General features: G+C 45.4%; 3 protein-coding genes and 1 non-coding gene across 8 annotated transcripts in view; 1 reads left to right on the top strand and 3 right to left on the bottom strand.

The window, feature by feature from the left end:
• The first annotated feature begins 120219 nt into the window (after positions 1–120219).
• On the top strand, positions 120220–180498 carry FBXO33 (F-box protein 33). Its single transcript, XM_069208620.1, has 4 exons — positions 120220–120740; positions 127889–127999; positions 139068–139750; positions 178418–180498. Exons 1-4 carry the CDS (start codon positions 120247–120249, stop codon positions 178687–178689), a joined length of 1560 nt encoding a protein of 519 aa, XP_069064721.1. The 5' UTR covers positions 120220–120246; the 3' UTR covers positions 178690–180498.
• A 67414-nt stretch (positions 180499–247912) lies between these two features.
• Positions 247913–799487, bottom strand: MIA2 (MIA SH3 domain ER export factor 2). 5 transcript variants are annotated; one of them, XM_069208615.1, is made up of 29 exons: positions 799176–799487; positions 778517–778650; positions 777830–777916; positions 740290–745093; positions 732745–733119; positions 721951–722054; positions 626365–626496; positions 607855–607876; positions 567862–567950; positions 525283–525354; positions 496896–497006; positions 493999–494070; positions 438796–438900; positions 406761–406883; positions 392063–392186; positions 379560–379606; positions 373873–373963; positions 365293–365431; positions 353495–353596; positions 353361–353421; positions 351928–351963; positions 329887–329954; positions 327273–327352; positions 326998–327123; positions 314322–314468; positions 288756–288890; positions 261271–261341; positions 254508–254736; positions 247913–248543 (listed from the first exon to the last, which is right to left on the bottom strand). In XM_069208615.1, the coding sequence occupies exons 1-29, from the start codon at positions 799306–799308 to the stop codon at positions 248377–248379; spliced, it is 7986 nt and encodes a 2661-aa protein (XP_069064716.1). In that variant the 5' UTR covers positions 799309–799487; the 3' UTR covers positions 247913–248376. The 5 variants fall into 5 exon arrangements, with proteins under 5 accessions (XP_069064716.1, XP_069064717.1, XP_069064718.1 ...); XM_069208616.1 differs by having other exon boundaries at positions 732751–733119; XM_069208617.1 differs by having other exon boundaries at positions 721951–722051; positions 732751–733119.
• Positions 421510–421625, bottom strand: LOC138260558 (U5 spliceosomal RNA). Its single transcript, XR_011198870.1, has one exon. It is a non-coding gene; the product is annotated as a U5 spliceosomal RNA (small nuclear RNA).
• A 131538-nt stretch (positions 799488–931025) lies between the features above and the next one.
• Positions 931026–995000, bottom strand: part of PNN (pinin, desmosome associated protein) — an 86327-nt gene continuing 22352 nt past the window's right edge. Inside the window, exons 3-9 of the mRNA XM_069208614.1 lie at positions 987170–987238; positions 986566–986641; positions 986383–986477; positions 984712–984787; positions 959353–959508; positions 959122–959260; positions 931026–933281 (exon numbers count right to left, since the gene is read on the bottom strand). Coding sequence (XP_069064715.1) covers positions 931861–933281; positions 959122–959260; positions 959353–959508; positions 984712–984787; positions 986383–986477; positions 986566–986641; positions 987170–987238 — 2032 coding nt within the window. The 3' untranslated portion in view covers positions 931026–931860. The remainder of the gene's footprint in view (positions 933282–959121; positions 959261–959352; positions 959509–984711; positions 984788–986382; positions 986478–986565; positions 986642–987169; positions 987239–995000) is intronic.

Genomic DNA, 995000 nt, shown 5'->3' with positions numbered 1-995000 from the left:
ATCTGCGGGACCGCCACACCTGACTCCGCAAACCACCCCCCCCCCCCCCCCCCCCCCCCAACGAACCCAACCCCCCCTCCGAAGTGTCGACAAGTGCAAATATTCCCAAGCAACCCTGCATCGGCCCCTCCCCCCTCAAGACCAGTGTTGTAAGTAAAGGGTGCTAGCGTGGAAACACTGCTCTTGGCAGTGCATCAAATGCATGCTGTAAGGTGTAAAGCCTGCGGGGAAGGAACTCCATCTTCGCTACTTCCACTTGTCCAATCAGGGAGAGTGGAAGTGTGTTCCAGAACTGTACCGACAGGCGGTGGACCTCCAACATTTTTTCTATGTTATAGTGTATCCTTTACTGTCGGAGTAAACGCTATAATTACTCCCAAGTACCTAAACTTGTCACCCTCCCATCGTAGTGGAAGCTGCGGCAGCATGCTGGGGGTCCACCCTCGCTAAGCGTCCCAAGGGGAACACCAGCGACTTAGCATGATTAGTTCGTATGTCCCCAAATTTATCCATATTTTGAAGCAGCACCAGCAACAATTCCTCTGGTGTCCTCAAGTAAGAGAGTATCATCCGCATAAAGTGACACCAAATGTGTTGTGTCCCCCACTACAATCCCCCCAACGCTTCATTTTCTGGTGAAACTGTATCGCCAGTGGCTCCATTGCTAAAGCAAAGAGCAAGGGGGACAACGGACACCCCTGTCTTGTCCCTCTCCTCACTGGCATTTGGTCCGAGCATAATCGGCCAGCTCTGACCTTGAGCATAGGTTTAGTATAAAGGAGCTTAATCCAGCCTCTGAAGTGTGGCCCGAATCCCATTGCCTCTAGCACACCCTGCACATACTTCCAATTTACTGTGTCAAAGGCTTTAGCTATATCAGCTGACACCACCACTAGGTCATCTTGGGATTCTTCTGTTTCGTGCATCACATGCATGAGACGGCGGAGATTCCTTGTGGTATTCCTGCCAGGTATGAATCCACATTGATCTACATGTACCTATCCTGCCATTACCCCCCCGGAGACGAAGCGCAAGCAGTTTACATAGTATCTTAGTATCTGTATTTATCATTGTAAGGCCTGTATGAGGATGGATCCAAGGTGCCCGCCCCTGGCTTTGGAATCATTATTTTGCCCCCTTCTCTCTTAGACTGAGGCAGTTCTCCTGTTTTCCTAGCTTCAAGATAAACTTCCAACAGTTGCTGGGTCACAGTCCCTGAGTATGTGTGATAGAAGTCAATCGGGAAGCCATCATTGGCTGGAGTCTTTCCTCCTGGTAAAACTATTAAAGCCACTCTAATGTGATTTATGCCTCCATGTCCCTTTTTCGCCTCCTCCCTCAATTGTGGAACCTCCAGGCCTTCAAGAAACCCAGCACCTCTACTGGCTGGTTAATAACTGAGTTAGTGTATACCTGTTGCAAGTGGTCTCTGAGTGTGCCTAACAAGTCTGCCTGTGTGTTTGCGTCCCCCTGTGGGGTTTTGAGGTGCATAATGGTGTGGCGCTGCAGTTCCCTGCGTAGAATCCAGGCTAACAGACTCTCTGAGGTGTCCACCTCTCAATACAGTAATTGTCTGTAGGACTTCAATGTATAATGTTCAAGCCTGTCCCTCATCTCGACTGTCTCCGTAGGGTGACCTCATCTCCTCCCCTCTGTGCCTCCTCCGTTGGTGATTCTTGTAAGACCGCCAGTTGCTCCTCTTTATGAGAAAGTTCCATCTGCAAAGATTAACGTACTCCGCAGGTGAGCCCTATACAGCACCCTCTTATAACTGCCTTCATGGCCTCCTACTCTGTATCTCGGCTACTTGTTTCCTGCCAGTTCTCTGCAAAATAGTGCTATAGAGATACAGCTATTGTTTCCTGTCCATAAGTGTCCTTTAATATGTCAGCTGGGAATCTCTAATCACCAGGGGACCTTACATCATCCCCCCATTTGAACGTGATGAGCACCGGGGCATGATCTGACAAATAGCAGGAGAGGCGTTCCACCCCGTGCATCATCGGTGTCAGCTCATCTGAGACCAACAGCCTATTCATTCTGCTAAATGTGCCATGTGTTAGTGAGTGACTGGTATACTCGTGTTTCCCTGGGTGCTTTTACCTCCTCACATCTCAAAGGGATATGTGTGTCATGATCTCCTGTAGCTGCACGGTCATATGTGGAATAGTGTTTTGTTTGGGTGGATGACAGACAAGTTCCCATCAATAATACAATTAAAGTTCCCAGCCCAAAGCAATTTAATATCTGCTATCAGAGCAACCACCTCCAACAAATTGCGATAAAACTGACCATCACCAATGTTTGGGCCATACGTGTTCAGGAAGGCCACTTCTGTCCCGTCTAGTCTGCCTTGTAGGAACAAGTATCGGCCTTCCACATCTGCTACCTTGCATATCATTACAAATGGGATGCCTGGAGCAAACCAGACCGCCAGCCCCCCGGAAATAAGAGAAGTAGTTAGCACTATACATCTGTCCCCTCCATTTTTTTTAGGCAGGTTGGTGGCTTCCTGATCAGTGAGGTGGGTCTCCTGCAAGCAGGCTATATACCACCTTTCGCCTCTTCAGCAAGTTCAGCACTCTATAGCGTTTTTGAAAGAACCCCAAGCCCTGTACATTCCATGTCAGGAGTTTCAAGTTACGTGTGGTGGCCATTTGTTGAGTTTTGCAGTGGAAACCCTAAAAGGGCCCTTCCTATCATATCCATGGAGTCTACAGTACATCAACCAAAAAAACATTACAACATGTATCCCCTCTGATAACTCACCCATCACTCCCTCCTCCCCCTCCCCCAGGCAAGGAACATTGAAACAAAAACTTGTTCTCGCCCACCCTTACTGATGTACCAGGACTTGCATCATCATCAGCCTCTCCTCCCTTGTGGACCCCAAATCAGAACGATCCCCACCTCCCAATCCTCTTTACACTGTCTCAGTGTTCAGATCATAATTAGCCGTCAGTGTTCACCATCACATAGGCCTTCCAGGATTCTCCCCCCCCCCCCCCCCCCCACACACACACACACACACACACACACAATCTTGAGTCTAAGTAATTTATGCAATTGTATGATTTGTGTACCATGTCCCTACCAACCATCATATCCCTCTTTAGCTTACTTGTTAGAGGTGTTCACGGGATGTTATGTTGTCTTAGCGAAGATGTTCTTCTTCCAGCTCTTCCTCCCCTCTGCTAACCCCCTCTAGTGTCCCCTTACAATGTTCATGTTTGTGCAGGTAACCCTGTTGGTCTCCTACCGCTCGTTTATCTGTCTGCGAGATCCGACCTTCATACTTCCTGTCATAGACCCTCCTAGCTTCTCTTGCAAGGTGAGGCGTTGATCCCTAAACCGGGTCACTGATGTCTCACTCATGCCTTTCTGCAAAGCCAGGATGTTCACCTTCCTGTTCTGTGCTGGGAGTCATAAGACTTGTTTCCACCTGTGATGATCGTTCCGGGTTGTTCTCCAGGTTCCGTGGTTGGTCTACAATGGTCATTGTGCTTTTGTCACAGATCTCCACTCGTCCAGTCTCTGGCTAGGAGTCTCCATCAAAGCGACGGCTCCGTGATCCCCTTTGTCCACCGCACTCTTGTTGCTACTTTTCCTGTGGACCTTCTCGGACAACCTTTGCCATATCTAGCCATGTCCATACTTCCTCTGGTTGTTCAAAGAAGTCTGTCTTGCCATCATGAATAATCTTTAATTTAGCTTGGTAGAGGAGCACGTACCTGATTGGCATGGCTCAAAGGCGCTTTCTAACTTCAAGGAACGTTTTGCAGTGTTCCTGCACTCTGTGAATATAGTCCAGGTAGATCGCTATGTTTCGGCCTTCATATTGGGGATTAGCGTGCTCTCTTGCTATTCTGAGAATAACATCTCTGTCCCAATGTTCAATATTCTGGTGATCAAAGCTTGAGGTGGATCACCCAGTGGTGGCCGCGGGGCCAACACCCTATGCACTCTCTCTATGACGAAGCATGGCGACAGCCCTTCTGGTTTAAGCTCCTCTCAAATCCAGTGCCCCAGGAAGCGCTACACACCCAGCCCTTCTGCCCCCTACGGGAAGCTGAAAAGTCAAAGATTATTCCAAGAGAGTCCCTCAGCATCCTCCATGCACTCCTCTAGAGTGGAATTGAACCTCATCACCTGTGACATCTGTTTTTTAATCTGTCGAACTTCCGATTGTAGGGTAGTAATATTGGCCTCTGCTTCAGACACCTTATCCGCAACCATGCGCAGGTTCTCTCTCAAGAGGTTGACCTCTACCGATACTCCAGCTATGTTCTCCTCCAGCGCTGTACGTGAGCCTTGTATAGCTTACAGTAGTACTGCCTGTGTGAGTTCCAACTGCGTCTCAGATGACCACCCTCCGAGGCATCCCGGGTGCGTCCAGAAAGGCGCTGCGCCACATGTCTTAAAGTAGTACATTGAGTGATGGTGTTGCCCTTAGCTTGCCGTTGCACCTGGTCTCACCCCATGTTTTCCTTAACTGGGACCAGTACTACAGCCGGTACTAGGGGGGAGGCTGCCATTTCTATCTTTATGTTGTGCAAAGTGTTTTTTTTTTTGTTTCGTTTTTTTAAATGTTAGTGCAGCGTTATTTGTCTCAGCTCCCCACACTTTTTGCCATTCACCCTCACTCTGGGGCTTTATCCAAAACACCCATCTGTGTCTCCAAGGGGATGGCTCCTGTGCTTCTTGTCCTCCAACCTCTCTGCTCCACCCTAGATGGTTCACTTGCTTTCCTCAAAAGCCCTTTTGTTGGTCTGCAAGAGCACTAATGCTTCGATCAAGCCTGTTCACCTCTCCAAGTCCCTCTGTTTTCTCCTCAGCTTTTCTAGAGTCTGTAGGCTGTGCAGGCCTCTCCCCCAACCCAGTGCGCCATATGTCTTTTCAACAGACGCCCCCCCAGCACCATCCACCTCTCCATCTACATAGGCCTGTTCCCGGCTCCTCAGCTATTATCTATCCTCTGTGGTAGGTCTCCACCATGCCATCATGCTCTGTTGCTGCCGCAAGCATAGGGCATAGCGATGCCCCTTCTCTCTTGAAGCGGCCTCCGTCTCAGGCTTCTCCAGCAGCTCCGTCTTACGTTCGATGCCCCCTTTCGCTTCAGTCGCCGCGCTGCGGGCCCAGGCCTCGGCTCAGGCCTCAGCCTCCAGTTTTGCTCTTACTCCAGATGGGAGACTTCCACACCGACAGGGTTTGCCTCGGCACACTAGAGTCCATCCAGACTCCGGGAGACAGTTGACCATCAGCTACTGCGCAATGCTTTTTCACAGGATATTTCAAAATTTTAGGATGTCGGTCAGCAGAAAAAATAATATATTTTTTTAATATAATTTAGTTTCCAAGTTAAGAAGGGCAATGGACCTGTAGGACCACAGTAGCGGTGGTCTTTCCCCGGTTTGGGCAGGATCATTATAGTGGCCTTGCCAATGGTAGACGTGACCTGTCCTCTTTCTGCAATGTAGTTGAAAAGGGATGTGAGGTGGGGGACCAGGTCTGAGCTAAAGGTCTTGTAGGAATGAGCGCTTAGCCGTCTTGTCCTGGGGATTTGTGGAGCTTGAGTGCTCCAATTACCTTTCGTACTTCATCTTTGCTAATTGGTGCTTCTAATTGTTCATTTTGGTCTGATGTGACCTGTGGGAGGTCGGTTGTTTTAAGGTAGTTCAACTAGAGTGTGTATCAGTGATCTGCCTTGTATAACCTGGTCAGTATAACCTTGTATTACCTGGTCAGTGAACTGCTCTGCCTCCAGTGGCTCTACCTGATAAGTAGAGCCCTCATCCCTCGCTCCTCTGAACTCCTTACCCCTGTCAGGAGTTTGAGGCCCTCCTCCACCCGCAGGCTTCTGCCTGTGCTTCATATCTGGTGTCTAGTGGGAGAGCTCTGCATTCCTGCTAGGCTGCCTCTCTTCCCCCTTTTTCTCTAACCCTCTCTCTGTGTGCTCTCTCTCCGTGTCTGCCCCCGTGCCTCTGCTGCCGTTCGCTCTCCTGTGTGCCCTTTTAACTTGCTTTCACTTTTGCCTTTTACTTTTTTCTGCACTTTTGCTTGACTTCTGCCTTTCCTTCCACTCTCTCTCACCCTCCACATCTCTCTTCCCCGCTGCTGCTGCCCCTATGGCCCTGCCCCCCTCCGCTCCCTCGTGCTGCTCTCCCGCTGCTGCTGCCCTCTCGGCTCGGCCCCATTTTTTCACACCGTTTTTGTCCCCACTCCAGCCTTCCAGCTCTCCTCTCCTTCCCCCCTCTTACATAATGGCGGCCGCAGTGTGGCTGTGCAGCGGGCGTGCCGCTAGGCAAGGCTGTCTGCGCCTGGATCACACCCAGCGCCGGAACTGCTGGCTCGTCCCCCCACCGCCGCCACGCTTGTCTTTATTACACCGCCCTCCATGCCCTCAACACCGGCCGTTCTCCCGTTTGCCTTCAAGCCTCCCCGCAGATCACCTGCAGACCCTTCTCCTGCCAGAACTTCACCTTCACCAGCCTCCATGCCAACAACCCACCCACCAAGGCAGGGCGCGACCATCTCAGATGTATTCTTCTCGACACCCGCTCCATTCACAAACACGCAGTAGAACTATGGAATCTAATCGACTCCGCTTCCCCAGATATCGCCTTCCTGACCGAGACCTGGATGAACCCCTCCTCAACGCCCAACACTGCCATAGCCATCCCAGACAGCTACAAGATCACCCGCAGGGACCGCTCCAACAAACCTAGAGGAGGCATCGTCATCGTCCACAAGAATCTCTGGATCACGACCAGCACCGAAGACACCCTCAGCACCGCCTAACACCTGCACTTCCAGATCCACACCGACCTAAACACCAATCTCTGAGGTACCCTTGTCTACAGGTCCCCTGGCCCCCAACAGCAGTTCAGAGACTCCATCACCAACGTCATCAGCACGCACACTCTTGCATCCACGGACTATATACACCTTGGGGACCTAAACTTCCACCTTGAGAACTCCACCGACTACATCACCACCACCCTGCTCGACAACCTCTCCAAACTCAGACTCAAACAGCTCATCACGACACTGACCCACTCCGACCTATTTTCTCTGCCAGCAAACACATCTCCTTCAGCCACACCACCGAACTCCACTGGACAGATCACTGCTGCATCCAATTCTCCTTCGAGAAACCCACAACACTCCATCACCCACAACAGATTCCACACGGTAAATGGAACAAGGTCACCAAAGACCAACTAATCACTACCCTCTCCCGGAACCCACCCATCGACACCACCGACACTGACACAGCTGCCCGCAACTTCAGGGAATGCACTGTGCCTGCACTCTCACCCCAATCAAAAATCCCTCCAACGTACGCACTGACAGAAAGGCCTTCTGGTTTACCTCCGACCTCCAAGAATCTAAGCAGACATGGCGAAGACTCGAAAAGAAGGGGCGACATATCAGACACCTGACAACCACACAGCCTACAAAAACGCCATCCGCAGACATCAACAACTCATCCAAACCGCCACGAGAACTGTCTTCAAAAAATGCATCAACAACAATGCACACTGCCACAAGGAGCTCTTCAACATCGTGAAGGAACTCTCTAACGACATCCCGCCATCACAAGTCTTCTGTGACTCCCTAGCCTCCTACTTCCACTGCAAGATCGCAGATATCAATGACCGCTTCAGCACTCAGACCTCCCCCCGGCAACCACCAACACTACAGACTCAAAACCGACCAGCCTCTTGCTCTCCTGGACCCCCGTCAACGACACCATCGTAAATCATGAACACCATCCACTCCGACTCACCATCCGACCCCCTGCCCTCACCACATCCTCAACAAAGCAAGCTCCATCATCGCACCCCAACTCTGGAAGATCATCAACAGTTCCTTCGCGTCCGCCACCGTCCCCGAGAGCTGGAAATATGCCGAGATCAACGCCCTCCTCAAAAAACCAAAGGACCTCAAGAACATCCGGCCTATCTCCCTGCTCCCCTTCCCAGCAAAAGTCATTGAGAAGGCTGTCAACAGACAACTGACCCGCTTTCTCGAGGAGAACAGCACTCTGGACCCTGCCCAATCCGGGTTCCACAGCAACCACAGCTCCGAAACTGTCCTCATCGCCACCACCAATGACATCAGGACCATAATGGACACCAGCAAAACTGTGGCCCTCATCCTCCTGGACCTCTCAGCCCCATACAACACCGTCTGCCACCACACCCTACTCACATGCCTCAGCAATGCAGGAATCCATGACAGAGCGCTGAACTGGATCACCTCCTTTATCACCGGCAGAACTCGGAGAGTCCGCTTCCCTCCATTCCGTTCTGAAGCCACCAAAATCATCTGCGGCGTACCCCAGGGTTCGTCCCTCAGCCCAACCCTCATCAACATCTACATGACTCCGCTCGCTAACATCGCCCGATCTCACAAACTCAACATCATCTCATACGCCGACGACACCCAGCTGATCCTCTCCCTCACCAAGGTCTCCTCAAGGCCAACCTCCAAGAAGGAATGAAAGCCACCGCCGACTGGATGAAGAACAGCTGCCTCAAACTCAATTCTGAGAAGACTGAGGTCCTCATCTTCGGCTCCATCCCTTCCCCTTGGGATGATTCCTGGTGGCCTGCCACACTCGGATCTGCTCCGACTCCCACCGACCATGCACGCAACCTAGGATTCATCCTGTGCTTGTCACTATCCATGACCCAGCAAGTCAACGCCATCTCCTCCTCCTGCTTCAACACCCTCCCCATACTCTGAAAGATCTACAAATGGATCCCCAAGGAAAGCAGTAGAACAGTCACCCAGCCCTCGTAAGAAGCAAACTGGACTACGGCAATACCCTCTACGCAGGAAACACGGCCAAACTCCAGAAAAGGCTGCAACTCATCCAGAAAGCCTCTGCACACCTATCCTGGACATCCCCGCCACTGCCACATCACAGGCCGCCTGAGAGACCTGCACTGGCTCTCCGTCAACAAGAGAATCGCTTTCAAACTCCTCACCCACGCTCACAAAGCACTGCACAACACCAGACCAGACTACCTCAACAGATGGCTCTCCTTCTACACCCGACCCGACAGCTCCCCCACCCTCACCACCATGCCACGCATCTGCAGAACTACAACCGGCGGCAGATCATTCTCGATGCCAAGATGTGGAACACTCTTCCCACCCACCTGCATCAGACCAAGGACATCCTTACCTTCTCAAGACTTGGCTGTTCGAGCAGTAGCAGCGCCTTCGCCCCCTGCCCTCCCCATCATACCCCTCTCACCCTCTTAGCCACTCTCAGCGCCTTGAGACCATCACGGGTGAGTAGTGCGCTTTACAAATTCCTTGATTGATATAATGTTTAGTAAAATGTGGCAAACACCCTCGCTTTCTCTTTTTCCGAGGTCACTGGTTCAACATAAAATCGTCAATGCAGCCCTGTTGGCGTATATAGCCTAAAGCTTACCCCTTAATGCTGTCACCTTGCGCTGGAGGGGCAAGGTCGGGGTTGTTCAATTCCTCTTCCAGTGCCTCTCATTCCCTCTTCCTTTGTTTATTAAGTGCAGACGTCAATGCCATATTTACCTCTTATTACCCGAGGGTGATTTACTTGAAAAAAATCCCAAATAGCCTTCTGCAAGTCATCATGTAGCAATTTATCATGTGTTAGTGCATTAGGGAAAAACCAGTGTTTGTTTCGCTGAGGGATTATTCTACCCTATAGATACTGAGATTGGAGCATAATCAGAATACATAATTGGACGGTCACCCTCTGCAAATCCTGAGTGAGTGACTGGATAAGAAAGACATAATCCAGGCAGGAGTATGTTCAATGTACATGTGAAAAGAATGTATAACCTTTCGTGGTAGGGTGTAATGATCGCCATGCATCTATCGGACCCAGATCTATTACTGCTTGCTTTAGTGATTTAATGAAGCTACTTGGAGATCTGTGTGGATGGGAACTGTCTATTCTTGAGTGCCAGGTAAGGATAAAGTTTCTCGTTTAAATCCTCCCACTAGGCTTAGCAGGGATTGCACAAAGGCACCCTGATCAGTGTTTGGTGCATAAACTGCAGCAATTGTGCAGATTTTCCCTCGAATATAGCCTTTTACTATGACCACTCTTCCCTCTCTATTTGTCTTATACCTCACTGGCTGGAATTGTATAGAGGAATGTCACCCCGTTGTGCTTAGTAGATGCCGAAGACCTATAGATGAAAGGGTATGCCCTGTTTCAATCTGTGACCGCTCTTTTACGGTGTGTTTCCTGTAGTGCCACTATATCATAGTGTTGGTCCAGCAAATATTTCCATAGTTTGTGTCTCTTTGCTGGGGAATTGAGGCCCATAACATTCCAAGAAAGGGTAGTAATCAATGTTGGGTGTCCTCCCGCTCCCAAGATCTCAGCATTTCAAGAGCCTTTATCTCCCCTTTCGCCCTCGACCTTCTCAAGTGGTTCTCTCCCACCCCCTGCCCGAGCAATGCCACTCCTCCATTATTTACATTAAAACACTCCAGATCGAAAATAAGTTGACAAACTTTCACCTGTAAGTAGTAACACAACTGTCAAAATACTTGAACTAATGGGACAACTGGCTAAGATTGTTATCTAGTAGTATCAACATTGTGATATGTGATTTAGTCAGTTATCGCTACCATGGCCAAATTATTGTTACATTAGTTAAGGAATTATATCGTTTACATGAAGTTCTTCAGCCCGCATTTTGCTTCTCTCCAGGAGGCATGTTCAACTAGTTGAATAGACCATCAGCGATATACAGTTTCCGGGCAGTGGTTTCTTTTCTTCTTTCAGCCTACTGCCGGGTTATGATAAGCCAGAACCCAGCCTGACCCGGTGTGAGGACTGAGCACTATGCGTCTTTTATCGTTTTCTCTGAAATCTTTGACGGCGCTGTGATAGCCAGGGACCTTCGCTTAGTGCCCTGCCCTGTCGCTCCTCTGTCCTCTTGCGAGTGTTGCACTTAGGCTCTTGGTAATTCCAATAGTAACAGCGCCTCTTCAGGTCAGGATCTGTGATGTGGTGTGATTTATTATGCAACTCAAAGGTGAGGCCGAAGAGGACTGTCCATCGGTACTTGATTTGGTCCGGTCTAAATTTTTCAGTGATGGGGGTGAAACTGCTGGCGACGCGCAATGTCTTGGTAGAGGGAGCATATGGCTCCTTGAAATGTTACTGTGTCTAGTTTTCGGGCTGCTTGCAATATAGCCTCTTTCACTTTGAAGGAGTGCATTTTCGTTAAAATATCTCGTGCTCTGTCTCCAATCAGTGATCCCCCAGCTCTGTGCACTTTATCCAGTTTGATTTTCAACTGTTTGCCCGAGCACCTCCGAAAACAGCACCACTTTGAATGCCTCCAGGTCAGTGCCCTCAGCTCTTATCCATATGTTATCTTGTCTAGAGCTGTACTCCAGGTCTTCCTGTTTCAGGAGTGTTGCTTGCAGTTGTTGCTGAACGGAGCGAGTGAGTTCATCCACCCAGTCCGTGCAGTGTTCTAGATCAGGTGTTTTAGTTTCTATGTCCTGAACTGTTATGCCCACTGAGTCTGTCTCCTTGTAAAGAGGTCAATTTACCGTTGAGGTCTGCTCTCAATGCCTCTAGGGATGTGCCCATGTCTTTTTTCAGTTCTTCCCGTAGTTCCATGTTTAACTCCCGGAGTGATGATAGAGGATTCTTTGTCAGAGACATGTGGTCTCCTCTAATCTGGGACAGGCCTATGACTTGTGTTTCTGCTGGTGCAAAATATCTGGACACTGTTAGTCTGTCACTTTTTTTGGCGGCATAAAGATGGAACAGCGGTGTTATGCTAAGGTTCCCTTCAGTTTCTGAGCTTTTTCGTGCTGTGCTGCCCTTGCTAATTGTTTTAGGGTAATTCATCTCATTGTGGGACAGGGCTGAAAGAGCCCCACTACCTGTCGTAGGGAAAGAGCTACAGCGCTTTATAGGTGGGCACGTTTTAGTTCATGTCACTGTTCCTGTATCAGTCTTTCATTCCTCCAGGTGGGCTCTAATTTGTACCATCGACCTCCTTGCCAGCACAGACCTATCCCAGGCTCCCTATTATTCTCCCTGGGGTTGGGCATCAACGCGTCTACCATCATTTCTGTTTATTTATTTTTTATAGGCATCACTGAGCGATCGTACTATTCTGACTGCTGCGAGCGGTTGCACTGCAGAGTTTGGCATTATATAGTTGTAGTTGGCACATCGGGGATTCTCGTTGCACTCGAAAGCAGCCAGGTTTTCAAAGTGAGGGGCCAAGCGGCCGCCATTTTGGGGTCCCCAATTGCTTCTTTGCTCCTCTAGTAAGCCTTAGAAGCCTTTGCTGCCACCTTGTCTTCACATCCTCTACTCGATTAACGTCTTCCCTCCGGCTTATTACTGGCATAAAGTGCATTTAGAGAGCACTTGCAACCTCCGTGCATGTTCCGCGTTACTCTCTCTTCCTCTTTTATCCTGTGTAAGACTCTTAGTGTGTAGTGATGTGTAGTGGAGCCTCCGTGGATTATGTCCACTCGCCCCCGGTTTCTTCACTTTCAAGCTTTAATTTAAATCATACCTAAAAGCTCTATATCACTGATAAGTGGAAATTTTATTAAGATACTACCAAAGGCTTTTGAGGTATGGCCTACCTGCCCGCAAAATGCTTTAATCAGTAACAAGATCTACACGATGTTTAGTTGGTGTGACGAATAACTCACTCCTTTACCTAAGGAAAGGTCACTCCTTAATTCAGGAGTGGAATTGTTGCTAATGTGTGTTTTTATACAAAAGTATAGCAGATCCTCTTGCTCTTTTTGAATTGCCACTGAGCACAGTGTCTGATATCAAAATAGATTTACCAGTGATGGGAAAGGAAACCGTAATTTTAGTTATTTGTACGATTAATGTTAGAAATTAGATTTCTGGTTGACTAGGGTTTGCACCTAAGCCAGGCAGAACCCACCACTGTAGTCAGAGCAATTAAGTTTTACACCACGAATAACCTGTGCTCACCCTCTGGAAGTTTGGCACAGAGCAGTTCGGCTTATCCCCAGAGGTCAGGTGTAAAGCATTTGCACAACACACATCAGTGACCCAATTAATAAACAACACAGGATTATATAAAAATGGGCATCTATATTGTATGCATGTCACATGACCAACATTTTGTGTATTATATATATATACACACACACACACACACACACGTTGGCCATTAGATATGACGTGTGAATGCTTTGTACATTGTGTATGAAGGATAATTGATTCGTAAGTTAGTCATAATTTGCATGTAAAGTAGTTACTGAGGCAATACTCATTAGCAACAAAACTTCTTATGTCAGTAAAAATGACTTTGTAAGAAATGCAGAATATTGTGTATAATGCATAAATATAGAGGTAGTTCTCGTTATCTTGGGCCATGCCAGGTAAGAATGATAACCATCACAACATCAGTAACCACCTGGGTCATGGAACGCAGCTGTTTGTGGAAAACGAAGCACCTAATTCTTGACCCATAGTCCCCTAACTTCAGGCACAGTTCCCTTGCACTCCTGTGAGGATAATTTATGTGAACTTCAGTGAACTCTGCCAGGCAAGTGCAACCATGGGCAAGGTGTAGGGTACAGGAGCCCCGCAGTCAGACCGCCGATGCGTGGAGGGAACCAAAGCCCTACTGAATACTAGCGAGGGTTCATGCTTGTCCTGGGGAAGTGAGCCCTCAGAAAGAGGGGAAATGCTCCATAATAAACCATGGCATGTTGCTGCGTGAGGCCCAGCAGCCACAAGGGCCCACATGGGTTCCCACTCCAAATCACAGTACCTGCGGGGAATGGTCCCTGTGTCCTTGGGGCCTGCTCCTTGTCAGACCGGCTGAAACTCCAGCTGCTCTTCTTGTTGAGGCCGCCGGCAAGTGTCCACTGGAGAGAGAGTAGCTGCCGTCCACTGAAAGGGTGGCAACCTTCTCCTCTATGCTGCAGCCACATGGAGGAGGGGCCTTGCTGGGGGTGAAGTCTCTGATGCATCTCCAGGTGTTTCCCAGGCAATGCATCGTAGTGGAGCTGCACTGTGAGGCGCGTGCCAGTTCTCTGGCATGGTGGAATGTTGCTACACAGCTGTGGCGTCAGGAGAAATCCCTGGGAGGAGTCGATGCTCAGGATTTAGCTAGTGCTGCTCATGGGGCACTTTGAAAGTGCAGGACACGTGCTAGGCAGGAAAAAAAAAAGAAATAAAAAAGCGAGAAAGCTCAATCCGCTGTAGTGGCACCAATAGTGTAAAGATACTTGGCGCTCAACATGCGCTGCAGGACAGCCAAAAAGTGCTCAGTGCCATCTCCGGGAGCAAGAAGCTGCTGCGCACTTGAACCAAGGTGCAGCAGAATGGGATCCACCCTGTGCTGGGCCCCTCGGAGAAAACTTGGGGGACACACAATAGGCAGGCAGGCCGGCCAGCCAGCCAGCCAGCTCATCAATGACAATGCTGAAAGTGGTAGTCCCTCCTGTTCACGGTTTGCAGTGTCTGCAACAAGTTGTCTCCAGACCCCACATGTCCTCCCAATACAGGTGCCATGCAAAACTGCCTTCCCCTTTTTCGTCCATGACCTGGTCGATCCCCATTTACCCGTCTATACATGTCTGGAGCGCTTCTCTCAGTGTTTCTTAATCAGTTTTTGTAAAGCGCGGCTACTCACCTGTGAGGGTCTCAAGGTGCTGGGGGTGGGGACCGGTGGGGTGGTTTGGGGGGGAGTGGCAGAGGGGTCTGGGGGGGGGGGGGGGGGTCCCTCCTCCGAAGAGCCACGTCTTGAGGGTCTTCCTGAAGATGGTGAGTGACAGGCTTTGTCTGAGGTGCAGGGGGAGGTTGTTCCAGCTCTGTGTTGCGAAGTAGGTGAAGGATCGTCCTCTGGCGGTGGTTTTGCAGATGCAAGGGATGGTGGCCAGGGCCATGTTGGCTGAGCAGAGGGATCTGGCAGAGTTGGAAGGAGCTGCTGTGGTTCAGGTAGGCTGGTCCTGCGTTGTGTATGGCCTTGTATGTGTGGGTGAGTAGCTTGACGATGATCTGTTTCTCGACTGGGAGTCAGTGGAGGGCCCTCAGGTGTTAGGAGATGTTCTTGGCGTGGGAGGTCCAGGATGAGTCTGGCGGCGGCGTTCAGGATGAGTTGTAGTTTTTTAAATGTTTCTAGTCGAGGTGCCGGCATAGAGGGCGTTGCCGTAGTTGAGCTTGCTTGTGACTAAGGCGTGGGTGACTGTCCTGCGACAGTCTGCTGGGATCCATCTGAAGATCTTCCAAAGTTTGCGGAGTGTGTGCCAGCAGGAGGAGGTGACTGAGTTTACCTGGCGGGTCATGGCTAGGGTGGAGTCGAGGATGAATAGGGAGGAATCGAGGCTTAGCATTTAACAATAATGGCGGTTTCTCCTGGTAGCTCAGCAGGGTCCAGTGAAGCAAAAGTCACAGAGCAGCTAGCAGCTGAGCACCAAGCAGAAAAGAAATCCAGTGAGTCCTTTATGCCACCTATCAGGCTCAGCCCAAGATGACTATCAGTATGCAGGTGCCTCTTCTGTCACACCCAGTCCATCCTGTGTTGTGGCTGTCTGGAAAGTATTAACCAAGTGTCTCTGTCATTCTGCCCTAGATGTGGATTGGAGTCAGACTGCAAAGCACTTAGAGTTATAAGCATAGAGAAAAGCCTAAAAGTGTAATTACTAAAATCCAAATACACCAGTAAGCAGGATTTCTTACTACCATTCCAAACATATGCTTGTCCTCAAGATCAGAAATTACTACTCAGACATATATAAGGGAATTTCCAATGCTAATTTGAGAGGAGCAGCCCTCACAATAGTGAACAACAAAACAGGCTTTGTCACTACTAGGACATGCAAAAACATAAAAATACGTGCCCTACTTTTTACATACACAACACTCTGCCAATAGGGCTATCTAGGTCCTAACGTAGGGGTAACTTACGTGTAGTTAAAAGGGGAGTTTAGGCCTTGGAACGTAGTTTGACTTGCCAAGTCAATGTGGCAGTAAACTATGCACACAGGTACTGCAGTGGCAGGCCTGAGACTAGTTGTGAGGCTACTTCTGTGGGTGGCGCAAGCAGCAATGCAGTCTCGCTAGTAGCATTTAATTGACAGGCCCTGGGTATATGGGATACCACTTAACAAGGTACTTGCAGGTAAATTAAATATGCCAAACGGTTGTAAGCCAATCATACCAAGTTTTAGGGGAGAAAGCACAAGCACTTTAGCACTGGTTAGCAGTGGTAAAGTGCCTAGGGTCCTAAAGCCAACAAAAAGAGGGTCAGAAAAATAGGAGGATAAAGGCAAAAAGTTTGGGGATAACCCTGCAGAAGGGGCCATTTCCAACAATTACCCAGTTGCTGATATACTGACCATCCACTCAAAAAACGCATTGAGTGGGTTGGCTAGGGTTCATCTCTCCCCCTTACTTCGGACATAGAATTCAGGAAAATGGAGGAAGGAGTAAAAAATTGCATTATTCTTCAATCCTAGGATCACTTGGCAAAATATCCATATGGGTCATGGGAGTTGTCAAAATACTGTAAACCACTTCCCTTCAGCTTGATGACTTGAAGTGAATGGGGCAGGATAGTTCTTTTGCCCCACATAAAGCATGCGGGTCCACTCAGCAATGTTTAACAGCACACTCCATGCATTCCACCATCAAAGATTTCATTGTATAATAGCTGCTGAAATATAAAGTTGCAAAAAAGCCTTAAAGTTGCATTAGACAGTAAGAGAAAAGCCTGCTGTGGAGCCCAACTCTTTCCAGCCCTCTAATGCATCTTTGAAGCACTTCTCTTAGCATTAAGCTCCCATACTTTCAAAAGGTATGGGAAAAGAGAGTATTCCCTATCTGACTGAAGAAATTAACCAAACGTGTGTTTGAGTTCTCCTACCTGCATAAATGGTGTGAAATTAAAAATACAGATGCTTACTTATATTAACGCATAACCACAATTTTCCCTTAAGTTAACTCTGCTCACTGTATAGGCCACTTTTGAGGCTATACACATCTTGGCACTCTGGATGTGAATTTTGCAAATAGGATTGCTAAGCCAAAGCTGTTCACATTGTTTTCACTGAGAAAGCAAGCTCTCTCACAAGCTCAACTTGCTTGTTTTTGGTTAGAATTTAGTCATGTGACCACTACTCTAACCTGTTTGTGACAGGATAAATATTTGCTTCTTGCCTTCTCTCAGGAAACTTGCTTCTACTTGTTTATGGGGATCTGCTTGTTGGTTCGCTCTCTGACTTGCAGGCTATCAATTTTTGCAAAATGTAATTTTCAGACTGAACCCAAACATGAGAAGGAGTTTTCTTCAACAGGTCTGGGTGCACTGGCCAAGAATTGCACCGAAATGACTGAGAATGGTCATTGGTGCTGGACCGGACCTCCACTCGACTAACCCAGGTACCAAAGATAAGACAGAGGTTTCTACATGAGTGGGGATGGCAAGGTGCTTAGCTTGCCAATCAGATGAGACACGCTTGCACATTTTGAATTTTCGAATGGAAGTCTGTTTTGCATTTATTGATTAAACTCCAAGTATTTAATTATTTTAACTTTTTGACAAAATTGCCTGGGTTGGAAATGATGGTAAGAAAAAGGCCAAGTAAGAAAGGGAAGAGTTGAGTTTACTAAGAGATAAAGGTGTCTGTGATAAGCCACGGAAAAACATAACAGCAGACTCGGAGGAACAGCAGGTTTGCTTATGTCCCCAGTATAGACCGCAGTGATGAATGTTATTTCAAGAGTACACTTGATCAGCATCCCTGGATCTTCTGCGTATAATAACCTGTAACTAGCGGTGTTACGATTGCAAGGGGGCAAGTCGACATGCTTGAGTGCATTTTTAACCCTTGCTTCTAGTTTGAGCTGGCATAGTAAGCGGTCACATTTACCAATTCTTTTCACCTTCACTTGGATGAGCTGTGGTGATTGGTTGAAGACTGTCTAAACCTTAATCATTGGAAAGAGTGACAGTACACATCATGTAATACCTTGTCCAGTATATGCATGTGTAGGTTAATATGGAATTGAGTAATGTGCACTGAGTATGGCAGACGTTTCCTTTAACAAGACCATATTAATATTGAATGCATAAATAACCGTACACGAAAACTAAAGGAACCCAAAATAAAACAACACAAGAGCAGTGGTAGGCTTTCCTGAATTGGCTTCAGGAAGCCTTGAAATTCTGGCAAGAATCTCAAGTGAGGGTTCTTAAAGCGATCCATGAAATATTGAATACCTAATAAGTCGGGTAGATCGGAACTGAACTTGCTTCCACTCTAAACAGCCCCCCACCTTATATTTCCAAATTACGGATGTGTTCCTGTAAGACAGAGAGGAGGCTCTTCTAGATATTTGGAGTTTTCTCATCTCAGTTAATAGAGCTGGAGGAACACCAGCGGTGGTGTAGCTCCAGCTGAGGGGGCGGGCCAATGGAGTTCAAACAGGGCCAGTACATATATAAGGATTGTATTTGGGCACACCAAATGCAGCAATCTTGGCAGGTGGTGGAATGATTGACATTAGTGCAACAAGTGCGGAATAGATGAGAGGAATGCATCCCAGTTACCACCGCCAACACCAATGTGATAATTACCGCACCATTCCAGTTCATTTACGTTTAGTGGCTTGGGCATTGTCTTATTACCCAGATAGTCTATGACTGACTGCTAAATTGAGGGTTAGGAGAATAGAGGATGTACCACACCTTAGAGGATGTACCACACCTAGAAGAGGAATCCCATTCTTCAGTGATGATGACAATGACAACTCGGGTAGTGTCCTTTCTAGTATCCACAAAAAAATTCTCATCCCCTTTAGACAGTGTACAGGCCCAGAAGATGGTCGGATCACCATACAATTTCTTGGACTCCATCCAATCTTCTGCATATCACAAGAAAGTTTCCCAAAACCGTAGAGAATCCACAGAAAAGTAGAGAAGAACTGCAAAGTCCGATGTAAACCAGTTGTGCATGTTAATATACTTGTAGAAGTCTGAGACAGGTTGGTGACCATGGCCAACTGGATGCAAAAGACGCTTTGAACAATGTAGTAGATGCAGTTATTTAATTTTTGCCACACTAAAACTGATTTGATGGAAATTAACACTGTAAACAAAATAAGGGAAAGTTTGCTGCTGATTTACTTAACCCATTAAAGAATTTTTTTAGAACAGATTTTATTAGTTGTACGGGGCATATACGGCTCATGAAGCCGACAAATAAGGGAACAGAAAACATAGAAAATAGGTTCATAAACAAATGCACAGAATCTGCCCCACTATGCTCTTGTAATATAATGTCCGACCACTAAATCCCAAAGTCAACACATCCCAACACCCTATCCCATAAACAGGTGAATTTCATCATCCACCATTTGCCGCACATAGCTGGTAGAACCTACCATTATGCCCCTGTATTCTGCCAATGCCTGCCATATCTTGGAGTGTTTTTGTGGGCAGCCTCTGGCTTGTACACGGCCACCTCTAATCCCACGCAGGGATCTAGGCCAATCGTCCACATCGCCAGAGACTGGGGAGGGCTTTCCACTCCCTTTATCTGTCTCGCTTCCCTAGGGTCAGGCTTAGGAACAGTAATGCCTGCTTATATCGAGTACCACCCGGAGTGTCTGTGATGTGAAGGAACAAGAGCTTCAGGTCCATCAGGATCGTCCAGTGCAGAACCCTACAAAGACAGGTTGTCGCCCCATGCTAGAATAGATTGAGAGCCGGGCAGCTCCTTAAACTATGTAACCAAGCGCCCCTTTCTGCGTTACAACAGAGACATGATGGGAAAGCAAGCACACCTATTTGCCAGAGCCGATGGCGTGTAAAATGTACTCTATGGAGATACCTGAGTTGAATCAGCCGAAGTCTAGCAACAGTGGGCTCACACAAGGCCACAGTCCAGTCCTCGCCATCCAAAGCCTCTCTGTGTGCCTCCTGTGCCCGCCGAAGAGCAGCGAACGTGTCCGTACAGTTCGAAATGAGCATCTGATAATTGTCGGCAGTCTTGTGGCCACCCAGATCCCCCAGGAGGAGCTTACCCTCCAAACGATTACATTCGTAAAGGTTAGGTAGGTCTTGAATGCAAGGAGTTACTACATGTTGGAGCGGTAAATAACAAAATAAATTGGCTACAGTGGAGTTGGTATTCTGCCTGCAAAGCCTGTAATGACTTAAGGACTGTACCACTCATAACATTGCCCAGAGTGAAGATCACATCTCCCAAACCCTTCCAACTCAGCCACCTGTCGGCAACATGTGGCTCTGCCACAACTGCATCCACTGTGTCAGCCTTCCCAGCCACCCCATTTCACGAAGTACTTGCCTCCATTGGGTCAAAACAAGTTTAGTCGATGGAGGCAGGCTGCCACAGTCGCCACCACCATATTGGTAGGAGATGAGGGAACCATTTAATCTTTTTTCAGATTCGCATGGGCATCACACCACCAATCATTAATGATCAGAAGATGCGATGCCTAATAGTACGACTCGATGTCTGTGCTGTAATATCCCCGCAGTATGCAGATTGATAGCACTTTCCCAGGGCAGTGCTGGGTATCCCACCCACCCTAGGAAAGCTATTAAGAATGGAATTTGAAGTGCGGAACCATTGCCAGGAGATGGGGTATGGGAAATTCTATAGTTCATATAAAAACCAGGGCAGGAGCACAATTTTAAAAATTGTTGACCCGTTAAAGATCATGGTAAGACCGACCAGACCCGTACATTTTCCCTTAAACGAGCCAGAACTGGTTCCAGGTTGCAAGTCCACACCAATTCACATCTGGGGACATGAAAACACCCAGGTATTTAAACTTGCCTAAGGCTATCCAGAGGCCCGAAACCTAGGCAAGATCCTGCAGGCAGCCACCAACAGGGAACCCTGTAGATTGGGAAATATTGAGTTGTAGGCCCAAGGATTCCCCCAAAATACGCATGATTTGCAATATGAGTCCCTGAGTTTGCTGGGGACATTACAAAAAAGAGGACATTGTCCACATATAGCACTATGTGATCAGATAAACCTGCACCTCACATAAAGCCATTCTCACCTACACTGCCAAGGGCTCAATGGCAAGAGCAAATAGCAGGGCAGATGGGACATCCTGCCTTATCCCCCTCTGAATAGGGAATGATCCGAACTTGCCCTGGCCACCTGCACGGTTGCTGTCAGATCAATTTATCGTAGTTTGAGGTAGGTTTGAAACCCCGGGCCAAAGTCAAGGCAACGAAGAAGAGTGAACAGGTATGCTCAACTCACTGAATCAAAGGCAATATCAATGTCGGCCAAGAGAACTACTGCAGGCCCCTTCAACCTATCAGCTAATGCTAAAGCGTTATACAGGTGCCGATTGTTGTGCCAGATAACACAATCGGGCATAAAGCCTGCCCAGTCGGGTGGGCAAAGTTGAGAATCAAGCTACTGAATCTGCCAGCACCTTGCCGAGGATCTGGACTTCCAGATTCAGAAGAAAGATAGGGTGATAAGAATGGTCCTTCACCGGCCCACCAGGATTGGGGGACACCACTATCTCAGTATGTCACCAGTCAGGAGGGAGGGTGGCTCTGTGAGCAGCCAACTGAATCACACCCAACATGTGCTCCTGAAGTTGAGGCATAAAGGTCTTGAAGAACTTGCACGGGAACCCATTAAGTCCGAGGGCCTTCCCTGGGTGCAGCCGGCCAAACCAAATGAGAGCTCAGCACCAGAGAGAGGCTTGTTCAAGAGAACATGATCAGCAAAGGTGAGGTTTGGCAGGGAGAAATCAACACAAATTCCTCTATCTGTTACAGGGACAGGTCTTCACGCTCAATGTAGACCTCTCAGAAGTGGGCAACAAAGATCACCTCCTTATGATCAGTGAGGAGAGCACCCATCAGATCACATACCAGAGGGACAGTGGCAGGGTCACAAAGTCTGTGACACAGTTTATGAAGCAGTTTGCTCAACTTGTTACCCCATTTGTAGATGCCGCTCTGCACCGACTGCCAAGACAACTTAGCTTCCCCTAAGAGGATTTGTTGATATTGCTGTTGTATGAGTCCTAAATGCTTACGTGCCTGCTTCCCACCCACCATACTTCCTCACACCTCTAAGTCTGTCATCTGGGTCTCAAGATCTACCAAGTCCTCCGCCTGATAGCGCTGCTGCCTGGTGCAGAAGCTAATATCCGCTCCCTGCAGTGTCAATGTCATAGCGTCCCACAGCATCACCTGGGACGCCCCCGAAGCTATGTTACAGGCGAGATATTCTTCCATGGATTGCTCAATGCAGAGACAGTAAACTGGATTTCTTAGGTGCCAGGGCAACAAGCACCAAAGTATAACTGTCGCTGATGGCCCACACTGAATTGAATGGCCACGGGGAGTGGTTGGAGAGCCCTGAGCCAAGACAGAAACATCAGAAATTGGATGCAAGTAAATGTGATTAGAAAGTAATCGAGGTGGGAGAAGGAGATGTGCTGAGGAAAAAAAGGTGTAACCTCCCTGCTGTGGGTGGTGTGCCCTCTGGACGTCAAACAAACCCACAGCAGATACCAAGGAGGATAAGAGGAGGGTCTTACCAGAGCTTGGTGGGAGGGGAGCCAACACAGACACCACTTGTCCATTGAATGAGTCTCCTGGAGTAAGAGGACGTCATTCTTCACCCTTTTAGCCTGCTTCTAGACTGCTCACCCCTTAACCTTGTCGAGGTGGCTGTTAATGTTCTGTGACAGCACATGTAACAGCCACCAACTGTGGTGGCACTCATAATCCCCTACAATGGAGGAGTCGGCAAGCGTGGCTGGCAGATGGAGTGGAGTGTACCATGTGTGTAAAAGCATGAAAAGAAATAGGAATCGCAAACTATACCCTACCAAACAACCCCATACTTCAGTAAAAAAGAATCATCTGTTGTGGGGCTAGCCTTGGCTCAACTACTGGAGGTACACAACGGTCACAGTTTGACAGTCACTAATCAGTAGAGGGATATTGGGGAGTGCTGCCGACACCACAAGGAATCAAGTCATATAATTGTCATGAGTATGGTGCCAAGGCAACCCCCTCCTCCCATTTTCTAAGAGCTCTCGCTACCACCCTTGCACCCACTGACATCCTCTGCCGTCCCCCCAAAAATCATGCTGGGGGTCTGTCCACGTTGAGCGAGATCTGTTATGCCTCTTTGCCGCAGTATTATTTGGACAGTTCTGTCTGTCCCCTGGAACAGTCAGAATCCATGCACGGGGTGTGGCTTCAGCTTTGGAAATTTGTTGGTCCACTGAAAGACCTCCCCAATGCCTCAAAGAAGAGTGTCTGAGCGGTATATGACCTTTAGTTTCGCCAGATATAGTAACTAGTATTGAATTCCAAGGTCGCTTAGGCGTTAGTTTCGCTACCATAAATGATTGCCGTTGTTGTTGCATTATCCTGGTATAGTCAGGGAAGATCATGATGCTGTGGGATTGTGAGGGGATTTTGTCCTGGAGCCGAGCATATTTGAGACTAGCATCCCTGATCTAAATAATTGAGGAGTTTTGCAATGACAGGACAGGTCGTGCCCTGGGCGGATGGTACCGCACCAATGCCCTGTTGGATCGCTAAACAATGAAACATGAGGAAATGGCCTCTCTGGAGCCATTGGTCAAGAAGATGTTCCATGGAGGGCCCTTCCCACCCCTCAGGGAAGCCCACGTATCGCATATTACGGTGAGCCCTGCCCTCCATGTCCTTAACTCTTGCTACTAGCTCCTTGGACATTGCAGTGAGTTTGATCGCTGTTTGTTGCAGGGCAGTGACCGAGTCCTTCACCTGTGACACCCTGGTTTGTGCCTCTGTTATCTGCCCAACTGCATTCCTGAGGCCATGGCGAAGCAAGTTAACATCTGCGCCAACCGCCCCAATTTTAGCATGCAACATGTAGGGGTGCATGCACTTGTCCAGGGTACTCTGTTTTGCGTCTGTGGGATCTTTCTTTGTCCATGGTGACAGGTGTTGTAGTAACCCCCTTATGTGGTCATTGGAGCTCACTGGATCGTAGTTGACCCACCCGATCACCTGTGCCCGGCTTATGGGGCGGCTCAAGCAGTCAGATGGCACGGTTCCTTCCCCCCAGAAGTGTAAGTCTCAACACCCCACGAAGGCACTGGGGGGTGCAACGAAGGATCCCAGTGTGAGGTAGGGGAGCACTGCCACAGACCATACCAGGACCTAGCCCGACAGTCTCCACAGCTGGTGTGACCTCTGTATTGGGGCCACTAACAGGTATACACCCCCAGAAATTGTGGTGCACTACTGGGTTGAATTCTCTAGAATAAACAACACGGTGGTCATGGTAGTCCAGCACCCCAGAGGAGGCAACCCCAGTTCACATCACCCAAGAGCCCATCACCCACCGGCCAAACAGCACTAATGGGCCCACACAGAGGGTGCCAACAGCGCTGAGGCCCCGCACACTCTTCAATCACAAGCTGGGTGCTGATCTGAGGAGGGTGGGGGGGGGGGGACACAAAGGGACAGTGGGGGTCTCCTGCAGAAGGAAGCACAAATGGGAGGAAGGGTGCCTCCAACACCCCCACAGGTTTGCCATCACGCAGGGCCAAAGCAGCAACTATCCCTCGTGCCTGCTATCAAGGCCTCAGAGGCTGAAGTGCGTTCTGCTGCCCACCACCCTGGGGCTCAGACTCCCCCTTACAGGCGTGTCAGCAGCTGACTTTGGTGTCTCCGTTGGGGTCACACCACTGCCCATGCTGCATGGGCCCAGGGAGCCGCCCTCCTCCTCCTTTCATGTGGTGATGACCTCGCGGAGCCCACACACCCCAATCAAAGGCGATCCCCATGCTCTGTCAGGCCCCAGGGATGGGATCACTTGGGGGGAAGGAGACAAGTCGGGGATGGCAGTCTGCATGGCTCTCCTCCGTAGGTCTCAGGTAGAGGCCCCCCACACCACAAATAATGGCATCTGATTCTGCTCATAATCCCTGATTGTGGTGCGCCACTCCACCCTGTACCACTGGCAGCAGAGCCCCCCAAAGTTGCTGTAGTTGGTCCCTCCGTAGTAGCTACCTGGGAAGACCAAGGGGGTCATTACAACCCTGGCGGATGGTGTTAAAGCAGCGGTAAGACCGCCAACAGGCCGGCGGTAAAAAAAATGGGAATTATGACCATGGCGGAAACCGCCAAAGACAGCCACTTTAACACTCTGACCGCCACCGTGGTACAGACAAACAGCGCGGCGGTCACCGCCAACAGACAGGCGGGAGACAAAGTACCGCCCACAGTATCACAACCTACCAATCCGCCGCCTTTTCCGGGGCGGATCCACCGCGGATAAAAACACGGCAGAAACAGCCATTTCAAAGGGAAAACGCTCACCTCTACACACTCCACGAGGAACGAGGGCACCATGGAGCCTGAACTCCATATTCTTCCTGCACTAGTCTTCCTGCTCCTATACGACGATCATCAACGCCGGCGGCGAAGACAACGGTGAGTACTGCACCTACAACATAGGGGAGGGGGAGGCAAAAGACAGGGACACACACACGCAACACCCCCACCCCGACCCTCACCCACTACAACACACACACCAATGCATATCCAAACATTACAGTAACAACCCCCAACCCCACCGGAAGAATGCAAAGACAAAAGGAAATGAGTGGAACCATTGTAATATATCAAAATACAGTAACCAAATATATACATATATATATATATATATATATATATATATATATATATATATATACATATACACATTAAACAAAATATACACCACAATTAGTAGTGCAGGGAATGCATAAGTCATTGTCTGTGGACCACTGGGCCCAAAATGCATGGGCGAGGCCCACACTAGATACCTGATCAAAACGGAGAGAACACTGCTGGGGCATCAGACAGAAATACAACCGGCACCTCAGGGGGAAAGGAAGGGGGGGCACCTCAGCCGGATGAGTGCACCACACCAGATCCACAAGGGGGCTCCATGCCCATTCATGTATCCTGGGGAGTGAAAAGCCACAGTCTCAAGTCTCTACAGTGGGTGGGTTGCCCACTGTACCATCCTGGGGAGTGCAAAGCCACAGTCTCTCAAGTCTCTACAGTGGGTGGGTTGCCCACTGTACCATCCTGGGGAGTGCAAAGCCACAGTCTCTCAAGTCTCTACAGTGGGTGGTTTGCCCACTGTACCATCCTGGGGAGTGCAAAGCCACAGTCTCTCAAGTGGATAACAGTCTCCACTGGTTCTGGAGGGGGACTGGTACCCAGAGTGCTTCATCCTGTGCAGGACAGACGGAGTGGATGCATGTCTCCACTGGTTCTGGAGGGGGACTGGTGCCCAGAGTGCTTCATCCTGTGCAGGACAGACGGAGGGGATGCTGTTCTCCACTGGTTCTGGAGGGGGACTGGTGCCCAGAGTGCTTCATCCTGTGCAGGACAGACGGAGTGGATGCTGTTCTCCACTGGTTCTGGAGGGGGACTGGTGCCCAGAGTGCTTCATCCTGTCAAGGACAGACGGAGTGGATGCTGTTCTCCACTGGTTCTGGAGGGGGACTGGTGCCCAGAGTGCTTCATCCTGTCAAGGACAGACGGAGTGGATGTATGTCTCCACTGGTTCTGGAGGGGGACTGGTGCCCAGAGTGCATCACTCACCCCGTGACGGTCCCAGTTGCGTCACTACCCCTGCCGCCCATGGGCTAGCGGTGCTTGAGTTGGCGGTCCTTGCCCTGTTCGGCAGTGCTTGAGTTGGCGGTGCTTGCCCTGTTCAGCGGTGCTTGAGTTTGCAGTTTCTGACCTGTTCAGCGGTGCTTGCCCTGTTCAGCGGGGCTTGACTTGGCGGTGCTTGCCCTGTTCAGCGGTGCTTGCCCTGTTCAGCGGAGCTTGCCATGGCGGTCTTTGCCCTGTTCAGCGGTGCATGAGTTTGCAGTTTCTGACCTGTTCAGCTGTAATTGACTTGGCGGTGCTTGCCCTTTTCAGCGGTGCTTGCCATGGCGGTCTTTGCCCTGTTCAGCTGAGCTTGCCATGGCGGTCCTTCATTGCCCAGCTGGGCTGGGGCTGGCGGTCCTTCATTGGGCAGCTGGGCTGTGGCTGCCGGGGCCGTCCTGGGCAGCTGGGCTGTGGCTGGCGGTGGCCTCCTGGCCACTGACGATCGGGCTGCCCTCCTGGGCACTGACTCTGGCGGTGGCCTCCTGGCCACTGACGATTGGGCTGCCCTCCTGGACACTGACTCTGGCGGTGGCCTCCTGGCCACTGACTCTGGCCAGTGACGATTGGGCTGGCGGTGGCCTCCCGGGCAGTGGGGATGATGGCGGTCTTCTCCGCCGTGCTACTCCTCCCAGACTTTGGCGATTTCTTCTGCCCCTTCCCCACCTTGGGAGGAGTCACAGCTGAGTCGACACTCCCCCCGGGACCCTTGTGAGCGGCTTTGCTGGCTGGAGTCTTTCCCCTCTCCCGCCGGGCACTGTCCAACTTCTGGTGCTTCACAGGGGGGGGACTGGCTGTGCTGTGGCTCCGTGTCACACTGGCTGCCCTGGTGCCCGGTGCACTCCACATACCTGTAACAACAGGCACCACTGGTCCAGGAGATTTTTGGGCTGAGGTGCTAGTACGGGACCTATGAATTGGAGGGGGGTGGGGGTTGGGAAAGAGGTCAAGCTTGGTAAGAAAAAGTTTCTTAGGAACACTGGGACGGGTAGTTGGAGGAGGTTTGGGAGTGGAGGAAGAGGAGGTGGTTGTAGGAGATGTAACTTTTGTGGCTTTGGGTGCAGGTGCATGCGCTGGAGGCTGTTGTGAGGTGTATGTATGTTGGGTGGGTGTGTGCCTGCGTTTGTGTACTTTGGGAGGGGGCGTCACAGACACACTGGGAGAGGACACAGGGGACGTGTAAATGGTAGTGGGGGTGGTGAGTGTACATGAGCGGGTGTGGTGGTGGGTGTGCTGGTGCGGGACGTAGTGGCTGTAGTGGTAGTGCATGCAGGTGAGAGGGTAGACGAGACTGGGAGGGAGGAGGGAGACGAGGAGGAGGGGGACACAGTGGAGGCAGTAGATGTTGGTGTGTCTGTATGTGTGTGATGCTTGCGTGAGTGCCTGTGGGATGTGTGGTGCTTATGTTTGCCTGAGCTTCCCTTGTGTGGTGAGGTGTGTGCATGCTCGTCTGAAGGTGTGCTTGGGATAGGCTGGGGTACCAGGAGATTGCGTCTGGGTGGAGGAAGTTGGAGGGGGGAGGCTAGAGACAGGGACAATGGCTGCCATCAGTGCTGAGGCCAGAGTTTGAAGGGTTCAATGAAGGGCAGCCTGACCAGAATGAATGCCCTCCAGGAATGCATTTGTGTGTTGCAATTCCCTTTCTACACCCTGGATGGCATTCAAAATGGTAGACTTCCCAACATTGAGGGACCTGAGGAGGTCAATGGCCTCCTCACTGAGGGCAGCAGAGGTGACAGGGGCAGGGGCTGAGGTGCCTGGGGCAAAGGTGATGCCCACCCTCCTGGGTGAGCGGGCACGGGGCGAAGGCTGAGGGGCTGCTGGGAGGGCGGTGCTTGTAGGGGGGGTGGCGGCTGTACCTGTAGAAGTGGGGGGCACAGATTTTGCCACCACCACAAGGGAGCTCCCATCGGAGGACAAGTCCGTGTCGCTGGTTGCAGATCCTGTGACCGCCGTGAAGCTCCCCTCGCCCTCCGTCCCACTGGTGTATTCCGAGTCCGTGGTGTGGCCCTCCATGGCCATGTGGGATGCAGCTCCCTCGTGCTCCGGTGCCACTGTACCTCCACCTGATGATGCTGATGCACACAAGAACCGGGAGACCACAAAAAGGGGGGACGACAGAAGAAAGACAGGTTGAGTGCATTGCTTACCGCTACCGTTGGCAGACAATACAGACACAGCAGCCCCCTGCACTACGCCATGCTGTTGGGCTCTACAGATGCAGTTCCTGGGATATGGCCTACATGGCTATGGTCGACATCTGCACACACAGATGACACAGGGGCATGTATACCTGTACTTGGCACTCTACAGAGGTGGGGTGGAGTGCCACATGGCCTGCATTACGGAGGGGCCTAGCCTACGGAACTCGCCCTGGCCTAGGGAAATCCACAGCCCTCCTCCCCCACCCAGACACCTTCACTGCGCACAAAGTCCGCAGAATGATGTTGTACTCACCCCCTTGTGTCTGCTGTGATGCCCTCAAGCGCCCGTCCAACTCAGGGTAGGCCACCGCCAGGATCCGGAACATCAGGGGGGTCATGGTGCGACGGGCACCCCTCCCACGTTGGGAGGCCATCCCCAGCTGAGCCTCCGCCGTCTTCTTCCTCCAGCGGTGAATGTCCTCCCATCTTTTATGGCAGTGGGTGCTCCGTCTGTAGTGGACCCCCAGGGTCCGGATGTCCTTGGTGATGGCACGCCAAATATCCTTCTTCTGGTGGGCGCTGACCTACATGAAATGTACAGGGGAAGAAGAGAAGTCAGCAACTGCACCGTCGAAGTGAGTGGCCCACATCCCTAGCCTTGCCATGTGGCACATGCATTCACAGTCCTTCACGCACGCAGAACTGTGCCCCCTTCCTTCTTACAACCAGCCCTCTCCACACAGGCATAGCCCATACAACGTGCTCCCTGTGTACTTACCTGTTGGTCTGGAGGACCGCAGAGTAGCGTGTACTGGGAGAGGACCCCGTCCACGAGCTTCTCCAACTCCTCTGCAGTGAAGGCAGGGGCCCTTTCCCGAGACGCACAAGCCATTGTCTCTTCCAGACTGAGGTCACAGCAGCACTTGCAGTGTAGGTCCTCTCCTGTCGAAGATCAGGTATCGAGTGATTGAACAGCTAGAAAATGGCGGTCACACCCGCAGCGGTGCGTAGTCATTGGCTCCTGGGACCCATTGGGTCCAATGTTAACCAATGTAGCATTGCGCTGCGGTCTTCGACTGCCTACCGCGACGGTGTACAACGCCAGCGTAGTTACCTCACATCCCATTGTCCTACTTTACAGGTCAGGCAGCTGCCATTTCAGGGGCCCACATGGCCTAATTACCAACTGCGTCACACAGACCTAGGCCTTGTCACACAACACAAATACAGGCCAGATTCTGTGTATGAATGGTGTTCTGTGTAGACTGTGAGTACATACCTCTGAGTTGTTTGACTCTGTGGTCGCTGTTGTCCTTCCTAGGCACCGTCAGCTGGGACATGTGAGGAGATGGCGGAATCCTCCGGTGTACCGACCGCTGGTGGACCTGTTGACAATGGAGGAGCGACATTTGATCATCACCTATAGGTTTGACCGTGCCACAATTCAGGAACTGTGTACCCAGTTGGAGCCAGACCTGATGTCAGCAATCCGCCATCCCACAGGGATCCCCCCTCAAGTGCAGGTGCTATCAGTGCTCCATTTCCTTGCAAGTGGGTCATTTCAAACAACAGTGGCCATGGCATCAGGGATGTCCCAGCCTATGTTTTCCAACGTGTTGTCCAGAGTGTTGTCTGCCCTGCTGAAACACATGCGGAGCTACATCGTTTTCCCTCAGGTGGAGGATTTGCCTACAGTGAAAGGTGACTTCTATGCCCTTGAACATATCCCCAACATCATAGGTGCCATTGATGGGACCCATGTAGCTCTGGTCCCCCCCCACAGGAATGAACAGGTGTACAGGAACTGGAAGAGTTATAATTCAATGAATGTACAGATACTACGTTTGGCAGACCAGTACATCTCCCAGGTAAATGCTATGTTCCCTGGCTCAGTGCATGACGCCTACATCCTGCGGAATAGCAGCATCCCTTATGTGATGGGTCAACTCCAGAGGCACCGGGTGTGGCTATTCGGGGACTCTGGTTACCCCAACCTGTCATGGCTACTGACCCCAGTGAGGAATCCCAGGACAAGGGCAGAGGAACGCTACAATTAGGCACATGGGCGGACTAGGAGGGTGATTGAACGCACATTCGGCCTCCTGAAGGCCAGGTTCAGGTGCCTCCATATGACAGGTGGTTCCCTATTCTACTCACCAAGGAAGGTGTGCCAGATCATCGTGGCCTGCTGTATGTTTCACAATTTGGCTTTGCGACGACAGGTGCCTTTTCTGCAGGAGGATGGTCAAGATGACGGTGTTGTGGCAGCTGTGGAGCCTGTGGACAGTGATGAGGAGGAAGCAGAGGAAGAAGACATTGACAACAGGGACTCAGTTATCCAGCAATATTTCCAGTGACACACAGGTGAGAATACATTCCTGCCTACTACAAGTACTTTCACACTTCTACCTCTATCCTGTCTGTCGATTTCAACCAGTATATGGTAACTGAGCTGTACATTTCCATTACGGTTTCAGGAGTGTGGTTTCCAACGTGTGTCATTTGCTTAGATTCCTCATGGACTTGAGATGTGTGACATAGGTATGTTGACATTACATTTGAGAACGCATTTTGTCACTGTCATTGCAAATACACATTTTCAAAATCACAGACTGACTCCAGATTGTTTTGTGCTTCAAGGGTGTTTATTGAAGTGCTAAATATTGGAGGGGGGTTGTAAAATGGTGAGGGATGATGGTGGAGGAATGTCCATGGCAGAGTCCAGTCTATTAGTCTCACAGGTGCATTGCCCATATGGGCATAGGAAGTGGAGCTGGGGCAGTTCCAATATGGACAGGGTTACAAAGTGGGACAGTAGGATGACAATCAGGGTGGTCTTATTCCTTGGCGGGGGTCTTGGCATTGTGCTCTGTCTTGTTCCTGGTTCTCAGGGACCGCTTGCGGGGTGGTTCTCCGTCTGCAGGGGGTGGGGTGGTGGTCCTGTGGCGGTGCCTCCTGTCCACTAGCGCCGGCGGAGGTGGTGGGCAGTTCATCGTCCATGCTAGTGTCAGGGGCCCCTTGGAGTGCCACAGTGTCCCTCCTGGTGTTAAGTATCTCCTTCAGCACCCCTACGATGGTGCCCAGGGCAGTGCTGATGGTTCTGAGTTCCTCCCTGAAGCCCAAATACTGTTCCTCCTGCAGGCGCTGGGTCTCCTGAAACTTGGCCAGTACCGTTGCCATCGTCTCCTGGGAGTGGTGGTATGCTCCCATGATGGAGGAGAGGGCCTCGTGGAGAGTGGGTTCCCTAGGCATGTCCGCCCCCTGTCGCACAGCAGCCCTCCCAATTCCCCTGCGTTCCTGTGCCTCCGTTCCCTGGACCGTGTGCCCACTACCACTGCCCCCAGGTCCCTGTTGTTGTTGGGGTGATGGTTCATCCTGGGTTCCCTGTAGTGGTGGACACACAGCTGATTGACGTGTCCTGGGGACGGAGGTATGGGCCCGCTGGGTGGGTGCTGTGCTGGTGTTACCAGAGGGTGGAAGGTCTGTGGTGGCCTGTGCCTGTGTCTGTGTGAGGGGAACCGACTGTCCAGAGGCCCACGATGGTCCGGGCTGGTCATCTAGATCCAGGTGGACAGAGCTGCTGTCATCACTGTGGGCCTCTTCTGTGGGTGGGGTGGAGATGTCTGGACCCTCCTGTCTGGTGACGTTGGGTAGTGGTCCTGCAGGGGTGTAAAAGCATGATTATTGCATCTGTGTGTGTGATGGTGTGCAATGGGTGGGTGACCGTGTAGCCCAGTGCTAGCATTCCTGTGTGTGGGCTTGTGTGATGATGGTTGAGGGGGGTGTTATGGGTATGTGCAGTGGGCATGCTTTAGTGATGGGTGTTCAGGCTTTGTTGTGTCATGCAGGGCTTGGTGTTGGGATGTGTGGTTTGTGATATTGGTACATTTGTGAGGAGTTGGAGTGATAGGGGTGGGGGCGAGGGTGGGGGTATGTGATAGCATGCAGGTAGGGTGGGGGATATGATAGTTAAGATTTGACTTACCAGAGTCCATTCCTCCACTGACTCCTGCGAGGCCCTCAGGATGCAGAATAGTCAAGACTTGCTCCTCCCATGTTGTTAGTTGTGGGGGAGGAGGTGGGGGTCCGCCGCCAGTCCGCTGTACCGCGATGTTGTTCCTGGAGACCACGAAACGCACCTTCCCCCGTAGGTCGTTCCACCTCTTCCTGATGTCGTCCCTATTTCTTGGGTGCTGTCCCACTGCGTTGAACCTGTTGACTATTCTTCGCCATAGCTCCATCTTCCTAGCTATGGAGGTGTGCTGCACCTGTGATCCAAATAGCTGTGGCTCTACCCGTACGATTTCCTCCACCATGACCCGGAGCTCCTCCTCCGAGAACCTGGGGTGTCTTTGCCGTGCCATGGAGTAGTGTAGGTGATGTGTGGGGTGGTGTATGTGGTGATAAGTGTGGTGATATGTAGTGGTGTGTGGTGTTTTGTGCGTGGAAGTTGTGTGGGTGATGGTGTTGAGTGCTTGTGGCTGCTAGTTTGTGGATGGTGGTGTCTCTCTCTCGCCTTCTGTCGCAATTGTTGTCGTAGGGGTTTTTGGGTGATGTGGGTGTGTGTTTTATATAGTATTGAGTGTGTGGGAGTGGTGTGTGTATGTGTATCAGGTGTGTGTCTTTCGAATTGTCCAATGTGGTGGTGTTTTGGAGATGTGTGTGTATTTTGAGCGCAGCGGTGTGTACCGCCAATGGAATACCGTGGTTGAAAGACCGCCGCGTGGATTCGTGGGTCGTGATAGCATGGGCGTATTTCTGTTGGCGTGACGGTGGAGGTTTTGTTTTCGCCAGTTTATCACTGACCTTTGGTGTGGCGGACTTGTGTGGGTGTCTGAATTTTGTCGGATTTCGGGATGTGGGTCATAATAGCTGTGGCGGATTTCCGCAGCCACATCGGTGTGTTGGTGGTCTTCTGCATGGCGGTAAGCAGCTTTTACCGCCAATGTTGTAATGACCCCCCCAAGTGTCTGGTCCGACATAGGAATTTCCCCAATCCCTCCTAGGATTGTGTTGCATTAGTGGCGACCGCACAGACCAATCCAAGCTACGCCCCCTCGATTAAAAGATATTTTTTACTGGCATATAGGTATTGTAAATGCTACTGAAAATGAACAAGAATCAGTAGGAGGCAGCTGTTGTTAAAGAGTAGTTACCAAAGGTGCAACAACGTTTTTGTGGGTTGGCAAAATAAGAATTTGTCAGCATTGTTTCTGTGGCTAATCATTGTGTAGCTGTTCAAGAAAGAATTTAACAAAACAACTTTTATATTTCTGCAAGAAGGTGAAAGGGCGCAAAGGGCCATGGGGCAGAAATGAGGGAGCCGGCTCCGACTTATAACACTTCCTATTTTAACTGTAGTAATTTGGGACTGTGGAAATGAGACTACCTGAATCCACCTCAGGACACCCAGAATCTGTATAAACAGTACAAGCCTCTCTCTGGGGTGGAGCTGTCATTGGCTTTGGTGGGCTGCACCCCGGGAAGGCCCTCAGACTTAATCCCAATAGATCATTACTGCATGTATGACTTGTAATAAATAGAAAGTCCACCTTCTTCCTTATTGTTACATGTATGAGTGGATCAACCCTGAGTTTCTCTCTTCCACTATCAGGCAATGAATGAATGCAGTTGGCATTACAGACAAGTGTTCCCTACACTTAACAGTCCTGAGTGCATTTCCTTGGATCCTATTACAGATCACTATGCTTTTCTTCTGAGACCCACCTCATGGGCTAACTTACTGGGGAAGGAATTTTTATGTCATTTGAACTGTAGTGTATTACACCAACTATGGTATATTTTCAAAAGTTCTAATTGAAAATGATAATGCTATTTTAACTGTGATAAGTGAAACTGAATGTTCTACTACCTGTGGTGCTGTCTTCGCAAGAAATGTCAAATGTTTTAGTGCAAGTCCCCTTATATTTATGTTCTCAACACGCTAGTGATGTAGATTGTATTTTGGCCCCTGATTCCACTGAACCCAATGAGGAAACTCCCAGCAAACAGCAACACTCTCTCTGGCCTGAGGGAGTGGAAGGAATCCACATGGTCACTGCTGCCCTAATGATGCAAATGTTTTGATCCCCATTGTTAGAATGTGTAATATTCCTACTCTACCCATCAAACAGCCTAGTAATTCTATTGTTTTGTACAAGACTTGTTGTCCAGTAATGCTACTGTATTAGCCAGTGTTCCTGTTTTACCAAATCAAGACACTTTTTCTTTGAGCATTCCAGCCACTGTCATCTGTTTTACTGCTATTGATTTATGTTCTACTTTTGTTTATATTCTCATGAATCCTGAAAGGCAGTTTGTTTTTGCATTCTCATTTAGAGACTCTCAAATGGCGTGGACTCCACTTCCAGATTGGTAGGTGACAGCAATATTTTTACAAGCACTTAAAACACAGGGCAATGGTCCTCATATGTGCTTCTACCAAGGTTCAGTATGTTAAAATCATGCTGGTAGCCTCTGATTTAGTGGACCAATGGAAAAGCGATTCCTTGTACCTGCTTACAGAGTTGGTGACGCATGAGCACAAAGGTTCTAGAGAAACAAACTCTAGTTCTGTTTGTCCCAGGTTCGATATTTAGGTTCCAACAACTCTGCAGCGGAAGGGCACTTGTGTGCTGACTAACCAAGCTATGGGTAAGTTAACCCATCCAGTCACCATATCTCAGATACACACACTTTTAGGATTGGTAGGCTACTATCATTCTACTATTGTGAAACACATTAAGGAACTTATGAAAAGGGATACCTCTAATAATCTGCTGTAGTCTACAGTATCAAGCCAAGCCTTCTTGCCTGATTCACAGAGTTAACCCTTTTTAAATAGGTTTACTACTTTTAGCTGGTCACAAAATATGAATGTTAGTTACTACAAAAAAAAAGGTAAGCATTATTAAGTCCAGCGCCACACAGCAAACTACGGGTACTGCAATACTCTCCAATAGAAGTTGTGAAGGTAGAGAATTAAAATAAAAACCTATAGAAAATATTGTGAAGTTGAATTAAAAAAAAAAGTTAAAGGTTCTGGTTAAGAGGGCATCCACTGAGCCCTGTGAATGTTTTTGTGAAGAGGGAACTCAGGTCTCTTGTCCCTCCACATCCTGGTCTTTACGGGCATCTTGTTTTCTGGTAGCAGCTATGCAAATCATGTTTTTTAAGTTTGAGTCTTTTTTTATACTTATGTGATGCCATTTTGTGCTCTCGGGCCCTTATGTTCAATGTAATTTAGGTGGCTCCAATGGGATGCTGAATTGATATGACCTGTGTGGAATATTTCACAACAAGTTGGTAGCAGTAATGTGAGGGCCCACGCACTTACTCCAGATAGGCAGTACCATTAGGTATTAATGTGGCCCTCTGGAGGTGGGTGTATACCTCTGCATCTCCTCAAGTCTGGCTGTTTGCAGGATGCAACTATTATTGGTCTCTCCGTTACGATGTTGAGTGTTAAATCAACTCCTAATTACTCCACCCCTAAGTTTTTCACTCCAGGCTGGTGGCTAGCCTTTCAGTGGGACATTGGTCTCTTTGGCCTGTTGGCATCTCCAAGGGGCATAGATGAAAATCCTTCAGTTCACCCCCAGGGAAGATCTCTCTTGCCCATGCTTTCGCCCCACGCTGTGTCTAGAACCCACCCGAGGTGGAGTCACTTGACCTTATTTATGACACGCCCCAATGTTCCAAAAATTCAGGAACTGTCTTCATGCATTAACCATTCCCTTTGTAATTCCTGATCATGACTCGCTGAGGATAAACTGTCCCTTGCATGTGTTAGTTCTGGTCGAAGACTAGCAGATTGGCCCAGCATCTCCCTGTGTCCATTGTGCTCCAAAGGGAAGATGAGTCTGTTAGAGATGTATTTGTCCGCACTCGGTCGGGCACTAATCCCTCTGCACTTTTTATATACTCGTTTCTTTCTGAAGCAGTCTGTCAATGCTCTTCATGTCCAATGGGAGTGATTTTGCTTACCACATTGTGACCGTAAGGTACCAACAAAGCACGTTCTCTCCATCAGCATCTGTTCCTAATATACCTAAAAGCATTGGCCAATTCCTCTTGTGCTCAGCGATGTCCAGAGTAGATTTCGCTTGACCGTCAGAGGGTGTTCAGCTTCTTCATCTCCACATGCACCAAGGGTTGTTGCTGCTCTTGGTGCATTCTCATGCCTCGTCATTACTGTGATGTGTCCCAGGCAATCGCCATTACATTACTTGGGGTGGCCTCCCTCCTGCCATTTGCTCGAGCTGAGCGTTACGGACCATCTCACAGGCCTGCTATGAAAGTTATCCCAATGTTTGTGGAGTCAGAATGTAGACCGGCATTTTAGGGGTTGGTCGCTGAGGTGCAGAAGGGTGTTTTTGCTCCGTTGTCATCTTGGTCATTCACCCATCTTTAATTATGTAGTGGATAGCCATATTATGTTTTCCTCTATATTTATATGCTGGCCTTCCATGTCTATCTGCATATTCTTTTGATCCAGTTTTGCCTTAACCAAACGTACCACTGCCGTCTTGTGTGTTTCTTGAATAATTTGTAACAACCCCTTTTACAGAGGGGAATGGAATAGAACTAAACTTGGAGAGCTAAATTCTAGGATGAATTCCCAAAGTACAGAAAAAGGGAGAGTAGCATGTAAAGTGTGTATGGAATTATAGTATGCAGACTCTACCAGTGGAAGCTGCTTTCCATATTTATGACAACAGTTAATCAAAAAGCTGCAAAGATATTGGTCTAACATCTGATTAACTCTTTCCATTTGACCTCTCTGAGGATGATGGCTGGGTGACTTGAAATTGATGGTACCTAATTCAACAATTAATTTCAGAACTTGGATTTTGATTGAACTCATCTGTGTGTAATAAACACTTCTGGTAATCTGTATGTATGTGTGTATATATATATATATATATATATATATATATATATATATATATATATGTTTGTAAATCTGATAATATGGAAGCTGATGGCAGTTTTTGTAAAAGGACATGATACTCTTCTCTAAAATAGTCCACACTCGCTGGAATGGTGGTCAAACCGCATAAGGGAGTTAAATCCTTTTTTAAGTCCCTGGAAATGTTTCAGATCAAGGTTGCCTGAAGGCTGGGAGAGATTGTAATTGCAAAATGTCCATGGAACTTTTTTGCTTGTGGATATGTACTGCATTTCTAAATGTATTGTTCTGTGGTTTTCTGAATATTAGGCCACTAAACATACATTCTACTAGCCTTTTGTTTTCCTAATGCCAAGGTGACTAACTATTAGGACAGCTAGATAGAGAGCACTCTTTGTAGTAAATATTGATGTGGCATACATACTCTTTGCTTGTGTAGTAAGAATCCATCTATGGACGTTCTGTGTTGTGGATATTCCAATTACCACTGTTCTTTATTCAGCCTAGATTGCTGTTGTTGAATCTTTTCTAATAACGCTATAGCTTTGTCTTTACATTCAGGTCTAACTGCTTATATAAATGTATTAGGCAAGACAGATTCTTCTCCTTCTCCATACCGAGTCAAGGAGAAAGATGATGTCTCCCCTTTCCCTGAAACTGTGATTGGCGCAAGTATATAGATGTGAGTTTAGTATGCAAACTGGGAAAAGTTAATTTTTGGATACATAACCAAACTTTGTCACCCTTCTGTTATCTAGTACCTTTCTTTGGTGTCTATCAACAACTAATTCATAGGCTCCTTTTGCCGGCAACAAATGTTGGTATGTGGCTTTCCGTTTTCTTTCTGTATGCTTTGAGGTTTTTGCAAGAGAGTGGCCATGCAGGAAAAAGTTAAAGTGGATGTCTTCTGGGGTAATATCCGAGGATTGTATTATATGGCCAAAAGAAGGGAGATCTTCCTGAACTGAAGTGCAAAGATATGTATGCAAATTTAGCTACGGTGTGTCATCGATACGAGCCAAGAGAGTGCTTCGTGACAAAACATCAGGGGTACTACTGGGACTGAATAAATCATTCTGTTTGTCTATTATTCTGTGGATGATGACTGGTAGATTGAAAGTGCCTAACAACAACAATTTTCAATAGGTTACCCCTGAACAGTGGTGTAAACTGCGCTTTTCTGCCAGTAATGTTGAATTCCGGTAGTCACAGAGACAACCTATGTGGATGATGGAGATCTGCACCACTGCTGGATGTTTCTTCAGTGGAATGAAATGTTCTATTTTAATTTTTTTTAAAGTCAACTACAAGCAATATGGTTGTATAACTATAGGATGGGGCAGATCAAATATAGAATCCATAGATTCACGATTCATGGATGATGGGGAGTTTGGAGAGGTTGCATAGCCCCAGCCACACTCATATGTAGGGCTTTGGCCTGAGCACATGTGGCACATGTGTGTTCTTTGATGGCTGACTTAATACCAGCCCACCAAAGGTTCCTTTTGATTAGTTCCACCATCTTGCTTTGACCAAGTTGTTAGGTTACTGGAGACTCATAATACCACTTCATTACTTTAGATTGTACATGTTTATGTGGAAAGAAAAAGGCTTAATATGTGAACAAGAGTCCATTTTAAAGTGATCCTTTCTGGGGTTCTTGCTGTATCTATTGATGTGCCGGTACTTATGTTTTAGCTTGCCTGATGCTTTCTAAAAGATCTTTCTGCAGGTGCTAAGAAAGGGCTAAGGTACAGGGTGCATTATCTTTAATTTTGGAGTCATATTCCTTCTTTTGAGAGTGTGGACTTTTCATGCTGACTGCCATGTCAGTAGTTATTACATATCCAAAGCGGAAAAAGAACTAGGTTCCTTCTAGCATGGTGGGTGTTATCATATTTCATCGTTGCTAGATACACCCAGATTTTTATAATCACTCATTTCAGTGAGCCCTCTGAATTCCCTATCATAGATGATGTAGTTCTTTTCTGTTTCAGTCAGTGCTTGGAAATAGTGTGCAACAGGATGCAACTTACTGGTCTCTGAATCCTATTGTGACAGCACTGCCCCAATGCCACAAGGAGCATCAGTTCTCCACCACAAAAAGGAGCATATCCTAGGGATGTCACAAGACAGGAGCACAAATGAATATTTCCTTCAAGTGATTGATGGATGCTCCTGCTCTTCACTCCCTTCAAATTGCATGCCTTTATTGGTTTTCTGACCAATGGAACATATGCCGGTTGTAAGGTTTGTATCAAATTGTCAATATAAGTTGGCAAAGCTAATGAGTTGCTGTGCTTCCTTCGCATTCTGCAGTGAAGGGCATCCAAGATGTGCCTTAACTTTGACAGGTTAAAGTATTTTTTTTTAAAAGTGATGGATAGGATGCTTGAATTAATCTCAGCTACTGGTAATTACTCAGGCCACATCCAAATCTATCCTTATTTTGCACACCATGCCACTTCAGTTAATTAGCATAGATAACTTTTACCAACACTTTTCCTCTTTGGCATACAACAGATGTTTTCTAAATCTTGTGCATATATCTCATACTTGACAATGATGTTCTTCTAAGGTAGTGGAATAGATCAGGATATCATCCAAACAAACTGCCATGAACACACCCAAGAGAGCCCTAACAATATTGTTCACAAAGTTCTGGAAAGCAGCATTACTGAAACTGAAAAAAATAACTAGGTACTCAAAATGTCCATATTTGGAACTGAAGGACTTTTTTTCCACTCATCCCTTTCATGGATCCATATGGGAGCAAATGCCCAGATAACATTTCGTTTGGTGAAAATATTGGCTGATTTTAGTTTGATATAATATGGAAATGAGAGATATCATCTGTTTCAAATGCCAATAGTATTCAGCTCTCTGTAATCAGTGCCATGTCTGTAGTCCCCATTTGCCTTGGCCACAAATAAATTCTGTGGCCCAGCTGGTGCCGTTAAGTGCAGAATAATCCAGTCTCCAAGTTCTACTGTAAATACTGCTGAAGAATGTAATCCTCTTTTACCGATCGAGGAAGACTGCACCCTTTCGAATGGGTTCCTCAGGCCTAAGGTCTATCCAGCAGTTATACTCCAGATGTGGAGTTAGAGTATAAGTCTCTATTTTTCGTAAAGACATTGGTGAGTTCTTGATACTGATGAAGAATAATAGCACACTCTTGCTACCACTCTTGTCAGTGAAGCCGGAGAGATCAGCTGTAGGGTGAAGCAAGGCAATAGCTGTGTTTTCTCAGAAGTATGACAAATTGAATAACATCTCTTACCTTTCCCGATTGATTTCATGGTTATGATGCTTTAACCATGTATCACCTAATACAATGGCAAAAGAAGGTGCATACTTGAGGTAAAAAAAAAAAAATTCTACATGTCTAGTCCATGTTGTCATGAACAGTGGTATAGTTTTGTTATATTTTGCCCCGATTTTAAAGCTGTTCCATCAATCTCTCAAAGCTCTTCTTGAATTAGCTTCCTTGTACTTGGAATTTTTTTGTGGGGCTTGAGATTTGCGATTCATAAAATACCCGGACACCCCAAAATCCACTAAGGAATTTATCATGATGGGGCCTTGAGATGTGATAAGCACTACTTAAATAAAGAGCTCAGCCAGTAATACACATTTCATTAATTTGCTAGCTTCCCCCGATCTGCTCTTCAGGTAGAAGCTAACTTGTATTCCATGAAGCTGCAAGCAATCTATTAATAAGCACCCCACCTTTCCGCAGTTGAAAATGTCTTCTTCAAAAGCCAGGGTTTTCCTGATCTCTATTTGTTTGTCCTGCAGGACCACACTTTCACTACTTTCAGATATCTTTGAGGTCCACATTGGGAGGATGCAATTGGATGATTTACAATCAATGACCGAGTGTCTTTCAAATCTTCTCACGGGCCCTAGTAAAACATAGCCGCCACTAACTTCTGTCCACGTAACTTCTGACTCCAGCTGTTGGTGTCGACTTTTACAACCAATGAGAACCTAGCTACTGTGTGAGTATTAATAACCCAGTATTGGAAAATTGAGTAATATGCCCCTTGCCAAAAATTCACTATGTTGTGAACTGGGTGCAATTGTTTAACCACTTAGGTTCAAAATGAGAGGCACGGCCCATGCTAACACATCATTATTTAAACATGATAATAAGAAGGCTATTTTGTATTTGGCATTGTGGTCAGAAAGCCCAAGAATCTATGTAAATCTCTTCCAAGCATTTTAGGAGGCGGACAAACCCTATCACAGTCAGTTAATTCCTGATTCCCAAGAAGGGAGACCTCATCATGCAGTACATAATCAATCTGATCCTCCTTTGTCTACTTCCAGGAAACATAGTATGCACCTTCTTTCCCAAAACATAGTCTGGTCTGTAAGGAAAGGCTGGGAATGACGTTTACGATCACAATACACTTTTGGGACTTCCAACACCCAGAATTTTCAGCGTGGCATCCATCTTTGCCATCTACCTAAATAAAAGGGAGCCATGCCCCAATTACTCATGCTTGCATGGAGAACTTTCAGAAGAGAAGTTGACCCTGCTACCTGTTTTGTTTGAAGATTAAAAAATGCTTCACAGCACACAGTTGTTTGATATGCTAGGATAAGATGCCTGAGTGAAAAATGCTGTAACTAAAGCATGATCTAATTGGATTAATAATTAGTATGCCATTCTTCTGTGTGTTTCAACAGACTTCACATGACCCTCTTCCTACTGTAGGCAGGTGGGTGGAAGCTTTCTTTGAAAACGTATTTATTGCTAGATTTTAGTTGCTTTGTATCAACGAAACAAGCCCTTCTCTGTCCCTGCTCCCTCTTTCCAAGAATGCCTTTTCCCCTAACCTGGCAGCATCAATACTCTGTTTAAACCAGAGTTGTGATACCTGGAGATGGGGCCTACAAATATCGCATCACTTCAGAGGTTTATCGCTTTCCTGACATAAGATCATGATATTGTTTACGAAAGGATTCCATTTCATTCCCATGTTTCTACCATTCCTCGTATTTTCAAAAGTATTATTAATACTTGCCCTAGGGTTGTCAATACAGGGCGAGGTTGGACTGGGAGTGATTTGATTCAGTCTATTTAACAGAATTTCTTGACCTTGCGAGCAACATTGATTTCTTCATGAATCGTAGTAGTGGCTTGGGCCACCAGTTAAATCCAGTTTTCAGTCAGGGACATTTTAGGCCTGGCAAACCGTCAGTTTGTGAAGTTGTGCACTTTATTTTATGTAATTGTCTATTTCAGGGGGCGGCACCCCTCTGGATATTGCAAGGGTTGGTAGGTCTGAACTAGATGGAAGACAGGATGAACTGTAAATATGCGATCCCAGCCACTTGAAACAAATAAACAACACGACGAAGCTTTTTGATTCCAGCAGGGGATGGTGCTACAATGAACCATGAGGTGACAAGGAGTCCAGTAAAAGGCCCCAGGCCCTGCTACAAACACACCATCAAGCTGCTACAAAGGAGTAAATGAAATACAACTTAATAAAAGGATAAGACAAGGTAAAACTAACAAGGGGAACTGAAAAGGAGAATAACAATAAACGTGAAACATGCAATAAGGGTGCGCACTGGTGTGAAATCAGAGCCCCAATTCAATAAAACGACTCATTGTTGGCAAAGACCTAACCCCTGGTAATAGACCTCTACAGCCCTTCACTCGAAAGTGACCACAAGCTCAGCAAATCGGGGAATGGATGTCTATACTGCAGTTAACTATCTAGTGATTCAGTTAAACTTCCACTGGCCCGTTTTCCAGTGTTTCCAACCTGGGTATGTATACCTGATTCTGCACCTGACATGATCACTGATAGTGTCAATTGTCTCGGTTGTGGTTAAAGTTCTGCAATACTAGGCCACAGTATATAATTTGCCATTGTTTGGGTATCTCTGTGATATGATGGTTCCAATTGCAAATACCAAGGCAATTGATTGTTTGTTACAGTCTGGATGTCTAAAAAGGTGAGTATAAGTAACTTTCTTTGTGGAACTGAAATGTTTCTGATCTCAACCCCATATAAAACATGCTGCCTTGTTGGTTAGCTCTAGAACTAGAAGACAAATGTTTGTGAAATCTTTGAAGAATTGTCTGTAGAAGTTAACAGAATCCAAGAATCTGTGGATTAGCTTGTCCTTTTGAAGTTGAGGAAATTTCAAAACCACCTTAACTTTTCCTGGATATCAGGATAAGACAACAAAAATGTTTAAAATGCTTCGAGAAAAATATTGTTCACCAGATGCTAGAAGGCTGCTGAGGCATAGCAGAAACTAAATGGCATAAACAGGTATTCAAAACAGCTGCATCTTGAGTTGAATGCTGCCCTCTACTCGTCACCATCTTTTATTCATATTGAGTTGTAGGCTCCCTGAAATCGTGCTTGGTAAATATGGTAGCTGTCTTAACTTGATCTACAGGTACAGCGATTGGAGACAACAGATAAAGGTTTCTAATGGTTGTCTGATTTAATTTGTGGTTATGAAATCCAGGTCTATAGATTCCATCTGGCTTGGGAATAAAAAAAGATAGCATATCCGGCTAGATAAATTAAATGTTGTATAAATCCTTTCTTTAGATTCGCATCCTGATATTTGTTTAATACTTTATCTTCCTTTACTGTCAAGGGATGTCCCTTGCCATGAGGCATCTTATCTCATGAGACAAAATCAATATCACAATCATACCTCCAGTGGGGGGATAATGTGTCTGCTCCTTGTCGACTGAAACCATCAGCAAGGATTGATAAAGTTAAAGTATCTGATTTTCTGCGTCTGATTTTGATACAACAAAACACTTCAATGTTTGAACACTTTAGAGCCCAGGATGTGCACGGAAAAATCTGGGTGTGAAAGAAAAGGTGCTGTTCCCCACTATGAAAGCCAGTTCATCAATTAAATAAAAAATGAGTGCTACAGCATGCCCCACTTCAGCCGCTATAATCACTTCCTGAGTTCCTCAGAAGACATTACCCTATGTTGAAGGTGTTCCATAAAGCCTCAACTAGACTCTGGCCTTTCTTCCTTCTGCAAAGGTATACAAGTTTTTATTATTCATCAACAAGACAAAAAGTGCATGGTAATAGGTGTCAGAATCATAAAGCAGAAAAAAGATGGTTACAGTTGACGATGAGGTACACATAATCAGTACACTTGTCAAAATGGTAAGCAGATTGTACAAGTCTTAAATCCAGATAGTTCGCACTTGGCAATGACATTTCTCTTATGTAGGGTTAGGCAACACTTCCTCAAATCTCTGAATTTGGGAATCCGAGTCTATCAGCATTTGTAGTTTCATTGAATGTGTCCAACATCGCACCCCAGTCCACCAAAGCCCTCTCAACCATATAATCTGTATGAGAGAGCCTCGTGTGCAGTTCCTCGGCGACCCCTCCACCCCATTCCAATACATCCTTCATCCATAGGGTCTCACTAGTAGGCCGGGATCCTATCACTATTCCTCACTTCTCCAGACGTAATGCCAGATGTAGGAGCTTGTACGAGATCTTGCATCCCTTGGGTGTTGTATCCCCCCTAGCAAGCATGTACCAGGTGACATAGGGATCTGGTTCAGAAATGCAAGGTATTACCATTTCCCAGAATCCATGTACCCCCACACAGTTCCAAACCAAATGAGGGGGAGGGGCTCCCTCTTCCCCACAATGGAAGCATCCTGCCCTCCTATTAGGATCAATATGATTGAGTCTGCCTGGTGTTCTATATGTGCGCTGAAGGAAGTTAAAGTGGAGTCATTTGAAACAGTTATTGCAGGAGCCCGATTTCAAAGGCTACACGCCTGTTCCCAGTCTGAATCGGCAATTGGTTCTCATAGATCTGCCTCCCAGGCCGCTCTCGCTTTGTACACAGGTTAGTTTGAGCTGCATGGAGTTCTCTGTAGAACAGGGAAATAAGGTGTCTGCCTTCTCTCCAGTGAAGCAACCCCCTAGCGTCTGAAAGGGCGTGGGGGCTCTTGGGTGTGTGTGCCATAGTTCTTTTGCAGTGTTGTCCAGTTTGGCATAGTGTAGAAAATGTCCCTGTCTTACCTAAAATGTAGCCTGTGCTTCCTGGAATGTGATGAAGGTTTTCACAGGATAGAGATCCCCCACTAAAAGACAACCACCCTCCCTTCACCTCTCCATGGACATGTCAATGGATCTGAAGGCCTCCAATTCCCAAGGGGTAACTCCCTATCGAAGGGAGCGCTATGCAGCACCTTTCTCTCCACAGTCTCCCATAGGTGTGTTGTCTCATCGATCCCTTTAAAAGCCGCTTCTCCCAATTATTACCCCCGGTAAGCCATCTGGCAGCGTGCTGTAGGTGCACTGCGTATTAGTATACTCATATCTGGGAGAGCTACACCATGCTCTATCAGGCCTCTTTTCAGTACTGTCATGGTGACCCTGCTACATTTCCTTGCCCACACCAGTGAAATGAATAGACCATCTAGGGTCCGAAATATTTTTTTGTGTAACGGGAAGAGAGCATTTTGTATGAGGTACATCTGGGAAGGAAGACATTTTTGCCACTGCTGTCCTCCCCAGAAGTGATAAAAGAAGTTTATTCTAGCAGTTGATCGATTTAGCGAGCCCCTTGTAGTACCCTGACAACATTAAGACGCTCTTCTGGCGTCCTGGTGATCATAATACCCAGGTACCGGAAGCTCTCCAGTTCCCATCTGATTCCCAGGTCTGACAAATGGTCCCGAGGTATCCGGGCTAGTCTCCCCAAAGGGAACAGTATTGTTTTTCTAAGATTTATCGAGAGGCCCGATACAAGGCCAAAAGTCTCTTGAAGCTGCATTAGTATAGGTACTGCCTCCATAGGGGAATGGACATACACCAGTGCAATGTTGGCATATAACAATGATTCCTCTAATTCTCTGTGTAACAGGATAGCCATAGGTTCGACCGCGAGGGCAAATATTAATCGCTAGAGAAGGCAGCCCTGTCAGGTGCCCCACTAAATTGATCAAGCCTCTGAACTTCTCCTCTCTCCTTGACATGGACGATGGGCCTTGTGTATAACAAGTGGTATAATAAGTGTACCCATTCCTGTAAGACTGGGCCAAAGCCCATCTCACAGAGCATTCTCATCAGATAGCTGCACCTCACCGTGCCTAATGCCTTCTCAATATCTACCGAAACAAGGGCAAGGTCTTGTTCTGAACCCTCTGTCTCATGAGGAATTTGTGTTCTGCATCACAGATTAAAGGTCATGCTGCTTGAGGGCATAAAACCACATTGGTCCTCATGGACCAGAGTATGGACCACTCCCTGCAGCCGTGCTGCCAATACTTTGCAAAGGATTTTAACATCAATACTAATCATAGTGATGGGCATGTAGGAGGAACGGTCCTCAGGGTCACCCCCTGGTTTCAGTAAAAGGTTAATGACACCCTCGTGCATCGTCTGGGCCAGGGTTCCAAGGCCACACAAAGCTGAAAAAAACCTGTAACAATTTTTTGCCAAGAACATCTGAGTATGCCCGCAGCTCCTCCAGGGTAAGATTCGCCTCCAGGTCTCCTGCATCGTCTGGTGGCATACAGGGCAGTGCTACTCCCACACAAACTCTCTCCATCTCAGCAGGACTAACCTCCCTGTGCTCCCCATACACAGTGCAGAAGTGGGACACCAGGGCTGTCAGTATGCCTTGGTGCTGCGTCAGTACTGTACCCCCTGCGTCGTGGATCCACAGAATGGGTGGAATCTCCTGCTCTCACTGCAGTATCCATGCCAGTAGCCCGCCCGACTTATCGCCCTCCCTGTGCAGTCTCTGTATGTAGGAGGTGACAGTATGTCTGTCAGGGGATGCCCATAGTCCTTGTAGATCCCGTTGAGTCTGCATCACCTCACGTCTAGTGGTGGCCAAGATCGCTTCATCATCTTTAATCTCCAATCATGGTTCGCAGTGTCTGGACAAATTGTCTCTGGGCCCCACATGTCCTCCCAATACAGGTGCCATGCACAACAACCTTAAGGGCCTCCCACTTTTTCACCCATGAGTCTGTCGATCCCCAGTTGCCGACTATACATGTCTGGAGTGCTTCTCTCAGTGTTTCTCGACAGGCTGTATCACTTAACATGTCAGGAGACATGCGCCGACATCGAGCGGCACGTGGGTTCCCCCTCCCCAATCCAAGGAGAGCAACATTGGGTCATCATCCACATGTATCTGCCCAAGTGTTCCTTCCCTTATAATGCCCCAGGATCAACTCCTGCAACAAGGAGTCTGTCAAGGCGACTGTATGTACAGTGGGTCAGTGATTGACAGGTATATCCTTGTGTTTATGGGTGCAAGGTGCGGCAGGTATCGAGCATCCCCATATTTCGCATAACTTGCCGCAGCGAGTTTGTCATTCAGGGTTTAGTACCCTGTTTTGGTTGGTGCCAATTCCAATCCCCATCTAATACACAATTAAAATCGCCTGTCCATACAATTGGTGCACCTATACTAGCTTCCAATATCCCTTTGCATTGTAAAGTAGAATTGCCCATCATCTACATTGGGACCATAAGTGTTCAGTATAGTGATGGCCATACCATCTAGTGTGCCTTGGAGGAGGACGTAACTCCCTTCTATATCTGTTTAACTATAGATGTGGCAAAACGGTACCTCTGGTGCCACCCATATTGCCACTCCTCTTGTATATGGAGGAGTATGTTGTGGAAAACAGTGTAGGAGTCTGTCTCTCTATGTACTGCACAAAGCTAAGTACACTGTTAAGTGAGTCCAGGCAACCACACGTTGGTTTACAGAGTTAAAAACTAGATCATCTAATGATCTAATTTTTAAGGTAGCTTGGTTAAGCAGTTAGGCCAATCTTGGAGAAGTGCAAAGCGTTAATTGTGCTCACAGTATCAATCTTGCCACTCACACACTCAAAGAAATAACTCGAGACCAATTTATAAAAATACTTCAGATTTTTATGTAATTTTTAAGACCAGGATTATCAAAATTGGACAAGTACTTTTTGAAAGATGGATTCTATAAAAATAGTCTTTATGTGCGTAATTACACACCATAGGAATCAATGGAAAGTCACATTTACAAATAAATATAAAATTACACGATTGCTTTATCAAGTTTTTCTTTTGCAGGTTGGTTGAGGTTGTCGGTGAGCACACTGTGGTAGCTGGAGAAGTTTGGGCTGCTCTCGGTTTCGGCGGGATCAGCGGTGAAGGGTCTCTGGAGCTGGTGCAGGGCCACTGAGGGGGACCACTTGGATAAGGTCTGTGCAGGTAAGTTTAATGGTGGTTCCTTGGGGTCCCCTTGGAGTGTCGAGGTCGCAAGAGGTAAGGAACCCTTAGGGCACAGCAGGTTCTTCATTGCAGAGAACAGGGTGGCCAGGTGCAGAGCGAATCTGTGAGCCAGGAGCTGTGCACAAAGATGAAGCAGTCGGTTTAAGGGTCTTTTGCAGGACAACGGGGGCACTCTGGAGGGAGGTCCAGGTTGTTCCTGATGTCCCTCGACTGGGGGTTCTTGCTGGTCCTTTATCAGCCCCGGGCAGGCTGGTTTTCTTGGTGTTCGACGTCAGCTGACCAATACCCAGGGTATTGGTATGATTTGACCACTGGAGGGTGCAGTGCCACCAAACTTGGCACTCCTGCAGGGTTGGTCTTTGTGGTCATCGGTGTGTCGTCGGGTCCAGCTGCGACTTCCAGTTCGGGAGTTAGCGGCTGGTCAGTGAAGTAATGCTCACTGAGTTGCTGGTTTCTTCTTTGCTGCAGAGTGGTACCTCCACTCTGGAAGGAATACTTGGGTGATTGGCGAAGCCTGGTGATCCTCTGGGGTTCTTGAAGTCAGTCAAGTTGCCCAGCAGCCTGCAGCGGTGATTGTCGGGTCCTGGATGCAGCAGGCAGGGTTTGGTGCCTTTTCTTTGTGCAGCAGGTCCACAGTTCTTGTGCCTTGGATATTCTTGGTGCTGGTCTTCTTTGTATCCTTCAAATCTAATTACCTGGTCTAGGGGGGCCCACTAAATACTGAATTTAATGGGCGTTTTAGGGGGAACCTGGTAGTGTCCAATTGGACACCTACCTGTGTGGCTACACCCCCTACAGTGACCACTTCCTGTGGGAAGGGTCACTTCCATATTCCTGATTGGCTATTTTCCTTCCATCTAAGATGGATGAAAATGAAATGAAGTGTCCCCCTTGCAGGCAACACCATAGGGGTGGGGCATGCCAGGTGGGGCCACTCCTTCTTCCCTTTGTGTAATTTCCTGCCTTTGCACCCACCAGAAGTGGGGGTTTACAAAGGGGTTGACCATCTGCTGCTAACAAAAAACGGTAAGCCCTTTGTAGCTCACCTCCAGGGCAGTGCAAATTCCTGAATGAGGGGATGTTAGCACCTCCACTCAGGAAGGGTGTTGTTCTACAAACCAGAAAGACAGACCTCTCCCCCAAGGTTTGTAGATTGGGTGTCTGGAGGTGGCAGGCTGATAGATCCACTCAGCAACCATGCCAGTGTAGTTAGCTTTTGCAGGGGGAACCTCTAAGGTGACCCCTGGGTACATTTACAGATACATTCAATACTGGTACCCGTTTGGATTTATCATTCTGAGTTGGTTGATATCAAACAACCCAGGGTTCAGAGTGGCCACCATGTAGCAGGGAAACGTGTGTTGATCAGTGTCCTGCACGTGCATTAAAATGGCTGCTCTGTTCACTCACTAAGTCCCAGGTTTGGCAAGGACACAGTGGGGGCCTATTGCTCATGAAGCTATGCCTTCACATACAATAAGGTGCATTCTGCCTGGCAGTGCTGGGGGCATCTGGATGCATGGTCTGAGAGGGTGGCACAATCAGTGCTGCTGCCCTCAAGGGCCTACCCATAGTAACCCATGCCCTGGCTACTTAAATACCTTTTACTAGGGATTTATAGTGGTAGCTAAAGGTGTATCCAGTTGTGCCAATGCATCACAACAGTTTTAGGGAAAAAGCTCTGGCCTAGGGAACCTGGTTAGCAGGGGCACTGGGCACTACAATTTCTAGGCTACATCATACATCAGGCAAAAAGTAAGGGCTAATCATGTAAAACAGAGGCATTTTCTCAAAAACAGTTGCCCTCTACTTTTTTGCTATTTTTTTCACCTCTGTGTTCACACAGTGTGTCTCCTGTAGACAGGTTACCTGGATTTGGTGACGCTTAAGATACAAGTGGACTCTATAACATTTTGTGTAGTCCAGCACGCCTCGGACATTCCAGGTTAAAAAAACATAATTCCTCAGCCATGGCTGTCTGTAACCCGTGTCATATCATGTACCCACTACTCTAATAGGCAAATTGGTTGGAGTGTTACTCTGTCAAAGAAGTCGGCTATATCCACCCCTATCCATGCACAATGACAAACCTTATCATTAAACATAAATGGAAAATGGAACAGTAACCACCCTCCCACCCTGGATAAACAGCATAACAATAACAACCAAAGATACTGTCTATTCATGGAGCTGAATGCTATCAGGACTAACATCCTAACCATACCCTCACCTAATAAGCTCCTACTAGTAATGTGGGAAGGGCTCCCCACCACCCCGTATAGTCATGGAATTTGCTACAGTGGACAACATTCGCTACTTCACTGGTCATAGTGAACATCTGTACCATACAATTACATTTCCTCATAGTAGGAATATTTGCCCCCTTGTAAAATTGAAAAAAATATACAGAAATAAAAAGAAGGGAGAAATTGACATATACCTTTAACAACAGCCACTGGGGGATCCCACATTATGTAGTAGGATCCTCTGTCATTATGGTCAGCCCTGGGGTCAATTCTGCATTGTCTGGACCATCCAGTGTCTCTGGGGAGGCCTGTGCCGTGGTGCCATCCTCCTGCACCCCAATATGCCCAGAATCTCAGATGCTGGGGCCCCGGGCGTCATCCTCTGCTGGTTTTTTCATGGGACCTCCAGTTTGGGCAATGCGCCCCCTGACTGGAGCGGGCTGTCAAATTCCATGTGCCCCCTCTGTCCTGAGGGACCTTGTCCCATATCTCCAGCCATCGCCACACCTCCTCTTGAGACTCAAGTGGGATTTGCCCCCAACATCACTTGAATGTGGGCTGGATATAACAACATGTGTCGGAGTCCCAACATGCACAGTTTGTTCTTGACTTCTATAAAGATTTTCCGGTTGCCTTGCACCTTGTGGGTTTAATCCGGATAAATAGATATCTTATGATTCTCAAAGCAAGTGTGGTCAGTTTCCTGGGCTGCACAAAGAATACAGTCTCTGAAAGTAGGGATGTGTGCTATAATGGCCCTCGGGGAGCCCCTGACTGGGGAGGAGCCACCATTGCTCGATGTGTCTGCTCAATGGCAAAAAGTGGCGAGAGCCCTGTGCGTCGCAGCACCTTCCGGATCCAGTTTTCCACAAATGTCTCTGTGTCAGGAAACCCCAGCAGATACAAGTTGTTACGTCACAACCTCCCCTCTGCATCCTCAGAACAAGCCTCCAGGGTTGCAGTTTTAGCTGTGACTGTAACCAACTGTATTTTTTAGTGCTGCTAGATCTGAGTGAAGGTCGGTTATGGACCCCTCTGCAACCTGGACCCTGTCCAATACCTTCCAGAGGATGGTGCGGAAGAGGTTTACCTCCAGCGCCACCATCTCAATTCTTACCTCCAATGCCACACGGGAACCCTGTATAGTCGCCATGAGTTCCGCCTTTGATGGCTGTTTCACTGGGGGGGCCACCTCTGCATCCCTTCTGGCATACCCCTTTAGTACCGGACAGGGGTTGTCTGTATAGTATAGTGTTCCATTGTGTTCCCCTGTGGGGTCCCAAACTCCTTATTCTTGGCCACTGGGGGATCAACCCTCCTAGTCGGTCACATATCCACCATCATGCCTGCCTGGCACCCCGTATCTCAACTTGGGTGGGGGAGGTCCTCCTCTCTTATATTATGGCCACAGCAATGAATGCAAGTCCTCCCAAATGCGTGACCATGCAAGCCACATTCTCCGCCGTCTGTCAGCGTCCACCAGGTGGGTCGGCTCTTCTTTGCATTGGCCCACAGATCCACACCCCACACTGTTACCACAGACTGATCCGAATCTCTCAGGCCCCGCCAACAGTCAGCGGTAAGCCCTCTCCTCATCAGCTGATAAGCAGGGGGCGATGGTATGTTGGCAAATCATTTTTGCCCATTTCAGCCACAGGATTATGTAGGATTTTTTGGGGGGCTGTGGAGCCATTCAGGAACGCATCCTGTCTGCCATCTTGAGTGGCCATGCCCCTGGTATACAAGTGTTAGCATGACATTTTTGTTCCACATAGAAACCTATGGCTCTGCTGTCCGGTAAGGCCACAGTTTGAAGCAGACCTTTGGCTGTAGCTAAAGTTATTTATATATTTAAATAAAAAATATCTCTGTTTCAGACTCTTTTATGAATAACGTCCACTCTGGTTTTGCTATTCAGGGTTGGGTTTTCACATGGCCTGAAAACTGACCTGAGGGCAAGATTTGACAAATTAGCCTCTTTGGACACAGTAGCAGTATAACCCCTCTTTTCTGCATCTCTCATGTTCATCATTATTTCTCATTTTCATCTTTATTTATCTACCTCCTTACAGAATCAGTTTGCATGGGTTCACTCATCTCCACCTCTTCAGGCATACGAGCTTCACTTGACCCTCATTCTACTGTAGGGAGGTGGTTGGGAGCTTTCTTTGAAAAGGTATTTATTGCTAGTTTTTAGTTGCTTTGTAGCTCAGAAACAATGAGGTGAACAATTTACAATAAAACATCTGTAGTTTATCCACTACTACACACCTTTTGTGTTCCTTAATTATTTTGATGCAAGTCCTTCGATGTCTAGCAGTAAAGAACACTTAAGGTGGGAACGCAGAACAATACATTTACTGAAAGTAGGCCTTTACTCTCCAAGGGTCGAATGTCACATTTCCATTTCAGTTGTTCCAAAAGCGTCCAAAATGTATAGAACTCTAAAGATGACAAGGGCCATTTCTGGATAGACTCAATCATTTATTTGTTCCAATTCCTCATAATGTTGTGTTTCATTTCTTTTACCGGAACTTCCCCAAGGCTAACATTGGCAGTGCTGGTGCCCAAAATCTATGTGCTTTCCAAACAAGATTCATCGTTATAGTGCCATTTCTAATAGGCCCCCTGCCAATAGAAAGTGATTCAGAAGTCATGAGTACACTCCCATCCCTGAAGTACAGTGTAATACATGTCCTCAAGGCATTTCATCTTCCAGCTTCATTTTTTATTCTGAGAATGGTGGTGCGCCTCAATTTGCAAAGTTAACTCAATTAATGCTTTAGTAGTAGTGCACTGATTTACTAGTCACAACAGCATATCTTTAAACTCTTTTTGAAGACAGCTATAAAATGATCCCTCTCAATTTTAATTGTTGAAAGTGGGCAACATATGAAATTAAATCATTATTTCCGTGCCTCAAAGTAGACATTCCCACGTAGACTGAATATAATTTTTTTTGCTGGCCAAAAACTGCTCCATTTCCTGAAATTTGTCAAAATTATTAAATAGTGTATTCTCTTCATCATTAGAGCATCTTTCAATAACTATGATCTACAAGGTGACTTTTGCCTGCTCTATGGAGAAATGCTGAGGATGGGACATAAGATGTAATGTATACTGAGCAAAGAAAGGCTTAAATCCCTCAGACTCTCCAGACTATTTTAATGGTGGTGCTATGGTCACTGACCTAACCCTTGCTGTCTATCTCTGTGCAAGAAAAGCTGTATCTGAATTTCTTCCTGGAAATACTGCATCGCTATTGACAGAAGTGGAGGTTATATTAGATCCTGAGGAGGATACCTCATTGAGCTGGGATAAGACAAACACTCTTTCTTCCCAGGCAATCTCCATCACTGACTGAATTTTACAAATGGCTTGGGCTATAGTGGTCGGAGGATAGGCATCAGAATCTATCCTGTGCAGTAGCCTAGCAAACTGCCAGGGCTGGGGTTGCGCATAGCAGGTCTTCAGCACAATTCTTCAACTTCTCCAAAGACAGCTAATAAGGGTCAATGACAACCTATTTCAGAGGATATACACAAAGAGGAGGAGAAGTTGTTATGGTTTTGAAAGAAGGATCCGAACTAGAATGTTAGACTGAATCTGGGATGGAATGTAATAGCCCTGGGGTTCTGCAGAATGGGTACGGCAAGGGGATCAAGTTGCAGGGTGAATACTGTAAGGCATACCAGACTATAAGACTAATTTCCAGAATCAGTGGGTAAGGGACTTCGGTAATAAGTTCTTAAATGCATCTCCAATCACAATCCAATGACGAGCCCAATGGTGACCTGAATACAGGCCTCAAACATGGGGAATGCAGGAGGAAGCTCTGCAGTACGAACAAGGATAACAAGGGAAAAACAGGCACAAAAGTGACAATTAATAACATAAGTGAAGGAAAACAAAACAAACAGGGAGCAAAGCCGGGTGTGAAATAGTTTGGTAAGTGAGAACCTTAAAACTCACTAAAATTGCTAGGCAAGATTTTACTGACTGGACCTGCCTAAATAGCCCTGGAAAAACTCGTCTGGCCTGCATCTTTAGGGCTACAAAAAAAGGTACACTGTTCCACGTGTTCTATAATGGCCTAGGGGACCTGAGGTCACAGGAGCAAGAGCCTTCAAGCATCACAATGGATGACCAGTATCATCATCGGGAAATGCTCCTCGCCAGGCCGGAGCTGCAACGCCTGACGGGCTCCCCGTGAGGGGGCTCTAAGCCATACTGTTCTGATAGTGACTGGTGGGTTCAAACTATCTGGACAGAAATGCCTATATTCCGGCACCAGCACACATAGGAGAGAACAGAAAGAAAAGCAATCTAAAATTGGTTATTCATCACCACAAATATCATATTTTTAATCAATGTGAGCGGATGAAGACCAAGGTTAAAAACAGAAGGAGAGTAAAAATTGAGTATATAATGCTCAATTACTCTAAAAAAAGCAACAGATGTGCGAGGTCTATGACTATTATAGTACCTCTAGGAAAAGGTCGACATGTTTCGCGTTGTGCGGTCCAAAGGGATCCAATGACGCTTCATCAGAACCAAAGTTTTAGTTCTTCTCCAATTCAAGAAAAACTCTCAACATTAAAATACACATACCGGTCACTTACATTAAAGTAAACTGGCTAGGTCAAAGTCAAGTCGCCCATCCCCAAATTGAAAACAGGCTCCCTGGGAGGCGCGTTCCAAGGACTCAGAACAACACTGTGTATATCTGATTCTGGTCCATAACTCAGGACCTACCCTCCGGAACAGCGTTTTTTTTTTTCTTAACATAATTATTGGGAGACTGTACACTGGACCAGTTAACCTCCCGGTCCCTCCACCTTATATTTAGATTGCATCTTTAGGGCTCCACCCATTGCCCATTTCTGCTGCTGCTTTAGTCTTATACTTCGTGTGCCTCCCTGGTATTAGTTCTTGCATATCTGTGGCTCCAAATCTCTGGCCTGACTGATCCTTACAATTATGTTGATATTTCTTACCTTAGAAATTATAGAGCAATGCTAGTTGCTGGATACGTTGTGTGCATCTTACTTGAAATATTTGTGAGCCGTTGTTTACCACAAGTATATACTGCTTAATATGTTCCTTTAATTGCTCTTCCCCTTTCCTGTACCTTACCTATACAGAAAAGTGACACTCTCTTCTTGTTCAAAAGGTGTCTTTGGGGTTGCTTATGGTTTTGGACCTTCCTTCTGCATGTCGTAGTCCAATAAAAATGGATCCTCTCTAAAAGGGTTGGTTGACGCTTTCTAACTCTCAAGGAAGGTAATGACTCTAAAGCATGGGTACTCGCAAACATTTTCCCAGGGGCCAAAAAGTTTGGTCTGTGACGCGCCTGGGGACCGCATTGATGCCAGGGCTGTGGCGGTCAAGTGGGGTGGCTGGGAGGATTGGTGGCAAGGTAGGTGTAGGAGAAGCAAATGATATACATCGAGTGGCTGAAATAAACAATGAATAAACAGAAAACCTGGAATGAATCCCGGCTTACCCACGTTTCCAAATTGTGTGATCCTAGGCAATTGTTTAGTCTCACTTCACTACTTTTTCTGCATTATCACATTTAAGATGACCTCGAAATACATGATTCATGGTGTGCACTGCACAAAACCTGCTTCTATGTTTGATTTAATAATGTTGTTAATGTATGATGTATGATAGGAACCCAGGCCACCCATAAAGTGCACATACTAAGTGACTGGCCTCTTTAATTTACTGTTGGTTGTGTTCTCAGGATAAGGGATATAATTAATGTTTCAAAATTTATGTTTCCAAATGTATGTTTGAAAACTACCATATTTAAAGGAATACATCTCAGTGCACTGATAAAATAAATTGTACTAAGGCAAAAAGGTTCTGCATGTTAACTAAATACACTTTTTTTAATTTTAAAGAGACTGTCTTAGTTTTACACTTGTGCTGCAAGATGTCTTTAAGAATGAAGGCGTTTCTAGAGTTAAGTGCAGGAGTCCCTAGTTACTTCCTTTCTTTAACACCAATTAGGTTTGAAATAAATGATTGTGTGTGTATTTAATATTTTTATTGTTAGTGCGGAGTAGAGCAAACAGCTGCCAGTGCTCCTGTTGCCCAAGGGGCCGCATGTAAAGGTCAGAGGGGCCGCATGAGGCCCGCGGGCCATACTTTGGGCATCCATGCTCTAAAGTGTGCTGCCCAAAAAGTCCCCTCACATGAAGTGTCTAGCGGCCGTGTGTTTGCTGGTAATGTTCCTAAAGATGCTTCTCTCGCTTCCAGTTCAGATGTAGCCCTGTATGTATAACAAACTACTTAATTGTTAATCAGCGCAGCCTATTTGTATCCTCTGATTTCACACATTGGTAAAAAGGGTATAATCCATGCTACAGACACTCAGAGATTTAACCTGTATCTTCCATTGATTTCTCAGCAGTTTTGGAATTCATACAGCATTTGCCATGATTATTATGTTGGTGAGAGCAGAAAGGCCACCTGAGCTGCCCATCTCTCCCCCGTGGGGACCTACTGTGCAAGTGCAGAGAAATGTAATTCAAATGAGTCAATGTTTCTTTTATATCTATACTTTGTTCTGTACGATCTCTGGATGGGTAGAAGCCTATCCGCTGATGTGACCACTGTGGCCAAAAGCCTGATCTCTGAAGCTGTATCCCTAGGTTTGGTATCCTGCTTAAGTGCAGAAGTGGCAAGGAAACTCATTTGCTGTCGTAAGTAGTCCAAGAACTGTGCAAAGCCTTAGTCATCCAACAAAATTTCCACTATGCCTATGACCCTGAGTCCTCCGGATGAGTGGAGCATTATGACCTATTCTTCCCCTGCTCTCGGAAACACTGCAGAAAAACTGCTGTCGCTGCCATCATTCAAGCCAGGTTGGATTATTGCAGGGCCCTATATTTAGATACAGTTAAAAAACAAATGAATAAACTTCTGGTTGTTCAAAATCAAGCCGCCAATGCCGTTCTACTAACTTCTTGTTTCAGTTCACCCACAAAAGTACTATAGAAGCTTTGCTGGCATCCAGGGAGGAAAATGATTTTTAAAATAATTTGCCTTGTTCAAAAGTATCTTTTTTGGTTCTTCACTAAATTTCCAAAACTCTGACTTGAACAAGTATATACAGCAGGGCAGATTTTCTCAGCGCCTAACAACCTTTTATGTATTCCTAGATTTAACAAAGGCACCTAAGGAAGAAAAACTTTTCAAGTAATTACCCCAAACTGTGCAATGAGTTACCACCTAATCTTAAATCCATCTCCTCTTATCTTCTATTCACAAAAAAGTATACCGTTCTTTTTCCAGAGTAAACCCCTACCCTTTCCTTTCTTATGGCATCTTTTTATAATTTTTTATCGCTATCAGACCCTCAGATGAAAGAGCGCTCAATGACATACCAATAAGAAACTTGACTTAAATGGCCGTATGCACTTTTCTTAACCTTATATTCAAAGGTAGCCATTCCTAACTAAATAACTAAGTTACGCCCACACTAAATCATGGGAAGATCTATGATTCCCCGATCCACTCGTCTTGTTCCACCTGCTTTACTTGATTTGCACTTGATGATGTCACTTTAGAATATTGGAAACAACGTATTTGCTGCTGTGATACCTTCCGATTTTAAGTATAAGCTGCATTGCCCCCCAACCCTACTGACACTGTGCTGATCCTATGCTTAAAAACTTTGCTAGATAAACAGACATTTGAGGTGAGCAAATTTAGAGTGTCGCTGGTGTTGCAGGGTGCTTCTTACTAGAGCTGCCCTCCACCTAAACTTGGGAACTCCCCAGAGTTCTCTATTCTTTTTTGTATAATTTATGCATCACTCTAACCCTGAAAGGGATTTGTTTTGACTTATACTGGGTGCTCCCTTGTGTCTGGACAAGGCTAGACCTCTCTGGTGAGCTCTAGTGAGAGCGAAACACGTGTCAGGGGTTGCTTTTACTCATTCCAAGTTGGCTTGGGCGGTATTTTACCAGTCCAAAGCTGTAATACTGTGCCTGGAGTGGTAAATGGCTTTTGTCATTTTGCAGCTCGGCAAGGTTGACACTGTGTCAAACCTATGCTTAAAGACTTTGCTGTACAAATGGCAAAATACTTTGTCACTATCTAGCTCGGGGTGGATAGCACTGTGCTGATCCTATGCTTAAAACCTTTGCTAGATAAATAGACATTTGAGGTGAGCAAATCTAGAGTGTCGCTGGTGTTGCAGGGTGCTCCTTACTAGAACTGCTCTCCACTTAAACTTGTGAACTCCCCAGAGTTCTCTATTCTTTTTTGCATAATGTATGCGTCACTCTAACCCTGAAAGGGATTTGTTTTGATATATATATATATATATATATATATATATATATATATATATATATATATATATATATATATACACACACACACACTTACCTGCAAAATGCCTACATCTTCATTGTAAAGAAATGTGTGGTAAAAGTATATGCATGGTAAAGACATGAGTGGTAAAAAGGAATATGCGTGGTGATGGATGCCTGGTAGAAGTATTGCATGATAACAACCGCATTGTAAATTCTGTTTCCCCTGTCTTTCAAGAGAGAGAATTACATTTTCAAAGAGATACACCACCATAGACATTTGGCATTTTTCCCAGACTTTGCTCTGTAACAAATAGTGAGCAAAGAGCAACCCTTGTTTCAGGTATGGGACTACTGTACCTCATCACTTCTAATGGCAAATATTCTAGCTTCTAACAATTAGTGCTACAGTATGTAAGCAATACATATATGTCAACAAAATGCTGTTTTGCGCTTCACTACTGCCAGTATGTTCATGATCTTTGCTACCATTTTGATAAATATTTTCTGCATAAGTTGACATATAAAAAGCCTCAAATATACAAGTCCAAAGTATTACATATGAGCTATTTTGGAGAGAGGACTCAATTTACCCATTTACTTTCTAGGAGAACTGTTTGTCTATCCCAATATGTGCCCTTCTTCAGGAAAAAGAAAGAGAAAGGAGTGGGTCATGGTACACCTGTCCACTTTCTATACTGCACACAGCAAATAGGTATACATTTACTGCCTGGGGACCAAGACAAATCTACCAGATGTGACAGATATCCACATCATAGAACAGGACCAAGAATGAAGGTTTAGTTAGAAAGTAACAAGAGAGAGAAGACAACGTCAAAAAATACATCCGTGAAGGTTGTCAGGTTTAGGATGTCTATAGAGTACAACTTTGATAAAGTAAGCATTAGTAACAAATTGTATATTTGGCTTTCACCATAACAAGAAACAACACATAAAAAACACTAAGGGACATATGTATACTTTTTGACGCACAACTGCGCCAACTGCGTCAAAACTTTTAACGCCGGCTAACGCCATTCCAAAGCTCCATGCGGGCGCCTTATTTATTGAATGACGTTAGCCGGCGCAGCTGACTGGTGTGCATAAAAAAAAATGACTCACACCAGGCAGCGCCGGCGTAGGGGAAAATGGAGCTTGGGCGTCAAAAAATGGGGCAAGTCAGGTCTGAGGCAAAATTTTGGCCTCAACCCGATTTGCGCCATTTATTTTGACTCCCAACCCCCATTGAAGTGACTCCTGTCTTAGCACAGACAGGAGTCATGCCCCCTTGCCCAATGGCCATGCCCAGGGGACTTATGTCCCCTGGGCATGGTCATTGGGCATAGTGGCATGTAGGGGGGCACAAATCAGGCCCCCCTATGCCACAAAAAAAAAAAATATATACTTACCTGAACTTCCCTTAAGTTCCCTGGGATGGGTCCCTCCATCCTTGGGTGTCCTCCTGGGGTGGGCAAGGGTGGCAGGGGGTGTCCCTGGGGGCATGGGAGGGCACCTCTGGGCTCCTTCCGAGCCCACAGGTCCCTTAACGCCTGCCCTGACCAGGCGTTAAAAAATTACGCAAAAGCGGCTGGACGTCATTTTTTAAGGCCCGCCCACTCCCGTGCGTCATTTTTGCACGGGAGTTTAAATAAGGCGCACATCCTTGGAGTCATTTTTTAGAAGGGAACGCCTACCTTGCCTTTTCATTAACGCAAAGTAGGTGTCCACGCAAAAAAATTACGCAAACTCCAAGATCTTTGGCACTAGACGGGTCTAACGCCAAAGTATAAATATGGAGTTAGCTTTACGTCGGATTTGCGTAAAAAAAAACAACGCAAATCCGGCGCAAACAGAGTATAAATATGCCCCTAAGTTCATGAAAATAAGCATCTGACATATACAGTCCCCATCCCCCAACTGTCTATTTCTTGGAGAGGGGTCGCTTCACATTGGATTCAGAGATTGCAGAGATAGGCTGCATATTAAGTTTAGTGTTGTGAGACTATGGCCTTCATTATGAACAATGCGGTCAAAACCGCTGCGCTCATTCTGGCGGTCTTTCTAGTGACCGCCAGCGCCCCTGGAACCCTGCCGGCTGTATTATGAACATTCCTGTGGGCCAGCAGGCGGAAACATTATTTCTGCCCGCCGGCCCAGAGGAATGCCTGGCCGGGACATTGACGGTGGCTCGCCAGCAGGTGCAGCTGCACCCGTCGCACAGATCACTGCCCATAAATAGCGCAGTGACCTGCGCAATGGGGCACTGCAGAGGGGCCCCTGCACTGCCCATGGCAAGTGCAGGGGCCTCCATGGGTGCCCCGGTGCACCCCTTCCGCCAGCCTTTCCTTGGCAGGGAAAACCGCTAGGGAAATGCTGGAGCCTGAGGGCTCATTATCCTAGGCGCAGCACCCTTGCCCTTTTGGATAATGATGCCGACCGCCGCCAGGCTGCCTGACGGAAGCAGCCTGGCGGTGAGTGAGGGCCGCCTATGGCAGCCCTCCATAGGTTCATTATGTGGCGGTGTGGGCCGCCATGCCAGCTGGCGGGATTTCCCACCACCGCCGGCATGGCGGCCCACACCTCCATGTTCATAATGACTACCTATGTGCGCTAGGATCTTTGTGGTTCTAGGCAGACTTAGTCGTGGAATTTTGTAACTTGCTAGAAGGTGTTAAGGTGTGGTGATTAACAGTTATGACGTGATCTTAGCGCAGCGTGTGATTGTATGCTGAGGAATAAAGATGTCTGCTACAGAGCTCTGTGTGTGGGTAGACCATTTACATGCTAATGGGCTGGGAAGTACGCTACAACTGGCAACGAGGATGGGATACATGCCCCGAAGAACAGAGACTGCTCTCCCTGAGAGTTTGCCATGACACTGCAAACTACTTGTGTGTGCCATGTGCACCATGGGTTTCGCCCATAGTAGTGGTACCAAAAAAGAACAGTGGAGGTGCAGTGCGCATCTGTACTGATATGTTCCAGGCCAACAAAACAATCAAGAGAAAGACATCCTGGTCCAGACATAGTAGACGTGAAAATGCAACTAAATGGTGCCAAAGTCTTCCCCTGTCTTGATCTGAACAAGGGATACCATCAGCTTGAGCTGGAAGAGAACTGGGGGTACATCACTACTTTTCTGACTCATATTGGTTTGTTCAGATACAAAAGTTTGAGTTTTGGAGAGTCGTCAGCTGCTGAAATATTTCAGGATGTTATATGTCAAATAATTCTGCCTGTCACACAAGCTTTTATTTACGATGATGACATACTGGTATTTGGAGCAACGCAGGAGGAACATGAGAAGGCACTTTTACAGGTGTGCCTGTTACTTGCTGATGCAGGTCTCACTCTGAACGCAGCAAAGTGTGAGTTTCACAAGACCAATCTTACATTCTTTGGGCACATATTCTCTGATGGGGGAATGACTCCTGACCTCGATAAAATGCAAGCACTGTCAACTACCTGTCCCCCACAAGATGTCACCATGCAGAGATCCTTCTTAGTAATGGCCAGTTATTGCTCAAGGTACATTTGTGACTTTGCAGTGAGTGCCTCATTATGAGACATGACAAAACAAAATTTCCCTTTCCAGGGGTCTGCTGAATGTGATCATAACTTTAAAAGATTAAAATTGCAATTGAGAATGCAACTGAGATGCCCTATTTTAACACCCAAGTTACATATTGAGATCACAGTAGATATTCTTGCTCAACATAATGGTCATCCGAATGCTCAGAGTCGCATTGTGGTCAATGCCAGTAGAAGGCTGTCTGACACAGAACATGTCTATTCTCAGCCAGAGAAAGAGAGTTTGGCTGTAGTGTGGGCCTGCAAACATTGTCATGTGTTTCTGTATGAAACATGTTTCACTATCATTACTGATCACCAAGTGCTGCTCACTATCTTTGGAAACTAAAAACCAGGATGTCCTCTCGCATTGAGAGATGGGGGTTGCAACTGCAAGAGTACGATTATGCAATTGTACACAAGCTCAGGTAAAGATTAGAACTCTCCGGATTACTTTACCGTTACTTATTCAAAACAGTGTAAGAGAACATTAACTTCGTTGTAAAGTCCAGCATGCCAGCAACCCTGTCCTTAGAACAGATTATTCCTGCTTCTAATGCCGATAAGAACATGCTCATCCTCAAAGACATCATTTCAACTCAATTGTGGAAGAGGAGCCCTCGACCTATTGCTGACAATGTTGAATTTCAAAAATTCAAAAACGTACAGGATGAGCTGTCTGTGACCAAAGATGGTGTTACTAAGAGGCTTAAGAATAGTCATACCTTAGAGGCTAAGCCAGCAAGTCAATGAAGTAGCCCATGGGGGACATAGTGGCATGGTAGCCACCAACAGAGATCTATGAGACCGAGTGTGGTCCCCGCGCTTAGACAAGCCAGTTGAGAATGAACGCTAAGAGTGCCACCTTTGAAACACCCTTCCCCTCAAAATTATGCAGCATCCACTGACAATGTCTGACCTTCCTGCCCAAATTTGGGAAAGAGTTGCTGTTGATTCCTTTGAGCCCTTAGGAAACGGGCATCATCTCTTGGTAGTCATTGATGAGTATTCCCGTTTTCCTTTAGTTGAGGAGCTATCATCAGCAACCTATGATAAGGTAATCGAATGGCTGGACAACATCTTTGCAGTGTGGGGTTTCCCCACCATTCTCAAATCTGACAATGGTCTGCTGTTCAACAGCAAAGAGTTCAAGGTGTTTCCTATTAGACTGAACGTCAAGCATCAAAAGAGTACACCTCTGTGGCTGTCAGCCAATGGTATTGTTGAACGATTCATGGGTACCCTCAAAAGGGTAATTCAACGAGCATTGGGGAGGGAATCAAATTAAACCAGGCCTGTGTCAAGCCCTCGACGTTTTTCGTTTAACTCCTCACTCCACCACTGGTGAGAGTCCTGCCACCTTGATATCTGGGGGAGCCATCAGAACCAAACTGCCACAGTGGACAGTGGGCTGACCTTTAAATGCTGATAAGATTCATGTCACAGACTCTTTTCAAAAGTGCAAAATACAAACATATACTTACTGTGTAGGAAGCTGGCTCTTTTTATAGTATACCAAAATGAGGTATTCTGTGCAAAGAGTCTAGGGGGGCCCTTACTAGTTAACACATGCTTGCTCTAGCAATCTCAAGATGCTCTCTTAGTGGGTAGTGTGGTTGAGCAGCCTTGGGCTGATCAGAGAGGAGTGTTAGACATTCACCATAAACATAAAGTCAATAAATGAGACACGCAACTCAACAGCTTCATGCCAATTTATAAAAATAACAAGTGTCTTTTTGTATATTTGGGCACCGGTATCAATACGATAACTGTTGCAATAGTAATCATCACAGGTTTGAAAAGTCGACACAGTGCAATTTTCTGAAGCTGCAATGTTAACTTATGGAGGAAAAACATACACAGCAAGCAGGATCTCAGCAGTGACTTACAGGACCAACCTTCCAGACCTAAGATGAGTATGTGACAAGGTCCTAGGCCACACCAACAGGTCACTTTAAGTGGCACTGGGAAGGTTAGGTGCAGAGGTGCAGTTCACCATTGTGTGTCCTGTAAAAGTCAATATGGATTAGTCTGGTCAAAAAGGCACTGAAGGCAGGGACTGGGTGACAAGTCCAGGTGAACCACCAAGTGGGTTCAAGTCTTACGATGCTGTGGGACGCAGGGACACCAGTGGTTCTCTTCTCAGTCTGGGGCAGCTGGATGCAGAGGGCCTGCAGAAAGGGGCTGCAGGTATGGACTGGGGGTCCAGTTTGACTGTACCAACAGGTGGGCTCAGGCCTCCCGAGGCTCGGGATATATGATCACCAGTATTCTTCTCCTCCTCAGTCTGGGGCAGCTGGGTGCAGAGGTCCAGTAGACCATCTGGTTTCCATCACCGGAGGTGGCTGCGATAGAAGGGAGTCCTGCACAAAGAGGCTGCAGGCATCGGATTGAAGGTCTCAGTAGGGAAACCCATGATGGGCTTTTTCTCTGGAGGGTCTGGGGACCACGCTGGCACCATTGACCCTCTTCAACTCGGCTAGGAGGCACAGGTGCAAAGGGGCTGTCCGGCATCAGGTCTGAACAGTCTAGAGTCCTCACAGTAACTTTTGGGGTGCCTGAAAGATGCAAGGAAGCAGCTCTGCTGCTCCATGGGAGTTCCTGGATCTTGGGTGAAGGCTGGCAGTCCTCCTGGGTTTTTGGAGGCACAAGCAGCTGCAGGACGAGGTGTCTTTGGCACGACTGTTGAAGACAAAAGGCAGGCTGGCAGGGTTGCTGTTGAATCCATCAGCGGTCGTCAGTTCTTGTTTTTGCATCCCTGGAGTGCCCCTCTTTTCTTCAGGTCAGCAAGATCTGATTTTCTGGTGCCAGGGGCTTCCCTAAATACTGAATTTAGGGGCATTATGGGAGTGTTGGGTAGTAACCAATGGGCTACTTACCTCAGGGGTCACTATGCCCCCTATATGACTATTTCCTGTGGCAGCTCACCTTAGGAGTGGAACTGGCCTCAGAGGGTACACGCCTTACTGACAACTAATTTTCCCGTCTGTTCAGGTGCCATATGGGCCATGGGGCGGGAGTCGGCATCTTCCTACTGAGGGAAGCCAGATCTGCATACCAAGAGTGGTGAGTTTCTTTGAAGCCCCTTGGAGTGCAGATTTGCAGGTCATCCTGTTGGGAAGGGTGTTTTAACACCCCTGCCACGGCAGGCTTTGTTCCTGATCACCAGAGAGCAGAGGCTCTCACCCTTGGGGGTCAGAAACATATCTGGTGTTGGCATGCTGGCTAAAACTAGTCGCCCAGTACAGCGGCAGTTGGTAAGTTTTGGAAGGAGCAGCTTTAAGGAGTCCTCTGGGTGCATGTGTTAATAAATCCATCACTGGAATGAGTGTGGGTATATTAATACAAGATGTTTGATACCAAATGTAGAAAAGTATCCTCTTTTTGGCATGGTTACCCCCACTTTTTGCCTGCTGTCAGTGTGTTTTGACTGTTTTCACTGGGATCCTGCTAACCAGGATCCCAGTGACTGTGCTCTCTCCCTTTAAATTCGATTGCTTAGAACTTTGCACACCCACAATTGGTATAATGGTGTCCCCATATAAGTCCCTAGTATATGGTACTTAGCTACCCAGAGCATTGGGGCACCAGGGGTTCCCCATGGGCTGCAGCATGTATTGTGCCACCCATGGGAGCCCATGCAAAATGTGTCTGCAGGCTTGCCATTGCAGCCTGCATGAAAAGGTGCATGCACCCTTTCACTACAGGTCACTGCACCAGGTCACTGTAAGTCACCCCTATGGTAGGCTCTGTTACGACTCGGTCGTCCCATTTCCAGGGGGCGCTGTAAGGGGACTGTCAGAAGCCTGGGAATCACCTTGAACACCTATCTAGAGTCCCTTGCTGACTCCTGTTTGTTTCTCTTTTCTCCATGGTACACTTGTGTAGGACTACATTTGCTTCTTGGGACTGCAAATCCCATAATGCACAGCTTGGTAGTCAGGAAAACCCGGATTCTGTTTCCCATTGTCTTCTATGGGAGAAGTCCAGTTGCTCCTTTTCACTGGATCCTCTCCTCCAGGACTTGCAAGTATCTGAAACCACACACACCTGAAACCTCTCCTGTGCAGCCCAGCTTGGAACTGCTTATAAGCAGCCATTTCCTCAAGCTCCCCGTCGTGCATCGGACTTCGATTCCTTTGTGTTACAGACCCTTTGTCGGATGGTGTTCCAGTTTTGTTCCTGTTCCTGTTCCTGTTCTGTTCCAGCTTGATCCTGTTTCCTGTTTCTCTGCCCTGCTCCTGATTGTTCCAGCCAGAGTCTGCTCCCTATCTCTTAGCCTTGTACCTGTTAGTTTCTTCCAGAGCCTGCTCCCTGTTTCTCTGCCCTGCTCCTGCCTTGTTTCAGCCTGAACCTTCTCTCTGTTTCCCAGTCCTGTTTACTGCTAATTTCCTACTCCCTGTATTCCAGCCCTGTCCTTGCCTGTTCCAGCCAGAGCCTGCTCTCAGTTTCCGAGTCCTGTCTCTGTTTGTCCCAGCCAGAAGTTTGCGCCCTGTTTTCAAGTTCTAGTCCCGCCTTTGCTTCAGCCTGAGCCTGTTCCTAGTTCTTGCCTCTGCCTCTTTGTTTGTTCCCTTCTGTTTCTGTTTCTTCTTGGTTCTTTGTGTCTGGTAAGTGTTCTATCAGTCTTCACCAGTGTATACATGTCCTCCTGTGTACTGGGGTTGGCTCCTGGTTTCCAGGAGGCAATTCGAGTCCCCATCCTTGTCCAGTGCTTTACGTTGTCTTTCGTGCCTAACAGTGACAGTGTGCTATTGCTGTTTTCTCAGGAATCGCCACTGTGTTTCCAGCTGGACCCACAAGAGCGTGTCCTGTGTATGTAAGTACTATCCTTGTTTGTGCTCTAGGGTCCAGAGACAGAATCACTTCTGCTGCCTCCTTTCTATGGGGCTGGCAGGGTGACTATCTGTAAGAGCAAACTGCACAGAGGCATTGAGATTCCCTGTCACTGTGGGAGGTTCTGCACCTTACTCTGTGTACAACCCCAGCGTGTTTGTCCCTTAGTAATCTGTTTCCTGTTTGTTCACACAAGGGTTGCTTTGCTTTTACTTTCCTGTGCCTATCCATAGCTGTCCTTTGCGTGTATGCCTTTAGCTGCTCCTTTGCCCCAGTGTACTACCTCTTTAGGATATTCGGTGACCTCAAGGGGTGTCCCAATCAAAGTCCTGATCAGACCTGCCCGAAACCGTGACAGAATGCACGACCCAAACATTTCAAGCTCCCCTGGCAGTAAAGGCACACACAAACCTAAAGGGCTTTCCTATCATGTTAAAACACCCCTTTCTAAACCTATACATTCTCTGAAGACCTCTAAAAGAGGCCTTAGTTTAAAGGATAGACTTGTTAAAGAAAACCATAACTTGCAAGTTCAGTACTACACTGAGTGCCTTGCTAATCTTTCAATGATAGACTATTATGTTATTTGTGGCTATGACCCCCAGTCCCTGTCTGTAGAAGAATTACAAGGACGTAATTAGTTTTTGCAGTATCTCTTAACTGAAGCCAGTAAGAATGTTCGTAACCGTGGAAGTGCTTTTGCTACCTCTGCACAAGACATTTACTCTCAAGAAAAGACGGTTAATTCCTTGCCTCATGCTAGTGCATCCCAAGTTCACTTCCAGCACTCTGCCAAAACAAAGAACCCTGACACTGTTCAAGAAGCCACACTAGGGATTCCCTTGTTTTCTGTTGAGTGCTTCAGCCCATCTAGGCCAGTTTCTCAGAATTCAAAGTGCAGTGCTGACTCTTATAAAGACCTATCAGTCCCTCAGAGTTTTCAAGTCAGCAGGCTAGACCCTGTATCTAAGGGATCAGTAAAAACTGTGGGATTCCTTAGTTCAACTCAAATGGCTTGTGCTCCTCCCAAATTGGATGACAGTACATCAGTCTCAATTCCGAAGTGTTGTGCTGACTCGTGTAAGGATCTACCAGTCCCTCAGTGCTTTCAAGTCAGTAGGATAGAACCTGTATCAAAGGGATCAGTAAAGACTGTGGGATTCCTTAGTTCAACTCAAAAGGCTTGTGCTCTTCCCAAACTGGATGATAATACACCAGTCTCAATCCCTAAAAGCTCTGCTAAACCCTTTTCTATTCTGAGTGGGTTTGATAACAATATGGACATACACACACTAAAAGAGCAGTTTTGGCAGATTAAAAGGCAGATATTGGACTTCTATGATGAATATGTTGTAACATACACAAGAAATTGTGCACGTGGGCTCTTTTCATCAATGCATATTTCACTGTTGCCAGAACCAGACATTCTGTTTATCTGTAAGGTAGAAGGAGTAACAGAGCAGCTTATGGAAACTACTGCAAGGCAATTTGAAAACCTGAAAAAAGAAAATGATCACCAGCTTTGGCATAAAGAACAGTATGCTACCTCATGTGCCTCTCCAAAGACTACTATAGAGCAGATTTTCCCTGCTATGAATGAATGTCAAAAGACTGCTCCAGTTATAAATATATCAGCCTCTTCTTCGGAATCTCTCTCAGCTAGTAGTTTTCCAGAGAATATCCCTGTACAATTGACTGAATCTCTGAGAGATTTGACACCTCTGGATTCAAAGGATGGATCAGAGTCTTCAGAAGGAAGTGTCTCAGCCCCTCTATCAGAACAAATAAAGCCAAAGGAAGAAGAGTCATGATACAGACTCCAATAGCTGCACCTTAAGAAACCAAGATATGACTTTACTGGAGATTAATGGCACGTTGTGCAACAGTGTTGAAGAATCTGAATCTAGTGATGACAGTGGTTCCTGCCTTGCCGTGAACAAACCTGCAGATAGTGCTGTTCAAATGGCGCACACACCAGAATTTTCAGATTGTGGGGATACTCATGCCCTTTCAAACAATATCATAGAATTTTCAGATAATGAAGAGACAGTTCCTGTTTCAAGTGAACTAATGGATTTTTCTGACCGTGAAGAAATACCCGCAATTACTAAGAATGTAATGGACTTCTCAGAAACTTTAAAAATCTCTTCTGTGTCAAAGCAAACCGTGGAGATTTCAGACAATGAAGAAAGCCAGCAATCTGAAACTAAACAGCCTGTCATAAGAAATGAGAGCCTTCTCCTAGAACTGGACCCAGTTGCAGCCTCAACCACTGATCCTGACCTGCTGATCCCTGCCAATGTGTATCCTGTTTTCAGCTCCACGATTAGTGAAGAACAGATCTCTGATCTACCAGTATCTGATTTTGATGTAAAATCAGCCACACCAATGCCACCTGCTGTGTCTCTGAAATTAAAGACTCCTGAAAACCAGCAATCTGAAACTGAAGCTCAAGTACTGAAAGATATGTCCCACTAAAACTAAAGACTTGAATTTGAATCTTGTATTCGAAGATCTGATGATAAGTACTGTTCTTAGTGTTTTATTGCAAGAAACAATCATCAATTCAAAGGCAAGAGCTGAAAATTTAGATACCAATGTAAAGGCGATTTCTGAAGAGACTCCGGTTCTATTTCTTTCCAAAGAACAACCTTTCAGTGTTAACAGAGTTGAAGATCAACTACCTGTAGTAGAAACACTTTGCAAAGAAACCATTTCTGATACCATGAATACACCACAGAGCACTTGCAATGATGAAATCTCAGTCTTGTCTGAAGATCACCCTAAAGAATTAGCTTGTGGAACTTCTACATTTTCAGATGTTAATCCAGTTTCTAAAGACTTGAAAACTCTTGTTGCTCCTGAATTTGATACTCCGAAGTCATCCAAGACGAAAGAAAATTCTGACTTTTTCATGTTTACTTTGAGAACACCAGTTACCCATGTTTCCCAAGTCTCTATGCTTTGCAAGCCTCAGACCACAATCAATGTAAATACTGCTGCAGAAACAGACAAATCCTGCTTGTCAGAAGATGTTACAGACCTTACAGTTACTAATATGCCAATTATCTCCTCCAAAGACGGCAGTACTGAACAGGAAACTAATGTCCTAAAGAATACCGTCCATAATGCCATTCCAGATCTCCTTGCTCCTGAATCTACTTCACCAGAAACCAACTCCATGCACTCCTCCCATATCAATCGAACAATAGAGAGGAAAGACATCGGAGCCCATATGGGTATTAATACATGCTTTGCTCATTGGAAGTTTCACCTATCGCAGGACTGTAAACTTATCAACCAAGGTTGGTGTTGGATTTTCTTGCTGTGGCTTTTCCTCTTCAACTTTTTTCAGCCAAAGGATCGCCTTCTCTTCTTGAGCAGACTGGTGGGAGGGGGTATACTGTTACGACTCGGTCGTCCCATTTCCATGGGGCGCTGTAAGGGGACTGTCAGAAGCCTGGGAATCACCTTGAACACCTATCTAGAGTCCCTTGCTGACTCCTGTTTGTTTCTCTTTTCTCCATGGTACACTTGTGTAGGACTACATTTGCTTCTTGGGACTGCAAATCCCATAATGCACAGGTTGGTAGTCAGGAAAACCCGGATTCTGTTTCCCATTGTCTTCTGTGGGAGAAGTCCAGTTACTCCTTATCACTGGATTCTCTCCTCCAGGACTTGCAAGTATCTGAAACCACACACACCTGAAACCTCTCCTGTGCAGCCCAGCTTGGAACTGCTTATAAGCAGCCATTTCCTCAAGCTCCCTGTCGTGCATCGGACTTCGATTCCTTTGTGTTACAGACCCTTTGTCGGATGGTGTTCCAGTTTTGTTCCTGTTCCTGTTCTGTTCCAGCTTGATCCTGTTTCCTGTTTCTCTGCCCTGCTCCTGATTGTTCCAGCCAGAGTCTGCTCCCTATCTCTTAGCCTTGTACCTGTTAGTTTCTTCCAGAGCCTGCTCCCTGTTTCTCTGCCCTGCTCCTGCCTTGTTTCAGCCTGAACCTTCTCTCCGTTTCCCAGTCCTGTTTACTGCTAATTTCCTACTCCCTGTATTCAAACCCTGTCCTTGCCTGTTCCAGCCAGAGCCTGCTCTCAGTTTCCCAGTCCTGTCTCTGTTTGTCCCAGCCAGAAGTTTGCGCCCTGTTTTCAAGTCCTAGTCCCGCCTTTGCTTCAGCCTGAGCCTGTTCCTAGTTCTTGCCTCTGCCTCTTTGTTTGTTCCCTTCTGTTTCTGTTTCTTCTTGGTTCTTTGTGTCTGGTAAGTGTTCTATCAGTCTTCACCAGTGTATACATGTCCTCCTGTGTACTGGGGTTGGCTCCTGGTTTCCAGGAGGCAATTCCAGTCCCTATCCTTGTCCAGTGTTTTACATTGTCTTTCGTGCCTAACAGTGACAGTGTGCTATTGCTGTTTTCTCAGGAATCGCCACTGTGTTTCCAGCTGGACCCACAAGAGCGTGTCCTGTGTATGTAAGTACTATCCTTGTTTGTGCTCTAGGGTCCAGAGACAGAATCACTTCTGCTGCCTCCTTTCTATGGGGCTGGCAGGGTGACTATCTGTAAGAGCAAACTGCACAGAGGCATTGAGATTCCCTGTCACTGTGGGAGGTTCTGCGCCTTACTCTGTGTACAACCCCAGCGTGTTTGCTCCTTAGTAATCTATTTCCTGTTTGTTCACACAAGGGTTGCTTTGCTTTTACTTTCCTGTGCCTATCCATAGCTGTCCTTTCCGTGTATGCCTTTAGCTGCTCCTCTGCCCCAGTGTACTACCTCTTTAGGCTATTCAGTGACCTCAAGGGGTGTCCCAACCAAAGTCCTGATCAGACCTGCCCGAAACCGTGACAGGCTCCCCTAGCCCAGAAGACAGGGTGCAGGTACCTGTGTGTGAAGGCACCCCTGCAGGAGCAGAGGTACCACTATGAACTCCAGCCCCATTACAGTGGACTTCATAAGTGCGGGGAAGCCATTTTACCCGTGTACTGCAAACAGGCACACTACCTGTGTCCAGGTACAATATGGTAACTCCTGAACCTGGGCATGTTTGGTATCAAACATGTCAGACTGTTGGTGGTTTTCCAGCACCACCGCCGGTGTGGGATATCACTTACATCACTTCTAGGACTTTTCTTCATCTCCTGTGCTGCACTGCTGATCTTGTTCGTCCACCTTTGACCTTGGTTCTGCATCCACAGAAGGGTGGGTAGTGGCTCCTGCCACAACCGGACACTCCATTACAAACTGGATTTGGTCCCCTATCTTTGCAGGTCCTCTTCTGTCAGGATCCACCTACGGGTTTTTCCAGCCTTAGCTGGGTCTTGCACAATCCTTTTCCAAAGTCCTCCCATTAGTTTTGGGGAAGACCGGGTACTTACCTCTGGTCGCTGGGGGGCACTCTGGTACTCACCTCTTGGGGTCCCTAGTTCCTCCAGCTTCCTTCTACCGATTCCACTTTCTTGGGTGGGGGACTGCCTTTCACATTCCACTTTTTTAGTAGTAGTAGTATTTACTTTATTTCGGTAAAACAACCATAAAAGTATACATAAATACGTTCATAAAATTGAGTATATACAATCTCCTAGTGCAATCAGATCTTAAAATAAATAAAAAGGCGTAAAATACATATGCATCGTGTAAGTGAAAGCACAAAATTTATCTTGAAGTACATGTACGGCATATGAGAAACAGGTATAAATTTGGAGATGGGGTGGTCTCTTGTAAGTTCAGAAAGTACCTGCCCAACAGGTAGTCAGCCTGGGTGCTTTGTCAGTCAAAGAATTTCCATTAGACGGCTTTACGTCTTATGTGCCATGATGGCACCCAAGAGAGCACTCAAGGCATTATCCATCTCCCTTGAGGGTGTGAATATTGTGGGCAGAAAAAGAGAAAATGCTCTTCAGTTTCCTTTAGCTGAGGACAGAAATAACATAGAGGAGGCACGCTTCTCCCATTTAGCCGTTAGATGTCTTAGTGGTAAGGACCCGTACCTAAGATGTAGGTACAGGCGCTTGGGAAAGGGGGGATGGATTTCATCCAGGAAATTTTCGTAGGATGGAGTGCATTTGATGTTTGAAAATTGCCCAGCCAGGTTCTCATGACCATTGTTCAACCATGTCTGTTCCAAGGCATGGTTCCAGTAAGCTCTTTTCAATATCAAGGATATCAAGGATACATCCTTGGCAACCACTGCGGGCGACTTCCAGAGGTCAATCATTTTCAGTTTCTCACACTGGGACTTGATGTAGCTCTGCCAAGGCATAATTACCCCTGAGTCACTAGAGATTAGGTCAATCAAGGAGACCATGTATGGTGTCGGTTCCATGCATTTCCACAGCCTCACCCAACACAACAAGGGTTTTAGAGCCACCACTAAATTTATAGGGTTAGTCAATCCTCAGTGGCACCAGTGGCGTGCCCTTAGATAACAATGTTCCTAATGAAATTGTTCTCAGCCGTTAGAAGGACAGTAGCATCCGTGTAGCCCCAAATCTCTGCCCCGTAAGTGGCTGCTGCGAGGGCAGTAGCTTTGTAGATCTGGAGAACTGGGGACACTGTGCCACCCCCTGTTTCCTTCTGTTTCCTGCTGATTGGGTGAGCCTTCTGGATGAGAAGATGTTTGCTCTTCACCAACTGATGGCCCCCAGACAATGAATCAGACAGTCGGACCCCTAAATAGTCTAAGTGTTTGACTGGTTCAATTGTGAAGCCATGGATTGACATTCTCCCTCTAAATGACTTATGGGTGTTATACCCATAAAGTTTGTTTTTGTTGGGTTAATTTCCTGACCCCTTGCCTCACAAAAGGCCACAAAGGAGTCCAGTTCTGCCTGGAGCCCCATTGGGGGTTCTAGAAGTGAGCAGGGTATTGTCGGAAAACATTAATATCAGGAGTGGGGTTCCAGTTAGGTTAGGGGCATCATGCATACATTGTGAGAGCCATTTAACTGTCCCATTAATGTAGAGACTGAAGAGTGTTGAGGCCAATATGCAACCTTGCTTTACCCCCCGGCGAGTTGGAATCGGATCTGTTAAATCCCCCCCAAGTTCCATCTCACTTTGGCATAGGTGTTTGTGTGGAGTGCTCTCAAGATCCATATTAGGTCACATGGCACCCCACATCCTGCACGTATTTTCCACAGGTTATCCCTAGGTACCAGGTCAAAACCTGCCCTAAGATCTATAAAGGCGACATACAGGTGGTCCCTCTTTAGGGTGACATACTTCCAGCATAACTACTTGAAGCAAAAGACCTGGTCAACAGTGCTGATCTTGCTCCTGAACCCTGCCTGGGCAACCTCAAGGATGTGATCACCCATGCTTGTAGCTTAGCCAGAACCTGTCTGCAAAGGATTTTTTGGGAGTTGTCCAAGAGGCTTATGGGTCTATAGTTAGAGGGAACGTCCCTAATTCCTTTTTTTAATATGGGTACAATAGCAGCTCCTAACCTGGTCGTGGAATGGTCTTGCCCTTCATTATAGCGTTGCTCAGTGCATTCAGGTAGGGGATCCAGACAGCCAGTGTCTAAAACATCTTCTGATTCTTACTCTTAAGTGCATTGGTAAGCTCTTCCCATAGGTACATCTCCCAGATCTGTTTGGCCTTTTTTAAGATAGCCTTGTAGTTATTCCTGGCAGAGGTTATTTTTTACTTGATTCCCTGCTTCAGAGTGTCTAGGAGACCAAGCTTGCCAAGCGTCAGTCCTTAATTAAACATCCTGGGGCAACTTTATTGGAAGTCTCTCTTTTCCTAATGTTAGCAAACAGAGGCCTAAGCTGTAACATTAGCCAACGGTGCGCAAGGACCATAATGGGCTCATGCCACCTTAGGGGTGTAACTTCAACTAGGTTATCCACAAATAGTTCGTATATTTTAGTTGGAATTCCTGCATTATCCATGACTTCTGTGAATTTCACATTCCTCCTGTTATTAACTGTCTTTAGGAGATTTGCATGAACTACTGCTGGCAGATTGCAACTAGTAAATATAGCAGGAGAGAATACAGCACTTAAGGCCTCATGATCGCTATCTGTTTGAGGGATGACTGCCATATCTGTCCAGAGCGGCCACATTTCCAGGTCGACCTGTGTGCCATGTTGTGTTTTCTGTTTTAAGTGCACCAAGACATGCAGCCTGCAATGGCAGTCTTCATGTTCTAGGTGAGTGATCCCTTAGGGTGGCACAATACGTGGTGCAGCCCTTAGGGACCCTCTTTGGTACTCATGCCCTAGGTAACTGCGGTATCATTTACTAGGTTCTCACAAGGATGCCAAAGGTATTGCCAAATAGGGAACAATTGTACAGTTTTAAGGAAGGAGATCTGGCACTGGGGACCTGGATAGCGGGAATCCAGTGCACTTTCAGTCAAAATGACATCATATACCAGGCAAAAAGTGGGGGTGACCATGTCAAAAAGGGGCACTTTGCCACAGAAATCATCATCGATGAGCTCAGGAAACAGTCTTCAATGAAGGGGACTGGAACCTGGTCAAACAAAAACGAAAGCAGAAGATGGGCACTCCGTTTGCTGTCGATCCTTTGAGGGTGGTGACATATTAAGGACACATGGTGACAGTGCAGTGTCCTGAACAGTCCATCACACAGGATTTGTCACATTGTGAGCACCTACCTAGACGTTCATCAGCACCTGCAATCATGAATCGTCTGACAGTCCAGATCAACCATCAGAACCGGTGCCATTGATGCACAATCAGAGTGCATCTCAACTGACATTGGTACACAACCAGAGTGTATCTCAACTACCTCTTACCACTTGATCTGGCCGACCAGTGTGAACGCCTTGATGACTTATTGAAGAAATATAATGTAACTGTCATTTATACTTTTTTATTTAACAAAGGGAGATGTTATGTGGTGTGAGACTATCTGTGCTAGGATCCTTGCGGTTCTAGGCAGACTCAATAGAGGGATTATGTAACTTGCTGGCGGTAAGGTGTGGTGAATAACGGTTATGACTTGATCTGAGGGCAGTGTATGATTGTATGCTGAGGAATAAAGATGTCTGCTACAGAGCTCTGTGTGTGGCATGATTATTTACATGCTTCTGGGCTAGGGAGGTCGCTACATCCAGGGCCTAACCCTCTTAAAGCACCAGAGTTTGGACTAGTAGGGTGTTAATCCAGTCTGACCTCTACCACTCATGGGGTATCTCCCACTCCTGAGTGAGTATATACTATATTTGTATACCCCTTCCAGCTGTAGTGCACACATTTCAGGGTGCTTCGTCTTTTAGGGGCTAGTATATTCAGATTACATTGATCTAGCCCTTCAGATGTCCCCTTATCTTGCTGTCCTGATTAGACCTCAATATCCATAAGGGGGTCGAAATGTTGTTGACTACCTAACAACAAACCCCTTTACAACTGATGGATTACTAAGGAATATCACATTAAGTTATTTGTTGTAAACACACATGGGTTCTTTATATTGTCACTCGGTTCTGAATACATTTTGGTTGTGATTTCTGTTTTGTCACTGAGGACTCACACATGCACATGTTTGAGAACATTGTTGTGTAATATGTTTTGATTGATAAAAGTGGATTCAGAGCCTGATTTATATATTGGCGTATGAATTACTCTGTCACAACTGTGACAGATATCCCGTCCGTCGAAATCAAAATCCTATTGAATACTATGGGATTTAGATTTTGGCAGATAGGATATCCATCACCGTTGTGACAGAGTAACTCTTCTGCCAATATTTAAATCAGGACCAAAGTCTCATTCTAGCTAATGACGCCTGATTGTTGTTTGTGCGTTGCTAAATGAACCTCCACATTAAGGCCCTCATTATGACTACGGCAGTCTACAATGTAGACCGTCGAAGTCCTGCCAGCCACAAGACCGCCAGTGATGGTGGTCTTCAGGCCGCCATATTATGACTGCTGGCGGCTCTCCTCCATAAATTCGGTGAAGAGCCGCCAGCAGCCATACTGTCGGTTAGCGGTGAAGTGGAGGTCGCTCCACTGGTACTTCCACGTCCACACAACACCGCCACACCTATTCCGACTTAGTAATAGTCGCAGCAGCGTTGTGGTGACGGGGCGCTGGCAGCGGAGCAAGCGACATAGACCTTGTTCCCTCCCGGACGACCGCTGCGACCACCATGTAAGGTGGTTGACCGACGGGTGGGGGGGGGGGGATTTGAGTGATGTGTGCGTGAATGGGGTTGTGTGTTTGTGTGAATGGAGGGGGGTGGGGGTGTTGTGTGCGTTTGTGTGCATGAGTATGCAAGTGTATGGGTGCTTGTGTGAATGCGTGTATGCGGGGGTGGGGATGGTGTTGTGGCCGTGTGTGCATGTGTGTGTGCATGTGTGTGTGCATGTGTGTGTGCATGTGTGTGGGCATGTATGTGTGCCTGCGTGGATGTACGGGAGCGGGGGAGTTCAGAATGGGGATCGGGCGGGGGTTTGGAATGGGGATCGGAGGTTCACAATGGGGATCAGGGTGGGGTGTCACTGCTTGGACTGCATGGCAGGTGGGGGGCTTCTGATGGGGTCAGGGGTGAGTCCTACATGGAGGGGGGTGTTGGGGAGTCCTGCAGTGGCGACAGAAATGAGTATTGCTGTTGCCAGTATCGTTACCGCCAGGGATTCTGTGGCGGGGCTGCCAATAGCTACAGCTGGCAGAGAAGAGGTTGGAAACCGAAGTACAGGTATGAGGGTAACGAGAAACTGGTAACCAAATTGAGGGTGCCAAACTAAGGAGAAAGGAAGACTATCCAATTAGGAGAAATGAGAGCTGTGAAAAGAAGGGCCTGTAGTTAAGTATTGAAGCGTAAGACAGAGATAGAGTGGTGGGAGGGAAAGCTAAGGAGCCTGAGACTACTAATGATGACCAAGGATGAGACCAAGTCAGAAACACAAAGAGAAATGGAGGCACGTTGCTGTATCTGATCATAAAAAGAGAAATGGGAGTGCAAAGGCATTTGCAATGGGCAGGGACAGGAGGTTTCGGAAAAAGACAGAACAAGAAGAGTGATGTGGAGGAAACAGATAAACAATGGGACCAATCTGCAGAAACATCATTTGTTCGCTAAATAGGCAGAACATTGGACTAAAGGGATAATTTTTACCCAAAACTAAAACATTTTTTTTTCTAAAGGTTAACTGGCCTTATTCTGCCAAAAGCATTGCCTACCTCAAACGATTACCCCTGAAAAGCAGGCAGATATTACTTTCTTGAGTTTTCAACAGTACAACAAGGTCCCAATCTATTACTTTGCAGTCTGGGAACTTGCAAAGTGTATCGGAAATGTGTAGCTCCCATCCAGCCAAAACCAAAAGAAGCTTCGTATCAGCTGATTGGCAGTTTTCAATTGAGGGAAACTGTTTGTGTATCCTCAAACAATCAAACACTTTATTAAAAAATAAAGAGCTTGTGTCAACTAGAAAAATATGGGTTTGTGTACCACCGAGAATCAAAGTTGTTATCTACAACATATTTGTTCAGAAAATAACTAGGTGCAGTACTAACAGAAAGTCTGTTTTGCAAGGAAGAGAGATTTTTTCTTAAATAACTGCAAGAAATAGTTTTTCTTCAATTTTGCACTGACCCCATCGGCAGTGCAGAGGGTACACTCTACGTGAGCACTACAAATCCCTGACCCTAAAATCCTTGTGTCCTCACTCTAGGGTTTGATCAAACCAATTATTTCCTGTTCGCTATATTCCGTTCACAAAGATTGGTCCCTGACATTCTGCAAACAGATAAGGAATTCAAACATGGTGGAATTCAGAGGAAGCTGGTTCAGACCAAGAGATTTTCAATCAACAAATGTAGGGGGGAAAGCTTAAATGTGCTGAAAGGGTATTATGATTTATAGAAATAATGTAAACAATTAGGAAGCAACACTTCATAGTTAGAGTTTAAATGAGGGACTAGGTAGTGTCAAAAAGACATTGTCTAGCTGGTACAAACTTTGATCTTGGGACGAAGAACAATTGTGAAATTGATAGTCTAACCCCTTTGCTGCTAGGCCTTTTTCCCTCCTGTGCCAAGCCTTTTTTTGGCTATTTTGGGCAGTTTGCGCTCAGGCCCTCATACCTTTTTGTCCACATAAGCTACACAAGCCACATTTTCGTCCTTTTTTTCCAACATCCTAGGGATTCTAGAGGTACCTAGACTTTGTGGGTTCCCCTGAAGGAGACCAAGAAATTAGCCAAAATACAGCAAAAATGTTGTTTTTAAAAAGAAATGGGGAAAAAGGACTGCAGAAGAAGGCTTATGTTTTTTTCCCTGAAAATGGCATCAACAAAGGGATTGTGGTGTTAAAATCACCATCTTCCCAGCTTTCAGGATCAGGCAGACTTGAATCAGAAAACCCCATATTTCAACACAAGTTCAGCATTTTACTGGGACATACCCCATTTTTACTACTTTTTGTGCTTTCAGCCTCCTTCATGAAGGAGCCTTGCTGCATGACTGAAGATTTAGATTTGTCCCACCTGGAGATCATCAGCGGGACCTTGTGGAGCCATCCTGACAGAAATGGGTGTGAAATCAATGCTGGATCCCAGAAAGCTAAACATTTCTGAAAAGTAAACACAATTTTGAATTCAGCAAGGGGTAATTTGTGTAGATCCTACAAGTGTTTCCTACAGAAAATAACAGCTGAAATAAAAAAATATTGAAATTGAGGTGCCAAAAACTGAAATTTTTCTTTACATTTTACTCTATAACTTTTTCTGGTGATGTAAGATTTTTTAAAGCAATATACCGTTACATCTGCTGGACTCTTCTGGTTGCGGGGATATATAGGGCTTGTAGGTTCATCAAGAACCCTAGGTACCCACAGCCAATAAATGAGCTCCACCTTGCAATGGGTTTTCATTCTATACCGTGTATACACCAATTCACTTGCTGAAATATAAAAAGTGAAAAATAGGTATCAAGAAAACCTTTGTATTTCCAAAATGGGCACAAGAGAAGGTGATGAGAAGCAGTGGTTATTTGCACATCTCTGAATTATGGGGTGCCCATACTAGCATGTGAATTACAGGGCATTTCTCAAATAGATGTCTTTTTACACACTGTCTTACATTTGGAAGGAAAAAAATGTAGAGAAAGACAAGGGGCAATAACACTTCTTTTGCTATTCTGTGTTCCCCCAAGTCTCCCGATAGAAATGGTACCACATTTGCGTGGGTAGGCCTAATGCCCGCGACAGGAAACACAACATGGACACATCACATTTTTACTTTGAAATCTGACATGTTTTTTGCAAAGTGCCTAGCTGTAGATTTTGGCCTCTACGTCAGCCGACACCTAGGGAAACCTACCAAACCTGCGCATTTTTGAAAACTAGACACCTAAGGGAATCCAAGATGGGGTGACTTGTTGTGCTCTGACCAGGTTCTGTTACCCAGAATCCTTTGCAAACCTCAACATTTGGCCAAAAAAACACTTTTTCCTCTCATTTCGGTGACAGAAAGTTCTGGAATCTGAGAGGAGCCACAAATTTCCTTCCACCCAGCGTTCCCCCAAGTCTCCTGATAAAAACAGTACCTCACTCGTGTGGTTAGGCCTAGCGCCCGCAACAGGAAATGCCCCAAAACACAACGTGGACACATCACATTTTCCCAAAGAAAACAGAGCTGTTTTTTGCAAAGTGTCAAGTTGTGGATTTTGGCCTCTAGCTCAGCTGGCACCTAGGGAAACTAGCAAACCTGTGCATTTTTTAAAACAAGACACCTAGGGGAATCCAAGATGGAGTGACTTGTGGGGATCTCTCCAGGTTCTGTTACCCAGAATCCTTTGCAAACCTCAAAATGTGACCAAAAAAACATTTTTTCCTCTCATTTCAGTGACAGGAAGTTCTGGAATCTGAGAGGAGCCACAACTTTCCTTACACCCAGCGTTTCCCCAAGTCTCCTGAAAAAAGTAGTAGCTCACTTGTGTGGTTAGGCCTAGTTCTCACGAAAGGAACCATCTAGGGAAACCTACCAAACCCAGACATTTCTGAAAACTAGACACCCGCAGGAGTCCAGGGGGGGTGTGACTTGCTTGGATCCCCAAATGATTTCTTACCCAGAATCCCCAGCAAACTTCAAACTTAGCTAAAAAAATGCTTTTTTTTCCCACATTTCTGTGTGGGATCACCGCAAGAGGACAAATTTCCTACCACCCAACCTTCCCCTCAGTCTCCCAGTAAAAATGATACCACACTTGTGTAGGTGGGCCAAGTGCCTGTGACAGGGAAGAGCCAAAAACATGTCAAAATTGAGGGGGGACCAAAGCGGGTCCAAAAGGGCAGTTTGAAAAAAAACATTTTTAGGCTGACAAGAGCAGCAGAATTTTTATCAGTATAGATGAGACAATGTTGGGTGGTAGGAATTTTGTGGGTTCCTGCAAATTCCGGAAGGTTCCATCACAAAAATTTTGGAAAAATGTGTGATTTCCAGCAAAGTTGGAGGTTTGCAGGGCATTGTGGGTAAGAAAATGGTGTGGGGTGCCTGCGAAGCACACCACCGTAGAATCAACCAGATGTTTAGTTTTCAGATGAGTCTGGGTCTTGTGGATTTTTCTACATGGCAGCGTCCCAAAGTCAAAAAAGTGCAGCCCTCACCATTCCAAGTGGGACGATTTTGAGAGTTACCAAGCTCTCATGGCCCAAATGTAAAACCAAAACCCGAAATAATCAAATGTCTTATTGCTTGCCGTGGGATAAAATGTTTTAGTGTGCGGGGGAGAGCTGAAAGACTGTTACCCCCTTCAGTTGGGGAGGGGTCATAAAAAGGCCCATACTGGTTGGTAGCCACCACCCCACTATTTTTTTAATTCTGTGCCATCTAGCAGACTTTCTGACCCCCTAGGGTGTGGATCGGGGGTAACTGCCCCATCTGCCTACTGGTCGGCAGGACACCTTTGGCCCCATTTATTTGGGGTTGGAGTATTGCCATACCCCCACCCTCTTATTTTGAAAAGAATCTTCACTGGTCTCTGGCGGGCTTTCTGCCCCCACTTGAGGGCTGATGGGCCTTCCAAAAATAGGCCGATCTGCCCACCAGGGGAGCAGATATGGCCAACAATAATGTGCCCCCATGGGGAGCAACCCTTGCCCAAAGGGCAGCTCCCCAAACAAAACACACACATACCAATCCCTGGTGTCTAGTGGTTTCTTTCCCCCCTTGGAGGCAGATTGGCCTAACAAAAACAGGCTGATCTTCCCCCAAGGGGGCAGAAATGGCCTAAATGGCCTAAATACAATTTTCCCCCCGGGGAGCCACCCTTGCCTAGGGGGTCGCTCCCCATACATAAAAACATAAAGTAAATAAAAATATATATATATCCCTGGTGTCTAGAGGTTTCTGCTCCACCTATAGGCAGATCGGCCTAATTATAGTAGGCCGATCTGCCTCCAGGGGGGGCAGAAAAGGCCTACAAATATTCCCCACCTCTCCACCGGGAGAAAAATTATCCCTGGTGTCTAGGGGTTTTCTGCCCCACCCCCCCGGGGGCAGATTGGCTTAATTATATTAGGCCGATCTGCCCCCGGGGGGTGGGAGGGCAGAAATGGCCTAAAAATGATTTGGCCCCCTGGGGAGCGACCCTTGCCCAAGGGGACGCTCCCCTCATGTCCATTAAATAAAAAAAATCCCAGATGTCTAGTGAGCATTTCTGCTGCCCGATCGCATTGTGATCGGGCAGCAGAAATGCTTGCAGAGACATGAAAGGAAAGGCCTTTCCTTTCATGCCTCTGCTGATACCCTCCTCCCGAGCGGAAGAGAAATGCTTCTGCATTTCTCTTCCGCATTGCGCTGGAAGCATGCTTCCAGCGCAATGGGAGGTGACCTCTGATGAGGTCAGCATCATCAGACATCACTGGGAGGGGTCGGGGGTGGAAGGGAAAGCGATTCCCCTTCCAGCTCTGACCTAGGGGGGCGGCCCTCGGGGGGCGCGCTAGCGTTTCCCCCGAAGGCCGGTAATCGGACGTAATGGTTACGTCCGTGGTGCCTGAGAGGCGCAGCCACGGGCATAATCATTACGTCCATGGCCTGCAAGGGGTTAACTTTTACTATCAACATCAAAATATGATATCCCATGACAACTGCTCCAGGATCTAGGCACTATGTCAGGGAAATATCTGAAAATTATATTATGAAGCTGCCATATTAAATGGAGAAATCATTTTGGGGGTCATTACAACCCGGGCGGTCTTTGACCGCCAGGGTTGTTTTGACGGAAGCACCGCCAACAGGCTGGCGGTGCTTCCTGGGGAATTACAATGCAGCGGAAGCGCCGCGGTCGCACTTCCGGGAACGGCGGCTTCCCGCCACTTTAGTCCCGGCGGTTTAAATCCCCCAGGGCAGCGCTGCTTGCAGCGCTGCCCAGGGGATTACGAGTCCTCCTCCCGCCAGCCTTTTCATGGCGGTTTGAACCGCCATGAAAAGGCTGGCGGAAAGAGGAGTCGGGGGGCCCCCTGCCACAGTCCCATGCCGCTTTTCACTGTCTGTGTAAAGTGCGACGGGTGCAACTGCACCCGTCGCACAGCCGCAACACCGCCTGCTCCATTTGGAGCCGGCTCCTGTGTTGCGGCCGAGATCCTCACTGGGCCGGTGGGCGGAAACCAGGTTTCCGCCCACCGGGGATCTCCAAATAGGCCCCGCGGGAGTACGGCTGCATAGGCGGCCGCCCGGCGGTTTCAACTTGGCGGGCGGCAACCGTTGAAATGAGGGCCTTTGTCTCTTAAGCTATTCTTTCAAACACAGTCGGTTAGAAAATTGCCAGAATACATTCAAGCCTACTGAACCCATTATGTACATATTTCTGTAGTCCCTTAGAGCAAATTTATTTTTAAAGTGTAGTCTTTTTAATCGAGTACCTGCACTTTATAGAATATAGTGGAACACAAATTCATGTCTCGACATACATTGTGTGAGCCTTTGTATTTCTTATATTTATTGTTTTAGATTACTATAATGTAACAAGGAAAAGACTTATACTCTAAGCACTCTTTCAAGTAACAATGTCTGAAGTTCTGGCACAGAATGACACAACACCACTAGTCAGGGAGTGGCTGCTGATGACACACACCCATGGCTATATGAGACACTGGTAATGGTCAGTGTACCATGTGGAACAGCAAGAAGCCCTGCAGTTTCACAGCAGCTAACTACATAGGCAACGGTTTTACAGGACCAAAGGGTCCTGCAACCTGGATAAACTCTGTGCTTTCATTTTCTGGCATAGTCAAGGGCAGACCATGCCTAGACGCCTTCACCACTGCAGATTCAGCCAGCAATGTTGTAAAGCTCCTGATTCTCTTTGTAAATGACAGCCAGATTAGCATATGTTTTACATTGTAACCTGAGCCCTTATGTAATGTACCAAAACAAATATGTTCTTATGTAATGAAACCTAACTGATCTTTTGAACACAAGTGTTCAGTAAAGGTCTCCAATAGCCATTGGTTCTGGTCTACACTATATAAAATTGCAAATAAATAAATAATTGGTCTTGGGCAGATTCACAAGTTAAATAGACTGTGATCCAATTAGCATATGAGAAATGATCCCGTATCTGATGACATTGTTAAAGAACACCAGCATCTGCAATACATATTTAACTTGATTTGGATTTTTTGTCCACTTTATAGGGTGATATAAATAGAAAACATCTTGTTTATTCATCAGATAACCCCTCAGTCTCTAGTTCACAGTACACTTTAAGTTCGGTTTCAAGAATATTTCTTCATATCTTCTTTCTCTCTAGTAAGATTAAGGTGGTCATTATGACATTGGCGCTAAGTAGTAAAGTGGCGGTAATACCGCCAACAGGCTGGTAGTAATTACCGCTGAATTATGACCATGGCGTGGATACCTCCCATAGACAGCCAATGTACCACACCAACCACCAGGGTGTAAACACCACTGACCACGCCGGTAGCCATCAACAGCCAGTCAGAAGACAAGGTACTGCCCACCATATTATGACACAGCACACTGCCACGATTTCTGGGGCGGTACCAACGCCATCAAAAGCCTGGCGGAAACACAACACAGAAGACCAAAGATTCACCATTAGAGACACACAAGATCAACGCCACCATGGAACCGGAACTGCAGGTCTTCCCGATGCTTTTCTAAGCCATGCTCCACCTGGAACATCAACGCCGACGGTGAGCACAGCCACCTAGCACACAAGGGAGGGAGGGAAGAAAAGGAGAGGGACACACACACACGCACAACACATACCATTCACACACACACACCATACACGCAACCAGCTGCAGACAAAAAACAATGTCACAGGACACACATCATAATAATGCAAGGACAACAGTAAGGTAGAATTGAAAAAGTATTTGCATGACAACAACCACTATAAGTACTGAAGTGACAAACATTATACACAAACAATTGTCCAGAAAGGGCCACATGGCAGCGTCCAAGCCCCATCATGATCCTGACATTCACTGCACTAAACTGTGGAGGGGCAACATGTTGAAAGTGGGCAGGCAACTCAGGGGGAAAGTGGGTGGGGGGAACCTCAGCTGAAGTGGGGAACTCGTCCACTGGTTCTGGAGGGGGCTCTGTGCCCATTTCCCAATGCTGGGGAGTGCAAGGTCACATTCTCTGAAGTGGGGAACTTGCCCACTGCTTCTGGAGGGGGCTCCTTGTACAACAGTCTCTGAAGGGTGGCTTACATGCTCTCTGCTGGAGTTGAGGGCTGCATTGGCACTGCTGGGGGAGGTGTCTCCTGGACAGCCTCTCCTGGAGGTGAGGGCTGGATTGTCTCTACTGGGGGAGGTGTCCCCTGGGCAGCCTCTGCTGGAGGTGAGGGATGCTGTGTCTCAGCTGGAGGTGAGGGCGTCTTGCCTTTCATTGGTGGTTGAGTGGGAACCGCTGCTGTCATTGGTGGTTGAGTGGGAACCTTACCCTTCCTGGCTGGTGGAGTGGGATCCTTCCCTTTCCTGGCTGGTGGAGTGGGTGCCTTCCCTTTCCTGGTTGGTGGAGTGGGATCCTTCACTTTTCTGGCTGGTGGAGTGGGATCCTTCACTTTCTTGCCTCCACTACTAGGAGATGTCTCCACTGTCCCCGTGGACTGTTTGGCTGAGGTGATGAACTGGGTCGTTGGGACCTGGCTCTTACTGGCAGGACGGGGTGACGAGGGGGAGGTAAGAGGTCAAGTTGGGCAAGGAAAAGCTTTTTAGGGACGGTGGGGCGAGATGAGGGAAGGGGGATGGAAGTTGAGGTTGAGGGAGTTATTGTTGGAGGAGTATGTCTGCTGGAAATGGGTGCAGATGCGTGGGCAGTGTCATGATGTGAGCTGGATGGCTGTTGGGGATGTTTGTGTCCCTTAGGAGGGGGGACAGACAGGGTGGGGGAGGACACAGGACATATGGATGGATGTTATGGAAGTGTATGCTAGTGAGGTGTGTGTGCTGCTTAGTGTGGCGATGGTGGTGCTTGCAGGTGTGAGTACAGATGTGACTGTGAGGGAGGAGCAGGAGGTGGAGACAGTGGAGGCAGTGGATGTTATTTTGTGTGTAACTGTCTGTTGTTTGTGTGAGTGCTTGTGGCCTGAAGTGTGCTGCCTGTGTTTGACTGTGCTACTCATGTGTGATGTTTTGTGTCCATGGTTGTCTGTATGTGTGCATGGGATGGGTTGGGGTTGAGGAGACTGGGACTGGGAAGTGGTAGTTGGAGGGGGGACGGTAGGAACAGGGACACTGGCTGCCATCAGAGAGGAGGCCAGAGCCTGGAACGATGTCTGTTGGGCCGCCAATCCACCGTGGATGTCCTTCAGGAATGCATTGCATTGTTGCATCTGGGATGCCAGCCCCTGGATGGCATTCACTGTGGTTGACTGCCCTACAGAGATGGTTCTCAGGAGGTCAACAGCCTCCTCACTGAGGGCAGCAGGGCTCACTGGGGCAGGCCTGAGGTGCCAGGGGCAAAGGAGATGCCCACCCTCCTGGGTGAGCGGGCACGCGCAACTCAGTGAGAGGCTACTGGAAGGGTGGTGCTGGTACAGGGGTGGAGGCTGTACCTGGAGCAGGGTTGGTCCCAGAGGTGTCCGCCACCACCGAGGAGCTCCCATCGGAGGAGGCATCAGAGTCAGTGCTGTAACCTCCTGTCTCCGCCATGGTGCTCCCCTCGCCCTCCGTCCCACTGGTTCCCTCTGCCTAGGTGGACTCTGCCTCCTTGGTCCCGTGGGATGTATCTCCCTAAGTTGCTGGTGCCCCTGCTCCTCCGCCAGATGATGCTAATGCACACATGGACACGATGACAGAATTAAAAAGGGGGGGAGAGAGAGAGAAAGTGAACACTGGGTCAATTACAGTACCAACACCACAGCTGGCATACACATTACCATCACACACAGGGTTCAGGATTGAGCACTATGCACCACATTGGCAATCAATTGGCTAGGTGCCACAGCACGATGAGGGCCAAACACCCCCAACTACAGCCCTCCTGGGACCCACTAAGCCCTGTCTGACATGGAATACAACCTAGCTAGGTTTCCTGAATTTGCTATTCACCCATTACCCTTGATCTGGCTCGCGCTGCAATGTCTGACCTGAAATTAAGGGGCACCCACTGACTCACAACCACCACCCGGATCCCATGCCACCTACCAATTATTGTAGTTACGCCCACTGTACTCACCCCCTTGTGGCTGCTGTGATGTCCTCAAGTGCCCATCCAGCTCTGGGTAGGCCACCGACAGCATGATGACCATCAGGGGGGGGGGTCAGATTTCGACGGGCACCCCTTCCTCGTTGGGAGGCCATCCCCAGCTGGGCCTCCGCGGTCTTCCCCCAGGGTCTGCACATCTTTGGCGATGGCATATTACAATCCTTTCTTCTGATGGGTGCTGACCTGCAGAGCTATTACAGACGGAAGGACACCATTACATACACAATCCATCCTGTTACACATATGGCCCACAATCCCATTTTCATCTACGTTGGCACACACATCACCCGGCGCCCACCATGTACACTGCCAACAGACATACCACCCCCTCCAATTACACAATGCTTGCACACACATCTCCATGAAACCTTGGCACGTGCATCTTGCCCAAGGTGTACTCACCTGTTGGTCTGGAGGCCCATATAGGAGTCCATACTGGGGTAGGACCCCTTCCACCAAAACTCCTCGAAGTGAAGGCAGGGGCCCTTTCCACAGTCACATGGGCTGCAGTAGGTTCCAGACACAGGTCACAGAAGCACACGCAGTGTAGGTGTTGTCCTGTGGAAAGTCGGGAATCAAGTGAGGATTTAGATAGAAAATGACTGTCACGTCCACGGTGGTGAACACGTCACCGCTGCTGCTGATCCACACTGGCCACTGTACTCCATAGAGCCCCATATTAGCAGAAGAGGAATTGCACGGCAGTGCGAGACCGCCTTCGGCCACAACGCTCAATGTCAGCGGAGTTACCTCACTTCCACCTGTCCCTACATACAGGACAGGTGGTCGCCATTTAATGGTGGTGGACAAATTCAGATAATCCATAACTGTGTCATTGCTGATGATTGCAAGTACATTGCCATTCCCACTGTCCCATCACATTAATGCTCTATGTACACTGAGGTGGTGGTTCCGTTGTCTAAATTTTGACATCCTACTGACTCTTGTGTCCCTTAGATACCTACCACTGTGGATGAATAGGAGGAGGAGACAAGCCCCTGTGTACAGACCCCTTGTGGACTTGGCTACACTAGAGAAGAGGCACATAATACTCACCTATAGACTGGACAGGGCCACAATCACAGAGCTGTGTACCCATTTGGAGCCTGATCTGATATCAGCTATCAGTCATCCCACTGGGATCCCCCCTCTTGTGCAAGTCCCATCAGGGCTCCATTTCCTGCCAACTGGTTCTTTCCAAGTGACAGTGGGCTTGGCAGGAGGAATGTCACAGCCAATGTTCTTAATCGTGCTGGCAAAGGTTCTGTCTGCCTACATCGCTTTTCCCCAGGTGGAAGATTTGGCCAATGTGAAGGCAGGATTCTATGCAATGGGACATATACCAAATATTGTTGGGGCGATTGAAGGAACACATATTGCGTTTGTCCCCCCATCCACCCACCCCCCTCCCTGCCAGAATGAACAGGTGTTCGGGAATCTGAAGAGTTTCCACTCACTCAATGTGCAAATGGTGTGCCTGGCAGACCAGTACATCTCCCACGTCACTGCCAAGTATCCTGGGTCAGTGCATGACGCCTTTGTTCTGAGGAATAGCAGCATCCCACACCTGATGGCACAGCTACAGAGGCACAGAGTGTGGCTAATAGGTGAGTCAGAGTGCCCACCCAATGTATGTCAGTGTATGCCTTCTGGTGTTAACCTCATTCCATTGTTTAAGGCTAATGTATGTCCCTCAATACTTGCAGGTGACTCGGGCTACCCAAATCTATTGTGGCTCCTGACCCCTGTGAGGAATGCCAGGACAGGGGCTGAGAATCGTTACAATGATGCACATGAGTGAACCAGGAGAGTTATCGAAAGGACCTTCGGCCTCCTGAAGGCCTGTTCAGATGCCTGCATCTGACTGGTGGATCCCCTGTGCTACTCACCCGAGAAGGTCTGCCAGATAGTAATGGCATTCTGCATGTTGCACAACCTGGCAGACGACATGTGCCTTATCTGCAGGAGGAGGAAACTGGAAATGCCCCTGTGCCAGCAGTGGACCCTGAGGACAGTGAGGATGAGAAGGCAGAGGATGAGGATGTGGACAACAGAACATCAGTTATACGTCAATACTTCCAATGACACACATGTGAAACATTGTAACTGACCATTCCTCTGACTATTGTTTTATCTGTGTGGCTGTAGCAGGATGGAATTCACTTTGTTTGCATCTCTACTTACTGTCACCAATAGCTTCTCATTTTGCAGATGTTGGTGATATTACAACAGTGTACTGATGTGATGACTACAGACAGCAACAGGTTAACTGTATGCTATCACAGTTTTCAGATCATTTGCATGTGTTGTGACTGTCTCCATAAATGCCCATTTACATCACATTAAACACTATCAGTCAAGTTGTGTTCAAGGGTGTTTATTGTAGTGCAAATAACTGACAGGAAAGTGCAATGGAATGGGGTGATTGTAGAGGAAAGTCCAGGGTATGGTTCCATTCTGTTTGTAGCACAGGTCCAGTGTCCAATGGCCATAGGAAGGGGAGCAAAAGCAGTTCAAAGTGGACATGGTGACAGGGTAGGACACAAGGGGGACATTCAGGAGGGTCTTATTTCCTGCTGGTGGTCTTGGCAAGTGTCTCTGACTTCTGTCTGGGTCGCAGGGAACGTTTGCAGGGTGGTTCACCTTCTGCAGGGGGAGGGGTGCTGGTTGCCTGTGGGTCCTGTGGCAGGGCCTCCAGCCCACTAGCTGTAGCAGAAGTGGAGGGCTGGTCAGTAGGCTGGCTAGTGGTAGGGGCCCACTGGTGTGCTGTCCATTCCCTCATGATGTTGGCCATGTCTGCCAGCACCCCTGCTATGGAGATCATGGTGGTGTTGATGGCCTGTAAATCCTCCCTGATCTCCTGATGGTGTTCCTCCTGCAGCCGCTTGTTCTCCTGCATGTTGGTAAGCATCTGGCCCATTTTGTCCTGGGATTGTTGGTAAGCCCCCAGGACTTTAGTGAGTGCCTCCTGGAGAGTCGGTTCCCTGGGCCTGTCCTCCCAGTGTCCCTGTACCCCTGTGCCCCTGTCCCCTGAACGGTGTGCCCACTGCCACTGACCCCAGGACCCTGATTGTCTTGTAGGTGAGGTGTGGGCTCGGGTCCCTGTACAGGTAGGCACACTGCTGATTGACGTGTCCTGGGGACAGAGGTGTGGGGATGTTGGGTGGGTGCTGTGGTGTTGGATACTGATGGGGAGGCTCTGTGGTGGACTGTGAGTGGGCTGGGGTGTCCGACTGGCCAGTGGTCCCTGATGGGCCAGGTAGTTAATCCAGATCCTGAAGTCCAGAGTTACTTTCATCACTGGGGGCATCTTCTGTTGGGGGACTGGTTAGATGTGGCACCTCCTCTCCGCTGAGATTGGCTGGTGCACCTGTGGGGATGTAAGTGATGTATTATGCCTCATGTCTGTGACAAATTGTACATCTCTGACTTCCCCTCTATCGTTGCTGTTGCCCTGCCACCTTTGTTTGTGTATGGTGATGTATTGTGGGCTTGTTAGTTCTCCATGCTGTGCATGCTTTTGTGATGTGTGTCCATGCAGGACTGGAACGGCTGGCCATGCATTGGTATAGCATGCAGGGCAAGGCATTGGGGTTAGTCATATGTGTAGGTGCAGTGTGTGGGGTGTAGTGGAGTAGTGAGGGGCTGTGATGGCATGCAGATTGGGGGTGATAAGTAGTAAATATTGACTCACCAGTGTCCAGTCCTCCGGCAACTCCACTGAGTCACTTAGGATGCAGTATTGACAAGACTTGCTCCTCCCATGCTGTGAGCTGTGGTGGAGGAGGTGGGGGTCCACCGCCAGTCCTCTGTATGGCGAACTGGTGCCTTGCTGCCATGGAACGTACCTTCCCCCATAGGTCATTCCAACTCTTCCTGATGCCGTCCCTTGTTCTTGCATGCTGTCCCACTGCGTTCACCCTGTCCACGATTCTCTGCCATTGCTCCAGCTTCCTGGCAATAGCTATTTGCTGTACCTATGCTCCAGACAGCTGTGGCTCTACCCTATTTCCTCCACCATGACCTGCAACTCCTCATCAGTGAAACGGGGGTGCCTTAGTGGGGACATGGGTGTGTGACAAATGTGTGGGTGTTTTTGGTGTGTGTGTAGTTGTCTCAGTGGTCTTGGTTTCAGTCTGTCGGCAATAATTGGTGTTCGTAAAGGGTTGTGGGCAATATTGGTGTGTTTTATGGTGCTGTGGGTGAGTGGGTGTGGTGTGTGTATAACTTTCAGGTGTGTGATTTCGGTTTTGGCCAATGTAGTGTTGTTTTGTATTTGGGTGTCCATTCTGAGCGTGCCGGTGTGTACCGCCAATGGTTTACCGCTACTGAATGTCTGCTGTGGTGATTCGTGAGTCATAATGTGGTGGGCGTTGTTTTGTTGGCGTAACGGTATGGGTGTTGGTACCGACACTTTACCAATGACCTTTGTGCTGGCGGATTTGTATATGTGGCAGTATTCTGTCAGACTGGTATGTGTGTGTCATAATATGGCGAACGGATATCCGCCACTGCGGCGGTATGGTGGCGACCGTCACCACGGCGGTAAGTGGCATTTACTGCCAATGTCATAATGAGGGCCTAAGTCTTTTAATTTTCAGTCTCTGCGGGGCTGTGATAAAAGTTCTCCCTCCTCCAACCTCTTGGATGATCCCTGGTTCGCATCAGAAAAAGAGCAGCACTTATCCCATATCTCCCAGTGCACGGATTCTCCCTCTCCCTTCTTCCCTACCCCCTCTTACATCCATTATCACCAACTTATCAGGTCCTGGGCACACTTGGGAAAGAAAGAAGGCAGCACTCATACCAGATCTCGCTTAGTATGGTTTCTTCCCTACCTACTACTTTTATGATGGGGGGTATAAATTGGACCTCCCATTGCCAGGGCATCTGCACTGTCTTCGATGTTTCCCTTTTCTTAGGTGGGGTCTTGCTTTTACACATTCCACTGGTCAGTCCTTAAGGTTCCTCATTGATACTTAGCCCGCTTCTTTCAAAAATTTATCCTGTCTCCTGCTCATGCACAGTATAAGAAGAATGTGGCTGCAGTTGTCAGTGTGCTCTGCCCACCCCCGCCTATCCTCAGCCATGTGCGGACATGTACTTCTTTTGGCTGTCCACACAGGATGGAGTCATTGACCCGAATGGTGCAGGAATCAGGTAAATGGTTTAAGGAAAGATACCACTCTACCATTCTGCCTTTGGACTTGTGGTTTGCAAATTTCATCCGAACCCCTCAATAGCAATTTACACCCATATTATACAGTTACCTGTTAAGTATTCTTTATATATTAAACAGTCAGCGACAGTGACTGTATCTTTATGCTTAGGTCAGAGGTTCCAGTAAAAAGGCTTTTTTGTTAACTTCATAATTTTGGCAGATCGGTGTCTAGGGAAAAGGAGATGAAAGGAATTACACCAAACTGGCATGAAATTAGAATTTTACTCATGGAAGAGCTTTTGATTGGTTTGTGTATATCTGTTCTGTAGTTTCCAAGAAATTAGCATCTAATAAAATATTTCAGGGTGGGCTTAAAAAGGTTAAAAAGTTAGAGCTAGCTGGACCATTAGCCTGAGGATGGTGTGTGATGGTCAACGAACCAGGGTTTGCAGACCACCCAAGTGGTAAATTAAAAGAAAAACTAAAATCAAAATCAGTTTGGATGTTAGAGCTTTATTCACATCATCCATTTCGAGACTGCAGACCAAAAGCCTGGTGAATGGACCCTAAGCTTCTCACTGGCTGGCTGTAAAAGAGAAAGACCTGTTGCAGCTGCCATTAGTGGAAGCAGGTCTCGGTCACCATGTCCACAAGATGGTAGTATGAGCATGCCCTGACTCCTGGCCCAGCTGGTGGGGCCTACAGGGCCAGGGTCTCCAACCAATACCCGCTGCACACAGCCAAAAGCTACTTACAGAGATGGACCCTGCAGCCAACCCTAACTGCGCAGAGATAAGCCTTGCACAGCCAGGTTTGGTCTCCCACAGCCGGTTGGCGGTAATGACCTGGCTAAAGGCCAAGTTCTGCGGCAACCATCAGCTGTGCAGTTTTGAGTAATGCACAGCCGGGGTTAACTGCCTGTAAGGTTGGGTGCGGGGCTTTGCCGACTATTGTAGACTGGGTGCAGGGCTTGCCTGACAACCATGGCCTGTGACCAATCCCTGCTGCACAAAGACAAGTGTATACTTTTCTAGTAGATGGATTTAGTATATGATGAAAACAGAAATTCAATGAAAAAACAAGGTTAAAATAAAGTTATGGTTAGCTTAGCTTTAACACCTTAACATATGCTTAAGGAAACTGAGAAATTTGTTAGGAAATCTACAATCAATGTGGCTATGAACTAAAATTGAAAAGCCAATGACATTTTCAATTTATGGTTATTTCCACAATCCAAAGCAGCAATGCAAACCATAACTCGTACACCAATTGGAATGCTTATGAGCTCACAATATTACCAATAGGTACCAACATATAAAAGTACAATTAGTTAAGTACCAACACATCCTTAAACCATTATATATTGCTATTGCCTCTTTCATAGTGTTGAGTAATGTAATAAGTAATAAAATCTGACAGATTATTCACATCTGCAGTTGCATCTGTCACATAAAGGTTAAGATCATGAGCACTGCATTTGGTGTGCACCTTTTTTTTTAATTGTACCCACAAGTTTGGGTTAAAGGATAGGTGATGTAGATGGCCACTTACAATAGTAACTAAAACTGTGTCAATCAAGTAATAATAGCTAAAGTTCTACTATTATGCACTGCACAATCTTCTAGATAAAAATGAAACTTCATGTGTGCATGAGCATAGCACTCAGGAAAGGGAATGGCTGAAAATGATAACCATAAAGGAGCAACCTTTGACCCTGCTTGCAGGTAGGTCGCTCCCAGCTCCGCGCTACCTCCTTTCCCGTTTCCTTGCTACTTTTTTTTTGCTTCCCCACCGCTGCATCCCCTTCGGCCCCTCCCACCTCCCCCCTCGTTCTCTCACCGTTTTCCTCTTCCCTTTTTCCTCTGCTGCGTCCCCTGCATCCCCTCCCGCTTCCCCCTCGTTCTCTCACCGTTTTCCTCTTCCCTTTTCCCGACGCTCCGTCCCCTGCGGCCCCTCCCACCTCCCCCCTTGTTCTCTCACCATTTTCCTCTTCCCTTTTCCCGCCGCTGCGTCCCCTGCGGCCCCACCCCCCAGCCCTCTCATAGGACAAGCCCTCCCGCCTCCTAGCTGCCAAAGGCGCGCCAAAGGCAAGCCCGTCTGCGCCCGTCCGCGTCTGGACCACGCCTGGACCGCGCCCAGCACCACCCCCCCCCGGTCCGCGAGACCCCTGCACCTCCAGACACCGCTACACGGCCGACCAACTCAACGCCCTCAACCCCCGCCACAGCATGCTCCCAGTCCTCACCAAGGAACACCCACGGACCCTTCGCATGCCGCACCTGCAGATTCACCTGCGACAGAACAACTAATCCGACAAAGACCGAAACTAACCACCTCCATTGCATACTCCTCAACACCCGCTCCGCATGCAAGCACGCCATTGAGCTCTGGGACCTGCTCAACTCCACCGCCCCAGACGTAGCCTTCCTGACCGAAGCCTGGTGGAACGGCTCCTCGGCGCCCCACATCGCAATAGCCATCCCGGACGGCTACAAGATCATCCGTAGGGACCGCAACAACGGAATCGGAGGAGGCATAGCCATCGCCCACAAATCCTCCCTCAAGGTCGACACCCACACCGACGACTCCCTCAAGACCGCCGAACAACTACACTTCTGCATCCACACCGACCCCAGCACCACTCTCAGAGGAACGCTCATCTACAGACCCCCCGGACCACGAGCACCACTCAGCGAATCCCTCGCCGACCACACCAGCACCCACGCACTCACCTCAACGGATTACATCCTCTTCGGGGACCTAAATTTCCACCTGGAGAACAACAACGACACCAACTCCACTACTCTGATCGACAACCTCACCAACCACGGCCTCAGACAACTCGTCAACACACCAACCCACATCACCGGCCACACGCTTGATCTCATCTTCTCCTCAAGCGCCCACGTCACCTTCAACCATACCACCTTACTCCACTGTACCGACCACCACTGCATCCACTTCACCTACAAAAAACATACCGAGCACCATCGCACCCAACAACCACCCCGCCGATGCAGGAGCAAAGTTACGGAAGACCAGCTTACCAACACCCTCTCCAGAACCCACCCCCGACTCCACCGACCCAGACACCGCCGCCCACAACCTCACCCTGTGGATCAACGACTGCGCCAACACCCTCGCACCACTCAAAAAACCCACCGACAACCAAGCCAGAAGAAAAGCCACCTGGTTCACCGACGAGCTCCTAAATTCCAAACGCTACTGTCGGAAGCTAAAAAAGGAATGGCTCCTCAAACGCACACCTGAAAGCCTCGCAGCCCACAAGGACGCCACCCGCAAGCACCACCAACTCATCAGACAAGCCAAACGATCCCACTTCAAAGACCGCCTGGACAACAACGCATACGACAGCAAAGAGCTCTTCAGCATTGTGAAAGAACTCTCCAACCCCAGCGCCAACATCAACGACATCCCTTCATCCCAAGAACTCTGCAACGCTCTGTCCACCTTCTTCCACCGGAAGATCATCGACATCCACGACAGTTTTGTCGCCACTCCCACGCCAGACCCCACCCCCGAACACTCCACCTGTGCAAACCACCTGACCTCCTGGACCAACGTGAACGACACAGAGACACGCAAGATCATGAACTCCATCCACTCAGGATCTCCGTCAGACCCCTGCCCCCACCACGTATATAACAAAGCCGACTCCATCATATCCCCCAACTACGGAAGGTCATCAACATCTCCTTCGAAACAGCGACATTCCCTGAAAAATGGAAACACGCCGAAATCCGCGCCCTCCTCAAGAAGCCCAAAGCAGACCCCAACGACCTCAAGAACTTCCGACCCATCTCCCTGCTCCCCTACCCAGCAAAGGTGATTGAAAAAATCGTCAACACACAACTAACCAGCCACCTCGAAGACAACGGCATCCTAGACCCCTCCCAGTCCGGCTTCAGACGAAACCACAGCGCCGAAACCGCCCTTCTCGCCGCCACAGATGACATCAGACGCCAAATGGACAACGGCGAAACATCAGCCCTCATCCTCCTGGACCTATCTGCTGCCTTCGACACAGTCTGCCACCGCACCCTGGAATCACGCCTCCACTAAACCGTAATTCAAGGAAAAGCCCTCGACTGGATCATCTCATTCCTCTCCGGCAAAACCCAGAGAGTCCGCCTCCCCCCCTTCCGCTCCGAAGCCACCGACATCATCTGCGGCGTCCCCCAGGGCTCATCCCTCAGCCCGACGCTGTTCAACATCCACATGGCCCCCCTCGCACAAGTGGCCCGACAACACAACCTCAACATTCTCACCTACGCCGACAACACCCAGCTCATCCTCTCACTCACCAAAGACCCGCGCACCGCCAAAACCAGCCTCCACGAAGGAATGAAATCCATCGCCGAATGGATGAGAAACAGCCGTCTGAAACTGAACTCGGACAAGACGGAGGTCCTCATCCTCGGATCCACCCCCTCCGCCTGGGACGACTCCTGGTGGCCCACCGCACTAGGAACCCCACCGACACCGACCGACCACGCTCGCAACCTGGGCTTCATCCTCGACTCCTCCCTCACCTTGTCAAAACAGGTCAACGCAGTTTCCTCCTCCTGCTACAACACACTCCGCATGCTCCGCAGAATCTACAAATGGATCCCGACAGAAACAAGAAGAACTGTGACACAGGCCCTCGTCAGCAGCAGGCTGGACTATGGCAACGCACTCTACACAGTTATCCCAGCAAAAGACCTACTACGCCTCCAAAGAATCCAAAACGCCTCCGCCCGACTGATCCTCAACGTACACCGCCACAGCCACATCTCCCACCACCTGAGAAACCTTCACTGGCTCCCCGTGAACAAAAGGATCACTTTCAAGCTTCTTACCCACGCTCACAAAGCGCTCCACAACACCGGACCAGCCTACCTAAACAACAGACTCAGCTTCTACACCCCCACCCGCCAGCTCCGCTCCTCTGGCCTCACCCTCGCCGTCGTCCCCCGCATCCGAAGAAAGACCTCCGGTGGCAGATCCTTCTCATACCTCGCTGCCAAAACCTGGAACACCCTCCCCACCAACCTGCGACAGACTCAAGACCTACTCACCTTCAGAAGACTCCTCAAGACCTGGCTCTTCGACCAATAACACCTGCTTCCCACCCCCAGTGCCTTGAAACCCTCACGGGTACGTAGTGCGCTTTATAAATCCAATGATTGATTGATTGATTGATATCCAATCAAGATTTGAAGGGAAAACTTCACAGAAATTTGGAATGTGGCATGGCTGAGGTTTTGGCCCTGGAGTCCCCTGGGTGTATAATTTGAAGGTTCTTTTTATCATTATTGATTCTATTTACAAAAGTACTATAAATATTCACACTCATAGTTTGTATAACAGAATTGCTTATAAATATTCACATTCCTAAATATATGATCTCATACAAATACATAATTATAAACAATTTAGAGAATGATTCATATAGAATCTCACTGAAAGGTGGTTGTAGATCTCAAACATTCAATCTTTGTAAATTCTCGAACAATGGATGTAGACTTCAGTCTAAAGTCTACATCGATTGTTCGAGAATTTACCTTATGGTTATGTATTGACTTTTCTTTTTCATTTATCTCCTTCTGTATCTGTGCACTTTATGTAATGACCCATGTGGTTATAACAAATACTATTCCACAGTTTGATGTTAAATAATTGAGTTATGGGGTGTTTCACTATTTCTTTGTTTTGTACTTTAGGATTCAACGGATCTTTGAGAGGACCATTTGTTGACAGTCTTCAAGTCATCTCTCTGCATGTGTGGAAAATTGTGTGTGATGAAAACCTCCGCTGCACCACCTTTCCTTCACAGAGAAAAGGTTCTGCTCCACAGTGCTGTTTTAAGAACTAATTTGGGAACACAGCTCATTTACAAATAAATGTCCTCATTTATATGCAAATGCTGAAGACTGGATTACAGCACACTATTATGAATGTCAAACTTTTAAAATCAACAAAAATGTTTCACAATGCAACTGAACCATTTACAACCCTCTCCGAAATACCAAAATGAAAATTTAAATTGTGGGCTACAATGTTCAAAGTAACTATTATACGAGGTACATATACCTGTCTTTGAGATGGGTTAAGCAGAAGAGTAATATCTGATTCCATTATGTTGTTTAAGGAGACGAAGGCAGCTGCTTTGTAATCTTTCTTCACAAACAGCCCATGGTGCAGGCAACAGCAGAACAAACATCACTTGCCAGCCCAGAATGGAGTAATGCATATGTCATTCACGAAAAAAGAACAGACAGTAACAATGAGAGATTCCTTCAGACTAGGCCCGACTGGGAACCCAAAGCAGCTCTGGCAAATTTTATCAGACCAGCCCCCATATGGGACATAGTGAGCGAGGCTGACCACCACAATGGGGCTTGGGGAGGTCCCCCCACACACAAAATTTGGGGGGAAATGCAAAAACAGGGCATTCTACAACATATTTTTCATAATGTATTCAATTGTATTTGTTTTTAAAGCATAATAAATGATGACCTTACAGAGCTCCAGGATATGGCAAACTTTAGTGGTGCTCTTCGATGATTCCTTCACCATCACCCTCTACAGTGCCTCTCACCTCTGCTTAGTCCCTCTCTTACATGTATTTTGTTTGTTTTATAGTGCCTCTCTTACCAGCATAGGGTGTTGGAGCACTTTACATCACACACACTGTAAGGAAATGCCTCCTTGGCATGGTTGCCCCCTGACTTTTTGCCTGTGCTGATGCTATGTTTACAATTGAAAGTGTGCTGTGGCCTGCTAACCAGGCCCCAGCACCAGTGTTCTTTCCCTAACCTGTACTTTTGTATCCACAATTGGCAGACCCTGGCATCCAGATAAGTCCCTTGTAACTGGTACTTCTAGTACCAAGGGCCCTGATGCCAAGGAAGGTCTCTAAGGGCTGCAGCATGTCTTATGCCACCCTGGAGACCTCTCACTCAGCACAGACACACTGCTTGCCAGCTGGTGTGTGCTAGTGAGGACAAAACGAGTAAGTCGACATGGCACTCCCCTCAGGGTGCCATGCCAGCCTCTCACTGCCTATGCAGTATAGGTAAGACACCCCTCTAGCAGGCCTTACAGCCCTAAGGCAGGGTGCACTATACCATAGGTGAGGGTACCAGTGCATGAGCATGGTACCCCTACAGTGTCTAAACAAAACCTTAGACATTGTAAGTGCAGGGTAGCCATAAGAGTATATGGTCTGGGAGTCTGTCAAACACGAACTCCACAGCACCATAATGGCTACACTGAAAACTGGGAAGTTTGGTATCAAACTTCTCAGCACAATAAATGCACACTGATGCCAGTGTACATTTTATTGCAAAATACACCCCAGAGGGCACCTTAGAGGTGCCCCCTGAAACTTAACCGACTGTCTGTGTAGGCTGACTAGTTCCAGCAGCCTGCCACACCAGAGACATGTTGCTGGCCCCATGGGGAGAGTGCCTTTGTCACTCTGAGGCCAGTAACAAAGCCTGCACTGGGTGGAGATGCTAACACCTCCCCCAGGCAGGAGCTGTGACACCTGGCGGTGAGCCTCAAAGGCTCACCCCTTTGTCACAGCCCAGCAGGGCACTCCAGCTTAGTGGAGTTGCCCGCCCCCTCCGGCCACGGCCCCCACTTTTGGCGGCAAGGCTGGAGGGAACAAAGCAAGCAACAAGGAGGAGTCACTGGCCAGTCAGGACAGCCCCTAAGGTGTCCTGAGCTGAAGTGACTCTAACTTTTAGAAATCCTCCATCTTGCAGATGGAGGATTCCCCCAATAGGGTTAGGATTGTGACCCCCTCCCCTTGGGAGGAGGCACAAAGAGGGTGTACCCACCCTCAGGGCTAGTAGCCATTGGCTACTAACCCCCCAGACCTAAACACGCCCTTAAATTTAGTATTTAAGGGCTACCCTGAACCCTAGAAAATTAGATTCCTGCAACTACAAGAAGAAGGACTGCCTAGCTGAAAACCCCTGCAGAGGAAGACCAGAAGACGACAACTGCCTTGGCTCCAGAAACTCACCGGCCTGTCTCCTGCCTTCCAAAGATCCTGCTCCAGCGACGCCTTCCAAAGGGACCAGCGACCTCGACATCCTCTGAGGACTGCCCCTGCTTCGAAAAGACAAGAAACTCCCGAGGACAGCGGACCTGCTCCAAGAAAGGCTGCAACTTTGTTTCCAGCAGCCTTGAAAGAACCCTGCAAGCTCCCCGCAAGAAGCGTGAGACTTGCAACACTGCACCCGGCGACCCCGACTCGGCTGGTGGAGATCCGACACCTCAGGAGGGACCCCAGGACTACTCTGATACTGTGAGTACCAAAACCTGTCCCCCCTGAGCCCCCACAGCGCCGCCTGCAGAGGGAATCCCGAGGCTTCCCCTGACCGCGACTCTTTGAATCCAAAGTCCCGACGCCTGGGAGAGACCCTGCACCCGCAGCCCCCAGGACCTGAAGGACCGGACTTTCACTGGAGAAGTGACCCCCAGGAGTCCCTCTCCCTTGCCCAAGTGGAGGTTTCCCCGAGGAATCCCCCCCTTGCCTGCCTGCAGCGCTGAAGAGATCCCGAGATCTCTCATAGACTAACATTGCGAACCCGACGCTTGTTTCTACACTGCACCCGGCCGCCCCCGTGCTGCTGAGGGTGAAATTTCTGTGTGGGCTTGTCCCCCCCCCGGTGCCCTACAAAACTCCCCTGGTCTGCCCTCCGAAGACGCGGGTACTTACCTGCAAGCAGACCGGAACCGGGGCACCCCCTTCTCTCCATTATAGCCTATGCGTTTTGGGCACCACTTTGAACTCTGCACCTGACCGGCCCTGAGCTGCTGGTGTGGTAACTTTGGGGTTGCTCTGAACCCCCAACGGTGGGCTACCTTGGACCAAGAACTGAACCCTGTAAGTGTCTTACTTACCTGGTGAAACTAACAAAAACTTACCTCCCCCAGGAACTGTGAAAATTGCACTAAGTGTCCACTTTTAAAGTAGCTATTTGTGAATAACTTGAAAAGTATACATGCAATTGAAATGATTCAAAGTTCCTAATGTACTTACCTGCAATACCTTTCAAACAAGATATTACATGTTAAATTTGAACCTGTGGTTCTTAAAATAAACTAAGAAAAGATATTTTTCTAAAACAAAACCTATTGGCTGGATTTGTCTCTGAGTGTGTGTACCTCATTTATTGTCTATGTGTATGTACAACAAATGCTTAACACTACTCCTTGGATAAGCCTACTGCTCGACCACACTACCACAAAATAGAGCATTAGTATTATCTATTTTTACCACTATTTTACCTCTAAGGGGAACCCTTGGACTCTGTGCATGCTATTCCTTACTTTGAAATAGCACATACAGAGCCAACTTCCTACATTGGTGGATCAGCGGTGGGGTACAAGACTTTGCATTTGCTGGACTACTCAGCCAATACCTGATCACACGACAAATTCCAAAATTGTCATTAGAAATTCATTTTTGCAATTTGAAAGTTTTCTAAATTCTTAAAAGTCCTGCTAGGGCCTTGTGTGTTAAGTCCCTGTTTAGCATTGTCTTTTAGAGTTTAAAAGTTTGTTAAAAGTTTGAAATTAGATTCTAGAAACAGTTTTAGATTCTTTAAAAAGTCTTCCAACTCTTAGCAAAATAATGTCTGATACAGAGATGAATGTGGTGGAACTCGACACCACACCTTACCTCCATCTTAAGATGAGGGAGCTAAGGTCTCTCTGTAATATCAAAAAAATAACCATTGGCTCCAGACCTACCAAAATTCAGCTCCAGGAGCTGTTGGCAGAGTTTGAAAAAGCCAACCCCTCTGATGATGACCTCACAGAGGAAGAAATTAGTGACTTGGAGGCCAATGTCCCTCCTCCAGTCCTAAATAGGGAGAACAGGACCCCTCAAGTCCTGTCTCCAACTATGTTAGTCAGAAATAGTGAGTCCCTCACAGGAGGGTCCCACATTTCTGAAATCACTGAGGATGCTCTCAGTGAAGATGACCTCCTGTTAGCCAGGATGGCCAAAAGATTGGCTTTAGAGAGACAGCTCCTAGCCATAGAAAGGGAAAGACAAGAGATGGGCCTAGGACCCATCAATGGTGGCAGCAATATAAATAGGGTCAGAGATTCTCCTGACATGTTAAAAATCCCCAAAGGGATTGTGACAAAATATGAAGATGGTGATGACATCACCAAATGGTTCACAGCTTTTGAGAGGGCTTGTGTAACCAGAAAAGTGAACAGGTCTCACTGGGGTGCTCTCCTTTGGGAAATGTTCACTGGAAAGTGTAGGGATAGACTCCTCACACTCTCTGGAAAAGATGCAGAATCTTATGACCTCATGAAGGGTACCCTGATTGAGGGCTTTGGATTCTCCACTGAGGAGTACAGGATTAGGTTCAGGGGGGCTCAAAAATCCTCGAGCCAGACCTGGGTTGACTTTGTTGACTACTCAGTGAAAACACTAGATGGTTGGATTCAAGGCAGTGGTGTAAGTAATTATGATGGGCTGTACAATTTATTTGTGAAAGAACACCTATTGAGTAATTGTTTCAATGATAAACTGCATCAGCATCTGGTAGACCTAGGACCAATTTCTCCCCAAGAATTGGGAAAGAAGGCGGACCATTGGGTCAAGACAAGGGTGTCCAAGACTTCAACAGGGGGTGACCAAAAGAAAGGGGTCACAAAGACTCCCCAGGGGAAGGGTGATGAGACAACCAAAACTAAAAATAGTAAAGAGTCTTCTACAGGCCCCCAAAAACCTGCACAGGAGGGTGGGCCCAGAGCCTCTTCACAAAACAATGGGTACAAGGGTAAAAACTTTGATCCCAAAAAGGCCTGGTGTCATAGCTGTAAACAGCATGGACACCAAACTGGAGACAAGGCCTGTCCCAAGAAAGGTTCCACTCCAAACTCCCATCCAGGTAACACTGGTATGGCTAGTCTCCAAGTGGGATCAACAGTGTGCCCAGAGCAAATCAGGGTCCACACTGAAGCTACTCTAGTTTCTGAGGGTGGGGTGGATTTAGCCACACTAGCTGTCTGGCCGCCTAACATGCAAAAATACAGACAGCAACTCTTAATTAATGGGACTAGAATAGAGGGCCTGAGGGATACAGGTGCCAGTGTCACCATGGTGACAGAGAAACTGGTTTCCCCTGGCCAATACCTGACTGGAAAAACTTACACAGTCACCAACGCTGACAATCAGAGAAAAGTACATCCCATGGCAATGGTTACTTTAGAATGGGGAGGGGTCAATGGCCTGAAACAGGTGGTGGTCTCCTCAAATATCCCAGTGGACTGTCTGCTTGGAAATGACCTGGAGTCCTCAGCATGGGCTGAGGTAGAACTAAAAACCCATGCAGCAATGCTGGGTATCCCTGAACTGGTGTGTGTGAAAACAAGAGCACAATGCAAGGCACAGGGTGAACAAGTAGAGCTGGAGTCTGGAAGAATGGCCCAGCCTACCAAGAGAACAGGAAAGTCAGTTGGGAAACCAACTGCAACACAGCAAAAGAAAGGGAACCTCTCTTCTCAGGAAGAAGTTCTGCCCTCTGAGGGAACTGAGCCTTTGGAGCTTGAACCTTACCAGGTTGAGCTCTTAGGCCCAGGGGGACCCTCAAGGGAGGAGCTGTGTAAGGGACAAGAAACCTGTCCCTCTCTTGAAGGCCTTAGGCAGCAAGCTGCTGAAGAGTCCAAAGGCAAGAAAAATGGAACACATAGGGTCTATTGGGAAGATGGACTCCTGTACACTGAGGCCAGAGACCCCAAACCTGGTGCCACTAGGAGAGTGGTAGTGCCTCAGCTGTTCAGGAAGTTCATCCTAACATTGGCCCATGACATTCCCCTTGCTGGACATTTGGGACAAACCAAGACGTGGGAGAGGTTAGTCAACCACTTCTACTGGCCCAATATGTCCAACATGGTTAAGGAGTTTTGCCTCTCCTGCCCCACCTGTCAAGCCAGTGGTAAGACAGGTGGGCATCCAAAGGCCCCCCTCATTCCACTTCCAGTGGTGGGGGTTCCCTTTGAAAGAGTGGGTGTGGACATAGTTGGTCCACTAGAACCTCCCACAGCCTCAGGAAATATGTATATCCTGGTAGTAGTGGATCATGCTACCAGGTATCCTGAAGCTATTCCCCTTAGGTCGACTACTGCCCCTGCAGTAGCCAAGGCCCTCATTGGTATCTTTACCAGAGTGGGTTTCCCTAAGGAGGTGGTGTCTGACAGAGGTACCAACTTCATGTCAGCATACCTAAAGCACATGTGGAATGAGTGTGGAGTGACTTATAAATTCACTACACCATACCATCCACAAACTAATGGCTTGGTTGAGAGATTCAACAAGACATTAAAAGGCATGATCATGGGGCTCCCAGAAAAACTCAAAAGGAGATGGGATGTCCTCTTGCCATGTCTGCTTTTCGCTTACAGAGAGGTGCCACAGAAGGGAGTAGGATTCTCACCCTTTGAACTTCTGTTTGGTCATCCTGTAAGGGGACCACTTGCCCTTGTTAAAGAAGGCTGGGAGAGACCTCTCCATGAGCCTAAACAGGACATAGTGGACTACGTACTTGGCCTTCGCTCTAGAATGGCAGAGTACATAGAAAAGGCAACCAAAAACCTTGAGGCCAGCCAACAGCTCCAGAAGTTTTGGTATGACCAAAAGGCTGCACTGGTTGAGTTCCAACCAGGGCAGAAGGTCTGGGTTCTGGAGCCTGTGGCTCCCAGGGCACTCCAGGACAAATGGAGTGGCCCTTACCCAGTGCTAGAAAGGAAGAGTCAGGTCACCTACCTGGTGGACCTGGGCACAAGCAGGAGCCCCAAGAGGGTGATCCATGTGAACCGCCTTAAGCTCTTCCATGACAGGGCTGATGTGAATCTGTTGATGGTAACAGATGAAGATCAGGAGGCAGAGAGTGAACCTCTCCCTGATCTTCTGTCATCAGACCCAAAAGATGGCACAGTAGATGGAGTGATCTACTCAGACACCCTCTCTGGCCAACAGCAAGCTGATTGTAGGAGAGTCCTACAACAGTTTCCTGAACTCTTCTCCTTAACCCCTGGTCAGACACACCTGTGTACCCATGATGTGGACACAGGAGACAGCATGCCTGTCAAAAACAAAATCTTTAGACAGTCTGACCATGTTAAGGAAAGCATCAAGGTGGAAGTCCACAAGATGCTGGAATTGGGAGTAATTGAGCGCTCTGACAGCCCCTGGGCTAGCCCAGTGGTCTTAGTCCCCAAACCTCACACCAAAGATGGAAAGAAAGAGATGAGGTTTTGTGTGGACTACAGAGGGCTCAATTCTGTCACCAAGACAGATGCTCATCCAATTCCAAGAGCTGATGAGCTCATAGATAAATTAGGTGCTGCCAAATTCTTAAGTACCTTTGACTTGACAGCAGGGTACTGGCAAATAAAAATGGCACCTGGAGCAAAAGAGAAAACAGCATTCTCCACACCTGATGGGCATTATCAGTTTACTGTTATGCCCTTTGGTTTAAAGAATGCCCCTGCCACCTTCCAAAGGTTGGTGAATCAAGTCCTTGCTGGCTTGGAGTCCTTTAGCACAGCTTATCTTGATGATATTGCTGTCTTTAGCTCCACCTGGCAGGATCACCTGGTCCACCTGAAGAAGGTTTTGAAGGCTCTGCAATCTGCAGGCCTCTCTATCAAGGCATCCAAATGCCAGATAGGGCAGGGAACTGTGGTTTACTTGGGCCACCTTGTAGGTGGAGGCCAAGTTCAGCCACTCCAACCCAAGATCCAGACTATTCTGGACTGGGTAGCTCCAAAAACCCAGACTCAAGTCAGGGCATTCCTTGGCTTGACTGGGTATTACAGGAGGTTTGTGAAGGGATATGGATCCATTGTGACAGCCCTCACTGAACTCACCTCCAAGAAAATGCCCAAGAAAGTGAACTGGACTGTGGAATGCCAACAGGCCTTTGACACCCTGAAACAAGCAATGTGCTCAGCACCAGTTCTAAAAGCTCCAGATTATTCTAAGCAGTTCATTGTGCAGACTGATGCCTCTGAACATGGGATAGGGGCAGTTTTGTCCCAAACAAATGATGATGGCCTTGACCAGCCTGTTGCTTTCATTAGCAGGAGGTTACTCCCCAGGGAGCAGCGTTGGAGTGCCATTGAGAGGGAGGCCTTTGCTGTGGTTTGGTCCCTGAAGAAGCTGAGACCATACCTCTTTGGGACTCACTTCCTAGTTCAAACTGACCACAGACCTCTCAAATGGCTGATGCAAATGAAAGGTGAAAATCCTAAACTGTTGAGGTGGTCCATCTCCCTACAGGGAATGGACTTTATAGTGGAACACAGACCTGGGACTGCCCATGCCAATGCAGATGGCCTTTCCAGGTTCTTCCACTTAGAAAATGAAGACTCTCTTGGGAAAGGTTAGTCTCATCCTCTTTCGTTTGGGGGGGGGTTGTGTAAGGAAATGCCTCCTTGGCATGGTTGCCCCCTGACTTTTTGCCTGTGCTGATGCTATGTTTACAATTGAAAGTGTGCTGTGGCCTGCTAACCAGGCCCCAGCACCAGTGTTCTTTCCCTAACCTGTACTTTTGTATCCACAATTGGCAGACCCTGGCATCCAGATAAGTCCCTTGTAACTGGTACTTCTAGTACCAAGGGCCCTGATGCCAAGGAAGGTCTCTAAGGGCTGCAGCATGTCTTATGCCACCCTGGAGACCTCTCACTCAGCACAGACACACTGCTTGCCAGCTGGTGTGTGCTAGTGAGGACAAAACGAGTAAGTCGACATGGCACTCCCCTCAGGGTGCCATGCCAGCCTCTCACTGCCTATGCAGTATAGGTAAGACACCCCTCTAGCAGGCCTTACAGCCCTAAGGCAGGGTGCACTATACCATAGGTGAGGGTACCAGTGCATGAGCATGGTACCCCTACAGTGTCTAAACAAAACCTTAGACATTGTAAGTGCAGGGTAGCCATAAGAGTATATGGTCTGGGAGTCTGTCAAACACGAACTCCACAGCACCATAATGGCTACACTGAAAACTGGGAAGTTTGGTATCAAACTTCTCCGCACAATAAATGCACACTGATGCCAGTGTACATTTTATTGCAAAATACACCCCAGAGGGCACCTTAGAGGTGCCCCCTGAAACTTAACCGACTGTCTGTGTAGGCTGACTAGTTCCAGCAGCCTGCCACACCAGAGACATGTTGCTGGCCCCATGGGGAGAGTGCCTTTGTCACTCTGAGGCCAGTAACAAAGCCTGCACTGGGTGGAGATGCTAACACCTCCCCCAGGCAGGAGCTGTGACACCTGGCGGTGAGCCTCACCCCTTTGTCACAGCCCAGCAGGGCACTCCAGCTTAGTGGAGTTGCCCGCCCCCTCCGGCCACGGCCCCCACTTTTGGCGGCAAGGCTGGAGGGAACAAAGCAAGCAACAAGGAGGAGTCACTGGCCAGTCAGGACAGCCCCTAAGGTGTCCTGAGCTGAAGTGACTCTAACTTTTAGAAATCCTCCATCTTGCAGATGGAGGATTCCCCCAATAGGGTTAGGATTGTGACCCCCTCCCCTTGGGAGGAGGCACAAAGAGGGTGTACCCACCCTCAGGGCTAGTAGCCATTGGCTACTAACCCCCCAGACCTAAACACGCCCTTAAATTTAGTATTTAAGGGCTACCCTGAACCCTAGAAAATTAGATTCCTGCAACTACAAGAAGAAGGACTGCCTAGCTGAAAACCCCTGCAGAGGAAGACCAGAAGACGACAACTGCCTTGGCTCCAGACACTCACCGGCCTGTCTCCTGCCTTCCAAAGATCCTGCTCCAGCGACGCCTTCCAAAGGGACCAGCGACCTCGACATCCTCTGAGGACTGCCCCTGCTTCGAAAAGACAAGAAACTCCCGAGGACAGCGGACCTGCTCCAAGAAAGGCTGCAACTTTGTTTCCAGCAGCCTTGAAAGAACCCTGCAAGCTCCCCGCAAGAAGCGTGAGACTTGCAACACTGCACCCGGCGACCCCGACTCGGCTGGTGGAGATCCGACACCTCAGGAGGGACCCCAGGACTACTCTGATACTGTGAGTACCAAAACCTGTCCCCCCTGAGCCCCCACAGCGCCGCCTGCAGAGGGAATCCCGAGGCTTCCCCTGACCGCGACTCTTTGAATCCAAAGTCCCGACGCCTGGGAGAGACCCTGCACCCGCAGCCCCCAGGACCTGAAGGACCGGACTTTCACTGGAGAAGTGACCCCCAGGAGTCCCTCTCCCTTGCCCAAGTGGAGGTTTCCCCGAGGAATCCCCCCCTTGCCTGCCTGCAGCGCTGAAGAGATCCCGAGATCTCTCATAGACTAACATTGCGAACCCGACGCTTGTTTCTACACTGCACCCGGCCGCCCCCGTGCTGCTGAGGGTGAAATTTCTGTGTGGGCTTGTGTCCCCCCCGGTGCCCTACAAAACCCCCCTGGTCTGCCCTCCGAAGACGCGGGTACTTACCTGCAAGCAGACCGGAACCGGGGCACCCCCTTCTCTCCATTATAGCCTATGCGTTTTGGGCACCACTTTGAACTCTGCACCTGACCGGCCCTGAGCTGCTGGTGTGGTAACTTTGGGGTTGCTCTGAACCCCCAACGGTGGGCTACCTTGGACCAAGAACTGAACCCTGTAAGTGTCTTACTTACCTGGTGAAACTAACAAAAACTTACCTCCCCCAGGAACTGTGAAAATTGCACTGTGTCCACTTTTAAAGTAGCTATTTGTGAATAACTTGAAAAGTATACATGCAATTGAAATGATTCAAAGTTCCTAATGTACTTACCTGCAATACCTTTCAAACAAGATATTACATGTTAAATTTGAACCTGTGGTTCTTAAAATAAACTAAGAAAAGATATTTTTCTAAAACAAAACCTATTGGCTGGATTTGTCTCTGAGTGTGTGTACCTCATTTATTGTCTATGTGTATGTACAACAAATGCTTAACACTACTCCTTGGATAAGCCTACTGCTCGACCACACTACCACAAAATAGAGCATTAGTATTATCTATTTTTACCACTATTTTACCTCTAAGGGGAACCCTTGGACTCTGTGCATGCTATTCCTTACTTTGAAATAGCACATACAGAGCCAACTTCCTACACACACATACAGAAACAATGAATCATATGTTTGTAAATCAGTGTATAGAAAATGTTATATAAGACAAAGAGGACTATAGGGTGTAGCATTTGCATGTCATCCATACTGGTAAGCATTTTTTTTAAGAGTGCTTGGTCTGGGGAACCATAAACTCAGGATTCAGAATGCAACACAGTGGTTAGGGTTGACTTTACTAATAGCAATTTATTTCTACCCAAACAAACCCTTTTTAGAAAAATTAGGATAATCAAAGCATGGGAAAAAAACATAACTTTCTTACATGTACCATGCAGTTTTCATGCAGCTCTTTGGTGGCAGTTCATAGCTCTCTGAGCTAGATTATGATTGTAACTTATGAACTGCACAGTAAAAAACGAGTTCTGACAAAAGCAGTATCCCACTTAAGCTATGCACATAAAATACTGTTTTCTAATCTGCATAGAACATGTTCTTTGCAGCCGTCATATTAAACCACTGTGCTACCTTGGATGAGTCAAAACTGCTACTAAACAAAACTGATCTTTCTCCAGCAAGTACATTAATCACCAGTTATCTTGCCATTTTTAGTTGTCTGAACACTATTTGCTATACAAGGAACTCTGCAGTGCCTTTAAAACTGCTACACTGCTACAAAACCGGTCCCTCAGTAATAAAAGCAGCACCCTCACACTTCCAGCCTCCCAGGGAAATGCCTTGTGCCCGAAATGGCTAGTCCACTCTTGCTTCAGACCCTGAAGAAGCATCACCAGTGGACGTTTCTTTCAGATACATCATTGGTGAAAGACAGTAAGAATCAATTTCACAAGGTCCTAGCACATGTACAAAATATCAGTATGGACAGCAGGACTACAACTGTTCCTCGCACACAGAAGTTTCGCCAAGAGTTCAAGCAGCCCCACACAGAACGGCATTGTCAATTGCAACACTCACTGACACATACATGAGATACATCACTGGCTGCAATTCTGCAAGCTACCTTCAAAAGCAGAGCTAGTTCTGCACATGGACAGACTCCAAGCAAGTTTCCTTCATGCAAATCGACATCGTCTGAGCCAACATACATGTGCAAGCGGGAAGAGAACTGAGTGTGATTTTCTTTGTAAATATTATTTATTGTATTTTCATACCAAACTTGGCATACAGATGTAAAATTGCAAAAACTGAGTATAACTGATATATACTGAAAAGTACAGAGGTGCCACCTACCCTCAATTAGTTACTTGTGTTTTGTAAATTTGTACTGTTGTTACCCATCGTTTGCGTTACCTGTCTTGTGCGTTAGTGACACTTGGTAAAACCTTTTCACTATACGAGAGCTAAAAATGACTGCTATTGGGGGTGGAGTTTGCCAGGCTCAAGATGGCTGCGTGTTAGTGAAGCTCCGCCGGCCACATTCAATCCGTCATACAATCCTGTGGCTACAAGGACTTATGGCCCCTATTGTATATGCTGCTGCTGGTCAGAGTGTGCATGGGCTTACAAGAATGGCAAACCGGTATTGCTGAGGCGTTCCCGGGCTACGAAGCCCTGGTGTGCGTCTGGGATGGCTCGGATGCCGGTGCGAGGGGAGGCCCGGACTGGTGGGGCTCCCGGCCGAGAGACTGCAGAGCGCTCATCGAAGATCCGATAGGCTACGCCTTGCCTGACACGAGTGGAGGCGGAGATGGCCTGGTGACAGTGGCTGGAGAGGTACGAGGAGCGAATTGGCTGCGTGGTGGCGATCCTGGAGGCAGCCTGAGGCGAGGCCGAAGCGGGCCGAGAATCAGTGCGGCGCAGGAGGTGAGACAGGCGGACGGGTGTGCTCGGTGCAGCCGACTAGCAAAGGAGGACTGGCATGGGGGAGAAGTGAGGCAGCCAGGCCAGTGAGTGTTGGAGACAGCACGCGCGGCTTAAGACTGATGAGCGGAGGCCATGATAGGTACGACGCTGCGCGCTCCTTGCTGGGAGGCAGTAAGGAGCCTCTGTGGTCCAGTGCTGGCTGTGAGGGGCCCAGCAGCAGTAGGAATACGGCGAGATAGACGCTAGAGTTTTGTTTTGTGGAGGAACATCTCGTGGTAGCTAAGCAGGTGTCGGCGGCGACGAACAGTGGGCTGTAGGCTGTGAAGGCAGGCTGGTTGGCTGTGCAGTTTGAGGCCTGCCCTATGCGGTGAGTTGCTGTCACAGCCCTCGTGGGAGTTGTGGAAGACACGGATACTGATGTCCGGAGGATAATGGTGCTCCTCGTCAGTATAGAGATATAGAGGCCTGGGCGCGCATCCCATTATACATCGGCACAGAGGGGGCGTCCTCAGGTAGCGTTTATTAGGAGAGTGAATCCTGTGCATCAACTGTGCATTAACCAAAGTGTGAATCATGGGCAAAACTAAATTACACTTTGACCAGCGAAAATCACAGAACTCTGCGGGGCAGCACGCAGCGGTAGACGCGTCTGGAAGAGCAGGCAAATATTAGCCGCAATGCAGCAAAGCCTGACCCAAATAGACAGTAAGATTGACCCCCTTTCCTTCTGAATGGACAGAATGATGGAGAGGCTGGATAGGCATGCGGAATGGCTAGACCAGTCAGAGAGGCACATTTCTGACGTGGAGGACGGCCATTCAGCTATGTCCTCTAGTCAGGCCAAGATGAACAAAGAACTGATGGCTCTACCAGTCAAAGTAGATGACTTAGAGGACAGATCCCGCAGGAATAACCTATGAATACTGGGTGTAGCGGAATCTACTGATGCATGGAAGGCAACATAGAAGGCCTGCTGGTCCAGCTGCTGGGTCGTGACACGTTTTCCAACCTATTTGTGGTCCAAAGAGCGCATCGTTCGCTGGCGGCCCGGCAGCCCCCGGGTGCCCTGCTGAGACCTATAATAGCCAAATGATTGAATTACAGAGACTGGGATGCTGCACTGCGACAGAACTCAAAACCCTTCAACATGAGGGGATGACGATTTCGCTTTATTCACATTTTACACAACAAGTGCAAGATAGCAAGATGACAATTCATTCCAGGGAAGCGGCAGCTGCGGGATCTACGACTGGAATACCGCATGTTATACCTGGTCAGGTTGCGGGTGATGGTGGATGACAAGCCGCTCCTCTTCACAGACTCATAACCTCCTTGCCCAATTTCTGAAGCGAAGGATGGCTGGGGGGGGGGGTGGCAGAAATGGCGGACTCCCTCCCATGAATGGCCGTGACTAGAATATTTGTTACTGCAGGTGGAAAGTGGAAGAGGAGGCCTGCGTATGATGGACATGTGGGGCATGGGGCTGGTAACAAGGCAACCGGGACGAATAAAGGTAGGACTTGGAATGATTTAGCAGTGCATTCACTTTCGGCATGGTAAAGCACAGTATGCTGCAAAAGAGACGGAAGGGGGTCTTATGTTGTAAGATACGAAGTACCTAGATCTTTGACCACCACAATAAGGTGCGTGGCTGGCAACAGAGGGATGCAGCTCGGCTGGGCAACATCCACCCACGCGTGTGGAATACTTGTTGAATCAAGGAAGTGTTACTTTGGTTAATGGGTAGGTGGGGGGTGGGATGTGTAATTGTAGGCAGGCGGTTTGAGGGAATACCTGTTGTGGGTGGGGGGGGATTCACAGGGAGGTTTTAGTTACAAAGGTTGTCCTAGTAAAGCGATTGCAGACTCACACACCCAATATGGCAGGCATCAGGTTCTCTACATCCTGTAGCTAATGGCAAACCACACTTCAGAATCAGACTCTAGCAGGGGTTTGGACATAGTGAGAATGGTCACATGGAACGTTACAGGCTTAAATGATGCCAGAAAGGTGCGAAAGGTAGTGGCCTACCTACAGAGGCACAAAGTGAACCTAGCTCTTTTACAGGAAACACACCTGGCGCCGGGTAGCGCCATGCTTACTCCTAGGAGGATGCAGGGACAGACTTTGGCTGCGGGGTTCACGTCCCATTCCACGGGGGTACTGATATGGGCATTAAAGCACTCCAGTTTCTGCCTCTGGGAGATTGAAATGGACACCAGCGGCATGTACATAGTGGCGCAGAGCAGTAAATGGAATTTCATGTTTCTCCTTATTGGGGTTTATGGGCCTAATTTTGATAACCCCCAATTTTACTATGATTTGGCGGCCAGGGCGGTCACCTGGGGGGGGAGGGGGGGCTCCTGCAGATATGGTGAGGTGATTTCAATTGCACCTTGGACCCTCTACTTGACAGATCAGGGCGCATATAGGAGCCCAGCCTTTGCAGCAAGGCAGTGACCAAGGTGGCGGCGGAGTGGGGATTGGTCGCTATATGGCGATACAGACACCTTACTGGGGGAGTTCACTCACTACTTGACAGTACATGATTTACATACACGAATTTACCTCTGGCTGGTCTCCAAGAGCATGGCAGGTCGCATGCAGGTGGTGGACCCCTGGCCCAGAACATACTCAGATCATTCACCAGTCCCGTTGGTAATAACTTTGGGTCCAAGACCGATTCCCCCGTTTACATGGAGATTTCTCCCATACTCGCTATTGGACTTGGCATTTCATGAAGAGTAAGCTACTACAATTAAAGACTTCTTTCAGGTTAATATCGGCTCCGTAGATAGTATATGCACCATATGGGAAACATGTAAAGTGTACATCTGTGGGATTACCATAGCAAAACATGCAGGGGTTCTGAGACCAATCCAGGGGCGTCTTGCCTATTTGGAGAAAGAGCTCACTCAGTTAGAGCAGGAACACCTGCTCACGACTAACAGATTCTAGTTTGCATAAGCACCAAGTTGGTGGAATTTCAGAACGTGGCATTCACTGAGGTTCAACATATGGGAAAATATGCAACAGCCCGTATCTATGGGGAGACTGAGAGACCAGGGGTAGTACTGGCAAACATAGCACACCTCAGCAGAGCGAACAACAGGATTATGGCAATACAGGCTGAGGATGTAGCGAGATCACAGATCCGGAGCAAATAGCAAATAGGTTTCGCCAGTATTATGAGGCCCTCTATACGTCTAAGATTGCCCTGAATCCGGAGGCCACATTAAACTATCTGCTGCACATAGAACTGCCATGGCTCTTGGATGCAGATAGAGAGTCCCTTATGGCGCTTCTGACCATTGTAGAGATGAGTAGGATTCTCGGAGGCATGGCAGAGGGTAAGGCCCCAGGACCAGACAGGTTGACAGTGAAGTTTTACAAAGCTTTCCAGGAAATATTGTTCCCGCATCTGAAGGCAGTGTATGCAGGGACAACGGAAGCTGGGGTGATGCCGCCCTCAACGCGAGAGGCGATGTTGATTGCGTTGTTGAAACCTGGCAAACCTCCAGCGCAATGCTCATCCTACCGTCCGCTATCATTAATAAATGTAGACACCAAAATCTATGCTAAAATCCTGGCAGACTAATTGGCCATACTTTTACCTAAATTGATTAAACCGGAGCAATCAGGGTTTATCCCGGGCTGGGCTGTAGTCTCACAGCTAATCTCCGCACAGTGTTTGGTGCTATGCAAAACTTGAACCCGGAGCTGAAAGCTGTGGCGGTCTTCCTAGATGCGGAGAAGGCCTTTGAATCTGTGGAGTGGGACTTTATGACAGCAGTCTTGCGGCAGTTGGGAGTGGGGGACGTTTTCCTACAATTAGTGACAACATTATATGAGAAGCCTTTGGCCAGGCTCAGAGTTAATGGCTTGGTATTGGATGCATTCCACATTTCTAGGGGTACTAGGCAGGGGTGCCTGTTGTCAACCCTGCTGTATGCGATAGTTGCAGAACCGCTTGCATATGCGTTGCAGGAATATCATGGCCATCGGGGCCTCAGATTTCAGAATTATAATCTGGTGATCAAGGCATATGCAGACGACACCTTACTATATATCCGAGACCCACATCGTAACGTAGCACTGACATTGCGACAGATCATAAAATAGGGCTCCCTTTCTGGTCTATGGATCAACTGGGACAAGTCAATTGTGTTCCCCCTGACACCAGCCACTACTCCCATGGATGTGGACTTTCCCCTTAAGTGGGAAAGAGGATCAGTTTGGTATCTAGTAAGCCGAGTCCACATCGACCCCGAAATAGTTGTGTTGGATAATTATGATGTTGCAATTAAAGCACTGGAGAGAGATGTGGAGAGATGGATCAGGTACCGCTCTTGTTGGGTGTTCGGATAGCCCTCATGAAAATGGTGGTGCTTCCAAGATTTTTATTCCTCTTCCAAAATATCACTATGTTGCTGCCGAGAGTGGTTTTCGCGACCTTGAGGGCCCTATTTATTAAGCTAGCCTGGGCAGGAAAGTATCCAAGAGTTAAGTGGCGGACTCTGACCCTGCCGTATGAGATGGGGGGGCTCAATGCGCCTGATTTAGAGACGTATTATAGGGTTGCTCCCATTGATGTGGACTTTCCCCTTAAGTGGGAAAGGGGATCAGTTCTGTATCTAGTAAGCCGAGTCTACACCGACCCTGAAATAGTTGTGTCGGATAATTATGATGTTGCAATTAAAGTGCTGGCGAAAGATGTAGAGAGATGGATCAGGTACCGCTCTTGTTGGGGGGGTCGGATAGCCTTCATGAAAATGGTGGTGCTTCCAAGATTTTTATTCCTCTTATAGGGTTGCTCCCGTGGATGTGGACTTTCCCCTTAAGTGGGAAAGGGGATCAGTTCGGTATCTAGTAAGCTGAGTCCACACCGACCCCGAAATTGTTGTGTCGGATAATTATGATGTTGCAATTAAAGCGCTGGCGAGAGATGTGGAGAGATGGATCAGGTACCGCTCTCGTTGGGGGGGTCGGATAGCCCTCATGAAAATGGTGGTGCTTCCGAGATTTTTATTCTTCTTCCAAAATATCGGTATGTTGCTGCTGAGAGCGGTTTTCGCGACCTTGAACGCCCTACTTATTAAGCTAGCCTGGACAGGAAAGCATCCAAGAGTTAAGTGGCGGACTCTGACCCTGCCGTACAAAATGGGGGGGCTCAATGCGCCTGATTTAGAGACGTATTATAGGGTTGCTCATGCTATGTTTGCCCACACCTGGATACATGGCTGTCAGGACTTGCCATACTTAAAAATAGAACGTGAGCTGGTGGCCCCAGATTCTTTGCTTAGCAGGATATTTCACTCCGATATGGGGAATTTGCATCCCCGAATACTACCACACAGGCCTGGCATAGCCTGATGAGCCGGCAAGGGCTCACCCTACTGTATTCACCGCACGTGCCTCTGGAATGGTGTGCGTGGTATGCGCTGTGGTGCGATAATAATGTGGTGGAGGCAATGCTTAAGTTAAATATTAAGACAGTGGGCTACTTTTTCCATGAGGGTGGCATGCGCACCTGGGCAATGATGGCGGAGCGGGTGCGTGCACCAACCTCACGTCTGCAATATCACTTTTATAGAGCCAGGCACGCAATGGGCGCCATTTTGGACCAGGGGCTGTGGGAACCACCAGCCATACAGACCCTCTCTCTGATTATTACAGACGCGTAACCCCGTCGCTTGGTGTCTAAACTCTATGCACATGCGCAGAAGGTGTGTGTGCATGAGCTGATAAAGGCCAGAATTGAATGGCAGAGAGATTTGGGAATACAGTTAACGGGCGAACAGTGGCAATACTGCAGTTCAATGACTCTCAGAATCTCCTTGAATGGCAGGCACCGCCCGATACACTTTAATTACATAAATAGGGTATATTATAATACCCCTCAAACTATATAAATACGGATTGCGCATGGAGGCCAGCTGTCCCAGATGTGGGGAAAACCAGGTGGGTTTTTTCCATATGGCATGGTCCGCTCCAGGCATTCAACAGTTCTGGGGTCAAGTATTTGCAGAACTAGAAGGTATAGTGGGGCACCAGCTGGAATGTGTGCTGTTCTTGGCGCTGCTCGGCTGGGACAGGGAGGTGCAGAAAACGGTTTGGCGTTTGAGATCCATGGCACTGTTGCTAGCTAAGCATCGGATAGCCACGCGATGGGATCGAGGGTCATTGCCGACGATTGAGGAATGGCACACGGACATGGTATATTGCAACACGCAAAAAGATGCATATAACAAACTGGCTCCTCCAACCAGCAGACCTACACAATATTAGGAAGCTTATAAGAAATACCTGATTGGCAAAGAAACAGGTGAACCAGACAGCTGAGACATACTATTTGCTAATGTTGGAGGGCAGGGGTGGAGATGGGGGAGGGTCCAACTTGAATGGCACTGTCATGGTTCGCATTTATTGCTATGGTAAGAGAAGATGCATATAATACAGTATTCGACTGTGCGAGATACACAGAAATTGTAATGTGTGATGATGCAATTGCGCTTTGTTTTAGAATTGTGTTAAGAAGCATAAATAAAGAATTAAAAAAATAAAAAATAAACTGCTATTGCCAATAATTGGCGTCTAATTCCCCAAAAAGCATCCTTGTTCTTTCATGCAACTTTTTAGAACATAAAAAGTGTGACATTTTGAAAAAAATATCGGGGAACACATTTTGCCTATTGACTTTTATTGAAATAGAGACAATTTTAGGAGAAGACTGCTGAAATGAAGACATCGTTTGCTTTAAAAAATTGGGAGTATCCCGCATGACATGGGTTAATGGAACATAAGCTGGCTGGAAGCGGTTTTTCAACCGTAGTGATCATGATAGCCAAGTGAGTTGACCATGGTTACCCAATTATCCAATGATTTCATTATGTTGTTTAGGTATGGTTTTGAGCACACGTCTCACGAGTATTGTGCATAATCGAAAAATAACTATGGTGCCACAGTTGAGGGCAATTTTACATAAAGAAACACAGCGATGATTAGGTACCGAAAGTATTTCGTAACACAACGTGACTTTTCTACAGAGACCTACAATTTATATCGCGAGAGGTCCTCGGGGACGCATACCCTCTTCTGCTGCGCCAAGAAGCCTTACCGCTGCAGTCATTCGTTCATTTCTCGTGACGTCACAATTTTTCTCATCCGGAAGTGAAGATCGCTTCACCGAACCGAGCTTGAGCTACGACACACAACAACACGCCCATCTATCAGGCCCAACCATATTATTTCAGAGGAGGCTATACAGATACTCCTGAAAGTGCGCACCTTGTTCCATCAGTGCGTACCAGTGAGTCTGGAACACCTTTAGTGTGACTATTATTAAAGGAATTATGACGGTAGCTACTTGTGCAGTGCTCGGCAGAAGTCTAATTCTTATATGTACCTTTCCGGCGTCCCCTCTGCTGTGAGTGGTTGCGCCGACAGGGCAGAGAGGAAAGGCGGCCCCGCCCCTCGTTGGCCGCTTGTCATTGAATGTTGTTGTTGTGCTCGCAGCCCGGAGCCCAGCGGCAGCAGCAGCAGCAGCTTGTGGCAGGGCCGGGGGTGTGCGGCAGTCGCAGGGTGCCCATGGCCGCGCTGTGCGGGGAGGTGGGCGCCGCGTCGCTGCCCAGCGAGCTGATCGTGCACATCTTTTCCTTCCTGTCTGCGCCCGACCGGCTTCGGGCCTCGGCCGCCTGTTCGCGCTGGCGGGACTGCCTCTTCTACCCAGCGCTTTGGCCTGAACTGCAGCTCAGTTTGCGGGTGTCTCCCGCCGAGCGGCCGCGCCTGGAATACCTCATGCGCAAGTGCGGTTGGTTCGTGCGGGAGTTGCGGGTGGAGATCGCCGCTGAGAACTACCCGAACGCCACCTCCACGGGCGGCGGGGACCTCGCGGGCCCCGACCCGCAGCACAGCTCCCGCTGGATGGACGTGCTGCGCACCTACCTGGAGCTGGTGCTGTGCGTGCTGAGCAGCATCAGCAACAACAGGTAGGCAGGATGCGGCTCCGTGGCCACAAACCCATTATTGCCACACCCGTTACGAGTGGGTTTGCTTTTCTCTGAGTGTCTTTTCAAAGTCCTGGGTGCGTCCATTGTAAGTTTAAATACACGTAGCTGTGTATCTCAACGTTGTGACTTATATTTTTGCATTTGCAACGAAATATTCTCATTGGTAGATTTACGAAGTTATACAGACCATCGAAATATTGTTATTGGTGTAAATAAAGCTAATACGCCAGGCAGTGGTACAGATTCTACCGCTTGCGTCTGAGTCGCTGCAACTGTGGGTTCGACTGGGCCAAACCCTCTTGTTACCAAGTGACCACGACATCTATTCGATGGGGGCTGTTCAATGTTTATACGCTTAACCGCCCACCGCATATCTCCGTTGTAACGAGGAAAGTCCCACATTGAAACGCAGGCCCAGCCTCGGCTTTTCTATGAAAACCACTAGTTTTGATGCATTTTGAAAGGTCACAGAAGGGTACTGAATAAAAAAAAAAAAGTTTCTCATGGTTCAAATGAAGGATGGCTTGATTTGTGCACCGATTTCATACTAGAACGTTGTGCCGTTTTTGTCACTCCTTTGTATCTGAACAAGTTCCTCGGACATACGTTTTCTCGCAGCCGTGTCCTCTCCATGGGCTGGAAATCACAATTCTCGTCAGGCTTTATGAGAGGAAAGCATAGGTCTGCCGCAGACCTAAACTGTTAACTCTTCTCCGGGCACAAGCTCGGGAAGTGAATTTATTGTAATTTAGTTTTAGAGGGAAATGTTAGTGATTTTGGTTCAGCCTTAGCCAGAAGCTTGTAAGAGACCAAGCCGTATGATTCATCCTCTATTCACTAGGTCTGCAGGCTAATCTAAAAACGGTTCTGTGATATTATTCCTGGTGGTGGGAATGTTACATTTGAGGGACATAATCTGTTATCTTACTTTGAAAGTTTACTGATGTATGCTACGTCTGGAGTGATGATTGTTTAACTTTTAGAGTCGTTACATCCTACAGCTTGATGTGGAAAGTATTCCCAGTGGTGTCCAATGCTTTCATTGTATCATCGTTTCATACAAGCTGTGGGATCATAATGTTTTCCATTGCTCTGTATCCAGTGTGTCGAAGACTTATTTAGAATTTCAGTCTCAGTTGTCACTAAAGTTGGCTTCAATTACAGAAGGGTACAGCATCGCATATAAAACTTCTGGTCAATCTCGTACTGTCTGTGAAATCCTCGTTTGGTTACACCCCGCCATCTGTGATTTAAGAGTTTAATTCTCCGGTCTAGCACAGCTTTCCCTTCAGCTAATGCAAGCTGATGCCAGAAGGTAAGACTGACATTCAGGCCTGCCTTGTGAGATGATCTATTCAGTTGATCCAGTAGTCCCTGGATTCTTTGGGGTGCTGGTTAGAACAGGGTCCGTATTCAAGAAGACAAACTAGTCTATTTATTAGCGTTTGACATGATACTTATTCAGGAGAAAAGGAAAACGAATGCTCCTTTTGGAGTAAGCTATGAGGTACATAATAGGCCAGCAGTAAAATATGTGCGCTAGCAGGGTTCTAGCTATCTTCGTCAGAACTGATCTTAATATCAAATTTGACAACTTGCATCAGAATCTTCTGGCCACAAGGAGCAGAATTCTATTTGCTAAATACAAGGGTCCAGAAACTGCTATTAAATGTTTATCTTAACATAGGATTGAAGCAGCATCAGCATAGCATGGTAAGGCTGTTGGTGGAACTTCACAAGCGATAGCAGAGCGTGTTGTGTGGAGGCAGTGCGTAAAACTTTAGCAGCGGGTGGAGACAGGGCTGGGCCCTGCAGGCATCCAGCATATGTCTGTAGGATGCAGGTAGTGACAACTGTGTTCACAGGCTCATGCCTTGTTCGAACCCTTTCTGAGGTGCCGCCGGTCATATTCCCGGCTACATCCCTCATGTGCCAGTGTATGCTCAAGCTTCTGCTTGGGCCCAGAGGCGGCAGGGGTGCTGAGCTCCGCATACGCTTTACTCATTTTTACACCAACAGTCGTTGGCCGTACCTTTGTAGCCAATAGGGCTACAGTGATGAGCAGTAACTAGACAGAATCCCAGAAGCAGCTTGTGCTGGCTCTGCTGGCAAGAGTAGCAGTTTGGTGTCCAACATGTGGCTGATACCCGGCCCGAGGAGAGATTTGCGGACAGAGCCTTGGTGCAGGCCCTGGTTTAATTAGGTCAAGGACAGCCTCCAAATCATTCAAAGCGCTTTTGTTGAAGCTGTGTGACTGTTTGCAATTTTCTGTTAAAGGAAGACTCCTGCCCACCTCAATAATACCAATCAGTTACGTTTTAGAGAGGAGAAGTAGGGGAGTAGATGAGAATAGCACACTTCTGCACTGCATAAGGGCAGGGAGAAAAGTTTGAGGAGACTATGCAGACACTTCAGATAATGACACTTGTCTCGGATGCAGACAGTGGTGCTCATGTCCTGGAATCCGTTGTCTGGCTTGGTGATTTCCTGTCTTGAAAGTCCAGACCTCACCATTCTTTGAGGCTCAGGATCAACCTTTAGCCAAGGCTCTAGTTGAGCTCAAGCCAGAAGAGAGGTGTGGTGTAGAAATATTTTGTGTTGCACGGAGTCTTAATTAAAAGCGAGTGGGTTTTGGAAGGGGAACCCAGGTGCGGTTTGAGATACCTTGTAAATACATGCCCTATCCTGCCCGGATTAAAGTACCAGGATCATTGTCTTATTTTCCACATTTTTTGGGCTCCACAAAGTGAGCAAGAAAGCTGCACTTCGGAAAATTAATATCAACAAGATCTTGCAGAAAGACAATCTAATCCACTTCGAAATAAACCCCCCTTGTTAAAATATTCTGAAAGGTATTGCACCCATCCCAGCCTAATTCTTAAAACCAGAAGACAAAATGTGCTCGCCCTACTCCCAATTTTTTTTCTCTAATTTGGTTGTGGATAAGGAGTTACTAACTGAAGAACTTTCTGTTTCTGAGCACGGGGCCATCAAACAATCTATTGCTGACTTTACGCTGCCCAATTCTGGTATTAGCAGAATATCCGTGTGTTTGAAAACTCGATCAGTAACATAATACTCCTATAACCAGTCAAAAAACTTTTGACTGGTTTTAAATCATCTCTGGTTTTAGTTATATGGTTTGCCTGTTATTGATATATTTTTTTTTTTTATTTAAATAAATCCGTTTATTAGGCTGTACACAACAAATAGTTACTCAGAGAAAAACACAAACTGTAGTATTGAGGCCTACTTTTTACGGTCCAGACCCTCCTGTATCCATCTACCTACGTCAATAACAGGTATGAAGCTATCTGACACATCCGGATTCCCCTGCACTTACACTCAAATCTGGCTTTCGGCTTGGCCTACGTGGCCATGTTTCTTATAAATGCTTTTTTCATTGTGGTGTCCTCCAGGACATGCTAAATTATTTGTGGCACAGAAACCTGCCCCATAATGCTTTGCAGGGCATTACGTTTACAAAACGTTTTTGCTTATAACTCAGCCCGTGGTGGTCCTAAGACAATGGAACCCTCACCAAAATGTTCACAACAACATTCTCTTTCCGTCTTCATGAACTCTGGATCCTCACACTAGGTAAGTGGGAACCCCATAATAATAAACCCTCCCACCATTCAGTATCTATTTAAGAGCTGTCATAGCTGGAACCTTTGTGTTACAGCTGGGAATAGCTTGTGTTTTAAGGGCCTTGTTTGTAATATCTTTGCTATTGGCCTGTTACTTTGAAAATGTGTAATTCACTATGCCCTCTGGGGGCTACATATATGGTTACACTGCATAATTTCTTAACATTTTCTTTTTTTGTGGTTCTGCCCTCTAGGGGCTAACTATATAGTTACAAGACTGTATTTCTTACAATTGCTATTTTCATTGTGGTGTTCTCCAGGAGGTTGTTCTAAGCTTTAGTCATATCAACATACTAAAATATTTGTGGTGTGGAATCTTGCCCCATAATGCTTTGCAGGGCATTACTTTACATTTTTTTTTTAAATCATAACTCAACCTGTGGTGGTCCTAAGGCAATGGGGCCACCTTCAAACCATTGACTACAATGTGTTATTTCTGTCTTCATCATCCCTGGGTCCCCACACTGTTAGTGGGGGCTCAAATAATACCCTCTACCATCATGGCTGGAACTTTTGTTTTACAGCTCGGAGAAGTTATGTTTTATGGGCCTTGTTTGTAATATCATTGCAAAGGCCTGTTAGCCTGGCAAATGTGTAATGCACTACACACAATAGAGGTTAAATATATGGTTACCCTGGATTACTTTCTCCCATTCTTTTTTCTCAGATGGTTATGCTCTCTAAGAAGTTGGACAGAAGCGAGCTCAGGGCTGATCCCTTCGATGCTCTACACACTAATGGTGTAGATGCTGAGGGAAAAGGGTATGGGTACACATATTGGATCTGCCCTTCCGGATGGATTTAAGCCACGCAAGGGCCTTGCCCTGAATACCTAGGTGACGGAGTCTAACAGGATGGAATGTGACACCATGTGGAATGCAGCTGACGGGTCAAGAAGCAACACCATGACAGGTGTGCTATTATCAGGATTCTTCCTATCAATCACAACCACCTCTAGGACGACTGCCTCTGTGCTGTAGCCCATTCGGAAGCCCGATTGAGAATTGTGGAATTATTTTCCATAAAGTTAATAGTTGTCGGTTCATCAATTTCTCCAAAATTTTGGCGAGGACCGGGAGAAGTGATATGGTCTATAATTGCTTAAGACACTAGGGTATATGTCTGGCTTTTTAAGAAGCAGCAAAAGAGGCGCCTGTGTCCAACACATAGGAAAAAAGACGGAGGTCACAGAGAGAGATTCCAGATTTTCTTAAGGTAAGAGTTAAAATACTGAGCCATCATCGTATAAATGTGCAGAGGACAGGTGTCTTCATGGGTACGTGACTTGCACTTTTTAGCTCAGTTGAGGTGACTTCTTCAGATATAGGTTAGAATTCTGAAAAGGACGTCTTGAGACTGGCAGGTGCAATGAAATGTGCATTTCCTTTGCAAGGCAGAATTTAAGCCTTATCCCCTTTAGATGCCACCGGAAAGGTTGCATAAAGATCCTGTATTTTTTTTCATAAAAAAAAAAAACGAAAGTTTTGCTCAAAGTTCAGCAGATGGGTAGATGGCAGTTTTAGCTGCCACAGGGAAGATGAAAGATTTCACAGTCTTGCACGCTTCACTAGAATAATTAGCATCTTCCTCAAAACGAAGCACAGAATACTCTCTCATTGCAATACACGTTTTCTTACGGAAGCTGCTTAGTGCAGCTTTATGAAGGATCTTAGCATTGGGGTCAGCCAGTTGCGCTCCAATGTTTTGCAGAGGCTTTTCTCAGCCCTTAAAGTAGGGGAAAACCAAAGGACAGAAATCCTAGATCTTTTTGAACATGCTTTTTAAGGGAGCTGGAAGGTCTAAGGAATTCATATTTCGGAAATGTTACTTCCCCTGAAAAGCCCCTCTCCCTTTCAGTAAGATACTTTGATTTCATAAGTTATTGTGCCTGACTCGCAGGTCTTTGAGCCTGGGTCCTGATCCTTCTGAATGGACATCACCACTATCAAAAGAGCAGGAATCACCAGTCTGCCCAGCAGTTACTTACTTTAGGACCACACATCTGCAATCAGTTTGGGAAAAGCACTTTTTTTTCTGTCCTCATCTGTCTTGGAGAGCACTAGATAACTTTAGATCCCTAGATATCCTCCTAGCTTTTAGAAAATATTAGATCAGTCCTAAGTGTCAAGGGCTGGGTAGTGGTAGAGAACTGAGAATGTCTCTCTTGGCTTTCATGTCTAGAGTGGTCCTTAGGATTTTTTGGTTGTATTTATTTTGCTGTCACATAGGAATTATAACTGCTGACTGTTTAGAAAGTATGTGTGCTTTAGGTGCCTTATGTCTCTCATAAAGGCACATTTCTATTCAATAATCACTTTTACATTTGCTTTACTTTTATTTTATTTGCATTTTTTTCACGTGGGACCCATAGGTTTTCTCAAAGATGCAACGAAAATACTGGCCCAAAAGTCTCTGTTCAGTTTTAGGCTATGTATGACCTTTTGGTACAACTCTTAAAAACACAATTTATCTTCCAGCTCCTTTTCGCCACACTTTTTTTTTTTTTTTTTTTAAGTGTTGATTGCCTCGCCCTACTGTAAAGTGTTCCGTAATCAGTACCTTCTCCCAGCTTCAGTATTGTTGTACATCTAGATGTTGCTTTATTGAGTGATTAGTTCTGACAGTTGAGGTTTTACAGTCATTCAACTATTCTTTCCTCTAACAAAAAGCGATCCTGAGGGGTCAGCAAATCCTACTCGTGGATCTGAGTAAGCTTAGAAAATTAAATAATATTGACAGAGATTGATAAGGTGTATACTAATAAAGAAGCAAAATGGAAACATTTTAAACGTTCTGTAAATGTGAAGGAATTTGTAATTGGAGTCTAACAATTGCTTTGTTGCAGGAATCAAACCAAATACATTATGGGTGATAGGTGGCCTCAATTAAATTTTAGAAAAGCTCAAACTTTCCCATTTAAAAAAAAATGATAAAATTGTTAATATATAGGAATTTTTAAATTAATTTAATAAAGTATTTCCTCATTTGTGTATTTTGATTGTTTCCACATTTTTGTGCATTATTTTGCAGTTTAAATCATCGAAGTAGTTTAAACTGGATCCCCAGTTTCCAGTAATGACTCATTGGAGGGTTCCCGGAGTAATGATTAAGTGGGGGTACACAGAAGTCAAAAGGTTAAGAACCACTGCCTTATGTAATACCTAAATTAAAGCATGAATTAGCAGATCCCTCCTCTTTCTTGTCCCTGGTAATTAAGAGTGTGAAACTTTGTGGCACCACTGCAGAGTGAAAATTATGATGCAGTGCTTTGATTAATCTATACTGTTTTATAGTTTTGTCCCAGTGCTCACCCTGTGTTGGGACAGTTAGCCTATTCCATGCCATTAAGAAATGATACCTTCTCTTCATATTCATTTTCTGTGTTTAAAAGTTGAGGAGACTGTTTTGGGCATAAATGCAATGTAGATGTAAATCGTGGCTGCCCTATTGCTTACGATGTACTTTATTGTGTTTCAGAAATCTTCAGAAGCTGAGTCTGTTTGGGGACATTGGCATTCTGCAGCAAAATGGAAACTTGACAAATTCTTACTTTAACAAGGTGGACCCTGGCGGCAAGAAAATTAAGCAGTAAGTACAAGTTATGTAGTATCAAGTAAAGGTCTTAGCAAAAGTACTCTGTAAACAATTACAGAATAGTGAAGGTAAAAATTAAACCTGTGGATTCACATAAAAACAGGTGATATCAGACCTAAGCTGTTAGTGTCAGTATAGGTTGAGCACCTACAAGCGTTGGTTATGGTACTGTTTAAAACCATTTGAAGTCTGAGGGAAAGTTGTGGCACATTTGCAGGAATAGACCAAGTCACAGTTGACATGTACAGTGATGCATGATAAACCAAGCATACTTGAAGGATTCTGCATTTGGTGATACTTCTGTTAAAAAAGAAACCTGCTATTGTTGTGGATGATTAATAAAGCACTGAGATTCCCACAATAATAGCCGTGGACTGTCCATATGGGCAAAGATGCCACGCACCCTCTCCTTTTTCCAGAGAGGAAGAGTGAGTGTCTGTTAGGCTGAGCTACTGTCAGCCTGAGAGGCACTCTTCTTGTTCAGGACAGGCGGCAAGGAGCTAGACATGAGCTAAATGCACAGGCTCCTGGCTGCCTGAGCTGAATTTTGCCAGGCTAAGGATTTCACAGCTCTGTGGGCGTGACCTCCTCAGCCTGGCAGAAGTACCTCAAGACCCTCTCCCTTCTGACACGAAGGAGCGTCACCCATAGCCCCAAACTTAGGCGCTTCATTTTTTTTAAGCCCTGAAGTGCCCAGGGAGGGTGTCAATCAGCAACACCTCGTCATAGAGTAGGGTGCAGTCAGCAACTGTTACTGAACCCACCCCACTCTGTGACAAATGTGGGATTGCTGCCTTCCCTCATTGGCTGACTATAGAGGGAAGACAGCAGTCTTGCCTCTTCTGGGACATCCAAACAATTTCCATTCCCGGAGCTGCAGGACAGGTAAGTGTTGTTTTTTTTTTTTCTTCTGTTTTTGAATGTTTGGTGCATGCATATATAAATGTATGAATTTGTTGTGAATGGGTGTGTGTGCACGTTTGTGAATTCATGGGTGTAAGGGAGTCTGTATGTATACATGTGTGGCCCACCCCACTCCCTGTCAAAATTACTGGCCGCCACTGCATAATAACTGCAAGACATGAGGAGCAATGCTGTGTAATGGGTCTGAAGCCACCAGGAGTAAATCCGGGTAATATATTGCAAAGTAATATATTGATTGGTGCGAATATATTTGTGTTGATAATGCAGATGTGACACTGATCTGATAAGGTCTAGCGATGGAGCCACCTGGTTGCCTTGTTAGTGCAATACTAAATGTAAGTACATACACATGATGGTACCACGAGAGGTTATCAGCGTGTGAGTTTTTAAAAAATATACTATATTTATTATTTTATGCATAACAAGTACATTTCACACTAGTCGCAACACCCCAGTTGCCCTGTGATTGGGAACAATATGATCAAAGTAGGTACAGGAATACTGTTCTCTTCATCCCCGCCCGCCATTACCACCTCACAGTGTTTCAACCCCCACCAGGTTCGTAACCTTATGTCTGTGGACTATTGGACCAATCCATCCGAAACGTTTCCCTCGTATCAATGTTGTGTACCTCTTTCCACCCCCCCTCAATTTGCTCTTATGCCCCACCCTCCCCAGATCTTTTAAAACTTTCCCTGGCACCCTCGTCCTTTGTATACTTTTATTTTCCATAATTTTAGAGCGCTCCATTCCTAGCTCCCATGTATAGGGGCTAGGGTGGGATCTCCAAACCCCATCTATGAGGACTGTCTTGTTTTGCCACCATACCGCCTAAATTCACCAACCGCTTCCTATAGCGGGAGTGTTTAACCGGTCCCCAGATGCCCAACAGTGCCATTCTAGGCTGTAGTTCCAGGGGTAATCTCGTAGCCTTCTTCAAGGAGCCCCTGATCACCCCCCAATAGTTGGTAAGCAGAAGCAACTGCAGTGTGTGCATAAATGTGCCTTCTGACCCGCAGCCTCTGAGGTGAGACAAGTTGCGTAAACCGCACTGCATATCTTGCAGAGCACGGTGCGCATATAGTAGGCACAGTGTATGCTTTTTCCGTTGGATTAGGTGGAAACTCGCTTTTATTGCCACGACTGCCGTGTACTCGAGAGCCTCCCTCCACTCATCCGAATCTATTTCTCCCAAGTCTTGTTCCCAGTTGTCTTGTAATTTTAATAGAGGGGGTTGTTTTTCATCACCGTACAGTGTGCAAGTGAAATCGTTTTCCTATCTACCTGTCCCTCCAGTAGCCTTCCTTCTAGTGGGGGAGTCCTCCTGAGTCTCCTCTTCTGGCGATATTCATTCTCTGTGGGCGCATCTTAAGCCATTGTGTCGCTGGCATCTGATATTTCTTTCTTAAGAAGTCCAAGGGGACAGCCCCATTTGCGTCCCATATGTCGATCATGATGATCAGGCCGGTATTGTCCAATCCCTGAAAGCCATTCAGAGCCCCCACTGGGTGCAATCTAGCTCCCTCCCACAGGTGGTTCTTTGGGCTCAGTCTGCGGCCCCAATCCTTGTCTCTCGTCAGTCTTTTCCTTATTCCTACCAACGTCCCTGTTGCTGGCCTTGGGCAGCAATAAGCCCCCGTACAGAGCATGAAGGAGTTACTTTTCCCCCATTCCTAGCCTGTCCTGCCAGAACACCGGGTCCCCCAAATCCATGATGTCCAGTCATTGACTGTGCTCACCTGTGCTGTTTCATAGTATTTCTGAGCATTGAGTAGGGTATGTCTCCTTCATATTTAGATCCCTGCACGACCCTCAATGAAATACTGGGCTGCGCTCACCCCCAACCAGAGGATGGTTCTCACAAGTGCATCTACTCTGTTGAAAAAAAAACTGTCCAGTATCTTGCATGGTTTGTTCTGGAGGACATACCCGTAACCTGGGGAGGGACAACATTTTAAACATCGCCGCCGCCTTTAGTAATGAGCGTGGCAGTGCCTGCCATTGCTTCACGTCATCCTCCAATCTTTTCATCAGGGGCCCTAGGTTCTTTGGTATGTGAGCCCGGATTCTTGGTGCTCCAGATATTTGAACTGTTCTCTCTCATACTGTAGTGGCAGAGCAAGCACTTCTCCCTGGTACCAGCTCCCCATCAAGAAAACTAATGACTTACCCCAGTTTAAGGCAAATCATAATGGTCCCCAAAGACACAGAAAATGTCTTGCAGCCTTTCTAGTGTCTGGCCCACATTTGTCAAATACAATAAGATGTTGTTGGCATATGGAGATACACATTCATCGTGTCCATCGCTCCTAGGCCAGTCCCAAACCTGTTCAACTATTCGGACCCATTCTGTCAGGACCTTTATTGCAAGCACAAACAACATCTGCGAGAGTAGACTCCCATGGTACGTGCTGTTTGTAATCTGAATTTCCGAGATGTGTGACCACTGCGCACTTGCCTTTGGCCTGTTGTATAGCAGCTGGGCCCAACTGATATATTTGGAGTCGAAGCCCCATTGGCCAGTACCCTGAATAGGGGCGTCCACTCCACAGAGTCAAAGGCCTCAATGGATGAGATTAAGGCTATTGCACGTCCATCCGGTGAATCCTCCATCCTAGCAAGGTTGTTGTGCAGCTGTCTCAGATTCAGCTTTGTTGAATTGCCCAGTATAAACCCATTCTAGTCTGGGTGCACCAGAACCCATATCTCCGTTCTCAGTCTGTTTGATAGGAGTTTGGGCAGGATCTTAATAGCTGCTTTCAGCAGCAATATGGGCCTAAATGATTCACACCTATTTAGGGACTTCCTCACCTTTGGGATGAGCACCACAGTCTCCGAACGCATATCCTCAGGCAGCTCACCCTCCTGGAATACCCTCACGAAGGTTTCATGCAGAGGGACCACCGTCCACCTATTGAGTTTTTGTAACAATTCAGTCTGCAATCCGTTTGGTCCCTGTACCTTGCCCAATTGCATTTGACCCATGGCTGTGGATACCTCCTCTGCAGTGATGTCTGCCTCTGGTTCCCGGGAGAGGTGTCTACATAGGTGCCTAATGGGGCAGTCATCTATAAAGCCTAGTACCTCCTGCTCAGGGGCTCGCAGATGCATTCTAGTATAAAAGAGCTCCAGGTTTCTGGCAAATTCCTCTGCTATCTCCCTGCTACTTCTCCCCATGCCCCCAAAGTCTACCACTACTTTTCTTGCAGACATACTGTCCTTTTCTCTTCTCTCGATCCACACCAGCAGTTTACCAGCCTTGTTCCCTCCTTCATATATCCTTTTCTGCTTTGCCAGGTAGGGTGTCTTGGCTTCGTGGTCAACTACTGCTTGGTATGTAGCCCTTTTAAGGTCCATTACTGTCTACCTATAAGGGGTGGAGGCTTCTGCATCTTCTCGCTCGAGCTGAGACTGTGTTTTTTTTTTTTTTTTAATGTATCCAGCCTACCACGTCTTTCCCTCCTGTCTCCAATTTCTCCTGTTCTAGTGCTGCCCCTGATGGTGGCCTTGTATTCCTCCCATAATACAACAGGGCTTTGCACTGAGGCTTTATTTTTCTCAGAATAATGTTTGGAGGCATTACCTAAACATTGACCTCCTGCTGGCTAGATAGATGCCATATTTCCATCTTCCACATCCCATGTGGCTTCCTTTTATTAGTGGACAGTGTCATTTGTAAGGATGTGTGGTCTGTGATTTCCCTGTGCTAAATATTTTGCCTTGCTGAACCTAGAGAGCGAATTACTTGTAGTGAAAAAATAATAGTCTCAGTGCATGTTTTATGCCCAGGAGTATCATGAGTGCGCCCTTTCAGCTCTGTGCAGGGCTGTCCAGTTGTCGCACAATTCCAGCGCTTTTTACAGAGCTGTCTAAAATCTTTTTCACCTCCCCTTCTATCCTTGAGCTCATTCTTTCCAAATGTGTATCCAGTGCCTCCTTAGAGGACCCTCAGTATTGCTCCTACCAGCCCTTCAGGGTTTGTGGGCAGACACCCTGCTGCAGCCCCTCAGACAGAATTCTGCCCTCCTGCTGCTTGAACGGCTCAAGTACGGGAAGGCAGAACAAAGGATTTCCTGTGGGAAAGGGGATGCAACACCTCTCCCTTGCTTTGAAGGGCACATTTGGTGTCCTTGCATAATCCGGTTTGGACCAGTCCAGTGACCTCCGGTCCCTGCTCTGGTGCAAAAGCACACAAATTAAAGGAGAGTGACCACTCCCTTGTCCATCACTATCCCAGGAGTGGTTCCCAGAGCTCCTCCAGGTGGCCACTTGATGCTGACATCTTGAAACCAAGATGTGCAGAGGCCCCTGGGAGCATCTGGTTGGTCAGGACAAGTGGCTGACGTCAGTAACCCCCACTGATAGGTGGTCACCCTCGAGAGTGACCAAACCCCCTGTTAGGGCTATTTAGAGACTCCCTTGCGGGTGGGTCGCCAGATTCAGCTTACAAGACTCCACCAGGACTCCACTGCAACAACCTCCTCTGCTCCTGGCCACCGGAATCACTGCTGAACTTTATATGAACCAAACAAGCCTTCAACTCCCAAGACTACCTCGCAACATTGTTTCTCCGGCTCCTTCCAGTAATTGCAACATTTCCATAGCTGTGCATCCCTGGGGTCATCAAGTCTTCAGCTGCATCAAAGAAGGAATCTCCCTTGGAGTGAAGGAGCCACTCACCTGCATTGGCAGGTACCTACGGCAATGACGTCCAGCTGCTGGGATCTTCTGCCATCTGGCTCCAGGAAGAATCTCCAACACAGATAGTGGTGTGGAGGGCTCCTCTGGGTCCTCTCTACCTTCTGTCCAACTTGGGAGACTGCGAGCCTTGCATCTTCCTCCAGGACAGTGTCACTGTGCACTACAACTCTTGCCGCAACCAAGGCTTGTTGACGCTTGCTCCAAATAGGAGGCATCATACTTCCTTTTTTGTTGTTGTGTTGTGTTTTTTTTTTTTTTTTTTTTTGCAGCTCTTCTCTCCCCATCTGTTTGTCTTTTCTTGATGAACCCTGCCTAGTACATAGGGTATGGGGTACTAAAGGAAGGCCCCTCAGGGCTGCAGCACAGATTGTGCCACCCTCTGGGACCCTCTCACTAAGTGTACACAGTGCTGCCTTTGCAGGCTGCATGTCTTAGTGCAGACCTAAAATGAAACACAACATAGCACACAGCATGTGTGCCCTGTCCCCTAAACACCTCATGCAATATATGTAAGTCACCCCTCTGGCAGGCCTTCCAGCCCTAAAGGCAGGGTGCATTATATTATATTACATGTAATGACATAACTGCATGAGCCGATATGCCCCTGCTGTGTCTGTCGATTCTCAGACATAGTAAGTGAACAGTGCAGCCATTTTGAGTACATTTGCTAGACACAGGTCATTACGAGTTCCCCAGCTACATGATGGCTTCGCTGACAATAGGAATGCTTGGTATCAAACATCTCATTAATAAACCCCCACTGAATCCAGTGATGGATTTATTAATGCATGCACTTAGAGGGCACCTTAGAGGTGCCTCCTTGAAACCTACCAACTCCTAGAGTGGGCACTGACTGGTCAGAACCAGTACAGCCACTTTAGACAGAGTTCTGGCTCCTTGAGGTGAGAGCCAATGCTCTTGAGGGCTCAGAACAAAGGCCTGCTCTTGGCAGAGGTGTGACCTCTCCTAGGCAGGATGGACATTCCAGGGCGGGAAGCTCCAAAGGCCTTGTCTCCTTTGAAATGCGACCCAGTCCTCCCCAAATGGTGGAAGAGGCCAACCTCCAGTTACTAACCCCACTTGTGACAGCAGGACTGGTGGGGAAATTAGGTAAATTCGGAGAAGTGCCCACGCCATGCCAGTCCCATCCCTGACGTGGACACTACCTTTGACATTTCTTCATCTTGTGTTGTAGGAATTAGGGCCATGCCCACCTCCCAAAGAAAGTGTGTAGTCACCCTAAAGGTGCGTAGCCCATTTGTTACCATCTGGCACTCCATGTAATGTCCCTAAATTCAGTAGGTGGGTGGCACTTCTAGGGTTCAGAATCAGATTCCTGTCGACCTAAGAGCCAGACACCACAGAAGTCACCCAGCAGAGAAGACTGAAGGCACCAATTGACTTGGCCCCACCCTACTATCTGGTCTGCAGCCTTAAAAAATCCTCTGCCCAGAAGGCGACTGTCCTGCAGTCCAGCGTCCTCCAAAGCCTTGGGAGGACTGCATGCCTGCAATAAAGTACAGGAACTCCTGTGGACAGCGGACCTGTCCAAAATAAACCTCTCCGAAGAAAAAAAGGCTGCCCGAAGATCTGCAAAATGGTGGCCTGGAACCACTTCTGCACCTGACTCCCATGGCCCGAGTCAAGTGGCCCACTGGCCCAGTGAAGGTCCCTCGGCGCTTCTGATCCGTAGTCCATTTTGAGCTGACTCATGCCGGACTCCACAGCAACGTCTGCAGCCTAAATCTGAGGGCTCCTCCGGACCGCAACTTACTCGGTAAGCTGTTTGACACCTAAAGACATCCCTGCACCCATAGCTGCTTGGAGCTAGACCATTGGTGTCCCTGCGACTCCTGGCATCTTGACTTACATGGGCAGCTGTGGGTTGACCTCTCGCGGCCTTCTGGCCAGAGCCTGCCGTCCATTTCTGAAAGCAATTTCTTGCTTTGATTAACAATGCGCCTGGCTGCCGCATTGCCGCTGAGGGTATAAGTTTGGTGCTGCCTTGAGGGATACCCTTGTCCTTGCTTCAACCCCAAGATATCCACCCCTGACCCTGCTCTACTCGCCTATAAGCAGTGCTGCAGTGGATACTACCTGTCTCTGTTAGATAGCATTGGGCCCCCAACGCTGTATTGGCACACTGCACCTGGCCGCCCCGTGCCGCTAAGGATGTAAATTTAATGCTGCCTTGAGGTGCCCTCAGTGCTTGCCGCAATGCCCAGATACTAACTTTGGACACTGCCTGTACCTATCTGAGAGCAGTCTGTCTTCAGTCCTCACCAGTCTCCGTTGACTAACATTGGGCACCGACTTCGACCTTGACACCCAGCCACCCCCATGTCTCTGTGGGTGCACTCTTGGTACCAACCTGAACCTTGCCCAGTGCTAGCCTGAATCCCTAAAGACTGGGCTTGTAAGTTGTTTACTTACCCGAGAAACTGCATTTTCGTTTTCCTTCTATAGATTAACATTAAAGACTCTGAAAATTGCACTGTCGATTTTTGAAACAACAAAGTATTTTTAAGCTAAAAACTGCTTACCTTGTAACAAAGTTCTTGGGTTCAAAGCATATATGTTATTTTTCTAAAATGATCTCGGATTTATTTCAGTGTGTCTCGCTTATTGCATCTGTGAGTACAACAAATGCTTACCATTACTCCTTGATAAGCCTAGCTGCTTGCCCAAACTACCACAAAAAGGGCACTAGACCTATCTATTTCTTCCTCTGCAAATCTTTGGGGATCCACTGGACTCTCTGCACAGTGTACTTCATTTTAGTGCGCTATACAGAGAGACCGCTTCCTACACCAGTAAAGAGGCTGTGCAAGTTAATTTGTCAGAGGTTAGTGAGAGAGACTTCAGCACTGTCAATTCGACCATCACTCAAAAACAAATGTAAACCTGCTTCTTGCAGCATCGTAGGCAAATCAGACTTCAAATTTGGATAAAATATGCCATCACGTGTAAGCTACAACTTTGAATTCTGGCAGGGCCAAATTAGCCTTCCATCTTTCAACATCCTTCGAAGGTTGTTAAATTGAGCTTAACTCAAGTTGTTAATTAATAGTAACTTTTGTTCACCCACAATCCATGATTTAGTAAAGAATGCCCTTTCATTGTTAATGTTTATTTTGGGAGGTAACCTGCATGAAGGGATTAATGTTGGTGACCACAACCTAATCCTCTGTCACCTGAAAGCACCATAGTGATTCCATACAGAATTATTGCGCTCTGGGTGTTTAGAAGGATGCGTTAACAGGTGACCTTCACACACTCTCCAGGAGGTCCTGAGGAGTTTGAAAAACTGTTCTGTCCTAGAGTGCTGGAGGTTAATTTACACTGTAAGAAGGAGAATGCTGCGGTCCCTGCACGTTCTTAGTGAAAACCGCCACTGTTAGAAGACTGTGAAGTAAACAATCCCATGTCCTGATTCTAGCAACAGAGGGTAGCAGTAATGTATCTCCTGCATCATTAACTTTCCAGCCGTCATGACCGAAGTGGACTCTGCCTAGTGCTTGCAGGACGGGGGTGAGATGGGGTATCTGTGCTGCTGCTTTGACTGCTCAATAGCAAGTGGGCAGTGGTGAGTGCAAGGACCGCCCAGGACATCCCATCTAAGAGTCCTTAGTGCTGTGCAACAGAAGATGCTGTTTAAGTTCAGACTGTACCTTGTTGTGGCCTTACTTCACTCAGAAACCCTGGTCTTCTACTGACAGAGAATAAAACTGAAAAACACTATAAAGCCAGGAGTCTTCAGTGATTCTCTTCCCACGGAGATGAAAATTGGCTGAGGGTCCAAATACCACTTAATGAGAATAGGGGCTTGGGTGGAGCTCCAGGGCTGCCTGAGGGAATCGGTGTAGCTTTTTATTTAAGGCTTTAGTCGTTTGAAAAAGTATTAGTTTTTTTCTTTATCTTTAGAGGGGAAAATTAAAGAGATTGGTGTGGCAATGCTCAGTGTACTTTTAGACATGTTGGTTTTCTAGTGGGTTTTTAACTGTACATGTTTCTTTTGCAGTCACCTTTTTTAAAGGCAATGCTTATTTCTCTTTAGAGATATTTTATCTCTGATTTGGGGAAAAAAGTGAATTACTGTTTTTAAGCAATGTTTTACATGAAGATAATGCACTTACCATACTGTTAAAAAAAAAAAAAAAAAAAAAAAAAAAAAAAAGGTCGTTGCACCAGAAAGAATATTCTTTTTCTCGTCCCCCAAATGTTGTGCTGTGTACTAAAACTGCTTCTAAATTCTCGCCCATAGTAACTCTCTCAAGTCCCTCAAACTTTCCATCCCTCTACACCCCCTAAGCATTATATTAAATCTCTACAAATAGTAGCAGTGTCTTCACGTACCCAAAGTTACTGTGATGTCTTTAGTTGTTAATGTATCCGTCTTTTCCAGTCTGCGAACTATCTGTAAAACTCTCAGCTTGGGCAAACAAGTTGTGTCTTGATTACCTTGCTTTTATGCAGTGCAGGGCAGGCAGTCATGTAGTCAAATGTATGTTTTATTTCTTTTTTAATATGCAGTGGTAAGCTCATCACAATCATTGTGTACCATATTCTTATGCATCAAACATGCTGCTTTGGGCTGGTGCTGTTTCTGTAATCTGGCAGTGATAATTTTAGAAATTAATAGCAGCTGGAATATCATTCTTCATACTCTGAGCGATGACCTCCCAGCCCTGCTCGCTTAGTAATAATTACAGGTTCAGTTGTGTGTGTGTGTGTGTGTGTGTGTGTTTGGGGGGTGAGGGGGTATTAACTGGCAACACAGGGGCCTTTAATGTCCAGCACGCAGGGACAGTTTGTCCCAGATCCTTCCCGCTCATTTACTGATTTGTCTGCAGCTGAGGGACACTTCCACTCGTCCACCACCTCTGACTACAGTGAGGCTAAGGGCCTGGGGCGACCCCCTCGTGCTTCTTCCCTCATCAATGCCTGTACTTCAGCTCGCGCCCCCAAAGTGACACCCTTAACCTATGTATTTCGTCTTTCTAGATTTTTGTTTATACGTATGAAGTTATTGTTGTGTGTTAATTTGTGTCTAATGGAGACAATATACTAGCGTGATTGCACCAATTGTATACAGGAGAGCCTCTTTTTAGACATTTGGGACTTGGACGATGAGTAGCTGTGTCTGAGAAACTTCCTTTTTAAATGAGTGCATGGTGTTTGGTCTGAAAGTAGGTTGTTTAATTCAGTGTGTATTCTCATATGTATTTGTAACCATTGAATTTCTAGTAATGGAAATGTCATATTGTCCTGCCACCTTTGTTGCCAGCAGATCCTCTTTGAATGATTGACAATGTAAAAGTTACTACTGTGAGTAGGACACTGCCTCAAAGGTTCATCTGTTTAGATGTATAGCACTTGTCTATTTAAAATGTTATTTTCCACCAGGGTATCTAATTCAGTTGTTTTATGCTTGCAGAATACAGCAATTGTTTGAAGAAATACTGGGTAACAGCAGGCAATTGAAATGGCTCTCTTGTGGGTTCATGCTGGAAATCGTGACACCCACGTCAGTGGCATCTCTGTCAAATCCCGTTGCCAGTACCATAGAGCACTTAAGTTTACTGGACAATCACATCCCTGGTGACACCACCCTAATCACTGCAGTAGAATTGGAGCGCTTTGTGAACTTGCGCTCTCTTGCCTTGGATTTCTGTGATTTCACTGCTGAAATGGCACGGGTCCTGGCCAATAGCAACCATGTGCCTTTGCATCGCTTGTCTCTGTTGGTTCACTATATTTCCCTTCAGAATAAGACCTTGGTCAGGATGCCAGAAGATGAGGACTGGAAGGCTCTAACAAGAAACAGCACTAATCTTCGGGTCTACATGATGGCATTTGACATCAAAAGCGAAGACATGCTGAGAATTCTTAAGCCTAGCATTCCACTGGAGCGAATTCATTTTGATACCAACATCACTTGTGTGTCTGGGGCTGTTGTTGACCTTATTTCCAGGCAGTACAAGACCCTCACTCATTTTATATTGATGAATGACATGCTAGACGTGTCAGGATTTCCTGATCTCAATGACAACCGGACTGAAGATCCATTGGTTCTGTTATCTTGGAGGTGCACAAGGCTATCTCTGCTAGCGATTCATGGTAGGTACATTTTATATTTCAGTGCATGTGGAAACTCGTGTTGTAGAAGGTACTGCGCTAGAGTTGAGAGTGAATAAGTTTTGTATTTCCAGAGTTTACGTTTACGTTGCATTCCGGGTTAGATACTTTTTTGTATAGTAGTAGTAGCTGAGTTGCATTATGTCATGTCCATCATGCAACAGCAGCATATTGGTGGTTTGTATATACATAGATTCTCCATCTTACTGATGAGTTTTATTGAAGTGATGAGAATATCCGCATGCTGTGGGCAGGAAATTGTAAACGTTTGTGAGCAAGAGGGGCACTGCACTGCAATAGGATGGGTGCACTGATCCAGGGAGGGCTCTACTGCAGTTGAAGGGTGTGGCTAAGGCTACTGTATTGCCAGTTGTTACTTGATTTCCTCCTTTTCTACTATCCAGTTTCCTTACCAGAGCTAACTAACAGGAAATAGTCTTGAAAGAGAGAAGGTGAGGGTTAGCAGTCCCACAAACAATGACTTAGGACAACACTCTTCAAAGTAAGCTCTATTGCAGAGTGTTGGACTAACAGTGTATCTCCTTTTTGGGACAGTCACCAATAGTCATAGATCCCAGAGATGAGAGCTGATACCTTCAGAAGAACCTAAAGGCGGGAAAGCTATGTGGGTGTGGCTTTTTGATTGGGGGAGTTCTGCTTGTCAGTGGATCACTGTGACAGACTGAGCTCTGCACCTGCGTTTTGCTCTCGTCTCTCTCTAAATTTGTACCTTTGTCTTTTGTGTTTAAGATTTTTGCTGCAGCGTCATATTGGTTTTTATGTAGATATTGCTATGTTAGGGATATTCCCTCCATCATGATACAAGGAAGTACTTGTACGTATTTTTGGTATAATAGAAGAGGCGATACCAACGAGCTGTTTATAAATTTCTTGATCTATTTCGGAGTGATGTAAATACCATTGATATACCAGGTGTTGCTGTTAACAGGTTTATTTTTTGCCGCCTGGAGAGCCAGTTGGAAAGTCAGGGTTTAAGGTGGCCTACGCTACCCAAGGGAATAACTCATGAAACCTGTGACAGTGGTACCCTAGAAACTGGTGGTGGTGGTTTCCCTGGGGGATGTTGGGGGAGGCATTGGAAAGCTAATTTGGTAATACACAAGGGGTGTGACTAGAAAAAAAACTTGCTTTAAGGAGCTGTTAGAGCCTTACACCACAGCACTCCCTCCCTGGATTCCTTCCATGGTACTCTCTGCAGAGTCAATTACAATTTCATCCCATACCTACAGATTCTCGATCCAGTCTCTAATGTATCCCACAAGGACCTACCCGTCCTTGTTTTTGGAAGCCCTCCACCCTTTATACAAACACAGATCCCTGCGCTGATCTAAGGACAGGCTGCCAGGGTCCTTAGTGTTCCTACTGTGGCTTTGCAAACTGGTCCAAGGACAACTACTCTGCACTGGACTCTGTGACCTCATTGGTGATCTGTCACAGGCTTTGCTGGGAGGTAGCGATGGACTGCTCTAGCTTGGGGCTCAACAGCTACACAGCTGTGTGCAGTAAGTGATTGTCCAACCCAGTGGTTTAAGTTTTAAGAAGAAGCTTTATTGCATACTAGAACTAAATACTACATGCTCCGTATTAGCATGATGCAATTTAATGTGCTGGGCTTTTCTGCTGCCTTCCCCCGCTCAGCCTCCCTTCTGATCCAGGGGGCATCCCCCCACCATTCCGGGACAAAGTTATGGTATGATAAGTGTCGAGGGCAGTTATGCCCTGACCCCCAAACTGAAAGTGTGCTCAGTCTGTTCTAGGTTCGTTCTCACAGGGGGAGCTTTGGCTGCTTAATTTGTAGCGCCTCCAGCATGGTACTGGCTGCCCAGCTTTGTCTATGAGGCAGGAGCTTCCTTTCCCCTTATCCTGGGAGGGCATGCAAACTAGCAACTCAGGTGAAGCTTCTTCCGGGCTTGAGGCGCCCATGCAGCAGTCTCATTTGCCTCTTTGGTGAGATTACTGCTGCCAGGTGGCGGCCTCACTGACAGGACTGGTGGGCTTTGCAGTTGTCAAACTATCCTCTGGAAGGGTGGGCCTGTGTTTTGTTTTTGGCAGCCCTGCACTGTTGGTCTTGACGTACCCATGCAAAGGCCAACTTCACAGGCAGTAGGGCCACCCAGAGGCTCTACATTTCTGAGTAAAGGTGTCTTGCTTTTCAGTTTGGCAAAACCGTGTAATTCAGCTGTGATCTTCTGGCCACATTGGTATAAGTCAAGCCGCGCCGCCTTTCTGGTAATCGAGACACTGGTCAAGATGTTCCCCTTCTTTTTTTTTTTTTTTATTGTTCTGACAGCCAAAAAGACAAGAGTCATGATGTCCCCTCCCCGCTGAAGCCTGCTGTCTGGCAGACACCAGCTCTGTTTGCACAGTAGTCCCCCTAAATACTCTGCAGAGCACTCCCTTCCTTCGTCGTAGAGAACTGGAACAACAAGCGGGGGGGGGTCCCATTACAGTATTTTTATTTTATTTAGTGAAAGAGTACAGGAGATGTGGCTCCACTGTTTGCATTGCTTTCTGTACCTGGCTGTTATCCTGTGCACAGAACAGTAATCAGGAGAGAGGATAGGCAGGTCTCATGTAAGTGATCCCTTTTAATGCTGAACAGAAGCACTAGTCCTACCCTTCTCCCTCATCAATTACCAGATAGCAGTGCTACAGGAAGATGAATCTGTAGCATTTCTCAGCAAATAGCCTAATTTAGTTTCTAAAGGATCGTTGGCTTCTCTGACTCAACTTCAGTGTTTAGGTCTCCTTCCTCTAACTTCAGGGATGTCAGCAGTGTACTTGCATTCTAAGAAAATGGTTACACCACCCACAAATCGATCCCACAGGCCTCCATTACTATTTCACTCATAGATGTAACATATAACCTAGAACATTGAGGGTTTGGGCATCCATGTGCTGAGATATCTGATCATCATGACCTTTTCTGCTTCGCTCTCCCTTACAGAGACTATTTGTGTGGCTGTGATCATCCGGACACCTGATGCATACACGTTTGAAATAATAATAGCTTGTTGTAACTGGTCAGCATCACTCCTGCCCAAAGCAATCCTCATTACCTTTGTAGTCACCCATGTTGCCATATGATCAAGGGTCAAGAGGCATTTTGTGTCTGTGTTCAGTTTGCTACTCCCCTCCCTGTGAGTAGTAACTATGCTGACTATGCTTTGTTATATTTGTATGGTGGTGTTGCAGTGTTTACTGAAAACATTTACGTTGCTGATGATCCAGTTGTAGGTAACTTGAAGATAGCTGATGGTTTGCTGCTTTACCTACTCATTATGGCATTACGAGCCTGTTGAATGGCCAGTTGCCACTCTTGTGTTGAGAACATTCTATAACTATTTTTCCCCCTCTGTTTCACTTTGAGGTTCAGGTATTTGAGGTAACAATACATGTAGCTCTTCTTCCCATATCCCTTGTAAATGCCTACACTTATCAAGCATATTATGCATAGAAAACGTGAACATTAACTGATTAATGCAGATAACCAATTTTATAATGTACAAGTGCATGTTTCCTTAAACTGATCATGTCATTCTCTGACCAAAAATCCGAGGCTTATGTATATGTAATGGTATAATTTTTTATTTTTTTTATTTTTATTTTTATTTTTTTATTTGAACAGGGGTAACAATCCCTTAAGTCTCCCCCGCCCCCAATTCCCCACCTCCTTGTTCATGAAAGAACTTGCATCAATATTTATGCACATAAAATAAAGACACTTGTTGGGCGTAACACTGCTGTACATTACCACCAATAACATCACATCTGCTCAATAAACATCAGAATCCCCACCTATCTCTCACTCCAGCTGCCCAACATCATTTTGCAAGGTTTCGCTTTGGTCTTCTGCTTCTTGTTGCAATTCAGTTTCTATCATGTTCCATTCCATGATTTTCCCCCCTGCCTACCTCCACATTCAGCATGTACCCATCGGATAAATTCTCTGGTCCACTGCCTTTTAGTCAGCAGTTGACTAACTATCCATTTCAATGCAGTAATAATTAATTATTTTTTTTGGGCCATCACCAATCCTAATTCCATCACTTTGATCATTACTTGAGTGTGGTAGATGGCTCAATAGGCATAACTGTATCAGCTGAAATGGAATCCCAGTCAGTGCACTCACTCAGTGTGGTGATCACCTCTCTCGCTAAAAGTTCCACACGCCCCAGCAAGATCATCACTTGTGTAAATATGTACCCACTGCAATCCTACATTTGTGGGACTTAACCAGTTTGGAAGGATCTATTCTGTGTAGCAACTGCAGCACTTCATAGTTCCTATGTATGCATTTATAGTGAATTAATTTCCACCAAGCATTGCAGGTGACCTTCCTGCAGTTCCTGAGGATACTCCTCCACTCTTATTACCCAAGTACTCCCCAGTATCGCTTTCCCAGTGAGATTTTAGTGTAGTTATACGTCTATCAGTATGTTGGACCAGTAGCACATAAAACCGTATGATTTAATTTGCTGCTCCCATACATTCCAGGTAGCATCTGATCTGTAGATGTTTGACTCCTGTGGAAACCCTGGCCAGGCTTTTCAGATTGCCGCTGCCAACCTAGCATATGCAAGAAAGCAGCTGCTAGCTCACCCCATTTAGCACAGAAGACTGCATACCCAATCAATTTGCCATTCTCACATACATTTCCCACACATTGGGGGATATCGTTGGGGGCGTGGCCACGGAACCGAGCATGGCGCACGCTTAACTGATCGGCTCCGGAGGGGCCGACTTTGAATCGGTGCCTGGACGCGCTGATGCGGGCGGTCCTGTGACCGGAGTGGAGCGGGACGACTGCCGTGGACGGGGGGACCGCGGAGGTGCGGTCTCGCCCCCCCCCCCCCTGGAGCGGGCCCCCGAGTGACCGAGGCTGCCCGGGGCTGCGGAGAGGCCGCGGCCCGGCCGGCGGACGGGGCCGAGGCGCGCGGTGCCGGAGTGATCCCCGTGTTGAAGCGCCGCGGGTGAGGGGCCGGCGTGACCGGGGCGGCTTGAGGGCGGCTGCGGCCCCGGGGGCGGCCTCCGGCAGGCTCGTGCGCCCTGGTGCGGGCCTGGGCCTGCGTGGGTCGCTGCAGAGTTGCGGCCGCGGCCCCGGGTCTGGGCGGTGCGCTGCGCCCGGCGCTGGCCCTGGATACGGGCCCACCCCGAAGGAGTGGTGCGGACCGGAACGACAGGTGGGGGCGCCTGCCGGTGGCGAGTCGGCCTCCTGCTCGGGAGGCGGAGTCTGATGCCCCCTGGCTGAGGGGCTGCACACAGCGGAGAGACGTGGGGGTGGGGGGCCCTCTGGGGCTGCCCGGTGAAGAGTCCACTTTAGGTGAGCCCCCCCCCTGGGGAACGCACGACCGGAGCTCTGATGTCTGCTGCCCGGGAGCCTCCGGATGCCGACGACGGAACTTTCCGAGTCCGGGATGGCCCAAGATGAATACTGTTTGTCCTTTGTGGGGCGAGGCGGCGTGGAATCGCCCTGCGCCGTCCACCGTCAACTACCAGAGTTGGGGGCCGGGTGCCCTTGTTCCATGGTGCGGAGCCTTCTTTGGGTGACGGGACCAATCAGGCCTTGCTGCAGCAATCACTTATAAGCATAACAACACAAGCCTACGAAAGCACACCAACCCTGGTTTAGCCCAAAACTGGTTACTTACCTAAGGAGAAGATGTGACGCGACTGGGGGACTGAACATAGCGCACTCACGATCGTTCGGCCCACGGGGGGCCACCGGTGGATCTGGGCCTGAGCGCACTGGGCGCTAGCCTCATTGAGTCGCCCCTACCTGCCTGGCCAATGCCCCCCAAGGGCAGACACAAGAGCAAAAACATGGACCCTCCAGAGCATCCACCACTGGGGGACAATGAACTGACCACGCAAAGCCAGTCGCAAAGCAAAGTGCAAGACACTCTAGACAAAATACTGGGTGCCATTGAGGACACCAAATCCACACTACAGCGTGACATCAGTCAGGTGGCGATAGAGGTGGGCCTCCTGAGAGCTGATCATCATAAATTAGCTGACAAAGTAAAAGAAACGGAGGCAACGCTAGCAGAAGTAGTCCCAAAACAAGAAGAGGTATCAGCGGCGGTGTCCTCCTTGGCTGGCAGGGTGGCGAAGCTTGAACAGCGAGCTGAAAACGCAGAAGGCAGAAATAGGAGGAACAACATTCGCGTGGTGGGCCTTCCTGAAGGGACGGAGGGGCCGAATATGGTGGAGTTTCTGGAGAAATGGCTAAGCACAGTTGTCGCACCAGGATGTCTGACCCCCTTCTATTCACTGGAGCGAGCACACCGCGTACCAGCTAGACCACTAGCTCCTGGCAGGCCACCACGAGCAGTAATAGCTAGACTCCTGCACTACAGGGACAGAGACATCCTCTTGCAGAAAGCCAGGGAAACGGGCCCGTTTAAAGTAGCCAACGGCGAAGCAACATTGTTCCCTGACTTCACCTTGGAGGTCCAAAACAAGCGTGCCTCCTTCTTAGCCGTTAAAAGAACCTTGCGAGAAGAGGGGATACAGTACTCGCTGCTCTATCCAGCAAGACTACGGGTGATTGCGGACGGGAAAACCACGTTCTTCCAAACCCCAGAGGAGACTTGGGAATGGCTGGAAAGAACTGGGACACAGCCGACCCGACCAGTGTCGGAGAATCGCGGGGCGGACGGGTCCCGGCGGGCCCCGAAGGGGAAAAGACTCTGAGACCGCCAGAGACTAACACCAACGCGGACACAGAGGGAATCTGGCAAGAGAGAGGCCTTGGAGGCGGCGGCAAAGGTGGGTGGCGAGTCGTCGCCCCGGGAGATCTCGGAAGAAGAATCAGACGATACAGTGGTGTCCTCGCCTGATGGCTCTGGGGACTCGACTTATGCTCCAAAAGTAACCCCGCAGACTGCTGACGAACTTGCATAGACCGCATCTGCGCCGGCGCTGAAAGGCGAGACATGATCAGAAGCGAAAGGGCCCCTCCGGACCTGGCCGCTCCCCCGGATCTGACTCTTGCCTGTCGCTCCTGACTGGCGAGTATTGCATTGATGTGTTTGAATAATTTGCAGTGTTGCAGAATTTATTGGGCAGCCTACAGTTCCGGAGGTGCCCTGGGGATGGGGAGTTGGGGTTTGCAGTTACTAGTTAAATCGGCTACACATGCGAAATGGTTTGAGTGCGAGGAGGGTACATACCTGTGGGGGAATCGATCGGGGCCTTGGGCGTGCCGACCCTTCATACAACAGGCCTTGAGAATAGGATGGCGGACTACAAAATCATAACTTGGAATGTCAGGGGGTTGGGTACTCCTGCTAAGAGACATAGAATCCTTTCCTTTCTAAAAAGGAGAGGGGTGCAGATAGCTATGCTACAGGAAACTCATCTCGCACCCGGAGAGGGAGAGAAACTAAGGCGGAGATGGAGGGGACAGGTGTTTGCCACAGAATATTCAACTTATGCAAGGGGAGCCCTGATTTGGATTAGGGCGGGAGTCCCCTTCACGATTGATTCCTCCAACATAGACAGTGACAGAAGGTTTGTCATATTGGAAGGGAGGTTACAGGGGCTCCAGTTGACCCTGAGTTGTATATATGCTCCCAACCAGGACCAAACAGCATTTATGACGAACCTGTCTAGGCACCTTACTCGCCAACACACGGGGGAAGTACTAATAGGAGGAGACTTCAACACAGTGCTCGACATTGATTTAGATAGATCCACCCCCCACTACAGGGAGCAACATCAACCAAAACAGCAAAAAAATTAGTTGGATGGCTAGACGCCTGGGGGCTGGTAGATGCTTGGCGGTTACAACACCCAGAGACCAGGGACTATTCGTTTTATTCGGGTCTTCATCAGGTACACACCAGAATTGATAGGATAGTTTGCACTGCGGGACTGGCACGTAGAGTGACCCATGCTGAATACCTTGCCCGCACATTATCAGATCACAACCCTCTATTACTGACACTGAGAGTATCCCAGGACAGACCTCCCATACCGTCATGGAGAATGCTCCCGACAGCACTTGAAGATCAGGCATACAGGGAGGAATTAAGATGCTACCTAACAGAACATATAGAAATTAACCAGGGATCTACTTCCGCCAGAGGCACAGAGTGGGAGACACTCAAAGTGGGGACGCGGGGTCATTGTCTTGGACAGTCAGTGGGGATAAAACGTATACTAGAGAGAGAATTAAGCGCATTGGAGAGGGTCATACATGAGGGGGAGCTAAGACAGGGCTCTGTTGGGCAAGCGGACAAAGAGTACGATCGTGCACGTAGAGAGCACTCCCAGGCTGAAGAGCGACTTAGATGCCATAGTATGCAAAGATACTTGGCATCCATACAGTCAGAGGAGGGTAGATCTGGTAGACTATTGGCATGGCTGGTGCGCCCGAACAGAGATAGTGACCCTATTGCAAGTGTACTAGACAGGAGGGGAACACGTAGACTTAGCCCAGAATCCATTAACGACGCATTTAGAGACTACTATACACACCTATATAGTAAGCCCACAGACATGGAGAGGGGGACCCTCGACAATTTCCTAACTCGGATATCTTTACCGGTATTAAGCCCAGAGGGCAGGGCCGGCTTGGGGGGGCCCAGTGACAGCGGATGAGACGGTTGAGGCAATAGCACAGTTGGCCCCTGGGAAGACCCCTGGTACAGATGGTCTTCCTATGGACTTTTATAAAAAGTATAAAACCTTACTGGTTCCCAGTCTGATAGAAATGTATACAGAATCGGCAAAGAACGGAGAACTCCCACGTACATTGCGCGAGGCATTGGTAGTGCCACTCCCTAAAACAAACAGCAGGGAGGCATCAGTGACAGACTATCGCCCACCATCAATGCTAAACAGCGACTTTAAGATCCTCAGTAAAATCCTGGCCAACCGACTGTTGCCTCTTATGCCCACCCTGATACATCCTGACCAGAACGGTTTCATACCAGGTCGCAGCACCTCTCTAAACCGTAGGCGTATTTTCTCTATCATACATATGCCCAGTGAATCGAAGCCGCCAACTGGGGCCATGCTAGCAGTGGACTTTGAAAAGGCCTTCGACTCAATTAGGTGGGACTACCTGAGGGCGACAATGCTAAAGTTGGGTCTGGGTGAGGGCTGGGTCGAATGGGTGGACCTGTTATACTCGTCCCCGCTGGCAAGGGTCAAGACAGGTAGGACAATCTCTGATGCCTACCCAGTACACAGAGGAACCAGACAGGGATGCCCCCTATCCCCATTGCTGTTCGCTCTGGCAATGGAGCCCTTGGCGGCCTGGGTGCGAGGAGAGGGAGCGGGCAGGGGGATTCAGTGGGGACCAACTGAACACATTATATCGCTATATGCAGATGACATCCTGATCTATCTTGGTGATGGGGCGAGTGGCCTCCCCTGGGCCCTGAACGCCCTGGAGGAGTTTGGAGTAGTGTCAGGATTACGACTTAATCGTAATAAAACATATGTGTTCCCTCTGGTGCCTGGATATAGTTGTCCTGCAACATGCCCAACAGACCTGAAATGGGCCCCACGGACATTTTAGATACTTGGGGATCCAGATCTATCATGACGTAGGAGACTTAAGAGAGGGCAACCTTGGTAAGGCGCTCCGATCCCTGAGATCCTCGGTAGAATTTTGGCGCTCTCTGAAGCTGTCGGTGATGGCCAGGGTGGCGCTCTCCAAGATGATCATGCTCCCCCGACTTCTTTACTGCTTTGCCAACCTGCCGCTGTTGATACCCCGATCATGGTTCCGCGATCTGAACGCATTACTCAGAGAACTAATATGGGACAATGGGCGCAGGCGAACTACACTTACAACTATCTGCAGACCACCCAACGCGTGTGGCCTAGGAGCCCCCGACTTTGAGGCATATTATTTGGCATCCCAATTACAGTGGATACCCGGCTGGCTTGCGGGCCAGGGCCAACTGGATTTATATACAGCCCAAGGAGCAATAGACACGGCGTGGATTGTGACATGCATGACAAACAGGAAGATAACCCTCCCTGGGAACAATATAATGATAAAAGTAGTGCTAGCATGCTGGAAAAGATGTATGAAGAGGGTGGGAGTGGGTCCCCCATATTCCCCAGCTTTGCCACTGGCGGTGCTTGCCATAGAACCCAGGGGGGGAGGGCCGGGAAACACCGGACTAGGCCCCTGGTTGTCAACTGGAGTAGTAGTAGTGGGAGGACTCTTCAAAGAGGGAGTGCTGAGGGGATTTGCTGAATTAACGGGAGAGGGGGTACCCAGGGGGCAGTTCCTGCTTTATGGGAGGCTAGTACATATTCTTAAGACCCACTGGGGTACGGTGAACGCGGAGCCTACCATACACGAGGTCTTGCACTTGCTGCTGACGTTAGGGGAGGAGTCACGCCTGATCGCTAAGATATATCGAGCCCAAATTGAGGCAGCTGAGAGGACGGTGGGAGGGCACAATTGGGCGGGATCTAACTGACTCAGAATGGAGGAGAACACTGGCCTACCCTCGGAAAATATCACGTAATACACGGCTGAGATACATACAGTATAATTATCTGCACAGAACGTACCTCGCGCCTCACAGACTGTTCCGTATATATGGAGGGGCTTTGGGGAATTGCCCGAGATGCGGAGGAGGAGGGGCAGATTTTGACCACATGGTCTGGACTTGCCCAGCGATCCAGACGGGCTGGAGGGGAATAATACCCACCCTGTCCGAGTTGTTTGAGTTGAGTCCCACCCCTGAGCTGTGCCTACTGGGCCTCAGACCAGCTGCGCTCTGCGGAAAAGTGAAGGGGCACTTTCTGGACCTCTCTCTGGCCCTTTATAAGAGACTAATTGCAAGGGGCTGGAAGGCCACAGATCACCCTCCACTGTCTGACTGGAAAAGGGATATATTAACATGGTCTAGAGCTGAACTGCAGGTCCTAAAAGCAGAAGAAGCCAGAAATATTCGCCAGGTCCCTATAGCTCCGGAATGGGAGAATTTAGTGACGAGCTGGGAAAGTATAAATAAGAGGCTGGCAGGCCCAGCGGGAAGAACCAGTGCAACGTAATCTACACCGAGGATGGAACCCAAAGGGTGGAAGCACGTAGACAGGCACCCAAAACAGACCCAAACCACACATAGATCGCACCAAGAGTAAAGGTGGGAGGACAGTTGGACCTCTGACCCCTTTTCCGCTGACAAGAACGGTAAGCAACGTGAGCGACCCGCCACCCCCACTGTGCGCCGGTGCGCCCTGGATAGCCATCTTCCCTCACCCAAAAATGGGCACTCAATAGCACCTTCAAGCTAGCAACCACAAAAGCCATTTTCACAAAGCCGTAAAGTTGACCGTTTGGAGTCCTTTGGTTTCTTTTTTCTCCCCTTCTTCCTTTCCCTACCTCCTATTAACTCAATACGATTGTTAACAGAAACCTGAACATCGCATACCCGGTGTTCCCCTTCCCCCTCACCTCTTTCTTCTATTCTCCCAAGTTATAAGGAAGAAGGGGTCCAAGTTTGTTGTTTGATTGATTGTTGATTACACAGAGCAGCGAATTGTAGAAAGGAAATATGCTTTAACAAGTAAATGTGCACAATTTATTGAATAAAAAACATTAAGATCAATGATAATAAAAAGTGCAAACAATGGGGAAAAAAGAAGAATATAATAATATAAGCAAAAAATGCATGTAAAATGAACAAATATGAAACTGTGTAAAAACAAAATGTTAATAAAAATATATAAAAAATAAATAAAAAAATTGGGGGATATCGTTACAATCCATATGTCTCAAGAAAGTCTGTGCTGTAGGGCAGGGACCTGTATGGCAAGGGACCAGTTGCTGTAAGGGGGGGGGGGTTGCGTGTGTGCACGTGCACCCCCCTTCCTCCCTGAAAACTTTGTCCCATGTGTCTCGGGTCATTCAAATTTGCATTGGCAGTTTAGTCCTTTTCTTGTGGGAAGTTAGGGAGTATGCCAATAGCCTCATTGGCTGTGACAATTGCTTCATTATTTGAACTACCAGATCTGTGTACTCCTTAAATAAGGGGACTACATACTGGAGCTGGGCTACTTGATAGTACACCCTAAAACCCAGTGCCTCCATGCCTTCACCATCCCATGGAAGCTTGAGATCATCAAGGCTTATCCTTCAACCCCCAATATAACAGTTTGAGCAGGCCATCCAGTCTATGGAAGCAGTCATCTGGTATGTCCATCGACATATTTTGCAGGATTATAGGACCTTAGGTAGCACAATCATTTTCCTCAGAGCTATACACCCAATTAAGGACATTGAAAAACTTCAATCATCTCTACATACTATGCTCCAGAGTAGTCAAGAGTGTGCCCACCTTCCATTCCTAGACTGCTGTGATTTTGGAGCTCAGATATATGCCCAAGTACTTAACCTGGATCGATTGGAGCTGTATATTGGCGGTTCCTCCCCTTGTGGATATTTTCTATTAATGGGGTATAGAACTGAATTGTTAGCATTTAACTTGAAACCTAAGTGGCCCCAACCTCCCGTACAATGCTCCCTACTGTACTTGGGTTCCTAATGGTCAGTAAAATATTATCTGCTTACAATGATATGATTTCACGCCTGCTACCCACCAATATGCCATTGCCCTATACATGTAGCATATCACTTGTGCCCACAATTCAATCACCAGTGCAAATATTAGTGGAGCTAGGGGCCACCCCTGCCCCTCTTTCCACTTCCCAGTTGCCTGATAATCTATGGCCTACCTTCACTCTTGCCTGACCGGTGTATAACAAGTCCACCAATCACAAAGTCTGGGCCTAAATCATTGTTCCACGCCTTATGAGCATCTAGACTGGCCAGTGCACCTTGTTAATCTGCCTTCTGGATACTCGTGGAGGTCTGGCACCCCGACCCAATTCCAGCCTGATGCATCTGTATAATAGTCTCTGCCGCTTTCGCTAGGTAGGCAGCCAGCCAGAATCTTCCCCAATATCTTCGTGTCCGCATTAATCATGGACTGTGGCTTGTAGAATTCACATACTGTGTGTGCTTTGTGGAGGGAAGCTGGGAGTATCCCCACTTCAGTCCCCTCCCTGTACATGACCTGTAAGGGGGTGCTTATAAGATCCACATATGTTTAGTAAAACTCAGCTGTTAGTCCATCATTTCCGGGCTCCTTCCCTGTGCTCATGTTTTTAATTCCCACTTCATATTTATTTAATCATTTGGGGTATTCAGTGGTGCATGCATTTTTGTTGTCACCCTGGGCAGACATGCCTACTCTAACAGAGTTGCTCTACCAGCCTCCCCAGTGGGCCCCTGATTTGTAGAACTCCCCAAAATGCCAAAGATTAGCATCCTGTGCTGTGATGCCCTCCTCACTTGCATCTTTAAGAGCCACCACTGCATTACTACCCCTTTCCTTGTTCACTAGCCATGCTAATAGAAATCCAGCCTTAAACACCTTCTCATGCATTAGTTCAGTGTAAATCCCTTAATGTTATTTCCCCAAGGTTTCTCTTACTTGTTCAAACTCCTCCATTAACTATTGTCTCGCTCCCCAGGTGTCTACTGTCTGTAGTGCACCTCCATCCTGTTATTGTGTCCCCGGGGGTTTCCTCACTACATAAGTTGTGCTCATGCATTTACCTCGCATGGTCACTTTGAACAAATCCCATACCGACCCTGCCAAGCCCACTGACCCAGTGTTAATGACAAAGTATTACCTTATGGCTTCTCAAATGTCTTCCCTGAATACTTGTTCGTACAGTACCCGGGTTTGTAAACACCAGTGTGGGAGCAGCGTCACATATTCAATTACCAGCAGTTCCACCGCGAGTGGTGCATGATCCGATAATGTGTGGTTCAGATACTGGCCACTCCAAAATCCGCTGTTTGCTCCGAGTGCATGAATGCAAAGACAATCCTAGAAAATGTATTATCTGGTGACATATATAAGGAGTGCCCCCGTTTATTACTGTGCTGGGTTCTCCAGAGCTTCACTAGGTTCACTATCACCAGTCCAGTCAGAAGTTCCTGGGAGGATCTACCCAGTTTGTCTGGCTGTTGCCCTTGAGCTGTAAAGAGCATTGTCTAAGACTCAATTAAAATTGCCCATTTTATAGTATATTATAATATGCCAATGGTGTAAATTTTGGGTGCATAGGTGTTCGATAGCACCGTAGGACTCCCATATCGCTCTCCATCGGCGACACCCCACATATCTAACATTAGTGTCTCTAAACAATGTGTCTACTTTAATGGGAAAGTTGCCGTCCACCAGAATGAGCACCCATGTGAAGATGATGTGGAGCTGGCATGCCATTCCCCCACCACCACCACCAAGCAAAAGAAGACCCTTGAGGACTACTGCTCAAGGTACGGCTGAAATTTCCAGGCATTGGAGAGATCATCAAAGGGGTGTAGAGAATGCACAGACAGGCGGCTTTCTGTTTCTGGTGATGGAGAAGCCCCCTTGCAATTCTGCACAAACTGCCATTACAGATTCACTCAGAGACAAGCACCGTGTGTGTAGTCTTTCCCTGCCACTGGACCAATCAAGTGAGGACTGTGAGGCCAAGACATTGAAAGCAAGGCAGAAACAGAGAGAGGAACACTACGCCATGCACAGTCATAAACAAACACCATCTCTGAAAGATATAGGTCTTTTAAACGATGATGACTGCAGTGCCGCTGAAGGGGCAGAGGGAGAAGGCTTTGATGAGGAGCTGAGAATCGTCGACATTGAACAGTGGAATTTGAGAGAAGACCCCACAGGAAACCCTGAAAAACCATACGGGGTGAGACCAAGACCGCTGTGTCAAAAACATCAAAAGCTGCCTCAAAACCAAGGAAATTGATGACTGAAGGCAAGCAGACTTAGAAAGAGCCCATTGGACCCCCGGTACAACAATGCCACGGGTGCCCGAGTAGTCAAAAAGACGAAGCCGTCGTGAGAAGCTCTGAGTCGAGGCGTTCCGACCTCAAAAGGAGGTTAGAACTAAGAAAGTCGTCGACGGAAACACTGTTGCAACACACTTCGAGGTGGAGAAGGACAATTACGATCGTCAAACATTGCTCTGTCAAGATTGAAAAGAAAAAGCAGCGTCTCCAAGCTGAAATGGTAGCACTTCTGCAAAAGAAGGAACATTTTAAAGCCTCGCTATGGGAGTTCAGAATCCTGCAAAAGACTGAAGATGTAGACTTCCCAATACCCCCCACCCCCTCTTACCGCAGAGCCTCAGGAGGAAGAGGAGGAACAGCAGTACTTCGAGGAGGAAGAAGCAGAGAGCATGAATGTGTCCATGTTCCAGGAATAAATTGGCTCAGAGGGAGAGAAGCATTCGAGGAACCTGCAACATGCAGAACAGTCACACCAGGGACAAAGAAGAAACACGCGCACTCCTTTTTTAAAGGCCCTGCTTACGTTAAGGTAACAGTACCAGAGAGGTCGATTATTGCATTCACAGTAAGGAAAATGGCAAGAATAAAACACTTACTTCACGAGTGGACGAAGATAACATTGGACAATTGGATTTTAAACACAACAAAATATGGATATGGTACAGAATTGGTGATAACGCCACTCGTAAGGGGACCAAAGAAAGGAGCGCACTCAGTAGAAGAAAGCTCTTGCCTAATCAAGGAAATAAAGAAATTATTGGGAAGGGAAGCAATCGAAAGAGTCCCTGAGGAAATAAATCAACCAGGGGAACTAATCAACATATTTCTTAATTTAAAAAAAGAACAGACGGAACCCTACGACAAATTTAGATCTAAAATTTATCAAAACACAAAAAATCAAAATAACAATACAAGAAGTAATGCCACAATTACAAATGGGAGACTACTTAACAACAATCGATCTAAAAGATGTATACCTGCACATCCCAATGAATCTGACACAAATATTTATGTTTTGTACTGAAATAAAAACATTACCAATTGAAGATACTGGCTTTTGTCATAAAATCCGCACTAAGATTTCACAAAATGTCTGGCTGCTGTAGTAACATATTCGAGGAGACTAGGGAAGCATGTGTACCTGTACGTAGAGGACAGGCTAATAACAGCAAACTTGTCAAGAGAATACAAAACAGATATACAGAAGGTGGTAACAACACTATTCAAACTAGGATTTTCAGTAAGTGCAGAAAAATCAACAAGTCCAGAACAGGAAAAGATCTTTCTGGGAGTAAGACTCAACACAATACAAGTGACGGTATATTAGTGCGAGAAAAGGATTGTATTGATACTGCAAGAAGCATGCCAGAGGTGGCAGTCTCTGACAGAATGGACTGGGGGGAAGATGATGGGGAAAAATGGCATAATGTAGTCCTCTTATCCCACACGCAAGGCTTAGCATGAAACCAATCCAGGAATAGTTAAAAGCACAATAGTCGCAAGTCACAGGGAGTTGAGGGGGATCTAGTGGTTGTCACTCAAAAAAATATAGAAAGAGATGGATTGTGGACCAGAGCTCATTTACTAGCCGTAAGACCATTTACAGTGCAAACTCCAACAGGGACCATTACTACAGATGCCTCAGTATATGGTTTGGGGAGTCCATATGGGCTGTTTCAAAGTCAGAAGTGTTTGGAAGGATCAAGAAGCAGTACAACATATCTGTGTTCTAGAACTAAAAACAGCGTTTCAGAAGCCGTTGTGGGAAGAAACCATATTGATCCAAATAGACAGTACCACAATAATGTTTATATTAACAAACAGGGAGGAACGCAGTATGCTGTTTTATCAAAGCTAGTGCAGGAAATCTGCAACTTGGCACAACAAGGGAAGATACACCGAACAGCGATCCATCTTCCGGAAAAGACAATGTCCAAGCAGACAAATGAAGCAGACGCGCTTCGTTCTTCCACAAATGGAAACTCCAGCAAACAGTACACAAACAGATCGTCGAACGGTGGGGATCACCAGAAATAGACTTACTTACAACACAAACACAAAATGCCAATACTTCGCGTCCAGGCACCCACACCACAAATCTCTGGGGAATGCCTGATCAATAAACTGGTCAAAGAGATTTGCTTACACTACCCACTTCCCTGATACCTCCGTTACACAGAGTAATCAACAAGGTGAAGTGGATACTTATTGCCTCAAAGTGGGCAAGACCATTTCTGTTTGGCTAGGGTGTGTACCTAAGCTAGGCAGAACCCACCTCTCTAGTCAGGGTGAGTAAGTTACACACCTAAGGTAACCCCTACACACCCCCTTGGTAGCTTGGCATGAACAGTCAAGCTTATCCCAGAGGCAATGTGTAAAGTGTTACCACAGCGCACACAACCCAGTGGCACAATACATACACTACCACAGAGACTCTTCAACCAGTTGTATAAAATAAACTGTATTGCATAAACATCATAGGCCAAAACGACATGAATCCGCAATACTGCAACAAACAGGCACTTGTCAGACCATCATCATCCTGAATGCAAAATAGGGAGAAATATTTCCATGTTACATATGTGATAAATGAAACGCACACTCCAAATTCCAGCAATTCAGTTCCTGAAACATGCATGTCACCCTCACCAAGGCCAAGCCAGCGTATAACATAATCAGGGCATGAACAATGCAGCATACAACACAAGGGCAGAAATATCCTGTTGAAAGGCAACTATACCCGCAATCACCAATCACACCTTCTGCAATAAGGTTGCAGAGTGTCTGCGCTTCCTTTAGAAGTTATACAGTACTAAAACCTTATCCATGCCAGGGCCAGAAGCTACTGCGCTCCTATTACATTAAATGCAGTGAAGGTGGGGTGGGGTGGATCTGGGGCCCCAGCCACAGTGACCGCAGGGGCACTCGCCACACGCTCCCTGCAGAAAACAGAACTTCCACTCCAATAATTGAGTGATTCCCGTGCACTGTAGAGCTGGGAACAGGGGGGAAAGGGGGCACACCCACCAGCCCCTGGAAAACACTAGGGGCACCAAAACAGGGTGCATACAGGCCAGCACAAAGGGTCTGAAGAATAAGTGGCAGTCCTTCTGGGTAGCAGAGCAGGCCACAGGTCAGTATATGAGCTGGGCAGTCCCAAGGGCAGTTCCTTGTAAGTCCTTCCAGCATCATCTGGTGTCCAGTCCACACAGTGTCTAAAAACATGAGTAACAACCCTTGTACTTACTCATGTTGTCTTTGTTCTCAGGGGGCACTTCAAAGAACCTTTATACATGTACCCCCCCCCCCGCTTTCAATCACAACCCTAGCTCTAGACATCAGTAGGGGGTAAACTAGCCCTTTGTGTGAGGGTAGGACGCAGCCCATACAAACATAAGAGCACTCCCAGTCCAGGAAGTCCATTCAGTATTTCAGTATACAGAAGTAATCCTGTTACACCTCCACCCTCCCTGTGTAATGGCTGTCTGGAAAGTAACCACAACACCCAGCTGTCACTCTACCCCAGATATTGATTGGTGTGAGGCTGCAAAACACTAGAGTCACAAACACAGTGAAATGCCCACTTTCTGAAAGTGACGTATCTTGGGGTTGGGCCCTTATAATACAGTAGGTTGGACCTCCTTGAAACATACAAAACCCTGACTTTAAATTTACATTGATCACTTATTATTTAAGGTCCAGTTATCTAATTTTCTTGACCTGGGCCTTTTATTAAGAACTCATTTCATAATTTGTATCAAATGTTGATACTTAAACATATCTGTTAAACCACATCCAGATTGTCAAAACTACACATTTTCTAATCAGTTGACACTAGTCAAAACACAAACATTACTTTAACCCCTTCGCTGCCCGGCCTTTTCCCCCTCAGGTGCCACTCCTTTTTTTGGCTATTTGGGGCAGTTTGCATTTAGGCCCTCATAACGTTTTGTCCACATAAGCTACCCATGCCAAATTTGCATCCTTTTTTCCCCCCAACATCCTAGGGATTCTAGAGGTACCCAGAGTTTGTGGGTTCCCCTGAAGGAGACCAAGAAATGAGCCAAAATACAGTGTTGTTTTTGTATTTTATTTTTTTATTTTTTTTAACATGGGGGGGAAAAAGGGCTGCAGAAGAAGACTTGTGTTTTGTTTTTGGTTTTTTTCCTTGAAACTGCCATCAACAAAGGGTTTGCAGCGCTAAAACCACCATCGTCCCAGCTTTCAGGAGCTGTCAAACTTGAATCAGAAAACCATATTTTTCAACACAATTTTGGCATTGTATTGGGACATACCCCATTTGTACTATTAATTTTATATATATATATAAATATCCAGAAAAATGGTGTATTTAAATCGCACACCAAGGGCTGCACATCATTCAATACCAGCTGGTAAAATACTCAAAAAACCACTTATTATCGATAAATTCATTGGCTGCTATTTATTGAAAAAAGATTAGATTGCAGGTAAATCACACCAGCAAAAGTTGGTACAAAAAGCACAAAAAAAAGGTCGACAATGTGCCCACCATTCAAAAGACACACACGCTGTCCCAACCAAATGTCTACGCGTTTCGGCCGAAGCCTTCAACAGGACATTGGCAGACATTTTACACTCAACTATTTAAACCATATAGTCCTTCTTTGATGTTCATTGCATAGCTCAAGAGAAGTGCAAATAGAGCGGCCATTTTATAACGTCACAATTTTAACTTCAAACTGAGAAACTCCTAATCCTGTGCATGTTTTGAAATAAACTATGAACTAAAAATGTGACATTATATATTTCTCTCATATTATAATACATTATCACAAATATAGTCTGGTCACCTGTGAACACTAAAAAATTAATTAATTGTAATCACAGTCTACAATTCTTGAATACAAAACAAATCCCATGTATGCTATTTTTTTCTCTTTCTCTTTTTCAATTTTCATTTTTCCTTTTTCCTTTTACTCTTGATGTCCACATATTGCCCACTTATACCTAATAATTTTGATTTTGATTTTAGTTTTAATTTTAAAAGCCTGATATATAAATGTAATTAATTAATAATATAAATATATAAATATATGTACTGCCAATTGATTGCAATACATCCACTTCATATACAGGCTATAAATAGATGACAAATGATGACAAATAAATAGAGTAAATTCAGTCAATTCTAAAAATACAAAATAAAATACAGGTAAAAGCGATTTCAACGTGGAATAAATAAATAAATGGATATTCATCATCATAATTCATTAAATTAGTCATAGTCCTATAAATTAATATATTCTAAAAGGAATCTGAAGAGATTAATTAATAGATCCATATCATAGGTCAAATTGTTATCGATTAGGAAATTGTAAATAAACCCCACAAATTCAGCAACAGGAGAATGTATATGTGCGCCGCTATCCTCCCCAAGGACCTATGCAACAGTATAGGAATAAAATAGATGAGTATAACACCCTAAAAGTGAATACATTATTAATAAAAAATTATTACCAAAATACACTAAGTTTCAATCCGGCAACATGCTAGTAATAATAATAACAATAATGATGAAATCAATCAGTAAGGATCCTAACAAAACACAATATTCTAAAAAAGTCATCAATTTCATTTCATGTTTTCTATTGGACAAAATCTATGTGTGAGAAAATGTAAAAAAATGTGTATATATCTGTATGGGAAAATCTAAAAACTTACAGATGTACATGAAGCTCTGCGTCCAAGTTGTGACCCCAAGGGTGTTCTGTACCTAAAAGTAAAATAGTTTTGGACTCCATTTGTCTGAAATGTGCAATTCTATTGCCTCCTCGGGGATGGACCGCAATGGTTTTAACACCATAAAATGCTAGGGAACTACAGTTACCTTCATGTACATCCCAAAAGTGTTTAGCTAAAGGATAAGATGGATCATGATTCTTAATGGCTCTGAGATGTTGCAGGAACCTGACTTTCAGTTTATGAATGGTACTGCCCACATATTTTTTGCGACACCCACATTCAATGACATATACAACGTATTCAGTTTCGCATGTGATACGTTCAGTTATGTCACAAATTTTTCCTTCGAACGTGGTGTATGTCTGAGTATTCTGTGCATACAAACATGATTTACAATGTCCACATTTCCAAAAGCCCAAGCTTTTTTTAGCCAACCATGACATATTGGTTTTGGGACTCTGAAATAGGCTTCTGGTAAGATGGTTACCCAAAGATTGAGTTTTGCGATATGTGATACATGGATGTGGACCTATACTGTCCTTGATGGCAGAATTATGTCTCAAAACATGCCAATTTTTCTGTATGATATTATTTAAATGCGAATGTTGAGAATTAAACTCTAAGAACAGTCTAGGTGATGATACCTTATTGTGATCTTGATTATGAATATTATCAGGCTTGAAAAGCAATTTTTCTCGAGACATATTCAAGACCCTCAAGTGTGCATCTTTAAGGATCTTCAAAGGATATCCTCTCTCTAAAAATCTCTGTGTCATCGTCATGATTTCAGTCTTGAAGCAATCATCATTAGAACAGATTCTACGAGCCCGTAAAAATTGACTATATGGAATACTCCATTTCAAAGCTTTTGGATGACCACTATTGCCATGCAAGATTGAATTACAGGCTGTTGGTTTACGAAAAATGGTTGTCTGTAAGACATCTTTTTCAATAGAGATCTGGACATCAAGAAATTCTATAGTTTGTGCACTATATTTCAAGTCTAAGTGAATGTTCAGCTCATTGTTGTTCAAGATATCAACATATTGTTTGAGAGAAATCTCGTCACCATCCCAGATAAGAAAGAGATCATCAATATATCTGACCCATAGTATCACTTGTTCCATGTATTTACCATTAGAGTCAGACCAAGCTATCTCCTTTTCCCACCAGCCCATGTAAAGGTTGGCGTACGTGGGAGCAAATGAAGCTCCCATTGCAGTCCCTTGTTTCTGCAAGTAATGTTGATTGTCAAATAGAAAGGCGTTGTGGGTGAGGCAAAATCTTAACATGCTAATTAGCATGTTAGTATGTTGAAGAAATTCAATTTTACGAGTGCCCAAGAAGTGACAACATGCTTGAATGCCAAATTCATGCTTGATTGAAGTGTATAATGCAGTCACATCCATGGTTACCAATAGATAGTTGGGTTGCCATGGAACATTGTGAATCTTAGCAAGAAAGTCATTGGTGTCTCGAAGATAAGACGGCAATTCAGTGACAAAAGGACATAAGAAAAGGTCCAAGAAACGGGAGGTATTTTCTAATAGGGATGAGTTCATACTCACTATAGGTCGACCAGGAGGATGTTTTGTATTTTTATGAATCTTTGGTAGAAAGTAAATACAAGGGATTCTAGGAAACAAAACTTTGAGATAAAGATATTCATTTTGGTCAATTAGCCCTTTAGTGTGCCAGCTATCAAGCATCTCCCAGTAGATGGTTTGATATTCATTAGTGGGATTAGTAGTTAGTTTTTGATAATGTTGTTTATTGGAAAGTTGATGATTAGCCTCCTTCATATAGCTATTAATATCCATAATAACAATATTCCCTCCTTTATCGGAGGGTTTGATGATAATTGTGTTATTGGATTTAAGCTCATTTAGATCTTTCCAATCTGAGGCTGAGAAATTCACTCTTTGGGCTTTTTTCATTTTAACCCTTTTCCAATCATTCCGAAACCGATCAACGTCATCAACTACCAATTCATAGAACAAATCAATCATATTACCAGTCGGTAATTGGGGATTAAATCTGCTGGAGGGCTTAAGCCTACTGGCAACGGTCTTATTAGTAACAAATCCCATATCAGTCAAAGTGTTATTGTCTTCACCTATATCATTGCTAACATCATCCAAACAACCCAACCTGCCAATTTCTACTAAATCAGGCGCTTCATTGACATGAAAACCAGATAAAGTGTCTACATTAATGCTGGAACAAGATGTAGTGGCCTGTGTTGTCTTGGAAAAATATTTCAACAGCCGCAACTTACGTGTATATTTATACAATTCTATTCTGGTGTCAACATAATCCCAATGATTATCAGGACAAAAACTTAATCCTAAATTTTGAATTCGCTCCTGATTAGAGGTGAGCTGTACTTTAGAGATATTTACAATGATATTGGAATTGTCAGATCGAAAGGTCCTCTCTAGTCTTGATATTTGTGATTTCTGCCTCTTCCCCCTCCGCGTCTTGAACCTCCTCGACTTCGTCCTCGACTTCTGTTTGATTGTGGCGTGATTGATCGTAGTAGTCTCATTTCCCCGTGAAAATCCAGTTTTAGCAGAAGCTTCGTCAGCTGATGAGCTCAAATCCGAGCTGTCTTCTGCTGTATTAGTTGTTATATTAGGACTGTCCATCATCATAACTTTGTCTTGTGCTCTAAGTGTATTATATTTACGAGCAAATGTATAAATTCTACCTATTTCATAATCTTTCTTGTCTATTGAATTTAGAGGCCTTGCGGAGCTTGATTTCATCCTCTTTTTTTAGTTATACGTTCTTCCATCTTCATTAACAATTGTTGTATTTCTGAGGAGGTACCCATTTTTTCTAGTTCTTTAGTAAGAAGTTCAATTTTATGGGTTTGTTCTTCCATACGACGTTTTGATTGAATAATCAAAGTGTCCATCAATTTAACTGAGCATTCAGATGTATGCGCTCTCCATTGTTCTAGAAGATCAGGATCTATATCACCCAGGGTAGGCAATATTAGAATTCTGAGACCTCGTGGCACACGACCATTTTGTATATATTTAGTCAATGAGGTCATTTCCCACCATTTTTTTAATTCTAAGATTCTTGCCTTTTCTAGTTCAGAAATAATGGTGGTTGCTGTGCGTGTAGATAAGTCCGAAGGCATTGAGGTTCCAGAAACATTATCAAATAGAGTAGTGGCAGCTTGTTCCCACAGGGCTTTCCGATTCGCCATGATGCATTAAACAATTCAAAAACTGATAAAATGAGTCCAAAAAATTGTACCAGGTTACCAGTGTGAAAATATGTGAAAAAACCGTCGTCTATTCAGAATCAGTCCCAATACAGAGTTCCAGATAGAAAAACAAAGAAGAAAGAAAAAATCAAACGCTTCATTCAAAAATTAGAATCCAAAACAAAAATAAATAGTTCAACCAAACTCAAATGCCGGACCGTTACTATACGGACAGCATGTGTGAAAAATTCAAAGAAACACAAAGCACGCCGATGTACGTTAGTGGTTCGTATTTCGCAGCGCTGGTTACACAGAAAAAATCTGTGCAATATGACACAGTTCAAATGAATGATTCGGATGTACGACTATACTAGTCTATCCGAGTCGAGCGTCGTAATACATCCAATGAATGAATCTCGGCTACCCCCGGCACCAATCCTCCTTGCCTCCAAGGGGGAAAGATTTGCTACGATGGCAACAGCAATCTCTACGGGGGAGCTACAATGTATCCAAATATATATATATATATATATATATATATATATATATATATATATATATATATATATTTTTTTTTGTGTGCTTTTAGCCTCCTTCCAATTAGTGACAGAAATGGATGTGAAACCAATGCTGGATCCTGGAAAGCTAAACATTTATGAAAAGTAGACAAAACTCTGAATTAACCAAAGGGGTCATTTCTGTAGATCGTATATACAAGGTGTTCCTACAGAAAATAATAGCTGAAATAAAAAAATATTGAAATTGAGATGGAAAAAAAATCATTTCTGTCTGTTTTCTTCTGTTACTTTTTCCAGCTATGGCAGATTTTTTAAAGCAATATACTGTTATGTCTGCTTGACCGTTCTGGTTGTGGGGATAAATATGGCTTGTAGGTTCATCAAGAACCCAAGGTACCCAGAACCAATAAATGAGCTGCACCTTGCAGTGGGTTTTCATTATAATGCTGGGTATACAGCAATTCATTTGGTAAAATATAAAGAGTGAAAAACAGTTATCAAGGAAACCTATGTATTTTCGAAATGGGCACCAATATTGAGTTTAGAATTAATGGTTATTTGCACATCTCTGAATTTACTGGTACCCATGCTAGCATGTGAATTACAGGGCATTTCTTAAAATTACTTCTTTCTTACGCGCTGTCTTGAATTTGGAAGACACAAATGTAGAGAAAGGCAATTGGCAGTAACACAGGAGCCAAGTTAAAATGTATATTGCATACTGGGAGCTGCATGTGAGGAACTGTTCGATCTTTTGTTTCTTGTCACCTACCACCACATACTTGCCTGTATTAGAGCTATTCCTGCATGCCTTGCAATGCCCACAAGGAAAGAAACCCTAGAGATCATGTTCACTAATGCCCTTGGTTAGTGTGATGTCATTGCGTATTAGGGAGTCTCTAAGTGATTTAGCCTTCCTAAATGTGATCTATGGTCTTTCACCAACTTCCCTCCCAATAATGGGGTCACTCCTGAGAACCTCCCAGTGTCTAACTAGTGTTGGCCTGATCTTACTTGTTACCGTTATACATAAGGATGACTCTTAGTAGTGTCTGGGGTGGGTGATATATTCTCAAAGTATAGTTTCCCTGCTGATTTGAGAGACTTGTTTCATGGCCTCATTAAGAACCCACATGGGATAACCTTGTTCTTTGAACCTGGCTAGCATGATCTTTGTTCCTCCCTGAAAGCTGCTTCAGTACTGCAGTTCCTTTTGGTCCTGAGGAGTATTACCCCCGTTTCTCCCCGCCCCCCTCGCTAACCCTGCCCCTCCATGGGATACTCCTCTTTAAACTCTAAGGGTGGGCACTTTCTGCATGTAAAACAATATTCCCAGCTGTGGGTTTTCTAAAGAGGTGAGTATGAATCTCCCCTGCTACCACCTCGACCAACCAAGACATCCAGGTATTCAGCCTTTGTTTTACTAAGGGTATGTGTAAGCACTAAATTCCAAGGGTTTCTGTTCAAACAGGTAACAAAATCACTTGCACTGTTCTCTGAACCAGTTCCAAATGATGAAAAGGACATCAATGTACCTGAGCCAGAGGACTACCTGTTCCATGTATGCCCATCGTGGTCCCTCAAATCTGTCAGTAAAGATACCCATTGAACGGAAAGATATTGTTTTCCAAACAGTGCCTTATTTCTGTTATGATTGTATGGTCTGGAAATCCTATGGGTCTGCTTTTAATTTTCTTGTATATTTGAAAACGTTAATCCTAGTGTTGACATAATCAAACCTACAGAGAAGAAAGAAGGATAATCACAGACCTAGAACTTGTTTCTAAGAAACCAGTGAGGTATCTATGCGAGAGATTAACAATTGTTTTGGTTACCATTTCAGGATCCATTATTTCTTCAAGTGGCTTCTGTTTATATTTCCTACTTGCCCCAGTGATATTTTTTGTTTTGTTCCATTGTTTCCGTTTCCTCTGTCAAATTCTATGTCTCCTTTGTTCACTCCTCCTTGTCCCCTTTCTCTGTTTCGTGTGGTAGACCCCCCGCCCCCTCTTTCTTGAGGTCGTAAACTCCTGTGAAACCTGTTGATTTGATTTATTTATTTATTTATTTTTTTTTCTTCTCTTCTTCTAAACAGTCTGTATTGGTCTAAACAAGTAGATTTTTGGCTACTGTCACTGCTAGACGTAACATCTGTTTCATTGCCTGCGTTATTGAGAAAAAGCTTTATATTTAGATATCCATTGCTTTTTTTTAAGCAGAATACGAATATATTGGTTATATGTTGTCTTTTAATGCATGATCAGTTGTTTACACTATGGCATTTCTACCATTCAAACATGGCTATGATGTATACTTGATGACACAGTGAATATGGTGCACAGGTCATGGGATCAAGGCTGCGTAGCCGGCCTAAATATATGTTCTATGGCATGTGTAGCTGCAGATACACATGCTATGCATTATTCCACCATCTAGTGTTTGGCTCGGAGTGTTACAAGTTGTTTTTCTTCAAAGAAGTATTTTCGGAGTCACGGGATTGAGTGACTCCTCCTCTGTCATACTGTGCATAGTCATCGTCACCATTGTTAGATTGTTTTCTGTCTGGTTCGAAAGTGTTTCCTCTCGCTCTGAGACTTCGAATTGGAAACTTTAGAAAACTCCCTTAATCGTCAGTATTGTTTTGATTGCGATTACACCTAGCCTCGAACCGATAGTACCGTTGTAAAATAAATTTTGCCCTTCTGGGCACGTGCGCCTGACTCTGCCTGTTTGGGCCTACTACATCGAAGCATTATGGATCAGATTCCATTTCAAATTTGTCCTTGATGCCACGCAAAATTTCCCTACAGAGACCAACACCTTGTTTGTAATCTGTGTCTTTCTCCTGATCACAAAGAAGAAGATTGTGAGGACTGTTGATCGTTTCGATCCAAGAAGACCCTGCGTGATCGGAGAGCCAGAAGATTGGAAATGGCATAGAAGAGTGCGGAACATCTCGACATCATGGAGGAAAAACAGACGCAGACAGCGATTTCCATCAGAGACACTGACTCCAAACAAGAATTGGAAGAAGATAGACCTATCACTGCTGGTCAGCACGTGAATACGTCTGCTCCTGCGCCCACTTATAAAAAAAATAATAATAATCAAAGGCACTGGGTACACCACTGCCACAGAGCCATGGTTCGACCTGAAAAAAGACTCTTGTCGACCAACCTTTGGGTTCGGTGTCGAAAAAGGCCACTCCTCCATCTGTATCGGAGCCTAGTAAATCCATTAAGAGTTCTACTTCGGACTCAAGCAAGTGTCTTCACTCTTTGGAGTCTAAGCCTGCTTCGAAGCTGAAACAACCGGTTCCATTTTCGGGACTGGAAAAACTACCTTCTTTGGAGCCGAAAAAATCTGATTCAGAAGAGCAAGAACTTGAAGAGGACACTGAGATTCAACCTATCCTTGAGGTTATGGATGAAAGACAATCAAGGATTCACATCCATGAAGAGACTGGCAGAATAATTACTGCACCTCCTCTACAAATCAAAAGGAAGCTGGCCTTTCAAGAACAATTGGACACTGCTCCACCACAAGCAAAAATGTATAAACAAAAGAAGCCAGTACCTGCCCTTACTTCTCGCCCCTCATTCACCACAACTTTCTTTTTCACCTCCACCCAATAGCCCACCACCTTTGCCTTTACCAACTCATTTGCAATATTCACATGGTGATACGTTTGATCCTTGGGATCTATATGACCTAGATCCTATTCTTGACAATGAGTCTTCTCCACCAGAGGACACTACTGCATACACGCAGGTTGTTTCCAGGGCAGCAGCATACCATGGGGTGCTTATGCACACTGAGGATCTTCTGTTTAACACTTTATCCTCCACGCACTCAAAATATGAATGCCTTCATATGCTACCCGACATGGTTAAACATGCAGATCAAATATTTAGTGAGCCGGTCAAAGCCAGGGTAGTAACTCCACGCATTGATAAAAAGTATAAACATGCTCCAACAGACCCTGATTATATTACCCACCAGACTCCGAGGTAGCACATGCAGCTAGTAGGGCAGCCAATCCTCAGCGGACGCTCTTCCCCCCCCCCCCCCATACCCTCCACCCCCCTAACAAGGAGAGTAGGAAAGTCGATGCTGCTGGCAAGGGGGTAGCCACACAGGCTGCCAACCAGTGGCGAATTGCGATCTTGCAAGCCTTGCTAGCAAGGTACGATAGAACCCACTGGGACAAGATGCAAGAATTCCTACAGCACCTCCCCAAAGGAACACCAAAAAAGGGCACAGCAAATTGTAGAAGAGGGTCAGGCCATAAACAGTAATCAAATACGGTCTGCCCTTGATGCTGCAGATACAGCAGCTAGAAGTGTCAAGACTGACATCACTATACGTAGACATGTATGGCTACGTTCCTCTGGTTTTAATCCAGAAATCCAGCAGGCCGTGCTCAACGTGCCTTTTAATAAGCAGCATTTGTTTGGCCCTGAAGTCGATACAGCCATAGAAAAACGGAGAAAAGACTCAGACTAAGCAATGGGAGCATTATAAACAAAACCCTATAGAGTCTCCTTTTGCAGACCATAATTCAGAGGAGGATTCAAGCCACAATCCACTGAGGCTTCTACCTCCCAGACAAAGCAAGGGCAACAGCAATACCAGAGAGGGGGATTTAGAGGGTATTACAGAGGCCAATATTTTAGAACCAGAGGCAAGTTCCCAACTTCAAAACAAGACACTACCCCATCTAAACAGTGACTTATTTGCCATCCCTCAACCCCACACATCTCCTGGGGGGGGGGGGGGGAGAGACTGCAGCAGTTCCATTCCCATTGGCAAAACACCACCACAGACCATTGGGTATTGTCAATTATCTGCAATGGCTATTGCCTAGAATTGATTTCTATTCCTCCACGTTACCACAAGCTGTCCCCAGAACACAATTTTCTTTTACAGCAAGAAGTACAATCGCTGCTACTACTAAAACAAGCAATAGAATTGGTCCCACATTCTCAACAAGAACAGGAGTATACTCACTATACTTCCTCATTCCTAAAAAGGATGGCACTCTCAGGCCCATCCTAGACCTCAGATCCCTAAATCTGTATATCTTGTCAGAACACTTTCACATGGTAACTCTGCAGGACGTCATTCCACTACTACAAAAACAAAATTACATGACTGTATTAGACCTCAAAGATGCGTATTTCCATACACCCATCCATCCAGCTCACAGAAAATACTTAAGGTTTGTGATAGCAGGAAAACATTATCAGTTCAAAGTTCTACCATTCGGCATAATAGCTCCAAGGGTATTCACAAAATGTCTAGCAGTAATGGCAGCCTACCTAAGAAGGCAACACATACATGTCTTTCCATATCTAGACAATTGGCTAATAAAACCAAGCAATTTTATACAATGCCAAAAACACACTCAATACGTAATAGAGACCCTACATACACTAGGGTTCACTCTCAACTACCAAAAATCACATCTTCAGCCAGCGCAGGTGCAACCTTACCTAGCTGCTATTTCAAATACGCAAACAGCCTTAGCCTATCCAAATACACAAAGGATACAGGCTTTCCGAAATCTCATACCACAAATGCAACAAAATCGACAATACACTGTAAGATTTATCATGAAACTATTAGGAATGATGGTATCCTGCATAGCAATAGTACCGCTTGCAAGACTAAACATGAGGCCACTACAACAGTGCCTCTCACAGCAATGGTCTCCAGCACAGGGACAATTGCAAGATCTAGTGTTGGACCGCCAAACGTACAAGTCTCTTCACTGGTGGAATCTCAGCATTTTAATGAAGTGGCGGTCATTTCAAGACCCTGTGCCCCAGACCACAATAACAGATGCATCAATGATAAGCTGGGGAGCTCATCTTAACAACCTTACCATTCAAGGGGAATGGGATTCAAAATAGCATAATTTACACATAAACCATCTAGAATTATTGGCTGTGTTCCTTGCCCTAAAAGTGTTTCAACCCCTTCTCAAACACAAGATTGTTCTGATAAAAACAGACAATATGACGACCATGTATTACCTGAAGAAACAAGGTGGGACACATTCATCTCAACTGTCCCTTCTAGCCCAAACAATATGGAAATGGCCAATTCAGTCGCATTCATCTATTAGCAGAGTACATTCCAGGAATGCACAATCAGCTAGTGGATCTCCTAAGCAGGACGCACCAACAGACACACGAATGGGAGATTCACTTTCAGGTACTTCAAAAGTACTTTCAAAAGTGGGGAACGCCAGAAATAGACCCATTCGCAACAAGTGAAAACGCAAAATGCCAAAACTTCGCATCCAGACACACACATCTTCTATCCAAGGGCAATGCTCTACGGATCAACTGGTCAGGGATATTTGCTTACTCTTTTCCCCCCCTCTCCCACTACTTCCCTTTCTGGTCAACACACTACGTCAGACCTCTCTCACCATGATACTCATAGCCCCAACGCGGGCATGACAACATTGGTACACCACACTCCTAGACTGGTCAGTAGTACCTCACTCCACACTTCCAAACAGACTGGATTTGTTAACACAAAACAAGGGACAAATCAAACAGGCATGTAAACCTACAACTAGGCAATGCTATGCTAACAAATGGAAAAGATTTGTTTACTACTGTCTAAAAATACTGATTGCATCAATACAAGATATTATATGCTATCTACTTCATTTGCAGAAATCAAATCTAGCTGTCTCATCCATTAAAATCCATCTTATTGCAATATCCGCATACTTGCAGACTATTCAACACACTTCCCTCTTCAGATTTACAGTTATAAAAGCCTTCATGGAAGGATTAAAATGTATTATTCCCCCAGAACACCACCTGTTCCTACTTGGAATCTAAATATTGTAATCACCAGACTCATGGGCCCACCTTTTGAACCCATGCATTCTTGTGAGATTCAATTTTGAACATGTAATGGCTACTGCCAGTCTTCTTCCCACAGCCAGATTCTGTGGCAGAAAGAGCTTTACTTACATTAGACATCAAAAGAGCTTTAATGTACTATATAGACAGAGCTAAGCCATTTAGAAAGACTAAATAACTCTTTGTAGCCTTCCAAAAACCTCATACAGGCAATCCCATATCAAAACAAGGTTTAGCAAGATGGATTGTAAGATGCATCCAAACATGCTACATTAAAGCCAAAAGACAACTCTTAGTTACTCCTAAAACACATTCTACAAGGACAAAAGGTACTACAATGGCTTTCTTAGGGAATATACCAATTGCTGAAATATGTAAAGCAGCCACTTGGTCAACACCACATACATTCACTAAACACTACTGTGTAGACGTTTTTATCACGACAACAAGCCACAGTAGGCCAAGCAGTACTCAGAACATTATTTTCAACAACTTCAACTCCTACAGGCTAACCACCGCTATTTTTATGGGAGGACAAACTGCTTTCTAGTCTATGCACAGCATGTGTATCTGCAGCTACACATGCAATTGAACGGAAAATGTCACTTACCCAGTGTACATCTGTTCGTGGCATGTTTCGCTGCAGATTCAAATGCACCCTCCCACCTCCCCGGGAGCCTGTAGCCATTTAAGTCATGTGTGTGTGTATATGTGTGTGTGTGTATATATGTATATATATATATATATATATATATATATATATATATATATATATATATATATATATATATATATATATATATATATATCTCTCTCTTTGCATTAGCATGGATATCTCCTCTTTTACCTATATACTCTCACGCCTTCCTTACCCAATGGTCTCGATGCACAATGGAACAGAAGAGGAGGAGTCACTCGATCGCGTGACTCAAACACTTATTCAAAGAAAAACCACTTGTAACACTCCGAGACCATCACTAGATGGCAGGAATAATGCACAGCATGTGAATCTGCAGCGGAACATGCCACAAACCGATGCACACTGGGTAAGTGACATTTTCCATATATAATATATATTCAAAAATTTGGTACGTATGCAGTGATGATAGATGGAAGACCAGCTAATGTGGGAAGACCTTACAATCCTCTTAATTTCCCTGAACGACATGCATTGGCAATGATTTAAAAGGCTAATTACCACACACTCGCCATGTAATTGACTTTGAGAAAGGCATGGTTGGTGAAACGCGCCAGTCAATACATTTTTTAATGGATACCCACTGAGTGCTTCTTGGGGAGCCTGTTTTTGTGTGTTTGTCTGTCTGTCTAACAGTAAACCAGCTTACCTTATTCCTAACCGAGGAATGTTTGGGTTAGGAGTAAAGGACTGATCAAGTGTCTGTAATTGGTGGACCAGCTTCCCTTATTGTGCATCAACCTGACCGTCTCGAACCAAGTGCACATCTGAAGTAGATGGGATTGGAAACCCTTCCCATTTGCCGCAGCCTGCTGGGAGACAAGTGGGCTATTAGAAAGTATTTACACTGCATTACACCTTCCAATCCTCATTGTTTAGTTAGCTTCCATTTCTCCTGGAGATTCATTAACAGATTAGGAGTATTGGTCATCGGTGATCTATAGATTCTGGAGATAAACATCTTGCCCAACTGTTCCTATATTATTTTTGTTTCTAAAAGACAGTATTCAGAAACAGTGTTACTTTACTGTTATGTCTCCAGGGCATGGCCAATTTTTAAGTTGCGGTAGAATTGTGACTTAGAGCTGAAACTCCATGGGCAACTGCTTGAATGATTTTATGTAGATAGAGGCCCACATATAGCCCATGCCTGAGATACTCTAAGATCCCAGGAATCTCAAAGCCCTCTAGTTGTGTAATCCGCACTAACCATGAACCTTGCCACATTGGTGATTTGCTAGTTAGGATTTTAAACCACTTTCTGTCCCAATACCTTGTGGCAGTAGAGCACTGGTAGCTTTGTAATATAAGGAAGTGGGTGGAGCAGTTTTGTTTAATAAAGTAGCGTGAGTCCCATGTGGTTCTAACAGTTATAATTGCAATCTAATTACCGAATCTCTCTGCTACTCATTTATCAAGGTATACTGGGAATCTCATTAATGTATCCATGTATTGGGCTCCCCAAACCACCATCTTACTATGATTTCGAGTATTTTGTACAGGAAACACTTGGTGTACCACCAGTAAATAAGAATTTCCTCAATGAGGATTGAAGATCTTGAAGAATCTGGCTGGTAGTGGAAAATTCTGCAAAGTGTTAAGGAATTGGGGTAGCGGTATCCTCTGAAAGATGTCACTATGCCCATAATGGTAAGTGACAACACCAATCCCCACTCCAGTTGCCATATAGGATGTTGAATCAATGGTGTAACGTTCAGATCTCGCCCCACGTCTGGGTCTCCTGTCCCAGGTATTTGAGTCATCTGCCACCTTTATTGAGGTATGATGATAACATAGCTTTGGGATCCCCAGTATCTACATATAAATGATTTTGTCCCAATTTACCTGCAGGACTGAGGCATTGCTGCAGGTTCTTAGCATCTGCAATACTCTGGGGAGGGAAGTACCAGGCCATTGAATGTAGAGTAATAGATCACCTGCATGAAGGAATAGACTATTCTCTTGATCTTTCTCCCAACAAGATCCAAACAGTTGTGTATTACAGTGTAACCAGATTGCATGGGATTCAATTACTAATGGGAATAGGAGTGGAAAGAGTGGGCAGCCCTGAATTGTGAGGATGTCACCTCATTCACTCAGCCTTGCGCCTACGAAGGAGCATATAAAGTCTTCCCATATTGTCAGAAGAGTAGAGAAAAGGTCAACTTCTGGAGTACCAGTTCCAGGTAAGGCCAGTGCACCAAATCAAAGGTGTTTTCGAAGTCAAACAATAGAGGTTCCTCCCCTTGCAGTTAGTGGGCCAGTACCATGCCAAATTGATTGAGACAGTGGCGAGTGCTGCTGCCTGGCCTAAGGCTGCTTTGGTCATACTGATCAGACTGTGTATTACTTTGTTCAGCCCAGTTGCTAAATGTTTTGCCAGGATCTTCACCTTGATAAATATGGACGATATTGGTTGAAAAGAGCTACATTTGTCTAGTGACTTTCTTGGTTTTAAGATTGAAGAGATTTGCACCCTGTAAGCTGTGTGTGACAAAAACAATCCTTCCAAACCCCACTACTGAGTGAGCTTCTTCAAACTCTGCGAGCAGGTATGGACTTGGCAGCGATGTGCATCTCTTCAAAAAACTCGAATGGTATTCCGTTTGGGCCCAAGCCATATTTTATTGCTAGTGGTATCATCTCAACCATGATGGAGAGATAATTGTCCACTTGAACGGTGTCTGAGAGAGCAGGGAGATGATTATTGAATAATCCAGTTCCACCTGAGGAGAGGGTACAATCTGCACATACTAAATTTTACAGTATGCAGCAAAGGCTAACACTATCAGAAGTCACCTGACTAGTACAGTCTTATATCATAGTAACAATCCTTCCCTTAGTCTTACCTGCTTGCCAACCAATATTACAATTCCCCCATTCATACAGTGTTGAGAAGAGAAAGATCCACGTATTTCGGGCACATTCCAACATAGTCAGTTTAAAAGTAGTGTGAGGCAGCTGCCCGAATGTGTCCTCTGAATTCCCCAGCAGAGGTTCTCCTCTCTAAAGTTTCGATTTCTTTCCTAAGCCTTGAGTTCCTCCTCCCAAGCCCTACCTCTAAGACATGACTTGATCTGTTCCTGATTGACGGTTTTGTACGCTTCACAAAGAGTTGTATTCAAGGGAAACCACTTCTAATTGACTTTAGAATATTCTGTGATTCATCCCGGATTAGTTCAGCCAAATGTGTCTTTAAACCAGCAGGCATTCATATGACATCCACAAATACCCCATGGTTTGTACCATGCAATATGATTTCAATTCGGGAGTGATCATGGATTCCATCCATCTCTCCGCCCCCCCCCCCCCCCCCCCCACACACACACACACACACACACACACACACACACACCCAAAAGGAAGAATACAGACTTGTTCACACTTTAAGCCCTGAATCCAACTCCATGGGATTTCATTTGTTCGTGAGGGAGATTGATGTTGCGCAGAGTAATGTATACTGCTTCACTTCACCATTCAACCAGGCCCAATGAAGCTGCCCATTTGGGGAGGGTCTGTGGTCTACTGGAGGAGGCTATAGAGCACACATCAAGGGTTGGGTTCATGACCAACTTAAAATCCCCTGCAATAATTGTCATATTGGGGTCGGGGTTGTTCATCAACACCCTAGAAATCAGGGCACGCATGTTCTCAGCTAAGCCTGATGGAGCATAATCACGAATTAAGGTCTGCACTTACCCTTACAGCATGCCACTCATCATGAGGGCCCTACCCATACTGTCTGTCTGTGTCTAACCATGAGCGTGAAGCATTTCCTGACCGGGATTGTCTCCCACACCGAGACCGTAAGCGATCCCTGAATGGTAAACGCTTGTTTACTCCTGCTGGTTCAAGAAGTCACATTTAGTACCAGATATATGAAACCACTACAGAAGGATGACATGCAGAGCTTGTATTTTTTTAATATTTTTTTATATTACTCTTGTCGTTTTAACCAGTTTGCGGTCCAGGAGATAAAGCTGTGCTGCCTGTGGGTTGCTTCGGGTATCCTAACTTCTAGAGGGGCCATGGTGCGTGTGATTGACCTTTTTGAGTGATAATCATTGCAAGGATTCCTATCACCCTCTGCAATTGTGATGAGACAGGGACTGTGCGGAGTACCTTTCATTGTCTTCCTTCCCGCCCCCCTCTACTGCACTGTGTCGCGGAACATCAATCAGCGCATTGTCAGCTAACCCATGTTTTCTTGTAGAGAAATTAACCTTGCAAAACAAGAAAAAATTAACCATATGAACCAACACCTGGTTCCTCCAGCTCTCCTCACCCTATACTTCCACCCCTGAATCATCTATGTAGCCCAGAAAAACCCTAATGAACTCCAGAGTATAAATGGTGTGTAGGGATGAATCTTTTGCGGCCTCTAAGCTTTGATCCTCACTATCTGGGAACTTTAGTAAAGTACCTTACCACAGACAGGACCCTCCTGGTCAGATCAGTGGAAACCAGAAGGGTGGTTTAAGTGACAGCAAGGATGAATGGCCATTATGCAGGAATCCATGGCCCAGAACCAGGGGCTGACATGGTCTTAGACTTTCAGATATGAGGTCAGAAGGCTCAAGGATCTGTGGAGTCCAGGACAACTGTTGCAGCGGGTTCAACTCCACAGAGTATCTTGTATCTTTGCCAGCATTATTGTGGGTGAAACTGTGCCTTTCCCACAATGTGCACTGTTCCTCTTGGATCATGATTTTTTGTCAGACACCTAGGAAGAGTGGCCAGAGTGAGCCAGTGTACGTTTCAGGGTCTTCCACTCCTGGACCCATTTTCCCAGCAGCTTCAGGTGTCGTAAAGAAGTAGGTCTTTCCCTGGGAGATCACCCAGAGTTTGGCAGGAAACATCTGACCATTTTCTAGATAAAGCACTATGAGCTTTTACTAGACTGCCGGAAAGAAATATCTTTGCTATACTAGGGCTTGTGTAGACTGGGAAGATGGATTTTTGCATGTTATTGAATAGTACTGCATCTCTGAAACATGCTTCCCTCAGGATGACATCTCTGTCTAAGTAATTCAGCAGGCAGCTGATAGTGGGGTGCCTGTGCATCTAGGCCCTATGTGCCTGTTTAGTGAGGAAGCACAATGAGAGAACTTCGCAGGATTCCAGGTGTGCTCCCAGGTCGTAGGAAGCATTTTCTCATCAAACCCTCCACTCCTTCAGGAATACCCAGTATCCTCAGATTGATCCTTCAAGCTATTCCCTCTGCCTCCTCCACCCTCTGTTCCAGGCGCCTCAACACCTCCATCAATTGCGACCGTAAGATTTGCATTGACTTTTTTTTTTTTTTATCTTCCACCGTTAAAATGCAGTTTTCAGCCTTCGTAACCCTTTGGGTTGTCTTCCCAAAAAAAGTGAGATATCCTCTTTGACTGCTTCCATTTTTCACTCAGTTAATGACCTTGTGTCTTGCATCACTTGCAGAGTCATCTCCGTGGAGTTGGCGATCTCGCCTCCACCCTTAGTCACAGGTGACTCACTGCCTGTACATCTTCTCTTGGGTTCTTTGCATAGCTCTCAATTTTGGCTCAAGGCTGGTGAGCTGCTATGTCAGAGCTGTCAGAGAAGAGGAAAAAGCGGTGGGGGGGGAACCCCAGTGAGGAAGAGGAGTTAGGCCACAACAGCAGCCTTGCTCCCCCAATAACCCTCACCCTCCAACTTCAATGAAGATGTCCATTGAAGTCAGGCAGACTGGTGAGGCCCCCAATGTTGATGGAAGGGCCAGATCCACACACCTGCTGGTTCACTGATCACAAGAATGTCGACGAATGGTGTAGAATGAGGCAACGCAAGGCTAAGCATCCACCGTCTTGGCTATCAAAGTAATGATCTGTATTTTGACATACATTTTCTATAGTGATCAACACTTTATGGTAATTTGCTTCTCTGAAGTTGATACATTTTTGCACAAAATATAAGCTTCCTCTGCTGTTACTTAAAATTAGAGGATCTATGATGTTTTATGAAGTTGATCATGTATACTCCTCTCTTAATCTAAACTAAATAGATGCATTTTTATTGCATTTCTTTTGAAATTTGTATACAGTTTTTTTTAAATAATAAAATGTGTCATAAATAATGTACAACTGGGTTGCCTAAAAGTACAGCATGGTTGATTAAGACTAGATTCTCTAATTATTAAACTGATGGAGCAGCAATGCATTTTTTTATACCTGGTATTTATTTTTAGGAACTAATTGATAAGGGATTTATTGCAAGAGAGTAGGCAAACCAATGTTATTTTCTCAAAGTTACAAAACAAATTCAAGCAAAAGTTCAGCTCTGATGTAATTTTTTTTTTTCTTTTTTTAAAAGAAGAGTTTAAAAGCAAAAACATTGGATTGATCTTTGGGAGCATATTTTGCCTTCATGGGTGTGCAGCAAATCCGTTTTTGGATGTTAATTAGGTGACAGCACCCCTTCAATATGATGCTCACTTATACAAAAAAATGTCTCTTTACCATAAGTGTAGCAGCTAATGTTATTAACCCTAATGTCAAATATTTCATTTTCTTTTGTTATAGTATTGCCATTGATAACTGATGAGTAAATCACTGTATTAACGTTGTTTTGTTTAGTATTAGTCAAAAAACCATGACACTCAGTAAATCTGCTTGTAAAAACAAAAACCTTCATGAAGTGTATTTTTCTCTCAGATCCATTTCACATTGTGCTTGCATTGCTCTGATTTGCTGTTTGAATTTTTCTTCAAGGTTATACAGTCTGGGCACACAATCTCATTGCGATCGCCCGCCTCCGTGGTTCCGATTTGAAAGTGCTGGAGGTCACGGAAGATAGCATTGATTTTGATCAGGGGGAGCTTACAGATCAGGATGTGGATCCCGTGCATAATCTCATTGAGCAGGTGTCCCTTGGATTGGGCCGGCCTTGGCACGCCGTCATGGACATCGAGCTGCTTGGGGTCTTCGCGGAGCCATTTCGGCACTTCTACAGGGAGATGCAAAGCTTCAGCGAAGGCATTTAGCTTTTTTTGTTTTGTTGGTTTTTTTTTTTTTTTTTTTTTTATTATTTAAAGTTCCTGTGGTTACATATGCAAGTAGGGTCCTATTATGTTTTCTCAGTAGTGTGAATTAACCCCTTGTGCTGTGTTTATTCAGTATTAGCTATATAGAATTCTATATGTATATTCTACTTCTTGATCAAAGAGTGTAGTCGGGTATTGGTTTAGAAGTCAAAAGTGACACTGTTTAGGGTTTTCACGGATAATGGACGTGTCCACCACACCTTTGGAGAGATCCACCTGAAGGTTGTCTGAGATTGTAAACTATTTTTACCAAGTAATTACGCGTAAGCTGTGTTTTTACTATTATGTATCAGAATGCTGTGCTCAGGAGCCAAACCTTTTATTTTAATGAAAAGTAGTCGAGGAGGTTTATCTACAATACACTGTTGCCATGCATTCTAGTAGCATTTTATCAGCTTGGTGAAAACGACGACAGCACTTTGTAAGGATACATTTTGACCTCTGTTATAATAAAAGAAATATACATCTTTCCTTTAATAATCAACTTTGGACAATAAGTTCCACCCACCCAGTACTCTGATTTGGCAATTTGTTTTCAAGCTATAACCTAAGAAGGTTAGGCAGCTTTTCAAATGTTTTCATAAAGTCCCACCCTGTTAATCCTTGGGTTCGAGTTTGTATCATTATCAATTTATCCATTCAGATTAGCTCAGGACGTAGTCTTGATATATATAAACGTATAGATAGAAATAAATACTCTGAGAGGGTATTAATGTTATGTGAACTTAAACATACTTGCTAGCAGACATTAGTCGTGAAACCCCTAGCAACCAAGTCACTGGATTTTCTCTGTCAGCGCCTGTCAGCTGCCAAAGAATAGATTAGACGTGAAGAAGTGCCCACATGCTGGCAGGGAGGCGGGCCAACACCTGGCCAGCTAGATACTGCTGGATTGTATAATAGAAGGTCGAATTTCGACCTGTGGTACACAGCTGTGCTGTGGCTCAGTCACAACCTCAGAACTCTAAAACAAACATGCACCTGTTTCACTGTGACTAGTGAATGTAAGGAATAGAAAGAGGAAAGAAAAAAGCTTGTTCAATCACAGGTTTGAGCTGCTATGATGCATGAAGAACATTCCATGAAGTTTGTTTTAAAATCTCGTTATATCTGAGAGGCTTTAAAAGCCGATTTAACTGTTTCAGGGCAACCGCGGTACAGACGTGGTCTCTGTGAGACTTCCACCTGACCCCAGTTTTAAGTGGTACGAATGTTGTGCATTTAATGATAAAGGACAGTCTGCAATAATAACAAAGTAAAAGTGGCCGACGTGGGTGCCCAGCAGTGCTGAGACCTGGCTGCGAACTTGTAAGCTTTGGAAAACATTTATGCAACAGATGTCCAGATATGATTCTATTTATGGAAAAAGTTTATATGTGTTTTACAAATGGTTTTACCATCTTATATTAAAATAAAAGACCTTTGACAGGTGTGCGCTGTTTTGTCTCCAGTGAGCACATACCATGCGGGTTTTATATGTACATCAGTAGAGTGATTCCACTGGCACTGAGAGTGAATATGCCAGATGTGGTGAGATTTTATCTAAATGTGATCAGATAGCGTAAAAGAACTCCTGACAGAAGTTATATGGAAACCAGCCGAGTGTTTGAAATGACTGATGCTGTATGGTTTATGTTAAATGTATATTTTAATCAATGAATAAAGCATTACAAAATGTCTGTTTGCTATATATATTTTATTGTATTGAGCAGAAGATTTTAGTTTAAAATAAAATGTAGCAATCATGAACATTGTTTTTCTGCTTTCTTGCTTTTACCCCAATAAATCAAAAGGGGAAATGTGTGGTGGGGTCTATGCCGGCCGCAGTTTGATTCTGGGGACCAAGGCTGACTGAAAATTGAGTTTTTGGGAATAATTAATCTCCCTGTGCCTGAAGGATAAAAATGTTAGATGCAACATGAGATGAAATACAAATCTACACTTAAGGTACACGATTTTATTTCGTCTGCAAACACCCCCATAATGGAGAGCAGTGCATTCCTCACTAAGTACTTTTGTGATATAGAAATATCAATACATCATTTATTCAGCTACGATCTAATGTTGTTTTTGTCCCATGTGTTCGTTGGGGATTCTGTCTTTAAAAACTCACTGAGAGGCAACCATATGGAGGAAGAGAGGAGGAGTGTTTCAAGAAAATGGATTACCTTCTCATAAAATGCGAGATTTAACCTTACAATTTAACCCCCTCCATCAGATATATCGTGCTGAAAATGTTGGAGGACATACCTTGCAGTGCAAGTTGTGTGGTTGTGTTTTTTTTTTTTTTTTTTTAAACAAACTCTGATTTATATCATATGGTGTGGAAGTGCCCAATCATAAGGGCATTTTGAGAGATGGTCAGAATCAGTGGCCGATTTGATTAGAGTTCCTAAGTGTGAACTGGTGAGGTGTTTTCTGGGAGTATTATCAAGATCCAAGAGCGTGAAGTCCAAACAGATTTATAGACCGGGCGTTCTTGCAAGCACTGCATTGCAATAGCCTGCTAATTGCCAGTAACCACCTCAGCATCTGCCTAGCTTGCTTAAGATGCAAAAATGCATAACCGGGGTTCTGTTTTGGAAAGTATGGCACAAAACCGGAGTAGGCCTATATTGACTACTGTGCAGGATGGGAACTTGCTTAAACCTGCGACTAGGTCACGCATTCACTGACCTTAATGACATGACACAATTGTTTTAGTATTTCCGGAAAGTTTAACTTCTTACTTATGTAAAGGTATTACGCTTCCATTGTAATTGTATGCTTTTGGGGCGCCAGTATTGCATGTCTATTGCCCTTAATGCAAATAAGATTGTACAAGTTGTTTATTTCAATCACTGTTGAGTTTACTAACGATACCACGCCCGTAATCCTAGATGTAAACGTTTGTTGTGAACATGCTAGTTAGTTCATTAGTGCGAGGACGATGATGCAGCATATTGTGTGATAACTTCTGGTTCCTTATGGCAACAAAATAGAAAAGGTTTTTAAAGGGGTTGTTCTGGATTCTGGCTTTCCATAATGTTTCCCAGCTTGAAAATTACCTGATGCTTGTGGAGAAAGATAATTTCTGATAACATACGTGCTCGAGTAGTATGTTTTCCAGATCCCTACAAATGCAGCCTTTCAATTAGAAGAAAAACTGCTTGTAGCACCTGCTGTTGCAAATACACATGCTCTGTACACCCCTGCCATCTGGTGTTGAGTGTAGACGCTTGCAAGTTTGTTTATTTGGTTTTTTTTCCCCCGTAGAAGTCTTTGTTCTTGAAGCCTTATGGCTCCTCCCTTAGCTCACCGTGCACCAAGTTAAGAACTTCACCTCAGATTGTTTTGTTTTTTTCCACCGTTCAGCTGGAGCTCAGGGACTGTTGGAACATTTCTCCTCCTTTTCTTTCGGTTCCAGTGATTGAGCATCAAGATCTGTTGTTGGGAGACCCATCAGAATCATCGTTGCTTTGAAGCCCAACAGCACTGGAGTAGTTTCTTTGCATGCACTAAGATTGAATGAGAATGACTTCATCTGGGTGTGGTATAGAGAATACACCTTTATAATTTTGTCTCGAGTGTAATGCCAAATTCTCGAGGTCTGATCAATACCTGACCTGCAACCTTTTGACTCCCTCAAGACTACAATGACTATAAATACATCTGGTACCAAAGAGAACATTGCTTGGCACAATACAAGGTGCAGCAATGAGACACCACCAACATGATTCACACCTTCCGCTCAAAGACATTGAAGGAGCCTGCGATGTATACAAGTGCCTTTTGGACATTACACCAGCCCATGAAGAACCGAGCCCAAACGTCCTTTCGTCTGAGGGCTCCAACATCGAAAAAGAGCCTTTAACTCTGCATACAACCCCTGCAAAAAATGAAACCTGCCTAAAGCCTCTGTTCCTCGACCCACACCCTAGGATTGACCCTTATTCATTCGACCTTCAAAGCAGCCTCAGCCAGAAGCCAAGCTCTGCTCCCAAGGGAGTCTGACATTGTGCCTCGAGACTGGCCATAAGAGGCACAAATCTTCAGGTCAAGCCTTCGGCACAGAGCCCACTGTGCATTGAGAGCCTCCCTCAGCTCCAGAGAAGCCTTGCGTTAAAGGGATCGCCCTTGAACTCTGCTGCCCCGGCCTCTACATCTAGGGTAAGACCAGCTTCCCTCGGAACTGAGATTTGCTCTGAAGCCGATCTTTGAAGCACACAATGAAACTAGCAGCAAAAAAGTCCGAGATCAGCCTCCCCAGTCTGTCAAGCTCCAAGAGGACACCACAGCCAGTACCCTCAACAATAAAAAGGAAGCTGACATTATGGGATTATTTTGAGGGGATAGGGAGTTAAACCCTCTAACCAGGAAGAGTAGGAATGACACCACGTGTCCTGGACCCAGCTTATGTCACACATTACCAAGTTATGACCATCACCATGCCACCCCATATCCCCAACCCAGTCAGCACTCAGCCAGCCACAATCAGGACTCTGTACATTCCTGCCACACCGATTAAGATCATGACTGCCGGTATGACCCTGAGGACACTTTTTTGCAATCCTGCACGACTTGGAGATGACCCATTGGACGATTATCATGTAGACCCACAGGAGGCACTATTCTACAGCCTTGCCCATTTAAGGCCTCCTCCCCCATGGATGATACCACAGCATACCATGCTAAATCACAAAGGGCTGCTGACCACCGAAGCACAAACTTCATGTGGTAGACAACTTTCTCATGGAATTACTTACCAAAATGGAAATGTCAGTCCAGTATCTGTAGATGCTAAAGAGTATATGACTAAGTGTGGCACAGACCATTTTAAATAACCGGTCAAGGATGGCAGGGTGACTCAGAGTGGAGATGGAAATACATGCCAGCTCCATATAAACCAGCCTTGCAGGCCCCTTCCTCCACCTCAACAGCCTCCCAAATAAATCCAGGGATAGGTTTTGAAAGACTATTGTCATCCTCGCGCCCAGAAAGAGTTTCTGCAAAGGCTATTGAGGATGCCACTTCTCCTGACGAGAAGAGCGCGACCTGGAAAGCATATTGCCGTGGGGACAGTGACCCAATGGATGATTGTCAGCTCTGTCTGGCTTCTTGCCCGGTATCACTGGGAGGACACAGAGCAGCTGGTAAAGCACCTGCCAGAGGCATACTGAAAAAGAGGGAACGTTCTGGCCTATGAAGGCAAGATCATCTCTAAGGCCAACATTCGATGTGCACTGGAGTTAGTGGCACACATCCAACGAGGTCAGCATGAGTATAATCCTCTGACACCATGCATGGTATAGGGTGACTGGATTGGTCCAGCAGCACCTCATTAATGTGACATTTGATGGAGAACTTCTTTTTGGTCCTCTGGAGAACAGTATATTACAGACAAAAATACTAATGGAGGACATTGAGCCAATGTTGAAGACCAGACCACCTTCTAAGCCTCCCTCTCCTGAGCAAGGACGAACTAAGGAAAGACAAAGCTAGCACTGTTTCACAAATCCCACCTCTACCACCAATGGCACCATCTCCTCTTCTGCAATCACCACCTCCATGCCCCCGGTGCCTCCCCTAGTCGCCCAAGTGCTCCACACTTTCCTACTCAAAGGTAGTCAGTCCTTCTGGGGGGGGGGGGAAGGGGTATAACAAAGACTCTTACAGGGTTAACAACAGGGGTAAAGGCAGAGGTGGCTCCAATAAAGGAGCGGCTACCTCCAGACAATTATATGCCCTCCCACCCAATTAAACATTACCAAGCATAACCTGTCCTGGGAGGCTGCATGATTTCCTCTTGCGACAATCACAACCAACCAGTGGGTTCTGACGGTGGTCCAACATGGTATTACCTTCAACTACTCCGGCCTCTCAATGACTAGATCCTATCAGTACAATTTTGCATGACATCCCTGCAGGATTGTCATTCTTCTCCTCCAACGGTGATTACATGACTGTGTTTGATCTCAAGAACTATTTACACATACACATCCAATCTGCTCAATGATGGTACATTCACTTTGTGATAAGTGGACAACACTTCCAATTCAAAGTAATTCCTTTCGATGTCACCATGGCCCCCACCAGTGTTCAACAAGTGCCTGGGAGTGGTGGCTGTGCATTTGTGAAGAGGGCAAGCATCCACATCCTTCCCTACCTTGACCATTGGTTGTTCAAGAGTTGTAGCAGCCTTCAGTGTCTTGCCCACTCACAAATGGCAGTGTACCTGCTCCACAGCCTGGGGTTCACCATAATGCCACCAAGCCCTATTTACAGCCTCAGGAGAGCAAATCCTTCTTAGGATCTTTACGTTGGATGCAGTTACGGGGAAAGCTTACCCTCAACCAGCAGAGTGTGAGAGCCTTTTCAGAAGATGCTACTTTTTTCATTCTGTAGTCAGCTCATGGTCAGAACTGTCATATGCCTTCGATAGACAATGGGCTTGGAAGTCCCCATTGCACCAGGCAAAATGCTTCATATGTGCCCCTTTTAAGACTGACTCCTGGTTCAATGGTCCCAAGCGGACTGTACTGGGAAGATCTAGTGTTCACACAGGCCAGGGGTTACTCCGCTATGCTGTGGTGGAACAGCAACCACTTGTTGAAAGACTGTCCTTTTGCAGACCCTGTACTGCAGGTGACCATTACTGCACATCTCAGTTGGGCTACTGTGCAGGAGATGTGGCCCTGTCAACAACAGGGTTGCCACATCAACTACCTGGAGCTACTAAGCAGCCATTCACATAGCCCTTAAAGTCTAGCTCCAAATTGTTTGGGACAAAGTAGTCTCAGCAAAACAAACATCACCACCATGTTCCACAGCTTCTGCACGGGGTATGGCATTGGGCACTCTGCCACAGCATTCACCTCCTGGTAGAACATCTTCCAAGGGTGGACGATGACTTTGCAGACCTGCCCAGCAGGGTGCATCAACAAATCCACTTGCAAGTTCTATAGAGGTACTTCCAAAGTTGGGGCATCCCACAGATGGCTGTGTTTGCCATCCCAGAATATGTAAAATGCCCAAAACTTGCCTGATGGTGCCCACAGTCCATGGAAAATGCAGTATGGATGGATGAATTGGTCGTGGGTATTTGCCTACACTTGACCACCTCTCCCACTGCCCCTATACATGGTGAGGACGTTTGAGGCAAATATAACTGATGCTCACTCTAGTAGCTTCTACTTGGGCCAGACAACTCTGGTACGTGTCACTTCTGAAGATGTCCACAAGCCCTCAGGAGAGGCTCCAGCTCGGATCTAACCTCGTCACACAGCGGCAAGGTTGAATCAAACATCCAGAGCACAGAGAGCTGAATCTTAAAATCTGTCACCCGAGGTCTTAGAATTCAGTTACCTCAATTTTCCCCACAAATGTATGTCTCTCTTAAGTAAAGGTTGATGGCCCACGACACAGGTCTGGTTATGCTGTGGAATGGAAAAGGTTCATTCACCACTATTTCAGAAAAACCTAGCCCCCTCTATAGCCTAGCGTCCAGGACATCATCGGCTGCCCCTTGCATCTGCAAAAAGCAGACCTCACCAACACCAGCATAGAGAGCATTCATCCCTCTTTAAAATTCTGTTTAAGACTTTCATGGAGGATATCAAGAGGGATAACCCCCTAGAGCAGTGGTTGCCAACCTCTGGTCCAGGGACCCGTGGGGTTCCGCAAAGCCTCCTCAGGGGGTCCATCATTGTTTGAAAATTAAATTATATTAACAGATTAATTGTACACTGAGCCACTTTATATACACACTTTATAAAACATTTTTAAATGTACTGTCACTTTCAAGGGTTTTGAAATTGGAGGCAAAAAATTTAGTTTCCTTAAATTGTTTCATGGTGTAGTGTGGTTAGTTTTACATATTCATTGCGCTTTAGCTTCAGGCTTTAGGCCTTTGTGCACTTTGCCCTGAATGTATTTTATTCATTTGCTGACAGCTTAGAGCCTCTGTGCACTTTGCTCTACATGCTTTTTTATTAGGCTTCGTACTGTTATTTTTCAAATAGCCAGTTCTACGGTGTTGTTTTTATTCATATCACACTGTTTTGCCTACTTCAGCACTGGAGTTCTCCATAGCATATTTACTCTGTGCTTCAGTCAAGGATACAGTCTGGTACATTGCCGATAGACGTGGTAGGAGTTTAGACTTGGCATTCCTGCGTAGGGACATTTTGTGATCTATGACATGTTAGTTATAAAATCCCTTCCTTGTCCCAATACACGCAAGAGGGAGATTCCGACCAGGGAACCACAACTAGACGCTGACTGCCTCGTTGCAGATGCTGAACCAAGATCACAGGTCTTTGCTCAGGTATGAGGGCTGATGTCTCCACAGTGATTCTAATAGGCAAACTAGAAGCTTAGCATGCTGTGCTCTAAATAGAACAAGCAGAGGGAGAGTAGAAACTGTTAGACAATATGATAGCTTTGTTCTTATGTTTTACTCTCCTGGTGACTATTTCAATCCTACTGTGTTGTATCGTTCTGGTTATTGCGGCTCACGCCTTAATATCTAAAATACAGTTGTTTTATTAAAAACATTATATAAAACTTATACTGTCTTTGTCATTTGTATGAGAGTTGGTTTGGATTTGAGTAACCACGACTTCCCTGAGAAGTTCCAAAGATGTCATGCGCTCGGCTGCCAAATCATTCCTTCCACATAGGAGAAATGAGGCACTGCTAGTTAGACGGAGCAAAAACCGGATTTAGGGTGACAGAGTTCTTTACACGTGGATCAGACTCAGTCCCCCACATCGTTATAGATCCTGCTACCTAGAAATCCAGTAGTCTCATTTAGAATAATGAGAGCCCACGCGACATGGCGCCGCCAACGTTTGGTCTGGCTCTAATGATTAGGTCCGACTGACTCTCTTGGTCTCATATATATTTTGACTCCTCGGTTCCGTTTACGGAGACGTCCGTGGGGTTGAGGGTTTCCGCCGCCACGGCATAGGTACTTCCTATTGCTTAGTGGTTGGTTGTTCAAGCTTGAACTTTGAAAGGAAAACCCCGATATTGGTGTGCCTTCTCTGACCTAGAGCTATTTTTTTTATAAATGGCGAATCCTAATGTAGTGAATATAGCAATTAATATGCGTCACGGGACATCTGTTGACACATGGACTAACAGTCCAGGGGGGTCCAGTCACTTTTGTGGTGGACGCCCATGCAGCCTATAGAACGGAACTTTTTTATTCTTGGGTCGGATTTCCAGCAGTGGATGGGGGAACAAATACTTTTCACGAATACACTGTTGCGAAGGTCCCTGGACAATACAGGGCTTACGCTTATTTAGAAATACCTCTATCTTATCAAGAACACCATAATTGGCTTGATGGCGCCCTCCCACATACAGTAGCACAAGTTAGGTTAGGTCCGCTGAGTAATGATGGTCCTACCTGGCCTTTGTTGGCTACATATACACCTCATCCTGCGGTTGCTCAATTGGCAGTGGTTGAAGTTCGTCGTTTATATACAGAATTAACGGCTACATATAGACGATTAGTTCAGTTTGTAATGCAGACACTAAATACAAACTCAGCGCGTGCTGCTCCAGCGCACCCACAGGCAGTGGTTCCGGGTATTAATCCTGCCACTGTACACTCTGTTATGGGTAAAGTACCGGCTAAACGAGAGGAGACTCAATTTTGGCTGGCGCAAAAAATGTATACGCTGGAAGCAGTATTTCCCCATACGGGACCTCAGGATAAACATAGAATTTTGACGATGTGTTTGCTGTATGGGATGGTTCCTCCGGTGGACCTATGTAATACCTGGGGCACGGTGTTTGCCGCGCTCTACACTACGGCACACGGTACACCGACATTAGCTAATTTACCGGACGTACTTAAACAGATTCAAGATGAATATGGGGCTGCACCTGCCTTAGATTTGGGCATGCAGTTGCTGGGCAATTTTGCCACAGTTTCTTCTATTATTTTGAGTAATCTCAAAGGAGAGGCAGTAGCACTAGCAGTGCGAATGGGTCTTCGGGATGTTCCGCTGCTTAATCAGGAGCGGGAGCTTCCGAGAATAATAGCGGAAACATATTCTAGTATTGGTCGAGATAGCCTAGGTGCTAGACCACAGAAACCCCAGTTACAGGGTAAAAATACTAAAGATAATGCTAAACAACAGAAACCTGAGGGTTCGAAAAAGCGCTGGGAAAAGAAACAGCAAACACCTAAGAAAGATGGTGGACAGTCTCCGCAACCGGAGACCCCGCAGAATAAGTATAATCTCAGGAATAGGGATACTTTGAAAACGCCTGATAGATATCAATATACTGATACACGCCAATCTTGTTCCTTTCAGGACTCCTCGGATAAGAGAAGTGAGAGAGGTGGGCGGTCCGAGCGGAGAACAGAGTACGTGAAACCGAGACAGGATTCACAACGCTCGGCAGAGGTTTCTATTAAACAAGAAGAGAAACCGTTGCAACAAAAACAGCAATTTAAAAAGAAGAAAGTGGCAGCAGTCTCAGTTAGACATGCCGCTCAAGAAGAGAGTTCTCTTGACGAACAAGACGTGGGCGTTAGCACTGTTAGACAGCGCGGCAGAGGTCACAATAGTTCGCCGGAGTCTTCTAGAGCATCTGGAGGTGAAAGCAACTGATGACTTCATACAAGTCGAGACGGCGGACATGCGAGTCTCTGATCCTGATAGAGTATATGAAGTGACTCTGCGATTGGAAGGGGACATTGACCGTATTGTAAACGCCATTTTTTGGGACCATGTGGTAAAATCATATGATGTTCTGTTGGCCGAACAGGATTGGCCACCAGACTTTGTTCGCGACTGTCCGGTTGGGGAGGAGGTTATTACACCTTCCTTCTCACCACTTGTTCCGGGAGAACTAGCGGAGTCCTATAGTAAATCATGGGCTCTAGCACAGGCTCCCGCCCTGTATAGAAATAACGTGGGGTGGGATAGACAATCACCTTATCATGTAATTCCGATAAAGGGCGAACCTCAGCCACAACCGCAGTATCCTATCAAATTTGAAGCACGGGCATCGGTTAGGAAAATTCTTACACAATTGGAGTATCAGGGTGTAATTGAGCCCTGTGTCTCGCCGATGAATAATCCCTTGTTTCCGGTTGCTAAACCGGACCGTTCATATAGGATAGTGGTGGATTACCGACATTTGAATAGTCATACACGCACATATGCAATACAGAATTCACACAGCGCAGCGCTTATGAATAATATAGTGCGTAAGAAATACAAGACAACATTAGATATCTCGAATGGATTTTTCTGCCAGAATATAGCGCCCGAGAGTCGGGACTATACCTGTTTCAGTGCGTTTGGCTCTCAGAATTTTTTTTGTCGTTTGCCTCAGGGGTATAAGAATAGCCCAGGACTGTTTTCGGCTCGTGTAACTGAAATGCTACATGAGTTCGACCCTGAAGCGTTATCATATGTTGATGACATATATCTGACAGATGATGACATTTTGCAACATCTAAGGCGTGTATCGCGCATTGTTGTGGGGTTTGCTGATATTGGCTATAAGTTTAATTTTAAGAAATCAAAGATTGCCTTCCTCAGTGTCATTTTCCTGGGATATGAGTTGTCGAGTGAGGGCAAGAGCCTAGCGCCACATTTTTTTGAGAAATGTACTTTGTTGCAGCCTCCTAATACGGTTCGGAAGCTCCAGTCATTGTTGGGGTTTCTGAATTTTGGCAGAACTTACATTCCTGATTATGCGACGCGTATAAAACCCTTATACGAGTTGATTCGCCCGAATTTTTCGAGTATATTTTGGACGATTGTACATACAGACATACTACACGAATTACAAAGTGATCTCTTAGCTGTAAAACACTTACACACACGGGACAATAAGACACATTTAGTCATCAGGGTGATACCTGGGGCTGTTGGGTTTACTTATGTCACCTTTAATGAGGGGGAGACAGTCCCAATTGCATACAAATATAATTTGTATTCTGCTGCAGAACAACGATTTGCACAAACTGAGAAAATTCTCACTGCAGTACAGATGGCTGTTATTAAAGAAAGACCGCTGGCCCAGGGTCAACGCATCGTTGTCGTTTCCCCAATTCCGGCCTTAGAGGCAGTTACAAAAGCGAGTGTTCCAAATTCGAAAGCTTTGCACCCGCAATGGATACAATGGGCTACGTCTTTGATAGCCACTGATGTAGATTACGTATTTGACCCTAGACTGCAGACTCAAGAATTTCTTCAATATGAAATGGAATATCCTGTTCCTGCTGGTACGTTGCCTATTGACCAATATCAAGTGGTCACGAATACCGATGGCTCTGCGCAACCAGCGGTTGAGACTAAACAACAGTATTCTGCTGCATGTGCGGTGGTGAGCGGCACTATGGAGGGGGAAGTGTTCTGCCCCCGACATACTTATACTAAAACCATGGGAGATTGCACGGCACAGCTGGCTGAGCTCAAAGCTCTATTGTTAGCATTGGAGCACGCGGATCCGGCGACTTTAACCTTGCTGGTCTGTGACTCCTACTACTGTGTGCAGGCTTTCAACGAATATTTACACTATTGGACGATGAATGGGTTCAGAGATTCTAAAGGCAACACCATTAAACATAAGATGTTGTGGGGTAAGGTTGCGGATCTGAAGGAAACGCTTCCTAAAGTCCATGTTGTGCATACACTTGGACACCAGCGCGTTGGAATACACGTTGCTGGGAATACTTTGGCTGATGAAGCCGCAAAATCGGCAGTGGCTGTCGCCACTGTGGCCGCAGTGACTCGTTCGAGTTCCAAACCAGACACAGAAATTTCGGCTGCCATAAAGGCTACGGTTGATGGCAAGCCCTTTCCTAAAGGATTTCCTTCAAAATATAGTTACTGCTTGAATGGTGCGCTGAATGCTATTGTTACAATTCCAGGCATTGGTGTACGTGAGATTCCCAATAAAATTGAGAGACCTCGATTGATTTCTGCAGCACATGAGGGGGTGGCTTCTGCACATGCTGGGGTGGCTGCCACAATTTCACTTTTACAGGCTCGTTACTGGTGGCCTGGTCTCTATAAAGAGACAAAGCAATATGTCCTTTGCTGTGACGTTTGTCAACGAATTAAAGCATCGTCGGCTAGATGCCCGCAGCAGACGCCCCTTCTGATTTCAAATAGACCATTACAATGTGTGTACTTGGATCATTGTGGTCCGCTGACACCAGATAGTGCATACAAATATATATTGGTTGCTGTAGATTCGTGCACCAGATTTGTGTGGGTATGGCCACAACGCTCGGCTGACACTCAAACTGTTATTAAAGATTTGCGCATCTTTGTCGATATATTTGCAGTTGTGGCTTTTCATTCGGACCAGGGCCCTGCTTTTGCCTCTAAGGCATTCAGGGACACCATGGCTTCGTTGGGGGTCCAACTCCAATTCTCGTCTCCATTTCATCCCGAGGGAAATTCTGTCGTGGAGCGTTTGAATCGTGATTTAAAGCAGTCCTTAACGGCCAGAGTTATAGGTACGGGTCGTGGCTGGCTAGCCCACCTATATGGAGTACAGAGAGCACTTAATAACTTGCCTAGAAGGTCACTGGGGGGGCCGTACTTCATATGAGTGCCTGTTTGGAACACAAATGTATGTTCCTGATCTAGATGGTCCTGGTGTGGAGGCGGCAGATACGCCCTTTGACATAAATGATCGTGTCACTCTTTTGCAGGATTTACAACAATTCCGTGAAGATAACTCTTCTGCCAGTGCTGCCTCCTCAGGAATTAAGGATGAGCCAGTAACACCTAATGGTTGGATACCCAGGATTGGGGATCTAGTGCGTGAAAAGGTCGCAGTTAAAAAAGAATTTGGTCCTTCTTATCGAGAACCTGTCCCTGTGTTGGGGGTGAGCGGCTTGAGAACTGTGATTTTACCGCCGCTGTGAGGGGCCAAAGGAAATCGCTTTGTTTCCATTGATAATGTCAAGTTACAACATGTGGCCGATTCTGCACAGCAGACCAAGAGGGACACCCAGTAGTTCCGGAATCCCTCTCACTATTGGGGAAGAAGTCCCTCTGCAGGTGATTTTCACCGACACTGTTTCCTCTCCGAGCTTGGGGAGGGTGGATGATGATCTTGCAATTGTTCCACCGACGGCGATTAATATGGAATCTTTTGATCAAATTGCTGTACGTTCTACTGATGTTTCTGAACATGTGGTTTATAGCGTGCCACGGCGAGAGCCTCCATCTGCTTCTTTGTTCACAGTTGCACCTTTTGCTAGAACAGCTTCTGGCTGCTTCAACGACGCTGATAATGATGTGTCTGTCTCCTCGTCCTCGATGTCTTCTGTCCACGGTCCACGACGGCTGCTGGGTTGGCTTAAACGCACATATTTTGTTTTTCCTTGGAACTATTTTTGGCTGTTTTTGGCCGTGATGACTCTTTTATTATGGTTGGGATTTGTGGTTACGTTTTTTCTGATGATACATGGTCATTTTCTTCCTGATCGATCTGACATTGAGCACGTGGAGAATGTGTTAAAACCGCATTTTTCGTCTCATATGGTTCGAAGAGACTTGTCCACTGTAAACATTTCTGCGATACCAGTTCCGGATGGAATTGTGTGGGATAAAGTAATGTTTGATATATATGGTCCCACTGAATTGATTCAAATACCGTATGTCCTCAAATTATCAATGAATGATATTGTTATACCTGGCATTGTTTCTGATGATTGGGATGTGAAGACAGTAGATTCTATGCTAACGGATTTGCAATATTATACAGTCTATGACGATGAAGATGCTTACCAATTTAGAGATAATCATGGTGACATGTTTTGCTACAACTATTATGGACACCATTTTATTCATAAAGCTAGTAGCCCTAAGTCCATGTTTAATTATGTGCAATGGGAACATTGCTCGACTCCTCCACAAGGGAGTTCGAAAACGTATTATGATAAATTTGCATATTTTTCTGGGCATGATCAACGGAATGCTAAGTCCTACTATTTTAAAGTTGCACCGTATTCTAATAAGCAAATGTTATTGACCGATACTAAATTACTGTATTCAAATTTGTTTGTATCTAAACTTTCGGTCGAGGGGTATGAATACTGGTTTAAAACTGTTGACTTAAAAAGTGTTTGGGGTTCGAAAAATTGGCAAATGCAAGGCAGGGACACGTTATTTAGAGCATGTATTATCCCTGTGCAGATGATTTTCCTCAATGACACAGTACAACACACTAGCTGTTTGTGCTTAGCGACAATTAGGGAGTTGACTTTGCCTAGTATACCTGTCCCTTCTAAATTAAAAAATTGGCAGCACTATGTGAATGCTACTTTTAGTGACTTTACACATTGGGTCCAGAATGGTATGCTTAACACTTCATCGTTACATCCAGGCGGGTGGTTATTATGGCCTGTAGACACTAATGTGTGTCATCAACGTTTTGTCACCTCTTCAGGGGGGTTCAGGACTAGTAGGGCAGACCCTCGTTACGTATCACCAGAACATGCTGATATTATAACTACATACAGTGTGGGGAAGCTTTGTCAGCAATGGTTGAAGTCATCCACGCTGGATGCAGTTAAGTCACATCTCAAGTTACTGTCTAATGATACTGATTTACAAGATTTTTTGTCAGGTCCCAAAGTACCACGGAAGAAAAGGTTCTTATACGAGGTTTATAATGAGATTTGGAAGCTTTCACAACAAGAGGCTGCAGCCCGGTTGAGGCAGATTGATCAGGAAAATCTGATGCAGACTTTGTCTGTTGTTGATAATGGCATGCATACCCTTTCTGACCGTGTTTACACGATTGACAGCATTGTTTCCTCTGCCATTGACATTATTAAATCGGACATGTCTTCTTTATATCATGGGCAGAGTCAGACGCGGTCCATCATGCAGCTGGGTTGGACTCTTCAGATCTTGAAGGCGGGTCGCGTTCCATGGCAGCACGTTCGTGCCAGAGAGATCTTTATCTCTTTTAATTTGACTCGTCAACAACAACTGATGGCTAAAAAGGAAGCGACACATGTTATGTTAAATATTGAGAAATTAGAGAAACTGCCTTTCACGGTAGCTGAGATTCCGTCAGCTGAGTGGTTGATTCATGTGGTTATTAATTTGCCTATCTCCACTTTGCAATTTACTTCTTGTTTGAAGCACATTCCGGTGGGTAGATATGAACTATTGGGAGACAGTTACATACACGAGGTGTGGGAGCTTCCCTTTCAGTACAGATGTGTTAATGGTTTGAAAGAGGTTTTTCTTAGCGGCAGCGAATGCAATGCTTCTGTCAGCCATTCAATGGTTTGTAAACAGCTGTCCTTGCACGGGGCGTGTAACGCTTCGATTGCTAACTTAGCTTGTTATCTGAAGGGAGTTCTAGTCCCGGTTATTAAAAACACTTTCCAGGTGCTTTCTAACGGCAGTTACATTGTTCTTAACAGCGAACACTGCTGTGGCATGCGTGCCGGAATAGTTTACATCGTCGTTGTCAACAAAGCTGTTACGTGCTGCGGGAACGTGTTGTTTCCCCCCCAATCAATTTAGGGAGGTAGCGGACATCTGGCCTCATATTGCTACTTCCAAGGTTGATTTCGACAAGTTGAGTCGGCTAAAAGCTTTATTGTTTCAAAAGCATGTGGCCCTTACATCTGCTAGCGAGACCTACGCACTTCAGGTGGCAAGGTCATCGGCGGAGATACAGTCCCTTTTGAATACTAACTTTACAAATCACTTCGGTGAACTTGTGGGACGTATATTTAATGCATCCGGCACTGCTGGTATTGCACATTTTTTCAAAGCCGTTGGTGTTGGTTTTGCTCATACCTTCTCTTCCATATTCGGTTTGATACCTTCGGCTATACATTCTATTTTCGGAAGCATTTTTGGGGGTTTCCCGATTACTTTGGCTTTATTGGCTGGAGTCTTGCTGTTGTTGCTATTTTTTCGCAATGGCTGTCCCGTCACGACAAGATCCTGTATTGCTGCTCCTGTCAGCGCAGCTGTGTCGTGAACGCATGATGCAGCATTTTGGAGCGACACTCCTGGGACATTTGGAGTGTGACTGGTCTGTCATTCAGACCGGTTTTGGATTGTGTGCAACCCGTGTTTCGATGCCTTTGGTGCTCGTTTGAACATGCACTGGCTCTCTGTCTCTCACTGCAGCGCCCTCCAATGGTCGATACTGATCTGTTGATGTTCCCGATTAGGGCTCATTCCCAGACTTGTGCACTACGGATGCGCTTGCTTCGTGAGGCGGTTTATGAGATTCCCTTCCTGGAGGAAGATGGTATTGTCTCTTTCATAGGCCCTGCACGGGGTGCCGCCCTGAATGGTTTTGGGGCTCTGGATCACACCTGCTCCATGGTACTTTGTGGCGTGGATCTTCCGATATTGACATATATCGAAGTGGAGGAACTCCTGCGTTCTATTGCTTCTATCTGACGATTGGATTTTTACGAAATTGACACTATATTGAATTTGGCTTTATGATCACATGTTACCTAAATTTATGACTTTGTTGTCTTCTCACCTTGTCGAAATAATTGTTTTAGATATTGTTTATATTTGGGGCATCCTTTTATATTATTGGAACCACTTGCTACCGACAAGGGGAGGGTGTAGTGTGGTTAGTTTTACATATTCATTGCGCTTTAGCTTCAGGCTTTAGGCCTTTGTGCACTTTGCCCTGAATATATTTTATTCATTGGCTGACAGCTTAGAGCCTCTGTGCACTTTGCTCTACATGCTTTTTTATTAGGCTTCGTACTGTTATTTTTCAAATAGCCAGTTCTACGGTGTTGTTTTTTTATTCATATCACACTGTTTTGCCTACTTCAGCACTGGAGTTCTCCATAACATATTTACTCTGTGCTTCAGTCAAGGATACAGTCTGGTACATTGCCGATAGACGTGGTAGGAGTTTAGACTTGGCATTCCTGCGTAGGGACATTTTGTGATCACGATGACATGTTAGTTATAAAATCCCTTCCTTGTCCCAATACACGCAAGAGGGAGATTCCGACCAGGGAACCACAACTAGACGCTGACTGCCTCGTTGCAGATGCTGAACCAAGATCACAGGTCTTTGCTCAGGTATGAGGGCTGATGTCTCCACAGTGATTCTAATAGGCAAACTAGAAGCTTAACATGCTGTGCTCTAAATAGAACAAGCAGAGGGAGAGTAGAAACTGTTAGACAATATGATAGGTTTGTTCTTATGTTTTACTCTCCTGGTGACTATTTCAATCCTACTGTGTTGTATCGTTCTGGTTATTGCGGCTCACGCCTTAATATCTAAAATACAGTTGTTTTATTAAAAACATTATATAAAACTTATACTGTCTTTGTCATTTGTATATGAGATCGTATTGGAAATAAGAGAGTTGGTTTGGATCTGAGTAACCACGACTTCCCTGAGAAGTTCCAAAGATGTCATGCGCTCGGCTGCCAAATTATTCCTTCCACATAGGAGAAATGAGGCACGGCTAGTTAGCCGGAGCAAAAACCGGATTTAGGGTGACAGAGTTCTTTACACGTGGGTCAGACTCAGTCCCCCACATCGTTATAGATCCTGCTACCTAGAAATCCAGTAGTCTCATTTAGAAGGAGAGCCCACGCGACAATGGGAGAAGCATACATATGTTTTGCAAATTAAATACCATGTTATCATTTATGTATGTGTTTTTGATGAATGCTTGTTTCTGTATTTTTTGTGTACTGTTTGTGTTTCAAATCATCAACAATGTTTAGGCCGGGGTCCCAGGGTTCCAGTAATGACTCCGTGGGGGCTCCCTAGAATCCAATAATGATTCAGTAGGGGTCCCCGGGTTCCAGTAATGATAAAATCGGGATCCACAGAAGTCAAAAGGTTGGTAACCACTGCCCTAGGGTACCTCCTGTGCCTATGTGAAATCTCCGTAAAGTCTTCATGTCACCACCTTTTGAATAAATGTACCTTTCAGTTCCTCTCTTGGAAGGCAGACTTCCTCGTATCACTTACCTCACTCGGATGTATTAGCGAACTGTAGACGCTCATTTATTGAGGTGCACAAAGACAGTGTCCTTAGAACCAGTCCTACGCCCCCCACCCCCTGATGGTGGGCTCACCTTTCAACTTAACCAACCCATAGAGCTCCCAGTCCTCTTCGTGCTACCTGGTTATGTCACTGAAAGAGTACTGCACCCATTTGGGTACAGATTTACAAAACTCTTACGTTGCCATTGTGTTACGCAAGGGGGTGCAAGGCAACGCAAAGGCTTCTGCGAAATTTACCAACCCACGCACAGCCACCTTGCTTGGCTCTGGGGGTGATTAGTAAATCCAGAGTAATGAAAGCCAGTGGAAGTCGCTGCCTTTTACTTTGAGTTGGGAATGCGTTCCATGGGTTGTGCATGGATGTTTCCACTCATCCACCCATGGATTTTGGTACATGTCCAGACTAGTAAACCTTGGAATGTGCCTTACCGACAGAGGCATAACGTTATTTCCTCTTTCTACGTGTGCTGTGTTTTGCAGCACGTATTGAAAGAAAATTGCCTCTGAGTATTGTTTTTGAGCAGGAAGGTCTCCCTACCTGCATAAAACAATCCTGCCTGCAACGCTAGCACCCTTGCACTATGTTGCAAGGGTGCCTGTATTGGCACCAGGCTGCACTGTGTGCGCCAGTACAGAGAGAGAGAGAGCAGGAATGCTCCAGATATTAGTAAATATGGTGCATTTGTGCTCTCTACATTTGACGCAGTGCAACAAGTTGTCTTGGTGCATTACACCAAGATATAGTAAAACTGGGCCTAGATGTCAGGAGGTTTTGTGTTACGTTCACAGGACCAAGCCCTTCCCTAAATCTGATCAGCTCTTTGTTGCATATGCAAAGCCTTGCAGAGGGCATCCCATCTCAAAACAGGCATAGTTAAGTGGATATTCAAATGTATCAAAACTTGCTACTACAAAGCAAAGAGTCCTACCTATCCACTCACGGCACGCTCCAGTCGTACGAAAGGAGCGACTATGGCACCTCAGGGAAAGTAAGGCATCCACTCGTCAACACCACGCATTTTTACCAAGAACTACTGTGTGGACATTTTAGCCCATCAGGAGGCTATTTCTAAGGTTTATTTTTTATTTTTTTAAAGTAAGTTAAAATGTTTTTTTACCTTCCTTGGGTAAAACTCCACTTTAACCTTTATTTTTTCAGTGAATGTGTTTTTTTTTTATTATTATATATATATTTTTTTAATAAACACGTTATTATGATACTTTTGCAGCCAACTCCTCACCATGCACAGCCAAAAGAAGTGGCAAGCGGGTGGAAGTTGGCCACAGGGGTTGGTTTTTGTCACACGGGAGTCCCAGGACCATGGCAAACGCAAAAATAAATGTATTTCTGATTTTTACCCATTTAGGGGTGGGGGAGTTGGGAAGGGGGTATTGTCAGTGCCACCCCTTCTCCGCTATGGGTATTTCCCCAGACCTTTTGTGCGTCTGTGTTTGGGCTTTTTTTTTACTTTGTTTTTCAGGACTCTGATATAGATGTAAAATGGTGGCTGCAACACTTTCATGTTGTGGCCACCAATTATATTGCGCAGTCAGGGTGTCTTGAAGAACCAAACAATCAGGTTGCACGTTTTGACATTTATTCCCAGAGGAGTACTGAGAGACCTAAACGATTGAATAGAATTACACAACATTGAAATAAGCTTGCTTTCGGGATAAATATTGAACTTTTTAACGAATTTGGTGCAATTCTGTGCAGCCATTTTCTCTGTTGCTGCCTAACTTTTTGTTATGGAAAATGCATGGGGGGAAAAAACTGTTTTGGGGCACCCTTTTTTTTCTCATCCCCGTCTTGATGGATGCTCCCGAAACTTTCCAGAAAGATGCTTAGGTGCATGGATTATTTTTTGGGAAAGTTTCTTGAAGATTTGTCAAATAGTGCCAAAGTTATAAGCAAAGCAAAAAATACTATTCATTCCTACTACCACTGTGTAATACACATATCTGTAGTTCTAGTTAGGAACTAGTTTCCATGGGAAATAAATGGATCTTTTTGGTTTGCTAATATCTATGGCACAGTTTTACAGGTCATTCTTGAAAATATCCTCAAAAAAGTTAATCTACCTCGGTTTCTTCCTCAAAAGCTTCAAGGTGATCCATCAAGTGTGGACCAAGGTATAAGTGGGCAGGTGGGTCCCAAAACGCAATTTCCTCATGCATTTTTCATAGGGACTTTTGAACAGGGGTACAGCAAAAAAGGCTGAACAGAATGAAACCAGATGAAGCTACATCTCTAGCTGGAAAGCATGTTTTTTGTGATGTGGTGTAAAACCAAAATTAAGATTAAAACTGTATAGCTGTTTTACTGATTGGGTATGCAGGAGTTGCTTGTTCTTGTTTCTTGCCCGGAACTGCACTCTCTGGGCATCTCGAGCACTGGAAGGGTACATTTACTATTCCAACTCCAGTTTTAGAACATGTGGGGGAAAGAGCACTTTTTCCCCAAATATTCCGGTAGGCTTATTCACTATTGTAACTCCGGTTTTGGAATATTTGGGGGAAAGTCATACATTTGCCAAGTATTTTTAGGAAAGATTGATAAAGTAGGAATCTTAAGTGCTGACCTAACCGCGCAACTCGCGGCAAAAAACTAGGAATACCACACGAGTCCTGCAGGCTTGTGACTTCAAATAGAGCGATCTGATGGGCCAAGGGGGCTTTCCTCCTCAGCCCCCACGTAGGCCACCTCACTTCGGTAGCGAAAAGCCCCAGCAAGTCCTGCAGGAGCTCATTCTCTGATTGTCTGACCACAATATGAAGAAAAACAAATGCTGCACCTCTCGTTGCAAAACATGGGGACTCTGCATGGGGACGCCGCAGCCACCACCAATCTTGAACAGGAAGTGAAATCTTCAACGCCTAGATCACCAATTGCACCAACAGCATCCCTTCAAAAGCAACATCCAGACAGAGTCCTCCAAAAAGGCCAGCTGGTACACCCAGGAACTCAGAACAGCGAAGCGAGACAGCAAACAGCTGGAGAGTAGATGGTGCACCAACAAGGACACTTCTGACAGAGCAGCCTTCAAGACCTCCCTCAACCTCTACCAACGCCTGCTGAGGGAAACAAAGAAGACATCCCTTGCTGCATGCATCAGAATCAGCACCAACAATACCAAGGAACTTTTCAACCTTGTTAAGGAATGCTCCATCCCGGCTGGCAGCGTAAACATCATCATACCCTCACAGGAGTTGTGCGACAACCTCGCCCACTTCTTCCATGACAAGATCGCAACCATGTACAGAAAATTTGAACCGCAATCCACACCTACAGACTTCCTTGACAGATACACCACCACTGTAACCAAACAAACCATACACTGGCCATCTGGAACATACTCTCCACCCTGGATATCACCTCCACCATGAAATACATCCACTCAGGAGCTCCCACAGACACATGCCCGCACCACATCTTCAACCTTGGAAACCAGAGGATCGGCCAGGAACTCACCACCCTGCTCAACACCTCTATCACCACTATTATATTTCCTGATGCCTGGTGTCAGGAATAGAACCATGCGCGGTCTAGGTCCCGCCCGAAACTCCGCTGCGTGGCTCAGTGGTGCTTTCTGCGCACCACTTGTCATCTCCACTTGCTCCAAAGGTGGCTATCAATGTCGTCTGCCCTGTAGCAAAGCTCATAGAGCTGCAGGTTCAGCTCATTGGTGGACAATATGCACGTATCAGTGCTATTCCATGAAGGGACTACAATTCCCATGTTTTTAGAGGCAGCAGCCATCTTGGGGTGTGGCAGGCCTAAAAAGCCCAGCCACACCCAAGCACGTTGCTCACTATTATGAACACTTCGATGCAGCCAGACCTCGTGGGGGTTTCTCTGGAGAAGAGCAGAGTTCCTGAATGGCAGAGTGTTATCCAACCGAAGTATCCTTGTTTCCATGATGCATTAAAAAACGAGTAGGTCGTACTTGTAGCGGTAAGGCCTTGCTGAATCCAAGTTGAAGGAAGTCGTTACTTTCAAAAGGTAAAGCGCCCCTTAGCATAGCGAGCAAGGCGTTTCAGGACACACTGGTAAAGCGCCCCGGGCACGACATTTAAAGCGCTTCAGTTCACAGGAAGTAAAGCACCTTTCGCACAGCAATCAAAGTGCTTCATAGGAGTAAGGCGCACTTGGTACAACATTCAAATCGCTTCAGTTCACAGGAAGTAAAGCGCCCTTCGCACAGCAATTAAAGCGCTTCAGTTCATAGGAGTAAAGCGCACTTGGCATGGTATTCAAAGCGCTTCAGTTCATAGGAGTAAGGCGGTACTTGGCATGGTATTCAAAGCACTTCAGTTCACAGGAGTAAAGCACACTTGGCACGGCATGCAAAACGCTTCAGTTCACAGGAGTAAAGCGCCCTTGGCACAGCAATCAAAGCGCTTCAGTTCACAGGAGTAAAACGCCCTTGGCACAGCATTCAAAGCGCTTCAGTTCACAGGAGTAAAGCACCCTTGGCAGAGCATTCAAAGCGCTTCAGTTCACAGGAGTAAAGCGCCCTTGGCACATCAATCGAGGCGCTTCAGTTCACAGGAGTAAGGCACCCTTGGCACAGCATTCAAAGTGCTTCAGTTCACAGGAATAAAGCACCCTTGGCACAGCAATCAAAGCGCTTCAGTTCACATGAGTAAATCACCCTTGGTCCAATAATCGAGGCGCTTCAGTTTACATGGGTAAAACTTTTAGTCCTAGGTGGCAAATATGAAAACATTTCAAAGATAAGCAAATCATAGTTTCATTGTTTTTGGAAGCATAATATGTGAGATACATATTTAAGTCTTTGATATGTGAGATACATATTTAAGTCTTTGTTAATTTCTAGGCTGAGACCAAACGTTTTATGTTTATGGATACATAGTAGTTGCATGATTGATGTTCAGAGTATGTCCATGGTCCAAGCTCTTGCCTTCTCAAGGTTCAGAGGTCTCCGTTCGTTCTTGTTCCATGAGTCAGAGAAGGGCCACGCCCAGTTTTGTTTAAAGTTCATGACATTCTGAAGTATCATGATTTTACTAATTGTTCTTGCTCCATGATTCAGAGAGGGCTACGCCCAGTTTTGTCTAATGCTCATGACATTCTGAAGTATCATGATTTTACTAATTGTTCTTGTTCCATGATTCAGAAAAGGGCCACGCCCAGTTTTGTCTAATGCTCATGACATCCTGAAGTATCATGATTCTACTAATTGTTCTTGTTCCATGATTCAGAGAAGGGCCACGCCCAGTTTGGTCTAAGGCTCATGACATTCTGAAGTATCATGTTTCTCCCAACACTTGCATCCATGGAGACGCCTTTGTCTATTCCATAAGGGTCTCAACTCTTGCATCCACGGAGACGCCTTTGTCTATTCCATAAGGGTCTCAACACTTGCATTCATGGAGACTCCTTTGTCTATTCCATAAGGGTCTCAACTCTTGCACTTACGGAGACGCCTTTGTTTATTCCATAAGGGTCTCAACTCTTGCATCCAGGGAGACGCCTTTGTTTATTCCATAAGGGTCTCAACACTTGCATCCATGGAGACACCTTTGTCTATTCCATAAGAGTCTCAGCACTTGCATTCACGGAGACGCCTTTGTTTAAGTCTATAATTGAATGTTAATGCTGTTATGAACAAGTATATACATAGATGCTTAACCATTTTTCCTTTTCAGATCTCTCTCCCTGCTGTTTCCTACCCTAATTCCCTTCCCCCCGACTGGCTTCACCATAACTCTGTGCTATAATAGCTTTCTGAGTTGGTGACGCCGGAAAGTGGGCCTTTTGTTCGGTGACGTGCAGATCCTGAGGAAAGGACACTGTGACACCTGGAACATTCTGCAGTCAGACCACTACTCAAAAAACCTTGTTGACCCCAGTGAACCCAAAAAATATGGGCCAATCGCCCTGCTTCCATTGCCAGCAAAGATACTATAAAAGATCACCAACAAACCACTCATGACATACCTGGAGCAGAACCAGCTACTCAACACCTGCCAATCAGGATTCGCAGCAATCACAGCACCAAAACTGCCTTGATTGCTGCTATCAACGACATCCAAACCCTCAGTGACTGAGGAGAAACAGCAACTTTGATCCTCCTCAGCATCTCGGCAGCCTTCGACACCGTATCCCACCACATGCTGATCAAAAGATTCCACTACATCAGCATCAAAGGGGATGCGCTCAGATGGATCACTCCTTCCTCAACGGAAGAACCGGGGGAGACACCTCTGAACACAAGATCATCATCTGCGGTGTCCCCCAGGGCTCATTCCTCAGCCCCATGCTCTTCAACGCACAAATGACCTCGCTGGTCAACATTGTTAGATCCCACTGCCTCAACATAATTGCCTACAAAGAAACCCAACTCATCCTCTCATTCACTAACGTCCCCTCCACCACCAGAACCAACTCCAACAGATGCATGACAAGTGTCGCTGACTGGATGAAGAAAAGCTGCCAGCAGCTGAACACAGTCAAGAGGGAAGTACTGATCTTTGGCAACAGCAGCAACACATGGAACGACTCCTGGTGGCCATCGGACCAAGGACCCGCCCCCACTCCGTCCAAGTACACCAGAAACCTTGGAATCATCACTGACAACAAACTCACCATGAAATCACAGATCAGCGCCGTCTCCTCCGCCTGCTTCCTCACTACGCATGCTATGTAAGATCTTTAAGTGGCCACCCCTACACACAAGAAGCATCGTGACACAGGCCCTCATCACCAGCAGACTGGACTACAGCAATGCCCTCTACATAGGACCCGCTGCACACCACCTACAGAGACTTCAGACCTCACAGAACACCGCAGCCAGACTCATCTTTGGCCTTCCCCAATGATCCCACATCACACCTCACCTCAGGCAACTCCACTGTCTCCCCGTACTGAAGAGATGCCAATTCAAGCTGCTGACCCACACACACAAGGCTCTACACAACCTGCTTACATTAACCACCACCTGAACTTCCACCACCCATCAAGAAGACTATGCTCTGCCTCCCTTTCACTTGCCCATACTTCCTGCATCTATCAAAGCAAAAGTGGAGGAAACTCCTCTCACATCGCAGGAAAACCTAGAACTACCTCCCCATGCACGTCCAGACCATCACCTCCAGAATTGCGAATGGCCCTCAAGACCTGGTTGTTCGAATAAGCCTCCGGGACCTACAAGCGCCTGGATACCCTCACATGGTGATTAGCCACACTTTATAAATCCTGATTGATTGATTAGACGGTTTAAACCTTTTTCTTCTTTGTATATGTGATGTACTGTGCAGCACACACGCAAAGTTGGAAAAGAAAGTAGAAATGAAAGCATTTCTCCTTGTTAGTGCCTATTTCAAAAGGCTTTTATTTATTGCAAAACAATTTTCTTTAGTAGATAGAGTTTTGCGTCAAAAACCTTGGATGTTTTGCATGGGAATGCCCGAGTACCACCCATGGAAACCCCCCTTGGTGCCTAGTAAAGCACAGCAGGTTAGGCACTGCTTTGCACTACTTTCAAGTGAATTTCCAGTAAATTCGAAAAAAGGCTTTGCATCACAGCATAAAATCTTAGTAAATATACCCAGACTCACCTGTGAACCAGGTATTTGTGTATTAATGTTTTTGTAGTTGAATTCTCAGTTTTTTCTTTAATAAAGTACTTCTCAGCAGAGAAGCACCTAGTTGGACATTGATCTTATTGCACTGCTATGGTGAGGGGAGGGGTGGAATTAATGCTTGAATAACCCCCCACACTAACATCCCAAGGAAGTCCGAGTGCTCACCTTCATTACTACTAAGAGTCAAGGGTGGAAAGGGTTGTACTTTGCCCTGTTTTCAGAGTCATAATAGGGCAGGCCCCAGGACAGCAGAGGTAAAAGGCCTCAACCCATACACTTGTAGTCAAGTAATCCCCGCTTTCCCTGTGGCCTCCTGAAAGGGGGTATGACATCCCTCTTTTCTCTGGCACGCTCTCTCTCTATGACACCTTTGGAGACCAACATGTCTCTTACAGCTGAATGGACAGATGTTCTTTTAGAATTCGTTCTGTTGTGGGAGGTATTTTGTGCAGGGAGGAGATGTTCAACAGACTTTTTGAACAGTTTGCAAGACCCATCTGTCGGACATGATGGATGTGAGTAAATGGGCTATATTATATGGTGTGGTAGTGCAACCTCAGTGTGTAATACGCTTGCCAAACCCTTTAGGACACTTGGGGGCATATTTATACTCCGTTTGCGCCAAATTTGCGTCGTTTTTTTCGACGCAAATTTGGCGCAAAACTAACGCCATATTTATACTTTGGCGTTAAACGCGTCTAGCGCCAAAGTATGAGTAAAGAGCGTCATTTGTTTGCGTGAACGCCTTCCTTGCGTTAATGAGATGCAAGGTAGGCGTTCCAGTCCAAAAAAATGACTGCGACGCAAATGCGTCGTATTTATACTCCCGGGCAAAAATCACGCCCGGGAGTGGTCGGGGCAAAAAACCCCGCATTTGCGCCTCTTTTTAATGCCTGGGTCAGGGCAGGCGTTAAGGGACCTGTGGGCTCAAAATGAGCCCACAGCTGCCCGCCCATGCCCCCAGGGACCCCCCCCTGCCACCCTTGCCCACCCCAGGAGGACACCAAAGGATGGAGGGACCCACCCCAGGGACATTCAGGTAAGTTCAGGTAAGTATAAATTTTTTTTTTTTTTAACATATTTTTTTTGGCATAGGGGGGCCTGATTTGTGCCCCCCTACATGCCACAATGCCTAATGACCATGCCCAGGGGACATAAGTCCCCTGGGCATGGCCATTGGGCAAGGGGGCATGACTCCTGTCTTTACTAAGACAGGAGTCATGTAAATGGCGTCTGGGCGTCGTTAAAAATGGCGCAAATCGGGTGGAGGCGATTTTTTAGCGTCAACCTGACTTGCACCATTTTTAAGACGCCCTAACGCCATTTTTCCCTACGCCGGCGCTGCCTGGTGTACGTGGTTTTTTTCCACGCACACCAGGCAGCACCGGTCTGCTTGCGCCGGCTAACGCCATTCAATAAATACGGCGCCCGCATGGTGCTTCAGAATGGCGTTAGCTGGCGCAAAAACTTTTGACGCTAAACTGCGTTAGCGCAGTTTAGCGTCAAAAAGTATAAATACGGGCCTTGGAGTTCATCTGTCAAATCTTCAGGTCAATCCTGAGTGGCTTTGCACTCAGCACTGAAACAACTGAAGAAGAAATCAACATGACACTCAAGAAAATCGACACAACACTCAAGAAATCTGACACCAATTTATAAGATTGTATTTGTATAAGAATTTAAACACTAGAATTAAAAAGATCAACCAGAGGGTTCCAGAGATATAGATTTTACAAGCAATAATAAATCAGTGCAATATTGGTCAACCACGAGCAAGCCTTGGCAAATTAACTGATTGGACACTTAGAAATATTTTTGAAGAAAACCTAGGTAAATGCCAATGTTGTCGGTTAACAGTACTTGGGGCAACTAACTCCGGCAGGGAGATAGTCAAGGGGACCAGCAAGGTCCCTAAGAACAGTTAGCTTCACAAGAGAAGCAGTCCTTCAACAGGGCCAGGCACTTTAGCTGCTTTGCAATAGATTCCTATAGAGTGGTTCTGATCAATTGATGAAGGATGCTGAAGATACTCTAAGGATGCTGTGGATGTGATGGGTTTGACGAGGGTCTTCCACCAGGGATTTCTTGGTCCACAAAGATGGTGAGGGAGTCCTGGTTCCAGGGTCAACATACCATGAAGTCCTCTGCGGTCTGGCCGAAGTCTAATCACCACTGGACTTCAAGTCACCATTTGTTGCTGTGAAGGCCAATCCTTCTTGAGTCAATAACTGACCTTCCAACGGTTCCCTCAACTCTCAGACAACATTCCTGGATTCATTGAACTCGGGTGCAACTCTGTGCATCGGGTCTTGGTCCTCTGTGCTGCATGGCAATGGTGGTAGTGGCTTGCAGACTTTGGGCTACCAACTTGCCCCAGCAGGTTTCTTCAACAGTTGTGTCCCTGTGCTGCGAACAGGCGGACAGTCAGCTGGCCATTGGAGTTCTCTTGGCTTGACTGGGTGCTGGAGACAACTTCACCCTAAGCAGGACACAGTAGGCACAGTCCCTCTCTTTGCTAGCCACCAGGTGCGGCAGATGAGGTCCTCATTGGTGCAGCCTCTCTTTGCTGGTCCTTTGGTGCAGCAGGCTAGTCCTTCTTCAGTCTACCTTCCAAGTTGGTCAAGATCTGAGGCCTGGGTACAGGGGATCCCCCTTGTATGTTTAAAAAATACCCTTAGGGCAGGTTGTGGTTGGTAGCCATAGGCTACCAGGTTCCATCTCACCTAGTGACCACTTCCTGTGGAGTGTGGCATCTGGTTATCCCAGGATGCACTATTCTGCCCACTCCCAAGATAAGGAGACCCCTCTCTTGGCATACAGACTTCCCAGCCCACCCCCAGGTGTGGCTACCTCAGGACTACATGACCCTCGAGGAACTAATTTGGCTACTGGTCTCGCCTCTCTGCCTCCCGTGCCAGCCTGTCTATCTCAACAATGGGGCAGCCCTCCCCCTGCTGTTAGATATCTGCCCTTCAAAGGCAGCTGCACTCTGAAGATATCACCTCAGAGAAGTAGGAGAATAACCCTTAAGAACCCCACTCTCTCCCACTTCATAACCTGAACACACAAAATGTGCAACACATTTTACGATCCTTTCTCTATACCGAATATCTGGTCCTCCAATGAGATATATACCTTTTTATGGATGGAAAGGCCTCACCCATATTATATTGGCATGCTTCATCATAGGCCAGTCCATCCTGCCAGGTCAAGATAGTACTAACCCGACAGTCTCAACCGTAGCCTCAAGGAACTAGCTCCTCTGGGGGCAGGAAGATCTAAATAAAGGGCCATATTTATACTTTTCGACGCACAACTGCGCCAACGCAGTTGTGCGTCAAAATATTTAACGCCGGCTAACGCCATTCTGAAGCACCATGCGGGCGCCGTATTTATTCAATGACGTTAGCCGGCGTTAGCCGGCGCTGCGGAGTGATGTGCGTCAAAATAAATTACACACACCAGGCAGCGCCGGCGTAGGGGAAAATGGAGCTTGGGCGTCAAAAAATGGGGCAAGTCAGGCTGAGGCAAAATTATCGCCTCAACCCGATTTGCGCCATTTATTTTGACTCCCAACCCCCATTGAAATGACTCCTGTCTTAGCAAAGACAGGAGTCATGCCCCCTTGCCCAATGGCCATGCCCAGGGGACTTTTGTCCCCTGGGCATGGTCATTGGGCATAGTGGCATGTAGGGGGGCACAAATCAGGCCCCCCTATTCCAAAAAAATAAATTAACAAAAAATACTTACCTGAACTTACCTTAATGTCCCAGGGGTGGGTCCCTCCATCCTTGGGCGTCCTCCTGGGGTGGGCAAGGGAGGCAAGGGTGGCAGGGGGTGTCCCTGGGGGCAGGGGAGGGCACCTCTGGGCTCCTTCCGAGCCCACAGGTCCCTTAACGCCTGCCCTGAGTAGCCGTTAAAAAATGACGCTAACGCGGCTAGACGTCATTTTTTTTGACCCGCCCACTCCCGGGCGTCATTTTTGCCCGGGAGTGTAAATACGGCGCACAGGCCTGGGAGTCATTTTTTAGACGGGAGCGCCTACCTTGCATATCATTAACGCAAGGTAGGTGTCCACGCTAAAAAATGACGCAAACTCCAAGATCTTTGGCGCTAGACGGGTCTAATGCCAAAGTATAAATATGGAGTTAGTTTTGCGTCGGAATTGCGTCAAAAAAAACGACGCAATTCTGGCGCAAACAGAGTATAAATATGCCCCTCAGTATCTTCTGGTCAGTAGGGCACCAGTATCATAAGGGTAAAGGGTTCAAATTACCTCCGTATCCATCCACAGCTTCTGCTTTTATTCGGGATGATGCAGGGTAGATTAAAAAGAAGATTGTTGCCTGCCCCTCCTATGTTATCGGGGGCTGCTAATTGGTGTGCTCAAGATCTGCCATGAATCTCCACACCTCATCAAATGCCAAAATGTTTCGGTCTACTGAGGTACCAGTCTGGATGCTGTCTCCTCAAATATGAAGTCCTCAGGCCTTCATCAGGGCAGAAGTATTGTCTGTGTCTCTACCATCACACACATTTTTGATTTTGTACATGCAAAAAAAGTAAGACTTATTCTTATCTGGTCCTCTATGCATCTCCAAGTGTACAGATTGCAAGAGATAATCAATACTCACATATAGGCCCTCATTATGACATTAGCAGTCTTTTTCAAATACCGCCTTGGTGACGGCTGCCAACAGACCGCTGCAGAGACGGCAATCCGACCGCCACATTATGACACACAAACACAAAACCAACAGAAAGCAGCCACAACAACAATTCTGCCAGACCCAACGGAGGCGAAAAACAATTGGACCCACCACCCTCCCCGCTATGCCTGCAATACACCGCCCTCCAAATTATGAAGCATGGATCACCACAGAAGGCGGCGGTCAGCCATTGGCGGTGCGGACCGTCACAGACGAATTGGCCACTCCACACCAACAGAAGGCAACATTGGCCAGATTGAAAAACCCACACCTGACACATAAACATGCCCACCAACATTATAAAACACAACCCCACACAAACCACAATTCTTTGCAAACTCGAAGACTGCTACAAGTTGCCAGCCCACATATCTCTAAAACTGTACACACAAACCACAGCCACCTATACACCCGTTACGCATCACACACCACATATCATACCTCAACACCTAACACCCTCTGCACAACACACACACTACATGATAGGCATGTCCCCACAAAAGAACCCCCATTACACTGATGAGGAGTTGCGGGTGATGGTGGAAGAAATAGTCAGGGTAAAGCCACAGCTGTTCGGTGTACAGGTCCAGCAGATATCCATTGCCAAGAAGATGGAGCTTTGGCGGAGGATCGTGGACAAGGTGAACTCTGTGGGAACCTATCCACGCATAAGGGAGGACATTTGCAAGAGGTGGAATGACCTACGGGGGAAGGTGCATGCAGTGGCCACCAGGCACCATGTTGCCATCATGAAGACTGGCAGTGGACCCCCACCTCTTCCCCCACAGTTGACAGCATGGGAGGAGAAAGTCTTGGCTATCCTGCGTCCAGAGGGCCTCACTGGAGGGCTGGACACTGGTAAGTCACCATTACTACCCCTCCGCCATGGATAGTTGGATGGCATGTCACCCCCTCGCCATGACTCCCTTCACCCCACTCCATCCCATACAGAGAACCTCTCCCATTACGACCCTCAACTGTGCACCCCTGCATGCCCTATTCACTGCAAGTACACACCTCCCAGCTCTGCATACACACACAACAGTAACTCATGGGCAGCATGACGCATTACCAATCCCACAATCCATCACCATACACTAACCAAAGGTGGAAGGACAACACCCATCCCATAGAGAAAGACAGAAATGCTGAATATGTAAATGACAATGACTGTAACAAATCCTTTACATTTCCACAGGTACCCCAGCCAATGTCAGTGGCGCCCATGTGCCACAGCTACCCAGTTTTCCACCAAAGAAGCCCTCAGTGATGACAGCAACTCTGGATGTCTCGATCTGGATGCTCTCCGAGGCTCATCTGGGACCACTGGTCAGTCGGGTACCACAGCCAACACCCAGTCCACCACAGGGACCCCCCATCTGACTCCAATAACACAGCAGCCACCCAACGTCCCCAAACCTCTGTCCCCAGGACACATCGATCAACGGTGTGCCCACCTGTACAGGGACCTGAGTCGACACCACACAGGCAAGACAATTAAGGTCCTGGTGTTAGTGGGAGTGGACACACGGTTCAGGGGACACAAGCACAGGGAGCCAGGGCAAGTGGGAGGTTAGCTGGGCACCAAGGGGAGGCCCAGCCCAGGAAACCGACTGCCCAGGATGCACTCAAGCATGTCCTGGACCCTGCCAGAAATCCCAGGACAGGATGGGCCAGGAACTTACCATCTTGCAGGAGAACGAGCGGCTGCAGGGAGAACACCATCAGGAGGTCATACAGCAGCTGCAGGGCTTAAATGCCAACATGGCCTCCTTTGCTGGGGTGCTGGGTGTCATGCATGAGTACACAACACACCAGTGGGCCCCTTCCACTAGCCAATGTACCCACCAGCCTTCAACGTCTGCTGCAGCAGGTGGACAGGAGGACCTGCCGCAAAACGCACAGGCCACCAGCACCCCTCCCCATGCAGCAGGAGAACCACCCCGCAAATGTTCCCTGTGACCCAAACAGACAGCAGAGACTGTAGCCAAGACCCAAACCACCGCCAGGAAATGTGTCCCTCCTGAATTTCTCCCTTGTCTGCCACTGAGTCACTTTGGAATGCCATTGCTCCTTTCCCTATGGCCCCACAGATACTGGACCTGTGCCACAAACCAACTGGGCCACTACACTGAAGTTTTTCTTTACCATCATCCCACTCTATCGCACTATCCCTTCCTTTTTGTCACTTCAATCACAACCCCCTGAACACTACTGAAGTTTCTGTGCTTTATTTACAACAATATGCAGTGTCTTGACCTGCATTATCCTGTGCAAATGTCATGTAAAGTGTGAATCCATCCACCAAATGTCTGTAGTCATCACATTAGTTCTCAGTTGTGACCACACCAACATCTGCAAAAAGGGAAAGCATTAGTGATAGTCAATTGAGAAGTAAAGGTATTAGAGTAACATGAGCCCCTGTAACATAACAGCCTACATTCAGCTGGTCACTTCTACTCCGTTATTTGCACAGCAATTGACTCCAAACACCATCAGTGAGGAGAAACAACCCATTTCAGGCCCTCACACAAGATGCAACAGTATTAGCTATGCCATGTTGTCAGCATGCCAATCCCTCCTCTGGACCACCTAGTCTGGGCCACACTGTCAGGGAAATAGAAGTCACACATCGGTTGTGTAAGCACATTGTAAGTCACATGACATTCCTTGCAACATATGCTAAGTACTGTATGGGATGAAGACACAGTTTCCAGTGGCCATGTATTTGAGAAAGCTAAACTATTGACACATTGCATGGGCAGAATAAGTTTCTACAACATCACTTTAACACTGGTACAGATGGAACAGTGTCACGTCACATAATGCACAGATTTTTGCTTGGCACAACACAGCAGCCACACAGCACTTAACTATAATGGAGGTATGAACAGAAGTTCAGTCTTACCTGAGTGTCACTGGAAGTACTGCTGTATCAGATGTGTCCTGTTGTCCACATACTCATACTCCTCCTCCTCCTCCTCCTCCTCCTCCTCCTCCTCCTCATCACTGTCTTCAGTGTCCTCTGCTGTCAGAGGTGCATTGCCTTCCCCCTCCTCCTGCAGGAATGGCACATGGTGTCTGAGGGCCAAATTGTGCAGCATGCAGCAAGCCACCACTAGCAGGAAGACCTTCCCAGGGGCATAGAGGAGTGATCCAGTAGTTACATGGAGGCACCGGAACCTGTCTTTCAGTAGCCCAAAAGTCCATTCAATTTTCCCCCCGGATACGACCATGTGCTTCATTGTACCGTTTTTCCTCACCTGTCCTCATATTCCTCACTGGTGTGAACAGCCAGGGTAGGTTTGGGTAGCCGGAGTCACCTGGAAGTAGAGAGAGACACACACTACTCATGTACAATGGCACAGAGGACAAGTTCAGGTGGCATACAGTGACATATATTGGGTGAAAACTCAAGCTCACCTATGAGCCACACTCTCGCCCTCTGTAGTCGTGCCATCACCTGTGGGACGCTGCTATTCATCAATACATAGGCATCATGCACAGATCCTGGAAACTTGGTAGTAACGTGAGAGATGTATTGATCTGTAAGGCACACCATCTGGAAAGTTATTGAGTGGTAACTCTCCTTATTACTGTAGACCTGCTCATATGTCCTGAGAGGGACCAAGGCAATATGGATCCCGTCAATGGCCCCAATCACATGTGGAATGTGTCCCATGGTGTAGAATGTAGCCTTTACAGTGGGCAAATCTTCACTCTGGGGGAATGCGATATAGCTGCTCATGTGTTTCATCAAGGCAGCCAAAACTCTTTTAAGCAAATTCGAAAACATTGGCTGTGACATTCCTGCAGCCAAGCCCACAGTCACCTGGAAAGAACCACTTGCCAGGAGGTGGAGCACCGTCAGTACCTGTACTGCAGGGTTTTTTGCTGTAGTGCTATGAATAGCAGGAATCAGATCTGGCCCCAATTGTTGACACAGTTCAATGATTGTGGCCCTGTCCAGACAATAGGTCATTATAATGTGCCATTTTTCCAGTTTAGACAAGTTGACTAGGGGTCTGTACACAGGTGCTTGCCTCATCTTCTCCTCCTCGGCAGTGGTTGGTATCTAAGTAAACCAAACATCAGAAGTGTGTGACTACAGGTAGGATGGAAACACAATATCACGGTACACAGAGCAGTCACATCCAATATACTCCAATAATGATTGTAATTTGCACTGGTGTCTTCTACATGCAAACGTACTTCCTCAAAAATACCAATACTGTTCATTAGCCATTGTGTCAAACAGATGTAGTCGGAGTCGTGTGTTGTGATTGGTAGCATCCCATTTTAAATGTACTGTCAACTACTCATCTGCAAGCAGTGCACTGGTATGAGATCTAATTTGAGTGCCAGAGTCTACAAGCAAACCAAAGTATGTAGCATACTGGAATTGCATTGGTGTCTACCATAGGTACCTATGACGCACGTTAAATTGACCACTATGAGTACAAGCATTAGGAATTGGCAACCGCCTGTCCTGTATGCAGGGACAGGTGGAAATGACCTCACTCCGCCGGCGTCTGGCATCATAGCGGAAGGCGGTCTGCACCTCATTGGTTAACATGGAAATCTAGAGAGCACAGGAACCAATGATGATCACCGCCGGCGGTGACGGTGTTCACCGGCACGGATGTGACTGCCATTTTCTCTATCCCACTCCACTTGATCCCTGACTCTCAACTCATCAACACCTCCACTGCGTGTGCTGCTCTGTCCTGTGTCTGGAACCCGCAATAGCCCATGCTCTAGGGGATAGGGTCCCAGCCTTCACATCGGAGGAACTGAAGAAGCTTGTGGATGGGGTCTTACCCTTGTATGGACAGTTGTATGGGCCTCCAGATCAACAGGTGAGCCCCTTTTGGGTACTTTGGATGTGACATGGCTGTATGTAGATGTATGTGTGTGCTGACAGTGTGTCATTTGGGGAGTGTATTTTTGCTGCATGCAATGGGTACACAGAGGTACGATTAATGAGTGAGGTTATTCTGAGATCTATGCAGTATGTAAGCCATTGCTGTAACAGAATGTAGTGTTGAGTTCATGGTGTAGTTTTGTCTGTGTTCCCATCAGAAAAAATAGTTTATGGAGTGCCATCGCCAAGGACGTGCGGACCCTGTGGGGTAAATTTGTGGTGGAGCACCCACTACAGAAAGAGAAAAACAAATTTGGCAACACTAAGCAACAGTATCAATGCACATTTCCTAATTTACCCAAGTATAAATGTTGTTAGGTAGTGCTCATACACTAATGCACATCGTTGCCCTGATGTGCTTTCCGGTTTTTCAAAGAAAAGACCGTAACAATAGAACCAAACAAAATGTACTAGCGGAGCACAACAATTTTTTTCTTTCTTTCTTTTTTCTAAAGTATTGATAGTCAAAAAGTCAAATATGACGATATAATTAGTAAACTGTGATAGACTGTCCACAATCCATATACATTCATATATTATTAGCCTCAAACAATGTAGGTTCTCATAGTTTTATATAATGAAAATATTTATTTCAAAATTGGTGACAATGTTAAATAACATACAACACTAAACCCCTACAGTAGAAAACCAACCAACATAAAAGACATAATGTAAATAGATGCAATAAAAGTCCATATTCTAACACAGAAATGAACTTTGAGTCAAAAGACCGGATGATATTTGTCGAATCCACATGTGTGAGAAAGTAGCCTCTTTCTAGCCTTGTTACCCCCACTTTTGGTCTGTTTGTGAGTGTATGTCAGGGTGTTTTCACTGTCTCACTGGGATCCTGCTAGCCAGGGCCCAGTGCTCATAGTGAAAACCCTATGTTTTCAGTATGTTTGTTATGTGTCACTGGGACCCTGCTAGTCAGGACCCCAGTGCTCATAAGTTGGTGGCCTATATGTATGTGTTCCCTGTGTGGTGCCTAACTGTCTCACTGAGGCTCTGCTAACCAGAACCTCAGTGGTTATGCTCTCTCATTTCTTTCCAAATTGTCACTAACAGGCTAGTGACTAATTTTACCAATTTACATTGGCTTACTGGAACACCCTTATAATTCCCTAGTATATGGTACTGAGGTACCCAGGGTATTGGGGTTCCAGGAGATCCCTATGGGCTGCAGCATTTCTTTTGCCACCCATAGGGAGCTCTGACAATTCTTACACAGGCCTGCCACTGCAGCCTGAGTGAAATAACGTCCACGTTATTTCACAGCCATTTTACACTGCACTGAAGTAACTTATAAGTCACCTATATGTCTAACCTTTACCTGGTAAAGGTTAGGTGCAAAGTTACTTAATGTGAGGGCACCCTGGCACTAGCCAAGGTGCCCCCACATTGTTCAGGGCCAATTTCCCTGACTCTGTGAGTGCGGGGACACCATTACACGCGTGCACTACATATAGGTCACAACCTATATGTAGCTTCACAATGGTAACTCCGAATATCGCCATGTAACATGTCTATGATCATGGAATTGCCCCCTCTATGCCATCCTGGCATAGTTGGCACAATCCCATGATCCCAGTGGTCTGTAGCACAGACCCTGGTACTGCCAAACTGCCCTTCCTGGGGTTTCACTGCAGCTGCTGCTGCTGCCAACCCCTCAGACAGGCATCTGCCCTCCTGGGGTCCAGCCAGGCCTGGCCCAGGATGGCAGAACAAAGGACTTCCTCTGAGAGAGGGTGTTACACCCTCTCCCTTTGGAAAATGGTGTGAAGGCAGGGGAGGAGTAGCCTCCCCCAGCCTCTGGAAATGCTTTCTTGGGCACAGATGTGCCCAATTCTGCATAAGCCAGTCTACACCGGTTCAGGGGACCCCTTAGCCCTGCTCTGGCACGAAACTGGACAAAGGAAAGGGGAGTGACCACTCCCCTGACCTGCACCTCCCCTGGGAGTTGTCCAGAGCTCCTCCAGTGTGCTCCAGACCTCTGCCATCTTGGAAACAGAGGTGCTGCTGGCACACTGGACTGCTCTGAGTGACAAGTGCCACCAGGTGACGTCAGAGACTCCTTCTGATAGGCTCCTTCAGGTGTTAGTAGCCTATCCTCTCTCCTAGGTGGCCAAACCCTCTTTTCTGGCTATTTAGGGTCTCTGTCGCTGGGGAAACTTTAGATAACGAATGCAAGAGCTCATCAGAGTTCCTCTGCATCTCTCTCTTCACCTTCTGCCAAGGAATCGACTGCTGACCGCGCTGGAAGCCTGCAAAACTGCAACAAAGTAGCTAAGACGACTACTGCAACTCTGTAACGCTGATCCTGCCGCCTTCTCGACTGTTTTCCTGGTGGTGCATGCTGTGGGGTTAGTCTGCCTCCTCTCTGCACTAGAAGCTCCGAAGAAATCTCCCGTGGGTCGACGGAATCTTCCCCCTGCAACCGCAGGCACCAAAAAGCTGCATTACCGGTCCCTTGGGTCTCCTCTCAGCACGACGAGCGAGGTCCCTCGAATCCAGCAACTCTGTCCAAGTGACCCCCACAGTCCAGTGACTCTTCAGTCCAAGTTTGGTGGAGGTAAGTCCTTGCCTCACCTCGCTAGACTGCATTGCTGGGAACCGTGACTTTTGCAGCTACTCCGGCCCCTGTGCACTTCCAGCGGAAATCCTTTGTGCACAGCCAAGCCTGGGTCCACAGCACTCTAACCTGCATTGCACGACTTTCTAAGTTGGTCTCCGGCGACGTGGGACTCCTTTGTGTAACTTCGGGTGAGCACCGCTTCACGCATCCTCGTAGTGCCTGTTTCTGGCACTTCTCTGGGTGCTACCTGCTGCTAAGAGGGCTCCTTGTCTTGCTCGACGTCCCTCTACCTCCTGGTCCAATTTGCGACCTCCTGGTCCCTCCTGGGCCACAGCAGCATCCAAAAACGCTAACTGCACAATTTGCAGCTAGCAAGGCTTGTTGGCGTTCTTTTGGCGGGAAAACACTTCTGCACGACTCTCCACGGCGAGAGGGATCCGTCCACCAAAGGGGAAGTCTCTAGCCCTTTTCTTTCCTGCAGAAACCTCAGCTTCTTCTGTCCAGTAGAAGCTTCTTTGCACCCACAGCTGGCATTTCCTGGGCATATGCCCATCTCCGACTTGCTTGTGACTTTTGGACTTGGTCCCCTTGTTCCACAGGTACCCAAGATTGGAAATCCATCGTTGTTGCATTGTTGGTTTGTGTCTTTCCTGCATTATTCCTCTAACACGACTTCTTTATCCTTAGGGGAACTTTAGTGCACTTTGCACTCACTTTTCAGGGTCTTGGGGAGGGTTATTTTTCTAACTCTCACTATTTTCTAATACTCCCAGCGACCCTCTACAGTGTCACATAGGTTTGGGGTCCATTCGTGGTTCGCATTCCACTTTTGGAGTATATGGTTTGTGTTGCCCCTATCCCTATGTGTCCCCATTGCATCCTATTGTAACTATACATTGTTTGCACTGTTTTCTAAGACTATACTGCATATTTTTGCTATTGTGTATATATATCTTGTGTATATTTCCTATCCTCTCACTGAGGGTACACTCTGAGATACTTTGGCATATTGTCATAAAAATAAAGTACCTTTATTTTTAGTATAACTGTGTATTGTGTTTTCTTATGATATTGTGCATATGACACTAGGTGGTACTGTAGTAGCTTCACACGTCTCCTAGTTCAGCCTAAGCTGCTCTGCTAAGCTACCATTATCTATCAGCCTAAGCTGCTAGACACCCTATACACTAATAAGGGATAACTGGGCCTGGTGCAAGGTGCAAGTACCCCTTGGTACTCACTACAAGCCAGTCCAGCCTCCTACATTGGTTGTGCAGCGGTGGGATAAGTGCTTTGAGACTACTTACCACTCTTGTCATTGTACTTTTCATAAGAGAAAAATATACAAAACAAGTTCAGTGTATATACACATAGCCAAAAAGTTTTGCATTTCCTCTTTTCACTCTTTTCTAAGTGCTGAAAAGTACTTCTAACTTTCTAAAAAGTTCTAAAAAGTTTTAAAAGTTTTTTTCTGTCTTTCTAAAAAGTTCTGAAAACTTTTTTCTCTTTTTCTATCACTTTAACTCTCTCTAAAAATGTCTGGCACAGGCCAAAATGTTGACCTGTCTAAGATTGCATATGATCACCTTAGCTGGAAAGGAGCAAGGAGTCTCTGCATAGAGAGAGGTTTGAGTGTAGGGAAGAATCCTTCCTTGGAATTGTTACTTAACATGCTTAGAGAACAAGATAAGGCTAAAACTGCCCCATCTGTTGAAAAAGTAGCTAATGGTTCCCAATCTGATCCAGGGACTCCCCCAGGTAAAGGTTCAGGAAAGAAACTTCTTAGCCTTCCCATTACAAGACAGTCTAGCATAGTTGGTACTGAGGTGGAGTCACATCATACAGATGATGTGCTCTCACATTACACTGTCAGCCAAGCTGTTAGGGTGCCCTCTGTAAGGGACAGGTCTCCTTCTGTCCATTCTCACCATACTTCTGTTTCAAGACATGTCCCTCCCACCCACCCTGATGACAGATTGTTAGAAAGGGAGCTCAATAGATTGAGAGTGGAACAAACCAGACTGAAGCTCAAGAAGCAACAGCTGGATTTGGATAGACAGACTTTAGAAGTAGAGAAGGAGAGACAGAAACTGGGTTTAGAAACCCATGGTGGCAGCAGCAGTATTCCCCATAGTCATCCTGCAAAAGAGCATGATTCCAGGAATCTGCATAAGATAGTTCCCCCTTATAAGGAGGGGGATGACATTAACAAGTGGGATGCTGCACTTGAGAGGGCCTGTGTTGTACAGGATGTCCCTCAAAGGCAGTGGGCTGCTATCCTATGGCTATCATTTAGTGGAAAAGGTAGGGATAGGCTCCTTACTGTGAAAGAAAGTGATGCCAATAATTTTACAGTTCTTAAGAATGCACTCCTGGATGGTTATCGCTTAACCACTGAACAGTACAGGATAAAGTTCAGAGAGACCAAAAAGGAGTCTTCACAAGACTGGGTTGATTTCATTGACCATTCAGTGAAGGCCTTGGAGGGGTGGTTACATGGCAGTAAAGTTACTGATTATGACAGCCTGTATAACTTGATCCTGAGAGAGCATATTCTTAATAATTGTGTGTCTGATTTGTTGCACCAGTACTTGGTGGACTCTGATCTGACCTCTCCCCAAGAATTGGGAAAGAAGGCAGACAAATGGGTCAGAACAAGGGTGAACAGAAAAGTTCATACAGGAGGTGACAAAGATGGCAATAAGAAGAATTCAAATCAAATCATTAACATTTATTTAGCGCGCTACTCACCCGTGCGGGTCTCAAGGCGCTAGGGGGGAAAAGGGGGGTTATCGCTGCTCAGCCAAGTCTTTAGGAGTCTCCGGAAAGCGGAGTGGTCCTGGGTGGTCCTGAGGCTGGTTGGGAGGGAGTTCCAGGTCTTGGCCGCCAGGAAGGAGAAAGATCTCCCACCCGCCGTGGAGCGGCGGGTGCGAGGGACGGCAGCAAGTGCGAGGCCAGTGGAGCGGAGGGGGCGGGTGGGGACGTAGAAGCTGAGGCGTCTGTTGAGGTATTCCGGTCCCTTGTTGTGGAGGGCTTTGTGTGCGTGGGTGAGAAGACGGAAGGTGATCCTTTTGCTGACTGGGAGCCAATGCAGGTGTCTCAGGTGTGCGGAGATGTGGCTGTTGCGGGGTACGTCGAGGATGAGGCGGGCCGAGGCGTTTTGGATGCGTTGCAGGCGGTTTTGGAGTTTGGCGGTGGTCCCGGCGTAGAGGGTGTTGCCGTAGTCCAGGCGACTCGTGACAAGGGCGTGGGTCACGGTTTTTCTGGTGTCGGCGGGGATCCAGCGGAAGATCTTGCGGAGCATGCGGAGAGTGAGGAAGCAGGCGGAGGACACGGCGTTGACTTGCTTGGTCATGGTGAGAAGAGGGTCCAAGATGAAGCCGAGGTTGCGGGCGTGGCCTGCGGGGGTCGGTGCGGTGCCGAGGGCCGTGGGCCACCAGGAGTCGTCCCAGGCGGACGGGGTGTTGCCGAGGATGAGGACTTCCGTTTTTTCAGAGTTCAGCTTTAGGCGGCTGAGCCTCATCCAATCTGCGACGTCCTTCATACCCTCTTGTAGGTTGGTCTTGGCGCTGGCGGGGTCCTTGGTGAGGGAGAGTACAAGTTGGGTGTCGTCGGCGTAGGAGGTGATGATGATGTCGTGCTTGCGTACGATGTCGGCGAGGGGGCTCATGTAGACATTGAAGAGTGTCGGGCTGAGCGATGAGCCTTGAGGTACGCCGCAGATGATCTTGGTGGGTTCTGAGCGAAACGGAGGGAGGTAAACTCTTTGGGAGCGGTTAGCGAGGAAGGAGGCGATCCAGTCCAGGGCCTGGCCTTGGATCCCGGTGGAGCGTAGGCGGGTGATTAGGGTGCGGTGACAGACGGTGTCAAAGGCAGCCGAGAGGTCGAGGAGAATGAGGGCGACTGTTTCACCGTTGTCCATCAGGGTTCTGATGTCGTCTGTGACTGAGATGAGGGCGGTTTCCGTGCTGTGGTTGGTTCGGAATCCGGTTTGTGAAGGGTCGAGCAGGTTGTTGTCTTCCAGGAAGGTGGTCAGCTGTTTGTTGACGGTCTTTTCTATTACCTTGGCTGGGAAAGGTAGAAGAGAGATGGGGCGGAAGTTTTTCAGGTCGCTTGGGTCAGCCGTAGGTTTCTTTAGTAGGGCGTTGACTTCAGCGTGCTTCCAGCATTCGGGGAAGGTAGCAGAAGAAAAAGAAGAGTTGATGACGGTCTGGAGGTGCGGGGCGATGATGTCGTCGGCTTTGTTAAAGATGAAGTGCGGGCAGGGGTCCGAAGGGGCGCCGGAGTGGATAGAGTTCATGATGGATTTGGTTTCTTCCGTGTTGATGTGGGTCCAGTTGTTGAGGGTGATGTCCGGGGAAGCGGGTTCAGTGGTGTATGGTTGGGTCTGGTGTCCGAAGCTGTCGTGGAGGTCGCTGATCTTGCGATGGAAGAAAGTGGCGAGGGATTCGCACAAATCCTGTGAGGGCGTGACGGCGTTGGCGCTGGCGCTGGGGTTGGAGAACTCTTTGACGATGCTGAAGAGTTCTCTGCTGTTGTGGCTGTTTTTGTCTAGTCTGTCGGTGAAAAAGTTCCTTTTGGCAGTGCGGATCAGGTGGTGGTGTTCGCGTGTAGCGTTCTTGAGGGCGGTCATGTTGTCAGCGGTGTGGTCCTTGCGCCAGGCCTTCTCAAGGGCACGACAAGTTTTCTTTGATTCTTTGAGGGTGTCAGAGAACCAGAGAGGTTTTTTGGTGTTGGTCTGTCGATGTGTGCGTTTGAGGGGAGCAAGGTTGTCAGCGCAGTTGGAGATCCAGTTTGTGAGGTTGAGAGCTGCGTCGTTGGGGTCGGTGGTGAGGGTGGGTTGGTTGGCGGCGAGAGCGGAGAAGAGTTGCTCTTCAGGGATCTTGTTCCACTGTCGACGAGGGATGGGTTGAGTGCGGAGGTGGGAGGTCTCGCGTCGGAATGTGAAGTGGACGCAGCTGTGGTCGGTCCAGTGTAGGGCAGAGGTGTGGCTGAAGAAGACGTGTTTGCTGGCGGAGAAGATAGGGTCGAGCGTGTGTCCGGCGATGTGGGTGGCGGTGTTCACCAGTTGTTTGAGGCCGAGGTTGGCGAGGTTGTCGAGCAGGGTGGTGGTGTTGGGGTCGTTGTTTTGTTCCAGATGGAAGTTGAGGTCGCCTAGGAGGATGTAGTCCGGTGAGGCGAGGGCGTGCGGGGAGATGAAGTCGGCGATGGCGTCGCTGAAAGAGGCGCGAGGTCCGGGAGGACGGTAGACGAGGGATCCTCTGAGGGTGGTCCTTGGGTCGGTGCGAATCTGAAAATGCAGGTGTTCAGCGGCGAGGGGGGGGTCTTCGGTGGAGGTGGTGACGCTGATGGAGTCTTTGAAGATGATGGCGACACCTCCTCCTACTTGGTTGGTGCGGTCTTTTCTGGAGATCTTGTAGCCTTTGGGGATGGCGGGTAGCGATGTCTGGAGCAGAGGAGGCGTTCATCCATGTCTCCGTGATGAAGGCGACGTCCGGGGCTGTGGAGTCCAGGAGGTCCCAAAGTTCAACGGCGTGCTTGTGGACGGAACGAGCGTTGATCAGGATGCACTTGAGGTGGTTGATGGCGCGTGGGCTTGTGGTCGTGGTAGTTGCGTGGTGGAAGATGCGTTTGCAGGAGTTGCAGGCGAAGGGTCCATGGGTGCGTTTGGGGTGAGCTAGGAAGCAGGTTTTGGAGCGCCCTGGGTTGAGGGCGTGGAGGGTGGTGGGGTCGTAGCGGATCAGCGGGGCTTGGGGGAGCTGGGGACCAGGGGTCGTGGCGCTGGGCGCGGGCCAGGCGCGGACGGGCGCCATAGGAGGTAGGAGGGGAGGGGTCAGCTGGGGGCGAATGGGAGCTGGGGGGCGGGGGCGTGCAGGAGGTCGCGGCGGGAAAGCGCGAGGGAGGGGGGGGGACAGGTAGAGTGAGAGGAGCTGGGGGAGGGGGTTTTAGGGTGGAGGAGGCTGAGTGTTAGGAGGTTTGGAGATTAGGGAGAGAGATAGGAGTAGGGTTGCGAAGATAGGGGCGGGGGGGTTGTAGAGGTGGGTGAGGGAGAGAGGTAGAGTGAGAGGATAGGGAGATAGGTAGTAGAGGGGGTGGCGGGAGGGGGGAGAGATAGAGAAATAGAGAAAATAGATAGAGAAGTCGATAGATAGGGAAATAGATAGATAGACAGATAGGTAGGTAGGAGGAGGTGGAGAGTGGGGGAGTTAGATAGTGAGATAGGGAGCTAGAGAGATAGGAAGATAGGAGGAGTGAGGGAGGTAGATAGCGAACGGGTTAGCTAGGGGTGAGAGAGGGGGAGGCGAGTGAGGGAGGGGGATGAGGAAGGAGCAGGAGGGCAGGCTCGGGGGAAGAAGACGGAGGAGGTAGAAGAGCCGAAGACAGGAGAACAGAAGACAGAAGAACAGAAGACAGAAGAACAGAAGACCGGAAGAGCAGAAGAACAGAAGAACAGAAGACAGAAGCACAGAAGATCGGAAGAGCAGAAGAACAGAGAAGAACAGAGAAGAACAGAGAAGAACACAGAAGAACACAGAAGAACCGAGAAGAAGAACACAGAAGCACCGAGAAGAACAGAGAAGAAGAACACAGAAGACCGCAAGAACACAGAAGAACAGAAGGGAAGAACAGAAGAACAGAAGAGAAGAACAGAAGAACACAGAAGAAGATTGCAGAGGGGGAGCGAGGAGGAAGAGACAGAGAGGAGGAAAAGAAGCAGGAGCAGGAGAGAAGGTGAGTGGCGCGGGGCAGGGCGAGGGGCTGGGAGGAGGGGGGTACTTACAGTTAGGCGGGTCTCAGGAACACAGGAACTCGGGAACTTGGAGGAGCGGCAGGGGGAGCGACCTACCCTTGGGTCAAGGGTCGCTACCACTGTCGCGCAGCGGCCGCCATAAGAGGTAGGAGGGGGGGGGAGGGGTCAGCTGGGGGCGAATGGGAGCTGGGGGGCGGGGGCGTGCAGGAGGTCGCGGCGGGAAAGCGCGAGGGAGGGGGGGGGGACAGGTAGAGTGAGAGGAGCTGGGGGAGGGGGTTTTAGGGTGGAGGAGGGTGAGTGTTAGGAGGTTTGGAGATTAGGGAGAGAGATAGGAGTAGGGTTGTGAAGATAGGGGAGGGGGGGTTGTAGAGGTGGGTGAGGGAGAGAGGTAGAGTGAGAGGATAGGGAGATAGGTAGTAGAGGGGGTGGCGGGAGGGGGGAGAGATAGAGAAATAGATAGAGAAAATAGATAGAGAAGTCGATAGATAGGGAAATAGATAGATAGACAGATAGGTAGGTAGGAGGAGGTGGAGAGTGGGGGAGTTAGATAGTGAGATAGGGAGCTAGAGAGATAGGAAGATAGGAGGAGTGAGGGAGGTAGATAGCGAACGGGTTAGCTAGGGGTGAGAGAGGGGGAGGCGAGTGAGGGAGGGGGAGGCGAGTGAGGGAGGGGGATGAGGAAGGAGCAGGAGGGCAGGCTCGGGGGAAGAAGACGGAGGAGGTAGAAGAGCCGAAGACAGGAGAACAGAAGACAGAAGAACAGAAGACAGAAGAACAGAAGACCGGAAGAGCAGAAGAACAGAAGAACAGAAGACAGAAGCACAGAAGATCGGAAGAGCAGAAGAACAGAGAAGAACAGAGAAGAACACAGAAGAACACAGAAGAACCGAGAAGAAGAACACAGAAGCACCGAGAAGAACAGAGAAGAAGAACACAGAAGACCGGAAGAACACAGAAGAACAGAAGGGAAGAACAGAAGAACAGAAGAGAAGAACAGAAGAACACAGAAGAAGATTGCAGAGGGGGAGCGAGGAGGAAGAGACAGAGAGGAGGAAAAGAAGCAGGAGCAGGAGAGAAGGTGAGTGGCGCGGGGCAGGGCGAGGGGCTGGGAGGAGGGGGGTACTTACAGTTAGGTGGGTCTCAGGAACACAGGAACTCGGGAACTTGGAGGAGCTGCAGCGGCAGGGGGAGCGACCTACCCTTGAAAGATGGTGAAAAATCTCAAGATAAGCATGGGGATAAGGGTAAAACCAAAGATCCCACTTCAAATCTTAAACACTCTTCAGGGGGTGGGGATAAAACAAATTCTTCCTCTTCTTCTCAACCTACACAATTTAAAAAGCCTTGGTGCTTTGTGTGTAAAAATAGAGGCCATAGGCCAGGGGATAAGTCCTGTCTAGGTAAACCCCCTGAGCCTACCACCACTAATACATCAAGCTCTAGTGCCCCTAGCAGTAGTGGTACTAGTGGTGGGACTGCTGGCAACAGTCAAGTTAAGGGTGTAGTTGGGTTCACTTATGGGTCCATAGTAGAAACTGGGGTAGTCAGTCCCAAGACAGTTTCTGTCACACCTAGTGGCATTGGTCTTGCCACACTGGCTGCTTGTCCCCTTACAATGGATAAGTACAGGCAGACAGTTTCAATAAATGGTGTTGAGGCCTTGGCCTACAGGGACACAGGTGCCAGTATCACTTTGGTGACTGAAAACCTAGTGGCTCCTGAACAACACATCATTGGACAACAGTATAAAATTATTGATGTCCATAACTCCACTAAGTTTCTTCCCTTAGCTATAATTCAGTTTAGTTGGGGTGGAGTTACTGGCCCTAAGCAGGTGGTGGTATCACCTAGCTTACCTGTAGACTGTCTCTTAGGTAATGACCTAGAGGCCTCAGGTTGGGCTGATGTAGAGTTTTATGCCCATGCAGCCATGCTGGGCATCCCAGAGGAATTGTTCCCTCTCATTTCTACTGAAATGAAAAAGCAAAGGAGAGAAGGCCTGAAAACTCAGGATCCCTCTCCATCAACAGGTAAAAAGGGTATCACAGTATCCCCTAGCCACCCTGCCATTCAGGATACCATTCCTGTGGTGGGAGAAACCTCTCCTGGGGTGGCACCTGTTCCAAGGGAAGCATCAGCTGGCAAAGCTGTACTCCCTGAGGTAGAAGTACCTCTCTGTGGGATCACTAACATTGGTGACAAAAAGAGCACCATTTTAGTTAACATGGAGCATCCCTCCAACCCTCCCAGAGAAACTTTAGTGCAGAAACTCTGCACTGCCTCACAACACTTAGGACAGCATCCCTGCCCTAGTGTGGAGCTCATAGGACAGCATCCCTGCCCTGCTCCAACTCAAGAGAAACAGCATCCCTGTTCTCTCTTCCAGCCATATGGACAAAGTTTTTGCCCAGCTATGGCTTTTCTGAGACAGCATCCCTGTCTGGCATTTCCATCACTACAAATAGGTTCAGTGGACAATTCCCACTGCTCTAAACTAAAACTTACTGATAGAAACTCTGAAAATACATCTTCACATTGTTGCTTAGCTAAAAAACTTCAAACAGGGTGGTTTACATCCCCACAGGGAAGTAACCATATAGTGGATGATAAAGGGAGTAACCAGTCTATTGCAGAGCTACTCTCTACTTATCACCACTTAGACAATAAAGTCTCAACTGGTCAAGGTTAGCCTTATTGTCCTTCGTTTGGGGGGGGGTTGTGTGAGAAAGTAGCCTCTTTCTAGCCTTGTTACCCCCACTTTTGGCCTGTTTGTGAGTGTATGTCAGGGTGTTTTCACTGTCTCACTGGGATCCTGCTAGCCAGGGCCCAGTGCTCATAGTGAAAACCCTATGTTTTCAGTATGTTTGTTATGTGTCACTGGGACCCTGCTAGTCAGGACCCCAGTGCTCATAAGTTGGTGGCCTATATGTATGTGTTCCCTGTGTGGTGCCTAACTGTCTCACTGAGGCTCTGCTAACCAGAACCTCAGTGGTTATGCTCTCTCATTTCTTTCCAAATTGTCACTAACAGGCTAGTGACTAATTTTACCAATTTACATTGGCTTACTGGAACACCCTTATAATTCCCTAGTATATGGTACTGAGGTACCCAGGGTATTGGGGTTCCAGGAGATCCCTATGGGCTGCAGCATATCTTTTGCCACCCATAGGGAGCTCTGACAATTCTTACACAGGCCTGCCACTGCAGCCTGAGTGAAATAACGTCCACGTTATTTCACAGCCATTTTACACTGCACTTAAGTAACTTATAAGTCACCTATATGTCTAACCTTTACCTGGTAAAGGTTAGGTGCAAAGTTACTTAGTGTGAGGGCACCCTGGCACTAGCCAAGGTGCCCCCACATTGTTCAGGGCCAATTTCCCTGACTTTGTGAGTGCGGGGACACCATTACACGCGTGCACTACATATAGGTCACTACCTATATATAGCTTCACAATGGTAACTCCGAATATCGCCATGTAACATGTCTATGATCATGGAATTGCCCCCTCTATGCCATCCTGGCATAGTTGGCACAATCCCATGATCCCAGTGGTCTGTAGCACAGACCCTGGTACTGCCAAACTGCCCTTCCTGGGGTTTCATTGCAGCTGCTGCTGCTGCCAACCCCTCAGACAGGCATCTGCCCTCCTGGGGTCCAGCCAGGCCTGGCCCAGGATGGCAGAACAAAGGACTTCCTCTGAGAGAGGGTGTTACACCCTCTCCCTTTGGAAAATGGTGTGAAGGCAGGGGAGGAGTAGCCTCCCCCAGCCTCTGGAAATGCTTTCTTGGGCACAGATGTGCCCAATTCTGCATAAGCCAGTCTACACCGGTTCAGGGGACCCCTTAGCCCTGCTCTGGCGCGAAACTGGACAAAGGAAAGGGGAGTGACCACTCCCCTGACCTGCACCTCCCCTGAGAGTTGTCCAGAGCTCCTCCAGTGTGCTCCAGACCTCTGCCATCTTGGAAACAGAGGTGCTGCTGGCACACTGGACTGCTCTGAGTGGCCAGTGCCACCAGGTGACGTCAGAGACTCCTTCTGATAGGCTCCTTCAGGTGTTAGTAGCCTATCCTCTCTCCTAGGTGGCCAAACCCTCTTTTCTGGCTATTTAGGGTCTCTGTCGCTGGGGAAACTTTAGATAACGAATGCAAGAGCTCATCAGAGTTCCTCTGCATCTCTCTCTTCACCTTCTGCCAAGGAATCGACTGCTGACCGCGCTGGAAGCCTGCAAAACTGCAACAAAGTAGCTAAGACGACTACTGCAACTCTGTAACGCTGATCCTGCCGCCTTCTCGACTGTTTTCCTGGTGGTGCATGCTGTGGGGGTAGTCTGCCTCCTCTCTGCACTAGAAGCTCCGAAGAAATCTCCCGTGGGTCAACGGAATCTTCCCCCTGCAACCGCAGGCACCAAAAAGCTGCATTACCGGTCCCTTGGGTCTCCTCTCAGCACGACGAGCGTGGTCCCTCGAATCCAGCAACTCTGTCCAAGTGACCCCCACAGTCCAGTGACTCTTCAGTCCAAGTTTGGTGGAGGTAAGTCCTTGCCTCACCTCGCTAGACTGCATTGCTGGGAACTGCGACTTTTGCAGCTACTCCGGCCCCTGTGCACTTCCAGTGGAAATCCTTTGTGCACAGCCAAGCCTGGGTCCACGGCACTCTAACCTGCATTGCACGACTTTCTAAGTTGGTCTCCGGCGACTCCTTTGTGTAACTTCGGGTGAGCACCGCTTCACGCATCCTCGTAGTGCCTGTTTCTGGCATTTCTCCGGGTGCTACCTGCTGCTAAGAGGGCTCCTTGTCTTGCTCGACGTCCCTCTACCTCCTGGTCCAATTTGCGACCTCCTGGTCCCTCCTGGGCCACAGCAGCATCCAAAAACGCTAACTGCACGATTTGCAGCTAGCAAGGCTTGTTGGCGTTCTTTTGGCGGGAAAACACTTCTGCACGACTCTCCACGGCGAGAGGGATCCGTCCACCAAAGGGGAAGTCTCTAGCCCTTTTCGTTCCTGCAGAAACCTCAGCTTCTTCTGTCCAGTAGAAGCTTCTTTGCACCCACAGCTGGCATTTCCTGGGCATATGCCCATCTCCGACTTGCTTGTGACTTTTGGACTTGGTCACCTTGTTCCACAGGTACCCAAGATTGGAAATCCATCGTTGTTGCATTGTTGGTTTGTGTCTTTCCTGCATTATTCCTCTAACACGACTTCTTTATCCTTAGGGGAACTTTAGTGCACTTTGCACTCACTTTTCAGGGTCTTGGGGAGGGTTATTTTTCTAACTCTCACTATTTTCTAATAGTCCCAGCGACCCTCTACAGTGTCACATAGGTTTGGGGTCCATTCGTGGTTCGCATTCCACTTTTGGAGTATATGGTTTGTGTTGCCCCTATCCCTATGTGTCCCCATTGCATCCTATTGTAACTATACATTTAACCGTATTTATACTTTTTTAGCGCCGCATTTGCGCCGCTTTTTGACGCAAAAACGGCGCAAACTTGCAAAAAACAATTGTGTTTTGCAAGTTAGCGCCGATTGTGCGTCAAAAAACGACGCAAATGCGGCGCTAAAAAAGTATAAATATGGGCCATTGTTTGCACTGTTTTCTAAGACTATACTGCATATTTTTGCTATTGTGTATATATATCTTGTGTATATTTCCTATCCTCTCACTGAGGGTACACTCTGAGATACTTTGGCATATTGTCATAAAAATAAAGTACCTTTATTTTTAGTAGAACTGTGTATTGTGTTTTCTTATGATATTGTGCATATGACACTAGGTGGTACTGTAGTAGCTTCACACGTCTCCTAGTTCAGCCTAAGCTGCTCTGCTAATATACCATTATCTATCAGCCTAAGCTGCTAGACACCCTATACACTAATAAGGGATAACTGGGCCTGGTGCAAGGTGCAATACCCCTTGGTACTCACTACAAGCCAGTCCAGCCTCCTACAACATGTAACATCAGCCTTTTTATATAATGAAAATATTTATTTCAAAATTGGTGACAATGATAAATAACATACAACACTAAACCCCTACAGTAGAAAACCAACCAACATAAAAGACATAATGTAAATAGATGCAATAAAAGTCCATAATCTATCACAGAAATGAACTTTGAGTCAAAAGACCGGATGATATTTGTCGAATCCACATGTAACATCAGCCGACACGTGTTTTGTCCACACATTGGACTTCTTCAAGGCTGATAAATCATAATTCAAAAACATTACATTAATAATTAAAAAATTACAAAATCTAAAAAACAACTCCAAAGACTAAAGAAAGGGTCACAGTTAGTCAACCTGCACTAAGAGTGTGTTGGAAATAGAAAACGTGCCATAGAGATCTAAATCTCTAAATAACAGAGAAACATTTCATTTATTATTTATTTAGAGATTTTAATATCATTTGGAGATACAAGTGGTAAATGGAGAGATCAAGGTACTTTCCCTTCAAAACTCTTTTTGGGGGTTACATAGGTTTCTCTTTCATACTTAAAAATAGTGACTCACCTTCACATTCATATTAAATTTCGTCCCTATCACTCATACTTACTACATCATTTTATTAATCTCAAAGACTAATTTGGGATGTAGGTTCTCTATGGCACATTTTCTATTTCCAACACACTCTTGGTGCAGGTTGACTAACTGTGACCCTTTCTTTAGTCTTTGGAGTTGTTTTTTAGATTTTGTAATTTTTAAATTATTAATGTAATGTTTTTGAATTATGATTTATCAGCCTTGAAGAAGTCCAATGTGTGGACGAAACACGTGTCGGCTGATGTTACATGTGGATTCGACAAATATCATCCGGTCTTTTGACTCAAAGTTAATTTCTGTGTTAGATTATGGACTTTTATTGCATCTATTTACATTATGGGGGTAATTCCTACCCTGGCGGTCCGGACGGAGGAAGCACTGCCAACCGGCTGGCGGTGCTTCTGGGGCTATTCTGACCGCAGCGGTAAAGCCGCGGTCAGAAAAGGGAAGCCGGCGGTTTCCCGCCGGCTTCCCGCTGCCCCTGTGAATCCTCCACGGCGGCGCTGCAAGCAGCGCCGCCATGGGGATTCCGACCCCCTTCCCGCCAGCCTGGTTCTGGCGGTTTTCACCGCCAGAACCTGGCTGGCGGGAACGGGTGTCGTGGGGCTCCTGGGGGCCCCTGCAGTGCCCATGCCACTGGCATGGGCACTGCAGGGGCCCCCTAACAGGGCCCCACATTGATTTTCAGTGTCTGCTTGGCAGACACTGAAAATCGCGACGGGTGCAACTGCACCCGTCGCACACCAGCAACTCCGCCGGCTCCATTCGGAGCCGGCTTCCTCGTTGCTGGTGCTTTCCCGCTGGGCGGGCGGGCGGGTGGCCTTTTGGCGGTCGCCCGCCAGCCCAGCGGGAAAGACAGAATGACCGCTGCGGTCTTTTGACCGCGGTACGGTCTTCTGGCGGTTCCTGCCAGGTGGGCGGCGACCGCCGCCCGCCAAGGTAGGAATGACCGCCAATGTCTTTTATGTTGGTTGGTTTTCTACTGTAGGGGTTTAGTGTTGTATGTTATTTATCATTGTCACCAATTTTGAAATAAATATTTTCATTATATAAAACTATGAGAACCTACATTGTTTGAGGTTAATAATATATGAATGTATATGGATTTTGGACAGTCTATCACAGTTTTCTAATTATATAGTCATATTTAACTTTTTGACTATCAATACTTTAGAAAAAAGAAAGAAAAAAATTGTTGTGCTCCGCTAGTACATTTTGTTTGGCACTACAGAAAGTGGTAGGAGGACCCGCAGTGCTGAGCCTGGAAGACCGTGGAGGCCCAGCTAGGGACGTCCTCCCAAAGAAGGAGTGGTGCCCGTCGGACCCTGACCACCCCAATGGCCCGCATACTGGCGGTGGCCCCTCCAAAGTTGGATGGGTGCTTGAGGGCAGCATAGCAGCCACAAGGGGGTAAGTACTGTGTGGAATTCTTTCTTGATGCGTGCCTTGTTGTATGGGTGCAAGGTTCTAGTCAGTGGATGATCCAATATGCCCGTTTAGCTAATCTTTTAGAGTCCTGCTTAGCAATGAAGAGTGGTATGTACATTTGGTATTGACAAGTAGCTGGCATACCATGGCAGATGTGGCTTAATGAGTCCCAGTAGGTGTGCAGATGGTAGTGTTTGAGTTCATTTCTGCTGTAGTTCCCATGCAATGGTTTGGTATTGTGGTTCATACTGCACAGTCTTAGTCCCAGTGACTCATTGTGATGTGTATGCCATATGTGCTGTTGCTGAAATTGACCTTGTGCTCCCTTTCTTTCTCCCCCACCCTCTCTCCTTTTCTCATCCTGTCCTTGTGTGCATCAGCTATCATCTAGCGAAGGAGCAGAAGCACCAAAGAGTGGGGGAGATGCAGCCCACAGGACCCAGGAGGCAGTCCAGCGACTCAGAGGGGGCTGGGTTGGAGGGCGAGGGGAGCACCATGGGGGAGACAGGAACTGATACTACGGACTTTGATTCCTCCTCGGATGGAAGCTCCCTGTTGGTGGCGGATCCCTCGGGGACCACAGCAGCTACATCATTTTCTGCCACCCCGTACCAGCACTGCCCTCCCAGTAGCCCCCCACCCAGTTGCCCGTGCCCGCTCACCCAGGAGGGTGGGCGTCTCCTTTGCCCCAGGCACCTCCGACCCTGCCTCAGTCAGCCCCGCTACCCTCACTGAGGAGGCTATTGACCTCCTGATTTCCATCTCTGTAGGGCCATCAACCACAGTGAATTCCATCCAGGGGCTGGCATCCCAGATGCAGCAGTGGAATGCCTACCTGGAGGGCATACACGGTGGCTTGGCTGCCCTACAGAGATAGTTTCAGGCTCTGGCCTCCTCTTTCACGGCAGCCAGTGTTCCTGGTTCTTCCGTCCCCCCTCCAACTACCTGTTCCCAGCCCCGGAACTCTCTCCCCCCACCCATCCTATGCACACAATCAGACCAGTATGCACCCAATACAACAGAGAGGACTTGCAAGGACAAGCACAGGTACCACAGATCACACCACGAGCACAGACAGCCAACACCCAGGTAACACACACAACAACAGCCACTGCCTCCACTGTCTCCCCTTCCCTCCTCCCTCCTCCTCCCTCACAGTCAGATCAGCACTCACACCTGCAAGCACTGCATCTTCATTCCCAGATCCTCCCACCTGTACAGCCTTGCCCACAGTCACCACAGCAGCAGATACTCAGACTAGCATCCCATTCACCACATGCGCAGGCACCACCATCGCAAACACATGCAGCACACCCACCTCACTTGCAGACACCACCACAACTTATTTGAACATGACTGTTTTTTCCTCTCCCACCCTGTCTGCCCAACCTCCTCCAAAAACACAAACACTCCCAGACACTCCTTCCATCATGATGTCTCTGCCCAGTGGAGTGTCTTGGGCTGTCAGGAGTCTAGTTGGGCCTTGTACGTTGCCACGTGGGTTGTTCGTTACATTGGACTGGCAAATGGCCCTTTGTATATGGTTGCCTCATTTGTTGGGGGCGCAAGTCCACTGAAATACAGTGGTTGGACCAAAGGTGTGTGTCCTCGATTTCTGTACGTCTGGCTTATGGTGGTGTTGGATTTCTCATCAGATTATTCCCGGTGTGTGGTATGTATGTATGGTGTGTGTTTGGCGTGCTGGTGTGTCACTCTCCCCTCCCTCCATTGTGTGCTAGCTGGCTGTACTCACCGTTGGCGATGCTGCTCCTGGACTGCCATTGCGTGGTACAGTATCAGCAGAGCTTCAAGTTTGGGTTCCATGGAGGCCGCGGACTCCTCTGTGTCCCTGGAGCTTAGTGTCTCCTTTTATATGATTTGTTTCCGCCAGGCTTTTCATGGCGGTGGTCCCAACCCGGAAATCCTGGAGGTCTGCTATTTCATAATATGGTGGGCGGGGAATGGTGTTCCACCAGCCTGAAGATGTCAACCGCCGTGGTCGGTGGCCAGACCACACTAGCAGTTCAGGTGGTACTTTGGCTATCTATGGGAGGGATCACCTCCATGGTAATTATTTGACAGTCTTCACTGCCTGCCTGGCGATGGAACTACTGCAATCACTGGCGTGGCGGTCAGCTGACTGCCAATGTCCTAATGAGGGCAATAGTGTATTGTAAATCTAAACAAAAATATAGTGGAATGTGGAATGATCACCTGACGTGATTCACGCTCAAGGGCATTAAGAACTCAACAGTGTACAAACCAGTGGTCTGCATGTTACACAAACCTAGTGCTAGACATTTCAAGTGAAATATGTACGTATACACATGCAACTAGTTTTACTGTTACTCTGCAACTGTCAGAGAAACGCCTCATCAGTCTCTAGGAGGGGAAGTCTCCCCTATTGTCACACACTGTGGGTCAGAACACATCAACAGGACATTTAATTTATTTGATCATTTAAATGCAATAGGATCACCACACTAATATGGCCGATTTTTTCTTTGGTCCCATTCCTCTTTGTCCGGCCCAAGCCTTTACCATATCATAGTAGGTCTGGGTAGTTAGTACTACCAACCTCTTCAGCTGGGTATTTTACTAAGGTCAGGTTATCATGGTGTTTGTATGTTTCAAGACATACTGTCATGTCATACATTCACACACACACACACATTTCTTCATACCTCCAAGTTAGTGTTGCAGAAATGTAATTGCCTATGGTGTAAATTTAGCTGCGCCAAGCTCTATAACCATGGGATACCAGGTGGTATGCTCTGCCAAACCTAATAAATGAAGCAAAGCAATCAGAGTAAGACCATCTCTAAACTCTGGTTGTGTCCAGTGTGTTGGGAATACACCGATTACCGTCAAACTATCAGACCCCCACACCCTGCTTATTATAACGGGAACATTCCAATCACTTTACTTCTTGTATCGATAGCCCTAGGTTGAGGGAAAATATACTAATTCTTGACTGGGTTCCTGGGTTCCGATCCGCAGAGTATTCCAGGAGATATTTATCAAGCATCTCGTATCAAGTAATCCCCATCAATTAATATATTTCCTCCAGCTGGTTATAAACTCATTGGTTCCCGTTGGGATGTTGGATCCCCACGCCACGCTTGTTAAATCAAAAGTCCTAGGTCTGTGTTCCACTGCGAAGTCCAATCCCTAGAGGAAAATAAATCATCTTAACAATTTGGTGTTCTCTGCTCCTATATGCATTAGCCATTTGAGGAGTCTGTGGTCGGTTTGAACTTCGAAGTGCGTCCCAAACAGATAGGGTATTAGCTGCTTCAGGGACCAAACCACATCAAAGGCCTCCCTCTCAATTTCACTTCAGCGCTGCTCTCTAGGAAAGAGTTGCCTGCTGATGAAGTCAACTGGCTAATATTGACCCAAATCATTCACCTGTGCCAACATTGCACCTATCACATGTTCAGAAGCATCTGTCTGGACAATAAACTCTTTACTGAAATCAGGGGCCTTTAAGACAGGAGCTGAGCACAGTGCTTCAAAAGCCTTTTGACACTGCTCTGTCTAGATAACTTTTCTGGGCTGTTTTTGGAGGTGTAATCAGTTAATGGTGTCATTGTGGTACCATAACCCTTTACGGATGTCCTAAATTATCCAGTCAGGCCTAAGAGGACTCTGAACCGGGTAGGAGTCTTAGGAGGGTCCCAAGCCAGGATGGTCTGGATCGCCCTGTCCCAAAGCCCTGTCCTATCTCACACTTGCCTTGATAGTCAGCCCTGCCTGCTGCAAGGCCTGAACCGTTTCCTTGAGGTGGACAAGGTGATCCTCCTAGGTGGAGCTAAATGCTGCTATATCAAGATAAGCTGCACTGAAACACTCCAATCCTGACATACTCAATTCACCAACCTCTAGAAAGTGGCAGGGGCATTCTTCAACCCAATGGCATCACTGTGAATTGAATTGAAAGTGGTCTTCAGGTGTGGAGAAAGCATACTTCTCCTTAGCTCAGAGTGAGGGCAATCTCCCAATAACCTTAGGTCAGGTAAAAGGTGCCCATATATGTAGCTGTCCCTAACTTATCAATGAGCTCATCATCTCTTGGAATGTGGCGGGTATCAGTCTTAGTGACTGCATTGAGGCCCCTGTAGTCCATACAAAACCTCATCTCAGGTTCCCCCCTTTGAGGTTGGGTATGAGCACCAGCACTACTGAGCTATCCAATGGACTACTGGAGGGCTCAATCACCCCTACTACAGCATCCTGTCATCTTCAGCTTTGGTGTTAGCCTTGTCCTGGTCAGACAACCTATATATTTACTCTTGACAGGCTAGCTGTCACGGATGTCCACATCATGGGTACACCATGTTGTCAGACCTTGGGTCAGAGAAAACAGTCCAGCAGACTGCTTTAGCGAATGATAGCAGTCCCTTTGTTGTTGGTTTGTCAGTGTGGGGGAGAGAACTACCCTCCACAGTTCCATCTTGGGCATTCGTAGATAGGTCTAGGAGAGAGTCACTCTTCTTGCCTTCCTCCATCTGTTACCATCCACATGCTGATGCACCCCTTCAATGATGCTGTAGTTTGAGCCTGTTCACCTGGATCACCCTGTGAGGGTACCTGGGAGTACCCAAGTCAACCGAGTAGGTGACTTCCCCTTCTTCTCTAAATGGGGTAGGGCCAGGGCCACTTGTCCTGTAGGGCCCTGGGTGCTACAGGCTTTAAGACCCATGCCAATTGTCCTGACTGGTATTACACCATGGAGGACTTTTGGTCATACCAGTGCTGGACAAGCTCATGGCTGGCCATCAAATTCTTGTTTGTCTTCTTCATGTGCTCGGACATTCTGGAGCAAAGGCCAAGCACATAGTCCACTATGTCCTGCTTAGGTTCTTTCAGGGGTCTCCCTCATCCTCACTTAGCTGAGTGCAACTCACACAGGGTGTCCAAAGAGCAGCTTAAAGGGACTGAAGCCAACTAATTTTTGAAGGGCCTCCATGTATGCAAACAGTAAGCATGGGAGGAGAATATCACATTTCCAACTGAACCATTGCCTTGGGGATGATATAGAGTGGTGAACTTGCAATTCGTCCCGCATTCTTCCCAAATTGCCTTCAGGTAGGCAGAGATTAAATTGGTGCCCCTACCTGAAATAACCACCAGGTGAAGATTCCAAGGAGGGCTGAAGCCACTGCAAGGGCAGTGACTGTTCTAAGTGGAAAGGTCTCAGGATGCCTAGTGGCATGGTCCACTTCCACCCAGTTGAAATTGTTCCCTGAAGCTGTGGGTGACTTTAGGGGACCAACAATATCTGTCCCCATCCTCTCAAATGGTGTGCCTACCACTGGTAGTAGTATAAGGTGAGCCTTTGGATTGCCTCCTGCCTTGCCACTGGCAGGTCACACAGGAATGATACAAACTCCTTGATCTTCTCAGACATCTGGGGCAAATATAAGTGGTTGACCAGCCTCTCCAAGGTCCTAGTCTACTCTAGGTGCCCAGCCAAGGGGACATTGTGGGCCAGGTTAAGGAGAAACTCCCTATACTGTTGGGGGTCTCCTGGATCCCCCTAGCTTGGGGGGGTCCCTTGGCTCACTCTACAGGAGCCCCTCCTCCCAGTATACCTTATCGGTACCACAGGAATCCCCTTCTGCCTGTTTAGGAGCTGTTACAAGTCCTCTGGAGTGGGCCAGATCCTTTGCCCATTGTTCAGGTCCTCCCTGGAGGGATCCCCTGCTCCTTTGAGTACTGTCAGATCTGACAGGTTTCCAGGAGTCAGATCTTCTTCAGACGTCAGGCTCTCTGAAAGGGTTGGGCTTATTCTGGGCCTGTAGGCCTTTGATGGCTGGGCCACATGCCTTCCTGCCCCTCCTCTTGGATTTAGGGACACATGCATAGTGCCAGGCTTCAGGATCCATTGACTCACTCATAGAACCTTCTGTGCTCCGGCTGTGACACATCCATCCAGGGAGACCCAGTACGGCTGCATGGGTCATCCTCTTTACTTCTGCCCAAGTAGAAGTTTCCAAGTCATTGCTCAGCAAATACTCCAGTGGTATGGCAGTTGATACAGCTACCTTCTTTGGACCAGTAACCCCTGCCCACTCAAAGTCAATCACAGCCATTGGGTGTGACTTTGTGACAATCTCATGCACCTCTACTGGTAGGATCTGGGAAAAACAGTTTATACATATAACCATGGTTATATTGACACCTGTATCCCTCACAGCCTTCACCACTCCATTAATGTTCGGCCATTGCCTATACTTCTCCACGCTAGGAGGCCACTTGGGCAAAGGTTCAAAATTCTCCCCATCCAGGGTCTCTAGGATGGCCTCTGTGTACCCTTTGGGATCTCTAGGTGCAACTTACTATCTAATGCATACACTAATGAACCCTTTGGACCGGTCACCAGTGTGTGCCTTTTTGGTGTACATTACATCCCCTCTTTTGTGCCCTGGCTGGTTACAGTCAAAGCACACCCCCTGTCTTCAAGGGGTTAAACTTACTTTCCTGATACCACTGTCCCTTTGACCGGGATGTGGCTCAGGACTCTCCCACCTTGGACTGTGTTTAGGGACTCTTTGGAGCTATCTTTCTTTTTATTCTTTGCACTCTTTCTCCTGAGAGGGGGGCCTGACCACTTTTCTTCTGTTCACCACCAAGGGTCTTTTTAGGGACCCTGGTTTTTGCCTACTCATCAGCTGTCTTGCTCAGCTCCCTGGGGCTAGACAGCTTAGATTCTACCAGATGCTGATGCAACTTCTGTAAATGACAATTTGTTAAAATGTGCTCCCTAAACAACAGATTGTAGAGTCCTCCACTTTGTTGCCTTAATCCACCCATCTAGTGCCTTAACTGAGGTGTCAATGAAATCTACCCATGTTTGTGTTACCTTTTTGAAGGGATCTAAGCTTCAGCCTATATTCCTCAGGGGTTTACCCCAAAAGTTCTAGCAGGGCTGCCTTTATATGGGTGTAAGATTCAGCTACCTCCTCCTCTGGTTTGAGTGTCCTATCTCTACTAACTCCTGGTATTAACTCCACAGAAGAGTTCCCCAGTGTTGTGTCCCCACCTTTCTCATCTTGAGAGCTCTCTCATATGCAACCAGTCACTTGTCAATGTCATTCCCTGGACCATAATTAAGGACAACTACCTTGGGCAGCCTTACACCAAGGGCACCACCATCAGCACATCCAGAACTGTTGCCACCAGTTCCAAGCCCAGCCTGGCCCTCTTTTCCTCTAGGGCCAGCCTTCTCTTAGCCAGAACTATGACCTTCTCCTTCATATCAAGGGCTGCTATTCTCTCCTGTATGGATCTTAGCCTGTGTTCAGAGCCAGCCCGGCTATGTGCTCTGAAGACACGCCTGGGCCCTTTATGAAGGGGTAGGTTTCTGTCTGCCCCACTGGCTCCACTCAACAGTCTGCACTTGTCCTCCACCCCCTCTTCATCTTCACTACTTTGGGATAATTCCTTCTTCAAGTGTGGAGGTACCATGTGAGCCTCCACCAGGCTCTCAGGGCCTTAATCAAATAAGGTTTCTTGGCAGTGGCTCCCATGATGATATTCCTCTCTGCACAAATGCCCTCAGATCAGGCAATTCAAGCTCCATTTCTCCAATGTTGAAAAATGGCTCCAGAGCTTGTTCAAAACTTGTGGAAAACATTTTCCTCCTGTACTTGAATTTGAGGAAGCTTTTCTGACCTTTTCAAACTGTCTTCCACTCCTCTTGAAAGCTTTGGCACTCTTTGGAGACAGTAATCTGGAGTTCAACAATGTCCACAGAGAATACATTTTGGGAATAAGAACTTTGTTAGTTGTCTAACTATGCTGATCCTCAGAGGTCTTACCTTCAACAACTGTATAGCACTGCTAAACATAAGTTCTGGATTCCAAAGCTAGGCACCAATGTGAGAAAGTGGGGTGTATTATATGGTGTGGTAGTGCTACTCCACCATGTAATTCACTTACCACCCCCCACAGAACACTTGGAGTTTGTTTGTCAAACCCTCAGCTCAATCTTGGGTAGCTGGGGCCACTGAGCAGCAAGCTTACACAGAGGAACAAGTGTTAAGCATTTAAATAGCACTAAAACAATTGACGAAAACAACACAACACTCAATAAATCCATCACCAATTTATAAAAATAGATTGTATTTTTATAAGAATTTAGATATTAGAATGAAAAAGGCCCACCAGAGAGTTCCAGGAATATAGATTTTAAGCAATAATACATCAACGCAATTACACTCAACTGTGAACAAGCCTCGCATTATAAACCGACTGGTCACTTGGAACCTTTTTCAAAGAACACTTAGGTAACTGCCAATACAGTCGGGGAGACCAACTCAGGCAAGACGCTAGTAAGGGGCACCAGCAAGGTCCTCAAGAACAGTTGCCTTTACAGGAGAAGCAGTCCTTCAATAGTTCCAGGCACTTTATCTGTGTTGCAATGGAGTGGTCCTTATGCAAAGGATGAATGATGCTGAAGATGCTCTAATAATGTTGTGGATGCGACACGGTTAACAGGGGTCTTTCTGCAGAGGTTCCTATACTCACGAAGATGGTGGACCTGGTTGCAGGTTTGACGTTCCAAGAAGGTCTTTCTGGTCTGGCCAAAGTCCAGTACACACTGGACTACCAGTCGCCAGTTGACGTGGTCACAGGCCAATCCTTCCTGAGTCGATAACTAACCTTCTGAGGGTCCCAGCAACTCTCTGACAACACGCCTAGATTCAGCAAACCTGGGTGCTTCCGTGTGCGATAAGTTTTGGTCATCAGTGCTGCACAGAGGCGGTGGTAGTGACTTGAAGACTTTGGCTACCAACTTGCCCCAGCAGGTTTCTTTAGCTGACCTATGGATTTCTCTTGGCTAGGCTGGGCTATGGAGACAGAGACTCCCTGAGCAGGACACAGCAGCCATAGTCCCTCTCTTCGCTAGCCACCAGGAGCAGCAGTTGCAGTCCGCATTGGTGCAGCCTCTCTCTGCTGGCCCCTCGGTACAGCAAAGTGATCCTTGTATGTTCCTCGTTCCAGATCTGAGGCCTGGGGCGCTCCTCTTATGTTTGGAAAATGCCCTCAGGACAGGATGCAGTTGTTTGCCAATGGGCTATCAGGTTCCCTTCCACCAAGTGACCACTTCCTGTTGAGTGTGGCATCTGGCTATCCTGGGATGTACCATTCTGTACATGCCAAAGATGGTGAGACCCCTCTCTAGGTCACCTCCATAGCTCACCACTGGGGTGTGACTGCCTCAGGGCTACACACCCCTGGGAAACCTGTTTGGCAACTGTTTTCCCCACTCTGCCACCAGTGCCAGCCTATCTACCTCAACATTGGGGCAGCCCTCCCCTCTGGTGTTACATATCCGCCCTTCCAAAGCGGCTTCACCTTTGAAGCCTGCCCTTTGGGGCTAACACCCAAGTGGCATCCAGCAAGAGGAAGGTGCTACCTTCCTGGCTTTCAATCCCTCATTGTTCTCCTTCCCAAGAGTCGTTAGCACATCTCTCCAGGAAGGCATAAAGGTGACTCTTGGAGAAGGCTCCATGTGTATAAGGGAAGGCATAGGAGGTTTAAAGGCAACAAAGTAGCAGCTTTGCTTAAGCCGCACAATGCAACTTTAAATTAAATTTGGCTTGAGATACAAGTTGGGCTTAATGTAAAGATTTGTTTCATACCTTGGTGCGACCATTTTGATTCACCGTTCAGGAGTTACCACAGCTGATGAGTCAGCATGTAACCCTGTACTCACCAATTGGGCGACCAAGTCCTTCCACAGTAAGAATGGTTGTTTTGAGACTTTTAGTGTCAGGACTTGTTAAGTACATGTCCTGCCTGTGTCTTATGTTGCACCCTGCCTTTAGGGCTCAGTAGGCCTGCCTGAGGGGTGACTTACACGTATGTCCAGAGGACGTGGTGGCTTTGCCATTGCTTTCAAAGGCAAAGTTGGGCTAACAGTGCACAACTGTTCTACCAGTCTGCAGTGACAGACTGAGGGATTTGTTTTACTTCGGGAACCTGCAGGGTGGCACAACCAGTGGTGCAAGCCCTGGGGTAGACCTCTAACTTGTATACCCTGTGTGCCAGGGTCCCATTTACAGGTAAGTTAGCCATTTCCAATTGGGTATAACCAATTCAACATACACTTTCAGGGTCAGGGCACTGAGGTCTGGTGAGCAAGTCTCTGCATTCAGAGTCAAAAAACCAGCAGCTTCAGTCAAAAATCTTTGGAGCAACAATACACAAAGAGGCATTTCCTTACAATGGATCACCAACCTTGAGGAAGTACTGGATCCTGCCTCCCACTGGCGCTTTGCTGCCCACTGTAGCAAAGAAGGAGCAGTTGCAAGACTGGTGGTCCTGCTTGCCCACACACTGCTTGCTGGATCTCTGGCCCCGAAAGGATTAGGCTTTATCACTCGCTGGGAAGACTGTCATGTCTACATGCCAGCCCTCTGGAATGGCCTCTACATTTCAAAAACTGGTATTGAACATCTTTTGGCAGGGTCCACAGTTTATAGCAACTATCTGTAGCTCTACTACCTTTAAAGTGTCTTAAAGCGGAGTCATTCTCCTCTCTGAGGAGGTGAGACTCAAAGGTATGTCAATTTGCGAAGCCTGTACACTGCCGGAGAACACAGTTGACCTCATCCAGGCAGGTCTATGAAAAACAAGGTTGGTACTGGCTGTCCTGTCAAGGCAGGCTGTGGTATCCAAGCCTGTTTTGATAAAATAGTTGGCTGTGTCCTGCTTATCATGTATCGTCTGGGACAAAAGGTGCATTCAAGACTGCAGGTAAATTCTCACTGACCATGTCCTAAAGGGCATGTTGATATGTGCCCAACTGCATTTTCAGATCACAGTGCTAAACTGGTAGAAGAAAAACTACGTCTGGAAAAGGCACTAATCTGTTTGCATTCTCTATCCGGAGGAGTGGTTGGATATGAGTTGGAATTAATCTCGCGGGTTGAAGCCTGTACAATAAACAGCTGATGAATGCGTTGTTTGGTGATAAAATCTTGGGCACCGGACATCGGTCTATAATGTGTGGCCACTTACCCATTCACAGGCGCCAAGAATATGGATTTAACCTGGTAGCCACCAGAGTATCTGTGAAGGCATCATTAAATTAAAGTAAGGGCACTGATGTTGCTGCCTCACTCTGCAGAATTGGCGTAACATTTGTTTGAGTGTTTGAAAAGTTTCAGCACTCCATCCATAATCCTTTTGTGTTACTAAAGCTGCCGTAAGTGGGAAGGATATGCCCAGACGTGGTTCCTGTGCTCACTGTGCCACTGGATTCAAGCTAACTTGGCTGATGAAGCGTTATACCCTGAAACTGGTCCCAGGATGCTTGTTTCGGTCCAGGGTGAGCCTGGCCCGGCAGTTCAGGCTGGCCTGTTCTCATGGGGAACAGGGTCAAGACTGATTTGCATATGGCTGGGTCCAACCTGAGGTGGCATGGTGAGCAAAAGAACGATGGATTAAACCCAGATATGCGACAGGGAGTGAGGGTTTGAAAAGTCTTAGCACTCCGTCCATCATCCTTTTGTGTTCCTAAAGTCGCACTCCTAACTACCACTACAAATGAGGTACTTTTTTTCCATTGGTGGCCCATATGGCAAGCCAAGCTATGAATATTGAACAAGGAAAGTTATCTGGAGTTTTGTAAATCAAAGTATATGGCATCATCAGTATAATGTGGGGGTGCAAGCTACCCTCTTCATCATCATCATCATCAATATCCTGGGATGCACCCGGCTCTTGTACCCTAAAAGATCAGAGTCAGAACCAATAGTCAGACTGTATGACAACTAACTGCGCTTCTGTAATTTTATAGTGCGACATTCAGTTAAGCTTAAGCCAACGTCTGCACCAGATCACCCACTGACTTTGATGGCATGGGAACCCAGCTGGATCCTTGGGCGGGAAAGGAACTCTGTACTGAAGTCAGTATTGGCCTGCCAATGGGTCATAATGGGGTAGATGATGTTGGGGAAGGACCTGCCAAGAGTAACCTGACTGGAGGCCCCTCCGGTTCCGTGGGGCTGAAAGGCGAGTCACGGGAAAAGAAGAGCACTGAAGATTTGCAACATGGCCTCTTTAAATGTGTTGATGTGCTCAGGGTTGATGATGGACCAGGAAATGGAACTCAGTACACATCAGGACCATCTAAGGAATTTGTGAGATGGAGGGCAACTGACATCTTGATGCCCTTGTGCCTTACATTTGGAATTGCAGTGGTAATATTGGTTCGAGTCCTGCTTTGCTTTTTTATGCTGTTGTTTGGGCTTAATGGAGAACTTCGAGTGGGAAGTTGAATGGTCACTGCAATGGCCCTAGGACTGAGTCTGAGCCCACGACTTGGAGAAGGATCAACAGGAACGCTGCAACTTATTCTTGTGTTCAGTGCTAAATAACTTATTATCCTTGTCTTGAATCTCCTTTGGGAGCATAATGACACACTTATCACACAACTTAGTTGTGTCTTGAGCCCAGGCATCAAAGACATACCTTGTGTGGGCCTGTGACATACATCTGCTTCCTGCAGTTGCAACACGTCTTTAATCCTGTTGTTTTTGGTGGGGAAATTGTTCCCTAGTGGAAACATTTGAGATCCATGTGGGAAGACAAAGAAAGAAAATAACTTACGTCAGTACCTACAGGCGGCACTTATATACAAGGGAGCGTGTAGCCACACCACCCCTCGAAGTAGTACACATTTGCACTGCTCCAAAAAAAATGTTCGCATACAGTCTGGTGCCTGGGGGATTTTCAAAGGTGAGGAATCTGGTTGGAAGTTTCCATATGAAATTACATTTTTTGTGTTGAAGGTTTAACAGGTTATGACTCCAAAGATGGGTCAAGTGGAGGGTTCACAATCTAACCATGCCAGGGGCCATCCTGATCATCAGTAGGCATTAGGACTCCATATGTGTTTGGCAGAACCTCAAGGGGCTCATGATTTTATCCTGTGTGCAGAGGCTGTGCAGGTTCCCTTGTCTTTTTCTTTGGAATTTTAAAGGGGTTCAGTTCCTCAACCAGCCTCTTCAAAAAAAAAATATATATATATTTTTTTTTGCCAAGGGCTGGTGTGATGTTGGAAGGTGTGCTAAGATGTAGCTGAAGATAATGTGGATATAAATACTTCTCTGCTCTACATCGGTTTGATTCCCTATGTTTTAATAGTACTGGTCTCTGCGTCGACCCCGAGGGTGTCTTCGGTTTCTATTTCTGATCAGAGAAGCTGGGCGGCATCTTGGTGCTGAGGTTTGGTATCTAAGCATTGAGGTTACGGCTTCAGGGTCTCTCGATGACTACACTGTAGATCTTGGCCTCAAACCTTGCGCTGTTGTGCTTCTGGTACCAAGACTTCCTTTGGCTTCAAACTGCCCCGGAAACCTTGAGCTGAGCTGAGCTGATGATCTATTTCTTCCGGGTTGGGGTTAGGGCAATGCTATCTTTGCGCTTTCCCTTGCTCTGGAGCCGATGCTCCAAACGAGAGCAAACCCTAGAGGGAAGAGCCTTTGTGTGTAGTCTTTATGTAAACCTTAGTTTTGTCTTTGTCTTCAGAGTAGATTTAATAGAGGGCCCTGGAAACGGCAGCTCTCTGAGGTCAGAGTCATTAGTAATACCTATTCGGAACCTTGCTCTCCGTAAGTCCTTGGACGTCCCACCCTTTTCTCTGTCCGATTTAAATACTCTTGACACGTTGTCTGGACACAGTTGCGCTGGAAAGCTTCAATGCAGCATGCTGTAATGCACCTCTGTCTTTCTCTTCAGTGCTGGATAGTTTGTTTGCACCAAAAAGCTTTCCAAACCCACACTTGTTGTGGTCTCTAGTTAAACAGAGGTTGCGTTCTGACCACAGGAAGTTGCCGTTGTAATCTGGACAAAATTGTTCTCCATACCCTCCATCTGAAAGTGTCTGTGGTCGTATGTGTCCTGCTGAAGTGGTCGCTGTCAGCACAAAGAAAAAATAGTGTAATGTGAAATCTGTGTTGCTGTGCATTGTGGGTGTCAGGGGAGGGATCACAAGTCACCTCAAAACCAAACACTTTACTTCTTAGAAAAACTTGCAAAGCCCCCGTGCCAGCTGTAGGTGGCAGATGTATGCATATGAAATTACATTTTTTGTGTTGAAGGTTTAACAGGTTATGACTCCAAAGATGGGTCAAGTGGAGGGTTCACAATCTAACCATGCCAGGGGCCATCCTGATCATCAGTAGGCATTAGGACTCCATATGTGTTTGGCAGAACCTCAAGGGGCTCATGATTTTATCCTGTGTGCAGAGGCTGTGCAGGTTCCCTTGTCTTTTTCTTTGGAATTTTAAAGGGGTTCAGTTCCTCAACCAGCCTCTTCAAAAAAAAAATTATATTTTTTTTTTTGCCAAGGGCTGGTGTGATGTTGGAAGGTGTGCTAAGATGTAGCTGAAGATAATGTGGATATAAATACTTCTCTGCTCTACATCGGTTTGATTCCCTATGTTTTAATAGTACTGGTCTCTGCGTCGACCCCGAGGGTGTCTTCGGTTTCTATTTCTGATCAGAGAAGCTGGGCGGCATCTTGGTGCTGAGGTTTGGTATCTAAGCATTGAGGTTACGGCTTCAGGGTCTCTCGATGACTACACTGTAGATCTTGGCCTCAAACCTTGCGCTGTTGTGCTTCTGGTACCAAGACTTCCTTTGGCTTCAAACTGCCCCGGAAACCTTGAGCTGAGCTGATGATCTATTTCTTCCGGGTTGGGGTTAGGGCAATGCTATCTTTGCGCTTTCCCTTGCTCTGGAGCCGATGCTCCAAACGAGAGCAAACCCTAGAGGGAAGAGCCTTTGTGTGTAGTCTTTATGTAAACCTTAGTTTTGTCTTTGTCTTCAGAGTAGATTTAATAGAGGGCCCTGGAAACGGCAGCTCTCTGAGGTCAGAGTCATTAGTAATACCTATTCGGAACCTTGCTCTCCGTAAGTCCTTGGACGTCCCACCCTTTTCTCTGTCCGATTTAAATACTCTTGACACGTTGTCTGGACACAGTTGCGCTGGAAAGCTTCAATGCAGCATGCTGTAATGCACCTCTGTCTTTCTCTTCAGTGCTGGATAGTTTGTTTGCACCAAAAAGCTTTCCAAACCCACACTTGTTGTGGTCTCTAGTTAAACAGAGGTTGCGTTCTGACCACAGGAAGTTGCTGTTGTAATCTGGACAAAATTGTTCTCCATACCCTCCATCTGAAAGTGTCTGTGGTCGTATGTGTCCTGCTGAAGTGGTCGCTGTCAGCACAAAGAAAAAATAGTGTAATGTGAAATCTGTGTTGCTGTGCATTGTGGGTGTCAGGGGAGGGATCACAAGTCACCTCAAAACCAAACACTTTACTTCTTAGAAAAACTTGCAAAGCCCCCGTGCCAGCTGTAGGTGGCAGATGTATGCATGGCACGTGATCTACTGCAGCACATGCAGTAAACATATTTTCCCTTATATATTTATAGTTTAATTTACAACAATACAAGTACCATGTACTGCATGTCAAAAACCTTGGCATTTCCATTCTAAGTTGTCATCTGTAGCTTGGGAACCTGATGTTTAAGTATTTATAAATGTTAGTAGAAAAGAGAAAAACTTAAGTAAAGGAAACTGAAAAATACTCACTTTAAAATAGCTTAGGTTTATTATTTTAAATACACATTTTAAGTTAGTTATGTCGTAATTTATTCAATTATATGTTAACATTTTTGTAGAGAAATACAGCAGTTATTATGCAGAGAAAACTCTCAGCACGGATTATGAGAGATCAACTTCCCATAAAACAAACATGTTTTCCTTTTTTGTACACTTACGTTTTACTCAAATTAAAATAATTTCTAAATTTAAAATAATTAGCAAATGAAAACAAATTGTACAATAGAGATTATTTATTGACAGTATTCACAATTAAATCACCCTTATGTACAAACTACTATCCTGAGAAATATTATTCTACTTTAAGCTTCAATTTGAGCAAACATATTTGAATTATATTTAAGTAACATGTTACTTAAATTTAACGAAAGGCTTTTAAGAACTATAGAGAACTTCTTTCTTAGTCTATTTTCTATTTATAAAAAAAATGTCAAGTTTCTTCCTGAGACTTTGGGTCCTCTGCTTGTAGAGCTTCAGGTGGAGGCATTAATCTAGTCGGTGGCTCGCTTCGAGTCTCTGGAGGCAATGTTGGTGGAAAATATCCAGGTCTTTGAAGCGGAAAAGGAAGATAAGGTCGAGGTGGAAAAGGAATCCTCACTAGGTAAAAAAGATAATTAAGGTATTTCAGTGTGAAACAGTCAGACATTTAGCAATTCTGATAACTAATTTTTAAGAAAGAACCCAGTTTTGTTCAAAAGTACATACTTTTCTTTCAACTGGGTATTATATATCAATCTGTGAAATGTTCTAGAATTACAAATATAAACACTAAAACAGACATGACCATTTGTCATCTCTCAAGAAAAAGAGGAAATGATTCCCTCTCTCCCACCCAGTCTCACATTCTAAATCTGCCCAGTCTCACATTCTAAATCTTGCACATTATTCTTAATCATACATAGATCTGAATTTTCAATGGCAAAGGGGCATCCAAGACCATTGAGATGTTTTATGCATTTAAAAAAAAAAAATTTTAGCACCGGTTACTGGTGATGTACAGTGGTGCCTCAAGTATTGCACCCTCAAAACATCTAACCCTCATGAATTGCGGATACATCAAGTCTTGCCGTCACTGGAAAATGCTGCAGTGACCAACACTGCCCATGTCACTGAAAAATGTTGCAGTGGCCACCATTATTACCCAGTGCGAGAGATCGGTGATATTAATAAAAAAAAAAATAGAACGGCCTGTAAGTGGATGGAAGTGCATTCCCTGTATCTAGGAAAGACGTTTTGAGCAGAAACCGGAGGATTCATGGAGGGGCAAATCCTGCCTTAATTATTTTGTGTCAAGGAACCTGTTTATCCAACTATGTAGAGGTGAATATAAGTGATGTCTGTCTTGAGGATCCTTTGGAGCGACATAAAACTGCCTGTTCTGGAAACCATGAGGCCACCTTGAAAGCTGATGTAAGGTCTACTAATTTTTTTTTTAAACAGTCTAACCCCTTTCTGCACAAATAGGCACGAAGAGCAAGGAGACTGGAAGCCTTTAGATGAAGGCCAAAGGCTGCATGCAACACATTCAGGAGGCTCAGGGATACATGCATGAGATGGCTGGAAGCCTTCTGTGCACAGAATGTTCTGGGCAAAGGCGATATGTATGGTGCACAGATCCCTCCGAACAAGCCTAAAGCAAGTATAATCATTAACACCCACGAACATGAAATCGATGAAAATGTTTAATTCAAGTTATGATTCTTTAAAAATAAAATAGCGCTTATTGAACAGAGCGAGGGCCTAGGTTGAAACAATTTCTAAGATAAATTCAATCCGACCATCCAATAACACAACCACAAGTCCACTGAATGCACTGCTCATGACTGTACACTTGATCCGACTGAAGAAATGGCACTGTTAACATGAATAAAACTGCTACTGGGGTTAGGACACACAGATCTTAGCCAAAGGATGAGCACAGTGGGTTGAAGATTGTGCTTGTGTACAATCTGCACCGGGAGCTCGATGGGCAGGGCTTGAGGCATTTAGTTTCTTGGGGGAGATAAGGGTCATGATTCTGCCAATTTTTATTCCCGTTTGAGTTTTATGGAACATCTTTTCATTGGTGTTCTTGATATTATGATATAATACTCACCACTACTTTCGTAGGTGTTGTTTGAGCTATCCAGGTTGTAATAATGTCCCTATTAGCCATTATTAATCCCAGGAGAAAAGACTTTATACCTTGTTGGACGTTCTTCTCACTGTATTCCATGTATACTTTTATGTAGTGTTAACTGTACTTCTTCCCCTACCAGTTCTGCTACCCCACCTCCTACCGTCTTCCAAAATGTTTTTCTTTGTCTACACTCACATAGATCATGCGTTGAGGTGCCTCCCTAGCTTCTACACACGAGACAAGTACTTGTAGGGGGTCAAGCCCATCGTATACCGTGGACACTTTATGCATGTATACATTATCTATAATTTGCAAACCTCCCCGAAAGGTAGCAGATCACTGCAGAGGGTCAAAGATAAGCATAATGTCAGCGAGTGAGAGGAGAGCTAGCTGGGATGTACATGGTAATATAGTGTTTTTTTATAGATCTGCATCTTCAACTCTTTCCTACATTAACTCTTTCCTTCATTAGAACAACCTTGGTGAGGTCCTGATGGATACCTGTTGTTCCAGATCCGGGTGGACAGATTGAAAAAGCCTGCTGCCTTGGTTCCCTTCTCTTAGTATGAGGTCTGATGGTATCCTGGCTGCGGGTGTGCAGAGAACCACTTGAGATGGTTAGCTTGTCTTTGACTCTCTGGACCTACGCTGGAGGTAACCTCTTCTTCCATCTCTTATTCTCTCCACCAATGCCCTCACGTTTTCTAATTTCAGATGTTGTTTGTAGTGCGTGTCCCCTGTCCTCTAATTACTGATTTCTAGCATTTCAAAAGGTCTCTGATTTTTCAACTGTCCTCTTATTTTCTTCAAAATATTTGCTTTTGCTCAATACTTTGGAAGCAAACTCCATGTTGTAAGGGGTTGTTTTCCATTTTTCAAAAACAAACTCCCACTTTGTGATGTCTGGGGATGGGATTTGGGTGTGTGTGTAGATTCTCTCAATTTGAAGGGAGAAGTTAGGGTGGCAGACGTAAAGTCCTCTGCCAAATAGTCTGTCTGCACTCCATCTAATAAACCCTAAATCGGGCCATCTGTCAAGTGAGACACACAAGGCGAAAGACGATGGGTTGGAATGCTTTCCCGGGTGATTGCCAGTGGTAAGACTATTTGTCAGCAATCTCTTTGTGAAATCAGGACGACGAGCTAAAACAAGACTGATATATTAGACACGACTCAGGGCCTTCAGACCCAACTACCAAGCTAAGAATGCATTTATTTGGGGAGGGTGTCACCCTAAATACCACCCTGCCCTCCAAAGCTACACCCTTGGCGACAACCATCATCTTCTTTGTGAACACCTGAAGGGCTCTGTTGAAGCCAAAAGGGAGCACAGCAAACAAAGTGTCCACAGTGAAGCTCAGAGAGTGCCTAGTGCCTACAGGATAGGGATGTAAAAATAAGTGTCCTGCGGGTCCAACGCTATATCTTGTCTCTGGGGAAAAAGGAACCTGGGCCACAATAGGCTTTTTGAAATGACCAAGATCTAGGAAAGGACAGAGGCCTCTGTTCAAATCAAATCGGATTTGTAGAGCACGATAATCACCTGTGAGGGTATCCTGGCGCACGAGGATGTAGAAGGAACAACAAGGAGTAACAACCAGCCCCTACTTCTGAGGCCAGCACCTTTTCTGTGGTAGCACTTCCTGGCATAAAACTGACATATAGGGCCTCATTATGACCCTGGCGGGCGGCGGAGGCCGCCCGCCAGGATGCCGCCCTCCATAATACCGCTCCGCGGTCAGAAGACCGCGGAGGGTATTATGAGTTTTTCCCTGGGCTGGCGGGCGGTCTCCAAAAGACCGCCCGCCAGCCCAGGGAAAAACTCCCTTCCCACGAGGATGCCGGCTCGTAATCGAGCCGGCGGAGTGGGAAGGTGCGACGGGTGCTACTGCACCCGTCGCGTATTTCACTGTCTGCTACGCAGACAGTGAAATACTAGCGGGGCCCTCTTACGGGGGCCCCTGCAGTGCCCATGCCATTGGCATGGGCACTGCAGGGGCCCCCAGGGGCCCCACGACAATCCCTACCGCCATCCTGTTCCTGGCGGGCGAGCCGCCAGGAACAGGATGGCGGTAGGGATTGTCAGAATCCCCTCGGCGGCGCAGCGAGCTGCGCCGCCTTGGAGGATTCTTACGGACAGTGGAAAACCGGCGGGAGACCGCCGGTTTTCCCGTTCTGACCGCGGCCAAAGCGCCGCGGTCAGAATGCCCAAGGGAGCACCGCCGGCCTGTCGGCGGTGCTCCCGCCCCCGTTGGCCCTGGCGGTTCTCTACCGCCAGGGTCATAATGAGGCCCATAGTCTGATATAGCTGGCAGGTGCGGTAAGTTGAAAAGGAATGTCAGGGCATGGCCTCATTGGACAATCGAAAGCTCACATTTGACGGATGTAATTTCCTGCAGGATGTGGCTCTGCTGCCTACCTGACGGCTATGCATCAGTAATAGTGCAATAAGGGGCATGGAAGTTGTGGCCAGCGAGGCAGAAGATTGAGACAAGTGCGGCCCCTGGTGGCCAGGTCACAGTCTGTTGAGCACACAGCTCTGACCTCAAGAGGACTGGAAAAACTGCTGTGCGGAAAGTGGAGTCTGACACAGCCGATATGTGAAGCCCCTGGGATATACCCAAAAAAGGGTCAGCTCAAGTTGTTGGGGGAGAATTGCAGAAAGACCCAAGCAGCATGCCATGGCACAGCTCTTCTTAAAACACTTCAGGGCCAAATTCACCTTCTCACCAAACAGGCCTGGGTATCTCTCGAGAAACCAGTGGACTTTATTCAGGTGTGGTGTTGAAACACCATGCTGGTTCCCATAGCCCTACCTAGACAGTCCATTTGTCTAGGACCGGGCGGATTACAAATTTGGCCACATCGACCATCTTGAATGGTCTGGGCTAAAGAAGCCCATACGTTTTGAGGGACTGCAGGTAAAATTTCATTCATGTCCCACAGTGCATGAGTGCAGCAACCTAGCAAACTGACTGACCACAAGGTGAGGGTTGTGGAGGGGATACGCTTTCTGAATATGTCCTTATGACTCCTTGTGTCAGTTGGTGAGGTTGGAAAGGCGTTTAGGGTGTCTCTAGGATGCCTGTATCACTAGACTTTTAGGTGTTGGATGCTGTGTTACAAAGTTCAGGACTCCTGGAGCAAGTCCAAGTCAGGGCGAGCTTTTAGGTGACTGGAGGACAAGAATTTCGTTAAGTGGAATGCCCAGAAGTGTGTCAGTGAGGAAGATATGCCTCAGGAACAAGAATGGGAGAGGGGCCCTCGACTTCGAGTGGGACTGGCACAGAGCCTTCTGATGTTTTGCCACATAGAGTTATGCCTCACACTCTCAAATCACCTTTGGGTTCCTATGGGCACAGTTGTCACAGACCTTGGAGTCATGTTTAGAACCTAAGCACCAGAGACACACCTTGTGTGTAACTGTCACAGACATTTAGCAGTGGTTTCTGCAAACAAGTTGTAGCAACCTAGCAAAAAGAAAACTACTACCCTGAGAGCGCTGAGGTCGAATAACCTCCGCCTGAAGCAGATCCCTAAATCTTCTAAGACCCGACGTGGAGGTAGGTCTTTTTCTGTACTTACAGCCAAACTATGGAATACCCGCCACTAAATGTCCCCAGGGCATAGTAAGATGCCATCTTGAAAAGAGACTTAAATACTTGGTTGTTTGACTCAGATTATCAGGTGGCTGTCTGTAGTATTAGACGTTTCGCTCTGAGCGCCAGGACGCTTCGAGTGAAGCAGCTGTGCGCTTTACAAATGCTTTCTGAATGAATGACTGCATGCTCATGAATGGGATCTGTTGCTATTCTTCTTAGCCTTCCTCAGATAATAAAAAGGAATGGTGGGTTGAAATCATCTGAATGAAGTGGTGAGAAGGGCAAAACATTATTCGAATAAACATTTCTTGATTCTTATTAGGGAGCAGGAATATTTAAAGTGAGTTGAGATCTACTGAAAATAGCATGCATCTGCAAAAGAAACCGATGTGCTGGTAGAGAGCCACAATTTAAAGCAGGCATCGGATTTCAGATTCAAATGGAAGTCATTTACCTTGCACCCAGACTCCATGTTACAAACAGCAGTTGATTAGTAACCCTTCCACTGTTCTATAAATGCATCTCATGGATCAAGTGATTCAACAACAAGAGCTTTACTCTAGCTGAAAATCTTGTCCATTGATCTATTTACACTGTTACAAAGGAATACAAATGTCAAAACATTTCTGGCTCTCGATTTGGGAATGCATAAATACTTCCATAGGCTCTTACAGGATTTCTACTATAGTGCAAATATAAACCAGAACTCAAATAAGAAATAAACTGGTGGATACTCCTTTTGATGTACAGTCAGTAATAATTTTTATAACAATTGAAAGTTAAGACACCCGGTTTAAAAAAAACAAAAAACATAAATAGTTTAATAAATGGAGTACTTACTTTCTGCTGGATGATGTGGTATGCCAGAAAACTCTGGCACAGGAAAGTATTCCCGCGGTCCATACATGTCCATCATACGAGGAGGAAATGGAGGAATTCTTCTCAGGAAAGGTCCTCTGGGATCCATCGGCAAAAGAGGGCCTCTCATAAGAGGGGGTGGAGGAGCAAAATTGGATCTGACTGCTTCATTGTCAGGATGGAGAGTGTGATCAGCAATGTTTACCGGATTCTACAGAGCAAAAATTAACAATTAATACAATTATAACCTGTTGGTTTTAGTTGTTAGGAGGTGACCCTCCCAACATATGCTGAGGGATGGACTTCCTTAGTATACCTGGAATGCAGTGAGATATTTAATGAACATCCCTTCAGAATTGCATTTAAAAGCAGTGTCTTTTTATGTGAAATGTAACTGTAAATGCACTATTTGCCCTTTTTTTCTAACCAGGTTCTGCATGGTGTGGCAGGCCTGAGGAGGAGGGGGAAGGGCAAGTATATTTGTTTGGGGGTCCTTCCAAATGCTCCAGAAGAATGATTTACTCAGGCAGTTGCTTGTTCAAGGGTCACCTCTTGGAAAGACAGAAGAATTAAAAAAAAGTCGATTCTACATAGGACACAATTTGCTGAGCCACAGTCAATGTAAGTCAACCAGAAAACATCAACAAAGATAAAATTAGATCCTGGTTGGTAATAATTATTTTTGTCAAAACACCCCAAGATCTCGCCTGTACCTCAATACAATGGCATCAGCAGAACCTTAATAATTATGATCCAGCAGTTCAGATTACAAGTAACTAGATTCTATAACAGCAGGACTGATATCACCTTAGAAACGCAATGGCTATTTTAGTCTAGTTTATTTCACCGCAGCTGGTAAATGATTCAGAGTATAGAAACAAGGTGGAATAAATTATTGGCAATGCATGATTAAAAACATATCCAAAGTGAAAGGTAAGCTTTTGAACTCTTTCCTACAATATACATTTCCACTGCAAGTCATGAAGAACCTAGTAGTGCCACTAATGTCTTCAAGAGGTCCTGAAGAGGTCTCTGTAATATCACAGATCATGCCTCAGATTCAGTGTTTGAATTTCTTGGCCCTAAATCAGTCAGCTGTAGAAAGACAACAAATAGAAAGTTGTTCTGCTTTAAATGAAAATATGCAATGATTGCAAAGATGTACAACCCCACTGAATCTGTACAATAATACACCGTTTCTCCACGGCATGATGAATGTTGCAGACCAATTACAACTTTACATTTTTTTTACCTTCTCAAAGACACACTTAAGTAAGAATGTGTTATGGCAAAGATGCATTTCCAAATGCCCATGTGCAACCAGAAACAACTGCGGGAATTGAGGTCAAACTTTAAATGGTTATATCACTATTGAATTCTCTATGTACACTAGATCGAAGGTTTCTGATAGATTATTGTTGGTAAAGGACAGTTCCTGGACTTGGGAAGGCATTATTCTCAATTCCTGATTAGGATATATATGGTTTACCTACATTATTTGCAAAATCTTAATTTGACAGTGCTTTCTTTAAACTATGTTTATTGGCATTTTCATAGTTAACAAAGAAAATGAAAATGAGCATTGGAGAATTAATACCCAAAGCAGCACCCAGTAATGTCCAGGATATCACAGCATGGCAGAGAGTGCAAAAAACATAACGTTACATAAAATTCTGAGCTACAGTAGTCTACAGGAGAAGATTATTCTACATCAACAAGGCAGCTCCTCTAATAAGTGTCCATGGGAGTTCAGGGCTTTCTGGAGAGTTCCCCTCCCCTCACCACCCCTGTGGGATTATACCAGCTCACACACATCACAGCAGAACAAGAAAAAAAACAATTCCAAGCCAGCTCCCTCAACAGGGGACGAGCGAAATGCTACATGTCTAACTAATCATCTCAGAGTAGCTGCCGCGCATGATCATAGTTAAATGCAAACTCGATGTGGGGGAAAGGAGGAGTGGGGGAGGTGGGGAAGGGGGATATCAGACCCATGGTCAACATGAGTCCAATGGGCAGGAGTTCAATCCCAGACTAGCAAAATACTCATCCAGAGGGCAGGCTGAGCTAAAAGTGGCAGGTAAATGGGGGGAGAGAGTGATGTGTGTGATGGGGGGTGTGAGGGTGGGGACAGAAACTGAGAGGAAACAGTGGGGGGAAGTCACCTGCTACAGAAAAAGGGTAAGTCCCCTTTCTTCTTGTACCATAATGAACGCTCATTGTCAGCTGCCTCTGAGTCAGTCCTCTCATCTGTATCGTGGTCTTACCCGCCAGAGGGGTTCTCACAGTTATCCATAATTTCGGACCACAAACCCGCTATGTGCTCTTTACGCACCCCTCAGGCCTCCTGCTGCTGCAATGCTCCCTCTTCTGCCTCTGCCCATATGGACACATCTCTGACCCACAACTCTATAATCTGACATTGCTTTATGTCTGAGAGGGCTGCAAATACTCAAGGACAAAAAGGGGGCTGGTGCAAGAGGACCTCAAGGTCACAAATCCTGTACTGAATGGCTGGATTAAGGGCCCATAGATTTTTTAGGATAGAAAGTTACAGGCAAGATGGAACACTATCAATCTCAATCAGGTATTTGTAACCTGTGCGGGTATCCAGGTGCTGGAAGCGGGTCTTCATTCAAAGACCCAGGTCTTGAGCCCTTTCCTGAATTCAATCAACGTAGGGAAGGTCTGGATCTTGGTGGCGGGGTGGGAGAAGGAGTGGCCTCTGGTACAGCAGCAGCGAGTGCAAGGGATCTGTGTGAGGGTTCAGTGTGTGGAGCAGAGGTTCCTGCGGGGGTGGTGGAAATGCAGATGCTGTTTCAGGTAGGCAGGTGCCTGGTCATGGAGGGCTCTGTAGGCGTAAGTAAGGAGCTTGAAGGGGCAATTTCTTCTGGATCGGGAGCCAGTGGAAGTCTTTCAGATACTGGGAGATATGGGCTCTCTTGGGCAGCTTGAAAATCATCTGGCTGCAGTGTTTGGTATTGATTGGAGCCTTTGCATGAGTTCAGTGGTGGTACCTGCATAGAGTGAGTTGCCGTAGTCAAGACAGCTGATGATGAGGGCATGAGTGACTGCCTTTGTGTTGATGGGGAGCCACTAGAAAATCTTCTGGAGTATGCAAAGCGTGTGGAATCAGGCTGAGGCAGCCGAGTTGAGCTGTTGTTTCATGGAGAGCTTGCTGTCGAGGATGACGCCAAGGTTGCGGGCGTGGTCTTTTGGTGTGAGGGCTGGGCCGAATTGTGACGAACACCAGGAGTCGTTCCATAGGGCGATGTTTTTGCTGAAGATGAGAACTTCCGTCTTGTCTGTGTTCAGCTTTAACCAGTTGTCCTTCATCCATGCTGTGATGTTCTTCATGCAGTTGTGAAAATTTGTAGTGGTAGCGGTGGGGAGTGATAGGACGAGCTGAATGTCTTAGGCACAGGAGATGATGTTTATGTTGTGCGATCTAACTATGTCTTCGAGTGGAGTCACGTAGATTTGAAGAGTGGCTAAGGGATGAGCCCTGGGAACACTGCAGATTTTAAGGAGAGAGGGGGACTTTCTTGGTGTGCCCTGTGAGGAAAGATGCCATCCATCTGAGCAGGTCATCGGTGATTCCTGTCTGGTGCAGGGGGTGGATGAGTGTGTGGTGGGAAACCATTTCAAAGGTGGAGGGTACATCGAGCACGATGAGGGTGGCAGACTCTCCTTTGTTGCAAATGGCTCAGATGAAGTCTGAGGCAGAGATCAGAGCTATCTCGGTGTGGCGGTTTCTTCTGAAACCTGATTGGGTCGAGTCTAATAGGATGTTTCTCTTCAGGTGTTTCCAGGACTTTGGCAGGGAAGGGTTGCAACAAGATGAGTCTGTACTTTTGTAGTTCGTTGGGGTCTGCAGAGGGTTTCTTGAAGAGGGGTCTGACCTCAGCGTGTTTCTAGGCATTGAGAAAGTTGCCGTGGCCAGTGAAGTGTTGATGATGGTGGTGAGTTGGTGGCTGATCTGGTCCCTTCTGATGTTGAAGAGTCGGTGGGGACAGGGGGTTGGTGTGTGCTCCAGAGTGGATGGAGCACATAGGGGCGGTTATGTCTGTGTCGCTGAGTTGTTTTCAGGCGTTGAGATGGTGGTCGGTAGTGGTGGTAGGTTGGTGATTAGGGGTGTTGGAGGGTTGGGGGTTGAAGTTGTTGTAGATGGCTGCTATTTTGTTTTGGAAGTGGTTGGCGAGGGCATCACAGAGCTTCTGTGATGTGGGGATTGCATGTTTGGTTGCTGAGGGGCAGGTGAACTCTCTAACAATTGTGAAGAGTTATTTTGTTCGGTTGGCACTAGTTAACCTGAAAGGTCAGGACCTCCTTCTTTGCTGTTCTGATCTGTCGGTGGTAGACGTTGAGCAATATTATTTGCATGCTTTCATTAACAAGCATGGCATCCAAGTAGATTCTCCCCAGGAGATGCACAGACCCCGGACCCCAGAGATGGAGACGGGATAATCTTTGATTCAACCAGATAGGAGGTTTAGTCTTGGGTTGGCGGTCACTTGATGGACCTGCAAGTACTGGAGGCTAAAATCCAATTCTGGGAGGTCCTGTATAGACTAGAGTGATCTGAATTTAAGGAATACACTTCCAGGAAAGCACACCATAGCATATATCTGCTGGCATTAATGATTTGAGTGCTGAAGTCTCATGATAGGCCACAGGAAAACATTTGATCTATGTTTGAGGTATACTAGAAAGTGTTTTATGTCCAGCCTTTAATTATTTCATGCAGACTGCATTGATGACTACCTAGAAGTCTTGAGTTTTCCTAAATACCAAAGTCCTCAATAAGACCAGGCTGGTCATTGACAATGAGCCACTGCAAAACACTATATAATTTGGCTTATCATTGGAAATTTAAAAAAAGAACACCCTACTATGCCCATATCTCCTGTAGTTATTTCTACAAGCCTCCATCAATTCTTTGCTCAGTTATTTGGTGAGTCGGTAATACTAGTATGGTCTTTAAACAGAGGGGGAACCTGAGCAACTGTGCATCACGCAGGCCTCACTCCACTTTAAAGCATGATAAAAAATTTAAGCAAGCTAATGACAAAAATGATTTAATGGGTTAGTGATGTGGTTCTACTATGTTGTAGTCAACTGATCAGAGAACAAATCAGAAACATAGATGGTGTTATACAAGGAAAAGTATAATCTGATTGTAAACATTGTAAACTCGATTACTTAGCAAACCTCAAAAAGCCATTTCAGATAAAGTCCAGACAAAGAAAAAACATTGATATCCTGAACTATAGCATTTCTTTTTCCAGGGCCAGGGATGAAGGCATTTTGGGGGTCATTCTGACCCCGGCGGGCCGGGGTCGGCGGTAGCACCGCCAACAGGCTGGCGGTGCTCCGCCGGGCATTCTGACCGCGGCGGTACAGCCGCGGCCAGAAACGGAAAGTCGGCGGTGTACCGCCGACTTTCCGCTGCCCATGGGGATTCCGACCCCCTCACTGCCATCCTGTTCCTGGCGGTTCCTCCCGCCAGGAACAGGATGGCGGGGAGGGGTGTCATGGGGCCCCTGGGGGCCCCTGCAGTGCCCATGCCAGTGGCATGGGCACTGCAGGGGCCCCCGTAAGAGGGCCCCACTTTGAATTTCAGTGTCTGCTCAGCAGACACTGAAATTCGAGACGGGTGCTACTGCACCCGTCGCACATCCTCCACTCCGCCGGCTCCATTCGGAGCCGGCATCCTCATGGAGGGGTGTTTCCCACTGGGCTGGCGGGCGGCCTTTTGGCGGTCGCCCGCCAGCCCAGTGGGAAACCCAGAATACCCGCGACAATAATGATGTCTGGAAAGAAAATTGTGTCCCTTTTTGGAGAGGATGTGCTGATTTTTGTCAGTAACCCTGGCAGCAGTAAATAAATGCTGTGAAGGAAGTGCAGTCATTTTGAAAGTTTTTTGGAATAAGAATAATTACTATAGTTTTTACACCAGGCGAGTCAGTAATGCTGTCTGGAAGTAAATCTCTCCCTGGCTGTGGAGGATGTATTTACTCGATATGTCAAATGGATGAGATGGTCGAACAATTAAACCTGTTCAGAAGCATTTTTGAAATCAGGTTTTGGCTGAGGTGGCCATTGTCAATAAAGGAGAGAATTACATTGGGGTAGAGGGTGATGCTCTCAAACAATCCTCCACACTACATTTGTTCCATGTAGGTATGAAGCAGCTAGTGACAGTAAAAATTGGAAGTGTATTACTGGTACTCTTCTCGTATAAATTAGGCTTATTAAGAAAGCAAACATGTAAAGTTCCATGCACGCCATGTGCGTTTCTCACCCCTTCCTTTGTGGTTGCAGTAAATAAATGACATTAAGAGTAAGAGCCATCCAAGCTAGCAACACTCTGTGAGCAGATCTGCTGGGTAAGACATGGGGAACCGGGTGTTACATTTGCTGGAGTCATACAGTTGTAAACTACCCTCAAAGCCTCTGTTGCATTCTGTCTCTTAACTGGCGACTCCTATAATTGTATGAGTGCTCTCTTTGGAGCAGGTCTTGGGCAGTCCTTTTCAAACTGTTAGTTACAAATAGAAGCATAAAAGTAAAAGGGAATGAGTGGCAAAGCTTGTTTCTCTTCAATTGCTTACTAGAGTATGTCGAATCAGAGCACTTCCTATAAGTTTGTGCTCACGGAAGAGACTGCTAGCATTCTCAATCATGTTCTAATAACTGAAAAAGTATTCATTGCGCATGTCCTATTATTGCTTTGAGTACTTACACTGTGGTTTTCATTGGCACCATTTCTATTTGAGTCATTTAATAAATTGTTTTCCATAGACAACTGTCCATCTGTGAACAGAGAAAAAAAGAGCCATTTGAAATGTTATCAGTTCTATGCCTGAAATGAGCTCATGTATAGAAATACATCGTAAAAGTAATGCACCAGCCAATATCTTGCCAGATTTAAATAGAGAACTAAATGCAACTCTTTAAGGTGATTACACAACGTGTCCAGAACAGCTCGCCTAATTAAGTTTAAAAATCACAAATTGTTCATATCCAGCATAAAGGAACCACCTGAGCTTATGGGTGCAATATAATTCACAAAAAGACTTAAAACTCAAAAAGAACCAGATCAATAACCAAGTTAAGGTTGTTTTTATCAGTGAAAAGAGAAAATACTTACCTGAAGATAAGAATGTTTTTTAACCATATTCTGCAAGCAAAGAGGTACAACAGACCTCAAAATCTCATTGGAGGGAACCACTGTGGCTCCACATGCACCCCCACTGTTTTGTGAGGGTTCTGAAATGGCATGCCTTTCAAACCCTCATTTCTTTCCGGATTTGTGGCATAGTCTTCATATTCGTGGCACAGTCTTCACTGAAGCAAAACCATCCAGAACAGAATGGACGGAACCTTAAATTAAAAATGCTCTCTCAGTCAGACTAGTCCAGCTCTATGAGAAACACTCTGTCCGGCTGCGGGCACAGTGGGCTGTTTAAAGGACAGAGGAATTCTCAGCCCATGCAGCCCTGAAAGTAGCACATAGGAGCGATGCACAATTTTTCACAATTATAGGTACGTACTTGATTTGCTACTGCACAGAAATAATGCTTCAGGGTAATGTGGATTGTAAGTATTTACATATTGTATGTTTCTCTTCAAAGCTGTCGGTAAAACATAAGGCTTTTCACCCAACTGAAATACTAAATGAACTAATGCCCCTCCTCACCCCCTGCCTTTTTTTTCTCACCATTGTCTGAAGAGAGAGCCCAAGGAACCTTTGTGGAGAGGGTGGACAAGGAACCTGTTGGGCAATACATGCATGTTATTAAAACCTCTTGTAGGTTGTGTTTTAGTACTCTGCCCAGCCATTCTCATATTACAAGACATATCCAACGAACAGAACTTACCAGCCAAACCTGGCCTCACTTCAAGTATCAGATCTCCAACGGCTCTGCAACCATGTGGATAGAAATTCCCTTTGCTGCCATATGCAACTCCTGAAGTTGCAATGAATATAACAGAGACCACAACCCATGGTGCTATATATTTTTAAAAATGCGTACGGAATGTTCCAACAGAAACTATGGATTCAAGTGTTAGCATACAAGGTTGACACAGCACAACATCGCTTATGAATACATGTTGTCTCCCTACCTCACTAGTGCCATACTCTCCCTTTGTGAGTGCTGGGCACCTCAGCGGTTGCATTGCCCTCCATGGGTCATACTTCCCCATTATAGATTCTATAGAACATTCAGCCCTATTACAGATTCTATAGAACATTCAGAATTTACCCCATATCTTAGTAGTCACATATACTATCTGCCTCGATATACATGTCCAGTCGTGTTAACCATTTCTACCTACTCGGCCTGCACATAACCCCAGCCTCTTGCAAGGTCTAGCTTTGCCACAACAAACATCAGCATACAGAACATAATTGAGCGCTTGTTAAGTTGGCACCAATAGGAATTCCCATAATAACAAAACGAGGGGTGCATGGAATATCCTGACCCAGAATAGTACCCCAAACTGTCAGTATAAAGCTTCTAGATCACATTTCAAACGTGGGAATTGTGGCTCTGCCCGTTTTGTGGTGGTGGCTTCTGTTGTAGTACACCCCCAACAGAATCCTGAACTGGATCAACTGTAATCTCGATTTTATGGCCATCTCACCTTGGTGCATAAGAGCGGCTTCTCAGTCAATGTTCTCAAAGGAGCCTAAGTCCCTCTTCCCAAGTGGCCCTCAGGTTCTCTAAGGTGTCAGGTTTATTATTTATGAGAGTCCGTAAAATGAACAAAACTGTTTTACAGCCAATCTCCCCAGAGAGTATTCTACTTTGCAGTGGACTCTCCGTGGCATTGCCTTGCAGTTCACATGTTCCACCTCCAGGGCGTGTCTAAGCTGGTTGTATTTGTGGATCTGCATGTTAGTCAAGAGGTACTCTAGTTGCAATTTCTGGGATGTTTTCACCCCTGCCGTATCAACATCCTCCACCTTGGAAATTCCTAACAAGTACCATTTTGGGAATTTGACAGCTTGATCACCTTGCTCAAAGTCTCCCTAATCCATAGTGGGGATCTCTCCTGGTACACTACTTTGCTAACCTAAACATGTTATTATTATCCCAGGCTGCCAGTGTCGCTTGTGCAGGCCCCCTTAACACTTTCCTGCTCTTTCTCTCATATATTAATGGACGTATGTAGGTTGCATCACAGGAAGTCTCTCAATTCTTGGAGCTGGGTGTTCCTTGCAGGTGAACTGCCAATCAATAATTAACTAAAACTGGGAGGCTGGCCCAGTAGAATGGCCACATATATCTTCAAGTGCAACCCCCCCTACCCCCTCCCAATTTGTAACTCTACATGGTCTGCAGCACTACCTTAGCCATACCTCCATCTTACAACAATGTAGGTAATGTTATGTATAGCCGTAAAAATAAGGAGTCCAGGAATACAAAGGTTTTTTTTGTATCACATACAACAGTTTTTGCAAAGTAATCATTTTACAAAAGATTGCAATCCCTAATATGAGCGGGAGTGTTTGTCATCGTTGAGCATCTGTTTGCAAGTCTTATTGGACTACTTTCAGATTTTCCCCTAATGCAGCATTTGATGTAATATTTATGGCCAGGTACCTAAACTCCTTTATCAGTACCACAATGTCTACATGGCCCTCTATACAGGGACAACTTACTCCATTTTATGTTGAACTCAGCGTATTTTTTTACATTATTTACAAATGGAGACTACTGGAGGAACTGTCCTCTTGGGATCCATTAGATAGAACAGTCCACATATAACTAGATCTTCTATGGATACTTCAGGGAACCCCCTCACTTTTAATTAGCTATAACCCGGCACACCAGTGCTATTATATAAAAGGTGAATAGCAGGGGCAAGAGAGGGCATCCCTGCCTTAATCCGTGGTGTAATGTTATGCCTACCTAACTGCAAACTTAATTCCTCTGAGTCGAAGAATTTCTCATCATGTTCCCTAAGTCAGAAAGCAATTCCTAATCCCAGCAACTGGCAACTCTCTGTCCCCTTATTAAGTTTCTTCTGTCTGGTTTAGTATACAAACCAACAAAACTCACTCAGAAAACCTGTTTAGAAAACAAACCAGTAAGTTGAGTAACCTCACTTCTCGGGAGGAAGAGAATCTAAGTACTGTTGCAAGGATCAAGAGATAATACAAGAAAGAAGAACAAGTTATTTCAGTAAAGCTCTTTCTGGTGGATACGTTATCTAACCAAGGATTTCTTATTACTGGAATATCCCCTAGCACCAGACTGGATCCGAAAGATTTTAACAGCATTGTTCCTGTACCCAAGTAAGAGGCACTGTATGGCTCTGCATTGACTTCGTTCCACCCCAGAAAGGACAAGAGAGTCATACATAAGCGCCACCCATGTGCATCAACATCAGTTTCTTTCTTGACACTGTCCGTGTTCTCTGAAGTGAAGCCCAACAATAATTAGAGGTGTCAGATGGAATATCAGATTATTCCACAGAACAGGAAAGAAGAAGGGCGATGAGGAAGAAAATGAGTTACTTGCCTGTAAAAATAGTTCTCCAGTATTGGAATCTTTCATAGATTCACATGCTTGAATCAATCCCAGTCATCGAAATGGGAGTCCCCAGTGCCTTTTATAAAGTAGTATTCTATCAGAGCCATTTTGAGAAAAGGACCAAGTTTGAGAGTCCACAAATCAGGCGACACCACCCTTTAGAACCCTCCTGAGAGAAGCTACAGACCCTCAGATTTTCCGAGCACCAGTATGTAGTCATAAAAATAATAAATAGGAGAGGTAATGGTGAACTTCTCTGGGGAAGTTGGTGGGTCACATGTGTATCTCTGAAATATTCTAATACTGGAGAACCATAGTTACAGGTAAGTAACTAATTTTCTTAGTCCACTAGTGGAACTTTCATAGATTCACATGCTCGAATCAGAGTAGTAAGCAGTATTGATGCACATTGTAGTATAAACTATGATTATTTCAAATGAATATTAACAAGAGGCATACGTAAACATATATACATAGGATAGCCTAAAATCCAGCTGTTTAGATTTGTTACTAGAAACCATACTGTATATCAACATTTCATCTTTGATAGATTTGAAAATAAACAATGCACAGATTTAACCTTAGGATGGCGGGTTGGTAGAGATAGCTCACCTTTACTGGACAAGATGTCTTGGGACCGCCTAGTCCACAGCTACTTCTCCTTGAGGTGCTGCATCCAGGCAGTAATGTCGGGTGAATATGTGGCAGTTCTTCCAAGTTGCTGCCCTGCAAATGTACTGGAGCAGCACCCCCGCAAACAGTGCAGTGGATGCTGATACCGCCCTGGTAGAGTGAGCACGAGCAGAAGCTTGTAGCGACTTGCCTGATGCTTGATCGCAAAACTGGATTGCTGTTGAAATCCATCTTGCAATGTTTGCTTGGAAAGAGGTTGACCCTTTCTATGTGCACTGTAAGCCACAAACAATTGACTATACTTGTGAAAGGATTTGGTCCTATCCAGGTAAAATTTTATGCACGTTTTTACATCTAATGAATAAAGAGCCCTTTCCTCTGCCGTTGAAGGGTTTGGGAAGAATTTCTTTAGGACCAGCGGTTCATTGATATAAAAGTCAGAGGGAACTTTGTGTAAAAATCATGGGTTTTTGTGCAGAAGTATTTTATCTTCTCTAATTTGTAAGAAGGGTTCTTGGATAGATAGTGCTTGGGTATCACTGACTCGTCTGGCTGATGTGAGAGCTAACAGAAGAGCTACCTTGCATGAAAAAAAATTCAGAGTAGTTCTGTAGATTGGCTCAAATGGTTGTTTCATGAGCTGTACAAGAACTATGTTGAGATTCCAGGAAGGAGAATGAGGTCTGAAAGGTGGAAAGACCCTGAATAGGCCCTATAGAAATTGGTTGATAATTCTGGAGGACTACAGAGAATGTGAATTGCATGAGCGTCTAAATGACGAGATAGCCGCCAAATAAACCCTGATGGAGAAATGAGCTAGGCCGGAACGTGCCAGATGTAATGGATATGGCAATGTTCATTCTGGTAAGGACGATATGGGTTGTTGTTGGCCTCATAGACAGAATCTTCCACTTACATGAATACGCTTTGTTAGTGCTGACTGCTCTGGCCCTGGACAGTAAATCTCTGCACTCCGGAATGATGTCTAGATGTGCAAACTCCTTGTGCTCAGGAGCCATGCTGATAAGTGTAGTGATTCTGGATTTGGGCGTAAGACTTGTCCTTTGTTCAATATCAGGAGATGCAGAGATATCTTCAGTGGGATGTGAGGCCTCACTGAAAACAGGAGAAGCTCTGTGAACTAATTCTGTTGAGGCCACGCTGGAGCTATTAAGATCTTTAGCAACACAAAAGGATGATGGACGGAGTGTTGAAAGTTTTCAAACACTCACCCTCAGTCACAGATCTGGGTTTAATCCATTGTTCTTTTGATCACCATGCCACCCCAGTTTGGACCCAGCCTTATGCAAATCAGTCTTGACCCCGTTCCCCATGGGAACAGTCCAGCCCGAACTGCCACGCCAGGTCCTCCCCGGACCGGAAACAAGCATCCTGGGGGTTGATTTTAGACCGAATGGTAGAACTCAAAACTGGTAGTGGCTGCCGGCTACTGTGAATCTTAGGAACCGTCTGTGGGAAGGGTAGATTGGGATGTGAAAATATGCGTCCTTTAAATCTAGGGTGGGCAGGCAGTCTCTATGGGTCAAACTTGGTAGGCCGTCCTGTGGAGTTATCATGCAGAATGATTGTATTTTCAGATAGGTGCTTAAGTCTCTGAGATCGAGGATAGGTCTCCAGTCTTTCCATTTTTTGCGAATGAGGAAGAATCTGGAGTAAAATCCTTTCCCCCGCTGAGACGGTGGAACTTTCTCTATGGACCTTTGAGAATTATCTTGCTGACCTCCAGTTTGAGTTGGTGGAGATATCTGGGAGTAGATCTGCGAGGAGAATAGTGAGGTGGCATTTGAACAAACCCTAGTGTGTGTACGATTTGAACCAGTTGCAAGACCCACCGGTCTGATGTTATGGATTGCCATGCTGGAGGAATGACGAAATCTTGTTCCCTCGACGAAGGGGGAATGATTCAAGCATGTGAATCTATGAAAGTTCCAATACTGGAGTAATCTGCAGTTAGAGTATACATCTGCAGTTAGATAGAGTATACACCACACAGAGCGTCACCGAAGGTATGTAACTTGTTCTTCCGATGTATACTTGTACCCACAGTACTTCCCAAGGTGGTGGGCCTAAGTAATACCAAACCATAAAGTCTTGAAGGACTAAATTGGAAAAACGTCCATCCCATCAGGCCTGGCGGTCAAGGGGGCGTGGCCAAGCCACCAAACATGGCGGACGCGAGCTGCTAGAGCTCCGCGCCGCACTCGGCCAAATCGTCATCTTTGAGTGGATATGGGGGGCACACTACTACCTTGCAGGCCGCGCGGGGCTGAGGGGGTGCATGGACCCGACTGGGCTGGGCGCGGACTCCCGGTGATCCACTACGGCGGACCCGCGCCGCGGCCACATGGGCCGAGCTAAAAGACCAGGCCGCGAGGCGGTGAACCCACAAGAGGGGGAGCGACCGGTGCGGCCGGACCCAGGATAATCCGAGTTCCCCCTCACTAATCGGCGAGTGCGCCCTCTTGGGGTGCAGCGCCCACCCCCACGGCAAAATAACGGGGTGTACACGTGCCGAGACTCACGCCGGGTCCAGGAGATGCTTGTAGGCCCATTTGGGAGCCGGCGAGGCCAGAGTGACCTGCCCTGAAGAGCGACTGCGGGGCGGCGCAGCCGCAGAGTGTGGAGCGACTGCTGTGGCAGGGGCCGCACATTGGGACCGGGGCGTCCCGGGGTTTTCCTCCTGCTTGCTGAAGATCACGCCCCGGGGGAGAGGAGCATCCCACCCCCCGGCGGCAGGGCAGCAAAGTGAACCCACGACCCGCCCAGAACCTGCGATGCGGCTGGAGGTGAGCCCTGGTGAACTTGGGCGGACTGGTGGAGCCCAGAGGACCACTTCCCCCGCCCCTGGCTGTGACAGTTAGGGGAGAGGGGACCCCCCCGATGGCCAGAACTTCGCACCAGGGAATCACTGGAGAGCTGTGGAGAGAGGGCACCCTGGACGTCTGCTGGGCCTGTGGGGGTCAGCGGCCCTACATCTACACTGGTGCTGAATCCTGCCAATCTGCTAGGAACTTGCGGTAGCCACAGAGAACCACAAAGACAGAAGTAAGTGGCGCAGGACCGGGGGAGAGGAACTGTCTAGCCGGGCTGCTCGTGCTGTCGCAGGCAGGCGGCTCACTGCCCCCGACAAGCAGGCCCGACCCTCCCTGACCATCATGGACTCCTAAGCGAGCAGAGGCGGTGCTGGAATTACGGGACCGGCTGGCGGTCGAGGACACGCGAAGTACTGCGTAGGGGACTCCACCAGAAGTAGTTCCCCACAGGACTGACTGCAAAGGGAGATCCGCACCGCAGAACCAGGAGCGACCACCGGAGGTGGGGCCTTGCACCGGGCTGCATGGAACTGGCAACGAGCAGCTCATCTGCCCCTCACCGCCCCAACTGAAACTGAACCATAGTGCGGCACACACACAGAAACTAACAAGGTGTAGAGCATCAATCTGGAGCTGGACAGGAGCCCCAAGGATTCGAAACATGGCCGGAACAGGGCGCTTACGCTCTGGAGCTGGAACCGGGAAAACACAAGACTCGTTAACCCAAGACAGCCAAAAACTAGATGCGGTACTAGCCGCAGTGGAGCGCATCGGAGACTCACTGGAGCGTGCCCGCACGTCGCTGGAAGCTAAGATAGACAAGGTGGTGAGTGACCTTGTCCTGCTACACGCGGACCACCGCAAACTAACCGACAAGACTAACGAGATCGTAGCCACAGTAAATGTACTAACACCTGCGACCACCCAGCTGAAAACAGGAATGGAAGACATACAGGCCAGGGTGACGGAACTGGAACGCCGAGCGGAAGACGCAGAGGGCCGCTCCAGAAGAAACAACATCCGCGTAGTGAACCTGCCGGAGGGCACGGAGGGCTGGGACCCGGCGGCTTACTCGGAGAGTTGGCTGCGGGGGCTGGTACCGGAGGGAGTGCTTACCCCCTTCTTCTCCGTGGAGCGTGCCCACCGAATTCTGGCCCGGTCGAGGCCGAGCACTCCACGCCCAGTCATCATCTGCCTCCTCCACTACGCGGACAGAGACATTATACTACGAACGGTGAGGGCTGCGCCGCCTCCCCGGGTAGATGACATGCAGATCTTGCTATTTCCAGACTACACCTTAGCGGTACAAAGAGACCGGGCCTCCTACCTCCCTCTAAAACGCAAGCTACGATCCCTTGGCCTAACTTACTCTTTGCTGTTTCCTGCCAAGCTACGAGTGGTGGCGGAAAACAAATTGCACTTCTTCCCCACACCCGAGGCAGCTTGGGAGTGGCTCGAGTCATCGGGACTGTCCTCGGGAGGCGCGCCGGAACGGGCTGGGCTGATGTCCCGAGCCAAGCGCAGTCGAAATAGAGAGACCGAAGAAGAAACACAACTCACGCAGGATCAACGAAATGCGCCCCAGACCTGAAACAGCTAATTCAGGAGAGAAGGGAGGCGATCCACACTGCTGCAGCGATGGGTGCATCCCCCCCGGGCTCGGGGTCAGACACAGAACTCTCACAATCAGCCAGCGACCGTCCTCTCACACCGGATCGCTTAGCGGAGTCGGGTCTTACCGGGGGGCCCCTGCAATGCCAGCCACCGCAGATGAACTCTTTTAAAGGATCCCTGAACAATGTGAAAAGACTATACACCACAGGAACTACCCAACTAGCGACGCCTACACGGGTGTGCCCTAAGAGACAAGCAAGCAACAAACCTGGCTGTGAAACATGCACGTCGGACTTCATGGATCTATGTGCACGCTGGCAGGTGTGGCGCCCGGCCTCGCGCACTGCACTTCTTTGTGACTAAATACAGTGGGCCCCCACCCCATGTTCCCCTCTATCCTCTCAGTTATCCGTTACAGCCAAACAAAATGGATTAAGACTAAACCACCCCTCTATAAGTTTGGCCTACCCCCACGCTCCTACCAGTGGAGGCATACAATGTATAGATGTGCGATCGCACGTTACTGTTTTAGTTGTGTTTGGGCGGTGACCCGTTGTCTATCTGCTCTGATGGCATTAGTTATGTTTTGTTCTTGCCGGCTGACACCTACTGAACCCCTGAATATTAGCTGGGAACAGAAGATTGACGGAGCGGCGCTCCATGGGGGGGCTGGGCGGATGGAATTGAAAAAAGATCCAATGCCCATGATATGGCTACATACACAATTACCTGGAATGTAAGAGGCATTCACACCCCCAAGCGGCAATAGGCTATTTACTCCTACCTTAAAAGACACTCAATCCAATTAGCATTTTTACAGGAGACAAACCTAATGGGTCCTGTGATTCCCCGACTGTGCCAGCGCTGGAGAGGACAATTGTACGCGACGGTTCACTCAGCATACGCCAGAGGCGCGCTGATTTGGATTAGGGCAGGCACTCCCTTTGCAGAGGAGGAGCAGGTAGTAGACCCACAGGGTAGATTTTTGCTAGTAAAGGGAAAGCTGGCAGGTCGCACGATTGTATTAGGCTCCATATATGCCCACAGACCAGACTGCCTTCCTACACAATCTGTCACACCACCTGGCGGGCTGGAGTGCTCTTCCGTGGCTACTGGGGGGAGATTTCAATAGCGTGCTCGATGTGGAACTGGACCGCTCCTTTCCCCTGTTGCCCACATCACCGGTGGTGGTTGCCTCACGCGGCCTAGTAAACTCGACCCAACAATGGCACTTGGCGGATGTGTGGCGGCAGCGACATAGGGAGGACAGAGTCTACTCCTTCTACTCTGCCCCACACTCCCTGCATGTGCGCCTAGATCGTATACTTTTCACTACAAGCTTCGCCCCGGTGGTGGTGAACTCAGAATACCTGGGGCGACACTCAGACCATAACCCACTGATAGCGCGCTTGTGCTGGAGATCCCCTCGCTCAGCTGTCTCCATATGGAGACTGAGGCCGGAACTGCTAGAAGATGCTGCTTTTAGAGCGTCACTGAGTGCTATAATCCCAGAATTCTTTGAGCAGAACGAGGGCACGGCTTCTGAGTGGGATGCATTCAAGGTTTTCATCCGGGGGCACTGTCTGGGAGCTCAGTGTAACATGCGCCGTTCCACTGAACGCAATCTGACCCCGAGTGGTGCGGGTCCTCCTGCGGCCAGAAGAAGAAGTAACTAATAATCAAACTGAAAGGTTGAGACTGCTGGCAATACGCGCAGAACACCTGTCACTACTAGAGCGTCTGAGATGTCTAAATTACACTGCACACTCCGCAAGAACTCATGCATCAGTTGATAAGGCAGGCAAACTTTTGGCCTGGCTGATACGTCGTGACTGTGAGAGGAAACCGATAATGGAAATTCGCTCACAGACAGGGGAAATGGCAAATACACCTAGGGAGATACAGGCCGAATTCACAGGACATTATGAGGCACTCTACGCTTCAAGGGCATCCCCTGGGTGTAATTCCAGCGCTGAATTTCTTGCTGGAGTGGAGCTTCCACACTTAGAGGATGACGAGACTGAGACGCTCGAAGTACCTCTCGACCTTGAAGAGATCAAATCTAGTATCCGGGAACTTACATCCGGCAAAACGCCGGGCCCCGACGGGCTACCAGTTGACCGTTACAAAGCCTTCGCGATACAGCTGGCGCCCAAGCTACTTCAGGTATATGAGGCGGCTGAACAGGAGGGCCATTTATCGGCCACACAAAGAGAGGCACTACTGGTCTCCCTTCCCAAACCTGGGAGGGATCCAGTGGATATGGGCTCATATAGATCCCTGACAATGCTAAATACTGATTATAAAATATTAGCCAAAGTATTGGCGACACGCCTTGCGCCAAGAGTGCCGGATTTAATACATCCCGACCAAAACGGGTTTGTACCAGCCAGAGACACCTCCCACAATATCAGAAGATTATTCCGGGTTATGCAATATGCGAGACGTGATTGGCCACGAGCGGGCTGCCTTGTCCTTGATCTAGAAAAAGCCTTCGACTCCCTGGAATGGCCCTACCTGTTCAAAGTGTTACAACAATTTGGCATGGGACCATCCTTTACTCGTCTAGTTAAACTATTATACACCAGACCACTGATCCGTGTGAGGCTGGGACCAAAGATATCAGAACCGATCCAGGTGTGCAGGGGCACGAGACAGGGCTTCCCTCTCTCACCGTTACTATTCTCACTTGCTATGGAACCCCTAGCAGCGGCCTTGTGCAGGGAGGGAAGTAACTGGGGAATTCCTCCAGGGGATGATCTACACATAGTGTCACTGTACGCCGATGCCCTCTTACTATATTTTAGAGATATCACGCAGATCCCATCAGTGGCCGGTTCCCTCCTACAACACTTTGCATCGATATCCGGCCTCAAGGTCAACTGGTCTAAGTCATGCCTCTTTCCATTCGACCCGGACCTTTCGGATCCAGGACTTAACCTAACTGGGAGTCCTGTCCCGTGGCAACCAAGCACATTCAGATACCTGGGCATCCGAGTCTACCACAGTGAGGAAGATATATTTGAGGGCAACCTTGTAAAAGCGGTGTCCTCAGTCAGGTCTCAAATGGCGTTCTGGAAGACGCTGCCGCTATTGGTGGCGGGCAGGATAGCACTCCTAAAAATGGTGGTTCTGCCGCGGCTCTTGTATTTCTTCTCTAATCTCCCACACTACGTTCCCCCCAGCTTCTTCAGGGCAATGGAGACGGGGCTGAGGGAATTTATTTGGAACGGCGGCCGTTGCAGGGTTACCCTAAAAAAGCTGTATCTGCCATCTGATAAGGGCGGACTATCGGTCCCCAACCTAGAACACTATTATCTGGCAGCACAGCTTCAGTGGATATCCAGGTAGCTGGCGGGCACACAGCTTGTAGACACGACATCGGAGAAAGTACCATGGTCGCTCCAACAGATACAGCATTTATTCCACCCACTCACACATGCACAGCCCCCGCGGATGCCTTGAGAGCCCAAGCCGCCCCTGACAATGATACACTACGCGTGGCATGGGAAACGGACGCTGGCGATTCGATAGCGATAGCACGATGGAGGTCTGCTCTCTCGAGTCACCTTAATGTACCTCGTAACTCTCGATTTCATCTAAATCAATACTATATAGTACACAGAGCCTACCTCACACCAGCCCGCGTGAACAGATACTCTACCCGTGAAGACGCGGTATGTCCCCGATGTCACGAGATCGGAGCGGATTTGTTACACATGGTGTGGTCCTGCCCTAGCTTGAGCTCCTACTGGAGGGAGGTGATTGACAATTTATCCAACTGCATAGCACAACGAATACCCTCCACATGGGAGGCATGCATCCTGGGACTGTACCCTAGAAGCAAACAACGCAGAGCAGAGGCGTGCTTTACAGACCTAGGACTCATTGTGGCAAAGCGATTAGTGACCCGCAGGTGGAAATCACCAGACCCTCCGCCGATACAGGGCTGGAGGCGCTCACTCGAGGTGTGGGCAGGAGCAGAGGGCTCAGCACGGAGACAAGAGGAGGTCCTAGGACTGCGACAGTTTCCGATTTCCACCTGCTGGGAAGGGCTTTTGCTGCAGCTGCGTAACACGGAAGTGCACCCAGTAGAGGAGGGACTGGACTAACGCAAATGAGTATCTGTAGCCGAGAAAATGCACTGTATAAGGGGACTGAATGGGAAAATTGGCTAGATACACTATGGCACCATGGGGCCGGAAAACCACACACACCAGACCTGACAACTGACCCAGCCCTTCCACCAGCAAACCAATCTGTTGTAATTTGATTCCCAACCTGACTTGGGAATAGTCACAAGCGAAACACTCACACAAGTGTCCGACCCTGGCAAATGTTATTGTTGCTCTTTTCCTTTCACTTTCTATTCAAAGGTTAATCTATATAAATTTCATAATATCGGCCTCCTTAACTAAAGCGCCACAACTGAACATTTGTGACTGAAACAATTTTATACCAACGAGTGTTATCAAACGACGCGCCGGCTAAACAGACGCTAAACACACCAATGACCACTCAAGCTGCACCCACGGAACAGAGTAGCAAGAGCACAACACATTAGAAAACAAAGGCTATGCAAGGTGTAAACCAAAGTAACACAGTGATCGTGACGAACACTTGAACAACTGCAAATATATGCTGTAAAATATGCTGTATCACTACATTATCAATTTACCAATCACTACTCAATACTGTGAGCACTGCACATCCAAATATGTAATGTTAAAAAAAAAGTTAATAAACAGATTTATGAAAAAAAAAAATCAGGCCTGGCAGTCAAGGCATTAGCGCTTTGTCAACAAACCAAGACCCATGTTGCAGCCTGACAGATGTCAAGGACAGGCATTACATGTGCAAGCGCAGTGTTAGCAACACTGGTTGTGGTTGAATGGCCACTCAATCCCTCTGGAGGCTGCTTCTTGATCAGTGCCTAGCAGATATTAATGCAGGGGACTATCTAACACAATGAAGTTAATTTTTGCATTGCCTTTAATTTCGCTGCACCAGAGAACCTCACAGAGATGACTGCCCACCTGAAGGTCTTTGGTGTGATTGATGTAAGGGGTGAAGTGAAGCAAAGAACATTGGAAAAATTATTGATTGTCCAACAGGAAAAGCTGCAACAAATTTAGACAAAAGAGGCACCCTGGTCCTCAACACCACATTACCTGGGAAAAAGGTGGTGTAAGGTGGCTGCACTGAAAGAGCTTGAAGTTCAGTCATGCGACAGGCCGAAGTTACCAGGGACACAGGCTTCAGTGACAGGAGATGTTGTAAACAGCTGTGTATTGGTTCTACTAATTGCATGTACATGAATAAAGTGAGGACCAAATTAAGATCCCACTGTGGCATCACAAAGGGTTTTGGAAAAACAAATGAGTCAAACATTATAGAAACCTCATCACTACGGATGTTTTGAACAAGGACAGTTGGAATGGCAAACATAAAACGCTGATAGGGCCAATAGAAAACCTTTAATGAAGTCCACTACAATACTTGCTAGGCCAGTGATAAAATAAACAATCAGACATCTAACAGTTTTGCCTGCAATGGATCAATATTGCGGTTGCCACACCAGGTTACAAAGTTACCAATCCCAACACAGTCACAGTTTGTAGAAGGATGCCTGACAGCTAGGGTGGCACACGCAACTTAGGGAGGAAGATCGAATGTAGTCAAGGGTCAGCTGTCCACCTGACACACTGGCACCAAATGCCTGCAGCAACAGTGGTCGGGAGAATTGATCAGAAAACATAGAGTCTAATTGAACTAGAGTTACGGTTATTTTTGCCATACTTTGAACCTGAAAATACTGACTTGTATTGACAGAGTGATGGGGGATTGGGCAGCGTTTTGAATTATCCTTTGCAGACGCCCTTGGATTGATATGGGCATGGATTTCTCAAAGCTGATACACAATGGAGTGTACTCCTTGTTGGTACTAAGCCATACGACTTGGTCCTAATGAGACCCTTTCACTAACATAGGGTTGAAACGCTAATGATTATCTCTCTTGGTTTTCAGATCATTGCTGATCCACATTGTGCAAAACACGATGCATGTGTGTTATAGAACAACATTGTATAGAACCAGGGAATTCTCATGGTGTCTTTGTGCATATATTGTATGCATTTATTCACTCACTTGAGGACTGCGTCGTCTGCCCTTTCATATTAAGTTCTACTGTTATTTGCATATATATGTATTGGAGAATATACAACAGCACCAGAAAATCCTTCGTTTATCTGTCCTTTTGTATATACAATTGAAGTGTGAAATACTACTGGATTGTTTAAATAATACATTTAGTGTGGGTCTTTCTAGACTTTCTTGCCGGAGGTTGACCTACGTGTTAGAAAGCACCAACGGTGGACTCTGTTGATATAGCACCCTACTAGTGGAAACATGAACCAGCACACATTCTGGTGTAGAGTGCAATATCAAAAACATCTGGTGCCTGGTGCGGGTTAGGGCCAACTGGAAACCTGCCTTTTTACTGGAGGGCAGGAATAAGGCTTAGACCAGGTGCCCACAAAATTATCAGTCAGGGCTTCATTAAATGGAAGTAAAGATTTAGATGCAGTTTGTCCAGGTTGCAAAACTTCTCTAAGTACATTAGTTTTGACTTCTATAGTTGGAAGTTGTAAATCTAATACCTCTGCTGCCCATCTCATTACCACAGTGAAGGAGGCACCCTCTTTCGTTGATGGTCCAGGGGATGAACACAGCCCAGGGTCCAAGGAAGTGCCTAACCCACTTGCCTCCTGTAAGTCCATGAATAAATTACCTTCCTTACATGGGGGGAAATCATCCCCTCATCTCCACTGTCATCTCCAAAGGCTGGGTGACTATGATCAGAGTATTAACCAAGACACTGCTGGAGTGCTGGGTGTGACTCCAAGGCAGAGGCATGATTCTGTCAGAGTCAGACTGGACTGGGACCGGCTGCCTTGACGTGAAGTCATGGCACAACCTCAGTTGGGGCCCAGGTGAATTTGTCTTGCAGTTAAAAAGGACTATAAGAACAGGATCTTCTTCTGGAGGTGTCAGGGCTGGCGTCGATGTCATGGGGACAGGAGTGGATTTTGGTGCCAGACTGGTAGTCTGTTCCGGTATAGAACCAGAACTAAAGATAGGAGGCACAGGTGGCACTAAGGGCAGACCCACTGGCGAAAACCTTACTTGAGGCCTCTGTGGATTGTTGGGGATTGAAGGTACACCAGAAGCAGCCAGAAGGGTGCAAAGATAAGCAACATGGCTTTGTTAAAGGCATCTCCTGAGATGGCCCAGGAAATTCGAGGTGCATTGGGATCAGCTGTGAAATCTGGGCGAGACCAAGAGGCACCCTGACATCCTAGCGACTTCCTTGCCTTTTTGTGCTAACATTTCAACTTCATCTTGCTGGAAGACATAGATCGTGACAAGGTATTGTCATGCAAGCAGCCCTAAGAGTGGGAGAGGTTCTACGCCCTCGACTTCCATGACGTTTTCAATTTTTGGAAACGTACAGCATTGCTTCACAGACCCAAATTGCCTTGGGATTCATAAGGTACACTCCTCACACACCCTGGAGTCAAGCCCCTCAAACACCAAAGCACACCTCATGGGCATCTGTCACAGATATTTTCTTGCCACCGTCCTACAAGGCTTAAACTGTTTCAGTTTTAGGATGGGACATAGTTCCCTTGCACACTAGAAAAAGTAGTAATTTTCAGAAGAAACTTGTCAACTGATGGAGAGAAAGTTGGCTGTGAGATCTGCTTCTTCATAGGAAGGTGCGGAAAGAAGGGAACTGATGTCGGCCCTCGGGTGGCGCTTATATGTGGCTCCATCGTCACATCCTAGGATGAACAAAGCCAATGTAGAGCCTCACAGTGCCAACTACCAGTGCATGGGAACAATGCAGTTAAAATAGGAAAGAAATTTGCAGTTACAGGTATCCCTCGGAAAAACGAGGTTACACTCATGAATATTAAACAACAGTGGACTTGAAAGGAACCTTAGGAGCGTAAAAGCAAGGCTCACTCTCATCAGAAAGGCTCCCAATTTCTGGCAATGATAGTCACATGCGCTAAAAGAAAAGAGATTTAATAACCAAGACCATAAAGGTACCATTTGTATCAAATCCTGAAACTCGCAGAAAATAGCAGTATGAGGAATGATCAAGGTAAAAGGCACTTAAATTGATGGCACGCTAAGTCTACTGGATGATAAAAAAATCTGGAGTCACTAAATGACCTTATCCAAAAAGAAACAGATGGAGGAACAAAACATGGAATCATGACTATCCAAATCTACAATTCCTTATTTTGTTGTGTGTCATGCGCTGGATCAAGGGGCAGTCTTCCCGCAAAAGCAACCAGCAAATACAGAGAAAATGACACTATCATTACAAAGTGCCCTACAATGCTAGGTGTATACCAGTGCCAGATAGAGGTCCTCTGACCACTTTATGTGCCAAGCTTTACATCACTGAAGTTAAACTGCTTTGGGAATAGCGAGAAATGTATCCTGATGGCTACACCACAGACCTTGCAGGCCATCTTTCATAAGCCATAAGATCTCACAGTCCATATCCACATTAAAGAGTTAAGGAAGGAGCAGTGCTGGCAATATACTGTTTATGTGTTTAAAAAAATCTTTTGAGAAATGGAAAAATATCCATTATTCAATAATATCTTTAGCTTTAGTCTTAATAGTCCAGACTACGGTTAGTAATTGAGGGTCAAATTATAGCAAAAATGGATGTGTGTGGGTCGCGTCACAGGAAGTCTCCTGTGGTGAGTCAAGGGACATCTAATCTGAAGTGTAAGTGTAGTCTGGGATACTTCAGAGAAGAGATGAGAAATCCTCATGTAGTGTTCTAAGGTCTGGGTAAGATGGAGTCAGGAGATGAAAAAGATCTTGTGCTTTAGCTACCAAGCGAAAAGTCACTGCAGTCATGTTCGCAGTGTTTCGTCCCTGCAGGTGCCAATGATGTTCTGCATTAGCATAAAAAAGGCATCTTATGAACGTATGCATGCTGGAGTATGTCATGATACTGCTGGCTATGTATCCCCACGCCTACTTGAAGACTTGTGCAAATGCATGCATCACAAAACATGTAAGCCCTTACGGAACAATGCAGGCATCATTTTGTTCATTTTATTAACCATTCCAGAAGACACTTGAAGCAGTGTGTAAACATTGAATTTTTACTTGTGCAAGGGGTGGAAGAGCAATAGAGGAGTGACTGGGGAGGAGTCAATGCTGGGGTAGGAGAAAAGCAAAGTGGATGTGGGTCCAATGGAGGAGCTTGATGTGGGGCAATGGGAAGGAATAGATTTAAAGAAGAAGCCTAAGTGGAGTGAAATAATTGACAATCTGGGTGGAGGAAGGAACAGGGAGTGATCTGGGGTAGGAGGAGGGAGAGCAAGAAAATCCATTAGTGCTTTAAGGAAAAGCAATTCCTTAAGTGCAAGTAGTGGAAACATACAGTCATCCATACAGATGAATGATATAGAAGTAATGCTCCAGCGAGGGACATAAACAAGAAGAGGAAGGAAAGCAACTTAATAAGAAGCAAACAAATGGCTAGAAAGCCAACCAGTGGTAAGCAATGCGCCAGGGCTATAAACCCACTGTACATTTTTGGCATGTCTACAAGAAGTCTTATGATAAACAGCAAACAGCTCTCTCTCTAAGTGAGGCCTAAAAAGAGTACGGTATTGAAGGCAAGGGAGCCTTCAGTATAGCCCACCTTTTGTTTCTAGAGAAATAACTCACTCTGGTCTAAAATAATGTTTAAGAAGCAACTACAAGGATATGGGAGACAGTTGAAACAAAGAGCTCATAGACAAGGGAGATACAAGAGGGTGGTGGGGAGATGAAGAGGTGAGTGGAGGGAAGAAGAAGGAACTGGCAAGAGGAAGCTACTAGAAGATGGCAGACAAATGAACTAGTGGAAGGAGTGTGGGGCAGGAGGAAACACCACAAGCAAAACTGGAGGAAACCAGCAGTAGGGGACCAAGATGGCAATCATTGCAAGGTAGTCCCTTAGGCAGTTCAATGGAAGCACTTGAGTGGAGGCAGACGTTTAACTTATTTTACTTTATATTTTTGTGGGCCACCTGGTGTGATAGAAAAACTCATAGAATCCTCAGGAATGAGGGAACGACATGCAAATCAGAGCATGGAGGCCAACCCAAGGAAGCCTTCCAAGTGAGGAGTGGAGTCCACCAAGCTGGTTTGCTCTCACCTTTTCTCTTCCTGCTGGTCATACACTGGATCATGAAGACATCTGCAGCAAGGAGAAGAAATGGGGTCCAGGGGACACCTTGGCCCAAGCACAACGACCTTGCAGATGACCTGGCCCTACTCTCCCATATCATCAGCACAACTTAGCCTCAACATTCACAGGGGGAAAACTAAGATCATGAAACGGTTCAGGACTTCACCTACCTGGGCAGCGGCATAGAAGAGCAGTGCGGCACAGACGCTGACATCAAGGCAAGAATCAGCAAAGCAAAGGAAAGCTAGAATGCGATATGTCCAGTTTAAGTACCTTCATCATATCTATTTAACACCCCATAGAATAGGTTGCATGTTCCCAGGAGCTAACTCAACATGCCCCATATGTGAGGAGGATGATGCTGACTTTTTGCATGTATTGTGGCACTGGACAGATATAGTGGGATTCTAGGATGCAGTATTGCACAAAATAACTGACCTCATGGGCAGACTTCTGCCCATACAAAAAACATAAGCATGTATCCCGGTTCCTTGACCTAGCATTAGTGCTTTCTAAGTGATGCACTGCAATGTTGTGGCTGCCCGCAAGGGTGCCATCTCTGGGAGACTGGTTAGCAGGTCTATGGAAATAGACCCAATATGGAGGCAGATGTGATGTCGGGTCCCCGGGGTCAAGGGGCTAGAGGTGTGCACTATACGGAATGGGATACTTAGCTTGATAAATAAGAGACCTAGCTTAGATGAGCCTCCTCATCAGGCACTGTGGGGTAGAGGACTTGGTGTTGCAGCATTTGGGGGGAAAGTGGGCTCAGGCCTGGACGTGGTCCTTTCACAAGAAGGGAATGGACACTATGAAGCGGACCATGCTGAGATGCTGGACATCACAATGGCACTACAATGTTATCATCCAGAGATTCTTCACAGGCCCCTAAAGCACAATGTACTTGAAGGGTTCTATTTCTTGTTTCTTTTGTTGGTTTAAGGCAGTACTGTGGTTGTCTTGTAATTGCCAATACTGTACACAACACTGCTGTTGCTGTTTTGTTGGCATTGCAGTTATCTACTGGAAGCACGCAGGACCGAAATTGGTACAGAAGTATTGTGTTGTGATGTCCTATGTACATTAATAAAGAACTATAGCAAAGCAAGGGCTGTCTGCATTCAGCTAAAGAAGATGTGAAGCTCCACTGACCTAATATTACAAACCAAGATCAGGCTATTTAACAACAATGTAAAATCGATCCTTCAGTGTGGAGCAGACACTTGGAAGACAACAGTGACTACCACCAACAAAGACCAGACCTTCATCCACACCTGCCTGAGGAAAATCCTCCAAATCCGCAGGCCAAACACCATCAGCAACAAACACTTATGGCATCAGACTTTCCAACTTCCTGCTCATGAAATCTGGAAGAGTCGCTGGGGCTAGATAGGTTGCAGCCTCCGCAAGCCCACATCAAACATCACCAGGCAAGCCCTGACCTGGAACCCTCAAGGGAGAAGGAAAAGAGGAAGGCCAAGAAACACATGGCGCTGAGGCCTTGAGGCTTACTTCAAGGAGATGGGTTACACCTGAAGTCAGACTGACCAAAAGGGACAGGACAGAGATGCCCGAGGAGTCCTAGTTGATGGCCTAGGTAGGGTAGCAGGCATAAGTAAGTTAGTTTGTGGTTCATTGTAAACTTAGTGCCTGATTTAATGTTTGGCGGATGGGGTTACTCCGTCACCAATTTGACGGCTATCCCATCCACCGTATTACGATTCCATTATGTCCTATGAACATCGTAATACAACGGAAGTGATATCTATCACATTTGTGACGGAGTAACCCGTCCGCCAAACTCTATATCAGTCTCTTAGTTTCTAAAAGTATCTTACAACCACAAATGAGTACGTACACCAAGAAGTGTAACAGCAGTACCAATGATATTTGATGTACCATTACTCCATTCGGATTGATCACTCTTTGACTCTGGCCAATGTATATTACAGAAAGAATTATCTTGGATTAATACTTGACCACCTTAAGATAATGGGCTTATTGGGATGACTTGGCCACTTCAAAAACGTTACCTGTTAAACTATTAAAGACAACAGTGAATAATGGTCACTGTAAACCGATGTAGTAAATTGACAAATCTATAAATACTAAACTGGTTCCACACAAACCACAGCCAGTGAGCTGAAGATGTGGTCTGTAGTATAGAAGGGAAGCTCCAATAACCAATCCACTTGAGCTACCGCCAGTGCTCTGGTCATTGGTCCAGCATGAACAATATATTTTTACTTATGAGTCAGATGCCTCTATATTAAATAGCTGGTGCAGTATATTATGTAGTTACTTGAACTAATTTGTTAAGCAATGCACCAAACATATTGAAACTCTTTGCAGATTAAGTTATTTTTATAGGTAAATATAATATTGTGTGGAAGGTATTCATGTGGTGATCTTGGTGTTGATGCCACTTTGTGCACTGGCTAATGCCCCACGCAGTGCAGCAGCTACTCAGACACTTACTTATCGAGATGGGGCATTCTGAATTGAGGGTTCTGCTATTTAGCCTCGTGTCAGCATCTTGTGTTCACAAATGTATCACAAAAAGCACTTGATCCAGTAACAAATGGCAATCACAAGCTCAAATCCAAATGCCTCACCATCACTCACTGTACTGCCCAATTTGTTACCAAGTTAATAAAGCACAGCTGTTTTCTTAATGACATATAGCTGACAGATCACCCTGCAGGCAGTACTGACAGAGTGAAAGCATACCATTTTGAATTGAGGGTTGTGTTCACAAAAATATCATAATCTTTTTATTTTTAAATACTTTTCATGAGCTAGCAGAATTACAATGTTGAAATGTGCATTTTGCTAGTGCAAGGATTACATTGATTTCACTTAATGCAGCCAGAACCAGTAGCAGAGACAAAACCCTCTACTTCTCTTTATTCACAGTCCACCCCTCCCCCAAGTTTTCCTTTAAGCAATTAGAACATTTCTGGGGTTTCTGATGAAGGACAATTTGAAAGAGAACTCTTGAACCACATACTGTAGCCTGTTTACACTGGGGCACATGTGTCCAAGGTCAGTTCTTGTCATTCCTAGTATAATTTCATTTACCTGCCAACTCCTGGTGCCACATGCTATAATGTCATTATAACCAAACAACAGTAGCTACAGCTATATGACGTTTCTAGCGCCTTGAGACCCTTACGGGTGAGTAGTCATGCTATATAAGAAATCTGATTGATTGATTGATTCTGTCCATCCTTTGCCCCCAAAGGTCATGGATATTAGATTTGTTTTGAAAAGACTGGCCCCTGCCAAACTTTGGCTTCTGAGGCATAGATGTCTTTGGCTTCAGAGTTGATGACAGCCTAAATAAACTCAGTCTAGTCACTTCTTGAATGTCTCTCCAAGGTGTGGTCTACCTATTCACCAAAAAACCTTCCCTGCATAAAAAATATCTATCTATTCTACATCCATCGAAAACTCAGATGGCCTAAGCTAATTGCAACTCCTCACTGCGGTTAAGCTATCCATCGCTCTTGTAATTAATTAAATATGTATAGAAGAACTAAATATCATCACACCACAAAAGTTCTTGCCTGATCATCATGCACAAGTTTTACTGCCTTTCCCATTAGTTGCCACAATGAACATTGATACCTGGCCAAACCACTGGCCGCACTGAAAGATGGTTGCGTTAAAACAAGCATATGCAAAAACCTTCTTCGGTATAGTACCTATTTTTCAAACTATTCAGCTCAGAAAAGCATTAGGTCCAAATGAGACTTTAGATATGCATGCCCAACAAGAGTCTATTATCAGTTGATTCATAAGATAAAATAAACTACCTGCCATATACCAACATTTCCTTAGCACTGATCTCAACACAACAGGCATTGATGCTGTTGTTTCCAAAATCTCAGTTCTTAGGCCAGATGTTCAAAACGTTTGGTGATCTCATTGTGGGATCTATTTTTCTGTGAAGATGGTGGCTTCAAATTCGAAATGGAAGAAACTTGTCTCTAAAGCGTCTTGTTTAGTTCCAGCAGTCTCTTCACTCTCCCTTGTTATAAATGCTTTGTTTGGTACCCTTCCTTCTACCAAAACACCAATTTCATAGTTGCCATTTAGGAAGACACCTTATCAACTACAATAAAAATTCAGGATCTGGCTTTGGCTGGTGCAAAGGACAATGCCATGGCAATCAGCACAAATGGAACTGGCATATAGCACTGTGGAAATATCAAGCAAATGACTTGGTCCTGCGAGTGTAGAGAGCAAGCTTGCTTCATGCTCCCTGTTGCCTCTCAAATCTCTAAAAGCAAACTTGCCAAACTGTTAACTTTGATATCTCATCTACCACTCACCTAAGACACAGCAATTTCAACTCATCATATGTGGGTAGATGGGGAAGCAGCAGGAAACCAGTCTTTGGTATGTCGCCTCTTGCAAGGCGTGCGCAAGCAAAACAAACAGTCTTTCTGGTGAACACTACCTCACTGCAGATTCAACACCTTTAGAATATTACCAGGCACCAGTAGTAGTTCCCACACTCCGACAGTGGGGCTTTCTCACTCTATGACAGTCTAGCACCCCATCAGCAGTGACGAAATGAAGTTTCTGCATTGCTTTTCTTTTTCCGCACCCTCAGAAAAAGATCAATTCAGACAACGTGAAGGTGACAGTGAGCCGAAAATTAACTTGGGATCATTTTACGATGTGCAGATGTACACTCTACAGAACGGGAAACCAAGAATCTGTGGTTAGATAAATCATCCACCACAAAGAGCATCACTGAAGGTAAGTAACTTATTCATCTGATGGATACTTCAAACTGCAGATTTCCCACGTTTAGATACTCGAGCAGTCCCAAAAGATGGTATGAGGAGCTGACTCAAACCAGAAAGTCCAGCAGGATTGAATGGGCAAAATTACCCTCTCTGCAAACCTGGATGTCAAGGTAATAACACCTGGTAAATGTGTTCACTGATGCCCACATAGCAGCTTGACAATTGTCTAAGACAAGACCTACTAAAGAGATGATGAAGCATGACACCCATCTGGGTGTGTGAGGACTCTTGCTCCTACTAATTAGGATCCCAGAGTACTTTCCCTGTCTCACCTTGGTTTCTCAGGAACAGTGTATTTCTTTAGTAGTCACTTTCGTTGGAGGGTATACACTGGACCTTTAATCCTCCTAATCCCCTGTATTTTTGATAAGACAAGACCTAGCCTCACTAATTCTGTATTAGTGGCCTTAGCTCTGGTGAAATAGGAAGAAAGGCCTTCGAGATGCTCCTTCTTGGCTAAAGCATAACGTGTATTTATGCACTGAATGAACCACCTTGACAAAGTCCAAAGCAGCCCAGGTTCACACCAATTTGGCAGGAAAGAAGGTGTTATACAGAGGTTGCACTGTGAGTCTACAATTTACTTACAATGGTGCGAGGAATTGACAGCATTTAAATAAAAACAGTTGCGTGGCATGCACGAGAGGAGAAAATTAAGGCCAAATTGAGGCATTAAGAAGGGCTTTAAGGGAAACATAGGTGCCAAGCCACTCAGAAAACACATTATAACAGGTGATTTGAAGAGGGGAGGTTCGTCCGACAGTCATAAAAAAGCTAAAAGGGCTGACATGCAACCCACATCTTTGCTGATTCAATGATACTATAAACAAGAACACATCTGTTAACTTGTTGGCCTGTAAGAGATCAAAGAAATGGTCAAACATCAGGCCACAAACTTCTCTCTGTGCCTTGACTATATGGACTTGGGGGCATCTAGCTGCGTGGATCACATCTACTACTTCAAACGGCAAATCAAAACTGCTCCGTTATAACCATTCAGTCTGTACACATGGAGGTGTAGGTTGTGGAGATTCAGGTGCAGGACCCTGCCCTGTTGCTAGGACAGGAGATCCAACTGAAGAGGTATCTGGACTGGAGGGCAAATGCTTTGAATACCACACCCTCCTTGCCTGGTCCATGGTTTATCAAGATGACTTGGGCCCTGTCTATCCTGATCTTCTTGAGAACTCTAGGAGAGGCAATGGCAGGAATATTTATAGGAGGCATGTGGTTCAACGCTGAAAGAATGTGTCTCCTAACAACCTTTCTGGCTGAAACTCCAACGCAGACCTGCAAAGATAAGCTGTGACCATTACCATCACCTTCCTGAACATCCTAAGGGCCGAAGGGTAGGACAGCTAAATGGAAGCGTTTCAAACCCAATGTGAACTGCAGGCAATGTCTGATGGAAATATGCATCCGGCAAATCTAAGGACGCCATCTAGTCTTGTGTGTCAAGAGTAGAAAGAACCTAAATTAAAGTGAGCATTTTGGATTTGTCCTTCCTTAAAAATTACTTAGGAAGATGGAGGTTCAAAAGGAGTATGAGCCCTCCACCCCTCTTAAGCACAAGAAAGCTGCAGTAGTAACACTGTCTGGCACTCTTTGGATGGCTCACCTGGCCAGGAGCAAATTTAGCTGCTCCATGAGTGCAGTAGCTTTGTCTCTAGAAACGTCAGCTGAGACTGGGGATGCATGGAGGGGATGGAATGAAAGGTAGGATGTAAACCCTCTGAATGATCTGCAGGATTCATTGTTCCAAAGTGTTGTACATACAGCTGGGGAGAAAAGTCAGATTTTGACCTCTACAAGCTGCGTGTGGTGCTGTCAGGGTAAAGCAGAGCAGATTACTGGCTGCAGGGGCTGGGCAGAAGGCAGTAGACAGCAGCGCTGAGGCTGCAATCACATCCCCTGGAGCTGTGAAAAGGTCGACATGATTTCCGCACTGGCTGAGAGGGCTGCCAATGAGAATATGCCAGGCCCCACTAATAGCTATTACATTTCTTTACTGCTGGTGGAACTGGTAGGCTAGTAAAAGCCGCAAATGAGGCATCATGGAATTTTATTTCAAGCTCACTGATACGCTGGTTTCGGCAATGGTGGCAAAACTATAAACTACCATAATATGGACTGCCAGTCTTACAACAGATTTTTGATTTTCTATACCAATGTAAAAGACTGTAGTCTATTAAAGAAACAATGGTGTATATTGTCCCGCTCTACAAATACTTGTTGACAGATAGGGATGCAAATGTTAAACAGATATTTGTGGTATACATTTATGGATGTATTTATTTTAGATGAAAATTCTGCAACTGTTGACATCTGGTTTAGCACAATATGTCAACTGTAGACTGATCATGCCTCATGGAGATCCCCACCAAACATATGATGAGAGTCTAGGCAATGAGATCAACCAGTTGACCAGTCTGATGAAAAGAAAGTCTGGAGCTGTTAAAAGCCAAAGAAACCAGCTGAGGTCAGGTAGGATGCAGAGCTTGAGGACAGCAGTATGTAGGCGCTAATGGTGCTCAGCTGGGTGCCATTTATTTGAAAGACTATTGCATCCCTAGTAGTAACTGAATTTGTATTATTTTATTGTCAAGTGGTTCCTGTCGAGCTGGGAGAAGAAAGAAACTTAACACTCACTTTTGTGTCAGTAACAAAATGCAGACTTTCTACATTATATACATTAGTGCAGACAGTTTTTCAATTAATGATGGCAGGAACCGGATGTAATATGTCAGTGGCTGTGATAAAACAAGCATTTGCAATTCAATGGGTCTCGCATTTGCTCGACTTAGAGCTACTAGCACTGTAAAGTCCTAACCGGACTTTTATTGCCACATAAAATGAAAATGAAAAGTAATACAGTTTTACAAAAGTGAACCGATTTAAAGCGACACACCCCATGAGCGTTAAGGAGCACACAAAATGAAACAGAAGTTAGCTCGCAGCCAAACATATCGGCAAATGTGCAGCAAGATCACACTGCATAGGATATAAAAGAAAAAATAGTCCAGAAAACATGGTGAAAAAAAATGGAGCCTCCTATGTTTTCAGTAGTTGGTTGGTTTGCTCGAGGAGGGCCAAACACTGGAGAAGCATGCCTTTCACAAATAAAATCAAGCAATTTTTGAAAAGCAAGCCCACAAACCAATTAAACTGATGGGCGTGGTTAAAAGCCCACAGAGCGATTACAGCAGGCTAAAGCACTTGTGCGCTCGACCCTAAAAAGGAGTTCAAGATGTTTTACCTAGATGCAATCTAACTTTGAGTTCAGAATTATTGCATTCAGTCACAGAGAGATGGGCTCTTAGTACATGTAAACCTCTGCAACTTTGGAAGCTTTTCCTGACAGAAACAGCATCTTAATTCAACATAAATAAAAACATTGTACATAGGTCTAGTTCTTTACAGACAAGAAAACAATGTTTTGGTTAATAATGGTGTACAAGAAAGGATGGTGACCTTTCGTCACTAAATTCATATTCTGCATTTCAACTTACCTGCTCTGTCAAAAGAATGCATGTTATAGCCTCTTATAAGTTCTGCAGGTCCAGAGAACCTTCCAGAAATTGGGGGGTTGGGGTAATATTTTTCTTGCCTTCGAGGGTGGATGGGTGGATCAGGATAATGCTGGCCTGAAAGAAAATAAAACAGTCAAGTAAATTATGCAGGAAAAAACTGAATGACTTGAGGTACACCATGAAATACCACCACATATGGCCCCAGTTGCAGCAAGTTACTAAGGAGAGAGGAGGGTATTTGTGTCTGCAATATCTATATTTGGTTTTAAGGAAAGGATATTGTTAGCAGATAAACATGATTAATTGAAGTTCATATTGCAAACAGTGGAAATAAATATAGTTTATTATGAGCCATCACCATTATGTTTGCTGTGACACCCATACTATGTGTGTTGAAGTCCATTAAGCATGTCTCATTTATTTTAACCTCAAGGGATTCCTCTGGCACAATAAAATGCTAGCAGTAATCTCAACAGTAACATAGGGTTAAAAAGTAAGGTGGACACATAAAACTAATGTTAAAGAGCCTGGATAGTGCCTGAATGTGCTGAAAACCAACCAAGGGCAGTTGAACTATGTACTCTTCAGTGAACTCTTGAAAACTGACCTAATCACGCAAGCCAGGGACTGGTACGAACCTCATGTCGGTGGGGCAAAATAATGTAATTGGGGTGATATGTCATTTAGTCTGCCTTGAGCTGTACATAAAGCTAGTTATTTGTTCCCTCTCTTTATACTGACATTCCCCATTACTATGATCTGACTTCAGACCTTGTACTGATTTTACCTTCTACCTCAACCACATATATCAGTTATGTTCTCTGGCCCTATTACTACAAATGAACCATTATCCTAAATGTCATTAATCTGCTTACCTAAAACAATGAGTATCTCTTTCAAAATATTATGAAGTAGCCAAAAAGCAGCACGATTAGTACCCCAAGATGTATTAGGTCAGAAGGCTACATTTTAGACTGTAAGATAATTCTAATGAAACTACTTTGTTTAACAAGGGCACACACAATTAGAGAAGCCAAAACGTCACTGGTAAAATTAATATAATCAACATTACAAGCACAATCATCCCCAAAATATCTCATAACTTCAAAAGACGACATTAGTGATAACATATTTTTAAATGTAAAGAATGTAATGTGCAGAACCAAACTGGGCCTGACTGGGAATTGGAAGAACAGGAGAACCCAGATTTACAACTGATCACTAATACATTAGAAAAATTAGATGTGAAATTGCTTCTTTTCCTTTACTGTCTGTGCTGGCATAACACTCCACATACTATTAAGGTTATGTTGAGTGTCTCATTTTAATACTTTCTCCACTGTTTAACTCAGTTCCTGGATTCTTGGAAAACATTAAACCTTAGTGGCTGCAGTATGGAAATTAATGCACTAGTGTTAATCGAAGTGTAAGTAGAAGTGTACATAGAAAAATAAGCAGTGCACCAGGAAACCGCAGAGGGTTTGTTACTCAAGTACAGCTATCAGGCCTCTAAAACAGTGCTGGGATTTACCAACCAAGTGTCAGCACATGTACTGGCAATTTATCTGGTTAGACCAGTGGACCCAACTTTCTGAGTTGCTGCTGCCAGGTTCTAGATTCCCCCTTCCTTCATCTCTGAACAAGGAGTCAGTTCTACTTAAGAAAATAAAGGATTTGAATACCTTGGCTCCAGGCTGACACTTTGTGCTGTTTTGTATTGTATGCACCTTTACTGAAATATATAACCCAGCATACCTAGCCAAAACGAGGATTTCAGCCCTTCCTCATATTGCAAGAGATGTAACTAAATGCAAGGGTTGTAACTAAGTCCCCTGCAATTATAATATGTAAGGTAGAAGCCTTGCATCTAGTATATGTAAAGCAGAAAGTATTCCATATCTCACGATGAATGAAGACTCACAGTACATTATTATAAAGAAATGTGGAATTACCCTATGTGTCAAGTCCTGTGCCAGCTCCCCTCATTGTCCAATTGCCGCTGCCCCATGCCCCCTGGCAGCCCGCTGCTTTCTCCTGCCATTCTGCCTGCACTTTTTCCCACCTGCCCCCCCTACTACTACACCCCTCCCACCCCTCTCTGCTGATTAGGTGCAGGGTGCTGCAGAGCATTTTGCTGCCTTTTCTGCAGTTTTTTTGTCTTTTTCAGCTGTTTCCTTGTGCTCCCTGTCCCCCGCTGCCTTTTTTCCTCATCCTGCCCGTGCTTTTTCCCCACTGCCCCCCTCCCACCCCAGACCATTTTGCTGCCTTTTCTGTCACTTTTTAGGCCATTTCCAGCTGCTGCCCCGTGACCCTTGCCCTCCTCACTGCCTTTTTACAGCTGTTCTTCCCGTGCTTTTTCCCTGCCCGCCCCCTCCTACTGCACCCCTCCCACCCCAGAACCTACTTGATGGTGGTTGCTGCAGGACCGTGCTGCCAGCGCCCAAAGGCAAGCTGTTTACACCCATCTGTGCCCGGGCCGTGCAAGGAATCCTGGCTCTCCCTCCATCCACCCATAATCTACAGATGAACTCCAGGCTGTGGACCCCAAGAATCGGAACAACAATTACTGCATCTACTCCCCCGATCAGAGTTGGACCCTTCTCATGCCTCCAATGCCACTTCACCTGCAACACAGAGACCCTCACGCTCCAGCTCCGCTGCCTTCCAAGCCCAAAAAACAACTCCACTGCCTGCTGCTCAACGCACAATCCTTTTGCAAGCACACCACGGGATTATGGGACACAGGAATGTAGAATTTATATAGCCTGACACCCAGAACATATTGTTTGGGGTCAAGGACAACACATTTTCATGTTTATCTTGTCCTTGGGACAAGTAGGTCCAACACCCTGCAGCACAAAGCCTTTGGCTGGCAGTTTACAAGGAAGGAAGTTGTCTGCAGATATGGTGATATTTGTGTCCATATTTTAATGATGTTTGAACTTGTATTTATTGTTCATTAATGCAAAGCCTTTATTATTAGGGTGAGCACTCTAAATAAACGTTTTAAGGTCACACTTCACTAGTGACAGTGGTTCCAGTAAAAAAAATGTGTACACACCCGTTTGAAAAGTTTAACAATATGAGGCTATCTATAAAGCACCCAGAATTCTCTCTGGTTAGATGCAAATGTTTGCAGAAGCTTATAAGCAAGATTAATAATTATTTGCTTTCAAAATGAAATGTTCAGAAAAACATGCAAGCAGGAAAATAACTTTTTGCTAAATTACTGCAACATTTTAGGTACTATTTCTGTGAACCATAATTTCATAAATTTGTTGACACATGCTAGTATTTTCAAAAATATTCATAATGGAAAATCAGTGTAACTATTTTCAACAAGATTATGGGAAACATGAAAATAAACAAGGAGTGGTAAAACATCAGTCATTTGGTTATGTCAATGCGTCTCATGTTTTGACATGGATTTTGTAACACTTTATTGTTGTTGGAGCTGCCAGGTCCTTGCCATTATAACAAACACTGGCTAACAGCAAAAATAAAAATTATGGTCTCAAAAAGAACACATTGCCACAGTAGATCCTGGCAATGAACAAAACTACTATGTGTGTCAATATGCTTCTTGTGGAAGAACAGAAGGCTATCCCTCACAGTAAAGCCAGCCGATAGATGATAGAGAGAAAAATAGAAGTTTAATTAAAAAAATGTTTTGGTTAATGTGAGACCGAATTAGGGGCCCAATTCTTAAAGAAAGGCACAAAAGTGTACTCATGGTATATGTCTTTGCATTAGTGGCTTTCATGTAATCAAAAAAATGTACAGAAGCAGAGCAGGAATTCGTTCTCCTAGAAAATATTTGTGAACTGCATTTTAGCTAAAGCAAATATGCATGTGTAGATTTGCTCATGCTAAAATGTATTGTGTGTTTTAAAGTTCACTCTCCCTCTAACCACTTTTTTCCCAGCCCGGGGGAAAAGTCTACTTGTGCTCTTGTCAGGAGTAAATTTCCAATCTTTCTCAGTATGGGAAAAGATTAGAGAAAAGCTGATGAAAATCCTTAAAACATGGAAGTTAGTAAGTTTGCACAGACTCAAAGGCATTTCAGGCCTTAACTACTGCTTACTGCTTCCTACAGCCCCAGTATGTTGATCTGTGGAAAGGTGGCAAAATAAGGAAATTGCTATAGTTGGGCTTGAAATTGCTAGTATTCAAGCCATGCTTTAGTATTAAGCCTGGCATAATCATAGAGGCTATTATCAGAGCTCTTACATAATGAGATTGCTGCCATAATTTGTCGCTGCACTGCATTGCACCAAAGGGAGTACATTTTTTTACAAAACAAGTAGATTTAAGAAGCAACCTATCCCATGGACAAGTAGATATTTTGTTAAATTCCACACCCCTGGGGACATTATATCTGTAGCAAAGTAAGGTATAGTGTGCACAGAGTCCAGAGGCTTTTCAGAGGCTAAAGTAGATAATACTAATGCTCTCTTTTGTGGTAGTGTGGTCGAGCAGTTAGGCTGATCATAGGGCAGTGCTAAGCACTTGCTGTACACACAATCAAAAAATGAGGCACACACTCAATGGTTATCTCCAGTCCAATGTTTTACGTATCAAAAAATATACTTTATTACTTTATTTCTAGAACCAAAAGGATCACTGATGCAGGTATGTACAGTTTCAAGAATATATCACTTTCGGGTACCAAATGCACTTTGTTTGAAATTCACAGTTTTCGGGTAAGTAATACTTTTCAATATAAAAAATGGATACTTAGTGCAATTTTCATTGAAGGCAATGCAGTCCTAGAGGACACAGGTTACAGGTAAGTACTAGACATACAGTCCCAATCTTCGGGGGTTTAGGTGTCCACAAAGCAAATGTTAGGAAGACACCAAGGGTGCACCACCAGCAATATAGGGCCGGGTGCTGAGATCAAATATAGTGTTGGGCACCCAATGGAATGCTATGGAGACTGGGGGTACTTCTGAGTGAACTGTTTGCAGGTAAGTATCCGCGGTCTCAGTGCATGGGACCTGGAGGGTTTAGATCAGCACCGAGGGGCCACAGTAAGCTCCAAACACACCCAAAACTCCAGGCTCATAAAGAGACTGCAGGCTTGGGCGAAGGGGTCAGCTGACGAAGACCATCGGCTGGACAGGTAAGTTGAGGCTCCTCTGGACATCAATGGACCATCGGCTGGGTTCCCCAAGGCCATGGGGCTGCAGGTGCAGGGGGTACCTTTATGCATCTACTATCTTCATCGGATCCGGTCGCAGTCAGGGGGTCCTCTGAATTTAGGCTGCAGGTATCATTGTGGTGGCCAGGAGGGGTCAATCAGGGGTGGACTCTAGGTTGGAATCGCCTGGGGACTCTCTCTGCTCAGGTGGACTACCTGGACTCAGGCTGTGGGTGTCGGTGCAGAGAGGGCAGGACTTCCGGATCCAGAAGGCTTTAGAGTCCTTGCTGGAGGTTTCTTTGTGGACAGGGACGCTGTCCTTGGAAGATCTTGGTCTTTAAGGAAGGCAGGCAGTACTTTGAGGGTTTGTAGAGGTTGAAGGTCCTGCAAGGCAATTTGTCTTCTTGTAGCAGGAGTCTTGAAGCTGCAGACAGGCCAGTAGGGTTGGGGCCAAGTCAGTTGTCGTCTTCTCTGCTGGTGTGGCTTTTCAGTCCTTCTTCTTCTTTAGGTCGCCAAAAATCTCTAAAGCAAGGTTCAGGGGTGCCCATAAATTCTAGATTTAGGGGCATTACAGAGGTCAGTAGCCAATGGCTACTGACCCTGATGGTGGCTACACCCTTCCTGTGCCCACTCCCTTTAGGGAGGAGAGCACATACCTAACCCTATTAGCTACCACCCTCCAAAACAAGATGGAGGATTCTGCCAGGAGGGGCTCACCTCAGCTGTGGGCACCCTAGGGATGGTCCCAGCTGGAGTGGGCACTCCTCCTGGTGCTTACTAATTTTCCAGCCGACCTGTCGCCAAAAGTGGGGCTTGGTCTGGGAAGTGGGCATCTCCACTAGCTGGAGTGCCCAAAGGCAGCAGAACGAAACGCAGGAGCCTTTGAGGCTCACGCCAAGTGTTGTTGTTCCTGTAGGGGGGGAGGTGTGAAGCACCTCCACCCAGAGCAAGCTTTGTCCCTGACTCCTGAAGGCACAAAGACTCTCACCCCATCGGGTCAGGAACTTGTCTGGTAGTGGCAGGCTGAGACACACTAGAAAGTTGGGTGAATTTCATGGGGCATCTCTATGATGTCCTTTGTGTGCATTTTAGAATAAATCCAACACTGGCATCAGTGTGGGTTTATTGAGCTGAGACGTCTGATCCCAAATGTCCCGGTCTACAGTGAAGCCATCATGGAGCTGTGGCGTTTGTAATGACAACCTCCCTGCCCATGTACTCAATATGTCTGCACTGCACTTACAGGGTCTAAGAAGGGACTTAAACAATGTAGGGGCATATTGCTTATGCAGCTAAACCCTCACCTGTGGTGTAGTGCACCCTGCCTTAGTGCTGTAAGGCCTGTCGTTTGTGGGCATGGCACCCAGAGAGGGATGCCATGTCGTCTTTACCTTTGTTGCCCCACTAACACACCCAATCTGCAAAGGCAGTGTGCATGTGTTTGGTGAAGAGTCCCTTAGAGAGGCATACTACATGCTGCAGCCCTTGGGGACCCTCTCTGATCACAGGACACTTGGTCCCACTGGTGCCTTTTACAAGGGACTTAGCTGTGTGCCAGAAGTGTGCCAATTGTGGAAGCAATGATACAGTTTATGGGAAGAAAACAGGTACTGGGGCCTGGTTAGCAGGATCCCAGCACACACTCAGTCAAGTTAACATCAGGTATCAGGCAAAAAGTAGGGTGGTAACCATGCCAAAAGGGGCACTTTCCTAAAGCATCTACACTGGACCTGATGTTCATCGCCGAGACCTGATTCACGCCTGCCTCCGCCCCTGACATTACCTATGCCACCCGCAAGGATAAAAAACTGATCCACAAATACCGCCATAACAAGCATGGAGGAGGCTTCATCATCATGCATAAGGAAAAGCGCCTGTGCACCACCTTCGAAGATGAGGCATCCCAACTCATAGAACACATAAACTTCCTTATCCAAATCGATGCCAAAACAACCATCAGGGTAACTCTTGTGTACAGACCCCAGGAACACCTCCCCCGCATTCTGCAAGGCCGTCACCGACCTCATCGCCCCCTTAGCCATCGACGCGACAGACAACCTATTCCTAGGAGACCTGAATTTCCATCTAGACGACCTCAGCGATCACACCACCACCAATTTCCTGGACAACCTAAGCAACATCAGACTTAAACTACTAGTCACGAGTCAGAAACACACACAGACACACACACAGCACACCCTGGACCGCATCCTCACAATCTGCAAAAAACTCAAGTTCAGCCACACAACGGAGCTCTCTTGGACTGACCACCACCTGGTTCACTTCGCCATAACCAGCAAACCGGAGTTGCTCAACACAGCTCTCCCCCCCCAGCCTTTCCACAGCTGGGGAAAAATTACCCAATGGACCACCGCCCTCCAGGCCAGCAAACCCATCCTCTCTGGTAACCTCGAACAAGACGACAGGAACCTCTCCAAACAGATCATCAACAATGACAACAAATCTGCCCACATAAAGAGCTCTAACCCCAAAAGATCCAGCAAGCCCGCAAGTTGATCCACCCCTGAACTACACACACTAAAGAGAGAATGCAAAAGGCTAGAAAGACGGTGGTGTTGTAGCTTGGGCCGCGCAGACTGGACCACCTACAAAAGTGCGCTGATTAAATATCATGTCCACCTCAAAGAAGCAAAAAAGATTGCCTTACTCAGTTGCATCGAGGAAAGCACCAACTGCCCGAAGGAAGTCTTCAAGATCTTCAAAGAATTCTCCTGCCCAGCAGCCACCGAAAACGCAATCCAACCCACCCAGGCCCTCTGCGACTCACTAGCCGACTACTTCCACAACAAAATCACAGCAATCTACAAGAACTTTCAACCCCCAACCCACCAGCATCGAACACCTACTAACCCCATCTTAGGACTCGCCCAGCCATCACATCACTGACTGGAAGCCACTATCCATCATGAACACAACCCACTCCGGCTCACCCAACGACCCCTCCCCACATTACATCTTCACCTGGGCCAGAAGGAAATCAGCAATATCCTCTCTCCGATCATCTGCACCTCCATCAGGACTGCCACATCCCCGAAGCATGGAAACAAGTAGAGGTCAAGCCACTCCAGAAGAAACCATTGGCTGACCCCAGTGAACTCAAAAATTACTGCCCCATCTCTCTGCTCCCGAACACATGGAAAAACACAACCTACTTGAGTCCTCACAATGTGGTTTCCACTACAACCACAGCATCAAGACCACCCTTATTGCCACAACGAACATCAGATCGGTCCTCAACCACGGACCATAAATAGCAGAGTGAAGCATGCCTCCCTGCTGGGCTTTGTTTTGCTTCCTGATCTCAGCATCTGACTTGGCAGTCCAGCCCCTGCTGTCACCCTCGTATTCAGGACTTTTGAGCCAATTATTTTCTTCATTCCTGTACCAGCTGACACAAGGCATTCCTCCAGCACCCCGGAAAAGACTGCAGCTAGGCGACTAGTATTCTCCACGGAGTTTGTTCTTTGAGCGCCATACTTTCCTAGAACAGCTGGTGTATTTCATACCTCGATTTTGGCAGAGTGCTTATCTTGAAGAGACAAATGCATTTCGGAACATTCTTCATTATTATTGTAGTTACTTGCCTAAATGTACTTCAGGAAATCTGCCTGAGCTCAAGTTCTACAAAAAGTGACAGTGCAATTTTAAAAGAGCATTTACGTGACTTTTCTTTCTCTAATAGCATAACTCTTGGATTTAAATTGTGTCATTCATGCCTATGTTTCAGGTTTGAGCAATTTGCTTTTTGAAGGGTTTTACACACACACACAGTGAAACCAAATCAAACTGTGCCACCCTAACTGTTTGAACCCAGAGTGGACATTTGTATTTCTTGGATTGTTTTTGTTCCTTTTAGTTTAACCCTATGCATGCAGGAAAGTTATATGTGATATAATGAATGCCCTTGTTTGTCTTTCTTGTGCATGATAAGTGCAACCACAGTTCTAATTGTAGTGTGCAACAGTGAATCTTTGTGAAGCCAGCCCTAGTGTCGCAGTACTTATTGTTATGGTACTCAGTTTGGGTTTTTGGTAATGCAGTGTTAGTAATTGTGCAAACAGTTATTATTATCCAAGGAAAGTGCTGGAGCATCCCGGTGTTCTTCTATTGCTCCTGTGCCCATATCAGAAAGAGAGATTCAGTTTCAAGGAAGTTGAGTGCAATAACTCTGCTATCACTCTGTCAACAACGACCTGCCCCCACCGAAGATACAGGGTGCCTGGCTGGACCGGCAAGACATGGCAGTGTTTTGTCTCTTTCCCTTCTACTCCCCCTTTCCTTTTGGGACACCTGCTGCGGTTTCTGTATCCACCAGGAAGTGCTGTGAGGTGTTCCCTGGGGGTCGGGGCATACCATAGCTCCTGCAGACATCCAGCTTTTCAGGTGAGTAGCCCCATCTCGACATAAAGCCAAGCCACAACATACAGGGCTGCCTGGGTGATGGATTCCTCAATGGGTACTTGCAAAGGTTTAGCACAGGCTTTACCAGCTGATCAGGATGCTCCATCTTTATTAGATTTAACTAGGGCCCTAGCGGGATTACAGAAGGAAGTTCTTTCCTTAAAGCAAGAGAACCTGGAGTTGCACACTGACCTACAGCAAATAAACCACAAGACACCCCCTGGGGAGGAGTCAAACTAAAACAAAGATCTCCAGTACTACAGGCCCCTCGGTTTGACCCGTCTAATCATGTTCCTAGACCCAATTCAGGCCCAACGACTTCCACCACACAACCCATGCAGGTAATGGTCACAATACCAACCCCTGTGCCCTTAGCTCCTCCAGAAATGTTTTTGGGAGATAGTGCCAAGTTCAACATTTTCCTTAACCAGTACCAGCTACAGTTTTATGTCGGGCTGCTGCATTCCCCAACGATGCTGCAAAGGTAGCTTTTATTATCTCTTATTTGGGAGGCAATGCAGCTAATTGGTGTATTCCGCTGGTGGAGCGCAATGACCCTATACTGTAAGATTTCAACCGGTTCAAGGAAGCCTTGAGGAAACTGTTAGCCAAACACCTCTTTGTGCAAGCCAGTGACAATGAGTTGCTGAATTTGCGCCAGGGAAACAAGGATCTACTGTCCTATATCACCGCTTTCAATCGGTTGGTGGCAGAGACTGAGTGGCCCGAGGAGAAGAGGACCTCCCTTTTCTCTAGTGGCCTTCGGGACGATCTCAAGGATGTTCTAGCCCAATTTGTGGAAACTCCTACGGAGTGTTCCGAGTTCATTGACCTGGTGGTACGATTGGATCACCGCTTGACTGAATGTAAGGGGTAAAAATTCCAGGGTGACGCACGCTTAGTGGTGCTCAAAACTGATAAAAAGGAGTCCACCATTCGCACTCATGATGTAAATTGGCAGTATGCGGGGCTCACTATCTAAGGAAGAGAAAGAACGTAGGAAAAAATTTAAACTGTCTTTATACTGCGGTAAGGCAGGGCATTTTGCTCGGGAATGTCCTAAGAAGCCTACTGCTCCAAAGAAAGCCATCGGAGCAGTAACAAGGCCTGAATTCTCTCTTCCTGACCAGGCGGAAAACTAACTGGCTCGATAACTTGTGAGACCATTTTATTGAGCGCTTCTTTCAATATGGTCTCACATCTTCAGGCTAATACCACCAGTCTAGTACCTCGACATCTAACTCTTATTGTGACCTTAGTGTTGTCCCCTCAGGTTCGTAAGGTCATTCCCATATTGCTTGACTCTGGGGCTACCGGAAACTTTATAGTCTTTGGTTTGTCTAAAACCCTAAATATTACGACTGTCAGAAAAGACGTCCCTGAACCAGTCAGAGCCGTGGATGGCTCAGAATTGTCCTCCGGGCTTATCGTTTATCAAACAACACCCTTGTCCATGCTTTGTGCAAACAACCATACAGAACAAAACAGTTTGACCTCATAGATACCCCAGTATTTGCAGCCATTTTGGGGATACCCTGGCTTCAGTTACACAATCCTAAAATTGACTGGGCAGCAAGGACACTGACATTAGACTCTAAACATTGCTGGCACTCCTGTTACCAAGACAAACCATTACTAGTGACACCCTTCCACTGTGGGTCCACACATAGTATGGCTATCAAGCCGGATGACACACTGGCCATTCCTGCACCGTATAAAGACTTCTATGATGTCTTTAGTGAACAAAAGGCACCCAGCTGCTGCCACACAGGTCATACGACTGTCGTATAGACTTGATTCCAGGGGCGATGCTACCATGTAGTAGGGTGTATGCACTTTCTGAGCCTGAGAATCGATACCTGAGATACTACCTGGATGATCTATTGGCTAAGGGTTTCATTCGTCATTCAACATGACCAGTATCGTCGTCTTTGTTCTTCGTGCCCAAGAAGAATACCGAGCTGCGCGTCTGTATAGATTATCGCGCAGTGAACAAAGTGATCATAAAAAAAATCAGTATCCTCTTCCGTTGATCCCAGTACTTTTAGAATAGGTACGTCAGTCGACCATTTATACTAAACTCGGCCTCCGGGGCGCCTACCACTTGATCCAAGTGATGAAGGGGGATGAGTGGAAGACAGCGTTCCGAGCTAAATTCGGACTCTTCGAGTACACAGTGATGCCCTTTGGGTTGTGTATAACGCTCCTGCAGCGTTTCAATTTTTCATCAATGAAGTGCTGCAGGAGTTTCTGGATGTGTGTGTAGTGGTATACATAGACGAAATTTTGATCTATTCGTCTTCCACTGAGGAACATATAGGGCATGTAAGAGCGGTTTTACAACGGCTTTGTGAGTATCATTTCTTCGCCAAGCTGGAAAAATTTGTTTTTCACGCTACAACTGTAGAATTCCTGTGATATGTGATCACTCCCGATGGAATTTCCACCATGGATAGGTCCAAGGTACAGGCCATACTGGATTGGGTAACCCCAAGATCAATCAAGGAAGTTCAACAGTTTTTGGGCTTTGCAAATTTTTATCGGAGATTTATACCCCACTTTTTTACTGTGGTATCTCCCATACCTCGTCTCCTATGAAAGGGGGTTAAGTTCCTCTGCGATGCATAAGCTGAGAAAGCCTTCCAACATCTTAAAAACACATTCACTGAAGCACTCATTCTCCATCATCCCGACCCGGCTCAGACATTTTTTGTGGAAGCAGACGCTTCCCAAATGGCAGTGGGTGGTGTCTTGTCCCAACGAGATCCTGAGTCTGGGCATTTCCATCCAGTAGCTTACTTCTCAAAGAAATTGCTACCCGCAGAGCAAAATTACATGGTGGCGGAGCGGGAACTTCGGGCCATCAAGCTTGCCTTCCAGGAAATGCGTCACCACCTACTAGGAGCTAGACACACAATAAATATTTGCACAGATCACTGTAATTTACAGTTGTATCAAGCGACCAAGGCCCTGACACCTCTTAAATTACACTGGCTTCTATTCTTTAAAGAGTCTGACTTCGTAATCACCTATAGGCCGGTACTACACAACAAAAGGCAGACACGTTGTCTAGGATGGGTTTCTCCTCTGATGTTGCGCTACAACAGGTCAGAAGCATTATACCCCCAGAAAAAATCATGGCTGTGTGCACTTCCCAAGAGTTCCTTGAGAAAATATGGGCAGCCCTGTTCAACTGATTTGTATGAAGAAGAGGGTTTACTATACCATGCGGATCAGTTGTACGTCCTTACCAAGAATTACGGGCTACAATGTTACATTGGGGACATGATTCTGTCCTCGCAGGTCACCCGGGTGAGAAAAAGATGTTAGATCTCTGTCAAATATGGTTTTGGTGGCCCTCACTTGTGCAGGATATCAGAAGCTACGTCCAGACTTGTTCCACCTGTCTTTGGGCTAAAACCCCACTTACTCCAGCCACAGGATTGTTACTTCCCATGCCAATTCCGGTGGCCAAATGGCATACCATAAGTATGGATTTTATTTCTGACCGCCCAGCTTCCAATGGACACACTGTCATATGGGTGCTTGTAGATTACCTAACTAAAATGGCTCATTTTTCTCCATTAAAATGCCTCCCTACGGCTTCCAAGCTCTCTGATTTGTTTGTCCAACACATTATACGGCTTCATGGGTTGCCCACCACAATTGTTTCTGATCGTGGACCCCAATTTATATCACGGTTTTGGCGCAGCTTCTGTTCCTCTGTTGGTATGGACGTCCGCTTGTCCTCTGCATATCATCCACAAACGGATGGGCAGAGTGAACATGCCAACCAATCGCTGGAGCAAATCCTGAGATGTTACATTGACACATGGTCTACTGAGTGGGATAAGGCTTTACCTCTTGTTGAATTTGTATATAAAAACAGTGTCCACATGGCCACAGGAGTATCCCCATTTTGCCGTTTGTTTGGTCTGCACCCGAGAATGCTACCTATAACTGGGTCCCAAACATCCACAAGAGTCCCATCAGTACAGAAACACCATAAAGAGTTACAGGAGATTCAAAAACAAGTACACCACCATTTTAAACTCTACCAAGCTCAAGTAAAAAAACAAGCAGACAAAAGAAGGAGACCTAGTCCCTCTTATCAGATAGGAGATCAGGTGTGGCTCTCATCCAAAAATCTCCATCTTGCAGGATGCAGATAATTAAACCTCCGATTTCTAGACCCCTTTCCTATTGCCAAAATCATCAATCCTGTGGTAGTAGAACTGACACTGCCAGATGATTTCAAGGTACACCCTGTGTTTCATGTGGCGTTACTCCGTCCCTATTCCCCTGATACCCGCGATGCCCCACCACGTACCCCAGTAAAAGTACACGGGCAATGGGAATTTGAAGTGGCCAAAATTCTTGACTCCAGGCGCGTCTGTGGTGTTCTATACTATTTATTGGCTTGGAAAGGCCTGAGGACAATTCCTGTGAACCGGCGTCCACAGTTCATGCTCCACGTCTTACTAAAAAATTCCATCTCCTGCACCCTTCCAAGCCCCGCCCTTTGAGAGGGTCATTGGTAGGGAGGACTGTCAGGAATCCCCAACGTGCCACCTCCGTTATCTGTCAGCATCCCCAGGGATGAGGGTTAATTCATATCTCTGTTCTTGGTTAAACCTTCATGTTTCTAAGTAAACATAATGTATTGTGTTACACAAATGGTTTTATCAATGCTTGTTTTACCAATGCTTGTTTGCTAATGTGAGCAGATGTAGACATGTGCTTCTAAATGGGTGTGGTGACTCATCCACATATGGAAACTCAACTGCTTTCCTGATTGGCTATAAATAGCAGAGTGAAGCATGCCTCCCTGCTTGGCTTTGTTTTGCTTCCTGATCTCAGCATCTGACTTGGCAGTCCAGCCCCTGCTGTCACCCTCGTATTCAGGACTTTTGAGGCAATTCTTTTCTTCGTTCCTGTACCAGCTGACACCAGGCATTTCTCCAGCACTCCGGAAAAGACTGAAGCTAAGTGACTAGTATTCTCCAGGGAGTTTGTTCTTTGAGCGCCGTGCTTTCCTTCAACAGGTGGTGTATTTCAGACCTCGTATTTTGGCAGAGTGCTTATCTTGAAGAGACAAATGCATTTCTGAACATTCTACATTATTATTGTAGTTACTTGCCTAAATGTGCTTCAGGAAATCTGCTTGAGCTCAAGTACTACAAAAAGTGACAGTGCAATTTTAAAAGAGCATCGATGTGACTTTTCTTTCTCTAATAGCATAACTCTTGGAATTAAATTGTGTCATTCACGCCTGTGTTTCAGGTTTGAGAAATTTGCTTTTTGAAGGGTTTTTCACACACACAGTGAGACCAAACTGTGCCACCCTGTTTGAACCAAGAGTGAACATTGTATTTCTTGGATTGTTTTTGTTCCTTTTAGTTTAACCCTACGCATGCAGGAAAGTTATATGTGATATAATTAATGCCCTTGTTTGTCTTTCCTGTGCAGGATAAGTGCAACCACAGTTCTAATTGTAGTGTTCAACAGTGAATCTCTGTGAAGCCAGCCCTAGTGTTGCAGTACTTATTGTTATGGTACTCAGTTTGGCTTTTTGGTAATGCAGTGTTAGTAATTATGCCAACGGTTATTATTATCCAAGAAAAGTGCTGGAGCATCCCAGTGTTTTTCTACCGCTCCCGTGCCCGTATCAGAAAGAGAGATTCAGTTTCAAGGAAGTTGAGTGCCCTAACTCTTCTATCACTGTCAACAACGACCCCCCCCGCCCGAAGATACAGGGTGCCTGGCTGGACCGGCAAGACGTGGCAGTGTTTTGTCTCTTTCTCTTCCACTCCCCTTTTCGTTTTGGGACACCTGCCGGGGTTTCTGTGTCCACAAGGAAGTGCAGAGAGGTGTTTCAGGAGGTCGGGGGCATACCATCGCCCCTGCAGAAATCCTGCTTTTCAGGTAAGTGGCCCCATCTCGACAGTGCTGGCCAAGATTGTTCATTTCCATGGACTCAAAATCATCTCTTACGCAAATGACACCCAACTAATACTCTCCCTCGCTGAAGACCACCACAACCCCAGAGACAACTTCAGCAATGTCACCAATTGGATGAAATCCAACTGCTTGAAACTGAACACGGACAAGACGGAAGGAATGGTTTCTTACCTGTAACTCCAGTTCTCTCGTAGGGGTATTTCCATGATAGTCATAAGCACTGAATAGTTCCGCGCGCCTGCGGGGACCCCGGAGCACTGTTGTGTAGTATATTCTTAAGTGCAATCATCAGCTCCTTGACAAAAAAGGTCTGTGAAAAACACTTAAGAATAACAATGTGCAGCCTATGTGAACAGCTACACAGGCCAAATTGTTAGAAGAAAAAACAGTTGTAGTGTAAATTTCACGTTTAAACCTCTATTTATTCTATAAATACATAAATAAATACATTCTCATATTTTATTTACACCTCTCATGAGAATAAAACAATGTAGGGCAGTGTAGCCCATAGGCTGCCATTATACAGAATGAAAATAGAGCTGTGCCTTTAAGAAAGTAAAGTCTTCCTGTTTCCCATCATGCACAGCAAAAGGCAGTTGCCTCAGTTCTTTTTTGGAGGCTATTAACCTGACATGAAGAAAAAACAAAACATTTGTTGGAGTACCAACCTCCATAATATTCATGTTCTATGTCAACTCCACCGGGGAGGAGGGAGGGTTGCTTATGACTATCATGGAAATACCCCTACGAGAGAACTGGAGTTACAGGTAAGAAACCATTCCTTCTCTCGTAGGGGATTTCCATGTATAGTCATAAGCACTGAATAGAGTAGCAAGCCCATCCCCATAACCGCGGTGGAGTAGATATAAGAATACTGAGAAAAACATGAATCATGCAAACAAATTCTTGAGCAAAGCCTGCCCAACCTAAGCATCTGCCCTAGCGTCTGTATCAAGGCAGTAATGCTTAGTAAAGGTATGGACCGACCTCCAAGTGGCAGCCTTGCATATTTCTGCCAAAGGGACATTTCTCATCAAGGCTACAGTAGCTGCTTTCCCTCTGGTAGAGTGGGCTTTTGGCCTACCACCAAGGGATTTGTTTGCTAACTGATAACATAACATTATACATGAAACAATCCATCTGGATAACGATTGTTTAGATGTGCCCAAACCTGTTCTGATTGGGCCATAGTTAATAAAAAGCTGTTGTGATTTTCGAAAGCTTTTTGTCCTGTCCAGGTAAAATTTCAAGACTCTCTTTACATCCAGAGAGTGCAGAGTTCTCTCAGCAGGGGTAGCTGGATTCTGAAAGAAAGTCGGTAATGAAATTGTTTGGTTCACATGGAAGTCGGAGACTACCTTAGGTAAAAATTTTGGATGAGTTCTCATTACCACTTTCGCAGAATGAAAAACCGTGTAGGGTTCCTGAGCGCAAAGGGCCTGGATTTCGCTGACCCTACGCGCTGAAGTGATTGCCACCAGAAAAGCAGCTTTCCATGTGAGATGCTGCAGCGATGCCTTATGTATCGGCTCGAATGGCGGCAGCATCAGACGTGATAAGACAACGTTCAGTTCCCATGGAGGAGAAGGCTTTCTAATGGAAGGAAAAACCTTCTTTAAACCTTCTAGGAAATCCTTAATAATCGGAATCCGAAAAAAGGAAGTTTGTGAAGGACTCTTTCTGTATGCCGTTATCGCCGCCAAGTGAACTTTTATTGACGACAGTTGTAAGCCCGATTTTGCCAAACTTAACAAGTATGGCAGGATAGATTGTTCCCCACAGGAAACCGGGTCAATGTTGTTGTGTAAACACCAAATGCAGAATCTCTTCCACTTGCTTGCATAGGCTGATCGTGTGGAAGGGCGCTTTGCTTCCTTCAGAATTTCCATACAGTCCTGAGGTAGGTTCAAGTGTCCATATTGCACTAGCTCAGGAGCCATGCTGCCAAACTCAACGATGAGGGGTTGGGATGAGATATCTGCCCTCTGAACTTCGTGAGAAGGTCCGGACGATATGGTAGCCTGATGTGTGGTTTGAGTGACCGGTGAAGAAGGTCTGGGAACCACCACTGGCGTGGCCACTCCGGAGCAATTAGGATCATTTTGGTCTGAACATTGGACAGCTTCTGGAGGACCGCCGGAATCAGGGGAAGCGGTGGAAAGGCGTAAAGAAATGCTCCTGACCAGCTTATCCACAGGGCATTCCCCAGTGTCCCTGGATGGTAATATCTGGAGGCGAAGTTTTGGCATTTTTTGTTTTCTGGGGTTGCGAATAGGTCTGTAGAGGGGGTACCCCAGAGTGCGAAAATGGAATGAACGACGTCGTCGTGTAGTACCCATTCGTGGTTCTCGTCCATTACCCGACTGAGGGCATCCGTTTGAACATTCTGGATGCCGGGCAGGTGAGTTGCCACTAGTGACAGGTTCCTGGCTAGAAGCCAATGCCAGATTGTCTGAGCCTCTCTGGATAAAATTCTGGACCTGGTGCCTCCTTGTTTGTTCACGTAGTACATAGTGGCCACGTTGTCTGTCTGGAGAAGGAGAGTTTCCGTTCTCAGAGAGGGAAGGAAGGCTTTGAGCGCAAGGTGGACTGCGCGAAGTTCCAGCAGGTTGATGTGATAGAGACTCTCTCTCTGTGACCACTCGCCTTGGACTCGAAGATGTTCCATGTGCGCCCCCCATCCGATCAGTGACGCATCTGTTACGATGGTTTGAGATGGGGGCCGTTGTTGGAACGGAATCCCCACCAAGAGATTGCTGGGTAAACACCACCACTTGAGGGATTGTAGGGTGTGAGGAGAAAGAAGGACTTTGTTCTCCCAATCGTCCCTCAGTTGACACCACTGATCTTCCAGGTTTTCCTGCAATGGTCTCATATGGAGGCGAGCATTGGGAACCAGATGGATACAAGACGCCATTGAGCCCAGTAGAGAAGCTATTATTCTTGCAGTGGCTTGAGGTCTTTCCTGCAGTTGTTTGCACTTCTGGAGAATCGATAACCGTCGTTCCTCCGAAGGAAACACCTTTCCTAGCCTGGTATCTACAATGGCCCCTAAGTAATGCAACCTCTGAACAGGTGTTGCTGTAGATTTCAGGAGATTGACTTGAAGACCAAGTTTTTGCAGCAGTTGTAGAGTCCATTCGAAATGTTGCTGTGTCTCGAGACCACTGGAGGCCTTTATGAGCCAATCGTCTAGATAGGGGTAGACGAATATTCGCTGTTTCCTCAAGTGGGCGGCTACTACCGCCATGCATTTGGAAAAAGTTCTTGGCGCTGATTTTAGGCCGAAAGGTAGAACCGCAAATTGGTAATGGCGTTTCCCGACGGTGAACCTTAGGAATTTTCGATGTTTCTTGGTTACTGGGATATGAAAGTAAGCGTCGCAAAGATCGATCGCACATAGCCAGTCGCCCTGACGTAGATGTGGATAAATTTGGTGTAAGGCTAACATCCTGAATTTTTCTTTGCGAATCCATTTGTTTGCTGTCCTCAGATCTAAGATGGGACGAAACTCTTGTTTGTCTTTTTTCGGTACAAGGAAATATCTCGAATAAATCCCCTTCCCTTGTTGGCTGATGGGAACGGGTTCTATGGCTCTTTTTTGCAATAGGACATTGACCTCTAACTGTAGAGCTTCGAGATGGCGGTTGGCTGTTTTGGGTGGAACAGATGGTGGAGAACTGGTGAATCTGAGAGCGTAACCATGTCTCACAATATTCAATACCCAGGCGTCTGTTGTGATGCGTAGCCACTCGTCCAGATGATTTGAGATACTTCCCCCTACCGGAGTGGATAACGGAGGAGGGGGAAGCAAAGATTCAGGGCTTAGACGTGGGAGCCTGTCGAGTTGCCTGAGTTTGAGGTGTTGAACGACCCCTTGTCGACCTTCGCTGAGTAGAGAAACCCCTTTGATACTGCTGTTGTTGCTGCTGCTGGGGGCGCGAAGACATCCAGTGTGGCGACTGATACCGGTGGGTGAAAAGTCGTCGTTGATATGGCCGGAAAACCTTTCTTTGTTCTTTCGGTCTTTCCATGCCTACCGCTTTCAAGGTATCTAGATCAGCTTTCATTCTAGCCATCTCGTCATCGGCATGAGAACCGAACAAGGTGGAGCCCGAGAAAGGCAGGTTTTGTATTCTCTGCTGCGCTTCAGGTTTGAGTGATGTAAGTCTCAACCATGCATGCCTTCTGAGCGCTATCCCGTGTGCATAATTGTGTGCGGATAGCACCGAAGAGTCAGCTGCAGCACTTATAATTTGGTTAGACACCATGGCTCCCTCACCCACGACCTCCAGGAAATCTTCCCTTTTATCCTTAGGAAGATGTTCCGCAAACTGCATCAAAGAGTCCCAGAGGGCACGATCGTACCGCCCTAATAACGCAGTAGCGCTGGCTGCCTTCATCGTGACGGCTGCAGTAGAGCATACTTTTCGTCCTGCAGCATCTATCTTTCTGCTCTCTTTATCTGGAGGTGAAGAAGAAGATGGTGAGGTTGAATGCAGTTTCTTTGCCGCTACTATGACCACCGAATCAGGAACTGGGTCCGACCTCAAGAATAGAGGATCTTGTTCTGGTGGACGATATTTTTTAATAAGTCGGGAAGGAGCAGACTTTGTTGCGGCCGGTGCAAGGAAAATATCCATTGCTGGTTCAAGGAGACCTGGAACCAGTGGAAGCAAAGGTCTGGAAGATGTCCTGTGATGCAAGGTCTCGAAGATCACTGACGTCGATGGGGCAGGTACCGCCAGCGGGATGTTCAGCTTGGTTGCCCCTCGTACTAAGACCTCCTGGAACGTATTCACATCATCTATGGGGGACACTCTCGGGGACGGTGAGTCCGATAGGGTTGGAGAGTAGTCCCGTGTAGACGAAGAAGAACGCCTGTGATGTGAATGCTGAGATCTCTGTGGGTCATGACGGTGCCGAGAGGAAGAAGAGCGTCTAGAGGAATGTCCCGAACGTCTTACAGACCGCGTTGGAGTCCTCAAAACAGACTCTGAAGGCGGAGCCGGAAGAGGCGCCGTAGGTGTTACCGGCGTCTGTGGCAATGGTGATTGTCGAGGAGAGAGTTGTGGAGACGCTGGAAGGAGGATGAGTGAAGCCGAGGATTCTGAGGTTGTATAAACCCTCCTAGGTCTTTTTGATTGTCTCGACGTCGACACACTCCTCGACGTCGAAGTACGGTGACGGCGAGTGCCCTTCGCCGTCGATTCTTCTCGCCGTTGAGAATCTCTCGACGACGACCCTCGACGTCGCCGTGATGACGGTGAACGTCTACGACATCGAGCACCCCTCGACGTTGATCGATCTCGCCGTTTCGACGGCGAACCGGATTCAGATCTCCTCGACGTGGAACGTCCTCGCCGTGTCGACGGTGACCCAGGTCTCGACGGCGAAAGTCCACGCCGTCTCGACGGCGAAATCGTCGTCGACGGCGAGCGATGTCTCTTTCTCGCCGGCGAACCACTCCTCGACGGCGAGCATGTTGGCGCCGTTCCTTGCCTCGACGTCGACGCCCTCGACGTCGTCGGAGACCTGTGCCGTTTTTGAGCCGGTCTGGTCGGAGTTATAGAGGAACCAGTGTGAGCCCTGGTAGAAGACTGACCTTGTCCTCGCTCTGTGGTAGAATGACCACTTTTCCTCCTGTCCTCTTTCGCCTGGAGTCGGATCTTCTCCCTGTCACGAAGGGTCCTTCTGGAGAAGGTTTTGCAGATGTCACACGACTCCGGTTTGTGGCTGGATGGAAGGCAAATTATGCAGACCCGATGTGGATCTGTTTTGGCCTTTTTTCTGCCACAAGAAGGACATTTGTCAAACAGTGAAGGCATTTCTGAAGTAGAAAAAACCTCAAAATTCTGTCAGAATCTAACAGAAAAAAGCAGAAAATTATCACTCAATGTTAAAAACGTCGAGTGAAAATGAAATTCAAAAGATTTTAAATGAATTTCTGTCACAAAAGGATTTTGTGAGGTAGAGCTCAATGCTTCAGGGTCCTGTCAGAAAGGAGCCGGAAAAAAGAACTGAGGCAACTGCCTTTTGCTGTGCATGATGGGAAACAGGAAGACTTTACTTTCTTAAAGGCACAGCTCTATTTTCATTCTGTATAATGGCAGCCTATGGGCTACACTGCCCTACATTGTTTTATTCTCATGAGAGGTGTAAATAAAATATGAGAATGTATTTATTTATGTATTTATAGAATAAATAGAGGTTTAAACGTGAAATTTACACTACAACTGTTTTTTCTTCTAACAATTTGGCCTGTGTAGCTGTTCACATAGGCTGCACATTGTTATTCTTAAGTGTTTTTCACAGACCTTTTTTGTCAAGGAGCTGATGATTGCACTTAAGAATATACTACACAACAGTGCTCCGGGGTCCCCGCAGGCGCGCGGAACTATTCAGTGCTTATGACTATACATGGAAATCCCCTACGAGAGAAGTGATCATCTTCGGAAGCAACCCCTCCCCGTGGAACGACTCCTGGTAGTCCTTCACACTTGGACAACCCCCGTCACTAATGGACCATGGCCGCAAACTCGGCATCATCATTGACAGCAAGCTCACCTTCAAATAACTGATAAATGCAGTGGACTCTGCCAGCTTCCCCAACCTGGGCGTGCCACAGAAGATCTTCATTTGGATTCCCCTCAAAATCAGAAAGTCGGTCACTCAAGCCATCATCACCCACAGACTAGACTACGGAAACGCCCTATGTGCCAGACTCCCCGCCCAGCTCATGCACCACCTCCATACCACCCAGAGCACTGCAGCGAGACGCGTCCTAGGCCTTCCCAAAAGAACCCACATCACCCCACACCTAAGAGGTCTACACTGGCTACAGGTGCATAAGAGATGCAAATTCAAAGTTCTCACCATTGCCTACAAAGCCCTCCACAGCATCGAACCCAAGCTAATCAACTGCAGACTCTCCTTCCACCAGCTAACCAGGGAGCTCCACTCGGGAACACTTGCCCATGTCCTCCGAATCAGATGTAGACGCTGAGGCGGGTGATCCTTAGCCTTCCCAGCTGCCAAGAATTGGATTGAACCCCCCACCTTCACACTGTGCACACCCTCCTCGAATTCAGAAAAAAACTCAAGGCACAGCTCTTCGAGGAGTAGCCCGGCACGCAGAAACAAAATTAGGCACTAGGATCCCCCCCCCCCAAGGTGATAAGCTGCGCTCTACAAATACGATGCTTGACTGATTGTAAGAGTGTTTTTTTTTTTTTTAAAGATCTGGATCTAATGCCATTCAAAAGCAATCATGCAAGAAAACTGAATTTCTCATGTCCACTTTAATGGGTGTTCATTCAGATATCCCTCAATACTATTTCTTTGTTAAGTTGGAGCAAATCATACGTTCCTATTTTAGTGACTCAATCACTCTATTTCATCGACACTTTTCAGCTTTCTGGCAGCTTGGAAGTAAATTACAAGCAGAAGCAGATGCATAACTGGGATTTAGTTCCAGTCTTGAAAGAAATATATTGTGGAGAACAACTTGGATATGATCATGAAACATCTCTAGAGGTTGTCAGGAGCAAGTGGCAGACTGTTTCAGTCTCCTCTGAGATTTTGTGGATCTCATTTCTCTTGAGATACTGATTTAGTTAGAAGAAAATAATGTAAAACAGAATGAGACACCCTCAGCTCCAGTGCACTAATAAGATACATATCTTCATTACTGATAATAGTACATGTGCGCTCCCACTCCAGTTCTGGATTATAGGTCACTATTTATTACAAACACTTGTAACCAGAAAGATATTTCTAACAGCATGATTTCTCCCAGTGGAGAATGTGAACAGCTGAGATAAACATGAGAGATCACCTTGGAAGTCAGGGCCCTATCTATGTCCAACCTATCCCTCATAGTACTTTGACTGTAGCTCAGAGAGAAGTCTCAGGATGACATCTACTACACTGCAATAGAACCCCGAACAAGGCCAATGTTGGATTCATACCCTCCACTCTCTTGTGTGGAATGTTTTGGTAAAGTAGATAGGACTGTGAAGTACACTGGCAATGCAGATAAAACAGCTGTTTTACCTTGGTTCATTTGCACTTGTCAAATTGTGCCAGCATGGAGACTAAAAAATTGAGGAGGCAAAAACATTGTGAAGAAAGAAAGTTTGAATCTACTATTTGTCCACAAATAAATAGTGGTATAGTGCTTTCAAAAGCTAGAGATCCTCAAATAATACAGAGATAAAAAAAGGAAAAAATAAATACTTTAAATCAAAGTCACTCCACTGTCGGAATCTGGAGCAGCCTATCTCCCTTAAAAAAACACAGCGTCCACTATAATTTCTATCCCTTTTAAGAGTGGATTAAAAGCTGTACATTAAAGTTGTGAACTAACTGTTTAGTAAAGAAATATTGTAATTTGTTCCAAGATCCCAAACGTAGATGGGGATAATTCATGTCTATGAACATTAATGAAGACTGCAAGGCAAACAAAATGTAATTGCTTTTTCTTAAGTCAAGGAACAAAGTATTAGCACCCAAAAAAGGATTGCATAAATAATGCTGCAAAATGACACATAAAATTAGATAAAAGATTCTCCTTCTGTGGACACATTAACACTAAGGGAATTCCACATGCATACACATTTAGTGGGACCACTTGGTGAAGACTGAGACTCCTGTACCTATGCTCTCATTCGTCTCCCCTAAAGTTTAGCACAAACTGAAATATCTAGCTATTTCCTTCTCCTGATTAATAAGCAACCTTGACTGATACCTTTTTTGATACTAGTACTGATATTGTTTAAGCAACATGATACTTTATTGGTGGACAACTGCAGTTTATAAGAACCCATAACTACAAACAATTAAAATAGTGAATTGTGGGCTCATGTGCCTCCCAGCTACTGAAGAATAAACACAAATAGGATAAAAGAAACCTAAAGACACTAGTAAATATGCATCGAACACCATACAAAAGGTCTTGCACCCCACATCATGTCATGATCTAGTAAACCAGATTTAGCCTCCATTCTCCTGCACTGTAAAATTCCTTGCACCATAAGTCTCATTTCCCAGTCATGACAAAAAGCGGTTAATCATTAAGTGTAATAGAACGAGTGGACATGAAGAGACTTTTGTAAACTATAACTTAGGTGAATTAGGTGGAGATGGAGACTGGTATATAGTCTTCATTATCTGATGTTTAACAGGGGGCATGTAGTGTGCGGTGTTGAATGAGTTGACTAGTGTTGTGTCTTTCCTTCTAAAGAAGGCTGTGTGCTTTATGGTTTTTTAAATAAGGTGTGCTACAGTGCCTCTCTTCTTAGTCACAGAATGCTTGGAATGTATGCTGAGGTAGTGTTTCTCTGAAGACAAATGGAAGAGTTAATGAAGATATGGGCATATCATGAAATACTTTTTGGTTTTATTTGTATTTAAATAAAACACTTTAATGTTAATGCCTAACATGCTTATGACAGACCCTAAGGTTCTGCTGCATATACATGATGGAACTCCTAAAAGAATATTGGGGCAACAAGGGTTACACAAAGCAGAATACCTCCCCCTTCTTTTGTCACAGTTTTATCAATATTGGCCATGTATTTAAAATCGTCAGAGGATTATTCACAGGTAACAAACTGTAGAATATCAGGAAAATAATCTTGTTGGCATGCAATACAAATGTAACCTACTACTTATGTCAACCATCCTACCTCGTAAAAAGGTACACTTCGCAGTCTTCATATTTGGACCTCCGCACAAACTCTTAATTACTTCAGCACTCAAGTTCAAGCATTTTCGGAAGGGTAACTGTGCCTCCACCTTTCTGGGCATAATCCCTTGGAATGCTCTTTCACCTCTTTGAAAACAAGAATCTGTCCTCTCTTACATTTGTCATCAGTTTAAAAACTGGAGCTTTAGACAGGACTGCAGGCTGATTAGGTTTACCATGGAACATTTATTATCACCGTCTCCTTCAGTAGCACCTGCTCTGAAGGATGAATACTTGCACTCTATAGAAGCTCACAGAGATAAAGGATTACCTGAAGTATGAATATTTACTCTACGCTCCTTTTCCCAGGGAGGGGAGAGAGATCCTGTATCAGAATGGGCTCCTTGGTGATCAGAACCAGATTCTGTTTGTTCATGAGTAGTAGAATACTCTGCATTGTCTCCTGGGCTTCTCGAAGCTAAGTGTAACAGAAAAATGGAAACATATAAGGTTAGCGACAGCTGATTCAGACTGATTAAGTCAAAGGGCTAGATATGCAATGCAAAATGGCCTTGTTCAATGTACCATCCCACATTCAGTATGCAGTCCCCTATTCGTATTAATAAAGGTAACTCAAGCCAGCTAATTTTAATTGTGGAGTCATAAATTGTAACATGCACATTCTGTGCTACATTTGGTGTTACTGCTTGGGCTAACTCAAAACAAAGTAGAGAGTCCTCTAAACATCCATACAATGGGAAATGTGGATGTTGGGCCTTCCCGGAGGACATTACACTTTCTTTACTGACCATGGCAGGAATACAGCATATAACAGAGTGAGCATTTTTTTTTTTAAATCAATATATATGGATGAGCACAGAAATCATTGCGTGCAATTGTTTTCTTTCCTGGGTGTCTGGCTTTTAGTGTTTTTGTCAGTTATATGTAAAACAAGTCTGCCACGTGGCTAAGTGATTTAGGGCCAGATGTACGAATCCAAGGTTTGCGACTCGCAATTTGCAACTTGTTTGCGAGTCGCAAAACCTTATGTACAACAATGTACTTAACACTGGTTGTGATTCACAATGGGGTCGCAAATGACCTACCTCATGAATATTCATTAGGTAGGTTGCAATTTGCGACCCAATTGGGAAGGGCCGCCCTCACAGGGATGGTGGCCTGCTGGAGACAGCAGACCACCATGTCTGTGACTGCTTTTAAATAAAGCAGTTTTTTTCTTTTTTTTTTTTTTAAATGCAGCCCCTTTTCCTTAAAGGAAAACTACATGCAATAAAAAAAAAAAAGGAAAAGTTTTCTTTGAATTTTTTTCAAAGCAGGCAGTGGGAGACCCCTTCCCGTTTGCGAACGGCTTAGCACCAGTTTCAAACTGGTGTTAACTGCGATTGTTTTGTGACTGCATTCACGGTCACAAAACAATGGTACATTGCGCTGCGACTCGCAATTAGGAAGGGAACGCCCCTTTCTAACTGCAACTCGCAAACCTATTTTGTGATTCGGTAAATAGGTTACCGAATCGCAAAGTAGGGTATGTACATACCAAAATGTTTTTTCCTGGCGCAAACGGTCCGATTCTGCTAATCGGGCCGTTTGCGACAGGAAAAATGGTTTGTACATGTGCCCCTTAGGCATTTACTGCAGACATCCATATGGGACTACCACGTCATGCATTTGGTTTCTGGCATGGCTAACCTAATCTTCGGAAGAGGTTAAACAGCATTCCATTAAATTGTAAAATAATAACACCTATTAGTAATAGTACTTAGAAATACCACAGCTGTGGTATTCAGTGCCATATAAAAACTTTTTAAAAAACACATTATAATTATTATTTATCATGACTTTTTATCAGGTTTTTAATAACAAAAGGCAGTGCAGGCAGAAGAAATGCACATCAGCCAGGTACATAACAGGAACGTGACCAACATAATAAGCCCCACCCTGTTAGCAGTGTGTGTGGCCTATATTGCCCGCCTTCATCAGAACATAAAAGAAAAGCAAACTGCAGAAAAACAGTAACATCGTAAAGACATCCACAGTTAGTGCCACTTCTAATAAGAAATCACAGACAGAGAAGAAAGAAGAAAGAATTTGCATCACTCATCCCAATCCCAGCCGCACCCCTCAACCCCCAGTTCACCTCGAATAGAAAACTAGGAGACAAACGCCCTGACTTCAGCCTCAAGTGACTCCCCCGGATGAGGGCATGGTCCCAGCTGTATCCCATGGTAATTCACCCAGCACTCCCAAATCTTGTTATATTTCCCAGGACAACCCCTGACGATGTAATTAGTTCCAGGCCCAGGCAGTGGTCCAAAGCCTCCCTCCAGGCCTCCACTGATGGAGCCAGAGCATCCTTTCAAGCCCTTGCAATGTCTCGTTTAGCCTTAGTAAGGCCCAGCCATAACAGGGCACCTATTCCCATCGATGCCATGCGAAATGTGCTCCTTTGGGGCTCTAGCTTAGAAATCAAGCATTGGTACAATAAGTCTGGCGCTGAGTGCCCGACTTTGGCTTTTTTATTGCTTGCTTTCATCATGATTTTGGTCATTGTTTTTGTAAAACGTTTGGGGGGGTAGGGGGGGTGGGGGGTGGGGGGGGCAAGCAAAAAATGAAAGCAAAAATTTTTTTAATCTCAAATGCCCACATTGCCATAATAGACCTTGGCAAAAGGGCTGTGTGCGCGGATGTGCCATCACTCACAGTGACGTTAGCCAATGGCTGGAGTGGGCTGACCCACTGCCACATGTGGTTTGCTGTAGTGGGCAGAAGAAAATTGTAAATGACAACAACAGAGATGTAGATGAAGCATGTTGGCTGAAAGCCCCCAGAAGGAAATATATATATAATTTTAGCATACTGAAAGTCTTGGAGAATGCCTTCCCTAAACTTTATGCCATGTTTGTAACGAATATGCAGCCTATTTACGGCCCATGCAGCAGTCCTGCAAACACGGCTGACACAGACATGTCTAGAGAATGCCACCAAAGTCGCATTAGCTCAGGTAACGTATGCTAGTAGCACAAATGGAGGGCTGCCCCATGAAGAGTGCTGCAGTGAGAGTTAACTGAAGTGATGGAAGTGGCAACGGCATCCTCTGCTGCAAGCCAACTGGTTTTATTTGTAACCAAAACTGATGAAAACTTTGCCGTATAGTGCAAAGGACTGAATCTCTCTCAATAAACAAGTATGGTGAGCCTGCGGTCCACATTACAGATTTGTTCTCAGCTACAGATCTATGGAGCTATAGAGGAAATGAAAATGTCACTTACCCAGTGTACATCTGTTCGTGGCATCAGTCGCAGTAGATTCGCATGTTATGCAATAGCTCGCCATCTGGTGTTGGGCCGGAGTGTTACAAGTTGTTTTTCTTCGAAGAAGTCTTTCGAGTCACGGGACCGAGTGACTCCTCCTTCTGTCTCCATTGCGCATGGGCGTCGACTCCATCTTCGATTGTTTTTCCCCGCAGAGGGTGAGGTAGGAGTTGTATTGTAGTAAAAGTGCCCATGCAATGGAGTGACTAAGTATGTACCTACTTAAGGTTGAGATGATACATATACAAATAGTTGAAGGTAACTTCCAAACTGCTACAGGCTCCCGGGGAGGCGGGTGGGCACATGCGAATCTACTGCGACGGATGCCACGAACAGATGTACACTGGGTAAGTGACATTTTCAGTTCGATGGCATCTGTCGCTGTAGATACGCATGTTATGCATAGACTAGTAAGCAGTTATCTCCCCAAAAGCGGTGGATCAGCCTGTAGGAGTGGAAGTAGTTTGAAATAATGTTCTTAATACGGCTTGACCTACTGTGGCTTGTTGTGCGGATAACACGTCTACACAGTAGTGCTTGGTGAATGTGTGAGGCGTAGACCATGTGGCTGCCTTACATATTTCTTGCATTGGGATGTTTCCTAGAAAGGCCATGGTAGCACCTTTTTTCCTGGTTGAGTGTGCCCTTGGTGTAATGGGCAGCTGTTGTTTGGCTTTTAGGTAGCAGATCTGGATGCATTTAACTATCCATCTGGCTATACCTTGTTTTGATATTGGGTTTCCTGCATGAGGTTTTTGACATGCAATAAATAGTTGTTTAGTCTTTCTGATGTTCTTTGTTCTGTCAATGTAATACATCAATGCTCTTTTGACATCTAACGTATGTAGTGCCCTTTCAGCTACGGTATCTGGCTGTGGAAAGAACACTGGAAGTTCCACTGTTTGATTTAGATGGAACAGTGAAATAACCTTTGGCAAAAATTTAGGATTGGTCCTTAGGACGACCTTATTTTTGTGAAGTTGTATAAAAGGTTCTTGTATAGTAAACGCCTGAATCTCGCTTACTCTTCTTAGGGAAGTAATGGCGATGAGAAATGCCACCTTCCAGGTTAGGAACTGTATTTCGCAGGAGTGCATGGGTTCAAAAGGTGGACCCATAAGTCTAGTTAGGACCACATTTAGGTTCCATGAAGGAACAGGTGGTGTTCTTGGTGGTATAATTCTCCTAAGTCCCTCCATGAATGCTTTAATGACTGGTATCTTATATAGGGAAGTTGAATAGGTAGTCTGCAGGTATGCAGATATTGCTGCAAGGTGTATTTTAATGGAAGAGAAAGCCAGGTTAGATTTCTGTAAGTGAAGCAAGTAACCCACTACATGTTCTGGAGTTGTGTGTAATGGTTGTATTTGATTAATATGGCAGTAGCAAACAAACCTCTTCCATTTACTTGCATAGCAGTGCCTGGTGGATGGCCTTCTGGCTTGCTTTATGACTTCCATACATTCTTGGGTAAGTTGTAAGTGCCCGAATTCTAGGATTTCAGGAGCCAGATTGCTAGATTCAGCGATGCTGGATCTGGGTGTCTGATCTTTTGGTTGTGTTGTGTCAGCAGATCTGGCCTGTTGGGCAATTTGATGCAGGGTACTACTGATAGGTCTAGCAGCGTTGTGTACCAGGGTTGCCTTGCCCAAGTTGGTGCTATTAATATGAGTTTGAGTTTGTTTTGACTGAGTTTGTTTACCAGGTAAGGAAGGAGAGGGAGAGGAGGAAAAGCGTAAGCAAATATCCCTGACCAGTTCATCCATAGGGCATTGCCTTGGGACTGTTTGTGTGGGTATCTGGATGCGAAGTTTTGGCATTTTGCGTTCTCCTTCGTCGCAAACAAGTCTATCTGAGGTGTTCCCCAGAGTTTGAAATAAGTGTTCAGAATTTGGGGGTGAATTTCCCATTCGTGGACCTGTTGGTGATCTCGAGAGAGATTGTCTGCGAGTTGATTTTGGATCCCTGGTATAAATTGTGCTATTAGGCGAATTTGGTTGTGAATTGCCCAACGCCAAATTTTTTGTGCTAGCAGGCTTAACTGCGTGGAGTGCGTCCCCCCTTGTTTGTTTAAATAATACATTGTTGTCATGTTGTCTGTTTTGACGAGAATGTATTTGTGAACTATTATTGGTTGGAAAGCTTTTAGTGCTTGAAAAACTGCTAGAAGTTCTAGGTGATTGATATGCAGTTTTGTTTGATGTATGTTCCATTGTCCTTGTATGCTGTGTTGATCGAGGTGTGCTCCCCACCCTGTCATGGAAGCATCTGTTGTTATTACGTATTGTGGCACTGGGTCTTGGAAAGGCCGCCCTTTGTTTAAATTTATGTTGTTCCACCACAGAAGCGAGAGGTAAGTTTGGCGGTCTATTAACACCAGATCTAGAAGGTGACCCTGTGCTTGAGACCACTGTGATGCTAGGCACTGTTGTAAGGGCCTCATGTGCAGTCTTGCGTTTGGGACAATGGCTATGCATGAAGACATCATGCCTAGGAGTTGTAACACCATCCTTGCTTGTATCCTTTGTGTTGGATACATGCGTTGTATGATGGTGTTGAAATTTAGAATTCTTTGTGGACTTGGAGTGGCTACTCCCTTTGATGTGTCTATTATGGCTCCTAGGTATTGTTGTACCTTGCGCGGCAGAATGTTGGATTTTGTGAAGTTGACGGTGAACCCGAGTTTGAAGAGGGTTTGTATGATCTGATTTGTGTGCTTTGAGCACTCTATGAACGAATGGGCCTTGATTAGCCAGTCGTCCAAATATGGGAACACATGTATTTGCTGCCTTCTTATGTGTGCAGCGACTACCGCTAGACATTTGGTAAAGACTCTTGGTGCGGTTGTTAATCCGAAAGGCAGTACCTTGAATTGATAATGTATTCCTTTGAATACAAACCTTAGGTATTTCCTGTGCGATGGGTGTATTGGTATATGGAAATAAGCATCCTTGAGGTCTAAAGTTGCCATGTAGTCGTGCAGTTTTAGCAATGGTAATACTTCCTGTAGTGTGACCATGTGAAAGTGGTCTGATTTGACGAAAGTATTCACTACTCTGAGGTCTAGGATTGGTCTCAGTGTTTTGTCTTTCTTTGGTATCAGAAAGTACAGTGAGTAAACTCCTGTGTTTATTTGTGTGTTTGGCACTAGTTCGATTGCGTTCTTTTGCAATAGTGCCTGCACTTCTATCTCCAGGCAATTGGAATGATGTTTTGTCAAATTCTGTGCTTTTGGTGGTATGTTTGGAGGGAATTGTAGAAATTCTATGCAATAACCATGTTGGATAATTGCTAGAACCCAAGTGTCTGTAGTGATTTCCTCCCATGCTTTGTAGTACTGACTTATTCTTCCCCCCACTGGTGTTGTGTGGAGGGGGTGAGTGACATGTGAGTCACTGTTTAGTAGTAGGGGTTTTGGGGCTCTGAAATCTTCCTCTATTTCTAGGGAATTGCCCTCCTCTATATTGTCCCCGAAAACCTCCTCTATACTGTCCCTGGTAACTGGACGGTGTTGCCTGTGAGGTGCTGGCTTGTGTGCTCTGACCCCGAAACCCCCCTCTAAAGGGTGTTTTACGAAACGTGCTGTAATTTCCTCTGCTCTGCGGGGAGTACAGTGCGCCCATGGCTTTGGCAGTGTCTGTGTCTTTTTTGAGTTTCTCAATCGCTGTGTCCACTTCTGGGCCGAACAGTTCTTTTTCGTTAAAAGGCATATTGAGAACTGCTTGCTGAATCTCTGGTTTAAAGCCAGACGTTCTGAGCCATGCATGCCTTCTGATAGTTACAGATGTATTAATTGTCCGTGCAGCTGTATCTGCAGCGTCCATGGAGGAGCGGATCTGGTTGTTAGAAATGGTCTGTCCCTCTTCAACCACCTGTTTTGCCCTATTTTCTAGATCCTTGATGTTCAATGAGATGTTGCATCTCATCCCAATGGGCTCTGTCATAGCGCGCAAGTAGGGCCTGGGAGTTTGCGATGCGCCACTGGTTTGCAGCTTGTGCTGCGACTCTTTTACCAGCTGCATCGAACTTGCGGCTTTCTTTATCTGGGGGTGGTGCATCTCCAGATGTGTGGGAGTTGGCTCTTTTTCTAGCTGCTCCTACAACGACAGAGTCTGGTGGCAGCTGTGTAGTGATGAAAACCGGGTCCGTAGGAGGCGCTTTATACTTTTTTTCCACCCTTGGTGTGATTGCCCTACTTTTGACCGGCTCCTTAAAGATTTCTTTTGCGTGCTGGAGCATACCAGGGAGCATAGGCAGGCTTTGGTATGAGCTGTGGGTGGAGGAGAGTGTGTTGAATAAAAAATCATCCTCGACCTGTTCTGAGTGGAGGCTTACGTTGTGAAATTGTGCTGCTCTGGCCACCACTTGAGAGTACGCAGTGCTGTCCTCTGGTGGAGATGGCTTGGTAGGGTATGCCTCCGGACTGTTATCTGACACTGGTGCGTCGTATAGGTCCCATGCGTCCTGATCTTGGTCACCCTGGCTCATGGTGGTGTGAGCTGGGGAGTGTGATGGAGTTTGTGCTGGTGAGACGTTAATCACGGGCGGTGGAGAGGGTGGTGGAGTAACTCTTTTCACCACTTTTGGTTGTGGTGTCTGTTCAGTCTGGAACTCCAACCTTCTCTTTCTTCTAATAGGGGGAAGGGTGCTTATTTTTCCTGTCCCCTGCTGTATGAAAATACGCTTTTGCGTATGGTCCACATCCGTTGATTGTAGCTCTTCCTCAAACCTATGCTTTTGCATTTGTGAGGTTAGCGAGTGCTCTTCTGTATAAGAGCCTGAAGCTGGGTCGGTTGCAGATTGTTTCGGTACCGAAACCCTGTCAGCGTCCTTTTTCGGCTCAGAGGTGACTTTTTTCTTTTTCGGGGCCGAAACCTCTCGGCGCCGATCTTCGTCGGGCCCGCTGTCTCGGCGTCGAGCCGTGTCAGCACCGGCATCTCGGTGTCGACGCTTGTCTCCAGCACTTTCTCGGTCCCGAGAAGGCTGTGTGCCGGTGTCTCGACCGGAGTCGGACGATCTCGGCACTGTTTGGGCCTTTTTCGGTGCCGACGGTCGGTCACCGAATTTATGGGTCGAGCCATGGCCTGGTGGCAGTGGCGTCCCCTGGGCCTTGTAAATGTTCCTCTGAGTGGATTTCGACGTCTTACTCACGGTTTGTGTATCGTCGAATCCTTCGGAGTCCGAGTCTTGAATCGAGAAGGTACCTTCCTCTTCTTGTTCCTCGAACTCCCGTTGGGCTGTCGGCGTGGACGCCATCTGAAGTCTTCTGGCTCGACGGTCTCGGAGTGTTTTTCGGGACCGGAACGCACGACAGGCCTCGCAGGTGTCTTCGCTGTGCTCAGGTGACAGGCACAGGTTGCAGACCAAGTGTTGGTCTGTGTAGGGGTATTTATTGTGGCATTTGGGGCAGAAACGGAACGGGGTCCGTTCCATCGGCGTTCTTCAGCACGCGGTCGGGCCGACCAGGCCCCGACGGGGGATCGAAAAAACTACCCCGAAGGGCACCGGAGCTCTTCGATCCTTCGACGCGGTGTTGAATCTAACTACGCCGAACCCAACAATACCGACGAAAATCTTCCGAAATTTAGCTATTTTTCCGTTCTGAAACTCGGAGCGACAGAAACACGTCCGAACCCGAAGGCGGAAAAAAAACAATCGAAGATGGAGTCGACGCCCATGCGCAATGGAGACAGAAGGAGGAGTCACTCGGTCCCGTGACTCGAAAGACTTCTTCGAAGAAAAACAACTTGTAACACTCCGGCCCAACACCAGATGGCGAGCTATTGCATAACATGCGTATCTACAGCGACAGATGCCATCGAACATATTGTTATAAAAGGAAGATAACGCTACATTTTGGGGATTTAAAAGGGGTGAGTACTCAGTATCACCTTGTGGCAATAAAACACAATGGGCCTGATTCACAAAGGTAAACTTACGCTTTTGTGTACGTTTACAATGTTTTGTAAGTCACGTTGTGCAAGTCACAAAGTAATCTTTCAAGTAATATATTTACGAGTGTGGAGTCCCAGCACTTGTGGAAGAGACTCCGTCCATAAAAAGATACGCAGTATTAAAGACACTACTCATAAAATTGCTTTGTTAGGGGGCAATGGTGGGTCCTTCGTCCTCGAAGTTAAGCTGTCTTTTTCGAGCAAGAATCTGCTGAATCTGAGGTGGAGGGTTAATGATTATGGTGCCTGTGTGGGGATGGATATACACATGTCGCCAATGAGAGTCCAGCTCCTCCAGAAGGCGTTCAAGGATAGGCTGTTGAACATCACAGTCTGCTGTTGATGGCCGTGTGAGCTGTGTCGGCTGTGTGGGTCTCGAAGCCACCTTAGACGCAGAAACGTATTTCGGCTCCGAAGCTGTTTTCCCGAGGAACGTGTTTTGAATCTAAAGCAGGTCGTGTGATCTCGTCTTGCCTGGACCACGAAGCAGTTTTCAATGCCAACAGTTCTTTTGGCTACCAACTGTCTCTCAATACCACACAAGTGATGGGTGTTGAAGACGTTACTGCCGTTGAGGAAAGCTTTGCTTTAAGGTGCTGAATCGGTGCAGGCCAGGGCTGTAAAGCAGTGTGCAGCCCAGTGGACTTGGAATGAGGGCTCAAAGACCTGCCCATAGAATGGCGGTGAGTGCCATGTGGTGATGTGGTACTCACTGTGTGTATGCTGTGTCGTTTGGATGAAGGAGGTTGTGGATCCGGATCCTGTGACTCAGGTTCCTGGCTGAAAACTGTAACTTGTCTGGCATCAATAACCCACTCGACGTCCTACATTCCACATCCTCCCTGAAGATATTAGGGATCTTCTCTTATCTTTGTTGTTCTAAGATGCATTGTGTGCGGCGTCTGGCCCGACAATTACTAATTTGGTTTTGGATTTGAAGGTAAGGCAGGATGAACAGGAGGCCTCGCTGTGTTCTGGGGAGAGGTACAAACTGCAGACTGCATGCTGGTCTGTCCATGAGTACTTGAAATGGCACTGTGGACCGTACCTGAAAGGTGCCTTTTCCATCACACTGCGACCATTCAATCTCGATGCTGAATAGTCAAATGTGAGGTTGTTGATGGAAAAACAGGAGCACAGATTGTTTGTCGGGGTATCAGAAAAAAGAGAAACCGGAGAGGCCCGACAAAGATTGCAATGGGGTGTCACCCGACAACCTCGACTATGCACATCCAAACCCGACGGCGGAAGAAAACAATCTAACCATGGAGTCAATGTTCATGCGGAATACTACCTAACGGAAGGGTCATTATACCTTGTGACTCTAAAGTTGTAAATGTCCGAGCCCAGCACTAAATTGCAAGAGGATGTGTATCTACAACTACACGTCATGAACACTGCATTTACGTGAACCACCAAAACCAACTTAAGATCCACCTCAGAAGCCTATAACAAGCCGTCTGTAAACCAAAATGTCCAAACATCTCATCTCCTGTGTGTGACGATCCCTCCACTGATAAAAGGAGCTTGATGATTATAGTCTCTCAGTGTTGAATACTATCCATAATAACTTCCTTAAAATCAATCCTCTCTTACTAATCTGCAAATTACAGCGTAAAACATCAGGCAGTCTCTGAAATCTGGCCGCACCGACCCTCAAGAATTGCCACTTTGCACAAGGCCTGGAAAAGCAGCAGATGTATATTCTATCTTGATCTTGCTGCTTTATGTTTACACTCTCAATCAGCTATAATCAGAGCAACTGACACCCACATCACCTCATGAAAAGCTCTCAAGATCTGTCTGTCTTCTCAGAGAGACCTCCCATTAACCTACTGCTACATCTGAATCAAATGTCCTAAAGCCTTCATTATAAAATACACATGCTACCAAAAATACAACAAACACATTTACGATCATACATTTTCTGCAAGATAAATAATTGTGGTGGGGGAGAAAAATGTCACTAAAATTGGTCTTTTAAGGCCCATTATTAATTAAAAGAACTATTAATTTTATTCAACATTTTTACAAATTGTATTTGACTAGTGCTTTATTGGACTTTAACAGTCCCAATTCTCATTGATATTTAGTTACAGTTATAGTTATATACACATTTTAAATGAAAACCTCTACACTTTGAGACATCCGAGTTGTAGATGATTGTTGCTCCATAAAAAAACCCCACAAATAATTTACTACAATATGTACGTGTTTGAAGTAAGCATATAGAAGGTAAATTCTAGCAGAAATTATATTTATTGTATTACACCAAGTTATGTTCTAGTGAGACAACAACAGAAATCATATATAAAAGTATGTATCAGGTTGCTTGTCAAACGTCAGAGATAGCAAGCACAGCCTGTTTGCCTATGGTTCCTATGCTTATCTGAATCGTCTGAATGATTAAAATACTTATTAGCAATATGTGGTGATCAACCCACAGCAGGCTCGTCAATATAATTTGTAGTTAATAATGTAATTAGTATAGATGCATTTGCTTACCCTGGACGAAAAACATAAATTAATCAATGCTGCTGAAACGTTCGAGCAGGTAGTTTTAAGTCTTGACTGAGGATAAAAAGTGAAGACCAATGTGACTAGTCAGCCGGTTTGGTCTTCTAAGTGGGTAGATAAGGGTCAGACCTCTTCACTGGCTCTCTGTGTGAGTTTAGCCAAACACCATCTCATCCTTGTGCCTTAAACAATGTGCTAGCACCTAGAAGCTATATTTGTTGATTTATAGAAATATACAAATATCATCATTACAAGTTTGACACGTTTGCCAAATTCTTGTTAAACGAATAATGTATGAATACCTCTTTGGTGATGTTGTTAGTTACCGTAATTCTATTTGTAGATCGTCTTTCCATCAAAAGTTTATTACTACCAAACTGAACCTGAATCTGAAACTCAACAAAAAAAAAATAGCTGAGCTGACCCTGACGGAGCAGAAACACATAATGAATATTTTTGCCCATAAAATAACTCCTAGGCCCTCATTGCAAGTAGGGATAATCCACCTGGAGCGACAACTCCAGGTCAAATATCATAAGTCGCAAGTTCAAGTGTATTTGGGACCAATATGATCAGGACTGAAATTCCGGACCTAATATTTCAAGGTTTGGAGGCACCAAGCCAGTCACAAATACAGCAGTGCAAGGGCTGCAGGTAGCAGCATAGTCCAGCTTCTGCCCACCATCTGCAGCTGTTTGAGGGGGTGCAGGCAATGCACCCCCTGAACAGGCCCCAGCCTGCCCCCAAGGGCATTCTCGCTGACATGTTCCACCTCCTCAGAGCAGACGGAAAATGTGTTATTTTCCTCTATTTATGTGTTAGAGGAAAAAAGTCCAAGGAAAAGCACCCATAACTCTGTGCCCGCCTAGTTATTCCCCATTTTGAAGGAAAAAAACTCCTAATGGTCACGTTTTGGTGTGGAAATACCAGTCTGTAATTTAAAAACTGTCTCCCCGGCATCTCCGCACCAAACTAGGGCCGAACGATAATGAGGTCCTTCATGTTTTAAGAAACTGTGCCAATTCCCCAACAATATAAAGAATGAAAATACATATTTGCTCCTCAAACATTTTCAATATTGGTCAAATAAACCTAAGTCATAAATACTTTATATGCTTTTAACAGAAAACTACACAGAAACATACACTAGGAAGAGATAAAGGGAACTACAGTGCACGAGAGATAAACATGTTTGCAAACATACCTCGCTCTCCGCCTGGAAGCATCGGAGAAATTCTCAGTGGGCCTTCCAGTAAGGTTGGAGGAGAAAGAAAGGCTCTTGTCTCAGGGGAGGGCCGGCCCAGAGAGGATGGTCCATAGGGAGAGTTCTCTGCAATTACAGCACCAAAGAAAAATACTCAAGTAAAAGTAGAGGCAAACAAAATAAAACTCCATAAGGAATTTGCACACTCAAATTATGATTTTATAATTAGACAGAATACATACAGCAGAAAATATCTTATTAATCACAATCAGTACCTCTTCCAAACATCCTGGGGACGTCAAGGGCATAGGGATCTTTCTCCAGTAGTTCCAGTTTAAACTCAAATTCTGTTAATCTGTGCAATTAAAAACATATTTTTTACACAAAATTATTAACTGTAAAGCTCCTAATTATGCTAAACACACAGTCAACTTCCAAAGTCTGCCAAAATTGTTTATGTCTATGAATGTACAGTAGCACTTAGTGGTATATGTGACAAATAATAATGCTACCTTTGTGATACTAAAATGTTTGAAGAGAACTCATATCACTTATATGAGAGAGTGAAAAATCTGCAAATCCATTTGCCGGAGGTCATATACATATCTTTAATAAGGCAGCAAAAGGGTTGTTGTCCTGGAGATACCAAGAACAGCCAAGAACCAAAATTGCTGCGCTCTGTTCTGATCGATACAGTTTTGATTCAGTCGGAGAGTAAATGTTGGTAGAAGATGCATTCTGAATCTCTCTTGAATGAAACAGAAGGACAATTCTCATTGGTTTGATAACATATTCTTCAGGGTAAGATAATTTCCTTAGTACAAAAGCACCAACACTTGAATTTCATAACAATTCAGCAAATTAAAGTGTGGGAATTAACTCCAGGGAGAGGGAAGTGGGGTGGAGGTATGACGTATTATTCACTGAACCACTGGCAATGCCTGGAAGGGTTCTCTTTCAGAGGTCATAGGTCATTTGGCAAGGTCTGGGTGCTTTCTTAAGATCTCCTGGTTCTGGGCCACGATGATTAGTGGAAGTGAAATCAAGTATAAGCGCAAAGTGTGCAACACGCTGCAGGGGGTTCCCATTGTGCTGCTTGTGTTTTTTATTTATCCTGATGTTCGTGAACATCCTTCCAGCTTAAATAAAATATGATGGCGCACATCAACCATTTTTGACTGGGGTAGACTGTGTTTTTTAAGGGAAGGAAGAGGATCAGCATATCGCCTATGTTTTTTTCATTAATTTTGTATGGACAAATCTTGATGTCTGTGATCAATTACACAGGACATCTCGAAACAGGGGCCTTCTTTTATCTAAAGGGTAAATTGTCATCTGTTGAGGCAAACACATTGCTCCTACAAGGAAGCAGGATATTTTAGACATGACTTACTGTAAGGAGCAATTAGATTTGTATGCTGAGGAACTTCCAATTTCGTCACCGCCTAGAGACATCTGGGGCCCTTTCATGACCTATTTGCTCACCACCTCTGACTATTCTTGAAGAAGACATGTAACTTAGAATGCATGAACTGGAACCTAGTGTACTTGTTACTGCTTCTATATTGTAAGGTATTGTCGATTATGTAGTCCTTATCGTATACTGTGGCAATGATTGTGTTCTGTCACCATTCTGTTGTTTTTGTGCAAAATCACCAATAAAGAACTACACAGGGAATTAAATGGCTGTTGGCAGGAAATGTTTCATGATTGCTGTAAATCAATTTTGTTTCTATTTGTGAAGGATCGGTTGAATTTGACTAATGAGAATAGCAGAAATATCCTTTTGTATAATCTGTACTGCCCAGCTACAAACTAAAATTCACGAAACCTGGAAAACGCACTGATTGGGGGCAATTTTGATGGATTTTCATTCAGCCGTTTTGACCATTAAATCTCCCTTACACAAAACAGAGTGCTGGAAATTACCCTAATTAGCACCCTTGGTAAATCTGGGCCCAAATTTGCAAAATCGAATGGACAATTAACTGCCCTAACGTTTTTAGGAAAACCTGGTGCATATTAGTCAAGGGAGGGACTAAGCTATTAACAAAGAAAAATATGTTTTTATATGTACTGGCATGTTATCTCAACTGTTGGGAGAGAAGGCAGTTTAGACACTGACAGGGTCAAGTTTTATGATTAATTTATTATGCTGTTTTAGACCCATGTGTTTGTTTTAGTGGCAGTGTGTGCAACAGTTGTTCTTGTGAGCCTTATAGTGATCTCAAAACCAATGCACCAAGATATTGGTTAGAAATCTTGAACGCAGGGTTGCTTTTGGCAAAGTCTCTAACCTGGCAACCAAGAGGTTTGGATATTGCAGTGCACGTCATGGTTTGCTGAAATACCTAGTAAACACTGGTTGCTTGGGTTTGATACTGTCCCATATCTGTGCACAGTAGAAATGAGTCTCGTAATGAGGAATGGGAACTACTGCACCTCAATAAAACTGTGCTATCCACATTGCCAATAGAATCTGCAACTGTACTCTCAATTTGGACCCCACTTTGTTTAATATGGTGATTTAAGGTACAGGAAACAGAGCAGCTCTACACAGCGGCATCAATCCCATTATGGCTTAGCGTCAAAACACAACATTTTGTAGCTGTGCAAAAGTGTTGGATGTGATTTTTGAGAGTGCTGCTCCTCCTAATGTCTAAGCAGTCATGGTACATGCATACTCACCAGAACTTGAACCGGCAAACTCAATTGAAACAGAATGTCAAATAATCAATTGTCAAAGCTGAGATTTTAAACTGTAGCTAAAGGTGACACACTTGCAACATATTGCAATTAATGTTGTGCCCTTTCGGTTCCGTAGAATCACATTTTATTTTACAAGCCACTGTGGTTTCACCTTTTGCCCAATAGTTGCACAGTACTTACTTTTGTCTACTGTGCGCATTTTCTTTTTTAATATCATTTAGGTGTCTCTCAGCTGCTCGAGCTGCAAGCTGGAAAGAAGAAACAAATTAAAATAACAATTCTGTTTGTTTTATGATGCCACAATACATTAGATCAAAGGACATAATCAAAAACATAGGTCTAGCTAGGAAATGACAATACAAATCCATTCCCACAGACTGTTATGAAACTGCCACTTTATATCCATAGCTGACCTACATCACTTACAAGGAATCATAATACACTGACCCATCTCCTTATACGCTAAACTGAACAGAAATGTTACTCTAATGACAACTCAGGTGGCCTCAATATATGGGAAACTCTTGCGTTCAATACAACCTTTTGTCAGAACCTGAATGGAGGATTTACCTCTCAGATACTGCAAATCCTCCTCTCGATTATAAGCAGATGTCAGAAGCTCTAATTTAGAGATCTGCAGCATCTGCTTCCACTGGTCTGATTTGTATTCCCAACCTATTACAAAGTCCATGTTCAGCCTCGTTTTTACAGAGGTGCGCTATTTTAGGGGTATCTTCCCTGGTTAACCTCTGCCAAAAGAAAGCAGTGTGGCTAATGACCCCAGATAGCTCCAGGAAGAAAGCTTGCCCCCCACCCTTATGGCCTGAACCGGAGGGAAGCAGTATAAGGAGTCTTTTCAGGCATTTACCGTCTTCATAAATCCAATCCAATTTCCCCCTTCACCCCCTGCCCAAGGGTTAAAACCTCCACCCCATGCTGCATACTGGAATTGCAGGAGGACCATTGCATTATAAGCTGACAGTATGGGACATAAGAAGGGCCCACTATACTTCCGCCTGAATTGTTTTAGGCCCCAAATTGATGTCAAAGTGGTAGTGTATAATGATTCGATATGCTCTCTCCAATTTAACTTTGTATCAAACTACATACCCAAATATTTATATTTTTCCACTACATCCACTTTAGTACCACCCAAATACCAACTGTACCCTCTCTTTCCTTTTCTCAACACCATTATCTCAGTTAATCAAAGTTAACAGTGAGCTTTTTCCTTATACAGTAATCCTGAAAGACATCCAATTTATTTTATAGCCCTACTTCGGTCACGTCCATTATCACTAAATCAGCTGCATACAATAGACATGAAACATGAGTGCCCATCATTTTGGGACACAACCCATTAGCCTCCTTTAACGTATTCAGCAGGTCAGCCAAAAACGGAAAATAATAAGGAAGCCAAAATATCAGCCCTGACGCAGACCATTCTTCAGCTGAATTTTCTTTAATAATGTGCCCACCATGTCTAGTATCACCCGTACCCAATTATCACTATTCAACTCTTGGAGGAGCAGAAGAAGATCCTTGTGGAATCCGAACCTCCTCAATGTTGTCCATAATAGATTTCGGTCTACAAAGTCGAAGGAGGTGCAGAAGTCCACAAAACAGCAAATCAGTTTCCCTCTTAAATCTATTGATTTCTTGGCCATTGAACACAGGCTGAATCAATGGTTGACGGTTGAGTGCCCTTCTTTAAACCCACCCTGTTCCATTGGGACTTTCTGCCCCACATCTAATAAACCCATTAAACGATAATTCTTAGGCACAGCGGCATCATCCTTTACATAGACTGAACAAATAACTGTTCCCTTCAAACTTTTGTGGAAACTCCCTGTGGGCAAGATCTTTTGGAAGGTGACACAATAGAAGCATGCCCATCAATCTACGTTGTTTTTAGGTTGAGCTTCGCAACGCGCAAGCACTGCTCTTTGACCTGTTGTTTTACCCACACCCATTCGCACGCCTAACACTTTCATTCATTCCTGGGCCTGCTTTTCAAAATTCCCTTGATTTCCTACCTGGATTATTGCATGATCGGCCAGATACCTTAGTGTGGGAGCGCTATTTTTTTTCTTTTGCCTTGTAGCTTTGAGCTGAATGGACGTATGTTGTTTCTTCCTCTTCCTTGTTTTTGGCATGGTGTTTTTTCTTTGTGGTGTCATTTGGTAAATTTTTAAAAAAAGGTTCATGTAGCACAAACTCGATTGGAGGAGTGCTACAGTTTAATATAGCGCAAACTCAATCGGAGGAGCACTTTACATGACTACGTGAAGTTTCATTTAGCGCGACCTCGATCAGAAAAGCGCTTTACATGAGACCACTTTAAAAGTTTAGCAGCTGAAAAATATACAAACCGGAGTATTTACAAAATAAATAAACACAGAAATCCTCAAAGCGACTCTCCCGCCTCAGTGGGAACGCCGATACTACAATATTCACTCTACTCGGGAAACTCGCCTCATAATGTTTTGCGGGACATTTCTTTTTCAAAATATTTCTGCCCGTAACTCAGCCTGTAGTGGTCCTATGAGAATGGGACCACCACCAAGCCGTTCAGCACGACACCGTCTTTCTATCTAGGTTATCTCTGGGTCCCCACACTAGGTTGGGGGGTGGGGACTCCCAAAATAGTAAACTCTCCCACCATTCAATGTCTTAATAAGCTCTCTCATGGCTGGAACCTTTGTTTTACAGGTGGGAATAGTTTGTGATTTAAGGGCCTTGTTTGTAACAGTATTGCAGTAGGCCTGAAAATGTTTACGGCACTACGCCCTCTAGGGGCTACCTATATGGTTACATTGCATTATTTTCTGCCATTCTGTTTTCATGATGCTACGCCCTCTAGGGGCTGACCTCACTGTATGGTTACACAACCATGTTTCTTACAAATGTTATTTATATACTGGTGCCCTCTAGGGGCTGTTCTGAGCATTACAGTCAAGATATTACAATATTTGCTGCACTCGATCACCGCACGACCTGTTCTTTCTGTCTAGGTCATCTCTGAGTCCCCACACTAGGTTTGGGGGGGAGCTCAAAATATAACAAAAATATAATAAATAATGGCAACATTTTCATTTTTTGCTGCAAATAGAGGAAGAAGGTAAATGGAAGTACTCTAGTTTTATGCAGGGCCACTAGAATTATGTGGCAAAAGGACCAAATTATATGGCTGATTTGACCTATTTATGCGGCAAGAAAAGTCCAGTTATGCATTTACAATGCCAAGAGCTCTAACTCAAGCAAATGCGAGACTTATTACATTGCACATGCTTGTTTATTACTACTGCGAGGAGACTGTCTGGGCCTGTGGCTCAAGATAGCTTAAGGGTCTGTATGGTTCCTTTTATCCTACTGAGTGTGAAATATCACCTAATCTCTTCGCCTACCTTGACATTTGTCTTCGAAACCCACCTCAGCATCATCACTTCTGTATAAATAAATAGATATGTATATATGGAAAATGTCACATACCCAGTGTACATCTGTTCGTGGCATGAGACACTGCAGATTCACATGCTGTGCATTATCCTGCCTTTTAGTGTTGGGCTTGGAGTGTTACAAGTTGTTTTTCTTTGAAGAAGTCTTTGCGAGTCACGAGACCGAGGGACTCCTCCCTTTCGGCTCCATTGCACATGGGCGTCGACTCCATCTTAGATTGTTTTCCCAGCAGAGGGTGAGGTAGGAGTTGTGAATATACTAAATGTGCCCATGCAATGGAATAAGTATGTATGTACATAATGTGTACTGAAATAGTATTTATTTACAGATTTACAATTTTCATTCAACTTATAACGGCTACAGGCTCCCGGGGAGGTGGGAGGGCGCATGTGAATCTGCAGCGTCTCATGCCACAAACAGATGTACACTGGGTAAGTGACATTTTCCGTTCGATGGCATGTGTAGCTGCAGATACACATGCTGTGCATAGACTAATAAGCAGTAATCTCCCCAAAAAAGCTGTGGCTTAGCCTATAGGAGTTGAAGTTGTTTGAAATAATGTTCGTAATACAGCCTGTCCTACTGTGGCTTGTTGTGTTAACACATCTACACAGTAATGTTTTGTGAATGTATGAGGCGTAGACCATGTGGTTACCTTACAAATTTCTGTCATAGGTATATTTCCTAGAAAAGCAATTGTGGCGCCTTTTTTCCTACTGGAATGCGCTCTTGGTGTAATAGGTAGATATCTTTTTGCTTTAATATAGCAAGTTTGAATACATTTCACTATCCATCTGGCAATGCCTTGCTTGGATATAGGATTTCCTGCATGAGGTTTTTGGAAGGCTACAAACAATTGTTTTGTTTTGCGAAATTGTTTTGTTCTGTCAATGTAATACATTAGTGCTCTTTTTATGTCTAATGTATGTAAGGCTCTTTCGGCTACTGAGTCTGGTTGTGGAAAGAAGACTGGGAGTTCCACTGTTTGGTTTAGGTGGAATGGTGATATAACCTTTGGTAAGAATTTGGGATTTTTACAGAGAACCACTTTATGTTTATGTATCTGTATAAAGGGTTCTTGTATAGTAAATGCTTGTATCTCACTTACTCTTCTAAGTGATGTGATAGCTATGAGAAAGGCTAACTTTCAAGTTAAGTATTGCATTTCACAAGAGTGCATGGGTTAAAATGGTGGTCCCATGAGTCGTGTTAATACAATATTAAGGTTCCACAAAGGTGCTGGTGGTGTTCTCGGGGGTATGATTCTTTTTAATCCCTCCATAAATGCTTTGATGACTGGGATTCTAAAAAGCGATGTTTAATGTGTAATCTGCAGATAGGCAGATATTGCTGTGAGATGTATTTTAATAGAAGAGAATGCTAGTTTAGACTTTTGTAAGTGTAATAAGTAACTTACTATGTCCTTTGCGGAAGCATGTAGTGGTTGAATTTGATTATTGTGGCAGTAGTAAACAAATCTTTTCCATTTGTTTGCATAACAATGTCTTGTAGTAGTATCCCTGACCAACTGATCCATAACGCATTGCCCTTGGACTGAGGGTGTGGGTACCTGGACGCGAAGTTTTGGCATTTTGCGTTTTCTTTTGTTGCGAATAGGTCTATCTTTGGTGTTCCCCAGCGTAGAAAGTAATCTTGTAGGATCTGGGGATGAATTTCCCATTTGTGTGTTTGTTGGTGATCTCGACTGAGATTGTCGGCTAACTGGTTTTGAATGCCTGGGATGTATTGTGCTATTAGGCGAATGTGATTGTGAATTGCCCAATGCCAAATATTTTGTGTTAAGAGACACTGTTGTGACGAGTGTGTCCCTCCTTGTTTGTTGAGGTAATACATTGTTGTCATGTTGTCAGTTTTGACAAGAATGTGTTTGTGGGCTATCAGTGGTTGAAATGCTTTTAATGCTAGAAACACTGCCAACAGTTCTAAATGATTTATGTGCAGTTGTTGTTGTTGATTGTTCCATTGTCCCTGTATGCTGTGCTGGTTGAGGTGTGCTCCCCACCCCACCATGGAAGCATCTGTTGTGATCACGTCTTGAGGCACTGGGTCTTGGAATGGCCACCCTTGGTTTAAATTTATAGGGTTCCACCATTGAAGCGAGAAGTGTGTCTGGCGGTCTACCAACACTAGATCTTGGAGTTGACCCTGTGCTTGTGTCCATTGTTTTGCTAGGCACTGTTGTAAGGGCCGCATGTGTAATCTTGCGTTTGGGACAATGGCTATGCATGAAGACATCATGCCTAGAAGTTTCATTACAAACCTCACTTGGTAGTGTTGGTTTGGCTGCATGTTTAATGCTATATTTTGGAACGCTTGTACCCTTTATGGACTTGGAGTGGCAATTGCTTTTTGTGTGTTGAGTGTTGCTCCCAAGTATTGCTGTATCTGGGATGGCTGCAGTTGTGATTTTTGGTATTTTATAGAAAACCCTAGTTTGTGAAGAGTTTCTATAACGTATTGCGTGTGAAGAAGACACTGTTGTTGAGTGCTGGTTTTTATTAACCAATCGTCTAAGTATGGGAATACGTGCATGTGCTGTCTCCTTATATGAGCGGCTACTACTGCAAGGCATTTTGTGAATACCCTTGGGGCTGTTGTTATCCCGAACTGTAACACCTTGAATTGATAATGCATGCCGTGTATTACAAACCTTAAGTATTTTCTGTGCGAAGGATGTATGGGTATGTGAAAATATGCATCCTTGAGATCTAACGTTGACATGTAGTCCTGTTTTTTGAGCAAGGGAATCACGTCTTGATGTGTTACCATGTGGAAGTGATCTGATTTGATGTAGAGATTCAGCGTTCTGAGGTCTAATATGGGTCTCAACGTTTTGTCCTTCTTTGGAATTAGGAAATATAGTGAGTAGACACCTGTTCATTTTTGATGGTTGGGTACTAATTCTATTGCTTGTTTTTGTAACAATGCTTGGACTTCTAGTTGTAACAGGTCTAAGTGTTGTTTGGACATATTGTGTGCTCTTGGGGGCACATCTAGTGGGAAATGTATGAATTCTATGCAATACCCATGTTGGATAATGGCTAGGACCCATGCGTCCGTAGTTATGTTTGTCCAGTTTTTGTAGTATGCAGTAAGTCTCCCCCCCACTGGTGTTAAGTGTTGGGAGTTTGTGACATTGAAGTCACTGTTTGGTTGGACTTGTTTTAGGGCTTTGGAATTTTCCCCTTGCTCTTGGGAATTGTCCACCCCTGTATGAGCCTCGAAACCCTCCTCTCTGGTATTGCCCCTGATAGGTGGGTCTGGTTTGTGAGGTGGAATGCTCTGGTGTTTGCGTACGAAACCCCCCTCTAAATTGTGGCTTTATAAAAGTGCCTCTGCTTTGTGGGGAGTAGAGCGCGCTCATGGCTTTGGCTGTGTCTGTGTCCTTCTTTAATTTCTCAATTGCTGTGTCCACCTCCGGCCCAAACAATTGTTCCTGGTTAAAAGGCATGTTTAACACAGCTTGCTGGATTTCGGGTTTGAACCCTGAGCTCCGTAACCATGCATGCCTGCGAATGGTTAGCGCAGTGTTGACTGTCCGTGCTGCTGTGTCTGCTGAGTCCAATGCGGATCTTATCTGGTTGTTGGAAATTGCTTGTCCTTCTTCAACAACCTGTTGGGCACGTTTCTGGTGTTCTTTGGGCAAGTGCTGTATAATGTGTTGCATCTCGTCCCAGTGTGCCCTGTCGTAGCGAGCCAATAGGGCCTGCGAGTTTGCGATCTGCCACTGATTGGCTGCCTGTGCTGCAACTCGTTTGCCCGCTGCATCGAACTTCCTACTCTCTTTGTCAGGCGGTGGTGCATCTCCTGATGATTGAGAGTTTGCCCTCTTTTTTGCTGCTCCCAAGACCACAGAATCTGGTTTCAGTTGCTGTTTTATAAACACAGGGTCCGTTGGGGGAGGTCTGTATTTTTTCTCCACCTTAGGCGGGATAGCCCTTCCTTTCACTGGGTCCTGGAAGACCTGTTTTGCGTGCTTGAGCATGACTGGGAGCATTGGCAGACTTTGGTAGGAACTGTGGGCGGATGCCAAGGTGTTAAATAGGAAATCATCCTCTATTGGCTCCGAATGCATTGCTACATTGTGGAATGTAGCTGCCCTTCATAGTACCTGCGTGTATGCAGTACTGTCTTCTGGAGGTGACGGCCTTGTTGGGTAACAATCAGGACTGTTGTCGGATACCGGTGCATCATATAAGTCCCATGCATCCGGGTCATCCTGTGTCATCCCTGTATGTGTCGGTGACTGCATTGGGGGTGTTGTTACTGGGGACAGCTGTGGTGAATATAGTGGAGAAGGCTGTGGCGAAAACCTTGGTGGTGGTGTTTTATCTCTTGCCTCCTTTGCCTTTGGCTGCATTTCGGACTCCTGAAATGACAGCTTTCTTTTGATTTTAATTGGAGGAAGAGTTTGTATTTTTCCAGTCTCTTTCTGGATATGCAGCCTCCTTTGGGTATGGTCTGGTTCCCCCATACTTATTTCCTGCTCAAATCTATGTTCATGCATTTGGCCGGAAAGTCCTTGCTCTTCCGTGTAAGAGCCTAATTTCGGCTCTGAGGATGCTTTTTTGGTTCCGAGGTAACTTTTTTCACCTTGGGTGTGTCCAACTCTCGGTGCCGAGATCATTCGGAGCCTGAATCTCGACCGGAGTCGGATGTCTTCGGCAGTTGTGTGGCCTTTTTCGGTGCCGATGTTTGGTCACCGTCTTTTCGATGGGTTAAGCCATGGCCTGCTGGCGGTGGCATCCCCTTGGCCTTTACTATCTTGGTGTGAGTCTTGGACGGGGCAGTTTTACTCAGTTTTCTGCGTTGTTGCCGGTTGCTCACTTTCGGAGTCGTCTGAGTCCGTTCCTTGGATGGAGATTTTTTCCTCCTCTTTGACGTCGATCTGTTCTCTTGGTGTCGACGCCATTTGTAGTCTTCTGGCTCTTCGATCGCGTAGGGTCTTTTTCGATCGAAATGCCAGACAGGCCTCGCAAGTATCCTCCCTGTGTTCCGGTGATAGACACAGATTACAGACCAAGTGTTGGTCTGTATAAGGATACTTCGCGTGGCACTTCGGACAGAAGCGGAAGGGGGTCCTGTCCATTAGTTTCGATGATGGGTGCGGTCGGGCCGACCAGGCCCCGCTAAAGAGTGGAAGCCCCGAAGGGCCGCCGGAGCGCTTCTACTATCGGTGTTGATATACTAACACTAAACCGGTACCGAGCGCGAACAATACCGTCAAATTATTGATGTTTAGCTAACTTTCCCGATTCGAAATATGGAGCGAAGAGGAACACGTCCGAACCCGATGGCGGAAAGAAAACAATCTAAGATGGAGACGACGCCCATGCGCAATGGAGCCGAAAGGGAGGAGTCCCTCGGTCTTGTGACTCGAAAAGACTTCTTCGAAGAAAAACAACTTGTAACACTCCGAGCCGAACACTAGATGGCAGGATAATGCACAGCATGTGTATCTGCAGCTACACGTCATTGAACATATTATATATGGAAAATGTCACTTACCCAGTGTACATCTGTTCGTGGCATGAGACGCTGCAGATTCACATGCTTTGCACATCCCGCCATCTAGTGTTGGGCTCAGAGTGTTACAAGTTGTTTTTCTTCGAAGAAGTCTTTCAAGTCACGAGATCGAGGGACTCCTCCCCTTTCGGCTCCATTGCGCATGGGCATCGACTCCATCTTAGATTGTTTTCCCCGCAGAGGGTGAGGTAGGAGTTGTGTATTATAGTAATAGTGCCCATGCAATGGAGTAAATATGTATGTAAATAATGTGGTTTAAAGTGATATATTTACAAATTTACAAATGTTCAAGACCAACTTCGAAACGGCTACAGGCTCCCGGGGAGGCGGGTGGGCGCATGTGAATCTGCAGCGTCTCATGCCACTAACAGATGTACACTGGGTAAGTGACATTTTCCGTTCGATGGCATGTGTAGCTGCAGATACACATGCTTTGCATAGACTAGTAAGCAGTTATCTCCCCAAAAGCTGTAGGAGTTGAAGTTGTTTGAAATAAAGTTCGTAGTACTGCTTGTCCTACTGTGGCTTGTTGTGCTGTTAACACATCCACGCAGTAGTGTTTGGTAAACGTATGAGGCGTAGACCATGTGGCTGCCTTACATATTTCAGTCATTGGAATGTTTCCTAGAAAGGCCATGGTAGCACCTTTCTTTCTAGTTGAGTGTGCCTTTGGTGTTATAGGCAGTTCTCTTTTTGCTTTGAGATAACAGGTTTGAATGCATTTAACTATCCATCTAGCAATGCCTTGTTTGGATATTGGGTTTCCTGTATGAGGTTTTTGGAAAGCAACGAACAATTGTTTCGTTTTTCGAATTTGTTTTGTTCTGTCAATGTAGTACATTAACGCTCTTTTGATGTCTAATGTATGTAGTGCTCTTTCAGCTACAGAATCTGGCTCTGGAAAGAACAATGGTAGTTCTACTGTTTGATTCAAGTGGAACGGTGATATGACTTTTGGTAAGAACTTAGGATTTGTTCGTAAAACTACTTTATGCTTGGGTATTTGAATAAATGGTTCTTGTATGGTAAATGCTTGTATCTCACTTACTCTTCTTAGAGATGTGATGGCAATTAGAAATGCTACTTTCCATGTTAAGTATTGTATTTCACATGAGTGCATGGGTTCAAACGGTGGACCCATGAGTCGTGTTAAGACAATGTTAAGGTTCCACAAAGGAACTGGTGGCGTCCTTGGTGGGATAATTCTTTTCAGACCCTCCATAAAAGCTTTTATGACTGGGATCCTAAATAGTGATGTCGAGTGCGTAATTTGCAGATAAGCTGAAATAGCGGTGAGATGAATTTTAATAGATGAAAAAGCCAGCTTTGACTTTTGTAAGTGCAATAGGTAGCTGACGATGTGTTTAGCAGATGTGTGTAAGGGTTGTATTTGTTTATTATGGCAGTAATAAACAAATCTTTTCCATTTATTTGCATAGCAATGTCTTGTGGTTGGTTTCCTAGCTTGTTTTATGACCTCCATACATTCTTGTGTGAGGTCCAGATGTCCGAATTCTAAGACTTCAGGAGCCAAATTGCTAGATTCATGGATGTTGGATTTGGCTGTCTGATCTGTTGTTTGTGTTGGGTTAACAGATCTGGTCTGTTTGGTAGTTTGACATGAGGCACTACTGAGAGGTCTTGTAGTGTTGTATACCAAGGTTGTCTGGCCCAAGTTGGTGCTATTAGTATGAGTTTGAGTTTGTTTTGACTCAATTTGTTTACCAGATATGGAAGGAGTGGGAGAGGGGGAAAAGCGTATGGAAATATCCCTGACCAACTCATCCATAATGCATTGCCCTGAGACTGATCCTGTGGGTATCTGGATGCAAAGTTTTGGCATTTTGCGTTTTCTTTTGTTGCAAATAGGTCTATTTGTGGTGTTCCCCATCTTTGGAAGTAGGTGTTTATTATTTGGGGGTGAATCTCCCATTCGTGGATCTGCTGGTGATCTCGAGAGAGATTGTCTGCTAACTGATTCTGAATCCCTGGAATATACTGTGCTATTAGGCGAATGCGGTTGTGAATCGCCCAATGCCATATTTTTTGTGCCAGGAGACACAACTGTGTTGAGTATGTTCCTCCTTGTTTGTTCAGATAATACATCGTTGTCATGTTGTCTGTTTTGACAAGAATGTGTTTGTGTCTTATTATAGGTTGAAATGCTTTCAACGCTAGAAACACTGCTAGTAGTTCTAAGTGATTTATGTGAAACTGTCTCTGTTGAGCGTCCCATTGTCCTTGGATGCTGTGTTGGTTGAGGTGTGCTCCCCACCCTATCATTGAGGCATCCGTTGTTATTACGTATTGAGGCACTGGGTCTTGGAAAGGCCGCCCTTGGTTTAAATCTATATTGTTCCACCATTGAAGCGAGGTGTATGTTTGGCGGTCTATCAACACTAGATCTAGAAGTTGACCCTGTGCCTGTGACCATTGTGATGCTAGGCACTGTTGTAAGGGCCGCATGTGCAATCTTGCGTTTGGGACAATGGCTATGCATGAGGACATCATGCCTAGTAGTTTCATCACCATCTTGACTTGTATCTTTTGTTTTGGATACATGGCCTGTATTACATTGTGAAATGCCTGTACCCTTTGCGACTTGGAGTGGCAATCCCTTTTATTGTGTTGATTGTCGCCCCCAAGTATTGCTGTGTTTGACATGGCTGAAGGTGTGACTTTGTGTAGTTGAGTGAGAAACCTAGTTTGTGGAGGGTTTCTATGACATACTTTGTGTGTTGTGAACACAGTTCTTGCGTGTTGGTTTTGATTAACCAATCGTCTAGGTACGGGAACACATGTATTTGCTGCCTTCTGATATGAGCAGCTACTACTGCCAGGCATTTTGTAAAAACTCTTGGCGCAGTTGTTATCCCGAATGGCAACACTTTGAATTGGTAATGTACCCCTTAGAATACAAACCTTAAGTACTTTCTGTGTGAAGGATGTATCGGTATATGGAAGTATGCATTCTTTAGGTCTAGTGTTGTCATGTAGTCTTGTTGTTTGAGCAGTGGGATTACGTCCTGTAATGTCACCATGTGAAAGTGATCTGATTTGATGAAGGTATTTAATGTTCTGAGATCTAATATGGGTCTTAGAGTCTTGTCCTTTTTGGGTATGAGAAAGTACAGAGAGTAAACTCCTGTTCCTTTCTGTGGAATTGGTACTAATTCTATTGCTCCCTTTTGTATCAACGCTTGGACCTCTAGTCCTAGAAGATCCATGTGTTGTTTTGACATATTGTGTGTTTTCGGTGGGACGTTTGGAGGGAATTTGAGAAATTCTATGCTCTAACCATGCTGGATAATTGCTAGGACCCAAGTGTCTGTTGTTATTTCCTCCCAATGTTTGTAAAACTTGGTTAGTCTTCCCCCCACAGGTGTTAGGTGTTGGGGATTTGTGACGTGGAAGTCACTGCTTGTTTTGAGGAGTTTTGGGACTTTGGAACTTCCCTCTACTCTTTTGGAATTGTCCCCCTCTATATTGTCCCCGAAAACTTCCCCGCTGATATTGGCTCTGATAAGTGGGCCTTGTTTGTGAGGTTGTGGGTTCTGTAGTTTGTCCTCGAAACCCCCCTCTAAACTGCGTTTTGCGAAATGTGCCTCTGCTCTGTGGGGAGTAGAGTGCGCCCATGGCTTTGGCCGTATCAGTGTCTAAGTTTTTCGATAGCAGTGTCCACCTCCGGCCCAAACAACTGCTGTCCGTTAAAAGGCATATTAAGCACGGCTTGTTGTATTTCCGGCTTGAATCCTGACGTACGCAACCATGCGTGTCTCCTTATGGTTACTGCTGTATTTACTGTCCTAGCAGCTGTATCTGCTGCATCCATTGCTGAACGTATCTGATTATTTGAGATACTTTGTCCTTCCTCCACCACTTGTTGGGCCCTCTTCTGGAACTCCTTGGGTAAGTGTTCAATGAAATGTTGCATTTCGTCCCAATGAGCCCTATCATATCTTGCCAGCAGTGCCTGTGAGTTGGCAATACGCCATTGGTTGGAAGCTTGTGCTGCAACCCTTTTCCCCGCAGCGTCGAACTTGCGACTCTCCTTGTCTGGAGGTGGTGCGTCTCCTGAGGTGTGAGAGTTTGCTCTTTTGCGAGCTGCCCCTACTACCACAGAGTCTGGTGTTAATTGCTGCGTGATATATACAGGGTCTGTTGGCGGTGGCTTGTACTTTTTTTCTACTCTTGGAGTTATGGCCCTGCCCTTCACAGGCTCCTGAAACACCTGTTTGGAGTGTTTTAGCATTCCAGGTAGCATAGGTAAGCTTTGGTATTGGCTATGAGTCGAGGATAGTGTATTAAACAAAAAGTCATCCTCAATGGGTTCTGCGTGCAAGGTGACGTTATCAAATGCAGCTGCTCTTGACACCACCTGTGTATAAGCTGTACTGTCCTCAGGTGGCGACGGCCTAGCTGGGTAACAGTCTGGGCTGTTATCTGACACTGGCGCATCATAAAGATCCCATGCGTCGGGATCATCCTGACTCATTCCAGTATGAGTTGGGGATTGCATCAGTGGTGGAGTGGCTACCGGTGATGTGTGCGTTGATGGTGGTGGGGATGGTGGCGGTGTTGTTTGTTTTGCCACCTTTGCCTGTGGCTGATTGTCCTTTTCTTGAAAGGCAAATCTTCTTTTCATCCTAATTGGGGGAAGAGTACTTATCTTCCCTGTGTCCTTTTGGATTTGGAGCCTTCTCTGAGTGTAGTCTGGCTCCATTGACTGTAGTTCTTGTCCGAACTTATGTCCTTGCATTTGGGAGGACAGTCCCTGTTCCTCTGTGTAGGAACCTGATTTTGGTTCCGAGGCTGGATGTTTCGGAATGGAAATCTTTTCGGTAGCCTTTTTCGGCTCCGACGACACCTTCTTTATTTTCGGCGTCCGGGTCTCTCGGTGCCGACTTGTTTCGGTGGCGCCCTCTCGGTGTCGAACTTGCTCGGTCCCGCTGTCTCGGGCTCGAGTTTGCTGTGTGCCGGTATCTCGACCGGAGTCGGATGACTTCGACACATGCGTGCCCTTTTTCGGTGCCGATAGTCGGTCACCTATTTTTCGGGTTAAGCCATGGCCTGCTGGCGGTGGCGTCCCCTGGGCTTTTGTGGTCTTCTCGTGAGTTTTGTGTATCAACGTCTTACTCACGGTTTTAGGCGTCTCTTCGGGATCGAGCTCTTCCGAGTCCGAGTCCTGGATGGAGAAGGTTTCTTCTTCCTCCTCCAAGTGTCTTTGTCCTGTCGGCGCCGACGCCATTTGCAGTCTTCTTGCTCTTCGGTCTCTTAGTGTCTTCCTCGACCGAAACGCTCGACAGGCTTCACAAGTATCTTCCTTGTGTTCTGGAGACAAACACAAGTTACAGACCAGGTGCTGATCTGTATACGGATACTTGTTGTGGCATTTGGGGCAGAAGCGGAATGGGGTCTGTTCCATCAGCCTTGAAGAGACACGTGGTCGGGCCGACCAGGCCCCGACGGGGGATCGAAAAAACCCTGAAGGGCCACCGGAGCGCTTCAAAATTCGGTGTCGATCTGTTGTAACTAACCCGATACCGAACGCAAACAATACCGTTGAATTTTCCGAGATTCTAACTATCTTTCCGAACCGAAACACGGAGCGAAAAAGGAACACGTCCGAACCCGATGGCGGAAAAAAAACAATCTAAGATGGAGTCGACGCCCATGCGCAATGGAGCCGAAAGGGGAGGAGTCCCTCGATCTCGTGACTCGAAAAGACTTCTTCGAAGAAAAACAACTTGTAACACTCCGAGCCCAACACTAGATGGCGGGATGTGCAAAGCATGTGTATCTGCAGCTACACATGCCATCGAACATTATATATATATATATATATATATATATATATATGGAAAATGTCACTTACCCAGTGTAAGTCTGTTCGTGGCATGTTCCGCTGCAGATTCACATGCTGTGCACTGTTCCTGCCATCTAGTGTTGGGCTTGGAGTGTTACAAGTTGTTTTTCTTTGAAGAAGTCCTTTCGAGTCACAGGACCGAGTGACTCCTCGCTTTCGGCTCCACTGCGCATGGGCATCGACCCCATGTTAGACTGTTTTCTCACAGACGGTAAGGTAGGAGTGATAGAGTATATAGGTGAAAAGAAAAGAGATGCCCATTCTAACTACTGGCTCCCGTGGAAGGTGGGAGGGTGCATGTGTATCTGCAGCAGAATATGCCACGAACAGATGTACACTGGGTAAGTGACATTTTCTGTTTGGTGGCATGTGTAGCTGCAGATACACATGCTGTGCATAGACTACAAAGCAGTTTGTCCTCCCATAAAAGCGGTGGTCAGCCTGTAGGAGTTAAAGTTGTTTGAAATAATGTTCTGAGTACAGCTTGACCTACTGTGGCTTGTGGTCTTGCTAAAACATCTACACAGTACAGTAGTGTTTAGTGAATGTATGTGGTGTTGACCAAGTAGCTGCTTTGCATATTTCAGCCATTGGTATACTTCCTAAAAAAGCCATTGTAGCACCTTTTTTCCTTGTAGAATGTGCTTTAGGAGTAACTAAGAGTTGTCTTTTGGCTTTAACGTAGCATGTTTGGATGCATCTTACAATCCATCTTGCCAACCCTTGTTTGATATGGGGTTACCTGTATGAGGTTTTTGGAAAGCTACAAACAGTTGTTTAGTATTTCTGAATGGTTTTGTTATGTCTATATAGTACATTAGGGCTCTTTTAATGTCTAATGTATGTAGAGCTCTTTCTGCCACAGAATCTGGCTGTGGGAAGAAGACTGGTAGTTCCACAGTTTGATTTATATGAAAAGGCGAGACGACCTTTGGCAAACATTTGGGGTTTGTTCTTAGTACAACTTTATGCTTTGTACCTGTAAGAACGGTTCTTCAATAGTGAAGGCTTGTATTTCGCTTACACTTCTTAAAGACGTAATTGAGACTAGGAAGGCAACCGTCCATGTTAAGAATTGCATTTGACATGAGTGCATAGGTTCAAATGGTGGTCCCATAAGTCGTGTAAGCACTATGTTTAAATTCCAAGAGGGAACTGGAGGAGACCTGGGTGGAATGATGCGTTTTAAACCTTCCATGAAATCTTTAATAACAGGAACTCTAAATAAGGAGCTGTGCTGTATCTTTTGCAAATATGCTGAAATCGCAGTAAGATGTATTTTTATGGAAGAGAAAGCTAAATTAGATTTTTGTAAATGAAGTAAATAGCATTCAATATCTTGTATTGATGCTGTAAGAGGGTCAATCTGTTTAGATTGACAGTAATGTACAAATCTTTTCCATTTGTTAGCATAACACTGTCTAGTAGTGGGTTTTCTTGCTTGCTTAATAACCTTCATGCATTCTGATGGGAGTTGTAAATATCCAAATTCTATGACTTCAGGAGCCAAATCCCCAGATTGAATGTTTTGGGATTTGGGTGCCTGATTTCCCCTTTGTTTTGTGTCAACAGATCTGGTCGGTCTGGGAGTTTGGAATGTGGTACTACTGACAGGTCTAACAATGTTGTGTACCGTGGTTGGCGAGCCCACATTGGTGCTATGAGTATCAAATTGAGTGAGTTTTGACGCAACTTGTTGACTAGAAATGGAATGAGTGGGAGAGGTGGAAAAGTGTAAGCAAATATCCCTGACAATTGATCCATAGAGCATGCCCTTGGATAGGGGATGTGGGTGTCTGGATGCGAAGTTTTGGAATTTTGTGTTTTCGCTTGTTGCGATTAGGTCTATTTGTGGTGGTCCCCTCTTTTGAAAGTACTTTTGAAGTACCTGAAAGTGAATCTCCCATTCGTGTATCTGTTGGTGTGTTCTGCTTAGGAGATCTGCTAGCTGATTGTGTATTCCTGGAATGTATTCTGCTCGCAGATGAATGTGATTGTGAATTGACCATTTCCATATAGTTTGGGCTAGAAGAGACAGTTGAGATGAATGTTTCCCGCCTTGTTTCTTCAAGTAATACATGGTTGTCATATTGTCTGTTTTTATCAGCACAATCTTGTGTTTGAGAAGTGGTTGAAACGCTTTTAGGGCAAGGAACACAGCTAATAATTCTAAATGGTTTATGTGAAAATGTCGCTGTTTTGAATCCCATTTCCCTTGAATGGTAAGGTTGTTGAGATGAGCTTCTCAACCTATCACTGATGCATCTGTTGTTATTGTGGTCTAAGGCACAGGGTCTTGAAATGACCGCCCCTTCATTAAATTGCTGAGATTCCACCATTGAAGCGACCTGTGCGTTTGCCGGTCTAACAACACTAGATCTTGCAACTGACCCTGTGCTTGTGACCATTCTGTGAGAGGCACTGTTGTAGTGTCCTCATGTTTAGTCTTGCATGCAGTACTATTGCTATGCAGGATGCCATCATTCCTAATAGTTTCATGATTAATCTTACAGTGTATTGTTGATTTGGCTGCATTTGTGGTATGAGATTTTGGAAAGCTTGTATCCTTTGTGTATTTGGATAGGCTAAGGCTTTTTGTGTATTGAGGATAGCACCTAGGTAAGGTTGCACCTGTACTGGCTGAAGATGGGATTTTTGGTAGTTAAGAGTGAACCCTGGTGTATGTAGGGTCTCTATTGTGTATTGAGTGTTGTTGTTGACATTGTATAAAATTGCTTGATTTTAGATATGGAAAGACATGTATGTGTTGTCTTCTTAGGTAGGTTGCTACTACCGCTAGACATTTTGTGAATACCCTTGGAGCTGTTATACTGAATGGTAGAACCTTGAACTGATAATGTTTTCCTGCTATCACAAACCTGAGGTATTTTCCGTGAGCTGTATGGATGGGTATATGGAAATACGCATCTCTGAGGTTTAATGCAGTCATGTAATCTTGTTTTTGTAGTAGTGGAATGACGTCCTGCAGAGGTACCATGTGAAAGTGTTCTGAAAGGATATACAGATTTAGGGATCTGAGGTCTAGGATGGGTCTAAGAGTGCCATCCTTTTTGGGAATGAGGAAGTATAGAGAGTATACTCCTGTTCCTTGTTGAGAATGTGGGACCATTTCTATTGCTTGTTTTAGTAGTAGCAATTGTACTTCTTGCTGTAATACAACATTGTGTTCTGGGGACAACTTGTGATAATGTGGAGGATTGTTGGGAGGGGTAGAAATCAATTCTAGGCAATAGCAATTGTGGATAATTTACAATACCCAATGGTCTGTGGTGTTGTTTTGCCAATGGGAGTGGAATTGCTGCAGTCTTTCCCCCACAGGAGATGTGTGGGGTTGAGGGATGGCAAATAAGCCACTGTTTAGATGGGGTAGTGGATTGTTTTGAAGTTTGGAACTTGCCTCTTCTAAAGTACTGGCCTCTGTAAGACCCTCTAAGTCCCCCTCTCTGGTACTGCTGCTGTTGCCCTTGCTTTGCCTGGGAGGTAGAAGCCTCAGTGGATTGTGGCTTGAATCCTCCCCTGAAATGTTGTCTGCGAAAGGAGCCTCTATAGGATGTTGTGTTTAATGCTCCCATTGCTTTGGCAGTGTCTGAGTCTTTCCTCAGTTTTTCTATGGCCGTATCTACTTCAGGGCCAAACAAATGCTTCTTATTAAAAGGCATGTTGAGCACTGCCTAATGTATTTCTGGTTTAAAACCAGAAGAACGTAGCCATGCATGTCTACGTATAGTAATGGCAGTACTGACACTTCTAGCTGCTGTATCTGCAGCATTAAGGGCAGTCTGTATCTGATTATTGCTTATGGCCTGACCCTTCTCTACAATTTGCTATGCCCTTATTTAGTGTACCTTTGGGAGGTGCTGTAGGAGTTCCTGCATCTCATCCCAGTGGGCTCTAGCGTATCTCGCTAGCAAGGCTTGCGAGTTGGCAATTGGCCACTGGTTGGCCGCCTGTGTGGCCACTCTCTTGCCAGCAGCATCAAATTCCCTACTTTCCTTATCAGGGGGAGGAGCATCCCCTGATGACTAGCTTTTAGCCCTCTTTCTAGCCGCACTTACTACCACTGAGTCTGGAGGAACTTGGTGTGCGATATAATCAGGGTCTGTAGGAGCAGGTTTATACTTTTTATCAATGCGTGGAGTAATTACATTAGCTTTGACTGTCTCACTAAATATTCGATCTGCATGTTTAACCATGCCAGGTAGCATAGGAAGGTATTGATATCTTGAGTGGGTGGAGGATAGAGTGTTAAACATAAAATCCTCTTCTAAGGGCTCTGTGTACATAAGCACCCCATGGTATACTGCTGCCCTGGAAACGACCTGTGTGTATGCTGTAGTGTCCTCTGGTGGAGAAGGCTTGGAAGGCTATAAATCAGGGTAATTGTCAGGAATAGGATCTGGGTCGTATAGATCCCAAGGATCAACCGTATCACCATGTGAATATTGCAAATTAGTTGGTGAAGGCGAAAAAGAAAGTTGTGGTGGATGAGGGGGAGAAGTATGAGCAGGTGTTGGCTTCTCCTTCTGTTTTTGTTGGTGGTTGAGCAGTGTAATTGCTCCTGAAAGGCCAGCTTCCTTTTGGTTTGCAGAGGAGGTGCAGTAACTTCTGCCATTCTCTTTGTGGATGTGAATCCTGGATTGTCTTTCATCCATAACCTCAAGGACAGGCTGAATCTGTGTCCTCAACAGAAGGGCTATAAGATTGTTCATGCAGTGATTTTGAGCTCTGTTTAAGATGGCTCGGAAGTCCTTGCTCTTCTGAATAAGAAGATTTTTTCGGTTCCAAAGATGGAAGTTTTTTCGTTCCCGAAAATGGAGTCCGTTGTTTTGGCTCCGAAGCAGGGCGTCGAGGCTTCGACTCCCAGGAGCGAGGATGCTTGCTCAAGTCCGCAGCGGAACTCTTCATGGATTTACTCGACTCCGTCCCGGAGGAGTGGCCTTTTTCGGCACCGAACCCGAAGGTTGGTCAACGATAGTCTTTTTTCAGGTCGAACCTTGGCTCTCTGGCAGTGGTGTACCCGTGGCCTTCTATGGTTTTTTATATGTGGGGGTAGCGCAGACGTACTTGCGTGCTGTCCAGCAGTGATAGGCCTATCTTCTTCCGATTCTTGTTCGGAGTCGGTGTTCTGATAGAGACCGCTGTCTGTGCCTGTTCTTCCTCCATGATGTTGAGATGCTCTGTACTTTTCAACGCCATTTCTAATCTTCTGGCTCTCCGAACACACAGGGTCTTCTTGGATCGAAACGATCAACAGGCCTCACAATCTTCTTCTTTGTGATCGGGAGAAAGACACAGATTACAAACAAGGTGTTGATCTGTGTAGGGAAATTCAGCGTGACACCGAGGACAAAATCAAAATGGAGTCCGGTCCATCAGGCCTCAATGCGGTAGGCCCAAACAGGCCTGAGTCGGGTGCACAGCCCCAGAAGGGCAAAATCTAGTTTCCGTCTGTACTATCGGTTCAAGGCTAGGTGAATACCTACGATTAAGGGAGTTTTCTAAAGTTTCCGATTCGAAATCTCGGAGTGAGAGGAAACACGTCCGAATACGACAGTGGAAAGAAAATAATCTAACAATGGAGTCAATGCCCATGCGCAATATGACCGAGAGGAGGAGTCACTCGATCCTGTGACTCCGAAAAGACTTCTTCGAAGAAAAACAAATTGTAACACTCCGAGCCCAACACTAGATGGGGGAATAATGCATAGCATGTGTATCTGCAGCTACACCTGCCATCGAACAGACATGACTTCTAATATGCGATACAACACATGAGTTGTTAGAGGGGCCCAAAAGCTTAATAAAGGACAATGCAAGCTGGCTCAGTGAACACAGCTTTGATCAGCCAGTCATCCGCATACTGAAAAATAATTGGCAAAGCCAACACTTCTAACTATGGCAACCTCGTACAAAGGTTGACTGCTTTTATTCCTTATTGCAAGCATATGTGACAAGAATAAAAACTAGAAAAAGAAAAACAAGAAAACATGCTGCCTAATTTGGCAGCAATGTAAATGTAATAAAAAAATCTATATTCACCTACTTTCTATTAGGTGGGTTTAATTCACACGGGTATAAAGCCACGTTACTCGTGCAAAGAAAAGAGACACTTTGACTTAAATGACTGTAACTTGAAGACAAAGTTTGTACACACATGGAACACTAAAAAATTGATAAAGAATGGAAATGTAAGGCATTGACCCAGCGCTCTGGAACTGAATTCCATTAAATTATAGCCAGGTGTGCAAGTGTGAAAATGTCATCACTCACAGTGCAAGAGAGCCAGTGGCTGAAATTGACTGGATTATGTAGAAGCAAAATGTTAAGGAGAATTGAACAGACAGATGAATAAAGAGGGTGGTCCCAAAGCCCCTCTATGTATGTATATACATGTGATATCTATTATTTTTTTAATACATGGAGCTGTCAAAATTAAAGCTGTCTCTACGCCAAACCTAATATTTGAACGTCTGCTCTCATTTTCAAGTGAGCTGGGGCAAGAACAAAATATTTTTTTAATACATTCTAGGCAGAGCTGAAGCTAAAAGGAAGTAGTCTAACTATAAATGGAAAATGACGGTCACCTTTCATAAATCACAAAATATCTGTATTAGAATGCAGAAAAACGTTTCTTGAGCAATCTGTTTTATACAGTTGACTCAACAAAGTGGTTGTTTTATACACTCTAAGTAAGTGTAGAATTAGGCATAGTGTTTTGCTTTGCTTTTGAAGATCGGTGAACAGCTCTAGGGTTTTCATTTATGGGGCATCAATGTGTAAAGACATTCAGTCTTAATTGTCGCATCACTAAGATAATATCTTTGATGTAAAGAATGTATCTACAGTTGAAACGTCACAGCAAAGGACGTCAAAGTGGAAGAGGTCTGGAACAAAACAAACTTGTCTGGCAACAAGAAGATGGGCAGAAACAGATGTTATGGGGTGTTACGTGTGTGACAAAGTTCTGTAAGACCACAGAAGATATCTCCGTTACATGTTTTAAACATGAGAGGAAGGGATACTGGACCCTCACATGAGTTTTCAGCTAGACAGTTCTGAGGGATTCATAAATAAGTGCTTGTTCTCTGTCCAATAAGTGAAGCAGCCGAGAAACACATTAAAACTCGTCATCTTGGGAAGTGTAGAATTCTTCAGTGATACTTTATAAATCGTTGTACTAAAAGTTGCATAATGTTTTTGGCTGATCTGCTTAGACATTACAAGACAGACAGTGTACAGAAACAACTGGCATTCTTTTACAGTCAGATTGTTTACATGTTAAAGAACATACTCAAAATATGAATTTACACAATTATCATGGAACTTACCCAGTTATCATGTCCTTTTTTCTCGTGGGAAACTATCTGTTACATAAAATAAACATTTACTTTAGAACAAACATTGAAGCAAATACATGATTCTTTCTTGATAGACTTTAATTTTATGTATGTCTGGTATATTTGCAAGGAAAGGTGAAGTCACAAGAAACATTATTTCCTATGATGCGTTCAAACCCAAATAGCTATTCCTATGAAAAAAGAGAGAGAGAGAGAAAGCGAGAGAGAGGGAGGGAGTAAGGGAGAGAGAGGGAGGGAGTAAGGGAGAGAGAGGGAGAGACAGAAGAGAGATAGATAGCTAGAGAAAGCAGGTAACAATCTTCTCAATCAACAACCATTTAATATGTCACTTTCATATCATTACATGCATACCTCTGAATCTTACAAGGAATACTAAACTAAGTGCATTGTTACTTTTGTAACTAATGGTCTATTTCTTACATTTAAGGTGTGCAGGAGGTTATTGAAAAGGAAACTATGGGAATGCAGAAAGCTAAATTTTACTTAGTAGATTACCACCAAGCACAGCATTCTCATCAATGATGTTTGAGGTGTCGCACTGATGTTGTCAATGATATCGTAGGACATGTAATGGTGATGTAACGTGAGGGCATGAGTTATAGCTTCACTACTTAACTATAACTGATAAATTTCAGTATTTTTTAATCTTATGTTTAAATTACATTTTCACCAAACTATAATGTCATTTTAAACTTTGTTTTTCACTGATTGTTTTAGTTTTTTTTAAAAATGTAAACACCTACTCAGGTAGCAAACACCACATTTTGTTATGGAGGTCACCATATTAATAAAGAAAAGGTCAGTCAGCCTATTGGCTTTGTCAAGAGGTGACTACATCAATATACAAGACAGGCCTACTGGCTTTGTCAAAGAGTTATCACATTAATTTATGAAGACCAGCTAATTGGCTTTACTAAGGGGTCATCACATCAATGTGTAAAGACAAGCATATTGGCTTTATAAGATGATTATTACCTTTATGAAAAATTACATTTTAGGGTTCAACAACATATATGTTCCAGCCTTTTGTGTCAGATGGAGGTTTGTACCTGCAGAAACTCTGGTCCTGCCGGTTAATTTATGGGACATCACAGATACCATCACTGTACCAGCCTTTTCCAGATTTTGTTTTCAGATAGGTCTAATCAGTCCAATAGATGTTTAAGCTAAAATGTCTCAAAGATTACTGGAGTACTTGCTCATCACACAAATATCTATTTGAGGCATGTTCAAGCTAAACCTATTACAAACGGGGATCTTCTTAATTCTAAAAGTGCCTAAAATGTGATTATCTAATCGTCCTGTCTGAAGATTACCGCGAGAGCACCCTGAATCAGGAAAACCTTTAGCATAATAGCTGCCGACTACAGTAGTCTTTATGTAAACCATATAGATATGTATACCTGACTTTGATATGATCGAATAGTCTTTTCAAGTTCTTCTTCGAGGTCTTTTGATCGTGTTCTGTAAACACAAAAATAAGTCAAAACAAGATAATAAATTGCTTCAAGAGCATACTCAGCTAGCTAGAAAATACCTGTAAGTCTGCAGTTCTTCAGCAGCATGATAAATCTTTTCATCAGCTTTAGAAAGTTTTTCTTCCTTCTGTAAACGATCTTTTTCTTCCACTGTTAATTTCCTAAAAGTAAAATGGTTATAACTTTGTATCAAACGTAATAGAGTTTTACATTTGCTGTAATATGCTGCTCATCTTTCATTTAAATTAAAAACAGGTTGTTACTATGCAAACATATTATAACACAAAGATAGCATACTACTTAGTGCACTCTAGCAGCAGAATCAAGGAAAGCCTTGAAGAACAAGATACTTACCTTTGGTAACGCCTTGTATGGTAGAGACACATTCTAGTTGCAGACTCTTTAACTGAAAATGTTCCCAGGTGTGTGTGTCTGGAGATTTTTCTCGAGCAGTATCCCTGCGTGGCGTTAGGTGGCGCTGGTCGGCTCTGCGTCCGCCGTCGTGCATGCCAGATATGATGTTGCGGGGGGATATATAGGCACCACCCCAGCATGCTGATGACAGTTTCTTTTCACGAATTTCCAAGCCGGAAGCGCAGAGCCATGAGGAACACTGACCACTGGTGCGTCAAAACCAGGGCCCTGAATGGGAAATCGCGCTCCCTAGATATCAGTTTGCAGAGCGTGAAGGATGGGTGGATTGGTAAGGAATCTACAACTATAACATGTAAGTAACTTGTTCATCTGATCGAGATTTGTAGTTGCAGATTCCTTGCCTTAGGATACCATCCCCAGTGGTGGGTCTGTGAACCAAAATCATACTAGGAAGTCCTGCAGGAATGAACAGGCAAAATACTTGTCCCTTAAGACCTGACTGTCCAGGCAGCAGTGTTTAGTGAACGTGTGCAGAGAAGCCCACATTGCTGCCTGACAGATGTCCATTACTGGAACTCTGAGTGCTAGCTCAGCGGTTGCAACTATCGCTCTAGGAGCGTGAGCGCACAAACCATCCAGGGGTAGCTTTTTAGACAATGCGTAGCACATTTTAATGCAGAGCATGACCCATCTAGAGATGGTTCTCTTCTGCCTGACCTTTCTTTGCACCCACATACACAACAAAGAGTTGATCATTCACCGGGATGTCTTTGGTTCGATCAAGGTAGAACATCAATGCTCTTCTTGGGTCCAGGCAGAGGAGTCTCTCCTCTTCCTTATAAGGATGAGGGGATGGATACAAAGTAGGCAAAGTGATGGAATGGCCTGCATGAAAGGGCCTTACAACTTTTGGCAAAAAGGAAGCCCTGGTTCGAAGCACCACTTTGCAGGATAGATGTAAAAGTAAGTTGGCTTAGATGACCATGCCTGCAGCTCACTCACCCTGAAGGCAGATGTTATGGCTAGAAGGAAGGCTGTGATTAACGTCAGAAGCCTGAGAGGATAATTATGGAGCAGCTCAAAAGAAACGCACATTAAGAAGGTAAGAACCAAATTCACATCCCTTTGGGGCATTATGAATGGTGATGGAGGAATGATATGTGGAAGACCTTTAAGGAACTAACTAACTATATAAGACTTAAACAAAGAGGGTTGATCAGGTGATCTCAGTAATGCAGAGATAGCAGACAGATAACCTTTGAGGGTGCCCAAAGCAGAGCCCTGCTGGACTAAAGAAAGTATAAACCGGAGGGCCTCAGTAACAGGGTCAAAGAGGGGGTCAACAGACTTATATGTGCACAATGCCACAAATTTGTTCCAACGACAGACTTATACCGTTTTGGTGGAGGCATGCCTGTCTGCCAAGATAACATTACAGACTTCGGGCGGAAGGTCAAAAGCTGTCAACTGCCGCCACTCACTCTCCACGCAAGAAGGCAGAGACTGGACAGGTTCGGGTGGAGAACCCTCCCCTACTGATGCGACAGAAGATCCTCCCAAAGAGGCAGTCTGATTGGAGGATCGATGGCCATGCTCAATAGCTTGAGATTACCAGACTCTTCGGGCCTTTTCGTTCTTGATCTTCTTGAGAACTCTGGGCAGAAAGGCATACAGGAGGCCTGAGCTCCACTGAAGACAAAAAGCGCTGCTGGGCGTGTGCCACCTTGGAAACTTCAAACGAGCAAAACTGTTGACATTGCGCGTTCTGTGCGAAGGTGAACAGATCTAACCAAAGCTCTTCCTACTGTTGAGAGAGAACTTGATTTACCTCCGGATGGAGATACCATTCGTGATCGACTAAGCACTGACGGCTGAGTTTGTCTGCTCCAGCGTTCAGAGAGCCAGCCAAGTGTTGAAGCACCAGGGTGATGTTACAGGCTTGTCCAGAGGTACACAGCCTCCTGAAAAAGGATCCACAATCCCACCTTGCTCTGCTTATTGCAGTACCACAATTCGATTTTGTTGTCCGTGATCACCTGCACTACTTTCCCTTTGAGAGAGGGAAGGTATGCTTTCAATGCCAGTCTGATCGCCCTAAGCTCCAAAAGACTGATGTGAAGGCCAGATTCCTCCGGAGACCAGACTCTTTGATCTCTGCTGTCCCACCCCAGGAGTGATGCATCTGTCACCACTGTCAGTTCTGGTTGGGGAATGGAGAGGGATCTGCCGCTGACCCAATCGCAGTTCAAAAGCCACCACTGCAGATCTTGCACAGTTCCCGCCAAGATGTGGACCATGTTTGAGAGATTCCCCTGATGCTGCGCCAAAAGGAACTTCAGGTCCCACTGCAGAGCCCCCATATGCCATCTGGCATGTGCTACCAGCAGGATGAAGGAGGCCATGAGGGCCAGCAGCTTCAGAGTCAGTCTCACTGAAATCAAGGATAGAGGCTGAAACATCTGTATCATAGCCTGAATATCCTGGACGCTGCACTCTGGAGGATAAGCCCGAAACTGCACTGTGTACAGAACAGCTCAGATGAAGGGGAGCATCTGGGAGGGGAGTCTAGTGTAACTTCCAGCAAATGCAGGAGGTCCACCGTAGTCTGAAGGTGGAAGACGACAGCCTGGGGCGAGCCCACCTTCAACAGCTAGTCATCGAAGTAGGGAAAGACTGAAACCCCTGACCAGCACAGATAAGCTGTGACCACAGCCATCACCTTGGTGAACATGTGAGGGGCGCCAAAGGGGAGCACGGTGAACTGAAAATGCTCGTCGTCGACCGTTAACTGCAAGTAATGTCAGAGGGCAGGATGGGAAAATGGAAATAGGCATCCTGAAAGTCCAACCCTACCATCCAGTCTCCTGGGTCCAGGGCAGATAGAATCTGAGCAAGAGTGAGCATTTTGAACTTTCCCTTCCTAAGGAGGAGATTGTGGGACTAAAGGTCTAGGATAGGGTGGCAGTCCTTGTCCCTTTTGGGCACCAGAAAGCAGCAGGAGTAACAACCATGACCTACTTCTGGAACAGGAACCCTCTCTATGATTCCCTTGGCCAAGAGAGCTGTAACCACCTCGCAGATAAGTGGCAGGTGATCCGCTATCATCGGACTGTAGGATGGTGTCATGTAGAGAGAGGTAGTCTCAATGGGAAGAGAGTAGCCCCTGCAGACTTTTTGCAAAACCCACCTGTCTGACATGATGGACTGCCAGCGGGGCAAGTGATGGCGAATCCTGCCTCTGGCTGGGCCCTTTTGGGGAAGTGTCAGACTAGGAAGTTTTGGCGGCTTCTGCAGAGAGGGTGTGGGGCCATGGACTAGCTAGACTACTGGCACCCTGATCCACAAGGTCGATGGATACCACATCCCCAGCCACGCAGAAGCTGGGCAGCATGTGTGGCACAGTGGCTGGAGGGAAGCAGAAGTGGTTAGGTGTGCCTTCCGTAGCCACAAAAGGGGCAAAAGAAGACTGAGGGGGACCAGGGGCAGCTGGAAGGCCTAAGAACCTGGCCGTAGCCCAGGACTCCTTAAAGCGCTCGAGCACAGAGTCTGCTTTGTCTCAGAAGAGACAGGTGTCATCAAAGAGCATGTCCATAAAGGTGTACTGGACATCCCCGGAAAAGCCAAACGTCGTCCACCAGGTGTGGCACCTCAAGACCACCGTTGATGCAACCGATCTGCCTAGTTAGTGGGTCGGTGTTCAGTTAGGAAGACTGGGCCATATGGAGCAGGTCTATGGCAGCGGGCAATTGTCCTGTTCACAGGAGGCCCTGTGCTAGGTTTGGACCAGGTCCCCTGCAGGATATCAGTGAGGGCTTCATTAAAGGGCAAAAGGTGTTCAGAAGTGGAAGCTCAAGGCTGAAGCACATCTGAAGGCAGAAGCACCTCTGACAGATTAGTCCTAACTGCCTCTGGAGGTAGCTCGAGGCCCAGGACCTCAACCGATCTCCGCACCACCAATGAGTAGGACGCTTCCTCTTCTGTAGCCATAGTAGGGGGAGAATGCATGCCAGTGTCAGGGGTAATGTCCAGATCACTGGCCTCACCCAGGTTGTCTGCCAGTCCATGGGATCTTCTAGCTGGTATTCCAAAGGATCCAGTGATCCCTCTCAATTCTCACCTTACCCCCAACCCAAGAGAATAAGGGTCAGGATCGACTTAGGGAGCAAGGTCCCTGTCAAAGTCGCAATCTGCATCACGCGACGACGGTTGGGCTCTGTGTCCGAGTCAGCAATGAGGATGGAGTGGATGCCAACTGTGGGGAATGGGTGGCATAAGGGAGTGTCTAGTTCAGAACTGTTCTCAGGGAAGGTCGAGGTAGTATGACCAACGCTGGTTTGGATCCAGGGACGGATCCATGGGTGCCCCCCGAGAGCCGTGGGCAAAGCTAATGGTGCGGAACCTGAGGGGGGCCCTACCAAATCCAAGGGGCCCAAAGGCGCTCCGGCAAAGTCAGATTGCCCAAATATGAGGTGCATGGCCTCAAAAAACTATTACAGTTGGGCAGGGGTCACTCCAGCTCCCGAAAACTCAGGGAGGCGTGGAGTTGACCCAGACACAGTCTCCAAGGATGGAGGCCTGGAACGACAACGCTACTTTTCCTCGTTGTGATGGCTGATGGGCAGGGTGAAGTTGTAGAATGCTTGTCCTTCTTCGACTTCTTTTTGTTCCTCAACTTAATCGACTGTCCCAAGGATTTGGAGTGGGATGAGAAAGAACGGGGGCTTCGAGACCATTCTCAAGACCTTCCTCTTGACCAAGATCAGGAGCAACATGGAGCTGAGCACAGGGCTGCAATGAGCTTTATGGACCGCATCCTCAAAGCTTTCGGATTCATCACCTGGCACTTAGAGCACAACTTCGGGTTCGCTCCAAACACCACAAGCACACGAGGTGCAGATCCGTCACAAACATCGCCGGATGACAGGATCTCAGGGTTTGAACACTGTCTTGCATGATGACTTCCTCGACACACCAAGAGTGTAGACATCCGGATCCAGACGGACACTGGGGAAATTCTAAGGTGAGGAATATGGAACTAGTAGTCTCTAATAGATTAAAAAGGTGCTGTGCACCCAACATTCTGCTAATCATTAGCGGCAAATGAACACCATTTGGCACTGTCCTATCTTGAGTTCTGACTTGTCTGTTCTGAAGAACAAAACCATTTAAGCCTCAAACCAGAGGGATAGAAACCAGAAATGCCTGGGTGTGTTTGTAATGCCTATGTGCTAACTGCTAGGCTTTAGTTTAACGTTCAGCCCTTTGGTCAGTGTTGCCTTTTAGGGAGCACTTCAAATGCATTCTGGTTCTCTCAAATGTGTTCTGATCCTGAAAGATACAAACTTTTACACCAAGAGCTTTCGCTAACAGTTCTAATGATTTTGGTATGAAGTGATGTGAGCTAAAAACACACACCCAAGAATTCAACATGTGCACTAGCTATGCTCCTAAGGCAAATATTCAAGAAAACCACCACCCAAAGAAATAAATGGTCAATCCTGTAAACGAAATTTGAAGGTGCTTCCTGGGGTCTACTGCAGCACACAGGGTGACCTAGTGTATGCTCAACCAAGCCCTTCACTATAATTTAAAACTCCAGCACCAATTGGTGGAGGGAGGGGCAACAGCTGGCTATGGTGCCTGCACACCAAAGGTGTCACTTTTATGTTGTCTATGAGTAGGAGGGCTTGTTTTGATTTTTCAGTTGGTGGAGGTATGCACAGATTGTGGGCTCCCACATTGGATAAGCTCCTGGATACGGTACTGACCATTGCTTCAAACTGCAAAGTCTTCTGAAGAGCTTGGGCCAGAAAGGTGTCCAGATGTCAGAGGAAATTGAGCAATAGTGGATGAGTCAGCATGTAGAGCATCTCCCAGTATCACACGTTTTAACTGACCGTGAGATGCTCCATGCGCCGAGTCATTCACTATGGCTGGATTTGTTCACCAAATTTATTTAGTTTTTTTCCTCCACTTGTTTTTTGATTTATTCTAAATTTAGACAGCATAAACTCAATTTCTTATCGAGAAGGTTAACTTTTACTAAACTTTACTAATTTATGAGGGGTCATCTTTGTATTTCCAATTTATTATGGAGGTGCTGAAGGAGGTCTTGTGGACTTGTGATATAAGAGACCAAAACGTCAATGCCAAGTCCAACTCTGCTTACGTGAACTGATTGGATCTTCACCACTTTATTGTTTAGTCTTTATGGTGGACTGATTTTGATAGTTATTAGAGTGGACTTTCTGGACATTAATCTGTGGCTGCCTTACTTCAACATCGAAATTAATCTGGCAAGATTAATGTTCTTTTAGAATTTTCTGATTTCTACCCGAATATTAAATATATTTTATATGAGGATTCATCTATTTTTGTGTGCACATTCTTTCAGGATTAATTACTTCATAAGTACACACAATTTTATTGGAACTTACTTGCTGTCACTTACGTGATTTTGTTGTTTGTAAATAATTCTCTTGCTGGCCTCTGGGCCTTAATTGTAGTTTAAACCCATGCTCGCAAGGGATTATTGGGTAGCCCTTTTTCTTCATTGGTTTACTGAACATGGCTTCTGCTCAGCAAAGCTTCAGTGCTTTCGGTGGAACTGCTGCGGCGCCTCTAAATGTAATGAGTTCTTCCCCTGCCTGGTGGTGCTTTCTAATCTATCGCGGGCTGTAGTCTGCCTAGTGAGCGGAGTACATCCCTCCACTGACCTGGCAGAATGTAGAATAACCTTCCAAAGACCTAATAAACCCCCAGGTCTCTTAACTATAAGTAGATGCCCTATATTCTACTGTAGACATGCAAATTAGGCCAGAGAAACCTATAGTGGAGACAGTCTACAAAACAATAGCTCCCTCCAAAAATGACTATTTTAAGACAAACATGGAACTCTGTGCATCTTCTCCTTCCAATTCCTCTGAAGGTACCTTTTGTCATCACTATCAAACACCTGTGAGCGCTGTGTACCTGTGCATGACTGTGGCCCCTTAAGAGTCACTTAGTGTCAAATAAGGTCTTAGCACAAAAACAACCTTCAGTTCATCTCAATTTCTAATGGTCTTTATGTTTGATATACTGTCAATGGATTGCTTTGAATCTGGGGCTTTTGATAACGGTGGCTTGGAAAGATATACCCCTAAAGCTAACGCCCCCTTCATTATGAGAAAAACTAAGTCAAAGTTAAAATAGGGAATTAAACCCTTTGAAGCATGTGTAATTGGGACTTGTATGAATACAAGAAATAAAAATAGTGAAGAAAATGGTTTGGACGACAACACGAACACAAATATTTTCAAAGCAAATATCTTATAAATACATCGAGCTGATGCAGAAGATTATGAATTTTAATGCAGTATTCAGACAGATGTCCCCAAAGCGGAAGAGCTTTAATTTCTTTGATGATGAAGTCTCAAGTCAACTATTTACACACATTTCCCTATTGTGATTAAATGTGCCAACTTTTCAGCAGATCTTGAACCTTAACACTCAGCCTTAAAATCCTTATCTGATGAAAAACAAATTAAGGACTCTCCTATACTCCCATCTAGTCAGAGCCTTTTGGACTTGAAGCCTTTTCGGCTTCACACTGATTCATGGTTAGACATCAGAGACAAGATGAAATCAATATGCTTATTTAAAATCATGTCTCCGCCAAGCAAATGCCACAAAACCGAAAAGGAGGCAAACTAAAATAAATTATAAACATAACTCAATATCTTCACCCATTTTTCGGACAGTGCCAGTGCAACAAAGCCTTCACCTCAACCCCCTAATAAACTCTAATGCACAAATGTAAGGGAATGCCTCCTTGGCATGGTTACCCCCTGACGTTTTTGCCTTTTGTTGATGCCAGTTATGACTGAAAGTGTGCTGGGACCCTGGTAACCAGGCCCCAAGCACCAGTGTTCCTGCCCTAAACTGTACCTTTGTTCCCACAATTGGCACAGCTCTAGCACACAGATAAGTCCCTTGTAAACGGTACCCCAGGTACCAAGGGCCCTGTTGCCAGGGAAGGTCGCTGAGGGCTGCAGTATGTCTTATGCCACCCTGGGGACCCCTCACTCAGCACATGCACACTGCCTCATAGCTTGTGTGTGCTGGTGGGGAGAAAATGACTAAGTCGACATGGCACTCCCCTCAGAATGCCATGCCCACCTCACACTGCCTGTGGCATAGGTAAGTCACCCCTCTAGCAGGCCTTACAGCCCTAAGGCAGGGTGCACTATACCGCAAGTGAGGGCATAAGTGCATGAGCACTATGCCCCTACAGTGTCTAGACAAAACCTTAGACATTGTAAGTGCAGGGTAGCCATAAAGAGTATATGGTCTGGGAGTTTGTCAAACACAAATCCACAGTTCCATAATGGTTACACTGAAATCTGGGAAGTTTGGTATCAAACTTCTCAGCACAATAAATGCACACTGATGCCATTGTGGGATTTATTGTAAAATACACCCAGAGGGCATCTCTGAGACGCCCCCTGAATACCAGTCCGGCTCCTAGTGCTAGGCTGACCAGTTTCTGCCAGCCTGCCACAACCAGACAAGTTTCTGGCAACATGGGGAGAGTGCCTTTGTCACTCTGTGGCCAGGAACAAAGCCTGTCCTGTTTGTAGGTGCTTCTCACCTTCCCCTGCAGGAACTGTAACACCTGGTGGTGAGCCTCAAAGGCTCATACCTTTTGTTACAGCATCCCAGGGTATCCCAGCTAGTGGAGATGTCTGCCCCTCCAGCCACTGCCCCCACTTTTGGCGGCAAGGCTGGAGGAGATAATGAGAAAAACAAGGAGGAGTCACCCACCAGTCAGGACATCCCCTAAAGTGTCCTGAGCTGAGGTGACCCCTGCCTTTAGAAATCCTCCATTTTGAGATTGGAGGATTCCCCCAATAGGATTAGGGATGTGCCCCCTCCCCTCAGGGAGGAGGCACAAAGAGGGTGCAGCCACCCTTCAGGACAGTAGCCATTGGCTACTGCCCTCCTGACCTAAACAGACCCCTAAATTCAGTATTTAGGGGTGACCAAGAACCCAGGAAATCAGATTCCTGCAACCTACACAAAGAAGAAGGGCTGCTGACCTGAAAGCCCTGCAGAGATGACGGAGACAACAACTGACTTGGCACCAGCCCTACCGGCCTGTCTCCAGACTCAAAGAACCTGCACAGGTTTGCCCGAGAAGCCCCCCTGTGCCCTGTCTGCATCGCCTAAGTGACCCCCAGGTCCCTCCATTGCTTTCAATAGCAAACCCGATGCCAAATTTGCACACTGCATCCAGACGCCCCTGTGCCGCTGAGGGTGTGTTTCGTGTGCCTGTTTGGGTACCCCCCCAGTGCTCTACAAAACTCCCCTAGACTTCTCCCCGAGGACGCAGGTACTTACCTGCCAGCAGACCGGAATGAGAGCACCCCTGTTCTCCATATGAGCCTATGTGTTTTGGGCCCTCCTTTGACCTCTGCACCTGACTGGCCCTGTGTTGCTGTTGCGGTGACCTTGGGGTTGTGTACTACTGCTTTAATTTAAAGTTCCTTACTTACCTGTGTGGAGTACCTTGCATTTTATGTATTTACTTCGAATCTTGAGGTTCTAAAATAAATTAAGAAACATTATTTTTCTATATAAAAACTACTGGCCTGGATTTAAGTCTTTGAGTGTGTGTTCCTCATCTATTGCCTGTGTGTGTACAACAAATGCTTAACACTACCCTCTGATAAGCCTACTGCTCGGCCACACTACCACAAAATAGAGCATTAGAATTATCTCATTTTGCCACTATCAACCTCTAACGGGAACCCTTGGACTCTGTGCATACTATCTCTCACTTTGAGATGGTATATACAGAGCCATCTTCCTACAATAAAAGAACTATATTTTATGATGCAGAATGGACACCAATGACAACAAACACCCCTGCACTAAAAAAGTGCTAAAAGGTGCTGGATTTTATTGGATTTCAAAAGGATTAATTTCAACTGAATATGTGGCAAGGCTCATTGGATCATCTTCCTGATGTAATACTATAATAATGACGATACAAACTTGTCGAACAGCAGTTATATTTGTTTCTCTCAGTATAATAAAACACATACATTAATTATGAAAGCAATATTAAAAGTCATGTATTTACTGAAACTGTGGAAACAAAAAAACGTTCTGAGTAAGGATGTACCCTAACAAAGGAATGATCTTAGTTAGGAGATCTGCGTTTAAAACCAATAATCTGTAAAGCGCATCAAATGGAGGTATCAAGTTTGTTAACTATGAAGACTTTGAACTACAGCTATTTAACTACAGGAATATCAAATTATTTAGACACACTAAGTCAGAAAATGCAACTGTCTCATCACTTGGAAAGAGTAATGGGGTTATCAATCCACATTCTTTAATATTTCGACATGCCATCACGTTTCAGGCTGAACATTTGCAGACCAAGGATCATCATCTAAAAAAACAGTCACAGTAACAATTGTCATAATGTCATGGAGTTTATGGTGTGAAATTCATTGCATGATTGTGTGCTGACAGAATGCCGTCAGCACCTACTAATGTCTTGCTATCATATGCTTGGAGAACATACATTAAACTGATGTTAGTCCTGATACTCCTGTGAGGAAGGAATTGTTCTGGGAGGTTCTTGGCATTGTTTTAAGAAACCAATCCAAAAGGTTTATTGTAGTTGGGGCTTAGTTCTTTGGTAGTAGTCACTTTTTAGTCATGTTGTGTTTACTCCCAGCAGACTATCACGAGGACCTAGGATTTTTCAGTAGAGATCCTCATAATGACAAATTAATTCTACTTTCTTATTTTCCATGAATACATCTCTATGAAATAAGGTCACCATGTACAAGAGTAGGCAGAGCATATGAGCCATCCACTGATTCCTTTCCACCATCTTCGAAAGAAGTGATAATGAAAGTATGGATGGGACACATTACTGACTGAATCATCACTAATTACCAGAAAGGTACCCACAACTTGCATCACACCACCGTATCTAGACTATAATCTACATAATCTAATATTTTTCATATGAAAAGATTTTCAGCCTAACACATAAGGTCGCCATGGTCAGCAGGTAGTCAATACATATTTAGGAGCTATTTTTGCCATTTTTGATGCTCAAGAATAGCCCTTAACCAGAAAAAAAGGTTTATTAAGGACAATAAATCAGCTGAAAAAATTAAAAAAAACAGAATGATTTAACAATGAAAAAAGATGTAACAAACTTCTGTAAGTACACGTTTTAAGAAACAAAAGGCATGATATAACAAATATGATGTAACTGTTATGTAACAAGCAGACACAATGCACCAAGTGGGCAACACATAATGATACCGAATACATACAAAAATTAAGTGCAGTTTCAGCATCGTAAGAACATAAAAACTAAGCCCAAAGTACAACTGATATAAAAAAACAATAACAGTGATCTGAAACCCAATTGTTGTGACAAAGAAAATATGCCCCACATATGTTATGGTACCTGTGAAGCTTTAATTCATTTTCTTGATACATTTCAGTCATGACTCTCAGCTTCTGCTGCAGCTTCTGAACATCACACTCAAAATGGGAGTTTTCGGAGTGTAACGTGTTTTGCTCTTTTTGAAGATGGTCAATGCGTTCTGCCAAAATAAATAGATAAATAAATACCTTTAAGGCCACTTGATAGCAAGAAGAATTTGCCAGTTGTGCATATTCTGAACTATGCTATTCTATGAGAATCGCCCTAGATGAACAGAATGAAATGGTTTCTTACCTGTAACTCCAGTTCTCTCGTAGGGGTATTTCCATGATAGTCATAAGCACTGAATAGTTCCGCGCGCCTGCGGGGACCCCGGAGCACTGTTGTGTAGTATATTCTTAAGTGCAATCATCAGCTCCTTGACAAAAAGGTCTGTGAAAAACACTTAAGAATAACAATGTGCAGCCTATGTGAACAGCTACACAGGCCAAATTGTTAGAAGAAAAAAACAGTTGTAGTGTAAATTTCACGTTTAAACCTCTATTTATTCTATAAATACATAAATAAATACATTCTCATATTTTATTTACACCTCTCATGAGAATAAAACAATGTAGGGCAGTGTAGCCCATAGGCTGCCATTATACAGAATGAAAATAGAGCTGTGCCTTTAAGAAAGTAAAGTCTTCCTGTTTCCCATCATGCACAGCAAAAGGCAGTTGCCTCAGTTCTTTTTTGGAGGCTATTAACCTGACATGAAGAAAAAACAAAACATTTGTTGGAGTACCAACCTCCATAATATTCATGTTCTATGTCAACTCCACCGGGGAGGAGGGAGGGTTGCTTATGACTATCATGGAAATACCCCTACGAGAGAACTGGAGTTACAGGTAAGAAACCATTTCTTCTCTCGTAGGGGATTTCCATGTATAGTCATAAGCACTGAATAGAGTAGCAAGCCCATCCCCATAACCGCGGTGGAGTAGATATAAGAATACTGAGAAAAACATGAATCATGCAAACAAATTCTTGAGCAAAGCCTGCCCAACCTGAGCATCTGCCCTAGCGTCTGTATCAAGGCAGTAATGCTTAGTAAAGGTATGGACCGACCTCCAAGTGGCAGCCTTGCATATTTCTGCCAAAGGGACATTTCTCATCAAGGCTACAGTAGCTGCTTTCCCTCTGGTAGAGTGGGCTTTTGGCCTACCACCAAGGGATTTGTTTGCTAACTGATAACATAACATTATACATGAAACAATCCACCTGGATAAAGATTGTTTAGATGTACCCAAACCTGTTCTGATTGGGCCATAGTTAATAAAAAGCTGTTGTGATTTTCGTAAGCTTTTTGTCCTGTCCAAGTAAAATTTCAATACTCTCTTTACATCCAGAGAGTGCAGAGTTCTCTCAGCAGGAGTAGCTGGATTCTGAAAGAAAGTCGGTAATGAAATTGTTTGGTTCACATGGAAGTCGGAGACTACCTTAGGTAAAAATTTTGGATGAGTTCTCATTACCACTTTTGCAGAATGAAAAACCGTGTAGGGTTCCTGAGCGCAAAGGGCCTGGATTTCGCTGACCCTACGCGCTGAAGTGATTGCCACCAGAAAAGCAGCTTTCCATGTGAGATGTTGCAGCGATGCCTTATGTATTGGCTCGAATGGCGGCAGCATCAGACGTGATAAGACAACGTTCAGTTCCCATGGAGGAGAAGGCTTTCTAATGGGGGGAAAAACCTTCTTTAAACCTTCTAGGAAATCCTTAATAATCGGAATCCGAAAAAAGGAAGTTTGTGAAGGACTCTTTCTGTATGCTGTGACAGCCGCCAAGTGAACTTTTATTGACGACAGTTGTAAGCCCGATTTTGCCAAACTTAACAAGTATGGCAGGATAGATTGTTCTCCACAGGAAACCGGGTCAATGTTGTTGTGTAAACACCAAATGCAGAATCTCTTCCACTTGCTTGCATAGGCTGATCGTGTGGAAGGGCGCTTTGCTTCCTTCAGAATTTCCATACAATCCTGAGGTAGGTTCAAGTGTCCATATTGCACTAGCTCAGGAGCCATGCTGCCAAACTCAACGATGAGGGGTTGGGATGAGATATCTGCCCTCTGAACTTCGTGAGAAGGTCCGGACGATATGGTAGCCTGATGTGTGGTTTGAGTGACCGGTGAAGAAGGTCTGGGAACCACCACTGGCGTGGCCACTCCGGAGCAATTAGGATCATTTTGGTCTGAACATTGGACAGCTTCTGGAGGACCGCCGGAATCAGGGGAAGCGGTGGAAAGGCGTAAAGAAATGCTCCTGACCAGCTTATCCACAGGGCATTCCCCAGTGTCCCTGGATGGTAATATCTGGAGGCGAAGTTTTGGCATTTTTTGTTTTCTGGGGTTGCGAATAGGTCTGTAGAGGGGGTACCCCAGAGTGCGAAAATGGAATGAACGACGTCGTCGTGTAGTACCCATTCGTGGTTCTCGTCCATTACCCGACTGAGGGCATCCGCTTGAACATTCTGGATGCCGGGCAGGTGAGTTGCCACTAGTGACAGGTTCCTGGCTAGAAGCCAATGCCAGATTGTCTGAGCCTCTCTGGATAAAATTCTGGACCTGGTGCCTCCTTGTTTGTTCACGTAGTACATAGTGGCCACGTTGTCTGTCTGGAGAAGGAGAGTTTCCGTTCTCAGAGAGGGAAGGAAGGCTTTGAGCGCAAGGTGGACTGCGCGAAGTTCCAGCAGGTTGATGTGATAGAGACTCTCTCTCTGTGACCACTCGCCTTGGACTCGAAGATGTTCCATGTGCGCCCCCCATCCGATCAGTGACGCATCTGTTACGATGGTTTGAGATGGGGGCCGTTGTTGGAACGGAATCCCCACCAAGAGATTGCTGGGTAAACACCACCACTTGAGGGATTGTAGGGTGTGAGGAGAAAGAAGGACTTTGTTCTCCCAATCGTCCCTCAGTTGACACCACTGATCCTCCAGGTTTTCCTGCAATGGTCTCATATGGAGGCGAGCATTGGGAACCAGATGGATACAAGACGCCATCGAGCCCAGTAGAGAAGCTATTATTCTTGCAGTGGCTTGAGGTCTTTCCTGCAGTTGTTTGCACTTCTGGAGAATCGATAACCGTCGTTCCTCCGAAGGAAACACCTTTCCTAGCCTGGTATCTACAATGGCCCCTAAGTAATGCAACCTCTGAACAGGTGTTGCTGTAGATTTCAGGAGATTGACTTGAAGACCAAGTTTTTGCAGCAGTTGTAGAGTCCATTCGAAATGTTGCTGTGTCTCGAGACAACTGGAGGCCTTTATGAGCCAATCGTCTAGATAGGGGTAGACGAATATTCGCTGTTTCCTCAAGTGGGCGGCTACTACCGCCATGCATTTGGAAAAAGTTCTTGGCGCTGATTTTAGGCCGAAAGGTAGAACTGCAAATTGGTAATGGCGTTTTCCGACAGTGAACCTTAGGAATTTTCGATGTTTCTTGGTTACTGGGATGTGAAAGTAAGCGTCGCAAAGATCTATCGCACATAGCCAGTCGCCCTGACGTAGATGTGGATAAATTTGGTGTAAGGCTAACATCCTGAATTTTTCTTTGCGAATCCATTTGTTTGCTGTCCTCAGATCTAAGATGGGACGAAACTCTTGTTTGTCTTTTTTCGGTACAAGGAAATATCTCGAATAAATCCCCTTCCCTTGCTGGCTGATGGGAACGGGTTCTATGGCTCTTTTTTGCAATAGGATATTGACCTCTAACTGTAGAGCTTCGAGATGGCGGTTGGCTGTTTTGGGTGGAACAGATGGTGGAGGACTGGTGAATCTGAGAGCGTAACCATGTCTCACAATATTCAATACCCAGGCGTCTGTTGTGATGCGTAGCCACTCGTCCAGATGATTTGAGATACTTCCCCCTACCGGAGTGGATAACGGAGGAGGGGGAAGCAAAGATTCAGGGCTTAGACGTGGGAGCCTGTCGAGTTGCCTGAGTTTGAGGTGTTGAACGACCCCTTGTCGACCTTCGCTGAGTAGAGAAACCCCTTTGATACTGCTGTTGTTGCTGTTGCTGGGGGCGCGAAGACATCCAGTGTGGCGACTGATACCGGTGGGTGAAAAGTCGTCGTTGATATGGCCGGAAAACCTTTCTTTGTTCTTTCGGTCTTTCCATCCCTACCGCTTTCAAGGTATCTAGTTCAGCTTTCATTCTAGCCATCTCGTCATCGGCATGAGAACCGAACAAGGTGGAGCCCGAGAAAGGCAGGTTTTGTATTCTCTGCTGCGCTTCAGGTTTGAGTGATGTAAGTCTCAACCATGCATGCCTTCTGAGCGCTATCCCGTGTGCATAATTGTGTGCGGATAGCACCGAAGAGTCAGCTGCAGCACTTATAATTTGGTTAGACACCATGGATCCCTCACCCACGACCTCCAGGAAATCTTCCCTTTTATCCTTAGGAAGATGTTCCGCAAACTGTATTAAAGAGTCCCAGAGGGCACGATCGTACCGCCCTAATAACGCAGTAGCGCTGGCTGCCTTCATCGTGATGGCTGCAGTAGAGCATACTTTTCGTCCTGCAGCATCTATCTTTCTGCTCTCTTTATCTGGAGGTGAAGAAGAAGATGGTGAGGTTGAATGCAGTTTCTTTGCCGCTACTATGACCACCGAATCAGGAACTGGGTCCGACCTCAAGAATAGAGGATCTTGTTCTGGTGGACGATATTTTTTAATAAGTCTGGAAGGAGCAGACTTTGTTGCGGCCGGTGCAAGGAAAATATCCATTGCTGGTTCAAGGAGACCTGGAACCAGTGGAAGCAAAGGTCTGGAAGATGTCCTGTGATGCAAGGTCTCGAAGATCACTGACGTCGATGGGGCAGGTACCGCCAGCGGGATGTTCAGCTTGGTTGCCCCTCGTACTAAGACCTCCTGGAACGTATTCACATCATCTATGGGGGACACTCTCGGGGACGGTGAGTCCGATAGGGTTGGAGAGTAGTCCCGTGTAGACGAAGAAGAACGCCTGTGATGTGAATGCTGAGATCTCTGTGGGTCATGACGGTGTCGAGAGGAAGAAGAGCGTCTAGAGGAATGTCCCGAACGTCTTACAGACCGCGTTGGAGTCCTCAAAACAGACTCTACAGGCGGAGCCGGAAGAGGCGCCGTAGGTGTTACCGGCGTCTGTGGCAATGGTGATTGTCGAGGAGAGAGTTGTGGAGACGCTGGAAGGAGGATGATTGAAGCCGAGGATTCTGAGGTTGTATAAACCCTCCTAGGTCTTTTTGATTGTCTCGACGTCGACACACTCCTCGACGTCGAAGTACGGTGACGGCGAGTGTCCTTCGCCGTCGATTCTTCTCGCCGTTGAGAATCTCTCGACGACGACCCTCGACGTCGCCGTGATGACGGTGAACGTCTACGACGTCGAGCACCCCTCGACGTTGATCGATCTCGCCGTTTCGACGGCGAACCGGATTCAGATCTCCTCGACGTGGAACGTCCTCGCCGTGTCGACGGTGACCCAGATCTCGACGGCGAAAGTCCACGCCGTCTCGACGGCGAAATCGTCGTCGACGGCGAGCGATGTCTCTTTCTCGCCGGCGAACCACTCCTCGACGGCGAGCATGTTGGCGCCGTTCCTTGCCTCGACGTCGACGCCCTCGACGTCGTCGGAGACCTGTGCCGTTTTTGAGCCGGTCTGGTCGGAGTTATAGAGGAACCAGTGTGAGCCCTGGTAGAAGACTGACCTTCTCCTCGCTCTGTGGTAGAATGACCACTTTTCCTCCTGTCCTCTTTCGCCTGGAGTCGGATCTTCTCCCTGTCACGAAGGGTCCTTCTGGAGAAGGTTTTGCAGATGTCACACGACTCCGGTTTGTGGCTGGATGGAAGGCAAATTATGCAGACCCGATGTGGATCTGTTTTGGCCTTTTTTCTGCCACAAGAAGGACATTTGTCAAACAGTGAAGGCATTTCTGAAGTAGAAAAACCTCAAAATTCTGTCAGAATCTAACAGAAAAAAGCAGAAAATTATCACTCAATGTTAAAAACGTCGAGTGAAAATGAAATTCAAAAGATTTTAAATGAATTTCTGTCACAAAAGGATTTTGTGAGGTAGAGCTCAATGCTTCAGGGTCCTGTCAGAAAGGAGCCGGAAAAAAGAACTGAGGCAACTGCCTTTTGCTGTGCATGATGGGAAACAGGAAGACTTTACTTTCTTAAAGGCACAGCTCTATTTTCATTCTGTATAATGGCAGCCTATGGGCTACACTGCCCTACATTGTTTTATTCTCATGAGAGGTGTAAATAAAATATGAGAATGTATTTATTTATGTATTTATAGAATAAATAGAGGTTTAAACGTGAAATTTACACTACAACTGTTTTTTTCTTCTAACAATTTGGCCTGTGTAGCTGTTCACATAGGCTGCACATTGTTATTCTTAAGTGTTTTTCACAGACCTTTTTGTCAAGGAGCTGATGATTGCACTTAAGAATATACTACACAACAGTGCTCCGGGGTCCCCGCAGGCGCGCGGAACTATTCAGTGCTTATGACTATACATGGAAATCCCCTACGAGAGAAGTTATATTTACCAGCAGAAACGTCAGTACACATTGTCCAGTACATTAATCAAGGGATACTGTGTTTTTCTATTCAGCTGGTTAAAAATCTAGTCTGGAAGTTTCACGATTAACTCTGTTCACATTGCTCTGTACCTCCTTCCAACTAAACCACTGCTATTGACTCACAAAAGTTAAATCATAAAATAGAATTTACATAATTCACAAATGAATTGTGGAATATTTCTCCTCCCTCCCTCTATCCCCCATCAAACAGGCAACTATCACATGCTATTTTTGTAGGTGATTGCAACGGTTAGGGGTTGGTCAGTCTGCCCACAGATTGCCCATTTCAAGATACCCAAGTATAGTGCAGGCTCAGTGATCAAAGAACTAGTCTGCCAGCATCATTCACACACCAAACACTAAACACATCAGGAATTGTCACAGGTACACATATTGGCCTGCAGTTTGGCCTTTTAAAGCAATCAGGAATATGCAGAAGGAAATCCACACAGTGAGTACAAGATGAAGGGGGCTGCTGCAGAATTGTTAGCTAGTGCTGTAAGTTTGTTGCTCCAAGGGAGTAGAACACCCCTTGGTGCAATGGTTGAGCGCATTAGTGAAAGACAGATCAGAAAACTGAAGCTGTGAGTCCACCTTTCACAGTGCAGATGGCACCAGGCCTGCCTTTCATGAGTGAGAGAGAAATCCCTGAAGACAAGTGCAGTTAGTGACTGCACCTGCCTGCAGGGTGAGACCTTGGGGTGTTCATCGGACTCCCTTGACCACCGAGTCTCAGTGCGCTTCCTGATGGCCTCTTTCCCTCTGCACCGGAGTCCACTATATGGCATTGGTGCAGAGGCTGAGTGTTTCCCTCATTTACATGGGCCCATTTAGGATAGTGCTGGTATTAAAAGTGCACTGGTGCTATCTGTATATTAGGAGGGGCTTCACAAGCATCTGCTGCCCCTTCTATATTACCAAAGTGCCCCAGGACTGCAGAAAGTGGCTGCACACCACAGCTGTGCCCTTGGGGCACTTCACATAATATGTGCCCAGGTCAGGCTTATTGGGACTAAGGTGGAAAATTAAGGGGAAAGAGCTTTGGGCAGAAAGAAAGAAAGGTCACAAACAGGATGATCACAGGGCTCACAATAAGAGGATGGATCACCCACTGGTGCTAAGAAAATGGAAAACGAAGAGAAACCTCAGTAGGGAAAGAAAAAGCAAGATTAGTGGGAAGAGAGGAGAGAGGACATCATTGGGAGTCAGTGGGTTCAGGAAGAATGAAGAAATTGGGTGAAATCTACAAGACCACCAGATAGCCATAAAAAGAAGTGAAAGTGAAGCTTACCACTCTAAGCACTAACCCTGCAATAGATGGGGATATGTGTGTTCAGTTTTACACTTGATAGACAAGTACAAGTAGTATTTGAGTAGCTTACACCCACCATCGCTGGCTGATACCTCAGGGTTATAGCTGCATGAGTGTGAATTGTGCCCTGTGGAGGTTACATTCCACTCTTTCTTCCTTCCATCTCCCCCTTAATGGAGTCCTCCCTTGTTTTGAGTACTTAGAAACTTCTTGAGACTCCAAGAGTGTTCTGTGGACTCTTTTCCTGACCTTTGGGCTTATAGCAATGTTCTCTGTTTTGTGGTTAATGGGACGGGACTAAACATAGACCTGTGTTCTACTATTTCTGTTTTTTCTTTTTCCGTCCTGCTGGCCTGGGTATGTTGGCAGGGAAAAATATATGCTTGGTGATACAAGTAGTTGTTCCACAGAGTAGCGATCCCTGCATCTGGCACCTGATCACAGGCCATATCAGAACCACAGCCCAACTACAATTGTTTCAACAACTTGTAAACAACTACTTATTCAAGTTTGCTGTGTTACTATCTTACAATTTCTTGCATCCTATCTTCTCTGAGTTAACTGCCATTCTCCCTTTTCATTTCTCTTCCAGTATACATTTATAAATATAACGGAAATGTATAAAAACACAACACCACAAATATCTGTAAAAACATTATTCCATTAACATTAAAATCATACCTGCAAGTTCTTCCTTAGACTTCACTTCATCAGAGAGTTTGACATACAACTGATTTCGTTCTTCTTCCAAGGTTTTCAAAGATGCGTTTAGCTGTTAAAATATTAACTATTAACAATATCACTAGAAATTTCTACATCCCAAAGCCTTAAAGTAATTAGCCTTGCTCATTTTAAAATTCTAAAGGCTAAACTCTATCCTCTATTATCACCACCAGATTAATCCATGACAGGTTGAATGTGAAAATTATGGCTTAGAAAGAACAATTTAAGAATCTGAAGCAAAACTAAAGTGTAAGTTATTTGGATTACTATCATTCACACTTAATCAAGGGCATAACACAATTATTAGTAAACATTTTGGCTCTGTAATTGCAAGATGGATGTCACAGGCTTTTGAAACAGTTTCTGATGAACTGCATTAAACTCCTTTATCAATTTATATGTGATCAACTTCAGTGCAAACGCCCTTTCACATAAAAAAAAAAAAAAAAATTAAATTTAAGAAAAGTTTGTGAGAATGCTTTGAATAATGGATCTCAATAAAATCACTTTTTCAGATAATTCTATACTATGTTTTTATTAGTAGTGGCAAAGCCAATTACTATCATTTTTAATAACTTCATATTAATGTAACAAAAGAGGCAGTCTCGGAAAATATGTTAAGTATAGCTTACAGCATGTATGAAACACTACAGAAAGAGACATAGCAAAAAGAGCAAACTTTGAGAAAAGGATACTAGACTGTAATGTGCTCGGAACTCCTTGAACATCCAAATGCATTCAATGTTCTTCCTCTCACAATCATTTAAGTTCTGCAAAAAAGCTATTGCAGCTTGAACACTTCTAATGCCTCTTTCCTCCCAAGATCACCAACTGTCAATCTACCTGGAAGTCCGACAGAAGAATAGAGTCCTTAGGTCGCTAAGTCCTTTTAACCTTTAACATGGCTTTTTCCCTGGCAATGGTAAGGGTTGAAATCAGGAAACAAAATAAAGGTACATCTGATATCATTACTGTTTTCTGTTGGTCTAGTGCCTGTAGAATTCTTTCACGGTTTTTAGCCATACTGAAGACCTCCATCATCGTTCTCCTGGCACCTGGTTCCAGGGATAAAATATAAGTCTTCAGCAGTAGCTGCACAACTCTTGCATGTCTATAAATTCACAACAGCATTCTACTCTAACCGAGGTGCGGGAACACCGAAGATGAGAATATTAATACCCCTTCTCATCTTATCAAGCATTTCGACTTGTGAATCAAGTTTCAAAACACCACCTGCTGCGCATCAGTTATCTGTTTAGGATGTCTTTTCCTCCATGTATGTATCTTGGAAGTTGAATCAAAGAAGTCCCATTTCGCCTGCACAAAGCAAGTGTATAACCTTTCCTTTTTGCCCTCCATTGTCTCAACAACATTTGAAACATTAAGTGATATTAGTGTGCACAGCAGTAACAGAATGCAGTAAAGTCCTATCACCTTGGCTTATTTCAGTCTCATCTGGGAGATCAGATGTCTCTTCTTCTGTGTTTATGCAGTGAGAAGCTTGGTTTAAAGTAATCTTTCTGATGTGTGTCTCTCTCTTAGACATTGTTAGCTATGTAAAAGATGGTATGTCTGTTGCAGTCCAGGAACACATAGCTGGATTCAGAGGGAACCTATTCCTGGTGACAACAGGACAGTGATGCTGGTGGGTCATGATCCCCTTCTCTTTTGGCAAAACCCGAGGGCCAGGGTGTGGTGTTTGGGGCCAGTGCAAAGTCAGCTGTTGCTCTATTTGCACAATGTTAGCTCCAGTAATTATTTGTTTTACTCTGATCTCCAGCACAGAACTTTCTCAATTGTTAGCCAAGTCCTAGGATTCCATGTACAGATCTTCAAGTCCAAGAACCCACCAGGCAGCAGCTGGCCCCACAAGGTTATACACACAATCATCCAGCCAATGCCCACCACGTCGAGGGGAATAACATATCACAGTGATGCCATTCAATGGTGCCCCTTCTCCAAACGTCAAGAAGTTCTACAGCAGCCCTAGCAATTTAGGGGATAAGTTCACCAGGCGAGAGGCAGCCTGGCAATGCTTGCAGAGAACAGGATGGGAAATGGCTCCTAAAACACTAACCTACTTATAAACTAATTTTAAACTAATTGTAAAGGTGATTATACAAATACAACACAATTTAGTATAACGTATAGCAAAACATATAACCTCCTTCACAAGAGTTAACCTAATCAAATTAAGACAATAACCCTGTATTCCGTTCTCTTTGTTCCCGTGCCTCATTCAGAATATGGGAGCACACTGCAGAGCAGACGCCACTGGGAATGGCATCCTTTCTGTCCACTGCGTCCATAGAGAGCATTACACAAAAAATCTTGAAAATGTCCTTCAAACACTTCTTCTGCTACTACAGAAGAACTACCCTTATCTGGAAAGTGAAGAATCTATATTTTGAAACAAAGTAAGTGGCATTCATTTCACCATGCATGTCAACATAGCAGACTTCCTGCAACGCCCAATTTTAATCCCTAGTACTTCAAGGTATGCATATAGGAGCCGTTTTGGCTGGTCAGAGGGATGTTCTCTTACACAGCAGACAACTTTAATTAAGGCAACCTGGCTACGCTTTATGTGGTATCTGCACTTTGTCAGACAGATCGCATAATTTTAAACTAGACCATTAGTTCTTGTAATGTTAAAAGCAGTGTCTGTAAATGTAATGCTCAGTTTTTCTAGAACAGTAATAAATGATTATCTAATTTTTAGAACTTCCTGAGGGATCAATGCTTGGCACAAGATTCACTGATCTAAAAGAGCAATAGCCTTAACATCCCATGAGTAATAGTTTCAACAAAAGAAAGACAGGACCGGCCAATTCAGATTTACCATTCAGCCATGGAAGAAAGGACTTCAGATCCATCTTGATAATGTTTGACAATGTTTTTAAAGAAGCTGTTTATAAACTAAACTAAAATAATACATACAATGATTACTGCTGGCTTAAGAGTTGACCAACAATGAAAAGGCCAGAGATCCACTAATGACTATATCGTGGATTTAGATGTGTATTATACTAGCAGTGGGAAATATCATGCTAGCAGCAGCACATCAATACAAGTATGTTAATTAACGTCTGGAATCGCATCAATGTAAGTTCAGCAAGAATAAAATGATAAGGCTTAAAGACCTCTGTTAGAGAGGCACTGCCACCTGCGCTTGAAACACCAGGGTAGACCAGATTAGGTAAAATATAGCCCCCCAAAAAGACATTTTACGAGGATACAGACAATTTGTATAACCCTCTTAGTGAGACTAATTACTGACATAAAGATAAGATTTGTTTACACTTCCATTTAGAACAATTAACCCACCGACAGGCGAGGTACATAATACCACCTATTACATTTAACAGCCAATATGATAAATGAATTCTTCAAAAAAGAAACAGACCCAGAACTATTGTGATGTCCAGTTTATGTGGCATTCTTTCTCTGAAAGAGATTTAAGACATGGAAAAGAATACACCGGAAAAAATAAAAATCGGATTGTCCCTATGAGCTCTATTCGGATTAAATGACTCCCATACCAAAATATCGAAGATGAAAGAGGTTATGTTTGTTGTGTGTTGACAATTACGCTGCAAATTGTATCAGATGGAGGGGACCCAGCCAAAGACGTACTTAAGTCAGTTGGGCTTCTATCTTGCTGAAAGGATCTTGCACTAACAGAAGATGCAGCAGTCCTTTGGGGCTTTGTATTGAGTAGCATCCCGAGCCAGAACTGCATATGCAAATGGCCAGCTGTGGAGGACGTCACCCTTTCCCTGGGAGCCAGAGGGAGTACAGAGCGCATGCATATGAAATAAATGTTCCAATCTCACCCAGGAATTCAGGCTTCAGAACTACGATTTATGGCCCACAGTGCCTGTACTGCATCTATCACGCATGTGCAGGAACACAGACCGCTATAAAAGCAGACCTCCTTCTTCAGTTAGATGCTTTGAAACTGGTTCCTTTGTTCGGTAGCCTTCACTGATCACACTGTGTGGTCACCTGGCCAGCTCTGCCTCCTTTTGTATGTAGCCCTGCTCACTATATTTCCCGACTATTCCTCTCTTATTTTTTGTCCTCATCATGCATCTCTCAGTTGTTGTCTACTCGCATTTCCACATGCCTGGATACATTTCAGTGCCCCATTTCACTTTTGCAATTTCCATTCTTATCAAACCGTTTTGACTGTTTAGTTACTGTCCAGTATTTTGTTTAATTTCTATGTATTCTGCTGTGCCTCGTACTCATCAAGCATCCAACGTACTTCGCAACTACCTTCAGTTCTACTACAGCCTACTTTGCAACTACCTTTGACTATTCAAATACAGGATCAATCCAGATTAATTATTGTTGCCATAAAGTAGGTTACGCTCATAGGTTAAATTAAAGCCAGAGCCACATATGAGTAGCAATCAACATATTTATGCACAGTAGGAGTTCTGAAAAACATCAAGAGTAGTGCTTCAGAGTAGGAAAAGGATGGCTACACAATAAAGGAACTTAGAATGTGTAAACAATTCTGGCTAACTGTCCAGCTTATGAGGAAACTGACCCACAGTTCTAAGGATGATGCTACTGACCGGAAAATACTTCGAAATCAAAATGATCACAGCAGAATTAACTAGCCAATCCCTGTCATAGCCTTTGGGCTGAGGCCTTGAAAATATCTGACACTAAACACAGGAAAAGGTAAAAAATAAATAAAAAATCAGCTTCCAGAACACCAGCATTTGCACTTGGGGGGGGGGGGGGGGGGGCAGATTAAACAAGCGGCTTGGGGTGAGGAGAATCCACTGTCATATACCAAGAAACAGTACAGGTTAATCAGTGACATCTCATACCTCCAAAAAATGAAAATATATCAGTGGGGCCTGAACTCTTCAAACTGAGAAAGTTCAAAGGAGGGCCCTGATAGGTGAGATAGAGCATTTGGTTCCATTGCCCAGTTGAAACACATTGTGCAGATGGGAGGTTTCAGACAGGTAAATGGAACCCATCTACTGGATAATTATTTACCATTACAAGTACCTACTCTGTGATTAAGCTTAAACAAAAAGATGAAGACTATTTCTTGAAGTAGTTTAAAGTACAGTTTAGAGGTGTATCTATGATTTACAGTTTTACACTTTCTGATAATGTTGGTAATTCACAATACATGCTGTTTTGCAGTTGCCATGTCGTTTGAAATGTTAATACCCAGAGTACTGGTGCACAGGCATGTAGAATATCGTGCCCATTTGGCAACTCTCATGAGCATCATTTATTTAACAACATAGATGTCAGGTGAAGAAAGGATTACCAACATTGCAGGTGATATATTCAGGTAAACGTTATGATGACAATAATTCTGACAGTGGCTAGGGTGCGCCTTGACCAAATATAGAAAGTGGGGTTTCTATCATGGAGAGTTCCACTGGTGAATCCAAAAATCTGTCGATGTTTCAAGTAAACAAAGCCTTCCACTTTTAAAACTGTGTCTGTGTGTATCGTTGATACGAACAACAAAGTCAAGTAGGTACTGCACAAATAAATAGTTGTGGGAATGCTCTGTGTTATTGTGTTATAAGTACAGTACACTGAAGAAAAAGGAAATAAATACCAGTATTATGATTATACAGTTTTTCTTTTAAGTATCATACCTTAGCTGCATAAATCAGCTTCTTTACAGTTCGCTTTTGATGATCATCTAAAAAAAAGAGATATAAAGGGACAATAGGTCAGGCAAAATAACGTACTGGGAATAATGCTAACACCAGGCACAGCACTTCAACACCTCCTCAGGGGTAGTAAGAGCTATATAAATACAAACGTATTCTCAATACCTCAGTAATGGATGGATCTGGAATGCTTAAGTTTAACATAGAATGTTGTTTGTATGACAACAATCCACTTCTCATTTTTGCCCTAAGTACTCCATGCAAAAATGCTAAGCACATTTCTTTTATATTTTCAACATTGTGCACAGTGGTTTAATGACAAAGAATGTCAGAATATCCAACAATGGATTGAAGATGAAGATCAAAAGAAAGCTGTTACAAGAAATGTAATAGCATGGCATAATCCTTTTAAATATGTTTTATACACACATTATCCCTTCTCAGTGGCACAATAATCTTAAACGGATTTAAATAGCATAGCCTCAAAAACTGACACTCTGGAAGAATGTAAGTTTTAACAATTTGGTAAACTATTTGTAGTAATCTCTGTGGATCTTTAAAACACCTTGTTTTAGTTTTTGCCCTTGTACCAACTGAAAGTATTTTCAGTAAGGACAAAGCATTAAGCAACATGACATGTTATGTCACTCACCTCTGCTGCAGTCACTAAGGGTCAGACTCTGAATAAGAGGGCTCTACGGTGTAATAGAAATCTAATGTTAAAGCACTGGCTGATCTGCATGTATTCTAGTCAATGGACACCTTGTTAACCTTATCACATATACTTTTAATACACTTCTAGTGTGTAACCAAAGACCTACAGCAAACAGAGCCGCCTGCCACAGTTAAGAATTATTTCAACTACAAAGGTGTATTTTGCCCCCTTAGTAAGCTGCACAGAGCTGTATTCTTGTTCAGTGCTTAGCTTGGGTTACGCAGCAATGATCTATATGGCACATTCCATATACAATTTGATTGTATAAATTCACTACATTAATCTATTGATCTAAATCAATCCTTCCACTCCCACCTGTCTTTACTATTGGACGCTCTTATGTATTTATACTCACATGGATGATAAAACTAGAAGATATCTTTAATGCTATTGGTTTCTTTCTTATTTTTATTACACTTGAAATTATACCTAGCACCCACGTGTTTTGATAAAGGGAGCCTCCTGTAATACTGCCATGCTCCTTAAAGAGACTACAAAAAAGCATTTAGGCAGTCATCAGCAGTTTTATCTGGCTAATAACCATGCAAACACAAATCAAATCTATCAGTGTAATGATTAAATTGTATAGAAAAGCAGAGGCAACAAACCAGCTGCATTTGTAAAATGAAATACAACACCCTGCCTCGGCACTGTTTTTTTTTGCCTGACTAGTAAAGGGGGCTACTGCCTTGGGCTGGAGGACTTAAACCTGCATAGTCCCCAGAGCTAGTTGAAATCGTCCATTGGGGCAGTATAGACCTTGAGCCTTCGATTTCAATTGTACCCATACACTGCATCACCATCACTTTGCCTCACTGCTGAAGGAGGTGGCAAGATACCGCCTTGCACTGGGGACCTCAACCCCCATAGAACCCTGAGCTAATAGGCGTAGCCCATCAGGCGGGTACCAGCCTTAAGAAGCCTTTGATTCCAGTGGCCTGGGACGCCCATACTCTGCCTCACCATTATTTTACCAGATTGCTGAAGAAGGGGGCCAGGATAGTCCATTGTGCTGGTGGGATTCAGCCCCCATAGTACCCATTGCTAGTAGGCATCGCCGATCTGGGCTGATATAGGATTTAAGAGGCCTTCGATTCTATGTCAGGACCAAAGACTAAGATTCTGCCTCTTTCTTTACTGCAATGTCTACAGCAGCCAATAACAAAGTAACAATAAAACTCTAAATCCCACGAACAGTCACAGAACTACTTACACTCATCCGCCTAGTTCCTGAGAAAATATGCCAAAGACCCTAAAAAGGGTACTGACAGAGCATGATGCAGATGCCAGGATATGCTGCTTGATACTGCAAGTCCCCTTGCCCAGATTTTGGAATTAGCACTGGAGGCAGGTATGAGTGTGAACCCTGATGTGCTGGATGGACGGTCGGAATGGGCAGACTGCCTACTCAGAAACGCAAACTCTGCCATCTCAGCAGAGAGGCACAAAATCGATCCTAGTGAGGTAGATTACACCTAGGTGGAGGCTGGTCCCAGCGCAGAAGGACCCCTGATCAGGGATCAAATTTGTCAAGCATGTGGGGAAGATTGTCAATGCTTTCAGTGTGCTGGACAAAGTGCAGATGTCCCTGAAAAAAGTTTTCCAATCTAACCTTTTCGACTGGACCGGGTGAAGTAAGGGTCGTTCACCAGGCCGTCATTACTACCAAGCGCCCCACAGAGGCTATGGCCTGCATGGCAGAGGATCAGGGCAGGAAGGTTCTAGAAAGTGGAACCTTCTTCGACCACATTTCGCTAGAGGCTGCTATGTCAGAGGTAGATGTAAAAGAGCCTCCTAACCAGCCTCAACAACAGTATTTGCAGGCAAGAAGTATTTCTGCTACGCAGGTGACATTGGGTGGAATGAGGCTGGAGGGTTCTGACTCAGAGGCGTGGGTAATAGAGTCTGTGCAGGGTTTTAATTTGCAGTTTAATCAAAGTAGTTTCTAAACCAGGGTCCCTAACTAACTTTGTTCCAAACACAAAGCAGCTTTTACAGATGTGGAGCTTCAGAAGCTCTTGTCCAAGCAGGCAATTTACCCCACATGTCCTCACCCCAGGAGTTTCAGCAGCAGCATTTTATTATTGAAAAAGAGTGGGGGGTTGTGTGGTCACCAGCTGGTCTTGAATCTGAAAGATTTGAAGCAGGGGTGTTCTACAGGCATGTCAAGATTGAGGGCATTTAACTTTTCATGAATCTTTTGCAGAAAAAGGAACAGATGGTCAACTTGGACCTCAAAGATGCCTATCTGTCACGCCTATCTGTCGCAACTGAGAGTGAGGGGTGTGTGTCTGATAGTTCACCTAGACAAATTCATCATTATGGTGCAGTCCCAGATACACCTAATACTGCATCGGGACAATCCATCTGTTTCAGGGGGTGGGATTTGTCATCAACAAGTTGCTACTAAATCCAGTGCAGTTAATGTACTCTTTAGGCTTTCAGGTAGACTTGATCAAAGCTCAGCTGTTGTTGCCCAAACAAAAGATAAAGGACATCAAGAAGGCGCTTAGATCAGCCCTAAGTAAACAAACAGTCTCTGTGAGAATAGTGGCCATCCTGCTAGCATCCTCCACACAAACTGTGTTCCCAGGCCTGTTGCCTACAGGGTGTTGCAGGGTCTCAAGATCCAGCATCTGAGGAAAGGCTTGGCTTACTCCACTCAGATTGTAAAATAACCGGAAGCCAGAAAGGAGTTGGTCAAATGGAAGGAGCACATGGAAGCATGGAATGACAGGACCATTTTTTCATATCCAGTTTAGTAATAGTTTCTGGGGTAGTCCAGTGTAGTAGCAGATTGGAACTTCAGGTTCCTGGCAGATATGAGCAACTGGCAGCTTAACCAGGTGGTTTTCCAGGACATCCAGAGAATGTTGGGTCTTCGCAAGATCAATTTGTTTGCTTCAAGGCCGAGGACTCAACTGCAGGAATTTTACAGCTGGAGACCAGATCCACTGGTGAATGCGACAGAGGTGTTCCTACAGGACTGGTCTTAAAAAATTAATTACGCCTACGCCCCTGCCCCCCCAACCTTTCTGCCATGATTCCAAGACTGGAGGCTCAGGCGAAGAGGCAGGAAGCAAAGTTAGCATTGCTGACTATGATCTGGAGAGTGCACCCTTGGTTTCCATTGCTGCTAGAGATGTCACTGGACTTTCTGGTGGCTCTGCTGGTATTCCTGGAGATACTGAGGGATCCGCTGGTGGTGTTGCATCCGCTGGCCACTCAGAGTCAGATGGCTTTAGTGGCCTGGGAGATTGTGAGCAATGCTGGCATCTGCCAGGCATTTCGAGCAAAGCTGATTGCTATACAAAACAGTTCTATGCAGTTACGACCCACAAACGCTATGCAACAGTATGGAGATCTCGGGTATGTTGGTGTGTTGAATAGCATACAGATATTGTAGAGGCTCCTTTAGCTGACATCTTTAATTTTCTCTTGCAACGAGCAACTGAGGGGATGTCTTACAGGTCAGTAAACTATTTTTACTCTGCTTTTTCCGCAAGGCATTGACTCTTTGAAGGTAAGATAGCTGGTATGCATCCAATGGTTTCTAAGGGGACATGGGAATTAAGGTGTCTTATCCTCCCAAACCTCAGTATACTTAATTGTGGAATGTGAACTGCATTTAAAGGATCTCTCCTTAGCGCAATGATCAGACAATCAACAAACATCCCATAAAATACTTTTGGCTAAGTTAACCAAGATTTTATACTTAGTATCCTGCAGAAGAGTGTAAGATGTTTGAGCCCTGGAATCAGCAGGTAAAGTTTACTTTCCATAACAAGTGTCTTTTTCGATTTCTAAACGTGCTAAAACTTTCTTAAGATGTTTTTAATATACTGCCTTTCAGAAAAAAAGCCAAGTTATGTGTATTGAAGTGCTCAAAAGCTCATGAAGTATGTTCTGAGGAGTTTCACATTGACCCCGAGTGACAGTTACTAATTGCTTTACAAAACTCTTCTAAACCTGTATGTTCAGCCATGTTGCCTAGATGGGTAGGACGGCTTATGGTGAAGGCAAGCACTGATGTAACACAATTTAGTGCAAATTCAGCCAGGGCAGCCATGGCCTCCAAGACATACTCTAAGAGGGTATTTTGAGTACAGTGTACTAGTCTTCAGAGTCTATGTTTAAACAATTTTATTACTAGTCAATTGTTAATGTACCGTCTGTAGTGGTGGATACGCTTTGAACAAGCATAATCTAAGTCTCTGGTCCTGAAATAGAATAAAACAATTTCTAGCATCTATGTCACAAATTTTCAATTCTTTTAAAGACAAGGAAGCCTATATATATATTGGGCTGCAATTGAAAACATATTGATCAATGGATATTTTTAATATGATGTTGTCTTTCTACAACCCCTTCTCCCGTCTGCTGATATGTGTATAGAGATATGGGGATTACCATTATCTTCCTGTTTGAGGTTCAGATCAAAAACAAGAATAGATAGGGGATGGTGGCTCAGAAGACATCACAAGCAGCTTGATTCCCAGGTCAGGAAGATGTTCGATCTGTGACTGTTTAGCTGTGGCGGAATTTAGTTTGGACTTGGCTCACATTATTTGTTGTTTTTCTGCAAATAAAGAGGACCCAAGATGGTGTCTTGGGGTTTTGTGAGCCTATGTCTAATGTGATTTTTGCATGGGAGGGAAGCAGTTCTGTGACTGTTCATGGGATATGCAATTTTATTGTTAGCTGGTTATTAGCTACTGTCAAAATTGAAGTAAAGAAATATAGACATAATCTGCGCTTCTGTTTCCTTAAAATAACTGAAGAAACTTCTTCACACAAATGCTCGAAAAACATTTATTCCCATGGTGCTGGACACACCAGGCAAAGCCCAGCGAGGTCCATCCGCAGAGTGTCAGAGGCAAGAAGAGGCTGGGCCCCATTACTTGACATACTACTTTTGGGGCCCCTTTGACAGTGTTGATGCTACAGTCAACAAGGGCAAATGGAAGGTATTTGGCCCACCCTCCAACACTTATTCAGGTAAAAGAGGCCACTCTTCATCCACTACTGATAGTTTTCTGGAAAGGGCTCTGAGGGTTCTAAATAAAGATATTGAGCACACTGTTGTTCATATTAATGCTACTCACATTAAAGAATGAGGGTGGAAAAATAATTTGTGGGGTCCCTTGGTACATGAACAAGCTATAACTTGTGGCAGCAACTCGGGGAATCTGATCATAAAACTGTCATATGACGATCTGTATCTGACAGTCGAGGGAACTTGGGAGCCATAGTAACTACCTTCTGTTACTCATGGGCTGGCAAAAGGGAAGAGATGTTTAAAAAAAACAACCACCCAAAAACAAACAGAATAGGTGGAGTTTCTGGAGATCTGGGTCTGTTTTCTTGCCTGTGTTATATAAAACTGCACAAAAACTGTCAAATGTGGACCACTGTCCCATTTGCAACTTATCTTTAAACAATGCTCCTGAAGGTACTCAAACATAGTTATTGTGTCATCACTCAGCATGCACTGTCAATGGATACCCACTTAGGTATTGTTGCTGATTTAATTTTTCCTAATATATTTCATTCAAGCAAAGAAGCAATTTCTGAGGACCAAGCTACTAAATGTACCAACTTTAAGGATACATAAAGCAATAAAGTATAAGCAATGAAACGTGGATGTTCTATTACTATCGCCCCAGATAACTCCATATGTTCATGGAGCTACAAAATGTATCCCACCCCTTAAACTGGTCTCAGAAACAGAATTACACACAACTAAAAATAGATTGTTCGTTGGTTAAATGTGAACAGTAGAGTAAATAATAGGTTATCAATGAATCATATTGACATTAACATGATTTAAGACAATCAATAAATGTTATTTTAGAAGCTGTATTGTTGTAAATTTAAAGCATTTCAGATAGGTTCACAATTTGACTGCTTATTTCAACACAATACCAGTCCTTGTAAGCTTTGATCATGCCAATCCACTTGGATATTTGACAGTTTATCAGACTGTTAGACCCACAACACTTTCCTTCAACAGTGAAAGCTGGCCTTCGAACAACAAGAGTTTTGAGCAGTTTAACAGATTCATGCCAGTAGAAGCTTGGAAGGATCGTGAATGACTAGCAGCTGTTGCGCCAAGGTGCAAGGATCTCAAAGCAAACAGTTTTGCTCCTATCAGAAGGCTCCATCAGTTCCGGACAATCGTAAGAATATTAGTCCTCTTTTCGTAGAATCCTCCTGGTTTTTATATGAAGCTCTGTGATAAAGTATTGTTGATTACCAAATTTCAGATTATAATGTTACAAGAAACCTTGTTGAGGCACAGTGAACATCTGGATGGCTTTGTCTTGTGTGTCGTGGCTAGGACTCCATCTCCCTCTGGGGAAAACTAGTCTTGATACTTACATGGGTTGCTGGATCAGTTAATAGCACTGTGAGCGATAAGGTGCCAAACAGTACCCATGTATGAGCATAGAAACGAAAATGTATGAAGGAGGCACTTTTTAACCTAACTTTTACATTTATGTTTAATGCTTCTGAAACTCATTTAATTTTAATTGTTTCATTTTATAGATCACTTTATGAATAATAATTCTAGCTTGTTAGGAACACATCATTCCATAATTCTTCCTGTGTACCCTTTACAACATATGAAATTGTATAGTAAACTTTGTCTGGACTGATGAGTCACTCAGAGTGGCTTAACAGACAAGTTACTTACCTTCGGTAACGCCTTATCTGGTAGAGACTATATTTATCTGCAGATTCCTTACCAACCCACCCCTCCTCCTTTCTCTTGTGGCCAACGGTGAACCACAAGTAACGTCTGTGGGCTGGCAGGATGGGGATATGAAAATAAGCGTCCGGCAAGGCCAATGCTACCAACCAGTCTCCTGGGTGTAGGGCAGTCAAGACCAGAGCCAACGTGAACATCTTGAACCTCTTCTTGAGGAAGAGATTGAAGGATCGAAGGTCTAGGACAGGGGGAAGGCATGTGTACTTTTTCGGGACCAGAAAGTAGCGGGAATAACAACCGCAGCCTACTTCTGGCAGTGGAATCCTCTCTATGGCTCCGGTGGCCAAGACAGTTGTGATTTCCTCTCAGAGAAGGATCTAGCACGGTCAGGCTGGCCAGAAATGAGGCGCATGGCCTCAAAAAATTCTTGAAGTTGGGCAGGGGTCGCATGGAGCCCGCTCAGTCACAGGTTTTGCAGAACGAGGCCTAGAGAGTAAGTGCACCCTTCATCGTCCGGCAGACGAGGAGAAGTCGAAAAGCGCTTCGATTTCTTAGATTTTTTCTTATGCCTCGACTTACCAAGTTCCCCAAGGACCTGGAATGGGACAACAACAACTTTGGATTCTTGTGGAGTCGCATATCACGCCACCATCAGCTTTAGGGACCGCCCCTTCATAGCCTTCGGGTGCATGGCCCAGGACTCGGAGCACGACTTCAGGTTATGGTTGCACTTCAGACACCAAAGACACACGAGCTACGGATTCGTCATGGACATCACCCAATGATAGGATCCACAGGGCTACTAACCTGTCTTCCTAGAAGACATCCTCGACACACCAGGAGAAAACTCTCAAAAAAGACTTGACAAAAAGTTGAAAAAAGCCAGTCAACAATTGATTGAGGGGTCGCTCTCTTCAGATCAGCGTTGGCTGGTGCCTAAAGAAAAGAACCGACGGCGCACCTGGGTGGCACCTTAATAGGGCTTGTGACGTCAATTCCAGTGCGGATGGCACTGAGAACTGATGCAGAGCTGATCTATGCAACCCACCGACGTGAAGGGTGTGTTGCTCATGAAAATCTTCCAGATCCAGTATGACACCTGGGGAGAATTCAAAGGTAAAGAATTTGCAGATAGAAGTCTCTATCAGATTTCCTCTATACAGAAAACCAGCTGACAGTGGACTAGGTCTTCCTGGTATAAAGAGATAGCTACACGCTTCTTAAATAATATTAGCTCCGGATTGGATGAATGAATGATGCTCAAAACCATGGCTCAGGGTTGAGGAGAATTATGCCTCTATTACCTTGAGACATTTGTTATGGCTTTTATTGTAATGCAAACGTCGAAGAGGCGACATTCTTCTACAAAGACCTTCCGTGGTCACTCAGATGATCTAAATAGAAGTAGAAAAGAAACAACATTCCCCTCCCAGATGACACCCATATCTTTTTAAGCTATAGTTTACTCCAGGGGTTAATGATACTCTCGTTTTCAGCCCTAACAACAGAAGGCCACTCCATCTAAAGGATTTTTCTTTAGATGGAGTACTAAGAAACAGAATGGATTGTACAGAATAGTTTCATATAACTCCAAAAGAAAGTTCTAAATTAACCCAAGCCCTGCATTGGGCGAGCTCTGGGGAAAGATACCCCAATGAAGTACAGAGCTTACTCCAACTGAGTTGGAGTTATTACAACATTCACCTTTCATGGCGATCACAATTCTAGATGAGGCCTTTTCTGGGCCCTCAGTCATGATATAGCACACAATTACAAGGTAAAGAGTCAGGAAGTAGTGGGCTAAGATCAATCAGAAGATTATTGGAATATGATACACCGCAGAACCAAAACAATTAAATATGCACTTAATACAAGGAGAGTACTTTTACATGTTTCACACGTTGACATATGACCCCAATCAGACTTAAAGCTATGGCTGGGAGTCAGGATCTATGTTGGAGATAGAGTCAACTAAAAGGTACCAAGCTGCCGTATTGTGGACTTGCCCTAATATCAAACTCCAGTGGTACGCAATCATCAATCTGGTGAGAGATACAATGGGGGTGACTGCCCACCTTGATCCTGCAGTAATTCTATTAGGCCTCAATGAGAACAGACTATATATAATCAGCATAATCTTCTGGGTAGACTCATCTCTAACGTTTTATTAGCTAGCCGATTAATATTAGCTCAGCACTTGAAAACAGGAACTTCCCCTTGCATTCAAAGTCTTTTTAGGAAAAGTTGACCACTCTCTTAGGGGACAAAATGTTCCTTTTTGAGCAAATCTAGAAACTGTTTAAAACATATATATGGGTCCAAACAGGTGGATGGCTGATGTCTCAACATGTCTCAAACTTGATATTGAAATGGAAAATGAATGGAACATTAGGTTTCTCATAGGGGGAAAAAGATGAACAGGCACACAAAGTATTGTTTTGCTATTAAGCATATTGTAGAACCTCTCACAAGATGTCTTGATGTGTTGAAGTCTACAGTTTCTATGGCTAATATTGGGATTGTGCCGTTATTCCCTTGACTAGATGCATATTATGTCAATAACAGTTCTAGGAGAGAAATGTTCTTTGCTTTTTAAATTGGACCTCTTGAAAAATATAATTTTCATCTCCATCCTGTACCATAGGGGTTTGCAAGGATTCACTGCCAGGACCTGGGGGATTTGGTTTCCTTGCTTTTCCCTTTTTTACCAGCTTCTGTAGCTTCTCTACCATCCTCTACAATCCACTGGTTCTTACTTTAATAATGTTTTATATCAATGAGACACACTTGGATGGCATTTTATTGATATTTGTATTGCACACCAACTATCACAATAAGGAAATATGAAAATGTTTCAATAAACGTACTGTTTATAAAAGAATCTTGCAGATTTTAATGTTAAATTGGACGATTTTCCGATAGACAATTCTAGCATGGCAGATGCATAATTAAATAGCAGCTGCATACCTACCCTTCCTTTAGCAACAAAGTTAATCAATGGATTGTGCCTCTTGAGCTAACCGCCTGAGCTAGCTTCCTCATGGATCAGGTGGGGAGTGTTCTAAGTGCCAAGAGCTATGATATGATATGTCAACGTGTGTCTGTCATGCATGTGTGTTGGTCCTTCTTTTACTTATTCTCTATATCAATCAGTAGTAGGGACATTTAACGGAAGCTGGATAGTGCACTCTTACAGGAGGCTCCATATTTGTTTGCTTGCTTTTACATGAAGACAATGCCATTTTGATGTCACGTACTGCTAATGGTTTAAATAATTTGATAGAACACAATGTGATTTTTATGGATAGGTGGGATCCCACCACGCATTTTCCCGAGACATCTGTCTTAACCCTAGGGGCCAAGTCTAAAATATTTAGAACCCCTACTATGAATGATTACAACATTCAGAAAAGGCAATTTTTTTGTACCTAGGTGTACCATTTGACAACACTAATATTAGGTAGCAACTCCCCTACAAGTCACAAGGGTTCAGTTTATATGATTTGTCGTGGCAGTCTTTAATTTCTTGTCCAAAAATAGGGAGTAAACTCTTGCACAGAAAATGTGCATCATTTGCCTCACATGGTGCAGGTGTCTGGGGTACCATGGATGCTGCAGACCTGCAAACCAGGGAAAACAGATTTGGTAGACATGTTTTGGGTGTTCCACAAATCACATGCTGATTCACTTGCCAGAAGGAACTACGACTCAAGTACTTCAAATATGCTATCAAATTTGCACCATCTTCCTTATGCAGTGCTTAATTTGAGCCAGTGGTTTCCGGTGCGCAGTGCAGGCACATAATTCTCAGCACTGGCACTACTATCAGTCCAATCTGTCTAATTTTGAGATGAGCACAATCACATTGTTTGATAATTCAATGTACATTAAAAATGTACTTCAAAAATGTACGTTAAAAATGACATTTCAGACAATTCCACAATAATCTAATAGCTTTGGGTGGCCTGGAATAGTCTGAATTGTAACTTGAAGGAAGGTGAGGTTAGTACTTGTGATGGTACTGTTATTGACAGTGCTGGCAGGGGAAATGGGTGGTGCTGACTGCCCTGGGCTCCTGAGAAGGGCCCTGGTACCTACTTTTCTACAAATTGAGCACCGTCCTTATGGTTTTTAGTTTGTACCAACCGAGGGGCTATACTCATAGGTAGGTCACCTGTGATTGTACGTGCTAGGATTCCTCTAATAAAATTAAATGGTTAATTAATGCCAAGGCATTTTGTAAGGATCTGTGTCATACTGAATAGTATGCTAGCACGTGGAACATCAGTAAATCTGAAACACTAGGCAAAAGGCATTTAAAGAAAGAAGAGTTATTCTACAGGAAGCAACTAAAGTTGCCCCACCTAAAGCCAAGACAATTTGTTTAAATTAAATCTTCATCTAGATTAATGCCTGATATGAATCTCGGGTTTAAGATACAAGAATGCAATGTGTTATGTAGATTCAGTGTTTGGATTTCATATCACCTTGTATCATTCCCAAGTAGGTGGGTGTTTGATGAATCTGTATGTTACAAATGATCTGTTCATACTATGATACATTTTATATTTTTTGCAAACTTTACAGACCAGCCCTCATCAGACATCTTGTTTGATTTCTTGTGGCAAGTGAAATTACGATCAGTGGACCGGTCTTTTTATGTTTACAATTGCTGTCCTCAACACTGACTTGTCATGCAGTCAAAAAATATTCAAATCTATGATTCCCTTGGTTCGAGTGCCTTTTCTGTCAACCTCAAAATGCATTCCTCCAAGTCAAATAATGCAGAAAGGGCTCCTATTTCAATCTTTAGTTGAATGATATACTGGGTTATTTTGGACAAGATCTCTTGAATGAAGTTAGTAAGAAATGCACCAGTTGACAGGCCATTGTCGGGGTTATGATGTTTATAAAAAAAGTGTATGCATTCCAGTAAATTAAACTTCAGGGGACTCAATAGATGGTAAAACGCTATGAATAGGGTTCTTGCACATTGTTTTTAAACAGCATGTAATTCAAAACCTTGTTGACTTTAGGTGTAAAAACACTGAACGTTACCCAGGAGCTCTTCATTTTCAGTTTGAGTTGATACATCATCTTCCAGGTTGTTATTGTCCATATTGTTCTCCTGGCCCAACTCTAAACTCCAATCTTTCATTGTCAGCAAACATTCAGTGAGAGACTAAGAAGAAATAACAAAATAACTAGCATTATGTTTAATCTTGCATTCCAAAAGAAAATTTTCTAAATTTCACTTTTTGAAGCAGTAGAACATCTATTACGTGGAGCAAATAAAGAAAAATAACAAATCATCTAATGATTAGGTTTGAAATTTTCCTTGAAGCAAACAAAGTACACCTTTGATGCATTAAGCGTAGGCTGAGTCTGAAGGAGTCTCTACGACACTGACAGTAAGTCTATAATGAATTGTCGTTTTTGTGCTTGGCTAAACTGCTATGAATTTCCTCTGAACACTAACTCTCCTCCTTCACCATGAAGGGACCATGTAAATCAAGACGAGGTTCAGGTTGCAAAGCTACTGTGAAAGATAAGTAACTTGTTTCTTTTCCAGCCACCTGGACCCATTCTACATTCATATGTTGTCGTTTAAATAGTGGTATTTCCAAATTGTGGAGGAAGGTGTGAAGGACAACAATTGTAAAATATTTAATTACTGTTTGAAATGTGAGTTTCTTATTGTAATAAAATGGCCATACAATTACCTAGTAGTGATGTACGGTAATTGTATGTCTAGATACCACTTTGCTGATGCACTAATGTAATTTAATGAAACATTAAATGAACATTAGCATTGCCCTTTTTGTGAATAATGGGTCTCTGGTCCAACTTCTAAAGTCTTGTGAGATAAAGAGTAACAAAGTTGGATTGTTTGCAAGGTCCATCTTACTATAATCTCCTCAGTAAATGGGGAACCCAAAACAAGTGCCAGATGTGCAACAAAACGATTTATGTTTTCTTACTGGTTTTGTGTCCTGTATGTAATACATGACTACTATTCTACCATTTAGATTATGTTATGCCCCTTCAGCAAAAGTCATTGGATTCTAAAAAATAAGGCATGTGAAGTGTCTGATCTACATGAAACTGAAAAAATACAGTCAAAACAAAACTTGGATTTGTTTCCATGACTACCTTATCATTATGTGTAACAAGGTACGGCCCTTGCACAGTTAAAGCCTGAATCTCACCAATTCCTAGTCATATGACTGCTATTAAAAAGGCCATCTTTAAAATAAAATATCTTAAAGTAGTTTTCTGCATTGGTTCAAAGAATGAGTTCATAAGGCCTGTCAAGATCATATTCAAATTCTATTTTGGTGCAGTTGCTGCATGTGGATAGTATGGATACATTGCTCTTTCGTGAAAACACTGAATAGCTGTTATTGCATTTCTGGTCTATGTCCCTGTTTTAAACTGCAATCACTTTTAAGTGAACTAATAATGAACAATTACTATAATACCGAAGATATAAGATATAGCACCATCACCCTTTGAATTACTTCAACTTCCAAATGTCTCTAGACTGCTTTCAGTGCCAAGTCCCTTTGGCAGAATAATATTTTCTAGTACATGGATTTCTGACCTCCTTGACAATTGTTATACCTTTCTCTACTAAGTTCAGATGCTGATGTTATTTGGGGTGTGAGGCCATGCTGACCGGTATAGGCTCTTTTGATCTGGGTGATAAATCTTTCCCTTTTCCATGGTTAACATGTTGGATAAGACTTGTTTTATTGTGACATCCTTACTAGATGTGAGTATCATAGTTGTCTCACCCACTGTGCAGATATTTGAAAAGCCATGCTTGAGACCATGCAGTTGTTGATTAGGTGAGGAATCAGAGTAACTAGTGCTAACAGTGGGAAAGCATACACATGACAGTGCATTCCACGGAGACAGAGGCTGTGGATACCTGAAGGCAAAGTATTGGCATTTTTGCATGTTCACCTGGCGCAAAAAGATCAATGCTCTGTGTTTCCCACTGTTAGAAAATGAATTCTTGTTTTAACTCCCATTTGTGAGATATTTCCATTTTTGTGCTTAATGCACTTATCATGGCATTTTTTTCTCCTGGCAAAAATTCTGTGATTTAATTACTTAGGAATGAACCAGTGCCAGATGTCTTGTTCGAATCTTGGCAGAATGAAACACTTTGTGCACACTTCCCTGTTTAAATAGAACATGGTCATATTATCTACATGTCAGTTTACTTAACTTGAAATGCGTTAAGGGCTACAAAGACAGTTTTTAGAACCAGATAACTTACATGTTTTATCTATCACCTGTGTGACTCATCTGTTGTGTTTATGGATATAGGGACTGGCTCTATGAAATGTCTTCCCTTTGTCATGTTACTACATGTCTGCCATTTTAACAGCTTTTGTAATTTGTTTGTGACACTCAATATCTCCTTCTAATCCGCCAGCATTTATGGCCATTTACTGTTTATGCATTGATCAGATATACAATTGTATGTTTGGTCAAATATGGATCATCCCCAGAAATCTCATTATCGTTCTAAGATGTTAGAGACTGAAGGGTCTTGTAAAGGCAAGTGTGATCCACAAACGTCAACACTTCTATAGTACTCAAAACACTACTGATGTCTCTGTAGTGATCATCACTACTGTGGAAAGTAGTGATGATTTATTCACCTTGACTCTAAACACCCAATCGAAACAGAAGGTTACTGTTGGTTGAATGCTTGATTCACGCTGCCCAAACGAATTCCCCTCTACAAGCCAGTTCTCTACAATGCATATACATGAATGAGATACCACCTTGAGTGCGTCTCTTAAATCTGTTCAAATCTGCTGTAAGACATATGATATTGAGAAGCACTGCCTACTGAAACTTATGTGTCTTTTTTTTTAGGAAACACACAACCAAACAAGTCCAAGGTGGAGCCGTGCTTAAGGAAGAGGAAATATACATAGTATTTAGTATATTCTCCTTGTTTTCCCTCTTTTAGATGGACTCCTTACTCTATCGTCCCTTTTAGTGCTAGCTTCTCTATCTCCTTATGTACTAGAGGTATATGTTCTCTTTAGTATGCTTAGTTTTGGGGTCTGATAGTTGGTGGTATCTAGATGAACTCAATAGAGTATCCATGCATTATTAGAGGCACTTGTCTGCTGTTACTGACTGCCGCAGTTTTAGGCTGTGGTTTATTTTGCCCCCTAACCATATTAGATGTTGTGGACTCAATTGAGTAGAGCTGTTTTTTTATGATTGGGGAAGAACCTGTTAAGCTCTTCATCTCACACAAGAGTTGTCTTGGTAGCATTGTTTCCTCTCCTGAGCATGTGCAAGATAGGAAGTGGAGGATGGCTGTAGGAAAGTGCCTCTTTTGACATGGTCTCCCCCCACTTATTGCCTAGTTTCTGGTGTAATTTCGAATGAAGGTGCATTACATTTCTGCTAACCAGTACCCCAGTGCCAGATCCCCCCCCCCCCCAAAACTGCACTGTTGTTTTTCCCAATTGGCAAAACCTCTAGCACCCATTCTAAGTCCCTAGTAAATGGTAACCCTGGTACCTAGGGCCTGGGGTACTCAGGAGGGTCCCTAAGGGCTGCAGCACAAATTGGGCCACCCTAACTGACCCCTCACCAACCACATGACCAGCTGCCATTGCAGGTTCTGTGTCATGGTGCAGACAAAAGTGAAAACACGACATGGCACACAGTCTGTGTGCCATGTCCCTTAAATACTGCAAGCAACATGTTTAAGTCACCCCTCTAGCAGGCCATACAGCCCTAAGAAAGAGTGCATTATATTACATGTGAGGCCATATCTGCATGAGAAAATATGCCCCTGCCATGTCTTTGCCAATTCTCAAACATAGTAAGTACTAGGGGCACCATTTTAAATGCATGTGCTGGACACTGTTCACTGCGAGTTTCCCAGCTACATGATGGCTTCTCTGAATATAGGGATGTTTGTTATCAAACATCTCAGATTAATAAACCCTCACTGATCCCAGTGAGAGAATTAATAATAACTGCATTCAGAGAGCACCTAAGAGGTGCCCCTCAAAACCTACCAGCTACTAGTGGATTGACAGACTGGTCCTGAGCAGTTCAGACACCATAGACGTGACTCTGGCCCCCAAGGTGACAACCAGTGCTGTCGAGGGCCAGAGACAAAAGCCTGCACTGGGCGGGGTGTTATCACTTCACCAAAGCAGGATGGACATTCCAGAGTGGGAAACTTCAAAGGCCTAGCCACCTTTGTAATGCGACCCAGGTCTCTCAAGATGGTGGAGATGACCGACCTCCCCCTGTCCTGTCCCACTTTTGGCGGCAGCACAGGTGGGAAAATTAGGCAGATTAGTTGGTGTGCCCACTTCATGCCTGTCCTACCCCTAGGGCGGGCGCTACTTTTTAAATTCCTCAATCTTGTTTGGAAGGAATTAGGCCACTAAGGTTAGGGTTATGTCTACTTCCCAACGGAAGTGGTAAAGAAAGGGTGTAGTCACCCTAAAGGTGGGCAGTCCATTGGCTACCACCTGGCACTCTCCCTGTTACCCCCCCCCGTAAATTGAGCACTCCTGAATCCTAGAACTCCGATCCTGACGACCCAGGAAGACAAGGACAAAGAAGAGTTGCACCTGCAGAAGAGAAAAAGAAGAAGCAGCTGACAATGCCGGACTGCCTGCTGACCTCAAGGGACTCTTCCCAAAAAGCAGGCTTGTCCTGCCTTCCATAAAGACTCAAGTCTCCTGTGAGCAGTGGACCTGCTCTGCAACAAGACTTCAAGAAAAGGACTCTGCAGCAACTGGAACCCCAAAGACAAGACACCTGAAGTGACCACTTGACAGACATCCACAACCTGAGGTGAAGCCATCCGATTGCACCAATGAGGTTTACCAGCCGGCCTGAGACCGAGTGCAGTGTGGTCTCACCCATCTTGGAGTCACCCGAGACGCCTGCAGCCTCTGCATGCAGGCCCCCTCTTTTGCAGCCTTGTGCGGAGAGAAAACCCAACACCTCCAGCAACCACTGCACCTGACGCCCCTGACCTGATCTGAGGTGAGTCACTGGTGCCAACGATGCCCCCCAGCTCCTAAAAGCTTGAGTCTATCCTGGGTCCACCCGTGCCGGACTCCCCAACGATGCCTGCAGCCTCAACACACACGACCCCCTGACTGCAAGTGCTCCTGAACGAGAAAACCCTACACCTAAGGACACCTCTCCCTCCATCGCCCCTGGGCCCTGGAGAAACCTACTTCCCTGAGCACCCCGAGACTACAACCTACCTGCTTGTTGTGACTGACTTTCTAGCCCGAGTCTGCTGCCTGTTTGTCATGAGGTCCAACTCCCATAGAGAACCTCTAGACACCCAGTGCCTTACAGCACCCTGCCGCTCCAGTGCTGCCCGGTGTGACCTGCTGGCATGGTTCTGATCAGCACCCAGTACTTACCTTTGCTCCCTGAGCTTGACCTCGTAAGTTGTCATTAACAAATCACCACTGTGCGGCTCTTTCCATCTTCCTTTCCACTAACTTTTCCTGCTTCTCCTCCAATTGGGTGCCATATAGCTTGCTTAAAAAGTGCATAATCCATTGCTACATAGTCAGGAAAGGATGACCTATAAGAATAACTTTTTTTGTGTGCATGGCATCTGTGTAAGTGAAGTGCCATGTGTATCCTCATCTCACTGCAACTGTATGAAATATCATTTATGGAATCTGACGGGTGACTTAAGTCATTCCTACTACATATTGTCTTCTTCTGACTCTTCACTTTAAGAGTGCCATGAGTGACCAGTTCTTCACTTTTTTTGTTAACGCTTCTGTTTCCCATCTATCCTCTTCTGTCCTTATTAGTGACATACGTTCTAAGAAGAATGATTTGATACACTGTGACTTGTCCTTATTGATTTCTTCTTTTTTTGACTTAGAAGGATGTCATTTTTTGGACTCCCAAATAGACTGCTGTTGTGTTGGTTGACTTCAACAGGCCTTTTCTTGACTTAAGAGCCATTTCCATCTTCCATAGTTTTGTCATGAGGCATTGGTGACTTGGGGTCTTTTGGCTTCTTTTTAAGAATTTGCTTCAGGATAGAATCTGGAACCTCAACACTAGATGAGGATACATCCTAGATGCCTGGTACAAACAATTGTTCCTCCAAGATTCTTCAATCAGGTCTATCTCCATCTTCAGAGAAACCCATTTCTGTCATGGATGCTTGATGTTGTCTGTGTATCACTGATAGGGACTCCTTTGACCGATTTTAAAATGCCCAAAGTGCCAATGCTACTTTTCCTGATTGGTTTCAAGATTTTAGATTTAAATAATGAGAAAGCGTAACAATCCTCTGGCTTCCTGCCTTTCAACTATCAAAAACTGCATACCAGATGCTCATCCTCTACAGTAAACTTACAAGTAATTTGGAAAAAAATCTAAAGAATATTTTACATAATCTAGCAGTCCATCCAGGCAGAGCTGAAGGGAAATAAACTGTTAACATTATTTATTCGACTGTCGAAAACATTGGAAAAAAACAGTACATTTTGCTGGTTGCTTCCTGATGAGAGACAAGATACACAACGTTTTGGTGTCATGTGCTGTTCCTGCTGCAAGCCTCAGGAAGTTTCTGGTGCTGGTGCCATGCTGTGCTGTGCTGCGGCCTAGACTCCCGGTCTTCTGAATACCTCACCGCCCCTGACAGCAGCCCGAAGGTTTTGCTTGTAGCCGCAGCAAGCTCATGCTGGTGGAGTGGGTGGGGTGAAGTGAGCAGGCCGGGGACATGGTGCAGAATGTAGCATGCAGCATTGCCTGCATTTGCCGCCATGTCTGAGCTCCGCAGGGCTTTGTTGGTTGGTAGCTGGTAACCCACTAGCCCAGAAGAAGCCGGTCTCATCAGGGTGAGAGCTCGAGTTCATTCCTCATCAGCCGTAATATCCCTCTAGGGTCCTTTAGTTACCTGCAAAGCAACCAGGATCAGAGAGGGTTTTCAGTAGCTGCGGTTAGTGCTTGATGCGCTAGGTCGCAGGCTTAACCCTCTGCAGTGCAGAAGTGACTAGCGCTATGCTGATGCAGCTTGCACGTGAGGTGGTGGCCAGCACCAACTAGGTCTTCACGGGTTTTCATCACAGGACCCAGCAGTGATTACCTTACAATATCTATCTGTCATCACCGTGCCTAGCAGCCTGCAGCTAGAGCACAGGTAGTCCTCTCTGGTTACGCAATGCTAGGCAGCACTAAGCAAGCAAGCAGCACTGAGTGAGCACACTGAGTGCACTGTGAGTATACTGAGCCTGTTCTTTAAAGTATTATAATGAGCTACCCACCTCAACATCTCATCTAGTTACACCTGATAAGGCACCCTAAACCGCTGAAGATAGCGTGGTCATGCCCCTTCCCTTGTATCTAGTCGAAAGTCATCACAGGGGGGAGGTGAGGCGGCACTATCAGAAGCAGATTCCTGTCCCTGGGAATTATGAGGTCAAGCAGGACAAGGGAGGAGCCCCTAACTCCCCTAAGGCGCAGGAAGAACAAGTAGGGCAGTGTGGGGACCCCCTTCCCCGGAACCTCTTCCATCAATCCTGGAGCCCAGTCAACAATGCTCTTCTCCATCTATCCAGATTCCTTTATCGGATGCTGTGCCTAAGAACTCTAAATGCTCCGAAGTAACTACAGCCTCCAATCATATTTTGGCCACCTCACTTGACACTAATAGAACGGTTGGACCTTCAGGCCCCTGTGTGACAACCCTCAGGGATTTCTTTTAAAAAACCTCTACTGTAGATAGTGCAGACGTCACCACAGGAAGTTAGGTTGACCTTCACAGCCACATTAGCTCAGTGCAGTTGAAGAAAGGCCACTGCTGGGTAAATTTCAGTACATCCACTTTGTCAGTCAGGCCTATCCCAGATCACAAGGGATCCATCGGCAGCTTGGTGTCTAAGCCAGCAGTCTGGTCAACAGTCCTCCCCCAGCGGCCACATCCTCTTACAATCTCACATCAATAGAACCCCTCATTTGTTTCCCTGGAAGCTGTGTTTCCCCCCAAGAAGCCTCTTCATCAGAACACTCAAGGCTTCCAAAACAGAGGCAATTCAAATCTGGCAGCCTGTCTTCAGCCTGAGCCAACACCGTAAACATGTATGAATTGCAACATCTGCCCACCAGCTACCCAATGGACTCGGGCTTCAGCAGGAAATATAATATTACTCTCACCTATACATTTTGATGATTATGGCTGCTGTCAAACTTCTGAAGGGATGTAGTCTGGTCCTCTGCACTATAATGATTGTTTCTTTTTTGACAAAGACAGCTTAAAGTCTTGTTCTGAACCCACTAGTGGAAAAATCTATCTATTTATGCACTGCTGACATGTGGGCTCATAGCCAATGTCATAGTCATTCGTTAAGGTTCCAACTACAGCTGGAGCCCAAAGATAAAACTGATTATGAGATAAATCCCAGGTCCAACCACTAGATAGCCAAAAAAGGCACACAAGGTGAACTTAAACTAGGTTCAGGCTTAGTTAATGTGGATTCTTGTGTACTATATAAGACAGGGGTCTTTAACCTTTTCTCTGATAAGAGCTACTTTTGTTCAATGAAAACAATCCTGAGCTTCTAGAATTACTGCTGTAATAGTGAAAGCATCAGACAAGATTACACCTTAGTGACCACTCTATGCAATATAACCAGCAGTGATAGCTCCATTGCATCTAGCATGGCTGCCACCAGTAACATAAAAAAGGCTTTGTCAATATGGAATGCCTTTACATTGGCAATATGTAACAGGTATAGCTGCAATGCCCCTGGCACCAATGTAATTATATACATAATAATAAGTCTCACCATCATCATATGATTTATCACTCATATATTAACTTTAAATATAGTTTGGAAATGTTGACATTTTGTTCTCCAAACATCAGCTTAGGGGTTCTGAAGAACAAGTTACTTACGTTTGGTAATTAATTATCTGGTAGAGACTATGGTGGTCATTCTGACCCTGGCGGTCTTTGACCGCCAGGGCGGAGGACCGCAGGAGCACCGCCGACAGGCCGGCGGTGCTCCAATGGGGATTCCGACCGCGGCGGTAAAGCCGCGGTCGGACCGGCACCACTGGCGGGGTCCCGCCAGTGTACTGCGGCCCCATTGAATCCTCCGCGGCGGCGCAGCTTGCTGCACCGCCGCGGGGATTCCGACCCCCCCTACCGCCATCCAGATCCCGGCGGTCGGACCGCCGAGATCCGGATGGCCGTAGGGGGGGGTCGCGGGGCCCCTGGGGGCCCCTGCAGTGCCCATGCCACTGGCATGGGCATTGCAGGGGCCCCCGTAAGAGGGCCCCTACAAGTATTTCACTGTCTGCTGCGCAGACAGTGAAATACGCGACGGGTGCAACTGCACCCGTCGCACAGCTTCCACTCCGCCGGCTCGATTCCGAGCCGGCTTCCTCGTGGAAGCCTCTTTCCCGCTGGGCTGGCTGGCGGTCTGAAGGCGACCGCCCGCCAGCCCAGCGGGAAAGTCAGAATTACCGCCGCGGTCTTTTGACCGCGGAACGGTAACCTGACGGCGGGACTTTGGCGGGCGGCCTCCGCCGCCCGCCAAGGTCAGAATGAGGGCCTAAGTAGCTTCAGATTTCTTCCCTCTGAATTTCTACAGGCGTCAGACCGGAATCGGAAACGTTTGTTCGAGCAACACCCGTTAGGTGGCTCCATTTGGCTCTGCGTGGCGTCATCTGAGCAGGAAATGACGTAGCTGTCACATATATAGGCACCATTCAGGCGCGTGGCTGTCAGTTACTTTCATCACGACTTTTCATGCCAGGAGAGCAAAGCCATAACAAGAACTGGCACATATACATGTCCAAACTAGGGCCCTGAAAAAGGATCACCCTAACTCTAGCAAATAAGTCCACAGAGCGTGGATGCATGGGTGGGTGCAAGGAACCTGCAGCTTGATAGAGTCTCTACCAGATAATACGTTACCGAAGGTAAGTAACTGTTTCATCTGATAGAGAGTTCTAGCTATAGATTCCTTACCTTTGAATAGATACCTAAGCCATATCCTCCTGGCAGTGAGCTGCAGACAAATGCTTTCAAACTAGAAAGTCCTGCAGGACTGAATGTGCGAAATGCCCGCTGTAGGAAAGTAGGATCTTTCTGACATGGTTACCCCAACTTTTTGCCTGGTGTCAGTGTTTTTAGATTGTAGCACACTGGGATCCTGCTAACCAGGACCCCAGTGTCAGTGCTCTCTGCCCTAAAATGGACTTGGTAAGTGATTCCTTCAACCACCATTGGCATACTGGTGTTCCTTTGTAAGTCCCTAGAAACTGATACTTAGGTACCCACAGCATTGGTACCCCAGGGGTCTCCCATGGCCTGCAGGGTGCATTATGCCACCCATGGGAGCCCATGTAAACTGTGTCTGTAGGCCTACCATTGCAGCATACATTAAATGGGGCATGCACCTTTCACTCTAGATATATACGGATTGCCTTATATCCCGGTCACTGCATTTGGACACCAAGTCATCCTTATGGTAGGCCCTTCAGCCCAAGGGCAGAGCGCATGGTCCTGAGTGTGTGGGCACCCCTGCATGAGAAGAGGTGCCCCTGCCAACCAGACTCCATCCCCTGGGCTTTGTAAGTGTGAGAAAGCCATCTTAAGGTATGTAGTGGACACTGGTCAACAAGAGATGTCCAACTACATAATAGTTTCTCCGAACCTAGGCATGTTTTGTGTCACACATGTTGGAATCATGAAACTACACAGATTCCAGTGTTAGTTGCATGATACCATGTACTCTGCGGGTTCCTCAGAGGCCCTCCTGCTGATGAGCTTAACTCAAGCAGGGGAAGGCAGAACTAGGGATTTCCTGTAAGAGAGACGTGAGACCACCTCGCCCTTTGAAATGGGTGTCTCTGGGCTGGGGTGTGGTGGCATCTGAGCGCCACCAGACAGCTTTCAGGGGCACACTTGGTGCCCTCGTTGCATAACCCGGTTCGCACCAGTAGAGGGACCCTCGGTCCCCGCGCTGGCATGAAACCGCACAAAAAACAGGGTATTGCACCCCCCTTTCATTGTCCAGCTCCTACCTTAGTGTGGTGCACAGAGCTCTGCCAGGTGGCCGCTTGATTCTCCAATCTTGGAAACAAGATGGTCAGAGGCCCCTGGGAGAATATGACAAGCTAGGCCAGCCAGGTAACGTCCCTGACCCCTTCTGATAGGTGGGTCACTGCAAGCAGTGTCAAACCCCCTGTCTGGGTTACTTAAGGGCTCCCCTGAGGTTGGGACCCTAGATTCGTCGAGCAAGACTCTACAAGGAACTCTCTGCAAGACACTTCTGCAACCTGGCCTCTGGAACCGCTGCTAGTCTGCCTTAGGAACTGAAAAAAAAGACTGTATCCATTTGGGAGGGCTCCCACTTCAACATTGTTTCTCAAGCTCTTTTCAATTCTGCAAAATCCATGGCTGTGCATCCTCCAGGGTCACAAGGATGCCTTTTTGCATCAGGAAGCAAGAAGGAATCTCACTTGGAATGAAGGAGTCACTCCCCGCATCTGCAGGCATCTTGAAGATAATGACCAGCTGGTGGATACTGCTGTCCCACGGACATTGAAAGGCTCTGCAACATAGGTGGTGGGTCTTTGGCCCTCTCCAAGTCCAACTTGTGTCCTTTCCAACTCGGGAGACAGTGGGCCCTTGCTGTCGTCATTGGACGGAACCCCTGTGCACTGCATCTGTTGCTAAGGCTTGTTGTCTCTTCCTCCTGAAGATCTCTGAGCTCCAAGAAGCTCCAGCCTTCAGCGCTCTGCAAATCCTGCGGCATGGAACTCTTTCTTTGTTAAGCTGCTGAGGCCTCCCTGCGACTCCATGTGCCTGCTGCCAGTGGATCCTTGTGGGGGCTCCAACAATCCTTGCTGGGTCTCCTACTTGTTGAGGGGGACCCCTGACTCCCCTCCAAGGGTTGAGTCGCTAGGACCTTGCAGCTTCTCAAAATCCTGCAAACTTCCATGCAGCTTTCTCCTGCTTTTGCCAATACTTGTCTGTGGTTCTGCTGACCTCTCGGAGTAGAGACAAATGATCCTCTGCCAGCCGTCCGAATGCTGGTGGTACTAGAGGAGGAAAGGATAGGAAAGGCAGGGCAGAGCCCTTCCAGATGATCTGCAGTACCCATACGTCCGATATGATGGACTGCCAGTGGAGGAGATGATGGCGATTTCTCCCTCCAACTGGGTTAACATGGTCCTGCAGAACCAAGCTAGGAATGTTTTGAGGCTGCAGCTCTAGGTCTGAAGACACCGCACCCACATCCTCTCATTGTTTGGGGTGGTGTGAAGGACAGTGGCTGGCAAAGGACTGGCGCAGTACCACACCCCTTCTGTAGCCATGAAGGGGGTGAAAGGCAGATGGTGGACGAGGGGTCGACAAGAGGCCCAAGAACTTTGCCGTAGACAGAAAGTACTAAAAGCGCTCTAGACTGATTCTGCCTTCTCGCAAAGGAAGTGAGTCCTATCGTAGGGCATGTCCATCAGGTTTGCCAGTACATAACCTCAAAAAACAGATGTTCTCAGGCAGACGTGGTGCCTTAAGGCCACTGTTGATGTAACCGCTCTGCCTAGCGAGTCCGTCATATCCAAGCCATACTGAATGGTGAACTTTGCTTCGTCCCTCGCGTCTTTTACTGCTTGGGAATGTATGGCCTGCACCTCCTCCGGGACCTGAGGCAGCACTTGAATGACCGTATCCCAAATGGTGTGTGAGAAACGGCCCAATAAGCATGAGGTGTTCACTGACCTCAGTGCCAGGCAGGTGGAAGAAAATATCTTCCCAAGATGGTCCAGCCCCTTGGATTCACTGTCCGGGGGAATGGAAGGGAATGAACCAAGGGAAGTGGAGGCCTGGACTACCAAGTTCTCAGGGGTGGGGTGTTGGCTGAGGGAATTAGGGTCTCCCAGTGTAGGGTAATTGCGGCGAGTGATCATCCTATTTACATGAGCCCCTGTGATGGGCTTGAACCAAGTTCCCAGCAGGACATCAGCAAGTGCAGAAGTGGTTTGGAAGTGGAAGCCCCAGACTGAAGCACTTCAGTCAAGATGTTCGTCTTGACAGCCACTGAGGGCAGTTCGAGGTCGATAACCTCTGCTGCCCTACACACCACCACTGCATAATAAGCTCCCTCCTCCGTAGCCATAGAGGAGGGGAGAGCAAGCCAGTGTCTAGAGAGGTGTCCAGTCCACTGGGGCCTCCTAGCTCCTTATACCAGTCCAAGAATCTCTCCAACTGGTGTTCAAAAGGGTCCTGGGATCCCTCCCAATCGTCTCTCATGCCTGACTGTGAAAAATAAGGCTCAGGCCAACGATCTGGCACCAGTGGGTGCCATCATCGGCTCTGGATCGTCGGAAATCAGAATGGGGCTGGTGCCACCGGTGGACACCGCCAGAAGCATAGGTGTCGGGACCAGCGCTGTAGAAGGTCACCTGAGTACGACCAGCGCTGCTCTGGATCTGCTGGAATGGGACCTGAAGGGGCCTCCTCCGACCCCGCAAGGCCCGAAGGTGCGTCAGATGGGCCGGCACGCTCTAATATGCAGTGCATAGCCTCATAAAATTCCTTAATCTGAGCGGGAGTCAATTCACCTCCCGGAAACGGGCAGAGGCCAAGAGTCGAACTGGGCAGCAGCTCTAGAGAACCATGCTAGGAACGCTGATGTTCCCTTCTCGTCTTGTTGGCCAACGGACGAGGTGAAATCAAGTCCTCTTGGACTTCTTCATTTTGTGCCTCTTCGCCAAGTGTGGCGAAGAGGACTTAGGGCTCCTGGAGCCGTCCCGTGACCTCCTTGACCAGGAATGAGACGTCCGAGGAGTCGCGCATGCCAGTGTTGTCGACTCCCAGGCCACAAGCAGCTTTAGGGACTACTCCCTCCAGGCTTTCGGCACCATGGCCTGGCAGTCCGGGCACGGCTTGGTGTCGTAGTTGCGCACAAGGTGCTAGAGACAAACGAGATGGGGTCCCTAACTGACATGGTGCGGTGACCGGCAGGCGTCACACGGTTTGAGCCCTGCATCCTTATATGACATCCTCAACATAGTGAAGAGAAATTCTCGGCAAACGTCGAAAAAAGGCCTGTCAAAAAGCAACAGAAGGGTAGCTCCCTCCAGATCTGCGCCAACGACAATACCATGCAGAGCTGAATGGAGCCAACCGAGGGTGCACGCAGAGGTATTGCTGGAGCAAAGATTTCTGGATCCAGTCTGACACATGGGGAAAAGCAATCTGCAGCTAGAAGTCTCTATCAGATAAAATAACTTTGTCCCAAATACTTTTGGTATGCATACATTAATTCAACCAAGCAAAAGGTTATCATTTAGTAGGCTGGGCTGCAATCAGGAGAGCTACTTATAGATCGCTGAGATCTACCAGTAGTTCACAAGTTACTTGTTGGAGAAGCCTAATATAGGACATTTCAAACCAACTATTCTAAGTTGCATACTTATGAAGGGCACAACAAAGTAGTTATTTCTGCTTTTCCATGATGCAGAGGGCAAATCCAAATTTCCTATTTAGACATCTATGTGATACTTTTAAAGGGATGGATATACAGCTACCAGCTTCAGGGGAAGGTCAAAGTATGGACAAAATCACATAGAAAATGTTGAACTAACTCACCAACACAGATTTCTGAATGTAAAGAAACTACACTAAAAAAATTTCACATCTCAGAACTCTATAATAAAGAAATCTCAAACTCTACTTCTGATTTACCTTTACTTGACTTTCCTTATTGTGTAGGGCTTCCTCCAGGTCCCTCTTAGATGACTCAAACATTTTAGTTTGTTCGGTAAGCTCGCTGAACCTTTCACCCCACCCTTCAGCTTCTTGTAAAAGCTAGAGAAAAAGAGGTACACAATATATACATTGCAATGTAAATTACAAACACTTGTTTAAAGGCACAGCCTATAATCCATTACAAACAAAGCCCCCTCCCCCAAACAGCAAGTCTTCAGTATTTTTACATGTATATATTTAAACCTCATCAAATGTATTTTAAAATATTATATAATCATATAAAGTGCATGCCCATTTCTATCCATGCAATGTTTCATGAGAGGGGTGATATCATTCATTTCACATTTTGTTCCCACCCATTAAGGCCTGGAATACTGCAGCATGCTGTAAAACCACATCAGTTCATCAAACTAAAGAAAAAATATGAAATTGAAACAAACATCATAGTACCCTTGTTCCCAAGGAACGCACATTATGAGTAGTATAAACAGTGTCTCAGACAAGTGAACTTTCATAGTTTAAAAGATGGTCGAAGAACTAAACTACAGTCATGTAAAACTTGTTCAAAGACTCCATACTGTTAGGATTACGTTTCAGAAATGTTAACGAGTGGATGATAGATATGACAGAATCAAATTGAACTCTTCTTTGCACAAGTGGCTTCTGAAGGGACGTCTGGTTAACAATGTATATGGAAGAGAGCACTACAGGGGGAAAAAACTGGATATTCTCGGGCACAGAGGAATAAAGATAACAACCATATGTGATGAAAACGTATAGGTACAAAAAAGCCTATGAATTAAGGAAACAGGAAATTATTTTGCCATAATTCAGCGTGTAGATTTTAGGGAGGCTTCCAGATTCCTCCATTGGAAAAAAGTATCAAATTTCCATTTCAGGTTGAAAGCCAACCGAACCATACTGTACACATGTATATGATATTTGCATACTGTGAACAAAGCCAAATTGCACTGAAGTGTTGAAGTGAAATAAATACTCAACCACTGGCTGCAGAGCAAGTTGGGTTCTGAGAGAGGAAGCAGAAAGTTAGTCTGCTGTGATAGTGTTCTTTAAAGAGGTGCGTCTTCAGCTCTTGTCAGCATTCAAGAGGGATTGGGTCAGTCCTCTTAAATAGAGGGATGCTGCTCCAGATCATGGGAGGACACATGGAGAAGGACTGTTATGTTATTTATGTTTTGCACTTTTCCACTAGAGGTGGTGTGCACCTCACCCAGATAGGCTAGGGTGCTGATCATAATGACTCAGTAAATAATACAGCAGGGTTTATAGACGGGCAAGGCTTCTGGGCAGGGGGTGGGGGGTGGTAGTAGGACACCATGATTCTGGGGGTGAGGTGATCATATGTCTTGAGGTCCCTGATGAGATCTGCTGTGGTGTGTAGTATGCCTTTCAGGGGAGCCACTGGTGAGTCTAAGTTCCAGGGTGTTGCCACCATTTAGATGCAAGAGTATGAGGGTTTAATAGGCAGTTCAGAAGCTGCACTCTGTGAGGAATGGTTTCACTTCCTTAAGCAAAGAAGGCTGTTACCAACCAGTCTTGGTTTGCTTTGTATTATTCTCTTTGAGGATGAGTTTGATGTCCATAGTGGATCCATGTGACCTGGCATTGGATAAAAGTTGGGTTTCAGACCTATCTTGTTTCATGCGATTCAGCCAGGTTTAGTATAGTTCTTGTTTGCTGTTCTTGGTGAATAACCAGAATTCTGACTTGGTGGGGTTGAGCTTCAGGTAGGTTGCTCAACACAGAGGTCTACATGAGGTACATGCAGTGTTTGAGGAGCAGGAAGTCTAAAAAGGGAAGGAGGCTTTCACATTTTTAGGGCTTCTTGATGTCAGAGGTTTTTTGGGATTTGGACCTTAAAACAATACAACCATCCATACCGAAAACATTAAAATGTTAATTACAGATGCTCACAGAGAAAGTGAAATAACATCAATTGATCAAAACTTGTCGTGCCGATAATCATTATATTATATATCTAGACGATTGGCTAATAAAATCAAGCAATTTTACACAATGCCAACAACACACTCAGTATGTAATAGAAACCCTACATACACTAGGGTTCACTCTAAATTACCAGAAATCTCACCTTCAACCAGCACAGGTACAATATTACCTAGGTGCTATTCTAAATACTCAAAAAGCCCTAGCATATCCAAATACACAAAGGATACAGGCTTTCCAAAATCTCATACCACACATACAGCCAAATCAACAATACACTGTAAGATTTATCATGAAATTTCCAGGGATGATTGCATCTTGCATAGCCATAGTCCCACATTCAAGATTAACCTTACAACAATACCTCTCATAACAATGGTCCCTTCAGTGGTGGAATCTCAGCAATCTAATGAAGTGACGGTCATGACACATTGACAACAGGTTGGGGAGCTCATCTCAACAAGCATACCATTCAAGTTGAATGGGACCCCAAACAGAAACAATTTCACATAAACCACCTAGAATTATTGGCTGTGTTTCTTGCCCTAAAAGCGTTTCAATCCCTTTTCAAACACAAGACTGTTCTGATAAAAACAGACAACATGAAGACCATGTATTACCTAAAATAACAGGGCAGGACACATTCATCACAACAGCAAACTACGTCCAACATCTCTGACCATGATACTCATAGCCCCAACATGGCCACGTCAACATTGGTACACAACATTCCTAGACCTGTCTGTAGTACCTCATTCCAAACTCCCTAACAGACCAGATTTGTTAACACAAAACAAAGGACAAATCAGACAACCAAATTCCAGTGCTCTCAACTCAGCGATTTGGCTCCTGAAGTCATAGAATGTGGATACTTACAACTTCCATTAGAATGCATGGAAGTTCTCAAATAAGCAAGCAAGCCTACAACTAGGCAATGCTATGCTAGTAAATAGAAAATATTTGTTTATTACTGTCAATCTAAAAATACTGACCAACTTACAGCATCAATACAAGATATTGTATGCTACCTACTTCATTTGCAAAAGTCAAATCTAGCCTTTCCATCTATTAAAATCCACCTTACTGCAATATCAGCATACTTTTAAACTATTCAACATACCTCTCTCTTTAGAGTCCCAGTTATAAAAGCCTTCATGGAAGGACTAAAGTGTATTATTCCATTTAGAACACCACCTGTTTCGACTTGGAATCTCAACATTGTACTCACCAGACTAATGGGCCCACCCTTTGAACCCATGCATTCTTGAGGGATTCAATCCTTAACATGGAAAGTTGCTTTCCTAGTGGCTATTACATCATTGAGAAGAGTTAGTGAAATACAAGCATTCACTCTTGAAGAAACTTTGTTTCCAAGTACACAAACATAAAGTTGTACTTCAAACTAATCCAAAATTTCTGCCAAAAGTGGCATCACCTTTTCACATAAACCAAACAGTGGAATTGCCAGTCTTTTTCCCACAGCCAGATTCAATTGCAGAAAGAGCCCTTCACACTCTTGACCTTAAAAGAGCTCTAATGTACTGTGTAGATAGAACAAAACAATTCAGAAAAACAAAACAGCTTTTCATTGCCTTTCAACAACCACATAAAAGGAATCCTATCTCTAAGGGTTGGCAAGATGGATTGTTATATGCATACAAACATGTTACATTAAGGCATTAATCACACCTAAAGCACATTCCACTAGGAAGAAAGGTGCATCTATGGCATTTTTAGGAAACATACCAATGGCAGACATATGTAAAGCTGCCACATGGTGAACACCACATACATTTACAAAGCATTATTGTGTAGATGTATTTTCAAAGCAGCAGGCCAATGTTGGACCATCTGTCTTAAGAACATTATTTCAAACAACTCCAACTTCTACAGGCTAGCCACTGCTATTTTTGGGGAAAGTAACTGCTTTGTAATCTATGCATAGCACGTGTATCTGCAGCTACACGTGCCATCGAATGGAAAATGTCACTTACCCAGTGTACATCTGTTTGTGGCATGTAGTGCTGCAGATTCACATGCACCTACCCTCTCCCTGAAAGCCTGTAGTTGTTGCAGGTTTTTCTCTTTTGTACATATGTATATACATTTGCATGGACATCTATTCTTACTTACTATTTCTATACAACATTTATATTATTAAACTCTATCACTCCATCCTACACCCTTTTGCCGGAAAACAATCTAACTACGGAGTCGATGCCCATGCACAGTATGACCGGGAGGACGAGTCACTTGATCCTGTGACTCCGAAAAGACTTCTTCGAAGAAAAACAACTTGTAAAACTCTGAGCCCAACACTAGATGGCGGAATAGCATGTGAATCTGCAGCACTACTTGCCACGAACAAATGTACACTGGGTAAGTGACATTTTCCATATATTTCTTAGTGGCCGTCACCACAAAGTAGTTATAGTTAGGACCATGTTTCCATAGAAAAAGCATTTTTTAACTTGCCTTTATCTTTGGCGCCATTTGATGAATCTTCAAGAAATTTCCCCCAAAAAGTACTGCAGTGATTTTTGTTGCACACAGAAAGTTTGGGAGTGATTAGTCAAACGGGGGCCAAGAAAACAGAGTGGTGAAAAAATGTTGCATTTACCATGTTAATTCCCATAGGACCTTTAGACATGTCTACAGCCCAAACATCTGGACGAAATTACACCAAATATGGCAAAAAGCTAGCTGTTGGTATGCTGATTGTGCTTTCGCTTATTTAGTGTCAATCTGTTTTGTAGTTTTTGATAAATTTAGGTAAATCCAAATTTGTATATCTTTGGCTGCTGCGACTTTGCGATTATTTCACTAAAATTTGCAAATTTCCACTAATGCGCGTGCGAAAAGAAGTGCTGTGATTGGCCGACAGCAACCAGACTAGAAAGTTGTGGCCGACATTTTATTTCACAGGACACGGTCAATAGGAGTGAAAATTAGGGGCAAATTATGGGTTTAAACTAATTTTGCATCAATATGCAAAATATTTGTGAAAATTCAAGAGTTTTTACAAATTATTTGTTAAATATTCGCAAATGTGAATTTTTTTTAAAGAAACACCACACTGATTCATACACTAATTCATTCACTCATACATGCACTCAGAGACTCATTGACCCATTCACACACCCACTCAGATGTCATGCACCCACTCAGACTCACACACCCACTTTCAGACCCACTCAGACACTCATGCACCCACTCACAGATCCACTGTGAGAGACAATCCCTGTGGTCAACCAGCGCTGAGCCGGGCCAAAGGCCCTGCGTGGCAAAGGGTTGGGTGGTTATAAGAGATTGGTTGCAGGCCTGACCTTGCGACCAATGCCTGCCACGCACGGCAAGAGGCCGTGCGCGGAAGTTGTTGGAAGGACATATAATAATTACAATTATTTTACATTAAAAAACATAGAAATTTATTGAAAATAACAAAGGTTACTGAGACTTTATAGATAGGTTCTTAATTTACTCGTACAAAACCATAGAAATTCATCAGTTATAGTTACAGTTCTTTCAAGTACCTATAACTCGCACCCTAAGGTAACTATAACTCGCACCTTCACCATCCACAGTTTTCTTATCAATAATTTTATTGCAAATGTTGCAGGGATAATATCAAAGATGCCATGCAAGATCTCAATTATATATTATGTGGAGTAATTAGCTGTGCCATAGTCCAAGCGGCTACTGATGAGGGCCTGTGTGCCTGGTGTCGATGGGGAGCCCCTTGAGGATCCTGCATAGCATGCGGAGGGTGAGGAAGCAGGTTGACGATACTGTGTTTCCAAATAGCAGGACTACAGTTTTGTTAGTGATGAGTTTGAGACAGTTGTCCTTCATCCATTCGGCAATTCTGTTTATGCAGAGGTGAAAGTTGGCCTTTGTCGTGGAGTGGTCTTTGGATAGCGAGAGGATGAGCTGAGTGTCATCCGCGTGGGAGATGATGTTTAGTTCATAGTTTCCTACGATGTTGGGCAGTGGGGTCATGTAGGTGTTGGAGAGGGTGGGGCTGAGGGACGATCTCTACGGAACTCCACAGATTATGGGCTTGGGTTGCAAAATGAAGTGAGGAAGGAGGATTCTCTGTGTTCATTCGGAGAAAAAACATGCAATCCATTTCAGAGCGTCAACTTGGATGCAGATCTAGGGGGAGTCTCTTGTATACTGAGATTACATTACTTCTAACCCTAGTCCAAGGAAACTCTTGAATAAAACTAGGGTCGGAAGTAATGTAATCTCAATATACAAGAAGGAAACCAAAGACTTAATCCTTTTCAAATAACTAAATATGACAGAATGTTTTTGAAAGTTTGATGTTGCAAATATAAGCAGATGGTATGCAATTACTCCCACCTTTTCAAGGAGACTTTCAAAGTGACCACTGAAAACATGATTGAGATGTAGCCTAGCTGCACCAGACTATACAATAACTCAAAAGTGAAGGCTAAATGCAGACAAGTTGCACTAAGTTTTACAAAATATCTGATCATTTCCCAAAAAGCTGCTCTGGGCTATATTAAGAAGGGTGCTGCAGCACCTTTATTCGAATATGGGGATGTTGGTTTATATTGGCAGAGAAGAGGGCAGTAAAGGCAGAACTTTGTGCTTGCCCTAATATTATCTGCCATTCTTACTGTCAACATTTGAGTATAAACCCCACCCCACCACGAGCAATTAATTTTGAGCAGTTCGGTTGGTTGACTATGTGGTTATAATGATTAAAGATTAAAAAGACTGCTGGTTCATTTAAAGATGCTTGCAACCCATACCTTTCTTAGCATTAACGGACAAGTTGCTTACCTTCCACAATGCCTTATCCGTTAAAGACAATATCTAGTTGCAGATTCCTTACTTTAGAATTTCCCCAGGCGTCAGTCTGGACCTGGAGATTTTTCTCAAGCAGTACCCCTGCGCGGCGTTAGGTGTCGTCTGCGCCATATATAGGGTTGCGGGTCCTATATAGGCGCCACCCCGGTGCATTGACATCAGTTTCTATTTATGACATTCAATGACAGAAGCGCAGAGCCATGAAGAACACTGACCACTGGTATGTCAAAACTAGGGCCCTGAAAGGGAGTCCCAATCTCTAGAAATCAGTTTGCTGAGCGAGGAGCTTGGGTGGATCGGTAAGGAATCTGCAACTAGATATTTTCTTTACCAGATAAGACATTACCGAAGGTAAGTAACTTGTCCATTTGATAGAGACATCTAGTCAAAGATTCCTTACCTTAGAATAGATACCCAAGCAATACCATCCCAGGAGGTGGGACTGCGAACTAAGATCATACTAGAACGTTCTGTAAAACTGAACGGGCAAAGTGCTGTCCCTATGGGCCAGACTGTCCAGGGAGTAGTTTTCGGTAAACGTGTGCAAAGATGCCCACGTTGCTGCCTGACAGATGTCAAAGACTGGAACTCTGTACGCTAAAACAGTGGTCGCAGCTTTAGATTTCGTAGAATCATCACACAGGCCCTCAGGGGGTTGCTTCTTAACCAGTGCGTAGCACATTTTAATGCAGGGAACTACCCATCTGGAGATGGTTCTCTTCTGCACTGCCCGACCTTTCTTTGCACCCACATAACCACAACCAGGCAGAACTCTTTGGTACCATCAAGGTAGAAAGCCAATGCTCTTTTTGGGTCCAGGTGCTGGAGTCTCTCCTCTTCCTTATTAAGATGCAGGAGTGCGTAAAAAGTAGACAAGGTGATGGATTGGCCTACATTAAAGAGCCTAACTGTACCTTCCTCTCTGAGAAGTGACAAGTAATGCTCCATCATCCAATCATAGTATGGTGGCATGGATGGAGGGGAAGTCTTGAAGGGGAGGAAATAGCCCCTTAGGACTATCTGCAACACCCACCTGTCTGACGTGATGGATTTCCAGCACAGCAGGTGATGGTGGATCCTGCCTCTGTCTGGTCCCTGGTGGGGAATGGTCAAATTAGGAGGGTTTGGAGGAGACTACCGGGGGCGGTGGACTGCCCAGACCGCTGGCTCCCTGATCCACAAGGATGGTGGATCCTATGTCACGGGCCACCCAGAGGCTGAGCAGCTTGCGCGGTACAGTGGCGGGAAGGAAACGGATGTGGATGGGTGCGCCTTCCGTAGCCACAAAAGCCGTGAAAAGCAGACTGAGGGAGACGAGGGGCCACCGCAAGGCTTAAAGACCCGACCGCAGCATGAGAATCCTTGAAGAGCTAGAGCACCGAGTCTACTTTCTATCCGGTGAGATGGGTGCCATCAAAGGGCATGTCTATAAGATGAGCCTGGACATCCCCTGAAAAGGCAGATATCCTCAACCATGTATGGTGACCCAAGAACACTGTCGAAGCAACCACTCTGCCGAGTAAGTAGGTCATGCCCAGTCTACGTCAGATCGTGAACTTTGCTGTGTCTTTCCCATCAGTAACTGCTTGGGAAAGTACAGCCCATGCCTCCTCCGGGACCTGTGGCAGCACCTGTGCAACCAGATCCCACAGCGTGTTGGAATAACAGCCCCAAGAGGCATGTGTGTTCACAGACCGCAATACCAGGCTGGCGGAAGGAAACATCTTCTTCCCAAGTGTGTCCAGCCTCTTGGATTCCATATCCTGGGGTGCGGAAGGGAACATGCTGTGGGTGGTGGGGGCTTGGATAACCAAGCTTTCAGAGGTGGGGTGTTGCATCAGGAAATCTGGGTCATCTGGTCTCAGGTGATTGCGGCAGGCACTTTTCCTGTTTTAAGTGGCCCCTGTGCTGGGTTTTGACCAGGTACCCAGTAGGACATTGTTAAGGGCCTCATTAAAGGGAAGCAGAGGTTCAGAGGATGAAGCCCCAGGCAGAGGCAACTCTGTCAGGAGGTCAGACCTAACTGCCACCGAAGGCAGCTTAAGGTCCAGGACCTCGGCTGCTCACTGCACCACCACAGAATATGAAGCTCCTTCCTCCATAGCCACGGTAGCAGGAGATAGCATTCCTGTATCTGGGGTGGTATCCAGTCCACTGGCTTCTCCCAGGTCCGTACGCAAGTCAATGGGGTCTTGGAGCTGGTATTCCAAAGGGTCAAGTTACCCCTCCTATTCCTCACCGTAGCCTAGCCCAAAGGAATAAGGCTCAGACATAGAGGGCAAGGCCTCTGTCAGCGCCAGATTCAGCTCCATATCGGAGTCGACAATGAGGATTGGAGCCACACCACTCTGAGGCACAGGAGGCTCTGGGAGCGATGACGTAGGGGCTGACGCTGGGTAAGGTTGAAGTGGTGTGACCAGCAATCATCCAGATTCAGCAAGGGATCCATGGGCACCCCTCAGAGCCGAGGCCAAAACCGCCGGTGCAGAATCCAAAGGGGCCCATTCTGACTCCACTGGGCCCAAAGGCGTGCCAGCAGAGTTGAATTAAAAATGAGGCGCATGGCCTCATAAAACTTCTTGAGTTGGGCAGGGATCACTTCGACTCCCGGAAACTCGGGGAGGTGCAGAGTAGGCCCAGACACATGCTCCGCGCAGAAGGAGGCCTAGATCGACAAAGGTCCCTCATTTCGTCTGATGGGGTGAAATCGAAGCGCAATTCACTATCTTTGACTTCTTATGCCTCGACTTACTTGATTGCCCAGAGGATTTGGAGTGGGATGATCCCAAGACCTTCCTCTTAACAGAGATCGGGACTTACGTGAAGTCAAGCACCCGCTCCCTCAAAGCTTCACGCACAGCACTTCGAATAGGACTCCAAACATCAAAGGCACACAAGGTTCAGACCTGTCACAGACATCGCCCAATGACAGGATCCACAGGGTTTGAAACCCTTGACTCTCCAAGAGTAGAAATACACTTCCGGCATGGACGACGCTGATGACGGAAGCTGAGGCAATTGACACCACCTAACGGAGCACAGGGGTACTGCTCGACAAAAATCTCCAGATCCAGACTGACACCTGGGGACATTCTAAGATAAGGAATCTTCAACTAGAGATCTCTATCAGATAGTAAAATGACAAAACCAAAGGTGTTTGAACATTACAAGAATATCATAAACACATTATAATGGAATATTTGGCAAATACGTTTGGGCCTTTCTCATGAACACCTTCATTACAGCTTGAATTGTGTACATGTGCTATATTAATGCAAAACTGTTAGTGGAACTGTATTACCAACCAGGATGCATGCTTAGTATATTTGGCTTTAAAGGAACCACAGTATCATGCAACCTCATCTAAAAAAAGAATAACAAGCTGATTACGACCAGTAGGATCTTCTCATAAAAATTAAGCTATGTCCAGGCAGATACCCCAACAATGTTGGGTGTGAGCAGTAAAACAACAATGAAGAGTATTGCTTGAGGAAGCAATGTATCAACATCCCAAATTATAACCAACCACGAAAGTCAATGGACAGTGAGACAAGTGGATATTTGCATAGTGAAGGGTTATTTATTTTCCACCCCGAGTCACTGAAGCATGAACTCTGTGAAGCTGCTCCTACTCAAACTGCATCCCACATCACGACTTATCAAAATCAGCATTTGATTCTCACCTAAGTGGATTCTGTTTCCAAGGCATAGTTACTCAGTTACTTTTCAGCCTCTGGAGGTTTGCTCTGCCTCCTTCCCTTGATACAAAAGGTGAACTAGTCACATGCTTCATCCCTGGTGCTTAATGGGAACATTTGATGACATGCACTAATAATTCCCTGAGGCTAGTATAACAGAAATCAATAACACATCTTAAGCAACCAAAGATACTGCTGAATGGTGACCAGAAGCATAAAACGTTTTAGGTCCTGACTGTGTTGAAAGACTTCTTGTGGACCATACCAAAAACAGAAGAGTGGGCTTACAACTAGCCCACTGCTTACCACAGGTCGACACTATTGTCACTCATTTGCTTGTTTCTTATTTGATGAGTTTCCTTCCTCATCTTCGGTTTGTCCATTCCCTACAAAGTAGGTTTTTTAATCACCCTTTTGATTGGATAACTTGTAGAGTTGAACTAATCTTCTTCAAGGAACTATTTTTTGTGTTACTTTAAGAAGTTCATGAGAAGGTTGTGTTTTCTTACTCTCTCAACTGTGTGTTCCTCCCAACCTCAAATATCCGCCTCATTTCCTGTATGCTCAGTGTTTCTCCCTCCACCTCTCCGACCTCAAGCTTCTCCGTTGCCCGCCCCACACTTTCCTTTGCTCCCACCCCATCCCAGACTTATGCCTACTCGCTTCTCCAATGCTCTGCCACCAGTCCTGGCACACAGCTTCTTTCCTGATTTTTTTGGTGGCCAAGCAGCTACCGTTTGCTGACTGACCGCTTCTTCTTTTTTTTATTTGCTCAAAACGGCTTTGCCATCTTGGAACATAAATAAAAATAATGAACAAACTTGTGTCCATGTCCATGTCATTCCACAGGCATGCATGGTGATGTATTCACGCACATATTTCATCACACAAGCTTTTCCTTTTGACAAAGCTGTACAGAATTTACAAAAAGACCTTAGCAAAGCCAAGGGGTCCAAGAAGCTATGAGTATCTGCCTTGCTAATGCTTGTTCTATTGGTAAATAAGTATTACTTCTTTCCTAGAAGGGATTTACACATAAATATTACTCATAGGAAAACAGGTTTGTGCTGTATAAAGCTTTTTTCCATGAGTAAGTATATATAACTCCTGGAAATTCACAAGTAAATACACCTACTTCTGCAATAGGACACCGGTATTCACAAAAAATCAGTAGTAAATCAACCCTGAATATTCATGTGTCGTTGACATCTAAGACATAATACACAAATACTGACTGAAAACTGGCTTGTGACTAGGCTTAAAGTGTCCAGCAGGTCAATAAAATTAAAAGTGGTACATTAGCAAATCATTTAAATCACTTCTTGAAACAGGTTTGTGGCTACAGTAATTGAGAAGTAAATATGTATGGTATTACACACAAGTCAACAATAGTGAAGTGGGGTGATATTGTAATTCATCACATATCTGGATGTAAACGGAGTTCATAAATTGGTTTATTGATGTAATTATACCTTTGGCCTTCTGTTTACAATCGTGCTAAACAGGAACATAAATATTCTTAATCACAGAGATAAAATTGAGTTTTCAGATCTAGGCAGTGGTTGACAGTTACGAAAAATGTATGCTGTAGATGTAGAGAAATTCATTTAAAACTATTTTTGATTAATAATGAGTGGAACCACACAATGTGGCTGCCCAGTTAACCCCTTCTGTGCCGCGGACGTAATGGTTACGTCCCGCGGCACAGAGCTCCTGTGCCGAGGACGTAACCATTACGTCCTCGGCACGGAGCCCGGAGGGAGCACTAGCACCTGGCCCACCCACACAAGTGAGGTATCATTTTTACCGGGAGACTTGGGGGAACGCTAGGTGGAAGGAAATTTGTGGCTCCTCTCAGATTCCAGAACTTTCTGTCACCGAAATGTGAGGAAAATTTGTTTTTTTTTGCCAAATTTTGAGGTTTGCAAAGGATTCTGGGTAACAGAACCTGGTCAGAGCCTCACACGTCACCCCATTTTGGATTCCCCTAGGTCTCTAGTTTTACAAAATGCACAGGTTTGGTAGGTTTCCCTAGGTGCCGGCTGAGCTACAGGCCAAAATCTACCGGTAGGCACTTTGCAAAAAAACACCTCTGTTTTCTTTCAAAAAATGGGATGTGTCCACGTTGTGTTTTGGGGCATTTCCTGTCGCGGGCGCTAGGCCTACCCACACAAGTGAGGTATCATTTTTATCGGGAGACTTGGGGGAGCGCTGGGTAGAAGGAAATTTGTGGCTCCTCTCAGATTCCTGAACTTTCTGTCACCGAAATGTGAGGAAAATGTGTTTTTTTAGGCACATTTTGAGGTTTGCAAAGGATTCTGGGTAACAGAACCTGGTCAGAGCCCCATAAGTCACCCCATCTTGGATTCCCCTAGGTCCCTAGTTTTCAAAAATGCACAGGTTTGGTAGGTTTCCCCCCAGGTAGGCACTTTGCAAAAAACATCTCTGTTTTCTGTCAAAAAATGGGATGTGTCCACGTTGTGTTTTGGGGCATTTCCTGTTGCGGGCGCTAGGCCTACCCACACAAGTGAGGTACCATTTTTATCGGGAGACTTGGGGGAACATAGAATAGCAAAACAAGTGTTATTGCCCCTTGTCTTTCTCTACATTTTTTCCTTCCAAATATAAGAGAGTGTGTAAAAAAGACGTCTATTTGAGAAATGCCCTGTAATTCACATGCTAGTATGGGCACCCCGGAATTCAGAGATGTGCAAATAACCACTGCTCCTCAACACCTTATCTTGTGCCCATTTTCGAAATACAAAGGTTTTCTTGATAGCTATTTTTTTACTCTATTTGCTATATTTCAGCAAATGAATTGCTGTACACCCAGAATAGAATGAAAACCCACTGCAGGGGGCAGCTCATTTATTGGCTCTGGGTACCTAGAGTTCTTGATGAACCTACAAGTCCTATATATCCTCGCAACCAGAAGAGTCCAGCAGACGTAACGGTATATTGCTTTCAAAAATATGACATTGCAGGAAAAAGTTAAAGAGTAAAACTTATAGAAAAATTGCAGTTTTTTTCACCTCAATTTCAAATTTCTTTTTTTCCAGTAGTTTTTTCTGTAGGAAACCCTTGTAGGGTCTACACAAATTACCCCTTGCTGAATTCAGAATGTTGTCTACTTTTCAGAAATGTTTCGGTTTCTGGGATCCAGCATTGGTTTCACGCCCATTTCCGTCACTGGCTGGAAGGAGGCTGGAAGCACAAAAAAATCGTAAAAATGGGATATGTCCCAGTAAAATGCCAAAATTGTGTTGAAAAATTGGGTTTTCTGGTTCAAGTCTGCCTGTTCCTGAAAGCTGGGTAGCTGGTGATTTTAGCACCACAAACCCTTTGTTGATGCCATTTTCAGGGAACAAAACACAAGCCTTCTTCTGCAGCCCCTTTTTCCCATTTTTTTTTTTAAAAAAACGAAATTTTCACAGTATTTTGGCTAATTTCTTGGCCTCCTTCTGGGGAACCCACAAAGTCTGGGTACCTCTAGAATCCCTAGGATGTTGGAAAAAAAGGACGCAAATTTGGCGTGGGTAGCTTATGTGAACAAAAAGTTATGAGGGCCTAAGCGCGAACTGCCCCAAATAGCCAAAAAAATGCACAGGAGGGGGAAAAGGCCCGGCAGCAAATGGGTTAAAGAGGACATCTGCATTTAATCCATTTATGGACAAAGATAATCGCTGAAAGATTTTTAACATTGGTGAAAAATAACGCAAAGAAACCTGAAACCAATTTAAACAGAAAACAAAGAGCCAGATTTAGGAAAAATGTGGTTGTGAAAAGCAGTTACAATCTGTGCACCAATTTTTTGTGACTAATAAATTATTTTGTGTACCAACCTATACACAAGTAGGTTGGTTCCCAAATAACAAATGACACAATCCAACCTACCTTATTAAAAATCATGAGGTAGGTCGCACATAAAATCTCAATAATCAATGAGAAAGGAGAAACAAGAGCCGATCCAGAAATAAAACAGACGTGATACAGTTACGTGTTTCATTTAACAATTGTTCCATCCTTACCTGTTATATATCGCTCCTTCCCACATGATAGTGGATCCTTTCGGATAATATGGAGTTTTTTGTGCAGCATGTGTCCTTCTTATATGCCATGTAACAGGGATGGATAACAAAAGAATGTTGTCACACTTGAGGAACAAGCAAATAATCAATCTGTCTATTATCTAGTTATACTTTAGTTTACTAAATAAGGCTTACACTGAACTTGGCAGGGCTTTCAAAAATTGAGTGAAACTCTTAAAATGTTCCTCTCCACGGAAATCTTTAGTAAAATGCGAAAGATTTATTTGGTTTGAAGAGATACTAGAGCAGCGGTTCCCAACCTGTGGTCCGCGGACCCCCAGGGGTTCGTGACACATTCCAGGGGGGTCCGTAGGTCTCGAATGCCTTCTCTCATCGAAAACGCCCACACACCCTCACAGCACCCAAAAGCTGTGAATGACAGCATTGTGGCAGCGAGACTAAAATAAAATCAGGCCAATCACCATTCATCCTTAGGTGCAAAAGCTGAACGGTGATTGGCCTCATTTTATTTTCTGTCTCCATCATGCTCACACGGCAGCGCTAGGTGTCACCCTTGTGTTTGGGCCCAGCCCCGAGCATTTTGATGCCCCTGTGCAGAAGAGCTGTGCCCCTTGTTGTTTTGAGGCTGAACAGCTTTCGTGCACGTCAAGGCCTGGGCAGGCACTTCTCCTTCTGAAAACCTGGGCACCTCGAGAGAGAGAGAGAGAGAGAGAGAAACACGCGAGTGCTTTCAAATGTATCACTACACCACATAAAGTTGGCAGAAGCATATATGATGACATTTCTCCAAAAGGCTTAAATGCTATATATGTTTGTATTTCCGGCTTTATTTTCTCCTGACGGAGATCATAAAGCCTCCTTTACAATGCCACAGAAAGCATTTACAAGATCAGCCAGTGTAAAATCCACCTTTCCCTCCTTGCAGGTGAGAGCGCCAATCAGAAGCCACGTTAAGGCTTGTCGTTCTAAGCGTGAGGGTCCAGATGGTACAAAGCCGTCCCCCCAGGTTATGTTATATACGTCTGCACTATTTCTGTACCTGCAGATACGGGTCCTCCTGTTCACAGGGACTTGGAAGTGTGGTCCTATGATAAAAGGTGTCACATACATTTTCCGTTATTAACATTGCATGCCAGGAGCCTGACTGAGCTGCTGAGAAAATGCGTGTATATTTTGGTATATATCATACCCTCTGTAGAAAATCAAGACAAGATGCCTCCTTTAGAGATCTTATGTTCTTGCATCTCAGGTGTGAGTTGCCTTTCAAGTCCACTATTTTCTGGCACTCGTTACTTTGCATTTACAATAGAGCAACTCAAAACCACAAGTACCAGAATGCAAAGTGAATAAATACGTGTGTGACTGGGGATAAATCACAAGAGACTCCGAGACAACTTGTCATCTCTAGAAAGAATATTTGTTCCTCGTTCAAGCCTCGGTGGCAACATGCGACTGCATGGAACATAAATGCCCACAGCGGAGATGGGCCACCTTAGCAATTTAAAAAGTCATTATAAATGGTGGGTTGCATGTCAGAGTACAAAGTGCTGATGGCTAGAAGGCCACAGTTAGCTGCGATGGTAAACAAGACAAGGGCCCTTCCATGTTTGCAGAAATAAATAGTAAGACTCTGAGTACCACAATGCAGAAGGGTGAAAGCTTTAAAAAAACATAGCTGGCAGATGTGTAGCACCGCTAGATCTGAATAAAAGGCTATAAAACATGCCAAAGTTTGTGACCTCTGTCAAACAGCCAAGATTGGCACAAGGCAACAGACAAGGCTTGGTACTATATGGCACCTATCAGTGCATGACTACAAGTACGAGAATACAATGGGATGCGAGTTAAAACGATGTCACATGCTACAGGGGGCATCTTTGCAGCTATGAGTGCAGGGCTACCCACTGGGCCTTCCATTTGTATGAGACCACAGCAAAAAAAACAAAAAAACAGTAGGGATGGAGAATGAAAATAAGGCTGTTTACGTTAATGAGTTTAAAACGGGTATACAATGGGACCTTTCAGTAACTGCTTACCTGCTGACAAGCACTTATCATCCTTTCTTAATGTTATTTTGAGAAGTTGAGCATCTTTCCATAAGTGTGGATTCCTGCATACTTCACCTTAGGTGAATCATACTACCAATAACGACCAGGGCTATGGCACACAACAGAAAATTGTGTCTTGGCGAATGCCCTACACATTGTACAAATTGCTTGGGCATCCCTGGTTGGGAACCACTGAACTAGAGTACATGTTTCTTGGCCGCAATCTGAGGTGCCAGGAAACACCGTTCCAGACTGTCAGGGTGATTTAGTTTACTAAGTTCATCTTAGACAACCCTTTAATATACAACCAACTTACAATAATTGTTGTCAGGGCACAAGTCCTAAAAAAAGAAGTGGGGGGGATGACTAACCAAGTTAGACAGTATATAAGTGCCATCATGGTGCGTGATATCACAGGATATGACATCATGGTGTCTGATGTCGTAAGTGGCATCACAGGAAGTGACCTCACAAAAAGTGGCATTACAACCCATAACCTCTGATCTTAAGATCTCACACATGCTTAGCAGGTCTAGAAGGAGTACATTTGAGCGAATTACCAAATTTAACTAATGTGATTTTGGTTGGAGTTGTGGCAAAGAAATAACAGAACTCTGATACAAAATCTAGGCCTCAATTTCAAAATTTATTTTTTGAAATGTCTGCCACAAAGAAATTGACAAAAAGAGAAACTCGGAAATACATTTTTTATGCTTAATTGGTTGCAAAGACCTCATTTGAAAAAATCTTAAGTGGTTAAGGCACCGGCTGCAGAGAGCTTTGTATGCCCCTTAAATCTCAGTGAATAATAAAATGGTAACTTATCTCTGGGGGTTAACACATTTGCTTGAGAGATGTGTCTAGTCCCAGTTTTGAATCCAAGTGGCATAGAGGGTTAACATGCCTCCTGCAAAGCACAGGTAATATGCAGATGACAGTTGTTTTAATTTTTATGTAGATAGGGAAATGGGCTACTGCTTTTAACACAAACATCCTTTTGTTACTTTAGTTCAGAAATTGTAATCCCTCTATTATAGCACAGTGAGCCATGAAGGGCACGTGATTCTTACACCCTGTAACCCTCACTAGCCTATGTAACACATCCTGTACATAGATTTACACTTGTATGATTTATTGTCAATGTATAATGTGCCCATGTGATGTAAGGCACTCTGACAGCTTGCTCTGGTATAAGTAGTGCCATAAAAGAAATTTAAAAGTGATATTTAAATTACTATCCGTGTAAATACTGGAACAGAACTACACAACTGACATTCTTTCAGTGTATGCATATTTCTTATATACAGGGACCGAACAGATTCAGAATAATGCCTCTCCTAAGTACCAGTGAAGTGACAAAAGGCTGTGTGCCTTTGTTTCACCTCTATTGTATTCGCAGGTAGGTGTGAGGCGCAGACAGCTCCAGTGAAAACAAAAGGAGGCCTGATGGACACTTTAGTTTGGCCTTTGTTTGGCCCTTGCTTAAATTTGGTATAAAAAAGTCCACTCACTGTCGCCAGCATGTTGCTGCTCATAAGGAATGCAGACAACGCACAGGACATCCAGAATGCGTTGCAGTGTTTAAACATTATACCGGAACGAGTTCAGCATATTACAGTGCAGTATAACTACTTGGCAGGGTGGTGAAAATAGTGGGTGGATGCCGTGTACCCACGTGTACCCCCGAATTGTGCCCTCATTGTTGTAATCCGGTACATTGATTAAACACTTGCTGTCACAAAAAGAAACAACAGGAGGACTCAGAAGTGACACGGAATTATGGATATGTAAATTTGGTCGTAGGTCACGTGACAGGAAAGGCTGCACCACAATAGTTTTTTTGTAATGTCGGCTCCTTTAATTCTGCACATATTGAATGGTGCCTCACACTGGCTTTTGTGAGGACCGGTGGCACCCAAGAAGAGGATTTTTATCTGCCTCGTTGCTATTCTTTCTTAGACAAGAATGAGCCAGTTTGTTTTGTACTTGAAGCCTATAAGGCTGCATCAGCTGCTGTAACAAAACAAGTATTGGCAAAGAGGAGCGAGTTGGAGCTATTAGCACTGTAAATTCCTAACTTGACTGTTCTTGCCACATAAATTGAAAATGAAAAGTAAAACAGTTGACATAAGAGTCGATTCAAAGCGCCACAGCTGCAATAAGCACGAGCGCAAAGGAGAGACACAAAAGAAAAAAGAAGTTCACTTGCAGTCAAACGTATCGGCAAAAGTGCAATTATCCATGTAACAGCGTCGATGACCAAGGCGGTAACAAAACTGCCTCAAGGAGGGACAAATGTAAAGCATTTACCAATGATAACAAAGGATTATTGATGGACAAGCCCATGAATGAGTGATAGTGATGGGCGTGTGGTTGGCGTGGTTAAAAGCCCACCAATTACAACACGTCAGAGTGCTTGCAAGCTCGACCTAAAAAGGGTTTTGCAACCTCTCTAATTTACCAATTGGGAGAGTTTGTGAACTCTAAAACTCTTGGTACATCGGGCTCATATGACAGGGGTCGCTCAGATAAAAAGATCATAATAATGTTCTCTAACAACGTGCCTTGTACAAATCAAATTTGCCTGTATTTTAAGTGACCATGTTTTTTCATGAACTAGATATCAAGGCATTTTCCCATTTCATATCAAAAATGTTTTTCCTTTTAGACTTTATAAAATAAAATTAATTTCTAATGATGAAGTAGAATATTTGCATATTCTAATTCCACTGATTTACATCTTTATTTTTCAAGACAAAAACATGAAAGGTGCTTTTAGTCCATTAACCAAATGCTACAGGTCTGTAATTTAGACCCTAGAACGCAGTTCTATCAAACAAAAGGGGTCCAAATTTAAAACAATGAACATATCTATTAGTTTCAATCACAACTCGCACAAGATTACGCTTATCTAGTGATTCACAACACCCTGTAAGGATGTGGAGCCCCAGATACTCCTTCAGTTGATACTTCATATGCTCCATAATAGGCCACGTCCTATCTGGACTCTTCAGCCTGGATGGAGACATACTAAAAAGTATGAAGTAACTGAAGACCCAGAACTGAAAACCGTGCTCTTCCAAGTCTCCTGTACACAAACCAGTATCTCTGGGTTATCCTGTTTATTTCTTTACTCCCCCCCTCTGTGGCTTGTCTTAAGCCTATGACAGTTGATAGGCATGGAGTCACACACTTCCACAGATTGCTTCCTGAGCACAGACCATCATTAGTTTGTAACTTTATTGACTACACTCCCCGCTTAATACTACTGCCATGGCTGACCAGTTTCCTGCAGGGCTTAACAAAACGAAACACTTAAATATATAAATAAGTAATGTATTTCAATCGCTGTACCAATCTCTTTGGGGAAGGAGACTATTTTTCCTTTTCAATCCCTCCAAGCTGAAATGTAAGTATTCATATTAAAGACAGACCAATTCAAGGTGTGTGCATACAATCACCATCCCACGTGGCAGAATGCCAAACAGTGGCCTGGATCTTTAACTACAATCACTCCATCATAGTTTGCAGCAGAATGCCAAACAGTGGCCTGGATCTTTAACTACAATCACTCCATCATAGTTTGCAGCAGAATGCCAAACAGTGGCCTGGATCTTTAACTACAATCACTCCATCATAGTTTGCAATGACTGTCTTTTCTGTATGAATTACAATCAGATCAGGCTAGGATACCTCCACTAACAGGCTTCAGAGCACATTTTCCTCTTCAAAGGAAGCTTGATGGGACCTACTGAATCTTCCATCTTTCTTTAGATAATTTGCCAACTTGAGTAATGATATCAACTGTTATTTACACTGCTTAGTAAGGACACCACTGCAACATTAAGCAACATATACAAACAAGTTATTATTGTTATTGTCCATGCCACATTTGTAGAATGAATAAGAATCTCCCATATCTCTGATCTTTTGGGGTTCTACTTAATCTCCTTGAAATATATATAATAGCATTAAATTAGGAGTATACTTAACCAGTGTATGTTATATTCCATTACATATGTTAACCGTTATCTATCATATATATTATCATATACATATCATAATATAAAAGGATCACTATTGCAGAACATACTTTATTCAGTTTGACCAATTTTTTACAATAATGCACCATGTTAAATCTATCAAAGGGACCAGATTAATGCACAAATTATGGCTACACTTCGATGTGGAGTTTTCATGAATGTCTTAACATGTTTATTACTCCCAATAATGTTTGATGTTACTGGTTTGTGCAAACTTCATTGTCATGATTCAAAATACTGCTAATTTAAATACATTTTCTGGCCCAAACTGTTGGAGGTAGACAAAGGGCCATAAAACTGCCACTAACCTTTCGTCAAGAGCCATTTTCTTTCAGTAAACAGTCATGAACATCAATAATAGCCGGTCGTTATGACAGTTTTCGCAACAACATATGCTTTCTGGGCTTCTCCGAATGAACAGAGGGACCAAACACAGAATTATTCCTGGAGAACATGTTGCTGAACACTTTTCTTCCGAGCAAAGTTGCAAAGCTCTTCTCCACTGAAAGGGTACACCAAGTCCCCGGGCTTCCCCCTGAGGCCAGAAGCTGCGCTGTCCCCATCACTGCAAAGCTGCTAAACTATAGGAACAGAGACCACATATTGCAATTATTCAGGTCCAAGGGCACCAAGCAATTTGAAGGGTGCTACAATTACAGCTCATCTGGACTATACGGTATAGGTACATCATGCTGAAACCCCTACATCATTATTAAATAACAGTTTTGCGCATAGAGCTGAAATCTGATCTCCTTTTCCCTGCCAAGTTGCATGTGAGGAAGCTGGGGCCAGGAGCTCCCACCAGCGGATGACCCACCCTTAGGAGGAGAGGGAACACAGGAAACTAAGAAAGAGACTAAGTTGAAAACAACGGGGTTGCCCCACACGACACACAGGCAGCCATGGAAAAAGCGCAGGTAGTGGCTTATGTGCAACTTAACCAGAATATTTTTTAGGTCCTGGCAGGGTTCAAAATCAGACTCGGGCTCTAATGGGTTCCATGACTCTGGTGCACTGATGGAAGGACCGCTCCCAATGTCCCACTTGGCAGACGCACAAACCTGATGGGGCGACCAAGACACTGTTTTGTGCTGTGGTTACCCAAAGCACGCAAGTATGGCGGCCCAGGATGGGGCTAGCAGGGTAGTCTAGCAGAGGGGCTGGCACTATTGGGCCACCTGGGTCCTCTCTTTCACTGGAGCATGTTAATGGTTACAGATCACTCCACTCATAACTCCAGATTTGGACATGATTTTTTTATTGTCAGTTGAATATTTAAGCATGCATTTATCACAGCAGACTGGCAGCATCCCTGTTAATCACACCACCGGAGGAGGATTGTTGGGAATGTTTTTGTTAAAATTATTCGGTGAACAGCAAGAGGCAAGGCACTCAGACACATTAGTTAGGGGGGCAGTTAGGCCCTGGGAAAGGTCCCGAGCTTGGTGCAACAAGGTGGTTGGGTAACAAATGAAGGAGACATTGGAGGCATGGTGGCCGATACCGGGCTGGGAAGCATCTCTAACAGAGTGGGATGTGTGGGGTAGCCAAGACTCCAGCATACAATGTGTGGAAATGGAATATTCGAACAGCAAAAAGTATACATGCACCTCAAACATGAAATTGACATAGCGCGTTTACAAGAAACACACTTGGTGCTTTCTGAACCTCAGATGGTATGCAAGAGGTGGAGGTTGCAAATATATGGCATGATCCTTCTGGGCGTTTGAAAGTGGTGTGCTACTCTGGGTCGCGCCTGGGGTCCTATTTCCCCGGTTGCATCTAATAGTGGAGGGCCGCTATGTGGTGGTAGAGCGATGCTAAAATAGAGACCCACTAACTTTGACAGACCTATACGCCCCAAACACCAATCACTAAGACTTTCTGATAGGACGACACCGGCGTTACTGCGTTACACACATGCGCCTTGCATATGTGGAGGTAATTTTAACTGTGTCCCAGATGTAGAACTAGACAGATCAGCCCCGTTTCCCCAGCAGAAGGCACATGCCCTAGAATGACGCAACATTTTCAATGCTGGATAGAAAGTTGGTGAGCATATGAGACACTGAGGATGATGCACTCCACCCTTAGAGAATACTCATTCTATTCCTCAGTAGACGATGTCAATACACAGTTAAATCTGTTCTTTTGCACTGACACACTAAGCATACGTATAAAAGACACAGAGTACCTGGCACATACCATCTCTGACCACTGGTTGCTTAAAATGACTCTCAAACTGGGATGGGTTTGAGTGAAAATCGCGACCTGGAAGCTCCGAAACAAGGCATCACACAAAGCACCCTTCTGTAAGTTAATAGGGACATGCATAACACAATACTTCACTGAAAACGAGGCGTCATCCTCAACCAGAGCCACAGAATGGGAGGCCTTGAAAGTTATGCGGTGCCAATGCATAACAACCACATGGGATAGGTACTACTAAGGAATACTTCTGACATTGAGCGTGAAATGAGCCAGACGGAAACCAACACTACCCGCGACATTGGACCGCCTGTTGGAGCTCTGCCAAACACACACAGAACTCAGTGACAGGATAGGACTAGGGGGAATATATAGCCCGCAAGCCCGAAGATGAAGAGAGGGCCAGACATCTGCAGGTGGGAAGGGCTGTAGAGGGGAGAAACAGCGCATGCACTAACAGTGTGATTAGATTTGCTACAGGTAACATACTTAACACCCATTAGAGCATAACTTCGGCTTTTGCAGGTTACTGTAGTGTTCTAAATGGGGGCGAGGGGGCGTGTTCAACGTGCTCCAGACCACCCAGATGACTACATTCAGGGGATACCCATCAACCCGCCTTAACCATTTAAAACGCAGTGAATTAGAAGAACCGATATGAATAGAAACTCAACCATAGCTCACATGGCGAGAAATAAGATACCGAGCACAGACAGTATGCCATCGAAGTTAACTCCACATACAGGATGCAGGTAGTGCTGACATTATTAGGGGTATATAAAGAGGCGAGGGAAGCAAGCCAACTCCTGGAGTCAATGAAAGAAGCACTGACAGTTGCACTACCCAAACAGGGGCGAGACCCCACAGATGTCCAATCATATAGGCCGGTATCACTGCTCAACTTAGACTACAAGATACTGGGGAAAAGACTGGCAAATAGATTTCTACCAATGGTTGGGACACTAGTTTACACTGACCCAAAAATGGTTTAAATTGAATAGGAAGACTTTTCTGAACATCCGCCAGTTGCTGAGTTTGATGGGATTGGTACAGCAGGTAATGATGGCTGTCTGGCAGTGTCCCTGGACAGCTATAAAGCATTTGATACTCTGTTCCTGCCCTTTCACCTGGTGGTTGTCCTTCAGAAGGTAGTCCTTTAGAGAATGGGATTCAGCCCCACATTTATGCAATGGGTCTGAATTATATATGGTCATCATATTGCCAGGGTCAACACGGGGCAGATCATAACGGACCACTTTTACATATTCCAGAGCACCAGTCAGGGATGTTCTCTCTCTGCTTATCTTTGGTCTTACTATTGAGCCTCTGCCATTCATGCATGCAATACATGACATGCTGTATCCTTATGTGCGGACAATACCTGCACAAGGCACGCAACTCTCTACCAGCATTAATGGATATCCTGGTAGGGTTTGGCCAGATGTCAGGAATCTGAATAAATTGGGCTAAGTTATCTCTGTTCCCGCTGAGCAAAGTGGAAGCAGACCACAGCAGCTCAGTAATGATAACGAGACTGAAGTGGCAGTTTGATGTACTCTACTACCTAGGAGTGAACATTTACTATACAGAGAAAGTTCCTATTGAGGGAAACCTGGGTAAGAAACTGACATCAATCCCTAGCTCCCTCCACTCCTGTTGTTCTTTACCACTATCTCTACCAGGTTGACTGGCAATAGATAAAATCCCGATACTTCCACACTTACTATACTTCTTTACGGCACTAGTGGTGAACCCCCTCTCCCCCAAACAAAAAAAAATCTTCAAAGAACTGCACAGTCTTTTGTCTCAATTCATACGAGGGACTGGGATGCGCAGGGCCGCCCTACACAAGCACAAGACGGTAACCTTGCACGTCTTCTCACACAATGTGAATGTTGCTGGATTTCCATATGCGACTCTCAGTAAGGGGCTGAATTCTTTGGATGAATGGAACACTATGATTCCTATCTAATGTTTTCCATTGCCTAAAGCAACAGTGTTCCTATGCTCTGAATTATGACATTATGATTTGTAATCTTCTTGTTTTATCTATACTGCCACCAGTGTATTCCTGAGATTTTCTTCTGTATTGTTTCAGTGTTCAAAATTACATGACTTGTAATTTATTTATTTTGCCAACGGTGTATTTTCAGACTTTCTGCAGGAAGCTGAATACTCCCACTAATGCTTAATGTGCCTTTTTCAGGACACATAATGTAATCTTTTACATGTTGTTAATTTGTTTTCACGCATTATTTTGGGGTCTGCTTTACTGTATACTCACAATTAGATTGTGGGCTCTTTATATGGGCCAGTTTCTCATCTGGGTTGTTTAGCTACATTCAATCATTATGGTTTTCTCTGGGCTCTTTCTGTAAACTCCTAACATTACAACAGTTTCTAATACTGGTAGCCATTAATTCCTCCATGAATCATGCCTTCCCTGCTTTTACACACTGGTCCCCTGAGGCACTTTTGGGAGGCCGGCAGGTGTTCTAGGTGTTTTTTTACATCCTGCACATACTTAAGCTGATCCATTCTATTTACTCAAGTCGTTTCTCAAGTCTCATGAGAGAAGCTCCCATGCTGGTGGATGTTTCCTGTAAGAGAAATTCTTTCCCTTTTCTCTTTCCGCTTCATATGCTACATGGAACCCTTTGGCCCCTTACTAACTGGCTCTGACTTTTTAGCAAACCAATTTGTTTTAGACGTTTTTGGCTAATTGATTTTAATATTGGATAACCACATTATTTGAATTATCCCTGAAGTGCGGTGTTCTCCGCACACCAGCTACCACGTTTTATTTGTGAGTTTCTGAGCCCTATTTAAACCTTCCATAATCAGTTTTCTACCAGGTGCTTGCTTAATTTTTTCCTTTTTGGGCTGTTTTTAAATTGAGCGTAGCAACGCACAAGCGCTGCTTTTCAATGTGTTGTTATTTATCTGTATGCTTCAACTACGCCCACCTGATGCCTATCACTTACATTTGTTCTTGGGCTTGCCTTGCAAAAATCCCTTGATGTCACTGGTATATGCTTTACGTTTGTTCCGCCTTGAGGATGTTTTGTCACGCCTTGCAGACTGACCATGTTACATGGATCACAGCTCCATTGCCAATATACTTCAGTGTGGTCGAACTTCTTTTTTCTTTGGTCTCTCCCCTTGGTGCTCCATGGCGGCCATGGCGCTTTGAAATTGCAAACAACGCTAACTTGATCTGCAGTATTGGAGCGCTTTTAATGAGCACCAGTTAAGACACATTGCTTCCTTTCTCTTTCCTTCGCACTTCATGGCCGAGCCAAAATGCTTTGGCTTGTTTTCTCTATTTTTGTTTTTTACAAGATGGACTTTTGGAAAAGTAAAAAAGCGCAATGTTTTTATACAGCCGAAAATGGTCCAGTTTCTCAATGTTTCTTTTATAAAATTTTTTTACTTAGCACGGTGGTGTCTTCAAGGCCACTGCGCTTTAGCTTTTAGTATTGCAGCATTTTTCAAAACTGTTTAGGGGGGTGGGGGGGGGTGTGTGCTGAGAAAGCATGTGTATTTCCAGCCACGGGTGGTTCAGTTCAATGTTTGCTAGTTTGTCTCATGCCTTGCCGTCTTGTAGCGCTTATTTTGTTATGTTTATGCTACCCTTGCTCTCGCATCAGGCATTCTCTGTCGCACCAGGTGTCTCTTACTGCAGTTCGGGGCCCATGTGAGATTACGGCATCTCGTCTCATTCTGACATTTTCGCTTTGGCCCGTCACCAACTTCACAATAATACAAATGATTTTGTCTCTGGCCTACGTTCATTGTTTCTTTCTTTCTAGATTAGAGCTTTCTGCTCCCTGTCGTTCCAGAACTCTTCTTTTCCTGGTCTCCTGTGCTCTGGCCGTTTAAAGGCCCGGCACTGCCTCTTTATCGCGGGTTCATAGTCAGAGGGTGAACCGGGACTCTGTTCCATCTGCAGGTTCCAAACGTTGCATGGTGTGGCCTCTACTCATAGTGGCTGTTCCAGGAGCAAAGTTCTGACCTTGCTGGCTCCCAGATGTGTCCAGACTCAGAAACACCACCACTGCACCTGTGCGTTTGGACTTTGGATGTCTCCCTTTGCTCATCTTGGGCCGGTTTTGTTACTCTGTCTCTAGCTCACTCATCTGCTCCTTCTCACCTCTGATTCAAGTCCACAGCCTTTCTAATTGCGATGACAAACCTAAGCTTAAAAATTGTGTCCACCGTCTTGGCGGCTTGGCTCTGCTCCAAGTGGATAGTTTTAGATGATTTCATTCATAACAAGCGCATATGCAATTACCTAAATATCATAATCAGTCCCATGTTAAATAGAGGACACATTTGCCTTCAAAAGAACAAACCTAGAGCCCCTTTTATGCAAAGGTCAGCTATAACCAAATAGTTTCTCACTTAAAAAAGGTCAAATATGGAGTCTCAGTAACCTTCGTTTTCACTATCAGAGGCACGCATAATATATTTGTCAAAAATAAAACCTTTTATTGTATGCCTTGACACAGCTGAATGAGGCGTCCTGCATTGGAAATGAGAAAGAAATTAGGTGTTGCAATTGGAATGCGCACCGAACAACAGCTGTGTAGTTTTGTGTTAATATATGTGAAAATGGGTTCTATTACACTACAGGCACTGTAAAACCGCAATGCTTTCTCTTAACGTCCCAGACAGCACATTCAACAGTGTTGCAGTGACCTTTCTCTGAAAAAAGCTCTTTTTAGGTCGAGCCTAGGAAGCAGTTTCTTACAAATGCTATTTTTATTATGATGTCCTCTAGGGGCTGTTCTAAGAATAACAGTCAAGACACTACAATAGTCGCGGTCCTTGGAAACTTACTGCATGACGTGCTATTTCTTTCTAGGTCTTCTTTGGGTCCCCACACTAAGTTAGGGGGACCCAAACTAATAATATATAAAAAAAAAAAAATTGTGTCAGAGAGGACCAAATTATGTGTCCAATTTATGTGGCAGAAAAGTCCAGTTATGCATTTACAACGCCAATAGCTCAAACTCAAGCAAATGAGAGACCTATTGTATTGCAAATGCTTGTTTACTCAGTGAATGGATGCAATACAAACCAATCACGAGTGTTACTGTCAATTTTTTGTGTGGTGCCGGACATCTTTGCAACTTTGCTCTCTTATCCGGTTAGTTTGTTCATTCTCCCTTTCTCTATTTTGCTTTGCAGATTCCCTGGAATTATCACAGGCATTTCTGACGTGGCCAAATTAATTTGTTGTTCAATTAATTTTGGTTCCAACCACTACTGAAATATTGTTTGTTTCTTAGGCAGCAATCATAATTGTAGTGCTTTGCTTGTCCTGATGATGACCTCAAACTAAGAAGGGTCGAAACACCATCCACATATACCGGCAGAAACGTGGATTACTATTGTGCGTTGATAATTTAATATTGGACTGACATGATTCATGCACAGTATTATTTGGAAGAATTCCTTTTCGCCGTCGTTTTTCGTTGCTTGCATTTCACTTTGCACCGTTTATTTTGTTCCCCACCAGCACTATGTGTTCCCTTTTTGAGCACTCTTATGATGTATATTTGATGCGATCTCTCTTCGTATATTCAATTTAATACATGTATGATTTAATAGCTTTGCTTTCTAATTATGTGGCCATATTGTTTTGATATTATTATAACCCAATGTATATATGTTCTGTTAGTGAACCCCTTTGGACATTTGTTGTCAGATATAAGCTATTTATTACACAAACTACAGCGCCCACTGTCAGAAGGGGGATTCGGGCCCCCAATTATGAACTGTACTATAGAGTGGAACAACTTCAATGGCCTTCGCGGGGGTTGGGGGGGGGGGGGGAGGGGAGTGCAGAACGGGTTGTTGGGGCCATACAATGAGTTCTGAATGAAGAACATATTGCAAGGATATAACGCCCCATCAAAACGGACCCTGGCAAACCCACCTGGAGTGGCATAGAAATGTTGTTTAAGTACATAAACTCAACGAGGCTGCCACCTCCACTGTCCCCCCACCCCCAAGTCCCCCTCTGAAAGGTACCCAAATAACAAGCTTCAATACAGAGACACGATGTACACTCAGGAGCAGAGGTAGGTATTGCACCAGGAGAGACATATACACACAGGACAGAACACAAACCTTTCGAAGACACACGTGACACATAGGGACCACTGACTGTCCAATTTGTAACATGCAAGGACGTACAACACACAATGAATGCACACTGGGGAAAGAGTACAACAGAATGGGACATGCCAGCACTGCTGCAGGCACTACCATTACATGGCAGTTGCCGGAAAGTCATAACAGCCCTATATAATCTACTCATTACAATAAAACCAACATGGGCAGTAGAAACCTATGATCAATAGACCGGGGAAGGGATATCCACAATAAACAATGGAAGAGTATGGCACAACAAGTAAAGAGGGTCTCTAGGAACCCAAGATTTCAGTACACCAAAGTCAATTACTTTCATGAGACCTACCTAACACCGAAACTCATAAAACACATGTTCCGAGGGGCATCCTCAGAGTGCCCAAAATGCCACCGACCAAAGCAGATTTTAAGCACATGGTATGGATTTTTCCAATAATCTTCTGAGCATGGTGGGCCACAATCCTAGCGCTGGAAGTCTGTCCGCTGGGCCTGATGCCCAGACCCAAACCTGATAAATATCTATGAAGGTTCGTAGAGCTAGCATTTGTATTGTTTAAATCTGTATAGCCATGAAATGGAAAGGCAGCACAGCACCAGATATCAGATGCTGATTGTGTGACCTACACAAGTGGGTGAACACAGAAATGGATGTGCTCATGCTGGCCTGACTGAGGGGGAGCAGGGGACTGGCTGGGACTAAATGGGATATATAAGTCATGAAAATTGAGGTCTGGAATCTGATGCCCTGCAGGGTCACAGGATAGGGAGTACTGCAGGTGCAAAATAGACATGTTAAAGCAGTGCAGGTCAAGAGTTGGCCCCTTTGGCTAGGATTCAACATCACAAATACATAGCTTTTTGCTGACCCTAATGTCAACCACCCTCCACCTACAACACTCAGAATGAGAACGACATCCCATCAACTGAACCAGAGGGGTGGACCCACTCACAAAGAATGAGAATATTGCCCCGCCATACTCTATTTTTATGTATATTGTGCTCTACTGTAACTCCTGCCAGGGGGCCGTAGCTTGGTCAGTAAGATTTGGGGGGGGGGGGGGGGGGGACGTTGAGAATCAGATTCGCCAACAACCACTCTGCCATACATTGATAAAATACATTATACGACAAGCAGGATGCATGGGGAGGGGCTTAAAGGGCAGTGAAAGGGAGAGAAATGTGGTTTGGTAGGGAGTGAGAGAAAACACAATATAAAACATTTTTGAAGCTTTTCAAAACAAAGAGGCTGAGAGTGTGTGCGCGTTTCTGTCTGAATGTATGTAAGTAAAAATCTGACAGCCACCTCACCAAACCCGACTGAAATAACCTGTACTAAAGTATTTACCAGAAAGTACGTTTATTATGTGGGTGTAACACCCCAAACACCCACACTGGAGCTATACCCCTGCTCTTGGCAATTACCTGATTGGGCGCTCTATAGGCGATTACCAAGCTATAGAGCGCAGCCGCGGACAAGTGGCAGCTTCCCAATTGTATAAAGTTTAAAGTGCATGTCTGTAATGGAGCGGGGGAACACCAGTCTTGCAGAGGTGATACAAACAATCAATCAAGGCATTTGTAAAGCGCACTATTCACCTGTGAGGGTCTCAAGGTTCTGAGGGGGCAGCAGATGGGGGGGCTGCTACTGCTCGAACAGCCAAGTATAACCACGCCAACACTGCACTTTGTGCATGTAGGTACCTGCAATGGTACTATTTTGTTAAAATGCAATAAAGAAATTAAAAAAAAAAGCCCTTATGTCTTTGCCTTGAAACTGTGTATGATCAATCTCCACTATTTCTACAACCATGGCTTTTTTTTTTTATAATCCTGCGCGGGTTTCTTGATCGACGAAGACTGCTCTCCTCATGGTATCTAGATTCAAATGTGCACGGTCCGGCGGCTATAGCTAAGACCGCTGGAATTATGCAACTGTGCAGCCACTGTTTTTTTTCATGGTTATAGATTTGCTGTATTTGTCACATAATTCGACATGTGCTGCATAATTTGCTGACTTTAACATGAAAATATTGTTTCTTGCTGAAACGGTTCCTAAATTACTAAAAATGCAGCAACACGTGTTGCACCACAGTGGAAACCCTTTGCAAATTGTCTGTTGCTTATTGTTGTATTTGAGTGCTAAACCTGTACTAGTGGGGTGCAACCAATGCTCTGACAGTGTTAAGAAGTGTAAAAATGACTAAATAATGAAGTAATATTATTGCACAATGTGCATTTTATTGCTGCATAATTTGCCTTTTAGTGCTGTATAATTTACTCAATCCTACCATATAATTTGGCCATTCCCTGCCACATAATTCCAGTGGCCCTGGCTATAGCTAAGGCTGGGGACAAACTTCGGTTTGAGCTGCTTGTTCAGTAAAACTAGAGGTCTTTTCCAAAACTTTCAAAAACGTTTCTTCTCTCCTCTACAAATTATTCATGCACTAGGACCTGTTGGCTTTGCCAATGCTGGTTTCCAAAAGGGCTGAAGAAAAACACAACAGAGAGAGCGTCCTAGACAAATCATGACTCAGATTGAAATGTGTTTCCGCTGCAGTGCAAAGGCAACTTACAGGAGACTAGCTATGGGGCCTTATACTTTTTTAAGTTGTGTGCATACTCATTAAAACTTACCTAATTCAATTGTTTAAATAATTAGAGGGAGGGCGTATGAGAATGGTGATAAAATATAGCAATGACTTTGGTTTGAAATAACATACCTGTACACTCATGTATTTGCATATTATCTCTTTTCAGTAAGATAAATCACATTGTTGGTGTTACATGTGGTGCATCGGTTACACAACCAGTTGGGAGGATGTGCAATAAAACATGCAAGAGAAATGGAACATAGCTAAGGGGACCAGCATAAAATGGCATGTCTGTGAGCCAGAAAGTCTCCAGCACAGAGGCACTTTCCATTAATTTAAAATATATTCACCAGAGAGAACTGTCCCATCACAACAATTGCATAGAGGACGTTAACCATATAGTACCTGTTCATTGCTTTCCTGAAAGCGGATATGTTCCTCTTTTGCGTCTTGCAGGGCTGTCTCCAGTCTTCCTTTGTTAATCTGGAATACTTTCAATGTTGTTCTAGCCTAGTGAGAAAAAATAACAGGTCTGTAAAATGTGTCCCTCTTTCCTGGCTTTACCAGCTAACACCTATAGACTACTGACGTGGAGGTTGAAAGGTCACTGTAATAGTGTACACGAGTTCTTCCTCATCAACAAAGTAACGTTGTCTACAATTTCATCTTCCTGGTGCAACATCTCTTTCAAGGCATCAAGGCTACTTATCAGCATTACTTCTGGTATTCTTAATCAGTAGCTTCACTTCTATTACGAACTGGTAGGACATATGCACCGCAGAGGGCAAGTCTGTTACTGTGCCAGACCAGGAGATGTACAGAGGATCCACCATGAAAGGTCCACCTCACTCTTTTACCTGATTCCAGTTCAGGGTGTGAAAAGCCAGCTTAAAGAAATACCACAGCAAGAGATGTAAGTTATGCAGGGTGTTCCTTTACAATATATGTCAGACTCTGGATAAACAGGACCTGGGAGGAAGGGACAGCTATAGCTATGAAACGGGTTCTGTATGCCAAAGGGGTGAGCTACAACGAGCAACTGATGCAAGCTTGCATGCAGAGTTGTGCTCCATTGTAACAACAGCGACATGTTTCAGGATAGAAATGAGACATCATTCCTCTCTCTTTATTGTTAACTCTTTAAGGGCTGGCAGCTTAATACAGGTCAGAGCAATGAAAAATAAAGAAATAAAACCCTACGGGAAATGGAGGTCTTAGAAGATATGGCCATTTCAAACAAAACCAGAGAGCAAGAATAGACCAACTGATTACATACCCTCCAATTAAATTCTGATGGTTTTAATGAAAAGTATGAAATAATAAAGTTTACATTTAGTTGTAGGAAGTAGCCTCTTTCTAGCATGGTTAGCCCCACTTTTTGCCTGTTTGTTAGTGTGTTTGACTGTGTTCACTGGGATCATGCTAATCAGGATCCCAGTGATTATGCTCTCTCCTTGTAAACGTGGTTGCCTGAACCTTTTTCACCCCACATGTGGCACACTGGTGCCCCCATGTAAGTCCCTCGTATATGGTACCTAGCGACCTAGGGCACTGAGGTACCAGGGGATCCCTATGGGCTGTATTATGCCACCCATAAGGAGCCCATGCAAAGTGTTCTGCAGGCCTGCCTTTGCAGCCTGCATGAACGGCTGCATGCATCCTTTCACTACTAGGTCACTGAATCAGGTCACTGAATCAGGTCACTGTAAGACACCCCTATGGCAAGCCCTCCTAGCCCAGAGGGCAGGGTGCAAGTACCTGTGTGTGAGGGCACGCCTGCACTAGCAGAGGTGCCCCCACTAACTCCAGCTCCGGCACCATTTTCCTGGACGTCATGAGTGCAGGGATGCCTTTTTATGCGTGTACTGGACATAGGTGACTACCTATGTCCAGCTACATAATGGTAACTCTGAACCTACTCATGTTTAGTATCAAACATGTCAGAATCATTCTCCAAAACTGTTGCAAGCATTGCAAGTATGATTCCATGCACTCTGGGGGCTCCTTAGAGGACCCTCAGCATTGCTACTACCAGTCTTACGGGTCTGCCAGGTAGCCCAAGCTGGTGGTACCCCTCAGACAGGTTTCTGCCCTCCTGCTGCTTGACCTAATCAAGCCCAGGAAGGCAGAACAAAGGATTTCCTTTGAGAGAGGGAGGGAACACCCCCTCTCTTTGGAAATAGGTGTGACTGGCTTAGGAGGGCTAGCCTCCCCAAGTCACTGGTTATGCTTTGAAGGGCACATTTTGCACTCCATGCGTAAACCAGTCCACACCGGTTCAGGTCCCCCCGGTCCCTGCTCTGGTGCGAAACAGGACAATGGAAAGGGGAGTGACCACTCCCCTTTCCATCATCACCCCAGGGGTGATGCTCAGAGCTCCTCCAGAGGGACCCTGGGTCCTGCCATCTTGTTTCCAAGGTTGGGAGGAAACTCTGGGAGTATCTGAGTGGCCAAGCAGGTGAAGTCAGAACCCCCTCCTGATAGGTGCTTACCTGGCTAGGTGACCAATCCCCCTTTCAGGGCTATTTAGGGTCTCTCTCTTGGGTGGGTCCTCAGATCCGGTTTGCAAGATTCCAGCAGGACTCCTCTACAACCTCCACTTCGACTTCTGGCCTCTGGAACTGCAACTGGAACCTCCACAACAAGCTGCCTCCAAGAAGAACTCTTCTGCAACATTGTTTCCAGGGCTCCTTCCAGCAACTGCAACATTTCCATAGGTTGTGCATCCACTGAGGGTGGTGTGTCTTCAGACTGCACTAGAAGAAAGAAGGAATCTCCTGTGGAGTGAAGGAGTCACTTCCCTGCATCCGCAGCCATCTGCTTTAACGTGGACCGGCTGCGTGGATCTCCTCTCAGCTTGAGAAGCGTGGTTACCTCATCACGGGTGGTGGTCCGGAGTAGTCCTCTTGGTCCTCTCTACCATCTGTCCAACGCAGGACAATACCCCACGTGCTGCCTTGGCAGCTGCAGTAGACGTGCACTGCGTCTCTTGCAGCTGCCAAGGCTTGTTTGCATCTATTCCAATAGATCATCAGGCGACATGTAGCTCCAGTCCCCAGCACTCCTTCCTGTGACACACAGACCTGTGTGTGGTTCTCCTGTGGTGTGGGATCCCTTTCTGTGGTGCTGCGTGGGCTCCTTCTGCAACTTCTGTCCTGTGGGACTCCTCTGGGTGCTGCTTCCGCTTCTGTGGGTCCTCTGTGTCGCTGAGGGTCCCCTGTGACTCCCCATCCTGGACTGAGTCCTCCTGGGCCTTGCCTGGTCTCCGGTAGCACCACTTTTCCACTAATCGCACGTTTGCCTTTGCCAAGGCTTGTTGGTGGAATTCCTGCACAGACACCCGCCAGCAATCTTCACTTCAGCATGGGACATCTTCTGCATCCATCAGGAACTCTTCCCCAGCTAAGGGAATGCAGTGCTGACCTGTTCTTCCTCACAATCGATCAACTCTTGCAAGTACAGCTGGGTAGTAGCTCCTACTCCTCCTGGACTCCACTGTGATGTTTGGACTTGGTTCTCTCTCTTCACAGGTCCTCCCTTCCTCAAGAATCCACCGTTGGATTCTTGCAATCAGTCTGGTGTTTTCTTTTCTTCTTTTTCCTTCTTTTGGGTGGTTTGGGGGAAATTGCAGTGATTTACTCCTGCTTCCTGGTCTCTGGGGGGTACTGTGTTACTTACCTCTGTGGTTTTTTAGTACTCCCAGCTACCCTCTACACATGCCACTTACCTAGGTGGGGGTCCTGTGTTTGCATTCCATATTTTAATATATGGTTTGGGCTCCCCCTACGGTCACTATTGATTATTGCTATTTGCACAGTTTTCTAACCTTTTATATGCATATTACTGTGTACTAGGGTATATATTTAGAGCATTACTTACCTCCTATTGGATGATTGCCCTTCTAGTACTTTGTGGTATTGTGTGACTAAAAATAAAGTACCTTTCGTTTTGTACAACTGAGTCTTTTCTTTCCTGTGCGGAGTTGAGGGAGGGGAGCCTCTCAATTCACGGACTACGCCAAAACTGGATAACTTAAAAAAAAAAAAACATCTACTCAGCCCTAGAGGCTTCCTCATACCTCTCTAACCAACACCAGTATTTTCACATGCGCAACTCCAGGTCCCCAAAATACCAAGGGGTCCCATAGGGTTCCATAATGGCTACTTTCATCTTCAATCTCTACATCGAGCCACTTGGTGCTCTACTGACAGATAATAGCATCAAGATTCACCAATATACCAATGATAGTCAATTCTGCTTGAAAGTCTCCTCTACTTCAGGCATCCAGTGTCTCAAAAACTGCCTGCAGTTTATCCAGACCTGGGTGTCCACCACTTACCTCAAACTCAACCAAGACTGAATTTCTTGTATTGCCAATAACAACAAACAAGAAGCAATACACATTTGACTCAGCGACATGAACCCTGAGAGTTTCGAACCACAACTTTCATCAAATGCCAAGACACTTGTATCTATCCTGGATACTAACCTCACACCCAAGGAGCACATTGCCAAACACACAAAGAGGCTGGTACCAGCTGCCCACAAAGAGGGGCCCGTACCATGTTCCATGGCTTCACAGATTCCACAATGGCACCTTTTCACGTTATCATAAATGACTCAGCATGTCCCATCCACGGCCTGAAGGATTATGAACATATCACCCCCATTATGATGGAACAACATATTAGCTTGCCTTGCTGGCTCGCACTATCTTGACAACCAGAAGAGTTACAAAGTGATTACGACCAGCACCCTCGCTTTTCTTGCAAAATAAGTTTGCCAAGTCTGATTGTTCTTGCACACACGTGGCTAGGACACCATACTGGAAACTAAGAAGTGTAAGAACAAAAAAATAAGGCAGCAGGTCTTTTGCATCCTTGCACCCAAGATCTGGATGAAATCCTCACAGCCATTAGGACTGCCCTAGTGCTGCCCCACTTTACAAAAAAATAAAACGGAAGTCTCACCTCTTCAAGAGAGAGGTGAAGGATGAACCTCTTCCACTTTTCTTCTTTCTTAATGCCATATGGTAGGTTGCAGTCAGATGTGTTTTTTACTGCTATCCAGGATAGTGTAAAGATTGAGGTGATAGGGCAATGGTTAATGAAAATCCAGCCTCTGAAAGGCTATGATAGGATGCACCTCATGATGAAATCAGATGGACATGAACAATCCATCTGAAATAAAAAGATAGACTCTACGTATATTAAAGAAGTGCTCCGGGGTCCATGCAGGCAGCGCAAAATTGTTCAAGTGTTTATGAGTGTCAATGAAGCTCCTACGAGGCAGAACAGAGCTTTCTTAAAAGTTTCAAGACGTATCTTACAATAGCCTTATGTCACACAGACTGGCTCCAATTGTAAAATATAATGCACAAAGGAAATCAAAGTCTCTAAATGTGAGAGCAAGTAGGCAAAGCTTTAAGTGGGCCACAGCCTGTCAGGGATGAGCCTAAGCAAAAAAACAGGCAATGAACAAGGACCCTATGAGGCTCTCCATTTCTGACTTTCACAGGCTGAAGAACAAAAAATGTATTTGCATGCCTGTCACAAAATGGGGATGCAACACATTGTCTTATTTTGATGACAATGGGATGAAGTAACAAAGTGGATACTATTCTTTACCATTTACCTGAGACACAATGCCATCTCAAAATTAATAACCAACTTGCCTCCTTTCTGTAGTGGACTCTGCAAGGATAGCAATAGCAAGCAATCAAGGTAAATTTAGCTTGGCTAATGGTTTGTTCCTTATATCCAGGATAACGGTGCTACATAAACTAAAGGACAGAATTTTATTCCACATGTATTAGGCTGTGCCCTTGATTACATATGCCACACATCTTGTGGAGGATTGTTAGAAGAATGGATGTATCTAACGGTGCAGAGAAATGTACAAGCAAGAGGGCTTTTTCCATCTACCCAACTCCTACATCTCTGCTGCAATTGTAGTGTATCTGCCCTTTAAATGTACATGTCAAGGGGCGGCTAACAACCACTGAAGTCATCCACAAACTCTAGCTAGCATTGAGAGAGTGCAGGTGGAAAAAAAGGGGAAGGACGTAAGATATAATTCCCAACTGAGTTACTGTATCCAGTCATCTTGTGGTTTGTCAACTGAGGGCTAAAGAAGAGAAAAGAAAGCAAGAGCCCAAACTCCAGGTACTGCTCTAGGCCTCTACAAAAAAGGCATGACAAGTGAGTAGGCTGAAGCAATGAGACCAAGGACACAATGAACATAAAGACAAGCGGAGATGCACACAGACAAGCATGCACTCCAGAGCACTGCATTCAGAAATCACATCAGGGAAATCAGTAGAAGGGAGAGTCACTAGACTACCAGCGACAAAAATGTGTCATGAGATGCAAGTGCAAGACTACAAGAACACAAACAATCTCCCTCAAGCTGTGAAGAGATGCTTTAACAGTACAGTGTTCAGGGAGTTCATTTTCTTCTGTACTGGCTGGGCATGAGAAGTAAACATTGGAAGACCTGTGGGCTTCCTTCTTGGATCCACTGCAAACTTGTCTGTTTGGCAAGTTACAGCAAAGCCATGGATCTCCTCCAACTATTAGGATTGAAAGGCCTCCAACCCACAGAGTGACTGCAATGCCTTTGGCTGAGGCTTGAAAGAAATGAACAGGAAGGAACTATCTTGCATGACTCATGACTTGCACTTGTTTAAGACTTCAGTCAAGGTAGCAGACCACGGCAAGAGCTACAAACAGTGGTGCTTAATGAACAAGCACTGTTAAGAGGGTGGAAGGTGGGCAGGGATCCAGAAACCCAGGAGCTATTGGAACTTCAACTTCCACTCTAGCCTGGAGCTAAATAAAAAAAATTACATGCATGAATGAACCTATCATGAAGGTCTTGAAGGTATGTAGAGGATGCACGTTTGTCAGAAACTGTGGGTGTAGGAAAATGATGGAGTTCCCCCCAGACCCAAACAGCTCTCTTTGGCAAGCAAGCTTTGAGGTACTGGTCCATCATGGTCAGCTCGTCACATACTCTTCTTCCTTAGACAGCCACCTAGTTATAATGCCAAAGTTTCTCCATAGAGCAGTTTCCCTTGAATGCCTGCCTGGCTGTACATAACCACAGAGTACATAAAGCCACAAGACTCCATGAATCAGCATCCACTCTTCTTCTAGCAAGGTTGTCATCCTAGGTTTTATATCCAATTTTCTTATAATGTAAGAAAAACCATAATGTTTGCCCCAAAGGACAGGCTGGTACCCAATCTTGAACTGTGCATTTCAACTTGATTGGCAATGGGCTGCTGCCTAACATGGACTGATCACCACCTCCGCAGTCTGAAGTACCACATTGTCACATAATTATCTGGTACCTTCTTGGACATCTTCAGCAGACTAAAGCTTTCTCATGGCTTTGACTAAGACCGAATCAGTGCTCATGCCCACGCTGCTCTGCTTTGTCATTGCCTGGACATTCTCCCCGCTTGATGAATGCCCAAACTAAACACAGAATACAGGAGCTGAACCCAGAAGAATCACCAAGATTCCCTCTAGACACCCCTCACCTTGAGGTGGTGGAACATAACTGCACATCTAGGAGTGCAGGTGCACTACCAACAGGAATGGTGACCCTGCCTGTACTATTTTGACTACTGTAAATCACATTTAAATTGAAATCAATTATTGGTGTCGAGGAAAGGAGGGTGCCACAGAGAAAGCCTTTAAAACAAGCTATATTTAAGGGTACTGAGACACCCTCTGGAACATAATCTGTGGAATTTACCCTGATTTGACACTGTGAAGGCAACATCTCAAAAAGATTGTTGGTCCCCTCACCTTGGAACAAGCACCATAGTAACTTGTGTGCAGTATGAAAACAAAATCTAATGAAAACCTAATCGCTTAATACTCCGGGATGAGCACCAATGTCTATCCCAGCAGGCACCTCAGGGGAATCTAAGGCGTAGATCTTCAGACAGAGGTTTGGAAACCGGTCCCACACAAAGCAGGCAATAATAAAGATGTTTACGAACACCAGAAAAAGGCCACTTATTTCTGCAAACAGTTTTTCATTGACAAGGAATAACAAATAGAAAGTGTGATGCAAGGTTGCTGGACTTCAAGGCATTGAAGGCAGTTCTTATGGGGCCAGCCTCAGAATATTTTGAAAACATGGTATGCCCAGACGTGGGTCCATTTCTCACTGTGCCACTGGATTCAAGCTAGCCTGCCTAATGAAGGGTGATACCCTGAAACCAGTCCCAGGATGCTTGTTTCCGGCCCAGGGAGGACCTGGCTTGGCAGTTCGGGCTGGACTATTCCCCTGGGGAACAGGGAGAAGACTGATTTACATATGGCTGGGTCCAAACTGGGGTGGCATGGTGAGCAAATAAACAATGGATTAAACCCAGATCTGTGACTGGGGGTGAGTGTTTGAAACGTTTCAACACTACGTCCATCATCCTTTTGTGTTGCTACTTTGAAAACATCACTCATCTTCCTTAAAGCACTGGACCTGTGGCATTAGCAGGAGTTCCAGAAGCAAGGTTGCCCGTCCCAAAATAGATAGCATTCCCCTGACTTGGGACAAAGTTATTTTGCTCCTTTGATAGGCTGTCAACTAGAGGCACCCTTTACATCGAAAGCTGGCTCTGAAGACATCAGAGCCTGTTGAGGTATCAACAACCTGAAGTGTAACTTGGTGAAAGGTTCATTCTTGTCAGGGAACCCATGCATATTCAATAAAAGCCAAGGCAGCCTAAAGGCAAGGCAGCTTTGAGGCAAAAGCTGACAGGAAGCAATGTAGTCCACAACACACTTTTTTTTAAATTATTTTTTTGTGTTGGACTAACTCCTCATCATTTCAGTCAAGCCATAATCAAGAACCTATTAAGGTAGAATTTTTTTTTATTAGTTAATAAAAAACATAAAAAAAGAAGAAACACATTAATAGGATACCTCAGATACATCCAAAGAATGTCCTAACACAAATGTATAATAAAATATAGACAACATTAAGAATAAGTGCTACAACTGGAGTGCAACCCTCTTGGAAACAACGGGGGGGTACCCAAGTACAATTGGGCAGAAGAAATGAGCTGAACTAACACTGGACTGGGCCACCTATTAATCAGAGTATGCCTTCAGGATGGGCCGAGCCCTACATCTCCGATAGCTGGTAACCACGGGGCGGGTTCTAGTATTATGGGAGTAGACAATTGACTTTTACTAGACTGCATTTACTGGGACTGCCAAGGCTGTAAAGATTCTCAGGAACTGGATTAGTCTGGTATTCAGGTTCCCATTGCTTGGGTCGAGGGCAGTCATGAAGGTCGCCCTGCATGACCGGAGTCCCAAGATGTTGAATTCGTTCCTCAGCAGTTACCTTCTCTGGCATCCCATAACTGGGCAGATGCAAACCACATGGATTAGGGTCTCCCTGGTCTGATGGCAAAGTCTACAAACCTGTGTTGCCATCCTGCATCTCTGTCCAGAGTTGGTAAATCTCCCAACCTCATCCGTAGGAGGGCCAGCCTGGTTTCCCGTTGTAATGTGGTGGATAGGATACGTGGTTCCTTATCCCCCACATATCAATTAAGGACTAGCCATCCATGCGATCGGTTTGATAGCGCCTCCTTATCTTCTAGTCCGTTTAAGATCTTGGCCGATTTGTTGGCTCCTTTTCTGAAGGCTAGTGATGATAATGTGCTATCCCACAAATCACTCAGTTTAAGCCGAGCTAAACTTTTTTCCCAGTGGACCTTAAAATTATTGTTACCCTTGCAAGGGTGATTTCATGTCAGACTAGGTTTGCTAAAGTCCCATGGGCGCAGAATAGTTTTTAGCAGCTGCTCGCAAAAGCAGCTAGCCTTGCCAATGATTACTCTGTTAGGTAAAACTCCAGTCTGACCTGGGCCGTTGATGCCGATCTAGGTAACTGGAAGACTTGCTTATAGGATTTCACCAATAACTTATCCAGTGTGGCTACCTCCGCCCCCCTCATTATTTCCGTCCCATATGCAAGGGTTAGCAATATTTTTGCTCGCATGATCATGGTCATTGGTTTTAGGGGCCGCCCCAGGGTGGATTTTGCCAGGGTGCCAAAAGCCCGGTTTAGAGCTTGTGCCTTCTCTATTATTTCTTCTTTGTGCGCCGAGAATGTACCCCTGGAGTCGAACCTGACCCCTAAGTATGTGTACACCGCTACCTCCTCATTGTACTGCCCATTTAACAGCCACGTACGGCGTGGGGTCGGTTTACGGTTAAGGGGGATTATTTTAGACTTCCCATAATTAATTTCTAGGTCGTTGGCTTGTGCATAACCTCCTAGGCAGTTCAAGAGTTTCTGTAAGCCTACCCTGGTATTGCTAAGCAACAGCAGGTCATCTGCGTAGAGTAGGTTAGAAACTTGACGCCCCCCTAAGCTTGGTGGGTGGGCAGACTGCTCGTCCAATGCAGGGGATAGGTCCGATATATACAGATTAAAGAGAAGCGCTGCTAATACACAACCCTGTTTCAGGCCAACAGTGGTTTTGATGAGTCTAGATAAAAACGAGCAGTCGCCCAGTTTGATTTTAACCCAAGTGTCAGAATAGAGCATGATGATAGCATTTAATAGATTCATCGGCAGCCCCCACTTATGTAGTTTTAACCATAATTTATCTCTAGGGACACAATCAAATGCTGCCTTAAAATCCACAAAGCACATATAAAGGGGTGTCCCTGTGGACCTTGCCATATTTATTACTAGGCTTAAAGCCATAAGGTTAGTCACCGTACCCTGTTTTTTTGTAAAACCTGTTTGGTTAATCAGGAGCCTCCCTTTATCCATGGCCCACCGTTCTAAATGCTGCAGGATGCCTTTCTCGATATTATTGATCAGGCTCCAGAACCGGCTCAAGTTTGCCAATGTTGATGCATAGTGAAGTTTTGCCCATAATGTTTCTAGCTTTGTTTGTCTAAAAAGCCATTGGCCCTCTTTAGCAGTTTCCTTTCTTGTGGTAGGGTTTCTAAGATTAGTTCATCTGTTGGACCCCACTGTGCCAGTCTCAAGAGCCTTCTTACTTCCGCTCTCCTCTTTCGTATTGTCTGTGGCATACGTATGGTCTTGCTATGCCCCAGGGGGCCCCCGCTTTCCCTCCCCCTCACAGAAGGTTGTTTTACAATGCTTTCAGTGAATGATTCCCATTTGGCAACTACTCTTAATGGGTCATTGGCCATATTTTCCAGTTCCCCTACAACATCCTCAGCTTGAGCTGTGATCGTAGGCGAACTCCATTTTAACCTTTTTAAGTTTTCAGCACAAAGATTCCCACTAAGGAGTTTTGCTTCTTCTTGAGTAGACCCCTGGCTCCAGATCGTAATTATTTGTGGATTGTCATCGCTTTCTGTGTGGGCTTGAATTCTAAAGTCTCTCACCAATCGGAATTTACCAAAGTGTAGTCCAAATGTGAGACAGCCCTTTCGGTGGCTCTTGTCCAGGCCGGGCGTGTATCAGACAGATAGCCGCCCATTTAGTGCGAAGAGGCCTGCTAGCTCACAGCTCTTAATTAGCTTTAGGCCCACTTTATCCTGCTTTCTCCTCGGAGGTAATTTTTGAATGGGTAATAGAACCACTAGTTGTACATGGTTCTCGCTTGGTTCATGAAATAGATTAAGGTTTAAATCTCCTGACCCTAACCAGTAGGCCGAATTGTATGTGTTTATTATCTGGAGCAGATGTTTTAGCAGGATATCAGCGTCCAACTTTTTCTTTTTAGGGTTAATATACACATTGATCAGGATTAGGGGGTCCTGTATGTTTTTTGCCCAATTGTTCAAGCGGAGCCATAGGAAGAGCTGGTCACCCGGCTGCCCTCCCGATAATTTTGCCTCTAGCTTGGCGTTGATATAAATTGACAGCCCTCCTTTTGCTCTTCCAAACGTGTTTTGTTTAACTCTTTGTAACTAATCAAAGGAAGGTTTGTAAGTGCCCATGTTTCCTGCAACATTATGATATCAAAGGTGCCCAGGAATTTGGTGATCTACGCGTCTTCCAGTTTTGATTGTAGACCCCCCTATATTCCATGAGCAGATACTTAAAGATTCTTGTGTCAGGGATTATTGATTGGTTGTCATTCAGGCTTTTTGTGGCAGTCTGGGGGCTAGCACTGTTGGCAGCCAAGCCCAATTATCTTGTAGAGGACTGTCTCTCAGGGGTTGGGCCACTGCTATCCTTCTCCAGTCCTCACCTTCCCTTATTTCGATCTGTAAATCTAGAGGTGATACAGTTGCTTGTTGTGCTGGTTCCTGGCCAGATTCTCCAATCTGTGGGTACCCAGATACTCCTCGTAGGACAGACCGAGTGGCTGCATACCCACGATCCGCATTGGTTCTTTGTGCTAACGGCTGTGGATATCTTTCTCCTAAATAGTAGCCTACCTCAATTCCCCAGGCTTTCAGGATGCTTTTTTTTCTATGATTTGCTTTGGTAATTCAAAAGAGGCAAATATTACCACCGTAGGTTCCTTGGACTGGCTCCCCTGTGTTTGGATGAATTTAACAGTGGTGATATCATCCGAACTCACTGCTGCCAAGTCTGGTAGTGCTTTTATTAACTTGAGAATGGTGGAGCGATTGCGCACATCATCTTGAAGAACTCTAGATTTGTACTCTGGGTTCCATAGTAATTGCAGTCCTTAGTCACGCAGAGCCTGGTTTGAACTCTCTGCTAGATTTGGATGGATCATTCTTGTCTCCGCTAAATTTGCCCTTGGGTGATGATTCCTTGTTGTTACATCCAGCTCCACAACTTTGGGTTTTACCTCTGCGGAGCTAGGCCTTAGCTTTACCTGGGTGGGCGTTTGGGACCACAATGCAGTGAGTGCTTGTCGGCCTTGGGGTCCAAGAGCCCTGTCCAATGGCTCTGAGCCTATCACCACCGGGCCGGGTCCAGGTCCTCTTGGTCCGGTGCGCGGGACTGTGCTGTCAAGGAATTTGTTTCCGCCATACTACCTCCTGCACTGTGTGGGGATCCCATTCCAGATCCGGACGTCGCCTGGATGTTCTTTCTGCCTTTCCTTGCCTGCTTCCTTTCTTTTTTTGTCAGCCGAAAGCCAGAGTGCCTTTCCAAAACTTTGGGCTCTGTTGTTTGAGAAGAATGATCCTGTGCTCTTTGTTGAGGGGCCACCACTATTTCCCTAGTTGGATTCCCCTCCAGGTTAGGTGACCTTAGGGCTAGGGCGTCTTGCAGAATAGGCCAATTCTCCTCTGAGGGGGGTTGAGGGTTTGAGGGATGGGGCAACCCCAAGGATAGATGGGACGTCCGGGCCAAGCTCTCTTTATTAGTAGGGTGGCGAATCTCATCCAGGATCTCTTTGAAGATTACTGGTAGGTGGCCCAATCCGTCAATTACCTCCTTGCAGGAGCAAATGGTAAAGTCCTTACATTGATTTTGTTGTGTTCTTTTAATTAATGAGTTTAGTTCTTGCAGTTTACTATCGATTCCTGAGATGAAGACTGCAAGAGTGTTTAACAAGTCAACCTGGATGTCCATTGTATGGGACTGAAACTGTAAGGCTGTTACTGTAGTCTGCATTGAATTCAATATTGCTGCCCATAGGTCTGTTACGGGCGCCAGGGAGGCCGCAGGAGTATTTGAGTCATTCCTTTGTGGTGTCCTAGAGGCAGGGGAATACTGGGCGGGACACCATCTGTCCCCAATGTCCTCCAACGTCCTTGACGCTATATCCTCTTGGAAAATGGAAATAATTGAGGCTGGTGCTCATTAAAGGGGACTGTTGCCCTGCTCTCCCTCCTCCCCACGGGTCAATGACCTCTTCATTTATGGACTTGTTTGAAGGGGTAAGATGTGCTTTAGGTCATACTTTCCCCCACCCTGAAATGAGGTTCTGATTCCTGGCCACTTGTAATGGACCCTGACCCTCCTGGCGCGGGGAGACTGACTTCCGGGTTTTTAGAGTCTTTCGAGATCGGAGACCTAGCCCTCCAATATGCTGACGATTGAGGACAGTGGTAAGGGCGATGGGGTGTTACTTTTAGTCTCCTTCTGCCCCCTTCTCTGCTCCGAGGCCAGGACCTGGGCCAATGAGATGGAGAGGGGTGAATCAGGCTTCATAGTCCTGCTTGTTGCTCCAAAATAATCCATTATTTTGTCAGATGCGGCTGCTCCTGAGGCCAGGGTGGAGGGGGAGACTACCCCCCTGGACTGGAGATTACAGGCCTCACTGTGAGTCATGACCATTGCCATTTTGAATGCGGGATCCTGCGGTGGTGAAGGATCCATATATGACGTGGAGGAACTCAAGGGGCTTGTGCAGTGGGCCCAGGGCGATCTCACCAGGTAAACTCTGCTAGCTGCACCCGCTCTTCGTGTTGTTTGCGTTCCCACAGCCAATGATTCCTCCTTTCTCTTTCTTTTATTTGTAAGTGAAGGTCTGTCTCTTATTTTGCCTGATCTCATCTCTGATGTCCGCAGTTGGGACCGGCTAAGGGTGATTGCAAGATGGCCGGACCGCTGTTGTAACCTAACGGAGAGTTGTTTACTTACTTGGATGTTTGATGCGGGTTATGTGCTGCTTATAACTTATAAGGTTCTTATAGAGTTCTTACAGGGTTCTGTGCTTGCTTGCTTGCTAGCTGCAATGTGCTTTCTAGCTCTGGTGGGATCCTTCGATGGGATGAGGGGTGGGAAATGCGCAATGGTGCAGGGGGAGCGAGACCCGCAAATCTACCCCACAAGCCACGCCCAACCTAGCCGGGCCGCTTCCGCAGAGAGGCGGGGCACACACTCCGCAGTGGTGGCTAACCCACTGTGCTCGCCAAACACACAGTCTCACCGCTTCCAACTCCCTCTCCGGGCCTCACCGTGCACTCCTGGGCTCCTGTGCTCCTGGTCTCCTAGGCTCCAATGACCAGCAATGACCAGCTGTCTGCTACTCCTCTGTGCTCTATGCGGGTCCCCACTGTGTCCCCCGGTTTCCTGCGCTATGCAGTGCTTTCCAGGCTGAGGACCAATCCGATCTTCTCCTTTCCTCTCCTTTTCTCTTACCAGCAGTGTTGTAAGTGTGGGCAAGGGGTGGAGGTGGAGGCTGGTTCTTAGTGGCAAAGCCCCTCTCACGCAATGATCAGAGGGGCTGGGCCCCCCTCACCCCCCACAAGCCGCACCCCGTTGGGTCGCTTCTGCAGGGGTCCATGGGGGAGACCGCCGGATGGGCCGGATTGGCCGCGGGTAGAGTGCACTACTCGCGCTGCTGTTGCTGCTGGCTCTACTGCCGCCTCTTCAGACTTCAAATGTGCTCCCGAACTTAGGCGTGGGGGATGCGCTGTTCACACTGCAGGGCAGTGCCACTCCGCGGCAGGGCTCTGGGGCGCTGGGGAAGGTTCCTGGGCGCTTGGCTCCTCCTAGCTCCCCTGGCGTGCACAGTGTGCTTCCGGTTTCTGCTCTTCCTGTAGCAGTCAGTCTTCCACTGCCCTTGGAAGAACCTATTAAGCAACACACTTCTTTATCATCTACAAGACATCTTCTCCGCTACCAAACCAAATTACTAGCAGTTAATTACTTTTTTAATCGGGAAAAAGCTGCACCTAAAGGTTACAAAAGTACAATAGAACTATCATACATATCCAACTTACTGATCATAAATGCAGTGCAAGACAGACATAATTATCATACATAGAATGCATACCAAGTAGAAAAAAAATCTACATCACCCATAAAATAATAACAACATGATAACACCCTATAGAGGTACTTTTCCTTGAAATCTGCCATGTTTCACTCTGACTCCTCTCAACATTCCTTCCCAATTCCAGGAGGCATGGCACAGATGGCAGCGGAGTTTGAGCTCCTCTCCTCGGCTCACACGTCTGCCCCGTATCTGGACTGCAAGCAGGACCTGGCAGGCAGCGCGCCGTCCCGGGACCCATGAATCCAGCTGGGGGCGCAAGTGGCCAATCATAGCACAGGATCATCAGCATGCTTACTGCCTGCAGGCCTGGGGCTGAATAGCATTGAACTGGTCAGGACCGACGGCAGAGAGGTGCCTCACTATGGCGGAGGGCTTTCAGCTCCCCTTGACATACAGGAGCAGCTTCTTTTTTTGGGGCCCCCAGGGCCGAAAGGAAGGCGGTTATTAACAAGATGCAGATCAACAATCCTGAGATTATGGGCTGATGGCCCCCTTTACTAGTTGCATTAGACTCCTACCGAGACTGAGTGACCGCAATGAGTGGGCAGGCTACATCCACCCAGAAGGGGCTTGGCTACTGTTGAATTTGAAAGATTGCTCATGGATCCAATGGTGAAGGGAGTTCTTAGCGTGGTTGTTTTTGTTATGGAAGTTGGGGTGAGGGGGGGACTCTCAGACACATAGTACAGTCCTTAACAACTTCCATCAAGAAAGTGTCGGAGGATACTCTGAGTGATGAGGTATATTGTTGATTAAATGGTATATGTAGATTGATGCAATCAATTATTAGAGTTGAAAGATACTTTTGAGTGTAAGAATCAACAAGATGCTCCAGGTTGAAAGCAAAGACTAGTGAACAGTAAGCAGCCAACACGTTTCGCCCCCTGGAGGCGCGCAGGCCTGGGGCTTTTTCAAGGCTGTAGGCAATACTGTATGCATGAAAGATGGATCAAAAATGTATAACATAAATGTTCCAGAACTATTAGATTACTATAATAAAAAGTATCATTGAACTCCAAGAATTGATTGCATCAATCTACATATATATAAAGTTTAATCAACAATATACCTTGTCACTTAGAGTATCCTCCAACACTTTCTTGATTAATGCCCCAATGGGCAAGGGGTTCCCCATTTGTGACGATATATGAATAATCCCAAACTGATTCATTTATCGAGGTTGGCACTTCAGGGACAATAACGCTTTCTCAATTCGTCCTTAACAACTTCCATGCACAGCCACCAATAGTACATAGAAGGGACGAACAGCCACCCCACACACATGCCCCAAGGCACTAAAGTGAGTTTCAGGGCCCCTAACACTGAAGGTCATCAGCAATAATGTCCGGGGAATCAACACCGTCCTCCCTCCCACCACATTCCAGCGCTCAGTATGTTTAAGGAATCAGAAGGTGACATCTGTCTATTGCCAGAAACACATCTTGGGAAGAAAAACTGGGGATGTTTACAATCTATCTGGTTTACCAGGCAGCCCTTATAATCCAGCCCCAACAAAAGGGGTGGAGTAGCTATATTATTAGCCAATAAATTCAAGAGTAAGATTCTCTTCAACTTTGCTTTAATACCGGGCAGAATGTTGGCTGTGCAGATCGAGCTACAGACACGTCTTTACAGATGGCAACGTATACACCCCGAACGATAATCAGGAGAGGTCCCTGCAGAACACACTCTTGCAAATCATGACGTCCCCTGAATCAGAGATTCTGATGCGGGGGGGGGGGGGGGGGGGGGGGGGGGGGGGGGACTTAAATATGGTAATGGATTCGGACTTGGACCAGTCAGCCCAATAGGTGGGGCATACAGGGGCCTTCTCTAAAACAAGACTAAATTGGCTGAAGGACCTGGGGCAATCTGACACCTGGCAGACTCAACACCCTGCCAATAGAAATTTTACATTCTATTCGGCATCCAACCAGACATAAGACAGATTAGACTACTTTCTGGGTATGCCACAGACTGGAGTCTCTCCCCTCTCTGACCACTCGCCTGTGGTGCTCATACTTCGGGCTTGCATGCATCCCCAACAGAGACTCTGGCAGCTAGAGAGCAAACTCTTGAAGCATGGAGACATAATCAAGTCAGTATGTCGGAGGACGGCATCATTCCTGCAAGATAATGCAGAAACAGTCACTCAGTTAGCTACTTTAAGAGATAATATTTCTAGAATGGTCAAGTGAAATGTAGCCAGGAGAGTCAAGAGATGGGAACTGGAGGACAGGGATCAAGACTTGGAACGTCAAAACAAAATTCTGGGTCACAATTTTTTTTTTGCCAACTCACAGTGAGATAACCAAAAGGCGCCCTATGCAGTTATCCAAGAGCAGAATGCCTTAGACACAATGCAAAAGACGACGAAATATTTATCTCATTGCTACATCAAGAAGGACTTGTTTTGGGGACAGGAATTTTTTTGGTTGTCTGAGTGTCACTGAGAGGTATGGGTGAGAAATCCAAAAGTGCTTCTCTACAAATCTTTACAGATGAACATTTCAAGAATGTGCAAGATCTAGTAGTAACCTACATCTTTGAGATACAGAAAAAATACACTTATTAACGGGCAAAGTGTGAACTCCACTAAGGCCCTCATTAAGCGTCATCTGCCACTGTACCCTCAGGGGATATGGTCCAGGCTGATTCAGAGTTACCCAATGTTCTCGTACTTGGGATTATAGGATGCAAGAATACCAGATGTGCTCACTGTGCCACTGAAGGCAAGCTACACTCAAATGAAGTGCCTCAATCACGGCAAAACCAGTCTTAGGTTGCCTGAGTTCCAGTTCAGGGAGGACCTGACCTAACAGTCGAGGCTGGACTGTTCCTTTAGGGGCCCAAGTCAAGACTGATTTGCATATAGCTGGGCCGAAACTGAAGTGGCATGGTGAGGAAAAGAATTATAGTTGCAATGTTAACCCGAGTGATTACCAGTCGATAGGCAAACTGCAAGCATTCCTCCCATCACTTTATGTGTAGAAGACAAATGTATGACAGACTGCAATAATACAAAGAAGTACCAAGTAGCAAAATATCAGCAATCCAATCAACAAATCCAGTCAGTGAGGTTTTATTTAAAACTTTACCTGAAGAATGCATTGGCTCTGCCAATGTATATGTGTTAGAGAACCAAATAGGCATTTGCCTCTGAAAGATACCATTTGGAATAATGTCTAAGTGCCACTTTCAAAACACAGAGGTTAACAGGACAAAAAATGCTTGTCTTCATAGTTCTGAATGGTAAAGCACTGATTAGAGAACTTTTAAACTGCCACAACATAGACAGAACAACAATTTAGTGTGGATGAAGCTATGCCATGGTGAAAAGAAATGAACAGATCTTTTAAATGTTGTTTGGCCTGTTTGATTAAAAAAAGGTCTGCTATGAACAGTTCTGTATATTTCTGTAAAGCGCTCTCTGCAACTGACCAACCTTTTATTTCATGAACGGTCACTGCTTTTCAGTTTGAAATGTCAGACACTTTGGCTGAGCCAACTATCTTGTCCTTTTTCTTTGTTCTAAAGAACCGTCATGTCACACTTTTGTCAGTGGAAGTGAAGTGATATGGTTTATTTGCGCTACAGAAAACAAACTGACCTCACTCCCAAGAAGCTGGGAAGTACCTACGGTATGGGCAATGATCTGATGGGCAAGTTACTTATCTTTGGTAACGCCCTATCTAGTTGATACTATCGAGCCACAAATTACTTTCCTTAAAATATTTCCCAGGCATCAGACTGGATACAGAAACTTTTCAAGCAGCACCTCTGAGCCGGTGGCTAGCGTCATCCAGCTCTGTGTCGGCCACCTCAGAATTGACGTGTGTGGTGTCTACACAGGCGCCACTCCAGCGAGCTCACATCAGTTCATTTTCATGAGTTTTCCACGCCAGCAGCACGGAACCACAAAGGATGCCAATGTACAAGTGTGTAGACACTAATGACCGCATAGGGCTCACCTTATATGGAGAAATTCTTTGCAGAGCAGGGCGAATGGAGGGTCGGTGAGGTATCTGCAGCTAGATAGTCTTTACCAAATAAGGCATTACCAAAGTTCAGTAAGTTGTTCATCTGCTAGAGACTTGTAACCACAGATTCCTTATCATAGAACAGATTTAGGCCAGGAAGTCTTGGAGAAATGAACCGGAAAATTGCCAGTCACAACGGGCCTGTCTGTCCAGGCAGTAGTGCTTAGTGAACGTGTGTATAGATGCCCACATCGCGGCCTGATAGATGTCCAGGACAGGGACTCTGCGAGCTAACACAGTGGTTGCAGTCCTGGTTCTGGTGTAATGTGCATGCAAGCCCTCAGGAGGCTGTGTACTGGCCAGTGCACATCAGATTTGAATGCAGAGTACGATCTATTGTGAGATGGTCCTTTTCTGCAAGCCTTTCCTTTCTTTGGTCCGGTGAATGCCAATGAGAGTTGATCGTCCACCAGGTGTTCCTTCGTACAATCAGTGTAGAATGGCAATGCTCTTTTTGGATCCAGGCGATGGAGTCTCTTCCTCTTTGGAAGAGTGAGGCGGAGCAAAGAACGTCGGCAGTGTAGTAGTCTGGCCAACATGGAAGGGAGTCACCACTTTTAGCTGGAAAGAGGCAAGTGTTCTCAGAATAAGTTTGTCTGGGAAGAATGTGGTGTATGGAGGGTGCACAGATAGTGCCTGCAGCTTGCTAACCATCCTGGCAGAAGTAATGGCAACAAGAAAGGCAGTTTTGAGTGTCAGAAGATGGAAAACCATTGGTCTTGACCCATGAAGGCAGGTGTTGAAACTGTACAGATGAAGCAGAAACAAGCATCACTCAGGAGATGGGTCTCCCCAGGGCCCCAAGCTTTAACACCATTCCTCTAGAGCACCCACTCCAGGGGATGAGGAGCTCACGGTCTCTCAGGAACAAGCCTGAACCTAGCATTCTGCTCCCCAGTGACACACAGTGTCTGTGGGAACATGATCCTGTTTCAAGATGGGGGTCACTAGCTGAGGAACACTCCTCCGCACAGGAACTATCTACTAGAGTAGATGTTATAGTGTAATGGTTTCCACTTGGGGAGGACGACAGGCTTCCTACGATTTGGGCATGGGGGGGGGGGGGGGGGGGCAGTTTTATTGGGGAGAAAAGTGGTATATTTAGGCCTGCAGCACAGGGTGATGGGGAGGAGGTGTAGCTGGGTGGTTTCGTAGAGGGGGTTTGATGTTACATATATGACCACACAGAAGGCTTGTGCCTAGAGTTATACTGCAACATAAGAGTTAGGGCACACTGAATGCACTGACTCCACACTATACAGGGACACATGCAGGAAACACATAGCCCCCCGCTTGAACCTCAGACATTAGGTATTCTATCACTGAACGTCAATGGGCTGGGGAGCAACTTTAGGAGAGGAGTGGTCATGTGTCATTTAAAAAGGCATGGGCCCGATGTAGTACTTGTTCAGGGGACACCTTAAGGGGGCCTCTTGCAAAATGCTCAATAGAGGCAGCTACAAGCTTTTTGCAGGATTCACAACTGACTCGAGGAGTGGTCCTGATTAAAAGGTGGTTCCCTTTGTGGAGGACAGGATGTAGGTAAACCCTCAGGGCAGGTTTGTGGTAGTGACTGGCAACTTGAATAACAGATGATTCAACCTTCTCTCTATCTGCCTCCCCACCTACAGGGGCTCACTTTAGACATTATTGGGGCACAGATGCTCTGGCCATCACTAGAGTCCACTCTGGCAGGCAGTGACCTGGACTTGTCACTGACGTCTGAACTAGACACTGTACACTACATTTGGGGGGCAGAGGATAGGGACGAGATTACACTGGTCAGCTTTCTAGCAGCGATGGAGCTGTTGAAGATACTGAGACTGCAACATCCCACCACCAAGCAGTACTCTTTACTCTGGAGCCTATCCAAGCTCTCCTGCATAGGACATTACCTCACGTATGGGCATTCTAGTTCCCAGTTCTGTGTTGGCATACCTGGCTAGAGGGATACCTGACCACTCCCCTCTCAGGGTGGACTTTCTGAGTGAGGTGTCTTGGGGTCACCACAACTGGCAGCTGGATCCTTGGATCCTGAAAAACAGAAAAGTGAGGGACGATACGAAACACTACTTCCTGCACAAAAAGGACTCAGTCGCATTCACGGAGACACTATGGGAAGTCTATAAAACAGTTATCGGAGGCCAAGGTATCTCGTTGATAGCGGTCCTAAGCAACGAATGTCTGGCAGAGGCTACGTAGGTGGACATTCTCTGGTTAGAAAGGGTGTACTCTACTACTCAAGATGGGCATAGGGAACATGTGTTCTGCATAAAGCAACAGGAATTTAGAGCCTTATTACAAGATGAGGCCCGGAACTAGTACTTGGTCTTGCAGAGACGCTGTTATGAGGTCAGAGATAAGGCGGGCAAATTGTTGGCCTGGCTGAGTAGATGCAAGAGGCATCTCAATTGGGTGGTGTCCCTCAGGACTGCATATGGAAACTTAGTTGGAAAACAAGGAGATTGCCAACATGTTCATAGAGTTCTACAGAACCTTCTACTGATCAATGGCAGGCAAGGGGCAGCAAAAGCACAGGACTCCTTGAAACATATACAGGTGCACAAGCTGTCACAGGCTCACAGGTCAGACCATGAAGCTACCTTGACATAGTGGGAAGTAGGCAAGGCCATTGAAGAGCTGCAATCCGGGAAGGCCGCTGGGCCCACTGGATTCCTTGGCAAGTAAATTGAGGACTCATCTCTGCCTATGTTTGAGGGTGCAAGTGACATGGAAATTTGCCATATGGTGTGTGGCAACGACTGTGCTGGTACCCAAGAAGGCTCCTAACGACTGATATCACTCCTTAATACAGAGCCAAAAATACTAATAAAAATACTAGCTCTACTGACTCAGACGAGTTATCATAACACTAATACATCTGGATAAAACAGGCTTCATGCCTGACATCAGTATGCGTCTGAATCTCAGGCAGCTATTTGACTGCATCACCTATACTGACGACAAACAAGAGTCGACTGCAATTCCCTTGCTGGATGATACCAAAGCATCTGATGTGCCTTAATGGGCATATATGTGGGAGGTAATTAAACATACAGGCTTTGGTCGTGGTGTTTGTCCTGAGTGGATCTGCTTTATACAGAGCTCCTTGCCAGAGTAAGAGTGAATGGAACATTCTCCAAACCCTTCCACTTGGACCAGGCATGAAGGCCCACTTTCTCCTATGATGTTTGCTCTGGAACTCAGGCTCAGCTGGGATGGCAACTGGAAGGAAGGCATATCCTTACACACTGACCATGTCCTACAGTGCACAGCAGACTCTGAGCTGAACACAAACCAACTACTTCATATATTGGATCTGTTTGAAGCATATTCAGGCATATATGTTAACTGGGAGAAGTTGGTCCTGTATCCACTTTCTGAGTGACTTCCACTAAGAAACCAGAGGAGACCCATTCCCACTACCGAGGGGGGATTTAAATAGAGATATATGTTAGCATAGACAGAGAGGAATTTTTCTGTAAGAACCTTTATGTAATCTTAAACATATTTCGTAATTATGTCATGCACTGGTGCAGCCTGCCTCTGTCTCTCTTAAGCAGGGCTGAATGTGTAAGATAATTATTGTCCCTTAATTCACTTATGTACTCCAAAACACTCCCTACTGGATACCCCCAGAGTTCTTCAGACGGTTAGAGACAAACGTTCGGACTGAGAACCCAGACAGAACTACCTTTGGACTGACTATGGGACTGTATGTGGGAACTGCCCTCCCCAAATGAACAGGAGTACTACTGGGCACCCCATTTAACAGTACTCAATAAATTGGCTTTGCCCCTCTTGAGGGGCCTTCCCTGAGAATTGACAGATACGCAATGGGAGACGAACTATCCGGCGATAATATCCAGGAGGGAAAGCCTTGCATCACTTCCACAGCACACGCTGGCAGTGGTCGGTCTTGGGACGGGTCTTGATGTAATCTTCAGTGGGATGGGATCCTAAAAAGAGAAACACACCTTTGGTTCAGCGCCTTAATCCGGTAGGTGGGGACTCTGCGGGGACTCTGATTGGGATCAGCATACTAGGTGATGAGCTCTGTGTTAAAGAACCACAAACTCTGGGGGGACCTACAAGAGGAATTCGAACTGGCTGGCACTGAAGCATTTAGACTCCTACAGCTGCACCATGTACTGGTGGCACGCCAACCTTAAATTGAACACTCCTGACATCACCCCCCGCAACCTCCCCCCACACACTTAAAAAAACATTCTTTATATACTGCACCATTACTGCCAACACCCAAGACCCACTGGTTGACCATAAGGCTAAGACATGGGTCCCTTTGAAGTAGGAGAATGGGCGGGAGCATTTGCAGCACCAAGAGAGGTGGCGGTACGGTCTGGCTTCAGACTGGTGCAGCTAAAGATCTTGCACAGGGTGAATCTCAAGAGAGAGTTCCTGGTCAGAATAGGAAGTGCTCAAAATGATCACTGCCTGTGTACTTGTAATCAGAGGGAGATCCTACTACACACACTGGGGACTGCCCTGCACTGAAGGCATTCTGGACTGGGTTGGAGCGCTGTCTTACAGAAATGACTGGGTTGGAAGATCCTCTCACAGCCAAAACCAGGGCACTCAACATATGGGGAGATGTAACCCTACAACAATATGAAAATATACTTTACAGTGTAGGCCTGATGGTCGCCAGAAGAAATACTGTTCAACAAAGAGGTTCTCCAGGCCCACCAAACCTGGATCAATGGAGAAAGAAAATGGACTGGTTCTCCCTGCATGAGAAACAAATCTACAAGAGTTGTGATTGAACAAAAAGAGTGGGACCGGATATGGCAACCATTGATTCTCATCGGCCTGTGACCTGAACAGGTTTGATTTCTGGAGACCAGGTTGGGTCTCTGCAGACAAGGGACAAACACGTTTTGCCAAATCTGCATGTGATAAATGGGTAACAAGTCTACCAATTTGTGAAGAGGGGCGATATGTGGTCTTTTAATTTGTCTTTGAAATCTTCAATGAAAAGATTTTTTTTTAAAGAATGGCAAAACCAGATTCAGGTGCTATTGGTGCATGATAGAGGGTTTTGGAGGTAACATATGTTGCAGACCTTTGAGGAACAAGTTGCAACAGTTGGCTTAAACAGAGAGGACTGATCTGGTAACCACAAGAATGGCGATATAGCCAAAAGATACCCTTTAACTATGCCCAACACAAAGTCTTACTGGGCTAGTGAAAGAACAAACAACAAAGCCTCAGCTAAGGGTGCAGAAAAGGAATTAACATTTATGGAAGCATACCAAGTCAGAAATTTGCCCCAAAGGCAGGTGTATACTGTCTTGGCTGAGGGACGACTTGCTGCCAGAATGACATCACAGGCTTCTGTAGGAAGGTCAAAAACTGTCAACTGCCACCGGTAAATCTCCATGCACGAAGGCGGAGCATGTTCAGGTTCAGGTGCAGGACCCTGCCCTGTTGCTGTGACAGTAGATCCTCCCGAAGGGGCAGCCTGATTGGAGGACCGGTGCCCATGCTCAGGAGTTCCACGCCCTATCCACTGCTGCAAGAATAACTTGGGCCTGGTTGTTCCTGAGCTTCTTAAGAACTCTGGGCAGGAATGGTAGTGATCGAAAGTTGTACAGGAGGCACTTCACTTGAGGCAAAATGCATCTCTGAGCAAGAGTCGCCTTAAACATTCCAGTGACCAGGGGTGCCAACATTGTGCATTCTCGACAGTGGCAAATAGATCTAACCAAGGGTTCTCCCTAATCTGTGAAGAGACCTTGCAGCACCTCCGTATGTAGATGCTATTAATGATAAACTGAAACCTGTCCCAGGATGCTTGTTTCCGGCCCAGGGAGACCATGGCCTAGCAGTTTGGGCTGGACTGTTCCCATGGGGAACAGGATCAAGACTGATTTGCATATGGCTGGGTGCAACCTTGGGTGGCATGGTGAGCAAAAGAATTGAAGGATTAAACCCAGATCTGTGACTGGGGGCGATTGTTTGATTGGTTCGTATTCCGTCCTTCATTTGTGTTTGCTTGCTTTTGTTGCCCTAAGTGCGCCGGGTATGCCCAGACGTGGGTCCCGGGCTGACTGTGCACTGGATTCAAGCTAGCCTGGTGATGAAGAGTGATACCCTGAAACCAGTCCCAGGATGCTTGTTTCCGGTCCAGGGAGTACCAGGCATGGCAGTTTGGGCTGGACTGTTCCCATAGGGAACAGGGTCAAGACTGACTTGCATATGGCTGGATCCAAATTGGGGTGGCATGGTGAGCAAAAGAATTGATGGATTAAACTCAGATCAGTGACTGGGGGTGAATGTTTGATTGGTCCCGCATTTCGTCCATCATGTGTGTTTGTTTAATAATGATCTGCCAGATCAATAATAAACAAACTGATTTTTATCTGGTCTGGCGTTCAGAAAGCTCACCACATCAGATGTTTAGGAATACATACTGACATTCCAGCCATGTCCAGAGATGCAGGGCCTTTTGACACAGGGACCACAACTGCACCCCTCCCTTCTTTTGAAATACAACATGGTGGTGGTGTTGTCCATGAACACCTAAACCAGCCTTCCATGACATAAGGAAGAAAGGCTTTCAATGCAAGTAGGATCGTTCTCAACTCCAACAGGCTGAGGTAAAGCCCAGACCCTACCGGAGACCAGAGTTTTCAGATCGCCACCTCTACTAGATCACCAACCCAGGAATGACACATCTGACACCACTGTGAGCTCCATCTCGGGAAAGGAGAAGAGTATGTTGGTGATCCAATCGCAGTTTATCAGCTACCACTGCAGATCCTTTGCAGTTCCCTCCGATGTCTGGACCAGGTCAGAGAAACTTCCCCAAAGCACAGCCCACTTTCACTTCAGGTCCCACTGTAGAGCCCGGATATGCCAGCGGGCATGTATTACCAGCAGGAGGCCGTGAGTCCCAGCAACCTCAGAGTCAATCTCACTAAAATCCAGGATAGAGGCTGAAACATCAGAATCATAGCCTAAATATCCTGACTCCCCCCTCCGAGGGATATGCTCGAAATGGCAGTGTCCAGACAGGCTCAGATGAAAGGCAGCATCTGAGAGTGAGTCAGATGTCACTTTGGCACGTTGACAGTGAACCCCGGCAAATGCAGGAGATACGCCATAGTCTGGAGGTTTGAGACGACTGCCTTTGATGAGTCCGCTTTCAACAGCCATTTGTCAAGATAGTGGAAGAATGGGACCCTTGACCTGCACAGATGTCCTGCACCCACCCCCATCACCTTGGTAGAAACCCAAAGGGTGCTGATGAGGCCAAAAAGAAACACAGTAAATGCTCATGGCCACAGTGACCAGTGTGGGCAGGCAAGACGAAGATGTGGAAGCAGGCGTGATCAAGTCTAGCATTATTATCCAGTCTCCATAATCCATCTCAGACAGAACCTGAGCCAACATGAGCATTTCGAATTTCTCCTTCTTCAGAAGAAGTTGAGAGGGTGAAAGTCTAAAATGGGTGGAGGAGTCTGTCCTTTTTAGGTATGAGAAAGTAGTGGTATTAGAAACCATGACCTACTTCTAATGCCTGCAGCTTCTCAATGGCTCTGCTGGCTAAAAGAGACTACTTTCTGTACGGATCACGGAAAGCTTCTCCTCAGTCAGCCTTTTTGGGAATGGTGCCATGGGTGCAGGTTTTCTTAAAAAGGGATGGAGTAACCCTGTGTAGTATGGTACAGTTGTGTTTTTATTTATGTATTCATGATTTATGTGTATTACTGTATCAAGGAAAGTATTCATGTATGAAATATATATATATTACACACACACACACACAAATGTTTCTTTTATGTTTATTGTATGAATGCATCATGGCATTCCAGAAGGAAGAATAAGGAGAGAATTCTCTGGTTGCTAATGGCAGCATTTCTCCTCTGAGCTGCCAAGGTGACCGGTGACTTTTCTCCTCTTCTCCCTGGGTTGTTTTGATAAGTAATAAATCTTCTTCCTTCACCAGCAAGTCTCATTGTTGCTTTTACTGCCCTACTACATATTATGGTATCAATAGTGGGGTTAGTGAAGATTGGATGTGGATTAAACCCTGAAACCCAGACAGTGTTTTGTGTGGATTCTCAGCTAAAATTGTATATCTGTGAGAAGAGTGACAGACGGAGAGTGACTATAACCGAAACACGGTTTCCTTTCCTTAAAAAGCGTAGTTGATGACATTTAAAAAAAAATAAAAGTGTATTATTTGGTGTTGTTTGTTGAAACACCAATGTCCACTGGCTCGTGAGTGATGACTCATGAGATGCTGTCTCGCGTCACAGAGCTGTGACAGCTGCATTTGAGCACCCCATCTGACATTTTGCCCGTAAGTCACTGCACATTTATGCGCATGATGTGAAGACCTGAAAGGCCGACTTTCCTCTGCTTGTTCAGAAGGCAGACATACTGGATTTTCATTTACTGGATGGGAACAAGTCTGTAAGGAATTCTGTACCTGACGTTTCATGCAGTCAACATCCAGCAGCTATTTTGGTTTGGGCATAATTTAGGCTCATTTGGTATCCGCGTTTTTGCACCTGATTTGTAACTGATGAGCCTGCCACAACGTGGCATGACGCAGCATAAGACTTGCTTCGCATCTTTACCGAAGCACGTTTTGAAGTGTTTTATAAACACAAGGTGACAGTTTATTTCAAATTTGCTATTTTATTCACAGTGCTTACTATTTTTGGAATTTTATTTTGTTTATTTTCTTATTTCTGTACTTATATATTCGTCATCCAGCAGTTTCATTTATATTTCATAGTCTTACTAAAGTATGGCAGTAACGTAGTGAAGCCTCCATTATTCCTACAAAGTCCAGTGAAACCAGACGTTTATTTGACAGCCATAGAGGCCGCTGGGTATGAAGCACAACATAAAACTATGCTTCTTTTTAACCATTTGGGAATTGCTGGCCAGAGTCTTTGATAATTTAGCTGCAGCACATGCACCCAATGATGAAAATGTTTGTTGGAACGTTTATGAAGAAGCGAAAGAGAGGTTACGCAGACAGTATTCTGAGAAAACAAGTTGTTACTTGAGAGACATAATTTGTTCAAGTGCAAGCAGGGCAGTTATGAAACAGTTGGAGAGTTCATTTCTGCCTTGCGCATTCTTGCATCCACATGCAAATTTGAAAATTGCATTGAGATCCACATTAAAGATCAATTTGTTTGTATTTGTTTTTTGAAGAAAACACAAGAAAAGTTGTTAACGTGTAGGAATTCAACATTGTCTGAGGTCACCGATGTGGCCAAAAGTATTAGGCATTCTATTGTTAATTCTCTAGCTTCATCAAGTAATGAGGGACTTTCACCAGTGGCATGTGTTAAAGATGAGAGTATTGTTTGTGCGTTAATGGTAAATTTAAAAAAAGGGTTGGCTTACTTGCTTCCACTGTGGATCTCATAACCACATTAGCAATTTTCCAAAAGGTGTAATGCTTGAAAAGAAAAACAGGGACACTTCCAAGCTATGTGTAGAAGCACTGGGCATCCGTACAAGGGAAGTGGTAGTAAGATAAAACTAAGTAATACTGAAGTCTGTGATCTGAATGTTCAAGAATGTATGAAGAAGTTTGACAATGTACTTTTGACCATTGATGAAAGAAATTACATCACAAAAATTAAAGGTCCCCTGATGCAGGCAAAAGAAGATGGCAAACACATTCAAGTTATGACAGACTCTGGGGCACCAGTTCCTATTTTGGCAGATGTTACATTCTTAAAATGCTGGTCAAAAGACTTTAAATTAGAGAAACCCAATATCAATCCCAAAGCCTCTGGGGAATTTGATATTGATCTTCTAAGTTATTGTGATGGCAGTTTGAAGTGTTTGGGAAGGAAAATTTGTACTAAAATAAAGGTGGCAGTCAGAGGACGTGATATTATGGGGTCGAAGGAACCAGTCCAATAATGCACCATATTGCGTCCTGGACATAAAGAATCAATTGTGCTAGTGGAATTACCCATATTTGCAATACAAATGGAGGAGAATAGAATGTTTTGGAAATCATGATAAACAAATTTCCCAGTGTATTTAAAAATGAAATAGGAACTGTATTGGGTTTTGAACACTGTATTAAGTTGAAGAAGGAATATTGTTCAGTTGTACAGAAGGTGTAACCCATTCCACTAAGTGTTTGCAAGAAACTTTAAGTTCTACTGAACAATTTGTGTAAGGAGGGAATCATACAACCAAATGATTTCTCGGAATAGGTTTCCCCCATTGTTCTAACAAAAGAAAAAAGTCAGGTGAGCTAAGATTATGTGTAGTGGTAAGGTCTCTTAATCATAACATGATGGTGGATAGTCATCCCATGCCACATATACAAGAGATGTAATCCTATTTGGGGCATTGGATTGCGTACAAGCTTTCCAAGATGAGATCCTAATTTTCACTAAATAAAAAGAACATATCATAGTTCTAGAGGAACTATTGGGAATAGTCAGGGAAAGAGTCACGCCAGTGAGACTGGAGAAGTGAAATGTATTGGTGCAACAAGTAGAATATCCGGGACATACCATCTCTGCTGAGGGCATCAAACCTAAGTTTGGCAACCTAGATGACATTGAAAAAGTAATACCTCTTTATGACAATGGAACATCACATTCTTTCTTAGAGTTGTGTGAATAGTATGCCTGGTTCGTCCCAGGTTATACTTTACTTCTTTAACCCATGAGAAATGTAGTTCGCAAAGGTGTGGAATTTGTATGGAAGGATGAGATCAATGAGGCAACTGAGGACATAAAAAAAATAAATCGAGATTAATGCTCCTACATTCAAACCATATAATCCACACTGCAAGTCTTTTATTTCTGTTAATGCCAGTTTGAAGGGAATTGGTTCGATGTTTGGGCAATTCATTGGAGTTAAAACTGTGACCACAGCATTTGCCTCCAGGGCACTCAAAGAAGCAGAAGCTACATGAAGCGAAATAGAACGTGAAGCCTTAGCCTGTATATGGTCTATGCAAAAATGTAAAGCTTTCATTTGGGGTAAACAGTTTGAAGTTTTTACTGACCGTAAATCTCTAGTATATTTACTTTCAGGTAATGGATTAGGAAAAGATTCTGCAAAAATAGTTCGCCTATTGTCCAAACTACAGTAATATGATATGCATTTGAAGTACATCCAAGGAGTTAGGTATTTGAGCAGACTGATTGTCTTGTTTATCATTACCTAATTAATCTCAAGACATCAGAGATCAGGATTATTCGGAATGTGTGGTTCCTACTGCTGATGCAGTGCTGGGCACTAATGGGCAGATTTCGGAGAATGACTGGGAGGAAAATATGGAGACTCCATCCTAAAGAAAGTCCTGTTGTATTTAAGAGAGGGGTGGCACAACCTAAACACCTTTCTGGAGAACTTTTGTACAGGTATCATCAGTACTAACTTAAGAAAATGATATATGCTTGTGAATGGTTTGTTTGTACCTCCTGTAGGTCTTCTTGAAAAGATCCAGAACTGAATCCAGGAGGCCCCAGTGGCCCCAAGGATGGATATACCAGTGCAAATCCAGTGGGGCAACCAGGCGAACCCACAGGGCCTGAAGGTAACTCCAGAGGTGTCAGCCCACCCAAAAATTAGGTGCATGGCCTCAAACAACTCACAGTTGGGCGAGGGTTGCTTGGGAAACTCAGTGAGGCGCAGAGTGAAACCAGAGGCAGGCTCCACATGAGAGCAGGGCCTAGAGTGATATCATTCACATGCCTCGTCCGATAACTTGGACTGGTGCTGCAAAGTCAAAGAGCGCTTCTACTTCTTTGGCTTCTAGTAGGACTTTCCTTACGACTGAGTGCAGTGATGGGCGCCTGGAACAGCTTCACGAAAAGGCCCAGGACCTTCATTGTGACGGGGATCTGGAACATCATGGAGGCGAAAGGCACTGGGCGACGAGGAGCTTCAAAGTATGCTCTGGCAGCACTCTAGGGTTCATGCCGTGACGGTCCTCACAGGCCTTGCAGTTGTGGTCTGGCTCCAGGCACAAAACTAGATGAGGGTCTGTCCCAGACATAAGTCTGTGACAGGAACCACAGAGTTTATACACCACATTTTTTTTGGGGGAACATCCATCACACACAAAGAGACTGTCACAAAAAGTTTTACAAAAAAAAATAAAAGAGAAAAAATAAATGTTGTCCAAAAAGTGGACAGAAGTAGCTCTCTTTGATGGCGGGGAAAGAAGAACCTGATGTCAGTGGGTTGGCGCCTATATCGGCACTACACGTCACTTCCGGTGCAGAGGACGCTGACACAGAGCCCATCAATGCCACTTAGAGGCGCACAGAGATACTGCTCAAAAAGCTTCCAGAATCTACGGCTAGAATTTGCTGTCAGATAAAGGAAATGCAACAGGTGTGTGATTCAGACATAAGAAATTAGTTACTTACCTGTAACTGCAGTTATCCAGTATTGGTATCTTCCAAAGATTCACATGCTTGAATCTCTCCTGTCGTCGAAGTGGGAGTCCCACGGTATCCTAAAAAGCAGTATATAGCAATAACAAAACTGACCATGGAGTTTGTAATGCAGAGCAGGCCCAAATTTGACAGACTGTCCATGTCATTATATAAGATGGACCAAACTTGAATCACAGCCAATCAGGCGACAGCACTCCCAAGAGAAGCTCCCTTCCTCAGATTTTCAGTGTGAGAGTGAAGAAGATAACCTGAGTAAGTAAAAGGGAGCGTCTAAGGGGAGGAGGGTGGTTCGCATGTGAATCTATGAAAGATACCAATACTGGATAACTGCAGTTACAGGTAAGTAACTAATTTCTTAACCAGTATTGGATCTTTCATAGATTAACATGCTTGAATCCGAGTAACAAGCAGTATCATAACATTAACATGGGTGGAGGGAATGAAAAAACATTGCGTTTTCCCTTTCTCTCTTATTCCAGATATACTTATACATATGAACTCTCTTCTTTCTTCTTTTTTTTTTTTTTTTTTTTAAACAAAGAGGTAAGTAAGCAAACAAATGATATCAAGACTATGGCGAAGGCATAGATGTCGAACTTGAAGAGAAAAAACAGATTAATACAAGAACAAGAGATATAAAATAAGATTAATAATAATAATATTAATAGACAATAAAATTCTACATTACCAAGAGGCTCACCTTTACTGGAACAGGTGACGGAGAACTGCTTGGCCCACGGCCGCATCTGTCTTATGGGTAGCCTGAAGGCAATAGTACTTTGCGAAGGAGTGGGTACTCTTCCATGTAGCAGCATTGCATACTTGATCTAGCGACACCCCAGCAAACCGAGACGCAGAGGTTGAAACTGCACTCGTTGAATGCGCCCTAGGTCGCCTTTGCAGGGGTTTCCCTGCTGCAGAGTGGCAGAATTGAATAGTTGCTGATATGCATCTAGCTACTGTTGCCTTTGTCACTGAGGAACCCAGACGCCCAAGTCCATAGGAAAGCAATAATTGACCAGATTTGCAAAAAGTCTTAGTTTGCTGGAGATAAAATTTAAGACATCTTTTCACATCCAACGTGTGGAAGGACTTTTCTGCAGGAGATGTGGATTAGGAAAATATGTTCGGAGAATCACTGACTGATTCAGGTGAAATTGAGAAAGAACCTTAGAAATTAACTTCTGATTTGTTTTGAGAATGACAAAATAATTCGTGAAACACAGAAAATGTTGCTGTACTGTGAAGGCTTGTATTTCATGGACCATTCTGGTGGATGTGATCGCTAGAAGGAAGGCTACCTTTCAAGTGAGGAATTTAAGATCCGCTGTATGTATGGGTTCGAACGGAGGCTTCATTAGTTGAGAAAGCACCACAGTAAGGTGCCATTCGGGTGGAGATAACGTTACTGGAGGAAAAACTCTGAATAGACTCTTCATGAACTGCTTAATCAGACGTGACGAGCAAAGAGAGACCGTATCCGAAGAACGCCTGTATGTCGAAATTGCTGCCAGATGTACCTTAACTGAAGAGTGCATAAGCCCAGATGTTGCCAATAGCAGCAGGTATGGTAGAATCTGCTCTGGAGAAGCCTCAAAAGGGTGTGGGTTGTGCCACTGACACCAACAACAGAACCTCTTCCATTTGAGTCGATACATTTTGTTTGTGCAGATTGCTCTAACGTTAGACAGTATATCTCTGCATTGTGTCTCTATTTTGAGATACTGAAACTCGTGGAATTCAGGAGCCACGCGTGCAAGTGTAGTGACATCGGATCCGGATGTAGAATCTGCCCCTGACGCATTGAAAGCAGCGCTGGGATTGGAGAAAGGCGCTGTTTCCGTTATCAGAAGAAGCTCCGTGTACCAGCATTGCCGGGGCCATTTGGGAGCGATTAGTATTAGGCAACAGGGTTCCCTCTTCATCTTGGCTATAACCCTAGGGATCAATGGGATGGAGGGGAAAGCGTACGCAAAGATCCTGGACCATCACATCAAAAGGGCATTCCCCCAAGACCTTGGTAGGGGATAATGACTTCCGTAAAATCAGCTTTTGGCATTGTTGTTCGTTGCAAATAGGTATAGGGCTGGCTTTCCCCATGTCACAAAAGTTTTGTCTAGCTGAACTTGATTCTGCTCCCATTCATGACAATCGTTGTGGTTTCTGCCGAGCGCGTCCGCTAGCGTGTTGCGCACCCCTGGACCATGCTCAGCTGTGAGAGAAATGATGTGCCTTGTAAGCCAGTCCCATAGTTCCTGGTCTTCTTGTGACAGTGTTAAAGACTCCATGCCTCCCTGTTTGTTTATATTATACATGCTGGTAGCGTTGTCTGTCCATACCAGCACTCAAGAATCTTCTATCCTTGGAAGGAACGCTTGCAATGTGAAGAAAATGGCTTTGAGTTCTAGGCTATTGATATGTATAAGCCTTTGGTGATCTGACCATTTTCCCTGAACTTGGAGATCTTGGAGATGTTCTCCCCAACCTTCCATGGAAGCGTTTGTGGTGATAATAAATTGTGGGACTAACAGAATGAACGTGAGACCTTGAGAAAAATGAGACTGGTAAGTCCATCAACCCAACGCCCTTATCATTTTTGGTGTTACCAGAATGCGATATTCGAACGAACCTTGTGGTTGGTTCCACTGAGCCTGCAATTTTTCTTGTTAACGGTCTAATTTTGAGACACATGTGGCACCAGAATGATGGTGGAAGATATCACTCCCAGGAGCGACTTATACGACCTCACTGAAACGGACCTTTTTTTTAAATATTGTTTGTGCCAGGGATGTTAGATGATGCTGACGTTCCTGTGTAACGAAAGCTTTCATCTGCGTGTCAAGAATTGCTCCGAGAAAAATCATCCTTTGAGTGGGTGTTGTACAGAATTTTTTACATTGAGTGGGAGACCCAGTTTTTTTAAAAGCGCGATACAAGCTTTTGCTGCTGCTACAGTTTGTTGTTTGGTGGGTGCCTTGAGGAGCCAGTCGTCCGGATATGGGAATACCTGGTGACCCTGCTGCATAGGACTCAGAACTGATAGTGAGTACCAGCCATTGTGAAACAGGGGTATCTGCGATGCTTGGGATGGTTAGGGATGTGAAAATAAGCGTCCTCCAGGTCCAGAGATGTCCGAGGTGATTGACTTCCAGTTGCACAGATATCTGGTTATGTTCGCTCCTACGTGGTGGTGAGATAGGAGAGTAGCTGGTACTAGTGCAGGGTCATTGTTTACGACCTGTGTCTCTGGGCTGATGAGAAGATTTTCGACGGGCACCCTGTCTGGAGAAACCAGCCATTGTTGGATGTCTAAACGATTGTGAAGGTCTATATTGTTGGTACGGCTGAAACTGTTGAGAACGGAAATATGATCCTCTGTAGGAGGAAGAACCTCGGAAAGGCAGTTTCCTATATTGTAAAGAACTACGGGCCAGATGTATCAAAGGGTATTACCCATTCTGTGCCAATGGGAAAACGCGTTCGTACATATGCCCCAAGGGACTAAGCGGTATCAGTGTCAGTTTTAATGGCAAGAAGAGCCTCATCTATATGCTTGCCAAAAAGCATGCCTCCGTCATATGCCATGTCCAAGACCTTTGTTTGTACCACCGGGTTAAAAGAAGTGGCCTTCAACCATCCCTGGCGTCTCAGAACGGCAGCACCTGCCAGTTGCCGAAATCCAGCTGAGGCTATGTCCATGGCATTATCAATAATCTCAGAAGAGGCGCGCTCCCCCTCCTGTAAAATCTTCTTAGCTTCTTGTCATTGCTCCTCAGGGATGAGATCCAGGAAAGGATTAATATCTGACTACATCTGCCTGTCGAACCGAGCTAACATGGCTAAGTCATTAACAGCTCTTACTATAACAGCTGTCATGAGCGAAAACCTTTTTCCAATCGTGTCAAGGCGTCGACCATCCCTGTTTGGTCGCACTGAGATAGGGGTTGCTGGATTCTTAGAACGCCTCTGTGCAGCTTGAGATATCACAGACTCTGGCCGAGGATGACCCGTGAAACATGCAGGAGCATCTTCCGGAGCCCTGTATTTCTTATCGATCAGTGGAAAGACAGCTGGCACCTTAGCAGAATTTTTCATGATCCTGACACCCTCCTGCCATAAATGATCAATGATCGGAATTCATCTTATCGATTTTCGTGCTTGATCCTTGAAGTCGCACAAGAAGCAATCAGAATGCTTTACTGTAATGGGTAAATGAAACCTCTCTGCTGCTCTTTCCATAATCGCGTGAAACCCCCCAATATCTTCAGCAGGAGAGTCCGCTGTAGGATACTGAGGTGGGGATGGGGTAGGGATAACATAATCCTGCCATCCGTCCTGTTGAGATGGCAATTCACCCTCTTACCTAGTTTCGTCCTCCATTGTAGAAGGATCATCTCTAGGCGGAGGAACAGCATGAGGAGGTGGTGTCATTAAGCGTGTCATTGGAGATGGCATGTCTGAGAGCGGAACAGAAGTTGTGTTTGGCAGAGTAGATGGTGGTACTTCTGCCTGTGACGGAAAGCGGCATCTATAGTCTGCCAGCATGCTATGAAAGTCCTCTATAAGTAAACGAGGCATAACCGCCTGCTCCTGCGGACTATGGTAGTTCGTATAATATTGGTGTTCTGCGTACTTTTGAGTAGAGGGTTGGCAATAGTATCCCTAAACCTGTTGAGTCTGATAGTCATAGTATTCGTTTTCCTCTTCCTCGTCCTGATATTTCACATAGAGCTCTGAGGGACTATGAGCCTGTCCGAAAGGTCCTTCCTTGTCCGAGTCTTCCATGTCTAAAAGGTGACTTGGAAGAAGAGGTGAAATTTTCATCGCATAAGTCATGGTAGACTTGTGGTAGGTTCTAATTTTGATGCTCGTCGACGACGGTATCGTTGACGATGGAACTGTATACGGAGGAACCATCAACGGTGGTACCATCGACGGCGGAGGCATCGACAGCGGAGGCATCGACAATGAAGACGACGCTGATGGGAGCGTTGACGATGAAAGTGTAGACGGTGGCAACGTCGACGATGGAAACGTCACTAGAGGTAATGCCGTCGATGACGAATCAGGTGAAATCTTGGATGTCTCAGAGGGCCTCGCAGACAAAATTGGCCCCAGCGTGGAGAATGTCATTGTCGACGCTGATGATCTCGTCGATGATACAGTGATGACGACGGTCGTCGACGGTGACTTGGTTGTTGATGACAGAACGACTGGAGATTTGTGCCCTTTTTGTTTCAGTGGCTTACAGGGGGTAGCTGGAGCAGAGGAAGCTACCTCTGAAGAGGGCTGCTTTTCTCTTTCACTCTTTTTGGATTCCTTAGAGTGATGATGCATTTTAGGGACTTCCTGCTCTCCTCAGAAGTTCCATCAAGACATATAGCCCTCTTATGGGATTTAGGCACAGAGTCCTCATCAGCTGATGTTCTCTGAGCTTTGGTTTTCTGTAGCCACAATAACAATCTTCCCTCTCTGGCTCTGGTTTTTGGTGGGAAAGTACAACAGATCTTACAGTCCTTTGCCTTATGAGTGGGATGAAGGCAATAAATACAGTTTTTATGTGGATTATCCACATGAACGCTCTTTTTCCCCACAGGTCTTGCAGGGACGAAAGAGGCCTTTAGAATCAGACATAGGTTTTGGAAATAAGAAAATCCAAACCTTCTCTGAAGAATAAACTGTGGAAAGAACTGAGCAGAGCTCAGGGAGACTCCCTTCACACTCAACGTGTGGTGAAAATCTGAGGAAGGGAGCTTCTCTTGGGAGTGTTCTAGAGGGTGTTGTTGCCTGATTGGCTGTGATTCAAGTTTGGTCCATCTTATATAATGACATGGACAGTCTGTCAAATTTGGGCCTGTTTTTCATTACAAACTCTGGTCAGTTTGGTTATTGCTAAATACTGCTTTTTAGGATACCGTGGGACTCCCACGTCGACGACGGGAGAGATTGAAGCATATGAATCTATGAAAGATCGAATACTGGATATGTAAAGAAACTTATTCTCAGTAGGGTTACAATTTATTGCTCAAGTGCTGATTAGACCTCTTCACTTCATTCAAGTGAGAGGCTGGGGATGTCCAAAATTATCTTGCTTCACCTTAACAGGCAAAGTGCTTGAAATGTTGGTATTTCTATCAGCCAGGCTAGAATGGCCAATAAAGGACACAGTAATAATTCATAGTACCACTGGTTTACATTTTAAGCTAAAACTAATATGCCTCATGCAACAGCTTTTCTCCTTGGTGTTGTCAAAAAGGAAGTGAAGCAAAACACTGATGATTGATGCCAATCAGGAAAACAAAGAGAGGTTGGTATTTAAGACAGCTATTAAGATATGATCTCCACAAGCTCCATTGTCCGTCAGAACATCCTTAAATAATTATGCTCATATTAAAACACTGTCTGCTTTTAAGGAAATGGAAATGAAGTGGAAATATTTTGCTGCTCTTTAAAAGGATTCAGTCCCTACTTAAGGCTGCTGCAGCCGGGAAAACAATTGGAGGTGGGTGCTCGCATTGAATTGCCACCTTGTAAAATAAACTAAGCCTATCTGGTGCTCTCAGCGCAGAAGGCAATGCTGGACTGATAACGTCATCACTTCCTGTGCGAAAGACAGAAGGTGCCCGGGTGGCTCTGAATAGGTGTGCAGCTTCTGAGATGGAAAGAGGTAAGTGCACAAGGTGGGGAGCAGGATCTGTGCACCTTGCTGACAGAGACAGCATCATCTGAGGTGCTGAGAGAGAACAAATAAAACTGGGCATGGGGTGGCATTGAAAATCCAAAACCCGCTGAAGTACACAGGAAGTAAAGTAGATAGACTCATGCGTAATTGTCGATGTACATAAAAATAAGTAAAAGTTGGGAACGGGATAGAAATATACACCCTAAATGGTTGGAACCTGAGGTTAATTCCCAACAAACAGAAAAATTATGCTTCCCTAACACCTGAATGGGAAACTTGAGCAGAAGTAGACACTAACCTCACGCTGGGTAATCAAGTGAATGAAGTACTTCTATGAGACATATGCTCCCACCAAATGTATGCAAAATAAAGAGCACTTACTAATCCTTGTGTACTCCGAAGGACCTGAGGTACAACTGGTCTACAGATGGAGATAGAAGGACATACTTTTTTTTTATTTTTTAAACAAGCTACTTGACTTCCTCGAGGGTAATGTATCAGTGATCCTTAGTATTTAGATCAAATATCACAGAATGAATGGAATATCCTGTTAGTAATCATAATGTGCTTTGAAGTCTATGAGGCATGACACTGACCCACAAAATATTACACTGCACATCAACTGCTGCAGATCAGGACCCCATATAGTCAAAACCATCATTGCAAGGTTCAAAGACAGAATATAAAGCAGTAAGCGCTGATATTCTGATGGCCATAAGAGACTTATTTCGGCATGAGTTGGTTGTAACGAAATGAAGGGATCACCTGCAACTCCCATTAGAAGACATGTGGTGGTGAGCAAAATTCTGGTGCTCCAACACAGGCAATAATTAACCAAATTTCTGGATCACTGTGATAGGAATAGACACTGCAAAGAGCAAGGATTGAGAGCTGCATAGTTTGGAGGTCTGTATGCTTGAGTATTCTGGACTGCACCCATATAGTTTACTATCAATGATCTTTGAAGTAGTTACATGGAGACAAAGCTAAGTTATATGCTGTTGGTCCCTGCAAAATAAAAGCAATTAAATATGGAAATGCACATCTCTTCGAATCACCTGAGATGGAATGGGGTTGGTTGCTTGGATGGGGTCAAAAGGAGGAAAACACACAAAAATAAAGGAAATGACTGAGCCCAGGGGGTTTATCTAGGGAACAACTTGTGGCAATGAGACTGAATTAGAAACTAACTCACTCTGCACGATGTGTGGTGGTGAGCACAAAGGGCACCCTTTGTATGACATACTGAGATTAGGGGTGATGTGATATCAGAAAGTGAGAGGAGACTGAATGCATTAGAAATGTGGAGGACCACTGTGATTGCTTACTTGTTACACCCTCTAGTCCAATATGGACCTTGCTATCCAGAGACCAGACAGCCTGGACACCTCCCAAGATGGTATGTGAATTTGAGGATGCACTGATGTGGTGTCCCGCTAATGTTTGATATTTATATTTTGTTGTATTTTTTCAGTGTTGTATTTGAAGCAGATGGAAGGATTAATAGAAGAGGAGTGCACATTAATGAAAATGTCACTTACCCAGTGTACATCTGTTCGTGGCATTAGTCGCTGCAGATTCACATGTGTGGCACAGTCCGCTGCCTGGTGTTGGGCTCGGAGTATTACAAGTTGTTTTTCTTCGAAGAAGTCTTTTTGGTCACTGGACCGAAGGACTCCTCCCTCCTCGGCTCCATTGCGCATGGGCGTCGACTCCATCTTAGATTGTTTTCCCCGCAGAGGGTGAGGATGGAGTTGTTTGGTATAAATAGTGCCCATGCAATGGAGTGAATATGTATGTACGTTAAGAGTTTCTAATAATTATTTACAAATGTTCAGATGTTTAAGATTTATGATCTACTTCTAAACGGCTACAGGCTTCCCGGGGAGGTGGGAGGGTACATGTGAATCTGCAGCGACTAATGCCACGAACAGATGTACACTGGGTAAGTGACATTTTCAGTTCGATGGCATATGTTGCTGCAGATACACATGTGTGGCATAGATTATAAAGCAGTTACCTCCCCTAAAAGCGGTGGTTTAGCCTGTAGGAGTTGAAGTAGTTTGGAATAATGTTCTTAGTACAGCTTGGCCCACTGTAGCTTGTTGTGCATTTAGTACGTCTACACAGTAGTGTTTAGTAAACGTGTGAGGCGTAGACCAGGTTGCAGCCTTACATATTTCGCTCATAGGAATGTTTCCTAGAAAGGCCATTGTAGCACCTTTCTTTCTGGTTGAGTGTGCCTTTGGTGTAATAGGCAATTCTCTTTTGGCTTTAAGATAGCATGTTTGAATGCATCTGACTATCCATCTAGCAATGCCTTGTTTAGAGATTGGATTTCCTATGTGTGGTTTTTGAAAAGCTATGAACAGTTGTTTTGTTTTTCTGATTAGCTTTGTTCTGTCAATGTAATACATTAGTGCTCTTTTGATGTCTAATGTATGTAGTGCCCTTTCAGCCACAGAATTTGGTTGAGGGAAGAACACTGGCAATTCTACTGTTTGATTTAAATGGAATGGTGAGATTACTTTTGGCAGAAATTTTGGATTTGTTCTTAGAACTATTTTATTGTTGTGTATTTGAATAAATGGTTCTTGTATGGTAAATGCCTGTATTTCACTTACTCTTCTGAGGGATGTGATTGCAATGAGAAATGCGACCTTCCAGGTTAGATATTGCATTTCACAGGAATGCATGGGTTCGAAAGGTGGACCCATGAGTCTTGTTAAGACGATGTTAAGATTCCATGAAGGAACTGGTGGTGTTCTTGGTGGTATAATTCTTTTTAGCCCTTCCATGAATGCTTTAATAACTGGTATTCTAAATAGAGACGATGAATGAGTAGTTTGTAGGTAAGCAGATATTGCTGCGAGGTGTATTTTTATAGATGAAAAAGCGAGATTTGCTTTTTGCAAATGTAGTAAGTATCCTACTATGTCTTTAGTAGAGGCATGTAATGGTTGTATTTGATTGGAATGGCAGTAGTAAACAAATCTTTTCCACTTAGATGCATAGCAGTGTCTAGTGGAAGGTTTTCTTGCTTGTTTTATGACCTCCATGCATTCTTGTGTGAGGTCTAAGTGTCCGAATTCTAGGATTTCAGGAGCCAAATTGCCAGATTCAATGATGCTGGGTTTGGGTGCCTGATCTGTTGTTTGTGTTGTGTTAACAGATCTGGCCTGTTGGGTAGTTTGACATGCGGTACTAGTGAGAAGTCTAGTAGAGTTGTATACCAAGGTTGTCTTGCCCATGTGGGTGCTATCAGTATGAGTTTGAGTTGGTTTTGACTCAACTTGTTTACTAGATATGGAAGGAGAGGGAGAGGGGGAAAAGCGTACGCAAATATCCCTGACCAACTCATCCATAGAGCATTGCCTTGTGATTCGCGGTGTGGGTACCTGGATGCGAAGTTTTGGCATTTTGAGTTTTCTTTTGTTGCGAACAAATCTATCTGGGGTGTTCCCCAAATTTGAAAGTACTTGTTCAGAACTTGGGGGTGAATTTCCCATTCGTGGACTTGTTGGTGGTCTCGCGAAAGGTTGTCTGCTAGTTGGTTTTGTATTCCTGGAATAAATTGTGCTATTAGGCGAATGTTGTTGTGAATCGCCCACTGCCAAATTCTTTGTGTTAGGAGGCACAATTGTGTTGAGTGTGTTCCTCCTTGTTTGTTTAAATAATACATTGTTGTCATGTTGTCTGTTTTGACAAGAATGTATTTGTGTGTTATTATGGGTTGGAAGGCTTTTAACGCTAGAAATACTGCTAACAGTTCTAGGTAATTGATATGAAATTTTGTTTCGTGTATATCCCATTGTCCTTGAATGCTGTGGTGATTGAGGTGTGCTCCCCACCCTGTCATGGAAGCGTCTGTTGTTATAACGTATTGAGGCACTGGGTCCTGAAATGTCCGCCCTTTGTTTAAATTTTTGCTGTTCCACCATAGAAGCGAGAGGTATGTTTGGCGGTTTACCAACACCAGATTTTGAAGTTGACCCTGTGCCTGTGACCATTGTGATGCTAGACACTGTTGTAAGGGTCGCATGTGTAGTCTTGCGTTTGGGACAATGGCTATGCATGATGACATCATGCCTAGAAGTTTTAGCACATGTTTTGCTTGTATCTTTTGGTTTGGAAACATAGCACTTATTACCTTGTGGAATGCCTGCACTCTTTGTGGACTTGGAGTGGCAATTCCTTTTGATGTGTTGATGGTTGCTCCTAGATATTGTTGTGTTTGACACGGTTCTAGGTGTGATTTTGTATAGTTGATGGAAAACCCCAGTTTGTGAAGGGTTTGTATGACAAATGTGGTGTCGTTTGCGCATTTTTTTACTGTGTTGGTCTTGATTAGCCAATCGTCTAGGTAAGGGAACACATGTATCTGTTGTCTCCTGATGTGTGCTGCTACTACTGCTAGACATTTTGTGAACACTCTTGGTGCAGTTGTTATTCCGAATGGCAACACCTTGAATTGGTAATGTATTCCTTTGAATACGAACCGTAGGTACTTTCTGTGAGAAGGGTGTATTGGTATATGAAAGTACGCATCCTTTAGGTCTAATGTGGTCATGTAATCTTGCTGTTTGAGCAGTGGAATGATGTCTTGTAGTGTGACCATGTGAAAATGGTCCGATATGATGTAGGTATTTAGTGTCCTGAGATCTAATATTGGTCTTAATGTTTTGTCTTTTTTTGGAATTAGAAAGTACAGGGAGTAAACTCCTGTGTTTTTTTGTTGTACTGGTACTAACTCTATTGCATCCTTTTGCAGTAGTGCTTGAACTTCTAGTCCTAAAAGTTCTAAATGTTGTGGTGACATTTTGCGTGTTTTGGGGGGGATGTTTGGTGGGAAGTTGTGGAATTCTATGCAATAGCCATGTTGGATTATTGCTAATACCCAATTGTCTGTTGTAATCTGTTGCCAAGATTGGTAGAATTGGCTTAGTCTTCCCCCCACTGGTGTTGAGTGAAGGGGTTGCGTGACTTAAAAGTCACTGTTTAGGTGGAGGTGTTTTTGGAGTCTGGAATCTTCCCCTACTCCTTGGGAATTGACCCCCCGATATCCCCTGAAACCTCCCCTTTGGAAGGAACCCTGATATGGTGTGGTTCTTGTTTGTTGGCTGGTGGTGTCTGTGGGTTGGCCACGAAGAAACCCCCCTCTAAATGGAGTTTTTCTGAAAGAGCCTCTGCTCTGCGGGGAGTAGAGTGCGCCCATGGCCTTGGCCGTGTCTGTGTCCTTTTTAAGTTTTTCAATGGCTGTATCCACTTCAGAGCCAAAAAGTTGTTTCTCGTTGAAGGGCATATTAAGGACAGCCTGCTGGATTTCAGGTTTGAAGCCTGAAGTGCGTAGCCAAGCGTGTCTCCTTATGGTGACAGCAGTGTTGACTGTTCTTGCTGCAGTATCGGCTGCGTCTAGTGAAGAGCGGATTTGATTGTTTGAGATCGTTTGTCCCTCTTCCACTATTTGCTGCGCCCTTTTTTGGTATTCCTGGGGAAGATGGTCTACGAGAAGTTGCATCTCGTCCCAGTGTGCTCGGTCATATCTGGCCAGCAGCGCTTGTGAATTTGCGATGCGCCACTGGTTGGCTGCCTGTGATGCTACTCTTTTCCCTGCCGCATCAAATTTTCGGCTTTCTTTGTCCGGAGGTGGGGCGTCGCCAGATGTATGTGAATTTGCTCTCTTGCGAGCTGCTCCTACTACCACGGAGTCAGGTGGTAACTGCGAAGTAATAAACACTGGGTCTGTGGGTGGTGGTTTGTATTTCTTATCCACCCTTGGGGTGATGGCTCTTGATTTTACGGGCTCTTCAAAAATTTGTTTTGCGTGCCGTAACATCCCTGGTAGCATTGGGAGACATTGATATTGGCTGTGTGTAGCCGAGAGGGTGTTAAATAAAAAATCATCCTCTATAGGATCGGAATGCAGTTGGACATTGTGGAATTCTGCTGCCCTAGCCACCAGTTGCGAGTATGAGGTACTGTCCTCTGGCGGTGACGGCTTTGTGGGGTATGACTCGGGATCATTGTCCGGCACTGGGGTGTCATACAGGTCCCAAGCGTCTTGATCCTGATCGTCATGACTTATGGTAGTTTGCGCTGGTGAGTGCATTTGTGGCGGTGTTTGTGCCGGCGATGCCTGTGGTGGAGAGGGCGGAGGCGTGACTTTTTTAACCACTTTGGCTTGTGGTTGTGCGTCATCCTTTGGAAGTTCGATCCTTCTTTTCCTCATGATTGGGGGAAGGGTTGATATCTTCCCTGTGTCGTGCTGGATGTACAGTCCCTTTTGTGTGTAGTCCGATTCTACACTTTGGAGCTCTTGTCCAAATTTGTGCATTTGGCCACTTATTCCTTGTTCCTCTGAGTAGGATGAAGGTGTGGTATTTTTCGGCGCCGAGAGAGAATCTTTTTTCGGTTTCGGCACCGACAGAATTTTTGTTCCTTTCGGCATGGAATCTCGGTGCCGATGTTTTTCCGTGCCGGTATCTTGTTTTTGTCTCTCGGAGCCGCTTTCTCGGCTCCGAGGTTGCTCCATGGCGGTCCCTCGACCGGAGTCGGGTGTCTTCGCTATGGGCGTGCCCTTTTTCGGCGCCTTCGACGGGTCGCCTGTTTTATGGGTCGAGCCATGGCCTGTTGGCAGTGGCGTCCCCTGGGCTTTCGGTTTGTCGATGGATTTACTTTTCGACGTCTTACTCACAGTTTGTTGCTGTTGTTCGACGTCGGAGTCTCCGGATTCTGATTCCGGAACCGAGAATGTTTCCTCTTCCTCGTCGAAACGTTGTTTTGTTGACGTGGACGCCATTTGTTGACGCCTGGCTCTTCGGTCCCGGAGTGTTGTTCTGGACCGGAAGGCTCGACAGGCTTCACAGGTATCCTCCTTGTGCTCGGGGGACAAGCACAAGTTTCAGACCAAGTGCTGATCTGTATAAGGATACTTACTGTGACATTTTGGGCAGAAACGAAACGGGGTCCGTTCCATCGGCTTCGATGTCACACGCGGTCGGGCCGACCAGGCCCCGATGGGGGAATCGAAGCTACCCCAAAGTCTTCCGATGATCGGTGTCGATGTACCTAACTATCCCGATACCGAACGGAACAATACCGACGCTTTCTTCCGAGATTCTGACTAACTTTCCGAACCGAAACACGGAGCGAAAAGGAATACGTCCGAACCCGACAGCGGAAAAAAACAATCTAAGATGGAGTCGACGCCCATGCGCAATGGAGCCGAGGAGGGAGGAGTCCTTCGGTCCCGTGACCAAAAAGACTTCTTCGAAGAAAAACAACTTGTAATACTCCGAGCCCAACACCAGGCAGCGGACTGTGCCACACATGTGTATCTGCAGCAACATATGCCATCGAACAGACATTATTTGGATGTTTTTGCGATCCAAGTCTGGTGATTTGAGTGGATATCCGAGAGATATGTGAGGGACTGTGTATTTAGTAGGGGTTATAACTGCTGCATCCCGGGTGAGGAATGTTGAAGTTTTGTTTTAGACAGGCTTAAAATCGAGATATGATGTTGTAGACCAAGGGAGGACTAACATCAGGTTACAAATTGGCCAGAAGGCATAGCCTCCTCATCAGAAGAATTTAACGTATCCTAATGGAGTAGTTGTTAATGATGGCTGGATCTACAGATTCGTAAGATGTAATACTAAAGGCCCTAATAATTATTCAAAGATATTTAGGGGTTGCACATTAGACATCAGAATGGGGAATAGCTTTTCCACAGGGGACACTCCTGTCCCCTGGTGAAAAAATTAGCAGGTAATTTATCCTCTGCATCTTCTTGTCTGAATGGGCCACATTTCAGGTTGATTTCAAGCAAATGCAACTACGCACGACGGTGAAGGTTCTACATTACTAGAGGTAGTGTCACAACGGTTAGGGAATGGATGGTAGCCATTAATTGTGTGATATCAGGCAAAGCATGTATATATCCTCAGAAGCTGTGCCCAAAAAAAAAAGACTCTCCAGTCCAGTGCTCTTCAAACTTTTTAATGCCGCGCCCCCCCAGTTGAAAAATAAAAATCTTTGGGCCCCCCTCAGAATTTTTCACAATTATTTTAGAAAGATGGCAATGTTTAAATATGTCTAAACCTATTTAAACATTGCAGTGAAGTACTGTTACCTTTTTAAACCTGCAACAACATGCTTCTGCTTAAAACAAAGGCATGTTATCTGTCTAATATTTCTTTTGGCCAGCGTTTGGCGCTCCCCCTGGGATCACTTGAGGCCCCCCTAGGGGGGGCCCGCCCCCCAGTTTGAAGACCTCTGCTCCAGTCAATTGTCAGATCTAATCCAAAATGTTGATATGATAGGAAAAATGAATGGCACTAGAGTATGCAGATGGTTGGGTGTTCTCTTTCTTTATCTTTTTGCCATGGTTCATATAGCAGACTAAATGATATCTTTATGAGCTGTGAACTGTGTAATAGAAGCATGGAAACTGTATTTGGTAGAATCCTGTCAGACCACTCTTTGTTGCGCTCAATATGGAGAGAGGCCATGAATGCCAACCATGAATATACATATAACACATATTCAACAGTATGATACAGCATTAAATATCAATTCAATATCAGCAGGGTACTGGAGAGGAACTTCTGGGGCTCTCTGTCTTTTAAGGGAAGAGTAGCGTTAGTGAAGATTAAGTTACTGTGATGTCTACACGATTTCCAAGAGATGCAATGTTTCTTCACTAAGAATAATATTTATTGATTTTAATCATACATCAATGACTTTAATATGGGCTGGAATGCATCCCAGAATAAAACTGTCCATAATTCAGCTTACACACAAAGAAAACAATTACTTACCTGTAACTAGTTATCCAATATTGGTATCTTTCATAAATTCACATGCTTCAATCAACCCCGTCGTCGAAGTGGGAGTCCCATGGTACATGAAAAGCAATAAACAACAAACATTTTCCCATAGGCTATAATGCTAATCAAATGAGTCATATAGCCTATCTTTGTCCTTTTGTGAAAGGACCCTAACTTGGCTCCTAGCCAATCAGGCTCATTCCCTTAGATTTTCCACCACAAGAGTGAAGACTATGTCCTCAGAAGGAAATGCGAGCCTCTAAGGGGAAGAGGGTGGGTCGCATGTGAATTTATGAAAGATATCAATGCTGGATAACTGTAGTTACAGGTAAGTAACTTGTTTTCTTATCCAGTATTGGATCTTTCCTAAATTCACATGCTTGAATCTGAATAGCCAGCAGTACTCCTAATAAACGTTAAGCCCACAGTGGATGGTGAGTGCAAGCATTGTAATCCTTTTAATTATAGTGGTACATAACATATCTATAAATCTTGCTCTACACGTATAAAGCAAACATATCAAAAAAATTTGCATAGCAATTATAGACTATTGCCTATAAAATTAGGTTTACACATTAAAGGAAAGATCTCACCTTAATGATTTAGATGACGTAGGACCGCCTTTCCAACGAGGGAATCAGTTCTTCGTGACGATTCCAAACAGTAGTGCTGCGCAAAAGAGGGTGTAGTCTTCCACGTTGCAGCCTGACATATCTTGGAGACTGCTCTTGTGGAGTGCGCTCTCAGGCGCTTAGTCAATGGTTTTCCCGCTTTTGTGTGGCAAAACTGAATGGTGGATGCAATCTACCAGGCTATGTTAGCACTAGTGACTCCTGTCCCTTGCCGTCCTTGAGCATATGAGACTAGCAGCTGATCTGTCTTTCAGAGCTGCTTAGTACACTGAAGGTAAAATTTCAAGCATCTCTTGATGTCTAATGAGTGAAGAGTCTTTTCTGCAATTGTTGACAGATTCGGGAAAAAGGATCTTAATATTGGTGGCTTGTTCAAGTGAAAGGATGAGGGCACCTTAGGAATGTATCTCGGGTTCGTTCTAAGAAGAAGAACAAAGTCGGCTGAAAAGATAAGGTAGGGTTCCTTAGTGGTAAAGGCCTGTATATCGCTGACTCTTCTCGTGGATGTAAGAGCTAGTAGAGTTGCCACCGTCCATGTGATGTATTTCAGCTCCGCTCTATGAATAGGTATGAACGGGCTTTCATTAACTGAGACAGAACTATATTTACATGCCACCGGAGGAAAAAGTACAAAACAGGCCCTTCATGAACTGTTTGATAAGTCTGGATGAGCCAAGTGAGGGCATATCCGCCAAGCGTCTATAAGAAGATATAGCTGCCAAATGAATCTTAACAGATGCGTGACCTAGCCCAGCCTTTGAAAGGGTGAGAAGGTATGAGAGAATTTGCTCCGGCCCAATCTTTAACGGATAGAAATTGTTCTGCAGGCACCAGACACAACATCTCTCCCTTTTGAATCTGTAAGTCCTATTTGTACTGTTAGCTAGTGCCCTGGACAGAATCAGTTTGCATTCCTTATCAATGTTCATACCCTGGAAGTCATGGAACTCAGGAGCCATGCGTGCAATTGCAGAGATGCTGGATCTGGATGAAGAATCTGACCTTGACTCTTTGTGAGAAGGTCGTGCTTGCAGAGAAGACGTATGGGATTGGGCACAGACAGGAGCAGGAGCTCTGTGTACTAATACTGTCTGGGCCACTTGGGTGCTATGAGTATGATCTTGCAACCTCTGACTTCATCTTCCTCAGAAGCCTCAGAATTATTGGGATGGGGGAAAAGCATATGCAAAGATCCTGGACCATCTCATCGAAAGAGCATTCCCCCATGACCCCGGGAGTGGGTATCGACTGGCGTAGAATTGGCATCTGGCGTTCTGATTGGTGGCAAATAGATCCAGGGTCGGCCGTCCCCAGCATAGAAAGATGGTGTCCAGTTCCTTCTGGTCGAGTTCCCATTCGTGGCAGTTGTCGTCGGTCCTGCTGAGAGAGTCCGCCAGGACATTGTTGACACCTGGCAGGTGCTCCACTCTCAAGCAAATGTTGTGCAGCATGAGCCAGTCCCAGAGAGATTGAGCTTCTCTTGAGAGGGACAGATAACTTGTTCCTCCTTGCTTGTTGATATAGAACATGCTTGTTGTGTTGTCTGTACGGACCAACAAAGACAAACCCTCAATCCATGGAAGGAACTCCTGGAGCGTGAGAAAAACTGCTTTTAACTCCAACAGATTTATGTGCATTCTTCTTTGCGCATCCGACCATGCATGTCCTGTAGATGTCCCCCCCAACCCTCTAATGAAGTGTCCGTTGTGATAATGAAGTCTGTCATTGGAGTGAGACAGGTCAACCCTTGAGAAAGATGGTTGGTCTGAAACCACCATCGCAATGTCTCTACTATCCTCGGTGTAACATTGATTAAATCCTCAAAGGATCCTTGGGATTGGGTCCATTGCAGCTGTAACTCCTCTTGCAATGGTCTCATTTTCAACCTTGCCAGGTGGACTAGGACGATGGATGAGGAGATCATGCCTAGAAGCGACTTGAACAGTCGTACTGAAACAGACTTTCTTCTTGAGATTCTGACAGCCATGTTGGTTAGTTTCTGCTGCCGTGCCTGTGTGAGATACGCTTTGCTCTTGATGGTGTTGAGTTCTGCATCCAAAAAGACTATCCTGCTTGTGGGAAGAGTGACTGATTTCTGGAAGTTTACCGTTCAACCTAAGTTGTGAAATAGTTGTAGGCAGACGTTGGTAGCCTTGGACGCTAGCTGCGATGTGGGGGCTTTTATCAGCCAGTTGTCCAGGTATGGGAAGACCTGAAAAACCCCTGTTGCGGAGAAAGCTTGCTACTGGGGCAAGACAATTCGTGAACATTTGTGGCGTGGACTACAAGCCGAATGGGAGGACCTTGAATTGATAATGGGCACCGGCCACAGTGAAGCGGAGATATTTGCAATGCTTTACATGTATCAGTATGTTGAAATAAGCATCCTGGAGATCCATCGTTGTAATGTTATCTCCAGGGTTCAAAAGGTGCAGGATATCCGACAATGTGATCATACAAAAGGACTGCTTCCATAGAAACTTGTTCAACTTCCTGAGGTCTAGGATTGGCCTCCATTCCCCTGACCTCTTCCTTATTAGAAAGAACCGGGAATAGAACCCGAGCCCTCTGTGCTGCACCGGAACCTCTTCTATCGCTCCATTGGCAAGCATTAGGAAAACCTCCTTCTGAAGCAAGTGAAGATGAAGTGATTTGGAATTTTCTGGTGGATGGTGTGGTGGTTTTTGTATAACTTCCAGCGTATGACCTTGAGCCACTATATCCAGCACCCATTTGTCCGATGTTATGCTTTTCCAATTCTGAAGGTAATTGGAGATGTTTGCTCCCTCCTGATAGCCCTGCGAATACAGTGGAAGTGTAGCCGGTGCCAGACAAGAATCATTGCTTGCGAGGTTGATCCCCGGGCTTGGGAACTCTGTTTTCTCCTCCAGCCTTGTCTAACGTAGGAAGCTGTGGATGGTTGCCTATAATGCTGCTGATAGGCCGGTCTATATTGAGGCTGTTGATACTGCCTATGGTAGGAGCCTCGAAATGTTGAAAAATCCCTACCTCTTGCTCCCCGAAAGGGCTGCTTTCGGTACTGCAAAGTACCCAGGGACTGAGCAGTGTCCGTGTCAGCATTGATGGCCTGTAATGCGTCATCTACATGTTTGCTGAAGAGAGACTCTCCATCGTATGGCATGTCTGGAATTCTGGACTGTACCTCAGGTCTGAAAGAGGTCGCTTTTAACCAACCTTGGGGGCGTAATACAGCCGCTCCCACCAGCTGACGAAAACCCGTGGAAGCTATGTCCAGGGCGCACTCAATTATCTCCTCAGACGTACGCTTTCCTTCTTGAAGGATCTTCTGTGCCTCCGACTGCTTGTTCTCAGGAATGAGATCTATGAAGGCATTCATATCAGACTACATCTGGCGATCATAGCGACTCAAAATCGCCAGGGGAGTTGGCTGCATGAACAGTTATAGCCGACATGGATGAAAATCTTTTGCCCACATTATCCAGTCGTTTTTCTTCCCTATCAGGAGCGCTAGATATAGGTGTTGACGAGTTCTTAGAACACGTTTGGGCCACTTGGGAGATGACGGAATCGAGTCTTGGATGCCCTGTCAAACACGCTGGAGAGTCCTGTGTCGCCTTATAATTCTTGTCAAGCTTCTGTGGGACTGGTGGAACTTTCACTTGGTTCTGCATGATATTGATACCCTCAATCCAAATGAAGTCTATAATAGGAACAGCCCTCACAGACTTTCTTGCTTGTTCCTTGAAGTCATGGAGGAAGCATTCTGACTGTGAGACCGACGTTGGCAAGTGAAATCGCGTGGCCGCCCTATCCATCAAGTTGTGAAACCCACCTATATCCTCCGGTGGAGAATCTGAAGGACGAGGAGGTGGTGGAGAAGGAGTAGGGGCTAAATAATCATCCCATTCATCACTATGATGTTGTGGTGTTGAAATTTCTCCTTCTCCTTCATCCCCGGACGTAGAGACATCTTCTCTGGGGGGGTCTAATGTAGACTGTAGAGTCAGCCTGGGAGTTGCTGGAGGTATACTCCTTGGTGTAACAGGAGATGTTGGAAGAGCCGGTTGTTCCTCCGCTGAAGTTGGGAACCTCCTCTTGTAATCCTGCAACATTGACTGCAAGTCCTGAATCATGGAGGCAGGCATCTGTACAGTGTCTTTTGGCTGATGCGGAGGTTCATAATAGCGTCTTTGATGAGAATAATAAGGTTGGTATTGATCATACTCATCATCATCCTCATCCTCCTCCTCCTCCTGATACTTAACATGCAACTGGGATGGGCTGTTTGCATCACCAAATAGGCCCTCATCTGACTCTTCCCAGAAGATGACTAGGCTGCAAGGTTGTTACCTTACTTGGTGAAGTATCCTGTGGACATATTGTAGACCTAGACATCGCTGTAATTTTAACTGTAGCGTGAAGATTAGGAGACCCAGAAGAAATAGGAATAACATCCTGGTTTACAGCGAACACTGGCATTGTTGATGGTGTCGACGACGATGGTCCCTTCGACGGAACTGATGTCGTAGACGATTTGTGCATCAACAACAGTCTCATCTACGGTGGTGTCATCGATGGTGGCCTCATCAGCGGTAATTTCATAGACGGTGGTGTCACTGACGGTGTTATCAACGACAATGGTCTCATCGATGTTGGTGTTGACGTTACCTTCTGAGACAAAGTCTTTTCTGGATGAGCCTTCGTCGACAGTGGTCTAACTGAAGGAATAGGAGCTTTTACCACAGACGTCAACGTAGTCTTAGTCGACGACGGTCTCGTCGACAAGGCGGTGGAGACGGTAGATGTGAAAACCATTGTCGTCGTCACTGTCATCGACGGTGGTGTCGTCATCGTCGACTTAAGTTTGAGAGATACCTTTCTAGAGGTGGAAGGCTCAGATGAAGGAGAACAGTGTGATGACTCCTCCTTTCGACGAGGAGAGGATGGCTCAGATGAAAGTGAGCCTTGTATGCCCTTAGCACCTTCTTTATGATGCGTTTTTTGACGTTTCCTGGATCTCCCAGCCTGTCCCAGGTCCTCAGTTCTGGACCTTTTATGCAGCTTTTCTGGCTCACCTCTCCTCACATGAAGTACACGATTTTGCCTGTAACCATCTCAACAGCCTACCCTCTCTGTCTTTGCAGAAAAAGTGCGGCATTTCTTGCAGTCTTTCACCTGGTGGACTGGATATAAGCAGTATAAAACAGTCTTTATGTGGATCATCCACATGCAGCCTTTTCTTGCCACAGGTCTTACAAGGGCATAAAAGGCCTTTCCTGGAAGAATCCGGCATTTTCAGAGCTTTCTGAGAAAAAATCTTCCTGTCAGAAGTAGAAAACTGAGCAGAGCTCAGGGAGACTCCCTTCACACGACGTGCAGTAGAATATCTGAGGGAAAGAGTCTCTTTGGAGAGTATTCTAGAGGGTGCTGGTGCCTGATTGGCCAGGAGCCAAGTTTGGGTCCTTTCACAAAAGGACAAAGATAGGCTATATGAGTAATTTGATCAGCATTAAAGCCTATGCGAATTTTTGTTGTTGTTTATTGCTTTTCATGTACCGTGGGACTCCCACTTCGACGACGGGGAAGATTCAAGCATATGAATTTATGAAAAATCCAATACTGGATAACTTAGCAGACTAGCACTACCAAACTTCAGGTACTATTTTTCAGGCTCACCGAGGCAACACCCAGTGATGTGGCTTGAAAACTCAGCTAACTCGGAGAGAGCCATGCTGAGAGGATGCCGGAGTTATGTATTTGTGGGTTTCCTTTTTTTGTGTTCTAGATAGACAGGCCCAGTGACTCTGCACTTAATGGCCTTGATGTCCAAAAAAACAGACATACAATATTAAACAGGGTAATGAGGACAGCATTGTTTTCGTTTGAGACAATGCTCTGGGATTGACCTCACTTTTTATGTTTTTTTAAAAGAGACGTATGTAGCGACATAGCTAGGGGGAGGCATTCAGGTAACGGGCAACATTTATAATGGAGATGTTTTTGTTACATCTGAGGAGGCAAAAGCCTTACTTTTGATTCCAAGCATGCTAACCCGGGCAGTAATGTTTTACAAGGAAAGCTTTGTCTGGGAGGCCATCTGACTCATTCACTTTAATTGTATGTCATTTGCTAACAGCTTTGGAGGTACAGCAATTTCAATTCTTTAAAGAGTACTCTGTAGTCATCAGGTTTGGATGCCACTTCAGATGAGAGGAAAAAGGGAGAGTCACATAGGGGGACCGATTACACAGAGGTGACTAGGAATGCTCGATTCTAGAACATGCAATATAAATTTACTTATAGGATATATGTTACTCCTCTGATTGTACACAAAATGTAACCCTACTTGATAAATTAATGTCTTAGATCCAAAAATGAAATAGCAGATTTCATACATATGTTATGGTTGTGCTCAACTGTGAAGTTATTTTGGAAGTGAGTGAGGCAATAACTTATAATTCTAAACAGCGTATACTGGGTCTACACCGGAGACCAAAGAAGAGAAAGACGCAATAAAAATGGGTAGCACTATCTTGCAAACTTGCAAAAAAAGTGGTCTGCAATACACATGGTACGTAGCACTGGCTGTTCAGTCGACATGTGGAAGACTGATGTAAGAGAATGATTCTTGGCAGAGAAGATACATATGTCCCATATTAGACTGACGACGGATTAACGGAAGAGTTGCAAGATTGGAGACAGATAAACTGTGTGCTTGATGAATGCAAGGAAATCATACCATCATGGCATTAAATAATGATTAAATAGAGACTTTTTACCATTAAAACTACCGCATGTAAAGCAGAAGGCCACAATGGGCTTAAATGTTTACTTTTGATAAAAATGTTGATATTGCATTTGATTCTGCAGTTCTTGATGTCTTTGCCTGATATACGAATGGAATTGTTTATTAACAATAACACATCATTTTAATTTAAAAAAACAGAGGAAAACAAAATATAAATCATCACTGAAAACCATTAGCACCTCTTAAAAAGAAAATATTTCAACAGGATAATCGGGTAAAAATTGGAAAGAGCAGTCTCTCTAGCATAATGGAAGCTAAACATAGGTAACTGTATATACCTACAGCAAACCTTACTCCTTGATTATCAACAGCCCTACTGCTGAATGTGTCAGATGTTTTAATCATGTGAAAATATTAGGCAATCAATAGAGGAGGAATAACATTTTTCACCAATAACCAAGGTCTCACCAATGACAACACAGAGATTGTGCTCTTCATGAAAACATAGTACAAAACATTTCATAATATCAAACCTGCTTTTATTATGTGAACCACAACTTCATATAATCAGATACACTGTAAGTAAGCTTACTTCGTCTGCTTGAGATTTGATTGTCTTGGCTTCTATTTCCAGTCTCTCCAATCGTTTCTGAATTTCGTCAATCTGCAGAATTGCATACAATGGAACACAAGTTTAATACAACCTATTTATTTTTGCTTGAAAGTTCTTAAGTGTGCTTATTTTAGAAACACTAAAGTTGCAATGATGTGGTTTTTAGCTGGGAAATTAATGTAGGTGTGCTTTTTGGATCCGTCAATGGTTCGACTGCAAGAAAATTACTTCAAGTGCTTGCTCTTTAATAAAACATTGGGCAGATTCATAAATCTATATGGCTCCTGGGTAAATTCAACTTACACATGCAAGTGATTGGACGCAACAGTAAGAGAAATTCACAAAAAGTGGACTTGCACTCATAACATTCTATACGAATGAGCAAGATTATCACAATAATATGTAATATGATGCATGGGTAAATGATTCGGAAGAAGGGTCGCATGGCAGGGATACCTTGTAAAGTATGGTTACATCCATAAATCGCGTGTCACAAACACACAACTTATTCTCACAATGGAAATAGCTGGATGTAAACTTCTGCCAAGAACAGGAGTAAATCCATTTTGAGCGCAATCATGTGAAAAGTATACTTCCAAAAATGGGAGGATACAGGGTCAGGGTTTCTCCAAAGTGAAAGGTATTTTCTCTGACAAGAAAACAATAAACAGAAACAGGTGCCTTTGCACAATTGTGATGGCACTTTCCTCTGCATAATAGTAAAGCCTTTACATATAGGCATGCCTCTGCTTTTACGAAGTCTCAAAACTTTTCCATGAGTACTTCTGGAAACCAGAGGCTGTTACAAATAGCTTTGTAACTAGGGCCCACTGTCTTTGGGTGTTATTGTAACAACTGAATTTCTAAAGTGATTTCCACATCAAATAGCTAAGACAAAAAATTATTGCCTGCTGTTACTAAAAGGAATTCAGAACTAAAGATCATGACCAATGATTGGGCAGTAAAAAGAGAAAGGATGGGTATGTCTTTATCAGCAACGCAAATTTGAGTCTGGTTTTGGAAAGCGTAAAAAGAATAAGTATTAGAAAAAGAACAACTATAAAACAACACCTACACACCAAGCAACACACCTAATCAGGAACTTCAGGCGCAGTCTCATCAGTAAGACCACTGTGACGTCCCAGAATATAAATCTGAAATGTAGCAAATTGTCAATTCACTTGCTAGGTGTGCATGTGGTAATGAAATAAATATTTTTAAATCATCAAAATCAAAGCTTGAAAACCTGGATATTATGCCCTCTATAAATAAGTTATTTTAGAAGAAAAGGAAACACCAAAGAGAGGCAATAAAAAGTTTCCCACAAACTTGCTAAAATAAATTATACTCTTTCAACTTTCTTTCAGATCTTCTATGCAACTTACTTAGATGAATTAAAGCAAGGCATCAAGGGGTACTGGAGCACCAGGGGTAATATGATTTTATAGGGAGACAAGCTAGCTGATATGCTAGCCAGTGGATCTTCTCAGCATGAAAGAATAGCTCAAATTCTGGCAAAGGCAATGTATTTGTTACTTTGAGAATGAAAAGGAAAATCAAAACTCACTGTGTGAAAAAAATTAAGACTGAAGTTCTTCTGAATGCGCTCCAAGATTAATAAGAAAAAGAAACACCTCATAACCACGGGTACTGCCTTTTCACTTCCGTTTTAGCTAACAATGGCTGACAGCAGCAAGTTCTAGCCAACGGATCTGGACAAGAACCTAAATTATAACCCTTGAAATGGGTACAGAAGAAAGGCAAATGAAGGACAAGCCAATGGTAAGTACCACTGACGGGTTGCTTTTAAGGGAAGAAATGTTGGCAATATCTGTTTAGCAAAAGCTGCTGTGATGTGTGCCACTAAGTTATGCTGAAGAGAAAGGTCTATGTGCAGGTTCTCCTATCCACTTCAGCACGTTTTTTTCCAAATATTCCTCAAAACAAGAACTTTAGTCCATTTTTATTTTGTATAAAAAAGTGTGGGTGTCCAATGCCGGGTTGCTGAAACCATGGCTACCTAGTTTAATTCCACCTCATGCTTTCACCTCATACTTCTTTAGCCCACCATGTTACACTCCCCGTCTATCTTGTGCAGGGTATTCTTCATCCCAGCTTTCTCCTTTCATCACAGTTTTCCTATCTTATTCTTTCTTCTTCTTTCTACCTTTTCTGCCTTTATCTGTTTTGCTCTGGGTAAAGGTCTGATGAATGTCTTGGTCCCCACCACCACCACCAAATATTAAGCACTGACTTTACTTAAATATTCAGCGTTTCACAAACGTACTGTGTGCAGAAAGAATAATAAATCATCAATGAATACCTATTCAAACACTGCTTACCTGCCCTCTTCAAATTCTCACTGGGGAATAACGTGACAATGAGAATAGCTATGATACAATTTTATTTACTATGAGCTGCCAACAAATTTAAGCAAACACCGATTCACTACCATAGTGTCATACCTTTTCCTGTTTGGCCATTTTTTTCTACTAATGTCTCAAAACAATAAGACAAAGACAGATTGAGTGAAGCATGATGCAGATTGGCCAGCGAAAGAACAACCCACTCCTAACAAGTACAAGAATCGTGATATTCCTATTACTCTGGAGACACGTAACAAAATGTATAATATTTTTTTTGAACATCAAAACTCCTCAATTACAGTGTTTACCCTACCTGAAGATAGCTTCATTCTATGTACAATTGTAGCCCTCTGAAGGAAAAAAGAATCATTCTGAACATACCATCCTATTCTATATCTATAGGAATATACAGAAATGTTTCTAAATGCTATAAAATGAAAGTTTAGGATTGGTAGGAGACCTTCTTCACAAATATTTATGGATGAAGGAAAAAAGCTGAAAAACACTTACAAAATTATCCTGCTGTGATCGCACTAATTTCTCTTCTTCCAGATCTTTTTCAAGGTTTTCAATTTCTTCACTGAGCACAGAGTTTGATCGATTCAGCTCTTGGCATTTTTCCTAGGGGAATATAATTAATAGAAGAGCAAGTTAGTCCGAAACCTGTTGGAAGGGAGGTATAAAATGAAAGAACATGTCACTTTAGTAGCTGTTTTTCAGGTTTTACTAATACCCTGACAAAATGCTCAGAGAGCCTTGCAGAGAAACTCCCTATTTCGCCTCTGCTCTTTCTGCGCTGTCCCTCACCCATGCCCTGCAGTAAGATTATGGGGGTTATTACAACTTTGGAGGAGGTGTTAATCCGTCCCAAAAGGGACGGTAAAGTGATGGATATACCACCAGCCGTATTACAAGTCCATTATATCCTATGGAACTCGTAATACGGCTGGTGGTATATCCGTCACTTTACCGTCACTTTTGGGACGGATTAAAACCTCCTCCAAAGTTGTAATAACCCCCTATGTAATCGCCCCATTTTCAGACCCAAAGCGTCACAAATGTTTTGGTGCTGTTTCATTGACTAAGTAGTTGCTCCTGATTCTGGCACCATCAGAGACATATTTCCAGCCCTTTCAATTTTAGAGATATTGCAGTTCGAAGTCGTGGTTGGTCCACAACCTTAAATTAGGTCCCCAGTTGCAAATGGTGAACATATGGTGCCGTGCAGGCCCTGACCTACAAGTGCTCAGAGCCCTCCTCTAAAAATGCCATTACAATTACATTACAGTTATAGAAAGGCGCTACTTCCATAACTATTGGAACGTCCAACATGAAACGATTCTTGCATCATCATTTTCCAAGGTGCATGCTCCTACAAACGTCGAACAGTACTGATCAATGAGCGGCGTTCGGCAATTTGAAAAACCCTGCTAATTTTTCTTCCACTGCCTGGTGATTGTTCTTTATTGTGGTCAGATTTTTGTCACATCCTGTGACAAACGTGCCCTGGATGGGTGCAATTTTGCCTCTGTCACTTGTTACTCAACAGGTCAGAAATCATTAGCCCGCCTCTTTTTGCAGGACTGGCCGTATCTTGCACTATCTTGAGCAATGTTTAAGGGCCACACTGAAGTACAGGTGACTATAGGCCAGATGTACCAAACTTCTTTTTTTTGGGTCACAAACGGTCCGATTCACAGAATCGGGCCGCTTGCTACCAGAAAAAAGAATATTGGAATGTACAATGGCCCTATTTGCGATTCAGTTACCTATTACTGAATTGCAAATAGCGTTTTACGATTCGGTATTAGGTAGGGGTGTGTTTAGGACGCCCCTTCCTAATACCAAAAAGCACTGGTACATGTGAATGTTCCCCTTCCCCTTTGGGAACTGATGTCAAAAAAAAAATTAAGAGCAGGCAGTGGTCCCACGGACCACTGCCTACTCTTAAAAAATGAAAAGAAAACTTTTAATTTTTCCTTTTGATACGCATCCCGATTTCCTTTGAAGAAAACAGACTGCATTTAAAAAAAAAAAAAAAAAAAAAAGGAGAAAAATATTGCTTTATTGAAAAGCAATCACAGACGTGGTGATCTGCTCACCCCAGCAGGCCATCATCCCTGCGATTTTCGCCATCCTCAATGGGTAGCAAACCACAACATACCTCATGAATATTAAGACCTACCTCATGAATTTTAATAAGGTAGGTCTATTCGTGACCCACTCGGAATCGCAAAAAGATTTACTATTGGATAATCACAAACACTAAATTTTGTAGATCTGGCCCTATCTACACTCACATAACAGCACTAACACACCTGCATGCTGCAGTGCAATTGGTTATATGGCAGGAGAAACTTTCAAGGCCATTTAAATGTTGCAAACATAAGAAACTAATCATGATGAATTGCACTCATTTTAATGTATATGTTAAAAAATGGAAAGTTAATTATTCATATAGAAACTGAAAAGGACTTGAAAAATTTGGGAGGAGATCTGGCCTAACGGCTAACTTTGGAACCAAGGAACCTGGTTTGATTATGCCATCTATGCATGTTCAACATATTGTTATTCTTGCAAACTGCTTAACTTCTCTGCGTCAAAAAAAATTAATGGCCACTGTGTAATGTAAAGTACTCCAATAACCTTCGGTAGAGTTTGCGCTGTATAAAAATGCAAAAAATAATAAAATAATGTACAGTGCAAAAACAAAGTTGAAAAATATGTATAGAAATGTTTGCGTAAATGGCTAATCAGAATAAAATGTGTGATGGTTTCCATCAACATTAGCCAAAAGAGCACTTATGGCCACCTCATGTTTTAACTCCACATCTGCATTATAACTCCAGCAACAGGACAGTTCGAATATCAAGTTTGTGTATGCGATCGTTAGTTCACAGCAGCAGCCATAATGAAGACAAGGTTTGAAAGCCAATTGTTAAATTTGCTGCATGTGATAAACAGCTAATGCGACTCATCTCATGTTTTAGTAGGTTGTGCAAGATCCACAGTCAATGATACCAGATCAATGAATCAGCTTATTTATAGCATGCCGAAAATCCAGAAGGAAGACTAAGTGCATGCTGTCTTAAAGTTCCTTGATATTTGTTTTATTATCAAATTGAACTAGGGTCTCACCATATTGTAGGCAAGCCAAAGCCCAGATGAACTCAACATAACATTGGCTCATTGCTGGTTCATTACCGGTTATTGTACATTTCGCTCATCCACATCTCAATGTGACTAAGAGCTAGTGAAGAAACGGTGACATCCGTTAATTTGTCTTTACAAAGCCCCATGTTTCACATGCATGCAATGCTGCACAAACTAGGTTTATGTTCTAATTACTATGTTCTCCTTTGGCTGACTGGCATCATGTTGGGGATGGGTGAATCAGCAAGAAAATACAATTGCTTTTCCACTTAGCTGGCTCAGGGCTCTTTCGACTCAGAGCGTGTGATGAAATTAATCTTCTGGAGACTAGCAGTAGTAGTAACTTTATTAAGAGCCCCACAGCAGCTGCTAACGACAAACTGCCAGCCACTAACCGCTCTTTACAGGTATACCATTCAAACCCACTCCATTACCCTGTCTCATGAGGACAAACCAGGATGGACAAGGACAGCAGCACGAGACAACACATGCACATGTGACAAGGAACATGAAATAAGACACAGGCAACCATGAGAAAAATAGGAAAAAACACTTGAGGAATTTTGGGAAAGTGTCCATCAGCACACCTGCAATTTATCACTCGTTAAAAGGAGTAAGCAGGGCAATAATAATGTTGTCTTTTAACATGCAATCATCTGTTGTGTCCAATCAAATTTAGCAGTCTGTTTTATGAGTACTCTCATAGATGCTGTCAACTTAGAAAAAGTCTCAATAAGACCTGAGTAATTTTCCCATAAACCAAATAACGAACCTAACAGTTATTTTGATTGAGTGAGATGTATCACTGGAAGACCAAATAAGGCATTTCTTAAGTATAAATACCATCTCCAGTTACAGTGTCCCAAAGACTCAGCTTCCTTGTGAAGGAATCTATATTTCCCCATTAGGAATGTCACATCATCTTTATCCTGCAGGAATGTTCAAGACTTTACACAATCTCATGTAACTTCTTCCAGGGATGTTGTCAAAACAGCAATGTTATCCTGAAAAACAGTCTAGCTTCTGTGTTTCAAAAAAGAATGTTAATAAGTTCCTTGAAAGCAGAGGCAACAGATACCAAACTGAAAGGCATGCACAAATAACAAAAGACACTGGTTAGGGGTGACCAAAGTGGTCAGATGTCTACAATTCAAAGTTAACTAAATATGGTGGAAAGCTGTACGCAAAAAGCAAGGGTTGAAAAGTATTTGGTCTCACTTATGACTGCGCATAATTCTCAGATCTCGAGAAAGGGATGGCAATCCAACTGAATCAGTTTGTTGAGGGATCTGAGATAAGCACATTAATGTCAACTTGCCTCTCTTTTTAAGCACCAGAACTATAGGGCAGACCCATTCAGCGGATTCTATTTGTTTGATTCCACCTTTTTTGCACAGGTCTTTCAGCATTTTTGATAATTCTTGTCTAATGCTCAAGGATTTCTTAGTGTATGCTTTACTGACATGGCATTCTGTTTAAATTTAATCTTATATGAGAAACCTTTTACACTTACTAATTTGTCCTTAAACGCCTTCTACGTTGTTTGATAACAAGAAACAAATTATTATTTTGATCAGAAATACATGATAGGCTAGGCCGTCCCATCAGCCAGTTAATCGATGACAAAAGCTTGGGCATTTGGGGGCGGACGGCCGAACAGGGGTGGGATGATTAGTCCATCATTAAGGCTTTGTTTCTAGCAGAGAATATGAGGGAGGGAGAGGGTCGGTATATTCTGTTGTCTATGTTTTCTTTTTCTTTTCTCCCAATTTGTTGCTATCTGTAGGCCACATGGCCATGTTGAATATTGCTATCTCAAGATAAATAAAATGTGGTATAAAAAAATAAAATAAAATAAAAACATGAAAAAGGGTTTGAAGTCCCTGACCTAAGAGTAATACCCAGGTTAACTTGAGATATTGTAATCAAGGGAATTCCCAATACTTCAACCAGAAATCTGGGTTAATGAAGTGAAACTTAACAATGAGTGATGTAATAACACTAGACAGCAACGACTAAACAGACACTCAATGACACTGTGCACTAGACATCATACATATCAATAGAAACAAATTTTCTGATAATCATGTAACGCATGGTTCTTTTATCTTTTTTAGTGTTAGGTTTCAAAACGACTTAAATGTAGTGGATTAGTAAATAATGATTGTATGGAAAAAGAGCTTTGATTGATTCACGCTGAAGTACACTAAAAAGTGATGGATGGAATGTCTGAATTGATCTCAGCCACTGGTAAATGCTCAGAGCTGCATCCTAACCCATATTTTGCACACCATGCACACCATGCCACTTCAGTTTGGACCCAGCCATATGCAAATTAGTCTTGATTCTGCTCCTATGGGAACAGTCCTGCCCAAAATGTCAGACCAGATACTCCCTGAACCGTAATACAAGCAACCCAGGGTCGGATCTTTTTGCCATTATAAGGGCCTTCAGCCGGGAACATCTTAGTTTCAGTGGCACAGGATTGATTGATTTGCATGATACAACAGACTATCAAAGTATGAAAATAATTCCTGAGGACAAAACTTTGTGTTTATCAAGAGTTTTGGAAATTACAAAACTGACAATGAGCACATCAATTTGCTTAATATGGGACAAAGTGGACAGTGTTTTAACTCAAGAAAATGTGTGGATTATAATTTAGACTATTTCGTGAGAAGGCCCCAGAACAGAATCAGCAGAAGGGCAGTTGGTCCTGCTTCACGAGGGTGTAGAGCTGGATCTTTATAGGAAACAGGGTTTCGAGGCCACCAGCACATTAGCTTTCACTTCAAGGTAATAGTCTACCGTCACAGGGATTTGACGGTCCAGACAATGATGCCAAAAACCCTTTGGAAATTTCAACACCAGTGTGGATTTCATCCTCTCAAGGCTATTCATATACTGCATCAATAGCATGTTGTCTATTCTGAGGTGTGCACAGCTTCCTGTTGGCCTTCCACCCCGGTTGGCAGCCGTCTGGCTCTATATTGTATTTTGAAAGGAAATGAAAATTGTCCTACCAATCCAGGCTGAATTGCCTGTTTGATCCGGAATCCGGACTAATATTGAAACCATTTTCGAAAAAAAAGAAAATCAGCCTCCCCATGGATAAACAAAGTGTCACCTTTGTGGAGACTTGTGAGAAAGTGGATTGTTAGTTGGGGTGGATAACAGTCCACTGCAAGAAATAATATCACTATTCTCGTTTGGCCTAGAAAGTGGGTTCAGTAATTTAAACCTGAACTCAACCCCTGGTAGCTATGGCACAGAACAGACAGGCTTAACTTAATAAAATATGTACAGCATATACAAGTACTAAAACAGTTGAAAAAGTCAAAAACACAATACAATAACCATTACACTCCAATTTATATAAATATATAATATTTAATGAATAAAATGACTTCAACACAATAATGGGGAAACAGAATAGGATTTTTTTAAAGTTTTAAGTTTTAAATGAAAATAGTGCCAAGAAACGCAAAGCGCTAACAACGGCCAAATGGTTGTGCTAGACCGGCAGAAAAACAAAAGTCAAAAGTTAAGGCCAAATGCGATAGATCACCAGTTGGAAACATAGAACAGTTTGGTCCCAGTCAAAGAAACCTTTATGGAGAAAAAGCTGCCATTGACAAGTCGTCGGCGGGGCAAGCTGCAAGCTGGATCCGAAGTTGGGCTCAAGACGATGGGATGCTGAAGCCCGGGATGTAGGTGCGGTTGTCAAAGAGGGAATGGGCTAAATCCGTGCCCAGGAAAATCTCGATTGGATGCTGCTCAGTGTTGGTCCCAGCAGAGCCCTAGAAATCAGATTTCCTCCAGCGGTGGAAGTCAGCTCAACTGGCACAATTCGACATCAGCAGCTGTAGCGACTCAGGACACTGTTGATTCTCCAGGAGTACACTCTAAAACCCTCCAAGGGTTTCCAGGAGCAGCAGGTCGGGTCAGGACTCACTCCAACAGAGCCAAAAGCAGGGTCCAAGGCAGGTCTAGTTAAAACTGATCTGCTGGGCTCTTGCGGGAAAGTGGCCTTGTTGCAGATTTTTGTGTCCCGGTAGCTTAACAGGAGGTTGGTAAAATCATCGCTGGAGTTCACTTCCTTGTCCTCGGTACAAGTGGGAGTAGGTCCAGCCCCTAGGGTTATCCTCACAGGTCTCAACAGCAGGTGGAGTTCTTCTGTCTTCCAGGTGTCCAAGTAGGTTTTCTGAAGAAGGTACCCAAGGGTGCCAAATTTAAACCTGTCTGGCACTAGACTGTGGGTGGAGATGACTTCTGGCCACTCCCTAAACAACTGGGAAAAAGTTCCCAGGGGTAACTCTATCCACTTGTGCAGTAGTTCCCGTATGCCCTACTGAAAAAGAATCACAGTGCCTTCCTGTACCTAAATCCAACCTGGCAGAAACTCTTCTCCTTTTTGAAGAATTTCTGTGTCATAATTCCTGTGCCTACCCTAGAGGGAAATAGGCAAACAATCCTGTGTGGTCACTCAAAACCGTTATGGGGCAGCTCCTCTCCCAACTGGCTTGGTACCTGGTTGACTAGAAGGACTACAGAAGGGCAGCCCCAGGTGTTAGTGATAGGGTAAACAGGCTTTGAATATATGCAAGGGGCTGGGCACAGCCTAAGGTCTTCCTGTAAGGGGAAGGTCCACTTTCTCTTACCTCTTGGAGCCAATGCACAACTAATGAAGGAGCTATTCAGCTAATAGTTGACTGATGAAAGCTCAGGCAAATGGGCTTCTAGTGGCTTTAGGCAGGTAAAATGTATATTTTTAAAACTGCCTTGGGTAAAATATCAGTTACAAATCAAATGGATTTGGATTAAATATTTAAAAAAGCCCAAGAATTACCTTTTTATGCGGTTAGTAGGTGGAAAAAATAACATTGCCAATTTTAATAAAGTATCCAAATCCTTTCATATGGAACAGCTAACTCTGCTACAGTCAAAATAGCCATTAGGGCATTGTCAATGTAAACAAATGTGTAACATTAAACATTAAACATTTACATGTCCTACTTTTAAAATCATGTACCCTGTATTACAAGCATTTAAGGCCCACTTAGGAATGACTTATTAATATTTAAAAAGAGGACAGACCAAATGTGGTTGTCTTGAACTTGCACTTAAATATTGCCATGTGAGAAACATGCAATGAGGAGAAATAATTGGAATCATCAACTACATGCCCTTTAAACCCAATTAGACTATCCAGTCACCTTTTAGCAAGATCTCTCAAGTTAGACAGTAACCCACCATCTTGAAACAATCCATTTATTGAACTTGGTTAGGTTTATGATTAAATGGAACACTTTGTCCTTCTTTTAACAAGGAACATGCTGCTGAGGAAAACTGCAGGATGTCAAAGAGAAGGATAAATACCAATTTCCATACCAATTCTTTGATTTCTCTACCTTCTCTTGTTAGGCAGAAAATAAGGGATCTGGGTCAGTTTAACAGAAGTTCCAAAACATTTTATCGGGAACCCTTGTACTGTCTGGAATGACAGGCTTTGTAAGATAAGTCCCACCAGTTGAGTACAAATTCCATAACCTTTTCCTATATCCTACACAGGAAAGAGGGATTAGGTTCCCCTGAATATTCTCCAGTGAAATAGTTGGTTCTCAGTGACTTGCTGCAGCCATCTCTGGTCCATGATTGAACAGAAGTTGCAACCCATCTCTGGTATTTCCAAGTATTACTTTTCAGAGACAAGAAATTGTGGGCTTTGCTGAGGGAAAGGGCTGACTGTGCCCCATTACTCACAATCTAACCTGCCAAAAGTCACTGAGCTGTATACTTCATTTCATCTAGTTCTGGGTTTTAACTAACACTGTGAAAATCTCTTTTTCATGCAATAAAAGTAAGAAATGGGTCTCACTTCCTAATATGCTAAATTTCCAGTTTCTCATGCACTTGCAGGAAAACAGATCATTATCATCTCAGTGAAATGGCACAGTTGGCACTGTCTAAAAGGCATACTAGTCTCTGCCCCCAGCCTTATAAAGTGTTTGAGCCACACTCAGTGTCTTCCTCTCTTTCTGAGACTTCCAGTAATGTACTGATAGAACCTCTGCTGTATACAAAAATGTGTTCTGATGGGATTCCTTGACTTTTCTACTCCTTTCTTTGGGGCTTTAAAAAAAATTGTCCATTGAGATCATCATTGTGAGGTCCATTTTAGGAGTTGTGGTAAAACTGTTCCCACAGAGGGTTTAAGCCAATCGGTCTGATGGTGGTTACGCATTTCCCCAATCTGGTGGCCAAGGATGAAAAGTGCTTTTAGAGTCAAATATATTGTCCAGGGTCATCTTAGAACACATACTTAGCATTTTATGAGAATCATGGTAATCTCTGAATCTCATTCTTTGGGCTTTTTCTTAGTGTCAGCATGATGTATGCACTGTTTCAGAACCTTCATCAGATTCAAAGGAAGAATAATCATCACCATGTTTTTCATCCGGAGTTGACAGATCATCCTGTCATGAAGGTTATTGTCTAATCTGACTAGGTTGAGCAATGAAATGGTGCTTCTGTACCACAGGAGATGGTTAGTCATTTGACTTGTTCAAGGCAAAAAAAACCTCTTCAGTTTTTCAAAAGCCACAAATTGTATTAGTTGTAAATGTTTGCTTTGGCCTTTGTATGTGATGGTTTTTGTGACGTCTTGGTATACTCTAGGGTTCTGACCCTTCCTTTCTCTCCCCTCTGAATGAGGGGTGGAAGTTGCTTATGGGTAGCCAGCTACTAATCCGCTGATTTAAGGATATATATTTATATTAAATTGTTGGGTCTGTTCAATAATGCCCAAAATCCTTGTGTTCAACAGCAAGAGGAAAAAGGGTTGTAGAAGACAAGGTGCTTCTTTCCCAAAATCTACACTAGAAACACTGGCTTAATTAGCCTTGAATAGCTCATAAAGTGAAAATAGTCCATTTCTGCAACATAAGAGGTTTTTAGTGCCCTCTTGTGGTGAATCTGCTATAGATCTGTACTCCCATCATCCAGTTTGGCTGTATGGTGAATGAGGTCGTTCAGCATCAAAGGTGGCAGAGAGGGCAGATTGAAGAATTGTTGGCACAACAGGGACTTCCTTCTGTGTTGCTGATACAATTCTAAATGGCCGATCTCTACAGTGGAAAGAGAGACAGGATTGCTGTCTCTGGATGTTGACAGCACCCCCTTTAACTCCACAATCATGCTGGCTCAGAAGTCGCATCTGCTATTGTGACAAAAACATTTCGGCATTGCACCATTATAGCATGTCCTCCAACCACTCTGCAGAATTCTCAGGGATTCAAGGACATATGGAAGATTAAGATGTGTTAGCAAGTCCACAGGATTAAAGAATAACATGTTTTTTACATCCAAAAAGCTTAGGTGGATAGCACTATCAAACGATAACTGTCTGCATGGACACGCTGAGCTAGCTGGTGTATGGACAGGGATAATAATCCAGGGGTAAAGGGCAGGTGTTATAAACATGCTTACCTTCTTGCCATAGTTAGCCAAGGAAATATTTACTTAAAGGAGAGTAAACAAGTATACAGCAGCCACCTGACAAGGCCAAGCCAGTAATTGAGATGCACCATTTGGGACAACCGACTACAGTGAAAACACCTAAAAGAAAATGGATTAATAGTTCCTCTGAAACCCAACATTTATATCCATGGTATGCAAACATACTTCTTCGCATCCTAAAGGAATGGCCATTAAATGTAGCTCTGTCCCGGAAATAAGTATAAACAAAGTTAGCTGTCTTACTCTGTAAAATACTATGTTGCAGAGTGATATTTGTGCTCTAGATCTGGATCCTTGCTACAGAAGGGATAGTGTGGGTCATCCCCAGACTAACTAACTCCAGTGCTTGCTCTAAACCTTACTCAAGGTTAATTTTCTTATGAATCCACTGTTATGAGTCATCATATCTTTGAAGGCCTATGTAGACTTAACTAATGGGTCTAGAAACTGGAAGTCGCTTTCTTCAGCCTCCTCTACATAGCTGTTATATTGGTTTAAATGGATCATGTCAGAAGCTAGTATTGACACTGCCAGATTTTGCACCCATTTACTGTGAGGGGAAATGACAACCTGATCCTTTGCTTTACAGGCCACACTGCAACCTATTATAAAATCTACTGGATTTCTTGCAACAAAATATAACATTTACTAGCTTTCCTAAGAGAAAGTTTTCAATTCTATTGAAGATACAGAGGTGAACATTATGCCACCCTAATATACATACTATTGACTCAAATAAACAAAATAAGTTTTAACCAAATAAGTATCTGTGACAAATTAGGTTATTGGTTGAGTGGGGTGTTAACCCTGCTCAACCAACAGCTACAATTCCTGTCAGGGTGAACCACATAAGTCACTAAATTAACCTGTGCTTAATCTTGTATACATTGGCCCCAAAGGCGACCAAGCTTAACTTAGAGGCAATGTGTAAAGTATTTATGGTACACTCAAACAGTAAGAAGGTGAAAACAAAACATAAGAAAATTCCCACACCAATTTAGGAAAATAAGAGTATATTTTAATAAACTGACACCAAAACAACAAACATCCTAGCAGTAGAACCAGAATTTTTAAAGTTAAAGTACAAAATTAGCACCTAAAAGATCAAAGCTCCAAACACAGACATCTAGTTGCACGAGACCGGATTGAAAGTTGAAAACTACGGCTGGCTGCGATGGAGCAAGGGTCGGACATAAGAAGTGGATTGGGCTCGGACCCAGGAAAGAGACAGCTGGTTTCAACTGAAGAGCAAGATAGTTGGTAGCAATGGGACTTGACCAGATCGCTATACTGCAAGTGAAAAAGGATCCTGATATAAGTGGCACATTCCTTGACTATCTGTTTCACCACTGCTTTATGACTGCGAGTATTTGATTTGGTAGTATTATTTTCCCTTGCATAAAATAGGCCCAAGAAGCGCTGTTAGAAGTTATCATTAAATAGCCCCCATCCAACACAAGGGCAAAACCTTTGCCAAAAGCGTCATTAGCACCTTTAGTCTTACTGTATGGAGTTTACAATATACTGTGTGAACAGTCAGGCTTTAAAGCCAAATATTCCATATTGGACATTAGAGCTGTTGTACAATATATTCTGGAAAGATATGTAGGAATCAGGAAACAACCTGTATGTGTAGCATTCAGAATTTTCTCAGTAAAGTTTGACAGTGTCTGTAGACATTCTCGCTGGAGAAGGTTAGTAACCTTGGAGATCCCACCAGTCTCAAGAAATTGATTATGCTATTCCTCTCTTCCATCTGGCGTAAGGTGCTCATGATTAGTAGAGGACTGTCACTGAGGAACGAGACTCAAAATGAGTTAAAGCTGGACTGCTTATTAGTTCCACTTCTCTTTTAATTGTATTCATATGATCTCCCTACATTAACTGCCAATTTACCAGGCCTGTTCTCTTAACCGCTTTAGAGGCCGACGCCCACACTACCTCCCTGGTGCGGGTCACAACCAGTGGCCGACACCAGGGGGGGGGGTTAATAAATCCTCGGGTGCGTCGCACCCGAGGATTTTATTTTTTTGTCCCTGGGAGACACAGAAGCTCTTCCGTGTCTCCCCCCACCTGCCCCTTTTTGGATTCCTCTAGGACTCTAGTTTAAAAAAATGCACAGGGTTGGTAGGTTTCCCTAGGTGCCAGCTGAGCTAGAGGCCAAAATCTACAGTGAGGCACTTTGCAAAAAACAGCTCTGTTTTCTGTCAAAAAATGGGATGTGTCCAGGTTGTGTCGCGGGCGCTAGGCCTACCCACACAAGTGAGGTATCATTTTTATCAGGAGACTTGGGGGAACATAGAATAGCAAAACAAGTGTTATTGCCCCTTATCTTTCTCTACATTTTTTCCTTCCAAATATAAGAGAGTGTGTAAAAAAGAAGTCTATTTGAGAAATGCCCTGCAATTCACATGCTAGTATGGGCACCCGAAATTCAGAGATGTGCAAATAACCACTGCTCCTGAAAACCTTATCTTGAGCCCATTTTGGAAATGCAAAGGTTTTCTTGATACCTTAATGTATGTCAAAGATGTGATTGTTTTTGATCTTACACCAAGGTGTCTCCACAGATGTGTGGATGAACTGAATGTTTGTGCATCCACTCATTCTCTTTTAATTGATTTGCAAAAAAGTAAAGTAGTGGTATTTAGTGGTGAAAACAAGAGTAGTCGTGTCACCGGGAAACTAGGTCCGGAGCTAATGTAAAATCATAACCTTATTTAGAAAGAATCTTCTTCTTTGACCCAAGTACTAGAAATCAACCAACTCAGTAAGGGGCTGATGCACCATCCCACTGGAGAGATTTGTCTCCCTCTATTTATCTTTAGGAGGTAGACACCTTAAGCATCTAATTTCCATCTATACGGTTAAGATCTTTGCAGTGCATCTCCATCCAATAAACATAAACCCTACATGTCGACGTCTTGCCTAAATAAAGTGGTTGTGGAACTCTACTTAAATTGTGGGGCAAACTCCTAAGTCCAAGTACATGTCAGTAGGTTGGTAACTGGAAGTACACTACCCAGATGGCTTATTTTCTTTCAGCATCTTTTGAGAGAGTGTCTACTTGAAAGGGACCACAAAACCTTATGCTCGCAACTGAGGACAAAAGACCCGCCCATCAGACGCTGCTCATATAAACCATTTAAAAAGTTTCAAAAGATATAGGGCCTTGAATAAGCTTTGATCAGGACAGGGAACACTGCTAAAAAATATGGAATGATATTGAAATTGTTGAGAGATAACTGAATATAACCCTATCTGGACTTGATACAGGAACATAGTGTACAAAGAGTTATTGTGTTGTTAAGATTTAAGCTGCCACAACAGCAGATTTGACTGCCAAAACAAAGGCATGGACAGACAGCTCTTGCAGTTAACGTTTATACAGGCCCCTATAAATGATCAAGATTGTTAAGGTTTTTTTTTTTTAATGGTTCCTGAATTTGCAATGGTTTCTTGAGTTTTATTTGGTAAGACTACTTTACGTTACTATGTTGATAGTGGGCTCTACATGAAAAAAAATGATTTTGATACTTTAAAACATTTGCCAGACCTGCAAGTGTCAAGCTTAAACTATTCACTCAAACGAAGAGTAATGTATGCAGTGCTTGTGTGGCTATAATATTTTTCCACTGAAGAGTAACAGTAAATCATCCTGGAAATGGTCATACCTAAACCGACTGAAAAAACTAAAAGGGCCACCATGATATTGGTAGGAACCATTAAATGTTTTTTTCTTAAAAAAAAAAAAGGCTAAGCCTCATTGCACCATGCTGTATGGGAGAACTTAACAACATTATTTGGAACAGTGGGGTCAAATAATCCCAAACATACAGTGCCTGAGTTTAGACCCATGGGGAACAGGGTCAAGACTGACTTGCATATGGCTGGGTCCAGTGCTTAATTTGTAAATAAAGATTTGCCAGTGCCCAAAGCCCTCCTCTTAAACATGCGGCTGCTGCAATTAAATGTGTGAACAAGGAATACTGAGGCAGCATAATCCTGAAGCCATATCGGGCATCTTCAATCCATATAAAGCCACTCCCTGCCCCTTTAGCTCACTCTAGCAGCTTTCTACTTTCTCCCTTCGTGACGCTTGATCGTTTTTCCCTTCCTCCATCTGTCCCATATGTGTCTTTTGCTAGCAGCAAATGCTTGAGGCAGAATAATAAGCCCCTGCCTTCAAAAATAAGTGCCAGTGCTCAGCACCGGAAACAACAAGTACAAATTAAGCACTGGCTGGGTCTCCTGCTTATGACGTGATCACATCAGTGACATTACATTTGTAAGCGTAAGGCTCACTGGACACCAGGGCTAAATTATTAAAGAAAAAAAAAAAGTGGTGAGGGCTACCTACGTTGTACAGGGCCATGCCCCATCCCAAAATAAGATTGCAGAGCAACCCATAAGCCTTTGTGAACGTGGGTATATCATTATGTAAGGAACAGTCACAAGGATCTCATTTAACAATAATAGGCTTTTTTCCACAGTGAAGTCACTGTAAACAGTAAATGCATAATCACAAGACACAGGTACTAATTGCACAGAATTATTTATTACAGCATAAATCAAACATAGAGCAAGTTCTACAGTCAGGTAAGTGCAGAGTGTCCCGAATGAAAAGAAAAAACACAAAAGGAAGTAGTGAGCAAAGGGTAAGTGAATAAGCAATTGTGTGTTGATATAAAAAACAACCTAATTTTTATCCAATGTGACAGGATGAAAATCACCTGTATTCGGGTCAGATACCGAGTGGAAACATATTTATTTGTATTTTAGTGTCAATGACGTTTCGACCCCTAAAAATAGTCCAGGGATCTCATCAGGACATGAAGATAGATTTGAAGAGGGTGGGGGGTAATCTGTGAGAAATATTTTTTTTAATCTCTCATTTCTTATTAGGTATTTAAAAGAGAAATCAAACAATGTTGAAGTCAACAATACAAAAACGTACAATTTACATATGTTGCCTGTTATTTTAAAATTGAAAGAAGAGTAAAAGAGTAACTTTAAAGAAACAATTGATAGAAAAAACAACCATAAAGCCACCTTCTGTTATGCACAGGTGTACTATGACCTGAGATTGACCTTTATTTTGGTCAAGTCTCGTTACATGTCAGTAATGTATTTCAGGCCTCAGCTCAATATGCACCACTGTTGAGAAACTTGCTCCATACCTACTCATACCGCGGGAGTCCATCATTTATTCACAAGATAACTGAAGGTCGCCATTCATGCATGCCTTCCAGCCATCAACTTTCATACAGGTCCAGATTTGCCGAAAGTATACATGCACTCGTGAGCATGACCACAAAATATGAAGAATGTCACAACTATATTCTCCACATCTTCAACATTTAGAATGACATTAATGTTTTTTATAATAACAGACTTTGACCACAGGCTTCAACGTGTGTAGAAGATAGTATAATCCACAATAGATACAGAATGTCTGTACATTATCAAACACCAAAAATAAAGTATTGAGATCATCGAACAGAATCTGAACACACGTGCCAAACCTCGTACAGTTTTCAAGTACATTCATGATAGATCTTTTGACAACTTTGCATACAACAATGAGTGCTACCGGTAGTGCAGAAGCACCTCCTTGGGAGCCATTTTTGCTTTGAATCTAGTGAACCTTTAAATGGATGATTTTGAATAACGTGCAATAGGATGAGAGCCACTGAGCCTCATTACCTCCTCGTCCCTCTCGCTTCTTTTCATTACACAGTGAGGCCCCGGTGCAATAGAAATAAGCAAGAGTAGAACTCTGAGAAATGCAATTACCGGTAAGTAATAGAAACATTCATCATCACCAACAAAAGAGGAGATTTCAAAGCTTACCTAGACATCCTCTTTAAAAAAAATAATATATATTTTTATTGAACTTTTATCAAGAATAGGAGCCAAGCCTGGCACAGACATGCGGCATGATACAGTTAGGCCGCTATTTCATATAATGTGTCACGCAGATACACTATAGAACAAACTTTAAGCATAAGCATCCCACTTCCGGGACGCAGCGTGGCATGGCTTCAAAGGAGTGCATCTTACTGTCCATGGACTATGTATCCCTTGGTGGTCCGCCCAATCCTTCCAAATGTTGTAATGTGTTTGTGGGCACCACCTGGCCTGGTATACTGGGTGCTCCAGGTCCATACAACAGTTCATGCACTTTGCAAATCCGTCCAGGGAGGGACCTCCACACCCGTCAATGTTTTGGCAATGTTTCATTTGGCTATTAGCAGACCCAACCAGAGGGGCCCTTTTGCACCTGTTACCCCCGACATTATCCTCTATGTGCAGTAAAATCCGTTTTGGCTCCCTGGGGATCCTCTAAACCATCATCGTCCCCAGAGTTTTCAAAACTCCCTCTCAGAAACGGGACAGTGCTGGACAGTTCCAGTAAGTGTGTAGTAAACCTCCTAGTAAATCTCCCAAGGCATGGTTACAATGCAGGGAGCACCCCAAGCAAATCAGCCCCATTGTAAACAGCCGTGTTCTAGTGAGGTACGTGCAATGTAATAGTTTGAGTTGTATTAGGTGGAACTGAGACGCCCCCATTGATTCCCTAGGGCGGCCACAGCCTCCCTCCAGTCCTCGTCCTCTAGCTGCCCAAGGTTCCAGGACCACAACTCCCTTTCTTTTACCAATGGGTCTGGTTAATGATGTAGCAGCGTTTGGCAGAGAACAGACAGCTTATATATCTGTGAGTAAGATTTTCGCCTCCAGGGGTGAGTATGGCAGGATTTTGACGTTCAATGACAAGTATGCTGTGAGTACATGCCCAAGCTGGAGGTAGCAGAAAAACTAGGTTTGGTGCATTTGATACTCTTTCTGTAGCTCCGTGAAGGACTTAATAGACCAGTTTGTGAGCATGTCACCTTGTGTGGTTATGCCTATGGTGCCAGTGTGGGGGAGTCTGGTCCCTTTCCATAGCGGGGTCTTCAATAAAGTTGGTTTGCCCATCCTGCAGATTTTGTAGCTGGTCTTCAGATGGTCAATGCCACCAGAGTGTAAGCGGATAGAGACTGCAGTAGATTGACACAGTATAGCAAGTGTGGGATTCAGTCTTGACCCATTACCCACTCCTCCACTAAACCTAGAAGTCTTTCAAAAAAGTTCTGGCAGCTCTGAAAATTATTGTGTCGATGGCAGGATCTGTGGGGTGTTTCTAATTAACACTTATGAACAAATTGAGACAAAACTGTAGAGGCCAAGTCAGTAGTATTAGTATGGATAATGACAAATATAACATGTGTCCAAACACAATATGTGAAGTTTAATTGTAACACAGACACCACAGCGCCTATGGAAGCCAAAGGGGATAGAGTGCAACATTAATGCAAAGCTGCAAGCATTGGAATTGTATTTCTTGCATCGTTAGATTGTTATATCTGTATGAACTGGAACGGTGGCTTGGTAACTTAGGGTAGGCTTTGTGGTGCAGTTCCTATTATGAAACAGGACTGTGCATGTGGGACAGCAGAACTCCAGAATGTGGGGGGACGGAGTCCTTCCACGCCATCAGAAAATGTTGGCCTAATTCTTGGCTAACTTGCAGCGCCTCTCCTGAACACCTAACCTAACAGGGAGAAGGTGATTTGTGGTAACCTGAAACAAGACACTCCGACTCCCCAGGAAAGCCGTGGAAATAGATCTTACCTTACGTTATATTACTCATGCATACTGAGGCGAAACATGACACTGACTCCCCAGGGAAGCAGTGAAAACAGATCCTACCCTTTCATCATATTACTCATGCATGCCAAGGTGAAAACACAAAGAAGACACGTAATGAGTTTTCAATGCACTTACTGAAACTAACAATCTTATACAGAGAGAATGAGCTGCAATAATTGGGCAGACTAAATAAACAGCATTCTGAACAGGGTGAAAACAATGAACATTCCCACCATTGTTAGCTGGTTCTAGAAAATTCTAGAGATTCCTACTTGGCCTTAATGCCCTAAAGAGAGCATATTTGGGTGTACCCTTCTGCCTGTCCAATCCAAGGAATTAGCCTTAGCCTCAGGCCTGAAACTGGTGCCAAGAGTCTGCCTGTCTGACGAATGGCAATCCTTGTCGGGTTGCTGGTGGATCAGCACCATTAAAGCTGCAACGTCGAGCATAGTGGTCCCAAGATGGTCCCAGCTGGAATGCCCCTCTGAACCTTCCAGTCACAGCATTACTTATTTGATAAAACTGCACTGTGTTAGAAAATACAGCTTTGACATGATGATTTGTCTTGGTGTTAGAAGCTGTTGCAGAAACTGCCAACACAGCACCCAGAATATCTCGTTCTGCACGTAGCCTTGGACAGAGTGTTCCCGATTGTGTGTCAAGAAAGCAAACTAAAAACAAGCATCATCTAACCAGCCCTTTCAGAATAATATTGTGTAAGCTTGTACATAAAAAATAATACTGCAAAAAAATGTGCTCTAGCTAAAATGTACAACATGTAAAATGTGCAATACAAAAAAAGCTAAGAAACAGGAAGAACCAAACTCAATCCAAGACGGACATCACTACAAATGCAACATTTAAAGACCATGAGAGTCCAAAAGAGCAGGCAGGAGAAGTACATTTGTAGAGCTGTAGGATGGTGCACTCAGAGTGAATGCAGAAACATTTCAAACAGAGAGGTCTGATTAAGTTATTGTTCCCGGATACAAGTCCTGAAACAGTGCTGTGACAAAGGAACTGCAAATGTGAACAAACAAATCAGTTCGAGCTTCCATGTGGCAGGCAGGGTTGAACTGACCTGTAGTAAAGGGCAATCAGGCAATGCCCGATGGGCTGGTCTGACAAGTCAGTGTGTGGGCTGTTTTTTTTTGGCTGCTTGCAGGCCTGTTTTATGGGACTGCTCGGCTGGTTTTTACTGTTAATTTCACTATTAAATCAAGCATTGCCTGCAGCAAGTTCAGTTCCATTCAGTCTTCCATACCTTGCAAAACACTTCTGCAGAGTGTTTTTACAAGTGCAAAATTACCACAATATTGCAACATGGGTAATGGGCCCCTTGTGTAGCTAATTCACTAATGGGGAGCACTTTTAATTCGGTGCCTAGGCCTATTTTCTGTCCCAGACCGACCCTAGTAGCAGCCAGTCAAGCTCTAGTCCAACAGAAGGAAATCCCACAGAGACGTGAGCAGATAAACCTGCAGTGCACACCATATACAAGCAGGAGTCGCACACGTTAAATGAAAGAAAGCGCATGCCAGAAAGTCCGAGGTCTTTCAGGGTTGACAGAGTTAATTATTCATCGGACTCTCTCAGAGTTCCATTTTCCAGTTATAAAGGTGATAGTTTAATGTGTTCTCAACTTGTCACCTGGCAGTGTGATTTAAGTTAAGAGACATGGAGAATATGTAAATTCAATAACATTTTGTATTTATAGAGTTTGGAGAAGTAATCTAAATTACCCACATACACACTGAAATAAAAACATCTATGTGATAAATGAAATAAAGATTTTAGCATGTTCGTGAGGTTTTAAGAATGATACTTTTCAATTAATGTAATCACCAATGAAAGCCATATTTCATACATGTATCATTAAGTGTATGTAACATTTTAAATTGAAGCCCTATAAAGCAGTTTACATGGTGCTACCTCAATAACAAAGTAATCTGGATTGGTACATAATACAGGACCATACACTTTCCCACACCAAAACAGTGAGCCTTATCTTGCAAAATGAGACTAGAGAATATTAATACAATTAACTGAGCAAAACCGAAAGGAAGCGGGATGTGGAAAGAAGGTGGCAGACAAATTCTTATTTCAAGCAAAACTGTGATACTGTACTTTGCTAATTTCTGAAGAAAATGACACATTTGTATCAGACGTCTTGGAGACGTGCATGGTTTGAGGTAATGATTTATGTGCAGGTTTTTCTGCACATCAGATAGTCTGTTTATGTAGTGCAAAATGTTATGACTGGCTGATTTTTATTGTAATGGAAAGTCAGCGGTTCCCTTTAGGTCAAGATTGGTATTTATTTATTTAATTTTTTATTTTTACCTCACAATTCTCCTCCTCAAGTATTCTTCGCTGCCTGAAAGATTGTTTTTGCATTCTTTTACCTACACGTGTAGGTTTTTACACTCTCTGCTCATCGTGCCTTACCTTTTGGAACAATTTTGTCCAGCTTTTTTTTGTTTTTTTATTATACTCTCTTCTCTGAGGTGAACTCTTACTTTATAAAGTATATACTTTATGACATTTTGGGCAGAATTATATATTTCTGCTTATGGGCAGATCCAGGAACCTTCAATTGACTACTAACAAAGTACAGTGTAATAAACGTTCTGATAATATTCCTTTATCAAACTCCTTTGCTCTTTTATGAAATATGGAAAGTACAGGAGCTACTTCTCTTGATGTTACACCTTCAACACCTGTTTCTCCTCCTGCTCTAGTTAATAAAGTTTCGCCCAAGCTTCCGGTAACGGTCTCAACATCCACAAATAAGAGAGCTAAAAAGGATCCTCCATCTCCTATTAAAGTAGTAGATACCCTATCTATGGAATTACTTCTTGGTGGAAATAAGGGCGCTTAAACCCTATATGGAGGGTACAAACAAAAAATTACAAATATTGGACGACAAATGGTCTCTTGTGGAGAACAGAGTATCTTGTGTGGAATGAAGAGTGGAAGTGCTTGAGGATTCAGTCACATCGATTCAATCTTTACAATCTAAAGTTGCTATGTTGAAAAAACATGCAGAGGATATTGAAAATCGGAACCGCAGGAATAATCTACGTATTTATGGTCTACCTGAAGGAATTGAAGGTTCAGACCATTTATCTTTCTTTCAAGCATTTCTGCCCAAGATTCTGGACCTGCCTATTTATCCTGTTTTGATATACAAAGAGCGCACAGGCTTGGTCACTCTAAACGTGTTCGATTATTTAAGGGATTTTAATGTTTCCTTTATTTCTATCTTTTTAGATCTTTAGGCATTCAATGTGCCCGTCTTTTGTGGTTGCAACCTGTGTGGTCGGATCTCACTTCCCTTCTGTGTCTGCGGTTATGGAGTGAAAGTTGCGTCGTCATCCCTTTCTTGTTTCACCACCCTCACGTTGCTTTTGTCTCATAGGTATGTTTTTATAATCCGTTCAATGTTCTTTTTGTAGTTTTTATGTTTTCCTCTACATTATATTCTCTTTTTTTTTTTTTAACTTCATCTCCTCTCAATTTTCTTTCTTTTCTCTCTTCTTTTTTCTCATGTTTATACTTCTATTTTTCACTTTTTGTACATTTTCTTTTGGTTCAATTTCTTCATACTAATAGGTAGTTTTTATGCGTTACTCTCATGGTCATATTACTTATACTTTATATTAAATGACAATTAGATTTCTTTCATGGAATGTTAAAGGTTTGGGATCCCCACTAAAACGTCAAAGAGTTTAAACTCCTATTTTAAAATTGAAAGCTGATATTGCCCTGTTACAAGAGACTCGTATAACAAGTGCTGAGGTGGCCAAACTTAAAAGACAATGGGTGGGTCATGTTTTGGCCTCTCCGGCTATGGGGAAAAGAAATGGGGTTACTATACTCTGTCATAAAGCTTTGAATGTTTCTGATTTTTCTCAAGATTCTGATGAGCAGGGTAGATGGGTTATAGCTTCAATTAATATTAATAAAGTACCTTTAACTATATTTAATGTTTATGCTCCAACCCAACCTGATAAATCTTTTTGGAATGAAATATTAGATAAGTTAATGACTCTTTCGGGTGAATATTTAATTTTTGGAAGCGATTGCAATATGGTTATGGATTCCTTCCTTGATCGTAAATCGAACGCTAGATTTGTACCATCCACCATATTTTCATAGTTTACCTCCATGATTGAACAAGGAGCATTAACAGATGTTTGGAGATGGTGTAACCCCACATTACAGGAATTCTCTTTTTTCTCCAGTGCATTCTTTCCAATCGAGGATTGATTATTTATTTGTCTCACAGCATCTCGTACAATATGTTTTGAGTTCGGATATTGGTACCATATTAATATCGGATCATGCTCCAGTGAGTTTGGATCTTGATATTATGCCACATACACCGCCAAGTAACAGATGGAGATGTAATAACTTATTACTTCTTGATACAAATTTTACTCAGCTTTTTTAGAAGATTGCTACACATTTTTTTGTAGAAAACGATACCCCCCAGCTAGCTGTTCAGATCTTTTGGGATGCATTCAAAGCGGCCTCTAGGGATTTTTATTATTTATGTTGCCAATAAAAGAAAAACGGCGAATAAAAAGTTATTTAACTTAATGTATCGTATTAAACAGCTAGAAAACCTTTTTTAATAAGATTTAGTGCATTTAGAATGTCTTATCTTATTACTATATTCCTCTCCTAAGGGTGCTATATTTATCTAAATGGTCTCATCTCTCCCTTGTTCTCACTTCACAGAGGAGTTAGTTAGGGATGTCCGTTATCACCGCTTTTGTTTGTTCTTGCCTTGGAACCCTTTTTATTGAAACTTAAGGCTAATCCAAATTTATATGGATTCCGGCCCAGGAGGGACAGATACAATTTTCAGCTTATGCTGATGATATCTTACTTTTTATGTCAAATCCGAAATCTTCAATTCCTTCTTTTCTTTCTGAGGTAGAACATTTTGCTTCTATTTCAGGGTATAAGTTAAACAAAGAAAAGTGTGAAATTCTTACTTTAAATACATTTTACTTCCGGATGAATTTAAATATTCCAATTTTCACTGGAACAATGATAAAATTAAACGTTGTGGTCTATGGTTTAAACCTTCATTTCAGGATACAATTTCTTGTAATTTCTTGCAATTATTTTCCAGCCTTGATTCCCTTATGTTTAAATGGAACCCTTTATTTCTATCCTGGTGGGGTAGATTAGATTCTCTAAAGATGATGTTACTTCATATCATTCTCTTTTATTTATCAAATATTCCAATTAATATTCCAAATAGTTACTTTAAGAGGTTGAACTCTATTTTAACTAAATTCTTATGGAATAATAAGAGATCCAGAATGTCTTTCCAAAAATTGATGAGACCTAAAATTCACGGAGGAGTTAATTTTCTGAATCTTCGCTCTTATCACATGGCTTTTTCTTTTAAGCAGGCTTCCTGTTTATTGACTGAAGATATTTCTACTTTTTTACCTTTATGGGTTGAAGTTGAAAAGTCCTTTGTTGCTCCTTTCACTTTTCCGGATGTATTAACTTTGTCAAAAAAAACATCATCTATATCCATCCCGATTTTGAAAAATTCATGCAGAATTCTGCAACCTATTTGTGCTTTATATGATGGAGATAAAGTGCAATTTCTGAATTTGTCAATCTAGTATAACAAAACTCATCAAGTTAAATAATAAAACCATCTACTGGAAATCGTGGCATTTGAAGGGGTTAAGATGGGTTAATCAACTTTTCGACAATGATTCCCCTCTTTCTTTTGAGGAAGCACGTTTTCTTTTTTCATTGCCATCCTCTTTTAATAAGAAATATAATGCTCTAATACAGGTTATAAATACTTCTTATTAATCTTTTTCAGTTCAGCAAGCACCATTGGTCCCTTTTTCTCCAATGAAGAACCTGTTATTACAGTCTGCATCAGCTTCTAGTATTTACGAAACAATTACAGCTCTTCCTGAAGATGGACCTAAATCAGCAATAGAAATACAATGGGAGAAAGATTTGGCTATTTCACTTTCACCTTCATTATGGAATAAAGTCTGGATTCAAATACGAAAGGCCTCAACAGCAGCTAATGCAATTCCAACTGTATTTTTTATATATAATAGATTATTAATTACACCTTCATCTTTACATAAAATGAATTTTAACCTTTCGCCCTCTTGTTGGTCTTGTAGTGAACCGGTTTCAGATCTTAAACACATGCTCTTTGACTGCCCATATACTTTTCAATTTTGGGTTAAAGTTTGGAATCAGATTAATATTATTTTTAAAACTCAAATTTCCTTAACTTTTGCAAATATATTTTTAGGCAGTCTTGCCGTCGACTGGTCACATTTTCCAAAAAATTCTATTGTAATTTTAGATTTATTGTTGGCTGTTGCTTTTCAGCAAATTATGAAAACTTGGAAGGACTCCTCTCAATTATCCTTTCAGGCTTGGTGGTATGGTATATGTCATAACCATCCGTTGGATAGAGCTTATGTTTACCCTGTATCTCTGGGTATTAAAAGAGACATGTTATAGTTACCTATTACGAATTACCTAAACTCTTTGGCTTACTCTTCATGTAATCATTTTCCTAGAAATGAGGAGGTTTCTAAACTAACAAGAATTGTTTTTCTTTACTTTTTATTGTACTTACCCTACTGTTTATAATTCTTTCTACTGATATATTTAATATATATATTGCAATTTAAAGTATTAATATATTTATTGTGCTTCTCATTATGTGCCTTTTAGGAAATTGAACTGTTACGGTTTTATTTTCTTTCTTGCTATCAAATGTATTTATATCTTTTGAATATTGTATGAATCTTCAATAAACTTTCTCTTTCAAACTTAAAAGAAAAAAGATTAGCATTTATTATTCTTTGATCTACAAATAACACCACAGTATGATATCTGCATATCTAGAACAAAAAACACCGCTATACCCACCCAGAACACTGTGCTATAAGGACGAGCATCTGTTTTCAATACCATGACCACTGGTTATGACATGAAGTGTCAAGAACATTTGAGTACTGACTAAAAGTCTATGGACCCATATCCCAATGTATATTCAAACTGTTCTTCTCCCTTGTGTAATTCCATAAAACTCTAACAACTATTAACATTTAAAATCATTGTGTTTTTTTCTTGCTTGGACATTTTCAGCTGCTATGTAGCAATTAAAAACTAAACTTGTCTTACAGTGTGCGTTTGCAAAACTTGAAAGAGTAATCACAAATTGCACAAAATTTGCACTTCTCTCCCTAGCCGTCATCAAAATTGAGGTTTACTAAGATTAATATAAGTATGCAAAATAATGCATAGCAGATAAAACAATATTACTTTTAAAGATTTAAAAATATTTACCCTAAAAATAGTCAGCTTATAAACAATCTATTTTTCATTATTATATTTATTATGTGCACACCGCAAACTGAATTGTAGTAAGTGGTAAATAGGTGTCTTTCAAAAGACTTCCTGAAGCCTAATAATGTTGGTATACATTTAAGGACATCTGGTAGAGAGTTCAAAATATGAAGCCCTAACAAGCCAGAACTTCAGCCCCCCCAAGCAAAACATCTAAACACATTCCACACTTAGAGATTTTCTAAACAAACTGACTGTTAAGTCTTAAATTCTGCTCTGGAGTTTACCTGATACGCTTATCCTTTAGGTCTTAAGGCCAATCCATGAAGGAATGTTAAAACGAAACATGGTATTTCAGAAGCAACCTGTTTATCTACTGGTAACCAGTGTAAAGATTTTAGTCTCGTCTTAATGTCGGTTTTCTTGAGCGCAAGAGCAAGCCTGGCTGGCAAGCTGTATACAGATCGCAGGATCCCTACATGTTTTTTGGACGCCCCCAACAGCACTGGTATTATTTAATACGTAGTTGATAAAAACACCACAATTATTTTATGATATTTTGATCAAGAAGAGATAATTCAGTTTTTTAAATGCTGCAGGAATAAAAAATGCCAAACGAGCCACTGAGCTTATGGGTTTGTTCAAGAGAGAGGGTTGGGTCCAAAAACACCATGATTTTCACGAAAAAGTAGGCAGGCCAAACAATTCTGGTGGCTGAGGGCAGTTGCTTATAGCTTTAGGCTTGTCACTGGAGCCAATTTGTGCTCCTTTAAGTTTAAGACTGCTGGGGTATTTCATTTAAACAGTTTTTAAAATGTTAATCCGTTCATGCAAGGATAAATCTGTGGATCAAAAGCCTATGGGGTAAAACTAAAGCTTCTTGCTGTTATGATGGAGAACAGTGATTTAATGAAGATGTTAAAAAAAAAATAATGGAGATAGCATGAAACTTGGGACACCACACAGTCAACCCCTGCTGCTTTGGAAAAGTTGTTTCCTAACTGGATCTGCTGAGAGTAGTATGGCAGAAACATTCTAAACCAGTCCAGCACATTATTTGACAAATAAATCACTGTGCCCAGTTTGAAACAGGTAGTATCCACCATGTCAAATGTGGCTGACAGGTCCAACAGGAGCAGTATGGACATAATGCCACCAAAACTCTTTCAGTCACACAGTATGTCTTAAGCCCAGCCTCATTACACTGTAGGCCTTATTCTCATTCCATGAAATTCTGAAGAGTATTAATGTTTTCAAGGACTTTTAACAATTGTGGTAGGCCACCTATGGAGTGGATGTTCTGCAAGTTGAAGGATAACCACTGTGAGATGCAGTGGGAAGGAGTGCTTGTCAGAGGAGAAATCAGTTTGGTTTTGTCAATGCCCTGTCGAGTTTCTGTGTTTTTTCAGAGAAAAAGTAGTTGATGGGGTGGGTTGACACATTGCTAGATTGTTTTGAAGAGTGTACTGTTTGGCACTGGCAGTATCATTAATGGTATTGGCATAGTAATAAGAAGGTACTTAAGTAGAATTAGGTTGTCAGCGTTCTGTTTTTATTCCATTTTCTTTTTCTGTCTGCAGTGTCCTGTTTGTTGTCAGCAAGGTCTTCAGAATACCAGGGTGGTGAGGCTTTTAGTTGAAGCATAAGTATTCAAATCATTTTCCAGAAGTGCAAAGAAGAGTGATGACATCAGACCTGTAGGTGGCAGTGCAAGAGAGGAGTTTGATCTTTAGGATGTCCTTGGAGACGTCTTTGAAGGTTTGCTATTATCTTTTGGGGGTTGACCTTTATGTGTAATTTTGAATCTGGGCAAGGGATGATGGCGAGGTAAATACAGTCTAGGAAAAGGGGAACCTTGCACTAGATGTGTGGTAATGTCGAGAAAACGCAGTCCAGCATGTGGCCTTTGAAATGTATTGACTGGGTAGCACACTGTGCAAAGCTGAGTGTATCAATGAGGTTGAGGGTAGTCTCTTGTATTTTTCATGAGTCAGCTTTCAGAGAGGCTGAAGTTACTGAGGATAGTGGTGTGGGTGTGACGAACATATAAGGTCATAAAGCGGTATGAGAATTCATCAAGGAAGATCTTGTTCTGCCCAGGAAGCCAGTAGATGAGGTGAAATGCATCAGAGTTGGAGAGAGCAGAAATTGGCATGATAGGAGTTCAACAGAAGTGTTGCCTTCTTGCATATGGTGTATACTAGGAAGACTTATGAATGATGATGGTGAGCTTCCTCCATCTTTATGAGCCCTGCTCACATGCTGACAGCAGTAGCCTTTGGGACGAAGGCCATTTAAGTTGTGGGAGGATGTGGTGGTCAGCCACGTTTCTGTGATGAAGAGTGCATCAAAACTGTGATACGTTATGAGGTCTAAAGCATGATGTACAGCAGATGAGTATGAGATGGAGTATGTGCCTGTTAGTTTCAGGGTGTGTAGCAGTTAGAGGGATGTGTAGGAGGTTGGGCATGTGTAATGTCATGATATTAACTGAATGTTTTGTGGTCTAGGTCTTGTGTGATTATCGTGACTGGCAATGCAGAGTGTTGGGTGAGGCACATGAAAGGATCTAACTACACAGGTCGCAGTGAAGCAGGAGTTCTAGCCCAAGCCCCTAACAGGAAAGACTTGTGTTTGTGGCTTCCCTTTGTTGGAGATTCTGAGGCAGGAGGACACCTCAAGGAGTGGACAGAAGTAAGGAAAAGGCATGAACTCATGCAATGGCACGATACCCAATGGTGGAGTAGTAACTCTTCCCATACAACATCAACTTGGGGACAACAGAATCTCCATCAATGTCATCCTCTAAGGATACCTGATTTTTTTCAAAAACCCCTCCCCCCACAAACAGAAAAAAAGAGAAAGCATACTCATAATTGTGCAAGTTACTAAACACAACACCCAACATCTTGTCATATTACTGAAATATAAAACAATTGTTTTACTCAACAATTTTCATACAGAACATTGTGCCCAAGTCAAGGGAAAATAAAATGATTGAATAGCTTAAAGGCGTCCCCAGTGTTACAAGCTAGCAGAAACTAGTTTCGAGACTAGTCACATTACTTGACAGGGAAACTACATTAATACTAGAGTCATAGATAAGGCATCTGTCATACAAATATATCAGTAAAATTAAGACAAAAGCAGTTATTTCTGGTGAGCATACCTCAAGGCAACTCGTTTCACACGACTCTTTCGAAAGACTGGCATCCTGTAGGGACTGCTCCAGCTCTTCATACTGAAAACATAAGTGAACAGATTAACATACACATATGATAAACTAGAGCATTTTGCAAATCAAAGTGCTCAACATGCAACTCCTGTTAAATTATGTTAAGAATACGAAAGTGTCCTGATCTGAATTTCCACTTTTCTAACATCATTTGTGGAGTATTTTTCATCAACCAGAAATTTAGTATCAGGTCAAAGCATATCTTGTTGTGTCCCTCACCTGACCTGCTCACTTTATATTCCTTGTATTTATATATTATTTATTTATATATTGTTGGTTTCATAAAGTACTGTATTGCAACTGGGCCACTTGAGGGTGCTGAAATGAACAAAGAAAATAACAAGGTGTTCTAAGTTCATGAGAGCTAGAGTCTTGCCAGATATGTGGGGTGAAACTACACCAGCCATTCTTCCCTCTCTCCCATGAGGACATTGGGGTGTAGTTGAAAGGCTGATTGAAAACTCAGTTTTCATGAGTTTCCTCAACTGACAGTTATCTGTTTCCGATCAGATACTGGAGCCCAGACTCTGACTCGGTTTTGGACTTAGAACACCAAGGAATCTTCAGCAACGTTTAAGTCTCTTCAATGGGTGTTGTTTGATCAGGTGTGTAGAGGAAGAACATGGATTTTTTTTGGGGGAGTATATTGCATGGTAGCTAACAATATCTTAAAGGCAATCAGAAAACGTCCCTGGGAATACATCCCACCCATTGCTTACTATTGGCTTTGTGGTTTGTAAATCAGATTTGCTTGCTTTCTACAGGCTGGCTTTATTTGTTTTAGGCTGTCCAGCTTGAGTTCGCCCCTCCCTTGGAGCATAGCTTTTTACTGTATTCCTCCACAGTGCTCGCTTTCTGTGAACAGGCCTTTAAATCTTGATCTTATCTTGTCACATTTGCTGTACATTCAAAGACTGAGGTCAAATGTCAGGCTCTGTCTTCGAGGGAGCTTGGTGTTTACTTTTGTCTCCCTCTGACTTCAAAGTGACAGGATTTATGTGAAAATATTACTGTGAAAGGAAAGGCTTTTTTCCTAGCAAGCAACAGAATTTAAATGTCACTAAAGTAAAAGTTACTTACCTTTGGTAATGAAATATCTGGTAGAGACATTCTAGTTGCAGATTCCTTACCTTAGACTTTTCCCAGGCGTTAGAATAGATCCGGAGATTATTCTTCAATCAATACCCTTGCGCGTCAGTAGGTGGTGTCGGTCAACTCCGTGGGTGTCGTAGTCGCAGTGATGACGACGGGAGTAGTACATAGACTCCGCCTTCGTGCAGACATGTCAGTTTCTTTTAACAACTTTCCATGCCAAAGCGCAGAGCCGTTAAGAACACTGAGATTGGTGCGCCAGAGCTAAGGACCTGAAGGGGGAATCCCTGTCCCTAGAAATCAGTTCGCAAGCGGGGAGGATGGGTGGGTCGGTAAGGAATCTGCAACTGGAAAGGTAAGTAACTTTTTCATCTGATAGAGACTTCTAGTTACAGATACCCAAGCAATGCCATCCTCAGTGGTGGGCTGCGCACCAAGATCATCGTAGGAAACCTGCAGGACCGAACGACCAGAGTAGCTGTCCCGACGGACCTGACTGTCCAGGCAGAAGTGTTTAGCAAATGTGTGCAGGGACGTCACGTAGCTGCCTGGCAGATATCTAGGACAGGAACTCCACGTGCTAACGCAGTGGAAGCAGCAGTTGCTCTGGTGGAATGAGCACGCAAGCCCTCAAGGGGTTGCTTCTTGGCCAAAGCGCAGCACATTTGTATGCAAAGTACCACCCATCATACGTTTTTGCACTGCCTTCCCTTTTTTCCCGCCCACATATCCGACAAAGAGTTGATCGTCCACCCGGAAATCTTCAGTACAATTAAGATAGAACGCCAATGCTCTTTTGGGTCCAGACGGTGGAGTCTCTCCTCCTCATGAGAAGGATGTGGGGGAGCGTAGAAAGTAGGCAGGGTGATGGACTGGCCTACATGAAAAGGCTTAACCACCTATGGAAGGAAGGAAGTCTTAGAGCGCAACACCACTTTGTCAGGGTGCACGGACAAGTATGGAGGGTTGGACGAAAGGGCTTGAAGCAGAGGTGATGGCAGCAAGAAAGACAGTTTTGAAGGAGAGGAGCCCGGAAGGGACAATTGCGCATTGGCTAAAAGGGAGTACACATTAAATAAGTAAGGACAAGACTGAGGTTCCACTGAGACATGATAAAAAGGAGTAGGAGGAAATAAATGGGTGAGGCCTTTTTGGAATCTACTCACAATAGGAGGTTTAAAAAGCGAGGGCTGATAAGGTAACTTAAGGAAGGCCGAAAAGGCAGATAAATACCCTTTAAGGGTGCCCAAAGCAGAGCCCTGCTGGTCCAAAGAAAGAATGAACAGAAGAATCTTGGCTAGAGGGGCAGAGAGGGGATCAACAGATTTGGTGGTACACCATGCCACAAATTTATTCCAACGACATGCGTATACAATTTGGTTGAGGGACGCCTGGCTGGCAAGATAATATCGCAGACTTCAGGTGGAAGATCAAAAGTCGTCAACTGTTGTCGCTCAATCTCCACACATGAAGGCGGAAGTTGGACAGGTTCAGGTGAAGAACTGCCCCCTGTTGCTGCGACAGAAGATCTGCCCGAAGAGGCAGTCTGAGTGGAGGATCGATGGACATGCTCAATAGCTCTGGATACCAGACTCTCCGTGCCCAGTCCGGAGCCACCAAGATGACTTGGGCACGTCGGTCCTGATCTTTTTGAGAACTCTGGGCAGAAGTGGTATTGGTGGAAAGGAGGCCGGAGTTCCACTCGAGAAGAAAAGAGTCTCCGAGCAAGTGCCGCCTTGGAAACTCCAACACGTAAAACAGCTGACACTGCACGTTCTGTGCGGAGACGAACAGATCTAACCAATGCTCTCCCCACTGCTGAAAGAGACCTTGCGCACGTCCGGATGGAGATGCCATTCGTGATCGGCTGTGCATCAACGGCTGAGTTAGTCCACTCTGGCATTGAGAGAACCTGCCAGACGTTGAACCACCAGGGTAATGCCCTGATGTTCCAGCCGTGTCCAGAGGCGTAGTGCCTCCTGACAAAGGGTCCAGGACCCTACTCTGCCCTGTTTGTTGCAGTACCACATGGCGGTAGTATTGTCCGTGAACACCTGCACTACTTTCCCTTTGAGGGAGGGAAGAAATGCTTTCAACGCAAGCCTGATCGCCCGGAACTCCAGAAGATTGATATGGAGCCCAGACTCCGCCAGAGACCAGAGGCCTCTGATCTCCGCCTCTCCCATGTGACCACCCTAACCCAGAAGTGAAGCATCTGTCAATATAGATAGATCTGGCTTGGGAAGGGAGAGGAATCTGCTGTGGAACCAATGCGGATTGGAAAGCCACCGCAGCAGGTCTTTCTCAGTCCCCTCTGAGATCTGCACCATGTCGGAGAGATTCCCCCAATGCTGCGCCCACTGGAACTTCAGGTCCCACTGCAGAGCCCGCATATGCCATCCGGCATGTGTCACTAGCACGATGCAGGAGGCCATGAGGCCCAGCAGCCTCAGAGTCAGTCTCACCAAAGGCTGAAAGCTCAGAATCATAGCCTGAATATCTTGGACTCGCTTTTCCGGAGGATAAGCCCGAAACTGCACTGTGTCCAGAACAGCTCTGATGAAGGGGCGCGTCTGAGAGGGAGTCAGGTGTGACTTCGGCATGTTTATATTGAACCCCAGCATGTGCAGGAGGTTTACCGTAGTCTGAAGGTGGGAGACGTCTTTCTGGGGCAAATCCACCTTCAACAGCCAGTCGTCGCGTTAGGGGAAGATTGATACCACTAACCTGCGCAGATGAGCTGCAACCACCGCCTTCACTTTCGGGAACACCGAGGGGCGCTGGTAAGGCCGAAGGGGAGCACGGTAAACTGAAAGTGCTTGTGACCTACCACGATTTGTAGTTAACGTCTGTGGGCAGGCAGGATGGGGATGTGGAAATAAGTGTCCTGCAAGTCCAATGCTACCATCCAGTCTCCTGTGTCCAAGGTAGACAGAACCTGGGCCAGGGTGAGCATTTTGAATTTCTCCTTCTTGAGGAAGTAGTTTAGGTCCCGAAGGTCTAGGATAGGATGTAAGCCCTTGTCCTTTTTCGGCCCCAGAAAGTAGCGGGAATAACAACCACAACCTATTTCGGGCACAGGGACCTTCTCTATAGCTCACTTGGCCAAGAGAGCTGCGACTTCCTGGGGAGATGCACCAAATGATCCTCTGGGAGGTGACTGAGTGATGGAGGCATGGCTGGTGGAGCAGATTCAAAAGGGAGGGAGTTTCAAACGATCTTCAAAACCCACCTATACGTAGTGTTGGATTCCCAGTGGGGCAGGTGATAGCGAATCCTGCCGCCAACTGGATGGGAGTGAGGGGACGGACTAGGAGGGTTTGAGTCTGCAGCATGGGCAGAGGTGGACTGGGCAGACTTTGTTTCCCTGTCCCACACCCACGTGGGATTCCGCGTCCCCGGTCGTGCAGTGGCTGGACAGCATGGGTGGCCACGAAAGGGGTGAAAAGTAGACTGCGGGGGGCAAGGGGCAGAGGAAAGACCAAGGGACCGAGCTGTAGCCTGGGAATCCTTGAATCTCTCCAAGGTGGAGTCCGCTTTGTCTCCAAAGAGACGAGAGCCATCAAAGGGCATGTCCATGAGGGACTCTAGGACATCCCCAGAAAAACCACAAGTACGCAACCAGGTGTGGCGTCTCAAGGCCACCGTCGTAGCAACCGATCTGCCCAGAGAGTCGGTTGTGTCCAGCCGACAACAGATTGTGAACTTCGCTGCATTTCTCCCATTGTTAACAGCTTGGGAGACGATAGCACGGGTCTCCTCCGGTATCTGCAGCAGGACTTGCGCAAATGTATCCCATAAAGAGTGGGTATAGCGGCCCAAAAAGCATGCGGTATTCACAGACCGTAGTGCAAGACTGGAGGAAGACAACAACTTCTTACCAAATTGTTCGAGCCTTTTTGATTCTCTATCCAGGGGTGCAGAAGGGAATGCGTCTGAGAAAGAGGAAGCCTGGATGACAAGATTCTCAGGCGTGGGGTGTTGGGACAGGAATTTAGGGCCAGGTGTACGAAAGGATTTTACCCATTCTGTGTCTATGGGGAAAAAGCTTTCGTACATATGGCCCTTAGTGCCATTCGGAGCGGGCCGATGGCGGTGTGCAATAGTCCTATTCACAGGAGGCCATGTGTTGGGTTTGGACCAAGTACCCAAACGGACATAGGTGAGGGCTTCATTAAACGGCAAAAGTGGTTCGGATGTGGAAGGCCCTAGCTGAAGCACCTCCGTCAAGAGATTGGACTTGACCTCCAAAGTAGGAAGCTCAAGGCCGAGGACCTCAGCTGCCCTACTGATCACCATACCATAAGTTGCTCCCTCCGCCGTAGCCACGGTAGGAGGAGAGAGCCTGCCAGCGTCTGGAGAAGTATCCAGACCACTAGCGTCATCCATTTCCTGTGGCCAGTCCAAAGATGGGTCATCCTGGTATTCATAAGGGTCCAGGGATCCCTTCAATCCTTCCCCAAACTCGTACTCATGGGAAAAAGGGTCCGAATCCGACCTGTGGTGAATAGGCTCCATCGAAGACAAAGACAGCGTCGGCTGACGCTGCTCCGACTCCAAGTTGTTGGGGATAAGGATTGGGTCGACGTCGATAGTGTGGACTACCGACATCGGAAGCACTGACAATCGACCCGGCGCCGGGGAAGGTCTCAATAGTGCAACCGGCACCGGTGCGGATCCGGAGGGGTCCTCGGTGGCCGAAGCCGAAGCCGCTGGCGTGGAACCCAAAGGCCCCTCAACTGAACCCCTTGGGCCCGAAGGCGCCGTATCGGGGTTGATCAGCCCAAATATGAGGTGCACTGGCTCACAGAACTCTTTCAGTTGGGCGAAGGGTCACTCCGGCTCCTGGAAACTAGGGGAAGCGCAGAGCGGACGCAGACTCTGAAGACAGAGGCCTTGAGCATCGACGCTCCTCCTGCGTCACGTCAGCCGAGTGAAGCAGCAAAGTCAGAGAGTGATGGGACCTCTTCGACGACTTCTTTTTCTTACCTGCACCTGAAGATTTTGAAGACGACGAGTGGTAATGGCTCCGCAAACAGTCTCGAGATCTTCCTCTCAATCGAGACCGGGACTTACGCGGACTCGATTGGCAGGCTGCCATGAGTTTGAGGGACCGCTCCCTCAAGGCCTTCGGGTGCATGGCCCAGCACTCTGAGCACGACACCGGGTCGTGGTCGAGACATCACAAACAAACCTGATACGGATCAGTCACCGACATCATCCGGTGATAGTCCTCGCATGGCTTGAAACCGGTCTTCGGGGACATCCTCAACACACCAAATATCTCACTACAAAAGTCGACAAAACGGTCAAATTCAGTCAAAGAGAGGCTAGGGTCGCTCTCTCGGGATCAAGACGTGGCGCGGAAAGAAACAAACTGACGTCACTGCACAAAGGCGGCATCTATGTACTACTCCGGTTGTCATCACGGCGATTACGATGCCAACGACGCCTGTGGAGTCGACCGACACTACCTACCGACGTGCAAGGGTATTGCTCAAAGAAAAATCTCAAGATCCAGTCTGACGCCTGGGGAAATTCTAAGGTAAGGAATCTGCAACTAAAAGTCTCTATCAGATTAAACTGTTAAGATATTTTAAAAGTGTATCAGAAATAAGAAAGCACAGTGTAATTCTAAAGTGTGGTGGAAACAAATATTTTAATATGATCAAAAGAAATCAATACACTAGGTGAGGGCATTTCCATACATTATCATTTGTGAACTGTATACTTTTATCAGTAAAACTGTATGTCTGTGCAAATGTAATGGTCATATCAACTGAAAATGTGTTGTCTGTAGAAGCACTGTTCTACCACACCATGCATACACCACACTACGCCACTTCACTCTACAACACCCCATTCAATGACATTCTAAGCCTCGCCACTCCATTTTAAGACACCCCACTCCATTCTACGACACTCCACTCTACGGCATTTCACACCACTCTAAGACACTCCACTCCATGACATGCAATTCCCCGTCACACCACTCTATGACACTCCATGACACTGGATTCCACTCTACTTTATGACAGCCACTCCACTCTATGCCCCTCTACTCTACACTACGACACTGTACAACACTCCACTATACTCCAATATCATTTTATTCCACCCAATTCCCTCTACGCCACTCCACACCACTTTACTACTCCGTACTCTATGACACACTACTTCACTATATGCCCCTTCATGACACCCCTTGCCACTGCACTTCACTATACTCTACTCCAGAACATTCTATGCAACTCCTGCTTACCCACTTCATTCCACTTTACGCCACTCCACAACACCTTATGGCAGCCCACAACACTTTACTCTACTCTCCTTCATTCTATGCCACTCTACTCCCTGCACGACACTCCACAACAATCTATTCTATGACACTCAACTCCACTCTATGCCACTCCACAACAATCTACTCCATGTTACACAACTCCTTCCATGCCACTTTACTCCACTCTACAACACTCTACTCTACACCCTTCTACTCTACTCCACTATACTCCCTCCACAGCACTTGACACCACTCAGCACTCCACTGTACACCACTCCACAGCACTCTATGCCACTTGACACCACTTTAAAATACTCCACACCACTCTCTTCTAACATCCATGCAGGTGTACAACATGGCTAAAACACATTGCAGAGTCAATAGCTCCTGCATAGGCAAGACCTATTGACTTGGCCAATGCTCATTTTATTGGGTGTGTTGTACCATCAGCTGCTCTCTTTCTTTCTACTTGTGAAAGGTGTTAGCCTTGACAAGGTGGCTGCATTGGCATACCAGTTTCTCTTTGTCTATTGTATAGCTGTGCACTGTGGTTTAGAACTTGTGACTTCAAATGACCATTGCTTCTAATTCCTGAGATTGCTGATATGTATGTTTTATTTAGAAAAGTAAATGACGTTTTCAATTTTTTTTTGGAAAGATCTGATCTAGGGTTACTATGTAAATATTAAAAAGTAGCAATGAGGGAACTGTGAGTGGAACCTCATAGGAAAAAGAAATCGAGGATTCTATCATGATATGCTGTTTCCATCAATTAAGACGAATGAAGAAATAATCTGCTCCATCCAATAGCCACCCCTGATAATCCTAAACCCTCCTGCTCATTCCCCCAGCTCAGCAGGGCGGTGTGTTCGAGGATATTAAAGATAGTCGAGAGGTTGAGGAGGGTCAAGTTTGAGAAGGTCTACTCTACTATTTACCGGTGCTGCTTCTGTGCCACAAGAAGGTCTGAAGTTAGACTGCTAATCTTTCAGAACAAATTTCTGCTCCACATAAACTTTGCCATTCCCGCCCAAGCCTTTTCAAATCACATGAATATAACAGGTGAGGCTGAAAAAACATATGCTTGGAAATGTGTTACTTTCAAATTTAAAACAGGACACTTTTTGTTAGAATGTATAATTTCACTTTTTATTAGGAAACTACATACTTAAATTGTTATTGGTAAAAATAAATGTTCCTGATCACTGCAATTCCCAAAATATTCAATAGTTTATACTAGGTTTTCCAACAAAGTTTACTTGTCCACCATACTCCAAGAGGTAACCTCATCTCGAACATACAATTAGCAGTGACACAAGCTTTGGTACATATGTGAAAGGTTGAAAATCGTCTAATTTACAAGGAGTGATTTATCCAACTGGAGCTTACTAATGAGGAAAATCGAAGTCTTGAGGCAGATAACTCACATAAGTACCTCTTTTTGGACACCCATATTATTCCATCTTTCTACAAACAAGTGAGAATTCTCGTGCCTTGCCCTAAGAGATCACAAGTCGTCCATATGCTTCCATATGAATGGCTTTATCCTAATGAAGCAGTTCAGATGGTCAGTGCTTCCAATAAGAGACAATACCTGCTTGGGTCAGATGTTGGGGAAGAAATACAGGAAGATGGAATGTAGTTAGAAAGGGTTCAGCTGTTATGGAGCTACAGCAGAGACTTGGTCTGATGCCACAAATAAAAAACAATATTTAACACCAAACATGAATAAATGTGATGTACACAATAAAGGAGACAAAACCAAAAGTGCAATGACTTAACTACAAGACGAAAATGTAAAGAAAGATCTATAAACGTGCTCTCTTGCCTCTTTCTTGTTCATGGTCAAAATGAAGACATACTATCCATAAACATGTGAAAGCATATACCAGCACTAAACAGCTTTTTGGTAGTGCAGCAATGCCGATAGCTGTTTTTATAAAAACAATAAGGGGCAACTCATCAGGGGTAATTGAAATCTGAATAACTTACTGCATGTTTAAATTCTGCTTCGTAATTTTTTTATGTACTTACTTTTACTAATTTGCATACATTTTTTGGATAACATGTAAAACTGACATATTGTATTAACTGCTCTTCCAAATGCAGTCAATTCACCTACACAAACATCACTACAGGCACAGGCATGCCACAGAACATCGGGAGATAATTTGCACAAGGCCAAAATAAAAATGTTACTTTTTTTCCTACACTTGTCAAAATGTGTTTTTACAAAGGTGTAGAGAAGACCTCCAATAAAAGGAGGCGTTTTTTAGGCGAGTTAGTAAGGGGTGTGTGGAATGGTTGTGTTCATGTGTTTGTGTGTGCATGTGTTGATGAGTATGTAGGTAAAGGGGGTGTGTGTGTGTGTCTTAGTGTGTGAGAAAAGGGGTGCATTTTAGTTTGTTTGTTTTTTTTGCCTTCGTTCATTTATGTGGTGGCCTGGTTTGGGCACGTTTGTGAGTGTAACGGGTGTGGTGACTATTCTTGCACACTGTGACTTCTCCCTGGCATCTGTGAATACTAGTTTATCTGGTGCTTCACCAATACATAGATGTCCATCAATCAGCCTTCTTTAGCGGTTTGAGCTTTTTTTTGCATAATCCTGTCCTTTCCGTTGCATAGCAGTGGTCATCCACAGCATATGCTGACCATCCTTGGGATAATCGTGGCACCCTCTAGAACAAAGGTGGGCATTCCTGGCAAAATGGTGGCCACTCCTGGCATAATTACGTCAATCCTTACCATTATGTTGTTCTGTCCTGGCATTATAGTTACACTAGCGATGGTGGCCATTCTTGGCCTAGCTGAGGCCAGACCTTGTATAGTGATGATCATCATTAGCAGTATGGTAGCAGGTCCTAACAAGGTGGTGGCACTGGCATTTTTTGTGCTTCCTCATCATTATGTTCTCCACCATTTTTTTTAATTCTGGCTAGCAGTGGCATGTGCTGGCAAGACATGGAAGGTAGAATTTGCCCATGTGAGGCACTTGTACATTTGAGTATTTGATGCATATGATATGCTGGTCTTGGGGGACCAAATGTGACATATGAAAAATGGTATGTAAAGCAACAATTACATTTTCCATAAAATGAGAAAGTTTTGTGTGAGAAAATTTACTCTGTTTATCCAAACAAGCTTGTATTTGATAGTAAAATGTGTGCATTTTCAGAGACTAATGAACTACAGTTTTTGAGGCAAAATAATTGTTTCTTTGGCAAGAACACATTACAATGCACGTATCGCGGCACAGCTTTTAAATGAAATGTAGCTCAATAATGCAAATCAGTTTTTCATTAATCAAATTAAATGTAATAGGTCGAAAGTGTGGCAGATAGCTCTGGTATTAAGTAAAATACTCCTTTGCCAGCAATCAGATTGCAGTTAGGTTTGCTACCACTGAGATATAAAGTAGACACACTACTTACTGTTTGCTTGAAGTAAAAGTGGAGGGTTCTTGGACAATATGGATAAAAGAAATCGAGTTAGCCTCTCAGCTTGCAAATTCACAATATATACCTTAATTACAAAAGGAATTTTGAACATGTATATGTATTGGAATTCTGGAAAATTTAAAAATCACCAAATTAGAAAGCAGGTGGTCAAATGCAAATGTTGGGGAATAAAGACTGAGAGCAATATAGATTACAACAGTTCGAAATCTACCTTATGTCATTAATAATTATCTAGAATGCGGTAGAATATGACAGCTATATGAAGACCATAACCTGTAAAAACAAAGAAGAAAATGTGACCCTGAGAAAATGGTAGATTAAATACCTATAAGGGAGCTACCCAATGTCCTTCTGTGTAGTGAAATTTAACTTTTGAGTTAGTGGTGATTTATATCTTTCCAAAATCAAAGGGGTTTTCTTAATATCAGTTTAAAAATACTAGGGATTGGAAGCAAGTTAGGTGCATAGACATTTTTCTATTACTGAAAAAGGGCTCTTCAGAGCTGTATAGGCAGCAATTATATAGAAACTTGTAAGTGAATGCCAATGCTCCATAATTAGGTGGAATCCTAAGCCAAGGGCCAGGCCAGCTTGCCTTCATTTTTTTCACTCATATAAACAAGCTTTTCTTTTCTTTCATTGTTTTTGTTATTTTGTGTTTATTCTTTTTTTTGTGTTTAGACGAACCTCTTTGTACTCTTGGAATCCTCTATGTGAAGAGCTTCTGCCCCGCAAATGAAGTAAACAATTAGCTGGGAAGGGAACTGGCACGCAAGCATATTTCAAGAGCTCTAATATTTGAAATAAAACACACCACAAAATATGTATTCTCTGATCTGCCATGTCTTTCTAAACAATTATTTGTAGTTAGATGTACACACCTTTATTGTTACCTATAATATTAAAGAACAGCAGAGTTGCCTCTTGGTGCTCGCAAATTAACCATTATTACCAAATTACTTTATAGGATGAAAGAGAGCTGCAAGAATGACTGGAATTTAGATGGTTCATAGTTCTGCTTAAAATGTGCCTGCAAAAGGTCACAGATGCATAGCTGCGAGTTGCATTGCAAGAGATACATACTCCAAGAAAAGATGTTGGGTGATTTAAGTCTAGCATCTACAACCAACAATTACTCAATAGCTAGAAATAAAATATGCAGGGTTGCTATTCTTCTCCACAATGGATTCCAAGTCACACTGCCTAACTGACTTGCAGTTGAGGAAGGGTGGTAGCTTTGAATAATGGTACAAGTGGCCAGGTCACTGTGACCTGTGTGGCCATCTATACTCCAAACCAATTGTGAGGATTTGGGTGTATTATATGGTATGTCTGTGAAGCCTTCACCTGGAATACACTCACAAAAACGGTCTTGGGTCTAGTCAGGCTCGTTTGAACAACCTTAAGCTCAACCAATGGTAGCGATGGCTTTCGAGTAGCAAGGCTTGCACAAAGCAACTGAGTGTAAAGCATGTAACAGTACCAAACAACGGAATAAGACTGCCAACAATAAAGAAACATGACACCACTTTACAAAAATAGGTAACTTAATGACTTTTTAGAGTCCAAGATGAGCAAAATCCACCAGAGATTTCCTGGGATATGAATTTTCAAAAAGTTTATCACTTTTAAAATCAAACAAAAACAAATACTAGTCCACAAAAAGTTAGGAAACTTTTTAAAAGTTTGTGAAAGTTAATTTGGCTACTCCGCCCTGGCTTGGGCAAACAAGTCTGAAAGGTTGAAGGTCTTGGGGGCCCATGGGGTACATTTGGACAGTAACCTGGCCACCAGAGCATTTTCCAGTCCAGTTTCAAACTTTATACAACCATAGACTTTGAGGGACTGGTCCTGATGCTGGCAATGCAGGATGAAAAGATGCTCAGGTTGCTGTGTGGTCGACAAAGGTGCCTTTGAATTGGTTCCACCATCCACAGGTGATGTTAGGGGACGTTGGCCACAGAGGTCGGGGTCCCACAAAGTCCTCTTTGAGATAGAAGGTCAGCTCTATCTGGACTAAAGGTCTCCGGGTCACGGTGGTTGGAGCGAAATTCTTTTGTGGAGCCTAGTGTCCCTCCTGGTCAACCCATGTGTACTCTGGCGGCACTCCCGGGTCCAATTGACTCCGGTGCAACTTTTGGTCATCTAGGATCGGGCTCTTGGGGCGCCCAGCGGCAGCCAGCATCAAGTTTGCAGATGTGGCTACCAACTTGCTGGTTTGGGCTTCTTCAGCTCTTTTGTCCCTAGACTTGATTCGAAGGGTTCAGCCAGCTTATCTTTGGAGTCACTGCTTTGGTCTGGGGCGCAATGTTTTCCCATGTCAGGAGCCATTGGCACAGTCACAACTTCAGTAGCCCAAGTTGCAGCAGGTGTAGTCCAACAGACAGTGCAGCCTCTCTTTGTTTGGTCCAGGGGTCAGCAGGCAGTCCTACCTCGGTCCTTGTTCCAGTGTGATCTGAAGTTCAGTGCCATATTTATCCCAGGAAAGTGCCTTGAGGGGACCACACGGTCACTAGCTAATGGGCTACCAAGTCTCCTTCCTCTTGGTGATGAATTTCCCGCAATGTGTGGAATTTGGCAATCACAGGATGCACTATGTGACTGTGAGGAGCAGGGTAGCCCACCTTAGAATTGTGGCTACTACTTTGGCCCCGTCTCTAGCTTGTCCACCCTAACAAAGGGCAGCCCCTTCAGGGCTCTGATCGTCATTTGCCCAGCAAAGGTGGCTTTTCCTTTGAAGCTCATCTTTTGGGCTAACACGCTGGGTGGCTTCCTACGAAAGGGCGGTAACACCTCACCCTTCAGCAGGCTGCTATGGTTCCTAACTCTAGAAGTCGTTCACACAACTCCCCAGATGGGCAGAAACCTGTCTATTGGGCAGTGCCCATGTGAGGCAACTTTACCGGCTCGGTCAAGGAGTGGCAACTTTCTCAAAGTTGCAGTTCTTTAATGGTGACATTAAACTCGACCTAGGCATCAGGTCAGGTTCAATGCCACATTTAATTTGCTACCTTACAGTACACAGTTAGCAAGGGTGAGGAATTCCTATAGCCCGATGCCCAGAACATATTGTTTGGGGTCAAGGGCAACAAGTTTTCATAGTTATTTTGACCCCCAGCAGCACAAACCTTTTGTCTGCCAGTTTACAGTACCACATTACAGATTAGGGAAGGGCATTGTCTATGGTAAAGGTAACATCTGGGTCTGTATCATAATGCTGTTCAAACTTGTATTTATGGTTCATTAATGCAAAGCCTTTTTTAATTAGGGTGATTGAGCTATGGAAATGCCATAAGCTCGGACTGCAGTACTGAAAGTAGTTCCAGTATTAAAATGTTACGCGTTTGCAAAGTTTAACAATATGAGGCTACGTATAATGCTCCCACAATACTCTCTAATCAGATGCAAATATTTGCAGAAGCTTAAAGGCAATATTGAGGATTCTCTGCTTTCCAAATCAAAACATTCATTATAAAAATGCAACTAGGAAACTATGTTTTGGTAAACTACTGTGAAATTTTAGGTATCATTTCTTTGAAGTTACATTTACTAAAATGTGTTGATGCATGCTAGTGTTTCTAAAAAAATATGTCCATAATGGAAAAATCAGTGTAATTAATTTCAACATGATTATGGGAAACATGAAAATAAACAAGCATTGGAAAAGGCAGTAGGTCCGACCTTGGTAGTCAGCTTTTAGGTTCTGTCGATGTATGTCTTGTTTTGACATGACTTTTGCAATAAATGTTTTTGGTCTCAAAAAGCACACATTGTCACAGTAGTTCCGGGCATTTAACATAACTACTTTGTGTGCCAATATGCTCCTTATGAAAAAGCACAATGCTGTCACTCATAGGACCACTAGAATTATGCGGCAAGGAAGGGGTAAATTACGTGGCAGGGCTAAGTACATTATGCAGCAAATGGCAAATTATGTGGCAAAATGCAGCAGAATTTGTTATAGTATTATTTCATGATATCATCATTTTTAAACTTTCTAACACTCTATTGGTTGCACCTCATTAGTGACAGTTTAAAACCCAGCACTAAGCAACACAAAAGGTGACCAGTCCAGGTTTTCAAAAGGCCTTTCACTACATGGCAACATGTGTTGCTGCATGTTTAGTAACTTTTCAACCGTTTAAGCTAGAAACAACATTTTTGGGATTGGTTTTTTGTTAAAATCTGCAGATTATGAGGCAGATGATGGATTATGTGGCAAATGCAGCAATCTATAATTATGCAAAAATCGCCGCACTTGCACAATTGCAAAATTCCAGCAGACCTGCTCAAAGTGAAGACAGCCAATAGACAGATGGAGACAGAGTTTTAATAAAAAGAAAAGGTCTTGGTTAATGCTAGACCTAATTAGGGCCCCAATTCTTAAAGGAAGACACAAAAGTGCACCCATGATATATATATTCCTCCATTAGTGCAGATTTACGACTCGTGATTTACCAAGAATTTACAGAGGTAAGCCAAGAAATGGTATTCTTGAAAATATTTGTGAACTGCATTTTAGCTCAAGCAAAGATGTATGTGTAGATTTGGTCATGTGAAAATCTGTTCCTTCCAATTACTTTTTTCCCAACTGTTAGGAATACATTTCCAAGCTTTCTCAGTATGGGAAAAGATTGGAGAAGAGCTGCCAAAACACCTAAAACATTCAAGTTCATAGGTTTTTTAGAGACTAAGGGGGTCATTCTAACTCTGGCGGGCGGCGGAGGCCGCCCGCCAGAGTTCCCCCCTCCAGAATACCGCACTGCGGTCAGGAGACCGCTGCGGTTATTCTGTGTTTCCCGCTGGGCTGGCGGGCGACCGCCAGAATGACACCCGCCAGCCCAGCGGGAAACCCCCTTCCCACGAGGAAGCCAGCTCCGAATGGAGCCGGCGGAGTGGGAAGGTGCGACGGGTGCAGTTGCACCCGTCGCGTATTTCAGTGTCTGCTGAGCAGACACTGAAATACTTTGTGGGGCCCCCAGGGGCCCCACGACACCCCTACCGCCATCCTGTTCCTGGCGGGCGAACCGCCAGGAACAGGATGGCGGTATGGGGTGTCTGAATCCCCATGGCGGCGCAGCAAGCTGCGCCGCAATGGAGGATTCAGCAGGGCAGCAGAAAACCGGCGGGAGACCGCCGGTTTTCCTGTTCTGACCGCGGCCAAACCGCTGCGGTCAGAATGCCCTGCGGGGCACCGCCAGCCTGTTGGCGGTGCTCCCGCCGACCCTGGCCCCGGCGGTCAAGGACCGCCGGGGTCAGAATGACCCCCTAAATGGGCATTCAAATCCTGGAACTATGGTTTGTTGCTACCTACAGCCCGAGTAGGTACATCTGAGGAAAGGTGGCAAAAGAAGGGATTTTCTTGTATTCAGACTCTCCTACAGTAGGAGCCCTGGCATAATCAGGGAGGCTATTATGAGAGCCCTAATATAAATAGATTGCTGCTACAATTTGTCGCAACACTACATGGCACCAAAGAGACAAGTGAATTTTGTTACAGGCAAGTAGATTTATTAAGCAGCCTGTCCCATGGACAAGTAGATAATTTAATAAATTCCACACCCCTGAGTTGGGTAGTTCCATTCAGAAGTTGGCCTGTCTAGGGTGCCAGCCAGTAACTCTGCACTAGCCAATGGGCCTACTAACTATTCCACAGGAGAACAACAATTTAGAGGTGTTGCTGCTAAAACATATTTATAAAATATATGCTATACTTACTATTATGCAGCTCCCTGCCATAGGGCTCTGTAGGCCTTAATTAGGGGAGACTTACATTTTGTTAAGGGAAGTGGTGGCTTTGCCATAGGTTTAAATTGCAAAGTCGAACTAGCAGTGTAAATACAATGGCAGAAAGTGGCAAGATTTGCAGAGGTGGAGACAGTCCTGTTAGGAGACTTTAACGTGGTCATTAGTCAACTACGTGATATATCTGGTGGTCTATAATTTGGAGATTGAATGATGGCCTTGGGCTTGATTTATATCTTGGGGGAACTACAAGGGGGGGTGACTAGTTTTTTATTTCATGTCCAAAGATCAGACTGTAAAATGAACTATATTTTGATTTCACCAGTCCCTTTGGGAAACGGGTGGAGCATGTATAGGGTAGATTTTTATATCTGATCATGCACAAGCAGTGGTAACAAGAAAGGCCTTGTAGGCTGTGCCTAAATCTCTTAGGTGGAAACTGAGCAGATACTTTCTGGAAAAGGCTGTGTACACAGCGGAGATTCAGGTCACCATCAAATTCTACCTTAAACATAACGGCAGTCCAGAGGTCTTAAGTGCAACATTATGGACACCACGGAAGCTGTCATACAGGGTAAACTTATTTCATCAGCATCTCTCATGAAAAGCACACTGGTTTAGGAGAAACTAGAAAACAAAGTGGCTTAGAATGGAATCATCGATGAGGTGTTGGGGGAGAGACCAAAGAAAGAAGGGGTGTAACAGAGACCAACTTAATAAGCAGTTGATCAGTAAACCAGAACAACCCTCCTTGCATTATGTCACAAATATTATGACAAAGGCAACAAACTGCATGGACTGCTGGCTTGAAAATTGAAAGCTACATTCACTGGAGTGTAATTTAAAAACGTAAGCTCAACTGGGAGAAATGACACACCGTTAAATGTGCACAGGTGACAACTTCAAAGACTACTATACAACTCTGTACTAAGTTGGAAATTAGCATGACCAACAACTAGGAGGTCACAAGCTAGCCAATGTGACAGAAACCTAGAGTGAAACCCTAGATGCCCCTCTGACATAGGGATAGACTCTCTAGATGGTAAAGGGTCTTAACCAAAGTACTAGGTCGTCAAGATTGTTGGCTGATTCTAGAAACTCTTCAAGGGTGATTTGGTCCTAAAGTTGACACTACTTAACAACTTCTTTAGAACCACAAAACAAACAACTCCCAATAAGTCAAGTGCTGATGTGGTGGTGATTCACAAATAGTACAAGGAACAAACACTCCACTCTATGCATAGGCCTTTAACACTGTAATAGAATCAAGTGTTTGTAGCAAGCTCCCTTTAAAAGGCTGTCAATCTACAGCCTACACAAGCTGCAGCCTATCTTGTTAAGCTACCCTTGCTTTCTTTAATTCCTCATTTAAAACAGACTTAGAAGCTAGCAAATTGGGAGCTAAATAGACGGACCTCCACTTTCCTTTGATCTAACCGGCAACTTTACAGCACTATGTGGGAGAACTCCCTTGAGGCAGACTTGCACCGTCAATGGGACCCCTGGATCCAGAAACGTATAAGATCTGCCTGGATCCTGAGTAAAATCGTGATGGAGGACACACTGAGTGGAGGAGACAAGCGCTGCACGAAGGAGCCAAGATGGCAGCCTTGGCTTAAGAAAGGAAACTCGCCCAGATAGAGTAAATATCTAGAACATATAGAAAGCATCGAAAAGATGGTGTTGTGGAAACTGCTCCCATTCCTCAATCTCTCCTTAAGAAAAGGGTGTACACTGACCAACTGAGGAACCGTGGTAAAAAGCAAAACATAAAGCAGGCCCAGATGGCTTACTGACTCAGAAAGTGCCCAAAGAAGAGGACAGAGGGGGCCCCACACAGACACCAACACAAAGACATCAACAAGGCTCATCTAAAATAAAAGGGAGATGCAGCGCAATTTGGCCACATTTCTGGAATTAAAAGTAGCAGAAACATGAAAGAGGTAAAAGAAGCAGTAAAACAAAGGAAAGCAGGTCAGGGCTGAAATCTACCTCTACTGGTAAGAATGGTGGTAAGCAAAACAGAGGGTAGTTGGAACACAAAAAAGAAAGAAGTCCCTAATTTGCAGACCAAGTGACCAAAGACTCAGTTTTAGCAGATTTAAAAGAGTCCAATGGAACTAAAGCCCTGAAGTGAAGGGAACAGGAAACAAGGAAGAGAGTGCTGCAGACAGCCAAAAAACATGTTGCCAAATTAAATAAGTCAAGCAAGAAAGACATCTGTGAAAAAGAGCAGGCGACACCCACAAGGCATAGTGAAAGGCACAAATGAGAGGGCCACGGCAAATGGCAGTCAGACAATATGATAAAGGACATGATGTCCAAAATGCTGACACAAATGCAAATGAGGATCATGGCAGGAAGGGTGGGTAGATTCCACAGCTAATGACCCATCCAGGGACGACGAAGAACCCAACACAAAGCAGTATACGAAAAAGCTATTTAAGGAATTGTGGGAAAACCTCACTGCCATTCGAACTGACCTGACTAGGGAAATCTCAGAGATTAAAAAAATAGGTAAATGACTTGGGAGAGAGGGTATTATTTCTTGAACACGAAAGAGACAGTGGGTCCAATGAGCAGCAATGCCTTCAGCAAGAAATCCTTTCAACACAAGAACAAAATGCAGGTAAAGATTGAACACTTAGAAAAACGCTTATGAAGGAACAATGTAAGGATTTGTCGAGTGTTGTGGAGTGCAGAAGGAAAAGATATAACAGACTAAAAAAGACGTCATTCCCGCTTATAATTGGCACCGAAATTTAATGGCAATTGAATGTGACACAACATAGAACAAACCCTTATGTCACGGGAACACCTCTCCTGACCAGGGTGCATCCATTTCCTTTTGTAAACATCAGCAATACCATGCAATCCTCAAAAGAGGCAAAATACATTGTAGTCATCACAGACTGGGTGCAACAAATGCACAGCAAACCACCAAGAACGCCAAAAGAAAGACAGAGGGCAATTACTGGATGAGACAAAGCAGTACAGTCCCACATCAGACACAATGGTTAAAGAAAGAAAAGAAGCAATTGCTCATCTAAGAGAAAGGCAAGGAGATATGTTTACCCACTCTACGGCACGCAGGAGAGCCGATAGAAGGGGAAGAACAGTGACAATGGGTGATATAAAAAGCGAGGCTGCTAGGACACTTCAAGGTAACTGAGAATGCTTGAATCAAGGACGGAGTGGATAACTGTAATGAACTTAGAGCATAATCATCTCAAGCTGAAGATATCTCCAGGTTTACAATCAATAGGAATGTAATCTGTGAAAGTTCACATGATAATACTCAGGGATGGCAGGGCAAGTGAGAGGACTCCTAAGTGGTGCCTCAAATTAAGTGCAGTTCAACAAAGTTGTGGTGTTAAGGTTCAGGGGCAGGGGAACTACCATACCAATCAAGAAAGAAAGGGATATAATTTGGTGCAGCGTTTCCCAAACTGTGGCCTGCAAGCCAATTTTCAGTAGGTTGTGAAAGTCTAAGCAATAAAGACAACTTTAAATTCTGTATTTATCTTGTCACATTTGCTGTGCTGCAAAGGTCAAATGGCAGGCTATGTCTTCAGATGCATTGCTGCTTGTGTTTTTTTACCAGGGGGATCAGTGTTTACAAACTCCTCTCACTTTGCAGTCAGAGAAAGAAAAGTAAAGTAAATTACGTGACAGTCTTGCTGGGGTACATAGAACGTGAAAGTAAAAGATTCTAGGATGACAACAAATGCAAGTGAACTGACAACATTCAACAGTTCGGGGAAAAAAAACGGAAGCACATTTTTATTTTTATTGTGAAGTGTGATGGAAACAAAGATTTTAATAGGACCAAAACAAATCAAAACTCTTTTACTTGGTGATGTGCAAGTGATGGAAAATGTCACTTACCCAGTGTACATCTGTTCGTGGCATTAGTCGCTGCAGATTCACATGCTGTGCATAGTCCGCCGTCTGGTGTTGGGTCGGAGTGTTACAAGTTGTTTTTCTTCAAAGAAGTCTTTTCGAGTCACGAGACCGAGGGACTCCTCCTACTTTGGTTCCATTGCGCATGGGCGTCGACTCCATGTTAGATTGTTTTCCCCGCAGAGGGTGAGGTAGGAGTTGTGTATGTTAGTAATAGTGCCCATGCAATGGAATGAATAAGTATGTACAAAATGAAGGTTAAAGTAATATATTTACAAATGTACAAATGTTGAAGATTACTTCCAAACGGCTACAGGCTCCCGGGGAGGCGGGTGGGCGCATGTGAATCTGCAGCGACTAATGCCACGAACAGATGTACACTGGGTAAGTGCCATTTTCCGTTCGGTGGCATGTGTAGCTGCAGATACACATGCTGTGCATAGACTAGTAAGCAGTTATCTCCCCAAATGCGGTGGTTCAGCCTGTAGGAGTGGAAGTAGTTTGAAATAAAGTTCTTAGTACAGCTTGACCTACTGTGGCTTGTTGTGCAGATAGCACGTCTACACAGTAGTGCTTAGTAAATGTGTGAGGCGTAGACCATGTTGCTGCCTTACATATTTCGTTCATTGGAATATTTCCTAGAAAGGCCATGGTAGCACCTTTCTTTCTGGTTGAGTGTGCCTTTGGTGTAATAGGCAGCTGTCTCTTTGCTTTAAGATAGCAGGTTTGGATGCACCTAACTATCCATCTAGCTATACCTTGTTTTGATATTGGATTTCCTGTATGAGGTTTTTGAAATGCAATAAATAGTTGTTTTGTTTTCCTAATTAGTTTTGTTCTGTCAATGTAGTACATTAGTGCTCTTTTGATGTCTAATGTATGTAGTGCTCTTTCAGCTATTGAGTCTGGCTGTGGAAAGAACACTGGCAATTCTACTGTTTGATTTAAGTGGAACGGTGAGATGACCTTTGGTAAGAATTTTGGGTTGGTTCTTAGAACTACCTTATTTTTGTGTATTTGAATAAATGGTTCTTGAATAGTAAATGCCTGAATTTCACTTACTCTTCTTAGAGATGTAATGGCAATGAGAAATGCAACTTTCCACGTTAGATATTGCATTTCGCAAGAGTGCATGGGTTCGAAAGGTGTACCCATGAGTCTTGTTAAGACAATATTGAGGTTCCATGAAGGAACAGGTGGTGTCCTTGGTGGTATAATTCTTTTTAGGCCTTCCATAAATGCTTTAATGACAGGTATTCTAAATAGGGAAGTTGAATGAGTAATTTGCAGGTATGCAGATATTGCTGCGAGATGTATCTTTATGGAAGAGAAAGCTAGATTTGACTTTTGCAAATGTAGTAAATACCCTACAACATCTTTTGGAGATGCATGCAATGGTTGAACTTGATTATTATGGCAGTAGCAAACACATCTTTTCCATTTACTTGCATAGCAGTGTCTAGTGGATGGCCTTCTAGCTTGTCTTATGACCTCCATACATTCCTGTGTGAGGTTTAAGTGTCCAAATTCTAGGATTTCAGGAGCCAAATTGCTAGATTCAGCGATGCTGGGTTTGGATGCCTGATTTGTTGCTTGTGTTGTGTTAACAGATCTGGCCTGTTGGGTAGTTTGGCATGAGGTACTACTGACAGGTCTAGTAGTGTTGTATACCAAGGTTGTCTTGCCCATGTTGGTGCTATTAGAATGAGTTTGAGTTTGTTTTGACTCAATCTGTTTACTAGATATGGAAGGAGAGGGAGAGGTGGAAAAGTGTATGCAAATATCCCTGACCAATTCATCCATAGAGCATTGCCTTGAGATTGCCTGTGTGGGTACCTGGATGCGAAGTTTTGGCATTTTGCGTTTTCTTTTGTTGCAAATAGATCTATTTGAGGTGTTCCCCACATTTGGAAGTAAGTGTTCAGGATTTGGGGGTGAATTTCCCATTCGTGGACTTGTTGGTGATCCCGAGAGAGATTGTCTGCTAGCTGGTTCTGGATCCCTGGAATAAACTGTGCTATTAGGCGAATGTGGTTGTGAATTGCCCAATGCCATATTTTTTGTGTGAGGAGACACAACTGTGTCGAGTGTGTTCCCCCCTGTTTGTTTAAATAATACATTGTCGTCATGTTGTCTGTTTTGACAAGAATGTATTGGTGGGTTATCATTGGTTGGAATGCTTTCAACGCTAGAAATACTGCTAACAATTCTAGGTGATTTATATGAAACTTTCTTTGATGTACGTCCCATTGTCCTTGGATGCTGTGTTGATTGAGGTGTGCTCCCCACCCTGTCATGGAAGCATCTGTTGTTATCACGTATTGTGGCACTGGGTCTTGGAAAGGCCGCCCTTTGTTTAAATTTGTACTGTTCCACCATAGAAGCGAGATGTATGTTTGGTGGTCTATCAACACCAGATCTAGAAGGTGACCCTGTGCATGTGACCATTGTGATGCTAGGCACTGTTGTAAGGGCCGCATGTGCAATCTTGCGTTTGGGACAATGGCTATGCATGAGGACATCATGCCTAGGAGTTTTAAGAAAATCTTTGCGTGTATCTTTTGTGTTGGATACATAGCTTGTATCACCTTGTGAACATTTTGAACCCTTTGTGGACTTGGAGTGGCTATCCCTTTTGTTGTGTTGATTGTCGCTCCTAAGTATTGCTGTGTTTGACACGGCAAAAGGTGTGACTTTGCATAGTTGATGGAGAAACCCAGTTTGTAAAGGGTTTGTATAACATAATCTGTGTGGTGTAAACACTTTGTTAGCGAGTCGGTTTTGATTAACCAATCGTCTAGGTACGGGAACACGTGTATTTGCTGCCTCCTGATATGTGCAGCTACTACTACTAGACATTTTGTAAAGACTCTTGGTGCTGTCGTTATTCCGAATGGCAACACTTTGAATTGGTAATGTATTCCTTCGAATACGAACCTTAGGTATTTCCTGTGCGAGGGATGTATCGGTATATGGAAATACGCGTCTTTTAGATCTAACATTGTCATGTAGTCTTGCTGTTTCAGTAGTGGTATTACGTCTTGTAACGTGACCATGTGAAAATGGTCTGATTTGATGTAGGTGTTTAGTGTTCTGAGATCCAATATTGGTCTCAGACTTTTGTCCTTTTTCGGTATTAGAAAGTACAGTGAGTAAACTCCTGTGTTCTTTTGTGTTTTTGGTACTAATTCTATTGCGTCTTTTTGCAGTAATGCTTGAACTTCTAGTCCTAGAAGGTCTATATGCTGTTTGGACATCTTGTGTGATTTCGGTGGGACGTTTGGAGGGAGTTGGAGAAATTCTATGCAATAACCATGTTGGATAATTGCTAAGACCCAAGTGTCTGTTGTTATCTCCTCCCAAGAATTGTAGAACTGGCTTAGTCTTCCCCCCACTGGTGTTGTGTGAAGGGGTTGAGTGACTTGTGAGTCACTGCTTGTTTTGAGGGGTTTTGGGCCCTTGAAATTTTCCCCGGTTTCTTGGGAATTGGCCCCCTCTGTATTGGCCCCGAAAGCCTCCCCTTTGATACTGTCCCTGGTAGGTAGACGGTGTTGTTTGTGAGGTGCTGGCTTGTGTGGCTTGACCTCGAAACCCTGCTCTGAAAGTAGTTTTGTTTAATGTGCCAAATGTGCCTCTGCCCTGCAGGGAATAGAGAGCGCCCATGGCTTTAGCTGTGTCAGTGTCTTTCTTTAATTTTCAATTGCAGTGTCCACTTCTGGTCCAAACAATTGTTGTTCATTGAACGGCATATTGAGCACTGCCTGTTGTATCTCAGGTTTGAAGCCGGATGTGCGCAGCCATGCGTGCCTCCTTATCGTTACCGCAGTAGTTATAGTTCTTGCAGCTGTATCTGCTGAATCCATAGAAGAACAGATTTGGTTGTTGGATATGTTCTGTCCCTCTTCAACCACTTGTTTTGCCCGTTGTTGGAATTCTTTGGGGAGGTGCTCGATGAGATGCTGCATCTCGTCCCAATGGGCTCTGTCACATCGCGCTAGGAGTGCCTGCAAGTTGGCGATGCGCCACTGATTTGCAGCTTGTACTGCAACCCTTTTCCCGGCTGCATCAAACTTTCGGCTCTCCTTGTCAGGAGGTGGTGCGTCACCTGATGTGTGCGAGTTGGCTCTTTTACGAGCTGCTCCTACGACAACTGAATCTGGTGTCAGTTGTGATGTAATAAAAGCAGGGTCTGTGGGTGGTGCCTTGTATTTCTTCTCCACCCTTGGGGTTATTGCTCTGCTTTTAACTGGCTCCTTAAAGATTTGTTTAGCGTGCCTTAGCATTCCCGGGAGCATAGGAAGGCTTTGATAATTGCTATGGGTGGAGGACAGGGTGTTAAAAAGGAAGTCATCCTCGATAGGCTCTGAATGTAGCGATACGTTATGAAACTCTGCTGCCCTAGCTACCACCTGAGCATACGCTGTACTGTCCTCAGGTGGTGAGGGCTTAGTGGGGTACGACTCAGGGCTATTGTCCGATACTGGGGCGTCATAAAGATCCCATGCGTCCTGTCCTGGTCATCTTGGCTCATGGTGGTATGAGCTGGTGATTGTGACGGAGTCTGTGCCGGTGATATATGAGTTGCCGGTGGTGGAGAGGGTGGTGGAGTTACCTTCTTCACCACTTTTGCTTGTGGTGTTTTTTCTTGTTGTTGGAATGAAAATGTCACTTACCCAGTGTACATCTGTTCGTGGCATCAGTCGCTGAAGATTCACATGTTGTGCATAGCCCGCCATCTGGTGTTGGGTCGGAGTGTTACAAGTTGTTTTTCTTCGAAGAAGTCTTTCGAGTCACGGGACCGAGGAACTCCTCCTCTTTGTCTCCATTGCGCATGGGCGTCGACTCCATCTTCGATTGTTTTCCCCGCAGAGGGTGAGGTAGGAGTTGTTTGTTAGTAATAGTGCCCATGCAATGTAGTGAATAAGTATGTACCTATTTAAGATTTAATATATTTACAAATGTACAAAGTTGAAGCTAACTTCCAAACAGCTACAGGCTCCCGGGGAGGTGGGTGGGCACATGTGAATCTTCAGCGACTGATGCCACCAACAGATGTACACTGGGTAAGTGACATTTTCAGTTCGATGGCATCTGTCGCTGTAGATACACATGTTGTGCATAGACTAGTAAGCAGTTATCTCCCCAAAAGCGGTGGCTCAGCCTGTAGGAGTGGAAGTAGTCTGAAATAAGGTTCTTAGTACGGCTTGACCTACTGTGGCTTGTTGTGCGGATAGCACGTCTACACAGTAGTGCTTGGTAAATGTGTGAGGCGTAGACCATGTGGCTGCCTTACATATTTCGTGCATTGGAATATTCCCTAGGAAGGCCATGGTAGCGCCTTTCTTTCTGGTTGAGTGTGCCCTTGGTGTAATGGGCAGTTGTCTTTTTGCTTTAAGGTAGCAGATTTGGATGCACTTAGCTATCCATCTGGCTATACCCTGTTTCGATATTGGGTTTCCTGCGTGAGGTTTTTGAAATGCAATAAACAGTTGTTTAGTTTTTCTGATGTTTTTAGTTCTGTCGATGTAGTACATTAGTGCTCTTTTGACGTCTAATGTATGTAGTGCCCTTTCAGCTATGGAATCTGGCTGTGGGAAGAACACTGGTAGCTCTACTGTTTGATTTAGGTGGAACAGTGAAATAACCTTTGGCAAAAATTTAGGATTGGTCCTTAGGACTACTTTATTTTTGTGTAGTTGGATAAAAGGTTCTTGTATTGTAAACGCCTGAATTTCACTTACTCTTCTTAGAGATGTGATGGCGATGAGAAATGCAACTTTCCAGGTTAGGAATTGTATTTCGCAAGAATGCATAGGTTCAAAGGGTGGACCCATGAGTCTTGTTAAGACGATGTTGAGGTTCCATGAAGGAACAGGTGGTGTCCTTGGTGGTATCATTCTTTTGAGGCCTTCCATAAACGCTTTAATGACAGGTATCCTAAATAGTGAAGTTGAATGGGTAATCTGCAGGTATGCAGATATTGCTGCGAGGTGTATTTTAATGGAAGAGAAGGCCAGGTTCGATTTTTGTAAGTGTAGTAAGTAACCCACTACATCCTTTGGAGATGCGTGTAATGGTTGAATTTGATTATGATGGCAGTAGCAAACAAACCTTTTCCATTTGCTTGCATAGCAGTGTCTAGTGGATGGTCTTCTAGCTTGCTTTATGACTTCCATACATTCTTGTGTGAGGTTTAAGTGTCCGAATTCTAGGATTTCAGGAGCCAGATCGCTAGATTCAGCGATGCTGGGTTTGGATGCCTGATCTGTTGTTTGTGTTGTGTTAACAGATCTGGCCTGTTGGGAAACTTGACGTGGGGGACTACTGATAGGTCTAGCAGTGTTGTGTACCATGGTTGCCTTGCCCATGTTGGTGCTATCAGTATGAGTTTGAGTTTGTTTTGACTCAATTTGTTTACTAGATATGGAAGGAGAGGGAGAGGGGGAAAAGCGTACGCAAATATCCCTGACCAGTTCATCCATAGGGCATTGCCTTGAGACTGCCTGTGTGGGTATCTGGATGCGAAGTTTTGGCATTTTGCGTTCTCCTTTGTTGCAAATAAGTCTATTTGAGGTGTTCCCCAACGTTTGAAGTAAGTGTTTAGAATTTGGGGGTGAATTTCCCATTCGTGGACCTGTAGGTGATCTCGAGAGAGATTGTCTGCAAGTTGATTCTGGATCCCTGGAATAAACTGTGCTATTAGGCGAATGTGTTTGTGAATTGCCCATTGCCATATTTTTTCTGCCAGAAGGCACAGCTGTGTCGAGTGTGTCCCCCCCTGTTTGTTTAGATAATACATTGTTGTCATGTTGTCCGTTTTGACAAGAATGTATTTGTGAGTTATGATTGGTTGAAATGCTTTTAATGCTTGGAAAACTGCTAGTAGTTCGAGGTGATTTATATGCAGCTTTCTTTGATGTACATCCCATTGTCCTTGCATGCTGTGTTGATTGAGGTGTGCTCCCCACCCTGTCATGGAAGCATCTGTTGTTATCACGTATTGTGGCACTGGGTCTTGGAAAGGCCGCCCTTTGTTTAAATTTATATTGTTCCACCATAGAAGCGAGAGGTATGTTAGGTGGTCTATTAACACCAGATCTAGAAGGCGACCCTGTGCTTGTGACCATTGTGATGCTAGGCACTGTTGTAAGGGCCTCATGTGTAGTCTTGCGTTCGGGACAATGGCTATGCATTAGGACATCATGCCTAGGAGTTGTAATATCATCTTCGCCTGTATTCTTTGTGTTGGATACATGCGTTGTATAATCTTTTGGAAATTTTGAACCCTTTGTGGACTTGGAGTGGCTATTCCCCTTGTTGTGTCTATTGTCGCTCCTAGGTATTGTTGTACCTTGCACGGCAGAATGTGTGATTTCGCATAGTTGATGGTGAAACCGAGTTTGTAGAGGGTTTGTATGACCTGATCTGTGTGGTGTGAGCACCTTGTCAGTGAGTCGGTCTTGATTAGCCAGTCGTCTAGATACGGGAATACGTGTATTTGCTGCCTTCTGATGTGTGCAGCCACTACTGCTAGGCATTTTGTGAAGACTCTTGGTGCAGTTGTTAAACCGAACGGCAATACTTTGAATTGGTAATGTATTCCTTTGAATACGAACCTTAGGTATTTTCTGTGCGACGGATGTATTGGTATGTGGAAATACGCGTCTTTGAGATCTAAGGTTGTCATGTAATCTTGTTGCTTTAGCAATGGTAACACTTCCTGTAGCGTGACCATGTGAAAGTGTTCTGATTTGATGTATGTGTTTAGTGTTCTGAGGTCTAGGATTGGTCTCAGTGTTTTGTCCTTCTTTGGTATTAGAAAGTACAGTGAGTAAACCCCTGTATTTGTTTGTGTATCTGGTACCAGTTCTATTGCGTTCTTTTGCAGTAATGCTTGAACTTCTATTTCTAGGAGGTCCGAATGTTGTTTTGATATATTCTGTGTTTTTGGTGGTATGTTTGGAGGGATTTGTAGAAATTCTATGCAATAACCATGTTGGATAATTGCTAAGACCCAAGTGTCTGTTGTTATTTTCTCCCACGCTTGGTAATACTGACTTATTCTTCCCCCCACTGGTGTTGTGTGGAGGGGATGAGTGACGTGTGAGTCACTGTTTGGTTGTAGGTGTTTTGGGGCTTTGAAATTTTCCCCTGCTTCTAGGGAATTGTCCTCCTCTGTATTGGCCCCGAAAGCCTCCCCTTTGGTACTGTCCCTGGTAGGTGGACGGTGTTGAATGTGAGGTACTGGCTTGTGTGGCTTGACCCCGAAATCCCCCTCTAAAGGTTGTCTTGCGGAAGGTGTTGAAAGTGCCTCTGCTCTGCGGGGAGTAGAGCGCGCCCATGGCTTTTGCAGTGTCAGTGTCCTTTTTTAGCTTCTCAATTGCCGTGTCCACTTCAGGTCCGAACAATTGTTGCTCATTGAATGGCATATTGAGCACCGCCTGCTGTATCTCTGGTTTAAAACCAGATGTTTGTAGCCACGCGTGCCTTCGTATGGTTACTGCCGTGTTAATTGTTCTTGCCGCTGTGTCCGCTACGTCCATAGAGGAGCGTATCTGGTTATTGGAGATGTTTTGGCCCTCCTCAACCACTTGTTTCGCCCTCTTTTGTAGTTCTGTGGGTAGATGCTCAATGAGGTGTTGCATCTCGTCCCAGTGGGCTCTGTCATATCGCGCTAGGAGCGCTTGAGAGTTAGCGATGCGCCACTGGTTTGCAGCCTGTACTGCGACCCTTTTACCGGCTGCATCGAACTTGCGGCTCTCCTTATCTGGGGGTGGTGCATCGCCCGACGTGTGAGAGTTTGCTCTCTTGCGAGCTGCCCCTACCACAACCGAATCTGGTGGCAGTTGTGAGGTGATGAAAGCTGGGTCAGTGGGAGGTGCTTTATATTTCTTTTCCACCCTCGGTGTTATTGCCCTACTCTTGACAGGCTCTTTGAATATGTCCTTTGCGTGCCTTAGCATTCCTGGGAGCATAGGCAGGCTTTGGTAGGTGCTATGTGTGGAAGAGAGGGTGTTGAAGAGGAAGTCATCCTCGACAGGCTCCGAATGTAGAGACACGTTGTGGAACTCTGCTGCTCTAGCCACCACTTGTGAATATGCTGTGATGTCTTCTGGTGGTGAGGGCTTTGTAGGATACGCCTCTGGACTGTTGTCTGACACTGGGGCGTCGTATAAGTCCAAAGCATCTTGGTCCTGGTCACCTTGGCTTAAGGTGGTGTGAGCCGGTGAATGTGACGGAGTCTGTGCCGGTAAAATGTGAGCTACAGGTGGAGGAGAGGGTGGCGGAGTTACCTTCTTCACCAGTTTTGTTTGTGGTGCTTGTTCTTGTTGGAATTCAAGTCTCCTCTTCCTCCTAATAGGGGGAAGGGTGCTTATTTTCCCTGTTCCACTCTGTATAAAAATCCGTTTTTGAGTGTGGTCCACCTCGGTGGATTGTAATTCCTCCTCGAATCTATGCTTTCGCATTTGAAAGGACAGTGATTGTTCCTCTGAATAGGAACCGGTAGTTGGCTCGGTTGTGGGTCGTTTTGGCACCGAAACTATGTCCACGCTCTTTTTCGGCTCCAAGGCGACTTTTCTCTTTTTCGGAGTCGAACCCTCTCGGCGTCGATCCTCCTCGGTGCCGCTGTCTCTGCGTCGAGCAGCTTCGGCTCCGCTATCTCGGCGTCGATCTTTGTCGGAAGCACTATCTCGGTCCCGAGATGGCTGGGTGCCTGTGTCTCGACCCGAGTCGGACGATCTCTGCACTATTTCGGCCTTCTTCGGTGCCGATGGTCGGTCACCGATTTTATGGGTTGAGCCATGGCCTGATGGCAGTGGCGTCCCCTGGGCCTTGTCAGTTTTCTTGTGTGCTATCTTCGACGTCTTACTCACTGTTTCATGGTCGTCGAATTCGCCCGAGTCCGATTCATGGATCGAGAAGGCTTCTACTACTTCTTGTTCCTCGAATTCTCGGTGTCCTGTCGGCGTGGACGCCATTTGCAGTCTTCTGGCTCGTCGGTCACGGAGCGTTTTTCGGTACCGGAACGCACGACAGGCCTCACAAGTTTCTTCCCTGTGCTCGGGCGACAGGCACAGGTTACAGACCGAATGTTGGTCTGTATATGGGTATTTGTTGTGGCATTTAGGACAGAATCGGAACGGGGTCCGTTCCATCAGCGTCGATGTCACACGCGGTCGGGCCGACCAGGCCCCGACGGGGGATCGAAAACTACCCCGAAGGGCAACGGAGATGTTATCGTTTCGATTCGATGTCGATGCTATCTAACCCGATCCCGAACGCAACAATACCGACGTAATTTTCCGATTTTGAGCTAACTTTCCGTTCCGAAACCCGGAGCGAAAGGAACACGTCCGAACCCGATGGCGGAAAGAAAACAATCGAAGATGGAGTCGACGCCCATGCGCAATGGAGACAAAGAGGAGGAGTCCCTCGGTCCCGTGACTCGAAAGACTTCTTTGAAGAAAAACAACTTGTAACACTCCGACCCAACACCAGATGGCGGGCTATGCACAACATGTGTATCTACAGCGACAGATGCCATCGAACATCTAGTTTCCTTTTTCTTCTGATTGGAGGAAGGGTGCTGATCTTCCCTGTACCACTTTGTATAAAGATCCGCTTTTTCGTGTGATCTACAGCTGTTGTTTGTAATTCCTCCTCAAATCTGTGTTTTTGAAGTTGGGAGGACAGTGAGTGTTCCTCTGAGTAGGAATTGGCTTTCGGTTCGGTTGCTGGGCGTTTTGGCACCGAAACCGTGTCTTTTGTTGTTTTCGGCTCCGAAGAGATTTTCCTCTTTTTCGGTGTCGAACCTTCTTGGCGTCGACCATCTTCGGTGCCGCTATCTCTGTGCCGAGCAGCTTCGGTGCCGCTGCCTCGGTGTCGACCCTTTTCTGTGGCAGTTTCTCGGTCCCGAGATTGCTGCGTGCCTGTGTCTCGACCTGAGTCGGACGATCTCGGCACCAGCTCGCCCTTTTTCGGTGCCGATGGACGGTCACCTACTTTATGGGTTGAGCCATGGCCTGTCGGCAGTGGTGTCCCCTGGGCCTTGTCTGTTTTTCTGTGTGATGCTTGTTTCGACGTCTTACTCACTGTTTCTTCGACGTCGAATTCTTCGGAATCCGATTCGTGGATGGAGAATGTTTCTTCTTCTCCCTCTTCCTCGAACCGTTGTTGTCCTGTCGGCGTGGACGCCATCTGCAACCATCTGGCTCTTCGGTCTTGGAGCGTTTTTCTCGACCGAACGCTCGACAGGCCTCACACGTTTCTTCTTTGTGCTCGGGTGACAGGCACAAGTTACAGACCAAATGTTGGTCTGTATAGGGATATTTACCGTGGCATTTAGGACAGAATCGGAACGGGGTCCGTTCCATCAGTCTCGATCTTGCATGCGTTCGGGTCGACCAGGCCCCGACGGGGGATCGAAATTACCCCGAAGGGCTACCGGAGCTCTTCAAGATTCGGTGTCGATTCTAATCTAACCCGATACCGAACGAAACAATACCGACAAATTTTCCGTTGATTCTGACTAACTTTCCGACCCGAAACACGGAGCGAAAAGGAACACGTCCAAACCCGATGGCGGAAAAAAAACAATCTAACATGGAGTCGACACCCATGCGCAATGGAACCAAAGTAGGAGGAGTCCCTCGGTCTCGTGACTCGAAAAGACTTCTTCGAAGAAAAACAACTTGTAACACTCCGACCCAACACCAGACGGCGGACTATGCACAGCATGTGTATCTGCAGCTACACATGCCACCGAACATATATTTATTGAAACCAGATTTCCACACATTATCATTTCTGTGCAATATAGTTTTATCATTAAAACTGTACATCTGTGCACATTTAGTGGCTACTCAGTGGAAAGTATTTTGGCTGTAAATGACACTGCACTACGACACGATGCTTTAGTTACATTTTTTTTTTAAACTGCCTCCTTCATGTCTATTAAAGCTATTTGGGTTGCGAAAGTTTATCATGCTAAAAAGTGGGTTTTGGTTCTAAAATGTATGGGAGGCACCGATTTAGTGGCCTGTTTCACCATGAGAGTAGTCGAAAGGGAACACAAGAAATGTAGAGAATGGATATATGTAAGATAACTAAAATAAGTCTAAATGTTTGGGGTTCAACTCCCCATTGAAACATCTGGTGATATAAAATTAACTCTACACCATGGAGGGAGATATTTGCCTGTCACAAGAAACACATTTTACTCATCAGGAAATGTAAAGCGGGAGGGGTTTGGTTGCCTTTTGGATGCAATATTAAAGGAGAGGTACTTCATACTTGACACAGCAAGGGGAAGAGCAGTTGAAATGGTAAACAAAGAGGGGTCAGACCCTTACAGAATGGGACTAACACACTGACCAAACAAAAACTGTAGAGACCGTAACGAATATGACACAAGGAATGCTTATAGTACTGGGTAGGGGGGGACTAATGGAAAGGTTGGTGCAGAAAGTCAACCAAATAGGCACCGTATGAGAAGAAGGGGCAAGATGATCCATGCAGGTGGAACATATGGTGCAAATAACATCCTTCATATACAGATTTTACCTTCTACTTGGTTGCTTATAAGATCCAAAGATAAATCATTTCTTTATCTCAATGTCCCTAGCTCAGATCAAGTCCACAAAAAAAGGACATATTTCGCTATAGGGTCATGCGATAACAGAGCTTACCCCCTGGAAAGGGATCGAAGGTGTAAGGGCGGTCATAGGGGAAGACCCAAAGAAGTTTTGTTTCCAAACAAAGACGTAGTGAGGGAGATATTTAAGCGTGTAGTTCAATTCATAGAGGAAGACAATAAGGGGATGTTGAAGAAAGAATACTGTGGGTTACATTGAAAGCAGTGTTGAGGGATGCATTCTGCTAACAAGGAAATGAAAAGAGGGACAGCTGGAGTCTCAGCTGAAGAGATGGAAAACATGCACAAATACACCAACTCCAACAATATTTAGTAAAAACTTACCCTGCACAGAGCGCAAGTCAGGATGCTTGCTACTATGCAGAAAACACATTAATTCTTGTTAAGCCAAAATATTATTTGGAAGTATCAAGGCCAGGAGGTTGCTTACCTACAAGCTGATGGCAAACATAATCTTAGAGAGGGTCACTGTGATACAAAGCTGTGGGTGCTATGAGCACAGGGGAGATTACGGCATGGCTGGAGCATTCCGTAAATATTATAACAAACTATACACAGCATGTATTTAAATCTAGAAACTCCAAGAGGACCAAAGGCATGAAAACCCATACAGACAGCAGTTATAACAGGTATCACAAAATTAAAGGCAAATACATCAGCAGACACAGATGTATTCACATCACTGTTTTCTAGGTGGTTTGTGTGCAACATGCTCCAATACTGACAAGCCAATTCCATTATTTACTGAAAAGGAGGGTACTAAGTTAACAATGGTATAAGCTGTGGAATCAATCAGTCCCAAACCAGGAAAAGAAAAGTCATACTGCGATTAATATAGACCCATTTCACTGTTGAATGCAGATGGTAAATTGTTTTCTGGCATCTTAACAGCGAGTGTGGGAAGGGTGCTTCATGGGCTGATAGAGTGAGAGCAATCAAACTTTGTCCCAGGTCTGTATTGTGGAGAAATTAGCAAAAAATGCCTCACCCTACTGGTAACATACATAGAACAGGTAAACAAGCATAGATGCTCTTGCTGGAGTCTGAGAAGAACAGGTGCACAGACACTTCTTGAACCAAAAATGAACTGGGTCCTCTGGAGCTATATATGGACCACAGCAGCAGTCTGGGTGAAATGAGCAACTACATATCTCAAACACTGTAGGAAGAGAAGAGGGAATTAGCAGGGCTGCCATCTCCTTCCCATGTTGTTTGCCCTCACCTGCTAAGGAAATTTGCCAGAACCCTGAAATGCAAGTAGTTGCAATTTGTGGGGAGGGTGGTAGAACAAAGGAAGAGACTCATACATCAGCAACATATGCATATGTTATTATGGTCACACTAACCAAGTCTTTGGATTTGTACCCTGTACTGCTAAGAAGCTAGCAGAGTATAGCAAAGTTCAGGATTCACAATTTACCTAGCAAAGTCATAGATCCTAAATATCTCAAATCCATTCAAAGAAGCAAATCAGATTAGGCAGCAATTATCCCTCAAATGGGTGAGAAGCTCAGCTACATACTTAAGAATCCTACCGTCCCCTGCAGGTCACTTCTTCCACACTTCCTGACTATGGACTATGGTAAATGACTTCACTGAGGTAGGTAACAAAAGAAGCTGATGGACAATTAAAAATAGAGGTCTTTCGGTGTTCAACAACTCGCACATTATTATCAAGCAGCACAATACATGTATATGGCGGAATGGGAACAGAGAGTCAGAGAAGAAATTATGCTTCATAAATCAAATAAAGACAGGTACCCACACTGGTGGAATCCCATTGCAATGAAAGGAAAACAGGGCTTTCAGACAGTACTTTTCTCCAATTACAAGAGCCACCTTGGAACAGAGCAGCTTCGGCACTAGGACATCCGATCATCCCTTCACCGCTGACCACAATATTGGGAAGTCTGGATATTGGTCACAGAGTGGAAATGCAGACTTATATAATGGAAGACGAAAGGTTGATAGAAAATGTCATAATACAATATGAAAACTTGAAAGGAGAGTTCTCCCTCTCTAAAACAGAACCTTTACGACAAATCCAAGTAAGACACTGAGGGTACTACACCCGAATACACCGCTCCTAGTTAAAAGACCTGTGACAAAATAAGAAAAAAGGATACTTGCAAAGGAGCTTTGTTGCGATTTTCTGGGTTTTTATTTTTTCGTGAAAAATAATGATGAAGAATAAATATTTTCATGATGGATCTAAAACAAATGCTGAATTAACATTATGAAAGCTGAAGCAAGGTCAATACAATGAATAAAAACATTTATTGGCATATTTTAGCTGGGCCACGTTTATATAGAAACTTAAACTAGGATAACATGGATGCTATTCCTATACTGTTCTGTCATTCATTCCTGTAGTCAACCCCTCCCATCATGTTCCCCTTCACATCTTCTCTCCTCATAAGCTCTGCAGAGTGAGGACAAGCTGATGTAATGGATTTTTATGGTCGTGCTATGAATAAACTTCACACAGATCCTAACTGTTGCAGTTTTTAAGGCCCTTCCGCTGTAGCTCTGTTGTTGGGTCTAGTCTTATTAATTTGTGTAAAGGATCATTGCTGCAATGTTTCACATTAGTTTGAACATCTCCGGATAGAGGTAGCATGAAAGAGGCTTGATGATTTCTGAAAATAGGATAGTGCTTGTGTACTTAGGTAATGGTGTGTTTCATTATGATTTACGAAGGGAGTTATTACTCTATATCATGCCATGATGAGTTTTCTATTTTTCTAATTTGTTATGCAAGAATTTTGTATAAGAACCCCTTGGATTTGGAGTAGGAGCCACCAGAAGACTTTCCTTTTCTAATAGGGATGCTGCCCAGCTTCTTTATAAACGTGATCCTCATTTGAGACTTTGATTTCTGATTTTTACCTACTCTGTATGATTTTGCATTTGAGCCTTCATGGCATTCATTCTGCACCGCTTGATTCCTAAGATTTTTGTAATAAAACTCTTTAATGTTCTTCTGATCTAGAGCTTAATTATTGAGAGGTTCCAGTTACTTAAAATTTTTACTGCGATAAACTGATGATGGGGAGGGTGCCTTTTCATGCAAAATCGATACATGGGAGAACTGTCAGAGGTAAATCTCGGTGATTTGAATTCTGGGGAATCCCGAATACTCGTGTGCAGTTTTGCTCCTGCAGGAGGATGACTCCAGGTTGATTTCTGAGCTATATAAACTTCTGTAGGTACCAGGAGAGCCAAGAAAAAACCCTTGGGATGCAGATTGGAGAGCGCATTAGGTTGCCCGCTAACAAGTGTGGAGCAGAACGAAGCCTTACTAGGACCCACAACACAACGAGGTCAGCTACCACTAAGGAAACCACAGTTAAAATCACTACCTACTGGTACTTTATTCTGGTTAAGCCCTGGGAATGGGATACAATGTTGAAGAGGTCGTGGAGAAAAGAATATGTCAGTACACCGGTTATTGCATGGTCCCAACTGGCAGAAATGTTAAAAGGTAGTTCTGAATTCAACAGATGATTTTTTAGCTCTATCCCAAGGTTACCAGCATTTGTAATTTGGGGTTTTGACTAATAAGCAGACATATCCCCTCGATTCTAGGTGAGGCAGACACTGCTGCTACTGCTTAAAGAGCCAGGTCTTGAGGTGTCTTCTGAAGGTGAGCAGGTATTGGGTCTTTCTTAGGTTGGTCGGGAGGGAGTTCCAGGTCTTTGCGGCGAGGTAGGAGAAGGATCTGCCGCCGGAGGATGTTCGTTGGATGCAGGGGGACGGTGGCGAGAGCGAGGTTGGAGGAGCGGAGTTGTCGGGTGGGGGTGTAGAAGCGGAGTCTGCTGCTGAGGTAGGCTGGCCCGGTGTTGTGGAGTGCTTTGTGTGCGTGGATGAGGAGCTTGAAGGTGATCCCCTTGTCAACGAGGAGCCAGTGAAGGTTTCTCAGGTGGGAGGTGATGTAGTTGCGGCAAGGTACGTTGAGGAATAGTCGAGCGGAGGCATTTTGGATGCGTTGGAGGCGTTGCAGGTGGTTGGACGGGATGCCTGCGTAGAGTACGTTGCCGTAGTTAAGCCTGCTGCTGACGAGGGCCTGTGTCACTGTTTTTCTTGTTTTGGTCGGGATCCACTTGTAGATCCTGCGGAGCATGCAGAGGGTGTTGTAGCAGGAGGAGGAGATGGTGTTGAACTGTTTTGACATGGAGAGGGATGAGTCGAGGATGAAGCCAAGGTTGCGTGTGTGGTCGGTTGGAGTTGGTGGGGCACACAGCAAGGTTGGCCACCACGAGTCGTCCCAGGCGGAGGGGGTGGGCCCTAGGATGAGGACCTCCGTATTGTCAGAGTTCAGTTTCAGACAGCTGCCTCTCATACAGTAGGCGATGGCCTTCATACCCTCGTGAAGGTTAGTTTTGGCGGTGTGCGGGTCCTTGGTGAGGGAAAGGATGAGTTGGGTGTCGTCGGCGTAGGAGATGATGTTGAGGTTGTGTCGGCGGGCCACTTGTGTGAGGGGGGCCATGTAGATATTTAACAGCGTCGGGCTGAGGGATGAACCCTGGGGTACGCCGCAGATGATGTTGGTGGCTTCGGATTGGAAGGGACGGAGGCGGACTCTCTGGGTTCTGCAGGAGAGGAACGATGTGGTCCAGTTGAGGGCGTTCCCTTGGATCCCAGCTTCGTGGAGGCGGATTTTCAGAGTGTGTCGGCAGACCGTGTCGAAGGCGGCTGACAGGTCTAGGAGGATGAGGACTGATGTTTCGCCATTGTCGAGTTGGCTTCTGATGTCGTCTGTAGCGGCGAGAAGGAACGTCTTGGTGCTGTGGTTCCGTCTGAATCCGGACTGGGAGGGGTCGAGGATGTTGTTGTCTTCGAGGTAGTGGGTCAGTTGTGTGTTAACGATTTTCTTGATGACCTTCGCCAGGAAAGGGAGCAGGGAGATGGGCCGGAAATTCTTGAGGTCCTTGGGGTCCGCCTTTGGTGTTTTGAGAACGGCGTTGATTTCGGCGTGCATCCAGCTTTCCGGGAATCTCGCTGTTTCGAAGGAGATGTTGATGACCTTCCGTAGTTGGGGTGCAATGGTAGTGTCTGCTTTCTCGTATATGTGGTGTGGGCACGGGTCTGATGGTGATCCTGAGTGGATGGAGTTCATGGTCTTGCATGTCTCGTCGTCGTTGACGGTGGTCCATGAGGTCAGGCGGTTGGTGCTGGTGGGGTTCGTGGCTGAGGAGATTGGCGTGGTTGGGGTGGTGAAGCTGTTGTGGATGTCGGTGATCTTCCGGGGGAAAGTGGTGGCCAGAGCGTCACACAGTTCTTGGGAGGGTGGGATGTCGCCGACAATGGCGCTGGGGTTGGAGAGTTCCTTCACGATGTTGAAGAGCTCTTTGCTGTCGTGCGCGTTGTTCTCCAGGCGGGTTTTGAAGGAGGATCTCTTGGCTAGCCTGAGGAGTTGGGGATGTCTGCGTGTGGCGTCCTTGAGTGCTGTGTGGCTGCGGGTGTGCGTTCGTGGAGCTATTTCTTATTGAGTTTTCAGCAGTTGCGCTTGGAGGTCGTTGGTGAACCAGGTGGCTTTTTTGCTGGTTTGGTCGTTGGAGGGCTTTTTTGAGTGGTGCGAGGTGGTTGGCGCAGTCGTTGATCCATTGCCTGAGGTTGTGGGCTGCGCTGTCAAAGTCGGTGGGGTCGGTAGGAGGTGTCTGGGCTAGGGCGTTGGTCAGCTGGTCTTCGGTGACTTTGCTCCAGCACCGACGGGCTGGTCGCTCGGTGTGGTGGTGTTTGGTTTGTTTCTTGAAAGTGAAGTGGATGTAGTGGTTGTCGGTCCAGTGGAGTTCGGTGGTGTGGTTGAAGGTGATGTGGTCGCTTGTGGAGAAGATGGGGTCCAGTGTGTGGACGGCGGCGTGGGTGGGTGCGGTGACAAGTTGTCTGAGACCGAGGTTGGCGATCAGGGTGATGGAGTTGGCACTGTTGTTGTTCTCAAGGTGGAAGTTTAGGTCCCCAAGGAGGATGTAATCCGTGGAGGCGAGTGAGTGGGTGCTGGCGAGGTTCCTCTGATTCCGATGATGCGGTCCCTGTGGGAGATCTTGTAGCCATCCGGGATGGCTATGGCAGGCGCCAAGGAGTCATTCCACCAGGTTTCGGTCAGGGGTGGTGGAGTCGAGCATGTCCCAGAGCTCGATGGCGTGCTTGCGTGTGGAGCGGGTGTTGAGGAGTATGCAGTGGAGGTGGTTGGATCCGGTCCTGGGATGTTTAGCGGCTCTGTCGCAGGCAAAGCTACAGGTGCGGCAGGCGAAGGGTCCGTGAGTGCGTTTTGGCGTGGCCTGGACGCAGGTGGTGCGACAACAGATGTTGAGTGCGAGGAAGGTGCTGGCGTCGTAGCAAAGTCTGGTGGTATGGCTGTTGTGGGGTCCAGGGGTGGACGGGCGCAGACGGGCTTGCCTATGGTGCGCCAGCGGCGCGACTGCCATTAAGAAGGGGAGGGGGGAAGTGGGAGGGAGGAACAGCTGGGAGGCGGGAGGCGTGGGCAAATGGGGGCGGGGCCGCAGGGACGCAGCGGCGGGAGGGGAGAAATGGAGTGAGAGAGCGGGAAAATAAAGGCGCAATAAAGGAAATGAACAGGAGAGCAGAAAGCAAGAAAAAAGTGAAAAGGCAAAGAGATTAGCAAGGCACAGAATTACCAAAAACAAAGAATACAAAAAAGAGAGGAAAAGAAAAGGAAATAGAAAAGCACTCTAGCGCTTACCACTAGGCACCAGGGAGGATGGGGTCCAGGATGGCCTCGATCCCTTGGAGCAGCGAGGGCGGGGAGGGGGAGACACAGGCACGGCTCGGTGGTGCTGTGCGCGCGGAGAGTGTTCACCTGGCCAAAACAGGTCAGGGGTCACTCCCACAACAAAACACAATCTTATCTGTAGATCTGACTCTGAACTAGCAAGGTGCTCTCATCACTGCTAGTGTGGCAGTGGGAGGTGGAGGGTATATTGGAGTAGTAAATTAAACCAGTTTAAGTCAGATTAAATTAATTATCAGCCAGTGGTTCTAGACAAGGTTTAAAACCTTTCAAAATAAATCACATGATTTTGATACTTAAAATAGATTTGTAAAAGAGAAATCTAGTAACATGTTCCTACCCTAGTGTCTTTATTTTTAGATTAAAAGGTTTTTAATGAATAAACAAGCAAAATCAAGGCAATATATCTGGAACATGGACTACTAAAAATATATTTTGTTTTAGAAAATTGGCCTTCTAAGGGAAGGTTTTAAATACATACTTTTTCGTTCTTTTGTCCCAAGTGAGGGACAGAAATCCAGTGCTTATGTCTAGCAACATTTCTCTTTTCAATTGAGCCTGCTGGCACTCTAGGTTATGGGAAGCTGGGGTTGGAAAGTGTAGTGCAAATCGTGGACGAGGCAGGCAGCATTTTCTTAACCATCAAGGACACCTGCAGGGTCATTAAATCAACAGGACATGGGAACCAGAATCCATAGACAATCGAAACGCTGACTTTCAGATGTGGTTAAGCAACAGACAAATAACCCAGAGCAGAAAAAAAGGGGCTAACTGACAGCTGCGGCTCGTGGTGCAGGAAAGAGGCTGGGCGGCACGTGGTGGGGAGGACGACGATGACGACAAACTAGAAAAATGTAATTTTAAATAAATAAAATTACACAGGCTCCCAGCCTGCCTTGCGGTCAATCAGAATGCTGCTCTCATGCTGCTGGCAGCGTGAAAGCAGCATTAGGATTGGTTGGAGTGCCCTGACTCAGTGCTCCTAGGCTGACTGGGAGCCTCTGCCTGCTCTCTCCAACCTGATAACTGTGCAGAGTTGGAAACAGCACAGTGTGCATTGACATGAGTGCTGTGCACTTCCCCTCCATGCTGGTCATCACCATGGCCCCGCCCTTTAAAATAAAATGATAATGAACTATGTTTATTATCGTTTTATTTCTAATGTTTTGCAGCTGCTGCTGCTGCTACTGCTACTGGTGGAGGGGCAATGCTCCTCCGCCATAGCGGAGGAGCCACCACTGCTAACTGATACAGGTCACAAAAAACTATGGCACAAAATGGCCGATGGCTTTAGAGTCTGCAAAAGCAGGGGATGCAATAAAGATGTGAAAGAGCATACAAAAGAAGGTAAAATATATCATATTGCCCACAGCATGCCATTTTAAAGCATGAAAAATCAGTTGGTGTCCAATTCACTTTCAGCACAATGAGATTGTAAGGATCTAATTAGTAAGTGAAAGCAATTTTTAAAATACACAAAACTGTAAGCAGGAACATGAAGATTGTACACCAACTGTGTGACATAGCATACAGGTATCTACTGATTGATTTTAATTATTTGTTTGAAATTACATGTCCGAATTAGATGGTACAAACTAACTACCAAGGTTGAAAGTAAATGGTCATAAAACAGAACATGTATCAAAATGATGGAGCAGATTAGAAAACATAAATAATGGGGTAATAGAGTAGAAGGGAAATTGGATACGTCATATATGTAAGAGAACAGAAAGAAGCAAAGCGGAGTATAGGGTGTGGAAAACAGGTACAGTGCAACCCTGTTAGGAGGAAAAGTAAGAAAGGAGAAAAAGGAGGAGATGTAAAAGACAAGCAAAAGAGTAAGTAAAACTGGTGGCAAAAGGGAAAGATAGGTTTGTGAAAGCAAGAGGATGCAGCAACAGGATACGTCCAGTAATACGAAAAAGAAAAGTCAGGGCTCCATTTTCATTCTAACCAATTTCCTTTTCAATGCAAACTCATATTTCAAAATGTGGTAATACAACAATATAAAAATTACGCACCTGACCCAATGTTCAAACATGCAAAGGTGTTAGTGTAAGGGAGGAAGACCTAAGCCTTTACAGTTACAAACACAGGTGTTGAAAAATTGTCACAAGGCCCCAGGGCCTCTACAGTGTCCTTGGTAGGGGGAACTATTGAGCTTATGATGCCTTCATACAAAGATGCTGGTGGGGGCTTGTGTGACATATTACAGGATTCCACTATGGGAGCACATGGTCCAGAGTTCACTGATACCCTTGATACCCTGGTGCAGGGGAAGGTTTCACCCACTTTTAGAGCAAAACATGTAATTACAGCGTTAATCATTCAATGCCTACACATACATTGGTGATGGGAGAAGACCCAACCATTTTAAAGACTTAAACATACTTAAACCTAGACCTAATTAGTAAATGACACATGTCCCAGATAAGCAGGTGTTATTAAAGGTCACAAAATAGAGTGTTCTATGGTGATCTTACTATATGCTACTGACATAGGAGAAACCTGCTAAGTGAAACAACCTCTGGCTTAAAAACTGGCATAGGTTAGAAAGAGGTATGGGATAAACCTCTTTACAAGGTTTCAAGAGTAATTCTAAAAGAAAAACAGTCCAATAATTACTCACCTGCTTTTGGAAGATGCTAAGTTGTTCAAGTTCTTTGCATTTGCTTTCTACTAGCTCTGCAACTTTACTTGCAAGTTCTTTTTCTCTTCCTAAAATACAATCCACGTTTTAGAAATGAATACAGGCATTCTGCACACAAATAATGCTGGACACAGAGCTGTACTTCAGTGTTCAAAACTTCGAAGTCGATAGGCATACTTTTGTAATTTGACCACAAGACTTTTTAAGCACTGTGGGAATAAAAAAAGAAAAAGCTAACAGAATAGCAGGACAACACGTTTCATTAACTGCCTTGTTTGCTTTCTTAGGTGGCATTTACCTGATTTACTCAGCGGCAGCAGTTATCTAGAGTACTGCAGCCCTTCAAGGCTAGCTGACCTTTGATACATTTTATTCAATTAACCAGTTAAGACAAATATTGGCTGAGTGTGACTGGTTCACAAAAGAATAAACAGTGTTTATTACAGGGAAAGAACGGACCACTTTAGAACAGTGTGACCAATACATGTGTAGTGCACAGGACGCCTGAACAGGCAACGCAGAGAATGGAACTGCTCAACTGTGAAAAATATATTTCTGGCAAAGGAATCACACTTTTTTTTAGTGTTTTCAATGCATATTTGACTTGCAAGTCTAGGCTAAAATTCACACACACTGTGCATGTTGCCTTAAAGGCAAATACCCAATACGGGGTGGAGCAGCACGTGTGACTAAAAGCATGGGAAATGGGCTGGCAGACTGTCTAATAATGAGGCACTCAAGGTCTCAGTGTTAAGGCGAGACACTAATCCATTTTAGAATCATTAAGAAGAAACTGGACTTGAAGTAAGTTAACTTCAGGATGCACTGAAACTGTAAGTGCAAGCCCAGTGGGGATCGGGACACCTAAAATAAATCATGACAAAAAAAAATAACAAACATCCAGCAGAAATTGGCTTTAAGTATGGTGATAAAATACTACTTTACTGTAAAAAAAAAAATGCCTTAAGATTAACAAAAACAAAGGTTAAAGTGATGTAATAATTAGGCGAAAATTTCAGAGACAACATAACGTTTTAAATTTTAACAAAATACCAACATTCACCAGTTATAGTCATCTCAAGTAACTATAACTTGTGTACTAAAGTAATAATAACTTGCGCCCTCACCATGCACAGCTAATTACCCCACATATTACATCACTTATGACATGTACAATACAATAACATTATTGTTAACATCATTGCAACATTTGAAATTACATAATTGATGGCAAAACTGTGCATGGCAGGGGCACGAGTTAGTTACTTTAGGGCACAGGGATGCTTTTTGTGATGTGCTTTCAATCAGTTCATCAGTTTTTGAGAAAAATAGGGTCAATATATTTGTATATCTCACAACATGGAGGATCTTCAGAGCCAACAGTTCTCAAGATAAGATCTGATTGGCTGCCACCAAGTCAACACAGATGTGGTGGCAGCCATTTTAGGACTCGCCTGGGCTAGGGCCCAGGGAGGTAGCCTCATATGTATTTTTTGGGGAAGGGGCGTGGGGCCCCCTCCCTGAACTTTATAAAGCCCCCAGAGACCCCACACCCTGGGGCAATATTGTCAAATAGGGGATGGGGCATGTGGTCTTTCTCCCAGAGCCTTACAAAGGGTCCAGGGACCCTATCTTCTGGGGCTGATGTTGTCAATTAGGTGGGGGGGGGCATGCTGACCCTCCTCTAGGCTCAGAGACTCTAGGGACACCACCCCCGGAGCTGACTTTACCATTAAGGAAAGGGCATTCAGCTCCCCTCCCCGAACTATACACCGCCCCAGAAGACCCTATTTTCTGGGTCTGCACTCTCCTAGGCAGGAAACAGAACTTTGTTCCTGAACGGGCAGTGACAGAGAAAAGCTGTTCCCACCCAGTCTGGCACAAAGGAATGGAGCCGGCTTCTGCTGGTACCAAACAAGGGTGCTGGCTTGCGAACTGGCAGGGGCCAAAAGAGTCATGGGGCTTTCCCCTGTAGGCCCCAAAGACAGGGCATGTTGTGAGTGCCCGAGCTGAGTATTGGGCACCAAGAGGGGATTACTTCAGTCAGGAGAGAGTTGTCCAACCTTAGTATGAGCAGACTTGGGTGTTAACCTATGGTGCCCAAGGAGGGAATATTGGCGAAGACCCACTGCCACAATTTTGGAAACTAAGAAATGGTATATTATGGTAGTGATTTTATTGTACAAGAGTTGCAGTAGAAACCAAGTGAACGTAGCATAAGAGTTTTCTTTTAATCATCTAGGGAAATGTACCAATCACTAGTGTGTTACACATACAAGGTGTGACTCCCATCACCATGAAGTTGAAATGCTGCTGTATTACAAAAGATGCCGCCAAGAAGGACTTCTTAACTTCTTGGAAGAGGACTTGCCGTGACTGAGTTCACCTCTCCTGTGAATCTCGGTTATTAAAGTTGTTCTGAGGACCAGGAGATCTGGTCTCCTAAAAGGTTCTCAAACTTATCCATAAAAGCCTACTGCAGTTAATCAACTCGATTTCAGGCAGTGAGAAGGGAAAGGACCCATGACCAAAATATGCATTGCTAATATGGAAAAAACAGCAGGGCCAGTGGGAAACAGATCTTTGACTGTAGTGGGTAAAAAAGATTTTGTTAAATGAAACCTTTGGCCTGGTAACCAAGGAACTGTTAATGAACGTCCCACATCAAAAGAGTAATCAGGAAGAAGATACTCAATATTTTAAAAAGTTGGGACTTGAAGTTCAAGATCAAGCCCGAAAACTATTTTTTTAAAAGAGATTGAGCTAGAAAAATACTTTTAAGTCTGGATCTAAACAAACTGGACAGGTCAAACAAAAAACTCTTTGCAGTCAACCAGGAAAGGTGCCAAGCATCCGGTCTACCATATTCCTCAAAATAATGACTTTTATGTTCCTCACAAAAGCAAGGTGTCTGAAAGGTGACTTTTCCAATTTTCATACCCATAATTTTTCCATTTTCTGTCTGGTACAGAAAACAAATGCTGAACAGAATTAAACCAGACTAGTCATGACAGTAGAATTTTAATCAAAACAGTGCGTTCACCTGGTTTGGTGTAAATTCGTTCAGCAGTGTTTGAAAAACTGCCTTTCAAAAAATATTACATGGTGGGCTTGAAATGGTTAAAAAGTTATAGATAGCTGGACTGTTAGTCCAATGATGGTCCATACACTCAGGTTATTGGGCCATCTACTGACTAAAGTTTTACAAAAAATCTCCAATAGCATATTTCCGCCCACGAACCTTATGACTTGCTGGTCGAAACAGACACAAAGTGGTCAAAGCCATAAGTGGCCAGGGAGAGCAATCCCTGAACATCTGGCTTAGGTGGGGTGGGGTGGAGGGCAGAATGGGACTCCAAACTTAGGTTAAAATAAAAAAGTGTATTTTGCTGTGGGGTACCAGGACCTCAGTGAGGTTCCAGAATCTGCAAGCCCTTGGCAAAGGTTCTTGGCAGCCTGTACTGAACCTCCTCTTGGGTTTGTGAACCCTAGCAACTAGTAAGGAAGTAAGCCTCGTCTTGGCTGCCCAAAGATCATGTGCGGTGGGTGGTTGCCTAGTTATGGCCAAAAGCGGTATGCAACAGGGGCTGGATCCCTGCGACAAGTTTGGTGCAGAGCCCAGCCTCAGATCGGGCTCTGCTAACAACTATTGGAGAGTACAGCCAATGGCACACGGATACACCATATTCATGGCTTATGGCTAGGCTCTGTCTCATATCCTGCTGCTCAATACATTTAGCCCCACCAGCTCCCAACAGAGTCTGGCTAACTACCATTACCACTACCACTACCACTATCACCAATACCTGAGCCTTCGGGCCACAGGCACCACAAAGGACCAGGCCAATCCCCCTATTAATTGTCCTTTGTCCACCCCTTTCAGGGGGAAAAAAACATATTGAAACATCGCTGCCACACATCCCTAACCCACCACTGCACAGAGAAAAATCTGTTGCCGCCGTCATAACAGAACTCCGTGCTTTGGTCACAGAAATCTGAAAATAGGTTCAAGAAAGGGGACAAAGGCAGTATCCACTTGCTCAGGTGAGAGAGCCCATAAGGACCTCGAAAAGAACACATTTTTAAAAAGATGTATTTGTTTTTGCAGATTTCACGGACCCCACTGCAGGAATTGCGAGCCCCACCATCACATGAAACATAGTCTCATGTCCATACACCAGTGGTTACTTTGTTGGACCTCCCATAGGCTATGCACACAGGGAGATTGGCTGCCTATGGAGGGAGGGTGTAGGGCCTGGCCAGAAGCCAAGCCCAGAGGCCAATCCTCGCTGCACAGGCCTGTGCAAATGGGTTCATTGGCAGGCACAGGATGTGACGCAGCCAGAGATGAGGCTCTGCAGCCAACCCCGACTGCACACAGGCCTGTGCAGGGGTTGGATTAAACTCTACAATCAACTGGCAAATAACAGACAGGATGCTATTGTGCACACAACCATTCAAAGTGATGCTATGCTTCATTGACTACTCACTCACGGTCAGACTGGCAGGACTGTCACTGCCCTTCATCGCTCCCTGCTGCAGAAGTCCAGGGTGGATATTACTCACCTTATGGACCGCGGACAGCGGCACCTGGGTAAATGTTTAACTATCAAAGCGAAAGTGATGTTGCTAGAATACCCCTCTCCAGGACTGGACTGGCCTATAGGGCAATGAGGCAGTGCCCGATTGGCCGGTCTGATAGATCAGTGTGTAGTCTTTTTTTTTTTTCTTTTTTTTTTTTTAAGCAGTTCGGGCCGGATTTATGGTTTTATGGACAGGTGAGTCGGGTTTTTATTTCACATATCTTACCACTCTTTAAACAATATACTTCACTAATGTGGGCAGTTTTGCTTTGGTGCCCGGGCCTATTTTCTGTCCCAGTCTGACCCTGCCCCACTCTAGTATCGAGAAACACTTGCTTTAAGAATATTACATTCAAAATACTACATGGAGCCTACCTCACAAGTTGGGAACTGCTTGAAATATTTACCAGCATTACTAACAAACGGCTGCAATCTCATTGACACTTAGTTGAAATGACTAGTATGTTCTAGTTCCCTTCTGGGAATCAGTTTGTGCTTTGATCCATGAAGTAACTGGCAGGGTTTACCCCCATTTACTCGAAGCCAGTATCTATGGGTTGTATGAGTTGGCAAAACTTTCAAAATGGAAGATAAATTTGCTGAGGTGACGTGGCTGCTTACCAAGAGACAGGTAGCCAAGGGATGAAAGTCATCTCAGGGTGCCTGGTCCCAAGAATTATCCCCATGTTCTGGAATACAGGGTGCTGTGGGCATAACTATTGTGGACCGAAGGCAAACATGATATGCATTCTCCCAGGACATGTACAATTACAACACCTTGGGAGATTACTTTGATGTGCCGGCAGACACCTTTTCAAATTGTTTGATCTTGTACTGTTTTTAAATGAACAGTGTTTCTTAGCAAAGGTTTAGGTCAGTGGTTTTCAAATTTTTTAATGCTGCGCCCCCCAGGTGGAGAAAAAAATAAATAAAAATAATCGGGGGCTCCCACCTCCAAATTTGCACAAATATTCTGTTAAATTGGCAATGTTTATATAACTAGACTTATTTAAGCATTGCAGTTAAGTTATGTTACTGTTTTAAAAATGCTATCAAATACATTATGCCAAATATACCATTCTTGTCACGCGGCCTTTACTAACATGTAGAAGTATTCAGTGTGATTATTAGAAGTTGGGGTAGGATGGGGGTTTTGAAGAGTATTTAGAGTTCCTTCCTTTTTTTGAACACATACCCCCAGTTTTGATGTAAATGACAAAACATGTCAATGACAGTTCATTACAGAGAGGTTTACTGCTGCTCATTTTTTCCGCTTAAAACAAAAGCCCTGTTATCAGCATAATGCTTCTCTTTTCCAAGTGTATCTTGCGATAATGGAGAAATATCGGTGAAAGCTATTTATGCCACGTCATGCCTTTTTACTGATTACAGTTTTAGTAAGTTATAGGCTGTAACATATGAATGTGTCTGCTCATTTTACAGTTGAAGGCCGCACTGCTTATATAGGGACTCCTTGGCATGTATATTTTATTGTTTACTGGCCTAAAACCATGGACGTCATTTAGCGGTTGCCAGGGGTTGCAGCTGTGACCCCTGGATTGTCCCTTGCAACCCCTGCCACTGCCTTTGCGACCCCTGGTCTCAGACGTGGCAGAGTTAGTACCAGGAACACACAGGCAGCTCGGTTGGGGCTCCACCCTCCTAACATCTTTTTATTACACTAATGGTGAATAATTGTACTTCATTTGTTATTACACTAATAGCAAATAATGTAATATTAGCAGGAATATGGCCTTACCTGGTAGCTGAGGTAAGTAAAAATTGTTTTTAAATGCATATTGTGTGTGTGCTTGCTGGTGAGACTGCCAGGGTCATGGTGGCAGTATGACTGCCGCCAAAGGGGTGGTCCAACCGCTTTGGTGGCGATCAGAATGCCACATTATGACTGTGGTGGTTGCGCCACGGTCGGACCACCAGCACCGCCAGTTTCCTTCCACAGCAGGGACTGGCGGTGCTGGCGGTCTGAATCCTCTAGGGCGGCGCTGCAAGCAGCACCGCCCTGGGGATTACAACCCACCTTGGCAGTTGCCATGGACTGTGCAGGGGCCCCCATGGGCAGCCCCAACTGGTGCTGGTTCAACCTATGCACTGCAGCATTGCCACCTGCCAAACTATGAGCCAGCGTCCATGTTGTGAGCTGTTTCGCACTGGGCCAGCGGGCGGAACGCTGACCCAGTGGGAAACTTCTAATGGGGCCTGCAGGAAGGGGGTTGCACTGGCTGACCCGGGGACTTCGGCAGATGATAAAAACTGTTAGCCCTAGTCAAAATCACCCCCAAATTCTTAAAAAGCCATACTGCCTACTATAGCGGATGGAAGAAACATGTGAATGACAATAAATGTGAAGACCAATAAATGGAGAGAGATTGCTGAAAGTCCCTATAACTAAGCATACAATAAATATAATTGTAGCGCAGACCTCAAATCCAGTATTTTAGACAATGGTGTGGAAATTAGGAGAAGGCAACAGAGACCATTGTTTCGACGAGCAAAAGCTGCTTAACTGATAATGCAAAACCCAGTTAACTGATGTGTAACGAAGTTCAGAAAAGACTCACCTGTGAAATCAAGTGTTTATCCAAGAGGAAAGAGTTAGAATACGGCTAAAAACGCAAAAGCAAAGTACAAAGTAGATACACACGTTGACAAAAAAAATTAAGAAGAAATTTAATTTAGCGCGGCTGGGCTTCTAGAAGTGACAGAATATACACCTCTAGGTGACGGCAAATAAGTCCCTCACACAATCAACATCGGCAATGGATGTCACCCACAGATTAAATTTAGTGCACAAAAATGTTGCTAAGTCATTGCCCGGTGCACTTAGAGCTTTGCTCACTCACGGCGCCCTACTTATGGTAACACAAAAAATATTTTTATCAACAGGCTTCATAAACAAGGTCCAATATACGAATATACTGTTGATCAAGTAAGTGTGGGTACCATCTGGGGGCAACATTGAGTCCATCACACTGTTAACAAGAAAGACACGATTGAGGAGGTGTGTGTTTCCATCACAGCAATTATTTTGTTTACGAAGTCTTAAGAGAAGCAATGCATTTAGAATTAGCACTATGCAAGGTCAGAAAACTCCGTACAGCACCAAACTATAATTGTCTGCTAGGTCTGAGCTGAAAGATAATTGAAGCTTCTCAAAAAGTTTAGTCATGGCAAACAAGCAACGCCAAGAAAATCTGCCCTTATTACTGAGGAGTAAATTAGCCAGGCTCCATGGGAGTGAGGCCTGCTTTCACATAAAAATAAAATCAAACTTCCATTCCTTACAAAGAGAGGCCAGCTGAAGTCAACAAACTGCGTTGCGATCAGTAACAGAAACACATACAAAAAAGCGTACAGAGTACAACACCAACAAGTTTAATGAGATTTCCTCAACACATAATCACTGATTGTTTAAAGGTTGGGCAGAAAGGATGCCTAATAAAGAAAACTTATTTAAGAGTTCTTTCAGAGCACCATCAATAGGTGCAGTAGCCAGTCGTGAACTGTGAAAGCAGGAAACCAGGGTTCTAGCCTCAGTGTCCCAAACCGCCCATCACTTCACTTTCTTTGGTTCCCAGGCTGCTAAAATTTGGAACATTTTGTGGCTACTCTAAAAGAGATGATCTACCTGGGTACCACAAATAATCGTACATTGCCATGCTTTGGCTTTATAGAACTGATGTAATAATAACAGTATCACCCAGGGATCTTTCATGAACTCAGTCATAGTGAGTGTTCACATCCTACTACATGGTTGAATCGACACAGCGAACTGCTATTGGTCAGACATGGATTGTTCTGTAAGTACTAAGTATTAGAGGTGTCATTAACAATTGGATGGGGGGGCGTGGCCAAGGGCCTCAAGATGGCGGTCGCACTCTAAGAGTGCGCCGGAACCCTCAGTCATCCAGCCCAATAGGCCGCGCTGTCCTGGTGCTTGCTTCGCCCCAGCCGGGGGCCCCGACTGTGAAGACGCGCAGTGCGGCGGCGGGAGACCTGCCCTTTTCCTGGAGGCCCGTGGCAGAACCATAAAGGGGCTCCGGCGACTGCGGCTGGTGCAGCCGGCTGCGCACGGCCTAGGAGAGTAGGCGGGCCGCAGCCGTGCTTGAGCAGCGGCAGAAGGTTATCCGCGGCACGGGCAAAGACGCGTCCTGGCTCCTAGGCATGGCCCGCCGTGCCTGGTCTTGGTGCCGCGTCCTACAGCAGGAAGGAGGTGCGGTGTTGCAGGCTTCCCCCTCCCCCCCCGGGTGGCAGCCTATGGTTTGTCGTGGCCCGGGGTCTAGAGAGGATCGGTGGAGCGGGGGTGGAGTCGGTGCCCCCCGGCCCTGTGGCCGCCAAGAGAAGGCCTGCATCAAAGGAGTGAGCCGGTCCCCACCGAGAGAAGGGCACGGATCTGCCAGCGGGGTGCGTGGGCTGGGGTGCTGCTGCCGTTTCCCTCCCCCCCCCCATCCGGGGGGATTGCCGGTTGAAGGTTTTGGGCATTAGAGGCATCCCTTGGAGCTGCAGGCGGTGATCGTGCTGTGGTCGTGCGGGACCCTGGTGAAGACGTGGAGATGGGGCCCATGCCCCTCCCCCCCTGAAAGTGAGGAGCAAGAGCGACGAGGAGGCCATCGGGCCTGCGGCTGGGGGGGCCCAGGTCAGGAGGAGAGACCGGGAAGGCAGTGGGGGAATCAGCTATGCCCTGAGACAGACGGTGGCGAGGCAGACGGCTGGCAACTGGTACCTTGGAGGTGAGGATCGGCCTGGGAGGGCCCCAGATGCAATGGGCCACGGGGATGAAGACGCCCTGAAGGAGGCCCTGGCGGACTGTTGAAAGTAGACCGGCGGATCCCGGCTCGCCTCTGTCCTTAAACCCCCCCCCCCCCCAGGAGTGTCCTGTTGGGAGGTCCTGGAGGCCCCCTTCGTGTTGGAATTGATAGAAGCAACTGGCGGTGTTCCCACGGCCCTGGGAAGCAGCACATTGACCAGTTCGCCAGACAGGCTGCCCCTTGAGCGACGGGGGAGCCAGGGCCCGAGGCTCCAGCCCCGGATGGGGTGAATACAATCCTTCAGGTCATCCAATCTTCTCAACTGGCTGTTGAGACCAAGGTCGGTGAGTTGAGAGAAGATGTGGGCTTGGTGCGCCAGGACCTCCGGAGGGCAGAGGGACGCATCAAAGAGGTTGAGGACCGAGTCTCCCAGGCTGAGGATGAGATTGCAGAGCTCAAAGGTAAAATGGCCCAGCTGCAGACGCGCACGGGCAAATTGCACCATAGAGCGGAGGACGCCAAAATTCACTCTAGGCGCAACAACCTGCAATTTGTGGGATTTCTGGAGGGACTAGAAGAGAACTCAGCGGTCGACTTTCTGGAGAGTTGGAATCGGAAATGAGTCCCGGAGCTGAGGTTGTCCTCCGGATTCGTCATTGAAAGTGCCCACAGTGCCCTGGCGCCCCGGCCGCCACCTGGGGGGCCTCAGCGGCCGATGATCGCGAGATTCCCTCGCTTCAGAGACCGGGATGCTGTTCTTCGGGGGGCCAGGGCCCAGCAAGACCTCCGCTGGGATAACCACAAGATGCTGGTGTTCCCAGACTACACCAGGGAAGTGCAGGTCAGGCGGCGCTCGTATGAAGGAGTCAAGCAGAAGCTGGGGACACTGCAGTTGACATACATGCTCCTTTTTCAAGGTCTTGATGGCGAGGAAATCCTTCTTCTTTGACTCACCGGAGGCGGCGTGGGAGCGGCTCACGGAGGAGCACCATGTGGTCCAGGGGAGTTCGCCCCGGCAGGGAGGTGGTCGTCTGACATCTGGGGCGGTCGGCTCCCCGGGGGTGCGGAGGAGCCGTAGGCGTACCCAGTCCCGGCGGTGGCGAAGGAGCGGTTCAGTGGAGGACGCACAGTCAGACCAGACTCCTGCCGGTGGAGAAACAGCGCCAGATGGCCCAGTGGGAAAACGATTGACTCCGGATGTTGAGGGGGAGCGCTTAAGCCAAACTCCCTTGCTCTCCTGATACTGTCCGGTATGCTATCTGTATACTTGGAGGGGCTAGGTGGGAGCCCCCTATCAGTGCAGGGACGGCGGATGACTGCACCACTGATCTTTGACTCAATGTCGGCGGCGGGCCAGGTGGGCTGCCCAAGGACGTGGGGGTGTCTGGTTCACGCCCGGTCCCACCGGAGACGGAGATGTGGTCCTTGTGGGGTCTCAGCGTAAGATGTTCAGCTGGATCTGGCTCCCTCCGGAGGAGGGACCGCAATGGGTGACCTTGAAGGGAAGAAGGCAACCTGAGATGTTGAGGGGGAGCGCCCCCGCCACTCTCCCTTGCTCTCCTGATTCTGATCCTTTGTACTGTGTACACTTAGGAGAGTATGGGCAAATGCCCCTTCTCAGGGCGAAGTGGGGGTCGGCGATTGGCCAAATTGCAGAACTCCGACCTAAATGGAGGAGTCCACCACTCCACAACTACCATAGACACTTTGTACTTGCTGTTTGGGGCAACAGATGCTTCTGGGGTGGAAGTATGGGGAGGGGTGCAGTTGGGGGGAGTTCAGGGGTTGTTTAACTGTTTTTTGCTATGGTTGACTCAATGTTTTTCTTTTCAGGATGGGCTTGACAGGTCACACTGGATATGCTGGGTGGGTGCTCGGGGCACGTGGTCCTTGATCTCTTGCCTATGTCCAAATCTGCTAAGCGGGTATTGTCCTGGAATGTAAATGGGCTCCTTGATAAAATCAAACGATCAGCGGTGTTTAGCACTCTCCGTCGCTTTGATCCGTCCGTGCTCCTGTTGCAAGAGACCCATCTGCTTGGTACTAAATGCCCCAGGCTGCTGAGGGGAGGATATGATAGAGTCTACCATGCGGGCTTTTCTAGAGGCTCAAGAGGGACGCCCATTTTACTGCACCATTCATTACCCATGGTGGTGACTACGTCTCACTCGGGTCGGCAGGGCCGATGCGTGGTGATCTCCGGGTTGGTGGGAGGTCACCCCATCAATACCCCTAGTGTTTATGCCCCTCAGGGGGCGCTGCTGAGTTTCCTGACGGCCCTTGGGAGTGTGGTGGCGGGGCTTCCACCGGGGTTGACTGTCTTGGGGAGAGACTTCAATTCTGTACTGAATCCAGAGTTGGACGTCGCAGGGCATTTGTCGTCGGCTCGAGCTGCCAGGGCATCGGGGCTGCTCAACTGAGCAGAGGGCCTTGGACTCTGATGTCTGGCGGGTATGGAATCCCCGGTTGCGGCGATAAACCCATACATCGGCAGCACACGGTACTCACACCAGGATAGATCTCTTCCTGGTCCCGGCCCTCGATGTACCCCGGGTTTCAGGGGTGGAACTACTCCCACACGGGGTCTCAGATCAAGCGCCACTCTTGCTTCGATTGAATGATGCTGATGTGGGTCGCGCCCGGTGTGGCGGCTCAATGCCTGGTTTCTTCAAGATAGTGAATATGCCCAGGCCATAGAGGACTGCTTGACAGAATATTTCTCTATTAATCTCTGCGTTATCTCCGGGTACGCTCTGGGCTGCATGTAAGGCCACCCTTCGGGGCACGCCAAGCACCTTCTTCATGTGCGGGAGCAGGCGCGCAGTCAGGCGGTGTCCGTGTTGGAGGCCTGGGCGATGCGCTTGGAGGGCCGCCTTGCTGAGGCAGAAAGCGAAGCGATCACGAGGCAGCTTATCCTGGCGCAAAAGGAGATTAGGCAAGCTACTCTCGAAAAGGCGAAGCACATGTGGCGGGCCTCCGTGGCCCGGGTTTATGGGTGTGGTGATAAAAATGGCAAGCTTCTACACTGGCTAGCAACTGGCCCAATGGCGGGAAGAGTTGTTCCAGAGGTCACTGACGAATTGGGAGCGATCTGGCAATCACCCAGCAAAATCGTGCAGAGCTTTGCTGCCTATTATGCGAAACTATATGAGGGGCACCCCAGGCCCATAGCGGAGAGGAATGACCCCCTTCTGTATGAGGTATCCGTCCCAAGGATTTCGAAGGCGGACAGACATGAGTTGGATGAGCCTATTGGGGTGAAAGAAGTCGGAGCGGCCATATCTGAATTGGCGGCAGGTAAGATTCCAGGCACGGATGGGTTCCCGGATGAGGTCTATAGCAAGTTTCAGGAGGTGCTGGCCCCTGACCTACTAGCCATGTTTGAGGAGGCAGTGAGGACCGGGGGATTTCCACCGGGACTCGACCAGGCAACTATTGTAATAATTCCTAAGACGAAGCCCCCTTCATGGAGTTGCGCAGCGTATCGTCCCATCTCACTTCTTAACACTGAGATTAAGATTTTCTCCACGATTCTGGCTGCTAGGCTGAAGAAATTGTTGGGCTCGCTAATACATCCGGACCAGTGTGGCTTCATGCCGAACAGGAGTAGTCGGCTTTGTATCAGATGCCTGCATGTAGCTCTGGCTAACAGGGCTGTATTGACCACCCCCCCCACCACTGGCACTCCTTCTCGTGGATTTCGAGAAGGCGTTTGATACAGTGGATTGGTCTGATCTCCATGCGTTGCTGGAGAGGGCCAGGTTTGGACCACGGTTTCGGGCACTGGTGAGGCTCCTCTACTCTAACCCCCCCCCGGACGAGTGCAGGTGAATGGGGTGGTTTCGGATCCATTTCCCATCCGGGGGGGGGACTCGTCAGGGCTGTAATCTCTCCCTGCTTTTATTCGCGCTGGCAATGGAGTTGCTGGCGAGGCTGATAAGGGAGTATCCCTTGATTGATGGGTGGGCCTGGACCACCAGGCAGGAGGACTGCATAGCGTTATACACAGATGAGGTGCTCGTGTTCTTGGCAAATCCAGCTAACAGCGGGCTCAGAGTGTTGCAGCTTTTAGGCCTGTTCGCAGAGGTGGCAGGTCTGGTAGTAAACCCCAGTAAATCTCTACTGGTCCCGCTGAGTCTGACTAGGAACAGTTACGATTGGCAGCATGATATCGTCCTTTGATGGAATAGTTTACGGTACCTTGGAGTACACGTAGCACTTTTACCTGAGCTACCTTGGTCCCTTAATGTGGCGCCCTGAACTACGTGAGTTAAGGAGGATCTCCAGCGCTGGTGTGCACTACCCCTCAATATTTTGGGCTAAATTGTGTTGTATAAAATGATGGTGCTTTCTCGACTCCTCTATATGCTTCAAAACTATCCACACCATATTCCTAAGAGGTGGTTTAATGAGATGGAGGCGATGGCGCGGCGGATCCTCTGGCACAGTTAACACCCCCGGCTGCCACTCCGTACCCATCAGGGAAATGTTTACGAGGGGGGGGTTGGGGATGTCCAACCTATGCTTTTACCACCTGGCGATGCACCCATTGGTCGTTCACGACTGGTTGGGAGGGGGCTGGTCGGACCCCGCGTACCAGTTAGAACTCTCGAGGATGGGCCTTCCTGGCCTGCTGGGGAAGCTGTACGTTGACCCACTGCCGCATGGCGTTCGGGAGGTGACTCAGTGGTGTTGGCGTGGTGGGGGGCCGCGCTGCGGCTGACGGGGTGGTGCCGCCACCTCACCCAGCAGGTGCCATTGTGGCAGGGGCTCTGGCTGGGGGAGGTCTCAGCACTTCAGGGGTTCCGCAAGTGGGACCTCATAGGTATCTCCCAGTTAGGGGATGTATGGGCCGGCTCCCACATGAGGTCGTTTCAGGAGCTTCAGGACCAGTTTGAGCTTAATAAATCCCAATTTCACAAATACCTGCAGCTCAGGCATGCACTGGAGAGGCATATTCAGACGGGGACAGATCTCCTGGAATTCAGCCCCATAGAGGCCAAATTTATGATGGGCGCTCTGGGCAGGGCAGGGGTGTCACGCATCTACCGCTCGTTGGTCGCTAATACAGCCCCAGCGCTTGACAAGCTCCGGGAGCGGTGGGTGGGCCCAATCGATAATGGCGAGTGGAGAGAGGCATTGATGGCCCAACGGTCTCTGACTATAACCTCCCGACGCTGAATAGTCCAGACATACTTTCTACTTGTGGCATACCTCACGCTCGACAGGTTGCATAGAGCTGGCCTATGGCCCCGGGCGGATTGTCCCCGTTGTGCAGGTCCCAGTGCAGACTTCTTTCACATAGTGTGGTCCTGTCCTCAGATAGCCAGTAACTGGAGAGCAGTACTCAGTGAGATCTCAGGAGTTGCACAGGTGGAGGTCAAGGTTGCTCAGTTGCCAGTTCTTCTGGGGGTACTGAATGGGGTGGGTCCCAGCAGAGCACTCCAGACATTTGTGGGGGTAGCCTACTTAGTGGCCAAGAGAGACACTGTGGCGAACTGGAAGGCGAAGACCGCCTAGGCGATTACCAGGTGGCGTCGTGGCCTGGACTGGTGTGCTCAACAGGAGAAACTGGTCTATGAAACACGGGGGTGCCCAGCCAAATATGCAAAGGTGTGGGGAAGCTGGGACGGGGCAAGGAATCTAGTTTTATCACAGGGAGGGGATGTGTAGTCCAGCGAGTGGGGTGGGGGTTCGGATGTGTGTCTCAGCCTGTTCTGCCCTGAACCTACCCAAAGTGCTATTGTGTCAGGTAATTGCACCCACTGTACCAGTGACCGGTCGAGTCTTGTTTGTACTGTTCTATATAAAACCAATAAAAAGGTTTATAAAAAAAATTACAAAAATTGGATGGATCCGATAGATCCTTCTGGCTCAACATACAATCCTCTTCACCAACGTAAAAAAAATGCAAGGCAAGGTAAAGCACAGCACAGCTCAGTAAGGCCAGTAGCTGTGGCCATACTAGGTTCCACCACTGATCCCTACCCAAATCACAACATTCCACAAACATATTACATTCACAGTACAGATTAGAGCAGTGGTTCTAAACCTGTGGTCTGCGAACCCCTGAGTGTTTTGCAATGCCTTCTCAGGTGGTCCACAACTGCTTACAAATGAAATAATATTGAGAATAATAACATGTACATAAAGAAGCAAAATATAAAATTTGAAAAGGTTCCATAAGTGTGAAGAAATTTGAAATTGGAAGCTAAAAACTAAGTTGGTATCCTTGGATTGATTCATGGGAGCAGTGCAAGTACATCAGACAGCATGCAGTTTGGACAGCGGCTGACCTCAATCAAATTTACAAAAAAAAACACCTTTCCCATTAAAAAAAAAATACATATTTGTTTGTAATTAAATATTTAATCATTTGGGTATTTGTTTGATGCTAGTCTGTTTTTACATTTTGTGGATTGGTTTCAGGTTTAATCACCGAAATTGCTTAGACCAGAGTCTTTGGCTTCGTGTTATGTGCAAATGGTGGCCCCCGTATTCCAATAATGATTCAGTAGGAGTACCTGGATTTCAGTAATCATTAAGTGTGGGTCCACAGAAGCCTAAACCTGAATTAGGATTAGAGCAATACAGACATTACATACTAATAAACTATATTACACAAGTATACACACAGAGTAGAATTTTTCTCCTCAGAACGGATGACAAACTTTCCACAGCGGATGGGAGCTTGGTTCACCCCATCCTCAAACCGAGATTAGGATATGGCTGTTGCAAGGGGAGGTGCAGCTGTGTTGTCTGGCTATATTAGATTTTTTTCCAGAAATGTCACAGTGAGGGAATAAATTACTACAGATGTCAAACAGTCTGTCACAGCTGAAGAGGCTCCAAAGCTCATAGCCCCACAACACACAACATAGGCCACAGGAGTGGCTAGAGTTCACACTCGAATGTCATTCACAGTTATATGTGTATCTCAGCCCCACTCTTGATGATTCTCTTATCAACCCTATCGCCTTCCTGAGTTGTGCCCAGGCCCCTTCCTTCTGACCTCTCTTTAAATCAAAGAACATCCTTTGAAGTGTACTGGGGGAGTCTGGCTCTCCCTTCTCCAGTGCATCCCAACCAGGCTACAGGACTCCAGCAATACACAAATCTGCCTGGGGAGATTCCTCCTCGTGTTTCGCAGCCCTGGGTCTTTCATAACAGAACCCAGAGTCCTCCATGTATTGTACCATTCACAGGAGTACACACACCCGAGCACATGCATCAAGCATACACACATTGCACAGGATTAGATCCTTCATGCCTTGTACCACTCATAGGCACACATACAACCAGCACATTCATGCAACATGCACTCACTGCACAGTTTTACATCCTTCATGTATTGTACTGCTTACAGACACACATACACCCAGTACATGCATTTAACATGCACGCGCTGCACTGTACTGCATTATTCCTGTATTTTACCACTCACAGGCACACTACATGTAGCACTTGGACACCGCTCATGCGCTACGTAGCACTACACAACAAACCGATGTGGTCTGCGGGTATATTATGCACAAAGGAGCAGAACTTTAAATGCGTGAGCCTGTAGGACTCACTCCAGGTAAAATGGACTGGTTCACTCCTACTGATCATTACACTGTATGCTGTCACCACAGTGCTCGTGCTGCTTAACTCCTGGTAAAGGTAATAGCCTTCCACTACTATAAGGTTAGCGCTTTGGACACTTCTTCGGTCCAACACGACTACAATCAGTGAGACAAGCCAATATCATGGTGCACATGCATGATCTGTGTTTACCTACGACAACAAAATTTAGCATCAGGTATCCATACATCAGTAGAGTTAAGGCACTCGGGGCAGGGTTGTACGTCCACCATGTGTAGGAATTTACCATCCCAACAGTATGGTAAGCTATGCAGGATGGATGTTTGAGGACTTAGATATTTTGCTGGAAACAGAAACTGCTTTCAATATCTTCATCACAATTCCTTTAGTAAAGCTCTTTTTTGGGTCCACATCATGGACTCTGATGTAGATCTCCCATTCTCTCCAACCATTGAAGGGAATTGAGGTGCAAAGACCAATCAAAATGAAGTGGGGAGCTTTGGAAACCGAAGACTGGTTTGATTTATTCAGATAAAAACATGTGGAAAGAGAGGTTTTTTGATTCAGTATGTGTGTAAAACTGGAGCATGCATATACAGCTTTAGGGAGACAGACAATAGGTGATGATCCATTATGCCTGGCACAAAAGAGGATTCATATTGGTAGCAGGAAAGGATGTGCTTTAGTTCACTGTAAAACAAACGTTTCCTTTCACAAATAGGAATTGTCAAGCTGGATGAGATCTTTGAGAGCTACAGCAATGATAAAGGATGGCTTTGCTAAAAATATTTAAATGGTTGCTAGGTGATTTCTGACCATAATAATTGTGAAATGGAAATGCATCAAGGGTGAAAATGTGTTAATTTACCTTATTATGAATCACCAATTGATACATTTCCCAACTGAACGAACAATAAACTCCATAGCAATTTTGGCTTTTTCAACTATGAACATATGTACTGCCTCTCCTAACTGCTGTACAGTCTTTCAGACACTTCCAAGCAATCCCCAGTACATTACAGAGGAGGGGATCGAGGAGAGGCAATTTTGTAGGCGTCATGGCACATAAAAAAATATGTTTAGGTACATTCTGACAGGACATGTTTGGGCACGCACTTTCTAGACACAAAACAGTAGAAGAAAGGCAATATACAGCAAAAGTAAAGAAACTGTACTTAATTGTAATCCTAGTTCTGCAAAGTAGGAATCTTCATTCCGGTAATAAACATTAGAATTGTATCGCCCAATCATGGGATTACAGTACACATTTGTACCAGACTTATATCAGTTACAATAAATCGTAACATTTTTACAACTCTAAATGTAGAACAGTGCACAGAAGCCTATCTAATTTTGGGTTTACCAAATCAAATTCCTAGTTTTTTTCTTTTTAGAATGGGATCCAAATGAAATAATGAACCCATAAAAAACCCTATAGCATCTTGCTTACCCAGGCACTCTGATAAGATGTGTGAAATGAAAGGAAGGCAGCTGGACAGGCTGACCTCTGAAAGGTTAAAAAAATAGGACACGGAGGAGCCAGCAGTTTCCTAATCCCATCGTGGTTTATGCTGGCAGTTGCCTCACAGTACATGACATCTTAACTAAGGATTGTAGGAAAATCATACAAAATTAATGGTTACATTCTGGTAGATTCAAACTGGAATAAAGGGAGGTTTGGTTACGACTTCAATGAAAATCTGCGATGCAGAATTAGGATTACACGTTAATTAACATTTCCTTGTGTGTTGTAGGATCTTCACTGATAATCTTAAACATTACAACAAAGGAGCACTCTTATCCACAACTCTGCTGCCTGGTGTTATGGTATAGTCTGATTTGTGGATGGTCTTGCTAATCTATTCCATTGTTTATGATTATCAATGAAGATTCTGATAGCATAGCATTACAAGTACCCTGGAGGAGCAGACATATCAGGGTTGCCTGCACAGCTACTGAATCCCTACTGGATTCTCAGTTTAAACTGTGGTGTCTGGTGAAAGTATGAACAGACTTTCACATAGATGCCCTGCAAATTTCTACTATGGGGACATTATTTAACCAAGCAGTCGTAGCGGCTTTCCTCCTTGCTGGATGAGCTTTGGGTTTACCTGGCAATGACCAGTTATCTGACTGACATCAAAACTAGGAATGAGACAATCCATCAGGAAACAGACACCTTAAAAGTTACGAATTGCATGAGTATATGGCAGATAATCGAGAAACCTTTCTAATGTGGTTAATCATATCTAAGTAAAATTTGCTTACTCTTATTATAGCGATCTTTCTGCCTGTGACAATGGATTTTTAACAAAAAACAATAGATCTCAGTAACTCCTAATGCATCGAAGTGATGCAATTAAAAAAGCCATCTTCCATAACAGGTGTTGCAAGGATGCATTTTGTACAAGCCCAAAATTGGAAGACATCCAATGTGAGAGAACAACATTGTGCTCTCAAGAAGGTGAGGGTTTCCGAATTGGAGGAAAAACTTTTCAATTCCTTTAAAATGTCATTAATGACTAGAATCGTCTTAATGCAAAGTTCTGCTAAAATAGTTGCCAAGTGTACCTTTTTTTAATTATTATTTATCAATTACAAAAGAACCATACAAAACAGGTACCAGTTAAAATCACATTCACACAATAAAGAGTAATGTTAGGGGTGAAAAGACAAAGCAAGTACATGGATAACACTTCTCTTTGTCCAATGTCTAGACAGGCAGTTACAAGGATAACAACTATAACATGAGTTCTGAGCCAGCCGAGAGACAAAACCTCCATGAAGTCAACTACAAGGTGTGCCTGTCATAGTAACTGGCCCAGAGTGACCTATTTCCAAGTTTTGGACGGGGACATTGTGTCAGTCAATCGTTGCAATTATTGCAATACTAGGAGCACGAAGCGAGTAGGAAAACCTGCAGCAGACTCCGAATGTTTCAGGGTCTGGATGTGGGTGGCATCAGATCTGCGTATATCACCACTTGTTCACTGCAATATAGAGGGGAATCAAAGCGCTGTTTATATTTTGGGGATCTTCTCCTGCCCCAGCACCAGGCCACTTTTCTCATGGATAGCAGGAGCTGCAAGGCAAGAAATGATCTATGCGGCATGGGTATTCCCGCCACCCACCCTAACTGAGTGATCTTAGGATCCTGGGGATCTCACAATCGACCACAGTTGACAACTGAGTTATCATTTCACTCCAGCATACATGCACTCTACCGCACTGCCAGGACAAATGCAAGTGCTCCCTTAGGCAGGATTTCCACAGCACCAAAGGGGTGAAAGTAGGCTCTTTTTTTAAATGGCTGATGCACATATTAATTCTAGAAGAAATCATGCAAATCTGGGCACAGCTGAACCTCCACATCTTCTCTAACAATTCCAACCTTAGCTCCCCACTGCAGCCCTATCGAGCGGTCCAGGTGACCACAGATGCCTCCTCCTGAGCTAATTGGTGCAAGCTCGGGATAAAAAGCTTGGTAGAGGTGGCCATTAAAAGCTTCGCCAAATTTTAGAAATGGGCAGGCTAAGGGGAAAAATAGGGGATAACCTTCTTGCTTAATTCCCACAGCCGATGATACAGTAACACATCGAAGGGGGTAAATGGAGAGTGTCCCTTGAAATCCACTAAAGTAATGAAAGAACCCTTACTATAATCGTAGCCCCAGAAATGTCAGCTGAGATGTAGCCTTAGTTTCGTGCGCTACTAGCAGGAGTGGTGATAGCTTCATGGCAATCGGGGAGAGTAGATCATGGATACTTCCAACCTCCCACACATCCCATATGACAAACGAGCAAGGTGCGGTGGCTTCTGAGCCGGTATAGCCAGGAGCCAGTATGACAATTAGAGATTGTAGAGGGTTTGGAGCCACACTGTCTTTTTCAATTGCAAGGTGTGTCAAATAAGGGAATAGTTGATACCAATAAGAGTGCACAAGTAATATATTTACAGGTCATGCTCTTAAAAACACAGCTCTATGAAAGGGCAGTGTAAGTGTTTCCCACTTTATTCTGGGCTGTTTGCACGTCCATGTCAATCTAACTGGTTGAGTTTTTTAGTGCATGAAAAAGGCCTTAGTGAGTATAATAGGTATGTTCATAACAAAAGAATAATTTCGGGAGGATGACCATTTTAATAAGCCCTATTCGACCAGCAAGTGAGAACGGGAGAGATATCCAGCACATGATCTGCTCAGCAATCTCGTCCATCGGAACACCATGGTTTCCCTTTATGTCCGCATCCTCATCTCGACTGACCCACATACGCAGGCATTTTAGGGACTATCACAACATTTCAGAGGGAAGTCCAGTGTGAATTTTATTGACAAACTGGTAAGAGGGAGCATTTGAGGTATGCTCCATTTAAGAGTTACACACGAAAGATCACCACATGTTATGCATTCTCCCATGATCATGTTAAGGCAATTGCTGGGGTTGCTAACAAATAAGGTCCTATCATCTGCGTATAACGATACAAGGACCTGGCAGCCATTATGGTGAAGTGCATGTTCTGAATAAATCTGGCGAAGCTTTACAGCAAGAGGCTCCACTACTAGTGCAAAAAGAAGAGGCCAAAGCAGGCAACCCTGCCTCGTGAGATAGCAAGGGGTGGGTCGGTGACCTCACTGATCCGAACTCAGGCAACCAGGGAGGAATAAATGACTGGGGTAAACCTATTCTGCGCTGGTAAGGTGAACATGTATGCCCATTCTGTGGAGTGAAATACCCTGGAGGCAACTGGGAAGACAGCTACAGCTACAGCATCAGGGTCTGGGTCTGGATCTGAATCTGAATCCTTCAGCAGCGTGAAGAGTGTGCCCAGGTGCCCCGGATCCAGTCTCACCAGGTTGGACATAAAGAGTGTTAAACAGTTGGCCATTCATTTAGCTGGGATTTTTGTGTCACAGTTCAGCAGTGAAAGGGGTCTGCAGTATTCACATTTGCACAATAGTTTCGCTGGCTTCAGAAGTGTGAGAAGGATAGGGGAAGAACACGCTGTGTTCTTACATCTTCATAGACTGGCAACACGTGAAGGGCTAATTGGGCAGTATATTGCTTACAAAATTCTGCTAGCATTCCGCTAAAGCCTGGTGCCTTACCGGTAGGGAGCTCTGTGATAAACCAACTTCCTCAAGAGAGAAGAGCAGTGCAGGGAAAAGGTGTTGAGCGTTGCCAGGTCAGCCCAGAGCTGAGTCATCTAAATATTCTGCAATCTGAGTCGGGGTGCTTGAACTCGTGGAAATGTATAATGTCTGGTAATATTGTGAAAAAATATTCAGTATACTAGTAGTATCTTGGTAGAGAGAATTACTCACAAGTTCCACTTCAAGAACATAGTTTGCTACCCATGGGTGCTTTATAATACCAGCTAATGACTAGCAAGTGCTCTCTCCCTCCCCATATGCTCAATCCTGTCTCTGCCACTTCAGTAAAGTTAGAGAGTTTGTCCATAATCCGCTCAAGCACATGATCGTTATGGCCTTAACATCTGTTCCAGCCTCCAAAGCTTACACTCCAAAGCTTTAAGATTCTATTCTGCTTGGCTGGGCACCTAGCCCTGATCCCACACCGTACCAATACTATCTACAGTGCCATAATTTAATCAAAGTACACTCAAATTTCAGTCTTTAGCAAAGACCGTGCCAAGCAACGTCATTGCACCAAGCTGCAAGTGAGCTCCCAGTGGGCTGTGGACAGGATGCTAAGGCACAGGAAGACTAGTGGGTGGTCTGAAAGTGCAAACCAAATGCTGCACCTATTCAACCCAGAATCTGATGCTCTTTGGTATCAGCTGTTGTATGGAATGTAAAAAAATAAATAAACGTGATGTAGAAAATATGAAACACGAAAATATTGTGCAACATAAGCCCAATGCAAAAACCACACAGCAGTTCATATTTAAAAAACAGGGTAGGCCCAACTCCCAAAGTGACACGAGCAAGGTGAAAAGTTCACTTAAGGAGGTAGCGGGATAGGAAACTAGAAAGGGTTTTTAGATAAAAGCTAACGCATCTCTAACTGACCCAAAAGCAGTTACAACATCAGCACACAAGTCCCCTGGCACACACTCAGTGGCTTCAAACAGACTGTGGCCTGATTAGACAATAGGTTCATAATCAAATTAGCCCAGAGCACACAGGTGCTTGATTAAGCAATGGGTGCAGAGAAGACACTAAATTCTGAGCACACAGAGGCCTCAGGCAGACAATGCTGCCAGCACACACTCTAAGGAGCTTACACCCATGCATTCTTAGACAAAAGAATGCCCGGTCATAAAGCACTGTCAAAAATATAATGAAAAATGTGTAATGGTTTGGTTTAGGAATTCAGGGTTATGGGGTCACATGTCCTTAAGTATTTTTCCGTTTTGAATCTGTGGTGATTTAAAATGGCTCGCCAGTGTGATATTTGTCCTGCTGTTCTCGGAATACAAAGTTGAAATCTCTTCCCAATACCAGAGACTGGCACTCAGTTGAGCGCACTCTACCCTACAGCTCGTCAAAGAACAGAGTCATCAGTGTTTGGCCCACAACAGTACACAATACTGAGTCGGATAGCGCCCACCTTGCCCCAAATTATTACTTATCTGCCATGCTCACATTGAAGAGAGGCCAGCACCTGGAACTGTGCTCCCTTCTTTATCAGGATGCCAGCGGATCTGACATATGAGGAATATGAGAAATACACCCAGGTTATACAGTGTGGTACCCATCTACCAGCAAAGTTGTAACTGACCCCAGGTCAAAATGTGGCTCCTGTAGTAGGCCTATTTGTATATGATGCCTGCTAGGATATCCCAAAACTTGTCAAACCTTGCGGGGTTGTTAAGCCCCCTTACATTCAATGTCATGCAGGAAAGACTCCGCAGACCTTCCGATCATTCATAGTATATTAAGAGCTTGTAGCAGGATAGGGAGGGATGTATTGTGAAATTTTGGTACAGATCTCTGGGCAAGTGTACAACAGTAAGCACAGAGCATATTGTGTGGCACTTTATAAAAAACAATCTCCACCTCCCCCCACCCCACCCCGAAATGACCTAAACTTTTGACCACATCCCATCTTAAAATAGTAGGAAGTAGATAACAACTATGAGTAACACGTTAGAATACCCATAATATTAGATATTAGTTTAGAATATCCAGGAGTTTTGTAGCTGATGTGTGAAACCAGCCCTTGAGGGATTAATTGAGGAGCCAAGTCTTCAGCTTCTTGCAGAAGTTAAGAAGAGAGGAGGCGGCTCTGGTTTGTTTTGGGAGGTTGTTCTAGGCTTGGAGCCAGGTATGAGAAGACTCAAACCTCTGCTCTGCTTTTGTGTATGTGTGGAGTGCTAGTGACAGTCCAACAGAGCAAAGCGGTCAGGGAGGTTGAGGGGACTGAACATGGCTATTTAGTTAGGCATGCTTTGTAGGTATAGGTGATTAGTTTGAAGTGTGCAAGCTTGTGTATTGGGAGCCTGAGGAGCTCCCAAAGGTGTGGTGTGATGTGATGTGGGCTCAGTGTGGGATGTTCAGGACCACTCTGATTGCTGCATTTTGCATGGTCTGCAATCTTCTTGCGAGCTGGTTGTTTACCCTAGCATACAGGGTGTTCCCATAGTCTAGTGTGCCGGTGATGACTGCTTAGGCGATTGTTTTTCTGATGCTGTCCTGAAGCCACTTAAAGGTTTTCTTCAGCATTCTTAGGGCACTGAAGCAGGATGCAGCTCCTACATTGACTAGGGCGGCCAATGGAGGGTGCAACCCTTGGGTATCATCAAGAGTGTCAGCCGTAACCCCTCTAAGTGGGGCCAAGGGGATCAGAGGACTCATGGGTAATACTGGCCATATTTTATGTTGAGACATTACATTAAGCCCACTGGTCCACCCAGGCTAGGCAACAGTACACAGGTAGACTCGCGCTCTGGTCTGATAGTTAGTAGGCACGGGGATACATTAAGCTGATTAAAGACCGGAAGGGCTGTGGGGGTGATAAACATTACCAGTCTGTTGAGCACAACTACATCAAGAGTAGAGGTCAGCAGCATGTTAGACCGACAGTTATTACAAATCAATCTGCGAGTCGTGGGATCCTGGAGAGTCAGGACTGCTCCGGTCATCACGCAGCACCTTTATTTATTTTTTATCTTGACTGCGTGCTGCAGTGACTGAAAGATATGTTCCGCCGGTGGGTAACTTTTAAGTGTGCCAGGTATAACATTGCATATTGAATGTTTCCCTTGAGAAGCTGCTGCTTGATAGTGGTGAAATATCTACTGGCATCCTGTACGGCAAAGGTGAAGTCTGGGAGAGAAATGCTGTATCCATCAAAATTAATGTTGCGTTTTTCAAGCGCCAATCTCAGGACTGTGTCCCTGTCCCAGAAATTAAGGAGGCGTGCAATAATGGGTCTCCCAGGGGTGGTCTAGTCACCAGTGATTAATGAGCTCTCTCAACCACCAACAGGAGCGAAAAGACCTCTGCGCCAAAAACTGTGAGTAGTCACTCAACATACTCCCTTGTCTTTCATGCATTGGCAGATTCTGGTATACCTATATTGCAAATGTTATTTGGGACCGATCTCACTTCCAAATCATAATTTTTTCCAGTAATGAGATGCAGTGTCTTCTCCGTGTTTAACAATGACTCTCCCTTAGCTCCTAACATACTAGGAGAGGGTTCAGCTATTAATTTTATCTCTTTATGATACTCATGATCAGTCACAACACCATCACAAATGTGATGACAACAAATGTTGTCAAAAATAAAGGGAAGTTCCCAAACTCAAGGGGGTACTTTTGATACCCACTCAACTTGAGGAAACTTCCATACATTTTTTAAAGCATATGTTGTTATCACATTAGTGATGGTTTCCCTAAATTCTAAATGCCCGCTCGACTTGGGGAAACATATTTATCTTGGACAACATCTGTTGTCATTGCATTTGTTAAGGCGTTGTGACTGATCAGGAGTATCATGAAGAGATAAAATCGATACCAGAACCCTCTACTAGTATGTTGAGAGAAATCCAAGGATGAAATTATTTATATGAATGAATGGGACACTTTCTAATTATGAGGGGGATTTGATATTACAATGCGCCCCGTAAGAAAATAAATGAAGGAGACTAATGTTGACCTACAGCCCTGTAGAAGCGGGGTCACCCAAGAAACGTGTTGGCTGCTAACATCGAAATTGGCTGCTAGCATTGAAACGTGAAGGCTGTATTACGAGATATTTAACACACATGTCACAAACTGGATTATGACATAGACTTTTCCTTCTGTCTGTGCAAATACCCTAGAGATACAAGTTGATTCTTTTGTATAGTGGTATTGTATTCAATGAAAGAAAAAAACGTGATAATAAAATATTCTTTATGATATATTGAATTTTCAGATTGTTTTGCTATTTAGTTTCAAAGTTGTTTGGAAATCCTTTCTCACTTTCTAAGGGTTGACAGACTCGATTATGCAATCATCTAGGAAAGGATAAAGAAAATATGTATTTTTCCTTAGATGTGCTGCAACTGATACCCTTCATTTAGAGAAAATTCTGGAAGCCAACTTTAGCCCAAAGAAAATAACTCTTTATTGCTACCAAGTTAAATCTACAACAATTCTTAAACTTCTGTGGCTGCTACAGATGGAAATAGGGGATTATGCAGCCTGTAAGTCAGCAACACATAACCAATTGACTTTCATTAATAGTAGAAAAATGAGAAACAAAATCCAGCATGCAAGATTTTTCTTTCTTAATATATTTGTTGGCATGTCTAAGATCTAAGGCTGGCCAGAAATCCTTGCTCTGGCTAATTTTCTACATCAAAATGCCACTTCAGTAGATGGCTTTTTATTTTTGCTACAGTGGTAAGCACGTAATTGCATTTTAATAACTAACATTTGAGGCACTTTTCCTAAAAGACGACGTTGACATTTTGGTGCCTTCTTTGGTGGAACAAAAAGGAAGCAGAGCCTTGAAACATATACCATAACCAGTTTGAACAATGTTCAACACCTGTTCACCTTTAGTTATACTCTAGCATTCTTTGTGATGATTAATAATACTTCCCCTTCTGGAATAGCTCACAGAGTTGGGGGGAGGGGGCAGAAAAGTCATTGTTGGGAGTTGCCATGGGACTTATGCCCAACTCTTGATGGGAGTGCTAGGACCCTCTTCCTCTAGAGGACTGGCACAGTCAGTAAAACTGCCATGCTGCCATCTTTGGGCATGATGCTGCAGCTGCCAAAAAGAGACCATCCTAGAATGCAAGGGATGGTAATGTCTTCATTATATCGTACTAAAGTTTGAAGACTGGTTTCATCTCTTCGAGTCCCACCAGTCAGTGTTTCTACCTCAGACTGCATCCTCAACTGTGAGAGGTCTGCAGATCAGTGAGCCTGTGAAAGGAAGATTCAAAACCTTCATTTGAACATCATGTTTTAAGGAAGTCAGCCTCAACCAAGAGTTAGCCTGTCACACAAGTTGAATTGAGCAAACTCTGTTGTGTCCGGGGAGGAACGTATTACTTGGCTATAGACCTTAGCTAACTACCTCTATGAAGTCTCTGTATTTGTCTTTAGGCAGGTTGCAAAGATGGACATTGTTTAAAAGAAGCTTCTGACATAATGACAGTGTATGTGCTGGTTGTTTTTTATAGATGATGAAGCAGTGCTGCAGATTTAACGCTCTGAGGTGTCCAGGCATTTGCTCTCTCAGTCAGGCACCATGGTGGTTTCCAGAACAGACAAATGCCTTTTCCTCTTGGCTGAAAACATTACAGCATCTAGTTTAGAATCTGTACAGATACATGGTGGGTCCTGCTCCAGTGTCTTATATTTCTTTGATAGGCGAGGTCTGTGGTTAGTGGCCCAAGGAGTGTTCCCTCTGCAGTGTCTACAAATTCTGGGTCTAGGAGCGCACTCTATTGTGAAATCTCAATAATAACAATAGACTATAGCCTGTGGTGCTTGGAGTAGGATATTCATTTTTGTTGCTTCACTTAACAATATCTACAGGAAGGCATTATTCTTGTCTATCAGAGGTATTCTAGACAGAGGACCTGGAGGTGAGGTAAGATTACCGAAGCAGAGGTACTGGAATAGGTCTCAGTATCAGAATACTGTGACAGATATGATGTTCTTCTACTCTTCTTGTGAAGAGGCTGCTCTTGTGATAAGGTGATATGTTGTAGCCTATTGCAGGCTGGGTAGAACCTGTTGGAGACAACTAGGCCTGAGAGCCACTGGAGGTGGCGGAGTTTTTTTTTTTTTTTTTAGGTGGAGGAGAAGCAATTCTACTAGGTAACACCACAGCCCTGCAGATAGGTAGAGGCAAAAGAAGTGTTTGAATTTGATATTCCCAGGCATAACCATGATCTAGGTTGTTAAAAGGGCTGGAGAAGCTGACAGATAAGAAGAGGTTGATGGCAAGCTCCTTGACGTTGGAATCCTGTGCCTCATAGCGGTTGTTCTGATCATTGATAGAGTGTCTCAGGAGCAAGTAATTTCACCTTCTCAACACCAATGGTAGCCTTAACTTGGAGTTAAGGGTAAAGGATGTGCCATATGTAAACAGCATCAAGGAAAAGCACTTCCTCTTTCTTCAATGTTCATCAGCTAGATAAGTACTTTTTCTTGATGCTTTTATTCATGCCTTTATTTGGAACGTTTATTGGTATGAGGGTATATTTAACATTTTCCTATGTGTAAGTTATGGTTAAGAAGTACCGGCATTTCAGTGTGGTTTTGCCGCTTTACTAGTCCTCTGAGGATATTGTGGCTGTTCAAAGTCAGTTTGGGCGGCTTCAGGTTAAGACCGTCCTTCACTGCATATCTTTCTCTTCAACTCTCGCTGAAACTATGTTAGGCCCACTAGAGATGCTAACCGCGGCAGCAAGTCACTGTTCTGTGAAAACCATGCTCACAGATGTGAGACCTGCAGTGACAGGCCAGGCCCCCTAGAGGGTGTAGGAGTTGCACGTCTTCACTGACAGGATAGCACATTTTCCTATATTCTTCAACTTCCAGGAATTCCTCAATGCGCATCTCAGGGTCAAGGGTCTCACTTCCACGCATGCAGGGAAGGGAACCCTTGCAGCAGAAACATTGCGCTGAGGACTATAGTTGCTCCCACACCTTTAATAGGTTTTTGTACGCTCCAGTGAGGTAGTTTGATCATAGAGGGCCTGACAGTTTCTCCCTGCCAGTAACAAGCATTGGCAAGCTCAATTAAGTGTCCTGCAGAGATCTCCCTATTGCCAGAGGTCAGGATGGAGCTTCAATGGTGGCTCGACCACATGCATGCATGGAATGGCAGGGCCATCTTTGGGAAAGCCCCAGATCTGGTAACTGAATCAGGCGCCAGTCGTCAAGGTTGGGGCGCACATTGTGAGGATATTACCACAGGAGGACAATTGTCAGAGCACTAAGAGTCACTTGATATCAACTGCCTAGAGCTCCTGGCAGGTTCGTTTGCAATCTGGAGCTTGGCGGCGAACAAACTGTCCTGTTCTATCCTGATGATGATGGACAACAGCTTGGCAGTGTGCTACATAAGCCGACTATGTGGCACCCAGCACAAGGTCCTGGCAGATGTAGCCAAAACATTTTGTCATCACTGTATGCAGAACAATCTGTCGATTACAGTGGAGTACCTGCCAGGAAAATTCAACCAGACAGCAGACTGGCATTACGACATTTGAAGAAATTCACCGCTTGAAAGCTGGATCCTCATTTCTTCCAAAAGATAATGGACCTCTGGGGTTCGAGTCAGGTAGATCTCTTTGTGTCAAGACTCAACCATCAACTGCCACAGTTATTCAGCTGGCGCCTTGACCCACTAGCGGAAGCAACAGATGCTTTCCTCTAAGGCTGGAGCCGGATCCTGGGATACGAGTTTCCTCCTTTTTCCATGATTACCAGACTCGCTGCATTAGTCCACAGGCAGAAGGTGGAATCTTGGTGACACCACTTTAGAGGTTGCAAGTTTAATGTCCAGTTTTTCTGGAGCTTTTATGGATTTTCCAATCCCACTTCTCCAGACTCCTCAACTTCTGACGGATCATCAGGGATCCCTGCTCCAACAGGTTCAGGATGAGACCCTCAGATTGATGGCCTGGAGGTTTACAGGGGAAGTTAGGAAATCCCTGACCTTTCGACGACAGCTACCAAACTCCTTCAAAAGGCATGGGCTGACTCCACAGTCAAAAGGTAAAGATCAGCTTGGTGCAGACGGTCACGCTGGCGTCTGTGACAGGATCTGCCCTCCCATAGGGGCAGATAGAGTGCACATTTCATCTCAGCAGGGCATGGGGCGTTGCAAGGCGCACTGGTAGGGAAACATTCCTTGGTTTGTCAGCTGTAGCAGGGCGTTCGTCTCTCAATTCCTCCAGAACCACGTTATTCGTCCCTCTGGGATGTAAATGTTACTGAGGATGTTGGAATCTTGATAAGATAACCAATTCTTCTTTTGCAAGGAACTGGCAGGTAAATTGGCCATTCTTTTGAGCCTCATCTCTTGTAAGAGGGTATCGGATGTCCATGCACTTTTCCGGCTTGCCATGATCATCCTAAGTCATGTGTGGTCTGTAGCCTAAGAGCCTATGAATCCAAGACTGAGGATTATCGACCTCCAGGAACAAGACAACTTTTCTTATCCATTAAAAAAACCTTTCAAGAAGGTGTTAGCAGCCACCAATGCCAGTTGGGAGAGGTGGGTGCTACAAGAGGCTGGTATTGACACTGCTGCTCTTACAGCCCATTCTACTAGGGGTGCGATGGCCTCTAAGGCTTTTACCTTACATGGTCGGTTAGAAGATGTTCTCAGAGCAGCAGATTGATCTTCAGACCCTACGTTTAAGACCTTTTACTTTAAACCCATCCCAGGTATCGCATCTCTTGTTGTCAACCAGCTTTAAACCAGCATAATCTGAGCCACTGGTACAGACATAGAATGTAAAATGTCCTAGCTATAGTGAAGGAAAGTTTCCATTCTATTAAGGACATGGAGGCAAGGATTATCCCACCCAACATTTCTTATATGTTTTTTCCCGGCCTCTATGGTTATGCAGTCTATGGGAGTAAGGATGGCTAGGTTTCTAGTTCTTCTGAACTCAATTGCTTGAACTTTGTATGCTGATAGAGCTTTGCATAAGAAACAAGAGTTGATGGTGTATTATGCTTCCACAATATATTGTTTATACCTTTGTATAGCACAGTGTTTCATAGATATTTTGGTTGCTGATTTTTGCTGTTTATCATCACAGGTCTGACCAGAAGCAAGACTTTTCAAAAGATGATGATTGCTGAATGTTCACACAAAGAAAGAGGAAGTGCTTTTCCTTGATGCTGTTTATACATGGGACATTCTCTATGGTTGTTGGGAGTTTGTATTACAAATATTCATGGGAGTTGTAGTCTTTGATATTTAGTTAAGGGTGGGGAGGAAAAAATAAAGGAAAGAGAAAGCATAATCCTCGCCTCCGTGTCCTTAATAAAATTAAAACTTTCCTTCACAATAGCTAGGGAATGTTATAGTCATGATGAGATTGTGAAACTGCTAGCTCCCTAAAGGAACAGTGTCCTAATTTTTAACCTTTTAAAGATCAGCCTATAATGCTATTTTTCTCTTTATTTCACACATTTTTTGAGAGTGCCTAGGGCAGTTATGCTGAAAGGATCAAATCTAATTAAAAATAATAATTTGATAAACAGGTTAGGACAAGCTGCACTGCAGAGTTTACGGTTTCAAAATTGGGAGATCTGCAACATTTATTGTAATTGATTGTTAAATGTATGGTTAAAAAAGTGTTCCAGGATCCCACACACATGCCAGACTATTCTAATGGTTACAACTACCAAGGAAGATCACATAATGCAGAAACACTGTTCAAAGCCCCAATCACCAATATGCCTGTCTGTTTTTACTGTTCAACGAGTCCTAAAAAATAGTGATGCCCAGAGTCGCCTGGTTTGGGGGAAGGTTCTTGGAATATCCCACCCATCCCCATATTCCGTTCTTGTAGACAGTGGAATCTACGGTACAGCACTTCGAAAACCATATGAGAGACCCACTCAGAAAATACTGTATTTGTGCGGAAGCAAAGATTTGTAGAATAATATTGGTGTAGGTTAAAAGGTCAGGTGACATTTATACCGTCAAGCCATACCACAAAATCCATTTAAGTTAATGACTGCCCTTCTCCCATCTGTGATGCTCTCAGAGAAGAAAAGCTTACATTATCTAGTTATCTAGACACTTTAATAAATGTCAGCTGGGTAAATAAGCAAAATGATCACAACTGCGTGGAGAGAAAGCACTTTTTTGTGGAAGCACACAACTTTTGCCCAATCAGAATGTGTATTCCTGGGTCTTGCCATGTGGGTGGAGCCAAAGCCCTCTCTAGTGGTGCTCACATAATTATCTATTGACAGCGGTGCTGTTAAGCCAGACCACAAAAACAATAAGGAATTAATCTGTAAACTGAATCAGTCAACAATGGGCACAGGTTTGCTGCCTCTTGAGCAGGAAGCCATGGTACAAAGTTCCTACGCTCCAAGAGGTTCAGTGAGCACTACCCATCATCAGAGGTCCTAATATGATTCAGAGTACACAGTACAATATTTCACACACTCACCTGTATTGCAGTTATGAATGAATTTTCAATGCCTTTCACTAGGTGGGATATTCACTGGGCCCCTAATGTTTGTAGCCTCATGGTGCGCTCAGCTACCTTCTGAAGATCTCATGAGCTGAACATACCAGGTCCAAACAGCAGCAACATCTCACAGTCTTAGCCCAGGATTTGTCTCAACTGAAGACCTCAGATGTTTTTATGTAAGAACCGGACTATCATTTGGGGTGGGTGCCTACCCGCCTCCAGGAAAAATCTCAACACGTCTGGGTGCACCCTAAATGTCACTTGATTCACCTTAGCTCAACCCCCGGGTAAACTATTGCACAGAGCCGACATGCTTAACTCAGAGCAATATTATAGTAAAACGGCAAAATGCAAAACAATAAAAATTATGAACCGAATTGGAAAAATAGAGTGACACTGAATAAAAAAAATTCCACTATAATTACAAAAATCCAATTAGAACTGGAGATATGAATTTGAAAAGCTTTAAATAAATATTGCACCAAAGGGCATTAAGCACCAACTGTGGCCATCTGGTTGTGCTTGCCTGGGACCTATGTGTGGTTTAAAGCTGACCTAATGGAGTGGAGGTTGGATACAGAAACCAGGTTCGTCCCGGTTAAAGATTTGACCTCATGATTTATGGCCCAATTTGGATCTTGGCAGTGTTATCAAAAAGTTGCATCAATGGCAGACCAGAAAAGATAGTCAAGACAACTGTGTTCTTCTGCTGCGGATTGACTAACAATAGATTTCTGACGGAGGGAGATGGCGGTGGGAGTCAATGGACTTTGTGCAATGGCAGGGGCTATTGAATGGAGTGACACACACACTGCCCCTTAGCCTTAGGTGTACCCATGGACTACAAATACACAATACACCACATACACACCGTCGACCATTAGAATTCCAACACAACCTGTACATGTCGAAAACACACAATGACATACATCCACGCCACAACATACACACACCATTGACACTGCACCCACACACGACACAACCACCAACACAACTTCACACTCAGCTACATAAACACACTCACACACAAGCACAACTACACATAGCACAATAACGTCCACCACACAACACTCATCTGAATATGTCGCACAGCAACACAACATCGGTCTCACATGCAAGAGACACACATACAGACACAACAACACCACCCACTCCAGCTCCCTCCACCTAAACCAGCCAATCCACACACACACACACACACACAAACATGTGCAGACACACATACACAACAGACAGCACAAACCTACCTGCACAGGTCCCCTTGCAATGCGCACACATGTTGTCCAGTGTAAGTGTACAGTCACTGTGGTGCCAGCATTCATTTTGCAATGAATGACACCACAATGACAGCTGTGTAAGTGTGCGATACGGTTATTGTGCCAGTGTGTCCCCAGCCATGTGTGACACCATTATGTACCCCACATATGCATTTCACAGTAATTTTAAAAGATTACTGTAACATGTACATGACTGCAGTGGTCCCGAACTCCCATGCAGTGCCCACCCAATGTACCCTGGCAATGCAGCATCCCAACCTTCGAGTCCGGCGACAGGGGAGGGGAGGAGGTGAAGGGGGAGAAGGGGCGGTTGTGTCTTCTCCGAGGGTCGGTGGCTGCAGTGACGGAAGGTGTTGCCCAGTCAAAGACTGGGGTGGAAAAGGGGAATTTTCACCCCTTGTTGCCCCAGTCCGCCAACTCAAACATGGAGGTCGGACTGCCACTTTTTTCGTGGTGGTAAGGCACATCCAAATCTGCACGGCAGGAAGGGTGTCTGGGTTTCCAACGTAAGCCACTTTTTCCACTCCCGCAGCCTACGCAACAGGCCCATATTGCCATGTGTCAGGGCATTTTCTAGATGGCAAATTGATCAGCCACACTAAATTTGGGTTCTGTGGGCTGGGGGCACGTGTATGGGGAGTGTACTCTGGTAACCTTAGTGTCCTCTCACATCCAACAATAAAATCCAGTGTGACCCATAACAAACGCAGAGATAGAACTCTCGTAGGACAAAAACCGAGTCCTCCAGCAACCATACAGTGGATACATAAGAACAATCTTGGTATCCTCTTTTCAAGTATGCCCAAACTTTTACACATGGGTCAAAAAACCTGTCAAGCAGGATTTAACACTACTGTCAAAATGGATGCCACCAACCCCCACCCTTCATATTCTGTGGGCATTTACCTTCCCTGCCCAGGGTATATCTTTTACAATATACTAGGGGCTTACAGGCAAGTTCAATTTATCAATTAGATCATGTTTAAAGAGGAGCACAGCCGCTTTACCAATGGTTAGCAAAGGTAAAGTGCACAGAGTTCTTAAGCTAGCAAAAATATACGGTCCAGGCAATGATGAAAAATCAGGGGTGACTACACAGAAGGAAAATGTTACTTACCAGTAGACATCTGTTCATGGCATGTAGTGCTGTAGACTCACATGCTGTGAATATGTGGCAAATTAGTCTATTTGAGGTGTTCTCCACTTTTGGGAGTACTGGTAAAGGACTTGTGGGTGAGCTCCCACTCGTGGACTTGTTGCCGCATCCTGCTGAGCAGATCTGCAAAGTGATTGTCTGTTCTTGGGAGATACTGAGCCACTATGTGAATGTGATGATGAATTGCCTATTTCCATACTGGTTGTGCAAAAAGGGACAGTTGCTGAGATTTTGTCCCACCCTTGTCAGCACATGGCAGTCATTTTGTCTGTACGTACCAACACTATCTTGTGTTGCAATTATGGGAGAAACAGTTTAATTGCTAGGAATATTGCTTGCAGTTCTAGGTAACTGATGGGAAAGACCACTGAATGTTGACCCTTATCCCCTGAACTGTGAGGTTGAGGAGATGATCTACCCAGCCGGTGTTTGAGGTGTCTGTTGTGAGAGTGATCTGAAATACAGGGTCTAAAAAGGGCCGTCCTTTCATAAGGTTTGTGGTGTTTTACCAATGCAGAGAGCGATAAGTATGGAGGTCCAACAACACTAGATATTCCACCCGACCCTGTGCCTGAGACCACTGACAAAAGAGACATTGTTGAAGAGGAAGCATATGAAGTCTGGCATGAGGTACAATGTTAATACAAGATGCCATCATCCCTAACAGTTTCATAACAGTTCTTACTGTGTATGCTTGGTTCTCTGTTAATGTAGCAATCATTGTTTGAAAAGCCTGAACTCGGGCTGAGCTGGGAAACGCTAGTCCTAATTGTGTGTAGAGTGTAGCTCCTACAAAGGGCTGTATCTGGAGAGGGTACAGATGACATTTGAGGTAATTTATGGTGGACCCCAGAGAGTGTAGGAGATGAATTGTGATGGGAGTGTGGCTTTGACACTGTGTGAATGAATTGGCTTTGTTGAGCCAATCATCCAACTATGGGAACCTATGAATTTTTTTATCTCCTGAGATGTGCTACGACTACCGTGGGGCATTTTGTGAATACTCTGGGAGCGGATGTGACACCGAATAGTAATACCTTGAATTGATAATGTTTTCCTGCCGCTACGAATCTTAGGTATTTGCTGTGTGCTGGATGAATGGGAATGTGAAAGTAAGCGTCCTTTAGGTCTAACACTGTCATGAAGTCGCTTTGTTGTAGAAGGAGAATAACATCCTGAAGAGTGACCGTATGGAAGTGTTCTGATAGGATGTAGTGGTTTGAGGGCCTGAGATCTAATATTAGTCTGAGAGACCCATCTTTTGGGGTATTAGGAAATACAGAGAGTAGACTCCTGTTCCCTGGTATTGTAATGGTACTGGTTCTATAGCCCCTTTGAGAAGAAGACAATGTATTTCCTCTTTGAGAAGAGTGAGATGATCTTGAGAGAGTGTCTGAGTCCGAGGGGGTATACTTGGTGGAGTGGAAGTGAGCTCCAGACAGTAGCCAGTTTGGATAATTTGAAATACCCATTGATTTGTGGTAGTTTGAGACCATTGGGGGTAGAAATGTTGTAACCTTCCACCTACAAAAGTGGTATGAGTTGGTAGGTTTTGGTGGAAGTCATTTCTTAGTGGTGGATGAGGAGCCTCTAGATGTAGATGGCTTTCCTCTTCCTTTGTTACTGTTACCTCTATAGGAACCTCTAAAATAACCTCTAGTGTAATGAGAGGTCAGCTTTGTTAGAGTGGAAGACTGTTCCTTAAATGATGAGCGAAAGCCCCTTGCAAATCCTGTGCAACAAAAAACACCCCTATCTGTGCTGGCTTGGAGTTCTCCCATAGCTTTGGCAGTCTGATTGTCATTATTTAACTCTTTAAGTGTGGTATCCACTTGTGACCCAAATAAATGCTCTTTATCAAAGGGCATGTTCAAAAATGCCTGTTTTACCTCTTGTTTAAAGCCTGAGCATCTGACCCAGGCATGTCGCATAATGATGACGTTGCTACTGTATGAGCAGCATCGAGTGCACATCTAATGGAATTGTTCTTAATTGTTTGTCCCTCAGTTACAATTTCTGCCCCCCTTTTACGACGTTCCTCCGGGAGGTATTGTAAAAGCACCTCCATGGCATCCCAGTGAGCTCTATCATACCGGGATAACAACGCTTGTGCATTAGCAATCCGCCAGTGATTGGCTGCTTGAACTGCCACTCTTTTGCCTGCTGCATCTAATTTTTTGCTTTCTTTATCAGGAGGAGGTGTGTCTCCTGTTGATTGGCTATTAGCCCTTTTGCAAGCAACAATAGAGTCTGGAGGGATTTCTGCTTTTATACATAAAGGGTCAGTGGGTGAATCTTGCATTTTTTATCTACCCTGGGAGTGATAACTCTTGATCTAACAAGCTCTTCAAACATTTTGTCTGCATGCCTGAGCATGCCTGGAAGCATTGGAAGGAATTGACTCTCCTTATGTGTTGCACCAAGGGTGTCAAATAAAAAATCCTCTTCTATTGGTTCTGTGTACATATGTACATTGTGATATGCTGCTGCCCTAGCTATAACCTGTTGATATGAGGTGGAATCCTCAGGTGGTGAAGGTCTAGCTAGGTATAGATCGGGATCATTAGGTGTAATAGGATCCAGATCATATGCATCTTATGGGTCTTGATCATCTAATGTATCCCCTAAATCATGAGCCCCACCAGGTGGTGAACTGGGTGGTGTGAACCCCAAAGGAGGGGGAGATGTTGGTAAAGGTGGAGAGGGTTGAGTAAGAAAAGGAGTCTTTTCTTTTGTAGTCTTTTTTTGGAGGAGAGGAATCAAGAGCCTCTTGGAAAGTCAGTTTCCTCTTTAAAAGGGGGAGGAGGTGATGTTATAAAACGCCCTGTTTCTTCTTGAATTTGAAGTCAGCACTGACTAGTGTCCATAACTTCAAAAATTGGTTCCACCAGTGAAGGGGTGGTAGGTAGAGACTGTCCATAATTGCTGAAATTTTTTTTTTAGATTTTCGGTTCCAAAGTCTTTTGTGCCTGGGATATTTTCGGTGCCGAAACTGTAAATGGATGTTTTTTTCTTTTTCGGTGCCGAAGTGGTCGGTACCAAAGTAGTCAGCACCAAAGCACCATGTATTTTCGGTCGTGTTGGAGCCGAAGAAAAGGTGCTGGTGGTCGATGCTGAAGATTTCTCTTTTGCTATTTTTGGTGCAAAGCCGGAAGGCAGGGCATCCAAATGAGTTTCTCGGCTCTGACCATGGCTGGAAGGCAGTGGTGGACCGGTGACCGCTTTTGATGTTGTTTTGGACGATGGTGCAGGGGTCTTTTTATTCACGGTTTGGGCCAACTGCAACGGTTGACTCTCGAGGTCTCATTGCACATCAGAGACTGAGGTCCTCATTACGAACATGGCGGTTTGGCCTGCCATATTCTGAACATGGTGAGGGCCGCCATCGGCAGCCCTCACCCACTGCCAGGCTCCTGCCGTCAGGGAGCCTGGCAGTGGGTGAGGGCTGAGTTGAAACACTATTCACCAGGGTAGCTGTTCTACCCTGCGGATAATGTTTAATTTTTTGCCAGCCTTTTCCTGACAGGATATCCCGCCAGGGAAAGGCTGGCGGAGTGGGTGCCCCGGGCCACCCCTGGGGGTGCCTGCACTGCACATGCACTTTGCATGGGCAGTACAGGGGCCCCGGTGCAGAGCCCCGTCGCGCAGGTCACGGCCAGTGATCTACGTGACGGGTGCAACTGCACCTGCCGCACAGTCCGTCAATGTCTCGGCCGGGCCTTTCTGTGAGCCGGTGGGCAGAAACAATGTTTCCACCCACCGGCCCACAGAAATATTCATAATGTGGCCGGCAGGGTTCCGGGGTCGCTGGCGGTCAGTGTTTTGACCGCCAGCATGAACACGACGGTTGTTACCGCCGTGTTCATAATGACCCTCTGAGTCTTGAATGGAGAAGGCCTCCTCCTGCTCCAACTCTTCTTGTGCATGCTCTTTGCCAAAGATGTCCGGTGTGTCATCTGGAGTTAGGGACGCCATTTCCATCCAACCAGCTCTTCGATCGTGTTTTTTTTGATCGAAAGGAACAGCACGCTTCACAGGTCCACTCATTGTGGTCGGGGGGGAAGACACAAATTACACATCTGGTGGTGGTTGGTGTGTGAAAATTCTGAGTGGCATCGAGAGCAAAACTGAAATGGAGTCCGTTCCATTAGGACTGCATAGTTAGATGCCACGTGGAAGATGTAGGCCTGTAGAGGGCCAGAGAGGGCCACGTCTGCCTCAAAGGGTTGAGATTTTTTTCCAGGTGTAAAATGGGACCGAAAGATTAAGTATGGAAGAATACACGATCCAAATAATACCGGCAATGAAAGAAAGACAGAAAGAATACCGTTTTGGGCTGTATCGAGCCGAGAACTCGGAGCGAGAGGTACACACGTCCGAACCCGAAGGCAGAGAGAAACAACTTAACAAAGGACTCAATGCCCATGCGCAGTATTACTGAGATGAGGAGTCACTCGATCCCGTGACTCAAAAAGCTTTTTTGAAGAAAGTTATAATGCTCTAAACCCAACACTAGCTGGTGAGCTTATGCACAGCATGTGTATCTACAACTACCCATGCCATCGAACAAAGCGATTTCCTATACTTTACACTTCAAGATGCGTCTGGAGCCAGCTGTGAGCTATGCAGAAGGTGTCCAGAAGTTTACTAGAGGTCTTTGAATGCCCTTGCATATCAAATGTTACATAAGCCATCTCACAACCAAAGAGACATAACCTCAAAACTTCACTGAGCAGAGCTGGATCGTTAAAATCTGCATGGTACTGTGCTGGCTTCTCAGGCCAGAACCCTATCAGTCAACACAGTCTTTTGCTAGGATCACTTGTACCACAAGAAACCAATTAAAAACAAGCAGCACTAAAAAGTGTAAATACTCTGTAGTAACAACTGAGTTAAGGGCAAGACTTCAAGGACCAATTCAGAATATTTATGCATCACAAATAGAGTAAAACAGGTACTTACCCACATAACGCCAGCTTCTGATCTGAAAAAATAAATAAAATGCATTGATATGTTAAGGAAATATTTACTTAGTGCACACTTTCAACAATTATTTTTGACCAGTAATAGTTCACTGTAAGACTACTTTTAGCAGATACAGTAACAATTGATTTAAATTTTTTTTATATTCACCGATTGATGGCAGTTGCAGCATCTCTGCAAAATGTCAGCTGTAAAATATGGGTATTTTCTACATCTATAACGTGATTCAATCATGCTTTATTATAGACATAGTTCATAATTTACACTAAGCACCCTATTAGAAGTATTTCGTGTTGGCTGCAATATTCCGAAACCAAGGTGCGAAATTCATTAGATGTGATTTTTGTCATCTAGTATGGTTTTCTGGATAAAAATATACAATCTTGGTGCCTATCACAACAAAATACAAGTCATGGTAAATACTAGGTCTTTTTCCCCTGTTAAATTCTGCCAGACTTGGCCTGTTGAAATTTGATGGTGGATAGGAACGTATCGGGATCACTGGATGTGCGAAACATCACTCCATTTTGCAATGCGATACCTGCAAGAGGTAACTGCTTAGTGATTGCAATTTGATGGGCTACCTGTAATCAGCAACACAAACATTTCAAACACTCACCCAAGTCAGAGATCTTGGTTAAATCCATTGTTTTTTGTTCACCATGCCACCCCAGTTTGAATCCAGCTTGGAGGTGAATATTTGATTTGGGCAGCATTCCATCCATCAACTGTTCTTTTTGCTTTTGTCGCCCTAATTAGGATCGGTATACCCAGGCAAGAGTCTCCTGCTCCCTGTGCCACTTGATTCAAGCTAGTCTGGCTGATGAATGTTGATACCAAGAAACCGGTCCCAAGATGCTTGTTTCCAGTCCAGGGAGGACCTGGCCTGGCAGTTTGGGCAGTGGGGTCAAGACTAATTTACATATCGTTGGGTCCAAACTGGGATGGCGTTGTGAGCTAAAAAATGATGAATTAAACCCAGGTCTGCGACTGGGGGTGAATGTTTGATTTGTTTAGCATTCCGTCCATCATCTGTCCGTTTCGCTACCTGTAATCAACTCTGGAGAATAGTTTATATATAGCAAAGTCAGATTTTTTTGATTACCAATAATCTTTTTTCAAGAGATAACTTCCTTCTCCAGCTAAACAGTAATAAACGAAAACGATAAGATTTGCTGAACAATTAATAGATAGCAAATAAGGAATAGTAGCCTTCAAATCAAAGTCTTACTTGTACTCTTTGAATATAGTGATTTTATTCCTTTTGCTCTTGGAAACAATTGTTTATTGTTTAAGAAAGTGCTAGACTTACTTCTACATCAAGAGTATAAAATGTTATTGGGAAAAAACATTAACCTATACTAATATATAGTTATCAGAAACAAGTGAGTTGCAAAATATTTCTGTAAAACAAAATACAAACAGAAATGGGGAAAACAGATATTATAATGACTGATATAAATATTTTAAAAAGTATCAAAAGATACTACAAAGAATAAACTGGAGAATGTTACACCAAAAAACTCTGTCCTTAGGGTCTCTCGCATTAACATATAATGTGAATGTTGTGAGGTCAAGCTTGTGGCAACACATGCGCTGCATTCATTCTTGCTTGTGAGAAATAGTTTACAATAAAAGGCTTGGAGCCCGCACACTGCATACAACTTGTTCGCTTCAGCGTCACTCTGCTGCCTACCGATTGATCAGCGCAGGTCAAGTGTCACTTCCATTCATTTCTTTGGAACATGAACCAAGGAGAGATTGATTTCACTTAATAAGTGCCCTTCCACTGCTCGCACTGTGATTGAGGTATTATTTCTTCTTTCCCCTCCAACCCTGTGTTGTAGCCCCCATCTGGTGATTGTTCTCTCCTCCCCCGTGCCTCCCTCGCGTTGCTCCCCACACTTTTTTTATTTTAAACATACTGCAAAGCAGCCCAGGTGCTGTGCAAAATTGATTACAATAAGTGATATAATGCAGTCAACACAGTCCAGTCCACTCCACAGTGCTATTTTTATTTTCACTTCAAGTCTAAAAAAAAAAAAAAGCCAACATATCTTGCACATGCGAGATCCTGTTGGTTTTTAGCAATGCTTGTTTAATTTGTGGCTTGAGAAAAAGCTTTTGGAGCGGTTATTTTTTTAGTTTGGGCCTGCATCTGATGCGGGAGAGGCCTCAGTGACTTAAACTGATCCATATATCACAAGCACTATTTTGTGAGTAAATCCGCTTTTCAAGTTTTTATTCTGTTTGTGTACTTTTAACCTACTACGGAAAATAAATCACTCACAATTTACACGAGCAGAGCAGTGCTGGTTGAACATGGATGCCTATGGGAGCCTAAGGAGACAATCAGGCATGAAATAAAAAGAGCCTTAAATCAGTTGTTTTTCTATGTCTGGGGTCCTCTTAATTGCCTCCAAGAAAGTCTGTGCTTGTAAATCTGCATAAGCCCTGAAAGGTGTAAAGGGTTTCTGACAGTTGCCAGTTTTTTGTCAGATGAATTTAGCGGAAGACACTTAGAGAGGGCGGGAAGAATGAAGTGGCATATTGGGGAAGGGCACAAGAAATGGAGACACAGGCCCAAGCATCCTCAACATCACACCAGGCTCAACAAAGTGTGTCTTATGATACTATTTCTGCCACCATTGCTCAACACCAGCTGTTGTTGCCTAATTCAGGCAAGCCATCTCAGGGAAAACTCGGTGGCTGAAAACATGATGAGTGGCTATTATTTAGTATTCCAGAAACCGTTTGTCAGACCTCATTCTGGGAAACACGGAGCAAGCAGGGGCTACTGGGGAACAACCGTGGTGGTTCAGGTTGTTTGCCCCTGGGGTGGGTCCTACTACGGCTGTGCCAACGCAACCAATTGCTCCCCTTTCACACTTGACTCTCAGATTTGCAAGAGTGAGCAGACAAAGACTTCTCATGGACGTTTTGTGTCGGAGACAGACTCAAAACTCAACCATAAGACAAAATAACTCTCTCTCAAACTCAGTGCTTGTCTTCGTTAGAAAAAATAAAGTAGCATAAAAACACAGAACAAGCATTTGCAATGAAATAGGTCTCACATGTGCTTGAGTTAGAGCTATTGGCATTGTAAATGCAAAACTGGACTTTTCTTGCCACATAAATTGGTCTAACCTGCCGCACAATTTGTTCCTCTCTGCCACATAATTCCAGTCGCCCTGCATATAACTAAAGCACTTCCATTTACCTTCTTCCTCTATCTGCTGCAAAAAAATGAAAATATTGCCATTATGTATTATATTGTAGTATCTTGACTTTAATGCTCAGAACAGCCCCTAATCCTTGGTCCAGTCTCTAGTAAGATCCATGCCCCAACCCTTTTAACTTTCAATGTGAACACCTAGTGGCAAAGATTGGATGGCTATGTATTCTGAAAACCTTTTTGACCCACTTACAGGCACTTTAAGAAACTCACGCTGCCCTTAGCCTCGAATCAAGAGCTTTTTTTTCATGGCCTGTCATGAACACCCAGAAGCAATTTAGTTCAAAGTATGTTCCCTCTTCAAGAGGAAGCTATGCGGAAACTGCAAACACTCTTAGGTAAAGCAGGGTTAAGTAAACCTGAAATATAAACAGCAATGAAATTGTTCACATGAATTACATTAATGTTTGTTTACATTCATTGTTCAAGAACCGATCCATGTTTTTACATGGAATGTTAAGGACATGAATATGGGTCCTATTTTAATGTTTGTTTTTAAATTATCACCAAGTCTGAGAATCGGAAGAACTCAGTCCACTTAATGCCCTGGTGAAAACACTAAAGCAAATGGAATAAACATGCTTTGGAAGGGTATGCAAGTATTTATAACATGATAATCTTCAGTTTTGGTGAACACGAGCAGAAACAAAAGAAAACATGAGTGCAAAGTGAGAAAAGACGACTTGGCAAAATAAAAGGAAGTTAGCTATCCAAAATAAAACTTTGCAATTTTGTTTGTCCTGCTGCGCATGTTGTCGCCAGTCACAAGCCTTCTGGTTGCAGGGCACTAGAAGTTTAAATGAACAAAATAGTACCTCATTCCTGTCGGAGACAGCAGACAGGCACTGATTAAGCTGAATCAATAGGTGCCTAGTCCCCGCTCCACACAAAGAAACAGAAATTATGTCAGGCCTGTAGTGACTAATTATGAGGCTGTAAAGAAGTGCCATGCAAGCCAACAAATGGTAAGTGACAGCCGGACTTGAAGCCTTTTACCGTACAGAACAGAATCTCGCAAACAAGACGCAAGCACTAGCGCATGCACTCGCAGGCTCAACCCCAAAAAGGGGGGAGTAGGCAACATAGAAGTAAAGTATTTAGGACAGCTACAAACACAAGCTGTATCCCTTGCCAAATTGAAGATAAAAATGTCGAAGAGATTAGCGAGCAATTAAAAAAAAAAAAAAAACTTTTAGACACATATTACCACCCACACACCACTGGCTGTCTCTCAAACTTGTTAAAAAGGGAATCTGAAAACCATTTGACTCAGTACTGGCTGTTTTCTTTTGCTTTCATACTATACGTATGCTACTGGACTGGTCACTAGGTCATATCAACACAAAGCGAGCACAGGCAAAGCCAATAGGTCACACTTTTTTTAATAAAACATTGTAAAAACCTGCAGCAGTGAAAATAATAACAAAAAATCATTGCTTTCTTTACTAAATGCAACTGAAGTATTGTTTTTATTTTTATTTTATGTCATCCTGGTGCTAAATTAAAAACACCACACAGCACAGACAACACCACCTCCACCAGCTTCCATTTTTACAAGGCCCCGAGAGCGACCTACATCCACAGCCACCTCAGTAGAAGAAGGCACTGCAGAGAGACAAACGTCATCAAAACAATATCCACCTACTGCCACTTCTTCAGACATTGGTACCAGTGTTAGAAAGTTGATCTCCCCAGTTTGGTACTTCTTTACGGTTAGTGAAAAGGAACCAAACATTGCCATATGCTCCATTTGCCAAGCAAGTATTAGTCGGGATAAGCTTGGTACAAACTATGGAACCCGAGGCCAATCAACCCATTTGAGAAAACACCACACAATGCGCTGTGAGGTGCACCTTAGCGGCCATAAGGAAAAGCCTGCAAGTGGTGTTAGTGGAGGTGTCGAAAGCAGAAATTGGGGATTACTTTCCACTGTGCCCGTTAGAAAATGCATTCTATATACGTCAGGAGGCGAAAAAGAGTGAATAAGGGTGAATGGTTAAGGATGGGTGTGCGTGAGTGGATTGGTTATGGAGTAATTTTTCTCTGTATAAAAAAGCGTTTTGTTTTGTGTTTAATGAGGTTTCTGTGCAAAGAAAAACATTGTTTTAATACTATATAGGTTTCTGAGATTTATATGTATGGATTATTGCTGAGAATATGGATATATGCAATTAAGCTGAATATTGATAACACACGTTACACAGTTGATTTAAATGTTGTTGTGTGCTAGAAAAACACTTTCTTACCCCCAGTATCCAGCAAGATCGTCATATAAGTCTTCTCACTTTGCAGTCAGAGAAACAAAAGTAAAAAAAGCTCACTCGGAACACAGCGCCTGACATTTGACCATGGTCTTTGAAAGCACAGCAAATTTGCTGAGATAAGAAAAAGATTTACAGGCCCGTTTACAGAAACTGAGCACTAGGAAGGATACTGTAAATAAGGTTTTGGAAAGGGAAGATACGAACACAAGCTAGACAGCCTAAAACAAATAAAGCCAGCAAATTGAAAGCAAGTAAATGTGAGTTACAAATCAGTGGCAAGCAACTTGAAGAATACATTCCTAAGTCAGCTTGTCTGAATGGCCCCAAGATGTCCTTAGCTGCACTGTCTGGTAAGGCAGTAACCTCAAAAGGGGCAGTGCAAAGGTTGGCAACCCTCAAATCATTTACTTTGTGATTTGTTTAAAAAAACAAAACTTTACAATCATGGTCATACTCATTAGTTTGGCGAAAATTCTAATCTAATTCAAATAATGCCTGCACACCAAAAAGTGCAGTAAAATCTTCTGATTAAAGCTCGTTTGGCAGGAACCTATACTACCGCCAAGCTGTGTAAAGTCCACAATCATTATGTCATCATTAATTTTCAAACTTTGCACAACTTAACCAGCGGTACTTAATTTTTGCACAAACATAACTTCAACTTGCCCTCATTACAATATTTATCTTCAACCTGAAGCAACTGATCACTGAATTCAGGCCCAAATAAAGTGACAATCATAAAGCACTGGACATGGCAGTTTCACAAAGGAATTCGCTTTTTAGCTGTCTTGCTTCTATCATGATGCTTAAATAACTTGCCAATAGTTTTATCTATATAGATTATAAAGATAGGACTCAACCAGGGATACAACGAAGCTCTGTACAATGTAGGAAAGATAACACAACAATCTTAACAGAGTATATAATTAGCAAAAGCACATTTGGTCCACCAAACATTTTTGGATTGCCACCATGGTTTACACTGACCCTGCTAAGGATACAAAAATGATTTAAAAAATGAACGCAGCTTGAGTTTTATCCATGAAAAAGACATGGAGTTTGTGAAAGTGAAGAGTAGAGCACCTCGCTACTCTGATTTCATGGCAGTGTTTGGATTTTCAGGCAATTCTAGAATAAGATGTGATTTTGCTCAGAAGTATTCAACTGCAGTCTGCCATTTTTTGGTATGTCTTTAGCAAAGACCTTTTGATTTCGCTGAAATTAAATGAATAAGTACTTACTTACAGGGGCTTTCAGCCAGCCCTCTTTGACTACTGGTCTGCTGTTATGTCATTCACATTTTCCCTCCACCCATTACGGCATACAGCATCAGACAATGGTTCAGCCCACTTCAGCTATTGGTTAACTTCACTGACAGAGAGACTGCTTTTAGACATTTTTTACATAGATTAGGGACTGGTAGCTACAGTAAAAGTTTTGCAAAATTCTTGACAAAATAAAACAACCATTGACAAAAGCAAAAGGCGAACATCAGAGCTATTGCTTGTTTGGTTTATGTAGCATGTATGACCAATTACGCCTGGCCTGGACCCTAATGGTGAAACCTAGAAAATGGGACAGTTAGATCACTAGGTGTAGGAGAAATCTATATGCACAGGTGATGGGAGCTTGCAAATCAGTTAGTCCTCCCACAGAATTAATCCAATATAAGTCTCAGACCTGAAGTGGATCTCATGTGGCCTGTGTCAACTTAATGATCCAGGTTTAACAAATACAGGGCACAGATATCAGAGATCATCCATCAGGAGCAGCCAATAACAAAAGTGCACTGACAAGCCAGTGAGGGTTGGCAAGTATTTATTTCTCTCTAGGATTTGCATGTAGATCCCACAATCTAGATTTGGCACCTACATCACTGCCTATGGACAGCACAGCCAGTACTCTAGATAAAGTTAGAATGCAATTAACTGTAACTGGGAATGGCATGCCCGTTTTTCTAGCTACAGTTGCTACTCCTCGTATACCAACAAAAGTTGTCATAATTATAAGGTCTAGTAAGGGTTTGCATGTCCATCACCCCAAGCCTGAAATGAAGATTCCTCTAGCTACGGCTTGCAAGCAGATCATACCACACAGGGGGTGCATGAGGATCTCTGTAGCTTAGGAATTACATGCATATCATTCAGCTGTGTGGAAATCAGTCTCGCTAGCGATTCCATGGAATTCTCTCTAGCAAGGAATGGAAGCAAATCACTCTAGCTATGGAATGCATGTTGATTATATTAAAGGGAAGAGTTTTTAGGTTTATGGAGCGATCAACTGCATGCAAGCCACTAGTGGGGGATTGAGTGCAACACACTCAACCTCTGGATTGCATGTGATTCAGCTTGGAATTCCAGAGGCTACAAGTAAAGCACTCTAGCTTGAGACTGCATGTAAATCGTGTTAAATGGGGTGAATCTCACCAGCTAGTCTGTGGATTCCACGCATTTTACGCTAGGTAAGTTTGTCATGCATATCCCTGGAGTAGGAGTTTCATGTAGGTTGCAAACTAAGCATTGCAAGTAGTGCAGGGACTACATGTAAATCACTCCATTTAGCAAATGAAGCTGTATCATTCTAGCGGAGATAGCATGTAAATCACTCTAGTTAAAAATTACATGTAAAGTGTTTTAGTTATGGGTTGTATGAAAATCTTGCGAGTTGTTGGGGCATGTAAATCACAAGCTAAAGATAGCTCTAACTAGGGACTGCAGGTAAACCATGCAAAATATAATGGGTGGAGGGAATTCCACATAAATCACATAAACATGTGATCACATGTAACATGTAAATCGGTCTAACCAAGGACTGCATGCATATCTCTGCTGCAGTGGCCAGGCATTAGTACAAAGATCACTCTAGCCACAGACTGCATGGAAACCACACTAGCGAAGGACTACATCCAGATCACTCTAGCTTGGAAGGGCACATAAATCACTTCAACTCAGGATCATATGTAAACGGGTCTAAGCAGGGACTGCATGTGCATCGCTGACACTGTGGCCAGGAGCTGTACACAGATCACTCTAGCTAGGGTTTACACACAAATTAGGCCAGAAGGCGACTGTGTGTGCATCAATAGCTGCAAAACTAATCTGGATGAATATATGTCCAGCAGGTGACTGCAGGTGCATCACTGGCTGCAAAATTCATCTGTATGAATACATCTCCAGGAGGCAACTGCATGTCCATCGCTGGATGCAACATTCATCTATGTGAATACATCTTTATTGGTCAGTGTCCCAGAACAGAGACTAGTCAGACACTGCGGGGGTCAGCTGATTACAAGAAGAACAGAAGATACATGTTCATTCCTGTACCGCAGTTAAAAAAACACGGGGTAAACCGTGAGCAGCGGGAAAAGTGCAGTTTGTGAAAATTGTAACAAGCTTGAAAACTCAAAGAATATAAGTAAAGCTTTTCAAACCAGAATCCCATTCACTACTGAAAAACACTGTAATCATCTGTGGATGGAGAAAATCAGGACTGCTCGGAAGAAGCGGCCTGAACCGGTCTTGTAGACAGGGAGGAGATGAGAGAGAAAGACTGGGAACATAAGCTCACAGAAAGGGCCTTCCCTTATGACAACAGATAGAACGTTCCTACAGAGAAAGGAAGACCAACCCGAGGGCACGCTGAGGATAGGGGTGATCATTACAACATTCCTATAGAGAGTAAAAAAAATTCTAATGGGAAAGAACAATCCCACAGAAAACATTACATTTCCACAGAAGGAAGACCTGAGAGAGATCACTCACACGGTGAGAGAAAACACACCCCTATATAGAGAAAACATTACACATTCCTGCAAGAAACGCAGAGAATAAAGAACTGCATAGGTGAGAAACATTCATTTGAACGTGAAGCAAAGCACCAAGAGGAGAAATGACTGCGGCTGAGATTAAAGGCAAAACCGAAAATAAACGGAAGGAGGGGCCATCACACACTGTAACAGGAGGAAGCGTGACGTAGTCTGATGACCAACAAAAATGCTCTCCTAGTGAAATCCCCTTTGAGGGAACGTAGCACGCAAAGGAGGCCATTTAGCAAAAAGCACCAATAAAAATGAAGCATTTAAGACCAGCACAACAAAGAACGAATGTCAAGAGAGGTGTGGTTAAAAGCCCATTTTCAATACAACATGTCTTGCAGACAGCGCTGCCAAGCTCCACCGAAAAGTAAAGTATTGTGCATAGTAATGGGAGTTCAGTCACAGAGCTCTGCAATGTACAACACAGGTTGTAGCCCAGTTCTACATTTCCCACACCAACTACAGAAATTTAGTAGCACTGAAACAGCACAGGCATGGATCTTCCTGCAGTGCAGTCCACTATGACAAACATTTTGAGAGGTTTTGCTGCCAGTGGCATTTACTAGCTGCAAAATGTCAGGGGTAACGGTGGGAGGGAGAGGGGGCAGGTTTACTGGGAAGCACCGTGAAGAAAGAAATAAAGAGTGAAGGCAAGAGAGGACACTCCTTCTCCTCATAAAAAGAAAACAAAGATGGTGGACCACGAAAGCATGTGTTTAAATACAGTTGGCAGTCAACCACCAAAAAAACTAAACAAAAAAGTCGCTGTTCCAAATAAAACATTGAAGTGCGGCAAGAAAACCAAAAGGTACATGGTGTAATCTGGGACGGGAGAATAATACTAAACGTTCAGAGATATCGCCGTGGAACATACAACTGTGCACAGTTATGTATTGTGGTGAAATGTTCACAAGTCCGTAGGATTGCAGGAACTGGGACACTTATACGATGTTGTGGCAGAGAAAAAAACAAGATAAATAGAAAAGGAGCAACCCAAAAACCCCTTGTGAGCTTAAGTCTGTATCTAAAGCAAACACAAAAAGTGCAAAAAGGGGATCATTCAAAACAATACATACAAACAACACACTTAGGGGGTCATTTTGACCACGGCGGTCAGTGGTAATATGGCAGTGGTACCGCCAACAGGCTGGCGGTACATACCTCCACATTATGACATTGGTGATGTACCACTCAGACCGCCATGGCGGTAGCAGCCGCCGGGCTGGAGATAAAAATCTCCAGCCCGGCTGCCACTATTGTTCTGCCTCAGGCATTTTGACACTGCCTACCACCATGGTTTTCAAAAACCATGACGGTAGGTCATTTCAGTGACAGGGAATTCCTTCCTGGTCACTGATAGGAGGCACCCTCCCCCCAACAATTCCCCAGATCTCCCCCTCCATCCACGCTCCCCCCCTTCCAATCCCCTAACCTCCTACACACACACACAGACATGCACCACAAATACACACATCCACTCACACAGGCATACACGCATGCATCCATTCATTCATGGACACCGCACCACATTCACACTGACACGAAGACACGTATTCACATATCCATACTTACATACATTCTCACACATGCATACACACATGCAAACAACACTACACATACATTCGTATTCACACACACACTCATGCACACACCCGCACACACACACACACACACACACAACACCCCCCACCCTCTCCCCTGTCAGAAACCCAACTTAACTGGATCCAGGGGGTCTTCCGGCAGGGGACGTGAAGCTGCTACCACCAGCAGAACACCGCCAGGCCGTATTATTTTTCATAATAAGGCTGGCGGCGGTCTACTGGCGTGGCTCTGCTGGTGGTAGCAGCGCCACCTTAACGCCATCTGCCAGCATGGCCACAGCCGGATTTCTGCCCTTCTTGTGGTGGAAGTCCAGCTGTGGTTATTATTTGGCGGACGGATGTTAGCCGCGGTGGCAGTCTTTTGGTGGCCGTCGCCGCAGTGGTAGGCGGTACTTACCGCCAAAGTCATAATGTAGGCCTTAGTCATGGATCACTCATTCAATTTTGGTTGCAATTGGATGTGAACTTAACAGGCAGAAAAAAAGAAAAATCTATCAGAGGTGTACATGTGAAAAGAGTAGTTTTACTAATTACAATTACTTTGAAGGAAAAAACAATGAACACATAACTAAAATTACACGACTTAATTCCAATTCAACTGATCATGGGGGTGCGTGTGTTCTAGTACACAACATTCAGAGACCTCGAGAGTGTCCTGCAAGATACAATTCAACAAAAGTCAGTTTAACGCTGATCTACTTCTGTCAATGTAAAATCCTTTGCTTATGAAAATGAAGGTGGAATAAGTCCAATTGGAGTACTTTCAGTGGAAGGTAGTAGAAGCATGTTGACATTTCGGTCTCTTAGTTAATGATTAACTGGGATTATCATCAACATTCCAGGACTAAGCTAAATTAATCTATAAATAACCCCGCAAAGTGTTGCCTAAAAAAAGTTCCATAAGTAATTTTCCAGGAATCTGACAAAGCAACTGGTTAAAAAAAGTCATTAATCAATACAGACTAGAAAGCAGAATTATCTTAGTAGTTGCAATGACTGGACTGCTTCAGCACAATAGCTCAGAAATCAGCACAGATCAGAAAGTGATCAGCAATTCTTTAACAAATCAAGAACAATTTGCAAATAAAATACTCCGAAAAGACAACAAAAAGACCTACTCCAGGAAAAAGTATCCATTAATTTTGTTTCGCCCCACAGCTGACTGCTTATGGGTCCTCCCAGCTTACCTCCTTTTACAGCAGCCAAGACCAGAGCTGACATAGCCACTCAGTAATGCAAGAAGTACACACTCTTTCTTGCAATCCCACATTAGCTTCCTCTGCCTTCTACAAATCTCTGTCGTCATGATCTCGGAGGTAGCTCCAGGAAGAAGATCACTGGTCAGAACACAGCCCTCTGTACTCCCATCACACTCAACAACCAGCAGGCCTTTCTCATAAGTCACCATCCTCCAACTAAGGTTGACAGAGCCCAAGCAGTTCTAGGCAACAAAGCAGACACAGAGCCAAGATGTTTTTGAGCATAGGGGCTTTCACTTTGCACACCAATTCAGCATCCTTTTCTGCTACATCATCTAAAAAGTTCTAATAAATGTGTTCCTGAATATCACTGGACATGGAAGAAAAATTCAAGTGATCATCATATGACACAATCTGTTACAGCGAGCTGGATCAAAGAAGCAGCTATACAGTTCTAAAGGGTATCAGACTATCCCTAAGCCTGATATCGCCCCACTAACCAACTGAATCTCATCTGTACATTCTTAGACATAATCCACGACACAAGTCCTCTCTGCAATGCGATCATGTGGCTTCAGAATGTGCTGGGGCTGTAGGCATTCTATCTGTAAGAAAACCCACCAAAGACTACAAAGCTTATGAAAGCTGTTGATGAAAGACGATATAAATTACATTAACAATGCTTCCCTTATTGCAAGGATCAGTCCAATGAAGATAAAAGTAACATTTTTGTAATAAGGTAAATATTTGCTCTGAAATCCCTTTCAAGAAACATTGGCCCTTAACCAAGGACCCCTCCGACAGAGCCACCTACAAGGAAGCTCTCAACAACTATCACCACCACATCAAGATAGCAAAAACAGCAGCAATCACTGCCCACGTCGACACTGCACTGAACCACACAAAAGAACTCTTCAGAATCATAAAGGAATTCTCTAACCCGATAGCCACAGATACCAACCTCCACCCATCCCAGGAACTCTGTGACACCCTCTCAGACTACTTCCACAGCAAGACCACCACCATATACAACTATCTCGACCCTCCACCAGCTTAGACAATATCTCTCAAGCAGCGAACACCAGCCACACAATGTCTTCCTGGTCCTCGATTACCCCACTGACCACCGCAGCCATCATGTCATCCATCCCCTCCAGGGCACCAACCCGTGCCCCCACCGGCTTTTCAACCTCAAAGCCAACACTATAAGAACGGAATTAACATGCATCCTCAACACCTCCATCACCATGGCAACCTTCCTGGATGAATAGAGGCACACAGAGATCAGACCCATCCTAAAGAAACCCTCCACTGATCCCAATGACATTAAAGTGCTCGAGAAAGCCATCAACCAACATCTCACCGACTACCTCAAACAAAACCACCTTCTCGACATTTCACAATCTGGATTCCAGGTCAACCACAGCACAGAGACTGCACTGATTGCTGCCACAGTTGACACTAGGCTCCTCATCGACTGAGGAAAGTCGGCATCTCTGATCCTTTTGGACCTCTCCGCAACGTTTGATACAGTCTCCCACTACACTCTCCTCAACAGACTCCACAACATAGGCATTCAACAAAATGCTCTTAAGTGGGTTGTTTCTTTCCTCTCAGGCCGCAAGCAGAGCATCCGCCTTCCTCCCTTCCCTTCTACACCCAAGAACATCACCTGTGGTGTACCTCAAGGATCCTCCCTCAGCCCAACTCTGTTCAACATCTATATCACCTCCTGGCAGACACTGTCATATCCTACGGACTCAATAAAGTCTCTTACACCAATGACACTCAACTAATCCTCTTAGCCACCGCAGACGCCCACAATGCCAAAGCCAACTTCTAAATGCCATGACCAACATAGCAACACGGATGAAAAACAGCTGCCTCAATCTAAACACTGACAAAACGGAAGCCCTGATCTCTGGAACGAACACCTCTGTATGGGACCACAGCTGTTGGCCAGCAGAACTCAGAACAATGCCCTCTCCATCAGACCACAAAAGAAACCTCGGCGTCATCCTCGACTGCCAACTGTCCAGTAATCAACAAGTAAATTCAGTTGCCTCCTCCTGCTCCTAAATCCTCCATATGCTCATCAGAATCTTGAAAAGGGTCCCTACCAACACCAGAACGACAGTCACACACTCCCCGGTCACCAGCCGCCTCCGCTATGGCAACGCTCTCTATGCAAGAGTGTCTTCCCAGCTACTTAATATACTCCAGACTCTACAGAACACCGCAGCCAGACTCATCGTCAACCTCCACAAGCACTCAAGCTGTACCCCACACCTCAGGAACTTCCACTGGCTCCCAGTCCAGAATAGTTGGCAATTTAAAATTCTCACACTCGCATACAAGGTTCTCCACAACCTAGAGCCGTCCTATATCAACCATCTACTGAGCTTTTACGTTCCAGCAAGACAACTACGCTCTGCCTTGCTAAACCTCGCCTCCCCGCCCCCTGCATTTATCGCAGCGGGGGCTGCTTCTTCTCCTTCACAGCAGCCAAGTCCTGGAACAGCCTGCCCCTCTACCTCCAAACAGCTCCCTCCCTAGTGGACTTCAGAAGGAGACTCATTAAGTGGCTTTTCGACTGAGACACAGCACCCAGATACCCTTACGGGGAATAGTGCTATGCTTTACAAATGCTATGATTGATTGAAATCCTAATACCCCTCCTTTCCTGTCAGCTACTAGAATTGAGAGAAACTGAGCCAAAGCCTGGTAGTAATGTGAACTCCACAGTGTCCGTGGTTAATAGCAATTTAAAAGGAAAAGTAACAGCGTTGTGTGTGCTCACTACACCCCAATATTCACCACCCCATAGAGGGTTCTACAGAGCCTCTTCCACTGTGGGCCCCCACATTTGGCAGTAGTGGCTCAGCATGAGAACATCAGATGCCAACCACAGCACACGTAATTTGGGAGGTACGTTCCGACTGTATTGAGTTTGCACAGAAAACATAAGAAAAAATAATAATGAAAACAGGAGAATTTATGGCTGCACTACAGACACTAGGACTTCGATAATATTATCCGTTGCAAAAATCCATTTTGTGCAAGGATCACAGTTTTACAACGGACAATTATCGGGTGTGATAAAGTCTGCACCCTTGAAGTTTCTGCTGTTAAACTTCAGCAGACAAACATATCGAGACATGCAGATTTTAGTGTGGAAAGCACCAAAATCCGAAGATTATACCCCATTATTAGGGGAAAACGTATAAGAGGGGCTACATAAATCCCGATCAATAATTTCCACTCTCCAAGATGTCTTAATTTATTGTTGAAGGCAAATACAACCACACCCTCCTGGGTACTCATAATCAGGGCGCAGTTGTTAAAAAAATGCATGAATTCCTAGCAAAGATCAATTATTGAAAATTTGTTTAAAGTTATAAAGAAACGCGTTGCTACGTTTTAATAACAGCTGAAGTCAAATAAACCTGAAACCTTTCAGGGTGCAGGCGACCTCACCTACTTTATCACTAGTAAAGCCTCAGATAACCTACAGAACATGTGGACTGATTTAATATATGCAAAAACAATGTGAAACAGCAAGATTTGCTTCAAAGAAGTGCTTTTAAGAGGAATGGCTATTGCCACTATTGTGTTCTTCTCTTTTGATCACCTAAAAGGGTAACCAGGTTTGAATACACATTCTGGTTGTTCTAAGATGGATTTTGCAGCGCCACTGTACTCTTGCCCCACATACCAGCCGATAACAGACCCGTAGGTGGAACTACTTTTACATGCCAGGATGGCTTTGTGGCTTTGTGAAGTGCTAAATGGCTGAAGCTAAGATGCCTACACGTAAGATGCTGAGGTTGAGATTTTGTTGCATTATTTGATGGTCCTGGCAACTGATGGCTTACTTTGCTACCACCAACATGCTTTGAAATGGACGGTATGGAGCACGGCAGACAGGCTTTTTTTTTAATTTAACAAGTGATTTTAAAGTATCTGAGTTTTAGCATCACTTCCTTGTATGCTGAGTTCAGAGTTTTGTAGTGCTTGAGTTTCGCTGGGCTTTAGGATTTTCGTCTGGCTAATTCAGCTCTTCAGAACTCATTTGTTCAGTGAAGCATGGGCATTTGTTTTGCATCTGGGACCCTTCAACAGGAAACTGAAAAGAGGTCTTTGGTAGATGCGTTAGCTTGACAGTAGGACGTTCCGAACACCTTTCTAAATGACATCCTATGGGTTTATGATAATTAGACACCTCCAGCTTGGGCACCTTTTACTCGTTCGAGAGTCTTTTTGCTATGGGATGTGTCTGTAAGATGATGCAGGGACACACCGACAAAGACATTCTCTCATTTGAATGAGATCATGGGTCATGTGGTGAGGATGCTATGCTTAGGGGCAATGGCCAACATCTAGCTTTTTTGGTGAAGAATGGCAGCAAGCTAAGCTAATAAAACTGGTTAAACGGCAGGAAGTGTGGCATGGTCCCTTTCCTTTGCACTGGGCTGCAAGTGTCCATGCAACTGTGTGCAAAGTCAGCAGCAATGACCTGAAGAAACCATGCAGCACCTAGAAGAGTAGGACTTCCTCCTCTGGGTGCTCCAAATTAACTGAGAGCTACGGCAGTGTACCTAAGAGCACAGTGCTTTCTACCCAGGGTTACTTGACGATGGATGGATGGCACACTTTTCAAATAACACTGGCTAGAAAGACATCACCCACTTTGAAATATCGTTCACCTTACCAACAAGCCATATGTTTCCCATACAATTAAATGGGGTCATCCACCCCATAATTTCTTCGCACTCCAGAAAATTAATAGCTTCTCCTGATTTCAGTAGGATCACTCTCTACAAAAACCTCAATTCAACCTCTTTGGAGACTCAATAGTCTCCAATGTAAAGGAATAGATGAATGGATGCATTAATGGATGGGCTAGAGAGGATGAAGGACGGATGGATAACTTATGGAATAAAAAAAAGGATGATTTATAAATAAAGAGCACACCTTGAACTGAACGAAGCAGTTTTGAGAATTTTGTTTTCCAAAGCTCTTCAACTACCGCCCACTCTGTGCACCCTACGCACGGTAAGCAGTTCCGTCAGACATCCGTACTCACTGTAAATTTGTCTGCCTCAATCCCCTCATGAGCTGGTATCAGTGCAGGGGCTTCCCTCTTTTTAAAAGCCCACGAGTGAACCAGAGGGACTGACGGATGGGCCCCCCTGATGTCACCATCCAAGGTTACCATTGACAGACTCTCCTTCTGAGATTGTGAGGGGCTGGAGGGCGGTCCTTTCCTCAGGTATTAGAAACTCCCCCACCCCTTTTCTCACAACAGATCCTCCTTGTGAGACTGTGAGGGTCTGGAAGGCGGGATTATAACCCCAGATGTCAGAAACTTCCCAAACTCTGATGTCACAATCAATAGACCCTCCTTCTCTGACTGTGTTAGTGGTCGCCTAAAACTCTGATATCACCACAGATATTCCTTAAGAGACTGTGAGGGGGCTAGAGAGTATCTCACTCTGAGTGAAGATTGTGAGAACAGCAGGTGGAGTGACACATCATGGAGAGGGGAGCGCAGCAAGGTCCTCTTGGCAGAATATGCATACACTCACCTTCTCACTGAAAACACACACATGTACTCACCTGATGTGGGCATAATTCAGATGCTTGCACCTCACGGTAAATAAGCACAAAAGTACACATCTTGCTGAATAGGTAAATAAGTACTCACAAACAAACACGTACTCACCATCTCAGGCTATAAACTCACAAATGGGCTCCGTTTTAAAGTATTACCTGATATATGCACATCAAGGTGAATAAACACCAACGTACTCACCTTACAAAACAGACGACAATGGAGTGACATTATTCAGTATGTTCTTTTTGCTCCCTTTTACCTCTGCAGAGGCCGGCGGTTTGAATAAATAATAAAACAATGCGTTGTAAGATGCATCATTTTTGCAATTTTTCCCCAAATATTACTGGTTTGAGAACCCCCTTTGCATGGGTCAGGCTCGCTCGCTAAGAACCATGCAGGGGCTGGCCTGACAAATTTTGATAGGACTGCTTTGGGTTCCCAGTCCGGCTCTGCAGGACGGCAATCCTTCAACATATCTTTACCCCTCAAAGCTGAACTAGCTAATTAGGATTACTCCCTCAGTTACACTCAACAAATTGGCAAGAGCTAATCATGTGTAACTCTGCCCTTGCAGGAATAAAAACTAGTACACGTTCCTCCATTTGTGAGTAGAGAAGAGCCTGAGTTAGGTGCTGATCTGTGGATCAAAGTGCGCAGTATGATCGACTGTCAGTTCAACATTACTCTACGTAATCAAATAAATCACATTTTTTGCAAGTTTCCCATCTTATTTCAGACACACTGCTTAAAAATACTTACTGCTTTACTGGCTTGGCACAGAAACAAGGAAACAGTAAAGACTCCAACAAAAGCAGCACATATCACCATTTCCCAGGAGACTCCATGAAGGTCAGGACCAGGTCTGAGATCTTCGGGGAGTAACGCCACAGCCTATAAAAAAAGGAAAAAAATAGCTTTACTAATGCACTCACAGGAGAAGGAAGGCCAAGCCGAGAATGAATATTGCAATTCTTGCATGAAAAGTCAAAGGCAGTCTGAAGAAACTGTTCATTATATCACGTAAAATTATTTTAAAGGCGAATTATTTCTAAACCCTGCCCTGGAACATCCACCTTAAAAAAAAAAAAAAATCATCGATGTTTCCATTAAATACAAAAACAGAAAATACCTCCGTCTACATGCGGGACCACAGGACACTTTTTACAAAGGGAAATATCTCTCCGCAAAAAATGTTACATGTCTGTCTGAAAGAACATTTCAAGCCAAACTAGACTAAAAAGTACATTAAAAAGACAACTAGTCTGTCTTTATCCCTTCATACTATTCTCCCTCTTTGCTGGAAAACAGAAATAAATGAAATCCTAGAAGGAAGCGTTTTCCAGTAAGAGAAGTATTGAACACCATCCTGAGGGAGTCTGGATGCCCTAGGACACCGGTAAGGCAAGTGACAGCTAGCCTACGTTTATTTTGACACACAAAGACTAAAGACCTTAAATATTTTCGTTGAATCCACTCTCATAGCATTTATGAGATGCAGCGGTTATTTGTGAATTTAATCAAGATATCCTAGAATTACAAGCAAGTATTGATTTATGGAACCTCCTTTATGAGTTGAACACAAAGAAAATAGCAAGGCAAGTCCCGAATAAAGGATACTGAGAAAGAAAACTAGAAGAAAAGGATTAAAGAGAAAAATGTAATTTTAATTCAAATAGAACATCATTTCGTACATACCTGTAAAATTGCTTGACTATTCTGAAGTCTATGTCCATGCAATACCATGTAACAAATTAATAGATCAATGTCCGTTGCAAATTTCATTAATTTTTATTTCGTGTTTTCAATACCAAGGTCATGTTGCCGTGGGGAACAGTTGAAGAACTAGAAACATTCAGAAACATTTCAGAGAACTGAGAAGAGAAGCAGTAGCTGATTAACCTGGAGTGGGCACTTTGCCTATCCAGAAAAGTTGTTTTAGCATCTGGCAGCAGGTGGTGATACACGACTATTTGGGTAATACATAACAGCTGCAATGCCCCTGGCACCAAGTTGATAATATTAGTAACTCCCCAACGCTGCATGATTTATCATTTAAATATCAGTTTTAAATCTATTTGGAAATGCAACCTTTTTTCTCCAAACATCAGCTTATACGTTCTGAAAATATACATATTTTAGTCTCAAATACACACTTTTCAATTCTGGTGTACATATATTAATTAATTAAACTAAGCAAAACATTATAATGTAATCGACTGGGCTGCACACAGAACCCTTCCTACAGGTAGTTATAGAGCCAGCAGGTACTATTAATTCAGCATCAGTACAGGACTTTGTGATTGCATCAATCCGAGACGACTGCGTAGAGAAAAGAATGTCTACAACTGAGGATGCAATATGAGAAGGTTTGATTTGTATGCAAAGGACAATTCACTTGAGAAGCAGATCTCTCTCTGATGAGCATTTTTAAAAACTCTCTTTATGATGCTGCACTTAAGATGGCGTGGTACAGTATTTCAGAGAAGATCATCCTATTTGCAAGGATACTCACCCATACGCAATCAGTTGGTCCCTCCTTAACTCTACTGCCTCTGCACTTGGGTTGGCTGAACCCTGTGCTGGTATTGATGCTTGGGACCAAAGCAAGGGCGACAAGAGCAGTGGCGTAGCGTGGGTTGTCAGCACCCGGAGCAAGGCAAGTAATTTGCGCCCCCTAACCCGTGGATTTTAGCACTCGTGAGCGCACCCCCCCCCCCCCCAGATGTTGCGCCCGGTGCGGCCGGCCCCCCCTGCACTCCCCAGGCTACGCCACTGGACAAGAGCTGACACCATGTGAAGCTGCCACTCGCTCTGGCAGAGATGTAGGTGCTGCTCAATAAGGAGGGAAGTGGGCACCCAAAGTGTCCACAGCAATAAACACTGTTTCAAAATGGCATGGCACACCTCCATAAAAACAGAACACCATGCTCCAATGGGTTCCAATGATGCAATGGCAAAGCTCGCACCTGTACACATTCACCTGTGTGCCCTCGTCAATCAACGATTCGGCCCAGTGAAGCAAAATAATTGCATTTTTCATTTTAGAGTCCTGTTCAGGAGCGTCAGATAGGAATAGGAGTAGAAGGTACCACTCTGACAGTTTTAGTTGAAGGTTAAGATATGGTATGCAGCATTTACAAAATGCAGCATCTACTATAAACAAAGCATCTTGCTGCTGTCCGCTCTTTAGTTTGTTTTGAGTATTGGACTGTGTACCTCACGTTAGAGGTGATGGACAGAGTCGGGACTAAAAAAAAAGAGGAGAGAGGAAGGTGAAGCAGAGATAGCTCAAGGTCTGAGTGACAGAGCTAAGAAGAATAGGCCGATCAGGGAGAGAAGGTGATGGGAGTCCTTAAAGGCAGGTCTTGAGGTGAGCAGCTCATGAGCAGGATTTCCAAGCAAGAAACAAAATGTCTCATATTCTCTGAGAGAGTGATTTTTGTCTACTGTAGGGTGTCCTAGGGAGCCTCATAAAGGGGCTACTTGGGGGAGGAGAGGTAAAGAGAAGAGAGCTGGAAAGATTTTTTTCAGTGGGTTTATTGGGTAGTTCTGTATGATTTCTCCCTGCTTCAGTGTTTGTAGTTATCTGCATCCATTTGGTTTCTCTGTCTCGCTGCCCTAATGTCCAGATTCGTGCCCCTAGAAAAACACATCATGTTAAAGTGACACACAGCACGACAATGATAATTCACCACGCTGTGAAACTTGGCAACAGAAAGCAACCCAAATGCAAATTTTGTCAAAGCACAACTTTAGGTGAAAGAAGCCAAATAGGTAGGACACATTTTCATTGAAGTCTTGCAGTTATTAAACTCCCAGCACAAGCAGTGGATGCTGTACACCAAGCAGGCTTTTATGATGTACCCAGTACTGCCTGCGTCTCTTTTTAGCTCTACGTAGTGAGTAAAGGATCCATATGGCCTCCTCTTAAGGGCCATTGTCTACATCTCTCCTTCCCACTTCTCCTCAATCCCCAAAAGGGAAGATTCAGGTCAACTCAGGAGAGGCTGTGCTCGGTCAGTCAGACATACTGAAACTCGAAGGTCTACTGAGGAAGCAAAGGAGTGACTGGAGGGATACGCTCATCATGTAGAATCGTTACTGATCATCACACCTTTGCTTTGTAATTAAACACTGACTCATAATAGTTTTTATAGCAACATGTTTTATGGCTGTATTAGAGGTGCTAACTGTTACTCCCTCCATTTATATACATTGTATATGCATCGTTTTACTGGTCTATGGACTCACTCTAACTGCAACTCCTAACACACACAAATGTAATTTTCGGAATCTGATAAAAATCTTGTCAGGTTAATTCAGTTTTTCTGACAGTAATAACTTAGTGTGCGCTTAAGAGGAGATGTGGCCTAAAAGCTAAAGCTGCTGACCTTGGAACTAGAGACCACGTTTTAATGTCCGGCATTGGCTCAAAATCTACCGATTTTGGACAAATCACTTAGTCTCCCCATGCCTCAAAAACAAATCTGAATTTGTGTAATGTAATCGGATGCTCATGTAAAGCGCTCCAAAGTCTTTGGGCCAAGTTCGTGCAATAGAAAAACTGCAAAAATAAAAATAAATGAATAAATATGAAGATCAACCAATATACATCTCTAGCAGTGTTTCCAGGGTGATGCAATGATATCTTGTTCCCATATCCAAGAGAGCTCTAGACAGCCTAAACATATCTTTTTAAATCTATGCAGTTGAGGGATTATTTTAGAGTGGTATAGCAGGCTAATTTGAGTCTAAAAGAAAACCTGTGTCTGGAAACATTTTTTGGAGGCAGTATTTAAAAATACGAGAATTACACACTATTTTCAAGGCAGCATGCCTTGTTATGAGGGTGCTAAATTGAATACCGTTACAAAGAATGGTTTATATCAGTCTCCTGGGTGGGGGGTCATTACTCGGTGACAACTTAATATATAAATATTTCTGCACATTCTTCTAATTGCCGTATCACTGAACTGCACAGTATTAGTCGTCTAGCACTTAAGCTCCTTCACGGGCAAAACACCGACATCTTGCTGTAGAGACCAAGAAGCAATGCATCTGGAATTACGTGCAGAGGTATACTTCTGTACCTACTAAAATCAAAGTAAGACATCCTTTAGATTAAGGCAGCAGGCATACAGTGAAGCGTGTCACAGTCCTGACATTGTATCTCCAAGGTGGAGATGTTGGCACTCTATAGAGCGTGGAAGTAGAGGTGAAAACCCTCAGCTTACCAGTTCAAGCTCATTGTTGTGAGCTCACTGAAAACTAAATGCTAGATATATTTGAATAACAACCCCCAGCTTCCATGAAAGGTGCAATGGTGCGAAAACCAGCAAGTGTGGAATCCCTATGCTAAAGTCATGCCTCTTTCACTCTAATTTGCCGTAGGCACAACTAAACTAAAAACTTAAATCCCACTGTTTGCTTAATTAGCCGAATACAGCATTCGCTTCCTTACTCACTTCAGCTTTTTAGTTAGGTCAGGCCAATCCACTTCTTATAAAACTCACTACTAGGCTTGCTGCTCTGGATAATTACAGTCCCATCATGTCTGGGTATCAAAATATAGACTACAGAAATAATGTGCTACAAAAATAACAGCAAAAATATTGACAAACAAAATATTTTGGATTAAGTATATATACTGTAAAGGCTAATTTCAGTATTCTTCTATTCCACATCCATTTACCTTGAAGTAAGTGGATGTAGTGTATGTATACATATATGTAGAGTTAAGTTTAGTATGCCTACATTTACTCATGTATACTTATTGTGTTTATATGAGACTTAATACTCGATATACTCATCACTAACCCCCATTTTTATGTTTTTCCCTCTCCTCTCTATAATTTAGAACATTCTACCCTCGTGAATAGAATGTTCTAATAGCCATTCCGGCTTCGCCCAGGACAATCGCGACCACTAGCCTCGGAGCACCAACATCTGTCTGTCTGTTGAGACCAGAGCACCCTGCAGTGAGGAAAAAGGAGGAGAGTGCCTGGAAGCCGCAAGGTCCAAAGGGATTCTTTTGAGTTGAAGTGTTAGGTTCACAGTCCAGACAAGAACTGCTGCACCAATCAAGCTGTCCACCCATGTACTGTCTAAGTCAGTTAGCCCTTATGCCAAAGGGGGCCCACATGAAGATTAGCGCTGCCTCATCAATCGGACCATCTGCCCGTGAGCTGCCTAAGTCGGCAACTCCGTATGCCAAAAGGGGCCTAAATGAGGATAAGCATTGCGGTACCAATCAGGCCATTTGTCGGTTTGTCACCCAAGTTGCCGACCAGGTGAAGAGCAAGCACAGTCACTATAGTGCACCGCTGCAAAGAATGAGGGATGTTACCCAGGAGCAGTGTGCAACCATGAAGTGCTGCGGTTCTGACCTGTGCACCAACTTGAGCATTGGATACAGGGTAATAGCTCAAGACCAATTGTCGGAATCGGAAGAACTTACTGCATCTCTGGAGGAGAGTCGTGGATGCTCAGCTTCCTTGCCACAGCAACAAGACTACATCCCTTTGCCAGCTTCCACGCCAGTCTACCACAAAGTCAGACTGCTGCACACTCCTGAGGTCTTTTGTATTGCAGGACCAGTAGGAGCTCGTAAGGCTGACTGCTGGGCCACTGAGTTAGGGGGGGGTACAGGACAGGTGGGGGGAGACTTGCTCCGACTAATAGAGCCATGAGCTGGGACACTTAAGCTTCTAAAAATCCATTGTGGGACTTCTAAGAATCGCCTAAATTGACTGTTCTGTCACACAGATGGGGGCTAATCTCCATCTGTAGACAAGGGAGTGGGACTTAGGACCTTGCCAAGACCCTAGAGAGCTAGTCTTACAAAGACTATGTATATCGCTTGTGTGTGCCGTAATTCAGTTTGTGTTTGTATACAAATACTACTTTTGTCATAAAAGCAAGGCCGGACATTCAATTATTCGGTTGCTGGATACATTTTGAGTCTTGTGCCTATGTACACCTATGCACATCCCAAACCCCACACACATTGAGAAGCCTTGGACTGTTTGACCTGCGCTACCACTGAGAGTCAAGTGCTGAAGGGGTAGCATTTAGCACAGCTGCTCAGGACCCATAGTAGGCCAGGCCCTGGAACATCAGGAATAAATGGCCTCAAGGCCCACAGTTGGGTCCAGCAGCTCCTGCTTGCACTGTGGCTCTTCAAAAGAGGTTCTGACACAATCATGTGCCTCAATTTAAATTCTAACCATCCCGAGTCTCCATCTGCGCACTTGCATTCTGAAATTATATGATTACTTACAAAAAAGGGTTTAAAACTGTTCTTTTCTAAAATCAGTCCCAAAACCTCCAACCTCTTCTCTTCTTTTAGGTCTTAAATCTTCACACCAACAATAACTATAGAATGTGAACTCTCCTTTTTGCATATCAAGCATGCCCTTACCAACTTGCAGTGTTTATAAACCATACTCCAGAACCGGGACCCTCTCACCGTCAGTCATCCTTCTTTACAAAGGCGCCTTGTTCTCCCCGGAGATCCTCCGTTAGACGACTAATTAGGACTTTTCAAATTTTCATTATTGTATGCGCTTTCAGACATTAGTCAATTCACGCTTTTTTCCAAAAAAACTTGTGTTCCGAGGCAAGAAGACAATATAACAGCATGGACTTAGCATAAAATTGTACATAAAAAGTATTATGTCTTGATACATTTCAGCATTGCATACAGAAACAGAACACACCTCCGCTTTGAGGTGTCATGGACCTACATTGTGTCCCTCACTTCTACTATACCTTTTTTTTAATTCTGCTGGACTCCCCTGGTCATGCAAGCCATTTTTTGAGTGGAGCCTCTATCCATGCCTTGCTTCCATTCATGAGTTGTGAAGGCACCCTTAGCTCTCCATTTTTTAGCAGTGTCCCATTTGGCGACTAGGAATCCCACGCTGTGCTGCTCAGGTGTTATCCTGCGGGTGATTAGCTGCGCTTTAGAAATCACTGATTGACTCCATCCATCTCCTCCATAACTCCCAGCAGTGCAACCCTGGGTGTCAGGTCAACCCATTATTTCAACAAGACACTGCTGGACTGCCCTCCAGTAACCTTGGATATAGGGGAAGTTCCACACTATGTGCTTTAGGCTACCCCTCACCACAAGGCATCTAGTATAACTTGCGGAGAAACCTGCAATTATATTCCAGTCGCTCAGGTGTATAGTAAATTCTAAGGGCTTCAACTGAATGAGCCTAAGACAAGAGGAGATTGTCAAAATTTAGGGACTATCTTAGCTTCTCTTCACTCATCATCATCTAGTGTTTCAATATCTACTTCCCAGTTGGCTTTTAACTGAGTCACAGGATCTGGTGTGTTGATGACCATGGAGCAGTACACTATCAAAATGCATCCCTTGACCGGATGCTCCACTGTCTGAAAGTTCTGAATTCTAGGGGGAAGGCGCTTTACCAACCCAGCCTCTAGTGGTAATTAAAGTGTATGACAGTTGGAGAAATCTAAACAAAATTAAGATTTGTGCATGTGGTATTATTTACGTGAATGTGTGAACAGCTTCTTTTATTTCTCAACTTTGAAATCCCTATGTAGTCCTACGCTTTAAATTAATTGCTCCACTGCTAAAATCAATTTCCGAGCATAAAGGGGTCTCAAAAGTAGGTTGTTTTTACCACCAGATTTGGTACAAGGCTTTGCGCCATGCAGTTAGTGTCAGTGCTGTGTCGCTCGGAAGATGTTTACATTGTTCCGATTAATATAGGAACTGTGAGGGGTTAGTATCTTAGAAGCAAGCTAGCAAGCAAGGTTGTCGTGCTTCTCAAACATCCATTCGTTAATGACTGTAAGGTGAGCTGACCAGTAATATAATGGCATATCTGCCATGCCTAATCCTCAATCATAAGTGGCCTGTGCGCATTTACCCTTACCCAACTATAGATATTTCCACAGTGTTGTTTTGAGTTTATTGAAAAATGACTGCAGAATAACTAGTGGAATGCCGGGCAAAACACAGAGAAGCCTTTGGAGGGCAATCATTTTGACTCATGCAATCCTTCCAGCAGGGGTTCTGAATTCCTACAGCCAGACTCCCACGACCGACCTATTGTTTGGGGTCAAGGACAACAAGTTCTCATGTTTATTTTGTCCTTGAGACAAGTAGGCCAAACCCCCTGCAGCACAAACCCGTTGGCTGCCAGTTTACAGGGAAGAAAAGTGTCTGCAGTGGAGGTAATATTTGTGTCCATATGTTAATGCTGTTTGAACTTGTATTTTTGGTTAATTATTGCAAAGCCTTTATTATCAGGATCAGCACTCTAAATAAACGTTGGAAGGTCACACTTCACTACTGACAGTTGTTCCAGTAAAAAATGTGTACCCATACATTTGAAAGTTTAACAATAAGAGGCTCTGTATAATGCAGCCAGAAAGCTCGGTTTAAGATACAAATGTTTGCAGAAACTTAGAGTCAAGATTGATGATTCTTTGCTTTCAAAATAAAATGTTCAGAAAAAAATGCACATAGGAAAAAAAGTTTTGCTAAATTACTGTGACATTTTAGGTGCTTTTTCTTTGAAGCATCATTTGCTAAAATGCGTTGATATATGCTAGTATTTAAAAAAGAAACCCACTCATAATGGAAAATCAGCTTAACCATTTTAAACACGATATTAGAAAACATGAAAATAAACAAGCTCTGCCAAAGCCAACCAATCCAACATTGGTGGTCAGTCTTTTGGTTTTGTCAATGGTTGTTTTGTTTTTACATGGGTTTTGTAACACTTTACTGCTGTGAGAGCTGCCAGGCCCTTGCCATTGTAATAAACATTGCCAAAAAGCACAAAACATTTTGGTCTTAAAAGCACACATTGCCACAGTAGTCCTCGCACTTTGCAAAACTACTTTTTGTGCCAATATGCTCCTTGTGGAAGAGCAGAATGCGATCACTCACATTAAAGCCTGCCGATAGATGAATAGAGAGAGAGAAATAGAATTTTGATAAAAACAAAATGTCTTGGTTTACTGTTGACCTAATTAGGGGCTGAATTCTTAAAATCACAAAAGTACACCCATGGTGTATGTCTTTGATTAAAACAAAGGCCCTCATTACAACTTTGGCGGTCTTCACAGAAACCCGCTGAAGCTGCAGGTGCCAGTATACGGCCAGTGCTGGTGGTATTTCTGCCTCCCTATTTGGACTTTTCCGCTGGGCCAGCGGACAGTAACAGTGCCCAGCGGAAAAGTTACATCAACATTGCTGCTGGCTCATAATAGAGCCGGCGGCAATGCTGATGTGCAGTGGGTGCTGTAGTCCGAAATTTGGGCAGTGAAATGCACGATGGGCCTGTGCCTGGGGACCCCTGCACTGCCCATGCCAGGTGCATGGGCAGTGCAGGGGCCCCAGGGGCACCCCAAGTCCCCCTTACTGCCAGCCTTTCCATGGCGGTGTTTACTGCCGTGGCCAGGTTGGCGGTCAGGGACTCATAATCCCCAGGGCAGCTGTGCTTGCCTGTTTCCCTTTAAGAATTTAATAATCTTTAGATCAACGAAAAAGTAAGCTCTATTTAAAATAATGTGGGGAATAAAGAATAAAGAATCAAATAACTTACCAAAAATAATGAAATTCTGATGTATAACAAACTAAATAACACTAAGCATGAGGTTTGAAAGATAGATGTTCATAATTATAAATACTAAACAGCTTCTTTATATAAACACTCCTTTATGTCAATGATTCTGCTCTTCTCCACCCCATAAACGAAAGGTGGCCTATTTCCTTTAGAATAGAGGGAAACTACTCCTGCATTACACTTATTTTCTCGTAAAGAGATTCTATGTTTTGTTGTAGTCTTACTTTAAGAACCTTGCATAAATTTAACATGTACAATAAATAATTTATTATCAACAAACAAATTCAGTGTTACTCATGTGATTTACTTCAAAATTCCAAAGCTTCATAAAGGACATTAAGCAATAATAAAACAAGTCAACAGCATTCATCCGCATAGATGTTTAGTTTATTTCATGAACTGGAGTAATGGAGTATGTGTCTGTTTCCATAATTTTTGCATAATGCATAAATAGAAGCGACAGGCTCACTTTATATGCAATGTTTTCTTGGGACACACCATGCACAGAAAATTGTTAGACCAAGGGACCATTTCCTCAGTGATACTTGATGATCAACTAAAAAAAATGTTCAGTGGTTAGAATGGACTTCCTGGACCTGGCTCAAAAGCCCATTAGCAGTACTTACAAAAAAACACCACCTACTAGCTTAAGCAAATAATTCGTTTTGAATATAGGAATATCAGACTCCAGAAAAAGTTTCAACAGCATTACTGCATTAGATATTTCAAACATACATTGGAAATAGTTTCCTGAAAAAAATAATCAAGGAAATTAAAGGTCTCACGTTAACAAGGCAAGTTTATTCCAAGTAAGTAAAGGTCCATTATGTCCTTCAGCAAATTAGGGGCTTTATCTTTTAAATCCTTGACAAATACAAATAATCATTATGTATAAAGTCTCCAACTCTGTTCCATACTGTGAATGTGATACTGGCATGGTATTCCATAAATCCATTGACTTACTGGGAACCCTCTACAAACGCCTTCCATACAAGGTTCCCAATGGTCTATAGCGGGACTCTGCAACTGGTAAATGGGCCCGCTTTTGCTTCATAGGCTTTAAATAATACGAATAATATACCTTCTCAACAGAACATATGTTCCATTCACTATTTTATAGGCTGTTTTGAGCTTGAGCTGAAACATGACTTTAAAATGTAAGGTATTCCAACAACGTGATTCCCAGGTAACAAAAGAGTGCTACTATTGCAAAGGCATGTTTCCAGAAGTTTAAACAGCTTCTTAGTTCATTTGTTTCCTAACTCCATGATCTCGGGTTTTACTTAATTACTTTGATTATATTCACTTTCAGTAATTTTTAGCTTATTCAAAGGCTGTTGCAATCCAAACTGAGCTCAATCACAAACTCCTGTGCCATCAGCCTACATTAATGCAAACATATGGTGTGAACCAAATCTAGCTGGAAAAAAACTCAAAACTATTTCTCAGGTACAAACTAAAGACAGGAGTGTGAAGATGCATCACTGAAGAACAGTAGGAATAATTATTTTCTTTGCCAAGGATCCATCCTTTGTATTCTTCACTCAGCACTAAGGGCCTGATTATGACCTTAGCAGGTGGGATACTCTGTCACAGACGTGACGGATATCCGGCCCGCCGTTTTACAAGTTCCATAGGACATAACAGAACTTGTAATACGGCAGGTGGGATATCTGTCACGTTTGTGATGGAGTATCCCATCCACCAAGGTCGTAATCAGACCCTAAGTCCATAGATGAAGGAGCTTTGGAATCTGCAGCAGAGAGGCCCACCACGCATGAAGCTAAAGAAGAGGCCTTCTCGTTTTACTATTTTATCTTGTTTTTTATTCATTCATAAGGGAAAGAGGCGGTGCCTTACAAATTTTTTTCAGAAAAAGAGGGGGGATACATAGTCTCTTCTCAGCCTGTCCTCCAGCCACCTCTACACAGGGCACCGGGGATCCCTCCTGCCAAGCGGGGAAACATTAGTGGCCGAGGGTAGGGCACCATAACTGCAGGCCAGGATTTCAGAATTGGGCTTACTAGCAGAGGCGTGGGTTTCAAATGCCAACAGCGGAAGCGTACTAACAGAGTTGTTACTTATTTTAAATAATACCTTAAAAACGTCAAAACATTTTGTTCAATCATGGTATTTTTAACATTTGCCGTTTGTTTTTTGTTATTTCCAACCTACATATTTTGTCATTATTGTGAATTATTGGGGCTAGCTACCCATTCAAATGGCTCTGGCTGTCTATTCTCCACAGCCCCTTTACCACGTTTCACCCTAAGAACCCTCAATATGCCTCTCACAGTAAACTCCTCTGTGCCCTCCACTTGGGGGATCCTTCTTGCGCGCCATCAGATATTTCAGCACTACATAAAAAGATGACTGTAGGCTTCTACAGGTCCATTAACATAATAAAGTTACCAGAATCGCAAGCTTGAAATAGTTTTCTTTTAAGTAGGAAAATGCTTTTTTTTTTTCAATTTGCCAAGTTTTTGAAAACATATAGACATGATGTAGCAGTGTTGGGATCAAGTCAGTCAGCTGTAGTCAGTCAAATCACTGCCTGCAAAGAATGCCATGAAAATCAAAAAAACTTCAGACCCCTTTATACACAAAGGAATTTATTTCCAACAGTTATCATATGTAGAAAAGTCCCCCTTTCTGACATGGTTACCCCCCACTTTTTGCCTGTTGTCAGTGTGCTTAGACTATTTTCACTGGCATCCTGATAACCAGGACCCCAGTTATTGTGCTCTCTTCTCTAAATGTGGCTGTCTTGGTATCCTTTCCATCCCACAATTGACATACTGGTGTACCCCTGTAAGTCCCTACTACATGGTACTTAGGAACCCAGGGCATTGGTACACCAGGGGCCCACCATGGGCTAAAGGGTGCAGGTCCCTGTGTGCATGTGTGGGTACCCCTGCAGGAGCAGAGGTACCCCTACGAACTCCAGTTCAGGTTCCCTGGACTTCATAAGTGGGGGAAGACATTTTAGCTATGTACTGGCCATAGGTCACTACCTATGGTCCAGCTACATAATGGTAACTCCAAACCTAGGCATGTTTGGTATCAAACATGTCAGACTCATAAGCCAATCATGATGCCAGTATTGGTGGCATGATTCCATGCACTCTGGGGGCTCCTTAAAGGACCCCACAGTATTGCTCCTTCCAGGGTCTGCGAGCAGCCCACGCTGATGCAGCCCCTCAGACAGGATTCTGCCCTCCTGCTGCTTGATCAGCTCAAGCAGGGGAAGGCGGAACAAAGGATTTCCTGTGGGAGAGGGGTGCAACCTCCTCTCCCTTGGAAACAGGTGTTACAAGGCTGGAGAGGGGTAGCCTCCCCACACCACAGGCTTGCTTTGAAGGGCACATTTGGTGCCCTCCTTGCATAATCCTGTTTGCACTAGTCCAGGGACCCCAGTCCCTGCTCTTGCTTAAAACTGCACAAAGGAAAGGGGATTGACCACTCCCCTGTCCATCACCATCCCAGGGGTGGTGCCCAGAGCTCCCACTGGTGGCCACTTGATTCTGCCATCTTGAAACAAAGATGGGCAGAGGCCCCTGGAAGCATCTGATAGATCAGGTTAAGCAGATGATGTCAGACACCCCCTCTGATAGGTGGTCACTTTGAAAAGTGACCAAGCCTCTTTTTGGGGTTATTTAGGAACTCCCTTGAGGGTGGTTCCCCAGACTCGGCATGCAAGACTCCACCAGGACCCCTCTGCAACAACCTTTTCTGCTCCTGGCCACCGGAACCACTGCTGGACTTCACAGGACACGGACAAGACTGCACCACCGAGTTGACCTCTGCTTGCAACATTGTTTCCCCGGCTCCTGTCAACAACTTGCAATATTTTCATGGCTGTGCATCCTCTGGGATCAGCAAGACTTCAGCTACACCAAAAGCAAGAAGGAATCTCCCTTCAAGTGAAGGAGTCACTCCCCTGCATCTGCAGGCAACTAAGGCAATGACGTCTGGCTGCTGGGATCAGCTGTCCTCTGGATCTGCGAAGATTCTCCAACACAAGTGGTGGTTCTGATGGGTCCTCTGGGTCCTCTATGCCTTCTGTCCAACTTGGGAGACGGTGAGCCCTTGCCTCTTCCTCTAGGACAGAATCCCTGTGCACCGCGACTGTTGTAGCAACCACGGCTTGTTGACTCCTGCCTTGAGGGATCTTCACGATCCAAGTACCCCAGCACTCTATCTCTGCAAGGACAGTCTCCTCTCTGCTGCTCCAGGGACGTGAAACTCCTATTCAGGTGTGCTGCCTAAGCCTCTCTGCAACTTACTGTGCCTGCTGCCAGCGGATTGCTCGTGGGGGTTCAGGCTACTTCTGCTGGCTCTCCTGTCTTCTGAGGGTCAGCCCAGACTTCCCTTCAAGGATTGAGCCCCCAGGACCATGCTGGTCCTCTTCAGCTCTGCAAACCTCCAACAGCTCCAGTTGCATTTGCTTGTTGGTGGTCCTTAAGACCACTGACCTGTCTGCAATCAGGCGACCGTCGAGGGACAGCTCCTAGGTGCATTCAGGGACTCCTTTGAAGCTCCTGGACTCCGCAGCTGGACTTCATCCACTACCATCGACCTGGATCTTCACCCACAAAAGGGTGGGCATCGCCTTCTGTCCCACGTGGATACTCCTGCGTGGACTGGACTCAGTCCCCTTCTTTTGCAGGTCCTTTTCATCTGGAATCCACCATTGTGTTCCAACTGCCTTGTCCTGTTCTTGCAATATTCAATTTATGAGTCCCCATATTAGCCTATAGGACGACCAGGTCAATTACAACTGCTCTCCTGGTCTCTGGAGGTCTTCTAGATACTTACCTCTTGGTGTTCCACTCTCTCCCAGCCCTTGGCCAAATACTCCACATCCTCTGGTGGGAAACCCATTCTTGCATTCCACTAATTTAGTATATGGTTTACCCCCCCATTTGGCCCTTGCTATTTTTTTGTGCTATTTCCTAATACTTACCTGTGTATATTTTGTGTGTACTTACCTTCAGAATGGGTTTTCCTATAATAATCTAGTTTGGTGTTCCTGTAATAAAGTACCTTTATTTTTGCACCAATGTGTGGTTCCTTTCATGTGTGACAAATGGACTGTTCCCATGGGTAGCAGGGTCAAGACTGATTTGCATAGGGCTGGGTCGAACCAGGGTGACATGGTGAGCAAAAAAAACATGGGTTAAACCCGGATTTGTGACTTGTAGTGAGTGTTTAAAAAGTTTCAGTACTCCATCTATCATCCTTTTTGTTGCTGTAATGCAATCTGTATTTAACCACCAGCTCTATCTTGACCACTGACTCCATTTTGTGCCTAGCTTAGCTTCAGAAGCCATCACATCCGTGGTGCAGGTATTTTATCACAAAGCTTGTTTTCTACACTGAACGTGTTCATGCTTCTTCTCACCAGCACCGGGTTAAACCATGTAGGAACATAACATGGGGGATGTGGACGTAGACATAATGAGAGGGTCTCAGCCTGGGAATGGTTTCAATGTCTTCACTATGGAAAAGTACTGCTCCTCTGCCTCTGGAATGCGCATCAGGGCAGGGCCCGTTCCTTTGCGTGTTTTCGAAACAGAGCGAGCACAGCCAGCACTTGAATTTCGTAACTTACGCAAAGCGATGGGAGGCTGCCAGAACCTTTCTCATGAGTTTGTTTAAGGTATAAAAGGTGGGGCGGCTTGGCACCGAGTTAGAAGGAGTTCTCCTGAACGTGGACGCACGGTTCAGGGTAAAATATCCCATGGTGGAAGATCTACTACTGCCTTAGCCAGGGATGTGGAATTCCTATCGCCCGATGCCCGGGACATCTTGTTTGGGGTCAAGGGCAACAAGTTTTTATGTTTACTTTGTCCTTGGGACAAGTAGGCCCAACCCTCTGCAGCACAAACCCTTTGGCTGCCTGTTTACAGAGAGTGGAACTCTCTGCAGTTGAGGTAATGTGTTTCCAAAAGATAATGCTGTTCGAACTTGTATTTATGGTTCATTATTTGAAAACCTTCATTATTAGGGTGAGTGCTGTAAATAAATGTTTTAAGGTCACACTTCACTACTGACGTTGGTTCCAGTACAAAAAAAAAAAAACGTGTACACATGTTTGAAACGTTTAGGCTATGAGGCTAAGTATAATGCTTCCAGAATGCTCTCTGATTAGATGCAAATGAAGTGTCATTTAGTAAAATGTTTTGATGCATGCTAGTATTTCCCAAAAATATTTCTAATGGAAAATCAGTGTAACCATTTTCAACACGATTATGGGAAGCATGAAAATAAACAAACACTGACAAAGCCAACTGATCTGACATATTTTTATAAGTCTTTTAGTTTCATCAATGCGTGTCTTGTTTTGACATGGCTTTTGTAACACTTTATTGTTGTGGGAGCTACCAGGCCCTCAACATTGTAACAAACACTGGCAAAAAAAAAACCAAAACGTTTTTGAACTCTAAAAGCACACGTTGCCACCAGTGGCATAACAAAGGCCCCGCAGCCGCCTTCCAGGGGCCCCTTCAGCACAGCACCTGTCCTGAGTGAGTCTGGAGAGGGGGCTCCTCCATGTTCTTTGCAAAGGGGACCCTCCAGTTTCGTTACGTCACTGATTGCCACTGTAGTTCCTGACAATATGCTCCTTGTGGAAGAGAAGAATGCGATCACTCACAGTAAAGCCAGCCGAAAGAGAGAGAAATAGAAGTTTAATAAAAACAAAATGTCTTTGTTAACACCAGACCTAATTAGGGACCAAGACCCACATGTAGGTAGCTTTTTGCATGTCGCAAACAGTGACTTTCGCTGTTTGCGACGTGCAAAAAGCACATTGCTATGCACAAACCCAGTTTTGCGATTCAGTAACCTGGTTACCGAAACGCAAAACGGGTTTGCGACTCGCAATTAGGAAGGGGTGTTCCCTTCCTAATTGCGACTTGCAGTGCAATGTAGGATTGTTTTGCGAACGCGGGCGCAAACTAATCGCAGTTTGCACCCATTTGAAATGGGTGCTAACACTTTCACAAAAGGGAAGGGGTCCCCCTGGAACCCCTTCCCCATTGTCCTGTGGACCACTGCCTGCTCTGAAAAAATGAAACGAAAACGTTTAATTTTTCGTTTTTGTAATGCATCTCGTTTTCATTTTACCCGTTAAATGCGGGCGTCGGCCACTGGCCGACGCCCACACACCCTCCCTGGTGCGGGTCACGACCAGTGGCCGACACCAGGAAGGGCATTAATAAATCCTCGTGTGCGTCGCACCCGAGGATTTATTTTTTATTTTTTTTCCCCCCCCGGGAGACACGGAAGCTACCGTGTCTCCCCCCGCCCCCCACCCGCCCCTTTGTGACGTCAGCGCGCCGCGAGGCGCGCTGACGTTGCAAAGGTGTTTTCCCCATGAAAGCAGGAAGCAGCCTTGCGGCCGCTTCCTGCTTTCATGGGGAAAACGGCCTTTTTCACGTTCGGGAAGGCCTCGTAAGAAAGGGGAGAGTCTCCCCTTTCTTACGAGACCTTCCTGAAAGTGTTTCCTGGCCCCCGATCGCAGCACAGCTGCGATCGGGGGCCAGGAAACACTTTCAGGAAGGCCTCGTAAGAAAGGGGAGACACTCCCCTTTCTTACGAGGCCTTCCTGAAAGTGTTTCCTGGCCCCCGGTCGCAGCTGTGCTGCGATCGGGGGCCAGGAAACACTTTCAGGTTTCCTGGCTCCCCCGATCGCAGCACAGCTGCGATCGGGGGGGGTCAGGAAACATTTTGAAAAGGCCTCGTAAGAAAGGGGAGACTCTCCCCTTTCTTACGAGGCCTTCTGAAACTGTTTCTGGCCCCCGATCGCAGCTGTGCTGCGATCGGGGGCCAGAAACAGTTTCAGAAGGCCTCGTAAGAAAGGGGAGAGTCTCCCCTTTCTTATGAGGCCTTCTGAAACGGTTTCCTGGCCCCCGATCGCAGCACAGCTGCGATCGGGGGCCAGGAAACCCCACTAGACACCAGGGATTTCACTTTTGGGGGGCAGCCCCCCCCCCCCGGAAAACGGGCCGCCCCCCCCCGGATAATTTTCCTAAAAAAATAAAAAGGTAGGTGCCCCCTGGGGAGGGGGGGCGGCGCGATCGCGCCCCCCCCCCCCCCCCAGGGGATTTTTTTTTACAAAAAATAAAAAAAAAAAAAAAATGAAATGACAGGGGGTCGCCCGTGGGCAGGGTGACCCCCTGTGGGGGCAATTTTTTTTTTTAGATGTTGTAGGGTTTCCCTGGGGGCCATTTTGGCCCCCAAGGAAACCATACAACAACTAAAAAAAAATATATGTATATATCTATATATATATATCTATGTAGATAGATATATCTAGGTACATGGATATATCTATAGATATATCTATGTAGATATATATTTATATATATATATATATAGGTAGATCTGTATCAAAGAGATTTATAAAGCGCGCTACTCACCTGTGAGGGTCTCAAGGCGCTGGGGGGGGGGGACGGGGGGGGAGGGAAAGGGGCTAGGAGGTTCACTGTTCAAAAAGCCAGGTTTTGAGGCCCTTCCTGAAAAGAAGTAGGTTTTGGGTCTTGCGAATGTGGGTTGTGAGTGCGTTCCATGTTTTGGGTGCAATGTAGGAGAAGGATCTGCCCCGGTGGTGGTGTGTTTGATGCGGGGGTCAGAGGCGAGAGAGAGGTCAGCTGAACGGACGTTTCGTGTGGGGGTGTGGAAGGTGACTCTCGTGGAGGTAGGCAGGGCCTGTGTTGTGGAGTGATTTGTGTGTGAGGATGAGGATCTTGAAGGTGATCCTTTTGTCAATGGGGAGCCAGTGGAGGGATTTGAGGTGTGGAGAGATGTGTTCGTGTCGGTGGAGGTCGAGGATGAGTCGTGCTGCTGAGTTCTGGATGCGTGTAGTTTGCACTTGAGTTTTAGAGTGGTGCCGGCGTAGAGGGCGTTTCTGTAATCAAGCCTGCTGCTGATGAGTGCGTGAGTGACAGTTTTTCTGGTCTCTGTGGGGATCCATTTGAATGTTTTTCAGTATACGGAGTTTGTTGAAGCATGAGGAGGTAAGAGCGTTGATTTGTTGGGTCATAGAGAGGGAGGAGTCTAGGATGATGCTGAGGTTGCGTGCGTAGTTGGCGGGGGTGGGTGCAGGGCCTAGCGTGGTGGGCCACCATGGGGGGTCCCAGGTTTTTTTGGTGAGGGCCAAAGAGGATTATTTCGGTTTTGCTTGAGTTGAGTTTCAGGTGGTTGGCTGTCATATATACATCACTTTTGTCAATATGTGTGTGGTTTCCCTGGGGGGAAAAGGGTCCGACTTGTCTAGTGGCAGTTTTAGTGCCATAAAGAAGTGCAGAAGGTTTATATGGCTACTGCAAAGAGCACATCTGTATTTTATGTAAATAGCTGAGTACATTAGTAAAGTCTACGGAGAGATGAAGGGCACTTTTGCTGGGTGGTAATGAGGGAATCCGAGGAGGAGGGAGTGGGAGCACCAATAATGATTGTTGGACTGGGCGCAGGAGGTGCTAAAGACTGTGACGAATGGTATGTGACAAGGTGTTTTTTGAGTGTCTTGAAAGTACGTGCTGATTGAGGGAAGAAGCGCAGGTAAGGTGGCCTCTACTGTTGCACGTATCTCACACACACCATCGATTTTGTGACTGTCTACGTAGGCTAGTGTTTTAGAGCAACAGTTTAGCCAATAGCAGAGATGGCATCTTGATGGATGACTGCTGCCTGCACTCGGGTTATAGAGGACCGCTCTGACATAGGATCAGAGACTGAGACATCAGATACTGAGGCAGCATCTGAGGGATAGGACAATGGCGCAGACTCTGGGAGTGATTTTTCAGTCAGAGGAGTCCCATTCGAAAACTCCTCTTCCAGTACATTATGAGGGAGGTGATGAGGACAGTCCTGCTGTCCCTTCGCAAGCTGTTCGTGCAACTGGGTAATAGTGGGTTAGGCCAACCCAGAGAGCAGGTGAATGCGGCGGCAAGCAGAGAGAGAGTGCTCTCTTGGGAGCTCACCAATTTAGTTCAGCCCCAAATTCCACCACCCAAATCATATTGTGGAGACATCAAAATTGTCTATGGCAAAACAAACTGGTTTTGTAAGGCAGGCACCTGTGTTTTTGGTCCTGGATTCGGCGGCCATATAGAGAAACACACTAAACCCAAACATTTCTGGAAACTAGACATTCGGGGGAGTCCACAGAGGTGTGACTTGTGTGGATTCCCCAAAGTTTTCTTACCCAGAATACCCTGCAAAGCTGAAATGTTGAGAAAAAACTCTATTTTTCTCGCATTTCTGTCACACAAACTACAGGAATATGCTGGGATCCACAACATTCCTACCACCCAGTGACTCCTCACCTGTCCTGATAAAAACACTACCCCACTTGAGTGCCTACACCTAGTGCCTGTGTCAGGAATGGATCACCCCAGGGTCAACAGCTGCCTCACGTAAGGACCAACATTGACCGTTGTGTGATCTATTCCTATCGCAGGCACCAGGCCTAACCACACAAGTGAGGTATCATATTTATCGGGAGACTTGGGGGAACGCTGGGTGGAAGGAAATTTGTGGCTCCCCTCAGATTCCAGAACTTTCTGTCACCGAAATGTGTGGAAAACGTGGTATTTTAGCCACATTTTGAGGTTTGCAAAGGATTCTGGGTAACAGAACCTGGTCCGAGCCCCACAAGTCACCTCATCTTGGATTCCCCTGGGTTTCTAGTTTACAAAAATGTGCTGGTTTGCTAGGTTTCCCCAGGTGCCGGCTGAGCTAGAGGCCAAAATCCACAGGTAGGCACTGTTTTCTATGAAAAAATGTGATGTGTCCACGTTCTGTTTTGGGGCATTTCCTGTCGCGGGCGCTAGGCCTACCCACACAAGTGAGGTATCATTTTTATCGGGAGACTTAGGGGAACGCCGGGTGGAAGGAAATTTGTGGCTCCTCTCAGATTCCAGAACTTTCTGTCACCGAAATCTGAGGAAAACTTGTTTTTTTAGCCACTTTTTGAGGTTTGCAAAGGATTCTGGGTAACAGAACCTGGTCCGAGCCCCGCGAGTCACCCCTCCTTGTATTGCCCTAGGTCTCTAGTTTTCAGAAATGCACAGGTTTGGTAGGTTTCCCTAGGTGCCGGCTGAGCTAGAGGCCAAAATCTACAGGTAGGCACTTCTCAAAAAACACCTCTGTTTTCTTCCCAAAATTTTGATGTGTCCACGTTGCGCTTTGGGGCGTTTCCTGTCGCGGGCGCTAGGCCTACCCACACAAGTGAGGTATCATTTTTATCGGGAGACTTGGGGGAACGCCGGGTGGAAGGAAATTTGTGGCTCCTCTCAGATTCCAGAACTTTCTGTCACCGAAATCTGAGGAAAACTTGTTTTTTTAGCCACTTTTTGAGGTTTGCAAAGGATTCTGGGTAACAGAACCTGGTCCGAGCCCCGCGAGTCACCCCTCCTTGTATTGCCCTAGGTCTCTAGTTTTCAGAAATGCACAGGTTTGGTAGGTTTCCCTAGGTGCCGGCTGAGCTAGAGGCCAAAATCTACAGGCAGGCACTTCTCAAAAAACACCTCTGTTTTCTTCCAAAAAAATTTATGTGTCCACGTTGCGCTTTGGGGCGTTTCCTGTCGTGGGCGCTAGGCCTACCCACACAAGTGAGGTATCATTTTTATCGGGAGACTTGGGGGAACGCCGGGTGGAAGGAAATTTGTGGCTCCTCTCAGATTCCAGAACTTTCTGTCACCGAAATCTGAGGAAAACTTGTTTTTTTAGCCACTTTTTGAGGTTTGCAAAGGATTCTGGGTAACAGAACCTGGTCCGAGCCCCGCGAGTCACCCCTCCTTGTATTGCCCTAGGTCTCTAGTTTTCAGAAATGCACAGGTTCGGTAGGTTTCCCTAGGTGCCGGCTGAGCTAGAGGCCAAAATCTACAGGTAGGCACTTCTCAAAAAACACCTCTGTTTTCTTCCAAAAATTTTGATGTGTCCACGTTGCGCTTTGGGGCGTTTCCTGTCGCGGGCGCTAGGCCTACCCACACAAGTGAGGTATCATTTTTATCGGGAGACTTGGGGGAACGCCGGGTGGAAGGAAATTTGTGGCTCCTCTCAGATTCCAGAACTTTCTGTCACCGAAATCTGAGGAAAACTTGTTTTTTTAGCCACTTTTTGAGGTTTGCAAAGGATTCTGGGTAACAGAACCTGGTCCGAGCCCCGCGAGTCACCCCTCCTTGGATTGCCCTAGGTCTCTAGTTTTCAGAAATGCACAGGTTCGGTAGGTTTCCCTAGGTGCCGGCTGAGCTAGAGGCCAAAATCTACAGGTAGGCACTTCTCAAAAAACACCTCTGTTTTCTTCCAAAAATTTTGATGTGTCCACGTTGCGCTTTGGGGCGTTTCCTGTCGCGGGCGCTAGGCCTACCCACAAAAGTGAGGTATCATTTTTATCGGGAGACTTGGGGGAACGCCGGGTGGAAGGAAATTTGTGGCTCCTCTCAGATTCCAGAACTTTCTGTCACCGAAATCTGAGGAAAACTTGTTTTTTTAGCCACTTTTTGAGGTTTGCAAAGGATTCTGGGTAACAGAACCTGGTCCGAGCCCCGCAAGTCACCCCTCCTTGGATTCCCCTAGGTCTCTAGTTTTCAGAAATGCACAGGTTTGGTAGGTTTCCCTATGTGCCGGCTGAGCTAGAGGCCAAAATCTACAGGTAGGCACTTTGGAAAAAACAGCTGTGTTTTCTATAAAAAAAATAGGATGTGTCCATGTTGTGTTTTGGGGCATTTCCTGTCGCGGGCACTAGGCCTACCCACACAAGTGAGGTATCATTTTTATCGGGAGACTTGGGGGAACACAGAATAGCAAAACAAGTGTTATTGCCCCTTCTCTTTCTCTACATTTTTTCCTTCCAAATATAAGAGAGTGTGTAAAAAAGACGTCTATTTGAGAAATGCCCTGCAATTCACATGCTAGTATGGGCACCTCGGAATTCAGCGATGTGCAAATAACCACTGCTCCTCAAAACCTTATCTTGATCCCATTTTGGAAATGCAAAGGTTTTCTTGATACCTCTTTTTCACTCTTCATATTTCAGCAAATGAATTGCTGTATACCCAGTATAGAATGAAAACCAACTGCAGGGTGCAGCTTATTTATTGGCTCTGGGTACCTAGGGTTCTTGATGAACCTACAAGCCCTTTATATCCCTGCAACCAGAAGAGTCCAGCAGACAAAACGGTATATTGCTTTCAGAAATCTGACATCGCAGGAAAAAGTTACAGAGTAAAACATAAAGAAAAATGGCTGTTGTTTTCAGCTCAATTTCAATATTTTTTTATTTCAGCTGTTATTTTCTGTAGGAAAACCTTGTAGGATCTACACAAATGACCCCTTGCTGAATTCAGAATTTTGTCTAGTTTTCAGAAATGTTTAGCATTCCGGGATCCAGCATTGGTTTCACACCCATTCCTGTCACTAACTGGAAGGAGGCTGAAAGCACCAAATATAGTAGAAATGGGGTATGTCCCAGTAAAATGCCAAATTTGTGTTGAAAAATTCGGTTTTCTGATTCAAGTCTGCCCGTTCCTGAAAGGTGGGAAGATAGTGATTTCAGCACCAGAAACCCTTGGTTGATGGCATTTTCAGGGAAAAAACCACTAGCCTTCTTCGGCAGCCCTTTTTTCCCATTTTTTTGGAAAAAACAAAATTTTCACTGTATTTTGGCTATTTTCTTGGTCTCCTCCAGGGGAAACCACCAACTCTGGGTACCATTAGAATCCCTAGGATGTTGGAAAAAAAGGACGCAAATTTGGCGTGGTTAGCTTATGTGGACACAAAGTTATGAAGCCCTAAGCGCGAACTACCCCAAATAGCCAAAAAAGGGCTCAGCACTGGGGGGGAAAAGGCCCAGCAGCTAAGAGGCTAAGGAAAACGGGCTGCGTTACAAAAAAAAAACTGCTTTATTGAAAAGCAGTCACAGACATGGTGGTCTGCTGTCTCCAGCAGGCCACCATCCCTGTGAGGCCGCCATTCGCAAGGGGGTCGCAAATTGCGACCCACCTCATGATTATTCCTGAGGTGTGCATTTGCGAAAACCCTTGCGAATCACAGATGGTGTCAGGGACACCATCCTACATTCGGATTTGCGACTCGCAATTTGCGGGTCGCAAATCTGAACCTACCTACATGTGGCCCCAAATTCTTAAAGAAAGTCACAAAAGTGCACCCATGGTATATGTCGTACCCCTATAAAATATTTGTGAAATGTATTTTAGCATGGGTAAATATGCATGTGTAGATTTGCTGATGTGAACATCTATTGAGCATTTGCAAGTTCATTTTCCCTCCATCCACTTTCTTCCCAACTCTGGAAGAAGTTCTAATTCTGCCATTGTCAGGAGTAAATGTCCAACCTTTCTTATTATGGGAAAATATTAGAGAGAAGCTGGTGAAAATCTTTGAAACATGCAGGTTAGTAGGTTTGCAGACTCAAAGGCATTCCAGCCCTGAAACTATTGCTCACTGCTTCCTCCAGCCCCAGTATGCAGATCTGCAGAAAGGTGGAAAAATAAGGAAATTGCTACAGTAGGGATTGAAACTGCAAGTATTCAAGCCCTACTATGGTAGTAGCCCTGACATAATCAGAGAGGCTATTATTAGAGCTCTTACATAATGAGATTGCTGCCATAATTTGGCGCCACACTACATGGCACCAAAGGGACAAGTAGATCTTTTTACAGGACAAGTAGATTTGAGAAGCAACCTGTCCCGTGGACAAGTAGATATTTTAATAAATTCCACACCCCTGCTTAGCCATCCAGGGCTCTTCGGCTTGATGATGGCAAGGATGAAGAAGTCAATCCCTTTGGTGATGCATTTTAATTCTTAATTATCTAGATTGACTACGAATATAGTAGCAAATTTATTGCATGATTACTTAAAATCATTGCACGAGTAAACTTTAAAAATACTTTCCAGCATCAAAACTCATTTCTACCTATATATAAACACACTATATTGCACAGATAGAACAGAATAAAACATTTTTTTAAATCACCATATATCCCCATGCCTATGTGTGAACAGTCAAGAGTACCCCACATCTTGATGTAGCTAACTTATCAACAGTCGATGGAAAAAGACAAACAAATGTGGTACCATCGAGAGAGAACATACTGCAATATTAGCAAAGTGCCAGAAATCAGCTACCTCCTATAGAATATAAACCTCGACAATCCCACTAGCACGAAATGTTAAGACAAGGTGCGTCGATATGCACTGTCATAGAAACCTAAAATCATTGAAAAGAGTGACAGTGCAGATGCATAAACAGTTCTTTCCATCCTTCAAGTCATCCACCCGGGATAGGCCAATAAAGTGGGTAAGTAATGCACGCTATCTTCCAATTCATTTCCCTAATTTAAGAAGGTACTATAATTCTATTAGGCACTTTCTTATTGTAGATTGGCATGTTGCAAATGCATAAACAGTTCTTTGCATCTTTCAAGTTATCCACCTGGGATAGGCAAATAAAATACACAGGCAATGCATGCTATCTTTCAATGCATAAACAGTTCTTGCCATCTCTCAAGTCATCTGCCTAGAATAGGCCAATAAAGTACATGGTAGTGTATGCTATATTTCAAATCAATTCCCTAAATTAAGGAGGTACTATGACTATCAGGCACTATCTTACTGCACACTGACATAGGAGTCTAAACATAGATTTGATTAAAAGTGCATACCATCTTATGAATGTCCACCTAAAATAGATAGGTAAAGTGCATAAGTATTACATATTGTCTTTCATTCATCCTCTTAAAATAAGATAATGCAAATGTGCAAAGAAAGAGTAGTAGATTTTAAGACTCAAAACCCAGACACATATCCTCATTGCTAAAGCGTAAAATTGATGTAGGCACAAAAATGCGGGAGTACTGCACAACAACGTTTGTGTTCATCCTCCTGGTATACACGGATACAGGTCATCTAAATGACCAGCATTCATGTATGTTGTTTACAGCAAAAGTGTTAGAATGCAGTGAACAGTACCGTCCTAGACAAAATAGAGAGTTAGCGTGAAGGTAGCTGTCATTTTAGTTACGAGGTACCTTTTCAGGCCAAGCTGCCCCTGCCAGTAGCTAGCTTTTGCTGACCATGTGCATCCTGTAGAGCTTTGCCGGCTCTGGGGAAAAATTTCGTGCCTCTTTACATGTTCCCAGGCCAAGTTTCAAAAATAAGGGTTTTAGTAGTAGGCGTCTTACTGATGCCAGCAGCATACCAGATGGATTATTAATTCAGTATGATATTTGCACAAGGTACATTCTTTCTGGTAGCCATGCAGGGAATTCCAATGGCATTTGTAGTCCAAGCCGGGAGAGTTAAAATCTGCATCTGCAAAATACTCTGAAAAGCGCAAGCTCCCAATGCGGTTTTCATATATTGTTGGCCATTTATGGTCGCATGTGACTCTGCTAGACCCTCAGCGCCACTGATTTTCCTGATGCTAGCAATATCACTTTCCCTTGAGGATCGCACCCCAAGCTTTAAAAGTATTTTTTAACACAGTCATCGTTATAAGAGGGTCTGATGCATAGGAAGGAGCCAAATAGAGAGATTACTCAGCACTCCTAAGCTGGATGGCCCAATTATTGAAAATATTACTTACTTTCAAGTACCCCCTCAAACAATCAGTGTTGGTCCTGGAAACACGATGATAAAACTTGATTACATCAATCTTACATTCCATATCCATCCTTACTAGGACAAATTCCAGGCGTATCTCTGCGTGCCTTGTGGATCTAGGAATCTGGAATATCTTTTTAGAGGCTTTCACCTGGCAGTTCTCAAGCAATGCAGTAAGCCTACCGGAATATGAAAGGTTCCCATAGGAAATTGTTGGTAATGGTTTTGCCTTAATGACTCTCCTCATTGCCTCTGAGGTTGGAGATTTAAGCTGATGATAAAGTTTGGATAGGGCATAAGTAATTCTCTCCACTTTTGCCTCCAGTGCCGCTACCTGATATGAGGTATTCACCAAAGTTTGATATCCAAACTCCGAGGTAGTTATATTTAGTTTGCATCTTTATTTTTAGTGGGGCAAGGCTCCAGTCTATTTGATGTTTTTTTAGCTTGGTGGCTAAAAATTAAAACTTTTGTTTTAGCTGCATTTGCCCGTAATGCATTATTTTCATTATAACAGTGTCATATACCCAAGCACCTTTTCAACCCTATCCGAGTCTGAGCAAGCAGGTCCAAATCGTCAGCATACTGGATTACGGAGAGCACAGTCTGACCCAGTTTCGGGGGAAATGTATTTCCTTTGAGCAACTCCGCACCCAAATCGGCCATATAAAGATTGAAAAGAGTGGGGGAAATGACACAGCCTTGCTTTAAACCTCTGTTAGGGTAGATTTTCTTTGTTGTGTGTGTTTGAGATATCTTAATTACACCCACATGTCAGAGTTACGCGCAGTTATAGATGCCAGCAACTTTCTGGGTAACCCCCAAGCAGCTAATTTCTTCCAAAGAATATGGTGTCCAAAACCATCAAAAGCCGCACTATAAGCAATGAAGCAGGTAAAAAAAGGCTGGGATGGAGACTTCTGTGCTTTCTGACCTAGGTATGAAAGGGCAAGTATATTGTCTAAAGTAGAAGAGCAGAATCTAAAGCCAGTCTGGTATATAGCTATAATATGATTTTCAGTGATCCAATTTTCAAGCTGTTGTAGGAGCACCTTTGCAAAGGCCTTACCATCCACGTCCAATAGTGCTATCAACCTATAATTTTCGGGTCAGGTAATATCCCCTTTTTTGTGTGAATTGGGTGCAAAAGTAACCCTTTCCAGGCCTCCCGGAAAACAGAAAAATGTAGACAATCATTAATAAAATAGTCAAAGGCTCAGCCCAAAAATCATGGTTGTCTCTGAAGATGCTCCCTGAAGGACCGTTTGGTCCTGGAGCCCCATCACGCAAAATACTGTCAAGTACGACTTGCATTGATTTGGCAGTGACATTTAGCGATGTGTTGTCAAGACCGTCTAATACATGTTGCAGCCCCATGGTGCCATGAGCATCTACATATTCTCGATCCACAAAGTTTTTCTACATGGCTTTCCCAACCACAGGTAGAAACCGCACTAATTTTGCTGGCAGATGTATGTAGCAGAGTGTTGAAATAGTCCCGAAATTCTCAGATTTTTCTTGGTAGCATCAACGCATGTATTCGTTTCCAGCACTCTTATGTGTCCTTTATCTTTAATTTCCAAATTATTTTCTTATACTCTTTCCTTCCCTGGCTTCTAAGGGCTTCCGCAGCAGGGGTTTTATTTTTCCTATATCGCGATTCTGTCTGCCCTGCATACCTTTTTACTATATTTATATTCCCGCAATGCTAAAACTTCTCTTCTTTTGGCCCCCAATTGGCGGTGCTGCTTGGAGCCATTAACTGCATCATGGAGTTTGTTAACCATAATTCCCCACTGGTCAGTGACCTGGCTTGTCCCAGTTTCAAGCTTTGGGTGGCCACTGGCCTGTTTCCATGGTTCATACTTGGCAGAACAAGCCGTACCCCATTTAATCCATTTTGTCAAGGGACATAAGCTGGATAATAATTGCTTCCCGGTAGCCCTGTAGGAATGATGCCTGGCAGCTCCCAAATCAATTTCTATTGCCACAGGATTGTGATCACTTTTAGGTTTATCAGTGACCTTATCAATGGGGAATCTAGCCAACAATATTGTACTTAAAGAGATGTAATCTAATGTAGAAATATTTCTAAATGTTGGTAGGAGTGTGCCAGCTACAATTTCACTGAGATTAGTCGTTCTCTGGTCAAATTCTTTGAGGAAAGTTTCGAAAGCCATTCTTACAGAGTCTCCTGGGAGCCCAACCTCCTGGCCCAGGTTACGAAGATTAAAGTCTCCTGCAATCACATATTCATGATTTGGGTGCTCATATAAGGATTCTTTCAACAAAGATAAGATTGATTTAACCTTTGCCTGCTTTTTTCCCTGGCTGGGATTAATGTACACATCTATTATTGATACCGGCATTGATTTATTAGTAAAAGGCCAGGCCACGTATGGTTATCCCATGAGCATCATTTGTTGATTTCTCCCAGGGCTCCACCTTGACAACTAGATCTAATTTAACATAGGTTGCTAGTCCTCCCATATGTCTTCCAAACAGATTCCCAAGGCCCTTGTGATGCACATAGCGGGGTAAATATTATTGCAGGCAGTATGGAGCTCTTCTGGTGATCTGTAGTGTTTGTATTTAGCTTCCCGTGGTGTTCCTGCTCATACAATAATCCGTATGTAGTGGTGGATTCCCGAATATTTGTATAATCAGGCAGCCAATGGTTTGGCCCTTGCTCTGGGCATGCGCCTGGTCTGCCGGTATTCCCTCCGTGGGTAGAATTGCTTCTTGCCGATGTTCCTGTTAATCACATATTTGCTCAGGTTGTGTCAATATAGGTGGATTTGCAGGAGTCGTCTCTTGTACACCTTGAGATTGTGCCGTCAATGAGCTAATATTATATATGGGTATCGCTTCTTCCTGTATGAGCTGCCGATTCGGGGAGGCTGTCATCATACACTCCCCATTACACATTTTATGTATGTGTGGCCCTCCGTTATTTATAGAAGTGTTGTTTTGGAGAGACCCCGCTGAATTGCCTGCTATGGAGCTCATCATCCCTGCAGTTCCCAGCTGCTGTACCGAGGATTCCCTCTTAGGGGTACCAGCCCACATTTCCCCTTCACCCCCCTCAGCCTCTGGGTGCAATCCCTGACCAAGTGCTGTCTCCATCGCTTTGTCTGCAAAGGTACTAGTTTTCTCATTAAAGATGAGCCATCAATTTACTTATCGCATCCCTTGGCATTGGGACGCGCCATCAGAGCATACAAAAGCGCCTGATCAGCATTTGCTGTGGGTCCTGATGACTGAACAGTGTAGCCACTTTCCCCATTATTGGCATTACGAAGTTTATGACCCCTGTACTGGCCAATTCCTCCACGGTTTTAGATGCAGTATATGATTGTGGACAAGGAGTGGGTACCAAAAGTAAGGAAGGTTTCTGCTGGAAAACTGGATAGATCTCGAGCTGTCCATGGGTATCACTGGGTGTATTTGTATCGGTCCCACTGCTGCTCCATCTGTCCTTTTTTTTGGTAATTTTAAGTCACTTTTTAAACTTTTTCTTCTGTCGTTTTGTTAGTTGTGTCAGTTGGTTATTTCCAATGTCAGGCCTGCTTAGTGGCTTGATAGTGGCTTCCGGTACTTGTCCATTTATGCCGACTTGGACAGCGGCAATGCTTGGAGAAGTTGACAGCATCAGTTGTGCAGTAATAGATGGCGTCCTACCTCTTTCATTGTCTTCTGTTAAAGTAGATATTCCCCCTTTTCCCGTTAATTCTATAAGCGTTAAGTCCTGCAGCTTTTTTTCAGGTGTTCGGCAGCTCAGCTTCTTGCCTGCTTCATGGGCAGTTTTACAATGATAAATGAGTTTTGTTAGCAAATCAGGCAGGGTCGATAGCTTATCTATTATTTCATCATTACAACTCTCCCCCACCTTATTGTCTTCGTTCCATCTGTTTCCCCAACTATCTAGCTTTCCGATTAATAAGTTCAATTTAGTGTCCAACATAAGTACACTTTGAGCCAACATGTGTGTTAGCTTCAGAGGGATCTGCATTTTATGCGACTGCCAGGTAAGAGCTTTAACTGCGCTAAAAGTTAGGCGTTTATGGTGTTTATAATACAGTCTGGTCTAACCTCTTCCCCCCTCTCCTTACAAGGCGAATATTCCTTTGCTGTTTCAGCACTAGTGGCACCCCTGTTCTCCGCTTCTCCGCCATGGTCTTCCATGCTTGACTCTCGTAATGACCAGCATCCATATGCAGTTGCGATGAGAGCATGTCCTGAGGACCTTCCTTTGCACCTTGTGTAGGAGGCTGGCCTGGCTTATAGTGGGTACCTTGTGGTACTTACACCTTGTGCTAGGTCCAGTTATCACTTATTAGTAGAATAGAGGTGTTTCTAGCAGCTTAGGCTGTTAGAGGTAGCTATGGCAAAGCAGCTTAGACTGAACTAGGAGACATGCAAAGCTCCTACTATACCACTTACATCATATGCACAATATCAATAAGAAAATACAATACTCAGAGTTACTAAAAATAAAGGTACTTTATTTTAGTGACAATATGCCAAAAGTATCTCAGAGAATACCCTCACTTAGAAGGTAAGTAATATACACAAGTTATATGTACACAAACCCAAAACAGGTAAGTAACAGTAAGAAAAGTAGTGCAAACAATGTAGAATCACAATAGGTTGACATAGGCCTAGGGGCAACACAAACCATATACTCCAAAAGTGGAATGCGAATCACGAATGGACCTCAGGCCTATGGGAAGTTGTAGAGGGTCGCTGAGACTGTAAGAAAACAGTAAGGGTGTCCAAAATACCCCACCCCAAGACCCTGAAAAGTAGGAGTAAAGTTACCCAACTACCCCAGAAAGACACAATAGTTGTGATAGGGGATTCTGCAAGAACCACAAGCACCAGCAAAACACTAAAGACGGATTCCTGGACCTGTAAAGGAAGGAGACCAAGTCCAAGAGTCGCGATAGTATCCGGGGAGACAGGAGCCCAGGAAATCCCGGATGAAGGTGCAAAAGGGCTGCCTCCGGGTGAAAGAAGCCGAAGATTCTGCAACAAAGAAAAGGGCTAGGAACTTCTCCTTTGGAAGGAAGATGTCCCACAGCGCGCTGGATGTTGCAGAAGTGTTTCCAGGCAAAAATACCTCAAACAAACCTTGCTAGCTGCAAGAGTCGCGGTGGAGGTTTTTGGGTGCTGCTGGGGACCAGGAAGGACCAGGATGTCGCCCCTTGGAGGAGGAGACAGGGGGGGCGCTCAGCAACTCAGAGAGCCCCCGCAGAAGCAGGCAGCACCCGCAGAAGTACCGGAACAGGCACTTAGATCTGTGAACTCAGAGTCACAAAAGGAGGGTCCCATGACGTTGGAGTCCAACTCAGCGGGTTGAGCACTGCAGGAGGCTAGGCTGAGCACAAAGGATTCCTTGGAGAAGTGCACAGAAGCCGGAGCAGCTGCAAATCACGCAGTACACAGGTTTGCTGTCTGGCGTGGGGAGGCAAAGACACACCTCCACCAAATTTGGACAGAAGGGCCACTAGACTGTGGGAGACACTTGGACCCAGCTCCTGTATTCCAGGGACCACGCTCGTCAGGATGAGAGGGGACCCAGAGGACCGGTGATGCAGAAGTTTGGTGCCTGCGTTGGCAGGGGGAAGATTCCATCGACCCACTGGAGATTTCTTCTTGGCTTCCAGTGCCGTGTGAAGGCAGACAGCCCTCAGAGCATGCATCACCAGGAAACAGTCGAGAAAGCCGGCAGGATTCGGCGCTACTATGTGGCTGGTAGTCGTCTTGCTACTGTTGCGGTTTTGCAGGCGTCCTGAAGCAGTCAGCAGTCGATCCTTGGCAGAGGTCGAAGAGGGAAGTGCAGAGGAACTCTGGTGAGCTCTTGCAGTCGTTATCTGAGGAATAGTCCAGAGGAGAGACCCTAAATAGCCAGAAAAGGAGGTTTGGCTACCAAGAGAGGTAAGCACTTATCAGGAGGGGTCTCCGACATCACCTGCTGCCACTGGCCACTCAGAGCAGTCCATTGTGCCCCAACACCTCTGAATCCAAGATGGCAGATTTCTGGGACACACTGGAGGAGCTCTGGGCACCTCCCCTGGGAGGTGCAGGTCAGGGGAGCGGTCACTCCCCTTTCCTTGGTCCAGTTTCACGCCAGAGCAGGGCTGGGGATCCCTGAACTGGTGTAGACTGACTTATGCAGAGATGGGCACCATCTGTGCCCATTAAAGCGTTTCCAGAGGCTGGGGAGGCTACTCCTCCCCAGCCCTTCACACCTATTTCCAAAGGGAGAGGGTGTAACACCCTCTCTCAGAGGAAATCCTTTGTATTGCCTTCCTGGGATTGGGCTGCCCAGACCCCAGGGGGGCAGAAACCTGCCTGAGGGGTTGGCAGCAGCAGCAGTGGAGACTCCAGAAAGGCAGTTTGGCAGTACCCGGGTTCTGTGCTAGAGACCCGGGGATGCATGGAATTTTCCCCCCAATACCAGAATGGTATTGGGGTGACAATTCCAAGATCCTAGAAATGTTACATAGCCATGTTCGGAGTTACCATTATGACACTACATATAGGTAGTGACCTATATGTAGTGCACATGTGTAATGGTGTCCCCGCACTCACAAAGTCCTGGGAATTTGCCCTGAACAATGTGGGGGCACCTTGGAAAGTGCCAGGGTGCCCACACACTAAGTTATTTGGCACCTAACCTTCACCAAATGGGGGTTAAACATATAGGCGATTTATAAGTTACTTATGTGCAGTACAAAATGGCTGTGAAATAACGTGGACGTTATTTCACTCAGGCTGCAGTGGCAGTCCTGTGTAAGAATTGTCTGAGCTCCCTATGGGTGGCAAAAGAAATGCTGCAGCCCATAGGGGTCTCCTGGAACCCCAATACCCTGGGTACCTAGGTACCATATACAAGGGAATTATAAGGGTGTTCCAGTTTGCCAATGAGAATTGGTAAAATTAGTCACTAACCTGCAGTGACAATTTTTAAAAGCAGAGAGAGCATAAACGCTGAGGTTCTGGTTAGCAGAGCCTCAGTGATACAGTTAGGCACCACACAGGGAACACATATAGGCCACAAACATATGAGCACTGGGGTCCTGGCTAGCAGGATCCCAGTGACACATATCAAACACACTGACAACATAGGGTTTTCACTATGAGCACTGGGCCCTGGCTAGCAGGATCCCAGTGAGACAGTAAAAACACCCGGACATATACTCACAAACAGGCCAAAAGTGGGGGTAACAAGGCTAGAAAGAGGCTACCTTCCTACACCTTGTAGAGGGGTAGAGTAAGATTGGCTATTACCAAAGGCCTCTTGTTCATGAAATTCTTCTAGCTGCGACTGCGCTATCTGATGGATCTCTGCCTCTATTAGCAATTTTTTCTTACTTGAGAGTTTCGCATGACCATCAGTCAACAGCTGAGGTATTGCCATCAGGAATGAAATTCCTATTATCTCTGAACTACTGTCTATTCCCATTGGATTAATGTCTAGACCAGGTCTATTATAATGAGTATTATGGTGACTACTGCTTCTTTTCTTCTAAAGCCGTATCTGCCAGTTCTATCAATTACCCAATTATTGAAGCATCCAGGCTGGAGCCTGTAGTGCAACTAACAGAATCTTGCGTCTGCTCAGTTTGCATTGGAAAAGTTGGTTAACCGAGTTCTAGAATCGGAGTCAAAGGAGTAGTCTCTGTATCTTGATCGCCCAGGAGTTTAATGTCCTCTCCTGCCCACCCCTCACTCTTGTAAAGTAATTATGTTTGAAGGCTTTTCTAGTCTTCAGAGCCTTTCGCTTGGGACCCAACTTGTACTGACTCCTGCTCCTGAGAAGGCATGTGCCAGCCACCTTAACCCAGGAGCACTGATATGACCCCAGGCAGGCTGCTCACTTGTGTTAATGTTGGTACTTGGTTGGATTTTTGGGTAGCTTTGCATAGTTTTTCTTAAAAGAAAGAAAACGTTGAACACCTTGGAATATTGTACTGTTCTACTACTGCTTGCTGCTTTTAAACCATCCGGGAGCCGCCTCACCCCCTGCCACTCTCCTTCACTTTCTCCTCTCCAAATACCTCAGGCTGGATAGGCACAAGCACGCTCCAGGATACAGCTTTACCATTGTATGAATGTACAGTGGTACCGTCCTAAGGGGCACATGCAGAATCAGCCAGGGCTAGGAGGGCAAGCCACACCAACCTAATGCTGGCTGCTTCCGCCCCACCAGCAGTGGCCAAGGCTCGGAGCCTACTACTCTGCTCACATGTCTCTTTTCCCGTTTTTTTCCTGCTTTGTTGCTTAATCACTTGGTTAGTCACATTAGCTGTGTGATAGCTGTTTATCTTTCACTGTTTGTCTTTCACTTAATCGGGCGGGAGAATGCTGAAGTCACCTCCTCACGTCCTCATGTGTGCACACCTCACAGCTCCCTCTTTCCTTAAAGCCACTTAGCACTGTTTCCCCAGCCCCAAACACTCCCCGTCCCCGCAGCCACTGGCCTGTTATGTTGTCCTGTTGCGGCTCATTGTGGCTCCTATCACTCCTGTTGTCCTGTTGTCGCTCCGCTGCTAGTCCCGCCCTGTGTATCTGTTGGGCAAGGCTCTGTAGCGTGGTCAGCACAATTGCTCTGGCTCGGCCCGGCTGTTCGGTGACATCCGGTAATGTTTCTCCCAGAGCCGCAGCAATCACCGTGAGCCGCAAGCTGATGTACCGCCGAAAGCCAGCCGCGTGCCACTGCACCTCCGGCCTGCTCCAGCTTGCTTCGAGCACCAAGCCAATCACCGCCGGTCCCCACCCACCTCCAGTCATCAGCATGTCAACGTCAGCGCCAGGAAAACTGTGAATCATAACTTACACAAAGGGTGGGGAGGTTGCCAGAACTTCCTCATGGGTTTGTTCAACGTATATAAGGTGGGGAGGCTTGGCACCGAGTTAGAAGGAGTTCTCCTGAATGTGGACGCACGGTTCTGGGTAAAATATCACATGTTGGAAAATCTCCTTCTGCCTCAGCCATCCAGAGTTCCTCGACTTGATGTTGGCAAGGATGAAGAAGTCAACTTGTGTGGTGATTCATTTTAATTCTTAACTGTCTAGCTTGACTACGCATATATACCTATTCACTACACATACTGTTGATATATTGCACTTTTCTCTGCATATCATTGTATAAATACTGTGAGTATTTTGGGTATTCACACGAGTTTTATTGCATTTAAGTTAAATGCTTGCTCATATTTTTGTGTGTTTTTGTTTAACTCCTGGGAAGTGACTTAATAAATTCATTACTCAGACTAAGAGTGCTGCATTATTTGGCTTTGTTCCCGCTTAGTTTAAAGCTAAGCAGAACAGTTGCAAAGATCACTGCTTTAGGATCATGTATTTTTTAAATTTTCCATTGGAAGTGACAAATCCAACATTTTTCATGTGAAGTGCTGTTGGCTAATAAGGAAGCATTGACAGTGAAAATCATATTTCACATGGGAACACATAGCAGATATGCAACTGCTCACTTCACACCTCCACCATCCTTTCAGAGGAAGATTAGAGAGAGGTTGTCATACATGTGGCACAATATAAATAATTTTATTAGCAATACAAGTACTGCTCTGTTAAAAGCTTAACCTGTGGTCTACTCAGGAGGTCCACAACAGTTCAGGAAATTAAAACAAGATTATTAATCAAGTACATATACATAAAAGCATAACTTAACGTTTTAAAATGCTCTGCAAATATGAAGAAATTTGAAATTGTGTGCTAAAAAATAAGATGTAGCTGTATATTGATTCATGGGGACAGTGCAAGTACAGCACACTGAATTTAGTAAGGGTGATTGATGGCCTTATTGATTGCCTCAATTGAAACAGCACTGGGCGGGAAATTAGAAAGAGTGTGCATTCATTAGGAGCACAAAAGTCAAAATGGTATGCTAAAGGTGTAGCACATCGCTTCATCTTTCATAAACAAAACTAAACTTTAAAAAAGCTTCAATTGTCCAAGTAAATGTTCGATTTTCATGTTGTTCGTTTGCAAATTAAAATATTTCAGAGTGTGAATATGTGTGTGTGTGTATATACTTGTTTCTGCAGTTTTGTGTACTATTTTGTAGTTCAAATCACCCAGAAACTGCTTAAGTGGAGGTACCCAGATTTCAGTGGTGATTTGTTCATTAGAGAGTCCACAAAAGTAAAAGGAACCACTGTCCTAGATTACTAAAACTAAAACACCAAGGAAACCAGTTCACTTCCATGCTTTTCATCTAAAAACTAATTTAAATCTCGCTCAGCACATGAAAAATAAAACACAGAGAAGAGTTTAGAGTCAATCCACATTCTGTAATCCAGAATACTGGAGTGAACTAGCTAGAATGATCTCGATGATGAGGTGAGGAGTTTACTGTACATTGATTGCACTGTTCTGCCATGTTTAGTTTAGCCCTAAGGTACGCAGAACATTTGTCATCACTGCTCTATTGTTGGGACACCAGAGAGTCGCACTGACATTAGGGAGAGTTCTCCCTCCACGCAACAAAGATTGCCTTAAGGATATGGCACTCTGTGATGACCTTTCAGGAATATATGAAAAGAAACTCCAAAGCAGATCACGTCTAGGAGACTATAGGACCCCACTAAGATCCTTTCTGGCAAACTCGAGTGAACAATACAACAGGTAGATGGTGTTTATTGATAACAAATAAGTAAATTTGTGATCTGGAAAAGGTGCCCATACTGTGTTTGTGTAAGCATTCAGTCTTGCATCTTGCTCTATATGCCGTTGATATGTGTACGTGTCTTTCATAAATATGCTGCATTAGATTACACTTACCAGTCTACATTGTAATAATGAGGACTGCATGTATATTAACTTGCAGTGACCTGTTATGAAAATAATAAACTGATTTGTTAAAAAAAAAGGTGAGCTCGGCAATTCTGAGAGGATGAAGGGGCAGACGAGCTTCCACTAGTGGTATGGCAGCCAAATGCAGGACACCTTAGAGTAAAGTGTATTCTCAACACTGTATGAATACACAATATACTACAATAGTATGTGTCCACACCACACAGTACTTTATTGTGAAGTATAGGGTCTTACTATTCTACAACCATGGATGAAAAAAATATTCAGTAGTAAATTGTTCTTATGTAGCACTTGCTGCCACAGTCTTGTCAAATACCTCTGTAAACAACTGGTGTGATTAATACCCAAGTCACTGCAGTTCATTTTACCACTTTGGAAGAATAGAAGGTTGGGTGTGTCCTATAGGAATTGAAACTGACAACCGGGTTGCACACAGTCCTGAAGCAGGGGCACTGATACACTGAACAATGTTGTTCAGGCTGCAACTGGAAGTTGCAGAACAAAATACGAAATGTGATCGTGGAGCAGCTGCTGGCATAATCAAGATGAGCAACATAAAAGCCTGGGATGTATATAGGTGACTAAGTGATCACACATTTATCCTGAACAAAGAGACAACATTTCAGGAGTGTGTTTCAACCAGCCTTAAAAAATTGAATAAAGTACCAACCAGCTGACATTAAATGTGGTTGCCATATTCTGATCTTAGCTAAACAATGATGGTTTCTGGAGGACTATGGGAAAGCTACTACTGTGAAACCAAACATATTATCCCATACTGATTATAGGAATTCACTATTTCTACAGCCTCTAAAGATTCAGGGAACTAGATCAGAAGAACACACAATCCTGAAGCCGAGGTGGCCGCATAGGATGCTAAAACAGAACCCAATTCACAGAAGGTTGGAAGACTGAATTGCCAGTTTCTTCTTCCCGAATAGGCACTTACAACAATGTAACTTTCCACATTCAGGTGGAGGCGAACCTCTACAAATGCAGGAAATCTCAACAGTTGGGATACTAGGACACACTATTTAATGATACGAGTATGGAATTTTAAAAAGAAGTACAACAACCAGCAGTAAAAAATGGGTCTATAAATTTTAAAAAGGCCTGGAATGTACAAAGGAAATAGCACATGCTGAGGAAGCAAGGGAAGCGCAAAAGACCAAAAAAGGCCTTAGAGGATTTGGTGTAAAGTATGTGCTACCTGTGGAGTTCGGTAGAGTAATTGTGGTTCAATTTGTATTACCTGTTCAAAAGCTGTACTGTATTTCTGCCTTGGGCAATGATGTGCCTCCTACACTGAGTTATATCTTATGCTAACTACAAATAACATTAAAATGTAGCACGTCTAACTTGATATGTGAAACAGATGCAATGCCACTGTGCAAGTAAATTTCCACAAAGTAGCATAATACGAGGTTTGCTACAGCAAATGGCGTACATCAGTTTGCCAGGAGAGGCATTGTGATCGAAGTGGATGCAACTCTAATTTGCATGTTAAAAGACCACCACGTCCCTGGGTCATTGCTCCATTGTGTAATTCAGCATCCTCTAATCAACAGTCAGCTTTTCACCCACCTTCCACTGTTACAGTTGCTGCCAAACAGGATTCTTCATAGTATGCGAGCCCCTTAGCCTCCATTCTTTCCCATGAAGCAAAGACACACAGTCTTGAAGGCCACATGCAGCACAAGTTCTCCAGTTAATATGTAGGTTTACATACGAGAGCTTCGCCTCTGTGTACACCTCATCATTTATCAAAGCCTCAACAACTTTTGTGTTGCTGTTAACCACTCTACTGCCTACTGCCTCATGAGTCTCGAATCACTGGATACAACACTTCTTTTCAGACATCTACTCAAATAAATACACAAACAAGCAGAATTATCGAGTAAATTTGGACGCAATCATCAGAAAATATAATACTTAGCAAAATTACTTAGAATGCTGCACTCAGATGACCTTTTGGGGGAAAAAAACTGATAGCCAACTGCCGATCATTTGTGTCCCATCACAGATACAGAGTGTTGTACTGCTCTTTCAATGTCCCACAAAAACCCTAAACCTAATGTAGAACGTACTGGTAATACAAAGTCTGACGCTACCAAACATATTTACCGCTTTCCTCTATTTAATCCTTGATTATATTATAGCAATACCCGAATCTAATGGCTTAGCTGACAACTAGAAACTGAAGAACAGATGGGATAAGATGCAAATGCTACCAGGAGTAACCTCTTCACCACAAGTTATTTCCCATCATTTTCAGCAAACCTCTAAATAGAGAAACGATGCCTCAAGGTATATTTTGTTACCACTTTAAGAAACAACTAGTGCTTGAAATGAAAATATAGAAGTTCAGGTATTCAGTATCCTGCAGCACTTTTTTACTAAAGAGAAGTTAGTATTACATTATTCTATAGCTCAGCTCAAGCCATGCTATGTCTCAGAGAGCTTTTCAAATGCAATAGCTTTAAATACCTGGAATCTGTTTACAGAGAAACTGGAGGACACTGAAAACTATGTGCTACAAAAAACAGTAATTATAAGTAGTGTGTGTTGTAAAAAGTATTAATACTGACAGTGCTATTAATGCTAATTCTCTCCCAGTAAAAGAGTGGACTTCTGACTAAACGTGCATTCACTCTCTTTTTAAAGAATCGTCGAAAAACAGCCTTCATCACAACGGATGACATATGCATGACTCTGGACTGAGGACACAGTAGCGCTGAATCTCTCCGTAGCATTTGACAAAGTCTCCCACCCCATCCTCATTCACCACCTGCATGACATCGGAATCCAAGGGCATGCACTCCAATGGATCTGCTCCTTCCTGACTAGAAGGATCTAGTCAGTCAGTCTGGCACCATAGACCTCAAATGCACGTGAACTAATCTGCAGAGTTCCGCACGGATCAACCCTGAGACCTACCCTCTACCACACATACATGATCTCTCTAGCCAGCATCAACTGCTGTCACAACATCAATGTCCTCTCCTATGCAGACAACATGCAACTCATTTTGTTTACAGGGACAATTGCCAAGTACCCTGGATCAAGTTCAATGCCTGCATGATTGAATTTGCCCACTGGGTGAAGCGCAACTGTGTAAAGCTGAACACCGACAAGAATGAAATTGTGATCTTCATGAAGAACACTTCACCTTGGGACCCCCACCTCGTGCCCAACAGAACAAGGACCTATACCCAATTCAACCACTCGCGCCAAGAACCTCAGGATCATCAACAACAAACTTGACATGATTGCCAAAATCAATGCAGTCACCGCCTCATGCTTTCCTACCCAGAAGATGCTAAGGAAAAATTTCAAATGGCTTCCAATCAGCACCCAGAAAACTGTCACATACATCCTAGTCACATGCAGGCTGGACTACGAGAACACCCTCTATGCCAGGAGAAACAAAAAACTCACCAGAAAGCTTCAGAGTATTCAGAACTCAGTGGCCAAAACCACTCTAAACCTCCCGTACTACACTCATGTCACACCAAATCTGAAGGACCTCCACTGGCTCCCCATTCATAAACAAACACAATTCAAACTTTTCACCCACACTTTCAAAGCATTACATAACATTGGCTCAGCATACCTCAACAATCACATCTACTTCACAAACCTTCCAGACACCGACTCTCTTCCAGAACTCCTACTTGCACAAATCCCACACATACAGGAAACCAGATCTGCTGGTCAAGCATTATTCTACATCACTCCTAAAGCATGGAACCATCTGCTACTACACAGAAGAGCCTCCTCCTCACTTCTTGAACTCCACAAGAAGCTTTAGAGATGGCTTTTCGAGTAACCCCACTAGACCCTAGGTGTGGTTAGACTCACACCTGCTCAGTTCCAGAATAACCTCCTGGGTGATAGTGCATTCTACAAATATGCATAACAGATAGCTGAGTTCCTAAAATTATCAGCCCATTTAAAGCACGTATCACAACTTCTAAAGGAGAGCATACCTTCAGATATCTGCCTTTATTTTCAATGAGCATGAGAGTCAGACCAACAGGGGAACTAAACCTCTGACCACAGGTGACCCTTACCTCTCTGAAACAAGTGCATTAACGCACTGAGATAGTTTACCTGCCGATGGCCATGTTTTGTGAATCTCAAAACGCAGCAAGGACTTCCTTCTATAAACCAGAACCAACAGGGAGAGCTCTAGGAGTGACGGACACCACGGTGCACGCTAGGAGGGCCATTAGGCAAATGATGGAGACAGCCAAAGAGCTGTCTCTGTCAGACAGCAGAGGCTGCTGCTGTACCGGTCATGCTAGGGCACGGCCCCAAGCCCCCAATCACCGGACTAACTCCCACACTAGCTTTGGGGTGCGCACTCAAGAGGCCCTCCTGCGGAGGACCATCTAACGGTCCCCCTCGGAGCCCTGAACCGCTTACCGCTCTCAGCCTCTCGGCGGCCAGCAGATAGCAGCGCTCGGCAGTCCTCTCCAGTCCCGCACCTGACTCCTCCGCGGCCATTCTCTGCTCTTACGACGCCCAGCCTAGGGGAGAGCAAGGTACGCTGCCATCAGCGCTCGGCGGCCGCTTCTTACCCGGCCACGGGCAGCTCCTGTCACTACTAGCAGCCCCACTGCCGGGCCCTACCACTACGCATACTGACAGGGGGAGCGAAGACCTACGAACAACGGCAGCGGCGATAAGACCATGTACAACCAGGCACTACATTGGAAATATGGTTCGAACACCGACTAATAACCAGTGTTTTACGGTCAATGTCTGCGCTGTAGTCTACAATCGCTAGGGTACACGAAGACTGTTTCGACCCGCTGGCCCTTTAAATTTCACAGCGTGTATATGCGCCTCATCGCTTGATTGTAGGCGAGATGGAAGATACCAATGCAACGGGAAAGGGGAATACGCTGGCCAGGGCCCAACAGCCCGATTCTCTCTGGGTCGGTATCTGTGTTAATGTTTTTTCAGCGCTGTCCTCACAAGCCCTCAGGCTCTTGTTGTCGGGTCTAGGCCAATCGTGATTCACCCAAGCCCGAGCCCTGCCATTAAATATCAGGCATTTCTCTCAGGGCTCGAAGTACCACATTTAGCACACTTTTATTTCACTTCTGCCTACGACTATTGGGAAGATTCCTAAACCTGCCTGGGAGTGATTTTGGGAACTACATAACACGCACCCCTGGATAAAGTATGAGTGTGACTGTGATACAAGGCACCCCTTGCCTTAACAACGGGATTTCATTCAATCATTCACTCGCTAACACTTACACGGAAAGGAAAGGTCTAATATTCTGAGGACTCCACATTTCCCTGAATACGATGTGTTTTATAAATATTAAAGAAGAGATGAAACAGTTTCAGGTTTCCGCAATTTTGACGACTAGTGCCCACATCTCGGCGGCATTTGGTGGGGACTCTAGGGGGGAGGCCAGTGCCTCGAAACTGACGACACTGGAATAGAGAAAACCGAGATCGACTGCCGGCCTGGGCTCAACATAGTGTAATTCTGGCCCAATCACTCAGTCTCCTTGTGGTCGAAAAATGGAAACAACTTTCTAGTTCTGTTTTAAAGCGTCCTAAGGACCTTGGTAACAGGCTCGCGATATGAAAAAAAATACCAAAAAAGACACAGACCTCATATATCCCTAAGTCGCTTCTCCGAGTTTTCCCGACAACCGTCCCCGTCCGTTATTGAAACTCACTACAAATATTCAGATCGCGACTAAATTACTTTTTGAAAAGTCACTGAAGTTCACGACATTGTCATTAAATATTTTTAAACATATGATTATGTCTCTGAACTGTCTGAAATGTATATTCACGAATACCCCACGTCTACCTAAATAATACTGACACCCGGTAGGCGAAGTAATTAATATGTCTGGGGAACTTCAGTGTGCACATTATGCAAAGGCATTTTTTTTTTTCAATTTCCTTCCCTTTCCGGATGCAACTGCAGAAATCCTCTCCGCGCTACACTGGTAGCTCTTATATCTGCTCTGAAGCACCCTTGCGGTTATTTTGCAATGCTCTGCCAGGTCCAAGGGTGCAGGCGCGCAAAAAAACAACGGTCACGCGCTCCTTGTCGAAGAAGACAGGTGCAGGGGCTGCTGCAATGCCCATCACTTCGGGTGTCAAAGACACATTGCAGTTTCACTAGTAACATACCTTCTGCTTGGCTAAAGTCCAAACGACTAGAGGTATATAACACACATCACCTTATACTGTGGTTCAGAATGCTGGTACTCAGATTGTACCAGAATGCTCCAATTTTGGCAGAAGATTAAAACACCAAGCACATGGTGATAAACTGATTACCCAGAATCTCGCAACTTAGTCAAGTGTGGAAGCCAACATTAGAAGATGCATGTACGGTATGCATCGTGGACAGGCTACAACTGCAATTCTTAACCTGAGGCCCTAGACGCTTACTTGGTGGAGGGATACCCAAAGGTTTAGAAAAATAAATAGTATACGAAGAGCAATAGTTTTAAAACGATCAGTAAATCTGAATGAATTTAAAAATGGGAGCTAAAATGAAGTTTGTATCCTTATTTTCATTCGTGAGAACAGTGCAAGTACTGCAAACATACACTATTAGTATACATGCCAACATTTTAGAAAAGGAAAGTAGAAGATATTAAAAAAATAATCAGGCGAATGTATTTCTTCCACTGACATCTATTGGAGCAGAGCAACGGTCGAAGTGCATTAAAAAGAAGTTTAGGAACTGTGATGCCTCATGCAGTGGGGGTGGGGTCTTTTAGCGTGGGGACAGGGTCAAAGGCATGGCTAAAAAATAAAATATTCTGTATGTTTCTTTTGGTCATTCACGGTCAGGTAGCTACTTTTAAAATAACATGCAACTTAAATGAAAAATAAATAACATAAGTTGTTACTCATTGGGAAATGCATTATAGTACATTATGAAACCACCATTAGTGAATGAATGGCTTAGGTCTGTGTGTAACCAGAGAGCCACAGAATTAAGTCTTGGTTGGTGCAGTGGAGAAAAGTGACGTGTGTAGTTTTAGTGCTACGAGGTCACAGCTTTGACAGAAAGCACTGTGAATGTGTAGTACATTATTTAAACTTGCATTACACACAATATAAGATAGACTGATACAAAATGTGCAAAATGTTTAAGATAAAATGGTGCGTCCAAAATATAGATTTTAGTAATACCCAGAGTGTACATAATGCTTTTTTTTACATTACTGTCCCTTCAACACCTCCAGGTGTACAGAGCGTGATATAAATACAATTACAATTAAAAGCATACAGTTCACAGACCAGTTGTTAATTCTTTACACTACCATTCAAAAAGAAATCTTTGTCATCACAAAGCTTTGAGCAATTTGATCAATTAAAGCCAGTACCGGCTCCCAAGCGCCCTTTACAATTGCAGATTAACTCATTGTGACCATTTACATTTCTTTCAGGCAAGCAGGCATCCTGGCAGGAAAGCTTCTTTAGCTGTCTGCCCGACTTCGGTTTTTCATCACAATAGACTTACCGAATGACACTTCAGCTGACGCATTTAAGCTGTCAGAATTAACTGTCCCAGAACGGTTGTCTTTTTACAAAAAATGGGGAACAGTGTTTCATAAATCGTAAAAGCCCACTTCGACCACTAAAGCAGAGGCAATTTCAGACAGGAGACAGTCAAAATAATGTCATTTTTGGCTTAAAAAATCTGGAGTCTTTCAAGTGAGTCAGGTCTATTGGCACGTATGTAGTAGGGACTAATAGGCCTCAAGTGAAACTGTCATATGCGGACAAAAGAGAGTATGGATTTGGAGCAAAAAGATATAGCGATAAACTAGAATCAAGAAAAAATGCTTCATCTTTTAAAAATAAAACTACATTTCGAAAGTTCCCATTAAAATTAACATTTCACATATTTGTTAGTGCATTAAAGTCATTATTACATAATTAGTGTATTTGTTTGATGTATACTTGTTTCTATATTTTTCTGTATTGGTTTGAGGGTCAAATCATAGACATTGCTTAAGTGCACCCCCCTTAGCTTTTACTAGTGATTCACTTGAGGTCCACAGACATCAAAATATTAAGAACTGCTGAACTATAACATATCCACTCGTATACCTTATACCCCAGTAGCAGCCCTGCCAGGTACCACACATCAGCGGTCACACAAATGGATTTTAGTGCTGCTGCCTACATAACGGCACTAAAATGCATTAGTCATGCATTATAGCGCTCCTGGGACCATCCAGTACGAGGCACCCTACACAGCTGCATTTCACAAGGCAGCCAGTGCACTTTTGATTAGTAGTGTGGAGCTGGGCTGCTGAAGATCCTCTCTGACAAATTGTGTCACATTGAGCTGGACAAGGCTGGAAGGCAAGTTGAGTGCAGGCAAGCTATGGGTTTTTTTTAACAGTAAAGCCAGGGCAGGCCAAACTTCTGATCGGTCCACTGCTCTGCCTCACAGGCTCTCTGGGACCACATGACCCATGATGTCAACTACTGACTCAGACGAGCACACGGTGCAGTGCCTTGCATCTACAGTAAGTTAAAACTTTCACCCAACGATCACAGTCTTTGTGAATGTCTGGTGCAGTAAAGGACTGTAGAAATGGCAGTGATCTTGACCCCTCCCCCTGCATGAGGAGACCACCTGCCCCATCTGCCTGAGGTGACTCCTCCGCTATGGTGGAGGAGCGTCGCGCCCCCTACCTCCCAACCCTGCCAGCAGCAACCACTTGAAATCCTTTAACAACTAAAGGATAATAAAACTAAGTTTATTATCCTTTCGTTGTTAAAGGGGCGGGGCATTGGGGATGACGAGCACGGAGGGAAGTGCACTGTGCACTCATCTCAGTGCGCATGTGTGTTTGGCTGGCCACTTCGGGCTGGCCAAACACACATGCACAGTGTTCTCTCCAGCCCGACACTGTGATGCCGGGCTGGAGAGAGCAGGCACAGACTCCCAGTCTGCCTGGGAGCACTCGCAGCCAATCCTAACGCTGCTCTGAGCAGCGTCAGAATTGGACACAGGGCAGGCTGGGAGACTGTGCGTGCCAGCTGCTGAGGAAACGGAGGAGCGGCAGCGCGGGGTGCAGGTAACTTTTTTAAAAATGTACTTTTAATTTTAATAATACCCACTGCACGCGGCACCCCGCCCTCTTTAACCCCTGGGAGCCCGACTGAAACCCTTCCAGGACTCAGTGTCGGAGGAGTGCAGCCACAGGCCGCTTCCAAGGTCCTGCATGAACCATACATGGTAGGGCCTCAGTTCAAATTCAGTGGCGGCTCCTCCGTATAGGCAGAGGAGTGTCACCCCCCCCCCCCCCCCCAGCAGCAGCAGAAGCTGCAAACCTTTCACAAGAAAGGGACAATAAACTATGTTTATTGTCCCTTTCTTGTGAAAGAGGCGGGCCATGGGGTGACGAGCAGTGAGGGGAGTGCACTCCTCTCACTGCGCAAGTATGTTTGGTCCAAACATACATGCGTAGAAGGCTGTCTTCAGAGAGCCTGCACAGGCTCCCAGTATGCCTGGGAGCGCCCTGGCTGGACGTTCCCAGCCAATCCTGATGCTGCTCTGAGCAGCGTCAGGATTGGTGCAGGGCAGGCTGGGAGCCTGTGCCTGCCTGCAGGACGGAAGAGAGAAGCAGTGCAGAGAGAAGCGGCGCACAGGTAAGTTTATTTTATTTTTTAATTAACATTTCTTTACACCTCCCGCGTGTGCGCCACCACGCTCTGCCCCCTGTAACTCCGGCGAGCTGCTGCTGCTAAAATTCTTGTGTCCGCAGTGCCTTGAGGTGTCCCACTGGCAAAAGCTACAGCCTCACTGGCACCGGGACAACATAAAGTGTTGCTGATTCAGAGCAGCCGGGGCAGATTGCTTCCTGAGCCACCACAATCTCATCCACTGCAAGCAGGACCAGCAACTTTTTGCCTGGTGAGTCAAGAGTCATGGGAGCAGCAGGCTCACACCTTGGTGCCCATAGAGTAAAGCAGCATCAAAGAGTACAGGGTAACAGCACTCCCGATTTGTATATTCCCAATACATCATTTATTCCCTGGACCATGTAAAGCACTGTAATAATCAATATCCTGATTTCTGTAAGGTGACTGAGCTGTGTAGGATAAGCAGTTCAAATACTTAAGACCAAATGCTGCTCCTCTACATAGATCAAGCTGTGTTATTTTGGCTAAATTAACTTCTTTTTAACTTAGCACTGTCAATTTATCTGAAATCCAAAAGAAAGCACATTTCCAACACTATTCCTCCTTCTTAACAGCTGTGGATGATTTGGCATCTCTAAAAAATGCACCTAACTTACTTTACTATTAAGAGTATCCCTGGTCTACCGTCTTCTACACCAGTAGCTGAAGCTTCATCCAGTCCTGAGGCGAAGTCGGTAAGTATATTATCCCAGTCATTCTGAACTCTCTTGAACACTATCCTCCCCACCAGGCCTGTTCCCACCGTCTGCTTATTTATGCCTTCTGTGATCCAGTAGCTCTTTGCCCATTTTCACCTTCCATTCTGTGACCAGCTTTACCCTTTTCCTCTTCTTTGCCTTTTTCGACTCCAAGAATATTTGACCCGTTCAATCACTTGAATCCAGGGGCGTGGAAATCCATTGGTGCAGCAGGTGCAGTGGCACTGGGCAGAGAGGCCTAGGTGACCCATGGAACCCTGGTTATTAATGTACTGTACAATTTAGACAGAAGTCGGGGTCAATTTCCTTCCTTGCACTGGGGCACATGACATACTGGCTACGCCAATGATCGAATCCTTGCCATCTCTCCTGTCTTTCTTCCACTATGGCACACCCACTCTCTTTCATCCCTCTCCCTGTGTTTATCCATATCTCTCGTTTACTCTGTCTCTACTTTCCCTCATCTGTAATTCCTTTTCACTTCCCACCTTTTTCGATATTTTCTCCTTATGTCCTTTGTAGCACCCACAGTCTATCTTTACTGCTACTCCATATTTTTACTCAATTTTTTGTCCCTTTTCACTTTTTCCTTTGTAACATATACACTCTTTTTGTGTTTACTCCTCCCCCACCTTTTCTGCACTTAAACTCTTAAACTTAAATTTTTACTCATTTTTCTCGCATAGCATTCCCACCCACTCTCTTCAAATTCACTTATTTTTTTGCCATATTCCAATTCTCTCCCAATGTTTATTCTTTTGGTCAACTTAGAGCATTCTCCTGCTCAAATCAAAACAGTTCATGATATTTCTAGCCCAGGAAACAGCTAGAATCAAAAGCCACAGCTTGGTATATTTCCAAGTTGCACAGACAGATATCCTCAATCAACATTACGGACAACTACCATTGATAGTAAACAGAAAGATTTCCACAAAGTGAAGGAAAAAATTGAAATATTGAGAATAAGTGTAACCAAAATTCCAGCATTGTTTTTAAAGGTAGCCTCGTATGTGTAAATTCCTGGTCGAGCATGCTGGAAAAAGGATTTTTGGTAGCGATTTTTTAAAGCAAAACAGGTGTCTCTGCAAAAAATGCTTGGAATTTTTTTCTAAATCTTTACATTGTACAGAACGTGGTTATCTCGGTTTTGCATCTCAGTACATGGCTAGAACTTCTTTGTTCTCCTTGTAATAAAGTGTCACTCGAAGAGTCACATGTAAGACCTTGAAATGTCACATCTAAGGACACTACAAACATGGATATTTCACACATAAGGGAAAGGAACACTTGCCAGCTATGCAGTTCACTCAAGATCAGTTCAGTTCGGCTGCGGAGGCAATAAAATATTTTATAACTACAATCAGACAGGCATTGTTTACTGGGTGAACATTCCTTTAAGGATATTTGATTATCCATGTTCGGTCTGCGTAGTCTGTCACAAAATAAGCTGTTTGCATATTTGATTGGTGGAAAGAGGATCAAACAATGCCCCACTCTCGGTAGATGCGATGGTTGGGCGCTCCATCATTGCGGTGTGTTTTTTGTATCGTTTTGTCTGTAGTTATGCCAGGCCCTATCGTCTGTGCTGCTCTGAATACGTAATTGCCACTGCTTTAAAAACGAATCTACGTGTTTTCTGATTCTACCACTTTTCGTGCTTTGACAAGTGCAACTCTTTAAAAAATACATTCACTGTAGACGACGGCAGGCACTGATTGTACAGGCCTGTGCCGTTGCCAATACATATTTGCAAACATGTAACCGAAACAGCCAGTAGCACGTGACAAAGGGCGCACGATGTTTGCGACAGTGCCGCATCACTGAGATTTAAGCAAAACCGGAAGTTAAACACTGTCAGGCAACGGAGAAAAGAGAAAACTGCCGACACAAGTCAAGTGACTCACGCACAGAGCCACGTAGTGCTGTGAAGACTGACAGGAGCGTGTCCCGCGCCCAGGGTAGACCTTACCTCCTCCTCCCCGGCGGCTGAGTCCATCCTTCGGGCACCTGCGAAGGGGTACAGCAGGCCTGAGGGCAGCCGGGGACCCCTGACCTCCAGAGGCACAGTCGGTCCCCGGGGACGGCGCTTTAGGCTTCCTGAAAGCTGCCAACTGGGGAGTGCGCCTGTGAGGACAGGCACTGTGAGCAGCGACGGGGTGCCGAGGGTGGATTAGTGACTGGCAACCGCGTGTCTGCTTTCATGGCCCTGTCCGTCCTGCCCACAGGGAGCGCACGAAACAAGACCTATGTTTTTAAAATTGATGAAAGATTTATCTTTTAAACTGACAAAATAAAGTAGTTTCATAAACTAAGATTAAAACCTTTGCTGCCGGGAACAAATGTGCATCTTTTCGCTATGTCACTTCCTACATGCGCGGTTATACAGCTAACTGCTGGGATGTCGTGCTTGTTCCCTTCCGACCCTGCTGTGCCACCTATGAGTGACCTTTCCCCCTCCTCCACCTCACAAGCTATTATAGCCCATGCACGTGCTATTGTATATGTTTTCATGTTTTCCTCTCTTATTAGGATCGTGTTAAAGATCCTTAAGCTCATTGTACACATAATGTTATGTCAAGACCGGAGGCTCTTATTATGCTTTTATTTTCTTGCTTTTATTTTCAATAAAAGAACAGTCAAGAATGAAAATCACTAATCCCGAAAACGGCCAAAGGGAAAATCTCAGCCAACGGGAGCAAAACAATGACCAGAAAGGGCCGGTCAGTACACAACATAGTCAATATATACCTAAACCGCGAGCATTCCCCTTTTCTTGCTGCTCGCAGTCAAGATAAGTATATATTTTCTATAATTCCTCACATGTAGTGCATGATACATTTAACGTTTAAATGAGCTTATAGTTATTTTTGTATTACGTTAGCTTTCTATTCATAGTGTTTAAGTTTGTCTTCGGTGTACCAAGTGTTTGTTCATTTCCCCTACTTGCTGTCACGGTTGGTGCCTTCTGGGACACGCAGCGCCGCTCCTCTACCTCCAGCGCTCAGAAGCCTCCTTTCACTTCAGGAGTGCTTCCGTTTTCTTCAGGTCATTTGACAGCTCTATATTTAGAACTGTTTACATTAAATTACTTCGTTTTGCCAGCAACGCGTCCCGCTGACTCCACTGACGCTTCGTGTACATTCTGCAGCGTCGCTGGACGTTTCCTTCCATGTATTTCCCTCAGAAGGGGCGCGGCCTTGCTCAAAACACGCCCGCTCTACTGTTTTCCTCAGGTTAACCCTTTATCTTCTGGTTTTGTCCCTATTTTTTAGTTTTTTTAACAAAACATGGATTTTTTCTAATGCTTTTCAAGGCAATGACAGTGAGGAGGAGTTCAAAATTAACTTAAATGATTTTATTCAATCTTCTGTTGCCAAAGGTGTTTCATTATCCATGAACTGGGTCACAAAAAACCTTGAAAATTCTGTAATATCTCTAATGTCACAATCTATGTCGGCCCTATCTGCGGGGGAATGCAGAAAGCGCAAAGCCATGGTGGCTTCTAAAAGTCAACAAACCCCTAAAAAATCTGCGCTTCCGGATGGTGAGTCTATCTCACACGAGATTGAGGACGAAGTTCCTCTCAGGCCTCCAACTAAGGAGGGGAAAGTTTCAGGAGAAAAAAGTAAAAGAAAAACTAAGCATTTTGATAATAGTACACAAAAGATTGTGATTTCTTCCATCCAGGATATGGATGATGATGTTGACCCTGATTCTGATAATAATTACGATGATGATGATATCTCCGATATTTGGTCTGGCCCTCCTCCTAAGAAACAAAAAACAGTGGTTTTCAATGATACTCCTGCAGCCAAATCTATTTGGACTCGGAGGGTAATCCCATGTTTGATCCAACTCTCATTCACCACCCCAATTCCACGGAATGGTTTCTGTCATCTCATGTAGGAGATTAAGGGGGTCATACTAACCCTGGCGGTCCGAGACCACCAGGGCTAAAATGACGGAAGCACCGCCAACAGGCTGGCGGTGCTTCCCTGCCCATTCCGACCGCGGCGGTAGCACCGCGGTCGCACCGCCGGGGCCGGCGGTTTCCCGCCGTTTAAGCCCCGGCGGTGATAATCCGCCAGGGCAGCGCTGCAAGCAGTGCTGCCCTGGGGATTATGACCCCCCTACCGCCAGCCTGTTTCTGGCGGTTTGCACCGCCAGGAAGAGGCTGGCGGTAAGGGGTGTCCTGGGGCCCCTGCACTGCCCATGCCACTGGCATGGGCAGTGCAGGGGCCCCCTAACAGGGCCCAGGCCAGCTTTTCACTGTCTGCATAGCAGACAGTGAAAAGCGCGACGGGTGCAACTGCACCCGTCGCACGGCCGCAACACCGCCGGCTCCATTAGGAGCCGGCTCCTATGTTGCGGCCTCATTCCCGCCGGCCCAGCGGGAATGTCAGAATGGGGGCCGCATGAGTGCGGACACATTGGCGGCCGCATGGCACCGCCCGCCAAGGTCGGAATGACCCCCTATATCTCTGCAAAGTTACGTATGCCCCTAGATAAACAGACCAGGGCAAAATTGAAAGCTGAATGTCCAAGACCTGCTTTACCTCTTCATATCTTCACTACTCTTTCCATAGATCCTTCTATGTTGACTTTCTTTACGAAGTTTGGCAAAGATCCACGCAAAGAGGTAGATAGAGCATGGTCTGTATGCCAAGATAAAATGTTGGATGTAGTGTGTCCTTTGGCTCGAATTTTTGATTTAGCTGAAACTGCCAGATTAGACAATCTGGCCATTGATTCAGAAGAATTGTATTTATGGGTCCAAAGAGCTTTCTGTTTGTTGGGTATTGCCAATTCGGCAATGACTCATGAAAGGCGTAAAGGTTTACTCCTCCATCTCGACCCTAAGCTAGCAAACCTAGCATCAGTGGACCCAGGCATCAAAGCTGGTGGCTTGTTATTTGGAGATTCCTTTATCAAGGAAGTAAGCAAATACATTACAACTTTTGCATCGTTGGACAAAGCTCAGCAATCCTTAAAGAAAGTGTTTGCCAATCGTGTTTTTGCCAGGGCCGGTAGAGGCAGGAGTCACTTTACCCGCCGTTACCCAAGATCTCAGGGTTTCAGAGGCTCCTACAATTCGACCTCACAGGACTTTCGCCCCCAGTTCTATCCCCACAGAGCCAGAGGCTTCAGAGGAAGGAACCAACGCTTCCACAGGTCCGCACAAGTAGCAAGTAAGTCTACCTTTTGGTCATCTTTCTGTGGAGGGTCATCTAAAGTTGTTTCTTCACAAGTGGGAATCAATAAGTTCAGATCCATGGGTTCTAAATACAGTTCAGGGTTATTCTATTGAGTTTTACGACACTCCTTTTCAAACAAATCTTCCCCTTCCATTAAAATTTTCAGCAGAAATAACGTCTCTGGCCTCTCAAGAAGTTCAATTCCTCTTACAAAAACATGCAATTCAACACACTTTACTGCACCCTCTAGGTTTTCTAAGCTCCATCTTCTTAGTTCCCAAGAAAAACAAAAAGTTTAGACCAGTCATAAATCTCAGAGATCTCAGCCGTTTTGTGATATATCATCATTTCAAAATGGAGACCATCTTACATCTCATAGATACCCTCCAACAAAACGATTGGATGGTTCATTTGGATTGACAGGATGCTTATCTCATCATTCCTATTCATCCAGACCACAGGAAATGTCTTCAATTTCAGTGTCATGGAATAACATACCAGTTTTCCTCCCTTCCTTACGGTCTCTCTTCAGCTCCTTGGTGTTTTACCAAATTAATGAAGCCTGTGGTAACCTATCTCAGGACACAGGGTATAAGTCTCATCATCTATTTAGACGATATTCTGTTAATGGGTCAAAACCTTCAATCCCTGCTTTCACAGATGCATCTGACTTGTTATTTTCTGACGGACTTGGGCTTCCTCATAAACAAAGAGAAATCAGTGCTCGTCCCAGCTCAAAAATTGGAGTTCCTTGGCTTTCTCATCAATTCAGTACAAGCCACTCTTCTACTACCCGAAACAAAAATAAAAGCGATAAAATCAGAGATAATCCGCTCTTTACTCCTTCCTTCCGTCTCCCTCAGGTTACTTGCAAGAATTGTAGGTCTACTCTCCTCCTCAATTCAAGCGATCTTTCCCAGACCTCTCCATTATCACGCTCTACAGAGATTAAAGATTCGTCATCTTCGCAAGAGTCTTGCTTATTCAGATTCTATCCTTCTAGACCATGAATTCCGTATAGAACTCCAGTGGTGGCTAGATCACCTTGACGCTTGGAACAGCAGGACTATCTTTGCATCCGCCCCAGATCTTGTGTTAGAATCTGATGCAAGTCTAACCGGCTGGGGCGCAAGGTGTGGTCAAATATCGACTGGAGGTAAATTGTCTCCACAGGAATCTTCATTGCACATCAACTGTTTAGAGATGCTTGCAGGCTCCTTCGCGATCAAAAAGCCTAGCAAAAAACAAAGTCCGTTGTTCCATTCTGCTTCGAATGGACAACCTGTCGGCTGGCCGATACAACAATCATCTGGGAGGTACAAAGTCCAAACCTTTGGCTGAGCTAGCCAAAAGCTTTTGGGAATTTTGTCTACCTCAAAAGTTATTGGTTCGGACGGAATATTTACTGGGAGACCTCAATCGGGTAGCAGATTGGAACTCCTGATTTCTGATCAATTCCAGCGAATGGAAGCTCCATCCTTCTGTTTTCAAAACTTTACTGCACAAATGGGGACCTCTACATATAGATCTTTTCGCATCACGTCTAAATGCTCAACTACCTAATTTTTTCAGCTGGAGACCAGATCCCCTAGCTCTAGCAACGGGCGCCTTGCAGCAAGATTGGTCTCAGTCAATCAATTATGCTTTTCCACCTTTTCTTATGATCAACAGGGTCCTTTCTCAGGTACGACGTCAAAAGGCCTGTATCATCCTGGTGGTTCCCCTCTGGCAATCCCAGGTATGGTATCCCCCTCTTCTAGAGCTAGCCATGGATTTTCCGATTATTCTCCCTGTGTTCCCAAATCTCCTGCTCAACCCAGAGGGTTATCCTCACAATCTTATTTTCAACAATTCTCTTATCCTTTCGGCTTGGAAGATAACAGGTCTTCCCAATCTTATTCAACAATTTCAAAGGAAGCTTCGGATTATATCTCTAAAGCGTGGGCTCCCGGAACCACAAAAGCTTATAAGTCAGCCTGGTCTTTATGGCACAGCTGGTGTGTGGGAAAATCTTGCAATACCCTTTCCAGCAGATATATCCCTAATCGCTAATTTTTTTAGCAGCCCAAGCAAGTTCAGGTAAGTCTTACAGAACCGTCAACCTCTATCGTTCTACGATATCACTTAATCATGACCACATCAATGGGAAACCAGTTGGAGAACACCTCCTTATTTGCGGTCTTTTAAAGGGAGTAACATTTTCCAATCCTCCTACTCCTAAATATAGTGAGTTATGGGATGTTAATGTGGTTTTACAACTGTTTCTTTCATGGCCGGATAATTTATCTTTATCTCTTAAGATGCTTTCTGCTAAACTGACAATGTTGCTATGTTTAGTTTCCATAAAACGTTTATCAGATGTCAAAGCTTTAGACATTTCTGGTCGTCATTTCACTCCCACAGGTATTCATTTTAAAATTTACAGACGAACCAAAACAAATATTTATTCGTTTTTTTATCCTTATTTCCCAAATCAACCAAAACTGTGTGTAGGAAATTGTTTAAAAGTGTACGAACAAAAGAAAGTACATCTTAGAACGTCCTCTGTTTCCCAACTTCTCATCTCTTTCAAAAAACCTCACAAGCCGGTTTCAACTCCCACTTTAGCCTGTTGGGTCAAGTGGGTCATGTCCCTGGTGGGGATTGATACCTCCAAATTTGGCGCTCACTCTTCCAGAGGGGCTATGGCTTCTAAGGCCTTTTGGGCTGGATCTCGGATAGAGGGCATTCTAAGATCGGCAGATTGGTCTAATGATAGTATCTTTTGAACCTTTTATTGCAAACCAATTGATACAGTTTTTTGTATGGTGATTGATATGCTTTGAAGAAGCATAATAAGAGCCTCCGGTCTTGACATAGAATGTAGATTTTCCTAGTAATTTATGAAGGAAAGTCTTAATTTTATTAAAGACACGGAGGCGAGTAATATCCCACCACAAGATCATACTAATCATATTTCTTTCCCACCCAACAGTTTCATCTGCAGCCACTCCAGCAAATAATGCAGGAAGATCGGAGTCTTCCTGTTGCCTTCTCGTGGACTTCCCAAGTTACACCTTGTACTCCGAAGATTTCCACAACAAACTGGTTCTGGTTTTCCAATGCTGATCTTCACTGGATTCACCTTGCTCAAGACTGTTTTTCTTTGATATTGGCCATTCTGTTAATTAGTTCAATTTTTCCAATGTTTTCTGACTATTCATAGACTTCTCGCTCAAGAAAAGAGGAATGCTCGCGGTTTAGATAGGTATATATTGACTATGTTGTTTACTGATTGGCCCTTTCTGGTCATTGTTTTGCTCCCATTGGCCGAGATCTTCCCTCTGGCCGTTATGGGATTGGTGATTTTCATTCTTGACTGTGCTGCTATTGAAAATAAAAAGCAAGAAAATAAAAGCATAATACTAGCCTCCGTGTCTTTAATAAAATTAAGACTTTCCTTCATAAATTACTAGGAACATCTACATTATGTACTGTGTGTACATTCTTTTCTGGCTTCATTGTTGCTGTGAAATAATAAAGCAGATTAAAAAAATGCTAGGATGGTTTGGCCATATAAAATGCCAGAAAGGTGAATTTAATAATCAAGAAAGCAACATTTTATTGTTTTTTAACACGTTTATTTATAGGCTCTGCCACGCACCTGTGCAAGGTTGGCAACAGATAATCGCTAGCACTGTAACCAGCCGTGGCCCGTCCTGTAGGGCGGAGGGGCCACGCCCCCCCCCACCTTTTGCCCCTCATGAAGAGTCCCTGTCAGGTTGAGCAAAGGTCAGCCTGTCTGACACTATTCATTTTCAGATCAGTCAGCCAAGAGGAAGGTGCCTCGAGGCCCTCCCCCTCGGTGACAAGGGGAAGCGTCACCCATTGACTCCGACTGGGCGCTTCAGGTTTAAGCCCTGAAGCGCCCTGGGCGAGTGTCAATCAGTCACACCTCATCACAGAGTGGGGTGGGATCAGCAGTCTCACTGACCCCATCCCACTCTGTGACGAAGTTGGGACTTCTGCCTTCCCTCAATGGCTGACCTAAGGTCAGCCAGAGACGGAAGGCAGCACTCCCAACCCTCCTGGGACCTCTGAGCTGAAGGTATGTGTGTGTGTTTTTTAAATGAATGTTTGGTGCGTGTGTGTATGTTTGAATGTTGATGAGCGTTGTGAATGGATGTGCGTGGGTGTGAGAGTGAATGAGTGTGAGTGTGCTTCCCGCCTGCGCCCCTCCCTCCTAAAATTACTGGCCGCCACTGTCTGTAACTGTGATGCTATTAATTGTGTTTGACCAATGACTTTCTGTTTCACCACTGCGCATATTAGTTGCTCAATGTTCACCAGTAGCACATTATGGGGGTTATTACAACTTTGGAGGAGGTGTTAATCCGTCCCAAAAGTGACGGTAAAGTGACGGATATACCACCAGCCGTATTACGAGTCCATTATATCCTATGGAACTCGTAATATGGCTGGTGGTATATCCGTCACTTTACCATCACTTTTGGGACGGATTAACACCTCCTCCAAAGTTGTAATAACCCCCTATATGTTTTGTTCAGTTTAGCTGCCTATTGGCTTTAACATGGAGTTAGCCATTACTTTCTGTATTCAGTTTAGCCGCCTATTGGCTTTGACATGGCATTAGCCATTACATTTTGTATTCAGTTCAGCTGCCTATTGGCTTTGACATGGCATTAGACATTATGGTGGTCATTCTGACCTCGGCGGTAAAAGGCGCCTACCGCCGGTCAGAAATCCTCCATAATCCCGCCGCGGTCGCGGAAACCCGCCACGGTCATTCTGACCCGCAGAAGGCAAACCTCCGAAAATCCGACCGCCACAACAGACCGCCAGACCAGCGGTCGGCGGAAAGGTGGAGGTGACCAAACCTCCACCGCCACGCCAACAGAAATACGCCCATGCCATTACGACCCACGAATCCACGCGGCGGTCATTCAAACGCGGTATTCCATTGGCGGGACACACCGGCGCGGTCAGAATACACACAAACGAACAAAACTCACCCACATTGGACGATTTGAATCCCACACACCTGATACACATACACACACCACTCCCACACACACAATACAATATAAAACACACACCCACATCACCCACAAACCCCTACGCTTAAAAATTCGTAAAGAAGACAAGAGCGAGACACCAGCATCCAAAACATAACAGCCACAGCCACTCAACACCATCACCCACACACTATCCACACACAAAACAACACACACCACCACACTCAACTCACTTAAATACACATACTCCACCCCACACATCATACACACCACCCCATGGCACCCCAAAGACAACCCCGCTTCACAGACGAAGAACTCAGGGTTATGGTGGAGGAAATCGTTCGTGTAGAGCCCCAGCTGTTCGGCACACAGATACAATACACCAGCATTGCCCGGAGGACGGAGCTATGGCAGAGGATTGTCGACAGGGTGAACGCAGTGGGACAGCACCCCAGAAATCGGGAAGACATCAGGAAGCGATGGAACGACCTACGGGGGAAGGTGCGTTCCATGGTATCCAGGCACAACATCGCCGTGCAGAAGACTGGCGGAGGACCCCCACCTCAACCCCCACAATTCACATCATGGGAGGAGGAAGTCTTGAACATCCTGCATCCTGACGGCCTCGCAGGAGTCGGCGGAGGAATGGATACTGGTAAGTTGAAGCTTCAATACTGCTTCCCCCCCACCTGCATGCCAAATCAGACCCCAACCCTCACCCCCATCCTCGAACCCCACCCTCACCCCCACCCCCATCCTCACCCCCACCCTCACCCCCACCACCATCCTCACCCCCACCACCATCCTCACCCCCACCCCCAGCACACCTATTCCCCGCCAATGTCTCACCATCACAACCCACACATCCCAAAACCTAGGCCTGCATGCGTCCACTAAGCATGGACACCCATCACCAAAGCATGCCCAATGCATATACACATCCCCCCCACAAGCCACCCTCACCAAAGCCCCCACACACGAATGCCAGCACTTGGGGACACGGGAACCCACAGATACACCCATATGCCACACATTGAAACTATAACCATACCTCTATACCCCTGCAGGACCCGACCGTCAACACACCGCGGCGGAGGGGCCAGAATTATCCACACCCCCTACCCAAGAGGCCGTCAGCGATGACAGCAGCTCTGTCGATCTGGACACCGATGACCAGCCCGGACCATCGGGGACCTCTGGACAGTCGGTTCCCCTCACACAGGCACAGGCCACTATAGACCCTAACCCCTCTGGGAACACCAGCACAGCTCCCACCCAGCGGGCCCATGCCTCTGTCTCCAGGGCGCGTCAATCTGCGGTGTGTCTACCACTACAGGGCACCCAGGATAACCCACCACCCCAACAACAACAGGGACCTGGGGGCAGTGGTAGTGGGCACACCGGCCAGGGGGCAGAGGCCCAGGGAAACAGGGCAACTCGGCGGGCAGCTGTGCGACAGGGGGGGGAGGAGAGGCCCAGGGAACCCACTCTCCACGAGGTCCTCACCACCATCATGGGAGCATACAACCGCTCCCAGGAGACGATGGCGACGGTACTGGCCCGGTTCCAGGAGATCCAGGTGCTGCAGGAGGAACACTATCGGGGGTACAGGGAGGACATCAGAGCCATCAACACCACCCTGGTTACCATGGTAGGGCTGCTGCAGGACCTCGTAAACAGCAGGGCGGACACTGAACAACACCCAACGGCCCCTGCCACTAGCCTGGACCAAGAACAGCCATCCACCTCCGCCGGCGCTAGTGGACAGGAGGCCCCCGCACAGCAGCAGCCCACCAGACCCCCACCTCCTGCAGGAGAAGAACCACCCCGCAAGAGGGCCCTGAGATCTCGCAAGACAGAGTAGGATGTCAAGACCCCCGCCAGCAATGGATACCACCTGATGTCATCCCACTGTCCCACATTGTCACCCTGTCCATCCTCGAACTGCCCATGCTCCATCTCTCCACAGGCCTCTGGACAATGCACCTGTGTGACTGTTACTCTGGACTCTGCCATGGACATTCCTTCACCATAGCCCCCACCCACTTGAAACCACCCATCCCATTTTGAGCACTTCAATAAACACCTATTTTGCACCAAAATATCAGGAGTCTGGCTGTGATTTCAATAGATTGTAATTGACATGACAGTGCAAATATGTCCTTGTACATGGTGAAGTCAACAAACAGCTGCCACAAAGCTGTAGTCCATGGGGAAACGAAGCACAGGACTCGTAGTGGGGACCCCAGATCTGAAATAGGGAGGGAAAAGCCAAAACTCAGTCATCATACACTGGGGCAAATAGACAGGCAGCAGAGATGCTGCAGAGTAGTTAACATTTACTAAATTATCTTTGAAATGTTACCTGTGTCCTATTGGAAGTACTGTTCAATGATTCTGTCCCTGTTGTCTGTTTCAGCCCCGTCGTCTTCCTCCTCGTCACTCTCCTCAGGTTCCACCGCTGCCACAACACCACCGTCTCGACCATCCTCCTGCAGGAAAGGCACCTGGCGGCGCAAAGCCAGGTTGTGAAGCATGCAGCAGGCCACGATGATGTGCACACCTTCTTAGGTGAGTACATTAGGGATCCACCGGTCATATGCAGGCAGCGAAACCTGGCCTTTAGGAGGCCAAAGGTGCGTTCGATCACCCTCCTAGTACGCCCATGGGCCTCATTGTACCGTTCCTCTGCCCTGGTCCGGGGATTCCTTACTGGGGTCAGTAGCCACGACAGGTTGGGGTACCCAGAGTCCCCCACTAGCCATACACGGTGTCTCTGTAGCTGTTCCATCACGTAAGGGATGCTGCTATTCCTGAGGATGTAGGCGTCATGCACTGACCCTGGGAATTTGGCATTTACATGCGAGATGTACTGGTCAGCCATACACACCACCTGGATGTTCATTGAATGGTAACTTTTTCTGTTCCTGTACACCTGCTCCCTGTCTCTTGGGGGAACCAAAGCCACATGGGTCCCATCAATGGCACCAATTACGTTGGGAATATGTCCAAGGGCGTAGAAATCACCCTTCACTGTAGCCAATTCGCCCACCTCAGGGAAAATGATGTAGTTCCTCACAGATTTCATCAGGGCAGACAACACTCTGGATAACACCTTTGAAAACATGGGCTGAGACATCCCGGAAGCAATTCCCACGGTTGTCTGAAATGACCCACTTGCCAAGAAATGTAGTACTGACATGACCTGCACCAGAGGGGGAATCCCTGTGGGTTGGCGGATGGGGGACATCAGGTCGGGCTCCAGCTGGGCACACAGTTCATGGATAGTGGCACGGTTAAGACGGTAGGTCAGGATAATGTGGCGTTCTTCCATTGTCGACAGGTCCACCAGCGGTCGGTACACGGGAGGATTCATCCGTCTCCTCGCCCAACCCAGCGGACGGTGCCTAGGAAGGACAACATGAAGCACACAGTCAAGCAACCCACAGGTACGTACTCACAGCTAGCACAGTATACGATTCTCTATGCAGTGAATGGCGTGTCTGAGTGGCTATGCAAGGCCTAGGCCTGTGTGACGCAGTTGAAATTGAGCCATGTGGGCCCTGGAAATGGCGGCTGCCTGACCTGTGAAGTGTGACAATGGGATGTGAGGTCAATGCGCTGGCGTGGCACACCGCGGCGGGCGGCGGGCGAAGACCGCGGCGCGAAGCCGCATTGGTTAACATTGAAGCCTATGGGTTTCAGGAGCCAATGGCGAAGGGCGCCGGCGGTGGCGGGACGCACCGCCGCGGTACGCACCGCCGCGGACGTGACCGCCATTTTCTATCTACTTATCCACTTGCGACTTGAACTTTCACAGGAGAGGACCTATACTGCAAGTGTTGCTGTGACCTCGGTCTGGAAGGGACAATGGCTGCTGCGACTGGGGAAAGGGCCCCTGCCTTCACTGGAGAGGAGTTGGAGAAACTTGTGGATGGGGTCCTCCCCCAGTATGCGCTACTCTACGGTCCTCCAGACCAACAAGTGAGTTTAATTCAATCTGGATTTGGGGCCACTGGCTGGCTTGGGGGCCTGGCGGGGATGGGGGGCATGTTGGGGCTGGCGGGGGGCCTGGCGGGGGGCCTGGCGGGGATGGGGGGCATGTTGGGCCTGGCGGGGGGCCTGGCGGGGATGGGGGGCATGTTGGGCATGGCGGGGGCCTGGCGGGGGGCCTGGCGGGGATGGGGGGCATGTTGGGCCTGGCGGGGGGCCTGGCGGGGATGGGGGGCATGTTGGGCCTGGCGGGGGGCCTGGCGGGGATGGGGGGCATGTTGGGCATGGCGGGGGGCCTGGCGGGGGGCCTGGCGGGGGGCTTGGCAGGGGGCCTGGCGGGGATGGGTGGCATGTTGGGCATGGCGGGGGGCCTGGCGGGGATGGGGGGCATGTTGGGCATGGCGGGGGGCCTGGCGGGGGGCCTGGCGGGGATGGGGGGCGTTGGGCCACTGGAAAGGAAAATGCTGAGTAACTTGAACGTGGTATTTCTCCCTCCCTGTACGTGTCACATAGGTCCGCGCCCATGAGAAGATCGGGATTTGGCGTGCCATCGCCAAGGAAGTCCGGGCCCTGGGGGTCCACCATCGACGGGGCACCCACTGCCGCAAGAGGTGGGAGGACATCCGCCGCGGGACCAAGAAGACCGCTGAGTCTCTGCTGGGGATGGCCTCCCAACGTAGGCGGGGTGCCTGCCGTCAACTGAGCCCCCTGATGTTCCGGATCCTGGCGGTGGCCTACCCTGATTTGGATGGGCGCGTGAGGGCAGCACAGCAGACACAAGGGGGTGAGTCCAAGCATTATCTACTCTGTTGTCGCGCAGTGGAGGTGTCTGGGTGGGGGAGGAGGGCTGGGGGTCCCCCTAGGCCAGGGCGATATCTGTAGGCTGGGCACCCCCGTAAGCCCCTGTGTCCCCAGCCACCACCCTCAGTAGTTTGTCAGTACAGCCATCCCTGGGCCGTGTCATCCATGGGTGCAGTTGTCAACTCTAGGCGTGTAGGGCATGTTCCACGGAATGCGTAGCGTACCCCAAGTGCGCAACTTAGTGCAGGGGGCATCTGTGTCTGTCATGTCCGCTAACTGTACCGGAGATCCATGTACTCAATATCCCTTTATTTCTCTCTCCCCCCCCCCTTTTTGTTTGTCTTTCTGTGCTTGTGTGCATCAGCATCATCAGGCGGAGGAGAAGTGGCATCGGGGCAGGAGGGAGCTGCATCTCACATGGCCCAGGAGGGCCATGCCACAGAGTCAGACTGGACCAGTGAGACGGAGGGCGAGGGGAGCTCCACGACGGGGACGACTGGACCCTGCAGCGACACGGACACGTCCTCGGAAGGGGGCTCCCTTGCGGGGGTGGCACCATCCGTGCCCCCCGCCATTACAGGTACAGCCGCCACCCAGCGCACCATCTCCGCCCTCCCAGCAGCCCCTCAGCGTTCGCCCCGTGCCCGCTCTGCCAGGAAGCCGGGCATCTCCTTCGCCCCAGGCACCTCAGGCCCTGCCCCTGTTACCCCCGCTGCCCTCAGTGAGGAGGTCATTGACCTCCTCCGAACGCTCATTGTTGGGCAGACTACCCTTTTGAATGCCATCCAGGGGGTGGAGAGGGAGGTTCATCGCAGCAATGCGTACCTGGAGGGCATTCATTCGGGTCAGGCTGCCCATCAGCGATCGTTCCAGGCTCTGGCCTCAGCACTGACGGCAGCCATTGTCCCTGTCTCCTGCCTGCCTCTACTAACTCCCTCCTCCCAGTCTCCTGTTCCTCTGCCTGTCCCACCCACACCATCAGACCAGCCTGCACACACCTCAACACCCAAGAGAAGCTCATCCAAACATAAGCACCACAGATCACGCAGACATTCACACACGCAACATTCCGATGCAGACATGCCAACAGTCACTACCACCTCTGTGACCCCCACCTCCTCGTCTCCCTCCTCCCTCCCTGTGACGTCTACACTCACACCTCCATTCACCTCACCATCAGCCAGTGTTTCCATCACCAGCACACCCTCCACTCCAGTCCGCACACGTGCAGTCACCACCCCCACTGCCATTTACACGTCCCCTGTGTCCTCTCCCACTGTGTCTGTCACCCCCTCTTCCACACCACACAAACGCAGCCACCCACCCACCCAACAGCCATCCACCTCACGACAGCCTATCCCTCCTGCACCTGCACCCAAAGACAGCAAACGTGACTCACCTACAACCACATCCTCTCCCTCCACTCCCATTCCCACTGTACCTACCACTCTCCATTGTCCCAAGAAGCTCTTCCTCGCCACTACTAACTTCTTTCCTGACCCTGAGCCCCCCCCTCCTTCTCGTCGGGGTAAGAAGAGCACCTCAGCCACCACCAGCCCTGCAGCCCCCTTGACAAGGGTGCAGGGGTATTGGAGCCCGCCAGCCCGCATGTCTGGATCTTCGCCCAGCAGCAAGGGGACAGCCAGCCCACCCCCTGGGAAGAGGAGCAGAAGGCGGAAGGGGCGCCGCAGGAGCCCGCCTTCTACATCCCCCCCGGACACCACCCAGAGACAGTCACCAACCACAGCTCCAAAGGGAGGAAAGGGCCACAGGCCCACGACTAAGGAGGGCAAGGGCAGCAAGTCGGAGAGGTCAGGCAGCAGGCCTGCTGCCCAGGAGGAGCCCACAACCCCCATAGCCGCTGCCCCGGGAGGAACCGGCACAGCTGCCCCGGGAGAGCCCACCACCCCCATAGCCGCTGCCCAGGGAGGACCCAGCCCAGCTGGCCAGGAGGGCCCCACCACCCACAGCCCAGGTGGGCATTGAAGGAGCACCATCCCCGCTGCCCAGGAGGGCACCACCAGGCAATGAGCAGTTGGCCATAGACCGTCCGCCGTCTCCAGAACCGCTGAACTGGGCCCCGCCGTCTCAAGAACCGCTCCGCTGGGCCCCGCCGTCTCAAGAACCGCTCCGCTGGGCCCCGCCGTCTCAAGAACTGCTCCGCTGGGCCCCGCCGTCTCAAGAACTGCTCCGCTGGGCCCCGCCGTCTCAAGAACCGCTCCGCTGGGCCCCGCCGTCTCAAGAACCGCTGAACTGGGCCCTTCAAGGCAAGGAGCGCTGAACTGGGCCCCGCCGTCTCAAGCACCGCTGAACTGGGCCCCGCCGTCTCAAGCACCGCTGAACTGGGCCCCGCCGTCTCAAGCACCGCTGAACTGGGCCCTTCAAGGCAAGGAGCGCTGAACTGGGCCCCGCCGTCTCAAGCACCGCTGAACTGGGCCCCGCCGTCTCAAGCACCGCTGAACTGGGCCCCGCCGTCTCAAGCACCGCTGAACTGGGCCCCGCCGTCTCAAGAACCGCTCCGCTGGGCCCCGCCGTCTCAAGAACCGCTGAACTGGGCCCTTCAAGGCAAGGAGCGCTGAACTGGGCCCCGCCGTCTCAAGCACCGCTGAACTGGGCCCCGCCGTCTCAAGCACCGCTGAACTGGGCCCCGCCGTCTCAAGAACCGCTGAACTGGGCCCTTCAGGGCAAGAACCGCTGGCCCTTTGGCAGACATGGCAGGGCAGGATCTATCTCGGGCAGGGCTGCAGGATGTCCTCTGGCCAACTTGCCTCCTCCAGTGGCAGTGGGGTCTGTTATGGACTGTATGGACTGTGGCTTTGCTCTCCCCAGGATGGCCCAGTGGGCAGGCCACCCACTGTATGGACTGTTTGGACTGTGGCTTTGCTCTCCCCAGGATGGCCCAGTGGGCAGGCCACCCACTGTATGGACTGTATGGACTGTGGCTTTGCTCTCCCCAGGATGGCCCAGTGGGCAGGCCACCCACTGTATGGACTGTATGGACTGTGGCTTTGCTCTCCCCAGGATGGCCCAGTGGGCAGGCCACCCACTGTATGGACTGTATGGACTGTGGCTTTGCTCTCCCCAGGATGGCCCAGTGGGCAGGCCACCCACTGTATGGACTGTATGGACTGTGGCTTTGCTCTCCCCAGGATGGCCCAGTGGGCAGGCCACCCACTGTATGGACTGTATGGACTGTGGCTTTGCTCTCCCCAGGATGGCCCAGTGGGCAGGCCACCCACTGTATGGACTGTATGGACTGTGGCTTTGCTCTCCCCAGGATGGCCCAGTGGTCATGGAGTCCCCTCGTGGATCTGGCGTCGTGTACTCAAGTGGCTGAGGTGCCCCCCCTTCCCTTCCCCCTGAGGTGCCTGTCCTATTTTCTTTCTGATGCCCCTGCAGTGTTCTCTCCGTGGAGTTCTTGTCGTGGGACTGGGCCTTGCCCCTTTGCACAGGACCCCTGTGATCCACGGACAGTGGTTGGACTACATTTAGTAGCTGTATATATTTTGTACATAGTTTATTTATTTTTTGGGATTAATGGCGTACATATTTCAATATATCTGCCCGTTTATGATCTCTTCTTTTGGTCTTTGCATTATTTTGGAGGGGGGTGGTTTGTGGGTTGTGACAGTGATCTGTGGGAATGCATTGATGTGTGTGTTGTAGTGGGTGTGGGTGGGTGGGTGTGTGCCGGTAATCTTTTCCCTCCCCTGTGTCGTAGGTGCAGTACTCACCGATGTCTTCCGCGCCGCCGGGCGTGCTCCTGGTATATGAGGAGGAATAGGAGTGCGGGGATGACCTGTAACTCTGGCTCCATACTGCCGGAATCTCGCGTGGAGTGCGTAGAGGTGAGCGTTTTCCCGTTCGTAGTCTGTTTCCGCCGTGTTCTTATCGGCGGTGCTCCCGCCCCGGAAAAGGTGGCAGATTGGTGGGTCGTAATAGGTGGGCGGTACTTTGTCTGCCGCCGGGCTGTTGGCGGGAACCGCCGCGCTGTTTGTTTGTACCGCTGTGGCGGTCGGAGTGTTAAGTTGGCGGGCTGTGTTGGCGGTTCCCGCCAGGGTCAGAATTGCATATTTTAGACCGCCGGCCTGTTGGCGGCTTGGCCGCCGCTTTATCACCGACCGCCAGGGTCAGAATGAGGGCCTATATTCTGTATTTAGTTTAGCTGCCTATTGGCTTTGACATGGCATTCGCCATTACATTCTGTATTCAGTTTAGCTGCCTATTGGCTTTGACATGACATTAGACATTACTTTTGATATTCAGTTTAGCTGCGTATTGGCTTTGACATTGCATTAGCCATTACATTCTGTATTCAGTTTAGCTGCCTATTGGCTTTGACATGGCATTAGCCATTACATTCTGTATTCAGTTTAGCTGCCTATTGGCTTTGACATGACATTAGACATTACATTTGATATTTAGGTTAGCTGCCTATTGGCTTTAACGTAGGGTTAGACATTGCAGTTGAGACATTACAGATGACTGTGTTTTTCCAAGCTGTGTTATTCCACAAGATGGACCAAGCTGTTTTCTTCACACCAGACCATAGCTGATAAGAGCACGTAGATTTTGTGTTTATCTCGCAATCTAGTCTGAGAGCAGATTTGCTCAGGAGAACTGGCCACTCTCCAAGGTTGTTCGACCCTCACACTGAGTTTGCTTTTAAGGATGACTCTGGGCTACAGTGAGTTAGATTTGAATCTGCTTGACTTCAGGCTGGAGCTAGACGTCAGTTGCCAGTCTCCCGTTTGGGTAGAGAATCTCTTTCTCGCAGTTGACCGGAGTCATCAACTTGGAGACCCCAGAAAGATGAAGCTGAGTTTAGGCCCTATCGCCTTGCCCATACGGTGATGAATTTGACTTTTATGCTTTGCTTTGCAGTTATGTTATATCTTTGCTGTGTACATTGCAACTGAGAAGTACTGTGATATATTTTGCTTTCATTGCTGCAACTACTTTTAAACGTGTGCTTCCAATCTACTAATTTCGTCACTCAGGAACTTGTGGGTGGGGGAGAATTAATAACAATAAATGTCTTCTTTGAACTCAGAAGTGCATTCCAGAGAGATTCTGTAAGCTCCGATAGGAGATAAGTGGAAAAGCAGACCAGTAACGTATACCTATCAGCACCAGGAGGATGACCAGTTGACTTCATGTCACAGGGACACCACTTTTCCATGGGTGGACTTTGCTTTTACATACCACTGTTATCAGGTGTGTTGGTCCATTTGGCTCAATTAAAGTGAACCAAGACTACAACTTGCAGAATGCAATGACATTATAAAAGCAGCGGCCAGGAATGGGAAGTTGGTGCCCCGGACACATGGCCCATCTAGTCACCCTAAATACCCATGCTGACATCTAATATGATGGAGATGTCAAGATGAGTTTGGAGAAAGATAGGCTGCGGCACCAGAGCTAGCCCTTTGGGCTCCAGGTGCACTCCATCCAGACATTCAGATCCCTAACTCAACAGAAAACATCACACATCCAACCAACACCGTAATGATACATGACATAGCTGGGGATCACCATCAATCAATCAATCAATCAATCATAGTATTTATAAAGCGCGCTATGTACCCGTTAGGGTTTCGAGGCGCTGAGGTGGGGGGGGGGTGGAGAGGCTGTTTAGCGGTCGAAGAGCCAGGTCTTGAGGAGCTTCGGGGATGCCCGGAAGCATTCAGTGGAGGGCCCGGGGTTGAGGGCGCGGAGCTCTTCGGCCGAGAAGTGGGCGCGGGAGGCGCGAGGACCAGGGGGGGTGGCGCTGGGCGCGGTACAGGCGCAGACGGGCGCAGACGGGCTTGCCTCTGGCGCGCCTCTGGCGCGCCAGCGGCGCGGACGCGCAGCGCCAGCCATTAAGAAGGGAGGGGGGAGGGAGGAGCAGCTGGGAGGCGGGAGGGAGCGGCAAATGGGGGCGCGAGGGGGGCGGGGCCGCAGGGAAGCAGCGGCTGGGGTCGAGGAGCGCACAAGGGGCGAAAGGCACAGAAATCGGGCAAAAACAGTCACAAATGCAGGAAAAAACACAATATGGACACAATACTGGGACTAAATACGATCGGGGAGACAGCAATCAGGGGGGCACAATGGGGCAAAAAGCGCCGGCGGCGAGGCGCAGAAAAGCGGAAAAAAGCTGAAAAACAAACTTACGGGACGGCGGAAGCGGCACTCGGGTCAAGTGAGCCCACTAGCCACCAGGGATGAGGCGCAGGAGGATGCCTGCGGGTGGAGGAGGGCCTCGAACACGCAGACGGCAGCGTGGTCGTGGGGCAGAGGCAGAAGGCCGCAGGTTGGTGCTGCGGTCGTGAGGGGCGAGTTCAGGACCTGAACCAGGTCCGAATTCGCTCACTGGCGACGCGCAGCGCCAGCCATTAAGAAGGGAGGGGGGAGGGAGGAGCAGCTGGGAGGCGGGAGGCGGGAGGGAGCGGCAAATGGGGGCGTGAGGGGGGCGGGGCCGCAGGGAAGCAGCGGCTGGGGTCGAGGGGCGCACAAGGGGCGAAAGGCACAGAAATCGGGCAAAAACAGTCACAAATGCAGGAAAAAACACAATATGGACACAATACTGGCACTAAATACGATCGGGGAGACAGCAATCAGGGGGGCACAATGGGGCAAAAAGCGCCGGCGGCGAGGCGCAGAAAAGCGGAAAAAAGCTGAAAAACAAACTTACGGGACGGCGGAAGCGGCACTCGGGTCAAGTGAGCCCACTAGCCACCAGGGATGAGGCGCAGGAGGATGCCTGCGGGTGGAGGAGGGCCTCGAACACGCAGACGGCAGCGTGGTCGTGGGGCAGAGGCAGAAGGCAGCAGGTTGGTGCTGCGGTCGTGAGGGGCGAGTTCAGGACCTGAACCATCCACACATCAGCACTCTCATCCTAGCAATTAAAACACAAACATCTAACACAACACATCAGACATATGGGATATATAATATATATATATCCCATAGCTTACCACCCGAGCTGTAAGTAAGTGCTGGCTCCCACCCCCTTCCTGAGCGACATTTCAGCCCGCTCAGGCCAATCCCGGCGCAGAGGCGAGGCAGCCGCAGAGGAGAGGCGGCTGGAGCAGTAGAGGTAAGGCTGCAGGTAAGTGCATTTTTTATATTCCCCCGTTCCACGTGCTGCCCCACCAAATATATATATATAGCTTTTACTATGGTGATTCCTAACCTCAAACGGGCTAACTTAGCACCAAAAATGCAGAGGCTGCAGCACAGTGGCCTGTCACGTCTAACCATCCTCTCTGCACTTGTCCAACCCCTGACCAAATAGGCCCAGTAAACCTCTGTTTAGAGGAACTGGCCTAAAGGGACGGATTTTACCCCAGGTACACCAGCCTCTAGATTCACCAGCACAACATATGTGACTTGTCTCCATGAAGAGGATTGTTTTAAATGGACATATAGGACAAATAGAAGTGCAGATATTCACTTTTTAGAGTACTTTTTTGCTCCTGAGACAGGCTGGTACTCTCCCATTAAATGTATTGCAGCAGTGCAGGTACTCTCCCTGTTAAACTGAAGAAGTACAGGCACTCAGTACCGGAGAGTACCTGCCCATTTAAAGCACTCCGCCAGATCCAAGACCCCAACAACTAAGGAGTGCTGCTTTCATTGATGTAGCAGGCGCAACAGCACTAGGGCCCAGGAGTGTGAGGGGCCCACTGCAGGGTAATAAAAACTGACATTTAATATCCAGGCACAGCCCTGCAGGCCCTTTGCTTGCATTAGGGTGCTTAAAAAACCTGCTACGCCACTGACAGTACCTGGCCGATGTTCTGCCAGCAGTCCGACACACAGACCTGATTGGTAATTGATTCCAATCTTTTGAACCACAGTCTTTCAGTAATCAAACACCTGACATATGGTTGACTATGGCTCACAATTTGAAAACTTCCAGAAGAATCAGTCTGACAGGCGACTGACTGTTCTCATGTGCTGATAATTGCCTGCGGGCAGCAACATGACATGTAGCTGGCTTCAGTGCTACTTACAGACCTAGAAGAGACACAGGCTGATATGTGACTGACCCTACCCTACGTCTTTTGGCCTTCTAGATTCACAAGTCTGTTAGGTACTGAACTGGTCTCAGCCCTTCAGCGTTATCTTAACATGCTACTTACGGCCTCAGCCCCTCCACCCTACGAGAAGAAATTACTGTATATTAAAATGTATCTTCCCTAGTCTGCCAAGGTAGTTGGACATACATCACGAAGTGACATGTTGACGGCGGAAGTGCTGTGTCACATCAAAGCAAGGGCAGCGAGGAGGAGTGGAGCAATGCAGCAGAGTGGCAGAGCGGTGCGGGAACGGAGGAGCACAGCAGGGGAGTGCGAGGGTAGAGCTGGGGAAGTGTTGCACCATATTGGCATCCGCGGCTGCCCTTGACTGCTCGTCTTTGACTATTGGCCATCAACCGTGGGCCAAGACGCAGCCCAACACAGTGGCCTAAGGTGAGGCTTGGCCGCCCCATGCTCCGTGCACTCAGCACCCTCGAGCCTCAGAGGCTGACAGAGGCGTGAGGTGCTCAAAATCACGATGTTGAGGCAGAGCTGTGAGTCTGGGACACCCAGACTAGTGCGTTGACTGATGAGAGATGCTGGAGAGATGCAGGAGAGATGCAGCAGACAAAGAGCTGGCTGGTAGGCCCAGAAATGCCTAATTTGTACTAGCTCTTACTGCTTGGAACTTGTACTGCCTAACTGCTCAACTGTTTGGGGCTACCTTGGAAGCGGCCCGAAGCATAGGAGCATAGAGGGGGCCATTTTCTCATTTCTAAGGTGATCAAGTGGCCCGAAAGCCTAGCAAACACGGCTAATTTGTTCCCTGCACCACCAAGTCAACCACTGGGAAGTAAAGCTTGTCCTCAAAGCTAACCCCTAGGGCAGGTCTGCCCGGTAGAGGGCTCTGCCAGGGGTGAATGTCCAGAGACAGCGGGGAGGTCAAGCCAGGCCTTGGTGCAGCCTGCTGTTCCTGCACTCTCCAGGATCACCAGTCAAAGCCAAAGCTTCATAGTGCCTGCGTTCGCACTCTTGCCAAACAATTGAGCGTGTATGTGCCCCTCTATACAACAATGTGGTCTCAGGGGTGAGACAGCACACACAGGAAGGTCAGGGTCAAGTGAAATCCACTAACAACAAGAACCTGCAGTACAGAGCAAAGCCCTGTCGACACATGCATGCTTGTGCCCTCCAAGCCCACAGGACAGCCTGCAGGGCAGGCACAAGGGGTGAGGCGGCGCACACAGAGGGTAAGCTGGGCCTTTGTTTGCCAAGTGAAAGAGTTTTATAAGCACTCCATCCTCCTGATGTTAAATGGCGAACATGAGGTCAGGCAAGGAGATAAGGCCATCCTCTACTGCAACCAGTAAAATGAAAGGAGGCCATCAGAGAACCAATGCCTCCAACAAGGCAAGGGCACTAAGGGGTGAAGATCCCCTAGTGGAGACGGCACAGGATTCAGAGGCACCACGATAACAGGCACAGTCAGCTCAGAAGGAGGATTATGAGTGACAAGACACACAGCCACCATCCGAAAATATGTTCACTTATAGGATGCTGGATCAGTGCTACATTCTAGTAATGAGGAGATTATGGGGCTTCCATCACCCCTTCAACCCAAAGTAACAGATTTAACATTAGAAGGAAGTTCTGGCTGTGCACTTGCCCCTTTCACCAACTGCACCCCTCAACTCACAGAGATCAGTGACAAAGAAGATACCACGGAAGCTATTGGTGCAATGGGGCACCCCACAGTGAACACCATCTGCAAAGTGGATGGAGCAGCTGAGGCAGTTGCTTCAGCAGCCTGGGGCTCGGAAGTTATCTCGACACAGCCCCCTCCCAACACACAGAGGGACACGGAGTTGATAGGAGCCACACCTCACAACCAAAGTCTAGCCTACGAAAGTTGTCACGAATGCCCTAAGGGGCAATGACCAGTTACAGGAGTCCTCCACTGAGCATGCTATCAGTATAAAGCAGGAGGCAGCACCTTCCTTCTACCCTGATGCCCCCAACTATGGAACCAGTCAAACTAATTCTCCAGCGTGCAATTCAGCACATAGAAGCTGCAACCCCCCACGAAAGGAAGAACTCCACAATAACGTCTGTGACATCTCATACCTAATGACCGAAATGTGGGAGGAACTAGCATCATCATATGTACAGAATTCCACCTGTGAAACCATCAGGGCCGTGCCTAAAACTGACTTTGGAAATGTACCGAATATCAACCACAAAATGAAGAAGGAGCAACAAACCAATATCATCTGGTCACCTCTCTTAAACACCATGCAGCTCTCAGTGAACTCCCTTCAGTATCAGGCTGATAAGATGGACATTCAGCTATCATTGACTCCTTAGCTGCCCTAGTTTCTGATATAGACAGCAAGCTTGCTGAATCAAAAAGCCCGATTAAACGAGCCCAAATAGATATTCAGAAGTTGCAAGTAGGCTGCTCATGCGTCTGCAGCCCAGTTTTGGAAAAACTAGCTACGCTGCCCACCATGATGGGTGACCTACTAATAGAATTCAAACAATCTTTGAGCTGTGGGAGGGCTACTACTACTATTACTACTACTCAACAAAGCCCATCCCACTGTTATCCACATACGGGCTCTGTCCCAGACCTCCAGGAGGCTCAAAGAGCAGCTTCTACCAGCCCAAGATAAGACACAGCCAAACATTCGATCCAGCAAGCGACCCCAAAACAAAACAACAAATCCTGATGAAAACAAAGGGCAATAAAAAACAACCAAGACCTTAATCAGGCAAGGGAGACAACGCAATCTGAGCAATGGAATAATGACCAGTCTTGTTGCAAACAAAAAAAGGAAAGGTAGAAACAGAAAGAATGAAATAACCGAGTATTTTCAAACTGATTCTAAAATCAGATCCGTCATTAGGGAGCCACAAGAAGACAACGTAACAGGCACATTCACAGAGTTGGCAGAAGCAGAGGATGGGCCAAATGGCAGATCTCCTTATGTGGGTGAGGTAGTGGTTCACCCTTCCAGGATGAGTGTTGCAACATTAGAACAAAACTCCCCACAAGGTGACACCCCATTACGGGTTGGGAAAGATGAAGCCCCACAGTTGGGGGCAGGCTAATGCTTGCCACCCAGCAGAAGGAAGGGCTCAGCGAGCCACCCAGCCAGCAGAGGCAGCTTTGGACATGTTGCCCTCATCCCTCCCTAATTTCTTGAATAGGGAATCCATCACCAGCGCTGGTGCAATCTTCCAGACCTCACAACACAATATAGTGCTAGCCCGTCCAAAACCTACTCCTAATGTTCACCTTGACACAAATGTCTTGCTCTTTCAACCCGAATACAAAACTCAAGTGAGCCATGACATTTTAAACATAGGAAACATTCCTTGCCTACCAACAACAATTGGTAGCACAAACCACTTAATAACATCAGAATTGGTGGCAATAGAATTCATACAATCTGAAAGCCCTACAGGTAATGAGGCAACCAAGGTCACATGGGCTTCAGCAGAGATAGCCAGGAAGACTTTGGAAGAACAGGCTCTGTTTCAAAATGTGGGCATAATAATGACACCATACTACACTCCTTGCTATCCACAACCACTGTTAGTTACAAAGGAGCCTAGGAAGGGCTCCCATATTCTTGAAACCACCTTTTCAATCATTCTTAAGGGGGCGAGGAGCACTTAGCTGGCAGGCGGGGCAAGGCAAAACTCCCATTACAGTTCAAACACACATATAACGGTCTCACAGGACTGGAACAGGATATCTTGCACAATAAATGGTGTAACCAACACCTTATAACAAGGCTCACTTGCCACGACAAGATTGATGAAATTAAGCTCCCTAGCCTTGAAAAAACAGGTACCCAAGCCAAGCCCCCCACATCTGCTCCTGGAACATGAATGGTTTAGGAAGCAAAACGTCTAATAGACTAGTACTACTCTTTTTACAAATGTTCAACATCATCCTCTTGCAGGAAACGTGGCTGGAATAGCCCTTTCACATGGAAGGCTTCGCAGGATATCATGTCCCGGCACACAAGGGAACCAGATTTGGACATTTGAATGACGGCATGTCAATTTACCCTTCAATAACAAGCATTAGAAAGGTTAAGGAACTAAATTCAGTGGAATACATCGAGCCGAAATCAATCAGAGTAAAGGTGCAATGCAAAGGGAAGGATCTAAGGATAGTGACCGTAAGTGCATATTGGCACCTAAAGGTAGGGCAAACGGTTTGTCACCATGATCAACAAAATCAAATGACTGCTGGGTGAAGAACAAGCCCCTAATCTTATCCTCTCTAGACCTACTGGGCAAAGTGGAAGAAAAATTTATAGCAGTGAAGTCATCGCAATGGGATATTCCACAACAAGGAAAGAACCGAACGGGTAGACTAACTAAAATAGGCAAGCAAATGCTGAGAGAGCTAGAGTTTCTGGGCCTCCGGGCTCTAAATGGTCGCTTCTTGGAGGATAACCCCCCTGCAGCAACGTTCCACTCCACTAGGGCTACTTCAACCTTAGATTACACCTTCATACCCTGGCATTATTCCATAAAGTCCTCTTCTATCAACGGGCAGAGGAGGAATCCAGTGGCCATCTTCCACAGGTGTTCATGCTCAAGACAAGGCTCGCAGCTGCCTATACCCCAACTGAAATTCCACGCTTACTATATACCATCAATAACAAAATAATTAAATATGATATCTTGTCCATAGACAGCCTTTTGGCAGCTGCGAAGAGCATCCTACAAGGTCAGCAAGATACGAGTCCCCAAATTTGTTAGTTGCATGGGAGGCCTTCACCAAAGAACTTGGAGACACATTTGCTACTACTGTGAAGGGGCAGAGCATGCAACAGTAAGAAAGGGGCTATTTCACTCTCTTGCAATCAAAGCAAGTAAAGTCACACAAGAGATTCATAATTCTAACCATCAGGAAACTTTGTTGGCACCCATGTGACCATTTCTGCACCAAGAACTGAGGCAGAAGAAGGCAGCATTAAAAAAGCTAATTTGGACATTTAAAAGAGAAGGAGAAAAAATGCTCTGGGCACAGCTCCTTTGTGACATAAAAGGGAATGACCACGGATAATTCTGGTGGAAGGTAAATTTGTTACAATGCCCTATTCATCTAGGTGTTAGTTCTCATCGGACCGAAGTTGCTTGGGTAAAGTTTCTGCAGGAGCACTTCAGTTGCCCTGAGAAGGGGCAAAGCCACATAGTGGGGACAGAGGGTAGGCCTCTTCCAACAGTACGCCAAAGCTAGAACAGGGAAGGACAGTTGATGGTCAGCACTCACCTCAGGATCGGTCACCGTTACAGTAACAAGATAGCTAATAGAGAAGCAGATCAGCAAGGGAAGATGGGAGTCAGGCCCGGGCCCCAATGGGAAACCTCCAGCATTCTGCAAATCAGGATGTCAGCTATTGACCAGAGAAGCTGGAGCTGTTATTTCAGCAGATTCTAGAGGACACCACAATTCCAGCCTCATGGAGAGGGACCATCATCTCCCTGATTCATAAGCAAGGCAATAGGACTAGCTCAAAAAACGATCAGCTTGTGGCACTGATCGATAACGAGGCTAAATATTTTGCCTGCGTTATTCTAGAGGAGCTAACAGTTGAGGCCTCAGCCAACTATATCATCCTAATAAATCAGTCCGGCTTTAGTAAGAATGTGGGAACTACAACCACCATAATGGCACTGTCCCTGTTGATAGACGGAGCCGTTGGAGCCAAGTCTCCCCTATACCTTTGCTTCATTGACTTCCAGGCCACCTTTGATAACATTGATCGCGGCAAGTTATGGAGGAAACTGGCTACGCAGAACATCCCACCAACCCTCTTGAAACTACTAATCACGTTACATACAGAAACCTGGCTGCAAGTTAAGCTGGTGTCGGGGACGCATCTCTCAAGATGCATTCCATCCGCCAAAGGCCTGAAGCAGGGATGCGTTGTTGCCCCCAGGCTATTTAGCCTCTTTTTGCTGACCTAACGGAGAATCTAAATTGCTGCAATTCTCACACCCCGAAGCTGGGCAGTCTAGCCTTTTCAAATCTCCTCTATGCAGATGACCTGGTGTTAATAATTTGCACCACGGTTAGGCTGCAGCACCTTCTTAATGTCATCCATACTTATTCAATAGCAAATGGCCTAAAAATCAATTTTGCCAAAACAAAAACCATGTCTGTAAATAGCCAGAAAAGGAAAATTCCAAACTGGTATATGACTGCCAAACGTCTAGAGACTGTGTCTAAATACAAGCATCTAGCAGTCATTTTTAACAAAAAAGAAGAGAAAGTGCATCACCCTAGCCCTGGCTCTAAATAATGTAAAAATGAAAGTGTCCATCTGTAATTTAACACTAGTGCTTTGTGTAATTCAAGCAATATTGATTCCGACAGTAACTAACAGTAGTGAGCTGCTACATGGAAGGAATGCTCCAACGCTTGATGGGATTGTCTCTAGGGCCTATAGAATGATCTTTTGCCTCCAAAAATACACCTCTTTTTCACACATAAGGCTGGAGTTTGGCCTTCACAGACAATTCCTCACCAGGGGAAGCGCGTACATTAAATGTTGGCACAAAATAAAGAACGCCGATCCAAATACATTAAATTCATATTTATGAACGGAAATGGCAACTAGAAGCGGCTCACCCATCCAAACCTACCTCAATGACTCCCTAATGCAGCTGGGCGACATATGCAACACACCAGCTTCAACAAGCATTTACAATGCAACGGGTCTCGCGTTTGCTCATGTTAGAGCTGATCGCTTTGTAAACTCCTAACCCGACTTTTCACCTATCGGGCAAAAGTGCATTTATGTACATAACTCGAAAAAGTGAAATTAACTATGTAAAGCGCTCAACTTCTGCCAAGCGAGATCGCGCTCGTAAATTAGAGAAAAAGAAGTCCACAAGCCCGATGGAAAACAGCGAGCCTCGCATGTTTTCTGTACTTGGTCGCTGCGCTCGAGGAGGGCTAGCCACCGGAAAAGGCTTGATGTATGCGTGCCTTCGACTAATGAAAGCAAGCAGATTTTATTAGGCAAGCCCACGAACCAATAAAAAACACTGACGTGAAGTTGACAGGGCTCCCAGCTCTTTTCTAAATACTAAAGCGTCTCGCTGCGATACGCATGCGCGAGCGCATGCAACGCAGGCTCGACCCTAAAAAGGCGGTAAATATAACCATCAAATGCGTCTGACTGACGAAGGATAAGGCAGGAGCGGCGAACAGAGCCCAGGGCTGGGTCGTGCTGCAATGCTACGACAAAGCCGAACCACAACCCTACTTTCACACAGGCTTTTCCAACTCACTGAAAGAAAAATTCCAGAGGTAGCGACTGGGCATCATACCCTCACTCCTACCTCTACCTCCATGAAAATGCCCTTTGCCTGCAACAGACTGTCTGTTATGTGGAAAGGGGAAAGAAGACTTACTGAACCCGATATGTATTTGCAAGGAATTACTGGCAGAGGGAAAAGCAATGCTAGGACCACTCTTTAACCAAAGAGGAATCAGATCATGCAGGCAGGTGGCTCTGTCCTGTTTCCCTCCTATGAACATTTAACTTCGTGAGATCTTTCAAGGTTGAAAATAAATGAATGGCACTGCAAGGGAAGGACAGATGAGTACATGAAAGAAGCAGTTGTATACTAGAACATTTAAGCTTTGAAACAGGAAACACCATGAATACTTGCCTCCGACCCAATAGTTAAGTACATTGTTCAAAAAGTCTTAAGTGCTGCGCTACTCACTTTGTGCGTGAGTACTTCTTGACATGTTCTCCTCTAAGCTCATCTGCAACGCTACTGATGTTCAAAGTGCACTTACATACTTGCACGGAGCACCCGACACTCCGGTGTTTATTACAATCTTCCTCTGATTATGCTTTCCCAAACCTTATTTTAAGAATATTGCTCTGTGAAATTATTTTATATGTTCGTGTAAATTCACGGTCTTAATGATGCTAAAATTTGCATTAACCATCCAAACAAAATAACCCGCATGCATGGCCAGAGGATCATTGACCTCTATCTCGAAGATGCTGGTTTTTGCAGTGAAGTAGTCCCGCCTTCATGTTTACATATTGTGCTCCTTGCACGATTACTTGAGCTCTGCTTTGCATGCAATGTTTGCACAATGCACTTTCTATTTTGGTTTGTGTGCTTTGACAGGCTGTGAAAGGCTTGAATCACTTATTTTTGCATTTTTAAAAAATAGCTCCTTTGCACTACCGTTCGCTTAATCCTAATCATGCAATATTTTTAGCTTTGTTCTAAATGTATGATTTTAAGATTAATGATCTGTGTATGTTTATGGTTTTAATTAACTAATAAACTAAACTTAATTGCTGCTGTTTATTCATATGAACCGAAAGTGCCCCATGAGATCATATAAATTAACTGTGCCCCAACTGTTCTAGCCTTCTGGAAGCCTCCAGCTGGTAGATGACAGACCCACCTACGTCAACACTGGGTGACATCTGACTAACTGGACACTTTCCTGGTGGCCTCCTAGAATTATGACCTTAGAAAGAATAGCCCCTTAGAGACACCAGCAAGGCCTGATTCACCCCATCCCTATCAGCATGGTAGAAGTAAAATTCCCATCTGACTGGACCTATCTGAGGTTTCAGCCCTCACATCTATATCTGAAATGTGTCAAACTGAAACTCTCACATGGCCTGTAGCAGACATGGCACCAGACATTCAAAGGGGACTCCAAAAGTGTCCAAACTTTAATCTCTTTAACCATCCTGCATGTCGCCTCACATGCACCAGTGTTTCCTATGTATAGCAATTACTTACTGTTTATGCATAATTACTGTGCATGTTATGCGTGGCTAACACAGTAGTCAAAACCTGAATAATAATATGCTGAACCAAAATCTAGTGCATGCTTCTATCAGTCAACCATAATAGCAAAAACGAGAAATAATCGAATAGAAGCAATTCCAACAGCTTTTCCGGAGCTAAACCTAACGAGTTCTATGTGCAAGATCCTGGTGTATGGTAAAGGCCTTTAGCTGGAAATGAATTTGCAATCAACAAAATCAGATACATAAATATTTATCATGCAACATGTAGCAACCAGCATAGTTTCTACCGATTCCTAGATTTCTTGATTTAGTGATAACTCTGCCAAGGCTGAACCAGAAGATGCTCCTACGGTAAGTGGCTTACTTGAAAATGTTATACCTACAGTGGCAACTAAATGAATTCTTCCACTGAAGCACAAAATGACTATACTCACTTTCTATAATATTTAGGCAGATCTCTGCACCAAGGGACATCAAACCACGGGGAAAATCTGAATGACATTAAGCACTGCCAAAATATTGTTATTTTTAATATACCTCAGCAAAGAAAGACATCTTTGAGAATATGTAACCAAGCTAGCTCCATGCAGGGAACTAAGACTGGATTTCTGGCAGAAAATGTGGATGCCTTGCCTATGACTTGATTACAGCTCTGACATTTTTATCACAAGGAAACAATATTAGATAGACAAAGAAATGATAAGGAATGTTGCGTGCCTAAGAAAAAGAAAACTGAGTGTAAGCACCTGGAACTGGTTAGTACGTCATCAACTCATGCTATGACATCCAGTCAACTAACAACATTTTCAAGGACTAATAGGCTATAGGTGATGCACAAATGGTGAACACAAGATGTCATGATTTGATATAGCCAAGCATCTCGATCACCGTTTGTGACTAGAGCTTCCCCTGTGAAAAGCAGTATATATTTGATCCTTACTGTCAACAGTACATTATTAGACTGTGCTTTTATTTACATTACTCAATATGCTCACTGCCACAATTTTCAGATACAGTCATGTTTAGAAAGTGGTCATTATATGGAGATTTTTGTCTTGGAATTGCTATTTTATACCTATTGACCCCTACCTACCCACTGTAGCGTACATTTGAGAATTAGATGAGCTGGAATGCTGTCTGCAGCCTGCAGCAACTAAAAAAGCTCTGTCACCAAATTTCCAGATCTAGATTTTAGGAATTTTCAGGTGGAAGACATGAGCTGACTGTAAGACTCTCTTTGGAATATAAAAGGAGAATTTACTGGCCAGAAAGTTTAGGGTATATTAATACACTGTCCTATGAACAATGATCATACCATTGAAAAGGATCCTGCTTTTGACTGGCAAATAATGTAAATGTTGCAAAACCAATGATATATGCATTATTTTAGAAGATCAGGTGACCAATCTTGTGGCCCATTTTGGATCAACTGTATTTGATGCAGTAGGGTAATTGGCGAAGCCTTATACATATATATAGCATTCCTGTAGTCCAACCTGGACTGAACAAATGCATTTATAATTGTAATGTGAGGCTCTGACTCAATAACTGCTAACATGGATTTTTGCACATTTAACTGCCAAAAATATGTCTCGCTAAATGCTGTGCCTGAGATTCATTGTTCAGCTGGCATGGTAAGTGACAGCTGCCCATAGTTTCTGGCCATGACAAAGGAATTGACGATGTCATATTGTTTAATATCATTAGTACCTCTGTTTTGTCAGGATTCATTTTCATATAATTGACCGCCATTCACTAGCCAATGATGGAGAGGGAATTAGGCTGGGTCGTCCCCCAATGTCGAACCTAGGGTTGACAGGTGAACAATCAATAAGTTGTGTGTCATCTGCATCCAGGTAGAAAGATATTCCAGAAGCAGACAGTAAGTTTGCTAATGGAAGCATGTCGATGTCAAATAAGCAAGGTGATAATATGGAATCTTGAGGGACTCTGGAGCTGAGGCTTCTTGACTTTGATCCTTTTAGCAGCCCATCATAGTAATAAACAGATTTTCTGCTTTAATCTGCTCTTGATAACAATGTAATGAAGAGGGTATATTCTGCCTTGAGAGCTGGAAGATTTTCCTAATAGAACATTAACACAATAGCACGTTTCTTAAGCACCTTTAAAGAGTGTTGTGATGGATTAAGGTGCATTAAACATGGATAGAGCGTGATAGGGGAAAGAATTTATGAAACAACTTTACCAGAAGAGCTGATAATCAGTATAAAATAAGTAGAAAACTTTGATGAAGAATTAAAGAGCTGGGAATGTGAGCCTTAATCCATATCACATGAACATAAAACAAACCAAGAAATTCAATTAATGGGAGGCATTAGTCACCAAATTAAACAAGTGTTAGCAAAGCCAATAGGTATACATTTTGTTAGGGGACGTCTCTGGTAACACACACACATATATATCAGCACAACAGGAGTGTTTTACAAAATCAAAGTGTTATATATGTAGAATGTAAGAAGAAGTAGTGAAACATGTTAGTTGTAATAGGATGGTAAAATCTTGGGTGGCGTCGGGTGTATTTCCCCCAACTGAACTAGAAAGAAAATCCCATAATGTAGCAACATTTTGGGTTGCACAAATATGGGAGGTGGAAATAGTGACGAACTGCAGTAGCAGAGCTAACCTGCATCGACACAGAAGAGTGTGATAAAAAGTAGTCCAAATATGGAGTTTATTCAGACAATGCTACATAATAAACGTTTGCTCAAACAGTCATCTAAAATGATTCCTACCTGAGACAATGTGTAATAGCAATGCAATTACATATGCATTGTTCACCGTAGGATGACGATTCGATACCGCAACATAGCGAGTGAAATAGTGTATTAATTACATTTTCTGACAATTTTGCTGGAGACTGGACTATAGCTGACTCTCGAATGTTTCTCTGTATTAGGCACTAATATAAGTGCTGGCTTACTGAATTTATGTGCAAGGATGTTTTCCCCAAGCTTTTTTTTTAATTTTGATGATCTTGTAAGTAAAATATAATTGCAAGGCAGAGGCCTTGGGCAGGTTATATGCAGCAAAATGGGAACATTTAAAAACAAAATCAAGCGTAGGTTTAAACAACAAAATTGGAGCAGATGAGATTAAATGCTGTGACCCCGGACGTCCCTCTCTAGGTAAAGGATAACTGAAAATCTGATGAAATTGCAGCCTTGTCATTCAAATTGTGATGTAGAAGAATTCATGACAAACAATTTAATTATAGGGTAATTTTGCAAGGTTACATAAATTCTCTATTTGTGACCAGCACATGGGCATGACAAAGATACTGTAATTTTGTAGGCAACATCCCAGGTGGTACAGGAAGCAAAGGAATGTCTGATAAATCATAACGAAATTCAATAAAAATAAAAAAAGCAAATAGGTTTGGCCAGCAATTATTTTACCAATTGATGGCCTGCTATAGATAGACTTGTAAAAGAAGCATGTATTTTTATTTTGTTCTTATGACATTGTCCTGTACTTTGGTATAATTTAGTATGTAATGCTTTATGGGTAGAAAAATAGTTTTAAGCTGGAAGACGTTTATGAGAGGCCGTGAACGAAAGAGTGATTAGGTATAGTAGCATTAATAAATAAGGGGAAGGTGTATGCATGTATACTTATACTAGTAAAAGAGGAGTGTTTTTCAACTTGAAAGACGTATGTATATTTAGTATATACGAAGAAGTGCAAGGGTGTTCGTTGTAAATCGATCGAAGGCCCATATTTATACTTTTTTAGCGCCGCATATGCGTCGTTTTTTGACGCAAAATCGGCGCAAACACAAAATACAATGGTATTTTGTAAATTTGCGCCGATTTTGCGTCTAAAAACGACGCAAATGCGGCGCTAAAAAAGTATAAATATAAATGTTTTGTTATAATATTGTTTGTGCCAAATATTTGTACGCTCTGCATATCAGTTATTCAGGAAATTGGCAGAGGGGTCAACACAAATAAGCACATTTCCTTTCAGCACATTTTTAAAAGTACCACTCAGAGGAACACATAGTTCCATGTACATAAATGACGCCACTTTGAAGAACCATAATTTATTGTACATTCTCACTGAGTGTACATGACAAAATAACAACTTGGCAATAGAAATGGAACATAGACGAAAAGCAAATATTCATGATGCATCTCTAGGAAATCCTATATATTTGCACATCTTTACATTTTTAAAAGAGCCTCAATGCAGCAAAATGTACACACAAAAGCAAAGAAAAAGAACTGAAAGAAAAACTGGGACTTAGACAGCATTTCTGTGTGTTCAAACCATCATACTTCTTGCAGCCATAGTAACCTACTGTCTCTGCATAATCATTGAAACTGACACAGGAAAAAGGAATGCATGCATTCCTCTTCTGCAGATACTGCCAGGTAACAATGGCAGAACAAGACACAAAACAAAAGCTGCTCCCTCTAAAGGCCAGAGTTAGGCCATTCTTGAGGAGTACATATGACAATAATATAGCAGAAGTGGAAGATAGGAAAAAGGCGAATCTTTTCATTGCATCTTTACGAAAGTGTACATGTGCACATATCTTTACTTTATGGGCAAAAAAGTAAATCCAATAGCATGTCATCATGGCAGCAAAGTAAAATAAATGAAGCTGAAGATCAATTACTAAATAGCATCCAAAAGTCATACACTTCCTAAACAGAAAGGTCATACGTCAACAATTAAAATGTCTTTGTGCAAGTAAAGTAAATACACCAAACAACACATGCTGACTTTAAATTACAAGCTATAGACCATGTCGTAGACTAGCAAAAGGGACTACTTGATGCCCCATTACTAAATCCGATAGGACAACAAATGGGACATTGTGATCATGCACAAATTGCCAAAGCATTGAGAGATAGCCATTCCCAGCATGTCAAACCATGCAAAACATATGCAAGCCAGTGGCTGAAGGGATTTGACCCCAAGCCCTCTCTTACCTCTATACTTCTTTTTAGTGTACTTTCTGAGAAACTGATGACATGTATGCCTGTCTGTAGCCAGACGCAAAAGGAGCCTATAGAAGTAATCAATGATAAAAAAGGAAACTGTATGAAGATTTAGCTGGCTATGCAAATCTTTAGCAGGACAACAGACGTCAGTGGTGTTGGTTAGCAGTAAACTAGGGATATCCAGGGGTCCGTCATACAGGAGATTACTCCTTGAAATACCCTACATGGGGGGGGGAGGGTGCATATTGATATTTTAAATGGCACTTTCTTTGCTGGATATCTGCATCATTTTACTGGTATATATTAAGTGGAATATGCCAAATGGTAGGTTCATGCTGCCAAAACACAGTTATCATTTTACCTGGCCGGCCCCAAGTGGTCTAACAAGTGACATCTAATAGTTAGGTTTTGATTTCTGACCTACTTGCCCTTTTTGAAAGTGATGAAATCATTTTGCCAGTGCTCCTCAGCCATTTGGACAGACGCTAACAACTTATTCCCGTAGTACCTCACTGCATTCAGGAAAGGAAGTGCTACTGTCGAGAATGTTCTAGGATTTAAATTCACTTTGGAAGAGATTGTTGTTACTGGGTACCCCAAGTTATACACAAACTACATTGTGCATTCTGCTACATTTGGTAAAGGAGATAGGTTTATTCTGTGGAACAAACTGAACTCTTAGTTTTTGTGTTCAATTTCCCTTGGCACTACTGGGAAAGCAACACTCAGGCCCTCATTACGAATTTGGCGGTCATGAGACCCGGCGGTAAAGATCGTTGCATTACGAGTTGTGCGGTTTCGCCGAACCCAAATGGCCACAACGCCGCCCGTCCCGCCGGTCCGGTTGGAACGCCGTAGCCGGTGGTGAGCTCCTCCGGGACGGTGGCAGGCCTAAGGTTGCCAGCTGTATTAGTAGGCAGCGAAACACTGGGCTTTTCGGGGCGGTAGCGCAGCCACATAAACCCTGGCTGTAACGCACCCGTCGACAGGAATACCCATTCCTGTCACTGGCACACACACACACCCACACGTCCACACACATGCAGACACCACCCACTTGTCCACATACTTCCAAACACCCCCCCACCCAACTGCACACATCCATACTAACAGCCCCACCAGCTCTCACACTGACATACACACACCCCCACTCACACATACGCACCCCCCACAATCATTCAGAGCCCTACCCCCTCTGCATTCATGCACACCCCCACCCCCTCCAAGCATGCATAGATTCACACACATCTGCCTCATTAAAACACTTGAACACACCCCCTCATCCGCACACTTGCACGCACCCCCATCCACACATTTGCAACCCCTCATCCGCACACTTGCACACAATCCCCCACATCAGCACACTTGCACAACTCCCCTCATCCGCACACTTGCACACACACCCCCATCTGCGCACTTGCACACACCAGGCCTCATCCACAAACTTCCATACAAACACCCCCACCCGACTGCATGCATCCACACAGACACTCCCACTCACTCGCAGACTTACTCACATGCATCCCAATATACACACCTACGGACTCGCATCCTAACATCCCACTCCCCTCCGCATAGATGCAGACACAAGCACATACATAAACACACACACTCACACGCACCCATACCACATCACATACACGCACACAGCACACAGCACACACATGCACACAACACCCCACTCCCGACCACACACTTGCAGACCGTACCCCACCCAACCGCATGCATGCATACAAACACCCCCCTCCGCATTCATACACACACTTCCCCCTCTACATTCGTACACACACTCCCCCCCTCTGCATTCATATACACTCTGCCCGCTCCATGCATACACTCTCTCCCTCCACCCACCCTTTTGGGCAGTCCACCTACCTGTCTGGGCGAGGGAATGGGTGTTCCACAGCCAGCCTTGCACCGCCGTGCAGGGTCCACCATGTCATATTACATATTGTAATATGGCAGGCAGAGTCTTTGCGGCATGGCGGTGCTGGCAGTGGAACAGCCTCTTACCCTCCATCGGTCAGGCCGATGGTGTCGGATTTCCACCTGTGAATGAGTGGAAATCCGTTGGTGACACCAAATACGGCGGTCACTGCATGGTGGCAGCATTATGCACAGTGGTCTTGGCAAAAGACCACCGTTGTCATAATGAGGGCCTGAGACACTGGGTTAAAACATATCTCTGGACTGCACCAAATCACAACAAAAATACGATTTCAAGAAGGACCAGAAGTCAAAATATTCAGTTAAGCCTTTGAAACAGAGGCACTTCTAACTGGAATCCTCCACGCAGCAGGGTCTGAACCCTTACATCTAAGTAGCACACAACATTCACAACGTTTGCCATTAGCTCTGCCTCAGAGTTTAGCAATTCTAGTGGGTTGACTTTTTGAGTCTGTTATCCAAAAACAAGAGCCCAACCACCCGAAATGTTGCCAACACAGACCAAACAGTTTAGTATAAATGACTGCAACCCAAAAGCAGCCTGTGTGGGTGCTTTAATAACTCCCTGAACTGGTAGTGATACATCACAATACCATGCTAATAAATACCTAAATTAAATATTTAAAGAAAAGTGTTAATTCTTCTGGGAAAGGAAGTTATGCTTCTTTATAGATGCCTTCATGATTTATGACTGGTTTGATACCCCAACAAAAAGGTACAGAAAGGATCTAGGAATTACCATCTGGATGCATTTTTAATTAATAAAAAATGATGGTTTAATTAAATGTGTCTAGTTAGCTTTAGTTAATATGATTGCGGCCTAGTCAGCCTGCAGTGACATTAATTTTACAGAGACAGAAAGAATGCACTTTTAAAACTACATGAGCGATCTTTCTCGAGCATGTTTTTCTTTTGTCACTCGATTTCAGAAAATAATCAAAACAGAATTGCTTATTGAGTTGAAATGTAATATTTCCTTGTTTCTCGACAAGGAAGTCATGTACAGAATGTTTCTGTATATACTACAAATCCAAGGCTCTTTGCTTGAGTCTGCTTTTAGAATTGTTCACTAGTTATGCTAACTATTGTTTTTATTTGTTGCACCAAAGTCATGTTGTTAGAAATGGGGTCTTTGGTTGACAGTCAGGTTACCCACTGTTCAAGCAAGGACCCTCACTCTAGTCAGGGTAAAAGAGAATCACCATCAGCTAACCCCTGCTTACCCCTTTGGTAGCTTGGCATGGGCAGTAGGCTTAACTTCAGAGTGCTAGGTGTAAAGTATTTGTACCAACACACACAGTAACTTAATAAAAACACTACAAAATGACACAACACAAGTTTAGAAAAATAGAGAATAGTTATCTAAAGAAAACAAGACCAAAACGACAAAAAATCCATAATACACAAGTCAAGTTATCAATTAAAAAGCAAAAAGAGTCTTCATGTAGTTTTAAACACACACTAACACTGTTAGCGTGAAGATGTACCTTGGTTGCGAAAAAAATAACTCTGCATGAGCAACTGGGCGCCAAAAAGGGCTCGCGATGCGTTGATTTCACTCACTCACGAGGCCTTGCGTCGTTTCTCCTTTCGTCGGGTCCGGGCGCGTCTTTTCTTCTCTCTGCAGGAGAGCAATGCATCATTCCGGTCAGCACTCTCGGGTCCGGGCAGGCCTTTGTGTTGTTTTTACATGCCCAGCGGTACATGCGTAGGAAATCCAGCCGCACGATGATCAGAAACCCATGCAGTCCGTCAGCGATGTTACACGTCGTTTCTCCAGCCCTGTGCGTCGATTCTTCAGTCGCATTGCAGGCGAGTGTCGAATTTCAGCCGCGAAACCAGCAGCGCGTAATTGTTTCAGCCGCAGATCAGAGTCGCGTCGATCTTTTCCCCGCACGGCGCCCTGTGCGTGAATTTGTTCCTCATAGGCTGCCAGCTTCTCCTTTCAGGGTCCCAGGAACTGGATGGGCATCATTTGGCAAAGTAGGAGTCTCTTTAGAGACTCCAGGTGCTGACAGAGAGAAGTCTTTGCTGTCCCTGAGACTTCAAACAACAGGAGGCAAGCTCTAAATCAAGTCCTTGGAGGTATTCACAAGATGAAAGGCACACAAAGTACAGTCTTTGCCCTCTTACTCTGGCAGAAGCAGCAACTGCAGGATAGCTCCACAAAGCATAGTCACAGGCAGGGCAGCTTTTCTTCCTCAGCTCCTCAGCTCTTCTCCAGGCAGAGGTTCCTCTTGGTTTCCAGAAGTGTTCCAAAGACTGTGGTTTTGAGTGCCCTTTTTATACCCATTTTCTCCTTTGAAGTAGGCCTACTTCAAAGCAAAGTCTCTCTTGATTGTGGAATTTTGCCTTGCCCAGGCCAGGCCCCAGACGCTCACCAGGGGGTTGGAGACTGCATTGTGTGAGGGCAGGCACAGCCCTTTCAGGTGTAAGAGACCACTCCTCCCCTCCCTCCTAGCACAGATTGCTCATCAGGAAACGCAGACTACACCCCAGCTCCCTTTGTGTCACTGCCTAGTGTGAGGTACAACCAGCTCAACTGTCAAACTGACCCAGACAGGGAATCCACAAACAGGCAGAGTCGCAGAAATGGTATAAGCAAAAAATAATGCTCAATTTCTGAAAGTGGAATTTTCAAACACACAATCTCAAAATCAACTTTACTAAAAGATGTATTTTTAAATTGTGAGCTCAGAGAACCCAAACTCCACATGTCCATCCGCTCCCAAAGGAAATCTAGACTTTAATCATATTTAAAGGTAACCCCCATGTTAATCTAAGAGAGGGACAGGCCTTGCAACAGTGAAAAACGAATTTAGCAATATTTCACTGTCAGGACATATAAAACACAGTACTATATGTCCTACCTTAACCATACACTGCACCCTGCCTTCGGGGCTACCTAGGGCCTACCTTAGGGGTGTCTTACATGTAAGAAAAGGGAAGGTTTAGGCCTGGCAAGTGGGTACCCTTGCCAAGTCGAATTTACAGTTAAAACTGCACAGACAGACACTGCAGTGGCAGGCCTGAGCCATGTTTACATGGCTACTTATGTGGGAGGTACAACCAGTGCTGCAGGCCCACTAGTAGCATTTGATTTCTTGGCCCTGGCACCTCTAGTGCACCTTACTAGGGACTTACTAGTAAATCAAATACGCCAATCATGGATAAACCAATCAACAATACAATTTACACAGAGAGCATAAGCACTTTAGCACGGGTTAGCAGTGAGTTAAAAAACCAACAGCAACAGGTCAGAAAAAATAGGAGGCAGGAGGTAAAAAAGACTGGGGATGACCTTGCATAAACTCAAAAGTCTAACACATGTTATTTCCTTTATTAGTACAACCCTATTATGTTAGATCGCGTCATGTTGCTTGGGTGGCTTGCACTGTCTGAAACCTACAGAATGTACCCTTTTTCGTCTGTTTATTTATGTTCAGACTTTTCTTGCTTTCTGAACTATGCAGACTCTGCACTACACTTTCCTTGACTTTTGAACTGACCAGATTTTATGTTAGTCCTCTTACTGAACTACACTTTGGTTCTGTCGATTTACTTGATTTGGAAGTAATTTGTACTCTGTGGCATTATTGATGCTGATTTGAATTTGAATAACTACTAATTTTTACCTTTCGTAATGATTCTTACATTTGAATAAAGCTTCATGGTTTTTACTTTGAAAGTTGTCCTGGGAAGATTTATTTTACTTGCATAAGGGCCTCGCACAGTTCCGGTCCGTTGTCCCAACCCTTGTGATTTATTAATTAAAAGCATTAACAACCACATTTAACAATGTTATGTTATGTTAAAATTTATAATGAGCATGAATCACCCCAGGAAGGGGTATCTCGGCGCGACCATAAGTCACAAACAGGCGGAAGCAGCTAAGTTAGAAGTTAGAACATTGGTGTTTTAAGAGCTTTTTTAAAGAGGAAATGATTGGTACATGTACGAATATGTAGCGGTAGGTTGTTCCAGTAACAAGGGGCTAGGTACACAAAGGACCTGTCCACAGATAGAGTCTTTCTGATCCGTGGGACTGTGAGTAAAGCTTTGTCACTGGATCTAAGGAGTCTCAATGGACGATATTGAATGAGCTTCAAAGATGGGTAGTTAGGACCTATCCCTGTCAGGGCCTTCTGCGTGTTAGGCAGCAAATTTTGAAAACAATTCTCCTCCAGAGTGTTAACCAGTGCAGGGACAGCAGGAGAGGAGTGAAAGCCGCCCCGGAAAGAAGGTTGCGGATGAGACGGGCAGTGGTGTACAGCACAACCTGTAGTTTAGATAGCAGCATCTCATTCGCTGCCAATAGGGCATTGCCGTAATCCAGACAGCTATTGACAAGAGCTTGAACCAGGGTTTTCCTCACTGCCAGAGGGAGGAAAGGAAAAACTCTTCTAAGCAGGAGCATCATCTGGAAGCACGAACCCGCGATGGACATAACCTCTTAACAATAACATACAATATAAAAACAATCTGAAAGATTCCCAGCACTGGTGTAGAAAGGCAGTTGGTAAAGCAACAGTGAACTTGACATCCATAGGGAAAGGTTTACTCAGCAAAAGAAAATAATGCATTTCTAGTTTCCTGCCACTGTATGCATAATTGTTAAGCCCTACCTAGAATATTGTGTCTAATTCCAGGAATCACACCTGCATGTTAAAACCTATCAAGCAAGGTACAAAAATGTAAGCCTTAGTCAGAGAACAGTGGTAATGTATATTCCTCCAGTAAGCAGTGGCATTATAATTTCCTCTAAAGGGTTGACTTTGAGTATTAAGAGAGACATGAGAGAAGTAATGTGATAACGAAAGTTCAAAGTCTAAGAAGTTTCAATGCAGAACTAACACAGGGAATACATTTCGTGGATGTGTGTTTCCATTATAACATCAGATTTGTTGTGAGAGGCTTGGGAGTTGCTTAAGTAAGCTTTTCTTCACAAACACATTAGTTCATATATGGAACTTTTTTCTGTTGAGCCTGTAGGTGTAAAATCAGTGGCAAAATTCTATTGACAGACATGGGATTGACTGTAATGATAGAAGAATATAAAAAGGGGTAAATGTAATTATAAAGAAATATAAAAAGATCTGCAAAGAGACACATTCAGAGTCCTTTGAATTAACAGGTGTAATAATAGTGCAGTTTATAATACCACTGCGTGTGGTATTATAAACTGCAGATCACAGGTTTGCCATTACCACGCCATTCCGATTAGGCTCCTTCAAATGGCATATAGGGGGTGATTCTGACCACGGCGGGGTCGGCGGGAGCACCGCCAACAGGCTGGCGGTGCCCCGCAGGGCATTCTGACCGCGGCGGTTTGGCCGCGGTCAGAAAGGGAAAACCGGCGGTCTCCCGCCGGTTTTCCGCTGCCCTGGGAATCCCCCATGGCGGCGCAGCTTGCTGCGCCGCCATGGGGGATTCTGACAGCCCATACCGCCATCCTGTTCCTGGCGGTTCTCCCGCCAGGAACAGGATGGCGGTATGGGTTGTCGTGGGGCCCCTGGGGGCCCCTGCAGTGCCCATGCCAATGGCATGGGCACTGCAGGGGCCCCCGTAAGAGGGCCCCACTTTATATTTCAGTGTCTGCATTGCAGACGCTGAAATACGCGACGGGTGCCACTGCACCCGTCGCACCTTCCCACTCCGCCGGCTCAATTCTGAGCCGGCGTCCTAGTGGGAAGGGTTTTTGCACTGGGCTGGCGGGCGGCCTTTTGGCGGTCGCCTGCCAGCCCAGTGCAAAAGCCAAAATACCCTCAGCGGTCTTGCGACCGCGGAGCGGTATTTTGGAGGGGGGAAGTCTGGCGGGCGGTCTCCGCCGCCCGCCAGACTTAGAATGACCCCCATAATGTGCTAATTGCTATTGTTGTCACCAATTCTGAGGTACGTGAACTCAGAATATTTGCTGTTTGCCACATTATACCTTGTCATTTTTGTAGGCAAACAGCAAAGATGGCAATTATTGCTGCAAACCCTCTCATCCCAAATTGAGCACCAAAGGCGTTTTGAGCTTAGGGGTGGGATTTGCATCCGAGTCTGAATGAGGATGTAGTAGAGTATGATATTACAATTGGAAACTAAGTATATTACGGCGTTGCAGTCAATATTACCGGGTCTTGGCTAGGAGATCTGAAAAGAAACTGAGAAATCTCAGTGAGTATAGTCTTGAGAGAAAAGCAAAGAAGGAACTGGCAGCAAAGAAAGGAAATAAATGTTCAGCACCTAAAAAAACATATAAAGGAATATGCCTTTGTGATTGAACCGCAGGCCAGTTCCTACAACGAAGAGTCTAGAATAATCCCGGAGAGCAATCCCAAAACAATAAGTAGGAATTCTGGAAAGCGAGTTATAGTGCACCTACAAAATACCCTGAGAAGAGATTGGAAAGAAACATATCATGAAAAAAGAGCTGCACAGAGAAAAAAGCAAGAGGGAATTTGTACAGAAGAAACTGAGAATACTGGAAGAGCATTAAGCTTGGGAGACGTTCTTACTTGTCAACAGAGACTTGTAGCCAATACAATTAACAGATCACTAAGGACACAACTTCCCCTCCATTGAGGAATTAAAGTCGGAACCCTCTTTGGTAAAGGCCACTGAGAAGCAAACGTGACAGAAGGAAGACACTGTAATGGAAAGAGAATTTGATAACATAGCTGCCCCTAGTTTACACAGGGAGTCGGAGAAGAAAAAAGTTCCAATGGTAAAGCTCTGCAGAAAGGAACAAAGAACGCATAAACTTAAAAGGGACAGGAACGCAAGAGGCAATTCAGTACTCGGAACACCCAACACTCACAGCATGGAAGACACCCAAATAATAACATTTATATTGAAGGGGGTGTTGGGAATGGCACTCAGGAGTGTCACACCGTAAGGCCGGGGCTCAGCAGGTTTCTCATCCACAATTGCTGTTACAGATACTGGCCTCAAAATATCCACAAATAGGACAACATGTGAAGGCAGAGTCTGTAGAGCTGATACCTATGGCAATAAAAACGGACGATGCTCATAGTGGACCAGAAACACCACCAAGGTTGTCAGTTGTAGACACGAATCCTGGTGATCAGTCATGAACATGCAAGATGATAACAGCAAGAGGGGAGTACCAAACATACTGCCATGAAGGGCAATGGGCTTGAGAGGAACAGTGCTTAAAAAACAACCATTGGCAAGGCCAAAAGGTTTCATCTTTGTTTTTTCTTTTTATCTAACTGGCTTACAAAATATTAGAAAAATGTTATAATAATATTTGTTAAATTTGATAAACCATTAATAGTTGTTTATGTTGTTGTTTATTAATTCAACATACATCACAACATAAACAACTATTAACAGTTTATCAAATTTAAAACAAACATTATTATTAAATGTTTATAATATTTATAATTAAGTTAGATAGAAATAAGAAGAAAGAAGACAGAGAAGATGGCAGCCAAAAAACAAGAAAGAAGATGGCAGTGAAGAAAGAAGATCGAGAAGGCGGCATGCGGCGAAGAAGAAAGAAGATGGCAGGGAAGAAAGAAGACAGAGAAGATGGCATGCAGAAAAGAAAAAAGAAGACGACAGCGAAGAAAAAAGACAGAGAACATGGAAGCGAAGTAATAAGACATCAGCATGATAAGAAGATGGTACGCAGAAAGAAAAAAGAAGTACCTTCAGGGCTGTAACCAGAGAAAGGACACTGGCCAGTGTCCAATGGCAAGTGACCAGAAAGAGTACTTGGTCAAAAGCAACACAATGGCATGGACGGCAAAGAAGACAGCAGGAAGTGAAGCAGACAACGTGCTGGCCAATCAGAAGCACGTAATTTAAAGTGACTTTGGACCAAGTCAATGGTAAGTTCAGGTCAGCAAGAGGAGGTTTCTAAGACCCTTTTAATTTTTTTTTTTTTATCAACAAAAGATTATGCAAACGCGTGCGTGCAAGCGAAACCCAAAAAGAAGAAAACACAAAGGGAACACTTGATACAAAACAAGCAAACACATCACACTGGAAATCAGCAAATAAAGCAGCAAGGATAAGATACTAGGATGCACTGAAAACAGTGCAGGTTCAGGGAACAAACATAGCAATAGCTCAGGAATCAGGAATGTCTGAAAATACGCCAGGCAAATAAGAAATGCTGCTACAATGACCATTGTTAGTCTAAAGCTAACAGAAGCTTAAAAGAGCTCCCAAATTATCATGTGCCTCGATTGGAATCCAACTAGCACCTGTCGCGAGCCATAGGTGTGCTGATTCCGCTACCCATCTTTGGCCTGCAAGTTTGGAGGTGAAGCGGTGGGCACTGAATGCTACAAATTGGGGGCTTTGCGAGGGAAAGCACGCAAGCTGCTACAAAATCCTGAATGTGAATTAAATCCAGATTGTTTCCCAGGAAGCTGTAAATCGGTACTGGCATCTGCTACCAGGCAACGGTTCTGGAAAATGTAGTATTTGTGAGAAATACCTTGCAGGCTATCACAAAATCGGGCATGGTCCAAAATGAAAGTGAAGTCCAGAATAATGTCCAAGAGGTGAAAAGTCAGTTCATGAATACATCACGTAACTGAACACTGGAAACTACACAAGACAAGTGAATGTGATTGTAAAGGTAATAACAAGTAATTCGAAATGATTTCCACAATTTTATTTTACAAACTACCATATATATAAATTTGCAACATACGGAGCTAAAGCGATATATCCACAATGACCCGATTTATTCTGAAACGTAGGATAAGAACTCAGGTTATCAAGTTCCAAAATCTGAAATGTAGCCTCTAGGACAAATTTTGTAACATATTTCAACAGGTGTGATAGCTCTCTTCTGTGATTTATCCAGTTGTAGCACATTTGCTTTCAATAAAAACAAATCTAACACATTAAAGTAGGAATTTGCGAGTGTGCGATATCATTGTGGCTGGCAAGCTGTCCTGGCAAATCGAACAAAAGAAGCCATTTTCTGACAGGGAGTCCACATTCCAGTAACTTACAATTAACCATTGCACTTATTAAGCAAGTTCTGACCATTACAGGTACTTTCAGAATATGATTCTCTTAGAGGTTACAGAACTTTAGCATTTCTTACCTTGCGACTAACAGCTGCCAATGTTGACCAAATAGAGTTCAGGTGACTCGGTATATCCTGGACTTGCAAATACTGAATTACCCCAAAGTAAAGAGCGTTTTCTGCTAGAAAGAGGAAAGAACACTACATTTTAAATTCACGTCATTCATAGCGGATGTATCACAGCAAACCGAGAACATTCAATACTTCATGGTTAAAAAGAGGTGGGTGTGGGAGCTGAATGCCAATCTGAGACGTACGTTGTATGGAGAAACAAAAACGAAACGAAGGTAATATTATGATGTGAGAGTTACATCCAGTTAATTTGTGCTCCTAGTGATTTCCTCTACTGAAAAGCAGTGCCCTGTTGTGTCCTGTGTGTGAGCCCAAACATGGAGGTACAGGTCCTAGTCAGATTTCATTTGCAGTTCTTGGATGCATTGACAACTGACTTTTAGATTGCCTTGTCTAGCTCTACTCCATGTGTTCCTGTAATTGTAATTGAAGGAGTAGGCAGTGGAAGCCATTTTATGTAGACTGCACAGGCACAGGCAGGGGTGAAAGGTTTCCAAGGCAATGTATGGTTCTGAGAGGGTAACTGCTTTGTCTCATTCAAGTCGTATCCCTTATGGATCCTTTCCTGACTCATTGCATTGAGGGACTAGTCTAACCTTACCTCTGTTCAGAAATCCCTCTGCGGAGATTTGAAATGTAGAAAAATACGCTGCCTCCATCAGTTGCTCGAAACACAATTGGTTACTCTTTATTCTTTCTTGTCTGGGACGAGAGTTTCTTACCTCAGCCCCATCAATGATCACTCATCTGTTAGTTTCCCGGAGAGATAGACCAAGAGAGGAGCCGCCTCTAATGCCATCACTGTGTATAGACACATTAAAGACCAGAAGCTTCTTCTTCAAGCCTGTCTATGACAGGAGTTTGCAACGACCATGTGGCCACAAATTTGATGTTTAAAATTTAACAAAATACTCCACACTCTTGTGTAGGCATACTACTGAAGTCACAGCAATTCTCAAAGGTGCGCCTCCAAAAAGGAATTACGTTTTTCTGGGCTGTGCCATTTTGGAGCTTTCTGTAATTGGCAGTGACCCATACACGGAGCAAACTCTGTACTGCATGTTGCAGATTTTGCTACATTACCCCACAGACATTCATATGCATATCCATTGATACTGCACGTGGCACACAGTCGCGGCTTGCTCTAACTGAACGGGTCTGAGCGTCGCGCGAGCGGGGGAGAGTCGGGGGGGAATTAAATTAAATAAAAAAAAAAAAAAAAAAAACACTTACACTTCGCTCCCGTGCCCCTCCTCTGCCTCCTCCCGTCTCGCTGGTTCTGCAGGCACAGGCTCCCAGCCTGCCCTGCGCCAATCCTAATGCTGCCTAAAGCAGCATCAGGATTGGCTGGGAGCACCATGGCTTGCTGCTCCCAGGCAGACTGAGAGCTTGTGCAGGTTCTCTCCAGTCCAGCAACCAGTTGCTGGGCTGGAGAGAGCCCCGTGCGTATGTGTGTTTGGCTGGCCCGAGACAGCCAGCCAAACACACATGCGCTCTGAGGGGGAGTGCTGAGCACTTCCCTCCAGTGCACCTCACCCCTGTTGCCCCATCCCCTATCCCCAAAAAACTATCATAAACCTAGTTACTGATCGTTCTTTGGGAAAAGGTTTGCAGCTGCCGCTGCACGCGGGGGGCAACGCTCCTTCGCCCCTATGGAGGAGCCGCCCCAGTTGGCACAGTTCTGCCTTCTGGCAGTATACAGCACAGGCCCAGTTTTCACTACTCTAAGCAGGATTCTTATAACCCATGCACAGCTGCCTCGCTATGGCATCTTATGCGAGTCATCCCTGTAAGTGGGATCAAGCACAGTAATACAGATCAAACTTCTCAGTTCCCAATTTGTACAATTTGTAAGCAAGGATAAACTCTTGCACTTCCTAGGGTCTAATTAGGGCAAGACTCCTTACTTCCTGTGTTCTTTATGAAAGGATCCTCTTCTTCGAGAGTGCTGTGTCCTTCCACAATGCTTCTTTCGTCACTATAGTTTGCATAGGTGTTGCTCTCTCCATAGCTATCTCTACAGAGTTTCTTAATTGTTTGTTTCTGGGGGTATAAGTTCTACTCGTGTGACCGCGCCTGTTCTCTGACCCACCCACAATGCTCTGCTGCAGATACTACACATCTGGGTTAGTGAACACTTGGGCAATGAACCACGAGGGCTATAGTGGAATATAACAAGCAGACGTCTCCAGCCTCTGTGAACACTTTCAAATGTTACAACAAAGCAGCGCAAATTATCTTATACAACCAAAGGTACATAACCAAGGGCACACAACCAAGTTGGCCTCTCCTACTGTAAAGAGTTTTTACTTTCAAAGTACGCGTGGACCACTTGCACAATTAAGGAATTGATCACATTTCTTTCACTTCACCTATGATAAATGTACTCGTCTTTTCAAAATATGGTTATGAAATTAAACTGTATCTTCAGAATCCTCATTTTTTTTATTAAAAAAGCTATTATAATTGGTTATTGTTCAATTTAAAACAAGACCAGATCATTATCTTGTACATGTTGATTAGTGTGCTCATATTTGGATAGAGAGGAATTGAACATGTTATACTGCACTGGAAAGACATGGAGGGAAGAAGCAAGTCAGGGTAGCCAGGGCTACAGCAAGAAAAGGAGTACACACTGGAAGGCAAGTACTGAAATCCGGACAAAGAGAATCCGATGAGTCAGGGGGGCAAACCAGTGACACAATGAGCCAAAACTCCAGAACAGCATATGCAGTTCTAAACTAGAAACTGTAAATCTGTAATGCCCTGCCTGATAGGGTTGGGGTGACTTGAATAAACAGCCTAGCTGCATAATCATATGAGAAACATTCAGTGGTCAGTGGTCTCTGGGAGAATCAGCACAAATTGAGGTATTCAAAGTACTGTCCATATCAGCATGTGCAGTTTATAATGTCTCAGGTAGGTGTGCACTTTCTTAGGCACATCCTTGATCATTATTTCAGATGTAAAGAATGTAAGGTTTTGTGGTTAAGTATGAATTCTCTCTTCTCTGTCTCTGATTACTGGCCTATGTTTGTAAGGTTTTCAAATCATGTCTGTTACTCTGGCTTTGTTATTCAGATCTCCTCCCTCATGTTGATCCTGCTCTAGCAATAGCCTGCTGTGTTTTTATTGAGGGGATGGAAACCCAGAATCATACAAAGGCCATTACCAACGTACAGGCTTTGCTGTGGTTTGTACAGTTAGGTCGATTGGGCACAAGCTCAAACCTTTGTTTATTTCCAAGACTCTTCCCAAAAAGCTAACCAGGTGATATTTGCTAACACAACAGTTCAAATGAGCAAATGAAGATGAGTCAAGTTTTGCACCATGTGCTGAGAGTGAAGAAATGGTATGCTTCCAGTCTGGGTTGTGCTGATCCTAACCTGATAAGGCAGTTGTTCCTGATCTTTTCACTTCTGTGGACCCTCATTTTATCATTACTGGAACCAGGTGACCGCCACTAAATCATTATAGAAATCCACCCCCCCCCACTGAGTCATTACTGAAAGCTGGGGACCTAATCTTTTAATATTATTTAATTTTCTGAGCAATTGCGGACCCCCTGAAGAGGCTTCACGGACCCCCAGGGGTCCCCGGACCCCAGGTTGGGAACCACTGTAATAAGGTACTAAATGAAACATTTGTTTTTTCCCCAAGACTGTCCATTTTCTGTGCCCTTTTTCCTGACAATGGGCTTCGAGTACATTGCACTATTAAGAAGCCTGCTTTACTCTAGCTCTAAAATTGGTTTCAGTTTTTGAGTCAATTATTTCTTGCACCACTGGTACCTCTTTTGCTCTTTCCCTTCAGTAGATATCAGTTTGGATGTTTAGAAATGGGGATTTATATTCTGAGTCTCGCAGTCTGTCGTCAGGATCTTCAATGTATAGAAGTTCATCAGCCTTGCTGTGACACTTGATCCTGTTGCACTTACAATTCCATATGCCTGTGGTCTAATATAGGGTTTTCAAACAAGTTCCACACTTTCAGTGGTGAGGAGAAGGCAGTCCTCCTTGAGGTTCACAGATTCCTTCACTTCTAGGTCTAAACTTGTTTTCCGCTCTTGTGGCTCATAGTTACTGATTTTGATCCTAATGACCAAGGAAGTACTTTGTTGAAGGCTGAAGATGGGATGTAGCTGCTTCTACTCAATTCAAGGACGATGCACTAAAATCTGTGTTGCTTGCTGCAGCACTTGCAGCTGCTACAAAACTCTGGCTCTCTGATGCCTGTGGTTGACTGCCATCCCATGACTGTGGATGATGTTATTTGAGGGCAGTCATTTATATCTTGTTTTTTGCCTCGTGTAGTGTAAGATTTCTTTTGCTCATGACAGTCCTAGGTGCCATGTCATTGTTTCTCCTGCCATTTAATGCTCATATGGCTATGACTTGCTTGTTCTCCCCACCATGTGCCTGGCACATTGAGCAGCTGTAGCCATCAGCTGGTGTTGCACTAGTCCGGGAGGATGAGACATTCTTCATCTAAGCTCCCTCAAGTGGTGAACTCATTGGTTCTAATGCTATATGTAGCTGGTGTCTAGATTTTGGAGTGCATGTAATCGGCTGGATTGGGAACTTGGGAACTTTATCATGGCCCACTTTCTCATGTTTGCTGAGTATGCATCTTGTTTCTGTCTGTGTTATGACAGGCTCTCTGCTGCCTGTGTAGGCTCTGGTGCAAGCAGTGCTCTTGCTAAGGAGGTATGGATTTGACAGCCCTTTAGAACAGCAGACTGCTATTTGTAGTGTTTGCATTCATTTCCATTGTCTGAACTTTGCTGGCCTTCAGCAGTTACCATTTTAGAAACTTTTCTACATTACTTTGTTATAACCATTGGTCTACGTTTCTGATTTGATTTGGGAAAAAAAAGTAGCACACAAATATACATGTATGTAAGTACAAAAACAAGCACAATATACTCAGAAACTAAACAAAAAATGTTATGAGGGTAGGCGGGTTGGAATATCAGGTCATAAAGAGAGTTACCTCCAGAATTCCTCAACTGTTTGTCTGCAACCCACGTGTTTGGTTATCCGCTACAGCAAACCGCATGGAAAGAGTCAATCTTGGCTTCGGAAGTCTTCTTAGGACCTCAAAAGGTGATAAGTGGAGAGCGTTGGCTGGGGTACTACCCCTTCAGCGGGGCTAGAATGGGTCAAAGCATCTCAGTAATTCTATAACTGAAGTAGATGATATCTCAATAATCCTGAAGCCCTTAGGTGTAAAAAAAAAAAAAAACTGCACAAGAAATAGGAAGCTGGGGAGCGAGGAAAGAGGGACCAGAATTATTAGGGTGTTCCCCTGCTGTGCAATCCTTGGTTAGATTGTACTCTGTAGACTGTTGGGTTGTGGGGTAGTGGTGTCACCCAATAGATTACTCCAAAATCAAATTGTATCTCCATGTCATCGGAAATGCGCCCTTTCTATAGTCATTTAAGTTTTGATGACTCTTCTTCCTGCTTCTCTGTTCACTAAAATGTGCAGCTTTTCTTTTCAAGTCGAGCTCAAGCGCTTTGACCTTTTGTAAGTATTGTGGGCTTTTAACCACGCCTACTGCACTCCCATCACTTTCACTCGTTCCTAGACTTGCCTTTTTTAAAATCCTGTGTTATCATTGGTAAATGCTTTACGTTTGTCCCTCCTTGGGGTGGTTTTGTTACCGCCTTGCAGACTTCCCCTGTTACATGGATAATTGCACGACTGCTGATACGTTTGACTGAGAGCAAACTTCTTTTTCTTTTTGTGTCTCTCCTTCGCGCTCATGCTCATGGCAGCCATGGCGCTTTGAATTGGCTCGCTTATGTAAACTTTTTTACTTTTCATTTTCAATTTAAGTGCAAGAAAAGTTCAGTTAGGAATTTACAACGCTAATAGCTCTAACTCGAGCAAACGTGACACCAATTGTATTGTGAATGCTTGTTTTATTCTGCCCTCCAGTTGCCTCTTCCTGAACTGCTAATTGGTAATCATCATAAGCAGCTCTGGGCCTGGTCACCACAGCCTGGTTCTGCTGTGCTGCTGGACTACCGCCAGACGCACAAGATTCACCGTGGGCCGTAACACAGCTTCCTCATTATGGGGCTACTTGATTGTAGAGCAGGACACACCATGCTCAGCGTGACGGCCGAGTGCTCGAATGAGGCTTATGTCTGATTTTGAAGCCATCACTCACCTCGCCTGCTTTACTAAAACTGACAAACGTGAACCGTGCAGCTGGACCACACAAATGCCTTCTGCCTAGGTGCGACAATACAGCAGTTTCATCCAGTGTCGGACTGTGACAGAAAATAGGCCCAGGCACCAAAACGAAAATAGGCCCCCATTAGCACACCAGGCATCTGAAAAAGTGGCACACATTTGCAAATTGGGGTAGTTTTGAAATTTTAAATACATGCTATATGACTGCATGCATTTGTGCTTCATGCAGGTAATGTTTATTGTGATATCAGGAAAATCAACCGTTAAAAAATGGCCCACAAGACGCATAAAACAGGCCCACAAATATCTGGTAGACACACTTACCTGTCAGCCCAGCCCTTTGGCCACTGCCAAACTGCCCAACAGGTCAGTCCGACCCTGGTTCCATCTAATACAGATGGTCTAGTTTGTGACTGTGTTGGTAGGAGCCTTGAATTATAAGGCATATAACTGTCTCTCGGGGATCCTTCACTGGCTGCTGCTGGAGAGAAGGTTGCGCTTGAATGATTTGGGAATTATGCACTGTTAACTCTAGTTCATGAGGGGAGCCTTATGCCTAACAATCAAACAAGAGTCCGTGCTCAGCACACATTGGCTGTCCCTCACTCCTGCCACGACCGCAGGGTGATTGGTTGTTCTGAGGCCTTACTCCCTTAGTGTAAAAAACACCCTCTTATCCCTTCTAATCCTGTCTATGGTAGCGGTCCTAGCCGGTTCTCTTCCAAGGAAATCATTCTGATATGTATGCTTAATTCATAGTAGAGAGACAGATAAACAAACTGATAGATAGATAGATAGATAGATAGATAGATAGATAGATAGATAGATAGATAGATAGATAGATAGATAGATAGATAGATAGATAATGATGACGAAAAAGTGACATCAGATATTGATTACAAAATCTACTCACCCCGACCAGAGTAAAGTTAACCACGCATGGAGATAGATTCAACTCCCTGAATCCAGAAACAGCTGCTAGGTATTAGTAATAATGCAAACTCACTCAAACCAGACAAGGTGTCAGAATGTAGTAAGACTGAAACTAATCTACATCACGTATGGAAACTCTGATCAATACATTTAGTAAAAGTAAAATGAGCTGCAGATATTGCTAATGTGCCTAGCATAGAGGGTCTTCTGAACAACTGCTGGATGCACCAAGTCTGTTCTGCATCCTCAAAGACCTGAAACCTCTTACCCAGCAGCAGGTTGGATTAAACATGACACCACTCTAAGGAAGGTTCAGATAGATACATGGGAGAGAAAACACTAACCGCACAATGTGCCCATGCCAAGGATGGTCTTCAAGAGCATCCATCTCTCCTGCTTGACTGAACACGCCAATCATCTGAGCGACCCAATTGTACCATGCACACAATCTGTAACTAGGCTCACCAAATTAGCTGTCCTTTCCAGAATACAACTGCTTGTCTCTTCTTTGGAGCCTACTAATATGAAGGTGTTTCCCATCATCATAGTACCGTTCACTGCTACCATTAGGGTAAAGTTGAAATTCAATGATCCAGGAGTTGTGCTTTGTTCAAGTTAGGGTGCTTCCCTCCAATTCATAAAGTTCAGCCTTAAATCTGTCACTTCAACAAGGACTCTCCGATCAGTTCACTATGGGCATCATTACGACTCTGGCGGTCTTAACACTACTAGGGCTGTGGTGGTGGTCGGACCGCAGCCAATGTGGCAGTCCAACAGCCACATTACGACTGTGGCAATTGTACCACAGTCAGACCACCAGCCCTGCCACTTCTACTCCACAGGAGGGGCTGGCAGTGCTGGTGGTCCTAATCCGCTAGGGCAGCGCTGAAAGCAGCGCTGCCCTGGGGATTACGAGTCCCTTCTCCAACGCCATATAAAGGCTGGCAGAGAGGGGGTGCCATGGGCCCAATGGCATTGGCAGTGCAGGGGCTCCCATGGCCAACCCAGTTGTGCTTTTCACTGTCTGCTTTGCAGACAGTGAAAAGCTTGACGGGTGCTTTTGCACCCTACGAACTGCAACATTGTCGCCGGCTCTATTATGAGCCAGCGTCATTGTTGTGGGCTGTTTACCATTGGGCCAGCGGGTGGGAACTCAGTGGTGGTAACCTGACCGTGGGACTTTGGCGGACGGAAAAGGCTGTCCGCCAAAGACGTAATTAGAACCTTTGTGTTTCTGACTGCTTTACACTTTCCAATTTAATTGACTTCAACCAGGAAAAATCACCATCAGACATTGATAACAAGACCAGCTCACTGCAGACAGATGTGGGCACATCAAATAAGGTTACTGGGATAAACATACTCAGACTAACATACTTAAGATATTTGGGGCCACCTGTACAAAGGTTTTTAGTGGTTGCAAACAGTCTGACTTGCAGAATCGGGCCATTTACGACTGCAAATAATCATTTATGGATGTGCAACCCCTATTTTGCGATTTGGTAACCAATTACAGAATCATAAAATAGGGTTTGGAATTCGGTATTAGGAAGGGGCCTGTTATGGGCGTCCTTTCCTAGTTGTGACTCGCAGGGGGGATGTATGCATGTTTTGCAAGCAGAATGCAGTCGCTAAACATTTGCAGTTTACCACCAACTTCAAGTTCTCAAGGGACCCCTTCCCTTTTGTGAATGTGGGCGCAAACATTTTGTAAGAGCAGGCAGTGGTCCCTTTTTGTTTTTGGAATGCATCCCATTTTCCTTAAAGTAAAACGGCTGCATTTAAAAAAAAAAGATTGCTTTATTTAAAAAGCAATCATAAACATGGTAGTCTGCTGACCCCAGAAGGACACCATCCCTGTAATTTCAGGCCATTCCAAATGGGCTGCAAATTGCGAACTACCTTACGAATATTGATGAGGTAGGTCCATTTGCAACCCACTGGGAATCACTAAATGTGTCTGAGACACATTGGTACATCGCTGTTTGTGACTTCCTAATTGCAAATCACAAAGATTCACAATTAGGAAGTCGCAAACAGGATTCTTTGTACATATGGCCCTTGATCACCTATTTTATTTTTGGTGGGGAGAGTGCACCTTGGACTGTCCATGGCAGGGAGTCCAGAGAGTTAGGCATTGCACATTCACTTCAGCAGCCTCTTTGTGAATAGAAGACTATATTAAATAATTGAAAAAAACTGCAGCTGTTGTCAGCAGATGGCTGAAGGGAGTTTCACAGTGGTTTTGAAAGTCATTGAGATTGTTTTCCAGAAGTCATGTGTGCAGCTAGTTTTATTTGGCCTGCATGGGAGAAAGCAGCTGCATTTCCCTAGCTTGTACCATTAATCCATGCAGGTAAAAACTTTACATCATAAGATTCCAAGAGCTAGTCTGAGGCACTTTCCGTGCAGGCCCAGCCCTTGAAATAAACCTCGGTGTATCTAAGGTGGTTATTGGTTGCGACCCATCTTGCTTCTTAATAATGCCCCTGCTATATGCAGTGTCCAGGTGCACGTTTCAGATTTCAAATTGTCAATGAAGTTCAGCTGTTGTGTTTGATGGTCAGCCTTTGCCTCTATGTTGCCACTTTCCAGCAACAGTCTTCAACCTTTAATCTTGTCTGCCAGCACATATACAGTAGCCGTCTTCCTTAATCAAAAACTAAGATAGTGTGCTCTTTTCTGGATAACTGTAAGCTGCAGTTTCCACTCATTTGCAGCTTATATTATCAAGCTGAAAACTTCTCAGTGGTCTAGCTGTGTCAAATTATTACTTTTCTTGGATTGAAGCAGAAACACGCATTGGTGGCTTCTCCCTTTTTCCTTAGTACTCATTATATTTAAAGTTGGAGTCTGCACCCTCTAAGTACAACGCAGAGTCTGCCCTCAGCTTCTTCTCCCTTCTGGAAATTACACAGCGCAGTTTGCTGTAATAAAGTCTCTGGATTGTATGTCAGAATATCAACAACAAAAATATCACCTGGCATTCATATTGTGGCCAAAATATCATTTACAAAAAAGTACCACTCTATTGGATGGACATATTCTATTATTAATTCCAATTGGGTGACAGTTTTGAAAAACAATGAATACAAAATATTTTTGTCAGAGAATATTCAGGTAAAAATATTGTGGTTCCATTCCACTCTGTGAAACCCCAGAAGGCTTTTATGAATGACTAACAGACACTTACTGTATTTTCTCAGGCCTCACTTAGTTTATAACTAAGCTCATCGTAAACTATAACTTTCCTTGAGTATTTGTAAATGGGTCACAAACCTAAAAGAAGGACAACAAGGTATTGCTGTAGGCCTCATGTCACCCAAAAGCAAAACAAGAATACCAAGAAGTGATAGATGAGACAGAAGACGAATTAACAAAGAATTGATACAGAATTGCCTTTTTAAGAAAAAGAAGGATGGTTAAGGAAGTAGTAGATGAAGAAGAGAAAGGAGGGGAACACATTACAACCTGAAAGATGTTCAGCTGTAGAGTCCTCCTCGACTACACATGCTTGTGAAGGTACCCGGGACTTAGATTATATAATCATTATTATATTTTCAGATTTATATGCGATAAGTGCAATTTCACAAAGACTCTTACACTTACTATAACCTGGACTGTGGGGATGTAATGGAAAGGATTTATCTGATGAAACCTCTCTTCTATGTCCTTGATTGCTTGTTAACAACATGTATTTGTCTTCTTGGTTGTCCACAGCTGCAGTGAAGTCCTTGTCTGGCTGTTGGCCCATCTGCACATTTTCCACAACTGAATTTTCTTTTGCGTCCTGTTTGTGCATTGGTTCATCATTGGTAGTGTTAGCAGAGAGCTGGAAAGTTGAGTCATGTGTTTTTTCTGCTCCATCCTCTGACAAAAGCATGTTCACTTGCTGCGATTGTTCATTCTTCTGGTCAATGTCTCCGCTCAGGAATGAGTTTTTTTCACTGCTAGTCTTTCGAGGAGCTTCATCCATAGCTGAAAAAAGAAACGTATATTGAATACAATATTTACATTGTAAACATGTTATTAGGTATAATATTTCAGTAGCACTTGGTACATGAGGTACCACAAGAAAGTAATAATACATTCATACAGATATTTACAGTGTGTAAATTTACTCTGTCAGGTGCTCCCTATACTGCTGGAATTTTCACAGCATGACACAATAGAGCATTGTTCACAAAGAGACCTCTGGAGACAGAGAGTGTTTTCAGTGTTGGTACAATGAACAATGGGCCTGTTTTAGTAAAACAGTAATGAGTCCAGACCAGACATAGCCAAGCATTGGTAATGCAGCACTCTCCCATGAAAAAATGGAGGTAGGGTCTTTACATAAAACCCCTATAAAAATAATGTTCAATTAAATTACAATATTTTAAATTGTTACAAATATAAATAGGTGTAATATAATGGTACAAATATATAAAAATAGTACATATTTAGTATTTATTCTTTAAATAGTTTAACAGCCATTTGTGAATGTAAAAATAATGTAACGTTTTGTTATATAATGAAAGTTTGTACAATTCGTTTATACATCACTTTTAATAGTTACTATTTTTAGAATATTATTTTTTCTCTATGAAGAATCTATTATTTAATTTAAACTGAATAATAATTGTAATTTGTTGTATGGAGCACAGCATACAGATGAAAGAAACTGGCAGCAAAAAGAAAAAAGGTCCAAACAATGCCAAAAAAGGTATAACTGAACTTACATTCAGATAAGGGAAGCACAGGTCACCTTCCTACCAGCTGAGACACACAAAACAGGAACATTCTAGATAGACGCTGTTCTTTGTAGGCACACCAGGAGAGCATTAAACCTGTTTTCTTTTATGTACGTACAGGGAGTGCAGAATTATTAGGCAAGTTGTATTTTTGAGGATTAATTTTATTATTGAACAACAACCATGTTCTCAATGAACCCAAAAAACTAATTAATATCAAAGCTGAATATTTTTGGAAGTAGTTTTTAGTTTGTTTTTAGTTTTAGCTATGTTAGGGGGATATCTGTGTGTGCAGGTGACTATCACTGTGCATAATTATTAGGCAACTTAACAAAACAAAAATATATACCCATTTCAATTATTTATTATTACCAGTGAAACCAATATAACATCTCAACATTCACAAATATACATTTCTGACATTCAAAAACAAAACAAAAACAAATCAGTGACCAATATAGCCACCTTTCTTTGCAAGGACACTCAAAAGCCTGCCATCCATGGATTCTGTCAGTGTTTTGATCTGTTCACCATCAACATTGCGTGCAGCAGCAACCACAGCCTCCCAGACACTGTTCAGAGAGGTGTACTGTTTTCCCTCCTTGTAAATCTCACATTTGATGATGGACCACAGGTTCTCAATGGGGTTCAGATCAGGTGAACAAGGAGGTCATGTATTAGATTTCCTTCTTTTATACCCTTTCTTGCCAGCCACGCTGTGGAGTACTTGGACGCGTGTGATGGAGCATTGTCCTGCATGAAAATCATGTTTTTCTTGAAGGATGCAGACTTCTTCCTGTACCACTGCTTGAAGAAGGTGTCTTCCAGGAACTGGCAGTAGGACTGGGAGTTGAGCTTGACTCCATCCTCAACCCGAAAAGGCCCCACAAGCTCATCTTTGATGATACCAGCCCAAACCAGTACTCCACCTCCACCTTGCTGGCGTCTGAGTCGGACTGGAGCTCTCTGCCCTTTACCAATCCAGCCACGGGCCCATCCATCTGGCCCATCAAGACTCACTCTCATTTCATCAGTCCATAAAACCTTAGAAAAATCAGTCTTGAGATATTTCTTGGCCCAGTCTTGACGTTTCAGCTTGTGTGTCTTGTTCAGTGGTGGTCGTCTTTCAGCCTTTCTTACCTTGGCCATGTCTCTGAGTATTGCACACCTTGTGCTTTTGGGCACTCCAGTGATGTTGCAGCTCTGAAATATGGCCAAACTGGTGGCAAGTGGCATCGTGGCAGCTGAACGCTTGACTTTTCTCAGTTCATGGGCAGTTATTTTGCGCCTTGGTTTTTCCACACGCTTCTTGCGACCCTGTTGACTATTTTGAATGAAACGCTTGATTGTTCGATGATCACGCTTCAGGAGCTTTGCAATTTTAAGAGTGCTGCATCCCTCTGCAAGATATCTCACTATTTTTGACTTTTCTGAGCCTGTCAAGTCCTTCTTTTGACCCATTTTGCCAAAGGAAAGGAAGTTGCCTAATAATTATGCACACCTGATATAGGGTGTTGATGTCATTAGACCACACCCCTTCTCATTACAGAGATGCACATCACCTAATATGCTTAATTGGTAGTAGGCTTTCGAGCCTATACAGCTTGGAGTAAGACAACATGCATAAAGAGGATGATGTGGTCAAAATACTCATTTGCCTAATAATTCTGCACTCCCTGTACGTATGAGCACATTTCATTGAAGGATGGAGGAGTAATTAAAAGGTAATGGCACATTACCTGGACACTGATGGAGACCTACATAATAATAAGATTGCGTGGTCCAGTAGCTGTAGAGCCCATGAATAACATAAGGACATAAAGTGCAGTGGGCAATAAAGGTAGAAAAGAGTTGGTCAGCTCTACGCTCTGTACCCATACATGTACAGTAGAAGTGGCATGGTGCATAGCTTTTTGAGGTTTGAACTTCATTGTGGAATAAACTGAGGAATTACCACACTAACAGAGACAGTCAAACTAAAGTCATTCTCATAATGAAGAGATCAACAAGATGTTGAATATATTTTCTCCTATTAAAAGATCATGAGTGTAATTTGTGAAGTTCCCATATTACATAAGTGAACCCCTAAACCTATTTGCTTTTTCTGCTCCTTGATTGTGACATCTATTAAGGTGCTCATCTGGGCTGAGAGAGAGAGAGAGAGAGAGAGCTCTTACTGAGAGAAAGGTCTGACTATTTTTTAGATAAAAGTAGTGGTACATATTATACTGTATTAAAAGCGAGTATAGCACAGCTTGGGAAAGGCTTAGCATTTGAGCTTTAAAGGTTTAAGAATACACCAACAAAAGTATTCCTTTTCTCTTTGTAGGAACAAGCTGGGGCCCTCTAATTTCATAATAGGTTTGGATCCTGAAGTCCTTCTTGATACCCTAGTTAAGAAGAAGCGAAAAGCTGTTCTCTCTTGTATCACTCTTTTCTGAAAAGTTGTGGAGACTTTGATAAACAGATGATCCAAAGACTGCAGTGGGCCCTAATGGAAATTAATTTCTAAAATTCACATGTATATAATGATTTCGAGCTAGTGCAGTTCAACCACATTTGATATAACCTGTTGAAGTGTGTTTTCCTGGCTTATGTTAACCTGGCCTCAGCACCATCTGGTCTATAATTGATGTCCCATTATTGTCTTTTTTTCTGTTCATAATTATTCTGCCCGTAGTCAAGCAAGATGTGGAGTTCTAAATTTCTGAATGACCCTGTTTTCGAAGAGAGCCTGTTGGAGTGCCTACAGTACAATTTTCTCAAAGACTTTTCGCTTGCATGCAACATCACATTAATTTACAATGATTTACTGTTGTTTATGTAACTAGATTGTTCTGATACCTCGGTATGACACTAGGTCAGAGTGGCTGAATCAATATTCATGTAGTGGGTTAGTGCTAAGGTGGTAGGGTTATGTGATGTTTTATATTTCTGTGATTTGATTTGTTAACTATAATTCTTTGTTCACACCACTGTGACTGCAGTTCTAATGCTCCTTTATGGAGACAATGATTATATAAATCTTTGCATTTGGGGATAAGCAAGAACTCTTTAAAATTCTTTTGTATGCTATTAAGGATGCTTCCTGATTTCTTAACGATTTTTCTGTAATTTGAATCTTAGCTTGTTAATAATGTTGCCTATTATTCTGCATTGTTCCTATTTCTGAGCACCTTCATGGCAATGATTTTATGCATTTAAATGAGATTTGCTACATTTACACGGTATTTTACTATACTGAATGTTGTAATAAACTGTCATGGTTTTTCTAAATTCCGTTGTAGAACTCACTTTTGAGCCAGTCCTTTCTTTATTGACTGTATTTTGAAAACAAAGTCCTGATCCCACCAACTCGTAGGCACGCTGTTGAGCTGTAAAATATTAGAGGTACAGTGCCCTCACAGAAGCTAATACATTTTTCCATTATATGAAGGTACATATATTAACCATAGTCCTTATTTCAGTTGTTGATAACTGCACACCCAGTAAGCCCTTTAAGGATATGCCTTGAGCTTGGTCCATGTTAAAGGGTATGACAACAATTTCTGAGTTTCTAAGGAATTCGATGGTTTGCATTTATGATGTCTTTCTGTGAATGCTGTTGTGGAAGTGTAGCTATAACACATGTGAATATGATTAGCTGCTGTCCCCTTTAACCCATCTGGACACTTTTTCACTGTTTAGGTGGATTGAGGGTAAGAGTAATGAACTTCACAAAAGTCATGAAATATAGCATTTAAGGGTGCCAAGCAAACTCAATTCCTATCACGATGCATAACTAGTGATAGTATATAATAACATTACATAATTGATATCATGGATGGCACCATATAAGACATTGGAGAGCCCAGCAGCCTGCAACATCAATAAGGCTTTTAGACTTACTTCCATACAAGAACTGCTCCATCCACTCACAGTGACTCAAAGGCATAATCTATATGCCAATGGCAGTGGATGAGGACTTGCATGATGGTTCTGAGTTCAGCTTCAGTGGTGGTAGGGTTTCATCTTGTGGTAGAGGAAGAGCTGGTACCAGACAGCATGTGTGTGTTTTCTTTGTGATCTTTGTAATGAAAGACAGGTCTGACTCAAGGATAAATCTAAGGGACTTTGTGTTCCGTTGACATCACAAAATACCTTAATGGTAATGTCGCTGACTACATGTCACAATATTGAGTTCAATAAAATATTGCATCCACTACGTTGCTTACCATTGCTATGCAGTAAGTATATACTTACTGTTCATAACTCTACATCCACTTAGACTAGGTTTACCATGTGATGTAGTAGTTAGGTTGATGTAGCTGTTCAGAATTTTTGCTATGTCATATAGTGACCATGAACCCACAGGATAGGCAGCCATCCAGCAGGGGCCTCCAGAGACTACATAAGCTTGGAGGTCAAAGTGAGGGGGAAGTAACTTACATCAGAAGAGTTAAAGACAGAAGCTACACTGACATCATTAAACATAAATGCATAGGCCCCGGTTACAAGGAAGCTGTAAAATTCAATTTCCTGTGCAAGCTCCTGATGGCTCCAGGATCAGAATTCTGAGTAATACACCCTTTGATCACTCCATGTTTTTGGTACTTATCAAGTCCGGTGAATACCGCATGCTTCCTTGACCCATTTGTGATAGGGACCACTGTCAGTATGAGCATAACGATTTAGCAAAGCAACTTTTTAAAGCAGAAATCTCCCCTATTTATTTAACAGGTGACAGCACAGTAGATTCTGGGGTGGTTGGAGGGATGGGCACAAAAAGTAAATCTGGCCTTATGGTCCACCAAGTTGAAAGGGGATGGTGAGTAAAATCTGGCCAATGCAGATGAAATTCTGACTTCCCATAAAATGTTATCAATAAGTCAAACTATCAGTTGTAATAAATTATACATTTTCTGTAACTACAAATTATTTTAAAAGCTGATTATTTATCAATTATTTTGAAACCAAGAACTATTTTTTAAGAAACATGTAAAAAGCTTTAACAATGTTAATAAAACAAAGGTAAGATGGATCAGAGAATATGTATAGTTAAGTTAGACTAATAAGTTAAGTTTATAAATGCTTTCCAATAAAATTCAAATATTTATTCTACCAATAAAATTATTGTACATATTATAACCGTTTACCAGCCATTGCCATCTTTTTTCCAAAATGCTAAGTACCTATTAAAATAGAAAAATATATTTAATGTGGGTTGGAAAACATGTATTAATTCATTTTAACATTGTGCTTAACCTTGTTTGATATTTTAAAAGTTTTGCATATTTTTGGCTCATGTTGTACAAAGAAAGGTACTGCCAACAAGAAGCAATGCTTTCACGGAAATGTGTGCTCTCTCCTACAAAGGAGCATGAGGAGAGTGAAAAATTCACCCTTTTCACATTGAAACTGAATTTATTGTTTGCTCCCTGATAATACATTATAATTTTCTATTGGTGATGTTCAAAGCCACTGTACTTCTCTATACCAGACTTGGGCACTTAGCGTAACAGCTCAAGATCTGATTCACAAACATTTTGCTGTGAATAGATGTGACTTACTCATGTAGTAACAGTTGTCTGACAAAATATCTATGACAAAAATGTGGTGTGGACAGACTATTGTGTCAAACATATCAAGGACCAAAATACTGAGAAGGTAAGTACAGATTTGCTATTCTTAACTTCACATCCATGTACCTTGAAGATATATATATATACTGTCAAGGTGCACATATGTGGAGTTAAGTATAGTAAAACTCTGTTTACCTTCACAGTATTTCTGTCCTCGATATTCTTTCACAATATTTTGTCCACACAACATGTTTTCTTCAATATTTTTTCACAAACTACTGCAAACACATCTGGCTTACTTTTGAATTCAGTAATAAGCCAGGAGTACTATGAAAGGAAGTCACAGAAATCATGTCCAATATTGATCAACAATAAAATTGAACATTACAAAAGCGGGAAAGCATAATATGTGCTACTTTTACAATCTCTACACCAGTTCCTTGGTCCAAATGTAAAGAAATGTGCTTGTTTTTCATGCTATTTTCCTTTATATTAGTGTAGTAAGTGTAATTATAAATTTTGCACAGTAGATATACTCTAGCTGAAAAGTTACTTTACAACTTGTTGCAAATGTGTCCATTTGTACAGATTCCTCTGAGATCATCCCTGAGACTTAATGGCATTTTCACAGTTTTTTGCAAAGAATTTCTAACAAAGGCCACAGAAAGCTAACAACATGATTCTCCAAGCTATTTAAAGAGCAGTATTTTCAAATTTACAATGTAAAATGTGATACTACACTGTTGCTATACTTTGAGCTTCATTTACATTGGTCTACAACCACATCTTACATACTGCATTGATTTCAGTACACTGCACTGTATGTTTATGGAGTAAATTGTTGTGTTCAGTACCTGATTCTGCATTTGACAGCACTTCCTGAGCTTCACACTTGAGTCTTATGTCCGACAAGAGGTTTCGGAATGTTTGAAGCCATTTAATTTCCTCATTCCTCCATCTCTTGCAGCCCGTTTCCCAGGTGTTTCCGTATGCAGCAAACACAGTCTCCTGGGTGATCGCCGTGAAACTATTTTCACATGAAAAAGTGGTCATTTCTTCTTGCACCTTTTCAAGATTTTGTTTGAGTATCTCCAGTTTATTGCAGATGCTTCCCAAATTAGCGAACTCTATATTTGTCATTTCTGAATGCAGTTGCTGCACCTCTTTAAACACTGCAATTACGCCTGGACCAGCCTGATTCAATATCACACTTTGTGCAAATGTCTCAGAAGAAGCCTTGGGTGAAATAACATCATGATTTTCTGCGTCCTTCTTATACTCTTCCACCACCACTTTTTCATGGATGTTAAACAATCCCACATATAAGTTATCACTGGTTATTTTTAATACATTGCTCTTGGGTAAGTCTTCTGTGTATGTCAGTGTAAGGTCAGTGTCAGTGAAACTGGGTTGATCACGTGCATTGGCGTGTTCTCCCATTTCTTGGATACCATTGTCATCTTTCTTGTTTAAATGATTGCCAGAAACCTCTGTTTTAGTACTGGTGCTATAAACGTTTGCTTCTGTATTTTTTCGAAATAAACTGTCAAAAAATCCAGATGTGTCAGAAACTATGCTAGCTATAATTCCTTTTGGAGAGACAGGTATTTGATGCCCTAAACTACGGAGTTCTAGCCCTTCTTGTGTTTCTCCATTACTTTCACTACCATCTATAATTTCTAAAGTCCCCGTCATAGCTTTATCATGGTGATGTGCAGTTTTAGGAATATCTCTTTGTTCAGCATTTATCATTATGACATTAACGGCATGTAAACCTTCTAGATCTTGATCCATTTTCAAATCTTGTTCGGGAATAGGTGGGGAGGGATGATTTAGGGTGTCACTTTCCTGAGCCACGGTTATTGACTGTTCATGTAAGTCAGCAGACCTTACTGTGTCTGAGTCAGAATCTTCCACCAGTCTTTGGACATCTTCAAATCTTATGTCTTCCTTGTGTTGCAGGAAGACTTGTCCAGTAGGTTCCACTAGTACTAGTGAACTATCCGCAACAGATGTATCATAGTAAAGGCTATTCTCCTCCTTTAAATTATTGTTATCCTGGTGAGGAGGGAAAAGCTCATTCTGGATCTCTGGTGACATTGGGAGTTGTTCTAATACATTAGTTTCAGTGGTGATTAAAATACTCTGATTTAAGTCATGGGATTCTGATTGATAATCTGCTCTGTATTGTTGAATAGGACCACTATTGTCAATAAGATATAAAGTGTCAGCTAGGGAATACTTTGGAGCTTCTAGACAATCATCAGAGCACTTGATAGCATCTCCCTCGTTGGACATTTCCTGCAATGCTCTTACATAGCTGTCTGATGAGCCTTCTCTAGCCTCTCTACTAAAAACATCAACTCTTTTTGACATGATGCTTTCAATACATTCATGGTGACTGCAGTGTCCAAACTGTGGCGTATCTAAACCTGATGGCATACAAGTGCCCTTTATATGGCTGGTTTGCTTCTGTATCTCTTTTTCTCTGACACTGTATTCAGTATATGATTTGATGGTAACGTCAGGCCTCTCCCTGGGTGGCAAAACATCAATTGTTGTGATCAAATCATTCAAACTACTTTCTTTCTGGATGCTATCTTGGCTCAAGATTCCATATGTATGTTGTCTTTTAGTTTGTTTTTGCAATCTCAATTCTTCCTCTCCAAGAGAGGTTTCAAGTTCTATGTCAGGTTTTTGTGATTTGTGGTCAAACAGGGCATCCCCGAAATCCAAAATATCTCTCACTGTTGCATCATCAAAATATGGCTCCATTGTATTTGATTTGAAAAGATCTTCAGAGATCTGTACATTATGCAATCTCTCTTCTACAAATGTCTCTGAAGATTGTATTACAATTATTTCATCAGGATCTTGATTTAATACATCATCATGAATAGAAGGACGGGTGTCATAATGGAAAGATTCCTGTGTTTGAAGAGTGTCTACGTAGCTGGAACCTTCTGTAGTTGATGCAGTCAAAATTGCTTCATTTAGTTCTGCATTTTCATTACATTCCATATTTTCTGCATTGGTTTTCAGTTGGTCATCACTTGTCTCTAAAGCATCGGTGGAAGGATTAACACAGTAGTTTGGTTTCTTCTTTTCATTATGAAATGCTTCTTCAATAAGTACTTCCTTATTCATGTTTGTGGCCTGAGAAAATGTGCTGTTCAGTGCTGAGCACTGGAGGAAACTGTCACTGTTTTCTTTTAACAGTTCATAAGATTGTAAGGGAGAAGCTTTCACTTCTTTAAAAACTTCCATTATATTTTCAATTACAGCATCTTCATGGTTAGCTAAATCCAGTTTGGGAATCTCCCCGAAAGAAGAAGTTGCAGCTGCAGGTTCTTGATCTTTTAAGCTCTTATTATCGTTGAGGTCCTTATTCGAACATACTTTTGCATAGTCTTTAGCATTTGAAGAAGGATGATGTTGCTGGTTATTTGAACCATGGTCACCACCTTTGACAATATTTCCCTGATACACTCTCTGCCTTTCTGTAATGCTAGGATTATGCTCACTGGGATATAATGGAGTCAGGGTAGCTACTGGCCGCCTGTCAACATATTCTGTCTGCAAGACAGGTGATTTTAGAGGTGTACTGGGAAGAGCAACCACATTTTTTACTGAAGTGCTCTCTACTGTTTGCCTGCCACTATCATTATCAGTTTGGATTCCTACTACAAATGAAGAGTCCTTATATTTTGAAAGGTCAATATGATTAGGTGCACTCACATGTAAATGGCTGACTGATGGCATTTTCAAGTCATTTCCATTTTGATTTTGCAAATGTTTTCTTCCATTCTCAAACTGGAATTTTACTTCAGATATATCACCTGAGTTTTTGTTTTTGGTATAGCCCACAGATTTTGATGTAAAACTCTGGGCAACCCAAAAAGTCTTCACATGATTTATAGATACAAGAGAAGGTGGCATTTGCACCTCTCTCTGAACCTGCTCCCTCTTTCCTTCTGTGTCAATTGTGCCCATACTCTGGGAGTGACCAACAGATAAGGATTGTGGGGCTTCAGCTGGTCCCTCCGTGGCCTCAGTATTGCTAAACTCCTGACCATTACCTCGATCAGACAGGTGCCTGTGAAAACCAATGATGTTACCATACATATTTTCATACCAACCTGGTTTGTTCCATTTGCTTTCAGCTTCTTTAGTTCGCTCCTCCACTGCTGCATGTTGTGGCAGTTGACTTTCCAAAGATTTCTCACCATTGTAAACTTCTGTAGGCTGCTCAGTATAGGTTATGTCATGGGCTGATGGTGAGTCAATTGTTCCTGTCAACATCTTGAGATTCAAAATGTTTTGTAAATTGTTTGAAACCAAGCCAGCAGTGAGAGGGTTGTTTTCAGGATTTTTAGATTCTTTTAGGAGTTGATCTGTCTGGTCATTCATTGTGTCCTCTGTCACTGTACTTCCCATTTCAGCTGTGTCCTCACTGATTGGGCCTAATTCTGCTTCTACTGGAGCTGACTGTAGCGGTGCTTCTTTTATTTCTATTTGCACTTCAGTTTGTTCTTTTTTAAAAATAGTGTTGCCTTTGCTGCTTTCCTGGAGGTTCAAAATCTTTTCTATGCCTAATTTGAACCAACTAGGTGTGGAAAGCTCTTCAGCCCCCTTTTTAGGTTCATATTCTTCTGATAAGCTGATTTCTTTAGAAGCACTGGCTTGATCTGAATATGATAATTCTTTGTAGTCACTGCTTGCCTCACTATTTTGCATTCTGTCTGCTCCTGACCCATCTATGTTAAGGTTTTCATCATGATTTGTTCTAATTTCAGGTTCCAATGAGTCTGAGATCAGATTTGGTTCACTACTATCTGTCCAATCTATGTTTTCGTCTTTTTGCTTTTCTTCTTTGTTAATTGTTCCTGTGATTATCTGACCCAAGTTAAGAACATTATCTAAACCCAAACTTAACCAGTTTGACCCAGGAGCTGCACTATCAGGTTCCTTTATTTCTTCCTTTTTTGTGACTGGGTCAATTCCAATAGAAATTGCATCATTTTCTGAATCACCGTCCATGGTATTGTCTTGGGTTTCTGTTTCAGTTATCATGTGTTTTTCCTCTAATATTTCTTCTGTTTCCGTTTTCCCAAAAGGAAGATAGTCACTGAAACCACTACCAAACCAGCTCAATTCCTTTTCACCACTGTCACCTAAGTTGATCTCATCGCTTAGTGCAATTTTTCTACTGTGGAATGAGTTCTCTTGTAAAGGATCAGCAGTGGGATCCAGGTCTTTCAATTCTTGTTTGCCACCCATACCAAGCCAACCTGTGAAGCTTGAAACACTCCATGCGTCATTGATTGGCTCTTGCAAACTAGGTTCACCTGTACTCCCAATGTCCTCTGTTTCTTCAATGGGATCATGTTCAGAATTCTTTGTAGCTACCCTCGAGCTTCCTGAGCTTTGTGATTTGTCCTGTGTGGCCTCCTGGTTATAGTTTTCTGCAGTGGGATTAGTTATTTCTTTCATATGTAAGGACATGCTTGAAGGCTTTAGAAGCTCACCTTCTGGCATTGTAAGATATGACTCTATATCTGGGTACATATACTCCATTTCTGGATCATTATCGTGCAACACACTATCTTCATTTTCAAAAATGTATTCCCCTCCATCAAGGCAAATGAAATCTGTTTCCTAGAAAAATAAATGGTTTTATTAATGTCAGCAATATTAGTAGCTAATAAAAACACATACATGCAACAGACATATATTCTTTTGGAACAAACTTAAACAGAAATGTCATTGGGAGTTGTCTAGCCAACATGACAAAATGTAAACAGTTAAAATGCAAAATCCTTGTTATTTTTTATTCAGCGATTCATTCCCCAATTTAGGTTCTTGCTTTCTCTTGACACTTTAGGTGCAATTTCCAATCGGGCGGAACTCCTGATGTGGTAATTTTGCACTCTGGACTCCCAAAAGCATATGGATTTAGGAATCACACCTTGTAGAGAAAATATGTAAAGAATGTTGCCCATGGAAATCGTATTACTAGATACTAAAAACATGTTTGACTGTCTGATGGGCCTTTCTACAATGATGCAAAAGTTTATATGGGCAAGCAATGAAACACTTACACCCAAAATATTAATTAACAGAGAGAGATCTATAGCCTTCCACCAGGGGTGCCCCCGTTCTCCCATCCTTTTTGTCATGACAGTGAAAACTTTGCCCTTAAAGATCAGAGGGGCAGGTATATACACAGGATAGCCTCTGGAATGCACGATTATTTGATTTATTCCCATATGGAAGCAGGGGATTCTTAGCTAGAACCTTACCCTCGCCTCGCACACCAATGCACCACTATTCAGATTTCACTTTGGCATTCATGGTTGATCTTTTTCTGTTTTTGAACAACTTTACTTCAGTTTTGCAACTTCAGAAATGTGTGATTTACATATTCTTTATCAAGCATACCTTGACACATTGTATATCTTGCAAATATAGTAATAAAAAACATTAAATTATACTTGGCTCACGTTTTACATATGAATTGGCTTCTATGTTTTGATATATGGCCTAACACATTGCAAAAGGCTTAAAAAATCAACCACTCAACATATTTCATTATCTCCACCTCAACTAGAAAATATCTTCTGGTAATCATTTAAGTGCCTAACTACTACTTGCATAAAAAACCTTATCTATCACTCTCCCTTCTTTCTTAGCCTATGTCCAGAATTGGGCCCATAATGTTTCTTCTTTAATTAATTTGTCTCTATGGCGGCTTTCACCTTTCCATTGAATAAATGTTCCATAATTTTGTCCACCACATATTTATAGGAGGTGGATCTAGAATTTCCCAAGATTGTGCTTTAATTAATATGGCTGTTAACACCAAATGTGATATGAATCTACCTATTATTGTTGTAACACAGCAGGCTTTCTCCACACCAGTATCACCTATAAGAAGCAACAGAGGGCTCATCCTTTGTTCAACACCTTTAATAGCCCTTTTGTTTGAGGTCACCTCTCTCCAGTGTAACAACACACCTTGTGTTACAATCCCTTCCAGCATAAGTCTGAACTTTTGAACTAAGCTTTAAGATGTGTTGGGTTTAGGTACCAACAAGTGATTATCTTGTATGCATTCTTGATGTATTGGGAACTAAACAATATTTTAATCGCCTGTACCCAAATCACTCACCAGGACTTTTCTGTAATCTCACAACCAAGGTCTGTCTCCCATCTCACCATATATTTGTAATGGGGATTTGGACTCTTTTAATAATACATAATTCCAGTTTGTTGCGAAAACAATTGTTTAAATGGTTTCTTTTGTTTTTGTTGCTTCTTTTTTCACCCTTTTGTAGAAGCCCAATATATTATTTAGAGGATGCAACAATTGTTCATTAGATGCACATCAAACTGTTCTTTACAAGTTTATACGTTTATAAGTTTTCCATTTGAGAAAAACCTTTCTAAAAAAGGAAGGTTATTGTTTTTCCAGTGTTTAAACCCAGGGTCTATTTTCCAGGAACTAAGATGCTCATTCTGAGTTTGGCGGGCGCTGGTGCCGTCAGGACACCGCCGGCCGTATTCTGACTTCACCGCAGGGCCGGCGGGCAGAAAAGTGTTGGCCCTGCGGTGAACAGGGTCTTAACATTGACACAGGCTTGGAATCGAGCAGGCGCCAAAGTGGCAGTGCAGCGGGTGCAGCAGCACCCGTTGCGCATTTCACTGTCCGTAATTCGGGCAGTGAAATGCACGAGGGGGCTGTGCATGGGGGCCCCTGCACTGCCTAGGCCAAGTGCATGGGCAGTGCAGGGGCCCTGGCACCCCCATTCCGCCTGCTTTTCCATGGCGGTGTGGAAAGGCTGGTGGAATGGAACTCGTAATCCGGCAGGCAGCGCTGCCCTGGTGGATTACAACCGCCAGGACCGCCCGGCTGGAGGCCATCTCTGGCATGGCAGTGTCTGCGGTATTACCACGGCGTTTTGGCTGCGGTCGGAATGAGGTGGATTGGACCGCCTCTACCACGGCGGTCCGATGGCCACCTGAGTCTGGCGGTCTCAAGACCGCCAGACTCGGAATGAGAACCTAAGTCTGGATTGAACACTGTAGACAACATGGAGGGGGGAGTTGTGTTTGTGACTTCACCTAATCTAACTGCCTTCTTCCAGTACCTTACCCTACAAGCAACTAGGACAATGATAAAAGTGGAGGGCTAGAATAATGTTCGATCTACAGTATATATTTCAGAAATTCTGCAATTTGAATATATTTCTGTATGTTGGAGAGGCCCAATCCTCCCTCTTGAATTGCCTAATCTACTGAATCCCTCACTGTCCTAGGGGATTTTTCTTCCAAATGCTAGCAGCTTCTTGTGGATGTCATTAACTGTTTGTTTTGTGAAACTTATGGCCAAGATTTCTGTTACATATAATAGTCTTTGCAAAAATATAATTTTGTTATTTGCAATCCCACAGAACCACAAGGTTGCCAACCTAATCTGCCGTTATAAATTCCTGTAAAGGATGTCAAGCAAGGGTGGAATGTAGGATAAATAGATGTGCTTGGTTTTATTAAGAATATTTATGCCTAAATATTTTAATGGACCTACAGTCCCTCACGTTCCACATGCTCTCATTCAAGGCTCATTATGAACTGAGCAGTTCCCACCTCCCTGCCATTGATTTGTTTACATTTATCTTGATTCTGAGACTTTAGGAAACTTGGCAAGCTCACACAGTATGGCTGAGAAGGTCCGGTCTAGGTCTGTAAGAAAACACATTGTCCATCATTACAACATTGGCGGTAAAAGCCAACATACCGCCGCGGCTGCGGAATTCCGCCACAGCTATTATGACCCACATCTCGAAATCCGACAAAATTCAGACACCCACACAAGTCCGCCACAACAAAGGTCAGTGATAAACTGGCGAAAACAAAACCTCCACCGTCACGCCAACAGAAATACGCCCACACTATCACGACCCACAAATCCACACGGCGGTCTTTCAATCGCGGTATTCCATTGGCGGTACACACCGCCGCGCTCCAAATACACACACACATACAAAACACCGCCACATTGGACAATTCGAAATACACACACCTGATACACATACACACACCACTCCCACACACCCAATACAATATAAAACACACACCTACATCACCCACAAACCCCTACGACCACTATTACAGAGAGAAGGCCAGAGAGAGACACCACCATCCACAAACTAGCAGCCACAGGCACTCAACACCATCACCCACACAACTTCCACGCACAAAACACCACACACCACTACATATCACCACACTTATCACCACACACACCACCCCACACATCACCTACACCACCCCATGGCATGGCAAAGACACCCCAGGTTCTCGGAGGAGGAGCTCAGGGTCATGGTGGAGGAAATCGTCCGGGTAGAGCCACAGCTATTTGGAGCACAGGTGCAGCACACCTCAATTGCAAGGAAGATGGAGCTATGGAGAAGAATAGTTGACAGGGTAAACGCAGTGGGACAACACCCAAGAAATCGGGACGACATCAGGAAGAGGTGGAACGACCTACGGGGGAAGGTGCGTTCCGTGGTCTCAAGACACCACCTGGCGGTTCAGCGGACTGGCGGCGGACCCCCACCGCCTCCCCCACAACTAACAACATGGGAGGAGCAGGTCTTGGCGATTCTGCATCCTGAGGGACTCGCAGGAGTCGGTGGAGGAATGGACTCTGGTAAGTCAAAGCTTTACTAATATATCCACCACCCTTCCTGCATGCCATCACACACTCCTACCCGTACCCTGACCCTCAGCACTCCACCAACTCACATATACCCCACTATCACAAACCACCCATCCCAACACCAAGCCCTGCATGCAACCCCAACGCATGGACACCCATCACTAAAGCATGCCCACTGCACATACCCATACAACCCCCTAAACCATCATTACACAAGTCCCCACATAGGAATGCAAGCACTGGGGTACACCGGTCACGCACCCATTGCACACCATTACACACACAGATACAATAATTAAGCTTTTACACCCCTGCAGGACCACTACTCAACGTCACCAGACAGGAGGGTCCAGACATCTCCACCTCACCCACAGAAGAGGCCCACAGTGATGACAGCAGCTCTGTCCAACTGGATCCAGATGACCAGCCCGGACCATCGTGGGCCTCGGGACAGTCGGTTCCCCTCGCACAGGCACAGGCCACCACAGACCTTCCACCCTCTGGTAACACCAGCACAGCACCCACCCAGCGGGCCCATACCTACGTCCCCAGGACACGTCAATCAGCAGTGTGTCCACCACTACAGGGAACCCAGGATAACCCACCACCCCAACAACAACAGGGACCTGGGGGCAGTGGCAGTGGGCACACGGTCCAGGGGACGGAGGCCCAGGAACACAGGGGAACTGAGAGGGCTGCTGTGCGACAGGGGGCGGACAGGCCAAGGGAACCCACTCTCCACGAGGCCCTCTCCTCCATCATGGGAGCATACCACCACTCCCAGGAAACAATGGCAACGGTCCTGGACAAGTTTCAGGAGACCCAGCGCATGCAGGAGGAACAGTATCTGGGGTTCAGGGAGGAACTCAGAACCATCAGCTCTGCCCTGGGCACCATCGTAGGGGTGCTGAAGGAAATACTAAACACCAGGAGGGATACTGTGGCACTCCAAGGGGCCCCTGACACTAGCATGGCCGATGAACTGCCCACCACCTCCGCCGGCGCTAGTGGACAGGAGGCACTGCCACAGGACCACAACACCAGCACCCCACCCCCTGCAGATGGAGAACCACCCCGCAAGCGGTCCCTGAGATCCAGGAACAAGACAGAGCACAATGCCAAAACCCCCACCATGAAATGAGACCACCCTGATTGTCAACCCACTGTCCCACTTTGTCACCCTGTCCATATTGGAACTGCCCCAGCTCCACTTCCTATGCCCATATGGGCAATGCACCTATGAGACACACCTAAAGCACCAAGATCTGGAGTCTGTCTGTGATTTTGAAATAGTGTATTTGCAATTACAGTGACAACATTTCCAGGAATTAGTAATGTCAACATACCTATGTCACACAGCTCTAGTCCATGAGGAATCTAAGCAGATGACACACGTTGGGACCCACACCTGTGAAACCGTAAGGGAAAGTGACAACTAAGTGACCATACACTGGGTGAAATCGACAGACAGGATAGAGGTAGAAGTGTAAAAGTACATGTAGTAGGCAGGAATGTATTCTCACCTGTGTTTCACTGGAAAGATTGCTGGATGACTGAGTCCCTGTTGTCAATGTCTTCTTCCTCTGCTTCCTCCTCATCACTGTCCACAGGCTCCACAGCTGCCACAACAACGCCATCTGGACCATCCTCCTGCAGAAAAGGCACTTGTCGTCGCAAAGCCAAATTATGAAGCATACAGCAGGCCACGATGATCTGACACACCTTCTTTGGTGAGCAGAATAGGGATCCACCTGTCATATGGAGGCACCTGAACCTTGCCTTCAGGAGGCCAAAGGTGTGTTCGATCACCCTCCTAGTCCGCCCATGGGCCTCATTGTAGCGTTCCTCTACCCTGGTCCTGGGATTCCTCACTGGGGTCTGTAGCCATGACAGGTTGGGGTAACCAGAGTCCCCTAATAGCCACAGCCGGTGCCTCTGTAGTAGATCCATCACATAAGGGATGCTGCTATTCCGCAGGATGTAGGCGTCATGCACTGAGCCAGGGAACATGGCATTCACATGGGAGATGTACTGGTCTGCCAAACATACCATCTGTACATTCATGGAATGATAACTCTTCCGGTTTCTGTACACCTGTTCACTCCTGTGGGGGGGGGACCAAAGCCACATGGGTCCCATCAACTGCACCTATGATGTTGGGGATATGTCCAAGGGCATAAAAGTCACCTTTAACTGTAGGCAAATCCTCCATCTGAGGGAAAACGATGTACCTCCGCATGTGTTTCAGAAGGGCAGACAACACTCTGGACAACACGTTGGAAAACATAGGCTGGGACATCCCTGATGCTATGGCCACTGTTGTTTGAAAAGACCCACTTGCAAGGAAATGGAGCACTGATAGCACCTGCACTTGAGGGGGGATTCCTGTGGGATGGCAGATTGCTGACATCAGGTCTGGCTCCAACTGGCCACACAGTTCCTGGATTGTGGCACGGTCAAACCTGTAGGTGATGATCAAATGTCTTTCCTCCATTGTCGACAGGTCCACCAGCGGTCGGTACACCGGAGGATTCCGCCATCTCCTCACATGTCCCAGCGGACGGTGCCTATGAAGGACAACAGCGAGCACAGAGTCAAACAACTCAGAGCACAGAACACCAATCATACACAAAATGTGGCCTGTATGTGTGTTGAGAGTAGTCCTAGGTTTGTGTGACGCAGTTGGTAATTAGGCCATGTGGGCCCCTGAAATGGCGGATGCCTGACTTCTAAAGCGGGACAATGGGATGTGAGGTAACTGCGCTGGCATTGTACACCGTTGCGGTAGGCGGGCGAAGACCTTCAGCGCAATGCTGCATTGGTTAACATTGGACCCTATGGGTCCCAGGAGCCAATGACGATGTACGCCGGCGGTGATGGTACGCACCGCCGCGGACGTGGCCGCCATTTTCGAACTGTTTAATCACTCGATACCTGATCTTCGACTGGAGAGGACCTACACTGCAAGTGCTGCTGTGACCTCGGTCTTGAAGAGACAATGGCTCGTGCGTCTGGGGAAAGGGCCCCTGCCTTCACTGCAGAGGAGTTGAAGAAGCTCATCGAGGGGGTCCTCCCCCAGTACACGCTACTCTACGGTCCTCCAGACCAACAGGTAAGTACACAGGGAGCATGCTGCATGGGCTATGCCTGTGTGGAGAGGGCTGGTTGTAAGAAGGAAGGGGGCAGAGTTCTGAGTGCATGAAAGACGGTGAATGCATGTGCCACATGGCAAGGGTAGGGATGGAGGCCACTCACTTTGACGGTGCAGTTGTTAATGACTTCTCTTCTTCCTCTGTACATTTCATGTAGGTCAGCGCCCACCAGAAGAAGGATATTTGGCGTTCCATCGCCAAGGACGTCTGGACCCTGGGGGTCCACCACAGACGGAGCACCCACTGCCGGAAGAGATAGGAGGACATTCGCCGCTGGAGCAAGAAGACGGCGGAGGCTCAGCTGGGGATGGCCTCCCAACGTGGGAGGGGTGCCCGTCGAACCATGACCCCCCTGATGTTCCGGATCCTGGTGGTGGCCTACCCTGAGCTGGATGGGCACTTGAGGGCAGCACAGCAGACACAAGGGGGTGAGTACACTATCATTCAGCTGACTTTGGGCGCAGTGAAGGTGTCTGGGTGGGGGAGGAGGGCTGTGGGTTCCCCTAGGCCAGGGTGAGTTCCGTAGGCTAGGCCCATTCATAAGGCATGGCCCTGTGGCCCCCCACCCCACCTCTGTAGAGTGCCAAGTACTGCTATTCATGCCCCAGGGTCATCTATGTGTGCAGATGGCGTCCATAGCCTTGTAGACCATTTCCCAGGATTTGCACTGTAGAGGCCAACAACGTGACGTAGTGCAGTGTCTGTATTGTCCACCAACTGTAGCGGTAAGCGATGCACTCAAACTGTCTTTCTACTGTCCCCCCCCCTTTTTTTGCGGTCTCCCTGTTCTTGTGTGCATTAGCATCATCAGGCGGAGGTAGAGTGGCACCGGAGCACAAGGGAGCTGCATCCCACATGGGCACGGAGGCCCACACTATGGACTCAGAATACACCAGTGGGACAGAGGGCGAGGGGAGCACCACGGCGTTCACAGGATCTGCAATCAGCGACACAGACTCATCCTCCGATGGGAGCTCCCTTGTGGTGGTGGCAACATCTGTGCCCCCCACTACTACAGGTACAGCCGCCACCCCCCCTACCAGCACTGCCGTCCCAGCAGCCCCTCAGCCTTCGCCCCGTGCCCGCTCACCCAGGAGGGTGGGCATCACCTTCGCCCCAGGCACCTCAGCCCCTGCCCCTGTCACCTCTGCTGCCCTCAGTGAGGAGGCCATTGACCTTCTCAGGTCCCTCACTGTTGGGCAGTCTACCATTTTGAATGCCATCCAGGGTGTAGAAAGGGAGTTGCAACACACAAATGCATTCCTGGAGGGCATTCATTCTGGTCAGGCTGCCCTTCATTGAACCCTTCAAACTCTGGCCTCAGCACCGATGGCAGCCATTGTCCCTGTGTCTAGCCTCCCCCCTCCAAATTCCTCCACCCAGACCCAATCCCCTGTACCTCTGCCTATCCCAAGCACACCATCAGACCAGCCTGCACACACCTCACCACACAAGGGAAGCTCAGGCAAACATAAGCACCACACATCCCGCAGGCACTCACGCAAGCATCACACACATACAGACACACCAACATCCACTGCCTCTACTGTGTCCCCCTCCTCCTCGTCTCCCTCCTCCCTCCCAGTCTCATCTACACACACACCTGCATGCACTACCACTACAGCCACTACGTCCCGCACCAGCACACCCACCACCACAACCGCTCATGTGCACTCACCACCCCCACTACCATTTACACGTCCCCTGTATCCTCTCCCAGTGTGTCTGTGACGCCCCCTCCGAAGATACACAAACGCAGGCACACACCCACCCAACAGCCATCCACCTCACGACAGCCTCCAGCGCATGCACCTGCACCCAAATCCACAAAACTTACACCTCCTACAACCACAACCTCTTCCTCCACTCCCAAAACCCCCTCCAGCTATCCGTCCCAGTGTGTCCCAAAAACTTTTTCTGTCCACCCTTAACCTATTTCCCACCCCCCCTGCAACTCATAGGTCCCGTACTAGCACCTCAGCCAAAATATCTCTGGGACCAGTGGTGCCTGTTGTTACAGGTATGTGGAGTGCACCGGCCACCAGGGCAGCCAATGTGGCACGGAGCCACAGCACAGCCAGTCCCCCCCCCTGTGAAGCACCAGAAGTTGGACAGTGCGAGGCGGGAGAGGGGGAAGACTCCAGCCAGCCAACCCGCTCACAGGGGTCCAGGGGGGAGTGTGGACTCAGCTGTGACTCCTCCCAAGGTGGGGAAGGGGCAGAGGAAACCTGCAAAGTCTGGGAGGAGCAGCACGGCGGAGAAGACCGCCATCATCCCCGCCGGCCAGGAGGCCACCGCCAGCCCCATCGTCACTGCCCAGGAGGCCAACACCAGCCCCATCGTCACTGCCCAGGAGGAGGCCACCGCCAGCCCCATCGTCACTGCCCAGGAAGAGGTCACCGCCAGCCCCATCGTCACTGCCCAGGAGGAGGCCACCGCCAGCCCCATCGTCACTGCCCAGGAGGAGGCTACCGCCAGCCCCATCGTCACTGCCCAGGAGGGCCCCGCAAGCCACAGCTCAGCTGATCCATGAAGGACCGCCAGCCACAGGCCAGCTGGGCAATGACGGACCGCCATGGCAAGCACCGCTGAACAGGGCAAGCACTGCTGAACAGGTCAGAAACTGCCAACTCAAGCACCGCTGAACAGGGCAAGCACCGCTGAACAGGGCAAGCACCGCTGAACAGGTCAGAAACTGCCAACTCAAGCACCGCTGAACAGGTCAGAAACTGCCAACTCAAGCACCGCTGAACAGGGCAAAGACCGCCATGGAAAACACCGCTAGCCCATTTGCGGCAGGGGCAGTGACGCAACTGGGACCGTCACGGGGTGAGTGCTGCACTCTGGGCACCAGTCCCCCTCCAGAACCAGTGGAGACATGCATCCACTCCGTCTGTCCTGCACAGGATAAAGCACTCTGGGCACCAGTCCCCCTCCAGAACCAGTGGAGACATGCATCCACTTGAGAGACTGTGGCTTTGCACTCCCCAGGATGGTACAGTGGGCAAACCAACCACTGTAGAGACTTGAGAGACTGTGGCTTTGCACTCCCCAGGATGCAGCAGTGGGCAAACCACCCACTGTAGAGACTTGTGAGACTGTGGCTTTGCACTCCCTAGGATGGTACAGTGGGCAAACAACCCACTGTAGAGACTTGAGAGACTGTGGGTTTGCACTCCCCAGGATGGAACAGTGGGCAAACCAACCACTGCAGAGACTTGGGAGACTGTGGCTTTGCACTCCCCAGGATGGTACAGTGGGCAACCCACCCACTGTAGAGACTTGAGAGACTGTGGCTTTGCACTCCCCAGGATGCAGCAGTGGGCAAACCACCCACTGTAGAGACTTGTGAGACTGTGGCTTTGCACTCCCCAGGATGGTACAGTGGGCAAACCACCCACTGTAGAGACTTGAGAGACTGTGGGTTTGCACTCCCCAGGATGGAACAGTGGGCAAACCAACCACTGCAGAGACTTGAGAGACTGTGGCTTTGCACTCCCCAGGATGGTACAGTGGGCAACCCACCCACTGTAGAGACTTGAGAGAATGTGGCTTTGCACTCCCCAGGATGGTACAGTGGGCAACCCACCCACTGTAGAGACTTGAGAGACTGTGGCTCTGCACTCCCCAGGATGGTACAGTGGGCAACCCACCCACTGTAGAGACTTGAGAGACTGTGGGTTTGCACTCCCCAGGATGGAACAGTGGGCAAACCAACCACTGCAGAGACTTGAGAGACTGTGGCTTTGCACTCCCCAGGATGGTACAGTGGGCAACCCACCCACTGTAGAGACTTGAGAGACTGTGGCTTTGCACTCCCCAGGATGGTACAGTGGGCAACCCACCCACTGTAGAGACTTGAGAGACTGTGGCTTTGCACTCCCCAGGATGGTACAGTGGGCAAACCAACCACTGTAGAGACTTGAGAGACTGTGGCTTTGCACTCCCCAGGATGCAGCAGCGGGCAAACCACCCACTGTAGAGACTTGTGAGACTGTGGCTTTGCACTCCCCAGGATGGTACAGTGGGCAAACCACCCACTGTAGAGACTTAAGAGACTGTGGGTTTGCACTCCCCAGGATGGAACAGTTGGCAAACCAACCACTGCAGAGACTTGAGAGACTGTGGCTTTGCACTCCCCGGGATGGTACAGTGGGCAACCCACCCACTGTAGAGACTTGAGAGACTGTGGCTTTGCACTCCCCAGGATGGTACAGTGGGCAACCCACCCACTGTAGAGACTTGAGAGACTGTGGCTTTGCACTCCCCAGGATGCAGCAGTGGGCAAACCACCCACTGTAGAGACTTGTGAGACTGTGGCTTTGCACTCCCCAGGATGGTACAGTGGGCAAACCACCCACTGTAGAGACTTGAGAGACTGTGGGTTTGCACTCCCCAGGATGGAACAGTGGGCAAACCAACCACTGCAGAGACTTGAGAGACTGTGGCTTTGCACTCCCCAGGATGGTACAGTGGGCAACCCACCCACTGTAGAGACTTGAGAGACTGTGGCTTTGAGTGACTGTGGCTTTGCACTCCCCAGGATGGTACAGTGGGCAACCCACCCACTGTAGAGACTTGAGAGACTGTGGCTTTGCACTCCCCAGGATGGTACAGTGGGCAACCCACCCACTGTAGAGACTTGAGAGACTGTGGCTTTGCACTCCCCAGGATGGTACAGTGGGCAAACCAACCACTGTAGAGACTTGAGAGACTATGGCTTTGCACTCACCAGGAAGGTACAGTGGGCAACCCACCCACTGTAGAGACTTGAGAGACTGTGGCTTTGCACTCCCCAGGATTGATCAATGGGCATGGAGCCCCCTCGTGGATCTGGCATTGTGCACTCATCCGGCTGAGGTGCCCCCCCTTCCCTTCCCCCTGAGGTGCCTGTTGTATTTCTATCTGATGCCCCAGCAGTGTTCTCTCCGTCACGTTCAGGTATCTTGTGTGGGCCTCGCCCATGCATTTTGGGCCCAGTGGTCCACGGACTATGAATGATGCAAAAGCTGCACTAATAATCGTGGTGTATATTTTGTTTATAGTGTGTATATATATATATATATATATATATGTATATTTTTGCTTACTGATTTTTGATATATTACAATAGTTACACTAATTTCCTTTTGTATTTGCATTCTTCCGGGGGGGTGGGTTGGGGGGTGCTACTGTAATGTATAGATAAGCATTGGTGTGTGTTGTAGTGGGTGAGGGTCAGGGTGGGGGTTGGGGTGTTGAGTGTGTGTGTCCCTGTTTTTTGCCTCCCCCCTCCCCTATGTCGTAGGTGCAGTACTCACCGTGCTCTTCGCCACCAGCGTTGGTGATCCTCGTAGAAGAGCAGGAAGACTAGCGCTGGAAGAATTTGAAGTTCCAGCTCCATGCTGTCCTCCTTCCTCGTGGAGTGTGTAGAGGTGAGAGTTTTTCATTCGAAATGCCTGTTTCTGCTGTGTTTTTATCCGCGTTGTATCCGCCCCGGAAAAGGTGGCAGATTGGCCTGTCATAATAGTGTGGGCGGTACATTGTCTCCCGCCTGTCTGTTGGCGGTGACCGCCAAGCTGTTGGTCTGTACCGCCGTGGCGGTCTGAGTGTTAAAGTGGCTGTCTTTGTTGGCGGTTTCCGCCACGGTCGTAATTGCAAACTTTTTACCGCCGGCCTGTTGGCAGTCTTACCGCCACTTTAACACGGTCCGCCAGGGTTGTAATGACCCCCATTATGTTGTCTGTGAAGAAATATAAATTGTAATGACGAGGGCTGAATCTTTTGACTGATATATCCTGATTGGCATTGATAGAAATGCTTGACAGTTACATTATTAATGCAAAGATTGAGGGGGACATAGGGCATCCCAGTGTTGTCTCTTCGTAATTCTGACCAGCTCTTGAATTATCTTCATTCAAGTTGAGGGGCTTCCAGAATTTGAGCGAATAAAGGTCTTAGTGTTGGGCTAGGACTGGTCTCATTTAGGGTCCACACTATTCAACACTTTCCCTACATTGAGGGTTTAAAGAAGCAAGTCTTCTTTCTGGTGTTCAATTATTTCACATAAAATTACTGTTTGACGAGCATTATGTTTATTAGGCTGGATTGACTGAGCGATATTATTTTAGGCCATATGTGTGATGATCTGGAAATGATGACTTTCGTAAATATCTGAATATTATTGTTCAGCAAGGGATTATGCCTATACATGCTATGCAATGATGGTTTTCATTCTGTCTTTAGGAGTAATATTATAATGGGCTCCTGCATTGTGTTAGCTATTGTTTTAGATGAGAGAAAATATCTCACCACAAAACTCTTGGTAAGTTTTGTAAAATGATGGCATAAAGCCATTGTGGTCCACTGCCTGCTTATGAGCCTAGGCCAGGCACGTCATATTTGAACTTAGTCTCTGAAAAAAGGCTTTGGTGAGAGGGATAGGTATGTTATTGAATAAGTATGGAGGATTGGGTAAGAGTAGCATTTAGCTAATCCCAGCCTGCCAACAAGCAGTAGAAGTAGGTTAATCCATTTGTCATTGCTCCCTCAGGTTTCCTGCAGCACTACCATCATGTTTCTATTTATCCATAAACTGAAGTATTTTACTGAGGAACCACACCATGTCAGTGGGTATTCTAGCACGCATCGGGATGTAATGGATGCTAACAGAAAAGTTTCCAACTTGGCCAAGTTAATAGAAATGGCGGAAAGAAGATTACACCAGAAACATTCTCTTATTAAGAGGGTGACATTTGCCTCAGGGTTTCAGATGTGCAAGATAACATAATGCACATATAGTAAAACTAAGATATGTCTGGGTGTCAAGTTGTCTTCTGTTGATGGAGGAGTGCAGCAAGTGGTTTCATTGCCATCATAAACAAAATTGGTGACATTAGACATCCCGGACGTGTTTCTCTTGTGATATATGCTGCAGATATTAGTCCATTATTGCAAAAACAGGCCAAGGTGCTGAAGTATAAAAGCCTACCCCATTTATGGAAACCTTTCCCTTCACATGAGTCAGAGGTCTGACTTCTCATGGACCAAATCTGTGGTGGTGTCCATGTCTCCTTCCAAATGCTTATGCACCCTATTTTGTTCAAAGAGACAGCGCATTTATTCTTCTCATTGCTCGTGTTCCAGCCACAAAAACTCCCAAACCTCTACGTCCCTCGACTGCTGTTGTGTGCCAGTTATTCCAGCAATGAGGTAGGCCTGCCAAATTTACTCTCTTGGCTGACCCTGCATGGGCCTGCAGGGTTTTTAAAGACCTCTTCATCTCATGTTTCAACTGCTTTTTCAGCAATCTATCATTTCATGCTTCTCTACAGGATCCCCCAGGCCATCTTGGAAGTTGGTTTTGCATGCCAGCAGAGGAAGGGCTGTAGGAAAGTTCCATCCTTCTTGGCAAGTTACCCCAAATTTTTACCTGTTTGTCAGTGTGTTTTTATTGTCTCACTGGGATCCTGATGGTCAGGACCCCAGTGCTCATAGTTTGTGGCCTATATACCAGTGTGTTTTACTGTTTTGTCAGTATGCTTAACTGTGTTACTGGAGTCCTGATAACCAGAACTCCAGTGCTCATGTTCTCGCGGTTTCAAAATTTGTCACTATAGTCTATTGACCTTATATTCCAATCCAGACTGGCACACTGGACCCCCCTTATAAGTTCCTATTATACGGTACCTAGGTACACAGAGCATTGGGGTTCCAGGAGATCCTTATGGGCTGCAGCATTTCTTTTGCCACCCATAAGGAGCTAATACAAACACTCATTCAGGACTGCCACTGCAGCCCGAGGGAACTTGTGCAAACATTACTTCACAGCCATTTTTCACTGCACCAGTTAACTTATAAGTCACCTATATGTCTAACCTTCAGTTACTGAAGACTAGGTGCAAAGTTACTGTATGTGAGGGCACCCTTGCACTAGCAAAGGTGCCCCCACATTGTTCAGGACCAATTTCCCGGACTTGGTGAGTGCCGGGACACCATTATAAGTGTGCACTACATATATGTCATTACATGTATGTAGCATCACAATGGAAACTCCGAATATGGCCATGTGAGGTGTCTAAGATTGAGAAATTGTACCCCCAATCCGATTCTGGTATTGGCGGGCCAATTCGTTGCACCCTGCCAAACCAGCTCTCTGATGTTTCCACTGTAGCCCCAGCTGCTGCCACCTCACAGACAGGTTTCTGCCCTCCTAGGGATTGAGCAGCTCAATCCCAGGAAGGCAGGAAGGCAGAACAATGCATTTCCTTTAGGAGAGGGGTGTTACACCCTCTCCCATTAAAAATAGGTGTCACTGGCGTGGGATGGGTATCCTCCCAGAGCCTCTGGAAATGCTTTGAAAGGCACAAACGGTACCCTCCTTGCATAAGCCAGTCTCCACCGGTTCAGGGATCCCCAATCCCTGCTCTGGTGCGAAACTGACCTAAGGAAAGGGGAGTGACCACTCCCTTGTCCATCTCCACCCCAGGGGTGATGCCCAGAGCTCCTCCAGAGTGTCCCTGGCGTTAGCCATCTTGGATTCCAAGGTGTGGGGACCCTCTGGGAGCATCTGAGTGGCCAGTGCCAGCAGGTGACGTCAGAGACCCCTCCTGATTGGTCCATACCTGGTTCGGTAGCCAATCCCCCTCTCAGGGCTATTTAGGGTCTCTCGTCTGGGTGATTCCTCATATTCGGTTTGCAAGACGCCACCAGGACTCCACTGCATCCTTTGCTTCAGCTTCTCACTGTTGAATCAACCACAGACTGCTTCAGCAATGCTGTAACTGCAACAAAGTATCCAAGAAGGCTACTGCAACTCTGTAACTTCAGCTCCTGCCAGCAACTGCAACAGTTTCCAGGTTGTGCATGCTCTGAGGACTGCCTGTCTTCATTCTGCACCGGAATGACCAATGGAATCTCCCGTAGAGTGATGGCGTCACTTCCCTGCTTCAGCAGGCACCTCTCTGCAACAACAGCCGGTACTCTGGGACTCCTCTCCTGTCGATGAGCGTGATCCCTGGAACACTGGTGGTGGACCAAAGTGATCCTGACTGTCCAAAGGTACAGCTGTCCAAATTTGTTGGAGGTAAGGGCTTGCATCCCCGTTCCAGACAGTACCCCTGTGCACTGCGCGTCCTGCAGCTCCTTGGGCTTCGGTGCACTTCTTCCAGAAATCCTTAATGCACAGCATAGTCCAGGTCCCCAGCACTCTATCCTGCGACGCTCAGCTCCCTGAGTTGTTCTTTGGCGGCCTGGGATCCCTTGGTGTAGTGCTGCGATAACCGCATTTTGCAACTCCTTTGTACCAGTGTTCAATGACACCTTTGTCCCTGTGCTGCCTGGTCTTCTGGGGGCTTTCAAAAGTGCTGAGAGCCCCCTCTGTTTCCTCAGTCCGAGTTGAGACACCCAGGTCCCTCCAGGGCCCAGGTAACGCCTTTTCCCGACCAACTGCGACATTTGCGCGAGCCAAGTCTTGTTGGCGGAATCCAATGATGAAAATCAGCCTGCATCCAACTACTTGAGGTGGGACATCTCCTGCACCAAGCAGGAACCCGCAGCTGTTTTCTTTGGTGCATTTCTGACTTTTTTCTTCCAACTGGAGAATCGACTCTTGCACCTTCATCTGGGTTAGCAGGGGCTCCTGTTCTTCATCGACCTCTGGACTTGGTCTCCTCTCTCTGCAGGTCTTCAGGTCCAGGAATCCATTGTTGGTGTCTTGCTTGGTTTTTGCATAATCCTTTACCACGACTTCTAGTGTGTTCTGAGGAAACTTGCTGTACTTTACTTGTGTTTTCCTGGGCTCTGGTGTGGGGTATTTTACTTACCTTTGGTGTTTTATTACACTCCCAGCGCCTCTCTACACACTACACTTGGGGGGAAACCGACATTCGCATTCCAATATTTTAGTATATGGTTTGTGTTGCCCCTAGGTTCACTCCAACCTATTGTGTTTTTCACTGTTTGCACTATTTCCTGACTGTTTACTTACTTGATTTTGGTTACTAGTGTATATTTTGTGTATAGTACTTACCCCCAGAGGGAGTATAGTCTCTAAGATATTTTTGGCCTTGTGTTGCTAAAATAAAGTACCTTTATATTTGGTAACACTGAGAATTGTCTTTCTTGTGTATAAGTACTGGGTGACTATAGTGGTATTGCAAAGCTTTGCATGTCTCCTAGTTCAGACTTGGCTGCTCTGCTACAGCTACCTCTAGACAACCTGCCTACATTTCACTAAGGTGGATCACTGGACCTGGTATAAGGTGTAAGTACCTCTGGTACTCACTACAAACCAAGCCAGCTTCCCACAGGGGGCATCTTTCTCAGACGAATATTACTTGATGCAATGAAATGAAAATACAAAAAGTCTTAAGGATTTCTTATTAGTGTCACATGAGTAATTTATTGGCTAGGTTAAGAGATACAAATGTGAATGTGAATATTTAAGGGGCATTTTGTGCCATGCCAGAGCCTAGTTCACACAGCTTAGCAGGGATATGTTGTGGCATATCCTAACCAATGGCATGCCTCCTAATCTACTTCCTCAATGGGAGGGGGAAGAATGCTGCTCACTCTGGGGTCTTCTTTTATATGGGAAGGTAATTTGCCTCCTACACAAGACACTGTTTTGTTGATCAAACAGGGAAATTATGTTGTCTCAAATTCTGGTACGGTGCTCTCTGCCACACAAACAGGGAAGAAGGGATATGACACCATTTTAGAAACTTTTCCAAAATTTTGTTTCATCCCCAAGTGTCAACTGAAGCACATTGTGGTATTATATGCCTCACAAACTTACTCAAAATGGCTTAAAATGAAATAGGTGGATAACCCATTGGGGTAACCATCTTACAAGAGCAGTGGTAAACTCTATGGCCATGCCTCCCTAGAACAACATATAGGTGGTCATTCTGACCTCGGCGGTAAAAGGCGCCTACCGCCGGTCAGAAATCCTCCATAATCCCGCCGCGGTCGCGGAAACCCGCCACGGTCATTCTGACCCGCAGAAGGCAAACCTCCGAAAATCCGACCGCCACAACAGACCGCCAGACCAGCGGTCGGCGGAAAGGTGGAGGTGACCAAACCTCCACCGCCACGCCAACAGAAATACGCCCATCCCATTACGACCCACGAATCCACGCGGCGGTCATTCAAACGCGGTATTCCATTGGCGGGACACACCGGCGCGGTCAGAATACACACAAACGAACAAAACTCAGCCACATTGGACGATTTGAATCGCACACACCTGATACACATACACACACCACTCCCACACACACAATACAATATAAAACACACACCCACATCACCCACAAACCCCTACGCTTAAAAATTCGGAAAGAAGGCAAGAGCGAGACACCAGCATCCAAAACATAACAGCCACAGCCACTCAACACCATCACCCACACACTATCCACACACAAAACAACACACACCACCACACTCAACTCACTTAAATACACATACTCCACCCCACACATCATACACACCACCCCATGGCACCCCAAAGACAACCCCGCTTCACAGACGAAGAACTCAGGGTCATGGTGGAGGAAATCGTTCGGGTAGAGCCCCAGCTGTTCGGCACACAGATACAATACACCAGCATTGCCCGGAGGACGGAGCTATGGCAGAGGATTGTCGACAGGGTGAACGCAGTGGGACAGCACCCCAGAAATCGGGAAGACATCAGGAAGCGATGGAACGACCTACGGGGGAAGGTGCGTTCCATGGTATCCAGGCACAACATCGCCGTGCAGAAGACTGGCGGAGGACCCCCACTCAACCCCCACAATTCACATCATGGGAGGAGGAAGTCTTGAACATCCTGCATCCTGACGGCCTCGCAGGAGTCGGCGGAGGAATGGATACTGGTAAGTTGAAGCTTCAATACTGCTTCCCCCCACCTGCATGCCAAATCAGACCCCAACCCTCACCCCCATCCTCGAACCCCACCCTCACCCCCACCCCCATCCTCACCCCCACCCTCACCCCCACCACCATCCTCACCCCCACCACCATCCTCACCCCCACCACCATCCTCACCCCCACCCCCAGCACACCTATTCCCCGCCAATGTCTCACCATCACAACCCACACATCCCAAAACCTAGGCCTGCATGCGTCCACTAAGCATGGACACCCATCACCAAAGCATGCCCAATGCATATACACATCCCCCCCACAAGCCACCCTCACCAAAGCCCCCACACACGAATGCCAGCACTTGGGGACACGAGAACCCACAGATACACCCATATGCGACACATTTAAACTATAACCATACCTCTATACCCCTGCAGGACCCGACCGTCAACACACCGCGGCGGAGGGGCCAGAATTATCCCCACCCCCCACCCAAGAGGCCGTCAGCGATGACAGCAGCTCTGTCGACCTGGACACCGATGACCAGCCCGGACCATCGGGGACCTCTGGACAGTCGGTTCCCCTCACACAGGCCCAGGCCACTACAGACCCAAACCCCTCTGGGAACACCAGCACAGCTCCCACCCAGCGGGCCCATGCCTCTGTCTCCAGGGCGCGTCAATCTGCGGTGTGTCTACCACTACAGGGCACCCAGGATAACCCACCACCCCAACAACAACAGGGACCTGGGGGCAGTGGTAGTGGGCACACCGGCCAGGGGGCAGAGGCCCAGGGAAACAGGGCAACTCGGCGGGCAGCTGTGCGACAGGGGGGGGAGGAGAGGCCCAGGGAACCCACTCTCCACGAGGTCCTCACCACCATCATGGGAGCATACAACCGCTCCCAGGAGACGATGGCGACGGTACTGGCCCGGTTCCAGGAGATCCAGGTGCTGCAGGAGGAACACTATCGGGGGTACAGGGAGGACATCAGAGCCATCAACACCACCCTGGTTACCATGGTAGGGCTGCTGCAGGACCTCGTAAACAGCAGGGCGGACACTGAACAACACCCAAGGGCCCCTGCCACTAGCCTGGACCAAGAACAGCCATCCACCTCCGCCGGCGCTAGTGGACAGGAGGCCCCCGCACAGCAGCAGCCCACCAGACCCCCACCTCCTGCAGGAGAAGAACCACCCCGCAAGAGGGCCCTGAGATCTCGCAAGAAGACAGAGTAGGATGTCAAGACCCCCGCCAGCAAAGGATACCACCTGATGTCATCCCACTGTCCCACATTGTCACCCTGTCCATCCTTGAACTGCCCATGCTCCATCTCTCCACAGGCCTCTGGACAATGCACCTGTGTGACTGTTACTCTGGACTCTGCCATGGACATTCCTTCACCATAGCCCCCACCCACTTGAAACCACCCATCCCATTTTGAGCACTTCAATAAACACCTATTTTGCACCAAAATATCAGGAGTCTGGCTGTGATTTCAATAGATTGTAATTGACATGACAGTGCAAATATGTCCTTGTACATGGTGAAGTCAACAAACAGCTGCCACAAAGCTGTAGTCCATGGGGAAACGAAGCACAGGACTCGTAGTGGGGACCCCAGATCTGAAATAGGGAGGGAAAAGCCAAAACTCAGTCATCATACACTGGGGCAAATAGACAGGCAGCAGAGATGCTGGAGAGTAGTTAACATTTACAAAATTATCTTTGAAATGTTACCTGTGTCCTATTGGAAGTACTGTTCAATGATTCTGTCCCTGTTGTCTGTTTCAGCCCCGTCGTCTTCCTCCTCGTCACTCTCCTCAGGTTCCACCGCTGCCACAACACCACCGTCTCGACCATCCTCCTGCAGGAAAGGCACCTGGCGGCGCAAAGCCAGGTTGTGAAGCATGCAGCAGGCCACGATGATGTGACACACCTTCTTAGGTGAGTACATTAGGGATCCACCTGTCATATGCAGGCAGCGAAACCTGGCCTTTAGGAGGCCAAAGGTGCGTTCGATCACCCTCCTAGTACGCCCATGGGCCACATTGTACCGTTCCTCTGCCCTGGTCCGGGGATTCCTTACTGGGGTCAGTAGCCACGACAGGTTGGGGTACCCAGAGTCCCCCACTAGCCATACACGGTGTCTCTGTAGCTGTTCCATCACGTAAGGGATGCTGCTATTCCTGAGGATGTAGGCGTCATGCACTGACCCTGGGAATTTGGCATTTACATGCGAGATGTACTGGTCAGCCAAACACACCACCTGGATGTTCATTGAATGGTAATTTTTTCTGTTCCTGTACACCTGCTCCCTGTCTCTTGGGGGAACCAAAGCCACATGGGTCCCATCAATGGCACCAATTACGTTGGGAATATGTCCAAGGGCGTAGAAATCACCCTTCACTGTAGCCAATTCGCCCACCTCAGGGAAAATGATGTAGTTCCTCACGGATTTCATCAGGGCAGACAACACTCTGGATAACACCTTCGAAAACATGGGCTGAGACATCCCGGAAGCAATTCCCACGGTTGTCTGAAATGACCCACTTGCCAAGAAATGTAGTACTGACATGACCTGCACCAGAGGGGGAATCCCTGTGGGTTGGCGGATGGGGGACATCAGGTCGGGCTCCAGCTGGGCACACAGTTCATGGATAGTGGCACGGTTAAGACGGTAGGTCAGGATAATGTGGCGTTCTTCCATTGTCGACAGGTCCACCAGCGGTCGGTACACGGGAGGATTCATCCGTCTCCTCGCCCAACCCAGCGGACGGTGCCTAGGAAGGACAACATGGAGCACACAGTCAAGCAACCCACAGGTACGTACTCACAGCTAGCACAGTATACGATTCTCTATGCAGTGAATGGCGTGTCTGAGTGGCTATGCAAGGCCTAGGCCTGTGTGACGCAGTTGAAATTGAGCCATGTGGGCCCTGGAAATGGCGGCTGCCTGACCTGTGAAGTGTGACAATGGGATGTGAGGTCAATGCGCTGGCGTGGCACACCGCGGCGGGCGGCGGGCGAAGACCGCGGCGCGAAGCCGCATTGGTTAACATTGAAGCCTATGGGTTTCAGGAGCCAATGGCGAAGGGCGCCGGCGGTGGCGGGACGCACCGCCGCGGTACGCACCGCCGCGGACGTGACCGCCATTTTCTATCTACTTATCCACTTGCGACTTGAACTTTCACAGGAGAGGACCTATACTGCAAGTGTTGCTGTGACCTCGGTCTGGAAGGGACAATGGCTGCTGCGACTGGGGAAAGGGCCCCTGCCTTCACTGGAGAGGAGTTGGAGAAACTTGTGGATGGGGTCCTCCCCCAGTATGCGCTACTCTACGGTCCTCCAGACCAACAAGTGAGTTTAATTCAATATGGATTTGGGGCCACTGGCTGGCTTGGGGGCCTGGCGGGGATGGGGGGCATGTTCGGGCTGGCGGGGGGCCTGGCGGGGGGCCTGGCGGGGATGGGGGGCATGTTGGGCATGGCGGGGGGCATGGCGGGGGGCCTGGCGGGGATGGGGGGCATGTTGGGCATGGCAGGGGGCATGGCGGGGATGGGGGGCATGTTGGGCATGGCGGGGGGCCTGGCGGGGATGGGGGGCATGTTGGGCATGGCGGGGGGCCTGGCGGGGATGGGGGGCATGTTGGGCATGGCGGGGGGCATGGCGGGGATGGGGGGCATGTTGGGCATGGCGGGGGGCATGGCGGGGGGCCTGGCGGGGATGGGGGGCATGTTGGGCATGGCGGGGGGCATGGCGGGGGGCCTGGCGGGGATGGGGGGCATGTTGGGCATGGCGGGGGGCATGGCGGGGATGGGGGGCATGTTGGGCATGGCGGGGGGCATGGCGGGGATGGGGGCATGTTGGGCATGGCGGGGGGCCTGGCGGGGATGGGGGGCATGTTGGGCATGGCGGGGGGCATGGCGGGGGGCCTGGCGGGGATGGGGGGCATGTTGGGCATGGCGGGGGGCATGGCGGGGGGCCTGGCGGGGATGGGGGGCATGTTGGGCATGGCGGGGGGCATGGCGGGGGGCCTGGCGGGGATGGGGGGCATGTTGGGCATGGCGGGGGGCATGGCGGGGATGGGGGGCATGTTGGGCATGGCGGGGGGCATGGCGGGGGGCCTGGCGGGGATGGGGGGCATGTTGGGCATGGCGGGGGGCCTGGCGGGGATGGGGGGCGTTGGGCCACTGGAAAGGAAAATGCTGAGAAACTTGAACGTGGTATTTCTCCCTCCCTGTACGTGTCACATAGGTCCGCGCCCATGAGAAGATCGGGATTTGGCGTGCCATCGCCAAGGAAGTCCGGGCCCTGGGGGTCCACCATCGACGGGGCACCCACTGCCGCAAGAGGTGGGAGGACATCCGCCGCGGGACCAAGAAGACCGCCGAGTCTCTGCTGGGGATGGCCTCCCAACGTAGGCGGGGTGCCTGCCGTCAACTGAGCCCCCTGATGTTCCGGATCCTGGCGGTGGCCTACCCTGAATTGGATGGGCGCGTGAGGGCAGCACAGCAGACACAAGGGGGTGAGTACAAGCATTATCTACTCTGTTGTCGCGCAGTGGAGGTGTCTGGGTGGGGGAGGAGGGCTGGGGGTCCCCCTAGGCAAGGGCGATATCTGTAGGCTGGGCACCCCCGTAAGCCCCTGTGTCCCCAGCCACCACCCTCAGTAGTTTGTCAGTACAGCCATCCCTGGGCCGTGTCATCCATGGGTGCAGTTGTCAACTCTAGGCGTGTAGGCCATGTTCCACGGAATGCGTAGCGTACCCCAAGTGCGCAACTTAGTGCAGGGGGCATCTGTGTCTGTCATGTCCGCTAACTGTACCGGAGATCCATGTACTCAATATCCCTTTATTTCTCTCTCCCCCCCCCTTTTTGTTTGTCTTTCTGTGCTTGTGTGCATCAGCATCATCAGGCGGAGGAGAAGTGGCATCGGGGCAGGAGGGAGCTGCATCTCACATGGCCCAGGAGGGCCATGCCACAGAGTCAGACTGGACCAGTGAGACGGAGGGCGAGGGGAGCTCCACGACGGGGACGACTGGACCCTGCAGCGACACGGACACGTCCTCGGAAGGGGGCTCCCTTGCGGGGGTGGCACCATCCGTGCCCCCCGCCATTACAGGTACACCATCTCCGCCCTCCCAGCAGCCCCTCAGCGTTCGCCCCGTGCCCGCTCTGCCAGGAAGCCGGGCATCTCCTTCGCCCCAGGCACCTCAGGCCCTGCCCCTGTTACCCCCGCTGCCCTCAGTGAGGAGGTCATTGACCTCCTCCGAACGCTCATTGTTGGGCAGACTACCCTTTTGAATGCCATCCAGGGGGTGGAGAGGGAGGTTCATCGCAGCAATGCGTACCTGGAGGGCATTCATTCGGGTCAGGCTGCCCATCAGCGATCGTTCCAGGCTCTGGCCTCAGCACTGACGGCAGCCATTGTCCCTGTCTCCTGCCTGCCTCTACTAACTCCCTCCTCCCAGTCTCCTGTTCCTCTGCCTGTCCCACCCACACCATCAGACCAGCCTGCACACACCTCAACACCCAAGAGAAGCTCATCCAAACATAAGCACCACAGATCACGCAGACATTCACACACGCAACATTCCGATGCAGACATGCCAACAGTCACTACCACCTCTGTGACCCCCACCTCCTCGTCTCCCTCCTCCCTCCCTGTGACGTCTACACTCACACCTCCATTCACCTCACCATCAGCCAATGTTTCCATCACCAGCACACCCTCCACTCCAGTCCGCACACGTGCAGTCACCACCCCCACTGCCATTTACACGTCCCCTGTGTCCTCTCCCACTGTGTCTGTCACCCCCTCTTCCACACCACACAAACGCAGCCACCCACCCACCCAACAGCCATCCACCTCACGACAGCCTATCCCTCCTGCACCTGCACCCAAAGACAGCAAACGTGACTCACCTACAACCACATCCTCTCCCTCCACTCCCATTCCCACTGTACCTACCACTCTCCATTGTCCCAAGAAGCTCTTCCTCGCCACTACTAACTTCTTTCCTGACCCTGAGCCCCCCCCTCCTTCTCGTCGGGGTAAGAAGAGCACCTCAGCCACCACCAGCCCTGCAGCCCCCTTGACAAGGGTGCAGGGGTATTGGAGCCCGCCAGCCCGCATGTCTGGATCTTCGCCCAGCAGCAAGGGGACAGCCAGCCCACCCCCTGGGAAGAGGAGCAGAAGGCGGAAGGGTCGCCGCAGGAGCCCGCCTTCTACATCCCCCCCGGACACCACCCAGAGACAGTCACCAGCCACAGCTCCAAAGGGAGGAAAGGGCCACAGGCCCACGACTAAGGAGGGCAAGGGCAGCAAGTCGGAGAGGTCAGGCAGCAGGCCTGCTGCCCAGGAGGAGCCCACAACCCCCATAGCCGCTGCCCCGGGAGGAACCGGCACAGCTGCCCCGGGAGAGCCCACCACCCCCATAGCCGCTGCCCAGGGAGGACCCAGCCCAGCTGGCCAGGAGGGCCCCACCACCCACAGCCCAGGTGGGCAGTGAAGGAGCACCATCCCCGCTGGCCAGGAGGGCACCACCAGGCAATTAGCAGTTGGCCATAGACCGGCCGCCGTCTCCAGAACCGCTGAACTGGGCCCGCCGTCTCCAGAACCGCTGAACTGGGCCCCGCCGTCTCAAGAACCGCTGAACTGGGCCCCGCCGTCTCAAGAACCGCTGAACTGGGCCCCGCCGTCTCAAGAACCGCTGAACTGGGCCCTTCAAGGCAAGAAGCGCTGAACTGGGCCCCGCCGTCTCAAGAACCGCTGAACTGGGCCCCGCCGTCTCAAGAACCGCTGAACTGGGCCCCGCCGTCTCAAGAACCGCTGAACTGGGCCCTTCAGGGCAAGGAGCGCTGAACTGGGCCCCGCCGTCTCAAGAACCGCTGAACTGGGCCCTTCAAGGCAAGGAGCACTGAACTGGGCCCCGCCGTCTCAAGAACCGCTGAACTGGGCCCCGCCGTCTCAAGAACCGCTGAACTGGGCCCTTCAAGGCAAGAAGCGCTGAACTGGGACCCGCCGTCTCAAGAACCGCTGAACTGGGCCCCGCCGTCTCAAGAACCGCTGAACTGGGCCCTTCAGGGCAAGGAGCGCTGAACTGGGCCCCGCCGTCTCAAGAACCGCTGAACTGGGCCCTTCAAGGCAAGGAGCGCTGAACTGGGCCCCGCCGTCTCAAGAACCGCTGAACTGGGCCCCGCCGTCTCAAGAACCGCTGAACTGGGCACCGCCGTCTCAAGAACCGCTGAACTGGGCCCCGCCGTCTCAAGAACCGCTGAACTGGGCCCTTCAGGGCAAGAACCGCTGGCCCTTTGGCAGACGTGGCAGGGCAGGATCTATCTCGGGCAGGGCTGCAGGATGTCCTCTGGCCAACTTGCCTCCTCCAGTGGCAGTGGGGTCTGTTATGGACTGTATGGACTGTGGCTTTGCTCTCCCCAGGATGGCCCAGTGGGCAGGCCACCCACTGTATGGACTGTATGGACTGTGGCTTTGCTCTCCCCAGGATGGCCCAGTGGGCAGGCCACCCACTGTATGGACTGTATGGACTGTGGCTTTGCTCTCCCCAGGATGGCCCAGTGGGCAGGCCACCCACTGTATGGACTGTATGGACTGTGGCTTTGCTCTCCCCAGGATGGCCCAGTGGGCAGGCCACCCACTGTATGGACTGTATGGACTGTGGCTTTGCTCTCCCCAGGATGGCCCAGTGGGCAGGCCACCCACTGTATGGACTGTATGGACTGTGGCTTTGCTCTCCCCAGGATGGCCCAGTGGGCAGGCCACCCACTGTATGGACTGTATGGACTGTGGCTTTGCTCTCCCCAGGATGGCCCAGTGGGCAGGCCACCCACTGTATGGACTGTTTGGACTGTGGCTTTGCTCTCCCCAGGATGGGCCAGTGGTCATGGAGTCCCCTCGTGGATCTGGCGTCGTGTACTCAAGTGGCTGAGGTGCCCCCCCTTCCCTTCCCCCTGAGGTGCCTGTCCTATTTTCTTTCTGATGCCCCTGCAGTGTTCTCTCCGTGGAGTTCTTGTCGTGGGACTGGGCCTTGCCCCTTTGCACAGGACCCCTGTGATCCACGGACAGTGGTTGGACTACATTTAGTAGCTGTATATATTTTGTACATAGTTTATTTATTTATTGGGATTAATGGTGTACATATTTCAATATATCTGCCCGTTTATGATCTCTTCTTTTGGTCTTTGCATTATTTCGGAGGGGGGTGGTTTGTGGGTTGTGACAGTGATCTGTGGGAATGCATTGATGTGTGTGTTGTAGTGGGTGTGGGTGGGTGGGTGTGTGCCGGTAATCTTTTCCCTCCCCTGTGTCGTAGGTGCCGTACTCACCGATGTCTTCCGCGCCGCCGGGCGTGCTCCTGGTATATGAGCAGGAATAGGAGTGCGGGGATGACCTGCAACTCTGGCTCCATACTGCCGGAATCTCGCGTGGAGTGCGTAGAGGTGAGCGTTTTCCCGTTCGTAGTCTGTTTCCGCCGTGTTCTTATCGGCGGTGCTCCCGCCCCGGAAAAGGTGGCAGATTGGTGGGTCGTAATAGGGTGGGCGGTACTTTGTCTGCCGCCGGGCTGTTGGCGGGAACCGCCGCGCTGTTTGTTTGTACCGCTGTGGCGGTCGGAGTGTTAAGTTGGCGGGCTGTGTTGGCGGTTCCCGCCAGGGTCAGAATTGCATATTTTAGACCGCCGGCCTGTTGGCGGCTTGGCCGCCGCTTTATCACCGACCGCCAGGGTCAGAATGAGGGCCATAGTATACAAAGGTATAATGTATAAATGGTACATTTCTCTGAGTAAACGCAAACAAATACACCCTAATACAGATGGCAAATTTACTGGAAGGAGATCTTAAGTCATATTAAAGGAGCTCTGGGTTACCCGATTCCAGATCCATCAGTCATCCTATTGGGACTGAGATCTCCTAACTTGGAGGGTATAATGAAAATGTATTAGACTTTCCTGATCCAAATGCTCCTCCACACCATCAAACAGCTGTGGTGAATTGGAAAACAATCTCTCTATCCTCATTGAGTGAATGGTCACTGATCAGTGATGGCTATGGAAATATTAACTTTTGACTTGCAGGGTGAATACGTGTGAGGCACTCTGCAACCCCTGATGGATCCACTGTGAGAAAAATCTCTTACTCTGTCATGTTCTAGAACATGAATGGTGTTACACTTTCTGTGAGAACCTTAATTAGCAGTACTAGACTTTGATGATTATATATAGGGAAGTGTTTTAACATTATATCAATTAAATGTAAGGTGCTGGTTGATGCACGTTTAAGTTGTTGCATGAGTTTGGGTCTATTAATCCTATGTTTTAGAGGGTGAAGGTGTGAGAACGGGGAACATGCGGAATACTATGAATGTCATCGTCTACACATGCAAGTGAAAGAACAGCAGTCTAGCTTGTTCTAGTTGTGCAGATAAAAGGGATGCCTTGGGTCTCTGCTGAATGTTCCCTCTAGCTGCATGTACTAGTCAATAGCCAAACTGAAGGAGTTAAAATATGCTATTTTGCATTGGCTTGGCTACACAGATTGAGCTTATATTGGCTAACCTCAGCTCTTAATCAGACACCCAATGAACCTACTGAAAGCTGTGCCTAATGTGGAGGGCTCATACTACTCATTTACCAAAATCACTCCAGTGGCTACTGGTGAAAAGAGGATTCTTTTCAAGGCATTCCGCGTGCTCACCAGAGCAGGAAGGGACCCTGTTATTCTGGGAGAAAAGCTATGGCAGTTACATCCTAGTAACATCTCACTACAAAGTAATTGAGAAAGGGGGAAAGAATATTCTCAGCACAGGTGATACAAGCCTGAAAATCTTTACTAATGCATCTCAGAGCAAGGCAGGGGTACTTTACTTTTTGAATGAAAAGAGTTTCAAATATATCTATTTTAGGGCTCAGAAATGATGAAGTGGCACAAATAATACTCTGGAGCAGGAAGATGTCAGTGTTCATAAAGGGGGAAATTGGAGCCTAATGGAAGAATGGATAGGGGCAGTGGAAAAGTTATGATGATTTTCTAAAACCACATAAGACCCTGCTGGGATAAGGTGTGTAGTACATGCAATATGTAATATAACATGACATACTGTTCATCCTATACAGTTTCTGAGTGTGCAGCAGGCAGAGCTGGTAGAGCAAATGAGGATAAGCTGGCATAACAATTGATTAGTAACTACACACTACACTGTCCTGAGTATTACTACAGATTATGCCAGGAAATGATTACAGATGCCCCTTTAATAAGTGTATGAGATGTTTTGTATAGTTCAATTTAATGTTTGCAAGCAACAATCAGTGATACCATTTACTTTAAACACCTGTTTATCCATGGTTTATCAAAGATGAGCCACAGGTGATTATGGTTTAAAACCATGGATTCAGTGTCACATGTGGCCAGGGAGAATGTGCTTGACACAAGTAACAGACATTTAACATGCCAAATTGTGATTTGAAAATCTCTTTCCCAGCATGCTTAGTAAACTGAACTATTACCATCATTAGCTGGTGCAGGCCCCAATAGACCATTTGAGCATGATGTTTGTCAAGTTATCTATGCTGACCAGTAGCCCACTGTTATACCTGACAGCCTTAGGGTGGTCATCCCCCAACTCTTTGCGGTCTCCCTCCACTTTTCTGACACTGTTTTGCTGATCTTAGGACTGTGCACACTTTACCACTGCTAATCAGTGCTAAAGTGCATATGCACTCTCCCTTAAAACATGGTAACATTGGTTCATACCCAATTGGCATATTTGATTTACTTGTAAGTCCCTAGTAAAGTGCACTACATGAGTGCAGGGCCTTTAGATTGAATGCTATTAGTGGACCGGCAGCACTGGTTGTGCCACCCACATAAGTAGCCCCTTAACCATGTCTCAGGCCTGCCATAACAGGGACTGTGTGTGCAGTTTCACTGCCACTTCGACCTGGCATTTAAAAGTACTTGCCAAGCCTTAAAATCCCCATTTTCAACATATAGGTCCCCCCTAAGGTAGGCCCTAGGTAACCCAGAGGGCAGAGTGCTGTGTGGATAAAAGGCAGGACATATACCTGTGTGTTTTATATGTCCTGGTAGTGGAAAACCCCTAACTTCGTTTTCCACTGCTGTGAGGCCTGCTCCTTTCATATGCTAACATTAGGGCTACCCTCATATACTGTTTGAGTGGTAGATTCTGTTCTGAAAGGGGTGAACAAGTCATATTTAGTATTGCCAGAGTGGTAATACAAAATCCTGCTTATTGGTGAGGTTGGATTTTATATTACTATTTCAGAAATGCCACTTTTAGAAAGTGAGCATTTCTCTGCACTTAAAATCTATCCAATCCACATCTGGGCTGGGCTAGTTGACAGCTCTCTTGTGCATTTCACCCAGACAACCACAAACTCAGGATACTCAGTCACACCTGCACTCATCTGCATAGTGAATGGGTCTTCCTGGGCTGGAAGGATGGAGGGGCATTTCAAAGGCTAGTGGCTTGCCCTCACCCAGTGGACTGCCAAACCCCCTACTGGGCCCCTGGCAGACAGACCTGTACTGAAAAGGGTCCTTGTGCACTTCAAAACCACTCTTTGAAGTCTCCCCCACTTCAAAGGCACTTTTGGGTATATAAACTGGGTCCCTGCCCCCACCAACTCAGCCACTTCCTGGGACAAACACTCTGAACCAGATCCTGCAACCTGCCAAGAGGAGCTGCCTGGCTGCCCAAAGGACTGACCTGGACTGCTTTGCTCTGAAGGACTGCTACCTTGCTGTTGCCATGCTGCCTTGCTGGCCTCTGGCTCTGCTACGAAGTGCTCTCCAAGGGCTTGTATTGAGCTTGCCTCCTGTTCCTCAAGTCTAAGGGCCAAAAAGACTTCTATTCTTTAAGGAAATTCCTTGTGTAGTGAAAATCGAGGCACAGCCTGACAGAATTGATGTACAGCCTGCCCATCGGTGAAAGAATCACCACATCGCCAAACCGGAATGGCGCACTCCAGCTTCCCAAGTGGAGATCGACTCAGCGCCTGCGTTGTGACCGGAACTTCGACACACAGCCCTACTGGATCAGCGCATCTCTGAGCCGGAACAACGCAGACCAACTTCCTGTGTGAGGAATCGACGCTGCGCCTGCCGTGCGACAGAAACTCCAATGCATCCCCGCACCAGAATGACGCAGCACCTGTGACTTCATCCTGCATACCCAGGATTTCCACGCATCGTCCCCGGGCGTCAAAAGACCCCACATTGCAGTGAGGATCCAAGACTGTGCATCGGAAATCAACGCAAAGCCCTTGCAGCGTGGAAGTATCGATACATCGTCTGTGCTCGTCAGGAAATCGAACGGACACCTTCCTATTTCCACGCATCTCCTCCTCTGCGGTCTTGGTGGGTGTAATTTTGACATATACCAGATACTTTGTGCACACAAGAGACATTTGTTGATTCTTAAAGACTTAAGACTCTTCTTATCATTGCAAAAGTGATATTTCAACTTGTGTATATCAAATCTTGATCGTTTTGACCACCTTAATTTACTCAGATAAATATCTTATATTTTTGTAAACCTGTGTGGTGTAATTTTGTGGTGTTATCACCGTGTTATTGCATAATTTATTGCACAAATACTTTACAAATTGTCTTCTAAATTAAGCAGACTACTCAGTGCCAAGCTACCAGAGGGTGGGCACAGGATAATTTGGATTGTGTGTGACTTACCCTGACTACAATTGTGGTCCCTACTTTGACAAGGGTGTATACCTTTGCCAACTAGAGACCCCATTTCTAACACCCACCTTTCAATGGCTTTGGGTTCTATTGCACTTTTGAGTGTCAGACTGGTGATTGGGTTGGGTATCCCGACTTAGGCTGAGACTCACTGGGGAATCTTCTTAACACTCAAAACTGAAGCTAGTGCAAAGTGCATGCAGAGATTGCTACACTGATTCTCCCTTTATGGTATCCAGACTCCATTGATAAAACAATGGTAACTAATACTTATAAACTCAACTAGACCGAAGGAGTATGGGCACTCTTATGTTTCTGTGCTCCATGTATACAGAATAAAATGACCAATTAGGTTCAAAGGAAAAAAATATTATTGCATATTAGTGCTTAAGTATTATACAGGGGATCGAATCTTGGCCCCAGTCTGTGGTATGACCTGTTTTTTCCTTTGTTGTTCATCCTTTAACTATTGTTCCATTTCTTTCTGCAAATAAAGTTAGAGCTTTTTTTAAAAGAATAGCTCTGACTAGCACTTGAGCCGTACAGTGTGCAGTTACTGTGTCATATTATATCTGATGACTACCATCTCCTGGAGTAAGCTTCACTGCTCACCACTTCTATCTACAAAATGACAGAAGAATCAAGTGAGTCCTTGGTTATGGTTAGTATCCAAAGCTCTTGAACAGCCACATGCCACCAAGAATACTGCAGATAAACCCAGTGGGCATGAAAATCCAAAGACCTTTAAAATGGCAGAAAGTGCATTTTAAAATATTGTTCAATTAAAAAAACATCTTCAGCCTCTGTGGTCAGAAACAGAAATACCACGGTTTTAGGATAGAAAGACAAATACAGTATTTAAATCCATTGCTGTACCTGAATGCAAGAACAGGAGGGAATCTTGTTTAGATGCTTGTTCATGTCTACTCAGATGTTACCTACCATAGCTGGCACCTCAACTTCTTTCGAAATGAATACTTCTTCAACTTTAACTGCATCCTTTGGAAAATATCCATATTTCTTTCCTTGCTTTAAAAAATATAGGGAACAAAATATTAAACATATTTGTTATATTTTTCTAATATATTGTGGTATACGTAGATGGGACTTTCTATGTTAAATTTTTCAACATTTCCCAAACAGTTTTGGACACCATTTTTACTTAAATCAGAATCACGCTCATTTGCAATCCACAAAAAAGATAGAATTATTAAAGAGAACATTTGAAAGAGTTATATACTTTACATCGCTTGCCTTGGGAAAGTAGAGAGAACATATTTGAAAATATGAGCAGTGACACATTAACACTAGAAAACAAGTAAAATTGAGGTGATGTACACATTGTGGCCATAATGGAGTGGACAATCTATTGTCACAGGAGAAATTAAACTCTTGATAGGTGGGAACGAACATAGGAAATCAAATATTTTTGATGTTAGGAAATTATTTTGAAGCGGGCTAGACTCATCCTGACTATTGTGTTGCTTCTACATGAAGAATAAGTGAGTACAAAAGCTTATGCATTGTTTTGTACTTGCACATTATGTTCCATTTTGGCAGATTCTACAAGGATAAGCATATTTCTCAATTACTGTAGTAGTTCAGTGTTAATGTTTTTTACATACTTACACTCCCTTGCCACAGATCATCTCGTTTTCCGGAGAGCTTATAATACACAAGTATTTCTTCTCCAGACTTGAAGTTCAGATATCTGCAGTCAGGCCCCTTATAGTCACGAGAAGCTTGAGCTCTGATCATCAAGCCTGCGTTATGACATAAAGAAGAACAGTGTGAATATTCAGCAATTCCCATGGCCACCTGAAGTCATAAAATAGAGCGTTTTACAACATTCTAGAAATGTAGTGACATGTAATAAATATTAAAAGAAAAATATTATTTCACATACATTGAACATATTTCATGATATGGACAAGAACCATGAAATCTGAAAGAAACAGCCCAGAAAACATGTAAGAAGAAGTGTATTTTATAACTTTGATTGGTTATGTTTTAACAGCCAAATCAAAAATATATAGTTTAATAGCACCTCTTCTTCAATGCTGACTGTTCAGTTTCCATCACACTTGTTAATTCTGATCCTCTAGCAACTTTCTGAACATTCTATTAGTAATGCTTGGCTTATATTTGTAATTTTGCTGTTATTTCATTATTTATAATTTTTGCATTTTATTTAACTTTGGAACAGTATTGATGACTAAAGTATGTATGTAGAAAGCTCAAATTAAAACAAAATTAAGCTTTGTGTGTCAACAGAGTTCTTGACATTAGTGTCTCATGATGCACCTCACTGATGATATCCAATAAAGACAAAATATATTTGTATCTCACTTTGCTCCCATGCAGTGGCGTAGCGTGGGTTGTCAGCACCCGGGGCAAGGCAAGTAATTTGCGCCCCCTAACCCGTGGATTTTAGCACTCGAGTCTCTTCCACTAGATTAGTTAAAGAAACCCTTACCCCCTAAGCACATGTATTGTTTGTTATGAAAATACTGATGTAATTAAAGTAAAAGGCATCTAAATACAAGTTTATTTTCAAACACTTTATTGAGTGCGAACATGCATTACACATTCTCCACATTTTTAGCAGGTCTATGAATACAAATCTACAAATGAAGTAACCTAGCATGGGCCATGCTATTATATGTCGTCTCACAACCATCGTAAACGACAAAAAATATCAAGAACAAAAACTAAACATCAAAATGGAACCATACCCTGGAGATGATCCAAGACTGGGCTAGATGGAGCCAACCAGTGGCGTAGCGTGGGTTGTCAGCACCCGGGGCAAGGCAAGTAATTTGCACCCCCTAACCCGTGGATTTTAGCACTCGAGTCTCTTCCACTAGATTAGTTAAAGAAACCCTTACCCCCTAAGCACATGTATTGTTTGTTATGAAAATACTGATGTAATTAAAGTAAAATGCATCTAAATACAAGTTTATTTTCAAACACTTTATTGAGTGCGAACATGCATTACACATTCTCCACATTTTCAGCAGGTCTATGAATACAAATCTACAAATGTAGTAACCTAGCATGGGCCATGCTATTATATGTCGTCTCACAACCATCGTAAACGACAAAAAATATCAAGAACAAAAACTAAACATCAAAATGGAACCATACCCTGGAGATGATCCAAGACTGGGCTAGATGGAGCCAACTTCCTCAATCCTGTACCTCTAATTGTAATTCTTTAATAGAAGTGCAAAATATCAATCTGTATATACAGATTAATTTAAATTCGCCTGCTTTTAATTAGTGCAAATTTTTCAACAACGGAATTGAAATCTACATTAAAGTCTCTCTCAATGGACAGTATTGCTAGATTACTCAGTCTTTCTTGGCTCATTGTAGATCTCTGATATGTTTTAATTAGTTTAAGTTTTGAGAAACTTCTTTCACAACTCACTGTAGAAACAGTAATAGTAAGAAAGATTCTTAATGTGACAACAAAGTTAGTTAAACTTTCTTGCAGCTTCCACTTATACACCCAGCGAAGCAAATCTAAAGCTGACCAGTTTGCAACCTGCTCATCAGGACTGACCTCCTTATACAAGATAATGTGGTGCCGAAGTCGAGTTATTTCGGTGAACATAGATGCAGCATTCAATTCTGTGTATGAGCACACGTGTGCTGAATTTGTTTCTTAATAAAATCATCTTTTCCAGTATCCAACAATGTTTGGATTTGCAAAAAAGCAAATCGCTGGTGAAGCGTATTCATCTGCGTAGTACGTTTTTTAATTTCTGCCTGAAGCTGATCAATTGCTTCCAGTTGTTCTCTGCTTGTTTCCTGTATTAAGGTCAAGCCAGCATCGCAACTGTTCTCACCATCCATCTTCTTGCGTCTTCCAACTCTTCTCTCTGTAGGTATGCAATAGGTTTTGCATACCTGCAGAGCTTTCTCAGTTGCCTTTGACACTAGACTATCACGTTTTTCATGACAAAATAAAGCCAATGCTTTTAACTTTTGCACGCATTGATCAAGCGCAAGTCCTTCTTGCTGCAGGTAGATCTGAGTATCATTTACTTCGGTTAGTACTGGGTTCCAAAAATGCAAGAAAGAGAAAAAAACATATGTCATTATGCAAACTAAAAGACTTCCTGCATCACCCCTGGTTTCAGAGGTTTCTTCCGGCCCATCTCTCAACGCTTCCAAAGCGTCTATTATTTTCTCAGTGTGTTCAGCAAGTACGCATACAGCTTCATGCTTTGAACTCCATCTTGTGTTACACGATCGCTTTACACGAATTGGTACATGTTTCTTAAGGATATCCCACCTGTGGGTGGAGCTTGAGAAAAATGCATACACCTTTTCCACAGTGCCAAAGAAAGTAACAGACTTTGTCCCAACACCAACTGCATGCATCCCAGCAAGATTGAGCGAGTGATTGTTACATGGCACAAACATTGCTTTGGGATTCATATCCAAAATACGTTTTTGTACACCACTAATGTGTCCAGCCATAGTCGCAGCATTGTCGTATCCCTGGCCGTAGCAATGCTCTAGTTTAAGGCCATCAGCTTGCAACTTGTCACAAATTTGTTTTGTAATGACATCAGCTGATTTCCCATATAACTGAATAAAGTCAATGAAAGACTCTGTCACATGGACTCCTGAACCTTCAATATGCACATATCGAATCACTTGGGACATTTGGTCAGTGTGTGAAATATCAGGAGTGCTATCAAACATTATAGCAAAATACTTGGCCTTTATGATATTTTGAAAGATGACTGTTCGAATGTGATCGCCGAGCAGGCTAATAAACTCATTCTGGCTCTGTGGAGAGAGATAGGACACAATGTAACCATCTGTGCGTTGTACTCTGTGAAGATGTTGTTTGGCAACTGGGTCATATTTGGCGAGTAACTTGAAAGTTTCTAAGAAATTTCCACAGTTACCATCTGTATTTAAATCTTCAGAGTGACCACGTAAGGGTAAGGTTTGCCTGGCTAGATACAGAACACAATCAAGTATTCTGACTAAGATTGCCTTCCATTTTTCAAATGACCTCTGTTGTGCAAGCTGGGCAGCAGCATCAATAGTCTCCTGTTTATGCAGCCGCATTTCTAATTCTTTCCACATTGTAAATGCACTCAAGTGATATGAACTGCGCTCATGCTCTAGTAATCTAGCGCTTAACTTTCTCCATGCATTAAATCCACTTGACTTTCCAAATTAACTTTTCCCTTTAGCCTTCTGAAAAAGCATGCAAGGAAAGCAATATGCAGCATTGTTTACAGGAGAAAACACCAACCACGTCCTTAACATAGTCTCACCATTCTCCAAATGTATGTAGAACCAATCCTTGGAAAATGACCTGCCATTACTGTCTCTTGGAAACCATGCATCCTTATTCTGCAGTTCCTCTGTCCCTCGCCTGACAAGTTCAGTTTTCAAGGTTTCATCCATGGTTTCAGGCCAATAGCCAATATCAGTATGAACATTTTGGTCAATATTTTCTGGCAGATTTGGCTGAGTATAAACATCCTTAGATGAAACTGTCTCTGCTTCTAATGCAGGAACAGGAATGTCCACCGACACAGGATCAGGATAATGAGTCTCCTGTGGTGCTGCTGATGGTCCTGCTGTAATTTCAGCAGTACTCACCAAAAACCGGTGAAGGCTTCCAGCTAACTTAGCTTGTTGCTCTGTCTCTATCTTTCTCCTTTTCCTGCCTTGTGCACCAGATTCTTTTTTGTATGGCATGATATAGGTGTAGTATTCTGCTAAAATTCTAAAAAAAGAAAAAAAAAGAAAATCACTTTCTTGCCTTGCTGCACTTTTAGCACCCCTTCATTGTATAACCATTTCTTTACTCTTAACATAATGTTTATTCACCTTCATGCCTATTGCCTTACTCTTTCAGCAAAAAAAAATAAAAAATTAAAGGTTGCTAGACCCACTGGCTTACATCAACTTATGTTGAGCTGGAGCAGCTACATATGGATCGAAATCTGTCTCGTCACTGTTGAACCAACCAAACTTCAATCCATCTGGTCAGCTCAACATGCCAGTCTTGACCTGCAGACCGGGAACATCCCAAAGGAACTGCAGTTTTGGAGATTCTCTGACCCAATCATCTAGCCATTACATAATGTGTCCCTGTCCCTTGTCAAACTCACTTAGATCTTTTTGCTTCTTCATTTTTCTGCTCTCAACAGCTACAGACACAAGATGCCATTGTAAGGAGATCAATGTTATTCAGTTATGTTCTGTCTGATTGTTGTATGTAAGATCATATGCAGTTCCTACCTAGTAAGTTTTCCTACCTGAGTACTGGTCATATTGAAATCTCTGAATGTACATGTACAAAGAATACCTACGTCAGGTACATGTACAAAGAATACCTACGTCAGGTCAGGTACATGTACAAAGAATACCTACGTCAGCCCTGAGGGTCAGGATGGTGTGTCTTACAGGAAGTGCAGGAAGATAGTGGAAGGAGAAGAGACTCACCGCGTGGAAGCTCCACTTGAACTTGAAGGCCTTGGCTCCAGTGGCATAGCGTGGGGGGTGCAGGGGGGGCCGGCCGCACTTGGCGCAACATCTGGGGGGGGGGGCGCTCGCACTCGCAGCTCTCTGCCCCTGCCTGGCTCACTCACTCTCTCTCACTGCAGTGCTGGCTGTGCGAATCCAATCCGAGCCGCCGGGTCGCCACCCACTGTGGAGGGGGGGGGGGTGCCAGGCGTGCGGTGCGGTGCGGAGAGAGAGCGAGGGACTATCTGGGGGAGGGACAGTGCAGCGGCCACCCAGCGCAGCGCTGAGCACGGGAGAGAACCACACCAGACCAGCCCAGGCAGCAGCAAGAAGAAGCTGGCAGCGGCAGCAGGTGACACAGGCCAGAGAGGAGAGAGCCAGTGGTGACAGACGCTGCAGGAGGAAAACCTAGGAGGACCTGGAGGAGAAAACCTAGCCTGCTGACTGCTGTGATCGGGTCCGGGACAGCCGGTGAAAAAAAAGGTAGGAGTCACGAGTGACAGGAGTCAGGACTGACTGGAGTAGTACTGGGCTCAGTGGGCTGGCTGTGTAGTGCTAGTAGTGACTAGACTGACTGACTGAGTGTGTGAGAAGAAGAACACTGAATAGTATGCAACTATATGTGGACAGTGGACATAAAAGGCACAGAAGAATGTATTTAAATGGAGCCATATGATTATGTAGCGCTACTCATAGAGGATCCTCAGAGAGGGGATCTATTTTATGGGGAACCTGGCCTGCTGTAAGGGGGGAGATCTATATGGGGGACCTGCCCTGGCCTGCTCTAAAGGGGGATCTATGGGGACCCTGGCCTGCTCTATAGGGGGATCTATGGGGGACCCTGCTGTAAAGGGGGATCTATAAGGACCCTGCTCTAAAGGGGGATCTATGGGGACCCTGCTCTAAATGGGATCTATGGTATACATTGATAATTGTTTATTTAATTAAAAATGTTTTAATACTGCTTAAATGTTTGTTTACATTTATTTTTAAAAAGTGTGTGTGTATATATTCATATATAGATATATATATATATACACACGCACATGTGTTTGAGGTGCACACCCTAATGCCATAGGCTGCGCACGCCTATGCACTCTGTCTGACTCTGACATAACAGTTCGCTCAGTCAGTTTAACAGCGAGTGAGCAGAGTCAGCAGCCTGGCGCTGTCACAGATTTCGCAAAAATTTCGCTATTGTCACACGGATCCTCCTCCTAGCCAATCAGGAAGTGGGATCCACTTCCTCATTGGCCGAAAGGCAAATGCATGCAATTGGCTGAGCTGCCGAGCAAGAGGCGGGAGGACTCGAGGAGACGCGGGGAACTGAGTAGAAGCCGCTGCTGCAGGTAAGTCTCTCTGCATTGAAAGGGGGCACGTTGGTCTCTCTGCATTGAAAGGGGGCACACTGGTCATTCTGCAATGAAAGGGGGCACGCTGGTCTCTCTGCATTGAAAGGGGGCACGCTGGTCATTCTGCAATGAAAGGGGGCACACTGGTCTCTCTGCATTGAAGGGGGCACGCTGGTCATTCTGCATTGAAAGGGGGCACGCTGGTCATTCTGCATTGAAAGGGGGCACGCTGGTCTCTCTGCATTGAAAGGGGGCATGCTGGTCTCTCTGCATTGAAAGGGGGCATGCTGGTCATTCCGCATTGAAAGGGGGCACGCTGGTCATTCCGCATTGAAAGGGGGCACGCTGGACACTTAGCAGGGCATAGGCAGGATCACTAAACTCATCACATGCATTCGACATGTAGGGCCAAAACCCTCCTCAGACAAAGACTACTCGGATTGCAGTGTGTGCACCTTGAAGAAAAGAGCCAAGGCCTTCAAGTTCAAGTGGAGCTTCCACGCGGTGAGTCTCTTCTCCTTCCACTATCTTCCTGCACTTCCTGTAAGACACACCATCCTGACCCTCAGGGCTGACGTAGGTATTCTTTGTACATGTACCTGACCTGACGTAGGTATTCTTTGTACATGTACCTGACGTAGGTATTCTTTGTACATGTACATTCAGAGATTTCAATACGACCAGTACTCAGGTAGGAAAACTTAATAGGTAGGAACTGCATATGATCTTACATACAACAATCAGACAGAACATAACTGAATAACATTGATCTCCTTACAATGGCATCTTGTGTCTGTAGCTGTTGAGAGCAGAAAAATGAAGAAGCAAAAAGATCTAAGTGAGTTTGACAAGGGACAGGGACACATTATGTAATGGCTAGATGATTGGGTCAGAGCATCTCCAAAACTGCAGTTCCTTTGGGATCTTCCCGGTCTGCAGGTCAAGACTGGCATGTTGAGCTGACCAGATGGATTGAAGTTTGGTTGGTTCAACAGTGACGAGACAGATTTCGATCCATATGTAGCTGCTCCAGCTCAACATAAGTTGATGTAAGCCAGTGGGTCTAGCAACCTTTAATTTATTTTATTTTTTTGCTGAAAGAGTAAGGCAATAGGCATGAAGGTGAATAAACATTATGTTAAGAGTAAAGAAATGGTTATACAATGAAGGGGTGCTAAAAGTGCAGCAAGGCAAGAAAGTGATTTTCTTTTTTTTTCTTTTTTTAGAATTTTAGCAGAATACTACACCTATATCATGCCATACAAAAAAGAATCTGGTGCACAAGGCAGGAAAAGGAGAAAGATAGAGACAGAGCAACAAGCTAAGTTAGCTGGAAGCCTTCACCGGTTTTTGGTGAGTACTGCTGAAATTACAGCAGGACCAACAGCAGCACCACAGGAGACTCATAATCCTGATCCTGTGTCGGTGGACATTCCTGTTCCTGCATTAGAAGCAGAGACAGTTTCATCTAAGGATGTTTATACTCAGCCAAATCTACCAGAAAATATTGACCAAAAAGTTTATACTGATATTGGCTATTGGCCTGAAACCATGGATGAAACCTTGAAAACTGAACTTATCAGGCGAGGGACAGAGGAACTGCAGAATAAGGATGCATGGTTTCCAAGAGACAGTAATGGCAGGTCATTTTCCAAGGATTGGTTCTACATACATTTGGAGAATGGTGAGACTATGTTAAGGACGTGGTTGGTGTTTTCTCCTGTAAACAATGCTGCATATTGCTTTCCTTGCATGCTTTTTCAGAAGGCTAAAGGGAAAAGTTAATTTGGAAAGTCAAGTGGATTTAATGCATGGAGAAAGTTAAGCGCTAGATTACTAGAGCATGAGGGCAGTTCATATCACTTGAGTGCATTTACAATGTGGAAAGAATTAGAAATGCGGCTGCATAAACAGGAGACTATTGATGCTGCTGCCCAGCTTGCACAACAGAGGTCATTTGAAAAATGGAAGGCAATCTTAGTCAGAATACTTGATTGTGTTCTGTATCTAGCCAGGCAAACCTTACCCTTACGTGGTCACTCTGAAGATTTAAATACAGATGGTAACTGTGGAAATTTCTTAGAAACTTTCAAGTTACTCGCCAAATATGACCCAGTTGCCAAACAACATCTTCACAGAGTACAACGCACAGATGGTTACATTGTGTCCTATCTCTCTCCACAGAGCCAGAATGAGTTTATTAGCCTGCTCGGCGATCACATTCGAACAGTCATCTTTCAAAATATCATAAAGGCCAAGTATTTTGCTATAATGTTTGATAGCACTCCTGATATTTCACACACTGACCAAATGTCCCAAGTGATTCGATATGTGCATATTGAAGGTTCAGGAGTCCATGTGACAGAGTCTTTCATTGACTTTATTCAGTTATATGGGAAATCAGCTGATGTCATTACAAAACAAATTTGTGACAAGTTGCAAGCTGATGGCCTTAAACTAGAGCATTGCTACGGCCAGGGATACGACAATGCTGTGACTATGGCTGGACACATTAGTGGTGTACAAAAACGTATTTTGGATATGAATCCCAAAGCAATGTTTGTGCCATGTAACAATCACTCGCTCAATCTTGCTGGGATGCATGCAGTTGGTGTTGGGACAAAGTCTGTTACTTTCTTTGGCACTGTGGAAAAGGTGTATGCATTTTTCTCAAGCTCCACCCACAGGTGGGATATCCTTAAGAAACATGTACCAATTCGTGTAAAGCGATCGTGTAACACAAGATGGAGTTCAAAGCATGAAGCTGTATGCGTACTTGCTGAACACACTGAGAAAATAATAGACGCTTTGGAAGCGTTGAGAGATGGGCCGGAAGAAACCTCTGAAACCAGGGGTGATGCAGGAAGTCTTTTAGTTTGCATAATGACATATGTTTTTTTCTCTTTCTTGCATTTTTGGAACCCAGTACTAACCGAAGTAAATGATACTCAGATCTACCTGCAGCAAGAAGGACTTGCGCTTGATCAATGTGTGCAAAAGTTAAAAGCATTGGCTTTATTTTGTCATGAAAAACGTGATAGTCTAGTGTCAAAGGCAACTGAGAAAGCTCTGCAGGTATGCAAAACCTATTGCATACCTACAGAGAGAAGAGTTGGAAGACGCAAGAAGATGGATGGTGAGAACAGTTGCGATGCTGGCTTGACCTTAATATAGAAAACAAGCAGAGAACAACTGGAAGCAATTGATCAGCTTCAGGCAGAAATTAAAAAACGTACTACGCAGATGAATACGCTTCACCAGCGATCTGCTTTTTTGCAAATCCAAACATTGTTGGATACTGGAAAAGATGATTTTATTAAGAAACAAATTCAGCACACGTGTGCTCAGTACACAGAATTGAATGCTGCATCTATGCTCACTGAAATAACTCGACTTCGGCACCACATTATCTGGTATAAGGAGGTCAATCCTGATGAGCAGGTTGCAAACTGGTCAGCTTTAGATTTGCTTCGCTGGGTGTATAAGTGGAAGCTGCAAGAAAGTTTAACTAACTTTGTTGTCACATTAAGAATCTTTCTTACTATCACTGTTTCTACAGCGAGCTGTGAAAGAAGTTTCTCAAAACTTAAACTAATTAAAACATATCAGAGATCTACAATGAGCCAAGAAAGACTGAGTAATCTAGCAATACTGTCCATTGAGAGAGACTTTAATGTAGATTTCAATTCCGTTGTTGAAAGATTTGCACTAATTAAAAGCAGGCGAATTTAAATTAATCTGTATATACAGATTGATATCTTGCACTTCTATTAAAGAATTACAATTAGAGGTACAGGATTGAGGAAGTTGGCTCCATCTAGCCCAGTCTTGGATCATCTCCAGGGTATGGTTCCATTTTGATGTTTAGTTTTTGTTCTTGATATTTTTTGTCGTTTACGATGGTTGTGAGACGACATATAATAGCATGGCCCATGCTAGATTACTACATTTGTAGATTTGTATTCATAGACCTGCTGAAAATGTGGAGAATGTGTAATGCATGTTCGCACTCAATAAAGTGTTTGAAAATAAACTTGTATTTAGATGCATTTTACTTTAATTACATCAGTATTTTCATAACAAACAATACATGTGCTTAGGGGGTAAGGGTTTCTTTAACTAATCTAGTGGAAGAGACTCGAGTGCTAAAATCCACGGGTTAGGGGGCGCAAATTACTTGCCTTGCCCCGGGTGCTGACAACCCACGCTACGCCACTGTGATGATGTCAGATGAACATTGTTAGTCCATTTTCAGGTTCAAATACTCTTCAAGTCTGCACTTGGACCGTGCTCCTATCTATAAGCATTTGTCTGGTGAGCCCTGAAAGGAACAAGAAGGATGTGTATCAGTATGTAGATACCTGATACCTAACAGGCTGTTTGAGTGTAAAACTGTTATGCAAGTTGTAACGCTTTTCAGTGGCCTCCGGCTACCGAGATCCATTCCATGTTTTTGTTTTTCCTTTATTTTTTGGTTTGTCCCAAAGTTTTTTTTAGAGGACTTAAAGTGCCTGTTTGGAATTTTCTTAGACTGATTTGCATTTAAGCTCTGGCTTATTAGGCCTGCTCTCAAATTATCTCGACCTCTAGAAGTGTAATTGTCCCCTATATGTTTGGCAACTTGGATTCCTGATTTTGTATAAGAACTTGTCATTTGCGTACTGCCAACGCTGCTGCCTCTCCATTAATATTACTTAATATAATTTAGGAAACTGTGGCAAAGTTGCCAATTAATTTCTTCCCCAAGTCCAGGGTAGGGGCAGTCCTGTATTCATTATGAATCTGTTTTAGCACTTCGGTCAAATCAGCTATTGATGGTGTACCATGTGTTATGGTATATATATGGTATATACAGCAGCAAAGATGATGCCCCAAGTGGCACAGTCTTCATAGGGAAACCATACCAAGAGGTAAGCACGTAGTAAAAATCCTATGTTTATCTTGCGGTCCCATATGGAGAAACACTACTTCAAGCTAATTCGTTTTTTGAGCAATCCAGAATGGAATCTGCTTCCGTCTGGTGGGAACCTTACCCATAATTGCATTAATAGTCTCAGGACTACTTTCATACACTGTTAGATGTGTCTGGACTATTGTTATCTTTCACAAAACAAACGTCTATATAGTTGAACCAACCTGTTATATTGGGTATGGAGTTCACCAGCATTTAATGCTGGTAAATTTGGATATAGTGTGTAGCCAGCTAAGAAAGGCAGGTTGCCCCATCATTACTGAGGGGACCCAGTCTCAAGTTTAACAGTGCACATGGAACGGCACCCTGGAACCAGCCATGATGTTCCTGATATTTCTAAGTGGTCATATGGTCTGTATTGATTAGGTTCTGCCACATAATGTTTGGGTGTTTGCGTCTACTGCAGGGTAATTGACCAATGAATAGAATACTCTGCATTTATAAGCTTTGTGGGCTTCTGCCACAACCGTAACATCCTCCCTCCATGCTAAGGAGACACGGTTGTGCCAAGTATGTTCTGACAGCCTGTCTGCAGCTAACCAGAATGTTAACTACATTCACCATTTTAAACAATATGATTCAGAGAGGGAACACTATAGTGGGGTGATCCTTTTAACCGTTCAAGCTTGAACAAGCTACAGACTAAAATAGAGGTTTCCTATTCAGCTGAGGAGGCTTAATCTCCAACAACATGGAAATCTCGATATGCAGGTGAAAGGGGAGCAGATACTTAAACACTACTCAGGAGACCTATTAATAAGTACCTGACCTAGAAGGTTGGTGGCGCCATGATATATGGTTCCTATGAATCAGTATCTGATCAACATAAACATCAGAGTATAGGGACTCAGCCCATATATACCATCAGAAAATGTTGACATGATTCCTAGGTAGCTCCCAGTGCCCATCTGAACCCCTAAACAAACCAGGTACCAGGAAATCGTGGAAAAGATTTACCTTTTCATTGCCACTCAGTGTACCCAAGATAAGACACAAGAAAGATGTGAAAATGTCTCTTACAGCATTTTTTGCAGCAGTGTTATTCTTACATAAACAACGTGTGCTCAATTATGAGGCAAACGAGACAAAGCATGGCAACCAGCATTACAAACCAAGCATTTGGAATGCAATGGGTCTCATATTTGCCTGAGTTACAGCTATTGGCGTTGTAAATTCCTAACTGGACTTTTCCTGCCACACAAACCTTCATGCCTTAACCCCACCCTTCTCTCACACTAACAGGATAGGTCATAGGGAAATAAGTTTAGAGAGTGTGTGTGTGTGGGTGGGGGGGTGGAAGAGCATATAGAAATAATTTTGTTTGCTGGAACAGCGACCCGAGCTGGCCGGCATCCTGTGCCATTCCCCACATTGCCTGGGTGATAGGTTTTATGGCACAAGAGATCACCCGCCACACAACTCCATGGTGACCTGGGTCTGTACACGCTATCTCTTTCAGAGATATCTTTGTGCCCTAATTATGAGTTAATGCCCGGTACTGGGGGGGAGGGGCGTTGCCGGTGGAGAGATGACCCTTCCACACTGGTTATCCGCCAGGAGCCTCTGTATAAGGATGGCTCTGATGAGTAAGAGACACTCCTTTGTGCTGAGGTCAGTATGATGCTGTGTGAGATATCTCAGACTCAGCTTAACACTGACTCCAGGGATGGTATGCTGACATACTACAAAAGATGACATTTCAGACTGCTGAGACAGTAGGCCGACAGTTCCATGAGTGCAATGCCAACGCTACATGCTTTTTTTCTGCGCAATGTCGATGTTGATGAGGGAAGTTTTTGTTACATATATTAGGAGATGAAGGGATGTACAAAAAAAATGGAAAAGGTGAGATGCTAATCGGGCAACGTTTTTGCTCATGAATGAAACGTTGTTTTTTTTAAAAGTAAAACAGTTGACATAAGCAAGCCGATTCAAAGCGCCACAGCTGCCATAAGCATGAGCGTGAAGGAGAGACACAAAAGGAAAAAGAAGTTCACTCACAGTCAAACATATCAGCAATAGTGCAATTATTGACGTAACAGGGGCAGTCTGCAAGGCAGTAAAAAACCGCCCCAAGGCGGGACAAACGTAAAGCAATTACCAATTTCATCAAGAGATTTTTGAAAGGCAAGTCCACGAACAAGTGAAAGTGAGGGGCCTGAGGTGGGTGTGGTTAAAAGCCCACAATCCTTACAACAGGTCAAAGCGCTTGCATGCTCGACCTAAAAATGGTTCAACCATGGTAATGTTATTGTGTTGGTACACTCCTATCTGCTTCTATCTACACTATCAAGAGCATATTGCGGGTACCCTCTGCCAGATCAATTGGGATAGCCCGATCCCTCCATAGCTGGGTAACATGTACGAGAAAGCTGGTCTGATGTAGTGCAGGTAATTGTCCTGTGCGGGCAGAGGTCAAGATCAGCATCAGAATCAGCCAGGCTGCATCTTGGGCACTGTGTGCCACGATCCAGGATAATCTCAGCAGTAGGACTCCTCTCCTGAATATGGCACAGGCTAGACATTAAGATATGTCTGCAATCGAGGAGCTGTCTCCATGGACAATCAGAATACTTAGAGCATCACGTTCTGTCTCCTCAAGCTTGGACAGAGTGTACAGAATAGAGATCAATGCTTTAAAAAAACAAGCAACATGTACAGTGATATCTCCGTACATTACCCCATGACTGAAAAGCCATGTAAATGGTTATCAGCCAAAAAGAAATGCTAAGTTAAAATGTGCATTTTTAAACCTACCTTTTTTACCTCCAAACAAGGGATTCACTTTTTCAAGTGCCTTTCTTCATGGTGGGGAGTCACATCGTGAAATTGTTATTATTGACCTGTGAAAATACCAGCACCACAGTAGAAATTTGCCCTGCATTGTCAAGGTAAATAGATGTGGAATAACTCTGTACTTCTCTATATATTCTTACCTTGATGAAATCATACTAGTTGATATTGTGGAGCCTATCATCCTGATTTACATTTTGGCGGCCATAACATATTATAATGCATTTGCGATAAGGTAGGCGGAATATCCCTCATATTTGTGTTGGTGTAATCTAGCCGCCAAATTCTAAATCAGGCCCTATATTTCTGTAGGTTGATATTTCTGTCCTCGATATTGTGAAACACAACCTTCCTCATTCATCACTAGTGTAGCCTGTGAAGTGTGACTCATTCTGATCAACATCTTAAAGATCTGACACTTCTTGTCTACTAAAGAAAATCTCATGATCAATGCACTATTGACCACCACACTAATTATGTCTAAAACTCTCCTAAATCTTTTCATAACTCCACATTTACTGCTTTCAGTCACAGGGAAAAATCCACAACTTCCTCATCTGCATGCATTCTGATCTTACAAGATCCACCACATATTCACCTGCTACCATCAGAAAGGCTAGCTGTTGATGTAAATCAGATTAATTACATTTGTACAGTTTTACCTTTCTTTGAAGTACAATACATATTTAATCTGATTTAAATTATGGATACTTTTTTACTTTTGTTTATACTTATTGAATCTATACTGATTTATAGCCTCAATTATGCTCCTCTGATTTCTGCTCTTGGGTCTGGTGGTCTGGTTTCCAGGTAATTTCAACAATCACCCAAAAGGTGATGGGAGGTTTGCTTGCAAATAGTCTAACCATTACTAATTGTTCCAACCTGTTGTTTTCACCCACTGTGCCCCTCTGGACAAAGGCCCACCTTATGCAAATCAGCACTGATCCAGATCCTACTGGGACCAGTCCATTCCAAACTGCCAGGTAAGGCCCCCTCCAGAAGAGAACACAAGCAATCTCAGAACAGTTTCGGCCTTGTTAGACCTCATCAATGAGCTATATCTTGGATCCTATGGCACACTAAGCAAGGGGCCCACATATGTGTACACCCTTGGCCACATAGAATGTTACACAGTCACACAAGAGGTGATTTGAGGAATGCTTGCAAATAGATTAACCACTGGCAATCGCTCAGATACCATTCAAAACCATTGTCTTTCACCTACTGTGCCACAGTAGACCAAAGCCTGCCTTATGCATATCAGTACTGATCCTACTCCTCATGGGAAAAGTCTGTCTCAAACTGCCAGCCGAGCCCCTCTCCAGAAGGGAACACAAGCAATACCAGACTGGCTTCAGCCTTGTTAGTAGGTGAGGACTAAAAAATGAGGTTAATTAAAACTGCAATAGGGTTATTTTACACTTTAAACAAATACTTTTGAATATTTAATGAATTGGAATATCAAAAGTGTTGTTTCAGTTTGTACATTTTGACAGAAGCTTAACAAATGATTGAAATATTATGGGATTGATATGTTGATGTTTGTTATACTGTTCAGAATGGTATCTACATAATCAAATTAGCAAACAAATGTAAATATTTAGGGGCAGGTTTAAGAAACGTGGTACTGCATTCAATGCAGCGCCACTTTTCTAGCTTCCCTTAGGGCCCCCCTACTGCCACCATGTGTATGCCGTATTTAATATACGGCGCACCATGGCGTAGGGTATGGGTAATGGAGTCAAGATCTTTTACGCTATTGATGTACTTTGCAACACTAGTGCCAAAAATGCCCATTTTATCAAATGACTTGCCTCCTTTTAATGCCTGCTCATGGAAGGTGTTAAAAAAATGCCACAAAAAAATGGTGCAAAGAAATCTTTTAGATTTCATTGCGCCATTTTTTCAGCCCCCCGGACAGGGGAACGGCCCCTTGCATACATTATGCCTGGCGCAGGTATAATGTATTGCAAGGGGTTACAAAGTGGCGGTATGCATGCACTGCGCCACTTTGTAAATATGGCGCTGCCATTTTTTAAGCCTAGCGCCACAGCGTAAACAAAATGACGCTAATGTGGTGCTAGAGCTTCGTAAATCTGGGCCTTAAATTAATAAATACCCTAAGCAGTGTTTATAAAGCAGAAATTTCATGATAGTCTGAATTTCTACGATTTGCAGACTCTAGGTCACTTTGGGGTAGCTGCATCAAAAGATATTATATGTCATGCTAATTGCTCTTAATAGGTACACACAATAAAGACAACTTGATCAGTAATACTTGAAGTCAAATGAAGTGTTCACTGCCTGGCATTTCTTTAGCGCTTTGCTCTTTTGCTTGGCCTACACCCCATGAGCCAATCAATCTCTTGAGACGTTTTTCTTAGATGGAACCGTGGGTCTCATTCATATTAAGCACCGGCAGTGCCAATATATCTAGCATATACATGAAATGTGTCTTCAGTAATTTATGGGTCTAGACACAAAATAAGTTATCATATATGGACTCTGATCTTTGCACTGAGGCTTCAATTCATCCACACACTGACTCATTGTTACATCCACCCACCTACACAAACATAATAAAACATACACATGCTCAACAATATATGCAAAATTAAATTTAAAGAATCAAAATAGAACATAGAAAACATGCAGCAGGCTAAAGATGGTGGGCATATGACTGCAATGATAAATACAATTATACTTAATAGCGGGTTACCGTCTTGCAGTGGTATTGTACATGGTGCACTCTTGTTAAAAGAATTACATCATAGCTCAATGATGTAATGAAACTGGAGGGGGCCTCCCTGCAAAGAACATAGTAGGACCCTCCTCAGGACTCACCCAGGCCAGGTGCTCTGCAGAGGGGACCCGCTGGAGGTCGGGTCCCTCCCCGCACCATGGGGGCTGCAGGGGACTTTGTTACGCCAGTGGCATAGCTGCTAATTTAGAAAAAAATTAAAACAACGATAGACTATACAATATATTCCGTGATGGTCACCTATTTTAGAGGCAGTGGCTGCATGGGATGGGAAATGAGCAGCGGGCAAGTGGGCCATTAGCCCAGTTTGGGGAGCTATAGCATGCTCTAAAAATGAAAATCAAAAGAGAAGAGAAGAGGAAAATAAATGAAAAGGGGCCTATAAAGGAAGAAAACGAAATAACAAAAGCTTGTCCCACCAGTCCTTGCAATGAGCCCCACTAATGTTCAGGCAGATGAGCACATGTGAGCAGACAGATGCCATCACTCGCTGGAAGTAGGGCCACATACGGCTGAAGTTGACTGAGGCTGATCCATTGCCCATGCTGTTATGTATGGAAGCAGAGTGGAAAATAACACTCATACAGACTAATGACAGAAGAGACCTAACACACACATACACACACACACACACGTGTGTGTATTATTACAAGACTGACAAATCTGCCAGGACTTCTGAAGAGATTCCAGCAAAATCTTCTAACCCCAGAATTGATTAGAGTGTCCATTGGCTCCAACATCTGTGTTTCATGATAAATAAATCACATCTACTGCTTTGTCATAATTATTCGTAATAAACAGATCAGGCCTATGGTATCTGAGATAACATTTACCAATGACTCAATCAGGCTATAGTCTTTATCATTAGCTTGTCATTATAACCAACTAAGCCCTACTGAATTGTGCATAAGATGCCACCTTCAGGTATAAATTTATACAATTGCAAATATGACTAAAAGCTACAGTTTTCCATAAAATATACAGCCCTTCTCAAAAGGACCTAACAATGATTATAACAGTAAAATCTTCCACCCCAGGGTATGTCGAGGGGAGGGGACAATAACAAAACCTTTCCCTACAATGGTAATCTGTGAGACTCCATAAAACAAAATATCCATCTACAGCCTGTAACACAATTTACCACCAATACAACAATACCATTAACAAATGCTTGTCACAATAAATAAATCCCAACTCTCGTTATCATAAGTTTTCACAGTATGCACATCAAACATATGACTTCTGAAATAACTTTTCCCAGTGAACCAATCAGGTCTATACCCTTTATCCTTGGCTTGTCCTCACAGCCAAATTCAGGCTACCTCTATTGGTTGTAAGCTTTACTACAAGGCAAACATCAGACATACAGTTCTAGAATTACTAATACATACAAAATTACACCTGTCAAACAAAATACTATCTCCCCTACGAGGACCTGACTAGCATTCTGAAAGTGCAAATTTTCTATCCTTGTGGTTTGCGGGAGGGAGTAACCAAACCAAAACTCTTGCCTACTACGGTACTCTCTGATATTCCTTGTAAAAAGTACCTCTCTGCAGACTTTAAAAAAGATTAATAACAATTCACCTTTTAATGCTTATTGACTTTAACATGTGCTTTTAACAATAAAAACACCAGGCTGCCACCATTGATGTACTTTTTTATAATAAACATTTCATTCCTATAGCCTTGATCAGTAGCTTACCACCATACCCAACCCAGTCCTGCTGTGATTATTAGAAAATGTCCTACAAGACAAAAAGTACATCACAAGTATCATTTTTTTAGTGCAAGCACACAACTTCAATCCAATCAATTGCTGCACTCATTGATTTGTAGGCAGAGCCAAAGACCTTCTCTGAGTAGCACTTCTGAAAGCTCTTTTTCTGTTGATCACATAAGATCTGACAGCTTTACAAACTGTAAACTTTCACCTAACATTTGCGTAAAGTTGCCACTTTTTTGGGAATTCACTACAATTGCACACGCCATGAACCAAAATCCATGTAACTGTAAAGCAGAGGATTTTGTTCAGACAAAAAATGGTAGTTTAGAGTCAGGAAAAAAATACAAGTAAACTGAAGCCTTATAACATCGGGCTGTGGGGAAAAAAACATATTTAATTTGCAGATATAGTCAAACAAATACTTTAACCTGTTTTGCCTGATTAAGAGACTGGCGAAAACACTACTGCTAGAACACTTATGTGCAAACATCATTTGCCCAGAACGTTCTCTGAATTTTTTACCCCTGCTTTCAACATTGATGTAAAAATGTCTTGGGTTTTCAAACTTTTCCCTTAGCGATAATCACTTGTACAAACCTGCTGGTGGAGTGATTGCAAAACATGAATAAGAGCTATTCTCTGTTATGACTAAAGGGCCTCGTTCACAAACTGACTTTGTGGTACATTTTGAAGTACTGCAAAACGTACTCCAAAGCTATTCACAAACTACATGTGTTTTTTTCATCTCTAAAATTACCTGCATTAATGTGTGTGGAGTTCCCCTTACCAGCTGCAGACTTTCTGCACACTTAAGTATACATTTTAGTAGTAAATGTGGGAGGGACATGGGGTGGCTTTTAAATGGGGAAAACTTCCTCCAAAATGGGATGAAAGTAAGAGAGATTCAGAGAGGATCAGGTAGAGGTTTATGGAGGAACGTCACCCACCCAAACAAGAGTAAGCCAGTTGCTATACTCCGCTAGTGAAGACATGTAACTTACAATTGTGTAGTAAATTCACACTCTGAGTTTGTGAATACCAAAAAGTAGTAAACTTACTCTAAAGTGTAAATCACTCAAAAGTGTAAGTTACCTGAAGGTCCTCCAACTTCTGGATGAATCTCTGACTATATAATACAATCCATTAGTTGAATTTCCTCCACAATCATATTGCTTTGGTAAGCAAGTTTCACCCAGTGAATCATACAGTTATTGCAGCACACATAGAAGTAGCAACTTGTCATTTAATGATTGTTTATGTACAGGAAGAGACACCTTCCTGCACATAGACAATCATTAATGCCATTTTGCTCTTTCTATGTGTGCTGCATTCTGCAGCACACATAGAAAAAGCAAACACGAGGAGAAATAAAAGGATTTCTCCTTAGTTTTTTACGCTGCCTCGGATTTACGTTTCCTTGTAAATCTGGGGCAGTGCCAAAAAGCAGTGGGTTTTGCGTGGGTACTCCCACAGCAACACCCATTGCACGCCCCTCTGCCGCAGAAAACTTTATTTCCTCTGCAACCATATTGCTTTGGTAACCAAGTTTTACCCAGTGAATTATGTACTTATTATTGAGATTTTAGGGAATTCGAGGACTTTTAGTTCCCAAAATTAGGGGATTTTTAGTTCCCTTGAGACCCTAAATCCTGTTTGCTCACATTCTCAGCACCCATTCTAAGATCTGCGCTAACATAATAAGATGCCTTGAGTGCAGGTGCTCAAATCGAATGTCATAATCCACTAGAAATGTTAGTAAGTACCCCAAACTGTTAGGACTTCACAAGTGACACAAATTGATGTAAGGTGGAGGGTGGTGAAAGAGGTAGGAGGAGAAATCAAGACCTGGCAGCCTTTGTTCTCAGAAACGCTGGAGCTCGGCAGCAGAGGGCACCCAAGGAAAACATTTGGGGCCAGATGTATCAAAGGGTTTTCCCCATACTATGTCTATGGAAAAATGTGTTCGCTCATATGGCCCTTGGTCACCTACATTTAACTTATTCTCATTATTTCTGTATAGAAATGAAACATTTCCTATACGATGCAGGGGCCATCAGGCATTGAATACTTGAACTGTCTGGAGTTTTGGGGAACACACAGAGTCATTCCGCTTAAGTTTAAAAACAAATCATCTCTCATTGGGCTGTACTTGTAAAAAAAAGTGATTCACTTACTTTCGCAACCCGGATCCCCGCATCGTTTTGTCTCTGACAGAATCTTTTGTCCTCGGAAACCTGCTACAAAGAACAGGACTATCACCAGGAGACGGACAGGGCCCTGACTTGTGGTGCTCTTTCTGGTAGCCATGAGGGCGCCTAAAACGATCCGGCAGAACCCACTAAATGGCCCGCGCCCTTTGATGTAACCTTTAGCGCGTCCTCGAGGCGGCCGATCTTACCACGGAATCGGCCACATATCCCCGGGTCTGCCGAAACACGTCTCAAATGTTGTTCGTGAGTCCATCTCGTTGTGAGGATCCTGCCGGAAATTTCTAAGCCAGGGGAGCTGGGACTACAGTTCACGGGGTCATTTTACCACATCACAGTGTAATAATTAGCCAGTTCTTGCAGACTTTGCCCTAGTTCACAGACCGGCAGACATTTTTGAATTTACCAGGCTTGTTTTAGTTTTAGCAGATTCTCCAGCTGTATGTGATCACAGGAATTCATACATAAATATAAAATAAAACTATCTATCTATCTATCTATCTATCGTGGCTAGTCCGAATGACGGAAACGCGTCTCTACCTGTATTGGGAATAATCCACAGTTGCGTGTTGCCCTGAGTGAACGTTTTTACTTTATTTTTGAGGGTTGGTGAGATGTTTAGGCTGGAGCGTTTCGACAGCCTTTTAACGCACCCCCCTCGCTGTGGCCTAAGCGTGATGTGTCTGTGCGTTGTTAGCCACTCAGAGTGTGTGTGTGTATATACGTATAACCCCTCTGTAGTTATAGCCAGGGCCAGTGGAGTTATGCTGCAGGGGAGGACCACATTATGCAAGGGGTTAAGCAAATTATGTGGCAAGAGAAGGCAAATTATGCGGCACATTTTGTGGTAGTATTACGTCATTATTTTGTTATTTTTAAACTTGCTGACACTGTCTGGGCATTAGCTGCACTTCATTAGTTAAAGTTTAGCACCTAAATATAGAAATAAGCTACAGAAAGGTGACCAGCCAACATTTGCAAAGGGCCTTCCACTGCGCAGCAAAACGTGTTGCTGTATTTTTAGTAACCTTTGAACTGTTTGAGCTAGAAACATTTTTTTGTGTTAAAATCTGCAGATTGTGCAGCAGATGATGGATTAGGTGCAACCCCAGCAAATATATAATTATGTGAAAATCGCCACGGCCGCACAGTTTAATAATTCAAGTGGCCTTGATTATAGCTAAGGTTCCCAGAGACAGAAATTCCTTGGATTTTGGCTCGCTAATAACTTTGCCTCCTCTCTGACAACTCTCCACATAACCATGCTACTTATTGCTTTTTCTATATTGGCGGACGATACAAAGTTTTGCAGTGATTCATCAAGGGTGAGCAATGAGAAAAGCAAGGTCCCAAAATGCGTTTTTCCCCAATGTTTTCTAACTTGACTTTTTGGGACTTTTTAGACAGACATAGCGCCAAAAAGGCTAACATATTTTCATGAAATTTGGCAGGAATATAGATGATGGTGCGGAAAGGATCCTTTTTGAGGTTTCATGCAAATCAATCAGTCATTTTGGACTTATAAGGCACTAAAACTTAGTCATATCTGTGGCCGGGGTATACCGCAGAAGTTTTTCAAAAGCCCACAAAATTTCACAATCCTACCTCGGTACATAGGAATGACAAGGTAGTATATGATTAGGCAATGGCTGCCTTTAAAAAAATAAAAGGCAGCCATGTTGTTTTACCCATACATTGTCTTCATTGTGGATTAAGACCTTGGATATAGGTAAACAGTAGATTTTAAATGTTTCCTTTCCTACTACCACTTTAGTAAAGTGGTAATAGGTAAGGAAAATTATTCATAAGTTTCTATATATTTAAAAAAAATTACAGAGTACTGCGGTATTATTTAGGAAATAGTGCAATATTTAAAAAAATGAAAAAATATTATGTAAAAAAATAAAAATACAGTGTATTACACTATATTTCACAAATATGGTGATTTACAGTATATTATCATTTTTACACACATTTGATTCTTTATGAAAAAAGGCTATGGTTGCCATGGTAATACGTGTGAATTACAGCGCTACTTAAACATTTGTTATTACATTTATTAATTTTTTTAAAATATACTGTATTACACTGTTTTTCATTACTATAGTCTACTACATTGAATTTTTCTTTTTTTATGTAACTACAGTGGTAGTTTCTAGGTACTATTAAGGTAGTTATAAACGTTTTAAAAAAAAAATAGGAAAATATAAATAAATCTCCCTATCTAGTAACACTTTAATAAAGTGGAGACAGGTAGAGAACACCAATAAACACACTACTTACCTATATCTAAAGCCCTAACCCATAACACAGGCCAAGTGTTTTATAGATCAAATCTGTTTATTATTATTTTAAACACTGAGACATGCAAATACAAAATATAAAATGTAAGCACAGTACAACGCAGTACAATACATGGTATATATCTCCGCTATAGAAGCTCTATATCCACTTACAAAAGTCTTCTAGACTGGCTCTAGTTCTGGCTCAAAGGAGCCTCGCTACTAGTCTCTTCTTGGAAATAGACTCAGCATGCGGAGCCCAACAAAAGATCCTCCAGACTGCGAGTCCCGTTTATAAGACTAAACAGACATATAATTAAGATAAAACGCTTTAACAATGCTTCCCCGCGGCGACTGTGTCATTCTCCTATCTCCCCTCCACTCCATCCCTCATCACACCCCACTGAAATCTCTCAATCAAGCATTCTAGTCAGGGTTCAGGTCAGCCTCAAGACTCTCAAATAAGCTGGGCATGTTAACTCCATAAATTCTGCATCTAGAATCTGCAGAAAAGGCTTCCATAATTCGCTCAATTCACCTATCCGCTGCTGCGAGGCCAATGTGAGTTTCTCCATGGCAAGTATAAACCAAAGCTTCTGGAGCCACGCATTATGCGTCGGGACCCTATCCGTACCCCACTTGGGTAGGATCAGCTGTAAGGCTGCGTTAAGTGCCAGAGCCATCTGTCTCCCCCTCAACGATCTCAAGGGAAAGGTAAGGGGATTAGGCAGCCCCAGCAAGATGTATGATGGAAATCTGGGGATCTTAGTGTGGAACGCTATGTCAATCTCATCAATAATGCCCTCCCAATAGCGATGGAGTTTGGGACAGTGCCACAGCGGATGCACAAGTGTACCTGTGCCTCCGCACCCCCTCCAGCATAGGTCAGATTTAACAGGGTCCCATGTGTGTATACGCGCCGGAGTGTAATACCAATAGGAGGCCACCTTGTATGATGTCTCCGTCCTGCTGCGTTATAGGCTGTGTGATGTATTCTGTAAAAAATACTGCCCCATTCCTCATCCGAGAACTCCCTCTCCGACGCATCTGTCCTCTAGTCCTAGGCCGGCACTGTTCTCCCTGCAAAAGCCGATAAAGTTCTGAGATGACTCCTTTATCATCTTTCTTTAACAGGAGCCATTTCTCGAATGCGTAAGAGGTCTATCTATTAACGCTCTGTTCGCCGGTTTCAAAGCCCAGTGCCGTATTTGATAATACATCAATCTATCAGCCTCCGTCAAGCTGTACGATTCCCTCATCTGTTCAAAAGACAGGACCCCTTGTTCGTCAAAGAGACCTCCCACCCTTTTGCAGCACCCCTCGTACCATTGTCTCAAACCCTCCAGACGAAGTCCAGGCTCAAAGTCAGGGTTTGCGCCTATGGGGGTCATCGGGGATGGAAAGGATGTCAATCCAGATCTACAAGCCACTGTGTCTCATGTGCAGGTCGTAACCCCCGTGACCGGGGAGGAATAAAGTCAGGCCACCCTATGCCGGCGTCGGAGCCAAGGCTCCTTCCATATGTGCGAGCCCGCTACTGCCTGGTCCATGAAGCACCAGTGTTTCTCAGTGAGCTGGCAATTCCACTCCAAAAGAAAGCGCAGCTGAGTCGCCTGAAAGTATCCCTGAAGGCAAGGGATCGCCAAACCTCCCCCACTCTTGGGACCGTACAGAACCCGTCGCGATAGCTGCGCCGGCCGCCTCTCCCATATAAACTTCAAAATCGCCGACTGGAGAGTGGCTATCATTCTAGGAGGAGGATTCAGCGGAAGCACTTGAAACACATAAAGGATGCGCGGTAAGATTGTCATCTTCACCGCCGCCACTCTACCCAGCCAAGACAATTTATGCCTCCCCCATGACTCCAAGTCCCTCTGAACTTCACAAATCAGCGTCACATAATTCAAGCTCGCTGTCTTAGCGGCTGAGGTCGCCAGCTCAACTCCTAAATAGGGGAGACTCGAGGACGACCAGATCAAGGGGTAGCTAGCTCTCAGAACTGCCTCATGATCCGGTCTCACCGACAAACCAAGATCTTGAGACTTCTGCATATTAACCCGAAATCCCGAGACCCGACCGAACTCGGCAATTATCTCCATAAGCTCTGGCAGTGAGGTCGCAGGCTCCGCCAAAGTGAGAATCACATCATCTGCGTAGAGGGTGATGAGATGGTGGTCTCCGCCAAACTTCACACCTGAGACCAAGGGACTGTCCCGCAGCCTCTGCGCAAAGGGCTCCATATATAGCGCAAATAGAAGGGGAGAAAGCGGACATCCCTGTCTGGTCCCATGTCCCACCGGGAAGGGCAGGGAGAGCACCCCATTAACTCGAACCGCCGCCCTGGGAGACCGATACACGCAACTGATCCAGGACCTGAAAACGGGGCCCAGACCAAATCGCTCCAACACCTTAAAGAGATAGGGCCAATGAACCCTATCAAATGCTTTTTCAGCATCGATAGAGAGGAAAAGCGCCTCTCTGCGGGAGCGATCCGTTTTATCCAAAAGGTGCAGGAGCCGCTTCGTATTGTCACTGCATTGTCGGTTTGGTATAAAACCTGATTGATCTGGATCAATAAGACCCGGCATGTAGAAATTAAGGAGGGTAGCAAGAATGCCAGTGAACAACTTGGCATCTACATTCAGGAGTGAGATCGGCCTATATGAGGCACACTCCTCTGGGTCCTTACCCGGTTTATGTATGACTACAATAGTAGTGTCCAACGTAGTAGGTGTCAGAGCTCCTGTCGTCTGAAAGGAGTTGAAAAGGCGCACCAGAAGAGGAGCGAGTTCCACGCAGAAAGTCTTATAGAATAAGGCCGTGAACCCATCAGGGCCAGGGGACTTCCCCACTTTTAGTCAAAAAATTGCCGATATAACCTCTTCAACCTTATCGGCTGGTCCAACAAAGATGCCTCCTTCTCACCAAGGGGCGTAATTGCTATGTCCTCTAAGAATGAATCCAATGCCGCGGCATCTCCCTCAGCAGCCGCGTATAAGCCCCGGTAGAACTCCGCAAAAGCCTCTGCAATCTGATCGCTCGTACCCGCCTCCATTCCAGAAGGGGAATGGATCAGTTTTATCGCAGACGCTGCACGCTGTGCTCGCAACCGGTGTGCCAATAGCTTCCAGCACCTATTACTCCCAACATAGAATTTGTGCTTAAGTCTCGCTATCGCATACGCCGCTCTATCCCAGTCCAGCCTCTTCAGCTTTTGCCTCACCTTCTCTAATTCCCGCCAGATTCGAGGTGCGCCAGTAGACTTGTGGGAGCGCTCCAGTACAGACACCCTCTGCTCCAGCTCCTCCCTTATCTCTCTCCTTGCCTTATTATCTTTCGCGGACAGTGCCATCACCTCTCCCCTCACCACTGCCTTCATAGCCTCCCATACTATCTCAGTTGAGGTGCTACCATCATCATTAAAGCTAAGGTAGTCCGTGATTGCGCGTCGAAGTGACTCTACCGTTGTCTCACTCTGGAGGAGGGAATCTCTAAGACGCCAGCTCGGAGTACTCACCCGGCCCACCCCCACAGTAATCTCCACGGTAATTGGGGCGTGATCGGCTAAGGCTCTGGGCTCAATCGTGGCCTCCCTAACCCGGGAGACAAATTCCTGCGAGGCCAGGAAAAGATCTAGGTGAGCGTACGTCTTGGTTGCAGCCGAATAAAAGGAATAATCTTGGAGCGTAGGATGCAACTTTCTCCAGACATCCTCCAACCCACAGTCTGCCATCCACTGACGCCCCGCCTCCGATAAAGCCCCCGCCCGCCCAAAGCGTTGGCCCGAGCGGTCAAGCTCGTTATCCATGACCAAGTTAAAATCTCCTCCTACCAAAATAGCACTATCTGGTGAGCTAAGAGTTGGGGAGATCGCCTGTCTCAGAAATGCCTCCTGCTGGGTATTCGGCGCATAAAGAGAAGCAATGGTGAAAGAGAAGGCCCCGAGTCTTATTCTAATGGCCAGGAACCTGCCCTGTACTTCATGTATCTTCCCCATTATCTCCCCAGAAAAGGTCCTGGAAAGCAATATCTGTCAACACCAGAGCAGTACGCGCTCTATTGGCGACAAAAATGTAAAAACCCAGCATTCTCAAAAAAAGTAATTTATGCATTGTGCTGATATGTTGTGGTTTAACCTTCTGCATTGCAGAGTTCAATCCTGAAAACGCATTTTTAATATGCTTACAAATACTGTTCCTTTGCAATATATTGCTGCAGGTTTTCAGAGTGTGTTAGGGTGTGGCCCCTTTCCAGGGCCTTCCAGAGACTTTCCCTGCAACATGCCTGGGCGTGGTTCTAGGCTGGGCCAAGACTCTATAAAAGAGAGCCAGCCCAACTCCCAGTGCTCACTATTCAGAGGTCCTGGTGCAGAGCAGCAGCTTCTTCCTGATCTCCTGTCCCGGCGGCCTATTTGGATCTTCCAGTCTTCTGCCCTAATCCTTCATTGGTGATAATTGTTCCAGGCGGTAAGACGGTGGTTGGACTGTTCCGACACCGTTATTTAGAATTTTCATATTCTTGGTTTAAATTCTTAAATGAGTAACAGATTACTTGCGCGCTACCATTTCTTGTCATTTATTTGGTAGTTTACAAATAGGCAAGATGCACGATTTATTTCATAAAGGTTTGACTTTGTTATTCATTGCGCTCCACCATTTCTTGACATTCACACGGTGGCTTAAGAATCGGCAAGACGCGCAATTCGTTTTATGGTGTTTAAACATTGTTGTCCATTGCGCGCTACTATTTCTTGACATTTTACATGGTGGCTTAAGAATCGGCAAAAGAAGCGCAATTCGTCTCATTGTACTTTGATCTTGTTATTTATTGTGAGCTGTTATTCCTTGACATTTACATCGTGTTTTACGAATCGGCAAGACGCTCGATTCGATTAATGATGATTTGACTTTGATATTCATTGCATGCTACCATTTCTTGGTATTTTACATGGTAACACTCGAATTGGCAAGACGCACGATTCTCTCCTCGAGTTTAATTCATGTTGTTTATTGTATGTTACTATTCTAAGATATTTATTATGTAATATTCGAGTTGACAAGTTATGTGATTTGTTTCCTGAATCCATATTGTGTTATTCATGGTGCACAATCTTTTTGTGGTGTTTACTATATATATATATAAATATATATATATATATATCTGCAATATGCGCAATTTGTGTTGAAACATTTTAAGAGTACACAGAAGGCCAGAGTTTCTAGATGCAATATTGTATGGTCCTAGTATACATTCTCAAAACAGGATTTATATGACTGGTTTAAAATTTAGTCAGAATGTTTTTTTCTGATTCTCATGTTAAGGAAAGTACTTGAATAAGAAAGTTTTCATTTAATTCATCTTGATTCCCCTACAGGTATCCGGCTATCTTGAAACTTAGTCATTTTAAACTTAACTCTTAGATTGTTCATGTTTTCAGAGTGACTAGTCTTAGAATCATAGTCTAGTATTGATTTCAGGAGATATAATTTTTATATTGTGTGTTCTAACCTTTTTCTTACTACAGGTCTCCTTCCCAGCTGTTCCCTTCCTAATCCCCTCTTCCCCTCTTGAACTCTCTCAGTCTCTGTGATTTATCTATCAGAGTCTTGGAGCTGGTCAGTGGTGGACGTGTTGGGAACGTGCACAGACCCCGAGGATCTGGTGCTGACAATATCGCCACCCCTGCATGCTTTGTAGTTGCTGAGGACCATATCTGCCTAGGAAACCACCTTGAGCGCAAGCAATATGTTTCCTTATGCAATAAGTGTGTCTCCTGCAATAAGCATATGTAACACCCAGATTTCTCCAGGCCTGACAGAATCGCTAATCGCTTAGTTGGATTATTCAACCCACGGACATTTAAACTAAGACACCTAACCATCATACAGCATGGGAAAACAGTTGCTCTGGTCGGGAGGAGCTCCACGGAGGGGGTAGGCTCCAGAGCAGCACCTCTGCCGCTCCAACTCACATGGCCAAACCTCTGAGATCATCTGTGACTAAGCTCGCAGGGAAGCATTCAAACAGATAACCAAAATGCACAACGGGGGCTCATAGCAAAAAAGCCTTCTCTCACACATCCTAAGAGGTAAAAGTCTCAACTGGGCTGTAGAACCACACATGCTCCTCCACCAAAACCGTCTGCTCCGCCGACCAGACCCTCTTCACTCAGCCACAGGACCATGGCAGGCGGCCCCCAGCCAACCAGCGGGCCCCCAACACTCTTCGTTTAAGCACTTGTCCCAGCTGCCACACTGCTCACTGCCGACTGGCGCTCTGAGATCTGCTCCAACGTAGTTGGGCGTTGCTGTTTCTTTCTCCTTTCTTTCCTCCACCATTGTAGGCGGTTGCCGCCGATTTAACCCAACTTCGAACCCGAGTCAGGGGCGGCTTCCTCCAAGCCCAGGATCCGGTTAGCCTCCGATATTGACTTCACCTGGCGAAGCTGATCCTCCCAACGAAAAACAAGGCGGAATGGGTGGCCCCAGGAGTAGGACACCGCCCGCTCCCGCAGGTGCTCGGTGATGGGTTTAAACTCACACTGCCTTTGCAGAGTCCGAACCGAAAGGTCCTGGTATAATTGAAGCTGATGTCCTCTAAAAAGGACCCGTGGAAAGTTGCGCGCCTTTTGCAGTATGCTTTCTTTCAGCCCAAAGTTATGGACACATGCCAGTATGTCTGGCGGGCGATCCTCAGCTCCCCCAGGCCGACCCACGTGGTGGACTCTATCGAGGGTGATCTCTCGGGACTCTTCAAGTTCTAAGATTGAGCGAAACAACGCCTCCCCAAAGCCTCCAATGTTCTCCTTCTCAGCCCCGGATGGCACTCCTCTGATGTGGATGTTATGTCTGCGCGACCGATTCTCCAGGTCCTCCACCGTCATCTGTAGGAGGTCCTGTTGCTCCCGCAGACGTATAACCTCCTGCTGCAGGTCCGCCACCTCCTCACCGTGGGCAATTTCACCATCCTCGACCTGCGTCATCCGCTCACCCAGGGATGAAAGCTCAACTCTCAACTCCTTCACCTCATGGGATATGTCTTTACGGAGTGCCTGGAGGTCACTCCTGAGTGATTCAAATAGGGAGGTAAGAAAGCCCTTAGTAACTGGAGCTGCCTCGTTTTCTGTCACCTCCCTCCCTGTCTCTGGAGTCCTCGGGGTCGGCGGCTCCTCCGGAGCCCCTCCTGGCACCTGGCGCCCTCCGGTCAGCATGTCTCGCACCGTCCGGTCTTGATAGGCTTGGAGGTCGCCATCCCCTCTGTCCACCACCTGCAGGTACGCGAATATCTCAATCTGGCCTCTTCGCAGTATCACTATAGGCCACGTCTTCCAGGCCTCGAGCCCTCGCCAAGGACATCAACCTTCCACCTCAGGCTAGTCCATGGGCCTCCTCAAGGCTACACTCACCTCTGCTCCAGGTATGGCCCTCGCGTACCGCCCGCAACGCTGAACTGCAGCACTAGTCCACCTCGCCGCTCAGTGACCCCAGCACCAGCTCCAACTGGCCACTAGGTCCACCGATCCGCCCACTCTCCTCTCTGGGGACCCCCGGGCTATTCCACTGTACGCAACTCCACTCAACTAGACGCCACTCTGCTGTACGGTAGCCCTCTCTATGTTACTCCACTATTTGCCACTCCACTGTACGCTATTCAATTCTATGTCACTCCACTGTATGCCATTCCACTCTACGCCACTCCACTGTATGCCCCTCCACTCTATGCTATTCCACCGTATGCAACTCCACTCTACGCTATTCCACTATATGCCACTCTACTCTCTGCTACTCCACTGTATGCTGTCCACTCTATGCCACTCCACTCTACCAGTCTATGCTATTCCAATTTACGCCACTCCAGTCTATGCCCCTCCACTCTACGCCACTCCACTCCATTCTTTGCTAGTCCACTATACGCAACTCCATTCTATGGTATCCCTCTGTATGCCACTTCACCCTCCGGCACTCCACTGTACACCACTAACTTGTATGGTACTCCACTGTATGCCACTCCACTGTACACACTCCACTGTATGCTATTCTGCTACACACCACTTCACTTTAGCTCGATCCAATGTATGCCACTCCATTCTAATCCACTGCATACAACTCCACTGTCCACCACTCCACTCTATGCTATTCCCCTCTATGCCACGTCACTCGCTGCCACTCCACTCTATGCTATTCCACTGTAACCTACTCCACTCTATGCCACTCCGGTCCACACAACTCCTCTGTATGCCATTCCACCCTACGCTAATCCACTGTACGCCACTCCACTGTATCCCACTCCAATCTACAGCATTCCATTCGGCTCTCCACTCTACTGTACAACATACTATTCCACTCTAGGATACTTCATTCTAGGCCACAACACTGTACGCCACTCCACTCTATGCAATCCACTTTAGTGTATTGCACTCTGCGCCACTCCACTGTACACCACTCCACTCTACAGTATTCTACTCAGTGGCATTCTGCTACGGCACTCCAGTCTATGCCATTCCGCTGAATGCCACTCCACTCTACTCTATCTACACTATCACATGGCACTTCACTGTACTGTATGCTACTCTGTTCTATGCACTCCACTATACAGTATTCCACTCAACGCCACTTCACTCTACTTCAATCCACCCGCACCCTCCACTCTATTACACCCCACTCTACACCATTCCACTTAACGCTAGTCCACTCTGTGCCACTCCACTGTTGGTGACTACAGTCAATGCCGCTCCACTAAACATCACTCTACTCTATGTTATTCCTCTCTATGCCACCTGCTCCTATGCCACTCTACTTCATGCCATTCCACTCTATGATATGCCACAGTACACTATTTTACTGTATGCCACTCTACACCACTCTACTCTACGCTATTCCACTGGGCGCTGCTCCACAGTGTGCTATTCCACTGTACGTTACTCCATTCTATGCCACTCAACTCTATGCCACTCCACTCTGCCATTCCACTCTACGCCACTCCATTCTGTCGCTCCTCTCTATGTCACTCAGCTCTATGCTATTCCACTCTATGCCACTCCACTTTATGCCATTGCACTCTACGCCACTTCAGTATACACTATTCCACTCTATGCCACTAGACTACCCCACTCTAGTCTACGCTATACCACTGCATGCCACTCAACTCTACTCTACTCTGCAGTATGCTATTTCACTGAATGCTGCTCCACTCTACTCAACCCTATGCCACTCCACACTTTGCCAAATCACTCCACACACTTCCACTCTATGCCACTCCACTCTATGCCATTTCACAATGACACTTCACACTTTGCTATTACACTTTACATCACTCCAGTGCAAACTATTCCAATCTACACCATTCGACTCTACCCCACTCTATGTCTCTCTATTCTATGCTATTCAATTCTGTGCAATTCCACTCTACTTCAATTTATGGCTCCCCACTGTACAACACCACTGTCTACGACACTCTCTTCCACTATACTCTATGACCATCCACTGAATGACACTCCACTCAACCATACTCCACTCTCCAATTTGAAAACTCTTTTTTATAAAAAAAAAAAAAATCCATTAAAATTCAATGAAAAAAACAACGGTTAAAGCTTAGTTATAATTAAGAAAACATTATTTATTACTCCTGTAAAAACCAATCTTAAACTACACAAACAATAGAAATTCTAAATTTATAGTTATACCTTAACTTTATAGTTTATGCACTACCAGCTACATCTTAAATTTACAATTTAAATTCTATCATTTATAATTAAAATGTATGATTTATGTACCACCTTCAATTTACTCTAAGGCGTACACCTCCGTATATAGACTTGTCACCTCATTGCCCACACACCATAATTAATTATTTAAAAAAATATTAAAAGTCCAGGTCGTTCTGGCCTAGATGTTCATTTCACAGAAATTAAACCTCAACAGGAAGCACTTACAATATAAATGTAGCAGGTGTCCCAATTGAAGCCCCACTTCTGGAAAGAACAAATGATCCTACCTCCTGAGCTTGGCAAAGGCAAAGCAAGTGTGTTTACTCTGCGATTCCATATTGAAAAACAATCTGAAATTCTTTGTGGAGATGCATGCATCTGTCATCTATTGGAGTGCAATCAGACACTCTCATACCCAGACACTCTCACAGTCAGTCTCACACCAAAACACACCCTCTCACACCTATTCTCACACCCAGAGAGACAGGCCCTGTGGGCATGTACCGCAGCGCATAGCCAAAGGCTCTGCATAGCGTGGGGTTGGGTAGTTAGAGGGGGTTGACCGGCCAGTCCCTGTGGCCAACACCCGCGATGCACGGCCGAATGCTGTTAGCAGTGGTAGTTGTATTAATGTATAGTAATTAAAATTACTTTACATTTAATAAAACATAGAAATTCATTGAAAAAATAAAGGTTACAGAGACATTATAGTTGGTAAATAGAAGTAAAAAAAATTTAGAAATTCACTTAAAAAAAACAAAGGTGATAGGGACATTATAGTTAGCTTCTGAATATACTCACAAAAAAACATAGAAATTCAGCAGTTATAGTCATTTCAAGTAACTATACCTCGCCTCCTCCCTAGGCCGATTTAGGCACTGGGGACCCCATCACCTGGGGTCCGGCCTTTTTTTGGGGGGTGGGTCCCCCCTCCCAGGGTCAATTTTGGCCCAGTGGAACCCATCCCCCGGTCCCAGCCTTAACATATTTTTTTGGGGGAAAAGGGTTTGTGCAGCCCCCACCTTCCAGCCCAACGTCTGCCCGGAGACCCCATCCCCGAGGACCTGGCCATCTGCCATGGGTGCCGCCAAGGTTACCCGGTGTGCAATGGGACCGCAGGGGGAGCCTGATGTCCCCTGTGGTCCCAGCAGGCTTCCCACCTCCTGGAGGAGCAGGCATTGATGTCACAGACAAGGAGCTGCTAAACATGCAGAAATCAGGGTAGGGAAACAGAGGAAACTTCTGCTCCCAGCAATCAAGAGCTGTTTGGCAGCTCTCACTTGCTGGAACCAGAGTGTTTGCTGTGACTTGGCAGGAGCTGTCAAAGCTCCCGCTTAGACACAGCAAACAACTATGTCCCGGGTGGGCACCCTGGTCCATAGCAGGAGCTATCCCTGGGGGGTGGTGGTCCCCAGGGGAATTATTGGCTCCATGAGTGGGCCCAAGTGGCCCATCTCCATCCTTAAACTTTGCCCCAGAGAGGTGGTGGTCATCCCTAATGGCCCCCCTTCATTATCTTTTTTCAGCCCCGGAGAAGTGGCAGTCTCCGGGGCTGCAGGGGTCCACATAGGCCCCCCTGCCTTAATTTAATCCCTTGCTCCAGGGAGGTGGGGGAGCCCAGGGCTGTGGGGGGCCATGTGGGCCCCTGCATTAATTTCATCAATAGCGCCAGGGAGGTGGTGGTGCCCTGGCTGCAATTGATTGTTTAGCCCCGGGGAGGTAGCGGTCCATGGGGCTGCAGTGTGCTGCATGGGCCACCCCATGTTCATTAAATCTTTTGCCCTAAGGAGGTTGTGGTCCCCAGGCATGGCCCCCTGCAGACTTATTCTATAAAACCCTTGGGAGGTCGTGTTCCCCGGGGCTTCAAGAGCCTTAGGAGTGCCCCCGGGATCTGGCCCACCTGGGGGCTTTTTCCAAAACACGCAAATTTACAGCAAAACATTTTTTTAAAGTTTTTTTTGCCCTGGCAGGGGCCCTCTGGAGCATCAGAGCTAAGGGGGCAGGGTTTCCCTACCCAGGCACGTTTTCTTTTTCTTAATCTTTTTTCTGGGACTCAGCTGAAGCCGAGTCCCAAGATGGCTACCAGCACTTTTTGGTTGGTTGAAGTGTTGGCAGCTAACCAGAGCTCTGCTGATCTCTGCACAAGCTTGTTATTATTCCCAAAGCCTTCACACCTCTAGATATCTATATTTATTTTTCTTTTAATATCTCAAAAACTACTGAATGGATTTACAACAAAAAGGATTCTTTCTGGATCAAAAGCTACCTTTCTGCCAAATTTGGTGTAATTCCGTCCAGCAGTTCTGGCTGTAGTCATGTTCAAAATCCCTGTGAGAATTATAATGGGAAAAACACTATTTTTTGAACCCCCCCCATTTTTTCGGCTCCCGCTTGACAGATTACTCAGAAATTTCCCACGCACAACAAGATTCTTTGGAACACTTTTTTTTGGAAACTTTCGCAAAGATTCATTAAACAGTGCCAAAGATATAGGCAAGTCAAAAAACTATTTTTCAATGGAAACATGGTCCTAACTATAACTACCTCCTGGAAATCGGCAGTAGGATACATACTGGCCAGTAGGTTTTATATATATATAGTATATATATATATATATATATATATATATATATATATATATATATATATATAATAAAACCTACTGGTATATATATATATACATATTACCTACTGGCAGTTGCCAGTAGGTAGTTATAGTTTGGACCTAGTTTATATAGGAAAAGCATTTTTAATTTGGCTAATAACTTTGGCGCCATTTGATTAAGCTTTGCAAAAGTTTCCAAGGAAATAAAATGCTCACTTCAGCAACTGTCTGGAAAGTTTCCAGATGATCTGTCAAGCAGAGGCTGAGAAAAAGGAGGGGTCCCAAAACACTTTTTTTCCATGCATTTTTCCATAGGGATTTGAACGGAAATAGTGCCCGATCCATTGGAGAGAATTACACCAAATTTGGCAGAAAGGTAGCTTTTGGTTGAGAAAGCACCCTTTTTGTTGTTTGGTATAAATCTGTTCAGTAGTTTTAGAGAAATTAATGAAAATCCAAATTTGTATATATAGGGATGCAAAGGCTGTGCAAACCTTCCTGATCTCATGCTGAGATCTGAGTTGCTGCCAAAACTTCAACAAGGAAGTGTTAGCAGCCATGTTGGAACTTCCCCAGGGTGCCCACCTGGGACATAGCTGTTTGCTGTGACTTGGTGGGAGCTTTCACAGCTCCAGCCATGTCACAGCAGACACTCCGCTCACAGTGAGTTGTGAGTGGAGGCTTACTCTGTTTCTCAGCCCCTGGAAATGCAGGCAGGGAAAGAGAGGAAACATTGCTCTCACAAAGAGGGAGCTGCTTTAGCAGCTCTCTCTGTGACTGCAATGCCAGCCTCCCACAAGAGGTGGGGAGCGGGTTGGGCCCATGGGGCCTTCAGCTTCCCCTGCAGTCCCCAACATAGTTATTGGGTGCCCTGCACAAGGCCCCTCTCTGCAAAAAAAATATTTAGGCAGAGTCTCTGGGGCCGAGATTGGCCTGGGGAGGTGGTCCTCGCCGTCCCCTCACCCCCCCCAAAAAATATATATTTAGGCTGAGCCCAGAGGGATGGAGTCCCTGGGCTGAGATCTGACTGTGGAGGGCTGGGTGCGCTGCCCTTCTCCCAGAAAGAAAATTAAATATGTAGTTCTGGCCCTGGGGGATGGTGTCCCTGGAGATGAGGTCAGCCTAGGGTGCAGGGCAGTGTGCTCCCCCCCAAAGAAAATTAAATATTTCAGCCCCACCCTGGGAAATGAGGTCCCTGGTCCTGAGATCTGCCTGGGGAGGGGTGCCGTGTGGCCCCCATCTAAAAAAAAACAAAAACATTTAGGCCGGGCTCAGGTGGATGGGGTCCCCGGGGCCGAGATCAGCCTTGGGAGGGGGGCATGCAGACCAGCAGCCAATTACTGATAAGAATGGCCAAAGGCTGTGTGCAGCATGGGGTTGGGTGGTTAGGGGTGATGGCTGCAGGGGCTAGCTGCAGACCAGGCACTGCAGCCAACCTCCACAGCATAGAGTTGGGTGGTTATTGGTGTTGGCTGCGGGGCCTGACTGACGGCCGTGCGCGGTGGTGGTTGGATTAACGTATAGTAATGAAAATTACTTTACATTAAAAAAAAGTAGAAATTCACTGAAAAAATAAAGGTTACAGGGATTTTATAGTACAGGGATGTTATAGTTAGGAAATAGAATTAAAAAAACATAGAAATTCACTTATAAAAACAAAGATTCCACGGACATTATAGTTAGGCTCACATTTTAAACGTACCAAACCATTGAACTTCACCTGTTATAGTTAGAGTTACCGCAAGTAACTATAACTCATGCCCTAATGTAACTATAACTCACGCCCGAGCCATGCACTGCTAATTACCCCACAAATTACGGCACTCATGACATCTTTGATAACATCATTGATAATATCAACGTAATACTTGCAGTAAACGTTTTGATGAAAAAACTGTGCATGACGAGGGCGCGAGTTGTAGTTACCTTATGGGAGGAGTTATAGTTACTTTAATTAACTGTAACTATGACAGGTGAATTTCTTTGGTTCGGTATGTTTAAAATGTGGGCCTAATTATAATGTCCATGTAACCTTTGTTTTTTTTTAAGTGAATTTCTATGTTTTTTAAAATTATATTTCCTAACTATAACATCCCTATACCCCTTAGTTTTTTCACTGAACATATATAAACACGCACACACATATGTATATATTCAATTAAAAAAACAAAGGTTAAAGCTTACTTATAGTATGTATGCTACATAGGAAGAATATAGTATAGTTGGAAAATATATTCTCCCTATGCAAACCAAGATTAAACTACACAAACTTAGTTATAACTTTAATTTACCATTTATCCACCACTTTCAAATTATTATAAGTAGAGGACCTTGTTACACACTCTTTTCAGCTTGGTAACCAGACAACAGTAACTATAACTCACCACTATATCACGCACTGTGTTCTAACAAATAATGATACTTCCCTGAAAAACACTATACTGTACAAGACTCTCCTCCACTGTACTGCACAAAACTACACTCAACAACACTGAACATTACAACACTCTACTCCACTGAACTCTACTCTATGCCACTACCCTCTACAACACTCCACTACACTCTGTGACACTCTACTCAATGACACTTTACTCCACCACACTCTATTTCATGACACTCCAGTAATCTATACTTCACTGCATGAAACTCAGCTCTACTATTCTATATGCTACTACACTGTACACCATGTTGCTCCACTCTAGGATACTCCACTCCACGTTACGCCACACCACTGCATAACACTTGACTCCACTGTACGCTACATCACTCCACTGTACTCAGCTCCACTCTATTCCACTCTTCAGCTTCTCCCTGTTTATTTTTTCTCCAATCCTTCTTCCTCTTTGTTTGTTTTCCAATGAACTGCGGTTCATGCTGTGCATAATGACGCTTGTGCAACATTGTAGTTTCAAAGCTATATTTCCCTCAGTTGCCTCTGCTAAGTTTCTTCTTGCACAAAGTGCAAGAAACATATCTGGATGTAAATGTTTTTCACCAGGTGGTATGGTGAAAACATTCCATACACTGTGTCCTATTGGTGTCTTGGAACCATCAGTTTCATCAACTTCAGCTCTTCTTCATCTCTTTTCTGATTTCTTCAATCCTGCTTTTCTTGTCCGTAAGCAATTTTTGAAGAACCAAAAATATTGTTTCCCAAACAAATCACTGTAAATAAATGTAAAATCTCCATAGCTGCCGTACGATGCATTAGCGAGGAGTCCATTGAAGTGCATCAGATGCCTGAGAGCTATTTGAACTCGGAAAAATAAATCTTCAACACCCAGTCAGACTTCTGCAATGGTCTACAAGGTTTTACAAGACCTTGGCGAACCCCAAAAACAATGCAACGATGGGACCGGCACACCCTGGTTTTGATATAGCAATATATGAATTGTTAAGCAGTGCATGATAGGGATGCAAGATATAGTGAGTTTCCATAACTGAAGTGGAGCATTTCAGTGTTTTTTTGCTTTTGTTTTCTGACCTTTACTGTGATTTAGCAGTAAATTTCAAAGTTTTTTTAAGCATATGTTAAGGTTTTATAAGCAAAGCTAACTATAGCTTTACTTTAACCTTGTTTTTTCAGTCAACACATAGAGAATATGTAAATGTCATCAGAACACCAAGAAGGCAATATAGGACCATATTATACATGGTATCCATTATGTATTTTATACATTACAAGCTCATTTTGGGGCATTTAGCTTAAAAAATGGTTTTCTTTAAAGTGCAGCTAACATTAGGTACTGATTTGAATTAGAATGTTTAGGGTTTGTTTACCTTTCTCAAATAAATTGTTAATAAAACAGTAGCCAATAGTGAGGTTCAGTGGATTTGCAGTGCTTACCGCATCTTTACAGATCTATTGCAATTGCCATATAAGTTACCAATTAATTTGCAAAATTTTTAGATTACACCCAAAATGATAGTTTTATTTCAAATGGATGAATATAATACTGACAAAGAATGTGCTGCATAATTTGCATTTTTAGCACATAACTTAGAAAGCCTTGCCACATAATTTGGTCCTCCATACCGCATAATCCTACTAGCCCTTACAATAATTAAGCTCTGCAGAGTGGTTGGAGGCACTGTCATTATGATGATGAAATCTGTATTTCACAGGCAACTGTGAAACTCTCAAATGGGTCATTGTCGTAGACTACCGTTATGGTAACAAGACTGCTGGAGTTTGGGTGGCAGCACTACCCAGCGTGGGGGAATGAGTCTGATCCCATACAGAGTGACAGCTGTCAGCCTAACCCTTTCCAGCTAGCCAGCAGCACCACACAGGTATCTGAGATAAAAGTGATATGTGGCAGCCTATTGCATGGCACTCTGACTTCTCGGGGAAGTCATGGTGGAGCAGATCTTACCCTCCTCTCTCAGTTATACAAGTCTCACACATGCAAGGACAAAACAGAAGCAGGTTCTTGGTTCAATAGGTTTGGTTGAAGCAACTGCATTCTACGTAGAAAGGTATGAATTGCCATTATGGTGATAATGAAACACAGCATTATTACGGCAGTGACCAAAAGAGTGAAACACATGAAGATTCCCACCATATTTCCATAATAGTGTGCCTAGCATTTCCTACCTACACTACTAAGTTTCTACATGAGAGCAAGTAGCAGTGGTAGCCCTAATCTCCCCTTCTGGTCCCATGAAGGAAGCCCGACCCCCATGCTTGTGCAAAAGTAGAGAAGTCTGTTAGTCTGCTGGGAGTCCACCTACATAGACGAAGAGGAACCAATAAAGGTTTCGGCAGAAACTGCGAATACGTGCAGCATTAGATGGCAATCTGTCTGGAATGTCCCCTGTGAGAAATTGTGGGCAATGTGATGTTTTATAATAACATATCTATTGTTCTAAGAACGTCCCTGATGTGACGACACATATTTTTCTGTAGACAGTGTTCCCTTTGGACCAGCAATACCTGGTGAACATTGTGTACAGCTTTGGGTTGAGCACAAAATGAGAATGTTGTGCAAAGAAAGGAATGACAGTTTCTGCAAGGAAGTACAACTGATAAAAGGAATAAAAAACATCTCCACTATAGTGAAACGTTGCTAAAATAATAAAAGGAATAAAACAAAATGTATCTAGGTAAAAGAGCACAGGGTTCAGGTACAGAGCTAAATAATGTGCCTGTGTAAAACGTGAAAATAACCTCACAACATCATGATGTCCCTCCTCTCCCTTGATAATAGTAGCACATAGCATATTGCATTCTGCACATCTGGTATATGCCGTAGCATTTTTTCATGTAGAGTTGCATTGAAAAGGTATTTAAACAAACCCAGGATGGCAGGATTTAATTTTGTGAAGTAAGGCAAAATCATGTTGGGGCAGTCATGTGACTATTAACATAATTACTTCCTTGTGTGAAGACATTGTATCATGGAGTCTGTGAGGCAGGAAACAGAGTTTTTATAATGTTTTTTTCCCTGTACTGGGGTAATAAACCTGAATTTGACCTTTCAACTGTAGTAATATCTGTGTAAACTTGTGCTTATTTGTAGGTTAAAGTGACATTATAGATAGGTGAATTTTAGTGCCAAAATAACATTTTGAATTAAAAAAACAGGCATTCGCCAGTTAAAATTAGCAGAGATAACTATAACTTTTGCCTTCGCTACGCACTGCTTATGACCTCACATATTACATCACTCATGACATGTTCTATGACAACATTTATGACATCACTGATGACATCTCAAATGACAATGATGACATCTCAAATGACATAATTGATGACATCACTGTTGACATCATTCAATGAGTGTTAGTTTGTTTTATAGTTTACATAGGTGCGGTTAACTACAATATTACTTCTCTATCTAATTTTGTACAGCCTATGTCCAACTAGTGGGTGTGTTTACAAAACACGTGCTCCTAGTGCATCATAGGTGTGTATAGGCATTGAACATGTTATAAATCTTTGTATTCAAGTGTAACTCTGTGTGAATGTGACATTTGACAAGTTGTGGGCAGTGTCTTCCACATAGGTTTTATGGTTCTGCAGAAAATATTTCTAACAGGGCAAAGAGTCTACATAGTAGATGCTTAGTATTGTAAGCAGCATCACATTTTCTACATAGGTTAGAAAACTGTGCCCCAGATACTAACCTATGTAAATGTGCTTGATTGGCTTTAGAAGATGGGCGATCTGTAGTTTTCACCACAGTCTGAAGGCTACGGGTAGCATGACCTTTAGCACCTTCAGACCTTGGGTATTTTAAGCAAATAGTTTCACTTTGGACACGTTTTGCAGAGAGTGATTACTGCCCTTTGTAGATACTTTGTAATACTCTGTGGTGTATTTCTCATGAGAGTTTCACTGTCTGCAAACAGTTTGGAACAGAGTAAACTCATTTACTTGAGTAAACACTGTTTACGGTACCCACTTTCCTACACTCCACTTAATTTTTCTCTTCTGGTTAGTTCAACTAACTATGAGTGATGAATTTCTGTGGTTTTCTTTAGTTAAAAATATTACGTTAGCACTGACATTCCTCTAACTGTAACATCACTTTAACCTTTGTTTTTCAGTCATTTTGTAAATTGTTTTTAAACATAATAAGATATTTTTATCACACCTCACTATAATGTCACTTTAACCAGTTTTTTCAGTGAATTTCTAGAGTTCTTTTAATATAAAATAATATTTTTCTCACCATACGTAAAGTCAACTCCTGCCACACACGGCCTTTGGCTGGGAGTCCAGGGGGCTCAGTTCCATAGCGTGGAGTGCTTTCAGACCCTGTGGCCAAACCCTCGCAGTCAAGCAGCGCCATGGATTTGTTGTGCAGCCCCCAACCCCTCCCCAAAGCCACAATTGGCCCAGGGGACTCCGGGACCATTTGTTTTTCAAAAGGGAAGGGAGTTCACGCAGCCCACCTACCCAAGCCATTATTGGCCCTGGAGCCCACCCCCCGGGGTCAAAAAATACATTATTTGGGGACGGGGAAGAAAGATCCCTATCCTTGAGCCTTAAGAGGCCCCAGGGAGACCATTATCCAAGGCAAATACTTTTACAGTAGGGGAGGCACATGCCCCTCTTCCCCAAGTCCAGATGGACCCAGGGGACCCCCAACCCACAGGGCCATATTTTAATTATGGTGGAGTGGAGAGTGTGGCCCTCCTCCCAGGGTATTATGAGGCCCCAGTAACCCCATCCCCTCAAGCCATATTTTATTTAAAGGAGAGGTGGGGCACGTGGCCCCCCTCACCAAGCCTTAAGAGGCCCTGAGGACTCACCCTTGGAGCCAATGTAATAAAAAGGGGAGGTGCCATGTGGGCCCCTCCCCAAGCCTTATTACGCCATGGGACCCCATTCCCAGGGGCGAAAAGCAATGAAACAGGGGAGGAACCCCATCCCCAGGGGCCACAGGTAGGTGCCCTTGTGCCCACCAGAGGACACACCAACCTGAACTTGGGGCCGCCTATGAAGCCCCAGGGCCCCCGTGGCCCCTTTCAGCACACTGCATAGTGCGGGCCTGGCTTTGCTCCTGCCCAGAGGGAGCTGCTGCCTTTGCATGCTCCCTTCAAGCAGAAACAATGTTTGTTCTGCGGGCAGGGAAACTGAACTCTGATCCCAGCTGGCTGGAGCATGTTTAAAGGTCCTTCTGGCTGGGAGCAGACGTACCATCCCTGCCCACGGTACTGCAAGCAAGGAAGGCATGTTTGCTCCCACTTGGCGGGAAATTTAAAAATGCTCCTGCCAAGTGGAAACAAACATATGTTTCCATACCCGCACTACTGCAGGCAGTGAAACCACTCTGTCCTGGGGTTTTGCTCCCCAGAAAAAAGGACTTGAGCCGGCTCCAGAGGATAGGGTCCTTTTAAGGCTTGGGGAGGGAGGCGTGTGCCCCTTATCCCTTTTTTCACTAGTTGGCCCGGGAGGATGGGCTATTTAAGGCTCAGGAGGGGGCCCCCCCTCCTGTTTTTAAAGATAAAGGCCCTGGGGACCAAATTGGTCAAAAATAAAAAAAGCTTCCTGGGCTAATCAGAACTCTCTATTTTTTAAAACTGGGTTGAAGGGACTCTTGCGAGAATCGCTCAAACCCAACCATCCAGATGTACAAATACTTTTGAACCTTAACAAAACTACTGAAGGAATTTAGACCACATCACAAAAAGCACAATCTGTGGAAAATGTATGTGTTTTCAGACATCCTTTTTTTCTTGGCCCTCACTTGACAAACCACCCCAAACATGCATAAACTAGGCAGAAAAGAGAAACTTTTTAGAAAGTTCTGTGGTTATTAGCGACACAAAAAATGCATTTCCTTTGGAAGCACAATCCTAATTATAACTACCTAGAGGCAGCTGCTATATATAGATTTGCGTCACAATTTTTTACGCAAGAGAGGCACAAACTTACAAAATACAATTGTATTTTGTAAGTTTGCACCACATTTGCATAAGAAAGCAGCGTAAATGCGGCACTAAAAAAGTTGAAATATGGGCTTAAGTAGTTATAGTTAGAACCTAGTTTCCACAGACAGAGCGTTTTTTGTTTTGTTTTGCCAATAACTTTGGTGCCGCTTGACGAATGTTCACGAACGTTTCAAAACGTATACTTTGGTCAGTTCAGCTGCCATCTGGATCGTTTCGGGGTGATCTGTCAATTGGGGCTGAGAAAAAGGGGGTGTCCCAAAGCGAGTTTTCACCATTTATTTTTCCACAGGACCTTTAGACAAGCCTACAGCCTGCACCACTAAAAAGAATTACACCAAATTTGGCATGAAACTAGATTCTGTTCAGCAGATTATGCTTTTTGAGGTTTGGTACGAATCCGTGCAGAGGTTTTGGAGTAATTTAAGGCCAAAAATATAGATATCAACGGACGCGAATCCTCAGCGGATCCAAATGTCCGCGTGCTGCTATCTGATTGGCAGCCAACACTTCACATGGAAGTGTTGGTAGCCATCTTGAGACTTGGCTGCAGCTGAGTCCCAGAAAAAAAGCCAAAAAAGAAGAAAAAGGGCCAGGGTCGAGTCACTCTGACCCCTTAGCCCTGGTGCTGGGGTCCCTGAGGGACCCCGCCAGGGCTAAAAAAACATTTTGTTTAAAAACATCAGAAAAATCAGTTGTTGGATCTACTGATTTTTCAGAGATTTTCTTTTTAAAATGTGGTCTCCAGCACTTTTTATTTTTGTCCCCAGGTGGGCCAGGTCTCGGGAGCATTTGGGGCTTAATAGAGGAGGCCCACCACCGTCAGAGGGCTTTAAGTAATTAACATGCAGGGGGCCACACAGCCCCCCGCTGCCCCGGACCGCCAACTCCCTGGGGCTTTTTGAAATAAATATGGGTGGGACCCAACCCCCCATCCCTAGGGACCACCCCCTCCACAGGGCAAAGTGTAAAAAAAAAAGAGAAGGGGTCCGTTTTGGACCCCGGGGACCATCACCTCCCCGGGGCTATGTCCACGTTGGAGGGGGACCATATGGCACCCTCTTGAGGAGCCACTGATGGCCCTGGGGACCGTCCGTCCCACCATGGCCAGCTCTTGCTATGTCCTGGGGTGCCCACCCCTGGGACATAGCTTTTTGCAGCTGCAGCCAAGCCACAGCAAATACTCCGGTTTTGACAGTGGGACCTGTCAAGCAGGTCCTGCTGTCACTAAGAGTATTCATCTCTGTTCCCTGCACGCAGGTATGCATGCAGGGAACAGAGATTAAAGTTTGCTACAGCAGCCACTCACTGACCTGGGCATACACTGACGCACCCACTAAAACACTGATGTACGCACTCTCACACCCAGACAGACATTCTCAAAGCCACTCTCACCCCCAGATACACCCTCTCACACCTATTCTGACAACCATGAGAGGCCACGGGCAACTCCTGCCACGCTTGAACAAGGGGCCGTGCACAGCGTGGGGTTGGGTGGTTAGGGGGGGTTGGCTGCAGGGTCTTGCTTCAGGCGAGGTCTTGTGGGGCAACCTCCGATGCACACGGGCAAATGCCATGTATGGTGTATGGTGCAAGGTTGGGTGCTTATAGAGGGTTGGCCTCAGGCCCTGTGGCCAATTGCCGATGAGCGTGGCCTAAGGCAGTCCGTGGCGGTAGTTGGATTAACGTATAGTTATGAAAATTACTATACAATTAAAAAAACATAGAAATTCACTAAAAAAACAAAGATTACAGTGACATTATAGCTAGGCAAACATTTTAAATATACAAAACCATAGAAATTCACCAGTTATAGTTAGAGTAACTATAACTCATTGCCTAAGGTAACTATAACTCGTTCCCTCGCCATGCAGTGTTAATTACTCCACAAATTACGGCACTCATGGCATCTTTGATAACATCATTTTAATAATATCACTGTAATATCTGCAATAACATTTTTGACAAAACAATTGTGCATGGTGGGGGCGTGAGCTATAGTTACATATATATATATATATATATATATATATATATATATATATATATATATATACACACATATATATATATATACATATACATATGTATACACACACACACATATACATATATATTATATGTACAATTAATTTATTTATTTGAGAATTACCGCATCCAGTCTTTTGCTATAAGTGATGTCTTACATGAGTATTGATTTTTTTTTGTACTTAAAAGTTTTTGATAAAAGGGCCCATTTCTGACCTTAAAGCTGGGATTGCGTGCATTTGACATTTTCTGAAAATTTGCAAGCTTACCCTCCACCAATTTCACTCCTCATTTATTTTATTCCTTTTTGTCATTCCTCTGGGTACCTGTCTATTCACTTTTGTGGCCTAGAACTGGTCATCGGGTCTCTCCTGGGCTGCCATTCCTTTTCTGTGGTGCAAAACTTGCAAGTGTTTGCAAATTCACCAGATTAAAGAAAGCAGAAAAATGAATTGAAGGCCTTCATGAGCCAATCACATTACTTACAAAAATTCAGATGTGATTGACCGAACTCACAGGTCTCTAGCTCAAGAGTTTAAATGATAGAGATAGTGTTACAATTTAAGTCTGCAATGCCCGCTGAAAGATTTTTCAAAGGCTAGTTTCTCAAAAATATGTAACAGATATACACCAAGTCAAAAGTAAAAGCCTGCTTTCTGAGTAAAATTCTACTTTCATGCTATTGTGAAGACCCAGATGCCAGACTACATTCTGTGCAGGCTGAAACTCCATTCTCTGCTCCATCGTTGGCCTGTCTACCTTTGGCCTAGATACTGTCTGTCCTTATCGTTCGAAAAACCTGTGAAAGTGTGAAATCATTCAGACCTTGACAAAACATCTAAAGCAACATCATTCTAGGGCAAGTTCCTTTTATCTATATTTCAATGCCAGATATTCAATATATCATAAATAATGTAGTCTTAATTGATGTATTCTTGTCATTCTGGTTTATACTGGTTTGTCGTGAAACCATCATTTTGATGCACAAAAGGTTATGTCTGGAATTTAGTGGAAATCCCCCAAAATGCCCACTGTAAACAAAAGGTTAGTGGCCAATCCTATAAATCTCCAATGAAGTGGTCACTACCTCAGAGAGGTTTTTCACCCCAGATTATAGCACAAGATTCTGCCAGAGCCCTGACCAAGACTGCCAGAATGCGTACTGCTGCAGAATCCATTCTTATGCTGAGAGGTGAAACCAAGCATATCCAGAGAGTAAAGGAGTTGAGCCCAGCTGATGTTTGTTTTTCTTTTGAGGGAACATCCCTCCGGCCTTCTGATAATTACAGTTTCTTGTTGTAAACAGGTATGCGGTGCGCTGGATCCCAAGAAACTGTAGATGCAAGTTAAGCTATTCCATGTAGTGAAGAAGCTTGTTGAGGCAGAAATGATTTAAAACAAATGTATTTAATTCAGTTTACAGGTATAGTGGAAACATCACATCCACAAGCTCAGCCAGCTGTAACTGACTCCTAACTGTTCCGAGGACCTTCAATATTCCATTGCCTCTAACAACTCCAGAATCCCTTACATCATACATTCTACTCACAACTAAGATACCACACATCTTCCTCCTAACTCAAAATGTTTCTAAAATTTCACAAAACATATCTAACAACCAAAAATCACAAAATATGTAAAGTTCAATATATTGAAAGCAAATCAAAGTTAAATGAAGGAGTAGAAGGAGTAGAAGAATTCCCTTTCTACATATAATTATCCAAATACTTTGGCCTGATTGTAGTACATTCACTTTTTCTCAATTCAAGATTACTATCAACTTTCCTTTTCTCAGAACTCAAGTGATTCTCTAAATCTGAATGAACAACTACAACTCTGTTCAAATTCCAGATGCGGTAATCACATCAACTTCACTGGGTTGTGAAATAACTTGACAACTCTATAGGGAATACAGAATTTTGAAGTACAGCTTTTTTGTGGTATTTTAACCACTACAACATCATCAACTCTTACTTTTGTTTTTGAAATAGCAGGTCTTGCATCAAAATTATGCTTTTTTCTCAATTATATCTTTTCTATTTTCATACCACTTCACTTCATCTGAACATCTACCCTTATTTTTGTTGAACATCCAAGAAAGGTATATCACTGTATTAGGTACTCTGCCTCTGAACAAATGAAAAAGCACTTAGCCTGTGACAGAATGTGGTGTTAATCTGTACAAGTTCACCCTTTCAAGCATCTCAGCTTTCCAATCCTTGTTCTGTGACATTTGGCAATTTGGATAGACTCTTTGAACACTCTGTTGAATTTCTCTGTCATGCCATTGGTGTTTGGATGATAGAGAGAGCATCTTTTAGGTTTTATTCTTCTCTTAGAAAGGAACACCTCTATCTCTCTAGAAACCAGTTGCACACCATTGTCTGTTGAACTATGCTAGGGAAAGCCTTCTCTATTGCCAAAATCTTCCAGAAAGCCAATTAACTTTTTGGTTTCTACATTCTGAGTGATACATAGCTCTGGCCATCTTGAAACATGTCCATTATATAACGTAATAATTATTAGTTTTACTAGTAACGGGTCCAAAAATGTCCAAAGCTACTTCTTGCCAAGCCCTTTTGGAGTTTCCCTCACCATCATCGGTTGTACCCTTGTCTTGTAAAATTTGACACTCGTACTACATTCCATACACTCTCTCACCACTTTTTCCACTGGTGCATCAAAAAAATAGTCTAATTCTTTCCTTAGTTTATGAGATACCTTGGTGGACTTGATGTCCCAATTGGATAGGTTTTTCCCGGAGCAGAACTGGGGGCATCAGCTTGGTGTCTTTACACAATAGACCTTCACTCACTGAGAGTTCCTCTCTCACATTCCAGTATTTTTGAATTTCTTTGCATATCATCTTTTTTTATGACCCAACCAGAAGCAATACACTTGATCACCCTTGTAACACTTCATAGTATTCAACTCCTCTTCACTAACTACACCTTCAATAACATCACATATTTTAAATGCATTAAGATCTTCCTGATCATCTGTCATCCAAAATACAGTTCCTGAATGTTTTAATGCCAATCTCAACAATCAGCTACTCTGTTTTCTGTGCCGGGTATATTTTCAACTTTAAAATCATAATCCTGTGAAGCAACAGCCTGCTTATAGATCCTAACAGAAATGCAGTCTTCGTTTTTCTTTGTGAAAATACCTTATTAGGGCTTGTGATCAGATCTTATGATAAAAGTGGTGCCTTAGATATTTTGTTTTAGTTTCTTTACAGCCCAATGTGTGCACAAGGATTCTTTTTCAATAACCGAGTAGTGCTTCTCAGGATCTACTGATGTTCTACACAAAAATATTATGGTCTCTTCTCTGCCATTCCTTACTTGCTTGAGTACAGCATCTAACCCTTTAGAACTGGCATTGGTGACTAAAATGGATAAGTTAGCAGTGTCAGAACTTTGTAAAGAGGGGGAACTATTCAAGGCACTCTTTATATCTTTAAATTCTTCATGGCAATGAATTGATCGAGAGAATTTTACACCTTTCTTTAAAGGTGATCTAAGAGTATAAATACGGCTAGCAAAATTTGTTACAAACTTTTAATACTCAGACATTCCAAGAGAACTGAACAAGTCGTCCTTACAATTTGGAGCCAGTGGACTCTCAATAGCTTTCACCAAATGTTCCTTGGGGTTGACTCTTTCTTTGGTTAATTTGTGAGCCAAGTACTTCATTTCAAAGATATTAAATCTATATTTAGCTTCTCTTAAAGGGAGATCCCTTTCATTAAACCTCACTAAAACAGACCTCAACCTGCAGTCATACTCCTCTTGAAAGGTCCCATAAATCAGTACATCATTTTGGTAGATTTTAATTCCAGATATTCCTCCCAAAACATTCTCCATGGCCCCCTGAAATACAGTGGTGGCTGAATTCAAACCAAAAAATAGTATTGTAAACTTAAACAGCCCAAATGGTGTGATAAATGAAGTTAAATCAGATGACTTGCCATGTAATTTCTTCTGGTGATATGCAGCTCTGAGATCTAGTGTAGAAAACACAACTGCACCCTCAAGTTGTGTGAGCATCTCCACAGTGTTTGGAAGAGGATATTTATCTGTCACAACCAATGTTCCCTCAAATTTTTTTCCACTGTGTGCGGCAGTGTGCGGTCTCTGTGCGCTGCAGCCAAGGATACGTGCGCCAAGAAATTGACCATTCACGAGCGTGCAGCGCATAACTAGCCAAGATCTTTGGCATTCGCCTCTCCATACCACTAAAGCAAAAAAGGGATATCATTGCTCCATGCAATAGGGCATCAAGGCAGTTTTGTGACCTGGTTGCACACCCCAAGGACATGACCTGTTAAGTGCCACCTACACCCCAGTTAGAGAAAACACAGGAACATTGCCCGCGGCCTTTAAACGCTGTTTTCATTGACTTCAATCCAGATTCAAATATGAGCATTTTCTGCAATAGGAGAGCACGACTATCGCTCTAAAAGGCTTCTTTGAGCTGAGAAAGTGATAATGCATATAAACAACTATGAAGTATGACAATGATGGAAAAGTTGATAACAGCACATTTCCTACTGTTCTGAAGCATTTCCTAGCTCATTAACCATTAATTGTCAACATAAATATCACTTGCTCTCTTGTATGCTAAAGTACGCCAAATGATGTTTAAAACACTCCCCGCGGCCTTTAAACGCTGTTTTCATTGACTTCAATCCAGATTCAAATATGAGCATTTTCTGCAATAGGAGAGCACGACTATCGCTCTAAAAGGCTTATTTGAGCTGAGAAAGTGATAATGCATATAAACAACTATGAAGTATGACAATGATGGAAAAGTTGATAACAGCACATTTCCTACTGTTCTGAAGCATTTCCTAGCTCATTAACCATTAATTTTCAACATAAATATCACTTGCTCGCTTGTATGCTAAAGTACGCCAAATGATGTTTAAAACACTCCCCGCGGCCTTTAAACGCTGTTTTCATTGACTTCAATCCAGATTCAAATATGAGCATTTTCTGCAATAGGAGAGCACGACTATCGCTCTAAAAGGCTTATTTGAGCTGAGAAAGTGATAATGCATATAAACAACTATGAAGTATGACAATGATGGAAAAGTTGATAACAGCACATTTCCTACTGTTCTGAAGCATTTCCTAGCTCATTAACCATTAATTTTCAATATAAATATCACTTGCTCGCTTGTATGCTAAAGTACACCAAATGATGTTTAAAACACTCCCCGCGGCATTTAAACGCTTTTTTCATTCACTTCAATCCAGATTCAAATATGAGCATTATCTGCCTTAGGGGAGCACGTATATCGCTCTAAAAGGCTTATTTATTAACGTGCACGCTTCCCGAAGGGGCCTGCGCGATGGGGGAAGGAAAGGTGCGCGCGCGCTCGCACGTGCGCCTTACAGGGAACATTGGTCGCAACACTCCTATTGAGAGCTCGTAAATCCACACAGAGTCTCATTTCTCCTGTAGTTTTCTGCTCAAGGACAACAGGTGCAAGCCACTCTGTCGCTTCTGTTTCCACAAGCATCAATTCCTCAGAGCTAATGATACACTTCTCTGTTTGCACACTACAGGAACAGACATTCTCTGAGAAGTACAATTTTATGGGTATAATTGGTGAGACAACCCAAACACTCACTAAAAACTTGTTTCAAATCACTTTTCAAGCTATGAACAATTCCACTCCATCCTTCATCAACAGTGTTTGCGCTAACGTCTAAGTTCTCTTCACGCTGAAACTTTTCACTCAGTGGTACATATTATAAAACAATGCAAGGTTGTGTTCCAACATGACATTAAAATCCCTCTGGTGAAACCAGCTGATAATGCTGTCACTCTTACAAGATGTAAATCTTGCCAGAAGCATAACATATTTTATATTCTAAAGTTCCCCAAAAATATCCAAGCAATTTTATGGATTGTCCGCCATATGCTAGAGGCTTAATATCAGGTTTAAACATCCGAACATTCCCTTTTACCTTTTTAAGAAAAATATTCCTTCAGAACTCAGGAAATGTTTGCTCCAGAGTGAAACAGCATGTTGCTTTTGTGACCATTCACCATAACTGAATTGATAGGACTGGTACCTTTTCATTGATCCACTTGAAGTATCACCTCCTCACAATGAAAATCATCATAATCACACTCACTATCAACATCAGCTTCAACTTCTTTCACTCTTGTGATCTTCTGCTGTGATTTACAACATTAAGTAAAATGTCCCTTTTTTCCACAACCTCTGCACTTGGCCAACAGAACAGGACACGACTTATCATTCACAGGGGTGGCTCCTCCACTATGGCGGAAGAGCGTCACCCCCGCCAGCAGCAGCAGCTGCAAACCTTTAAAAATAAAACAATAACAAACAATGTTTATTATTATTTTATTTTTAAAGGGGCAGGGCCATGGGGGTCTGACAGCCATGGAGGGGAGTGCACAGAGTACTCCTGTTAGAAATGGGGTCTTTGATTGGCAGTTAGGTTACCCCCTGTCCAAGCAAGGACTCTCACTCTAGTCAGGGTAAGTCACACACAATCCAAATTATCCTGTACCCACCCTATGGTAGCTTGGCACTGAGCAGTCACGCCTAACTTAGAAGGCAATGTGTAAAGTATTTGTGCAATAAATCATACAATAACACCATATAGCACCACAAAAATACACAGCACAGTGTTTTGAAAAATATATCATATTTATCGGGATAAATGTAGGTCAAAACGATCAAAGATGCAATAAGTAAATGTAGAGATATCACTGAAAAGTGATATAAAGTGTCTTAAGTCTTTTTAAAGGAAACAAAGGCCCTCATTATGACATTGGCGTTAAATGCCACTTACCGCCGTGCAGAAGACCGCCACCACACAGCCACTGCCGCAGAATTCCGCCTCAGTTATTATGAACCACAGTTCGGAATCCGCCAAAAGTCAGACGCCCACACAAGTCCACCACACCAAAGGTCAGTGATAAACTGGCAAAAACGAAACCTCCACTGTCACGCCAACAGAAATACGCCCACACTATCACGACCCACGAATCCACGTGGCGGTCTTTCAACCGCGGTATTCTATTGGCGGTACACACCGCCGCGCTCAAAATACACACACTCTTACAAAACACTGCCACATTGGACAATTCCAAATACACACACCTGATACACATACCACTCCCACACACTCAATACATTATAAAACACACACCCACATCACCCACAAACCCTTACGACAACAAATCACGAACGAAATCCAGAGAGAGACACCACCATCAACAACACTAGCATCCACAGGCACACAACACCATCACCCACATAACTTCCATGCACCTCACACAACACCCCAAGACATATCAGCACACTTATCACCACACACACCACCCCACACATCACCTACACCACCCCATGGCACGGCAAAGACACCCCAGGTTCTCGGAGAAGGAGCTCAGGGTCATGGTGGAGGAAATCGTCTGGGTAGAGCCACAGCTATTCGGATCACAGGTGCAGCACACCTCCATAGCTAGGAAGATGGAGCTATGGCGAAGAATAGTGGACAGGGTCAACACATTGGGACAGCACCCAAGAAATTGGGAGGACATCAGGAAGAGGTAGAAAGACCTACGGGGGAAGGTGCATTCCGTGGTTTCCAGACACCACCTGGCTGTTCAGCGGACTGGCGGCGGACCCCCACGGCCTCCCCCACAACTAACAACATGGGAGGAGCAGGTCTTGGCGATTCTGTATCCTGAGGGCCTCGCACGAGTAGGTGGAGGAATGGACTCTGGTAAGTCAAATCTTTAACTACTTCATCCCCCACCCACCTGCATGCTATCACCTATCCCACCTTCGCCCTCACCCCCATCACTCCTACTCCTCACAAATGTTCCACTATCACAAACCACACATCCCAACACCAGGCCCTGCGTGCAACACCAAAGCATGGACACCCATCACTAAAGCATGCCCACTGCACATACCCATACATCCCCCTAAACCACCATCACACAAGGTCCCACACAGAAATGCTAGCACTGGAGTACACGGTCACCCACCCATTGCACACCTTGACACACACAGATGCAATAATCATGCCTTTATACCCCTGCAGGACCCCTACCCAACGTCACCGGACAGGAGGGCCCACATATGTCCACACCACCAACAGAAGAGGCCCACAGTGATGACAGCACCTCTGTCTAACTGGATCTAGATGACCAGCCCGGCCCATCAGGGACCTCGGGACAGTCGGGTCCCCTCACACAGTCACAGGCCACCACACAGCTTCCCCCCTCTGGAAACACCACCACAGCACCCACCCTGCGGGCCCATACCTCCGTCCCCAGGACACGTCAATCAGCAGTGTGTCCACCACTACAGGGAACCCAGGCTAACCCACCACCCCAACAACAACAGGGACCTGGGGGCAGTGGTAGTGGGCACACAGTCCAGGGGACGGAGGCCCAGGAACACAGGGGAACTGGGAGGGCTGCTGTGCGACAGGGGGCGAACAGGCCCACCGAACCCACTCTCCACGAGGCCCTCTCCTCCATTATGGGAGCATACCACCACTCCCAGGAGACAATGGCAACGGTACTGACCAAGTTTCAGGAGACCCAGCGTCTGCAGGAGGAACAGTATATGGGCTTCAGGGAGGAACTCAGAACCATCAATTCCACCCTGGGTACCATCGTAGGGGTGCTGAAGGAAGTCCTCAACACCAGGAGGGACACTGTGGCACTACAAGGGGCCCCTGACACTAGCCTGGACGATGAACTGCCCACCACCTCTGCCGGCGCTAGTGGAAAGGAGGCACAGGACCACCAGCACCACACCCCCTGCAGAGGGAGAACCACCCTGCAAACAGTCCCTGAGATCCGGGACAAAGACAGAGAACAATGCCAAGACCCCCGCCAAGAAATGAGACACCCTGATTGTCATCCTTTTGTCCCACCTTGTCACCCTGTCCATTCTTAAACTGCCCCAGCTCCACTTCCTATGCCTGTTTGGACAATGCACCTGTGAGACTAATAGACTGGACTCTGCCATGGACATTCCTCCACCATCACCCCTCACCATTTTACAACCCCCTCCAATATTGAGCACTTAAAAAAACACCCTTAAAGCACAAAACAATCAGGAGTCTGTCTGTGATTTCGAAATTGTGTATTAGCAATTACAGTGGCAAAATGCTCATTCAAATGTAATGTCAACATACCTATGTCACATAGCTATAGTCCATGAGGAAACAAAGCAGATGTCACACAGTGGGACTCACATCTGTGAAATCATAAGGGAAAGTGACAACTCAGTAACCATACACTGGGTGAAAATGACAGACAGTAGAGAGGTAGTACATTTAAATCAGATGTAGCAGGCAGTGTTGTCTTTTTACCTGTGTCTCACTGGAAGTATTGCAGGATCACTGTGTTCCTGTTGTTGATGTCCTCTTCTTCTGCTTCCTCATCTTCACTGTCCACAGGCTCCACAGCTGCCACAAGACCTCCATCCGGACCATCCTCCTGCAGAAAAGGCACCTGTCGTCGCAAAGACAAGTTGTGAAGCATACAGCAGGCCACGATGATCTGGCATACCTTCTTTGGTGAGTAGAATAGGGAACCACCTGTCATATGGAGGCACCGGAACCTGGCCTTCAGGAGGCCGAAGGTCCGCTCTATAATCCTCCTAGTCCGCCCATGGGCCTCATTGTAGCGTTCCTCTGCCCTTGTCCTGGTATTCCTCACTGGGGTCAGTAGCCATGACAGGTTGGGGTGACCAGAGTCACCTGCAAATGGCGAGGGACAACTGTTAGACACACACAAACTCATAGGGACATCCACAGACCCAGACAACTATTCCCACTGTATTGGGTCCATGTGCTCACCTAATTGCCACACCCAGTGCCTCTGGAGTTGCCCCATCACATAAGGGATGCTGCTATTTCGCAGGATGTAAGCATCATGCACTGAGCTAGGGAATTTAGCATTAACATGGGAGATGTACTAGTCTGCCAAACACACTATCTGCACATTCATGGATTGGTAACTCTTCCGGTTTCTGTACACCTGTTCACTCCTGCGGGGGTACCAAGGCCACATGTGTCCCATCAATGGCACCTATGATGTTGGGGATATGTCCCGGGCATAGAAATCACCTTTCACTGTAGGCAAATCCTCCACCTGAGGGAAAAAGATGTAGCTCTGCATGTGTTTCAGCAGGGCAGACAATACTCTGGACAACACGTTGGAAAACATAGGCTGGGACATCCCTGATGCTCTGGCCACTGCAGTTTGAAAAGACCCACTTGCTAGGAAAGGGAGTACTGACAGCACCTGTACTTGAGGTGGGATTCCTGTGGGATGGTGGATAGCTGACATCAGGTCTGGCTCCAACTGGGCACACAGTTCATGGATTGTGGCTCGATCAAGCCTGTAGGTGATGATCACATGTCGCTCCTCCATTGTCGACAGGTCCACCAGCGGTCTGTACACCGGAGGATGCCGCCATCTCCTCACATGCCCCAGCGGATGGTGCCTATGGAGGAGAACAGCGAGCAGAGAGTCAACCAACTCTGAGGTACGTAGACACAGCTTACTCTGAAAATATTAGCAATTCGTAATTAGCCTGTATGAATGTTTAGGCAAGGCCTACATATGTGTGACACAGTAAAAAATAATGCCACGTGGGCCCATGAAATGGCGGCTGCCTGACCTGTAAAATGGGACAAGGGGATATGAGGTAACTGCGCTGGCGTTGTACACCGTCGCTGTAGGCGGTCGAAGACCGCGGCACAATCCTGCATTGGTTAACATTGGACCCTATGGGTCCCAGGAGCCAATGACGATGTACGCTGGCGGTGACAGTACGCACCGACGCGGACGTGACCGCCATTTTCTCTGTTTAATCACTTGATACCTGATCTTCGACAGGAGAGGACCTACACTGCAAGTGCTGCTGTGACCTCAGTCTGGAAGAGACAATGGCTCGTGTGTCTGGGGAAAGGGCCCCTGCCTTCAGCACGGAGGAGTTGGAGAAACTTGTGGATGGGGTCCTCACCCAGTACACGCTACTCTACGGTCCTCCAGACAAACAGGTAATTACACTGTGAGCATGCTGTATGGGCAATGCCTGTGTGGAGTGGGGCGGATGAAATATGGGGGGGGTGAGAATGAGGCGTGCATGAAAAGACGGTGAGTGCATGTGCGTCATGGCAAGGGTAGGGATGCGGACCAATGACTGTGACGGTGCGGGCGGTAATATCTTCTCCTTTTCCTTTGTACTATTCCTGTAGGTCAGAGCTCACCAGAAGAAGGACATTTGGCGTGCCATCGCCAAGGAAGTCCAGACCCTGGGGGTCTACCACAGACGGAGCACCCACTGCCGGAAAAGATGGGAGGACATTCTCCGCTGGAGCAAGAAGACGGTGGAGGCCCAGCTGGGGATGGCCTCCCAACGTGGGAGGGGTGCCCGTTGCACCATGACCCCCCTGATGTTCAGGATCCTGGCGGTGGCGTACCCGGAGTTGGATGGGCACTTGAGGGCATCACAGCAGCAACAAGGGGGTGAGTACACTCTCATTCTGCTGATTCAGATTTGGAGGTGTCTGGGTGGGGGAGGTGGGCTGTGGGTTCCCCTAGGCCAGGGTGAGTTTAGCAGGCAAAGACCCTACTTAAGGCAGGCCCTGTGGCACCCCACCCCACCCCACCTGTGTACAGTGCCAACTACACCTAGTCAGGCTCCTGTGACATCCATGTGTGCAGAAATCACCCATAGCCTTGTAACCCATGTCCCTGGGATTGAATAGTGGACTCCAAGTGCGCGGCGTAGTGCAGGGATCTTCTGTGTCTGTCGTGTCCACCAACTGTAGCGGTATTGCATGCACTCAACATGTCTTTCTTCTGTCTTCCCCCCCCATTTTTGTGGTCTCCTTGTTCTTGTGTGCATTAGCATCATCAGGCGGAGGAGCAGTGGCACAGGAGCAGGAGGGAGCTGCATCTCACATGGCCCTGGAGGGCAAAACTACAGAGTCTGAATTCACCAGTGGGAAGGAGGGCGAGGGGAGCTCCACGGCGGGGACAGGAGCTGACACCAGCGATACGGACTCCTCCTCGGATGGGAGCTCCCTTGCGGTGGCGGGCCCATCTGTGCCCCACGCATCTACAGGTACAGCCGCCACCCCCCCACCAGAACCGCCCTCCCAGCAGCCCCTCAGCTTTTGCCCCGTGCCCGCTCACCCAGGAGGGTGGGCATCACCTTCGCCCCAGGCACCTCAGGCCCTGCCCCAGTCACCCGTGCTGCCCTCAGTGAGGAGGCCATTGACCTCCTCAGGTCCCTCACTTTTGGGCAGTCTACCATTTTGAATGCCATCCAGGGTGTAGAGAGGCAGTTGCAACAAACCAATGCATACCTGGAGGGCATTCACTCTGGTCACGCAGCCCTTCAGCGAGCATTTCAGACTCTGGCCTCAGCACTGATGGCAGCCATTGTCCCTGTCTCTAGCCTGCCCCCTCCAACTTCCTCCACCCTGACCCACACCTCTGTACCTCAGCCTATCCCAAGCACACCATCAGACCAGCATGCACACACCTCAACACACAAGGGAAGCTCAGGCAAACATAAGCACCACACATCTCACATTCACTCACTCAAGCATCACACACATGCAGACACACCAACATCCACTGCCTCCACTGTGTCCCCCTCCTCCTTGTCTCCCTCCTCCCTCCCTGTCTCGTCTCCACTCAAACCTGCATGCACTACATCCTCAGCCACTATGTCCATCACCAGCACACCCACCACCACACCCCGCTCATGTGCAGTCACCACCGCCACTACCATTCACACATCCCCTGTGTCCTCTCCCAGTGTGTCAGTGAGGCCACCTCCCAAGGTACACAAACTCAGCCACACACCCACCCAACAGCCATCCACCTCACGACAGCCTCCAGCCCATGCACCTTCACCCAAAGTCAGCAAACGTACACCTCCTACAACCACTACCTCTTCCTCCACTCCTAAACCCCCTCCAGCTACCCGTCCCAGTGTTCCAAAGAAACTTTTCCTGGCCAACCTTGACCTCTTTCCTCACCTCCCCCACCCCTTCAGTCTCCTAGGGCCCGACTCTCCAGGTCCTAACCTAGCACCTCAGCCACAACATCGGCAGGACCAGTGGTGCCAGTAGTCACCGGATTATGGAGTGCACCAGGCAGCAGGGCAGCCAGTGTGGCAAGGAGCCAGAGTACGGACAGCCCCCCACCTGTCAAGCATAAAAAGTTGGCCAGTGCCAAGCGGGAGAGGGGAAAGAAATCAGCCACCAAAGCCGCTCCCAAGGGTACAGTTGGGAGTATGGAGACAGCTGCGACACCATGCAAGCTGGGGAAGGGGCACATTAAAATCGGCAAGTCTGGGAAGATCAGCACGGCGGACAAGACCGAAAGCAGCCCCGCTGCCCAAGAGAGGACCGCCAGCCGCAGCCCCGCTGCCCAAGACAGGACCGCCAGCTGCAGCCGCGCTGCCCAGGACAAGACCGCCAGCAGCAGCCCCGCTGTTCCGGACACGACCGCCAGCAGCCCCGCTGCCCAAGACAGGACCACCACTAACAGCCCCGCTGCCCAGGGCAAGACCGCCGGCAGCCCTGCTGCTCAAGACAGGACCGCCAGCAGCAGCCCCGCTGCCCAGGACAAGACCGCCAGCAGCCCCGCTGCCCAAGACAGGACCGCCAGCAGCAGCCCCGCTGCCCAAGACAGGACCACCAGCAGCAGCCCCCCTGCCCAGGACAAGACCGCCAGCAGCCCCGCTGCCCAAGACAGGACCACCAGCAGCAGCCCCGCTGCCCAGGACAAGACCGCCAGCAGCAGCCCCGCTGCCCAGGACAAGACCGCCAGCAGTCCCGCTGCCCAGGACAGGACCGCCAGCAGCAGCCCCGCTGCCCAAGACAGGACCGCCAGCAGCAGCCCAACTGCCCAGGACAAGACCGCCAGCAGCCCCGCTGCCCAAGAGAGGACTGCCAGCAGGAGCCCCGCTGCCCAGGACAAGACCGCCAGCACCACCGCAGGACAGTGAGCGCCAATGATTACTACGCTACTGAGGCCGCCACGGGCAGGATGAAGCACTCTGGGCACCAAGCCCCCTCCAGAACCAGTGGAGAAAAGCATCCATTACCTCAGTCCTTGGTAGGATGAAGCACTCTGGGCACCAAGCCCCCTCCAGAACCAGTGGAGATTCACATCCACTACCTCTATCCTTGGCAGGATGAAGCACTCTGGGCACCAAGGCCCCTCCAGAACCAGTGGAGATTCACATCCACTACCTCAGTCCTTGGCAGGATGAAGCACTCTGGGCACAAAGCCCATTCCAGAACCAGTGGAGACTGTTATCCACTTGAGAGACTGTGGCTTTGCACTCCCCAGGATTGAACAGTGGGCAACCCACCCACTGTAGAAACTTGAGAGACTGTGGCTTTGCACTCCCCAGGATTGAACAGTGGGCAAACCACCCACTGTAGAGACTTAAGAGACTGTGGCTTTGCACTCCCCAGGATTGAACAGTGGGCAAACCACCCACTGTAGAGACTTGAGAGACTGTGGCTTTGCACTCCCCAGGATACATCAATGGGCATGGAGCCCCCTCGTGGATCTGGTGTCGTGCACTCATCCGGCTGAGGTTCCCCCCATCCCTTCCCCCTGAGGTGCCTGTTTTATTTCTATCTGATGCCCCTGCAGTGTTCTCTCCGTCTTGTTCGGGTATTGAGTGTGGGCCTCGCCCATGTCTTTTGGGCCCAGTGGTCCACGGACTATGATGGTGGAATCCCTTGGACTTGTGTTCTTGGTGTATATAATTGTTCATAGTGTAAATGTGTATATATGTAAATATTTTTGATTCATGTATTTGAATATATTACAATAATTCGACTAATTTCCTTTTGTCCTTGCATTCTTCCAGGGGGGATTGGAGGGTGTAACTGTGATGTATCAATATGTATTGGTGTGTGTGTTGTCGTGAATCAGGGTGGGGGTGGGGATGTTGCGTATTGCGTGTGTGTGTCACTGTTTTTTCCCTCCCCTGTGTTGTAGGTGCAGTACTCACCGTGGTCCTCGCCGCCGGCGTTCGTGCTCCTGGTAGAGGAGCAGGAAGATAAAGGCTGGGAGTATCTGAAGTTCCGGCTCCATGGCGTCCTGGTTCCTCGTGGGGTGTGTAGAGGTGAGCGTTTTCCCTTCGAAGTCCTGTTTCCGCTCTGTTTTTGTTCGCGGTGAATCTGCCCCGGAAAAGGTGGCGGATTGGCCTTTTATGATACTGTGGGAGGCACATTGTCCTCCACCTGTCTGTTGGCGGTTACCGCCGTGGTGTTTGTTTGTACCGCCGTGGCAGTCGGAGTGTTAAAGTGGCTGTCTATGTTGGCGGTTTCCGCCACAGTCGTAATTCAATTTTTTTTCCACCGGCCTGTTGGCGGTTTTACCGCCGCTTTAACACTGACTGCCAGGGTTGTAGTGACCACCTATGTCACCCAAACGATGTACCTGTACTTTGAATTTATATATGTCAGCTGGCCTACCAGCCATTATAGGAATTGCCATCACAGGAGTTCTTGTCAATGAATTAAATATTTGACAGGCAGGACCATAAAAATGACTGTAGCATTCGTCAAACTTGTAACTTATTTTTGTGCTTTTTAAAAACAAAACCCAAAAGCTGGATTTTGTTTTTAAATAAACAAAAACAAGTGACTGCCATGGTGTGGGGGCGATTTGAACGTTTTAGTGTCCTTTCCAAATAATACTTGTCATAAACAGCTGTACATACTCCTCACTCTTCTTTTCTTGCACAGTAGATCTTATCTTTTGTCAGCTGCTTCAAATGTCCAGTGTTGCTGCATCCCTCAAATCAGACATTGCCTGTCCTGCAGTCCTGCATACAACATAACAGACTTTTCAACAAACCCACACCTCCACTCTCTCTCAAGTAGGTAACAAAATGCAACATGAATCCCACTTGTGGTGTCTGTCAAATGACCTCTAAACTGCTTACCTGCTAAACCATACACTGCTTCTTTGGCTTTCCTGAATACCTACCAGATCCTGTCCACCTTAGTGAATCTTTTGAACTAAGCATTGCCTGGTATTGGACTCTAAAATCCTATTCAACGACGGAGGGAAACAATTAACAACCAGCTGTTCCCTGCCCACCTTGTAGGAGAGCATAGACTTCAGCGCCACTCAACAGCAGAGCCCAGAACAGCCTATCTATATGTGGCTGCCCTAAATTAAGTTACACAGTATGACCAATGTGGCCATACAAAGAATCTCCAGTCAGGAATAAGGTTAAGTGGATGTATTACGAATTTAAACTCAAAGTCATGTAGACAACTCTCAAGACACAATTCTAAAGATACAGGATTGCCAAGGGTTGCCTAAGGTGACAAAATAAGTTTGAGGGAACTAACATTAATACAACTAAGCATTTAATAAGAAGAGTACAAAACATTAACAGGATTATCTGAGATACAGAAATCAAGAGTTGCTCAGGTTTGGCAGTCATCAAGTCAATTTAAATCAGCCGAGTTATAATTTAGCTGGGCATGAGGAGACCATAAAACTTTCCAGATCAGGGAAATCATGTGTGGGGTGAAACACATGCAAACAAAAGAATAAAAAAGGACAAACAGAATTTGGGAAAAGGTAATCTCTGGCAAAATGCTACTAAGGTGGGCAAAAGATGGGTAAAAAGGGAAAGCATCAGCATGTCAGAAGCTCAATCAGGTGTCTTCTGAAGGGGGTAGAAAGAAAATCTCTAAATCTCAATAAGGCATTTTAAAGGGGCAAAGCAGAGAGGAAGATACCTTTCAAAAGGGCTCAGCATCTCATCTTCGTGCAGGGTGCTCATCAATCTGATCTCTGGGGGATCTCTGGGAAATCTATAGAGAGTCTCTCTGGGATCTGTGATTAAAGTCCAACTGGTCATCAGTAAATCAAAGTTCAAACAGCAATCTGATTCCTTCTGGTTGACAATCCATATTTCGTTGAAGGGGCATCATCTAATAGAAACTGATCACACAACCCCACTTCCTAGGTCTGTAATGGGGACACCATCCATCCATGTATGTCAGTCCACAGTTCAGGATGTTTTACATTCAAAGACATTGTTTCATTTATCTCTATGTCTGAAACAATAGGGGCCTAGTACCAAAGCTGGTCTTCTCATTATAACGAAATCTGAAAGAAAACTCAGGTTAAAGAAATGAATCAGCATTCTCTGCACAATCATGAAAAGCAGGCCTAGCAGGCCTCACTTGGGCTATTGCAAGTGAATTAAAACAGCACAATAGTACACCAAATAAAATATATTTTAATATGCAAACTATAATTTCTACATTAATAAGTCTTCACTAGCATTTAGATTACAGCAGCCTTTAAACTGAATAACAATACATTTCACTCAGTATAACATAGGACTACATTTCTCTATTTTGCACACATATTTAAATCATTAATCATTAGAAATTAATTATTGTTTCAAGGCATACTATTAGTCTAGAATCTAAATTATATCGTTATATCAATTTAACCCTCCAAATATTTAGCTTTACATTGACGACCAGGGTTTCTAACATTAGTCTGAACAAATGCACATCTAAAATGACTTTTCAGTTCATCTTTCTACATTCAAACCGTTAGTACTTTGGATAATATAATGCAACAACTGTCACATACAGATGACATATGTGATATGAGGGGCAGTGCTAAAGTTTCTGCTACATCACTACGCATGATAGTGACAAGACTTCTTCCCCTTCTTCTTCTCCTCTTTCTACTTCCTCCTTCTCTTCATCTCATTCTCCCTCCTTTTCCTGCTCCCTTGCCAGTCCTATTGTATCTTACAGTGATTCTGGAAGCATGTTGTCACTCCTCTCTTTTCTTGGAAGCCCGCTCTCGACGCTCATTCCTTTCCAGCCCAGCCTTGTACTGCTCCTTACTATCTGGGATCCAGGCACCTGATTTGCTGGCAGATGGTAATCCTCAGCCTCACATCCAAGACATTACCAAATACTTTTGGGGTCTATAAAAACTGGGCTTTGCCTGTGTGAATGATCTTGAGTTTCACTCAATATAACAACATACACTTTAGTGTCAGTGCTCTCAATTTTTTGTTGCACCAGAAGGAAGGTTTATCTTTGTTCTTGGACCTTTCAGTTATAGTCTGGGAAAATTCTTATGGTACTGCTCCCGAAGCGCAGCTTCCCTTTTTTCCCTCACATGATGCAGGGTGATGTTGCGGTTTCTGTAGCTGAGAAGCTGTTCTATAATTGTTCCAGGATGGGTACCAGGTTAAAGTGGGCAGCTGTAGGGCTCTGTGTACTCTCTCAATGGAAAAACATTTTTGGCTTAAGGCAGGGACTTAAAATAGAACGCCTTAGGAAATACACTAAATCCAAATATTTGTTTCAACTTTTTAAAAATGTATATGAATTAAATTGAATCTTAAAAGAATTATATATGTTTAAAAAATTACTATTTAATGATAAAATATTTTAATAACATTGTGTAACTTAAAAATAAATGACGTGTTAATAAAAAAACAATGTAAGTTATATATATACCTACCCTTTTGTATTTTTAATATATAATAAGTAAATGCAAACATTGTATTTCAGGTGGGATTTTTAATAAATTGTTTTAAAAATTATTTAATTTAATACATTTAAATAAATACCATATTTAATTCAAAATTAAATAGTGCTGTAGCATTTGTTTATTTTAATCTACATTAAAATAAACATATTAATTACACAAATAGTATACAAAGATATTTTTGCTATTTGTTTCGAGATTAATAAACTTTTTAATTTCCCCATACTTTACCATAAGTAGCTCTTTGCCACTGGGATTAACAACTTCCTATGGTAAAATATAGGGAAAAGTAAAAACATTTATTAAACTTGAACAAAATAGTAAAAACATGTTATGTTAAATATTAATATAAATTAATTGTATATATTTCTTTTAAATGTAAAACAATATAAAACGCTACAGCTTTTTTTTTATAACTCTGTTTTATTGAGTTTATCAGAAACAACCAACATAAAATAAAACAGACAGTGCATTTTCATATGAGAAATCTGAATGTCCATTGTTCTCCCGGGCGGAGACTAATGAACTTGTAGGCAGAAATATGGGACATCTCCGAGCAGATCAGCAACAACCTACCCCCCTCCCCTCCACCAGGACCTCATATGTAACCAAAGCGTTTATACACCTCATTTACAGCATAACTCTTTTACCACAGTTGGTTGTCACTTATACGCATAGTATAACATCCCATGATCAAGGGTTCTCATCTGTGCTCCAATCAGAACCAGACTCCTGGGTCCCAGTGAAGCGTTCTAACAGTGCACTCCAGGCTGTTATGTCTGCCAGTGCCCCTTCTTCCCTGCATGTGAGTTCTCACATTTTGTTCTTCGGCTACACCCCAGGGAGCACACGCTGGAGGATCCTTTCAACCACCTGTTCCCAGATCCCAGTATTCCTGACCAGGTAGGGGACAGGAGTCACCGACCTACAACCTGACATTAATGCCTGCACCAGAGCCTCATCTCTCAACATGCCCGCAAACAGCCGCTTCTCCCAATTATCTGTCTGCGTCATCCACTTAGCAGCATGTTGTAAATGAGCCACATAATAATAGAGTCTAATATTAGGGAGTACCAAGCCACCATCTTCCATATCCCTTTGTAGCGTGGACAACGCCACCCTGTTATGGCGGCCAGCCTAAACCAGGGTGATCAACAAGCTATCTAGATGATTAAAGAGTCAAGCTGTCAACGGAAACAATGAATTCTGGACCAGGTAAAGACACCCCGGCAAAAACACCATCTTGGCCACAGCCGCCCTTCCCATCACAGATAGAGGTAGCCTATTCCAGAACGATATGGAGAGCTCCAACCCCCTCACCACCCGTTCCACATTATGCGTCAAATGTGCTGTCACCGTATTTGTAACACATATGCCCAAATAATGAAAACGTTCAAGTTCCCACCTGAGCCCCACCTCAGGCAAAGCCCCCGGTGAAGCATCACACAGCGAACCCATAGGGAACAGCGGGGACTTTTTCCTATTCACCCGTAACCCCGACACAGCCCCAAATTCTTCCATCAATTGTAACAATAGGGGAACGAGACACGTGACTCACGGAGGTACAGCAACGCATCATCGGCATACATGGAGATGACATGAGTGGCCTGACCCACCCGAACACCACTGGGCCCCAATTCCTCACACAACCAGGCCACCAGAGGCTCAACCGCTAAAGCAAAGAGGAGCAGTGACAATGGGCATCCTTGGCGGGTTCCCCTACCAAGCGTCCAAACATCCGATAGCTCCCCCCTCACCTGCACGCGTGCAGTGGGAGCAGTGTACAATAAACGGACCCAAGCACAAAATCGAGAGCCAAAGCCCATTCCCTGCAGAACTCCAGTACTACGACCAGGAATGAAACTGCATTGGTCCTCATGTACTAGACCCGGATCACTCCCCGCAATTGAGTAGCCAAAATTTGACATAGAATCTTGACATGCGTATTGAGCATAAGCGGGCAATATGAGGAGGGATCCACAGGATCCCCCCCAGGCTTGAGCATTAAACAGACAATGCCCTGACGCATGGTCTCAGGAAGAATACCCGGTTCCCAAGCTTCCTCAAACACCGACAGCAATCTCTCCCTCAGCAAAAGAGGAAACGCCTGATACAATTCAATCGGGAAACTGTTCCCTCCAGGCGTTTTAGACTTCAACAACGCCGCCAGAGCCCCACCCACTTTTTCCACTGTGATCTCAGCCTCCAGACTCTCCACCCCGTCCAGCTCTAGTTGCGGAACGTTAATCCGTTTCAGAAACTCTCTTAATCTAACATCCAAGACAGGGGGACCAGCCCTAGACACCACATGCAAATGCTTCACTAATTCCCCAAAAACGTCTCCGTGATTAGTAACCTGTCCCCCTTCTGCATTCCTAATACGAAGGATGGGAGGAGAGTCAACCTCACACTTAAGGAGCCATGCCAACAATTTGCCAGACTTGTCTCCCTCCCTGTGAAGGCGCTCTCTATACGATCTAATGGTAACCCCACATGCCGTGCTGATGCACACTCCCCTTAGGACCGCCTTCATGGCATCCCATTCCGTGCCCCTGGAGTTAGTCGTGCCCAAATTAATATCCAAATAGTCCTTGAGGGCCGCCACCATTTTCTCACGACAACCAACCTCCATCGGAAATTATGGAGGCATATGCCACCCACAAGACACATTAGCATCAGGCCCCCACAGCACACGCATCAACACAGGTGCATGATCAGACAAAAACCTCCCCAAATGCTTAACCTCCATTACCTGTGAAGAGGTCAGTCCGCCCAAGAGGAAATGATCCAACTGATTATATGTGAGTGTATTGTGAGTCTTAGAGTGAGAGGTGTATTCCCTGGCCTTTGGATGCAGTTCTCTCCAACCATCTCAAAGCTCTAGATTATCCATGACCTCTGTAAGGGATCTCAACATAAATGCTTTTGTTCCCCACTTAGGGGGAGAATGATCCACCTCGCCATCCAGTATGCCATTATAGTCTCCCGCCCATATCAGGGGGGAGACTATCCCCTACCGCAGTAGCTCAGGTATGGTGTCATAAAAAGAGGGATCATCTATGTTAGGTGCATAAGTATTTATAATGGTAAGGGGCACTCCATCCAACGCGCCATGTACATGTATATATCTCCCTTCCACTTCTTCTTCGCTATAGATATGCGTGAATGGAACTCCAAGGGCAATCCAGATCAACACTCCCTGTGCATAGCAGGAAAAAGACGCAGAGAACACCTGTCCCCACCACTTTCTAGCCAATTTATATAATTCCTCGTCTGTCAAATGAGTTTCCTGAAGACACGCTATATGAACCCTATGCCGTCTGAGGAAGGAGGGTACTCTGTAATGTGTAGAGTAGCTGTTCAGACCCCTAACATTCCATGTCAGTACACTAAACTGTCGACCCATGTTTAGATTGTAAAGCCAACCCTCCAGCTCGGGCCTATACTCCAGCCCCATACCCAAGATCTCACACTCAACAATGCACTGGCAGTATAAACACCAACCCATTGGACACTTACACAAACTCTGCAACCCTGAACCCCCGCACACACCCGGGATGAACAGTAAAATATGCTTATCAAAATATACTGTATATGTACGCTGCCAGGACAGCAGCCCACACCCCAACACCCAAAAAGCCTACCACAACTGTGGAAGTAAAACCTCTGTCCCCACCAGTAGACAGAGTGCCTTCCACCCCATACAAACAGTATCTAGGATAACCTGCTCCCCCCACAACCATATAGTATACAGACATATGAAGTCCCTTGAAACAACTTCCATAAGAGATCATGACTCCCAATCATGCCTGGCAGAGCACAAATGTCGAACACAGGGCCCTCAGGCGAGCCGCACAAACTGTATCTCCCATGGACCCACATAGTCAAGAATCAACAGATAGCAGCCCAGCCTCCAGGTCCAACGGGCCAGCCAGTTCGACAACCTGCTCATGATCCACTCTCGCCATAGTACCAACCTGCTGTATTTCAATTCTGCTGACAGAGTCAGAGACATCATCTCGCTGCGCAGAGACCCGTGACAGGCCATCTTCACGCCTCCTCCAGTCTGAACCATCCACTCCAGAAGTGCGAGCCGAACTGACTTCAGACTGCCTGGATGGACTCAGGCCAACCTCATCCCACATCTCCAGCCACCTCCAGACATCCTCAGGATGCTCCAAGAATTGCGTTTTACCTCTGGAGATCACCTTCAGACTTGCCGGATACAACAACATGTATCTGATGTTCCTGGCACGGAGCTTGGCCTTCACCTCCAGAAACCCTTTGCAGGGAGACTGGACCTTATTCGTATAGTCTGGGAAGATGGAAATCTTGTGATTCTCAAAAACAGCCCTATCGGTCTCACAGGCAGTCCGTAGAATACAGTCCCTGTTTTTATAGTTCAATAGGCTTGCAATGATGGCCCTCGGCAGTGCCCCAGGCTGAGGAGGAGCAGCCAGAGCCCTGTGAGCCCGCTCCACCACAAACACAAATACCCCCTCCGGCTGCAAAACTTTTCTGATACATTGTTCAACAAAGCTTTCCACCTTGGAGTCCTCCACATGCTCCGGAAAGCCAAGGAGGTGCATGAAGTTCCGTTGTGATCTGCCCTCTGCATCCTCCAGTCGCACCTCTAATGTCCCAACAGTTGATGTGACCCGAGCCATCACACCCACCTGTGTTTTCAAGTCCACAATAGACCCCTCGGCCACCTTGACCTTATCAGATGCCTTGGGGAGTTCAGCCCGCCGGAGGTTCACCTCCACAGCCACCTTTTCTATTTTCCCCTCCAGGACCACTCTTGCGCCATGAATGGCAGCTAGCAACTCAGCACGTGTGGGCTCCCCCACTGAGACCGACGCCTCCAATGCCTCACCCGACCCTCCTGTGCGAGTCTGCCTCTGTGGCTGCAGAGTAGGGGTAGTATATTGTTCCATCGGGTTCCCCTGTGACGGAGCAGACTGCCAATGTCGCCCCATCTTACCTCCACAGAGGGTTAATAGGAATTGTTACCACCAGGTCACTGGAAATCCACTGTTTAGTTCAAGTGTCCACTGAAGGGGCCCCCAAATGCCCAGGCCGTCGTGCCAACCATTTCAGCCCAGCGTGGGCAGGTGCGAACACCATGCACAGGAGCACAGTTCCAAGTCCCCCACGCCTCCGCACACAACACTTCACCATGGCTACAAAACCATCTGTCGGGCCCCAGAGTGGCCTCCCTCATTGCCGGCCGCCAGATGGCCCTGAAGAGGAGCAGGCCAACCCAGGCCACACCCCCGGGACCCAGCCTGGGCCCCCGACCACCTCCACTCCCGTCCTGTGGCCCACCAACACTCTGGAGTGGACTTCTGTGGGTGTGGGTACCGCAACACCTGGAGGCAATCCAGAGAGAGGGGCACATGAGCCCCCCTCACCTCCCTGACCACGAGGATTCACAACGGGGCGGGTGTGCAGCCATGCCTGCCCCAGCCGACCTAACTGCTGACTCCAGTGGGGGGGGGGGAGTAGCCCCAATCAACCCCCCCACACATTCCAATCGCCCGGGACGAGCCGATGAGCCACTGCGCCCACCACCCAGGTCTGCTGCAAGTACGCCACAAGTGCATGGACACACCCGTCCAGATACGCCCGACCTTGTCCTCCAATCTCAGAACTCCGACAGGAGCAAAAAAGCAGGAGGGGGCCCGCCGATGTCTTCTGGGGACCTCCGCTCTTCTTTGCTGGGGGGGTGCTAGCTTCCAGCACTCAGGATTCCTGCAGGAGAACTTACGGGACCGCAGAGCACACTAGAGACGTGTCCTGCCGGCCATCCTAGTTGGCCATGCCCCCATGTTACAGCTTTAAGAACTTAATTTACAATTAAAATATAATTATTCTGTATATGTTATTTTAAATCAGCTTTATTCTTCTTAGGTTTAACTTTAAATAAAATTCCCCGAAAGTAAAAATATATATTATTTTAGTATGTATTGTTAAATAATAAAAGTGATGTAAACAAATAATTGAAAGACATTGAATAATATTGCAATAGGACAGTAATATAATATTAATTTTGTAAAAAAAGGATCATTGCCTATTTTCAAATATAGAAGGGAAGGAATACCAACAGGAAACAAAAGATATTACACCTCCCAGGCCATCACCATGAACAAGGAAGGCGAGGGACAAAAGGAGCACCAAGCAAGTTGTAAGATCTTGCAGAAGCCAGTACTGGAAGTAGCACCATTTCCCTCCTATTGAAGTGGAGGGGGGTACTCTTGACAATAGAAAATGGCACCAGGAATAAAATCCAAGAATAAAGGAAATAAAGGATACCTTTGTAAAGGCCAAAAAGAGGAACCCCACTGCCTTAAGAAGAGGGAGTGCGATAAAAGAACCCACAGGGAGGATCCAGCTCAGGAATGAGCAGAAAGGAAGAAAACAATTTGAAATAGAGGAAAGTACCCCTTAGTGAAGTGTACAGTATCAGTACAATACTACAGTATAATATATATATATTTTTTTAATTTTAGGTAAGCACAGAACACCTGGGACGGGGAAGGCAGTGCCTCTAAAGGTAGAAGGCACAATCATTGAGCTAGGGCATAATGGCCCTGGAAGAAATGTGATCAACAGTGGTTACGATAGAACCAAGAACACCCTAAAATACAGGGAAAGGAACCTGCAACAAGCACAAATATGAGCCTGTAGCAGATGAAAAGCAGGAAAATGGAGAACACATTGGAAAAATGGGAAAAGAAACCTTCGTAGAAGCCAGAGAAAATTGGAAGGGACACCAGAGGTGAAAGACCTTACCAAAAGTAGGCAAGAATTGGCTCCCGGAGGAGTACAATATTATATGTCCATATGGTGAATAGAACACGAGAAATGCGTAAAATAGCATCTACAACCAAAAGCTCAAAGAGCGAATGTCCAACCCAATCTATTAGCAAACAGAGATGAAAGGCAAAATGCCTATGGTAAATCAAAGGAGAGGCAATGTTGGCTGAATGTACAACAGAAAGAAAAACCACGAACCGTGGTATTAGAAGACCAAGTAGAGGTGGAAGATCTGCCAGGAAGTTGGCCAAACGAGAAGAGGGCACTCTGCCCATCTCAAAAGTAGAGAAACTACCAATCACAGTGAGGTCCCGCCAAATGTAAGCAAAAAGGAGAGTTGAAACTCTCAAAGAAACAATAGTGATAAATATGGTGGAACCATACTGTTACAGCTGTGGAATCAACCTCCTGTACAGAGGAGGCTTCTCTAGCTGAGGCACAAAATATGCCCTGAAATAACTGCTCCGCTTATAGGAGCAGCAGCATAGAAATAACACTGTGCGCACCAAAGGAATCACAAAAAGATCCAATGTGGATAACAAAAGCGCTACCAAGAATTAAAGTCAGAAGCGACCCAACTAACGTAACAAACGCTATAACAAGACAGAGAAAGGGTGAGTATGTACCAGGACCCACACCTGAGAGAAACTTGACAGTTCACATATAGTTGCAACAGACAATCACGTGTGCTGGAAGAGGAAGGCGAAAATACTTCTGCCAGCAGCATCCAGCTGCCTAGAATCCCTGTGCGGCCGAGTAGGTGGAACCTGCTCTAGAGCAGGAATGCCTAATGCAGTTTGAGTAACAAACCCCCGAGGACTAGGGTGGTGGTGAAGACACAAGGGGTCTTCCTGTGCTGGCCGATGCCTGTGTGAAATAGAACAATTTAACGAAGGACCAGAAACAGGCTAATTCCAGACACCTAGAAGTATGTTGTAGAGAGCCTCGCAAAAAGGCAGAACAGGTTCGGTGTCGGATTGATCCGGAGTAACAGGTAACAACAAACCAATAGACAATTGCACCATAGGAAGATGCAAAGTCAAAACATTAGCCACCACCTCAAAACATCTGCAAATAGAGTGCTGGCCTCTGTCGCCAAGCCAGGGAACGAGAGCAGGCTAGATGCTGGGGAGGAGTCTAGACCACTAGCAGTTCCCAAATCAAGTACTCAATCAGAGGATGAACCTGGAATGGGCCCCATAAGGGGAGCATGAGGATGTGCAAGAGGTTCAGACAGTGGACCCAGCACAGAAGCTTCATGTAAATTTCACAGAGACGCTCCCGGCATCGGTGGCGACGTAGATCAACAATGAGTGGAGGAAGCTTCCTCAGAAGCAGCGTCATCCGACTCCTGGGATATCAATATAGGCACGTCAAGCAGAGTCGACTGGTCCAACGGTGCCGTGAGGGGCGTCGGGACAAGAGGATCAGGTGAAGGAGAAGGAGGTCATAAGAGGCCGTGCGCCGACACCGATCCGACTCCGGAGTTGGATTGGAGAGCGTGAGCAGGCACCGAGGTGGAAACCGCCGGCGAAGACCCTGGGAAAACATTCACTACCTACATACGGCCCGATGGAGGGACGTATAATAACGTCCCATTTGGTACATAGTCGCCCCGCGACTGGGATATAGCAGAAGGGAGGGGGTTGACACAGGCCTGGACTCCACTGGAGGAGAACGTAGAAGCAGAGATGCCGAAGAGCGTGCAGGCACCTGGGAACACTTACCTGGAGTCCCCAGGGGACAACTGAGGTAGACGGAACCATCTGAGAACGACTCCTGGAACGCTCCCAGGACCGTGAAGACGAAGATGGACTGCGACGCTGCCGCAAAGAGGACTTCTCCACTCGTGCCGCAAGGAGCCTCATGCGACACTCCCTCAAAGACTTCGGCTTCAAACAATGGCAGGAGCCACAGTCAACTGCGTCATGATGCAACCCCAGACACCACAAACAGACGGAAGGAGGATCCGTGGCCGACATCTGCCGGCAAACGGATCCACAGGGCTTAAACCCAGAACGCATATACACTAATACGTAAGAAAGTAATACAAAATACCCGACATTGGGTAGAAAAGGCCAAAAGGGCCCAACGTACTCAATACACCGAATCTGCATTGCTGTGCGGAAAAGAAGAAACTGACATCAGACAGTCGGAGGAGGGAATATATGGACTCTGCTGACATCATGTCTGGGGATGATGTAGCTGCGGAGTCGCTCAACACCTTCTACCGATGTTCAGAGGTGCTGCTGAGGAAAAATTTCCCGATCCTGTCTGACGCCTGGGGAGAATTCTAAGATAAGGAATCTGCAGCTAGTTGTCTGTATCAGATAGGCCATGTGTGGTGCTGGAATAACAACAGGGCTGAGCTGGAGGACATTTACTACTGTTCTTAGTTCTTTTTGGCTGTAGTAAATTTAGAAGTGCAGTTTGTGAATAGTAATGGGCTTATTCTTTTGTGGGAGTGTGCATGTCTCCCACACTCATGGACGTCAATTCACCAAAATGCCAGGGGTACCGTAATTGATACCACATGCCATTGGACCTTTACTTTCAGCCACACACATATGCTTACACATACACATGCACACACACTCTCTCACATAAACACACACTCAGCCCAAGCATGCATGCATTATAATTTATTTTTTAAAGTGTACTTACCTCAGCTTTCAGATAGGGACATGTTCCAGCTAATTGTACTCTTTTTGTGTTACAGAAAAAGTGAATAATATTATTCGCTATTTGTGTAGTAAAAAAAAAAATACAATAAAACATGAAAGTGGAGCCCCATCCGACATCCATTAGGACGAACAGCCCCTTTGTCCGAGGCACTCATTTTGCCACCTCTGAGGCCAGGGGTCACAGAGGCAGTGCCTGGAGTCGCAAGGGACAAGCTGCGACCCATGCTGACCCTTAAATGACGTCCATGCACACACCCCTCCTTAACCCTTCCTAACCACCTCCTTACTGTCCTTTAAACCCTCCCCTTTAGTTATAAGTATCCGCAGCCACTCTCCTCTGTCCCTCCCACAGTTACTACTAAAACATATACTTACATATGTGGACGCCCTGCAGGCTGGGTGGAGGTCTCGCACAAAAAAAGATATGCTTGTAAATAGCATTTAGTATGGTACAGTGGTACTACTGTAGTACTACTAAACATACTATCAAATGCTATTTGTGAATAGGCCCCTGTCTCTACAAATGCACTCTCTACCCCCAGAAATGCTTAGCTCAGACCTGTTGTTTTTGTCTGTCCTGTCTTTAGGGGTTATCCATTCTGCACTCTGCATTTCACTCTTCTTTGTACCCTCCTTTCACTGTCACCGTTCACTGCTGCAGTGCTGGGTGACCACGCTTATCCCTTATCTTGCGTCAAAGTGGTCTTTTTACTGCTCCCGCAGTCCAATCACCGCATCACGCTGCAGTGGCCCTCCAAATCTGCCCTGAGCACCGCGTGTGCACCGCTCCCTCCATTACAACTCTACCGCAGTAAACACCAACAGCTCCATCTGACTTCCTGTCAGACTCCACCCATTCTCAGCTGTCGCCACACACACTATGCAGGCCTCCATATCTCTAGCTCTCGCACACGAGGTCATTCATTCACTACGGGTGGCTTCACTTTCAGTCACATGCCATTCGGCTGCATGACTGAGAATGCGGTGGGGCCTGCTTTCACCTTCCTTGCCACGCGACATTGTGCTCCTCCGTTCAGTCCTTGCACCTTCCAGGGCTCTTTCTCAGTTCCAGGAGTACGTCGAACCTGCTTTTTTTATTTCACTATCGCTTTAGGATTCTGAATGATTGTTGGCAGGGATCGAAGAGCAGGTAAAGAATGCCTCTTATCGGCCATCCTGCTTGGTCATGCCCACTCGGTTTATTATTTGTGTTTTATTCATATTTTTTATTGCACGCACATGGATGCCAAGCTTAGGCGGCAGCAGGTTTTCTTGTTTAATTCATTTTATTTTGTGACACTTGCACAAAATAAACTTAACGGAGTCTACAACTAACCGAGATCAAACTTATTGGCTGTGTTGAGGTTTAAAAAAAAAAAAGTCAAATGACCTCTCATAAACTAGATGCAGCTCCAACTTTAATGAGATTTTCCAAATGAACAAGTTGTTTAGCATATCAAAGCGTTATGCAATAAATCTAGGCACACATTGTCAAACTAAGGGAGTCATTATGAACACGGCGGTAAACACCACCGTGTTCATGCTGGCGGTCTTTCCATAGACCGCCAGCCCCCTTGAGACCCCGTCGGCTGCATTACTAACATTCTGCTTGGCCGGGACATTGCCGACGGCTCCACATAGAGCTGCTGTCAATGCCTCAGTGCGGGGGGTGCAGCAGCATCCGTCGAGCAGGTCACTGCCTGTAAAGTGGGCAGTGACCTGCGCGACGGGTCACTGCACGGGGGCCCCTGAACTGCCAATGCCAAGTGCATGGGCAGTGCGGAGTCACCCAGAGGGGCCCCGGAGCACCCCTTCCGCCAGCCTTTCCCTGGCGGGAGTACCCGCCAGGGAAAGGCTGGGGGGAACAGGGTCCATTATCCGGAGGGCAGAGCTGCCCTGTCGGATAATGTAATCCGCTATGGTCAGGCTGTCTGTCGGCGGTAGACTGGAGGTGGCGGAGGGCCCCCACAGGCGGCCCTCCCTGTGTTCATTATATGGTGGTTCAGACCGCCATGCCGGTGGCGGTCTTTTCTGCCGCCGTCAGCATGGCGGTCTGAACCGCCGGGTTCATAATGAGCCCTTTAATCTCTGCTGTTGACTCCCAAATTAATCCAATGGAGAAGTCTAGTGCAAAAAAAAAATTATTTCAAGCTAGGTATTGTACAAAACAGAGTGCACAAGTGCAATTTTTAAAGTGCCATAATGTGCATAGGACAATACAAGAAAAAAAAATTGTGTGCGCGACCTCAGTCCATGGGCTTTCTTAAGAACACATGACTGCAACACAAGCTCGTTTTTACACCAGCATTGCACATGGTTCTACACTTGTACACAAAACAAGATTACCCATGAAGTGAGACGTCATGCAGCCATGTTGGAAAGGAAAATGTTTTCTCTGCAGCTCTCCAGGTAGGGTGCCTGTGTGGCATCAGCACATTGCACTGGGACACGGGTAGGACAGTTAGGAGAGGCTGGCCCAGGTCAGGCTAGAGCAAGGTGAAGCTCAAGGATAGCCACAAAAGCCGAAATCTGACTGGTCTAATTCTATTACAACATAGACCCTGATGCTTCTGGTAAAAACTGGTGGGACTTAGGTTCTTGTATAAACATGGCACGTTTTTGTGGTCGAAAATGTTGCATTGTCTAGAACCAGCAATCCTGACTTGGAAAAATTGAGAAACATCTTGTAGCTGGTAACTTAAAGGAGATCTTATGGCATGGAATCCTAAGACTACTTTTACGCTTTAAATTACAATGCAAAGCAGCCTAATCTTGGATTTCAAGGTTAAGAAGTGGTTACTGAGAGGTATCATAAGTGGGACCTCTCATTTGTTTCCTATGCACCAGAATGGTGTAAGGATGTTTGGTACTCAAAATAAAATAGCATTTTATCGCTGGATTTTTATTTTACAGGTGGGAAAAAAAGAACAGTTACAAATATGAACTACAGGTTAAATGCATCCTCAAATATGTAACAGTGTTTCTATAGCATATGACCCCACTTCAGTGTTATATAGAAACATTTGGGGCTCATCTGGTTTAGTCTGATGTTTACTAACAAAGACTAGTAAATGGAACACAGGGGCTATGTCAGAAACACACTATAGCAACACAACTATGAAGTGTACTGCCCTCTGTGTCAATGGTCTATGGCTCTGTGTGTGTAGGTGCAACCATGGACGACTCGGTGAACTGAAACCTCAATTGTTGAGTTTCATCAAAAACAGTAAAAATACCTTCGCAAAAAAAACACCAGCAACACCATTGAAGTCTCCTCTTAAGTTAAATTAATAGAACACAATATCGGTGCTATGAGTTTTGTGGGTCACTGCGGGGTAGGCAGTAATGGGGCATTCACCAAAAATTGGCGGTTTTATGCCCACCTCCCACATCCTGTCTGATTTATAGATCATCACATTGCTTTCAAATAACCCCTCTGCCTCAGTGGCCTAGCCCTAGTGGCCAGGCAACAGCAAGCAACACAGTAAAGGGGAGTGCAGTAAGTTTCACGGAGGCCAGAGAAACATGTTTTGAACAGTTTAGGAGATGGCACAATTCACCCTTTCTCCCACTGAAAGACCTATTTTAGGAGAGGGGATCCTGAGAATAGGAAAACAAGATTAACAAAATAAGAAGAAAATCATAGGAAACAGAGCTCACAGTCAATCACCAATTAAACTTAGTATACTCTTAAATGCACGGTGCTCCTGGCAGGAGGATCTTCCTCCCTCCTACAATGTTTCCGAAAGAAACCAAACAGCGACATACAGATGTAAGGGCACTCATGAATAAAGTTCAGTCCTCCATATGTGTCAAGACTTGATAAACCATCAATTATAAGTCGGACCGGGATAGTAGGCAAAGGTTCAATTTAATCTTGAGATGCAAAATCCATTAGAGCAACAATAACCATTCTTGGAAACCAATATCCACAATTCAACAACAGCCAACACGTGTTTCGTCCCTATGAGACAAATATAATCAAAGACTTCATCAGGGCTTCCATAGTAGTTGACTTCGTGTTATCAAGCACAGGAGCGCTGTGGGAGGACAGAAACGCTGTTCTCTGTTTTTCTGAGCTGAAGTGAGCAACATACTCAATATACTGAGCAGAATGGCATGAATTTTGATAGATAATATAAGAGACACCTAGATATAGTTCACTTGTGATGGGGATTCCAGGAGAGCTTATTAAGCTTTTCGGATCTGAAGTCCCTTCAACTACTATGGAAGCCCTGATGAAGTCTTTGAGAATATTTGTCTCATAGGACGAAACACGTGTTGGCTGTTGTTGAATTGGGGATCCTGAGAATAGGAATGAGCAAGTTAACTTGTAGGCATAGATAAATGACTGTCCACAGGGAGACAACCTGCCCTTACAACTTGGCATAGTGTCCTAAATGGAGACAGCCATGAATTATTACAGTGAAGTACAAGCACAGGGGAAATAAGTAAGGATACTTGTACCAAGGGATTCAGAACTGGAACCACGGCCTCCATCTCTAGTAACCTCACAGCCTGACATGAGTAGTAGCCAACCGCACTTGGAGTGCAAGATACTAGCCATGATGATTATCAAGAATGTAAAAATGTGAAGCTCTTTCAGTGGATGCACAGGTTGTTGATTTTTCTAGAGGGAAACACATAAAAAAGGCCGAGCAAAAACAGATAGGAACAGAGTCACAGCTTTTCTGGGCCATGAAGACTAATTTCACCCTAACAAATAAAAACAAATCTTAGTAGCCTGCGGATACCCCAATTTGCTTTTTTATTTTCTCTGGCCCCAAGTGGAATTTGTTCCTCTGTGGGATTTTTAAAACAAGCAAAAATAAATGCATAGCCTTTAAATTACAATTTGAAAAGTATATATTTTTGTAAACCTCCATGTTTCCAAAAGGGATCTTTGCCTGGGGTTACTGACATCACACCTTGACGAAAACCAATTCCACTATCTCTATACCTTTTAAAATTGGGAGGTATCAATCACCAGTCCCACATCAGGAAAGGCAAAGTAAAACCCCCAAATGCAGAGGGAGTCTACTTGAGGCTAAAAACAAGGAAAAGAAACTGCTTGTTCTTTTTCTCTCGTAATACTGTACACAGTATTACTTTCTTCTTATCACACTGAACAACTTCCAAAAGATCTCCTGCTCGGAAACGCCCTCCATGTTCCAGGCACTATGTACATTGCAGTCTAGAACAATATGTTGAGGCAGAGGCACAAATACTTGAAACCATGAAGGGTGAATAGTTTGTGGAACATGTTTCCATTCACACATTAACCTAAGTTATATGATACAGGCCGACATTAAGTTGGGCATCAATGTTACAGGGCGTGGCCTGGTGCCGCAATATGGTGGTCATCTCATGAAAATCGCCCTGCTGCCTGGCCATAATCCGTAGTCTATCGCCGGCATCCAGGAGCAGTAGCAATCGAAATAGGTGAGGCTGCAGTGTGGGAGCTGAGCGACACCTGAGGAACCGTATGCTGGTCCCGCAGACTGCTCTGAACCCACCTTACTTCCAGGCACCGAGTCGGAAGATGTGTGGCCTACCTCGAGGCCTGCAGATGGCATGGATGCACTGCCTGTAGTCGTGTGTGCCCCGCTCGTCCCTGGGTGCCGATAGCAGCGATGGATTAGGGAGTAAATGCGATGGCCCCTATCCCAAACCTAACTGTATGCGGGCTGCTCCTACCACCAGGCCATGAGCGGAGGATCTGTCCCGCTTGTCTGGAATCGCGGCAGGCAGACCTGATGGCTGCCGATTCCCAGTGAGTAGCACCTCACCTGAGATCGTTGGTGCATGCTATCACTCCTCCTTTGTTACCTTCACCACTGGCTGTGACTTTCTTCCCCCCCTTGTCCCCAGCAAGAAGGGATCCCCCGTGTGGCACGTGCAGAGACAGGGGGCACCACCACCTCCTGATAACTACTGTCATCCCGTCTTGACTATACACATGGAAGGGGAGCTTGTTACCCAGGAGACATCTGTTGGGGCACACTTTGGTCACTAGTCCCCCTGCACCAATAAGCTTGCCCCTTCCGCATCCCATTAACCAGGGACCCGGATGGACCTAACCCAGTGAGCGGTACATCCTCAAGGTTATCTCCCATTGCTATTTGGATTAAAAACGCTTGTTCTTTGGCACTACCCTGTCCGCTGACAACACTTGCCCTGTGGGGATGGACCCTGGGCTGGTCATTCCCCCCTCGGTCTCGGACATCACTGATTGAGGGGAGAGGCAGTCCCAGATATACTTCTGCCTGGGAATCAGACAATAAAGTTAACTGTACTCCCATGGGGTACTTGCCCATCTGAGGCCCTCCTTCATTGGCGACTGCTCATGCCACCCCACACCTTCTAGGGGAGACAAGTGGAAATGGCGGGTCGACAGAGAGTACCAAGAGCAAACATACTGTCTGATATGAGCCACAACTCTGCTATCTAACAACATGCTACGTATAGGAACTCATCCTCCTTCCCTGATGAAAAACTGGACAAGATACTATGGCCCTCATTACAACTTTGACGGGCGGCGGAGGCCGCCCGCCAAAGTTGCGCCGCAGGAATACCGCACCGCGGTCTGAAGACCGCGGCCGGCATTCTGAGTTTCCCGCTGGGCAGGCGGGCGGCCGCCTTAAGGCCGCCCGCCAGCCCAGCGGGAAACAACCTTCCCACGAGGACGCCGGCTCGGAATCGAGCCGGCGGAGTGGGAAGGTGCGACGGGTGCTACTGCACCCGTCGCGTATTTCACTGTCTGCTATGCAGACAGTGAAATACAAGCGGGGCCCTCTTACGGGGGCCCCTGCAGTGCCCATGCCATTGGCATGGGCACTGCAGGGGCCCCCAGGGGCCCCGCGACACCCCCTACCGCCATCCTGTTCCTGGCGGGCGAACCGCCAGGAACAGGATGGCGGTAGGGGGTGTCAGAATCCCCAAGGCGGCGCAGCATGCTGCGCCGCCTTGGAGGATTCTGACGGGCAGCGGAAAACCGGCGGGAGACCGCCGGTTTTCCTGCACTGACCGCGGCCAAAGCGCCGCGGTCAGAATGCCCTAAGGGGCACCGCCAGGCTGTCGGCGGTGCTCCCGCCAACCGCGAGCCTGGCGGTCACAGACCGCCAGGCTCGTAATGAGGGCCTATATGTCATCACAGCTATCGGGCAGGACTTACGTAGTCGAGTGTGTATGCTACAGGATTATCAAAACAAACTGTTCCCTCATATCACACATATGGAGAATTAACTTACCAGCGTCCGCCTGTTGCTCACTGATCTTGTGGGACAGGTCAGGTCCCTCACTGTGAAGATCTGTGATCACGTCTGACCTTAATGAGTAAACTTACAGGGGTACGCGAATACGTCGATGAACCTTTTGACTCGCAATTAAGATGTTCTCACCATAGCTCAAGTACATAATCAATAATACAATAATCAACATCAATCAATAATCAATGGAATCAGTAATTGTCACGCACCATGACCTTTCAGTCATGAATAACCACACCTTTTAGTAAAAGTTTGAATATTTATTTCCCTAAATTAACAATGCTAAGGTCATGTAGATTAATCTCAAAATCAAATGAAACACATACAGAAATAATACTGGCTGTCCAAAACGGCAGAAAGAAACGTAATCTAATCAAAGCTTGAACTACAACACATTCTAAAGTTATGGTGCAAATCAGTAACAAAGTCAACTGCTTCAATGTGATTACATACATTAAGTTTACCAGAGAAATTCATCAAGCATTAATCTCTATTAACATGATTTCATTAGTGAGGATCCTTAACTAACACCTGATTAGCATCAGTAGGTTGGGCTTAATGCAAAACAATTTAGTGACACAAATTTGGAAAAACATCTAACCATGGCTCTATCAAAACAGTGCAGTTGGTACCTAGAAAGAAAGCAAATGCATAACAATCAACAGTCTGGGTCATAATACCTATCCTCAATGCGGATCAGCAAGCAGAGTCAATTTTCGTCCTCAGGACATCAGTCGATCAGCAAGGCATCAGGATTCAGCATCAAAGCTCAGAAAGTGCAAAGTCTCTAATCATTAAGTTAAGCACGCCTTTTGTCAAGACGCATAAGAAATATTTACCTTTCGGCCAGCAAGATAATGGCCAATGAATCTATGGCAAAATGCAATATTCTTAAGGCAAAATGCACAGGCAGAATGTCTGTCTCTTCTCAGTGCAGTCTCGTTAAGTCAAAACTGCTAAAACTACTTCCCAAATCCCTACTGGTCTGGTAATTGCATGTTCACACTTTCTCCAATAAAACGAAAACCTCAAATCTATGAATTCTACTATTACTCGGTTCACATGTCGTTGATTGGTTTGTCTTACAATGTCCTCATCATCCGGCTTGTCAGGTAACAATATTGTTGCAGCTTCCACTTTAGTCAGTATCTCTATTGTTCTTCTCCTGAGAAAATCAGTCTCACACACATTACATACAAAATGTTACATTAACAGAAACATTATTTTCAAGCAGTCGGTTTTCATGAGAAAGCTTCCGTTATGATCACATTCAAACAATACAATAGAAATCACAGTTTAACTCTCTAGGACAGCCATTTTATTAAAAGTTAAGAAATACAGTTTTGACATGAGGCCTTACGAGTAGGCCATGACACTCGCTAAGTTAAGGCCTACAATTAATAAAGCTAAAGCAAAATACATAACCCTAAATATGACATATTACTACATTATTCTAACAAATGCTCAATATTTCATATTATTAAATCATTGATCAGTACATTTCGTTAATATTGGTGGCCATTTTTCGTGATCACATTTTCAAATGCATGCATTATTTTTCAACGTTATTATATTTTCTACACAAACTTATTATTCAGAATACATCAATACTCATTAATAATTTTTATTAATACACCTGCGCTAGCAAAGGTCAAAGAGCTGGAGAACAGAGCAGAGGACTCGGAAGGTCGTCCCGATGGAACAGTGTCCTTATCATAGGATTTCTGGAAGGGGCAGAGGAAACAGACCAAGTTTGTTTTTTCGAAACATGGATGGCACAGGTTGCGGGCCCAGATAATCTATTGTCCCAGTATCTGGTGGAAAGGGTTACCAAGTACTTTGCGAGGAAACCACCTGCAAGAATACCTCCTAGACCAGTGGTGTTCTGTCTCCTTAATTACAATGACAAGGAAGCCATACTCTGAAGGACGCGAACGGATGAACCACTCATGTATGAGAATGGTTGCACCTTCTTATTCCCGGACTACACCATCGTGGTGCAGTGTTGCAAGGCATCCTGCCTGGGGGTTAAAAAGTGTCTATGACAGGCCGGCCTGAAATAGTCATTACTCTTTCTAGCCAGTCTTAAGGTCATGGATAACAAAACTATCTACTTCTTCGCTAAGCCTGTGGATACCTCGGACTGGGTGGAGCAGCACAGATATGAGGCCTTGTTACTGTCTATGCTGTCCTCCTACTTCCAACCAGACAAGAAGAAACAACGCAGGAGAAGCAACAACAGAAATATCAATACTGAAAGACTGATGGGAGCTCCCAGCGCAGGTGAGGATGGAGCAGAAACAGGCGCTGTCGGCTGGAACCTCATTGTGGTTGGACAGATGCTCCCTGTCTACTTTGATTGTAGGCGGACTGCCCTCAGATTCTGAGTCAGAAGCACCTGTTAGTGGACTCCCGTCTGAGGTTTTACAGATGTAACCCTTCAAACTGCTGACTCTTTGATATGACAGTCCACCTACCCAGGTAATGCTGTTCCCTCCCTTCTCCCCTGCCCCCACCAGCTGTTGCCTTCTTCGAAACCCAACCAATACTATCTACGAGCGTGGATGGCTTTTCCTCGTCAACAGTGGCCATACTACTGGCCTAGCAGCACACGCTACATGACCCATCATTATGATGCCGGTACTACAATGGTTTGACCCTACCAGGCTGGCCCCTCCCGCCCCAATCCTGGGTGGCCACAGTTTTTACTGTAGAGCAAGTAGGAGGACCTTACACTTGGGATTGTTCATTCATTGTTTAGGCAGTTTTGAGCTTTGGGATCGCCCTGGGTTGGGGGTTGCTGTTGTTCATTCTAAACGTACGAACGCTTCTCAGTGTACCTTGCTTTCCCCTTCTAAAATGCCTTCCCAACGCTTGGCTGCCCCCTACACATTACTGTTTGCGTCAAATACACATGGCAGGAATTCGAGTCTTGACATGGGGTGTCCGTGGCCTGAGAACTACCTGTAAGAGACATACAGTACTTTCCACAGGAAACCCATATAGAGGGTGGTGAGGACACAAAATTGCAGTGACAATGGCGGGCCAATGTTATTGCACTACAAGGGGGCGCTCATCTGGATCCGCCCCGGAGTCCCATTCCGACACTCACTGTAGAAATCGATCCAGAGGGTTGATCTGCCTTTACGGAAGGGTCCGTAGACAGTAGGCCTGTACTCTTAGGCAGTATTTGTGCTCCCAATATGTCTCAATTAGCCTACTTTACACACCTATTAACTGTCCTAACCAATGGGCACATATCCCTTGATTCCGAGGTTTGGACTTCAATTGCATGCTCGACTTACAAGTAGATTGCTCACATTCCCCACTACCAACCTCTCCCATTGTGGCGACAGCTGCACATTTCACTCAATGGCAGCTACACTGTGCACTCGAGGACAGCTGTGGCACACTCCATCTGGACACTAGGGAATATTCCTACTACTCATCCCCACAAAACTTGCATAGTAGACTGGACCACATATTTTGCCATTCTTCCCCCTAACTACAGGTCATCTCCCCTGAATATTTAGGGAAACGATTCTCTGATCACAACCTACTCTTAATACATCTTGACTGGGGGCAGTCCGGCCACCAGTTCCCATTTGGCGACTGCAGCCCGTAGTGCTGGAGGACCAGGTGTTCAAAGAGGCATCAAGTGATGTCTTAACGCACTACTTAGCCAGGACCTGGGGCACCGCAACTTCACATGCAGTGAAATGGGAGACGCTGAATGTGGTCTTGCAGGGTCATTATATTCGCACAATGGTAGGGGTTAGGGCAGATCTACACTGGGAATTGCCGCAGATTGAAAATAAGCTCAGGCAATTGAAAGCTGACTCCCATACTGACCCCGAGAGATGCCGTCGGTTAACTACAACCACGGAGCCACATGCCTGATTAGTAGAGCAACTAGGGTGCCTAGATTTCAAGGCATATCAGGCCAGAATGTATGTGATGGAGAACAAATCAGGTAGGCTGTTGGCATGGCTCCTGTAGAGCGCAATTCCCACAACCCCATCACAGCGATTAGACGTTCCCCTATGTGCTTGCTCACAAACCAGAAGGACATACAGATACATTCACCACATACTATCAAGCCTTATATAACACCTCCCCTCCTGAATTTAGGACACAGAGCACACACCTTCCTCCGAGTGGTCACGTTGCCTGTTCTAGGGCCCCTAATCAGGGAAGACCTTAATGTGCCCATCACAACACACGAAATACAGGACGCAGTCAGAGATGCAGCCACTTGCAAAACCCTGGGACTTCACGTGTTCCCCATAGAATTTTATAAAGTCTACATGTCTCCATTGGCCCCCAAGCTCCTTGAAGTTCTTCAAACTGCCCAACAGGAGGGTAGACTCCAATCTTCCTTCCAAGAGACTCTACTGATATCCCTCTCCAAACCTGGGAAGGACCCACTGGAACTAACCTCATATCGCTTACTTTTTATGCTTGGGTCTGACTACAAAATACTGAGCAAAATCATTGCCTCTAGACTCCTAGAGCATATGCCCACGCTCGTCCAATTAGACCAATTTGGCATAATCCCAGGCAGGTCCACCACGCTCAATATCAGACAATTACATAGGTTAATGGAACGCTCCCAGTAAAGTGGCCATATGGCTCGTGCATGGTGTTAGATTTAGAAAAAGTGTTCAATACACTGGACTGGAAATACATTTTCTACCCTTGCTACACTGAGGATCACAGGCCAGCCTTATACACCTCCTATATGTAGACCCTACCACCTGGTGAAGATTGGGCAATGCATTTCTCCTCCATTTCCAGTGACTAAGGGAACCCGCCTGGGTTGTCCCTTATCCCCCCCTCCTCTGAGTCCTAGCTATGGAGCCACTGGTTCAGAGGCTTCGTCAGCAGGCTGGGGTAGTTGGGCATATCATTAGATGGAGTGATGCATGCGGACTCCCTGTACACTGACGATGTTATAATCTATATCGGCGACATTAGACAGGGCATTGAAGGCATAGTAACTATCCTCTCGAGCGACTTCAGGCCTGGGAGTCAACTGGGCCAAATCACGTCTGTTTCCATTACATCCTGATTGTCAACCAGAGTACTTCCTAGTAGGCACTCATGTACTGCGTTGGGAACCTCACACCTTTCGATATTTAGGAATACATATCTATCATGACACTTAGGCCTTACAGATGGTAATCATACCAGGGCTATCACTTCCCTCTACCCCCAGATGACCCTTTGGGGCACACTCCCGCTCATAGTCCAGGGCAGGATTTCTTTGCCCAAAATGGTTATGCTCCCACGCTTATTGTACTACTCCCACAATCTTCTGGTGCACATCCCCAGGTATGTCTTCCACAGGCTCTATGCTATCCTGGGAAGATTTATCTGGAATACGGGCAGACGCCAAATAGCACTACACAAGCTGCAACTACCGGTCGAAAAGGGGGACTCCCAATTTCGAACACTACTACCTGGCCTCCCAACTCCAGTGGCCTGCCCGTCTCTAGCGAGTCACTTACTGGAAGAATTAGGACAACTCACAATTAGCCAAGTGCAGCGAGTGGTTCAGGACACATTTCTCCCCCTAAGCTGCACCACCCCACCATTCCAGTACTTTGCTGACAGTTGTGCACAACAGCTATAGGTGCAGTCTCAGACTTATGCCCCCTGCCCCACAATATTCCTCTGAAATTAGACTAGCTGCCATCGATACGTTTCGTACACTGCTGGGACGAACAGGCCTTCAACACTTTGAAGCAGCGGGGATTGGCAAGCTGAAGGCCCTATTTCATAACAGAGCACCTATACCCTTCGAACAACTGCAAACAGACTAGAAACTTTCGAGCACATGGTAGACTCTGTGCAGTCTTAACTGAGTTATGGCAAATCACGAACACTGAACCTGAACATCACCCTCTGGCACATATGCTCCGCATCATAGGCAGTGGTTGTCGCCTGATCACTTGGTTTACCCAAGCACTGGGACACACAGTCTGTGACCCCCTACTATTGACTCGTAGGAGTTTGGAGCAAGATATTGGCAGGGAATTCACAAATAAGGATTGGGACAGAGTGTTATTATATCCCAGGAAGGTATCACGAAATGCGAAATTTCAGTACATACAGCACAACATATTGCACAGAGCCTCCCTCATGCTATAATCCCTACATAAAATGTTTGGTTCCTGTCCAGAATGGCCCCAACGCCAAGGCCCCACCGCTAATATGCTCACTTGTTCTGGTCCTGCCCAGTGGTGGAGCGCTTCTGGAATGACATTGCTGGAGCCCTCACAGAATTCACAGAACAGACTGATATATGCACCAGTGAGGACACCTTATTGAGCCTCTTTAAGCACCCAAAAAGGGCAGAAGAATCCAATCATTTTATTCACCTTGCTTTGCTGATTGGCCGACAAACCACTGTCATGCAGTGGAAATCACATACACTCCCGGGCCTACACTACCGGTGCGCTGCGCAGTTGAAATGGGGGAAAGACGAAACTGTGGGACTTAAACAGGAAGAGGCGCGAGGACTGTCCAGAGTTCCCATCGTTGCTGGATGGGAGATGTACATGCAAGGTCTGCAGACATACAAGGAAAAGCTCCCAGTTTAGGTTCTAGCCCCCTGACCCCAACAGACTCTTCCTTCTAAGCATGCCCTGTTTAGCTGGGAACACACCAGCTCACCCACTCCCTCGGTGTACCAGGATGGTGACCCCGGCCACTCCAAAGCCAGTGTGCACAGTCCCTACCTTATAAGGGTCTTGGGGGATGGGCGACTAAAGTGTAAGCGTATGTTAAGCCACAATTACTGTACATGATGTTCACTATTGTGATCCAAACAACTGTACCTTTTTTGACTACCAAGTTTATCTACCAGTTATAAAAACGAACCAATGTCTCCTGCCTTACATTCCCTGTATCTACATGTAAATGACACAAATGTCTTATGAGAACAGCTTATGCATCATCTAGATCAGAATGTAACACTGACCACTGAATGCAACTTAAATACTTAAAAAAAAAAATTGGTGAAAATAAAATTGTGTACCAATGTTAAAGGTCTTTGTGAGACAGGATCAAGAAACAGGTGATATAATGTAGGAAGGCAAGGCAAGCAAAAGACAAATTGGAGCATCCAGGCCTTAAAGCCAGATTTCCACCTTTGAAGGACAGAGTCCGAGCCAGTTTGACTCGGTCCTTCAATTGCGAGAGCCAATTACTTTACATCCGTCCTTAGGTTTACCAACATGTATCTCGGTGTCTTGAAGTGCCTAATAGACATTGGTGTCACTGATGAGGGGTGCTATGCAGGCAAAGACAGGGGAACCAAAGCAGACCTGCAAAAATATTTCAACCAGTCCCACTCCCTTCCTCTGTTTTCTCCAAATCTTTCCATCCATCTATTTTCTCATTCCTTCTCGCGTCTGTCTTCTCCCTCTCAGATTGCATTCTATCTATGTTTCCCACTACATCCCTTTCTTTCTCTCTCTCTCTCTCGAAGTCTTCCTGTGCCTGCAGCAAAGTGACAGAGGGACCGGGTGCAGCCCTGGTCTTTCAAAACCGCCCTTCAAGTACTCCAGCCTACCGAGAAAATGGAATGAAATAAAAAGCTTGTCAAACCCTGGTGATATGTAGATATGAAAAAGCATTGGTGGTAGAGATGGACCCTCAGGGTAGAATGCTGGTGATGTCAATGCAGGTGGGAAAGCAAGATGCCAATTTTACAGGAAAGGGAATCTAGATTGACAGAAAGGGAGAGAACTACAGCAGGACCATTCTTCATTCTCCCAATGGTTTGAGAAGAAGCATCCTGTGGTCCTGATCTTGAAAAATTTTGATAGATCAAAGCACAAACCCTAGCCCTGTGAAAAGAGTGTAAGTGTCACTTCCCTGACTATCACTAGGGTACTTGAGATCCTCCGGAAAGAAGGAAGCCAGTTTGAGCAACACTGGGAATGTTCTGTTCACAGAGCCAAACTTGTAGAGTCATCATCAACAAGATCAAAGTTAACTAAGATCTTCAGGACTGCATTTTTATTTTTATTTAGCTTAGCAATGAAGACATAAGTGTAAATATTTCAGGTTAGGACGAGGATGCCGGAAGGTGGAGTGAGTACTAGTGAACATTTTAATAAATGGTTTGAGTTGATTTGAGTTTGTTTAAATTATCACAATGCAGACATCTGCTGGAGGGGCATGTGATTTTCATGAGTTAATAATATGGAAACAGTGGTCTCCTGAATTGAGATAACCTCACAAAGTATAGCAGCAAGTAGGTGTAAAGAAATGGCTCCCTGTTGCAGTTACCCCCCACTTTTTGCCTGATACTGATGCTGACTTGACTGAGAAGTGTGCTGGGACCCTGCTAACCAGGCCCCAGCACCAGTGTTCTTTCACCTAAAAATGTACCATTGTCTCCACAATTGGCACAACCCTGGCACCCAGATAAGTCCCTTGTAACTGGTACCCCTGGTACCAAGGGCCCTGATGCCAGGGAAGGTCTCTAAGGGCTGCAGCATGTCTTATGCCACCCTAGGGACCCCTCACTCCGCACAGACACACTGCTTGCCAGCTTGTGTGTGCTGGTGGGGAGAAAATGATTGAGTCGACATGTCACTCCCCTCAGGGTGTCATGCCAACCTCACACTGCCTGTGGCATAGGTAAGTCACCCCTCTAACAGGCCTTACAGCCTTAAGGCAGGGTGCACTATACCACAGGTGAGGGCATATGTGCATGAGCACTATGCCCCTACAGTGTCTAAGCAAAACCTTAGACATTGTAAGTGCAGGGTAGCCATAAGAACATATGGGCTGGGAGTCTGTCAAAAACAAACTCCACAGCTCCATAATGGCTACACTGAAAACTGGGAAGTTTGGTATCAAACTTCTCAGAATAATAAACCCACACTGATGCCAGTGTTGGATTTATTAAAAAAATGCACACAGAGGGCATCTTAGAGATGTCCCCTGTTTTTTACCCAATTGTTCAGTGCAGGACTGACTGGTCTCTGCCAGCCTGCCACTGAGAGACGAGTTTCTGACCCCATGTGGTGAGGCCCTTTGTGCTCTCTGGGGACAGAAACAAAAGCCTGCTCTGGGTGGAGGTGCTTCACACCTCCCCCCTGCAGGAACTGTAACACCTAGCAGTGAGCCTCAAAGGCTCAGGCTTCGTGTTACAATGCCCCAGGGCACTCCAGCTAGTGGAGATGCCCGCCCCCTGGACCCAGCCCCCACTTTTGGCGGCAAGTCCAGGAGAGATAATGAGAAAAACAAGGAGGAGTCACTGGCCAGTCAGGACAGCCCCTAAGGTGTCCTGAGCTGAGGTGACTCTGACTTTTAGAAATCCTCCATCTTGGAGAAGGAGGATTCCCCCAATAGGATTAGGGATGTGACCCCCTCCCCTTGGGAGGAGGCACAAAGAGGGTGTACCCACCCTCAGGGCTAGTAGCCATTGGCTACTAACCCCCCAGACCTAAACACGCCCTTAAATTTAGTATTTAAGGGCTCCCCTGAACCTAAGAATTTAGATTCCTGCAACAACAAGAAGAAGGACTGCCTAGCTGAAAACCCCTGCAGAGGAAGACCAGAAGACAACAACTGCCTTGGCTCCAGAAACTCACCGGCCTGTCTCCTGCCTTCCAAAGAACTCTGCTCCAGCGACGCCTTCCAAAGGGACCAGCGACCTCTGCATCCTCTGAGGACTGCCCTGCTTCGACGACGACAAGAAACTCCCGAGGACAGCGGACCTGCTCCAAAAAGACTGCAACTTTATCCAAAGGAGCAGCTTTAAAGAACCCTGCAATCTCCCCGCAAGAAGCGTGAGACTTGCAACCCTGCACCCGGCGACCCCGACTCGGCTGGTGGAGAACCAACACCTCAGGGAGGACCCCCGGACTACTCTACGACTGTGAGTACCAAAACCTGTCCCCCCTGAGCCCCCACAGCGCCGCCTGCAGAGGGAATCCCGAGGCTTCCCCTGACCGCGACTCTCTGAAACCTAAGTCCCGACGCCTGGAAAAGACCCTGCACCCGCAGCCCCCAGGACCTGAAGGACCGGACTTTCACTGCAGAAGTGACCCCCAGGAGTCCCTCTCCCTTGCCCAAGTGGAGGTGTCCCCGAGGAAGCCCCCCCTTGCCTGCCTGCAGCGCTGAAGAGATCCCTTGATCTCTCATTGACTTCCATTGCGAACCCGACGCTTGTTCTAACACTGCACCCGGCCGCCCCCGCGCCGCTGAGGGTGAAATTTCTGTGTGGGCTTGTGTCCCCCCCGGTGCCCTACAAAACCCCCCTGGTCTGCCCTCCGAAGACGCGGGTACTTACCTGCTGGCAGACTGGAACCGGGGCACCCCCTTCTCTCCATTGAAGCCTATGCGTTTTGGGCACCACTTTGAACTCTGCACCTGACCGGCCCTGAGCTGCTGGTGTGGTAACTTTGGGGTTGCTCTGAACCCCCAACGGTGGGCTACCTTGGACCAAGAACTGAACCCTGTAAGTGTCTTACTTACCTGGTAAAACTAACAAATACTTACCTCCCCCAGGAACTGTGAAAATTGCACTGTGTCCACTTTTAAAATAGCTATTTGTGAATAACTTGAAAAGTGTACATGCAATTGAAATGATTCAAAGTTCCTAATGTACTTACCTGCAATACCTTTCAAACAAGATATTACATGTTAAATTTGAACCTGTGGTTCTTAAAATAAACTAAGAAAAGATATTTTTCTATACAAAACCTATTGGCTGGATTTGTCTCTGAGTGTGTGTACCTCATTTATTGTCTATGTGTATGTACAACAAATGCTTAACACTACTCCTTGGATAAGCCTACTGCTCGACCACACTACCACAAAATAGAGCATTAGTATTATCTCTTTTTACCACTATTTTACCTCTAAGGGGAACCCTTGGACTCTGTGCATGCTATTCCTTACTTTGAAATAGCACATACAGAGCCAACTTCCTACATTGGTGGATCAGCGGTGGGGTACAAGACTTTGCATTTGCTGGACTACTCAGCCAATACCTGATCACACGACAAATTCCAAAATTGTCATTAGAAATTGATTTTTGCAATTTGAAAAGTTTTCTAAATTCTTTAAAGTCCTGCTAGGGCCTTGTGTTAGTCCCTGTTAGCATTTCTTTTAGAGTTTAAAAGTTTGTAAAAGTTTGAATTAGATTCTAGAACCAGTTTAGTTTCTTAAAAAGTATTCCAACTTTTAGAAGCATAATGTCTAGCACAGATGTGAATGTGGTGGAACTCGACACCACACCTTACCTCCATCTCCAGATGAGAGAGCTAAGGTCACTCTGTAACATAAGAAAAATAACAATGGGCTTCAGACCTACCAAAGCACAGCTCCAGGAGCTGTTGGCAGAGTATGATAGAGCCAACCCCTCTGTGGGCAACACAGAGGATGAAGATAGTGACTTGGAGGGAAATTCCCCCCTCCAGTCCTACTTAGGGAGAACAGGGCTTCTCAAGCCCTGACTCCACAAATAATAGTCAGAGATGCTGGTTCCCTCACAGGAGGGACCAACAACTCTGAAATCACTGAGGATAACTCCAGTGAAGAGGACATCCAGTTAGCCAGGATGGCCAAAAGATTGGCTTTGGAAAGACAGATCCTAGCCATAGAAAGGGAAAGACAAGAGATGGGCCTAGGACCCATCAATGGTGGCAGCAACATAAATAGGGTCAGAGATTCTCCTGACATGTTGAAAATCCCCAAAGGGATTGTAACAAAATATGAAGATGGTGATGACATCACCAAATGGTTCACAGCTTTTGAGAGGGCTTGTGAAACCAGAAAAGTGAACAAATCTCACTGGGGTGCTCTCCTTTGGGAAATGTTCACAGGAAAGTGTAGGGATAGACTCCTCACACTCTCTAAAAAAGATGCAGAATCTTATGACCTCATGAAGGGTACCCTGATTGAGGGCTTTGGATTCTCCACTGAGGAGTATAGGATTAGATTCAGGGGGGCTCAAAAATCCTCGAGCCAGACCTGGGTTGATTATGTTGACTACTCAGTGAAAACACTGGATGGTTGGGTAACTGGAAATGAAGTGCATGACTATGTTGGGCTTTATAATTTGTTTATGAAAGAACACATTTTAAGTAACTGCTTCAATGAAAAGTTGCATCAGTATCTGGTAGACCTAGGTCCAATTTCTCCCCAAGAATTGGGAAAGAAGGCAGACCACTGGGTCAAGACTAGGGTAACCAAAACTTCCACTGGGGGTGACCAAAAGAAAGGGGTTACAAAGCCTCCCCAGGAGAAAGTGGGTGACACTAGAAACAAAGAAAAAGAGTCCTCTGTAGGCCCCCAAAAACAAGAACAGGTGGGTGGGTCCCGAGACACAACCCAAAACAAAGGTGGGTACCAGGGTAAGACCTGGGATGCCACTAAGGCATGGTGCCATAACTGTAAACAGACAGGGCACCACACCAAGGACACTTCTTGTCCCAAAAACAAACCCCCTAGCAAAATCCCAGGGGTGACCAGTGTAGCCATTGGGGATGACTCCTCAGATGAGGAGGTCTTCATAGCCTTCAACTGGAAAAAGGGCCCAACAGGTGAGTTGGAGATTCCAGAGGGAAGTAGACACTTCCACCACCTACAGGTGAATGGAATCCCAGCCACTGCCCTGAGAGACACTTGTGCCAGTCACACTATTGTGCATGACAGGCTGGTGTTCTCAAACCAGTACATCCCAGGTGAGATGGCCAGAGTAAGAGTTAGCCCAGACAGGGTCACTGATAGGCCTGTGGCTTTTGTGCCCATAGAAGTGGGTGGGACTTTTAGCTGGAGAAGGGTGGTAGTCAGTACAGACCTCCCCCTTGATTGTCTCCTTGGAAATGACTACCCAGAGGTTAGTCAGAGCCCAAGAGAGGAACTGGTCCAGTGCCAGTCCTCTCCCAAGGATTCTGGAGTTCCTGCCTCTGCAGTAAATGCAAGTAGGCCCCAGAAGAAAAATAAAAGAAAACAGAGTAGGAAAGGTGGACAACCTTTAGCCAAGGTTCCAGCAAGCCAAGGAGATTCTGCTCCAGTAGGGGAGAACTCCAAAAGTGGCTCTGATAAAGTCCAACCTGACCCACAAGAAGTCCTGGCTAGTCAGGCAACTGTTAAGCCTGAGTGGGTGGCTCCTCAGCTAACAGAAGAAAGAGTGGAAGAAGGGTGTTTACTACAAGATGTGGTAACCCCCCACTCTAATACAGCAGACAGGCACCCTGAACCCAAAGAAGCCTGTAACTTAGCCCCTTCCCTTGTAGGTGAAGAGCTAAAGGTGTGGTTCTGGGCACTGACAGCTGTCAGTGGCCTCTGCTGGGTGTTAGCCTTTATGGCTGCACTATCCTTGGCATGGTGGTCTGACCCCATGCCAAATAGCAAGTTAGGCCCCCTGACCCTGTTGGTCATGGTGGGGTTACTCCAGCTCTGGGTAACCTCTTTGGGTAAGCTAGGGGTGACCCTGGCTAAGATAAGATTAGCAGAGGTGGATACCTCTAACCCCAAAATAGAGAGAATGGGTGAAGACATAAAAAGCACAGACAAGAGGCAGTTCAGACTAGGTCCTATCACTGTGGAAGTGGGTCAGTTCCCCAGAGGGAATGACCTGAACAGGAGGATGTAAGGCAGAGTAGGCCCTGCAACAAACCAGCCTATTTCCTCTACTCTTCCTCGCCTGACAGACTAGGAAGACTCTCCCAGCTTTGGCGGAGTCTCCTGGCCTGTGGGCTGGGGGGGGCTTGTGTAAAGAAATGGCTCCCTGTTGCAGTTACCCCCCACTTTTTGCCTGATACTGATGCTGACTTGACTGAGAAGTGTGCTGGGACCCTGCTAACCAGGCCCCAGCACCAGTGTTCTTTCACCTAAAAATGTACCATTGTCTCCACAATTGGCACAACCCTGGCACCCAGATAAGTCCCTTGTAACTGGTACCCCTGGTACCAAGGGCCCTGATGCCAGGGAAGGTCTCTAAGGGCTGCAGCATGTCTTATGCCACCCTAGGGACCCCTCACTCCGCACAGACACACTGCTTGCCAGCTTGTGTGTGCTGGTGGGGAGAAAATGATTGAGTCGACATGTCACTCCCCTCAGGGTGTCATGCCAACCTCACACTGCCTGTGGCATAGGTAAGTCACCCCTCTAACAGGCCTTACAGCCCTAAGGCAGGGTGCACTATACCACAGGTGAGGGCATATGTGCATGAGCACTATGCCCCTACAGTGTCTAAGCAAAACCTTAGACATTGTAAGTGCAGGGTAGCCATAAGAACATATGGGCTGGGAGTCTGTCAAAAACGAACTCCACAGCTCCATAATGGCTACACTGAAAACTGGGAAGTTTGGTATCAAACTTCTCAGAATAATAAACCCACACTGATGCCAGTATTGGATTTATTAAAAAAATGCACACAGAGGGCATCTTAGAGATGTCCCCTGTATTTTACCCAATTGTTCAGTGCAGGACTGACTGGTCTCTGCCAGCCTGCCACTGAGAGACGAGTTTCTGACCCCATGTGGTGAGGCCCTTTGTGCTCTCTGGGGACAGAAACAAAAGCCTGCTCTGGGTGAAGGTGCTTCACACCTCCCCCCTGCAGGAACTGTAACACCTAGCAGTGAGCCTCAAAGGCTCAGGCTTCGTGTTACAATGCCCCAGGGCACTCCAGCTAGTGGAGATGCCCGCCCCCTGGACCCAGCCCCCACTTTTGGCGGCAAGTCCAGGAGAGATAATGAGAAAAACAAGGAGGAGTCACTGGCCAGTCAGGACAGCCCCTAAGGTGTCCTGAGCTGAGGTGACTCTGACTTTTAGAAATCCTCCATCTTGTAGAAGGAGGATTCCCCCAATAGGATTAGGGATGTGACCCCCTCCCCTTGGGAGGAGGCACAAAGAGGGTGTACCCACCCTCAGGGCTAGTAGCCATTGGCTACTAACCCCCCAGACCTAAACACGCCCTTAAATTTAGTATTTAAGGGCTCCCCTGAACCTAAGAATTTAGATTCCTGCAACAACAAGAAGAAGGACTGCCTAGCTGAAAACCCCTGCAGAGGAAGACCAGAAGACAACAACTGCCTTGGCTCCAGAAACTCACCGGCCTGTCTCCTGCCTTCCAAAGAACTCTGCTCCAGCGACGCCTTCCAAAGGGACCAGCGACCTCTGCATCCTCTGAGGACTGCCCTGCTTCGACGACGACAAGAAACTCCCGAGGACAGCGGACCTGCTCCAAAAAGACTGCAACTTTATCCAAAGGAGCAGCTTTAAAGAACCCTGCAATCTCCCCGCAAGAAGCGTGAGACTTGCAACCCTGCACCCGGCGACCCCGACTCGGCTGGTGGAGAACCAACACCTCAGGGAGGACCCCCGGACTACTCAACGACTGTGAGTACCAAAACCTGTCCCCCCTGAGCCCCCACAGCGCCGCCTGCAGAGGGAATCCCGAGGCTTCCCCTGACCGCGACTCTCTGAAACCTAAGTCCCGACGCCTGGAAAAGACCCTGCACCCGCAGCCCCCAGGACCTGAAGGACCGGACTTTCACTGCAGAAGTGACCCCCAGGAGTCCCTCTCCCTTGCCCAAGTGGAGGTTTCCCCGAGGAAGCCCCCCCTTGCCTGCCTGCAGCGCTGAAGAGATCCCTTGATCTCTCATTGACTTCCATTGCGAACCCGACGCTTGTTCTAACACTGCACCCGGCCGCCCCCGCGCCGCTGAGGGTGAAATTTCTGTGTGGGCTTGTGTCCCCCCCGGTGCCCTACAAAACCCCCCTGGTCTGCCCTCCGAAGACGCGGGTACTTACCTGCTGGCAGACTGGAACCGGGGCACCCCCTTCTCTCCATTGAAGCCTATGCGTTTTGGGCACCACTTTGAACTCTGCACCTGACCGGCCCTGAGCTGCTGGTGTGGTAACTTTGGGGTTGCTCTGAACCCCCAACGGTGGGCTACCTTGGACCAAGAACTGAACCCTGTAAGTGTCTTACTTACCTGGTAAAACTAACAAATACTTACCTCCCCCAGGAACTGTGAAAATTGCAGTGTCCACTTTTAAAATAGCGATTTGTGAATAACTTGAAAAGTATACATGCAATTGAAATGATTCAAAGTTCCTAATGTACTTACCTACAATACCTTTCAAACAAGATATTACATGTTAAATTTGAACCTGTGGTTCTTAAAATAAACTAAGAAAATATATTTTTCTATACAAAACCTATTGGCTGGATTTGTCTCTGAGTGTGTGTACCTCATTTATTGTCTATGTGTATGTACAACAAATGCTTAACACTACTCCTTGGATAAGCCTACTGCTCGACCACACTACCACAAAATAGAGCATTAGTATTATCTCTTTTTACCACTATTTTACCTCTAAGGGGAACCCTTGGACTCTGTGCATGCTATTCCTTACTTTGAAATAGCACATACAGAGCCAACTTCCTACAGTAGGTGTGACTTTCTTTGGACTGTGGTGTGCTGTCACTTTGATATTACTCCACCTGCAATTAAGTAAGTGCTAACGTGCTTGTCAATGAAACATTCCTAGAACTCAATTCAGCCTGCAATGTCAGAGAAACAGGAAGTTGTCTGTAAAACTAACTGCAATACAACATATTCTGTCCCTTCTGCATACCCTGAACAGAAGTCAGCCACTTGCTGTCCTGATTCACAGCCAGATAACATAAGACTCCACTAGAGGAGTTCAGCCAGCCATGTTGTAGCCTTCACCTACATACCCCTCCCTCCTTAGGTCGCATGTGTCTTCTCAGTCTGAAAAGAATAAAGGGACAATGCCTAAAGAGGAAGTCACTCAAACTTCAGAAATAGAAATTCTCCAATCTCTCCTCTAATTGCAGTTCACACTGGAATTAAAAGATCACCAAAGTTCCTTCTAAAAACACTCCCACACCCTCTAATTTTCCATAGAATCACCCTTCCCCACCTCCGCACAATATGTAGCCGTATCATATGCTCATCATCAGAGCTGCACTGCTTATTCATAAACTCATCATAAGCATTTTCACAGGTTAATGAATCACTAGGAAAACACTTGAACATATTCACTCCCAAAAATTTAAAAGCAAGGTGCAAAGAAGAAAATGGATGCAGTTAGAGTTTCATTATCGCAATACTGAGTACATGACAAATCTTCCTGCATGATTTTCTTATAACTCAAGGCAAAGCATCAAATGACAACTTCACAGCCACCTTTTACTACCCAACAGAGACTACCCCAAACATAATGTCAAAATTACTAGACTCTGTATCCTCAGTGGAACAAATCCAATATAATTTTATTACCTCAGAAACTGGGTCAAATGTCCTGTCAATTCATTTACCTTTGCCTTCATCAGTATGAACTACTGCTGGGCTGGTCTACTATGGGTAAAACTGAAGTTCCTCCTTACCTCGAATAACTTAAACCTCCACAGCAACCTTCAAAAATTGTTAACCAAAACAAACATTTCCCCTAGATATTTAAAGGCTTCCTTTTATTGTAAAATCTTTGATCTACATGTCTATGATTGGTCCCCTTTCTGATTTAGACTTCATGGTCCTTCTTCAGAAGAGACAACCCAAAAGTTAATAGCCACTTGTTTTGCATATAAAGTGAGAAATTAGAAGAAAGGCGATTATCAGAAGAAAAACCACCAAAAGGCACATGGAGGCCATCTTCTGCGAAAAATAAAAAGCTAAGTCACACAAAGCAGAAAACATACATAGATTCTAACCGTCTAAAAAACTATTCACAAGGTGCTCGAACTCAAAGCCTGGACATCATTCCCAGTAGAGGGGGCAAAACTTTGGTTCTTCATCCTTATTTTGGGAAAAGTCAAAGTGCAATCTGAGCACCACAAAAGTAAAGTGAACATCCTCTGACAGACGTTCCAAGAAAGGACAGGGACAGCTGAACTATTTGACATCTTTGACTCATTGTAATGGTTCCACATCTTGGACTACGTAAATACTTCTCCTGGGTTGACCTGATAAGACATTTATCCCAGCTGAATCTAACTGTTGCAGTGCTTAGTGAAGTCCAGGAGAACTTTCAATCTGTAATCAGGACATGTATAGGATGATCCTATATATTTATATATGTAGCCACCCTCACCACACCTCAGCCAATTATATTTTTTATTATATTGGTAAGGTGTGTCTAGGAAATTGATAGGAGATCATGAAAAGATTTAGAAAATGGCAGACGTTATGGTCATGCGCATTTACGTCCAGTAGGATGCTTATAGACCAATTGGTAACGAGGTTACTTGTGTTCTTGACCACCCATTAGGCACATGAAATTGAAGAGCCTCACCCACCCAAATAAGTTCACTTGAAAAAAGACATTTGGCAAGGCTGACTGAATGTGTTTGGACCAAGCTCCAAAAGAGACAGTCCAGACCCAACTACTAGGCCACGTCTCTTCAAAACAGGGACACAGGGAACCTTGGAACAGTTTCACACTTGTTGCTGTTGAAGGTTAATCAGAAGTCGTCAGCTAGACAGCCTAATCACAATTTTTATTTTTAGACTTTACATAATTTCAAAATTTTACTTTCATGTTCGAGGTAATGAAACAAGAGTTTCCAGTCACACCAAGCAAAATAAAAGATTGACAGCCAAAATAATTTTACATGTTATTTCAGATCAGAAAACGTGATGCATTTACATTTTTTTTCTAAAAACAAAAAAGGGTTCAAAACGTTGATAGCTTGCTGTCTTTCTATATCAGGAGCCCTTCTCTAGAAACTGATGTACAAAACCACAAACTGGTTGTAGGAAGTTGGCTCTGTATATACTATTTCAAAGTAAGAAATAGCGTGCACAGAGTCCAAGGGTTCCCCTTAGAGGTAAGATAGTGGCAAAAAGAGAGAATTCTAATGGTCTATTTTGTGGTAGTGTGGTCGAGCAGAAGGCTTATCAGAGGGTAGTGTTAAGCATTTGTTGTACACACACAGGCAATAAATGAGGAACACACACTCAAAGACTTACTCCAGGCCAATAGGTTTTTATATAGAAAAATATATTTTCTTGGTTTATTTTAAGAACCACAGGTTCAAGATTTACAAGTAATACTTTAACTGAAAGGTAATTCACTTAGGTACTTTGAATAATCACAATAGCATGTACAGTTTTGGCAAAAATGGCAATAAGCTATTTTAAAAGTGGACACAGTGCAAAAATCAACAGTTCCTGGGGAAGGTAAGTAGAGGTTAAGTTCCCAGGTAAGTAAAACACTTACAGGGTTTAGAGTTGGGTCCAAGGTAGCCCACCGTTGGGGGTTCAAGGCAACCCCAAAGTTACCACACCAGTAGCTCAGGGCCGGTCAGGTGCAGAGGTCAAAGAGGTGCCCAAAACACATAGGGTTCAATGGAGAACAGGGGTGCCCCAGTTCCAGTCTGCCAGCAGGTCAGTACCCGTGTCCTCGGGGGGCAGACCAGGGGGGTTTTGTAGGGCACCGGGGAGGACACAAGCAAGCACAGAAAGTACACCCTCAGTGGCACAGGGGCGGCCGGGTGCAGAGTGCAAACAGGCGTCGGGTTTTGTATAGAAAGCAATGGGGAGACCAGGGGGTCTCTTCAACGATGCAGGCAGGCACAGGGGGCTCCTCGAGGTAGCCACCACCTGGGCTAGGTAGAGGGTCGCCTGGGGGTCGCTCCTGCACTGGTGTTCGGTTCCTTCAGGTCCTGGGTGCAGTGTTGGTTCCAGGCGTCAGGTACCTTGTTACAGGCAGTCGCGGTCATGGGGAGCCTCTGGATTTCCTCTGCAGGCATCGCTGTGGGGGCTTAGGGGGGTCGTCCCTGGCTCCTCACGGGCTCGCAGTCGCCGGGGAGTCCTCTCTGTAGTGTTGGTTTTCCGCAGGTCGAGCCGGGGGCGTCGGGTGCAGAGTGGAATGTCCCATGCTTCTGGCGGGAAACGTGAAGCCTTTAAAGTTGTTTCTTTGTTGCAAGAAAGTTGCGGATTGTTGAACAGGGCCGCTGTTCACAGGAGTTTCTTGGTCCTTGGTTGCAGGGCAGTCCTCTGAGGCTTCAGAGGTCGCTGGTCCCTGTTGGATGTGTCTCTGTTGCAGTTTTATTCGAAATTGGGAGACAGGCCGGTAGGGCTGGGGCCAAAGCAGTTGTCGTCTCCGTCTTGACTGCAGAGCTTCAGGTCAGCAGTCCTTCTTCTTGTTAAGGTTGCAAGAATCTGATTTCCTAGGTTCTGGGGTGCCCCTAAATACTGAATTTAGGGGTGTGTTTAGGTCTGGGATGGCAGTAGCCAATGGCTACTATCCTTGAAGGTGGCTACACCCACTTTGTGCCTCCTCCCTGTGGGAAGGGGGGCACATCCCTAATCCTATTGGGGGAATCCTCCATCCACAAGATGGAGGATTTCTAAAAGTAAGACTCACCTCAGCTCTGGTGGGTGACTCCTCCTTATTTTCCTAATTATCTCCTCCAGCCTTGCTGCCAAAAGTGCGGGCAGTGACCGGAGTGGCAGGCATCTCCACTAGCTGGGATGCCCTGTGGCGCTGTAACAAAGGGGGAGAGCCTTTGAGGCTCAACGCCAGGTGTTACAGATCCTGCTGGGGGAGGTGAGAAGCACCTCCACCCAGTACAGGCTTTGTTCCTAGCCACAGAGTGACAAAGGCACTCTCCCCATGTGGCCAGCATCATGTCTGGTGTGTGGCAGGCTGGCAGAAACTAGTCAGCCTACACTGGAAGTCGGGTATGTTTTCAGGGGGCATCTCTAAGATGCCCTCTGAGTGTATGTTACAACATATTGCACACAGGCATCAGTGTGCATTTATTGTGCTGAGAAGTTTGATACCAAACTTCCCAGTTTTCAGTGTAGCCATTATGGTGCTGTGGAGTTCGTATTTGACAGACTCCCAGACCATATACTCTTATGCCTACCCTGCACTTACAATGTCTAAGGTTTTGCTTAGACACTGTAGGGGCATAGTGCTCATGCACCTATGCCCTCACCTGTGGTATAGTGCACCCTGCCTTAGGGCCGTAAGGCCTGCTAGAGGGGTGACTTACCTATGCCACAGGCAGTGTGAGGTTGGCATGGCACTCTGAGGGGAGTGCCATGTCGACTTAGTCATTTTCTCCCCACCAGCACACACAAGCTGTGAAGCAGTGTGCATGTGCTGAGTGAGGGGTCCCTAGGGTGGCGTAAGACATGCTGCAGCCCTTAGAGACCTTCCCTGGCATCCTGGCCCTTGGTACCAGGGGTACCAGTTACTAGGGACTCACCTGAGTGCCAGGGTTGTGCCAAATCTGGAGACAAAGGTACAGTTTAGGGAAAGAACACTAGTGCTGGGGCCCGGTTAGCACGGTCCCAGCACACTTTCAAATCATAACTTAGCATCAGCAAAGGCAAAAAGTCAGGGGGTAACCATGCCATGGAGGCATTTCCTTACACTGGTTATAATGTTTGGACCTAATGAACAAGTTACTTATCTTCGGTAACAAATTATCTGGTAGAGACTAACTAGTTGCAGATTCCTTACCTTAGAATTCCCTGGCCTCAGCTTCGAATCTGGAATTTTTCTGCTGAGCAGTACCCTGCTCTCCGTTGGGTGGTGTCGTTCGGATCTGTGTGCGTCATCCGACTCCACATGGCGTCGTCAGCATCGATGGAGTCATCTGTAACGTCACGGTCTTCTATATAGGCACCACCCGGCGCACATACATCAGTTCTTTTCCACAACTTTCCATGCCAGGAGCCACTTTTTTCTTTTTTTCTTTCCGATTGTCTGAACAAAAAATCATGCCCTTGAGAAAGAGTAAAAATCTGAATAACACATATTCACAAAGCTGTGAGGCTTGGGTGGGTGTAAGGAATCTGAACAACTAGATAGAGTCTCTACCAGTTAATTCAATACCAAAGGTAACTTGTTCATCTGATAAAGACTTCTAGCTGCAGATTCCCTACCTTAGAATAAATAGCCAAGCTATAACTCCTGGTGGTGGGTTGCAAAGATATACTTCACACAAGGAAATGCTGCAGGACTGAGCGAGCAAAATGCCCCTCTCTTCTAACCTGGCTAGCCAGGCAGTAGTGTCTTGCAAACGTGTGCAAGGAAGCCCATGTTGCCGCCTGGCAGATATCCAGCACCGGCATGAATCGAGATAACGCTGTGGTAGAAGCTTTCCCTCTGGTAGAATGAGCTCTCAAGCCCTCAGGAGGCTGCTTCTTAGCCAAAGCGTAGCAAATTTTAATACAGAGAACAACTCAGCGCGAAATGGTTTGTTTCTGGACTGCCCGTCCCTTCTTTGCACCAACGAACCCCACAAAGAGTTGGTCATCCACCTGGAACTCTTTTGTGCGGTCAAGGTAGAACGATAACGCTCTTTCTGGGTCCAGCCGATGGAGACGCTCCTCTTCTTTAGAGGGATGCGGTGGAGCAAAGAAGGTGGACAGGGTGATATTTTGACCCAGATGAAAAGGAGTCACCACCTTGGCGAGGAAAGAGCCACGTGTTCTGAGGACTACCTTATCAGGATATATCTTCAGATATGGTGGTTTCAATGAAAAAGCCTGCATCTCATTCACTTTCCTGGCAGATGTGATCGCCACTAAGAAGGCTGTTTTGATAGTGAGCAGCCGGAGAAAGGACAGTTATGTAAAGGCTCAAAAGGAGCACACATTAGAAAAGTGAGCACTAGATTAAGGTCCCACTGGGGCATAACAAAAGGCATTGGAGGAAACATTTGTACAAGCCCTTTTAAGAATCTCTGTACAATAGGAGACTTAAACAAAGATTGTTGATCAGGCAAGCGAAGAAAAGCCGATAAGGCAGAAAGATGGCCCTTAAAAGTCCCTAAGGAAGAACCCTGTTGGGCGAGTGACAGAATGAACAGAAGGATATTAGAAAGAAAAGAAGAAAGAGGATCAATACACCTCTGTACAACATAATACAAAACGTTTTCAACAGCAGGCGTAAATTGACTTAGTAGAGGGACTCCTGGTTGCCAGAATGACATCACAGACCTTGGGAGGGAGATCATAAACCATCAACTGTCGCCGTTCAATCTCCACGCATGAAGCCGCTTAGTTGACAGGTTCGGGTAGAGAACCTTCCCTTGCTGCTGCGACAGAAGATCCTCCCGAAGAGGCAACCTGATTGGAGGACTGATGCTCATTTTGAGAAGCTCTGGATACCAAACTCTTCATGCCCAATCCAGAGCCACTAGGATTACTTGGGACCGGTCGTTCCTGATTTTCTTGAGAACTCTGGGCAGAAAGGCGTACAGGAGGTATGAGATCCACTTGCAACAAAAAGCGTCACCTGGCGATAGCTGCCTTGGAAACTCCAACGTGCAATCCTGCTGACATTGCTCTTTCTCTTCGGAGGCGAACAGATCTAACCAAGGTTCTCCCCACCGCTGAAAGAGTCCTTGCGCCACCTGCAAATGGAGACACCATTCGTAATCCGCTAAACATCGCCGGCTGAGTTTGTCCGCCCTGGCGTTCAGAGAACCTGCCAGGTGTTGAACCACCAGGGTTATGCCCTGATGTTCCAGCTATGACCAGAGACGTAGAGCCTCTTGACAAAGAGTCCACGACCCCACACCGCCCTGCTTGTTGCAGTACTACATTGCGGTAGTGTTGTATGCAAACACCTGCACTACCTTTCCTTTCGCAACAGGAAGAAATGCCTTTAAAGCTAGTCGGATCGCCCGAAGCTCCAACAAGTTGATATGGAGCCCGTATTCCGACAGAGACCAGAGACCCCTGATCTCCACCTCTCCCAGATGGCCACCCCATCCCAGAAGTGACACATCTGTCACTACTGTGAGATCTGGTTGGGGAAGAGATAGGAGTCTGTCTTTGACCCATTCGCAATTCACTAACCGCCACTGCAGAGCCCTTGCAGGTCCCTCCGAGATCTGAACCATGTCAGTAAGATTTCTCTGATGCTGTGCCCATTGGAACTTCAGGTACCACTGTAGAGCCCTCATATGCCATCTAGCATGCTTGACCAATAGAATGCAGGAAGCCATGATTCCCAACAGCCTCAGAATCTGTCTCACCGAAATCCAGGATAGAGGCTGAAACATCGGTATCATAACCTGAATATCCTGGACTCACTGCTCAGGAGGATAGGCCCGAGACTGCACTGTGTCCAGAACAGCTCAGATGAAAGTGAGCTTCTGAGAGGGCATCAGGTGTGACTTCAGCACATTTATAGTGAACCCCAAGAAATGCAGGAGGTTCTCCATCGTCTGGAGATTGGTGACGAGAGCCTGGGGTGTCGGAGCCTTCAACAGCCAATCGTCTAGGTAGGGGAAGACTGAAATCCCTAACCTGCGCAGATATGCTGCCACCACCGCCATCACCTTCGTGAACACCTGAGGGGCACTGGTGAGACCGAAAGGGAGTACGGTAAACTGAAAATGCTTGTGGCATACGTTGAACTGCAAGTAACGCCTGTGGGCGGGCAGGATGTGCATGTGAAAATACACATCCTGCAAGTCCAACGCTACCATCCATTCTTCCTGGTCTAGGGCAGATAAGACCTGAGCAAGAGTGAGTATCTTGAATTTCTCCTTTTTGAGGAAGAGATTGACGTCCCTTAAATCCAGGATAGGGTGAAGGCCCTTGTTCTTTTTGGGAATCAGAAAGTAGCGGGAATATCAACCACTGCCTACTTCTGACATCGGGACCCTTTCTATGGCTCCCTTGGCCAAGAGAGCCGTAACTTCCTCATGGTGCAAAACCAAATGATCCTCCATCAGCCGTTCTTCTGTCGGAAGGATAGAAGGAGGAAAAGACTGGAAAGGGAGAGAATAGCCCTTCCGTGTGATCTGCAAGACCCATTTGTCCAATGTGATGGATTTCCAGTGAGGGAGATGAAATTGAATCCTCCCTCCAACTGGACGGACATGGTCTTGCAGAACCACGCTAGGAGGGCTTAGGCGCTGCGGAAGTGTGTGGTGACCAACCTCTGGCCAGACCCTCTGAGTCTGATGGCACCATGACCTCGTCCTCGCATGGGATTGGGGTGGCTAACTTGTGGCTGGCGTGGTACCGCGCTCTTTCCGAAGCCTTGAAAGGGATGAAAGACAGACTGCTGATGAGTCAGTGCTGAAAGGCCCAGGATCTGGCCGTAGCTCGAGAATCCTTGAACCTCTCAAGTGCAGGGACTGCCTTCTCACCAAAATGGCGAGAGCCATCAAAGGGCATGTCCATCAAACTTGACTGGACATTCCCTGAAAAGCCAGTAGAACGGAGCCAGGTGTGGAGATGTAGGGCCACTGTTGAAGAAATCGCCCTGGCCAGCGAGTCGGTCATGTCCAAGCCACCCCTGATAGTAAACTTGGCTGCATCTCTCCCATCCTTCACAGCTTGGGTGAGTGTCCCATATGCCCTCTGGGACCTGGGGCAGCACCTGTCACCGTATCCCATAAAGTATGGGGAAAATGGGCCAATAGGCAAGAGGCGTTTACTGACCTCAAAGCCAGGCTGATGGAAGAAAACAACCTCCTTCCAAGTTGGTCCAGCGTCTTGGATTCCCTATCTGGAGGAGCGGAAGGGAAGGCACCACGGGAAGTAGAGGCTTGGACCACCAAGCTCTCTGGGGTGGGGTGTTGGGTGAGGAAACTAAGGTAATTTGGAGTAGGTCTATGGCAGCGGCCAATTGTCCTATTCACAGGAGACCCTGTGCTGGGTTTGGACCATGTACCCAGAAGGACATCTGTTAGAGTCTCATTGAAGGGTAACATCGGCTCTGATGTAGCAACCCCCGGCTGAAGCACCTCCATCAGGAAATTAGTCCTCACTGGCACCGTAGGCACATCTAGGTCCAAGACCTCATCTGCCCTATGCACCACCATTGCATAAGAAGCACCCTCCTCTGTAGCCACAGCGGGAGGAGAGAGCATACCAGCCTCTGGAGAAGTATCCAGTCCACTGGCTTCCCCTAGATCCTCATACCAGTCCTGTTCTTGCTCCAATCCATACTCTAAAGGGTCCTCAGACCCCTCCCATTCCTCTCCTGTGCCTGGCTGTTCTGAATAAGCCTCAGGCACTGATCTGGGCCTAGACGGTGCAGTTGAAGTCAGAATCGGCGTCATATGCCGTCGTTCCGGCTCTGAATTATCTGGAATAAGGATGGGGCTACCACCACCGGTGGGCAACAGTGGTGGAGGAAGCATTGACGCTGGACCCGGCACCGGAGGAAGTCGACAGTGAGAGACCGGTGCTGGTCCGGATCTGCTATCGGATCCTGGGGGCCCCCAGTGGCACAGAGGCCGAAGCTGCCAACGTCGATTCCAATGGGGTCCCTGCTGACCCTGCAGGGCCCAAAGACCTACCGAGGGTGCAACCTGCTAAAAAACAAGGCGCATAGCCTCATAAAATTCTTTAATTTGAGCAGAGGTCGCTCCGGTCCCAGGATATGGCAGAAGACGCAGAGTCGGCCCTGGTGACGGCTCTGCAGAGCCACACTCGGAACGTCGACGTTCCCTGGATGCCTCGTCGGCCGACGGGCATGGCAAAGTCAAAGTCCGCTTGGACTTCTTCTTGTGCCTCTTACCTGAATGCCCCGAAGACCTAGAATGCGAGGAAGATGACTTGGGGCTCCTGGAGCAGTGCCGCGACCTCCTCCTAGAGCGGGACCGTGACCTCCGCGTAGTCGCGCTAACTGAAGACAGCTGCCGGGCTACTAGAAGCTTGAGAGATCTCTCTCTCTCAAGGCCTTCGGAGCCATGGCCCAACAGTCAGAACACAACTGAGTCGTGGTCCTTTTTCAGGCAATAAAGGCACACCTGGTGAGGACCGTAACCGACATGGTGCGATGGCATGCACCACATGGTTTGAATCCCATCTTCCTCGAAGACATCATTCAGACAATTGAAAACAATTCCGACAAATCCGTCGAAAAAGGGTAGCACTTTCTGGATCTGCGCTTAACCGGTCCGGAAGGAAAAGAACTGATGTACGCGTGCCGGGGTGGTGTCTACGTAGAAGACCGTGACATCACAGACAACTCCAACGACGCAGACGATGCCAAGCAGAGGCAGGCGACGCATCCGAACGATGCCACCCGAAGGTGCGCGCAGGGTACTGCTCAGCAGAAAAATTCAGGATTAGAAGCCGACGCCAGGGAATTCTAAGGTAAGGAATCTGCAGCTTGAAGTCTCTATCAGATAGTAGGCTTGTTCCATAGAATGAACTGTGAAGTCGCGGGGGCGTTGTGAAAAGACAAAACATAAGTGCCATTTTACAGATGTGTACATAATTAGGTCTAGTGAGCCCTGGAGGTCAGATGGGATTTATTTGCACTGGAGTAAGGCTTTCTTTGTTTCATAGTTGCATCTTGAGATCACGTTTTAATTGATCTAGCACGTAAGTGGCTCATAGGGATTGTGGATGGTTGCCAAAAAGGGATCAAATGGTAGGAATAGGATAGGAAGCGTTAACAGGCTTATGCTCCCACATTCTAGTGACAGGATGTGGCATAGGAGGCCTGCGATGTAGGGAGAAGGTGCCATGGACTGCTTTGAAAACAACTAGGAGTTAGTAGCGTGATCTGTTTAGCAGTGAATCATTCTGATTGGTGTTTGTGCTAAGATGCAGGTGTGCATCTAGTAGGTTCAAAATGAATCTTGCATGAAGTAAAGGAGATGAGTATTAGCCCTTGCAGCCAACTGGTGCAGTAATTCAATCTGCTGATCACAAATTTTAGCTAGTCATTTTGGAATTTCCATCTCGAAGGACCGCAGTGGAAGGACTGACCTTATAATGAGAAATGAATGATTCCCATACTCCTTGTTGAGAGGCTTGTGTGTGAACCTGGCCATGAAAGAGGGAAGAAAAAAGATTTGGAAAGCAGCACCTTAGTGAGTGATGTCGCAAAAAGATGATGGGGAAAGGTAGTAACCACTGGAGGGGATTCTTACTGGAAGTGAAGCGGGAGGAGCCCATAAGAAGTACCTGGATATAAAGAACAAGCAGTGTAGTATACACAGCACAAACCATTTTATTGCTATGTCTAGAAACAAATGGTTGATGAGGGTGAGGTTGCCCACAATGCAAGATCAGGTAGAACAAACAATACAGCAGAAAAGGCTGTCCATGGGATGGACATGCCAATATAATGGTTGATTGAAGGGCAAAGCCTGCTAAAGGGCAGCCACCAAAGGGTTTTTGAGAAAAAGCAGGGCTAATATACCGTGGAGAAGGGGTTTAGTTGGACAGGTTATTACCACATACTTCAAAAGTCTCTAAATCCTGTTTCCAGTCCTAATGGTCATAAGGATTCCGGGGGTAAAAAAAGAGTTAAAAAGGACCCATCTTTCCCCACTAAGTCTCCATTACCTCTTACATTGGAGGATATTATGGATGAACGAAAATTAATAAAGCCTTTTATTATGGAAACAAATTGAGCATTACAACGAGTTGAAGAGAAGTGGTCACGTTTGGACTATAGACTTACTGAGGAGGAACAGAGAACTGATGTACAAGATACTACTGTCAAGGTTGATAATATGGCTTAAGAAATCATAATACTTAAAAAAAAAAAAAAACAGACAGAAGACTTAACTCCCGCATCAGAAGGCCAAGATATGATAACATTTTTGCAATCTCATACTCATAAGATTGTTGGTCTGCAGAACACCACGATCCCTAATATTCAGCAAGCTCACCGTATTCGATCATCTAAACCATCTTCTTCATCTGAACCAACAGGAATCATTGCCCTTTATTACTATTTCTTTTTTTTTATAATACTCAGATCAAATGACAGTTTAAACAGCCACCAAACAAATGTTATGGTCTGGACAAACGTTTTTCTTCAGTCAAGATGTGGCCAGGGTGACAGCTAATAGAAGAAAAGAGTTTCTGGATCTTCGACCTGCATTAATAACAATGAATGCTAGATTTGGTTTTATTCACCCTTGTTTCTTTAAGGATACCTTTAAAGACAGAACAACTGCTTTTGAAAAGCCGTCAGATTTGAAGCAATTTATATATACTCACAAAGGAGAGGCTAAGAAACTCAGTAAGACTTGATTAGTTAAAGTGGGACTTTTAACTTTTTTTCGTTCACAGGTGTTAAAACCGCTGAATTGTCAAGATGAGAAATTTTTTCTCCAAATGTGTCCATGTTCTTGTATATCTCGACATCACATTGTTATTTTCCTTGTTGGTAAATCTTGTTGTCAGTTGTTAACATTGTAAAGTACAAATCTCAGTGTTAATCTTTCTCCTCCTTTACGTTACTTAGTATATAAACTCCTCGGGGTATCGTTGTTGATTGGTCTCCAACGTTCTTTTTTCTTGCTCCACCCTTTCTCCCTTGCAAATTTTATTTCTTCTTTTTGAGTCAATTATGATTAAAGCTCTTTGGCTTTTCATCATCTTCTTCTTCCGCTATTATTGGGATGCTTTTGCCACCTCTCTATTTCTTTTTCTCTTTTCTTTTTTCTTTTTTTGCCTTCTTTCTCTCTCTTTGTTCAATTCTTTTTTCATCTTATGATGCAATACTGACATCAACAAGCAACCACACACAGATATATGTTCAGAACTTTCCATTCCATCTTACTCTACGATTCATATGTTGTCTGCACTTTAAGTTTACTTATGGGTATGTTGTCTAAATGTTTCCAATTGTTCCACAAATGACCAGTCTCTGTATTATCTCATGGAATGTTAAGGGTTTACGTAATCCGGTTAAGTTACAAAGGGTGCTCCAACATCTTTCGAAATTAAATTGTCAGGTTGCTCTTGTACAAGAAACTCATCGTAACCACTTCTGTGCCCAGGGCGTAATGGTTACGTCCTCGGCTGCAGCGCTGCTGTGCCAAGGACGTAACCATTACATCCTGGGACCGACAAACGTGGTAATTGCTGGTGCTCCCTGGTGGGCTACCTGCCCACCGGCCTCCACAGGGGATGGCAATGTAATACTTTCCGCCACTACCCCTCAACCCCCTCCACCACCCCCACACCATTTGGCGACCTGATGACGTCAAAACGCGCACAGCGCACCCATGTCATCAGAGCAGGGAATATTATGTGGTGTTTTTGCGTGCTTCCCATAAGGTTTACTTACCTAAAATGGCTGACTTATCAATGATATTTAGGGATTTTATTTCATAAAGTCATTAGCAAGTGTTTGTGTTTTCTTGGACCGTTTACTTACCCTCATGCCAAATCCAACCAGTTTGCCTGAGATGGACTAGTGGGAGGGTGTCCAATAATGTTTTGGTGTTTATTTTTGCACTTTACCGTCCATGCATACTCTCTCCGTAGTGAACACCTTGCCGTCACATTTTTTTGGAAACTAGTCACTAAGGGAATAATATGTGGTGCGTTTTGTGTGGATCCCACAAGGTTTACTTACCTAGAAGCACTTGTGAATGGTTGATTTACATTTGCAGATTGGCAGAATGGAGTTGGGCTTCCACTCACGGCCAGCCGGAGCTCTCAACCAGTGCCCAGTCATAGCTTCCCCACCCAACCAGGCCCAGTCATAGCTTCCAGACTTAGCCAGGGCAGACCCAGCCAGAGGCACTGAAGATTCAGAACTGACACTGGGAAGGAGTCTGTGTGCCTTTTGAACTATTTGAAGTGTGTGTGTGTGTTTTATTTTTATTCACCTCCATCCAAGGGAAAAAACAAAAATCTTACCATACTCTGAACTCCATAACCCTGGGTAGGAGGAGTAAATTTGCCCCTGTGAACCAGAAACACAAAAAATGTTGAAAATAACAGTAAAGCTGATGTTGGTAGCTAGAAATGGGCCAGAGGCACTGAAGGCTCAGAACTGACACTGGGAAGGAGTTTGTATACTGTTTGAACCATGTGACGTGTTTTTTTTTTTTTTTTTTTTTACTTCCATCTAAGGGAAAAACCTGAAATCTTACCTGACTTGGAGCACCATGGCCCTGCTTAGAAGGAGTGAATTTGACCCCTGGAACCAGAAAAATTTAAAATTATGTAAATATTGCTAAAACAGGTGCTGGGCGGCTGGAGAGGCACTGAAGGCTCATAACTGACATAGGGAAGGAGTTTGTATACCTTTTGGACCATGTGGCGCTCTTTTTTTGTTCACTTCCATCCAAGGAAAAAACCTAGGACCTTACCCAACTTGGAGCCCCATAGCCCTGGTTAGAAGGAATGACTTTGCCCCCTTGAACGAACCTGAAAAACTAAAAATTATAAAAATATCACTAAAACATTTGCTGGAATTGGTCCAGAGGCCTTCATGCAGGGCTAGACACTGCTCTAGGCCCAAATCTAGTGGGGGAGCACAAGAGTCCTCTCCGGTCTGCAGCCACCCTGCCCTGTGTAGTGACTGCCTTCACCATACCGTGGGCTCAGGGTGCTGCCTTTGGGCAGGTGCCTTCCACCTTCCCGGTTATTGCTCAATATTGTTGTCCCTCTAAAAAGTTGGACAGCGAATGCTTGGGGTCGCGTAACTAGTTAGCAGGGAGGAGTCTCGCTCGTTATCAGAATGATCCAGACAAATCGCTCCACCAACTAAAAACGGCCATGCACCACCACCCACAGATTCAAGAAAGAGGTATTGGTCTGTCATTCTTTTCCCTGCCCGGGCCAGGTGAGTTTCCCATGTTGAGCCAAATTAAGCCACAGGCTCAACTCCTGGTGGTACCCTTCCGTCCATTCCTTTAAGTTTCATACTCCCCCCAGGAACCCAAAGACTTTGGCTTCCCAGAAGCTGCTCAGCGGGTCATGGGAATAACACCACCAGATCACTAGTCTGCATCCTTTATGGTTGGAACTACGACGGTATCTGATCGTCATCAAACCTCCGACTTTCGTTCTTGATTAATGAAAACATTCTTGGCAAATGCTTCCGCTTTGGTTCGTCTTGCGCCGGTCCAAGAATTTCACCTGTAGCCGCACAATACGAATGCCTTCAGCCGTCCCTCTTAATCATGGCCCCAGTTTTGAAAACCAACAAAGTAGAACCAGAGTCCTATTCCATTATTCCTATCTGAAGTATTCAGGCGACCGGCCTGCTTTGAACACTCCACTTTTTTCAAAGTAAACGCTTCGTACCCCCAGGACACTCAGTCAAGAGCATCAAGGGGGTGCCGAGAGGCAGGGGCTGGGGCAGGGGGTGGCTCACCTCACAGCAGACCGCCAGCTCGAGCCCAAGATCCAATTACGAGCTTTTTAACTGCAGCAACTTTAATATATGCTATTGGAGCTGGAATTACCGTGGCTGCTGGCACCAGACTTGCCCTCCAATGGATCCTCGTTAAAGGGTTTAGAGTACACTCATTCCAATTACAGGGCCTCAAAAGAGCCCTGTATTGTTATTTTTCGTCACTGCCTCCCTGAGTCTGGAGTAGGTAATTTGCGCACCTGCTGCCTTCCTTGGATGTGGTAGCCGTTTCTCAGGCTCCTTCTCCGGAATCGAAACCTGAGTTCCTGTTACCCGTGGCCACCATGGTAGGCACAGAAAGTACCATAAAAAACTGATAGGGCAGACATCCAAATGTATCATCGCTGTCACAGGGACATGCGATTGGCCCAAGGTTATCTAGAGTTACCAAAGTGGCCGGGCAAGCCCAGATTGGTCTTGGTCTGATAAATGCACGCATCATGGGAGGTCAGCGTTCATCGGTATCTATTAGCTATAGGATTACTACAGTTATCCAAGTAACAGATGGAGCGATCAATGGAACCATAACTGATTTAATGAGCCATTCGCAGTTTCACTGTACCGGCCGTGTGTACTTACACATGCATGGCTTAATCTTTGAGATGAGCATAAGCTACTGGCAGGATCAACCAGGTAGCTGCACCTTCTGGATGGGTGGAGTAGCAGCCTGCCTGGCTTGGACCAACCTTCAAACCCCACAAGGGGAAGGCCGCTGCAGAGAAGCCCCTGCCTGGGGCTTTCTAGGCAGGACAGGGAGGTCACATAGGCACAGGCGGGAACCAGCCATCTCCACAGGAGACAGACAGCCAGGCCAAGGCACAGCCAGAGCAAGAGACAGGGGTGCCTGCCTGCATGGGCCAGCAGAGACACCCCATGGAATGGTCATTCCGAGCTGCTGCGTAAATGTGCTGGGTGGAGGAGGGTGATAGCACACAGGTGGATGGACTGCCAGGTAGCTGGCAGGACCTGGCACCACCCAACCCCTTCCACTCTGGTCAGACCACTGGATGGGCACAAGCTGCTAGGCTTCGTGGTCTTCGCTCTGCTGGGTAAGAGAAGGGCCTCTGAACAGCAGGCCTTGAGTCAGACGGTCCCTGGTGGGGTGGAAGCTCTTTGCTTGAAACAACAGCCAAGCAGTTAATTCCGCAAACAGACCAAATGTGCCCAATCGATCAGAGTACAATGCTGGCTGAACCCTCTTCACCAGTGAGTAGGGAGGGGGGCCACCTTGCTTGGGGTTGTCAGTTTGCACTCTGGGAAGCAAGGTCCGTAGGAGAGACTAATCAGACAGGGCTGCAAATTGGCTGCACACCCAGGCCCTAGAGCAGGACAGCCCAGGCCCGGACTGGACCCTGGCAGCACCCGGTTGAGAACCACTGGACCACAAGGGGGTCTGGCATACCTTGTCCGTAGTAATCAGAAGGAAGGCTACCCCCCTTTCTTGTACTCTGTGCGCACCGAGGGGACCATCAGCAAGAACGCACCCGACCTCCCAGAGCCCTGGCTGGGCTTGAGGAAACGAATGAGCCCTTATGGGACTTCCGGAGCAGCCTGGCCATCTGGACGTGCAACAGAAATGCATGGAGCATGACCAGATGATCCGAGCTGTCGGAGCTATCAAATGGCCAGGCCATAAGGCACCCCAGGAGCCCTGGACTAAAGGGGCTGGAAGAGAAAGACCAGGGCAGCCGAGCCATCTGGACGTGCCATAGAAATGCACGAAGCCTGACCAGCTGGCCGGGCTCAGGGAATAGCCATCTGGTCGCACTGTGCCTTAACATAAGGAGCCTGCGCTCTCCCCTACAGGGGACAGAGACTCTGTGGCCTGGGTTCTCAGAGCCCCGGCTGGCCCTCAGGCCCAGGGCTCCAAGGTGGGCCTCGACAGACCTCCGACCCAGGGGCCCAAGGCCTTTTTCCATACTGGCGAAGCCATCCCGAGGCTTGCAGGACTCTGATCCAGGCACTTTCCCACCTGGCGGGTCACAGGACAAAGCCCAGGAAGGGTGCTTCCAACCTGGGGCCCCTGAACCTGAAGTGGCAGGGGAAGCCTCCCCCAGCCCAGTGGACTCCCAGGCCCTTCATGGCACGGCAGGCTGAAGAAAGGTAGTGCCCACCCCAGGGCCTGGTCAGGGCTCATGAACTCGGCCATGCAGGTGAGGCCTCCCTGGGCTATACGGGACCCCGTCCTGGGCACCTTGCCACACTGGAGGGCTGGAGGACGAAGCCCGGGGCCCAGATGGGGTCCTTGAGCTGACCTGGCAGGGGAAACCTCCCCAGGTCAGCTCGGCGATCTGGACATGCCATAGGAATGCACAGAGCGCAACCAGATGCTCTGGGCTCAGAGGACAGTCATCTGGTTGCATTGTGCCTTAACATAAGGACACTGCACTTGCCCCTACAGGGGACCCTGCAGCATGGGTTCTGTAAGCCCCAGCTGGGCCTCAGGCATGGGGCTGCAAGGGGGCCGAAACCGATCTCCGACCCAGGGCCCTGAGGCCTCTTTACACACCAGGAACCCCCTACCAGGCAGGTGGGACCCCATCACTGACTATTTGCCACATAGCAGGGCAGAGGACAAAGCCCAGGCAAGGGGTTCCCACCCTGGGGCCCAGTCAGGCCCCTGAACCCAAACCAGCAGAGGAAGCCTCCCTTTGTCCAGTGAATGCCAAGGCCCCCCCCAGGGTATGTCAGGCTGGAGGAAGGGAGCACCCACCCCAGGCTCTGGGACATCAGTTTGCTCTGTGGGAAACCAGGCTTGGAGGAGAGACCCATCGGGCAAGGCTGCAAGGCGGCTGCACACCCGGGCCCCCAGCGTGGGCCAGCCCAGGAACCACTGGACCCCAAGGGGGTCGGGAGTAGCATGTCCCTAGTAATCCGGAGAAAGGCTACCCCCCTTTCTTTTAATCTGTGCACACCAAGGGACAGAGGGAACTGTCGGAAAGAATACACCCGACCTCCTGGAGTCCTGGCTGGGTTTGAGGAAGTAAATGAGCCCTCATCAGGACATCTGGGGCAGTCTGGCCATCTAGAGCGCAACCAGATGACCCAAGTTGTCTGAGTGACCAGATGACCTGGCCACGAGGATGTAAAGACTACCCAGGAGCCTTCGCCTCGGGGAGCCAGAGGACAAAGACCAGGACGGGGGATCCCGCCCCAGGGCCTGCCAGAGCCCTACCCCAGAGCCTTTGAAGTCAAACCAGAAGGGGAAGCCTCACCAAGCCCAGCGGACTTCCAGGCCCGGGCCCCTTAGGGTACGGCAGGCGGGAGGAAGGGAGAGACCACCCCAGGTCCCAGAGGGGCCAGGCACCCGGCTGGAGCTCTCTGAACACAACTATGCATGGGAATCCTCCCCAGACCCTTTTCCGGGTGCCTTGCCACCTGGTGGGCCGGAGGGCGAAGCCCAGGACAGGGGCTCCCACCCCAGGGCCCGCTGGGGCCCCTGAACCCAAGCTGGCAGAGGAAGCCTCCCCAGGCCCGGTGGACTCCCAGGCCTGGGCCAATCAGGGTACGGCAGGCTGGAGGAAGGGAGCAACTGTCCCTGGGCCCGCCAGGGGCTCTCTGAACATGGCCATGCAGGGGAGTCCTCCCTGGACCCCATCCAAGGTGCCTTGCCCCACTGTGGACGGGTGGATGAAGCCTAGGACGGGGGCTCCCACCCTGGGACCTTCCAGAACCCTGGCCCAGGGTCCGGCTGGGGCCCCTAAACTCAAACCAAAAGGGGAAGACTCCCCAGGCCAGGTGGACTCCCAGGCCTGGCCGCTCAGGGTACGGAAGACTGGAGGAAGTGTGTGTCCACCCCAGGGACCACCAGGGGCCCGGGACCCAGTCATGGCTCTCTGAACAAGGCAAACCTAAAATTTAGCTAAAAAATAAATAAAATAAAAAACTTCTCTCACATTTCTGTCTGGGATCACCGGGCCAGCACAAATTTCCTAACACCCAGCATTCCCCTCGGTCTCCCAAGTAAAACGATACCTCACTTGTGTGGGTGGGCCAAGTGCCTGCAACAAGGAAAGGCCAAAAAACGTGTAGCGATTGAGAGGATATAACAGCGTGTTGATAAGCACAATTTTTCCAATGTTTTTAGGCTGAAACTGCTTTGGGCACCCACACAAGGGAGATAGGTTTCCGGGATCCACCATTGTTTTCAGACCCATTTCTATCGCTAACTGGAGGAAGGTTGAACGCACAAACAAATAGGAAAAATTGATTATGTCCCAGTAAAATGCCAAAACTGTGTTGAAAAAATTGTTTTTCTGGTTCTAGTCTGCCTGTTTATTACGGCAAACCCTTTGTTGATGCCTTTTGAAGGAAAATAACCCAGTGCTTTCTTCTGCAGCACTTGTTTCTCATTTTTCCCCAAAACTAAAAATTTTAGCTGTATTTTGGCAAATTTCTCGGTCCCCATCAGGGGAATCCACAAACTACGAGTACCTTTACAACCTCCAGGATGTTGGGGAAAAAAAAAAAAACGGAGGCACTGTTGGCATGGATAGTTTATGTGGACAAAAACTTATGGGGGCCTAAGTGTCAATGATCCCAAATAGCCAAAAAACATCTTGGCACAGGAGGGGGGAAAAGGCCTGGCAGGGAAGGGGATAAAGAAAAGGACTATAAATGTTTCAATAGAAATTGGGTAGGTCATGTATTTGGTTCCTCTGTAGTTCATAACAAGAATGGGGGTAATACTTTTGTTTCATAAATCCTTACAATGACAGGTTATGGAGTTAAAGAGGATGCAGGCAGATGAATTTTATTGACAGTTAAGATTAATGGTACGCTATTTTCCATAAGTAATGTTTATGGACGGACTGGCACAGAACCTCTATTTTGGGTCAATTTTTCATGTTTATTACTATCTTGCAAATCAGATAATTTTGCGGTAGGACGTGATTTCAACCAACTATTGGATCCATTTGTTAATGGTCGTTCTCAAACTCGTTATACCCCTAATAAAATGCTAAAAGTGTTCCACCAAGCAATTTCTTCTAGAGGACTACATGATATATGGAGAATTTCTCATCCTAACATATTAGAATTTATATTTTATTCTCCAGTTCATCACTCACACTAGAATAGATCATATATTTATTACGCAAAACATTCTACAATCAATTTAATATGCGGATAGTGGGTCTATTCTTATATCCGATCATGCTCCAGTTATCATTGATTTAAACTTCCCAAGTAATTCCCCTTCTTCCAATCGCTGGAGATTTAATAACTCTTTATTGCAAGACAAGATATTTATTGGACAATTTACAGTGTTTTTAAAAGATTTTTTTTATTAATAATCTACCCTCTGATACTCAGATGAATTTTTATATGGGATGCTTTTACAGCTACCCCTAGAGGTTTTATTATAGATTATGTTGCACCTTGAAAGAAAGCAAATGTTAAAGCCTCCTCTCAACTGCTTACACAAATTAAACATCTTGAACACAAATATTACTCATCTAACAAATCAGATACTTTATCCAAGTTGATTGAGGCTAAATTACAATATAATAAGCATTCATTGGCAAGTGCATGTGGTACTCTATTTAAAATCAATTCCAAATTTTATGGGAGGGGAATACAGCAGGCAAATTATTGTCAAATTATTTAAAGATTAAGAAACAGAAATCTAAAATTACAGTTATTATAGACAAACATGGAACGACACTAGTGACTCAAAAATCCTGTAATGCTTTACTGACTACTATACTGCATTATATGCTCCTGAAAATACTCCTAGTATAAATGTTGTTGATACGTTCTTCCAATCGGTTCCTAGGTTAATGACATACAAAGTAGATTTGACTCCATTAGACTCTGAGGTATCTGAGGCAGAAATAAAGAATGCCATTACCAAACTTACAAAAGATAAAGCCCCTGGCCCCGATGGCTTCTTAATTGAGTTTTATTCAAAATTTGCATCTTGTCTAGTTCCAAAACTATTATCAATTATTCAATTTTTCATAACACAAGATCAAACAAAAGGTACTTTTTCTGAAGCTATGTTATGCTTAATTCCTAAAAAAGATAAAGATTTATCAAAATGCGGTAATTACAGGCATGTGTCTCTTATAAATACTGATTTGTAAAATCTTTGCAAAAGTCCTCGCCTTACGTATTAATCAGTTCATCCCAGACTTAATAGATAGACATCAGTCAGGTTTCGTCAAGGGACGATACATTTCAGATAATTCCAGGACTTTTCTTAACATTATCCATCTTGCTTCTAAGTCTAAGGATCCCTTAGCTGTTATAACTTTAGATGCCGAAAAAGCCTTCGATTGAGTTTGTTGGGATTTCATGTTTGGTGCATTAAAATGGCACGGTTTTAGCCCTCATATTCTTAAATGTATTAGAGTTTTATACTCCTCACCATCTACATTTATTTTAGTTAATGGTAAGCAATCCCAATACTTCCCCTTATAAAGAGGTACTAGACATGGTTGTCCGCTATCACCTCTTATGTACATTAGTCGTTGAGCCTTTTTTTTTTTTTTTTTTTTTAGAGCAAATACGCAGATCACCTTACTTTTATGGATTTAAGCATAATGATTTGGAAATTAAATTCACAGTGTATGCAGATGATATTTTGCTTTTATATCTCACCCCCAAAAAACGATCTGCAAATTGTTTCACTTTTTGCAAGAATACTCCAGTGCCTCAGGGTATAAACGTAATGTAGACAAATCAGAGGTTTTGTCATTAAATGCTTATTGTTTATTCAACATTTTTAAAGATACAGGCTTTACTTGGAACTCTAAGCATATTGAATGCTTGGGTACCCGATACTCTTTTCCTATTAAAGACACTATTCAAATCAATTTCAAAGAGGTTGAGTCAAAAATGTCTAAGTTGTCCGATAGATGGTACCCTCAATATTTAACTTGGTGGGGAAGATCGGCCACACTTAAAATGATGATGCTGCCCATTCAAAAATTGTATTTGTCTATTGTAGGAAGTTGGCTCTGTATGTGCTATTTCAAAGTAAGGAATAGAATGCACAGAGTCCAAGGGTTCCCCTTAGAGGTAAAATAGTGGTAAAAATAGATAATACTAATGCTCTATTTTGTGGTAGTGTGGTCGAGCAGTAGGCTTATCCAAGGAGTAGTGTTAAGCATTTGTTGTACATACACATAGACAATAAATGAGGTACACACACTCAGAGACAAATCCAGCCAATAGGTTTTGTTATAGAAAAATATATTTTCTTAGTTTATTTTAAGAACCACAGGTTCAAATTTAACATGTAATATCTTGTTTGAAAGGTATTGCAGGTAAGTACATTAGGAACTTTGAATCATTTCAATTGCATGTATACTTTTCAAGTTATTGACAAATACAGGGAGTGCAGAATTATTAGGCAAATGAGTATTTTGACCACATCATCCTCTTTATGCATGTTGTCTTACTCCAAGCTGTATAGGCTCGAAAGCCTACTACCAATTAAGCATATTAGGTGATGTGCATCTCTGTAATGAGAAGGGGTGTGGTCTAATGACATCAACACCCTATATCAGGTGTGCATAATTATTAGGCAACTTAACAAAAAACAAATATATACCCATTTCAATTATTTATTATTACCAGTGAAACCAATATAACATCTCAACATTCACAAATATACATTTCTGACATTCAAAAACAAAACAAAAACAAATCAGTGACCAATATAGCCACCTTTCTTTGCAAGGACACTCAAAAGCCTGCCATCCATGGATTCTGTCAGTGTTTTGATCTGTTCACCATCAACATTGCGTGCAGCAGCAACCACAGCCTCCCAGACACTGTTCAGAGAGGTGTACTGTTTTCCCTCCTTGTACATCTCACATTTGATGATGGACCACAGGTTCTCAATGGGGTTCAGATCAGGTGAACAAGGAGGCCATGTCATTAGATTTCCTTCTTTTATACCCTTTCTTGCCAGCCACGCTGTGGAGTACTTGGACGCGTGTGATGGAGCATTGTCCTGCATGAAAATCATGTTTTTCTTGAAGGATGCAGACTTCTTCCTGTACCACTGCTTGAAGAAGGTGTCTTCCAGGAACTGGCAGTAGGACTGGGAGTTGAGCTTGACTCCATCCTCAACCCGAAAAGGCCCCACAAGCTCATCTTTGATGATACCAGCCCAAACCAGTACTCCACCTCCACCTTGCTGGCGTCTGAGTCGGACTGGAGCTCTCTGCCCTTTACCAATCCAGCCACGGGCCCATCCATCTGGCCCATCAAGACTCACTCTCATTTCATCAGTCCATAAACCTTAGAAAAATCAGTCTTGAGATATTTCTTGGCCCAGTCTTGACGTTTCAGCTTGTGTGTCTTGTTCAGTGGTGGTCGTCTTTCAGCCTTTCTTACCTTGGCCATGTCTCTGAGTATTGCACACCTTGTGCTTTTGGGCACTCCAGTGATGTTGCAGCTCTGAAATATGGCCAAACTGGTGGCAAGTGGCATCGTGGCAGCTGCACGCTTGACTTTTCTCAGTTCATGGGCAGTTATTTTGCGCCTTGGTTTTTCCACACGCTTCTTGCGAACCTGTTGACTATTTTGAATGAAACGCTTGATTGTTCGATGATCACGCTTCAGAAGCTTTGCAATTTTAAGAGTGCTGCATCCCTCTGCAAGATATCTCACTATTTTTGACTTTTCTGAGCCTGTCAAGTCCTTCTTTTGACCCATTTTGCCAAAGGAAAGGAAGTTGCCTAATAATTATGCACACCTGATATAGGGTGTTGATGTCATTAGACCACACCCCTTCTCATTACAGAGATGCACATCACCTAATATGCTTAATTGGTAGTAGGCTTTCGAGCCTATACAGCTTGGAGTAAGACAACATGCATAAAGAGGATGATGTGGTCAAAATACTCATTTGCCTAATAATTCTGCACTCCCTGTAGCTACTTCAAAAGTGGACACAGTGCAATTTTCACAGTTCCTGGGGGAGGTAAGTTTTTGTTAGTTTTACCAGGTAAGTAAGACACTTACAGGGTTCAGTTCTTGGTCCAAGGTAGCCCACCGTTGGGGGTTCAGAGCAACCCCAAAGTCACCACACCAGCAGCTCAGGGCCGGTCAGGTGCAGAGTTCCAAGTCGTGCCCAAAACGCATAGGCTAGAATGGAGAGAAGGGGGTGCCCCGGTTCCGGTCTGCTTGCAGGTAAGTACCCGCGTCTTCGGAGGGCAGACCAGGGGGGTTTTGTAGGGCACCGGGGGGGACACAAGCCCACACAGAAATTTCACCCTCAGCAGCGCGGGGGCGGCCGGGTGCAGTGTAGAAACAAGCGTCGGGTTTGCAATGTTAGTCTATGAGAGATCGACGGATCTCTTCAGCGCTGCAGGCAGGCAAGGGGGGGCTTCCTCGGGGAAACCTCCACTTGGGCAAGGGAGAGGGACTCCTGGGGGTCACTTCTCCAGTGAAAGTCCGGTCCTTCAGGTCCTGGGGGCTGCGGGTGCAGGGTCTTTTCCAGGCGTCGGGACTTAGGTTTCAGAGAGTCGCGGTCAGGGGAAGCCTCGGGATTCCCTCTGCAGGCGGCGCTGTGGGGGCTCAGGGGGGACAGGTTTTGGTACTCACAGTCGGAGAGTAGTCCGGGGGTCCTCCCTGAGGTGTTGGTTCTCCACCAGCCGAGTCGGGGTCGCCGGGTGCAGTGTTGCAAGTCTCACGCTTCTTGTGGGGAGTTGCAGGGTTCTTTAAAGCTGCTTCTTGAAACAAAGTTGCAGTCTTTTTGGAGCAGGTCCGCTGTCCTCGGGAGTTTCTGGTCGTCGTCGAAGCAGGGCAGTCCTCAGAGGATTCAGAGGTCGCTGGTCCCTTTGGAAGGCGTCGCTGGAGCAGAGTTCTTTGGAAGGCAGGAGACAGGCCGGTGAGTTTCTGGAGCCAAGGCAGTTGTTGTCTTCTGGTCTTCCTCTGCAGGGGTTTTCAGCTGGGCAGTCCTTCTTCTTGTTGTCGCAGGAATCTAATTTTCTAGGGTTCAGGGTAGCCCTTAAATACTAAATTTAAGGGCGTGTTTAGGTCTGGGGGGTTAGTAGCCAATGGCTACTAGCCCTGAGGGTGGGTACACCCTCTTTGTGCCTCCTCCCAAGGGGAGGGGGTCACAATCCTAACCCTATTGGGGGAATCCTCCATCTGCAAGATGGAGGATTTCTAAAAGTTAGAGTCACCTCAGCTCAGGACACCTTAGGGGCTGTCCTGACTGGCCAGTGACTCCTCCTTGTTATTCTCATTATTTTCTCCGGCCTTGCCGCCAAAAGTGGGGACCGGGGCCAGAGGGGGTGGGCAACTCCACTAGCTGGAGTGCCCTGCGGTGCTGTGACAAAGGGGTGAGCCTTTGAGGCTCACCGCCAGGTGTTACAGCTCCTGCCTGGGGGAGGTGTTAGCATCTCCACCCAGTGCAGGCTTTGTTACTGGCCTCAGAGTGACAAAGGCACTCTCCCCATGGGGCCAGCAACATGTCTCTAGTGTGGCAGGCTGCTGGAACTAGTCAGCCTACACAGACAGTCGGTTAAGTTTCAGGGGGCACCTCTAAGGTGCCCTCTGGGGTGTATTTTGCAATAAAATGTACACTGGCATCAGTGTGCATTTATTGTGCTGAGAAGTTTGATACCAAACTTCCCAGTTTTCAGTGTAGCCATTATGGTGCTGTGGAGTTCGTGTAAAACAGACTCCCAGACCATATACTCTTATGGCTACCCTGCACTTACAATGTCTAAGGTTTTGTTTAGACACTGTAGGGGTACCATGCTCATGCACTGGTACCCTCACCTATGGTATAGTGCACCCTGCCTTAGGGCTGTAAGGCCTGCTAGAGGGGTGACTGACCTATACTTGCATAGGCAGTGAGAGGCTGGCATGGCACCCTGAGGGGAGTGCCATGTCGACTTACTCGTTTTGTTCTCACTAGCACACACAAGCTGGCAAGCAGTGTGTCTGTGCTGAGTGAGAGGTCTCCAGGGTGGCATAAGACATGCTGCAGCCCTTAGAGACCTTCCTTGGCATCAGGGCCCTTGGTACTAGAAGTACCAGTTACAAGGGACTTATCTGGATGCCAGGGTCTGCCAATTGTGGATACAAAAGTACAGGTTAGGGAAAGAACACTGGTGCTGGGGCCTGGTTAGCAGGCCTCAGCACACTTTCAATTGTAAACATAGCATCAGCAAAGGCAAAAAGTCAGGGGGCAACCATGCCAAGGAGGCATTTCCTTACATCTATGCTCCCGGTTAAACTTCCCTCTGTTTTTTTAAAAAGCTATCATTACAATATTTATGATTTTTATGGAATAAACGAAAATCTTGTACATCATTAACTAAATAACAGGATTCTAGAGATAATGGAGGTGTCAATTCTCCGTGTATTAAACTTTATTACTCTGCTTTTGTCTTGAAACAAATATGGATGTCCCTTTCTTCCACCTTCCAGGACAAAACCACCATCTGGAGTCAATTAGAACACTCACAAATCACACCATTCACTTTCAAGGATGCAATTCAGCTTTCAAAACCCCCTAAATCCCTCCTTTCTCCAATAATCAATCACTCCTCCTCTATTGCCATGCAATTACCTATTGCCGCTCATTCCTCACAGGAGAATCTCAAACAAACTCCTATATGGTACAACAAAGATATCTATTAAATAATATAGTCCTTGCCTGGAAAGGATGGATACAGAAAGGTATCCTTACCTTAGATCATTTAATTTCGGAAAATGGTCTACTTGACTTTCAAGATATTCAACACAAATTTCACATTTCATCTCATTATGCTGTGTAACACCAGTATCTCCAATATATTCTCAATAAAATGTTATTTCAATCTTCAAATGTATTCCCCCCTACACAGACCCTCTACCAACTTCATAACTTTTCATCACCAGTCCAAGCGTCTTCTTTATACAAAACTCTTATTAGTACCTACACTGTGAGACCAAAGTCTAAACTAGAATTCGCATGGGAACAAGACTTCAATCAACAGTTTCCTCTATATACATTGAAAAAAATATGGTCTCAACTCCACACAACATCCCACTATGCATCTACAACCCAAACGTTGTTTTATTTTAATAACAGACTGTACTATACTCCTATCGATCTTTATACATTTCAACTTACTGTAGACAACAAATGTTGGCCCTGTTCTCAAGAAAAGTCATTATATGCACATGTTTTTTGAATGCCATTTAGTTTAAAAAAAAAAAAAATGTGGGTAAATGTTTGGGATAAAGTTAATCAGATTCTGTCTACCAATGTACCTTTCAGTATTTTACATATTTTTTGGGTAGTACTTCTCCAATATGGCAGACCCAGACTAAGTGTGGTAAATTTGTTGACCTACTTATTGCTAGTGCACTGCAAATTATAACTTCTTATTGGAAAGATACCACAAAAATATCTGTTGTCGCTTGGTGGAATTTGATTTTTCATAACTATAGAATGGATCGTGCAAATGCCAACACTACTCATCTGCTAATCGAAAGAGACAAGTTATGCCTCTCTTTCACTTCTTTTCTTTCACTACAAAAGACCTTTTACACCACTGACAATACTGTTGTTGAACCTCCTTGATTGCCTATTGCTCCACTATAAATATCTGATTTTAATTTGCATTTGTTTTCTTCTCTTCTCTTTTATTTCTTTACTAATAAAAATGCCTGTATTTTATAGTACAATATGATATCCTGTTGTGTATATAAACTGTTTCAGTAGGTATGATTATCTTTATGCTTCTCTGGTTCAATACACTTTTTTTTTTATTTTATTCAGAAGTATGAAATACAATTCTCTATATTTCCTATTTTACTAATGTATGCTAACATTTAATAAAGCATTACTAAACAAAAACAAATCACAGAGGGAACAGTGATTGAAGAAGGTGAAAGTGATATAAGGTCAGCAAATTACATAGGAAGTGGATTGAAAAGCTGTGGACAGAAAGAATCAGAAGAGGCACAGGAAGCACCTATGGATTGTGGGACAGGCATCAGTTCAGAGAAGGTGGGATGAAAGGATCTGATTAAGGCTATGAATAAGGAGAAAAAGTGAGGGATGCTACGTAAGTGCTCAGTGCATTTGTGGAGACTCTGGAGAACAAGGCTCCAAGCAGCTAGTTAAGGTCTAAACAAGTGGACACAGAGGGAGGTGGAGGGGAGAAGAGGGAGTGGAGGGTGCAGGAGAGGCCATAAGAAAGCAGTAGCATCAAAGATGAAATTCACATAATATTTGGATTTAGCATTTTCAAGAGTTGTGGTCCGTTTGCAAGCACCTTTGTACTCCCGGGGGTAATCCATAGAGGCAAATTTAATCTGTTTAGGGAGGGTCTGAATACAAAGTGATACTTATAGTTGACAAAGAGGCCCGGGGATTGTTGGTTTGTAACAGTTACAGGGCGCCTCGTCCTGATTTAGTTGTGTTTTTTAATTCCTCAAGGGGGATGGTGAAGGGACCCAAGACTACTGCGAGTCTGATTGATATAATCTATTATTAAGTTGCACGTCTTTTTTGTTTAGAAATAGAGACTTTGACGAAAGGGGTATTGGGAGGCAGGGGTTGTGGAAGAGACATCTACCCTCAACCAAATACAGAGACGGAGGTGGTGTGGGTGTGGGGGGGGGGAGGGGGTGTTCTAAGGAAACAGTTGGGTGGGGAAGACAAGAGGGGTACAAGATTCTGTGACCTTCTACTGGAGTGAGTCTGGCCAGAGTATATGTTTTATAGTGAGCAACCCCTCAAATTCAGTCTTGTAGGGTCTCTTGTACAGAGTTCTTGAGGTCAAGATTGAAGTCATGTAGTAAGTAACCTATTTAGGATACATGGGGGGTAGACATCTGACAGTACACTAAAGTCCTCATTCACTTATTGTTGCTGAGGTGACATATTGTAAGTACACAGTGGCTGCTACTGAAAGGTCAATATATACTAGTATCAGGGGGCATGTTGGCTGTGAAGATGAGAGGTTGGACCAGAAGCCAAACTACACTGACTATACACACACACACACACACTCTGACTGTATGCACAAATGTAGTATTTTCTGTCTGAAGGGCAACTTAAGTGGCTGTCTCACTGGCTGAATCCTTCTTATCAAGATCACAGCGGGGAAAAGTTGTGCTAACTTATTCAATGTTACAAAGGTACACACTCTCCAAAGGCAGCAAAAGATGGTCTCACTGAGTGGGTGGGATGTGGTAAGTTAAGGGTAGAATATTGATCTGATCATTAGGGCTGACAAGGTGCGGTATGGGAAACCACGAATGTCCAAGAAATGCAGTTACTCAAGGCAGAGGAATGGGTGTGGTTGCAAAGGGAGGCGTGGGCCAAAGTGGCATTTCTTTGTAGTTGTGGTTGGGTAAGAGGAGTTGGCAAAGAGGAAGCTTGGAGGGCCTTGCTCACTCTATTCAAACTGAGTAATCTGAGTATATTTCAGAGTGCAGGGCACCAACTAATGAAATCAGGTCAACCAACACCAAGGACACAGGAGCACTAATACAACTACATTTCACCAACAACAACTCCGTAATATATTGTAATGTAACTTAGGGAGGGGTTGTTTTTAGATATGGCCTAATGGGCACGCACAAGTCAACTTTAGATAAGGATTCTCCAAACTGGTGTGATTAGTTGCTGCAGAGGAGGAGCAGAAAAAGTAGTTGGGTGAGGCTGCCATAAGCCCTGGACCCAAGAAACAGGTAAACTAAGGGGAACTAACTGAGCCTTGTTCCCACCGAGGCTCAATATTTCAAAAGAGGCCTTAAAAAAACACTTTACGGTTTGTGAAGTTGTGCGTGCTCGCTTTTGGTAATTTGAAGATGGACTGTCTTGATATCTTCTTTCACCGTACGACCTTGGTGGGAGTCTCTAGCTCAAACAAATGATGGATGCGGTATAGTCTTCCAAAGACATTACACTAAAGCAAGCATGCAAAGTCAACTGCTGGCTGGCTTGCCCGACTAACTGCACCGTGGTCTTGAAGTGGTGCTTATTTTTGCTCACTGCTGTTGCTGGCAGTACTGCTAGGGTAGGACTACACCCCCCAAGCAGCTATCAGGAGCACTCAGCGAGGAGGGGAGGCCACATGAACTTGTCGTTTTAAGCCCTTATTGTGCCCTGTTGGACGTACATTGTCAAAGACCGGGCCCAGAGCGAATCCTCCAGCGACTGGAAGAGGCTGGGACACCGCTTTGAAACTTCACTTCTCCTCAGTCCACGGTTTGGAAATGTGTTTTCGTCTTGTTTAATATTTATTCAAGTGCAACTACATAAGTGCTGTTACACTAATCATGGCTAACAAAGTCCACATTAAACAAGGACAATCCCTTACAGGCTCTATAGTGTCCTACTTCACCAATGCCTTGGAGGTAATAGAACAGGAAATTGGCTATGTTGAAGAACGATTGAACTCGGTCACGAAACTAACAAATGGCCCCAGTAAAGAGGCCAGACCTCCCATGGCAGTGGCTCTGAAGCAGACCCCCTACCCCACAGATGCATGTCACAAAGAAACAAAAATCCATGTGTAGTAGATTATTCTGAAAAAATGGTTTCTTTGGAGGCTGTGCCCACTTATCGAACAGTATCAGATTGCTATTGCTCACCGCCCCCCCCAGTGCAGGAAGGGCAAGTCGGTCAAGGATATTAAAATAATAGCGGAGGGAGTAACTTTCCCCAGGGTGGTATACATGTGCCCAGAACTGGGCAAAAAAACATGCTCCTTTGGAAAGCGAAGCATCTGACGTTAACAATACTATTCTTGGCAGATTAGACTCAATTGAGGACCTCGACAGGGGGTCTTGGCACATGTGTACAGCCAGTTAGGCCTTTGACAAATGATAACTGTACAACAACCTCAATGAACTAGGGACTGGCTGGAGGATGTAGGGACAATCCAACTTCAATCCAGACCCCCCACAAGACCAGCTAGGCCCTGTGGCAATGGTTTTCTTCGTACACCTTTAGAAAATCAAGTGCCAGTGTAGGAGCTTGAAGTAGTACCAATGACTGCCACCACCCACATCCTTGTGTGAAGTGAGGGGCATCCTTAAAGGACTCATTCTATGGATCTCCCAAATTTTGCAGTTGTCACCAGTATCTACTCCTTGTGTGCTGGTTCTTAAAGATGTTACTCTACGAAGACCAGGTTTATCCAAGAGTCACGACCATTTAGTAAAAGTGGTGCAGTGGATTAATGGCAGAATGGGTAGCCATGCAACACTGCACAACCAAATCAATCTTGTGCACAGCGTTTCAGGGGTGGGTGCTCACTCCAAACCCAATAGCAGTTACTGTATTGTACATTTTGAAAGGAAATTAATTGTGCAGGACATTTTGGGCAGGATCAGTTACTTTATTAATGCCCAAACTGTAAATGAGGCACTTCCTAAGGCAGGGGCATAGTTTGGGATTGGGTGGGGCTCTTACTGTGAGCCTTGAAGGGGAGATTGCTCCTAGGAATAGTTTTCAGAGCTGGATAGGCAAAACTATAAGACTAGTTTCATGGAATGTGGCAGGATTGGCAGTCAAGCTGACAGACACTAATCAGTTCATTTTTTACTAAACACAGTGAAGTACTCTGTTTGCAAGAAACTTGGCTAAAAGAAAGTGATTTTATAGATGGATTCCCCACATATTTCTAACCTGCTGTATCCAGGTCTATGAAGAGGGCCGAGGAAGGTTTAATCACACTATGCTCCCTTACTTTTCCCGGACAGGTTATATGGCCAAACCTTGATTCTCCCCATTATCAATTTTTGCAGATAAGATGTCATGTACTATTGATTAATTTCTATAACAATGTATTTGATGCAACAAATTTTCTTATGGTGAAACTGTTATATGAGGATATTGAGCAGAGACTGAATGCTATCAAGGGCAGCTATCTGATTGGATTGAGGGGGAGGGGTGGTTTTAAAACAAAATATTGCCAGCTATCTTCTACAGAACCCGGTGGTATGGTGGATGCTGCAATACACTATTATACGTTTTTGTCACTCCCCCATATGAAAGGAACTAAATTTGTTCCTCATGAAATGAAGGCTAACACCAGATTGGGGCTGATGACTGGGTCTGTAGTCAGAGAGTCACACTTTTGTTGGTAGGGGATGCTCCAGGTTAATAGAATGTATTCTATTTTCTCAAAATCTAAGGCGCTGGAATGAAGATTATGTAGTACTAGATTAACCTCTTAGTGATCACAAATTGATATCTATTTCGATCAGCAGCACACTGTAGTTATGTATTTTCTTTTTTACAAAAAGCTGTGTGTCCATGAATCTCCTACTGCTGGTTCAAACAAGAAATAAAGGAGTGGTTACGAGCTGGTCTAAATTTGATAAGGAATCATTTCTCTCTGCCCTGGTTGGCAAATCTTATCCCAATTTCTTGCTATATCTAGAAGAAAATAATATTTGAGGGGGAAGGGGGATTACTATAACAACCAATGGTTCTGATAGAATCTGTGAGAGAGTGTGTGAGATGCTTACTGTTACAAACAGCACTCACAAAAGCAAACAAGTGAAATGGTTTGAGTCATCTGTACCAAAGCGCATAACCAGCTGTTGCTTAAAGCAGTCCCTAGAGATCTAGAACAAGTGCCCAGTTGCAAGAAGACATTCAAAAAGGTGTTAATGGCCCATAAAAACAAAAAACAAAAACAAACAAAAAAAAAAAATATATATATATTTTATATATATATATATATATGGAAAATGTCACTTACCCAGTGTACATCTGTTCGTGGCATGAGAAGCTGCAGATTCACATGCTGTGCATATCCCGCCATCTAGTGTTGGGCTCGGAGTGTTACGAGTTGTTTTTCTTCGAAGAAGTCTTTTCGAGTCAGGAGATCGAGGGACTCCTCCCATTTCGGCTCCATTGCGCATGGGCATCGACTCCATCTTAGATTGTTTTCCCCGTAGAGGGTGAGGTAGGAGTTGTGTATATAGTAATAGTGCCCATGCAACGGAGTAAGTATGTATGCACATAATGTGACTAAAATTGTTATATTTACAAGTTTACTTTTAATCAACTTATAACGGCTGCAGGCTCCCGGGGAGGTGGAAGGGCGCATGTGAATCTGCAGCGTCTCATGCCACGAACAGATGTAGGTGTAAGTGACATTTTCCGTTCGATGGCATGTGTAGCTGCAGATACACATGCTGTGCATAGACTAGTAAGCAGTTATCTCCCCAAAAGCGGTGGTTTAGCCTGTAGGAGTTGAAGTTGTTTGAAATAATGTTCTTAGTACTGCTTGTCCTACTGTGGCTTGTTGTGTTGTTAACACATCCACGCAGTAATGTTTAGTGAATGTATGAGACGTAGACCATGTGGCTGCCTTACAGATTTCTGTCATTGGTATATTTCCTACAAAGGCCATTGTGGCGCCTTTCTTTCTAGTGGAGTGTGCCTTTGGTGTAATAGGCAGTTCTCTTTTAGCTTTAACATAACATGTTTGAATACATTTAACTATCCATCTGGCAATGCCTTGTTTGGATATTGGATTCCCTGAATTAGGTTTTTGGTAATCTACAAACAATTGTTTTGTTTTGCGAAACTGTTTGGTTCTATCAATGTAGTACATTAGAGCTCTTTTTATGTCTAATGTATGTAAAGCTCTTTCAGCTACAGAGTCTGGTTATGGAAAAAACACTAGGAGTTCCACAGTTTGATTTAAGTGGAACGGTGATATAACTTTTAGCAAAAATGTGGGATTTGTGCGTAGAACCACTTTATGTTTGTGCATTTGTATAAAGGGTTCCTGTATGGTAAAGGCTTGTATTTCACTTACTCTTCTGAGAGATGTGATAGCTATTAGGAAGGCTACTTTCCAAGTTAAGTATTGCATTTCACAAGAGTGCATGGGTACGAATGGTGGACCCATGAGTCGCGTTAATACAATATTGAGGTTCCACGAAGGGACTGCAGGTGTTCTTGGTGGAATGATCCTTTTTAGACCCTCCATAAATGCTTTTATGACTGGGATTCTAAATAGAGAAGTTGAATGTGTAATTTGCAGATAAGCTGAAATTGCTGTGAGATGTATTTTAATGGATGAAAAAGCTAAGTTAGATTTTTGTAAGTGTAGTAAGTGGCTTACAATGTCTCTAGCGAACACGTGTAATGGTTGAATTTGATTATTATGACAGTAATAAACAAATCGTTTCCATTTATTTGCGTAGCAATGTCTTGTAGTAGGTTTTCTAGCCTGTTTGATGACCTCCATTCATTCTTGTGTAAGGTCTAGGAATCAGAATTCTAAGACTTCAGGAGCCAGATCGCTAGATTGAGCGATGCTGGATTCAGGTGTCTGATCTGCTGTTTGTGTTGAGTTAACAGATCTGGTCTGTTTGGTAGTTTGATATGAGGCACTACTGACAGGTCTAGTAGTGTTGTGTACCAAGGTTGTCATGCCCAAGTTGGTGCTATTAGTATTAGTTTGAGTTTGTTTTGACTCAATTTGTTTACTATATACGGAAGGAGTGGGAGAGGGGGAAAAGCGTAAGCAAATATCCCTGACCAACTCATTCATAACGCATTGCCCTTGGAGTGAGGCTGTCGGTACCTGGATGCGAAGTTTTGGCATTTTGCGTTGTCTTTTGTTGCGAATAGGTCTATTTGTGGTGTTCCCCAGTTTTGGAAGTAGGTTTGTAGTATCTGTGGATGACTCTCCCCTTCGTGGCTCTGTTGGTGATCTCGACTGAGATTGTCGGCTAACTGGTTTTGAATTCCTGGGATGTATTGCGCTATTAGGCGAATGTGATTGTGAATCGCCCAATGCCAAATCTTCTGTGCTAAGAGACACAGTTGTGATGAGTGTGTGCCTCCCTGTTTAAGTAATACATTGTTGTCATGTTGTCTGTTTTGACAAGAATGTGTTTGTGGGCTATTAGTGGTTGAAATGCTTTCAACGCTAGAAACACTGCTAGTAGTTCTAGCTGATTTATGTGAAGTTGTTTCTGCTGAGTGTCCCATTGTCCCTGGATGCTGTGTTGGTTGAGGTGTGCTCCCCACCCTACCATGGAAGCATCTGTTGTGATCACGTATTGAGGCACTGGGTCCTGGAAAGGCCGCCCTTGATTTAAATTTAAATGATTCCACCATTGTAGCGAGGTGTGTGTTTGGCAGTCTATCAACACTAGATCTTGTAGTTGACCCTGTGCTTGTGTCCATTGTGTTGCTTGGCACTGTTGCAAGGGCCGCATGTGTAATCTTGCGTTTGGGACAATGGCTATGCATGAGGATATCATGCCTAGTAGTTTCATCACTAATTTTACCTGATACTTCTGGTTTGGGTGCATGCTTTGTATTACGTTTTGGAATGCTTGTACCCTTTGTAGACTTGGGGTGGCAATCCCTTTTTTGTGTTGATTGTTGCTCCTAAGTATTGTTGTATTTGACACGGCTGTAGGTGTGATTTTTGGTAGTTTAGTGAGAAACCCAGTTTGTGAAGGGTTTCTAGGACATATTTTGTGTGTTGAAAACACTGTTCTTGAGTGTTGGTTTTGATTAACCAATCATCCAGATACGGGAATACGTGTATGTGCTGTCTTCTGATATGTGCCGCTACTACTGCAAGGCATTTTGTAAATAACCTTGGTGCTGTTATCCCGAAAGGTAACACTTTGAACTGGTAATGTACTCCTTGGATTACAAACCTTAAGTATTTCCTGTGTGAAGGATGTATGGGTATATGGAAGTACGCATCCTTGAGATCTAAAGTTGACATGTAGTCTTGTTGTTTGAGCAAGGGGATTATGTCTTGAAGTTTCACCATGTGAAAATGATCTGATTTGATGTAAAGATTTAGTGTTCTGAGATCTAAGATGGGTCTCAGAGTTTTGTCCTTTTTGGGTATTAGAAAATACAGGGAATAAACACCCGTTCCTTTTTGATGGTTGGGTACAAGTTCTATTGCGCCTTTTTGTAACAACGCTTGAACTTCTATTTGTAATAGATCTAAGTGCTGTTTGGACATGTTGTGTGTTCTTGGAGGCACATTTGGTGGTAATTGTAGGAATGTTATGCAATACCCATGTTGGATAATGGCTAGGACCCACGAGTCTGTTATTTCCTCTCAATTCTGGTAATAATCTGTGAGTCTCCCCCCCCCCCCCCCCCCCACTGGTGTTGTGTTGGGGATTTGTGACAGTGAAGTCACTGTTTAGTTTGAGGGGGTCTTTGGAACTTTCCCCTAGTTTTAGGGAACTGTCCGCCTGTGTATTGTCCCCGAAAGCCTCCTCTTTGATACTGGCCCTGGTATGTGGGTCTGGTTTGTGAGGTTGTGGGTTCTGTGCTTTGGGCCCGAAACCCCCCTCTAAATTGTGCCTTCCTAAATGTGCCTCTGCTCTGTGGGGAGTAGAGCGCGCCCATAGCCTTGGCCGTATCAGTGTCCTTCTTCAGCTCTCCGGCCCAAACAACTGCTGTCCATTAAAAGGCATATTAAGCACAGCCTGTTGGATCTCTGATTAAACCCGGAGGTGCATAGCCATGCGTGTCTCCGAATAGTGACCACTGTATTCACAGTTCTTGTGGCTGTGTCTGCTGCATCCACTGCCGATCGTATCTGGATGTTTGAGATACTTTGGCCCTCTTCCACCACTTGTTGTGCACGCTTTTGGAGCTCCTTGGGCAGATGTTCTATGAAGTGCTGCATTTCATCCCAATGAGCTCTGTCATATCTTGACAATAAAGCTTGTGAATTGGCAATGCGCCATTGATTGGCTGCCTGTGCTGCAACTCTCTTTCCCGCTGCATCAAACTTTTGACTTTCTTTGTCGGGTGGTGGTGCATCTCCAGAGGTGTGTGAATTAGCCCTTTTTCGTGCTGCGCCCACTACTACTGAGTCAGGTGTCAGTTGTTGTGTGATGCACATGGGATCTGGAGGGGGAGGCTTGTACTTTTTCTCCACCCTAGGTGTGATGGCTCTGCCTTTGACGGGTTCTTGAAATACTTGTTTTGCGTGTTTCAGCATCCCTGGTAACATCAGGAGACTTTGGTACTGACTGTGTGTCGACGACAAAGTATTAAATAAAAAGTCATCCTCAATGGGTTCAGCGTGCAGTGTCACATTGTGAAAAGCCGCTGCTCTGGACACCACCTGCGTGTAGGCAGTGCTGTCTTCAGGTGGTGATGGCCTTGCTGGGTAGCAGTCAGGACTATTGTCTGATACAGGTGCATCATAGAGATCCCATGCATCTGGGTCATCCTGGCTCATCCCTGTGTGCGTTGGAGATTGCATCATAGGGGGTGTTGCAATTGGTGACAGTTGCAGTGAGTGGTGTGGCGATGGTTGTGGCGAAGAGTGAGGTGGAGTTACTGCTTTTGCCACTTTTGCTTGTGGTTGTTTTTCTTTGTCTCGGAAAGCAAGTTTCCTTTTCACCCTTATAGGAGGGAGAGTTCTTATTTTCCCTGTATCCTTTTGAATATGGAGCCTTCTTTGTGTATAATCTGGCTCCCCTGCTTCTAGCTCTTGTCCAAATTTATGGGCTTGCAGTTGCACTGAAAGGCCTTGTTCCTCGGAGTAGGAGCTTGTTTTCGGCTCCGAAGCTGGATGTTTCGGTACCGAAACCTTTTCTACAGTCTTTTTCGGCTCCGAAGCCACTTTTCGGTTTCGGTGTTCCGATTTCTCAGTGCCAACTTATCTCCGTGCAGGTATCTCGATGTCGAGTTTGGTCGGAACCAGGGTCTCGGTCTCGAGTATGTTCTGTGCCGGTATCTCGACCAGAGTCGGATGACTTCGACACGTGTGTGCCCTTTTTTGGTGCAGATGGACGGTCACCGATTTTACGGGTTAAGCCATGGCCTGCCGGCGGTGGCGTCCCCTGGGCCTTCATGATTTTTGCGTGAGTTTTGGCCGGGGCTGTTTTACTCACAGTTTTCGGCGTCTGCTCGGTTTAGGGCTCGTCTGAGTCAGCAATGGAGAAAGTCTCTTCTTCCTCGATGTCGTGGTGTCCTGACGGCGCCGATGCCATTTGAAGCCTACGGGCTCTCCTGTAGCGTTTTATTCGACCGAAATGCCCAACAGGCCTCGCAAGTATCCTCTTTGTGTTCAGGGGACAAACACAAATTACAGACCAGATGTTGATCTGTGTATGGATACTTGTTATGGCATTCGGGGCAGAAGCGGAATGGGGTCCGTTTCATGAGCCTTGAAGACACAGGCAGTCGGGCTGACCAGGTCCCGTCGGGGGGTAGAGGCCCCCAAGGGCTACCGGAGCTCTTTTTGAATTCGGTGTCGATCTGCGTTAACTAACCCGATACCGAACACAAACAATACCGTTGAATTTTCTGAGATTTAACTAACTTTTCGAAACCGAAACACGGAGCGAAGAGGAACACGTCCGAACCCGATGGCAGAAAGAAAACAATCTAAGATGGAGTCGACGCCCATGCGCAATGGAGCCGAAATGGGAGGAGTCCCTCGATCCCGTGACTCGAAAAGACTTCTTCGAAGAAAAACAACTTGTAACACTCCGAGCCCAACACTAGATGGCGGAATATGCACAGCATGTGTATCTGCAGCTACACATGCCATCGAACATATAAATACAAACATAAATAAATTAAAAAAGAGGAAGCCTATTACACCTTACTAATGCCTAGTGAACTTCAAGGAGACCAAACTCTTCTGGAAGGCAGTGATCATATTTATTTTGAGAATACTTACGCCACTGGGTTTCATTCAGTGATTCCACCGGAAGACTGGGTTAGACATTTTACACAGCTATATTCATGACCAGTCTCCACTAAGGAGTGCTCACCTACTGAAATGCAGTTAAATTATCCTACAGTATCTCTACTTCCCTTTAGTTCCTTCCTTGGATTAGAGACTGAATTGAACGATGTAATAGATACCATTATTAGATGCCCGGCAGGGAAAGCTCCAAAATCAGATGGTGTGATTGTAGATCTTTTTAAGGCAAATATTCCCAATAATGAAAGGCACCAAGGGGAATCCACAATGCTATCTCCCCATTTCGCTAATTAATTCCACTGCCAAAATAATGGGCAGGATCCTGTTAAAGTGTTTCCAAACTTGGACGACTGAGAAGAACATTCTCTCAGAGCTACAATTTGGGTTCCCGGCCGGCCTTGGTATAACTGAACAGTGCCTCAATTTGTATCTCTTAATACACATTGCCCAAGGAAGGAAAAATGTATCTAGCCTTAATGGAGTTGGGCTTTGTGTTCGACTCGGTCAACAGGTCAAAGCTCTGGACCATTATGATTGAACTTGGGGTAGAGATGAGTATTGTCAACTTTTTGAGGGAGATACACCTAGAAGTGACTGCAAGTGTGAAGTTTGGCCCTGGTGGGGTGACTTACATTATACTGCTAGTCATGCAGAAAACGCACATAATGGTGAATGGTTCTGGGAGGAAGAAAGAATTTTTTCAGTGAATAATACAAAAATTAGTACAGCCTCCTCATCCCAGCTGCTCTACACAAAACACATTGCACTTTATGCTATTTTGCTAATTTTATTCTATATTGAGGAAGCTGCTTATTTTACCCTTTTTAAAACAAGCCAATGTTAGACAATGTAGGGCAGCTGTGATGTTCTTACTGTCTTTGCCAACACAAAAGCTATGATTTGTAACTGCAACTTTTATACAGCATGCCATACGTCTGAGGGCAATGAATGATTTTTAAATTCTTCTTATTCAATATTTGCTTCATGGTCATGTGATGTTCAAATAAAGAATGAATCAAGTTTATGATCATAAACATGGATTGTGAAACACAGAGCACAATTGAAGAACTGCTCATTAATGCTGTGATCTGTATTTCTTTTATTTCATCCCAACTTAAGGTTTCCGGAGTCACAGAGGTTCAACTAGACCCTGGAACACTGGACTGCAAAGCCTGTCTCCTATAAACCCGGATCCCAAGAGCATCCAGGTAAGGTCAAACGATTAAGAGCCTGGTAGGGAAGTGGCCAAAAATTCTGCCTCACAGCACACATGGAGGCAAACAGACTTGCGTACCATGCATATTTTTCTAGTGCTCTATAAAGATCTGCCTCAACACTACTTCCTTATTAGTACATAAAACAACTCTAGCCCAACAAAACTATGACAAAACCTAGCCCCATTCTAATCAAATACATACCATTCACTAAAGCAAAACCAATACCTTCACCGAATACCTGACATCAAAACAACTGTAAACAGCTACATTCTTTCCTGTAGTTCTCCTCTCCTCCGAATACAAAATCTCAATCTCACTAATACACTCTCTAGAACACCCCTCCTTTTCTCTACCTTCTTCTCATCCCCCTCCAGGAGCACTCATCAGACTGCTCTCACCACCTCACCTATCCTTCACCTTTTTGGGCTTTTCCTCCTCTTCAGTTTGCCGTAATCTGACAGGTTATCCCCACACTCTTTCAACACTTACAACCATGATTCCCACACCGAAACATGAGGGGACCTTAACACCTCGATCACACCAGCACCCAATGCCACATCCTCTTTTGCCACTCCTTCCACTGCACCCTTTTTCCCACCATTTCTTCCTTTTACTAACAAGTAATAAACGTCCCTTCTTGCCAAGGGTTTTCTCAACACAATATAAGGTTTCCAGGTAACGGAACTTTACAGGGGAGCCTTACAACAACTATCTTACAACAGACACATCAAACACAACACCCATGCAGCAACCGACAACTACACCTAAACATCCATATTTAACATCAATAGCAGCATTCAGTTTTCATACTTGAACCAAACCACCCGGCTACTGACTGACACACTTTTGACTCCACAAAAGAAAAAACTCTCTCCTTCCAACTGAATCCTTTGGCTCAACCCTCCTATAACATTAAAGAGAAAAAAACAGCCAAAAAAAAAACACGAAACCTACGCAAAACACTAAACAACCTACAGTCACCTATACTCAACCACAAGAATTATTTTTTTCCATTAGTAGAGCGCACAGCTACCTCAGAAGAGGAATCCAGGTACTAGCAGAAAGGTCACCTTAGAGAGACCTAAACTACAGAAAACCTAAATGGCATTGATGCAGGACTCAAAGAAAAATGTTTGAGGGTCCTTCTAAAAAAAACAAAAAAATACACTTCAGTTGGGCTGCTTTTCAGGCCCAGCCGGAGAACATCCCACAATTTTGAGGCCAGGAAAACAAATGATCTACCCCCTCTTCTGGCCTTGTGGGTGTTAGAAAAGTTTCAAGTTGTTTGATCTCAGCAATTTAGTCTGGGCATAGGGCTTGATGCAGTGCCTGAGGTAATAAGGGCCAATCGGAGGTTAGGCCCTAAATGCAAAAATGAGTGCCTTGAACAGTATCCTTTTCATCACTGGGAGCCAATGAAGATGTCGGAGAGAGACCAGACACTTCCACCAGGTGGGGATCCTGAGAATTAGCATCCCCCCCCCCCCCCCAATCACCCCTCACCCTCCCTTCATTCCCCCTTCCAAAAGAAACTGCCTGATCAAGGAAGACAGCTGTGATTTGGCAAACTGCCATGACAAAATGCTTGACAAAACCAGGGCTCTATAAACTCCTTGTCCAGCTGCTAACACCATCAGCTTCATTAGACACACCATTTTTCTAACCATATTATATCCACCTGCCAAACCATCACTCCACCTGACTGGATAATGTTTGCTCCATGGATAAGAATAGACCCCGTATAGGAGACCATAAGACAGACCTACTGATTACTGAAATATGGCTAGAAGATAACATGGGACAACGGTTTAGGAAGAAATGCCAGCAGGAAACTAATGTCATACACATCGTCAGCAAGGCAAAACCAGAGGAGGACTGGCAACTAAGTTCAAAGAAATGTTAACAGTCATCAAACTAGAAGGCTTAATGCTTAAAATTGATCATTTCTGGTGCAACGCTGCATTTCGTCACAATGAATTGCCCTGTGTTGAGGCAGAATCCTGCGCAATGGATACGACGTATATACCATACAGCACACTATGGCACAGGGCTCAGGGATGCGTCATGCATTGTGACACAAAGTAATTGATTATGGTGCAAAGTGACAATGCAACTACTACCTATGTGGCGCAAAGTTGATTTATGTGTTGTAAAACACCTTAACGTTCTGCAAATCAGCAGTGCATCACATAGGAGTGCATTGAATCACAGGAATGCTTGAAAACAGTAAACAGAGGAACGCAGTTTTCACTATCAACCACCCCTAATCTTTACCACCATGAAAGGAGCCTCAGAAACCCAGACCTGCCAACAACCCAGGGGAAGAGGAAGTCTAACTTCTCACAGGAGGAAAACCAAATACTAATTTATGAGGTCACCAAGAATGAACATCTATTATTTCTAACTTTCAAATTGCCATTAGCAAAGACAAATGCTATATAGCAATCTATTGTGGACAAGATCAACTGTATTGTGCAAACAAGAAGGACTATAGTGGAGTGTAAGAAGAGGTAGCATAACTATATATTTTGGACAAAAGCAAAACTGCCCAGGAGCCTAAAGGTATCCATAAGGACCAGTGGACCGCCTGATGTCCAGGAGGATTTGGACCCACTGGAGAAGTTGGTGGCATCCCTCATTCCAACAGAGTAGAAGGTCAGGACCGTTCTGACATAGAGAACCTTGTAAGAAGTACAGGGTGAAATGAAGACGTAATGTAATGTCAGAGAAAAGTGTAAAAGGACAGAAATGATCAATTTCAAATAAGGGACAGATAAACAGAATTACCATCTGATGGCTGGAACAACAACCATGGGGCACATTTATCAATCTTTAGTGTTGCCATTGTGCCATGCAAGAGATTCAAGTGCGTGGCAAAATATAAATCTGTTACATCAAGCCAGGCAGGGCCACCTTGCATGCTCCAGAGTTGCTGCATAAAGCCAGGGGCATTTTTATCAATCTTTCACACAACTAAGCAAGCCTCCTTGCTGTACTGTGCTGTGCAAAAGGGCACAAATGTGTCCTATTTTAACATTAGCAGTGTGATCCTGTCCTTTCCTAATGCTGGCACACTTTTTGTAACCTAGCACCAACAAAGGCACCTTTGCTTCTTGTTTTAAGGGTGCCTGCATTACAGGCTGTATTGTTTTTGTGCAGGAAGTGTGTCTTTCCTGCAGAAAAACACACCAGAGAGGGATTTTTCTCTGTGCGCTGTACATTGGAAAAAGGAAAAAACAGGGAGAAATAAAATTTCTTCTTATTATTCCTCACATGGGTATGTATGGCATTTTGACACATTCACTGGTCTATCACTAATAGCATATCTAGGAATGTGCCAAAATCCATGGGTGGATGCGTGGGTACACTCATGCTCCAACCATGGAACACCGCCCTGCTGCAGGGTAATGCAATGCAGTGATTTGCGCTGCCTGGGTTACTCTACACTTATCGAGCCACGGCAGCCTTGCGCGATTGGATAAATCTGACTCAGGTTTTGTGTCACCATTGCAACCCCCACCTTGATTATACCTTGATACATAGGCCCCCTAGAGTAACACAAACAAGGCTGTACAACAGGAAGGTGTGGCACAGATGGAGCATGGGTGTTCCCATGCATCCACCTCTGGATTGACATCCCCATAAATTCCTAGATCGATAGACCTGGGACTATGCCACAATGGTATGCCACCCCACCAGAGGTGCTATGATAAGAAATCTGTGTATTCTTCCTTGTTGTTTCTTCTTTTGAAGTGTGCTGCATTCTCCAGAGAAAAATGCCTCTCAGGACAATTAGTGTGCAGGAAGCTGTCCCTACATGCACAAAACCAATCCTGCCTAAAACGCTGGCACCCTTGCACTATCACACAATGGTGCCTGAGTTGGGGCTGGGCAGCCAAAAGTGCACTAATAAAGAATAATACTGTAAAATAGGAAATATGTCATGTGGCACATACATGTCGTTCCCCTTTCACGCAGTGCAGCACGGTGGCTTGCTGAATGCATGTTTGATAAATATGTCCCATGGGGTGCTAATATTCACAAATGCCATGCAAGACAGTGCAGCATGGTGTGTTGTGCTGCGTAAAAGGCAGAAGGACAGGAACGTGGGCTCTTTGAAAATATATGGTGCATTACAGCTCTCTGCTAGCACTGGTGCACAAATTGATGTCTAGAGCAAATGCTGGAACCCTTGCAACATGGTGCAAGGGTGCCTGCTTTGGCAGGAGGCAGCACATTGAGTCTGTACCAGAAGACAGCAGGAATGCACCGAATAATGTTACGTAGAGCTAATTACTGCCCTATTCCTTCCACACACAGGTGCACAGAAAGCTGGCTAGCTGTGTTGCGTGAAAATATCTGAAATAAGCCTTCTAGTGAATAATGAGGGTGGAAGATCAATGTACATTTATTGACATGTGAAAAGTCACAAAAGTACAACATGGGCATATTCAGTTGTAGAAACGTAATGGTTATTGTTGGACCTGGCCCTTTTTGCAGGGTTATCCCCAAACGTTTTGCCTCCTGCCTCCTATTTTTTTCTGACTGGTTTTTGTTGGCTTTAAGACTCTGGGCACACTACCACTGCTAACCAGTGCTAAAGTGCATATGTTCTCTGTCTACAATTTATTGGTTTCTCCATGATTGGCATATTTGGTTTACTAGTAAGTCCCTAGTAGTCCACTATGTGCGCCCAGGGCCTGCAAGTCAAATACTACTAGTGGGCCTGCAGCACTGATTGCACCCCCCCACGAGTGGCCCTGTAAGCCTCTCAGACCTGCCACTGCAGTGTGTCTGTGTGCAGTTTTTAAGTCCACTTGCTAGCCCCAAACCTTACCTTTTACTACATGTACTTCACCCCTAAGATAAGCCCAAGGCAGCCCCAGGGGCAGAGTGAGGTGTATTTAAGAGGTAGGACATGAACTGGTGTGTTTTACATGTCCTGATAGTGAAACGCTGATAAATGTGTTTTTCACTATGGCCAGGCCTATCCCTCCCATAGAGTAAGTGGGGATTGCCTTGAATTATCTTTTGAAGTGCAATTTCCCAGTGGGAGCAGATCGAAGTTTGGGGTCTCTGAACTCACAATTTAAAAATAAATCTTTTGGTGACGTTGGGTTTTGAATTGTGAGTTTGAAAATGTCACTTTTAGAAAGTGGGCATTTTCTTGCTTAACTATTCTGTGCTTCTGGCTCCCTGCTGAATACACATCTATGTTAGGATGACAGTTAAGTTGTTTATGTATTCACTCTAGACAGTCACACAAAGGGAGCTGAGGTGTGCCCTGCACATCCTGATGGCCCGTCATCAGGCTGATGGGTCTTCCTGAGCTAGAGTGGTGGGAGGAGCTGACACTTCCACCTGAATAGGGCTGATGGCCTCACACAAAGCAGTCTTCAACCCCTGGGAGTAAGCCTGGGGCCAGGGCAGGTAATGGAAGGGTCTTGTGCACTACAAAGACCTATCTTTGACATTTGCCTACTTTAAAGACAAGAATGGGTATAAGTACTGGACCACTGACCCCACATAGTTAGAACACTTCTGGAGAGAAGACATTCTGCCATGAAAAAGAGCTGGATACTGCAGGAGGGACTGCCACTATGCCTGTTGCTTTGTTGTGCTTCTGTCTTGTGAGTGAAAGGACTGGACTTGGCTTTCTACATCCTGCTTTCCAAGATTCTCCAAGGGCTTGAACTAAGCTTGCCTCCTGTTAAGAAGTCCCAGAACATCAAGGACTTCATCTGCCTGCCTCTGGGCTCTCTTGCTGAGAGTCCAGACTTACCAAGTGGTGCCAAATCCAGTTCCTGGGCCCTTGGAAATAAGCTCTGATGCAACTAAGAAGAAACCAAGACATCAACTCCAGACCGACTTTGCAGCTGGTACCTGTTGAATGCAACACATTCCCGCCACAGCACTTCAGAAGTACAGACACAACATGAGTCCCAAGTGCTGTGTCCCCGCAGTGTGATTGCGACGCCTCACATCTTGACCTGCTGGATTCATCGATCTTGCGTGGTGGTAAGGAAACAATGCCTATCCTCCCGGGTAGCAGTAAGGGACTGGCGCTGCACTGGCTCCAGCGACGCCTCAATTCCTGGAGGAGTTATTAGGATTTCTCACGTACCTTCGTTATTAGGGGAAATCAGTGGAAAGGTGTAATCAAATCTCCCTGACCAGTTTAGTACAGGCTATTCCCTTCTGACTGGTGGCACGGAAACCTGGAGGCAAAGTGTTGGCATGTTTTGTTCTCTGATGTTGCAAACAGACAGATTTTTGGTTTGCCCCAGGTCCTGAAGAGCTCCTCCAAAGTTTCCCATTTAAGCTCCCATTCATGTGAGGTGCTTTATTGCCCCCTTTGTCTGCCTCGGTTATCTTTCCCTGGAAGGTGGACAGTATGCAGGTTGATCCTCCCTGGGATCGTCCATTGCCTTTTTTCCTGGGCTAGCTTGCTCAGGGTGAATGACTTCATGTCTCCCAGTTTAATCAGGTAAAATGTTGTTGTTGCATTGTGTTTGTATCAGTACATTCTTTCCTGTTATGTGTGCCCACACTAAAGGAAAAGGGAGAGAGTACCGCTGTACACTTCCAAAAGGTGCTCTTTGATTCAGTGATAGCTCACAAGGAAGGGTCTCGGTAAGGAGATGAGGCTGATAAGAGAATCCTAAAGAGTAGGGCTGGAACCCCAGGATTAACCTTTTGATGCACATATCACTGTTGCTGACATGCAGTTGTGAACTCACTCCCATAACCTTGATTTATGGGATTATAGGCTCCGGACTATCTCTTGCTGTGTCAGACAATCTATCAAAAGATAAAAAGTGTACATTTCAAAAGAAGCAGAAACCCCCAAAAAACATCAAAGTCCCACATCCTTAATCATATTTGGGGCTGAAAATAGACTATAAGGGAAGGTTGATGTAGGGAAGTAGCCTCTTTTTGGCATGGTTACCCCCTCTTTTTGCCTGCTGTCAGTGTGTTTTTGACTGTGTTCACTGGGATTCTCCTAACTAGGACCCCCCTGACTGTGCACACTCCCTCTAAATTGGCATACTGGTGCCCCCATGTAAATACCTAGTATGTGGTACTTGGATACCCAGGGCATTGGGGCCCCAGGGGTTCCCCATGGACTGCAGCCGGTATTGTGCCACCCATGGGAGCCCATGCAAAATGTGTTTGCAGGCCTGCCATTGCAGCCTGTCTGGAAAGGCTGCATGCGCCTTTTGTATAGGTCACTGTAATTCACCCCTATTGCAGGTCCTCCTAGCCCAGAGGGCAGGGTGCAGGTACCTATGTGTGAGGGCACCCCCTGTATCAGCAGAGGTGCCCCTATGAACTCCAGCTCCATTTTTCTGGACTTCATAAGTGCGGGAAGACCATTTCACCTGTGTACTAGACACAAATCACCTTTGTCCAGCTACATAATGGTAACTCAGAACCTGGGCATGTTTGGTATCAAACATGTTGGAAAAATACCCCAATACTGTTGCCACTATTGGCTGTATGATTCCATGCACAAAGGGGGCTCCTTTGAGGACCCCTCCCCCCCAAAACATTAAAAATGGGAGTAACCACTCCCCTGTTTATCACCACCCAAGGGGTGGTACCCAGAACTCCACCAGGTGGTCACTAGATTCTGCCATCTTGAATCCAAGATGGGCAGAGGCCTCTGGGAGCATCCGAGTGGCCAGGTCAGGTAGGGGACATCACAGCTCCCTCCTGATAAGTGGTCACCCTGCTAGGTGACCGACCCCCCTTCCTGGGCTATTTAGGGTCTCCCTCCCAGGTGGATCATCATATTCAACGTGCAAGATTCCAGCAGGACTCCTCTGAATCGTTTACGTCATCTTCTGGCCACCAGGACTGCAACTGGACACTCCAGGAACTGAATCTGCAAACCCAGCAACTACTCTACAACATTGTTTCTCTGGCTGTTTCCAGCAACTGCAACATTTCCCTGGCTGTGCATCCTTTGAGGGCGACGAGCCTTTAGCCTGCACCCTAGAAGGAATCTCCCTTGGAGTGAGGGAGTCACTCCCCTGCATCAGCAAGCACTAACTGCAACAACGACCGGCTGGGTCGATCCCCTCTTCTCCAGAACTGAGTGGATGGTGGTGTCTGGAGTGGTCCCCTTGGGCCTCTCTACCAGCTGTCCAACTTGGAAAACAGCAAGCCCTTGTCTCTCCTCATAGGACAGTACCCCCCCCCCGTGCACTGCGACGCTTGCAGCTACCAAGGTACCCCTGGCCTCCAGCACTCTTCCCTGCAAAGCAGACTCCAGCCTGCTGCTCCAACAACATGGGACTCCTCTCCAGGTGTGCTGAGTGGGCCTCACTGCAACTCCTGTGCCTGCTGCCTGTGGGTCACCTTTGGGGGCTGCCTCCTCTTGTGACTCTCCCAGCTGCTGAGGGTCACCTTGGACTCCCCTCCTTGGGTCAAGCCCCTGGGCCTTGCTGGTCCTCTTTAGCCTTGCAAAACCTTCTTTACTGACTCTTGCATTTGCCAAAGCTTGTTGGTGGATTTTTTTTGTTTTTTTTAGAGCACCACTGACTGACTGCATCACGATGGCCGACTTGGGACGTCCCTTGCATCACTTATGGAACTCTTCTGCTCCTGTGCTTCGCTGCTGACTTTCTTCATCCACCATCGACCTGGTCCTGCATCCACAGAAGGGTGGGTAGTGGCTCCTGTCACAGATGGACACTCCAATTCAAACTGGACTTGCTCCCCCTCTTTTGCGGGTCCTCTTCTGTCAGGATCCACCTTTGGTTTCTTCCAGTCTTGCCTGGGTCTTGCACAGTCCTTTTCCAAAGTTCTCCTCTGGGTTTGGAGAAAAACAGGGTACTACCCTACTTTCTCCTGGTCGCGGGGGGCACCCTGGTATTTACCTTTTAGGGTTCCTAGTGCCTCCAGCCCCCCTCTACTGATTCCACTTTCTTGGATAAAGGACTGCCTTTCACATTCCACTTACTTAGTATATGGTTTGGTCTCCCCTTAGGGCCTTCACTGTTTTCTATTGTTTTCCTATTTACTTTCTATGCTAATCACGGACTTCTAATGTGTACATAATAGTGTGTTTGCACCTAGTGGAGTATTACCTATACAGTATTTTAGTATTTGTGTTACCATAATAAAGTACCTTTATTTTTGAAACACTGTGTGGTCCTTTTGTGTGTGTAAGTGCTGTGTGACTGTAGTGGTATTGCTTAAGCTTTGCATATCTTCTAGAGAAGTCTTGGCTGCTCATCCACAGCTACCTTTAGAGAGCATGGCTTCCTAGACACTGTCTACACCTCACTAATAGGGGATACCTGGAACTGGTGTAAGGTGATAACACTGTAGGTGCTCACTACACACCAGGCCAGCTTCCTACTGTTGAGACCACGACATTTGTCCTCTGCCAAGCAGACAGATTGGCTTTGTGACAAGAAAAAGCTCTACAAGACTTCCACCTGTGAACAAGACTGGGGGCCAAGGCCTGCTAGTCTCCCTGCTGGGTAAGAGGCCATCACCCAGGGGAACCAAAACCACTTGCCCTGGTGCTCACGCCTGCTTACCAAGATCTGTGTGCCCTGTGAGGAAGAGGAGAGCATTGGAGGGCACAAGTTCCATTGGGGAGCCCTACCAAGAGGGCTCTCTGTGCAAGGAGACAGCTGTACACCAATTGAATTGCTGCCCGTGGAATAAGCCGTGAAGAAAGCACCAAACCCATACCATTCATTGCCGTGACCCCCATATGCAAGAGGATGGCCACCAGAGAAATGACTTGGTCAACAAAGTACCAAGACTTGTGTAAGGGTTAGCAGCAATCCTGTAAATCAGGAGAGGCTGCCGTGGTATTGGTGACTGCACAGGAGAGGCCTATGCCTTGCCAGCAGCTACCACAGCAACCCTGTATGCCACAAAATGCTGCCAGGACTGAGTTTTACCAAGTTCAGGCCATTACCCGAGAAAATTGAAGCTACAACCTGTGGTTCAAAATTGTGCAGAGTCCTGCCCACCTGTCTGACACGTGGGCTCCAGAGAAAGCCAAGACCACCTTGCTCTGTCACTCAAAGATCCATCCCTTTCATGGGGAAAACTGAACTTACCTCGCCAATGGAAGCTGCAAGCACCTCGAATCGCTACTGAGGCTGGCAACGAACCTCTGGAGAGAGCCTATGCTTACCAGGTCTTGTTGTGAGTACCATGAGCAGCCAGGCTCCTCCGAATAGGAGCCAAGCGCCTGATGTTGGGGCTTCTGTGCTGCTGGAGGGGGTGAGACTTGAAACCGGCCTGTCAGGTGCCTGGGGACTCGTTAGTGAAGGTGCTACAGCACCAATGACACATTTGACTAATTCTAAGAGTCAAAGGGGAATTTGAGCATTTACTCTATGTGGCCACCAATGTATGATTAACCCCAACCATACTGCAAGTAAGAAGGTGGGACAGTGATTTGCCACACTGGAGCCCAGACTCAAGGGAATTGTAATATAAAAATCAAATATTTGACTATAGTTTAATTTATTGACATTACTGAGTCGCCCCAAGAGAGCCTTTGACCGATTGTCCACAGCAACCACTGAGAGTCAAGTGTGAAATGGGTACTTGCCCCAGTTCCTCAATTCCATAGTAGGCCAGGCCATGGGGCATCATGAGTAAAACACTTCAACCACCATGGAAGTCCCTTCGTGCCCCCTGGCCCTTTGAAAGGGTGTTTGACACCATCCCCTTGGCCAGAGCAGCTGTGCCAAACAATACACGTCTAAGTTCAGCTCCGTGTCTCCTTCATCTAGTGGTTGCAGGACTTCCCCTTTGAAAATCTACTATCCATTCTTGCATTAAGTTACATTTGACAGTATGCTATTAAGTTCTGAGAAAAAGGCTCTTAAGAATTATGGAGATCATTACAAAATATTAGCAACCTAATGAGTATTAGCATCTTTGTTATTTACACTCTCTAGACCACTGAACATGTGCCAATTTATCTCCTCATCTCTTGCTTTTCCCCTTTTATTTATCTTTTTTCCCCCTTTTTTCTAATTTTAGTTTCTTCTTTTTTCCCCTCTTCTCCAACCAACACAACCCCCTCCTCCTTTTTATTCCCCCCTTTCCTTTCCCCTTACCCCCTCCCCCCTTTTTTTCCCCCTATCCTTCCTTTACTTCCACCCTGCCCCGTGCTCCCCGTTCCGGCCAGACCGAACCAGTGGCAGCCTCGCTCGCCGCTGGGAAACTACGTTTCCCAACGACACGCGTGTAGGCAGCCTACAGAGCTGCCGGGAAACTACGTTTCCCGACTACAATCGCGGGTTGGGCGTATCCGCCCAAGCAAGGGATCTCCTTGAGCCACGGCCGCCGAACACGGCGGCTCTGGTGATCCCCGAAGGATCAGTAAGTGAGGGCAGCGTCATCCATGGGCGCCCCCTTGGCCATTTCCGGCCCCCGACACGTCCGGGGCCGGCCGGAGTCCTCCTTGGCTTACAGAAACAACGGCAGCTCGCAAGACTTCCGGCCCCCGGGCCGCGACGGTGATTGCCAGAAGCTGCAGCTCATTCTACCTTATTTAGACCACTATATCAGCTACCGACAATCAGGCCACTTTACCCAAGCGGTCCTGAATGAGAGGTCGGTATAGGCGCACAGAGAGCGCCCACCTTTGATGCAGTGAGTCGGCCACCGTTGGAGACAGATAAGAAGCCTCCTTTCTCCCTCCTCTCTCCTGTTCCAACTTTCCATGTCTTCCCTTTTCTTTTTTTCTCTTTTTTCTCTCTTTTCCCTTCTCTTTCTCAGGTTCTGTTCCCTCTTCTCTTGTTTTCTTTCTTTTCTTCTTTCCTTTCTTTGTCCTTCCCCCCTCCCTCTCTGCCCCTCCCCCGTTTTTTCCTCCCCCCTTTTTTCCCCTCTAGTGACCTCCTTCTCAGATGTCTACTGTTTTTCACCCTGTTCTTGGCTTCTACCTGCTACTTCTTGACTACCCCCGTTCTATCTATTTTTTCATCTTTGTTCTCCCCTTCTGCTCTTTTCCTCCTAACCCTAGAGTCTGACTATAAGGGGACGCTCCCTCTCCAGGATACCAGAGGCTATTAGCCTCCATTGTTAGGGTAAGGAATTGTCTGCCCTTACCTATCGTTCACCTTGCATAGCTAGCATTGCTGCGACTGTTATTTATAATTGCTACCAGTACTCCTGTGTTCTGCATGACATTTGTCACGTGTGTTGTGGTTTGCTGTGGATCATCTTCTCACCGTCAATTTTGGTCTGTTTTTTTTATTAATTTTATTTATTGTAGGTCCTCCCCAGGTATTCCCTTGGTTAAGGTAGGCCCTTCCTCACCCCTTTTTCCACTGTGATTATTTCTGCAGCGCTTAATAAGCATATGCAACAGGGATCCAACGCCCTGATGAATGCCCAGAGACCCTCCATAGCTCAATCATAAGGGCAGAAACATGTCGGCTACTTCCTTTAAATAGGTGACCTTGTGAGTCATTGTTCTCACATTGGTTCCCCATTTCTTTTAATCACACCACACAGAACCTTCTATTAAACTCACCCAGGTATCTGAGTAGGTGTTTTTATTTCCATAGCATAGCTGGATCCCCCTTTTCCAGAAATCAAATTAATTTACGCACTCCCTCTTGTTCTTTTAACAGTGAGGTTGAGTCCGCCCAGGTGGTATTGTCCTACCTGGGTGGGGCTAGATGGTCATATGATGAAGCATGACACTATATAGTGTGTGAGACCACCTAGTCCGTAAAGGAAATTCCCCTCTACAGACCTCATACAACCCCACAATCCATCCACAATTTACCTTTAGTCGAGGTACAAGATTGGTCTAGTGTCGCAACTGGCACACTATTGATCTACTTATAGTTACAAGAACCCCGTACTCTCTTTTGTGATTTAGTATTGTGTTTGGGGAGTCGAGTACGGTGTGTGTCCTTCCCGCTTCCTCATACTCTCCTCTTCTAAGCAGAACTAGAGAGTTAACAAGCTCCAAATTCACACTGGTGACAGCAGGCTACACAAATATTGCATATGTCACATATTGACAACTTAATGAAAGTTCTTCAATTAATTGTTCCTATCATATGCCAAATGCTATTTAAAATTGTCTCAAGTGTCAAGCCATTAGGCGGCACGTTCCATCTGAATCCTGGCTAAAAAGCTTAACTCTGGTGCTACAAAAGTACTCTGTGAATGTTGAAAGCAAAATGTTACTTACCCAGTAACCATCTGTTCGCAGTGTGTAGATTCACCTGCTATGCATAATCCTGCCATCAAGTGTTGGGCATGAACGCTGTAAATGTTCGACAAAGTGTTTTGAGTCACTGGGTGCCTTGTGACTCCACACTTGGTTGGGAATGCGCACAGGCACAGACTACATTTATTCTTCAGTTTGTTTGAAACTTAAAAAGATTGAAAAATCTGCTTATCAAAAAAAATGGCATCTTCCGGAACAGCAAAAGTCTGAAATATGATTCAACTGAAGCATATTAATCAACCATAATTTGGTTTTCTTTCCATACCTATTTGAAGGTAGATTTACAATTACCTTTGGCATTCACCCTCCTGAAAGGCATTACTAAATGGGGGGGGGGGGGAAGTCAGAATTCCAACTGAGGCAGCACCCCCAAGGAGCCGACCTTAAATCAATTATTTTGACATTCAGGACTTCAGAAGTTCATCTCTAGGGCCTATGTTACAAAAGGTAAGTGGGGAATAAGAAAATACTTAGTTACTTGAAACAATAGTTTTGCAGATTGACTTTTAATGCAAGCAGCCCGAGACACACCTGGATTGGGATTATATTTAGATCCCAATGCAAGTGAGAGGCCCTGACTGGACAAGTTGTGTAGTTATGGAAGATAGGTGAAAGGGGCCATCCAGCTAAAAGAAAAGAACAGTTCTTTCACCCTGTCCTGCATCACTAACAATCACCAGGAAAGCATTCTAGTCTGTTCTTTTGCCTGAGGATGATGCCTTGGTTTTTAGGGCTTACTACGATATCCTTCATCGGATAGCTCCTTTAAAGATCAAAAATTCTAAACATAGGAACTGCCTTCTTTCCTAGATGCAAACTTCATTGTACTACATCCTTAAGGTTTTAATCTAGTCAAAGATCCTCGGTAGAATGCTTATTTACTTTAGTCACTTGTATTTCACTGATTTCTTACACGCATACACATGACAATGCTCCTGGGTAATGCACTAGAAACTGGAGTACTGTAACCATGGGTGCCTCTTGTATTTTGCCTAAATATACCGCCTAGTAATTCACAAGGTAAACTGTGTTCTAATATAGAGTCTTAACTACAAAACAATACCATGCCCTTGAAATAGGATATAGCTGACGACTTACTCTCAACTTCAGTAGTTCAGAATTCTGTACTTGGCCTTATGGATCTAAATACAGTGGGTTTGAAAGTAATCACAAACACTTGCACCTTTGTCTAAAAAGCCATGTTTATTTTGCACAGGTACAGAACAGGAAAACAGTATCATCTGGAGTAGTCATACAAAATTATAAAACAAATACAATTTTGATAAAATACTTTGCCACTATAACACTTTCGTTTGTGTCTTGCATTTATTTTGAACAGTTTTTGTTTCTCAACCACTTTCCCCCACAGTGCATTTTTTAAAATGATTTTTCCAGGATGAACTCCATACACTTTAAGATTTAACAAGGATAACGGCCATCTGAACTGAAGCCATTAGACCATTGAAGCAACCCCACTATAATTTTTATAGGACCAAAAATACTTGGTTGTTTTAAACATTTACACTAGATAACATTATGAAAAATAAAATCTGTATACATACACACCTCGCGCCTCTCAGCCCCTCCCACCCAAAAAAAGAAACTTCAAACTGTCAAGAGAATAAGGTAATTAAAAAATAATAATTAAATGTACATTTTTTCTACATGGAACTATGTTACAGAACTGGAACCGATCAAACTTCAGAAAAAGAAAATGTGTCTTTAAAAATATACAGAAAAGCGTTACGATTGTTTAAGAATAAAGAAAACAAGACAAAGGAATGTAAATGGTTTCCTTTGTTTTATTACAAGTTCTTGATCGTTCCATAATTTGATACATAACCTTTTACAAAACTATGAAAAAAGTACAAGAATGTCTGGTACTTTCAACAGCCACCGCTTTCCCCAAAACAATGTTACAACATGCAATTGTTAAGGCAGCGTCTTTCCATAGTTGGGAAAGGAATACTTTTCATTCCTTAAAGTCTCTCTTCTGGTGTAGCGGTTGTCTCTCTTCCGTCAACGTCTTTTGTCTTTCCTGTCTGACTTGCGATCTCTTTCACTTCTGGATGGTCTCTTGCCTGCTCGACTACTTTCTGACATAGACCTCTTCCTGGTAGTCCTGTCCGACCTTGAACTTTTGTCCTTTGATCCTTTTAAATCTCGGCTACTAACTTTGGAAGACTTGTGACTTCTGTCTAACCCCGTAGCATCCCTTCGCTTCCTATCTGCGCTCCTTCTGCGCTTCCTGTCCCTAACATGCCCACCTCTCCCTCTGCTGCGGCTTCTACTCTCACTACTGCTACTGGTGCTACTGCTGCTGCCCCGGCTACTGCTGCCACTACTTGTGCTAGTGCTGCTAGAACTGCTCCGACTGGAACTACTACCAGTGCTAGAACTGCTCTCACTACTACTGCTCTCACTGCTGCTAGTACTGCTGCTGCTACTACTACGGCCTCCTCTACTCTTACTGATTTTGTTTTTAGTTCGACCCCTACTTCGGCTTCTAGCTTTACTTTTATGTGGTAAAGGAGGTAATGGAATATCCTGCACCTGCATCTCAGCCAGTTTAAAAGCTGATAAAGCAGCTTCTTCATCCACTGCTTCGTGTATTGTACCAATCGAATGAGAAAATGGCTCTGGCTCCGGCTCGGCCTCCTGCTCTGGCTCGGCTTCCTGCTCTGGCTCGGCTTCCTGCTCTGGCTCAAGCTCTGGTTGCAGCTCTACTTCAGGCCTGAACTCTGGCTCAAGCTCCCTCTCCTGCTTCTCTGGAGATTCAGTTTCCATTTCAGGATAATCATTCTCTCTCTCCATTTCAGCAACAGATTCATTCTCTGGCTGAGTTTCATAGTCTACCATACTATAGTCTATTTCTTGCCTACCTTCTGCTGCTGTTTCAAAATCATCATCATGGTTATTTTCAGTCATGTTTTGCTCAACAGCTGAATATTCATTGTTTTCATCCCTTGCTTCCTCACTTTCCTCATACACTAACATACTTTCCTCATACATAAGTGTACTTTCCTGGTAACTGTCTTCCTGCTGTTCACATTCCCTCATGTCCACTTCATCAACATCTACTCTAGCACTAGCTTCCAACCTTAGATCTTCCTCCTCCTCATGTACTACCTCCTCCTCTTGCTCCTTTTCTACATCACTATGAGTTGGACACACTTCATTTTCTTCCTCTCTTGCTTCCTCCCTTTCTAGATCATTGCTCTGGTTACCTGTCACCTCCATCACCTCTAGAACATCCGTCTCTTCCTCGAGTTGAACCACCTTACCCTCTTCGCGCTCCTTGTTCTCTTTGTTCTGCTCTTCATTCGGTTCTTCCCGCTGTGCCGCTGGTTGTTCCTTTTCCTTCAGAGACTGGCGCCTAGGCCTGGCCTCCATTTTGTTAAGCTGGTCTGCAAACTCCAAGCGTCGTTTCTCAAGTAATGCTGTGAAATCAAAATAAACAATTTAGGTAAATATGCAAAAACAGCAAGATATCGGCATGATCTTAAAAATTAAGGCATCAGATATGTTGTTCCAGCTATATTACACAACTTTCTTCTGGGTGTCTAAAGTAGTTCAAGTGACCTGCAAATCCACAATGTTTTGTACAGTGACCATTGCAGTGTTAGAGGAGCAAAACGGTGGCTAAACAACTCAAGTCACATTCCAGACATCTCAATTACATGAAAACCTGAACTGCCCTTAAATGGTTAAAAGCTGCAATACAGCAGTAACGCCAGCACTGTTTTGATTAGTTCCTGTAGAGATGTTGTACGTAGTTGGTAAGTTAAGACTGAAGCATTTTTCAGCTTTAAGCATCCGAATGGCAAATCATAACCCGCAAGTCTGATTTAAGACTCCAATAACACTCCAACGTAACCATTTAGAACTTGGATGTGATGTGCTAAGTTAAAAATATTTATTACAATTAACAGGAGACAAAATAGGTCACTCTTACAAACCTTACACATTGGTTATTCATGAGCAATATTTGATATTAAGTGTGAAGTAGTTCAGCGAGTGCACCCCGTGACCCTGAGTAGTAGATATGGGCAGTCATTAGCTTTGAAATGCACTTGCTAAATTTAAGGAAAGATCAAACATGCTCCTAAAACAACTGGTGACGTGAAATGTGTGTTAATTCCTACAGTGATTTCTATATTGGAATATTGTGTGCAGCAAGGAGGGGAATCAATGGGAAAAGGTTTATCAGACAAAAAAGTATAAACAAAAATACATTTTAGAAATTCCCCATCGCAACAATAGTCTGTAAATGGTAAACATTTCCTTTTAGTTGTTAAAATACTGGCACGTTGTGCATGCTCAGGTTGAGAAGCTAATGGAAGAATTTACGAATTCGGAAAAAAAATGAAGGAAAACACAAAATCACTACTTCACACAACCATGAAAATCCTACTAACTGAACAATGCAGCCCTTTTTTTTTTTTTTTTTTTTTAACATCACCTTAGCTCAATATATTAGCCTTGACATATTTTTAGAACACAGGTTCAGATGGAAGACATTGTCTTAAAATATATTGCATATGCAGGCAAAAAAAAAAAAATTTTAAAAGAAATTGCATTTTTGCACCCAGAAAGAAAAAAAATGTACTCGAGTTATTTTTGTGGGCAGATAAACAGGTCAACTTTGATTAGTCACATTTATTACAAAGGACTTAACTATGGACGACTACTAAATATCTTGTAACAAGCATTAGCAAAGTCGATAGACTTGTCTTTTTGACCTATTGCCAATGCTTTTTGTAGATGTTGTGCCGCATCAAAAATAAATAAATACAAATAAAAAAGGTACAATGACGCAAGCATGCATAAATGTGTCACGATGCTGCAGGCATGTACCACTCCATTTTACTAACTGTTTTACTGTCCAAGATTGTGGATGCCACATGACTTGCAATATATCTTTTTAACTTGATATTTACTTGCATAAAACTTTATTTTCATTTTGCATTACCAACCAGACAGTATAAAATGTTAAATCAGTTGATAGCGAGGTACATAAGCTACGAACGTGGAAATTACAGTGGAGTATGACCAATTGTCAAGCAAGTTAGACAGCTCAGTGTGACGAATGCATTAACAACACGGGCATTACCAATTACTGGTATACAATCTTCCACAAAAAACTAACCCCGGAGTCTCAATGTACAGCTCTCTTCTCTCAACACCACCAGTCCTCACACGAGGCGTTTGGACACTCGTTCCAATAAGCATATATCCTAAACTAAGTAAGGCCTCTGACTCGGCTCCATCTGTAGCCTAATCCCCACTGTCTTTGCTGCGTGTGCGTGCTAGATATGCCCGGGTAAGAGCCCCAAATAATGATAAATAATAGAAATATGATTTCAAATGGGCATGAGTTAATGACAGGTCTATGCCTGGGTATTATAGTGCGTCTTGTCAGTATGCCATTCTTGTAATGTGGGGGGAGGGGTGCCCTCATCCAGTGCATTGCTATTCACGCCAGTAGGAGCCATAACGAGACTGGCTGCCTGCAGGTAACCTAGCAGCCCTAACAGAGGAGTGTGTGCTATGTCCTTGCCTGTGATTTCTCTTAGCTCCCGGAACATAGTGAGTCAGTAATGCTGCACGCCTGGGCAAAACCATGAGACATGTGTAAATTCAGCATCACCTCTTCCACACCAGACAGTATGAATCTTCGTGCAGGCCGTAGCAGAAAAGCGAAGCCGAGGTGAAGTACACCCAATGAAGATATCTGAAATGTATTAATCGGTGACAGTCATTTAAGGAGGTCGTATGACCCACTGAACAGCAGTAGCCCTGCTGTTCATCACGGATGACTAGGTTTAAATACTCTTGCCAATCTAAATGCGCCTTAGGAACGTCAGGCATCTTGCAATAAGGCATATATTTTTGTGGATTACTCGTAGTGGTGCTATCATCTGCAGCAGGTAAGTAACAAAGGTTCTGCTAGGGCTTCGCCCAGGAGAGCCTGCATTGCGTGGCGAGTGCAATAAAAATGAAATTGTCCTAGAACCGTAGATGCTGCAGCCTGTGCACCTACTTGGGCCCAGTCGCGCAAGACTCCTTCAAAATAGTCATCCATTTGTCATATGCCAAGCTCGTGTAAAGCATTCGCCACCGCCCTCTCCTGCTCTAGCAGGAACCACATACACCACTCCAACGGCAGTAGAGCAGAGCAGTGGCTTGTCTTGCAGATCCGCTGAGTTCTTCCAAAGACCGTGTATAGTACCAGAACGATCCACAGTATGAAACCAATACACTGGCTTGCTAAACAGAAACTGGGGTAGTGATGGAGGAAGAGCTGCATCCCCCTCAAAGTAGAGGTGTGGCAAATCCACTGGCCCATGAAAAAGTGGGCAAGCATATACTGTGCGGCCCTATAATAATCCTAGAAGTCTGGACCATTCAGCCCTCCCATTGCATACGGGAGCTTGAGTGTCCCAAAGAACCCGCAGCTGCTTAACTGCCTATGCCAAGTGCACCATCAAGGCACGGAAATTGTGGAACACCATGTAGGCAGCAGAATAGAAATTTTGGCAAATAAATAGAAAATGGGGCAGCACCATCATCTTCATGAGGGCTATGCTCCACATAGGGAGACTGGTAGGCAGATCCAACGATCTATTGTCTCCATCAGGCGCTGTATTGCCCTCCCACAGTTCTGACATGACTACCTCTGGGTGTGTGTAGACCTGGATGGCCAAATATTGCACCAAGCTTGTTGTCCACTGTAGTGTATACTCTGGTCGTATTTGTGCTGTGGTTAGGGGGGGAAGATGAGGGACATGTACCAGTCGCAAATCAGAATAGCCACCAAATGGGACAACCTCCCAAAGGGCTGGACAGAGATTATGTTGCAGTTTTCTGACATACAAAAGGGTATCATCCGCATTGGAAGACACTATCAGGTTGTAATGTAGAAAAAGTATAACCCAGTAGGTGTGGTAGTCGCACATCACAGAGGCCAGCGGTTCAGTTACAAGCAAATACAGCAGTGGAGAGAGGTGGAAGCCCTGATGGGTGCCTCTCATAAAAGGGATGGGATCAGCACTACGTCGTTAACACAAACCTGTGCTGTCTTTTCAGTGTAAAGAACCCGAATCTGTTTCGGGAAGACGTCAATCACTCCCATACGGCAAAGCACAGAGAACATGAACCTCCCACTCCACTGAGCTGAAGGCTTTCTCTGCGTCTATGCTCGCTGTGGCGTGCACATCAGGGTCAAAGTGGAAATCACGCCAAAGATCTGGAAATTATATACAAGGGACTGACCAGTTATAAAACTGGACTGCTCTGGACCTACAATACCTGGGAGTAGTGGTGCTAGGCAGTATTTTCGCGAAGAGTTTCGTATCAGACAAAGGCCGGTAAGACGACTAATGGTCCGCTGGTTTGCCCGGCTTTGGCAGGTTGACCAAAAGTGACTCCCCCCATCATAGGTGACATACAACCATCAGATGGGGCACAAATCTATCCTGATAGGCTTTATAAAAGGCCACCAACAGCCTATCTGTACCCAGCGCCTTACCTCTCTTCATATCTTTCAACATCTCCACTATTTCTGTAGGGTGTAGCGGGGCAATGACAATCCCTAAGTTCCGTCGTCAGCCAGTTCATGGTGATACGGGACAAGGATCAAGAACTCCGGAGGACAGCAGCCCTGTCTAAAAATAAACTGCACCAAAGTACTCCAGAGCCTCCCCGGATCCGCAAGTTCCTGACCACTCTGCACCAGACGCCCACAGCCATTGTCCAGGTGGCCCAACCAGCTAGAGAGGATCTCTGGGTGATTCCGAGCAAGTGCCCACCCTGGGTTGACCTCTCCTGCCCCTCACAATGCCTGCAGTGGGAATACAGAGGACCTCCCTGCCCGCTAAAGCTCGAGACAAAGATATCCTCTGCCAGCCTGTGAGGAACTCCTGGACTCTATATACTATATCAAAATGAGATATAGTGTGCACAGAGCCAGCTTCCTACATGGACGTTCTGCGGTATCTTCAGAGGCTGTCTCACTCCCGGGCATATCCGTGCCATGTTATGGTAAGATAGCAATCACACTGCAAACCACACATTGTATTTAACACTCGCTGATCAAATGACGACAGTTGTGTATATCCCAATCCAACCCTGTCCCATGCTGTGCCCCCTAACGAATGGCACAGCTGTAGAATACACATTCCCTCTAACCAACCCCATCAACCCCAAATGCATGGGGACAGATTGTGCCCGCGAGCACCCCGCTACATAAAGTTGCAGGGTGCAGTTTTACAAAAAATGTATTTGTTAATTAACCAACAAAGTCAATCATATCCCCCTCACCCCGCAGCCAAGCATTAGACGAACAGGGAGCCAACACTAATACAGCCATTGCAACGAACACATTCCCTGAGGTGTGGGTTGATTGCTCTTGATGACCAGAGCAATCTACTCACACCTCAGGGGCTTTCTCACAGCCAGCATCCACCACCAACCCTCCATGTGCCCCAACCACAAACATTGGCAGTGTGGGCAAGTCCACGCAAACAACTTAACAGTAACGGAATAAGGCTGCATAAAGTAAATAGAGCCTCATTATTAGAAGAACTAGTGCAGATTCAGGTAACATGAAGTAAGCGTGATATCAGTCCACTCCTTCCAGTTCCTGGGAGGTCCCCAAATTCTCCTCCTCCAACCTCAGGGAGCACCGTCGCAAAGTCATCACCTACAGCTGCTTGAGGAACTTCAAGAGTTTGTGGTTACTGAACATCTTGGGCGTCCCATTTACAATCACCCGTCGGCAAGCTGGTAGAACAGAGCATAGTAAATTTATAGTCTTGTAGCTTACATTTACCAGGAAGAAAACGGTTTCCTTACCTCCTGCACCTGTAGCATAAAGTCTGGGAATAAAGACATTTCATGCACCCTTATATTGAAAAGTTTTCAATTCCCGAGAACTACATGTGGGGTAGTGGAGTGGTCTAGAATTGTCGGCAGCAGATGGGGTGCAAGCGAGTGGTGAGTGCACTTTACCACGAAAATGTCAGCAACGGTCTCTCGCCCCAGCAACTCAATGGACATTCACTCCACAAATGCATCCATGTTCCCAAAGTTAGTTGATTCTGCCAGACCCACAATATGTAAATTGTTTCAACAGAAGCTTGCTTCGAAGTCCTCAGCTTTGGCCTCATTCGCTGAAAACGTCTTCTCCAGCTGCTGTCGAGCCCCCAAAGCGGATAGATGGTCATCCTTCATGTAAGATACTCACCGCTCCACTTGATCCAGACGCTGCACATGTTTATCAACAAGCTCCTACATTCTGTCCATCCAGCAGGAGAGAGGAGCTTTCCATCAATCTTGGTGAGGCTAAGCTGCATGACTTTGGGGGGGGGGGGGGGGGGGGGGGGGGGGTCAGTTGATATGGCCAGTACACAATGGTCTCATTAAGGTGATAGCTGTACTGCAATCTTGAGCCCCAGTCGATATGGGCAACGCTCCCAGGTATTGAGGATACAGCTTGACAGTGCTGTAAACGGGGGAGCCAGTCTCATTCCATGCATTGCAGGGCATTCAAAGAGAGCTATGTGAAGGTGCGCACTGCTATCCTTAGGTCGATTACACCCCTCCTTCACCTCACAAGCAGGCTGGCTCTGGTGGATTACTCCCTGATGGCACCAACACAGACAAAAGCACAGCAGCGCAACTGCCTGCATAGTACCAATTGCTCGGGGGCCCGCTACTCCCAGAGCATTCGCAATAAAAAGTAATGTCTACAGGAGTCCCCCAGCATTACTGTGTTCTCCCTGCTGAGCACACCGACATACGGGGAGGGATGAGGGCAGGTGCCCGCCTCAATCTGAATGTGTGAAGCACCTCCAATGGCTGCAGCATGTCTCCTCCACTGCCATTAGCGTCTCAACAAGGAGAGTTGCTCGTGGATTGGGCGGAATGGTGAGTACACCTCACCAGGCATCAGGGGCTCCGGCGATACCTAAATGAAGCATTCCTCTGGGTAGCAGATTGTTGAGGCAGGCCTCCCAGCTTGCTCCCGGTCCCAGCCGCATGGCTGATGGTGGCAGACCGCAAATGAAGCTCCGGCTCCAAATTGGAGCAGAATTTCATCAGAAGGTTGGGCACTCAATGTGGGCATATACAATGAGGCAGGGAGACGAATGGAGCAAAGGAACATGAATTGGGAAGCAACAGAGGAACATTGGGTGTGTGTTGAAAGAAAAAAAAAAAACACAACAGGTGGCAGAAACGGTAGACAAGCTACGGTGTGGGACAGGAGGGAGAAAGAGCTGAGAGGAGCAGGCAGGGGTGAGTACTGGGGACGGAGGGGTGGGTTGGAAGGCAACGTAACAAGGGCAAGAGCAGGAACACGTGCTTTCGTGAAGTGCTTTTAGAAAAAAAGCACTGTCAGAGCCAATAGGTCTCGCCTATACAAGAGTTATTGGATTGGCAATGTGTTTTTGCAATGTTGTACACCGCTGTGGCTTCTGTTCAGCATGTGTAGGAAGTTGGCTCTGTATGTGCTATTTCAAAGTAAGGAATAGCATGCACAGAGTCCAAGGATTCCCCTTAGAGGTAAGATAGTGGCAAAAAGAGATAATTCTACTGCTCTATTTTGTGGTAGTGTGGTCGAGCAGTAGGCTTATCAAAGGAGTAGTGTTAAGCATTTGTTGTACATACACACAGGCAATAAATGAGGAACACGCACTGAGAGACAAATCCAGCCAATAGGTTTTGTTATAGAAAAATATATTTTCTTAGTTTATTTTAAGAACCACAGGTTCAAATTCTACATGTAATATCTCATTTGAAAGGTATTGCAGGTAAGTACTTTAGGAACTTTGAATCATTACATTAGCATTTATACTTTTTACATAAAACACAATAAGCTGTTTTAAAAGTGGACACAGTACAATTTTCACAGTTCCTGGGGGAGCTAAAGTATGGTTATTTTTAACAGGTAAGTAAGTCACTTACAGGTCTCAGTTTTTGGTCCAAGGTAGCCCACCGTTGGGGGTTCAGAGTCACCACACCAGCAGCTCAGGGCCGGTCAGGTGCAGAGGTCAAAGAGGTGCCCAAAACACATAGGCTTCAATGGAGAGAAGGGGGTGCCCCGGTTCCAGTCTGCCAGCAGGTAAGTACCCGCGTCTTCGGAGGGCAGACCAGGGGGGTTTTTGTAGGGCACCGGGGGGGGGGGGGGGGTACACAAGTCCACACAGAAAGTACACCCTCAGCAGCGCGGGGGGCGGCTGGGTGCAGTGTGCAAACAAGCGTTGGGTTCTCTGTTGATTTAAATGGGAGACCAAGGGGTCTCTTCAGCTGTGCAGGCAGGCAAGGGGGGGGGGGGGGGGGGGCTCCTCGGGGTAGCCACCACCTGGGCAAGGGAGAGGCCCTCCTGGGGGTCACTCCTGCACAGGAGTTCCGTTCCTTCAGGTGCTGGGGGCTGCGAGTGCAGGGTCTTTTCCAGCCGTTGGGAAATAGAGTTCAGGCAGTCGCGGTCAGGGGGAGCCTCGGGATTCCCTCTGCAGGCGTCGCTGTGGGGGTTCAGGGGGGACAACTTTGGTTACTCACAGTCTTGGAGTCGCCGGAGGGTCCTCCCTGAGGTGTTGGTTCTCCACCAGTCGAGTCGGGGTCGCCGGGTGCAGTGTTGCAAGTCTCACGCTTCTTGCGGGGATTTGCAGGGGTCTTTAAATCTGCTCCTCTGTAACAAAGTTGCAGTTCTTTTGGAGCAGTGCCGCTGTCCTCTGGAGTTTGTCTTTCTTGAAGCAGGGCAGTCCTCAGATGATTCAGAGGTCGCTGGTCCCTTGGAAAGCATCGCTGGAGAAGGTTTCTTTGGAAGGCAGGAGACAGGCCGGTAAGTCTGAGGCCAAAGCAGTTGGTGTCTTCGGTTCTTCCTCTGCAGGGGTTTTTCAGCTCAGCAGTCCTCTTCTTCTTGTAGTTTCAGGAATCTCAACTCTTAGGTTCAGGGGAGCCCTTAAATACTAAATTTAAGGGCGTGTTTAGGTCTGGGGGGTTAGTAGCCAATGGCTACTAGCCCTGAGGGTGGGTGCACCCTCTTTGTGCCTCCTCCCAAGGGGAAGGGGTCACAAACCTATCCCTATTGGGGGAATCCTCCTTCTACAAGATGGAGGATTTCTAAAAGTCAGAGTCACCTCAGGACACCTTAGGGGCTGTCCTGACTGGCCAGTGACTCCTTCCTTGTTTTTCTCATTATCTCTCCTGGACTTGCCGCCAAAAGTGGGGGCTGGGTCCAGGGGGCGGGCATCTCCACTAGCTGGAGTGCCCTGGGGCATTGTAACACGAAGCTTGAGCCTTTGAAGCTCACTGCTAGGTGTTACAGTTCCTGCAGGGGGGAGGTGTGAAGCACCTCCACCCAGAGCAGGCTTTGTTTCTGTCCTCAGAGAGCACAAAGGATCTCACCGTATGAGGTCAGAAACTCGACTCTCAGCAGCAGGCTGGCAGAGACCAGTCAGTCCTGCACTGAACAATTGGGTAAAATACAGGGGGTATCTCCAAGATGCCCTCTGTGTGCATTTTTTAATAAATCCAACACTGGCATCAGTGTAGGTTTATTATTCTGAGAAGTTTGATACTAAACTTCCCAGTATTCAGTGTAGCCATTATGGAGCTGTGGAGTTCGTTTTTGACAGACTCCCAGACCATATATTCTTATGGCTACCCTGCACTTACAATATCTAATGTTTTGCTTAGACACTGTAGGGGCATAGTGCTCATGCACCTATGCCCTCACCTGTGGTATAGTGCACCCTGCCTTAGGGCTGTAAGGCCTGCTAGAGGGGTGACTTACCTATGCCACAGGCAGTGTGAGGTTGGCATGGCACCCTGAGGGGAGTGCCATGTCGACTTAGTCATTTTCTCCCCACCAGCACACACAAGCTGGCAAGCAGTGTGTCTATGCTGGGTGAGGGGTCCCTAAGGTGGCATAAGACATGCTGCAGCCCTTAGAGACCTTCCCTGGCATCAGGGCCCTTGGCACCAGGGGTACCAGTTACAAGGGACTTACCTGGGTGCCAGGGTTGTGCCAACTGTGGAGACAATGGTACATTTTTAGGTGAAAACACTGGTGCTGGGGCCTGGTTAGCAGGTTCCCAGCACACTTCTCAGTCAAGTCAGCATCAGTATCAGGCAAAAAGTGGGGGGTAACTGCAAAAGGGAGCCATTTCTTTACAGCATGGCTAAAAGTTAGTGGCGTAGTGGAATGAGGGAGTAGTGTATCTTATGAGGGGGGGAACAGTTTAGGAGTCTGAAGTTTGGGGGGGGGGGGGGGATTGCCTTGGAGTGGGAGGGAGACAAGGAAATGGGCCTGAGTTGGGTGTGTGAAAATGTCTTGAGTGGAGGGATTGGATTGCAGTGGGGCGTTGTGCATTTGAGTGGGGAGCAGAACAGAGTGGACTGGAGTGGGGTGGGGTGGACTGGAGTGCAGTGAACTGGAATGGTGCACGGTAGACTGGATTGGGGTGGGGTGGGCTTTTGGGAGTGGGATAGATAGGAATGGGGAGAATTTGATTAGTGTGGGGTGGACTGGAGTGGGCTGGATTAAGGTAGTTTGGTATAGGGCAGACTGGGGAGAATAAGGGTGGGCTGGTTTGGGGTGGACTAAGGTGAACTGGAGTGGGGTGGGTGGATAGGGCTGTGGTGGAATGGAGTGAGGTAGAATGGATCTGAGTGGACTGGACTGAAGAGCGGTGGGTTGGACTGGAGAGCAGTGGATTGGAATGGGATGGATTGGACTGGAGTGGGGTGGATTGGACGGGAGAGTGGTGGGTTAAATTGCAATGGGGTGGACTGCACTGGGGTGGACTGGACTAGAGTACCGTGGATTGAATTGGTGTGTGCTGGAGAAGGGTGGGCTGGAGTGGGGTGATTTGGCGGGAGTGGGGTGGTTTGGTGGAGGCTGGATTGGGGTCAGTATTGGAATGGGGTGGGGTTGATTGGAGTGGGATGAATTGAGATGTGGTGGGGTGGATTCGAGTGGATCAGAGTGGAGAAGGGGGGGGGGGGGGACAGGTTGGAGTGGGGAAGACAATTTTGGATTGGCGTGGGGAAGACTGGAGTATGGGAGACTGTTTTGGATTGGAGTGGGGTAGATTGCTTTGGACTGAAGGTGGGCAGCTTGTTTTGGATTAGAGCCGGGCAGATCGGAGTGGGGCAGATTGTTTTGAATTGGTATAGGGCAGACTGGAGTGGAGCAGATTGTTTTGGAGTGGCATGGGAAAGAGTGAAGAGAGGCAGACTGTTTTGGACTGGAGCGGGGAAGATTGTTTTGGACTTTGGACTGGACCTGGGCAGACTGTTTTGGACTAGAGAGGAGGCAAACTGCTTTATTTTGGAGTGGGGCAGATTGAACTGTTTTGGATTAGGGTGGGGCAGCCTGTTTTGGATTTGAGCGGGCAGACTATTCTGGATTAGAGTGGCCATATTGTTTGGTATTGGAGTGTGGCTGACTGTTTCAGATTGGAGTGGTGCAGATTGTTTTGGACTGGAATGTGGCAGACTGGAGTGGGGCAGAGCGTTTTGGATTACAGCGGGTAAGAGCGTTTTGGATTAGAGCAGGGCAAATTGCTTTATATTGGAGTGGGTCAGATTGTCTTGGATTAGAGCAGGTTGTTTTGGATTGGAGTGGAGCAGATTGTTATGGATTGAGGTGGGGTGGAGTGGAGCAGAGCAGAGCATTTTGGACTGGAGCGGGCAGATTGCTTTATAAATCAAATCCCCTTGCTGCAACTGTGGATAGATTTGGTGCAGAGCTAGCATCCTGAATTTTACTCAGCAGATGTACTTGTTGAGTACTGAGGTCTAGAACCGGTCTGAATTCTTGCTTTAGTTCTTTCTTTTTCACTAGAAAGTAACGAGAATAGATTTCAGATTCCCGTTAATGACACAGGACCTTCTCTATGGCCTCTTTTTGCAGGAGGGTGTTGACTTATGATTGCAAGAAGTCCAATTGGTACCAGGAAGTTTTTGCCGGAGGTACCATCGGAGGGTCTTGAAGCTTAGAGAATAGCCATGCTGCACAATATTCAAGATCGATAAGTTGTTAGTCATGGATTTCCACTCTTCCCGGTGTTTGGCAACACCCCAAGTGGGGAACGGCAGAGGGGAAAATTAAATCGCTTTGCAGCAGGTTTTCCTGGAGCTGCAGGCTACGGTTGTTGCTGTGTGCCTCTTTCTCTGAATGGTCTATGAGGATGGTAGCAGGATCGTGCCTATTGCTGCTGCCAGGGAGGGGTTTGAATCCTTTGCTGGTTGAATGTCTAATCATAAAGCCTGTAGTAATCTTTTTTCTTTTAAAGCTCAAAGCTTTAAGTGTGTTCAGCTCGGTCTTCATCCTGAACATCTCCTCATTTGCCTGAGAACCAAAGAGTGTTACCGGAGAATGGAAGATTCTTTTTGCGGGGCTGAGTTTCAGGTTTTAGCCCTATAAGTCGTAGCCAAGAAGATCTTTGCACACATATTGCATGTGCATATCTATGTGCAGCCATATCTAATTCATCTTCAGCTGCACTTATGATTTGGTTTGAGACCAAAGCAGTTATATGGAGGAGCGCCATGAAACGAGGCCCAAAGGGATCTGTCATATCGTTAGAGCAGATGCACTAACCACCCTCATGAAGGATGTCGATGTTCTGCAGTTTCTTACCCAGTGCATCAATCTTTTTGCTTTCCTTTTCCATCGGTACCAAGGATGAAGATGCAGCAGAATGGGATTTACGTGCATGTGTTACAACAACAGGTTGTGGGGATGTAGGCTGCGTCTGGATGTCTATATTTAATTCTGTTGAACCCCTGATTAGAACATCTTTAAATGTAAAAAAGTCATCCACCAGTGACGGTCTTGCTGGTGGTGTGTCAAATAGTAGGTGAATAGTCTTATCCAGTATCCTTAAGATAAAGGCCAAGAAGCTGTTCTACATTGGTGTCTGGTGGAATCTGTGCCAGCTTTTGATCTTGTAGACCTGGATCTTCGGAGAGATCTACAACTGTGTTGCTGGAGACTTCTACACCTTGGACATGGTGGAGGCACACTCCTACATGGTGTTGTAGGAGGACGTGATACAGTACTTAGTGAGAACTGTGGTGGAGGTATTCTCTTAGGTGAAAGAGTACAAGGCCTGGATGGAGAGCATGTCTGAATTTTCAGAGTCAAAAGTCCCAGGCAATGTTGTTTTCTTCAGGCTTTCCAGCCAACATGGTGAAATGTTGCCTGGGGACTGCGATCCGGACATAGGTGTTCAGGGTGCAGGTGTGGTTATCCAACAATTTGTGTCTCCATCATCCCAGGTTCTGGCACATTTTTGTGTGTTGACCGTTTCTACTTCTACGTCGTATCAGTAGGTCTCAATGACGTCGACTGCAGTCTTGACATTGATGACTTGTGCTGTCTCGACTATGTGGCATGTCTCGACATCAAGTGAGGCTTTGACTTTGATGGATGTTCTAACAGCAACTTCGAAGTGAATGGTGATGCCGATGTGTGATGACTTCTTGACGGCGATGTGGCTTTTAAAGTCTAGTGACAGGTGTGCCCCAACCTCACTTTTGACGGCGTTCGATGACTAGCAGACAGGTAATTTCTTCAACATCCTACTGCTTGATGTCGCTCCGGGCCTGGTTTTTCACAATTTTTCTCTGGATCTGCCTCGCTGATGTTCTTTTCGACAAGAAGAGGGCTCTTGGAGGAAGTTAGATATTCCCCAAGGCTTCTTATGGATAATCCTCTCTCCAGTCTTATTTTCACACTGTCCTTCAGGGTAACGTCCTGACACTGTTTGACAGCGAGGACATGAGTCAGGATATGTTGACTCTGGCAGAGTGCATGAGGGTCAGCCTGGGCCTCTTAGGGACACTTCACAGAGTGAAGGCATTTGTGAAAAAATTAAAAAATAATCAGTCAGAAAGAAGGCTGCCAGTATAGCAGATATTGGCAACTATTTAAAAAAAAAAAAACACACAAGGTTTGTAACCGTTTAGCAAATATTTTTCTGACTAGATCACTGAAAAAAAAAACAAATTATACAAAAAAAAAAAAAAGCGAGAGCACTCAATGCCCCAGGATCCTAACTGGAGAAGCCTAAAAAATGAACTGGCCCAACTGTCACCTGTAGGGCATGATAGGATACAGGGTACCGTGAGGTTCTTAAAGGCACAGTGCACGTTTTTAGGTCCAGCGTGCTACCACTTTGACCTGTTGTCAGTATTATGGGCTTTTAACCACGCCCATCGCTTTCTCTCATTTGTGGGCTTGCCTTTAAAAAAAAAATCACTGTCATTGGTAAATGCTTTAACCCGGTTTGTCCCGCCTTGAGGCTCTTTTTGTCACATCTTGCAGACTGACAATGTACTTCAGCGGGGCGAACTATTTCTTTGGTCTCTCCACTTCCTGTCAAATTGGTATTCTATTGGAATTAGCATGGCAGATTAAAATTAGGATGCTAAATGGCAGCATTTTCATTTTTTTGCTGATCGAGGAAGAATGGAAGGGCTTTAGTTATATACAGGGCCACTGGAATTCTATGGCTGGAAAAGACGATAGGAGGCAGGGTTGACCAATTTATGTGGCAAGAACAGTCCAGTTATGAATTTACAACGCCAATAGCTCTAACTCAAGCAAATTTGAGACCTGTTGCATTGCAAATGCTTGTTATGTTTAGAAGACAAAGTAAATGTAATCTGACTATTTTTAGGCCAAGTGGAAGCATACAACTTTGTCTAAACTTTAGCATACATCTCTGTGGGATTAAAGCCGTTCCCCTGCTTCTCATTTGTTTGTTTCAGTGTCCTTCAAAAATGCTTGCTTGCTACTGGTCAGTCCTGCCTCTTTGCCTCTCCGTCCATTTCAAAGAGAAGGGAATGAGTAAAATATCTTTACGCTTTGTTGTGTTGATCTGTTCTTAGGGGAACTATTTCATTATTTTTTCAAACTGGTGCTCGTGGTTTGCTCTCAATCTCACTCATGTCCGTTTAACACCTCCTGACCATCCAGCCCGTGATGATTTTAACTCCCCCCCCCCCCCCCACCCCTCCGGACCCCAGCCTGCTCATTTATGTCGATCTGAGGGGGATTGTTGCCAGCTACCTTGTTGGCAGTATTCATACTGCAGCTTTTAAATCCCTGGTTTTAGCTCTCTCAGCTTCAACTCGCTCTCCATTGGACTTTCGTAATATAAAAGTGGGCATTTCTGAAAAATGAGCTTCCCTTGCAACTATTTTTCATTGAAGTGTGCGTGCACAGCTGCTTTCATTTAAAAAAAAAAAAAAAAAAAAAATCAGAAACAGTAGTTCATGCTGTGTTAGGACTAAATCTCATGTCTGTTTCTTAACCTCACTCTACCAACCAGCCCATGCCGGTTTCTATTCCTCCCGCACCCTACTTATTCATGTCCATATCCGGGCGAATGTTGCCAACCAACTCTTTAGCAGCATTCATACATGTTCCTTAGTGCGCATGCGCGGTGTGCATGATTTGGCCCATTGTGCCGCATCTTGTCACACTTAGTGTGCCGGCGCGCATTCAATAACCTTTCGTCTGCCCTGTGGTCTCATACAGTCTTCCTTCATTGCCTATATTGTGCTTTTTGTAATAGTCACCGGCAGTAGCTCCCTAGCATCAGCAGTGAGGTAAAGGGCCAAGCCCTTGAAATAAAAGGGCAAGGTGGGGCAGTTTTACAGCCTGTTTCTATTGAACTCAACAACATTGAGCTGTGGATGTCATCTGGCACCTTGGGGCCCAAAAAACTGGAGACACAGACTAGACTAAGATCACGGCTGATCCAGGGGCACTCGACGTTGGATGCATGCGAAAGTAAAGGCACAAATCACAGAGTATCCATCACGTGTAGTGTACACAGAGGGAGTGGTGTAGCAGCAGCACCAAATCAAGGGGGCTCTGAGAGGTTATAACAGCAAGTGTGATTGAGCATGTGGGTGCTAGGCTCTTTAAAAGTGCTGAATAAGTTTTCAAACTTCTTTTGTTCCTCTGCAGACCCCTAAAAATTAATACACAAGCTGTGCGTGTATGGCAGATGCATTTGTGGCCCAGAATCGGCCACTGTAACCACCGAGCTGATGAGATCATGAAAGCAATGTCTTAGTACTACACCTCTGGACCTACTGCCTTAGACATATTTAAGGTTGTCGTTACTCGGGTAATAAAAGCATTAGTTTTCCAGTATCAGAGGTGGAGAGCAATGATGACTCTGTTTATTCACTTTTAGGGCTCATGCAGCATCCGACAAGTTTGTCGTCATTTGCCTGTCCTTCCCTTTTTGGGAACTACAGACAATTCTGTTTAGCCTGCGAATGTTGATAAGCCGTAATGCATTTAACACTGTTTTCGTGCACAGAGCAGCTGGATTAGTAAGGGGCTAAAGGTGCGATTCTGTGCTTTCACAGATGTATGGTCAATGGAATGTGGCCCTCTGAGTTAGAAATTTGGGGGCGGGGGGGAAACAGAGAGCGAGAGAGATTATATATATATATATATATATATATATATGGAAAATGTCACTTACCCAGTGTACATCTGTTCGTGGCATTAGTCGCTGCAGATTCACATGCTGTGCATAGTCTGCCGTCTGGTGTTGGGCTCGGAGTGTTACAAGTTGTTTTTCTTCAAAGAAGTCTTTGAGTCACGAGACCGAGGGACTCCTCCCACTTCGGTTCCATTGCGCATGGGCGTCGACTCCATCTTAGATTGTTTTCCCCGCAGAGGGTGAGGTAGGAGTTGTGTATGCTAGTAATAGTGCCCATGCAATGGAATGAATATGTATGTACAAAATGAAGGTTAAAGTAATATATTTACAAATGTACAAATGTTGAAGATCTACTTCTAAACGGCTACAGGATCCCGGGGAGGCGGGTGGGCGCATGTGAATCTGCAGCGACTAATGCCACGAACAGATGTACACTGGGTAAGTGACATTTTCCGTTCGGTGGCATGTGTAGCTGCAGATACACATGCTGTGCATAGACTAGTAAGCAGTTATCTCCCCAAAAGCGGTGGTTCAGCCTGTAGGAGTTGAAGTAGTTTGAAATAAAGTTCTTAGTACAGCTTGACCTACTGTGGCTTGTTGTGCAGATAACACATCTACACAGAAGTGCTTAGTAAATGTATGAGGCGTAGACCATGTTGCTGCCTTACATATTTCGTTCATTGGAATATTTCCTAGAAAGGCCATAGTAGCACCTTTCTTTCTGGTTGAGTGTGCCTTTGGTGTAATAGGCAGCTCTCTCTTTGCTTTAAGATAGCAGGTTTGAATGCACCTAACTATCCATCTAGCAATGCCTTGTTTTGAAATAGGATTTCCTGTATGAGGTTTTTGAAAGGCAATAAATAGTTTTGTCTTTCTAATTAGTTTTGTTCTGTCAATGTAGTACATTAGTGCTCTTTTGATGTCTAATGTATGTAGTGCTCTTTCAGCTATGGAATCTGGCTGTGGGAAGAACACTGGTAATTCTACTGTTTGATTTAAGTGGAACGGTGAGACAACCTTTGGTAAGAATTTTGGATTTGTTCTTAGAACTATTTTATTTTTATGTATTTGAATAAATGGTTCTTGTATGGTAAATGCCTGAATCTCACTCACTCTTCTTAGAGATGTGATGGCAATGAGAAATGCAACTTTCCACGTTAAGTATTGCATTTCACAAGAATGCATGGGCTCGAAAGGTGGACCCATGAGTCTTGTTAAGACAATGTTGAGGTTCCATGAAGGAACAGGTGGTGTCCTTGGTGGTATAATTCTCTTTAGGCCTTCCATAAAGGCGTTAATGACTGGTATTCTGAATAGTGAAGTTGAGTGAGTAATCTGCAGGTAAGCAGATATTGCGGTGAGATGTATCTTTATTGAAGAAAAAGCTAGATTTGATTTTTGCAAATGTAGTAAATATCCCACTACATCTTTTGTAGATGCGTGTAATGGTTGAATTTGATTGTTATGGCAGTAACAAACAAATCTTTTCCATTTATTTGCATAGCAGTGTCTAGTGGAAGGTCTTCTAGCTTGTTTTATGACCTCCATACATTCCTATGTGAGGTCTAAGTGTCTGAATTCTAGGATTTCAGGAGCCAAATTGCTAGATTCAGCGTTGCAGGGTTTGGATGCCTGATCTGTTGTTTGTGTTGTGTTAACAGATCTGGTCTGTTGGGTAGCTTGACATGAGGTACTACTGATAGGTCTAGTAGTGTTGTGTACCAAGGTTGTCTTGCCCATGTTGGTGCTATTAGTATGAGTTTGAGTTTGTTTTGACTCAATCTGTTTACTAGATATGGAAGGAGAGGGAGAGGGGGAAAAGCGTACGCAAATATCCCTGACCAATTCATCCATAGAGCATTGCCTTGGGATTGGTGGTGTGGGTACCTGGATGCGAAGTTTTGGCATTTTGAGTTTTCTTTTGTTGCAAATAGGTCTATTTGGGGTGTTCCCCAAATTTGAAAGTAAGTGTTCAGTATTTGGGGGTGAATTTCCCATTCGTGGATTTGTTGGTGATCCCGAGAGAGATTGTCTGCCAGCTGGTTTTGGATCCCTGGAATAAATTGTGCTATTAGGCGAATGTGGTTGTGAATCGCCCAATTCCATATTTTTGGGGTTAGGAGACACAACTGTGTCGAGTGTGTGTCCCCCTGTTTGTTTAAATAATACATTGTGGTCATGTTGTCTGTTTTGACAAGAATGTATTTGTGGGTTATCATGGGCTGAAATGCTTTCAGCGCTAGAAATACTGCTAACAGTTCTAGGTGATTTATGTGAAACTGCCTTTGATGTATGTCCCATTGTCCTTGGATGCTGTGTTGATTGAGGTGTGCACCCCACCCTGTCATGGAAGCATCTGTTGTTATGACGTATTGTGGCACTGGGTCTTGGAAAGGCCGCCCTTTGTTTAAATTTGTACTGTTCCACCATAGAAGCAAGATGTATGTTTGGCGGTCTATCAACACAAGATCTAGAAGTTGACCCTGTGCACGTGACCATTGTGATGCTAGGCACTGTTGTAAGGGCCGCATGTGTAACCTTGCGTTTGGGACAATGGCTATGCATGAAGACATCATGCCGAGGAGTTTTAATACCATTTTTGCTTGTATCTTTTGTGTTGGATACATGGCCTGTATTACCTTGTGAAATGTTTGAACCCTTTGTGGACTTGGAGTGGCTATCCCTTCTGTTGTGTTGATTGTTGCTCCTAAGTATTGCTGTGTTTGGCACGGCAAAAGGTGTGACTTTGCGTAGTTGATGGAGAAACCCAGCTTGTGAAGGATCTGTATGACATACTTGGTGTGATATGAACACTTTGTTAGCGTGTTGGTCTTGATTAACCAGTCGTCTAAGGAAGGGAACACGTGTATTTGCTGCCTTCTGATATGTGCAGCTACTACTGCTAGGCATTTTGTAAAGACTCTTGGCGCCGTTGTTATTCCGAATGGCAACACTTTGAATTGGTAATGTATTCCTTTGAATACGAACCTTAGGTATTTCCTGTGTGAAGGATGTATCGGTATATGGAAATACGCATCTTTTAGGTCTAATGTTGTCATGTAGTCTTGCTGTTTGAGCAGTGGGATTACATCTTGTAATGTGACCATGTGAAAGTGGTCTGATTTTATGTAGGTATTTAGTGTTCTGAGATCTAGTATTGGTCTCAGAGTTTTGTCCTTTTTTTTGTGTGTTTTCGGTGGGACGTTTGGAGGGAATTGGAGAAATTCTATGCAATAACCAGGTTGGATAATTGCTAAGACCCAAGTGTCTGTTGTTATTGCCTCCCAAGATTTGTAGAACTGGCTTAGTCTCCCCCCCCACTGGTGTTGTGTGACTTGTGAGTCACTGTTTATTTTGAGGGGTTTTGGGTCCTTGAAATGTTCCCCGATTTCTTGGGAATTGGCCTCCTCTGTATTGTCCCCGAAAACCTCCCCTTTGATATTGTCCCTGGTAGGTAGGTGGTCTTGTTTGTGAGGTGTTGGTTTCTGTGGGTTGACCTCGAAACCCTCCCCTAAAAAGGTGTTTTCCGAAATGTGCCTCTGCTCTGCGGGGAGTACAGTGCGCCCATGGCTTTGGCTGTATCGGTGTCCTTTTTTAGTTTTTCAATGGCAGTGTCCACCTCCGGCCCAAACAATTGCTGTTCATTAAACGACATATTGAGCACAGCCTGTTGTATTTCAGGTTTGAACCCAGATGTGCGCAGCCATGCGTGCCTCCTTATTGTGACTGCAGTGTTTGTCTGTGCAGCTGTATCCGCTGCATCCATGGAAGACCGTATCTGATTGTTAGAGATACTTTGTCCCTCTTCCACCACCTGTTGCGCTCTTTTTTGGAGCTCTTTGGGTAGGTGTTCGGTGAGATGTTGCATTTCATCCCAATGAGCCCTGTCGTATCTCGCCAAGAGTGCTTGCGAGTTGGCGATACGCCACTGATTTGCTGCTTGTGCTGCAACCCTTTTTCCCGCTGCATCAAATTTGCGGCTCTCCTTGTCCGGAGGTAGTGCGTCGCCTGATTTATGCGAGTTGGCTCTCTTACGAGCTGCCCCCACAACAACTGAGTCCGGTGTCAGTTGTGTTGTAATAAATATAGGGTCTGTGGGTGGTGCCTTATATTTTTTCTCCACCCTTGGAGTTATAGCTCTGCCTTTAACTGGCTCTTGAAATATTTGTTTCGAGTGCCTTAGCATTCCTGGGAGCATGGGAAGGCTTTGATAATGGCTATGGGTGGAGGACAGGGTGTTAAAGAGGAAGTCATCCTCAATAGGCTCCGAATGTAGTGATACATTGTGGAATTCTGCTGCCCTAGCGACCACCTGTGCATATGATGTACTGTCCTCAGGTGGTGACGGTTTAGTTGGGTACGACTCTGGGCTATTGTCCGATACTGGGGCGTCGTAGAGGTCCCATGCATCTGGATCATCCTGGCTCATTGTGGTATGAGCTGGCGAGTGTGTTAATGGTGGAGTTTGCGACAGTGATGCATGAGTTGATGGTGGTGGAGAAGGTGGTGGAGTTACTTTCTTTACCACCTTTGCTTGTGGTTGCTTGTCTCCTTGTTGGAAGGCAAGTTTCCTTTTAATTTTGATTGGGGGAAGAGTGCTGATCCTCCCAGTATCTTTTTGAATAAAGAGCCGCTTTTGCGTGTGATCTGGCTCTATTGTTTGTAATTCCTCTTCAAATCTGTGTTTTTTCATTTGAGAGGACAGTCCTTGTTCCTCTGAGTAGGAACTGATTCTCGGTTCGGATGCCGGATGTTTCGGCACCGAAACCTTTTCTACTGATTTTTTCGGCTCCGACAAAATCTTTTTTCTTTTCTGCATCGTGCCCTCTTGGTGCCGACCCATCTCGGTGCCGCTGTCTCGGTGCCGAATGTTTTCTGCGCCACTCTCTCGGGCCCGAGAGTGCTGCGTGCCTGTATCTCGACCGAGTCGGATGACTTCGGCACCAGCCCGCCCTTTTTCGGTGCCGATGGACGGTCAGCTACTTTTCGGGTTAAGCCATGGCCTGTTGGCGGTAGCGTCCCCTGGGCTTTGTCAGTCTTTTCGTGAGCTTTTTGTTTCGACGTCTTACTCACGGTTGACGTTTCTTCGGCGTCGAGTTCTTCGGAATCTGACTCGTGGATGGAGAAAGTTTCTTCTTCTTCCTCCTCGAACCGTTGTTGTCCTGTCGGCGTGGACGCCATCTGCAATCTCCTGGCTCTTCGGTCTCTGGGCGTTTTACTCGACCGAAACACGCGTCAGGCTTCGCACGTATCCTCCTTGTGCTCGGGGGACAGGCACAAGTTACATACCAAATGTTGATCCGTATAAGGATATTTATTATGGCATTTAGGACAGAATCGGAACGGGGTCCATTCCATCAGTGTTGAAGTCGCACGCGGTCGGGCCGACCAGGCCCCGACGGGGGATCGAAATTACCCCGAAGGGCTACCGGAGCTCTTCAAGATTCGGTGTCGATTTGTTCTAATTAACCCTATACCGAACGAAACAAAACCGACAACTTTTTCCGAGATTCTGACTAACTTTCCGACCTGAACACGGAGCGAAAAGGAACACGTCCGAACCCGATTTTGATTTTGTAAATACAGAAGGCCTTTCATATTAAAGGTGTTAATTTCCAGAAAAATGAGCTTTCCCTGCTATTATTTTACATTGAAGTGTGAGCTTTATATGCTTGTCCACTTAGTATCAACATACCGATTCATCAAAAAAATGTCAGCAATGCCTTATGCCAATCAGATCAAGTGGCAGCTGACTGTTTAGCTACAAACCCATTTCCTAAACAGCCTTTAGTCAGTGAAGAGATTTGAGGTGTGGTGAGATTCGTTTGTGGCGGGGGAGGCCAAGGACGAGGCGTGCGGCTGTGTTCTCTGGAGTTTGCGTTTGAGCTTGAGTGTGGTGCCGGCGTAGAGGGCGTTACCGTAGTCAAGTCTGCTGCTGATGAGTGCATGGGTGACTGTCTTCCTGGTCTCTGAGGGAATCCATTTGAAGGATTTATTATTATTATTATTATTATTTTTTTTTTTTAAAGAGTGCGGAGTGTGTGGAAGCAGGAGGTTAGTGCATTGATTTGTTGTGTCATGGAGACGGAGGGGTCCAGGATGATGCAGAGGTTGCATGCGTGGTTTGCGGGGGTGGGTGCGGGGCCTAGGGCGGTGGGCCACAAGGAGTCATCCCATATGGTTTTGTTGGTGCCGAAGAGGATGATCTCGGTTTTGTTGGAGTTAAGCTTGAGGTGGTTAGTTGTCATCCAGTTGACTGTGTCGAGGAGAGCAGCGTGTAGGTTAGTTTTGGCGGTGGTGGGGTTGCGGGTGAGGGAGAGGATGAGTTGGGGGTCATCTGCGTAGGAGAGGATAGTGATTCCGTGTGGTCGGAATATGTTGGCTAGGGGGATCATGTAAATGTTGAAGAGTGTGGGGCTGAGGGAGGATCCTTGGGGGACTTTGCAGATGATCTTGGTAGCGGTGGAGTGGAAAGGTGGAAGGCGGACTCTCTGGGTCTGGTCGGCAAGGAAGGAGGTGAGACAGTCTAAGGCTTTGTGGCGAATTCCTATGTTGTGGAGGCGTGTGCAGAGTGTGTGGTGGCAGACAGTGTCAAAGGCTGCGGAGAGGTCTAGGAGGATGAGTGCGACGATCTCGCCTTTGTCGACTTTGGTCCTGATGCCGTCAGTGCATGTGATGAGGGCGGTTTCCGTGCTGTGGTTCTTGCGGAACCCGGATTGTGAGGGGTCAACAGTGTTGTTTTCTTCGAGGAAGTGGGATAGGCGGGCATTGACTAGTTTCTCGTCAACCTTGGCGGGGAAATGGAGGAGGGAGATGGGGGCAATAGTTGGAGAGGATCTCCGGGTCGGCTTTGTTTTTTTTTTTTTTTTTAGGAGAGCTGTGATTTCCGCGTGCTTCCAGGGGACTGGGTAGGTGGCGGAGTCGAAAGAGAAGTGGATTATGTCACGGAGCATGGGGGCGATGGTTGGGCTGGCTTTGTTGTAGACGCGATGTGGACAGGGGTCGGAGAGGGATCCGGAGTGGATGGAGTGCATGTTTTTTTTGGTTTCTTCGTGTGTGGTGGGGGCCCAGGTGGTGAGTGTGGTGGGGCGGGGGGGGGGGGGGGGTCATGAGTGGGGGTTGAGTTGGGTGAGTGAGGGGTGTGTGTGTGTGTGGTATGAAGCTGTTGTGGATGTCCAGGATTTTGTGGTGGTTGGAAAGGGCGTCACATATGGGCTGTGTGTGTGGGGTCTATGTTGCTGGCTTTGGGTTTGGCTAGCCTTCCCAGCAATTTTACAAAGTGGCAAACTTGATCTAACGTTTCAGGCCTGGATGTGTTCAGGGGGAGAGGGCTGTCATAGCAGGAACTGCCCTGAATTCATTCCATGCTGGGCCCTAACGTGCTCATAGTTCCTTAGCGTTCATGCACAATGGCCTGTGTTTTTCCAATGGAAACCTATATGGATCTGAATTCTAAAAGGTGTCCTGGTAGGATTTGTAGTCAAATGACTGGAATGCAAAGATGAATAATGAAAGGCATATATGCAAATTCGGTCACTTCATTTCCAGTGTGAGTTAGTAAAAGCCTTTTTTCTGGTCTGTTTAATTTCAAACTCCAGAGACTTAGGTGACCCATTTTTAGCAACGTAAATATTTTATGGCACATTTGTCCAGTGCGGTTTTTATTGCTCTAAATTTCATTAAATCTTTATCTTGAGCATCTACTGCCCACTGGAAAACATCTCTCTGTCCTATGCAGAGGTTCCAGCCAGAAAACCACAACTCATGCTGTCTGACTTTGCTACAGCTGCTCGCTGAGATAACTCGTACCCTGGCCTATATGGGGATGGTGTCTCTATAGACACTAAGCTTCCCCACTATTGGAATACTCAGGTAATCGGGCTGATGTCTCCTTGGGGGGGGAGGGGGGATCCTGAAGGGCGGATTAGGGCTTATCCTGCTGTACTCCAACATGGAACATTAGTAGCGCAGGTAGGAATCACATATTTCGTACAGAGTGACTCTATGGTGGGACTTTTCTTGTCACCAATTTGCTTCTGTTTGTTTTTGCATGTGTGAGACAAATGTAAGAGAAAAGGATGAGATCTGATCCACCACGATTTCCCTGAGAACTCATGTCATGCGCCCGGTTGCCACAAATCATCCCTGTTCTTGGGCAGAGATAAGACGCTGCTAGCTGGCCGGAAACAGATTAGGCCGACAGTTGTCACATGGTGTGGGATTGGACTCGATTCCCCAACATTCAGGTGATGCTGCCACCCAAATCTAGCAGCCTCATTGGTACAATAGAAGCCAATGTGACAGTTTTGCTTTTGAGCCCTACGCTGACAACACTGCAGATGTGCACCTTAAGGGTGAAGGGACATGCACAGTACGCAGCTATCTTCTGCGACAGTCGTGTCCACCGTGGGCTCACAGGGCTGTGACCTCGCCAAATTACAGGGAGGTCCCTGAGAGATAAAGGTGGCTCTTTTACATAGTCATTGTCTAGAATAATGTATTATGGATTGAGCTTCTGGACCTATGTTGGACACTGTACCCGTAGTGTATACAATATTCATTGAGTAATTGCAGTGAGGCAAGTGCCTGTCACACAACCATCGAAAGAAGGCTTTTTTGTGCATTTAAAGTTGATTTTGGATGAGTTATATTTGCTAATTTGTTTGGAGCATAATCAATGTGAATTATGTATTTTTTAATGCTTCAGGGTTTTAGGAATTTAATATGTTTTAGTTTAACATACCTATGTTATGTCTCAAACTTTTTTTCCATTATTGCGTATGAAAGCATTTCCAGATATATAAGTTCAGACTACCAGTTACACAAAATAAAACTCTAATAAGTACTTCTCAATGCAGTGCTATAATGTGTTTACAAGTGTCAAAGTATCTATATTTAAACAAGTAGACATTTTTGAATGTTGAAGAAACTATCATTTTCATTAAATAGCACGTAAACGCATCCTTGGATGTGTGTGGCCGTTCACCATTAGCATGTGAAGTAACAGTAGAGGTTGTAGCACCCAGGATAATGTGCTGCATGGCTAAATACTCATAAGGTCCCAAAAGCGAGACCCATTGGCTATGCCAATTGCTTGTTTACCCTTTCTTATGCTGCAGTTATGGAGATAGATAGATAGATATATATATATATATATATATATATATATATACACACACACACACACACACATAAATACATACACACACACACACACACACAGTATGTACTACGTTCTTTCTACATATATATTAAATAAAAAGTGCTCCAGGGTCTCCGCACATCAGCAGGACTATTTGGTGATTATGACTTTGATAAGGATCCCCCTGGAACAGAAAGGAATGGTTACACTGCAAGCAATAATGATCTTTGTCACCTCACTGACGAGGAAGAGCCTCCAACTTAAATAAATTAGAAGACTTGAGAAACCTTGGAGCTATTCAAATAAAGATTCTCAAACATCGAGACTATGGTGTGGTCTATACAACCAAAAAGGAATTTGGCCTTATGGTTCAAATAAAAATAAATCTTTAGGCAAAAAGTGCAAGTTTTTAGGCTCATAATATAAAACTTCATATCTGAAAATGCCTTTACCTTAGTAACCTTTCAAATAACCCAAAAAAGTTTTTTTTTTTAAATAAATAAAAAAAACACAAAAAATAAAGGGAAAAAAGTGCTTGACAGTCTATCAGAAGGGCAGGGTTTTTAGAGATGGGTGCTAGTATACAATAAAGCATTTGAAAATGTGGAGAAAACAAACAATAGTCCAATGTGCTGCTGTTAGCAAGCAAACTACCTTTCATTCTTCTCTGCGATTCATCAAGTAGCTTTTGAGTAGCTGGATACATTCTGCCCGGTTTATAAAATAGATGAGGTTTTGTCTTGGTCCTTATATATTTAATTATTTTAGAGTTGTGTTCATTCCATTCTTCTTGCTATAGAAAAACAAAGAACAATTAGCATATTCATTAACAAAATACCAGTCCAATACCAACAGATGCCATATTAACTGCCCACACAAACTCACCAAATGTGCAAGTTCGACCTTTTGTTCCAAGAGACGCAGTTCTGTCTGTTTAGCACGCCTCTCCTCAAACAGTTCTCGTCTTTCATTTTCTACCTGCTTTTTCTCTTGTTCTGCCTGTACTTCAAGCTTTTGCTCTATTTCCTTTCGTTTTCGTTGCTGAAGGCAAAAACATAAATTATTTGCTTTCACATCAAAAAAATACCAGCTGTAAGAGCAGTACGTAAGGAAAGGTTACTTACTTTTAACCCTATATCCCCAACATGCTTATGCTCAATGAATTAATGAGCACTGAATAGCTCCAGCTATGTGTGCATATTCGAGGAACACAAAGATTTTTTTTTATTTATTTTTTTTATTTTTAAACAAGCTTACCTATAAGCACATTTTATTTGTTTATAAAGCCAGCCAGACAATTAAACTTAATGTGACACTGCTCTGGCAGTACCATGTAATATTTCCTAATGCTTTAAGTGAAAAAATGAAGGGGTAAAAAGAAACACAGGGAATATATAGCAGGACTGAGCACAAAACAAACACTACATTGCACCCTTCAGTCCTCAAGATGACTCTGCAACTGAAGAAGTAAATACTTTGCCACTTGAGAAGCCGTACACTTTGAAGCTCAAACTAGGCACAGGGAATTTAATCAAAGGGCGTGTCATCAAGGACACTTTCCTCGTTTCCTGCAAGGACAGAGGATTGTTCATTAAATTCAGTTATTCCCCTGACAGAGAACTAGAATAACAAACCGGCACTGTTTCCTTCTACAGGGAGTGCAGAATTATTAGGCAAATGAGTATTTTGACCACATCATCCTCTTTATGCATGTTGTCTTACTCCAAGCTGTATAGGCTCAAAAGCCTACTACCAATTAAGCATATTAGGTGATGTGCATCTCTGTAATGAGAAGGGGTGTGGTCTAATGACATCAACACCCTAAATCAGGTGTGCATAATTATTAGGCAACTTCCTTTCCTTTGGCAAAATGGGTCAAAAGAAGGACTTGTCAGGCTCAGAAAAGTCAAAAATAGTGAGATATCTTGCAGAGGGATGCAGCACTCTTAAAATTGCAAAGCTTCTGAAGCGTGATCATCGAACAATCAAGCGTTTCATTCAAAATAGTCAACAGGGTCGCAAGAAGCGTGTGGAAAAACCAAGGCGCAAAATAACTGCCCATGAACTGAGAAAAGTCAAGCGTGCAGCTGCCACGATGCCACTTGCCACCAGTTTGGCCATATTTCAGAGCTGCAACATCACTGGAGTGCCCAAAAGCACAAGGTGTGCAATACTCAGAGACATGGCCAAGGTAAGAAAGGCTGAAAGACGACCACCACTGAACAAGACACACAAGCTGAAACGTCAAGACTGGGCCAAGAAATATCTCAAGACTGATTTTTATAAGGTTTTATGGACTGATGAAATGAGAGTCTTGATGGGCCAGATGGATGGGCCCGTGGCTGGATTGGTAAAGGGCAGAGAGCTCCAGTCCGACTCAGACGCCAGCAAGGTGGAGGTGGAGTACTGGTTTGGGCTGGTATCATCAAAGATGAGCTTGTGGGGCCTTTTCGGGTTGAGGATGGAGTCAAGCTCAACTCCCAGTCCTACTGCCAGTTCCTGGAAGACACCTTCTTCAAGCAGTGGTACAGGAAGAAGTCTGCATCCTTCAAGAAAAACATGATTTTCATGCAGGACAATGCTCCATCACACGCGTCCAAGTACTCCACAGCGTGGCTGGCAAGAAAGGGTATAAAAGAAGGAAATCTAATGACATGGCCTCCTTGTTCACCTGATCTGAACCCCATTGAGAACCTGTGGTCCATCATCAAATGTGAGATTTACAAGGAGGGAAAACAGTACACCTCTCTGAACAGTGTCTGTGAGGCTGTGGTTGCTGCTGCACGCAATGTTGATGGTGAACAGATCAAAACACTGACAGAATCCATGGATGGCAGGCTTTTGAGTGTCCTTGCAAAGAAAGGTGGCTATATTGGTCACTGATTTGTTTTTGAATGTCAGAAATGTATATTTGTGAATGTTGAGATGTTATATTGGTTTCACTGGTAATAATAAATAATTGAAATGGGTATATATATTTTTTTTGTTAAGTTGCCTAATAATTATGCACAGTAATAGTCACCTGCACACACAGATATCCCCCTAACATAGCTAAAACTAAAAACAAACTAAAAACTACTTCCAAAAATATTCAGCTTTGATATTAATGAGTTTTTTGGGTTCATTGAGAACATGGTTGTTGTTCAATAATAAAATGAATCCTCAAAAATACAACTTGCCTAATAATTCTGCACTCCCTGTATGTCTGTAACAAAGCATCATTGGCTACTCAAAGAGGTTCATGAACATATAACAGAAAAGCAAGCTTGTAAGCATATCCAACATATAATCTAGAACGAAACAAAAATCAGAAGACTGGTCAAGAGAAAGATTGTTATTAGAAAATGTAAATTCGCCCAAAACCTTTCAGAGGACCTTGGCCTACATGGGTATATGATCTGTATTTAGGATCAAGGCTGTAGCGTCTTACCAAAGTGTGGGTTGATTCATTGTAGCTGCTATACTTCAGTAATATGAAAGTTCCAGATAAGTGATGCTGCAGCTGCTTTTAAACTTGTTGGGTGAGCTAGACGTTCGACAGAAACTGGTTATATTTTGGCAGCAAGTGACAACCAAGGATACAATCCAGTAAACTGCTTGTGGATCACCATCCCATAGTAAATAGGAGCCATAAATGTTTACATTTACAACTCTTTTGTCTTGCTCAGGAAATACAGGAGAGGTCTTTAAAATATTGATGGAGTGAAGAGACATTTTAGCTAGAGATAAAAGGTTTGGAAATAACGTAGGAAGTAAAATAAATAGATTTATATGGAAATCTGATGACTGCAGGAAAGGGAGTCTATAGATAGCATCCAACTAGAGCATAATGAATAGGGTTCATAGGGCTAGCTGTCCCCTCTCTCGCTCAGCATCCCAGTAAGCACACATTGTGGGCAACTACAAAAACAACTTTTCAGGGAAGATGTTTTGCAGAGGGTTTAACTTCAGAACCGTAAGCTTAACCAAAACAACGTTTAGTTTCAAAGGAGAACCATATTTTCTGATGAGATGAAAAATCCTTTAAGTTTTTTTTGAAGCGCCTTACTCACAAAGATGCTAAATAAAGACGTTACGGAGGCCCTTCTGTAGGCCATGATACCAGTCAGGAGAATGTTTTTGGAAGAGAAATGTATACTTTCACTTTGAATTAATTTTCTTGTAAAATTTAAAGGGGAAACCTACAGTGGATGAATTCAGGAGCCATGTCACCAACTTGGAAGATTCTAAGTTCTGATGCCAAATTTTGAATTGTGCCCTACGTAAGAAGTCCAAGTTGCACTTTGTAGTTGCTCAGATGAAAAAAAAAAAAAAAAAAAAAAAAAAGGAGATCTGGAAACTATTAGCAAAGCCATTTTTGTTGAGATATGGTTCATCATCATCACTTTTGGGATCAAGCCCATTGGGGAAAAATAATAGAACGAGAAAGGTCTGTCTAGCTCATGCAAAAAAAAAAAAAACATTCCCTTATTATTGTTTTTGTGTACTAGGGCACATACATCTTTTGCTTATTGTTAAGGTTTATCATAGGTTTTCCCCAGTGATGGTAGTCACAGATGATAGACTTGAGACAGATGATTCTTCTAAGGGAAGGTAGTTTGGATGCCAGCCATCAAAGTAAAATGGAACTCTGAGATGAGCTTCCGCATTCGAGACGCAAAACCACTGATTAAAGTGCTCCAAAGATTTCCCCCCCCCGTAAAGAAATAGTCCAGTAGGAGGGTGACGGTTAACGTCTTCAGAGAGCTGAATGACTAGGCGACTAATTGTATGAAGTAGGTACAGTCTTAGGCTTATACGAAGCTGGAGAAATATATAAAAGCACTACACTACCCTAGGGGGCTGGATGCATCAGTCACTGTCATGAAACCGAACCATGAACAGATGGATAGCAATTACGATACTGGCGATGGCAGACTCTGGCCTTTGAATTGCAGCACGTTTGGTGAATTCTTCAAAGGGGGTGCAGTGCAAATATGGTCTCCATTAGAATCAGAGCCATTACAGAACACTACTAGACTACAAACGATGTCAGATTGGTGAGACATTTTATTTTTTGATACATGGATAAAAACACACTGCAAGTATCTTTGAGACACAAATTTCCTTGACTACAGGTTTTGACAATAACATATTTAAGGACAGACTACACATACAGGATCTGAAATAACACACTGAAAAATATTTTGCTCTAACAGTGAGATACTGTAGGAAGTTGGCTCTGTATGGGCTATTTCAAAGTAAGGAATAGCATGCACAGAGTCCAAGGGTTCCCCTTAGAGGTAAAATAGTGGTAAAAAGAGATAATACTAATGCTCTATTTTGTGGTAGTGTGGTCGAGCAGTAGGCTTATCCAAGGAGTAGTGTTAAGCATTTGTTGTACATACACCTAGACAATAAATGAGGTGCACACACTCAGAGACAAATCCAGCCAATAGGTTTTGTATAGAAAAATATCTTTTCTTAGTTTATTTTAAGAACCACAGGTTCAAATTTAACATGTAGCATCTTGTTTGAAAGGTATTGCAGGTAAGTACATTAGGAACTTTGAATCATTTCAATTGCATGTATACTTTTCAAGTTATTCACAAATAGCTATTTTAAAAGTGGACACTTAGTGCAATTTTCACAGTTCCTGGGGGAGGTAAGTTTTTGTTAGTTTTACCAGGTAAGTAAGACACTTACAGGGTTCAGTTCTTGGTCCAAGGTAGCCCACCGTTGGGGGTTCAGAGCAACCCCAAAGTTACCACACCAGCAGCTCAGGGCCGGTCAGGTGCAGAGTTCAAAGTGGTGCCCAAAACGCATAGGCTTCAATGGAGAGAAGGGGGTGCCCCGGTTCAAGTCTGCCAGCAGGTAAGTACCCGCGTCTTCGGGGGCAGACCAGGGGGGTTTTGTAGGGCACCGGGAGGGACACAAGCCCACACAGAAATTTCACCCTCAGCGGCGCGGGGGCGGCCGGGTGCAGTGTTAGAACAAGCGTCGGGTTCGCAACGGAAGTCAATGAGAGATCAAGGGATCTCTTCAGCGCTGCAGGCAGGCAAGGGGGGGCTTCCTCGGGGAAACCTCCACTTGGGCAAGGGAGAGGGACTCCTGGGGGTCACTTCTGCAGTGAAAGTCCGGTCCTTCAGGTCCAGGGTCTTTTCCAGGCGTCGGGACTTAGGTTTCAGAGAGTCGCGGTCAGGGGAAGCCTCGGGATTCCCTCTGCAGGCGGCGCTGTGGGGGCTCAGGGGGGACAGGTTTTGGTACTCACAGTCGTAGAGTAGTCCGGGGGTCCTCCCTGAGGTGTTGGTTCTCCACCAGCCGAGTCGGGGTCGCCGGGTGCAGTGTTGCAAGTCTCACGCTTCTTGCGGGAGATTGCAGGGTTCTTTAAAGCGGCTCCTTTGGATAAAGTTGCAGTCTTTTTGGAGCAGGTCCGCTGTCCTCGGGAGTTTCTTGTCGTCGTCGAAGCAGGGCAGTCCTCAGAGGATTCAGAGGTAGCTGGTCCCTTTGGGAGGCGTCGCTGGAGCAGAGTTCTTTGGAAGGCAGGAGACAGGCCGGTGAGTTTCTGGAGCCAAGGCAGTTGTTGTCTTCTGGTCTTCCTCTGCAGGGGTTTTCAGCTAGGCAGTCCTTCTTGTTGTTGCAGGAATCTAAATCTTTAGGTTCAGGGAAGCCCTTAAATACTAAATTTAAGGGCGTGTTTAGGTCTGGGGGGGTTAGTAGCCAATGGCTACTAGCCCTGAGGGTGGGTACACCCTCTTTGTGCCTCCTCCCAAGGGGAGGGGGTCACATCCCTAATCCTATTGGGGGAATCCTCCATCTGCAAGATGGAGGATTTCTAAAAGTTAGAGTCACCTCAGCTCAGGACACCTTAGGGGCTGTCCTGACTGGTCAGTGACTCCTCCTTGTTATTCTCATTATTTTCTCCGGCCTTGCCGCCAAAAGTGGGGACCGGGGCCAGAGGGGGTGGGCAACTCCACTAGCTGGAGTGCCCTGCGGTGCTGTGACAAAGGGGTGAGCCTTTGAGGCTCACCGCCAGGTGTTACAGCTCCTGCCTGGGGGAGGTGTTAGCATCTCCACCCAGTGCAGGCTTTGTTACTGGCCTCAGAGTGACAAAGGCACTCTCCCCATGGGGCCAGCAACATGTCTCTAGTGTGGCAGGCTGCTGGAACCAGTCAGCCTACACAGATAGTCGGTTAAGTTTCAGGGGGCACCTCTAAGGTGCCCTCTGTGGTGTATTTTACAATAAAATGTACACTGGCATCAGTGTGCATTTATTGTGCTGAGAAGTTTGATACCAAACTTCCCAGTTTTCAGTGTAGCCATTATGGTGCTGTGGAGTTCGTGTAAAACAGACTCCCAGACCATATACTCTTATGGCTACCCTGCACTTACAATGTCTAAGGTTTTGCTTAGACACTGTAGGGGCACAGTGCTCATGCACTGGTACCCCTCACCCATGGTATAGTGCACCCTGCCTTAGGGTTGTAAGGCCTGCTAGAGGGGTGTCTTACCTATACTGCATAGGCAGTGAGAGGCTGGCATGGCACCCTGAGGGGAGTGCCATGTCGACTTACTCATTTTGTTCTCACTAGCACACACAAGCTGGTAAGCAGTGTGTCTGTGCTGGGTGAGGGGTCTCTAGGGTGGCATAATACATGCTGCAGCCCTTAGAGACCTTCCCTGGCATCAGAGCCCTTGGTACCAGAGGTACCAGTTACAAGGGACTTATCTGGGTGCCAGGGTGTGCCAATTGTGGAATCAAAAGTACAGGTTAGGGAAAGAACACTGGTGCTGGGGCCTGGTTAGCAGGCCTCAGCACACTTTCAATTCAAAACATAGCATCAGCAAAGGCAAAAAGTCAGGGGGTAACCATGCCAAGGAGGCATTTCCTTACAGATACCCTTGGCAACAGTGCAAGACTTTTTAGGTTTCGCCTGTACAGTGCGCTTGCAAAGTCATTTGTAAATGAAAGAAGAAAAAAAAAAAACACACTTAAAAGGGGCTTAGGACCCGCCCCTTCCTTACACGAACTTACCACTGGGTTTACTCCATCACGCTAACTTGCATGCTTCTCATTGGCCAGCATGTAGTTCTGCACATTGTCGCTTGCACTTCTGCTTTCACTTAGCCGTCCTTACCTGCTTGGCTCTAGAACCAAGTACAGCTTCTGGGCACTGGCCACTAGCTAGTGGCCAGTGTCCATCTGCTGCTTACACACCCTGAAGGTACTTTTTAAATAATAATAATAATAATAATAATAATAATTATTATTAAGTTGGCTTCACACACTCCATGCGAATGCATTGGTAGGACTTCTTCTCTTCACCCTGGTGCTCTTCCATTGGCTTTACCAAAGGGTACAGATGATTTGCAAATCAGTCTTGGCATTGTACAAAAAGTAGTCCAATCAGCACTGCCAGATGCTCATGGGTATAGAACGATGGACCCTGTTGAAACGATTCCACGGAGTATTCCATTTCTGTGTCGTACAGATTGAAAGGAAGAAAATGTGTTACATCTGTTTTCAAGGCTTGAAACCAGCAGAGATTGGTGGCGACCAGAGAGGACTCAAGATAAAAACTAGTTTATCGACATCGACTTGCTCGCAGCTGAGCCCAGGTAACATGAGATGCGCGGTCAACAGTAGCCAGAAATGCGTAGAGGTTGTGATTTATTCCAAAGCAAATGCAGCTCAATATTCCCATTTAGTGGCTGATCGGTGCAGATGCAAATGACTGCTTCATTGGCTATTTCCAAGTTCCAAATATCTGACAGCCTAGTTATGAACAGAAAAGCGAGTGCTTTGCTCACTAAACACCTTCACCTGACAGAGGTGTGGCATGTGCTAGTCCTGCCTTTCCACCAAAGAATGAACACTTAAGAGGCATCATGGCGGAGTGTTTGGATTCTTCAGAGAACCAGACGAAAGCTTTGTTAGTAATTTTTAGTTCTCTGCCATACCACGAGCAGGTTTGATGGCCGTTTGAAAGTAAAATAGGAAGTGACAAACTGATTTGATGTGGTGGTTAAATATATAGCATTGAAGCAGGAGCGCTGGGCGCAGATTTTGGGTGACTTACTTCATTGCAATCCTCTTGTGGGCCCACAAAGCAGACAATAGGAGGGTGCAGGGGCTGTTAGTAGGGGCGTAATGTTTAGATGCCCTCTATATGCCATCACATACCACACTGCGAAGACAATCCTCTTTCGGGATTGCGCTCTCTGGACACAGTTAATAGGTGACCTCATGTCAAATGTGACTTTAAGCTGTGTGTGACATTTTACACATCGCACCGTGTTATGAGAAATGTAGTCCCAGTGCTAATAAATGTGTGCCAGTACCTACTGCTTTTAACCACCTGCACAAAAACCTTAAAAACAGGCTTAAAGCCCACCTATTAGTAAACCAACACTTACTATTGGTGGCCTTTCACATTACTCTTGTTTCCTTTCTAAAAACACTTACAACGCAATAGATCTTGCATAGGTGAATGCTATTGGCTCTGCCAATGCTTAATAGCACTGTTATTATTTTTAAACATGTTAACAGCCATAGGGTGCAAATTTTGGCAGTACTTCCATGGCCCCGCGACAGCTTCACAGTTAAACATCCACCTTGACTCCCCAATCCATTTCCTCCCCTGTGGACCATTTGCAAACAAAAAAAGTAAATGAACAAGAAAAAGAACCCACAATACACCTAGGATTATTCACACATCTATATGGTTGAGGTAATCTAGTAGTTACACAATCCTCAATCTCAAGACTATCGTATTCTGTCATAATTTGCAGTGAAAGGTCAGGTGGGACACTTTTGAAGCAGTGGTTAGGGGAATAAGAGGGCTCCAAAATGCAACTGGGCCCAGTTGAAACAAAAGCGTAAATTAGAGCTTGAAAGAGCAGTAAACAACCCAAAAAAAGCAATACTTTAAATCAGTGAGGGAAGTTGATATCCTGAGATGGCTACTCAACCTTCTCCTAACGGACATATCAGAGAAACCCAAATTGTGGTCAATGAAAAGATAAGGTATTAGCTTGACACCTAAGAACTAATAAAAGCAAATCACCAATGTTCCTGACTTAAAAGGGCAAAGCAATTCAGAAAAGGATAAAAAGGGGTCCTTTTTCATTAATTTTAAAGCCTATATACAGGGGCTCAGAAGATTCATCCAGATATGAAACATTCTTTGAGGACATAATCCTGGAATTGGAAGGACATCCAAGAAAGGCCAAGAAGATAACTACTTTATGGAAAACAAGTCGAGGAAGGCGAACAAGCAGCGCCCAATTAATAAAACTGTGGAGACATATTTCATTCCAAAGCACTCATCACCAGCAATCCATGTTCGGAGGCGATGAAAAATCGTAATTACTAAATCAAAGAAACAATGTGTTTCGACCGTAACAGGTCTTGATTATGTGATTTGTAGTTCATCATACAACTCATTTTAAAGAACTACGATCGAAATGAGAAAGAAAAAAAAAAAAAAACACTTCCAATACCTAGATTGACAATAACCTATCCAGTGTAAAACTATATCACAAACACTCATTTTTCTATTACAACAATTCAATAATACACAATCAATTTATCAATTGAAACAGCAGCTATAGTAGCTCATATTTCATTTCAATTACACCACCTCATGATTAAGCAATTCAGCTTTTGTGGCCTTTACCAACACATACTCAACATGTCCTTTTGTTAATTGAAACAACCTATAATTGAGCAATATTAGCTGGTATTTCAATTATACCAACTCATGATCATACAATTCAGCTGTAATAGCCCTTTTGCACTCATCTTTCTCTTTTTGCTTGACAGGCACTTAACTATAATTCGAAAGATCTGCCTTACTAAATCAAAACAAGCATTTTCAATGCAATAGGTGTCGCATTTTCTTGAGTTACAGCTATTGGCATTGTAAATTAATAACTGGACTTTACTTGCCACATAAATTGGTCAACCCTTCCTCATAATTAGGTCTTTTCCTGCCACATAATTCCAGTGGCCCCAGCGTTTAAATAAAGCACTTCCATTTACCTCCTTCCTCTATCTTAAAACATATACAATTATCATATAAACCTTTATCAGAAATAAACTTTTGGCATTAGAGTGTAATGCTCAAAACACCATATAATCTGGGACGGATCGGAGGGTGAAAGGAAAGAGGGAGCCGGGAGTAAAGATGAAGAAGACAAGTGGCGTAGTAATGGTGTTATGGGCCCTGGAGTAAGAAAGGAAAATGGTTGACTAAAATTTCAGTAGGAAAATACAGCCGTAATTACAGTTGAGTGAGGTCCAGAGGTCTCTGGGCCCCGGTGCCACTGCACCTGTTGCTCCATTGACAACTAGACCTCAGGAGTGAAAGCGGATGGGGCTGAAAAAGACAAGCAAAAAGGAATAAGATGGACAAAAAGGTAGAAAGAAGGGGTCGCAAAGAAATAAAAGAGGGGAAAGAAAGAATGGGAAAATGAAAACAACTAAGAAGAAATAGAGCAAACATGTGAGACAAAAGAAAAAAGGACGAAAGCTAGTGAGCGAAACAAAGGGAAAAAAATGAAAGAAGCGTGAAAAGAAAGAAACATGAACATTAGAGAGAAAAAAAAAAAAGAAAAAAGACGGTGAGAGAAACAAACAGCGAAAGAACCAGTGCATGTATGTACTGACATTTCCCACAGACACAGAATGGGGAAAACCATTTTAACACTTCAGGTGCCAACAAGTAACTTGTGGCTTCCACATACAGACAGGAAAAAGAGGGATTTATAGTAAAATGTGAATTAACGGATAAAGATAAGAAAAACACCAGAGAAAGGAAAGATCTTAAAAAAAAATTTTTTTTTAAAAAGATAGTGAAAGGACGCGTACGAACGCAAAGGAAAGAGCATATAAAGAAGAGAAAGAAATAAGGGAAAAGAAAAAATAGTGAAAGAATGAATGCCTGATGAAGAAAAAAGGAACGAAACAAAGAAAGAAATAACCACGTTTTTGCAAGTTTGAAAGAGGAGGTAGCAAGAGGAAGAGGGAATTTGTTTTAAAAAGGGAGTGGTAGTAGAAATAAATAGTTGAAAGAAAGAGCGAACCTGAACATGTGGCGCTTTTCAGAGCTGGAAAGAGAAAAGTGGGGAGGAAAAAAAAAAAAAAAAAAAAAAAAAAACATTGAGAGTAAACAGAATAATGGCAAGAACAGGGTGAGATAGGTGAAACAGACCCTCCCAAATAAAGATGTGAATGAAGAATAGATTTAATTGGCTCCCCACGACAAACAGAAGTAAGCGTTTGGAACAGCAGGGGGCATTGCAGAACAGCAGGAGGTGCATTAGCAGAGTTATAAGTGAACCCCAATACAGCAATATTGGTGTGCTTCAGATCAGGATTGGGGTTACAGACTGAGGTGTGTTCTTGCCTAGTGCTGAAATAACAGAAAGGCAGAAGGTGAGTAATGGGAAAAAGTGCCATGTTATGGGGTGCAGCAGGTTAGGGTTGAGGTGCACCGAGAGCTGTATCTTGGCTGCAGTACTGAAATAGGAACGGGCACACAAGGTCAGAAGTGAGGTATGTTAACAGAGCTATGTGTGGAACATAGTATGGACGTGTCAGTGTTGCCCAGTGTTAGCCCCCTGGTGAAGCTATGAGAGGGGCCATTAATGGGAGAGACACTGCCTCTGATGCGAGGATGCCTGAAGGGTGTGGTTGGGGGCCTTAGTACTGAGATGAAATGTGCACTGAATGTTGGAATTGATGGATTCTGACTGAGCTGTTGTGATTCCCATCAACAGTGGCGTTGGATATTAGACTTAGGGTGCACTGGCTGAGCTGCGTTTTGCTGTTTTGGGTCCAGTATTGGTCTGGCAGTGGGACTGAATGTTAGAATTGAGCTGCTGTAAAGGAACTGTATGCGAGTGGGGTCTTAGTATGGAAGGAAAGGAAGTGGCCTCGCAGGAGAAGAACTGAGTTGCACTGATGGAGCTGTGCTCGAAATCCTAGAATTGGAACAGCAGAGTGTACGGACCGTAAGAACAGAGATGCTCTGGCAGACAGCTTGTGCGCTGTTGAGGCACAGACGAGGGCTTGGAGTGTGTGAACCGAGGTGCACTGATGAAGCTGCACCCGAGGTCCCAGTACTGGAACAGAAGAGTGTACTGACTGCAAGAACTCAGGTGCTCTGTCAGATGGCATGTGTGGGGTTCTGGCACGGCTGAGGGGCTTGGAGTTTGTGAACTGAGGTGCACTGATGGAGCGGAGCCCGAGGTCCCAGTACTGGAGCAGCAGAGTGTACGGACTGCAAGAACTGAGGTGCTCTAGGCAGTCAGTGTGTGTGGGGTTCCTAACACAGCTGAGAAGTTGGAGTGTGTGAACTGAGGTGCACTGATGGAGCTGTGAGTGGGATTCCAGTAAGCAGCAAATAAGGGCACTGTCTCGAAGGATTGCGGAGCCCTGGTAGAGATGGGTGCCTAGGCTATAAGCAATTACAAGCAATCCTCTGCACTTGCTCTCAGCACATAGGCAGGCACACTTGGTAAAGAAAATCCAAGCCAAAGAAGGGCGGGAGCCAGGCAGCTGAGAGAGGGTGCAGAGGGCCCACAAAGACCAAATGTGACCAAGATAACAGCCGGATTTATAGCCTTGTTAACAGCTAAGCTCAGAGGAAGAATGCTCTGCAAATGCAAAGAGAAGCTTCCTTGGACCGGAACAGGAAACAAAGTAAAAAGAGAAGCCCCCTACACAACAGATAAACAGGACAAAGTGTAAATATACACTAGTTGGTCCCTAGGAGGAGGGACAAAAAGGCATGACTGACCACTAGCAAGCATGGATTTTTAAATGACACAAACTAACAAATGAAATAGCTGGAAGCCCTCAGAAGTATACTTAGAAGTACAGAAGAGGTCATACGCTTAACCTAAAAAAAAAAAAAAAAAAAAAAAAAAAAGGTGAAAAAATAAAAATGGAAAACAACACTTAAAAATAAATATACTGCTACGACTTCAACCATATTCCAAAATAAACAACAAATCACTATACTTGATTCTAGTCCTTGCGTCTGGTGTGCTGATTGATATATATATATATATATATATATATATATATATATATATATATATATATATATATATATGAAAAATCCAGGTTCCATAGGTTGTCAAGGAATACAATTCATTTCTGGATATGGAGACAATCACCCAGACAATGAAAGACAAAGGTATAGCACCAGTAAAATTGGGCAAACCAGTCAAATCCTGCTGCATGTATAAACCATTTTGCATTATAGAATACAGACATTAAAATATTTACAAAAATTCCAGCTAATCATTTTGCGATATGTATGCCCTACTGGAACAGCCAGGGTTCATGAAGAGTAGACCAACATTGGACAATAACCACAGGACACCTACAAAAAGGAAAGGAAAAAAATAAAATAAAAAATAATCACATAAGAGGGCTATCTATGACCATTTTATAAATGAGTGAGAAAAAAAAAATAAGTAAACAAATAAAAAATAAAAATATATAAAAAAACATGTGTTTGAGTGGACTGGTCCTTCTTCACATCAGGCCAGTATTGCGATTCATGAAAGAAGGGCGGAACCTTAACCCTTGGAAGAAAAGCAAAACAGGGATGCCCTCAATATCCTCCGTATCTGCTACAGTGATGGAACCTTACTAGCAGACATGATACGAAACATACTATGTTGAAAACAGCTACTTAATGCACAGCTATGGAAGGTAGCAGCCTTGAAAATTAATGTCTTACGAAAATTATTATATTTATTTCAGGCCCATCAGTCTACCTCACCAGCCAGGAACTACCAAGAACACAATCTGCTTGTGAAGGGAGGGTGGTTGGGGGACATACGAAGCCCAGAATTTAGTTAAAGAATATGCAGGCACAGAGATTAGAGAAAATTTGGAGTATCCAATATATGGAACCACTATTGTGCATTAGGGCTGAGAGTATTGTTTTTAATGGTCACTGCCATATTCTGAGAAACACTGGTCTCATATGGCACATGCTCGGATAGGCACATATTTATAGGATTTAATCTGGCTTCCAATAAGACAGACTGAATGTAGCCTACATTTCTGACGTACTATATACTCTCTCATGTAAAAGTGGGTAAGAGTGTAAAAGAATCCTACAAATACCTCCATTAGCCTTTCATCTCACTCCACAACAACCCTGATATCACCCAACGGCTACTAGGAGATGGCTACACAGAAAGGATACATAGAAGGAAAGGGTGCCTGTAAGGAAATGCCTCCTTGGCATGGTTACCCCCTGACTTTTTGCCTTTGCTGATGCTATGTTTTGAATTGAAAGTGTGCTGAGGCCTGCTAACCAGGCCCCAGCACCAGTGTTCTTTCCCTAACCTGTACTTTTGATTCCACAATTGGCACACCCTGGCACCCAGATAAGTCCCTTGTAACTGGTACCTCTGGTACCAAGGGCTCTGATGCCAGGGAAGGTCTCTAAGGGCTGCAGCATGTATTATGCCACCCTAGAGACCCCTCACCCAGCACAGACACACTGCTTACCAGCTTGTGTGTGCTAGTGAGAACAAAATGAGTAAGTCGACATGGCACTCCCCTCAGGGTGCCATGCCAGCCTCTCACTGCCTATGCAGTATAGGTAAGACACCCCTCTAGCAGGCCTTACAACCCTAAGGCAGGGTGCACTATACCATGGGTGAGGGGTACCAGTGCATGAGCACTGTGCCCCTACAGTGTCTAAGCAAAACCTTAGACATTGTAAGTGCAGGGTAGCCATAAGAGTATATGGTCTGGGAGTCTGTTTTACACGAACTCCACAGCACCATAATGGCTACACTGAAAACTGGGAAGTTTGGTATCAAACTTCTCAGCACAATAAATGCACACTGATGCCAGTGTACATTTTATTGTAAAATACACCACAGAGGGCACCTTAGAGGTGCCCCCTGAAACTTAACCGACTATCTGTGTAGGCTGACTGGTTCCAGCAGCCTGCCACACTAGAGACATGTTGCTGGCCCCATGGGGAGAGTGCCTTTGTCACTCTGAGGCCAGTAACAAAGCCTGCACTGGGTGGAGATGCTAACACCTCCCCCAGGCAGGAGCTGTAACACCTGGCGGTGAGCCTCAAAGGCTCACCCCTTTGTCACAGCAACGCAGGGCACTCCAGCTAGTGGAGTTGCCCGCCCCCTCCGGCCCCGGCCCCCACTTTTGGCAGCAAGGCCGGAGAAAATAATGAGAATAACAAGGAGGAGTCACTGACCAGTCAGGACAGCCCCTAAGGTGTCCTGAGCCGAGGTGACTAACTTTTAGAAATCCTCCATCTTGCAGATGGAGGATTCCCCCAATAGGATTAGGGATGTGACCCCCTCCCCTTGGGAGGAGGCACAAAGAGGGTGTACCCACCCTCAGGGCTAGTAGCCATTGGCTACTAACCCCACAGACCTAAACACGCCCTTAAATTTAGTATTTAAGGGCTTCCCTGAACCTAAAGATTTAGATTCCTGCAACAACAAGAAGGACTGCCTAGCTGAAAACCCCTGCAGAGGAAGACCAGAAGACAACAACTGCCTTGGCTCCAGAAACTCACCGGCCTGTCTCCTGCCTTCCAAAGAACTCTGCTCCAGCGACGCCTCCCAAAGGGACCAGCGACCTCTGAATCCTCTGAGGACTGCCCTGCTTTGACGACGACAAGAAACTCCCGAGGACAGCGGACCTGCTCCAAAAAGACTGCAACTTTATCCAAAGGAGCCGCTTTAAAGAACCCTGCAATCTCCCGCAAGAAGCGTGAGACTTGCAACACTGCACCCGGCGACCCCGACTCGGCTGGTGGAGAACCAACACCTCAGGGAGGACCCCCGGACTACTCTACGACTGAGTACCAAAACCTGTCCCCCCTGAGCCCCCACAGCGCCGCCTGCAGAGGGAATCCCGAGGCTTCCCCTGACCGCGACTCTCTGAAACCTAAGTCCCGACGCCTGGAAAAGACCCTGCACCCGCAGCCCCCAGGACCTGAAGGACCGGACTTTCACTGCAGAAGTGACCCCCAGGAGTCCCTCTCCCTTGCCCAAGTGGAGGTTTCCCCGAGGAAGCCCCCCCTTGCCTGCCTGCAGCGCTGAAGAGATCCCTTGATCTCTCATTGACTTCCATTGCGAACCCGACGCTTGTTCTAACACTGCACCTGGCCGCCCCCGCGCCGCTGAGGGTGGAATTTCTGTGTGGGCTTGTGTCCCCCCCCGGTGCCCTACAAAACCCCCCTGGTCTGCCCCCCGAAGACGCGGGTACTTACCTGCTGGCAGACTGGAACCGGGGCACCCCCTTCTCTCCATTGAAGCCTATGCGTTTTGGGCACCACTTTGAACGCTGCACCTGACCGGCCCTGAGCTGCTGGTGTGGTAACTTTGGGGTTGCTCTGAACCCCCAACGGTGGGCTACCTTGGACCAAGAACTGAACCCTGTAAGTGTCTTACTTACCTGGTAAAACTAACAAAAACTTACCTCCCCCAGGAACTGTGAAAATTGCACTAAGTGTCCACTTTTAAAATAGCTATTTGTGAATAACTTGAAAAGTATACATGCAATTGAAATGATTCAAAGTTCCTAATGTACTTACCTGCAATACCTTTCAAACAAGATAGGAATGTGACCCCCCTCCCCTTGGGAGGAGGCACAAAGAGGGTGTAGCCACCCTCAGGGCTAGTAGCCATTGGCTACTGCCCTCCCTGACCTAAAAACACCCCTAAATTCTGAATTTAGGGGCTCCCCTGAACCTAGGAACTCAGATTCCTGCAACCTAAGAAGAAGAGGACTGCTAAGCTGAAAAACCCTGCAGAGAAGACGGAGACACCAACTGCTTTGGCCCCAGCTCTACCGGCCTGTCTCCCCCCTTCTAAAGACACTGCTCCAGCGACGCTTTCCCCAGGGACCAGCAACCTCTGAATCCTCAGAGGACTGCCCTGCTCTAGAAGGACCAAGAAACTCCAGAGGACAGCGGCTCTGTTCACCCAAGACTGCAACTTTGTTTCAAAGGAGCAACTTTAAAACAACTGCGTTTCCCGCCGGAAGCGTGAGACTTGCTACTCTGCACCCGACGCCCCCGGCTCGACTTGTGGAGAAACAACACTTCAGGGAGGACTCCCCGGCGACTACGAGACTATGAGTAACCAGAGTTGTGTCCCCCTGAGCCCCCACAGCGATGCCTGCAGAGGGAATCCCGAGGCTCCCCCTGACCGCGACTGCCTGACTCCCAGATCCCGACGCCTGGTAAAGACTCTGCACCCGCCAGGACCTGAAAGATCGGAACTCCAGTGCAGGAGTGACCCCCAGGAGGCCCTCTCCCTTGCCCAGGTGGTGGCTACCCCGAGGAGCCCCCCCCCCCCTGCCTGCATCGCTGAAGAGACCCCTTGGTCTCCCATTGATTTACATTGGAAACCCGACGTGTGTTTGCACACTGCACCCGGACGCCCCCGTGCCACTGAGGGTGTACTTTGAAATAGCACATACAGAGCCAACTTCCTACAGTGTCTGTAGCAAGTTGGCTCTGTATGCACTATTTCAAAGTGGGAAATAGCATGCACAGAGTCCAAGGGTTCCCCTTAGAGGTAAGATAGTGGCAAAAAGAGATAATTCTAATGCTCTATTTTGTGGTAGTGTGGTCGAGCAGTAGGCTTATCAGAGGGTAGTGTTAAGCATTTGTTGTACACACAAGCAATAAATGAGGAACACACACTCAAAGACAATTCCAGGCCAATAGGTTTTTATATAGAAAAATATATTTTCTTAGTTTATTTTAAGAACCGCAGGTTCAAGATTTACAAACAATACTTTAAATGAAAGGTATTTCACTTAGGAACTTTGAATTTGCAAAATAGCATATACAGTTTTCACACAAATGGCAAATAGCTATTTTAAAACTGGACACAGTGCAATTTTCAACAGTTCCTGGGGGAGGTAAGTATGTTAGTTTTGCAGGTAAGTAAACCACCTACAGGGTTCAAAGTTGGGTCCAAGGTAGCCCACCGTTGGGGGTTCAGGGCAACCCCAAAGTTACCACACCAGCAGCTCAGGGCCGGTCAGGTGCAGAGGTCAAAGTGGTGTCCAAAACGCATAGACTTCAATGGAGAATAGGTGCCCCAGTTCCAGTCTGCCAGCAGGTAAGTACCCGCGTCTTTGGAGAACAGACCGGGGGGGTTTTGTAGGGCACCGTTGGGGGGGGGGGGGAGGGGGGTGGGGGGGATAGGAGGACAAGTCAGCAGAAAAATTACACCCTCAGCGGCACGGGGTTGGCCGGGTGCAGTGTACAAACGGGTTTGCAATATAGTTCAATGGGAGACCAGGGGGTCTCTTCAGCGATGCAGGCAGGCAAGGGGGGCTCCTCGGGGTAGCCACCACATGGTAAAGGTAGAGGGACACCTGGGGGTCGCTCCTGCGCTGGAGGTCAGATCCTTCAGGTCCTGGGGGCTGCGGGTGCAGTGTCCTTACCAGGCGTCGGGTTCTTAGAAGCAGGCAGTCGCGGTCAGGGGGAGCCTCTGGATTCCCTCTGCAGGCGTCGCTGGGGAGGCTCAGGGGGGGTCAACTCTGGCTACTCACGGGCTCGCAGTCGCCGGGGAGTCCTCCATGTAGTGTTGGTTCTCCACAAGTCGAGCCGGGGGCGTCGGGTGCAGAGTGCAGTCTCACACTTCGGGCGGGAAACGTGTGTTCTTTCAAAGTTGCTTTTTTGTTGCAAAGATGTTTCTTCTTTGGAGCAGAGCCGCTGTCCTCAGGAGTTCTTGGCCCTTTTAGATGCAGGGTAGTCCTCTGAGGCTTCAGAGGTCGCTGGACCCTGTGGAACGAGTCGCTGTAGCAGTTCTTGTGAAGTGGGGAGACAGGCCGGTAGAGCTGGGGCCAAAGCAGTTGGTGTCTCCGTCTTCTCTGCAGGTTTTTCAGCTCAGTAGTCCTCCTTTGTCGTAGGTTGCAGGAATCTAGTTACCTAGGTTCTGGGGGCCCCTAAGTACTCAATTTAGGGGTGTGGTTAGGTCTGGGGGATTAGTAGCCAATGGCTACTAGCCCTGAGGGTGGCTATACCCTCTGTTTCTCCTCCCTGAGGGGAAGGGGGCACATCCCTAATCCTATTGGGGGAATTCTCCATCTGCAAGATGGAGGATTTCTAAAAGTGAGAGTCACCTCAGCTCAGGACACCCTAGGGGCTGTCCTGACTGGCCAGTGACTCCTCCTTGTTTTTCTCATTATCTCTTCCGGCCTTGCCGCCAAAAGTGGGGCCGTGGCCGGAGGGGGCGGGCAACTCCACTAGCTGGAGTGCCCTGGGGTGCTGTAACAAAGGGGGTGAGCCTTTGAGGCTCACCGCCAGGTGTTACAGTGCCTACAGGGGGAGGTGAGAAGCACCTCCACCCAGTACAGGCTTGGTTACTAGCCACAGAGTGACAAGGGCACTCTCCTCATGTGGCCAGCAACATGTCTGGTGTGTGGCAGGCTGCTAAAACTAGTCAACCCACACTTTAAGTCGGGTATGGTTTCAGGGGGCATCTCTAAGATACCCTCTGGGGTGTAGTTTGCAATAAAATGTACACTGGCATCAGTGTGCATTTATTGTGCTGAGAAGGTTGATACCAAACTTCCCAGTTTTCAGTGTAGCCATTATGGTGCTGTGGAGTTCGTGCATGACAGACTCCCAGACCATATACTCTTATGGCTACCCTGCACTTACAATGTCTAAGGTTTTGCTTAGACACTGTAGGGGCATAGTGCTCATGCACTTATGCCCTCACCTATGGTATAGTGCACCCTGCCTTAGGGCTGTAAGGCCTGCTAGAGGGGTGACTTATCTATACCATAGGCAGTCTGAGGTTGGCATGGCACCCGGAGGGGAGTGCCATGTCGACTTAGTCATATTATCCCCACCAGCACACACAAGCTGGCAAGCAGTGTGTCTGTGCTGAGTGAGGGGTCTCCAGGGTGGCATAAGACATGCTGCAGCCTTTAGAGACCTTCCCTGGCATCAGGGCCCTTGGTACCAGAGGTACCAGTTACAAGGGACTTACCTGGATGCCAGGGTGTGCCAATTGTGGAAACAAAGGTACAGGTTAGGGAAAGAACACTGGTGCTGGGGCCTGGTTAGCATACCTCAGCACACTTTCAAATCATAACTTGGCATCAGCAAAGGCAAAAAGTCAGGGGGTAACCATGCCGAGGAGGCATTTCCTTACAGTGTCAATTTGTGGATGATCACTTTCATAGGAGTAATGTAAAATATTGGAGTACTGTTAAAAAGACTAAGAAGTTGAGGAGACGGGGAGATTACATTGGGTCCAATTATGTCACTGGGCTTTGCCACAAAGCAATGAACAAACAGCAAAGAGCTTAGGCTGTGTTTGAAATGATATTTCAATGCTCCAGATCCACAAACTGACATATATATTGACTATATACTATTCGCACTTAGGAAGGCAACTGCAACAAAAACCAGGTGATGGATAGAACTCCACTGGCAATCTCTTGGGCCACACTCCAGTCAAAGTTTTTCGCTCACCACACCACCTCAGTTTAGACCCAGCCATATGCAAATCCATCTCTATGCTACATCAGTGCAACACCTAAAATGGGACAAGTGTGCCCAGACATTAGTCCTGTGCACACTGTGCCACTGGAACCAAGCTAAAACTGACTGATGAGCCCTAATATGGGTGAAACCGGTCTTGGTTTGCTGTGTTCCGGTTCTGGGAGGACTGGCCTTGCAGTGTAGGCTGGATTGTCCCTACTGAAGCAGAGTCCAGACTAGGTTGCATATGTCAAAAGAGAATGGCATGGTGTGCAAAATAACAATGGGACTGAGACGTGGCCCAAGTAATTATCAGTGGCCGAGACTAATTCAAGGATTCCATCCATCACTTTTTAGTATACTTCAGGTACTGAGTTGAGAACCACAAAAATTAAAGTGAGACCAAATCAAAAGTCTGACAACGGAGGACAATCTTCAAGCACTTATATTATTTTCTTGACAAAGATGAGGGAAATTACAAAAAAGTGGAGCCCTTGTAGTGCAGGAATGTTTATCTACATCACTTATGCCTTGATAAGAGGAGCTATAACAAAATGGGGGTAAGGGGGGGGAGGAGGGGGAGTGGAGTGGGTTGATGACGATCAGTAAAAGCAGCAAGTTTTGGATCACAGTCTCGCCGTAAGTAAGGACATTGTCAAAAGAGAAGGCGAGATGTGCTCAGACTTTTTCAAGCCAATTAGAGCCTGAACTGCGATGCTTGTGCTCTGACATTTGCAGATCATTCTGGAAATAGTCGCAGGTTGAGACAATTGTCGGAAGATCAAGAACATATATATGTCACCATCATGATTTTCAAAGGCCAACACTATCCAGAGATAAATTCTACTGGTGATATTCTGGGTCATTCGAGACTTTGAGAGATAAAAGAATACAACCTTCATGAGAACTCAGATTGAGTACCTCTTCGCGGAGAACAGGTCATCTTTGAGAATAACAATATAAGACAGACCTCAAAATGAAGTACTGCTATTATGTGTAGGTCAGGGTTTTTCCTTTTATTCATGGTGAACCTAGAGACACAGTCTACGGCCTTTAGCCGAGGAGCTGAAGCAATTTCAAAATCATGCACCTGCTTAAGGTCAAACTCTCTAAAAGCACATACTGTAATGCACATTGAATGGAGGTCTTCTGTCAGACTTCGAAATCCATGAAATCAAGTACCAAAATGGTCTATCTTGACACAATGTGTTTCTTCAATCAATTAAGTTTTCACATCATATCTGCTCCACACTCAATTGTGGCAATGATGCAATCAGCTCCCCTCTTTTGTGATGCCTACTAGATTTGAAAGTGGTCCCAAATAAGCAGTAGTGGATGCAAAATCTGCCCTAGCTTTCTGCAAGGCAGAGAACCACCAAGCTGCATATTTTGATGAAGCAGCAGTGTGTGACCTACAGCCCTCCACTATATTAATGTGGATGTGATCTGTGCTTGTGAGCCTAGGTCTTAACATGCTACACAAAACCTCACCATTATACCTGCAGTTCCATTTATGGTCCAATGATCATTACCCAAGTTTCATAAAACATAAAACACAAAACCCATCAGTTCATACTCGCCAACATTGGTTGCTGCGAACATGCCGGAAAATGCACTAAAAGCGCCAACCACCATCTTATATGTTGGATACGGTCTAAATAAACTCTCATTACAGACTAGATTAAAGAATACTACACCCTAAAAAAAGAGAAAAAACAAACAAGGTCTCAACTGCTAAAAATACTTATAAGGCAGGTGCTGGGCTGGAAGGAGGAGTTAGTGCAGTATTACAGTCAGTTCAGTAAAGCACTGCATTGATGACAGATGTACCTAGAATTAAATAAATACTGAGGCGAGGAGAATGGTATAAATGTAGCTATTCAGAAGGCACGCCTAGATCGAATTTCTATCAGTAGGTAGCGGAGTATTCTCACATTCCAGACGTTCTGTAGTGTTCTGTTAACTGCTAATTATCTAACTCTCTCTACTATACCCTGGGTAAGAATCATCAGCCAAAACAAAACGTGCCATAGTCTGTGGATGCTAGATGGGTGTAATAATTCTATGAGGGAGGTCTGAGCCCTGCATGCATATTCCAATGTTTATCCTATTGGAGATAATGCCACATTTTAAAAGAAACAGCCACGAAACGATGCAAGAAACAAATTCTGAATCAGGATGCATTATTTTACTTCAAGTAGTGTGCATGTTAGCACCCCTACTTTTTAATTTGTTTATAGCAGATCTACCACAGTTACTTTATGCCATCAAGTTACCCCCCCCCCCAAAAAAATAGGTGGCATCCGGATTAACAGCTTGTTGTATGCAGATGACCTTGCCCTATTTAGCCATAGAAGAGTGGGACTGCAACGATTACTTTAACAGTTGTGTTTCTAAACAGCCGCCAATAATTTAGAGGTGAAACTGAACAGAGCCAAAGTTGTAAAATTTGGTAGAAAAAAATATAGGGAAGGAGGCTGGTACTACACTGGCAGCAAAATTGTGTTTGTTCAATCTTGTTAGTACCTTGGGGGTTCATATCGATTGCAGAGGCTACTTTGTGAAGCAAAGGAAAGAAGTTGAGGAAAAAGCCTTGACCCTCCAGGTGATGCTATCAAAATTATCAAAGTAATTACTGGGCCCAGGCCTCTCGCCATTACTAAAAGTTACGAGGGCCAAGACCTCACCCTCATTAACCTACAGGAGGGAAATCGTACTAGGCTGGAAAACTGCATGTTAAATAAAATTGCCATAAAAATGAACAAAAAGGTGATAAGTCTTCCAAAGTCTTCGTCCGCCGCTCAGATCAGGCTCAAATTTGGCCTTCCAGATCAATGGGCAGCCGGTGCTCATCATAAATTGTGCTACAAACTACAGAGGGCACGGGCTAGAGCCCAAAAGGCACTATTGTGATTCGAAATCAGCTGCAGTAGCTCAGGTCAAGTACACTGTCGGTTCTTTAAAGATTCTCAGCAAAAGCTGGATGCAAAAAAAATCAGCAGCAGCCTTAGTCACTCAAATTTCAAAATGAGTATTAAACGCATTCGCCTCTGGTCATTTTACTCAGACAGAGCACTTTTTTCGAAACGCTGACATTCTTGGGCAGTCATCAGCAGGTATCAGCCAGCAACCTCAGCATCATACCTTTCCTGCACATATTCTATTTATCTGAAGGCAAGATTGAAGGGTCTTAGGTTAGGGGAGTGGCCATTCCTGAAACATCTAGCCAGCTGGTGTCACCCAAGTGAGGATACAGTTTGTAGGGGCTGCGGTGCTGGTGAAGAATCCTTTGAACACATCGTATGCCTCTGCCCAGCGTTGAATGAATGTAGAACCAGATCACGGAAAGAGTGGAATAGACTGGGAGTTTGCACTGGCCAGCAGCCTATTATTGACAGGCTAAATCCTAACAACACAGTTTTGAATATTTTGTTGACAAAATTAGGCTTCATTGTGTCCAACAAGTTCAGTTGGATAGGGGGTCGGCAGGTGGGCTCTGAGGCCGTTTACTAAACTATCTGTTCATAGTTCAGGCACTGCGCCTGTTGTCAATCATGATATTCGCTCAAAAAACTGGTTAGTTATGCTATACAGGGCTACAATAGGACTTTTGAGTGAAGCAATCCAGATGGTGTTTGCCTCCAGAGAAATTCTATCACCTCCTGTGTTGCAAAGCATTTGTTTTAACTCTGTACTAGCACTTTAATAAACTATTGCACTGTTATCCATGAGAGAACTTGCGATTATTTCCGCTGTAGCCACCCGGATGGTGGTTTCCCCAGAGGATTATCCAACTGCCTCTGTTATATATAAGGCTGTCCTAAGGCACTTTAATTTTATCACTGTGCTACTATAATCGAGGAATAATTTACTGCTATTTCCCATCGAACTGCAGTCAAATATTTGGCTTGAACTATTCACTTAATAATTATGCTGCTATTAATGCATCTTTTTAACTCAGTGGTTTTTGAAGTAGGCTTTTAATGCTGATTACACGGATTAGTCAAGGGTGGATTTATCCAGTTTGATCAACTGAATTCATTTTAATAGCTACATTTATATGCAGTCAATGCTGCAATAGGTGCTCAGTCCTCTTTTTAAATTGTAATATTTTTAAATAATCATAAACAATAAAGATACAGAACACTAAGTAAATAGTTCATCCATCCTAATGACACAGGATGATATTACACAAATTTCAATTCCTATTTGTCTTGTACTAGAAGATCGGTAATTGCAGTCAGAGAACATAGCAACAAGAAGCAGAATCCATTTGAAATCAAGTCATCAAACCCCCATCCCTTGCCATGACTAGACCACTCTTGTTGCACAAATACATGCAAACCTTTAAAGCTGTAATTAAAAAAAGATCATGCTTCCCTGTATAGAGAAACAAAACCTTTCAATGCCAACAACTGCACCTGCAAAAACAAATCTACTGACCAACATTTACAAAAAATTCCAATCAACAAGCCTGACATCTCTGAACAAGAACGTACCAACCATTACAGGAAAGTACATACCGACATATCAAACCGAATGTACAATTTAAAAACCTCAAATAAATAGAACCACCTCAGAAGTGCAATACCTATTTTGGGGACAATGACAGAGTAAAGACATCAAACCTCTAACTGATATTTTACTAATGTTGTGAAGCCAATGTTTTCTGCACAACGTAGGAGTATATTATTATACATTGTTAAGTACTTGCCCAAAATAAAAGTCCACATACCCTTTCAGATGCAACTGTAGACTCTTGCTTAAATTTTTGAAGCGTCCCCATCAACAGGCCAAAAATCCGCCGATTCCTAAAGAAGTCAAGAGGGCAGACAAAAATGAGTGATATGGGACACTAAGAGAAAAACTACAGAAGTAAGAAAGAAAAAAAATATACTAACCAAAAGAGATTGCAATCATGACCAGAAAACACTACCACAGGGTTATCCAACAGCAAAAACTAGGGGCTATATGGCAAACACATCCAAACACATAGTGGCAACACAAAAGCAAGACGATTTTATTTAAGTTATCTTGAATTTCAAGACCAGGTATCCTTTGTACAAGTAATACAAAGCAAACCTTTACATGCACACTGATTGAAAAACACAGATTGAGATATGCAGCTGTTGATTTAAAAAGTTAATTTAACCCCTATTGCAAACTATGCATTGAAGGACCTCAACACAATTTTGATTTTATACGTGAAAATCAACTAAGTAAACCAACAAAACAATCTTGCTTCCTTCACATGATGCTCTCCTGAAGTATTTATACAGGAACCCCCAGAGTCGTGAGAACAAAGCAGAAATGACGAACATATTTTCAGATTTTTTGTTAAAAGCAACTTAAAAAACGCAAGGATGGCTATTATTGTTTGGAGCATTAGGAATGTACAAACACTAAGGACTGACCACACCTGAACGGGGATTTCAAAGCAAAAGGCAAATAGTCGCGGTCTCACGTCTATGTCACTTAAAAAGTGATTGTAAGCCAAAGGCAAATATTTCTAATAGATGTTGTGTAATCACAGGAAATCAGCTCCCTATTCTGGGACAGAACGGTTCACACAGTGGACATAACCAAATAGCAAACACTAGAAGTGGCTGCCGGGTAGTGCTAATACCGTAGAGAGTAAAACAAATGGGAGTTAGCAGTGGAACGCTTGCAGCAGTGTGCTGAAAAATAAATAAACATTCCCTGTGATCATTTATTTAACCTACAGGCTGTTCTAACCCCCCGCCCCCCCGATAACTCGTCTCCAAGGTACAAAGGTTTTGAAATATCCACAAGGATATTAGTGGCGTCCTCTTTGATAGAAACTGAAGGGTGTGCGTGCGAGAGAGGGGTTTTTAAACATTAAAGAGCTAGGAGAGAAGGTCTTTCACTTCGAGTTAATTAACAAGACACTATAAAGGGTATCTTGGAAAGGTTGTGTGGGGTGAGGAGACATTGGTTGACACAAAAGCAACAGGCCCAATATTATATAATTAAAAGCACTCGAAAGTAAATCAAATGCAACATTTCATGTCTGGATTGAGGAGAATTTTTAAGAGCACAGCAAGAAATATCTCATGTGAAGATACCACATAAAGGTGTCCAGTTTTTATAAGAAATGCTAAGTAAATGTGAAGCACCACAATGCTTTAATGGAAAAAGGAGAAGAATTCGGAAAAGGAGCGACCAGTAGAGTGTCAGTGTGGAACATGTGTTTTTCGGAAATGAAGAGAATGAAGGCACAGGATTCCATAAGCACAATGGGAATGTGCAAAGGCTTAGCAAAGGCTGTGTTAAGATTCCATCAAGGAGCCATATGTTTGACCTGAAATGCTACTGACTGTCATTCTTCTGCAATTTCTTTGAACAACTGTTTCTAAAAAGTTCATAAGTGCATAAAACACTGTACCTTTGCTTTCCTTTCTCATCGATAGTCTGATCTTGAATAAGGTCTCGGCGGGTGCGTTCTTTGGAGGTAGCAACAATAGAGGATTGCAACGCAGGCTATAATAAAGAAAAGCAGAAAGCTCACTACTTACTCAAACCAAAAGCTCAATGTTGAAACCACACCAGTTATCTAGCTCAACTATACCTTTTTAACATCTTCTTCCTCCTCTGCGTCGCTTTCCTGGCGTGACTCTCTCCTTGTCCGACGCTCTCCCCCCTGCCTTTAAAAAAGAAAAAAAGAAAAGAAATCCAGTACAAATATAGGTTAGCCCTTTAATGTATGCTTGAAATATTGTCAGTGCTTTATCAGCAAACTCAATACAAAGTCTCAACTAGCTGCTCTTAAGTCATTACTCAACGAGGATGTGTAATTAGGTAAAGGACATCTGATCTTGTACCCAAGATATTTTCTAAACCCACCAGTCAAAACATAAGAATACTAAAATCAATATTTTAAAATTAGAAAGAAGTGAATGCATCATTGGTCTGAGAGCAAGAGTTCAGTAAGCTTTTAAAGATATTCACTTGAGGAAAATTAACATTTATTAAAGCTAACTAAGCAGCACCCACATGACCCTTAGTTCTCCTACATCAATGCCAAGTCTCAGTCTTCCGTGGACCATTGGGGAGAAATACTGCCAATTTGAAGAAGTTAAATTTCAAGATCATTGTTGCCTTCCTTGTATAAGAAATGGCACCTTGCTGCTCAAGGAACAGCCACCACACAATTTACTAAAATCTGCACCTACCTGTTGGCTGCACCTTCAAAGTCTCTAAGTTTGGCCGGGGGTCCTCCTCCACCATCTGAGAGTCCACGCCTACAATACCAAAAATACATGTTTTAATTGAGGGAAAACAACCATTTACAAAGAAAAGAAAATGAATTACAAAACAAAATTTCTAAAAAAAGAAGACTCGGGGTTTACACACACATCAAGCCCAAGCAAGGACTAGTGGGTCTCGAAAGCAGGCCCATCACAGTGAGAAAGACAGAATCCCCAATTTGGTAGAAGAGCAACAAAATCTTTAGGAGTGACCTGTAGCCCCAAAGTGCACTCTAGTACCTAAAGACAGGTGACATGCTAAGTGGCGATGGACGAGATAAGAGCCGGTAACAGTACAACATATAGGAGAAATGTACATTTTTACTATGATTTCTGTGATGTGCTGGGAGGATACAGTCTCAGAGGTCTGTGAACTCTAACACAATAGTATGTGGTGAAAATATTAACTTGAAGGGGGATCATGTTTGTGGGGAGATAGGGACAAGTGGCAGGAGAACATATCAGTATTGATGGTTCTCAGGCAATGGGACTGAAGAGTAGTTTTAAAAGGTGGTATAGAGGGAGCGGCCCAGAGACTAGTTCCAGTGCAGAGATCGAGTAAGAGTAGTGAGCAGAAGTTGGACAGAGCCAAGTGGTGGGTTTAAAAAGATGTGGGAGGGCAAGGTCCACAGAAGGCTGTAACAGAGTAAGAAGAGAGATTGTTTGGCCAGATAAGCACAGCCAGCGGTATGAGGAACTTTATCTTGGTGCCATAGCTACAGGGATATATGCAGCTTGCTTGCTGTCACGGAGGGGGCAGGCATGTGTATGTGGTTGGGGAAGAGTAGAAACTACACTTGCTGCAGACACCTCAACAACAAGCTGATGTAGGCAGTGCTTCAAGAGGCTCACAAGTAGGCTACAGGAATATTGCAAATTGCCAAATGACAAGCATGTTAATGAGGGACTGGCACCTGCGGCAACTTCTCCTATTACACAGCTAGACCAATGCTGCATGGGAGAGAGAAAAACATTTAGATGCACATGTAAATCTAATAACACTTCAAATTTCTGCTGGATGGGAAAGGACTAACAACAACTGGGAAGTGACTGAAGGGCAGGAGAGTAGGACCAAATGAAGATACCAAATAAGTGTTCAGTTTTAGATTGAACAAGATAGGTGTACGTAAGGCCATCCAGGAGCCCACAGAAGCCAGTTAACTGAAGAAATGATTGTGCAGATATAATCTAATAGGAGGAAAAAAATATGCAAAAGAAGTGGAATGAGGAGATTAAGGTACTAAAAGAGGTGGAGCGAAAAAGAAAAAAGGACCGAAAAAAGCCCTAGTGAATGCCCAAAAGAATAGGAAAGGACGGAGACTGACCAAGGACGAGAAAACTATTACAAAGTAGGTGGAAGCAGGAAATGAGTACTCTATGAGTGATGAGGGCAGTGCCAAGAAAAGCTAATTTGTAGGTTAAGTCAGTCAAAAATGTTGTATAAGGTTCAGAAATCATGGAAAGTAAAGTGGGTGAGAGGCAACAGGGAGAACAAAAATAAAAAAGGAGTTCTAGGTGAGAGGGTAAGCCATCTAAGTACAAAAGGAGAAATGGAAGCCAAACTGAAGAGGGTTAAAGTAAGCTGTGCTAAGAGAGATAACTCGCAAGCGGGTTGAAGATTAAATGTGAGTGAGAAAGACTATAAAAGTATTCATTAGTAGGAACCTTTTAACTCATCCTCATTACTTATGCATTCCAATCTCTTCTATAAGCTTCCCAGATTTAAGCTCTCTGGTTAAATTCCATTTTGTTAGCACTATACATTTTCCAGTGGCAGGAGTCTCTTTAATCGACCGTATAGGAACAGCGAGACTGCGTAGACAATGCCATTTTAAACAATGGTGTGAAAAACAAAACATGCAATATTGGTTTTCTATGACTTAAAAGCTGCTAAGTGTGGAGACTTCCTTTAACTACTGCCATACTTCACTAATTTTCTGAAACGCTTTATCCATCGCCAGTTACAAGATGTGTAAATAAACAATCCATTCATCATCAGTTTTCATCCCAGCCTTGATACAGAGGTAGTAGCAGTGCTATCAGCTATGAAGGATCTCAGTTGTGGTGCTAATACCGGCCTCGCAAAAATTATAAAAATGCTACTAGTCCTGCAACTGTAATGTACTTGACCTGTAAACGGGTCTCACACTGTGTGATCCTAGGTAAATATTTTAGTTTACAGAGTATGCCTTTTCTTCATTCTCACAAATGAGTGCAACTTCAAACATGTGAGCTCAGCATTTCTGTTGTACAAAAAAACTCTATTGTTTGATTTATTAGACTGAACATTTGCTCCCTGTATAATAAGAATCCAGCCCACATAGAGGTGACAAATGATCTATGACTTGCCTCTTAGTTTACTAATAGCATTGCCATCAAGGCAGAAGTGTTTCTCACTGTATCTTCAAACACTCACTTTTAATAAATATATTACTAAGAGCATGATGTGGTAGCACACTGGCATTCACTGAGAGTAAATTTCCAAGAAATGTCCAAAAATCTTCCAACTTACTTGAAGTTTACTGATAAAACTATATGGTGAATGAACAAGAATTTGTGAAAATTGAGTTTCATAAAACTTATATATCCTTTGTACAATACTAAGTAAAGTGTTCTGATTTATTTTCATCCCATTGAAATATTTTTTCCATCACACAAAAGTACAAAAATTGGCTTTCACAACTACTGAAACATATTTAGAAATGTTTGTAAAGTTGATTTAATTATTTAAATGTTGTACGTTAGGAAAAACCGGACACACTACAACCTTTTATTTCACATTCTTTGTACAGCAGGTCAGAAAGTCCACCTTACAAAATCCTGGAACTCTGCAGTCCAAGGAAAATTAATTGTAAAAAGACAAACTGACTTTTGACCTCAATTGCTGAACACGGAGCAAATGTGCCAAGATAAGAACATGATTTAAAAGCATCTTTATTGCTCTTTCACTTTGACTGAACAGAACACATGTTTTGTCAACTCACCAGAAGGGGCGACTAGGTCCTAAAAATTGTTCCACCTGATAAAATATTACTCGCCATAGTGAGAAGATTTTTTAAGGCCTCTAATAGCCATCTGAGCCTCTGAGTCTTTTAAACTTTTAGTATTCGACATGCGCAACCACCATATCATTATGAACAAACTTGAAGAAATTGGTAATGTGAGCTCAGCAGTCTCTTGGTTTTCCTGTTTTTTTAATATCAGTAAACCAGGTCACACAGATTGCTGTCTGCATTTGCATCACAGATATTTGTATTTTAATAAAGAGTAAAGAGAAATAGGTGGTCTAGGACTTTCTTTTCATGGTTTAAGGACTGATGCCCTCATTACGAGGCTGGCGCTCAACAGACTGCCAGCCTCACTATGGCGGTCTTACCACCTCGGAGCCAGCGGTAATGAACACCGCATTGCAAGTCTTGGGGTTGGGCAGAAGCCTAACCTCCACAATGCTGTCTGGCCCACCGGGGCAGTTGCTGCGAAGCAGCCAGCTGTGAGCACCTCCAGCCCAGCTGCAGGCCTTTGTCTGCTGACCGGATTACAAGACTGCAGACCACCAGGCTTTCTGTGGTGTTCACCACGCCAGGAAAACCCTGAGAGGAATCCCCATTCCTATTGCCGGCACCCGCACACTTCCACACTCTTACAAACATGCACCCCACTCACCCACACACTTGCTACATACACCCCCATTCAGTTGGAGACACACATTCAAACATTCACACTGAAAACACACATTCAAGCACCTAGGCACACCCATACAAACGTGCACTCAAACATTCAATCGCATACATGCACGCATTCACAACACCCCTCCGCATACTCGCACTCACAGACAACATCCCAACTGTAGACATCCATTCACACACCCATACTCACACATACGCACCCCACCACCCTCATCTGCACACTTAGACACCCCCACTCACTCGCTCACTCACAAACACACACTTATACCCCCCCCCCCACTGGCACACAAATGCACACACATCACACACATGAACCCAACACCCCACCCCCTTCCTCCCTCTTTCGGACGATTGTAAGGAAATGTCTCCTTGGCATGGTTACCCCCTGAATTTTTGCCTTTGCTGATGCTATGTTTTGATTTGAAAGTGTGCTGAGGCCTGCTAACCAGGCCCCAGCACCAGTGTTCTTTCCCTAACCTGTACTTTTGTTTTCACAATTGGCACACCCTGGCATCCAGGTAAGTCCCTTGTAACTGGTACCCCTGGTACCAAGGGCCCTGATGCCAGGGAAGGTCTCTAAGGGCTGCAGCATATCTTATGCCACCCTGGGGACCCCTCACTCAGCACAGACACACTGCTTGCCAGCTTGTGTGTGCTGGTGAGGACAAAACGAATACGTCGACATGGCACTCCCCTCAGGGTGCCATGCCAACCTCACACTGCCTATGCAGTATAGATACGTCCTAAGGCAGGGTGCACTATACCATAGGTGAGGGCACTAGTGCATGAGCACTGTGCCCCTACAGTGTCTAAGCAAAACCATAGACATTGTAAGTGCAGGGTAGCCATAAGAGTATATGGTCTGGGAGTCTGTCAAACACGGACTCCACAGCACCATAATGGCTACACTGAAAATTGGGAAGTTTGGTATCAAACTTCTCAGCACAATAAATGCATACTGATGCCAGTGTACATTTTATTGTAACACACACCCCAGAGGGCACCTTAGAGGTGCCCCCTGAAACCTTAACCAACTACCCGTGTAGGCTGACTGGTTTTAGCAGCCTGCCACACTCGAGACATGTTGCTGGCCACATGGGGAGAGTGCCTTTGTCACTCTGTGGCTAGTAACAAAGCCTGCACTGGGTGGGGATGCTTATCACCTCCCCCTTGCAGGAGCTGTAACACCTGGCGGTGAGCCTCAAAGGCTTTCCCCCTTTGTTACAGCACCACAGGGCATTCCAGCTAGTGGAGTTGCCCGCCCCCCTCCGGCCACGGCCCCACTTTTGGCGCCAAGGCCGGAGGAGATAATGAGAAAAACAAGGAGGAGTCACTGACCAGTCAGGACAGCCCCTAAGGCAACCTGAGCTGAAGTGACTGACTTTTAGGAATCCTCCATCTTGCAGATGGAGGATCCCCCCCAATAGGGATAGGAATGTGACCCCCCTCCCCTTGGGAGGAGGCACAAAGAGGGTGTAGCCACCCTCAGGGCTAGTAGCCATTGGCTACTGCCCTCCCTGACCTAAAAACACCCCTAAATTCTGAATTTAGGGGCTCCCCTGAACCTAGGAACTCAGATTCCTGCAACCTAAGAAGAAGAGGACTGCTAAGCTGAAAAACCCTGCAGAGAAGACGGAGACACCAACTGCTTTGGCCCCAGCTCTACCGGCCTGTCTCCCCCCTTCTAAAGACACTGCTCCAGCGACGCTTTCCCCAGGGACCAGCAACCTCTGAATCCTCAGAGGACTGCCCTGCTCTAGAAGGACCAAGAAACTCCAGAGGACAGCGGCTCTGTTCACCCAAGACTGCAACTTTGTTTCAAAGGAGCAACTTTAAAACAACTGCGTTTCCCGCCGGAAGCGTGAGACTTGCTACTCTGCACCCGACGCCCCCGGCTCGACTTGTGGAGAAACAACACTTCAGGGAGGACTCCCCGGCGACTACGAGACTATGAGTAACCAGAGTTGTGTCCCCCTGAGCCCCCACAGCGACGCCTGCAGAGGGAATCCCGAGGCTCCCCCTGACCGCGACTGCCTGACTCCCAGATCCCGACGCCTGGTAAAGACTCTGCACCCGCCAGGACCTGAAAGATCGGAACTCCAGTGCAGGAGTGACCCCCAGGAGGCCCTCTCCCTTGCCCAGGTGGTGGCTACCCCGAGGAGCCCCCCCCCCCCCCCCCCCTGCATCGCTGAAGAGACCCCTTGGTCTCCCATTGATTTACATTGGAAACCCGACGTGTGTTTGCACACTGCACCCGGACGCCCCCGTGCCACTGAGGGTGTACTTTCTGTGCTAACTTGTGCCCCCCCCGGTGCCCTACAAAAACCCCCTGGTCTGCCCTCCGAAGACGCGGGTACATACCTGCTGGCAGACTGGAACCGGGGCAACCCCTTCTCCATTGAAGTCTATGCGTTTTGGGCACCTCTATGACCTCTGCACCTGACCAGCCCTGAGCTGCTGGTGTGGTAACTTTGGGGTTGCTCTGAACCCCCAACGGTGGGCTACTTTGGACCCAAACTTGAACCCCGTAAGTGGTTTACTTACCTGCAAGAACTAACAAACTCTTACTCCCCCTATGAACTGTGAAAATTGCACTAAGTGTCTAGTTTTAAAACAGCTATATGTGAAAAGTATATATGCTATTGTGATTATTCAAAGTTCCTAAAGTACCTACCTGCAATACCTTTCATTTGAAGTATTACATGTAAAATTTGAACCTGTGGTTCTTAAAATAAACTAAGAAAATATATTTTTCTATACAAAAACCTATTGGCCTGGAATTGTCTCTGAGTGTGTGTTCCTCATTTATTGCCTGTGTGTGTACAACAAATGCTTAACACTACTCCTTTGATAAGCCTACTGCTCGACCACACTACCACAAAATAGAGCATTAGTATTATCTCTTTTTGCCACTATCTTACCTCTAAGGGGAACCCTTGGACTCTGTCCACACTATTCCTTACTTTGAAATAGTGCATACAGAGCCAACTTCCTACAATGATCATCTTATCTTTTCCGGCGAGCTGGTCGTCCAAGAGAGGATGGGTCCTTGCGGTTTTGCACCGCCAGCAAGACTCCACCAAGCCGCATTACGGCTCGTAACACGGGAGGTGGAGTCTTGCTGCCTTGGCGGTGCTGGCGATGCACCCGCCTTGTCGGATTTCCACCCATAAATGGGTGGAAGTCCTCTAACAGCTCGAAATATGGTGGTCACCAGACTGCCAGCACTGGCAGTGCTGGCTGCAGCGGCTTCCAAAGTCGTAAAGAGGGCTTGAGTTTTTAATTTGACAAGCCATATGGGTTTTCTGTTCTAAAATATTACTTTTTGGTAACCTCGTCGGTCAATCATTTGAGAGTTGTTTTTTTTTATGTTTGAACTGTGATTTAAGCTAACAATGTTCTTTAGTCCAACATTGTCCTTTTAGTAAAGACAAAACACAGTTGAACCATCTTTAGACTTGTTTAGACCTTCTTAGCTTTTTGGTGTCAGCTTCTTAACCATAAGTTTTTATTATACATTTTTCCACTACCAATATTAGATAGTTACTGGGTGCTGCTATTGATCCAGACACTTTGTATAAGTCATCAAATTCTTCCTGTTAGGTTTTTGAGCTGCTGACCAGATATTGTTCAGTTCCAATATGCAGACGTGGCAGGTAAAACATGTTCAGGAAATGTATGGCGATTAAGGCATGGTCTGTTGCAGGTGAATTTGGACATGGGATTTGGCACAGTAAGGACTACAACGTATCACAAAAAAGCATCAATGAATAACTTCACTGACACAAAACTCCCACAAGGAATACATTTATTTTTACACCTAATTTAGTGAAGCACTCAATTTCTGTAGGTTTGGAACGACGGCAAAATGCAATCAACTGTGTTGTCTTCATGAATATCCATTTTCCACTTTCCCACATTAGGAGTACACCAGAAGTACTGAATGGTAAAAAAAGAAAATCCTGAATTTCATTAAGATGGGGGATTAAGTGCACATTTCAAAATGCTTCCCACAAATAGCAAGCATATGATCCAAAAATACTGCAAATGTGTTGAGGTTTGAAAAACCT

This window comes from Pleurodeles waltl, chromosome 9 (assembly GCF_031143425.1).
Source record: "Pleurodeles waltl isolate 20211129_DDA chromosome 9, aPleWal1.hap1.20221129, whole genome shotgun sequence".
NCBI lineage: Eukaryota > Metazoa > Chordata > Amphibia > Caudata > Salamandridae > Pleurodeles > Pleurodeles waltl.
The sequence above is the reverse complement of the archived record's forward strand: the minus strand, read 5'-3'. Positions and strand labels throughout refer to the sequence as shown.

Excerpts from the sequence above, each read along its gene's own strand:
- FBXO33 (XM_069208620.1), top strand. The coding sequence starts at position 120,247 with ATGTTGTTGTTGTGCTCGCAGCCCGGAGCCCAGCGGCAGCAGCAGCAG. Across the intron at positions 120,741-127,888 it reads AGCAGCATCAGCAACAACAG|AAATCTTCAGAAGCTGAGTC; the intron begins GTAGGCAGGATG and ends ATTGTGTTTCAG. Across the intron at positions 128,000-139,067 it reads GGCGGCAAGAAAATTAAGCA|AATACAGCAATTGTTTGAAG; the intron begins GTAAGTACAAGT and ends TTATGCTTGCAG.
- MIA2 (XM_069208615.1), bottom strand. The coding sequence starts at position 799,308 with ATGGCTACCAGAAAGAGCACCACAAGTCAGGGCCCTGTCCGTCTCCTG. Across the intron at positions 607,877-626,364 it reads TGTGCCAAGCCAGTAAAGCA|ATCAGAAGCTGGCGTTATGT; the intron begins GTAAGTATTTTT and ends TTATTTTTTCAG. Across the intron at positions 351,964-353,360 it reads TTCGATCATATCAAAGTCAG|ATAGTTTCCCACGAGAAAAA; the intron begins GTATACATATCT and ends TTTATGTAACAG.